The sequence below is a fragment of the Podarcis vaucheri genome, assembly GCF_965113315.1.
Source record: "Podarcis vaucheri genome assembly, chromosome: 8".
NCBI lineage: Eukaryota > Metazoa > Chordata > Lepidosauria > Squamata > Lacertidae > Podarcis > Podarcis vaucheri.
In genome coordinates this window covers 90,453,681-91,600,422 of record NC_138766.1, presented here as the reverse complement: position 1 = coordinate 91,600,422, position 1,146,742 = coordinate 90,453,681, and the positions used below count along the sequence as shown (strand labels likewise).

The 1,146,742-nt window shown below is 46.1% G+C and overlaps 8 protein-coding genes, 2 long non-coding RNA genes and 2 pseudogenes across 20 annotated transcripts; 5 read left to right on the top strand and 7 right to left on the bottom strand.

The window, feature by feature from the left end:
- Positions 1-26,935: 26,935 nt before the first annotated feature.
- LOC309539607 (lymphocyte antigen 6E-like) lies at positions 26,936-42,139 on the top strand. The gene is made up of 3 exons (XM_082236003.1): positions 26,936-27,251; positions 38,721-38,840; positions 40,835-42,139. The coding sequence occupies exons 1-3, from the start codon at positions 27,200-27,202 to the stop codon at positions 41,041-41,043; spliced, it is 381 nt and encodes a 126-aa protein (XP_082092129.1). The 5' UTR covers positions 26,936-27,199; the 3' UTR covers positions 41,044-42,139.
- Positions 34,054-44,140, bottom strand: LOC309539673. The gene is made up of 2 exons (XR_014222939.1): positions 43,334-44,140; positions 34,054-36,398 (listed from the first exon to the last, which is right to left on the bottom strand). It is a non-coding gene; the product is annotated as an uncharacterized lncRNA (long non-coding RNA).
- Positions 44,141-55,064: 10,924 nt separating this feature from the next.
- Positions 55,065-65,326, top strand: LOC309539609 (lymphocyte antigen 6E-like). The gene is made up of 3 exons (XM_082236005.1): positions 55,065-55,343; positions 61,587-61,706; positions 64,407-65,326. Exons 1-3 carry the CDS (start codon positions 55,292-55,294, stop codon positions 64,613-64,615), a joined length of 381 nt encoding a protein of 126 aa, XP_082092131.1. The 5' UTR covers positions 55,065-55,291; the 3' UTR covers positions 64,616-65,326.
- Positions 65,327-75,959: 10,633 nt separating this feature from the next.
- On the bottom strand, positions 75,960-76,491 carry LOC309538535 (small nuclear ribonucleoprotein Sm D2 pseudogene; annotated as a pseudogene). Its single transcript has one exon. The product of its transcript is annotated as a small nuclear ribonucleoprotein Sm D2 pseudogene (transcript).
- An 8,701-nt stretch (positions 76,492-85,192) lies between these two features.
- LOC309539605 (ly6/PLAUR domain-containing protein 2-like) lies at positions 85,193-93,304 on the top strand. Its single transcript, XM_082236001.1, has 3 exons — positions 85,193-85,506; positions 89,118-89,237; positions 92,952-93,304. The coding sequence occupies exons 1-3, from the start codon at positions 85,455-85,457 to the stop codon at positions 93,161-93,163; spliced, it is 384 nt and encodes a 127-aa protein (XP_082092127.1). The 5' UTR covers positions 85,193-85,454; the 3' UTR covers positions 93,164-93,304.
- Positions 93,305-103,882: 10,578 nt separating this feature from the next.
- THEM6 (thioesterase superfamily member 6) lies at positions 103,883-119,838 on the bottom strand. Its single transcript, XM_082235956.1, has 2 exons — positions 119,039-119,838; positions 103,883-106,160 (listed from the first exon to the last, which is right to left on the bottom strand). Exons 1-2 carry the CDS (start codon positions 119,546-119,548, stop codon positions 106,047-106,049), a joined length of 624 nt encoding a protein of 207 aa, XP_082092082.1. The 5' UTR covers positions 119,549-119,838; the 3' UTR covers positions 103,883-106,046.
- Positions 119,839-122,084: 2,246 nt separating this feature from the next.
- LOC309539606 (ly6/PLAUR domain-containing protein 2-like) lies at positions 122,085-126,732 on the bottom strand. The gene is made up of 3 exons (XM_082236002.1): positions 126,523-126,732; positions 124,229-124,348; positions 122,085-122,354 (listed from the first exon to the last, which is right to left on the bottom strand). Exons 1-3 carry the CDS (start codon positions 126,572-126,574, stop codon positions 122,143-122,145), a joined length of 384 nt encoding a protein of 127 aa, XP_082092128.1. The 5' UTR covers positions 126,575-126,732; the 3' UTR covers positions 122,085-122,142.
- Positions 126,733-144,500: 17,768 nt separating this feature from the next.
- Positions 144,501-153,999, bottom strand: PSCA (prostate stem cell antigen). The gene is made up of 4 exons (XM_082236007.1): positions 153,876-153,999; positions 150,320-150,449; positions 146,460-146,567; positions 144,501-144,795 (listed from the first exon to the last, which is right to left on the bottom strand). The coding sequence occupies exons 2-4, from the start codon at positions 150,369-150,371 to the stop codon at positions 144,581-144,583; spliced, it is 375 nt and encodes a 124-aa protein (XP_082092133.1). The 5' UTR covers positions 150,372-150,449; positions 153,876-153,999; the 3' UTR covers positions 144,501-144,580.
- Positions 154,000-433,554: 279,555 nt separating this feature from the next.
- Positions 433,555-681,321, bottom strand: LOC309539766 (tigger transposable element-derived protein 1 pseudogene; annotated as a pseudogene). Its single transcript, XR_014224546.1, has 2 exons — positions 681,197-681,321; positions 433,555-434,400 (listed from the first exon to the last, which is right to left on the bottom strand). The product of XR_014224546.1 is annotated as a tigger transposable element-derived protein 1 pseudogene (transcript).
- ARC (activity regulated cytoskeleton associated protein) lies at positions 455,755-462,130 on the top strand. Its single transcript, XM_082235298.1, has 3 exons — positions 455,755-458,879; positions 459,755-459,919; positions 460,310-462,130. The coding sequence occupies exon 1, from the start codon at positions 456,319-456,321 to the stop codon at positions 457,537-457,539; it is 1,221 nt and encodes a 406-aa protein (XP_082091424.1). The 5' UTR covers positions 455,755-456,318; the 3' UTR covers positions 457,540-458,879; positions 459,755-459,919; positions 460,310-462,130.
- ADGRB1 (adhesion G protein-coupled receptor B1) lies at positions 601,588-990,050 on the bottom strand. 9 transcript variants are annotated; one of them, XM_082235447.1, is made up of 33 exons: positions 989,390-990,050; positions 876,589-877,503; positions 811,807-811,965; positions 795,172-795,279; positions 793,439-793,603; positions 791,759-791,922; positions 784,739-784,913; positions 782,048-782,212; positions 776,218-776,319; positions 770,395-770,501; positions 769,048-769,242; positions 762,963-763,031; positions 759,496-759,604; positions 756,760-756,903; positions 755,305-755,380; positions 749,764-749,866; positions 748,631-748,674; positions 708,799-708,952; positions 677,121-677,224; positions 672,728-672,830; positions 666,814-666,964; positions 656,284-656,353; positions 648,696-648,762; positions 646,507-646,592; positions 641,417-641,515; positions 630,892-631,063; positions 628,178-628,273; positions 624,325-624,364; positions 615,493-616,205; positions 613,469-613,504; positions 611,374-611,478; positions 609,648-609,701; positions 601,588-603,131 (listed from the first exon to the last, which is right to left on the bottom strand). In XM_082235447.1, the coding sequence occupies exons 2-33, from the start codon at positions 877,334-877,336 to the stop codon at positions 602,934-602,936; spliced, it is 4,881 nt and encodes a 1,626-aa protein (XP_082091573.1). In that variant the 5' UTR covers positions 877,337-877,503; positions 989,390-990,050; the 3' UTR covers positions 601,588-602,933. The 9 variants fall into 9 exon arrangements, with proteins under 9 accessions (XP_082091573.1, XP_082091572.1, XP_082091571.1 ...); XM_082235446.1 differs by having other exon boundaries at positions 624,310-624,364; positions 784,739-784,903; positions 791,758-791,922; positions 989,390-990,048; XM_082235445.1 differs by having other exon boundaries at positions 624,310-624,364; positions 989,390-990,047.
- LOC309539701 lies at positions 735,105-735,937 on the top strand. Its single transcript, XR_014222966.1, has 2 exons — positions 735,105-735,317; positions 735,751-735,937. It is a non-coding gene; the product is annotated as an uncharacterized lncRNA (long non-coding RNA).
- Positions 990,051-1,146,742: the final 156,692 nt, after the last annotated feature.

Here is a 1,146,742-nt window from a genome sequence, read left to right as displayed (position 1 = left end):
GTGAGTTGCAATTCAGTGGTTTCACGCCGGAGTTTGCCTTTGAAGTTTTCCTTGACTTTGGTGAGAACTGGGCACACCCGCCATTTCCTGCAGTAAATGCATAAGAATGTAAGAAGTGCCTGCAGGATCAAGCCAATGGCCCATCTAGTCCAGCGTCCTGTTCTCACAGGGGCCAACTACATGCCTATGCGAAACCCAAAAGCAGGATCTGAGCATCAGAGCCCTCTCCCCACCTGTGGCTGCCACAGGTGTATTCAGTGGGAGTGGGGTTATGGGTTTGCTTTTGTTTCATTCTGCATTCTGTGTTCTCATTTTGTGCTATAATAATAATAATAATAATAATAATAATAATAATAATAATTTTTAATTTATAATGAAATGAAAAAGATGTTGAAATATACATTTGTAAAGAAACCAGAGATCTTTCTTTTAGGAATTACAGGGAATGAAATTAAAAGAAAAGACTGTAAACTTTTTCAATATGCAGCCACAGCAGCAAGAATTCTACTGGCCCAGAAATGGAAACAAGAGGAGATACCGACAATAGAAGATTGGAGACTGAAGCTGACTGACTATGCAGAATTAGACAGATTAACTGGAAAAACTAGATATCTTCAAGACCAAAAGTTCATCGAGGACTGGGGGAAATTTGTTGATTATCTGAAAAGAACATGTGATGTGCAAACAACACTGGTGGGATTTCAAGAGGCACTGTGAAAGCAGAGATATATTGTTAAAAGTAAATAGGAGTGGGAGGGAAGTTTAATGGCAATATAAACAGAGAAATGCGTAAACTGAGATGTCATTATGGATGATTGTCAGAGAAGCCGAAGGAAGTCTAAAAAGAATCAAATTTGTGAAAATTTGTGAAAATTTGGCATAATTGTATATTTGTGTTGGAAAATAATAAAAATTACTGTATTTAAATAATAATAATAATAATAATAATAATAATAATAATAATAATAGTAATAAATTTTTATTTATATCCTGCCCTTCCTGGTTCAAAAACTGGGCTCAGGGTGGCTAACAACAAATTTAAAACACTTTAAAACACTGAATTATAAAAGCAGCATAAAATACAGTATAAAAGCATGAATAACAAGACGTGTGACTTGGGCATGACTTGGGCCCCGCGGTGAGTGCCGCCCAGAATTTTGTCACCCCCCTCAGTGGTGACGCCTGGGGTGCACCCCCCACCGCCCCCTTCCTCCGCCCCTGGTTCCCCTTCCCCAGATAAGAGTCCAGGTGGCAAACACACAAACACTGCAGATAGCTTTCCCTTCTGAGCTCTGAGCCAAGCATCCCAGGCCCGCAGCGAAGGGTGCCCACGGAGAAGGGTACAGGAATCATTTTTATTAGGCATTATGGGTCTGGACATTCCTTTAAAAGATAAGGAAAATCTTTTTGTATGCCACCACGGCTGCAAGGTTTTTAATAGCTACATATTGGAAAAGTGGATATGTGCCCACCAGATCTGATTGGACGTTGAAACTGACAGAATATGCGGAATTAGATAAAAATAATATTTGTTTTTGTAAATAAACGTACATAAAACTGCTGGAGAGTCATTACTTCTTATCGGGAATTGTTTGCCTGCCTGAGATCATTACACAGTACTCCAAAAGCGGTTGCACCATAGATTTATATACAGTGGTACCTCGGGTTACATACGCTTCAGGTTACATACGCTTCAGGTTACACACTCCACTAAGCCAGAAATAGTGCTTCAGGTTACGAACTTTGCTTCAGGATAAGAACAGAAATTGTGCTCTGGCAGCGCGGCTGCAGCAGGAGGCCCCATTAGCTAAAGTGGTGCTTCAGGTTAAGAACAGTTTCAGGTTAAGTACGGACCTCCGGAACGAATTAAGTACTTAACCTGAGGTACCACTGCAACGGCATTATGATATTGGCAGTTTTATTTTCAATTCCTTTCCCAATGACCCCATGGCATGGAATCTGCCTTTTCCATAGCTGCTGCATACTTAAGTCCACAACAAGCTATCCGCTATGACCCCAAGTCTTGTTCCTGGTTGTGATAGTTGATGGGACATTTGCGCAGTCTGTAATAAAGGGGCTGTTCCCAGGATATCCCTAAGATTAGCATCTCCTATCTGCTCCACTGGGTCAGAATTCCCTTGGAGGGACACATTTATTGGGCCTACACAGAACACACAGAGTTGAGCATGTTCCTGGGGAGCTGAGCCCAAGCAGAAAAATATTGTTTACTTCTTTTCTGTTGGAGGGGTTTCCTGCTCCGCTCCAAATATCCGGCTCATTTTTGCCACAGCTATTGAAAGATTGCTATGGTCAGGGGTGAACTGAGCCATAGCACATGAGTCATCATTAAATGTTTCCAGATGTGCAGTCCCTAAAATTACCTTCCTTGCTAGGAGTACCATAGCAAGTCTATTATTTGTGCGTGCATTTATTTATGTCCATCTCCTTGTGACCTCGAGGCCTTTCAGTTTCTGGGACAACGCCCTAATCCTTGTGGATAGAGGATGATGTGTTAATCATCCCTTTCCACACATAAGGACAACTCACTTAAGAACAGAAGAGCCTTGTGGGTGAGACTAATGGGCCATCTAGTCCAGACCAGATGCCTGTGGGATTCAAGTCCATTAACTCATAGAATCATAGAATCATAGAATCATAGAGTTGGAAGAGACCACAAGGGCCATCGAGTCCAACCCCCTGCCAAGCAGGAAACACCATCAGACAACTCCTGACATATGGTTGTCAAGCCTCTGCTTAAAGACCTCCAAAGTAGGAGACTCCACCACACTCCTTGGCAGCAAATTCCACTGTCGAACAGCTCTTACTGTCAGGAAGTTCTTCCTAATGTTTAGGTGGAATCTTCTTTCTTGTAGTTTGGATCCATTGCTCTGTGTCCGCTTCTCCGGAGCAGCAGAAAACAACCTTTCTCCCTCCTCTATGTGACATCCTTTTATATATTTGAACATGGCTATCATATCACCCCTTAACCTCCTCTTCTCCAGGCTAAACATGCCCAGCTCCCTTAGCCGTTCCTCATAAGGCATCGTTTCCAGGCCCTTGACCATTTTGGTTGCCCTCCTCTGGACACGTTCCAGTTTGTCAGTGTCCTTCTTGAATTGTGGTGCCCAGAACTGGACACAATACTCCAGGTGTGGTCTGACCAGAGCAGAATACAGTGGCACTATTACTTCCCTTGATCTAGATGCTATACTCCTATTGATGCAGCCCAGAATTGCATTGGCTTTTTTAGCTGCCGCGTCACACTGTTGGCTTATGTCAAGTTTGTGGTCAACCAAGACTCCTAGATCCTTTTCACATGTACTGCTCTCAAGCCAGGTGTCCCCCATCTTGTATTTGTGCCTCTCATTTTTTTTTGCCCAAGTGCAATACTTTACATTTCTCCCTGTTAAAATTCATCTTGTTTATTTTTGCCCAGTTCTCTAATCTGTCAAGGACATTTTGAAGTGTGATCCTGTCCTCTGGGGTGTTAGCCACCCCTCCCAGTTTGGTGTCATCTGCAAATTTGATCAGGTTGCCCTTGAATCCATCATCCAAGTCGTTGATAAAGATGTTGAATAAGACTGGGCCCAAGACAGAACCCTGTGGCACCCCACTAGTCACTCTTCTCCAGGATGAAGAGGAACCATTGATGAGCACCCTTTGGGTTCGGTCAGTCAGCCAGTTACAAATCCACTGAGTGGTAGCATAGTCAAGACTGCATTTTACCAGCTTCTTTACAAGAATATCATGGGGCACCTTGTCAAATGCCTTGCTGAAATCAAGGTAGGCTACATCCACTGCGTTCCCTTCATCTACCAGGCTTGTAATTCTGTCAAAAAACGAGATCAGGTTAGTCTGACATGACTTATTTTTCAGAAATCCATGCTGATTATTGGTGATCACAGCATTCCTTTCTAGGTGCTCACAGACTGTTTGCTTAATGATCTGCTCCAGAATCTTCCCTGCTATTGATGTCAGACTGACTGGGCGGTAATTATTTGGGTCCTCTCTTTTCCCCTTTTTGAAAATAGGGACAACATTTGCCCTCCTCCAGTCTGCCGGGACTTCGCCTGTTCTCCAGGAATTCTCAAAGATGACTGCCAGTGGTTCTGAGATCACATCTGCCAGTTCTTTTAATACTCTTGGATGCAGTTCATCTGGCCCTGGATACTTGAATACATCTAAACTAGCCAAATATTCTTGTACTATCTCCTTAGTTATTCTGGGCTGTGTTTCCTTTGCTGAATCATTTGCTCCAAATTCTTCAGGTCGGGCATTGTTTTCTTTATCGGAGAAGACTGAGGCAAAGAAGGCATTGAGGAGTTCAGCCCTTTCTGTGTCCCCTGTTTGCATTTCACCATCTTCTCCTCTGAGTGACCCCATTGTTTCTTTGTTCTTCCTTTTGCTACGAACATACCCATAAAAGCCTTTTTTGTTGCTTTTAACCTCTCTAGCAAGCCTGAGTTCATTCTGTGCTTTAGCTTTTCTGACTTTGTGTCTACACGTGCTGGCTATTTGTTTGAATTCCTCTTTGGTGGTTTCCCCCCTTTTCCATTTTTTGTACACATCCTTTTTAAATCTTAATTCAGTTAAAAGTTCTTTAGATAGCCACCCTGGCTTCTTTAGGCACCTTCCATGTTTCCGTCTCACTGGTATTGCCTGACGTTGTGCTTTTAGTATCTCCCTCTTAACAAACTCCCAGCCATCATGAACTCCCTTTCCTTTTAGTATTGTTGTCCATGGGATCTCACCCAGCACTTCCCTAAGTTTTATGAAGTCGGCTTTCTTAAAGTCAAGAAATTGAGTCCTAGTATGCTTGGCTGCTCCTTTCCGCTGTATAGTAAACTTCAGAAGAGCATGATCACTCGCGCCTAATGATCCTTCCACTTCTACCCCACTAACCAGGTCATCAACATTGGTTAGGACCAGATCTAAAATGGCTGTTCCTCTTGTTGCTTCTCCCACTTTCTGGACAATGAAGTTGTCTGCAAGGCCAGTGAGGAATCTGTTTGACCTTATGCTCTTGGCTGAGTTTGACGTCCAACAAATATCCGGGTAATTGAAGTCCCCCATTACTACTATCTCCCTTCCTTTTGCATGCTTGGCCATCTGTTCCAGGAAGGCATCATCTATGTCCTCCGTTTGGCTTGGGGATCTATAGTAAACTCCCACAATGAGGTCTCTGTTATTCTTCTCTCCCTTAATTTTGACCCAAATGCTCTCACTTTGGCTTTGAGGATCTAAATCTTGGATCTCTTCACAGGTATACACATCCCTGACATATAACGCCACTCCTCCTCCTTTCTTGTCTGGTCTGTTTCTCTGAAATAGATTGTATCCCCCCATTATTACATTCCAATCGTGGGACTTATCCCACCAGGTTTCAGTGATGCCTATTATGTCATATTTAGTTTGCTGTACCAAGAGCTCAAGCTCATCTTGTTTATTTCCCATGCTTTGCGCATTAGTGTACAGACATTGAAGTCCATTAATCATTCCCCCGTGTCTCTTATTTAAGGATTTTTTCCTCCTACCACTAGGTCCGCGTGCTGTTTGCTCCATTTGGTCTATGACATTTGGATGATCATCTTCATTAATTGATAGACTCCTACCTTCAGGAGCACTGTCTCCCTCCCCCACATTAGTCAGTTTAAAGCCCTCCTGATGAGGTTTCTGAGATTTTTGGCAAAAACATTTCTCCCAACCGTTGTGAGGTGCAGCCCATCACTTGCCAGAAATCCATCTTCAAGAAACTGCAGTCCGTGGTCTAAGAATCCAAACCGTTCCTGTTTACACCATTTGCGAAGCCAGCTGTTCACTTCCACTATTTCCCCCTCTCTCCCTGGGCCACGTCGTTCAACTGGGAGGACAGATGAGATGACAATTTGTGCATTTAGTTGCTTCAATTTCCTGCCGAGAGCCTCGTAGTCTCTTTTGATCTTCTGGAGGCTATTGCTTGCAGTGTCATTGGTTCCCACATGAACCAAGAGGAAGGGGTATTTGTCAGTGGGTTTTATGATTCCTTGCAGTCGTTCAGTTACATCTTGGATCTTAGCCCCGGGGAGACAGCACACTTCCCGAGACATCTTGTCAGGCCCACAGATCACTGCTTCTGTTCCCCTCAGTAGGGAATCCCCTATCACCACTACACGCCTCCTCTTGGGTTTGGTCGGGGTTCTTCCGTGAGCTGTCCGTTCCAAGGTCGCCTGCACATTCCCTGAGGACTGACTTTGCTGCTCGTCTTCATATACCTGATCGACTGTAATGAGGGAGAGATCCTCAAATGGAGTCTGCTCTTCATCTTCCATGCTAGGGGAGAGGACCTCAAAGCGATTGTGTATTTCTAAGCAATCAGAGTGAACCCTGGGCCTCCTACTTCTTTGAGTCACGTTTCTCCATATATCTGGCTCCTGTGTTGGTGAACTAGACTCCTTCTCAGGGGAGTCCCCTGTCTCCTCCTTGGTGGAGACGGTGTGCTCTGTTGCTTCCAAGAAGAGCTCCAGCTCTCTAATTCTTTGGAGTGTAGCTACACGTTCCTCCAGTTGCTGGACTTTGTCTTTTAAGAGGGCAATCAACATGCAATTGCTGCAGGTAAAGCTGCCTGCAACCTTTGGCAAGATGGCAAACATTGCGCAGGAATCGCAGGCGACTGCAGCTGTTCCCTCCCCTTCCATCTTGAGATCGTGTCGTTGGGGTTGGCTACAGAGGTCCTCCATCATAAAAAGCTTGAAGACAGGACAAATAACTTCCCCCCCACAAAAAAACACCTAGATCTCCCCCAACAAACGTTTGAGACTAGCTCCCCTAAATCTAAAAGATGGATCTAACTGCGCGCGCCGCTGCCCTGCAAACTCTGATAAGCTCCTCCCACAGCTAATCCCCTGCCTCAACAGAAACCCTGCCCCCTCTGACCTTTACACAGGGAAAACAGCTAATCAGCCACAAAGAAACACACACACACAAGAAAACCCTTTTTGCTCCTTCTTCAACTGATGCCCTGCAAACTCAAGAGTAGTCCTGAATAGGGCTGGGCTATATATTGATATATTGTCCCAAACCGGTTTGAAATCGGTTTCATCATTTTTGACCTGGCAACATATTGCAAATCACGATGCATGAGAGATCCATCAGAACTAGGAAACAGCTCTCACCTTTGTCCCTAGCCCACCAGAGATCACTGACCAGAGCGACCAAGGCCATTTCAGTCCCATGATAAGGCCTGAATCCCGATTGGAAGGGATCCAAATGGTCCGCATCCTACAGGCGTGTCTGGAGTTGTTCAGCAACCGCTTGCTCAATCACCTTGCCCAAGAATGGAAGACTTGAGACTGGGTGATAGTTGGCCATATTGGCCGGGTCCAAAGATTTTTTTTAAGAAGTGGTTTAATGACCGCCTCTTTCAGCAGATCTGGGAATGTTCCCTCACAGAGGGAAGCATTCATCACCCCACAGAACCCATCGTCCAGCCCTTCCCAGCTCGCTTTTATGGACTCGTTTCGCTTGTCCAAGCAGTGGATATCAATATATTAGGGTTGCCGTATTTCAAAAAGTGAAAATCTGGACACAAAAGTTGTTGAGCGATTTCTGCCTGGACGCTGTTAGCAAGGGGCGAATACAGGCTATGTCTGGGAAATTCCAGACATATTCCAACCCTACGATATATCACAATGGTTAGTTGGTGACATATCGCAGTGCTGAAAACCAGATATTGCTCAGCCCTAGTTCTGAAGAGACACTAGTAAGAAAATGCATTCTTAGGAAGGAATGAGAGCTTACAAGAGCTCAATTTCTCGCTATTCTGTGTTAACTTTCAGAGAATACAACACCGTGATTCCTTCATTGCAGGGGGCTGGACTAAATGGCTCCTTGGGTCCCTTCCAGATCAACAATGTTATGATCCTTATGCTCAGGACGACACCATTGCATGCAAAGCTCCCCTTTCTTCGCTCTTCACTCTTGGCCGTTGACAGCAGGGCGTGGAGAAACTCACAGGACGATGACTCTACATCTGGAGTTGCCAAACAGATAACAAATGCTTAATGGAAATCCCTGGGCCTTATTGTTATCTTACATAAGCAATCTTAATTTTAAAGGGTGGAGCTGAAAAATGCACTAGATGTTCTGCAAAACAACTCATGCCAATGGGGTTGGCGTTTTCCTCTCTCTCTCTCTCTCTCTCTCTCTCTCTCTGTGACATTGTGGCACAAATCAACCTGCCTGATGGATCAGGCCCAAGTAATAATAATAATAATAATAATAATAATAATAATAATAATAATAATAATAAAAAATTATTCATACCCCGCCCTTCCCGGTTCAGGAAACTGGGTTCAGGGCAGCTAACAACAAATTTAAAACACTTAATTGATGCTACAAAAACAACAACAGCATAAAATACGGTATAATGCGTAAATAACAATAAAATCAAGACTCAGAAATCAGTTTAGGGGGGAAATCCATCCAATAAACATTAGATGATCCCCAGGGCTAGCTGGCTAAATTAGTCCTATTTGGGCCAGTGAGGAGACCAGGGGAGAATTAGCTGTGGGATCCCAGAGCGGGTAATCTTCATCAAAAGGGGAGGGGGAGGAAAGGAAGGGGAATAAAAGATCAGTCTAAGTTCAAATTGAAAGCAAGGTGGAATAGCTCTGTCTTACAGGCCCTGCGGAAGGAAGTTAAATCCTGCAGGAACCTGGTCTCATGGGACAGAGCATTCCACCAGGTGGGAGCCATCACTGAGAAGGCCCTGGCCCTGGCCCTGGGGGAGGATAATCTGACTTCCTTAGGGCCCGGGACCTCTAAACTATGATTATTTGTGGACCTTAAGGTCCTCTGCAGGGCAGACCAGGAGAGGCGGTCCCGTAAGTATGAGGGCCCTAAGCCATCTACTCCCATGTCCTGGAGCAGGATGCGAGCGCAACAGTGCTGTCCCCTCCTGTGGCTTCCAGGAGGCAAACTGCCCCCTTTCAACCTTCTGGAGGCAGAAGACAGTCATTGTGGCTGGTAATATACTGTATGCATTGTGCAGATTTCTCCCCGTTTGCATTTTTAAAAATACTTTTGAATAACCACAACAATTTCCTACTGGGTAACAATCGAAACTAGTTCAACCATCTGTCGCTTGTTGGAATTGCTTCGTGTTTTTGCCAAAAGTGAAAAGAGAGAGATCCTGACTGCACAGGGCCGTTTTAAGCATATCCGGCGTCGTGGTGCAAAGCACCCTCTGCCCACCCCCGCCCCCCGTTTCCCAGAGGATAGATAGATAAGATAAAACTTTATTCGCATTAGCCAATGGCCATAGCAGCAGTAAAACATTACAGTATACGCAGAAAAGGAAATTTGATATAAGAGCACAATTTAAAGTCCTGAATCAGCAGTCGGTTAGTGGCCTTTATTCTGATTGTCGCTGCCATGAACCTGGCAACCTTTGCTGTTATCTGCTCGTTTTGATCTGATAGAAGAAAGGACATTGTGGCAGTGGTTGAGCGCCCTGGGATGGTTAGTATGAGTGGGTGAGGATCTCGTTCCTCAGGTCTTTGTGGAGAGTGCAAGACAGGGGGACGTGTGCCGCTGTTTCGGTGCTACCATCTCCACAGGTGCAAAGACGTTTCTCAGGCGAGATCTTTTGGAATCAACCGTCAAGTACCACAGATAGCAAAACATCCAGTCTTGAAAGTGTAAAAGTACGTCTGTATTTTGGGATAATAAGTTTGTGCAGATATGGGGCCAGAGAATCAAAATAGAGAGGTGGAAACTAAACATACCAAGGGTAGCATTTCCTTATACAGTGGTGCCTCACAAGATGAAAAGAATCCGTTCTGAGAGTCTCTTCGTCTAGCGGTTTTTTCGTCTTGTGAAGCAAGCCCATTGACGGATTAGCGCTATTAGCGCTATTAGCGGCTTTTAGCAGCTTTTAGCGGCTTATCTGCTGATCGGATCATCTGATAAGCGGCTTAGCGGCTTAGAAAAAGGGGGTGGAGAAGGAAAAAAACCCAGCAGGAACTCGCAAGACATTGTCGTCTTGCGAAGCAAGCCCATAGGAGATTCGTTTTGCGAAGCACCTCCAAAACGGAAAATTCTTTCGTCTAGCGAGTTTTCCGCTTGTGAGGCATTCGTCTTGCGGGGCACCACTGTAGTGGCCGGGTTGTTCTGATGCTCGATATCTTTTAGACGTTGACCAGTTAGACTGTTTGCTTTAGCAGGGCCCATAGTGAGTAGGTGTTGTGGGGATAGGCCACAAGAGTGAGGTTTTGGATAGACGGTTTTAAGCCAGGCGCTTTTATGGGAGTCTTGAAGTACTAGGGATAGTAAACCAGGGGGATTTGAGTTTAGGCGGAGCCAGAAGTTAAGAGCTCTTTGCCAAGTCCGCACTTCTACTAAAGGGAGACTTGCCTCCAGTCTCAATGATGCGTTTGGGACGCATGGCCATTTTCCAGAGGAGGAGGGTGCTGCCGGCGGGGCTGGAGGAGGCAGGCAGTGGCTGGACGGTGCCTCCTCCGGCGGCGAAGACACGAAGGCTGGACGCGGTGCCTCCCAGCTCAGCTGGCCACTTCGTGCCGTGGTGGCCACAGCAGATGGAGCTTTGGCGCAGCATGGTGGAGGCGGGCGAGGGTGGTGAGCTGATGCCAGGAGCCGCCACGTCCAGCCTCTGCCTCTTCCCTGGCACCCTCCAGAACTTGGCACCCTGGCGCCCCGCACCACCAACCTCTATGGGTAAGACACCCTTGGCACTGCATTTCGTTAAGGTGCACAATGGTTTTAATTTGAATTGGCACCTGAACGACTTTGAGGCTATTCTGCATGACGTGGAGGTGATTATTCTTCTTACTGTAAATACAGGAGGCGGTTCTGCAAGCATTTGCATTGTTTTCCATTGGACAAATGCATCACACAATTTGGAGAACTGCAGATCTCAAAGGAGAGCTCTTTTCTGCATCAATAGGAGTATAGCATCTAGATCAAGGGAAGTAATAGTGCCACTGTATTGTGCTCTGGTCAGACCTCACCTGGAGTACTGTGTCCAGTTCTGGGCACCACAGTTCCAGAAGGACACTGACAAACTGGAACGTGTCCAGAGGAGGGCAACCAAAATGGTCAAAGGCCTGGAAACGATGCCTTATGAGGAACGGCTAAGGGAGCTGGGCATGTTTAGCCTGGAGAAGAGGAGGTTAAGGGGTGATATGATAGCCATGTTCAAATATATAAAAGGATGTCACATAGAGGAGGGAGAAAGGTTGTTTTCTGCTGCTCCAGAGAAGCGGACACGGAGCAATGGATCCAAACTACAAGAAAGAAGATTCCACCTAAACATTAGGAAGAACTTCCTGACAGTAAGAGCTGTTTGACAGTGGAATTTGCTGCCCAGGAGTGTGGTGGAGTCTCCTATTTTGGAGGTCTTTAAGCAGAGGCTTGACAACCATATGTCAGGAGTGCTCTGATGGTGTTTCCTGCTTGGCAGGGGGTTGGACTCGATGGCCCTTGTGGTCTCTTCCAACTCTTCTATGATTCTGGTCTGTGCCTTATTTCCGGAAGTGTGGATCAGGTAGCTCATCCGATGAACCTCCACCATCCCCCTTCTGTTTGTTTGCCGCTTAGCACAACCCTAGGTAACCCCCTCCCCCCAGGGCAGCAGTACCACCAACTTTGGGATCACCCTATATAAACCGGTTGTCCAGAAGCGCCCTGCGAAAGCTTGAATGTGTCAAAGAAACCGGGAGTGGATTCCTGAATGTGGAAGAACGGAGAGTTCAGTTCTGCTACTGCCAACACAGTCTTTGGGCTGAGCTAACACGATAACCCCTGACCTACTATTTCAGGAATTTTGCCAGCAAGTTTTACGAGTTTCATGCTCGGCTCCTGGATCAGTAGCAATTCTGTCAATCTCAGAGGCAGGGACTGGTCCCCAAGGTCACCCAGGAAGCTTCACGTGGGGAATTCAAACCCAGGTCTCCCAACCTGACACTGTAACCACTACACCACACTGGCTTTTGCACCTAGTGGCAGTTGGTGGAGCCTGGTGCCTCAAGGATTAAAAACAAAACAAAAGTAGTGTTTACAGAAACACTGTAAAATTAATGAATGTTAGAATGATGTTGGATAGAAACTAAGTGGTCTTTTGCTGTAATGCTATAAGGGAATATGAGAAAATGGTTATTAATAGGTAAAAAAAATTAATGTTATAATATTTATAAATTGAAGATTAAGATGAATGAAGAGGGGAGGGATTTGCTGAATTAACAATTGGAACTGGAATACAGAAAAGGAAGGCGTGAGGAGGTCCGGGAAATAAGCAAATGAAAAATATGTGATAGAAAGATTGAACTGTTTTTTTAAAACTATTTTTATTTTGTATTTTGTATTTTTCTTTTTTCCTTTTATTCTGTAATTTTTCTGAAAATCTTAATAAATATCTTATAAAAAAATAAAATAAAATAAAAACAAAAATAGACTCCACAAGGCTGAAGATTGGCAACATCTGTTTTTAGATTTACTGCTCTTTCTTTTGGTTATCATGCTGTCTCTGAAAAGACATTCGCTTTGGTGTTTTTTTAAAAATGATATAGTGGCATGTACATGCTCTATTAGACTTAATATAAATGGGATTACCTGGCAAAAGCAAGCTCAAACCTCTCATTCAGTTTTTATACATACTTAGGATACATATGCAAGAGGGTTGCTTATAATTATATTTTGGAGATGATTCATTTTCTTATTCAGCTGCCTTGTTTAATACTTTCTGGACATCCCATGATCATGTTATAAAGTAGTTGTGTTCTATGCTGTAAATCAAAACACTGTTAAGGGTTGACTCCTTCCATTTCCCAATGTATTTCTCATCAATAAAAAGTTTGGTTTGTAGCGCAAGTATATTTTACTTCTGGAAGTGTGGCCCAGAGTGGGGGGGGGGAAGCTTGAGAACCACTGTGTTAAGGGCTTTGCCGTACTAATAGTAACATCTTGAACTTGGCATCGTAGCAAATTGGCAACCGGTTGCAGATTTCTGAGCCACAGGTGTTACATGCTGAGGAGGCCTCACTCTTGTCAGCAATTATGCTGCAGCATTCTGCACTAACTGCAGCTTCCGGGGAAGCCCTGCAAATCCACAGACACTCCAGGGACCACATGAGCAAAGCTAGAGGACCACGGATGATGACCGCTTGCACTTGTAGGTTGCAACAGAACCTCTGGATTGTCTGGAGATTGTCTCTGAGTCTACAATTAACAAAGAGAGGACAGGAAAATTGGCTTCCAGGTGGAGAATTCAAAATTAGAAACAGAACTGTTAGAACCCAATACTAAGAATCTGTCAAGAATGTATAACTTACTGCTGAAATGGAATACACAAGATGAAACAGTGAAATCAGCTATGATAAAGTGGGCACAAGACATTGGTCATAATATTATGTTTGCTGTCTGGGAACAGTTGTGGACCACCGGTATAAAGTTTACGGCATGTAATGCCTTAAGAGAGAATATTATGAAAATGATTTACAGGTGGTACATGACCCCAGTCAAGCTTGCAAAAATCTACCATTTGCCTGATAATAAGTGTTGGAAATGTAAAGAAACTGAAGGTACTTTCTTTCACCTTTGGTGGACGTGCCCAAAGATTAAGGCTTTCTGGGAAATGATATATAATGAAATGAAAAAGGTACTTAAATGTACTTTCCCTAAGAAACCAGAAGCCTTTCTCCTGGGCATTGTCGGCCAACTGGTGCAAAAGAAAGATAGAACATTCTTTATGTATGCTACAACGGCAGCAAGAATACTCATCGCAAAGTATTGGAAGAAAGAAGATTTACCCACTCTGGAAGAATGGCTGATGAAGGTGATGGACTATATGGCTTTGGCTGAGATGACTGGCAGAATCCGAGACCAGGGGAAAGAGACGGCGGAAGAAGATTGGAAGAAATTTAAAATTTATCTTAAGAAACACTGTAAAATTAATGAGTGCTAAAATGTTATGGTTATAAAAAGTAAGTGGATTACAGCTGTAAAGATTAAGCAGAAGAAAAGAAAAGGAAACAATTAGACAATTAGATAAAATTAAGGGTGAGGATTTGCTGAAATAAATTTTGGAATTGGAATACAGAAAGGGGAGGTATGGGGAGGTCGGTGAAATATGTTTTAAGAAAAAAAAGGATATGAAATTATACATGTTTGTTTTTGTGTTTGTATGTTTGTATTATGTATTGTCTGTGTTTATATAAATTGTGAAAAACCAATAAAAATTTATTTAAAAAAATACAATTAACAAAGAGAATATTGTTGCTGTTGTTTAGTCGTTTAGTCGGGTCCGACTCTTTGTGACCCCATGGTCCAGAGCACGCCAGGGACTCCTGTCTTCCACTGCCTCTTGCAGCTTAGTCAAACTCATGTTGGTCGCTTCGAGAGCACTGTCCCACCAGTGACAAGAACACTGTCCAGGGAGTCTTCTCTTCTCATGAGATGGCCAAAGTACTGGAGCCTCAGCTTCACGATCTGTCCTTCCAGTGAGCACTCAGGGCTGATTTCCTTCAGAATGGATACGTTTGATCTTCTTGCAGTCCATGGAACTCTCAAGAGTCTCCTCCAGCACCAGAATTCAAAAGCATCAATTCTTCAGAGATCAGCCTTCTTTATGGTCCAGCTCTCACTCCCATATATCACTACTAGGAAAACCATGGATTTAACTATATGGACCTTTGATGACAAGGTGATGTCTCTGCTTTTTAAGATGCTGTCTAGGTTTGTCATTGCTTTTCTCCCAAGAAGCAGGCCTCTTTTAATTTCGTGGCTGCTGTCACCATCTGCAGTGATCACGGAGCCCAAGAAAGTAAAATCTCTCACTGCCTCCATTTCTTCCCCTTCTATTTGCCAGAGGTGATGACGACAAGGCAGTGATCGATGAAGGAGAAAAAGAATATAGAAAGGGTTTAATTTAGAGAATATGATATTAAGGTATAATTAAAAACATAGGAGAAGTTAATATATAACAAACCAGAGGAGGAATTTGAGGGAAGTCATAGGGGGGAGGGAGATAATTTGGTTTTGTTTGAGATGTTGTTATTTTGATGAAGATAAAAAGGTAAAATTCAATAAAAATTTATTTTTTTAAAAAAGAGATTGTCTCTGTGTCCTTCTGCAATCCTAAGCAGCACAAACAATTAGTTCCCAGCTATATAGTTCTCCATCTGGATTGACTTGTTACTCCTGCTGTCTCCCGGAATCTTTTCCCATCACACAAAGTGTGGCTTAATAGGTGTTGAGTCATCCTGTTTATTTGTTGACTTTTCTCTCCCGCAAGACATTCCTCTCCTTCCCCCTTTCACAATCCTAGTGCTGAATCCTGGTTAGTCAGACGAGGGAAAATCCCAGGTCAGCTAAATATAAAGCAAATTGATGTGTTTTGGAATTTATGGAGGCGGAATGGTAGACCGCAATGGTTGAGTAAAGAGATTTCCAAACCAAGGATTAATTTTCATGGGTAAACAATTGGCTTCAATCCAGTCCTGTTGTACACACTGCCAAGAAGAAAAAAAAACCCATAACCCATTCCATAAAATAAAATAAAATCCTTTTTGATGTTTGGTTTATTAGCTGTGCGACCAGCAATTATGAACTTTGAGAGCTCTATATAAACAAGAGGCTATGGAAAAATTTAAGATTCTCTTGGAAGACAGAAGATCTGCTCACTCTGGAAGAATGGCAGATGCAACTGATTGACTACATGGAATTAGCAGAAATGACTGGCAGAATCCGAGACCAGGGAGAAGAGACAGTGGAAGAGGACTGGAAAAAAATTAAGGACTATTTGCAAAAGTATTGTAAAATGTATGAGTGCTAGAATGATGCAGGATGTAAAGACAACACGGCATTAGTAACCTAGTTGAAAGAAATATGAAAATAACTGAATTATAAGAACAAAGATAAAATTTGGATAATATTATGTCAAGTTTAAATATATAAATATTTGATAATAAAGGGAAAGAATGGTGACATAATACTCGAAATGTTTAATTTGAAACAAATTTTGAGAGAAGGTGAAGTATTGCTGAATATGGTTTGGTAAACAGGAACACAGGAAAGGGAGATGTGAGGGGGTCAAGAAGGAAGGTTATGAAAAGTTGGTTTAATTACATTGTATGTTTTATGTCTGTATTTTTCTATTGTACTCTTTTGTTTTGTGTGACTCTGTACTTTTTCTGGGTTTTTTTATTGTGAAAATAGAATAAAATATCTTTTTTTTTAAAAAAGAAAAATTTAAGATTCTCAAAGGTGATGAATAAATAAATAAATAAATAAATAAATAAATAAATAAATTATACCCCACCCATTTGGCTGGGTTTCCCCATCCACTCTGGGAAGCTCCAAGCAAAATATTAAAAGCACGATAAAAGATAAAAGATCATACATTAAAAACTTCCCTAAACAGGGCTGCCTTCAGATGTCTTCTAAAAGTCAGATAGCTGTTTATTTCCTTGACATCTGAAGGGAGGGCATTTCACAGGGCAGGGGCCACTACCGAGAAAGCCCTCTGCCTGGTTCCCTGTAACTTGGCTTCTTGCAGTGAGGGAACCGCCAGAAGGCCCTCGGCGCTGGACCTCAGCGTCCGGGCAGAACGATGGAGGTGGAGACGCTCCTTCAGGTCTACTGAGCCGAGGCCATTTAGGGCTTTAAAGGTCAGCACCAACACTTTGAATTGCGCTTGGAAACATACTGGGAGCCATTGTAGGTCTTTCAGGACTGGTGTTATGTGGTCTTGGCGGCTGCTCCCAGTCACCAGTCTAGCTGCCGTTGTTCTTAATTAGTTGTAGTTTCCGGGTCACCTTCAAAGGTAGCCCCACATAGAGCGCATTGCAGTAGTCCAAGCGAGAGATAACTAGAGCATGCACCACTCTGGCGAGACATTCTTTTGAAATATACCCATTGTATGGAACTTGACAATGGGACAGCGAAAATGGAATCTATATGCCCTAATGGTGGCCAAGAGACCGATACTGATGAACTGGAAGAACAGAGATCTGAGTCCCCTTAAACAATGGCTTGACAACATGACAATATTAGCAACCTATGAATGAGCTGCTTATAGACACAGACTTTCTTTGGGTAAATACAATGGAATGAGTTTACACAGAATATATTAGGTTATATTATTAGGTTATAATATTAGGTTATTGACAACTATATGCGTATTAGGATAATAAGATTATACGCATCTGTATATTAAATGTATTCCCCCCCCCTTTTTCATTCTCACACATTTTTCCCCTTTCTTTTCCTTTTGTCACGCTATCTTTTTTAAAGATGAAATCCTTCTAATAAAATATTAAATAAATAAAAACTTTTTGAGCTCAATGGAATTTTGGTTAAAAACGGATGGGGATTTTCAAGCCGTTTAAAGGGTCACAATTTTGCAGTCCAAGCTGCAGAAGGAGTTCCAAGGGGTTTGATGCTGTTGTAAGAAAATTGGGCTTGGCTTTTGCAGCCCAGCTCCCCGTGAAAATGTTAGGATTTTATGTAGCCGATGCTGGCTGTTGTGGTTAGTGTAAATCACATGTGATGCATGAGAAGAGTGTGGGAACGGAAGACTGTTTTATCTCTTCAATTTTAGAGTGTTATTGGACTGCACTTTCGCTTTTCCTGTATGCTTTCTGTTTCTGCCAGAGTTTGGAGAAAACAGACGTGATTATGGATTCTCTTATATATACAGTGGTACCTCTGGTGCAAACGGGATCCGTTCCGGAGCCCTGTTCGCATCCTGAGTAGAACGTAACACGTGTCTGTCCATGTTGCGTTTCACTGCTTCCGGGCATGCATGTGACGTCAATTTGAGCGTCTGAGCATGCGCGAGCGGTGAAACCCAGAAGTAACTCTTTCTGGTACTTCTGGGTTGCCGCAGGCCACAACCTGAAAACGTTCTACCTGAAGCAAACGTAACATGAGGTATGACTGTATATATTGTGAATATAGTGGTACCTCTGGTTACGTACTTAATTCATTCCGGAGGTCCATTCTTAACCTGAAACTGTTCTTAATCTGAAGCACCACTTTAGCTAATGGGGTCTCCTGCTGCGGTCACGCCGCCGGAGCACAATTTCTGTTCTCATCCTGAAGTAAAATTATTAACCCGAGGTACTATTTCACAGCCTTTGACTGTGTTGACCACAGCAAACTATGGCAAGTTCTTAAAGAAATGGGAGTGCCTGATCACCTCATCTGTCTCCTGCGAAATCTCTATGTGGGACAAGAAGCTACAGTTAGAACTGGATATGGAACAACTGATTGGTTCCAAATTGGGAAAGGAGTACGGCAAGGCTGTATATTGTCTCCCTGCTTATTTAACTTATATGCAGAATTCATCATGCGAAAGGCTGGGCTGGATGAATCCCAAGCCGGAATTAAGATTGCCGGAAGAAATATCAACAACCTCAGATATGCAGATGACACAACCTTGATGGCAGAAAGTGAAGAGGAATTAAAGAACCTTTTAATGAGGGTGAAAGAGGAGAGCGCAAAATATGGTCTGAAGCTCAACATCAAAAAAACGAAGATCATGGCCACTGGGCCCATCACCTCCTGGCAAATAGAAGGGGAAGAAATGGAGGCAGTGAGAGATTTTACTTTCTTGGGCTCCATGATCAGTGCAGATGGTGACAGCAGTCACGAAATTAAAAGACGCCTGCTCCTTGGGAGAAAGGCGATGGCAAACCTAGACAACATCTTAAAAAGCAGAGACATCACCTTGCCAACAAAGGTCCGTATAGTAAAAGCCATGGTTTTCCCAGTAGTGATGTATGGAAGTGAGAGCTGGACCATAAAGAAGGCTGATCGCCGAAGAATTGATGCTTTTGAATTATGGTGCTGGAGGAGACTCTTGAGAGTCCCATGGACTGCAAGAAGATCAAACCTCTCCATTCTGAAGGAAATCAGCCCTGAGCGCTCACTGGAAGGACAGATCGTGAAGCTGAGGCTCCAATACTTTGGCCACCTCATGAGAAGAGAAGACTCCCTGGAAAAGACACTGATGTTGGGAAAGATGGAGGGCACAAGGAGAAGGGGACGACAGAGAATGAGATAGTTGGATGGTGTCCTTGAAGCTACTAGCATGAGTTTGATCAAACTGCGGGAGGCAGTGGGGGACAGAGGTGCCTGGCGTGCTCTGGTCCATGGGGTCACGAAGAGTCGGACACGACTAAACGACTAAACAACAACAACTATTTCTGGGTTAGCGGAGTCTGTAACCTGAAGCGTATGTAACCTGAAGTGTATGTAACCCGAGGTACCACTGTAAAACGTAGTTTAGATCTACGGATGTTTCTATCTTCTTTCTGTGTGATGCCAGAAGACTTTTGTGCACTTTTCATATGAGAAGTGTCGCAGAGGGGTACTCTGGAGTGAAGGGACATGCCATTCCAGAGACGTGCCTACTGGGAGATGCTCGGAGGTACTGGGGGTCTGCCGTCCCCCCAGGAGAGTTTGCCCCTTGAGGTCCGCTATTGGTCAGAGATACAACCTGGTAACAGGAGGTAAAGGTAAAGGGACCCCTGACCATTAGGTCCAGTCGTGGTTGCGGCGTTCATCTCGCTTTATTGGCCGAGGGAGCCGGCGTACAGCTTCCCAGTCATGTGGCCAGCAGGACTAAGCCGCTTCTGGCGAACCAGAGCAGCGCACGGAAATGCCATTTACCTTCCCGCTGGAGCAGTACCTATTTATCTACTTGCACTTTGACGCGCTTTCGAACTGCTAGGTTGGCAGGAGCAGGGACCGAGCAACGGGAGCTCACCCTGTCGCGGGGATTCGAACCGCCGACCTTCTGATCGGCAAGTCCTAGGCTCTGTGGTTTAACCCACAGTGCCACCCACGTCCCTTAACAGGACGCAAGGCATTTTTTTGGATCTGTTGCAACACAGTGCCCCCCCCAGCTTGCAAGGAGGTGAGGAGCAGCCCTGAGGTGTGTAACATCTTTCGAAACCTCAGGAAATCCGTCTCCTTTGACAGAAAGTTCACCACAAAGCATAACATAAGCATCACCAAAATGTCGGAAGGAGGAGTTACCCAGAGAAATGTGAGGACGTGAATTCCTGCTGTCAACCAAGATCCCTGTTTATGGATCTTCCCAGTCTGTCTGGTACATTCACACACAAAGGTGCTCTATTTGCTTTTGACATGCACCTGTCAGACCGGTTTTCTGATACTTGACCCAGCAAGGAATTCCTGCCTACGTGACTGGAGAGGGTCTTCGAGGTCAACCAGGGTTTAAAACACAGCTACCATATTGCTTTCAGGCCCCCTGTGCTGCTTCAGCCCATGTTTCATTGATAAATCAGTGTCCCTCATTCATAAAAAGAGGCAGAATAATCAAGAAACTCCCCTGCAGGCTGTTTAACGTATAAAGAAAGTTCCATTGTACATCTACAGGCAGACCCTCGCTGCAGCACCCCTGAGCAGTGCCAGATTTATGTATAAGCTAAACAAGCTATAGCTTAGGGCCCCACTCTCTTGGAAACCCCCGAAAAAAGTAAAGGGGGGGGGAACTGGATGTATACCTTTCCCAAATATAAGATGAAAAACAAATAAAATACAGTGGGTGCTTGGGTTGCGAACGTGATCTGTGCGGGATGCACGTTTGCAACCCACAGTGTCCGCAACCCATAGTGGCGCATCTGTGTGCACGCGGGTTGCGATTTGGCACTTCTGCACATGCGCAAAGTGCGATTTAGCGCTTCTGCGCATGCACGGCCGCCAAAACCTGGAAGTAACTCGTTCTGGTACTTCCAGGTTTCGGCAGTCCACAACCCAAAAAAAACGCAACTGGAAGCATCTGTAACTCGAGGTATGACTGTAAAATCTACATGCAGCAACAGTGTTGTGTAGGCTCCTCTGATGTAAGTCATGGGCCCCACCTGCTAGCCTGCTCCCTAAAATATCACTGGTTTGCTCATTTCTCAGAGGGTGCCTACATTCTGCATGGACTGGTTGCAGGGCAACATGTGCAAATGGCTTTAGATACCTATTAGGTCCATAAATTACCATATGGCATATATTCAGCACAAAAAAACCAGTGGCAATATGTTGTTGACAAAGGACAGCTGGACATAGAAAGGGCCCCATTACCTTCAGTAGCTTAGGGCCTCATCAAACCTAAATCCAGCCCTTCCTCTGAGGGATTAAGGTCTCTTTAAACCTTTCGGAAGTCTTGGGTGTGTTCTGCATGCTTATTAGTGTTTTTGAACTTGTGGGTTATGCACTGATGTGCATGCAGCCTAATATTATTATTTCCTGCAGCTGGGTTTGCTTTGAAGCATTCCACAGCTGGAGGCAGCCATGATTAAGAATGCCAGATGTTGGAAACCATGGGAGGGGAGACTGCTCGGATCTGCTTGTGGGTTTTCCATGGACGCATCCAGTTGGCCACTGTGAGAAGAGGAGGCCAGATTAGGTGAGCCATTGACTGGATCCTGCACACTCGCCTTATGTCCTTAGCATTACGAGGGAAGCAAATTTGCTTTTCAGAACAAGTAATAATTAAAAGAGTTTCAGCGACGTCACAACCCTCCTTCCTGAAACCTCCTTTCTGAGGTTGTGTAGGAAACCAAGCCCTTTGCTAGATTTCTTGGAAGGTTGTGTGGCCTTTTCCGGTGGTTCCAGAACTTGTGGACATCCAAGAAAACCGAATGTGGGAAGTCAGGACAGAGAAAAGGGCATTATTTAACTATGGATCTCACTTCCCCATGAGATGGCTTTAAAACCAACTTGGAAGGCTTTAAAAAAAATTATTCAATTTTACAAGTGTAAAATTATAACAATACCAAATACATATCCATATTTAGAGATTTCTCTGAATCTCCAGACTTCCCAACATCCCCTCTATGGGTCCATTTGTCAACCTTTTCAACTGCAGATTATTCCACAATCCATGTTTTATCTCTCTCCATATTGTCCATGATAAATGCTACATTACAAGAGTTATTAAAGGGTAAAGGGACCCCTGACCATTAGGTCCAGCCGTGGCCGACTCTGGGGTTGCGGCGCTCATCTCACTTTATTGGCTGAGGGAGCTGGCGTACAGCTTCCGGGTCATGTGGCCAGCATGACTAAGCCGCTTCTGGCAAACCAGAGCAGCGCACGGAAACGCTGTTTACCTTCCCACTGGAAGCTATTTATCTACTTACACTTTGACATGCTTTCGAACTGGTAGGTTGGCAGGAGCAGGGACCGAGCAACGGGAGCTCACCCCGTCGTGCGGATTCGAACTGCTGACCTTCTGATCGGCAAGTCCTAGGCTCTGTGGTTTAACCCACAGCACCACCCGCGTTCCTTACAAGTGTTATTAAAAACCTGCTAATGTTTTCATCGGCTTACAGCGGTCTCGTAAATAAATAATATTTTTCTCCATTCTTTATTGAAGTTTTCGTTTTCTTGGTTCCTGAGCTTTCCGATCAGTTTTGCCATTTTGGCGTAGTCTTAACAGCTTGGTTTGCCATTCTTCTCTGGTAGGGACTTTGTCTTCTTTCCACCTGAGCAAAGCTAGAGGACCACGGATTATGACCGCTTGCACTTGGAGGTTGCAATAATTGTTAAGCTCTAACTTAAAATGATTTTTTATTCATAACAAACTTAATAATGCAAACACATTGGAATTGGCAGCAATAAAAGTCCCTTTAGACTCATAATGAGCAAACCAGTGGTATTTTAGGGAGCAGGCTAACAAGCGGGGAGGCCATGACTTACATCATAGGATCCTACACAACACAAAACACTGTTGCTGTATGTAAGTTTTATTTTATTTGTTTTTCATCTTATATTTTGGAAATGCACATCCAGGTTTTTTTCCCTTTAATTTTTTGGGGGGCCCCCAACAGAGTAGGGCCCTAAGCTATACAGTGGACACTCGGGTTGTGAATATGATCCGTGCTGGAAGCACATTTGCAACCCGCAACGCCGCGTCTGCGCATGCACGGGTTACGATTTGGTCTTCTGCGCATGCGCAAGCGACAAAATCCGGAAGTAACTCATTCCGGTACTTCCAGGTTTGGCATGGTGCGCAACCCAAAATCACGCAACCTGAACATCTGTAACCTGAGGTATGACTCTACAGTGGTAGCTCGGGTTACAAACACTTCGGGTTACAGACTCCGCTAACCCAGAAATAGTACCTCGGGTTAAGAACTTTGCCTCAGGATGAGAACGGAAATTGCGCAGCAGCAGCAGCTGTGGGAGGTCCTGTTAGCTAAAGTGGTACCTCAGGTTAAAAATGGTTTCAGGTTAAGGACTGACCTCCGGAACGAATAAAATTTGTAACCAGAGATACCACTGTAGCTTGTTTAGCTTATATGTAAATCTGGCACTGGCTATTAGCCATGATGGCTCTGTTCTACCTCCACAGAGTCAGAGAAGAAGAAGAAGCGTTTGGATTTGATATCCTTCTTTATCACTACCCGAAGGAGTCTCAAAGCGGCTAACATTCTCCTTTCCCTTCCTTCCCCACAACAAACACTCTGTGAGGTGAGTGGGGCTGAGAGACTTCAGAGAAGTGTGACTAGAACAAGGTCACTCAGCAGCTGCATGTGGAGGAGCGGAGACGCGAACCCGGTTCCCCAGATTACGAGTCTACCGCTCTTAACCACTACACCACACTGGCTCTCAGAGGCAGTTGCTGGAAACCACAGGAGGGGAGAGGACTTTTGTGGTCAGATTCTCTGGGCAAAAACAAACAAGATGAATTTTAACAGGGAGAAATGTAAAGTATTGCACTTGGGCAAAAAAAATGAGAGGCGCAAATACAAGATGGGTGACACCTGGCTTGAGAGCAGTACATGTGAAAAGGATCTAGGAGTCTTGGTTGACCACAAACTTGACATCAGCCAACAGTGTGACGCGGCAGCTAAAAAAGCCAATGCAATTCTGGGCTGCATCAATAGGAGTATAGCATCTAGATCAAGGGAAGTAATAGTGCCACTGTATTCTGCTCTGGTCAGACCTCACCTGGAGTACTGTGTCCAGTTCTGGGCACCACAGTTCAAGAAGGACACTGACAAACTGGAACGTGTCCAGAGGAGGGCAACCAAAATGGTCAAAGGCCTGGAAACGATGCCTTATGAGGAACGGCTAAGGGAGCTGGGCATGTTTAGCCTGGAGAAGAGGAGGTTAAGGGGTGATATGATAGCCATGTTCAAATATATAGAAGGATGTCACATAGAGGAGGGAGAAAGGTTGTTTTCTGCTGCTCCGGAGAAGCGGACACGGAGCAATGGATCCAAACTACAAGAAAGAAGATTCCACCTAAACATTAGGAAGAACTTCCTGACAGTAAGAGCTGTTGGACAGTGGAATTTGCTGCCAAGGGAGTGTGGTGGAGTCTCCTACTTTGGAGGTCTTTAAGCAGAGGCTTGACAACCATATGTCAGGAGTGCTCTGATGGTGTTTCCTGCTTGGCAGGGGGTTGGACTCGATGGCCCTTGGGGTCTCTTCCAACTCTAGGATTCTATGAGAAGGCGATTGGGCCGCATCCAGCCCATGGACCTTAGGTTGCCCACCCCTGGTTTAGAGGCAGGGCATCTGCCTTGAATGCAGAAGGCCTCAGGTGCAATTCTTGACATTTCCAGCTGGGATGGGGGAGTACCCCTACCTGAAAACCTCCTGCCAGTTAGTATTGCAGAGAGAGAGAGAGAGAGAGAGAGAGAGAGAGAGAGAGAGAAGGAATACTGAGCCAAATGACACCAGTGGAATAAGGCACTTTCCTGTAATCCTGTTCTGATTTTTTTTTTAAGAGAGAGGCAATGTGGTGCAATGGTTAAACTGCGAGACTCTGACCCAAGAGACCCAGGTTTCAATCTCCACCAGTCCAAGACGCTCACTGCCCTGTAGCCTAACCTGCCTCAAAGGGTTTATAATAATAATAATAATAATTTATTATTTATACCCCGCCCATCCGAAACAGGAAGGGAAGGTTTTAATGTTTGATATATTGCGGTATTTAAATATTTTGCAGGAAGCCGCCCAGAGTGGCTGGGGAAGCCCAGACAGATGGGTGGGGTATAGATAATAAATTATTATTATTATTATTGGACGTGCCAATCAGAAGGTCGGCGGTTCGAATCCCCGTGATGAGCTCCCGTTGCTCGGTCCCTGCTCCTGCCAACCTAGGAGTTCGAAAACATGTCAAAGTGCAAGTGGATAAATAGGTACCGCTCCGGCGGGAAGGTAAACAGCGTTTCTGTGTGCTGCTCTGGTTCGCCAGAAGCGGCTTAGTCATGCTGGCCACATGACCCAGAAGCTGTACGCCGGCTCCCTCGGCCAGTAAAGCGAGATGAGCGTTGCAACCCCAGAGTCGTCCGTGACTGGACCTAATGGTCAGGGGTCCCTTTACATTATTATTATTATTACATATTATTATTATTGTTGTTGTTGATGTTGTTGTAAAACAGGAGCAGAGAACCATTTACGTCACCTTGAGCTCTTGAGTATAAATAAATGCATACTAAATAAATAAATCCCTCAGTGACCTGAGGACAGGGTAGCTTTTGAAGCCCCTCCTAACATACTAACCTGCCTGGAAAGAAGGGCACATTCCTATACAGTGGTACCTCGGGTTACATACACTTCAGGTTACAGACTCCGCTAATCCAGAAATAGTACTAGGTTAAGAACTTTGCTTCAGGATGAGAACAGAAATCATGCTCTGGTGGCATGGCGGCAGCAGGAGGCCCCATTAGCTAAAGTGGTGCTTCAGGTTAAGAACAGTTTCAGGTTAAGAATGGACCTCCGGAATGAATTAAGTACTTAACCCAAGGAACCACTGTACAAGACTCCACCCTGCACAGCCAGGAGTCATATCAGGGTTAGCAACCAATGGGAGGAGCTTGTTGATTCAAATACAATGGGAAGCTCCCCCATGATGTCACCGGGGGTCGTGCCATGGCCCTAGCCACCAGCAGGGCATCGGACAGGATCCACGACCACCCGATTCCTTTAACGGAATACCCAAAAGAGGAGGGGTAGATGATGGCCCATACCCAATCTTCCAACATAGCACACCTATTCCAATGCCTAACCGCCAATACCAGAAAGTTGTGACGAATGGCTACGAGGTAGGCGAAAAAGTAAAAAGCAGAGACATCACCTTGCCGACAAAGGTCTGTACAGTGGTACCTTGGGCTACATACACTTTAGGTTACAGACGCTTCAGGTTACAGACTCCGCTAATCCAGAAATAGTACTAGGTTAAGAACTTTGCTTCAGGATGAGAACAGAAATCGTGCTCCGGCAGCGCAGCGGCAGCAGGAGGCCCCATTAGCTAAAGTGGTGCTTCAGGTTAAGAACAGTTTCAGGTTAAGAACGGACTTTCAGAACGAATTAAATACTTAACCTGAGGTACCACTGTACAGGCCCTCCTTTATGTTCTCTTGCCTTTCAACATAACCGTGGTATTCTGGCAGGTATTCCTCAGCTGCGGGCTGAACTAGATGAGCTTTGGGGGTCCCTTCCAACTCTACATTTCTATGGTCCTGTGGCCTTGGAAAAAGTGGCAGACTCTCCTTCGTCGGAGGCCTTTCAGCAGAGGTTGGCTGGCCGCCTGCCTGGGTTTCCGGAGCCGTGGTTGCAAGGGGGTTGGGCTGGATGACCTCTGGGGGTCCCGGCCAACCCTGCCATTCCGTGAGCTTGTGCGCATTTGCTCTCCCGCTGCGCTGCCAGAGCCCTCCTGCCCTTTCCCCTTCTCTGTGCGTCCTTGCAAAGTCACGCAACGCGTTTGGCCGCACACCACCTTTTGAAATCCTGGAACGAATGCGCTCTCTCTCTCTTTCCAGCCCAGAATACAGACGAAATCAGGACCAGAGCTGGAAAGAGTGTGTGCCTCTCCCCGTCTCCTTTGTTCCTTCCCCGATTGGCTGAATGTCCTACTGTTTTCGCCCTCATCTGCATTCTTTTCATCGCCTGCGAAAGAACTGGAGCAAAGCGCAGCCGCTTGGAATGTCCCTTTGGAGAGCTTTTTGCGCCCTCCTCCTCCCTGTGGTTGATCCGGGATCCCGGAGAGTGGTGAGTGGCTGCAGAAACCTCCTCCTCAAACCCACACCTCCCTGACCCCTCCCCTGCCACCGAGCCCTTATACAGCACCCTCGACGCGAGCAGGCAGCTCCTAGCGCCGTTCCTCTGACCCGGAGAGAAGCCCTTTCTGCTCACCTGCCCGCCGGGACCGCAAAGCGCACCATCACCAAGGATGAAGGCTTCCTTCGCCGCGCTGCTGGCAGTTCTGCTCTGCGTGGAGAGAGGTAAGACTTCTTTCTCCTTTTGTAGGTTCGCCTAGCTCAATACCGTCTGCACTGGCTGGCAGCAGCAGCCCAGGGCTTCAGGTGGGGGCCGTACAAGACCCACACCGCATCTGGAAGAGCTCAGCCGTTTTAGAGTGGCGGCAACTTTGGAACTCCTTGCCTATTGCTATCAGGCAGGTGTCTCCCCTGTTTTCTTTCCACCTTCTCTGTATTCTTTTCATCGCCTGCCAAAGACATTCTGTTTGAGACAAGCCACGCCAGAAGATGTTTAGGAAGCTGGTATGAGTTTTAATTTGTTTTCGTCTGTTGCAGTTTTAACTTTCGGCATGTTTGGAATCACGGCTGTAATTTTTTTTCCTGGGATGGTTTAATTGCTTTGCCTATTCCCCCCCCCAACCACCTTGAGGCTTTTCCCTACAGTCAAGCGGTGTGCAAGTTTTATGAAATAAATAAATAACCCGGAGGTGCCAGAAACTGAGCTTGAGACCTTCTGCGTGCAAAGCACTTTGTCCACTAAACAGACAAGATTCTAGTCCTCATGGGATTCATTTACAGTCCATCTGACTGTGTTGCTCCATCCACTCTGAGCAGCTTCCAGTTAATTAAAACAGGGCTGGTAGCTATAGACTCATAGACGAAGAATTGTAGAGTTGGAAAGGGAGCACAAGGATTATCTAGTCCAACCCCCTGCAATGCAGGAATCTTTTTGCCCAATGTGAGCCTCGAACCCACAACCCTGAGGAGTTTGCTCTACCTACCGAGCTGATATGTAGGACTATGTAGGAAGCTACCTTATGCCAAGTCAGGACCATTACGCCCAGCGTGGTCTCAACTGACGAGCAGCGCCAATTGAACCAGGGACCATCTGCATGGGGTTGGACTAGATGATCCCCAGGGGTCCCTTCCAACAATTCTGTGATTCCATTCAGAGCAAAAGGGTATGGCCCTTCCCAGATAGGAGCTCTGGAAGCTGCCTTGCACTGAGCCTGGGAACCTTTGTCCCTCTAACTCCGTATGGGAGCCTCTCACTTGGATTTCATCTCAAGCCCCACCTAGAGGTCTCCAACCTGGGATCTTATACAGCTGTTTGGCCATTGCCCTTCCCTTTATCATTTTCCTAGCCACGTCTAGATGAAAACTGGTGGAGAGGCTGCTGTTTCGTTTTGTGTTGCTTATTCGTTACTGTGATCTCATTCGTTAAATTTATGTGCTCGAAGATCACGGGTGCGTTTATATCTCACTATTTTCGCTGAAATCGTAGAATCATTAAGGGAACCCTCCTGCAATTCAGGAACAGGCTGTCCCATGCGGGGAATCGAACCTGCAACCTTGGTGTTATCAGTACCACGCTCTAGCCAACTGAGCTATCCAGGCTGATATTAATTTCTCCAGGGAGCTTGAGGTGGTGTTCATGGTTCTCTGCCACCCGCTGCTCCTCATTTAATCACCACAACAACCTTGTGGGGTTGGGTTCAGGACACAACACCACTGTGCCCCATTCACTCCAAAAAGCAGCTCTGATAGTACCCCACAGAGGTCCACACACCCCTTCTTCACCCCTCCCGCCTCCTTGAAAGTCTCTCTCTCAGGCTACACAGTGTCCTTGAATGCCCACAACGCCTCCTGATTGTCCAGATAAGAGAGGGGGCGTGTGTCGAAACCCGAAGGATGAACCAGAGGGAAAATTGGCATGCATTTTGTCCCTGGCCCTGCCCAGCGCCAGCATGCAGCCTTCAAAAGGTTTTCCAGAGGCGAATGTGGGCTCTGGGTTGCAAAAGGGGCCCCAGCCCTGTCCATGGGAACAGGATAAACTCAAACAAAGGGGTCAGCTATGGCTGCAGGCAGCTCAAGCCTCTGGAAGACAATAAAGCCACACCCTGGATTGTCCTTTGTTGTACAAGGAAGAGGAGAGATGACTAAGAAGCGCCTGTTTTCAGTTAGGAGTTATGAGGTCAGCTGAGACATCAGCGGCGATGGGGAGGGGGTTTTCTCTGCCATTATGCAGGCAGTATTTTTCCTGCTGCAGGCGGTGGCGTGGCTTGCAATGAGCTCACCGCTTGTGGCTTCAGGGCTTGGCAAGGATAGTTGGCTTGGCCTGGGTGGGTTGGGGGGTGCAGGGAGAATGCAAAGTCCTCGACTGAGCGCACAGAAACATCATTCCCTTCCTTTTCCATGTACTTTTCGGGACCACAGATCCTCCGCTAAACAGCTCGCGGCGAAAGAATCTCAGCCAAGCCGTATAACATAGATTGCACATTAAAAAAATATTCATAAAATCTATCTGCAGCTTGATCATAGGAAAAAGCCTCAGATAGACCTCTATGAAGTTATCACTAAAAAATCAGCAACCATAATTTAAAGCATAGAGGAAGTTTAAACCACAATGGAATAGATTGAAACAAATTAAAACGGAGTGCAAACTTTCTAAACATCTCTGTAGGCTGGTCTCAATGCAAATGTCTTCAGCCGAAAAGAAAACATTGGAGTCTGCCTGATATCAATAGGCAGGGGGGTTCCAAAGTTGCCAGACTGAGTTCAGGTGGGGCAATGCGTGAAGTTGATTCCAGCTTGTTTAGAATCATAGAATCATAGAATCATAGAATCATAGAATCATAGAGTTGGAAGAGACCACAAGGGCCATCGAGTCCAACCCCCTGCCAAGCAGGAAACAATAAGCCTAAGGCCTGGTTGAAGAGGAATATTTTCGCCTGGCGTCTAAACATATGCAAGAAGGCACCAGGTGAGCTTCCACGGGGATATCATTCTACAAATGAGAAGCCACCACAGAAAAGACCAGTACTCTTTTTGCCACCCTCTTCTGAAGGAGGCACACGAAGAAGGGACTTGGAGGATGATCGTAGGGTTTGGGTAGGTTCATATGGAAAGAGGCAGTCCTTGAGGGATTGCCGTCCTGAGCCGTTTAAGGCTTTATAGGTCAAAACGAGCACTTTGAATTGGGCCCGGAAACTAATGGGCAGCCAGTGCAGACAGACCAGGATCAGTATTATATATTCAAACCATCTTTCTTCTGTGAGCAACCTGGCTGCCAAATTCTGCCCCAGTTGAACCGTCTTCAGAGGCAGCCCCATGTATAACACATTGCAGTAATCCAACCTGCAGGTTACCAGAGCATAGATGACAGGAATTAGGCTGTCTCTGTCCAAATAGGGATGTGGGTGGCGCTGTGGTCTAAACCACTGAGCCTCTTGGGCTTGCTGATCGGAAGGTCGGTGGTTCGAATCCCCACGACGGGGTGAGCTCCCATTGCTCAGTCCCAGCTCCTGCCAACCTAGCAGTTCGAAAGCATGCTGGCGCAAGTAGATAAATAGGTACCGCTGTGGCGGGAAATTAAACGGCGTTTCCATGTGCTCTGGCACCTGTCATTGTCCTCTGTGCGCCAGTAGTGGTTTAGTCATGCTGGCCACACAACCCGGAAAACTGTCTGCAGACACGAAGTGCAAGTAGATAAATAGGTACCGCTCCAGCGGGAAGGTAAACGGTGTTTCCGTGCACTGCTCTGGTTCGCCAGAAGCGGCTTAGTTATGCTGGCCACATGACCCAGAAGCTGTACGCCGGCTCCCTCGGCCAATAAAGCAAGATGAGCGCCGCAACCCCAGAGTCGGCCACGACTGGACCTAATGGTCAGGGGTCCCTTTACCTTTACCCATCTGACTGGGTTTCCCCAGCCACTCTGGGCAGCTTCCAACCTATACGAAAACATAGTAAAACATCAAACATTATAAACGTCCCCGTACAGGGCTGTCTTCAGATGTCTTCTAAAGGTTGTATAGTTACTTCTCTCCTTGGCATCTGATGGGAGGGTGTTCCACAAGGTGGGTGCCGCTATCGAGAATGCCCTCCCTGCTTGAGAGTTTCAGGTGGCATATGCTATGCCCCACATGCCCGTCAACTCCTCCTTCCTGCTTCTTATCACCAAACCTCTCTCTATCTCTCTCCCACTCTGTTCTCATGCACACCAGTTGTTGTTGTTTTGACGTCTCCCCAGCACCAAGCTCCAAACAGGTGCTCATTAAGTCCCGCAGTCGCCGTCTGAGGTGTGCTTCTTGCAAAAACATCTGCCCACAGAACTCTTCTGCCCGGAGCAGGCTTGCTGATTGAGCAAAGACATCGCTTTTGTTTTGGCTGTCTTCGACGAATGACGTTGGGGAAATAGTTGGTTGGGGAGCCGGTCTAGGAAAGTGAGGCCTACCCAAGGGGGATCCTGCTAACAGCAGTATTGTATGGCTTCACACTTCCTTGGGAGGTCAGAGGAGAATTCTCTGTTTATAGGATACTTTTCTCCCAGGGAAAGCACTGTTCGATATTGGCCAGGGGCATTGGCCAGATAAAGCAGTTGGTCCCTTACCTTTCCCGCCCCGATCTGGCAACAGTGATCCATGCGACGGTCACCTCCAGGCTTGACTACTGTCATTCGCTCTACGTGGGGCTGCCCTTGAAACAGTCCCACAAACTCCAGGGGGTGCAAAGCTGAATACACAAATATCCACATGAGGAGAAATTTGCACTTAAAATGCTGATGAATTTTCATGAAGGCTTTAAAGAAAAACACTCTAATAGTTTTCTGATGTGAACTCCTGAAAGCCTGAATTTGCATCTATCCATATGAATGAGCATATTTGGGTCAAGGGCCTGTTTAAGTACTTTGCAACACCCCTTATATGTATCAAGGCTGGCACAGTGCCATGGCAAGTCAGGGCAAACTGGATGGGCCAGAGATGTTCCCATGGTCTGATGGAAACTGAGGCAGCTTCTTGTGCTAATGTGCTTCGGAGGAAGAGCAGCTGCCTAGAAAAACAGGGCTTGGAAGCGCTGGATAGTTTTCACTGTCCTTTGGTCAAAACAAAACAAAACAGGACTGATGTGAGAGCAGAGAGCAAGTTAAACTGTGGAACTCACTGCCACAGGAAGCAGTGATGGCCGCAGATTTGGATGGCTTTAAAAGAGTATTGGATAAATCCATAGAGGGAGAGAGGGCTACTGATGGCTACTAGCCAGGATGCCTATGTCCTGCCAGTTGGAGGCAGTGATGCTTCTGAAAGGGCCGGATTGAGTTTTTATGTCGCCCTCAGCTACTGAAGGTAATGGGGCCCTTTAGATATCCAGCTGTCCTTTGTCAACAACAAATTGTAACTGTTTTTTTTGTGTTGAATATATGCTATATGGCAATTTATGGACTTAAGGTAAAGGGACTCCTGAACGTTAGGTCCAGTTGCAGACGACTCTGGGGTTGTGGCGCTCATCTCGCTTTATTGGCCGAGGGAGCCGGCGTACAGCTTCCGGGTCATGTGGCCAGCATGACTAAGCTACTTCTGGCGAGCCAGAGCAGTGCATGGAAACACCTTTTACCTTCCCGCCGGAGCGGTACCTATTTATCTACTTGCACTTTGACGTGCTTTTGAACTGCCAGGTTGGCAGGACCAGGGACCGAACAATGGGAGCTCACCCCGTCGCAGGGATTCGAACCACTGACCTTCCGATCAGCAAGCCCTAGGCTCAGTGTTTTAGACTACAGTGCCAACCGCTTCCCTCATTTATGGACTTAATAGGTACCTAAAGCCATTTGCACATGTTGGCATGCAACCAGTCCGTGCAGTATATAGGCACCCTATATTAAAAAGATAAAGGGACCCCTGACAATTAAGTCCAGTCGCGAATGACTCTGGGGTTGCGGCGCTCATCTCGCTGAGGGGGCAGCCGTTTGTCCGCTTCTGCAGACAGTTTTTCCAGGTCATGTGGCCAGCATGACTAAGCCGCTTCTGGCGAACCAGAGCAGCGCACGGAAATGCCTTTTACCTTCCCGCCGGAGCGGTACCTATTTATCTACTTGCACTTTGTACTTTTGAACTGCTAGGTTGGCAGGAGCAGAGACCGAGCAACGGGAGCTCACCCCGTCGCGGGGATTCGAACCGCCGACCTTCTGTTCCGCAAGCCCACGCAGCACAGTTGTTTAACCCATAGCATCACCCGCATCCCATCCTAACATGGCGGTTGAGGTCAAGGTGGCGGCTGCCCCTCTGCCACCGCCATCAATACAGCATCAACGTCCCAAATATGTATTGCTTGTTTATTTAAAGTGTCCCCGGATTCATTGAAAAAATTCTGGTACCCCTAGACTAGGTGGTCCATTGGTCTGATCCAGCTTCTTCTTCTCATGTTTTTATAACTCTCAAAAACGACAAGGATGCGTAGGTATTCTTACAAAGCACACACCAAAGGACAGTGTTTTCTTTCCCTCCCTGAGCTTTCGGAAACAAATGATGCTCCTTCGCTTCATGCAGAGTTACAGCAAATCTAATCTAATCCCCTGTGAGAATTTGTCAGTGTGGCATGTCAACGTCTGAGTTACACAAGACCATTCCGCAGAGAGCATGGCGCCCGACCCCTTTTAACTTGTTGAAACATTCAGCCCTGGAAAGGATGGTGTGTGATTCGAAAGTTCACGCACCACATTTCAAAACCTGGTTTGTCTTAATTGATAGATTTGTTTCGCATCCCTGTGGGTTTTGTCCTAATCGCGTTGTGTCCACACCCTTGCACAATTACCACCTGATGGTGCCGACATCCAAGGATGACTTGCAGTTGCGGAATGACCATCAGAGCTCAAACAACTTGTACCGTGGTTGCAGATTGCATCAACTGCTCTCGACTGCCATGCTTTTCTCTTTTTTAAAAAATATATTTTTATTGAGCAATTTAAGAAACAAATTATCAATCAATATAACCATTTACATTTCCCCACTCTCCCCCCACCCCAAGAACTTCCCTTAGCTCCCCTCTCTGGTTTCTTTGCACATATTGTGCTCTGCATATTATAAAATTGTACATACCATTGCCTTATCTATCATGTTTTTAACTAAAAAATTGTGGATGTTTATTCAAAACCTGCCAAGGAGTCCCAAATCATTTTGTTGTCTGCCATGCTTTTCAATGAGGGACATTCTGCGTGAATTGCCCTGTGAAGAGCCCTCAAGTGAAATTGACGTGGCATTGTTAGAGGAGAAAAGAGTGAGCTAAATTAAATTTAACTAGCTAAATGAACTACTTGACTCTTACCTTACCAGGAAGTCCTAATAACTAGATTTCCTCCAGAAAGAAATTCGTCCTTAAAGAATAATAGAATCACAGAGTTGGAAGGGACACCCCAAGGTCATCTAGTCCAACCCCCTGGAATGCAGGAAACTCCGCTAAAACATCCCTGACAGGTGGCCAGCTGACCTCTGCTTAGAAACCTCCAAGGAAAGAGAGGCCACCCTCTCCCGAGGGAGTCAAATGCCTGCCAAACAGCTCTTACTCCTCAAATAATTTTTTCATTGAGGCTGATATAGCGAATGGCAAAGAATTAACTGGGTGGTTTAATTTAAAGGTTGAAGATTAAATGGTATTATTATTTATTACCCACCCTTCGCTCCAAGGTCTCAGGGTGGGCTACAGCTTTAAAACAATACAGTATTAAAAACAATTTTAATGTATTAGTTTATTCAATCTTTTGTAGTTTACATTACACACACACACACTCACTCACTCACTCACACACACACTCACTCACTCACTCACTCACACACAGTGGAGCCTCTACTCATGAGCACAATCCGTTCCGGAGGTCTGTCCTTATGGCAAATGTATATACTGTCTGTCTCTCTCTCTGTGTGTATAACTATATATATATTAAAAGGTTTGTACAGTATACAGTGGACGCTCAGGTTGCAAATGTGATCCGTGCGGGATGCACGTTCACAACATGCAGTGTTTGCAACCCGCGTGTGCGCAGTCGCGGGTTGCGATTTGGCGCTTCTGTGCATGTGCAAAGCGCTATTTAGCGCTTCTGAGCATGCGCGACTGCCGAAACCCGTAAGTAACCCATTTTGGTACTTCCGGGTTTCGGAAGTCCGCAACCCGAAAAAACGCAACCTGAAATGGCTATAACCTGAGATATGACTGTATACATTTGCCATAAGGAATATATTTTACATTAAAATGTACCAAAAAAAAATAAAAGTGTGTGTGTGTGTGTGTGTGTGTGTGTGTATACACACACTTTTATTATTTTTTGGTATATTTCGATGTAAAATATATTTTGGCTGGTGTTTTTTAAAAAAATAAAAATATTGTATTAGTATATGTATTATTTCTGTGGTTGATGTGAGCAGGATCCTTGAAACGACAACAATGAACAAACAGTGATCAGCGTACTGGGAAACAGGGAAGTATTTTCTCTCAGCCAGATTGGCTAGTAGCCTTGGCAGTAGGTCAGGTTATTTCAGAGAGGACGCCAGGCCAAAGCGGTTTCATAATCGTTGAAGACCATTATTGCCAAATGACATTCTAGAACAGCAGCGTGATTCACTGTCTAGGTTGGACACGCTGCCACCTGCAGTTGGAATAGCAGTATTACAGCTAACTCTACACACAGCCTGAGGATTGGCTTAGTTCCTTGAGCCATCTGAAAGGAGTTGCTTTGAGGGCAACTTACTGTCAACCTTCTCTTTGCATGTGGTATCATGCATCATATGTGTTTGCTGGGGTGGTGGAGAGAGAGAGAGAGAGAGGGAGGGAGGGATGGACTGTGATGAAATAAGGTTCTACTTAAGGGTCCATCGTTCAGTTACAAATCCTCCATTATTTTTTCGATGAAAATAGGGATATCCTATTTATTATTATTATTGTTATTATTATTATTATTATTATTAATAATAATAATACCGCGTCCATCTGTCTGGGGTGGGGTGTGGCTTCCAACACATACACACACACACACAACACAACACATTAAACATTTTGTGCGACACGGGTGGCACTGTCGGTTAAACCACAGAGCCTAGGGCTTGCCGATCAGAAGGCCAGTGGTTCGAATCCCCATGACAGGGTGAGCTCCCGTTGCTCAGTCCCTGCTCCTGCCCACCTAGCAGTTCGAAAGCACATCAGAGTGCAAGTAGATAAATAGGTACCACTCCGGCGGGAAGGTAAACAGTATTTCCGTGCGCTGCTCTGGTTCTCCAGAATCGGCTTAGTCCTGCTGGCCACATGACCCGGAAGCTGTACGCCGACTCCCTCGACCAGTAAAGCGAGATGAGTGCCACAACTCCAGAGTCGGCCATGACTGGACCTAATGGTCAGGGGTCCCTTTACCTTTTAAGCATTTTAAAACTTCCTTATACAGGGTTGCCTTCAGATGTCTTCTAAAAGTTGTATAGTTACTTATCTCCTTGGCTCTGAGGTCACATAGCCTCCAACATTTCTCCAGTGAAAATAGAGGCGTCCCCTCCAACATTTTTTCAGGTGAAAACAGGGACGTCCTACCATACCCTCCAACGTTTCTCTGATGAAAATAGGGGAAATGTGGGACATTCCAGGATCAAATCAGAAACCGGGGCGGCTTCTGTAAATCCGGGACTGTCCCTGGAAAATAGGGTCTGCAGTTACAGCTTGCTGGTATGATAAAGGACACCTCAAGGTTTATTACAACGCTTTCTGAGCGTTCAAAGCATAGGGCATGCATAATGACAGTAATCCTTCCATACCAGAACCTTGTATCGTAGGACAGTATAATTATCCTCACATTTATGCATAGGCATGCATAGGAGTGCACATCAGGCAGTATTTATATGTCCCAATTTAGCAATGACAAGGTGTTAAAAAGTTTTGGCATTTGTAGGCATCCCTTGCGGGCAATGCCCAACCACCAGCGCTATGAAGTCATGAGGACTAGTATGTTTCACTCAAAAGGAAAGAAGGAAAGCAAGCAAGCAAGCCGAAAATGGACCTCAGTTTCAATAAGATTTTGTGAGCGTTTGGTTGGACTGTGATGCCCTCCCCGAATAACCATCCCCATCTCAATTTAGCTCCCATTAGGGATGATTAAGACAGGAGTGCCTGGCGTGCTCTGGTCCATGGGGTCATGAGTCGGACACGACTAAACAACAACAAAGAGATGAATTCATTGCAAAGTAGTTTTTATTAGAATTTTCCCAGTTTGTTTCCCTCTATATATGCCTTGGGTGGTGCTGTGGGTTAAACCACAGAGCCTAGGACTTGCCAATCGGAAGGTCGGCGGTTTGAATCCCCGCGATGGGGTGAACTCCCATTGCTCGGTCCCTGCTCCTGCCCACCTAGCAGTTCGAAAGCATGCCAATGCAAGTAGATAAATAGGTACCGGTCTGGCGGGAAGGTAAACGGCGTTTCCATGCGCTGCTCTGGTTCGCCAGAAGTGGCTTAGTCATGCTGGCCACATGACCCAGAAACTGTACACCGGCTCCCTCGGCCAATAAAGCGAGATGAGCGCCGCAACCCCAGAGTCAGTCACGACTGGACCTAATGGTCAGGGGTCCCTTTACCTTTATCTTATATATGCCTTGCTTGCCTATTTCTCCCCTTATTCTCTTCCTTACATTCAACATTAGGAAGAGCTTTTGACAGCAAGAGCTGCTAGACTGCGGAATGAACAACCTCAGAAGGTGGTGGCCTCTCCTTTCCTTGGTGGATTTTAAGCAGAGGTTGGGTGGCCATCTCTGCCAAGCAAAGCAGTTGGCTCCTTACCTCTCTCGCCCTGACCTAGCCACTGTGATCCACGCGACGGTCACCTCCAGGATTATTGTAACTCACTCTGCATGGGGCTGCCCTTGAGACTGACCCAGAAACTCCAGCGGGTGCAGAATGCTGCAGCGAGACTCCTTACGAGGTCTTCGCTGCGAGATCACATTCACCCATTGCTACACCAGCTGCACTGGCTCCTGGTGGAGTACAGGATCAGGTTCAAGCTGCTGGTTTTGCCATTTAAAGCCCTATATGGCCTAGGACCCTCGTCCCTACGGGTCTGCCTTCCTGGTATGTCGCACAGAGGACCTTACAGTCTTCAAATAAAAAAACCTTGGAGGTCCCGGGCCACAGGGAGGTTAGGCTGGCCTCAACCAGAGCCAGGGCTTTTTCAGTTGTGGCCCCGATCTGGTGGAACGCTCTGTCACAGGAGACTAGGGCCCTGCGGGACTTGACATCTTTCCGCAGGGCATGCAAGACAGAGCTGTTCCGCCTGGCCTTTGGTTTGGACTCAGTCTGACCCCCTCCTTAGGTAATCCTCATAGAACTCTAGCCCAATGGTTGCCATTAATTTGATTTTGAACTGATTTTAGAATGAATTGATTTTAGAATGTATTTCAATTAATAGATTGTGATTTTATGTAAACTGTGTTACTTTTACTGTTGTTAGCCGCTCTGAGCCCGGCTTCGGCTGGGGAGGGTGGGATATAAATAAATAAATAAATAAATAATAATAATAATAATAATAATAATAATAATAATAATTATTATTATTATTATCTTTAGCTGAGATTCCTGTGTTTTCAGGGGGTTGGACTAGATGACCCTCAGTGGCCCCTTCCAGCTCCAAGCTTCTATGATTCCTGCCCCTGCTTTGCGGTCTGTACCTAAGGAGCGTGTTTTGTGTTCCATTCACAGTGGCATCGCTGACCTGCTTCCACTGTGAGAACGAGGAAAACAATTGGAACTGCCTGAAGCCAAAGACCTGCGACACCTCGGACAAGTACTGCGTCACCAAGTTTTTCGGTGGAGGCGTCGGTGAGTGCCACGTAGCTTCATCAACTTCTACCATTCTTGCCTTTTCTCTAAATTGAAATGTCCCAAAGGCGGCAACCTCTTTATTACTTTTACCTGGCCTATCTGAGTGACTTGCCTAGGGCACAGACCTCAGAGGGGTGCAATACTGACCTTTGAGGGGGCCAGTTTTACGCAGGTCCGATGTTGTTCTCTCTTACAAATTCCTGATATATTTTACTTTCATTTTGAATAATGTTATCATTTCTATCAGTTTTTGGAAATTGGAAATTGGAGCCGCCCAGAGTGGCTGGGGAAACCCCGCCAGATGGGTGGGGTATGATGATGATGAAGAAGAAGAAGAAGAAGTTAGAGTGTGTGTGTGTGCATGAGCAAGCAAGCAATCTTCAGTCTTCAATCTTTAAATTAAATCATCCAGTTAAATCTTTGCCATTCGCTATATCGGTGGCACTGTGGGTTAAACCACAGAGCCTAAGGCTTGCTGATCAGAAGGTCGGCGGTTTGAATCCCCGTGACGGGGTGAGCTCCCATTGCTCGGTCCCAGCTCCTGCCCACCTAGCAGTTCGAAAGCATGTCAAAGTGCAAGTAGATAAATAGGTACCGCTCCGGTGGGAAGGTAAATGGCATTTCTGTGCACTGCTCTGGTTCGCCAGAAGCAGCTTAGTCATGCTGGCCACATGACCCGGAAGCTGTACGCCAGCTCCCTTGGCCAATAAAGCGAGATGAGCGCCGCAACCCCAGAGTCGGTCACGACTGGACCTAATGGTCAGGGGTCCCTTTACCTTTATATCAACCTCAATAAAAAATTATTTGAGGAGTAACAGCTGTTTGACTCCCTAAGGGAGGTGTGGCCCCTCCTTCCTTAGAGGTGTGTGTGTGTGTGTGTGTGTAAGCAATTAACCTTGTTTAGGGCATAAAAAAGCGTTTCACCAGCCCAAGTCACACCTGTGCATTACAGGGTGGTATCGGCAGGCTCCCTTGTCCTTTAAAGCGAGATGAGCGCCGCAACCCCAGAGTCGTCTGCCACTGGACTTAATGGTCAGGGGTCCCTTTACCTTTACCTTTGGTCATAATGGCTGTGGTCCTCTGAATAGCAGCTGCTGGGAACCACAGGAGGGGAGAGGGCTCTTGTGTTCGAATCCTGCTTGCGGGTTTCCCATTGGGGCATCTGGTCAGCCACTGTGAGAATAGGATGCTGGACTAAATGGCCACTGGCCTGATCCAGTAGACTCTCCTTATACAGTGGTACCTCAGGTTAAGTACTTAATTCGTTCTGGAGGTCCATTCTTAACCTGAAACTGTTCTTAACTTGAGGTACCACTTTAGCTAATGGGGCCTCCCACTGCCCCTGCGCCACCGCCGCGTGATTTCTGTTCTCATCCTGAGGTAAAGTTCTTAACCTGAGGCACTATTTCTGGGTTAGCGGAGTCTGTAACCTGAAGCATCTGTAACCCGAGGTACCACTGTACTTTTCTGTAACAGTCAGGGAAATAAACTGCTGGATAATAATAATAATAAAACAATTTATTATTTATACCCCGCCCATCTGGCTGAGTTTCCCCAGCCACTCTGGGCGGCTTCCAACAAAGATGAAAAACACACTAAAATGTCACATATTAAAAACTTCCCTGAACAGGGCTGCCTTCAGATGTCTTCTGAATGTCAGGTGGTTGTTTATCTCTTTTGACATCTGGTGGGAGGGCGTTCCACAGGGCGGGCGCCACCACCGAAAAGGCCCTCTGCCTGGTTCCCTGGAGCTTTGCTTCTCGCAGGGAGGGAACCGCCAGAAGGCCCTCGGTGCTGGATCTCAGTGTCCGGGCAGAACGCTGGGGGTGGAGACGCTCCTTCAGGTATACAGGACCGAGGCCATTTAGGATTAATGCTGCCACACTATAAAGGAGTTTTTAAATATTCTGACTGTTTGAACTGTCTCCTTGGGCAATCTTTATTTTAATATAAAAATAACTGGACCTCTTTCTTTCCTTCCTTCCTTCCAGGTGACAACAAGAAGCAGTCCATCAGCAAATACTGCTCTCCCATGTGCCCCCAAGGAGGGATCGACCTCGGCGTCATGGCCTTTTCCATCAAATGCTGCGACTCTGAGCTGTGCAACTTAAGTGGCGCTTCCGGTGTGAAAAGCAGCTCCTTGATCTTGGTTGCGGGCACCTTGGCCAGTCTGCTGTACATCTTTGGAGCCAAGTTGTAGATGCAGAAGGCGAGAAGGACTTCTCCTCCAGGGAGAAACCCAACCTTTCACCCCACGTGCAAAACTGTGCTTTATAATGCATGCCTGTTAACTTTATTCTCTGCCCAGAGCCATCTTTCCCATTGGTGTTAGTGGTGCGTTGCGCCAGGGCGCCGGCCTCTCAAGGGCGCCCTTGAGAGTGGGGGAGCTGCGCAGTTTTGCAGGCAGCCTCCCTCCCATAGCTGCAAATGTTTTCCTTTTTTAAAAGGGAAATTCTCTTATTCCGAATAGGATTCCTCGCAAGAAAAGGGAAAAGTTGACAGCTATGGCCTCCCCTTTCCCTGCGGGCACGCCAGCTGCGCCCCACCAACTATATGGCGGGTGGGCGGGCAGCTTCCCTCCCAAGCCTCTGCATCTGCTGAAGACGGCCCTGATCCTGGTTGTCGTCGTCCTGCTTCTTGGAGAAAGGTGGCGCACAGCCTTCCCAGGCTGCCTTCTCGGGCACCGGAGAGCATGTCCACCAGCACGTTTTCCCCACCACGCTGGGGATCGGGGCAGTGGGGGAGTCAAAGGACATTTTCCACCACCCCCTCCCTTGTTTTGAAGTTGCAGGGGCGCCGGAGGGATCTTTGCACCACCAATGCACCGGATACGCTTAAGACGGCCCTGTCTCTGTCCACACTGGCTTGGAGCACTTTCTGAGCCAAGGAACATTCCACTGGTGCCACATCTACAGCCTGTGCGCATAATGGACAGAGCAGGGATTACTCATGAGTAAGCCCCCTCTGGTCTCCTCAAGCTGGAAAGATGAGCTGCAGCTCAATGAAGAACATGGGTGGGTTGGTGGGTGCTTCCTCCTCATGAGTAGGCCCACTTACGGGGGGGGGGGGGAAGGCAACCCAGCCTCTCACCAGAAACCGGGGCAGCGAGTAAAGCAGCTTGTGGGCTTTCCCTACAGGTTGGTTTACTCCAGAGTAAACACCCATCGCATGCCAAGCTTACAAAGATGATACGCCACATAATTATTAATCTGTATTTTTACTGTTGGAAACGGCTTGGGGGCCGGTTAGCGAAAAGTGGTCTAAAAATCTAATAAATACGTTAACGTACACATATAGATGGCAGGAACATTGTATGTTTTTTTGGGGGGTGGGGAGGGTTGGGGGAAGAAAACCTTTTCGCTGGAACATATCCTGAGAAAAACTGCTAATATGGACAAGACACAGACTCCAGGAAGGATTTTTGGGGATGGCTTGGGAAGGGTAAGTATCTTCCCTGGAGAGTTCTGCCCTCTTGAGGCTCTGTTTATATATGCACAGCTTGGTGGGAAATAAAGAGATTGTGAAATAAATACATATAAATCCCTCTTGGGCAAAGTGTAGGCAGCCAACCTCAAATAAAAAAAATCAAAGCACCTCTAATTCCCAGATTTCTTTTCTTTCTTTTTTTAAAAAACACCCCTGCATCGTTAATTTTGCTTTGCATCACACCAGGAATGCTTGCAGGGCAATCCTAAATAGGTTTACTCAGAAGTAAGTCCTGCAGCTTTCAATGTGGACCAGGTTGGGCTGCTTAGGAAAAGCTGTTTATCTCCACGGTGACCTGAGGACACGCAGACACACTTGACCCAAGGGAGAATCATGTTATTCAAGGAAATTATTCTTCTCTGGCATTTTATATTCTACACTGTTACAGAAAAATCTAGGTGTGAGGCTGCTCAGTCACCCAGCTCATCAGGCAGAGCCCACGGGTCCCAGTGGAATAAAGGAAGGAGTCCAGCCACCAACCGGAGCAAATAGCTGTAGACCAAAGTTTATTGCGCAACAGGTTCAAAGAGGAATTTTCAACCCCGAGGATGGGGTGACAAGGACTTTTAAAAGTTTCTATCTTATCCCAGCATACAGTTCATTAAGCATCACTACATCATTGCTACATCAGAAAAGGGAAGGGTTATACATGGGACACAGGTGGTGCTGTGGGTTAAACCACAGAGCCTAGGACTTGCCGATCAGAAGATCGGTGGTTCGAATCCCCATGACGGAGTGAGCTCCTCTTGCTTGGTCCCAGCTCCTGCCAACCTAGCAGTTCAAAAGCACATCAAAGTGCAAGTAGATAAGTAGGTACTGCTCTGGCAGGAAGGTAAACGGCATTTCCGTGCGCTGCTCTGGTTCGCCAGAAGCGGCTTAGTCATGCTGGCCACATGACCCGGAAGCTGTACGGTGTCTCCCTCGGCCAATAAAGCGAGATGAGCGCTGCAACCCCAGAGTTGGCTATGACTGGACCTAATGGTCAGGGGTCCCTTTACCTTTACCTTATACATAATTAACATAGGAGGAATGTGTTGGGGCAACAGGCGGATACAGGATATGTATTGGGAAGTACATTCTAAGCACCTACTACAGTGGTACCTCAGGTTACATGCACTTAAAGTTACAGACTCCGCTAACCCAGAAATAGTGCTTCAGGTTAAGAACTTTGCTTCAGGACGAGAACAGAAATTGTGCTCTGGCAGCGCGGCTGCAGCAGGAGGCCCCATTAGCTAAAGTGGTGCTTCAGGTTAAGAACAGTTTCAGGTTAAGAAGGGACCTCCGGAACAAATTAAGTACTTAACCCGAGGTACCACTGTACAAAGGGACAATAGAACTTTGGTTTGCATAGTCTGCCACCTGGGCAAGTCCAGAGGAGTGCCTTTGCCCAGCGATTGACACCTGTGAGTACATGACCTCCCACTTGAGGGATTATGGCAGGGACTGAGTGGTTTCCAAGTCCTTGGCCAATGCAGCAAATTGGCAGTGGAATGAAGAAAACTGGCAAAGGTATTGATTTTATGTGGTTTTTAAAGCTAGGTCACTTCCCTGAGCTGTCAAGTCGAAAGGATACATTTATGCATAATATTTGTAACATCTAACAATTTTAAAGATGTGGGCCCCCCCGTAATTTTCGTAACAACACTTTCCTCTTTATGAAGTGTATGCTTTTTGCACAAAGCTCTGAACCTGAATAACAACAACAATAAACGATCCAAACCGCACATGCAATTTATCTGTGTTTCTTGGTGGATTTACCTATGCAGTTTGTTTTCACGAGGGTTTGATTTTGCAATCATTAAAAAATATCCTTGCACACGACCCCAACTCCCAGGGTTCGGCTTCCTTGGAATGATGCTAGCGGAGAGCACGGCGCCTTTCGGATAGATCATTTTATTTATCATGATAAAGTAAAGGTAAAGGGACCCCTGACCATTAGGTCCAGTCGTGGACGACTCTGGGGTTGCGGCACGCATCTCGCTTTATTGGCCGAGGGAGCCGGCGTACAGCTTCCAGGTCATGTGGCAAACCAGAGCAGCGCAAGGAAACGCGGTTACCTTCCCGCAGGAGTGGTACCTAGTTATCTTTGACGTGCTTTCGAACTGCTAGGTTGGCAGGAGCAGGGACCGAGCAACGGGAGCTCACCCCGTTGTGGGGATTCGAACCGCCGACCTTCTGATCAGCAACTCCTAGGCTCTGTGGTTTAACCCACAGCGCCACCCGCGTCCCTATAATTTATCATGATAACACAGTATAAAAACAAAGAAACAAAAAACGCTAACAGCAGAATTAATGTTGCCAACATTAAATCTTGGCCCCGACAAAACCACCTAAACAATATCGCCCCATAAGTCTATAGGCTTCCTGAGAAGTAGGGATGGTCTCTGACCTCTTAAGCAGCCTCGGCAATTGCAGCTGGAATCAATCAATCAATCAATCAATCAATCAATCAATCAATCAATCAGAGCCTCGTCCTCCCCAACAAGGTAGAAGGAGGCTAGCAAAACAGGCAGCTGGTCTCACAGGACTCTCAGCCAAGATGGTCTCTTTAGATTTATATACAATCCCACCCTGTCCTCAGCTCTCACCTGTGGCTCCTAGAAGCTGTCAGGAGCTGACAGCTGCCAGACCCTGCAAACGGCTTCAAATGATCAGCTAAACCAGGTGAGGGGAGCCAATAATAATAAGAATGTATTATTTGTACTCCACCCATCTTGCTGGGTTTCCCCAGTCACTCTGGGCAGCTCCCAACAGAATTACAGTGGTGCCTCGGGTTACAGATGCTTCAGGTTACAGACGCTTCAGACTACAGACTCTGCTAACCCAGAAATAGTACCTCGGGTTAAGAACTTTGCTTCAGGATGAGAACAGAAATCGTGCGGCAGCGGGAGGCCCCATTAACTAAAGTGGTGCTTCAGGTTAAGAACAGTTTCAGGTTAAGAAAGCACCTCCAGAACGAATTAAGTTCTTAACCTGAGGTACCACTGTAATGATAACAAAAATTAAAAAGTGATAAAACATCAGACATTAAAAACTTCCCTAAACAGGGATGCCTTCAGATGTCTTCTAAAAGTCAGATAGTTGACATCTGCTGGGAGGATGGGCGCCACCACCGAGAAGGCCCTCTGTCTAATTCCCTGTAACCTTGCTTCTTGCAGGAAGGGAACCACCAGAAGGCCCTCAGAGCTGGACCTCAGTGTCTGTGCTGAACGATGGGGGTGGAGACGCTCCTTCAGGTATACTGGCCGAGGCCATTTAGGGCTTGAAAGATCAGCACCAACACTTTGAATTGTGCTTGGAAATGTACTGGGAGCCAATGAAGGTCTTTCAGGAGCGGTGTTATATGGTCTCAGCGGCTGCTCCCAGTCACCTATCTAGCTGCTGCATTCTGGGTCTCAACTCCTCAGTGAGTTAGGGGCTTCGCCTGTGTGCAAAGACAGGCTCTGGCAGATTTAGCAGATGAAACCAAGAGTGGGTCCAACGGTCAAGAGGGAGGTTCTGCACATTCTATAGAGCAGCGGTTCTCAACCCGTGGTTCCCCAGATGTTGTTGGACTACAAATCCCATCACCCCTAGCTAGCAAGGCCAGAGCTCAGGGATGATGGGAGTTGTAGTCCAACAACATCTGGGGACCCACAAGTTGAGAACGGCTGCTGTAGAGGGAAGTGAGGGGCAGATGGGGCTCATCTACCTGGGAAGGTGGACCATCTAGAAGAAGGAAAACTCTGACCCTAAATCGCCGCTGCCTTGTGGGATATCTTCGGGAGAAACAGGCACCCCCAAACTTGGCCCTCCAGCTGTTTTGGGACTACAATTACCATCATCCCTGACCTCTGGGTCCTGTTGGCTAGGGATGATGGGAGTTGTAGTCCCAAAACAGCTGGAGGGCCAAGTTTGGGGATGCCTGCCCTACAAAAATCCAGAGTGGAGTCCCTAAGGCAGTTGGATGGTGCCTTGTATGCCTCCTGGCAAGTCTTGCAGCCAAGCTGGTGCCAAACGTCTGGCTCTGCTTTCCTTTGGACCACATTAGCAAGGCTGAGGGGTGTGTGTCTTGCCATCTGGGCAGCCCAGGGCCTCCAGACACAGTGCCCAGGCTTGCGCCCCAAGGAGGTCACTTGGGTGCTGCTAAGGCAGAGGTTAGAGGGACGCAGGTGGCGCTGTGGGTTAAACCACAGAGCCTAGGACTTGCCGATCAGAAGGTCGGCGGTTCAAATCCCCGCGACGGAGTGAGCTCCCGTTGCTCGGTCCCAGCTCCTGCCAACCTAGCAGTTTGAAAGCACGTCAAAGTGCAAGTAGATAAATAGGTACCGCTCCAGCGGGAAGGTAAATGGCGTTTCCATGCGCTGCTCTGGTTCGCCAGAAGCGGCTTAGTCATGCTGGCCACATGACCTGGAACCTGTACGCCGGCTCCCTTGGCCAATAAAGCGAGATAGAATCATAGAATCATAGAGTTGGAAGAGACCACAAGGGCCATCGAGTCCAACCCCCTGTCAAGCAGGAAACACCATCAGAGCACTCCTGACATATGGTTGTCAAGCCTCTGCTTAAAGACCTCCAAAGTAGGAGACTCCACCACACTCCTGGGCAGCAAATTCCACTGTCGAACAGCTCTTACTGTCAGGAAGTTCTTCCTAATGTTTAGGTGGAATCTTCTTTCTTGTAGTTTGGATCCATTGCTCCGTGTCCGCTTCTCTGGAGCAGCAGAAAACAACCTTTCTCCCTCCTCTATGTGACATCCTTTTATATATTTGAACATGGCTATCATATCACCCCTTAACCTCCTCTTCTCCAGGCTAAACATGCCCAGCTCCCTTAGCCGTTCCTCATAAGGCATCGTTTCCAGGCCTTTGACCATTTTGGTTGCCCTCCTCTGCACACGTTCCAGTTTGTCAGTGTCCTTCTTGAACTGTAGTGCCCAGAACTGGACACAGTACTCCAGGTGAGGTCTGACCAGAGCAGAATACAGTGGCACTATTACTTCCCTTGATCTAGATGCTATACTCCTATTGATGCAGCCCAGAATTGCATTGGCTTTTTTAGCTGCCGCGTCACACTGTTGGCTCATGTTAAGTTTGTGGTCAACCAAGACTCCTAGCTCCTTTTCACATGTACTGCTCTCAAGCCAGGTGTCCCCCATCTTGTATTTGTGCCTCTCATTTTTTTTGCCCAAGTGCAATACTTTACATTTCTCCCTGTTAAAATTCATCTTGTTTGTTTTGGCCCAGTTCTCTAATCTGTCAAGGTCGTTTTGAAGTGTGATCCTGTCCTCTGGGGTGTTAGCCACCCCTCCCAATTTGGTGTCATCTGCAAATTTGATCAGGATGCCCTTGAGTCCATCATCCAAGTCGTTGATAAAGATGTTGAATAAGACCGGGCCCAAGACAGAACCCTGTGGCACCCCAAATTCGTTAAAATACTTAATTCGTTCTGGAGGTCCGTTCTTAACCTGAAACTGTTCTTAACCTGAAGCACCACTTTAGCTAATGGGGCCTCCTGCTGCCGCCACGCCGCCGGAGCACGATTTCTGTTCTCATCCTGAAGCAAAGCTCTTAACCTGAAGCACTATTTCTGGGTTAGTGGCGTCTGTAACCTGAAGCGTCTGTAACCTAAAGCGTATGTAACCTGAGGTACCACTGTACAGCAACCATCTTATGACCGCAGCAGCGCCTGCTGACCTGGAACGCAAAATATTAGCTGTAAGGAAAGAATCATTAACTTGAAGATCACTGACTTAGGATGAAATTATTAATGCAAGAAATTATTAATTTGAGGATCCTGGAAAGAAGAACAGCAAAAGAGGCTTGAGTAATGGAGTAAGCCTCTTTTCTTTTGGCCTTAGGCCCACCCCTGGCCGGCTGCCCATTGTCCTCCCTGGCTGAGGGCGGGTCAAAGGCTGGCCCAAGCAGGTGGGTGGCACCCACCCAGGTGAGCCCAGCTTGGTGCCACAACCCCCGCCCACCTGTGGGGAAGGGAGGGCGGATATTGCTTTCCATCAGGTCTGGCAGCCAAGCTCGTCTTTTGAGATGCTGATGAGAGCATTGCCTGGGTCATTGTCCTACAAAGAAACTTGTCTGACTGGTTCCACAGCCTCTTCTGTTAGATACAAACTCTTCCTGGTCCAGCACAGAGCTACCTTACTTAAGCATCTCTCTTAGCTCTTCCAGTTGACTCACCCAAAGCAATTCTCCCCATTTCCCCCTTGGCGTCGTTTCTCACCTAATTGCTAATTGCAACCCAGCTCAGCCCTTTGAAGGGAGGCACAGTACTAAATGTGGCCCCCCTGGTCTTCCTCTGCAAAGGAGCTTGCTTAGGCAGTTCTCCAAACCACTCCAATAACAATATCTAAGGACTGCAAGAGATGAAAAGCAACATCTCTAGGTCATGACTGCAAACTGTGTGTGTGTGTGTGTGTGTGTGTTTGTGTTTGTGTGCACGTGCTTAGAAACACAGAACTGTAGAGTTGGAAGGTACCTAAGGGTCATCTAGTCCAGGGGTCAGCAAACTTTTTCAGCTGGGGGCCGGTCCACTGTCCCTCAGACCTCGTGGGGGCCAGACTATATTTTGGGGGGGAAACATGAAGGAATTCCTATGCCCTACAAAATAACCCGGAGATTCATTTTAAATAAAAGCACACAATCTACTCATGTAAAAACATGCTGATTCCTAGACCGTCCATGTGTGAGTGTGGATTTTAATCCCACTCACCACATTGTCAGTTTCCTTTCTCTTTGTGGCCCCAGGCACCTGTTTCCTGTTTTGTCCTGAGTAGAGATAAGCGTGGTGTCAGTTCCCTAACTGGTGGTGTCAGTTGACAACTCTGGGGAGCTCTTCCTTTAAAAAGATCAACAATGTTGAGGTTTCTTCCCCTACAACTCTGGGCAACCTGGGGTGTATGTGTGCCGGGTGGATATTTGCACCCCGGCACCGTATTTGCTTAAGACTGCCCTGTTTGCAGAGTTGCATCAGTTTCCCAGAAAGCAAACAACATCCACTTTTTTAGCGTGGAAAGAAATGCATTGGGGGGGGGGAATACCCCAACTTTTAGCAGTGCTTGATTTATAACATAGAACACAACTACTTTGTAATACAATCGTGGGACATCCAGAAAGTATAAAACAATACAGCTTCATGAGAATCATCCCCAAAATATAATCACATACAAGCTTCCTACATATGTACCTTAAGCATGTATACAAATGCAGTGAGAGGCATGAGCTTCCTTTTATGGGTAATCTCATTTATATTTGTTCTAATTTGAGACAAAACAATTACTCATCTCTTCCATCAACACCAAGATGACTTTCTCTTTTCTGATCTTTCATATTTGTCAGATTGAAAATCCCTGTTCACAACTGTCAGAGCTGCCACCCAGTCCCAGCTCACATAGGACCAAGTCCGCCAGCGTTCACTTTATAAGAGTCTTTATTAAGTTACAGGTTTCATTTCCGAACTGCAGCGTGCAGCTCTACACCTTCTGCCCTAGGTCGGCGAAGACCCGTCTGAGTCCCCGCCTCTTGCACACCAGCTTAATACCCTAGCCTTGCTCCACCTCCTTCGCCTCTCCCTACGTCTCTGGGTCCTTCTGCCCCCCTGGGCCTCCTCCCTTCTACTCTCCTCTGACGCTGACCCCCCTGATCCTTCTGCCTCCTTGCGGCGGGCTTTAGGACCTGGCTCACTCTCCGGGCTGCTTACTGCTCCAGCTTCCGCTGCATTTGAACTTGGCGCGCGCGCCCAACTCTCTACTTTCCTCTTAACCGTTGCCTCGCTCTCTGAGGAGGGCGTGACCACCCCTGACTCGTGCCCTCCCTCCTGCTGACAGCCTCCGGAACCCGATGCCTGGCTACCTTCCTCCCTGCTGCTCTCAGTCTTGAGCGTGGGTCCCGACTTCCAGCTGCTGCCGCCCTCAGTTATGAGCGTGGGTCCCGACTTCCAGCTGCTGCTCTCTGAATCTCCTCTGTTCCCTTCCTCCTGGGGTGTCCCCCCGGATCCCCCCCTTGCTCTGCTCACTGGGGCTCCCTTTTGGGAGTCCTCTGACTCACTGCTTAGGCTTGGAGATCTCGGGTCGTCATCATCACTCATTTTCCCTTCGGATTCCTCCCCCTCGCTCTCTGCTTCCTCCCTTCTCTGCGTCTCTGCTCCTGAACCCCTGACATCCATCCCCCCCTCGAAGCCCCCCCTTCCCCCCTCCCCGCTTTCAGGTGTGGGTGCTGGGTGCTCCATCATCACGGGAGGGAATGCCGGATACAGTTCGCTCCCCGTGGTTGGCCGCCAACTGAAGACCTCCGAGTCTTCCTCCTCGCGGTCGCCGACGTTGACCTGTCCCGCTTCCATCTCTGTACCGCCGTGCTCGAACCCAAGGTCCTCCCCGAACACATCCATGTCAGTCTCTGCGTCGGTCGCTCGACCTGGCATCTCCAGCCACTTCCGGCGCCATTGCTCCTCCGGGCGATCGTCCCACCAATACGAGGTGTCTGACGCCGAACCCGCCGGCGATCCTTCTGGGGAACGGGTGCTCAGTGCGGGTTCCCCGTCCGAGTCGAATCCATGGAACGTGCTGGAAGAAAGTGTGGGCGTGAACAGCCAGTCGTCGAAGAAGCTCGCTGGCATGGGTCTGTGTGGGAAAAGGGCATGAAACTCGTCCTTGAGCAGGGGTTCCTCCAAAGCGTAGTCTGGCACCCAGCTATTGGCGCTGGCCCGGGTGCCCTCTCTGGCTAGGAGGTATTCGACTCCCTCTTCTCCCCATCTGGAGTCCAAAATCTCCGTGACCTCGTTGATGGGGTCTTGCTGCGTCACCCCTCGCGTCTCCGTCCGCTCCCGGAACGGACTCGGTGCCGTCCCTGGCTCCTGGAATCTGTGAGGTGCCTTGTAGGGAGTGAGCACCGACCTGTGGAACACCGGATGCATTCTGGAACCCTCCGGCAGCGCCAGTCGGAAGGCTACCGGGTTGATTTGTGCTTCGACTTGGTACGGACCAATTTGCTTGTGCCCCAACTTCTTCTTGGCTAGTGACCTGGTCGGCACTGCGTGGGCTGCCAACCAGACCCAGTCTCCCACTTGGATCTCTTCGCCAACCCGCCTGTGCTTGTCAGCTTGCACCTTGTAGGCGTGCTCTTACTGTCAGAGCTGCCACCCAGTCCCAGCTCACATAGGACCAAGTCCGCCAGCGTTCACTTTATAAGAGTCTTTATTAAGTTACAGGTTTCATTTCCGAACTGCAGCGTGCAGCTCTACACCTTCTGCCCTAGGTCGGCGAAGACCCGTCTGAGTCCCCGCCTCTTGCACACCAGCTTAATACCCTAGCCTTGCTCCACCTCCTTCGCCTCTCCCTACGTCTCTGGGTCCTTCTGCCCCCCTGGGCCTCCTCCCTTCTACTCTCCTCTGACGCTGACCCCCCTGATCCTTCTGCCTCCTTGCGGCGGGCTTTAGGACCTGGCTCACTCTCCGGGCTGCTTACTGCTCCAGCTTCCGCTGCATTTGAACTTGGCGCGCGCGCCCAACTCTCTACTTTCCTCTTAACCGTTGCCTCGCTCTCTGAGGAGGGCGTGACCACCCCTGACTCGTGCCCTCCCTCCTGCTGACAGCCTCCGGAACCCGATGCCTGGCTACCTTCCTCCCTGCTGCTCTCAGTCTTGAGCGTGGGTCCCGACTTCCAGCTGCTGCCGCCCTCAGTTATGAGCGTGGGTCCCGACTTCCAGCTGCTGCTCTCTGAATCTCCTCTGTTCCCTTCCTCCTGGGGTGTCCCCCCGGATCCCCCCCTTGCTCTGCTCACTGGGGCTCCCTTTTGGGAGTCCTCTGACTCACTGCTTAGGCTTGGAGATCTCGGGTCGTCATCATCACTCATTTTCCCTTCGGATTCCTCCCCCTCGCTCTCTGCTTCCTCCCTTCTCTGCGTCTCTGCTCCTGAACCCCTGACAACAACAATACTGTATATCATTGAGAATAGCCAGTGCTCTTGAAGAGAGGCATAGGTACTGTTTCTGGTTATATAGCTAATAATAATAATAATAATAATAATAATAATAATAATAATAATAATAATAATAATATACTATACTACACTACACTACACTGAAATGTTTCTTTGATTGTCCTTGAATCTTGTGAAATATATATAAATCTAATAAATGAATAAAATCAAGAAAATATATTGGCCTTATTTTCAGCTCTCCTACTCCACTATATAGCTCACATAACCCCTCAATTCTCACTTTTGTCCTCCTTGCTATCTGCGGGTTGAGAAGAAGCTATTTGCCCCTTCCTTTGTTCTCTTGACACCTCACTAGGCTAGCCTGACTTGATTAGGTTTTAACACTTGCTGGATCCAGAGAATCGCAGTGCCTGGCACTCAGCTTAACACCCCAAGTCTCAATTAAATTTTAACACTTACTGGATCCAGGAATTTGGAGAGGTCCAGCACCCCTGAACCTGTAGCAACATCATCATTTAAATTGTCATTCCAAAAATGTAAAAACAAAAGCAATCCCTCAATAACTATTTTGTTTCTTATTACATATGGCATTTCTCCCATATCATTAAGATTAAGTAAAGGTAAAGGGACCCCTGACCATTAGGTCCAGTCGTGACAGACTCTGGGGTTGTGGTGCTCATCTCGCTTTACAGGCCGAGGAAGACAGTTTTTTCTGGGTCATGTGGCCAGCATGACTAAGCCGCTTCTGGCAAACCAGAGCAGCACACGGAAATGCCATTTACCTTCCCACCGGAGTGGTACCTATTTATCTACTTGCACTTTGACGTGCTTTCAAACTGCTAGGTGGGCAGGAGCAGGGACCGAGCAACAGGAGCTCACTCCGTCGCAGGGATTCGAACCGCCAAACTTCTGATCAGCAAGTTCTAGGCTCTGTGGTTTAACCCACAGCGCCACCCACGTCCCTCCATTAAGATTAAGTAATCAGTGGCAAATCAGTATCAACACCTTCAGAATAAGTATCCAAAGGAGACTTGGAATATTGCAGCCAATACTTGAATACTTGAATAACAGTTATGTAAGAAGGGTTTTTATAACCACTCCGAAAGGCTAAAGCATTTCTGATCTCCAGTCCCGATTTGGACCAGATGCTCTTTGCCCCCCAGATAGGGCGTTGCTTGCTTCCCCATAGCATCTCCCAGGTAGGGCTGGTTTTAGGTTTGATGAGGCCCTAAGCTACTGAAGGGACGCAGGTGGCGCTGTGGGTAAAAACTCAGCGCCTAGGACTTGCCGATCGCATGGTCGGCGGTTCAAATCCCCGCGGCGGGGTGAGCTCCCGTCGTTCGGTCCCAGCGCCTGCCCACCTAGCAGTTCGAAAGCACTCTTAAGTGCAAGTAGATAAATAGGTACCACTTTATAGCGGGAAGGTAAACGGCGTTTCCGTGTGTTGCGCTGGTGCAGGCTCGCCAGAGCAGCTTCGTCATGCTGGCCACGTGACCCGGAAGTGTCTCCAGACAGCGCTGGCCCCCGGCCTCTTAAGTGAGATGGGCGCACAACCCTAGAGTCGGACACGACTGGCCCGTACGGGGAGGGGTATCTTTACCTTTACCTTTAAGCTACTGAAAGTAATAGGGAAATGTTTTCATGAAAGTTGCAAAAATGTTGAAATGAAATTACTAGGCTCTTGTAAGAATGTTTAAAGAATTAGGTAAAAAGGTAATGGTTATGAGAAGCTGGTAAAAAGAAGATTTAAATTTTAAGTTTTAAGGTTTTATATAAGATAAGATGAAAATAGAGCAAGGTGATGTAATGTAATGACAGAATATTATGAATTATGGAAAGGATTTGCTGTGACAATTATTAATCAAGATACAAGAGATGGGAGGAGGAGGAGGTCATGGAAAGAAGGTAAAGAAAGTGGAGAATTTGAAAATGATGGTTTTATTTTTTCTTTTTCATTCCTGTTTTTGTCTTTTTTTTCTGTAATTTTCTTTTATTTGTGATCTTAAAAATTCTTTTTTCAATAAATATTTTTTTTAAAAATGAAAGTAATAGGACCCTTTATATGTGATATTTTAGGGAGCAGTCTAGCAGATGGGCCCGTGACTTACATCAGGGGTCAGCAAACTTTTTCAGCAGGGGGCCGGTCCAATTTCCCTCAGACCTTGTGGGGGGCTGGACTATATTTTAGGGGGGAAATGAACGAATTCCTATGTCCCACAAATAACCCAGAGGTGCATTTTAAATAAAAGGACACATTCTACTCGTGCAAAAACACGCTGATTCCTGGACCGTCCGTGGGCCAGATTGAAGGCGATTGGGCCGCATCCGACCCCCGGCCCTTAGTTTGCCTACCCATGACTTACATCATAGGAGGCTACACAACACAAAACACCGTTGCCGTTATGTAGGTTTTATTTTATTTGTTTTTTCATCTTATATTTTGGAAATGAACATCCAGTTGCCCCCCCTTTAATTTTTTTTGGCCCCCAAGAGAGTGGGGCCCTAAGCTAGAGCTTGTTTAGGTTATTGCATTTTAGTGTTCTGTTGGAAGCAGACCAGAGTGGCTGGGGAATAAATAATAAATTATTATTATTATAACTCATGCGTAAATCCGGCACTGCTCCCAGGGCCATTTTGGAAAGCTTTCGTTTCTGGTGAAAGGACACCTCGGCAGCAAGAAACGAAAGAGAGATGCGAAGCCCAGGAGGTGGGTTTGGGGAGGAACAACAAAATTAGAAAAAAGCTTTGCAGCCTCCGCCAAGCCACCTTGGATTTGAGGAGAAGCTACACGTGGGTTGATCTCATCCGGCCCCTCCGGCGGTTTATAAGCAGCTTGCGCCTAAATTGCTGCGCGCTGGGCAGCTGCTGCAAGACGGAACCGTCCCTCGGTGCTGTTACTCTGCTGTTTGTATTTTTTATTTTTGCAACCCAGCGCAAGAGCTTTCGCCGCCCCTCCACCCCGGAGGTGGGATCCGTCTTTGCAAAAAAAAAGATAAGGGAAGAAAAAGGAAGCGCGGACAAGACTGCATCCAAGATGAAGGCGTCTTTTGCAATCCTCCTGGCCGCCTGTCTCTGCGTGCAAAGAGGTAAGGCCTTTCCATTTTCACGAGACAGGACCCCCCACAATACAAAATTAAGTTTTTCTCCCCCCCCCCTCTCCCCGCCCAATATCAATTTAGGTTATTTTTAAGGATGCCCGTTAGCTGCTAGCAGGCGTAGCTGCCGCGCCTGCCTTTATCTCTGCAAAGCGGGGGGAGGATAGCTTGCTTTTGCGGCCGCCCTGAGTCTGGTTTGCGAAAATGGGCGTTGCAGGGGCTCGTTAAAAGAGCGCAACCGACGCCGCGATCCTAAACCTCTGGGAGGAAGCGCCGCTGGATTGAACAGGAATTTGTTCTGGGTAGGCGTGGCTTAGGGGTGCGCTCGATCCTAAGGGTGCCGCCCCGACCCCATTTGCCTGGGATTGTTCTGCGGTTCTGTGCACGCGGTAAATGAGAAAGGAGGCCCACCGGGCACACCTGGGTCTACTTTCGAGTCAGTGTGCGCTTCGAACAGTTGGCGTAGTGGTTAGAGTGTTGGGTTAGGATCCTGGAGACCAGAGTTGGGGAGGAAGGGTGGAGTGCGGATTGGGCCGGAAGCCAAAAGATTAGGCAGGGAAAGCCCCCTCTGACGTCAGACATGTCTACCTGTGGTGATGAGCAGGGAGGCACTTAGCACATGCTCAGAGACGTTCTCGGTACAAGGGCTTTGCAAGAGTCGGGGGAGGGGCGGCTGCTGGGAATGGTACCCCCCCAAAAAAACACACCCCAATGGCACTCCTGGAATGTCATTTTTGCATGGAGAAGGGGCTGAGTTAATTTTAATCTGATGTATTCTTTTGAAACATACAAAATTTAAAAGTATGGATGTGAGTTTTTCTTGATTTTATTGCTTTATCTTTCTGTAAACTCTTGCATGCATGGGAGCAGGGCCGGGAAGAGAAGGTGGCAACCCCTACAGAGTGCCAAAAAATCCAGGAATGGGGGGAAGGGGGAAGCACGAGGTCTTTCCCAGACCCTTTGTCTGAGGGTCTGGAGCTTTGCCAGGGACTCTTGCAAGCCTCTTGCAAAAAAACTCCGGGTTTTGTGGTCGCTCCCATTGTGGTGCTGTGGAATTTTTCTGGCATGATGTAAAAGCTGGGATGGTACGAATGGGAAGGAATGCCCTCCAGCTGTTTTCGGACTACAACTCCCATGATCCCTAGCTAACAGGACCAGTGGTTAGGGATGCTGGGAATTGTAGTCCGTCACTGAATTAAACGGATGTGCCAGAGATGCATAGGAGCAATATTTTAGAGCGGAAACATTTATGGTTTTTTCTTTTCTTTAAGAGATATGAAAAAATAAAAGTTTTCACAAATGCGTAAAAGTTTAATGGTAAGGATTTGCTGAACTAACAAATAGAACTGGAATACAAAGAAGGGAGGTATGAGGAGGTCCGAGGAAATAAGTGTATGGAAGTTATGTTATTGAAAATTAATGTGTGTTTTTAACTGTTTTTTAATTTTGTATGTTTATTTTTCTTTTTTTGTTATATCTTAAAAACTTTCAATAAATATCTTTTTTAAAAAACAAAACATTTATGTTTTTTTCTTCTTCCGGGAATGCCAGTTCCAGGATTCTGTGGCTCAGTGCCTGTCCCAGCTAGTCCTTTGCCACGGGTAAAATTCTGCCACTCCTTTTTGGGCTGCTGGCACCATCCCTTTCCCTTTCAGTGAATATCCCTTCCCCATCCGCCAAGTGATTTATGCCCTATTCAAAACAGCATTCAAAACAGAGAGCATGAAAACAAAGCCTGCCTGTACTTCCCACAAGCCCTGACCTGCCTTTTCCTACTGTTAAAAAGCTTTTGTGTTTCAATAACCCAATTACCTGTAGTCCTTCAGTCATTCTGGTCCTTCCTGGCGGAGAGGATATGGAGGGCTAGCAGTAGCCACTATGGCTTACCTGCTTACAGGTTTTTCCACAGGCAACTTCTTGGCCACTGTGAGAACAGGATCCCGGAGTCCAGGAGGGGTCAGTGGCTGGATCCAGCAGGCTCTGCTTACATTCTTACGCTGCGTAATTGAATGAACAGCTGTAGTGTTGTATCTCAAGAGGAATCGGGTTCCTCTGGCAAACAATGGAAGTATTCTGTATTTATTTTACTTGTTATAATGGAGGTCAGGTCTTGGCAAGCCCGCTTCTCTCGCTTTACACGGAAGGCAGAAGAGGCCTTTTGGGAGCTGCATTCCTTAACTAGGCAAAGAAGATGAAGATGGGGATCCAGCTATTTATTGGGGGAGATTACCTACCATCAGGGACGCAGGTGGCGCTGTGGGTTAAACCACAGAGCCTAGGACTTGCCGATCAGAAGGTCGGTGGTTCGAATCCCCGCGACGGGGTCAGCTCCCGTTGCTCGGTCCCTGCTCCTGCCAACCCAGCAGTTTGAATGCACATCAAAGTGCAAGTAGATAAATAGGTACCACTCCAGCGGAAAGGTAAACTGTTCCGTGCGCTGCTCTGATTCGCCAGAAGCGGCTTAGTCATGCTAGCCACATGACCCGGAAGCTGCATGCCGGCTCCCTCGGCCAATAAAGCGAGATTAGTGCTGCAACCCCAGAGTTGGTCACGACTGGACCTAATGGTTAGGGGTCCCTTTACCTTCATTTACCTACTATCACTTACCTGCTCATTGAGGAATGCCAGGTTCCCTATGACATTAGTTTGAGATTAAGACCCACCGTTCCTTCCAAGGCTGCCCAGAGCTTTGGGTCTCTTAATTTTGATCTGTGATTAGGAAAGTGATTCACAGATGGTATTTAAATCTTGAGTAGGCTTGCAAAAAGGAACTATGGAAAGATAAGAAGGGAAGTCATTGATATATTGAGGATGTAAAAACAGTAGTTTTTATTGTAAAACAGTGTGTGTGTGTGTGTGTGAGAGAGAGAGAGAGAGAGAGAGAAAGTGAAACGAGGAAAGCACTGGTGTGTAAAGAACGTCAGAGCTTGATGGCGCATGGGGCGTAGTTTTGGACTCCAGTCACATGCCGCACACTTTCTCCTGAGACAGTTTAGCAGAACTGGGAGGAAATAAAGGGGAAATATAATAGTTTACTGGGATACGGGTGGCACTGTGGGTTAAACCACAGAGCCTAGGACTTGCCAATCAGAAGGTCGGCTGTTTGAATCCCCGCAACGGAGTGAGCTCCCGTTGCTCGGTCCCTGTTCCTGCCCACCTAGCAGTTCAAAAGCATGTCAAAGTGCAAGTAGATAAATAGGTACTGCTCTGGCGGGAAGATAAACGGTGTTTCTGTACGCTGCTCTGGTTCGCCAGAAGCTGCTTAGTCATGCTGGCCACAAGACCCAGAAGCTGTATGCCGGCTTCCTCGGCCAGTAAAGCGAGATGAGCGCCGCAATCCCGGAGTCTGTCTCGACTGGACCTAATGGTCAGGGGTCCCGTTGTTGTTGTTTAGTAGTTTAGTCGTGTCTGACTCTTCGTGACCCCATGGACCAGAGCATGCCAGGAGCTCCTGTCTTCCACTGCCTCCTGCAGTTTGGTCATACTCATGTTGGCAGCTTCGAGAACATTGTCCCACCATCTCGTCCTCTGTCGTCCCCTTCTCCTTTCCCAACACCAGGGTCTTTTCCAGGGAGTCTTCTCTTCTCATGAGGTGGCCAAAGAACTGGAGCCTCAGCTTCAGGATCTGTCCTTCCAGTGAGCACTCAGGGCTGATTTCATTCAGAATGGAGAGGTTTGATCTTCTTGCAGTCCATGGGACTCTCAAGAGTCTCCCCTCCAGCACCAGAATTCAAAAGCATCCATTCTTCAGCGATCAGCCTTCTTTATGGTCCAGCTCTCACTTCCATACATCACTACTGGGAAAACCATAGCTTGAACTATATGGACCTTTGCTGGCAAGGTGATGTCTTTACCTTTATAATCGTTTACTGGATGGGGGTGGAAAACACAGAAGCAGCACCTGAGCTGCCTGCCAGATGTTGCTGAAATTCCTCTCATCATCCCTGCCCATGCTAGCAGTCTACAGTATCTGGGGGGCACAAGTTTGCCAAAGCCTGGTAGCTATATTCTCTCTCTACCTGGTCCTGCCACTCCATTCTGCCCCCCCCCCTCCAAGTCTCTCAACTTTCCATACCATTGAGTTACTAATGGGGTGGTTTGGGGGGTTCCCCCCTCCCCTTACCTTTGTTTCCCCACTGCAGATTTTTGCCACCACAGTAGAAGGTCTAGGGCAGGGGTCAGCAACCTTTTCCAGCCGTGGACTGGTCCACTGTCCCTCAGACCATGTGGGGGGCCGGACTATATTTTTTTTTTGGGGGGAAAATGAACAAATTCCTATACCCCACAAATAACCCAGAGATGGATTTTAAATAAAAGGACACATTCTACTCGTGTAAAAACACTTCCCGGACCGTCCGCAGGCCGGATTGAGAAGGCGATTGGGCCAGATCCAGACCCCAGCCCTTAGTTTGCCCACCCCTGGTTTAGAGGCAGGTGGCAAACGCCGGCACCCTGTCTAACTCTTGTGCGCAACATCACCAACACTTCGTTTGATCAAACTTACCTTTGTTGATATCTACAGGAGCCTGGCTAAAGGAACTTTAAAGACTGAATCTTCCTTTTGGACACAATTTGAATGAGTTTTCTGTTTGTGGCTTCTGTAGTAGATCTTGTACACAGCTCTCTCAATTTTTGGATTATTAATATAAGATTTGGAACGTAGAATGGTTTGGTAGCGTTTTGTGTGCTGCTTACTTTACACTGGTCTACCCCTGGTCTAGGGCACCATTTTTCACCCCAAAGGAAACTGTTGTTGTTGTTCATTTCATTTCTATGCCAGATTTTAAAGGGGAAAAAAAAATCTCAAAAGTAGTTCGCATTACATTAAAACATCAAATCTAGAATAAAACTCAAGATTCAAGGAAAATATTTCAGTGGCATTTCCCCCTCCCCCCCATTTTTATCTACCTACTTAATTTATAGAGCTGCCCCTTGGGAGACATAATCTAGGAAGCCAGTGTGGTGTAGTGGTTAGCGTGTTGGACTAGGAGCTGGGAGATCAGGGTTCAAATCCCCACTCCGCTATGAAACTCACTGCGGGACCTTGGAGTGAGTCACAGCCTCCTCACTTTCCTCGCAGGGTCGTTGTTGGGTTAAGTGGGAAAGGGGTGAACTATGTACTCCTTGGAGATAAATGCAGTCAATAAGCTCTTCTTACCTGCCTAAGAAAACTGGAGGGGCCAGCCACAATTGGACCCACACCAGTTGCAAAATGCACCTGGATAATTTTGAACACTGCTTGTGTGTCAGTGGTGCATTTCTGGTGATATACTTTGGTGGCAATCAGGGTGGATAAAAATCAATGATTATTATTTTTTTTTAAAAAATTAAATTCGATTTTCCCAAATTTAAATTGGGTTTTTAAAATAAAATGCTTTTGGAGGAAAAATCTTCCTAAAGATAGTTTTCTATTTAAGTTACATTGTAGTCCAAAGGCTATTCATTAGGAAATAAGGATTTGTTTTAAGTTTTTCATGTGTGCTAAAACTCTGTTTTTTAAAAATTGTTTAACCACATCAGTTAACAAACGTGGATACTATAATGTTATTGTTTTAGTTAAATAAACTGTTTAGATGCTTATTAAGGAAATGATTATTTTTCTCCTTCCAATAAAGTACAGCAGAGTTGTCCAAATGCAAAGTTAACGTATTAAACCTCACAATAATTTCCTAATTATCTGTCTATGTATTTATAATACTATAACCAAATCAGTAATTTTTGATAGATGTGTAAAAACTACTCTGAAAATTTATTCTTCCAAAAACGAAACCTTCATCTGGTTGTAAATATTAAGATGATACCAGCAAGAATGAGTCTTTCTGTAAAAAAATGATTTAAATCAAGTCTTATGGACTAGTGATTTAAATAGATTTGATTTTTAATCAAATCCACCCTGGCTGGAAGGGGAAATTAAAAAGGTGTATAAATGTCAAAACAGCTGAGTGGGTTGTGGGATGAGTGAAAGCGCCTACAGCAGGCATAGGCAAACCCCGGCCCTCCAGATGTTTTGGGACTACAACTCCCATCATCCCTAGCTAGCAGGACCAGTGGTCAGGGATGATGGGATTTGTAGTCCCAAACATCTGGAGGGCCAGAGTTTGCCTGTGCCTGGCCTACAGTTTCATCGTGGGTTTGCTTACTCCGGCGTAAGCCCTGGCAACAAGAGGATATGGCCGAGTTGGAAGTGGGAAACTGTTGCGTCTAATTTTGGGGACGGTTTTAACTGTTTTTCAGCTTCGTCGCTGGTGTGCTGGTACTGCGAAGGAGCGGAATCAAACTGGGGCTGCTGGAGGTGGCAGATTTGCTCTGATTCAGAAACCGCTTGTGCTACCGTCTACGTTGGTGCAGGACTGGGTAGGTATATTTTAAACTAGGGGCACAAGGGTTGCTTTACCAGGCAAGGAGATTCTTGGGTTAATAGGCTGTGGGGTTTTCTGTCTTTTGCTACAATCAGTCTTCCTCACTTGATGGATAGGCAAGTCTCTCCCGATGGAGACCACAAGCCCATCTAGTCTGGGATCGGGGTCTTGGTTTATTTTGGCTGGCATGGGTCAACCTGTCAAGCCCAAGGGACGTGGGTCTAAACCACGGAGCCACTTGGGCTTCCTGATCAGAACGTCAGTGGTTCGAGTCCCCACGATGGAGTGAGTTCCCGTTGCTGTGTCCCAGCTCCTGCCAACCTAGCAGTTCGAAAGCACACCAGTGCGAGTAGATAAATAGGTATCACTGCAGAGGGAAGGTAAACTGCGTTTCTGTGCGCTCTGGTTTAAGCCACAGTGGCCCATTGTGCCAGAAGCGATTTAATCCTGCCAGCCACATGACCCGGAAAGCTGCCTGTGGACAAACGCCGGCTCCCTTGGCCTGAAAGCGAGATTAGCACCGCAACCCCATAGTCTCATCTAGGGTCCTTTACCTTTTACCTGTCAAGTACCCCACATGTTGTGGGTTGACAGTTTCAGCGGGGTTTAGCCTGTGTCAGAAACTCAGATATACACTCTAATAGCCAAATGGCACCTTATACCTGGGTTACAGTTGCCACAATGGAATGTCTAGGTGCCACCTTTTCACAATGAAGCTTCTTCTTAAAAGCTTCCCTAAACAGGGCCGCCTTCAGTTGTCTTTTAAAAGTAAAATAGTTGTTTATTGCCTTGACATCAACTGGGAGGGCATTCCACAGGGCAGGCGCCACCACCGAGAAGACCCTCTGCCTGGTTCCCTGTAGCTTTGCTTCTCGCAGTGAGGGAACCGCCAGAAGGCCCTCAACGCTGGACCTCATGACCTGGAAGCTGTACGCCGGCTCCCTTGGCCAATAAAGCGAGATGAGTGCCACAACCCCAGAGTCGGTCACGACTGGACCTAATGGTCAGGGGATCTCTTTACCTTTACCTTTACCCTATCTCCTCCCATTCTCCTCTTTTCCAGGCTAAACATACCCGGCTTCTACAACCGTTCCTCATAAGGCTTAGATTCCAGACCCTTCATAATCTTGGTCACCCTCCTCTGCACACATTCCAGCTTGTCAATATCCTTCTCAAATTGTGGCACCTAGAACTGGACCCAGGACTCCAGGTGTGGTCTGTCCAAGACAAAATAGAGTGGGGCTGTGACGTCCCTTGATCTAGACACAAGGCTTCTATTGATGCAGTCTAGGATAGCGCTAACTTTTTTTTGCTGCTGCATCACACTGTTGACTCATGTTAGGCTTGTGGTCCACCAAGACCCCTAAATCCTTTTCACATGCACTGCTAATAAGCCAAGTGCCCTCCATCTTATATTGGTGCAGCTGGTTAGAATCATAGAATCATAGAGTTGGAAGAGACCACAAGGGCCATCGAGTCCAACCCCCTGCCAGGCAGGAAACACCATCAGAGCACTCCTGACATATGGATGTCAAGCCTCTGCTTAAAGACCTCCAAAGTAAGAGACTCCACCACACTCCTTGGCAGCAAATTCCACTGTCAAACAGCTCTTACTGTCAGGAAGTTCTTCCTAATGTTTAGGTGGAATCTTCTTTCTTGTAGTTTGGATCCATTGCTCCGTGTCCGCTTCTCTGGAGCAGCAGAAAACAACCTTTCTCCCTCCTCTATGTGACATCCTTTTATATATTTGAACATGGCTATCATATCACCCCTTAACCTCCTCTTCTCCAGGCTAAACATGCCCAGCTCCCTTAGCCGTTCCTCATAAGGCATCGTTTCCAGGCCTTTGACCATTTTGGTTGCCCTCCTCTGGACACGTTCCACTTTGTCAGTGTCCTTCTTGAACTGTGGTGCCCAGAACTGGACACAGTACTCCAGGTGAGGTCTGACCAGAGCAGAATACAGTGGCACTATTACTTCCCTTGATCTAGATGCTATACTCCTATTGATGCATCCCAGAATTGCATTGGCTTTTTTAGCTGCCGATGCAATTCTGGGCTGCATCAATAGGTTCTTTCTGCCTAAGTGCAGAACCTGACATTTGTCCCTATTGAAATTTGTTTTATTGGTTACGGTGCAGCTATCTAATCTTGAATCCCAATTATGTCCTCCCTGCCATTAGTTACCCCACCCAGTTTGCTGCCCCTCCTGGTACGTCCCACGGAGGACCTTACGGTCTTCAAACAAAAGCATCTTGGAGGTCCCGGGCCACAGGGAGGCTAGGCTGGCCTCAGCCAGAGCCAGGGCTTTTTCGGCTGTGGCCCCGATCTGGTGGAGCGCTGTGTCCCAAGAGACTAGGGCCCTGCGGGACTTGACATCTTTCCGCAGGGCATGCAAGACAGAGCTGTTCCACCAGGCCTTTGGCCAAGGCACAGCCTGACCCCCGGGTCCTTTGGCCATCCTCAAGAACTTTAGCCCAATGGTTGCCATTAATTTGATTATGAATTGATTTTAGAATGAATTGATTTTAGAATGCAATTCAATTAATTGATTGTGATTTTATGTAAACTGTTACTTTTTCTGTTAGCCGCTCTGAGCCCGGCTTCAGCTGGGGAGGACGGGATAAATAATTTTATTATTATTATTATTATTACTGATGGGCATCCTCTCTGTTGACTCGATTCCTTCCTTCCAGCTGGTTATTCGTCGCAGTCCATCACCAAAGGCTGTGTTCCGGTTTGCCCACAAATGGGGGTCAACCTTGGCTTCGTAGCCACGTCCGTCAGCTGCTGTTCGTCTTTCTTATGCAACATCAGCGGAGCCAGCAGCGTCAAAACAAACCACCTGATCTTGGCTGCTGGGATCGCCGCAAGCTTCTTCTACCTCTTTGGACCTAGGCTGTGATTTTTTGAGAAATATTTGCACGCAGGAGGAGTCTGCTCAGCCTTCTCCGCCGAGGAGCCCAAAAATAATGTGTTTTTCAATGGCATATAATTCCATTGCTTTTTAACCCAAATGAATCTGTGTCTCTGCACTTTGTATTGGTTTGAAGAGAAGAGAGACCTTTTCCACTTCTCATTTTTTGGGGTGGGGGGGGAGGGGGAATGAGATGTTTTGTATGGCAACACTGCCCCCTTGAGGCTGCTGGGATTTTTGCACACCCTGGTGAGGCGCTGCAGTTTGTTGGGGAAATAATTTTGCACGAAATAGAAGCCAAAAACTCCGCTGAACAAAACATTCCTAATCCCTATGGGGGGGGGCTTTAAACGGGGGCCTTAAACTGTGTTTTCCTCTTGATGGCTCACCAGGAGGCAAAATCGACTGGAGGCGGGGGCAGGAAAACACCTCGGATGAAATCTTTTTTTTTTTTTTTTTTGTATATTCTGAATTTAGATCCAGTTTTTTGCTTGTCACATTTCACATAAAGAGCAATGTGACATGCACAAAGTGTTTGGATTCGGAGCAGGGATTTGGTTATGTTTTTGTTTTGCCTGTTAAAATTTTACATTAAAAACTGAACACTGTCTACACAATTTTGCAAGCTATGTGGGTTTTCAACACACGGTTCTCTTGTGATTTCTGAACTTTAATAAATACATTTTGGTTTTTACCTTACTTCATTTCCCCCCTTCTGTTTTCCTGTCACAACATGCCTCCAGTTGCATGTCGTGTGTTTTCCTGAAATAACTTACATTATTAATTACTCACCTTTAGGTTCCAGGGTGGATTACAACATTAATGTACGGTTTTGAAAACCATCACAAAAATAATTTGGGTCCTAAAAATAATACACCTCAAGTGTCAAAAGCCATTATCTCCCACATTTCATATAACCAGAATTGTAGAGTTGGAACAGGCAGGCAGCAATGATCCTCTGTTCAAACTCCTTGCCATGAAGGAATCTCAACTAGATCATTAGGAAGAACTTTGAAATATTGCGGTCTGGCAATATCTTAGGACCAACCAGATGTCACAACTTGGTTGCCAGCTATTGCCTTGTCCAGTTTGTGAGCGAGAGAGAAAGAGCGAGGGAAAGCTACATGCTGAAGTCAGCCTTACAATCAAGATTTGTCCACTGTAGAGCAGATTGTTTCAATTCTTTAAAAAAGAGTACTAGAAACATGCGTTTTAGCTGTAGTGCAACGAAGGAAGCAGGGCTAGTTTTGCGCTCACTTGCAACCTTTTTGAGTTGGGGAGTAGAACAGTGGTCAGCAACCTAAGGCCCATTGGCCAGTAGCGGCCATTTTAATAATGGCTTTTTATTATACTTTTTCATGTACAGTTCCCGAGAACTCCCTTGATGTTTTCTTTATGAGGAAGCGGCTTAGAGAACCTTTGTTGTTTAGTCGCTTAGTCGTGTCCGACTTTTCGTGACCCCGTGGACCAGAGCACGCCAGGCACTCCTGTCTACAAAAGTAAATAAATATAACCTATCGGTGTTTCAGGAGATAACAGAAATCACTGGGTTAAAGCTGACCAAAAGTCCAGAGGTAGTATTAGTATCAATTTAAGATGGGTGTGGAAGGTTCGCAGGCTACGAAGGACTTGCTCCCAAATTTATTGACAGCCGCACAAAGTATTATAAGCCAGGAAGTGGAAGGGGCAAGCAGAATATAAAATGGAAGAATGGTATAAAGAGGTGTGGGGTATAGCTATTAATGATAAATTAACATGTGCCATTAAGGTAAGAGAGGGAATATGCAGGAGAAATGATTTTGAGGAGATAATGTTTGTAGAATTTTGTACTGTTAAAAAACGGAAAGGCGTCAAACCATCGCAAGAGGTGTTGAAATTTTGGGAGGTTGGGTAGTTCCAATGGAATGGTCTCAGTGGTGGGTGCACATTTTTATTCTTTATGATTTGTCAAAATAAATAAAAACAGAATCTATCAAGGATCTTTTCCTCTGACGTTTCCTCACTGGCTGCTGCCTCCTGACAACATTCATCCCAAACATTCCACCAACTATAGTTCCGTCTCCATTGTGACACCCTTGCGCTTCTCCCCCTGTGCCTCAGCATCTTGCAACGATGGCAGGAGCGTATTGTTCCCCTTGCGCTTTCATTGTCCAGGATGCTAAAACGCACACATAGTTGGAACAGGCAGAGCTTTTCTTACCATCCCCCCGGTTCCATCAGGACGTTCGCTGCCGAGTCCTGTTCCAGGGCGTGTTGGCAGTGGCTGTCTTCACAAAAGATGGCTGACTGACAGGTAAGAGGGCTGGGGTGGGAGCAGAGGCAATCCTGGGAGATTTCAACCTGTCGGTTGATCTCTGGCTACCCATTTTAATATTATATTTGTTGTTTAGTCGTTTAGTCATGTCCGACTCTTCGTGACCCTCTGGACCAGAGCACGCCAGGCACTCCTGTCTTCCACTGCCTCCCGCAGTTTGGCCAAACTCATGCTGGTAGCTTCGCGAACACTGTCCAACCATCTCGTCCTCTGTCGTCCCCTTCTCCTTGCACCCTCCATCTTTCCCAACATCAGGGTCTTTTCCAGGGAGTCTTCTTATGAGGTGGCCAAAGTCTTGGAGCCTCAGCTTCAGGATCTGTCCTTCCAGTGAGCACTCAGGGCTGATTTCCTTCAGAATGGATAGGTTTGATCTTCTTGCAGTCCATGGGACTCTCAAGAGTCTCCTCCAGCATCAGAATTCAAAAGCATCAATTCTTTGGTGATCAGCCTTCTTTATGGTCCAGCTCTCACTTCCATACATCACTACTGGGAAAACCATAGCTTTTACTATACGGACATTTGTTGGCAAGGTGATGTCTCTACTTTTAATATTATAATATTATATACCAACTTTTTTTTATTGGAACTTATAGCCTACCTTCAATCCAATTGTCCCAGCAGCTTAGAACTCAAGCTTCCTGGAGCATTTCTGTTAAAACTGGAGGCACAGCATGGCTATCTTAGATGGTGGCTATTGAAAGCCTTCTCTTCCACAATTTTGACCAATCCTCTTTGAAAGCTGTCCTAGTGGGTGTGCTCCAGTGGCAGGGAGTTCCATAGCTTAAGCCCTTTTCCCTGTCTTGAATCTTCTAAACATGCAGCTTCACTGGATGTCTTCAAGAGAGTGAGAAGAACTTTTCTCTTTCCACAAGAGAGCGATTTTGTAAAGGAATAAAGTTCTGTGTAATTTTTGTAAAGGAATACTTCTGAACTTTAAAGAAATACTCTGTAGCATAATCTGTCCCTGTGAAGAACTCATCAAAGGGACCACTAGGTGGGGTTGTTGTTTGACTAAAAGGTAGTTTTCGGGCATCCACTGTTAATTCAGAATATGCAATTGCCTGTTCCCGCTTCTTATGCGCTCTGTCCAGGGGTTGGCAGGGAAACTTGGGGCTTGATGGAAATATCCACCCCTTTTGGTGTCTGCAGCAACTGGTAATCTCCAATAATAAAAATTATTGTGATGCATTAGAAGCAGGAAAACAGCCAGGGAGGGGGTCGGACGTTTGAATGATGAGGGAATTTAAGGTGTGCTACAAGAGGGAACATGGGTGGCGCTGTGGGTTAAACCACAGAGCCTAGGACTTGCCGATCAGAAGGTCAGCGGTTCGAATCCCCGCAACGGGGTGAGCTCCCGTTGCTCGGTCCCTGCTCCTGCCAACCTAGCAGTTCGAAAGCACGCCAGTGCAAGTAGATAAATAGGTACCGCTCCAGCGGGAAGGTAAACGGCGTTTCCGTGCGCTGCTGTGCTTCGCCAGAAGCAGCTTACTCATGCTGGCCACATGACCCGACCCGGAAGCTGTACGCCGGCTCCCTCGGCCAGTAAAGCGAGATGAGTGCCGCAACCCCAGAGTCGGTCACGACTGTACCTAATGGTCAGGGGTCCCTTTACCTTTAAAAGAGGGAAAGGGGGATTGCAGAGAAACTGAATCTGCGTAATAAGGACAGGTAAAATGAAGCAGCAGCAACGTGATACAGCGTTCACCTGCGGTGATGAAGGCAACGCTTCTGTGGGAATGTTCAGGGTGGCAGGAGATGATATATTGTTTATTAATCTCCTTCCTAACTTGTGCTAGCAAGGTCCTTTACTTAGTAGAGTTTACATGCCCCTTTTACATTCACAGCAGATAGCTGGTTGCAGGCTCATGTGAGCCTCTCACAATTATACAATTCAGTCTGTCTCAGATTGAATTGTACGTTCCTGATAAGTTCCCTTGAATCCCTCTTAAAAGAATAAATACATCACAATCTAAGTCAATAAAAGAAGTTTACTTACATCAGTTCACAGTTGGATTCCGGAAGGCAGATTTAGTTAGAAAAACTGGTCAAACGAAGAAGGAAGTCAGAAAGAGGGGCAGAGTGCTGCGTGACTCGTCCTTTTGTTACCTGGACAGGTTAGGTCACACCCACCATCTATAACATGCAAAAGGAAGGATGCTCCAGTCAGGAGGAACAGGAAGTTCCGAATGGCTGGACCAAACATTCCCTCGCATGTCTTCTCTAGCATTACAAGCAATGTTGGACTTGACTGCCTCTCATGGATCACATCCCACAGCTTCTGAATCTCTGTTGATGGGGGGTGGGGTGGAGTAGAAGTGGGGAGAGAGCACTTTTGCATTGTTGGGTTTCCCAAGGTCCCCCGGTTGACACTGCGAGACGTGATAAGCCTTTGGTCTGATGGTAGAATTAGACCCAGGTCCCATTTGGCTCAGCATCCGGGTCTCAGCAGAATGTTTTTAAATGGTACCATCTCCTTTCACATTCCAACCGCCCTGGCTGCATGAATCACAAAGGAGAGAACTGTGTGCAGTCGTACCTCGGGTTAAGTACTTAATTCGTTCCGCAGGTCCGTTCTTAACCTGAAACTGTTCTTAACCTGAAGCACCACTTTAGCTAATGGGGCCTCCTGCTGCCGCTGTGCCACCGGAGCAGCAATTTTTGTTCTCATCCTGAAGCAAAGCTCTTAACCCGAGGTACTATTTCTGGGTTAGCGGAGTCTGTAACCTGATGCGTATGTAACGCGAGGTACCACTGTACAGTCATAGCTTGGATCCCGAACACCTTGGCTCCTGAACGGCGCAAACCTGGAAGTGAGTGTTCTGGTTTGCAAACGTTCTTTGGAACCCAAACGTCTGGCCCTGCTTCCGACTGGCTGCAGTAGCTTCCCGCAGCCAATCGGAAACTGCACCTTGGTTTCCGAACTTTTTGGAAGTCGAACAGACTTCTGGAACGGATTCCGTTCGACTTCAAAGGCACCACTGTACAGTCATACCTCTTGTTACGTTTGCTTCAGGTTGCGTCCTGTGGCGACCCAGAAGTACCAGAAAGTGTTACTTCCGGGTTTCGCCACTCGTGCATGTGCAGACACTCAAAATGATGTCATGCGCATCCGCAAAAGCAGCGAATCGCGACCTGTGCATGCACAGACTCAGGTTGCGTTCCGCTCATGTTGCAAACGGGGCTCTGGAACGGATCCTGTTCGCAACCAGAGGTACCACTGTATTTCCTGGCTTAATTGTTGATGTGATGGTTTTGTGCACTAAAGGGAACAGGGACTCCTCAAGGCAGGCTGCTTCATCCTAGCGGCGGAGGGAGAAGCGAAATGATGAAGGCTCTTCCTGTCCTACTGTTGACCACCATCTTGTGGACTAAAACGGGTGAGTCTTTGACATGATGGTCATTTGCTCCTGGAACAGCCTCCTTAGCTTGGAGAGGAGAAGACTGAGAGGTGAAAGGATGGCAAACTTCAAGTATCTGAAGGGCTGTCACATGGAAGATGGAGCAAGCTTGTTTTCTGCTGCTCCAGAGGGCAGGACCTGAATCAATGGATTCAAATTACAAGAAAGGAGCATTGAGAAGAACTTTCTGAGGGTAAGAGCTATTCGACAGTGGGATGGACCAGCTCAGAAAGCGGTGGACTGTCCATTATTGGAGGTTTTTAAGGTTGGAGAAGCTATCTGTCAACAACAACAACAATTATTATTATTATTATTATTATTATTATTATTATTATTATTATTATTAATAGTAATAATTTATTATTTACACCCCGCCCATCTGGCTGGGTTTCCCCAACCACTCTGGGTCGCTTACAACACATATAAAAACATAGTATAATTTCAAATGTTAAAAACCTCCTGATACAGGGCTGCATTCAGAAGTCTTCTAAAAGTCAGATAGTTGTTTATCTCCTTGACATCTGGTGGGAGGGCGTTCCACAGGGTGGGTGCCACCACCGAGAAGGCCCTCTGCCTGGTTCCCTGTAACTTGGCTTCTCGCAGTGAGGGAACCGCCAGAAGGCCCTCGGCGCTGGACCTCAGTGTCCGGGCAGAACGATGGGGGTGGAGATGCTCCTTCAGGTATACTGGCCGAGGCCGTTTAGGGCTTTAAAGGTCAGCACCAGCACTTTGAATTGTGCTTGGAAATGTACTGGGAGCCAGTGTAGGTCTTTCAAGGCTGGTGTTATGTGGTCTCGGTCCAGAATTCTTTGGCCCTGATTCCTGCATTGCAGGAGGTTGGACTAGATGATTCTTGGGGGTTCCCTTCCAACTCTACAATTCTGTGATTCTTGTGGGCATCTTGGAAAGTAGCACAAGGACATGGTTTGACCCAGCAGCCAGCCACCCATGATTGGTTGCTCAGATGCCCTCTTAAGAAAGCTACTGGGGAGAGACCTGGGGATCCCTGGCCACCGTATTTTTCGCTCCATAAGACGCACCTGATCATAAGACACACCTAGTTTTTAGAGGAGGAAAACAAGAAAAAAAATATTCTGAATGAAACAGTGGATGTATTATTCTTGTGGTTCATGCTATGGCCACAGACATGTGATTTGATGGTGAATTTGGGGTGACCCAATGCAAAGATCCTGAGGATCCATGAAGATCTGTGCTTTGTAATCACATTTTTGCACCATTGCAGCCCCAGGAAACAGTGGATACGTGATTTTTGTGGTGAAGGCTGTAGCCATGAACATCGTATTGTATCGTAAAACCTTTATTGGCATCACATGCAACATCCAAAACAAATCAATACAGAATTACCACTTCCCCAGTGTAACAAAATATTTGCTAAAAGAAAGGAGGCATTCGCTCCATAGGACGCAGACATTTCCCCTTACTTTTTAGGAAGAAAAAAGTGTGTCTTATGGAGCGAAAAATACGGTAGGTTGTTCTGGTACTTAGCCTGTTTCATTTGAAAGTCTTAGCAAAGACAGATTTCTCCCCCATCTTTACTGTGCGTGTTTTATTTTATTTTAAAAAGTTGCTTCTTCCTTGCAGCTTCTTCCCTGGAATGTTATACCTGCAATGTAACGAAATATTCTGGTTGTGACACTGTTGTAAACTGTTCTGAAACAGATCGCTTCTGCACGCGTTACACTGGTAAGCATGGGGAGGCTGAGTGTAGCCATTGCGCCTAGTAGCCATCAGTAGCCCTCTCCTCCATGAATTTGTCTAATTCTTTTTCAAAGCCATCTAAATTGGTAGCCATCACTGCTTCATGGGGAAGTGAGTTCCATAGTTTAACTATGGATGCATGAAAAAGTATGTTATTTATTTGGTCCTTAGTTTTCCAGCGTTCATCTTCCCTGGATGCCCATGAATTCAAGGGTTAGGAGAGTGGGAGAAAAACTGTCTCTCTCCACTTTCTTCAGGTTATGCATTATTATGTTGCCTTTTGCTTGCCTTTCCTCGAAAGTCAATGAAACAATAAAATTATAGCTTTCTGTGGGTTAAACCACAGAGCCTAGGACTTGCCGATCAGAAGGTCAGCGGTTTGAATCCCCGTGACGAGGTAAGCTCCCCTTGCTCGGTCCATGCTCCTGCCAACCTAGCAGTTCGAGAGCATGCCAATGCAAGTAGATAAATAGGTATTGCTCTGGTGGGAAGGTAAACGGTGTTTCCGTGCGCTGCTCTGGTTCGCCAGAAGTGGCTTAGTCATGCTGGCCACATGACCCGGAAGCTGTACGCCGGCTCCCTCGGCCAATAAAGTGAGATGAGCACCGCAACCCCAGGGTCGTCCGCGACTGGACCTAATGGTCAGGGGTCCCTTTACCTTTACCTTTAACCATGGCCCTTTCCCATCCTTTCCCTTTTAGAAACAACCTCTGCCGCCGGCTATGCTGTGGAGCAACGCTGCTCCAACACTTGCTTGATCGCCAGGATTAGTTGGCCGGCGCTGTATACTTTCACCTGCTGTCAAGAGGACAGGTGCAACGGCACAGCGAATGTAAGGTTTGGCATGCTTATGCTGGTGGTGCTGGTTGTCATCAGAGCTTTGATTTGACCAGGAACTGAGACCCCGGGTGGGCAGAATGGAACTAAGGCGAAGCCCCTGCCCAGAAAGCAAGTCGTCTATCTCGGCGGCCAGTTTTAGCCAAGGCGCACAGAGTAATCCCACCACCAAAAAGGCCCTGTACCTTATTTTTTTTTTATTATTGCTGTGTTGCATTCTGGACACTCTGTTTCAGGGAGTAAAGTCTAGTACCACCAGTGGCAGACTGATGTACCAAAAGCTGGACTTCTGCGGACAGTTTGGAGGCTTGGGTTAGCTTGTGGCCATCAAGTCATGTCTGATAGCTCATGGCTACTTTCTATTTTTAACTTTTCGTATTGAGAACTTTCAAAGATGCCAAAAGAAGAAAGAGTAATGAAAAGACTGAACCCCTTCCAGGGAGATTTTAATCGTTATTCAGAAGAAAGGAGAGATAAATGATAAACACCCCCAAGCCAAAGTTAAATGGCTCAGTACCTGAGCTTTGTGGGGATCGCTGGACATTCGGGAAATGAATGGCCACAAAATAGCAGCAAACTCTTTTGGAACCAGCATCGCCTTTTTGTACTTTTAAATGATGTGCGAGTTTTTCAGAAACTGCTAATAAAAGCTTTTTGTCCCATATATCTGAGGGGCTTCTTTTTGCTTCTTCCCAGTTCTGATTTCTGAGTGGTCTTGCGGCTACGGAAATAATAATAATAATAATAATAATAATAATAATAATAATAATAATAAATTTATACCCCGCCCATCTGGCTGAGTTTCCCCAGCCACTCTGGCGGCTTCCAATGGAGTGTTAAAAATAATACAGCATTAAATATTAAAAACTTCCCTAAATAGGGCTGCCTTCAGATGTCTTTTAAAGATAAGGTAGCTTCTTATTTCCTTCACATCTGAAGGGAGGGCGTTCCACAGGGCGGGTGCCACTACCGAAAAGGCCCTCTGTCTGGTTCCCTGTAACCTCACTTCTCGCAATGAGGGAACTGCCAGAAGGCCCTCGGTGCTGGAGCTCAGTGTCTGGGCTGAACGATGGGGGTGGAGACACTCTTTCAGGTATATAGGACCAAGGCCGTTTAGGGCTTTAAAGGTCAGCACCAAGACTTTGAATTGTGCTCGGAAACGGACTGGGAACCAATGCAGATCTCTCAGGACTGGTGTTATGTGGTCCCGGCGGCCGCTCCCAGTCACCAGTCTAGCTGCCACATTCTGGATTAGTACGGTGGTACCTTGGGTTAAAGGGACGCGGGTGGCGCTGTGGGTAAAAGCCTCAGCGCCTAGGGCTTGCCGATCGAAAGGTCGGCGGTTCGAATCCCCGCGGCGGGGTGCGCTCCCGCTGCTCGGTCCCAGCGCCTGCCAACCTAGCAGTTCGAAAGCACCCCCGGGTGCAAGTAGATAAATAGGTACCGCTTACCAGCGGGAAGGTAAACGGCGTTCCGTGTGCTGCGCTGGCTCGCCAGATGCAGCTTTGTCACGCTGGCCACGTGACCCGGAAGTGTCTCCGGACAGCGCTGGCCCCCGGCCTATAGATGTGAGATGGGCGCACAAACCCCAGAGTCTGTCAAGACTGGCCCGTTCGGGCAGGGGTACCTTTACCTTTACCTTTACCTTGGGTTAAGTACTTAATTCGTTCCGGAGATCCGTTCTTAACCTGAAACTGTTCTTAACCTGAAGCACCACTGGAGCACAATTTTTGTTCTCATCCTGAAGCAAAGTTCTTAACCCGAGGTACTATTTCTGGGTTAGCGGAGTCTGTAACCTGAAGCGTCTGTAACCTGAAGCGTATGTAACCCGAGGTACCACTGTGGTTTCGAACAGTCACTGTTGATTTTTGGATCCCTGTACCACACTTGAATCAGCGCCTGAATGAGCTTCTCCATAGTCGTACAGTCTATAGTGACTTTTGCATATAGATCACAAATTCTCAATGGGATTTACCTCCGGGAAATTCCCTGGCCAATCAAGTACCTGCATTTGCTGCTCTGTCATGAATTCCTTCACCACTTTCGATGTGTGACAGAGGGCTAGGTCCTGCTGCAATATCCCAGTACTGCCAGGATTCCTCTTTTCCGGCCCTGGAATAACTCTCTTTCGTATAACCTCAATATATTGTGGCGAGCGCATCATTCCTTCTATTGAGTGCAGGTTGCTGACACCATAATGATCAACTAACTTTTCGTGTTTCTTTTGAGTACAGGATGACAAGTAAGAGAGAAAACATGCTTTGTTTCAATTAATTTGCACAATGGTATATGATATAAGTAATGGGCCCCGCCTGTTAGCCTGCTCCCTAAAATATCACTAGTTTGCTTATTTCTATATATAGGGTGCCTACATTCTGCATGTGCAAATGACTTTAGATACCTTTTAGGTCCATAAATTACCATATAGCATATATTCAACACAAAAAAGCTGCAATTTGTTGTTGACAAAGGACAGCTGGACATATAAAGGGCCCCATTACCTTCAGTAGCTGAGGGCCACATCAAACCCCAATCTGGCCCGGACCATGATACCATTTTAAACTGTCATGGCTTCCCCCAAAGAATTCTGGGAGCTGTAGTTTGTTCAGGGTGTTCCGAGTTCTTAGGGGACTTCCATTCCCTTCAAGGAAGCACCATTCTTGGAGTGGTTCTAAAATCACAGGGAACTCTGGGAATTGTTCATTTTTTGCCCAGGTGTCTCCACCTTGCTTATTGTATTTAATCACAAGCGAGAGGAGTAAAGCTCCTGTCAATCAGAAGAGGAAAAGAACAACAGGCATGCAAAGCAGAAGAAAGAAAAAGGAATTCACCGTTCAGCCAGTTTCAGGTAAGTTGCATGAAACCGCCCAAGTCTTACCATTATCGTATTGTTCTGGGCAATTCAATATGAGAAAAATACCCTGACTGCACATGTCAGTTCGCACTGTTGGTAAAAGAAAATGACAGCAGAGATGCTGTTTCTGTGGGCCTTCTAAAGCTCTCTGCGGGCGAATTTGCCTGTCTGTGGAAAGGTGTGTTCAAAACACTTTCCTTCATCGGGGTAGTGAGCAGTCGTAGGACAAAAATACTTGTAAATGATAAGAAGATGTTATTGGCTAAAGCCATCAGCGCACCATAACGGCCTCTTGGTTGTTTACCCAGAAGACAGCTCTTTGCTGGACTAGGCTCTCGAGCACCTACAGCCTGCTGAAAGCCTATTATTTGCCAGCGATTAGGGGGTTCCTCAGCACCACAATGGCTGAATCTCCACGCAGGAACATCTTGGAGATGTAGCGGTCCTTGTTGACAGGTTTCAATTTCTTCTTGCCTTTCCCACTCTTGGGCATCTCTGCCCACATCTCCTTAACGTTTTCCAACACCATGTTGCAGTGCCTGTCAAAGGCTTTGACCCGGCCAAGCAGTTTCTTGTTGTTTTGACAGTTGATTAGCACCTGAGTATTGTTTTTTACGGACTGGGTGAGAACAGAAAGGGGCCCCGTGTTGAACTCTTCCTCCTCCCTCTTCTGCAGCTCCTCTGGGGTCATCTCACTCTTGGGCTTGTTTAAGAGGCTCAGGGCTGGGCCCTTCTCATCTTCCTAGCCGTCAACTCACGCAGCAAACTGCTCTGTCACGGGTTTGCAAATGTGAGCGCCTTCCCAGGCTTCCGCTTCCGGGGCATTTCCAAACCTGCCCGGCCGGCCCTTCGTGTTCAGAACAGTTGACAAGGACCGTGTCCTAGATGGTGTCTTGGACTAATATCTGGATTTTCATTGCAAGAAAACAAAGCCCGAATCAAAGAGGTCCTCACACTGGCTTACTAGTAGCACAGGTGAAAAGGATCTATGGGTCTTAGCAGACCACAAACTGAGCAGGAGTCAGCAGAGTGATGCAGCAGCAAAAAAAGGTGAATGCTGTTCTAGCCTGCATCAACAGAAGTACAGTGTCCAGGTCAAGGGAACTCATTGCGCTACTCTATTCTGCCTTGGTCAGACCTCACCTGGAGTTCTGTGTCTGGTTGTGGGCAACACAGTCTAAGAAAAATATTGACAAGCTGGAAATTGTGCAGGGTGTGGGAATGTTCAGGGAGGCAGGAGAGGATATATTGTTTATTAATATCCTTCTTAACTGTGCTAGCAAGTTCCTTTTCCTAGCAGAGTTTCACATTCCCCTGAGCCAGTGTGGTGTAGTGGTTAAGAGCGGTAGTCTCGCAATCTGGGGAACCGGGTTCGCGTCTCCGCTCCTCCACATGCAGCTGCTGGGTGACCTTGGGCTAGTCACACTTCTCTGAAGTCTCTCAGGCTCACTCACCTCACAGAGTGTTTGTTGTGGGGGAGGAAGGGAAAGGAGAATGTTAGCCGCTTTGAGACTCCTTAAAGGGAGTGAAAGGCAGGATATAAAATCCAAACTCTTCTTCTTCTTCTTTAAACGCACAGCGAATAAATGGTTGCAGGCTTGTGTAAGCCTCTTACTATTAGGTTCCTGGTAAGTTCCTTTTTATCCTGCTTAAAAGAATAAACACTCCACAATCTTGTTAAAAGTATAGAAAAGAAGTTTACTCACATTCAGTTCACAGTTGGGTGCCTGAAGGCAGACTTAGTTACAAAGTATATACATGTGGATCTATCCCATATGGAGATAATCCCAGTGTCCTCTGTTAGAAGCCAACAGAGCATCTCTAGCTAAAAAGCTGCTCCAATGATGGAGGAAGTCAGAGAGAGAGAGAGAGAGAGAGAGAGAGAGGGAGCTACGTGCCTCGTGCTTTTGTTACCTGGACAGGTAAGGTCACACCCACCTCTAGTCACATGCAGAGGAAGTATATCCCAGCCAGGAGGAAACAGGAAGTTTTCGACTGGCTGGACCAAACAGTCCCCCGCATGTCCACTCTAGGAAAACAAGGAATGTTGTACTTGACTGCTACTTATGTATCACATCCCACACAGGGAAGGTGACCAAGATGGTCAAGGGACTGGAAACCAAGCCTGATGAAGAATGGTTGAGGGAATTGGGGATGCATATGTCACGGCTAAAAATTGGCCACTATTTCTGTAATGCTAAAAGAACTACCGTAAGTCAGCATGAGTCAGCGGCCTACAATGACTCATGCAAACTTTCACCAAATTGTACCTGTATATATGGAGTGGTCAATGTTAGTGTTGGGTGTGGGTTGGTTGGATGGTAGAAAGCTGGTTGTGTTTGGTGTGTGTAAAAGCTGTCGGTCGTGGTTGGAGAAGAAGACTTTTTAAGGATAAAAGCAGCAATACTTTGCAAAAATACACTTTCAAAAAGACTCTTTTGTGCCAACTAAGGTCTGAGGACTAGGCAAAGGAGTAAAAAGGAGGTCAGAACCTTTTCTTTTTCAAACACTGACAGCTTAGCCAGGCGACGTGATAGCCATTTTCAAATCTCTGAAGGGCTGTCACATGGAAGATGGAGCACTCTTCTTCTTCTTCTTCTTCTTCTTCTTCTTCTTCTTCTTCTTCTTCTTCTTCTGTACCAGAGGGTAGGACCTGAACCAACAGATTCAAATCCTAAGAAAGGAGATTCCAACTCAACATTAGGAAGAACTTTCTGACAGCAAGAGCTCTTCAATGGCAGTGGAACGAACAATCTTGGAAATCTTGGAAGGTGGTGGACTCTCCTTCACTGGAGGTTTTCAAAGAGAGGTTGGATGACCATTTGCAAGGGATGCTTCAGTTATGATTCCTGCATTGCAGGGGGTTGGACTAGATGACCCTTGGGGTCCCTTCCAACTCTGCAATTCTATGATTCTCTGTAATATTCCACATTGTCTATGAGGTGGCTGGCTTGGTGCTTATGAATGGACTTGTGGATTATTGCGTAAATTTCTCTGGTTATAATGCTATCCTCAGGTTCTAACGTTCCTCTTAAAGTGCATGACCTTCTTTGTTACAGAACTGCTGCAGTTTATTTTATCTGATCCTGTTGTAAACCACTTTGATCTATGCCACTACATCACAAAAATATAAGTATTTAAGTAAATGAATAATAATAAAAACAAATAAAGAACAATTTCGATAGAAAGAGCAACGAAAACAGCCAAAGTGTATGGCACAAAGCTTTGCATCAAATCTCAATAAATAAACCACGGATCAATAAATCCCTCTGCAAAATGTGAAGCTCTGTTTGCCCTGGGAAGCCACTGATCCACTCTGATCTTTCCATACCACCTCAGTAAAAATGATTCGTCGTATTCTCTAACAGGATTCCAGGAAGCTATCGCTGGGCATGAGATGCAGCAAAGTAGCTTTACACTGCAAGGCGCTATTCCCATACCGTGGGTACACAGGATAAAAGCCTTAGGCTAAATGTTATGAAACCATGATCGTGGTGCAACAAAAAGCTGCCCTCTGGCAGTTGCAGAACAAGAAAGGCCAAATCTCTGAAAATTCTCAGTAAAGGCACGGGAGATTTAGGCTGTCTCAGCCAGAGAAGGAAATATTTTTCAACCCCGAAAGAGTAGGGTTGCCAGACCTCCCCTCCAGGGCTGACTTGATGCCTCTAGGTTTGCCTCACCACCCCCAGGTAGCAGCACCAGGGCTTGAATCCCCAGGTAGAAGAGAACACATTGTATTTCTTTATTTATAAGAAGACAGTGCCCAAAGCTTTCAAGCTTCAGACTGGTAGGAGCTGGCAGCAAATTATTGCCTGGTGGCAAGAAGTGAAGTTTCCATCTTTGCCTGGCTCCCTCCTGGCAAGTGGAGGGTTAAATATCCAGGTGAGCGAGACAGCCTTTAACCATAAAAACAGTTAACAAGAAGATTGTGCATGTAGCTTGCAAGTTTTAGCCTGGCAAGAACCAGCAGCAAATTAGATAGATAGATAGATAGATAGATAGATAGATAGATAGATAGATCTTTATTGAAACGTACTTAACATATATACATAACAACCAAAATTCCCAATGATTCCCTCACATAAAATATAATATCTAAACTACAACAGTTGCATAACTATACACTTAGATATAAAACCCATCACCCACCCTCTACAGCAATTCGACTTCTGTATATTTCTTTCTACCTTCCCCCCCTTGCATTCTATAATAAATTATTTTTGTTAAATTCTGGTTTTTCTTTCTTTATTCATTTTGTTATTGCTTACATTTTTTATTCTAAGCCTGTTAACCTGTCATTTTTAGAACAATATTTTGACATATAATCTTTGAAATACTTCCACTCCATTCTTAACTTTTGATTTGATAGATATCTTATAATTGAAGTTAATTTCGCCAATTCTATATACTCACTTAATTTACAAATCCACTCTTCCTTTGTTGGTATGGCCTGAGATTTCCATTTAGTAGCAATCACTATCCTGGCAGCTGTTGTTGCATATAAAAAGATTGTTTTTTTCATATGTGGTATGTTTTTGCCCACCAACCCTAACAGATAAGCTTCGGGATTTTTATCAAGGGTTTTTAAAGCATTTTCTTAAGTTCCTCATGTATTATTCCACAAAACTTCTTTATTTCTTTGCAACCCTACCACATATGAATTATCATTCCAGGAAGAACCAGCAGCAAATTATAGTACAGGCACTCTGAAATCTTCCCTCCTCTGCTCCCCTTTCCCAATTAACCTCCATCGCCTGGGGCATCCTTAGTTCTCAGGTTTTGGCCCTGAAATCTCAGAATCTGGGATGCTCTTGACTTTTCAACCCTAGTAGTGTCCATTCCTTTTTTTTAAAATAAATATTTTATTCAGTTTTCACAATAAGAAGCATACAAAGACAAAGAAAATACAAAATCACAAAAAACAATACAATACCAAAAATACAAACATTAAACACATCAAAATAAAAATACAAAATAAAAACACATATAGTAACAAAAAACAAAAGTTCCCTCTTACTTAATTTCTCATCTTCAATTAACTTATTTTCCCGACTTCCTCACGTCTCCCGTTCTTGTATCCCTTTTTAGAAATTAATTCAGCAAATTCATATTCTATTAATTTATCTGTTGTTAATCCAATCCTATATTTTACTTTGTCGCTAAAGCCCCTGCGATTCATTTCAATGTCCTTAACATTCAAAAATTTTACAATATTTCTGCAAATAAATTTTAAATTTCTTCCAATCTTCCTCCACCGTCTCCTCTCCCTGGTCTCAGATTCTGCCAGTCATTTCCGCATTCCTTCTTCAAAGGCAGGTAGTGGAATTTCAAATACCTGGGTTGATGGTGTGGCTCCCTGCCCCCACATTTCAGTACACATATTTAATCCGATTTGGCTACATGACGACGACTGAACGCAAATGAGGGCAACTGGAAGTGAGTTGGACCACCGAGGGCTATTTAAAACAAAGTCACTTTTTCACGAGAAACATCAAAAAGGGAAAGCGAGTGCTTGGTGTTTGCTTCTGCAGTGCTGAGGATGCTCACGAAAACCTCTCAAAGAAACCAGTAAGAATTTTAGGCACATAGGAAACTGCTGCAGACTGAGTCAGACCATCAACTAGCCCCATGAATATTGTTACAAAATCGGGGGCCATCCCCACACTCTGCAATATCCAAGGGAGCTCCAGGCACTCACCCAGGTCCTGTGTTCTTTTGGAGAACAGAAGATGTGGCAGAGACGTCACAGCTTTAAGAAATATGATTTATTCCCCTATTTACACCTTCAGTTGCACAGAGGGAGTCCAGATCTTACAGCATGGTCATTTCCAGAAGGGCTTGTGCAGTCCTTGGGGTCAAAGGCATATCTCCCAGCCAGCCTTCAGCCAGCCTGCCCAAGATGGATCTTAGTCTCTCTTTCTCCTCCTCCTTCCCAGAACACCTTGCTAAAAACTCTCTTTTCCTGTCACTTCAAAGAAACACCCCCTCACCTTGGAAACCTCTGTCTCCCCAGACCAAAGGATTCCTCTTGGATGGCCCATCAACCAACAGATTAGCTGGTGGGGCTTCCTGTTTCTGGTGGTGGGAAATGGCTGACTCCCATAATATTGGATCCCAGCCATGCCGGTAATTCAGGGCTGATATGGGGGTAATTAGCCTTGGCATACTCCCCAGGGTGGGGGAAGACTGTCTCGCAGACCCGCAGATTGTCCGAGATTGTCAGCTTGCATCAAGGTGCAAGCGGCAGGACACTGGGTCCCAGAGCATGACACGGCTGGCACTCTCTGATGTCATTCTCATAGCCGGAAATATCTGTTTGATAAAATGATTGGATTTGGACAATAAACAGACACAGCCTGGACCGAAGAAGACTAAGCAAAAACCTGCAGAACTGTACAGTTCCTGGTGTTTAAGCTCGGATTTCAAAGAGATTCTTATCATGGTGTGTGGATTATGGAGGTGTTTGGTATGTCTTTTTTCTCTTCTTACCATCTACAATTGGTTTTCAATGCCAAGCCTCATTAAGGAACTTTTTTTTTTAAAGAGTACAGATGGACTTTTATTTATAATTAAGCATTCAACTGTGCAGGTTTACTTAGACTTGAAAGAATTGATAAAGATAAAAGAAGAAACAAAGATCGCGCTTGTTAATATGACACAGCATGGAAAAATGAGAATTCCTCCCTTTTCGAGAGAAGCAGGGAATATTTGCTTTGCAATGACTGGAGATAACAATTTGGGACAACATATATCACAGCTGTTTGCAGAAGTTTTTCATTATGAGCGAGAGAGAAGGCTGAATGGATGTCTAGCAGCCCCCCCCCTCTAGGGCCTGGAGGGGGGGGTTGTGTGGTCTCTGAGAGGCTGATTGATCGCCAAATGACTTATATCGGTGGAATACAACTCATATTCATTGCATTATTGCAAACAGTATGCTTAACAATTTACAGTAATAACTTAATCCAGTGTTTCCCAACCTTTTTTGGGCAAAGGCACACTTGTTTCATGAAAAAAATCTCGAGGCACACCACCATGCCAGATGGGGAAAGGTCACTTTTTACTTATGTAAAAAAAAATAAAAAAATAGTAACAGCATAGAAGGTAATGGTTAGGCTAGCATCCCTCTTCCAAATATGCTAGGTTTTTATTTGCAGGGACTGTTCTACATGGGAAAGCATTCAGCACTGTCATTCTCCCATCTGCCATCTGAATTGGTACTATTCTGGGTCAACTTACTCTGCTGCATGTGTAGATGAAAATGGCACCAAGTGTGGGGGAGGGGCAGAACAGGTTTCAGATACAGGATATTAAGCATACACGTACTTCAGATTGAACTGGTTGCTTGCTTTGCAAGTTTTCATTTCCCAAATGACTGCCTTGGCAAGCGCAATACCTACCAGGCTCAACGCCGGTCTCGCGCTGCCGCTTCCCGCGCTCTCAAGGACCCGGGAGGAGGAAGGCGTGAAGGGAATCCCGAAGGTGCGAAAACCTCGCACATGCGCAGGCCTTCCGCCTGCGACAGCCCAGTAGGCCGGCCGAAACGAGCGGCGATGGGATGTGGGAGGGAGCTCGCTCGCCGCCCCGCGCGTGCCTATGTGGGGCACATTACAGCCCCGTGGACGTCAGCGCCATGCAGGCAGCCAGGCAGGCAGACGGCGAGAGCCCCGCGCTGGGCGGCCTCTCCTCGCTGCTGCCGCCCCGCCTCTCGCTGCCCGACTCGCCCGCCTCCCTCCCACGGCACACCAGGCAATGTCTCGCGGCACACTAGTGTGCCGCGGAACACCGGTTGGGAAACACTGACTTAATCTCCCTTTCCATGGAGGCGCAGATTGCAGCTATGACAAAGGCGGCATTTTTTCATCACCGCCAAGCTAAGCAGTTGGCTCCTTACCTCTCTCGCTGTGACCTAGCCACTGTGATCCACGCGACGGTCACCTCCAGACTGGATTATTGTAACTCGCTCCACGCGGGGCTGCCCTTGAGACTGACCCAGAAACTCCAGTGGGTGCAGAATGCTGCAGCGAGACTCCTTACGGGGTCTTCGCTGCAAGATCACATTCACCCGGTGCTCTACCAGCTGCACTGGCTCCCGGTGGAGTACAGGATCAGGTTTAAGGTGCTGGTTTTAACCTTTAAAGCCCTTTATAGCCTAGGACCCTCGTACCTACGGAACAGCCTCTCCTGGTATGTCCCACGGAGGCCCTTACGATCTGCAAATAAAAACACCCTAAAGATCCCAGGCCACAGAGAGGTTAGGCTGGCCTCAACCAGATCCAGGGCTTTTTTGGCCGTGGCCCCAATCTGGTGGAACGCTCTGTCACAAGAGACTAGGACCATGCGGGACTTGACATCTTTCCGCAGGGTCTGCAAGACAGAGCTGTTCCACCAGGCCTTTGGCCAGGGCACAGTCTGACCCCCTCCTTCGGCAATCTTCACAGAACTCTAGCCCAATGGTTGCCATAAGTTTGATTTGAATTAATTTTATAATGAAATGATTTTAGAATGTTGTATTATTTTATTGTTGTTAGCCGCCCTGAGGCCGGCTTCGGCTGGAGAGGGTGGGATATAAATAAAAATTTAGTATTATTATTGACAATGTGGAAGCTACTATGTTATTAAATCTCAAACGAAAAGCTTGGACAACAGCCTGGATTGGAAGACTGGAATGGAGTCAGGGAAAGCTGTGCTGGCAAATAGACAGTTGAAAAACTATATATACACAAATAAAGCTGTATTCGGCAGACAAAAGGATATATGATTTCTGCCATTACTGAGAATTGTAGAGCCAGGGGCGGAGAACTTTAAAGCGTTAAGATCGGAAAGCGGATAATATGAAAACAATGAGAAGAGGCAGGAATGAAGATTTGGAGATATGCTTCAAAGGTCCAGACTATGGGGAGCCCAGAAAAATTAATAATTGCAATTTGGACTATAATTGGTCATTTTAAAAAAATTAGTTTATTATTTTTAATTGGATTATGATTCGGATATGTTGATTGGCTGTTTTTATTGGAAAATCAATAAAAATCATTTTAAAAAACAAAACAAAACAGATTACCTGGTTTGCAGAAGCCAGCCTAGGGATTCCTTGTTTGGCATAGTTCTGCAGGTTGTACATTCATCCATATCCCAGCTAGTCAAAATCCTACCATTTATTAATTTTTAGGGTTTGGGGAGAAGTCCCCCAATCTATAACAATATCTTCTTTCTTCACAATTGGAGGCAGTGATGCTCCAGTTTTTTACAAAAGAGAGTTCGCTGCATATTATATCCCCAAATTCCCTTCTTTTCTTCTTAAAATTAATAAAGCAAATGGGGGGGGGGGATTATCAAAGCATAAAACAAATGTCTGTGTGGATCACCGAAAGGCAAAGAAACCAAGGCCCCAAGGCGGAGCAGGAATTCAGAGAGACCCCTGGCGGGTTAGGTAGCAAATTCCTAGCAGATGTGGGGCAGAATAAACCAGGCAGGTGTGTTTGCTTTTGGTTTCAGGTAGCTTAATCCTCTCCAGACTGAAAGGGAACTTGTTTTTTTCGGCACAATATTGTTTCAGAGAGGAGGGACATGATAGGTTGGGGAAAAAACAACAACAACCCACCGTTGCCGAGAGAGTAAAAGGCAGAGAATCTAAATTCTACCTTTGTCCGGGCTGTCGACCGGCAAAACTGGAATGCTGAGATAGTGAGGCATTGCTCAAGAAGCAGGATGAAGGTGTTTCTTACTGCATTGCTGGCTACTCTTTGGTGTGCTGAGTTTGGTAAGGCCCCTTTGATTTACGCAGATCCATTTTTTGATGTTTCAGTTGGCTGAGAGTTAAATTGAGGGATGTTTAGCCCTGGAGAAGAGGAGACCGAGAGGTGTTAGGAAAGCCATCTTCCAATATCCATGGAAGATGGAGCAAGCTTGTTTTCTCTTGTTCTGGAGGACAGGACCTGAACCAATGGCTTCGAATCGTAGGAAAGGAGACTCAGACTAAACACCAGGACGAGTTTTCTGAGGGTAAGAGTTGCGGAACGGACTCCCTCCCAAGGCAGTGGTCTCTCCTTGGAAGAAGAGTCAGTCCGCATTCCCTTGGAACTTTGTTGTTTAGTGGTTTAGAGTCCCATTAAGTTAAATAGGGCTTGCAGACCGATCCTATACAGTGGTACCTCAGGTTAAGAACTTAATTCGTTCTGAAAACAGAAAAAGAAAAAGAAAAAATAAAACCATCATTTTCAAATTCTCCACTTTCATTACCTTCTTACCATGACCTCCTCCTCCTCCCATCTCTTGTATCTTGTATCCTGTTTTTGTCTTTTTTCTTTGTAATTTTTTAAAAAATTCTTTTTTCAATAAAGATCATTAAAAAAAAAAGAACTTAATTCGTTCTGGAGGTCTGTTCTTAACCTGAAACTGTTCTTAACCTGAAGCACCACTTTAGCTAATGGGGCCTCCTGCTGCTGACCCTGCGCCACCGCTGCACGATTTCTGTTCTCATCCTGAAGCAAAGTTCTTAACCCGAGGTATTATTTCTGGGTTAGGGGAATGTCAGAAGTGTAGATTTTGGTGAATTTTCTTAAAAATAGGTCAAAAACTTCAATGGCTTTTGATTGAGAGTTTGCAAAAAACAAAAAAAGCTCAACCAATTTGGGCAACAACAACAACAACTTTTGTGTCTGGATATTCGCTTTTTGGAATATGGGTACCCTCGGCTAAGAGGAGGAAAGCCTTTTCTGGTTCACCTCTGGCAGCAAAATGTCTTGATCTGGCCCTGCAGATTCCTTAGTGTTTTCATAGAGGCCGGACAATATCTCTCTGCTGCTGCTCTGAACGGAGATTGCATCTACGCTGCTGAGATTGTTTTAGTAGGCAGAGCAGACTATTGGTGATTTTGAACGTGGGACCCTTCTGCATTTGAGGAAAATGCTCTCATTGCCCCTCAGATACAGCCCTTTCTTTTTATTTTTAATTTTTGCCTCAAATCAGAAACTCTGTGAATCTGGGACTGTCCCCGGAAAATAGGGGCACTAGGAGGGTCTGTAAATGTGAACTGAAATGCAACTTCCCCCTCCTCCTTAACACTAAGTTGTTTTATGCTGCATTTTGTGTGAGATTTGGGTAGCCTTTGACGTTCTTAGGAGCCTCCGGTTCATCCAGTGTGCAAGGAAGCTTACGGAACAATAAAAAGCAGCAGAGTAATAAAATCCTGTCCACACAAACCACAAACTAAGCAGCTCTAAGGATCTGATTCAGAGCTTGGCACACAGATTTTCTGCTGGGTGTCAGCTGTTACGTAAATCTGCAAGGAACCATTGGGTTGCACAGGTGCTGTGAACAGAGTTGGCCAGCTGGAAATCCTCACTAAGGCGGCCAAGAAACACCTGATCTCTCCGCAATTACCTTTAGATGCTACGGAATGCTAAAAGAAAGATTGTTTTTAACAATATCCAAACCATACCCGGCCCCAGTTAAGCTAAGTTTCATCTGTGTCCACCTTACGGGGTCTTGGTGTTCAGAACAAGGGAGGGATTCATTTGGTCCAATCCAATGCTCCGAAATGTGCTTGTGGACAAGAATGCAACTTGAAGTCAAGTTACGCATTTCTTTGGATTTTGCAGTGCATGTACAGTGCTCAAAAAGCAGGCACAAAAAGAGCATCTTACGCAACAGGTGTGCATAAAACGTGCATTTCATTAGCGAACCATAGCTGTCAACTTACAGATTTGAAAATAAGGGACCAGCAGCCTCAAAAATAAGGAATCAGCAGCCAAAATAAGGGGTTTTCGCAGGACAGGTATGTTCAACTTCTGAGCCCCTCCAAGCCAAAGGCAGAAAGCTCAGCCAGCAGCCAAATGAAGCCTCAAGCGGTGGTTTCCACAGCGCAGCAACCCGGCAAACGGGATGCCGTCACCTCTCCACTGGGAAGCGCTGAGCAAAGGCGAGTCCCCAGGCAATGCGGCCGATTTGATTGGCACAAGGCATGCAAGCTCCACCCCCCAGTCGCTCTTAGACTCCTTATTGGGTGAGCAACGCAGCCAAGCAACACAGTTGGAGCTTCCCTCCTCCCTGGCCGGCAGGCAGGGAGGGAGAGGAGCTGCTTCCTTTGAAATTTAAGGGACATCATTTAAGGGACATCATCAATCCGGGACAGCAGCGGGAAACGGCGCTGGGATAAGGGAGTTTCCCGCCAAATAAGGGACAGTTGACAGCTATGTAGCGAACGCTCCCATCAGGCCTGGCCAGCAAGGGATGATGGGAGTTGTAGTCCCACAAATCTGGTAGAGAGCCGCAGGTTCCCCTTTCCTGGCCTGTTGATGATACAGAACTCGATACACCATCACTAACCTGACTGTGTAAGGCAGGTTTGTATGTTCCTATGAAGTTAGGAGTGCTGAAAATGCACATAAATTTGTAAGCTTTGGAGGTTTTTTCCTTTCTTTTTGGTAACACCCCAAAACCCAGCGTTTCTTCTTGTCTTTCATTTTGTCTTTTGGAAAGGGTAACATCCTACGTTGATTGCCATGTCTTCTTTGCCTAATATCCTAAAATGGGCATTCACTTCTGCTCCAATGGGAATTTCCTCCCCTAAGGCTAAACACAGCACAGGTAGAAGTGGAAGTTGGGAGTCTTCCTTGGAAACGTGGCTGGAGAGGGAAGAGCTAAATATCTTCTCCTCATGCTCTGTGGTCCTGTGGTCTAAACCATCAAGCCTCTTGGGCTTGCCGATCAGAAGGTTGGCGGTTCGAATCCCTGCGACGGGGTGAGCTCCCGTTGCTCTGTCCCAGTTCCTGCCAACCTAGCAGTTCCAAAGCACGCCAGTGCAAGTAGATAGATAGGTACCGCTTCGGCAGGAAGGTAAATGATGTTTCCATGCGCACTGGTTTCCGTCACGGCGTCCCATTGCACCAGAAGTGGTTTAGTCCTGTTGGCCACATGACCTGGAAAGCTGTCTGTGGACAAACGCTGGCTCCCTTGGCCTGAAAGCGAGATAATAATAATAATAATAATAATAATAATAATAATAATAATAATAAAATTTATTTATATCCCGCCCTCCCCAGCCGAAGCCGGGCTCAGGGCGGCTAACAACAATCAAATAATCAAACAGTAAAATAGTTACACAATAATAATAAATTGCGCCGCAACCCCATAGTCGCCTTTGACTGGACTTAACCGTTCAGGGGTCCTTTACCTTGTCTTACCTTGGTTTTCATGCACCCCCTTCCCTAAGGCTTATCTTTAAATAGAAGAAAACCGCACAATTAAAGGGACCTCTAAGCTGGCTCTCAGCTTTTCAAAATTGGAAACAGGTTTGAGCGTTGAGCAAGAAAGTAGACCTGCGGGCAACTCGTGTTAGTAAAGATTTTTCTGTCACCCTTTCCCCTACAGCCCAGGCTTTGCGGTGTTATTCTTGCCCGGAGCCGATAACGGCTGTGAAATGCATGAAGGTGGACAACTGCTTGCAGAATGAGACCATGTGCAAGACTACCATGTACTCGCGTGAAGAAGGTGAGAGACTTGCCTGCGTTCTCCTTCCGCTCTCTGAGAGAGCCTGCCTCTGAGCACCTGGGCTGGGGTCCCCAAACGGGAGAGCGGGGTTGAACTCAAGTCCTGTTTGTGGAGTTCTCATGTTGGCATTTGGCTAAAAACATACAAAGAGTCTGATGGACCAGGGCAATGGCTCACTCAGTCCAGCATCCTTGTTTTCACAGGGGCTGAGCAGTTGCCCGTGAGAAACCTGTAAGCAGGATTCGAACACATAAATAAATATATATATTTTTTTATTTATACCTCGCCCTTCCCGGTTCAGAAAACCGGTCTCAGGGCGGCTAACAACAAATTTAGAACACTTAATTGATGCAACAAAAAACAGTATAAAACATGTGTCAGAGCTGCTTCCAGATCCTAGCTCACAGAGGATCACGCTAGCCAGCGATCATTTAGTAAAAGTCTTTATTGAGTTACATTTTCCATTCTCAAGCTGCTGCGTGCAACTCTACGTCTAATGGCTAGATCGGCGAAGTCCCGTCTGAGTCTCCGCCCCTTGTGCACCAACTTAATATCCTAGCCCTGCTCCACCTTTTCCGCCTGACTGTTCTCCTCTGGGTCCCTCTGCCCCCCGGGGTCTCCTCCCTCCGGGACTCCTCCGACGCCGACCCCCCGGACCCTCCTGTCTCCTTGCGCCGGGCTTTAGGACCTGGCTCCCTCTCCGGGCTGCCTACTGCGTCACTTTCCTGTGCATTTGAACTTGGCACGCGCGCCCAACCTTCCACTTTCCGTCTGACCGTTTCTTCGCTCCCTGATGGAGGTGTGGCCACTCCTGACTCGTGCCCTCCCTCCTGTTGTGAGCTGCCAGCGCTTGATCCCTGGCCCCCTTCCTCTTCCCTGCTCTCTGGCGGTGACGCTGGTCCCGATCTCCAACTGCTCCCCTCTGAGTCCCCTCTGGCTCTATCTTCCTGGGGTGTCCCCCTAGGCTCCCCCCTTGCCCTGGCCACTGGTGCTCCTTTCTGTGAATCTTCTGATTCACTGGAAAGACTCGGAGATCTCGGGTCGTCGTCATCACTCATCCTTTCTTCTGCCTCCTCCTCCTCGCTCTCTGTTTCCTCCCTTGCCCTTGCCTCTGCTCCTGAACCCCTGACACCCGCCCTTCCCGGTTCAGAAAACTGGGCTCAGGGCGGCTAACAACAAATTTAAAACACTTAATTGATGCAGCAAAAAACAGTATAAAACATGAATAACAATAAATTCAGAATTATAAAATCAATTTAGGGGGAATAATAAATAATAATTTATTATTTATACCCCGCCCATCTGGCTGGGCTTCCCCAGCCACTCTGGGCGGCTTCCAAAAGAATATTAAAATACTATAATACATCAAACATTAAAAGCTTCCCGAAACAGGGCTGCCTTCAGATGTCTTCTAAAAGCCTGGTAGTAGTTGTTCTCTTTGACATCTGGTGGGAGGGTGTTCCACAGGGAAGGCGCCACTACCGAGAAGGCCCTCTGCCTGGTTCCCTGTAACTTGGCTTCTCGCAGTGAGGGAACTGCCAGAAGGCCCTCGGAGCTGGACCTAGTGTCAGGGCAGAATGATGGGGGTGGAAACGCTCCTTCAGGTATACTGGACCAATCCACCCAATAAACATTAGATGATCCCCAGGGCTAGCTGGCTAAATTAGTCCTATTTGGGCCAGCAAGGAGACCAGGGGAGAATAAGCTGTGGGATCCCAGAGCGGGTAATCTTCATAAAAAGGGGAGGGGGGAAGGAAGGGGAATAAAAGATCAGGCTAAATTCAAATTGAGGCAGAATAGCTCTGTCTTACAGGACCGACGGAAGGAGGTTAAATCCTGCAGGGCCCTGGTCTCCTGGGACAGAGCATTCCACCAGGTCAGAGCCATCACTGAGAAGGCCCTGGCCCTGGTGGAGGATAATCTGACTTCCTTAGGGCCTGGGACCTCTAAACTATGATTATTCGTGGACCTTAAGGTCCTCTGCAGACCAGGAGAGGCGGTCCTGTAAATACGAGGGCCTTGAGCCATACATAAGTAATCTACCTTCCTGCAGTTCCCAGCAAGGGGTATTCAGAATCATTGCTGCCTCCAGCTGTGAAGGCAGGACATTGGCATCATGGTTAGTAGTCATCAACAACCTTCTCCTCCATGATGCAGTTGGCGCTGTGGTCTAAACCACTGAGCCTCTTGGGCTTGCCGATCGGAAGGTTGGTGGTTCGAATCCCCGTGACGGAGTGAGCTCCCGTTGCTCTGCCCCAGCTTCTGCCAACCTAGAAGTTCAAAGGCGCACCAGTGCAAGTAGATAAATAAGTACCACTGCGGCAGGAAGGTAAACAGTCTTTCCATGCGCTCTGGTTTCTATCATGGTGTTCCATTGCACCAGAAGCAGTTTCGTCACGCTGGCCACATGACCCGGAAAGCTGTCTGTGGACAAACGCCGGCTCCCTTGGCCTGAAAGCGAGATGAGCGCCACAACCCCATAGTCGCCTTTGACTGGACTTAACCGTCCAGGGGTCCCTTACCTTTACCTTAACCTCCATGAATTTGCCGAATCCTTTTTTAAAGTCATCTAGCTTGGTGACCATCACTGCCTCCTGTGGAAATGAGTTCCATAGTTTGTGCTGTGTGCAGAATGACCTTCTCTTATCTGCCCTGAATCTTCCAACATTCAGCTGTGCTGGACTGGGGGGCGGGTGCAGATCTTGGGCAGATCCAGCAGTTTTCTTCTTATATAAATGGTCTAGATGTGAAAAACGCTCCGGGGGCTGTGATGCAACAGTCGCGTACCTCTCGTTGCTGTTAATAATTATGAAACAAAAAACAGGTTCCAGAAGATTCTAGGTCCACCATGTCTATTGACAGGGAAGGACATCGTGGACCTAGAATTATCTGTCTGGTGCATTTTATCAATAGCTACTAGCCACAAAGGCCTACCTTGACTATTGGAGCCAGTATTACCAGCTGTGAGGAATGAGGGTGGGGGTCTGCGTTGCTGCTGTGCTCAGGTGGGCTTCTCATAAAAGGTAAAAAGGTAAAGGTACCCCTGCCGGTACGGGCCAGTCTTGCCAGACTCTAGGGTTGTGCGCCCATCTCACTCTATAGGCCGGGAGCCAGCGCTGTCCGCAGACACTTGCGGGTCACGTGGCCAGCGTGACAAAGCTGCATCTGGCGAGCCAGCGCAGCACACGGAACGCCGTTTACCTTCCCGCTGGTACGCGGTACCTATTTATCTACTTGCACCCGGAGGTGCTTTCGAACTGCTAGGTTGGCAGGCGCTGGGACCGAACGACGGGAGCGCACCCCGCCGCGGGGATTTGAACCGCCGACCATGTGATTGGCAAGTCCTAGGTGCTGAGGTTTTACCCACAGCACCACACCCAGCCTCCAAACCACCTCCTCTCTGGTGCACTATCTGAATAAGTGCTTTCTTATCTCTGCAAGAGTTGGGTTAGCTCTCCAGGTCTTTCCCCAGACAATCCTAGCACTGCAGAGTTGGAAGGGCCCCGATCCCCTGCAATGCATGATTTGGAGATTCTGAACCCCTTTGTTCCCTTACCCCATTGGCAGAGTATCCACAGCCTAGACTTCCCAGTTGTGCAAAAAATCACAACTGCACAGGGGAGGCATAGAGGACCGTGGACCTGCTGCACCGTGGTGGATTTCGGAGAGGGGTGGACGACAGGGACTGATCTGTCTTGCCACTTGCATTTGCAGTGTACCCATTCCAGGGCGATTCAACCGTCACACGGTCTTGTTCTTCGAGGTGCATTCCGTCCGATGTGGATGGGATTGGCTTGACTCGCCCGGTGACCTGCTGCAACACGGATCTCTGCAACCACGATGGGGCAGCCAGCGTGCAGATCAGCTACATCACGGTGGGGACCTCAGCTGCTTCCTTCTTCATCCTCCTCTGGCCTGGACTGTGATTCAGAAGGCAAAGGCCCTCCTCTGGGGTGTGTGTTTGTGTGTGCACAAATGACAACAACTCCTTGATCAAGCCCCAGATTGGCTTCGCTATCTCAGTTTCTCTCTCCTCCTGCAATTGCAGACTCCTCTTCTCATCAGGCGAAGAAAACGGGGGGCGAAAATGCTTTGCGCTGTGAAAAATGCTGGCCAGCCTGCTCCTCCTGGCTGAAAAGAGAATCAGAGACCTGGTGCTTAAGTATTTTGGTGGTGCCAGTCAGCCCTTTGCTCAGCTCATTGTCTCTGATTCTGCCTTTCATGGCTCACCCCATGTTTAGAAAACACAGTTCCAAGCAGTTTCCCCCTTGCCCCACTCCTTTCCCAGGGAAAACCTGCTCTTTAGCTCTAAATCAGAACAAACAGCAATTCACAGAAAACCCAAAAGGCTGTTGTCTCCGATTGAGGACTAAAGAGCAGTTTTCCCCAGGGAAAGGCAGCGAGACTTTCACACGACTTGTATTTTTATCATATTGTTTTCTAGTTACCGTATTTTTCGCTCCATAAGATGCACCTTTTTCTTCCTAAAAGGTAAGGGGAAATGTCTGTACGTCTTATGGAGCGAATGCGTGGTCGCTGGAGCCGAATTGCAGATCATGCTGCTGTTGTTTTTTGAAAGAGGAAAGTGGGTGTTGAAACAAAGCCGCTGATTGTTTGCCATCAGGGAGAGAGATAAGGGAGGCTAGAGATAAAGGAGGATGCCTGGGAGGGGAGGGAGGTAAAAGCACATGGATCCTCAGGGTTTTTGCATTGGGTCACCCGAAATTCACCATCAGATCACATAGCATGTCCATGGCTACAACCTGCACCAAAAAAAACATGCATCCACTGTTTCGTGGGGTCGCAATGGTGCAAAAACGTGGTTACAAAGCATGGATCCACATGGATCTTCAGGATTTTTGCATTGGGGCACCCCAAGTTCACCATCAGATCATGTCTGTGGTCACAGAATGAACCACAAAAATCATACATCCACTGTTTCACTCTGAAAATTTTTTTTCTTGTTTTCCTCCTCTAAAACTAGGTGCGTCTTATTGTCAGGTGCGTCTTATGGAGTGAAAAATACGGTAATTCCTCCCCGGGTCTGAGAGCTTTTCTCATTGTTCCATGACTGTGCCTTGAGAAAACCCTATCTTGCCTGCTGCTCCTTTAGCAGCAAAACCTTTCTTTGGATTTCCTGTGCATCCGATAAGATTAAGGCAAAGCCCAGCTGCGAAGCATCAAGAAAATCTCCCGGACCTGGGGAAATGAATCGCTACAGAATGCAATAAAAATGCAGGTCAAGCGGAAGTGAGGCTGAACAATTAGTCTTAAAGATGTGCCTTTATGGACACCTGATCATGGCTCCCAATAGCCAGGCAGGATTCTGAGAGCAGTCACCAGAACTCATCTTAAAATCCCCTTAAAACCTTCCTTCTCAATGTGAGGCTGTCCGAAATGGATCTGTTGCATGTAGATACATTGGGGAAGGGCTTTGCATGATTCTCTTTTTATGCATGAAGTACCCTTCCAGAAACCCTCTCCTCTTTATCGATCATTTATCCTAACTTGTTGCACGACGCTTATGCTGAAATTACACGATGCCCCCGTTTTTGTCGAACGCCTACTGCGTTCTGTTTGCAGGCAGTTTATACAACAATGAGCAATCCATCCTGATTTACTTGTGTAGATAGATTATATGTCTCCTTCGGGAGGTAGGGCAGGATGGAAACTGAATAAATAATAAAAAATTCCCATTGATCAGTAAATTATCCCACACTGTTTTGTGCGTGATTTCATCAGTTTCCTAACTACAAAATCTTTTTTTATATGTAAAAGTGGACTGGATAGAATTGTAGAGAATTTAATAGAATTGTAATAGAGGGACCTCTGAGGGCTGTCTAGTCCAACTGTCTAGTTGTTTAGAAACCTCCAAGGAAGGAGAGTCCCGAGGGAGACCGTTCCACTGTCAAACAGCTCTTGCTGGCAGAAAGCTTTTCCGTATGTTTAGTCAGAATCTCCTTTCAGCCATGGGTTCGAGTCCTACCCTCCAGAGCAGGAGAAAACCAGCTTGCTCCATCTTCCACGGGACAGCCCTTGAGATATTTGAAGATGGCTGGCGTATAGATGGATTTGTTGCATCAGAGCACAATCGTCCACTTTAATTGCAGAGAACTTCATTCCCAGATTGAGATTTGATCCATCACGCAAAACACTGACAGTCCAGAGGCGATCTAAGTTTCGTGTTTTGTCATGTCCTTCGCAGTTTTCACTTTCTCCACGGCTCAGTTGTTGCCCTCTGAGCTTTCCCTACTGAGCCTATCCCAGGGGTCAGCAAACTTTTTCAGCAGGGGGCCAGTCCACTGTCCCTCAGACCTTTTCGGGGGCCGGACTATATATATATATATATTTTTTGGGGGGGAGAATGAACAAATTCTTATGCTCCACAAATAACCCAGAGATGCATTTTAAATAAAAGGGCACATTCTACTCATGTAAAAACACGCTGATTTCTGGACTGTCTGCAGGCCGGATTGAGAAGGTGATTGGGCCTTAGTTTGCCTACCCATGGCTTAGTGCCTTGCAAATCTTCTTCTTCTTTGGCGATCCCTCGTAGCCGAGTAAGATTGTCTTCCATAAACACAGTTTTAACAATGAGTCCATAAGTGACTGTCGAGGCTGATTCTGGATCTACACGTCCTTCCACGGTGGGGACATTGGTTTCCGGGAGGGAGATGATCATGGTGTGGATTTGCCAAGCCTTCCTCTTAGCACATTTCTCCCTTGAGTCCTGAGTTCGAGTGTCTTCGAAGCCCATGACACCTTTGGTAAAGGCTGTTCTCCAACTGGAGCACTCGCAGGCCAGTGTTTCCCAATTGTTTGTGTTTATACTACCTTTTTTTAGATTTGTCTTGAGTCTTTAAACCTCTTTTGTTGACCACCAGCACTACGCTTTCCATTTTTAAGTTCGGAGCCTTGCAAATAATCTCTGTGCTTTTGGGGGAAAGTATTCAAGACACATCACAAGGTGGTCAAAGCAGCTGCCTTGAGTGGTGTTCAGTGGGGTTGTGGGACTTAAATCACTTTGAAATCATCTGTGTTTATTTGGGTATCTGCGGAGATGAACTTCCAAACACATGTACTTTGAAGTACAGAAGATCTCATTCATGGGTCGTGCCCTGATCCCTTTGACAGCCACCGCCCTGCTCTGGCAAAAACCCCAAAGTTAAGCAGCAATAAAATGTTGCGCCTTAAAATTGTGAGATGGGTTTAATAGGTTTGAAAGGATATATTAATTGCAATTAATCCCTCCAGGCAACCGTGTGTGGGTTGAACATAAACAGAGCAGAGTTTAAATTCCCATCCTTAGCAGAAAAATGGAAAGTATATAGAAATAGGCTGTGTAGCCTTCCTTAAAGTACCGGTAACCCCAGCTGCAAAGCATGCTGGCTCCCTCTTTTCTTGCATCACTTAACAAAGAATCAGGCAACAGACTGCGAAGTAAGTTTAAATTATGAATTACTTACTCATAATCATGCATTGGTTCTCATGCATTGGCCTAGGACCCACATATCTACGGGACCGCCTCTCCTGGTATACCCCGCAGAGGACCTTATGGTCCACAAATGACAACATTTTGGAGGTCCCAAGTCACAAGGTGGTTAGATTGGTCTCAACTAGGGCCAGGGCCTTTTCAGTACTGGCCCCAACTTGGTGGAACGCTCTGTCACAAGAAACTAGGGCCCTGCGGGACCTGACATCTTTCCGCAGGGCCTGCAAGACAGAGCTGTTCCGCCTGGCCTTTGGTTTGGACTCACTCTGACCCTTATGTTTCCCTCCCCTTACGGTTTTGATTTATCGGTTACTTTTAAAATGAGATTGCATTTTAACCTGTATTTTAAATTGGGGCTCCCCCCCCCCATGTTTTTTACTGTGATTTTATTGGTGTTAGCCGCCCTGAGCCCGGCTCTGGCCAGGGAGGGCGGGGTATAAATAAAATTTATTATTATTATTAACAGCAACAGCAGAAAATTAAATGGAGACAAAATACTTATATTTACAGTATAAGCTGTTCAGGTATGTGCCTGAGACTGGAGCAGGTATCTGGTCCCACGGCTGGTAAAAGAGAGCGAGGAAAGAGGAACAGTAATTTCTTATCTGATTCCTCCCGCTCAAGATAGGAGGGTAAATGACATCACACAGAGCCCTCTCTACCAACGACATTTCTATGGTCAGAGTGCCTGCCTATCAGCAACACAGATCTTTTGTCTTAACCCCTTCTCATGCTAACTAGCAAAAATATGCATTGTTAGATTTGGCCGCTAATCTCCCACAAAAATGCTGAAGGTACTTCCTGGCCATTGAGAAAGCTGTTATTTGGTTTGAATGACGTCCAAGACAGCAGGATTACCAAGAAAGCCTGAAATTAGATATCTGTACATAGTTGGAGATGAGATTTCCTTTGTAATAGATCCACTGGGAATGTCCGCTGTCTGTAATCCTGGAGAGCAGCTGCCAGTCAGTTCTGAGTTAGATGGAGCAGTACTTTGACTTGGTATAAGGGAACTTATTCTATTTAATCCTATGTTGCATCTCCATAAGGCTAACGTGAGCCAGAGTTGTGATAAAGAAGGTATCATGGCAGCGGTTTTTACTGGATGACCCTTTAGGGTCCCTTTTACAATTCTTTAATTCAGTAGGTTAGTTGCCTATAAACTGCTGTTCAGCTCTGCAAGATGCCACTGTCTGCTTTGCACCGAAGAACTGATGACCTGGGACAGATCAGTTGGTAGAGCATAAGACTCTTAATCACAGGGTTGTGGGTTCAATTCCTGTGTTGGGCAAAAGATTCCTGCATTGCAGGGGGTATAATAATAATAATAATAATAATAATAATAATAATAATAATAATAAATTTATTTATACCCCACCCTTCTGGCTGGGTTTCCCCTACCACTCTGGGTGGCTCCCAACAAAATATTAATAATAATTTTTAAAAGTGAAAAAAGATCAAACATTAAAAACTTCCCTAAACAGGGCTGCCTTCAGATGTCTTCTAAAAGCCAGATAGTTCTTTATTTCCTTGACATCTTTGCAGTGAAATAAAAAATTTAAGGTCATATATATATATATATATATATATATGCTTTCGTAGATTTTCACGGGTACAGGAATGCAGGTTTTGGTGTCTTCGGGTGTCTTCCCGTGTAAGAGTCGGGGTGTCTGTGCGACGTTTCGACGAGGTCTCACTCGTCATCTTCAGGCTGGTGCTTTCCAGTAACAAGAAGCCGAAAGCACCAGCCTGAAGATGACGAGTGAGACCTCGTCGAAACGTCGCCCAGACACCCCGACTCTTACACGGGAAGACACCCGAAGACACCAAAACCTGCATTCCTGTACCCGTGAAAATCTACGAAAGCAAATATATATATATATATATATATATAATGTTAGGGACGCGGGTGGCGCTGCGGGCTAAAGCCTCAGCGCCTAGGGCTTGCCGATCGAAAGGTCGGCGGTTCGAATCCCCGCGGCGGGGTGCGCTCCCGCTGCTCGGTCCCAGCGCCTGCCCACCTAGCAGTTCGAAAGCACCCCCGGGGGCAAGTAGATAAATAGGTACCGCTTACCAGCGGGAAGGTAAACGGCGTTCCGTGTGCGGCTCTGGCTCGCCAGAGCAGCGTTGTCACGCTGGCCACGTGACCCGGAAGTGTCTTCGGACAGCGCTGGCCCCCGGCCAATAGATGTGAGATGGGCGCACAAACCCCAGAGTCTGTCAAGACTGGCCCGTTCGGGCAGGGGTACCTTTACCTTTACCTTTATATATAATGTTCATAAATGTACCAAGCAAACATGTACATAAATATATAAACCACATGTCTGAAGCAGCCCTGAAACCATTTTGTCTCTCAAACTGACCAAATGATTTCTCTGCAAGGTCAAGGAAAATGGAAAAGCCTCCCCATTGTCTTTTCATTTTCATTCACAAATCCTGTCTTAAGGGTATGTCTGTGTATGAATAGGGTGAGCCTGTGACCTGGCTCAGGAACTAAGTATTTACCCAGGCTCCCCAGGGTATCCAATCAAGTAAGCATTAACAGGTACCCTGCCAGACAGGAGGTAAACAACGCGCTCAGATTTCTGTTGTAGACCGTCCTTTCTGTGATGTATGTTAGGTATTTCTGGGGGTGGTCTTGGACTCCAGGGCTGGCCATTTAAAATGTCTATATAAGGGCTGGCACACCTTTGTTCGGGGTTGTCCTCCTCCTGCGTGTGAAGGGGGCACCCTGTTGTAACAGTTTAATAAAGATCAGGCTTACTAGCTGCTTTGCTTCTCAATATTCTCTGGTTGGCCTCTCTTGTTTTCTCTGACCGATGGCGAACCTACAAAGGACTCTATAAGGGCTCTTGTGTCCCCCATAAGGGAATAAGGGCAGATTTTCGTTTATTACAGCAGTTATTCTTGCTGCCTCAAGCATGTCGTTCTCACCCTCTGCTAAGCCTTCTTTTATAACTGTCCTTTTGGTAGTCCCAGCTCTTCCTCCGGTGTCTAATGACAGAAGTATGTGCATTTAAATCCACCAAAGAAACAGAGGATTAAGCTTTGTGAAAGAGCATTTGCGCATTTGTGGACCAACCTTCTATTTGCATTGCTTGGTCTGACAGACCGCCCCACCTGCAAGAGCTCAGGTGAGATCAGTGAACATTTGAGGGTGCAGAAAAGCTTCCTTGTTAGGAAGTTTATTTATTGGGACTTCAACTTTTGCAGCTGTTGTTAAAGTTCTTGGTGCAAAACAACAAAGCAAGGGACCAGGGCCGGATTGGGGTTTGGTGTGGCCCTCAGCTCCTGAAGGTAATGGGGCCCTTTCTATGTCCAGCTGTCCTTTGTCAACAACAAATTGTAGCTGTTTTTTGTGTTGAATATATGCTATGTGGTCATTTATGGACCTAATAGGTATTTAAAGCCATTTGTACATAATAAAATACGTATTTTATCAAAGTAATTGTTGAACTGAAATACAATTAAGAAGAAGTATATTAATAGTGAAATAATTATTAAGCTCTAACTTAAAATGATTGGGGGCCCATGACTTACATCATTGGAGCCTACACAACACAAAACACGGTTGCTTGTATGTAGGTTTTATTTTATCTGGTTTTTATCTTATATTTTGGAAATGTACATCCAGTTTTTCCCCCTTTTAATTTTTTTGGGGGCCTTTAGGCACCAGGCAAAAACGTTCCTTTTTAACCAGGCCTTTGGTTGATGCCCTTGTAAAATGTGGGTTTTTTGGGGGGGCGTTATTGGGTTGTTGTTTTTGATTCTATATTTTGTGGTTTTATATTTTGATTTTGTTCTGTGAACTGTCTTGAGACCTCCAGGTATAGGGCGGTATATAAATTCTAAATCTAATACTAATACTAATACTACTAATAATAATAATTTCTGCAGCATCCTGCACTAACTGCAGTTTCCAGATCAAATACAGTGGAAACCCCACTAAGAGCACATAGGAAATGCAGGGTGCGTTTCTGGACTCACCCAAACAACCAATTTATTGAGCATTTATCCTGATCTGCTTGCACAAAACTTACATGGAGGTGAGACTACGCCTTGGCTGCGCATCTGTTTGCGGTTATGGGCAGGTTATACAACATTGAGCATTCATCCCGATTTCCTTGTGCTGTGTTTATACATCTTCCCACATATGATGTTATCTGTTCATCTCACGCTTCTCAGGGCATTTCAGTCACTTTCCCAGCTGCAGAAAAGTCCTTTGAAAAAGCGGATTTGTTGCGCTAAGCTGACACAACCCACTTCAGTGACGCAAAACTAATTTTCCAGTTGTGCGCTTGAATCATTCCTGCAAAAGCACCTTTTGCTCATTCCTAGAAACCCCTGTTAGGGGACGCAGGTGGCGCTGTGGGTTAAAGCCTCAGCGCCTAGGGCTTGCCGATCGAAAGGTCGGCAGTTCGAATCCCCGCGGCGGGGTGCGCTCCCGCTGCTCAGTCCCAGCGCCTGCCAACCTAGCAGTTCGAAAGCACCCCCGGGTGCAAGTAGATAAATAGGTACCGCTCACCAGCGGGAAGGTAAACGGCGTTCCGTGTGCTGCGCTGGCTCGCCAGATGCAGCTTTGTCACGCTGGCCACGTGACCCGGAAGTGTCTCCGGACAGCGCTGGCCCCCGGCCTCTTGAGTGAGATGGGCGCACAAACCCCAGAGTCTGTCAAGACTGGCCCGCTCGGGCAGGGGTACCTTTACCTTTACCTTTAGAAACCCCTGTTGGGAGCTTCATGCAGGAACTCAATAATCCTGGCTCTCCACGTTTGAGTACAGTGGTACCTCAGGTTACATACGCTTCAGGTTACAGACTCCGCTAACCCAGAAATAGTGCTTCAGGTTAAGAACTTTGCTTCAGGTTGAGAACAGAAATCATGCTCTGGCAGCACGGCAGCAGCAGGAGGCCCCATTAGCTAAAGTGGTGCTTCAGGTTAAGAACAGTTTCAGGTTAAGAACGGACCTCCGGAACGAATTAAGTACTTAACCCGAGGTACCACTGTAGCTTCAAATGCAGCGAGGTCATTTTCTCCTGCCGCATCTCACGTTGCCTTTGCGCATTCCTGTACATGCCAGAGAGGGAGCGCAGAGGTCTCTGGCATTCAAACTGCGGCTGCGAGTTTCTCCCTCTAGTGGTTATTGGGCTGCAAACAAAGCGCTCAGCCCTCCTAAAGAACGCAGGTAGTTTAGGCAGCGTGTTCTCCAAGTTATCATCGCAATCAAATTAATGCAGCACCATGGGGCTTTGCAGAGGCAGTCTGAGCCAGCCTTTCTCTCCAAAACCTCTCCCTGCCTGCCCTATTAATTTACTCCATTTAGACCATGGGTAGGCAAACTAAGGCCCGGGGGCCAATTCCGGCCCAATCGCCTTCTAAATCCAGCCCACGGACGGTCCGGGAATTAGCGTGTTTTTACATGAGTAGAATGTGTGCATTTATTTAGCATGCATCTTTGGGTTATTTGTGGGGCATAGGAATTTGTTCAATTCCCCCCCAAATATAGTCCGGCCCCCCACAAGGTCTGAGGGACAGTGGACCGGCCCCCTGCTGGAAAAGTTTGCTGACCCCTGAACTAAGGCATGGGTAGGCAAACTAAGACCCAGGGGCTGGATCTGGCCCAATCACCTTCTAAATCCAGCCCATGGACAGTCCGGGAATCAGTGTGTTTTTGCATGAGTAGAATGTGCTTTTATTTATAATAATAATAATAATAATTTATTATTTATACCCCGCCCATCTGGCTGGGTCTCCCCAGCCACTCTGGGCGGCTTCCACAGAAACCAAAAAACACTAAAATATCATACATTAAAAGCTTCCCTGAATAGGGCCGCCTTAAGATGTTTTCTGAATGTCAGGTAGTTTTCCATCACCTTGACATCCGATGGGAGGGCATTCCACAGGGCGGGCGCCACCACCGAAAAGGCCCTCTGCCTGGTTCCCTGTAGCTTCGCTTCTCGCAATGAGGGAACCGCCAGAAGGCCCTCGGCGCTGGACCTCTCTCCACCTGTGTTTCCCCAGTAACCAGGACTCGGAGGCCTACGGTCGCCATCTGCGGAGGCAAAGAATAAAAATTACAGCTAGTAGGCACTTGTTATTTATTTTAATTGGTGTACCCCACTTCTCACCACTTGAGTCTCAAAGCAGTCTCCTTTCCATCTATTGCCACAAATGGTCTATTTCCCTTCTAAAGCCACCCAAGCTATCCTATGGTTGCGAATTCCGTACAGTGGTGAAGCTAGCTTCACCGGCGCCCGGAGCGGCGGCCATGCCGTGCACCTGGTGGGGGGGGGGAGCGTCTCCACCCCCATCGTTCTGCCCGGACACTGAGGTCCAGCTCCAAGGGCCTTCTGGCGGTTCCCTCACTACAAGAAGCCAAGTTACAAGAATCAGGCAGAGGGCCTTCTCGGTAGTGGCACCCACCCTGTGGAACGCCCTCCCACCAGATGTCAAAGAGCAAAACAAGTTCCAGACTTTTAGAAGACATCTGAAGGCAGCCCTATTTAGGGAAGCTTTTAATGTTTGGTGCATTACTGTACAGTGGTACCTCGCAAGACGAATGCCTCGCAAGACAAAAAACTCGCTAGACGAAAGGTTTTTTTGTTTTTTGAGCTGCTTCGCAAGACGATTTTCCCTACGGGCTTGCTTCGCAAGACGGAAACGTCTTGCAAGTTTGTTTCCTTTTTCTTAACACCGTTAATACAATTCCGACTTGACTTCGAGGAGCAACTCATAGAACGCGGTGTGGTAGCCTTTTTTGAGGTTTTTGAAGACTTTGGTGATTTTTGAAGCTTTTCCAAAACTTTCCCGACACCGTGCTTCGCAAGACGAAAAAAATCACAAGACGACAAAACTTGCGGAACGAATTAATTTCGTCTTGCGAGGCACCACTGTATTTTAATATTTTGTTGGAAGCCGCCCAGAGTATGTAACCTGAGGTACCACTGTACAAGGTTGGACTCCACTCCAGATTCGTTCCAATCCTCTTTTAAAGCCACCCACGCCGGGGGACCATCACTGCATCCTGTGGGAAGGAGTTCCATAGTTTAACTCCACAAACCTGATGAGAACCAAAAAGGCGCATTGTGCAAATGGGTGAAACATGGTCAAATTTGCCCTGGAAACCCCCAAAAATAGGAACAAAGAAGACAAACACGGTAGCACCAGCCCATATTTATTTAGCTGCATTTACGTTACATGAAAAATTTACCACTGTTCGTTGAAGGTACCACAGTAGGAGGGGGACTGGCAAGGAACATTTTTAAAAATGGAGTAAAGCACTTTTTTTGTGGGGAGATCTCGGGTCATTTCCAAGTCAGCTTGGGAGAACATGCCTGAAGTTGTATTTTCGAACTCAGCTGTACCAAACTGTGTCCCCTGGCATTGCTTCAAACTCCCATCAGCCCCCAGCCAACATGGCGGCTGGTCAGGAGTGATGGGGAGTTATAGCGCAATATCTGCAGGGCAACATTAGCCATCCTTGGTGTAACTTGATGCCTAAATTTCACTTGCCCACATAATCTATGCAGGTGAGACTGGTCCAACTGCAATTTCACCCCTCTCCTCCCAAACATGGCTCCCTCTGTGGTCAGTATGGAATTGATTAAATTGTGCGGGAACTGGTACCCAATTTTTATCATGTTCCTCTCTGTTTTCCTCCCTCTGCCGGGCTGCAAGCTCTCGCTTCAAGACTGCAAACCGCCTCGAACGGAAAAAAGCAACATATCAGTGCAAAAGAAAATAAGTTAAATAAATAAGACTTGAAGACAGTGCTGATTCCCTCCTGTGCAAAATGGTTGATCTTTCTATTCCACTGGATTAACTTTTTAAAAAAACAACCCCTTTTGAAAACCACCAATCAATCTTCGGCACCGAATAATTAAATACAGTAACAATAAAGAACATACAACAATTTTTCCTCAAAGCTATTTTAAACCACGCTGGTTTCCTCCTGGTTCACCAGAAGTATGGGGGAAAAAATCTCTCTGGAACAGAAGAACCATGTAGAATGAAATAAGTCTGTGCCTGTTTTGTAAATTTGGTGCTGTGAACATCAAACCCTGATTGTCTCTGCTGTATTAAATGGGTGCTAGCTCATGCAAGGCTGTGGGAATCGGATGTGCTACACTGAATTCCCTTTCAGCTAAGCCAGGCTTCCTCAAACTCGGCCCTCCAGATGTTCTGAGACTACAATTCCCATCATCCCTGACCACTGGTTCTGCTAGCTAGGGATCATGGGAGTTGTAGGCCAAAAAAACATCTGGAGGGCCAAGTTTGAGGAAGCCTGAGCCAAGTCCTAATACTGGAATGTCCCCCACTTCAAGGAAAATCAGCTGGCCACGGGTGGGGCCTGCCTGGAACAACTCTTTCTGCTAGGAGGCCTACAAGACCTTCCAGCAGAAAGAGTTCAAGGTCTTGTGTGGTCCACCTGGACTCTGATGGATGTACACCTGTTTCCATTAAACACTGGAGGGATGTGGAACCTGTGACCTTCCAGATCTTGTTTGGAGCTCCAACTCCCATCCGCCCCAGCCACAATGGCCTGGGATGATGGGAGATGTAGTCCCAGGAACATTTGGAGGGCCACAGGTCCCCCACCTCCGATTTCAAGCATTTGCATGAAGCCAGCCGTGTGCGAATGAGCAATGGCAGCAGATTCGTCACAGTAGATCGGGATAGCCAAAATGATGCTCTGCAGATGTTGTGGACTCCAACCCTCATCAGCCTGGCCGAGGCGTGCTTTAGTTCAACAACATCTGGAGAGCAACGTCGCTGGCTCCAGTTTGTAAGCAGACGACAACCCAGGCTTCCCCGCAAGACTTAGGTTGCCCGTTTATACTTTGGTTTCTGCAGAGCCCTGGATCTGTGGTGATCTCAAATCAAGACGTCAACTGGGTTCCCCTTTCTTAGACCCAAAACACATCTCTCCTAGGTTTTCTGGGCTGTGATGGTCACCACAGAACTATCAGGGCTGGCCTTCGTAAACAAGAACAGGTTAAGAACAGGGGGGCGGCATTCCTGTTCTCAAGTAATGCCCAGTGGATAAGGACAGGATCGCGACTAAATCCAGTGCTATACTACAGTTGGGTTAGCGTGACCTTATTTCCCTGTGCATGGCTGCCGACAGGGTGGAACCACAAGATTGCTCCGCGTGGTCCCAATCCTTTGGGGCTGACTATCAAATTGGCTGGCTTTGTTGTTGCTGCGGTGCAAGAACTTTATATTTCTCACGGTAGCTGAAAAGGGGAGTCTTAATAATCCTCATCGATTCCGAAGGAAGGATCCCACACTGAGGTCATAACGAGTTTGAGGTATCCCATTACTCTTCCTTGTTGTTTTCCTGCAAATCGCTCTCTGCCCGTAACTTTTGGCTGTTGACTTCATTGTATTTCAACCAGTGTAGTATTTCCTCAGGAAGTTCAGGAGACTCCACCTATAAGAGCAGAGAAAGAAAGGGATATTATGCCATATACCGTATTTTTCGCTCTATAACACGCACCATAACATGCACATAGTTTTTAGAGGAGGAAAACAAGAAAAAAAATATTCTAAACGAAACAGTGGATGTATGATTTTTGTGGTTCATGCTGTGGCCACAGACATGTGATCTGACAGTGAGTTTGGAGTAGCCCAATGCAAAAATCCTGAGGATCCATGTGGATCCATGCTTTGTAACCACGTTTTTGCACCACTGCGACCCCAGGCAACAGTGGGTGCGTGATTTTTTTGGTGCAAGATGTAGCCATGGACATGCTATGTGATCTGATGGTGAATTTGGGGTGACCCAGTGCAAAAATCCTGAGGATCCATGTGGATCCATGCTTTGTAACCACGTTTTAAGTGGGGAGGGAAGGAAAAGCACTCAAGGGACAAGGAGCACGCATGGGGTGTGTGGAGAAGGATGCTGCTAATAATGCTATTTAGCGAGCTGAGTGGGGAGGAGAGAGCCTGCTTGCTTTAAAGGAGCCAACTGGACAGGAGCCGCTTAAAGACCTCACCTGGAGTACTGTGTCCAGTTCTGGGCACCACAGTTCAAGGACACTGACAAACTGGAGCGTGTCCAGAGGAGGGCAACCAAAATGGTCAAAGGCCTGGAAACGATGCCTTATGAGGAACGGCTAAGGGAGCTGGGCATGTTTAGCCTGGAGAAGAGGAGGTTAAGGGGTGATATGATAGCCATGTTCAAATATATAAAAGGATGTCATATAGAGGAGGGAGAAAGGTTGTTTTCTGCTGCTCCAGAGAAGCGGACACGGAGCAATGGATCCAAACTACAAGAAAGAAGATTCCACCTAACCATTAGGAAGAACTTCCTGACAGTAAGAGCTGTTTGACAGTGGAATTTGCTGCCAAGGAGTGTGGTGGAGTCTCCTACTTTGGAGGTCTTTAAGCAGAGGCTTGACAACCATATGTCAGGAGTGCTCTGATGGTGTTTCCTGCTAGGTACGGGGTTGGACTCAATGGCCCTTGTGGTCTCTTCCAACTCTATGATTCTATGAAAGTTCTTGCACTGCTTACACTCCCGCTTTGCTCCTTTAAAGCAAGCAGGCTCTCTGTCCCTCTCTCCTCCCCACTCAGCGGCTCTTCTCCCGTTCTGCTGTTTCAAAGCGAGCCACGGAGGAGGGAAGGAAGGGGAACCATGGATCCTCTGCTCACGACTGCAGCAGATCCCCCCAGCCACCCGTAGGCATTCCCTCCATAACACGCACAGACATTTCCCCTTACTTTCTAGGAGGAAAAAAGTGAGTGTTATGGTGCAAAAAATACGGCATATAACATCTTCATGATCTCCCTAAGGTTATAGCGTGCTGTGAATTTACCTCCTTGAAACTAGCGAAAATGCATAAAAGAGGGCCACTGATTTGTTGGAGATGTAAAATAGATGTGGAGTCATACTACCAGACATGGTGGACTTGTGCAATCATTAGCGAATTCTGGGATAATATCTATAATGAATTTAAGAAATTATTCAGACTTACCTTTAACCCCCTCCCCCCACCCAAGATCTTTCTTTTAGGCATTTTACCATTAGAAATTAAGAAAGACACAAGACCGCTGTTTGTGTATGCCCCCACAGAAGCAAGAATTCTTGTGGCAAGGAAGTGGAAAAACAAAACAGTAACTACAATTACAGATTGGCAGATACTCATGTTAGAATATTTACAACTAGCAAAACTGACGGGAAGAGTTAGAGGAGTATTGAACCAGAAAATATTTGGAGAATGGAGAATATTTAAGGATTATGTAAGATCATATTGTACCAACCACACCATATTAGCAGAACTTGAGTGATACTCGTAAACACAACAAATACCGTTTGTGGAATAGATGGGAACAATATTAAAGAATATAAAACTGTGTGGAAAAAACGAAAGTATAAACAGTACAATGAGAATTCATAGTTGTGAACTTTTCCCTTTTCTTGCGAGGAATCCTATTCGGAATAAGGGAATTTCTCTTAAAAAAAGGGAAACATTGACAGCCATGCAAATGACTGGAAGACTCGATTTGTCAGAAGTCTTTTTTATTTAAGTGTTTAATTAAGTATTAATTAGGAAGATTAAGGGGTTTTTTATGTACGTAAATTTGCTTTTTCTATTCTTTTCTCTTAATTGTTTTTTCTTTAATTTTCTTTTTGTAGTATGAGATTGTAAATTCTTTGTATAAGTGTGTAATTTAAATTAATAAATATTTTTTAAAAAAAAGAGCAGAGAAAGAAGATGAACTAGGCCTAGGGGGCAAGGGGTGGCGGAATCCAATATGAATCCGAGGAACAAAAGCTGGTTTTCATGTGGGGAAAAAAAGAAAAAGCAATCCAGTTCTCAAAATCTGATTTCTAAATGTGAAAAAAGAACCAAGTTTGGTTGCGTAATGATGCTAACCACCAGGTTGGGTGCTGTTGTGGGACGGGGAAATAGATTTCCCCTGGATCTGGCCGTTGTACTGGAGGCGAGGGGTTTTCTCAGGTTTGGGGAAACCCTTTACAGCTTCCCCAGGTCCAGGAAACGGATCACAGCTTGCCTGTCTATTTAATAATAATAATAATAATAATAATAATAATAATAATAATAATAATAATTTATACCCCGCTCTCCCCGGCTAGAGCCGGGCTCAGGGCGGCTAACACCAGTAAAAAACACGGTTGGGGGAAAAAAACCCCAATTTAAAATACAGGCTAAAATGCAATTTAAAATACAGCCTCATTTTAAAAGTAGCCGATAAATCAAGACCATAAGGGGAGGGAAAACATAATGGTCAGACTGAGTCCAAACCAAAGGCCAGGTGGAACAGCTCTATCTTGCAGGCCCTGCAAGTCCAGCAGGGCCCTAGTCTTTCGTGACAGAGCGTTCCATCAAGTCGGGGCCAGTGCTGAAAAGGCCCTGGCCCTAGTTGAGACCAATGTAACTACCTTGCGACCTGGGATCTCCAAAATGTTATTATTTGTGGACCTAAAGGTCCTCTGCGGAGCATACCAGGATTTGGACAATGTTGTCGGACGTAGGTAGAAATACAGATACATAAAAGAATGCAAATTTGGCACTGTATCTCTCTGTTTGTTCGCTTAAAGAAGGCGCGAGGGGGGCGCGAGTAATTTTTTTCTGGAAACGTGGCAAGAGGCCATATAAGTTTGGGAACCTCTCTCTAACCACTGTACCACCGCAGCCACTCACTAATTTTTGCAACTCACTGCCGTTCCGCTCAAGATTTCCTCCCTTATATACCTGCCAGCTAAGAGGTCACTTCAAGAAATTGACAAGGCAAGCTTGAGTCCACCAACATTTTAAGTATGGAAGCGAGAGCTGGACCATAAAGAAGGCTGATCGCCGAAGAATGGATGCTTTTGAATTCTGGTGCTGGAGGAGACTCTTGAGAGTCCCTTGGACTGCAAGAAGATCAAACCTCTCCATTCTTAAGGAAATCAGCCCTGAGTGCTCACTGGAAGGACAGATCCTGAACCTGAGACTTCAATACTTTGGCCACCTCATGAGAAGAGAAGACTCTCTGGAAAAGACCCTGATGTTGGGAAAGATGGAGGGCACAAGGAGAAGGGGACGACAGAGGACGAGATGGTGGGACAGTGTTCTGGAAGTCACCAGCATGAGTTTGACCAAACTGCGGGAGGCAGTGGAAGACAGAAGTGCCTGGCGTGCTCTGGTCCAGGGGGTCACGAAGAGTCGGACACGACTAAACAACAAGAAACCTGGTGTCGGACACGACTAAACAACAATAAACCAGGGTGGATAAAAATCAATGATTTAAAAAATAATAATTAATTTTTAAATTATTATTATTTAAATCAGATTTTTAAAATAAAATGCTTTCGGAGGAAAAATCTTTCTAAAGATAGTTTTCTATTTAAGTTACATTATAGTCCAAAGGCTATTCATCAGGAAACAAGTTTTTCATGTGTATGGTAAAACTCAGTCTAAGTTTTTTTTAATTAATTGTTTAACTGCATCAGTTAACAAACATGGATGCTATGTTATTGCTTTAGTTAAATATTTTTTAAAAATTGTTATTAAGGAAATGATTATTTTTCTCCTTCCAATAAAGTACAGCAGAAAAGTTGTCCAAATATAAACAGTTAACTTATTAAACCTCACAATAATTTCATAATTATCTGTCTACGTATTTCTTATAGTATAACCAAATAAGTAATTTTTTATATTACTGTAAAAACTACTCTGAAAGTTTATTATTCCAAAAATTGAAACCTTCATCGGGTTGTTAAATATTAAGATTACACCAGCAAGAACGAGTCTTTCTGGGGGAAAAAAAAAGATTAAAATAAAGTCTTACTGACTAGTGATTTAAATCAAGCCTTACTGACTAGGGTTTCAAATCTTGATCTAAATCGTGATTTAAATTGATGTGATTGAAATCAAATCCACCCTGCCTGTTAAGTCTTTATGGTGTAGTAAGACTGTTTGGTGACACCAGCCACGAAATTAAAAGACGCCTGCTTCTTGGGAGAAAAGCGATGACAAACCTAGACAGCATCTTAAAAAGTAGAGACATCACCTTGCCAACAAAGGTCTGTATAGTTAAAGCTATGGTTTTCCCAGTAGTGATGTATGGAAGTGAGAGCTGGACCATAAAGAAGGCTGATCGCCGAAGAATGGATGCTTTGAATTCTGGTGCTGGAGGAGACTCTTGGGAGTCCCATGGACTGCAAGAAGATCAAACCTCTCCATTCTTAAGGAAATCAGCCCTGACTGCTCCCTGGAAGGACAGATCCTGAAGCTGAGGCTCCAAGACTTTGGTGACCTCATGAGAATAGAAGACTCCCTGGAAAAGACCCTGATGTTGGGAAAGATGGAGGGCACAAGGAGAAGGGGACGACAGAGGACGAGATGGTGGGACAATGTTCTCGAAGCTACTAACATGTGTTTGACCAAACTGTGGGAGGCAGTGGAAGACAGGAGTGCCTGGAGTGCTCTGGTCCATGGGGTCACGAAGAGTCGGACACGACTAAACGACTAAACAACAACAAAGACTGTTTGCTGTTTCTATAATCCTATGTTGCAGATTCCTGTCAATCCACTGGGACACAGCAACTCACATATGGGTAGAACAGGGACATGTGCATAAGAGTGAGCATGCAATGGTATTCTCCCCTGAGCATCTTCCAAGAGCCTTATTAATGCAAATTCTCCTTGCCAGAAGCTCTGTAAATTACATAGCTGGCTCATTTGTTAACTACTGGTGATTAGAAGGTTGTTTGTCTTCTCCTATGTATTCTACTTTTCTGCTCATGGTGATATCAGGGAGCTCATGGTTTGTCCCTGACATGCTAGCTTTCTAGGTGAAAGGCATTCATGGGTGGCAGAATTTTAATCTTTAATTATACAGGGTTTACACAATGCTTTGTCATTAAAAGCAGAGGTCAGCAAAAGAACATTTTTCATGTATGGAATAACGGCGGCCAGAATTTTAGCAGCAAGAAATTGGAAAAACACGGAAGATTGGCAGATCCTAATGGTAGAATATCTGCAGCTAGCGAAAGCAAAAGGAAGAGTAAGAGGCCAGCCAAAACAAAAAGTCTATAAGGATTGGAGAATCTTTAAAGAATCTTTAGACAACTATGGACTAAAAGGAAACATCTTGGCAGAATTAGACTGGTCCCTGTATTGTATAAATAGAAGTTCGTAAGGAGGTAAAAAGAAACTATATAAGAAATATGTAACTGTGCGGTATAAAGTAATGGATAAAGTACAGTGAGATTAATTGGAAGTCATTTTTAATTTTCTTCTCTATAAGTTTTATAATTGTTTTCAGTACCAGGAGTATCTATGATGATAGTTATATTAATCTTGTTTTATAGTGTGGTGGTTTGTTTGATTCTTCTGTTATTTGTTTGTTTGATTGTATGTTTGTTTACTTGTTTGTCCGTCTGTTTTTTCATAATTGTATTTATTTTAAATATACACCCACACACCCACACCCACACAGGTCGGCAACCTAAGGCCCATGTGCCGGAAGCGGCCCCTGAGCTGCCCGTTCAGTGAGTCCCCGCGTGCTGCACTAAACTGTTGCAGCGTGGCGCGGGGGCTCTCTTACGCGGCTCCGGAAATTGCTTCTGTGCATGCCCAGACACTGGAAATCGCATCTACACATGTCCGCAGAACCGGAAATTGCTTCTGCACATGCCCAGATGCCAAAAATTGCTCCTGCGCAGGCACGATTTCCAAGGTCTGGGCATGCGCAGAAGCAATTTCCGGTGTCACACTCATCAGCCAAGCCCACGGAGGATCTCCACGGGAGTGATCCGGCCTTTGCCCAGTAAGCCTTGTCGACCCCTGATCAAAACCTCTAAGATGTTACACAAAACGTAATACGTGCGTTATAAATGCTGATGGAATCAGGTGTCAAGGACACGCTTCCCTGAAAATGTTCCAATTAAAAATCAGCCGCTGTTCCGGTTTGTGAATGTTCTTTGGAATCCAAACATCCGACGAGGCTTCTGATTAGCTGTGGGAGCCTCCTGCAGCCAATCGGAAGCTGCGCTTTGGTTTCCGAACGTTTTGGAAGTCGAACGGACTTCCGGAACGGATTCCATTCGACTTCCTTAAATTTTTTTTTTTTAAAATTAACATATAAAACACATACATATACATTTACACAATACACATACACAACACACTACCTAATTTTCATAACATAAAACATTACTACATTACTCTATATAATACCTACCTATACTGTACATTTCAACATACCTACACACCTACCCCACACAGACACCCACCAAGTGACTTGACTTCCAGCTGTTCTTGTTACGCTACTTTATTTTCCCAACTAGCTTAAACACATTTCATTATTTCTTTAATCTCTTCTTCTATCTTGACTTTACTCTCCTTTCACTCTAATCCTTTTCTGGATTCACTCAGTATCTGTCAGAAATCCTACTTTTTCCACACAAATTTTGATGTATTCCTTAAAGATAGCCCACTCCTTATTCACTTTTTGTACCATATCTCCTCTTATCCTCCCTGTTAGTTCGGCAATATGGAAGTATTCCATCATTTTAGATAACCAGTCTGTTTTAGTTGGGACGCTGCTGCTTTTCCAATTTTTGGCAATCAATAACCTTGCTGCCGTAGTTGCATACATAAATATTCTGTTTGACTTCCAAGATACGACTGTATACATTAAAAAAAGGCCAGCAGGATTTTAGCATGTTTGGATCCTAATGACGCAGCCGTGCTTGTCATAGTGGGTATAATTACGGCCTCTTTACCCATGCCATTGGGGACGCAGGTGGCGCTGTGGGTTAAACCACAGAGCCTAGGACTTGCCGATCAGAAGGTTGGCGGTTCGAATCCCTGCGACGGTTTGAGCTCCCATTGCTCAGTCCCTGCTCCTGCCAACCTAGCAGTTCGAAAGCACGTCAAAGTGCAAGTAGATAAATAGGTACCACTCTGGTGGGAAGGTAAACGGTGTTTCCTTGCGCTGCTGTGGTTCGCCAGAAGCGGCTTAGTCATGCTGGCCACATGACCCGGAAGCTGTACGCCGGCTCCCTCGGCAAGTAAAGCGAGATGAGTGCCACAATCCCAGAGTCGGCCACGACTGGACCTAATGGTCAGGGGTCCCTTTACCTTTACCCATCCCATTGGAAGGTGGTGGACTCTCTGTGATCCTGTTCTCACACCTCCCAACCACCTGCCCCAATGGGAAACCTGCAAGCGGAATTCAACCACAAAAGCATGTTCTCTCCTCCCATGACTTCCAACGACTCGTATTCAGAAACCTTGCTGCCTCCGACGAAGCTGAATGTTGGAAGACCTTTATCTCGGTTGGCTTCCAAACTGGATTTTAAATAACTTTTATTTTTACGTATGGAAGCATTCTTAATTGTTCTAATTGTTTTCATATATGGAACCGGGTAATTGTCTTTTACTGCTGATGCTTTTTATTGCGAAACTGCCTCCAGATATTTTATGGAAAGGGAGTCATAAATGGAATTAAATAAGGTTCAGGGCAGACAAGAGGAGGTTACTCCTTCACTCAAAATCTGGTTAATCTATGGAAATTGCACGCCACCAATTCGAAAGGCATGTGCCAGCGAATTCAGCTTAGCCAGGGCGGAAATACGGACTGTCTAATTTAAAGTTTCCATCTCCTCAGACAATTCAACATGCATGGGGACATAAGAAGAATTCTTCTGTGTGGATTTGTCTAGCCCTCTTTTAAAAGCTGGTGGCCAGCATTGTCTCTTGTGGCAGGGAGTTCCATAGATAAAACTATGGAAACCACTCTGTGCTAATTCCTCTACAGTGGCTGGGCCTAGGCAGCTACCTATGATGGCGGCCTTTTGCTGTAATTGAAGGAAATCAGCCCTGAGTGCTCACTGGAAGGACAGACCGTGAAGCTGAGGCTCCAAGACTTTGGCCACCTCAGGAGAAGAGAAGACTCCCTGGAAAAGACCCTGATGTTGGGAAAGACTGAGGGCACAAGGAGAAGGGGACGACAGAGGACGAGATGGTGGGACAGTGTTCTCAAAGCTACCAGCATGAATGACTAAACAACAACAACTGGGGTGTGCGGTCGCTTCTGTTACCGTTATAAATTTTCTGCATCTTTATTTGTGATCTTCTTATTATGATTTATGCCAAAATAGTTCAGTTTGATTGTGCTTTTTTTGGGGGGGGGGAGGGCCTTCTCAGTAGTGGCGCCTCCCTGTGGAACACCCTCCCGTCAGATGTCAAGGAGATAAAGGACTACGCGACTTTTAGGAGACACTTGTATTGGGACGTTTCTCACGTTTGACATTTTCGTACATGCTGGAAGCTGCCCCAGAGTGGATGTCATGCCCAACCTAGGCGTACACTGTTCTCCCACCCTTCCTTTCAATCCCCACAACACCCTGTGAGGCAGGTTAGGCCAAGAGTCGGCTCTAGGTCACCCAGCGCGAAACTCTTAATCTCTGGGTTGTGGGTTTGAGCCCCACATTAAGCCAAACAGTCCAGCGTTTGGAGACCCAGAATCCAAGATTCTATTGTACAAAGGCAGGTTTGATGGCAATGCTCTCCCTTGCATCGTTGGAAATAATAATAATAATAATAATATCTTTATTGTCATTGCCCCCTTCGGGGACAACAAAATTACTTGACTGCTCCATAAAAACACTAATTAAACAATACAATATAATACAGCAAGGGAGATTAAATGACTTTCAAAGTCCAGGCTTCCCATTCAGGGCCGAGATCGCTCTGGAGAAGAAGCTGTTCCTAAGACGGCTCGTTCTTGTCTTCATCGTCCTGTATCTCCGTCCCGACGGCAGGAGCTCGAAGAGACAGTGACCAGGATGTGATGGCTCTTTTACTATGTCCAGTGCCTTCCTATGGCACCTTGTGGCATAAATCTGCTCTAAGGTGGAGAGTGGGCAGCCAACAATGCTCTCTGCTGCCTTAACAACCCTGCACAACCCCATCCTGTCCCGGGTAGTGCAGCTTCCGTACCACACACATAAGCCATAAGTGAGCACGCTCTCAATGGCACAGTGATAGAAGGCAAGCAGCAGTTTCTGCGGAAGATGGTTTTTCCTTAGAATTCTCAAAAAGTACAGTCTCTGCTGCGCCTTCTTCACAAGCCCCCTTGTGTTGACACTCCAGGACAGATCCTCTTGTAATTCAATGCCCAAAAATCTGAACGTTGTTACCCTCTCCAAATATCTGAGATTGCTGGTTTCTGCAAACAAGAGAGTGGGAACCAGCTTGCAGACTTCCCTCCGCCAGGAGAATAGGATGCAGGGGTTATTGAGCTGCTGGGCCCGAGATGCAGATGTTCTTGGGCAGACACTATCTGCCAGGCACAGTTACGGATTTACAGAAGCCGTCCCGGTTTCTGATTTGATCCCAGAACGTCCCATTTTTCCATAGGATGTCCCAATCTTTATCGGAGATATGATACAATACGATAACCTTTATTGTCATTGTCCCATACAGAACAACGAAATTGAAAAAATCTACATAAGACATTCAAAACCCAACAAGCCTGCCATCCCAGCCTGATTAACCCCCTAAAAACTCTGATACCCCATAATTAAATACAATAGACTCCCATAGAGACTACCTTACACTGCTTTTAAAACCAAAATCGCATTTGGGTAGAAACTGTTTCTCAGGCGGCTAGTCCTGGTCTTTATAACCCTGTAGCTTCTTCCAGGAGGCAGAAGCTGAAAGAGATCATTTCCGGGGTGCGCACTATCCTGCGCTATCTCTGCAGCTTTCTTATGGCACCTGGAAGCGTAAATTTGATCCAAGGTGGGAAGAGTGCACCCAAATATTCTCTCCGTAGTCTTTACAACCCTGGGCAGGATATGTCAGAGGTTATGGAGTTGTGCAGTGCTCCCCCCCCCACTAAAAAAATGTTTAGGGGTACTCTCATTTTCCTACTCATATTGAAATACTGCCCCTCAATGAGGCCAAACTTATTGGATTCACAAAATGTTTAGGGGTACGCGTACCCCTGCGTCCCACCAGAAAAAAGCAGTGGAGTTATGTGACTCCATCAGCCAAGGATATAAGTAACTCTACAATCTTTAGAAAACATCTGTATAGCTTTATAGAATAATTAAGCCAGGCGCCAGGCAAAAGCATTCACCTTTAACCAGGCCTTTGGTCAACTGTCATCCAAGGCCCCTTGTTAAATGTGTTGGGGAAGGGGAGAGTTATCAGGCTACTTTTATTTTATGTATTTTGTGTTTTTATGCTGTGCTTTTATCCTGTGAACTGCACCTGAGACCTGCAGGCATAGGGCAGTGTACAAATTTAATAAATAATAATAAATAATAACATTACGTTTTTATGTTAAGTTGGAAGCCACTCAAAGTGGCAATCTTTCGTAATATGGTGCTCTGTGGGAGGCCAAAATTTGGCACCTCAAAGGGATCTTCTGAATCATAGAAATGTACCGTCTAACATTTATCTGATGAAAATTGGGACATCCTATTCCATAATAATAATAATAATTTTATTATTTATAACCCGCCCGCCTCTGACGAGCCACTCTGGGTGGCTCCCAACATATTTAATTTTTAATGTTTTGTTATGTTTTTATATAACTTCCCTGAACAGGGCTGCCTTTATAGATTGTATTGTTTTCTCCTTGGCTCAAGGGTTGCATTATTCCATACCCTCCAATATTTTCTCTGATGAAAATAGGGACATACTAAGGAAAAGCAGGACATTCTGGGATCAGATCAGGAACCGGGACGGCTTCTGTAAATCCAGGACTGTCCCTGGAAAATAGGGACACGTGGAGGGTCTGTAAAAACCATTCCAACCGGCCTACTATTCCCCAAGTCTTCCTGAATAGTGAATTTCTAGGGGCCTGCAATATACTTCTTCAGGTGACCCAAGAAAGACCAAGCGGAGGAGCTTAAAAAATTAGGAATCTGCTTATTTCCCTACCACTGTAATGCACTGCTCCAGATGTTGTACCATTTCTAATCACACTTCCATTTCTTATAGATTGCACTGTATCGTATTGCAGTTTGCACTCCACAGAATCCCAAATTGCAATACGGTATAATTCAATATAAGAAACAAATGAAACAGTGGAAATACTGTGGCAGAAATACTGCGAGGCGTTCTACGTAGGGCTGCCTCTGAAAAAAGTTTGGAAACTTCAGCTGGTACAGAATTCAGCAGCTGGGTTGCTCACCGGACTGGCAAGACGGTTTGAGCATATTACACTGATCCTGGTCCCACTGCACTGGCTACCAATTAGTTTCTGGGCCCAATTCAAAGTGCTGGTTTTGACCTGTAAAGCCTTAAATGACTCAGGACCGCAATACCTCAAGGACCGCCTCTTTCCGTAATAACATACCCAGACCCTGAGATCATCTTCTGAGGCCCTTCTTCATGTGCCTCCTCCTCGAGAGGTCCAGAGGGTGGCAACATGAAAACGGGGCCTTCTCTGCAGTGGCTCCCTGCCTGTGGAATGCTCTCTCCAGGGAAGTTCACCTGACACCCTCATTATACACCTTTAGGCCTTAGGCAAAACATTCCTTTCTAACCAGGCCTTTGGTTGATCCGATTTACATCCTTTGCCTTTTAAAAATGTGTGTGTTTTTTAATGGGGGAGTGCTATTGGACTGTTGTTTTTATTTTTATTAGGTATTTTATGGTTTTATATCTTGATCTTATTCTGTGAACTGCCCTAAGACCCCCCGGGGGGAAAGCGGTATATAAATTCAGTAAGACAAACAAACAAACAAATAACGGTGCTAAATGTTTAGGTTTAGTGAATTATTAGGATCCGAAGAACAATTTTGCACCCACTCGGCCTGCCCTAGCCCTTGGACGTAGCCAAGATTTCTTTTTCTTTTTTGGAGCGGGGGTTGCAGGATTTTGTTGGGGGGGGGCAGATCCACAAATATCACTGAAAAGCACCCCATTATCTGAGGTTCAGGGACGTGGGACAGCAGGTCGGCGGTTTGAATCCCCGCGATGGGGTGAGCTCCCGTTGCTCGGTTCCAGCTCCTGCCAACCTAGCAGTTCGAAAGCACACCAGTGCAAGTAGATAAATAGGTACCGCTCTGGCGGGAAGGTAAACAGCGTTTCCGTGCGCTGCTCTGGTTCGCCAGAAGCGGCTTAGTCGCTGTACGCCGGCTCCCTCGGCCAATAAAGCGAGATGAGCACTGCAACCCCAGAGTCCTCCGTGACTGGACCTAATGGTGGTCAGGGGTCCCTCTACCTTTACCTGAGGTTCTGCCCCAACCCCAAAAGAAGCTCAGCAACTTTGGCTGCCCCCCAAGAACCCAAATCCGGGCTAAGCTCATTCCCCCACCCGGATCCGACTCACCTTCCTGCGGCAGAGGATCTCGACGGCTTGCGCGGGGCTGGCCCCCACCACGTGCAGCCGGACGTGGAGCACGGCGCACACGAAGCCGTCCCGTGCGCGCACGAAGCGCTGCTCCAGGACGAAGGCGCGCGCGTCCCAGCCCAGCAGCCTGGTGCGCACGTCGAAGCGCTCGAGCAGGTGCAGCGAGCGGCGGTAGCGGCACGTCGAGGCGGCCAGCACCGTGTGCGCGCCTAAGCCCCGGACGGCGCGCAGCAGCCCGCAGCGGGTGAGGTGCGCCAGGCGCGCCAGGTCCGCCTCGCGCGGGTAGCGCGCGTTGTTCATGTGCACCAGGCAGTCGAGGTCCGACGGCAGCACCCGGCTGGCGAAGCTCTGCTCCTCCAGCAAGTCCCACACCGTGGGCAGCGCCCAGCGCGCGTACAGCAGCGTCACGGGCACCCGCAGCAGGTACCAGCCGTCCAGCAGGGCGAACAGGGCGGCCAAGGCCCCCAGAGCCCACGCCAGCTCCGCCATGGCGCAAAGGGAAGAGCTGGGCGCGCCGTCGAGGCGGTGCTTGCAGAGGACCCCTTGACGCGCGCGCGTGGGAAGCTGCGCTTGCAGCCGTCTTGCAAAGCCGGCGCCGGGGAGCGAAGGTCACCGGCACGGCTCCTCCTCCTCTTCCTTCTGCCGTCTTCCGCCCTCCTCTTCCATTGCGCGCCGAGCCGCCTCTCCGGCTTCCTGCGGAGGTTCAGCGTCGTCCTCGGCCGGCCTTATGTAACGATGATGCTGCTTGCTCGCTTGCACGAGCCTTGCTGAACAGCTCCCCCTTGCGCGCCGCCAGCTCTCTGCAAAATCGTTATTATTATCTTTTCAACAGTTAAATGCCATGCAAAGAGACACCTTCCAGGAATTTTATAATACGTGAAATTTATCATATGCCTTTTCTTGTGGTTCTGCTGTTTAGCCTTTTTTATTATTATTACGTATGTTGTTAATAGAAGGTGATTGTTTTACTACCCAGACCCTGAGATCACCTCTTTTTTTAAAAAAATCATTTTTATTGATTTTCCAATAAAAACAGCCAATCAACACATCCACATCATAATCCAATTAAAAACAAGAAACTAAAATTAAAAAAAAAGACTAAATTGTAATCCAATTTGTAATTATTGGTTTTTCGGGAATCCCCATAGTCTGGACCTCTGAAGCCTATCTCCAAATTTTCAGCCCTGCCTCTTCTCATTATTTTCATGTTTTCCACCTTCTGGTCTTAACGCTTTAAAGTTCTCGACCCTGAGATCATCTTCTGAGGCCCTTCTTCATGTGCCGCCTCCTCCAGTGGTCCAGAGGGTGGCAACACAAGAGCAGGGCCTTCTCTGTGGTGGCTCCCTGTCTGTGGAATGCTCTCGCCAGGGAAGTTTGCCTGGAGCCTTCATTAGACACCTTTATGCTCCAGGCAAAAGTGTTCCTTTTTAACCAGGCCTTTGGTTGACCTGATTGACATCCTATACCCTTTTAAAATGTGGCTCTTTTTTGGGGAATGTTATTGGGTTATTTTTTTTATTCTTATTTTATATATTGCAATCTTTTCTGTGAACCGCCCTGAGACGCCTGGGTACAGGGAGGTATATAAATTCAACAAACAAATAATAAAAATAAATACTGATGATTCTTGTCATTGTTTTACTGATGATTTGTTAATTGTTTTATATTATTTATGTTGTGCTCTGGTCCATGGGGTCACGAAGAGTCGGACACGACTAAACGACTAAACAACAACATTTATGTTGTGATTGTGATGTGCTACGATGTTATCATTCACTGTATGTAAGCTGCTTTGTGACTCGTTTGAGTGAAAAGCAGCATAAAATAGCAGTTTAAAAATAGCTAAAAATACAACAATTTACAAGATACAATAATTATTAGAACAAGCCAGAATAAGAGCAGGGAGACAAGAGTCGCTGAACAGCAGGTTAAAACAACTAGAATTATAAATATTACTAAAGCACTCCTGTTGAAGACTAGGGAAGAAAAGTCATGTTTCTGAAACACAGGATTTCATAAACGGAATAGTAATTGTGCCTCTGTAAGGTTTGCATGGAAATATAAGAATTGAAATGAAATGAAGAAACGTGGACCCTTTTCTTTAACAATGTAAAGACCAAAATCAAGACCTTGTTATATCAATAGCTCCATCTTCTCAGTGGAGAGGTTACATTAAGTAATATGTTTGAATGTTGAATGTGTTGTGTGTGTGTGTGTGACGATGGATACATAACATAATGTGATCGACAGACGGGATTCTTTAAAAAACACTTTTATTTAAATCCCTAAAACAGCCAATTCTAACAAATAAGGTAGGCTAAAACATCGGTTTACAAATGCTAACAGCATTGCAACAAGAAAGGGGCAAGTGCTGTAGGAGCAGAAAGATATTTATTTATTCGCAAACCGTTCTCAGTTTTCAAGCACCGCCCGTCTCCCGAGTGATCCCTCTTACGCTGTACTTGAGGCGCTCAGCCCCCACTTGTGGTTCAGGGGTCCTGCCATCTCAATCCCACCCTGTAAAACAATTTTTCCATGTCTTTTCAGGGACACCTGGAGCGTCCCTGTCACAACCTATTTCAGAAATCCTTCTCTTCCAGAAATCAGATTGCAAAAGGTCGTTTCCTTCCATTGATATTTAAATCACACCACTTGGTTAGGGAGGAAGCAAATTTATATCCATATCACCACCCTTGTTTATTTATTGCTAAGGACATCTGGCACTCTAGGCATGCAAAACGGTTTTGCAATCCTGATCTGGCCCATCTTTGCAACAAGGGTAGGGTAGGCCTTAAAATAATTTTTAGCGTTTTTAACTGCTAAGCAGGTTACAGGCTGAAGGTGTGCTGGTGGTGTTTATACAGCCCTGATATCCACTCTCTTGTGCAATTATTTCCCCAAAGTTTTCTTGACCCCTTGATGTCCGTTTGAAGGGAGAACGGCAACAGACCTTTGGAAACAGCCTGGAAATTGCTGAAGTTTTCCTGCTCTAGATTATATGGCCAAGTTTTGTTTTTCTCCTTCCCCTCTTCTGTTTCCTGGGCGATGTTCCTCCAAAATCCACCCACCCTCTTCCTGAAGCCTTACAGTCTGGTCCACAGGAGGCCGAAAGCGAGGGCAGCTACAAAAGCCGTGGCGGAGATTGCGGCTCTGGCCTGTTGCCTGGAGCCAACGTTGCAGAGGTCGGTGTCACAACAGTAGGCCGGGCGAGTTTCACCGATCCCATCTGGCTCCGAAGGCACGCAGTTTTTGGCGCAGGATTTGGTGACGGTGATGTTTCCGAAAAAGGGGTATCCTGGAGGGAGAAGGTGGAGAAGGGAGGCTTTTCAGCGATGCTGCTTTGTTCTTCAAAGCAAGGTAGCTCAGTCGGTAGAGCATGAGACTCTCAATCTCAGGGACATGGGTTCGAGACTCACGTTGGGCAAAAATATCCCTGCACTGCAGAGGGTTGGGCTGGATGACCCATGTGTTCCCTTCCAACTCTACAATTCTGTGATTTTATGAAATATCCTGGTTCCTATTGTTAGGGATGTTGGGAGGCTGTTCTTTGTTTAGCCGACAGCTTGCCAAATGTCCTGGATGACCTATCCAAGGTCAGCTAATAAACAGGAGCTAATAAACAGGAGATGCATTCCTGATGGCTAGAAATCACTCTGCAACCTTGGAATGCAATGCGCACCACAGTTTGGGACAGTGATACTCCCTTGGGAATGGGGAGGCAGAGAAAGATGGAGATAAGGGTGCATTGGCGAAAGCATCCCAGGTGCGCGCTGGCTCAGTTGTCAAGGCCATGTGTGCCTAGCTTGAATATTAGGGGTGCAAATCACAAGTGGGCCTAAAATATATAAATTGATTAATTAATCACTTAGAGCTTCTTACATCCCTGTTACAAGCTCCTGTAGTGCTCCAGTCTCATATTTTTTTATATATTTATGATTTTCAGTTTTATACATTTCAATAATTTTACCTTCATTTCAACATTTTAGAACCTGACTTCCCTCTTTCTACGGTTCCTTAAATTTATTTTTAATATTTCCCGCATATCCAAATTAACTTAATTTGACCGTTTATTCATCTGCTTTAAATATATAATAAATAAGGTAAAGGGACCCCTGACCATTAGGTCCAGTCGTGGCCGACTCTGGGGTTGCGGCGCTCATCTCGCTTTACTGGCCGAGGGAGCCGGCGTACAGCTTCCGGGTCATGTGGCCAGCATGACTAAGCGGCTTCTGGCAAACCAGAGCAGCACACGGAAACGCCGTTTACCTTCCCACCGGAGCGGTACCTATTTATCTACTTGCACTTTGAGGTGCTTTCGAACTGCTAGGTTGGCAGGAGCAGGGACCGAGCAACAGGAGCTCACCCCGTCGCAGGGATTCGAACCACTGATCGGCAACTCCTAGGCTCTGTGGTTTAACCCACAGCACCACCCGTGTCCCAAATATATAATAACTGCAGGTTATTACAATATTCCTGCCCATGTGCTTATCTGTTTACAGGTTGTTGTTTGTTTTTTGTAAATATTCAATAAACCATTTCCCCTTTTATAAAAAGTTTGCCGTCTTGATTTCTTATTTAACCAGTGTCGTAATTAACATCATTACATTTATATCACAACTCTCCTTCAAGGTAGGCTAAGCCGAGAGACAATGACTGGCCCAAGGTCACCCAGTGAGTGGGGATTTGAACCCCCGCCTCCCAGGTCCCAGTCCGACACTCTAACCACTACACCCCACTGCCTTCAATGGAGGGAGGCAGCACAGTTCATGAAACTGCCCTCTTCTGTTGAGATGAACAGATCCCGCCCAGAGTGGATCACTTGCATGCAGCCAGTGGCTGCAGGATCAAGGAAGATACCCCGAGTTCCAGTGATTTTGAATGCAAATCGTGAAAGTGATTCTTTAACTGTGCTTGGAGCGGGTTGGGCTAGATGAGCTTTGGAGGTCCCTTCCACCTCTACGATTCTATAAAAGGCCAATGCAGGAACAGAGGAAAGGGTCACTTTAGGCCAGCCTTTGCCAACTCAGCGCCCCTTCCGCAGGGTTCTGGGCTACAACTCGCAAGAGCCGGCGCAACCAATGGCCAAATGGGATTTGAGGTCCGAAACCAGGGTGCCCCTGTTTAGCGGAGGGCTGATCCAGGGTTTTGGTTGCGTCCCCACGTCCTTACCTGAATCCACCGAGTGCACCGTTATCTTGCAGTGTGTGCTGTCTGCGGAGCAGTTGACGAAAGTCAGGCAGCTGCTGAGGTCGGTGGGTTCTTTGCAGGTATAACACTGCAAACAGAGCCCTGTAAGAGAAGGAAAGGGAATTGGTGTGCCAGACTTCACCTCCGGCGGAGGGGCTTTGGTTCTGTCTGCCATTAAATGTGCCAAATCCCCGCAAGGATTGTCAGAAACTGCCATACACTGAGTCAAACCACATTGCTCCATCAAGCTTGGTAGTTCCTACACTGGCTGGCAGCTGCTCTCCATGGTTTCAGGAAGGTTCCTGTTCCCTAGAAATGCAGGGGAATGAACCCAGGAATTTCTGCATTTAAAGCAGCTGCTCAACCACTGATCTATAGATCTATCTAGGTCAGTGTTTCTCAACCTTGGATCCCCAGATGTTGTTGGACTACAACTCCCATCATCCCTGAACTCTGGCCTTGCTAGCTAGGGATGATGGGAGTTGTAGTCCCAAAACATCTGGGGACCCAAGGTTGAGAAAGGCTGATCTAAGTAAAGGTAAAGGACCCCTGGATGGTTAAGTCCAGTCAAAGGCGACTATGGGGTTGCGGCACTCACCTTGCTTTCAGGCTGAGGGAGCCGGCGTTTGTCCACAGACAGCTTTCCCGGTGATGTGGCCAGCAGGACTAAACCACTTCTGGTGCAAAAGAACACTGTGTTGTAAGCCAGAGCACACAGAAATGCCATTTACTTTCCCACCACAGTGGTATCTATTTATCTACTTACACTGGTGTGCTTTCGAACTGCTAGGTTGGCAGGAGCTGGGGCAGAGCAACGGGAACTCACTCCGTCGCGGGGATTCGAACTGCCGACTTCCAACCAGGAAGCCCAAGAGGCTCAGTGGTTTAGATTGCAGCGCCTCCTGCGTCCTGGACAGATCTATCTAGTGAGCCCTGATTCATGAGTCGTAAGTTGAAGCTTTCCTTTGTCTTTCATCCTGAGACATCAAGCACCAAGAAACCATGGGTTCATGCCATGGAGGCTTACTCAGAGTAGAACCACTGAAACTAATAATTCCAGGTGGATCACGTCCATTAATGCCAATGGGTCTACTCTGAGTAGCACTAACATCGGCTACAACCCCATGTTCTTCCCCTCTATCAAATCACAGACTGAAAGTTCTTATTATTACTAATAATTAATTCCGTTAATTCCCGTCACAGAAACCAATCAAGAACTTACTTATGAGGACCCCACAGCTTCACAGAAAAGGCTGAGCCCTATCAATTCTATTGTTGTTGTTATTATTAATATTATTAATATTATTTGTATTATTTGTATATCTGTAGATCTCAGATATACAACACATCAACAGAAATACAAGATAAAAAACACAAAATACATAATGAAAACAAGGACGGGACAAAACTAGTAACCAACCCACCCCTCCCACTTTAGTTGTGATTTCAGCATCGACGGTGCTTGGGCTGTATTTTAAATTGCATTTTAACCTGTCTTTTAAATTGGTCCCCCCCCATTATGTTTTTATTGTAATTTTACTGGTGTTAGCCGCCTTGAGCCCGGCTCTGGCCGGGGAGGGCGGGGTATAAATAAAATTTATTATTATTATTATTATTAGGCTATAATCTAAGGCCCGTGGGCTGGATGTGGCCCAATTGTTTTCTCAATACAGCCCACGGACGGTCTGGAAATCAGCGTGTTTTCAAATGAGTAGAACGTGTCCTTTTATTTAAAATGCATCTCTGGGTTATTTGTGGGGCATAGGAATTCGTTCATATTTTCCCCCCAAAATATAGTCTGGCCCACCACATGGTCTGAGGGACAGTGGACCGGCCCTCTGCTCAAAAAGGTTGCTAACCCCTGGGCTAGAAGACCCGTTGGTTCCCTTCCAATTCTACAATTCCACGATTTCTAAGAAATCGTAAAGGTAAAGGGACCCCTGACCATTAGGTCCAGTCGTGGCCGACTCTGGGGTTGCGGCGCTCATCTCGCTTTACTGGCCGAGGGAGCCGGCGTACAGCTTCTGGGTGATGTGGCCAGCAGGACTAAGCCTCTTCTGGTGAAACCAGAGCAGCGCACGGAAACGCCATTTAAGAACTCGCAGAGCACCCCTGAGATTGTACAGAGTGCAGCTCCAGATTCTCAGTCCTTGGGTGGCCATAGCCGGCCACAACACCTCCTTGAGGGCAGGGTTCAGCTTCTCTTTCCTTCACACAATCATTCCAGTTTCACAGCCAAGCCACCGGCAACACCCCGAGATAGAATTGAATCTTACCAAGTTTTAAGGATGCCAGGAAGGCCAGCGCAACAGCCAGGAGTGCTTTCATCCTTGCAGGCAAACTCTGGAGGCTTCTGAACACTCCCAGGCGGCTCCTTTGCTCCCGTTCCCAGTCCCTGCTGGGCTCTGCTGGGACCTTATTATATACCTGGCCACAGCCCTTTTCCTGTCCTGCGCTCAGCTGTGCTGTCAAGGGGAAAGGGCTCTCTCAGTGGATGAGAAGAAGATATGCCTTTGTTTGCGGCCACACCTCCTCCATCCTCCACCCAGTTCTTCTAGGGACATGCCCAGGAGCGAACAAGAGGGAACAGAGAGGTGTCAGTCAGAAAAAAAAGAAAAGTAAAAAGGACGCAGGCTTGATCTGGGACAGAAGTAGACCTGAAAGGTTACCTGGAGCTCAGTGCTGGAAATCTGGGCAGACAGTCCTCTCTGACGATAGCTGTCAACATTTACCTTTTCTTGTGAGGAATCCTATTCGGAATAAGGGAATTTCCCTTAAAAAAAGGGAAACATTGACAGCTATATCTCTGACGCACCTTCTTGTCTGCTGGGGTCTTGGGCTTCTGACGGTGCAAAAGCCATTTGTGGTGAGGGTTATCGATACCGGTGAATTTTTCACCTTTCGACTTCCCCAGATGAGGGGTGCTAAAAACTGGTAGCATGACTTTGGCCTATTTTGGTCAAATCAATGCAATTCCGTTTTGCTTGGTGTGTAAAATTGCACAGATACCATTGAAAATGATTGCCCCAGTACTTGCAGCTAATATAGTTACTGATTGGTTGATCTATATTTAGGGTTTCGCCTGACATTTCAGGAGAGAAAAGTAAAAGTCTTTCATTTTGCGAAAGCTGTTTCTGTGCTTCTTCGTCAAACCAAGCTAGATATTGTGCAATCACAATAAATAAATAAAAGCAGATTTGAATTCCTCAAAACCCAAAGCACGTTTTGCAAGAAGAAATTTGCAAATGCTAAGTTTCGGCCCCTGAAATGAGACACTCTATTAATGCAGCCTCGTTAATGCTGAGTAGAGGCGATATTCTGAAAATATTGGCCCATTAAGATTATTATTCCAGGTGGTGAGTGCAGATGGGTCAGTTTCGTACAAAATCAGAGCCCACAGAGACTTCGTATAGTAGACGAGTCTCGAGGGATGGAAATGTGGAGATGAGGGTTTGGTGAGGAGAAGTGGGCTTTTGGTGGCAGAAGTATCTCGAAGGGATGAACGCAACACCCAGGTGGGACAAAGGTAAAGGTAAAGGTACCCCTGCCCGTACGGGCCAGTCTTTCCAGACTCTAGGGTTGTGCGCCCATCTCACTCTATAGGCCGGGAGCCAGCGCTGTCCGCAGACACTTCCGGGTCACGTGGCCAGCGTGACAAAGCTGCATCTGGCGAGCCAGCGCAGCACATGGAACGCCGTTTACCTTCCCGCTGGTAAGCGGTCCCTATTTATCTACTTGCACCCGGGGGTGCTTTTGAACTGCTAGGTTGGCAGGCGCTGGCAGGGGATTCGAACCGCTGACCATGCGATCGGCAAGTCCTAGGCTCTGTGGTTTAACCCACAGCGCCACCCGCGTCCCTCAGGTGGGACAAGTCAGTATAAAATCAGAGCCTGTGTACATAAGAACACAAGAAGAGCTGTCTCTTGTTCTCACAGCTGCTAGCCAGATGTGGAAACCCCCAAGCAAAATCTAAGTACAAAAGCATCTGTCAGCTCCTCTGCATTCCAGAAACTGGGATTCCCTTTTCTTTTTCTTTTTATAAATACATCTTTATTGGTTTAAAATACAGTCTTACAATAAAGGGAAGCACAACAAAGTTAAGCACAGAAAAGAAAAGAAGAAGAAAAAAGAAAGGAGGGGGGGGGAAAGAATTCTCTGCATCAAAAAAGTACAAAAAGTTTAAAAGTAACTAGAAAAGAAAAAGAAAATAACAACTAAAAGCACCAGATATTTATACAACATCATGTCTTATCCAATAAAGTCTTCCAATCGTTCTCATTCTACTTTTTCTATTGTCTTGATTTTATCACACAGTTTCTTTTATATCTTTTCCCGTCAGAAACTGGGATTCCAAAGTATTGCTGCCTCCTTCTGTGGAGGCAAGAGCATAGCCATTGGGGCTGGTAGCCATCAATCACAGAATTGTAGAGTTGGAAGGGACACCCAGGGTCATTTAGTCCAACCCCCTGCAATAGTCCCCTCCCCCTCCGTGAATCCGCCAAATCCTCTTTTAAAGCCTTCCAGCTTGGCGACCGTTTTTTGCATGTGTACAGAACCTAGCAGTCTGCTGGTTAACCAGGAGAAATTTCCATTGGCAGATTCCCACTGTGGCAGAGGCAGCTCAGACCTGCGGGCATAGGGCACTATATAAATTCAATAAACAGCAGCAGCAGCAAGAACAATAACAACATACTTCTCCTGGTATGTCCCACGGAGGACCTTACAGTCTTCAAACAAAAACATCTTGGAGGTTAGGCTGGCCTCAACCAGAGCCAGGGCCTTTTCGGTTGTGGCCCCGATCTAGTGGAACGCTCTGTCACAAGAGACTAGGGCCCTGCGGGACTTGAAATCTTTCTGCAGGGCCTGCAAGACAGAGCTGTTCCACCAGGCCTTTGGCCAAGGCACAGCCTGACCCCCTCCTTCTGTAATCCTCATGGAACTCTAGCCCAATGGTTGCCATTAATTTGACTCTGAATTGATTTTAGAATGAATTGATTTTAGAATGCATGTCAATTAATTGATTGTGATTTTATGTAAATTGTGTTACTTTTATTGTTGTTAGTCGCTCTGAGCCCGGCTTCGGCTGGGGAGGGCAGGATATAAATAAATTATTATTATTATTATTATTATTATTATTATTATTATTATTATTATTATTAACGATAAGAACGTGGGTGTACGCAGCATGCTCCCAGTTGTAACTAAGAGTGCAGCCTTAAGCACAGCAGACTTTTTATTCCATTTCCCCAGGGCCTTCAAACTCTGCTGGTGCTTTATATTTTTTCGCTGCTCCTTTCCCCCAGCCTTGTTGTACGGTAATAAATCACTCCATCCTAAGCGCTAGTCAATCTTTAAGGGCCAAGATGGGGAGACGCTGGGAATAAAAGGAAAACTATTCTTTGCTCTTGGCTGAGTTTCTCTCGAAATGTTTTGTCTCGAAACGACACACCTTCCTAGGCCTCAGGCCAGAAAAAAACTCCTTTTTTTGGGTACATTTTTGGGAGGGCAGGGTGATCTGGAGAGATAGAGGATAAGGGCCCCACCTGAGAGGGCACACCTCTCTCACAAATACCTGTCCTTTTGTCAAGGCTTTGGTGCTCATCTGCTGTGAACGGCCTCTCCTAAACCCAAAGCGACATTCCGCTACGAGGACAATGATTCACGAGTTTCAATATTTTTACAAGCGTTTCTGGGTGACCTTGTAAAACGCCTAATTTTTGTGCCGATTCACGGTGATTCATGTCCCCAAAAGCAACAGGTAATTGGCTCTGGGTGCAGCAGACTGGAGTCCGCAGCAAGTTCTTATGCCGATTCACGGTAATTCATGTCCCCAAAAGCAACAGGTAATTGGCTCTGGGTGCAGCAGACTGGAGTCCGCAGCAAGTTCTTATCCAATCTCCACCGAAAATATGCAGAGCAGCAAAGAGCCTGCAAGAATTTTTTACAATTTTCATTACAAATTTAATTGTTTTGGTAGGAAAGTGGGAATATCTAAATTAATGGTTCTTATTAGTCGGAGTAGCACCGAGTTAAAAACAAAAGAGGAATGTAAATGGGCAAAATGGATGGTAACTGCAGCCAGACAGGCTATAGCAAGTAGGGGTGAGTGGAGGAAAAAACCTGAATAATATGATAATTTTAGAATATCTCACTGTGAAGATACACAGAATGAAAGGGATTAAGGTCAGTGAGAAAGAGGAGGATTGGCTTGAGAAGATATTGAATTATTTGGGTAGGTGTGAACAATTTGGGGTAATTAAAATGTTAAAAGTTAAATAAACCTTGTGGAGGGAAGAAGAAGAAGAGTTTGGATTTGATATCCCGCCTTTCACTCCCCTTCAGGAGTCTCAAAGCGGCTAACATTCTCCTTTCCCTTCCTCCCCCGCAACAAACACTCTGTGAGGTGAGTGGGGCTGAGAGACTTCAGAGAAGTGTGACTGGCCCAAGGTCACCCAGCAGCTGCATGTGGAGGAGCGGAGACCCGAACCCGGTTACCCAGATTACGTGACTACCGCTCTTAACCACTACACCACACTGGCTCTCCTCACACAACCACTCCTCACACTGGGAGGAGTGTTAACGTATATAAAATTGTACATATGGTTGATTTGACTATGCTATTATAGATTATGTATACCCAATGTATCAGCCGCCGGGGGGGGGGTGGTTCACTGTTTGTGTTTTGATTGTTGGTAAAAAATAAAAATTTTAAAAAACAAACAAACTTTATTATAAAAATAAAAAAGAGCAACCAAGTGTCGTCTTCTGGGAGGAATGCATGTACAGATGTTAAGTCTTGCATGCAGTCGTTACACACGGCATCAAAATGGGCTTGGGAAATACTTTACGGTACAGATTCAAGTCACATCCATGCAAGGTCTGCTTCAGTTCAAAGTGTTAAGATCATTTCTCCATATGCCTTTAGCATATGCGGCGCCAGAGTGCAAAAAACTGCCCGGTGCCCCCAATTTTATTTTTTTTGAGGGGGGAGGCCAAAGTTGTTGAGTGTCTTTTAGGGGGGCAGCTCAGAGTTGTTTGGGGGGAGGCACACAACCAAGAGAACATCTTAAAAAGCAGATACATCACCTTGCCAACAAAGTCCGTATAGTTCAAGCTATGGTTTTCCCAGTAGTGATGTGTGGAAGTGAGAGCTGGACCATAAAGAAGGCTGATCGCCGAAGAATTGATGCTTTTGAATTATGGTGCTGGAGGAGACTCTTGAGAGTCCCATGGACTGCAAGAAGATCAAACCTATCCATTCTGAAGGAAATCAGCCCTGAGTGCTCACTGGAAGGACAGATCCTGAAGCTGAGGCTCCAAGACTTTGGCCACCTCATGAGAAGAGAAGACTCCCTGGAAAAGACCCTGATGTTGGGAAAGATGGAGGGCACAAGAAGAAGGGGACAACAGAAGATGAGATGTTTGGACAGTGTTCTCGAAGCTACCAGCATGAGTTTGACCAAACTGCGGGAGGCAGTGGAAGACAGGAGTGCCTGGCATGCTCTGGTCCATGGGGTCACGAAGAGTCGGACATGACTAAACGACTAAACAACAACAATGCAACACTCTCCCATGCCGCTACAGGTGGAGAGCAATCCCTGCAGAGGCTTGGGAGGGAAGCTGCGTGCCTCGTGTGAGCAGCATGCATGTGCTGGGCGGGCCTTTCGACGGTCTGCCAATCCCAGGCGCGCAGGAGGGCGGAGCCGGCCGGCGGCCTCAGTGCCCGCAGCAGAAAAGCCTGCGGCGTTCTGATGGGCTCTGCGCCGCTCGGCAGCGGCTGTTGGCTGGCCTGGCTCTTCATCACTGGACTCCAAATCTTGGCCCCGGACTCTCATCCTGGTGCCCTGAGAGCCTGGCATCTAGGTGCCCCGCACCCCTAGCGCCAATGGGTAAGTTGGCCCTGTTTGCTGCTGTGACTGACGTAGAAGGGAAATTACTGCACTAGAGTGGTACCTCTGGCTCCGAACGGGATCCGTTCCAGAGGCTCATTTGCAACATGCAAAGAACGCAACACGCAGTGGTGCGTCTGCGCACACATGGGTTGCGACTCGCCGCTTCTGTGCATGCGCATGGCGTCATTTTGTGCATCTGCGCATGTGCGAGCGGCGAAACCCGGAAGTAACCCTTTCTGGTACTTCCAGATCGCCACGGGACGTAACCTGAAAGAACGTAACATGAAGTGGGCGTAACATGAGGTATGGATGTACTGTGAATAACCAATATAAATCGAGACCCCATGGAGCCTGCAGGAATTTATCTTAGCTATTGCACAGTGGTAAATGGAAGCCGTATGGAGAGTGCTCTTGAGTTCAAATCCTGCTTGCTGGTTTCCCCAAAGAGGTATCTGGTCGGTCATTGTGAGAACAGGATACTGGACTAGATGGCCCATTGGCCTGATCCAACAAACTCTTACTGCGTTCTTGAGATTAAGTAGATCCTTCTGTATCCAGCAGTATTCATGGCTCCCACCCCTCACATTTCCCTGCCCTGATATGCTGTTATATCCCTGCCTGGAACCTTCACTCAGGGGCGTAGCTAGTTGCTCTGGCACCCGGAGTGGCGGGGGCGGGGCGAGTCGCCCACGGGGGCACCATGGTGATTCGTGCTCCAGGGTGCTGTGACGATCCGCGCATTGGGGTGCCGTGGTACTCCGCCCAGAGGGGCAAGGCGGCAAGCTGCCCATGGAGTTCGCCTGGGCACCATGTCACTCCCGGGAGAGACGTGTGGCTCGGGCGCACTGCAGGCCAGGCCCTACGGTAAGTGCTGACCCCTCTGGTGTACCACTTTGTCACCCCCCTCAAGGATGACACCTGGGGTGGACCGCTTCCCCCTCCCTATGCCCCTGGCTTCATTCCTCCAACTCGGGAAGAACCTCTGTTTAAAGCCCTATATGGCCTAGGACCCTCGTACCTACGGGATCTCCTCTCCTGGTATGTCCCACAGAGGACCTTATGGTCTTCAAACAAAAACACCTTGGAGGTCCCGGGCCACAGGGAGGTTAGGCTGGCCTCAACCAGAGCCAGGGCCTTTTCAGTACTGGCCCCAACTTGACGGAACGCTCTGTCACAAGAGACTAGGGCCCTGAGGGACTTGACATCTTTCTGCAGGGCCTTCAAGACAGAGCTGTTCCACCAGGCTTTTGGCTGAGGCACAGCCTGACCCCCTCCTTCGGTAATCCGCACAGAACTCTAGCCCAACTGTTGCCATTAATTTGATTCTGAATTGATTTTAGAGTGAATTGATTTTAGAATGTATTTCAATTAATTGATTGTGATTTTATGTAAATTGTGTTATTTTTACTGTTGTTAGCCACTCTGAACCTGGCTTCGGCTGGGGAGGGCGGGATATCATCATCATCATCATCATCATTTCTGATACCACACCTCCCATTCTCCCTTGCTGACCCCTAATCCTGAAACTACCTCCTAAGACTTTCTCTTCCTTCAAATCATTCAAATGCACAATTCATCCTCCGGTAACCTCAAGGCTGGATTACTGCAATGGGCTCTATGTGGGTCCTCTCTTGGAGACTACAGCTGCTGCAAAACACTGTGGCTGGATTGTTGATGGGGGCAGACAGCATAATACACAATTGTCACATTTTAAGGGGGGCAATCTGGATTGACAGAAGCCTCCCCGGTTTAGGATGGCAATCCCAGAGGTTGCATTTTGGCTCCCATGCTTGGGCTGCACCAAGGCGCAGGACCAAAAGTCAGGTGTTTTCTCGTACAGACTTGTGGTGCAACTCAGTTGGCTCACACCAGAGTGCAAGACCAAATGTTGGAGGGTGTGAGACCAGTTCTGAAATGTTTCCATGGGCTGCCCATATGCTACCTGGCCCAGTTTAAGGGTCTTGTATTAATTTGCAAAGTCCTTAGCAACTTGTAAGGGATGCGGGTGGCACTGTGGGTTAAACCACAGAGCCTAGGACTTGCTGATCAGAAGGTCAGTGGTTTGAATCCCTGCGACGGGATGAGCTCCCATTGCTCGGTCCCTTCTCCTGCCAACCTAGCAGTTCGAAAGCACGTCAAGTGCAAGTAGATAAATAGGTACCGCTCCGGCGGGAAGGTAAACGGCGTTTCCGTGCGCTGCTCTGGTTCGCCAGAAGCGGCTTAGTCATGCCACATGACCCGGAAGCTGTACGCCGGCTCCCTCGGCCAATAAAGCGAGATGAGTGCTGCAACTCCAGAGTCGGCCACGACTGGACCTAATGGCCAGGGGTCCCTTTACCTTTACCTATTAATTTGCAAGGTCCTTAGCAACTTTGATCTGGGATAGCTCAAAGACTGCTTCACATCACTGCTCGATCACGGAGGTTGAAATGAATAAAACCAAGTTCTTCTGCTTGAGCCGTTCACTAAACCCTTTAATCCAGGGTTGGGGAGACTGAATCTGGGCAGTGACCCAGATCTTTACCTTCTCCACCCACCCCACCCAATGGACCACATTTGACAGGTGGGTGGACACATTCGTGAATAGGCCATAATTCCTACCAAACCAAGAACAAGTCAGAAGAAAACATCCAGTATACAGTCAGCTGAAAGGCATGTTTGCATCCATCACATCTTGTGCAGTTTGATGGTTCTGCTGGGCCACCACAATACTTCTGTTGCTGGAAACCACAGGAAAGGAGATTTCTGCTCTCAGGTTAGAATCCTGCGTTCTGGTTTCCCACACAAGGACCTGGTTGTTCACTTTGAGAACAGGAAGCTGGCCTGATCTGACAGGTTCTTCTCTTGCTCTTACAGGTGAAACTAATTACAGATAGGTAGCCGTGTTGGTCTGCCATAGTCAAAATAAAAAAATTCTTTCCAGTAGCACCTTAAAGACCAACTAAGTTAGTTCTTGGTATGAGCTTTCGTGTGCATGCACACTTCTTCAGATACACTGAAACAGAAGTTGCCACATCCTTCTATATAGTGAGAAGGTGGGGAGGGGTATTACTCAGAAGGGTGGTGGGAATGGGAGATTGGCAGATAGCTGAGATGAGCCTGTTGACGACTCTTAACGACTGTAATAGGTCTTACAGGAAAAGGCAAGGGGTGAGAAGGTGAGAAATGGCTGAAGGTGAAACTAATATATGAGATAGACTCATGGAGTGGCGTAGCGTGGGTTGTCAGCACCCGGGGCAAGGCAAGTAATTTGCGCCCCCTAACCCGTGGATTTGCGCCCCCTAACCCTAACCCCCAGATGTTGCGCCCGGTGCGGCCAGCCCCCCCTGCACCCCCCACACTACGCCACTGGACTCATGACATGCAAAGCGAGATGTGTCTAGCCTTTATTTGTTATCATTGTGACGATCATGGCGTACAGCTGATAGAGCAATATTGGAACGCAATGCAGAAGAGCTGAAGGCTGCTACTGAAGCATCCTGCTCTTCCATAACACCTCAGCGGTGCCACAGGCTGATAGCATCCATGCAACGTTGCACTGAGGCAGTAATTGATGCAAAAAGGGCCCAAACCAAGGACTGTGTATATATGCATGCTTCTACATCTCAGAGGTCCAATATTGCTCTATTTGCAGTCCTTGTTTTGCTGATTTCATTAAATATTCTAATTTTCTGAGATTGTTAATTTGGGGTTTTCATCAGCTGTACGCCTTGATCATCACAATTATAACAAAGGCTTGGCATATCATGAGTCTATCTCATATATTAGTTTCACCTTTTAAGTTGAATTACTGAAATAAACGAACTTTTCCACAATATTCTAATTTTCCGAGTTTCACTTGTATGTTGAGCGCTGAGCAGGTGATCCAAACACACAAGGCAAGCGGCTTCTGTAAAGATTTGGTGATGGAAATCGCGTAAACCCTGTCTTCTGGGAGGAAAAAACCACCCTCCTGAATTATCAGAGGTAATAATTTCTCAGGTCCTGGGGTCCTGAAACGCCTGCCTTATCTCAGCAGCCTTGAGGGAAAGTTATGAAACAGGTCCATTAAACTCAGGTCAGTCCGTGGTTTATGGATTGGAGAAGTCCAGCTAGTGTTTTTCCAGAACAGAATGTCCCCTTCAAACCCAGTACTTGTCAATTGGGAAGAAGTAATGATGGGAACAGCATCCATGGTTGACCTAAGACTCACCAGCTTTTAAAGCTATAAAACCATGCTCTAATGTGGATTGCTCCCGCCTGACGTTCCAGTCAGTCAGCCCTGCCCACTACCAGGATACTCCATTGCAACCCCCTTCCCACCTGCAACCCCCTTCCCACCTTGGAAGCAAAAGGAATGACAATGACACATTTATTTGCGTCAGTGTGTTTGTGGGAATGTAAGGCAGAATCTTCCACTTTGGGGGTTTTGAAGGTTGCTCATAATTTTGAAGGTGGGTCCTGGGTGGTGGTGGGTGGACAGGGAGAGAGAGGTGAAAAGATGTACTACTACTACTACTACTACTACTACTACTACTAATTTATTATTTATACCCCACCCATCTGGCTGGATTTCCCCAGCCACTCTGGGCGGCTCCCAACAGAATATTAAAAGCACAATCAAACATTAAAAACTTCCCTAAACAAGGTGCCTTCAGATGTCTTCTAAAAGTCAGATAGTTGTTTATTTCCTTGACATGTGGTGGGAGGGCGTTCCACAGGGCGGGCACCACCACCGAGAAGGCCATCTGCCTAGTTCCAGTACCTTCACTTTTCGCAGTGAGGGAACTGCCAGAAGGTCCTCAGCGCTGGACCTCGGTGTCTGGGCTGGACGATAGGGGTGGTGACGCTCCTTCAGATATACTGGACCGAGGCCGTTTAGGTCAGCACCAACACTTTGAATTGTGCTCAGGAACGTACTGGGAGCCAATGTAGGTCTTTCAGGACTGGTGTTATGTGGTCCCAGCAGCCACTCCCAGTCACCAGTCTAGCTGCCGCATTCTGGATTAGTTGTAGTTTCCGGGTCACCTTCAAAGGTAGCCCCACGTAGAGCGCATTGCAGTAGCCCAAGCAGGAGATAACTAGAGCAATTCTTGGCATCCGTCTGACTCAAAAGACAATGGAGTGGATCACTGAGGGTGAAGCATGGGCAGAGTGTGTGGGGGTCCTAGGCTGCCAAGGCGATAAACCCCCACCCCTCTCTACCTTGCTGTTGTGGTCCAAAGGAAAGCAGAGCCAAATGTTTGGGACCAGCTTGGCTGCAGGAGTTGCTGGAAGAAGGCATACAAGGTGCCATCCAGCCTTAAGGAGTCCACTCTGGATGTGTACAGCGTTTACTCCTTAGCCTTTTCTTCTCCTGAAGATGCCCTACAATGCAGCAGAGGTTGAGGACCAGAGTTCTCCTTCTTCTAGATGGGCTCCTTTCCCAGGCTGACAAGCTCCACCTGCCCCTCACTTCCCTCCATAGCCCGGGTGCTGGACCCGGGGGTAACCCATGAAATGTGGTCCAGGATGGGTCCAGAAGCTGAAGCTTCCACTAGGAGTCAGTCTGACAGGGCCAAGGCAGGACACGAGGTAGGAAACCAGGCAAGGACAGGTACAGGTTCTCAGGCAGGATCTAGCAAACAGCAACGTTGCTCCTGCAACCTGGGGCGGGGTCCAACAGCCTTTTATCTTTGTCAGGGTAGCGGCCGGTCCTGATCCCCCAGCGACTCACCTCCCTGTTTCGCCCGAAGGTGAGCACTCCTCCTGCAAGTACTCAGGTCTCTCCTTCTCTCAGACCTCAGTCTCTGCAGCTCGGGAGACGTGGGTGGGTTACTAGACCCAGGGGCCGCCTCAGTCTCCCCTGACCCAACTGGTAGTGGAGCAGCTGTAAGTGGTGGCCCAGCTGGAGGCAACAAGGTCATCCCCGCATCTGGAGCCAGGGCAGGCTCAGGCCCCTGACTCGGCCCAGCTGGTGCTTGTTGCAGGGGAACCTGTGCAGACTGGGGCTCTTCAATATCAGGCCCCAGACTTGGTTCAGGTGATGCCTGAGGCAAAGGATCCGGTGCAGACTGAGACTCCTCTGGTTCCGAGTCTGAGTCCGAGTCCCAGGCCATCACAATAGCACATGCAGAAACCACCTTCTTGACCGTTGGGCCAACTCTTGGGCTTGTCCACTCAATGCAGCGATATTTCTGTGACATCTCTATGTGAACTTGGAAAGGGACTTAACCAGTGCTATTTTTCTAGAAAAAGAGGTGCAAAAACTCTCTATGAATGCCTCTCTTCTTCACTTACAATGCCAATGGTGCCTAACTTGACAGGTGCCAGAACTGCGTTCTGGTGAGTTCCGGCTGGGGGAAAACAAAGCTCTGGACTTAATGTTCCCTCTGGGGGTATTAATGTTTGCATTCATGAGTGCTTTGGTTTCGTAACGAAAGGGCAGGGCTCTCTTTTCACCAGGCGTTCGTAAAAGAGCTCTCGGTTTCTGCCAGGGAGAATTATGCGGAACAATAGAACCTTCTTCCTCTTGTTTGGGTGACGAGGCAGGGGCCACGATACAGTCCCTGGGGCAGGGTGTTGCAGGCCGGCTGGTGTTTTTCCAAGCCGCCCAAGCAGAATGTCGCCTCTCCCTTTGCATCGCCACCCATGAACGCCTGCAGCCCTCTGCACTTGCGTAAGACCGTCCGCTGAGACTCTGCACCAGGCGGCAAAGTCACTGGACCCTGGAGTCTTGATCCAGGGTGTCTGCGTGACTAATCAAGAGCCATGGGGAAATGTTAAAGGGTAACAGGCCGTACGAAATAATATCTTGCTTTGACAGGTGAGATAAATTTGGCTGCAATGAAGAAAGGCTGCCTTATGCAAGGTCAGAGTATTTGTCTCTCATACAATCACAGGGCTGGAAGGGACCCCTGTAATCATCTAGTCCAACCCCTTGCAGTGCAGGATCAGTATCGACTACTGCAGCCAACACTTTGAAGCCAAAATCCAGGATGCTATCTTCCTGGGTGCCATCTTCCCGTTTTTTATCACCAGAACATGGAGGCCATTTGGGTTGCTGTGATCTCACACTGTGGTTCCCCCCTCCAAGTGTTTTTTTTTGGGGGGGCACAATGCCCAAGAATGCACATTTTGGGGCACCGCATAGATTAGATAAAGGGTAAAGGGACCCCTGACCATTAGGTCCAGTCATGGACGACTCTGGGGTTGCGGCGCTCATCTCGCTTTATTGGCCGAGGGAGCCGGCGTACAGCTTCCGGGTCATGTGGCCAGCATGACTAAGCCGCTTCTGGTGAACCAGAGCAGCGCACGGAAACGCCATTGACCTTCCCACTGGAGTGGTACCTGTTTATCTACGTGCACTTTGTGCTTTCGAACTGCTAGGTTGGCAGGAGCAGGGACCAAGCAACGGGAGCTCATCCGGTTGTGGGGATTCGAACCGCTGACCTTCAGATTGGCAAGCCCTAGGCTCAGTGGTTTAGACCACAGCGCCACCCACATTCTTTTTTGGGGCACCGCATGAGATTTCAGCCCCCCAAAAGCTTTCCTCGGGGAGGAATTGCGCCACGAAATCATGCGAGATTGTGGGAAGCAAAATGGCAGCCGTTCTCTTGTGGTGAAATATGGGGTGTCTTAGGCAAAGATCACAAGACGACCTGGCTGGTAGCCAGATTCTGCGCCCAGATTTGTAGGCACAGATCATCCTCTAGAATAAAACAGCTTACTAGGGAAATGCTGAAGTCGCCCTTTGGGGTGCCTCAGGGTCAATTTTCATGGTAGCCCAAATCTCAGTTGTACTGGTGTATGTATATATCTCAATTTTAACTCATGAGCTATTGCTGCAATCTGCTCTGATTGTATATATTATTATTAAAAACTGTTTTTATTGTGTTATGCGAGCTGGTCTTTGACCATAATAAATTATCTATCTATGGGATGTCCTGGTTTTCCTGGGGAACTTGGGGACTTTGCAGTGGTAGAACACCTGTTTTGTATGCAGAAGATCGCATGCTGCATCTCCAGCAGAAATCCCAGTGGGAAGGTCTCACCAGCTACCAGTCACAGTGGCTATTCTCTGCCTCCATGGTTGGAGGCTGGAACACGTCTGAATCCCAGTTGCAGGAAGTCAAAGGAGGATAAAGTGGCTCTTCCACTCAGGACCTGCTTGAGGGTTGTGTATTACAGAGCCAGCGTGGTGTAGTGGTTAAGAGCGGTGGACTTGTAATCTGGTGAACCGGGTTCGCTTCTTCGCTCCTCCACATTCAGCTGCTGGGTGACTTTGGGCCAGTCACACTTCTCTGAAATCTCTCAGCCTCACTCACCTCACAGAGTGTTTGTTGTGGGGAAGGAAGGGAAAGGAGAATGTTAGCCGCTTTGAGACTCCTTAAAGGTAAAGGGACCCATGACCGACTCTGGGAATGTGGCGCTCATCTTGCTTTATTGGCCGAGGGAGCCAGCGTGGTCATGTGGCCAGCATGACTAAGCCACTTCTGGCGAACCAGAGCAGTGCATGGAAACGCCGTTTACCTACCCGCCGGAGCGGTACCTATTTATCTACTTGTACTTTGATGTGCTTTCGAACTGCTAGGTTGGCAGGAGCAGGGACTGAGCAACGGGAGCTCACCCCGGCGCAGGGATTTGAACCGCCAACCTTCTGATCGGCAAGTCCTAGGCTCTGTGGTTTAACCCACAGCGCCATCTGCGTCCACAAGTAACCCAGAGATGCATTTTAAATAAAAGGACACATTCTACTCATGTAAAAACACGCTGATTCCTGGACCGTCCGCGGGCCACATTTAGAAGGTGATTGGGCCGGATCTGGCCCCCGGGCCTTAGTTTGCCTACCCATGTGTAAGACCCTTGGCTGACAGATCACCCCTACTACTTTTAATCTCTGCTGCACAAGAAATTCCTCTTATTCATTCTTCACATGCCTGTGTGATTTTATCCTTTTGTTGCTTGCATTAAGCTGTGTGCACGTATCTTTCAACAGCCATAAAGCTTGTGTCAACCATGACCTCCTTTGTTCCGACTGCATTGTACACCCGGCAAGAGACACACTTCTAAGAACCAGTAAAAAAGGGATGTTTTGTGGAGCTTCCAGATCAAACTCTGGAACCCAGTTCAAGGATCCTAACATTAAATTCCTGCAATAGGATGGTTGCTGACCCAGTGTCCTCAAGAAGAACATCTTGGTCTCCTGGAACACACTCCCCCAATTCACCCGCCTTTACAGCTATTTATGATCACAGGCCAAATGGTTTTATGGCTGCTAGATGGCCATCCTTTCAAAGGTCAATCGCTTGATGACAGCTGATGGTTCATCAGTGGGAGTTAATGGTAGGAGTCAGTCTCCAGATAGCCAGGAATGTCTCTCTAACTATTAGTCTCATCACATTGTGTTCAGTGCTGAGAACTTCCAGCTAGGGCAGGGGTCAGCAAACCTTTTCAGCAGGGGGCTGGTCCACTGTCCCTCAGACCTTGCGGGGGGGGGGGCGGACTATATTTTGGGGAAAAATAAATAAATGAATTCTTATGCCCCACAAGTTACCCAGAGATGCATTTTAAATAAAAGCACACATTCTACTCATGTAAAAACATGCTGATTCCCAGACCGTCTGCGGGCTGATTTAGAAGGTGATTGGGCCGGATCCAGCCCCTGGGCCTTAGTTTGCCTACCTATGAGTTTGGGAAAAGGTAGTGAAATTGCTCAAAGCAAACTTTTGAATTTATAGGAACACTGTGAGAGTTTGGGTGCAGTGAGTTGGTGGAAGGGTGTGCATCTTAGGGATATGTTGGAGGAAAACAGTCACGACTTTCAGCGTGTAGAGATCCTTCAAAATCTTATTCTTTATTACTTTTTTAAATAAAGGTTTTCTACGCCACTCATAAAGGTAGTATGCTTTTGGGTAGTTTGCAACTAAGAATACAAATGCAAAGGAGGAGGAAACACAACACAAGATCAACCGTAATGTCTAAGCAGGGAGTCAAGCCTGATAATATGAAAACAGCTTAATTTCTTCTTATTCCTTATCTAGGGTGGCCTGTTTGTTTCGGGTAGAGGTTGCCAAAAGGGTGCAAGGAAGCCCACCATGCTGCGGGGATAGCAGTTAATCTGTCAATTTCGCTTTCTCCCGCTTTCTCATTTTCCCAATCTTAAACCCAACTGTACCAATAATTCCTCATGGAAATTCACAAGCCTTTTTAGTGTGACTTTCACGTGTTTGCAGAACAGTTTTCACAACCTTGCAATTTTGTAAGTTCTTTCCACCAACAGATTCATTTGTATCGACATCTCACCCTATTTATATTAATCCCAGCACAACTTTTCTGAGCTAAACACCCATGTTGCAAAATCCAGCAGAGTGCTCCCTTTGAAGGCGGGCTGTATTTCGGCTCCTATATTGTTCCAAAAAGGGCAAATTACGTATGTTTGCCTTGAAATCCAGAATGAATTGAATTCGTCTCCCATCCCTAATCACACCTCCTTTTTTTATTTATTTTCCTCCTTCCCTCCCTGCCTTGCCCGTTTCCTTCCCAGACTCCCCGCTGCCTAAAACCCTCAACTACATCACCACCGTTGTGAAATATTGATTCCCAATTTTCCCTTTCCATCCCATTCTGGTAATTCCCCATGGGACTTAGGAGTGCTGAACCTCTGCTAGCAGCCACAATAGCTGTTGCTCTGCCTCCATAGACATAGCAATGCATTCCAACACCAGTTGAGTGTTGATCTTATGCTCAGATTTTGCTTCTGGGTTTCCCAATAGAGGCATCTGGTTGGTCACTGTGAGAACAAGATGGTGGGCTAAATGGACCACTGGCCTGATGTAGCAGGCTCTACTGATGTTCTTAATTCTCATTCTCTATGAAGGGGCATTTCCGTGAGGAGTCCCAGAGCTTACAGGGTTAATAACTCAAGGGAAATGACAGTCCTGTTCCCGGGGTATGATTGTGAACTTACTTTCGCTTTCTGTTTTGGCTGCAAAGGAAAGGCAACATGTCGTCGCTCTCACCTGGCTGACTTATTGTTTTGCTGCTGTCCATTAAAGCTTCGCAGAATACAAGAAGCTGTGTACGAGAGTTTTACAGTCATACCTCGGGTTGAATATGCGTTTTCGGGTTGCGCTCCGCGGCGACCCAGAAGTAACGGAATGCGTTACTTCTGAGTTTTGCTGCTCGCGCATGCGCTCAACACGACGTCACGCGCATGCGCGGAAGCGGCAAATCGCGACCCGCGCACGCGGGTTGCGTTTGCTTCAGGATGCGAACGGGGCTCCGGAACGGATCCCGCTCGCATCCAGAGGTACCACTGTACTGCCGTGCTGATAAATCCTTACACACAGACACACGGCTGCTGAAGAAACTCTGCTATAGCCGGGAGAAGCGGAACGACTCAGCACCGCGCAGCGAAAGCGCGCTGGGCGCCATTGCATTTCCTGAAGAGGATGGATCCGACACTCAAAACAGACAAGTCAGTTCCCAGTTTCACTCAACAATTTCAACATCTAACTTCCTGCAGTATGAAGCGGCAGAGATCACGCACAAATGAGTTTACTACCCTAATCCTATTGGGAAATTTGCTAGAGGGGAGCGGATTCTGAATATTTTATAGCTTAGAGCCGCAACATCTAGGTATGATTATTTGCTTCCTAGGCTGTTGGGAGTTTTTTTTAGAAGACGTTTTAAAAATCCAGCTTTTGACAGAGCTCTGTCGCTGGACCACATGCTCACTCACAAGGTGAGCAGAAGGTAAGATCATCTCTGCCCAAGTGAAAGGTTCTCAAATACTCCTGTCTGTCAACATCACTCAGAAGTGACATTTAACTTGATTGCACAACCCCTAGCTTTCGAGCCTGCAGAGGGTTGGGGACAGCCCTGCTTGTTATAGAAAACTGGGACATCATCAGCCAAAATCTATTTAAATATAGTATGATCACCATCTTCAAAAATCTATGGGGCGGTCATAGGGAAGACGCAGTAAGCTTGTTTTCTGCTGCTCTGGAGTGTAGGACTCAAATGAATGGATTCAAATTGCAATTAAAGGAGATTTTCAACTAAATACGAGGAATAACTTTCTGACAGAGCTGTCTGACGGTGGAATGGATCTCAGGAGGTGATGGACTTTCCTTCGTTGGAGGTTTCCAAACAGAGGGGTTCTTTAGCTGTGATTCCTGCACTGAAGAGGGTTGAATTAGATGACCCTCCAACTCTACAATTCTATTTTCTAATACTTTGCTAGGACACCTGAAGAATCGTCAAGTTGGCCAACATCTACGCCCTACACCGGAATGGGGTTTGGGTGTGCCCAGCAACTCCCATAATCCCTAATATGTCACTCTAGAAAGACATCCACGTTCGCAGCAGCAGAGACCCGTCAGTGCCGTTCAACAGATCTATAAGGTTTCGAATGTCACTTTAGTGGGAAAGAATCTAGATTTGGTTTCTCTTCTGTACAGCTACACAGGCAGCCCTCTCCTCAGAGGCTGCTTCTGAGAAGGACGCAGGCAAGGCTGGCGGAAAGGGCCAAGGCCACTTGGACGTAACCCATCTTGAAGTCAGAGGCTCCGTTGACGTTGCAGAGGTCGGTGGAACAGCAGGAGACATTCCTTCTTCCCACCTTGAAGTCGCTGAAGTAAGGATCACAGGACGCGGTACATTCTTTCGAGATGACGTTGAAAAGGCCCACGACACCTGGGAAGAAGAAGATCGGGAGCAACAGCAGCAAGAATATTATTGGCACAAAAATGGAAGCAAGAAGAATTACCGACAAAAGAAGAATGGCAAATGAAATTAATGGACGGTGCAAAATTAGATAAATTAAGAGGAAGGATTCGAAACCTGCGGGATCAGAGATTCATAGGTGTTATGTACTGAGTTGAAAAGGATCCAAAATGCAGCAGTCTGATTTGTCCTAGAACAATAGGATCCAAAATGCAGCAGTCTGATTGGTCCTAGAACAATAGGATTCAGAATGCAGCAGTCCAATTGGTCCTAGAACAGTAGGATTCAGAATGCAGCAGTCTGATTTGTCCTAGAACAATAGGATCCAAAATGCAGCAGTCTGATTGGTCCTAGAACAATAGGATTCAGAATGCAGCAGTCTGATTGGTCCTAGAACAATAGGATTCAGAATGCAGCAGTCTGATTGCCCTTAGAACAATGCAGCAGTCTGATTGGTCCGCAGGAGCCACCCTATCCAGCTCCAGATGGAAGTGAATCCACAACCTGATTGGCCTACAGGAGAATCCCGGAATTGGCCAATCACGTGGGGCCCATTGTGTAAATAATGTATATAAAGCAGACATTCTGGGGGAACTTCCATTCCTCCTCACCACTATGAGCTGAATAAAGAGCATGAAATCCACTCTCGACTCCGAGTATATTTCAATAGAGGACTGGAGTAAATACTTGAACTATTTGAAAAGCAGTTGTGATAAACAGATTACGCTAGTAGGACTGCAAGAAGTTCGGTAAGGAGGACTTTGTGAAATATTGCAAGGAAGACTTTGAAGAGAATGATTAGTTAAGGAGAATTTAAAGTGATAGAGAAATTAAGAAATGCAGAACAAGTGATAAAGAATGGAAAATCTTCAGAGGTTGTTGACGGAAGTCTAAAATACTGTATAAGATAAGAAGTTATGTTAACTGGTTGTTGGAATTTATATGTTAAAAAATTAATAATAAAAATTAATAATAAAAATAATAATAAATCCTGTTCTCACCAAACAGTGGGAAACCTGCAAGCATAGGGTTGCCATAGTTCAAAAAGTAAAAAAAGGACACCCCGAAATCACCCGATTATTTTTTTTAGGAAATCCCAAAAATGTTGAACTTTTTTTTAATACATTTTTTTAAACATATCATTTCCAACAGTTATTTAAGCCAGCATACAGCTTCTGGGTCATGTGGCCAGCATGACTAAGCTGCTTCTGTCGAACCAGAGCAGCACACGGAAATGATGTTTACCTTCCTGCCGGAGCGGTACCTGTTTATCTACTTGCACTCTGACATGCTTTCGAACTGCTAGGTTGGCAGGAGCAGGGACTGAGCAACGGGAGGTCACCCCGTGGCGGGGATTCGAACCACTGACCTTCTGATCGGCAAGTCCTAGGCTCAGTGGTTTAGACCCCAGCACCACCCGTGTCTATATATATATATTTGCGAAAATAAGAATAGCCAAAATCAAAGGACACAGAGAAAGAATTGCCTTTCTTGCCGCTTTTGTATTAAAAAGGGGGCATAAAGGTTTATTTTGAAAGCAGGATTTTTTAACAGCTTGGTTCCGATATTTGAGGAATTGGGGAAGTTATAACAAACCCAACAGAAGAAGAAGGGCACCTGAGAAATGGTCTTACCAATGACATCTGTTTTGCATACTTGTCCAATTCCATCACAGTTTTGCTGTCCTTTGCAGTTATTGTTGTTGACTTGGGTGTTGCAGGTGTAACACTTCAGTGAACCAGCTATAAGAGAGGGAAACGGTTTAATGGGGGGGGGAACAAAGTGAAGAAGCTACACTTTGGAAATTCCTGCCTATTAATAGCAAAAACAAACCCCTGTGTTGCAATAAGAACCTTGAATCTTGAATTTTATTATTTCGGTCACAGACCAGTTCCAGCCCACATATAATATCAAGGAAGTCTTCAAACACGATAGAGATACATTTGAATTTGCAATCAGGTATAACAGGGACAATACAGATATAGCAACAGTCAAAAAATGTATAAATTAAAACTTAGTCACTAACATATAACCTAAAATTATCATTTAAAATCTTAATCGTTATGATAGCGCAGCTTGTTCCCTAAGTTTTATGGCAATCACACAGAATTTGGCTACCCTTAATGTGATCTCAGGTTCCTTGTCCTCTACCAGGGATTTTAGACACTGAAGTTCAGATTCAATTGGAGATTTTTGCATAGCAGGGGTAATAAATACTGAGCGTATATCCCCATAGAAATGGCAGCAGAACAAGGCATGAGAGACAGTTTCTACCTCCATCAAGCTGCAGGGGCAGACTTCTTCCGCGTACGGTTTACCCTCAAATCTGCCCTGCAATAAAGCAGATGGCAGCACGTTGAATCTAGCGAGGGTAAATGACTGTCTGTATTTAGGTATTTGTAATTTTGACAAGAACCAATCGCAACAATACAAACACAACACATAGGCTAATAGTTAGTTGAGACTATATAATTGAATAATGATATCATTCAAATTATAAGAATAAGCCAATCAGAGTTCATATGCACAATATAACAGAGCGGTAGCGAGGACCGCCAAGCTGTGTACTCAAAACAGATGTCTAAGGACAATCTCACAATAGTCTTTCGAAAGTTTCCAAAGTCTCTCAAGAGTCTTTCAACAGTTTCAGCGGAAGATGTCTCAAAAGCCTCAAAAGGACAGTGTCTGTGGAATGATACTACTGTTTCGTAATAGTCTTTGTCAGCTGATATTTTTCAGCAGAATATGTAAGTAAGATTCATGCTAGGGATCTGTGCTCACTAATAATACTAGGCAAGTGCCTTCACTGTACTCTTTTTGAAACCTGTTAAAAACTTTTTTTGTTTAGGCAAGTCCAGTGCTTTAAAAAAAAAAGTTTAGGGGTACTCTCCTTTTCCGACTCATATTGAAAATTTGGCCCTTAATGAGGCCAAAGTTAGATTCACAAAATGTTTAGGGGTGTGCGTACCCTGTGTTCCTCCCAGAAAAAAAAAAGCACTGGGCAAGTCTACCAGAGGTTTAGGAAACTGGTGCAAGTTTTAAGCTGTTTTCCCCTCTATTGTTATGTTCACTTTTCAAAAGTCTTCAATTACTGTTGTCAATTTTTCTTAATGATTGTTTTATCCCCCTTTTCTTGTAAACTGTTTTAAGGTTACAGGCCATCAAAATCAGACCGCTGTCAGTTTCCATATCTAATATGTTGGAGAGAGTTCAAGAACAATCTTACATCCTCCCTGGAACCTTAGTATTTATTAATTGATACATAGCCTATCAGTGTTCCCAGTGCTTTGCGTGAGTACAAGAGGATAGGAGCGTCCCTTGACAATCTTATAATCAAAAAATAAACCAGGGGAAATGACACAGTTAAGGGGAAGCAGGGGTAAATCAGTCAACAAGTTCTTTGGCTCGGCTCCTGTGTGTTAGGGCACTGGACGTCTCTGCCAAAATATGCACATTTCACAATGCAATTTTAAACCTAGCACACATAGGTTTTCAAACCAATTTCCCCCAGTAGATTGACTGTCTGAATATCACTTCCTTCTATACTATGTTTGTACTAGATCGTTGTCATGCTGTAATGACAGTCTGAGCCACCAGGAGGGGCAAGAGGCGCAAGGCCTGAGCTGAGACTTAGAAGCAGGCTCTTGCAAGGATATACCTCAGAGCTTGAATGGGTCACCTCGGGAGGAAGAAGAGGTGCGGCCGTGAGCAGCTAGAAGGGGGCTCTCCTCCCTCTCTTTCTGCTGGTGCTGAGGAAGGCTTGTGTGTGTGTGTGTGTGTGTGTGTGTGTGTGTGTGTGTGAGAGAGAGAGAGAGAGAGAGAGAGACACTGCAGACATCATTGTCCTTTGGGGAAAACTCTGGGTGGGAGAGAGGGTGACCAGGGGGTGAGGCTGGGGAAGATATCAGAACCCTTTGTGGCTTCAGAAGTTGAGGAGAAGAGATACAATTGTCATTTTTGAGGGGAGCTGTTGGTGAGAAATAGGGAGGCCTGGGGTGGGGAGATATTGTGGCACTCAGAGCAAGCAGGATAGCCCAATCCTCCCTCCCAAATTCCTGTATATATCCATTTTTATGCACACCTTGCCCTAGTCTGGTTTTTTTAAAAAACGTATCGTTTGGCTGGAAAACTGCATTTCTCCAGATTTTGGAGGACGGCTCTATTCCCGTCCACAGATTGTTTCAGAAACTGCAAATTAGTTAGGTTCTCCTTTCAACATGAACCGGATTGAATTCTTACCCCATCTCTGGTGCCAAGTATCTAACGCAGTAATTTCAAACGACAGTATTTGGCATGCCAAATATAAAAAAACCGTAACATGCTAAATTCCATTGCACGCCAACGATAAAACTCTGGCAAATATTGACATTTGAGGCATTTGTAAAACTCCCGTCTCGAAGGTTTGATTAAGAGTCAAAGTTTCAGAGAATGCTTGGGGAATCTTAACAGGAAATAACCCTAATAAGGGCTGTGGGAGCAAACTCGTTGAAGTTATGTTTTGGAGGTCTTTAACTTCCAAGTGCCAGAGACCAGAGTTTCAATCCTTACTTGGGCATTGTGAAACTCACTGAGTGACCTTGGTTTCCAGTCTGTGTCTCCCAACCCAAATCACCTCACAGAGTTGCTGTTGGAATTAAATGGGGAGGTTGAGAACAATTTTTGCCACTTTGATCTCCTTGGAGGAAAAAAAAAGGGGGGTATAAATGCAATGCAATCATTTGATCAATTGATCAATCCATTTATTTATTGCACTTATATCCCACCTTTTCCTCCAAGGAGTTAGAGGTGGTGTACATAGTTCTACCGCTCCTTATTTAATCTCCACAACAGCCCTGTGAGTTAGGTTAGGCAGAGAGGCAGTGACCGGCCCAAGGTCACCCACTGAGCTTCATAGCAGAGTGAGGATTCGAACCCTGGTCTCCCAGGTGAGAGCTGGACCCTAAAGAAGGCTGATCGCCGAAGAATTGATGCTTTTGAATTCTGGTGCTGGAGGAGACTCTTGAGAGTCCCATGGACTGCAAGAAGATCAAACCGATCCATTCTGAAGGAAATCAGCCCTGAGTGCTCACTGGAAGGACAGATCCTGAAGCTGAGGCTCCAAGACTTTGGCCACCTCATGAGAAGAGAAGACTCCCTGGAAAAGACCCTGATGTTGGGAAAGATGGAGGGCAGAAGGAGAAGGGGACGACAGAGGACGAGATGGTGGGACAGTGTTCTCGAAGCTACAAACATGAGTCTGACCAAACTGCGGGAGGCAGTGGAAGACAGGAGTGCCTGGCATGCTCTGGTCCATGGGGTCACGAAGAATCGGACACGACTAAACGACTAAACAACAACAACTCCCAGGTCTTAGTCTAACGCTTTAACCACTCCACTCCACTCCACTGGCTCTGGTTGGCTTCTGAAGGACGAATTAAGGTTTTGACAGCTCACAGAGCTGAGTTTCCTAGAAGAAATACGCTCAGAATGAAGAAAAACCACCTGAAAGACTTACTTGGCTGCATGAAGAAGCTTCCAGCCACCACGAAGATCAGAAGGGCCTTCATCGCTGGTGGATGTCTTCGTCACGCGGGGAATGGAGCATCCTCACGTCTTGGGGCTGCTTTATATACTCTGAAAAGTAACTGTTGGCCCACATGAGACTGGGAGGGTCATGTCCAGCTTCTGGCAGGACCAATGGGGCTTCTTCTCACCAGGAATGTGAGGCATCACCAACCCTCCTCTCCGAACAGGAGTTCCCCTGCCTGCCCTCGCGGTGCCCTTAGGCAACTCAGAGCACAGCAGTGGAACTAAGCAGATGAAGAATGAGGTGGGCATAGGGTGTGGTGGGTATTTTTTTGGGCAAATGGTCCCTTCCCTCCTTGATCAGGGCGGGTGAGATTTCTCCTGCTCACATGTCTAAGCGATGACACTCGCTTTATCCACCCAGACCTGCATACCTTGGTCTGTTGGCTTTCATAGATGCCAATTATGAGCCGCCAAATTCAATCTGGGCTTAGGGTTGGAGGATGCCTGAGGGCATCTAAGTCAGAACAGGTTAAGCTTTATCTATACCTGAAAGCTATTTCCACACCTTAAGACACCTTAAAGCAATGCAAAGTCCACAGGCCTTGCTGCTAACATGCTGCCATCAGGAGTTGGTATCCAAAGGAGACGGAGGAAGAACTGGTTGGACTCAAGAGGAGGATTGCATACAGTCATAGGACGGTAGAGTTGAAAGGGGCTCCAGGGGTCATCTAGTCCAACCCCCTGCAATGCCCAGCTGAAGACTCCCTGCCACAAACCATGTGGAATCACGGCATGTTTGCCACGACGCCACACACACTGAAAAAGCCACAGGATTTGAGCCAGGGGTCAGCTGCTGCAGAATGGCCGTTTCAGACTCCCCCCCCCTCCTTTAAAGAAATAAAGTTTATAGTAGGGGTACCTTGGTTGTCTAATGTCTCGGAAGCCAAACGTTTCGGTTTTCGAATGCCGAAAACCCGAAAGTAAATGCTTCTGTTTTCCAACATGCCCCGGAAGTCGAATGGCTGAAGTCCCCCCCCCCCCCAATTTCTCCACTGAATTTGCGGACCGCCTTTTGTGACTCTGTTTTTGAACGTTTCAGAAAGGAATGGATTAGGTTCGAAAACTGAGGTACCACTGTACTTGAGGAAAGGAGCAACTGTGGAGATATTTAATGGAGGGGCTTGGTAAAACTTTATGATGAAGTTGCTTTCCCCCCGATCTGGTGGAACGCTCTGCCACAAGAGACTAGGGCCCTGCGGAACTTGACATCTTTCCGCAGGACCTGCAAGACAGAGCTGTTCCATCAGGCCTTTGGCCAAGGCACAGCCTGACCCCCTCCTTCTGTAATCCTCACAGAACTCTAGCCCAATGGTCGCCATGAATTTGATTCTGAATTGATTTTAGAATGAATTGATTTTAGAATGCTGTGTTACTTTTATTGTTGTTAGCCATTCTGAGCCCGGCTTTGGTTGGGGAGGGCGGGATATAAATAAAAAAATATTATTATTATTATTAAGGTTGGGGAAATATGATTGGAAGTGTGTTGGAATCTTAGAAACAATGAGTGCATGGTTGAACTATGGAACTTGCTTCCGCAGGCGGCAGAAATCGCCACCAACTTATACGGCTTTAAAAGACAAATTAAAAGATAGCGATGGGCTATCAAAGGCTGCTAGTTGTGATGGCTAGCCAGTGGCGTAGCGTGGGTTGTCAGCACCCGGGGCAAGGCAAGTAATTTGCGCCCCCTAACCCGTGGATTTGCGCCCCCTAACCCTAACCCCCAGATGATGCGCCCGGTGCGGCCGGCCCCCCTGCACCCCCCACGCTACGCCACTGTGGCTAGCATGCTCTGACTTCCACAGTCGAAGGAACCAATGCTTGTGAATCCCGGTGGCTGTAAATCGAAGGAAGAGAGGGGGCTTTTGTGCTTGAATCTTGCTTGTGGGTTTTCCAATAGAGGCATCTGTTTGGCCCCTGCAAGGACAGGAGGCTGGACTAGATGGGCCATAGGCCTGATCCAGCAAGCTCTTTTATGTTCTTAAGCAATGCTCTATAACAACATAAGAGCTGCCTGTAGCAGGTGAAACCAAGGGTTCCTTCAGGGCACCGTCCTAACCTTTCCCTGCTTAGCAGCAAGAGCTGCTTCTTCTAGCTCTACATAGTCTGGCATAAGGTTGTTGTTGTTAATTGCTCTGTTACTCTAGCATTGACAGTGCAATTCTATGCAGGTCTACTCACATTTCGGAGCACAATTCAAAGTGTTGGCGCTGACCTTTAAAGCCCTAAATGGCCTCAGTCCAGTATACCTGAAGGAGCCTCTCCACTCCCATCGTTCAGCCTGAACACTGAGGTCCACCACCGAGGGCCTTCTGGCGGTTCCGTCCCTGCAAAGCTACAGGGAACCAGGCAGAGGGCCTTCTCAGTAGTGGCACCCCCCTGTGGAACGCCCTCCCACCAGATGTCAAAGAGATAAACAACTATCTGACTTTTAGAAGACATCTGAAGGCGGACCTGTTTAGGGAAGTTTTTCATGTTTGATTGTGCTTTTAATATTCTGTTGGGAGCCGCCCAGCTGGGCAGGGTACAAATAAATTATTATTATTATTATTATTATTATTATTATTATTATTATTATTACCATAGAACTGAATGAATGTTGCAAATTTGTCGAGCAAATTACGTGAAATGAGTGAAATTATGCGCATTCGCTCAATTTGTATGTGTTACGGAGATCTGTTTTTTTTTCTTACTGCCAAATTTGGGTCTCCCTTGGTGAAGGGACGTTCTATCCTCATAGCTGTAAACACCACTTTGGCTTTTGAGAACACAGAGTCCATATTTATGCAATGCAAACAATAATACAGTGGTACCTCGGGTTACATACGCTTCAGGTTACAGACTCCGCTAACCCAGAAATAGTGCTTCAGGTTAAGAACTTTGCTTCAGGATGAGAACAGAAATCGTGCTCTGGCGGCGCGGCGGCAACAGGAGGCCACATTAGCTAAAGTGGTGCTTCAGGTTAAGAACAGTTTCAGGTTAAGAACGGACCTCTGGAACGAATTAAGTACTTAACCTGAGGTACCACTGTAGCGGCAGTAATTGTCCTTCTGTTGCAGCTGCTCTTGTGTGTGGCAGACCTGTGTGGATGAGCTATCACCACCAACAGCATCAATTCCCATAGTCTATTTCAAATCTCATTATGTTTTGCAACAGAGCCCTGTAAATTTGGCAACGTTGCGCCCATTTTACAGATGGAAGGCTGAGCCTCGTGTGGTAAGATCTGAACCGGGGGCTTCCTGAACTCACGCCCAGACCTGGAGGTTGCTGCAGCTGCCTGTAACACAGAACAGCAACGCAGAGAGAACAGGAAAGCAAGTTTTACTATACTGCCCCTTATACTATCCTCCTTTAGTGAGCCAGAGAAGGTTTGTTTTTTTGGCCCTGATCCTTGAACTGGAGAGACAAGGGATTCAACCACAGACCATCCACATGGAGAAGCAGGGACTCTACCACTGAACTACGGCCAAATCCAGCCAACTTACTGGGCACACATTGGATGGCTTGTCTGTCTTGCAAAGGAGGGTCCTTCTTGGGCTTTGAGTCCTATTGGTTCAGCAGCCTGCTAGGATTTGACATCAGCGCTGCGTGAAGTGTCATAAATACTTGCTTTCTGGATCATCAGGCAGCCAGGGCACAGCAGCTGCCCAGTTAGCCTGGTCCACTTTTCACTGTGTGCAAGAGTGTGAATCTATGACAACATTGACACTGTTGTTGTTGTTGTTTAGTCGTTTAGTTGTGTCCGACTCTTCGTGACCCCATGGACCAGAGCACGCCAGGCACTCCTGTCCTCCACTGCCTCCCGCAGTTTGATCAAACTCATGCTGGTAGCTTTGAGAACACCATCCAACTATCTCATTCTCTGTCGTCCCCTTCTCCTTGTGCCCTCCATCTTTCCCAACACCAGGGTCTTTTCCAGGGAGTCTTCTCTTCTCATGAGGTGGCCAAAGTATTGGAGCCTCAGCTTCACGATCTGTCCTTCCAGTGAGCGCTCAGGGCTGATTTCCTTCAGAATGGAGAGGTTTGATCTTCTTGCAGTCCATGGGACTCTCAAGAGTCTCCTCCAGCACCATAATTCAAAAGCATCAATTCTTCGGCGATCAGCCTTCTTTATGGTCCAGCTCTCACTTCCATACATCACTCTTGGGAAAACCATGGCTTTTACTATACGGACCTTTGTTGGCAAGGTGATGTCTCTGCTTTTTAAGATGTTGTCTAGGTTTGCCATCGCCTTTCTCCCAAGGAGCAGGCGTCTTTTAATTTCGTGACTGCTGTCACCATCTGCAGTGATCATGGAGCCCAAGAAATTAAAATCTCTCACTGCCTCAATTTCTTCCCCTTCTATTTGCCAGGAGGTGATGGGCCCAGTGGCCACGATCTTCGTTTTTTTGATGTTGAGCTTCATACCATATTTTGCGCTCTCCTCTTTCACCCTCATTAAAAGGTTCTTTAATTCCTCTTCACTTTCTGCCATCAAGGTTGTGTCATCTGCATATCTGAGGTTGTTGATATTTCTTCCGGCAATCTTAATTCCGGCTTGGGATTCATCCAGCCCAGCCTTTCACATGATGAATTCTGCATATAAGTTAAATAAGCAGGGAGACAATATACAGCCTTGTATATCGACACTGAGTCACCCCCAATTCCATAGTTCTTTGTTTGGCCCGGTATTAAATTTCTCTGCTTTTCTCAAAAAAGAAAATAAATAAAGAATTAAGCAGCAGAGCGGCATTCAAAATGAGATATGCATTCCTCTCTCTGTGGAGAAGTTTCACTGCTTCAGGTAAAGTCACTTCCGCCTTAGGAGGAGGTTGGGTTGTGGGCTTCATGCGCACAGTGGGTGGAGGCCAGCCCCGCGCGATTGGGGGAATTCCCGGCCGCATCACCCCCTGGCCGGCCAATCAGCTGGCTCTGGGGGCGTGGCCTGCCCTATTTAAAGAAGGACGCGGCCGGGGATCTCCCTCTTTGCCACCTGCCAGCTGTTCCTGTTTTCCCTACCCTCCCATCCTATAAGGTTTTCGTTCCTTGACCTTGCTATGGACCTTGGTTGGTAACCATTGAGGGACCTGCTAGGAATTTTCCCACTTGGCAAATTGGCACCAGCCACGGTTTTTGCCTACCTCGTAGCAAATCATTACAACTTTCTTGGTATTGGCGGTTAGGCATTGGTATCGTTCTGTAGATGGAAAAGGGGAGGAAATGCCATCACCTGCCCCGCATATTGAAGGGTAGTCCGTTAAAGGATTCTGAGGGGCATGGCCCTGTCCAAAGCCTATGGAGGTGAGGGCCTAAGGCATGCCCCCTAGTGGTGATCCCGGGGGAGTTCCTAGTTGATGTGCATCAGCAGGACTCCCCCTACTGGCGGTTAACCCTTCCAGGACTTCAAGCGGACAGGCTGGAGTTGGATATAGTCAGTTAGGACCAATGCCTAAGCCAGTACTGCTCATCACCTGTAACCAATAAAGTTGTGGCCTTTTTTCGCCCATTAACCTTAATAATTTTGTCATGTGTCATTATTTCCACCTGCGGGTGTCGGGAACTCACCACACAAAAGATGGGGTGGGAGCTATTGCTATATCTATTTTCTTTACTTAATCTGTTGGAGGTCCTGTTCGTTTGTGTTATGTACTGAAGTTCTCACCCTGGGCCAGCAGGGGGATACTGTAGATAGTTATGCAAATAAGGGATCAAAAGTGACGTTCAGTGATTGGATAGTTTTAGAAAATTGTTACAGTTACGTTGTACTGGAGCTCTATATAAGCAGGCTGGCTGAACCCTTCAGTTCAGTTCTGTTCTGGCCTGTGAATAAACAAGAGCTGTTTGAAGAATCGCTGTGTCGTCTGATATGTTCACCCACAACTTAACAGTTTGACTAGGCTATTTGGATAAATTGGATATTCTAACTTGTTTAGTTTAGTTTAGGTTTTTTTTTTAGCTTAGTTTTATTGATGGAGTTGTCTTGTTTTTGTCTCGCTTTTTCTTAGCTCTTGTTCCTCAAGACTCTTAGGAGTATCCATTTGGTTCTCTCTTTTTGAATTTTTAAAAATGGATTCTGTAATTCTGGCATATTCTGAATTCAGAAAGGGGCAAGCCAAATGGTCAAAGCATTTTCCTCCATGTGGAAAGGTTGTAGCACTTGGGAGTTCCTAGTTCAGAAAAAATATGAGGAAGAAATGACATGACAGAAGTCTATAAAAGTGACATGACAGATGTCTATAAAACTTTGCATGGCTAAGCTGTAGAGACCAATACGAAAGAGACAGTTTGACTTTCAGCAGTATGACTGTACCCTCAAAGGTGCTCTTCTCTCCCGCCTCCTGAGACAGACGGGTGCCAGCAACATTATTTAATTTCTATGCCGCTTCATAGCTTTCTATACAGCTTAATCTATCAAGCTATTAATCTATTAATCTATATTTCTAAGCGGTGTGCAAAAAACGGAAGCATCCGCAGACAACTTAAACAAAAGACCACAAAAACACACAGTTGCATATAAAAATGTTACTCTAGAAGTGGTGAAGATTCAGTGAAGCTGAACGCAGACTCAGGACAGAGAAAAAGAAAGGACTTCTTCACACAGCGCAGCGTTAAACTGTGGAACTCGCTGCCACAGGAGGCAGTAGTACGACTCATATGTTGGCGACTAATATACACACAATAATTACCAAAATAATTATACACTCTTTATCAATCTTCTGAGAAAAATACAAAAGCTTGTGCAAAGCCACAGAGACTTGTGAACTACCCAACCTAAGATGAACTTACAATGTCTGGTTTCAATGGGTTTTTCAGATGCTAATTCAGTCTTTTGTTTTCTTTATCTTTTTAGGTAAGTTCGGTGTTGTTCACAATACCGAGAGATGCTAGTGAAGTTGTAGATGGATGTTAATGAAGTTGTAGACAGGGTGCTAGCGTTTTGCACCTGTTTTGCCCTGCAGTCCAAGTAACCAAGAGGCACACTTAAGCTTAAGCCAAGAAATAGTATTCTCTATGAAACTGAATATCAATGCTTTGAGATTAGATCACTGAAGAAGCCCAGAAAACTATCTTGGGGTTGTGCTACCTGCAAGCCCCAGTAAAAGGGCCCCATCAGGGGCAAACAGCGGCCTCTTGATTACTTGGACTGCCAGGGTGAAACAGGTGCAAAATGAGCCATTCAGATGTGACATGTGGCTCTAGTTTCTCCCCTGAACGGTCTCTGAGGTCCTGTGTCCATCAAGGCTGCAGCTCTGAGGTTGGTTTTTGAGATTCCTCTGCCAGAATCTTCTCAAGGGCCTCCACCCTTGATGCAAAGCAATATAAACAGCTGCTTGCTGTTCCAGAATGTTCAGTCTTCTCAGCTTCTGCCCGACACCAGCTCAGCAAGTTTCTATGGTGACAGCCCTAGCATTGTGTCCTCAGACCCAGCCATAGGGACAGATACTTCAACCGCTCCTATGTCTTTCTTTCTTTGGCGATTACTAGTAGCCAATTAAGATTGTCTTCCATAAACATGGTTTTAACAATGAGTCCGTAAGTGACTGTGGAGGCAAATTCTGGATCCACATGTCCTTCCACAGTGGGGACATTGGTTTCCGGGCGGGATTTGATCACAGTGAGGGTTTGCCAAACATGCCTTCCTCTTGGCACGTTTCTCCCTTGTGTCCTGAGTTCGAGTGTCTTCAAAGCCCACGACACCTTTGGTAAAGGCTGTTCTCCAACTGGAGCGCTCGCAGGCCAGTGTTTCCCAGTTGTCGGTGTTTATGCTACATTTTTAAAGATTTGCCTTGAGACAGTCTTTAAAGCTCTTTTGTTGACCACCAGGATTACGCTTTCCATTTTTAAGTTCGGAATAGAGTAGTTGCTATGGAAGACGATCATCGGGCATCCACACAACATGACCAGTCCAACGAAGTTGATGTTTGAAGAATCATTGCTTCAACACTGGTGATCTTTTCTTCTTCCAGTACACTGGTATAAGTTTGCCTGTCTTCTCAAGTGATGTGTAAAAATTTTCTGAGACACTGTTGATGGAATCTTTCGAGGAGTTGGAGATGGCGTTTATAAATGATCTATGTTCACAAGCATACAGTAAGTTTGGTAGTACAATAGCTTTGCAAACAAGCATTTTGGTTTCCCTGCGAATGTCCCGGTCCTCAAACGCTCTGCATTTCAGTTGGGAGAAAGCTGCACTCACAGAGCTCGGGTGATGCTGGATTTCGGCATCAGTGTTGGCCCTTGTGGAAAGATACTTCAACTGCCCCTATGTATCCTAAGCTGCCCTTGCTTTCTGGTACCCACTGAGCCTATTTGGCTATTTGGGGAGAGTTGTTGTAAAGCTTTTTGTGGGTGTAAGGTGGTCTAGCTTCTTCCACCAGAACTGGTCGTTCAGAAGGTGAGCAGTGTTGAGGAGGTCTGTTGAGGAAGTCTAACCAAATCCACTTGAATATTAAATGCAATACACACTATTAAGAACTCTTAAATTGAGAGAGAGAGAGAGAGAGAGAGAGAGAGAGGCGCACGAAGTAGCACTCTTAAATGGAATTTATTACAACCGTAGAATTGTAGAACTGGAAGGGACCGCGAGGGAATCTTTTTTTTAATTTTTAATATTTTTTATTAACTGGCCAATCAAATCAAATCAAATCAAATCACATCACATAAATTCCAAATTACAAAGCCGAATCTTTTTGCCCAAAGTGGGGCTCAAACTCACAACCTTGAGATTATCATCATCATCATTATCATCATCACTTTTAATTTGTATACCATCTTTCTATCTTACAATATCCAAGGCGGTTTACAAGCTGAAGAAACAAAGAATGTACACCTTATAACAATCTAATGCAATACAAAAATGTGATAATTAAACATAACTTTAAAATAAGCAACCTACATCAAATAAAGTAACATTCAACAATCATTAGAATAGTATAGAATAATATTAAGTATCAGCATATAAAAATTAAACAGAAATCCACTCTTAACAATTACAGTCATACCTCTTGTTGCGTTTGCTTCAGGTTGCGCGTTTTCAGGTTGCGTCCCGCGGCGACCCGGAAAGGATTACTTCCGGGTTTCGCCGCTCGTGCATACGCAGACATGCAAAATGACGTCATGCGCAGAAGTGGCGAATTGCGACCTGCGCATGTGCAGATGAGCAGACGCGGGGTGCGTTTTGCTCATGTTGCGAACGGGGCTCCGGAACGGATCTCGTTCGCAACCAGAGGTACCACTGTACATTAAATAATTTCTAAACTACAGTCAATAAAATGACAAGCCACAGTGCATAAAATACTACAATACAAATTGAGAAGTAGAGACTGGAAGGCAGGTGGAAGAAGGCCTTGCCTGATTAAGTTTCTCCGTTCACAGTTCTGAGTCCACAGTCTCATGCTCTACTGATTGAGCTATATATATATATCTAGTATATTTGATAAGAACACGTACTCTAGAGCAACAGAGTGCTTTAATCCACCTGAACTGTGCAAACCTAAATTTCCGGTGTGTGCTTGGCTCCTTCCTGCTAAATACTGATTGTCTGAATGTTCCCAGAAGAACAAAAGAACAGCCTGCTGGATGCGGCAAATATTCCATCTAGCCCAGAATCTTGTTCTTGCAGTGACCTGTCAGATACCTATGGGAAATCTGCAAGCAGCATTCAGATACAAGAGCTCTCTCCCTTCCTGTGCAGGGCCAGATTTATGTATAAGCTAAACGAGCTATAGCTTAGGGCCCCACTCTCTTGGGGCCCCCAAAAAAAATTCAAGGAAAAACCCCCTGGATGTACATTTCCAAAGTATAAGATAAAAAACAAAATAAAACGTACATGCAGCAACAGTGTTTTGTGTTGTGTAGGTTCCTATGATGCATGGGCCTCGCCTGCTAGCCTGCTCCCTAGTCTGACATCAATAGCAGGGAAGATTCTGGAGCAGATCATTAAGCAAACAGTCTGTGAGCACCTAGAAAGGAATGCTGTGATCACCAATAGTCAGCATGGATTTCTGAAAAATAAGTCATGTCAGACTAACCTGATCTCGTTTTTTGACAGAATTACAAGCCTGGTAGATGAAGGGAACGCAGTCGATGTAGCCTACCTTGATTTCAGCAAGGCATTCGACAAGGTGCCCCATGATATTCTTGTAAAGAAGCTGGTAAAATGCGGTCTTGACTATGCTACCACTCAGTGGATTTGTAACTGGCTGACTGACCGAACCCAAAGGGTGCTCATCAATGGTTCCTCTTCATCCTGGAGAAGAGTGACTAGTGGGGTGCCACAGGGTTCTGTCTTGGGCCCGGTCTTATTCAACATCTTTATCAACGACTTGGATGATGGACTCAAGGGCATCCTGATCAAATTTGCAGATGACACCAAACTGGGAGGGGTGGCTAACACCCCAGAGGACAGGATCACACTTCAAAACAACCTTGACAAATTAGAGAACTGGGCAAAAACAAACAAGATGAATTTTAACAGGGAGAAATGTAAAGTATTGCACTTGGGCAAAAAAAATGAGAGGCACAAATACAAGATGGGTGACACCTGGCTTGAGAGCAGTACATGTGAAAAGGATCTAGGAGTCTTGGTTGACCACAAACTTGACATGAGCCAACAGTGTGACGCGGCAGCTAAAAAAGCCAATGCAATTCTGGGCTGCATCAATAGGAGTATAGCATCTAGATCAAGGGAAGTAATAGTGCCACTGTATTCTGCTCTGGTCAGACCTCACCTGGAGTACTGTGTCCAGTTCTGTGCACCACAGTTCAAGAAGGACACTGACAAACTGGAACGTGTCCAGAGGAGGGCAACCAAAATGGTCAAAGGCCTGGAAACGATGCCTTATGAGGAACGGCTAAGGGAGCTGGGCATGTTTAGCCTGGAGAAGAGGAGGTTAAGGGGGGATATGATAGCCATGTTCAAATATATAAAAGGATGTCACATAGAGGAGGGAGAAAGGTTGTTTTCTGCTGCTCCAGAGAAGCGGACACGGAGCAATGGATCCAAACTACAAGAAAGAAGATTCCACCTAAACATTAGGAAGAACTTCCTGACAGTAAGAGCTGTTTGACAGTGGAATTTGCTGCCAAGGAGTGTGGTGGAGTCTCCTACTTTGGAGGTCTTTAAGCAGAGGCTTGACAACCATATGTCAGGAGTGCTCTGATGGTGTTTCCTGCTTGGCAGGGGGTTGGACTCGATGGCCCTTGTGGTCTCTTCCAACTCTATGATTCTATGATTCTATGATTCTATGATTCTAAAATATCACTGGTTTGCTCCTTTCTATATATAGGGTGCCTACGTTCTGCATGGACTGGTCGCATGGCAATATGTAGCATGCAGTTACAGCCTGCAGTGCAGCACAGTTGAATGTAGGTCAAGCAGTTTTACCTATTATCTAATATTAAAGAGTGCTTGCTATTTATAATTATTAGTAGTTTGCATCATGCATCACCTATTATTTTATGTTATAGCAAGTTTATAGAGACTAGATTATGAGTCCTTGTAAACTGCATTTCTAAAGGAACTTTTGTTATTGCCAAATGCCAATGTGTTTGCATTATTGTTTGTTATGAATAAAAAAATCATTTTAAGTTTGTTGTTGCTGTTTAGTCGTTTAGTCGTGTCCGACTCTTTGTGACCCCATGGACCACGCCAGGCACTCCTGTCTTCCACTGCCTCCCGCAGTTTGGTCAGACTCATGTTCGTAGCTTCGAGAACACGGTCCATTTTACGTTAGTGCTTAATCATTATTTCACCATTAATATACTTCTTCTTAATTGCATTACACTATTAATATACTTCTTCTTGATTGTATTCCAGTTCAGCAATTACTTTGATAAAATACATATTTTGTTATGTGCAAATGGCTTGAGATGCCTATTAGGTCCATAAATTACCATATAGCACATATTCAACACGGGACGTGGGTGGCACTGTGGGTTAAACCACTGAGCCTAGGACTTGCTGATCAGAAGGTCGCCGGTTCGAATCTCCGTGACGGGGTGAGCTCCTGTTGCTCGGTCCCTGCTGCTAACAACCTTGCAGTTCGAAAGCACGTCAAAGTGCAAGTAGATAAATAGGTACTGCTCCAGCGGGAAGATAAACGGCGTTTCTGTGCGCTGCTCTGGTTTGCCAGAAGTGGCTTAGTCGTGCTGGCCACATGACCCAGAAGCTGTACGCCGGTTCCCCCTTGGCCAGTAAAGCGAGATGAGCGCCGCAACCCTGGAGTCGGTCACGACTGGACCTAATGGTCAGGGGTCCCTTTACCTTTTACATATTCAACAAAAAAACAAAAACACAGCGACAATTTGTTGTTGACAAAGGACAGCTGGACATAGAAAGGGCACCATTACCTTCAGTAGCTTAGGCCTCATCAAACTTAAATATGGCCTTGGTTCTGTGGCTTCCAGCTACTGGTGCTTAGAAGCATTGGTGCCTACAACACACCCTCAACAACTTATGGGCAGCTGAGTAACTGCAAAAAAAAAAGGGCAGTGTAATAATCTCTTGATTCCTCAAGATGTCCCCACTGCACCATTTTCTAGAAGGCTACACTTCACTGCAGCTATGCACCGATTTCCCCTCCTCTTCTTTCCATCCTTTCCAATTATTGGTATGCTCTGCTGAGTCGAACGGCAAGCTTGTCTCCCCTCCTTCTCAGGGTCAGACGCTTCTACAAATCACCCTGGCTCAGAGTTCAATTGTGGTTTGTATCAGTCCTGTGCTTTGAGAGGCACAGCATCTCTCTTTGGGTCGGTCGAAATGCACACGTGCATTTGCACGCTCAACCTGAAAATGCATATGGGATTGCCAAAGAAACTGAGTCATTGTGCATCACTGGGGAAAGGCACCCTGTTCACAAGAATCTGGGAGCTCAGCGCCTTTCCAAAGGAATAGCAGGAGCGGTTTATTAGAATTAAAAGACAGAAGACGAAACAGCTTATTTAGGGTGCCAAAATGGAAACGTGGCATTTGCAGAGCTGGAGAAAATGCCCTTCTCGCATGTATGTGTAAAAGCAGAAGAGCAGAACACGCAGTGTGTGGTTTCTTTAGCAACAGGATCTGCAGTCTAGTATGGAGGAAGAAATCTTAGTGGGTGACAGATGCAAAGGAAATTCACTTAGGGTACCTCCAGATTAGCAGGATTTCGCAGGAGGGAGTTAACTGCACACTAGGAAATTCATGTTAGCACAGGGTGGATAAAAACTCCCTCTCACCCTTTGGCAACTAGTTCATTTTAAAACAGATGAACTTTTTGCAGTTAGTAACAGGATAGTGTAATGATGGCTGCTAGCCTGGACTTTTACATGGTTAATTCCTATGAATCATGGCATTAGTACAGCTGGCATATGTTTAATATAAAATATACCCCCTGATGGGATGCGGGTGGCGCTGTGGGTTAAACCACAGAGCCTAGGACTTGCCAATCAGAAGGTCGGTGGTTCAAATCCCCGCGATGGGGTGAGCCCCTGTTGTTCGGTCCCTGCTCCTGCCAACCTAGCAGTTGGAAAGCACGTCAAAGTGCAAGTAGATAAATAGGTACCACTCCAGCGGGAAGGTAAATGGCGTTTCCGTGCACTGCTCTGGTTCGCTAGAAGCAGCTTAGTCATGCTGGCCACATGACACGGAAGCTGCACGCCGGCTCCCTCGGCCAATAAAGCAAGATGAGCACCGCAAGCCCAGAGTTGGTCACGACTGTACCTAATGGTCAGGGGTCCCTTTACCCTTTACCTTTTTATACCCCCTGATGAGCTATTTGTACTCTGGTACAGCTGTTATTTCACAAGTGACCTGGAAGGAAGAGCTAACATCCTGACCCTAACAGTTACAGAAAAGAAGATCTGGCTATCAACTCCTGCAAGCAGGGACCAGACTTAACGCAGACAATAAAGATTTCTCTTTTAATTTATTATTCATGAACTCTTAAGATGAAGATGTGGTCTTCCCAAAATTAAGGTGCTGTTTGTTTTCCTTGCAGGTCTCCTTTGTCTCTTTTCTGCTTTGCACTGCACAGTGCCCCAGTCCAAGCTGGGCAATGTGTCCTTTTTGCAAATGCTTTTTTCAAGTTTTAAGTTCCACCCTCTGCCTCCATTTAATTTTTTTTGTTGCAAAAAATTCCAGCCTCCCAAAGTTTCATCAGCATTTTAGTGCTAGATTCTCCTTTGCTATTCACAGGCTGAGTATACAGTTTTGCATAATATACACATCGTTGCAAAGCAATTTCCCCCTATACATCATGCATTTTTGTTTGCAGGATTATATGCAATTTTATGCACGTTTTAGTGTATGCACTGCTGTACACCTTGCTTGCCATTGCAAAATTTGAGGAAGTTCAAATTTGGGAGGATGACTGTCTTTTGGGTTGCCTGTTTTTTTGGCAAGTGCCCATTAGTTAGATTTGCCTTTAAATATGACCCAAATTGAATTTTCCCCCTCCTCCCATGTCATTAACATGATGTATCCCTTACACTTTGCAGGTTCAATCTCATTTTTCTCCCTCCTTGATGTGGGAAGGCTCATTATGACACACTTTGGGAGCCCTTTGATTTGGTGACTTTTGATCTTAAGAACTCATGATTTTTGCATTCGCACCTTGCGGGGACAATCATCCTTCTGTCGATCCAGAGGGAAGGGTGCAGGATCGGTGCTTCCCCAAAAGGTGGTGCTGTTGCACTTTCACCTGCCCCCTCAGTGCCCTTCCTGGGCCGGCTGCGATCCAGAACAGCAAAACGGGTTTTCTTAAAGCCCTGGCAGCAACAGCGCATCAAAAAGACATTTGACATTTTTTGCCGTTTTGCTAATTAGCTGCGCTCCTTTCGGTTGCCAAAAGAAAGGGAGGGAGGAAGTGGGGAGAATCTGTTTGCAGGATCTCAGCCGGCCTCTGCTAGGCATGCCCCTGTGATATTTGCATCTTTTTTCCTTTTAATGTACTCTTGTTCCAAAGCAGACATGCCTCTCTTTAAGGAAACACGGGGGAAATGCAAACTTGATAAGTTAAAGGTCTGCAGCTGCCGCCACCAAACTGATGCTCTCTAGAAGTTTTGGACTACAACTCTCATCAGCCGCAGCCAGAAGAAGCCTGTGAAGCAAGATGAGGTCACTGCCTCAGGCGGCACGATCCACAGGGGCAGAAGACCTGTCTTCGGAGGAATTCATCACCTGCCAGTGTGGAGCCAGTGTGGTGTAGTGGTTAAGAGCGGTAGTCTCGTAATCTGGGAAACCGGGTTCGAGTCTCCGCTCCTCCACATGCAGCTGCTGGGTGACCTTGGTCTAGTCACACTTCTCTGAAGTCTCTCAGCCCCACTCACCTCACAGAGTGTTTGTTGTGGGGGAGGAAGGGAAAGGAGAATGTTAGCCGCTTTGAGACTCCTGAAGGGGAGTGAAAGGCGGGATATCAAATCCAAACTCTTCTTCTTCTTCTTCTGCTGCTGCTACCACCTTGCTATTAGCAAAAGCTACGGCACACACTGGAAGTCAGAAATGCCAGCTCCTTGGCAGCCATCCATCAATGCCGCCTCTACAATGGTCTCTTGCTGAACAGGAGGGGCTGCCGGTCTCCCTCCACCCCTTGTTCCCAACGCAGATCTTTATTTCTGCAAAAATAAAATGAGGCTGCATTTTAAATTGCATTTTAACCTGTATTCTAAATTGTTTTCTTCTTCTTTTCTTCTTCTTATGTTTTTTCTGAAATTTTATTGGTGTTAGCTGCCCTGAGCCTGGCTCTGGCCGGGGAGGGCGGGAAACAAACAAACAAACAAACAAACAAACAAACAAATAAATAAATATTATTTCCCCCTTGTTCATGATGTCAATCTTCACTCACTCCTTCTTCCTGTTAGGATATAGTTCCATTCCACCTTTAAGACAGGCATGTGGAGTTGCTGTATGTCACACGTCTGCCGGGAAATTCCGTTGTATATATGCTATGTACTGAGTTGAATAGGATCCAAAAGGCAACAGTCTGATTGGTCCTAGAACAATAGTTTTCAGAATGCAGCAGTCTGATCGGTCCTAGAACAATAGTTTTCAGAATGCAGCAGTCTGATTGGTCCTAGAACAATAGGGTCCAAAATGCAGCAGTCTGATTGGTCCACAGGTGCCACCCAATCCAGCTCCAGGTGGAAGTGAATCTGCAACCTGATTGGCCTACAGGTGAATCCTGGAATTAGCCAATCACGTGGGGCCCATTGTTTAACTTCCTGCCGGAGTGGTACCTATTTATCTATTTGCACTTTGATGTGCTTTCGAACTTAGGGACTCTGCGGATCCCTAAGTGTGCTGGTGTCTGTTGGCATCAGTTGCTGTGATGTTCGGGCAGAAGAAAGCTTTTAAGCTCCTGAATGAACGACCAGGAGGGAGAGAACATGACAGTCGGGCATGTGTCTCTGCTAGAGTCCTACTCGAGTGTAGGCTGAGCTCCTGACACATCCTTCAACCATTCCTCATAAGTCTTGGTTTCTGGACCCTTTAACATCTTGGTTGCCCACACATTCCAGCTTGTCAACATCCTTCTCAAATTGTGGTGCTCAGAACTGGACACAGGGAAATGTAATGGGGTTGGGGAAATGCAAAAAGGGTTTTTGCTCGACTCCATCCCAACCAGCTTGCATAATGTGTGTGGAATGCCTCAGCAGACATCTGGTCAAGGCTGAAGGATCTAGAGATTTGAAGGCTGTGCAGTTGATGCAGAAGGAGAAGCACAACTTAGAGCAGTCACTGTAAATCAGAAGAGCTAATGGCTTTACAGACTCATCTGAATTCCAGTAACTGATCTTTCCATCTCATAATATTTAGGAGAATAAGCTCTGGTAAATGCATACATTGCTGGAACAACTGAATGCATGGAAATGCTGATGGATAGCCGAGGAGAGGCTCACAGCTCTTGCAATACCACGCATTGAGTTGGGATGAGTTCCAGCTTGGGGGGGGGGTGTCAGGAGCTTGGCCTACACTCGAGTAGGACCCTGGCAGAGACACATGCCCGATTGGCATGTTCCCTCCCTCCTGGTCGATCGTTCAGGAGCTTCAAAAGCTTTCTTCTGCCCGAACATCATAGCAACCGATGCCAACAGACACCGGCACACTTAGGGATCTGCAGAGTCTTCGCAGCTTGCGTAACAGACCTCAGCAACCCAGCATTTTGGCTAATCTACTTTATTTACATACAAACACACACAGAGAGAACAAAGGATAATAGCCCCACTTCATGGAACACAGTAACACAAACATCCTGTTCCCGTCACTTCCCACTCTGTGGAGTCAAAACATACACCGACATGTAATAGACAACAATCCCATGACTGCAATCACGGAGCAGGAATTTAACAGGGGGCACCTAAAGTTCACCCACTCCAACCCAGTGAATGTTAATAGGCCCAGTTATGCCCAATACGTCTGCCAAGTTTGTTTGTGGTACTGTAAGAAGGGTAAGGTAAAGGACCCCTGGACGCTTAAGTCCAGTCAAAGGCAACTATGGGGTGTGGTGCTAATATTGCTTTCAGGCCGAGGGAGCCGGCGTTTGTCCACAGACAGCTTTCCGGGTGCAACAGAACACTGTGATCAGTGCCAGAGCACACAGAAATTCCATTTACCTTCCTGCCACAGTGGTACCTATTTATCTACTTGTACTGGCATGCTTTTGAACTGCTAGGTTGGCAGGAGCTGGGACAGAGTGACGGGAGCTCATTCCGTCATGGGGATTTGAACCACCAACCTTCCTATCAGCAAGCTCAAGAGGCTCAGTGGTTTAGACCACAGCGCCACCTGCTCCCCTGGTACTGTAACAGGAGCACAGAGCCAGGGTTGATGTGCATCAAGGAGTGCCACCGGAAGGCTTTAGCATGGGAAAATGTCCTGTGCTCTTTGAAACGGTCTGCACTAGAACATGGAGCATGTAAGCATCCGTGTAGGAATTTATTCATTGTATTTCCTCCCTGCTCTTCACCGGAAAGTCTCAGGGCACGTTGCAGCAGACAGAAACACAATTAAAACCGTGAAGGACAGTCTCATCGATAGCCACAAAACCAACCCTCAATACATTTCAGACACAAAAATAGATTCTTCGGTTTGCAAAGGCCAAGGTAAAGAGAAGCCTTGTCAGCATCTGTCAGAAGATGGAACCAGATGCCCCACTTGGATGAAGGAGTTTCACATAATGGGGGTTTTCACCAAAAAGTACTCTAATGAGCTGGGTCCTGAACTTCTTCTTTTTATTGGTTTTTACAAGAACAAATTTAAAATAGTGAAGAAGAAAAAAACTTTTAACATATCCATACATCAGATTCTCTGAATCTTGTGATTTGCTCCCATCTCTTACATGGGTCCTTAAAATAATTTTTCTAAAACTACATATCATTGCATTCTTCACAGTTTTCATTTGTCTAAATTGTCCATGTCTTTCGTTTCTTTACAAGTTGTTTTTAAAGTCCAGCTAACGTTTTTATTTGTTTACAATAGTCTAAGTACTGTGTGATTGCCTGGAGGCGGTTGGAGGATGGATGGCGGCTAACAGATTGAGGTTGAATCCTGACAGAAGTACTGTTTTTGGGGGACAGGGAGCGGGTTGGGGTGGGGGATTCCCTGGTCTTGAATGGGGTAACTGTGCCCCTGAAGGACCAGGTGCGCAGCCTGGGAGTCATTTTGGACTCACAGCTGTCCATGGAGGCACAGGTTAACTCTGTGTCCAGGGCAGCTGTCTACCAGCTCCACCTGGTACGCAGGCTAAGACCCTACCTGCCCGCGAACTGTCTCGCCAGAGTGGTGCATGCTCTAGTTATCTCACGCTTGGACTACTGCAATGCGCTCTACGTGGGGCTACCTTTGAAGGTGACCCGGAAACTGCAATTAATCCAGAATGCGGCAGCTAGACTGGGGACTGGGAGTGGCCGCCGAGACCACATAACACCGGTTCTGAGAGATCTGCATTGGCTCCCAGTACGTTTCCGAGCACGATTCAAAGTGTTGGTGCTGACCTTTAAAGCCCTAAACGGCCTCAGTCCTGTATACCTGAAGGAGCGTCTCCACCCCCATCGTTCAGCCCGGACACTGAGATCCAGCGCTGAGGGCCTTCTGGTGGTTCCCTCATTGCGAGAAGTGAGGCTACAGGGAACCAGACAGAGGGCCTTCTCAGTAGTGGCGCCCGCCCTGTGGAACGGCCTCCCATCAGATGTCAAAGAGATAAATAATTACCTGACATTCAGAAGACATCTTAAGGCAGCCCTGTTCAGGGAAGTTTTTAATATGTAACGCTGTACTGTTTTTAACACTGATTGGGAGCCGCCCAGAGTGGCTGGGGAAACTCAGCCAGATGGGCGGGGTATAAATAATAAATTATTATTATTATTATTATTATTATTATTATTATTATTATTATGTTATGAATTTTCCCCATTCTTTTTAAAAGTCTTTTATCTTCTTGATTCCGGAGTTTCCCGGTCAGTTTTGCCATTTCAGCATAGTCCAGCAGTTTGGCTTGCCATTTGGGACTTTTGGTTCTTTCCATCTTTGGGCTAGTAGCATCCTTGCAGGGCACTGAACTTCGAAGAGTGCTGTTTAGTAGTGTAATAGCATTAAATATACCCCCTTTATTGATTGACTGACTGACTGATTGATTGATTGTATTTATGCCCAAACTCCCCCCCCCCCGGAACGTCAAGGTACTGTACATGGTTCTCCCTCTCCTCATTTAATCCCCACAGTAACGCTGTGAGTTAGGCCGAGAGGCAGTGAATGGCCCAAGGTCCCCCAGTGAGTTTCATGCCCAAATGGGGATTTGAACCCTGGGCTCAATCTAAACACATCAAAGAAGCATTTCACTTAAACTTGTTGCAAACTTTTCATGGGAAATCAGGTTAGCAAAAATGGAACCCCACAGCGCCATCTGGTGCCACAGTGTTAGAATGCACAAACAACGCATTGTTGTTGTTTAGTCATTTAGTCGTGTCCGGCTCTTCGTGACCCCCTGGACCAGAGCACGCCAGGCCCTCCTGCCTTCCACTGCCTCCCGCAGTTTGGTCAAACTCATGCTGGTAGCTTCGAGAACACTGTCCAACCATCTTGTCCTCTGTCGTCCCCTTCTCCTTGCGCCCTCCATCTTTCCCAACGTCACGGTCTTTTCCAGGGAGTCTTCTCTTCTCATGAGGTGGCCAAAGTCTTGGAGCCTCAGCTTCAGGATCTGTCCTTCCAGTGAGCACTCAGGGCTGATTTCCTTCAGAATGGATTGGTTTGATCTTCTTGCAGTCCATGGGACTCTCAAGAGTCTCCTCCAGCATCAGAATTCAAAAGCATCAATTCTTCAATTCTTCAGCGACCAGCCTTCTTTATGGTCCAGCTCTCACTTCCATACATCACTACTGGGAAAACCTTAGCTTGAATTATACGGACCTTTGTTGGCAAAAACAACATATACAAAGTGTTTTTTCTTTGCCAGTGTGGCCGAGACCCTGGTCTCTTAAGTCCTGGTCTCTCAGTGCAGCACTCTAACCACTAAACCACCCTGACTCTCATTCTTATGCATTTAACTCCACTTATGGACATGGTTACATTTATGGAGGTGCACAAATAACCCCCTCCGGCCCCAAAGGGCTGTGCACTGGACTCCACAGACTGCAAATCCTCCGCTGTCTGGAGGGGTCCTGGATTTGGCTGTTTGTTGGCCTGCCAAGCTGCGCCTCTCCACCAATGCTCAATCTGTGTATTTGCAAATAAACTCTGATATTACAAAATGCCAATAAACCCCTGGCGGCTTCCTTCCGAAGCTGGGTAAGCGTTGCTGCTCCCCGGGATCCCCTCTCGGCTGGGAGGTGCGGGGCGCCGGATTAACAATATGAACAATTTGCAAATAATCAAGCTTTTCCTGCCCTCCTCGTCACGTCATTGATTTTCTCGGGGAATATTTCTTGGCGCATCCTTCCGAGGCCTCCCAGCTACGAGAGAAAAGCAGAAGTAATTGGATCCAAAGAGGTTGGAGGTGATCAATAACAGGGGGGTCTTTGTTCAACTGATACTTTTAACACCAGGAAGCATATTGAATAACTCCACAGGGCAGGGCAGACATCTGGCTGCGTTAGTAAAGTATGACTGACAGGGGCACGGCGGAGCAGGGGACATTCGCTTCTCAGCTTCCAGCCTGGTCTGCCCAAATCCCAGCTTGGGTCAGGACAGGCATGCACAGTAGAAGAAGAAGAGTTTGGATTTGATATCCAGCTTTATCACTACCCTAAGGAGTCTCAAAGCGGCTCACAATCTCCCTTCCCTTCCTCCCCCACAACAAACACTCTGTGAGGTGAGTGGGGCTGAGAGACTTCAGAGAAGTGTGACTAGCCCAAGGTCACCCAGCAGCTGCAGGTGGAGGAGCGGGGAATCAGACCCGGTTCACCAGATTACAAGTCCACCGCTCTTAACCACTACACCATGCTGGCTCTTAGATCCTTAGGCTAAGTCAGGACGATATGGGATTGGGGGGGGGGGCAACTCCCGTCTCTTGCAGGGGCGCAATTAGTGCCAGCACCGTCCGTTAAGAGTTTGGGTGTAATCTTCGACACCTCCCTTTCCATGGAGGCGCAGATTGCAGCTATAACAAAGGCGGCATTTTTCCATCTCTGCCAAGCTAAGCAGTTGGCTCCTTACCTCTCTCGCCCTGACTTAGCCACTGTGATCCACGTGATGGTCACCTCCAGACTGGATTATTGTAACTCGCTCTACGTGGGGCTGCCCTTGAGACTGACCCAGAAACTCCAGCGGGTGCAGAATGCCACGGCGAGACTCCTTACGGGGTTCTTGCCATGGGATCACATTCACCCGGTGCTATACCAGCTGCACTGGCTCCTGGTGGAGTACAGGATCAGGTTTAAGGTGCTGGTTTTAACCTTTAAAGCCCTATACGGCCTAGGATCCTCGTACCTACAGGACCGCCTCTCCTGGTATGTCCCACAGAGGACCTTACGGTCTTCAAGCAAAAACATCTTGGAGGTCCCGGGCCACAGGGAGGTTAGGCTGGCCTCAACCAGAGCCAGGGCTTTTTCGGCCATGGCCCCGATCTGATGGAACACTCTGTCACAAGAGACTAGGGCTCTGTGGGACTTGACACCTTTCCGCAGGGTCTGCAAGACAGAGCTGTTCCACCAGGCCTTTGGCCAGGGCACAGCCTCCTTTGGTAATACTTCACAGAACTCTAGCCCAATGGTTGCCATCAATTTGATTTGAACTGATTTTATAATGAATTGATTTTAGAATGCTGTATTATTTTACTGTTGTTAGCCGCTCTGAACCCAGCTTTGGCTGTGGAGGATGGGATATAAAGAAAATGTTGTTGTTGTTGTTGTTACTGCGCCTTGGACTACTGCCATGTGCTCTACCTGAGGCTACCTTTGAAGGTGACCCGTAAACTACAACTAATCCAGAATGCGGCAGCTAGACTGGCTCCGGCCGGGGTACAAATAAAAATTTATTTATTTATTTATTTATTTATTTATTTATTTAATAGATTGGGATGGTGAGCTTTATGGAAAAGCCAACGTATGTAGATTCCAGCTCAGTTTTGCTCACACGCAGCAAAACGTTGTAGGCCGGCCCTGATGGTAGAGGTACAAGACACTATTTTCCCTGCAGACCAGTGAGAAGTGTGGATCTAGATCCCTTGCAAAAGGACAATCAAATTCACTGAACTTGCCTGTTCTTGGGGTCAAGAATAGGTAAAGGTAAAGGGACCCCTGACCATTAGGTCCAGTCGCGGCCGACTCTAGGGTTGCAGCGCTCATCTCGCTTTATTGGCCGAGGGAGCCAGCGTACAGCTTCCGGGTCATGTGGCCAGCAGGACTAAGCCGCTTCTGGCGAACCAGAGCAGCGCACGGAAACGCCGTTTACCTTCCCGCTGGAGCGGTACCTATTTATCTACTTGAACTTTGACGTGCTTTTGAACTGCAAGGTTGGCAGGAGCAGGGACCGAGCAACGGGAGCTCACCCTGTTGAGTGGATTCGAACCGCCGACCTTCTGATTGGCAAGTCATGGGCTCTGTGGTTTAACCCACAGTGCCACCCGCGTCCCGGGGTCAGGAATGCCACTTGCCAATTCAGCTTATTGCAGAAGAAGATAAATGCATTTGGTATTTGTGGGATGGTGAGCTCTGTAGCATTTCTTCTGTTCCCTATAAGCCCTCTGGCTCCATACAAGCACGCACCCAAAGGCAGGCAAAGCTGTACGTAGGAGGGAGCTGGCACAGTTCAAACTGTGAATAATAGAAAACAGATAATAGAGATGGGGCAAAGGTGCCGTTTTCCTGCCTCTCCACAAAAGTCCTCTTGTGACTAAAGAAGCAGGGAAGAACAGCAAGCCTGGTGATCAGAATGCTACTCAGGCAAACTGAAGCTTTTTTTATTATTATTAAAATGCCTCCCCCCCATATATATATATTTAAAAACAAAAATGTGTGGTTGGAAAATTTCTTTTTTATTATTATAATTTTTACTGAGTTTTGCTTTATATACATCCACAGAAAGATTCCATTCAAAGTTCAAACTGAAAATAACAATAAACAAATACATAAAAATACACAATAACTAAATATCTTCCCCCCCACCACCAATTACCCATGATGATTATTCTGAATTATCAAACCTAAGCACTCTGGTCTTTTGAGTTGACTGCCGTCTACTGCCTCAATTTGAGTCATTCTTTCCTTTCCTTAATTGCCTTCTTTAGATTTTTTTTTCATTTCTTGGTATTAACTTGTTTAATTATAGTAACTGTTTTGTCTTTTGCAAAAATTAATCAAAGCGTAGTAAAGGTTTTATCTCAGAACAATGTTTTTCTAGGTGATTTTTAGAACACTCCCATTCTTTACTGAACTTTTGGCTTGTTCAGTTCCTAATCATTTCTGTCATTTTAGTCAGGTCAACGTATTCAATAATAATAATAATTTATTATTTGTACCCCGTCCATCTGGCTGGGCTTCCCTAGCCACTGTGGGCAGCTTCCAACAAAGATTAAAAATACATTAAAATGTCACACATTAAAAACTTCCCTTCAAATAAATGACTTTATTTGCCACTCTTCCTGTGTTGGAATCCCTTCCCCCTTCCATTTTCTGGCAATAAGCATTCTTGCTGCTGTAGCGGCATATAAAAATATCCTTCTTTTATCGTTTGGTTGTAACCTTTCAACGAATGTGTCAACAATGCAGTTGTGACGATTTGTTACAAGGTAGGCGGAAACCAAGTGGCTGGTGCCAATTTGCCATGTGGACAAATTCCTACCAAGCCCCTCAATGGCGACCAACCAAGGTCCATAGCAAGGTCAAGGAACAAAAACCTTATAGGGCAGGAAACAGGAACAGCTGGTAGGCGGCAAAAGAGGGAGATCCCTGGCCGCTCCTGCCTTAAATAGGACAGGCCACGCCCCCAGAGCCAGCCGATTGGCTGGCCAGGGGATGATGCGGCTGGGAATCCCCCAATTGCGCGGGGCTGGGCTCCAGCCGCTGTGCGCATTGTGGGGCCGTGAAGCCTGCAACTCCACCTCCTTTGAAGAGCAGAAGTGTCTATGCTGGACTAGATGGTCTGTTGGTCTGATCCAGCAGGCTGGTCTTAGATTATTATGAACTCAGGGGAAGGCCTGTAGTCTAGGGGGAGAAGGTCTTAGGTCCAATTCTCATTGGCATCTCCTTTACTGAGCTTGAGGGACCAATGGCTGGACTTGGCATAAGGCCACTTCCTGTGTGATTCTCACACTTGGGCTCACACGGAAACGCTGAACTGGTGGCAACTGACCAGGCGTGAGACCTTGGGTTGTAGTCAGTGGGTCAATGAAGATGCTGATCCAGGGTGTGGACAAATTCATCAAGGAGAAGGAGCTCCATAGCTACTAGTCATTTGTACTGTTACCTCCAGAACCAGAGTCGTATTCTTCTGAATGCTAGTTGTTGGAAACAGCAAGAGAGGTGAGCGCTGTTGCATTCAGATCATGCTTTCAGAATGGCCATTGTGAATATGGGATGCTGGACGATATGGGTCCTTGGTCTGATGCAAGTGCAAGGCTCCTTTTTCTGTTCTTTTAGCTACAAAACAGCTGGGGGAAAATCGAGGTCACTCGCGAGCCTGAATATGAAAAGCAAATTATATCATGGAAGGTAAATATGTGTGCCTTGCTGCAGGAACTAATTTGTGCCACCCCCCCCCCTTTATCAGATCGGCACAGCAGGGTCTCTTCTCGCTGGCTCCCTGGGGATGTCTTTGCAGCGACGGATTGCTCCCTGAGTCAGCAAACAGACTAAATGCAGAAAATGACAATATGAACGAGCTGAAGAGGGGAGCTCATTAAAGAGGGGACGGCAGGAGAGAAGCATTGGCTTTCTCCGAAATATTGCAAAATGATTCACATCGTCCAACAGGAAATGGTGACCAATGGGATAAAGATGAAGGCATTTTAAGATTTGGAGGACAACCTGCTCTCTCTCTCTCTCTCTCTCTCTCTCTCTCTCTCTCTCTCTCTCTCCTCTGTTGCCTGCATGAGTTGTAAAGAAAGAATTCACCCTCACATGAATGCCCATGCACTCAGTAGGAATACAAGGAGCTGACTGACACAGAGTCAGACCCACAGGCCTCTGGCTGACCAGGTGAGCCACTGCAGACTATTCTTATGTTCTTAAGACCTTTTCTCCATCTAGGTCAGTATTATCAATACTGACTGGTAGTAGGTCTCCAGGATTTCAGACTAGGGGCGCAGCTATGTCACCCGATTCATTATGTGGTTTGGAGTATATGAATGTGTGTTGGGGGCATGTGGGCAGTCAGAAGGTCCTGAAGCCAAGCTAGAAGGAGAAGCTGGTGTTGCAGGAGCAAACATGGTGTCAGGAATCAGGGCCTGTACCTCACACTGTATCCAGTTTGAGCTCTGTCTCTCCTCAGCCAAAGCACAACGCACTGTGAGAAGGAAGAGGAACCAAGGTTGAGTGGAGCTATTCACTCCTTTGGCAAGAGCAATTTGTCATGGGCTGGCCGAGTCAGGACAATGCAGATGGAGGGTTAGCTGAGAACACAGGCGAGGGCACCAGCAGCATATAGGACCCACCCACTGGGAGTCAAGGAATCTGCCAGCAAAGTTCTGGAAAGGGAGGGCTTCCTCAACCTGTTCTGTCCAGCCTTGTGATGGAAGCTGTGATGGCCTGGGACTCGGGCTCAGACTCAGAACCAGAGGAGTCCCAGTCTGCACTGGATCCTTTGCCTCAGGCATCATCTGAACCAAGTCTGTGGCCTGATCCTGAAGAGTCCCAGTCTGCACAGGTTCCCCTGAAACAAACACCAGCTGGGCCGAGTCAGGGGCCTGAGCCTGCCCTGGCTCCAGATGCGGGGATTCCCTCGTTGCCTTCAGCTGGGCCATCACTCACAGTTGCTCCACTACCGGTTGGGTCAGGAGAGGCTGAGGCACCCTCTGGGTCTAGTAACCCACCGACGTCTCCCGAGCTGAAGAGACTAAGGTCTGAGAGAAGGAGAGACCTGAGTACTTGCAGGAAGAGTGCTCGCCTTTGGGCGAGACAGGGAGGTGGGTCACTGGGGGACCAGGACTGGCTGCTACCCCAACAGAGATAAAAGGCTGTTGGGCTCCGCCCCAGGTTGCAGGAGCAACATTGCTGTTTGCTAGAACTTGTCTGAGGTCCTGTGCCTGACCTTGCCTGGTCCCCTGAGAGCCAGTGTGGTGCAGTGGTTAAGAGCGGTAGACTCGTAATCTGGTGAACCAGGTTCGCGTCTCCGCTCCTCCACATGCAGCTGCTGGGTGACCTTGGGCCAGTCACACTTCTCTGAAGTCTCTCAGCCCCACTCACCTCACAGACTGTTTGTTGGGGGGGAGGAAGGGAAAGGAGAATGTTAGCCGCTTTGAGACTCCTTCGGGTAGTGATAAAGCGGGATATCAAATCCAAACTCTTCTTCTTCTTCCCTGCCTTGTGACCTGCCTTGGCCCTGTCGGACGGACGCCTCATGGAACCCTTGGATTCAGGACCGGATCTGGACCGTGTTGCTCGGATTTACCCCCAGGTCCAGCACACCAGGGTTCAAATCCCCACTGGGTGACCTTGGGCCAGTCACTGCCTCTCTGCTTAACCTCCTCACAGGGTTGTCATGGAGGGTGAAGAGGGGGAGAACCTCATGCAGTGCTTCAAGCTCCTGAGAGAATAGAAAGGTGTGATATAAATGCAATAAACGAAAATATGAGCTGTTTTCCCCTTCCCAAATGGAGAGCCTTCTGGTTTCTCTATCCTGAATTCTACAGCGCGATGGAGGGCACATCCGTCTCCTTAATCAATGCTTCAAGAGAGAAGAAGGTGTTTAGGGGCCAGGGGCATGAAATATTATGTCTGTGGGGGAAGCAGAAACCCAGTGATTGTTCTTTTCTGGGACAAGCAGGGTGATTTAGTCAAACAACCTGCCAGCACTGAGGATGCAAACACCCCCCTTGACAATTAAACTTGCTCCAAAAAATGCAGCTTCCTTTGCAATTACTGGAGAGGTGTGCAGGAGAGAACCTATCACTTTCAAGAACTTTCATTCCTTATGAGCGAGGAAACGAGGAGATGAAATATCTGTGCCTGTTAAAAAGAAGACATTTGCTTGGTTTTTTTTGTTGAGGTGAGGGTGAGAACGAACCACCATCTTCTCCGAACAGGTTTCTTAATAGTGTGCTTAGACTAAAATTACAATCTCACTCACTCGTTCCTCTTTCTTCTAAACAGAAGAATGGAAATGAAGGCCTCCCAGGCTATTAGGATAAATCAAGAGCAGTTAGGCCGGGTGAGATATTTACAAGGAGTGCGTAATAGATTTTTTTTTTTTTTGGGGGGGGGTCGAAGGCAGTGTAATTACCTAGCAGACCCACGGCTTGGAATGGAAGGGGCGGGGGGGGGGAAGCACTGGAGGGATGGGGACAGGAAGAGGAAAGGCACATTGATGCACATCAAAGAAAACAGTATCCGGCTCCGAAAAGGTTTCAGTCCAACCGCCCAGCACCTTGCCACCCTTACACCCATTCCACTGACAATTTAATGGGCTTGCAGGTGCCTGGGAGATGGGGAGATGGGGAAAGGGCTTTGTTAGTGGGGAAGCCCAGCCAGATGGGTGGGGGAATAAGTAATAAAATTATTATTATTATTATTTCTTATGCTAGGCGGAAGTAGATTCTGAAAGCCTAGGACCCACGTACCTACGGGACCGCCTCTTCTGGTATGCCCCATGGAGGACCTTAAGGTCCACAAATGACAACACCTTGGAGGTCCCAAGTCGCAAGGTGGTTAGATTGGTCCCAACTAGGGCCAGGGCCTTTTCAGTACTGGCCCCGACTTGGTGGAACGCTCTGGCACAAGAAACTAGAGCCCTGCAGGAGACATTTTTCCACAGGGCCTGCAAGACAGAGCTGTTCCACCTGGCCTTTGTTTTGGACTCAGTCTGACCCTTCTGTTTCCTTCCCCTTATGGTTTTTATCTATGAGCTACTATTAAAATGAGGCTGCATTTTAAATCATATTTTAACCTGTATTTTTAATTTTTAAAAAATTATTATTGTAATTTTACTGGTGTTAGCCACCATGAGGGTATAAATAAAATTTATTATTGTTGTTGTTGTTGTCTCAGGCCATGCTGGTATTGAATGATCTCAACTAATCTTTCATTTCATCCCAAAGGGGCTTCTGAAAATAAGGAGGAAAAGCAAAGGGGATCAAAGATGGCTTTTTTTGAAATTCAGTGGGTAAGAGAAAATGATGTGTTTGTGTGTTGGGGGGGGGGAGGTACCTACTGTCTGTACCTTGCTGTCTGTGCAAGTGTGCAAATGCACAGACCTGAGTAAAAAAAATAATTTCAAACCACATGTAGATCCTCACACTTTTGCTTGGACTTCCCAGTGGCATGTAGCATACACTTGTATTATAAACAGATGTGGGTAGTGCTGTGGGTTAAACCACAGAGCCTAGGACTTGCCGATCAGAAGGTCGGCAGTTTGAATCCCTGTGATAGGGTGAGCTCCCGTTGCCCGGTCCCTGCTCCTGCCAACCTAGCAGTTTGAAAGCACATCAAAGTGCAAGTAGATCAATAGGTACCATTCCGGCGGGAAGGTAAACGGCATTTCCGTGCGCTGCTCTGGTTGGCCAGAAGAGGCTTAGTCATGCTGGCCACATGACCCAGAAGCTGTACGCCGGCTCCCTCGGCCAATAAAGCGAGATGAGCGCCACAACCCCAGAGTCGGCCACGACTGGACCTAATGGTCAGGGGTCCCCTTACCTTTACCTTACAATGTGCTCCACGAGCAGAAATGCACCACTTGCGAAAACCGACAAATTTGCAATTTGCAAAAAAACACCCCAGCCTGGTGCTGTCTTGCAAATGCAAGGGGCTATGCTATGGATTTAGCTTGAGGCTGGAGAGGTTGCCTGGGGCACCCCAAATCTAGACTGCATTCCAGAATGGGGGCCAAAGATTCGATAGCTTCAGGAAATATAATCAGAGTCTGCAAATGCAAATCTTTCAGCCTGGAACTTCTCTAACTGCTCACCGATGTGCTCCATTGTCACAGGACAATCGGAGGACGTATGCTCCACGTTGTCTGCACGCCACTGGTAATTGCATTGAGATCTATTTAATGCCCGCTGTCACAGGGACAATGCTCAGTGCCAGCTATCTATCTACATTTTTATGTGACCCACTGCTGTGACACCGGTAGACCTACCAAGGTGATAAAGTGACTGAATAAGATTCCCCATTGTCAAGTGAGTGAGTGACTCTGGGTAGATTTGGGCTGCGGCTGATTTTCCTGTGCTCTGATAAGCTTTATAACACTTACCTGTCACTCGCAGCAAAGGGTCGTGGAGCAGGGGACTCAGCCACCTTGACACCATCTCATCTAAGTTCCTTCCAAGAGATGGAAAGGGAAGATGCTCCCCATAAGCACTCCTCACACACCTTCTCCAGGTGATAATGAGAAATGTCAGGCAAGAGATTCCCCTACTGGAAAGGCACTGGCAACTGAAGTTTTGAGCCGGAAACACTTCTCCACCTTCCCAACTGCTTGTTTGAGGATCGTGTGAGATGGAGCAGCTTCCCTGCTATGAGGAAGAGGGGACATGATAGAAATGAATGTATACAGTGGTGCCCCGCAAGACAAATGCCTCGCAAGACGGAAAACTCGCTAGACGAAAGAGTTTTCCGTTTTGGAGGTGCTTCGCAAAACAAATCTCCTATGGGCTTGCTTCGCAAGACGACAATGTCTTGCGAGTTCCTGCTGGTTTTTTCCCCTCCCCCCTTTTTCTAAGCCGCTAAGCCGCTTATCAGCTGATCCGATCAGCAGATAAACCACTAAAAGCCGCTAATAGCGCTAATCCGCTAATCCGTCAATGGGCTTGCTTCGCAAGACGAAAAAACCAGAACGGATTCTTTTCGTCTTGCGAGGCACCACTGTATTATGTGTGACATGGATAAATTGCATAGAGAAAAGTTCTTTTCCAGTTCACACTGGAATTTGGGGGCGTCCATTGAAGCTGAATATTCAGAACAGAAAGGGTGGGCCCCCTGAATGTATGGAGAGGTTTGCAGAGGAGGGCGACCAGGATGATCAAGGGTCTGGAAACTAAGACTGATTAGGAACGGTTGAAGGAGCTGGGTATGTTTAGTCTGGAAAAGAGGAGACTGAGAGGAGATATGATAGCCATCTTCAAATATCTCAAAGGCTGTCCCATGGAAGAGGGAACAAGCTTGTTTTCTCCTGCTCTGGACGGTAGGACTCGAACCAATGGATTCAAGTTGCAAAAAAGGAGATTCTGACTAAACATCAGGAAAAACTTTCTGATGTTTGTTTGTGAATAGATTACCTTGGAAGGTGGTGAATTCTCCTTCATTGGAGGTTTTTAAACAGAGGTTGGATGGCCATCTGTCATGGATGCTTTAGCTGAAATTCCTGCATTGCAGGGGCTTGAACTAGATGACCCTCAGGGTCCCTTCCAGCTCTATGATTCTATGTCTATTTGTTTGGATCACACCAAGATCCAGAGGCTATGAAATCCACTGTTTTCATGGGGCAACGAAGGGGTGATGAAAGGGATCAGTCCAAAATTTGGGACCATTTGTGGTTAAGCATTTTCTTCAGTTGAGACACCTTTTTGCTTCTTTTCCAGCTAGCGCCGCTCGCTGTCCCCATTTCGTTCTTCTTCTGTTTGAACTCTTTCCCTTTCTTTTCCTGTCCGTGATTGATTTTAATTGTCGGAATTGTCTCTGTGGGAGGCTGGGCTTCTCGCTGTGAGTGAATGCCAGCGAGTAGGAGGAAAGACTACTCAGACAGGCACTTTCTCTGCACCACTTTCAAACCTTATATGAGATTTCCTGCAAAATTTCATTGGAACTCATCCATCTCGAAGCCTGAGGTTGACTCAGGTGATGCTGATTCCTGGCCAGCCCCACCCATGTGGTGGGAAATAAAGGTGTATCTTCTGGCCCCATCCACTGACCAGTCTTATCCCAAGAATTTCTTCCCGGGGCATAATTTTCTAATGGGACTTTTGTGCATAGGCACCAATTCTGGCAACCATCAGGTTCTTCTTAGGATTCTGTTGGAAACTCACATTTGTTGCTGGAGCAGTCCAAGGCCAATGATGCCAAGAGATGTGGTAAGAGAACCTCTCTTTTCTGGCACTGTCAAAGGGACAAATCACAGGAGTCAAAAACCATGTCAGGCTATTGAAGAGAAGAAGAAGAGTTTGGATTTGATATCCTGCTTGATCACTACCCTAAGGCGTCTCAAAGCGGCTCACAATCTCCTTTTCCCTTCCTCCCTCACAACCAACACTCTGTGAGGTGAGTGGGGCTGAGAGACTTCAAAGAAGTGTGACTGGCCCAAGGTCACCCAGCAGCTGCATGTGGAGGAGCGGGAAGTGAACCTGGTTCACCAGATTACGAGTTCACCGCTCTTAACCACTACACCACACTGGGTCTCCAGTGGTTCGTTTAGCTCCCACCGGCAGTGACTGTTCTTCCAGGGTTCTTCTAGCTCTACAAGGAAATTCCAGGGACTGAACCTGGGACTTTTTGAATGCAAAGCAACTGCTCTGCCCTGTGGCCCCTTCCCAAACCTAAACTGAATTGATTACCTGCATACAGCTCTCTACAGGGACGCGGGTGGCACTGTGGGTTAAACCCCAGAGCATAGGACTTGCCGATCAGAAGGATGGCGGTTCAAATCCCCGTGACGGGGTGAGCTCCCGTTGCTCGGTCCTTGCTCCTGCCAACCTAGCAGTTCGAAAGCACGTCAAAGTGCAAGTAGATCAATAGGTACTGCTCTGGCGGGAAGGTAAATGGCATTTCAATGCACTGCTCTGGTTCGCGAGAAGCGGCTTAGTCATGCTGGCCACATGACCCGGAATCTGTACGCCGGCTCCATCAGCCAATAAAGCGAGATGAGCGCTGCAACCCCAGAGTTGGCCACGACTGGACCTAATGGTCAGGGGTCCCTTTACCTTTACCTTTATACAGCTCTCTACAGGTCTGAGACCTCCTCCTTCCTGCAGGCAAATCCTACTGCTGTTGGCTCCCAGTTCCCTTCAGCATCCAGTCTGGCTGGCCTTTAGGTTCCAGACATCTTGTGGGTTACATGAAACCAAAATGGAATGTCTTTTACTAACGAACACTGGGAAACTCTGCAAAGAAAAGTCTCAAGCTCTGAAACAGCCATTTCATGGCTCTTGATCTGGAGCTGAGTGGGGTCTTGTGGGTTGCCAGTCTTGAGTGAATCCTGTGTACTTTGCCGCTTCTGTCTTTTGCTGTTGTGCTGAAGTATGTTATTGTGTGGGCATGCTTTCCAGGCTGAACTATTGCACATACAATGACTTATTAATTAATTATCTAAATTAATTAAAAGCACAATGCAAATCTTCTTTAAGGATTTTCTAGAAGAGAGCCAGTGGATTAAAACTGTTTATTTTAAAGTGAATAGAAGGGAACGTTAGATAGAATAGAGCTTCTTCTACTTTTTTTCTTAATGCATCCTGCTGTTCAGCTAAGGCTTTTGCAAAAAAAGTCTTCAATAAATGCCAAAGAAATGGATTATGAAAAGGATGAGATACAGTGTTAGACTCACAGACAGAAAACCACAATCCTGAAGTGGGCAAATTCCTTGGGCAGTTTTTCAAACAGGGCCCCCATGTTAAAAGGAACGCTTTTGGAAGCCATTGTTGAAATTATTCCAAAACAATTTGTTTAAATTTGGGGGCACATTTTGAATCCAGACTGGGCTGTATTCCAGGTGATCTTGGTGGAAGTTTGATAGATCACAGGTGTCTTCCCCATTCCCCGCCATTAGTCTCCATCACCAGCCAGCCCATTCCCCTTTTCCAAGGGAGCTACTAGTTGGGTGTTCCTTGCAGGATCAGTGCTCCTTGTCTTTTGCAGTATCCTCACAAGGTCGTTGTCAACAAAACGGCAACCTGCATCTCTCCCTTCCTCCCCCACAATTGAGTGCCTCTCCTGACTGATGTTTTATTGTGGTTGTATTCAACTTGTTCTTCTTGCAACGCTTAGTTAAACTGTGGATCTTGTTCCAGCAGGAGGCAATGATGGCCACCAACACAGGTAGCTTAAAAAAAATTCATGGAGGAGAGGGCTATTGATGGCTACTAGCAGTCACAAAATTAAAAGACGCCTGCTTCTTGGGAGAAAAGAAGAAGAAGAAGAAGAGTTTGGATTTGATATCCCGCCTTTCACTCCCCTTCAGGAGTCTCAAAGCGGCTAACATTCTCCTTTCCCTTCCTCCCCCACAACAAACACTCTGTGAGGTGAGTGGGGCTGAGAGGCTTCAAGGAAGTGTGACTGGCCCAAGGTCACCCAGCAGCTGCATGTGGAGGAGCGGAGACGCGAACCCGGTTCCCCAGATTACGTGACTACCGCTCTTAACCACTACACCACACTGCAATGACAAACCTAGACAGCATCTTAAAAAGCAGAGACATCACCCTTGCCGACAAAGGTCTGTATAGTTAAAACTATGGTTTCCCCAGTAGTGATGTATGGAAGTGAGAGCTGGACCATAAAGAAGGCCAAAGAATTGATGCTTTTGAATTATGGTCTGGAGGAGACTCTTAAGAGTCCCACGGACTGCAAGAATATCAAACCTCTCCATTCTGAAGGAAATAAGCCCTGAGTGCTCACTGGAAGGACAGATCCTGAAGCTGAGGCTCCAATACTTTGGCCACCTCATGAGAAGAGAAGACTCCCTAGAAAAGACCCTGATGTTGGGAAAGATGGAGGGCACAAGGAGAAGGGGATGACAGAGGACGAGATGGTTGGACAGTGTTCTTGAAGCTACCAGCATGAGTTTGACCAAACTGCGGGAGGCTGTGGAAGAAAGGAGTACCTGGCGTGCTCTGGTCCATGGGGTCACGAAGAGTCGGACATGACTAAACGACTAAACAACAACAACAGCCATAAGCGCTAAGCTCTGCCTCCACAGTTGGAGGCATCGATGTTTCTGAATGCTAGTTGCTGGAAACCACAGGAGGGGTATTTGTGTTCTTATGCCCAGGTCCTGGTTTCTGGTTCCCCACTGGTATTTGGTCAGTCACTGGGAGCACAAGATGCTTCTTTAGTGAGATGGCTCTTGGTTTGGAGTCACTTTCAATGTCCCAACACTTCTCACACCCTTCCGTGATGTGTGTGTGTGTGATTCTGGATGGAAGCAGCTTGTAACAATGACTGGAATCATGGGCTCCTGGAATCATGATTAAATTTGGGGCTTTGGGGTTTGCTGGAGGGAATTCTGAATACTGCTGTAAAGGATTCCTCCTCTCCTCCTTGCTTTAGTTTAGACCAGGGGTAGCAGTGACTACATTATTACATGAGCACCGTTCCACAGCATTTGATATTTTCATTTACATTCATTCATTCGAAATAAGATGGGGAATGTACTCTTTTTCATTACTGTTTGTAATATAGTTTATAATTTTTGTAAAGTGATATGTGCATGCAGGTCATCGTCTGTAAAATTTTATTTTCAGTTTATGAAGTAATTCTATATCCTCCCACCATGCTGACGAAACAGTAGTCAATATCCGGAATCACTGTTCAGTGTTGGACATCATATCTGTTGAATACACAAAGCTTCACAGCTTGTCTTTCATCGTACAAAGTCTGGTACCTCGCTTCATTTAAAGATTTTCAGAGACTTTGAGACTAAAGATTTCATATTGGTCTTGTTATGATTTGAAGGAATTCTATAAAAGATTGTCTATTGCATATGTACATGGTCATCGTGTTGCCTAGACATTGCTGACGTTTCTCTTTGCAACACAGAGGTTGGTTTGGTTACTTAGACCAGAGGTAGGCAACCTAAGACCCACGGGCCGGATGCGGCCCAATTGCCTTCTAAATCTGGCCCGCGGATGGTCCGGGAGTCAGTGTGTTTTTACATGAGTAGAATGTTTAAAAATGCATCTCTGGGTTATTTGTAGGGCATAGAAATTCGTTTATTTTCCCCTCCCCAAAATATAGTTCGGCCCACCACATGGTCTGAGGGATGGTGGACTGGCCCATGGCTGAAAATATTGCTGACCCCTGCTTTAGACAAATGAGGGGAAACTAGAGTTGAGTGGTTGACGAATGAATGGGGAAGAGGAAGGGGCTAGATGCCTGAGAAGAGGCTAGCACAATTATAAGCAGGCTTTGAATATGAAAGGGATGGTTGCTTCTTTTGGGTCTGATAGTCCCTCCCAATTATTCAGGATTAATTAAACCAGGGAAGAATTCCTGCAACCATTAGGAGATGCTTGTGAAGGGAGAAAAAAGCAGGGGATGACAGAGACTTGGATCTTGGCACAAAACCTTTCAGCTGATCTCCAAAGTGCTGAAAGGCAGTTAGCAATGACTTTAATTGCTCTCTTCGAAGGGTTAACCAAGGGGGTGGATGGAAGCCAATGGATCTCTGTCAGGGACTATTTGAGACTCCTGCTAAGTGCCTGGAATGCTAAAAGGTGAATGATAATTGGGCAGAACCACGTGGGCGATGGAATACTTTTGGCACTGTTTTGTGAAAATAGTTCTGAGTTTTTATAGTTAGAGCATCATGTGGGTTTGGTTCTCTTTTGTGTATCCCACACGGCACTAGTTGTTTGTCGTACAACTCACTCGTGGAAAAATGCCTCTGATTAGCAGCCTTTGGAGGATTCTGCCTTGATAAAAGGTCTTCTCATCTAGCTGCTCTGTCCTGGCATTTTCCTCCTGTTGTTTGGTTGTGTAAAAACTAATTCTTTTCTTAAACAGAAGTGGAATGATTCCTGTTATGTACTGAGTTGAGTAGGATCCAAAAGGCAGCAGTCTGATTGGTCCTAGAACAATAGGATTCAGAATGCAGCAGTCTGATTGGTCCTAGAACAATAGGATTCAGAATGCAGCAGTCTGATTGGTCCTAGAACAATAGGGTCCAGAATGCAGCTGTCTGATTGGTCCACAGGAGCCACCCAATCCATCTCCAGGTGGAAGTGAATCCGCAACCTGATTGGCCTACAGGTGAATCCCGGAATTCGCCAATCATGTGGGGCCCATTGTGTAAATAATATATATAAAGCAGACATTCTGGGGGAACTTCCATTCCTCCTCACCACTATGAGCTGAATAAAGAGCATGAAATCCACTCTCGACTCCGAGTATATTTCAATTCCTCTCTTCCCTTCCTAGAAAACAAAGGAAGAACACGCTGAGCAAATGCTTAACTTTGCTACCAAGAACCGACGTAATGTTGTAGGCTGTGCAAATAGCACATTAGTGACATCTTGTGACAAATTACAGGCATTGCAGGCTCAACCTATTGACACTCCGGAGGCCTCTAAATATGCAGGACACACCCTTAGGCTGTCCAATGATGCCTTTAGGCCATGCTGGCTGGGGCTGATGGGAGTTGTAGTTCGGCTACATTTAGAAGGTCAAAGATCCTCCCCCCTTGCTTTAGACCAGCCTTTCTCAACCTGTGGGTCCCCGGGTTGTTGTTGAACTACAACTCCCATCACCCCTAGCTAGCAAGGCTCAGGGATGATGGGAGTTGTAGTCCAACAACATTTGGGGACCAAGAGGTTGAGAACCGCTGCTCTAGACTCTGGAACACCTGCTTTGACCTGGGTGGGGGTGGATTAGATGCCTGGCAAGGCCACCTCCAACTCCAAGCATTTGGACCTTTTTAGCTTAGAGAAAAGGTGAGTTAAGAGGCAACATGATAGGAAATTTTAAATGATGCATTTAAAAAAGTGAAGTGCGGGTAGAAAAAAGTCACCACACCCGTCTCCAAACACTGGAACTTGTGGACATGCAACAAAGCGGAATGCTGGAAGATTGTTGTTGTTGTTTAGTCGTTTAGTCGTGTCCGACTCTTTGTGACCCCATGGACCAGAGCACGCCAGGCTCTCCTGTCTTCCACTGCCTCCCGCAGTTTGATCAAACTCATGCTGGTAGCTTCGAGAACACTGTCCAACCATCTCATCCTCTGTCGTCCCCTTCTCCTTGTGCCCTCCATCTTTCCCAACATCAGGGTCTTTTCCAGGGAGTCTTCTCTTCTCATGGAGCCTCAGCTCCAGTGAGCATTCAGGGCTGATTTCCTTCCGAATGGAGAGGTTTGATCTTCTTGCAGTCCATGGGACTCTGAAGAGTCTCCTCCAGCACCAGAATTCAAAAGCATCAATTCTTTGGCGATCAGCCTTCTTTATGGTCCAGCTCTCATTTCCATACATCACTACTGGGAAAACCATAGCTTTAACTATACGGACCTTTGTTGGCAAGGTGATGTCTCTGCTTTTTAAGATGTTGTCTAGGTTTGTCATTGCTTTTTCCCCAAGAAGCAGACGTCTTTTAATTTCGTGACTGCTGTCACCATCTGCACTGATCATGGAGCCCAAGAAAGTAAAATCTCTCACTGCCTCCATTTCGCTGGAAGATTAATGACGAATAAAAGAAAGTACTTCTTCATGCATTGCATATAGCTAATCTGTGGAACTCACTGCCACTGGAGAAGAGGGCTAATTCTTCTTCCTCTTCCTCTTCTTGAGGCCCAACATATCTCTTTTTGGAAAGAGGCAGATGCAGATTAGAGGCTTTAAAAGTTAGCCCTAGGCCAGCTGATATACCGGTCGGTCCTTGACACCAGGAAGGATGGTGGGAGGTGGGGAGGGAGAATAGAGCAATGGGGGAGGCAGTCATCATCATTTGCAGCCAGAATGCAAATGGTTCCCCTTGTCTTTAATTGCTTTGTTTATTCCTCTCCTCTCTCTTTTAACTTGAATGCCAATTGATTTTTCCATTGTCAAGAATAACTCGATTCCAGCAGTTAGGGAGTCTTGAATGCTAAGCTGCTTTAATTTTTATACAAGGCTCTGGAACAATGTTCACATTTAAAATGTTATCGGTCTTGCTGAAACACATAACAAGCTTGAAATGAACAGAGTGGCGGTACGGGTTCCTTCTTCCCATCGTTGCCGCCGACTCTCCCTTTGCAGATTTAATTTAAATTACAAATGCTTATGATAAAAATTTGCACTCAGTGGCACTTATATTATATGCGATTATTTCCAGTGTGCAGGAGAGGAATAGCGGACTGAATTGCTCTCCCTCTTCAGTTATTTTTTAAAGGAACAAGAGAAGACTATGTGCACACCGTACAGCAGTGATGGGCAGCCAGGAGTTCAGGGACCAGACATGTTTTCCAGTTATAAGAAAGAGAGATTGCACGCATCGATGCATCTGCTTACTTTTGGGGATGCAACGTTTACATAAGAGGTAAGTATTTCTAATCTTAAGGGACGCGGGTGGCGCTGTGGGTTAAACCACAGAGCCTAGGACTTGCCAATCAGAAGGTTGGCAGTTCGAATCCCCGCGACGGGGTGAGCTCCCGTTGCTCGGTCCCTGCTCCTGCTAACCTAGCAGATCAAAAGCACATCAAAGTGCAAGTAGATAAATAGGTACTGCTCCAGCAGGAAGGTAAATGGTGTTTCCGTGAGCTGCTCTGGTTTGCCAGAAGCGGCTTAGTCATGCTGGCCACATGACCTGGAAGCTGTACGCCGGCTCCCTCGGCCAGTAAAGCGAGATGAGCGCCGCAACCCCAGAGTCGGCCATGACTGGACCTAATGGTCAGGGGCCCCTTTACTCTTTATTTCTAATCTTGTGTAACAATTTGCCTAGCTGCAGATAAGGCATAACTCAGAATCCACGGTTGCACGGATCTCAGATAATGTAAAATATATTACTGAATCCCAGATTTCTGCCAGGATAAGGAGAGTAGCCTTTGAGAATGCTGATATTAACCCTAGATGGTATTGAAAGAGGATTAGTTAAATTCACGGCAGGGAAGGTTATCAATGGCCATTAGCCACAAACGGCTCCGCTCCGCTTCTGAATACAGTGATATCTCGGGTTACATACGCTTCAGGTTACAGACTCTGCTAACCCAGAAATTGTACCTCGGGTTAAGAACTTCCACCAGATCGGGGCCACGACCAAAAAAGCCCTGGCTCTGGTTGAGGCCAGCCTAACCTCCCTGTGGCCCAGGACCTCCAAGATGTTTTTGTTTGAAGACCGTAAGGTCCTCTTTGGGAAATACCAGGAGAGGCAGTCCCATAGGTATGAGGGTCCTAGGCCTTATAGGGCTTTAAAGGTTAAAACCAGCACCTTGAACCCGATCCTGTACTCCACCGGGAGCCAGTGCAGCCGGTGTAGCACCAGGTGAATGTGATCCCGCGGCGAAGACCCCGTAAATAGTCTCTCCACGGCATTCTGCACCCGCTGGAGTTTCTGGGTCAGTTTCAAGGGCAGCCCCACGTAGAGCGAGTTACAATAATCAAGTCTGGAGGTGACCACTGCGTGGAACACAGTGGCTAGGTCAGGGCGAGAGAGGTAAGAAGTCATCCCTGTGGTAAAGCATGTGTTGTGGATAGGGATCAGCGAATCTGCTAATTTCAGTTTCTTCTGCTTTGACCAATAGATACCTGTCGCCTCTTCTCAAAGGGGTGGCTTACCTGTGTCCCTGCAGCAGAGGTTTTCAACCTCTTTGAGTCCATGATGCCCTTGACCAACTACATTATTTCTGTGGCACCTCCGTGGGACTCGGGAGCCCCAGTTAGATCACCCCTTGCCTGCAGAACCGGCAGCCCCTCACCCCTTTTCAAACACCCTCTCTTGTGGAGTGTTCCTCCAGCCTCCCTCCCCTCTCCTTGCGGGTCCTCCACGCAGCCGCTGCCACCACTCCTGATCTCTGAACTGCCCCTCTGCCCCAAAGAGTGGTACCTCCTCATGCCTCCACCTGAGGGCCTGGGAAGAGGATGCCCCCAACCTTAGCGGCCCAACGGAGACTGGCCAAAGGTGAACATGAGGGCAGCAGTTTACTTGCCTTAGCAGGTTGGCGACTAATATACACACAAAAATTACAAATTTCTTGGCTTAAGTTTAAGAGACTGATTTGCTTAAGCCAAGAAATAGTATTCTCTGTGGAACTGAATATCAATATACGTATCAAGGCTTTGAGATTAGACCACTGAAGAAGCCTGGAAAACTACCTTGGGGAGTGTGCTACCTGCAAGCGCCAGTAAAAGGGCCCCATCAGGGGCAAACAGCGGCCTCTTGATTACTTGGACTGCCAGGGCGAAACAGGTGCAAAACGCCGGCACCCTGTCGTCTACAACTTCCTTAGCATCCATCTACAACTTCACTAGCATCTCTTGGTATTGTGAACAACACCAAACTGACATTTTGTTGGTATCTTTCATGAACTTACCTAAAAAGATAAAGAAAACAAAAGACTGAGTTAAGCACTTGAAAAATCTATTGAAACCAGACATTATAAGTTTATCTTAGGTTGGGTAGTTCGTAAGTCTCTGTGGCTTTGCATAAGGTTTTGTATTTTTCTCAGAAGACTGATAAAGAATGTATAATCATTTTGGTAATTATTGCATGTAGTAGTGATGTATGGAAGTGAGAGCTGGACCATAAAGAAGGCTGATCGCCGAAGAATCGATGCTTTTGAAGTATGGTGCTGGAGGAGACTCTTGTGAGTCCCGTGGAGTGCAAGAAGATCAAACTTATCCATTCTGAAGGAAATCAGCCCTGAGTGCTCCCTGGAAGGACAGATCCTGAAGCTGAGGCTCCAATACTTCGGCCACCTCATGCGAAGAGAAGACTCCCTGGAAAAGACCCTGATGTTGGGAAAGATGGAGGGCACAAGGAGAAGGGGATGACAGAGGACGAGATGGTTGGACAGTGTTCTCGAGGCTACTGACATGAGTTTGACCAAACTGCGGGAGGCAGTGGAGGACTTCCGGGTTGGTGCGATCTGGAAATGGCGGATTCCCTCCGAGCTGTGGAGGGAATCGGCTCAACCGAGGACGGGTCTTGCCACGCCGGCGACGCGGGGACCCTTAAAAACCGCAGGCGCTGAAGCCTGCGGACTGAAGACTCGGCGGGTGCCTTAAGCGCCCCCGATCCACGAAGAGCCTTTTTAAAGGCTGCGGAGAGGATACGGAGGGTGGCGTGGCACTGAGAGTCGATCGCTACCTCAGTGGAGCGAAGCCGCGAGCCATGACTGGAGAGCGCTGACTTCCTTCCTTGAAATTCGGACTGAAAAGAATAACCCGTGAGTAAGACGGAATTGGACTTTAAGAATATTATCCCGTGAATTTGAGACGACCGGGGTGTGTGCTAAAAGGAAGTCCGCACCCCCACCTTGCAGACGATCTAAGCAACGATATAAGAGCTAAGCTGGAGAGCCTACCCTTTGAGGGGTGAGTTAAAAAAGACATTAACTTCCAAGATTTGGCTAAAAGAAATTTTGAGCTGGAGAGTGGAGTTTTGGAAGCTTCCTTTTTGTTGTAAACAACCCCCCCTCCCGGGCCCGGGAGCGTCCCGTTTTTGAGCTTGTGTAAGAGGTGCGGAGTTTGACAGCTGTCAAAGCTGTCAAACGGACAGTTTAGAGCGGAAAAATTGTCATTTAAGATCCCTCTGGACTAAGATGAGTTATAACTGAACTAAAATTGTTGGAAACAAAGTAATAACAATAAGTTAAAGGATTGTTGGAGAAAAAGACTAATAAGTAACCAGATTCCCTCTAGGGGGAACTCTGTGAAACTACAATGGCTGTGGATGGAAAGTTACTAGTGGAAATCGAAAGAATGTTTCATTTGGTGGGAATCTTACAAGAGCAGAGTCTGGCTATGAATAAACAACTCATGACCTTGACTTCTGGAACAAGCAGCTCTGCTGAATGTATTGAGGACTTGAATGAGAAAGAATCCACAGCTGAATCGGAAATGATATCTAAAGAAGTGGAAGAGACTAAACAAGAAAAAGAGAAAGTAAAGTTGGAAAGTAACAACCAGAAGTTGACATCTGTGGAATACAAGCAAGGAGACTTTTGGATTATATTTACCACCCGGGAGTTTATGGAATACAGGAACTTAAAATAAAGAAATATGATTGGGGCCTCCACTCTGACTCTGACTCTGAAGATGCAGGTTTTGTGGAAATTTTCCAGCAGCTGTTTTCAAATGTCCTTGTTGGAAGAGAATATGGTTTGATGGTGATAGAACTCTTTCCAGATTTGACGACCGACATAAAGGACTACCAACAAGACCGGCGGAGAGGGACTGAAAGAGACTTGAAAGCCTCGGACGTGAGGAACCCAGGCTAAGAACTGCTATTCTGGACATGTATTGGGAAGGGACGAAAACCGGGGATGGGAGGGAGGGAAGAATAGAATTTTAAAAACACTCAAGACCTTTGGGTTTAGTTAATATGACCTTTAACTAAGACAAAATGAGAAATCGATGGAAGGGAATCTGAGTCCAACTTAGGAAAAATCTATATTTCTTTATAAAAGAGGTAATATTAAGATGGTTAAGAGGAGAAATACCAATTTGCTGACACAATTTTGGGAATTGGGATGCACGAGGGGGGGGTGGGGGGAAGTCAGGGAACAGGGTTAGGAAAGTAGGATTTTCCGAAATTATACATGTTTTTGTCTTTTGTCTTTTTTGTGTGTGTTTTGTCTTTATAAAATGTGAAAAACCAATAAAAAAATTTATTAAAAAAACAAACAAACTGCGGGAGGCAGTGGAAGACAGGAGTGCCTGGTGTGCTCTGGTCCATGGGTCACGAAGAGTCGGACACAATTAAACAACTAAACAACAACAAATCCTGATTGCCCCTGCTATGAACCTAGCAACCTTTGCTGTTATCTGCTCATTTTGATCTGATAGAAGAAAGGACATTGTGGCAGTGGTTGAGCGTCCTGGGATGGTTAGTACTAGTGGGGTGATGGTCTCGTTCCTCAGGTCTTTGTAGAGAGTGCAAGACAGGAGGACGTGTGCCGCTGTTTCGGTGCTACCATCTCCACAGGGGCAAAGATGTTTCTCAGGTGGGATTTTTTGGAATCGACCGTCAAGTACCACAGATGGCAAAACATCCAGTCTTGCAAGTGTAAAAGCACATCTGTATTTTGGGATAATAAGTTTGTGCAGATATGGGGCCAGAGAATCAAAATGGAGAGGTGGAAAATGAACGTACCAAGGGCAGGATTTCCTTATAGTGGCCAGGTTGTTCTGATGCTCAGTATCTTTTAGATGTTGACCAATTAGCCTGTTTGCTTTAGTTGGGCCCATAGTGAGTAGGTGTCGTGGGGATAGGTCACAAGAGTGAAGTTTTTGATAGACGGTTTTGAGGGCATCAGAGGAGGGAAAGAAGGAAAGAGGGACAGAGGCCAGTGTTGCCCCCGGCACCCCTGACTGTCATTCAAGGCACCCCAGGGTGCCATTGTGCACTGGTTGAAAACCACCGCCCTACAGGTCCTGTTGGACTACGAGTCCCATGATCCTTCACCATTGGCCATGCTGACTGAGGCTGATGGGAGTTGAAGCCCTAGAAATTTAAATACAGCTGAAACAATCCTTTTCTTGTTCCTTTTCCCACTTGAATCTCTTCCAAACTTTTGAGGACATTTCAGCACAATGTCTGGCTGGTTTCCTTCCATTCTTCTACTTCTGAAGCTCAGCTCTTTAAAACGACGAGAAAAGGCTTAAGGCGGCAGAGACATTGTTTCGTCTCGGCAATAATATTTAAAACGGCACTGCGGGTCTTTGTAGCCTGTGCACCAAATCACATCATATTAACTTGCTTATAAAGGGAAAATCCAATTGGCTTTATCACGTGGAAGCAAAATTGTTGCATGGAAAGCGTTTCGAAATATGGGAGAGTTTCAAATTGTGCTGCTGAGTGTTCCGTTTAAGGAGCCAAGGAATCAATGAACACACTTGAAATTTAATAGCTGGTGTAACAAATGGAACTAATTTTTTTTTTTATTATTTGGAAAATCTATATATCATTCCAACCGAATTGGTGGTTTCTTTAAAAACCTGAAATTGAGTTCCGCTGTAATCAGTGGGGCGTTGGATAAATTCATGGAGGCGGCAGCTGTTGGTGGCTACTAGCTGTGCTCGGGCCCCATAGATTAAGGCACCAATGATTCTGCATACCAGTTGTAGGAAAGCCCAGAAGGTGAGAAGGATCTTGTGTTCGAATCCTGATTGCTGGTTTCCTATTGAGGCATCTGGTTTGCCCCTGGATGCTGGGCTTGTGGGAATGTTCAGGGATGCAGGAGAGGATATATTGTCTGATTATATCCTTACCCAACTTGTGTTAACAAGTTCCACAATTTCAGCAGAGTAACATTTCCCCTTATTTTAAGTTTGCAGCGGCGGTGTTTGCTCAGGCTCGCTAAAGCCTCTATAATAACTGTTCTGGTATTTCCCCTTATTCCCTGATAAAATATAAGAGACGACACAGTCTTTTACAAAAGTATAAAAAGAGTTTACTCACATTCTGTTCACAATCAGATCCCAGAAGGCAGACTTAGCTTAATGAAGTAACATACACTTGGAATCTATCTTATAAGAAGACAGTCCCTTTGTCCTCTCTTGGCTGGAAGCCAAGAGGGCATCTTTGGCTCAGTAGATGTTGTTTCTTCGATGCATGTGGTGAAGGAGAGAGAGAGATGGCTGCCCTGCCCTGTGCTTTTGTCATTACCTGCACAGGTGAGGCCACACCCACCTCTAGTCACATGCAGAGGAAGTCTGTCCCAGCCCAGAAGGAAACAGGAAGTTTACCTGCTGGCTGGACAAACATCCCTCCCCATGTGTAAACATGTTCACTCTAGGAATGTTGTACTTGACTGCTCTTGTGTTTCACATCCTACAGGGCTAGGTGGGCCATTGGTCTGATCCAGCAACCAGCTCTTCTTATCTTCTCAGGGTCCTTCCAATGACACAAATAAAAATGGTTTAGTATATTCTAAGTCACAGCGAAAAAGAAAGAATAGTATAAAAAGCAAATGGTCTTCCCAAGGGTGCTTCTGGACTGTTGCTAATTTTGAGCAGGATTCAGTCCCCTGCTGGCAAAACCAGATGGTGCAATTAAAGTTGATTTGGAGCTCATTCACAGCAAACTGTGAATTTCCCCAAAGTTGGGATTTGTTGCAATAATGGAAGTGATGGGAAAAGGCACTGGAGAACACAGAATAGCATGCATATGCCACAACCTACTACAACCAAATCAGGGTGAGTGTTCAGTAAACAAGTCATCTAGAAGTGACCTTAGTCTGAGCAGGCAAATTGTGCAGCTGATCTTCCCTTTGCATTTGTGCAAGCCGGGAGGAGCTAGCCTAAGAGTCTTTAATTAGCCTGTCAATTTTAAGGATTTCTTTAATTGCTAAATTGCAGGATCTTGTAGTTGTAGTGTGATAGGAATTTTATGGTCTTAGATATATGGTAATGTTCATAACTGCACATACATAGATCAACACAGGAAGACTAAGCTGGAACCATTTTGATTCCTAAACTGACCAAATCCTTTCTCTGCAAGGTTAAACTGGAAAAGCCTCCCCATTGTCTCTTTCCTCACAAATCCTGTCTCAAGGATATGTCTGTTTGAATAAGGTGTGAGCCTGTGACCTGGCCCAGGAAACCACTACAAAAGAATGGCCAGGCTTCCCAGTCAATCCAGTCAAGTAACTTGCCAGACAGGAGATAAACTGTGACAGGAGAAAAACAACATTAAAATTTCTGTGATGTAGGTGGGATGTATCTGAGGGGTGGTCTTAGGTTACACCCCTTCTGTGATGTATGCATAATGTTTCTGGGGGTGGTCTTGATCTAGAGGATGGGAATTTCAAAAGTCTTTATAAGCCCTTGCACAGCAATTTTGAGGGGTCCTCTTCCTCTCCTGCGGGTGAGGGGAGCACCCTGTTGCAACAGATTAATAAAGATCAAGCTTACTAGCTGCTTTGCTTCTCAATATTCTCTGGTTGGCCTCTGTTATTTTCTCCTACCAATAGGGAACCTATGTAAGGACTCTAAATGGGCTCTTGGATACTCCATAAGGGAAAAGGGCATATTTTTATTTACAACAGTAGGAAAATCATTTAAGAAGAAGACAATTACCTCCACCCTAAATTACAGGTGCGGGAGCCCAGGAAACAAAAAAACCTGGAAAAAGTAGGGCTACGTGTTTATGTACACTGAAAGAGTATAAAAGTTTTAATTGTGCAATCTGTATATACCCTTGAAGAGGAAACAGCCATCGGGGTTGTTGAGGCGTTCCCAAGGTAAAGGAAGGATTGAACTCTGATTAACAAGAATACACACAGAGGCTTGAACCAGCAAGACTCTGGGAAGGGTGCATATATTTGTGTCTCTCTGTGCATGTCCATCCGATCTCCGCAGCCCCCAGCCCAGGCCATTTTATTCACAAAAGAACTTTTTACAGAGTGTTCGTAAGAACCAATCAGATTTCTTCTGAGCATTTCCACACACCCACGTGGGGACAAGTTAAACCACCAAAACTAATTAACAGAACTACAAAGGAGTCCATTTGGCAACACCTGAGGTCATAAACAAGCAATATACATGATAAGGAGGACGGCCAGGAGGACAGTGATCATTATCACCTTCATGTGAGATCTGTTTCCTGGCCCTAAGATTAACATCTTACATCAAAGAACTTGCCCACTGTCTTTGATAACCCAGGAGCCTGCCTGGCGAAGCAACTGGGCTGTGTATGTGACTTTTCAAGAAAGAGAGATGGGCAGTAGAGGAAATGGCCAGAGATGCAGAGGATTGTGGGATTTGATCAGAAATTATTGTCAATGTACCAAACCCAGTCAACACAAGGCCATTTCCGACTATGGGGAGGAGAGGGGGTTGCGGTCTAGCCCCTCCCTCCCAAGCGCGGGGGCTGACCTTGGCCCCCGCGAGAGTTGGGGGAATCCCTGGGCGTGCTCGCGACCCTGCCCGCCTATCGGTGGGCCGGGGGGAGGCGTGGCTTAAGGTATTTTAAGCCGGGCAAGCCCAGGGTCCGCCCTCTTCACTCCCGTCCAGCTGAGAGGTTTTCCCATCCCACCCACCCTTAGACGCTTAGTTAGCCGTAGGTAGTCATGACCTTGCTATGGACTTCGGTTGGTCGCCGCAAGGGGCCTGGTAGGAATTTTTCCAAGTTGGCGATCTTCCGCCAGTTGGTTTTTTCGCCTACCTCGTAGCAAAACGTCACAACTTTCCCTGTATTGGCGGTTAGGCATTGGCTGGGGTTCAATTGTTATGCAAATGGATGGGGGGGGGGAAGGAACGCCATCACCTTCCCCCAGAAATTGGGGTAGTCCGGTACAGGACTCCGAGGGGCGTTGTCTTGTCCGAAACCTACCTAGGTAAGGGCCCCCGGCACGCCCCAAGCGGTGACACTCGTGGGATCCTAGTTGGCGTACTCCAGCGGGGGCCTCCCACGGTTAGTGTTAACCCTTCCCGGACATCATGCCGGGTAGCGGATAGGAGCCAATGCCTAGGGCCAATACCTTCAATTCTCTAATCAATAAAGTTGTGGCCATTTCATGCCCATTAAACTTAAATATCGTGTCCTGTGTCTTTCTTTCTGGGGGAGGGGTTTTGACACGCAATGCATTCATCGTGGATACAATGGCTTGATGCATATTTTATAATTCCTCATAGTAATCCCACCTGACCCCACACTCTGGATATTTGCACTCCTACAGTTGTGCCTTGGTAAATCCAGACAGGAGCTCTGCCATGGCTGGCAGCAAAGGTCTAGCAAATTACTCCTCCAAGGCTGCATTTCGTGATTGGTGTAATTCACGTGCCTGAGTGTGAGAACCGGATACAGTCCTATCTGTATGTACTTTGTAAGGTACTTTCACTTCTGCCTGCTGGTTCTCTCTCAGAGCTGGATGAGAGAGAGCGTCATGGTTCTGTGTCTGTATATAGTGTAAATAAAACGTAGATTAGATCTACGGATGGTTCATTCTTCTTGCTGTGCAATGCCAGAAGATTAGTGTGCATAAATCAAGCTGGTCTGTGTCACTGAAGGGCACACTGGAATAAGGGGACATGCCATTCCAGAATTGTGCTTACCAGGAGGATGCTCGGAAAGGTCAGTGGGACTGAGAGGGCCTCCGGGCGACCCCAGAGCGCTGTAAATCCCAACAGTGCACAGCCACCATCCCCACCATGCATAGACCATGCCATCTGCACACAGACTTTTCAAGTTACTCCATCATTCCTATCCATTCTTCCCCAGCATTGGGTTCTGTTCTCTCTGCCACTGTAACCATTTCCCCCAAAAGTTCAGGGAAATGAGATGTGTGTGCCAAGCTCTCTCTCTCTCTCTCTCTCTCTCTCTCTCTCTCTCTCTCTCTCTCTCTCTGTGTGTGTGTTTTATGTGCCATCCCCAAACACAGGCTGGCTTAAAATTCACTACACTACACTGCCTGGCCAAAGACCTGGGACGCCACCACCATCAAGATGCGCTCCATATTTCCCTTTTGACACCATTCAAGGTTTTTCTCTGTTGGGGATTGAATGATAGCAAACAAGGTGTAATTCCCCCACCCCCCTACCCCGCTGCAAGATGACACCATCTGGCAGATGAGCCTCCAGTGAAAATGTCAATAAAGGAAGGAAGGAGGGGAGAGAAAGCGGGAGGCAATAATTAAAGCGGAAGATTTAGAGAGGTTGTGAGCTAATAGACAAGCAACAAGCACCCAGGGGCTCAGCCGTCAAACGCATCCGAGTTCCCCTAGGAACGAGGCGGAACTTAATAATAAAGCTAGTTTCAGGTGGAACAGAAGAGAAGGAGGGTGCGTATTATCTCCAAAATAGTTAGACTAGCAGATTAGATGTCAGCTCGCTCATAATCTAAGAATCTATGGCCTGAACGCCCAGAGGTACTATAATGTAGATGGATCACTGGGGGGAAGCTCTAAAAATAGAAGCCATTTCACATAAATCTCCGTGCACAGAAATCACCAAGCACTGGAAGAGAGTTCCCGGGACTGTGCCAGAATGAATCCCTTTCGTTAACTCTTGAGAGTTCACTGTAACAAATGTCTACACGATGTTCAGTCAGCGAATTATTATTAATAATAATAATAATAATAATAATAATAATAATAATAATAATAATAATTTATTTATACTCCACCCATCTGGCTGGGTTTCCCCAGCCACTCTGGGCGGCTTCCAACAAAATATTAAAATACTGTAATGCATCAAACATTAAAAGCTTCCCTAAACAGGGCTGCCTTCCCATGTCTTCTAAAAGTCTGGTAGTTGTTTTTCTCTTTGACATCTGGTGGGAGGGCGTTCCACAGGGCGGGTGCCACCACCGAGAAGGCCCTCTGCTTTGTTCCTGTAACTTGGCTTCTCGCAGCGAGGGAACCGCTGTCCGGGCAGAACGATGGGGTGGAGATGCTCCTTCAGGTATACTGGGCCAAGGCCGTTTAGGGCTTTCAAGGTCAGCACCAACACTTTGAATTGTGCTCGGAAACATACTGGGAGCCAGTGTAGGTCTTTCAAGACCGGTCTTATGTGGTTTCGGCGGCCGCTCCCACTCACCAGTCTAGCTGCCGCATTCTGGATTAATTGCAGTTTCCAGGTCACCTTCAAAGGTAGCCCCACATAGAGCGCATTGCAGTTGTCCAAGCAGGAGATAACTAGAGCATGCACCAATTTGACGAGACAGTCCGTGGGCTGGTAGGGTCTCAGTCTGTGTACCAGATGGAGCTGGTAGATAGCTGCCCTGGGTACAGAATTGACCTGTGCCTTCATGGACAGCTGTGAGTCCAAAATGACTCCCAAGCTGTGCACCTGGTCCTTCAGAGGCACAGTTACCCCATTCAGGACCAGGGAGTCCCCCACACCCACCCGCCTCCTGTCCCCCAAGAACTGTACTTCTGTCTTGTCAGGATTCAACCTCAATCAACCTCAATAAACTTCACGACAAAAAGACAGTTGGTATGGATGACTTTGTGGGCAATACATCTCCACCTCCCTTCTCTAGTGGGTCGCCAGTTGACAGTTGCTGTAGCTTATTGGTAGAGGGACTACTCTGTACACAGAAAGTCTCAGGTTCAAATTCCAGGAAGGGCTGGACCTGAAACCCTGGAGAGCTGCTGCCAGTCAGTGTAGGTCCTCATGGGCATTGCAGAAGCGCCTGGCTATTGCCATTAGTGCAGGTCTCCCCTATTTTTTGCACCCCCCTTTTATTTTTTTATTTTTTATAAAAATTTTATTGCGTTTCTTTTCATAGGTTCACAGGTTCAGTCACAAAACAACAGGCAAGAAACAGTTTTCAGAAATAAAGAAGAATAGAAAAAAAGAAAAAGTTAAATATGATTCAGATCATCTTTCAACAAATTACTTTCCATTGGACCTCCTCACATCCTCCCAACATTGCATTCTTTAATCTAACAATATCAGCAATTTATTACCTTATTTCTCCGCTTATTGTACCTTTGAATTCATTATGTTACCAATTTCAAAAGTTTGTAATTTAATTTTAATACCTTTATAATAAACATAATATATTTGTTTCAAATTTATCTCCTTTTTTTGTCATCACTTACTTTATCATTTACCTAATCAAGTTGCAGAAGCATAACGTTTCCTAATCGTGCACAATCTTAACATTCAAACAACTTATAATATTTTTGCAAATAGTCCTTAAATTTTTTCCAGTCCTCCTCAATTGTTTCTTCGCTCAGATCTCGAATTCTGCCAGTCATTTCTGCCAACTCCCTATAGTCCATCAACTGCGCCTGCCAGTCCTCCAGTGTGGGTAAATCTTGTGTCTTCCAGTACTTTGCAATAAGTATTCTTGCTGCTGTGGTTGCATACATAAACAAAGTTCTGTCTTTCTTTAAAACCTTCCGGTCCACCATGCCCAGAAGGAAGGCCTCCGGTTTCTTGGGGAAGGTATATTTAAATACCTTTTTCAATTCGTTATATATCATTTCCCAGAAGACCTTTACTTTCGGGCAGGTCCACCAGAGGTGAAAGAATGTCCCTTCTGCCTCCTTACATTTCCAGCATTTGTTGTCAGACAGGTGGTATATTTTAGCCAACTTGACTGGGGTCATGTACCACCGGTATACCATTTTCATAATGTTTTCTTTCAAGGCACTACATGCCGTAAATTTCATACCGGTGTTCCATAACCTTTCCCAGTCCTCAGACATAATGTTATGTCCTACATCCTGTGCCCATTTTATCATAGCAGATTTAACTGTCTCATCCTGTGTATTCCATTTAAGCAGCAAGTTATACATTCTCGAAAGTACCTTAGTTTTTGGTTCTAGCAACTCCGTCTCCAGTTTCGATTTCTCCACCTGGAAACCAACTTTTTTATCCATTTTAAAGACCTCTTGAATTTGAGCATAATGTAGCCAATCTCGCACCTTACTTTTTAGTTTGTCCTGGCTCTGTAGTTTCCAGTTGTCTCCAGATCTTTCAATTAATTCCCAATATTTTGGCCAGTAGGCCTCCATATTGGGCCTTTTTTTAAGAACCTTGGCCTCCACCGGTGATAACCACCTCGGGGTCTTATTTTCTAATAAATCCTTATACTTCATCCAGACGGCAAAAATTGATTTTCTGACAATATGGTTTTTAAACAATTTATGAACTTTCGCCTTGTCATACCACAAATATGCATGCCAACCAAAAGCGTTATCAAACCCTTCCAGGTCTAGGACATCAGTGTTCTCCAACAAGAACCAATCCTTCAACCAGCAGAAGGCTGCAGCTTCATAATATAACCTTAAGTCCGGCAGGGCAAACCCCCCTCTTTCTTTTGAGTCAGTTAGTATTTTAAATTTTATTCGGGGCTTTTTGCCCTGCCAGACAAACCTAGATATATCCTTCTGCCATTTTCCAAAGCATTCCACTCTGTCCACGACCTGTAGGGTTTGAAACAGAAATAACATCTTCGGCAAAACACACATCTTTATAGCTGCAATTCGATCTGACAAGGTAAGTTTCAATCTTGACCAAATTTCCAAGTCCTTTTTGATTTCCAACCAACATTTTTCATAATTGTCTTTGAATAAATTCAGGTTTTTGGTGGACAAAAATACCCCCAGGTACTTCACTTTTTAAACCACACTTAATTCTGTTTCTTTCTGGTACCCCTCCGTCTCTGTAGGTGTTAAATTTTTAGTCAAAACCTTGGTTTTTTGCTTGTTTAGCTTGAATCCCGCCACCCGACCAAACTCCGAGATCAGTTCAAGAACTCTTTTTGTGCTAGATTCTGGCTCCTGTAATGTTAAAACTAGGTCATCTGCAAATGCTTTCAGTTTGTACTGTTTCACTCCGACCACTATACCCTGCACCAACCGGTCCTCCCTAATCATATTCAGCAACACCTCCAGGACAGAAATGAATAAGAGAGGAGATAGAGGGCACCCCTGTCGTGTCCCTTTTTCAATTTTGAGTTCCTCCGACACCACATTGTTCACTATCAGTTTAGCTTTTTGTTCTGAATAGATTGCCTCTATTCCATTTTCAAACCCTCGCCCCACACCCATCCCTTCCAAGTTTTTCTTCATAAACATCCAAGAAATGTTGTCAAATGCTTTCTCCGCATCAATAAAGATTAACACCGCCCTTGTGTTCCTAATCCGCAAAAGTTCCAATATATCGATAATGTTCCTAGTGTTATCAGACATGTGTCTACCAGGGAGAAAGCCTGCTTGGTCCTTGTGAATTACTTCATTTAATACTTTTTTAAGTCTACTTGCTAAGATATCTGCAAATATTTTGTAATCCACATTCAGGAGTGAGATGGGACGGTAATTCTTAAGCTGAGTCTTCTCCGATTCTGACTTGGGTATCAATGTGATGAATGCTTCCTTCCACGTTTCCGGTGCTCTCTTCCCCTCCATAATCTGATTGCAAACCTCCAACAACGGTTGTATCAAAAAATCCTTCAAAGTCTTATAATATTTGGAGGTGAGTCCGTCCGGGCCTGGAGATTTGCCAAGTTGCATGTTCTGAATGGCACCTTCAATTTCCTGTTGAGTTATTTTACAATTAAGAGTTGATCTTTTATCTTGACTTATTTTAGATAATCCATTTGTCTTTAAAAATTGATCTATTTCCAGCTCTTTCTGAGGCCCCTGTGCGTAAAGATCTTTAAAATATCTGTGGAAGCACTTCCTTATTTCTTCTGGTTTCTGAACTGTTCTGCCTTGAATCTCTAAATTTGTAACCGTATTTAACTTTTGCCTTTTTTTCAGCTGCCAGGTTAGCAGCTTTCCACATTTGTTTGCTGATTCAAACGATCTCTGCTTCATTTGTTTAATTTTCCATTCTATCTCTTGATTGATCAATTTCGAATATTGTGCTTGATGGAATTTAATTTCTCTCAGCACCTCCTTTGACTTTGGTTTAGTTCTCAACTTTTTCTCTCCTTCGCTTATTTTCTCTAGAATCTTCTCCTTTTTTCCATTCCAGAATTTTCTCTTTATTGTGTTCTGTTGTATCAGAAACCCTCTCATAACTGCTTTGCTTGCGTCCCAGATTATTCTTTTTTCGACCGTAGTGTTCAAATTTATTTCAAAATAGTCCTTTAGTGTTTTTTGGGCCTTCTTAACAATCTCTTGATCTCTTAACAAGGTGTCATTCATTCTCCATCTGAAGGATCCGGTTGGGGTAAGTCTCAATTCCATTTTCAAAGCGTTATGGTCGGAGCAGGTTTTTGGGCAGATTTCCACCTTTCTTGTTTTAGGTGCCAGCCCTCTAGATATCCAAATTTGGTCGATTCGTGTCCATGACAAATGGGCCTCAGAAAAGAAGGTTCCTTCTTTGCCCAAGGGGTTCCTTGTCCTCCATATGTCAATCAAGTCCATATTGTCTGTCATTTCAAAAAACGTTTTAGGGAGTCTGCCGTTTGTTGTTAAGTTTTGATTTTGAGATTTGTCCATATTTGTTGACACCACCCCATTCATATCTCCCATCACTATAATGTTAGAATAGTCCAAATAGTCCAGCATTGTCTCATGCAGCTTCTTGTAAAATTCTGATTTCCCGTCATTCGGCGCGTAAATTCCTAATATCAAGATTTTCTCCCCTTGTGTCTGAATTTCAATTGCCAGAGTTCTTCCATAATCGTCCTTAAATAAGAATTTTGGTGACAGGTTCTCCTTTGCGTAAATTACCACACCTCTTTTTTTAACTTTGTCCGATGATATAAATTCTTGACCTAATCTTTTATTGATTAATATTCTCCTGTGGAGCCTAGTCACATGTGTTTCTTGAAGGCATATTACGTCCAATTGTTCTTTTTTTAGGATGTGAAATATCCTCCTTCTTTTTTCGGGTGAGTTCGCGCCATTTATATTCCAACTAAGTAGCTGCAGAGACATCCTGTTCTATTTATGTTGCTCTTAAAGTGGGGTGTCTTCCTTTTCCTCAGATCCCGAGGGTATAGGCGCCGGCCCACCTCCTGGCAGTTCTGGTGTAGGTAAAGGTGGTGGCCAAGTTGCTCTTTTTTGAAGATCTTCCCCGTGGTCGTGCAGGAACCTTTGATTGTCTTCAGGTGTTCTAATTTTTACCTTCTTTTCTTTGTAAGTGAAAGAAAGTCCTTGTGGGAACTCCCACCTGTAGGGTATTGCGTTGTGTCTCAGCAGTTTTGCCAGTTCTGTATAGGTGGCTCTAAGGTCCAGTAGCTGTTTCGGGATATCTCTGTAAATTTCCACCCTTTTATCTTGTATTTCAATTGCTTTTTTAAAATGAAGGCCTAGGATCTTATCTCTCTCTTCCTTTGATCTTAAAATTATCAAACAGTCTCTAGCTCTGTCCTTCCTTACCAATCTTCCCAGTCTAAAAGCCGACACAATCTTGAAGTCTGTATCTTCCTTTATGCCCCAGAACTTGGAAAATTCTTGTGTCAAATATCCAATCAGATCTCCTTGCTCAAGTTCTGGGATGCCTCTCAATTTGATGTTGGTCTCGCGGTTTTTCAGTTCCACCATTGACAGGTAAGCTTGTTGTTCACTCACCTGTTTGTGCAGAGGCTTAACTTCTCCTTTTATCTCCTCAACCTCCTTCTGTAGAACTCCCACTTTCTGAATGGCTTCCCCAGCTAATTCACGATTTTCAGCTGTTGCTCCTTGCAGATTCCCTATTGCTTGTGTGTGCTGGGAAACTTGTTCAGTCAATTTTTGAATTGAGAATGTCGCCTTATCTATTTTCAAAGACTGGTCGTCCACCTTTTGATTTAACTTTGCCAATTGCTCCAATATTTGTTTCAAAACTACATCTGATCCACCTGTTGCCATATCTTCCTCAGTGGGCTTCTCGGTTGTTTCAGCTTCCACCTTTTGTGCCACCAGCACAGTTGGAACTGACGATCGGCATCCTTGGGTCAAAGTTGTTTGTACAAGTTGAGCTGGTTTTTTTTCCTTTTCTTTTTCCTTAGCCTCTTTAGTTTCCTTGGCTTTAGACGCTCTTGTTCTCCCTGCACCACTCATTACACATCTGTCAGTGTTCAAGGTCAGATTGTCTATTGTTCCATGGGAAAGACAGATCCAGTTATAAACAGCCAGTGAAGAAAAAGTCAAAACAAAAATCAGTTCCCAGGTTTTTATAATCCCAAAGCCCTGTAGGGGGAGTGCCACCAAGTTTCAAAGACAAAGAAGGAAGTTTTCCGCCATTAAAGTTCCAATTTCACTCAGTTCAGAAAATCCAAAAGTCCCTTCACAGACCAAAAGTCCCCCAGAGCACTTTTAAAAGTTCAACAAAGTCTCATAGAAGGTGCCTGTAACAATATCACATCCAGCCTTTTCTGCTCAAAAGTATCATTTAGTCCCAATAAGTTTCAATAACTGTATCCGCAGTTTAACAAAGTATCTCCTCCCCGGCAGCCCGACGATCTGGCTCTTTGGAATTTGTAGTCCCAGAAAAGATAGGAGGAAAGTCCCAATTTAATACTTAAGGTCCCTTTTATTCAATAACCATCTCTATTTTCCGTCTAGAAAAGAACAACTCCGTAAGCGCACGGGAGCTAAAACTTCCCACAGTCTCTTTTTAAGCGCTTTCCACTTCTTAAGTCTTTGCTTTGATCTTGCCAGCAATGCCGGGAGGCGGACTTCCCTTTTTTCGTCTCCCGGTTTCAGTCAAATTCAACAAATTGTTTGCCAATTTTTAGCCCCTTACTCACGGGTATGTTGCTTGCAGCTTGATGTTGGTTTTTAGGAAGAAAGGTCAGCGCTCATCTGCAACAGCCGCGCGGCTTCACATCCGCGGAAAGAGCGATGAACTCACAGCACCGCTCCCCCTCTCTCACTCCAGATCTCCTTACGGGGTCCCTTCTGTGATTTTGGGATAGCTTCTGGTGCCCGCCGAGTCCCACGGCCACGGGCTCACTCTACTCGTGGTTTCTCTTAATGGGTCACCGCTATGCCGCAGCGTGTGACCCTTTTCCGCGGAGCCCCTCTTCAGAGAACGAAGAGGACCGCCATTACAGTTTCGCGCCGCCTCCGGAAGTCCTTTTGCACCCCCCCTTTTAAAATCTAGTGGGTGTTTGAATGGCTCTCTGACAAAGCTGCTTCCATAGCGTTCACTTCTGTAGCTTCCTCTTGTTTAAATGGCGCTGAATGTCACTAATGAGTTTTTAAAGCCAGCAATTCCGAGGGAATGTGGAATGATGTGTACAGGGAGGAATGTTTGGCCTGGAATCTCAAGCAATGATTGTTGCAAGACAAAGACACACACTCACACACACACCTTGTTCCAAGCACCAAATAGTGAGGCTCATGCATGATTCTACGTACCCAGTAAGTAGCCAGTGTGGTGTAGTGTGGTGTAGTGGTTAAGTGCAGTGGACTCATAATCTGGTGAACCAGGTTCGATTCCCTGCTCCTCCACATGCAGCTGCTGGGTGACTTTGGGCCAGTCACACTTCTTTGAAGTCTCTCAGCCTCACTCACCTCACAGAGTGTTTGTTGTGGGGGAAGAAGGGAAAGGAGATTGTGAGCCGCTTTGAGACTCCTTAGGGTAGTGATAAAGCAGGATATCAAATCCAAACTCCTCCTCTTCTTCTACCCAAGACTATGTGACCCAGCCTGGAAGACAGGCGAACTATTGCCAGTGTATTGGAAGAAGCAAAGATCACCAGTGTTGAAGCAATGATTCTTCAACATCAACTTCATTGGACTGGTCATGTTGTGCGGATGCCTGATGACCGTCTTCCAAAGCAGCTATTCTATTCCGAACTTAAAAGTGGAAAGCATAATGCTCGTGGTCAACAAAAGAGGTTCAAAGTCTCTCTCAAGGCAAATCTAAAAAAAATGTAGTATAAACACCGACAACTGGAAAACACTGACCTGTGAGTGCTCCAGTTGGAGAACAGCCTTTACCAAAGGTGTCATGGACTTTGAAGACACTCAAACTCAGGATGAAAGAGAGAAACGTGCTAAGGCATGCTTGGCAAAACTCACTGTGATCAACTCCTGCCTGGGAACCAACGTCCCCACTGTGGAAGGATGTGTGGATCCAGAATTGGCCTCCACAGTCACTTACGGACTCACTGTTAAGACCGTGTTTATGGAAGACAATCTTACTTGGCTATGCGGGATCGCCAAAGAAGAAGAAGGGAATAAGACTTCAATATATCATGGACCGTTCTGGTTGCCTTACCTCCAAAAGGATATTGCAGAGTTGGAAAAAGTTCAGAAATGGGCAGGTGAAATGATCAAAGGAGTGGAGCAACTCCTTTATGAAGGAAGATTGCGATGTTTGGGACTTATAGGATTAGAGAAAAGATAAGTAAGAGGTGTAAAATGACGCATGGAATGGGGAAAGTCGATAGAGAAAAGTTTCTGTTCCACCTTCCTTCCTTCCATCGTGAAAAGCTGTCCCCCATCCACACACTGACCAGACTTAGAACAAACTTTGTAAGGTGAATGGTATTTGTTTGTGTGTGTATGGAGTCCTAGCCAATTCCCTAAGTTTTCAATGAGGTAAAATATGTTGATTTTCTCAGGACGTGTGATTTGACTCATTCCCTTCTCGCTTGGTAAAAGCCCATTACAGGATGGAAATATTGATTTACTAAAAGAAGTGGGATTGTGGCACTAATGAGTGTTTAAATGGAAGCACCTGTACAGAGTGTTGTTACTGCTATTAACAGCCCTTTCATCCTAGTACCATGGGAAGTGCTTTCTGTTTGAATTCCAGAAATACCTTAAGTGTGTTTTCCTTCAGGGTTGGGGTAATTCATTTGCGGGTAATTTATTTGTGTTCATGTCTGCTTCGCTTCCCTTTTGGCATTTTGCTTCTGAGCTGGAAAATGGCTGTCATTGAACAAACCTTGGCCCACAAACATGCAACTTGATTAAAGCATTTACTGGAGAGCAAGACCCATTTAACGAAGTGGGGATTTTGAGTAGACATGCGTAGGGTTGAGTCACGTGGATCTCAGGAGAGGACAAATGGGCCTTTTCACACTTTGAGGCTTAATATGTTTTTGAGTGTGGGTGTAAACTGTAACCATGAAAATAAAATATATCGTATTTTTCTGTGTATAACACGCCCCCCATGTATAAGACAACCCCTATTTTTTTGGACCCTAAATTAAGGAAATGGGGGGAGATTGCCCAAGGTTGTTCATCACTCGCCCGCCTATATGCCAATGACTACTGTACGCCTCGCAAAACAAAACACAACCAATCGTATGTCCGCCGAAAGCCCACCCAATTGCCACAGCAGCAGCCAATCGTCAGCAGGCATTGCCGCAGCCACCAATCACCTGCCCAATCGCCGCTCACAATCTCCTGCTCGCGGCTGCCAACAATCACCTGCCCCCCCATGCACTATCTGTTTATAAAACGAGCCCCAATTTATAGCATTTTTCCACTGGAGAGCCAGTGTGGTGTAGTGGTTAAGAGCAGTAGTCTGGTAATCTGGGGAACCGGGTTCCCGTCTCCGCTGTTCCACATGCAGCTGCTGGGTGACCTTGGGCTAGTCACACTTCTCTGAAGTCTCTCAGCCCCACTCACCTCACAGAGTGTTTGTTGTGGGGGAGGAAGGGAAAGGAGATTGTTAGCCGCTTTGAGACTCCTGAAGGGGAATGAAAGGCGGGATATCAAATCCAAACTCTATAAAGAAAAACCATTGGCTTATACACGGAAAAATACAGTATATTGAGAAAGACGGCACATATGAACTACATGTTAGGATACAGTTCCGTTCCACCCTAAGAGGAGCAGATGTGTGGAATTGTTGTATGTCACATGTCTGTTTACATTCCAGCACAGTCTGCTGGGAACTTCCGTTTGTGTATTGCTTTTGCTTTGTGCTTCCTGCTGCCGCTTGGACACGAAGGGGAGCAGGCATGTTTTTCCTTTGTCCTGCTGTTGAATAAATGCTTACATATGCCTCTGTCCACCACTTCCATTGTGAAGAGTTCTTCACTCTGCTGATTAGAGTGTGACCAAGTTTCTGAAGGCTTCTGAAGCTATGAGTCACTGATTGATGCTGTTCCAAGGGTCACAGGAGTTTACCTGGCTGCCAGCCGGAGGGCTGGAGCCAGCTGGGGTCCTGCCAAATGCCCCCGTCTCCCCAGACGCATCTCAGCACTACAGACACCATACTCTTTTCCCCTACTACCCATGAACCATGGGGAATGTGGCACTTGCACTTCAAATGTCCTTTTCAACATGGGTGACTTTCAAAGATGATGGTCAAACCCATAAAGCTGCCAATGGCTACTGGCCACAATGTCCATGCTCTGCCCCCATAGTCCAGCATCTTGTTCCCACAGTGGCCAACCAGATGCCTGTGGGGAATCAGCAAGCAATATCTGACCACAGGAGCCCTCTCCCACCTTGTGGTTTCCAGAAACTGGTATTCAGAAGCATTTCTGTCTTCAACCATGTTGACAAGAGTAGAGCCATCTTGACCGGTAGCCCTCAATAGCCCTCCATGAATTTGTCCAATTCTCTTTTAAAGCCATCCAAGTTGGTGGCCATCTAATTTTTCCTGCTCTGATGACCAGCTGCCCTCCATGGTTTTGGGGCAGAGAAGGCTCTTCTCCACCACCAGCTACCTGACTTCCCTCTGAAGAAAACCCTCAAAAGCCTGGGAGATGTTAGAGCACTCTACCCCCAACCGGGCAACCTTCAGGTGTTTTGGACTGGAATTCCTAGCATCCCTGATCACTGGTCATTCTGACTTGGGTTGATGGGAGTCTGTTGTTCAAAATATCTGGAAGGCACCAAGTTGCCGGAGGCTGTTTTAGACACCACCCATGTTGTCTGCTGCATGCAGAGTCTGAAGCTTTTCCCACCAACAGCAGATGAGCACAAGGTCCCTATAGCTCAGAAGTGCTAAAACTTCCACGCCTCCTTCATCCTCATCTCACAGTAAAGGTAAAGGGACCCCTGACCATTAGGTCCAGTCGTGGCCGACTCTGGGGTTGCGGCGCCCATCTCTTTACTGGCCAAGGGAGCCGCGTACAGCTTCCGGGTCATGTGGCCAGCATGACTAAGCCGCTTCTGGCAAAACCAGAGCAGCACACGGAAACACCGTTTGCCTTCCCGCCAGAGCGGTACCTATTTATCTACTTGCACTTTGACGTGCTTTCGAACCGCTAGGTTGGCAGGAGCAAGGACTGAGCAACGGGAGCTGACCCCATCGTGGGGATTCGAACCGCCAACCTTCTGATTGGCAAGTCCTAGGCTCTGTGGTTTAACCCACAGCACCACCCACGTCCCAATCATCTCACAGTAGAGGAATGCTATTATTTCAGGGACTTATTGTTTGCCATATCTTAAATTTCACTCCCCACTCCTCCCTCTCTCACACTCCCTCCTCTTGCCGAAACTTTTTTTTTTATATAGAAAACCCCCAACCCAGATTAATTTACGAGCCAGAAATAACATCTAAGCCTTGGCCACCTGTGACTGGAGACAAGGAAATTGATTTTCTAGCTTCCTCCCCTCTCTTCCTCCTCCCTTCAGCTCAGCCTTCTGATTTATGGCATTATTATTACAGACAAATACGTTTTTCACAATTACTGTTTCAAAAACATATTGATTCCCTCTTAGACCCACCTTCCGGACTCCGTGCTGGCTGAGTTTATTATTTTGATGTGTGTATTCTTAACGTGATGCTGCACTGCCACGTGAGCTCTTGGGCTTGATAGCAGTGTTAATGGCGGTGTCAGCAATGCAATGATCAATGGGGAGAAGCAGAGGCAACAAAGGAAATGATAGAGCCCCATGTGTAAATCAGAGGTTCCTTGCAGTTCCTTCCTGAATGGTTATGTTTTACTTCCACTTCAGGCCAATAGCCTATCTAGTCCGGCATCCTGTTCTTACAGCGGCCAAACAGATACTTATGGACCACATAACACCGGTTCTGAGAGATCTGCATTGGCTCCCAGTACGTTTCCGAGCACAATTCAAAGTGTTGGTGCTGACCTTTAAAGCCCTAAACGGCCTCGGTCCTGTATACCTGAAGGAGCGTCTCCACCCCACCATACAGCTCAGACACTGAGGTCCAGCTCCGAGGGCCTTCTGGCGGTTCCCTCATTGCGAGAAGTAAGGTTACAGGGAACCAGGCAGAAGGCCTTCTCGGTAGTGGCACCCGCCCTGTGGAATGCCCTCCCAGCAGATGTCAAAGCAATAAACAACTATTTTACTTTAAAAAGTCATCTGAAGGCAGCCCTGTTTAGGGAAGCTTTTAATGTATGATGCATTACGGTATTTTAATATTTTGTTGGAAGCCGCCCAGAGTGGCTGGGGAAACCCAGCCAGATGGGCGGGGTATAAATAATAAATTATTATTATTATTATTATTATTATTATTATTATTATTATTATTATTATAAACCCACAAGCAGTATCTGAGCACAAAGTCCTCTTTCTTCTTTTGGTTTCCAGCAACTGGTATTTCATAGAATCTTGGAAGAGACCCTGTGGGTCATCTAGTCCAACCCCCTGAAAAGTAGGAATCTCAGCTAAAGCATCCATGGCAGATGGCCATCCAACCTCTGTTTAAAAACCTCCACGGAGTTTAAAATACCCTCCAACATTTCTCCAATGGAAATAGGGACTGTTTGGGTGTGGGCAGAGTGGGTGGAAGTGGCAGTGAGTTGCTAGAGAATAAGTGTGCGGCCTGTGGCCTGCCATCTAAGTCATATCCTCCAACATTTCTCTGATGAAAATAGGACGTCCTAAATAATAATAATAATAATAATAATAATAATAATATCCTGCCTATCTGATTGGATTACCCCAGCCACTCTAGGCAGCCTCTAACACATATAAAAACATAATGAAACATTAAACATTAAAAAGTTTCCCTATACAGGGCTGCCTACAGATGTCTCCTAGAGGTTGTATAGTTCCTTATCTCCTTGGCTCGGGGGGGGACGGGACGGGACGGGTCACATAACTCCATACCCTGCAATATTTCCCTGATGAAAATGGTTGTTGCTGTTTAGTCGTTTAGTCGTGTCCGACTCTTTGTGACCCCATGGACCAACCAGAGCATGCCAGGCACCCCTGTCTTCCACTGCCTCCCACAGCTTGGTCAAACTCATGTTGGTAGTTTCGAGAACACTGTCCCACCATCTTGTCCTCTGTCGTCCCCTTCTCCTTGCGCCCTCCATCTTTCCCAACATCAGGGTCTTTTCCAGGGAGTCTTCTCTTCTCATGAGGTGGCCAAAGTATTGGAGCCTCGGCTTCAGGATCTGTCCTTCCAGTGAGCACTCAGGGCTGATTTCCTTCAGAATGGAGAGGTTTGATCTTCTTGCAGTCCATGGGACTCTCCAGAGTCTCCTCCAGCACCAGAATTCAAAAGCATTCATTCTTCGGCGATCAGTCCAGCTCTCACTTCCATACATCACTACTGGGAGAACCATAGCTTTAGCTATACGGACCTTTGTCGGCAAGTTGATGTCTCTGCTTTTTAAGATGAAAATAGGGATGTCCTAAGGATGGGGCATTCTGGGATCAAATCAGAAAGCGGGACAGCTTCTATAAATCCAGGACTGTTCCTGGAAAATTGGGACACTTGGAGGTCTGGCATTCAGAAGTATTGCTGTCTCCTACTGTGGAGGCTGAGCCTAGTCACCATGGTTGGTGGCCATCAGTAGTCTTCTCCTCAATGAATTTGTTGAACCCTCTTGTAAAGCCACCCCAGATTCTGGCCATCACTGGCTCTGGTTGTCCACTGTGAGAACCCAGGATGTTGGACTAATGGGCCCCTGGTCTGATCCTGCAGCCAAGCTCTTGCATTCCTTAATTAACAGGACAGATCCACCTTGAGCTGGCTCCACGACAGCAAACCATACATTTTAATGTGCTTGGTCTTTGCCACTTGCGCACACACTCTCCCCCTGCCTCTTAATAGGTAATACCATTTTTATATATTTTTTGGCCTCAAGTAATGTGCGCCGAGCTTTAATCTATATGCAAGATTAATTCCGGAAAGTTATGAGAATCATGATGAGATTAAAAACAACGGATTATCAAAGGAGCCGGCAGAAAGGAGAACAAAAGCCCCAGCAAACCGTCATCTTTCCATTTAGCAAGCACTATGCTAATTAATTTCCCAGGCTTCTGCCAAAGAGACATTAACACCAATACATCATCATTAAACACAATGTAAATCAAATCGCTTCTGCATCCAGTGGGGAAGCGGCGGAGGAAAGGAAGAAAAATGGACTTCGGATGCAGCAAGTGCGACAACAAATATTTTCTCTTCTGCTTACACACACACACACACACACACACACACACACGGGATGCCTGCTCATAATTCTGAGGCAATCCAGGGCCAGCTGAGGACATGTTGTCATTGCAAGAGGTTGTGAATATAAGAAGAGTTTGCAGGATCAGGCCAGTGGCCCATCTAGTCTAGCATCCTCTTCTCACAGTGGCCAAGCAGATACCTGTGAGAAACCCACAAGCAGGATTTGATCACAAGGGAAGGTCTCCACTCCTGCGGCAACTGGTGTCCAGCTTTCAAGACAGGCCATAGCCATCAGGGCTAGAAGCCACCGATAGCCCTTTCCTCCACGAATTTGCCTAGTCGTCCTTTGAAGCCATCTAGGATGTTGGCTACCTGACATTTAGAAGACTTCTGAAGGGAAGTTTTTAATGTGTGACATTTCAATGTATTTTTAATCTTAGTTGGAAGCTGCCCAGAGTGGCTGGGGAAACCCAGCCAGATGGGCGGGGTACAAATAATAAATTCTTCTTCTTCTTCTTCTTCTTCTTCTTCCTCCTCCTCCTCCTCCTCCTCTGACCACCCATCGCCATCCCACCCCCAATCCCCTGGCTCTGAGACTTCTTCCCCATGGCATTGCCCAGCTGCTTCCCCCCCACCAGTCTTCTGCATCCAGCCAGTCCATGACATCTGCCGAGAGATGCTGGGAATTGAACCTTGGACCCTCTGCCCTACCAATGAGCTTCTGGGTTATGTCTTCTGCTGCCAACACCTCCTCCCAGTCTGCTCCTTCTCCTTCTGGCCACTCATCATTGTCCCACCACCAATGCCCTGGCTCTAAGCCTTCTTTGTCCGGAGTGTGTGCAGGAGCCAGGCCCTGTGACCGGTAGGGCTTCGCAGGACTGGGGCTTTCCTAAGTTTGTTCTGAAGAGGCAAGGCGTGGCCACACAGGTGAGGCTGCTTGGTAACTCACAGCACCTGGCGGCAAGAGCCGGGAAGGGATATAAGGTCAGCATTTCCCTTTGGCTCTTTGCCACAGCAACACGCTTCCTGACTCCTTGCTTCCTGATCCTCAGACCCTTGGCTTCTTGACTCCTTGCTTCCTGATCCTTGGACCCTTGGCTTCTTGACTCCTTGCTTCCTGATCCTCGGACCCTTGGCTTCCTGATCCTCAGACCCTTGACTCCTTGCTTCCTGACTCTTGGACCCTTGGCTTCTTGACTCCCAGCTCTCTGACCCTTGGCTTCTTGACTCCTGGTTTCTGGACTCTCGTTCCTGCTCCCACCCCATCTTGCCCCCATCCCGATGTCCTCCACCAGGACTTCAACCGCCCATAAACCGGACCATGACATTCTTCCCCTGGAGATTCCTTTGGTGGTTCCCCATCTTGTTTCCTCCCACTGGTCCTCTGTGTCCAGCCAGGCCATGACAGTATCCTGCTCGTGAGATGGAGAGGTTCAAGAAAGTTGCCGAGAGCTCCCAGTGTTTGTCCCTTTTCCTGTTCTACTTTGCAAAGAGAACCAGAAGGCCGGCTTGGGTAGCGCTACGCAAACGTCCAATCAATTAGGCCCATCTTCCATGAAAGGTAGCAGCTTTTAAAAATTTAATCTACCCAGCTTCCTTTAATCTCATGCGTGGATGCAAATTAGGCTTTAATTGCTCACTAGCCGCAATGATCAGTGAAGCTGCTGCAATTTGCATGTTGCTGGGATGATCCAGCACGGCTCCTTGCACTAAAAGGGAGAGACAGAAGACGCGATTCGGCTCTTCCAGAACACTCTCCCCAGTTATGCATTGCTGCATGTGCTGAGCACACTCATCTCATTATTGTCAATGCCGAAACACGTTTTGCACAGCAACTTGGCTCCTAGAAGCTCCTAGTGCGGATGATTTGAATTTAGTTGACCAGCCAGATTCAGGGCTATATAGTTGCATCACCCCTGCCTATTTATAATAATAACAATAATTTATTATTTATACCCCGCCCATCTGGCTGGGTTTCCCCAGCCACTCTGGGTGGCCTCCAACAAAATATTAAAATACAATAGTCTATTAATCATGAAAAGCTTCCCTAAACAGGGCTGCCTTCACATGTCTTCTAAAAATACATAGAATCATAGAATCATAGAGTTGGAAGAGACCACAAGGGCCATCGAGTCCAACCCCCTGCCAAGCAGGAAACACCATCAGAGCACTCCTGACATATGGTTGTCAAGCCTCTGCTTAAAGACCTCCAAAGTAGGAGACTCCACCACACTCCTTGGCAGCAAATTCCACTGTCAAACAGCTCTTACTGTCAAGAAGTTCTTCCTAATGTTTAGGTGGAATCTTCTTTCTTGTAGTTTGGATCCATTGCTCCGTGTCCGCTTCTCTGGAGCAGCAGAAAACAACCTTTCTCCCTCCCCTATGTGACATCCTTTTATATATTTGAACATGGCTATCATATCACCCCTTAACCTCCTCTTCTCCAGGCTAAACATGCCCAGCTCCTTTTTTTTTGTAAAGGCACTCTTGCCCATCTCGAGATTTAAGTCCTCCTCCTGTCATCTGGAAAGGGCCGGGCAATCCTGGAGACAGGAGTTCAGCCCTAGACGTCTGGCAAACTTACTGTCTAGTATTCATGATAATTAAGCAGAACCCCACAGATTCAGGTGCAGGAGGATGGGGAACAGGGGTGGACGCTGCTTTGTAGAAGTGAGTCGTGGGCAACTTACAACTGCTTGGAGCAACGCTTCAACTTCTTCCACATGAACTGCACCAGGAGGATTTTGGGTATCAAATGGCAGGACAGAATTCCAAACAAAGATGCGCTCTTCCAAGCCTGCGTTCCCAGCATGTTCACACTCCTGTCTCAGTGACATCTACACTGGCTTGGTCATGTCCACAGAATGGAAGCTGGCAGGATCTCCCAAGGAGATAGTGCTCTTTGGGGACCAGGCCAGTTGGCAGACCAACTCTGTGAAACAAAGGTGTTGAAGGAATGGGTCTCTGTACAGTCAGTTTAAAACTGAACTTAAACCCCCTCCCTTCTTCTTTCTCCAAGAAAGCACTCTAAAATGCATAAAACTTGAGTTGTTGAGCAAATGCATAACAAGTACACAGCTGTATAAACAAACTCTCTCCCTTATCAGTCACGGCAAGGGATGACCCTGGCTGGTCTAGGGGAACAGAGCAGACGTCAGTGCCTTATCTTATGTGCTGACCACAAAAGACGCACAGACCAGAGTCCGGGAGCAATGCCAGAAGGGTGTTCCCGGAGATGATGACCTCTTCCTCCAAGATAAGAGTAAGAAGAGGAAGATCCATTTATGGTAGGAGTGCAGGAAGGAAATCCCTTTTATGGTTAAGAGTGCCGGAGCAGGAACATCTGTGATGTCAACCTGCGTGTGCAAGCTGACGTGGCTGGGGAAGGGGGAGAGGGTGTCTGGACGATATATATACTGCATGAAACTTCTCATTTCTTTGGACTTGCTGTGGACTTGATCATGCAAGTTCTTTCTGCTATCTGAAGAGCAGAATAAACTCTTTCTTTGAATCAACCTTGGTGTCACTTGACTTCCTTCCTCCTGTCCAGGAGCAACGCAGACCCAATCGGTGAACTCCAATAAGGCTACAGTGTCTGCAAATGTAACATGAAGTTCTAGCAACACCAACCCCACCATGGGTGAATCCGTTGCAGATGACTGCAGTGCCTGGAGACAGGCAGACAAGCCATGTATCCATAGCAGTGACCAGAGGAGGAATGACCTCTGGGAGGAGCGCAGACACCCTGGTGCATCTGCTGCAGCAGAACTGGGCACCTTCATCTGCCCCAGCTGCAACAAAACATGTCTCTCCAGTATCAGTCTCTACAGCCACAGCAGACGCTGTTAACGTTTAACTTCACCCTTCATTGTCTCCCGAGACAGACGGATGCCAGCATATTGCAAACCACCCTGTGATCCTTGGATGAAGGGCAGTATAAAAAATTATTATTATTATTATTATTATTATTATTATTATTATTATTATTATTATTTATTAAATAAGAGACTGAATTTATTTATTTGCAGAAATATGGTTCACTGAACTTAAAGACTGGGGAACCAAGAAATGGAGAGAAAATGAAATCCACAAGCTTCTCCACTCCTGATTTTTTTTGCCGAACATTTCTGCCAGAGCCGTCCTGTTTTGTGACTTCTGAATGGCATGAAATTGTTTCGAGTGACAGTGTAGAGTACGTCAGACACTTTGTAAAGAAAAACAATTGATTTCATGTTCCGAAAATCCATGTGTTGTTACAGAAGACTATCAATAAATCTTTAGGCAGTGACAAAGTTTGGCACACTTTTCCTAGGACCTGACATGTTTAGCTTCAGCTTCATATATAAATGAAGACAACCTGTGAAAAGAGTGTCCAGCTCAGGGGATACTGGATTTGGTTTGAGATATCACCTGCATGTGAAAGAGAACAAGCTTGTTCGCTCTTCCATGGGGCAGCCCTTCAAATATTTAAAGAGGGCTATCACATCACCTCTCAGTTTTCTCCAGAATAAACATACCCAGCTCCCTCAAGTGTTCCTTATAAGGCTTGGTCTCCAGATCCTTGACCATTTTGGTTGCCCTCCTCTGCACACCTTCCAGCTTGTCAATAACCTCCTTAAACTGTGGTCCCCAAAACTGGACACAGGACTCCAGGTGGGTTCTACTCAAGGCAGAATTGTTGTTGTTGTTTAGTCGTTTAGTCGTAACCGACTCTTCATGACCCCATGAACCAGAGCACGCCAGGCACTTCTGACTTCCACTGCCTCCTGCAGTTTAGTCAAACTCATGCTGGTAGCTTCGAAAACACTGTCCAACCATCTCTGTCGTCCCCTTCTCCTTGTGCCCTCCATCTTTCCCAATATCAGGGTCTTTCCCAGGGAGTCTTCTCTTCTCATGAGGTGGCCAAAGTACTGGAGCCTCAGCTTCAGGATCTGTCCTTCCAGTGAGCACTCAGGGCTGATTTCCTTCAGAATGGATAGGTTTGATCTGCTTGCAGTCCACGGGGCTCTCAAGAGTCTCCTCCAGCACCATAATTCAAAAGCATTAATTCTTTGGTGATCAGCCTTCTTTATGGTCCAGCTCTCACTTCCATGCATCACTACTGGGAAAACCAAGGCAGAATAGAGTGGTACTATTCCTTCCCTTGATCTGGATGTTAGACTTCTGTTGATGCATCCTAGAACAGCATTAGCTATTTTTGCTGCTGCATCACACTGTTGACTCTGTTGGAAAACGCCCCGGGGTGCCCCTGCAGCCCCCAAATTCTGAGCGTCCTCCGGTATGCACAGCCCTGGAAAAGGCATTTCTCTTCTTCTCCAATGCGCTTCAGCGACATATATCAAATGATATATGCACACTAATCTTCTAGCATAACACAGCAAGAAGCGTGAGACATCGTAGCGCTAATCTACGTGTTTATTACACACTATGTACAGACAAAGGAGTCATGGCATCCTCTCTCTCTCTAGCTCTAAGAGAAGAACAGGAACAGGTAAAAACAAAAGTACAGTACAATAGTACATACAGCGGAAGAGATAAGACTGTCTTCCGTTCCCACACTGTTCCCAGACAGGCATGTGATTTACACCAATCTCAAATGCAGCATCGGAGGAGTGAAATACTATCAGACTCATGTTCAGCTTGTCGTCCACTAAACCCCTAGATCAGTGGTTCCCAACCTTTTTTTGGCCGTGCCCCACCTAAGTATCTCTGAAATCCTGATGTCCCTTCCCCGAGACATATAATTCTTATTATTCAAAAAGTGAACTCATATTCACATGGAGGAAACCTAAAAGGCCATTCACTGTTAACAACTCATTCTTGAATTGCCCCCCCCCCAAATCAAATTGGCGTGGGCCCCACATTGGGAAACACAGCCCTAGATCCTTTTCACATGTACTGCCGCCAAGTCAGGTGGGCACCTGGTTATTCCTGCGTAAGTGTAGAACCATGCATAGGCCCTTATTGAAATTAATTAATTAACCAGCAGACTTAATTAACCAGCAGACTAAGCCACCTTCCTTCGTTCAGTCTGGACACTATGCTGCTGCATCACACTTGCAGGGCAGATGGCGTTAGAACAAGTCCTGTCTGAGGCCTGTCAATCCTGAGCTGGTAGTGTACTTAGTGGTGTGTGGTTGGGTCGGTGGCACTTACCTGAGCTCCTGTCATCAGCCTCTCTGTGGCTTACTGGGAGGGAGAGGGACAAGGCGGTGGTGGAAAGGTCAGTTTGGCGCATATGCACCAGCAGAACCAGTAGACTCCTGCCTGGGTGCTTGCACTGCACTGATCTTGCTCCCAACTACATTCTTTCTGCAGCACCCCTGTGGGGGGTCAGGAACCCAGTTATGTCACCTGTTGCCTGTAGAGATGACAGCCTCTCACCCTTTTTCGAATACACTCCCTTGTGGAATGTTCCTTCAGCCACTTGTCCTCTCCCCTCTCCTTGGTCTTACTATCAGTATATTGTTGTTGTTGTTTAGTCATTTAGTCGTGTCTGACTCTTTGTGACCCCATGGACCAGAACATGCCAGGCACTCCTGTCTTCCACTGCCTCCCACAGTTTGGCGGCGCAAGCACTTGCAGCGGCTCGGCACTCCGAAGACCGGTATTCAGTGATTTGTGTTTTATTTTTATCTGTGAACTTATTGCTGCTATGGACTGTGAATACTCAGGCACAAGTAATTTATAGTCGTCAAGAGCTCTTAAGTATCGGCAGAGGGGAAGGCTGCAACCAGGAGGTCTCAACCTACAACATTCCAGCTGAGCTTATCAGAGAGCCTCCATATCTTGCACATTCTTGGGATACTCCCCTTGCTCTCCTTGCCAGAAAGAAAAGGAAACGGAGAGGGCGCAAGCAGAAGAGGGGTTGCAGGGCTGGACTACGAGTGAGGCTAGGTAAAAATCCCCACAAGCCTGCATTGCCAAGTCTCCTTGTATCAAATGTGAGATCCTTACCCAACAAGGTAGAGGAGTTGGAACTTATTACCTCTCGGCAGAAAAGTATCCGGGACTGTTGTGTTATGGTCCTTTTAGAGACGTGGCTGGATCCCTCCTTTCCACAGGGACTTCTGCAGCTAGAAGGACGCTCAGTAATTAGAGCGGATAGAACCGCCAAATCCGGGAAGAGCAGAGGAGGAGGAATTTGCGTTTATATAAACAACAACTGGAGCTCGGACATTAAACAAATGGACACGCATTGCTCTCCTGACTTGGAGTACCTAGTGGTGAAGTGCCGCCCTTTTTACTTGCCACGTGAGTTTAATGTTGTTATAATAACAGCGGTGTATATACCTCCCGATGCAAACACTACTACAGCTATGGGCCACCTGCTGACTGCTATTAGCAGACAGCAGCGGGCCCACCCGGATGGAGCACTTGTGGTTGCTGGTGATTTCAACCGAGCCGATTTAAGGACTGTGCTCCCTAAGTTCCATCAGTATGTTGATTGTCCCACTAGGGGGGGAAACACCTTGGACCTAGTATATAGTAACATCATGCATGGATACAAGACCAAGCCCCTGCCCAATTTGGGGAAGTCAGACCACATATCCTTACTTATGATACCATCATATAGACCTCTCATACGCAGAATTAGACCATCAACTAGAGAGATACGAGTGTGGCCAGTAGGTGCATCTGAGCAACTCCAAGACTGCTTTCGGAGCACCGAGTGGTCGCTTTTTGAGGAGAATAATGTGGACACATATGCTTCAACAGTACTGTTTTACGTTAAAAGCTGCATTGATGTTGTCACTACCACCAAACAAATACGGGTGTTCCCTAACAACAAGCCCTGGCTAAACAGGGATGTGTATCTTCTGTTAAAGGCAAGAAATGCTGCTTTTCACTCTGGTGATGCGCAGCAGTATAGAGAAGCTAGAGCCAAATTGAAAAAGGGCATTAGGAACGCCAAAGCTATGTACTGCCGGAGGATCGAAAAACATTTTGAGAGCTCCGACCCTCGTCGAGTATGGCAAGGCTTGAGACAAATTACAGGGCAAAATACTAAAAACGAATTGGCTAGCAGCAGTGCGCACCTGGCTGATCAACTGAATCAATTTTTTAGCCGCTTTGAGGAGGGAACTGGAACTACCGTCACTACAGCATTGGCCACCAGCACATTATCAGAAACTACTACTGATAGACAACCACTTTTATTACAGACCTGTGACGTACAACGTGCCTTTCGGAGCATTAACATCAGGAAGGCAGCTGGACCGGATGGAATCATGGGACGGGCTATTAGGGACTGTGCTGCAGAATTAGCCGGCGTATTTACGGACATTTTCAACCTATCCCTGTTGCAGGGTTATGTCCCTACCTGCCTGAAGACATCGATTATAGTGCCAGTCCCCAAGCAGTCAGTGGTGGTATCTCTCAATGATTATAGACCAATAGCCTTAACATCTGTTGTTATGAAATGTTTTGAGAGATTGGTGCTAGATTATATTAAGGCTAGTCTTCCATCCACTTTAGACCCGTTCCAGTTTGCATACAGAAGAAACAGATCTACTGATGATGCTATTTCCATCGCCGTCCATACTGTATTGAGTCATCTAGAACGACAGGGAACCTACGCAAGGCTGTTGTTTGTGGACTACAGTTCTGCCTTCAATACAATTCTGCCAGACAGGTTATTTCTTAAAATGACCAACTTGGGTATACATCAGAAGATCTGTCTGTGGGTAAGGAATTTCCTGACTGATAGGCCGCAGACAGTGAGAATGGGACCTTACTATTCTTCTACTCTAGTATTAAGCACAGGAGCCCCTCAGGGATGCGTGCTAAGTCCCTTTCTCTATTCTCTGTACACATTTGATTGCACCCCACTGTATAAGTCCAACACAATCATCAAATTTGCGGATGATACAACAGTGGTGGGGCTCATCAGTGAGAACGATGAGACTGCTTATAGGAAAGAAGTACAGGGGTTAATTCAATGGTGTAAAGAAAATAATCTTATGCTTAACACCAAAAAAACCAAAGAACTCATAATTGACTTTAGGAGAAAGAAAAGTGTATTGTTACCATTGCACATAAATGGCGAGGAAGTGGAGAGGGTTGGTAGTTTTAAATACCTGGGCATTTATATCTCGGAGGACCTCTCATGGACTGCAAATGTTAATATGGTTGTGAGGAAGGTGCAGGGGAGGTTGTATTTCCTGAGAATGCTCAGGGGACTGAATCTATCCCAGCACCTACTCCTGTCCTATTATCATAGTACCATCGAGAGTGTCCTAACCTATAGTATATTATCGTGGTATGGGAGCAGCTCTGAAACGGATAAAAAAGCTTTACAGCGAACAATTAAAATTGCCCAGAACGTTATTGGGCTCCGACTACCAACCCTGGATGAGATCTTCACGTCTCGCATCTTGAAGAAGTCACATAATATTCTGAGAGATCCCACCCACCCTGCTCACAACTTCTTTGAACTATTGCCTTCAGGCAGAAGATATAGGACAATGAAAACACGAACCACACGCCTTCTGAATAGTTTCTATCCAAGAGCTCTGATTGCACTAAATAATGATCTCAGGGCCAGTTGCAAGGTTTAGTAAGTAGGGAGTGGAAGGAATGAGATAGGTTTTAGGTTATGTTATGTTTTTAATAGGTCATGCTATATTCTGGATTATGTTATGTTTTATAGATTATGTCTAAATAGGATGAGAGTTCGGAGATACGTGCAAATGTATATGTGAACCCGGTCTTTGGGTGGGTGTTTGATTTTCGTTGTTGTGTATACTGTGTATATACGGACAATGACAATAAATTTATCTAAATCTAAATCTAAATCTAAATCTAAATCTAAATCTAAATCTAAATCTAAATCTAAATGCTGGTAGCTTTGAGAACACTGTCCAACCATCTCATCCTCTGTCGTCCCCTTCTCCTTGTGCCCTCCATCTTTCCCAACATCAGGGTCTTTTCCAGGGAGTCTTCTCTTCTCATGAAGTGGCCAAAGTACTGGAGCCTCAGCTTCACGATCTGTCCTTCCAGTGAGCACTCAGGGCTAATTTCCTTAAGAATGGATGAGTTTGATCTTCTTGCAGTCCATGGGACTCTCAAAAGTCTCCACCAGCACCAGAATTCAAAAGCATCCATTCTTCAGCGATCAGCCTTCTTTATGGTCCAGCTCTCACTTCCTTACATCACTACTGGGAAAACCATAGCTTGAACTATACGGACCTTTGTTGGCAAGGTGATGTCTCTGCTTTTTAAGATGCTGTCTAGGTTTAAGCCCTTAATACAGAGGTTTTCAACCTTTTTGAGTCCATGGCTTCCTTAACCAACTAGTTGCGTTCCGCTCTTGTTACGGACTTTCAGCTTACGGACACAGCAAACCCAGAAGTGTTTACTTCTGGGTTCGCCACTCACGCATGCACAGAAGCAATCTGCGCACTTCACGCATGCTCAGAAGCTCTTGCGCACATGCATGGAAGAGGTGCTCTAGTTGTGGACTTTTCAGGTATGCAGGTAATGGCGTGTGTGTGGAGGGGAGGAGTCAGGTGAGTGCCACCCTGCCACTGAGTGTACTGAATTCATGCAGAGCTCCTGCGCTCACACCCTGCTCAGAAATCTCATCTCCTTTTCTTTTGTCTCAAGGGAGACAAAAGCAAAGCACTGACTGTTTCTGAATTCTGAGCTCCCACATCAGAAGAGAACGGTGCGGAGGTGCAGAGTCAATTCAGATGCCGTGTTACGGTGGCACATGGAGAATGGTTCAATGATCTGCGAAAATTAATTTCGTATTAATTTTTTTTAATATATTTTTTTAAAAGCACACCCTTCCAGCATCGCACGCTGTTGTGGGTGAGCAATTGCCTTTCTCTGCCAGGAAATAATTTTGGCATTTCATTTGTAAAGGGGGAAAAAAAAGTAATTAACTGCATGGGCATGCTTAGTTGAGTAAGTCATTACAATCTCTGACTTATGCAAATGAGGCGCTCGCGTTATAATTCAGATGGAGATAATGCACCGAGATAGATTAAATTTTAATTTGCGTGAATCCACGGGAATATTTCCGTGCAAACAAAAGATGCTTATGGGTTAATTCACAAAGCGCAGATGCATAATCAGTTCGTGGTCGGAGCGATGGAACGCTAAGAGCAGGGGAGGGGCACCTCCGTCACCAGCGGACGACTGTACCATTGAAGATGCCAGTGGACTTTGAAGCTCAGAGGTTGTTTGTTTTACCTCTGTGCTTCAACAAGATTAACACTCCTTCTATATACCCTCTGTGGAGGGATGTGCATGAATGGCAATTCCTTTGCAGAAAATCCCCCAATCTTAATTAGAAGATCTCCTTTCAACATTGGCTGTCCGTGACCAGGCTCCGCCATTGAGAGAAATAACCACATTTATAGCTCATTGGGGGAGATCAGCCATATGTTGATTGCCATGCCCTTCCCTTCGGGGCTCTAGTAATTATTTGCCCTAAAAAACCCCACAGGCATTTCCAAAATGTGTAGGGGTTGGGGAGAAATCTAGGAGCCCACTGTGGGTCAAACTCAAAGGCTGATTTTCTGCTTCCTGTTCTGTTTGTGTTAGTGAGGTTGCTTTGTGATGCGATGTGTTGTGTAATAAATGGAAATCTGACCTTATTCCCTTGTGGGGTACACAAGAGCCCTTTTGCAGATTCTCCATCGGTCAGAGAAAAATAACAGAGGCCAACCAGAGAATATTGAGAAGCAAAGCAGCTAGTAAGCCTGATCTTTATCGAACTGTTGCAACAGGGTGCCCCCTTCACACGCAGGAGAAGGAGGACGACTCAGAACCCAGGTGTGCCCACCCTTATATAGACATTTTAAATTGCCCATCCTGGAGTTCAAGACCACCCCCAGAAACATCATACATACATCACAGAAGGGGCTTAGCTCAAGACCATCCCCCAGACACATCATACCTACATCACAGAAAAGGCAGTCTACACCAGAAATCTGAGTGCGTTGTTTATCTCCTGTCTGGCAGGTTACCTGTTAATGCTTACTTGATTGGATTACCTGGGGAGCCTGGCCAGTTTTTTGTAATGATAAATACTTAGTTCCTGGGCCATGTCACAGGCTCACACCCTATTCATATCTTAAATGTGCCCTTAAGACAGGATTTGTGAGGAAAGAGACAATGGGGAGGTTTCCCACTTTGACCTTGCAGAGAAATATTTGAGGTCAGTTTGTTCAAGCCTTTTTTTCTGTGGGGTTTCAGACATGTGGTTTATATATTTATGTACGTGTTTGCTTGGTACATTTATGAACATTTATTACATATCTAAGACCTTAAAATTCTTATACCAGTAGCAATAGCTCTCCTTTGGTATCAAAGGGTTATCTAGTTCACTCCCTGTAATGATTTGGGACAAGGGATGCTATTGGACAGCTTTTGAACTACGAATCAGACTCACCTGCCAGGATAATGATTTGCTTGCAGAACTAGCACTGGGCTGAAAATTTATTATATTCCCCCTCTTTAAACCAGGTGTGGGGAACCTCTGGCCCACCAGAGGTTGCTGAACGACAATTCCCATCAGCATGCATGGCCAATGGCAAGGGATGATGGGTGTTGTAGTTCAGCGACATCCAGAGAGCCAGAGGTTGCCCACATCTGCTTTAAACCACCCCCAGTGACTCATGGAATCATAGAATTGGAGAGTTGAAAGAGCTGTTCAGGGAAGTTTTTAATGTGTGGCATTTTAATGTATTTTTAATCTTTGTTGGAAGCTGCCCAGAGTGGCTGGGGAAGCCCAGCCAGATGGGCTGGGTACAAATAATAAATGATGATGATGATGATGATTACCTTGGGGGTCATCTAGTCCTGCCCCCTGAAATGCTGGACCTGGGAGAACTGGGTTCAAATCCCCACTCGGCCATGAAGCACATTGGGTGGGCTCAGTCTCTCAGCTTCAGCTACCTCACAAGGCTGCTGTTATAAAATGGGAAGAGAATTATATATACACCACACAGAGCTCCTTGGAAGAAAGATGGACTGAAAAGGCAATTAAATAAAATACGTGAGTTTCCTTGTGTCTTAGATGTGGACAGGGAAAGTCATCGTCCAACTGGAGTTCATTGCACAGCAAAGCACAGATGGTGTGTGTGTGTGTGTGTGTGTGTGTGTGTTGGCCATACAGCTGGCAGGACAGGTAACCCCAGATAACTCTGAGCAGCTTATTTCTGCTTCCCCATTGTGCCTCTACAACTTGGAGAGCTAGGGTCAAATCAGTTCCATCAAGCCAATCCAGGCAACTCTTGTCTGATTGGCTGGCTTAAGCTTTTACAAAGATGAAGACACAGAGTTGTTAACGTTGGGGGGGGGGGAGAGAGGGAGAACACCCCTTTCTCCAGCAGCAAGGGTAGTTACGATGCATGAATCATTGGTCTCTCAAGGAGTAATTTGGTGGGCCTGAATAATTTACTGGTGCAATGTAATCAGCGAGTAGAAGTAATCTGCTCCTCTTGACTGATGAACATAATTTCTGATGAACAGACCAGGGCTCTGTTGACACTGGAGGAGGAGTGGGGAGGGCAGACTCTCTATGGAAGTTTGACTGGAGAAGTTTCGAAGCTTTAGGAATGCAGGGCTGATTATTCTGGGACAGACAAAGTTCAACAGAGTCCTCTGAGCTATAAGCACCTTTCAAGTGTTGCCTCCCCTGTCCCCATCCATATAGAAAATGTATGGAATGTGGCACACATTGCACTGACCTTCTACCCAAGCCCTATGCATCAAGTGGAATTATTGTATTAATTATATACTACTTTTGTGTCAAATAAGGATGTGGGTGGTGCTGTGGTCTAAACCACTGAGCCTCTTGGGCTTGCTGATCGGAAGGTCGGCGGTTCGAATCCCCATGACGGGGTGAGCTCCCGTTGCTCAGTCCCTGCTCCTGCCAACCTAGCAGTTCAAAAGCATGCCAAAAAGTGCAAGTAGATAAATAGGTACCACCCTGGCACGAAGGTAAATGGCGTTTCTGTGCACTGCTCTGGTTTCGGTGTTCTGTTGTGCCAGAAGTGGCTTAGTCATGCTGGCCACATGACCCAGAAAAACTCTGTGGAAAAACGCCGGCTCTCTCGGCTTGTAAAGTGAGATGAGTGCCACAACCCCAGAGTCGTCTGCAACTGGACTGTCAGGGGTCCTTCACCTTTACTTTTTTTGCTGCCAAAATGGCTTCTAGTGGTGTACAAATATAAAATCAATGGTAAAATCTGCACATAAAATCTGCACCAACAGTTGCACCAGAGCACTAAAGCACCTGTAATTGATCTATACACCGACACAAGCCAGTTAAAAAGCATGACCGTTCAAACAATTTTTTTTTAAAAAAGGAACAGTTAAAACAATAAGATCACAAGGGCAGGGGAATGCTTGCCTAAACAGAGGAGCTGGTGGGATGCCAATACAGATGAGACTTTTCTTATTTCAGCAGGGAGGGCGTACCAGAACACTAGAGCCACCAGTGAAAAACCCCACCTCCATGTTACTACGATCCAATAATCATCTGGCCTTGCTGAAAATAACTGGGTTCCATTTGCTGATTGTAATGCCCTGGGTGTCTGAGGCACAAAATTTCAACAACTAGTGCTGCCTCAATACAGCTGCGTGCTTCTGTCACTGGACTTTGCTGAACCAGGAAGTGACATCTCCAGAAAGTGGAATGACTCTTCTTTTCTTATCTCTGTGGCTCCAATCTCCTGGGCAACACAGACACCTTAGGCAGTTGAATGCGCATGTGTACTCCATCCATTGGAAGTGAGAGCTGGACCATAAAGAAGGCTGATCGCCGAAGAATGGATGCTTTTGAATTATGGTGCTGGAGGAGACTCTTGAGAGTCCCATGGACTGCAAGAAGATAAAACCTCTCCATTCTGAAGGAAATCAGCCCTGAGTGCTCACTGGAAGGACAGATCATGAAACTGAGGCTCCAAGACTTTGGCTACCTCATGAGAAGAGAAGACTCCCTGGAAAAGACCCTGATGTTGGGAAAGATGGAGGGCACAAGGAGAAGGGGACAACAGAGGACGAGATGGTTGGACAGTGTTCTCGAAGCTACCAGCATGAGTTTGACCAAACTGCGGGAGGCAGTGGAAGACAGGAGTGCCTGGAGTGCTCTGGCCCATGGGGTCACGAAGAGTCGGACACTACTAAACGACTAAACAACAACAACAACACTCCATCCATTTCCCTCCCTCCCACTACTTCCTTCCAGACACTGGCAACCCATTCTACGCTACTGTCCTGCACAATTAGGTGATCAGATTGCATGGAGTGCCTTTGCATGTACAAGTGACAGAACATAGGATGCTGAGTCAGGTTATTGGTCCATACAGCTCATTATTTGTCTGACTGGCAGTGTTTCTCCAGGACTTCACGGCAGACCCTGTACCACTGAGCTATGTCCCTTGTGGTGTGCAGACACCCCATTTCAGACACCCCTCTCAGGTGTGGGGGGAAAGCAGGATGCACTGGCATGGAAGGGTGAGGTCAGCAGGTTTCAGACCCACCCCCTCAATGAATTTAGTGTACCCGTGGAAGAGACTGAACAGATAATCATAGCTGTCAACCGTCCCTTATTTGGCAGGAAAGTCCCTTATCCCAGCACTGCTGTCCCTTATTGATGATGTCCCTTAAATTTCCCGGGTTTCAAAGGAAGCAGCTCCTCTCCCTCCCTCCCTGCCGGCCAGGGAGGAGGGAGGCTCCAACTGTGTTGCTTGGCTGCGTTGCTCACCCAATAAGGAGTCTAAGAACGACCGGGGGGGGTGGAGCTTGCATGCCTTGTGCTGATCAAATCGGCTGCGTTGCCTGGGGACTCGCCTTTGCTCAGCACTTCCCAGCGGAGAGGTGACGGTGGTTTTCCTTGCTGCATCCCCTTTGCTGGGTTGCTGCGCTGTGGGAACCACCGCTTGAGGCTTTGTTTGGCTGCTGGCTGGGCTTTCTGCCTTTGGCTTGGAGGGGCTCAGAAGCTGAACATACCTTTGCTCTGAAAATCCCTTATTTTGGCTGCTGATCCCTTATTTTCGAGGCTGCTGGTCCCTTATTTTCAAATCTGTAAGTTGACAGCTATGCAGATAATTGAACAGCTATGGGCAACTTCACCAAGCTGGTAACCACTAGATCATGGAATCACAGAACTGTAGAGTTGGAAAGGACCTCAAGGATCTTCTAGTCTAAGGCAGTCCAGGAATGCTTTCACCCAACATGGGGCTTGAAGCCACAACCCTGAGATTTAAGAATCTCTTCATCTACCAATTGAGTTATCTCAGTGTTTTGCACCACCAGCTCCCATCACTTTTAGCCAGCACAGCTTCAGAAGCAAAGAGGGCCCAGTTCTTGGAGGTGAAAAGTTCTGAGATCAGGATTTGTGCCTTTAATTGCCTGACTTGCAGGAGGTCCAGAGACGCTTTGCAAGATTTTCTCAGTCCTGCTTGCAAAGCGAATTTAATTGCAAGGAGCCAGAAGCTCTGGGCATCTGAGTCAAGGTCATAACCAGGACTGCTGCTGCTTTAATAAACACCTCCAGTCCTCGCTGATTAATTCTAAATACATCAGAGGCCAGCCTAGCTCACACATGATCTCTGATTCCCAGCGATTGCTGTTGACACCCGAAGTGGCTCAAAGATTAAGGGGAGCGAGGTGATGAGCAATGGGGAGAGATTAGAAACTCTTCTCCGGGAAGATCTGGCTGGTGGCAGAAGAGACGGCGACATTGTTGGCAATGCCTGCAAAGCAAGGATAATGGATGAGAGTTTTAGGGAGAGGGCTGGAGATAGTACTCCGAGATTCAGCCACTTGCTTGGAAGATTGGGGTAAAGAGGGAAGGGAGGAGGAAAATCAGACGCTTTATTTGTGCACATTCCACTTCCACTTTTAAAACACAAAATACTGTACCTGCCCAGAATAGATGATTTTCCAGGGGTGAATATTATTAGTAGAAGCACCAGTAACAACACTAGTGATAATAAAAAAAATTCCTTCCAGTAGCACCTTAAAGACCAACTAAGTTAGTTCTTGGTATGAGCTTTCGTGTGCATGCACACTTCTTCAGATACACTGAAACAGAAGTTGCCAGATCCTTCTATATAGTGAGAAGGTGGAGAGGGGTATTACTCAGAAGGGTGGTGGGAATGGGAGATTGGCAGATAGCTGAGATGAGCCTGTTGACGACTCTTAACGACTGTAATAGGTCTTACAGGAAAAGGCAAGGGGTGAGAAGGTGAGAAATGGCTTAGTCATGTATAATGAGATAAGAATCCAATGTCTCTGTTCAGACCAGGTCTCTCCATGGTTTTAAGTTTGGTAATGAGTTGCAATTCAGCAGCTTCTCTTTCCAGTCTATTTCTGAAATTCCTTTGTAGTAAAACAGCTACTTTGAGATCTTGTATAGAATGTCCTGGGAGATTGAAGTGTTCTCCTACTGGTTTCTCTGTTTTGTGATTCTTGATGTCAGATTTATACACAATGTTAGACGAGGACACTGTTGGCATTTGATGGCATACACAATGTTAGACGATGTATGCCATCAAATGCCAACAGTGTCCTTCAGCTCTCTATATTGGACAAACAGGCCAAACCTTACGCCAAAGAATAAACGGACATAAATTTTAACACCTGATTGGAAGCTGCCTAGAGTGACTGGGGAAACTCAGCCAGATGGGCGAGGTATAAATAATAAATAATAATTATTATTATAACCCCTTGTGAACCTTTACTATATTTTTGAACCTATATCTTATATCTATCCCATATATTCCATAAATTTTTGTTTTGAATTGCCTCTTAGGCTATTTGACAACTGCGCCATTTCAGCAAATTCTTGTAGTTTATTATACCAGTCCATTATTGTCGGGGCTTCTTCTTCATAGCTGTCAACTTTTTCCTTTTTTAAAGGGAAATTCCCTTGTTTTAAAGGGAAATCCCCTTATTCTGAATAGGATTCCTTGCAAGAAAAGGGAAAAGTTGACAGCTATGTTCTTCTTCCTTCCACTGCCAGGCAAAACGATCCTAATAATATATGACTCTTCGTATTGGCCCTATTATTGAAAATCAGGTGGGGAAAGAACTCATCTCGGAAAAACTTAAAAGATTTTCACATTCTATGCTGGGATTGGGAATATGATGTCCTGGGAGAATGGGATGGAGGCAGATGGACCAGTTCAAGTTCTTTTCTCGAAAGCAGCCTGAAGAAACAGCCTGGATTTGCAAGGGAAATTAAAAAAAGGGGCAAATCATCAATCACAGCAAGGCAGCCAAGTTGCAGGGAGGACACTGGAAACAGATAGCAGAACAGAAGGAAATATTGTCACATGCATAAATAGCTCTTAATAAATAATCGCCAAACAGGAATGGGCATGGCAGGCTTCCGAGTTGGAGATAATGGCAGCTGAAAGTGTCTCAGTACTTGTTTGAAATTCTCCTGCATACTCAGTTGCAGGACATGGAGCTGGCTGGCTGGCTGCTATGAATGTAGAATGTGTTCTTCGCCCTCCCCTCTGTTAACTACTGAGTTGAATAGGATTCAAAATACAGCAGTCTGATTGGTCCTAGAACAATAGGATTAAGAATGCAGCAGTCTGATTGGTCCACAGGAGCCACCCAATCCAGCTCCAGGTGGAAGTGAATCCGCAACCTGACTGGCCTACAGGAGAATCCCAGAATTGGCCAATCACGTGGGGCCCATTGTGTAAATAATGTATATAAAGCAGACATTCTGAGGGAACTTCCATTCCTCCTCACCACTATGAGCTGAATAAAGAACATGAAATCAACTCTCAAGTCCGAGTATATTTCACCCTTCTTTGTGTGTGGGCTGGCATCACCCTGGCCATGACGCTGTTTCTTAGGAATTTGTTAAGAAAGGGAGTCAGAGGGGTGGGTGAGGAATCCAGTATCATGCCACAATCCCTAATTTGCATTTTTTGAAGAGCAAAAGACCTTTTGAAATGTGCGCTTTTCCAAATTTCGTGATGCAGTTCTGCAGCCTGAGAATGTCGGTGAAAATGTACGCCTTAAGGGGAAGGCATGCATAAAAGTTCACACTTTCTAACATTTCATGTCACTGGATGACCACCGAATCCCCAAATTCCATTATTACGAGAGGGAAAAGAACTTATCTCTATCTACTGTCTCTACACTACTGACGGAGCCAGCCGTCACAAATGGCGCAGTTTAGCACAAAACAAAGACACAGAGAGCCAGCAATATTTTCAGGATGGTATGAGCAGCTCCTTTTGAACTTCTCTTCTCTCCCGTAACTTTTATTATCCTTTTTTCTCCCCTCTCGCATGGCCGTTTGCCAATGTCTCACATTACCTACATCCGGTCATGGCTTAAACCCACCCATCGCCATATAGGGTCATGCTGCCCAGAGGGGGAACATAACTCCATATAAGGCTATGCACTTAATACACTGCAAGGCACGGACATGCAGGTCACCGAGGTCAGCGAGGCACCAGGTGGCGCTACAAGCCTTTTTCCATGACTTCCTGGCTCCCACACACCACAAAAAGCACACCCACCCATTTCACAAATTTAGAGCTACCTTTGCTTCTCTCAAAAATTATCAGAAGAATCACTGAAGGTCAATCTTCCTCATTTGCTCTGAATTCCTTGCTACGGAATGTGACTTTTTTATTATTGACAGTCTGCGTTGCCTAAAACAGAGATTTTAGCCTTAGGGAGCCAGGCTGAAATTAAATTCCAAAATCCCTTACCTATCACAGATCCCATTCCACATGATAAGGATGAATACCAATTTCAACAAGAGATGCATGACAGCAACAAATGCTTTCGGAAACAATAAACGGGAGGATGGCATCGCTGTCGTTTTTCGCACCTGCTACCCTCCTGGTGCGGGTGCTGACATTGCCATGCCGATGCATAATCATAAAAGCAAGGAGCATAGGTACCAATGGGGGCCATATAAAACCATGCAGAAATTATGGCATATGCGTCCCTGCCGCCTCACTATTTGTTTTCTTCGTGCTGTAGAGGAGCACAATTCTGGACGCGTAAAAGCAAGTGAGATCTGAGCTGCTAGGGAAATTGCACCCGTTTTTAATAAGCCATAGGCTCATGGAGAAAAGACTGCGGATTTGCATTACTTAGGAGGATACTGTTGCCCACATCTCAATCTCTAAGCGGCGAGAGACTCCAGGGGTTCAAACCAGGGTTCCATTTCATTGCAAGGAAGGTCGTTGCAGACTCTGCTGTCTTTAGGATGTAGGATTTTTATTTACAGCTATTTGCAACTTGAGCATAACAACAACAACAACAACAACAACAACAACAACAACAATTTATTATTTGTACCCCGTCCGTCTGGCTGGGTTTCTCCAGCCACTCTGGGAGGTTTCCAACAAAGATTAAAAGTACATTAAAATGTCACACATTAAAAACTTCCCTGAACAGGGCTGCCTTCAGATGTCTTCTAAATGTCAGGTAGTTGTTTATCTCTTTGACATCTGGTGGGAGGGTGTTCCACAGGGTGGGTGTCACTACTGAGAAGCCCCTCTGCCTGGTTCCTTGTAGCTTTGCTTCTCGCAGCGAGGGAACCACCAGAAGGCCCTTGGCGCTGGACCTCAGTGTCCGGGCTGAATGATGGGGGTGGAGTCGCTTCTTCAGGTATACTGGGCCAAGGCCATTTAGGGCTTTAAAGGTCAACACCAACACTTACCAGTTAGAATCTTTAATAATCACAGTGAGAGAACAAACAACAAGTCTCCTAGAAATGGCGGTGCTCCCAATAAAGAGTCATTCCCCACCCTCCGTCCCTATTAATCCATGTCACTCCTATGTCTTGTAATCTGAGCTTGTAGCCTCTGCGTTTTCTGTTCTGACACTTTCTGAGCTCTCTGTGACTTTGGGGAAGGGGGTTGGATACTATCCAGAGACTGCGAATCTATTCACTCTCTCTCTTCTAGTGTTTCTTCTTCTAGCTGTTCCCCATCCAGTATTTCCCAGCTTCTGCCTTCTGAACTATGCCCCTCTGCAAACCGCTGTTCCAAATCTATACTGTCCTCCTGCTCCTGGGAAGATTCAGGGTCATGAGCAGGGTAGAGGGAAGGATCCTACCATTCCTCCTCAGTACAGCCCTCCTCAGCATGGTCCCTGACAATTGGGCAGATGCATGGAGGCAGCCGGCAAAGAGCCTATGTGTGCTGGTCCCGAGGGAAGGTTAGAATCATAGAATCATAGAATCATAGAATCATAGAATCATAGAATCATAGAATCATAGAGTTGGAAGAGACCACAAGGGCCATCGAGTCCAACCCCCTGCCAAGCAGGAAACACCATCAGAGCACTCCTGACATATGGTTGTCAAGCCTCTGCTTAAAGACCCCCAAAGTAGGAGACTCCACCACACTCCTTGGCAGCAAAATCCACTGTCGAACAGCTCTTACTGTCAGGAAGTTCTTCCGAATGTTTAGGTGGAATCTTCTTTCTTGTAGTTTGAATCCATTGCTCTGTGTCCGCTTCTCTGGAGCAGCGGAAAACAACCTTTCTCCCTCCTCTATGTGACATCCTTTTATATATTTGAACATGGCTATCATATCACCCCTTAACCTCCTCTTCTCTAGGCTAAACATGCCCAGCTCCCTTAGCCGTTCCTCATAAGGCATCGTTTCCAGGCCTTTGACCATTTTGGTTGCCCTCCTCTGGACACGTTCCAGTTTGTCAGTGTCCTTCTTGAATTGTGGTGCCCAGAACTGGACACAGTACTCCAGGTGAGGTCTGACCAGAGCAGAATACAGTGGCACTATTACTTCCCTTGATCTAGATGCTATACTCCTATTGATGCAGCCCAGAATTGCATTGGCTTTTTTAGCTGCCGTGTCACACTGTTGGCTCATGTCAAGTTTGTGGTCAACCAAGACTCCTAGATCCTTTTCACATGTACTGCTCTCAAGACAGGTGTCACCCATCTTGTATTTGTGCCTCTCATTTTTTTTGCCCAAGTGCAATACTTTACATTTCTCCCTGTTAAAATTCATCTTGTTTGTTTTTGCCCAGTTCTCTAATCTGTCAAGGTCGTTTTGAAGTGTGATCCTGTCCTCTGGGGTGTTAGCCACCCCTCCCAGTTTGGTGTCATCTGCAAATTTGATCAGGATGCCCTTGAGTCCATCATCCAAGTCGTTGATAAAGATGTTGAATAAGACCGGGCCCAAGACAGAACCCTGTGGCACCCCACTAGTCACTCTTCTCCAGGATGAAGAGGAACCATTGATGAGCACCCTTTGGGTTCGGTCAGTCAGCCAGTTACAAATCCACTGAGTGGTAGCATAGTCAAGACCGCATTTTACCAGCTTCTTTACAAGAATATCATGGGGCACCTTGTCAAATGCCTTGCTGAAATCAAGGTAGGCTACATCCACTGCGTTCCCTTCATCTACCAGGCTTGTAATTCTGTCAAAAAACGATATCAGGTTAGTTACCGTGAGGCGTGGTCAGAGTCTGGTCCTGGGTCGAGGGTCTGGAGACTGTCCACCAAGGGTGAAGCGGGGTCCAAAGCAAGAAGCCGGGCGTGGTCAGGAACTCCGGAAGAACAGGTCTGGGTGCTGGCAGAAACAGGTTTCCAACGACGTTGCTCCCGCAACCTGAGACTGGACTGACTGGCCTTGATCTCCTCTGGGGTATAGGGCGGTCCTGGCCCACAGGTGACCCGCCTCTCTTGGCCTTAAGGCGAGTACTCCTCCTGAGAGAACTTGGTTGCCTCCGCCTCTCTGCCCTGAGCCTCTGCAGCTCAGGAGAGGCTGGAGGGTTACTGGACCCAGGGGGAGACTCACTTTCCCCTCACAGGGTTGGGAGAGGCCCACCTGCAGGCAATGGGTCCTCGATCACCTCCGGAGCCAGAGCGGATACATCTGGTGTCTGCTCCTGAGGATCCGGCACAGGTGCAGGCGCTTCAGATTCAAGGCCCTGCCCCGGCTCAGCCGGCCCTGGAGGCGGGGACTCCTGTGCAGGCGGGGACTCCTCAGGTTCAGCTTCTGAATCAGACTCCCAGGCCATCACACTATGCGAGGTACCCCCTACTGCGTGCCCCCACTCCAGCTACCCATTCCACCAGGGGAGCCTAACATTTGCCCTGTCCTGGGCTCCAGAAACCCATGCTACATGGCTGGGATGGAACCTGGGACCTTCTGCATTCAAAGCAAATACCCTCAGCTGTGACCTCACCGAGGCTGGATGAACAACTTGCACCTTAATATCAGCAAGACAAAGGAGATGGTGTTGGACTTTCGGAGGAAGAGATGAGAACTAGCCCTGCTGTACATTGGGGAGGGCTGTGTGGAGAGAGTCTCTTCCTTTAAATTCCTAGGAGTTAATCTCAGTGAAGACCTTACCTGGAAAATCAATACAACCCAGGTGGTTAAGAAAGCCCAACAGAGACTCCATCTCCTCAGAGTATTGCAGAAGAACGATGTCAATCAACACCTGATGATCTCCTTCTACCGGTCCACAATAGAAAGTGTCCTTTCCTACTGCATCACGGTGTGGTACGCTGGTTTGACAATCAACTGATAGGAAGCGCCTACAGAGGGCGGTGAATACAGCACAAGATATTATGGGCTGTCCTGTGAATCTGCTGGATGAAATAGCGGAAGAACGTTGCCAGAGGAGAGTGAGGAAAATTCTCAGGGATGATTCACACCCTGGCCGGCACTTTCTTGATCTCCTACCCTCGGGCAGAAGATATAGAAGCCTGATTAGTCGCACCAACAGGGTAAAGAACAGCTTCTATCCGTGGGCTGTTAGGCTGCTGAATGAAGAGAACAACAGGGCAACTGACTTTCGGATTTGGTTAGTGTGCGTCAGTAAACGAGGGGAATTAAGACTAAGATTGCTGAGTGGGGGGTGCTCATGTACAAGTTGTACAAGTGACAATAAAGAATTTCAATTTGCCATCAACCTGGGCTAGAAGACCTGGCCTCTACTGAACATGCGTTTTAAGCATCGCCTTGGCAACTCTCCCTGCAAAGGACTGTGGCGCTCGATAATTCCTGAGTCTCTCATCCAAGCCAGCCCTCTCCCTCCCCGCCACAAGTGCAATTTGCTTGATGACAGGATTTGTTTTTAATTCAGAGGGTGACTCGTCAGATGAGAGTCTCATTAGTGACTTGACGTTTCCTTACGGAAATGACACACGGCACCCCTCTCTCTGCCGTCTCCATTGTATCTTCCTGACGTTCCTGCCACCTCACCTTTCTGGCATGGCCTCATGGACAGATGGGCCACCCGTGTCTCTATGGATGCTTTTATCTCTCCTATTGTTGTTGTTGTTTAGTTGTGTCCGACTATTCGTGACCCCATGAACCAGAGCACACCAGGCCCTCCTGTCTTCCACTGCCTCCCACAGCTTGGTCAAACTCATGCTGGTAGCTTCGAGAACACTGTCCAGCCATCTCGTCCTCTGTCGTCCCCTTCTCCTTGTGCCCTCCATCTTTCCCAACATCAGGGTCTTTTCCAGGGAGTCTTCTCTTCTCATGAGGTGGCCAAAGTATTGGAGCCTCAGCTTCAGGATCTGTCCTTCCAGTGAGCACTCAGAGCTGACTTCCTTAAGAATGGAGAGGTTTGATCTTCTTGCAGTCGTCCATGGGACTCTCAAGAGTCTCCTCCAGCACCAGAATTCAAAAGCATCAATTCTTCGGCGATCAGCCTTCTTTAAGGTCCAGCTCTCACTTCCATACATCACTACTGGGAAAACCATGGCTTTAACTATACGGACCTTTGTTGGCAAGGTGATGTCTCTGCTTTTTAAGACGCTGTTTAGGTTTGCCATCGCCTTTCTCCCAAGGAGCAGGCGTCTTTTAATTTCGTGACTGCTGTCACCATCTGCAGTGATCATGGAGCCCAAGAAAGTAAAATCTCTCACTGACTCCATTTCTTCCCCTTCTATTTGCCAGGAGATGATGGGTCCAGTGGCCATGATCTCAATTTTTTTGATTTTTTTTTGATGTTGAAGAAATGGAGGCAGTGAGAGATTTTACTTTCTTGGGCTCCATGATCACTGCAGATAGTGACAGCAGTCACTCTCCTATTACTTTGGCACTATTAATTTGAAGCAAGCCACAGGGGGTGGGTAAACTCCAAAGACTTGTCCGACGAAATAAATAATATTAAAACGACACTGTTGGAGAAAGAGCCAGCATCCAGCTTCCTTTTCTCCCACTTTCCCCCACTTTTGATGGGCAATTCCCCCCCCCACCCTCCCAGTTGGCTTCTCATGGCGTATTCATGAGGACGGATTTACCACCATAATTATGTTACCTACAGCCGATTCGTGGGAATTTATGCCTTTGCAAGGAATGCGAGAGCCAGAAGGGGGTGTTTGTGCACTAGAAATAAAATGCATTTCTTTTGGGGAGCGGGGGTTTCTTGCAGGGTTTTTTTTCTTTTCTTTTCTGTCTTGTCTTTGACGGCAAGGCTTTATGGCAGTACAATGGTGATGACAGGAAAGTGGTTAATATATCGGGAAAGGGAGATAGTCTTGCTTGAAAGCAGCATTACATGAGTCTGGAAGGCTGAGGCGAGTGGCAGAGAAAAATCCCAGAGTGGGTGCGGAGAGCAAGGTTTTAACAGTCCACCCCTCATTTCCCAGGAAATTCTGGGAACTGTCGCTCTGTGTGGGCAATAGGAGGGTCCCCCTAACAACTCTTCACTTCTGGGCACCGCAGTTTAAGAAGAATATTGGCAAGCTATTCTTGTCATGAATCCCATGGAAGTGTTATGGAAGGGAAGTTTAGATCCCAAAAAGGAAAAGGGAGAGTGTGGAGATCACACAGGGTCCCCAGACGTTTAATGGTCTATTGATCCTTGTGCCACCACTGTGCTCGCTTCCTCTGCCCAGACCAGCATCCAAAAAGTTTGAAAATCACAGAAGTGGCACACCCCAAGGGCTTTTCGGCAGCTGACCCACTACCTCCAATTTGCGACAAATTTTTAAAATCTCATTATGGAGGGGGTAGAGAGGAAGGTTTTTGCTTTTTTCTGAACTGTGCTTGTGCAGGTATCCACCGTTAATATAACAAAAGTGAAGGCAGCTGCATTACCTTAATTCTGGAGAGAGTTCCCAGGATGAGAAGTCCAAGTGCCTGGTCCCTCGTTTCTTTGCAGCTTGCGGCGCGCGGAGCATGAAAGCCTGTCTTCTGACAAGAAATGATGTTCTTTGCTCTTCTGAAGCCTGCGCTGCATATTCATGAGTCAAGATTGGGGAGAAAGTTCCTCGGATGCAGGTGCAGCAATTAGAGAGCTGTAGATGGATGGAGGGCAGCTGGAGACGGTAGGAAGGGAAGGAAAGGGAGTGGATTCAGTTTACCACCACATCTGCAAATAACCATCACCAGGGCTACTGCTTCTACTGAAGTCAAGACTAAGGTCAGATTACTCACAGCATCAGGAGATGTTGGTGGGGCAGTGGGGCTTACGTAAGTACATACGAAGAACCTGCTGGGTCATGCAAATGGTCCAGCTAGCCTAGAATCGTGTTCTCACAATGGTCAACCAGATGTCTTTAGGGAACAGGCAAGCAGGACCTGAGAACAATAGCAACTCTCCCTTCCTGTGATTTCCAGGACCTGGTACTCAGAAGCATTCCTGCCTCCAGCGTTGGAGGGCAGAGAATAGCAAAGTCTCATAAAATCATAGAATCATAGAATCATAGAATCATAGAGTTGGAAGAGACCACAAGGGCCATCGAGTCCAACCCCCTGCCAAGCAGGAAACACCATCAGAGCACTCCTGACATATGGTTGTCAAGACTCTGCTTAAAGACCTCCAAAGAAGGAGACTCCACCACACTCTTTGGCAGCAAATTCCACTGTCGAACAGCTCTTACTGTCAGGAAGTTCTTCCTAATGTTTAGGTGGAATCTTCTTTCTTGTAGTTTGGATCCATTGCTCCGTGTCCGCTTCTCTGGAGCAGCATAAAACAACCTTTCTCCCTCCTCTATGTGACATCCTTTTATATATTTGAACATGGCTATCATATCACCCCTTAACCTCCTCTTCTCCAGGCTAAACATGCCCAGCTCCCTTAGCTGTTCCTCATAAGGCATCGTTTCCAGGCCTTTGACCATTTTGATTGCCCTCCTCTGGACACGTTCCAGTTTGTCAGTGTCCTTCTTGAATTGTGGTGCCCAGAACTGGACACAGTACTCCAGGTGAGGTCTGACCAGAGCAGAATACAGTGGCACTATTACTTCCCTTGATCTAGATGCTATACTCCTATTGATGCAGCCCAGAATTGCATTGGCTTTTTTAGCTGCCGCATCACACTGTTGGCTCATGTCAAGTTTGTGGTCAACCAAGACTCCTAGATCCTTTTCACATGTACTGCTCTCAAGCCAGGTGTCACCCATCTTGTATTTGTGCCTCTCATTTTTTTTTGCCCAAGTGCAATACTTTACATTTCTCCCTGTTAAAATTCATCTTGTTTTTTTTTTGGCCCAGTTCTCTAATCTGTCAAGGTCGTTTTGAAGTGTGATCCTGTCCTCTGGGGTGTTAGCCACCCCTCCCAGTTTGGTGTCATCTGCAAATTTGATCAGGATGCCCTTGAGTCCATCATCCAAGTCGTTGATAAAGATGTTGAATAAGACCGGGCCCAAGACAGAACCCTGTGGCACCCCACTAGTCACTCTTCTCCAGGATGAAGAGGAACCATTGATGAGCACCCTTTGGGTTCGGTCAGTCAGCCAGTTACAAATCCACTGAGTGGTAGCATAGTCAAGACCGCATTTTACCAGCTTCTTTACAAGAATCATAGAATCTTAGAGTTAGAAGTGACCCCACGGGTCATCTAGTCCAACCCCCTGCAATGCAAGAATCTCAACTACAGCGTCCATGACAGATGACCATCCAACTTCTGCTTAAAAACCTTTAAGGAAGGAGAGTCCACAACTTCCTGAGGGAGACCGTTCCACTGTCGAACAGCTCTTACTGTCAGAAAGCTTTTCTGAATGTTTAGTTGGAATCTGCTTTCTTGTAACTTGAAGCCATTGGTTTGAGTCCTACCCTCCAGAGCAGGAGAAAACAATCTTGCTCCATCTTCCATGTGACAGTCCTTGAAATATTTGAAGATGGCTATCCTATCTCCTCTCAGTCTCCTCCAGGTTAAACATGCCCAGCTCCTTCAACCGTTCCTCATACGGCTTGGCTTCCAGACCCTTGATCATCTTGGTTGCCCTCCTCTGCACATGTTCCCGATTGTCAATATCCTTAAATTGTGACACCCAGAACAGGACCCAGTATTCCAGGTGTCTCCTGACCAAGACACAATAGAGTGGTACTATGACTTCACTTGATCGAGACACTATACATCTGTTGAAGAGCAAAAAAGAGGACACATTTGCCGACCTCTACTTTTAACTACGGATCACTTTGACAACTCTCATTTTAAATGCCCCTACTATATGAAGGCTATAGAAGCTGTGATATATTGCTGGTAGCAGTGTTCTTAACTTTCAGCAAAATAATAATAATAATAATACATATTGCTCCCTCACATGCCACATGAAAGTATTTGGGCTTGTGTTCACATTTTTGTGAACATAAGTGTGCACAGAACAATTTATTAAACTGTTTAACATGTACATATGGACTCTCCTTAAGGGCAAGGGGGGGGATGTTAACTCTTGCCCTCCCAGACTCCTCCTCCAAGATCTTGAAGCTCAGCCAGGGTCCTTTTAATTCAGCCACAAGGGAAGGGACTTATACAGTATGTAAGTACTGTAGTTTAAGATGCTGCTCTGTTGTGATTCTCTGCTGCAGACTAGCTTAGATCTGAGTCTATTGCACTAGAAAAAAATTCTTGGGTTACTGTAAATGAAAAACCAAACCAAAAACCCTAGACATTTTGCCAAGTTTTAAAAATCCACCTGGACAGAAATTTTAACCCTGAAAAAGAGGACATGTCTGGGGAAAAGAGGACATATGGCAACTTACCTGAAAAGGAGGACATGTCCTGGAAAAAGAGGACATATGGCAACTCTACCTATGAAGGAATATTGCAGCATTTGGGAATTTTTAGAGAAAAGGTGAGTGAGAGGTAACATGACAGAAGTTTATAAAATTATGCATGGCAGAGTGAAAATGGATAGAGAAAAGGCTTTCTCTTCTTATCTCATCACACTTGGAATTGTGGACATCCAATATCTTCCTCTCTCTTTCTTGGCCTCCTTCTCTGAAAGACTTTCCCTCCTGCCCTTGATATTCTCAAGCAGGGAGTACTGGTGTAGTGAGGCACCTGGCCTCATCCAGCAAAGCAGTTCTTAGGTTCCTTGCTATTTTTAGAAATAATTTTGCCTTTGCTCTTTTATTAAAGAAGAAAATGAAATAATGATTTTGATGAGATTCACTTGATGAAAAATTAAAGATTAAAATCATGCAGCCAAAAAAGATTAAAGCACTAGATGTTTCTCTGGAATTTCCATCTCATGGAGAATCCAACAGGGTCCGTTGAATCAAAGACTCGTAGAATTGTAGAGGTGGAAGGGATACCAAGGGTCATCTAGTCCAACCCCTGCAATGCAGGAATCTCAGCTAAAGCATCCATGTACCCAACCTCTACAGTCACACCTCTTGTTATGTTTGCTTCAGGTTACATCTTTTCAGGTGACAGTAGCCAACGAAATTAAAAGACGCCTGCTTCTTGGGAGAAAAGCAATGGCAAACCTAGACAGCATCTTAAAAAGCAGAGACATCACCTTGCCAACAAAGGTCCGTACAGTTCAAGCTATGGTTTTCCCAGTAGTGATGTATGGAAGTGAGAGCTGGACCATAAAGTAGGCTGATCGCCGAAGAATGGATGCTTTTGAATTCTGGTGCTGGAGGAGACTCTTGAGAGTCCCATGGACTGCAAGAAGATCAAACCTCTCCATTCTGAAGGAAATCATCCCTGAGTGCTCACTGGAAGGACAGATCCTGAAGCTGAGGCTCCAATATTTTGGCCACCTCATGAGAAGTGAAGACTCCCTGGAAAAGACCCTGATGTTGGGAAAGATGGAGGGCACAAGGAGAAGGGGATGACAGAGGACGAGGTGGTGGGACAGTGTTCTTGAAGCGACCAACATGAGTTTGACCAAACTGCGGGAGGCAGTGGAAGACAGAAGTGCCTGGCGTGCTCTGGTCCAGGGGGGTCACGAAGAGTCGGACATGACTAAATGATTAAACAACGACAACAACATCTTTTCAGGTTGCGTCCTGCAGCGACCCGGAAGTACCGGAAAGGGTTACTTCTGGGTTTTGCCGCTCGCGCATGTTCAGATGCACAAAATGACGTCACACACATGCACAGAAGCGGTGAATCGCGACCCGCACACACACACAGATGCAGGTTGCGTTCCTTTCAGGTTGTGAACAGGGCTCTGGAATGGATCCCGTTTGCAACCAGAGGTACCACTGTACTTAAAAACCTCCAAGGAAGGAGAGTCCAATGTTGGGATGTGTCTGGGGAGACGGGGGCATTTGGCAGGCCCCCAGATGGCTCCAAGCACCGGCCGGCAGCCGGGCAATCTCCGGTTCTCGTAACAGCATCAAAAACTGTGACTCAAGCCTCAGAAGCCTTCAAAAGCTTAGCATGCAAGCCACCAGAGATAAGAACTCTTTGCAACGGAAGAGGCGGACAGAGGCATATGTTTTTTTTATAATAATTTTTATTCAATTTTAACATATAAATTATAGTACATACCACAAAACTTCATCTTTTATACAATCTTTTTTGGACTTCCATCAGCTCCTCCGATGATCCACCATTTTAACCATTTCTTTTGCATTTCTTAAAATCATATTACCTTTAAGTGTCTTCACTAACCACCCTCCCCCTTATCCATTTTTGCAATAATTCTAATAATACTCCTCACAAAACTTCTTGCAATCCTACAAACGTCGTCTGATCATCACAAATACTTTTCAAATAGTCTGTAAATTTACTCCAGTCTTCCATGAATTTCTGGTCCCCCCGGTTTCGAATCCTTCCTGTTAATTTATCCAGTTCTGCATAGTCCATTAATTTCATCCTCCATTCTTCTTTCATCGGTAATTCTTCTTGCTTCCATTTTTGGGGCAATAGTATTCTTGCTGCTGTTGTTGCGTATAAAAACAGCTTACATTCCTTTCTATTTATATCACTTCCTACAATGCCCAGTAAAAATGCTTCTGGTTTCTTTATAAATGTATATTTCAACATTTTTTTCATCTCATTATATATCATCTCCCAGAACCTTTGCACTTGGACAGAGGCATATTTTTGTTGTTGTTGTTGTTGTTGTTGTTTTTCCTGTTTTATTTAATTTGCTTAGTAACATAACATTATTATATATATTCTATAAAACAAAGAATACAGAACAAGATTCATTCATACTACAATGCCTAACTACATAATATTAATATATATGGTTTCTGGAAAAAAAGGCTTACATAACAAAATCAATTCAAAATACCATCCAGTTTACTTCCCCCCTTTTTTTTCTTTCCCCTCCCTCCCCACTCCAGCCCTCCCCGCCCCCTGTCAGGCCTTTCTTCTTCATATCTTTATCCATGTACACAGTCTGTTCATTCGAGCTTATATGTTAGGGTTGGCTTCCCCTCTTTCTATCCAGTTCCTGTAAAATGCCCATTTATTTGTGATTCTTTGGCATTTATTTTCCCATCCATCCTCTACCACTATCTGTGCGAATATTTCTGATTGTACGTATTCAAAAACATAATCATTCCATTTTTCCATATTCCATTTGGCCTTTTCTTTCCATCCCAAAGCAATAACTGCCATTCCGGCTAGAATCATAATCTTGTACAACTGGACAGAGGCATATGTAAGCATATTTACAAGCGTTTATTCAGCAGCAGGACAAAGGAAAAACATGTCTGCTTCCCTTCATGTCCAAGCAAAAAACCAGGAAGCACAAAGCAAAAGCAAAACACAAACGGAAGTTCCCGGCAAGCTGTGCTGGAATGTAAACAGACATGTGACACACAGCAGCTCCACACATCTGTTTAGGTGGAACAGAACATCATAATCCTAACATCCACAACCTTCCATGGGAAACTGCTCCACTGTCACACAAGATGAATCTTAATTCTTTCTTTTTTCTTTTATAGAGTTACAAGCGTAGTGGATCAGGGAATGTTGCAGATTCTACAGCAGGAGGCGCCCCTTGAACATTCTGTAGAGAAGAAAAAAACACAGGCAACCCAAGCTTATTTTGGCACTTGGCAGATGCTTTAAAGATAATTTTTAGAAACCCACCATTAACAATAATCACATATCTGTCTGAGCATGAGCTGTGTAGTGTTCCTTTTTGGGGAGGGTCTCGGCTGACAGGCTGGAGTTATACTGCTATGCTTGTGAGATGTGGAATATTTTTTATTCAATCTGCCTTGTGTTTCTCCCCTCTTTCAGAAGGAGAACCACACTCTCGTTGCCAGTACTATTAATAATTCTTTTTGTTTGTTTTCTCTTTTTTACAAAACAGCTTGATCAAGTCGCAAGGGTTGTTTGTAGTTCTGTTGCAGATACTAGCTAAGGAGCAGGGATGCTTGCAAACATCATCCCCATTCAAATTTCAGAAACATGATTTGTTCCAAGTCACTTCAACTTGACTCTGGAGCAGCAATGCCAAGAGATCGGTCGTTCTTCTTGATGTCAAGGTTGTCTTCAAAATCTAGGCTTCTGTCCTATTAGGCATGGTGGCTGTGCTCTGTCTCCATGGCTGGAGCCAGCAACGTTTCTGGAAAAGAGTTTCTGGAAACCACAGGAGGAAAAAGGGCTCTTGGTCTCAAATTCTCCTTGCAGCTTTCCCATTAAGGCACTTGGTTGTCCACTGTGGTGACAAGATGCTGGACTAGTTCGGCCATTGGCCTGGTCCAGCAATCCAGTTCTTATGTTCTTGTGTTTGCCACAATTTTCAGTGTGCAGCTTTGTTTTATTTCCTTACAAGTTACTAATGTATGAGAGATTGGCTCCATTATTATCAAATAATGGAGATTTACAAGTTGGACAGAAAAATTGGCTTTCAGGTGGAGAAGTCAAAACTAGAAGCAGAGCTGTTGGAATCTATCAAGGGGATGATTAGCTGCTTGTGCTTAAAATAGTGCCCCTTCAGAGTTTGTGCGACCCCACAAACCTCTGTGTGTGACAGAGCTCCTCAGACATGTCTGCTCTAGTCACTTGTAGAGTCCGACAGTGGCTGTCTGCGGAAGCGCTTCCAGCAAAGAAGTTCCTTAACGGAAACGCGTCTCCTGGACTCACGACGTGACAGCTTCCGGCGAAGCATAGGTCTCCCTGCAGTTGCTTCTGACACCTCCCCGCTATTTTCGCTCGAAGTGTCTCTCACCCCTTTCTCTCCCCTTCTGCTTCCTGCCTGGGCTGCTGCGTCACTCTCAGCATTACTGAGATCCTCCTCCAGAGACCCCGCACTCCCCCTACTGGTCCCTGCTTTAGCTGTTGACCCTCTCCCAGTCTCTGGGAGCCCTGCCACTTCCCTTTCCTCCGATGTCAGTTCCCTGACATCCACCTCCCCTCCAGGGCCCCCCTCTCCCCCGCCCCTACTCTCTCCTCTGGGCGGTGAGGAGCTGAAACCCCTAAAAGAATCCTCCTCATCTTCCGACGTCTCGAACATTTCCCTCCATCGGTCTTCGTTCCGACTCGCTGAATCCTCCTCCACCTCGGAATCAGCGAACCCCTCCAACTCTTCTTCTTCGTCGGTGGTGGCGAAGTATTCCCTCCGGAACCTCGCCACTGGCTGGGGTTTCCGAGGGAATCTCTGATGAAAAGTTTCAATCAAAACCTCGTCATCTACATCCTCTGCCCTGACCCAGGTGTTTTCCGACTCCGGCTCCCCTTCCCACATTACCAAATACTCTACTTGCTCTCCCCTCCACCTGGAATCGAGAATCTCCGCTACATGGTAGCTGTGTTCCTTTTCCTCCATAGCTGGTCCCCTATTGACCCTCCCCTCTCTGTCCCCTATATACGGTGACAGCAATGATCTGTGGAACACTGGGTGCAACTTCATGTGGTTAGGTAACCGGAGTCTGAAAGCCACTGGGTTGACCTGTTGCGTGACTTCAAATGGGCCCAGTCTTTTGGGTCTTAACTTCTTACAACCTCCTTTAAATGGTAACCCTTGGGTGGACAACCACACCTGATCCCCCACCCTAATGCTTTCTCCTTCCCTTCTGGTTTTGTCTGCCTGCCTCTTATATTCCTCCTTCGCCCTGTTTAAATTAAGTTGGAGCTGGCGATGGATCGCTTCCATTTCTTCCACGAACTGTTCTGCGGCTGGAACGCTCCAGTTCTCCCCCTCCCCCCCTGGGAAGGCTCGGGGATGACACCCGTGATTGGCCAAAAAAGGGCTCATTCCCGTGGACACGTTCTCCGCATTGTTATAGGCAAATTCTGCCAACGCCAGCTTCTCCACCCAATCATTCTCTCTGTCATTCACATAACACCTCAAATATTGCTGGAGGACACCATTAGCTCTTTCCGCCTGCCCGTTGGTTTCTGGATGACGGGCAGTTGAGAAATTCACCTCTACATGCAATAAGCTCATGAGCTTCCTCCAGAACCTGGAAGTAAATTGTTTCCCTCGGTCCGAAACCACCCTCAAGGGGGCACCATGCAATCTAAACACATTTTCCACAAACAATTTAGCGGTTTCTTCTGCTGTGACCGCATGTGAGCAGGCTATAAAGTGGGCCATCTTGGTTAACAGGTCTACCACAACCATGATGGCTGTCTTCCCTTTGGACCTGGGCAGATCAGTCATAAAATCTATTGCCACTGCCTCCCATGGTCTTTCCGGCGTGGGTAGTGGTTCTAATAAACCTGCCGGTGCCCGCCTCTCCCCCTTGGCTCGTTGACATCGGTCACACCCTCTCACATACTCCCGCACATCTTCCCTGACCTTGGGCCACCAGAATTCCCTGGTAACCAGCCACATGGTTTTGTGTTGCCCAAAATGCCCTGCTGTGGGGCTATCGTGCAGTTGCTTGAGTACCTTTTCCCTCAATTCTCCTTCAGGTACGTATAACGCTCCCTTGTAGTACAACGCCCCGTTTCTCTCCTCAAAACCCCCGGGTTTGTCTCCCTCCCTCCTGAGACCCCTGAGTTTGTCCTGGGCATATTCATCCTGCACCGTTCCCTCTATCAGTTCCCTTAGCCCCACCAGTGCCGCCCCACACACCCAGCGATCCTCGGGAATGACATGGGTCTCTTCGGGTGCACCCTCTCCCTCCAAATATTCAGGTTTGCGTGATAGAGCGTCCGCCCTAACGTTCTCCTGGCCTGGTACGTAACAAATCTCAAAGTTAAATTTGGAGAACTCCTGGGCCCATCTCAACTGCCGTTGGTTGAGCACTCGCGCAGTTCTCCAATACTCTAGATTCTTATGGTCCGTGCGTACTTGCACCTTCTGTTGTGCACCAATTAGTAGGTGCCTCCATCTCCGGAAGGCCTCATAAATCGCAAGAAGTTCCCGGTCATACACCGTGTAGTTTCTCTCCGATTTGTTCAGCTTTCGCGAAAAGAAGGCACACGGTCGCCACTCGGACCCCTCCTTCCCTGGCTGCAGAAGAAGCACCGCCCCTATGGCTCTGTCAGAAGCGTCTGTTTCGACCCTCAGCTTTTTTTGTAAATCCACATGTAGAAGTTGTTCGTCAGAGGCGAAGGCCTTTTTCAGTTCCTCAAACGCTCGCTCCGCCTCCCCCGTCCAAACAAACTTCTTTTTGCTGCTGAGACAGTCCGTGATGGGCGCCGTCAGGTGAGCGAAGTTTCGGATGAACTTACGATAAAAGTTTCCAAACCCTAGGAACCTCTGCACATCCTTCTTAGTCTTGGGGGTTTTCCATTCCAGCACCGCCTGAACCTTGCCGGGGTCCATGGCCAACCCCTTGTCTGACAAGCGGTACCCCAGGAATTCCACCTCCTTGGTATGAAACTGACACTTCTCCAGTTTCACCCACAGTCTGTTGGCATGCAGCCTGCTCAACACTTCTCTGACGTCTCTCACATGTTGCTCCTCATTCTCCGAATACACCAACACGTCATCTAAGAAGGCCACGCAATTCTTGTAGAGCAAAGGCCCCAGTACATGGTTCATATAGGCTTGAAAACACGCGGAGCCTGCTTGTAATCCAAAAGGCATAACGAGATATTCAAATGCCCCCAAAGGGGTGAACATGGTGGTCTTCCATTCATCCCCTTTCCTTATACGTATCAGGTTGTACGCCCCCCTTAGGTCCAGCTTTGTAAAAATCTTTCCTTTTCGCACCCTGGTCAAAATATCATCAATCCTGGGCATAGGAAAAGCCACCGGCTCTGTCACTGCATTTAGGGCCCGAAAGTCACATACCAGTCTCGGCTTGTCCGTGTTCTTTTTATCCACAAAAAACACTGGGCTACCCCCCGCTGCCTTGGACTCTCTGATGAAGCCTCTCTTCAGGTTCTTGTCAATGAACGCTCGCAACTCCTGCATCTCCCTGTCTGACATGGCATACAACCTGCCTACAGGAAGCTGTGCTCCAGGGAGTAAATTGATCTGGCAATCAAAGGGCCTATGCGGGGGTAGTTGGTCAGCTTCCTTCTCGCTGAACACGTCGCTGAGATCAGCATACTGTGATGGCACCTTCCCCTTCTCCATCACTTCCGTCCCTGCTAGGGTGGCTTGGGCCCCTGCTGACCCCTTTTCCCCCCTGCAGTGTTCTAAGCAATGTGCGGAACCGAAGGAAACCACTCTTTGATGCCAGCCCACCAGCGGATCATGTAGGGCTAGCCAGCTCATTCCCAAAATAATGGGAGCGCCTCCCAAGGTGGCCACATTAAACGCTATCAGTTCTGTGTGCCTTGCCACCCTCATTATCATTGGGATGGTCTGCAAGCTGACGCCTCCTCCCAACAGTTCTCTGCCATCGATCGTGGTCACCTGCAGGGGGTTGCTTAAGGGGATAGTCTGTATCTGGTGTTCAGCCGCAAACTCCTTGCTCATGAAATTGCAGGAGCTGCCTGAGTCTAACAGCGCCTTTATTTTTAGGGGGTGTCCATTTTGCAACTCTAGCGACACTTCAATCACTAGAGCAGGTCGAGGAGCTTCTGGCACTGGCACTTGGGAAAGGGGCACTTTCACTGCTCTTTGGCCTGGCTGCAGTGCCCTGCTGGCAACCAGGCGTTGGCTTTTACCTGCTCCGTTTCTCCCTGCTCTTCCCCCTCAACAGTTCCCACCATCCCTTGCCATTCCTTCCTCTGGGGGCAGACTCTGGCAAAGTGGCCTGGCTGTTGGCAGAGATAGCATTTCCGGGGTCCCTTTCCCTCCTTCTTCGCCCCCTCACTGGGCTTTGAAACTGCGCGCGCGCGGGCTGTTCCGATTTCCATCGGCTCTGCCGGCGGGAAAGCTGGCTCAGGAATGTCTGGAATGCGTAACTCCTTCCAACGTTCCCCTCTCCCTTCCCGCCTCTCCAAGGCTCTTGCCTCCTGGCGCGCTCCAATGGTCAGCGCAGATTTGGTCAGCTGATCCATAGACACCGCCCTGGGGCTCCTGGCCAGCTCGTCTTTCACAGCTGAAGAAAGACCTTCTTCAAATAGCATCTGAATGGGTGCTGCCGATAAATCCCACCCCAATCTGTGAATCAGCATGGTAAATTCAGTCCAGTACTCACGGACAGATCTGCTTCCCTGCTTGCAAGCCATTAGCTGTCTGCGCACTCCCCCCTCCTCAATATCGCTGGAGAACATGATATCCATTGCACGAAAGAATTTCATAGCGTCCTTCAGGATATCGTTGTGCGTTGCCATCAGGGGTCGAACCCAGTCCCGCGCCCCCTTCTCAAGATGCCCAATTACGAAAGCAACTCGGGATTCCTCATCAGGGAACTCATCAAACTGCACATTCAGGGCATATTGCATTTCAGTCCTAAAGGCATGGTAATCCTTGGGGTCCCCCCCAAACTTCTGCACTAATCCTGGTACCTTTCTGGGGAACTGAGTGGTTCTCCCCTTCTTGTCTGCATCTTGAGCCCTCCTCTCCTCGAGCCTCGCCGTCTGCAGCGCAAGTTGGACTTCCAATGCTCGGTATCTGTCTTCCAAGCTTGGACCAGCTCCACCCCCTGCGGCTCCGGCTCCTGCTGGGTCGCTCATGATGCCTTCTCCTGCACAGGCAGCGTACAGAGACTGTCGGACTGCTATCAAGGGGATGATTAGCTGCTTGTGCTTAAAATAGTGCCCCTTCAGAGTTTGTGCGACCCCACAAACCTCTGTGTGTGACAGAGCTCCTCAGACATGTCTGCTCTAGTCACTTGTAGAGTCCGACAGTGGCTGTCTGCGGAAGCGCTTCCAGCAAAGAAGTTCCTTAACGGAAACGCGTCTCCTGGACTCACGACGTGACAGCTTCCGGCGAAGCATAGGTCTCCCTGCAGTTGCTTCTGACACCTCCCCGCTATTTTCGCTCGAAGTGTCTCTCACCCCTTTCTCTCCCCTTCTGCTTCCTGCCTGGGCTGCTGCGTCACTCTCAGCATTACTGAGATCCTCCTCCAGAGACCCCGCACTCCCCCTACTGGTCCCTGCTTTAGCTGTTGACCCTCTCCCAGTCTCTGGGAGCCCTGCCACTTCCCTTTCCTCCGATGTCAGTTCCCTGACAGAATCCAAAACTAAAAATTTGTCAAAGGTGTATAACTTGCTGTTGAAATGGAATACACAGGATGAAACAGTTAAGTCAGCTATGATAAAGTGGGCACAAGATATTGGTCACAACATTATGTTTGCTGACTGGGAGCAGTTGTGGACCACCGGTATGAAATTTACGGCATGTAATGCCTTAAAGGAAAATATTATGAAAATGATTTATAGGTGGTACATGACCCCAGTCAAGCTTGCAAAAATCTACCACTTGCCTGACAATAAGTGTTGGAAATGTAAAGAAACTGAAGGTACTTTTTTTCACCTTTGGTGGACATGCCCAAGGATTAAGGCTTTCTGGGAAATGATATATAATGAAATGAAAAAGGTATATAAGAATACCTTTCTTAAGAAACCAGAGGCCTTTCTCCTGGGCATTATCGGCCAATTGGTGCCAAAGAAAGACAGAACATTCTTTATGTATGCCACAACAGCAGCAAGAATACTCATCGCAAAGTATTGGAAGGCACAAGATCTACCCACCTTGGAAGAATGGCAGATGAAGGTGATTGACTTTATGGGACTGGCGGAAATGACTGGCAGAATCCGAGACCAGGGAAGAGAGACGGCGGAAGAAGATTGGAAGAAATTTAAAGACTATCTGCAGAAATACTGTAAAATTAATGAATGTTAGAATGACGTTGGTTCTAAAAAGTGCGGTTTACAGCTGTAAGGGTTAAGTTAAAGAAAAAGAAGGGTTATAAACTAGATAAAATTAAGAATAAGGATTTGTTGAATTAAATTTTGAAATTGGAATGTAGAAAGGGGAGGTACGGGGAAGTCGGCGAACTAAGGTTTAAGAAAATATGGCTTTTAAGTTATACCTGTTTATTATGTTTGTCTTTGTTTGTGATATATGTTTATAAAAATTTGTGAAACCCTAATATATATATATATATATATATATATATATATATATATTACTAATGTATGATTACCAGATGTCCCCGTTTCTCGGGTACAGTCCCCGGATTTACAAATCTGTCCCCGAACAAAAATCTGTCCCCGGAATGTCCCTGGATTTATATTTTAAGTGTTGTAGATTTATTAGTAGTGAATGAATGTTGTGTGATTGGTTCAATGGCACAAGACACATCATATGGAGACTTCTGGCGAGGCAAAATGGCGGGCGCCACGGCAGCGAGCAGCTCCTGAAGCCAGCCAGAGCCAATTGAGCTACCAGGCTGGCTCTGGGCTGCTGAGACTGCCACTGTCGAGGGGGAACCGGGGACGCCCGGCACGTCAACTGGGGGAATCCCTGACACACACACACACCCCGCGACCCAAATTGAGCTGGGAACGAGAGTGCCCAGCCACCTGGCTGACTGCCAAGAGGAGCTCCAGGGCCAGGAAAACCCCGGAGCCAATGCAGGGAGAAGGAGGAGAGGAGAAGGAAAAGGAAGAGAGAGAAAGAGGAAGGAGGAAAAAGAGGGGAGCCCCAACTTTGCCGAGCTGAGGAGGAGAGGTGGAAGAGCACCGGGAGAGCAAGGACATGTGGCCGAGCCCAGGCCCGACCCAAGCCTACTCCATGGTGGCTAGTGATCCAAGAGAGCAGGCCGGGGCCCAGAGGAAGGCCGCGTGACAGAGGAGACCACAGAAGAGACGACATTACTTCTTCTTCTTTTTTTAAAAAAAAATATATTTTAATAACTTCTTTTTTCTCTTTTCAAAAAATAAATAAATGTCCCTGGATTCTTTGAAAAAAATCTGGTAACCTTATACTAATGCACACCAGCACATATGCATATCAGTTAAATCACAGGAGAAAACAGGAACCTGGAAACGATTGCATGCCGATTCATCCTTTTCACGCTGATTAAATCAATCCATGCTGACGTGCACCGAGAACCTGTTTTGTGTGTGTAGGAAGGCACAGACTAAAAATTGCTGTGAAGTGTGCATGAACCAATTCCAAAATTAATTCTGGGAATTACTTAAGTAAAGCTAGAAGGCAGGTTGGGAAGAATGCAAGGTCGAGTAAGCCTGTTGGACAATAACAGAACTCAGCCGGAGAAACTTTCTCATCTCTCCTAAGCGTCTCTGAATTATGCATCATTTGGATGTATGTTACTCTGCTGACCCAAGAGAAGGAGGCATAATGAAACAGCAAGGTGGTGACTTTGTCAGACCAGCCAGAGGCATGCGACAATTGCTCTAATAATTCCATAGCCAATTCAGGATCCTTATATATATATTCAGGATCCTTATTTACAAAAGCAGAAATGTGACTTCTGCAAGAAATATCAAAATCATGACTCACGGAGATAATTGCACCTTATGTTCCCCATGGAAAAGCAGAGGCATCTCTATAAGTGGTAAAACACAGATCAGAATAAGTGGTGCTGAGAAATGAATCCATTGAATTCACATCCCAACATATCCTTGGTTCCAGTCACTATTTTACCAAAGGTAAGAGATCCAGTCAGGGGCTCAGATCTCATGGCAAATTTCCAGCTCCTGCCAACCTAGCAGTTTGAAAGCATGCCAGTGCGAGTAGATAAAGAGGTACTACTGTGGTGGGAAGGTAAACGGCGTTTTCGTGAGCTCTGGCACTCGTCATGGTGTCCCGTTGTGCCAGAAGCGGTTTAGTCCTGCTGGCCACATGACCCGGAAAGCTGTCTGTGGACAAACACCAGTGTGACATTAACATATGAGAGTGCTAGAGGTGAAATAGTTAAACAAGTTACCCAGTCAGAACCCAGGGGGGTGGAGTCAGAGGGACTATAAAACCAGCTCTGGGAGGGGCGAAGGGAGGAGCTCGTTGGGTGGTTGGTTCTAGTGGGAGTGAATTGGGATAGAGTCTTTGGGTAGGTTAGGGACGTGGGTGGCACTGTGGGTTAAACCACAGAGCCTACGACTTGCCGATCAGAAGGTCGGCGGTTCAAATCCCTGCGACGGGGTGAGCTCCCATTGCTCAGTCCCTGCTCCTGCCAACCTAGCAGTTCGAAAGCACGTCAAAGTGCAAGAAGATAAATAGGTACCGCTCTGGCGGTAAGGTAAACGGCATTTCCGTGCGCTGCTCTGGTTCGCCAGAAGAGGCTTAGTCATGCTGGCCACATGACCTGGAAGCTGTACGCCGGCTCCCTCGGCCAATAAAGCGAGATGTGCGCCACAACCCCAGAGTCGGCCATGACTGGACCTAATGCTCAGGGGTCCCTTTACCTTTTACCTGTGGGTAGGTTGAGGTGGTGTAGCGAAATAAGCAGAGTCAGGAACGCTTAGGAGCTAGGAAGACCAGTAAGTATCTGAGAGGTGGTTTAGTGAGTGAGAGCAGGTAGCAGAAGTTATAGGTCTGGATAGGCAACCCATGATTGTAATGGACCGATACCGTTTATGAAACCACACGCTTATTAAACTGCAATAAATAAACAGAGGTTTATGTTCCAATTTAACCCTGACTGGACTCAGTATTATACTAGGTAGGGCCTGGGTGGTGGCAGTGAGAAAGTAGTGGCACAGGGATCAACAGATGGTGAAACATCCGAAGACCCTGTGTGATCGCCACAACCAGTGATGGCCTGAAAGCGAGATGAGTGCCACAACCCCATAGTTGTCCTTGGTGGGACTTATCGGTCCAGGGGTCCTTTACCTTGATTTCATCCATTGCATCCTGAATGATTTGTGGCATTGCTACTAGATCCTCCATGGAAATGAAGGGTCCACCACCTACTATATTCATTGTAAAAACTGAATTGGGCCAAGGCAGGGACACATTCAAGCCGTAGACTCCCCCTTCCTAACACACACACACACACACACACACACACACACACACACACACACTTGGGAAAGATGTTACACATCGTAAATCCCTCTACTGTCGCCGCCGCAATACAGCTGTGCCTGAAGATTTATGGATCCAGGCACCCTCATTTGGTTTATGTTTTGTCTGGGGAGAAACACAGCTGCATGCTGCTACTTTGTCAAGTAAATGTCACATCACACTTAATTGCCCAATAACAAATGGCAGTGGGGGAACAATATAGATATAACATTGCCACACACTCCTTCTCCACCTGTCCCCCCCACGTCCCCCCAGTCCCTGGCGTTGCCCTTGAGCAAACACATTCACCATACATAATCCAAAGTTGCTGAGCCTTGGATCTGAAGCAGCAATGGGGAGGGGGTGTTTCAATGGGAATCTTAGCCTCTGGGGCAGGGCAGACCCAATGCTTTTTGGCAGTAGTGAAGAAAGGTGGGTGTGGTGGGGGGGTCGCCCCGGGTGCCATCCCTGGGGGGGTGACATCACCATGGGCGGCACCCCCCTTGGATGTGCGCAGCCGCACCCCCATGGGCAGCTAGCCCCGCCCCTGTGGGATGCACCGGGTGCCGCAGTAACTATAATAAAAATAATTTATTATTTGTACCCCGCCCATCTGGCTGGGTTTCCCCAGCCACTCTGGGCGGCTTCCAACAAAGATTAAGAATACATTAAAATGTCACACATTAAAAACTTCCCTGAACAGGGCTGTCTTCAGATGTCTTTTAAATGGCAGATAGTTATTTTTCTCTTTGACATCTGATGGGAGGGCGTTCCACAGGGCAGGTGCCACCACCGAGAAGGCCCTCTGCCTGGTTCCTTAAAACTTGCCTTCTCTCAGGGAGGGAACCGCCAGAAGGCCCTTGGCGCTGGACCTCAGTGTCCGGGCAGAATGATGGGGGTGGAGACGCTCCTTCAGGTATAGTGGACCCACGCTGTTTAGGGCTGTAAAGGTCAGCTGAATGATGGGGGTGGAGACGCTCCTTCAGGTATAGTGGACCGAGGCCGTTTAGGGCTTTAATGGTCAGCACCAACACTTTGAATTGTGCTCGGAAACATACTGGGAGCCAGTGCAGGTCTTTCAAGACCAGTGTTGTTTACATTCCAGCACAGTATGCTGGGAACTTCCGTTTGTGTATAGTTTTCTGTTTTGCTTTGGACACGAAGGAGATCAGACATGTTTTCCTTTTGTCCTGATCTACGCTGAATAAACCTGCTTGTAAATATGCTCACACAACCTCTCATGCCAGATTCTGGTTGTGCAGCATTTTCTCTGCTGAATAGCGTGCTCAGTCTTTTGAAGCCTGTGTTGCAGATTTATGCTGCACCAAGGATGGGGTTCGCCCGACACACCGGCCAATGGCCTGGATCCAGCTGGGGCGGGCCAATTGCCCCCGTTTCCTTGGGTGCATGCCAACATGAGTTGCAGGCGGGTGACATGCCTAATGTCACCCCCCTCAGGGATGACACCCAGGGCGATGTGCCCCCCTGCACCCACCTTCCTCCACCAGTGCCAGTGCAGTCTGACCAGGATCGGTGTTATATGTGGGCAACCTGGCTGCCAAATTCTGGACCAGCTGAAGTTTCTGAACCACCTTCAGAGGCAGCCCGGTGTAAAACATGTTGTTGGGGAAGCTGACCTTAATTCTCAGGAAACTGGGATAATAAATACAGTGGTGCCCCGCAAGACGAATGCCTCGCAAGACGGAAAACTCGCTAGACGAAAGGGTTTTCCGTTTTGGAGGTGCTTCGCAAAACGAATTTCCTATGGGCTTGCTTTGCAAGACGACAATGTCTTGTGAGTTCCTGCTGGTTTCCCCCCCCCCTTTTCCTAAGCCGCTTATCAGCTGATCCGATCAGCAGATAAGCCGCTAAAAGCCGCTAAAAGCTGCTAAAAGCCGCTAATAGTGCTAATAGCGCTAATCCGCTAATCTGTCAATGGGCTTGCTTCGCAAGACGAAAACCGCTAGACGAAGAGAATCACAGAATGGATTCTTTTCGTCTTGCGAGGCACCACTGTACCATATTTCCGCTCCATAAGACGCACCTATTTTTTAGAGGGGGAATGCAAGGAAAAAAAAACTCTTTAAAGGGAGTGCTGAGCAGAGCCTGTATGCACCCCAGGCTCTGCTCATCGCTTCCTTTCATGAGCCGTGTGGAGCTCTTGGGGACTTTTCCTGAGGAGGAAGAAGGAACTGACGGGCTGTACTTCTCCCTCCTCGGGGAAAAGCCCCCGAGAGCTGCACACACGCTCCACATGGCTCTTTAAAGGGAGCACTGAGCCGAGCCTCCGCCCTGCATTTGCTCCATAAGACACCCACACATTTCCCCTTACCTTTTAGTAGGGAAAAAGTGCGTCTTATGGAGCAAAAAATACGGTATATCAGGACCTTGGTTATAATTTACTGGAATAATAATTTTATATATAAGATACCTGCACCCCAGCTGCACAGCTGCTGATAATTGGTCCCATGTTAGCACAGAACCGCTCTCTCTCACCCCTGGGCCTCCAGACCAAAGCCATATAAAGGAAGTAACACTTCCTTTGTCTGCTCCGACTTGTTAAAAACTTGGCAGTCACGCGAGTTTATAATCTGCCTGGCGAGGATCCTGCTTCTTCCCCTCTCCTAACGAGAAACCTGCCAAGGCGGTGTTATTCTGAGCACCTCTTCCGTGACAGCTCTGCAAAACCTTGTGCCTTTCCTTTTAATTGGTGCCAGATGTTTCGGTGGCAGCAGTGCTACCCAGACACACAACGTGTGTGTGTGTATTTGTGTGTATGTGCCTGTACTTGCACACACTTGTTGGAGAAAGTGAAGTATTTCCTCATACTATCACGTTCCTCCTTTGCCTTTTATATATATTTCACACGATGAGACTATGCTCTATTATTGCTGTGCTCCTGTTGCAGACAGGCAAAAAAGTCTTTCTCTGGCTTTCTGACTGGCGCATCCTCTGAGCCTTCTTTAGCCTTGTGTATCAACTAATAATAATAATAATAATAATAATAATAATAATAATAATAATAATTTATACCCCACCCATCTGGCTGGGTTTCCCCAGCCACTCTGGGTGGCTTCCAACAAGAGTTTAAAAATACATTAAAACATCAGCCATTAAAAACTTCCCTAAAGAGGGCTGCCTTCAGATGTCTTCTAAATGTCAGGTAGTTGATTATTTCCTTGACATCTGATGGGAGGGTGTTCCATAGGGCGGGTGCCACCACCGAGAAGGCCCTCTGCCTGGTTCCCTGTAACTTCGCTTCTCGCAGTGAGGGAACCACCAGAAGGCCCTCGGCGCTGGACCTCAGTGTCCAGGCTGAATGATGGGGGTGGAGACGCTCCTTCAGGTATACTGGACTGAGGCCATTTAGGGCTTTAAAGGTCAGCACCAACACTTTGAATTGTGCTCGGAAACATACTGGGAGCCAGTGTAGGTCTTTCAAGACCAGTGTTGTATGGTCTCGGCGGCCGCTCCCAGTCACCAGTCTAGCTGCTGCATTCTGGATTAGTTGCAGTTTCTGAGTCACCTTCAAAGGTAGCCCCACGTAGAGCGCATTACAGTAGTCCAAGCGGGCGATAACTAGAGCATGCACCTTTGTCTTTGCAATGTGTGATGGATAAAGCTTCTAATCAGTTTTTTTCCCCCCATGGGCAATTAAGATTGGAAACTCTGCCTCCTTCTGCTATTGTCTTACCGCCTCTTGCCAGGAGAATCTTCCTTGGCAAAGGTATCTGATTGGAATATCTCCGACTCCTTCAGGGAAGCTGCCAAGGAAAGGCAGATATTTGCATGCTAGTGCAAATTAATCTAGTCCTCAGCGCCGGAGCAGCAGTAGAAATGAACGTTTCTGGCACAGGGTTCAAAGCGAGGGCTCGGGGTTGAAACAAAGGGAGCTTCCTAAAGGCAACAATCAGATCTGGAGTTTTGTTACCACGCCAAAGAAGTTGACACAAATGGACAGCTTTTCTGAAGCAGCAAGAACCACAACATTATTTCCCCATTGCATCAGGTGAAGTTTGCAAATGCAAGTAGGTTGGTAGACCGGGCTTCGGTCAGGGGACATCTTCTAACCAGCAAGGACTAGTTTTAATAAGCTGAACAAAGAATTAAGCTCATGTCAGTTTCTGAGGCCATTTTGGTAATGTCAGCAAGATGGATCACATCAAGGTCTAACTCACTGAGAAAACCCTCTCTCTCTTTCATACTTTAAAAAGAATTTTTAGAACATAGCTGTTAAGCGTCCCTTATTTGGCGGGACAGTCCCTTATCCAAGCACCATGTCCCGCTGCTGTCCCTTATTGATGATGTCCCTTAAATTTCCCGGGTTTCAAAGGAAACAGCTCCTCTCCCTCCCTCCCTGCCGGCCAGGGATGAGGGAGGCTCCAACTGTGTTGCTTGGCTGCGTTGCTCACCCAATAAGGAGTCTAAGAACGACTGGGGGGTGGAGCTTGCATGCCTTGTGCTGATCAAATCGGCTGTGTTGCCTGGGGACTCGCCTTTGCTCAGCGCTTCCCAGCAGAGAGGTGACGGTGGTTTTCCTTGAGGCTTCATTTGGCTACGGGCTGGGCTTTCTGCCTTTGGCTCGGAGGGGCTCAGAAGTTGAACATACCTATGCTGGGAAAATCCCTTATTTTGGCTGCTGATTGCTTATTTTTGAGGCTGCTGGTCCCTTATTTTCAAATCTGTAAGTTGACAGCTATGTTTTAGAAACCCTCCATTATCAATAATACTATATCTGACTAAGCCTTGGCACTGGAGAGGGCATGGGCTGATATGGGCAGTGTGACTCAGTGAGTAGAGCTAGGAATGTGCCCTGGCTGGAGCCCTGGACGGCTTCTGTCAGTGTAGATGATATTTAGCTAGAATGAACCGACAGTCTGACTTGATAGAAAGTTGCTTCATACATTCCTATTTATACCACAATGCCTACGAGATGTGGAATATGTTTTATTCAACCTGCCTTCAATCTCTATCCTCTTTCACATTCCCATTGCTAGTGCTATTATTATTAATCCTTCCCCCGTTGTTTTTATTTTCCTTTTCCATTTCTACAAATGGTTAGTATTTAACAGCATAATTAAGCAGCGGCGGTTGTTTTTACTTCCGCTGCAAATGCCGCAGACCATAGTGGTTCCCTCAGTGATGGTAAATTTCCTGCCAAACAGATGGGTTCTGCAGGGTTTCTCAGAGCTTAACAACTTCCGTCTCCTTTGCTGAAAGCAAAAAGAAAAACCCTCACACACAACTCTTTATAATACCCTTGGTGCACCTAGATTGCTAGCAGGATGAGTGCCATAAAGCACAGCAGCTGTAGGCTCCCCCAAATTAGGACTTTGAGATTAATAAACTAAGGATTTGCATAATCAGCAAGAAAATAAACGCCTCCTTTGTCCTATATCCAGGAGTCCTTCAAAGATGGACTTTGAAACCAAGACAACAACACAGTTCTAGCAAGTGATCCTATAGGCTTCTTAGCCGGGGCGCAAAGAGCTACACACACAACAGGGCTTCTTGGCAACTTCATTTTCAATGTGGCATTTTTTTTGTCCTCCTGAAAAGCCAGTACGGAAAGTCAGGTTCATCCTTTGGAGAAGCCTCTGGTGGAACTGTACTGAGTTGAATAGGATCCAAAAGGCAGCAGTCTGATTGGTCCTAGAACAATAGGATTCAGAATGCAGCAATCTGATTGGTCCTAGAACAATAGGGTCCAAAATGCAGCAGTCTGATTTGTTCTAGAGCGATAGGGTCCAGAATGCAGCAGTTTGATTGGTCCACAGGAGCCACCCAATCCAGCTCCAGGTGGAAGTGAATCCGCAACCTGATTGGCCTATAGGTGAATCCTGGAATTCGCCAATCACGTGGGGCCCATTGTGTAAATAATGTATATAAAGCAGACATTCTGGGGGAACTTCCATTCCTCCTCACCACCATGAGCTGAATAAAGAGCATGAAATCCACTCTTGACTCCGAGTATATTTCAGGAACATGAAAAAGTACCGGAATATTAGCTCTTTGTCACTCTAGGAAACCTGCTGGGTGCCACCGTGAAGCTATCTCCCTGCTACCATGGAACGAGGTGCTGTTTTCGGCTCCCTGAGACATTTCTAAGTGATCATGGTATCTCCCCTGCCAGGAGATACCATGGATTAAGGCTTTCTGGGAGATGATATATAATGAACTGAAAAAGGTATTTAAATATACCTTCTTGAAGAAACCATAGGCCTTTCTCCTGGGCATGGTCGGCCAATTGGTGCAAAAGAAGGACAGAACTTTTTTTATGTATGCTACAGCAGCAGCAAGAATACTCATCGCAAAGTATTGGAAGACACAAGATCTACCCAGCCTGGAAGAATGGCAGATGAAGGTGATAGACTACATGGGACTGGCAGAAATGACTGGCAGAATCCGAGACCAGAGAGGAGAGACGGTGGAAGAAGACTGGAAGAAATTTAAGGACTATCTTGGGAAATATTACAAAATTGGTGAATGTTAGATTGATGCTGGACTGAAGTTAAGTGGTTACTAGCTGTAATGATTAAGATAATTGGGGAAAAAAGAAGAAAGTAAGGTGTAAAATTAAGTGAAAATTGAAGATGAGGATTTGCTGAATGAATAATTGAAATTGGAATACAAAAAGGGATGAGGAGGGCCGAGAAATAAGTTTAAGAAAATGGGTGAATGAAATTATATGTGTTTCTTAATTTTTGTATTTTGAATTTTGAATTTTGTGTTTTTATTTTTGTTTTTTGTCTTTTTTGTATAATTTGGAAAAGTTAATAAATATTTGATAAAAAAGAAAGAAAGAAAAAAAAGGAGACATTTCTAAGTGATTCCTCAGGTACTGACCCTTTCAAGCCATGGGTGTCCAAATAAACAAATACGTTATTGCTGGAACTATTTGAGAACGGCGAGGGAGTAGATTCGGAATTAGAGTTGTGATTTTCCTTCCTTCCCAGACAAGCTCCTGAGAATGATCATCTACTAACAGGAGCCAGGTGGTTTGAGAAACGCACCTGGAGGGAGGTTTGGGTGGGTGATGAATCACAGCTTCGATGAGTGTTTGTGCTGTGGGGAGGCCTTGAAGTGACAAGGGAGGAAGCCAGCCCTCTCTGCGGCTTCCGTGACAGCTGTTGCCTTTCTTTCACACACCGTTTTCAGGTGCAACAAAATAGCGTGGAATTGTAAGGCAAGATCCATCCCAGAGCTAACATTGTGTTCCCGGAGGTGGCTGGCATTCGTTTCCAAAAGACTCAGCTGCTGTTCTAGAAAACACACACAATATTCTAGCGCCGTTAATTAACATTCTGGTGCTTTGGAGAATGAGGTATAGACAGACCCTTAGAACTGTAGAATCATGGAATTTTAGTGTTGGAGAGGAACCCAATGCTCATATAGTCGAACCCCCTGGAAAGCAAGAATCACAACTAAAGAACCTCTGACAAATGGACACCCAACCTCTGTATAAAAACCTCCAACAAATAGTCCACCACTTTCCAAGGTAGCTCATTCCACTGTCGAACAACTCCTACCACCAGAAAGTAATTCCTAAAGTTTACTTGGAATCTCCTTTCTTCCTAATGTTTAGTCAGAATCTCTTCATGCACACAATCTAGACCCCTGAGCTAGTCACGGAAAGGCATTATGGGAAAGGACAATTCGAACCAGAAAAGGGAGTCAATAGAATAATAGAATCTTAGAATTCCTGCTCCGTGATTGCAGTCATGGGATTGTTGTCTATCACATGACGTTGTATGTTTTGACTCCACAAAGCGGGAAGTGGTGGAGACAGGATGTTTGTGTTACACTGTTCCGTGAAGTGGGACTATTGTCCTTTGTTCTTTCTCTCTTTGCTGTCTGATGCTAGAGAGAGAGGGAGCCATCTTGCAGTGCTCCGTGTGTGTTTATATGTAAATAAAGTAGATTAGCCAAAATGCTGAGTTGCAGAGGTCTGTCATGCAAGCTGCACAGACTCTACGGATCCCTAAGTGTGCTGATGTCTGTTGGCATCGGCCGCTGTGATGTTCGGGCAGAAGAAAGCTTTTGAAGCTCCCGAACGATCGACCAGGAGGGAGAGAGCATGCCAGTCTGGCATGGGTCTCTGCCAGGGTCTTACTCGAGTGTAGACTGAACTCTTGACAGTCACCTCTCTGTCTCCTCTTTTTTCAGGCTAAACATGAATGCAGCAGATTAGCTTGGTTGAGCTAGGACAAACTATGCAGCATTCACAGTTTTCTCTTCCTACAGAAGGGATTAGCTGGGGAGTAGAATGATCAGGCAGTGGGTTGCCGCTGCATCCACCTGAGGAAGTCACTTCACTTTGCCAAATGTTAGGGCCGGCCCAAGTGACGACCCTATCATTGGCAGCACTTTTCATCCACCTGGGCTGATTTAAGGTTGTGGACTCCAGCAGAGGATGCAGTTCATTAATTGCCCTGCATCCTGCCTAGTCTATGCTCTCCATCGTTCTCTCTCTTGACACCTGCGTGCTCTTTCTTTGATTTCTGCCAGAGCTCCTTTTGCTTTGCAGGGAGAAGGGAGGGAAGACTCGCAAAGGGAAAATTCCCCCTGCCACAGAGGCAGGGCTAGTCCCCGAGAGCATGATGTTTCCGTTGGCAGCCCATTCATCACTGTCTCCACAATAACACTTGCAAACAGAAGCCGTGTCTGTTCGGCCAATGGGAAGCCGCTATCCGGCACTCAGCCTGATTACAAGGCTCTCTAATGAAAAGACAAAGAAAAGCGATTCCTGGCAATTGGCGGGGGGAGGGGGCGGTTAAGACAAAGTAATTCATCATGCAACAGCTGCACACGTTTGGATATCCCCCCCCCCCACCAGAAAGCCTATAAGCCAGTGATCTGCAGCTAGCGGGTCACATCCGGACCACACATTTATTCCACTTGGAATGGGGAAGTTATCCAAAGCTCATTTCGGCAAAACACGCAAATTAACTTGAGATCTTTGGCAAAAGCTCTAGGGTTATCTCCTGCTCTCCAAGTTAACCTGAGTTCCCCAAGCTAATGTGGTGTTAATGCTGTGAGCCCCTCCATCTTATGCTCAGGTTGCATGTATGTGAAAATAAAAATGATATATCCTAAAGACACCACAGTTTCCTCTGACCTTCGTTCCAAGGAAACCAAACCTAGAAGTGCTTGGAACTGCTGGAATCTCTCGCAGCTCAGGGATTGAGGTGGCATGCAGTAATAGCTTTTCCCAAACTCAGCCTTTCCCAGTGGAGTGGATGCACTGGAAATTCTCCAGGATTCCATTTTTAAAAAGAAAGGAAAAAGTGGATTTTATGAAGCATTGGGCTCCTCCAGTTCATTTGCATGGGCTTCTCTCTCCTTTTTGACATTGCTAGTGTTCCACGCATATTGACAAAAACACAGCAAAAAAATACATAAAAATACATAAAAGCCTCTCTTCCCATGGAAGAGGGAGCAAGCTTGTTTTCTGCTGCTCTGGCGGGTAGGACTCGAACCCATGGCTTCAAGTTACAAGAAAGGAGATTCCAACTAAAAATACGGAAAAAGTTTCTGGCAGTAAGAGCCGTTTGACAGTGGAATGGTCTCCCTTGGGAGGTTGTGGACTCTCCTTCCTTGGAGGTTTTTAAGCAGAGGTTGGACGGTCATCTGTCATGGATGCTTTAGGTGAGATTCCTGCATTGCAAGGGGGCTGGACTAGATGCCCCTACAGGTCCCTTCCAACTCTGTAATGCTGTGATCTGCACAGCCCTTCAGTATGGAGGGAAAACATTCTGTGCATGCTTAAAGGCACTCTTAAGCTTTGCCTGCTTGCAATGAAAACCGTCATGCATTTGCATGGGCCTCTCTCTCCTTTTTGACATTGCTAGTGTTCCACGCATATTGACAAAAACACGGCAAAAAAATACATAAAAGCCTCTTGGTGTGATTGCGTACATGATTGCATTAATGATGTAGGGCTCCTCTGCATAGATAGAGAGAAAACAAAACTTGATAGGACTGTAGATTCTGCTGCATCAAGATTCTCTTTGCGGGGTGTTTTCTCAGCATGCAGGAGTGAACATCAATCTCCATGCAATCATACGTGGGATGATATCACAAACAGGGACTGATGGGACAAATATCACTTTCACATGTGGGGATCTGCAGGGTTCTGTCCTGGGCCCATTGTTGTTTAACGTCTTTATCAATGACTTGGATGAAGAAATTGGGGGAGTGCTCATCCAATTTGCAGATGACACCAAACTGCTGTGGGATACAGAATCAGAATTCAAAATGGACGCGATAGATTGGAGAACTGGGAGCAAGCTAACAAAATGAATTTCAGTGGGGACAAATGCAAGATCTTCACTTAGGAAGGAAAAACCAAATGCACAAATAGAGGATGGGGAATACCTGGCTTACTAGCAGTACATGTGAAAAGGATCAGGGGTCTTGGTGGACCACAAGCTTAACATGAGTCAACGGTGTGATGCAGCAGCAAAAAAAAGCTAACACTATTCTAGGCTGCTTCCACAGAAGTACCGTATTTTTTGCTCTATAAGACTCACTTTTTCCCTCCTAAAAAGTAAGGGGAAATGTGTGTGCGTCTTATGGAGTGAGTGCAGGCTGCGCAGCTATCCCAGAAGCCAGAACAGCAAGAGGGATCGCTGCTTTCTCTGCGCAGCGATCCCACTTGTTGTTCTGGCTTCTGAGATTCAGATTTTTTTCCTCTTGTTTTCCTCCTCCAAAAACTAGGTGCGTCTTATGGTCTGGTGCGTCTTATGGTCTGGTGCGTCTTATAGTGTGAAAAATACGGTATGTTGTTCAAATCAAGGTTGGCACTGTGGGTTAAACCACAGAGCCTAGGACTTGCCAATCAGAAGGTTGGCAGTTTGAATCCCCGCAACGGGGTGAGCTTCCCCATCAGACAGCAAAGAGAGAAAGAACAAAGGACAATAGTCCCACTTCACGGAACACAAACATCCTGCCTCTGTCACTTCCCACTCTGTGGAGTCAAAACATATACCATCATGTGAAAGACAACAATCCCATGACTGCAATCATGGAGCAGGAATTCTAACACTGACAACATGATAACCATCTTCCAATATCTCAAGGGCTGTCCCATGGAAGAGGGAGCAAGCTTGATTTCTCCTGCTCTGGCAGGTAGGACTCGAACCCATGGCTTCAAGTTACAAGAAAGGAGATTCCAACTAAAAATACGGAAAAACTTTCTGGCAGTAAGAGCCGTTTGACAGTGGAATGGTCTCCCTTGGGAGGTGGTGGACTCCCCTTCCTTGGAGGTTTTTAAGCAGAGGTTGGACGGTCATCTGTCATGGATGCTTTAGGTGAGATTCCTGCATTGCAAGGGGGCTGGACTAGATGACCCTCTGTAATGCTGTGATCTGCACAGCCCTTCAGTATGGAGGGAAAACATTCTGTGCATGCTTAAAGGCACTCTCAAGCTTTGCCTGCTTGCAATGAAAACTGTCATGCATAAGTCTGGCTAATGTTAAGGCTTGTGGTTCTGGACTCATTGGTGGCAGATGCAAATGCCACACTCCCTAGGTATCCAGGAAAGCGACTGTCTCAGGTGGTGAGCAGGAGGTGGAAAGATGTGTTTGAGGTCAGGGGAAGGATGACAAGGTAGCTGCACTCTCTTGTATTTCCATCTCTTGCAGCGCCAGGCCTTTGCGGTTTCTGAAAGTGGCTTGTAATTGCAGAGGTGGCGTAATAAGAGAGCCCAGTCAATTGCCGTCTCAGGCGGGCAATGAATCGATGGATGGATGGATCGTTTTTGCCTGCTCCACTCAGTGCCTTACAAAGAGCAGGAAAGGATACTTTTACCTCTTCAAACGTTAACACATAAGTGGATAGATAGAATTTCTGTGGGTTTAAGGGACACGTCTCTTTGAGTCAGCATTCGTGGACTGGAGGGAAATGGTTATTAAATCTTCAGATGGCTTTCCTGTCTATTTGCAAGCAACAAGAACAACCCATTTCTTTGGAAGGGGGGCAATGGACTCCTGACCCCAGGTTTTTTGGGGTTACTGCTCCACTAAGCAGCAGTAGGTAAGGTAAAGGTAAAGGACCCCTGGAAGGTTAAGTCCAGTCAAAGGCGACTGCAGTGGTACCTCGGGTTACAGACGCTTCAGGTTACAGACGCTTCAGTTTACAGACTCCGCTAACCGAGAAATACTACCTCAGGTTAAGAACTTTTCTTCAGGATGAGAACAGAACGCCCCATTAGCTAAAGTGGTACCTCAGGTTAAGAACAGTTTCAGGTTAAGAGCGGACCTCCAGAATGAATTAAGTTCTTAACCTGAGGTACCACTGCATGGGGTTGTGGTGCTCAGCTTGCTTTCTGGTGCAATGGGACACCGTGACGGAGCGCATGGAAATGCTGTTTACCTTCCCGCCAGAGCTGTACCTATTTATCTACTTGCACTGGTGTGCTTTCGAACTGCTAGGTTGGCAGGAGCTGGGACCAAGCAACGGGAGCTCACCCCATCACAGGTATTCAAACCACCGACCTTCTGATCGGCAAGACCAAGAGGCTCAGTGGTTTAGACCACAGCACCACCCGCGTCCCTTAAGAAGCAGTAATGCTGTATTTGATACCCAAAACACTGCCGGTCAAACTCCAAAGGACAAAGACACTTGACGATAGAGATTACATATAAGTGTTTGGATGCCGATGATAGAAGCTTCCAAGCCAAGGGAAGAGAAGTGAGTGTATTTGCAGGATCCCCTCTGCACCCCTTAAAAAAAATAAAAATGTGTTACATTAGTTGCTTTCTTGTCCTCGGGTATGGAGGTTGATCTGAGGGATGTTACATATTTTTGTGGGATGATCAACAATTTCACATTTGAGTCCTTCAAGAAGTCTCAGGTGGATGTCACCTGGACCTGGTGATTTGTCAGTTTTTAATGCCTTAAGAGAGAATATTATGAAAATATATATAGGTGGTACATGACCCCAGTCAAGCTTGCAAAAATCTATCATTTGCCCGATAATAAATGTTGGAAATGTAAAGAAACTGAAGGCACATTATTTCACCTTTGGTGGACGTGCCCAAGGATTAAGGCTTTCTGGGAAATGATCTATAATGAAATGAAAAAGGTATTTAAATATACCTTCTTGAAGAAACCAGAGGCCTTTCTTCTGGGCATTGTCGGCCAATTGGTGCGAAAGAAGGATAGAACTTTCTTTATGTATGCTACAACAGCAGCAAGACTACTCATCGCGAAGTATTGGAAGACCCAGGAGCTACCCACACTGGAAGAATGGCAGATGAAAGTGATGGACTACATGGAATTGGCAGAAATGACTGGCAGAATTCGTGACCAGGGAGAAGAGTCGGTGGAGGAAGATTGGAAGAAATTTAAAGACTACTTGCAGAAGCACTGTAAAAATTAAGGAATGTTAAAATGATGTCTGATTGAAAAGAAGTGGTACTGGTAAAAAGATTTTTAAGAAAATGTAAAGGGGGATTGATAAAGGATAAATGTTAGAGGGTAAGGATTTGCTGAATTTAATATTTGAATTGGAATACAAAGTGGGAGGTGGGAGGAGGTCAAGAAACTAGTGAACGAAGTATAAGAGATGAAAATATTAACCTATTTTCTGTTTTGCTTTTTGGTGTTCTTGTCTTCCTTTCTTTTTTCTTTCTTTTCTCTTGCTAATTGTTTCTTATTGTGTATTTTTTATATGTTTTGGTTTTGTATGTTTATATGCCTGAAGTTCTTTTTATGTTTAAATTTTGAAACCTTTTATTGTTTGTGAAACTTTAATAAATATTATTCTAAAAATATATAAAAAAAGATTTGTCAGTTTTTATTTTGTCTATTAGGCATAGAATTTCATCTCCTCAATGGTGAAATTCATGGAGGAGAAGGCTATCAAGGCTATCAGGGAAGTTTTAAATATGTGACATTTTAATGTATTTTTAATCTTTGTTGGAAGCCGCCCAGAGTGGCTGGGAAAACCCAGACAGATGGGTGGGGTACAAATAAATAATAATAATAATAATAATAATTATTATTATTATGGGACGCAGCCTTGGTTGACATGGTCCATCCTTTGAGGCTCTACTTTCCTCTGTGGCCAGATGAAATCTCTGAAAAACCCAAGTACAGTAAAACAGCTTTAGACCAGTTGGCAATATTCTGAGATTCTGTTTTTTACACACACTACACACATGCACGCACACACACGCACACACACATATCACAAACCACAGTGTCCCCAGCACAGTGACTGCTGCAATTATCTTAAGCACCCGCGCTGTTCAATGCGCTATAAAACGTGTCTGGCTCAGGAACGTTGCCATGGAAACAGTCCATTAAAAATGAATTTTATCTGTTATGTTTTCTGTAAATGGGCAAGTCGCTTAATGGCCTTTTACTGCTGCGCTTTGCCAGAACAGATTCAGGTTTAATCATATTTAATTCTCTTGTAATTTGTAACGGCAAAAGCTCCCACTTTGTCTCTCTTCCCTCTTTTTCTCTTTTACGGCGGGGATGATAATCTTTATTATTGTGCCATCCCATCGTACGGTTGAAAGGGTGATTCAGGAGGGCTCCGAGGCCTGAATGAGACACAACACTGCCGTCAAAAGAAGAAGAGAACAGCAGGCTGCTTTTGGGCAGGAACAGGGAAATGAGATGGGTAAATTTGATTAAATGTTCCGGAGCCATCATTTTTTACATGAGACTGATCAGAGTTGGTATCCAACAGCGTGCGGAGGAGCAGGAAGCTATAGAATCATAGAATTGTAGAGTTGGAAGGGACCCCGAGGGTCATCTATTCCAACCCCCTGCAATGTAGGAATCTCAACTAAAGCATCCATGACAGACGGCCATCCGACCTCCAACGTAGGAAAGTGCACAACCTTTGGAGGGAGTCCGTTCCACTATAGAACAGCTCTTACTGCCAGAAAACTCTCCATTATATTTTGTTGGAATCTCCTTCTTTGTAACTTGGGTCCCCATCTTTGTTTCTGAGCATGCGAGACACCATAGAGTAGTACACCAACACGTTGGCGACTAATATACACACAATAATTACCAAAATAATTCTACATTCTTTATCAATCTTCTGAGAAAAATACAAAACCTTGTGCAAAGCCACAGAGACTTACGAACTACTCAACCTAAGATGAACTTAGAATGTCTGGTTTCAATGGATTTTTCAAATACTTAAGTCAGTCTTTTGTTTTCTTTATCTTTTTAGGTAAGTTCATGAAGATACTAACAAAGCGTAAGTTTGGTGTTGTTCACAATACTGAGATGCTAGTGAAGTTGTAGATGGTTGTTAATGAAGTTGTAGACAGGGTGCCAGCATTTTGCACCTGTGCAAAACAACACCAAACTTACCCTTTGTTGGTATCTTCATGAACTCACCTAAAAAGATAAAGAAAACATCAATGGTGGTGGGAATAATAATAATAATAATAATAATAATAATAATAATAATAATAATTTATACCCCACCCATCTGGGTGGGTCCCCTCAGCCATTCTGAGCAGCTTCCAACAAAATATTTAAAAAAGTAATACATCAAACATCGAAAGCTTCCCTAAACAGGGCTGCCTTCAGATGTCTTCTAAAAGTCTGGTAGTTGTTCTTCTCTTTGACATCTGGTGGGAGGGCATTCCACAGGGCGGGTGCCATTCCGGAGAAGGCCCTCTGCCTGGTTCCCTGTAACCTCACTTCTGTTTAGGGCTGTTTAGGGCTTTAAAGGTCAGTATGTCTAAACCTACATGTGCATCTACCTGCCTAAGGACCCAACCTACGCCCTTATGAGAAAAGATGTGCCTTGTTTGAATGTGTGCGTATTTTACCCACCTACACAATAAAGAAGCTTTCACACCCAAAACTGGTGAAGTGTGGTCTACTACAAGGAAAACCAAGTATATGGGCTAATTTTTAAAGTGTCATTTATAGTCCAGGGGTGTGTGTGTGTGTGATATAGCACTCGTACATTGTTCCCAACAGGAGGTAGGGATGACCACTGCCCTAGATGGCTTTAAAAGAGGATTGGACATATTCATGGAGGAGAGGACTATCAAGGGCTGCTTGCCAGTATGGTAATACTCTGTTTCCACAGCTAGAGCCAGCAATGCTTTCTGAATACCAGTTGGTGGAAACCATGGGAGGGCTCTTGCGCTGGAATCCTGGTTACGGGTTTTCCATACGGGCGTCTGGGTGGTCACTGTGAGAACAGGTGTGCTGGGCCCAGGGGTAAACCCAAGCAACGCGGTCCAGGTCCGGTCCCGAATCCAAGGGTTCTGCGAAGAGTCAGCCCAACAGGGCCGCTTCTCTGGAGCAGCAGAAAACAACCTTTCTCCCTCCTGTCACATAGAGGAGGGAGAAAGGTTGTTTTCTGCTGCTCCAGAGAAGCGGACACGGAGCAATGGATCCAAACTACAAGAAAGAAGATTCCCCCTAAACATTAGGAAGAACTTCCTGACAGTATGAGCTGTTCGACAGTGGAATTTGCTGCCAAGGAGTGTGGTGGAGTCTCCTCCTTTGGAGGTCTTTAAGCAGAGGTTTGACAACCATATGTCAGGAGTGCTCTGATGGTGTTTCCTGCTTGGCAGGGGGTTGGACTCGATGGCCCTTGTGGTCTCTTCCAACTCTATCATTCTATGATTCTATGATTCTATGATTCTAGGGCCAAGGCAGGACATAAGGCAGGACACCAGACTAGGTCAAGCACAGGATGCCAGGCAGGTTCTAGCAAGCAGCAATGTTGCTCCCGCAACCTGGGGCAGGGTCCCACAGCCTCTCTGTCGGGGTAACAGCCTGTCCTGGTGACTCACCTCCCTGTTTCGCCCAAAGGTGAGCACTCCTTCTGTGAATACTCAGGTCTCTCCTTCTCTCAGACCTTAGTCTCTGCAGCTCGGGAGACGTCAGTGGGTTACTAGACCCAGAGGCCGCCTCAGCCTCCCCTGACCCAACCGGTAGTGGAGCAGCTGTAAGTGACGGCCCAGCTGGAGGCAATGAGGTCATCCTTGCATCTGGAGCCAGGGCAGGATCAGGCCCCTGACTCGGCCCAGCTGGTGTCTCTTGCAGGGGAACCTGTGCAGACTGGGACTCTTCAGGATAAGGCCCCAGACTTGGTTCAGGTGATGCCTGAGGCAAAGGATCCGGTGTGGACTGAGACTCCCCTGGTTCCGAGTCCGAGCCCAAGTCCCAGGCCATCACAACAGGATGCTGGACTTGGCCTGGTCCTCTTATCTTTTCTTGTCAATCCTTAATTCTGGAATTCCAAACATCAAATTTTAACTTAAAATCTGGAACAGGGAAAATCTTGGTTATAGAAGTTGAAAAATTCAGCTCCCCAATAACCCAAATGCTGCCTGCCACTTGTAGGGGGGATGTTTTATATATGGGGCCCGATATATCTGCCCGGGGATGGGGACTCTGGATGATATCAGACTCCAGCTTCCATCAGCCCCAGCATGTCAGGGATAATGGGAGTTGTAGTCCAACAACATATGGAGGAGGCTACAAGTTCCCCGTCTTTCTGCTGAGCATACCCACATTGAAATGGACAATAATGTTCTTGTGGAGCTTGGTTTACATAGACTCTGTATATAATAATAATAATAATAATAATAATAATAATAATAATAATAATTTATTGTTTATTGTTTATTGTTTATTATTTATACCCCACCCATCTGGCTCAGTTTCCCCAGCCACTCTGGGCGGCTCCCAATCAAGTGTTAAAAACAGTACAGCATTAAATATTAAAAACTTCCCTGAACAGGGCTGCCTTCAGATGTCTTTTAAAGATAGGATAGCTGCTTATTTCCTTCACATCTGAAGGGAGGGTGTTCCACAGGGTGGGCGCCACTACCGAGAAGGCCCTGTGTCTGGTTCCCTGTAACCTCACTTCTCGCAATGAGGGAACTGCCAGAAGGCCCTCAGCGCTGGATCTCAGTGTCCGGGCTGAACGATGGGGGTGGAGACGCTCCTTCATGTATACAGGGCCAAGGCCGTTTAGGGCTTTAAAGGTCAGCACCAACACTTTGAACTGTGCTCGGAAACGTACTAGGAGCCAATGCAGATCTCTCAGGACCGGTGTTATGTGGTCCCGGCAGCCACTCCCAGTCACCAGTCTAGCTGCCGCATTCTGGATTAATTGCAGTTTTCGAGTCACTTTCAAAGGTAGCCCCACGTAGAGCGTGTTGCAGTAGTCCAAGCGGGATATAACTACAGCATGCACCACTCTGGCGAGACAGTCTGCAGGTATGCGCCATACATTATCAGTGCACCCCCCTCCCTAAAATAATCCTGGGAACTGCAGTTTTCTAAAGGGCACTAGGGAGTAAACTACAGTTCCCATGGTTTTTTGACAAGGTGGGGTGCACTTTAAATGCATGGTGTTTACACAGCCATGTGAGAACACCACATTGGATTTTTCTCATTGCCTTGGGTCAAAACATCTTTAGAAACCGAGTAGGACTCACTGTCAGCTAATGAGAGATTATTTGACGTGTTTACCACACAAGAATGTGAATCTGTCCCACAGGAGGAAAGCTTTTCTTTTGCTTTGCGCACATTTCTTTTGTAAATCATTCCTGTTTTCAAAATATAAATCACTCCAGGCTAGTTGTTTTACCATTTCAAACAGCATGTAAAGGAGAAGCCGCCTTGCAATTAATAACCAAATTGCACGGCTATTCCAGTCGCAATTCTGAAATCATTTTAAAAATCATTACGCTGCAGCAGAGCAGAGTGGAAATTAAAGTTCCTGAGGCGATGGAGACACAGAGGATTAATGTGGTGCAATTATTAAAAGGTAAATATTCATTCCTGTTTAACTCCACACTCCCAGGGCAAATAACTGATTACGAGCAGATTGATGACGGAGGTATATCGCCAATGCAGGATTTATTTTTAAAGCATTGGGAGCAGACCAGTACAGTGGTACCTCGGGTTAAGAACTTCATTCGTTCTGGAGGTCTGTTCTTAACCTGAAGCACCACTTTAGCTAATGGGGCCTCCCGCTGCCACCACCACATGGTTTCTGTTCTCATCCTGAAGCAAAGTTCTCAACCCAAGGAACTATTTCTGGGTTAGCGGAGTCTATAACCTGAAGTGTCTGTAACCTGAAGCGTATGTAACCCGAGGTACCACTGTACTTCCACCCTCTTTGGCAAGCCAAGCTATCCTAACACCTAGAGCGGTCCTGGAAATGTCCTTTTGTGATCCACCCCTGAGATTAGAGATCCTCAAGGCTTTTGATCTTCGCTAATATGGATAGAAAACAAGCAGATCCGCACCTCTTTGAGTAATGCAAAAACTGGAACTTAATTGTCCCCCCAATTTCACGGTTGCAAAAAGGGGGTGGGGGAGGGAGAAACACATGCATCAATTGTACTGAATGTCTATGGAATAAGAACATAGGAAGATATTGCTAGATTTGGCCAAGGAGTTCATCTATGGTACCCTGTTTTCACAGCAGCTGCCCAGATGCCTCAGTGGGAAACCAACATGCAGGGTCTGAGGAGAAAAGCCCTTTCCCCTCCCAACTGGTATTCAGATAATAATAATAATAATAATAATAATAATAATAATAATAATAATAATAATAAATAATAATAATAATAATAATAATAATAATAATAATAATTTATTATTTATACCCCGCCATCTGGCTGGGTTTCCCCAGCCACTCTCGGCGGCTTCCAAAAGAATATTAAAATACTGTGATACATGAAACATTAAAAGCTTCCCTAAAGAGGGCTGCCTTCAGATGTCTTCTAAAAGTCTGGTAGTTGTTGTTCTCTTTGACATCTGGTGGGAGGGCGTTCCACAGGGAGGGCGCCACTACCAAGATGCTGCTTCTTTCTTTCTTTGACAATCACTCGTAGCCGAGTAAGATTGTCTTCCACAAACAGGGTCTTAACAGTTACAGATAGGTAGCCGTGTTGGTCTGCCATAGTCAAAATAAAAAAATTCCTTCCAGTAGCACCTTAAAGACCAACTAAGTTAGTTCTTGGTATGAGCTTTCGTGTGCATGCACACGAAATCTGAAGAAGTGTATCATGCACACGAAAGCTCATACCAAGAACTAACTTAGTTGGCCTTTAAGGTGCTACTGGAAGGGTCTTAACAGTAAGTCCGTAAGTGACTATAGAGGCAAATTCTGGATCCACACGTCCTTCCACAGTGGGGACATTGGTTTCCGGGCTAAAAAGCAAAGTTCTTAACCCGAGGTAATATTTCTGGGTTAGCTGAGTCTGTAACCTGAAGCGTCTGTAACCTAAAGTGTATGTAGCCACTGTACAGACCTTTGTCGGCAAGGTGGTGTCTCTGCTTTTCACTTTTTCGCCTATCTCGTAGCCATTCGCCACAGCTTTCTGGTATTGGCGGTTAGGCATTGGAATAGGTGTGCTATGTTGGAAGATTGGGTATGGGCCATCATCTACCCCTCCTCTTTTGGGTATTCTGTTAAAGGAATCGGGTGGTCGTGGATCCTGTCCGATGCCCTGCTGGTGGCTAGGGCCATGGCACGACCCCCGGTGACATCATGGGGGAGCTTCCCATTGTATTTGAATCAACAAGCTCCTCCCATTGGTTGCTAACCCTGATATGACTCCTGGCTGTGCAGGGTGGAGTCTTGTACAGTGGTTCCTCGGGTTAAGTACTTAATTCATTCCGGAGGTCCGTTCTTAACCCGAAACTGTTCTTAACCTGAAGCACCACTTTAGCTAATGGGGCCTCCTTCTGTCGCTGCGCTGCCGGAGGACGATTTCTGTTCTCATCCTGAAGCAAAGTTCTTAACCCGAGGTAATATTTCTGGGTTAGCAGGGTCTGTAACCTGAAGTGTATGTAACCCGAAGCGTATGTAACCCGAGGTACCACTGTATTGCTGTTTCATCCAATGCCTAAGCCAATACTACTCACATGCTGTAACCAATAAAAATTGTGACCTAATTTTGCCTATTAACCTAAAATAATGTGTCTTTGTGTCTTATTATAATCCTATGCGGGTGGAGGGTTCTCGACTCACAAAAAGTTCTGAGGATGCCGCGGAATCAAGTGCTTTCTTTGGGAGCCTCCGGCTACACGTGACACTTGACTTTTCTTGCGAGGAGGACTTTGAAAGGGTTGCTCTCCCCAAGGCTTCTGAGCAGGCGGCGGGAGGTGAGCGCCAAGTCAGGCTCCTGGTTAGCGAAAGGTCATCGGCGTTCGCCCACGTGGCCCGGCGCTTCTGCTTTTGTCCGGCTGACACTCAACGCAGCGGCGGAAGGGAGCTGCTCTAATGCAAAGCGACAGCTTGGAACTGAGAAAATTTCCTCCTGTCAGAGAGACTAAGTGGTCAGGCTGCGCCTTCAGGCTTGGCTGGGCCGAGATGCTGGCAGAGTTATTAGTTTTCAAAGATGGCTCGCAGAAAACGGTCTGCTTCACTTCCTGCACTCTCTGTGATCATGGATACATGATCTGTCTCTTCGCGAGGGATCTGTTTCTACTCTACCCCCAGCCCAGAGCTGTTTGACTGCCTTTTTAGGGTCAGTTTCTTGGGGGTGGCTGAGCGCTGGAGACGTAATATTGGGAATGTTCAGGGATGCAGGAGAGGATATATTGTTTGATTATATCCTTTTCCAACTTGTATTAACAAGTTCACAATTTAGCAGAGTAACACCCCCCTTTTAAACTTGCAGCGGATGCGTTTGCTCAGGCTCGCTAAAGCCTCTATAATAACTGTTCTAGTATTTTTTCCCTTTTTCCCTCATAAAAGATAAGACATGACACAGTCTTTTATAAAAGTATAAAAAGGTTTACTCACACATCATTCTGTTCACAATAGGATCCCAGAAGGCAGACTTAGCTTAGAAAAGTAACATATACCTGGAAACTATCTCATAAGGAGACAGTCCCTTTGTCCTCTCTTGGCTGCAGGCCAAGAGAGCATCTTTGGCTAAGCAGATGTTGCTTCTTCGATGCATGTAGTCAAAGGGAGAGAGATGGCTGCCCTGCCCTATGCTTTTGTCGTTACCTGCACAGGTGAGGCCACCCCCACCTCTAGTCACATGCATAGGAAGTCTCTCCCAGCCCAGAAAGAAACAGGAAGTTTACTTGCTGGCTGGACAAACATTCCTCCCCATGTGTAAACATGTTCACTCTAGGAATGTTGTATTTGACTGCTCTTGCTTTTCACATCCCACAGTAATGGAGTCTTCATGCAAGGGGCAGTGAACCTTTTCATCCCAAGAGAGCCACATTCCCTCTTGGAAAGTCTTTTGAGGGCCGCATGGCTGCGGTGGGTGGGGCCAGAAGCAAAAGTGGGTGGAGCAGTGCTTTTTTAAAAAAACCAATCCAATTGGTCCTTGATAATAAGGAATGAGAAAGTCCACAGTGGATTCGATAGGCAGGGCTCTGCCTACTTCCTGCTTGGCTTGGGGAAGCCATCCAATTCCAACCTGAAAAGAATTACCTGATTTTCCAATGGCAGACAGTCTCAGTCTCAAACTTCCCGAGCTGTGTCACTTTCAAGTGGTCACAATTGCATGGCAGAAACTGGATCCCTGGCAGAGAATTCAACATTCTTTATATAAAAAAACCCCGGCTCACTTTTCATTTTTATTTTTTTTTAAAAAAAGTGAAGTCAAAGAATGGGATTAAGAGCAGCATGGAAGGAAAGTTGGAAAGTCAAAGTTAAAAGAGAAACGTAGAACAAATTTATATGTAAATATATTTTAAAATTTAATAAAAAAATTGACATTGGGGGAGAAAAAGTCAAGTTGGTGCTGGCCTTTAAAGCCCTAAATGGCCTCGGTCCAGTATACCTGAAGGAGCACCTCCAGCCCCATCATTCTACCTGGACACTGAGGTCCAGCACCGAGGGCCTTCTGGTGGTTCCCTCACTGCGAGAAGCCAAGTTACAGGGAACCAGGCAGAGGGCCTTTTTGGTAGTGGCACCCACCCTGTAGAACACCCTCCCACCAGATGCCAAAGAGAACAACAACTACCAGACTTTTAGAAGACATCTGAAGGCAGCCCTGTTTAGGGAAGTTTTTAATGTTTAATAGACTATTGAATTTTAATATTCTGTTGGAAGCCGCCCAGAGTGACTGGGGAAACCCAGCCAGATGGGCGGGGTATTAATAATAATAATAATAATAATAATAATAATAATAATAATAATGTATTACTATTAATTTTCATTGTTGCAGGATTTAGCAGCGTGTGTGTGCATGTTACACAGAGTACACCCAGCTTTGGGGCTCAGGTTTTGCTTGCGGGCTTCCCAGGAGAGGCATCTGGTTGGGCTGATGTGAGAACAGGACGCTGGAGTAGATGGGCCATTGGCCTGATCCAGCCTCCAGACACTTCTTATGTTCTTTACATATCTGCTTCTTCGATATGCTGCTCCCACGTAAGGGGGGAGAAGAAAGGGAAAGGGAAAGGGACCACTGACCATTAGGTCCAGTCGCGGACGACTCTGGGGTTGCGGCGCTCATCTCGCTTTATTGGCCAAGGAAACCGGTGTACAGCTTCCGGGTCATGTGGCCAGCATGACTAAGCTGCTTCTGGCAAACCAGAGCAGCGCATGGAAACACTGTTTACCTTCCTGCTGGAGCGGTACCTATTTATCTACTTGCACTGGTGTGCTTTCGAACTGCTGGGTTGGCAGGAGCTGGGACCGAGCAACGTGAGCTCACCCCGTCGCAGGGATTCGAACCGCCGACCTTCTGATCGGCAATTCCTAGGCACTGTGGTTTAACCCACAGCGCCACCCGTGTCCCGTGTAGAGTGGAGGGGGGAGAAGGAAAGGCTTATGCAAAAGGAGACCTGGAGCCAGGCAGCAGGGCTACGGGAATACAGATTGCCTGAGTTTATTTTTAGCTGGCAGCTCTAAAGAGCAGCCGGCAGCATATCTGCAGGGAAGCAGATACCGGGCAGACAAAAGGAGGAGCGAACTCTTACAATCCCCCCTACAGGTAGAAGTTGAAAAGTTGAGCATCGGGATGCAGGCTTCAGCGGGAAGCCTGGGCGATGCTCAGATCCCAGAGCTTTGCTCATCCATCTGCTGTCTTCTTTACTGCAACCCTCGATGCTGGAGGGCAACTGAGAGACGTCGTTCACTTTATAGAAAACACAAACAATGGGGGCGTCTCTGGGGAGAGCTTTGGATGTTGCAACAATCAGGAACTCACGAGAGGCTCATTCCTTTTGACGGATCAAGGGGTTGTTTCTAGTGGCAAGGGGACAAATTGTACATCTGCTGCAAGCAAAACACAAACCTGTGCCCTCCCCCTGTGCCCTCCTTCCTCCTAAAGCTTGTTAATGCCACAGGACATATTGGCTTTTTAAAAAAGAAACACGCACATATACTACAACTTCAGGGGGGGGGGGAAGAGAGAGAGAGAGAGAGAGAGAGAGAGAGAGAGCGCATTTCTTTCACAGCATTTTCCTCGGGATAAAGGAAGCTGCCTTAACCTGACTTAGGCTCTTGGTCCTAATTGTGGGAATGTTCAGGGTGGCAGGAGAGCATATATTGTTTATTAATATCCTTGGAAAAGCATTACAATAACAAATATCTCCTGGCAGAAACAGAACGATCCTTGAAAAATGACAAACTTAATGTTTTTTTGATAGCTGACGAAAACAAAGAAAGAAATACAATGATTTGGAACTGTGTGAGAAAAAAATTGTAGAAATAATAATACAATGAGTCTAATCGGAAGCCAAATGTGTTTGTTTTGTTTTGTGTTATTTTTCTTCTTTTCTTTTTTCCTCTCTCCCCTCCCCTCCCCTCCCTCCCTCCCCCTTCTCCTCCTTCTTTCTCTCCCTTTTTCTCTCTTTGTCTTTCTCTTTTTGATATGTTAAGAGATAAAAGTGTAATATGAAAACCTCAGTAAGTTAAGAGTGATGTATTTTTTTATTACTATTTATATATTGTTAAAATTGGTTAATTGGAAAGGAATTGATGTAGCAACTACTGTGGTTTTTTTCTTTGTTAATGTTGAATTCTAAATAAGGTATCATATCATCTAAATAATAATAATAATAATAATAATAATAATAAATAATAATAATAATAATATCCTTCCTAACCTGCACTTGCAAGTTCCTTTACTTAGCAGAGTGTGCATTCCCCTTCTCATGCACAGCAGAAAACTAGTTGCAAACTTGTATGAGTTTCTTAAGACAATACACAATTCAATCTGCTTTGCCCCCGCTTGGACTGCACTCTGCAATGCACTCTACGTGGGGCTACCTTTGAAGGTGACTCGGAAACTACAACTAATCCAGAATGCGGCAGCTAGACTGGTGACTGGGGGCGGCCGCCGAGACCATATAACACTGGTCTTGAAAGACCTGCACTGGCTCCCAGTATGTTTCCGAGCACAATTCAAAGTGTTGGTGCTGACCTTTAAAGCCCTAAACGACCTCGGTCCAGTATACCTGAAGGAGCGTCTCCACCCCCATCATTCTACCCGGACACAGAGGTCCAGTGCCGAGGGCCTTCTGGCGGTTCCCTCATTGCGAGAAGCAAAGCTACAGGGAACCAGGCAGAGGGCCTTCTCGGTTGTGGCACCCACCCTGTGGAACGCCCTTCCAGCAGATGTCAAAGCGATAAACAACTACCTGACATTCAGGAGACATCTTAAGGCAGCCCTGTTCAGGGAAGTTTTTAACGTTTGATATTTTATTGCATTTTGGGTTTCTATGGAAGCCGCCCAGAGTGGCTGGGGAGACCCAGCCAGATGGGTGGGGTATAAATAATAAATTATTATTATTATTATTGCCCAGACTGAAATGTGTTCTAATATTTTCCTGGTAATACCTCTTGAATCCTTCCTAAAAGAATAAAGACACCACATAATCAATAAAAAGAAAGTTTGCTCATGATCAGGCGGAGCACAGTGTGACCCCGAAGGCAGGCTCTAGGCTTAAAGTTTCAAACAGGTTTACCCCATAAGGGAGATGACCAGGGGGACTGCTTGGCTGGCAGTCAGCAGTTCATTCCAGGAAGTTCGCAGGGCAAAAGGAAGATGGAAAAGAGAGAGAGAGTGGCAGCATGCCTTGTGCTTTTGTTACCTGAACAGGTAAGGTCACACCCACCCACTAGTCCCACGCAAGGAAGGATGCGTATTTTACGGTAATTTCGTGACTGCTGTCACCATTTGCAGTGATCATAGAGCCCAAGAAAGTAAAATCTCTCACCGGCTCCATTTCTTCCCCTTCTATTTTTTTTTAAGAAATATTTATTAAATTTTCCAATTTTTTAAAACAAAAAGAAAAAAGCAAACATAAAAAATATTAAAAACACATAGTTTTCATAACTTATTTTTCTCATAACATATTTCCCCGATCTCCTCATACCTCCCTTTCTTGTATATCCAGTTCAAATTATTTATACAGCAAATCCTTATCTCAAAGCATGACAGCTTAAAAAAGAAAAGAAGACCTTAATTTCCCTCCAACCTCTTAAATTATTATAACTTTAAATCCTTACTTACAAAAAGAAAAACCATTTTATCATATTCCTTTTACCATTACAGCTAGAAACCACTTAATTTCAATCCAACATCATTCAGCATTCCTTAATTTTACAATGTTTTTGTAAAAATAAAAATTTTTTTTCTTCCAGTAGCACCTTAAAGACCAACTAAGTTAGTTCTTGGTATGAGCTTTCGTGTGCATGCACACTTCTTCAGATATGTTTTTGTAGATAGTCCTTAAATTTTTTCCAATCTTCTTCTGCCGACTCTTCTCCCTGGTCACGGATTCTGCCAGTCATTTCCGCCAATCCCATGCAGTCAATCAGCTTCATCTGCCATTCTTCCCCTTCTATTTGCCAGGAGGTGATGGGACACAGACATGGGTGAAACCAAAACATTCCCACACTTATTCACACAGCCTAGCTAATGCTGCTTGGGGTAAAGGTAAAGGTAAAGGTACCCCTGCCCGAACGGGCCAGTCTTGACAGACTGTGGGGTTTGTGCGCCCATCTCACATCTATTGGCCGGGGGCCAGCGCTGTCCGGGGACACTTCCGGGTCACGTGGCCAGCGTGACATCGCTGCTCTGGCGAGCCAGAGCCGCACACGGAACGCCGTTTACCTTCCCGCTGGTAAGCGGTACCTATTTATCTACTTGCACCCGGGGGTGCTTTCGAACTGCTAGGTGGGCAGGTGCTGGGACCGAGCAGCGGGAGCGCACCCCGCCGCGGGGATTTGAACCGCCGACCTTTCGATCGGCAAGCCCTAGGCGTTGAGGCTTTAGCCCACAGCGCCACCCGCGTCCCTCTGCTTGGGGTACTTATCTGCAAAAGCAGGTGTGGATCTAAATCTCCGCTGCATGCTATTGTTTGCAACAGGCTTCACCGTCTTTTCATAGCACTGCAATGCAGAGCTCAATATTTGTTAACATTGGAGGTGGGGTACGTTGGCACAACTTTGCCAAAGTAACCGGGTTTGCCTGATAAAACTCGAGGTCCAGAGATTCCTCATCCCTTATCGAGCTGCTGAGGTTCTTCTGAAATAATAGCTTCATCACCTTGCAAGCAGGCCCGGGATTTTGCAGAGAACGCTGTACTGTCCTTATCATTTTATTTCATAAAATGTATACACCGCTTGACGGGATGCGGGTGGCGCTGTGGGTTAAACCACAGAGCCTTGGGCTTGCCGATCAGAAGGTCAGTGGTTCGAATCCCTGCAACGGGGTGAGTTCCTGTTGCTCGGTCCCTGCTCCTGCCAACCTAGCAGTTCGAAAGCACATCAAAAGTGCAAGTAGATAAATAGGTACCACTCCGGCGGGAAGGTAAACAGTGTTTCCGTGCGCTGCTCTGGTTCGCCAGAAGCGGCTTAGTCCTGCTGGCCACATGACCCGGAAGCTGTACTCCGGCTCCCTCAGCCAGTAAAGTGAGATGAGCACCACAACCCCAGAGTCGGCCACGACTGGACCTAATGGTCAGGGGTCCCTTTACCTTTATACACTGCTTGAGTTACAAAAAAAGAAAATGAAACAACAAAACTATCACTCAGAAAAATTAACAACAATATTGTAAGACCTTTTAAAAGTTTAACTAACTATTGACCAAAAACAGATTAAAACTCACATCAATCTTCTAAACATCTGGGTAGGTTTGTCTAAACAAGAATACTTTTTAGCAGGAGCCAAAAAGAGTACAGGGATGGCGCCTGCCTGATATCAATAGGCAGGAAGTTTCAAATGTGCTGTCACACTAAAAGATTGATTTCTTACCAATGCAGAATGGATATTATGTGGCACCTGTAGTGGCGCCAATTCTGCGGATCAAAGTGGCCAAGTGGGCCCATATGGGGTAAGGTGATCTCGTGAGTAAATGGATCCTGAATTTGTTACCTGGATCTGGCACACACCAGCCTTGGATGGCTACCTGTTACCGACAGCACTGTGAGGAAGACAATGGTAGGAAGGGAAGTACAGTGGTGCCCCGCAAGACGAATGCCTCGCAAGACGAAAAACCCGCTAGACGAAAGGGTTTTCCGTTTTTCGATGCGCTTCGCAAGATGAATTTCCCTATGGGCTTACTTCGCAAAACGAAAAAGTCTTGCGAGTCTTGAGATTTCCCCCCTCCCCCCTTTTTCTAAGCCGCTAAGCCGCTAATAGCCTTTTATCTGCTAAGCCGCTAAGCCTTTAATAGCCGCTAAACCGCTAATAGCGCTAATCCGCTAAGCCGCTAATAGGGTTGCTTCGCAAGACGAAAAAACCGCTACACGAGGAGACTCGCGGAATGGATTAATTTTGTCTTGCGAGGCACCACTGTATGGAGTTTCTGGCAGACGAAATTGATGGAATATGCAGAATTGGCCAAAACTGGTGTAGAAGATCAGAAACCAAGAAGATCAAGTATCTGTTAAGAGACTGGAGTAAATTTGTAGTTTATTTTTAAAAAACAATGGTAAACAGTTAAAATCATTGGTAGCGTTGTAATGACATTTGCAATGTGAAATTGATTATGACAACATTTTGGAGGTTCCAGGTCACAAGGTCCTTAGATTGGTCTCAACTAGGGCCAGGGCCTTTTCAGTACTGGCCCCGACATGGTGGAACGCTCTGTCCCAAGAGACTAGGGCCCTGCAGGACTTGACATTTTTCCACAGGGCCTGCAAGACAGAGCTGTTCCACCTGGCCTTTGGTTTGGACTCAGTCTGACCCTTATGTTTCCCTCCCCTTATGGTCTTGATTTATCGGCTACTTTTAAAATGAGGCTGCATTTTAAATTGCATTTTAACCTGTATTTTAAACTGGGGTTTTTTTCCTATTGTGTTTTTACTGTAATTTTTACTGGTGTTAGCCGCCCTGAGCCTGGCTCTGGCCGGGGAGGGTGGGGTATACAGTGCTATCTCGGGTTAAGTGCTCAATTCGTTCCGGAGGTCCGTATTTAACCTGAAACTGTTCTTAACCTGAAGCACCACTTTAGCTAATGGGGCCTCCTGCTTGCTGCCGCACTGCTGGAGCACGATTTCTGTTCTCATCCTGAAGCAAAACCTCTTAACCCGAGGTAATATTTCTGGGTTAGCAGAGTCTGTAACCTGAAGCGTATGTAACCCGAGGTACCACTAAATAAAAATTGTTGTTATTGTTGTTTTTTTGTTTTTGTTTTTGTTATTATTATTATTATTATTATTATTATTATTATTATTATTATTATATTATATTATATTATATTATATTATATTATATTATATTATTATTATTATTATTATTATTATTATTATTATTATTATTATTATATATTATTATATATTATTATTATTTAGGGATATATAACAACTGGAAAAAGTATAAGATGCAAAAAATTCATTTTATAATATATGAACCCAGGGGAGGGAGGGGAGGAAGTCTGAAGGTTCAGAGAACCTTGTAATTTGATATATGAATTGGTTAGAGCTAAAATGTATAAAAATGTGAAAATTAATAAAAATTCATATCTGAAAAGTATGGAGTTTCGCCCTTGTTTTGGCAGCCTGAGACCCAGAGACTCTTTATCCTACAAGCTGCTGCCTGAACACAGCAGGAATCAGGATCCGTTTGCTCTTCTGCTTTTGTCTTTAGGGAGTGGAACCTTTCAACTTCCCGAATGATAAAACATTCATGATGCCGCGCAATCACATAAATATTGAACATTTCCCCCCTCCCTTGAAAGACTTTGTCTGGCACATGTGTTATTGAGTCACAACCAAGACTTTGGAATACAGGCAGAAATGCGCTGCTTGTCACGCAACCTAGAATCGTAGAATTATAGTTAGAAAGGGCCCCTCAAGGGGCATCTAGTCTGACCCGCCTGCAATGCAGGAATCACAGCTGAAGGATGGTCACCCAACCTCTATTTGAAAAGAGGGAGAGTCCACCACCTACCGATGGAGTCCGTTCCACTGTAGGACAGTTCTTAACCACAGAGTGTTCTTCCGGACGTTTAGTCGCAATTTCCTTTTTACTTGTGAGTAAGAATCCTTAGTTGTGAGTAAGACTCCTAGGGACGCGGGTGGCACTGTGGGTTAAACCACAGAGCCTAGGGCTTGCCGATCAGAAGGTCAACGGTTCGAATCCCCGCAATGGGGTGAGCTCCAGTTGCTCGGTCCCTGCTCCTGCCAACCTAGCAGGATTCCTTTACCTGTGAGTAAGACTCCTAGGGACGCGGGTGGCACTGTGATCTAAATCACAGAGCCTAGGGCATGCCAATCAGAAGGTCGGCGGTTCGAATCCCCGCGATGGGGTGAGCTCCTGTTGCTCGGTCCCTGCTCCTGCCAACCTAGCAGTTCGAAAGCACGTCAAAGTGCAGGTAGATAAATAGGTACCGCTCCAGAGGGAAGGCAAACAGCGTTTCTGTGCGCTGCTCTGGTTCGCCAGAAGCGACTTAGTCCTGCTGGCCACATGACCCAGAAGCTGTATGCTGGCTCCCTCGGCCAATAAAGCAAGATGAGCGCCGCAGCCCCAGAGTCGGTCACGACTGGACCTAATGGTCAGTGGTCTCTTTACCCTTTAAGACTCCTTCACTGCCAGAAGCTGTGGCCTGGGTGTGGTTTAGGAGACCAGAGCATATAAGCCTCTCAGTTGCTGGCGAAGGCTATTAGGAGTTGGAGTCAAAAATAACCAGATGCTTGGAAGTTTGGTCTACACCAGTGATGGCCAAACTTGGCCCTCCAGCTGTTTTGGGACTACAATTCCCATCATTGCTAGTTTACAGGACCAGTGGTCAGGGATGATCACACTTCAAAACGACCTTGACAGATTAGAGAACTGGGCCAAAACAAACAAGATGAACTTTAACAGGGAGAAATGTAAAGTACTGCACTTGGGCAAAAAAAATGAGAGGCACAAATACAAGATGGGTGACACCTGGCTTGAGAGCAGTACATGTGAAAAGGATCTAGGAGTCTTGGTTGACCACAAACTTGACATGAGCCAACAGTGTGACGCGGCAGCTAAAAAAGCCAATGCAATTCTGGGCTGCATCAATAGGAGTATAGCATCTAGATCAAGGGAAGTAATAGTGCCACTGTATTCTGCTCTGGTCAGACCTCACCTGGAGTACTGTGTCCAGTTCTGGGCACCACAGTTCAAGAAGGACACTGACAAACTGGAACGTGTCCAGAGGAGGGCAACCAAAATGGTCAAAGGCCTGGAAACGATGCCTTATGAGGAACGGCTAAGGGAGCTGGGCATGTTTAGCCTGGAGAAGAGGAGGTTAAGGGGTGATATGATAGCCATGTTCAAATATATAAAAGGATGTCACATAGAGGAGGGAGAAAGGTTGTTTTCTGCTGCTCCAGAGAAGCGGACACGGAGCAATGGATCCAAACTACAAGAAAGAAGATTCCACCTAAACATTAGGAAGAACTTCCTGACAGTAAGAGCTGTTCAACAGTGGAATTTGCTGCCAAGGAGTGTGGTGGAGTCTCCTACTTTGGAGGTCTTTAAGCAGAGGCTTGGCAACCATATGTCAGGAGTGCTCTGATGGTGTTTCCTGCTTGGCAGGGGGTTGGACTCGATGGCCCTTGTGGTCTCTTCCAACTCTATGATTCTATGATGGGAATTGTAGTCCCAAACAGCTGGAGGGCCAAGTTTGGCCATCACTGGTCTACACTGACTGCCAGTGGTACTGTGGGGTTTCTGACGAAGAGTCTCTCCCAGTCCGACCTGGTGATGCTCAGGATTGAACCTTTTGTATGCAAAGCAAGCCCTCTCCATCTGAACCTTCTCTCTGCTAGTCCCCCCTCCCCATGTGTATCTTAGGGCTTCGGAAGGTGTCATAAAAGTTTCCCATCAGCGAAATTGCAGTGCCTTGCAGTAAGATCTGATTAGTTCTTTAAATGTGTGTGTTGAATACTATCTGTTTCCTTCATTTACCAGTCAAGACAGCACCCCACATCGGGAGAAATCAGGCTGATTTGCTTACGGAAAGCGATCAGGCAGAAGTTTAGGATACTTTTTAACAGCTGATTGCTCTACAACATAAAACTTCCTTGGCTGCCGCCTTCAAATAAATTTGCAAAAGAGATTAAAAGACTTGAGCAGGTGGACATGTGGTTCAGAATGAACCTGCTTCTTGCAAACTTCTCCAGTCTGGGCAGATGGAGATTATTCTTTGAATTTCGTGGTTAGGAAGATGCCAGTATTAAAATAAAAAATAAAAAATATTTATTTGCCTTTGTCAATGTTTTAACTAATTAGTAGCTTGGAGGCAATTTTTGACTGCTCCCTCCCCTCCTCCCAGCCGCCATAATTTTTCCTCCTCCTAAATTCATTCGCCTCTTTAGCTGGGAGAATGATTGTTTAAATAGCAGCAGTATTTTAAAAACATTGCCTTGTGCATCTTAGTGCCTTAGCAGTGCCAAAACAGGAGCATATTTAGCCACCTGGAATCTGGAGGTTGTTGCCCCAGGGTAGTCACCATGAGATAACAACCCCTTGTCTCCACAATTGGAATAAAGCCAGGGTAGCCACCATATGACCCTCTAGATCTTTTGGGACTCCCAGCTCCCTTCAGCCCCAGCCAGCAAGACCTATGGTCAGAGGCGATAGGTAACCCAACAGTGTCCAGAGCACATGACATCCAGTGCCCCTGGGATGGACATCTGGGTCAGGGCTGTCTTAAGCATATGTGGCGATGGGGTGCAAAGATCCACCCAGCCCCCCCCCCAGGTTGCCCAGTCCCAGGCGCGCAGGAGGGCAGAGCCAGCTGGCTGACTCAGTATCTCGCTGGCTCGGTGGCCCCCGAACTCACGGCGCAGAGCCTCCCGCAGCAGAAGAGCCTGCCGCGGCGCTCTGACCGATGGGTGGGCTCTTCCTCAGACTCAACTCTCGGACCCCAGACTCGTGGCCTGAGAGCCCAGCACTCAGATGCCCCGCACCCATAGCACCTATGGGTAAAACGGCCCTGGTCACAAAGGAATGGGCACAAGTTGCTATATACATACTTTCCAGATTTAGCTGCTAATCTAGATATCACTCTAGCTCATGTATGACTAGACCTCTCTGTAAATCTGCTCTTACCTGTGCTGGTCCCGAGGGCTAACCATGTGGCGAGGTCCAAGTCCAGTCCAAGGTCGAGGGTGCTCTATGGAGGCTGTCTGTCAAAGCTGTAGCTGGGTCCAAGGCAGGGATTCAGGTGAGGTCAGGAACTTTGGCAGAAGAGCAGTGGGGGGGGGGTGGACATCCAAATCGGTCCCACCTCCCTGCAGAGGGTGGGTTGGTCCCGTGGGTTACCTGAGAGGCAAGAGCCAAGTCCGGTCTGTGGTCAAAGGCAGTGGTGTAGCATGGGTTGTCAGCACCCGGGGCAAGGCAAGTAATTTGCACCCCCTAACCCTGAGTGAGCCAGGTAGGAGCAGAGAGCTGCAAGTGCGAGCGCCCCCCAGATGTAACGCCCGGTGCGGCCGGCCCCCCTGCACCCCCCACGCTACGCCACTGGTCAAAGGTGCAACATGGAGGCAGTCTGTAGTAGCTGAAGCTGGGTGCAGGGCAGGGAGCTGGGTGAAGTCAGGAACCGGCTTGCAAGCAGGGAGCCAGGGCAGGTCAGGAGCTCAGGCAGGAGAGCAGGACAGGGTTCAGGCAGGAACTAGCAACCAACAATGTTGCTCCCACAGCTTGGGACTGGGGCTGGCCGGCTTTTATCTGCCCCGAGGCATAGGGCGGCCCCGATCCTCTGGTGACTCGCCTCTCCTGGCCTGGAGGTGAGCACTCCTTCTTCAGGAACCCAGTTCCCTCCGCCTCTCTGCCCTGAGCCTCTGCAGCTCAGGAGAGGCTGGAGGATTACCGGACCCAGAGGCAACCTCTTATTTCCCTGACGGGGCTGAGAGTGGAGCACCTGCAGGCAATGGGTCCTCCATCACTTCAGGAGCCAGAGCAGACTCAACTGGTGCCTGCACCTGAGGACCCAGCACAGGTGAGGACCCTTCAGGCTCAAGCCCCAGCCCCGGCTCAGCTGGTTCTGGAGGCGGGGACTTCTGTGCAGGCTGGGATTCCTCAGGTTCAGCCTCCGAGTCTGAATCCCAGGCCATCACATTACCTCTCAGATCCCCTTCAACAACTTTATTCACATATATGTGTATTTATATGTACAGTGGTACCTCTGGTTGTGAACGGAATCCATTTCGGAGGCCCGTTCGCAACCTGAACAGAGCGCAACCCACGTCTGCACGGGTCATGGTTTGCTGCTTCTGTGCATGCTCGTGACGTCATTTTGTGCGCCTACGCATGAGCAGCAAAACCCATTCCGTTACTTCTGGGTTGCCGCAGGACGCAACCTGAAAATGCTCAACCTGAAGCAAACATAACATGAGGTATGGCTGTATAGCTTTTTAAGCACCATTGTTGTATATTTGCTTTGTGGGCCTCGGACCCTGCGCTTAAAATTTTCCGTTTTCAGCTCAGCCGGCTACGCAGATACCCAGGGAAGATAGTCTATAATTTGCCGCAATAATCGCCGTCCTCTTCTCTCTGTCTGTGAAAACATTCCCTGGATCTAAAGCCTGATTGGCTTTTATCTCTCATCTTTTCCCCCACCCTAGGAGGGGGAAAAAAAAAGTGCCATTGACAAAGCCTAGAAAATTGATTTGGAATAATGGAAGAGGGGGAGGGGAACCATTATGGCGCACTTATGGTGAATAGCACTTCAAAGCATTGGGGGAAGCGATCTGGGTGAGGAGGGGCTTTCAATACAACCCGCAACCCCTTTCAGGCTCAAAACACTGAACAAGGAAGCAAACAAACAGCTGAATAGGAGCAAGGTCTTATGTGTTTTCTCCATTGAGGTAGCTCCTCCATAGCTAAACTTCTCTTCCCCCGCGGGCTGTTTCTCTTCTCTCCTTGTTCTCAGAAGGATCTATTTCTGGTAAATTTCCTAGCCCCTCAGCCCCAAGTAGAGATAGCAATATTTTCTTCTTCAAATTCACCATTGGAGGTTTATTTTTTATTTTTTCGGATTTAGCTGCCCGCTCCCCGGCTCCAGAGTGTTCCAGTTCAGAGGCACTGAATTGCGCACAACATTGGAGGGAGGGGGACATTGTGCGCACATGATGTCGCATGTGGAATGGGCTCCCTCAGAAGGTGGTGGGCTCTCCTTCTTTGGAGGTCAGATGGTCATCTCTCTCAAACACACACACACACACACACACACACACACACACACACACACATTACTCAGTTGTGAAATGTCTTCCTACCAGCTCCCTCTATTCTCCCGCAGCTGGGGTGACAGCATTGGGGGGCGACCCACCCTTTTGAGGGCCAACAGTGAGTGTAGGCAATGTAGACCCTTCCCCAAGGCAATTGCAACACATTAGCTGAGCGCCTGAAAAGTTCACGTTTCTTGACAGCATTAACAACAAGAAGAAAGTGTGTGTTTGTGTGCACGTGTGTGTTTTACAGGAGGGGAAATTGCATTTCAGTGGATGACTCTGAGAAAGGAGCAAAGCCCTTTGTTTCCACCAAGCTCCCCCCCTCAAAGCAACAGACTGCCCCAGCCCTCCACACAGGAGTCCCTGACTGCAAGATGCAAGATGGCAGTCAGGGCTGCTGTTGGAGGGAAGGGCTGGGGATCAAAGTTCCTTTCAGCGAGATAGCAAAGAACAAGAGAACGATTGTAAAGGAAACGAAAAACCTTATCTTCTCCCTGCCTGTTCCCCCACTGCCGCTGGGATTATGCAAATCAACCATTCAAGTACATTTCCCTGGTAATTAAAAACTCTGCTCTTTTTAATTAAACTTTCCCTCCAGACTGATTTCTTTCCCCCCCAGGGAGACTAATCCTTCCCATGCTTCTTTACGGATCTGTTCTCTACTCTCTCTTGCCACCCCCCACCCAACCCCATCCCATAGTTCCTTCTAAATTGACAAGTCCTACCGTCGCGGAGAGTCACAGTCTAACTTTCAGAAGAAGTTGCCTCTCAGACCTATCATCATAGCTATCAACTTATTCCGAATAGGATTCCTCGCAAGAAAAGGGAAAAGTTGACAGGTATGCCTATTGCCAATATAAAAGGACGGAGGAAGATGGAGGGAGGAAGGCGGGATGGGAGTGGAAGGAGAGAAGCGAAGGGAAAGAAAGAGGTGGAAGAGAGAGGAAAACCAGTGGGAAGAGAGGGTCTCATTGGTGTCACTGTCTATGTAGCACCTTTTTGTTGTTTAGTCGTTTAGTCGTGTCCGACTCTTCGTGACCCCATGGACCAGAGCACGCCAGGCACTTCTGTCCTCCACTGCCTCCCGCAGTTTGATCAAACTCATGCTGGTAGCTTCAAGAACACCATCCAACCATCTCATTCTCTGTCGTCCCCTTCTCCTTGTGCCCTCCATCTTTCCCAACATCAGGGTCTTTTCCAGGGAGTCTTCTCTTCTCATGAGGTGGCCAAAGTATTGGAGCCTCAGCTTCACGATCTGTCCTTCCAGTGAGCGCTCAGGGCTGATTTCCTTCAGAATGGAGAGGTTTGATCTTCTTGCAGTCCATGGGACTCTCAAGAGTCTCCTCCAGCACCATAATTCAAAAGCATCAATTCTTCGGCGATCAGCCTTCTTTATGGTCCAGCTCTCACTTCCATACATCACTACTGGGAAAACCATGGCTTTTACTATACGGACCTTTGTTGGCAAGGTGATGTCTCTGCTTTTTAAGATGTTGTCTAGGTTTGCCATCGCCTTTCTCCCAAGGAGCAAGCGTCTTTTAATTTCGTGACTGCTGTCACCATCTGCACTGATCATGGAGCCCAAGAAAGTAAAATCTCTCACTGCCTCCATTTCTTCCCCTTCTATTTGCCAGGAGGTGATGGGCCCAGTGGCCATGATCTTCGTTTTTTTGATGTTGAGCTTCAGACCATATTTTGCGCTCTCCTCTTTCACCCTCATTAAAAGGTTCTTTAATTCCTCTTCACTTTCTGCCATCAAGGTTGTGTCATCTGCATATCTGAGGTTGTTGATATTTCTTCCGGCAATCTTAATTCCGGCTTGGGATTCATCCAGCCTAGCCTTTCGCATGATGAATTCTGCATATAAGTTAAATAAGCAGGGAGACAATATACAGCCTTGCCGTACTCCTTTCCCAATTTGGAACCAATCAGTTGTTCCATATCCAGTTCTAACTGTAGCTTCTTGTCCCACATAGAGATTTCTCAGGAGACAGATGAGGTGATCAGGCACTCCCATTTCTTTAAGAACTTGCCATAGTTTGCTGTGGTCAACACAGTCAAAGGCTTTTGCATAGTCAATGAAGCAGAAGTAGATGTCTTTCTGGAACTCTCTGGCTTTCTCCATAATCCAGCGCATGTTTGCAATTTGGTCTCTGGTTCCTCTGCCTCTTCTAAATCCAGCTTGCACTTCTGGGAGTTCTCGGTCCACATACTGCTTGAGCCTTCCTTGTAGAATTTTAAGCATAACCTTGCTAGCATGTGAAATGAGTGAAATTGTGCGGTAGTTGGAGCATTCTTTGGCACTGCCTTTCTTTGGGATTGGGATGTAGACTGATCTTCTCCAATCCTCTGGCCACTGCTGAGTTTTCCAAACTTGCTGGCATATTGAGTGTAGCACCTTAACAGCATCATCTTTTAAAATTTTAAACAGTTCAGCTGGAATACCATCACTTCCACTGGCCTTGTTATTTGCAGTGCTTTCTAAGGCCCATTTGACTTCACTCTCCAGGATGTCTGGCTCAAGGTCAGCAACCACACTACCTGGGGTGTATGAGACATCCATATCTTTCTGGTATAATTCCTCTGTGTATTCTTGCCACCTCTTCTTGATGTCTTCTGCTTCAGTTAGGTCTTTACCACTTTTGTCCTTTATTATGGTAATCTTTGTACGAAATGTTCCTTTCATATTTCCGATTTTCTTGAACAGATCTCTGGTTCTTCCCATTCTGTTGCTTTCCTCTATTTCTTTGCATTGCTCGTTTAAGAAGGGCTTCTTGTCTCTCCTTGCTATTCTTTGGAAATCTGCATTCAATTTCTTGTATCTTTCATTATCTCCCTCGCATTTTGCTTGCCTTCTCTCCCCCGCTATTTGTAAGGCCTCGTTGGACAGCCACTTTGCTTTCTTGCATTTCTTTTTCATTGGGATGGTTTTAGTTGCTGCCTCCTGTATAATGTTGCGAGCCTCCATCCATAGTTCTTCAGGCACTCTGTCCAGCAAATCTAAATCCTTAAACCTGTTCCTCACTTCCACTGTGTATTCATAAGGGATTTGGTTTAGATTGTATCTTACCTGTCCAGTGGTTTTTCCTACTTTCTTCAGTTTAAGCTTAACTGTAGCACCTTAAAGACCAACTAAGTTAGTTCTTGGTATGAGCTTTCGTGTGCATGCACACTTCTTCAGAACTAACTTAGGTGATCTTTAAGGTGCTACTGGAAGGATTTTTTTTATTTTGACTATGGTAGACCAACACGGCTACCTATCTGTAACTGTCTATGTAGCAATGCTATTTGGTGATTTTGTGGTTGGAAAGATGGTGTCAGAGACCGGGCCAAGGAGTACAGCTCTGATGAGGAATGGTGGGAGCCTTGCCCTGGCCCTGATCCTGACCACGATCCTGAAGCTGCCCAGGAACAGTGAAGCAGTATAGATTTAGAACAGTGGTTTGCAGAGGGGCATAGTTCAGAAGACAAAAGTTGGGAAGAACTGGGGGGTGAACAGCAAAGTGAAGAAGAACAGGAAAAGAGAGAGAGACCTAACAGACTCTCTCTCACTGGGAAGTATTCAGCATATCAGTCCAAGGTCGCTTCGGCAGATAAGGTGGCTGCACAAAAAGCACAATGGTTGTGAGATCAGGTTGCAAGACGGAAATGACGAGGGGGGAAGTGAGTGGAATCCTTAACTGGGAACACCTTCATTCCTAGAATGGATGCTTTGTTCTTTTGCTGTGATCATTAAAGACTCTTTAAATGGTAAGGGACTCTTTTTGCTTACCTTAAAGGTAAGGTAAAGGACCCCTGGACGGTTAAGTCCAGTCAAAGGTGACTATGGGGTTGCGGCATTAATCTTGCTTTCAGGCTGAGGGAGCTGGTGTTTGTCCACAGACAGCTTTCTGGGTCATTTGGCCAGCAGGACTATACCGCTTCTGGCACAACGGAACACTGTGTCAGAAACCAGAGCACACAGAAATGCCGTTTACCTTCCCACCACAACAGTACCTATTTATCTACTTGCACTGGTGTGCTTTCGAACTGCTAGGTAGGCAGGAGCAGGGACAGAGTTACAGGAGCTCACTCGTCACGGGGATTCAAACTGCTGACCTTCCAATCGGCAAGTCCAAGAGGCTTGGTGGTTTAGACCACAGTGCCACCCACATTCTGCGGGGAAGTGAACTGGGAACTATCACAGTCCTAGGATTAAAGGTAGGAGAGAAACATTCATTCACATCTCCAGATGCTGGGTGCTTTCCCCAGGGAGGTTTGGCTGCTGCCTGCATTATACACCTTTAGGTGCCAGGCAAAACCACTCCTCTTCAACCAGGCTTTTGGCTGATCGACATCTGATGCTTTTTTAAATGTGTTGTGGGATGGGGGTGATTATCGGTTTTATGTTGTTCTTATTTTTATTACTTATTTTGTGGTTTCTCTGTTGTGATTTTGTGTTGTGAACCACCCAGAGACTTGTGGATGAGGGACACTATACAAATTCAATAAATAAAACATATAAGGGCATTTAAAATTTGCACTTCTCTGAATTTTGCAATGCAGTTCTCTAGCCAAGTAATGTATACGAAAATTAATATCCCGAGACAAAGTGTGCATAACAATGCATTTTATTTGTTTGTTTGCATATGTTAGTGAAAATAACATACAGAAATGCATTCTGTTTGAGGAAATCGCTTTGCAAAAGTGTGTCTATTCAGATAAATTGTACAGAAAAGCAAGTATATCGGGATAAATTCCCACTAAGATGCTGATACATATATTTTTTTTTTTAAAAAAAGGATTTAGAAAAAGAATACGAAGTGATGTGGAAATGTGGACTAATATTGGAAAGGTGAGAGAGCAAAACTGAAGGATTTCTTCTTTGTTGCTAAAGCATCGCCATACGGAAGACTCTGAGTGTACCTGTGTGATATCACCAAGCACATGATGAGGACAGCAATCACTGCGAGTCTCTCTGAGATCGCTTTTAATAGCTCGCTAAGGCACTAAATATAGTGCTACCGGAAGAAATGACTGAGCAAGAGAAAAAGAGGTTTCTTTTTCACCTCCCCACTCATTGCATCATCCCCATCGCATCATTTCCTGCACCAAGAAAGAAAAATCTGGAAGTGAGACAGGCTGAAGAGGCGGTGCTGCCCTTAAACTATGCCCTGCAGAGAAAGGGCAGGCATTGAAATCATACCATTTTACCCCAGATTAAGCCGTGCCACATTCTACTTTGGTATTTAAGCAGACCTGACCTAGACAAAACACTGCCAAACACTTTGTCATGTAAATGTAGTAATAATAATAACAATTTTTATTTATACCCCGCCCTCCCCAGCCAAGGCCAGGCTCAGGGCAGCTAACAAGCAATAATAAAAACAAGTTGAATGAATACAACTTAAAAACAAGATTAAAATACAACAATTAAAATATTGAAACATTAAAATATTAAAATGCAGCCTCATCATAGGAGGAGAAAGGAAAAAGAAAAAAGGAAGAGGGGGAGGGAATCAAATTGGCTCCAAGCCAAAGGCCAGGAGGAACAACTCTGTCTTACAGGCCCTGCGGAAAGAAATCAGATCCTGCAGGGCCCTGGTCTCATGAGACAGAGCGTTCCACCAGTGTTGAAAAGGCCCTGGCTCTGGTTGAAGCTAATCTAACTTCCTTAGGGTCCGGGACCTCTAGGTAGTTGCCATTTATGGACCTTAATACTCTCCATGGGGGATACCGGGAGAGGCGGTCCCGTAGGTAAGAGGGTCCTAGTAGTGATGTATGGAAGTGAGAGCTGGACCATAAAGAAGGCTGATCGCCAAAGAATTGATGCTTTTGAATTATGGTGCTGGAGGAGACTCTTGAGAGTCCCATGAGCTGCAAGAAGATCAAACCTATCCATTCTGAAGGAAATCAGCCCTGAGTGCTCACTGGAAGGACAGATCCTGAAGCTGAGGCTCCAAGACTTTGGCCACCTCATGGCCAAAGACTCCCTGGAAAAGACCCTGATGTTGGGAAAGATGGAGGACACAAGGAGAAGGGGACGACAGAGAACGAGATGGTGGGACAGTGTTCTTGAAGCTACCAACGTGAGTTTGACCAAACTGCGGGAGGCAGTGGAAGACAGGAGTGCCTGGCGTGCTCTGGTCCATGGGGTCACAAAGAGTTGGACACGACTAAACGACTAAACAACAACAACATGCAGATCAAAGGCACCACTTTACGTAGCAAGGTTCAGTGAAAGAAAGAACAGTCTTCTAGATCGCAAGTAAAATGGGGGGTGGATTTTGTAGATGAAAAGTGAGTGGATGGGATCTTAATAATTTCTTAGCTTCATCCCCTCCATCACCTGCAAAATTTGCAGGAATAGCACTTCTTCTCTTATCCGTGAGCTACAGGCATATTGGATATATTAACCCTATGCTGAAGAGACAAGGCACTTTTCAGAGGCCGCTTGCTTCTTCAGCAGTATGTAGGTAGATTCAAAGTATCCTTTTATTATTGGAATTATTGGAAACACCAATAATTAGACCTGGGACCTTCTCCATGCAAAGCCTCTACTACACATTTTCGTATGCAATTTCCTCGAAACACACATTTTTGCAGAGCAATGCCCCCTAATATGATGCATTTTTGTGCATAATAATTTCACCAATATAAGCATTTTCATGTACATTTCTTGGCTGCATGACAAAATCCAGAGAGGGATGAATTTCATAGTTTGGCTGCATTTCGGTTTGCATCCTTTTAGGGAAGCGTTAGACAGGTTGGTCTTTAAATGCAAGCTGAGTCAAATACCTCCCACATTTCCGCACTCCTGGCGGGTGATCCCTTTGCAATGCCATTCCCGATTCTTGTCGACAGAGACGTCACAGCTTCAAGTTCTTTTCTGTGCTCCTCTTTGTACGAAGGCATCAGCTGCCTCTCGGGAGGTTCTTTCTATTTTCCGATTTTGTCAAAACTAAATAGAAAGAATACTAAAAACACAATAATCAGGCACCTACACGAAAGAGCCAGCTTTGGTGGCTCAGCATAAATCAAAATCATTAAATTCTCAGCCAACTGGGGGAGAAAGTTTCTGAAAATACAAAGCTTTCCCCAAAGGCTGTGAAGTAGAGAAATAAATCTGGAAGTGTGGTGTGGTGGTTAGAGCAGTGGTGGCCAATCTTGGCCCTCCAGCTGTTTTGGGACTACAATTCCCATCATTCCTGACTGCTGGTCCTGTTAGCTAGGGATGATGGGAGTTGTGGTCCAAAACAGCTGGTGGGCCAAGTTTGGCCACCACTGGGTTAGAGTACCAGACTAGGACCTGGGAGAGATTAGGGTTCAAATCCCCACAAATGCCCAGTCATTGCCTCCCTAACCCATCTTCACAGGGGATTAAATGAAGAGGGGCTGGGGGGAGAACCATGCACATCAGCTTGAGCTCCTTGAAGAAGGTGGGATTTAAATGCAATAGGTAAATAAATGGACAGCATTAGTGTGGAGAGCAAAGGTAAAGGTAAAGGACCCCTGGATGGTTAAGTTCAGTCAAAGGTGACTATGGGGTTGTGGCGCTCATCTCACTTTCAGGCCAAGGGAGCCGGCGTTTGTCCACAGACAGCTTTCCAGGTCATGTGGTGTGCATGGAAACGCCATTTACCTTCCTGCCACAGTGGTACCTATTTATCTACTTGCACTGGTGTACTTTCGAACTGCTGGGTTGGCAGGAGCTGGGACCGAGCAATGGGAGCTCACCCCGTCACAGGGATTCGAACCGCTGACCTTCTGATTGGCAAGCCCAAGAGGCTTGGTTTTTGGACTTGGTTGTTTTTGGACTACAACTCCCATCATCCCTAGCTAGCAAGACCAGTGGTCAGGGATGATGGGAATTGTAGTTCAAAAACAGCTGGAGGCCCAAGGGTGGGAAACACTGGTTTAGACCACAGCGCCACCCAGAGGGGGGAGCATTCCATCATTGCAAAGGGTTCCTAAGTTGGAAGAAAACCTTCCTTGGTCCCCGAGACATGGAAAAGACAAGGCATGTGAACTAGGGGTAACGTGGAAATACAACCGGGGTTCATGACAAGTGCCACACCCTTTGTTCCTTAAGAAAGGCTGCGGACCTCAAGTAGGGTGGGAGATGCTGCCTCATCACAAGGGGGTTGGACTAGATGACTCTTCCAACTCAACAATGTCACAATTCCATGATTCTAAGCATTGTAATAAGATCAGCTGTGATCATTGGAAGGTGCTGGTGGGGTAATCCTGTCCTTGGTCCAGTATATCTGAAGGAGCGTCTCCACCCCCATCGTTCTACCCGGACACTGAGGTCCAGCACCGAGGGCCTTCTGGCGGTTCCCTCCCTGTGAGAAGCCAAGTTACAGGGAACCAGGCAGAGGGCCTTCTCGGTAGTGGCGCCTTCCCTGTGGAACACCCTCCCACCAGATGTCAAAGAGAACAACAACTACCAGGCTTTTAGAAGACATCTGAAGGCAGCCCTGTTTAGGGAAGCTTTTAATGTTTGATGTATCACAGTATTTTAATATTCTTTTGGAAGCCGCCGAGAGTGGCTGGGGAAACCCAGCCAGATGGGCGGGGTATAAATAATAAATTATTATTAATATTATTACTTTATAAAAGGTAGGAAAATGTTTGGGCCACCCCTTATTTTTGGATAAAGATAAACCCAGTGGTGTAAGCAGGGCTGGATTTAGACTTGATGAGGACCTAAGCTACTGAAGGTAGTGGGGTCCTTTATACAGTGGTACCTCAGGTTATATATGCTTCAGGTTACAGACTCCACTATCCCAGAAATAGTACCTCGGGTTAAGAACTTTGCTTCAGGATGAGAACAGAAATCGCGCAGCTGTGGCACAGCGGCAGTGGGAGGCCCCATTAGCTAAAGTGGTCCTTCAGGTTAAGAATAGTTTCAGGTTAAGAAAGGACCTCCAGAAAGAATTAAGTTCTTAACCCGAGGTACCACTGTATGTCCAGCTGTCCTTTGTCAGCAATAAATTGTCGCTGTTTTTTTGTGTTGAATATATGCTATATGGTCACTGATAGACCTAATACAGGGGTCAGCAAACTTTTTCAGCAGGGGGCCGGTCCACTGTCTCTCAGACCTTGTGGGGCATTCTACTCATGTAAAAACACTCTGATTTCCGGACCATCCGCGGGCCAGAGTTAGAAGGTGATTGGGCTGGATCCGGCCCCCGGGCCTTAGTTTGCCTACCCATGACCTAATAGGTATCTCAAACCATTTGCACATGTTGCCATGCAACCGGTCTATGCAGAATGTAGGCACCCTATATATAGAAAGGAGCAAACCAGTGATATTTTAGGGACCAGGCTAGCAGGCGGGGCCCATGACTTACATCATTGGAGCCTACACAACGCAAAACACTGTTGCTGTATGTAGGTTTTATTTTATTTGTTTTTTTAATCTTATATTTTGGAAACGTACATCCAGTTTTTTCTCCTTTAATTTTTTTGGGGGCCCCCAAGAGAGTGGGGCCCCTAAGCTATAGCTTGTTTAGCTTATACGTAAATCCAGCACTGGCTGTAATTGCTGAAGAGGGTTCGAGGCAAAGAGATTGTACAGAAAACGTACAGAATCCCCCCTCCTTTTTCTGACTCTTATAGAATCTTTCTGCCTCGGCTCCTGAACAAGAGTTAACAACCCCAGACTCTAAAAAATATCGCACAGCAGGCTTTGCATCGAAGCGTTCAGCATCGTTAATGCACCACAGCCATTACTTAATCTCTCCATCTATCCGAGGGCCCCTGTTTCCATAATATGAGCGAAGGAGATAAGTGGAGGACAATTGAATATTGTTTCTCTTGCAGCCTTTTGAAAGCAAGGCACGCTTTCGTGTGCAGACACCCATTCGCAGAGGAATACAATAAGCGTAGAAAGTCAGACGGCAACACATTAAGAATTGGCTTAGTGGAACAGGCCAAGGATTCATCTTTAACAGCGACAGACTGCGTGTTTGTTGGGAACTCTCCAAAGAGAGGTTGATGACAATCATGCTCTGCATTGGTCATCTAGCTATCAATGGTAGACTGCCCCTGAGGGTGGGGGTTCCATTACTGGCTATTTCTACCAATAGCTAATGACAAACCCATCCTCCCTGAATTAGTCTCAAAGCTACCGGGTGTGTTTGTTGGCCAAAAATAACATGTGGAAGGAGGTTCTAACTAATGCTCCTTTCTCATAAAATTCTCTCCAAACTGTTCTTTCAGGCTGGATCTTATTGTTGTTTAGTCGTTTAGTCGTGTCCGACTCTTCGTCACCCCCTGGACCAGAGCACGCCAGGCACTCCTGTCTTCCACTGCCTTCCGCAGTTTGGTCAAACTCATGCTGGTAGCTTTGAGAACACTGTCCCACCATCTCGTCCTCTGTCGTCCCCTTCTCCTTGTGCCCTCCATCTTTCCCAACATCAGGGTCTTTTCCAGGGAGTCTTCTCTTCTCCTGAGGTGGCCAAAGTCTTGGAGCCTCAGCTTCAGGATCTGTCCTTCCAGGGAGCACTCAGGGCTGATTTCCTTCAGAATGAAGAGGTTTGATCTTGCAGTCCATGGGACTCTCAAGAGTCTCCTCCAGCACCTGGAGTAGGAACCGGCAAGCCACTCCAGTATCCCTGCCAAGAAAAATCCATGGATAATGAATGTTAGAAGGATGTTGGATAGAAACTAAGTGGTTTCCAGCTGTAATGCTTTAGGAGACATGAAAAAAAAGATTCACAAATGGGTAAAAGTTTAATGTTAAGGATTTGCTGAACTAACAAACTGAATTGGAATACAAGGAGGGGAGGTGTGAGGAGGTCTGAGGAAATAAGTGTACGGAAGTTATGTTATTGAAAATTAATGTGTGTTTTTAATTGTTTTTTATCTTGTATGTTTATTTTTCATTTTTTGCTATATTTTAAAAACTTTCAATAAATATCTTTTTTTAAAAAACAGAAAACTCCATGGACAAAGACAACAGGCTGGATCTAGACACATAAACATTTTGGGGAAATGCGTTGCAAACCTCCCAGTGGGAAATCATGTTAGTTAAAGACAGGACTCCCCAGCGCCACCTGGTGTCACAGTGCTAGAATGCATACAAAACACTTTTTCTTTAGTATTGTTGTTTAGTATTGTTTTGTATTGTTTCTTTAGTATTGTTTAGCTGTATTGTTTTTAACACTCGATTGGGAGCTGCCCAGAGTGGCTGGGGAAACTCAGCCAGATGGGCGGGGTATAAATAATAAATTATAATTATAATTATAATTATAATTATTATTATTATTATTATTATTATTGTATTGTAGCTGAGTCTTTAGTCTCTGCATGAACGGCACAATAGAAGTCAAGAGCGCCGGCTCTGACCCCTCAGTCCCCTATTCACAATACTAGAATTTGTGGACATTCCATGCAGCTTAATTCTGGAAGATTCAGGACAGAGAAAACAAAGTACCATATTTTCCTGTGTATAACATGCACCCGTGTATAAGATGCTCCCTATTTGGGGGGACTCTAAGAAAATGGGGGGAGATTGCCCCCGTGTATAAGACCGCCCCCCTTTTTAAACATTTTTTAAAAGTAAAAAATCCTAGTCTTATACACGGAATAGTACGGTAATTCTTCACGCCGTACATTGTTAAACTATGGAACTCCCTGCCTCAGGAGGAAGTCAGGGAAGCCAAGTTGGATGGCTTTAAAAGAGGGTTGGAAAGCAATGTCTGGGTGACCATGGGTGCGCTAAGAGGGTTTATGGGACCCCACCATGGTGAGAAAGTTACATACTGGCCTCGTCTCAGTTGCTACCATGAATCATGCTTGCTAGAAAGTGTTGTTCCCTCTCAAGACACCATTTCCTCCCATTCATAAACAGCTCAAGCTTGGAAGCCAATATTTTACAAGGGGCTGATTGATCACCGTGCATTTACCAAGTGTCACTTAAAATAACTCATAGAAAATAGGTGTTGTGTGTTTTCATAAAGCCGTTGGAATGACTTACAGATGATTGCTTGGGTATGAGATACAAATGACAGGCATTTAATGGAATAACAGCTTTAAATCTGTTAACCTTTTTTCCTTTTTTTCTTTTTTTAGATAAAAAATATATTATTGCCTTGTGATTTCAAGGAAAGCTAAATTAATATGAAGTGCTCAAACAAGATCTTTTGTTTCCTCCTCAGGAGGAATGATCATGTAGCAAGGAAGAGGAGGCAGGTCTGTTAATTTAAAACCAGAGAGGATTTTGCTATTGTCATATGTTCCAAACCTGCCTATCCATAGGAGAAGTTCAGCAAGCGGGTTTTCCAGGCAAGGAAAGGGGTGCAACTAGGGTGAGTTTTTTAAAAAATGAATTGTGAAATATACTCAGAGTCGCAAAGTGATTTCATGCTCTTTATTCAGCTCATAGTGGTGAGGAGGAATGAATGAATGTCCCCTCAAAGTATCTGCTTTATATACATTATTTACACAAAGGGCTGCACATGATTGGCTAATTCTGGAATTCTACTGTAAGCCAATCAGGTTTTGGATTCACTTATATCTGGAGCATGATTGGGTGGTTCCTGCCAACCAATCATACTGCTGCATTGTTCTAGGACCAATCAGACTGCTGCATTCTGAATCCTATTGTTCTAGGACCAATCAGACTGCTGCAATTTGGATCCTATTGTTCTAGGACCAATCAGACTGCTTCAGTTTGGATCCTATTCAACTCAGTACATAACAAATTGGGTTTTAAAAATGAATCAATTTCAGTTTATAGCAGAACTGAAGGCTTATTGGATTTGATATCCCGCTTTATCACTACCCGAAGGAGTCTCAAAGCGGCTAACATTCTCCTTTCCCTTCCTCTGTGAGGTGAGTGGGGCTGAGAGACTTCAGAGAAGCGTGACTGGCCCAAGGTCACCCAGCAACTGCATGTGGAGGAGCGGAGACGCGAACCCAGTTCACCAGATTACGAGACTACCGCTCCTAACCACTACACCACCCTGGCTCTCATTATTATTCTTCATTATTGCATTTCATATCCCACCTTTTTGCTTCATGGTGCTCACAGTTCTCCCCTTTCTTATTTAATCCCTTCAATAACCTTCAAGGTAGGTTTGGCTGAGAGGCAATGACCAGCCCAAGGTCACCCAGTGAACTTTATGGCCAAATGGGGATTCAAACCCTGGTGTCCTCAGTCCTAGTCCAACACTCTAACCACTACACCACACTGTCTGGCAAACTGGATCTACCCAGCACCCCCCCTCATTCTGTCTCATTCACACATCGCTAGCATTTTGACCCCAGTTATAAGAAAAAACTCATTTATCCCTTATGAGTACCCAAAAGCCTGTATATTGAAATTGAAATCCTTTATTGTCACTTGTACAACTTGTATACAGTGAGATTACACAAGTACCCCCACTCAGCTCTCTTAGTCTTAATTCCCCTCGTTTACTGACGCACACCCACCAAACCCAAAAGTCAGTTGCTCTGTTGTTATCTTTTCATTCAGCAGCCTAGCAGCCCACGGATAGAAGCTGTTGTTACCCTGTTGGTGCGACTAATTGTGCTTCTATATCTTCTGCCCGAGGGCAGGAGATCAAGAAAGTGCTGGCCAGGGTGTGAATCATCCCTGAGAATTTTCCTCACTCTCCCGAGGCAACGTTCTTCCACAATGTCATCCAGTAGATTCACAGGACAGCCCATAATATCTTGTGCTGTATTCACCACCCTCTACCAGCATTTCCTATCAGTTGATGCCAAACCAGCATCCCACACCATGATGCAGTATGAAAGGACACTTTCTATTGTGGACCGGTAGAAGGAGATCATCAAATGTTGATTGACATTGCTCTTCCGCAATACTCTGAGGAGATGGAGCTTCTGTTGTGCTTTCTTAAACACCTGGGTATAGAGCCCTTATGTAGGTTTTCTATCGGTAGGAGAAAATAACAGAGAAAATAACCAGAGAATATTGAGAAGCAAAATGGCTAGTAAGCCTGATCTTTATTAAACTGTTGCAACAGGGTCCCCACTCACCACACACAAGAGGAGGGAGGAGAAACCCAGAACAATGGTATGCAAGCCCTTATATAGACTTTTGAAATAGAATCATAGAATCATAGAGTTGGAAGAGACCACAAGGGCCATCGAGTCCAACCTCCTGCCAAGCAGGAAACACCATCAGAGCACTCCTGACATATGGTTGTCAAGCCTCTGCTTAAAGACCTCCAAAGAAGGAGACTCTACCACACTCCTTGGCAGCAAATTCCACTGTCGAAGAGCTCTTGCTGTCAGGAAGTTCTTCCTAATGTTTAGGTGGAATCTTCCCTGTAGCTCAAGGTAAAGGTAAAGGGACCCCTGACCATTAGGTCCAGTCGTGGCCAACTCTGGGGTTGCGGCGCTCATCTCGCTTTACTGGCCGAGGGAGCCGGCGTACAGCTTCTGGTCACCCAGCAGCTGCATGTGGAGGAGCGGGGAATCGACTACCGCTCTTAACCACTACACCACACTGGCTCTTAATAGCACAAGGATGGAAGACTGAAGAAATTCCAACTAAAGAATCATGGCAAGAAAACCTGAGGGACTATGCACATAAGCTACGAGACAAGCATAACTGTGACTTTAAAAATGAATGGGAACCCTTTACAAACCCTTTACAAAATATTTGAAGACACAACAAAGTGAATTGGACTCCTTGGCAGGTTTTGAATAAACATTCACAAACTTTTAATTGACAACAATTAGCCAAATAATTTAAGGATTTATACAACTTTGTAACATGCAGAAAACAGCATTCACAAAGAAACTAAAGACTGGAACTGAGGGAAGTCGGGGGGGGGGGTTCTGTGTGGGAGGGTGGAGGGAGGGGAGGAAAACAGGGGGAAAATTAAGGATGATATGTTTTGGATAAGATGTTTTGTTTAAATTTTCAATAAAAATTATTTATTTAAAAAAATGGATACAGGACCTTTTTTGGCGGGGAGGGGAGTGTATTCGAACTCTGACACAGTTTTATGATGTCTGTGATTTTGCGACTGTCTGAAAGCCAGCCTGTCTTCCGGTCCCAATGAATCACAGCTGCTTATAATTGAAGCAAAGGCGCGTTGGGGAAATGTAGTTCAAATGGGTGAAAGAAATAGCCTTGATTGGAAATAATATAATTGATCTAAATGTGTCTTGGATGCTAATGGCTCTTCATGTGGGAACATTAATTTCAAGAGCTCCCACCCCTTTTAAGTTCGACAAGAGGAATCGGGTAAGTTCAGGGCCCTGGAAATTTGCTGTTGTTGCTGACAGTAGAAAGTCGTTCGTGTCTGCATTCAGCTTCTCCTTTGATGCTACAGCAAACGGTGAATTAAGTGCTAAAACTGTCTCCAAACGTTGAACTCACTCCATTACTATGGCAACCAGTACAAATAGTATTATTATGAGTAGTAATAGTAGTATCACAGGTGAAATCTTCAGCATGGAGTGCTTGGGGTTCTAGCTTGCCAGCCTTGTCCTCTGGCAGGATGTTGTTGTTGTTGAGTCATTTAGTTGTGTCCAACTCTTCGTGACCCCATGGACCAGAGAATGCCAAGCCCTCCTGTCTTCCACTGCCTTCCGCAGTTTAGTCAAACTCATGCTGGTAGCTTCGAGAACACTGTCCAACCATCTTGTCCTCTGTCGTCCCCTTCTCCTTGTGCCCTCCATCTTTCCCAGCACCAGGGTCTTTTCCAGGGAGTCTTCTCTTCTCAGGAGGTGGCCAAAGTATTGGAGCCTCAGCTTCAGGATCTATCCTTTCAGTGAGCACTCAGGGCTGATTTCCTTCAGAATGGATAGGTTTGATCTTCTTGCAGTCCATGGGACTCTCAAGAGTCTCCTCCAGCACCAGAATTCAAAAGCATCAATTCCTCGGCGATCAGCCTTCTTTATGGTCCAGCTCTCACTTCTGTACATCACTACTGGGAAAACCATAGCTTTAACTATATGGACCTTTGTTGGTAAGGTGATGTCTCTGCTTCCTTTTCTGAAGGTTGTCTGCTCTCTGGGTGACCAAATCCTGGTTTTCAAAATACCTAGATGCTTTGTTCCTTTCAACACCAGTGCATTCTTATTTTGATTTTGGTTTCCCTTTCTCCCCAATTAGTTTCAGTTTCACTCAGCAGCAAAAAACCCCAAAAATTCCCACCCCCAAAACCATTTCCCTTGTCAGATACCAGTAGCATTTCCAGAAGCTGATCTTATTCCCTGAAACGGGGGAGCCAGGAGGAAAGAGGCCGCTTGAAGGACAACTTCGCTGGACTGGTTCCCACCTAAGCTAAGCTCGGTCCTTTTCTCCCTGGGCCTAGGGAGGGTGGGGGTGGGGTGGGGGATTAGCTTTCCTTTCTAGACTGTTCCTGGGGGCTACGTCAAGGTTAGCTAATCTCCAGCGCGTCTTAATTCTCTTTTTTTTTTGCTGATTTGAAGGACGAAAATGCATCCTAAGAAAGGAGTATTGGTGGAAAATTCCCTCCTTTCGCCACTAGGGGGCGCTGCTCTTCCATGTACATAGAAGGACGCAGCCGCTGATACACCAGTGGTTAAATAAAATAAAATAACGAGGCACCGAACGGAAAATAACAAGCAAGGAAAGTCCATGTCAGGCACAGGGAGTTTTGCTCCTGCCGAGTGTAGAAACCGGGGAGGGAAAAAGATTGCATGCATTTAGAATTCCACCGTTTTGCTAAATCTGCAAACATCAAAGCCTTCTCTGGTTCCCTCTGTTGGATCCAGTCTGTTGGATCCACCTGAGGCTCCAATCTTGTCACATTCAGAGCTCTTTGCCTCTCCTTATCCTTTATCTTTTCCCCTCGTATTTCGGCCGAAGACCTTTGTTCCTCCAATTTCTACCAGCCGCTCAAAAAACCCAGGGGTGGGATTTGCTGTTTTCCTCTTATGGAGTGTCAAGCATAGAAATATAAGGAGAAGTTGCTGGATCAGGCCAATGGTCCATCTATCCCAGCGTCCTGTTTTCACAGTAACCAGCCAACCAGGTGCCCCAGCGGAAAACCCGCAATCAGGATTCGAACACAAGACTCTGGAACACAGGAAGCGACCTTACACTGAGTCCCATCTAGCTCACTATTGTCAACACTGAGTGACAGTGGCTGTCTGGGATTTAAGGCAGGAATCTCTTCCCAACCTTACCTTGAGATGCCAGGTGGGGATTGAACCTGCAGACCTTCTGCTTGCCAGCCAGGGGCTCTACCACTGAGCTGTGGCCCCTCCTGTGGTTTCCAGCAACTGGTACTTAGAAGTGTAGCAGGAACCCCCCCCCCCCCAAATCATTCTGTTTGTACAAACTTCACACACACTCACACTCACACACTACATACGCCACATTTCTGTTATAAACTCATAGAAGAATCAACCATACATCGGATTTGCACTGTTCCATTTTATTTACTCCATATGACAAGGACTATCAAAGGGGGGTGGCTTGGTTCTGGTCAGCCATAATCCCTTCACCATCCCAGCACATCCACAGGAGCCCTGCCCAGTTGCTATGTCAGCCCTGATGATCCCAGACAGAAGACAATCAAAATGACAAAGAACTTGCATATGGGAGTGGATTCAGCATGGACTGAAACAAAGGACAATGATCAGATCTTCCCTCTGGGGGCAGGAAACTGCAAACTCCCCTTTGTCTCCTGGAAGTGACTCATGGGCAGGGGGAAAGGAAGAACCAGGCAGGTTACGACCACAACTCTTCCCTCAACCCCTCCTTTCTGTAATGTATGCATGATGTCAACCCCTTCTGTAATGTATGCATGATGTTTCTGGGGGTGGGCTTGACCTAGAGGATGGGAATTTCAAAAGTTTTTATAAGGTCTTGCACACCATCTTTCTGGGTCTTTCCTCTCTCCTGCGAGTGAGGGGAACACCCTGTTGCAACAGTTCAATCAAGGCCAAGCCTACAGGCTGCTGTTTTCCTCCAAGTTATCCTGGTTGGTGTCTTTGTTTTTGTCCAAGGGAGCCCTCGGATTTTTCCGGTAACAGAAGCATCGCTGTTTCCAACAGTGGACGCAGAGCTTCTTCTTTCTTCTTCTTCTTTGGCTATCACTCGTAGCTGAGGAAGATAGTGTTCCATGGACATGGTTTGAACAACGAGTCTGTAAGTGACTGCACAGCCTGGGAGTCATTTTGGACTCACAGCTGTTCATGGAGGCGCAGGTCAATTCTGTGTCCAGGGCAGCTGTTTACCAGCTCCATCTGGTACGCAGGCAGAGACTCTATCTGCCCACAGACTGACTCACCAGAGTGGTGCATGCTCTGGTTATCTTCTGCTTGGACTACTGCAATGCGCTCTACGTGGGGCTACCTTTGAAGGTGACTCGGAAACTACAGCTAATCCAGAATGCGGCAGCTAGACTGGTGACTGGGGGCGGCCGCTGAGACCACATAACACCAGCCTTGAAAGACCTACACTGGTTCCCAGTACATTTCTGAGCACAATTCAAAGTATTGGTGCTGACCTTTAAAGCCGTCAATGGCCTTGGCCCAGTATACCTGAAGGAGCATCTCCATCCCCATCATTCTGCCCGGACACTGAGGTCCAGTGCCGAGGGCCTTCTGGCGGTTCCCTCGCTGCGAGAAGTGAGGTTACAGGGAACCAGGCAGAGGGCCTTCTCGGTAGTGGCTCCTGCCCTATGGAACGCCCTCTCAGCAGATGTCAAGGCAATAAACAACTATTTTACTTTTAAAAGACAACTGAAGGCAGCCCTGTTTAGGGAACTTTTTAATGTCTGATGCTGTATTGTTTTTAATATACAGTTGGAAGCTGTACAGAGTGGCTGGGGAAACCCAGCCAAATGAGCGGGGTATAAATAATAAATTATTATTATTATTATTATTATTATTATTATTATTATTATTATTATTATTATTATCTGTAAGTGACTGTGGAGGCCAATTCTGGACCCACACGTCCTTCCACAGTGGGGACATTGGTTTCCGGGTTGGAGTTGAGCATGGTGAGGGTTTGCCAAGCGTGCCCTCCTCCTAGCATGTTTTTCCCTTGCGTCCTGAGTTCGAGTGTCTTCAAAGCCCACAACACTTTTGTTGAAGGCTGTTCTCCAACTGGAGCGCTCGCAGGCCAGTGTTTCCCAATTGTCGGTCTTTAGACTACTTTTTAAAAAAGATTTGCCTTGAGAGTCTTTAAACCTCTTTTGTTGACCACCGGCATTACGCTTTCCATTTTTAAGTTGGGAATAGAGTAGTTGCTTTGGAAGACGATCATCAGGCATCTGCACAACATGACCAGTTCAACGAAGTTGATGTTGAAGAATCATCGCTTCAACACTGGTTATCTTTGTTTCTGCCAGTACACTGGCATGCATAGCTCCCATGGCTAGTGACCATTGATAGCCCTCTCTCCTCTGTGAATTTACCCAATCCTCTTCTAAAGCCATCCAAGTTGGGGGTCATCACTGCTTCTGGCTGGCCATTGTGGGAACAGCAGATTGGACCAGATGGACCACACTGGCCTGATCCAGAAGAAGAAGAAGAGTTTGGATTTGATATCCCTCCTTTCACTCCATTTAAGGAGTCTCAAAGCAGCTAACATTCTCCTTTCCCTTCCTCTCCCACAACAAACACTCTGTGAGGTGAGTGGGGCTGAGAGACTTCAGAGAAGTGTGACTGGCCCAAGGTCACCCAGCAGCTGCATGTGGAGGAGCGGAGACGCGAACCCGGTTCCCCAGATTATGAGACTACCGCTCTTAACCACTACACCACACGGGCTCTCAGCACCAGGCTCTTACATTCTAGAGGCACTTGAGCTGATACACTTTTAAAAGTCTCCTACGGGAGTGAGTTCCATAGTTGATATATGAACTGCATGAAGAAGTATTTTCTTTTACCTGTCCTGCCTGTGGATGGTTTTTTCACCTGTGGAGGGGGACCAGGAAGATCAAGGGTTTGGAAACCAAGCCTTATGAGGAATGGTTGAGGAAACTGGGTCTGTTTAACCTAGAGAAGGTGATAGGATAGCCATTTCCAAATACCGTATTTTTTGCTCTATAAGACTCACTTTTCCCCTCCTAAAAAGTAAGGGGAAATGTGTGTGCATCTTATGGAGTGAATGCAGGCTGCGCAGCTATCACAGAAGCCAGAACAGCAAGAGGGATCGCTGCTTTCGCTGCGCAGCGATCGCTCTTGCTGTTCTGGCTTCTGGAATTCAAAATTTTTTTCTTCTTGTTTTCCTCCTCCAAAAACTAGGCGCATCTTATGGTCTGGTGCGTCTTATAGAGTGAAAAATACGGTATCTGTCCCATGGAAGATGGAGCAAGCTTGTTTTCTGCAGGACCCAAATGAATGGATTCAAGTCACAAGAAAGAACTTTCAGGTGGTGAGAGCTGTTTCAAAGTTTCCTCCAATGTTATTCCTAATTACTAGTCCCAGCCTCATCCAAGACTAGTCCTTGAATGTCACCTGTCACTCAAACTCAGCCGAATTGCAAATACTATTCCTAAAGGACTCTGTTTTTAGGAAGTTCAAATTGTAGGGTGGTTTTTTTTGGGGGGGGGGAGATGCTGTATAGGTTGTGATGTCCGGAAACTACAAAAATTTTATCTGGAGGTTGAAGTCATTAAACAAAATCACAAGATTTTTTAAATATATTTTCCATCAAAGCGGCAAAGATGAACAATATTTTATTTCTCCTGTTTTAGAACATTGGTTTCCATATGACCAGTGTGTTTGCTGGAGGTTGGTGGAAGCAATATTTAAGGCAGTTCAGCCTCTGAGAAGCAGGGGACGTGTGGCACTGCAGTGATTAAAATGCTAGCTGGCCGCTTTGGAGAGATGAATTCTGCTACTTGATCTGCGGCATGGAACTTTCCCTGACCTTGGAGAATCAGCCTGCTCTCAGAAAAGATACATTGGCAGAAGAAGAACGCCGTGCAGTTTAGGATGGACTCAGCCCCTCACCCAAAAAATGGCTGATCATTTAATTATCTCACATATGCTCTACTTTTTCCCCATCCTGGAGCTCAGATCAGCTTATAAATGGTTCCCAAAAGGTCTCCCATTCAGGCAGCTTGAAAAGTGAGCCCGGCTTATTTTTAGCAGCAAAACTCTGCCAGGTGCCTCCAAATCTCTCTCTCTCACACACACAATTGCCAGCAACTAAATAGCAAGGGAGCCATCTTTTACTTGGGGAGCGGATATTACAAATCTAGAGCTGCATAGGCCTCACTGTGATTCACACCATCAATATCTTTTGTTAATTTGAAAGGAAACTCTACCTATCCTAGAATTACAAATTTGTAGAGTTGCAGGGGACCCCCGGTATACCTGAAGGAGCATCTCCACCCCCATCATTCTGCCTGGATGCTGAGGTCCAGCTCTGAGGGCCTTCTGGCGGTTCCCTCACTGCGAGAAGCAAAGCTACAGGGAACCAGGCAGAGGGTCTTCTCGATAGTGGCACCTGCCCTGTGGACGCCCTCCCATCAGATGTCAAAGAGATAAACAACTGCCTGACATTTAGAAGACATCTGAAGGCAGCCCTGTTCAGGGAAGTTTTTAATTTGTGATATTTTGATGTATTTTTAATCTTTGTTGGAAGCTGCCCAGAGTGGCTGGGGAGACCCAGCCAGATGGGCGGGGTACAAACAAATGATGATGATGATGATGATGATGATGAAGATGAAGATGATGATGATGATGCAGGAAAAGCAGCTAAATAATCCCTGACTGATAGCCATCCAGCCTCTGCTTCCAGTGAAAGAGTCTACCACCCTCCATCCAACCTTTAAACAGCTCTTACTGATAGAGCTTGGCTCTGTAATCGATAACTTTGTGGGGTAATTTACAGGAGGAGGTGTTGTAAATTCAGGTTGGGGGTTCATTCTGGGGGCTGACTTCAGTCTTCCTGGCACCTCTCACTCGGCTTTGGGGTGCTAGGTGGGCAACAACCTTCACTGGTCTTGCTCCACACCTTCCTTAAATGTGTGGGAATGTTCAGGGTGGCAGGAGAGGATATACCAGTGCGGTGTAGTGGTTAAGAGCGGTGGACTCGTAATCTGGTGAACTGGGTTCGCTTCCTCGCTCCTCCACATGCAGCTGCTGGGTGACCTTGGACTAGTCACACTTCTCTGAAGTCTCTCAGCCCCACTCACCTCACAGAGTGTTTGTTGTGGGGGAGGACAGAAAAGGGGAATGTTAGCCGCTTTGAGACTCCTTCGGGTAGTGATAAAGCAGGATATCAAATCCAAATCCAAACTCTTCTTGGGAGAAAAGCAATGACAAACCTAGACAGCATCTTAAAAAGCAGAGGCATCACCTTGCTGACAAAGGTCCGTATAGTTAAAGCTATGGTTTCCCCAGTAGTGATGTATGCAAGTGAGAGCTGGACCATAAAGAAGGCTGATCGCCGAAGAATGGATGTTTTTGAATTCTGGTGCTGGAGGAGACTCTTGAGAGTCCCATGGACTGCAAGATGATCAAACCTCTCTATTCTGAAGGAAATCAGCCCTGAGTGCTCACTGGAAGGACAGATCCTGAAGCTGAGGCTCCAAGACTTTGGCCACCTCATGAGAAGAGAAGATTCCCTGGAAAAGACCCTGATGTTGGGAAAGATGAAAGGCACAAGGAGAAGGGGACAACACAGTCAGAAAAACCAAACAAAAAAGAGCTGCAAAAAAAAAAAGCAAAATAAATAGCAAAAACTGAAGTGTAGCACTCAAATTGGAAGCGTAACACTCAAAATGGAGCATGTTCAGCTTCCAAAAAAAGTTCGCAAACTGGAGCACTTACTTCCGGGTTTGCAGTGTTTGGCTTCCAAGTTGTTTGAGTCCCAAGGCATTTGAGAACCAAGGTATATTAGATTAATTCTGTATTCTTAATTATATTTTATTGTCATATTGTTATTGTTTTCCTCTGCCTTTTAAAATGTTTTAATTTATGTTTTCTTTTTCTTTCTCTTTCTTTAACTCATTGCACTATTCTTAATAACATTTGGGTGGGGAAATCTAAAGATGGTCATGCACTGTTTGAGAAAGCGGGAATTGGTTAGATTCACTTTAAAACATGGATTGAATTTAATTTCACTCCCACCCCTACTCAGAAGTAAGTCCCTTGATGTCTCAGCGAGGCTTACTCCCAGGTAAAGTGGCTATAGGTTTGCAGCCTCAGGCCTCTAAATATTAACTGAGACTGCAAAGGCAGGGCAGGGATGCGAGTGCCGGTCGATATTAGAGCTTGACTTCAGGTATTATTTGAATCCGCCCTGGCTGTGGTGAGTAGCTCAGGCTGCATGCAAGCCAACAATTAGAAAATCAATGCTGGGGAGGAAGTGAATAGGAACATGCAAGACAGATGGGGAAATTCTCTTCTGCCTTTGACAAGCAAGTATATCATGGTAGCTTATTCGGATATAACTGACATTCTTCATCAAAGATTCTTCCAAGGTCCTAAGCTATCTGTCACAGAATGTGCTGGGGCTCTGTTCTGCTCAGGGGTATAAATCTGCTGGGATAAAAGAAGCCATTGCTGTTGGTGGAGCACATCAAGACTGGAGGGGTTTGCTGCTTCCTTAACCTTGAAGTGGTGTGTGTGTGTGTGTGTGCACTTGCTTACTTTTCAAAATGAGTAATGGCACTTCCATCTGCCAAGAAACCAGACACACCCAGTGCCAGATTTATGTATAAGCTAAGCAAGCTATAGCTTAGGGCCCCACTCTCTTGGGGGTCCCCAAATAATAAAAATAAAATTTTATTATTTATACACTGCCCATCTGGCTGGGTTTCCCCAGCCACTCTGGGCGGCCTCCAACAGAATATTAAAATACAATAGTCTATTAAACATTAAATGCTTCCCTAAACAGGGCTGTCTTCAGATGTCTTCTAAAAGTCTGGTAGTTGTTTTTCTCTTTGACATCTGGTGGGAGGGCGTTCCACAGGGCAGGCACCACCACTGAGAAGGCCCTCTTCCTGGTTCACTTTAACTTGGCTTCTCGCAGCGAGGGAACCGCCAGAAGGCCCCCGGAGCTGGACCTCAGTGTCCGGGCAGAACGCTGGGGGTGGAGACGCTCCTTCAGGTATACTGGGCCGAGGCCGTTTAGGGCTTTCAAGGTCAGCAACAAAACTTTGAATTGTGCTCGGAAATGTACTGGGAGCCAGTGTAGGTCTTTCAAGACCGATGTTATGTGGTCTCGGTGGCCGCTCCCAGTCACCAGTCTAGCTGCCACATTCTGAATTAGTTGTAGTTTCTGGGTCACCTTCAAAGTAGTCCCACATAGAGTGCATTGCAGTAGCCCAAGTGAGACATAACTAGAGCATGCACCACTCTGGCAAGGCAGTCTGCAGGCAGGTAGGGTCTCAGCCTGCATACCAGATGGAGCTGCTAAACAGCTGCCCTGGACACAGATTTGACCTGTGCCTCCATGGACAGCTGTGAATCCAGAATGACTCCCAGGCTGCGCACCTGGTCCTTCAGGGGCACAGTTACCCCATTCAGGACCAGAGAGTCCCCCACACCTGTCCTCCAAAAAATTTAAAGGAAAAAAAACAACCCTGGATGTACATTTCCAAAATATAAGATTAAAAACAAATAAAATAAAACCTACATACAGCAACAGTGTTTTGTGTTGTGTAGGCTCCTATGATGTAAGTCATGGGCCCCGCCTGCTAGCCTGTTCCCTAAAATATCACTGGTTTACTCATTTCTATATATAGGGTGCCTACATTCTGCATGGACTGGTCGCATGGCAATATGCAGCATGCTGTTGCAGACTGCAGTGCAGCACAGTTGAATGTAGGTCAAGCTGTTGTACCTGTTATGTAATATTAAAGAGTGCTTGTAGACTGCATAGACTAAGGGTATAAGCATATATTCAACACAAAAAAGCAACAATTTGTTGTTGATAAAGGACAGCTGGACATATAAAGGGCCCCATTACCTTCAGTAGCTTAAAAGGTAAAGGGACCCCTGACCATTAGGTCCGGTCGTTGCTGACTCTGGCCTTGTGGCACTCATCTTGCTATATTGGCCAAGGGAGCTTCCAGGTCATGTGGCCAGCATGACTAAGCCACTTCTGGCGAACCAGAGCAGCACATGGAAATGCTGTTTACCTTCCCGCCGGAGCGGTACCTATTTATCTACTTGCACTTTGACATGCTTTTGAACTGCTAGGTTGGCAGGAGCAGGGACCAAGCAACTGGAGCTCACCCCATTGCAGGGATTCGAACCGCCAACCTTCTAATTGGCAAGTCCTAGGCTCTGTGGTTTAACCCACAGACTAAGCGTATGTGCATATATTCAACACAAAAAAAACAGTGGCAATTTGTTGTTAACAAAGGACAGCTGGACAGATAAAGGGCCCCATTACCTTCAGTAGCTTAGGGCCTCATCAAGCCAAAATCCAGCCCTGGACACACCCCAAACTCAGGATCTTGCCCAGGTGTGAGAGGACTAGCAATGTTAGAGACACTTCTGGGTTTCTCTCCATCCAAGTTCAATTGTACAGGATGCCTGCATCTTATGAGCATTTAACTTTTCACAATTTCAACTATATTCGGGTCTGGTGGGGATGCTCTCATTCAGGAAGTCGGATTGCGCCATGAGATCTCTCTAGAGCAACCCTAACTCTCCTAGAGCCTGGAAGCAACACCAAGAGCTTAAAAGCTTTTTTCACAAGCTGATAGCCCAGTTGGTAAAGCATGAGACTGTTAATATCAAATTAATGGATTTGAGCCCCATGTTGGGTGAAGGATTCTTGCAGTGAAAGGGGTTGGACAAGATGATCGTTGTGGTCCCTTCCAGCTTTCCAGTTCTATGATTCTTTGAATGCTAGGTGTTCAATAGGTCTACTCTGAGTATTTCTAACACCGTATATAATCCTTTGTTTCTGCCAGTTGCTTTCAATGCACTCTAAATGCACCTGACTTGGTCTAGATTAAAATCACACCCATTGTATTTTATTCACCAAGATCCAGTTTCTCCCCAGAGCATTGAGTTTCACTGCGGAAGTCAGCTAGAAGACAAGCTCTTCCCATAATGTTTCTTCTTCATTTTCCTTTCTCTTTTTTTGGTCTTGTGTCAGTTTGGTTAATTAGTCAGACTAATGAAACCAGTGGAGCCTGAGAAAAGGTCAACGAGAGCTCCAATTTTGGAGCAAAATTAGAAGTGGGCGATTAAAACAGAGCTGGATCAAAGGATCTGTGGCATTTGACAACGAACAAAGAGACAAAGGGCTTATCCACACTTTGTTTTGTGCTGAGTTTCTAGGCGCAGGTCTGGGCTTTAAAGTTACATGTCCAAATATTTTTTTGTCTGGTACTTTCCCAGGAAAACTCACATTTTATCACTGAAGCAGAGCAAATGGCCAAACATGGAAAACCAGACCTTGGGCTAGTCACAATTCTCTGAAGTCTCCCAGCCCCACTCACCTCACAGAGTGTTTGTTGTGGGGGAGGGAGGGAAAGGAGAATGTTAGCCGCTTCGAGACTCCTTCGGGTAGTGATAAAGCGGGATATTGAGATTGAATCCTGACAAGACAGAAGTACTGTTTCTGGGGGACAGGAGGTGGGCAGGTGTGGAGGATTCCCTGGTCCTGAATGGGGTAACTGTGCCCCTGAAGGACCAGGTGCGCAGCCTGGGAGTCATTTTGGACTCACAGCTGTCCATGGAGGCACAGGTCAAATCTGTGTCCAGGGCAGCTGTGTACCAGCTCCATCTGGTACGTAGGCTGAGACCCTACCTGCCCGCGGACTGCCTCGCCAGAGTGGTGCATGCTCTGGTTATCTCCCGCTTGGACTACTGCAATGCGCTCTACGTAGGGCTACCTTTGAAGGTGACCCGGAAACTACAACTAATCCAGAATGCAGCAGCCAGACTGGTGACTGGGAGCGGCCGCCGAGACCATATTACACCAGTCTTGAAAGACCTACATTGGCTCCCAGTATGTTTCAGAGCACAATTCAAAGTGTTGGTGCTGACCTTTAAAGCCCTAAACGGCCTCGGTCCAGTATACCTGAAGGAGCGTCTCCAACCCCATCATTCTGCCCAGACACTGAGGTCCAGCACCGAGGGCCTTCTGGCGGTTCCCTCATTGTGAGAAGCCAAGTTACAGGGAAGCAGGCAGAGGGCCTTCTCGGTAGTGGCGCCCTCCCTGTGGAACGCCCTCCCACCAGATGTCAAAGAGAACAACAACTACCAGACTTTTAGAAGACATCTGAAGGCAGCCCTGTTTAGGGAAGCTTTTAATGTTTGATGTATCACAGTATTTTAATATTCTTTTGGAAGCCGCCCAGAGTGGCTGGGGAAACCCAGCCAGATGGGCAGGGTATAAATAATAAATTATTATTATTATATATCAAATCCAAACTCCTCCTCCTCTTCTTCTTCTATTGAATCCTAGCATCATAGAGCTGTAGAGTTCGAAGGGACTCCAAAGGCCATCTGCTCCAACCCCCTGAAATGGAGGAACCACAGTTTGCCCCACAAGTAGAACAGCGTGTGCATGTTGACTGCATCAACTTGCTGGTTTGTTCTGCTGAGCATGACTGATATTTTCTCTTGTGGAGACACGGGGGAAATACTAATTGCCCTCATCTGTCAGCTCCTTCTGAACTTGACGGAGTTTCTTGCGTGCATCCCTCTCTGTTGCTCTTGCTTCTGAGTGTGTAGGCATAGAGGGAAGACTCCCCTTTCGAGGAAGACACAACAAGGAGGCAGTTGTGTGGAACCAAAGTAACAAAACATAAACAGCATGTGGGATGCGGAAAGCAGGAAGATCTGCTGGTCCCGTGAATCACACATTCATGTCAAGGAGGAAGAGAAGCATCACTGACAAACACACCCCAGCAATGACTAAGAAGGAACAATAGAATAGTGCAGTCTAAAGATACCCCAGGGGTCATCTAGTCCAACCATTTGCAGTGCAGGAATCTCAGAGAAAGCATCCATGACAGATGGACATCCAACCTCTGCTAAAAAAACCTTCAAGGAAGGAGAGTCCACCATCTCCCTAGGGAGTCCATTCCACTATCGAACAGCTCTTACAGTCAGAAAGTTCTTTCTGATGTTTAGTCAGAATCCCCTTTTGTCAGGAGTGCATGCAGGAGCCAGGCCCTGTGACCAGTAGGACTCTGCAGGACTGGGGCCTTCCTAAGTTTGTTCTGAAGAGGCAAGGCATGGCCACACAGGTGAGGCCAATTGGTAACTCACAGCACCTGGTGGAAGAGCTGGGAAGGGATATAAGGTCAGCATTTCCCTTCGGCTCTTTGCCACAGCAACACACTCCCTGCCTTGAGCTTCTTGCTTCCTGATCCTTGAACCTCGGCTTCTTGACTCCCTGCTTCTTGATCCTCGGACCCCTGACTTTGTGACTCCTTGCATCCTGACCCTCGGACCCTTGGCTTCTTGACTCCCAGCTCTCTGATCCTTGGACTCTTGGCCTCCTGGCTTCTGGACCCCCATTCCTGCTCCTACCCCACCATCTTGTCCCCGGTCCTGACGTCCCCTGCCAGGACTTCGATCACCCATGAACCAGACCGTGACACCTTTCTTGTAACTTAAATTCATTGGTATACCCATGGGGGTCATCCCCCCCCAGCTTTGATCCCTGTCACACATTCCCCGGGTTCACATTCCTGTTCTCCATTCTGCAGTGAGTAAAAGCATATTTGCGCTGCTTCATTCCCGTGTGAAGCGAGTTGCAGGCTGCCACGGTGCAACACGCTTCCTGTATTATAATAGCAAGAATCCCAGGGGTGCTTTGTAGCTGTTGTGTCGCAAAATGCAGAGGAGGAAACACACGGATCTACACAATGCGGACCCAACTGTTCCAACAAAGGAAACTCGAGCATTCTCCCAGCTTTCAATCTCTGCTTGTGTACAATGCTATTTTACTTTCCTCTCATACAGATTTAGCACTTTCGTAATCTATCTATCTATCTATATGTATGTAAAGGCAGTCAGTAGGTGGTTTGGCCAAGAGGCCAGGCAGGAGTCGCTTGTCAGGAGATGCGGACTATTGTTCCTTACCTGCAGGAGAGGCAAACCTTTCTACCTTCTTGAACACAGCTCTGGCCCTTACATAACTTCAGTTTTTTCAGGAAGAGCCAAGGGTACGTCATCTAGCATTCCGCTTTCTCACGAGAAGCCTTGCTTCTAATTTCAACTTTTGCCGTCGTTGACCAAAACTAGGGAGGGAAGTAGATGCCATGCACAGAATCCACTTGGTATTGTCAAGCAAATCTAGGACAAAGCCAAAGGGGTCTCTGACTCATTGAAACTCTCATCATGCTTCTGGTTCCCAGCTGAATAGGCAGGACGGACAAAAGAAAGTACTTCTTTACACAGTGCCAAATTAAACTATGGAAATTGCTCCACCAACAGCCACCAACTTTGAAGAGGACTAGACATATTCATAGAGGGTAAGGATATTGGGGAACTGCTCTGGTTTGCCAGAAGTGGCTTAGTCATAGAATCATAGAGTTGGAAGAGACCACAAGGGCCATCGAGTCCAACCCCTGCCAAGCAGGAAACACCATCAGAGCACTCCTGACATATGGTTGTCAAGCCTCTGCTTAAAGACCTCCAAAGGAGGAGACTCCACCACACTCCTTGGCAGCAAATTCCACTGTCGAACAGCTCTTACTGTCAAGAAGTTCTTCCTAATGTTTAGGTGGAATCTTCTTTCTTGTAGTTTGGATCCATTGCTCCGTGTCCGCTTCTCTGGAGCAGCAGAAAACAACCTTTCTCCCTCCTCTATGTGACATCCTTTTATATATTTGAACATGGCTATCATATCACCCCTTAACCTCCTCTTCTCCAGGCTAAACATGCCCAGCTCCCTTAGCCGTTCCTCATAAGGCATCGTTTCCAGGCCTTTGACCATTTTGGTTGCCCTCCTCTGGACACGTTCCAGTTTGTCAGTGTCCTTATTGAACTGTGGTGCCCAGAACTGGACACAGTACTCCAGGTGAGGTCTGACCAGAGCAGAATACAGTGGCACTATTACTTCCCTTGATCTAGATGCTATACTCCTATTGATGCAGCCCAGAATTGCATTGGCTTTTTTAGCTGCCGCGTCACACTGTTGGCTCATGTCAAGTTTGTGGTCAACCAAGACTCCTAGATCCTTTTCACATGTACTGCTCTCAAGCCAGGTGTCACCCATCTTGTATTTGTGCCTCAAATTTTTTTGCCCAAGTGCAATACTTTACATTTCTCCATGTTAAAATTCATCTTGTTTGTTTTGGCCCAGTTCTCTAATCTGTCAAGGTCGTTTTGAAGTGTGATCCTGTCCTCTGGGGTGTTAGCCACCCCTCCCAGTTTGGTGTCATCTGCAAATTTGATCAGGATGCCCTTGAGTCCATCATGCAAGTCGTTGCTAAAGATGTTGAATAAGACCGGGCCCAAGACAGAACCCTGTGGCACCCCACTAGTCACTCTTCTCCAGGACGAAGAGGAACCATTGATGAGCACCCTTTGGGTTCGGTCAGTCAGCCAGTTACAAATCCACTGAGTGGTAGCATAGTCAAGACCGCATTTTACCAGAAGCAGCAGTACTTCCGAATACCAGTTGCTGGAACTGCAGGAAGAGAAAGCGCACTTGTGCTCAGATCCTGCTTCCAGTTTTCTCACTGGGGTAGCTGGTTCGGCCCCTGTGAAAACAGGATGCTGGACTAGATGGACCATTGGCCTGATCCAGTAGGCTCTTGTGATGTGCTTAGGGTGGGAATGTTGAGGAAAGTAAAGGTAAAGGGTAAAGGGACCCCTGACCGTTAGGTCCAGTCATGTCCGACTCTTGGGTTGTGGTGCTCATCTCTCTCTATAGGCCAGGGGAGCTTCCGGGTCATGTGGCCAGGAGTATAGCATCTAGATCAAGGGAAGTAATAGTGCCACTGTATTCTGCTCTGGTCAGACCTCACCTGGAGTACTGTGTCCAGTTCTGGGCACCACAGTTCAAGAAGGACACTGACAAACTGGAACGTGTCCAGAGGAGGGCAACCAAAATGGTCAAAGGCCTGGAAACGATGCCTTATGAGGAATGGCTAAGGGAGCTGGGCATGTTTAGCCTGGAGAAGAGGAGGTTAAGGGGTGATATGATAGCCATGTTCAAATATATAAAAGGATGTCACATAGAGGAGGGAGAAAGGTTGTTTTCTGCTGCTCCAGAGAAGCGGACACGGAGCAATGGATCCAAACTACAAGAAAGAAGATTCCACCTAAACATTAGGAAGAACTTCCTGACAGTAAGAGCTGTTCGACAGTGGAATTTGCTGCCAAGGAGTGTGGTGGAGTCTCCTACTTTGGAGGTCTTTAAGCAGAGGCTTGACAACCATATGTCAGGAGTACTCTGATGGTGTTTCCTGCTTGGCAGGGGGTTGGACTCGATGGCCCTTGTGGTCTCTTCCAACTCTATGATTCTATGATTCTATGTATTCGGAAGTACTGCTGCTTCTGTCTGTGGAGGCAGAGCAAAGCCATCATATCTTGTAGCCATCAATAGGCTTATCCTCCATGAATTTGTCCAATCCTCTTTTAAAGTCGTGCACATTTACCGTATTTTTCGCTCCATGTGACGCACCTGACCATAAGACGCATCTACTTTTTAGAGGAGGAAAACAAGAAAAAATATATTCTGAACAAAACAGTGGATGTATGATTTTTGTGGTTCATGCTGTGGCCACAGACATGATATGTGGTTTAACGGTGAGTTTGGGGAAGCCCAATGCAAAAATCCTGAGGATCCATGTGGATCTGTGCTTTGTAACCATGTTTTTGCTCCATTGCGGCCCCACGAAACAGTGGATGTGTGGTTATTTTGGTGCAGGCTGTAGCCATGGACATGCTATGTGATCTGATGGTGACCCAATGCAAAAATCCTGAGGATCCATTGGCTTTTACCTCCCCCCTCCCAGGCAGCCTCCTTTATCACTAGCCTCCCTTATCTCCCTCCCAATTGCTTGCTGATCAGCTGCTTCCTTTCAACACCCCCTTCCCTCTTGTTTGCCTTAGGGTCTTTTCCTTAGCTGGAGCAGTTTTTTGCTCCTCCTCTTCTTCTAATTTCTCTCCTCATTGCTTGTTTTAGTATTTCTGTCTCCTCTCCTTGCAAGTTCGCTGTCTTTACCAGCAGCCTTATCTCCTTCCCGATCACTTGCCGATAAGCGGCTTTGTTTCAATACCCACTTCCCTCTTTCCCCCCCCCCAAAAAAAAGAAAAGAAAAAGAAAGAAAGCATGATCTGCTTTTTGCCCCTAGGCAATTTGGCTCCAGGCACCACACATTCGCTCCATAAGATGCACACACATTTCCCCTTACTTTTTAGGAGGAAAAAAGTGCATCCTATGGAGCAAAAAATATGGTATGTTTACTCAGCTACAACTGTGCATTCCTCTGTTTAGACTGGGAGACCTCTTTCGGATCGCCCATTTTCTCAGCCCACTTTAAGACTTGGTTCTGCAAAGCCTCTCCTCCTTCCAGAGGGGAGGAGTTGTGAGTGGGACCCGTTTTCCATGTCGGCAGGGAGTTTTCCAGCCCCTGTGTCTACTGTCCTGGTTGCCGCGACCCCTGGCAGCCATCCAATCAGGCAGAAGCTTAGGGGATGAGGTTTAGCTGCCGAATTGTGGCTGCAGCCCTCTCACTGAGAGCCAGTGTGGTGTAGTGGTTAAGAGCGGTAGACCCATAATCTGGTGAACCAGGTTCGCGTTTCTGCTCCTCCACATGCAGCTGCTGGGTGATCTTGCGCCAATCACACTTCTTTGAAGTCTCTCAGCCCCGCTCACCTCACAGAGTGTTTGTTGTGAGGGAGGAAGGGAAAAGGAAATTGTGAGCTGCTTTGAGACTCCTTCGGGTAGTGATAAAGCGGGATATCAAATCCAAACTCTTCTTCTTCTCATTGCGCTGCTGGTTTTTTTGCCTACCTGGTAGCAAATCACCACAACTTTTTGGGTACTGGAGGTTAGGCATTGGAATATGTTTGTGTATTGGACGACAGGGTGTGGCCAAAAGTGTAGACTTTTGGGTATTCCGTTAAAGGAATCTGGCGGTCGTGGATCCTGTCCGACGCCCTTGTTGGTGGCTAGGGCCATGGCACGACCCCCGGTGACATCAGGGAGTGCTTCTAGTTGTATTTGCATCAACAAGCTCCTCCTACTGGTGGTTAACCCTTGATAGACTCATCCCACCCTGAGGGGGTGGAGTCACGCTCTGTTGTTTTACCCAGTGCCTAAGCCAATACCAGTGGGTTAAACCACAGAGCCTAGGACTTGCTGATCAGAAGGTCGGTGGTTCGGAACCCCCTGATGGGGTGAGCTCCCATTGCTCCGTCCCTGCTCCTGCCAACCTAGCAGTTCGAAAGTACATCAAAGTGCAAGTAGATAATTAGGTACCACTCTGGCGGGAAGGTAAACAGCGTTTCCATGCGCTGCTCTGGTTCACCAGAAGTGGCTTAGTCATGCTGGCCACATGACCTGGAAGCTGTACGCCGGCTCCCTCAGCCAATAGAGATGAGCGCTGCAACCCCAGTTGGCCACGACTGGACCTAATGGTCAGGGGTCCCTTTACCTTTAAGCCAATACCACTCACATGCTGTAATCAATAAAGTTGTGGCCTTTTTTAGCCCATTAACTTAATATACTGCGTCCTTGTGTCTTTCTTATCCTCAGGCTGGTGGCGGGTCCTCGACTCACAATAGCTGCATCACCGTGGAATTGGCGATCGATCCTGCTCCACAAGAGAACTTCCTGTACTGTCCAAAATGCCAGCCCACTCAGGTCACCAGGCGCCTCTCCCCTCCACTTCCACTTTACATCCTATTCTACGGAGTGCTAGCAATAAATCTGGGATGGAGTGATTCATCCCGCCACTCAGAACCCCAAGGAAAATGAGCTGAAAACCAATATTGAACAAAATGTTGGTCCATGGCAGCCTTGCATTAAGTGGCTCTGAGCTGGCATATAAATGAGTCACTTAAAAAAAAAAATGAAGAAAAAGGACTGAAAATTATAACCTGGAATATGAATCACTTGCTGAAACCATCAGGACAGGACTGGAGATAAGTGGAAAGTATGGGGGATTTGAGCGATTTCCGCCAGAAAAATATAATTAAAGGCACAATTTCTGGTAAAATGGACTCTATTTTTTATTGGGGGCGTAATCTACCATCTGTACCCCTATAGTCCCAGAGCTTTAATCTGATTGGTATCAAATGTAATGAGCACAAGTAAATTGATTAGTGGGTTCAAACATACATTGAGGAAAATGCAAGATAAGTGATAACAGTGAATCACTTCATAGGGAATGCTCATCTCGACCATGTTTCCACTGAATCTTGCGAGAAGTTCTCTTCAGGGTCTTATTCGGTGTGTACCATCCTCCTTCCTGTAGAAATATAGGAAAATTCATAGTCTTGTGGAGATTGTGCTTTACTGGCTTGGTGTGAAGAAAATAGAACGAGGAAAAAAATTGTCATTAACAGTAAAGGTAAAGTTAAAGGGACCCCTGACCATAAGGTCCAGTCGTGGCCGACTCTGGGGCGCTCATCTCACTTTACTGGCCGAGGGAGCCAGCATACAGCTTCCAGGTCACATGGCCAACATGACTAAGCCGCTTCTGGTGAACCAGAGTAGTGCATGGAAACACCATTTACCTTCCCGCTGGAGCAGTACCTATTTATCTACTTGCACTTTGACGTGCTTTCAAACTGCTAGGTTGGCAGGAGCAGGGACCAAACAACGGGAGCTCACTCTGACACGGGGATTTGAACCGCCAACCTTCTGATCGGCAAGTCTTAGGCTCTGTGGTTTAACCCACAGGGCCACCCGCATCCCTCACAGTGGAGGTCACCAAATAACATTGCTTTGTTGATAGGCAGTCGATTCCAGACACACAAATGAAAGGATGTCTTCACACACTGACAATTGAAATGAGAATTGTTGTTATTCATAGTGGTGGTTAGGGCTAAATTACATGATACATTAGCTACATATGACCTGTGCTCTGAAGTGCAGGATATTTTGTACAAATTCCCAGTGTGAGGGCTGATCCATATTGGGACCTTATTGTGTGTGTGGCTGAGTAGGGAGACCTGAACGCTTTGGGTCCCAATCTGGATCAGGCCCGCTGCAATTGCAGTTTGCATCCATGGGAGTTCTTGCACTACATCTCCCATCTCATACTACAACTCCCATCAGCCCCAGCCAACGTTGTCCTGGTCCTCACTGCTGGATGAAGAGCAACGGACTCAGTTTCTGCCCATGGTGTCAGCTGCCACCTAATGTCAAAGATCTCCTGACGAACATCAAATATTGAAATAAAGTATCCTCTGCTTCCATGGAGAGAATGCAATGACTATTCAGTAAATATTGGGAGAAAGTAATTGTGAATATATTATAAAGGCAAATTTGAAAGAGAGATTTTGCAAGAGAGCCATTCAGTCCCATCTTTGGCTGGGAAGCAAAAATGTAAGAAGAGCACTGTTGGAGCAGACTAAAAGGCCAGTTGAAGCTGCACCCTCCTCTGTTTCCCACAGTGGCCAACCAGACATCCCCATGAGGCTCACCTACAAACATGGACTTGAATGCAATAATCCTCCTCCAATTCAAAAGCAGTTGTGGGTTTGAGGGAGGTCAGTCTGGATGATGGGACGGGGGTGGCGCTGTGGGTTAAACCACAGAGCCTAGGACTTGCCAATCAGAAGGTCGGCGGTTCGAATCCCTGTGATGGGGTGAGCTCCCGTTCTTCGGTCCCTGCTCCTGCCAACCTAGCAGTTGAAAAGCACGTCAAGTGCAAGTAGATAAATAGGTACCACTCCGGTGGGAAGGTAAACGGTGTTTCCGTGCACTGCTCTGGTTCACCAGAAGTGTCTTAGTCATGCTGGCCACATGACCCGGAAAAACTGTCTATGGACAAACGCTGGCTCCCTCGGCCAGTAAAGTGAGATGAGCGCCGCAACCCCAGAGTCAGTCACGACTGGCCCTAATGGTCAGGGGTCCCTTCACCTTTACTTTTATTCTGAATGATATTCCGAGTCCCTTCTAATCCTTGGGGTCCTCTTCCCAGTTAGACTTAGAATCTAATATCGATGGTTCTATTTCTGAAGTAGTCACACAGGTTTCTTGGTGAAGCAATGACCTTAGCTGGCCATTCAAGTGTCTTCATCAGCATCACAAAAGAAAGAGCTAAATTGCAAGAATTGCACCTGAGTGATGATGCCGATGGCCTTCTGGCGGTTCCCTCACTGCGAGAAGCCAAGTTACAGGGAACCAGGCAGAGGGCCTTCTTGGTAGTGGCACCCGCCCTGTGGAACACCCTCCCACCAGATGTCAAAGAGAACAACAACTACCAGATAAATTATTATTATTATTATTATTATTATTATTGGCTCATAGCTGGGCCTTTCCTCCACCTGTCTTACCTAGATACTAGCTAGGAGAACAATAGCCAAAGGGATGTGTTTGAGCTGAGCTGGAACCAGGCTGGAAGCTGGAGACACAGAGACATGCTTGCTCTGTGTTGGACCCAAAGTTGCAACAATTGGGGAAGCCAGATATTTTGGAGGTGTTAATGCTGTGAGCCCCTCCACCTTATGCTTAGGTTGGAGTTTGCTAAGGGAGTGTGAAGCTGCACCACGGAAAGGTGTGGCCTGAGCAGAAGAGGTGTGGAAGAGTTCTGAAGGCCAACGAGAGAGTCCCAGAAGGTCAAATGTGACCCTGAGACGTGGGGTTCTACACCCTGCAGTTCTTTTAGAAGGTTGGACAGCCTGGGTAAAAACATATGGACATAATACGGAGTCAAGCCATTGGTCCATTTAGTTCAATGTTGGCTACACGGACCAGCTGCTATGGCCCTCCCACGTTTGAGAGGGAGGGGACACTGAGCTACAAACTGGGGTGCTTGTTATTCCTTTGGGTCCTTTGAATGCACCGGTGGCGTCAGAAGCTGCCAAGCCTCCATCGATTTGTCACAGCGAGGAGATCACATCAGTTGATTGCTCATGATCCAATATTCAAGATGCGCTCCAATTCCGGAGCAGCGGTAGCGATGACAAAATACAATCTCCCAGCATAAATATATGACTATTTCAATTTAAGTATGTTTTAGCATTCTAACTGCTTGGTCCCATAAGCTTGCGAGAAGTTATAGCTGCTTGGAATTCCATAGGACTGTTGGAAGACTTAATAAAACTGTCTCAGGGACTAATGAATTATTTAAAGACTGCATAAAGAAAATGTAACCTATGCATTTAAAGTAGGAAAATCCACTTTAACTCATCACTCCTGCCGTCTTTATCAATCTCACCAGTTTCTTGTTTCTTTTTCTTTTTCTTTAAAAAGGGAGGGGGGTAATATATCAGTATTTTGTTTGTCCAAACCGAATAAATTCAGAATGGAAAGTATTGTCATTTAATTTGGCCCGATCCTTTGCTCTGCATAAATTTATATTGATAAAAAAGGCATTATGTATTCCCTATAGCTTTATTAAGTCATAAAGAAATTTGAAAAAAAGAATTTATTTGGCGAAGGGTTGGGAAGCTGCTCTCTGTGGAAAGAGACTGAGGCAGGGTCTTTGAAGGATAAATGGGGCATTCTCTCCCCGCAAGCCATGACCTTCAACGTGACTGTTTAGGGATACATTCCCGCCCCTACACTTTCCCCAGTAGCAACAGATCACGATATTGAGTAGCCAGAAAAAAATGCAATTCATTTCTTGATGTTTGCAAAGTGTAATATAACAGCTCATGCCCCATGATCTCGCTGCCCTTAACAATTTAAATGCTAGAAGGCGCAGCCTCATCTGTTCTTCCCCCAGTTCATGTTTAAAAGACATGATGGCAGCAAAAGATTTTAAATTAAGTGAAGCTGCAGCCCATGAGATAAAAGGCAGCGCGGAGAACATGGGAATGTGGGTTAAGATCCCCTTTCTCCAGTTGGGGGACCCTGCTGTTGAACAGCTAAACTCAATATTCTCCAATGAGTTCAAATTGCAAGTAAGGAGATTCTGGGGGTGTGAGCTGTTTGGCAGTGGAACGGACTCCCTTAGGGGTTTTTAAACAGAGATTGGGTGGCCATGTGTCAGAGGCTCTTTAGCAGGGATTCCTGCACTGCAGTGAATCAGGACTTGGACGGCTTTAGAAGAAGATTAGACAAGTTCGTGAAGGGTAAGGCTGTTCATGGCTACTAACTACAGTGGCTCCTAGCCCCTGTTGAAGGCAGTATGCCTCTGAATACAGAGGTAAAGGGACCCCTGGTCGTTAGGTCCAGTCGTGGCTGACTCTGGGGTTGCGGCACTCATCTCGCTTTATTGGCCGAGGGAGCCGGTGTACAGCTTCCGGATCATGTGGCCAGCATGACTAAGCCGCTTCTGGCGAACCAGAGCAGCGCACAGAAACGCCGATTACCTTCCCACCGGAGTGGTACCTATTTATCTACTTGCACTCTGACGTGTTTTTGGACTGCTAGGTTGGCAGGAGCAGGGACCGAGCAACGGGAGCTCACCCCGTCATGTACCTCGGGTTAAGTACCTAATTCGTTCCAGAGGTCCATTCTTAACCTGAAAGTGTTCTTAACCTGAGGCACCACTTTAGCTAATGGGGCCTCCCACTGCCACCGCCACACGATTTCTGTTCTCATCCTGAAGCAAAGTTCTTAACCCAAGGTACTATTTCTGGGTTAGCAGGGTCTGTAACCTGAAGCGTCTGTAACCTGAAGCGTATGTAACCCGAGGTACCACTGTACTAGTTGCAGGGAAGTTGGAAGGAGTGTTGAGGAACTCAGGTCCTGCTTCTGGGCTTCCTAGAGGCATCTAGCTGGCCATTGTGGGGATAGGAAGCTGGACTACCTGAAACTTTGGCCTGATCCAACACAGCTTTTTTTTATTTTAAGGTCAGAGTTTTCTACACACACACACACCATTCAGACAAGCAAGAGGCATTACCAGATTTCAGGGACAGATTCCAGCCAGGCAAAAACACTCAGTGTTGTAAATACAGAGCAGGGCTGATAAGCAGCATGACCTAAGGACAATCCAGGGTAGAGGTATAGAGAGAGGACTAGGAAGCTGTACTGAGCCTGCCAACCTGAGGACCCCAGATCTGTGTATGGGAAATGCATGGATGACACGTTGTGACCACGTGGAGACAGTGGGATTTCAACTGGTCATCTGTCCAAGGCCTTAGGCATAGCCATCATATTAACCAGAAACTGCTTAGCTAAGAGAACCCTTTAAGGCTGTGTCCTGTAAGGAGTTAATTGTGCAGAGATGTATGATGTCACAAGAAAGGGCTGTGATCTTCTGCTGAGGCCACATCATGAGAACTGCGCAGTCACAAAGATGGTGGCCTTCCCTTTAATGCTATAAATGGTGTGTTTTGTTTTGTTTTGTTTTGCTTGCACCCGTCTGTCTTGGGAGAAAATGGAGGAGTTTGCCTTGGGGTGAAGTTGAACCATTGGAAAGTTGCAGTACTTGCTGTGGCTGTAGAGACCAATACAGGAGAGATATGTTTTGTTGCAGCTGTGGCAGATGAAGGTGTCCGGTTGTGCTGCCTCAGATGCACCATGCTGTTTTTCCTCTCTGCACTCCTCCCAGCGGTCATTCCTCCTCTGGACACTGCTATGGATGCACAATCTGACTGTTTGTCTCCAGGCACTGCGGTCGTCTGCAAGGAATTCCCACACGGTTGGGTTGATGTTGCCAGCTCTCAGGTAACATTTGCAGACACCTTTGTAGTTGAAAGGCAATGAATGAATGAATGAATGAATGAATATAGCTGGTTGGAATCCCTCTGATTGATGGATCTAAAGTGAGGACAAGATTTACAAATTTTGTGCCTTGGTACCTACATTTTTGCACCCACTTCCAGGGTCAAGGTGTTAGAGGCGCACTTGAAATGACAGTGACATTGAGCAGGGATGGTTGATTAGATTGACCTCTGTATGAACTAGGAGCATAGGAGCTGACCTAGAATCATAGAATCATAGAGTTGGAAGAGACCACAAGGGCCATCGAGTCCAACCCCCTGCCAAGCAGGAAACACCATCAGAGCACTCCTGACATATGGTTGTCAAGCCTCTGCTTAAAGACCTCCAAAGAAGGACCTCTACCCATACTCTGGTCTGCCTAGCTTTGTGATCGCCGAAGAATGGATGCTTTTGAATTCTGGTGCTGGAGGAGACTCTTGAGAGTCCCATGGACTGCAAGAAGATCAAACCTCTCCATTCTGAAGGAAATCAGCCCTGAGTGCTCACTGGAAGGACAGATCCTGAAGCTGAGGCACCAAGACTTTGGCCACCTCATGAGAAGAGAAGACTCCTTGGAAAAGACCCTGATGTTGGGAAGGATGGAGGGCACAAGGAGAAGGGGACAACAGAGGACGAGATGGTTGGATAGTGTTTTTGAAGCTACCAGTATGAGTTTGACCAAGCTGTGGGAGGCAGTGGAAGACAGGAGTGCCTGGCGTGCTCTGGTCCAGGGGGTCATGAAAAGTCAGGCATGACAATGACTAAACAACAACAACAACAAAGCTCTGTATTGTCTGCACTGAACGGCAGTGGCTCTTTGAATTTCAGGTAGGGGATATTCACAGCCCTACCTGGATGTTCCTTCCAGGGATTGAACCCGTGATCTTCTACATCCAAGTCAGATGCTCTACCACTGAGCTACAGCTTAGCAGGGAACTGTTGACAAACCAATCAGTCCTAAGTTCTTGACACATTACATAAAGCTTTCTTTCTCGGAAGAAGAGATGAACAATAATGGCTAGAAATCTCAGCGAAACAGCTTCAGAGCTATTAGACAAAGAGCTGATCTTTGAGAGGGGGGACTTCTGGGAGAGATCGTGGGAATTGCTGCCATTAGCAGCTACTCAGCCCCAATCCCATTCTTTGCCGTTGTTTGTGTTTGTATATCTCATGGCAAACAATGTGTCAGATTTCTCCTTGCAGCAATCCACTTCTCTCTCATCTACAATTCTTCTTCAAGTTGCTGGCTCAAAGCTGCTTTTGCCTGCTTTTCAAATTGCACTTAACTGCAACTGCAAAGTTTGCTACCACTCCAGCTCTTGTCAAAGGCAGAACATGAAAGGTGGCGTTGTGTGGGTGTGCATGCGCATATGTTCTGGTATCACCTGTCTGGGGAGCTGTTTTTATTTTTTAAGAGACAGAAGGAAAACAACAACCGAGCAGTTATGTACTTTTGACGTGCTCAAGTCTAGGGATGGTTCAATAATTTTTGCCGCCTGAGGAGAACCAGAAAATGGCGCCCCCCACCATGTCTCAGTCCTACAAGAAAACAACACTTTGTTCCACATGTGGTGGGACTGTCCAAAGATTGTTTTCAGGAATTGGCTGGATGAAGAGGAGTGGTGGGTGGCACCAGCTGGTGAACCCCCAAGAGAAGGAAGGCTCAGAGCCAGAGCATTGGTGGTGGGACACAGGAGAGGTCAGAGGGAGAAGATTGGTGGGATGTTGGAGGGGCAACAGGGTTTAGTGAGCAGGAGGAGCCTGTGACAGGGAGCAGTTCAGAGACCGAGGCTGATGTGGGAATGTTCAGGGTGGCAGGAGAGGATATATTGCTTATTAATGTCCTTCCTAACTCGGACTAGCAAGTTTCTTTACTTAGCAGAGTTTACATTCCCCTTTTACATGCACAGCAGATAGCTGGTTGCAGGCTCGTGTGAGCCTCTCACTAGTATACAATTCAGTCTGTATCAGATTGAATTGTACTTTCCTGGTAAGATCACTTGAATCCCTCTTAAAAGAATATAGAGGCCACAATCTTATTCAAAGTCAATAAAAGAAGTTTACTCACATCAGTTCACAGTTGGATTCCTGAAGGCAGGCTTAGTTACAAATATGTACATGTGGATCTACCCCATATGGTGGAATAATTCCACCGTCTCTGCTAGCTGAGAGCTAGCAGAGCAGTCCTGGCTAAAAGCTGGTCAAATGAAGAAGGAAGTCCAAAAAAGAGGAAGAGAGTGCTGCTTGACTCGTCCTTTTGTTACCTGGACAGGCCCACCTTCTGTCACATGCAAAAGGAAGGATGCTCCAGCCAGGAGGAACAGGAAGTTTCGACTGGCTGGACCAAACATTCCCTCGCATGTCTTCTCTAGCATTTCAAGGAATGTTGTACTTGACTGCCTCTCATGGATTACATCCCACAGCTGAAGCAGAGGAGGGCAATCAAGAAACTGCTGAAGAATCCAGGGAGCCCCTGTCTCCTGCTGTGACAAGCTCCCCTCTCCCCTGGTCTCCAAGAACATACAGAATAATGAGGATGGCGGAACAGAGGCCAGAGGTGCACAGACAAAGTTTGAGGCTGCTTGGGAAACATCTGGGAGAGGAGGAGCCTTAGAAAGCGTAGAAGACAGGGACCTTCAGTCCTGGCAACTGATCCAGAGGGGGAAGACCTGCTGGGAAGGTTTGCTGAGTTGTATACCATTTCCTTGAAGAAAGAGTTAACTTCACTGACATATTTCATGCTAACCTGTGTCTGACTCCAACCCTGACAAATATCTACCTCTGGACCAAAGTTCTTCAACTGATAAGCCAGAACACCAAACCATCTGTCTCACCTGAACCTAAAGTGGCTTTACTTTCCAACTCTTCATGATAGTTCTGGATTTGTCTCACACAGATCTTATTGCTCAGCTGTTAATAACTCCTAAATTTGTCATGGACAGATACTGGAGAACTCTCAATATGAACCTTTTCGAAGCACTGTTGTCACAGGTATGAGACATATCGTATTTACTCAAATCTAATGCACACTTTTTTTTGGCCAAATTATGTTGCGGAAATTAGGGTGCACATTAGATTCGATGGTACATTTACATTTGCCAGCAAATACCTTTTTTTGGCTTGAAGGTTCTGAAAACTGAGGCACGCATTAGATTTGATGGCGCATTAGACTCAAGTAAATACGGTGATTCTTACTGCTAAGCTAACAGCATCCTAAAGAGAACACTGTACAGTCGTACCTTGGAAGTCGAACAGAATCCATTCGACTTCCAAAACATTCAGAAACCAAAGCGTGACTTCTGATTGGCTGAAGGAAGCTCCTGCAGCCAATCAGAAGTTGCAGTAACCCTTTCAGATGTTTGGGTTCCGAAGAACGTTCGCAAACTGGAACATTCACTTCCGGGTTTGCGGCATTTAGGAGCCAAAATGTCCAAGTACCGAGGCGTTCAGAATCCAAGGTATAACTGTACTGGGGTGGGGGGAGGGGAGAGAAAAGAAACAGAGCTTTATATATGAAAGTTCAGTTTTGGAGGAAGCAGCTTTGTGGCAGCTGTTGGGCACCAAAACATTTCCATTGTACAACCTGAATTTGGCTGTTACAGTGGTGCCTCGCAAGACGAAATTAATCCGTTCCGCGAGTCTCTTCGTCTTGCGGTTTTTTCGTCTTGCGAAGCATGGCTATTAGCGGCTTAGCGGCTATTAACGGCTTAGCGGCTTTAAGAAAAAGGAAACAAACTCGCAAGAACTCGCAAGACGTTTCGTCTTGCGAAGCAAGCCCATAGAGAAATTCGTCTTGCGGAACGACTCAAAAAACGGAAAACTCTTTTGTCTAGCGAGTTTTTCATCTTGCGAGGCATTCGTCTTGCGGGGCACCACTGTATGTGATTGAATCCCATGTGGGGCTAGCAGCTGTCATGCTCAGCACATACTCTGGATGGTGCCGAACTGAAGTCCATCGGTTTCAGTGTGTCTACTTGGGGGAGATCAGCCTAATAATAACTAATCTTGGATATAGTCGGCCTTTCTGACCAGCTAGTCTGAAAGAACAGCAGGGGAACCAGCCTCTCTTGCAGTGCACACTTCAAACTTTGGCTTCTCCAGGGACCAAAGTCCACTTTCCCAGGGCATCAAAATTCATAAGCATTGCACGGCTCTCAGGAATCTATTTCGATATCCATTTTTCTTCCTTTTGCAAAATTTCAATTTAGCAATAAAAAGCAGCATGATGTATCTGCCTCGCTCGCTGTGCGAGGGCTTTGAAAGGCTCTCAGAAATATATAATGAATTCATCAAAGGCGTAGCACTCAATATCAGTAATCCAAGCCATAAAATGTATTGCCATAAAATATGATAACCACTTACAGTCAGGACTAAATTAGCCAAGTGCTATGAGCTGCCTGGGCAGCCGGCTCCATTTTTAACCTGACTTGGCAATGGGACACAAATTTCACTTCCAATTTAAACACACCAGACATCTGTAATTCATATTCAATTTACTTCTAACAGAAAAAGAGAAATATGTATATATAAAGAAATAACGAAGAGGAACTGTCAGAGTGATGGCGGCAGTGGGGGGTAACTCAGCACAGATTCCTGTTGCGGGGAATCAGAGTGTGTTTTGCTCCTGAAGTAGACACTGCAGGCTGCTTCTTATAATGTGAGATGGATATGATAACTTAAGATGTCACGAATCTCCCAGGATGAAGTCCATCATCATCCATTTCCTCTGCCCAAGGCAATTTCCAGCAAAACATCTATTTATGTTTTGTATTTTGGCATGCTGTCTTACTCTTTATTTGATTCAGTTATAGGCCTTGTATATGTTCTGCATACATTTATTTCCCTTGTAGTGAACGCTGTGTTGGGAATCAAGCCTTTATCAGGAGAAAACTGGCCACTCTCCAGGCACCCGGCTTGATCTCCAGTTGACCTCCCTCTCTGCATTCCCCGGCAGGATACAGGCTAGGTCACGATCGGCGATCCTTCTCAGCGTGAGAAGAACACACCACTCTTTCCTGCTCCCCCTCCAGGGAGGGGAAAGAGATAGACAGAAACGTGTTTACATGTCTTTATTTCTGTCTTTGCAGCATTACAGAAAACATGCCTGCTCTCTTCAAACTCCAGCAGCCGAGAGAGTACCTCCTCCTGTACTTCCTGTACACTCTGAGCTAATTCCGGTGCTTCGCACTGTGAATAGACCGTCCCTCTGTTTCCCACGGAACAGTCCCAACATTCCCATCATGTTTTGCTTTCCAGCTAGCTGCAGCTCGCGGCCGCATTGCTTCTATATTGTAACATGCTGCACCATGGGTCTTGTAGTTTCAAGACTGCACGATCGTACAGTCTTCATATGGGTTGGGTATTTTGCTCAAAGCCACAATCTGTTGTGGGGTTTGTGGTCTTACAGTTGCAAAGGGTACCAGCAGAAGTTCTTGTTAACAGACTGTGCTCCCAGAACAGGGTTTTGAGCACCTGTTTCAATGCATCATGCATTTTGTAGTCTTAGGTAAAGGTAAAGGGACCCTGGACCATTAGGTTCAGTTGTGACCGACTCTGGGGTTGCGGCACTCATCTCGCTTTATTGGCCAAGGGAACCGGCGTACAGCTTCCGGGTCATGTGGCCAGCATAAATGGCAGAACTCTGAAAACCGCAAAAATTAAGTTATTTGCACTGCAAGAATGCAGGTAGGTAAGGTAAAGGACCCCTGGATGGTTAAGTCTAGTCAATGGGGACTATGGGGTGTGGCACTAAGGAGTAAACCCAACACAGATTCAGAGTGGAGTCTGTTATGTACTGAAGTTCTCACCCTGGGCCAGCAGGGGGATACTGTAGATAGTTATGCAAATGAAGGATCGAAAGTGACGTTCAGTGATTGGATAGTTTTAGAAAATGGCAACAGTTACATTGTTCTGGAGCTCTATATAAGCAGGCTGACTGAGCTCCTCAGGCAGTTCTGTTCCAGCTTACAAATAAAGAGCTGCTTTGGAAGAATCGCTGTGTCGTCTGATATGTTCGCCCATAACTTAACAGAGTCCCTAAGGCGTTTGGATGGCATCTTGTATGCCTCCTTCTGGCAACTCCTCCAGCCAAGATGGTGCCAAACATATTGCACTGTTTTCCTCTGGACCGCCTCAGTGAGGTCGGGGGGTGGGTCTTGTTATCTGGACAGCCCAGGACCTCCAGACGCACTGTCCGGGCTTGCACCCCAGAGAGATCACGTCGGTGTTGCAAATACACCCCACAGCATTTATTTCGATGCAAAGAAAACACAGTGTAAATAAAAGGACAAAACATACCGTATTTTTTTGCACCATAACACTCACTTTTTTCCTCCTAGAAAGTAAGGGGAAATGTCTGTGCGTGTTACGGAGGGAATGCCTACAGGTGGCATTCCAACGGGCTTTCCTCCTCTAAAAACTATGTGTGTGTTATGGTCGGGTGCGTGTTATAGAGCGAAAAATATGGTATATTGTTTGAAGTCCGAAACAAGAACAGTGTATACCAATTATATGTTGCTGGATTGATTTCTGTTCTGTACATGGAATGAATAAGCGAACACCAGCAATTTCTGTTCCCACTGGAGTTCTCTGACATTCCTACCCCAGACCACACACTTGTTCCAAAAACCCCATACAGAGCAGGTCATCTACCTAATTCCCAGTTCTAGCAACTAGGAATCTCTTTCAGGGAGAAAGACATCTTACTCAAGGAGCTAATTCCCAGTTGTCTCACTTTCCATTGCCCACTAGCCACTTAAGCGACACTCTTTCCCCATCCCATCCATCCATCAGAAGGAAGGAATTTTCTTATTCTCAAAAAGTTGAGACACAACATTGCCTGCAATAGCAGCTGGGAGAAACTAGCTAGGCATACAAATTTAGGGGACCTTGTTCCACCCAATCTATGGAGCCCCAGCTAATGAAGCATCAAGGCAAGTTAAATAGTGGAGCAAGGAACATGCAATTTCAATACTTAGTGAAAGCAACAACTCAGACAAGTTGTGTGCTAGGAGTCAATTCAGCAGCTGAATTCTAGAGATAGGAAGCCTGTAGAAGCCTAGTTTTCAGGGAAGCTTGAGGGTCCGACAGGTGATTCCCCATAAGGGAATGAGGACCTTTGGTTGGAAAAGGTCTTGAACCTCAGCTCTTTCTCCATAGAAATATGATTGGGGATAGTAAAGGTAAAGAGACCCCTGATTATTAGGTCCAGTCATGGCCGACTCTGGGGTTGCGGCGCTCATCTCGCTTTATTAGCCAAGGGAGCCGGCGTACAGCTTCCGGGTCATGTGGCCAGCGTGACTAAGCCGCTTCTGGCGAACCAGAGCAGCGCAAGGAGATGCCGTTTACCTTCCCGCCGGAGTGGTACCTATTTATCTACTTGCACTTTGACGTGCTTTTGAACTGCTAGGTTGTCAGGAGCAGGGACCTAGCAACGGGAGCTCATCCCGTCGTGGGGATTCGAAGCGCCGACCTTCTGATCGGCAAGTCCTAGGCTCTGTGGTTTAACCCACAGCGCCACCCGCATCCCCATGATTTGGGATAAGATGGTTTTAAAACGTCCTTTTCTTTCTGCCCATTCTGCTGTCTCCTTTGAAAAATAACAACTCAGGGCTGATGGCCATAAATTACACAAAGGTCACACTTCATCATCCCAGGGCAGGCATTGTCATTTACGGCTGAGGCCATGAAATGTTTGCACGTTGTAAAGAGGGCATAACGGCATGTTGTCTTTCCTTAATCATATCAGCCAAACGATTTGCTACTAAGTGCCATAATGGATTTTTAATTAATGCGATTATCGCCATCCCTGCTTACAGCTCTTGACCCTGCAGATATATTGCGAAGGTTGAACTTGGTGGGAATCCTTCCCAAGCACCACTGTGGGGGCCGAGAGATGAGGAGGAGAAGGAGGTATCATTGACCAGTCAGGACCTGGAACTCAGAACAAAAGCACTTCCTGCCTGACTAGGTGAAACTCATTACAATGCCAGAGGATAGGGCCAGCTAGGACAAGGATGGGGAACAGAGAGCCAGTGTGGTGTAGTGGTTAAGAGCGGTGGACTCGTAATCTGGTGAACCGGGTTCGCGTCCCCACTCACCTCACAGAGTGTTTGTTGTGGGGGAGGAAGGGAAAGGAGAATGTTAGCTGCTTTGAGACTCCTTAGGGTAGTGATAAAGTGGGATATCAAATCCAAACTCTTCATCCTCTTCATCCAGATATTAGAATCACAGAACTGTAGTATTGGAAGGGACCCCAAGTGCCATCTAGTCCCATCCGTTGCAATGCAAGAATCCCAGCTAAAAAATCCAAGAATCCCTGGCAGAAAACCACCCAACCACTATTACCGTTTTCCTGAAAATAAGACAGTGTCTTATTTTAATTTTTGCTCCCAAAAATGCGCTAGGTCTTATTTTCAGGGGATGTCTTACTTTTCCATGAAGAAGAATACAGTACACATTTATTGTCTAATTGTGAGTCAGCCAGACACCGTCAGGGCAGAGTGAGCAGCAGGCGGCAGCTTGTCCTGGGGGCTGTGCGGTGGCACCCGCCGCTACGGTCCAGAGGTGTCAGACGCCTTACAGTAGTTTTGGGGTCCTTATATTCCAGGGAGGCCGCATTATTAAGGAGGTCTTATTTTCGGGGGGATGCCTTATATTACAGCGAGAGGCAAAATTGGAAGTAGGTCTTATTTTGGGGGGGATGTCTTACTTTCGGGGAAAGACTGTAAAAAACTTTCAATGAAGGATAGTCCATCACCTTCTAAGGCCCTCCGTTCTACTGTCACACAGCTCCTACTGTCAGAAAGCTTTTCCTAATGTTTAGTTGGAATCTCCTTTCCTGTCAATTGAAGCCATCAGTTTGAGACCGCCCCTCTGGAGCAGAAGAAAACAAGCTCTCTCCATCTTCCTTGTGACAGCTCTTCAGATATTGGAGGATGGCTACCATGTGGCTTCTTGGACTTCTCTTCTCCAGGCTGAGCATCCACCAACTCCCTGTGCTGTTCTTCAGAAGGCTTGGTTTCCAGACCCTTGATCATCTTGGTCACCCTCCTCTGCACACCTTCCAGCCTGTGAATAGTCTTCTTGAATTGTGGTGGCCAGAACTGGACACAGGACTCCAGGTCCGGCCAAAGCAGAACAGAGGAGGACTATTACTTGTTTGATGGTCAGGGATGATGGGAATTGTAGTCCAGCTAAATCTGGAGGGCCACAGTTTTCCCACCCTTATTCTACATGACTGATTGCTTCATAGGACATTGAATGCAATCCTTCTGTCCCCCTGCTTCTAAAAGAGAAGTGAGTGGGTTCACAACAGACTGTTGTGGTTGTGGTTCTGCTACTATGATGGTACAGTGGTACCTCGAGTTACAGACGTTTCAGGTTACGGACTCCTCTAACCCAGAAATGGTACCTTGGGTTAAGAACTTTGCTTCAGGAAGAGAACAGAAACCGTGCTCCGGCGGCATGGCAGCAACAGGAGGCCCCATTAGCTAAAGTGGTGCTTCAGGTTAAGAACAGTTTCAGGTTAAGAACGGACCTCCAGCACTTTAAACCTGACCCTGTACTCCACCGGGAGCCAGTGCAGTTGGCTTTCAACACTGCTGCCCTAAACGTCTCGCAGCTGTCCCAAGGTGGGGGCACAGAACAGCTGAATGCCGAGAGAATCAAATCCTGCACCCCACCGCACCCGAAAGGAAGTGAATGAAAATGAGCTGTAATTGCCAGGACTGTTTTAATCCCAGGCTGGCTGGATGAATGAAATAGGAAATGAGCCAATGCCATGTACGCTGGTGAATCAAACACTTTTTCCAGCTGATTTTCTCTCTCTCTTTCTCAATCCCCCACGCCACTGCCTGACTGTGTAAAGGCCACAGGTTATGGTTATAGCGGAAACATGTTCAGAGGAGAGCCTATGACAACTGCTCTGAAGTATCCCCAGATGGTTCCTTGTATAATTTCCTTTGACCTTTACTCAAAAGAGCTGTCTCTTTCCTCCCAGAAAACAGTCCTTTAGCTAATAGGCACTTGGGACTTTGCCACAGACAGGGGATTTTGCTGACTCACATTTTGCTCTACTGCAGAACGGGAGCATCAGGGCAATTTTATTGCCCTGGGGCTAAATGAATGCCCACCACCCTTTCCTTCCAAATCCCAGTTCTCCTCCACACATCTCCATGGCAAATATTTCCTGGGTACCCTCTCTGGGCTTGAAAGCCTTCTGCGAAGATTCAGCATCGACATTTGATGTCTGAACTACTTGACAAGATTTGACACCTGACATTCAGCAGGAGAACATCGCTTTTGTGAGAAGAAGTCAACGTTTGGGCTGGTGTTGATATGCTAGCACCATTGTTGTATCACTGGTATATAGAGCACTGTGCAGAATTTCAAACTAGGTAGCGGGTGGAATTCATTATGTTCCCTCCCTCCTTTTGCAGGAAATTAAACCAGATTTGCTTGTGGATCACAACACAATTTGCAGCCATACTGAGAAGAAGAAGAGAAGAAGAAGAGTTTGGATTTGATATCCCGCTTTATCACCACCCGAAGGAGTCTCAAAGCAGCTAACATTCTCCTTTCCCTTCCTCCCCCACAACAAACACTCTGTGAGGTGAGTGGGGCTGAGAGACTTCAGAGAAGTGTGACTGGCCCAAGGTCACCCAGCAGCTGCAGGTGGAGGAGCGGAGACGCGAACCCGGTTCACCAGATTACGAGACTACCGCTCTTAACCACCACACCACACTGGCTCTCAGTGAGAAAAGAAATGACTTATTCACACAGCAAATAAACTGTGGACCTCATTTTTCACAGTAGGTAGGGATGGCTACCAAACTAGATCTCGTCCAACATCCTCTTCTCATCGTGGCCAACCAGATGCCTGTAGCAAAAAAGCAGGATTTGAACACAAGAGCACTCTTCCTCTACTTATGGTTTCCGGCAACTGGTATTCAGAAGCATCGCTGCCTCCAACCGTGGAGACAGAGAACAACCACCATGACTAGGAGCCATCAATAACCCTCTCCATGAATTTGTCTAATCCTCTTGTAAAGCTGTCTAGTGGCCACCACACTCTCCTGTGGGAGCGAGTTCCACAGATTAACTGTGTGTTGCATGAAGAAGTCCTCTCTCTTATCTGTCCTGGTCAATTGTTACTAGAAGCTGTACCTACAAACTGGTCCTTCAGAGGGCGGTGAGGAAACCTGACCAAATGCTTCAGTCCTTGTTCAAGTGACAGCCCTGATGCACTGCAATATCCAGTGATGCTGAGGATATTCATTTGTGCCTCTGCTAATTTGGCTTTAATTGGCGTTTCAGCAATTGGTTGCTACAATTTCCTTTGATGCAGCAAAAGAGCGTCTGGGAGGGAGGATGTAAGAAATCTCTTTGCCTGGAGGTGAAAGCGTTGCAGTGTTTGCGCCAGACCGGTCTCCTTGGGGTGGGAATTTCACCAGCAGGGTGCTGACTCCTTTGGCACCGCAATTTCCTGAGCTCCACTACAGGCAGTCCAGATGAACCAGATGGTATGTGACCACGAAGAAATGCCTAACACATATCTAATCTCTCTGCTTGCCACTGTGAACTTCAAGGCAGGGGGACCGGTAGTGGCAAGAGTCTGCTGTGTTGGAGACAACAGAGTCTGCTCTGTGTGCCAAATGACTCTTTCTTCCTGCTGTAAGCCAGAAAACAGCTTATCTCCTGAGCTTACGCCAATAAAACTCAGAAACGTGAGGAGTTAGGAGTCCAATGTTGTTTATTGCAAAGCAATAGGTTACAGTCGGATCGTTCTGCAAAAATGTAACCCCGCCCAGTGGTCCAGGTATTTATAAAATTTCAAACAAAGCATTTCAGTTTTCACCAATCATATACATCATTACCTCATTTCATGTTTAATACACATGAGTAATAAGCATCTTAAAAAGCAGAGACATCACCTTGCCGACAAACGTCCATATATTTAAAGCTATGGTTTCCCCAGTAGTGATGTATGGAAATGAGAGCTGGACCATAAAGAACGCTGATCGCTGAAGAATTGATGCTTTTGAATTCTGGTGCTGAAGGAGACTCTTGAGAGTCCCATGGACTGCAAGAAGATCAAACCTCTCCATTCTGAAGGAGCCCTGAGTGCTCCATGGAAGGACAGATCATGAAGCTGAGGCTCCAATACTTTGGCCACCTCATGAGAAGAGAGGACTCCCTGGAAAAGACCCTGATGTTGGGAAAGATGGAGGGCACAAGGAGAAGGGGACAACAGAGGACGAGATGGTGGGACAGTGTTCTCGAAGCTACTAACATGAGTTTGACCAAACTGCGGGAGGCAGTGGAAGACAGGAGTGCCTGGCGTGCTGTGGTCCATGGGGTCACAAAGAGTCAGACACAACTAAACAACAACAACAATAAGCACTGGCAATTTCTGCTGATTAAATTCTGATTCCCACTGTGTTCTGTTACATTGTGTTAGTGTGCATGCTGGGAAACTGTGTTACGTGTAGCCATTTGCACCGTGTAGCAACTTACGCTCTAGCTTTGAGCTATATCTTTGTGATTCATGTATTAGCTGCCCCAATTGGGGTGTGTGTGTGTGTGGCAACTTTCAAAATCACCAGTTTCATACAGTAACAGGCTACCATAACTTCTCTATTAGAAGCACACTCAAGGATTTACAGGGGTACACAATATCACATTTATTGTGGCCCTTTGGGCCACTGTCAAATCCCCCCCTTTCAAGCTTAAAGGTGCGAGATTCCCCACACTATTCCTACAGGGTGTCAATGATGGTTCTCATATTCAATATATTTGGGCACAACAACCCACCGCGGGCCTCATTTGTCAAATCAGCCATCTGGAAATGCATCTTTCTTATGTGTGGGGCGAGGGGAGCGAAAAACAAGAGCCGTAAACATCCAAGGAGCTTCCATCAAACTCTGTCAGTTCAGAGCCAAGACAGTTCAGAGCCATCCTGTCTTGGAAAAAGCAGCAAACAAGGAAACAAAAAATATTGGTGCTTGCTGAGAAGTGAGTTGTAAATGGTTTGGGATATCAAGGAGAAACTTTAGCTTTGAGTATTAGTATTAGTATTGGTATTAGTAGTAGTAGTGGTAATAATAATAATAATAATAATAATAATAATAATAATAATAATAATTTATTATTTGTACCCCGCCCATCTGGCTGGGTTTCCCCAGCCACTCTGGGCAGATTCCAGCAAAGATTAAAAATACACTAAGATATCACACATTAAAAACTTCCCTGACTTCAGATGTCTTCTAAATGTCAGGTAGTTGTTTATCTCTTTGACATCTGATGGGAGGGCATTCCACAGGGTGGGTGCCACTACCGAAAAGGCCCTCTGCCTGGTTCCTTGTAACTGTGCTTCTCGCAGTGAGGGAACCGCCAGAAGGCCCTTGGCACTGGAACTTGGTGTCCGGGCAGAACAATGGGGGTGGAGATGCTCCTTCAGGTATACTGGGCTGACGTCATTGAGGGAATCATATTAATGTCCCAGAGCATATGTTTGGACTGCAGAAGGTCTCAATTCCTGCAAACATCACCCAGGGAGCTGGTGATGGGGAAAACCCATCTGAGATGCTGGGGAGCTTCTGCCAGACAGAGTAGACCTAAAGCAGTTGAGTTAAATCTGCCACTTATCTGGCTCAGAATGTTCCAGAAAGGTAGGAAACTGCCATACTGAGTCACACCATGTGTCAGGGGTTCAGGAGCAGAGGCGCGGGAAAGGGAGGAAACAGAGAGCGAGGGGGAGGAGTCCGAAGGAAAGATGAGTGATGACGACGACCCGAGATCTCCGAGTCTTTCCAGTGAATCGGAAGATTCACAGAAAGGAGCGCCAGTGGCCAGAGCAAGGGGGAAACCTAGGGGGACACCCCAGGAAGAAGGAACCAGAGGGGGTTCAGAGAGCAGCAGTTGGAAATCGGGGCCAGCGTCCCCAGCAGAGCGCAGTGGGGAGGAAGGGCGCCAGGCATCAGGATCCGGCGGCTCGCCGCAGGAGGGAGGGCATGAGTCAGGAGTGGCCACACCTCCATCGGGGAGCGAAGAAATGGTCAAGCAGAAAGTGGAAGGTTGGGCGCGCGCGCCAAGTTCAAATACACAGGAAGGCGGCACAGTAAGCAGCCCGGAAAGGGAGCCAGGTCCTAAAGCCCGCTGCAAGGAGGCAGAAGGGTCCGGGGGGTCAGCGTCGGAAGAGTCTAGGAAGGAGGAGACCCCGGGGGGCAGAGGGACCCAGAGGAGGAAGGAAAGACGTAAGAGGTGGAGCAAGGCTAGGGTATTAAGTTGGTGTACAGGAGGCGGGGAATCAGACGGAGCTTCGTCGGTCTAGCTTCTAAGACGTAGAGCTGCACGCTGCAGTTTGGAAATGGAATCTGTAACTCAATAAAGACTTTTATAAAGTGAACGCTGGCTAGCGTGATCCTATGTGAGCTGGGATCTGGAAGCAGCTCTGACACCATGAAATAAATTTGCTGCGCCCTTGGAGAGCTGCTGCCAGTTGGAGTAGACAGTACTGGTTGAGAGCAGCAAATAGTCACTGGGGAAACAGCCACTTTTTCAGGTTACAGAAGAAGAGCTCTGCTGGATCAGGCCAGTTGACCCATCAGGTCCAGCATCCTGTGGGAAACCTGCAAGAACAACATGAGCCCAAGGCCACTCTCCCCTCCTGTGGTTTCCAGCAACTGGAATTGTAGAGTTGGAAGGGACCTCGAGGGACATCTAGTCCAACCCTTTGCAATACCTTGGGTTGCATACACTTCAGGTTACATACGCTTCAGGTTACAGACTCCGCTAACCCAGAAATAGTGCTTCAGGTTAAGAACTTTGCTTCAGGTTGAGAACAGAAATCGTGCTGCGGTGGCACGGCAGCAGCCGGAGGCCCCATTAGCTAAAGTGGTGCTTCAGGTTAAGAACAGTTTCAGGTTAAGTACAGACCTCCGGAACAAATTAAGTACTTAACCCGAGGTACCACTGTACAGGAATCTCAGCTAGATCAGCTGTTATGTACTGAGTTGAATAGGATCCAAGTTGCAGTAGTCTGATTGGTCTTAGAACAATAGGATTCAGAATGCAGCAGTCTTATTGGTCCTAGAACAATAGGATCCAGAATGCAGCCGTCTGATTGGTCCGCAGGAGTCACCCAATCCAACTCCAGGTGGAAGTGAATCCGCAACCTGATTGGCCTACAGGAGAATCCCGGAACTAGCCAATCACGTGGGGCCCATTGTGTAAATAATGTATAAAAAGCAGACATTTTGGCGGAACTTCCATTCCTCACTACTATGAGCTGAATAAAGAGCATGAAAGTCAACACTAGACTCCAAGTATATTTCAGTCACCCATGACTCTCCAATGAAGGAGAGTCCACCACCTTCTGATAGTCCGTTTCACAGTTGAGTGGCTCTTACAGACAGAAAGTTCCCCCCGTTTCCAGGCTAAACATACCCAGCTGCCAGGAAAGTAGAAAGACAAGGAAAAGTTTCTTACTGTCCTTTTTTATTTCAATATTTACGGAGAGAGGCTCTAGAACCCAGCCTTTTGGATAATGGCGTTGTCCTGAGTGAATCTTCACCACCACCCGTCTCTCCCACTTCCTCATTCATCACTTCTACGGGTGCTGCTCCCTGTCCTCTGTCTTTGAGCTCTTTGCTCTCCTACTTTTAAGGCTCGCCGGGTTCTGGGAGATGGAGGGTCTGGAATGCTTTCTAATGACAATGTGTCAGCCAGGTGTTGTTCTGGGTCTCCCGTGATTTCCCAGCTTTCCCCCTCAATGGCCTCTGAGCTGTGACCTCCCTCAAACCCCTGTTGTAAATCTATACTACCTGTTACAGTCCAGTTCACAGGCGATCAAAGTCTCAGCTGGGGACGTTGGGAGTGGGGGCAAGATAGCAGGGTGGGAGCAGGAACGGGAGTCCAGAAGCCAGGAGTCAGGAGTCAGGAAGCCAAGAGTCTGAGGGTCAGAGAGCTGGGGGTCAAGAAGCCAAGGGTCTGAGGGTCAGGAAGCAAGGAACCAAACGCAGCAAGGCAGGGAGTGTGTTGCTGTGGCAAAGAGCCGAAGGGAAAATGCTGACCTTATATCCCTTCCCAGCTCTTGCCACCAGGTGCTGTGAGTTACCAATCGGCCTCACCTGTGGGGCCGCACCTTGCCTCTTCAGAACAAGCGTAGGAAGCCCCAAGGCCTGCAAAGTCCTACTGGTCACAGGGCCTGGCTTCTGCACACACACCTGACACTACCTTCCTCTTCCTCCTCCCTGGAAGGGTCAAGTTGGGGAGGTGGTCTCCACCGTTCCTCCTCTGCCTAGTCCCTGATAACAGGTCCTTCAACCGTTCCTCATAAGGCTTGGTTTCCAGACCCTTGATCATCTTGGTTGCCCTCCTCTGAACACACCACAGCTTCTCAATATCCTTCTTCAATTGTGGTGCCCAGAGGTGACGATGTTCTCCCATTATTTGTCCCCACAACAGCTGGCGCTCAGAGGTGTCCGATTTATGAACATGGACAATCCATTAAGCTGTATTGACTAACAGCCATTGGCATGTGTATCCTCTGTAAATTTAATCCTTATTGAAATATATCTTATGGCAGTGAACCCCACAAGTTAATTTTATGTTCAGTCACTCATCCCTGTTTTGAACCTAAGGAACTCCTCCTCATACAGCTGTTTGCAGACCAAACCCTTTGAGGTGGACATTCTGAGGTTTGTCTCAGCTAGGCATGATGATGGGATTTGTATCAATTGCGCTTTTGAAAATAATACATGAACTGAAAAACAGCCTTCCTTCAGAATTCATGTTTCTTTTAATTTTGCAGTACTGTTCTTCAACCAAAAGCAAGGAAAAATGTGCACAAAAATATGTATATTGGGGCAACTGTGCATTAAATTGTGTATTTATTAGTGATGAACAAAAATGCATTTATACTGGGGAAAATTGCTTGCAAAAATGTGCATATTAGGAGAAACGTGCAGAAAATGCTACCAAAAGATTTTTTTAAAAGATTCACAAACGGATGCAAAAATATGGCAAAGTCAACTTAGCACAGCAAAAAAATGAGAAATTGGAATGGACAGATTCACCCATCTCTAGTTCCCAGCCCAATTTGACGAAGAGGGAGGCGTGTGAAGTCCAATTCCCATGCATCCCAGAAGTAATGAAGACTGGAGCAACAAGTTTCCTAAGGGAGCAGGGGAAGCAGCTTGGAAAAACCAAATTAATTATGAGATGAGCCAGGGAAAGCTCTCCGATCACTACACATGTTTAATAATGTATTTGTGTCTGCATCTGGCTCCGAATGCAATCAGCTGCAGAAGGACAGGCATAGGAAGAGATAGAAAGGAACTGTAAAGAAGAAGAGGAGGAGGAGGAGGAGGAGGAGTTTGAATTTGATATCCCATTTTATCACTACCCTAGGGAGTCTCAAAGGGACGTGGGTGGCACTGTGGGTTAAACCACAGAGCCTAGGACTTGCCGATCAGAAGGTTGGCGGTTCGAATCCCTATGACGGGGTGAGCTCCCGTTGCTCGGTCCCTGCTCCTGATAACCTAGCAGTTCGAAAGCAAGTAGATAAATAGGTACCACTCCGGCGGGAAGGTAAACGGCGTTTCTGTGCGCTGCTCTGGTTCGCCAGAAGCGGCTTAGTCATGCTGGCCACATGACCCGGAAGCTGTACGCCGGCTCCCTCAGCCAATATAGCAAGATGAGCGCCACAACCCCAGAGTCAGCCACGACTGGACCTAATGGTCAGGGGTCCCTTTACCTTTACCTCTCTTCATCCAAAGTTCACAGGGTGGTTCACAGCATAAAAATAAGCTAGAACTGGGAATGCCCTTTATCTGGAAGCCTAGAGAGTTGCTGTCAGTTGCTGTAGGCAATGCTGAGCTACGGTACAAGGCCACTTTCCGCATTCCTAGAGCGCATGATGTCCAAGGTGCTGCAAACACTTTTTTTGTGATGGTAACAGATTACACGACAGGTGTTTCTGCTTTGATGGGATTGTCCCCAAAGCCTTGCTAAGACAATTGCTAAGGGTAGAGATTATGCTTGAATGTAGTGTTTTGGTTTCTTTTTAAAAAGAGAGAGAGAAAGGGGAAGAGAGAGAGAAAAAAACTATGTCAAAAGCCGCTTCAGCCGGAAATTAAATACCCCACCATTTCTGTGAATGATAGCTGTGGATGAGCTGGCTAGAGCAATAACACAACAAAACAAACAGCAATCTATGTATTTGTGGGAGGGGGAGTGGAACGGGTTGCCGGGAGCTCAAAGCAATCAGAAAATCTATCACTGGGACCAGTTTCTCATCTCGGCTTGTCTCTCTGAATGTGGAAAGCTCATATTTCTCTTGCTTGGTGTGACATCATATTTAGCTACCCAGACACGGAAGAACTGAAAAGCCCATTTTTAGAATCTCTTTTTCTCCTCCTTCCATGCAGGCTGATTCTGAGATTCAGCGGTGGATTTCTTCTGAGTTAATTTCTCTTTCAGCAAGCCTCATCTTCCCCCTATCCCACCCCGAAAGACAAAAGGGCATAGCTTCAGAAGCGTTACTTGGAGGGAGCAATAGGGATTCCTGTTCTGGTTGCAGACTGAATAAAGGAAAAGAAGAAGAAGAAGAAGAAGAAGAAGAAGAAGAAGAAGAAGAAGAAGAAGAAGAAGAAAAGACTTTAAGGCTCACACCAGATATTGGCAGTTTTATAATCAATGATGAGCCATGTAGCATATGTCTGCTTTCCAGTTTGGAATAGCAGGATGGGTTTTCAATGTAGTGGATGAAAAGCCAGTCTGATTTGCTCAGAGGTTTAGTGTGGGCAGCACACCAAGCAAGGAGGATTCCTTTGCCTGTGGCCTGATGCAATGAAAGTTCAGATGGCACCCACCCAAGAATTCTTAATCAACCCAAATGTGAAATTGCTGACCTGCCTAGAGACAAATTACAGGCCATTTATAGTTAAAGTTATGGTTTTCCCAGTAGTGATGTATGGAAGTGAGAGCTGGACTATAAAGAAGGCTGATTGCCGAGGAATTGATGCTTTTGAATTCTGGTGCTGGAGGAGACTCTTGAGAGTCCCATGGACTGCAAGAAGATCAAACCTCTCCATTCTGAAGGAAATCAGCCCTGAGTGCTCACTGGAAGGACAGATCCTGAAGCTGAGGCTCCAAGACTTTGGTCACATCATGAGAAGAGAAGACTCCCTGGAAAAGACCCTGATGTTGGGAAAGATGGAGGGCACAAGGAGAAGGGGACGACGGAGGATGAGATGGTTGGACAGTGTTCTCGAAGCTACCAGCATGAGTCTGACCAAACTGCGGGAGGCAGTGGAAGACAGGAGTGCCTGGCGTGCTCTGGTCCGTGGGGTCACGAAGAGTTGAACATGGCTAAACGACTAAACAACAAGAAAGATTCGGGAAGCTGAAAGTAGGAATAAATGGAGTTCTCCCAATGGAGGAATGTAGAAAGTGGAGCTCTTCAATAATCAGCATTGATACCTGTATTTTCCAACTTGTTCATAAATAACCCAGAGTTAGGGGAGAGCAGGGAGGGGGCCAAGTTTGCTGATGACACCCAATCATGCAGAGCGGTAAGAGCAAAAAAGGGATTGCAAGAAGGTCCAAAGAGACTTCTTCAAACTGGGAACATGGGCAGTAAAATGGGAAAGACAATTCAATGCAAGCTTTAAGTGTTGCGCACTCAGGAGTGGGAGGATTCTAAGATCACATGATAAGGTCTGAACAGTCCACTACTCAGCAGGATTGAGACCTTGGGGTTGTAGTGGACAGCTTGATGAAGCCTGGAGAGTATTTAACACACACACACACACACACACACACACACACACACACACACACACACACACACACTTCCCATAGGCATTTGGTTGGCCATGGTGGGAACAGGTTGACGGAATGGATGTTCTCTTCATCTCACCCAGCAGCCAATGTCTTCTTAGTCCATGTAAGTGTGAACCATACTGGAGCCTATTTTTATTGCCCCAGATCCATCATTCAGTGGTGTCCCAGTTTGCCCTGAATCCAAATTTAGCATTAAGAAACGTAGGCTGTTTGCAACATAGTGCTCAGGAAATCGCTCCACCAGCAAGAGCATTTTTGCTTGTCTGATGGAACAACCTCACCTCTCCTTCTCCCATGCACTGTTCTGGGGTTTCTCTGGACCCTTCAGAGAAGATTTGGGGGGTACGGCAGGAGAAAAGGGGGAAAGCCCCTTTGCGCTAGCATGAACCATTGTGCGGTCTTCTGCCAGTGCAACAATGTGCACATTTACAAAACAAGTATCCCCTTCCCCTTGTTCCCCAGGAGCTGTAATTCACATGGCGCCCAACTACCCAGCATGCAACACTCATGCCAAGGGAAGTTCTGCCCCGCACCCAAAGCCTTTGCCCTTTTGATCTGAGTTAAGACCTGTTTTCTTCCCTTCCAAGTGAGTCTGACTGCCCCACTGGGAACACAGTGGGTCTGGCCAATTTACAAATGATCTAGGAATCCCAAGGATTCGTTTCTCTATTTCTTCCCTAACCAGGAAATGCACTGACTTTCCCTGAATTAATTTCAAACGGCTGCATTTTTGACCTAGCCAGAAACATTAAGGGAAAAGTGGAAATCCCAGGTGTTCCTCCAGCAGTCTCCCCAATCCCATTTTCCGGGGTTCCCACCAGCACGTTAAGCATCTCTAGCCGTTTCAGCACCAACCTGAAGAAATGAGAAAAAACACACACTTCCCTGGGTCAGTTGCAGGAAATCCAGGCAGACTCATCTGGTTATACGATTATTTTCTGCTTGTCCCTTCATGGATATTGCTAAGCCAACACAGATGGCCAATTGTAGATTATTCCCTTTACAAGAGAAGGAGGCAGGTTTTTCTTCCAGGTATTGATTCGGAACAGAGGATTAGACAAAGCATTACAGCAATCGGGAGAATGATGTTGTCATGAGCAAACAGGTTGGGATGCAACAAACAGGTCTCTGGGAAATTTCCCTGGAAACCTGCCAGCAGCAAGCTTGACGTATCTGGGGTCCTAGGCTTGTGTGGCTTATGGAGAGATGCTATCATCCTTAGCAGAGGGTATATCACCTTTGTTTCAGACAGGAAGACATTAAATCGAAATTGGGACTGGGTGAACAACAAAGCCTCCCATCCAAAAAACCCAACGACAACTGGGCAGTGTGGTGTAGTGGTTAGAGTGTTGGACTTGGACCTGGGAGACCTGGGTTCAAAACACTCAACCATGAAGCTCACTGGGTAGCCTTGGGCCAGTCACTGCCTCTCAGCCTAGTCAACCACAGGGTTGTTGTGGGGATTAAATGAGGAGGGAAGAACCATGGACTCCACTTTGAACTGCTTGGGGGGGAAAGGCAAGATATAAAGGCCACAAGGAGACAAATATAACTTCCAGGTTCTTTGCCCACCCACCAGTATCTTACAAGAATGCTCTCAAGGTCCAGCTGATCACCAACCCATCCTGCTGGCCTCCTCTGATGCTTCCCCAAGGAAGGAGAGCTTGAGAGAGTAACAAGTGACTCTTCTTCTTCTTTGGTGATCCCCCGTAGCCAGAAGAATAATAATAATAATAATAATAATAATAATAATAATAATAATAATTTATTTGTACCCCGCCCATCTGGTTGGGTTTCCCCAGCCACTCTGGGTGGCTTCCACAAAGACCAAAAATACAATAAAATATCACACATTAAAAACTTCCCTGAACAGGGCTGCCTTAAGATGTCTTCTGAATGTCAGGTAGTTGTTTATCTCTTTGACATCTGGTGGGAGGGCGTTCCACAGGGCGGGTGCCACTACTGAGAAGGCCCTCTGCCTGGTTCCCTGTAGCTTGGCTTCTCGCAATGAGGGAACCGCCAGAAGGCCCTTGGCGCTGGACCTCAGATGACCCACGGGGTCCAATTCGGCAATGATATGATTCTAAGTTTTTTTCTGCAACGAGCTCACAACAAAACAATAGGTATTTGCACCACTCAGTGAAAACTTACACTCACCTTACAGTAAATGTTAAGTCCCAGAGGAAGCGGGGAAATTGAAGCTGCATCTTCTTGGTGGTGCATCTAGAGACGTTTCGATTGCTCATAAGGCAGAGCTGTTCTGACATTTGAAATGGCACTCTCCCAATTGCCTGCTTGCTGTTTGCTGTTTGCAAGTCCCCCACAGGTGTTATAATTACAAAAAATGCTTGCAATCAGGCTGGGGCAAGGAGGCCTTAGGAGAGGGTCAGGCTTCCCCAGGAGGCCAATGAAAAAGTCTTTAAATGCTTGAGATTTCTTTCTGCCACACCAAAAGAGGTTTTAATTCACAAGGAATTGCTCAGAGAAAGGAAATGGTGCACTGCGAGATTTACTTCCTTGGTTTTCTTTGCAATATTAGAAGCAAGAAAGTTTGAAGAGGGACGAGAAAGCCTTTTAAGCCCAAGGGCCACGTTCGCTTCTGCGAAACGTTCTAGGAACCGCATGCCAATGGTGATTCTGGAGGGATAAGAACCCAAAATTGGCTGAGCACCGAATATGAATTTTACCTATGTGCAATAGGGCTAGTTTCAACACACACTCAAACATTCCTATCTACCTTCCATCCAGGCAAGGAAGAAGCATTGTCAAATGCATTACAGCCATACAAAAATGCTCAAGGAGGGTGCAAAGCAAGGCCAATGAAGTGTATTCCCTGTTAAAGTCCCAAGGGCCAGATATAGTGGGCTGTTGTTGTTGTTTAGTCGTTTAGTCTTGTCCGACTCTTCGTGACCCCATGGCCAGGCACTCCTGTCTTCCACTGCCTCCCACAGTTTGGTCAAACTCATGCTGGTAGCTTCGAGAACACTGTCCTACCATCTCGTCCTTTGTCTTCCCCTTCTCCTTGTGCCCTCCATCTTTCACAACATCAGGGTCTTTTCCAGGGAGTCTTCTCTTCTCCTGAGGTGGCCAAAGTACTGGAGCCTCAGCTTCAGGATCTGTCCTTCCAGTGAGCACTCAGGGCTGATTTCCTTCAGAATGGATAGGTTTCATAGAATCATAGAATCATAGAGTTGGAAGAGACCACAAGGGCCATCGAGTCCAACCCCCTGCCAAGCAGGAAACACCATCAGAGCACTCCTGACATATGGTTGTCAAGCCTCTGCTTAAAGACCTCCAAAGTAGGAGACTCCACCACACTCCTTGGCAGCAAATTCCACTGTCAAACAGCTCTTACTGTCAGGAAGTTCTTCCTAATGTTTAGATGGAATCTTCTTTCTTGTAGTTTGGATCCATTGCTCCGTGTCCGCTTCTCTGGAGCAGCAGAAAACAACCTTTCTCCCTCCTCTATGTGACATCCTTTTATATATTTGAACATGGCTATCATATCACCCCTTAACCTCCTCTTCTCCAGGCTAAACATGCCCAGCTCCCTTAGCTAACATTCTCCTTTCCCTTCCTCCCCCAGAACATACACTCTGTGAGGTGTGTGGGGCTGAGAGACTTCAGAGAGAAGTGTGACTAGCCCAAGGTCACCCAGCAGCTGCATGTGGAGGAGCGGGGAAGCGAACCCAGTTCACCAGATTATGAGTCTATCGTTCTTAACCACTACACCACACTGGCTCTCAACTTTCATAGCTGTCAACTTTCAGATTTGAAAATAAGGGATCAGCAGCCTCACCTGTCCTGGGGACAGTCTACGGGATATCTAACAATCTGGGATAGCAGCGGGAAGCAGCACAAAACAGCGCTGGAATAAGGGAATTTCCCGCAAAAAAGGAAAGGTTGACAGCTATGTCTCTAGCCTTCCTAGAAATGAAGTTATGAAGGAAAATATGCAATTGTGTGTGTGTGTGTGAAATGAGCAAGCCTGATTGCTCCTGCCTGGTGGGTTGTTTTTTTTTTTTTTTTTTTTTTGCCAGGGAGTTAAGTCAGAGCTGTGATTGATAAGTGAGTTGTGTGTGCTTTTCCTGCTTCCCTCTTCTCTTCTATGCAGAAATTCAACATGTTCAGCCCTTTCTTAAGCAGAAACATGATTATGGAAAAAGCATAGGTTGTACTCTCTCTGTTGTGCCATGGCATTCCCCAGAAAACAGCCAAATTGTGTTGCACCATGGCCGCCATTTTGTGGCTGGCATTCTAGCACAAAATGGGGCACCTGGTCCAAAACATGGAGTGCCCTTTGGTCTATTGCTAGGCATATGTCAGAGGGGGCAAACTGAGGTGCTCTCCCCCTGACACACTTTCTTCCATTTTGCAAAATTTTGGAAATATACTCAAAGAATTGCAGATTTCAAGGTTGAGTTCTGCTCTGCAAAGCATTTCCGACACTGTGAAGTCTTGAAATCAATGTGTAGGTTGTGTCAATGTCCTCAGGGAGGTGGAGCATTTCTTAATGTTTTGGCTTGAGTTTGATTGGACTCCAAGGATGTGTGACAGTCCTGAAAAAGTGGAGGAAAATTTTAACTCAACATCCCCCCCCCCAAGATCCAAGGGACCATATACTTAGAAAGATTAACAGTGTCATCTTGCACATATGTTCTCAAAAGCAAACCTCCTGAGTTCTCTGGAGTTCATTGCCCCAGGTACAGCATTTCACAGACAATTCCAGAACCACACCCCCTCCATAATTCATGGCAAACTAAGGAGTTGGAAACTTCAACTAATCAATATATTATCTCACTTCACTTGGAATTGCAAAACCGTTCACGGCTCATATTCCTAATTAAAAAAAATTACTCATCGGCTGGACAAATTTATGCTAAGTGAAAGCTCGCTTTGAGTGGCATTCTTACCTTATAAAAATAATACTAACGTTTGTGTTCCAGCTGAGAACTTGTTGGAAGAAGAAAAAAAAAGGTAGCTAATGTAATTGGAGTGAAATTATTTCTTTCAATTAAGTCACTCATGATTAGGTATTTTAACTTCATCGCTTCCCCCTCTCTCACAACACTCGTCTTTGAGATTTCCATGCTCCCTTTGTGGCTGAAGGGTAACTGTGTTGTGCAATAGCAATGAGCCATCCTATCTGTCACCGCGGTGAGTAATTCTTTGTAATTAGAACAATGGAAAGGTATGTGAGGTGGGCGTGTGTTTGCGCATGATGAACTCTCAAAGCTTAAGAGGTCCCGCTGGAGTCAGGGGCCCCAAAAGCCCTCCAGAAAGTACAAACCAAATGGGGAAAACCTTTTGCAGTCTGGGGGAGCACGTCCGCTTCTTGGGAACCTCTTGAGGGCCACATGACCATGGGAGGCAGGGACAGAGGCCCAAGTGGGCAAAACAATGAATGCAAATGTTACCTTTGGGGAATGGTCTGGTCTGTTCACACAGAGCCAGTGTGGTATAGTGGTTAAAAGCGATAGACTCGTAATCTGGTGAATCGGGTTCACATCTCTGCTCCTCCACATGCAGCTACTGGGTGACCTGAGGCCAGTCACACTTCTTTAAAGTCTCTCAGCCTCACTCACCTCACAGAGTGGGGGAGGAAGGGGAAGGAGAATGTTAGCCGCTTTGAGACTCCTTAGGGTAGTGATAAAGCGGGATATCAAATCCAAATGCTTCTTCTTCTTCTCCTCTGTATTTTTCATCCAAGGAAACAAGAATCATTGTAGAGAATCAAGTCAAGCAGAAACACTTGGGGGGGGGGGCAAAGCAGAGACTTTGGCTGTGGGGATGTTCAGGGAGGCAGGAGAGGGTATGTTGTTGTTGTTTAGTCATTTAGTCGTGTCCGACTCTTTGTGACCCCATGGACCAGAGCATGCTAGGCACTCTTGTCTTCCACTGCCTCACGCAGTTTGGTCAAACTAATGCTGGTAGCTTCGAGAACACCATCCCACCATCTTGTCCTCTGTCATCCCTTTCTCCTTGTGCCCTCCATCTTTCCCAACATCAGGGTCTTTTCCAGGGAGTCCTCTCTTCTCCTGAGTTGGCCAAAGTATTGGAGCCTCCACTTCAGGATCTGTCCTTTCAGTGAGCACTCAGGGCTGATTTCCTGAAGAATGGAGAGGTTGGATCTTCTTGCAGTCCATGGGACTCTCAAGAGTCTCCTCCAACATCATAATTCAAAAGCATCAATTCTTCAGCGATCAGCCTTCTTTATGGTCCAACTCTCACTTCCATACATCACTACTGGGAAAACCATGGCTTTTACTATACAGACCTTTGTTGGCAAGGGGATGTCTCTGCTTTTTACGATGCTGTCTAGGTTTGTCATTGCTTTTCTCTGAAGAAGAGGAGAGGATATATTTTTTATTAATATCCTTCCTAACTTGTGCTAGCAAGTTCTATAACTTAAAGGTAAAGGTAAAGGTACCCCTGCCCGAACGGGCCAGTCTTGACAGACTCTGGGGTTTGTGCGCCCATCTCACATCTATTGGCCGGGGGCCAGCGCTGTCCGAAGACACTTCCGGGTCACGTGGCCAGCGTGACAACGCTGCTCTGGCGAGCCAGAGCCGCACACGGAACGCCGTTTACCTTCCCGCTGGTAAGCGGTACCTATTTATCTACTTGCCCCCGGGGGTGCTTTCGAACTGCTAGGTGGGCAGGCGCTGGGACCGAGCAGCGGGAGCGCACCCCGCCGCGGGGATTCGAACCGCCGACCTCTCGATCGGCAAGCCCTAGGCGCTGAGGCTTTAGCCCACAGCGCCACCAGCGTCTATAACTTAGCAGAGTTTTAAACATTCCCCTTTTCAGGGCACAGCGGGTAGCTGGTTGCAAGCTTGTTTAAGCTTCTCAATATAGATTCCTTTTAAGTTCCCGTATATCCCCCTTAAAAGAATAAACATGCTACAGTCTTATTTAAGATAAATAAAAGTAGTCTACTCACAGCATCATCAGTTCACAGATGGATCCCTGAAGGCAGACTTAGTTGCAGATATGTACATGTGAGTCTATCCTATATGAAGATAGTTTATTTGTCCCCTGTTGGCTGAAAGCCAACAGGACATCTCTAGGTACAAGCTGTTGCTCCAATGACAAAGTCAAAAAGAGAGAGTGTGCAGTGTGCCTTGTCCTTTTGTGTTACCTGGATAGGTAAGGTCACGCCCACCTCTAGTCGCATGCAAAAGAAGTATTTCCCAGCCAGGAGGAAACAGGAAGTTTGTGACTGGCTGGATCAAACATTCCCTCGCATGTCCACTCTAGGAAAACAAGGTGTGATGGCCTGGGACTCTGACTCGGACTTGGAACCAGAGGAGTCTCAATATGCACTGGTTCCTTTGCCTCAGGCATCATCTGGACCAAGTCTGGGGCCTGATCCTGAAGAGTCCCAGTCTGCACAGGTTCCCCTGCAACAAGCACCAGCTGGGCCGAGTCAGGGGCCTGATCCTGCCCTGGCTCCAGATGTGGGGATTCCCTTGTTGCCTTCCGCTGGGCCATCACTTACAGCTACTCCACTACCAGTTGGGTCAAGGGAGGCTGAGGCAGCCTCTGGGTCTAGTAACTCACCGACGTCTCCCGAGCTGCAGAGACTGAGGTCTGAGAGAAGGAGAGACCTGAGTACTCGCAGGAGGAGTGCTCGCATTCAGGCGAAACAGGGAGGTGAGTCGCTGGGGGATCAGGACTGGCTGTTATCCCAACAAAGATAAAAGGCTGTCGGACCCCGCCCCAGGTTGTGGGAGCAACATTGCTGTATGCCAGATCCTGCCTGAGATCCTGTACCTGTCGTTGCCTGGTTTCCTGCCTCGTGTCCTGCCTTGGCCTTGTTGGACTGACTCCCAGTGGAACCTTCGGATTCTGGTCCGGTCCTGGACCATGTTTCTTGGGTTACCCCCGGGCCCAGCACACAAGGAATGTTGTACTTGACTGCTACTTATGAATCACATCCCACATTAGCTTGAGCAAATAGAGAGCCAGACAGAGGCTCCCCATACAAGAGCATTCAAAGAGCCTTGGTGCATCATGCCAAGGGTATACTCTCCAATGTTCTGGGAGGGCAAAGTCATGGACACCCCATGATCCCATCTGCCCCATCTTCACACTCCTTCACCCACCAATCTTGGTGTTCTTTGCTTGCCCCAGCTCTGCCCCCAGCACAGTCACTTTGTCATGCAGGGTCACCACCTCAGCGCCCAGTGGTCCCAGAGCTTGGGGCATCCTTCAGCTTCTACTGCCTCCTTCTTCTCCTCCTCCTCTTCCTCATGCCAGAGCAGGGGTGCAGACACAGCAACTGACTGACTGAGGAGCGTGGAAACAGCGAAAGACTTTCTTGGGGGTGTTCAAGTGGCCTGGATGTTGTCTTCATAAAAACAGGAAGTGACGCCATATTGAGTGTGGAGGGAAGGATGCAGGAGGCATAGAGCTATGAAATGTGAACTTCCATTGACACATTGAAGCACTCTACTGAAGAGAAGACCCCTCAGGAATTTGGGACTCGGCATGACGAAGAGATGGCTTAAGAGCTTTCATGATGGTTCCAGCATTTTCGGAGCAGCTGGAGACTATGGTAAGAAGCTGCCTAGTAGAGAGTCAGACTATTGGCCAATAAATCTCAGTGTTGTTGTCCCTGACTGGCAACAGCTCTCAGAGTTCCATGAACCTGGGACCTTCTGCATCGAAGGCAAGTGCTTTACCATTGAGCTCTGACTTCTCCACAAACCTCTCCCTTAAACCCCTTAAACTGTCCCCTTTCTATGCTAAAGCCCCCCAGTTTTCTAGTCACTCTGCATTAGAAAAAATGATCTTTCCATAAGGCAGAAAGTTCAACCAGCATCCTATCGCGATTGCAATACTTCCATTATTTCCCCGGACCACTGGACGTACCACCTAAAATCATGGCTTGTTGAGCACCGCCGGAGAGAGCCGCCGGTGCCTTATACCACTTAAAATGACACCCACCAAACTACTCTATCGCTCTTGTCTTCCCTGTTATTTCACTGCTTAAGCGACTCAATAAACATGTGATTTTCTGCTTCTCTGCTTAGAACATAAGCCCGGAGACAGAACAAAGGCTATAAAGAGCCTGCAAGCTATAAACAACTCCAGAGGCACAGTAAGCCATAAACAACTTCGTACAGACGGCTGGGTTTATTTCACAGCTGAGGATGGGGAAGGCAGCATTTGTGAGGGACAAACTTCCTTTCTTCCTTTTTCTGTGAAGCCAAAAACCTCTGAAAGTGCTCCGTTGCAGATTCCGGCTAGCTAGCTGAGAAGATGTACCCAACCTCCAAATGTAGCCAACCTCCTTTGGAAAAACATCCTCAATTATTGCGATAGCTGTAGCCAAGTGACAGTAGCCGCTGCGTTTATTTGGCCCAAAATGGTGTTGATGTCCTCAAAGCTGTGGGCTAGGACTGCGGGAGAAATTGTGCGTTGCTTTGCCTAAAAATGCAGGGACCCACACTTCCCGAAACAATACGCAAAGCAAAATGCCGCTGCCCTTAGAAAGCCACACTTTTCCTAATTTCGTGATGCAGTCATCCAGTTAAAAATGGGCACGATAAGGGGACACGTACATGAAAATGTATGTTGCCGTTGAGATTGTGGTTTGCACCCATCACCTTTTCCCCTGACAGGGACTCGAGGTGGCAGCTAAATAGGAACAGCTAAATACATAGGAATAATAATAAAAACATTAAAAAAGAATAAGAGATTTATAGAATTACAGCTATACATCAATATAAAATATCTATTAAAAACACTCAGTTAAAAACAGCATGGCACCAACTGTTCCATCAAAAGCAGTCTGGTCCCCAAAAGCCACTTGGCACAAGAAAGCCTTCCGCTGCTGGCAGAAGAACAACAAGGAGGGAGCCAGTTGGGTTCTTTTGGAAGGGAGTTTCCATACCTTCCATCTTTTTCTAAATAAAATCTGGGATGCTGTCAGCGGCTCCCAGCTGATTGCCCAGGAAAGTATATAGACAAGGAAAGGTTTCTTATTGTCCTTTTTATTTCAGTGTTTACGGAGAGAGGCTATAGAACCCAGCCTCTTGGATAATGGCATTGTCCTGAGTGAATCTTCACCACCACCCGTCTCTCCCACTTCCTCATTCATCACTACTACGGGTGCTGCTATGTGCCCTCTGTCTTTGAGCTCTTTGCTCTCCTACTTTTAAGGCTCGCTGGGTTCTGGGAGATGGAGGGTCTGGAATGCTTTCTAATGACAATGTGTTAGCCAGTTGTTGTTCTGGGTCTCCCATGATTTCCCAGCTTTCCCCCTCATTGGCCTCTGAGCAGTGACCTCCCTCTAACCCCTGTTGTAAATCTATACTGCCTTCCTCTTCCTCCTCTCTGGAAGGGACAGGATGGGGAGGCGGTCTTCACCATTCCTCCTCCTCTGCCCAGCCCCTGACAGATACAACCCCCCATGATTCCCCCTGCCCTCACTGCGCACCTTCCCCACATATCACTCACACTCCCTGCCCTCCCCACCTGTTCTTGCTGCTGATGCACCTCATTCTCGCCCTCCCTGCCCTTCCTACCTGCTTCTGCCACTCACCTTCTCTGCCCTCTCCCTTGCCTGCCTATGGCACTTGCTGTGATGGCCTGGGAGTCTGATTCAGAGGCTGAACCAGAGGAATCTCAGCCTGCACAGAAGTTCCCGCCTCCAGGGCCGGCTGAGCCGGGGCAGGGGCTTGAATCTAAAGGGCCCTCACCTGTGCCGGATCCTCAGGAGCAGACACCAGATGTATCCACTCTGGCTCCGGAGGTGATTGAGGGCCCATTGCCTGCAGGTGCGCCTCTCCCAGCCCTGTCAGGGGAAGGTGAGCCTCCCCCTGGGTCCAGTAACCCTCCAGCCTCTCCCGAGCTGCAGAGGCTCAGGGCAGAGAGGCGGAGGGAACTGGGTTCTCTCAGGAGGAGTGCTCGCCTTAAGGCCAGGAAAGGCGGGTCACCTGTGGGCCAGGACCGCCCCTGGCCTCAGAGAAAATAAAGGCCAGTCAGCCCAGTCCCAGGTTGCGGGAGCAACGTCGTTGGAAACCCGTTTCTGCCAGACCCAGACCTGTTCTTCCAGAGTTCCCGACCTTGCCCGGCTCCTCGCTTTGGACCCCGCTTTGCCCTTGGTGGACAGACTCCAGACCATCGGCCCAGGACCGGACTCTGACCACGCCTCACGGTAACCTCCCCCCGGGACCAGCACACTTGCCCTCAATCATGGCGGTCTCCTCTGGACCAGAATGCACTTTGGTGTGAAGCCACTGACGATCACCAGAGTGAACATCTTTGAGTCCAGTGCTGGACCAAAAATGGTATATTCCAGGATCGACACAGAAGCCGGGATTGGTTTCCATGATCTGGGATATCCCACTTAGCAGGGGATATTTGCCTGATCTGAGAGCCAATGTGGCCTGGGAGCAGCTACCACAGAGACCAGAAGCCAAACATGGGCCAGTAGGGCGATGCAGCTGCAAAAACGAGAGAGCCTTATGTGATTACACAGTGAGCAACTCCACTTTAGTCTGCATTAGTTCAGAATTCATCTTGAGGACTTTCCCAGTTCTGGATGCTGTAGAGCAAGGGGAGGAATACACAAAACAACACCATGGAGTCAACTCTGAGGGACGTCTGGAGAAGGAAGGAATGAGTTCAGCTCTTGCCCAGGCACCTCTGGGTCGGAATTTGAACCTGCATAAAAAAGGCAACTACCCATTAGTATTAGAGAGGATGAGCACTACTAACAACTCCAGAACTATACAAGCAAATATTTGGTGTGTTGTGGGTGTCTTGCGAGGGTTGTGTGATTTTGTGAAATCTTCCTCCCTACAGTCACTTCCAGCTGGAGAGATCTGGCAAATTACTTTTGGTTCGTGTTTGACTTAGCTCTTTTTTTAAAAAATAAATAAAATAAAAAAATAAATGGCTGAACTTCTGCCCTCCATCAGTCTCTGCGCCATCTTGTTAGGTTGTACGTGATTTTGCGGGGGGGGGGGGGTTTTCCACAGGCTCTGGCTGTGAGCAACAAAAGCGAGGAAAATGCAGGAAAAGTGCCTCTTGTCAATCTCCACGCGAGATGGCAACACTGCCAGCAAATTAGTGATTCTGGGCCATGGTTTCTGTTCCAAATCAAGTGTCCACCTACACCATCGTGGGCAGTGATGTCCTTGGGGAATGATGTTTTGTGTACTTGCGCATCATTGTCAAGCGGCATGCTAAGCATGAGAATTAGTAGCAAAGCTTTGCAATCCATCTACTCACAGCCATCGTCCTGCCAACAACATTTTGCTCCAGTTGGGGAAACTCCACCTCAGGTCTGGTTCAGCTGTTAACCTCCTAGACAGGAATATAGAAATGCAGGTCATGTCTAGGGAAGGAATTTCCTCATAGAATCAAACAGATGGAAGGGGAGACTGCTGTTGTTGTTGTTTAGTCGTTTAGTCGTGTCCGACTCTTCGTGACCCCATGGACCAGAGCACACCAGGCACTCCTGTCTTCCACTGCCTCCCGCAGTTTGGTCAAACTCATGCTGGTAGCTTCGAGAACACTGTCCAACCATCTCGCCCTCTGTTGTCCCCTTCTCCTTGCGCCCTCCATATTTCCCAACATCAGGGTCTTTTCCAGGGAGTCTTCTCTTCTCATGAGGTGGCCAAATCTTGGAGCCTCAGCTTCAGGATCTGTCCTTCCAGTGAGCTGATATCCTTCAGAATGGAGAGGTTTGATCTTCTTGCAGTCCATGGGACTCTCAAGAGTCTCCTCCAGCACCAGAATTCAAAAGCATCAATTATTCGGCGATCAGCTCTCACTTCCATACATCACTACTGGACTTCCATACATCACTACTGGGGAAGGAGAGGCACTCTGCAGCAACTCCTAGGCTTGGCACCCAGTATGGTGGAACTGGTTGCAATGCCCTAAATCCACTTCTGATCTAGTCCAACCAGCTGCTTGAGGAAGGTAATCTAGAGCTGGACCAACCGCAACAGAGATCCTGCCACCCCTCTGGACAATTGACTGCTCTGGTCACTCGCTGGAACCTCACTGTTGCATGCTCTAGTTATCTCCTGCTTGGAATACTGCAATGTGCTCTATGTGGGGCTACCTTTGAAGGTGACCCAGAAACTACAACTAATCCAGAATGTGGCAGCTAGACTGGTGACTGGGAGTGGCCCCCAAGACCACACAACACCAGTCTTGAAAGACCTAACCTGCTCCCAGTATGTTTCCAAGCACAATTCAAAGTGTTGGTGCTGACCTTGAAAGCCCTAAACGGCCTCGGTCCAGTATACCTGAAGGAGCGTCTCCACCCCCATCATTCTGCCCGGACGTTGAGGTCCGGTGCCCAGGGCCTTCTGGCGGTTCCCTCACTGTGAGAAGCAAAGCTATGGGGAACCAGGCAGAGGGCCTTCTCGGCAGTGGCTCCTGTGGAATGCCCTCCCATCAGATGTCAAAGAGATGACATTTAGAAGACCTGACATTTAGCAGACATCTGAAGGGAAGTTTTTAATGTGTGACATTTTAATGTAGTCTTAATCTTTGTTGGAAGCCGCCCAGAGTGGCTGGGGAGACCCAGCCAGATGGGCGGGGTACAAATAATATATTGTTGTTATCATTATTATTATTATTATTCCAATTGACTCTCCACATAGATCGATTGAGGCAAGCGAAAGGTGAGGGGGGAAGAACCTTTTTGAAGCCGTATTCATGTCACTCGTTCCCAAGCAGATAAAGTTTGCTGTTGTTAAAATTATTTGGAAGTCTGTCGTAATGGAGAAGACCGGGCGGGGCGAGGGGAAAGAAAAACCCACATCAACATGCAGAACTGTTCATCATTCATTTCAGCTTTTCCCAGGCAGCCCCTAATAAATCGTCTGGTCAGCAAGCGTGACATGAAAGTGCCAGAAAATATGATGGGAAGTCAGCAAAGTACAGCGGAGTGTGTGGGATTTTTTGGGGTGGGGGGAGGAGAGGGAAACAACCCATGTCACCCCAGTTTTGAAGACAGATCCTCAATATGTGCATAATTCAGATTGCGCTTTGCAGAGATGGAAAAACAACAACAACCCAGGAAAGATTTATGGATTGGACTCGGAGGCAGAATTCATATCAGAGTACTAGGAGGACACATTTATTTAGGCATAGCTATGTCAGAGATGGATGCCCAAGGACAGGCAAAATACCTTGTGAAAAACAGGCTGGTGGCATCCGTTGAGCAGGCAGAAATCACACAGGTAAAAGCAGTAGATTGGGAACACAGCAGCCAGGGCCGTCTTACCCATAGGTGCTAGGGGTGTCGGGCACCCGGGCGCCGGGCTCTCAGGAACGCCAGGAGAGTTGAGTCCAAGGAAGAGCCCGCCCATCGGAGCACCATGGCGGGCTTTTTTGCTGCAAGTGGCTCTCCACCCCAACCCCCTGCCCTCCTGCCCAGCGTCTGACAGTGGAGTCGTCGTCAAACTCTTAAAGTGCTGCGGCACCATGGGACAAAAGCTAGTGGGTGCTCCGGGTCTCCAGATGGACTTTCGTGAGCCACCCACAGAGGCTTGCCACTTGGGTGCCCGGTGGCCACCAGCCTTAACCTTCCTCCTTCTCTGTCTCTGCCTCCCAAATTTTAGGCACCTTGCTGAAAACGGAGGGCAACATCTGAGCATGGAGGGCAACGCAGGCGACAAAGAAATTGGCTTGGCAGAATCCCTGGCCATTTTATTTTATATAACGGCCTTGGTCCAGCATACCTGAAGGAGCATCTCCACCTCCATCGCTCAGCCTGGACGCTGAGGTCCAGCGCCGAGGGCCTTCTGGCGGTTCCCTCACTGCGAGAAGCAAAGCTACAGGGAACCAGGCAGAGGGCCTTCTCGGTAGTGGCACCCGCCCTGTGGAACACCCTCCCACCAGATGTCAAAGAGAAGAACAACTACCAGACTTTTAGAAGACATCTGAAGGCTCAGGGGAGTTTTTAATGTGTGATATTTTGATGTATTTTTAATCTTTGTTGGAAGCTGCCCAGAGTGGATGGGGAGACCCAGCCAGATGGACGGGTTACAAATAATAAATTATTGTTGTTGTTGTTGTTGTTATTATTATTTTATTTGTAACCCCCTCCCTGTCGCCAACACCCAGCATCCGACTGAGATCCAGCTGCAGCAGCACTGTCCAGATGGCGCCGGGGGGGGGCGCCGGGGGGGATTTTTGCACCCCAGAGCCGCATATGCTTAAGACAGCCCTGACAACAGCACAGAAGTGGAACTCGGGTTCCCAGTTTGTTGTTGTTCTTTTAATTGTTTGTTTGTTACATTTTCATCCCACCTTTCAGGCTAAAAGATCCCAAGTGGCAAACAGCCAAGGAGCAAAATATTCAAAGAAATGCTGAAAGGAAACCGGTCATCTGGAATTGAAAATAATTCCATAAGGAGCTTCTCCACCCCCATCGTCCAGTCCAGACACCGAGGTCCAGCTCCAAGGGCCTTCTGGTGGTTCCCTCATTGTGAGAGGTGAGGTTACAAGGAACCAGGCAGAGGGCCTTCTCGGTAGTCACATCTGCCCTGTGGAACGCCTTCCCGTCAGATGTCAAGGAGATAAACAGTTGTGTTAATTTAAAAAAGCATCTGAAGGCAGCCCACACACATAGTGTGTGATGTTGTGTTGTATTTTTATTATTTTTTGTTGGGAGCTGCCCAGAGAGGCTGGGGCAACCCAGGCAGATGGGTGGCAGATAAATTCTTCTTCTTCTTCTTCTTCTTCTTCTTCTTCTTCTTCTTCTTCTTCTTCCTCTTCCTCTTCCTCTTCCTCTTCCTCTTCCTCCTCTTCCTCTTCCTCTTCCTCTTCCTCTTCCTCTTCCTCTTCTTCTTTCTCCCCATATGAACTGCCCTAGACCTTCTGCTCATCCACTGTTGTCTTTTTCCGTGTGCCGCCTCTGTGTGAGGTCCAGAGGGTGACAACTTGAGAATGGTCCTTTTCTGCGTTGGCTACCTGTTGGTGGAATGTTCTCCCCAGGGAAGCTTGCCTGGCGCCTTCGTTACATATCTTTTGGCACCAGGTGAAAACATTTCTCTATAACCAGGCCTTTATAACATTAAATGGCTTTTTAAATGTGCTTGTGGGAGGGGGAGGGGTTATTTGTTTGTTTTTGTTCTTGTTATTTGTTATTTTGTGTGGGTGGCCCTATGATCTTTGGATGAAAGGTAGTATACAGAGATAGCTAGCTAGCTAGATGGTATAGATATAGAAGATGACAGATAGATAGATGATAGATAGATGATATAGATATAGAGGATGATAGATGATAGTTTAGATAGATGATAGATGATAGATGATAGATGATAGATAGATAGATAGATAGATAGATAGATGATAGATATAAAGATAGATAGTTGGTATAGATATATATGATGATAGATGGATATAGATAGACAGACAGAGATGGTAGATGATAGATGATAGATAGATAGATGATGATAAATAGATGATATAGATATAGATGATGATGATGATGATGATGGAAGATATAGATAGATAGATAGATAGATAGATAGATAGATAGATAGACAGATAAATAGATAGATAGATAGATAGATAGATAGATGATAGATAGATAGATAGATAGATAGATAGATAGATAGATAGATGATAGATAGATGTAAGTTGGCAAGGGTTCAAAAAGGGCCACAAAAATTATCAAGGAGATGGAGCAATCCAACTACAAAGAAAGCTTGCAGTTTTTTGGGCTTTTTAATTTGGAGAAAAGGCGAGTAAGAGGAGAAATGATAGGTTTTATAAAGCTATGCCTGGCATGGAGAAAGCAGGTAGAGAAAAGTTTTCCTCCTTCATAACTACAAAACTCATGGGAACCTAATGAAGCTGAATGTTGGGAGTTTCAGGAAAGATAAAAGAAAGCCCTTCTAACCACATAGTTAAATTGTGGAACTTCCTGCCACAGGAAGCAGTGATGGTTGAAACCTAGTAGGTTTCAAAACAGAATTAGACAAATACATGGAGGAATGGAGATGTCAGTGGCTATTAGTCATGATGGCTATGCTCTGATGGAAGAGTGACTAGTGGGGTGCCACAGCTTCTGTCTTGGGCCCGGTCTTATTCAACATCTTTATCAACGACTTGGATGATGGACTCAATGGCATCCTGATCAAATTTGCAGATGACACCAAACTGGGAGGGGTGGCTAACACCCCAGAGGACAGGATCACACTTCAAAACGACCTTGACAGATTAGACAACTGGGCAAAAACAAACAAGATGAATTTTAACAGGGAGAAATGTAAAGTATTGCACTTGGGCAAAAAAAATGAGAGGCACAAATACAAGATGGGTGACACCTGGCTTGAGAGCAGTACATGTGAAAAGGATCTAGGAGTCTTGGTTGACCACAAACTTGACATGAGTCAACAGTGTGATGCGGCAGCTAAAAAAGCCAATGCAATTCTGGGCTGCATCAATAGGAGTATAGCATCTAGATCAAGGGAAGTAATAGTGCCACTGTATTCTGCTCTGGTCAGACCTCACCTGGAGTACTGTGTCCAGTTCTGGGCACAATTCAAGAAGGACACTGACAAACTGGAACGTGTCCAGAGGAGGGCAACCAAAATGGTCAAAGGCCTGGAAACGATGCCTTATGAGGAACGGCTAAGGGAGCTGGGCATGTTTAGCCTGGAGAAGAGGAGGTTAAGGGGTGATATGATAGCCATGTTCAAATATATAAAAGGATGTCACATAGAGGAGGGAGAAAGGTTGTTTTCTGCTGCTCCAGAGAAGCGGACACGGAGTAATGGATCCAAACTACAAGAAAGAAGATTCCACCTAAACATTAGGAAGAACTTCCTGACAGTAAGAGCTGTTTGACAGTGGAATTTGCTGCCAAGGAGTGTGGTGGAGTCTCCTACTTTGGAGGTCTTTAAGCAGAGGCTTGACAGCCATATGTCAGGAGTGCTCTGATGGTGTTTCCTGCTTGGCAGGGGGTTGGACTCGATGGCCCTTGTGGTCTCTTCCAACTCTATGATTCTATGATTCTATGATTCTATGATTCTATGATTCTATGATTCTATGATTCTATGATTCTATGATGGGTTGCTGGACTGGAAGGGACACTGGCCTGATCCACCTGGCTCTTCTTATATTCTTAGCTTCCTTCACTTTGGAGGACAGTGATGTATGGAAGCGAGAGCTGGACCATAAAGAAGGCTGATTGCCGAAGAATTGATGCTTTTGAATTATGGCGCTGGAGGAGACTCTTGAGAGTCCCATGGACTGCAAGAAGATCAAACGTATCCATTCTGAAGGAAATCAGCCCTGAGTGCTCACTGGTTGGACAGATCCTGAAGCTGAGGCTCCAAGACTTTGGCCACCTCATGAGAAGAGAAGACTCCCTGGAAAAGACCCTGATGTTGGGAAAGATGGAGTGCGCAGGGAGAAGGGGACGACAGAGGACGAGATGGTGGGACAGTGTTCTTGAAGCTACCAGCATGAGTTTGACCAAACTGCGGGAGGCAGTGGAAGACAAGAGTGCCTGGCGTGCTCTGGTCCAGGGGGTCAGGAAGAGTTGGATGTGACTAAAGGACTAAACAGCAACAACAACAACAACAACAACAACAAATTTATTAAACTCAAGAATTGGTACCTATCACCCGCTAACAGATGCCTGGGACATGTTTTTTGTGAAGCATGAGAAACACAACAGAATCAATCCTGCTAATGTGAGGAAATACTGATCACACAACATTTCAAACTGAGAAGAAAGAGCTACTGTTTCTGTGATGTATGATTTGTTTTCCCATGCAATGTTAAATTGTTAAATATTTGTCTAATGCGGGCATCTCCACTCACTGAACATCCTTCAAGTTATCCAGTTAGTCAGTGTCTACCTCTTGAAAGTCAGGCCTGCTTCACAGGTACTTAAAGCAGTTAGAGATGATGAGGGAGAGAGAGAGATCCAGGTTTTGACTCAGTACAATAAAACAACAACTAACAAAATGGCATATTTAAGAAATGGAAATGAAGAGTGTGTGTTGCATAATTACACTAAAGATGACATGATTGTTGTGCTCAGGAAAAATGCCTGGAGGCGATTTCTTAAATGTAGTTTAAGGTGATTTAAAGCTTGTTTAAACATTGTGCTGAAGCATCTGTGGTTACAAGCAAAGAAAACAGAAAGTTTCTCATTTTGCATTGCTGGATATGTTGCACTGGGGAAAAGTTCCAAGGGCAGTTAACTTGCAGCAGCTATGGATTCTTCTGGATGGTGGAGATGGAAGTAAATTGCAGACAAAGGCCAGTGATGGCAGGGGGAATCTAACACTTTCTATTTTACTTTGAGCTTCCAGATGGATGTTCATATCCACCCTCCAGAACTGTGGAATGGAAGGAACAGAGTGCTCAAGGGAACATATGGTAGTGTTCCATTTAAAATGGTAAGGATTTCATAACCACCTTGTTGGATCAGCTTCTGTCTCAAGGGTGTTTGTGTTAAGTATTAGGGCTGCCTCAGCATCCTAGACCCTGAGATTTCAGGGCTCAAACCCAGACCTAGGAACAGCCCCGGGTGATGTCACAGAGTTAGGTCCCGGAGACGGAGGTTAATTGGGAGAGGGGAGCGGAAAATTCAATTACGTCTTCCATCTCTGTATTTATATTGTTTTGTAAAATACTACTCAAAAATAAAATAAAGTAGGGGCAGCTGCTCAGAAGCAAAGGTGTTGCTGGCCTTTCTTGTTCTTACTTTCTACCTAAGGTATGTAGAGAGAGAGACTTGCAATAAATATGTATGGAGAGTGGTCACTGCCCACCTTTTTATGGTTGCTGTCACCCTCCCCACAAAGAATGTCCCTTGGAATGGGACATTTTGGGAGAAAAGTGTGGGAATGTTTAGGGATGCGGGAGAGGATATATTGTCTACGATATCCTATCCCAACTTGTCTTTACAAGTTCAACAAAATCAGCAGAGTTAACATTCCCCCTTTTTTAAAACACATGCACAGTAGATAGCTTCTTCAGACTCGTTAGAGTCTCTGTAAATATTTCCTGGTATTTCCCCCATTTAATCCCTCCTAAAATAAGACGTTACACAGTCTTCTGTAAAGTATAAAATGTTTACTCGCAAGTAATCATCTGTTCACACAAAGGTTCCCAGAAGGCAGACTTAAAAGGTTAGAACATACCGTATTTTTCGCCCTATAAGACGCACTTTTCCCCCTCCAAAAATGAAGGGGAAATGTGTGTGCGTCTTATGGGGCGAATGCAGGCTTTCGCTGAAGCCTGGAGAGCGAGGGGGGTCGGTACGCACCGACCCCTCTCGCTTTCCAGGCTTCAGGAAGCTATCCGCTAGCTGTGGGAGACCCAGCTCTCCCAGGGCTAGCGGAGAGCTTGCCTGCACCCAGAAGCTTGGGGCGCGCTGAGCTCCGCACGCCCCAAGCTTCTGGTGTAGCGCAGCGATCCGCTAGCCCTGGGAGAGGCGCCCGGCTCTCCCAGGGCTAGCAGACTGCTTGCCGGCACCCAGAAACTTGGGGCGTGCTGAGCTCCGCACGCCCCAAGCTTCAGGATTAGCGCAGCTGTCCGCTAGCCCTGGGAGAGGCGCCCGGCTCTCCCACGGCTAGCGGAGACCTTGCCGGCACCCAGAAGCTTGGGGCGTGCTGAGCTCCGCACGCCCCAAGCTTCGGGATTAGCGCAGGGCACCTGGGGGGGAAATAATTTTTCCCCCTTTATTTCCCCCCAAAAAAACTAGGTGCGTCTTATGGGCCAGTGCGTCTTATGGGGCAAAAAATACGGTAGTTTAAATGTGGTGACTATCCCCCCTTTTCTTCTCTTGGCCTGGAGCCAAGGGTGCATTTTAGTAGTGCTGTTGTTAAGATGGCATCGATAGAGACAAGAGAGACAAGATGGTTGCCTGCTTGTGGTTCTGGTTCTTTCTACTTCAGAAGAGGCCACGCCCATCTCAGGTTACACATAGGAAGTTTCATCTCAGTCCTGGAAAGCAGGAAGTTCCGGCTGGAGGACTGAGACAACCTTCATGTCTACTCTAGCAATGTTGTGTTTGACTGTGCCTGATTCTTACATCCCACAAAAAGAACATAAGAAGAGATTGCTGAATCAGACCAGGGGCCCATCTAGCCCCACATCCCATTCTCACAGTGGCCAAACAGATGCCTGTGGAGAACCTGCAAGCAGGAATCAAGCACAAGAGAAACTCCCCCATCCTGTGGCTTCCAGCAACTGGTATTTGGAAGCATCACTGCCTCCAACTCTGGAGGCAGAACATTGGCATGCAGCCATCAAAAGCCCTCTCCTTCATGAATTTGTCCAATCCTCTCTTAAAGCCACCTAGGTTGGTGGCTATCATTGCCTCCTGCAGGAATGAGTTCCATAGTTTTAGGCAGCTATAATCTAGACATCACCTTGCCAGCAAAGGTCCATATAGTTCAAGCTATGGTTTTCCCAGTAGTGATGTATGGAAGTGAGAGCTGGACCATAAAGAGGGCTGATCACCAAAGAATGGATGCTTTTGAATTATGGTGCTGGAGGAGACTCTTGAGAGTCCCATGGACTGCAAGAAGATCACACCTATCCATTCTGAAGGAAATCAGCCCTGAGTGCTCACTGGAAGGACAGATCCTGAAGCTGAGGCTCCAATACTTTGGCCACCTCATGAGAAGAGAAGACTCCCTGGAAAAGACCTTGATGTTGGGAAAGATGGAGGGCGCAAGGAGAAGTGGACGACAGAGGACGAGATGGTTCGACAGTGTTCTCGAAGCTACCAGCATGAGTTTGACCAAACTGCGGGAGGCAGTGGAAGAAAGGAGGGCCTGGAGTGCTCTGGTCCATGGGGTCACGAAGAGTCAGACATGACTAAACGACTAAACAACAACAAAATCTACTCAGAGGTAGGTGCTGTGGTCTAAACCACTGAGACTCTTGGGCTTGCTGATCGGAAGGTTGGTGGTTCAAATCCCCACAATGCGGTGAGCTCCTGTTGCTCTGCTCCAGCTCCTGCCAACCTAGAAGTTTGAAAGCACGTCAGTGCAAGTAGATAAATAGGTACTGCTGCAGCAGGAAGGTAAAAGGTGTTTCTGTGTGCTCTAGTTTCCATCATCGTGTTCCGTTGCACCAGAAGCGGTTTAGTCATGCTGGCCACATGACCCGGAAAGCTGTCTGTGGGCAAACGCCGGCTCCCTTGGCCTGAAAGCAAGATGAGCGCCTCAACCCCATAGTCACCTTTCACTGGACTTAACTTCCCAGGGGTCATTTACCTTTTTACCTAATCTACTCAGAACTGTGGAGTTATTTGTCCCCACAATTTTGTGGCATAAGAATTAAGCTGAAAAATCAGTGTGGGGTGTGGATGGGGGGAAATCTCAGACCAGTCCCAGAATCCCTGAGCTGCGTGGGTTTAGTGTTAGTTATTGGATTAAAGTTATGTGTATTATTTACTAAATTTGTATACTTGCATTCAACTGAAGATGACACAGCGGTTCGCAGCATGAAAATAGAAAACGAGAATACAAAAGACATAATTAAACAAAAACAAACTAATACCCCCTGCTCCCACAAATACATCCTCTCCCACAAACCTAGCTGCAGACGTGGTTCCTTGCATAAGATGTTTCTTGTCTCTTGGGTCTGCGTGCAAAAGGCTGTCATTTATGGTGTAGTCCAAGTCATCTGAGGATGATTTGCTCCCTGCTGAGGCATGAATTCCCCCCCCCCAAAGATATTTATTAAAGTTTTTAAAATATAACAATGAAAAAAAATAATAAAAAGAAACAAAATACAAAATATAACATAAAAACAGTTAAAAAAACAAATAGTTTTCCATAACATATCTTCCTTACGCTTATTTCCCCAGACCTCCTCATACCTCCCTTCTTTGTATTCCACTTCAATTTGTTAGTTCAGCAAATCCTTACCATTAACCTTTTACCCATTTATAAACCTTTTTTTTTCGTATCTCCTAAAGCATTACAGCTGGAAACCCCTTAGTTTCTATCCAACATCCTTCTAACATTCATTAATTTTACAATATTTCTGTAAATAGTCTTTAAATTTCTTCCAGTCTTTTTTCAAAACTCTGGAATTTCAATTTGTCTCCTTCTCGTCCCAGAATTTCACAGTATGTCGGCCATTTGGCCTCCATATTGAGCCTTTTCTGAGCTTTTGCTTCCATTGGTGACAAGCACCTTGGGGTTTTATTTTCCAATAAGTCTTTATATCTTACCCAGACATTAAACAATGCTTTCCTGACAAGTGAATTGTTGTGCCTACACCTTTCAGAGGGAACAGAGGGAAGTTTAACTTTAGGGGCCTCATCCTTGTGCTGGACTCTTGCCTGCTGTCAGTTTCACTCCCCAAGGGGTTGAGCAAGCAATTAAGAGAATAGCATGCCTCAAAAAAGGACTGCAACTTAATAGCCAGTCTGGCATCTAAGGTACATTACCAGCCCCTGCCCCAGTCCTCGCTTCTTGAACTAGGTTGAAATTAAAAACGCATTAAGGAGCAATGGAAGGTGACATCTCAAAAAATGGTTCTGTCAAGGGATAGGATGGAGGATGCTAAAAGAATCCTCTGAGGGCATGTGGAGAGCTTGACTTGAAAGTCTTTATAGCTCAGGTTATATCAAGGTATGTCAGTTTGCTGCCTGGGTGGGACATAGTCACTTTGGAAACATGGAATTGTAGAGCTGGAAGGGACCCTAAAGGCCATCTAGTCCAACCCCCTGCAATGCAGGAATCCCAACTAAAGAACTGGGCAACACATTGGTCCAAAGGTTGCCCTGCACACAACGCCATGTTCTCATGCAAAAGAGAGACAGTGTTGCATAGTGGCTAGAGTGCTGCACTAAGACCTTGGAGACCAGGGTTTAAATCCCCACTGGGTGACCTTGGGCCAGTCACTCACCCTAACCCTAACCTACCTCATAGAGTAGGGATTAAAATAAGGAGTAGGAGAAACATGTTTGCCACCATGAGCTCCTTGGAGACAGAGTTGGGCTATACAGCCGATAAAATAAATTAAAATAAATAATAAAACAGAACTTATGCTGCCAGGGATGGGCAAATCTATCAAATGCAGTTTCTCTCATTTTCCCAATCTGAATTCATAAGTAAACTGTAGTGAACACAGGTAAAGTTGTCAGCATGTTAGTACTAATTTATCCAAATATACACATTTTTGCATGCATGTTTGACTAACATACACATTTTATAAGCAATTTCCTCAGTAAAATCCATTTCTGCGCGCTGTTTTCACAAATATCTGCATGTATTTATTTATTCCTCCCAACCTATGCATTTTTCTACTCATTTTTTTGCTTGGAGAACTGCATTGCAAAATTCAGGAAAGTGTGAGGTTTTCTAAGGCTTTGGGTTTGCATGTTGGTTCAAGAATCACCTAGTGTGGCGATCACACACAGGGCCCCCGGACGTTTGATGGTCTATTGACCCTGTGCCGCCACTGCGATTGCTTTTTCCGCTGCCACCACCCCGTATCTCACGGGGACACACAGAGTCCAGTCAGTTGTTAAAATAAACAAATAATCAAGTTTATTTTTAAATGCAGGAACAAGCTTATGGTTTCAGTTAATTTTTCTCTTGTCTGTTTCTTATTCTTAGTTCCTAACAACTCCAAACTGATTATTCCAACTATCTATCTGGCTCCACCTAACAATTCCTCTCACTCTCTCACAATACAACTCTACAACACACACCTAAACCTCCCTCTTCCTTCTTCAACTCCCAAAACTCAACTCTCAACTCCCAAACCTCAACCAACTTTCAAAACCCCCCACTCTAACTTTTATTCCCCCCTTGCATTCTCACTGGCCAATCACATCACACCCATTTTAACCCTTTCCTTATGACCCATCCTAGGAGGCAAACACCACACCTAGTTTCTCCTCAAAATGGAACCGGAATCCCATTTCTCTTCCTATTTCCACTTATGCAAAATAGGGGGAATTATGTGAATGGGTGCACATTATATATAAAATGCAGAATTCAGCACCTTAAACCTTCAAAAGCACAGAACGCCCATAAGCTTGTCCCTCCCAGAGGCATTAAGACTGAAATGAAATAAATTGGTGATGGTGGTGAAATCTTTGGTCCTCCAAAAATTATTGATTTATTTTTACATTTATACTCCACTATTACTCCACAGAACCCAAAACATGCATGAATAATTTTCTTCCTCCCCATTTTATCCTGACCACAACCCTGTGAAGTATGTTAGACTAAGAGACATTGACTGGCCCAAGGTAATTCTGTGAGCCTCATGGTCAAGTGGGTTTTGAACCCTGGTCTCCCAGGTCTAAGCCCAGCACTCTAACCACTACACCACCACTGAGCCATGTTGGGGCTGTCAGGAAAAAGCAGCAATGCAAAAGCCAGCTGCAGGTGGCTGGAAAGCAAAACAGGATGTTGATGTCTGCAACTGTACTAGTGGAGAAAGGGGGCAGTCCTTTCTCTGCTCTGAGCACCGGATGTTAGCTCAGAGAGTCATCTGACCTGTACTGGAAGTGCAGGGGTGGAGCAGAGACTCTACTGCTGGAGTCTGGAGAGTACAGACACGTTTTCTCTGTACTGCTGAATGACAGGAATAAAAACATGTAAAAAGGACTCCTGTCTGTCTTTCTTCCCCTCCCTGGGGAGTGCAGGGAGGGAGAGAAGGAGGAGGGTGTGTTCTCCTCACGTTTGAGGAGGATCGCCGATTTACGACCTTGCCCGCCGGGAGACGCAGACGGAAGGTCAACAAGGATCCCAGCCGAATGCCTGGAGTGAGGCTGGTTTGCCTCTGACCACGGCTGGAATCCTGACAGGGGCTACCACTCCCATCATGCTGGTTTATTGGCTAGGCTAAGGTTCTCTGCTCTGGTCCATGGGGTCACAAAGAGTCGGACATGACTAAACGAATAAACAACAAATAACAACAAGGTTACCAGATTTTTTTTCAGTGAATCCAGGGACACTTTAAATAAACAAATAATACACGTTCGGGACGTTGATGCTGTAGCGATGGCGGTGGCAGAGGGGTGGCCGCTGCCTTGACCCCAACTGCCATGTTTCCCCTTCCTCTGAGGTTTCTATCTCCTTTCTCCATGAGCCTGGGCAGCTCCTGAGTTGTTGGTTTTTCGGTGGTGGTGGTGGTGGGGAAGTGGTGCACGGTGGGTCAGGCATGGACGGTGGAGAAGGAGGGCCGAGAGTGGTGGTGGTGAGGCTTGGGCAGCCCAATGCCTCCCTTCCCATCGGAGCAGCCCCAATCCCACTCCTACTTGCGTGCAAGCAGGACAGGACGGGGATCCCTCAGCTGGGAAGCGAGACTTCACACTGCCTTTCAGAGCAGCCCCATCCCAACTCCTACTTGCGTGCAAGCAGGAGGGGGCAGGGATCTCTCAGGCAGCGTAATGCCTCCCTTCCCATCAGAGCAGCCCCAATCCAATTCCTACTTGCGTGCAAGCAGGAGGGGGGCGGGGAGCCCTCACCTGGGAAGGGAGGGTTCCCTTTGCCTAACTGAGCGATCCCTGTCCCCTCCTGCTTGAACGCAAGCTCTGATAGGCACCATGAAGCCTCCCTTCACAGCTTATTTGCTGGGGTCAGGGAAGGTGGAGGCAGCCCGGAAGCTGCATCTTAGAGCCCCTGCGCCACCATCATATGGGGACTTCCAAGCAGCTCCTGAAGCCAGCCAGAGCCAACTGCTCTGGGCTGCTGAGACTGCTGCTGCTGCGTTTCCCGGGGACATTAGATGAAATCTGGGGACATTCTGGGGATGGAATTTGTCCGGGGACTTATTCACAAATCCGGGGACTGTCCCCGGAAAACAGGGACATCTGGTAACCCTAGGCTAGGCTGGCTGAGCCTGAAGGTATATCTGGAATGGTCAAAGGCCTGGAAATGATGCCTTATGAGGAACGGCTAAGGGAGCTGGGCATGTTTAGCCTGGAGAAGAGGAGGTTAAGGGGTGATACGATAGCCATGTTCAAATATATAAAAGGATGTCACAGAGAGAAGGGAGAAAGGTTGTTTTCTGCTGCTCCTGAGAAGCGGACACGGAGCAATGGATCCAAACTACAAGAAAGAAGATTCCACCTAAACATTAGGAAGAACTTCAGTGGAATTTGCTGCCAAGGAGTGTGGTGGAGTCTCCTACTTTGGAGGTCTTTAAGCAGAGGCTTGACAACCATATGTCAGGAGTGCTCTGATGGTGTTTCCTGCTTGGCAGGGGGTTGGACTCGATGGCCCTTGTGGTCTCTTCCAACTCTATTATTCTATGATTCTATGATTCAATCCTACTGTACACTCTTTACATGGACCTCATGGGAAAATGCAGCCAGATGGGTGGGGTATGTATGTATGTATAAATAAATAAATAAATATTATTATTATTACATTTGAGTAGACACGTATAGCATCGCAGTGTCAAAAAGACTGTTGTCCCAGGAACTCTGAAGTTCTTGAGCAGACGAGTGTGTAGCAGATATTTCGGAGAGGTTAGGAAACCCGCAATATGTGTTGCCGGTTATTATGCCAAGGCAGATGAGCGCCTCGCTGGGAATTAATGGGCTGAACCTCATTTATGTCTCCTTTCTCCCCTTTGCCCTTATGTTAAACTGTTTCCCTGCCATGAAATTATTCATGCTCCTTTCATCTTGCCATCTTGCGGGTTCGCAGCGGCGGGAAGAAAAAAAGAAAACCTCTTGAGAAAAGCCTCCGTCAGCACACCTGCAGCTCGGATGACCTGCACTTTCTTCCAGGGTGAACTCTGAAGATCATTCACTCTGGTTGTTCCTGAAAGGAGGGAGGAAGAAAAAAGACTTGAGGCTGTTTAATGGGTAAGAGCGTGAGCACCCCCCCTCGCTTTCACAGTTCCTGTGAACTGGAGTTGTCCCTGCTTTAGAAGTTGCCCGAGCCGCAAACTAAGAACATAAGGAGGAGGAGGAGAGGACGACTATGCTTCTGAATTCCAGCTAGAATACTGTAGATTTTGTGGGGATGTTCAGGGATGCAGGAGAGGATAAATTGTTTGATTATAGCCATTGCAACTTGTGTTAACAAGTTCACAATTTAGCAGAGTAACATTCCCCCTTTCAAACTCACAGCGGATGCATTTGCTCAGGCTCGCTAAAGCCTCTATAATAACTGTTCTGGTATTTCCCCCTTATTCCCTCATAAAAGGTAAGACATGACCCAGTCTTCTATAAAAGTATAAAAAGAGTTTACTCACATTCTGTTCACAGTCAGATCCCAGAATCATAGAATCATAGAATCATAGAATCATAGAGTTGGAAGAGACCACAAGGGCCATGGAGTCCAACCCCCTGCCAAGCAGGAAACACCATCAGAGCACTCCTGACATATGGTTGTCAAGCCTCCCTTGATCTAGATGCTATACTCCTATTGATGCATCCCAGAAGGCAGACTTAGCTTAGAAAAGTAACATACACCTGGAAACTATCTCATAAGGAGACAGTCCCTTTGTCCTCTCTTGGCTGGAGGCCAAGAAAGCATCTTTGGCTAAGCAGATGTTGCTTCTTTGATGCATGCAGTCAAAGAGAGAGAGATGGCTGCCCTGTCCTGTGCTTTTGTCGTTACCTGGACAGGTGAGGCCACGCCCACCTCTAGTCACATGCAGAGAAAGTCTGTCCCAGACCAGAAGCAAACAGGAAGTTTACCTGCTGGCTGGACAAACATTGCTCCCCATGTGCAAACATGTTCACTCTAGGAAGGTTGTACTTGACTGCTCTTGTGTTTCACATCCCACAGAATTGTAGAGTTGGAAGGGACACCAAGGGTCATCCAGCTCAACCCTCTGCAATGCAAGAATCACAACTAAAGCATGTGGCCTTCCACCCGCTGCTTAAAACCTCCAGTGAAGGAGAGTGCACAACATTCTGAGGTCGCCCACCCCACTGCTGCATGGAAGATGAGCAAGATTGTTTTCTCCTGCTGCAGAGGGAAGGATATGAACCAATGGATTCAAGTTCCAAGAAAGGAGATTTTGACTCAACATCAGGAAGAACTTTCTGACAGTGAGAGCTGTTCAACAGAGGAACAGTCTCTTTTGGGAGGTGGTGGCCTGTCCTTCCTTGGAGGTTTTTAAGCAGAGGTTGGATGGCGATCTGTCACGGATGCTTTAGTTGAGATTCCTGCATTCCAGGGGGTTGGACGAGATGCCTCTTGAGTTCCCTTCCAATTCTATGATTCTATGAAAACGACATAGTGTTATGTACTGAGTTGAATAGGACCCAAAATGCAGCAGTCTGATTGGTCTTAGAACAATAGGATTCAGAATGCAACAGTCTGATTGGTCCACAGGAGCCACCCAATCCAGCTCCAGGTGGAAGTGAATCCGCAACCTGATTGGCCTACAGGAGAATCCCGGAATTTGCCAATCACGTGGGGCCCACTGTGTAAATAATGTATACAATGCATACAATTCTGGGTGAACTTCCATTCCTCCTCACCACTATGAGCTGAATAAAGAGCATGAAATATCCACCCTCGACTCTGAGTATATTTCACATGGGATGATCCCCTCAGTTGCAAGGGGTTTTGCCTCCCTCTCACCAAGCCCCAAGCCCCAATATTTCAGGGGAACCTTCTCCCAGAATGACTTTCAGCTCAGCATTCTCTGCCATGCTGTGTCGTTGTCACAGACAGCTGTAGCTTTGGAGGGATCATGCACAGATGTTTAATTGCTTAGGGACCTCTCTTACGAGAGATCAGGAGCCAGCAAGGAGTCACTTTCTGGGGCTTGTCTCTAACCCTTGCATCACTTTCCTCCCCAATTTGTTCCCACGCCTCCTCATTTACACATCAGTTGTCTTGAGGAATAGACAGGGGCCCTGGGAGAAGTGTGTGTGTGCGGGGAAGCTTCACTTAAAGCGAGATGATAAAATAATCACCTGGGAACAAGATGACAGGCTTGGCAATTTGTTCCTGCCTACTGCTGTTATTATTTGTTATTACAAGAAATTACAGGGCAGTGTCTCGCAGCTTTTGGGAAACGTGGCAAAAGTGATTGCTGGCAGCCTTTATGAGAACATTATTGCCCACTTCTCAAACCTCTGCCTCTCTCTCCCTCTCTCTTCTGGTTTACATACTTACTGATGTAGCAGCAACCAGACTGAGCCAGAAAGCCTCTGCTTTGCATCTTCCCATCAACACCAGGGGCAGCTCTATCAGGAGGCAGAAACTGGGGGCAGCAACAGCCACCACCCAAGATCTTTATCTGTGAGCTGCCTGTTGTGTCACCTGCCCTGCAGTCCCATAACTAGCTTGGTACCCTTGTGTGAAATGGAGGCCGCTATCCCATTTCCAGAATTACAATATGATTCAGCTGTCAGGCAGGTCAGCTTACACGTGTTACAAAAGTTGGGACGCAGGTGACACTGTGGTCTAAACCACTGAGCCACTTGGGCTTCCTGATAGGAAGGTTGGCAGTTCGAATCCCCACGACGGGTGGGCTCCCGTTGCTCTGTCCCAGCTCCTGCCAACCTAGTAGTTCAAACCTAGCAGTACAAGTAGATAAATAGGTACTGCTGTGGTGGGAAGGTAAATGGAGTTTCTGTGAGCTCTGGTTTCCACCACGGGGTTCCGTTGCACCAGAAGCGGTTTAGTCCTGCTGGCCACATGACCCAGAAAGCTGTTTCTGGGCAAATGATACGATATGACAATCTTTATTGCCATTGTCCCATACAGAACAACGAAATTGAAAAATCTACATAAGACATTCAAAACCCAACAAGCCTGCCATTCCAGCTATCCCAACCTGGTTAGCCCCCTAAAAACTCTGATACCCCATTTTTAAATACAATATACTCCCATAGAGACTCCTTATACTGTGTTTAAAACCAAAATTGCATTTGGGTAGAAACTGTTTCTCAGGCGGCTAGTCCTAGTCTTTATAACGCTGTACCTTCTTCAAGAAGGCAGAAGTTGAAAGAGATCATTTCCAGGGAGTGCACTATCCTGCGCTATCTCTGCAGCTTTCTTATGGCACCTGGAAACATAGATTTGATCCAAGGTGGGAAGAGGGCACCCAACTATTCTCTCCGCAGTCTTTACAACCCTGGACAGCATTGGTTTTTCCCTGACCGTGCAGCTTGGCCTGAAAGTGAGATGAGGGCCTTAACCCCATAGTCGCCTTTGACTAGGCTTAACCGTCCAGGGATCCTTTACATTTTACAAAAGTTGGGTGCCCTCTCCTCTCTCCGCTGAGCAGTGGCAAGAACCCATGGGGTCCCAGGCACTCACCCAGAAGAACTGATGCATCAATGGGCTGCATCAATAGGAGTATAGCATCTAGATCAAGGGAAGTAATAGTGCCACTGTATTCTGCTCTGGTCAGACCTCACCTGGAGTACTGTGTCCAGTTCTGGGCACCACAGTTCAAGAAGGACACTGACAAACTGGAACGTGTCCAGAGGAGGGCAACCAAAATGGTCAAAGGCCTAGAAACGATGCCTTATGAGGAACGGCTAAGGGAGCTGGGCATGTTTAGCCTGGAGAAGAGGAGGTTAAGGGGTGATATGATAGCCATGTTCAAATATATAAAAGGATGTCACATAGAGGAGGGAGAAAGGTTGTTTTCTGCTGCTCCAGAGAAGCGGACACGGAGCAATGGATCCAAACTACAAGAAAGAAGATTCCACCTAAACATTAGGAAGAACTTCCTGACAGTAAGAGCTGTTTGACAGTGGAATTTGCTGCCAAGGAGTGTGGTGGAGTCTCCTACTTTGGAGGTCTTTAAGCAGAGGCTTGACAACCATATGTCAGGAGTGCTCTGATGGTGTTTCCTGCTTGGCAGGGGGTTGGACTCGATGGCCCTTGTGGTCTCTTCCAACTCTATGATTCTATGATTCTATGATTCTATGAACTGAGACATGGCGGAGACTGTGGTAGCTATGAGAAATATGGTTTATTCGCCTGTTTACACCTTTAGTCTGCACGGAGGGAGTCCGGATCTTGCTGCTGTGCAGCCCTGGCATCCAAAGCATCTCTCCCAGCCAGCCTTCAGCCAGCCTGCCCAAGATGGATCTCAGTCTTCTTTCCTCCTCCTCCTTCCCAGCAACCCTTGCTAAAGTCTCTCTTTTCCTGTCGCCTCAAACGTACACCCCATCATCTTGGCAACCTCTGTCTCCCCAGGCCAAAAGATTCCTCTCAGATGGGCCATTAATCCCTTTTGTCGTGTTAACAGATTTGCTTTTCACTAAGCCAGTTCTTGTACTTTTATCAGTGGCGTAGCGTGGGTTGTCAGCACCCGGGGCAAGGCAAGTAATCTGCGCCCCCTAACCCGTGGATTTGCGTCCCCTAACCCGTGGATTTGCGCCCCCTAACCCTAACCCCCAGATGTTGCACCCGGTGCGGCCGGCCCCCCCCTGCACCCCCCACGCTACGCCACTGACTTTTATCCTTATCCCAATTAACCAAAATCCTACCATTTATTAATTTCCAGGGTTTGGCCTCCCCCTGAAAATATCTAGAACACATGGAGCAACTGAGCTGCCATCCTTTGCCGCTGTTTGGTTAAATGTTCTGGGCCAACACATTGAGTTCTGGTGTGGGGAGGCTAAGGGGAAAGATGTTGGTTTGATGTGTATGATTTTGGTTGATTTGTTAATTAGTGGGCCTGAGCATTGCTTTGTTTATTATTTGAGTATTTTTTAAAAAATGGATGTTATGTTATATGAAATTCCGGTAGGTAGCCATGTTGGTCTGACCCAGTCACAATAAAACATAATAACAACAAAAAATGTCCAGTGTGTACATGCACACTTCTTCAGATACGCATCCAGTCCTAAATTCAGTTCTCCACATTTTGCAGCAATTTGATTAAAACAAACAAACAAACAAACAAACAAACAAACAAACAAACAAACAAACACCTTACGGAAATTCAACAGCATATTAGTGTGAATTTCTCCCAATAAACACATCTTTATATGAAGTTTTGAATAATGTACATTTTTTTTTACAAGTAATTCACCCCCAATATAATGCATTTTTTAAAATGTCATTTTTGGCAATGTTTTCATTTTTGCACACACTTTCTCCTAATATATGCATCTTTAGAAATGTTGGTCATCGAACATCATTGCAAAATTCGGATAGGTGCAAATTTTCATATGGATTCTGAAAGTGCAAATTTGATAGATTTGACTTTAAATGAATGAGGATCCTCCACCCCAAAAATAATTGAATGGGAATTGTATAAGCCTTGCTTTTTTAAAAGAAGAAGATTTGGTCTGTATCACTGCATTCATGAGACATTGGTGAATGCTGTTAATGAGGGGGATTCTAAGAAAGCAGGGAGAAAGGAGACCAAAATATCTTTAAGGAGACCTTGAAACCTGCACGTCTCATAGCAACCTATTGGGAAGCCTGTTGAATTACACTTTGTGTGTGTGCCAAGAAATTCCAGAGGGGTAGCCATTAATTACTCTGTTACAGAACCTTAAAAGCTGATCATTTTTGCTCCACTAGATGGCACCTCTGGATTTCATAAAAGTCTTCTTGGGTGTTCATTCATGGTAAGGTCTGGGTCAGGCACTAGCCATTCATCCATCTCTATCTATCTATCTATCTATCTATCTATCTATCTATCTATCTATCTATCTATCATCTATCATCTATCATCTATATCTATCTATCTATCATCTATCTATCTATCTATCTATCTATCATCTATCTATCTATATCTATCATCTATCTATCTATCTAATCATCTATCATCTCTATCCATCATCTCTATCTATCATCTCTCTCTCTCTCTGTCTCTCTCTCTCTCTCATCTATATCTATCATCTATCATCTATCTATCATCTATATCATATCATATCTATCTATCAATCATCTATCTATCTATCATCTATCTATCTATCTATCTATCTATCTATCTATCTATCTATCTATCTATCATCTGTCTCAAATGGAGTGGACTATTTGGCATAGGGCAGCCTAAAGAACAGGGCAGTTTTAATAGCCGTGTAGAAGAGGGAATTACATTAGGTGTAGCTGGTTGTGTACAAACCACACCTGCTGAAATTCCCTTTTAATTTTACACAACTATGAAAGCAGCAGGAGCCCTGCTTTTTTACTCTCCTGGCCACCCTAATTTGGCAATTTGGACCATTCATCTGCTGTGTCAACAAGATTAGGAAATAATATGATTTGCTCTATCTTCGAACAGGGATAAACAAATCAATTTTCTATTTTCTCAGTGCCTCATTTTTCCATTCTTCAGTTCAGTTCTCCACATTTATGCACCAGTTTGCAATAGGCACATTTTTCTGTGCAATTTTGCCTACAACATACATGGCTGCAAGCCATTTTCCCTAATATGATGCATTTTGTGTGTTATTTTCACTAATATATGCATTGCAAGGCACACATTCCCCTACCATGCACTTTCTATTGTTCTTGAGACGTATGATTTTGCTGTGACTCAATGAGACTGATTGGTATTTGATGCTAGAAAGCCACAAACCTCCTTCCATTCTCCCTGAGAGGAAGTTGATTTTCCCATGGGGGTTAGGGAGAGGAATGCAAGGAACTGCTTATATGCCCTTGGTCCATCTAGCTATGTCCAGATCTGTGCTTGGCCTCCTCTGCCCCCTCAACATTGGGGGGGGGCAGCGCACCCTCCCAAAAGATATTCAGGGGCCACAAAACAGCTCAGCCCCCGTGACTTGGCTCCTCTGTCCTGGTCCTTTTGCAAGAACCAGTATCTTATTCCTTTCAACATCACCATTCAGGGCAGACAGACACCAGTCCATTTTTCGCAGAACATGTACAGTAATTAAGGCACACAATTCACTGCCTCTTGGTGGTAGCTATACACAGTTACTTAGGAGGCCACAAAAAGGGATTAGGCAAATCCACGGAGAAGGACTTGTAAAAGAGGTTCAGTGACTTTTTTGCCCAGGAGTACCACTTGCTAGTATGGAAATGAGAGAGGACAGTCGCTGACATCATGCTGCTTGCATAAATTGGGGACGCGGGTGGCCCTGTGGGTAAAACCTCAGTGCCTAGGACTTGCCGATCGCATGGTTGGCGGTTCGAATCCCCGCGGCGGGGTGAGCTCCTGTCGTTCAGTCCCAGCTCCTGCCCACCTAGCAGTTCGAAAGCACCCTTAAGTGCAAGTAGATAAATAGGTACCGCTTTATAGTGGGAAGGTAAATGGCATTTCCGTGTGCTGCTCTGGTGCCGGTTCGCCAGAGCAGCTTCGTCACGCTGGCCACGTGACCCAGAAGTGTCTGCGGACAGCACTGGCTCCCGGCCTCTAGAGTGAGATGAGTGCACAACCCTAGAGTCTGTCAAGACTGGCCCGTACGGGCAGGGGTACCTTTACCTTTACCATTACCACTTGCTAGTATGGAAATGCCTTCAGATGTCTTCTAAAAGTCTGGTAGTTGTTGTTCTCTTTGACATCTGGTGGGAGGGTGTTCCACAGGGAGGGCGCCACTACCGAGAAGGCCCTCTGCCTGGTTCCCTGTAACTTGGCTTCTCGCGGTGAGGGAACCGCCAGAAGGCCCTCGATGCTGGACCTCAGTGTCCGGGTAGAACGATGGAGGTGGAGACGCTCCTTCAGGTATACTGGACCGAGGCCATTTAGGGCTTTAAAGGTCAGCACCAACACTTTGAATTGTGCTCGGAAACATACTGGGAGCCAATGTAGGTCTTTCAAGACCGGTGTTATACGGTCTCGGCGGCCGCTCCCAGTCACCAGTCTGGCTGCTGCATTCTGGATTAGTTGTAGTTTCCGGGTCACCTTCAAAGGTAGCTCCACGTAGAGCACATTGCAGTAGTCCAAGCAGGAGATAACCAGAGCATGCACCACTCTGGCGAGGCAGTCTGCAGGCAGATAGGGTCTCAGCCTACGTACCAGATGGAGCTGGTAAACAGCTGCCCTGGACACAGATTTGACCTGTGCCTCCATGGACAGCTGTGAGTCCAAAATGACTCCCAGGCTGCGCACCTGGTCCTTCAGGGGCACAGTTACCCCATTCAGGACCAGGGAATCCTCCACACCTGCCCGCCTCCTGTCCCCCAGAAACAGTACTTCTGTCTTGTCAGGATTCAGTCTCAATCTGTTTGCTGCCATCCATCCTCCAACCGCCTCCAGACATAATATTCTTTAGCTGTGATTCTTGCACTGCAGTGGGTTGGACTAAATGACCGCTGGCGATCCCTTTCAATTCTCTGACTCTATGAAATCCTGAGAAGGCAGCAAAATCCATGCTGGGGGGTGGTGCATCTTAGACAAGTACCATGAGTTTCTAGGAGACCAGCATGCATGATGAATTTGTGGTGGTTAATACGTCTGTGATGAATACAAGAAGCCATCTTATTTCTGTCTGATCTCCGTAATGCTGACTTCTGAGTCAAGCATCTGTAGGCTTTTAAAAGAAACCCCCCAGTGCATAATTATACTTTTGAGCGGTCAGGTTAGCCTGGCTTCCTTGCAAACATCTTGGTTGCATTGATCTTGGAGTCCTGGAGGATAAGACGTCTGAAGCTGCCGACGGCATAGCTGATGAGGGAGCCTTCGTTTGGAATCCCTGGCTGTTTTGCTAACCACTCCTTCATGGTTCCGAGTTCCCATGTCACATTGCAACTCTTCCAGCCCATTGGAAATGCTTCTAACCCGGGTTCAAATACCCCCATGGAGAAAGTATGGAGGAAATGTGGTTAAGTCCTAAATCCACATTCAGGTTGTGCCTGTAAAAAGCAAAGTAAATTATGTTTGTCCTCTTTTTTTAAAAAAAGGCGTTGGTGAAAGATATATGAAATTCACTTAAATCCAAGGTTGGATGTCTGGCTGGACAGGAATGGTTATTACCTTCAGGAAATTTACGAGCTTGTAGCCCATGATACTCATGCCTTCTCAAACTGCCTGCTTTCTCCTGCTCTGGGGAACTTTCTGAGAGGTGACTTTCAGATTGATAAAAAAACTTCAGTGCTGGAAGGATGGCTCGATGGCATCCAGATTTATGAGCTGGTGTAAATTCAGTTGGGGTGGTAGGAGCCCGTCTGCTTGTGGGCTTTCCAGACGCATCTTGCAGGCCACCATAAAAGCATCATAATGCACTTGATGGCTATTTGACCTGACCCTGCAAAACCCTACTTATGCAGTTCTGGTCTTTAACTTGAAGCATTTGACCATCCTCTGAGGTTGGGAGCAGACTGCACTAATCAGGTCCACCTAAGAACATAAGAAGATCTCTTTTGGATCAAGTCAATGGTTGACTTATCTCTTCCAAGCTCTTTGTTGTTGTTTAGTTGTTTAGTCGTCTCCGACTCTTTGTGACCCCATGGACCAGAGCACGCCAGGCACTCCTGTCTTCCACTGCCTCCCGCAGTTTGGTCAAACTCATGCTGGTAGCTTCAAGAACACTATCCAACCATCTCGTCCTCTGTCGTCCCCTTCTCCTTGTGCCCTCCATCTTTCCCAACTTCAGGGTCTTTTCCAGGGAGTCTTCTCTTCTCAAGAGGTGGCCAAAGTATTGGAGCCTCAGCTTCAGGATCTGTCCTTCCAGTGAGCACTCAGGGCTGATTTCCTTAAGAATGGAGAGGTTTGATCTTCTTGCAGTCCAAGGGACTCTCAAGAGTCTCCTCCAGCACCAGAATTCAAAAGCATACATTCTTTGGTGATCAGCCTTCTTTATGGTCCAGCTCTCACTTCCATACATCACTATAATAATAATAATAATAATAATAATAATAATAATAATAATAATAATAATTTATTATTTGTACCCCGCCCATCTGGCTGGGTTTCCCCAGCCACTCTGGGCGGCTTCCACAGAAACCAAAAAACACTAAAATATCATACATTAAAAGCTTCCCTGAATAGGGCCGCCTTAAGATGTCTTCTGAATGTCAGGTAGTTGTCCATCACCTTGACATCCAATGGGAGGGCATTCCACAGGGCGGGCGCCACCACCGAAAAGGCCCTCTGCCTGGTTCCCTGTAGCTTCGCTTCTCGTAATGAGGGAACCGCCAGAAGGCCCTCGGCGCTGGACCTCAGTGTCCGGGCAGAACGATGGGGGTGGAGACGCTCCTTCAGGTATACTGGGCCGAAGCCGTTTAGGGCTTTAAAGGTCAACACCAGCACTTTGAATTGTGCTCGGAAACGTACTGGGAGCCAATGTAGGTCTTTCAAGACCGGTGTTATGTGGTCTCGGCGGCTGCCCCCAGTCACCAGTCTAGCTGCCGCATTCTGGATTAGCTGTAGTTTCCGAGTCACCTTCAAAGGTAGCCCCACGTAGAGCGCATTGCAGTAGTCCATAGCTTCCAAGCTCTACAATTCTATAATTCTTTCACAGAGCACTCTGGGCTTCTCATTCCAGACTCTCTCTTCCTCTGATGTGGCTTGACTTAATGAGTTGTGAGCGAGCTGCCTTGGCACTGCCACCCTGTGCCAGCTCTTCTGTTGCCACCTCAGAAATGTCATCGGCATCTGCTGTGTGAAAAGATTGAAAGAAAAGAGGCGCCAGCAGGTTTCCTCACCCTTCTCTCTAAAGTGGAGAGGTGCCACAAAAACATCTCACAAGCCTGTCAACTCTGGACAATTTTGGACCAAAGCCCAGACATCAAACAGGAATTGCACACCTGATTAGAATGGGTCAACAACCCCCTATTCCTCTCCAGTTAAACATCTCCAAGTTATGGAAGCTGATGCTTCCGTAGGGCAAAGGGGTTAAGAAGATTAGAAGATTCTGCTGGATCATTCTAATGTCCCATCTTGCCCAGCATCTTGTACTCACAGTGGCCAACCAGATGTCCACTAAGGAAAAGCAACAAGCAGGACTTGAGAACAGGAGCATTCTCCCCTCCTGAAGTTTCTGTCATGAACTGGCTGGATGCATAGGATCAGTGGGAGGCAGCAGCTGGGGAACCCACAAGGGAACTCCCAAGGGAAGAAGGCTCACAGCCAGGACCTTGGTGGTGGGATTATGATGAGTGGTCAAAAGGAGCAGAGTGGCAGGAGGAGGTGTCAGGAGGAGGAGGAGGAGGAAGCCCTGTCTAAGGAAGTTTTTCATGTTTGATGTTTTATTGTGCTATTAATTCTGTTGGGAGCTGCCCAGAGTGGCTGCGGAATCCAGCCAGATGGGTGGGGTATCGGGGTATAAACAATAAATGATGATGATGATGATAATAATAATAATAATAATAATAATAATAATAATAATAATAATAATAATTCTGGCCTGGGAATTGCAGCATTCGCAAAGCTACAATTCCCAGCAGCCTTAACAAACCACAGTTGTCAGGATTCTTTTTTTTTTTTGCGGGGAATCATTAGGTCTGTGCATGCCCTACCCCCTGGATAGGGGAAAATTCACTTTGTGCTACCTTGGGGAGCTTCCTGCCCCACCCTTGATCCATCCCCAAAGCAATTTGCAGGGGAAAGTATCTGCCCCTACATGGTGGCTTCTTCACAAATGGTTTCCTGTCATGGGCTGGCTGGGTGCAGAGGAGTGGTGGAAAGCAGCAGCTGGGGAACCACCAAAGGCACCCCCAGGAGAAGAAAGTTCAGAGCCAGGGGATGGGGGGGGAGGAGAAGGAGCAGACTGGGAGGAGCAGGTGTCGGAAGCTAAAGAGGCAACAGGGTTTAGTGAGCAGGAAGAGGCTATGGCAGAGAGCAGTTCAGAATCAGAGGCAGAAGCAAAGACTGGAGGGGGGCAAAGAGGAAGATATCAGGCAGGCAGAGGAAGATGCCAGTAGGCTTAGGCAACTGGGGGAAAGCAGGGACCTTCAGTCCTACAAGTGCCCCATTCTGACAAGATCTACCAGGAAGAGTTGCTGTGATCACTAGGCCTGGCCTGCTGAGCTGCTTGTTTCTTTGAATGAAGAGTTATCTTCATTGGCACCATGTAAGATATTAATGACCTGGCACCCACCCCTGACAGTTTCCAGCATCTGACATTCAGAAGCATGGCTGGCCCCATCTGTGGAGGCAGGGCACGGCCGTCAACAGCCCTCTCCTCAATGAATTTTTCTGATGGTCTTTTAAAGCAGTGCAGGTTGGTGGCCATCACTGCATCACAGAAACATAGACTCTGAAGGGACCCCAAGGGTCATCTAGTCCAACCCCCTGCAATGTGGTCATGTGGGAGAGAGTTCCATAGTTTAACAACGTGCTGTGTGAAGTGTTGACCCACTGGGAGTCCCTACCATATTTTGTTCAGGGTCAGTATTATCACTGGCATAGCGAGACGGGCACCTCAAGAAGCAGATTCCAAGGCATGGTGGTGAAGTGAAGGACAGAGCTATGTGCGGTAAAGGTAAAGGTAAAGGTGAAGGTGCCCCTGGACGTTAGGTCCAGTCGCGGACAACTCTGGGGTTGCACGCTCATCTCACTCTATAGCCCGAGCGAGCTGGCGTTTCTCCACAGACAGCTTCCGGGTCATGTGGCCAGCATGACTAAGCTGCTTCTGGTGAACCAGAGCAGGGCACGGAAACACAGTTTACCTTCCCGCTGGAGCAGTACCTATTTATCTACTTGCACTGGCGTGCTTTTGAACTGCTAGGTGCGCAGGAGCTGTGACCGAGCAACGGGAGCTCACCCCGTCCCGGGGATTCGAACCACCGACCTTCTGATTGGGAAGCCCTAGGCTCTGTGGTTTAGAGCACAGCGCCACCCTCGTCCCTATTTATTTACTCTCAATATCAACCATTTCTCTTCTAGGGCAATTGTATTTTTTTTTAGATGGGGTTAATATTATCAAATATATCCCCCACCCTTCTGTTGTCCCATTTTGAGGTTTGCTGCCCCAGGCTGCTTTGGATTTGGATGGGAATCTGATGATAATAATAATAATAATAATAATAAATTGTCCAAAGTTAGCCTGCTCTCCTCAAATGTGCTGGAGGGTGCTGTCCTTTTTCTGGTGCTGAAAGAAGAGTAAGCTACTGTCCTGGCTGGTTTGCAGGAAGTCGAGTCAGTAATTGGTCCTTCGCCTCACTCAGCCGAATACTTTGTGCGACTCCCCAATCCACCCTGATCAGATTGGCATCACGCATGTCAAGGAGCGTGGAAAGTGTGAAATCAACAACGTGATAGGATTTGTAGCTGGAGGAGAGGGAGGGGAACTACTAGTGATAACTTTTGTTCGGTAGCAAAGGAAGCTTGGTTGGCATGATGGATGGCACGCCTGCTTTGAACCTCCCTTGTCCCCCCTTATGAATTCAAGATACGTTACGTTTGTCCTTCACTGCCCTTGAATCACATGCAGATCCACAGCTTGGCACAGCATTTCCCAGAAGCTACCGGTAATGTTCAAAGTCCCTCTGCTGGAAAAAGAGAAAGGAAGGAAAAAAACACACAACCGGTTCTCCTCTCCGGCACAATCTGCGAGGCCGCGTCATCATGAGCAGAGCTCCTGAAATAAATTTCCGCTTCCCTGCCAGCGACCATCTGAGTATCCCAGCTTCGCCGTGGCGCTTGGCATCGCTTCAGTGCCCTTTTATGGTAGGGCTGTTTCTCGCGGGATGTAGCGCCAAGAAAGACACCTCACAGGAAAGCGGCTCCTTTCCTCTGGCACAGACGTCTTCAAACTTCTCTGTTGTCAGGGAACCCTTTTCGCATCAATTCCGTTAACCCCTCTGTGCCTGGCACAGAAATCCAGCTCATTATTATTATTTTTTAAGATTTCCTTGGATAACAAAAGAACACACACTGTCTCTGCTTTCCAGTCATAAAGTCCTTTCCTAGATAGGTTACAGTACAGTGGTACCTCGGGTTAAGAACTTAATTCGTTCCAGAGGTCTGTTCTTAACCTGAAACTGTTCTTAACCTGAAGCACCACTTTAGCTAATCGGGCCTCCTGCTGCCGCTGCGCCGCTGGTGCACGATTTCTGTTCTCATCCTGAAGCAAAGATCTAAACCCGAGGTACTATTTCTGGCTTAGCAGAGTCTGTAACCTGAAGCGTATGTGTCAGGGGTTCAGGAGCAGAGACGCAGAGAAGGGAGGAAGCAGAGAGCGAGGGGGAGGAATCCGAAGGGAAAATGAGTGATGATGACGACCCGAGATCTCCAAGCCTAAGCAGTGAGTCAGAGGACTCCCAAAAGGGAGCCCCAGTGAGCAGAGCAAGAGGGGGATCCGGGGGGACACCCCAGGAGGAAGGGAACAGAGGAGATTCAGAGAGCAGCAGCTGGAAGTCGGGACCCACGCTCATAACTGAGGGCGGCAGCAGCTGGAAGTCGGGACCCACGCTCAAGACTGAGAGCAGCAGGGAGGAAGGTAGCCAGGCATCGGGTTCCGGAGGCTGTCAGCAGGAGGGAGGGCACGAGTCAGGGGTGGTCACGCCCTCCTCAGAGAGCGAGGCAACGGTTAAGAGGAAAGTAGAGAGTTGGGCGCGCGCGCCAAGTTCAAATGCAGCGGAAGCTGGAGCAGTAAGCAGCCCGGAGAGTGAGCCAGGTCCTAAAGCCCGCCGCAAGGAGGCAGAAGGATCAGGGGGGTCAGCGTCAGAGGAGAGTAGAAGGGAGGAGGCCCAGGGGGGCAGAAGGACCCAGAGACGTAGGGAGAGGCGAAGGAGGTGGAGCAAGGCTAGGGTATTAAGCTGGTGTGCAAGAGGCGGGGACTCAGACGGGTCTTCGCCGACCTAGGGCAGAAGGTGTAGAGCTGCACGCTGCAGTTCGGAAATGAAACCTGTAACTTAATAAAGACTCTTATAAAGTGAACGCTGGCGGACTTGGTCCTATGTGAGCTGGGACTGGGTGGCAGCTCTGACAGTAAGACCCGTCTCTTGAAAGCTTCGGACACCTGATATCTCGCAGCGGAGAGAGAGGCAGCTGGAGGAGGGGATCGGTGTTTGGGAGCAAGCTCACGACGGTTAGCAGAGATGACGGAAGCAGAGAAAGTTGCAGCGCTGCAACAGGCAGTTACCCAATTGAACGCGGAGGTACTGGCATCCCAGAAGAGGGAGGAGGATGCGGCAGCCGCCTACAGAGATCTCCACGCCAGGTTTGAAGCATGGGTTAAACACGGGCAGCCAGGACCCAGACCGGAGGGGGTTGGGTTGGCACGGAGAGCAGGAGGGCTTGTGGCTCACTTCGATGGGAATTTACAACAGTACCCCAATTTTCGAGCAGACGTAATGTGCGCACTGCAACTGCTGGCAAAAGACTTTAGAGATGAGGAAGAGAAAGTGGGGTTCATACTATCCCATTTGCATGGGGATGCTAAAGCGTGGCTACGCAATTTGTGGAGGGATAAAGATCCGGCGCTTCAGAATGCAGATGCCTTTATCAAAGCGATGGATGCGTGTTTTTTGTCTACTATTGATGTGGATCTTGCCCGACGGGAGATTCATGGACTGAAACAAGGGAGGGCAAGCGTCCGGCAGTACCACGCCCGCTTTTTTGCGCTGGTCAGTGCCTTAGAGTGGGACCGGGATTCGCCCCCTGTCAGAGACCTGTTCTGGGAGGGTCTAAGCTCAGCGGTCAAGGATGAAATTGCAAGGGGGGAGAGGCCCCGAAGCACGCAGGAGGTGGTCCAAAGGGCGCTGACTGTGGGGGTGAGGCTGGAAGAACGTCCCTGGTGCAGAGATGAAGGACGTGGAGGGCGCGAAGCAGCGAGAAGTTTCTCTTTCGTTCCAAGAGAAGCAGCGCGTGCGCAATCCACACCTCCGCCAGGAGGGGGAGGGGAACCGATGGAGGTTGGAGGTGCAAGGGCTCAGTCAGCAGCCAGAGCCCAAGCACCGACAGCAGTAAAAGCGAAGCCTCCTAGAGGGAACAGGAAGTGTTACATCTGCGAGGATCCAGGCCATTTGGCGAAAGAGTGTCCCCGGAGGCTCCACAAGCACACTGCAGCCTCAGCAATGGTGACTGCAGCAACGCAGCAAGGGGAACCACAGCAGGGAAACGACGATGTCTGGCTGGAGACAGAGGCACTGGGGCCCAGCCAGACGCATCAGTGAAGCAGTCCCCAGCGATCTTGCAACCCACGGACCCCCTCCCACCCAAACCAGTAGTGCAGCTCACAGCATCTCTCCAGCTACCCGATGGCGTCACTATCGAAGTGCCGCTTTCTGTGGATTCTGGAAGCAACGCAGACTTTATAGCGCAGGATTTTGTGGAGCAGCACGCTATACAGCTACTGCCTGCCACTCTGCCCCTGCAAGTCGTCACAGTGGATGGCAGAGAGTTGCTAGGGGGGCAGGTGGTGAAGCAAACGCCACCGATGGTGATGCGCCTTGGCAACCACAGGGAAGTCATCAGTTTTAATGTCACCCAACTGTCGGACACGCCCATTGTGTTGGGCATGAGTTGGCTGGACAGGCACAGTCCGACACTGGCTTGGTACCAGAGACAGCTGATCTTCGGCTCCTCTTATTGCGCAGAACACTGCATCCTGCCCAGACAGGAGGGAGAGGAGGAGGAATCACAACTGCAGTTGGGAATGTTGCAAGCAGTCCCCCACAAATACGCGGACTTTCTGGAGGTCTTCTGTGAGAAAGAGGCTGACAAGCTACCACCGCACCGGCAATATGACTGCAAGATTGACCTCCTACCAGGGGCGACGCTGCCGAAAGGGAAGCTGTATTCCATGTCTGAGGACGAATTACAGGAACTCAAACAGTTCATAGATCACAATTTGCAGCGCGGTTTCATCCGGGAGTCCAGGGCAGTAGGGGGCAGTCCTGTTTTCTTCGTGAAGAAGAAGGACACGCCCCAGAAAAGACTGGTGGTGGATTTTCGCCTCTTAAACAAGATGACCAAGCCTTCTGATTTCCCCATGCCCAGGATTGACGACCTGCTAGCGACGGTGCGCAAGGGACGCGTGTTCACCAAGTTGGACCTGCGAGGTGCGTACAATCTCATCCGCATGAGGGAGGGCGATGAGTGGAAGACAGCCATGTTCACGCCTCTGGGCACCTACGAATACAGAGTGATGCCGTTTGGATTACAAAACGGTTCTCACTGTTTCCAAGCTTTCATGCATCATGTGTTGGCGGGACTCCTTTACAAGAAGTGCGTCTGCTTTCTGGATGACATCCTGATATTCTCCGACTCGCAGCAAGCCCATGACCAAGATGTTCGGGAGGTGCTGAAGAGGCTGCAGCAGCATAGACTGTACGCCAAACTGGAGAAGTGCCAGTTCGACACGACGGAGGTGGATTTCTTGGGTTACAAGTTGTCGGACAAGGGGCTAGCCATGGACAGCGCCAAGGTTCGTGCGGTGTTGGATTGGAAGAGCCCGCGCAATCGGAAGGAGGTCCAGCGGTTTGTCGGCTTCGCCAACTTCTATCGCAAGTTTATCAAGGGGTTCGCGATGCAGACGGCGGCCATTACGGACACGCTAAGCTCCAAGAAAAAGAAATTCATCTGGACGGAGCAGGCGGAGCAGTCCTTTCAGGCACTCAAGCGTCTCTTCGCGTCGGAAGAGCAACTGCTGCATATCGACCCCAGCAAACCGATGCGGGTAGAGACAGACGCGTCCGATAGAGCAGTGGGAGCTGTCCTGCTGCAAAGGGACCCACAGGGGGTCTGGAGGCCGGGAGCGTTCTACTCCAGAAAGCTCAGCAAGTCGGAGCAGAACTACACCATCTGGGACAGGGAGTTGCTGGCCATTCATGCAGCTTTCAAGGCGTGGAGGCACTTCCTGATCGGCGCCAAGCACACGGTGCAGGTCTGCACGGATCACAAGAATCTGGAGCACTGGCGCACGGCTCAGTTCCTGAACCAGAGGCAGATACGTTGGGCGGAGTTCTTTGCTGATTTCAATTTCCGAATAGAGTACGTCCCAGGCGACACCAACGTCATGGCGGATGCACTGTCCCGCAAACCGCAATACCTCGAAGAGGCGACGCCAGCGGCAGCCATGCACATCTTCGCGCCAACAGCGTGGGCGTGCGCTTCAGCCACAGTAGACCTGGATGCGGTGCGGCGGGCGTTGCAGGACGACTCCTTCGCGCGGGCGAAGATGGCAGAGGTGCACAAGGGCACGGCGAAGGGCGACGAGTTCCAGATACGAGACGGCTTGCTCTTACGTAAAGGGGCCATCTACGTGCCGGGAGACGAACTTCGCGCCAGGGTACTGCAGCAGCTGCACGACGCACCCACGGCCGGGCACTTTGGCACGGAAAAGACGGTGGAATTAGTCGCAAGGGACTTTTGGTGGCCCAGACTGAGAGGGGAAGTCGCGGACTACGTTGCGAGGTGCGACACCTGCCAGAGGGCCAAACCGGTGCACAAACCACCGGCGGGACTGCTGGAACCGCTGCAAACGCCGTTTGAACCGTGGGAGAGAGTGGCCCTGGACTTTGTTACGGATCTACCCAGCTCGAGAGGCAAGACAGCTGTACTAGTGGTGGTGGACTTGTTCACCAAGATGGCACATTTCATTCCGTGTGCGAAGGTGGCCACGGCGGAACAAACCGCCAAACTGTTCATAGATCACGTGTTCAAAGTGCATGGTCTGCCGCGGTCTATCCTGTCCGACCGCGGGCGCCAGTTCGTCTCGAATTTCTGGCAGAAGCTGATGAGTTTTCTAAATGTCAAGGTCGATCTGGCATCAGCAAGACACCCGCAGACCAACGGGCAAGCAGAGAGGGTCAATGCCATCATGCAGCAGTACCTGAGATGCTATGCCAATCAACAACCTGCGACCTGGGTGGATTACCTGCCGCTCGCCGAGTTCGCTTACAACAACACGAAGCACGTGTCCACAGGGGTGAAGCCGTTCTTCGCCAACAATGGGAGGAATCCCAGAACCTTCCCGGGACGGGAGAGAGTGGGGGACGGAGAACCACAGATGGCGGACGCGTTCGCGTCAGAGTTGCAGGCGGTACACGATCAACTCAGACGGCAGCTGGAGCTAGCTAAGCACGCCTACAAGGTGCAAGCTGACAAGCACAGGCGGGTTGGCGAAGAGATCCAAGTGGGAGACTGGGTCTGGTTGGCAGCCCACGCAGTGCCGACCAGGTCACTAGCCAAGAAGAAGTTGGGGCACAAGCAAATTGGTCCGTACCAAGTCGAAGCACGGATCAACCCGGTAGCCTTCCGACTGGCGCTGCCGGAGGGTTCCAGAATGCATCCGGTGTTCCACAGGTCGGTGCTCACTCCCTACAAGGCACCTCACAGATTCCAGGAGCCAGGGACGGCACCGAGTCCGTTCCGGGAGCGGACGGAGACGCGAGGGGTGACGCAGCAAGACCCCATCAACGAGGTCACGGAGATTTTGGACTCCAGATGGGGAGAAGAGGGAGTCGAATACCTCCTAGCCAGAGAGGGCACCCGGGCCAGCGCCAATAGCTGGGTGCCAGACTACGCTTTGGAGGAACCCCTGCTCAAGGACGAGTTTCATGCCCTTTTCCCACACAGACCCATGCCAGCGAGCTTCTTCGACGACTGGCTGTTCACGCCCACACTTTCTTCCAGCACGTTCCATGGATTCGACTCGGACGGGGAACCAGCACTGAGCACCCGTTCCCCAGAAGGATCGCCGGCGGGTTCGGCGTCAGACACCTCGTATTGGTGGGACGATCGACCGGAGGAGCAATGGCGCCGGAAGTGGCTGGAGATGCCAGGTCGAGCGACCGACGCAGAGACTGACATGGACGTGTTCGGGGAGGACCTTGGGTTCGAGCACGGCGGTACAGAGATGGAAGCGGAACAGGTCAACGTCGGCGACCGCGAGGGGGAAGACTCGGAGGTCTTCAGTTGGCGGCCACCCACGGGGAGCGAACTGTATCCGGCATTCCCTCCCGTGATGATGGAGCACCCAGCACCCACACCTGAAAGCGGGGAGGGGGGAAGGGGGGGCTTCGAGGGGGGGATGGATGTCAGGGGTTCAGGAGCAGAGACGCAGAGAAGGGAGGAAGCAGAGAGCGAGGGGGAGGAATCCGAAGGGAAAATGAGTGATGATGACGACCCGAGATCTCCAAGCCTAAGCAGTGAGTCAGAGGACTCCCAAAAGGGAGCCCCAGTGAGCAGAGCAAGAGGGGGATCCGGGGGGACACCCCAGGAGGAAGGGAACAGAGGAGATTCAGAGAGCAGCAGCTGGAAGTCGGGACCCACGCTCATAACTGAGGGCGGCAGCAGCTGGAAGTCGGGACCCACGCTCAAGACTGAGAGCAGCAGGGAGGAAGGTAGCCAGGCATCGGGTTCCGGAGGCTGTCAGCAGGAGGGAGGGCACGAGTCAGGGGTGGTCACGCCCTCCTCAGAGAGCGAGGCAACGGTTAAGAGGAAAGTAGAGAGTTGGGCGCGCGCGCCAAGTTCAAATGCAGCGGAAGCTGGAGCAGTAAGCAGCCCGGAGAGTGAGCCAGGTCCTAAAGCCCGCCGCAAGGAGGCAGAAGGATCAGGGGGGTCAGCGTCAGAGGAGAGTAGAAGGGAGGAGGCCCAGGGGGGCAGAAGGACCCAGAGACGTAGGGAGAGGCGAAGGAGGTGGAGCAAGGCTAGGGTATTAAGCTGGTGTGCAAGAGGCGGGGACTCAGACGGGTCTTCGCCGACCTAGGGCAGAAGGTGTAGAGCTGCACGCTGCAGTTCGGAAATGAAACCTGTAACTTAATAAAGACTCTTATAAAGTGAACGCTGGCGGACTTGGTCCTATGTGAGCTGGGACTGGGTGGCAGCTCTGACAGTATGTAACCTGAAGCATCTGTAACCTGAAGCATCTGTAACCAGAGGTACCACTGTATAAGGTTGGGGGCAGTGCTATTTTTCTAGCAAAAGAGGTGCTGGAACTCACCACAAACACCTCCCTCGTTCTCTTAGAATGGCAATGGTGCTCACCTGACATTTACTGGAACTGAGTTCCTGTGAGTTACCCCTGACAAAAGCCCTGGTTAGTTTTAATTGGCATTGAGACAGGTTGGGGGGCACAGGGAGTGGTTGGTTGCCGTTAGTGGACTGCAGTGAATTTTGTTTGCATGTGTGACGGGGAAGGGTGTCAGGAGTGCTGCAGGAGCCAGGCCCTGTGACCAGTACAGCTTTGTAGGACTGGGGCCTTCCTAAGTTTGTTCTGAAGAGGCAAGACGCAGCGGCACAGGTGAGGCCGCTTGGTAACTCACAGCACCTGTTGGCAAGAGCTGGGAAGGGATATAAGGTCAGCATTTCCCTTTGGCTCTTTGCCACAGCAACACATTTCCTGCCTTGCTGCGTTTGGCTTCTTGCTTCCTGATCCTTGGACCTCGACTTCTTGACTCCTTGCTTCTTGACCCTCGGACCCTTGACTTTGTGCCTCCTTGCTTCTCGACCCTCAGACCCTTGACTTCTTGACTCCTTGCTTCTTGACCCTCGGACCCTTGACTTCGTGCCTCCTTGCTTCTCGACCCTCGGACCCTTGACTTCGTGCCTCCTTGCTTCTTGACCCTTGGACCCTTGACTTCTTGACTCCTTGCTTCTTGACCCTCGGACCCTTGACTTTGTGCCTCCTTGCTTCTGAACCCTCAGACCCTTGACTTTGTGCCTCCTTGCTTCTGAACCCTCAGACCCTTGACTTCGTGCCTCCTTGCTTCTTGATCCTTGGACCCTTGACTCCCTGCTTCCTGACCCTCGGATCCCTGGCTTCTGGACTCTCGTTCCTGCTCCCACTCCGCCATCTTGCCCCCGGTCCTGACGTCCTCAGCCGGGACTTCGATCACCCGTAGGCCGAACTGTGACAAAGGGGTTGTTGGGTCAAGTTAGCCATATTGATTCATATGTTGGTTGAGCTATTGTTGTTCTCACACTACAAAAAGCTTATAACCCACCTAATCTCAACAAGCATCATAGCTAGATACTGGAGGGACATGCAAGGAGTAAACATGAACCACTGGTACCAAACTGAAAGGGAAACAGCCTTACTAGAAAAGCGAAGCAACAAACCGAAACTAACATGGGGTCGAAAAAAAAGAGGATGCCTTCAACCAGGTGTGGCTCCCCTTTATTAAACATACAACCCAACAATCCAGCTTACTTTCCCCCCTTCTATTTATACCCCGCCCATCTGGCTGGGCTTCCCCAGCCACTCTGGGCGGCTTCCAACAAAATATTAAAATACAGTAATGCATCAAACATTAAAATCTTCCCTAAACAGGGCTGCCTTCAGATGTCTTCTAAAAGTCTGGTAGTTGTTTTTCTCTTTGACATCTGGTGGGAGGGTGGGTGCCACCACCGAGAAGGCCCTCTGCCAGGTTCCCTGTAGCTTTGCTGTAGCATGCAGTGAGGGAACGGCCAGAAGGCCCTCGGAGCTGGACCTCAGTGTCCGCGCAGAACGATGGGGGTGGCGATGCTCGTTCAGATATACTGGACCGAGGCCGTTTAGGGCTTTAAAGGTCAGCATCAACACTTTGAATGGTTCTCAGAAATGTACTGGGAGCCAATGTAGGTCTTTCAAGACCAGAGTTATGTGGTCTCGGTGGCCGCTCCCAGTCACCAGTCTAGCTGCCGCATTCTGGATTAGTTGTAGTTTCCAGGTCACCTTCAAAGGTAGCCCCACATAGAGCGCATGGCAGTAGTCCAAGCGGGAGATAACTAGAGCATGCACCACTCTGGCGAGACAGTCTGCGGGCAGGGAGGGTCTCAGCCTACATACCAGATGGCGCTGGTATACAGCTGCCCGGGATACAGAATTTGTGAAGATGTGGCAAGAGGCCAGCACTGGGACTCACTCTGGATTCATACAGGGTGCTGCAAAGCTGCATTTCTGTCTCTCTCACACTTACAAATCTCTCTCTGCTCTCTCCAGGCAAGCAAGAGTCATTTGCAGTAGCCAAGGATGCCGTTCAGCCAGGCAAAAATTGCAAAAACATAAAGGATCCTGGCAGATCAGGCCAATGGACCACCTAGTTTCTCATCCTGTTGTCACAGTGGCTGACCAGATGCCCCACAATGGGAACCCTACAAGCAGAACCAGAGCGCAACAACCACACTCTCCCTACCTGCAGTTCTCTGAAACTGGTATTCAGAGGGAAACTGGTCTTGACAGTCGAGGGGGAACACAGTGATAATAGCTAGTCCTCATGGCAAAGAATGCTGTGATGGCCTGGGAATCGGACTCGGATCCTGAACCTGAGGAATCCCAGCCTGCACAGGAGTCCCCGCCTCCAGAACCAGCTGAGCCGGGGCTGGGGCTTGAGCCTGAAGGGTCCTCACCTGTGCTGGATCCTCAGGTGCAGGCTCCTGCTGAGTCTGATCTGGCTCCTGAGGTGATGGAGGACCCATTGCCTGCAGGTGCTCCATCCTCAGCCCCGTCAGGGGAAGGTGAGGTTGCCTCTGGGTCCGGTAACCCTCCAGCCTCTCCTGAGCTGCAGAGGCTCAGGGCAGAGAGGCGGAGGGAACTGAGTTCCCGCAGGAGGAGTGCTCGCCTCCAGGCCAGGAGAGGTGAGTCACCTGAGGATTCACCTATACCTCTGGGGAAATAAAAGCCAGCCAGCCCCAGTCCCAAGTTGTGGGAGCAACATCGTTGGTTGTCGGTTCCAGCCTGATCCCTGTCCTGCTTCCCTGCCGGAGCTCCTGACCTCACCCGACGCCTTGCCCTGCACCCAGCTTCGACTTCTACGGACTGCCTTCTTTTTGCACAATCAACCTCAGACTTGACTTGGACCTCGCCTCTCGGTTAGCCCCCGGGACCAGCACAAATGCAAACAAGGGACACCGCCTGGGGAGAGTTCCAAGGGCCATCTAGAAAGACCCAGGGGGCCACATTTGGCTCCTGTGCCTGAGTCCCTCCGCTGTCACATTTTAGAGGGGGGAAAATGCAAACATTTAAAACAGGAACGTTCTCTTAAAGCTAATCTGCAAAGGCCTTTATGTGTGAACACCCTACAGTGATGTGTGATATCTATATATGGAGAGAGAAGTAAGCTTAAAAGTCACATTCTAAGCTTGTCTCCAACTTACTCAGTTTGTAACATGTTCCCCCAACATCCCCCCCCCAAACTGCCACGGGGAGGTGGGGGCTGGCGGTGGGTGGACAAGGGTGTTCTGCTGAGCCATCGCATTTCCCCAGAAGTGACAGCTCAACTCGCCCCGCTCCCAAAAAAAGAGATAGAAGAACGAGGAATAGAAATAACTAGTAACACATTTCCCGGTGCTCTGCTACCCGCCCACTCAAACTCCCAGCAGCAACCAGCCAAGGCAGACCCATTTGCCAGGGAGTGAGCCTGATAGGACCAGAGAAAGGGGAGGGGAAGGAATGGGGGCGAAGGAGTGTGTCTGTCTGTGTGTGTGTGTGTGTGTGTGCATGCATGCAGAGAGGGGGAATCACACTGGAAAGCAATGCAAGTGGCTTTTTGCAGAGGCGTGAGTGGGGGGTCCTGCTGACAGGCTCGTGGCAAAATAGGAGCAGTGGAGCAAGCTTAGAGACAAAGGCCTTGCTCTCTCCAGGATCAGAAGTGGGGCGCCGAGCTTGCCACTGGACTGAGCAGCTTTCGGCATCAGGTGGACATGGGGCTGGCTCCTGAGATCTAACACTTCTCCTGTAACCAGCACGGAAAAAACTAGTGGGTTAAGGAGGACGCTCCTCACGGGGTCCTCGTCGTGGGATCACATTCATCCAGTGCTTTACCAACTGCACTGGCTCCCAGTGGAGTACAGGGTCAGGTTTAAGGTGATGGTTTTGACCTTTAAAGCCCCATGCGGCCTAGGACCTTCGTACCTCCAGGTGTGCCTCTGCTGGTATGTCCCACGGAGGACTTTAGGGTCTTCAAACAGAAACATCTTGGAGATTCCGGGCCACAGGGAGGTTAGGCTGGCCTCAGCCAGAGCCAGGGCTTTTTCGGCCATGGCCCCAATCTGATGGAACGCTCTGTCACAAGAGACTAGGGCCCTGCAGGACTTGACATCTTTCTGCAGGGCCTGCAAGACGGAGCTGTTCCGCCATGACTTTGGCCAGGGCACAGCCTGACTCCCTCCTTTGGCAATCCTCACAGATCCCTAGCCCAATGGTTGCCATTAATTTGACTCTGAATTTATTTTAGAATGTATTCCAATTAACTGATTATTATTTTATGTAAACTGTGTTATTTTTACTGTTGTTAGCTGCTCTGAGCCCGGCTTTGGCTGGGGAGGGTTGGATATAAATAAAAATTTATGATGATGATGATGATGATGATGATGATTATTCCAGGAAGGTCCACATCACATGCCCCCCCCCCCCGCCAAAAAAGGCCCAACATGGTTCAGGATTTGGGCCTCGGACTAATCCAGTTCTCAGCCCTACATTCAAATGTACAATTCTTGTCATTATCTTGTCTGCATTGAATCAGTTTATTTGATTCTATTGCTCAGAGCTTATTTGTGGTTTTTATTATGTGAGACACTGATGGCTTGATGGGAGGGGGAAACGGTATATGATACTTGTAATGAATTAATATAAAAATGTTTACCTTTTAATTAGAAAGGCAAAAAAATATATCTTGCAAAGAAGTGTTCGGGATGAAGCAACAACCCCATCAAAGAAAAAGAAAGAAGTATTAGTCCTTCGATATACCATATTGGCCCGAATATAAGCCACAACCGCAAATAAGCCCCACCTTTAAAATTGAAGGGGGGGGGACACAGAAAAATACAAAGCCGGGCTGCATCCTTGGGGGGGGGGGGGAGCGAGCCACGCCGCTTTGCCGGCAGCATATGGTTGCAAATATAAGCCACACTTTAACTTTTCACAGTCAGAATTTTTAAAAGTGTGGCTTATATTCAGGCCAATACGGTATGGGTTGATGGGATGGATTCCTCCCTTCTTGACTTTCCCTGTGATATTTTGCTACAATTAAATCTGATCGCCTCACCGTGAAAGCCAGGACCTTTTGCCAGAGGGGCCAACCAGATGTCCCAGTGGGAACCCCCAAGCAATAATAATAATAATAATAATAATAATAATAATAATAATAATACTGTAATTTATTTATACCCCACCCATCTGGCTGGGTTTCCTTAGCCACTCTGGGCGGCTTCCAACAAAGTATTAAAATACAGTGCTCTGTTAAACATTAAAAGTTTCCCTAAACAGGGCTGCCTTCAGATGTCTTCTAAAAGTCTGGATATAGTGGTAACTCGGGTTAAGTACTTAATTCGTTCTGGAGGTCCGTTCTTATCCTGAAACTGTTCTTAACCTGAAGCACCACTTTAGCTAATGGGGCCTCCTGCTGCTGCCGCGCCGCCACAGCACAATTTCTGTTCTCATTCTGAAGCAAAGTTCTTAACCTGAAGCACTATTTCTGGGTTAGCGGAGTCTGTAACCTGAAGCGTATGTAACCCGAGGTACCACTGTAGTTGTTCTTCTCTTTGACATTTGGTTAGGAGGGAATTCCACAGGGTGGGTGCCACTACCGAGAAGGCCCTCTGCCTGGTTCCCTGTAACTTGGCTTCTCGCAGTGAGGGAACCGTCAGAAGGCCCTTGGCACTGGACCTCAGTGTCCAGGCTGGATGATGGGGGTGGAGACGCTCCTTCAGGTACACTGGACTGAGGCCGTTTAGGGCTTTAAAGGTCGGCACCAACACTTTGATTTGTGCTCGGAAACGTAAGCAAGATCTGAGCATATGAGCCCTACCCCATTCTGTGGTTTCCAGCAATTGGTGTTCATGGAGGAAGAGCATAGCTATTGTTGTTGTTGTTGTTTAGTTGTTCAGTCGTGTCCGACTCTTCGTGGCCCCCTGGACCAGAGCACGCCAGGCACTCCTGTCTTCCACTGCCTCCCGCAGTTTGGTCAGACTCATGTTTGTAGCTTCGAGAACACTGTCCAACCATCTCATCCTCTGTCGTCCCCTTCTCCTTGTGCCCTCCATCCTTCCCAACATCAGGGTCTTTTCCAGGGAGTCTTCTCTTCTCATGAGGTGGCCAAAGTCTTGGAGCCTCAGCTTCAAGATCTGTCCTTCCAGTGAGCACTCAGGGCTGATTTCCTTCAGAATGGAGAGGTTTGATCTTCTTGCAGTCCATGGGACTCTCAAGAGTCTCCTCCAGCACCAGAATTCAAATGCATCCATTCTTCGGCGATCAGCCTTCTTTATGGTCCAGCTCTCCCTTCCATACACCACTACTGGAAAAACCGTAGCTTGAACTATACAGACCTTTGTTGGCAAGGTGATGTCTCTGCTTTTTAAGATGCTGTCTAGGTTTGTCATTGCTTTTCTCCCAAGAAGCAGGCGCCTTTTAATTTCGCAGCTGCTGTCACCATCTGCAGTGATCATGGAGCCCAAGAAAGTAAAATCTCTCACTGCCTCCATTTCTTCCCCTTCTATTTGCCAGTAGTACCTAGCCATTGTACCTAGTAGCAATTGATAGCCTTCTCCTCCATGAATTTGTCCAATTCTCTTTTAAAGTCTTATAAGTTGGTGGCCCTTGCTGTCCCCTGTGGGAGGGAGTTCCACAGTTTAATTATAGTTTCAACACTCCCCCGTACATGAATTATAGAACTTTCTGCTGGATAATGATGTGCTTAAAGCCTGGGCTGCAGTTGCCTTTAATTCCTGCTCCTTTTCACCTGAAGTTAGGGAAACTCCTCGAGTTGTTTTCCATTTGAGGCATCTGCTGCGAGTTATTTTCACCACCAGACTTGCTATGTGGGTGTTTTCTTGCTCTGATTTCCCAGCAGAAGTTCTTCAAGATTAGGTGGGGGAGGGCATCCAAGTGGAGGGGAGACAACGAAGAAGAAAGAAGGCATTAAATTTGCTTTCCCAAAGTGATATGAAATGTAGCACTGTAGAGAGCGACGGCAGCTGAGTTTTGTTATTATGAAAATTTGGGGTGTTGATTTGTCCGTGGGCAGAAGCAGACATTATCTCAACAAGCATGGGTTCCTGAAACTTTGTTTGCCAGAGTGAATGCAGGCTGGGAGCAGCGTTCCTCCCTCCATGTCACACAAGGATAATGCTGAGTGAGTTAAGGATTCAAGAAGAACCCTGCTAAATCAGGACAAAGGCCCATCTAGACCAACCAGATACCTATATGACGCCCTCGAAGCCAGACCTGAGTGCAACAGGTCTTTGCCGCCTTTGTTATAGCTGCAATCTGCGCCTCCATGGAAAGGGAGGTGTTGAAGATTACACCCTCAATCAGCTTGAGACAGACCTGTATCTCTTCTGGCAGAACCAACCCAATATATTTTGGAACCTGGGGCGAACCACAAAATGGCACCCCCGCCAGGCGAGAAGGGGTGAGTTCTGAACTGCTCTCTGCCATAGCCTCTTCTTGCTCACTAAGCCCTGTTGGGTCTTCAGCTTCTGACACCTCTTCCTCCCAGTCTGTTCTGCCTCCATAATTGGGGCCAGCAATGCTTCTGAACGCCAGATGCTGGAAACGGTCAGGGGTGGGTACCAGGAGTAGGTCATTAATATCTTACATGGTGTCAATGAAGATAACTCTTCATTCAAAGAAACAAGCAGCTCAGCAGGCCAGGCCTAGTGACCACAGCAACACTTCCTGGTAGATCATGTCAGAATGGGGCCCTTGTAGGACTGAAGGTCCCTGCTTTCCCCCAGTTGCCTAAGCCTACTTGCCTGCCCCCCCCCTCCAAGCAATCTGAGACTCCGTTGAGGCATCTGTCTCTGCTCTGCCCTCTTCATACCTCTTCTGGTCCTGGGAGACCAGCGGGGAGGAGAGCTGGTCTCAGCCCCCTGGCATCTTCCTCTGCCTGCCTGATCTCTTCCTCTTTGCCCCCCTCCAGTCTTTGCTTCTGCCTCTGATTCTGGACTGCTCTCTGCCATAGCCTCTTCCTGCTCACTAAACCCTGTTGCCTCTTTAGCTTCCGACACCTGCTCCTCCCAGTCTGCTCCTTCTTCTCCCCCGCAATCCCCAGGCTCTGAACTTTCTTCTCCTGGGGGTGCCTTTGGTGGTTCCCCAGCTGCTGCTTTCCACCACTCCTCTGCATCCAGCCAGCCCATGACAGGAAACCATTTGTGAAGAAGCCACCATGTAGGGTCGGATTCTTTCCCCTGCAAATTGCTTTGGGGATGGATCAATGGATCAAAGGTGGGGCAGGGTTCCCCAAGGTAGCACAAAGTGAATTTTCCCCTATCCAGGGGGTACGGCATGCACAGACCTAATGATTCCCCGCAAAAAAAAAAGAAGAATCCTGAGAACTGTGGTTTGTTAAGGCTGCTAGGAATTGTAGCTTTGTGAATGCTGCAATTCCCAGGCCAGAGATAGGGTGATGGGTGGTGGTTAGTGATGTGGAAGGAAAAAATGGATTTAATTCACATTTCAGATAGAACCTTCCTAATTCACAGTGCTTGAACCAAATAATAATAATAACAATAATAATTATAATAATAATAATACAACTTTTATTTATCCCCCGCCCTCCCCGGCCGAAGCTGGGCTCAGGGTGGCTAACATCAGATATATAACATTGGTATAAAATCAAACAATAATTAAATTACCTCCTAAAAACAGGTCAAAATCAAATTAAGATCTAATTAGACGGCTTTCCGCAGGGTTAGGGTTGGGAAGAATAAGTGCTCATCGGCCCAAATGTTCACGCTGATCTTATATGGGCTTGTGAGAATCCTGGGAGGCCTCTTTCATATTAGTTCTTATACAAAAAGAAAAGGGGAGTCAGGCTGAACCCTGGCCAAAGGCCTGGCGGAACAACTCCGTCTTGCAGGCCCAGCGAAAAGATGTCAAATCCTGCAGGGCCCTGATCTCTTGTGGCAGAGCATTCCACCAGGCCGGGGCCAAGGCCGAAAAGGCCCTGGCCCTGGTCGAGGCCAGTCTAATCTCCCTGAGGCCCGGGATCTCCAATTTGCAGACCGTGGGGCGTACGAAGAGAGATGGTCCCGTAGGTACGAGGATCCCAACAGAATATTAAAATACAATAAAACATGAAACATTTAAAACTTACCTAAGCAGGGCTGCCTTCAGATGTCTTCTAAAAGTCAGATAGTTGTTTATTTCCTTGACATTTGATGGGAGGGAGTTCCACAGGGTGGTTGCCACCACTGAGAAGGCCCTCTGCCTGGTTCCCTGTAACTTCACTTCTCGCAGGGAGGGAACTGTTAGAATTCCTGAACTATGATTGCAGTCATGGGATTTTTGTCTTTCACATGACGGTATATGTTTTGACTCCACCGAGTGGGAAGTGACGGAGACAGGATATTTGTGTTACTGTGTTCTATGAAGTGGGACTATTGTCCGTTGTTCTTTCTCTCTTTGCTGTCTGATGCTAGAGAGAGAGGGAGCCATGTTGCAGTGCTCCGTGTGTGTTTATATGTAAATAAAGTAGATTAGCCAAAACGCTGAGTTGCTGAGGTCTGTCACATGCATGATGCGCAAACTCTGTGGATCCCTAAGTGTGCCGGTGTCGGTTGGCATCGGTCGCTGTGATGTTTGGGCTGAAGAAAGCTTTTAAAGCCCTTGAAGCTTCCGAACGATCAACCAGGAGGGAGAGAACATGTCAGTCGGGCATGTGTCTCTGCCAGGGTCCTACTCGAGTGTAGGCTGAACTCCTGACAGCAACCGCCAGAAGGACCTCAGCACTGGACCTCAGTGGACCTCAATTACAGCCTGCCGTAGGAAGGTGAGATTTGCATCCATTGCCCCATTCTGTTTACCCTCTGACCCCACCCACCACTGCCATGTGGCCCTTGCAAGTCTGCCTAGAAGGAATGCGTACCCTCTGGTTGTCAACAGTGAGGACAGGATGCGACTGGCCTGATCCTGCAGGGCTTCCCTTAGTTCTTATGAGAGATAATTCTGGGAGAGAGCAATCGGTGAAGCCACAGGGAGCGAAGGAAGAGACTGCGACCGGGTTAGTGGGGAAAGGGAGGGGGGGGAAACACACAAAAGGGAATCTTCTGTCAAGTGTAACCTGCCTTGACAGCGGATTGTGGGGGATCCGAAATAGCAATTCTGAGCTGGCAAGAGGAGAACGCTGTCAGCACCGTGTGTGTGGGCTGAACATCAGGGGAGGCAACGGCCGTCAGGAGGAGTGAAACACGCTGAGTCTGTGTGTGTGTGTGTTTGGGGGGGTTATTCTGCAAGCCACCTCCACCCCCATGCTTCTTCCCACCCCCTGCTACTAATTCTGCCCTCTGGCTGTTCCCTTTCCTGCAGAGCTGTGTGTGAGTCAGGGAATAGAATAGGGTGGCATCAGGGTCTTGGGGGGTGAAGGCTGCTGTACTCCCACTTCTACCCAGAATCACGATCTCCTCCCCGCCTCCCCCTTTCACTGTGAACTAGAGAGATAACACCCATTGCAAAATTCCAAAACAGTGGTACCTCGGGTTAAGAACTTAGTTCGTTTCGGAGGTCCGTTCTTAACCTGAAACTGTTCTTAACGTGAAGCACCACTTTAGCTAATGGGGCCTCCCGCTGCTGTCAGACCGCCAGAGCACGATTTCTGTTCTCATCCTGAAGCAAAGTTCTTAACTCGAGGTACTATTTCTGGGTTAGCTGAGTCTGTAACCTGAAGCGTCAGTAACCTGAGGTACCACTGTATGGGGGATTCAGAGATATCTTCTATTTGGTGATCACTCGTAGCCAAGTAAGATTATCTTCCATGAACATGGTTTTAAAAGTGAGTCCGTAAGTGACTGTGGAGGCCAATTCTGGACCCACATGTCCTTTCACATTGGGGGCATTGGTTTCCGGGTGGGAGTTGATCACGGTGAGGGTTTGCCAAGCGTGTTTCCTCTTAGTGTGTTTCTCCCTTTCGTTCTGAGTTTGAGTGTCTTCAAAGCCCATTACACCTTTGGTAAAGGCTGTTCTCCAATTGGAGCTCTCGCAGGCCAGTGTTTCCCAGTTGTCAGTGTTTATACTACATTTTTAAAAGATTTGCTTTGAGAGAGTCTTTGAACCTCTTTTGTTGGCCACCAGTATTACGCTTTCCATTTTTAAGTTTGGAATAGAGTACAGTGGTACCTTGGGTTAAGAACTTAATTCATTCCGGAGGTCCCTTCTTAACCTGAAACTGTTCTTAACCTGAAGCACCACTTTAGCTAATGGGGCCTCCCACTGCTGCCGTGCCGCTGGTGCATGATTTCTGTTCTCATCCTCACAGGAGGACTGCTTGCCTTCGGGCGAGACAGGGAGGTGAGTCGCCAGGGGATCAGGACCGGCCGTTACCCCAACAAAGATAAAAGGCTGTTGGACCCTGCCCCAGGTTGCGGGAGCAACATTGCTGTATGCCAGACTCTGCCTGGGATCCTGTACCTGTCCTTTCCTGGTTTCCTACCTTGGCCCTGTCGGACTGACTCCTAGTGGAACCTTCGGATTCTGGTCCAGTCCTGGACCACATTTCCTGGGTTACCCCCAGTATCCAGTGAAAGTTTTGGTTCTGGACCTTTGCATTTTATTTGGACTTAAAATGCAGTCCCATGCATACCTATTTGGAATTAAGTCACACTAATTTCAAAGGGATGCGGGTGGTGCTGTGGGTTAAACCACTAAGCCTCTTGGGGTTGCAGATCGGAAGGTTGGCAGTTCGAATCCCCATGAGCTTCCATTGTTCGGTCGCAGCTCCTGCCCACCTAGCAGTTTGAAAGCACGTCAAAGTGCAAGTAGATAAATAGGTACCGCTCCGGTGGGAAGGTAAACGGCGTTTCTGTGCGCTGCTCTGGTCTGCCAGAAGCGGCTTAGTTATGCTAATTACATGACCCGGAAGCTGTACACCAGCTCCCTCAGCCAATAAAGCGAGATGAGTGCCACAACCCCAGAGTCGTCCGCGATTGGACCTAATGGTCAGGGGTCCCTTTACCTTTACCTTAAATTTCAGTGAGGGTTATTCCCGGGACCTTGAGGGTTTCACTTTAGCTTACGCCTATACACACTTTCCTGTGGGAGTTTCCCATTGAAATCAATGCGCCTTCAGTCTGAGCAAACGTGCATAGTGGCACACTGATATTTGCGGAATTAGTTAGAAGGCAAAAGCTTCATCATCTAAAAACTGTTTTATTACTAAAAAAAAGGTAAGATTCCAAGAAAAACAGCTGGATCAGGCTGAAGACCTATCATGTCCATGTTCTCACCATGGCCAACAGAAAACTCACTGGCATGTCATGAGTGAAATAGCTTTCTCTCCTAACTCATGATTCCCTAAAACTGGTGTTTGGAGGAATATGACTTATGACAGTGGAGGTGAAGATAGACAGCCATGATAGCTAGCAGCTGTTGACAAGACACCCAGAAAGAAAATGCAAAACCTTGACCTCAAAAGGTATGCTAAGGCAAAAGTTGATTATAAGCAAAAGGATCATAGAATCATATAATGTTAGAGTTGGGAATGCCCTTGAAGGTCATTTGGTCCACCCCTAAACTTTGTTCTTGTTTACTCATTTAGTCGTGTCCAACGCTTCGTGACCCCATGGACCAGAGCATGCCAGGCACTCCTGTCTTCCACTGCCTCCCGCAGTTTGGTCAAACTCATGCTGGTAGCTTCGAGAACACTGTCCAACCATCTCGTCCTCTGTTGTCCCCTTCTCCTTGTGCCCTCCATCTTTCCCAACATCAGGGTCTTTTCCAGGGAGTTTTCTCTTCTCGTGAGGTGGCCAAAGTCTTGGAGCCTCAGCTTCAGGATCTCTCCTTTCAGTGAGCACTCAGGGCTGATTTCCTTCAGAATGGATCAGTTTGATCTTCTTGCAGTCCATGGGACTCTCAAGAGTCTCCTCCAGCACCATAATGGGAGAGTGCAACCTCTTCTGTCCTTTGACAGACAAACTATCTGAGCAATGGGCTCACCCAGACATCTGTTTGTGTTGTGATTTTCAGGCACAAGTGCGGGAGGTTTCTCATCTCACCATTTCCCCCAGGAAAAGCTGCGGTTTGTAGTTCCTCCCCTTGCAACCAGGTTTTCTATGGATTGACATTTGTTCCGATACAGCAGTGAACAGCGGGTTTCCCTGGGGAAAGCGTTGGGACATAATAAAACCTCCTGGACCATCTCTTAGAAATCCTGGGACAAACTGAAGAAATCCTGGGGCAAAGGCAAGTGTGGATATAGAGGCAGCGTCATATATTTGAATTCAGACACTCAAACTGCAGGTGAATGTGCCTAGGTGCCGTGGTTCAGTAGCAGACCAGCAGACAGACTGAGCATTACTGAGACTGAACATCTATAGCTCTCTGGCTTTGGCAATTATTTGGAATTGCCCAGTGAAATACAATGGGACTTGTGAGCAATACCTATTTTTTGTGTGAGTGATCGTGGGGAACCTAGCCATTCACCCGCCTTAGAAAAATGCTTGCTGATTTAGTCATATGAGGCACCCGGTGCCTTTGATGAGCAGTCACTCCATCACATCAAAAAGCGCAGAGCGCAGGACCATAGAATTTGATGACCGACATTGTTCCATTATGCCTTTTAATTCAGATGTTTAAATTGCTTTCACAGGCGTTGGAGACGACGATCAGAAATGCAGAGAGCACTTTGCGTTCAAATGCAAGGGAGCTCTAAAGCTTTCTCTCAAGTACTCCATTTGGCTCTCCTGCTGGGATTCCAAAGCAGAGAACTTGGACCAGAACCAACCCTTAGTAGTTTAAAATGGAGATGGGCAAATGTATGTGTTTTTAAGGGCAGCTCTCCTTTCCAGGCAGTGGTCTGAGGGTCATGTTGCTAGTAGGGATGTGGGAAAGCGAACACAAGAACATTGGGAGATGCCTTACACCGAGTCAGGACACTGTTGCATCTAACTCAACATTGTCTACTGACTGGCAGTGGCTTTCCAGGGTATAAGATAGGGTTACCAGATGTCCCCAGTTCCCGAGAATAGTCCCCGGATTTGCAGATCTGTCCTCGGACAAATTCCATACCCGGAATGTCCCCAGATTTGCAAATCTGTCCCCAGGAAATGTGGCAGTGGCAGTCTCAGCAGCCCGGAGCCAGCCTGGTAGCGCAGTTGGCTCTGGCTGGCTTCAGGAGCTGCTTGCTGCTGTGGTGCCCGCCATTTTTCCTTGCCGGAAGTCCCCATATAATTTGTCTTGTGTGCATATGATGCGTCTTGTGCGACCTCCTGCCCCCTTTCCCCTTTGTTTTGACTGATCGGGGGAGGCTCGGGAGTCACGGGCGGGCAGCCATTGCCCAGTTTTTTAAAACTCTGCTCATTTATGTTTCATAGGGTGCAAAAGAAGGGATTTGCACCTTTATACAATATGCATGTGTGTTTGGGCCCAGGGTCTTTTGCCTCACCATCACCACTACTGACTCCCTGTTGCTCTCTTGGGGCCCCCCAAAATTTTTTAAGGGGAAATAACTGGATGTACATTTCCAAAATATAAGATAAAAAAACAAATAAAATATAACCTGCATACAGCAAGTGTTTTGTGTTGTGTAGGCTCCGGCCCCTAGCCTGTTCCCTAAAATATCACTGGTTTGCTCATTTCTATATATAGGGTGCCTACGTTCTGCAAGTGCAAATGGCTTTAGATACCTATTAGGTCCATAAATTACCATATAGCATATATTCAACACAAAAAACCGTGACAATTTGTTGTTGACAAAGGTGTCAGGTGTGTGTGCAGGAGCCAGGCCCTGTGACCAATAGGACTTTGCAGGACTGGGGCCTTCCTAAGTTTGTTCTGGAGAGGCAAGGCGCGGCGGCACAGGTGAGGCTGCTTGGTAACTCACAGCACCTGGTGGCAAGAGCTGGGAAGGGATATAAGGTCAGCATTTCCCTTCGGCTCTTTGCCACAGCAACACACTCCCTGCCTTTGGCTTCTTGCTTCCTGATCCTTGAACCTCGGCTTCTTGACTCCCTGCTTCTTGATCCTCGGACCCTTGATTTATTGACTCCTTGCTTCTGGACCCTTGGCTTTTTGACTCCTGGCTCTCTGACCCTCAGACTCCTGGCTTCCTGACTCCTGGCTTCTGGACCCCCGTTCCTGCTCCCACCCCACCATCTTGCCCCCGGTCCTGATGTCCCCTGCCGGGACTTCAATCGCCCATGAACTGGACCGTGACAAAAGGACAGCTGGACATATAAAGGGCCCCATTACCTTCAGTAGCTCAGGGCCTCATCAAACCTAAATCTGGCCCTGCTCAGGCAGAGTTGCAAGAGGCAGCCTCCTTGAGAGAGAAGAATGGATTCTGTTGCATCTCTGCATGGGAAGTGGTCCAGTGATCACCATACCTTAAGTAGGCACAAGACAGAATTACTGCTGGGTTGGAACATTGGAAGAGTCTGATGGATCAGGCCATGGGCTCATCTAGTCTAGCACCTGTTCTCACAGTGGCCAACCAGTTGCCTGTGGGAAACCCAAGCAGAAGAGCACTTTTTCCTCCCATGGTTCCCAGCAAATGACCGGATGGAGTAGACAATGCAGTGATGAAGTAACCAAACTCTGGCTTTTGGGGGTCACAGAAACCTCAACTGATTTACGATGCCATCTTATGCATGTCTATATTGAAGTGAGTCCCACTGAGCTCAATGGGCCCTACTCCCAAGTAGATGTGAATACAATTACCTCCTTATTTCACCCATCTGCCTTGGCAGTTCTAGGGGAGCAAATTAAGAGTCCCTTCTCTCCAGCTTGTCATTTGGAAGCTATTGCCTTCTCCATTACATCACCAGCATATGTCCCAACACAGCAGGGTTGCTACACTTAATCCTGCCAATGGCATTGCGTCAAAATTTAGAAGCGCACACATCTTATGCATGAACTTTCCTACAGCATGTATTTTTAAAGAAAGACCTGCTTCCAAGATGCTTGTTTTTCTACCCTTCCTGATTTTTCATTCTCAGAGCTAATCAACTGGAAAGCATGTTCAGTGATTATCTGCATTCTCCCTTGCTACTTTGTTTAGCTCTCGCCTGTCCTTCCCCAGAGTCTCCTGAAGGAGATCTCATTAAGGGCTTTTCTTTGAGAAAAGGTCCCTCGGGTCCCTCCCCCCTTTTATTTTAAAAAAGTCTTCTTTAAAAGGTCACCCAGCTTGAGACAAAATTATTCTCTATGCTCCCATCCTCCTGGTGACTAAGAGACTTGCATAAGCTCTTTAAGCTGGAATGTGGGGCCTGGTGGGGAGTAGACTATACAATTTATTCTGCCTTTTTTTTTTTGGCACCAAAATACTTACAGGTGTGTTCCAAAGAGGCTGCATTTTGCTGGCCCATTAATGGTCCCTCTGCTGAAACATTTAGCAATCTGCCATTACGGTTACTTAACAGTAAAATGTTTCGGAGAGCCACACTTCCCCCCAGTCTTGCAGACACTGAAATAAATATTCAGAAGGGCTGAAGAATGTCAATCGTATGCACCGGAGTGAAGGTGGAGATCGTGTCAGTTCCAGAGAAGCTTTAAATGGAAACAAGCAGTGTTAATTGACATTTGTAAAATGTGAATCCTAAATTTGGTAGGCATTTCACTCTGCCTCGTAGCTTTCCACCTCTCTTTCCTTGTCACTCAGCTTTTCTTTGCAACGTTTGGCTGAAAGATCTGATGTGATCTGCTTCCAAGAGCGGTGCTTTGAGTGAGAGCTGAGACAACAATCAAAATAGAGCATCGTCTTGAAAATTTGGAGTTGCAAAGTTAGCATTTTCTTCCACTTTCCATTTCTGTGCCTATTCCTATGCCAATGTTTAGGTATACTTGCAGACATGTACAAGGAGAAATTAAATGGCTTGTCTCCAGGTCATCCTATTAACACAAGGGCTTTTGGGTATGCCAAAAGCTTCCTCTGCTCTCCCCACATGCCCTTGCGCCCTTCCCAGATCTGCTCACCCCAGAACAGATTTTTTGGGGGTGAGCAGGGGGCATGCGAGGAGAGGAGATGAAGTTTGGTTGCACAGGTAAGTCCTTGCAGTCACAAGATGGCTTTGTTGTAGGCAACATGTAGGTTTCAAGAACCCAGCAAGACCTTTCACACTGGCTTCCCACATTCCAAACCACTGTAGACATTCAAAACCATGTGTAATCAATGTATCAGAGGGGATCAGGGTCATGGCTTCTGTCCTCATCCACAGCGTCATTCTTGGTTGTTGTTGTTGTTTAGTCGTATCTGACTCTTCGTGACCCCCTGGACCAGAGTACGCCAGGCACGCCTGTCTTCCACTGCCTCCCGCAGTTTGGTCAAACTCATGCTGGTAGCTTCGAGAACACTGTCCAACCATCTTGTTCTCTGTCATCCACTTCTCCTTGTGCCCTCCATCTTTCCCAACATCAGGGTCTTTTCCAAGGAGTCCTCTCTTCTCATGAGGTGGCCAAAGTATTGGAGCCTCAGCTTCAGGATCTTCCCTTCCAATGAGCACTCAGGGCTGATTTCCTTCAGAATGGATAGGTTTGATCTTCTTACAGTCCATGGGACTCTCAAGAGTCTCCTCCAGTACCATAATTCAAAAGCATCCATTCTTTGGCGATCAGCTTTCTTTATGGTCCAGCTCTCACTTCCATACATCACTACTGGGAAAACCATGGCTTTAACTATACGGACCTTTGTTGGCAAGGTGATGTCTCTGCTTTTTAAGATGCTATCTAGGTTTGTCATCGCTTTTCTCCCAAGAAGCAGGCGTCTTTTAATTCTGTGACTGCTGTCACCATCTGCAGTGATCATGGAGCCCAAGAAAGTAAAATCTCTCACTGCCTCCATTTCTTCCCCTTCTATTTGCCAGGAGGTGATGGGACCAGTGGCCATGATCTTTGTTTTTTTGATGTTGAGCTTCAGACCATATTTTGCACTCTCATCTTTCACCCTCATTAAAAGCTTCTTTAATTCTTCCTCACTTTCTGCCTTTTCTACTGCACCACTACTGCAGAGGAAGAAGAATCGCCTTAAGGTATTCTCTTTCTCAACAGGAACCCCACATGGCACATCATTGAGGTGCGAGATGACAGGAAGAGTTAAAAGCAGGCAATTAACCAGCCATCGATTGGCAGAATCCAGAGTGCTCCGATCCTTTTTGAAAACAACAATAATAACAGGCAGCGGATGATTATTTGAATGCCAATGACTTTTGGATGCATAAATGGCTTTGAGTTACTTAGCGGCAGTGATTCATGGCCAAGAGCAAGACGTCTGCCAGGAAAGAGATTTCCTTCCTGGCTGTGAATGGGAAGGCATTTAGAGAGGAAAGCAAGTGGCCAGACAATTTGCTGTGTGCGCCATTAGCTGCATCCTAGTTTGGCAGTTGCAAGTGGTCATCAGCTGTCCTGACTACAAGCATTTCAATAAGATTCCCCGACACAAACAGGTAAACAACAGCACTTGGTGGCACCTGTTGTCCAAAATCTTCCAAAGCAGAGGTAGAACACCTGTGGCCTTCTATAGGTTGGCTGAATGTGACTCCCATCAGCCCATCTTTTTCTGGGCAGGCTGGGGCTGATGTTCACTTCCTTCATCTGGAGGGCCAAAGATACCCCACCATGGTTGTGATGGGTCTAGAAGCCTTTCGCAAGGAATACCGCTGCTCACTCAGATATATTTACAGTCTTTATTTACATAAAAAGGTAAAGGGACCCCTGACCATTAGGTCCAGTTGTGACCTGTGACCGACTCTGGGGTTGTGGTGCTCATCTCGTTTTATTGGCCAAGGGAGCCGGCATTTGTCCGCAGACAGCTTCCGGGTCATGTGGCCAGCATGACTAAGCCGCTTCTGGCGAACCAGAGCAGCACACAAAAACGCCGTTTACCTTCCCGCTGGAGCGGTACCTATTGATCTACTTGCACTTTGTGCTTTCGAACTGCTAGGTTGGCAGGAGCAGGGACCAAACAATGGGAGCTCATCCCATCACGGGGATTCGAACTGTCGACCTTCTGATCGGCAAGTCTGTGGTTTAATCCACAGCGATTTACATACATTTTTACAAAGGTACAGAACATAGCTTCATGCGTCTGAATCCTCGGTGGCAAATCCAGGAAGTGGGAGCTTTCTGCTCCTCCTCCAGCAGAGGAGCTTGGCAAGCCCCAAGCGTCTCCTTTGTTCCCTACATTTTAACCCCCTCCTGTCCTGTGCTGAAGGACACTGAGTCTCCCTCTGTCCCTGAACTAGGAGAGTGGCGTTGCTGCTCTCCAGCATCCAGGAGTATCCTCACCACTTGAGTTCCTTCTGCTTGCTTGTCCTCCTCTCCCTCTCTTGTCTTTTCTAAAGGCTCCTGTTCTTCCCCCTCCCTCAGCTCTGGGGCAATCCCTGGCAGCCCCGTGACAATGATCCCACAGCTGGTGCCAGCATCCTCTGTTCTACCAATAATTTCCAGTATTCTACTCTGTCTCCCTCATCTGTGCATCTAAGACTGGATGCATCTGGGCGAGGGTGTCTGCCTCAAGGGTGTGGGACCTTCAGAGGACCACATGCCAGTGGTGGGCAGGGCCAAGGGAAAAGGGGGTGGAGCAAGGGAGGGGACTCTTGCTTTTCTGCAGCAGGCTACACTCCACCCGTGTGGAGGCCAGAGAATTACATGCACACACCTGCATCAGGGCAAGCAAAGAGACATGAGGATAGTTGAAGGACGCAAGCCAAAGGAGAACATCAAATAGGTCCACCCTTCTACACCCAAGCTACTAACAGTGATGCCTCCCTTCTGATATCATGCCCCTCTGAGCCTCCACGCTCCTCTGGAAATGTTCCAGTTTGTCAGTGTCCTTTCAAGAAGGACACTGACAAACTGGAACGTGTCCAGAGGAGGGCAACCAAAATGGTCAAAGGCCTGGAAACGATGCCTTATGAGGAACGGCTAAGGGAGCTGGGCATGTTTAGCCTGGAGAAGAGGAGGTTAAGGGGTGATATGATAGCCATGTTCAAATATATAAAAGGATGTCACATGGAGGAGGGAGAAAGGTTGTTTTCTGCTGCTCCAGAGAAGCGGACACGGAGCAATGGATCCAAACTACAAGAAAGAAGATTCCACCTAAACATTAGGAAGAACTTCCTGACAGTAAGAGCTGTTTGACAGTGGAATTTGCTGCCAAGGAGTGTGGTGGAGTCTCCTTTTTTGGATGTCTTTAAGCAGAGGCTTGACAACCATATGTCAGGAGTGCTCTGATGGTGTTTCCTGCTTGGCAGGGGGTTGGACTCGATGGCCCTTGTGGTCTCTTCCAACTCTATGATTCTATGATTCTATGAACCCCTTGCAATGCAGGAATCTCAACTAAAGCACTGGATGCCCTATGCGGCCTAGGACCCACATACCTATGAGACTGCCTCTCCTGGTATGCCCCACGGAGGACCTTAAGGTCCACAAATAACAACACTTTGGAGGTCCCAGGTCACAAGGTGGTCAGCTTGGTCTCAACTCGGGCCAGGGCCTTTTCAGTACTGGCCCCAACTTGGTGGAATGCTCTGACACAAGAGACTAGGGCCCTGCGGGACTTGACATCTTTCCACAGGGCCTGCAAGACAGAGCTGTTCCGCCTGGTCTTTCGTTTGGACTCAGTCTGACCCTTATGTTTCCCTCTGCTTATGGTTTTGATCTATGGGCTACTTTTAAAATGAGGCTGCATTCTAAATGGCATTTTAACTTGTATTTTAAATTGGTTTCCCCCCCGTTATGTTTTTATTGTAATTTTACTGGTGTTAGCCATCCTGAGCCTGGCTCTGGCCGGGTAGGGCGGGATATATATATATATATTATTATTATTATTATTATTCCTCTTGGGTCAAGAAAGTGGCAAACCTAAATAAGGCAGCGGAAGATCAGTAGGTGTTTCTGGCTCTGTCTGCATGCCTCCACCCCACTTTCCGTGTTTCTAAATAGCAGCATATTCTGCTGAACAATTCCTTTGCACTACGCCGCCTTCCAGTCACCCGGAAGGAAGGAGAGTTCCAGAAAGCAGGAACAGAAAAAAAAGAGAGAGTCAACAAAGGAAGGAGGAGGAGAGACTTAATTGAGATAATTTTAGCTCTTCGGAACAGCACAGGCAATCTGCAGAACCATTTGGAAAGGGGAGAATGGAACAACTTTAGTGCAGGGCGCCGGATGCGCCAAATAAGGAGAAAAAAGGGAAGAGAGGAGGAAGGAAAAACCCCAGGCCTAAGAACTTGGTGGGTGGATGAATAGAACCTTCATTATACAACGCTAAAATTACTTAGTCATTTCCTAGAACGTTTTGTGCGCCGATCTATGCATGTTGTGGTCAACCTCAGCTCTTATGATGATGATGGCCAGGATTCCTGAGCCTTAGCCCTTAGCACACACATTCTAACCCTGTGCATGTTTGTTGTTGTTTAGTCATTTACTCGTGCCCGACTCTTCGTGACCCCATGGACCAGAGCACGCCAGGCCCCCCTGTCTTCCACTGCCTCCCGCAGTTTTGTCAAACTCATGCTGGTAGCTTCGAGAACACTGTCCAACCATCTCATCCTCTGTCGTCCCCTTCTCCATCTTTCCCAACATCAGGGTCTTTTCCAGGGAGTCTTCTCTTCTCATGAGGTGGCCAAAGTACTGGAGCCTAAGCTTCAGGATCTGTCCTTCCAGTGAGCACTCAGGGCTGATTTCCTTAAGAATGGAGAGGTTTGATCTTCTTGCAGTCCATGGGACTCTCAAGAGTCTCCTCCAGCACCAGAATTCAAAAGTTTTGGGGTAAAAAGAGAGCGCTTGGACTTGAAGCTTTAAAGTGTGGATAGCGTGGAGGGAAGGCAAGTGTGGATTAGCTCTCAGTAATGTTCTTGTTTATCCATACCGTCCTCAGCTTCTTCCTTCTAAATCATCACACCCTCCTCTGCTACTTTTTAATGAATATTTATTTCAAGTTGTTCCATGTTAGCTCGAGACGCTTACGATCCTCCCCTCCTATTCTGCCTGGTGCGTTCTGAGCTGTTTAATTTCCCTGTGTTTGTGTCCTCTGAGCATTCCTTTCCCATTATAAATGTTTGATTTTTCCACCTAACTTTTTAAACCGTGCTCTGCTTTCCATTACAGTCAAATTACGATCTCTAACTGCATTTGCTTCCCATTTGATCTCCCTCCTTACATCTTCACTTTTAAATTAATATTTTACAGGTCTCTGAAGGCTATTATTACAGAATCTATTTGATGTTGTACCACCGCAATCAATTTCATTATATTGGATCGCTAGGGGCTGTGCCCTGGCTTGATCTGCTCTCAGCGGCCCATCTGGTTTGGCTTAGCCACTTCCGCCCTTCGGAGCAGGTGGAGTTGCGGGCTTCACGGCCCCACCATGAGTGCGGCGGCTGGAACCCAGCCCCTGTGCGACTGGGGGGAATACCGGTCACATCACTTCCTGGCCAGCCAATCAGCTGGCTCTGGGAGCATGGTCTGCCCTATTTAAGGCAGGAGTGGCTGGGAATCTCCCAATTTTGCCACCTACCAGCTGTTCCTGTTTCCCACCCTCCCACCATATAAGGTTTTTGTTCCTTGACCTTGCTATGGATCTCGGTTGGTCGCCATTGAGGGACCTGGTAGGAATTTTTCCACTTGGGAAATTGGCACCAGCCACTTGGTTGTCGCCTACCTCGTAGCAAATTGTCACAACTTTCCTGGTATTGGCGGTTAGGCATTGGTATTGCTCTGTAGATGGAAGAGGGGAGGAAACGCCATCACCTGCCCCGCATATTGAAGGGTAGCCCGATAAAGGATTCCAGGGGGTGTGGTCCTGTCTGAAGCCTAAGGAGGTGAGGGCCTAAGGCACGCCCCCTAGCGGTGACCCCGGGGGAGTTCCTGGTTGATGTGCATCAGCAGGACTCCCCTTACTGGTGGTTAACCCTTCCTGGACTTCAAGCAGATGGGCTGGAGTCAGATAGTACCAATGCCTAAGCCAATACAGCTTATCACCTGTAACCAATAAACGTTTTGCCCTTATTTAACCCATTAACCTTAATAATTATGTCATGTGTCATTATTTCCACTAGGGGGGGACTTGCTAAACAACCAGTTCTCACAGTGGCCAACCAGAAGCCTATGGGAAACCAGCAAGCAGCACCCAAACCTGAAGACTCTCCCCTCTTGTGGTTTCCATCAACTGGTATTCAGAAGCATTGATGTCTCTCCCCATGGTGGCAGAACATAGCAATCAGGACTAGGAGCCATGGATAGCTTTGTCCCCCATGAATTTGTCCTATGCTCTGTTAAAGTGATCTACATTGGTGTCATGGGACTGCTAAGGAATGCCTTTGAGTCGGGGGGGGGGGAGAAGAGTCAGAGCGGGAACAGTCAGAAGCAGACAGAGAGGAAGTGACGGAAGGGGAAAATGTAGAGAGCCAGGAGGCGGGAGGATCTCTGATGCTGAAGCAGAGCCCCAGCACCACACAGGGAGTTCAGGAACAGACCGAGAGCCTATGCCTGTGCCTTTGGCACAGGAAAGAAGAGGAACTTTTCTACGTATGTGGTGGGAGTGGTGGCCACGTCTTACAGGGCTCATGTTACAGAGACAATGGTTTGCTTGTACAGTGGTACCTCGGGTTAAGTACTTAATTCGTTCTGGAGGTCCGTTCTTAACCTGAAGCTGTTCTTAACCTGAAGCACCACTTTAGCTAATGGGGCCTCCTGCTGCCGCTGCGCCGCCACTGCACGCTTTCTGTTCTCACCCTGAAGCAAAGTTCTTAACCCGAGGTACTATTTCTGGGTTAGCAGAGTCTGTAACCTGAAGCGTATGTAACCTGAAGCGTATGTAACCTGAAACGTATGTAAGCCGAGGTACCACTGTAGTGGGATTCTGGGAAAATATCTATAATGAACCAAAAAAAGATGTTTAGATTTTCATTTGAAAAAAAACCAAAACCCAAATAGAATCTTTTCTCCTAGGTATCATGTCAGAGGAAATAAAAAGAACAGTCAGACCAATATTTCTGTATGCATATACGGCGGCAAGGTTATTGATTGCCAAAAATTGGAAAAGCAGCAGCGTCCCAACTAAAACAGACTGGTTATCTAAAATGATGGAACAAGGGAGGATAAGAGGAGATATGGTGCAAAAAGTGAAGAAGGAGTGGGCCATCTTTAAGGAAGACATCAAAAAACTATGTGGAAAAAGTAGAATTTCTGACAGATACTGAGTGAATCCAGAAAATTATTTGAGTAGGAGAGTAAAGTCAAGATAGAAGAAGATATTAATGAAGTAATGAAATGCATTTAAGGTGGTTGGAAAAATAAAGTAGCGTAACAAGAACGGCTGGAAGTCAAGTCACTTGGTGGGTGTCTGTGTGGGGTAGGAGTGTAGGTATGTTGATATATACAGTATAGGTAGGTATAATATAGAGTAATGTAGGTATGTTTTATGTTATGAAAATAAGGTAGTGTGTTGTGTACGTGTATTGTGTATTTGTGTAAATGTATATGTATATGTATGTGTTTTATATGTTAATAAAATAAAATATATTAAAAAGGGAAAGGAGAAGGTTAAAGCGCAGGGATCAGAGACATCCCATGAAACTTCCCCACTTTTCTGTTGGAGGAGAAGCAGGAGAAGACCACTCCCCGAATCTGAACCGGGCAGGGACTGAGCAACGGGAGCTCACCCCGTCGCGGGAATTCTAACCGCCGACCTTCAGATTGTCAAGTCCTAGGCTCTGTGGTTTAACCCACAGCACCACCCGCGTCCCTCTGATACTCTTGTTCAATTCATCTACGTATAACCAAACAAGGCTACAGCTGAATCATGCCTGACAATTCAAGAACAACATCAGCAGCAACCACCACAACCCGAGCAGTTTCAAATGAGGGCTTCATATCTGTTTCCTTTTCAAAGGGGCTATTTTATGTTCAGTGAGATGGCAGAATATCCCTATGTAGAAAGTCATTAAATAGTCAAGAGAACAAAGGAATAAGAGCTCATCATGGACTCTGGTTTTCTGCACAGTCTGCTTTAAAGCTCATCAGACACAGAATCAAGTCCTTATTTCAACTCAGGCTGCCATTGGGGGGAAATGTGAGAAATCACTGCATGCCATGAAGCCTGTTATTAGATGGAAAGCTTTAGATCTGGGTATTGGGTGACTTTGTTTTTTTCTCATCCCTAAGCCTTCTAATTAAATAGCATTTAAGTGTGAGAAGTGGTTCGCACAGAGAGCGTCAAGAACACTTAGCCGAATGTATAGCTTTGTAGTATTGAATTTGCTCTCCTCAAATGCAGTTGACGTTTCAGGACAACAAGAACAAGTCTGGGCTGATGGGAAGATGAAGATGTGAAAAGTACAGACATTTGCAGCGTATGCGTTCTCTGGAACTAGGCAGTAAATTATAGTATTTTTTACAAGGGGCACCCTATTCAGACATACAATGGACATAAATGTATGCTATGACAAAACCTGTCCCTGCCATTTCTTGAATTTCTTTCCTCCAGTTCTTACCTTCATTAGAATTCCAGTGTATGTTTCTGAGCTTGCCTGATCATTGCAAGGTGCTTGAGACTGCTGTGGATTCCCCTCCTTTCCATTAAACACTTCAGCAAAAATACATTTATATCTCACCTCCCCCCCCCCGACAGCTCAAGGTGGCATATTATTGGCAAAACCTATTGGTGTTTCGCAACTTTCTGACTAGTTGGAGGACCTTAGCCAGACCTAGCAGAGTAAACACAAAGTTCACGAAAGCAATTGGCAACTTGACTGCAGACAGGATGGATGAAGCAGAACCAGGAGTTAACCTTGCAGTTAGGTGTTTATTATATACAGTGGACTATTTACAGGAACAGAACAGAACACGGATCTTTAGCTAACTCTCTCATACACGTCTCACAACTCTCAACCTCCAACACATACACTTTCCAGTTAGTAGGCCATTAAACATTATTCCCGTGAGAGAGCTTGACCAATCATGGAGCTGTCTCCATGCCTCTGTATCACCAGACAGACTTACTCCTTCACATTGCTTTGGCTGTCTGCCAAACTCGAATTGACTCTGTGTGAGTAGCTGCACGTATTCAGATTCCCAACACATATATGGTTTCCTGCAATTAATTCTCACAACAACCCTGTGAGGTACGTTAGGCTAAGTGATGGTGACTAGCCCAAGGTCACCCAGTGAGCTTCATGACAAAGTCAGGATTTGATCCCCGGTCTCCCGGGCTTTCGTCTGGTACTCTAACTATTATGCAATACTGTTCTTCCTGCACTGTGCAGCCTCCCTGGCTGCTTCCACTTCCCGATCCAAAAGAGCCTCATGGATCACTTCCCGATCCAAAAGAGCCTGTGGGGAATGGGCGGGTTTGATGAAGGGAGATGGAGACAATTTTGGCTTGGAATCCCCCAGAGGCCTACCCCTCAATGAGAAAGGAAAAAAAACTAAGAAAGAGACCAACAAAAGACAAGGAAAAGGGCAAGTATAAACAAGAAGAAGAAGAATTGCAGAAGGGACATGGAAGAGACTTAAGGGCCTCAGGACATAAGGCTTCCAGGTTGATGGACTAGATGGAATGGACAGTAAGGACTGACACGACCCGAGACCAGGATGAAAGGACGCTGGATGAAAATTGGAAGAGAACTTATAAAGAAAATTTTCTTTTTAGGGAATTGGTTAAAAATTAATGAATATTAGGGAAAATGTTGAAATGAAACTATATGACTTTAGCAGAAATGATATCAGGAGTAATGTATATTTGATAACTAAGATTCAAACTTTAAGGTATTTTAGGGCAAGATAAGGTTAAATAAATTAGGGTAATGTGATTAATAGAATATGGGGAAAGATGGAAAGGACTTGTTGAGCTAATTATTAGGTTAAATTAGGTTAGGATAATTTTTTTAACAAAAATTGAGAAAGATGGAAATAATTTGCTGAAATAACTAATTAAACTAGAATACAAAAAGGGAGGTGTGAGGAAGTCAATGAAACAAGCAAATGGAAGTTTTAGATATGTAATTTGGGATTCGTGTTGTGTTTCTTTTTATCTTTTTGTTGTATTGTTGTATTGTTGTATTGGTTTTTGTGTTTTTTCTTTTTTATATATGTATTATAGTGTTGTTTTTTAATGTCCCCCCCTTCTTATAATTCTGAAACTACTAATAAATATGATTTAAAAAGAAAAAAAGAGAAAAAAAGAGCCTCATGGGAGGAGACAACCTCTTGATACCTTCCTCCTAGGTTTTAACTGAATCCTTCGGGAACTGACTCCAAAGAACCTGAGATCGGTGTGCTTCCTGTATTTCATATATATATATATATATATATATATATATATATATATATATGCAGGTTTTGGTGTCTTCGGGTGTCTTCCCGTGTAAGAGTCGGGGTGTCTGTGCGATGTTTCGACGAGGTCTCACTCGTCATCTTCAGGCTGGTGCTTTCGGCTTCTTGTTACTGGAACAGAGCAGGGTCTGGTGTTTGAGTTCCTATAAATACTGTTGAGGGGTGTGGTGTATAGCCTCCAACGTTCTGGGCAGAGAGGAAGTTCCTAGATTAGTGTGCCTTTTCTTCTTTTGTTCCTTAATTACTTGAGGGATATCTTGGGTGATTTCATGAGTGATATTCTGAATATCACTGGGTGGGTCATTAAGTGTAGATTAGTTGCTAAAGCTTTCGTGTCTTGACCTCTTGAGCTTGTGAAGAGTTTTTCTGAGAAGATGGCTGTGCTGCATTTAGTTGTGCTCTGGCTTGGCTTCGTGTATAGGGGCGAGCTATGGTTTTGTGCCTTGTGCCAGCCAGATCTGTGTAGGGATTGCAGGGGGGTGCAGCATCCGGAGGTGCCACTATAGTTTGGTTACTGGATGGAGTCTGTAATATGTCTGTGGAGAGGGTCTGGGTTTGGGTCTGGTGTGGTTGATTGGTGACGGCGTTCTGTGTGCCTCTGGTTCTGGTGTCGGTTTTTGTGGGGAGGGCTAATTTCCAGATGTCTGGCAGGCGGGACGTGTCGTCACGCTTGTTCATGTTGTGAGGGTGTTTCTCTATCTCGATGGCTTCCATGATTATTCTCTTGTGGTGATGTTCCATGTTAAAGAGCAATTTGGAATCTGCAAAATTAATTTCGTGTCCTGTTTCTTTCATGTGTTGGAAAAGAGAGGAAGTTTTTTCTTCTTTTTTGACGGCATTCTTGTGTTCTGCGATACGTGCATTTATTCGTCTGTTTGTTTGTCCAATGTACGTGGCTGGGCAGACTTTGCAGGGTATTTCATAGACCCCTTGGTTTTCCAGCTGGATTTTGTCTTTTGGGTTTCTGAGGATATTGGCTATTTTTTGATTGGTGCAGAAGGCTGTTTTGATATTGTGTTTATGGAGGATTTTGCTGATTTTGTCTGTAGTGCCCTTGATATAAGGAAGGAGGGCCATGCCATTGTTTTCTTCTGTGTCTTGGTTTTTGGGGGGTGTTTCTTTTTGGATTAGCTCGCCCATAGCTCGCCCCTATACACGAAGCCAAGCCAGAGCACAACTAAATGCAGCACAGCCATCTTCTCAGAAAAACTCTTCACAAGCTCAAGAGGTCAAGACACGAAAGCTTTAGCAACTAATCTACACTTAATGACCCACCCAGTGATATTCAGAATATCACTCATGAAATCACCCAAGATATCCCTCAAGTAATTAAGGAACAAAAGAAGAAAAGGCACACTAATCTAGGAACTTCCTCTCTGCCCAGAACGTTGGAGGCTATACACCACACCCCTCAACAGTATTTATAGGAACTCAAACACCAGACCCTGCTCTGTTCCAGTAACAAGAAGCCGAAAGCACCAGCCTGAAGATGACGAGTGAGACCTCGTCGAAACGTCGCACAGACACCCCGACTCTTACACGGGAAGACACCCGAAGACACCAAAACCTGCATATATATATATATATATATATATATATATATATATATATATATGCATGGTTGCCTTTGAAAGATGAAAAGAAAAAGTCCTAACTTTTTAAAGAGATGAATGAACAGCTGTCAGGTGCTTGGTGGGCAGCTTTCCTCGCCTCTTCGCTTTAGAGGAAAGACCAGCCCAAGATGCAATGGGAAGTGTGGGCACCCAGGGAGGCTGCAGGGTGCAGGCCACTAAAAGGAGGTTATTTGTAGAATGCTAAAAAAGGACCCTTGCAAACACCCTCCAGACATATTGAATGTAAGACAAGTGTAACAAAAATCCAGCACCCTGCCCTAGAACAATTTCCCCAGAATTTATCTCCCTTTTCGGTAAATTTGGAATTGTCAGTAAAACTGCAAATATCAAAATGCCTTTATACAAATCTATGGTGGGACCACATTTGGAATACAGTGGTACCTTGGTAATCAAATGCCTTGGTTCCCAAACGCCGAAAACACAGAAGTAAGTGTTCTGGTTTTCTAACGTCTTTCGGAAGCTGAACATCAGATGCGGCTGTCGGCTATTGTTTCTGGGGCACCTGCACCAATCAGAAGCTGCACCTTGGTTTTCGAACATTTCAGAAATCAAATGGACTTCCGGAGTGGATTAAGTTTGGCACTTTTCTTTTGCTATTTATTTTGCATTTTTGTTTTTGAGGCTTTTTCGGTTCATTTGTTTTTGTGACTGTGTGGAACCCAGTTCAACTACTGATTGATTGATTGATTGTGTGACTGAGGAAATGGATAAAAGCCCCCCCCCCATCCAAACAATGACTATCATCAGTGCAGGTAAGAAAAAATAATAATTTTAATTTTCATCATCCACAATATTTATTTTATAGTACAGTGCATGGATTAATGCTTTCATTTTATGGATCAATGGTCTTGTTAGATAGCAAAATTCATGTTAAATTGCTGTTTTAGGGGTTGTTTTTAAAGTCTGGAACAGATTAATCCATTCTGCATTACTTTCTATGGATAAGCACACCTTGGTTTTGGAATGCTTTGGTTTTGGAACGGACTTCTGGAACGGAGTAAGTTTGAGAACCAAGGTGCCACTGTACTGTGTACAAGGTGCCAGTGTGGTGTAGTGCTTCAGAGCGGTAGACTCGTAATTTGGATTCGCCTCTCCGCTCCTTCACATGCAGCTGCTGGGTGACCTTGGGCCAGTCACACTTCTCTGAAATCTCTCAGCCTCACTCACCTCACAGAGTGTTTGTTGTGGGGGAGGAAGGGAAAGGAGAATGTTAGCCGCTTTGAGACTCCTTCGGGTAATGATAAAGCGGGATATCAAATCCAAACTCCTCTTCTTCTTCTTCTTCTGTTAGAGGATTGTGAAGGGATCAAGTGAAAGCTCTTCTGCTAATTCTCAGGCGGTTGTGTTGGAGGCATGGGTGCTGACTGGCTAGTGACTGTGTCGTGGGTGGCTTAGTTCAGCAGAGGTTATTAGCACATGTACGGTTGTAGTTTCGGCCCAGTATACCTGAAGGAGCGTCTCCACCCCCATCGTTCTGCCCGGACACTGAGGTCCAGCGCCGAGGGCCTTCTGGCGGTTCCCTCATTGCGAGAAGCAAAGCTACAGGGAACCAGGCAGAGGGCCTTTTCGGTGGTGGCGCCCACCCTGTGGAATGCCCTCCCATCGGATGTCAAGGTGATGGACAACTACCTGACATTCAGAAGACATCTTAAGGCGGCCCTATTCAGGGAAGCTTTTAATGTATGATATTTTAGTGTTTTTTGGTTTCTGTGGAAGCCGCCCAGAGTGGCTGGGGAAGCCCAGCCAGATGGGCAGGGTACAAATAATAAATTATTATTATTATTATTATTATTATTGTGGTTCCGAATGAGCCACCCTGAGGCATTTACCACTCTGCCCTGACAGCTGCTGATAAGGTCAGTCTTCCCCAACAATTTGCCCTGCAGCAATGATGGGCAGTCAGTCCCTGCTAGAGATCCATTCTCCCTCCCTCCCTCCCCCTCCCCTCCCTGCCTGAGCCACTGCTTAAGCTCAGCACCACAACTTTTCCTTCCAACGTCTTCCCTCCCACTCCATTATTAGCAGAGTGCTGCAGGAGGTTTCCTTCACCCAAATTCAACCCACAGAAAGCACTGCCTTTCCCTTGTTGGAAAATTAGCAGGCGAGTAGAGGATTCGTGGGGGGGGGGGGGGACATGGATTTTGTGCTGAACCCAGCAGGCAGCAAACATTGCAGCAACATTCTTCCATCTGTCTTGCATTCTTTTTTAAAATCCATATTTCTTTGCTCCCAACCCCTTACTTTCAGCTGGGCTACAGAACTGGGCTACAGTTTATATAAAGTTTTGGTCCTCCATAGCTTCTCATTCTTGGTTCTCCACATTTCCATGTTCAACATTCCCATGTTCAAATATATAAAAGGATGTCACATAGAGGAGGGAGAAAGGTTGTTTGCTGCTGCTCCAGAGAAGCGGACACGGAGCAATGGATCCAAACTACAAGAAAGAAGATTCCACCTAAACATTAGGAAGAACTTCCTGACAGTAAGAGCTGTTTGACAGTGGAATTTGCTGCCAAGGAGTGTGGTGGAGTCTCCTACTTTGGAGGTCTTTAAGCAGAGGCTTGACAACCATATGTCAGGAGTGCTCTGATGGTGTTTCCTGCTTGGCAGGGGGTTGGACTCGATGGCCCTTGTGGTCTCTTCCAACTCTATGATTCTATGATTTCCAGATCAGTTTACTAAAGAAGGAGGAGTAGAAGGAGGTACTAATGAAAATTCAATCTTTTCGGCTGAATGTCCCATAATATATACATTTTTGTATGCAATTTCCCCTAAGATAAACATATTTTTGCCAAAGCAATTTCCCCTAATAAAAAGTGCTTTTGTATTGTAATACTGTGGTATCTCGGGTTACATGCGCTTCAGGTTACAGACACTTCAGGTTACAGACTCCGCTAACCCAGAAATGTTACCTCGAGTTAAGAACTTTGCTTCAGGATAAGAACAGAAATCGTGCTCCGGTGGTGCAGCAGCAGCAGGAGGCCCCATTAGCTAAAGTAGTGCTTCAGGTTAAGAACAGTTTCAGGTTAAGAATGGACCTCTGGAACGAATTAAGTTCTTAACCTGAGGTGCCACTGCATTGTAATTATTTTATTTGCATTATTCATTATTATGATTGGCACTGCTATTTGACTCCATATGGCCCAGGGCTGTTCGCCACATGGCCCAGGGCGGTTCACAACACTGTAAAATGCAACATTAAACGCAGCATTAAAAACAGTTTAAAACAAATTACAGTCAGAAGTAGAGTGGGTCCTAAAATGCATATACAGTGGGGCCTCGCAAGACGAAATTAATTCGTTCCACGAGTTTTTTCATCTAGCGAATTTTTCGTCTTGCGAATCACGAATTCCCATAGGAATGCACTGAAAATCAATTAATGCGTTCCTATGGTCAAAAAAAGTCCAAACAAAGCCAAATTTGGTACAACAAGAGTTTATTAAGTGCTCTTTAAAGTCACACATACTGTAAAGAGCATTTCAAAAATTGAAGGAACAATAAATTAAGTTTCTAAACATGACAGAAAAACATTTAAAAATCAACAAAGTGTACAGTACATTTTCTAAGACTCTGGGGGACCACTCGAAGAAGGTTCCTCTTCCACTCTTTGCTTCTTGCTGAAGAACCTGTCCATGGTCTGCTGCTTCATCCGCCTTTTCAGCACCTCCCTGAAAGGCGACATGACCCTCGTATCAAAAGTGTTCACAAGGTCATGTGCCACGTGCTTGTCAGGGTGGTGCCGCTGTGCAAAAGCCTGCACATCCTTCCACTTCAGGTAAATGTCCCTCAGTTCTTTGGAGGACAGCCATTCCTCAGTTGCTTCCTCCTCTTCCAGCGAGGCCTGCTCCTGCGCAGCCTCTGCCTGCAGTTCGACCAGCTCCTGGGTGGTCAGCTCGTGGTCGTGCTCCTCCACCAGCTCGCTGATGTCCTCCTCTGTGACCTCCAGGCCCATGGTCCTCCCCAAGGCAACAGTGTCCTGCACCACTGTTGACTCTGGTGCATCAGAGTCACTTGGTGCCACACAGTCCGGCCACAGGCTGTGTCAAGAGCAATTCAAATTTCTCTGGCTGATCCCGTTCCAGGACGTGGTGATCATCTTCAAGCAGGTGACGATGTCGAAGTGGTCCTTCCAGAATTCCCGCAGGGTGATGGTGGTGCAATCAGCCACCTCGAAGCATCGCCTGAAAAGCTCCTTGGTGTAGAGTTTTTTGAAATTGGCGATGAGCTGCTGATCCATCGGTTGGAGCAGTGGTGTGGTGTTAGGCGGCAGGAACATGATGCTGATGAAGCTGAACTCCTCCAACAAGTCCTCCTCAAGGCCTTTAGGATGAGCAGGAGCATTGTCCATCAAAAGCAAAGCCTTCAGCGGCAGGTCGTTGTCCAGCAGGTACTGTTTGACAGCAGGGCCAAAAGCATGATTGACCCAGTCCACAAACAGCACACGTGTGACCCAAGCCTTACTGTTGGATCGCCACATGACACTTAGCCGCTCCTTGTTGACCTTGTGTTTCTTGAAGGCCCGTGGGTTCTCCGAGTGGTACACCAGCAGGGGCTTGATCTTCAGGTTGCCGCTTGCGTTGGCATAGAAGAGCAGGGTCAGACGGTCCTTCATGGGCTTGTGGCCAGGCAACTTGGCCTCCTCCTGTGTGATGAAAGTCCTTTTGGGCATCCTCTTCCAAAACAGCCCGGTCTCGTCGCAGTTGAAGACCTGCTGTGGAATGTAGCCCTCCGTCTTCACAACCTCCAGGAACTCCGCTGCAAAGTCTTCAGCCGCAGAAACATCAGAACTGGCAGCCTCTCCATGCCAGAAAAAAACACACAAGCTTCCAGATTCTTGCAAACCCCTCCCCAACTGTTCCCCCAGCCACCCAGCACACAGAAATTCAAACTCAGAATATTTTTTTTAAAAAAAACACAGCAGAGTGCCCCAATGGTCACAAAAAATCATAAAAATGCAGAAAAAAACAAGCTTCCAGATTCTTGCAAACCCCTCCCCAACACCAAGTCCTTGAATTCCAAACACCCCAACCCAAAATCCAAAACCCCCCAAGAAAGTTTTAAAAGCTTAACTTACCAAATGGCTGCAAAAGAAGTTTTGGAAAAGCTTCAAAAATCACCAAAGTCTTTAAAAACCTCAAAAAAGGCTACTATGTACACTGAGTTCTATGAGTTGCTCCTCGAAGTCAAGTCGCAACTGTATTAACAGTGTTAAGAAAAGGAAACAAACTTGCAAGACGTTTTCGTCTTGCGAAGCAAGCCCATAGGGAAATTCGTCTTGCAAAGCAACTCAAAAACGGAAAACTCTTTCGTCTAGCGAGTTTTTTGTCTTGCGAGGCATTCGTCTTGCGGGGCACCACTGTATGTGCACACTCCACCCTGGAATGTGCATGGATTATTCTGCACATTTTTTGGCTGGAGAAGTGTATCACAAGATTCGGACAAGTGCAAATTTCAAAGAATGGCTGTGTTTTGGTTCCTATATTGTTTCAGTACGGATCAGTTGAATACGTTTGCTTTTAAATGTGAACTGAATTTCTCTCCCATCTCTCTGATTACCCTACACCCCTTTTTGTATATGTGTGTGTATATACATAAACATACTAGGGACTGCCACCTTCGCCACCCTCACCTACCCACCAAAACTTTTGCCATCCCCACTTCCCACACAGAAAGCTGTTTCCTGAAACACCTCCCTGACCCCTGCTAAACAGCTCGCTTGGGCCACCAGCACCCCATCCTGCTCACTCAGTTGCTTGCCTGCCAGCATGCAGTTACATAAGCTGCAGTGTGATAACAGCCTTACGTTTTTATGTATATAGGAAGATAGGTTCATGCATAGATATAGGCACACACACTGGATTTCCACCAGACAGTACCTTTCCTCAGAAATTTTGTTGTTGTTTGTTGTAATTTCAATACTTTATTATGAAGTTAAAATAACAGCCTAGTAGGAAATACTGAATGTTTTTATACTGCTTTCCCCTTTCCCCTTTATTTTATATTTCCAGCAGCGTTGTCATTTTAACTTCATAATAAAAACATGTTTTTTCTTAGAATGTTTTTATTTATTTAAATAATGTACTTCAATTACCGATATTTCTGTTGGTCCCCAAGTGGGAGGATAATAAGCTCTCTGCTTTTCCCCTTTGATTTTTCTCTCTCTCCATATTCCCACTCACCTTTTCCATCTCCAAAAACTGAGGGATGGGATGAAGAGAGAGAGGGAGAGAGAGAGAGAGAGGCTGCTAGCATATAAAAAGAAGGGGCTAAGAAACAGTGGAGTCCGTCTGTCTTTCCCTCACACCCATAAACACATCCCACGCTGTCTGCTCCCTTCCATTTTCACATCTCTTCCCCAGACTTAATAATTCAACTTCTTCCCTCTTTACCTCCCCTCTCCTTCCACTCTCCTTTGAAAAGGAAAAAGCTCAGGCCATCTTTTCTTTCCTTTTAAAAATGTGTTTATTCAATACAACAGAACACAGAGGCGTTACCACAAATCAAAGAAACACTGGGTTGCTTCGCTTCTAAGCCAAGAGGGGCAGGAGGCCGCAGTATATAGCCTGCCAGCTGGAAGCCCCAGGCCCTGACCCCAATTGTTCCAAGGGAGGCATATAAAATTCTCTTGATCTCAATTCTTTTCATCCAAAGTCCCTGATCTTGTTTGCAAAACAGCACGAAGGTGTTCGCAGCACAGCAGTCTTTCCTAACTGACGTAGAGACTTTGTTCAGGCAGCTTCATGTGTTTGGTCCATTAGGTTTTTGGTCCATATCTGTTTTCCCTCCCTTGTTCTCTTCACAGGTCACAAATGCACAAGGAAGGAGTCTGGGTTAATGGCACAGCCATGTGCACGCATTATCTCCCCTCCCTCTTTCTTTGCACTGCAATTTAATCATTGCACGTGCAGCACAGAAAAGTGTGATCGTGTGATCACACCAATTTGTGTGCTGTTGTTTTAAAAACCAGTGTTTGCGCGTATGAGCTAGGGCTGGGTCGAGAAGTTGAAGCAAGGATGCTTGGATCGACGAGCATCCCTGCTCAAATTATTCCGAGCGGAATTGAGGCGGGCACAGCTTGCTGAAAGCAAACCCCCACTCACCCACCTCATCACCCCCTTGATCCTGCTCACACACTTCAACACATAAGAACTAAGAGGGGCCTGCTAGATCTGGTCAATGGCTCGTCTAGTCCAGCCTCCTGTTCTCACAGTGGCCAAGGGGAAATTCGTAAGCAGGATCTGACCTCAAGAGTTCTCTCCCCTCCTGTAGTTTCCAGCAAGTGGTACTCAGAGCACAGCAATTGTGGTTAGCAGACGTTGGTAGCCTTCTCTTCCATGAATTTGCCAAGTCCTCTTTTAAAGCCATCCAAGTGTCAGGAAAAAGCAGCAATGCGAAAGCCAGCTGCAGGTGTCTGGAATGCAAAACAGGATGTTGATGTCTGGGACTGTACTATTGGAACAAAGGGGCAGTCTATTCACTGTACTGAGCACCGGATGTTAGCTCAGAGTGTCATCTGACCTGTACTGGAAGTACAGGGGTGGAGTTTCTCACTCTACTGTTGGAGTCTGGAGAGTGCAGACACGTTTCTCTGTACTGCTGGAATGACAGAAATAAAGCAATGTAAATAGATTTCTGTCTGTCTCTTTTCCCCTCCCTGAGGGAAGCAGGGGAGAGGGAGGAGGTGGCGTGTCCCTCTCACGCTGAGTGGGATCGCCGGAAAGACCTTGCCTGTATCCTGCCGGGAGACGCAGACGGGGAGGTCAACAGGATCTGAAGCCAAATGCCTGGAGAAAAGGCCAGTGACCTCTGACTGCGGCTTGAGTGGCTATCACTGCCTCCTGTGCAAGTGAGTTCCAACCAGGATCACAGAAACCCCCTGTTAAATCTCCCATGTGTCACCCCACTCACATACATCCTGATCCAGATGGCTGGTCATTCACCCAACAATGCAAAGCTGAACTATGTGGCCAGCATCATGTTTCATTTGGCAGTAAGCCTGTTCCACAATTTCTCACTGTGTGATAGATAATAGCAGCGCTTATTTAATTTCATAGCAGCGGAGGACGCTGCTGTATACTGAGTCAGGCTGCTACTGCATCTAGCTCAGTAGTGACAACACGGACTGGCAGGGTCTCTGCAAGGGTTCAGGCCAAAGCTGTCAACGTTTCCCTTTTTTAAAAGGGAAATCCCCTTATTCCGAATAGGATTCCTCGCAAGAAAAGGGAAAAGTTGACAGCTATCAACTTCAGGCAGGGAGCAACCCCCAGCCCAACATGGAGACGTTGTTAGGGCTGAACCTTCTGGATGCAAAACAGAGCTTCTTCTTCAGCGATCACTCGTAGCCGAGTAAGAAAGTCTTAGAATCATAGAATCATAGAATCATAGAGTTGGAAGAGACCACAAGGGCCATCGAGTCCAACCCCCTGCCAAGCAGGAAACACCATCAGAGCACTCCTGACATATGGTTGTCAAGCCTCTGCTTAAAGACCTCCAAAGTAGGAGACTCCACCACACTCCTTGGCAGCAAATTCCACTGTTGAACAGCTCTTACTGTCAGGAAGTTCTTCCTAATGTTTAGGTGGAATCTTCTTTCTTGTAGTTTGGATCCATTGCTCCATGTCCACTTCTCTGGAGCAGCAGAAAACAACCTTTCTCCCTCCTCTATGTGACATCCTTTTATATATTTGAACATGGCTATCATATCACCCCTTAACCTCCTCTTCTCCAGGCTAAACATGCCCAGCTCCCTTAACCGTTCCTCATAAGGCATTGTCTTCCATAAACACAGTTTTAACAATGAGTTCGTAAGTGACTGTGGAGGCCCATTCTGGATCCACAGCTCCTTCCACAGTGGGGACATTGGTTTCCGGGCGGGAGTTGATCACTGTGTGGATTTGCCAAGCGTGCCTTTCTCTTAGCACGTTTCTCCCTTGCGTCCTGCGTTCGAGTGTCTTCAAAGCCCTTTAGTAAAGACTGTTCTCCAATTGGAGCGCTCACAGCCAAGTGTTTCCCAATTGTTGGTGTTCCTTAAAAGAAAGGTGCTACAGCAAAACACCATCTGTAACAGGAGCCCCCTGATCTTTTGGCCATTCTCCTTTTATTGCAATTCCCAGGCGGCTCTCATTACTCACTGCTCCAGGCCAGGCATTCTGTACATGGTCAGAGGTGCACACCTCCAATGTGAATGCTGGCAAATCCCAGCGACCCAATTAAACCCTGGAGAGAGGTAGCCAAAAAGCACATCCAGGAAAGGTTTAATAAATGGAACACAGTCTCACTCTAATTATAAGGGAGTTTGTTTGTTTGCTTGCTTTTTAAAAAATGAGACTTCTTGAGCATTGTGCTCAGTCAGAAGAGACTGCGGGGAGGTTACCTGGGGAGAGGAACCCACTGTTTAGTTGACAAAAGCAAGGCGAACAATGGATTAAAATGTTTCCTGTCTGGACAGCGGAGATAAATCGCAGAGGGAGAGGATACAAAAGAAGGAGGGCAGAGGTGTGGGGTTATGGATCCCCAGCAAGCGACATAATCATTCCCCACAGAGCACTCCAAATACTTGGCTGTTTAGTCACAGAGTTTATGCAACCGGTCTCAGGACCAACCTGAAAAGCCACCTCTCAGGGGTAAAACATCTGCCCTGCATACAAAAGCTTGCAGGTCCAACCCCCAGCACCTGAAGAGAAGACTGGGAGAGACTCCTTGCCTGAAACCCTGGAGAGCTGCTGCCAGTCTGGGTAGAGTAGACCATGCTGAGCCAGTGCTCTCACTCAGTATACAGCAGCTTCCTATTGTCCTGTGATCTTAGCCTCAGAAACACTGGCAATGGAGAGCATGCAATGTACCCCACATGCCGCAACAGAATGTTGCAGCTGATGAAACAGAACCCCAAAATAGTCATCCACTGGCACATTGAGAAACCTTTTGTTTAGAATTTGCTCCCCTTTCCCCAGGAATAAGAAGAATTTATCTTGATACAATGGGGTGACATTTTCTCCTGAATATTTTCCTTTCTGCTATTTTCTTCTGAATAGACATTCAGAAGTTTATATGTGACAGACAGACCATCACTTTGATAGTGCTTACAGAAGACACAGGGATGGATTCCTCCTAATTCACAGCATATGTTCCTAGGCCTCTTGAACACCTGAGAAGTTGGGAATATGCATCCCCTAAAACCTAAGCAGGTTAGCAAGCAGCCAAGGGAGAACATTTCATCCAACTGTATTCGGAATAGCTACAGGAGTTTGGAAACCCAAAGGCTGCAATTATCTTTGTTGATTTGATTTCATCTGATTGAGGGGGTGGGAAAGAACTGTCAAAATCCACCCCATCACTGTACACACACAACCAATATGCATGTTCCAAAAAAAGAAAAGAAATAAAAATCAAATCGAATGTATCAACAGAAGTATAATATCCCCATCAATGGAAGTAATAGCACCACTTTATTCTGCTTTGGTCAGACCACACCTGGAGTCCTGTGTACAGTTCTGGGTAGTACAGTTTCAGAAGGATATTGACAAGCTAGACGCAGGAGGGCAACCAATATGATCAAGGGTCTGGAAACCAAGCCTTATGAGGAGTGGTTGAGGTAATTGGGTATACTCAGACTGGAAAAGAGGTGATTGAGAGGAGATATGATAGCCATCTTCAAATATCTCAAGGGCTGTCCCATGGAAGATGGAGCAAGCTTGTTTTCTCTGAGGTCCAGCACTGAGGGCCTTCTGGCGGTTCCCTCACTGCGAGAGGCCAAGTTACAGGGAACCAGGCAGAGGGCCTTCTCGGTAGTGGTGCCCTCCCTGTGGAACGCCCTCCCACCAGATGTCAAAGAGAACAACAACTACCAGACTTTTAGAAGACATCTGAAGGCAGCCCTGTTCAGGGAAGCTTTTAATGTTTGATGTATTACAGTATTTTAATATTTTTTTGGAAGCTGCCCAGAGTGGCTGGGGAAGCCCGGCCAGATGGGCAGGGCATAAATAATAAATGATTATTATATTATTATTCTCCTGATCTGGAGGGCAGGACTTGAACCAATGACTTCAAGCTCCAAGACAGGAGATTCTGACTAAACATCAGGAAGAACTTTCTGACAGTATGAGCTGTTCAGGCAACACGACGTCCATGTATATACGCAATAGACAATCTTTATAGAATTCCTTCAAACCATAACAAGTACAAAATGAAATCATCAGACTCAAAATTTCTGAAAATCTTTAAAGGAAGCGAGGTACCAGACTTTGTACAATGAAAGACAAGCTGTGAAGCTTTGTGTATTCAGCAAATATGATGTCCAACACTGAACATCGATTCCGGATATTGACTACCATTTTGTGGAATTCTTCGTCAGCGTGGTGGGAGGATATAGAATTGCTTCATAAACCCATCTTATTTTAAATGAATGTATGTAAATGAAAATATCATATGCTGTGGAACAGTGCTCATGTAATAATGTAGTCACTGTTTGAAGGAATTCTATAAAAGATTGTCTATTGCGTATGTACATGGTCATCGTGTTACCTAGACATTGCTGACGTTCTCTTTGCAACACAGGGGTTTATTTGGTTACCTAGTATTAGCTGTTGGACAGTGGAACTGTCTCCCTTGGGAGGTTGTGGACTCCCTTTCCTTGGAGGTTTTTAAGCAGAGGTCATCTGTCTTGGATGCCTCAGCTGAGATTCCTGCACTCTACAACCAAAATGGTCAAAGGCCTGGAAACGATGCCTTATGAGGAACGGCTAAGGGAGCTGGACATGTTTCGCCTGGAGAAGAGGAGGTTAAGGGGTGATATGATAGCCATGTTCAAATATATAAAAGGATGTCAGATAGAGGAGGGAGAAAGGTTGTTTTCTGCTGCTCCAGAGAAGCAGACACGGAGCAATGGATCCAAACTACAAGAAAGAAGATTCCACCTAAACATTAGGAAGAACTTCCTGACAGTAAGAGCTGTTCGACAGTGGAATTTGCTGCCAAGGACTGTGGTGGAGTCTCCTTCTTTGGAGGTCTTTAAGCAGAGGCTTGACAACCATATGTCAGGAGTGCTCTGATGGTGTTTCCTGCTTGGCAGGGGGTTGGACTCGATGGCCCTTGTGGTCTCTTCCAACTCTATGATTCTATGATTCTATGATTCTGCTTGCCTTCAGAATGGAGAAATGGCAGGAAGTCAAGAGAATGATTTGGGAAAGGAGATTCAAGCAGAAAGGGGGTGGGCTGGAGAGAATACTTTGCACAGAGACACAGTGAAGGATTGGGTTTGAATACCCTATGACTCCAGGATGTTGAAGAGCAGGGGAAGTGAAAAAATGCATTGTCAGCGGGAAGACAATTCACAAGTTTGACTTCAATAAAGTGACTCAACCTTTGTCTGCAGATTGCAAATTATAATCCTCTTTCTCCAAGACAGATCTGCTCCTGTAGTTTTCAATAGGCTGGAAAAAAAGAAGGCTTTCAGTTGACAAAATTAAATTTTAGAACCAAGGTTTTGCATTGGTAGGAGGTTTTGTTTCCCAAAGTATTTGTTTCTGTCAAGATCTCAGCCTTGATTCTATGTGGAGTTGCTGCTTCGCACGTTCTCAGGAGGTCTCTGTGCTTTAGTGTGAATAAAATGATGAGTGAGAAGGTTAAAGTTTGAGTTGCTTTACTTCAGTTTTTTGAGGGCAACTCCAACCATGCTGCCTTGAAACAAATGGAAGTGATGGCCACCAACTTAGTTGGCTTTAAAAGAAGATTAGATAAATTCATGGAGGAGAGGGCTATTGAATGGCTACTAGCCACAATGGCTGTGCTCTGCCGCCACAGTTCTAAATACCAGCTGCTAGAAACCAGAGGAGGGGAGAGGGCTCCCGTTCTTGAATCCTGCTTTCAGGTTTCTCACAGACACCTCCTTGGCCACTGTGAGAAAAGGATGCTGGACTAGATCAGCCATTGGTTAGATCCAGCAGGCGCTTCTCAAGTTCTTAGGTTATTATCACAACTTCCTAAAGGTAAAGGTAAAGGGACCCCTGACCATTAGGTCCAGTCGTGGCCGACTCTGGGGTTGCGGCACTCATCTCGCTTTACTGGCCGAGGGAGCCGGCGTACAGCTTCCGGGTCATGTGGCCAGCAGGACTAAGCCGCTTCTGGTGAACCAGAGCAGCGCACGGAAACGCCGTTTACCTTCCCGCCGTAGCGGTACCTATTTATCTACTTGCACTTTTGACGTGCTTTCGAACTGCTAGGTTGGCAGGAGCAGGGACCGAGCAATGGGAGCTCACCCCGTCGCAGGGATTCAAACCGCTGACCTTCTGATCAGCAAGTCCTAGGCTCTGTGGTTTAACCCACAGCACCACCTGCATCCACCACAACTTCTAGCCATCAACAATTAAATAATCTATTTTTCAGTGTGAAGTAGCTTCTAGAGTAGGGATTGAGATGAAGGGGAGACGGCTTTACCCATTTCCCACAACCAGACCCTACTTACCACCCATGGGAGCTTTCCTTCTGATGCAAACAGCAGCCATGGGAGCCTTGAAGCAGTTTGGGGGCTGGTGAAAGCGAAGTTCCCTACCCTCTCCAAAGCCTAGGCAGTGTGTATGGAGGCCCCCGGCTGCCCAGGCAATAATGCCTTGCTGATATGGACCAAAGACAAGCAGAACAATACATCTGGCACCAGCTTGGCTGCAAAACGTGCCAGAAGAAGGCGTACAAGATGCCATTCAACCATCTTAGAGACTCCACTCTGGATTTGGGTAGGGCTATCTCCTCAGATTTTTCTTCTCCTGCTAGGTGGCAGGTATGGATTGTACCTCAAAGCTTTCTCCCAAAGCCTTTCTCACACATGAGTACAGTCATACCTCATGTTACGTTTGCTTCATGTTACAGTGGTGCCTCACAAGATGAAAAGAATCCGTTCTGTGATTCTCTTCGTCTAGTGGTTTTTTTCGTCTTGCGAAGCAAGCCCATTGAAGGATTAGCGGATTAGCGCTATTAGCGCTATTAGAGGCTTTTAGAGGCTTTTAGCGGCTTATCTGCTGATCGGATCAGCTGATAAGCGGCTTAGCGGCTTAGAAAAAGGGGGGAGGGGAAAAAACCAGCAGGAACTCGCAAGACATTGTCGTCTTGCGAAGCAAGCCCATAGGAGATTCGTTTTGTGAAGCACCTCCAAAACAGAAAACTCTTTCGTCTAGCGAGTTTTCCGTCTTGCAAGGCATTCGTCTTGCGGGGCACCACTGTATGTTTTTTCAGGTTGTGTCCTGCAGTGACCCGGAAGTACCAGAAAGGGTTACTTCCAGGTTTCGCCGCTCGTGCATGTGCAGAAGCACTAAATCACGCTTCGCGCATGCGCACAAGCGCCAAATCATGCCACGCACCTACGCAGATATGGCACTTCAGGTTGTGGGATTTTTATGTTACGAGCGGGCCTCCAGAACGGGTCCCATTTGCAACCAGAGGTACCACTGTATAGCCATTAGACATCAGAGGTTTAGGATCAGAGTTCCTGCACCTCCTATTTACTTTTAAGGGTGTGTGTGCAGAAGCAGTCATATTGCATGGAGAAAGGGTGCTAGTAGCATCTTCCCAGTACTCACTTAATCTGAAACTCTACGGTAAGGTGTTCCCATGGTTGAGTACCTGGAAGACCTTTGCTGATCCATCTTTCTGTGCCAAGTCTCAAATAGCCACCATGTTTCTTCATCTGGTGAAGTAAAATGGTGGAAGAGTCAGGACAGAGAAAACAATGTCCTTCTTTACAGTGAAGCTACGGAAGTCTTTGCAATAGACTCCACCTTGGACAGGTTTAAAAGGTGGTTAGACCAATTCTTGGAGAATAAGGCTATCAATGCCCGGTCACTGCAATGGCTATGGTCTGTCTCCATTGTCAGAGGCCGCATGGCTCTGGATGACAATTGCTGGGAATCACAGAGTTCTGTTGCACTCTGCTGGACTTCACATAGGACTTTGACGGCGTCAGCCACCTGATTTGGTTATTGAATGTCGAAACCATAGTATGATGTAGCAATGGAGCTTTTTCAAACAACAAACAATAGCATCATTGAAGCAGGTGTGTGGGGGTCTTCATATATTTGTAGGAAGCCCACTAGACAGACAAGTGTAGGGCGAGTGTCATCGGTGGATGAAACAATGAATGTAAATTTTGCCTTTGTACAGTAGACTGGTTTCTGCCTTCACCCACACACTTCTCTTTTCCCTCCATCTAGGCAAGCACAAGGCATTGTTCCATTTCAAGGACACATTCTAGCCAGGCAAAAGCACTCAAGAACAGTAAAAAAAAAGTATGGTGAGAAGGTGATCTGGAGAGAGGGGGTGTAGTGTATAACCGAGAAGGAGGTAAAATCTAAGGGGAGTCATAGAGGATAGTTACAGAGGCTTGGAAGCCAATTTTTGGCTCCAAGGCCCGATTTAAAATATGCATATTCTGTCATTTGGTGTGTGCTAATGCACCTTACAGAAAAACTCCAAAAACAGGTGTTGAAATCCCAAATCAGCAAAAGAGCAGCCCACTTCCGCAAAAGCAGCAGAAGACTACATTTGTTTCGTAAACAGAACGAACAATAATTCAATCCCTGCCTTTTGCATTAAAATAAAGTGTTCTCACAAATGCAAATATTCTAAGCTAATGCACTCTGCATGTGATGGTACATTTCTATTACTGAATTAATACCCTCATTTTATTACCGCGCAATCTCTGGGTTCAAGTCACACCACCAGAGAGAGAGTGAGTGAGAGCGAGAGCGAGAGAGAGAGAGAGAGAGGCACAAAGCTAATAAGGAAAATTGGTTTGTTGCTTCTCTTGATTAAACCTCCCTTGGCTTGAGCACGGCAGGCAAGTGATTATAAGTGGATCATAATCAATAGCTCATTAATATTATCCCTGCCCACTCGTTCGCCCGCTGCGAAAATTAGGAGATGGCAAATTTCAATGGACCGAGAATTTCTTAAAGGGGGAAACAGTCTCGGGGTTGTCAGAAATGTTTGCTCCGAAACCCTTGAAATAAAAGTGTGTGATGGAGAGCAACTTTGGAGCTGCCATTCATCAGCACTGCGCCAATAGCAACCATAACAATGAATGTAAATCATAGCTGCTCTCAGCCATCATGTTTAAGCTCAGCCTCTGAGCTCTGCACCCACTCATCTCTCAGGTAGACCCCTGCCTGGAAGGTGTGGGTGTCTGACAATGAGGGACAATAGGCCACTTGCATCTCGAAGACAGAAGTGGAACAAATATCAGCATGGGTTAAACTTTTGAGTGGCGCAAGCCAAAGAAAACATTCTATGGCCTAAGACATTCTGAACTGTATTTCTGGTCTATAACTCAAAAGGGGTCGTTATTGTTGGTTTTTTATTATTAAATATTATAGCCACCTATGCATTTTCTTAGCCTTATGCCTTACCCGCTATTCCACCCGCTATGCCTTACCCGCTATTCCCTCCACAAAAGCATTGCTTGAGAGTGTACAGTTAGCTTGCCCAATTGACACAATGAGCTATTTTCAGTCAAGTTTTCTTTCAGTTTCGAGGTGACAATTGCAGAGCTACTAGCGTGTGGGACGTACCCCTTTGTGAAAACTATTCCTTTGGCAGCGGGGATTTTGTCCTTCTGAGCCAAAATTGTGTTTACGGAGGAGGAAAGTGTAAGCTCTTGGGGAGGTGAAAATGTACATGCGGTGCATAATCTATGAGAGCCGAGTTCAAGTTTTGCATCTGCCAGGAAATCACTGTGTGATCCTGGAGAGAACAATAAGAGTTAGCATTATAACTGAGAACCAGTGTGGCACAATGGTTAGAGTGTTGGTCAGACCTCACCTGGAGTACTGTGTCCAGTTCTGGGTACCACAGTTCAAGAAGGACACTGACAAACTGGAACGTGTCCAGAGGAGGGCAACCAAAATGGTCAAAGGCCTGGAAACGATGCCTTATGAGGAACGGCTAAGGGAGCTGGGCATGTTTAGCCTGGAGAAGAGGAGGTTAAGGGGTGATATGATAGCCATGTTCAAATATATAAAAGGATGTCACATAGAGGAGGGAGAAAGGTTGTTTTCTGCTGCTCCAGAGAAGCGGACATGGAGCAATGGATCCAAACTACAAGAAGAAGATTCCACCTAAACATTAGGAAGAACTTTCTGACAGTAAGAGCTGTTCGACAATGGAATTTGCTGCCAAGGAGTGTGGTGGAGTCTCCTACTTTGGAGGTCTTTAAGCAGAGGCTTGACAACCATATGTCAGGAGTGCTCTGATGGTGTTTCCTGCTTGGCAGGGGGTTGGACTCGATGGCCCTTGTGGTCTCTTCCAACTCTATGATTCTATAACCTGGGAGATCAGGGTTTGAATCCACACTATGCCATGAAGCTCACTTTGGACCAGTCACCATCTCTTAGCCTAACCTACCTCACAGGCAAAATAAAAAAAATTCCTTCCAGTAGCACCTTAAAGACCAACTAAGTTAGTTCTTGGTATGAGCTTTCGTGTGCATGCACACTTCTTCAGATACACTGAAACAGAAGTTGCCAGATCCTTCTATATAGTGAGAAGGTGGGGAGGGGTATTACTCAGAAGGGTGGTGGGAATGGGAGATTGGCAGATAGCTGAGATGAGCCTGTTGACGACTCTTAACGACTGCAATAGGTCTTCCAGGAAAAGGCAAGGGGTGAGAAGGTGAGAAATGGCTTAGTCATGTATAATGAGATAAGAATCCAATGTCTTTGTTCAGACCAGGTCTCTCCATGGTTTTAAGTTTGGTAATGAGTTGCAATTCAGCAGCTTCTCTTTCCAGTCTATTTCTGAAATTCCTTTGTAGTAAAACAGCTACTTTGAGATCTTGTATAGAATCATAGAATCATAGAATCATAGAATCATAGAGTTGGAAGAGACCACAAGGGCCATCGAGTCCAACTCCCTGCCAAGCAGGAAACACCATCAGAGCACTCCTGACATATGGTTGTCAAGCCTCTGCTTAAAGACCTCCAAAGTAGGAGACTCCACCACACTCCTTGGCAGCAAATTCCACTGTCGAACAGCTCTTACTGTCAGGAAGTTCTTCCGAATGTTTAGGTGGAATCTTCTTTCTTGTAGTTTGGATCCATTGCTCCGTGTCCGCTTCTCTGGAGCAGCAGAAAACAACCTTTCTCCCTCCTCTATGTGACATCCTTTTATATATTTGAACATGGCTATCATATCACCCCTTAACCTCCTCTTCTCCAGGCTAAACATGCCCAGCTCCCTTAGCCGTTCCTCATAAGGCATCGTTTCCAGGCCTTTGACCATTTTGGTTGCCCTCCTCTGGACACGTTCCAGTTTGTCAGTGTCCTTCTTGAATTGTGGTGCCCAGAACTGGACACAGTACTCCAGGTGTGGTCTGACCAGAGCAGAATACAGTGGCACTATTACTTCCCTTGATCTAGATGCTATACTCCTATTGATGCAGCCCAGAATTGCATTGGCTTTTTTAGCTGCCGCGTCACACTGTTGGCTCATGTCAAGTTTGTGGTCAACCAAGACTCCTAGATCCTTTTCACATGTACTGCTCTCAAGCCAGGTGTCACCCATCTTGTATTTGTGCCTCTCATTTTTTTTGCCCAAGTGCAATAGAATGTCCTGGGAGATTGAAGTCTTCTCCTACTGGTTTCTCTGTTTTGTGATTCTTGATGTCAGATTTATGTCTGTTTATTCTTTGGCGTAAGGTTTGGCCTGTTTGTCCAATATAGAGAGCTGAAGGACACTGTTGGCATTTGATGGCATACACAATGTTAGACGATGAGCAATTAAATAGTCCCGAGATGGTATGTGTGATGCATCTGTAACTACCTCACAGGGTCTTTGTGAGGATGAAATGGGGAGGAGGAGAACCGTGTGCACTACCTTGAGCTCCTTAGAAGATACAGCTGGTCTATAAATGTAATAAATGTGTTCATAATAAATAGGGCAACAGAGTTCAGAGTACCCTACATATAAATTACTGCAATCCTTAGAGCCACCATGTGAGATAACTCAGTGTTATTGCCTCTATGTTGCAGAATAAAGACTGAAAACATGACTTCTCTAAGGCCATCATATGGAGGCACCTGGGGCGATGACACTTTGGCCACCTCATGAGAAGAGAAGACTCCCTGGAAAAGACCCTGACGTTGGGAAAGATGGAGGGCACAAGGAGAAGGGGACGGCAGAGGACGAGATGGTGGGACAGTGTTCTCAAAGCTACCAGCATGAGTCTGACCAAACTGCGGGAGGCAGTGGAAGACAGGAGTGCCTGGCGTGCTCTGGTCCAGGGGGTCACGAAGAGGTGGACACGACTAAACAACTAAACAACAACAACAACAGGGGTGGTGACAGGGATGTGAACGGGAGTGGCAGAGTTGTCCCCATTCTCCATCTCACACAATGGTAATTAAAGGAATACAGTGACACTAGGAATTGGTGAAACTGTCAGTTTTGGCTTCTTGGTTTTATTCCCCCCCCCCCCGTCCTATGCTCGTTTTCAACACTGGTTTCACCAGTATTTTAGTGAGAATTTCACCTGATGTTCACATGTTGACTGGCTGGCTCAGTTGGCTAGAGCATGGGGCTGATAACACCAAGGTTGCAGGTTCAATCCCCGTACGGGAGAGTTGCATATACTGCATTGCAGGGGGTTGGACTGTATGATCCTCAGGGTCCCTTCCAATATACACCTATTTGCAAAACTATTTCCCTTAACATAATGATTTGTGTATATTATTTACACTAGCATATGCATTTTCATGCAGACATTGTCCTCAGCATGTTTTTCTTTCTTTTTCGTATATGTTACTTGGCTGGAGAACTATATTGCAAAATGTGGATAGTAGTATTGTCTAGTTATCTCTCGCTTAGATTACTGCAATGCGCTCTATGTGGGGCTACCTTTGAAGGTGACCGGGAAACTACAACTAATCCAGAATGTGGCAGCTAGACTGGTGACTGGGAGCGGCCACCGAGACCACATAACACCGGTCTTGAAAGACCTACACTGGCTCCCAGGACATTTCCGAGCACAATTCAAAGTGTTGGTGCTGACCCATTAAAGCCCTAAACGGCCTCGGTCTAGTATCCCTGAAGGAGCATCTCCACCCCCATCGTTCAGCCCAGACACTGATGTCCAGCACTGAGGGCCTTCTGGCAGTTTCCTCCCTGCGAGAAGTGAGGTTACAGGAACCAGGCAGAGGGCCTTCTCTGTAGTGGCACCTGCCCTGTGGAAAGCCCTCCCATCAGATGTCAAAGAAATAAACAACTATCTGATATTTAGAAGACATCTGAAGGCAGCCCTGTTTAGGGAAGCTTTTAATGACTGATGTTTTAATGTATTTTTAATCTCTTGTTGGAAGCCGTCCAGAGTGGCTGGGGGAAAGCCTTTTAGGGCTGGTAATTTTGGACAAAGTCACATTTTCTGTGCCTGATCTCTGCTGCACCATCCATAGTGGTGGTTAGAGTATCAGACTAGGACCTGGGAGACCACGGCAGTGGCATAGTGTGGGTTGCCAGAGCCCAGGGATGCACAGAGGGGGTGGGAAGGAAATGGACAGAGTATGCATGTACATTCAACACCTAACTGCATCTGTGTCACCCAGGAGATTGCAGCCACAGAGATAGGAAAAGAAGAGTTGTTCTGTTGTCTGGAGTGGTCACTTCCTGGTTCACATGGCAGCACCATTTTCAACGGAGCTCAGCAATGAAAGCACACGGCTGTATTACGGCAGTACTGGGTGTCAAAATTTTGCGCCCCCTAACAATTTTGCACCGTTGCAACTGCCCCATGCTACACCACTGGACCAGAGTTCAAGTTCTCACTCACTGGGTGACCTTGGGCCAGTCACTGCATCCCTCAGTCTCACCTACCTCACAGGGCTGTTGTGGAGATGAAAAGATGAGGGGCAGAACCATGTAAACCACCTCAAGCTCTTGGAGGAAAAAGTGGAGGGGGGTTGAATGCAATAAATAAATCATTTTTAATTGCTCTTGTTGTCCTGTTTTCAGTTTTTCTGAGCCAGCTTCCATCTGCCTGCCCCACTTCTCTTTCCACACTCTCTGCAACCCGTCTATTTTCCTCCAGCTTTTCTCTGTCAATCTGCCATCTGCCTTTCTCTTCCCTTCTTGGTACTTCCGGCTCCTCCATCCATCTCCATTTCTGTCTCCCTCACCTTCCTTTTATTAGAAGCGCTGGAGGAATAGTTGCCATGGTATCAGCCAGATATTCCCCAGGAAACCCAAAAGGAAAGCCCTCTTCCATTTGCTGTCTCTCCCCCTTTGAGAGACAAAAGCAGCAGGCGAGAGAAAGGGGTTGGAATGGCGCCAAAACTGATGGAGGAAGGAGGATGGGCAAAAGTGAAAGAATTGAGGATTCCTAAAGAATCCCTGACAGGTGGTCATCAGACCTCTGTTTAAAGACCTCAAATGGAGGAGAACCCACAAACTCTTGAGGGAGTCCACTGTTGATCAGTTCTTACTGTCAGGAAGTTCTTCCTAATATATAGTTGGAATCTCCTTTCTTGTAATGTGAATCCATTGGTTCTGGGCTTACCCTTGGGGAGTAGCAGAAAACAAGCCTGCTTCTTCTGTCATGTGACATAGCCACTTCCGCCCTGCAGTGGAGGTGGTGTTGCGGGCTTCATGACCCCACCATGCGCGCGGGGGCTGGAGCTCAGCCTCCGAGTGATTGAGGGAATCCCCGGCCGCGTCACCCCCTGGCCAGCCAATCAGCTGGCTCGGGAGGCATGGCCTGCTCTATTTCACACAGGCACGGCTGGGGATTTCCCTCTTTTGCCGCCTCCAGCTGTTCCTGTTATAAGGTTTTTGTTGCTTGACCTTGCTATGGACCTTGGTTGGTCACCGTTCAGGGACCTGGTAGGAATTTTTCCACTTGGCAAATTGGCACCAGCCACTTGGTTTTCGCCTACCTCGTAGCAAATCGTCACAACTTCCTTGGTATTGGCAGTTAGGCATTGGTATTGCTCTGTAGATGGAAGAGGGGAGGAAGCGCCAACACCTGCCCCACATATTGAAGGGTAGTCCGATAAAGGATTTCGGGGGGCGTGGCCCTGTCTGAAGCCTAAGGAGGTGAGGGCCTAAGGCACGCCCCCTAGCGGTGACCCTAAGGGAGTTGCTAGTTGATGTGCATCAGCAGGACTCCCCCTACTGGTGGTTAACCCTTCCCGGACTTCAAGCGGATGGGCTGGAGTCAGATATAGTCGGTTAGGACCAATGCCTAAGCCAATACTGCTCATCAACTGTAACCAGTAAAGTTGTGGCCTTATTTAGCCCATTAACCTAAATAATTATGTCACTTGTCTTTATTGCCACTGGGGGAGACAGGAACTCGCCACGCAACCCTTTCAATGCTGGAAGATGGCCATCATATTACCTCTCCGTCTTCTTTCTGAGGTGGTCCCCAAGAAGAGATAGCAAATCTCAGTTGAGTTGGGACACAGGCAGTGGAGTCATTAAGTTAAATGCTCTTTCAACTGTGAATGGATTTGACTGCTCTTAGGGAAGTCACTCACTATGAACCTCAGTTTTCCCTGCCTGTGCAATGGGTGCAACATTAGCCAGCACCACACAGTTAAGGTAAGCAGAGGCTCAGCTGTATGTTTCAGGGTTTGCGCCCATTTCAGGATTTGAAGGCTCTCATTTGGATCAATCTATTTCCAGTCCAGTTTTCCTTTCACTCCTGTTCTTACACCAGTCTCTGAAACCTGAATCAGCTCATGTCATACTGGAATTCACAAACACTGGATTCCTGAAGCTCCCTCGTCTCAGACAAGAGTCCACAGTTGACTTGTTGGAAAAGAACATAAGGTTTTCTTTTCTTGGAGGTTTCTGAGCATAATAATAATAATAATAATAATAATAATAATAATAATAATAAATAAGTTATTATTTGTACCCCGCCCATCTGGCTGGGTTTCCCCAGCCACTCTGGGCGGCTTCCAACAAAGATTAAAAAGACATTAAAATGTCACACATTAAAAACTTCCCCGAGGGCCTTCAAATGTCTTCTAAATGTCAGGTATTTTTTTAACTCTTTGTCATCTGGTGGGAGGGCATTCCATAGGGCGGGTGCCACCACCGAGAAGGCCCTCTGCCTGGTTCCCTGTAGCTTTGCTTCTCACAATGAGGGAACTGCCAGAAGGCCCTCAGAGCTGGACATCAGCGCCCAGGCAGAACGATGGGGGTGGGTAGGCTCCTTCAGAGGCTGTTTAGGGCTTTAAAGGTCAGCACCAACACTTTGAATTGTGCTTGGAAACGTACTGGGTGCCAATGTAGGTCTTTCAGGACCGGTGTTATATGGTCTCGGCGGCTGCCCCCAGTCATCAGTCTAGCTGCCACATTCTGGATCAGTTGTAGTTTCTGGGTCACCTTCAAAGGTAGCCCCACGTAGAGCGCATTGCAGTAATGCAAGTGGGAGATAACCGCATGCACCACTCTGGCAAGGCAGTCCGTGGGCAGGTAGGGTCTCAGCCTGCTTACCAGGTGGAGCTGTCCTGGATAGTCATCCATCATGGATGCTTTAACTGAGATTCCTACATTGAAGGGGATTAGACTGGATGACCCTTGGGATCCCTCTACAATTCTATGATTCTAAGCGCCTGCTGGATCAGGCCAATGGTCCATCTAGTCCAACATCCTGTTCTCACAGTGAACAACCAGGTGCCCCAAATCAGGATTCAAGAGCAAGAACCCTCTCTCCCTCCTGTGGTTTCTAACAACTTGTATTCAGAAGCATTGCTGCCTCCAGAGTGATCTGTCCAAAAACCACTGAGATACACATCTAGAATAAATGCCTATGGCATTTTAAACCTGGGTGAATTGATCCATTTCACTAGGTGTGTTCATCTGATCTATTTTGCTGCCCCTTTAAGGAGTCTCAATTCTGTAACATGAAGGGGTTTAGCCAAGTCAGCTAACGTTCCTGGGACTCTTGAGAGGGCCATGGACTGCAAGAAGATCAAACCTCTCCATTCTGAAGGAAGTCAGCCCTGAGTGCTCACTGGAAGGACAGATCCTGAAGCTGAGGCTCCAAGACTTTGGCCACCTCAGGAGAAGAGAAGACTCCCTGGAAAAGACCCTGATGTTGGGAAAGATAGAGGGCACAAGGAGAAGGGGACGACAGAGGATGAGATGGTTGGAAAGTGTTCTCGAAGCTACCAGCATGAGTTTGACCAAACTGCGGGAGGCAGTGGAAGACAGAAGTGCCTGGCGTCGGACACGACTAAACAACTAAACAACAACAAAAGTAATGGGAGAAATGCAAAATTCATAACTGAGCTCCTAAGCTGTGTTGGGTGTTCTTCCTTCCACAAAATTAGCAGCACGTGGAGATAGAATGGGACCGTTCACACCCGGCCTGGTCCTAGGGTGTCTGTGAGACATTAGGAGCATATCTGCAGCAGAGGGGAAGCATGCTGAATACATGAAAGATTCCCACATAAGCTAGAAATCTGTCCACTCAGGGTTCCAGATTATACGGGCCCGTGCGCTGCTCTGGTTAGTCAGAAGCAGCTTAGTCATGCTGGCCACATGACCCGGAAGCTGTCTGCGGACAAACACTGGCTCCCTCGGCCAATAAAGCGAGCTGAGCGCCGCAACCCCAGAGTCGGCCATGACTGGACCTAATGGTCAGGGGTCCCTTTACCCTTATACACCTTTGACAGGGTTTCCTTCTGCAGATTTGGGTTTGTAACTGGTGTGGGATGTGATGTCTCTCCCTGTCTTCTTTCCCTCCGATGTTAATTCATCGCTCTCTTCACATGTGTACTGCGTATTTCAGGAAGGGCTTTAACTCAGTTGAAGAGCACCTGCTTGGCATTCAGAATGTCACAGGTTCTATTCCTGGCATAGGAACCGACCTCTGATCCACTACATGGTCCACCTCCCTCTCAAAAGCCCCAGGGAACAAAAATCACATTTTCAGAGAACCCTACAAAACAAAAACAAAAACACACAGAGAGGAACCTGGAATTCAGTTAAACTCTACAGAATAATCCTTCACTCCAGCACCCCTTCTCCAAATCAGTTGTTGCATGCCTAAGAGTCTATCGCAAAGGGCACAACCTGTATCGAAAATTCACAAAGCAGAAATTGCCGGGGTTCAGTTCCCTAGGAAACCTAGGCCACCTGTCACCCCACAACCAGACCACCCTAGATAAAAGAGACTCTGTGTTCCTCCAGGGGCACCTGAAAGACCCAATGCGAATTCAGCCCTGTGGTTATTTTTGATCAACTGATTCCACCCAGAACAGAGGCTAAGCAAATCGTGCATTTTGGGGAGTGGGAAGGAGGGAGGGGGTGTCCTGGTAAGTACTCACCAAGTTACATAACCCTCCAACCTTGCTTAGTAAGTTCCAGGGAGCAGCCCCCCAATCCTAAAAAGGTATCATCATCACCCTGTCATCCCAGCCCTGCATCTGAATGACGGGCTGGAGTTCCGGAGGGGAAGCACACACACACACTGCCTCAATCTCCTTTTCCAGAAAGGGAATCTCTTTATCTCCTGGTTATATAAACCCCCGGTGTCCTTTTATGGTTTGGCTTCCTGCTTCATCAACGAGTGTGAGCTTCATCTGCGTCTGTGGGCTGCACCGTGTGATTAAGCAACTGATTCAAGCTTAGTAACTGGAAAGCTTTGAGATGGGTGGACTTAATTGGCTGGAAACCCTGGAAGGGTAGGACTCCCCCCCCCCAGTTTTAACCTGCAGCATATTGACAGCTCTCCCCCCTTCCAACCCCCCCATAAATGGTTACGATTGCATAACAGAAACCGGCTGGAGGCAAAATTCCCACCTCCCGTTTGGAAAATAAAACCAGTGTCCCTTTCCACTTAGCCCAGCCATTGACCCCTTAGCCTCTAATAATGAGGGTTTGCACAGGTGTGGGTGAGTGTGTCATGTGTGGGGGCAGGTGGGTGAGCAACTCACAGCTGGCCAGCGGAGGGTGGGTGACACAGGGAGCTTTTAAGCCATCTCCCTCGTGCCACGGGGTCTTTCGGGGTCTGAGGACTTTTGCAAAAAGGGCCTTTCTGGATAAAGGGTTGGGCGATGAATAAGACCTTTTCTTTGGGGGGGGGAGTGGAGAGGGGGAGAAAGGGGGAGCTGAAAGGGGTGAGGAGAAAAGGTAGGAATTACTCATCCATCCATCCAACTGTCTCCAGAACCTTTAAAGTGCTTCTCGCCTCAAGTCTGGGGGTGTGTGGAAGGGGGTGGGAGAAGCTAAAGGGAGCCGGGGAGGGCGAGGGAGAGAGATGCTTGCCAGGAGCTGTGTTTTCCACTGAATCCTTCTCCTCCAATCAGCAGCAAGATGCCGATGAGCACAGAGGCTTGGCTACGCCCACATAGGGAGGTGTGTGGTGTATAAGTATAGGGATCCGTCTGAGCTAGTGGCACATCACAGAGAGAAAGCAAATAGCTCTCTGTTTTCCAGCTAAGCAGAGGAGAGAGAGATTCAGACACTTGTTAGCGTGAAGTTCAAGGAAGACTCGAAAGCAAGGAAGCAGCAGCAGGAACGACACAGGCAACAGCGGAGAGAATTACCACTTGCTGGGGAAGTTCTCGACAGCTCAGCTCGGGGATTAAGGACTCCTGGGAGACGGAGGAAGGACCAGACACTGAAGAGAACTTTTTATTGTCCTGGACTTTGCACAAGGGCAGTTGGAAGGCAAGACTTCCCAGGGTGATTTTCTTGATTTGGTTGTGTTTGTAATTTGCAGGGGAAACGGGTAGTCCATTTCTGGACTGGGTGGTTGCGACTTTTGGAGAGAGTCTGTCAAGGGGGCGAAAGCTTGATTAGCCCACAGCTAGGAAACATGCAGTTGGACAACATCAACCAGGTGAACCTCCACTCTTTCCAGGGCCACCGCGGCGTGGCCAATAACAACAAGCCCAATGTGATCCTCCAGATAGGGAAGTGCAGGGCGGAGATGCTAGACCACGTCAGGAGGACCCACCGGCACCTCCTGACTGAGGTGTCAAAGCAGGTGGAGCGGGAGCTGAAAGGCCTGCAGAAGTCGGTGGGGAAACTTGAGAACAACCTTGAGGACCATGTCCCCTCAGCTGCTGAGAACCAGAGGTGGAAGAAGTCCATCAAGGCCTGCCTGTCTAGATGCCAGGAGACCATTGCTCACTTGGAGAGGTGGGTCAAGAGAGAGATGAATGTCTGGAAGGAAGTGTTCTTCCGCCTGGAGAAGTGGGCTGACAGGCTCGAGTCTGGTGGGGCAAAGTACTGCCATGGAGACAACCACAGGCAGACTGTCTCGGTAGGGGTGGGAGGCCCAGAGATCAGGCCCAGTGAAGGGGAGATTTATGATTATGCCCTAGACATGAGCCAGATGTATGCCCTGACACCTCCTCCTACTGGGGATGTCCCTATCGTGCCTCAGTCCCATGATTCCTACCAGTGGGTCTCTGTCTCAGAAGATACTCCACCTTCCCCAGTGGAGACCCAGATTTTTGAGGACCCCAGGGAGTTCCTGACTCACTTGGAGGACTATTTGAAGCAGGTGGGTGGCACTGAGGAGTACTGGCTCTCTCAGATTGAGAACCACATGAACGGGCCAGCCAAAAAGTGGTGGGAGTACAAGCAGGACTCCGTCAAGAACTGGCTGGAGTTCAAGAAGGAGTTCCTTCAGTATAGCGAGGGCACCCTGACCAGGGATGCCATTAAGAGAGAGCTGGATCTCCCTCAGAAAGATGGAGAACCTCTAGATCAGTTCCTCTGGCGCAAAAGGGACCTGTACCAGACCCTCTACGTTGATGCTGAGGAGGAGGAGGTCATCCAGTATGTGGTAGGGACCCTCCAGCCCAAACTCAAACGCTTCCTCAGCCACCCTTACCCCAAAACTTTAGAACAGCTGATTCAGAGGGGCAAGGAAGTTGAGGTCAACTTTGACAACTCTGAGGAGCCCAGTCCCCAGAGGACCCCTGAGTTAAGGGACTCATTGGAAAGCCTCCCTCCCTCCACCACTGCCAGCCCAATCGCTAGTGACGGAACTCAACCCGAGGTTTCCGTCCCTACCACAGTGATATGAGCAGAGTAGTGTGAAACAGGTATGACAAAGAAGGGGGTTGGTGGATTATTTAGGAAGGCAGTTTCCTTTCATCTGAGAACTTCAGCCATGGTGGGTCTGAAGATACACTCAGCCTAATGACCGGTAGGAGGAAAATCTAATTTTCTTCAAGATCAACCATGCTGAGAGTGTGGCTAGCCTGAATCACTCAAGATGGTTCAAGCTGGATAATGGATGGCTCTTTTGAGGATTTCTTTTTAAAAAGCCATTGCAAGGACTGGACTATGTCAGAAAGACAACCCAGCCTCTTCGTCGTGGCAGAGGCAGCCACACCTCCTGGGGCACAGCTTCCCAGGGAATTTCATCGGGCATGACAGAAGGATTTCCTTCTTGCTCACATCAGTCCTTTCCTTCAAGGTGCTTTTCCTTCCAGACATTCTCCTCCCCGCTTCTGGGAACCATCAGTGGACTTTCACTAACTCTCTTGAAAGCTATTGGTTTCCCCCTCTTTCTCCTGCTTCTTCCAACTTTTCAGCTGAGCTCCAAACAGATTGGGGAAGGGAACTTTTAGCAAGTTTGGGGAGGTCCTGAAGGACTTCAGCAGGAGTTTCAGCCATCAAATTAACCCATTCCCTGCTCTCACCCAACTCTCATGTTTCCATCTCCAAGTGGACCTCTGGATTCTCTTTGGCTTTGACTTGGGCATTCAGGTCTTTCAGCTCCAGAAGGATCATCAGTCACACATTCCAGAGTGGCCATGAGCCTGATGCTTTGCTCCTCTACATTCTAGATTTTGAGAAGATAGGGCTTTGCGAGGGTGGGGCGCCTACTTCTCACATCAAGATCCTAAACAGAAAAAACAAAAAGCACTCTAAAGTTGTACAGGGGTTAGTTTCCTAGACTATTTTTTTTTTAAAAAAATAGTTGCTTACAAACACAACTTGAATTAAGAAGTCATTCCACCTTAATCTCTACACCAAGAAGATAGAGATGGCACATCCATTGAACACCTTTGAGAATTTTTTAAAAAATAAAGTAAGTTAAACGGCTTTCCCCAATGCTGAGAAGCAAAAGACAGGCAACTTTGAGAAACTTTGGTAGTTGGAGAGAGGAAAAAAAACGAAACATGAAGCATGAAGTCTCTGCTACAGAAAGTCTGCGCCCTCTACAGTCGTAGAACTGAAGGAAGGAACCAGCTGTAGCCTTTTAGAATGGCTTGCTAGTCCATAAGACTAGAAGAAGGCAGAACTCGCACGAAGACCTGCTCCTGGCTCCACTGATGCAAGAGAAGCTGTGAAGAGCAAGATATCACCCCAACCGTTGAGAGCCTTCAGGGTGCGACTTCTTCCCACAGGCTACAGGTAAGATACAAATCTTCCCGGCTCATTGACTTTATGCCAGTAGGGTTGACAAATATAGCCTTCAAACTTGGAGAAACAAAGTTCAGCTGTATCAAAGTCAGATATGGGTGGGTAGGGATAATTAGGGAAGTGGAAAGATGCCGTTTCCAAACGGGACTTGTGAACTGTGGTGCATGTTAATTTGCAGAAGAGATGCTTAAATTTAGGACTGATGTTGCTAGGAGAAAGCAAATATCTTTAGAGAGGCTGTATGGACTTGGGTTAGTGAAATCTCTCTCCCACCACCAGCAGGAGTAGTCAACATGGTGCCCTCTAGATGTTGCTGGACTTGATGGGGTTGATGGGAGTTGTAGTCCAATAACATCTGGAGGGACCTTGTTGGATGCCCCTGTTTTACAAGACAGAGTTAGAAGAAACCCCAGCAGTTCCCTAACCTAATTTCCCTCTCTGTATACTTGAGAGCTGACTTATCACTCTGCCTTTCATGTTCTGGATAGGGGAAGGCTTTTCAGCACCCTATCTTTTAGCACTCTATCAGTTTCCAAGTATGATTCCTCCTGCACCCTTCCCCAGGATCATTTGAGTGGTTTGCAGAAAGCAAAAAGAGTCAGTTCTTCCCATTTCTAAAAGAGCCAAAAGCAAAATAGGGAGCATTCATTCCTAGAGACCAGGCAGATCTCCAGCTGCCATGCATAAGCGTATGCCCAGCTATGGACAGTCTGCTGTCAGAGTGATGCTCATTCAGACAAAGAATTGTTGCTGGAGCTCACAGAGAGAAGGGGAACAATAGCTAATGCAAAGGTACATTGTGTTGCTGAAGCTGATCTGGCTCACAGCTCATGTTCCGCTTTCTGTGGTTTTTTTTTTTCCTCCAGTGACTCATTCAAAAGCGGTTGGGAGCGAAGCACTTCTTGGATTGCATGTGGAGCAGAGATGGAGGCAGAAGGGCGGCTCAGAAAGTCCCATCATGCAGTCGGGCTGGATGGACGTCAGATTCCGAAAAGCTCCTGCAGCTCCTGTTCGGAGATCACTTGGAGAAGGTAAATAGCTGTCTGCATTCATGGCTTAATTCTAGTCCAACCCCAGCAGACGCCAACTTCTGAATGCCCATTGTACCTATTAATCCCTAATGAGTCCTTCCCACTCAAAGGATACACTTAGTTTCCTGTGTTCTGAAACGCTGCTTTGCAACTATGACGTTGCAAATCCCCCCTTTGTTTGGCGATTGTTCAGTACTCTGTTTCCATAGTGGCCAAAGAGATGCCCATAGGAAGTTCTCAAGCAGAAGCTGAGTGCAGCAGCTCCTCAACCACCTGCCATTCCCAGCAGCTGGTATTTCAAGGTCTACTTCCTCTGACAGCCCAAACCTCTGTAGATCTTCTCTCCATTTTCCTAATTCACCATCTAACCTTCACATCCCTTTCTTGCAGGAAGTTGTTGTCCTTCTGAAGATAGAAAGAGTCAGCTCCTTGATTGCTTGAGTCATCACTCCCATGTTGGCAAGCAGCTGGCACCTATGAAAGTGCATCTCAGAAAGATCGACATCTGGAAGAAAATGCCAACTCTGCTAACATGCCAGAAAAGATGCTTCAGCTACGAGGGCAGAGAAAAGGCACATCTATACATGATGCAGCCAGCAAAGGGGGAAAATGTGTTCCAGGGACCACACTCATTGCGGAAACTGCAAAGACTCAAAGTGACAACTATAGCAATATGATTTATGGGGTTGGGGGCATGAAGGGTGGCTGAAGGTCTGAAGAACTTGAACACAAGACCTGACTAAGGAAGGGGATACTGTAACTGGGGTGTTGCTTATTGACTGTAACTGGGGGTGACAGTGAGGGTTTTGTGGGCAGGGCAGGGAGGTAAGGTAAAAATTCATTTCCTGTTCAGATTAAAGAGCTCAGTCCACTATATCCTGAGAACTCTACTGGCCAAAGAGAACTCCACTGTCCATGGAGCTTGGGCAGTCAAAGCTGAAGATTTTTTGAACACTTTTATGTTCAGAAAAGCACATTGGAATCAAATATGTTTGGCTGAATGGCCAGGTGGGTGCAGTAGCCTTAGGACAGCTGGCAATCAGGTACGAGATGAATGGGCATGTCCAGCATCTCACACAGGCCAGAAGAACCACAAGGAAGTCCATTTCTTTGGCTGTTCAGCTGCTCCCATTTTTCTTTCTTTCTTGAGCTAACTAGTAAGCAAAGACATGCACACCATTGTATGCAGTGTGCATTTAACTAAAACTTTTTTTGATGTTCAAAGAAGTTTCACTTCATATTCCACCTGTCAAACAGGTTGGGTTGGAGATGGTTTTGGATTTTGTTTCTTCTTTCTTCCAAAACTACTTGGCCTACAGCTCTTGTGTAGGTTCTGACTGTCTATAAGTGTATGTCAATGTGCCAAATCATCTCATATTGCCATATTCTGATATCTTCCAGCTCACAGCTAAGAAGGCGCTAGACACCTTCAGCTGTCTAAAGAAGAATATTCAGGGACAGGACAATTACATTTAAAAATAAATAAATGAATGAATGCTAACCTGAAGAAGATGGTGGACCTTCAGAGAGTCCTAAATATCATTTTCTTCTATCTCTTGACCACCACCCCACTAACTCTTCAGGCATTAATTGGAATGACACCTATGTGACATTATAGTTCTGGGGTTCTTTAAGGAGTGGACCAATAAGATCACTGTCTTTTTCACTACACCAATGGCTTCTAACCAATGGGAGCTTGCTAATTCACCATCAAGTTCTCAATGAGAGATTTGATGGTGTTCATCTTGCGAGGGAGAGTCGGGGGCAAGGTTATATGTGCGAAATATGTATGTAGAACCAAAACCTAATCTAGTTCATTGTGTTCCATTATTCCAAGAAAGCCGTTTTCTATTTCTGGTTTTATTTTCACTATTGAGCATTTATCAGTTCACTGTGGGTTGCACGGAAGGTGAACTTACTGATGCATTATGAATTGTCTCGATAAATGGGCTTGGGGATTCAATATTCAACGTATGCCCAAACCACTTGACTCTCTTCTGATTGTACGAGGCCACTTATTCCTTATGGTATCACTTTGGTGGTGAAACATAAGAGGCTGTGTCAGCCCCTGCTTTTGATAGAAATGAATAAAAATAAAACAAAGACAGCGTTCTTCAGCTGCAAAGCAATTGTAGCAAAGTCTGTTCATAGCAAGAAAATGTTTGGTTCTTCTTCTTTTTTTGTAGATTTCTATAATAAAACATTGTGATAACTGACTAAAAGAATCCCAGTCTTGACTCTCATTCATCCTTTCCTGCCCACCCACACAATTGATCTGTTGAAAGCTTGGGATTACAAGGGCACAGGTTGCAAGCTTTAGACTAGCTTGCGTTTCCTGTATCTGAAGAAGTGTGCATGCACATGAAAGCTCATACCAGTAGCAAACTTAGTTGGTCTCTAAGGTGCTACCGGAAGGATTTTTTGTTTTGTTTTGTTGTTCTGACTACAGCAGACCAACAAGGCTACCTACCTGTAACTTTTCCTGTGCAGTTTAGCTGGGCTTACAGCAAAGGCATACCTAGGGGCAGTGAATCTGGACCCAGGTGGGGGTGCAGGCATGAAGGCAAGGGCAAAAATCACTTGTCAGACTATGAATAAGTGCATGACTTATATGAGTGCAGTGCTGCAGCATTGCTGACATGGTGTGATCAAATGTGAGAGAAGCTTTCTACCCTTCCTCTCCACCTTGTCCTCCCTCTGGATGCTTTGAGTCCTTGCTTGTAGTAATTTCTAATGTGGCTATTGCAGTAAAGTGATTTATTCTCTAGGAGGTGCTGCCCTTGTCAAGAGCACAAGAGGCTCTAGGCTACTGGCTCGCTTTGCTCATGCAGTCACACGAAGGTTCAATTCTTGGCAGTGTGTCCAGTTTTAAAAAGTCAGGTAGCAACAGGTGATGGGGAAGATTCATTCTCTGCCTGACACTGGGGAAACCAGTCAAAACAGGTTGGAGTGAGGAACCTTTTCTTGAGATCAAGGGTTGCATGGCTTTCTGGGCTACTTCCTGAGGTGTGAGGGGGTCACAGGCAAAAGTGGATGGAGCAATGAACATATTTCCTTTGTAAACACACACAAACCTCTCTGTATTCTCCATCCAGACACACAAACAACACTATCAGAGCTCAGGGACACAACCCAGCTAGGCAAAAATGCACCAGGAGGGTGTGAAGATAGCACAAGGGCTCCCTCAATCTTCTGAAGAAGATGGCGCCTCTAATTTGTAGTGCAGTTATGGACTACACTGCAGAGCTGACTTGGGAGGCATGGAAAGATGTACCCTATTCTTGTGGAGTGGTTGACTAGATGGCTTGACTATGTATCTCGGTATAACGATCCTATGAATAACTCTTGTAACAATAGGCCAGTGTTTCCCAACCGCTGTTCCGCGGCACACTAGTGTGCCGCGAGATGTTGCCTGGTGTGCCGCGGGAAAAATTAAAAAATTCGAAAGATTTTTTTTAAGTCAAATTTTTGATTGGGGCGCCGTCACTAGATGACCCCTGGGGTTCCCTCCCTCCCTCCCGCTCTGCGCCTCCCTCCTCCTCCTTCTCCTCCTCCGGGGAGGCCCTTCCTGGCTCTCGGCCAAGGCTTGGCGGCTGCCACTCACTCACTCGCTCGCCCACCCGTCCCTCCATCCCTGCACCCGGCCTCTCCCCCTCCATCCCCAGCGCGGGGGCTGCTGGGATCCGTAGTCCCCTCGCCCTTGGGCTCCGCGCCCGCGCGGGGTGTGCGAACTACGTTTCCCAGCGTGGCCTGGCGGGCCGGGCGTTTTGTTTGAAGCGCTCTTCTCCCGGCCATGGAATGAGCGCAGCGGCGGCGGCTGGGCGGGCAGGGGCTCTTCCGCGCAGACCCCGCGCAGCCTGCCTGCGCCCCCGTGGAGATCGGGCGGCAGGATGGAGCCCGGGGATCCCCGCGGAAGCGGAGCGGCGGAGGCGGAGGCTGCCCTCCAGGTAGGGCTGCGTCGGGGGTGTGTGTGTTTATTTTTGCAATGCTGCATCCGCGCCGGAGGGGACGCATCGGACCGCGGGGAGACCCCTTGGCGGGCGTGCAAGGCAATGCATGCGTGCAGGCGTTGCATGGAGTGCAGTGCAATGCAATTGCAACGCGGCACCCTGCATGCATGCATGCAACTTCCACCGGCGCTCCGGACTTGGCAGGTGAGAGGGGTCCCCAGTGGGCGGCAGAGAGAGCCGGGAGGGCGAAGGGGAGCCGGGGGGGAGCAGCGCTGCTCCCCGAGCCGAGCCTGGGGGGAAACTTCGGCGTCGTTGCGCCGGGTGTTGGAAGCGGAGGCTGGCGGGGGCCCCTCACCTGCAAAACCTGGTCGCCTCTCATATATTTCGTGCATTGCATTCATCGCCCGCTTTCTCCTCCAAGGAGCTCCCGGGGGCGCGTGTGGTTCTCCCCGTGTTATCCTCGCAACAACAGCCCTGCGAGGTGGGTCAGGCGAGTGGCCCAAGGGAGCACCCAGGGATTGTCCTGGCCAGGTGGGGTGATTTGAACCCTGCTCTCTGCCCTGTCTTTGTCCTCATTTAGCCCCCACATGTGCATGACTGTGCATGACTGAGGTTTTCCCCCCTCGTCTTGGCTATGGTGTGAGTCTGTGCTGTTAATTAATGGGGTTCTGCCTTCGGAGAAGATGAGCCAGCCCTCAAGGAGGTGATTATGTAATTTGCTAGCAATTCATGTCCCTCCCGGCGTGACGCTGCGCGCTGACGTCACGGGGCTGTAATGGTGGTGTGCCTCGAGATTTTTTTCATGAAACAAGTGTGCCTTTGCCCAAAAAAGGTTGGGAAACACTGCAATAGGCCATCAGGACAGAGAAGGGAAAGGCACAAATACAAGATGGGTGACACCTGGCTTGAGAGCAGTACATGTGAAAAGGATCTAGGAGTCTTGGTTGACCACAAACTTGACATGAGCCAACAGTGTGACACGGCAGCTAAAAAAGCCAATGCAATTCTGGGCTGCATCAATAGGAGTATAGCATCTAGATCAAGGGAAGTAATAGTGCCACTGTATTCTGCTCTGGTCAGACCACACCTGGAGTACTGTGTCCAGTTCTGGGCACCACAGTTCAAGAAGGACACCGACAAACTGGAACGTGTCCAGAGGAGGGCAACCAAAATGGTCAAAGGCCTGGAAACGATGCCTTATGAGGAACGGCTAAGGGAGCTGGGCATGTTTAGCCTGGAGAAGAGGAGGTTAAGGGGTGATATGATAGCCATGTTCAAATATATAAAAGGATGTCACATAGAGGAGGGAGAAAGGTTGTTTTCTGCTGCTCCAGAGAAGCGGACACGGAGCAATGGATCCAAACTACAAGAAAGAAGATTCCACCTAAACATTAGGAAGAACTTGCTGACAGTAAGAGCTGTTTGACAGTGGAATTTGCTGCCAAGGAGTGTGGTGGCGTCTCCTACTTTGGAGGTCTTTAAGCAGAGGCTTGACAACCATATGTCAGGAGTGCTCTGATGGTGTTTCCTGCTTGGCAGGGGGTTGGACTCGATGGCCCTTGTGGTCTATTCCAACTCTATGATTCTATGATTCCATGATTCTATATCTCTACAGTGGATAGTTAAACTATGGAACTCGCTCCCACAGGGGGATGCAAACATTGCCATCTTGGATGGTTTTGAGAGAAGTTTGGACAAATTTGTGGAGTAATAAGGGTATTGATGCTTACTAGCCATGATGGCTCTTAGCCATGATACCTCCATGGTTGAAAGCAGAAATGCTTATGAATACCAGTACTACAGGAGATGAGATTGCTGTTGTGCTCAGGTCCTGCTTCAAAACTCCCAGCTGGCATTTGTTTAGCCGTTGTGAGAGCAGGATGGTGACTAGATGGACCACTGATGTGGTCAAGCAGGGTTTTTCTTATGGTCAGTGGGCACATGTTATCAATTCTGATTGCTCTTGGGCCTCCTGAGCTTTACTTGAGTTCTTTAACAGATGGCATTTGAACTTAAGGCCTGATCTGTGAACATATGGAACTGCCTTATGCCAAATTAGAACTTTGCTTTATCTAACCCTGTACTGTTTTGGGGGGACAGGGTGGGTGTGGGGGACTCCCTGGTCCTGAATGGGGTAACTGTGCCCCTGAAGGACCAGGTATGCAGCCTGGGAGTCATTTTGGACTCACAGCTGTCCATGGAGACACAGGTCAATTCTGTGTCCAGGGCAGCTGTTTATCAGCTCCGTCTGGTACGCAGGCTGAGACCCTCCCTGCCCACGGACTGTCTGGCCAGAGTAGTGCATGCTCTAGTTATCTCCCGCTTGGACTACTGCAATGTGCTTTATGTAAGGCTACCTTTGAAGGTGACCTGGAAACTACAACTAATCCAGAATGTAGCACCTAGACTGGTGAGCGGCTGCCGAGACCACATAACACTGGTCTTGGAAGACCTACATTGACTCCCAGTACGCTTCCAACCACAATTCAAAGTGATGGTGCTGACTTTTAAAGCCCTAAACGGCCTTGGTCCAGTATATCTGAAGGAGCGTCTCCACCCCCATCATTCAGCCCAGACACTGAGGTCCAGCTCTGAGGGTCTTCTGGCAGTTCCCTCACTATGAAAAATGAGGTTACAGGGAACCAGGCAGAGGGCCTTCTCGGTAGTGGTGCCTGCCCTGTGGAATTACCTCCCTTCAGATGTTAAGGAAATAAACAACTACCTGACTTTTAGAAGACTTCTGAAGGCAGCCTTGTTTAGGGAATTTTTTTAATGTCTAATGTTTTACAATTTTTTAATGTGCTGTAAGCTGCCCAGAAGGTCGGCAGTTCGAATCCCCGTGATGGGGTGAGCTGCCGTTGCTCAGTCTCTGCTCCTGCCAACCTAGCAGTTTGAAAGCACGTCAAAGTGCAAGTAGATAAATAGGTACCGCTCCGGCGGGAAGGTAAATGGCATTTCCGTGCGCTGCTCTGGTTCGCCAGAAGCGGCTTAGTCATATGCTGGCCACATGACCCGGAAGCTGTACGCTGGCTCCCTTGGCCAATAAAGCAAGATGAGCGCCACAACCCCAGAGTCGGCCACGACTGGACCTAATGGTCAGGGGTACCTTTACCTTTACCTTTTAAGCTGCGCAGAATGGCTGGGGAAACACAGCCAGATGGGTGGGGTATAAATAATAATAATAATAATAATAATAATAATAATAATAATAATAATAATTCCATCTGGCAGCAGATCTCCAGAATCTTCCCCAGCCTTTCTGCCAATGTTGCCTCTTGAAAGGGATTGCTAAGGTCTGACTGTTAAGTGTGTGGCTCTACATGAAGCTACAGCCCCCTTCACACTATATAAACAAAACCTTCAGCCTTCCTCCTCTGCCGCCCCTCAGCTGAGTTGTCGCATCTGTTGAATCATAAATCTACTACAAGCAGAAAGGTCTGCGATCTCCAGTTCTTCTGCCATCTGTGGAGGACCCGTTGGTGGGAGGGATCCATCTGGTTCTGATTCACTGAAATTAGCCATGCTCAAAATGCACTTTCTGGCCTTCTGTATCCAGTCCCCTCCCCTCCTTCTCTTGCCCTCTGGTGAAATCTTGTTCTCGGCAACATCTCCCAGTCCCAGATTGGTCATCCCTTTGCTATAGTGGCTGCCGCTGGGCTACTATTTTTATTTGTTTTGTGGTAATCCTACCCATTTTGACCAAACTGCGGGAGGCAGTGGAAGACAGGAGTGCCTGGCGTGCTCTGGTCCATGGGGTCACGAAGAGGCGGACACGACTAAATGACTAAACAACAAAATCCTACCCATTGGAGTGACCAGGATCTGGCATGGAATAGTAGGCGGCCAAAACAACACAGAAACAGACCTTAATTTGAAGGAGTGGTGCACAGTTTAATATGAGTTTTAAACAGTGCAGTTATTCTTAAAAAAGAGGTGCCAGAACTCAACATGAACACTTCCCTTGTTCCTCATCATAATAAATAATAATAATAATAATAATAATTATTTATTATTTATACCCCGCCCATCTGGCTGGGCTTCCCCAGCCACTCTGGGCGGCTTCCAACAAAATATTAAAATACCGTAATGCATCAAACATTAAAAGCTTCCCTAAACAGGGCTGCCTTCAGATGTCTTCTAAAAGTCTGGTAGTTGTTCTTCTCTTTGACATCTGTTGGGAACCTTCTGCCTGGTTCCCTGTAACTTGGCTTCTCGCAGTGAGGGAACTGCCAGAAGGCCCTCAGCGCTGGACCTCAGTGTCTGGGTAGAATGATGGGGGTGGAGACGCTCCTTCAGATATACTGGACCAAGGCCGTTTGGAGCTTTAAAGGTCAGCACCAGCACTTTGAATTGTGGCAATGGAGTCCACCTGAGAGGTGCTGGAACTGAGTTCTGACAAGTCCTGGCTGGAAAAAAGCCTTGGTTTTAAATCTTAATTAAACATATGGTCAGGAGAGAAAATGAGACTCCCATAGGCTGGCTGCATAAATCTCCTTCTTCCTGCTCTGCTTGCTGCCAGACCACCACCCTTTTTTGACAGTCTCAGGTTGCTCTAGGTGGCCCTGATCCGCGTTGGGGCTGCCACAACCCAATTCAGCTGAAACCTGGGTTGGCATCAATGCAATTTGGTCCTGAATTGAGGATTTGGATGGGGAACCCAATGTGCAGCCTTTACATGTGTACTCAACACCTGAACCAGGCATGAGTCATGAACTCTGTAATTGTCATAATGAAATCATTGTGAACTGGTCAGTTCCCAGCGGGGGACTCCTTGGGTGGGCCAGAGAAACACAGGGTTGTGAAAAGTAAGTAATTTGTCAGCTCTGATTCTGCAAGCAGAGGTTGGCAGAATAGTTTTGATTAGTAAGCCATGGACGTCACTCTCCTTCACTGCTGACTCTCTTAATTATCCTAATAATACGGTGCTCTTCTGACATTCTGTGAACCATATGGGAATTGGTTTATCCACATGCATCTCTTTTGTGCCTCAGAGAATGTTTATACAGCTCTGTCACGTGCCAGGACTAAAACTTTTCCCACACAGTTCCTGAACACAGTTTCTGCAAGAAACTGATCGTGTGATCAGACCAGAGGTCATTCAAACATTCCCTGAAGGAATATTTGGGTTCAACTTGGGTTTGGAAACCCAAGGCAGGAATGTCCAACAGGTAGATTGTGATCTACCGGTAGATCGCAGGGGTACCCCAGGTAGATCACGGAATGAAGTTTAGTGACCGTCTTTGGCCAACCCTCCCCTAAAAAAAAGCTCAACAATGACAATGGGTAGATCACAGCCGGTCTTTTTATACTGTGAGTAGATCGCAGGCTCTTCAGAGTTGGACGTGTTTGTTCTAAGGAATGATTGAGGAAGTTGGGTATGCTTAGCTTGGAGAAGAGAAGACTGAGAGGTGCCATGATAAAGGTAAAGGTAAAGGGACCCCTGACCATTAGGTCCAGTCATGACTGACTCTGGGGTTGCAGCACTCATCTCGCTTTATTGGCCGAGGGAGCCGGCGCACAGCTTCCGGGTCATGTGGCCAGCATGACTAAGCCGCTTCTGGCGAACCAGAGCAGCGTACGGAAACACCGTTTATCTTCGTGCTGGAGTGGTACCTATTTATCTACTCACACTTTCGAACTGCTAGGTTGGCAGGAGCAGAGACCAAACAACGGGAGCTCACCCCGTCGTGGGTATTCGAACCACCAACCTTCTGATCAGCAAGTCCTAGGCTTTGTGGTTTAGCCCACAGCGCCACCCGCGTCCATGATAGCAGTCTTCAAATATTTGATGAGCTGTCATGTGGAAGATGGAGGAAGCTTGGTTTTTTTGCTGCTCCATAGGGTAGGATCCAAACCAATGGATTCAAATAACAAGAAATGAGATTTTGACTAAATATTAGAAAGAACTTTCTGTTCAACAGTTGTACAGGCTACATTGGATAGTGGTGGACTCTCCTTCAATGGAGACTTTTGAACAGAGGTTGGATGGCCATCTGTTGTGGATTCTTTAGCTGTGATTCCTGCACTGCAGGGAATTGGGCCAGATGACCTTTGGAATCCCTTCCAACTCTACAGTTCTATGATTCCATGATTGATCTCTGTGATCAGTCTGGTGGGCCGGATTCAGCTTGGTGGGTCACTGGTTCTGCAGGCCTGAGCCAAAGGCAGATCTAAGGAAGTGCAACCATTTTGTACACACTGGGCACAGAGCTACTGGGATGCTGCAGCAGGTGCCACAATTATAATGTCCAATGGAAGGCAAGGAAAGGAGAGATTTTGGCAGGGCACAGGGCACCACTGAAATTTGAGACGCTTAGGTCCTCCACTACCTGGGCTGTCCAAATAAGAATGTTGGATCATGGAAGCTTTCTTTTGCTGAGGCAGACTGACAGGTACATCTCTCTCAACCCTACTTGGAGATGATGGGGACTGAACACACAGCTTTTTGCTTTGCGAAGCAGATGTTCTACGCTGAGCTGTGGCCTTCCCCCTTGAGGAAGTGCTAAGAGGAACACTCATCTCTCACTAACTCATGCACACACGCACACACACCTTTTTATCTGAAATACTAGCGTTTCTGCTGACAAACACCCACTGCGTGGGATATTCACACCCCTGCATGTGATTCACCAAGCAGGTAACATGAGTTGTCACAGCAGAGCTCGGAAGCAAAATCACTACTCACATTCCTTTCTTCCCCGAGAGACGCACTACCGTTTTATCGGTCGCCTGAGCCACAGACCAGCTGTCTAGTTCTGCTAAAAGGGTGGACAGAAATCTAATTGAGCTTCTTTAAAATCCTTCCTGTGCCCCAGCAGCTCACTGCATCATCTGTATTCTCTCTGCCCACCGTCCGCCGCTCCCAGTTTTGAAAATGACAACCAATCAGCCGCTTTTGTCTCCCCATCCGCCCACAATCCACCCACTCACCCATTATCCCAGCCGAAGCTTGGACATTTGCCTGCCAGGTACCTTTCTGACGGGATGAAAACAAAGACGCCCGGGTTTGCCACCCTGTCCTTCCGGCTGGCGCACACACACACACACACAAAGGATTCAGGAAATAAAGGCAAGCACACAGTCTCTCTCGGTGCCTCTCTCATCCCCTTCTGGTTCCCTGGTGGAAAGTGGGTTCCGTTCACAGCCATAGTTTTGGTTTCTATGACACCAGGGGCTTTTCTGCACAAAAGGTGTGAGGTGTCAGTCAAGCCTGCTTGGAGCCTGTCTCCATGGAAACAGGATGCAGGTTACTAGGTTACCAGATGAGATGCCCTCTCCTCTGCCTTCCCCTTTCATCCTTCACTCTGAAGGATTCTATCTCAGTGCTGAGTTTGCTGATCTCAGCTGGAAGGTCCCCCTTGCCCTTGAATTTGCCGCTGAAAATAAATGATGTTGATTTTTCTTATTCCTCATATTTTTTTGAGAAATGAATTTTTGGGAGGAGGGTTTTTTTTTAATGCTTTTTACCTATGCTGTGAGAAGAGAGGCGAGTTACTCTTTCAGGCTTTTGACAAGTATCTGGATGGCCACCAGGAGAACAGGATGCTGGGATGAATGGGCCATTGGCCTGATCTTGTAGGCTCTTATTATGTGTCCCCCCCCCATGAAGGAAACTAGACTAAAATAGATCCATTAGAATGGAAATATACCCTCGTCCAAATGAAATCTCTTTGTAGGTGAAATCCCTGCATGTGGAAGGCTAACATTTGGAAAGAGATTAAGATTGAACATCCTGGTTGTGCAACCAACATCATGGATGCTTGGTGTGATGGCCTGGGATTCAGACTCGGAGGCTGAACCTGAGGAATCCCAGTCTGCACAGGAGTCCCCACATCCAGAACCAGCTGAGCCAGGGCTGGGGCATGAGCCTGAAGGGTCCTCACTTGTGCTGGATCCTCAGGTGCAGGCTCCAGCTGAGTCTGCTCTGGCTCCTGAGGTGATGGAGGACCCATTGCCTGCAGGTGCTCCACTCTCAGCCCCGTCAGGGGAAGCGGAGGTTGCCTCTGGGTCCGGTAACCCTCCAGCCTCTCCTGAGCTGCAGAGGCGAAGGGCAGAGAGGCGGAGGGAACTAAGTTCCTGCAGGAGGAGTGCTTGCCTCCAGGCCAGGAGAGGCAAGTCACCAGAGGATTGGGGCCGCCCTATGCCTAGGGGCAGATAAAAGCCGGCCAGCCCCAGTCCCAAGTTGCGGGAGCAACATTGTTGGTTGCTAGTTCCTGCCTGAACAGTGTCCTGCTTTCCTGCCTGAGCTCCTTTTTTTTCAGATAAGTATTTATTAGTTTTCTAACAGTAAAGAAAAAAAGAATGAAATACTAAAGCATAAGAATAAAGAACAAGAATAACAACACAAGACAGATATACCATATATACAAATAAAAAGTTTTTCACCTATCAAGTTAACATAGTCGTTTCTTCCTGGACTTCCTTCAACCCGCCCGTAAATCTTCCGCAATAAAATTCTAAGATACACATTACCTAGTATGTATTGTCATTAGACATTCTTCTACCTCTATTTACCTTGGACAATACCTCTTCCTCTTTCACAGTGCTTCTCTGAATCCCCTTAACGTTATTTGACCTTCACTAAGATGCTCCAAGTAATCCACATATTTCCCCCAGTCCTTGACAAACTTTTGGTCTCTTAAATGTCTGATCTTTCCAGTTAATCTGTCCAAATCCGCGTAGTCTAATAACTTCGATCTCCACTCCTCTATTGTTGGCATTTCCTTTTTTTTCCACTTCTGAGCAAGGACTATCCTTGCTGCTGTTACTGCATAATACATAAATTTGTGGTCTTTCTTCTTAATTTCATTCCCTAGTATTCCTAGCAGGAAAATTTCGGGTTTTTTGGTAAACGTATATTTTAGAACCTTTTTTAATTCAATATATACTTCCTCCCAATATTCTCTCACTCTCCTGCACTCCCACCACATGTGATAAAAAACACCCTCCTTCTCTTCACACTTCCAACATTTGCTGTCTACTTTGTACATTTTTGACAATTTCGCAGGTGTTATGTACCACCTGTAAAACATCTTCATGACGTTCTCTTTCACCGTCATACACGCAGTGAAATCCAGACCCTCTTTCCATACATTCTCCCAATCTTCAAATTGTATAGCATGGCCCACATCATTGGCCCATCGAATCATTACTATCTTAACTTCTTCGTCTGCCAAATTCCAATCCAGCAACATCTTATACATTCTAGATATTATTTTCACCACGCTATTTATAATTTCCGTCTGGAATTTTGATTCTTTATCTGCGTACCCTCTATCTTTAGCCTCTTTTCTAAACATCTCGTTAATTTGGACATGGTGCAACCAGTCATACACGTACCCCTTAATCTGCTCATACGGTTTTAATTTCCATTTCCCATTCTCTTTCATTAGCAGTTGTTCATATGTTGCCCAGTCTCCACTCATATTGATTTTCTTGAGGCTCATCACTTCGAGGGGTGAAAGCCAGTGTGGAATCTTAGGTTCTAGTATGTTCTTATATCTTTCCCATACTTCGATAAGTGGGCCTCTAAAAATATGATTTTCAAACCCCTTATGCATTTTCCTCTTACCACACCACAGATAGGCATGCCAGCCGAACCTGTTATTAAAACCCTCTAAATCGAGTAACTCCTTATTCTTTAGCTTGGCCCAATCTTTTATCCAGCAGAGACATACTGCCTCATAGTAGAGTCCCAAGTCCGGTAAGGCAAAGCCTCCCCTTTCCCTTCTATCTGTCAACAGTTTATATTTTATACGGGGTTTTTTGCCCTGCCATATAAATCTTGATAGTACTCTCTGCCATTCCTTGAACATTCTACTCCCCTTAATTATGGGAATGGTCTGAAATAAAAATAATACCCTCGGTAATACATTCATTTTAATAGTATTAATCCTTCCCCAAAGAGACAGTTTCAGTCTTCCCCATGCTTCCAGGTCTTTTCTTATTTCTCTCCACACTGGCTCATAGTTATTTTTAAATAAGTCTATATTTTTAGGCGTAAGCCAAATCCCCAAATATTTTATTTTCTTAACCACCTGTATCTGTGACTGTTCTTGGATTATTTCTATTGTTCTTTGATCTATATTCTTTACCATCATCTTTGTTTTCCTCTTATTTAATTTAAAGCCTGCTATTTCTCCAAATTGGTCTATTTCCTTTAGGATTTCTTCTATTGTAGTTATTGGGTCTTCCGTAATGATGACTAAATCGTCTGCGAATGCTTTGGTCTTATAAGCGTGTTGTCCAATTGTCACTCCTTTAATTTTCCCGTTTTGTCTGATTGAATTCAGAAGTACTTCCAATACCATTATGAACAGCAACGGGGAGAGTGGACATCCCTGTCGTGTTCCCTTCTGTATCTTTATTTCTTCTGTCACAATATTGTTTATGATCAGTTTGGCCTTTTGATCTCTGTATATTGCGTTCACTCCATTAAAAAAATATCTGCCTACATCCAGGTGTTCTAAGTTCTTCATCATAAAGTCCCACACCACGTTGTCGAACGCTTTTTCCGCGTCTACAAACATCATTATCGCCTGCTTATCGATTCTAACCGATAGGAATTCTAGCATATTAACTATATTTCTTATATTGTCCCTCATATTCCTGCCTGGAAGAAATCCGGCCTGGTCTTTATGAATAATTTCCACCAATATGGACTTCAGTCTTCTTGCTAGAATACCTGAAAATATTTTGTAGTCCGTGTTCAACAACGAGATTGGCCTATAGTTGTTAACCTGAGTTAAATCTGTGTCCTGCTTCGGGATGAGAGTAATGAACGCCTCCTTCCAGGTCTCTGGGATTTCTCCTTTTCTTAAAGCATTATTCATAGTCTCCTTCAAAGGGTTCACAAGTACAGATTTCATCTCTTTGTAGTAACTTGCTGTGAATCCATCGGGTCCCGGAGCCTTCCCTCTTTTTAGATCTTTAATTACCTCCTCTATCTCTTCTGTTTCAATTAACTTATTCAATCGTTGCCTCTTGTCAATTGGGATTTTCTGCACCATTTTCTCTTTCAGAAATCTTTCTATCTTCCTTGAGTTGTTTCTATCTTTCTTTTTATAAAGGCTTCTATAGTAATCTAGAAACTCTTTTCTAATTCCTTTTGGATCAGTAACCTCTTCTCCCTCTATTATAATTCTATTTATTGTACTTTGTTCTTTTCTCTTCTTAATCTGCCACGCCAACCACTTTCCAGATTTATTTGAGAATTCGAAGCTCTTTTGTCTTAACTTTTTAATATTCCACTCTATCTCTCTATTTATTATCGCAGCAAATTGGGCTTGGAGAATTTTTATGTTTTCTTTTCTTTTCTGAGAGTTGGGTTTTCGAATTAATTTTTGTTCACTGTCCATAATCTGCCTTAAGATTTCCTCTTTTCCTTTCTCTCTCTTCCTATTTTTAATCGAATTCTGTTGGATAAAGTATCCTCTTATCACAGCTTTGCTGGCGTCCCAGACTACGTTAATGTTTGTACCTTTATCTCGATTATCCCTGAAATATTCTGATAGCTTTTTATGCGCATTTTCTACAATTCTTTGATCATTTAAAAGATAATCCTTTAGTCTCCATCTAAAAGTTCTTCTGTCATAGCTCTCCAGTTCCCATTCTATCGGACTATGATCAGAGATTACTCTCGGTTTTATTTCAACTTGTTTTACCCTAGGACAAAGTTCATTTGATATCCAGACCTGGTCAATCCGTGACATCGAGTGATGTGGCTCGGAATGGAATGTATATTGCTTGTCCAATGGATGTCTGAGACGCCAAATATCCATCAGATTGCAATTTTTAACCATTGTGAAAAATGATTTTGGCAATTTCCCTTCTTTACTTACTCCTTCCCTCAGTCTGTCCGCTTCTAAGGAGACTACGCCATTCATGTCCCCCATTAGAATGATTCTCTGGTCCATATATTCCAATATTTTCGTTTCGAGGTATTTATAGAAATCAGTCTTATTATTATTTGGTGCATAGATCCCAATCACAATCAAACTTTCACCTTGCCAGCTGATCCGAACAGCAACCATCCTCCCCTCCTCATCTCTGAATATTTGTTCAGCTTCAATCTTTTTTTTAATATACAACACAACCCCTCTTTTCTTTTCTCTATCGGAGGACTCAAATTCTATTCCCAATCTTTTGTTAGTTAGCAATTTTTTGTGTTTTTTAGCCACATGCGTCTCTTGGAGACAGATAATATCCAAATTTTTCTTTTTCAAGAATTGCTCAATTTTATTCCTCTTTTTTTTCTCATTCATTCCATTAACATTCCAACTCAAAATCCTTAACCCCATAATGCCTGACGCTCACTAAACTTTTCTCTCCTTTTCCCCCTTTTCCCCTCCCTTTTCCCTCTCTCTTTCCTTTATTAGTTTTCTGTGTTCTCTTCCTCCCCTTCTTCTTCTTCCTCTTTGTCTGATCCGCTTCCGTTTGCTTCTTGTTCGTCCTCTGTTTTCGTGTCTCTAGGTGATCCTTCCTCTACTTCTCTTGCTCCACCCTCCTCTGTTCTTAACTCCTTATAGGAATTTCCCGGTCTCTTCTGAATTTAATAGTCTATGTCTTTTCCCTCTGTATTCGAATGATAATCCTTCGGGAAACTCCCATCTGAATTCGATTCTATTCCTCTTCAAAGTCTGTGCTAGTGGTTTGTAAAAATCTCTTCGTTTAAGTAATCTAATTGGGACATCTTTAAAAATAATTATGTAGTTCCCCCCTATATTCAGTCTTTTTTCCCTATTCTTTTGCAACACCCTATTTCGAAATTCTTTATCTCTAAATGTTATCAGACAGTCGCCTGCATATTTTTTAGATTTTGTTGTTTTTACACGCATTCTAAATACATTCTGCACATTTCCAGTCATTTATTCTATTGATATATCCATCCAGGCCGCCAATTCTTTTATCAGTTTTTCCTTAATATTCTCACCTTGTATCTCCGGGATGGCTCTCAGCCTAAGATTCGCCTCTCTCTGTCGGAGTTCATTCATTGCGATAATATCTTTTATCTCCTCTTGTGCTTTATTCAAATCCGACATTTCAGCTTTTATTCTTTCCTTATCCCGTTTAATATCCTTTAATTCCAATCTTGTCTTCTTCACCCCTTCCTCTACATTTTGCGTTCTTCTAAATATCTCTTTTATCTGGCCTTTAATTTCATTTACTGTTTCATCAATCTTTTTATCCATATTTCCAATTTTGCTATCTACTTGTTCTAACTTCTGCTCTATATTATTTTGGCTCTGTTTAATTTCCACTAGCATTTTCATAATATCTGTCTTGGGGTCTGGTTCTTGTTTAGATCCCCTCCTTTCTCCGGGAGTCCCTCCATTCGTACCTTTCTTTGCCGTATGTGACATCTTATATTCCTATATTTTATCCGTCTCCCTTACCTTATAACACACTTATACCTCCCACCTCCACAGCTCCCTCTTTTACTGACAATTTTGCATAAATATATTATTTCCTGCTCAAACATTTACCAATCATATAATACTTCCCAGCGTAACCCTTTTCTACCCAGAGCAGTTTCCCAGTCCAATAAACAAACAGTCACTTATCTCTTAGAAGAGGTGGTATAAAGTAGACCCAAGGCAAGAAAGAGGGGGAGCAAAAACCGAGGGGGGGGAGCAGTAAATTGTAAATCCGTTAATTTTAGTCTGTCCTCTAGAGGTCACCAAGTCTTTACAAAATAACTCTCTTTCTGAGGTGTGGCTATTTCCTGTTTTCGAAAACGCTCAGTCTCTTCTATCCTTCCAACAGTCCTGAAGGGTGAGAAAAAAAAGAGGGGGGATGTTTTTGTAGAAAAACCAAAGTGTATATATTTCCCCCACTGCAGGAGTGGATGTAAGCACACTCTATCCTTTGTCTTCCTTTCTCTTAAACTCTTTCTCAGTCCACCACGTTCCGAAGTCTTTTGATAGTAATGAAGCCTTCTCTTCCGGTTCACCTTCCCTTTATCTTTCAAATTCAGAAAAAAAAAATGAGGAGAAGTACTCCTTTCATCTATTTCTGCCTCCGCTTCCTCAAGGACTCTCAGCTGCAACTGTTTGTCCCTGGTCTCCTCTTTCCTCCCGCCAGCCTTTTGATATTTAGTCTCTAGACAAAGTTCGCTTGGTAAGGGAGATAAACAGGGAGAGATACAATGTGTCCGCCAAGGCAACTCACTTTCGCTTTTCCCAGCACTGGAGTCGCGCTGTGCCAAGCAGATTCCGTTTCGGGCTGAACTCCTCTCGTTTCTCAGTTCTCCTCCCGACCTCCTTATTGGTGTTTTCGCATTAATAAACAGTTCTTGGGTCGGAGTTCTTTTACGTTGGAATGCAGCGCTTTCGCAACAAGCTCGGGGCTTCGCTAAATGGAGGTCGGCAATGGCTTCCCTCGACCGCTGAGCAGCACCGCCGTACTCTTCGCTCCAATTTTGGAGCTACCTGATGACCGAACCGCCCGCTCTCCGTCGCTACGGGAACCAGGTTCTCTGAACACCCTCCAGAGACGTTTATGGGGGGCCTCCGCGCCCTGAGACACCCCCAAACCTCCAAAATAGCCCGGGGTTTCCCTCTCGGTAAAACCCCCGCTTGTAACGCGATCGCGCAGCACCGGAAGTCCTCAAAAAAGTCCTGCCTGAGCTCCTGACCCGCCCTGGCTCCCTGCTTGCAAGCCTGTTCCTGACTTCAGCCGGCTCCCTGCCCTGCACCCAGCTTCAGCTACTACAGACTGCTTCCACGTTGCACCTTTGACCACGGACCGGACTTGGACCTTGTCTCTTGGGTAACCCACGGGACCAGCACACTTGGAAAGCTGACATCTATGGCTTCATGATGTTCATGGAAGCTTGTGCGAGCGCCCCTCCCAACACACATAGGCTTCCCCACTGCAGATGTCCACAACCCATTCTGCAGGTGTTGTGATTTTGGCCATCAGGACACTTGACACAGAGTGCAAGGCACAGAGATGTGGTCAGCCTTCATGGGTAATGAGAACGTCTGCAAAGGGTTCAGTTAAAGTAATCAAGTTCCATGCACATACCAGTTGGCTACTGTCTTTGCCTCCGGCTCGGTCTGATGAATGTCATCTGCATGAAAGTGGAACATCACTTCGAAATACATCTCGCTGTTATTGATGACTAGTGTAAGAGTTTCAGAATAAGAGAGTCCAGCCTGCAAGAATTCATTTAATGAGCCTGTGGTTTGTGGATCAGCATCACTGGACTGCAAGCAGGAACTCTCCCAAAAACTGATGAAGGAAGGCACTGTTCACTTGGCGTTCTTCAGGTCAATGCCCATGCAGTCAGGAAATGTTACTGCCACAATCTTTGGCTGAAGCACCATCCAAACAATTTTGCACTGAAATGTCACTCTAGGGAAAATTCAGTGTCATTTCAGGCACAGCCCTGAAATGTATGCCATGGCATTGAAGAAATTCCACCCAATGGCTAAAGTAATGAATGGCTGGTTCTGGGCTGTAGGAGTGGGGATCCCAGATGGCAGGGTGTAGAAGGAGGCAGGAGGGAAATGCTCAGAAGACCCTCATTAAAGGAAATGCAGCTCATTAGCTTGCAAAATCTGAGTTAATTAACATGGAAGGATGAACCAGTCTGTTCTGGTCAGGGTCGCTTCCACATGTGGTCAATCATAAGTCTATGACATCCTGTTTTTGCATTTGCCTTCATTAAAAAATAAAAATAAATCTTTGTTGAGAGTTTTGGATATACCGTATTTTTCGCTCTATAACATGCACCCAACCATAACACGCACTTAGTTTTTAGAGGAGGAAAATCCGTAGGCATGCCACCCGTAGGCATTACCTCCATAACACGCACAGACATTTCCCCTTACTTTCTAGGAGTAAAAAAGTGAGTGTTATGGTGCAAAAAATACGATAGTTAAAAAAAAATGTACACAGGAAAAAGCTCCAGACAAACGGATCCTGCGGGGAAAGCAAAGATGTGATATGATAGCCATCTGCAATGACCGCTCCCCACATTAAATGGGGGGTGCCCTTTGCATGGTCATGCGCAGCCCCCTGGACCCTATGCGGCACCATTAGCACAGGCTTGGCCTCGCCTTCCCCAGGTGGGATACCTGGAGGTGATCAGGCCAGGTAGGGGGAGGAACCACCCTGCCCACACAAGGCTCTTACCTGGGAATTGCGAGTTGGCTCCAGAGCTTCTCCCACCCTACCAACCCTCAGTTAAGACTTCTTTTGCAGGTTAACCATTTCTCCACAGGTACGCAGGCGCTGCTACGTCAAGGTCGCTGTTGAAGGGCTGGAAAGGAATTCTCCTACATTGGCAGGTTTGCCTTTCCCATAGCAAAACATCACAACTTTGGCGGTACCAGGCCTTGGGCGGAATCCTTTAGTCTATCTTCCCTAAATGGGGGTGGGGGGTGTAGCAGTGACCCATGCTCCCCTTCTTTTTGCAGCAGCAATACCAGGGTTCCCCGTTAAAGGGGTTGTTTTGAGGGAAGGCTTTCGCCGTACACCTAGAGGTTGTCATTGCTCTCCCTTGCAACGGCGGCGTAACAGGGGTGGGCTCTCTCTGCTTGAACGTATGTTCTCCAGAGCCAGCCCATCCCCCCCACACTTTGGATAACCCTGATGTTCCCCAGATCCCTGGCGGGGGTCTGGGAAGGATAAACACCCAATGCCTGAGCCAAGGTCTACCCACATCTGAAACATAATAAAGTTGTGGCCAATTTTAATCCCATAGCACGTTGTCCTAAGTCATTATTCCACACGGGGACCACCCAGGGTTTGGGAGACTCCGCCTGTCCACACAAATATCTTCCATGGAAGATGGAGCAAGCTTGTTTTCTCCTGTTCTGGCTTCAAGTTACAAGAAAGGAGATTCCAACTAAACTTCAAAAATAACTGTCTGGGGGTAAGACCTGTTCAAAAGTGGAACGGACTGCCTCAGAAGCTGGTAGAGTCTCCTTTCCTGGATGTTTGTAAGCGGTGGTTGGTTGGTCGCCTGTCAGGGATATTCCATAGCTCTGATTCCTGGATTGCAGGAGTTCAGACTAGATGCCCCCTGTTCAACTCTACAATTTAATGATTCTATAGAAAGAAGGAAGAATTTGAGGCATCCTCAAACTTTAAATAACAGAAACTTCAAATGACACAAACATATCTCGGAGTAAGAGAGGAAGAAAACACATTATGTTGGGAAGAAATCAGAGACCCTAATACAGGCTTCCTCAGCCTCAGCCTTCCAGATGTTTTGAGACTACAATTCCCATGATCCCTGACCACTGGTCCTGCTAGTTAGGGATCATGGGAGTTGTAGGCCAAAAACATCTGGAGGGCCAAGGTTGAGGAAGCCTGCCCTAATAGAACATAGGCAAAATCAATTTTTACTGCCCAGAACTCATAATAACTATACCTATTTATTCAGTGCCAGAACTTTCCTGCCATGCTCCTGCATGTTAGCATACTTAATAAAAGGGAACCTTATGGCCATAAATTTCTATGTCGCCTCAGAACTGGCAATTTGTATGGGGGGCATACAGTATTCTGCTAGAATGGGAAACAAAAGATGAGGAGGTGAAGTCAGTCATGATCAAATGGGCACAAGATATAGGCCATAATATACTGCTTGAAGACTGGGAAAGACTGTGGAAAACAGACTTAAATTTTACAGACTGCTCTCTTTTGAAAGAAAACTATATGAAAATGATGTATAGATGGTATATAACACCAGTACAGAATGCAAGAATGTATAAAACTGGGTCAAATGTATGTTGGAAATGTAAGGAAAAAGAAGGGACCTTTTATCATATGTGGTGGGAATGCAGAGAAATTAAAAAAAAGGGAAATGATATATAATGAGTTGAAGAAAATGTTCAAATTAACATTTGTAAAAAAGAAACCTGAAGCATTTTTGTTAGGGATTGCAGGGAAAGACCTGCCAAGGAAAATGAAGAATATATTTATGTATGCGACAACGGCGCCAGAGTCTTAATAGCACAATGGTGGAAGAATGAAGAAACCCCGACAAAAGATCAGTGGCAAGGGAAATTGATGGACTATGCGGAATTGGTGAAATTGACGTACAAACTGTGTGATAAGGACAACTGTGACTTTAAGGAAGAATGGGAACTTTTTGCAAAGCACTTAAAGAAACAACAAAACGAACTGGACTCCTTGGCAGGTTTTGAATAAACATACACAAACTTATTGTTGCTAATATAATAGATGTATAACTTGCGGATCTTTACATTTTTATAACATGCAGAGAACAATATGTGTTAAAAAATCAGAGAGAGGAGCTGAGGGAAATCGTGGGGGGAGGGAGGGAGGTCGGGAGGGTATGGGGGAGGAGGGAGGGAAAAATGGGGGGAAATATAATGAAGATGATTTGCTGGAATAATTTGTTATGTGAAAACAGTCAATAATTTATTAATTTTTTTAAAAAAGAACTGGCAATTTGTGTGAAAGCTTTTCTAAGAGGGCTATATTCCAAATCTTTCAATACCAGCAATCTAGGTCAGTGTATTTGAAGTTTTTCCAGAATGTTGTCGATCCAAAAGCATAGCTATCACAAAGAGGTGCCTTCCATGTGTTTCTGGGCAAAAAATCTGTATGGCTGACATTCCAATATTTGTTGCTATGTTGTTGTTGATATGGGGGCAATTCCAGCCTCTGTATAGGATGAAGTAAAGCTATTTAATATCAGTCCTCCCTGCCTTCTGAGCATGTTCAAAGCTGTTTCCTTGAAAGCTACATCTCCAAGAAGCTCAAAGCACTGTCTTTGTAGATAGCCAGGAGGTGGCTGAAATTTCTAGTTTGAGCAACTTGGTTTTGATTAATATTTGTTTTAAAAAAATGATGACGAACAAGGTGTGAGTCTCTAATATTTGTATGTGTATCCTTTGCATTTATTTTTTGGAATATGGGAGGAAGACTGGGAGGAGAAATGGCGGGTGGCTTCTCTGTGTGTTGCAACTTTCAACAACTAAGTGTGTGTGTGTGTGTGTGTGTGAGAGAGAGAGAGAGAGAGAGAGACTTGAGGTTTTGGAGGGGTATGGAAGTTTTGCATGGTTAGCAGATGAAAACATCTCTCTCTCCCTGCCTTTCTTCATTTACTGGTTCCAGCTTGGAGTTTGGCAGAGGCTCCAAAATGTGCCCAACACTGAGACGCCCCACCATGTGTGCATGACTTGATGTCTGTTCACACATCACAAGTGTTCGACATCATGTGTGTTTCATATGTGGGATGAAGTGGGTCATGCACATGACTGGAGGAGGCCGGCCATCGGGAAGTCCGAACTTTGCTCTGTGCATCCCTTTGATGATCGGGAAAGTGCGCCAGTGATGTCAAAGGAATATACCATGGTGAACTCTGACATGGAGTGGCAGCGAGACTGGTGACTGGGGGCGGCCGCCGAGATCATATAACACGGGTCTTGAATAATAATAATAATAATAATAATAATAATAATAATAATTTATTATTTATACCCTGCCCATCTGGCTGGACTTCCCCAGCCACTCTGGGCGGCTTCCAAGAAAATATTAAAATATTGTAATACATCAAACATTAAAAGCTTCCCTAAACAAGACCTACACTGGCTCCCAGTACGTTTCTGAGCACAATTCAAAGTCTTGGTGCTGACCTTTAAAGCCCTAAATGGCCTTGGTCCAGCATACCTGAAGGAGCGTCTCCACCCCCATCGTTCTGCCTGGATGCTGAGGTCCAGCTCCGAGGGCCTTCTGGTGGGTCCCTCCCTGCGAGAAGCGAAGTTACAGGGAACCAGGCAGAGGGCCTTCTCGGTAGTGGCACCCGCCCTGTGGAACGCCTTCCCACCAGATGTCAAAGAGAACAACAACTACCAGGCTTTTAGAAGACATCTGAAGGCAGCCCTGTTTAGGGAAGCTTTTAATGTTTGATGCATTACTGTATTTTAATATTTTGTTGGGGGCCGCCCAGAGTGGCTGGGGAGCCCCAGCAAGATGGGCGGGGTATAAATAATAAATTATTATAATTATTATTATTATTATGGAGGGGTCTTGGTCCCCTGCCCACAAATACAGTGGTGCCTCGCAAGACGAAAAGAATCCATTCTGCGAGTCTCTTCGTCTTGCGGTTTTTTCGTCTTGCGAAGCAAGCCCATTAGCGGCTTAGCGGATTAGCGCTATTAGCGGCTTAGTGGGCTTAGCGGATCAGCTGATAAGCGGTTTAGTGGCTTAGCGGATCAGCTGTTAAGCACCTTAGCGGATCAGCTGATAAGCGGCTTAGCAGACCAGCTGTTAAGCGGCTTAGCGGCTTAGGATCAGCTGATAAGTGGCTTAGCGTCCTGGGAAAAGGGGGGGGGAGGAAAAAACCCCCGCAGGAACTCGCAAGACATTTTCGTCTTGCGAAGCAAGGCCATAGGAAATTCGTTTTGCGAAGCACCTCCAAAACGGAAAACCCTTTCGTCTAGCGAGTTTTCCGTCTTGCGAGGCATTCGTCTTGCGGGGCACCACTGTAATGAGGGGGCCGAAGACACCTCAGCACCATGGAGTTGGCGCACCTGGAGTTTGATAGAAGTCCTCCCGATTATGAGTAGCTTTCTAATGGAAACAAAACTCTCTGCACAACAGAACTGGTCTTGACTTTGGATAATATAATAATAATAATAATAATAATAATAATAATAATAATACCCCACCCATCTGGCTAGGTTCCCTGAGTCACTCTGAGTGGCTTCCAACATAACATTTAAAACACAATAAAACATCAAACTTTAAAAACTTCCCTAAACAGGACTGCTTTCAGATGTCTTCTGAAAGTCAGATAGTTGTTTATTTCCTTGACATCTGATGGGAGGGCATTCCGCAGTGCAGGCACCACCACCGAGAAGGCCCTCTGCCTGGTTCCCTGCAACCTCACTTCTCGCAGAGAGGGAACCGCCAGAAGGCCCTCAGTGCTGGACCTCAGTGTCCGGGCAGAACGCTGTTGCATTCGCAAAGTAAAGGAAGAATTGAACTCTGATTAATAAGAATACACACAGAGGCTTGAACCAGCAAAACTCTGGGAAGGGTGTGTATAATCGTGTCTCTCTGTGCTTCTCCGAGTCTGCAGCCCCTTGGCCCAGGCCGTTTTTTATTCACAAAAGAACTTTTTACAGAGTGTTCGTAAGAACCAATCAGATTTCTTCTGAGCATTTCCACAAACCCACGTGGGGAGAAAGTTAACCTATTAAAACTAATTAAGCACAAATATTTCTGGGGTAAATAAGCTGAGAACTACAAAGAATAGCATCTGGCAACCCCAGAGGTAATAAACAAGCAATACACATGATAAGGAGGATTGCCAGGAGGACAGTGAGCGTTATCACCTTAATGTGAGATCTGTTTCCTGGCCCTAAGATTAACATCCTACATCAGAGAAACTTGCCCCCTGTCTTTGATGACCCAGGACGCCTGCCTGTCTAAGTGTGTACGTGATTTGTGAAGAGCTAGGAGAAATGGGCAGCAGAGGCAAAAGGGCATCAAAAGGGCATGAATGTAGAATCTTATGGGATTTAATCAGAAATTATCGTCAATATATCAAACCCAGTCAACACAATGCTTTCATCGTGGACACGATGGCTTGATGTATATTTTATAATTCCTCATGGTAATCCCATCTGATCCCTACCGGAAGTACAACGGAAGTAGTTGGCTCTCAACTACACGGTTACGGTGTAACAACTACACCGGAAGTAGTTGGCTCTCACGTCCGGGCTTCGGTCGCAGCGACTTGTCTCAGGGCCTAGCGCTGGGAGTGGAGACGCTCCTTCAGGTCTACTGGGCCGAGGTATACTGGACACTATCAGTAACTTAGATTTTCCAGCCCCCCTAGCCTATCAGAATGTCCAGGGAAAGCTACCAGGGCATGAGTGTGTTGAAAAGCTTTTTATACAGAAGTATTTCCATGGTTACTGTCACTAAGGAGACGGGAAGCTTTCTTGCTGCCTGTGATAATCAGCGCATCTAAGTGTGTGTCTTCTCCATTGACATTTCGAAGCATCCCAAACCCTGCAATTTCATCAGAAGTGCATCCTCCCAAACCCCACTCCCATGTGCTTTATTAGTTTATAAATATACTCTGTTTCCCCGTACAATTCTTAGGTGTGTGTTTTTTTTTTGCCTGCTCTGACTTTAACTGAAGTTTCAGTTATTGCACTTTTTAAACTACTTGTCTCTTGTTCTCTCAGAAGAATGTAGTATATTGCACACAGGTGGGAAAAAAGCGAATTTTTAAAAAAGGAAAATATGTATTCTAAAGAAAAGAAGTTCAGTTTCACCTTATATCCCTGCCCTATCACTGAGATCTTTCGGGGAGTCTCTGTTGGTGAATCCGCACCCCCAATTGCTCAAATGCATGGTTCATAAACTAGTAGAAGCCATGCATTCCGTGTTGTGGGCTGAAGCCTGTGTAACTTTGTGTGGCGTTTGCCTTCCTAGGTGTGTGACATCATACTGGGATCATAAGGAAAGGGTTAACTAAGTATAAAATGATTAACCAATAGGAACCCAAGGGGAGGAATTAGAGTTAGAGTTGTTAAGAAGTCAGTCTGGAGTTAGAGAAGGGAGAGGGAGGATAAGTCTGTGGTTTGGGCTAGTTTGATGTGAGAGAGTGAGAGAATCTGTGAAGAGGAGTCAGTTAAACAGTTAGGATAATCAGTTAGACGGTATTAGGAAGGTATAGGCCGGTAAAGAAACTAAGGTTAAGAAACTGACAAGAAAAATTATCTGAAACCATAAACTTGTTAATGCTTATAAATAAACTTGTTTATTTGGTTTAATGCTAACAACAGTCTGGACTCAGTGTGTACCCGAGAGAGACGGATTGGTGGCAGCGGGGAAGTGATCACAGTGGTGCATAGCTGTCAAGCATCCCTTATTTGGTGGGACAGATCCCCTTATCCCAGCGCCATGTCCCGCTGCTGTCCCGTATTGATGATGTCCCATAAATTTCCCGGGTTTCAAAGGAAGCAGCTCCTCTCCCTCCCTCCCTGCCGGCCAGGGAGGAGGGAGGCTCCAACTGTGTTTGCTTGGCTGCGTTGCTCACCCAATAAGGAGTCTAAGAACAACTGGGGGGTGGAGCTTGCATGCCTTGTGCTGATCAAATCGGCCGCATTGCCTGGGGACTCGCCTTTGCTCAGCGCTTCCCAGCAGAGAGGTGACGGTGGTTTTCCTTGCTGCATCCCCATTGCCAGGTTGCTGCGCTGTGGGAACCACAACTTGAGGCTTCGTTTGGCTGCTGGCTGACTAAAATCCCTTATTTTGGCTGCTGATCCCTTATTTTTGAGGCTGCTGGACCCTTATTTTCAAATCTGTAAGCTGACAGCTATGCAGTGCTGGCACAGGGATCAATAGACTGTCAAACATCCGGGGACCCTGTGTGATCGCTACACTCCCACCTCAGATTATACTGAATTTCAGGTGTACGACACAGATTTTCTTATTCCTGGGGTCCTTTGAAGGTAGTGTTCAGGTTTCCATTTGGCTGTTTGATGATTTTTGGTTGTTTTGTTCTCCATGTGGTTTGTTGTATACCACTTAGAAATGTGAATAATTAAGAGGTGTATAAATATCTTAAATAAACAAGAAACTTCCAAAGAGAACCTTTTCAACTGTATTGATGATAACACCTCTCCGCCTCTATTCTTTTTTTTCTTATTATTTGTTTACTAGGTTATTGCTGCTGCTATTAATTCTTCATGCAATAATTTATTAACTTCTGGAGAGCAGAAGCATGGATATCTTAAAAAGGAAACGAAAGCACAAGCATCGTGCTAACTAATTGGGGAACCTAAGTCTTTTGACGGTCATTAATAATAATAATAATAATAATAATAATAATAATAATAATAAATTTATTATTTATACTCCGCCCATCTGGCTGACTTTCCCTAGCCACTCTGGGCGGCTCCCAATCAAGTGTTAAAAACAGTACGGCATTAAATATAAAAAACTTCCCTGAACAGGGCTGCCTTCAGATGTCTTTTAAAGATAGGATAGCTGCTTATTTCCTTCACATCTGAAGGGAGGGTGTTCCACAGGGCGGGCGCCACTACCGAGAAGGCCCTCTGCCTGGTTCCCTGTAACCTCACTTCTCGCAATGAGGGAACCGCCAGAAGGCCCTCGGCGCTGGATCTCAGTGTCCGGGCTGAACGATGGGGGTGGAGACGCTCCTTCAGGTATACAGGACCGAGGCCATTTAGGGATTTAAAGGTCAGCACCAACACTTTGAATTGTGCTCGGAAATGTACTGGGAGCCAATGCAGATCTCTCAGGACCGGTGTTATGTGGTCCCGGCGGCCGCTCCCAGTCACCAGTCTAGCTGCCGCATTCTGGATTAATTGCAGTTTCTGGGTCACCTTCAAAGGTAGCCCCACGTAGAGCGCATTGCAATAGTCCAAGCGGGAGATAACCAGAGCATGCACCACTCTGGGGAGACAGTCCGCGGGCAGAGAGGGTCTCATCCTGCGTACCAGATGGAGCTGGTAGAGAGCAGTCCTGGACACAGAATTGACCTGTGCCTCCATGGACAGCTCTGAGTCTAAAATGACTCCCAGGCTGTGCACCTGGTCCTTCAGGGGCACAGTTGCCCCATTCAGGACCAGGGAATCATAGAATCATAGAATCATAGAATCATAGAATCATAGAATCATAGAGTTGGAAGAGACCACAAGGGCCATCGAGTCCAACCCCCTGCCAAGCAGGAAACACCATCAGAGCACTCCTGACATATGGTTGTCAAACCTCTGCTTAAAGACCTCCAAAGAAGGAGACTCCACCACACTCCTTGGCAGCAAATTCCACTGTCAAACAGCTCTTACTGTCAGGAAGTTCTTCCTAATGTTTAGGTGGAATCTTCTTTCTTGTAGTTTGGATCCATTGCTCCGTGTCCACTTCTCTGGAGCAGCAGAAAACAACCTTTCTCCCTCCTCTATGTGACATCCTTTTATATATTTGAACATGGCTATCATATCACCCCTTAACCTCCTCTTCTGCAGGCTAAACATGCCCAGCTCCCTTAGCCGTTCCTCATAAGGCATCGTTTCCAGGCCTTTGACCATTTTGGTTGCCCTCCTCTGGACACGTTCCAGTTTGTCAGTGTCCTTCTTGAATTGTGGTGCCCAGAACTGGACACAGTACTCCAGGTGTGGTCTGACCAGAGCAGAATACAGTGGCACTATTACTTCCCTTGATCTAGATGCTATACTCCTATTGATGCAGCCCAGAATTGCATTGGCTTTTTTAGCTGCCGTGTCACACTGTTGGCTCATGTCAAGTTTGTGGTCAACCAAGACTCCTAGATCCTTTTCACATGTACTGCTCTCAAGCCAGGTGTCCCCCATCTTGTATTTGTGCCTCTCTCTTTTTTTTGCCCAAGTGCAATACTTTACATTTCTCCCTGTTAAAATTCATCCTGTTTGTTTTGGCCCAGTTCTCTAATCTGTCAAGGTCGTTTTGAAGTGTGATCCTGTCCTCTGGGGTGAATCCCCCACACCTGCCCGCCCCTTTCCCCCCAAAACAGTTCCTCTGTCATGTCAGGATTCAACCTCAATCTGTTAGCCACCATCCATCCTCCAACCACTATGAGTTATGAGTTACAGAATGGCACAAGGGTCAGAGGGCCAGATTAGGAACTGGGAAGTCAGGGTTCGTGGTTCAAGTCATCCTATATAAATCTACCAGCAGTAGAAGAATGGCGACAGAAGGTAATGGAATATGTAGAAATTGCCAAACTAACAGGGAAAATTCGACAACAGGGCGATGAAACATTTCAAAAAGAATGGGAAAAATTTATGTTGTATATAGGAAAGATAAGATGAAATAGTAAAACCAGTAGAATTGGAAACAAACCTCATAATGGGAAAGATTAAGAAAAGTGATGGATAATGAAAATAATAACAAGCAAAATGTATAAGGAAACTAATATAACTAACAGTAGTGGTAAATGAATACAGACAGACAACAAAAATTGTATAAACATGAGGACTTATTTGTTTATGGATACACTATGGACAAATATGGAAAATGAATAACAATATATAAAATGGAAGAAAATAATGAGATAAAATTATATGTGATATAAAAAACCAGAAGAAGGAAGGAGGGAAGTCAGCACTTAGGAGCAAGTATAAATGTAAAATGTAATACAATATGTGTATGTGGGGTATCTAATTGAAAAACTAATAAAGATTATTTGAAAAATATATATAAATCAAAGCTCTTTGTCCCCCTTTCACTATAATGGAGAATCTGAAACTGCTATAGCCTTTTTCGGCAAAGTGGGTAAAATTTACTCTCCGGAGTAAAAATAGTTCGCCAAATTGCAGTGAAATAGGTATAGGGTGGCTTTTTGTTTTATTTCGTTTTTTGGGAGTAAAGCAAAAAGGATTCAAATTACAGTCATACCTCGGGTTAAATACGCTTCAAGTTGAGCACGTTCGAGTTGCGCTCTGTGGCAACCCAGAAGTAACGTAGCGTGTTACTTCCGGGTTTCACCGCTTACACATGCACAGACGTTCAAAATGACGTCACGCGCATGCGCAGAAGCGGTGAAAAGCGACGCGTGCATGTGCAGACTAGATACGGTTACCTCTAGATGCGAACGGAGCTCCGGAACGGATCCCGTTTGTATCTAGAGGTACCATAGAATCATAGAATCATAGAGTTGGAAGAGACCACAAGGGGCATCGAGTCCAACCCCCTGCCAAGCAGGAAACACCATCAGAGCACTCCTGACATATGGTTGTCAAGCCTCTGCTTAAAGACCTCCAAAGTAGGAGACTCCACCACACTCCTTGGCAGCAAATTCCACTGTCAAACAGCTCTTACTGTCAGGAAGTTCTTCCTAATGTTTAGGTGGAATCTTCTTTCTTGTAGTTTGGATCCATTGCTCCGTGTCCGCTTCTCTGGAGCAGCAGAAGACAACCTTTCTCCCTCCTCTATGTGACATCCTTTTCTATATTTGAACATGGCTATCATATCACCCCTTAACCTCCTCTTCTCCAGGCTAAACATGCCCAGCTCCCTTAGCCGTTCCTCATAAGGCATCGTTTCCAGACCACTGTATGATAAGCAAATGGATTATAGTGTCAAGAAAGGAGATTCTAAATAAACAATAGGAAGAACGTTCTGATGGTAAGAGCTGTTCAACAGTGGAATGCAGAGCTTCAGAAGGTGACCAGCTCACCTTCCTTGGAGGTTTTTAAGCAGAGTTTGGATGGCCCTTTGTTGAGCATTCTTTAGCTGTGACTCCTGCATTGCAGGGAACCATGGACTAGAATGGCTGGGGAAACCCAGCCAGATGGATGGGGTATAAATTATTATTATTACATACAGGGTCAGGTTTAAGGTGCTGGTTTTGACCTTTAAAGCCCTATGTGGCCTAGGACTCTCGTACCTACGGGACCGCCTCTTCTGGTATGCCCCGCGGAGCACCTTAAGGTTCACAAATAACAACATTCTGGAGATCACAAGGTGGTTAGATTGGTCTCAACTAGGGCCAGGGCCTTTTCAGTACTGGCCCCGACTTGGTGGAATGCTCTGTCACAAGAGACCAGGGCCCTGAAGGACTTGACATCTTTCCACAGGGCCTGCAAGACAAAGCTTTTCCACCTGGCGTTTGGTTTCCCTTACGTTTCCCTCCCCTTATGGTTTTGATCTATGGGGTACTTTTAAAATGAGGCTGCATTTTAAATTGTATTGTAACCTGTATTTTAAATTGGGTTTCCCCCCCCTATTATGTTTTTATTATAATTTTACTGGTGTTAGCCGCCCTGAGTCTGGCTCTGGCCAGGGAGGGCGGGCTTTAAATAATAATAATAATAATAATAATAATAATAATAATAATAATAATAATAATTATTATTATTATTATTATTATTATTATTATTAGCCCCTTCCAAATCCACAGTTCTGTGATTCTATTATTCCTCTCCAATCCATATCATGTTTTCAGGGAGAAGGTGGGTATTTATCTGCTACTCTTCCTTGCTTTAAAGTAACTAAGAGGAGGACAAATGGTATGTTTTCTTGCACATGCATACATATAAATATATATATATATGGCAGTTCCACACTGTCTTTTTCAGTGTTGGGCCAGATAGGCTTTAAAGCACAAGGCTGCCAGCAGAGTTCTGAAGAGTTCTGATCCTTATACAGTATATGTGTTAAAGAAGAGCAAAATAGGATTACTATTATTATTACTTTTATTATTATTATTCTAAAAACCCTTAAATGATGTTTTAAACATTTCAAAAACACCATCTACTACTATGTTTTAATAAAAACAGTCACATACTGGAGCTCTTCAGTTCTCCACAGGCAACATATTACACAGTTTCACTGCCAAGATTTTTCTAGAGACATATGTAGAGATCTATGTGAAAATGCAGAGCCATTTAGGATAGGAAAATCAGAAACCCCAGAGGGAAACGAGGCATTGAGAAGACCCTGATGTGGATCTGGACATATTGACATCACACACTGGCTCAGGATGCATTGACTCACCCATTGACAACTTCACATAACGACAGGTCGAAGGAAGATGGACAAGTTTTTGGCAGACCAGTCTTTGTTTATTGATTTTAATCTGTAAGATCAGTGCCAGCTATCTCTAGAACAGTTTGGTCTTTTGAAGTGAAATTAGGGTCAACCGAAGAAGCCGCAGATTAAATACGAAAAATGAAATGTGGATCTAATTAATGGAGTTTTCTATAGAATATGGAAAAAAGGTGAATGTTGTAAAGCAAAAAGAAAAGAAAAAAGGTGTCATATGTTATCGCAGATCAAATGTTGTTGTTGTTTAGTCGTTTAGTTGTGTCCGACTCTTCGTGACCCCATGGACCAGAGCATGCCAGGCACTTCTGTCCTCCACTGCCTCCTGCAGTTTGATCAAACTCATGCTGGTAGCTTCAAGAACACCATCCAACCATCTCATCCTCTGTCGTCCCCTTCTCCTTGTGCCCTCCATCTTTCCCAACATCAGGGTCTTTTCCAGGGAGTCTTCTCTTCTCATGAGGTGGCCAAAGTATTGGAGCCTCAGCTTCAGGATGTGTCCTTCCAGTGAGCACTCAGGGCTGATTTCCTTAAGAATGGATACGTTTGATCTTCTTGCAGTCCATGGGACTCTCAAGAGTCTCCTCCAGCACCATAATTCAAAAGCATCAATTCTTCGGCGATCAGCCTTCTTTATGGTCCAGCTCTCACTTCCATACATCACCACTGGGAAATCCATAGCTTTTACTATACGGACCTTTGTTGGCAAGGTGATGTCTCTACTTTTTAAGATGCTGTCTAGGTTTGTCATTGCTTTTCTCCCAAGAAGCAGGCGTCTTTTAATTTTGTGACTGCTGTCACCATCTGCAGTGATCATGGAGCCCAAGAAAGTAAATTCTCTTACTGCCTCCATTTCTTCCCCTTCTATTTGCCAGGAGGTGTTGGGACCAGTGGCCATGATCTTCATTTTTTTGATGTTGAGCTTCAGACCATATTTTGTGCTCTCCTCTTTCACCCTCAATAAAAGGTTCTTTAATTCCTCCTTACTTTCTGCCATCAAGGTTGTTAAGCTTGAATTTTGCTATAAGAAGCTGATGATCTGAGCCACAGTCAGCTCCAGGTCTTGTTTTTGCTGACTGTATAGAGCTTCTCCATCTTTGGCTGCAGAGAATGTAATCAATCTGATTTCGATGTTGCCCATCTGGTGATGTCCATGTGTAGAGTCGTCTCTTGTGTTGTTGGAAAAGCGTGTTTGTGATGACCAGCTTGTTCTCTTGACAGAACTCTATTAGCCTTTGCCCTGCTTCGTTTTGATCTCCAAGGCCAAACTTGCCAGTTTTCCTTTTATCTCTTGATTCCCTACTTTAGCATTCCAATCTCCTATAATGAGAAGAACATCCTTCTTTGGTGTCACTTCTATAAGGTCTTGTAAGTCTTCATAGAATTGGTCAATTTCAGTTTCTTCCGCACCAGTGGTTGGTGCATAAACTTGGATTACTGTGATGTTAAAAGGTCTGCCTTGGATTCGTATCAAGATCATTCTATCATTTTTGAGATTGCATCCCAGTACAGCTTTTGCCACTCTTTTGTTTACTATGAGGGCCACTCCATTTCTTTTACAGGTTTCTTGCCCACAGTAGTAGATATGATAGTCATCCGAACTGAATTCGCCCATTCCCATTCATTTTAGTTCACTGATTCCCAGGATGTCAATATTTATTCTTGCCATCTCATTTTTGACCACATCCAACTTACCCAGGTTCATGGTTCTTACATTCCAGGTTCCTATGCAATATTTTTCATTACAGCATTCTTTACAGCTTTCGCTTTCATGCATATCCGCAACTGAGCGTCCTTTCGGCTTTGGCCCAGCCGCTTCATCAGCTCTGGATCTACTTGTACTTGTCCTCCGCTCTTCCCCAGTAGCATGTTGGACACCTTCCGACCTGAGGGGCTCATCTTCCAGCGTCATAACTTTTATATGCCTGTTTTCTTTGTCCATGGAGTTTTCTTGGCAGGGATACTGGAGTGGATACTTGAGTGGTAGATCAAATATTATATGCTAAAAGAAGATTCTTAATCCTATTAGTAGAAAGCCACTTCCACCCTTCGGAGGAGGTGGAGTTGCGGGCTTCGTGGCCCCAGCCCCCACGTGATTGGGGGGATTCCAGGCTGCGTCACCTCCTGACCAGCCAGTCAGCTGGCTCTGGGGGTGTGGCCTGCCTTATTTAAAGAAGGACGTAGCCGGTGACCCCGGAGGAGTTCCTTGTGATGTGCATCAGCAGGACTCCCCCTACTGGTGGTTAACCCTTCCCAGACTTCAAGTGGACGGGCTGAAGTTGGATATAGTCGGTTAGGACCAATGCCTAAGCCAATACCGCTCATCACCTGTAACCTATAAAGTTGTGGCCTTATTTAGCCCATTAACCTTAATAATTGTGTCATGTGCCTTTATTTCCACGGGGGGGGGGAACTCGCCACGCAACTGAGCTGTTTTGAGAAAGGGCACAGGCCACACCTTAAATGCACATTTAGAGCACATGGTTTTCCTCCAAGAATCCTGGGAGCTGTAGTTTGTTGAGAGTACTTGGGATTGTAGCTCCCATGAACGGGAGACAGCAGCCCCTGACATTCTTTGGGAGAAAGTCCCTGGCTTTAAAAGCGCATCAAATGTACCATATTTTTTTGCTCTCTATATAAGACGCACCAGACCACAAGACGCACCTAGTTTTTGGAGGAGGAAAACAAGAAGAAATATATTCTGAATCTCAGAAGCCAGAAGAGCAAGAGGGATCATTGTGCAGTGAAAGCAGCAATCCCTCTTGCTGTTCTGGCTTCTGGGATAGCTGTGCAGCCTGCATTCGCTCCATAAGACGCACACACATTTCCCCTTACTTTTTAGGAGGGAAAAAGTGAGTCTTATAGAGCCAAAAATATGGTACTTCAAATGTATTGTACAGATCGGTGTGGTAGGAAAGCAAAAGGGGGCAGGGAGAAAGAAAGAAGGTAAAAGCAAGGGTGGCGAATGGAAAAAGTTGGAGGGAGCTGAACAGTGAGTATAGCAAGGGAGCAAGCATGAGCAAACGCAGCTCTGTGAGTTTATAAAGCAGCATCTCTGATGCAGCCGAGGAGAGTACTAAATGGAAACATAAGCCCCATTATTCATTTGCATCACTTGTTGTACGTGCAAAAGAGCTTGTTCGCTTATAGCGAACTCTTTGTCAGTACAAAAGCTCCTGCGAGAGGTCTGTGCTGCGTCTCAGTGCGAACAAGAGGCGTCCTGCTGAGCCTGTTCTCAGCTCTTGAGTGGAGAGGCAATTCCTGTCACCGAATGACCTTGAGAAAGTTGCAACTTTGTTGTCAGAATTTGGTGGAAAGAAAGCATGGAAGTAACAGATGAGCAGCAAAAAAAGAAAAAGAAAAAAAAAAGACATGAGTTCAACCAAGGCATCAGATCGTCCTCAGAATGGAAGTTCCTCATGGAGATATATGCCAAGGAATGGAAAATAAGCGAGATCATGCAATCTGTTCCAAGAAGGAAAAGTTTTTTAAAAATAAATAAAAGAAGGTGGAAATGCCAAGGAAGAGTCTAAGATTTGCATATATTTTGGACAGGTAATCATTGTAGCACTCTTGAAACTGTCCAATCCAAATTTTTGAGGCAGATTTTTTCTGTATCACCTTGTGTCCCAAATACAGCATTACGACTGGAGGCAAGTCTTCCCTCTGTAGAAGCTCAGTCCTGGCAAAGAACTCTTAATTATTGGCTCCGTCTAAATCTAAATCCACCCGGTCTACTGCCCTTAATGACACAAGACCCCCATTAAAGTGCATGGTCTAAAATTGTGCACCAAAAATTCCTCTCCTGCGGACTCCACCCACATCAGCTTCTCACTGATGGGCTTTATTAAAGCAAAAAGCTTCTCACTGATGGGCTTTATTAAAGCAAAAAGGCTAATTGGACAACGTTTGAAGGACAGAGCAACAGAACAATCTGGCCATTATAAAGAAACACTGTCCTTGATATGCCTCCCCCCCCCTTCTCAGTTTGATTCCCTGGCACCATATTTGTATAAACTAACTATCCCAAAATACAGACGTGCCTTCACACTGGCCAGATTGGATGTGATGCCCTCTGCCATACCTGAGGGCAGATACAAAAATTCCAACTGAGAAACAACTCTGCCCCTGTGGAGATGGCAATAGAGATTATCGTATCGTATTGTATCGTATCTATGTTTCTGTGGCCCTTTCGACTTCACGTGCATCAAACTGAGCATGTGCAAAGACCTCTTAGCCTGGAATGAAGTCTGCAAGCTGCAGTCTCGCTCCAGATGGCATGGAATGAATGCATTTTGCTCTCTACTAAAACTTTGCAGAGCGCAACCACTCAGTCACACTTGCCTCATGGGTTTCTAAACATTTCAATCATGGTATAGTCACCCTCTGGTCAGTACGATGCATCCAATTTCAAGTCCAGTTATTGAATCTGGAGATGCATCTTCATCTAAGCAGGCCAAATAATTTCTCCTCTCAGTTCCTTCTACCCCGCCTTTTTTTTACCCCGAAATATCTCGTGCAAAAAAAGAGATCCCTGATGAATATGTATAACCACATTGAATGCTCATAAACAATAAAATGAGACTACAAAACTTGTTAGCAGCTGTTACTGAGCCAAATACATGCCTGTCTCTATAATTATGTCGGGATGTGAGTTATACCCAAAGATGCCTCACTCCCCCATTCAATGAGCCGGGCTCAGAGTTCTAGCTCATAAAAGGAGGGTTTTAGTTATCATCGCCGCCTATATTGCAGATTTGATTTTCGCATTGGATAGGAAAGGGAATTGCAATTTATTTTTATCTTGCGTTATTGCTCACACAATTCAGTAGTCACTGGGGTTCGATCTGAGGAGGAGGCAGAAATATCCTCAGACCAGCACAACATCTTAAGGACGTCAGAAGATTAAACTCCCTCCAGCATACCAGTGGGCAGGAGACAATGGTCCCATTTGAACACCATACATATGAAGAGCTATCATACTGTTTCAAATGTTTGTGGTTTCCCCCAAATAATTCTGGGAACTGTAGTTCATAGAATCATAGAATCATAGAATCATAGAATCATAGAATCATAGAATCATAGAGTTGGAAGAGACCACAAGGGCCATCGAGTCCAACCCCCTGCCAAGCAGGAAACACCATCAGAGCATTCCTGACATATGGTTGTCAAGCCTCTGCTTAAAGACCTCCAAAGGAGGAGACTCAACCACACTCCTTGGCAGCAAATTCCACTGTCGAACAGCTCTTACTGTCAGGAAGTTCTTCCTAATATTTAGGTATGAAGCAGAGTAATAGAATCAGAGAATCGTGGAATTGTAGAGTTGGAAGGGATGCCAAACAACCTTTCTCCCTCCTCTATGTGACATCCTTTTATATATTTGAACATGGCTATCATATCACCCCTTAACCTCCTCTTCTCCAGGCTAAACATGCCCAGCTCCCTTAGCCGTTCCTCATAAGGCATCGTTTCCAGGCCTTTGACCATTTTGGTTGCCCTCCAGTTTGTCAGTGTCCTTCTTGAACTGTGGTGCCCAGAACTGGACACAGTACTCCAGGTGAGGTCTGACCAGAGCAGAATACAGTGGCACTATTACGTCCCTTGATCTAGATGCTATACTCCTATTGATGAGGCCCAGGAGTTCATTAAGGGTGTTACGAGCTGGATGTAGGAGAGACTCTGCTTCCCTCCCAGACTTACATTTCCCAGAGTTCCCCAGGAAGAGGAACTGATTGTTAAAACCACTCTGGGAGAGGATTAGGAGGTCGACTCGTTACAACTCTTGGCACCTTTAAGAAACTACAGCTCCTAAATTTCCTGAGGGTAGCCATGGCTGCTTAAAGTGTTATCATAGTGCTTCAGTTGTATGGTGTATAGCAGGGGGCAGCAAACCTTTTCAGCAGGGGGCCGGTCCACTGTCCCTCAGACCTTGGGGGGGCAGACTTTATTTTGGAGTGGGGGGGGGCGGGAAATGAATGAATTCCTATGCCCCACAAATAACCCAGAGGTGCATTTTAATTAAAAGGACACATTCTACTCATGTAAAAAGGGACGCGGGTGGCGCTGTGGGTTAAACCACAGAGCCTAGGACTTGCTGATCAGAAGGTTGGCGGTTCGAATCCCCACGACGGGGTGAGCTCCCGTTGCTTAATCCCTGCTACTGCCCACCTAGCAGTTCCAAAGCCCCTCAAAGTGCAAGTAGATAAATAGGTACCGCTCCGGCAGGAAGGTAAACGATGTTTCTGTGTGCTGCTCTCATTCACCAAAAGCGGCTTAGTCATGCTGGCCACATTACCCGGAAGCTGTACGCCGGCTCCCTCGGCCAATAAAGTGAGATGAGCGCCATAACCCCAGAGCCGGCCATGACTGGACCTAATGGTCAGGGGTCCCCTTTACCTTTATTCATGTAAAAACACGCTGATTCCTGGACCGTTCGCGGACCGGATTGAGAAGGCGATTTGGCCGGATCCAGCCCCCAGGCCTTAAGTTGTCTACCCTTGGTGTATAGCTTAGGTCAGTGGCTTTGCATCCTTTGTTGGTGCCTTGGGCGTGGGCGTACAGGTGGGAATAGGGACTGGACATGGAGAGTGAACAAAACCTGCTGCGCCAGCCCAGCCCTCACGGCCGGCACCACTGGGCAGGCATGGGGCACAAAGGCTGCAGCGGAAGAAGCCGCTCGGACGCCTGGGGCGGCACGCCCAGGGACAGGCCGAGCTTCCCATAGGGGCAGGGCACACTGTAGGGCCTCTGGAATCTGCCTGCCTCCTCCCACTCAGCCGCCCTACAGCTGGGGGGGGGGCAGCGGGCAGACCGTTTAGGCAGCGCAGAGCCTGCGTGCATCCAAGCCATTGTGTTTCTGCCAGGAAAGACCCGTGGCTCGGGCACACTGCAGGCCCCGCAGTGAGTGCCGCCCGACATTTTGTCACCCCCCTCAGAGGTGACTGTTAGCATGCAACCAAGGAAACAGGGGCATTTGGCAGGCCCCCAGCTGGCTCCAGCCACCGCCCGGTGTGCCAAGCGAATTCCAGTCCTTGGTGCTGCATGAATCTGCGGCCTGCACTTCAGAAGCTAGGGCATGCTACTTAGCAGATTAAATGCTTCGCAACAGAAGTAGCAGGAAAGGCTGTGTGAGCATATTTAAAGGTAAAGGTAAAGGGACCCTGACCATTAGGTCCAGTCGTGGCTGACTCTGGGGTTGCGGCACTTATCTCGCTTTACTGGCCAAGGGAGCCGGCGTACAGCTTCCAGTTCATGTGGCCAGCATGACTAAGCCACTTCTGGCGAACCAGAGCAGCGCACGGAAACGCAATTTACCTTCCTGCCGGAGCGGGACCTATTTATCCACTTGGACTTTGATGCGCTTTCAAGTTGCTAGGTTGGCAGGAGCAGGGACCGAGCAACGGAAGCTCACCCCGTCGCGGGGATTTGAACCGCTGAGCTTCTGATCAGCAAGCCCTAGGCTCAGTGGTTTAACCCACAGAGCCACCTGTGTCCCTGTGAGCATATTTACAAGCAGTTTATTCAGCATAGATAAAGGTAAAGGGACCCCTGACCATTAGGTCCAGTCGTGCCCGACTCTGGGGTTGCGGTGCTCATCTTGCTTTATTGGCTGAGGGAACCGGCATACAGCTTCCGGGTCATGTGGCCAGCATGACTTTTCATACATAGCATGATACATAGCATGATGTATGCTATTCAGCATACATCAGGACAAAAAGAAACAGGTCTGATCTCCTTCGTGTCCAAAGCAAGACAGCTAAAGCAAAAGCTATACACAAACGGAAGTTCCCAGCAAGCTGTGCTGGAATGTAAACAGACATGTGACATACAGCAATTCCACACGTCTGTTCTTAAGGTGGAACGGAATATCCCAACAGTGATACCCACGGCGACCGCACCCAGCACACTCCCCTTCATCCGTCCCTGCACAGAGGGTACCTGGTTCTGCACTGCGCTGCCTCTCCATCTGCTCACACAGGTAGAAACCTGCCTGGCCGCCATGGCCCTTGGCAGGAACATCTCCCCAATGCTGGCCAGGCGGCCATTCGGCAAGGGGGCCAGGGGCATGGTGAGAAGGCCAGGCCAGGCTCTGGGGGCCAAAAACCCTCAGTGGCAGAGAGGACGGGGTTCCCTGCGTGGCGGCGTCTGCATCGCGCCCCCTCAAAATCATGCGCCTGGCCCTCCCTCAGCTTAGGTGGCTCAGAATAGGCACATACAGCTCTGTCCACTCCCTGCCCCTCAGTATCTGCTGCCTGAGGCCACAACCTCACTCTGCCTCATGGAAGGGCTGGCCGTGGTTGCATTGTTGTTTAGTCGTTTAGTCGTGTCTGGCTCTTCGTGACCCCCTGGACCAGAGCACGCCAGGCCCTCCTGTATTCCACTGCCTCCCACAGTTTGGTCAAACTCATGCTGGTAGCTTCAAGAACACCATCCAACCATCTCATCCTCTGTCATCCCTTCTCCTTGTGCCCTCCATCTTTCCCAACATCAGGGTCTTTCCCGGGGAGTCTTCTCTTCTCATGAGGTGGCCAAAGTATGGGAGCCTCAGCTTCAGGATCTGTCTTTCCAGTGAGCACTCAGGGCTGATTTCCTTCAGAATGGAGAGGTTTGATCTTCTTGCAGTCCATGGGACTCTCAAGAGTCTCCTCCAGCACCAGAATTCAAAAGCATCAATTCTTCGTGGATCCCCCTTCTTTATGGTCCAGCTCTCACTTCCATACATCACTACTGGGAAAACCATAGCTTTTACTATACGGTGGTTGCATTACCAGGGAATTATGATAGTATTGCAATCCCTTTCTTAATGATCCCTAGCATTAAATTCACTTTTCACAAGCCTGTTGATACAGATTTCTTGTTTGCAGTTTCAGTGGTACCTTGGTTCTCAAATGCCTTGGTACTCAAATGCCTTGGTTCCCAAACTCCAAAAACCCAGAAGTAAGTGTTCCGGTTTTTGAACATTTTTCAGAACCCGAATGTCCGATGAGGCTGTCGGTTATTGTTTCTGGGGCACCTGTACCAATCAGAAGCTGCGCCTTGGTTTTCGAACATTTCAGAAGTCCAACAGATTTCCGGAACGGATTAAGTTTGGCGCTTTTGTTTTTGCTATTTATTTTGCGTTTTTGTTTCTGAGGCTTTTTCTGTTCATTTGTTTTTGTGACTGTGTGGAACCCAGTTCAGCTACCGATTGATTGATTCTGTGACTGAGGAAATGGATAAAAGCCCCCCATTCAAACAATGACTATCATCAGTGCAGATAAGAAAAAGATAATAATTTTTATTTTCGTCATGTACAATATTGTCTTATTTATTTTATAGTACAGTACATGGATTAATGCTTTCATTTTATGGATCAATGGTCTCGTTAGATAGTAAAATCCATGTTAAATTGCTATTTTAGGGGTTGTTTTTAAAAGTCTGGAATAGATTAATCCGTTTAGCATTATATTCTATAGGAAAGAGTGCAAACACTTTGGTTTTGGAACGGACTTCTGGAACAGATTATGTTTGAGAATGTGATGGCCTGGGACTCGGGCTCGGACTCGGAACCGGAGGACTCTCAGTCTGCACTGGATCCTTTGCCTCAGGCATCATCTGAACCATGTCTGGGGCCTGATCCTGAAGAGTCCCAGTCTGCACAGGTTCCCCTGCAACAAACCCCAGCTGGGCCAAGTCAGGGGCCTGATCCTGCCCTGGCTCCAGATGCGGGGATTACCTCGTTGCCTCCAGCTGAGCCATCACTCACAGTTGCTCCACTACTGGTTGGGTCAGGGGAGGCTGAGGTGGCCTCTGGGTCTAGTCATCTCCCGAGCTGCAGAGACTAAGGTCTGAGAGAAGGAGAGACCTGAGTACTCGCAGGAGGAGTGCTCACCTTCGGGCGAGACAGGGAGGTGAGTCGCCGGGGGATCAGGACCGGCCGTTACCCCGACAGAGATAAAAGGCTGCCGGACCCCGCCCCAAGTTGCGGGAGCAACATTGCTGTATGCTAGATCCTGCACCTGTCCATGTCTGGTTTCCTGCCTTGTGTCCTGCCTTGGTCTTGTCGGACTGACTCCTAGCGGAACCTTTGGATTCTGGTCCGGTCCTGGATCGTGTTTCACGGGTTACCCCCGGGCCTAGCACAGAGAAGCTAGGTACCACTATACTGATGTTTCTCTCTCTCTCTCTCTCTCTCTCTCTCTCTCTCTCTCTCTCTCTCACACACACACACACACACACACACACACACACTCTATTTTCCACCTTCTTTAAGTAGGCAAACCACTTTGACAGTTCCCATCAGAGAAAAATTGTCAGCTTCTCTGAAAGGCAGCGAGAAGCAAAATAAAACCGAATCAGACGTTTAGCTCTCTCTGATTTGATCCATCCCTCATTGTGTTTTATCTTAAATTCTCAGAAATTAAGCGTGGAGTCAAATCAGCAAAAACAATCTTCTTGAGTCAGACAAATATTACAAAAACATCCCACTCTAAGCTAATATTAATTGGATCAGATTAATGGATGTTAGAAAGGAGGTGTGTAGGAACTCACGAAAAGGTGTGTAGGAACTCACGAAAATAATTTAATTGCATTGCAATTGCATGGCATTATAGGTTTATATATTAGATGGCTTTATTAAAACATTGATTTTTTAAAAAATGGAATATTATTAATACATTTCTTGGCATGACAAGATTTTTAATAAACTTTCTGAAAGTGTAAAAGTAATAGGACAAGATATTTGGAGAGTATAGGTGAAAACACCTAAAATTTAAACTAGGGGTGAGGATTTTTCCCCAAGCTACATTCTGTTAGAAATCATAGAGTTGAAAGGGATCCCAAAGATCATCTAGTCCAACCCCTGCAGTGCAGGGGGTTCTTGGGCACCTCCTGAGATCCACAGGCTAGTGGCAGGTGGGAGTTGTTTTTCACTGTAACATTCAGCCATTAGGTTGCTGCTTAAATGGTTCTGGCCAGTTTTGCAGTCAAGCCACACACTTGCATACACCACACTGGCCTTGCTGATAATGAGTTTTACAGAAATTGCACGCCACTACACAAACTTAAATGTTCTTGTTGTGTCTTTCCTCCACAGTGGAACCCAAGACAGCACTCATCCAGGCAATGCCCCTCCCCTGGCCTGCTTAGCTTCAGCAAGGAGGTGACCCCATGTGCCTTCAGACCATGCCGTGAACTGGGATGCTAAGAAGAGGGGAAGAGAGAGGAGCAGAGGAGAGGGGAAAGGAGAGAAGAGAAGAGAAAAGAGGGGAGGAGAGGCGAAGAAGGGAGAGGAGAGGAGAGGAGAAGAGGGGAAGTGCGATGGCCTGGGATTCGCACTCAGAGGCTGAACCTGGGGAATCCCAGCCTGCACAGGAGTCCCCGCCTCCATGGCCGGCTGAGCCGGGGCAGGGGCTTGAAACTGAAGGGCCCTCACCTGTGCTGGATCCTCGGGGGCAGGCACCAGCTGAGTCTGCTCTGGCCCCTGAGGTGATGGAGGACCCATTGCCTGCAGGTGCTCCACTCTCAGCCCCGTCAGAGGAAGCTGAGATTGCCTCTGGGTCCGGTCACCCTCCAGTCTCTCCAGAGCTGCAGAGGATCAGGGCAGAGAGGCGGAGGGAACTAAGTTCCCGCAGGAGGAGTGCTCGCCTCCAGGCCAGGAGAGGTGAGTCACCTGTGGATCGGGGCCACCCTGTGCCCCGGGGCAGATAGAAGCCAGCCAGCCCAGTCCCAGGTTGTGGGAGCAACTTTGTTGGTTGTCAGTTCCTGCCTGCACCCTGTCCTGCTCTTCTGCCAGAGTTCCTGACCTCACCCGACTACCTGCCTTGCATCCAGCTTCAACTTCTTCAGACTGCCTCCATACAGCAACTTCGACCTTGGACTGGACTCCCTGGTCCACTCAAACTTGCCCCCAAGGAATCTCACAGGATAGATGCGTCCCAATCATTCAAGCAAATAAGGAGAAGACAAGAAACAGAAGAGTGCAACAGAACTCTGCCCACCAGCATTTCCCAGCATTTAGAGGCATCCTGCCTTTGATAAAAAAATGTGATTTTCTATATATGAACCATGAAGCCATAAACAAAGGAAGCTGCTTCATATATGGTCACATCATTGGCCCAACAAGCTCAGTATTGTCCACAGTTGCTATCAGCACCTCTCCAGGATTTCAGACAGCGGAATACTCCAGGCCAACCTGCGGATGCCAGAGACTGAATTCGGTACCTGATGCATCCAAAGCAGATACCCTACTTCCCTTTAGCATTTGCATGAAGATAAGAGGAGCCTGATGGATCTGGCCAATGCCCCATCTAGACCAGCATGATGTCCCAACAGTGACCAACCAGATGCTTATGGGTAGCCCATAACCTGAGCACAACAGCACTCTGCCCATCAGCTGGCATTCAGAGACAACACTCTGGCATTCAGAGACAAATCCTCTGCCAGTGGAGGGAGAAAATCGCCATTGTGGCTAGCAGCCAGTGGTTTTGTTGTTCTTTAGTCATTTAGTCATGTCCGACTCTTCGTGACCCCCTGGACCAGAGCACGCCAGGCACTTCTGTCTTCCACTGCCTCCCGCAGTTTGGTCAAACTCATGCTGGTAGCTTTGCGAACACTGTCCAACCATCTCGTCCTCTGTCGTCCCCTTCTCCTTGTGCCCTCCATCTTTCCCAACATCAGGGTCTTTTCCAGGGAGTCTTCTCTTCTCGTGAGGTGGCCAAAGTCTTGGAGCCTCAGCTTCAGGATCTGTCCTTCCAGTGAGCACTCAGGGCTGATCTCCTTCAGAATGGAGAGGTTTGATCTTCTTGCAGTCCATGGGACTCTCAAGAGTCTCCTCCAGCAGCCAGTGGTAGTCTTCTCCAAAGTGCTTGCCTTGCCTGCAGATGGACTGGGGTTAAATCCCTGGTGTCTCCAGGCTGGGGAAAATAACCTGAGACCCTGAAAGGCTGCTGCCAATCAGTGTTGACAATATTGGTGTCAGGCGTCAGAGGATCCAACCAGTAGTGTGCGAAGGGGGGCGGAGGGGGCGGGTCGCCTTGATTGCCACTCTGTTTGTTGTTGTTTTTTTGCTTTTTATTAGTTTTTCATTTAATACAGACAAACAAAATACAATAAAATTCAACAGTCATTTACCCACATTCTTTCCCAACACTCTGCCAAGCATTGACTTCCCTCCCTCCCTCCAATAGGTTTTCTTTATTCAGTTCCATTTCCACAGTTTCTTATTATATCCAGTCCTTTCTACGTCGTAAGACTTATTTCAGTCCTGCCAGAGTCTTCAGATTTCTACAATTATTATTTATGTAATCCATAAATTTACTCCCTTCTCTTTGGAATTTTGATTCCTCCTGATTTTGGATCCTGCAGGTTACTTTTGCTAGTTTTTGCCTAGTAGTTGGCCATATATTGAAATTTTGAAATTGAAATACTTTATTGTCACTTGTACAACTTGTATACAGTGAGATTACACAAGCACCCCCACGCAGCTCTCTTAGTCTTAATTCCCCTCGTTTACTGATGCACACACACCAAAACCGAAAGTCAGTTGCCCTGTTGTTATGTTTTCATTCAGCAGCCTAGCAGCCCATGGATAGAAGCTGTTCTTTACCCTGTTGGTGCAACTAATCATGCTTCTATATCTTCTGCCCGAGGGCAGGAGATCAAGAAAGTGCCGGCCAGGGTGTGAATCATCCCTGAGAATTTTCCTCACTCTCCTGAGACAACTTTCTTCCGCTATTTCATCCAGTGGATTCACGGGACAGCCCATAATATCTTGTGCTGTATTCACCACCCTCTGTAGGCACTTCCTATCCGTTGATGTCAAACCAGCGTCCCACACCGTGATGCAGTAGGAAAGGACACTTTCTATTGTGGACCAGTAGAAGGAGATCATCAAATGTTGATTGACATTGTTCTTCCGCAATACTCTGAGGAGATGTGGAGTCTCTGTTGGACTTTCTTAACCACCTGGGTAGTATTGATTTTCCAAGTAAGGTCTTCACTGAGATAAACTCCTAGGAATTTAATATGGAATTTGCCATATCTCATTGGCAGAGCATTTGCCTTGCATAAAGAAGGTCCCATTTTAAATCTCCAGGTAGGGCTGGGAATGTCCCCTATATAAAACCCTAGATCCTCCGATGGTCTGACTCTGTATACAGCAGATTCAAATGTTCCTGTTTTCCTAAAGCATTTGTTATTTCATGGAAGGCTGTGGTACTCAGGGAACCCACTAGGTGGCAGTGTTGCGCAGCCATGAAAGATCTTTTATGTTTGCAGGTCTTATCAGATATTATCCTTCGTGATATACCTGACGGGACACACTGTTCCGTGCTTTAAAAGAAGGAGGTTTTGTTCTTCCCTGTGCTAGGGGTGGGAAGGAACTCATAGGGTCTTTTCACAGTGAGCCGACCGGGTCTGACATTCCCAAGCCTGCTTGTACATTGGTACACAACTCTTGGATTTTTGCAGCACCTTTTTTGGTGTGCAAAAAGGGAGCATAGAAATGCAGATTTTAAGTAAAGGATAGACGCAAAATTCACGTTTCACTGGTGAATGCAATGAAAGCGTGCATTTTATGCAAAAAGGAGTGTGTGTATTTTATTTTTAAAGTGCACACAGAATGCATACAGTGGGATAGAACAGCCTGCAATGCCACACAACAGGGTGGAAGTGATTGACAACTGAGTGCTGGCGAAACCGAGACAGAGCACTGCCACCATAGCCAGTAGCCATTGATAGTCCTCTCCTCCATGAAACTGTCTAATCCTCTTTTAAAGCCATCCAAGTTGATGGCTATCCTGTGGCAGGGAGTTCCATAGTCTAACTATGCAGTGTGTGAAGAACTTTCTTTGACCTGTCGTGAATCTTCCAACATTCAAATACATGGCAATGCAATGAGATAGATTAGGCTGGGAGACAGTGATGGATTTACTGTAAGATAAGGTTACCAGATTTTTTTCAAAGAATCCTGGGACACTTCTTTTTTTGAAAGGAGGAAAAAAATGTATTTTTTTTAAAAAGTTATTATTATTATTTAAAAAGAAGTGATTTCTTCTCTTCTGTGGTCTCCTCTGTCACGCGGCCTTCCTCAGGGCCCTGGTCTGCTCTCTTGGAGCACTAGCCGCCATGGAATAAGCTCGGGCCAGGCCTGGGCTCAGCCACATGTCCTTGCCCTCCCGATGTTCTCCTACCTCTCCTCCTCAGCTCGGCAAGGTCGGGGCTCCCCTCTTTTTTTCTCCTTCTTCCTTCTCTCTCTTCCTTCTCCTTCTCCTTCTCCTCCTTGTCCCTGCGTCGGCTTCAGGGTTTTCCTGGCCCCGGAGCACCACTGGGCAGTTGGGCTCTCTTGCACCCAGCTCAATTTGGGTCATAGGGTGGGGGTCAGCGGTTCCCCCAGTTGACGCGCAAGGCGTTCCCGGTTCCCCCTTGGCTGTTGCGGCGGCAGCAACAGTCTCAGCAGCCCGGAGCCAGCCTGGTAGCGCAGTTGGCTCTGGATGGCTTCAGAAGTCCCCATATGATGTGTCTTGTGCCGTTGAACCAATCACACAACATTCATTACCTACTAATAAATCTACAACACTTAAAATATAAATCCGGGGACATTAAATGAAATCCGGGGACATTCCAGGGATGGATTTTGTCCGGGGACAGATTTGTAAATCCGGGGACTGTACCTGAGAAACGGGGATGTCTGGTAACCGTACTTTAAGATTGCCTGAGTGTCTCTTCACCAAGTAGGATTTTGAATCATCTCCAGTTCAGGTTTAGGATTGCCAACCCAGTGGGAGGAAAAAAAAGTGGACTGGCTTGATTCTGCCCCCTGTTCGGCACCTGAGTCTGCAAAAATGAGGGTGAGGATCTTTAGGAGGCCTTGAGACCAGACATTGCCATGTGCTGGTGTTAAGATACCAAACCACCAGTAAAAGCACCGTCTCAGAAGTTGATTGGGAAGTTGACAATCTTATTCAGACCTGACGCTGCCCACTGGTTATCAGCCTGCTGATGGCAACATTCTGTCATGCCAAACACATGGCTTCCTGCCACAGATCTGAAAATGACAATGAAATTCACCCAGCTGTTGCCTCGACAAATACTAGTTATTTGCCACACTGGAGATTTCTGCTAACATACTGTTCAGCTCTCATCTAAGCCACTGCTAACAGACATTTATCCAGCTAGCATTATCTGTTGGCTAATGCTGGCTTTGAGTTTCAACTACATGTCAGCTGTCAGTTTCCAGAGCAGTCTTTAAAAGTGTAAATGTAAGTTGATGTTTTAAAAACAGAAAACAAAATAGTTGATGCATAGTTTCAGATTCCGTCCAGGTTCCATTGTCTCTCGAGACAGGCGGATGCCAACAAACACTTGCTTTGTAGATATGATGGTGTAAAATCTTGCTACTGCAATTTTGGGTTGTTAATAATGTTAATTATTTGGGTTGTTCATAAAAATGTTCTGCCTGGACCCTGAGGTCCAGCACCGAGGGCCTTCTGGTGGTTCCCTTGCTGCAAGAAGCCAAGTTACAGGGAACCAGGCAGAGGGCCTTCTCGGTGGTGGCACCCGCCCTGTGGAACACCCTCCCACCAGATGTCAAAGAGAACAACAACTACCAGACTTTTAGAAGACATCTGAAGGCAGCCTTGTTTAGGGAAGCTTTTAATGTTTGATGGACTACTGTATTTTAATATTTTGTTGGAAGCCGCCCAGAGTGGCTGGGGAAGCCCAGCCAGATGGGAGGGGTATAAATAATAGACTAAATTATTATTATTACAGTCATACCTCGAGTTGAATGTGCTTCGGGTTGAGCACGTTCGAGTTGCACTCCGCGGCAACCCGGAAGTAACAGAGCGCGTTACTTCTGGGTTTCGCCGCTCGTGCATGCACAGATGCTCAAAATGATGTCACACGCATGCACGGGAGCAGCGAAATGCGACCCATGCACGCGCATGTGCGCCATCGTGTCTTATGTTCCATTCAGGATGTGAACGGGGCTCCGGAACGGATCCCGTTGGCATCCTGAGGTACCACTGTATAACTATGCATCCTTGGAGCATGCCCTCTCCATTTTCCCCTCTTCCTCATTACGTCTAGGTAAATGCAATAGGCAATGCAACAGGGAATAATAAAAATTGCAAAAATATTATTATTATTATTATTATTATTATTATTAGATTAGGAGGAGGAGAAGTAGTCAATAAGGGGACACTGACAAACTGGAACGTGTCCAGAGGAGGGCAACCAAAATGGTCAAAGGCCTGGAAACGCTGCCTTATGAGGAACGGCTAAGGGAGCTGGGCATGTTTAGCCTGGAGAAGAGGAGGTTAAGGGGTGATATGATAGCCATGTTCAAATATATAAAAGGATGTCACATAGAGGAGGGAGAAAGGTTGTTTTCTGCTGCTCCAGAGAAGCGGACACGGAGCAATGGATCCAAACTACAAGAAAGAAGATTCCACCTAAACATTAGGAAGAACTTCCTGACAGTAAGAGCTGTTCGACAGTGGAATTTGCTGCCAAGGAGTGTGGTGGAGTCTCCTACTTTGGAGGTCTTTAAGCAGAGGCTTGACAACCATATGTCAGGAGTGCTCTGATGGTGTTTCCTGCTTGGCAGGGGGTTGGACTCGATGGCCCTTGTGGTCTCTTCCAACTCTATGATTCTATGATTCTATGAAACCCAAGATGGTGCTGTCCAGAGAGAGGACATTCTAGGGAGAAGATGGAATTCTCCTAGATTCCACCCCATCCCATCAACTCTGCTGCGGACAGGTTCCCCCCCCCCCATCCTCGTGTTTCCTTTGCACTCAGCCAGATTCCTTTATACAGCATCCAGGTTGCTTTCTGGATTGCCCTAAGTCATTAGGTATGCCTTTGCTCACCTATAGTCTTCTATCACCACTATCGCTCCTTGTGGCTGTTGCAGGAGAATTCTCACCATACGGAGACTCGTCTGCCGGCTTCTGTGTGAGCTGAGATATAATGCACCATGGTGAGTGTTTTTCAAGAGGCAGTTACCTGCGGAATCAAAGTTAAATGTTGCAACAACTTTCTTTCTGCATCTGCCTAGCATTTCAGAGAGAGATCCTCTGGGGAATGGCACGGCTGGGCTCCTTCCAAGCGTCACTGCTAATAAACATCTCCTTTTGCTGTCAGTTTTATGGATCAACGTTAAAATTGTTCCATTGGAAGCATTTTTAAAGTTCATTAATTAGGACGGGAGCTCTGCGGAGAATTCCTCCAACAGTCTCCAAAGGAACATATCTTCTGAATGTCTGAGCAGGAGAGAGAGGTGTGGGGGGGAGAGAGAGAGGGGGGGGAGAGACATGGTTATTGGGACATTACACAAATAAGAGTTTTTCTTCATCTTTTCCTGCTGTCACTGCTAATAGTCTTTCTTCAAAGTTACAAATAGCCTTTATGTCGCATTAACAGAAATGATGAAACAGCAACATTATCCTAATAGGACAGCGCTAAAATGCATGTTGTAATCTCTGGTTCCTGTAAACTCCACTCATTTGTTGTACAAGGGAAAGTGGAGACGTCAGTTATAAGTGTGTGTCTATAACGGTAAGGTGATTCTACCCTTTCAGATGAAAGCAGAAGCAATGTTTTCAGCAACGGTGATGGTTTTCGCATCCTAGAGCAAGTTTTAGAGAAAGGCTATCTAGGCTTCAAAGTTTGCAAGGGAAAACTGGCTGGGATGAGTGCCTATTGGTCAGGGCCCATGCCGTCATGAACATACCTCCTCATAACCCAATAGCTGTATCTTGATGCAGTTTTCCCTCTGGCAAATTTTTTACTACCTCTTGGAAAAATTCAGGTCTGCCAGGTAGATGAGTTGAAGGACGCACCCCCCCCCCCATTTTAGTGGCCATTTAAAAGCCAGGAAAACACAGCCCCAAATCCTCTTTCTTACAGCCTCTCCTCTTTGTGACCTTTCTGCAGTATGTACAGACTGTTCCAGTGGAGCCCCAATTGAGAAGAGCGAGAAACAAGCAGATTTTCATTCATTTGTTCAAATGCCCATTCAATTCTGAAACTGAAAAGAGTGAAATGAATGCAGCTCATTGATTTTGTTATTCATTCGTTTTATTCAATGGAATGTACGTCACATGCTTGAAATGGTACATGCTTGAAATGGAAATGTCTAAAAGAGCCCCCTTGGATATGTGTCATGGCAGCCACAGTCTCCTCCCTATCCCTGAACTGGCTTCACATCCATGGTTTGGGGTATATGTCTGCACCACCCCTCTCTCCATAAGTGTCTGCCAGAGAATTTCAACGGAGGAGGGTCATAGCTCAGAGACAAAGCATCTGCTCTTCATATAGACATGACTCCTGGCAGCAGCTGAAGTTGAAGACCACATTCAGAAAAACAATTTTGAAACAAACATGGATGCATCAAAATTGAGAAACTCTCTGGACCACCTCAAGCTTTTTACGTGTTTGCTTTCCTAGCACTGGTTAATATTATGTCTGCTCTCTAGGAACCTAGGAAGCTGGTGCTGGAGGAGACTCTTGAGAGTCCCATGGACTGCAAGAAGATCAAACCTCTCCATTCTGAAGGAAATCAGCCCTGAGTGCTTCAGGACAGATCCTGAAGCTGAGGCTCCCATACTTTGGCCACCTCATGAGAAGAGAAGACTCCCTGGAAAAGACCCTGATGTTGGGAAAGATGGAGGGCACAAGGAGAAGGGGAAGACAGAGGACAAGATGGTGGGACAGTGTTCTCGAAGCTGCAAACATGAGTTTGACCAAACTGCGGGAGGCAGTGGAAGACAAGAGGGCCATGGGGTCACGAAGAGTTGGACACAACTAAACGACTAAACAACAACAACCTAGGAAGTTGGCCGATACTGAAATAGGCCATTGGTCCATGTGGCTCATTATTGTCTGCACCAGAGCTTCCCGGACTTTCCACCTTGGCGACACACTTTTTAGACATGAATCATTTTGCGACATAGCAATTCAGTTTTGCTAGCAAACCAGAGGCTAAGCTAGCCCCTGGTAAGCATAATGCTGGTGGTCAACAAAAGAGCTTCAAAGACTCTCTCAAGGCAATTCTAAGAAAATGTAGTATAGACACCGCCAATTGGGAAATGCTGACCTGCGAGCGCTCCAGTTGGAGAACAGCCGTTATTGAAGGTGTCGTGGAAGACACTTGATCTCAGGACGCAAGGGAGAAACATGCTAAGAGGAAGGCATGCTTGGCAAATCCACACCGTGATCAACTCTGCCCGGCAACCAATGTCCCCACTGTGGAAGGACGTGTGGATCGAGAATTGGCCTCCACAGTCACTTACGGACTCACTGTTAAAGCTGTGTTTATGGAAGACAATCTTACTTGGCCGCGAGGAATCGCCAAAGAAAGAAGAAGAAACTTGCCTCTTTCCAGCCCCAGAAGGAGCAGAGGGAGCGTTTGTGCGACACACCTACACACGCTGGAAAGCTCTGGTCGACACTGACTGGCAGCAGCTCAGCAGGGTTTCAGACTAGGGTCTCTCCTTGCCCTTCCTGGAGGTCCACTTGGGGACTGAACCCTGGGAACTCCTGAATAAAAAGCAGGTCTTCTACCACTGAATTAGGGTCCTCCCTTCTCAAGGTCTTGTTTTACTGAGACGGTTGGGAGAGTGGGATAGAATCATAGAATCATAGAGTTGGAAGAGACCACAAGGGCCATCGAGTCCAACCCCCTGCCAAGCAGGAAACACCATCAGAGCACTCCTGACATATGGTTGTCAAGCCTCTGCTTAAAGACCTCCAAAGAAGCTAAGCGCCCTCTGTCTTTGAGCTCTTTGCTCTCCTACTTTTAAGGCTCGCCGGGTTCTCAGAGATGGAGGGTCTGGAATGCTTTCTAATGACAACGTGTCAGCCGGGTGTTGTTCTGGCTCTCCTTGATTTCCCAGCTTTCCCCCTCATTGGCCTCTGAGCTGTGACCTCCTTCAAACCCATGTTGCAAATCTACACTGTCTTCCTCTTCCTCCTCCCTGGAAGGGCCAGGATGGGGAGGTGGTGTCCACCATTCCTCCTCTGCCCAGTCCCTGACAGTGGTAGAACATCTCCTTTGCATTCAGAAGATCCCAAGTCCATCTCTCAGTACCCACAGGTTGGACTGGGAGAGGCCCCTGTCACAAACCCTGGAGAGCTGCTGTCACTCAGTGTAGGGAATATGGACCTAGATTGACCAGTGGTCTTACTTACATTCTGGGGGGTCTGTTTAGGAATCAGTGGTGTCCAGACGTTTTTCAAAGAAGGCCAGATTTGATGAAGTGAAGGGCCATGAGGGGCAGTTGTTGACCTTTTTTTAAGATTGAAGCTGTTGAGCTTTTTAATGATTTTACCCCAAAGTTGTTGAGCCGAATTACACCAACTGGCAGGCCAGATTAGGCCCCTGAAACGGACTTTGAACAAGCCTGGTTTAGGGAGAATGTTGGGTGGGATTAGGGATTTCTGCCTTGCTTTTTTCTGGGGAGACCAGGGGTACACATACCCCTAAACCTTTTGTGAATCTAAGTTTGGCGTCATTAAGAGGCAGTATTTCAATATGAGCAGGAAAATGAGAGTACACCTAAACTTTTATGGGGGGGGGGAGCACTGGATTTGTGACTCTCCCAAGTTCAGTTCCTCTCACTTTCTTATTTGGTAGGTTTCTGGATGAAACATCTGCTTTGGATCCATTCCAGTCCGGCTTCCGTGCTGGTCATGGGACCGAGACGGCTCTGGTCGCCCTAACAGATGATCTCCGCAGGCAGCTGGATCGAGGCGGGTCGGGGCTGCTGATTCTTCTAGACCTGTCAGCAGCCTTTGACATGGTCGATCATGAACTCCTGGACCACCGCCTTGCCGACGTGGGGATCCAGGGCACAGTCCTTCAATGGCTGTGCTCGTTTCTCTCTGATCGGGGACAGAGGGTGGCGCTTGGGGGGGAATTGTCATCGCGTCACTCCTTGGTGTGTAGAGTGCCTCAGGGTGCGATTCTCTCCCCGATGCTTTTTAACATCTTTATGCGCCCCCTCGCCCAGCTTGTCCGGAGTTTTGGGCTGGGTTGCCATCAGTATGCTGATGACACCCAACTCTATCTGTTGATGGATGGCCATCCTAACTCGGCCCCAGACACACTGACCAGATGTCTGGAAGCTGTGGCTGGATGGTTACGTGGGAGCCGGTTGAAGTTAAATCCTTCAAAGACAGAGGTCCTCTGGCTGGGGCAGGACGATATGGGATTGAGGGGGCAACTCCCATCTCTTGCGGGGGTGCAATTAGTGCCAGCACCGTCTGTTAAGAGTTTGGGTGTAATCTTCGATACCTCCCTCTCTATGGAGGCGCAGATTACAGCTATAACAAAGGCGGCATTTTTTCCTCTCCGCCAAGCTAAGCAGTTGGCCCCTTATCTCTCTCGCCCTGACCTAGCCACTGTGATCCATGCGACGGTCACCTCCAGACTGGATTATTGTAACTCGCTCTACGTGGGGCTGCCCTTGAGACTGACCCAGAAACTCCAGCGGGTGCAGAATGCCGCGGCGAGACTCCTTACAGGGTCTTCGCTGCGAGATCACATTCTTCCGGTGCTGTACCAGCTGCACTGGCTCCCGGTGGAGTACAGGATCAGGTTTAAGGTGCTGGTTTTAACCTTTAAAGCCCTATACGGCTTAGGACCCTCGTACCTACGGGACCGCCTCTCCTGGTATGCCCCACAGAGAAACCTACGGTCTGCAAATAATAACATCCTCAAGGTCCCAGGCCTCAGAGAGGTTAGGCTGGCCTCAACTAGAGCCAGGGCCTTCTCGGCTGCGGCTCCAACCTGGTGGAATGCTCTGTCACAAGAGACTAGGGCCCTGCGGGACCTGACATCTTTCCGCAGGGCCTGCAAGACAGAGTTGTTCCGCCAGGCCTTTGGTCAGGGCGCAGCTTGACTCCCCCCTCTGGCAACCGCACAAAATCTTGCTTAATCGGTTGCCATCAATTTGATTTTAACTAATTTTATAATGAAATATTTTTAGAATGTATGATTATTTGATTGTTTATTTGATTGTTGTTAGCCGCCCTGAGCCCGGCTCAGCTGGGGAGGGCGGGATATAAATAAAATTTATTATTATTATTATTTTTCCAATCTTAGGTTCAGTTCTTCATATTTCCACATCAGTTTGTGAATCCTTTTTTTAAAAGTGTTCGTGAAGATTCACCAGCATTTTAATGCAAAAATAAATCTTAAATGCATGTTTCTGTAGGTAATTTTACCCAATATTCACATTCCCCCCAAACAATTCCCCCAAATATAACACATTTTTCTATGCTATTGTCCTGAATAGATGCGTTTTAGGCACACTTTACTGCTATATATGCAGTTTTGTAGCGTTTACTTGGTTCGAAAACTGCACTGAGAATTTCAGAGGAGTGCGAACTTCGAAGGATGAGTGAGTTTCAGTCTGCGCACTATTTCAGGAAGGGCAAATCAGTTTGATTTGCCTTTAAATGCAAAACTGAATGAAATCCCTTCCCCATACCTAGGTGGAATATTACTGGGCATTTTTAAAAATCCATCTATGGAGATTTCCCAAACCGTTCTGATTTTCCATTGTGTGTGACAACTGGCAGCACCTCCCCCCCCCCTCTCTCTCTCTCTCACACACACACGGACACAGAGATTCCGTGATCTCCATCAAACCCAAGTTCTTCCATTTTCATAGTGCCTGCAGCTGGACACCACATGTGAAATTGTGCCATATGGTTGAAATTTGTTTTTGCTTTTAAAAAAACCAACCCTAGATAAATCGATTTAATCAGCATCCTTAATCATCTTAAAATGTTGAATAGCTTAACATCCCTAATTGCCCTGTATGAAGAAGCGAGGTGCAGTTTTCTGTTGACAAATGTATAAAGGCATCCCAGTATCCACAGCAGAGTTACACAAATACACAAAGCAATATTGTGAAATGACGACATCCGTGTGTTTGTCTGTGTGTGCTTTAAAGTCTTCTTTTCCCTATCAGATTAATGTATTAATTTTCTAATGAGGAGGGATTCTTTGCAGCAGCGGCAGCAGCAGCAGCATTGACTAATGCCCCCATAAAACGGTAGAGCTAATATGCCTAGTCCAAAATCACTTTTGTGCTTTGCTCCTCTCCCTTGTGGCCTGATGCAAATTCTATTGAATTTACAAAAAGACAGGGACCTAGTAATTCAGTGAGGTAATTCTCACAACCCAGGAGAATTAAGTGAGTAACACACACACATACACAGAGAGCATTGCTACTTGTGGAGATTGGAATTGTTCGTAGCTTAGGCTGCTATAGTGAATCAGAAATATACTCAGAGTCGCAAAGTGATTTCATGCTCTTTATTCAGCTCATAGTGGTGAGGAGGAATGAATGAAAGTCCCCTCACAGTATCTGCTTTATATACATTATTTACACAATGGGCTGCACATGATTGGCTAATTCCGGAATTCTACTGTAAACCAATCAGGTTGTGGATTCACTTCTATCTGGAGCAGGATAGGGTGGTTCCTGCCAACCAATCATACTGCTGCATTGTTCTAGGACCAATCAGACTGCTGCATTCTGAATCCTATTGTTCTAGGACCAATCAGACTGCTGCAGTTTGGATCCTATTCAACTCAGTACATAACAGAATCATACTAAGGACTGGTTTAGTGTGTGAAGGAACAGGGTTACTACTCAGAACTAGAGCTTGTGATATGTACTGTGTATACAACACCTGAAGTTCAAACCCTGGTATCACCACTCTCTACTCAATCCCTCCCCCTCAGCTCAGAGAAAGTCTCAGAGGTGGAAGAACTTTCACCACACACTCTAGGATCTTCCAGGATATAGGAGAATGCTTTTCCTGATTCCACAGATTCAGAGGGTACCCAATACAGTTCCAACATAGTAACATTTAATTTTTATTATTATTCACAAGTGAATAGAGGGCTCTTACATTCAGGGCTTGCTTGTGGGCTTCCTATAGGCATTTGGTTGGCTACTGTGAGAGAACAGGATATAAGACTAGTTAATTAAATTAAATGATTGATTGATTAACTAGTAAAAGCCCTCTATCCACTTGTGATTCCTAATAACTGATATTCAGAGGCACAAGATATTGGGAAAATGGGCACAAGATATTGGGGAAAATATTATGTTCGAACAATGGGGAAAATTGTGGAAAGAAGATATGAAATTCATTATGTGTTATACATTGAAAGAAAATTACCTCAAAATACAACATAGATGGTATTTAACACCTGAAAGAATAGCAAAAATGAATAAAAATTGTAGTGATGTCTGCTGGCGATGCAACACTGAAAAAGGTACTATGATGCATATATGGTGGAATTGTTTAAACATCAAATAATTTTGGGAAACACTATACAATGAAATGAAAAAAAAATGTTCAGATATTCATTTAGGAAAACATCAGAAGGTTTCCTATTGGGAATAGTACCAGGAAGTCTAAAGGAAGAAAAGACATATTTATACGCACGCAACAGTAGCCGCGAGGCTATTGATTGCGAAAAATTGGAAAAGTGGTATTATACCGACAAAAATAGAGTGGCTTGCCAAATTATTGGAGTATTACAATATATCCAAAACAATGGGAGAAATTGGAAGGATCTCAAAAGGGAAGATAGGCAAGGACTGGAAGGTGTTTAAAGGATATTTGCAAAATCATATTGAAAAATCAGAACTCCTATTAGAATAAGCAAGTTCCGTTTTAAATACTGAAATACTAAATAAGATGGATAACAATGTGTAATAGAAAAAGAAGCAGAAAACTGGTTTAAAAGTGTGTGAAAGAAAGTAATAGAAGTGGAAAGAAATTGCAACTGAGTAGATTGGAAGTCTAACACAAGGGTGGGGTGAGATGTGGTGGATGGTGATGGGAAAAGGAATTATCTGTGCGATTGAGTGTGGGTATGTATGGACATTTTTAAGGATTGTATGAAATGTATGTTTGTATATTCGTAACATGTGTATTAATGCTGAATTGTTTTAATAATAAAAACTTTTTTTTTAAGGATATAAGACTAGTTGGGCTGCTATGTTTTTATTTGGACTGAGGGGTGAAAATTTTTTGAGTTGCCCTCTAACCCCGTGTTTCCTTGCCTTTTCGGGATTTTCCCTCTCTACTGTAGCCAAAGCCAGCTCTCCCAGCAGAACACCTGATGGCAGGAATCTGGGAAACTTATTTAGTAGCAAAGGATTCTGGTAGTTGTGTCAAGCACCATCATTAGGCCCAGCCCTGTATAGCAACATTTGCCTTCTGCAGCTGCTGGATGAAAAAGCCGTAGGCAAGGCATATTTTAATAGATCAACTGGGATAAAGGGAAATAGCTGCCTTGGGATTGATTTGTCTCCTCCTGGCTTGTAATTAAAATTTGAAAAATCTCTCCTGGGTAATGAGCAGAAGATACTCTGGGGATGTCACTTACACACACTGCCATTAAGGAGTCCATCTCCGTTACAAGAAACCATTATCTGATATTAATGCAAAATGTCGAGAAACTACACTGGAAGTAGAATCTTCCCCTTAAAGCCAGAGAGGGAGACAGAGACTACCCCTCCCTTCTCTGTTTGCCGGCAGACTCAAGTATTAATATCTAGTCTGATCTTTCTTCTAGCAAGAGGGCAGTGACTAAAAATAATGTGGAAAGGTCATGGAGGGCAGAACTGTTGGTAATAAGAAGCAACATCCTAATTTCATTCCTGTTTGAGACAAGGCTTCTTATTAAAGTCTTGCTTTTGAGCTAGCATATTAGGTATGGAGTGGGTGGCACTGTGCTCTAAACCACTGAGCCTCTTGGGCTTGTTGATCGGAAGGTTGTTAGTTCGAATCTGTGCGATGGAGTGAGCTCCCGTTGCTCTGTCCCAGCTCCTGCCAAACTAGCAGTTTGAAAGCACAACAGTAGAAGTAGATAAATAGGTACCACTGTGGCGGGAAGGTAAATGGCATTTCCGTGTGTCCTGGTTTTTGTCACTGTGTCCGATTGCCCCAGAAGCAGTTTAGTCCTGCTGGCCACATGAGCTGTAAAGCTGTCTGTGGATGAACGCTCGCTCCCTCGGCCTGAAAGCAAGATGAGCACCGCAAACCCATTGTCACCTTTGATTGAACATAACCGTCCAGGGGTCCTTTACCTTTACCTTTTATCAGATGTAGGAGATCTCAACCCTGGAGAAGAGAGCTTAGAATCCTCCAAACCACTCGATCTGCCCTTTAGGATTCTCCACAGGCCACAGTCCTCTCTGGCCTTGATGTGGGCTGTACTTTACTGCTTTCACCTGTCTGGAATTTGTCCTTGAAGTGAAGCCTAGATGGAAGATGGAGAGAAAGAGATGTGTGTGTTGAAACCTCTGGCTTTTGTGTGGCTGGAATACAGCCTACTGCATATGGAATATATGTATCTATTTGCTTGTTTGCTTGTTTGCTTGTTTGCTTGTGTGTGTGTGTGTGTGTGTGTGTGTGTGTGTGTATGCATGTATGCATGTGTCAGGGGTATGCATGTATGTAAGAGTTGCATCCATTATTCTGTCCACTGCCCCCCCCCCAATTAGCATGCCCCCCAAAGGTTGTCCTCAAGGGTTCTCTATACCTGGTCCTGCTGTGATTCCTGCAATGCACAAGGTTACACTAGATGACTCTTGGGGTCCCTTCCAACTCTACAATTCTATGAAGTCCCCAGGCTCCCTTGCAGGGCTTCTCATAGCTCCCATTGCCTAGCTTAGGGGGTTCTTCTGTGCTTCCCTCTAACCTCCCTGGGAAACTGCTCAGTTCCAGAAATGCCAATCTTAGGGATGGGCTATGTGGGATGTGAAACACAAGAGCAGTCAAGTACAACATTCCTAGAGTGAACATGTTTACACACGGGGAGGAACGTTTGTCCAGCCAGCAGGTAAACTTCCTGTTTCCTTCTGGGCTGAGATAGACTTCCTCTGCATGAAACTAGAGGTGGGCGTGGCCTCACCTGTGCAGGTAATGACAAAAGCACAGGGCAGGGCAGCCATCTCTCTCTCTTTGACTACATGCATCGAAGAAGCAACATCTGCTTAGCCAAAGATGCTCTCTTGGCCTCCAGCCAAGAGAGGACAAAGGGAATGTCTCCTTATGAGATAGTTTCCAGGTATATGTTACTTTTCTAAGCTAAGTCTGCCTTCTGGGATCCGATTGTGAACAGAATGTGAGTAAACTCTTTTTATACTTTTATAGAAGACTGTGTCATGTCTTGTCTTTTATGAGGGAATAAGGGGGAAATACCAGAACAGTTATTATAGAGGCTTTAGTGAGCCTGAGCAAACGCATCCGCTGAGTTTAAAAAAGGGGAATGCTACTCTGCTAAATTGTGAACTTGTTAACACAAGTTGGAAAGGCTATAATCAGGCAATATATCCTCTCCTGCATCCCTGAACATTCCCACAGGCCAAATGAGCTCCATACTACTTTCTCTCTCCCACTTTCAGAGTGCACCCAAGGAACTGAGACCCCTCCTTTCTTCACTCCTACAGGTTCAGCCTGTCCACTCCTTTCCCCTTTTGCTGGAGCCACCCCTACCTCAAACCCTCACTGTCCACCTCTCCATCTAGCCACATCCACCCAACATTGTCCACACTCACAGCTAGGAAGTGACTGCATACTGGAGCCAGACTCCAACCCAGGGGAACACTCCTGTGAGCTTCCCCTAACAATCCATAACCCAGTTCCTTTCCACTCATAACACGCATGGCTAACTTGCAGATCTCCTTCAAGTGTTCCTAGACTCCACCAGTCCCATCCAGCATGGCTAATGCTCAAGGATGGTGGGAATTGTGTGGGAATGTTTAGGGATGCGGGAGAGGATATATTGTCTACGATATCCTATCCCAACTTGTCTTCACAAGTTCAACAAAATCAGCAGAGTTAACATTCCCCTTTTTAAACACACGCACAGCAGATAGCTTCCTCAGACTCGTTAGAGTCTCTGTAAATATTTCCTGGTATTTTCCCCCTTTAATCCCTCCTAAAATAAGATGCTACGCAGTCTTCTGTAAAGTATAAAACATTTACTCACAAGTAATCATCTGTTCACACAAAGGTTCCCCGAAGGAAGACTTAAAAGGCTAGAAATGTGGTGAGTATCTCCTTAGGGGAGAAAGGCCCCCTTTTCTTCTCTTGGCCTGGAGCCAAGGTTGCATCTTAGTAGTGCTGTTGTTAAGATGGCATCGATAGAGACAAGAGAGACAAGATGGTCGCCAGCCTGTGTTTCCGGTTCGTTCTTACTTCAGGAGAGGCCACGCCCATCTCAGGTTACACATAGGAAGTTTCATCTCAGACCTGGAAAGCAGGAAGTTCTGGCTGGAGGACTGAGACAACCTTCATGTCTACTCTAGCAATGTTGGAATACAGCCTACTGCATATGGAATATATGTATCTGTTTGCGTGTGTGTGTGTGTCAATGCATGTTTGTAAGAGTTGCATCCATTATTCTGTTCACTGCCCCATCCCCCCAATTAGCATGCCCCCCAAAGGTTGTCCTCAAGGGTTCTCTATACCTGGTCCTGCTGTGATTCCTGCAATGCACAAGGTTACACTAGATGACTCTTGGGGTCTCTTCCAACTCTACAATTCTATGAAGTCCCCAGGCTCCCTTGCAGGGCTTCTCATAGCTCCCATTGCCTAGCTTAGGGGGTTTTGTTTTCTCTTCTGTCTAAACAGTGTTCTTCCCTAGTTCCAGATTCTGCAAGAATTTGATCCTGCGTGGACAGAAAAGACTCCCAGTTACTCGCAATGGAGACATTCCATAAGCCGGTTTTATAAAAGCTTCACTGCAGGGCCACTGTACAATTGAATTTGCTTCTAGTTAAATGTGTGAAACACTGCAGCACTGGCATTATTTTTCAGCATCCTATTAAACCAGGTAGGCATTTGAGACTCCCCTCTCTGCATCAGTATTCTGTCTGTCGGGCAGCAATTATGAGTCAGAGTTCCCATTGGGGAGCTTCAGGTCAGGTAATCAATCAAGTTCTTTGTGATGTATACATGCACTCTTTGCTGACCTCACTTTGATGGATGCAGAAATTGATCTCTTTCTGGCACCAGACAAATTCTATTTCTGGGTTGCAAATGTGCCATCTAGTGCCTCTTTAGCCATCTGAATATCTGGTGCTCGTTTTTGATTGTCTCCGAGATGCTCAGGCAATGAGACCTCTGGCATCCTAGCTTATAGAGATGGACAAGCACTTGATTACTTAGGCAAAAGCTTTTTGCAGGATCAGAGAAAGTTGAGATCAAAATAACCGTTGAAATAGCTCTACCATTTTCAGGGCTTAAAGTGGGGAAAAATATTTCTCTAATAGATTTGGGGTTCATGCATCTTTCCCTGTTTGTAAAATTTGCAACACCGGCAAAGAAGGTGCAAATAAAGCAGAGAGTGAAATTTTAAGAATGTAGGCAGGATCAGACCAAATGCCTCTCTAGCCTATTCTCCTGTTCTTTACAAGTGACCAGCCAGTGGGAAGCCTGTCCAGTTGTCCACTGCTGGAAATGTGATGCTGGACTAAAGTGACCTTTGGTCTTTTCTAGCAGAAAGTCTTCTACTGAAGGTAGACTGAAGTCTACCGAAAAGGTAGCCAACTTGGTAGCCTCCAAATCTTGTTGGACTGCAACTCCCATCAACCCCAGCAAGCCTGGCCAATAGTCAGGGGCAATGGGAAGTGTAGTCCAATGATAACTGGAAAGCACCATGTTGGCTTCTCCTAGTTCACTGTGTTGGTGATGCCTTTGGAACCAGGTAATGCCATACTGATTCCTACATAGTCCCTGGTCTGTCTTGGCCCAAAGCCATGACCTTGTCACTGAATTCATATTTTTCTTAAAAATATAAAGTGATATATAAATGAAAGTAATAGTAGTAATGATAATAATAATAATTCCATTGGCGTGTGAATTCAGATTCCTCCCTAATCCATAAGTGCACTAATTTATGGAAGATACGTGTTGCTTTTCAATTCGACACCTTAATAGCTTGTGGCTGCATCTGCGCTGCGTTGACTCATCTTCTTTTCCTCTTATGGCTAATTGTCCTAATTACTCTGATTGCTAAAGTTTGGTTTCTTTGCTGCGGAACTGGGAATGTTTTGCAAGGTTCAGAGTTCCAACTGCACTTAATTACTACCGACTCTGAAAGCCCTAACTATACTCAGGGCTTGGAACTAGGTAGAGGCAACTATTGTACATATACAATAGAAGTCCTGAGGAAGACATTCAAATGCCGCCCACACCGTCCATTTACAATCCCAAGCACCCACCTGTTCAATTATCCTTAAAGACAGGCTTGAGTTGCAAAACAGAGCTCTGAATGCCATGCCTCTGGAGGCTGCTTCTGATCTGTTGACTCTGAACGGGTAAGCTGAAATCAAGAATGGACCAGACAAAATGAAAATTGAATGAGCGTTGGCAATTGAGTTACAGATCGCAAAATTTCCATTGTCCCAGTGGCTTTTCAGAGAGGTACTGATAATGGGCTGGTTATGATGGTTGATGTGTGCCCACCACTAAGGAGCAAACCCTAGACAAATCCATAGTCGAGTCCCTAAACTCTTGCAGCCAAGTTGACACCAACTGTATTGATTTGATTTGCATCCATAGCAGAGTTCGGAGGAGGAATGACCTCTGGGAGGAAAGCAGGGAGAAGAAACGCTGTGGTGCATCTGCAGCAGCATGACTGGATGCCTTCATCTGCTCCAGTTGCAACAAAACATGTCTCTCCCATATTGGTCTCCACAGCCACAACAGGTGCTGTGACCCTCCAGTGGTTTGACTTGACCCCCGGAGGCCCATTGTTCCATTGTCTCCAAAGACAGACGAATGGCAACAGCAAGTCCTCCACACTGTGGCCTGCAGTCACCTCCTCTCCCCAATCCTGGTGACATTCAGTAGAAGAAAATGTGCTCAGAGACATCATCTCATGAAAAGGAAATGATGCACTTTTTGGTGAACAAGAGGTGATGGCAGAGGATTCTAGAATGACACAGGGCATGGAGAAAGCAGATAGAAGAAAGTTTTCTCCCCCACTCATAACTTTGGAATTCATGGCCATGGAATGAAGCGGAACGTTGGAAAATTCGGGACAGATAAAAGGAAGTCCTTCTTCATGCAGCACATCATTAAACTATGGTATCCAGATGTCCCTGTTTTCTGGGGACAGTCCCCGGATTTACAAATCTGTCCCCGGACAAAATTCATCCCCGGAATGTCCCCAGATTTCATTTAATGTCCCCGGATTTATATTTTAAATGCTGTAGATTTATTCGTAGGGAATGAATGTTGTGTGATTGGTTCAACAGCACAAGACACATCATACGGGGACTTCTGGTGAGGCAAAATGGCGGGCGCCATGGCAGCGAGCAGCTTCTGAAGCCAGCCAGAGCCAACTGCACTACCAGGTTGGCTCTGGGCTGCTGAGGCTGCCACTGCCACCGCCACTGTTGAGGGGGAACTGGGGACGCCTGGCGTGTCAACTGGGGGAACCGCTGACTCCCCCATGACCCAAATTGAGCTGGGAGCGAGAGCACCCGGCCACCCAGCCGACTGCCTAGTGGCACTCCAGGGCCAGAAAAACTCAGGAGCTGACACAGGGAGAAGGAGGAAAGGAGAAGGAGAAGGAAGAGAGAGAAGGAGGAAGGAGGAAAAAAGAGGGGAGCCCCGATCTTGCTGCTCCACTCCTGCCGCTCAGGAAGAGAGGTAGAAGAGCACTGGGAGAGCAAGGACATGTGGCCGAGCCCAGACCCGACCCGAGCCTACTCCATGGTGGCTAGCACTCCAAGAGAGCAGGCCAGGGCCCAGAGGAAGGCCGCTCGACAGAGGAGACCACTGAAGAGAAGATATTACTTCCTTTTTAAAACAACAACTTTTTTTACTTTTTTTTTTAAGTGTCCCCCGGATTCTTTGAAAAAAATCTGGTAACCTTACATTAAACTGTGGAACTCACTCCCACAGGAGGCAATGATGGTCATCGACTTGGGAGGCTTTAAAAGAGAATTGGAGAAATTAATGGAGATTAAGGCATTTCAAGGCATTTAGGAGATTAAGTCGTTCGTAGCCACGATGGCTATGCTCTGCATCCATGGCTGGAGGCAGCAAAGCTTCTGAATATCAGTGACTGGAAACTACAGGAGGGGTATATAGTTCAGGAGCAGACCATCTTCTTTGCATGCAATTGGTCCCAGGCTCAATCCTCAGGATCTCCACAAAGGACTGGGAGATGCTCCCTGCCTCAAAGTCCAGAGGGCCGCTGCATGTCAGTGTAGACAACACTGGACTGACTCAGTAGCTTTCTGAGTTTTCTTGGATTTTCCATCTTTCCATTCTGCCTCCTCTCCCGTGCCTCGCTGCTCCCCTCCCCGGAGAGGAAAGCCACCCCTGCAGTTTCTGGGATGAGTCAGGCATCTCTTGAGGCCAGGCGTGTTGGACTTCCTTGGCAGAATCCGGAGCCATCTGAAGGTGGGTGGACAGAAATGTCAGCGAAAAGTACTGCATAGCATTAATTGACTACAGCTGGCAACCATTGCACCACCTTTCCTTCTTTGCATGCCCGGGAATCCCCACAGGGTAACCTCTGCATATTTGGAACGCTCGCTGATGACATAAAGAGCAGGCGTGGGGTTTTTTGGGAATAACAACCTTCTTTTCCTTCCCTCCTTCCATTCCTTTTAAGGCATGTTGCCCTATCCTTGGTGACTAGTGCTCTTGTCTGACTGTTTTCCAAACCAATGACATACAGTTACAACCAACTGAATTGCATAAGTGCTTATGCACACGTTGAGCTGCTTCCAGGATTCTCCTCGTCTGAGTACTGTAGTGGAATTACGAAATGAGACCCTGGCGTACTGAGCATGCCCAAAGAATTTGGTAAAGGTGATCAATCGCATGATGCTCCCTTTGTTTTGTATTGGCCAATTACACGATGCTCTCCAGGATGCTCACGACTGTATTGTGTTTTTAATGTTTGGTTGGGAGCCACCCAGACAAACAAATAATACAAGTAGGATCTGAACTGTGAGCAGCAATAATAAACAATTAGGATACTGAGCAGAGAGAAAGAGGGCTGCTAAAGAGGACAAGGAGGAATTGGGAAACCATGGAAGGAAGAGAGAGGAGGAATCCAGATGTATTAGATAGATAAAGGTAACTAAAATTTGTGTTCGAAATATATATATAAAATAAATAAATTGTCCTGTAGCACCTTAGAGACCAACTAAGTTTGTTCTTGGTATAAGCTTTTGTGTGCATGCACACTTCTTCAGATTGTTGTTGTTGTTTAGTCGTTTAGTCGTGTCTAACTCTTCGTGACCCCATGGACCAGAGCATGCCAGGCACTCCTGTCTTCCACTGCCTCCCACAGTTTGGTCAAACTCATGCTGGTAGCTTTGAGAACACTGTCCAACCATCTTGTCCTCTGTCGTCCCCTTCTCCTTGTGCCCTCCATCTTTCCCAACATCAGGGTCTTTTCCAGGGAGTCTTCTCTTCTCATGAGGTGGCCAAAGTCTTGGAGCCTCAGCTTCAGGATTTGTCCTTCCAGTGAGCACTCAGGGCTGATTTCCTTCAGAATGGAGAGGTTTGATCTTCTTGCAGTCCATGGGACTCTCAGGAGTCTCCTCCAGCACCATAATTCAGAAGCATCAATTCTTCGGCGATCAGCCTTCTTTATGGTCCAGCTCTCACTTCCATACATCACTACTGGGAAAACCATTAACTATACGGACCTTTGTCGGCAAGGTGATGTCTCTGCTTTTTAAGAAGCTGTCTAGGTTCATTCTTCAGATAGTGTATGTAAATTTGTATGTATTTAAACTTTGGAAAATCATTAAATAAATAAAAAGGATAAGGATGATGATGCCCAATAATGCAAATAATGAAAAGCCAATAATTTAATCCTGTAAATAATTTTATTATTTATGCCCTACCCATGTGGCTGGGTTGCCTTGACCACTGTACAATACAATGCAATGTTACTCACAAGTGGCCCTTTAAAACGATCGGGGATATTTTCTCATTTTTCCTCCAATCAGACAAGGTATCACCCAGTCCCAAGTAAGCAATTGTGATTGAGTAAGACCTCCTGATTAATGCTCCTCATGTATCTTGTGTCCTGAGGTTTTTCTTCTCTCTCCCACCAAAGCTATTAATAAAGAATAGCACATCCATATGACATAAAGCCACTCTCTGAATAGCAATGCACTAATTAGAGAAAGGTAATGTATCTCTGCTTGGCAGTTAAGGCGGAGTGGGGGGGGGAATAAGCCCTGCTTATGTCTGAATGGATAACTTTTTAAAAGAACCGCATTGTTTATCTCGGAACAGGGACAAATAAAAGCGGACAAGATAAAAGTATTTAAAAATCAGCCGTGGCCCACGGAGAGCAGAGCTGGAGCTGTCCGTGTGGTTTGTTCCGAGCCAGATATAAAGGAACACTTAAGAACACAAGAACAGCTCTGCTGAATCAATCTAGTCCTATATCCTTCCCACGCAGCAGAAAGCCAGATACTTTTGAAAAAAGCCCAGAAGCTGGCCAGAATGGCAGCAGCCCCCTCCCATTGCATTTCCTTGGCATTTGGTATTCAGGGATATACTGCTGCTGAACATGGAGTTTCCATTTCCTTAATAAACATTCATAGCTTTGCCATCCTTGAATCCGTCCAGTCCCAGCTTTTGAGCTAAGCTAGTGGCCACCCAAGCAGAGACATCACCTTGCCGACAAAGGTCCGTATAGTTAAAGCTATGGTTTTCTCAGTCGTGATGTGTGGAAGTGAGAGCTGGACCATAAAGAAGGCTGATCGTCGAAGAATGGATGCTTTTGAATTATGGTGCTGGAGGAGACTCTTGAGAGTCCCGTGGACTGCAAGAAGATCAAACCTCTCCATTCTGAAGGAAATCAGCCCTGAGTGCTCACTGGAAGGACAGATCCTGAAGCTGAGGCTCCAATACTTTGGCCACCTCATTGGAATAGAAGACTCCCTGGAAAAGACCTTGACGTTGGGAAAGATGGAGGGCACAAGGAGAAGGGGACGACGGAGGAAGAGATGGTTGACAGTGTTCTCGAAGCTACCAGCATGAGTTTGACCAAACTGTGGGAGGCAGTGGAAGACAGGAGTGCCTGGCGTGCTCTGGTCCATGGGGTCACGAAGAGTCAGACATGACTAAATGACTAAACAACAACAAAGGTAAAGGACCCCTGGATGGTTAAGTCCAGTGAAAGGCCACTACAAGGTTTCGGTGCTCATCTCGCTTTCAGACCAAGGGAGCCAGCATTTGTCCACAGACAGCTTTCCAGGTCATGTGGCCAGCAGGAATAAACCGGAATGGAAACCAGAGAGCACAGAAACACCGTTTACCTTCCCACTGGAGTGGTACCTATTTATCTACTTGCACTGGCGTGCTTTCAAACTGCTAGGTTGGCAGGAGCTGGGACAGAGTAACAGAAGCTCATGACATTGTGGGGATTTGAACTGCCGACCTTCCAATTAGCAAGCTCAAGAAGCTGAGTGGTTTAGACCACAGCGCCACCCGTATTCCTATGTCTGCTTTATCATTGCACTGCTTTATCAGTACATTCTAAGCTGTGTCTTAGAAAGATGTATTGAGTCAGACCATTGGATCCCTCTAGCTCCATATTGTCTACTCTGACCGGCAGTGGCTCTCCAGGGTTTTAAGCAGTGGAGAGCCTTACCTGGAGATGCTGGGGATTGCATCAGGGATGTAAAGCATATGATAATATTTGTGCCTCACCCATCTGACTGAGTTGCCCCAGCCACTCTGGGTGGCTTCCAACAAAATATAAAAACACAGTAAGACCTACATCAAAGCAGATGCTCTCCCACTGAGCTATGGTCCCAATCCCTTCATATCTCTGGGTTGTGATCTGGCAACCCTGTGCCCAGCTGCTGCCTGCCTCACTCTCTGAGCAAGCGTGGGGCAAATTGCATAAGGCTTGCATCATCCCAGACCTAGAATTGCATCTCCCTCCATCGTGTCCTCTAACTGCCAGCCAACAAGAGATGTGGGAGGGTTTCCACCCAGTGAAAAGGCAGCCAACATTCGTGATTTCTACCTACTGAAAATAGAGGGGTTTTGGCAGGAGAAGATGCTTCTGCTCTTCACGGCTTCCAAACGAGTGGGCTGGGAAACTCAGCCAGGTGGCTGTGGACCAACTCCGGCTTATGCATGTATTTATTTGTTTTCTGCCAGCCTTCGACTGCATCTTTCTAGTCATTTACTTTGGGTACACAGTTGGAAACACAGAGCGATGCTAGCTTTGCATTCAACAAGTCTTGCTGCTCGCTCTACCTGGTGGCCAAGGATGGAACTGCAGCCAGGTTGGAAGAGAAGGCAGATGTTGCTGCTGCAATGCAGATCTCAGCAGAGAGGAAAGTATCTGTGGAACTTCAAAGGGAAAGGGAAACCGTTTCAGTAAGGCTAGCAAAACTTCTCAACAGGACACCACGTGCACCTGGGCTATAATTGGATTTTTTTTCCTTCACGTTAAAACAGACATGAGAGGAAAAGGGAAGCTCTTGCCTGAGGGAAACATCAAAGGAACGTCAAGGGAAGGGAAAATAAAGATAAGTAACAGATTAGATAAAAGAGTGCTGGAATAGGACCTGGGAGAAAGCAGGGTTCAAATCCCCCTTCAGCCATCATGAAGTTCATTGGGTGACCTTGGGGGTCAGCCAGTGGCATGGCATGGGGGGCACAGGGGGGATTGTCCCAGGTGAAAAATTTGTTAGGGGCACAAAATTTCAACACTCAGTGCTGCCTCAATACAGCAATGCACTTTGGTTGCTGGGCTCCATTGAAAATGGCTTTTCCGGGAATATGAAAAATGGATTATTAATAGGCAAAAATTTAATGTTATAATATTTTAAGATTAATGATTAGGATAAACAAAGAGGGTAAGGATTTGCTGAACCAACAAACTGAACTGGAATACAAAAAAGGGAGGCGTGAGGAGGTCCGGGAAATAAGCTAATGAAAAATAAGTAATGGAAAGAATGAGTTGTTTTTAACCATTTTAATTTTGTATTTTTTCTTTTTTTTCTTTTTATTATTTTTACTCTGTAATACTTTGAAAATTTGAATAAATATCTTATACAAAAAAAAGAAAAGAAAAGAAAAGAAAATGACTTTTCCATGTGAACCAGGAAGTGACCTCTCCGGACAGTGGAATGACTCTTCTTTTCTTATCTCTGTGGCTGCTATCTCCTGGGTGACATGAGTGCCTTAGGCAGTTGAATGTGCATGCATACTCCCTCCATTTCCCTTCCTCCCTCTCTCCATGCTGCCCCAGGCACTGGCAACCCATGCTACGCCACTGCCCCTCAACCCTAACCAACCTCACAGGGTGGTTGGGGGATCAAATAAGGAGGGGGGTAAGAAAGGTGGGCTATAAATGAAATAAATGAATAAATAACTTTGGAGCAAAATAACCAAATTGTTGCTAAGTTTAATTTTCTACAAATTGCCTCCCTTTCCTCCTCCAGTTTGGAGGGATATTGTTGCTATTAACAACAACAATTTCTATCCATTGCCGGCTTTACTCAGATTGGACCCATTGCAATTCATTAGCATGGTTTACCTAGGTGCATTAATTATAATAGCACTACTCTAAATAAAAATTAGTTGGGTAGAACCACTCACTGCATTAACTGTCTAAGAAAACTCATCCAAAATAGCACACTTACAGTCAGATAAATAGACATATTGTCAGGGACTGGGCAGAGAAGGAAAGGTGGAAACCGCCTCCCCACAACCTGACCCTTCCAGAGAAGAAGGAGACAGTTCAGAATTACAACAGGGAATTGAGGGAGGTCACGGCTCAGAGGCAGATGAGGCGGAAAGCTGGGAAATAATGGGAGAAGAGGAAGAAGATGCACAGGAGGGCAACAGCTGATGGACGCAGTGTCTTTAGAGAGCATTCCAGACCCACCATGTCCCAGAACACGGCGAGCCTTGAAAGTAGGAGAGCAAAGAGCTCAAAGGCAGAGGGCACGTCCCAGCACCCGTAGTGATGATTCATGAGGAGGTGAGAGAGGGGGTGGAGATTTACTTGGAGCAATGCCATTATTCCAAGAGGCCACATTCCCAAGCCTTCTCTCTGTGAATATTGAATAAAAGCAGATGGTGAGGACTTTCTTTTGTCTTGTCCATTCCTGGCAACCTGCCGTGGGAGTTGGTACCTCTGGTGCCTGACACATATGAGGAAAAGGAAGGAATTGGGGGAAACTGAAGAGAGAAAGAGAAGCACACAGTTAGGGAAAGGGCCATAGCTCAGCGGGAGAGTGCCTGCTTTGTGTCTAGAAGGTCCTAGGTCCTAACGTCACACTCAGAGTAGGCTCATTGGAATTAGTGGATTAACAATTAAACATTGACTCTAACATATCTGCCCTGATCATAACTTAGCTGGGCATCACCTACAGTAAATTATATATCTCCCAGCTTTCTTTGAAGGAGATCAACCAGGCGACTCAAAGGGTCAAACTTCAGCATTTTCAGATCTACCGGTACTTTGCTTTTTACAAGAACCTCAAGATCTACCAACTAGGGTCAAATGCAAAAGATATTGTTAGTACATTCAAAGCCTAGAAATTTGTGCACACAGTAGCAGGACTGGGTAGATCTCACAGTCCTTTCACACAAAGCCCCTTCCAGATTAGCTCTCTTCATCACAGCCACCCAATTTAGGTCAGGAAAAGTTATGTTGCTGCTGCCATTGTTAGATAAGTTGGAGGAGTAAAAAAATCTTTACAGATCTAATGCTCAAAGATCTATGAACAGAGCACAGCGCAGTCTCCTTCATCCTTAGTAGCCATTGATAGATTTCCTCTAAGCCAGAAGGTCTCAGGAGCTCAAGAACCAAATTCTTGAGTATTGAGTACATCTCTTTTAAAGCTATCTAAGTGGTGATTATCGCCGTCTCCTGCAGAAGTGAGTTCCATGGTGAATTGATGTTCCACATAAAGAAGTGCTTTTTTTATCTGATCTGAGTCTTCCTACCATCATCTTCATGGGGCGAATATGTTTTTCATGGGGAAAGATTAATTACAGGAAGACAACACTTGGAGTTCCTATTGAGAGAATGAAGAGGCGGCTTCTTGACATTTCATTTTTTATTTGTTGGTTAAAATGTACCAACACTTTTATTATTGTGTTTTTATAATGGGTATTTTGAGACATTTTTAAGGGTACTTTGATGTATTCCAATAAATGCTTGTTGTCATGTTTTTTTTTTTTTTAAAGTTTTTGAAAGGTGTAGAATGGTGGATCATATGAAACTCTTAAATACCAACGTAACACAATGCGCCAGTTCAAGTCTCACTCATGAAGAACATTGGCCCAGATATTTTTGACCATGGTTTGAGAAGCAGGAAGAAACAGAAAGATGGTGTGGGAGGGAAAGATTTGGGGGGAAAATAGTTGGGTTTGCAGTTCTACAGCTGTGTCTCAGAGGCTAGGCCAAAATCCCCAGATTATGGGTAGGCTGACTAAGGCCCGGGGGTCAGATCCGGCCCAATCACCTTGACTGGGGAGGGTGGGGTATAGATAAATTATTATTATTATTATTATTATTATTATTATTATTATTATTATTAAATCCGGCCCAAGGATGGTCCGGGAATCAGCGTGCTTTTTACATGAGTAGAATGTGCGCTCTTATTTAAAATGCATCTCTGGGTTATTTGTGTTAGGATTGTCCTACTCTCATGTAGGACCCTGGTAGAGACACATGCCCGACTGGCATGTCCTCTCCATCCTGGTCGGTCGTTCATGAGCTTCAAAAGCTTTCGCCAGCCCAAACATCACAGTGACTGATACCAAGAAGCATCAGCACACTTACGATCCTGCAGAGTATTTGCAGTTTGCGTAACAGAACTCAGTAGCACAGCATTTTGGCTAATCTACTTTATTTACATATAATACACTCAGAGCATTCTGCTTTAGTTCCTTCCTCTTTCTCATCAGTCACCAAAGAAAAGGAAGCAAAGGACAATAGTCCCACATCACGGAACACAGTAGTACAAAACATCCTGTCTCCGTCACTTCCCACACTGTGGAATGAAAACATACACCGTAATGTGATAGACAACAATCTCATGACTGCAAACACAGAGCAGGAATCCTAACACCTCTGGGTTATTTGTGGGGCCTGCCTGGTGTTTTTACATTAGTAGAATGTGTGCTTTTGTTTAAAATGCATCTCTGGGTTATTTGTGGGGCATAGGAATTTGTTCATTTCCTCCCCCCCCAAAAAAAAATATAGTCCAGCCCCCCACAAGGTCTGAGGGACAGTGGACCGGCCTCCTGCTGAAAAATTTTGCTGACCCCAGATTAAGCAAGAAAGGGACACAGAATCAATGAATCATAGAAATGTCAAGCTGGGGCATATGGGGTGTTATGGGAGACGTAGTATCTCTGGTGGGGGACATGTCGTGCTCCTTCTGGGGTAGTTTGTCTACCTTTAGACTTCACACTGCATTCAGCTCTCGTCTGTTGCTCCTAGAAGCTGTCAGTATCCAACAAGTTACCAGCCAAGTTACAGGGAACCAGGCAGAGGGCCTTCTTGGTAGTGGCGTCCGCCCTGAGGAACGCCCTCCCACCAGATGTCAAAGAGAACAACAACTACCAGACTTTTAGATGACATCTGAAGGCAGCCCTGTTTAGGAAAGCTTTTAATGTTTGAGGCATTACTGTATTTTAATATTGTGTTGGAAACAGCCCAGAGTGGCTGGGGAAACCCAGCCAGATGGGCAGGGTATAAATAAATTATATTATTATTATTATTATTATTATTATTATTATTATTATTATTAACAGAGGCCATCCCGGGAATGGCTTTGACTGGAAAGCTAAACCAGGTGAAGAGAGCTGATGACTCTCAAACCCTCGGTGAGTTAGGGACTTCCCCTGCATGCGAAGACAGGCTCCGGTGGATTGAGTGGACGAGACCAAGAGGTGGTCCAATGGTCAAGAAGGCAGTATCTGTAGTATCTGGCCGGTCACTTGTAAAGATAGGGTACTATTTCTATATGCCACAACAGCCGCAAGAATCATGTTAGCGCAAAATTGGAAAATGGATGTCATTCCCAATATATACGACTGGCAGATTAAATTAACAAATTATGCCGAGCTCGCTAGATTAACTGTGAGAATAAGAGACCAAGATGAACAGAAACTACATGACAATTGGGTTAAGTATTGGACATATATTGGAATTAAATCTTAAATGACACTAGCGGGATTGGAAACAACTCTAACAGTAAATGCCTAGTATGTGAAAGAAATAAAATACGTGAATATAAAGTTTATTTGATACTTACCAAAGTTGTAGAAGGAAGTCCAAGGCTCGGCAGAGCCTAAAATGAATGTATTCTTGACTTACGGATTGAATAGATTTTGTGCAACTTAAGTATTGAATTTTGTATACGTTTATTTGTACTTATGTATAACATGTATAATTACTAATAAAAATTTATCTGCAAAAAAAAAAAGAAGGCAGTTTCTTCACGTGACGTAGAGGGAAGTGAGGAGCAAATGGGGCTCATCCACCCGGGAAGGGAGCCCACCTAGGAGAAGGAAAACTCTGGTCCTTGTTGGATTCTCAAGCCTTATCAGAGGAAACTGGCCACTCTCCAGGCACTCGGCTTGAGCTCCTTGTTGACCTCCCCATCTGCGTCTCCCGGCAGGATACAGGCTAGGTCACTATCGGCGATCCTCCTCAAGCGTGAGAAGAACACACCACTCTTCCCTCCTCCCTGCCTCCCCCAGGGAGGGGAAAGAGACAGACAGAAATGTATCTACATGTCTTTATTTCTGTCTTTGCAGCAGTACAGAGAAACGCGTCTGCACTCATCAGACTCCAACAGCAGAGAGCCAAACTCCACCCCTGTACTTCCAGTACAGATCAGATGACACTCTGAGCTAACATCCGGTGCTCAGTACAGTGAATAGACTGCCCCTTTGTTTCCCCGGTACAGTCCCAAACATTCACATCCTGTTTTGCTTTCCAGCCACCTGCAGCTCGCTCCCGCATTGCTTCCGCTACTTTGTAGGATATCTTTGGAAGAAGAAAAGGTGCAGGAGTAAACCCCACACAAAAATAATAGCAGATTTAAATTCCTCACACTGGGAAAAAACAACACACCTGTTTTTAAGCCCCCTCACTGAATAAATTTGCAAAAATTAAGTTTCACCCCATAAAATGACACATCCTGTAATAAACTATGGAACTCACTTCCACATGACACAGTGGAATTAGATGGATTTGAAAGAGGATTAGACAAATTCATAGAGGGAATGGGTTTGGATGGCTGCTGGCCACAGTTGGAGGCACCTATGCCTCTGAATTGCAGTTTCTGGAAACCGCAAGAGAGTGCTCTTGGGCTTATATCCTGCCCAAATGCTTCCCATTGTGGGAATCTGCTCAGCCACTGTCAGAAGAGGATTCTGCACCAGATGGTCCATTGACTTGGTTCAGGAGGCTCCTCTTATGTTCAGAAGGAAGGGAGGATTGGCTTTGTATGACCGTGGTTTGGCAATTCACTCTTTTGCCTAGCCTACCACACAGGGGTGTTGTGAAGCTAATGTGAGACCACACTCATTGGAGACAGGGTAGGATACAAATATTAGAGATGGTGGAGGCAGGGGAAGCACTCAGCCCCAGGAGCTTCTGAAACACACAACAAAGAAAGAATTCAAGTCAGCTCAACCCTGCCCTGGGTCGCGGGTGGCGCTGTGGCTTAAACCACAGAGACTAGGACTTGCTGATCAGAAGGTTGGCGGTTCGAATCCCTGCCACGGGGTGAGCTCCCATTGCTCGGTCCCTCGCTCCTGCCAACCTAGCAGTTCAAAAGCATGCCAGTGCAAGTAGATAAATCGGTACCGCTCTGGCAGGAAGGTAAACGGCGTTTCCGTTCACCAGAAGTGGCTTAGTCACAGTGGCGTAGCGTGGGGGGTGCCAGGGGTGCCGGCCGCACTGGGCGCAACATCTGGGGGGGGGCGCGAGTCCAGAGGGAAGGGACAAGTTCCTTCCTCCGCCGGGCTCCCCGCCGCCACCGCCAGCCTTGCGCCCTAGCGCGCATGCCCGCCGCCACCGCTGCGGCTGCGCTCCACTCACTGCTCGCAGGAGGAGCAGCCGCTGCAGCAGCGCCGACGCCGCCACCGACGCCTGGCCGGGCATGGGCAGCCTCCGCACCCCGCCGCCATCCCCTCGGGCTGCTTCTGCTGACTGGGAGGGAGGAGAGCTCCGAGGGGCCTCGCCGCGCCCTGCGCTCCCCAAAACCCTCCGAGAGGAAGCCGGCGGGCGGGCGAGGGTCTCCCGGCAGAAGGGGGCGCCGCTGGCTCCGGCTCTCAGCACGTTTCAGCTGCGGGGGGGGGGGCGAGGACGGAGCACGGCTGGAAGCCCCCGGACCTGGCCGGGAGGAGGAGAGGCGCTCGCCAAGCCCGGATCTGGAGCTCCACCTACAGCCCAAGGAGAGGAGGGGGCGGGGAGGTGCCCGAGGGGAGGGGGCTTCGGCTGCCTCGGCCCGCGGGGGCTCCGCAAATAATAAATTTAATAAATTCCTGCTGAGCCTTTGGGGGGGGTCCTTGGCTCCTTCGCTCGCCCCCAGCCCCAGTGGCGTAGTGTGGGGGTGCAGGGGGGCCAGGCGCAACATCTGGGGGGGCTGCTCGCACTCGAGTGCTAAAATCCACGGGTTAGGGGGCGCAAATTACTTGCCTTGCCCCAGGTGCTGACAACCCACGCTTCGCCACTGCTTAGTCATGCTGGCCACATGACCCGGAAGCTGTATGCCGGTTCGCTTGGCCAATAAAGCGAGATGAGTGCCGCAACCCCAGAGTCGGCCATGACTGGACCTAATGGTCAGGGGTCCCTTTACGTTTTACAACCCTGCCCTAGACAGAACGCTATGTCCTAGGAGGCCACGTCGAACTGATAAGTGGCAAGACAAAGCAAACTGAACAGCAAGCAGAGTGAGTGGACGCCTTGCTGAATATATCTGATCTGGATATCAGGGCACTAGGACATTCTTTGAAGGGTTCTGTTTGTTTGTTTTTAAAGCTGAATTGCCTTGCGAATATTCAGCTCATTGTTAATCAAAAGGAATCACGTGGGAAGCCAGATTAAAGCAGCCTCACACTTGAATTGAATGGATGGAGAGAAAAAGCCTTTATAATTAAGGAGGTGGTAACCTCTAGGTAATTGGCCTGCAGTGGCAGGAATTTAACACCTTCACATATCCCAATTCATGATGAGAAGGAATCATTAACTCTTCCCAGCTTTAAGGCATGCCAAGGAGAAGCCAATGGACTTTTCTACCTCAATGGAGCTAGAAATATCCCCCAAGCATTAAAAATTAAGCTGGACGGCTTTCCAGTGCATTTCTCATTCTTCCCCTCTGTTTTTATTTTCCTCTCTGCCTCAAACCTTCTTCCAAGCTGACGGCAATCATTAGTAAAATATATACATTTCCTGCCATTTGACACCTGCTTGCTTATTGGTCTCCGTTAGCGGTGGATAAATCTGCCAATTGCAATTCTCCCAGTTTCTCATCCTCTCCTAAATTCAATTCCCCACATTTCTGAATCTGTTTGTGATTTTATTTTTAAGTCCTCATGAAAATGCATTGCATTTTAGCACACATTCGTCCTAATGCACACATTTGTGTGTGCAGGTTTGCCTAATGTACATGGTTTTATGAGCAATTTTCCCTAATACAAGGTGTTTTTCACAATGCTGTTTTTTTCTAATTTGTGGATTTTGATGCATTGTTGTTGTTGTTTAGTCGTTTAGTTGTGTCCGACTCTTCGTGACCCCCTGGACCAGAGCACGCCAGGCACTCCTGTCTTCCACTGCCTCCCGCAGTTTGGTCAAACTCATGTTGGTAGCTTCGAGAACACTGTCCAACCATCTCGTCCTCTGTCGTCCCCTTCTCCTTGTGCCCTCCATCTTTCCCAACATCAGAGTCTTTTCCAGGGAGTCTTCTCTTCTCATGAGGTGTCCAAAGTCTTGGAGCCTCAGCTTCAGGATCTGTCCTTCCACTGAGCACTCAGGGCTGATTTCCTTCAGAATGGATAGGTTTGATCTTCTTGCAGTCCATGGGACTCTCAAGAGTCTCCTCCAGCACCAGAATTCAAAAGCATCAATTATTCGGCGATCAGCCTTCTTTATGCATACTTTCCCCTAATATAGGCCTTTTTGCACTTCTCTTTAGAGCAGAACAGCATCACAAAACCCAGAAAAGTGTGGGTTGAAAGGGATAGCTTCATTTTGGTTCCTGTATCTCTTGGGGAGAGTAAATTAGCTGGGCTGGCATGAAAATCTGATCTGAACCAAATTTCTTCCCCATCTCTAAAAGGTCATCCAACCTCCATTTGTCCCACTTTGCTCCCCCAGGAAAACTTGTGGTGTCAGGCTGAATCAGAAGAAACAGCAACTGGGTATTCAGTTCATTGCCATTTGTTCCAGTTTAGCAGAAAACCACTTGAACCTGTACTATAGAGAGATGCTTGGAAGGCTGAATTTGGGCTTAAGGTTCCCCACCTCTATGGTACATGAAGCTTAGGTGATGTTCCAGCTCGACAACCACCACAGATGATGTTCCACAACCACCACAAGTATGGATCACTCTGTCCCACATGTCCCATCAAGCTATGACAGGGTGGTTCATGTAGGCAAGCCTTCACCACCCATGTAGCCCACCTGCTCCACCACACTGTTCTCACAGTGACCAACCAGATGCCACTGGGAAGTCTTCAATAAGGACCAAAGCACAAGGGAACTCTCCCCTCCTGTGGCCACCAGCAAATGGTACTCCAAGGACAATTCAAAGTGTTGGTGCTGACCTTTAAAGCCCTAAATGGCCTCGGTCCAGTATGCCTGAAGAAGGGTCTCCACCCCCATCGTTCTGCCCGGACACTGAGGTCCTCCTCTGAGGGTCTTCTGCTGGTTCCCTCACTGCAAGAAGCAAAGTTGCAGGGAACCAGGCAGAGAGCCTTCTCGGTGGTGGCACCCACCCTGTGGAACGCCCTCCCATCAGATGTCAAGGAAATAAACAACTACCTGACTTTTAGAAGACATCTGAAGGCAGCCCTGTTTAGGGGTGTTTTTAATGTTTGGTGTTTGATTGTGTTTATACTATTCTGTTGGGAGCCACCCAGAGTGGCTGGGGAAACCCAGCCAGATGGGCAGGGTATAGATAATAAAATAATAATAATAATTCTCAGAGGCATGCTGCCTTTTGATGGTGGAAGTGGAGCATGGTCATTGTGGCTAATAATTTTGGAAAGCCTTCTTGAATGTGTCTCATCCTCTTTTAGTGACTCTTCTGGGAGGGAGTTCCATCATTTAACTTTGCATTGTATAAAGAAGAACTTGTATCTGTCCTGAATTTTCCAGCACTGAGTTTCATTGACTGCTACTTGCCTAGCAAAATCCCATTTATGCAAAAAGAATGCAGAACCCTGACTTCTCGGCCAGGTGCTCAATCACTCTTTCCCATCAGCTGGCAAAAAGCAGTCTTCACAACACCTCCAGCTTCCTCTCGTTGCTGCCATAGCCACAAACCTTTTCATTTCAGCGGATCATGATAATTTATCCCAATCACGTCCTCGGCTGCGAAAGACCGAGTGATTGTTTCACACAGCAAACAGAGGATTGAAAGAGAAAATACATATAATATGCATATTACAAGTGCCCGAGGCATGAACTACGCACCAATTGTAAATAATATGGCGTCGGGTTTATAGTCAGAGTAAACAAAAGATCCACTTCTTATACAGCCGAGCTATTGGAGGAGAGGTGAATTTCCTCAATTGATTAAATGCGAAACGCTTTGCAAGGAGAGTTGATACCAATGGAGGCACTCCAGCCCTACAAGTAGTTTTTAATGGGAATGCAGAGAAGTATGAGATTCATTCATCCGACTTAGCAGGTGGGCCATTATGAGGCAATCCGTCACATAGCCCCAGATGCTACCTGTGCAGGCGAGGAAGGCAGGTGATTGGATACAGTTATGTTGCTAATTCTCATTCTCTCGCCTTCTTGCTGTTTTTACGGTGCCATTACTTCTCGGTAGTTTAATGGTGGTTTTGAAATGTGTGCGCATAACAATCCGGCGGTGGAGGCTGGTCCATTAAGGCAAATAGGGCACCCACCAACCTCAGTTTCCCTTCAGCCAGATTACACGAGATCACCTTTTAAATCACATGCCTTTAGGTAAAGGTAAAGGGACCCCTGACCATTAGGTCCAGTCGTGGCCGACTCTGGGGTTGCAGCGCTCATCTTGCTTTATTGGCCGAGGGAGCCGGTGTACAGCTTCCAGGTCATGTGGCCAGCATGACTAAGCCACGGAAACACTGTTTACCTTCCCGCTGGAGTGGTACCTATTTATCTACTTGCACTTTGACGTGCTTTCGAACTGCTAGGTTGGCAGGAGCAGGGACCGAGCCACGGGAGCTCACCCCGTTGTGGGGATTCGAACCGCCAACCTTCTGATCGGCAAGTCCTAGGCTCTGTGGTTTAACCCACAGCACCACCCGTGTCACATGCCTTTATTTCCCTTTGTTTCTGGTATGCATATTGGGAGAGATACCCTGCACATCCATGCCACAGCATAGCTGTCAACTTTTCCCTTTTCTTGCAAGGAATCCTATTCAGAATAAGGGAATTTCCCTTTAAAAAAGGGAAGTGTTGACAGCTATGTGCCACAGAGTGCTCTAAACATTGTACAAAGTGCAAGATATTTATACTGCAAGTGGCATGCAGTAAGTATGCAAGTTACTGCCTCAAATAAAGTGGAAAATTGCAAAGGTTTGTTGAATTATTTCAGCCAATTGCTAAAATAGTTGCTTACCGCTTTACATCAGCTTATGTCTGCGGTAGCAAATCTTAGAATATTTTTTGCGCATCTTTGTACTTGTGGCTATAGCAGAATATGAATCGGGGAAATGTCACTCTGTCCTTTGACACATGTACATTTCAGGTTTTGACCAAAGCAAAGTTCATTTATGAATTGTTCAGAGGATTATCCAGAAGTTTAGACTTCATTTGATTTTGCTCTGATCAATTCCATCCTTTTGTGCCCTTTGTAGGCACAACCATTAGTCTAAATTCCTGCACTGGTATTTGGGTTGCCGGAGGTTCTGGTCATCCAGAAAAACACAAGAGTCTAATGAAAATCCTATGTACATAGTCACACACATGAACCAAATGCTGGACATTAGCTGCCTTCACATCACTGCTGATTCTTTGATCCTTTGGGTCAAGAGGAGCACTATAAGAAACACAGCTAGAGGAACCTAAGTTAACCTACTGGGCAAAATCCTCTGGTACAGAACCATTGCATTCAGATGGAAGCAAACACACCCCTCTGTATGTACATACAAGCAGCATTCCTTTTGCTAACACGCATAAACACCCTGGCAAGATGCATTTTGCAATCTCAACACAGAAGGGAGACAAAGACCTCCTCTGCCTGCAAACAAGCTGAATCCAAACTGATTCCACAGTGCATACGTATTTATTCTGGGATCGACATTTTTCCGCACACCCCCCCCCCCCGCAATGTTTGGTGGTGGAAGTGGTCTTTTCTCCTTTCCCCCGGTGTAAGGGGATGGCTGTACTTACTTCATCATCATCATCTATTATCTATACCCCGCCCATCTGTCTGGGCTTCCCCAGCAACTCTGGGCGGCTTCCAACAGAATATTAAAATACAATAGTCTATGAAACATTAAAAGCTTCCCTGAACAGGGCTGCCTTCAGATGTCGTCTAAAAGTCTGGTAGTTGTTTTTCTCTTTGACATCTGGTGGGAGGGTGTTCCACAGGGCGGGTGCCACCACAGAGAAGGCCCTCTTTTACATAGCCAGTCAGGGGTGCAAAGCCATGTGGAGTCACATGCGCAGCGATTCCCTTCACTCTGAATTGGTGCAACTCTGAATACGTGACGGTGGTTTAACCTACTGGAATTCTGCAGCTTGGAACAATTATTCATAAACACAAAACTCATTTAACAAAGGACAATCATGGACCATTTTAGGCTCAGAATAGCTATGAATGCATATATATGGAATGGGCAAGGTCTCTGAAAAGAGAAGGCAATTGCTTCTGATCCACCGAATGAGATTTTTCACCTTCTATTTTGATCTCATCAGCTAATCTGGGCATGTTTCCAATAAAAACTCTTCCCACTACAAAGATTATACACTTAAAGGAATAGTTTAAATGCAGATAATTTTTTTTAAAAAAGGAAGTGGGGAGGCGGAAAAAACTTTAATTTGTCCAATTTGGTTTGACACAGCCCCAGTCCATCTAATTGGACTTAATATTTTGACAATCTTGCCAGATCCATATTTTTTTTTTTTGCCCAGCCCATGAGAATCTAATTAAATAGAAACATCTTAACCTTATTGCATTTCAGACAGTGCGACGCAGATCTTCCTAATCTGCAAGCGTAATGAGAACACCCTGACCCGCAATTTCCCCGTTTAGTGATGATTCGTCCAACTGCCAAAAACCCTGACACTCTCTCTCTCTCTCTCTCTCTCTCTCTCTCTCTCTCTCATTTAAAGAATCCTTTATAATCACCAGATAATAAGATTTACAACCCACATTAGGACGTTCAAAAACTTTTAAATAAAGGAAATTAAGGCTGTGTGCATGAGGAATACAAAATCTTGCAATCCTCACCGATGAAAAAGTAATGGAGAAGAAAATGTGTTTTCCCCTTCCAAAATCAAGAACCATAATGAGTCAAAATAGCTTTCACTGCCCCACCACCAGCAAATTTAGCTACAGAGTGCAATTTTGCCCATGTGCAGAGGGCAGAGTCCACAGCTTATTAAAAAAAATTTTTTTACATCATTTACTGTTGAAGCCATTCACCCCTTAAAAACATGGATTTAACATCGTTTCAAATAGTGCAAATGTCAGAAACTGGAAGAAAAAGGGACTGTAGAATGCAGCATTAATAATCAGGAAACACCTGATTATTCAGCAAAAAATCAGAAGCATGTTACTTATGCAAGTGTTTCCCAAATAATGTGCAGGAGTTGAGAGAGATTTCAGATGCAGAAGGCCCGTTTCTGCTTTCAGATTTGAACACAACTTCCACTTCTTTGGAATCCGCAGTGCATTCCCAGCACTCAAAAACAGGTATTCCCCATAAACGTTGCCTGCAAAAAATGTGTTATTCTACTGGCGAATGCGTTGAAAAATGCACATTTACGTAATATAAAAGTGCATATTTTATGTAAAAAGTATGCACAGAACATACACAATGGGACAGAGCTATAATAATAATGAATAACTTTTTTTTTATTTATACCCCACCCTTGCCAGTTCAAAAACCGGGCTCAGGGCAGCTAACAACAAATTTAAAACACTTAATTATAAAAGCAGCATAAAATACAGTATAAAAACATGAATAACAATAAAGTTCAAAAATCAATTTAGGGGAAATAAGCATTAGATAATCCCCAGGGCTAGCTGGCTGAATTGAGGAGGCCAGGGGAGAATTAGCTGTGGGGTCTCAGAGCGGGTGATCTTCATAAAAGGGGAGGGGGACAGAAGAGAAGGGAAATAAAAGATCAGGCTGAATTCAAATTGAAAGCCAGGCGGAATAGCTCTGTTTTACAGGCCCGACGGAAGGAAGTTAAATCCTGAAGGGCCCTAGTATCATGGGACAGGGCATTCCACCAGGTCAGAGCCATCACTGAAAAGGCCCTGGCCCTGGTGGAGGATAATCTGAGTTCCTTAGGGACTGGGACCTCTAAACTATGATTATTCATGGACGTTAAGGTCCTCTGTGGGGCAGACCAGGAGAGGGAGTCCCGTAGATAAAAAGGTAAAGGGACCCCTGACCATTAGGTCCAGTCGTGACTGACTCTGGGGTTGCGGCGCTCATCTCGCTTTATTGGCCGAGGGAGCCGGCGTACAGCTTCCGGGTCATGTGGCCAGCATGACTAAGCCACTTCTGGCAAACCAGAGCAGCACACGGAAACACCGTTTACCTTCCCGCCGGTGTGGTACCTATTGATCTACTTGCACTTTGACGTGCTTTTGAACTGCTAGGTTGGCAGGAGCAGGGACCGAGCCACGGGAGCTCACCCCGTCGCAGGGATTCGAACCGCCGACCTTCTGATCGGCAAGTCCTAGGCTCTGTGGTTTAACCCACAGCGCCAGCAGGTAGTTCCGTAGATACGAGGGCCCTAAGCCACAAAGCTATGATGGACTAGAAATGAAACCGAAATGAGCACGTCTGTCCTGTAAGTTTAAAGTGTAAATTTGCCCTGTGCTGCTGTTCAATTCAAGCTGACCGTGCAGCCGAACGATGGAAGACTCTTGCAAGATTTCAGGTGCTTTCCTCATGCCCCAGTGCAGCTGTTCTCCCATATGTTCCCTCTTAGGTAGGTTTTAGAAAATCAAGGTCGAGTCCAGCTGTTCCGCTTGCCTTATCCCTTCGCCAAGAGGCCCCCGGCTGGTGCTTGCGAGCCTGCTTTGGAACTTGCATTCCATTATGCTCTCTGCATAATAGGCTTCCCAGTGCCAGAAACCCCATCTCCCTGTGGCATAGAAGGCTATTTCGAGCAGTAATGGTCATTTGCTAACAGGCTATAAATGGCCCAACAGTTAGCGAGCGAATCAGATAATGCGTGTGTACATCAGGTGCCGACTAGCTTTTGCTTTTCAGTATCACCGCGTTCAGATTTTATGGGAACTGGGGAACAGCTTCCTAGGCCACCTTGCGCTCTTCCATTTTAATATTTAGCAAAATGGGAATGCTCCGAAGGGAATCTGAAAGCAGGCTGATGGCGTAATTTTCGTGTAACGGCAGACGCGCAGTGTCAAGCGCGACGTTGAAGAGGTCGCCCCGATAGCACCCAAATGATCACATATATATTGCTGATTTAACTAGAGCGCTGTTAAGGCGTAACGTTTAAGCAAAATTTCTCTGCTATCATTTGAAACTATGATATAGATCTCAAGCATCTGATTGTAAAAGACCTGAATCAGAGCCGGTGTAAATCTGCCAGCTGCATTTCAGAGACGGTACCCATATATATCTCCATGTTGCAAGAATTCTGTACAAGGGCTGCAGCAACTGAAATCCACCCACTATCTGGTTTACTGATTACACAGGGGTCCTCTTTGTTGGTCTTAGTGGCTACTAAAGATTTGTAGGGCTGGTATGGAGGTAATAATAATAATAATAATGTCAGAGCTGCCACCCAGTCCCAGCTCACATAGGACCAAGTCCGCCAGCGTTCACTTTATAAGAGTCTTTATTAAGTTACAGGTTTCATTTCCGAACTGCAGCGTGCAGCTCTACACCTTCTGCCCTAGGTCGGCGAAGACCCGTCTGAGTCCCCGCCTCTTGCACACCAGCTTAATACCCTAGCCTTGCTCCACCTCCTTCGCCTCTCCCTACGTCTCTGGGTCCTTCTGCCCCCCTGGGCCTCCTCCCTTCTACTCTCCTCTGACGCTGACCCCCCTGATCCTTCTGCCTCCTTGCGGCGGGCTTTAGGACCTGGCTCACTCTCCGGGCTGCTTACTGCTCCAGCTTCCGCTGCATTTGAACTTGGCGCGCGCGCCCAACTCTCTACTTTCCTCTTAACCGTTGCCTCGCTCTCTGAGGAGGGCGTGACCACCCCTGACTCGTGCCCTCCCTCCTGCTGACAGCCTCCGGAACCCGATGCCTGGCTACCTTCCTCCCTGCTGCTCTCAGTCTTGAGCGTGGGTCCCGACTTCCAGCTGCTGCCGCCCTCAGTTATGAGCGTGGGTCCCGACTTCCAGCTGCTGCTCTCTGAATCTCCTCTGTTCCCTTCCTCCTGGGGTGTCCCCCCGGATCCCCCCCTTGCTCTGCTCACTGGGGCTCCCTTTTGGGAGTCCTCTGACTCACTGCTTAGGCTTGGAGATCTCGGGTCGTCATCATCACTCATTTTCCCTTCGGATTCCTCCCCCTCGCTCTCTGCTTCCTCCCTTCTCTGCGTCTCTGCTCCTGAACCCCTGACATCCATCCCCCCCTCGAAGCCCCCCCTTCCCCCCTCCCCGCTTTCAGGTGTGGGTGCTGGGTGCTCCATCATCACGGGAGGGAATGCCGGATACAGTTCGCTCCCCGTGGTTGGCCGCCAACTGAAGACCTCCGAGTCTTCCTCCTCGCGGTCGCCGACGTTGACCTGTTCCGCTTCCATCTCTGTACCGCCGTGCTCGAACCCAAGGTCCTCCCCGAACACGTCCATGTCAGTCTCTGCGTCGGTCGCTCGACCTGGCATCTCCAGCCACTTCCGGCGCCATTGCTCCTCCGGTCGATCGTCCCACCAATACGAGGTGTCTGACGCCGAACCCGCCGGCGATCCTTCTGGGGAACGGGTGCTCAGTGCGGGTTCCCCGTCCGAGTCGAATCCATGGAACGTGCTGGAAGAAAGTGTGGGCGTGAACAGCCAGTCGTCGAAGAAGCTCGCTGGCATGGGTCTGTGTGGGAAAAGGGCATGAAACTCGTCCTTGAGCAGGGGTTCCTCCAAAGCGTAGTCTGGCACCCAGCTATTGGCGCTGGCCCGGGTGCCCTCTCTGGCTAGGAGGTATTCGACTCCCTCTTCCCTGCTGTGAGATATCAGGTGTCCGAAGCTTTTGAGAGACGGGTCTTACTGTCAGAGCTGCCACCCAGTCCCAGCTCACATAGGACCAAGTCCGCCAGCGTTCACTTTATAAGAGTCTTTATTAAGTTACAGGTTTCATTTCCGAACTGCAGCGTGCAGCTCTACACCTTCTGCCCTAGGTCGGCGAAGACCCGTCTGAGTCCCCGCCTCTTGCACACCAGCTTAATACCCTAGCCTTGCTCCACCTCCTTCGCCTCTCCCTACGTCTCTGGGTCCTTCTGCCCCCCTGGGCCTCCTCCCTTCTACTCTCCTCTGACGCTGACCCCCCTGATCCTTCTGCCTCCTTGCGGCGGGCTTTAGGACCTGGCTCACTCTCCGGGCTGCTTACTGCTCCAGCTTCCGCTGCATTTGAACTTGGCGCGCGCGCCCAACTCTCTACTTTCCTCTTAACCGTTGCCTCGCTCTCTGAGGAGGGCGTGACCACCCCTGACTCGTGCCCTCCCTCCTGCTGACAGCCTCCGGAACCCGATGCCTGGCTACCTTCCTCCCTGCTGCTCTCAGTCTTGAGCGTGGGTCCCGACTTCCAGCTGCTGCCGCCCTCAGTTATGAGCGTGGGTCCCGACTTCCAGCTGCTGCTCTCTGAATCTCCTCTGTTCCCTTCCTCCTGGGGTGTCCCCCCGGATCCCCCCCTTGCTCTGCTCACTGGGGCTCCCTTTTGGGAGTCCTCTGACTCACTGCTTAGGCTTGGAGATCTCGGGTCGTCATCATCACTCATTTTCCCTTCGGATTCCTCCCCCTCGCTCTCTGCTTCCTCCCTTCTCTGCGTCTCTGCTCCTGAACCCCTGACAAATAATAATAATAATAATAATAATAATAATAATAATAATAATAATAATATATTATTTATACCCCGCCGATGTGGCTGGGCTTCCCCAGCCACTTTGGGTGGCTTCCAACCAAATATTAAAATACAGTAATGCATCAAACATTAAAAGCTTCCCTAAACAGGGCTGCCTTCAGATGTCTTCTAAAAGTCTGGTAGTTGTTGTTCTCTTTGACATCTGGTGAGAGGGCGTTCCACAGGGCGGGCACCACCACCGAGAAGGCCCTCTGCCTGGTTCCCTGTAACTTCGCTTCTCGCAGTGAGGGAACCACCAGAAGACCCTCTGAGCTGGACATCAGTGTCTGGGTAGAACAATGGGGGTGGAGACGCTCCTTCAGGTATACTGGACTGAGGCCATTTAGGGCTTTAAAGGTCAGCACCAACACTTTGAATTGTGCTCAGAAACATACTGGGAGCCAATGTAGGTCTTGCAATTGGATTAATGCGCTCTGTCTCCCAAGTGCAATAAATCTATCCATCTTCAAATATCTTAAGGGCTGTCACGTGGAAGAGGGAGCATGCTTGTTTTCTCCTGCTCTGGAGGGTAGGACTTTAACCTGTGGCTTCAAGTTACAAGAAAGGTGATTCGGTGGCCGCTCCCAGTGAAGCTTCCGCATTATGGATTAACTGCAGTTTCCAGGTCACCTTCAAAGGTAGCCCCACGTAGAGTGCATTGCAGTAGTCCAAGCGGGAGATAACCAGAGCATGCACCACTCTGGCGAGACAGTCTGCGGGCAGATAGGGTCTCAGCCTGTGTACCAGATGGAGCCGGTAAACAGCTGCCCTGGTCACAGAGTAGACCTGTGCCTCCATGGACAGCTGTGAGTCCAAAATGACTCCCAGGCTGCACACCTGGTCCTTCAGGGGCACAGTTAGACCATACAGGAGCAGGGAGTCCTCCACACCCGCCCACCTCCTGTCCCCAAAAAACAGTACTTTTGTCTTGTCAGGATTCAACGTCAATCTGTTACCTGCCATCCATCCTCCAACCATAATTCAAATGCTTCTGAAATTCTCCTCACCCAAAGACATCCTTGGATTTCATGGTTCCACACGGCTTGGCTTTCATTCTGAAGCATTCAGAATCTTCCATTGTTCCAAATTGTTGCACTAAGCACTGTGCACACTCAGTTTGCCACCTGGACAGGTATGGATGAATATGTCAATTCTGCTTCCACACAGTCTCTATCCCCGCCCCGCCCCCAGTCTTAAATTCAGTTTTGCATATTTACACATCAATATTTTATTTTCCATATGAAAATCCACCAAAAATTGAGTTTGCTTGGTTTTGTTTATAACTGGAATATATAACTGGTGTATTGCTATTACTGTAATTTGAATTGATTTGATTTAGTTTGTCATTAATTGGAAGATTGCTATTAAAAAGGAATAAAATTTTAACAACAACAAAAATTAGTGAGAACACCTTCTGCACATTTACATATGCAATTTTGCCTAATATACACATTTCTACAAAGCAAAGTTCCCTTAGGGGTCTATGCCTCCTTTACCCCAGTGTGTGCATTATTGGGCACCTATGGTATCTTGACTAGAGAAATCCATTGCAAAATTCAGATAATTGCAAACTTCTAAGCGATGGCTGTGTTTGAGTTCATGCATTGTTTCAAAAAGAGCAAATTTGCCTTTCAATGCAAACAAAATCAAATTCCCCCACTCCATCCCTACATAGGGATGGATGAATTCATTCGAGTATGTTATAGTGCAACATGGGGATGGGACTTTGTAAGCTATATATGAACATTTCAACCCATGCACCTCCAGCAATTGCCACCTGATGGCGGTAATGTTTGACCTGACATAGACTTCTCAAATGCTGAACCAACCTCTGAGTTCTCAAGCACAGAGAAGGAGATCTGCAGTCACCTCTCTCTCCATACTCCCAAACCGGATAAATATTTTGTTTCTAAGTTCATAGGGCAGTAGAGCTGAATATACATGACTTTTAGTTTTCACACGATTGGAAAAGACTGACCATTAGTCGCCACTACTCAAAATGGAAAATCTATGTTCTAAAATAAAAAAATATATGTTTTTTGAAACTTTTTCAATAGGACTTGCTTCCCAGCCTTGAAACCCTGGGGTCCTGAGAAAAAGTATTAGAGAAAGTACTTTTGGCCTGGTCTTAATGGATATCCATGGGGGATTACCTCCAGATTGTCAGTATTTTTCAAGAGGGTCCACGCATTTGCCAGAAATTTAGGTTTGCACAATTAAATTGGATTAATGCGCTCTGTCTCCCAAGTGCAATAAATCTATCCATCTTCAAATATCTTAAGGGCTGTCACGCGGAAGAGGGAGCATGGTTGTTTTCTCCTGCTCTGGAGGGTAGGACTTGAACCTGTGGCTTCAAGTTACAAGAAAGGTGATTCCGACTAAACATACGGGAAAACTTTCTGAGAGTCAGAGCTGTTAGACAGTGGAACAGTCTCCCTCAGAAGGTGGTGGATTTTCCTTCCTTGGGGGCTTTTAAGCAGAGGTTGGGTGGCCATCTGTCATGGATGGTTTAGCTGAGATTCCTGCATTGATGGTGTTGGACTAGATCAGTGTTTCCCAACCGGTGTTCCGCGGCACACTAGTGTGCCGCGAGACGTTGCCTGGTGTGCCGTGGGAGGGAGGCGGGCGAGTCGGGCTGCGAGAGGCGGGGCGGCGGCGGCGAGGAGAGGCCGCCCAGCGCGGGGCTCTCGCCGTCTGCCTGCCTGGCTGCCTGCGTGGCGCTGACGTCACAGGGCTGTAACGTGCCCCACATAGGCACACGTGGGGCGGCGAGCAAGCTCCCTCCCACATCCCATCGCCGCTCACTTCGGCCGGCCTACTGGGCTGTCGCAGGCGGAAGGCCTGCGCATGCGCGAGGTTTTCGCACCTTCGGGATTGCCTTCACGCCTTCCTCTTCCCGGGTCCTTGAGAGCGCGGGAAGCGGCAGCGCGAGACCGGCGTTGAGCCTGGTAGGTATTGCGCTTGCCAAGGCAGTCGTTTGGGAAATGAAAACTTGCAAAGCAAGCAACCAGTTCAATCTGAAGTACGTGTATGCTTAATATCCTGTATCTGAAACCTGTTCTGCCCCCTCCCCCACACTTGGTGCCATTTTCATCTACACATGCAGCAGAGTAAGTTGACCCAGAATAGTACCAATTCAGATGGCAGATGGGAGAATGACAGTGCTGAATGCTTTCCCATGTAGAACAGTCCCTGCAAATAAAAACCTAGCATATTTGGAAGAGGGATGCTAGCCTAACCATTACCTTCTATGCTGTTACTATTTTTTTTTTTTTTTTTTTACATAAGTAAAAAGTGACCTTTCCCCATCTGGCATGGTGGTGTGCCTCGAGATTTTTTTCATGAAACAAGTGTGCCTTTGCCCAAAAAAGGTTGGGAAACACTGGACTAGATGACCCTTTCAGGAGTTCAGCCTACACTCGAGTAGAACCCTGGCAGAGACACATGCCTGACTGGCATGTTCCCTCCCTCCTGGCCGTTCGTTCAGGAGCTTCAAAAGCTTTATTCTGCCTGAACATCACAGCGACGAATGCCAACAGACATCGGCACACTTTATTGGACTACCCTTCAATATGTGGGGCAGGTGATGGCGCTTCCTTCCCTCTTCCAACTACAGAACAATACCAATGCCTAACCTCCAATACCAAGGAAGTTGTGATGATTTGCTACAAGGTAGGCGAAAACCAAGTGGCTGGTGCCAATTTGCCAAGTGGAAAAATTCCTCCCAGGCCCCTCAATGGTGACCAACTGAGGTCCATAGCAAGGTCAAGGAACGAAAACCTTATAGGGCGGGAGGGTGGGAAAAGCAGGAACACTGGCGGGCGGCAAAGAGGGAGATCCCCAGCCGCGCCTGCCTTAAATGGGGCAGGCCACACCCCCAGAGCCAGCCGATTGGTTGGCCGGGGGTGATGCGACCGGGGATTCCCCCAATCATGTGGGGGCTGGACTCCATCTCCTCTGCAGGGCAGAAGTGGCCATATAAGACTGTTTATGTACGCAACAACTGCAGCGAGAACTCTTTTAGCCCAAAAATGGAAACAACAAGAACTACCAATGAAAGAAGAGTGGCCGATGAAGATGATGGACTTTGCAGAACTGGTGAAGCTGACAGGAAAAATCCGAAACAAGCATGATCAAGTATTCAAAAAGGACTGGTGCAAATTCATACAATATCTGAAAGATCATTGTAAGCAATTAACATTACTAGCAGGGTTCTCTGAAGACTTGTAACGAGATCTTTCTATATTTATTTAAATTTTTGAGATATTCTAGAATTGGAAAATATAAATTGCAATGATATAAAGGTTCATTTTGAAAGCCGTGAGGTGGGAGGGAAGGAAGCTGACAGGCTCTAAGAGCCAAGGCGGTATATCGGATAAAGATGATGTGAATGTATAATATTAAATGGAAAATAAATAAAAATAATAATAAAAAAAGAAAGGCTCTCCCATTTGATTCCATCCCTTTCACGTCTCCTCCATTGTTTGTAGGAGCCGATATTTATCCTGCTAAAACCAGCTCTCTCAATCCATCAAAGTATTTGAATGAACAAATGATCCACAAAGCTCTCTGACGTTACGCGGCGCAGTTATTTCCCCTGCCTCTCTGAAGATTCAGGCCACCGTTTCAAATCAGAAATGACTTTGCAGAGCCCGTTAGCAATTATCCACTATGTGCCAAAGCTAAATCCTAAATACTTGTCATGTTCGTCTTCCGGAAAGTTCCCAGTCAAATTCATATCGGAGGAAAAAAATTAGACACATCTCTTGATTTGCAGCCACAGCACCGGGTAGAGCTATGGTGAATTATTCACTCTGCTTATAGTAACTGGGGGCTGAGAGAAATATTTCCTCTCAAACACTTTCTCTCATATATTCAAACGTGCTTTATAGCATTGTTTCACTTAAATATTCCTGCTGCTGCCGCACTCCATCCATTCCCTCCTGAAATTATTTTATTTGATAAAATTTACGCACCACTCGATTGTAAGGAGCATCAAAGTGGTTTGCAAAACTAGACACAAACCTAAAAAATTATTGATAAAAGTGATCAACAGGTTTTAAACATTAAAAAAATCAATAGACTCGAAACAGATTAAAACTCGCATTAATGTGCTAAATACCTGGGTAGGCAGATCTAAACAAAAATCGTTTTAGCAGGAACTGAAAAGAGTACAGTGAAGGCACCTGGCTGAAATCAATAGGCAGGGAGTTCCGACGTGCAGGGGCTGCCACAGTAAAAGATCAAGATCTTACTAGTGCAAAATCGGTGTTAGGTGACATCTGCAACACTGCCAGTTCCGGTCATCAAATCAGTTGAGTGGGTAAAGTGAACCTGTAGGTAAACTGGCCCCAAGTGGTTACAAGTTTTTAATAATAATAATAATAATAATAATAATAATAATAATAATAATAATAATTTATACCCTGCCCATCTGGCTGGGCTTCCCCAGACACTCTGGCCGGCTCCCAACAGAATATTAAAAAGACAATAAAACATCAAACATTAAAAACTTCCCTAAACAGGGCTGCCTTCAGATGTCTTCTAAAAGTCAGATAGTTGTTCATTTCCTAGACATATTTTAATGTGTTTTTAATCTTTTGTAGGAAGCCGCCCAGAGTGGCTGGAGAAACCCAGCCAGATGGGCGGGGTATTAATTGTTGTTGTTGTTGACATCTGATGGGAGGGCGTTCCACGGGATGGGCACCACCACCGAGAAGGCCCTCTGCCCGGTTCTCTGTAACTTTGCAGTGAGGGAACTGCCAGAAGGCCCTTGGCGCTGGACCTCAGTGTCCGGGCAGAACGATGGGGGTGGAGACGCTCCTTCAGATATACTGGACCGAGGCTCCTTCAGGTATACCAGTAGCACCTTGAACTTGACCCAGTAATAAATCGGCAAGCAGCACCATTCTCTGAGCACAGGTATTATATACCGACAATTGACCAGGTCCCAAATTGCTTTGGAGCCCAGATCTGGGTCGGGTTAGTCCTGGGTCTGCCTAGGTCTAATCTGGGGTGCTTCATTAGGTACCAGATTGGATGGTGTGTGTTTATGTGTACGTGTGCGCACACACACACACACACACACACACACACACACACACACCGTCCTAAATTTTATGTCCTGTCTTTGGCGCTCAGCCAGCTAGGGATCTTCCCTCCCTCCGTTCTTTGCTACCCACTCCCAAGCCTTGTTTAGATCTTGGCTCACTCAGAAGACAGTTTTTCAGTTTCCAGGTTCTAACTTTCCTGTCTGCGGGAGTGCCAAGCATGAAAAAGGATGGCAGGAAAGTAAGTTCATTAATTATACCCATGACAGACCTGGGGAGGGGAGGGGAAGGGAGAGGCGGGTGGGAAGGAGGGGGGAATGAAGAGGTGGGGAGCCGTGGGGGTAAATTAGAGGCTGCAGCACTTGAATGAACATACTAGGTTGTCAAAAGGGCCGTCACAAAGTAATAAATCTCTGCTCGTAATATTAGCACTTTCCATCCAGTCCAGTAACCATTTCTTTCTCCCCCTCCCTCCCTCTCTCTTTTGCCCTTTTTGTGTTTAAATTATTCCTCCGGTGGAAGCTATGAAATGTCCAACTGCCAATATTTTTTAACATTTACTCTCTGAAGGTAGCTCCATACCTGTGGGGGGGTGTGTGTGTACAGTAGCTCTTCCGTATTTTGGAAGCTCTTGTTCCAGCTGCTGCTGGCAAACATATTTCCAAATTCTTTGCCTTTCAGGGCCAAGACAGGGAGATGCGTGTTCCGTTTTCCTCCCGAATTCACGCTCCTTGAACCAATCTGCAAATGCAGCCAACTGTGCAAAGGTAAGATTTACATCAATTTGCATCAATTGCTCCACCCACTTTCCCCTCTGACCAGAGTAACTCCCATATCATATATATATATATATATATATAGAGAGAGAGAGAGAGAGAGAGAGGTTGCAGCACTTGGGACATTTTAGTTTCTAGAAAGGTAAGAGGGAACACGACAGAAGTTTATAAAATTATGTGTGGCATTGGGAAAAATGATTGCCTCAAAAGACTAAACAACTAAACAACAACAAGGTATCTAAAGCCATTTGCACATGTTGCTGTGCAACCAGTCCATGCAAAATGTAGGCACCCTATATATAAAGGTAAAGGGACCTCTGACAATTAAGTCCAGTTGCCAACTACTCTGGGGTTGCGGCGCTCATCTCGCTTTATAGGCCAAGGGAGCTGGCATTTGTCCACTTCTGCAGACAGTTTTTCCAGGTCATGTGGCCAGCATGACTAAGCCACTTCTGGTGAAACCAGAGCAGCGCACGGAAACGCCATTTACCTTCCCGCTGGAGCGGTACCTATTTATCTACTTGCACTTTGACGTGCTTTTGAACTGCTAGGTTGGCAGGAGCAGGGACCGAGTAACAGGAGCTCACTCCGTCGCGGGGATTTGAACCGCCAACCTTTCGATCGACAAGCCCAAGCAGCACAGGGGTTTAACCCACAGCGCCACCCACATCCCACCTTATATATAGAAATGAGCAAGCCAGTGATATGTTAGGGAGCAGGCTAGCAGGCGGGGCCCATGACTTACATCATAGGAGCCTAACACAACACAGAACACTGTTGCTGTATGTAGGTTTTATTTTATTTGTTTTTTATCTTATGTTTTGGAATTGCACATCCAGGTTTTTTCTCCTTTAGATTTTTTTTTGGGGGGCCCTGAGCTATAGCTTGTTTATCTTATACGTAACTCTGGCACTGTTATCAGTGCTTAGAGTTGCTTAAGAGCATCAATTAAATCACAGTGCAGAAAGAACCTTGTTCTTTGAGCATCCAGATTCCTTTTGGGGATTAGGAACTCAGCTACATTCAGGCAATTATATCATTCTAACTGTGTTATATGGGACACAGGTGGCGCTGTGGGTTAAACCACAGAGCCTAGGGCTTGCCGATCAGAAGGTCGGAGGTTCGAATCCCTGCGACGGAGTGAGCTCCCGTTGCTCAGTCCCAGCTCCTGCCAAAGCACGAAGTGCAAGTAGATAAATAGGTACCACTCCAGCGGGAAGGTAAACGGCGTTTCCATGCGCTGCTCTGGTGCGCCAGAAGCGGCTTAGTGATGCTGACCACATGACCCAAAAGCTGTACGCTGGCTCCCTCGGCCAATAAAGCGAGATGAGCGGTGCAACCCCAGAGTCGGCCACGACTTGAATCTAAATGTCAGGGCTCCCTTTACCTTTACCTAACTGCATTATAAACATGTGAAACCAGGTGGCGCTGTAGAGTTTGTTCCTTCGCCAATGTGATTTTCCACTATGATCTTCAGAACACGTTTTCCTGTAACACTTTTTTATGTGTCTAGAATCCAGCCTAGGATTTAATCAGTTTACAGCAAGCTATCATCCTGGTGTGAAGCTGTTGAGGATTTGGTTTTTTTAAGGGGGGAGGAGTCAAACTGCTGTAGCGGACTACACCTTTGCCCAATCTGAAATCAATTTTGAAGATTCTCCAACTTAAACCAGAAAACTGGCAGCGTAGAATGCAGGACAGAGCAGAACCCATGGAACAGGAGAGAGGGAATGGACTCGTCCTTCTACTTATACAATGTAATGATTAAGTATCATCCTTATCAAGCAATGTGCACGCATGCATGAAAAGCCATTCTCAATTTAAACTAACCACACCGCGAGGACAGAATGATACAAACATTTGTCACAATTCAGGCAAGAAACCGAATTAATAATAAATACCGTGAGTCTGTAAAGGTCAGCAGTCTCCATTTTTCTTAATACCGCTAGGGGGCAGACTTGCTCTGGTGTGTGGCTAAACCAAAGCAGGATTAAAAAAAACACACCTTTTGCAAACCACCTGCAAATTTGCAAGCTCTCCTTTCCACTCCTGGGCAAGGGTGGGGTGGGGTGTCAGATGAGTTTCATGGCAAAATGCTTTGCAGCAAGGAATCGAGTAAGCCAAAGCGAGTTTCTGTCCACCTGCAGGTGACGCTCAGTGGAAAATCACCAGATGTAATTATTTAATGAAGCAAGGAGTTGCTATTGATTTTGTGACTCTGGGTGGAAATTAGAAGCCCAGTTATAATTTCCCTTAAGCTTCCCATTTATCATCCAAAACAACCCTTGTCTTGTGGATCTCTGATAATGGGAACGGCAAAGCTGTGTTGAGAGGACTACACCAGCGCTGGAGAGGAGATGCTCCTGGAATTTGGATCATTCCGTGCAAGTCCATGACAGCAGGTTGGTTAGAACTAGTCTAAGTGACAGAGTGGCAGTTGCTGCAGAAGCTAGTACAGCACTGATAATTTTATAGAATTGTAAGGAACATCAAGGGTCATCTAGTCTAACCCCCTGCAGTGCAAAAATAACAGCTGGAGAATCCCTGACAATGGCCATCCAACCTCTGTTTCAAAACCCCCAAAGGAGGAGAGTCCACAACCTCAAATGCAAGATAAGCACAACCAAACCCAGACACATCAGCCATGAGGATTTAACTGACATTGCTGTTGTTGTTGTTTAGTCGTTTAGTCATGTCCGACTCTTCGTGACCCCATGGCACTCCTGTCTTCCACTGCCTCCCGCAGTTTGGTCAAAATCATGCTGGTAGCTTCTAGAACACTGTCCAACCATCTCGTCCTCTGTTGTCCTCTTCTCCTTGTGCCCTCCATCTTTCCCAACATCAGGGTCTTTTCCAGGGAGTCTTCTCTTCTCATGAGGTGGCCAAAGTCTTGGAGCCTCAGCTTCACGATCTGTCCTTCCAGTGAGCACTCAGGGCTGATTTCCTTCAGAATGGAGAGGTTTGATCTTCTTGCAGTCCATGGGACTCTCATAGAATCATAGAATCATAGAATCATAGAGTTGGAAGAGACCACAAGGGCCATCGAGTCCAACCCCCTGCCAAGCAGGAAACACCATCAGAGCACTCCTGACATATGGTTGTCAAGCCTCTGCTTAAAGACCTCCAAAGTAGGAGACTCCACCACACTCCTTGGCAGCAAATTCCACTGTCGAACAGCTCTTACTGTCAGGAAGTTCTTCCTAATGTTTAGGTGGAATCTTCTTTCTTGTAGTTTGGATCCATTGCTCCGTGTCCGCTTCTCCGGAGCAGCAGAAAACAACCTTTCTCCCTCCTCTATGTGACATCCTTTTATATATTTGAACATGGCTATCATATCACCCCTTAACCTCCTCTTCTCCAGGCTAAACATGCCCAGCTCCCTTAGTCGTTCCTCATAAGGCATCGTTTCCAGGCCTTTGACCATTTTGGTTGCCCTCCTCTGGACACGTTCCAGTTTGTCAGTGTCCTTCTTGAACTGTGGTGCCCAGAACTGGACACAGTACTCCAGGTGAGGTCTGACCAGAGCAGAATACAGTGGCACTATTACTTCCCTTGATCTAGATGCTATACTCCTATTGATGCAGCCCAGAGTCTCCTCCAGCACCAGAATTCAAAAGCATCGATTCTTTGGTGATCAGCCTACTTTATGGTCCAGCTCTCACTTCCATACATCACTGACATTACTGCCGTGTAATTTTCTCTCTCATTGGCTGATGGAGAATAATTGGGGGAGGGGGCCAGAGAGAACATGGGACACGGATTCAAATTATACTTGATCATTAATTGACTTAGTGTTAGGAAGAACTTTCTGATGGTAAGAGCCGTTGGACAGTGGAACGGTGACAGGGGGTGAGCCAGCAACAAATCATAACATGCAAGTTGGAGCAAAGACAGGATCTGCAGAGGAGTGTCATGCCTAATTAGCATAACAACTCCTCCCTTGTAGGTCTTGCCACCACAAAGCAGTTGCTGAGGCTGAAGGTTCCCATCTCCCCACAGCTGCCTAAGTCTTCAAAGTTTTCCCCCCAAGAAATCGGAGACTGTGCTTATGGGAAGCTACCTTCTCCACCCTCTTCATGCCTCTCTTGGTTCTGGGAGACAAGTGAGGAAGAAAGCTTGTTGCAGCAGGAGAGGGAGAGACCTGTGCCTCTTCACCAGCCCGACTCTTCTCTGCCTCTTGGCCTCCTTCATGTGCCTCTTCTGCTTCAGCTTCCCCCTCTGATTCTGGACTGCTCTCTGCCACAGACTCTCCCACCTCACTAAGCTCCATCATCTCTCCAGTTTCCAACATCTCCTCTTCTCAGTCTTCTCCCTCTTCTCCCTCTGACCACTCATTGTTGACCCACCACCAACCCCTGGGCCTTGAGCCTTCTTGCCTTGGGTGTTCCCCAGATGGTTTCTCTCACCATTTCTCCAACCAGTCCATGACATCCAGACTCCTTCAGAAGGTGATGGACTCTCCTTCACTGGAGATTTTCAAACAGAGGTTGGATGGCCACCTGTAAGGCCTTCTTTAGCTGTGATTCCTGCATTGTAAAGTGTTGTACAAGATGACCCTTAGGGTCCTTTCCAACCCTAATGTCAGGGAACTGACATCGGAGGGAGAGGCGAAGGGGAGGCTCCCAGATGATGCTGGCGAAGGACCCAGCAGCAGGGGGAGAAACAGCTCAGTAGAGGGGGAAGCCAATCAGCGCAACACCGGGGATAAAGGGAGGCGGACGGGGGAAGTGGAGAGAGGGCTCCAGGACTCTTCACCCAACATCAATGAGGAGAGCCCAGGTCCTCCGCTACCCACGCCTTCCCTGCGCAGAAGACTCCCGCGCAGTGAGAGGAGGAGGAGACTGGGGATCAAACAACTTTTATGTTGGAAGAGGTTCAAGAAACGCCCACTGGCGGATTCTGCCAGTGACTGAGGCAGCCACAATGAGAAGGGGCTGTGCAGTCAGAAAGGTTTAACAAGGCAAATTAACCGAGAAAGGCACCAGCTTACGCACGAGTAACTCATACCTATTACACCTACCATTCTGCAATTTCTAAACACTCACACTGCTTGTGCTGGAGAGCCATTAAGATATGAAGCTTTACATTCAGTTCATGGCTGATGCTGGAGCCCCCCTTTCCAATTCTTTGGAGAAAAGTGATGTAAGAACCTCTGCTTTGTGGATGGGGCAACTTGCATGTCCAATAGTCAGCTGGGCAGAATCTAAATCCAGGCTTAGCACAATCAATGTAGGTTTGTGAGAGAGAGCGCACTTGTGTGCATGTGTGTGCTTAATGAATGGTGGAGAACAGACGGGCCAATTAAGGAGAGCTGCTTTGTTGTTCCTTTCAGTGTGGTCACCTTGGAATCCCTATGTGCCCTGTCATCTGAAACAGACTGGCATCTAAACAGAGAAATCAGTCGTGGTCATCATGGCTTTATGCAAGCAAACCTAGACAAAATTAAGGAATCCTCCAGTGGCATCACTGGTTGCACAGCAGTGAGTTGCTCAGAAGTACTAGACAATACCGATAATAATAATGCTTGCTTCAAAAAATGGCAGCAAGATATTTCAAAATTTATCTGGAATGGGAAAAGGCCAAGAATACAGCATGAAATACTTACAGATTTAAAAGAGAGAGGAGGCTTTTCTCTTCCAGATTTTAAAATTTACTATGAAGCAGCATGCCTTACTTGGATTTGGGATTGGATTGTTGTGGAAAAAGAGGAGGCAATAGAGTTAGAAGGACACGATAACAGATTCGGTTGGCACTCATACCTCTCTTGCTCTCTCTATGGTTTTCAGAAATGCTCCCAATAGGGAATATAGTTGAACAGCAATTAAGAGTAATCCAGCCTCTCATCGATCTAGCCAAGCTTTCTGATGTCAGTCTTAGTGGGGATCCCACAATCTCCTGCATATAAGATTTGTCATCCATGATTTTGTCAGTTCTGCACATCCCTCATCCCATTGGCCACAAAGGACAATAATCTTAGCCCATGCAATTTGGTGGTGGATTGCAATTGCCACTATACTGAAACCACACTTTGCACCACCCAATTTGTGGATGATGTGAAAGAAGGAAGGGTTGCATGCATTGTGGAGTTTAAAATGATGACTTGAATTGCAAAAGGGTTTTAAAACAGCCCCACACTGTGCTGTGGTCATGCATACCTGTTCCCAGCAGGGGAACAAAGCTGAGTGGTGGAACTGAGTATGGTCAAATCATCCTTTATTCAGCAGCAGCTGGTGAGCAGAGGGTGTAACCCTGCTGGTTTGGGAGATCTGCTTCACTGGCATTTCCTCTGCAGAAAAAGTCCTGGAGAAGTAGACACCAGGAGGATCGAATCCTCTGCTAACCATTCGAAAACAAGAGTGTCCACATTTTTGCAGCAACTTTCTTCTGCTCTGCTCTGAGTCTGCACCAGAATAAACGAACTCCACAGCTTGCCGCCTTGTTCCAGTTCATGACCGCTTTGATAGATTCTTTCCCCCACTCCTTTTAATATTGCTGGGAGCAATTATCTTCAGAGCTCTCTGGGGGATGCTACGCTGAAAACCAGCATACATTTCTTGTGAATTATGGGACGATTCTTGCAATGGCGAAGGTGCTGAGGTAAGGGCAACCTGGATGATTCAGGTACCGTGGTCTTCATTAGGAGGAAATATTAGCCAGCCGTGACCTTTCGTTTGCATCTCATATAAATGGAGCAACTCTCCGAGAGTTGGCAAAGACAACTGGCAATGGATGGCAACTACAAGTCAAGCATGACAACTGCTAATTCAAAAGGAAAGGTTTATAGATTAAATGGAATGGAGGTTCCACGTAACCTATGAGCAGATGAGGCCAAATCGCTTTGCAGGGGAAAAGTCAATGGGAGTGACATCGATGGCTTGGAGGATGGGCAACTGTTGCTCCAGAAAATCCTAGTTTCCCTTTAAACCAGCTTTCCCCAACCTGGTGCCTTCCACGAGCTTTGGACTACAACTCTCTAAGAGCTTATCGACACTTTTTGCCCTGCTCCTTCCAGGCATGGTCCATGCTTTAAAGCTCTTTATCCAAACACCCTTTTAATTTTCCCTGAGAAAACCCACTCTTTAGTGTTCATTCAGAGCAAACATCAATTTGGGTTTTCCATGGATTCCCATTTGCTCTAGTTCAGCTTTAAAGAGCAGGTTTTCATGGGGAAAGCTACTGAGCAGGGGTGCCGAGTAAGGGGGGCAGCCGCCCAATTTCCAATGAAAGGGCCGCCTCCCCAGTTTTGCTGCAGCTTGCAACATGATTGCAAGCCGCGGGGTCTCCACACATGTTGTGCTGATATCACATGGCCCTGGGCCCCCTCAATTGCAGGGGCAAGGCAGTGTGCATGCTCATGAGCAAAAAAACAAACAAAAAAAACAACAACAAACCCACAAGTGCTCAGACATGGAGCTTTAAAGTGCAAACAGTACCTAGAAAGAATGGATGAAAGTTAAGTGTGCACTCAGTAGTACAGCCAGTGGTCAGGGATGGTGGGAGTTAGAGAAGCCTAATTGGAGCTCCCATAACGCATTTGACTAGGACTATGGATTTAACATTAAGCACCAAAAAGACTAAGATCATGGCCACTGGTCCCATCACCTCCTGGCAAATAGAAGGGGAAGAAATGGAGGCAGTGAGAAATTTTACTTTCTTGGACTCCATGGTCACTGCAGATGGTGACAGCAGCCACGAAATTAAAAGACACCTGCTTCTTGGGAGAGAAGCGATGACAAACCTAGACAGCATCTTATAAAGCAGAGACATCACCTTGCCAACAAAGGTCCGTATAGTTAAAGCGATGGTTTTCCCAGTAGTGATGTGTGGAAGTGAAAGCTGGACCATAAAGAAGGCTGATCGCCGAAGAATTGACGCTTTTGAATTCTGGTGCTGGAGGAGACTCTGGAGAGTCCCATGGACTCCAAGAAGATCAAACCTCTCCATTCGGAAGGAAATCAGCCCTGAGTGCTCACTGGAAGGACAGATCCTGAGCTGAGGCTCCAAGACTTTGGTCACCTCATGAGAAGAGAAGACTCCCTGGAAAAGACCCTGATGCTGGGAAAGATGGAGGGCACAGGGAGAAGGGGACGACAGAGGACAAGATGGTGGGACAGTGTTCTTGAAGTTACCAGCATGAGTTTGACCAGACTGCGGGAGGCAGTGGAAGACAGGAGTGCATGGCATGCTCTGGTCCATGGGGTAATGAAGAGTCGGACACGACTAAACAACTAAACAACAACAACAATGGATTTATTTATTTAGCTACATTTTTATTTCTTTCTTTCATTTATTTCGGTTTTAGTTTGCCTTACTTCCTTAGAACACGTCATAAAACACGGTTTTATCTCCTCCCCAGTTATCATCACCACAAGTCTGAGATGCACAGACATCATCTCTGAAATGGAATTTTTAAAAGAGAAATTTATTGTATGAAACATGAATGAAAGAGGCTTTTGTCCATGAAAACAGATAAAATCTCGAAACGTTTTCCCCTTGCACAGTCCACCTTATTGGTGCATTATTCTCGGGCTCCACGGTTATGGAGTAAGAGAAAAAATTGCTATTCCCAGCTACAGTCCCAGGTACTTCATAAGGCTTTTTTGTTTGTTGGGGGTGCTAGTCCTAGCTCCCTGTTATTTACCACTGTCTAGCATGAAGGAGCTTGCTACCTCAGAATCCTAGACCAGGATAAGAAATATATTAGCTGTGATTTATCCCAGCCCTCTGAGGCCAGCCAACCAAAGGGTTATGTTTCAAGAATCCAAACAGCATTGTTTAAAACCATGACAGCTTCATGGTACCCCTAGTAAGACTCCATTGCCTTCTACTGGAATGAGCTAGACCTGCTGAGTTGAAAGCCACAAATTGTCCAGAGCCGCCATGAAGAATAGCAAATCTGTTGGGCATGATGCTTCACGGGTCAGAGAGACCACTTTGTCAGATCCGCGGCTGGACGTAACCACTTCAGATCTGTGCTTACATGAACAAGACTTATGGGCACCTTCCTTCCCACCTGTAATGTGTATGGGTTGCTCGTGCGTAAGTTGCCGCCTCTCCAGGCTTTGTTGCCTTGCTAAACCTTTCAGTCTGGGCAGCCCTTCACTTCGTGGCTGCCTCAGTCGCTAGCAGAATCCATCAGTGGGCGTTTCTTAAATCTTTTCCAACATAAAAGTTGTTTGACACCCAGTCTCCTCCTACTCTCTCTGCGCGGAAGTCTCCTGCGCAGGGTGGGTGTGGGTAGCGGAGGACCCGTTCTCTCCCCGCTGGTGTCCGGTGAAGAGTCCTGGAGCCCTCTCTCCAATTCCCCCATCAGCCCCTCTATATCCCTGGTGTTGCGCTGATTTGCTTCCCCATCTGCGGAGCTGCCTCTCTCCCTGCTGGGCCCTTCTCCAGCATCATTTGAGAGCCTTCCTTCCGCCTCTGGCTCCGATGTCAGTTCCCTGACACCACCTTTCTAACTTTTGGAGCCAAACCTGGTTCACTTCCTTTGCTCTGCAACATGCTTCAGTCATACGAACAAAGCCATGACTGACTGCTCATGCGTGCCCAATACTACAACACTCATGATGTAGATTATTAAATCGAAGATGAGGCACTATTGTAACTCTGCCTTGCAAAGATGCCTGCAAACATAACATGAAGGCTGACAACGTCAAACCCGCCATATGAGGTTCCCTTGCAGATGATGATTGCAGTGTCTGGAGACAGACGGACAGATTATGTATCCACAGCACTGACCAGAGGAGAAATGACTGTTGGGAGAGGTGCGGAAACAACAAACTCCCACCACTCCCATCCATATGTTGTCGTCGTCATCATCATCATCATTTTGGTTCTTCTTCTTGTTGCTGTTATTGGCTTGTTTTTAAACAGATTTTTTTATAATGCTTTAATTCCATTAGTTTTTAATCACTTTTAAAATTTGATTTAATCCGCTGTTCGACAGTGGAATTTGCTGCCAAGGAGTGTGGTGGAGTCTCCTTCTTTGGAGGTCTTTAAGCAGAGGCTTGACAACCATATGTCAGGAGTGCTCTGGTGGTGTTTCCTGCTTGGCAGGGGGTTGGACTTGATGGCCCTTGTGGTCTCTTCCAACTCTATGATTCTATGATTCTATGAAAGATTTTCTTGGGTTGCAAAAGTACATACATCATCTCTGTTTTCAGATCATAAAGTCCTTTCTACTGGAAGGGAGACAATAATGATGTAACCAGCATAAGGTTGGGGGAGAACTGACAATCTTTTCTCTGTTTTTAGTTTTTCCTATTTTATCTTTAAGCTACCTTGAGTCCCAGTTTGGAGGGAAAGGAGGGTAAAAATAATGATGAAATAATAATAATAATAATAATAATAATAATAATAATAATAATAATGTTGTTTAGTCGTTTAGTCGTGTCTGACTCTTCGTGACCCCATGGACCACCCTCCAAATTGATTAGTGTGTGGAACTAGGGCAGGTGGTCCAGCGTTCAATTGGCTGGGTCAGGGAGGGGGTAGGGATGTACATAGCCCTAGTCCCCCTCAAAAACAACAACAAGAACAGCCACACATATAACACTGGTCCTGAGAGATCTGCATTGGCTCCCAGTATGTTTCCGAGCACAATTCAAAGTGTTGGTGCTGACCTTGAAAGCCCTCAATAGCCTTGGCCCAGTATACCTGAAGGAGCGTCTCTACCTCGATCGTTCTGCCCGGACACTGAGATCCAGCTCCAAGAGCCTTCTGCTGGTTCCCTCCCTGTGAGAAATGAGGTTACAGGGAACCAGGCAGAGGGCCTTCTTGGTGGTGGCACCCGTCCTGTGGAACACCCTCCCACCAGATGTCAACTATCTGACTTTTAGAAGACATCTGAAGGCAGCCCTGTTTAGGGAAGTTTTTAATGTCTGGTGCTGTATTGTTTTTAATATTTGGTTGGAAGCCGCCCAGAGTGGCTGGGGAAACTCAGCCAGATGGGCGGGGTATAAATAATAAATTATTATTATTATTATCTGGAATTTCTATTTGTGATACAGCCTTCAAATCTCCCTTTGCACCCCTACCAACATTTCTCTCCACCCGTGAAGTCTCCACGCAGCACTGAGTCCTCTTTCATTTTCTGAATATTTCCTCTCCACTTGCTTTCTCTGTCCCACCCTCCATTCAGTCACCCTTCTGATTTACACTTCCCATCCCACTGGTTGTGTGACATCGCCTTCTTATTTATATCATGTGTCCTTCACTTTGAAGGCTGAGCTTATTCATCTCCGGTGGTTCCCAAGTGTGGCCGGCTTCATAATTTCTTCCAAAGCGCTTAACGGCAGAAGTGAGTTGAAATGATATGACAAGATAAAAATGGTGCCCTGAGACACAGCCTTCAACGTGGGAGATTGGTGGAAGGGGAGACAAAGACAAACTTAACCGCTGCACATCCATTCCATCACAGCATGAAGACTGCAATGCATGTTATGCATGTTAATGCATGTTATGAAATGGGATTTTGATCACTTGGGAGGAGCTTTAGGGAGCACAAGTAATGTCGTTTTCTGGCTTCAAACCAAGTCAGATCATTGGTCCAACTAGCTTACTATCATCCATGGAGACTTGGCAGTGGGTCTCCAGGATTTCAGGAAAGGGACATTCCCAGTACTACCTGGAGATGCAAGCAATTGAACCTGGTAATAATAATAATAATAATAATAATAATAATAATAATAATAATAATTTATTTCTACCCCGCCCATCTGGCTGGGTTTCCAACAAAAGATTAAAAATGCATTAAAACATCAGTCATTAAAAACTTCCCTGAACTTCAGATGTCTTCTAAATGTCAGATGGATGTCCACAGGGTGGACGCCACTACCAAGAAGGCCCTCTGCCTGGTTCCCTATAACCTCACTTCTCTCAGTGAGGGAACTGCCAGAAGGCCCTCGGCGCTGGACCTCAGTGTTCAGGCTGAACGATGGGAGTGGAGAGGCTCCTTCAGGTATACTGGACCGAGGCCATTTAGGGCTTTAAAGGTCAGCACCAACACTTTGAATTGTGCTCGGAAACATACTGGGAGCCAGTGTAGGTCTTTCAAGACCGGTGTTATGTGGTCTCGGTGGCCGCTCCCAGTCACCAGTCTAGCTGCCGCATTCTGGATTAGTTGTAGTTTCCGGATCACCTTCAAAGGTAGCCCCACGTAGAGCGCATTGCAGTAGTCCAAGCGGGAGATAACCAGAGCATGCACCACTCTGGCGAGGCAGTCTGCAGGCAGGGAGGGTCTCAGCCTGCATACCAGATGGAGCTGATAAACAGCTGCCCTGGACACAGAATTGAATTGCGCCTCCATGGACAGCAGTGAGTCCAAAATGACTCCTAGGCTGCACACCTGCTTCTGCATCTAAAGCAGATGCTCTGCCACTGAGCTATGACCCTTCTCTATCATGCTTTTTATGAACATCAAAAGAGCCTGCTGGATCAGGCCACTGATCCATTGAGTCCCGCATCCTGTTCTCACAGCGGCCAACCAGAGGTCCATGGGACATGGGTGGCGCTGTGGTTTAAACCACTGAGTCTCTTGGGCTTGCCGATCAGAAGGTTGGCAGTTTGAATCCCCGTGATGGCGTGAGCTCCCATTGCTCTCTCCTAGCTCCTGCCAACCAAGCAGTTTGAAAGCACAACAGTGCAAGAAGATAAATAGGCACCACTGTGGCGGGAAGGTAAATGGCGTTTCCGTGCACTGTGGTTTTCGTCATGGTGTCCCATTGCACCAGACGTGGTTAAGTCATGCTGGCCACATGACCTGGAAAGCTGTCTGCAGACAAACATCGACTCCCTCAGTCCGAAAGCGAGATGAGCGCCGCAACCCCATAGTCACATTTGACTGGACTTAACTGTCCAGGGTCCTTTACCTTTTACCTTACCATGGGATCTCTCAAGCAGAACCCAAGTTCCCTCTCCCCTCCTCTGGGTATAGACTTCTCTCTCCACAGAGATGCATTTGACACCTTCCCAATACAGCCTTTGGCAAATGCTGAAGACACGCCTGTGGTGGTCCCGTGGGTTAACTGTGAGGCGAGGTCCGAGTCCAGTCTGAGGTCGAAGGTGCAGGATGGAGGCAGTCCGTCGAAGCGGAGTGCAGGGCAGGGAGTCGGGCCAGGTCAGGAGCGCCGGCAGGACAGGGTTCAGGCAGGAACTGGCTTCCAACAATGTTGCTCCCGCAACTTGGGACTGGGGCTGGCTGGCTTTTATGTGTCCCGAGGCATAGGGCAGCCCCGCTCCACAGGTGACTCGCCTCTCCTGACCTGGAGGCGAGCACTCCTCCTGCGGGAACTCAGTTCCCTCCGCCTCTCTGCCCTGAGCCTCTGCAGCTCAGGAGAGGCTGGAGGGTTCCCGGACCCAGAGGCAACCTCACCTTCCCCTGACGGGGCTGAGAGTGGAGCACCTGCAGGCAATGGGTCCTCCATCACCTCAGGAGCCAGAGCAGACTCAACTGGTGCCTGCACCTGAGGATCCGGCACAGGTGAGGACCCTTCAGGCTCAAGCCCCAGCCCTGGCTCAGCTGGTTCTGGAGGCGGGGACTCCTGTGCAGGCTGGGATCCCTCAGGTTCAGGATCCGAGTCCGCATCCCAGGCCATCACAATGCCTCTTTAACCTGCCCTTTGACACCCAAGATGTGTGTTTTCAGGACCCACCCTATACCTGTGACTGTCATTTTGCAATTAAGTCATATATCATTCTTATGGAAATCACTTTGAGATGCTTCATAGGAAGCAATTGATACATGAAATTAATAAAAACAACCATTTCCTGTCTTTAGATGCATCAGCCAGTTATGATGTGATGGCTTCTGTCATTGTTCAAAGGATGTGTGGGTGTGTTACATGCAGAGGGGTAGGAACGGGATAAGCCTCATTAATTTTTATTTCCTTTCAGCCAACACGTTTGCATGTTAAGCCCTAAACCTATGAATCTCTGCATGGCACGAGTCTTTCATGCAGTGAATGGATCTGTAACCAGGACCATATACCATGAATGATGCCGTACGTATTATGTGATTAAGCTATCATTTACATTTGCATCATGATGCCACCACTCAGGGAATGTTTAGCATTGTTTCGTAACAACAAAATAAAAGCCGGCTGGATCACACCAATGACCCACTGAGTCCGGTATCTCGTTCTCACAGATAAACAACCAGTTTCCTGTGGGAAACCCATAAGCAGTATTCAAACACAAGAGCCCTTTCCATCAGAGAAGCTCCTTCTAAGCTCTTCCAGTACCTTGTTATCATAAGCCTAGTGCAGTGATACCTCGGATTAAGAATTTAATTTGTTATGGAGGTCTGTTCTTAACCTGAAACTGTTCTTAACCTGAAGCACCACTTTAGCTAATGGGGCCTGCTGCTGCCACCGCGCCGCCAGAGCACGATTTGTGTTCTCATCCTGAAGCAAAGTTCATAATCTGAGGTACTATTTCTGGGTTAGCAGAGTGTGTAACCTGAAGCGTCTGTAACCCGAGGTACCACTGTAAAAGAAAACTTGCATTTTTTTTCCAAGTTATTGTGAACATTCATCGACCTCTTAGTGCAAATGCCTCCAAATATAAACATTTTTCTGTGCAATTTCACCATTATATACTTTTTTGGCAAAGCAATGTCCTCCAATATAATGCATTTCTGCGTGTTATTTTCAGTAAAATGTGCATTTTTATGCCTCTAGTATTTGCATTTTTTTTAAAAAAAGAACTGCATTGCAAAATTCAGAAAAGTGCAATTTTCTAAGGATGGCTACATTTCGGTTTGCATATACAGCGGTAACTCGGTCTAAGAATAATCTTAGTAATGAAGGCTGCAGACAACGACCTCTGCAAAACCAGAAGTAGGTGTTCCAGTTAGCGCAATTTGCCCCAGAAGCCGAACGGAAGCCAAACACCGGCGGTGGGACCTTGAAAGCCCTAAATAGCCATTAGGGAAAGTGTGCGCCTCAATTTAAGAATGCTTCGGTGTAAGAATGGACCTCCGGAATGGATTAAGTATGTAACCCGAGGTACCACTGCAGTTTCAGAAAGAGTGGATTAGGCTTGCCTTCAAAGGCAAACTGAATTGGTATAAATCTCCCCACAAACTAAGGGATTTACCCCAGCAGAGACTCCAAGACTCAAGGAAACTGGCCTTAAACTAAGACATTAAACCAGAATGCAAAATCAGTTCCCCTGCCTCCTTTCATCTCCCCATCAAGCACAGCTTCGGGGAACCTGCAGAACAGTGAATCAGTTATCGGTGGGACAGCTTCCTTATTGTCTTGGAATGGATCAGGTCACCGCCGGTGGGTGATAATTGAAAATGGCAAGGACCAAATAGGGCCTGACGTAGGCAGCAATTATTTAAAGCCCATCATCGGCACAGAGCGAATTCCAGCCATGCAAATATGGCCACTAATTGGGGGCTGTTTCCAATGGTCCCATTCCTTAACTTCAAGGTTCCACATGTCTGATAATCCCTCTTCCTACCTGCTAACGCAGAACTAATTAACACGCCAGCGGAAGCGCCTGGGCTTTGACACAGAGAGAAGCGGGAGGAGGCAGGAATTAAACAGCTACAATTAATTACGCCTGCCTCTGTGCTCTCCACGCCAGCAACCTGGGACTTTCTCGCTGGTCTCTGCTCCTATTGTTCACCTTTCTACCCTGGAGCAAAGCAACGGCTTGTAGAAATTAATTCCACGGAACTTGATTAAAGCTCAATGCTTTAATCATGCAGACAACTCAATAGGAGGGGATGCTGTGACAACTGCAAGAACACCCAGACTCCCCCTTTTCACATAAAGTATAGAATCATAGAATGATAGAGTTGGAATAGACCACAAGGGCCATCGAGTCCAACCCCCTGCCAAGCAGGAAACACCATCAGAGCACTCCTGACATATGGTTGTCAAGCCTCTGCTTAAAGACCTCCAAAGGAGGAGACTCCACCACACTCCTTGGCAGCAAATTCCACTGTCCAACAGCTCTTACTGTCAGGAAGTTCTTCCTAATGTTTAAGTGGAATCTTCTTTCTTGTAGTTTGGATCCATTGCTCCGTGTCCGCTTCTCTGGAGCAGCAGAAAACAACCTTTCTCCCTCCTCTATGTGACATCCTTTTATATATTTGAACATGGCTATCATATCGCCCCTTAACCTCCTCTTCTCCAAAGTAGGAGGCATCCCAACCTCAGGTCCATAACACAGCAATGGTCCTAACTAAGGATGGGGAAACTCCCCTTGGCTCACCTCAACAGGCATGACGTGGCGAGTTCCCACCTCCCACTAGAGCCAGTGTGGTGTTGTGGTTAAGAGCGGTAGTCACGTAATCTGGGAAACCGGGTTCGTGTCTCCGCTCCTCCACATGCAGCTGCTGGGTGACCTTGGGCCAGTCACACTTCTCTGAAGTCTCTCAGCCCCACTCACCTCACAGAGTGTTTGTTGTGGGGGAGGAAGGGAAAGGAGAATGTTAGCCGCTTTGAGACTCCTGAAGGGGAGTGAAAGGCGGGATATCAAATCCAAACTCTTCTTCTTCTTCTTCTAGAAGAAATAAAGACACAAGACACCATAAGTTAAGGTTAATGGGCGAAAATTGGCCACAACTTTATTGATTGCAGGAAATGAGCGGTATTGGCCTAGGTATTGGTCCTATCAACTATCCGGCTTCAGGCTATATGCCTGAGAGGCTGGGAAGGTTTAACACCAGCAGGGGGAGCCCTGCTGATGCACATCAACTAGGCATTCCCCTGGGGTCACTGCTCAGGGCGTGCCTTGGGCCCTGACCTGCCTAGGCTTCGGATGGGCCCACGCCCCCGGACTCCTTTACCGGACTACCCTTCGCAACCGGGGGAGGTGATGGCGCTCCCCCCCCATCCATCTACATAACAATGCCCCGACCAATGCCTCACCGCCAAACCGTGGAAGTTGTGACGATTTGCTACGAGGTAGGGGGGGAAAGCAAATGGCCGGTGCCAGTTTCCCAAGTGGAAAAAATCCTACCAGGCCCCTTAACGGCGACCAACCAAAGTCCATAGCAAGATCGAAGGGAAACCTTAAAGGGAGGGTGGGAGGGTGGGAAATTCCCCAACTGATTGGCAGTGGCAAAGAGGGAGCTCTTTTGCTGCGCTTGCCTTAAGAGCAGCAAGCCACACCCCCTGAGCCAGCTGATAGGCTGGGCAGGGGATGACACAGCAGAGGATTCCCCTGTACGGGCGGGGCTGAGAGCCAGCCTCCGCCCGAGAGTTGGGGGCGGGAAGCCCGCAACCCCATCTCCTCCCTAGGGTCGGAAGTGGCTTTCTCATGCTTCAATCTTTCCTTAATTTTTTAGTTTTAGTTTTTTTTATTTATTCTAGGCTATAAGATCATGACACAAGAAGAGGCCTGCTGGATTCAGCCAATGACTCATCTGGTCCAGTATCCTGTTTCTCATAGTGGTCAACCAAATGCCTATCTGAAGCCTGCAAGCTGCCCATGGCTGCTGGTGTGTTGGAGAAATATATTCTCCATTCTTTGAACTGCCATCAGAAGCCACCATTCCCATTCATCTCTGTGGCATGATCAGAAGCATCCAGGGCTAGGAAACCTGTCATTCTCCACATGTTGCTGGGCCACAATGTTTATTATATTATTATTATTATATATTTATTTATTTATGCCCCATTTTTTATTTATTTTTTGCATGACTAGGAATCAAGGCAACTTATAGCTAAAATAAGAACATGGGGAAAATAACAATTAAACACTATTAGAAGTAAAACTGTAGGTAGAAATATAGATGTTAGATAGATAGATGATAGATAGATAGATGATAGATAGATAGATGATAGATAGATAGATGATAGATAGATAGATAGATAGATGATAGATAGATGATAGATAGATAGATAGATAGATAGATAGATAGATAGATGATAGATAGATGATAGATAGATAGATAGATAGATAGATAGATAGATAGATAGATAGATGATAGATAGATAGATAGATATAGATAGATTAAATATATTTAAAACATACAGATAATTACTATAAAAGCAGCACAGCACCAGCCCTGTCATTAAATGCAGTCAGTTCATCAAAGCCTGTTGGAATAAGAAGGTAATCACCTGCTGGTGGAAAGACAACTAGGAAGGAGTCAGTCTAACTTCTCTGGGGAGAGAGTACCAAAGTCTGGGAGCAGCCACGGAGAAGGCTCTTCCCTGTGTCCCCACCAAGTGTGCTTGCAAAAGTGCAGGTGTTAAGGAAAGGGGGGAAATGCAGAAATCATGTCTACCCTCCACAGTGTGGCTGCAGGCATCTTGTGACTGTCTTATCTACATTTCTAGACATACTTGGGTGTAGCACTGGGTATGTAAGAACTCATGCTATAGCATTCATTGTTGGGGAGTACAGGCTAATCTATTGGAGACATGGAGAGTGTTGGAACAATCCTGTGAAAATGCGGAACACTGTGTGAACAGTTTGTCTGTGGGAAGCTGGACAGCTTACAAAAGATTCTGGACTCTGAGAATTCTGGCAGTTGCAGGACTTTGAAAGCAACTGGACTTTGCACTTGCTTTGTGGCCTTTGTCTCACCATTGATTTTGTAAGCAAAGAACTCTCTCTGGGCTCAGCGAGTGAAGACTTCTTGCAGCAACTGTAAAAAGTGTGTGTGTGTGTAGCATGTGTGTTTGTGTATATCAAGTAAAAGCTATCTCTGCTACACAGTTGTTTCCAGTGGTAAGCTTAACCACTTGACTGAACTTCTGTGCCGCATACACAACACACAACAACAGGACTGAGAGATCTCAAAACCCAGGCAGGTTTGTATGAGAGAATACATTCTTTCAGATAGCTTGGACCTAAGCCATGTAGGGCTTTATAGATCCTAACCAGCACTTTGAATTGTGCTCGGAAACAATTTGCATCATTGGGGTTCCTGAATCCATAGGATGAATATACAGTGGTACCTCGGATTAAGTACTTAATTCATTCTGGAAGTCCATTCTTAACCTGAAACTGTTCTTAACCTGAAGCACCACATTAGCTAATGGGGCCTCCCGCTGCCGCCGTGCCGCCAGACCACCATTTCTGTTCTCATCCTGAAGCAAAGTTCTTAACCCGAGGTAATATTTCTGGGTTAATGGAGTCTGTAACCTGAAGCGTATGTAACCTGAAGCGTGTGTAACCCGAGGTACCACTGTATGCGGAATGGCATTATCCCAAAGGAGACAGTGGGATTAGGAATTCCTGATGCACTCTTCACTACAGCTGCTAGGTGAGGGGGAATTGCAGGACTCTCATCATTCCCCAGAAGATACAGCCCTGTCCCTGAGCTTCAAGTGATTGGACAAAGTCAACCCTGTGGGGTGGAGTGGTTCTTTGCCCAAAGGGAAATCTGTGTTGGAGAAATTGTTTTTGATTGGATCTGAGCATTTCTAGAAAGCTATCAGGTCCTGATGCTTTCTCACTAAGTCCTGAGTCCCATACAGGCATCTACCTGTCCCTGATGCCTCTATGGCCACCTTTTATGATTAAGGTCTTGGGTTCATTGCTGTACTGATTTGACCTGGGAGTCATCTATATGAAAACAGTTTTGTGGAAGCCACTGTAACAGAGATATGGAGCCGAAGTTATTTGTGTCTCTGTGTTATACTGCAGCACCTTCCAAATTCATGCAAATTGCATGCAAATCCACACTAGCTTTCCGATGTGGCCATTAATGTGGATTGGAGTTGCATTTGAGACTCTGAATGTTAAGCTGTGAAATACTGCAAAAATTGGAAAAAAACCCCAACAACACACAACCCCAAACCTATCAAGAAAGTATATATCACGCGGCCGTCACACCACCAGATTCTAATTTTGTTCATTCCAGCTCATTTTGAATCTCATTTCTAATGTTAAGAACAGCAGCAACAGCAGCAATATTTATATCAAGGTTGAGTAGAAAATGACTGGAGGGAAAGAAAGAGAGAGAGAGAGAGAGAGAGAGAGAGAGAGGAAGAAAGATATTGTCATTATCACAGAGATGAGAAAATTGTGTCATATCTGAGATCAAAGCACTTCATAAAAACGCTGAGAATTTTTCATGGCAAGACATAAAGTGTTCGATGAAAGGAGAGGAGAAGGAGCAAATCAAAGAGCAGGAAAGGGAGTCATTGTTTGTGGTGGTTCTATAGGGGATTTTCAAGCAGTCAGTTCCTCTCTCCCTTTTGTCACTGTTCAACTCCTTCATCTGCATTGCTTTCATCCTGAGGGATGCCCCTTCTAAAGTCTCTTTAACTGTGTTGCCATTTCACATGAATGACGATGGGATTTCCCCTACTAAACCTGCCCATATGAGGACTGTATAATTCTTTCAAACAAGTCCAGTCAACGATTCATTTGTTGTTTAGTCGTGTAGTCGTGTCCGACTCTTCGTGACCCCCTGGACCAGAGCACGCCAGGCACTCCTGTCTTCCACTGCCTCCCGCAGTTTGGTCAAACTCATGTTAGTAGCTTCGAGAACACTGTCCCACCATCTCATCCTCTGTCGTCCCCTTCTCCTTGTGCCCCCAATCTTTCCCAATATCAGGGTCTTTTCCAGGGAGTCTTCTCTTCTCATGAGGTGGCCAAAGTCTTGGAGCCTCAGCTTCAGGATCTGTCCTTCCAGTGAGCACTCAGGGCTGTTTTCCTTAAGAATGGATAGGTTTGATCTTCTTGCAGTCCATGGGACTCTCAAGAGTCTCCTCCAGACCAGAATTCAAAAGCATCAATTCTTATGGTCCAGCTCTCACTTCCATACATCACTACAAAGATTCATAGATTCATAGAATCGTAGAGTTGGAAAGGACCCAAAGGGCCATCTAGTTCAACCCCGCAATTCCCACGAGATCTTTGATGGGAGATGGGCAGCAGAATCAACTAGCAGTTCCAGCCCTACTGTTAGAATTTCAAATGCTGGCCAAGAAGGGTGAGTGTAATGGGAATTGGGGTTGCTCGTGCGTAAGGATGCTGAAGTTCTAGGCAACGTTGCCTGGCTAAACCTTTCCCTGGCTGGACAGCCCTTTCTCCATGGCTGTGTTAGTTGCTGGCAGAATCCGTCAGTGGGCATTTCCTGAATTTCTTCCAACATAAAAATTCATTGACGCCCAGTCTCCGCCTAGCCTCCCTGCGCGGAAGCTTTCTGCGCAGAGTAGGCGTAGCCAGCGGAGGTCCTGGACTCTCCCCGCTGGTCTCTGTGGAAGAGTCTTGGAGCCCTCTCTCCGAAGTCCTTCCCTGATCCCCTTTCTCCCCGGTGTCACGCTGATAACCTTCCCCAAAGGGAGTGTTCTCTCTCCCTCTGCTGGTCCCTTCTCCTGCATGGTCGGGGAGCCTTACCTCCACTCTTGGCTCCGATGGCAGTTCCCTGACAGTGAGGATCAAGGTGACGTAAAGCAGACTGGACCCCTTCAAGTGACAAATTTAATTTATCATTATCATCAAGGTGAGCAACATTATCATCAGTTTGAGGAAGCATATTGCACAGGCTTAAATCTGTGTTTACTCAAAGGAAGTCCCAGTGTAAATTTGGCCTCCATTTGTAATTACACTTAATTTGTGCACTTGGCCAAGAGTTTCTCAGTACCGCAGATTCCCAGAGGTACACACTTTTAAAACAGAGACTCGGAGTCACGCTCCTGAATATAAAAGAGGCAGTCAATTGCCAGGAACCCAGGTTAATTTAAGGTAATTGCTCCTCAGGAAGATATAAGAGAGAGGGAAAACTGTGGGTTTTTGGTACAAGCCTTGGCAAGCAAAAGCCTTCGTAAGTGGCGTTTGGTTCTTGCAAAGTATTCCCCCCCCCATATTCATCATAGGAGCTTTCGTTAGCAGGAGATAAACAGATTTCTGTTGGATGGGGGTGAGACACAATTGTTGGCCGGCAAACTGCCCCGAGGGTGCATCACTGGGTCTCAAGACCAGTGATGGGGAACCTCAGACCTGGGGACCACATGTTGCTCTGCAAACCACTCCATTTGGCACTTAAACCTTTCCTAAGCCACACCCCTCAATAACTCAATGAATTTCAGGGGGTTAGAGTAGATGACCTTTGGGATCCCTTCCAACTCTACAATTCCACGATTCTATGGTTCTATTACTCTGCTTCATACCTAAACATTAGGAAGAACTTCCTGACAGTAAGAGCTGTTCGACAGTTGAATTTGCTGCCAAGGAGTGTGGTGGAGTCTCCTTCTTTGGAGGTCTTTAAGCAGCGGCTTGACAACCATATGTCAGGAGTGCTCTGATGGTGTTTCCTGCTTGGCAGGGGGTTGGACTCGATGGCCCTTGTGGTCTCTTCCAAGTCTATGATTCTATGATACTCTCCCTGAGCATTTCTGCCTTGCTGACAGGTGTCCTTGAAATTCTGAAAATTTCATTTCTTTGCCTGAATGGAGGAAAGAGAGGGAGGTGTGAGTGTCTGTAGAAACACAGGTGAAATTTACAGTTGTTGGTCTGCTCACTTTGGGCTCCAGCTTCAGCAACCATGGACATATGGGCCCGGCAGTTTGGCCGGAAAGGAATGCAGCCCTCAATCTGAAAATAATAATAATAATAATAATAATAATAATAATAATAATAATAATAATAATAATTTATTATTTATACCCCGCCCATCTGGCTGAGTTTCCCCAGCCACTCTGGGCGGCTCCCAATCAGTGTTAAAAACAGTACAGCGTTACATATTAAAAACTTCCCTGAACAGGGCTGCCTTAAGATGTCTTCTGAATGTCAGGTAATTATTTATCTCTTTGAAATCTGATGGGAGGGTGTTCTACAGGGTGGGCGCCACTACCGAGAAGGCCCTCTGTCTGGTTCCCTGTAGCCTCACTTCTCGCAATGAGGGAACCGCCAGAAGGCCCTTGGAGCTGGACCTCAGTGTCTGGGATGGATGATGGGGGTGGAGATGCTCCTTCAGGTATACAGGACCGAGGCCGTTTAGGGCTTTAAAGGTCAGCACCAACAGTTTGAATCGTGCTCGGAAATGTACTGGGAGCCAATGCAGATCTCTCAGAACTGGTGTTATGTGGTCCCGGCGGTTCCCCACATCCAGAAGGAACAATAGTCAGGAATGATGGAAGTTGCTTGTGTCAAAGAACATCTGGAGGACCTAGGGCTGTAGAAGGCTGGACTAGATATATGAAACATGGTTTGATAGAGAGGGGTCAGTGTCAGCCACTGGCAGAATCAGCAGGAGAATGATCCTGGAGGGCACGCAGAATGATGAGAGGATGATCCTGGGGCGGCGATCATTGGGCTGTGGGGGCTGCCATTAAGGGGGAGTGAATCAGAGATTAGTGGTGGGCATGAAACCTTTGATTCCCCACTCATGCTCTCCCCACAGCAGAATCCTCACATCTTCCCACAACCCACACTGAACACTTCAGGGGAAAAGGAAGCACATCAGAGTGAGACAGTGTCGGCACACCCAGAGCGGTTGAGTGTAAACAGCTCCCCATCTGCAGATGTAGATAGACAAGGAGCACTTCCAACTCTAACATTAGGTGATCTGAAGGGAAGAGAAAGGATAGCTATGCATATAAATTGCTGGAATACCTAAGAATGAGTATACACAAATTCAGTTTCATATTCTTAGGTTTTGTTTCAGTTTGGGATGAAGAAATCTAATTTTTGCAGACTCTTTTCTCCATCGCCTCTCATTGCACCTGAGCAAATTGTGCTGGTAAGTGGCTTTTAGACAGGGACAGAATATATATATAATCTCCCAATTTCCTTTTCATCACTGGTGGCATCTTTTAAGTATTTGCACGTCTGGCATTTTAGCTGAATGCCAGATGTCCATCATCACCATGCAGCTCACAAAGTGAAATACGATTGTTATCATATGACAGAGCCAAGGTACTTCCATTTTATTGCATTTGATGCTAAAGCAGATGGATCCAGAATCCTAGCCACTCCCTAACGATCCTTCTTCTATAAAGAAGCTTTCAGAAAATCAGGAATGCGCATTATTGTTAGGCACAAGTTTCTTGCCATCGCAGAATATCTTAAAATAAAAGAGCAGAGCATCCCTAAATCCTAAAAAAATAAAAATAAAATAAAAACCACTGCTTCTTTTACAGTCTCACAACCAGGCAATATAAACATTTTTTAATCTTGCCAATTATCAGCCATATGTAATAAAAGAATCACTGTAGAACCAAATTAGGATGATAAAAAGAGAGATGGATATGAGAGGCGATAAAAATAAACAAATAAACACCCTACTATAAAAAAATGGAGTGAGTCTCATAAACACAAGTAGATTGAAATATAAAACATTCAATAAAAATGGAAAGAAGTTCCTGTATCTATTTCTTACCCCAGTCATAGTCTCCCGGATGCTGAAGGTGGCAAATTGGTGTGTGTGTGTGTGTGTGGTGTCACACAGCATTAGCAAGGAATCCAGTAAATCCCATGACTGCTGCCCAAAACTGTGTCCCCCCATGTCTTGCAGGTCATCTATTAAGACCACAAGAGAACCCTTCAGGGCCTCCCCATCAGCTCTCCTTGAAGAGCAGTTGCGATGATGTTGCCGTTGCTGATGGAGGGTCACTGCTACCCCACTCCTTGCCTAGAAAGACAAACAATCTGAACTGGCCCAAGAGACCTTCATATGAGTGTCCATGTGTGGTGGAAGAGTTAGAATGCCCTTTCTCTCCATCTCAACATAGGTGGTGTCAGTCATAAGCTGGGTTCTTCAACTCAAAGTGATGCCCACTTGCATAGATTCTTGAGGGAGATTAAACCTCTCCCCCATGCTTTTCAACATCTACATGCAGCCGCTGGGAGAGATCATCAGGGGGTTTTGGCTGGGTGTTCATCAATATGCAGATGATACCCAGCTCTACCTCTCTTTCAAATCAGAACCAGTGAAGGTCCTGTGTGAGTACCTGGAGGCGGTTGGAGGATGGATGGCAGCTAACAGATTGAGGTTGAATCCTGTCAAGACAGAAGTACTGTTTTGGGGGGACAGGAGGCGGGCGGGTGTGAAGGACTCCCTGGTCCTGAATGGGGTAAAGGTGCCCCTGAAGGACCAAGTGTGCAGCCGGGGAGTCATTCTGGACTCACAGCTGTCCATGGAGGCGCAGGTCAATTCTGTGTCCAGGGCAGCTGTTTACCAGCTCCACCTGGTACGCAGGCTGAGACCCTACCTGCCTGCAGACTGTCTTGTCAGAGCGGTGCATGCTCTGGTTTTCTCTCGCTTGGACTACTGCAATGCGCTCAACCCGAAAACTACAACTAATCCAGAATGAGGCAGCTAGACTGGTGACTGGGAGCAGCTGCTGAGACCACATAACACCGGTTTTGAAAAACCTACATCGTCTCCAAGTACATTTCCGAGTGTTGGTGCTGACCTTTAAAGCCCTAAACGGCCTCGGCCCAGTAGACTTGAAGGAGCATCTCCACCCCCATCTTTCAGCCCGGACAATGAGGACCAGTGCCCAGGGCCTTCTGGCAGTTCCCTCAGCACGAGAAGCCAAGTTACAGGGAACCAGAGGGCCTTCTCGGTGGTAGCACCCGCCCTGTGGAACGCCCTCCCACCAGATGTCAAAAGGAAGAACAACTACCAGACTTTTAGAAGACATCTGAAGGCAGCCCTGTTTAGGGAAGGTTTTAATGTTTGATGCATTACTGTATTTTAATATTTTGTTGGAAGCCGCCCAGAGAGGCTGGGAAAGCCCAGCCAGATGGGCGGGGTATAAATTATTATTATTATTATTATTATTATTATTATTATTATTATTATTATTAACTGAGCCCTGGAGACGGAGGTAAATTGGGAGAGAGGGGAGGGAGGGGACGGGAAGAGGACAGATTCCCATGGAGAATCTATGCAATTATTTTCTGAGAGCTTCTTCTAGCTGAAACTTGAAAGCTGCATGCACAGTCATCACCATCATATTTTCAAGGTGCTCTCGTCCACCTGGAGCGTCAAGCCCTCTACCTTCCACCTGGAATGGGGAAGGCAAACCTGAAGACTCAGGCGAGCCTTGGAGGTCTGGAAACCCTGGAATGCCTGTATCACATGCACACATACCAACATGGTATAAAAATGGTCATGCACACTTGGTCCTTCACCAGACACCATAATCTTGGTCTGCCAGAACCAGGTCCCAGATCTGGGAGGACTTGGGAGGGGTCATGTTCTCTGGAGCCTCCCACTGTTGTGCAAGAACTTGCATATCCAGTCACTGGCTTGTATCTCAGAGTAGACCTGGACTAATTGTGGAGTCCATTGGATCTGCTCTGGATGCCAGTGTCTCCGAAATTTTTTTGCACAACACTTGGGAAGACAGGTGAACTAATACCAGTGTACTGGAAGAAGCAAAGATCACCAGTGTGGAAGCAATGATTCTTCAACATCAACTTCGTTGGACTGATCATGTTCTGCTGATGCCTGATTATTGTCTTCCAAAGCAACTAACTCCGTTCTGAACTTAAAAATGGAAAGCGTAATGCTGGTGGTCAACAAAAGAGGTTTAAAGACTGTCTCAAGGCATTTTTTTAAAAAAATCCCAACAACTGGGAAACTCTTGCCTGCGAGCGCTCCAATTGGAGAGCAGCCTTTACCAAAGGTGTCATGGGCTTTCAAGACACTTAAACTCAGGACGAAAGGGAGAAATGTGCTAAGAGGAAGGCACGCTTGGCAAATCCACACCGTGATCAACTGCCTTCTGGAAACCAATGTCCCCACTGTAGAAGGATGTGTGGATCGAGAATTGGCCTCCACAGTCACTTATGGACTCACTTTTAAAACCGTGTTTATGGAAGACAATCTTACTCAGCTACGAGTGATCGCCAAAGAGAGAAGAGAAGAGAGAAGAGCCACCAACTGTCCCCTTACGGGACTGCCTCTCCTGGTCTGCCCACAGAGGACCTTAAGGTCCATGAATAATCATAGTTTAGAGGTCCCAGGCCCTAAGGAAGCCAGACTATCTTCCACCAGGGCCAGGGCCTTCTCAGTGATGGCTCTGACCTGGTGGAATGCTCTGTCCCATGAGACCAGGGCCCTTCAGGATTTAACTTCCTTCTGCAGGGCCTGTAAGACAGAGTTATTCTGCCTGGCTTTCAGTTTGAACCTGGCCTGATCTTTTATTCCCCTTCCTTCCCTCCCCCTCCCCTTTTTATGAAGATTACCCGCTCTGGGATCCCACAGCTAATTCTCCCCTGGTCTCCTCGCTGGCCCAAATAGGACTAATTTAGCCAGCTAGCCCTGATGATCATCTAATGTTTATTAGATGGATTTCCCCCCTATATTGATTTTTGAATTCTGAATTTATTGTTATTCACGTTTTATACTGTATTTTATGCTGTTTTTTGTTTCACCAATTAAATGTTTTAAATTTGTTGTTAGCCACCCTGAGCCTGCTTTTCTGAACCAGGAAGGGTAGAGTTAAATAAAAAAATATTATATTATTTATTATTCTCTGGGCAACAAATATTGATAAGAGCCCGGAAGCTGCCACTCATTTTCCCTCAAAAACAGGCAAGTCACAAATATTATTCAACCTGCTGAGGTTTTTGACTCACATAGCTGTCCTGGGAGAAAATTCCAAACTTTTTAGGTTCTCGAAGGGTCACTGGTAAGCTAAGGTTTCTGCTATGCATCTGAATGTATGTCCACTTACCTTTAAACACAATTAAAGGTAAAGGTACCCCTGCCCGTACAGGCCAGTCTTGACAGATTCTAGGGTTGTGCGCTCATCTCACTCTAGAGGCCGGGAGCCAGCGCCGTCCGAAGACACTTCCGGGTCACGTGGCCAGCGTGACGAAGCTGCAGCTGGCGAGCCAGCACCAGCGCAGCACACGGAAACGCCATTTACCTCCCCGCTGGAGCGGTACCTATTTATCTACTTGCACTTAGGGGTGCTTTCGAACTGCTAGGTGGGCAGGAGCTGGGACCGAACGATGGGAGCTCACCCCGTCGCGGGGATTCGAACCGCCGCCCATGCGATCGGCAGGTCCTAGGTGCTGAGGTTTTACCCACAGCGCCACCCGCGTCCCACTTAAACACAATTAGACCTGTGCAAAAAATGCCCATCCATCTTAGCCTAACTTTGGCATTAAAAAATCTCCTTCACATTCCCAAATTGAGCAGTAGGGCTATTTCCTCCAGCATGCACCCCAAGTGTCCTTATTAAGACTTTTCTGCTGCATCGGTAATTATGAGTGGCTCCTTTCCAATACCAGCACCAAGATAACATCTTCCTGCAGTAATGAGACCTGCAGGGAAAAGCTTCTGCTTCAAATGCACCCTGAATACCCATAACCACAAACAGCCACAGAAACCAGGCTTCACCTTTCTCTCGCTGGTTTTTCCTAAAAATGCTCAAAAAGGCCAATATGTCCTTCCCATCAACCACTGTCACTAAGAGGGCTTTTCTCAGTCCAGTAGCCTTTGCAGGTTCTATAACACAGTCAATATAGAGGGGTGCATTAGAGCACAATGGGGAAGCTTTTTCTCCAGCTCAGGGGTTGCATTCTCCACATAGGGGCCACATACCAAAACTGGACAGGCCAGAGGGGAAAGTGGGAGGAGTCAGGGGGAGTGGGTGGAGCAATGGTTGTTGTCAGGGAACTGACATCGGAGGGAGAGGCGAAGGGGAGGCTCCCAGATGATGCTGGCGAAGGACCCAGCAGCAGGGGGAGAAACAGCTCAGTAGAGGGGGAAGCCAATCAGCGCAACACCAGGGATGAAGGGGGGCAGACGGGGGAATTGGAGAGGGCTCCAGGACTCTTCACTGGACATCAGTGAGGAGAGCCCAGGTCCTCCGCTACCCACGCCTTCCCTGCGCAGAAGACTCCCGCGCAGTGAGAGGAGGAGGAGACTGGGGATCAAACAACTTTTATGTTGGAAGAGGTTCAAGAAACGCCCACTGACGGATTCTGCCAGTGACTGAGGCAGCCACAATGAGAAGGGGCTGTGCAGTCAGAAAGGTTTAACAAGGCAAAATTAACCAAGAAAGGCACCAGCTTACGCACGAGTAACTCATACCTATTACAGTTGTACCCTCACCTTTCTTTAGTAGGCCACATTCTACCCTTGCAAGATATTTATATCCTTGTAACCATAGACATCCTTTATCCAGGGAAGCAAGTGGCATTGCCGCAGTCCAAGGGCACATCTCAGCCAGGCAAAGGTCACATTCCACAGTCCAAGGGCACATCTCATTCAAGCAAAGGGCACATCTCAGAGCCCAGGGTCACATTTCAGACAGGCAAAGGGCACATTCCACAGTCCAAGGGCACAACTCAGTCAAGCAAAGGACACATCTCAGAGCCCAGGGGCACATCCCAGCTAGGCAAAGGGCACATACCAGCCAGGCAAAGGACATATTCCAGCCAGGCAAAAGCACTCAAGGAGGAGCAAGAGCAGAGTTGTTATGGGCTGTGGCTTGAGGAGTGGGTGTGTGGTTTAGGTAGTGCCTGTCTGAAGAGAGTCTCCAAGGATGGAGAAAGAGAGAGGTCTAGTGGGTCACATTTGGCCCCTGGGCCTGAGGTCCCCCACCCCGGCTTTACAGAATAGCACAAGCCTAAAAACAAGGCAAAGCAAAAACAAGGTTCCTGCATAAAGGAACAGGAAAACAAGGTTTTTAAAGTGGAGGGGAGGTGACAGTGATATAGTAGAAGGAGGGCGAAGAAACTAAAGTGCAAAACTGTATGTACCACTTCAGACTGCAGGGAGTTAGGTCACAGTTTCAGTGCATTGCTATAGAACAAAACTCACCGCAAGTAGAACATTAGCACAGCAGGGTATGGGCCAGGCTACATCTTTTCTCTCTGATGAGCTTTGAGTGTTTTGCTATGGGGTGTATTGAAAAGTGGCACACTCCTGACCACCAGGAAGAAGCCAGGCAAGCTAAGCCATCACCTTCAGGTTCTTCCATCGACACGCTGCATGTGGAGACCAGGACCAGATCTACCAGCAAGCAGCGTGGCACCACAAGGAGAACCTTGTCTTGTGTATGAAAATAATAATAATATCAGCCTTTAATGTCAGGAAAAAGCAGCAATGCAAGAGCGAGCTGCAGGTGTCTGGAAAGCAAAACAGGATGTTGATTTTTGGGACTGTACCATGGCAACAAAGGGACAGTCTATTCACTGTACTGAGCACCGGATGTTAGCTCAGAGTGTCATCTGACCTGTCCTGGAAGTACAGGGGTGGAGTTTCTCTCTCTACTGTTGGAGACTGGAGAGTGCAGACGTGTTTCTCTGTACTGCTGCAATGACAGAAATAAAGACATGTAAATAGATTTCTGTCTGTCTCTTTTCCCCTCCCTGAGGGAAGCAGGGAGGAGGGAGGAGAGGTGTGTCCCTCTCACGCTGAGTGGGATCGCCGATAGTGACCTCGCCTGTACCCTGCCGGGAGACACAGACGGGGAGGTCAACAAGGATCTCAAGCCGAATGCCTGGAGAATGGCCAGTTACCTCTGACTGCGGCCTGAGAATTCCCTCTTGGGTGCCCTGTGCTCTACTTTGCACAAATAAACTAGTCCCAGAGACTGTTCAAATGGCTTTTTTTTTTACCCGCAGATTCTTTTATGTGTCTTCAAAGGGTGGTTTTCCATCTCTCTTTTGCAAGTTTTATTTTTAAAAATTGCTGGTCGGTGATGGAATGTGATGGGTGTGTTTGTGCGTGTACACACACACATACCCTGTACTCGGGGCTGTTTGGAAATCCCAGCCCAGCAAAAGAGGACTCTGTGCAAAAAGCACCAGTCTCTGTGTTGCTCATATAGATGCAAATGTTTGCCTTGATGCTTATCCCTGTCTCCCTCACACCCAATGTCCTCGTTTCAATTTTTGACTCAGAAGCAAAGTGTTTTTGAGAGCACTGCTTTTTGAGAGAATTGTTTCCTGAAAAGCTCTTTCCATGTAGGAATGTTTGCCATTTTCTATTCTGCCTCAGTAACTCAAACACTATTATGCATTTAGAATTGTTCCATCCTGATCCTTAATGTGTGATCTTAAGGCAGGGTACTGTTATTTAAAATAGCTGAGCAGGTTATAAATGTACCTAAAATCAACTGGAGACTCACTTGTAAAATCTAATATAAAACATGTCATGCAGCTATCAAATTCTAACTATATTATTATTATTATTATTATTATTATTATTATTATTATTATTATTATTAAATGTATTTATATCCAGAGAACAAGAAGTACAACAATGTGACAATGTAATATTGTATATAAACAGCAGAATTTATCATCTGATGTAATAAACCAGAAATGGTAGTTGAGGGAAATCAACGGGGGGGGGGGGGGATAGGAAAATGTATGTTTAGCAATGATATTGGATATTTGTTTTGAGAAAAGAAAAATAAATAAAAAATATTATTTAAAAAATGTATTTATATCCTGCCATTCTCCTCGGTTGAGATTCAAGGCACCTTACAAAGTTTAAAAATAATAACTAAGTTGGTGGACATCATCAGTGGGAGTGAGTTCCACAGTTTAACAACATGCTTTATGGAGAAGCACTGTCTGTTATGTCTTGAATCTTACAACATTCAGTTTAACTTTATTATGCTTTTATATTTGTTGGAAGCACCCAGAGTGTCAGGAAAAAGCAGCAATGCGAGAGCGAGCTGAAGCTGGCTGGAATGCAAAACAGGATGTGATTGTTGGGGACTTTACCATGGAAACAAAGGGGCAGTCTTTTCACTGTACTGAGCACCAGATGTTAGCTCAGAGTGTCATCTGACCTGTACTGGAAGTGCAGGGGTGGAGTTAATTTCTCTCTACTGTTGGAGACTGGAGAGTGCAGACGTGTTTCTCTGTACTGCTGCAATGACAGAAATAAAGACATGTAAATAGATTTCTGTCTCTCTCTCTCTTTCCCCTCCCTGGGGAGGCAGGGAGGAGGGAGAGTGGTGTGTTCTCCTTCACGCTTGAGGAGGATCGCCGATCGTGACCTTGCCTGTATCCTGCCGGGAGACGCAGACGGGGAGGTCAACAAGGATCTCAAGCCGAGTGCCGGGAAAGTGGCCAGTTACCTCTGATAAAGGCTAGAGAATCCGACACAGAGGAGCTGGGGAAGCCCAATCAGTTGGGTGGGGTACAAATTGTTGTTATTTCATGAGTTTTAGTAATATGATAGGAAGGAAGGCCTCTCCTCCTCCCAGAGGGGAGAAGCTGTGAGTGGGAGCAGCTTTCCGCAGCGGCAGGGAGGCATATTCAGCTCCCTGCTTCTGATTGCCTCTGCTGCTGTCTCTGCTACCTCTGCTTCTGATTGGTCAAGCCTTTCAGCTGGCCAATAGGGCCGGCTGGTGGGCGGGGCTAGCCACATTTAAACAGCCACGCCTGCGCTCTGCTCCCAGTCTGTTCCTGCTTTCTTCGGATCTCCCTCCCTCCCTCCCTTTTAGGTCAGCTTATTTTGCGCATTGACCTTGCTATGGACTTCCATTGGTTGCCTTGGTTACCCAAGGGGCCTGGTAGGACTTTTTTTATCCATTTGGCAAATTGGCATCAGCCTCTCTGTTTTTTCTCCTACCTCATAGCAACTCGTCACAACTTTCTGGTACAGTGGTACATCGGGTTACATACGCTGCAGGTTACATATGCTTCAGGTTACAGACTCTGCTAACCCAGAAAATAGTGCTTTAAGAACTTTGCTTCAGGATGAGAACAGAAATGGTGCTCCAGCGGTGCGGCGGCAGCAGGAGGCCCCATTAGCTAAAGTGTAGAGCCAGTGCGGTGTAGTGGTTAAGAGCTGTGGACTCGTAATCTGGTGAACTGGGTTCGATTCCCCGCTCCTCCACCTGCAGCTGCTGGGTGACCTTGGGCTAGTCACACTTCCCTGAAGTCCCTCAGCCCCACTCACCTCACAGAGTGTTTGTTGTGGGGGAGGACAGAAAAGGGGAATGTTAGCCGCTTTGAGACTCCTTCGGGTAGTGATAAAGCGGGGTATCAAATCCAAACTCCTCCTCCTAAAGTGGTGCTTCAGGTTAAGAACAGTTTCAGGTTAAGTACAGACCTCTGGAACAAATTAAGCACTTAACCTGAGGTACCACTGTATTCATAAATATATTTATCTGTATATACTGTATAAAGAATTATTCTTCTTTAGAGGGTATTGCCTCGCTTTTCCATTTGCTGGCTAGAACTCAGGTTCTGCTTAATGGTTTCCCACGGGCATCTGGCTGGCCACTGTGAGAACAGGATAGTGGACTAGATCCTGAACTAGAGGGGCCGGTGGCAGATCCAGCAGGTTCTCCTCGTGTTCCTCTGAGAAAACAAGTAAATTGCCTCAAGGAAGGAAGGGGGGGAACCACCCACCCATACAACAACGGCAAAGAAAAACTTCTTGCAGTTCAAGGAGCAGATGGTAAAATTCAGGCAGCTCAATTTAAATGACACCCCATAAAAAGCCTGCCAGATTATATGGGGCCATCAAGCCACCCGAGGCCTCTCTCACTTGCTTTTTATTTACACGTCTAGTGCAGCCCCTGTTGTTAAACCTTTCCTGGAATTTAAGGCTGTTTCTTTTTAATGCCCCTGCCTTGCACAGCATCCGAGGAGCTCTTTACAAATCAGGCCCATGACGGCGTCATAATCGCCTTCCCTGGTGTAACTGGATGATAAAATGCGAGAAATTACAAAGACGGGTCTTAATGGATTCAGGAAGGAGCGGCATCCTTAAAAGACAAAAGATTCATGGGGGGGGGCTTTCCTCCCTTCTTCTTTTTATTATGAATAACTCCAGAAAAGAAATTATGGAAATGCAGTGTGTGTTTTATAACTTTCCCAGTGCCCAAGTGAGATTTAGTGGGGGAGAAAGTAATTAACCCCCCCCCCAGCAAAATGAAGCTTTGATTGTGTTTTTTAATATATATAAAGGCCACCTAAGGTGGAGATCAGATCTTGTCGTCTGCATAGCAATAACCAAGGAATTAGGGGTATCGAGTGAGTCTCCGAGTCGACCGTCAAAGAGCGACGTGAATGCAAAGTAATCTATGATGGATGGGTTTCGTTTGATTTTGCAGCCTGTCCAATCTTTAAGGGGCAAAATGTCAGCATAGCCAGCTGGCGATGGAGATGTAGGGAGGCATATTCAACTGTGTCGAAGAAGAAAGAACAACCTTGTCGCCGAGAGAGCTATTTGGACCTAACTGAGCTCATGTCTCAGAGATCCCTATTAGGTGCAGAACGGGAGAGAGCTACCTGCCCGTGGCAAATTATAATCCTGTTTTACAAATATTGCAATGCAATACAATCTGATGGAGCTGCCTCCAAACTTGGAATATTGTGTACGGTTCTGGTTGTTGTTGTTTAGTCGTTTAATCGTGTCCGACTCTTCGTGACAGCATGGACCAGAGCACACCGGGCACTCCTGTCTTCTACTGCCTCCCGCAGTTTGGTCAAACTCATGCTGGTAGCTTCGAGAACACTGTCCCACCATCTCGTCCTCTGTTGTCCCCTTCTCCTTGTGCCCTCCATCTTTCCCAACATCAGGGTCTTTTCCAGGGAGTCTTCTCATGAGGTGGCCAAAGTCTTGGAGCCCCAGCTTCAGGATCTGTCCTTCCAGTGAGCCTTCAGGGCTGATTTCCTAAAGAATGGATAGGTTTGATCTTCTTGCAGTCCATGGGACTCTCAAGAGTCTTCGGTTGTTGCACCTCAAAAAGGATATTGTGGAGCTGAACAAAGTAACAGAGAAAGACAACAAAAATGACTGAAGGGCTGGAACAACTTTCTTATAAGGAATTTGCAAATTCTTAGCTGATGAAAGAGAAAATAGAAAATACTCTACTGCCCTTGATTCTGACCCCACATCCGCGCCTTTTCCTGGAGATGAAACTACAGGTCTAACCCACAAGGAATCCTGGTTTGGAGCACATGTTAAGTATGGATTCAGGTAATCCACAACTCCAACCTGGACCAGATAAATACAACATTTCACTTGCAGGTTGTCTTCAGACAATAAGGACCAGCATGTTTTTTGCCATGGTTCCTAGTGATAACTAGCCCATCACACTTCCAGTTTATTTATTTATATATTTTAATGCTTCATGTTTTTAATGCTTTTCTTGGGACAATTCAGAAAGGGGTGTGGGGGAAAGCATCAGGTTCACACACCTTTGAAATTTATACTAAGGATCAGACCTCCTCATGCAGCGACTTCCTGGTCCTGAATGGGGTAACTGTGCCCCTGAAGGACCAGGTGCGCAGCCTGGGAGCCATTTTGGACTCACAGCTGTCCATGGAGGCGCAGGCCAATTCCGTGTCCAGGGCAGCTGTTTACCAGCTCCATCTGGTATGCAGGATGAGACCCTACCTGCCCGTGGACTGTCTCGCCAGAGTGCTGCATGCTCTGGTTATCTCCCGCTTGGACTACTGCCATGCGCTCTACGTGGGGCTACCTTTGAAGGTGACCCAGAAACTGCAACTAATCCAGAATGCGGCAGCTAGGCTGGTGACTGGGGGCAGCCACCGAGACCACATAACACCGATCCTGAAAGACCTGCATTGGCTCCCAGTACGTTTCCAAGCACAATTCAAAGTGTTGCTGCTGACCTTTAAAGCCCTAAACGGCCTCGGTCCTGTATACCTGAAGGAGCATCTCCACCCCCATCATTCAGTCCGGACACTGAGGTCCAGCGCCGAGGGCCTTCTGGTGGTTCCCTCACTTCAAATTACAGGGAAGTTACAGGGAACCAGGCAGAGGGCCTTCTCGGTAGTGGCACCCGTTCTGTGGAATGCCCTCCCACCAGATGTCAAAGAGAAGAACAACTACCAAACTTTTAGAAGACATCTGGAGGCAGCCCTCTTTAGGAAAGCTTTTAATGCTTAACAGACCACTGTATTTTAATACTTTGTTGGAAACCGCCTAAAGTGGCTGGGGAAACCCAGCCAGATGGGCGGGGTATAAATAATAAATTCTATTCTATTCTGTTCTATTCTATTCTGTTCTGTTCTGTTCTGTTCTGTTCTATTCTATTCTATTATGTCTGACAGTAACCTGATGATGCCGCAAGATCTTCTGGCAGACCAACTGTCCACACAACTCGATCGCATGAAGCACAAAGTTGCAAAGCGCTTAGTGATCATCATCAGCTAATGCCAAGCTTACTAAGAACAGAAGAATGCCATTGGCTTGATCCTGCTGGATCAAGCCAATGGCCCAGCACCCGGTTCTCACAGGGACCTGATGCCCCAATGGGGAAATCCACAACAGGCTTGGAGTACTTGTGCACTCATCCCCTTCTGTGGCAACTGGTATTCTAACAACTGGTATTGAGGAGCATTGCTGCTTCCAAATGGGGAGGCAGAGCATAGTCATCCTGGCTAGTGGCCATCACTAGCCCTTTCTTCTCCATGAATTTGTCCAAACCTCATTTAAAGCCATCTAGGTGGCACTGTGGGTTAAACCACAGAGCCTAGGACTTGCCGATCATAAGGTCGGTGGTTCGAATCCCCGCGACAGGGTGAGCTCCCGTTGCTCTGTCCCAGCTCCTGCCAACCTAGCAGTTTGAAAGCACATCAAAGTGCAAGTAGATAAATAGGTACCACTCCGGCAGGAAGGTAAACGACGTTTCCGTGCGCTGCTCTGGTTCGCCAGAAGCGGCTTAGTCATGCTGGCCACATGACCCAGAAGCTGTACGCCGGCTCCCTCAGCCAATAAAGCAAGATGAGCGCCGCAACCCCAGAGTCGTTCATGACTGGACCTAATGGTCAGGGGTCCCTTTACCTTTAGGTTGGTGGCCATCACTGTTTTGGAGAGGCAGGTTGGAAAGACTTTGAGGAATGTATCAAAAAACATAACTGAGAACCAAATCTTAATTTGGAAAATACTCCTGAGGACAAGGAAAATCTCCAAAGCGAGGAGGGAGGGAGGAGTTGAAGAACCCCAAGCAGATGCATGATTTAGTGAATTAATCTGAACTAACGAAAGCTGATAGAATTGACTTTCATTCTCACTCTCCGGCGAGATGAGAGGCACAAGCCAAAACTCTAATTCGCGCCCTCCTTCCCAGGAATAATCTGTGCGCCTCCCCTCCCCCAAATTACTCTGCCCAAGGAGCCTACCTGCTCACAAACCTATAGTATCAATTTATATGCTAATGGACCTTGCTTTGTGATTCAAGGCATGTCCCTATCAGGGCTGCGCTCACAGCGCAAAATGCATTTCATCTCCGAACGGAGGGTGCTGGGGCTCAAGGAAACAAAAAAGGCATCAAATCCTCAATAATTGGATCATTGATGGAGTTCGTCCCTGCAGATTAAGCTGCTGTTTCATCTCATCCTCTCACCTGTTTGGCAGGAGGCTTCTGAAAGTGTTTTGTAATTAGTTAAACTTTGTAAGGTGGTTGGGGGAGCGTGGAACTCACAAAAATATCCATTGACTTTTCTTTGGGGTTTGTTCCTTTTGAATGTTCCTCAGACAGGCCAACTCTCTCTCTCTCAAAAAAGAAAAGAAAAATAAATCAGTGGTCTTGATACAAGATGCATGCCTGAGAATGCAGGGAAATGCTGTCTGCAATTTAAAGCAAATCAACCTTTCAAATGCAACCGTTTGCAGATGACAGCAAAGTGGGAGGGGAAGCTAATACTGCAGAAGACAGCATCGGGGGTTCAATTTCAGAATTTCAGAGATTGGAGAATTTGGCCAAAACTAACAAAATCAGTTTCAACAGGGACAAAGGGAATGTTCTGCACCTAGGCAGGAATGACCAGATGCAGAAATATGGGGTATAGGATATGTGAAAATGATCTAGGGGTCTTAATAGATCGCAATCACATATAGAATCATAAAACTGTAGAGCTGGAAGGGACCCGAGGGTCATCTAGTCCAGCCTCCCTGTAATACAGGAATCGCAACTAAACCATTCCTGACCGGTGGCCGTCCAACCTGTGCTTTGTTGTTTAGTCACTTAGTCATGCCCGACTCTTCATGACCCCATGGACCAGAGCACAGCTGAACAGACACTTGGGCTGGGCTGTTGTTTAAGGGTGGGTGAGGGTTGTTGCTGTTATTGATATTATTTTTTATTATTGTTATAAGTTTGTGGGTGCAAGACTCCCTGAAATTCCTTTTTTTTATAAATATTTATTGAATTTTCACAAATTATAAAAACACACATATTACACAATACAAACATACACACACAAAAACAAACAAACATGTATAATTTCAAATCCTCTTTTTTCTTAAACCTTGCTTCAGCGACTTCCCCATACCTCCCCTTTCTGCATTCCAATTTCCAAATTTGTTTCAGCAAATCCTCCCCCTTAATTTTATCCAATTGTTTCCTTTTGTTTCCTTTTACTTAGTCTTTTTCAGCTGTAATCCCTTGCTTTCTATAACCAAGACTCCCTGAAATTCCTGGCACCAGCAGTGTTAGAATTTAATTAAGGCATGGAGGTGTTAGAATGAGGAATAAGACAGATGCTGTGCTTTGGACTCATGTATATAAAGCCAGACCCCTGTGATCAGTCTCTGTGTTAGACAATGGTAATCCTAGGGAATCAACATAAATTAAGTATTAATTAAGTCATGCTAATCCCCTTTGAGGTGTTAGCCTGGGTCATTAGCAGAAGATGAAAATGAGTGTGGCCTCTGCTTGGGTTACATAAAGCCAGGGGTTTAGACTAGATAGGTGTAATGTGAGCAGAAGCTGAGTGCCAAGTATTGAAGTTATAGGGTGGAGTTAGGAAGCAACGTGCTGAAGAGAGAGGCAGAGAAATGGCTCCTGGTGGTTTGAATCCTTATGGAGAAGGGAAGATCGTCTTGGAGTGTAACGCTGGGGACCCCTCCATTGTAGACTCTGACTGTGTATATGTGTAAAAAACAACAACCACCCATATATCATAAAGACACCACAATCTCCGCTGTGCCTCATTCTCCCAAAGAAACAGAGACACTGGAACTCCTAAAAGCTTGAACTGCTGTGAAGATTAGGGTGGTGTACAACATATCTTTATTTTGGATCTTGTGATTTATGTGGAAGCTGTTCAGTTTGGTTGCATATTTTTTGATTCTAGATTCAGGTAGGTATTCAGGTAGGTAGCCATGTTGGTCTGACACAGTCAAATGATTAAAAAATTGTCCAGTAGCACCTTAGAGACCAACTAAGTTTGTTCTGGGTATAAGCTTTCGTGTGCATGCACACTTCTTCAGAAGAATATCTGAATTGGTATCTAAAGAAGTGTGCATGCACACGAAAGCTTATACCCAGAACAAACTTAGTTGGTCTCCAAGGTGCTACTGGACAATTTTTTTTATTTTTTTTTCTTTTGTTGTTTTTGTATATGACTACTTTTGCAACATGGTAATTGTGTATTTTTTTATGTTGCGAGCAACCTTGAGCATTGTTCAAACTATGGAAAGGCGGTATATGAAATAAATGAAATTATGTCTGTATGCACGCCCGATTCCCTATTCAACATAGACAGACATAGGCAGCAGCTTCCCAAATGTATCCATGATTAGAGATGTGAGAAGGCAAAGTGGTCCATTCTGCTCTGCATTTGATGCACGCACCCCTGCTTTCACACTGCTGCACTTCATCTTCTGCCAAGAACCACGTTATTCAACTTGTTGTCGACAGTGGCAAAATTAGGCAATTTATCATGTGACTGCATGGAGTTCACCCGAGAAAGAGCATAACTTATGTAACCTAAGCAGCTGATTACGGAAATTATGGTGTCATGATATTGTTCTCCTCGGGGCAGAGGAAGCTCTTTCGGCACCCATACAGATTGTTGAATGGTCACTGTAAAATGTGAGGGTTCATTATTGTTTCACAAGTTGTGTATGTCTTTAAGGGCCAGGGCAAATAACGAGACCCAGTCTTACAGCTGTGAAACATAGCAGGTGCTGCTAGGTTGTGTTATTTTTCTTTTTTTATATAATAATATTTATTGAAACACAAAAAAAATTTGTATTACACACAAAAAAAACATTACAAAAATAGAAAAAAAACAAAAACACAAAAAGAAAAAGAAAAAATAAGACCATCACTTTCAAATTTCCATTCCCTTCTTTCCATGACCTCCTCCTCCCATCTCCTGTATCTTGGTTAATAATTATAACAGCAAATCCTTTCCATAATTCATAATATTTTATCATTACATTACCTTACTCTCTTGTCATCCTGTCTTAAAACAACAACCTTAGAGCTTGAAACTTTGATCTTTTTTACCAACTTCTCATAACCATTACCCTTTTGCCAAATTCTTTAAACATTTTTATAAGAGCCAAGTAATTTCATCTCAACACAATTTTAATTGTGTTAATTAAGTTGCGTCAGCATTTGGGCATAGTATATAAGGAGCAGCACCTAGTTCTCTCATTACCCTGGGGGATGGGTTGGGTCATGTTTGTTGTTGTTATCTTTAGTGTAAAAGGAGTTTTTGTTTTGATATTAAAACCTTGTTAAAGTTCTTTTTGAGTTCCTTGTTATGCATGGTCTCCCCAGCAAGCTCTCTGCAACGCTACTAAACTGCAAATAGCCAACACAGACTGTGCCCAACCAGACTGCGCATGCGCAAAAGACCATACGTGCTGCCGCATGTGCGGCGTTTGTACCCGTATGGACCTGGTTCGCTCTACAGCTGGGGGGAGGCAGTGGGTCATCTTGTCACCACTCCCAGGGTGGCACCCGGGGACTGACACCCCCCTTCATACGCCCCTGGTTCTACTCCAGTCATTTCAATGCAAAGGACATTCCGGTGTGGGGTGCGGGAAGAATCCGTTACATATCATTTGCAGATACCATTCGTACCTCCTGGATTGATCTCTGCTATAGGCATGGGGTGACTAAGCAAACATCAGAAATTTCCACTAGGATTTCTATTTGCAGCAGAATTCTTTGACACCCCTGGTCGACACACACTCATTTCTTTCTTCATACCAAGTTCAAAGAGTGCCTTAAATGCAGCTGAGATAGCTTAGTTGGTGGAGCATGAGACAATCTCAGGGTTGTGGGTTCACGTTAGGCAAAAGATTCTTGCATTGCAGGGGGTTGGACTAGAAGCATAGCTGTCAACTTTCCCTCTTTTTTTAAAGGGAAATCCCCTTATTCCGAATAGGATTACTCGCAAGAAAAGGGAAAAGTTGACAGCTATGACTGGAACACCCTCATGGTCCCGTCCAACTCTACAATTCTATGAAAAATATATCGGCACGGCATGAATTTACACATTGTTCTTTTATTAGAAAGAAGACACATTCATGTGTGCTCTGAAAACTGTACAGAAATAACTGACAAACAGAGAGGTCGGTGGTGGGAGAAACAGAGTGAACCCAAGAAAACTGGGGCAGGGGAGAGGAGATTATAGCAACAGTTATCAAACAAACTTTTGTTTCAGAAATTACCTAACATGGACCTGCTACTGGAGTGAATGGGATAACTGGTGGATGATGGTAGAAGAAAATGGAGTTTCCATTGGGGCAGGCAGAGATTAAAAGCTTGAAAACACAGTAGGAATAGGTTTGTGTGCTAAAAAAATATTTGGGCACCATCTGTCAAGATATTCTCCCATAGAACTCTTATCCACTTTATAAGGAGCTTGAGCAGGAGATATACCCCACTGGATATAGTTTCCACTTTGAATGATTAGAGTAGTTACAATGATATGCAACTTAGCATTCTGAGGCTGTTTTGTGCTTTTGACTTTCAAAGAATCATCTAAAACATGACCATTACATCACAGATTTCTTTTTTAAAAATAGGTAAACTTTTTATTCTTAAAAACAAAGCAAAGTAACCTACCAAAAAAATTGGATTTTAAAAAATAAAATGGTTTTAAATGAACAGACTTCTTTTATTTGTAACAGTACATACTAATTATGAAAGAAATGTCATTATGCTGCTGGTGGTTTAAAAAATAAAGACAAAACCCCCACAATATAATAGAATATATTAGAAACATACGGTAAGTAAGATTGCCTTCATATCAAGCAGCTGACATAGAACAGGAGTGTGGTTTGATATTTTAAAGTTGGTGCTCCTTTCATTTGCTTAATAAACTCCACAATTTTATGATTCTATGAAGAACAGCAGTTCAAACCTTCATTTAGACTCTTTCTGTGGTTTATGCTTACAGTGGTCACCCCTGTTCAGACCAGTAATATTTGTCTGGGTGCATGACTTCTGTTTATTCTGTCTGGAACTGCAAGCACCCCCTGTTAGAAGGCACATTGTTGCTGATTGTGTTTTCCCTGCAAACAATGTCTTTTGGGCTAACTATGACACTCTCCTTGGTCAACAGGTAGACATATAGCCATGCCATGCTTGCGCATACCTGGATCTGGGCAAAACAGCAATTCCTCACAATGGCAGAAGGGAGGAAGACTTTGGGTTGCATTCAACATAGTGTTCTATCATGGCCTGCTTAGCACAAGTGCATTGGGACTTTCCCTGTCTCCTCGCCCTGTGCACCTCAAAAATCTGTTTTGGGAGTTCCCTCAACTTTCCAGAGCAGATATGGAAAGGATGTGAGGTGTCCATATGGGGGAGTCAAGGGGAAAGTCCTGTTGCTCTCATCTTAAGGTAAAGGGACCCCTGACCAGTAGGTCCAGTCGTGGCCGACTCTGGGGTTGCGGCACTCATCTTGCTTTACTGGCTGAGGGAACCGGCGTATAGCTTCCGGGTCATGTGGCCAGTATGACTAAGCTGCTTCTGGCGAACCAGAGCAGCACACAGAAATGCCATTTACCTTCCCGCCAGAGCGGTTCTTATTTATCTACTTGCACTTTGATGTGCTTTCGAACTGCTAGGTTGGCAGGAGCAGGGACCGAGCAATGGGAGCTCACCCTGTTGTGGGGATTCGAACCGCTGACCTTCTGATCGGCAAGTCCTAGGCTCTGTGGTTTAACCCACAGCAGCACCCGCGTCCCTGCACTCATCTTAGTCCTTGCATTAATAGGATGAATATGACTCCTTTTCCCTGTCCCTTGTCACACAAAGAATTGGATGGTTTGTTTCTGTAAATCTCAGTCCACCTTATGGTCTAGCCCATGGGTAGGCAAACTAAGGCCCAGGGGCTGGATCTGGCCCAATCGCCTTCTAAATCCAGCCCGCGGACGGTCCAGGAATCAGCGTGTTTTTACATGAGTAGAATGTGTCCTTTTATTGAAAAGGCATCTCTGGGTTATTTGTGGGAATAGGAATTTGTTCACTTTTTTCTTCTTCAAAATATTGTCTGGTCCCCCACAAGGTCTGAGGGACAGTGGACCAGCCCCCTGCTGAAAAAGTTTGCTGACCCCTGGTAGCCCCACTCATTTCTCATAAACTGTTCTCTTAATTTCTTATACTCCCCATAATTCTACCCATGAACCACATTTCGTTGTTTGTTTCAAGGCAGTCAAACGCTTTTGAGAATGTTCTGTGATGTAATGAGCTACTCTTGCAATTTACAATTTCAATTTAGGTCAATGCATTCCAAAAATGACATCTTCATGCCAAAACTACCCAGAAAAGCCCACTGGTTATTTGTGCACTTTGGTGCACAAATAAATGACCACGAGAATCATGGTGCAACCCCAAGTCATAAGCAACCACATTAGGACCATAGGGAAGACCCTTGGTGAGTCCCATACAGCTCCGTCTGGAAACTACACATTTACAGACTTGGACTGAATTCATGCTAAGTCTCTTGATCGCAGTGGATTTAATACTTTGATTACCTCGGTAAAGCCCAGCATGAGATTTTGTTAAAAAGTATCTACCTAGCATATGCATGGTATTAATGAATCCAGCACTGCTATAACCCCTTCTCTGCCTTCCCATGTGCAAACAAGTCTCTCTGGGATTTAAGGGTGAGCTCTAGTCACTTTTCATTTATGTTCCTACCCTGCCTTTTCAACAAGGAGTTCAGGGCAACATACATGGAAGGTGAAGATTCCACATGGTATCCTCAGAACAACTCTGTGAGGTAGGTGTAGTTAAAATCTTGAGTGAGTTCTGTGGCTGGGTGAGAATTTGGGACTAAGTCTCTGTGGTCCATGACTGGCACCCGGTTAACTTTACAAACCTTTGCCCTCACCGCACAACAACCTACCAATGTGCTGCCACTGATTCTAGTGATAGTCTCAGAAAAATGAACCAGGGATTTGCATTATGCTGTGCAGCTCTCATGCAGTGTCACTAATATCCAGGGCACGAATACACTGCAGGGAGCTGTACCCATTGACCTGAGATGTTTCAGCTGCTCATGGACATCTTTCCAAGTATTTCATAGAATCATAGCATGGAAGAATTGGAACTTGGAAGGGACATGTGGGTCATTTAGTCCAACAAAACCAGAGGCAGTTTTAGGGTGGTATGGCCAAGTTTCTCTGCACTGATCTCTGAGCCTAAGGAGTGGCGCAGGGTGTTGCAACTATGATGTAGTGAATTGAGCAGAATGGAAGGTGAGAGGTGGGATTTTGGCCTCACACAGGTCCCCAATGAAATTTTAAAAGTCCACCCCTGATGGAAGCATCCATAACAGTTGGCCATCCAACCTCTGCTTAAAATCCTCCAGTGAAAGAGAGTCTACCTTAAGTTTACCAGATGTTCCCGTTTCCCAGGGACAGTGCCCGGATTTACAGCTTTCTCAGCATTTACATTTACATAGCAAACAATAAGTGTCCCTGGATTCATTGAAAAAAATCTGGTCACCTTAGTCTATCACCTTCCAAGGGAATTTGTTCAGATGAAGTCTTCCCACCCCCTCTCTCTATGTAGGATCTTCCCATGTTCCTGGTCTAAAAGCATGGACCAAGGATGTGGAACCTGTGGCCCTCCAGATGCTGTTGGACTCCAGCCCCCAGCAGCATAGCCAATGGTCAGGGATGATGAGAGTTGCACATCAGGAGGACCACAGGTTCCCTGTGTAACCAGAAAGTATGGGAAGCGTTTGCGCAAGAAGCTCTGGTGGGACCATACACTACCATTTATAATGAAAAAGGAGGACTGACGGGACCTGCCATCAAACCATTGGTCCATCAGTATTGTCTACGCTGACCAGTACCAGCAGCGGCTCTCTGGGGTTTTAGGAAGCCCCCCCCCAGCCCTAACAGGAGATGCTGAAGATTGAACCTGGAACCTTCTGCATGCACAGCAGAATCCCTACCACTGAGTTACAGCTTTTCCCAATGAATAAGAGGACAACACAAGCTGTCAAGACCCAACACATGAGAAAGGTATGGCTAGGTATGAATTAGATGAGCCTTTGACTTCCATAGATGCTTCAGTGTGCCTTGAGTTAGACATGAAGTCCATTCCTAGAAACTTCCAGTATATTTCTTGGTGAGATTCCCCCCCCCCCATTATGAGAACAAATAGAAACAATAATTTGATCGGTGTGAATTCCCCCTTCCTCCAATCCTTATCCCAGGGACTTTCCTTCTTAAGGGCTGGAAAGACCTTGGGTGTAATATACACTTGAATGGGAACTGCATAAGAGCACACCTAGGGCTCTTGCACATTTCCCGTTCTCTTCGGTGTTGCTTGCCTGGCGCATGTTGCCAGTGGCTGATGTCCAGTTTCACTGAGTCTTACGGAGGACAAATTCGTTTCAAGTCAAGAGCAACTTGTATGCTCCAGTCTTCGATGTGTTTGCAATCTGCCCCATTCACTGCAATGGAGGATGCAACTCCACTTTTACAATGCACTCTCCACTGAAGAAAATGGAACAGACTTTCTCAGCAGGGATATCAGTGTGTACAGCTATGAGAGCCACCAGACATTGCCCAGTACATGCAATCTATCCCTGATGGAAAGGATTCCCTATCTCTCTCCATTCAACCCATAAACCCATTTCCCCCAAATTCAGTTTGGATCTGCCCCACAACCCAACCCCAGTCCACAACAACAAAAGATAATTGCAGGTTTGCAGGCAAAATATTATAACAAAAAAGCATATTAGGTCCCTTCCAGCCCCAAATGAAAAACGCTCAAACAAAAGTTTAGGGACAATAATACGAAGATTGCTATGACAAAATAGACAAGGAGGGGTTATCTGGAGTCTTTTACTGTGTCTGTGGGTTTGGGAAAGATCCTGCACCTTTGTCCCCCCCCCCAAAAAAAAAAAAATTGGTGATTTTTCTCTATAAAAAAACCCCTGATCTATTTTTCTTCACTGAAATATTGCTGATTGTTTTACGGTTAAAAGAAAAGGCAGGATTATGTCTGAGGAAAGCTTGCGATTTGTTATTTCACCACCAGAAAATAAGAGAGGAAGCAATTCCACATGTTCATTTTTCCTCAGAAAAGATCAAAACTGCTTGATCAATTCCTATACTCCTCTTGCCTTCTTGCAGAACACTTTCCAGCTAACTTGGCCACTTGGAAAGTGGCGGCATCGATTTCTGTTTGAGGTCTTATGGAAACACAGAGAGAAACGTGTTTTAAAACATGGTGGTTCTGAATTCAAAGTCTGAGGGGGTCAGACTTTTTTTTTTAAAAAAACTTGGTGTCAAGAGGAAGACGCCAAATGCATCAGGCCATTTCCTCGACACAATATGATAATCCAAACCCTGAAGATGAAGAAGAAGAAGAGTTTGGATTTGATATCCCGCCTTTCACTCCCCTTCAGGAGTCTCAAAGCGGCTAACAATCTCCTTTCCCTTCCTCCCCCACAACAAACACTCTGTGAGGTGAGTGAGGCTGAGAGACTTCAAAGAAGTGTGACTGGCCCAAGGTCACCCAGCAGCTGCATGTGGAGGAGCGGGGACGCGAACCCGGTTACCCAGATTACGTGACTACCGCTCTTAACCACTACACCACACTACACCACACTACACCACAGGAAGACCTGCATGTTAAGATGCTTCCATACTTTTTCCTCGCAGGAGAAAGCCGGGAGAACATCTCCACCCCATCTGCATGGGACAGAAGCATGGAAAAATGAGTGGAATGATGCACGCCAAAGAAATGGAACTCCTTGGGTTTCAAGTTCTCTTTTTATTGAAGAAAAGAAAAAGAAGAAAAAAAAAATAGATTTTTTTTCCCAAGTGGAATTTACTCAATTTTTTTTTTCCAGTTTGACTCAAAGTCCCTAAGGCAATGTTCTCCATATGTTCTCAACTTTTCCATGTCTCTTAACCGGGGACCGTCCACTTGAGGAAGCTGACCGGAGGAAAGATGTTGTTCAGTCTTTAGAAAGCAACGAGGGGGGAAAATGAGGCCACACATGAACCTTTGTACAAAGGCCCACAATGAGCTTGCCTAGAGTCTACTAGCAGTCAACATATGACCTACATTCTTGTTTGTTCATTGTTTGTTTGCTTGGTTTTTTGTTTTTTTTTTGTTTTTTAAAAAAACCTCCCCTTCCCACTCAAGGTTCTTCTCTCTCTCTTTTTTGTCTGGAAACCAGTTGAGTGGATCTCAATTGTCTTAAGTGGAGATCTCTTCATTGTCCATACATCACACTTTTTATTGTTATTGTTTTTTACGGAGAGTTCAGAAAATCTAGGATGGAAGGAGATGTCCGCTGCCACCACCAGGACTCCCTCTTCCATCCAACTTCCCTGCCCCAATCAGGCACCCTCTGAGCTAGCTCCCAGAAGACTGCTGGAGAAATCCCAACTTTCTGACGAGGAGGCCTCTTCCTGGTTGAGGGGGATCTCTGTTCCTGATGACCTTCTGGTGGCTGCGAGGAGACAGAAGGGAGATGGGCAGGTTCCTCTCAATCCACCTCTAGAAGAGACAATGGGTCACAGGATGTGTCCAGTGGAACTGTGGATACCCAATGCTCCTCTTGAGTTTCCATTCCAGACATCCATTGTGGCAGCATGATTAGCAGCATCCTCTTGGTAAAGACCCTCCGTTAATCCATTTGCCGCTGAGGCCGATGTCATTTTTTAAAAAGAAAACAACAACCTCTAATCCTCCCTTTCCCCTTATTATTTCATCATTCCCTTCCCTTCGCCGTTGCCTTCTCTCTTCCCCCACCCACCCCCCGGCCATCTTCCTTACCTGGGAAAGACCGTATTGCGTTCCGTACCTACTGCTACTATGTTCTACAAAGTAATAGTTTTCCCCACCCAACTCTGTCTCCCGAGAACAATACAAAGGTTACTCCATATTATGTTTCCTTTTTAACTGAAAGGTTTCGAAAAGAAACCAACAGACATTGCTCTCTTGCTCCATTTCAATTCCGTTTGATTGGTTCTCTTTTTATTATTATTATTTTAAAAAATCTTTATCTGTTTGTATTTTGTGTTTTGTTTTCCAGGGTGGGGGGGAAAGGACACCCAAAGAGTCTTTCTTCTTGCTTTTTTTCCCTCCTCAGACCTCTGTCTGGAGGTCGATAATGTCCTGTCCCACCAGGGGGATTGTGGCGCCCGCCTTTTCCCACTCAACAGTTTTGAGTTCCAAGGGAGACTGTGACACCATCTCCATGTCCTTTTTAACCCACGCCGGCGGGGAGTGGACCTTCCGGATCCCTTCCCAGGGTCTCTTGTTTGGTGTCTGCTGTTTTTCTTGCTGCAACAAAAGGGGGGAACAAAACAGAAAAAAAAGATCAGATTTCCAAGAAATTAAGTTGAGAGGAAGGCCAAAAGGTTTTGTCAATTCTTTTGGCTGAATTGATAAAAAAAAAGCCTTCGGTCGATTAAAATGACACTGGATTAATTGGGAGGTGGATGGCTTTAAAATTAATTACTTGAATGCAAGTATTTGCAAAAGCCTCAGGTGACAGTCAATATATTTGAAAAGGTAATTTCCCCCTTTCCCTCCTTTACTAAAGAATATGCATTTGTAGTGGCAACTTCAGTGCATTCATTACTCCCCCCCCCCGCACCAAAAAGCCATGTCCATTTGGAGCAATTTGGGTTGGGGTAATTGCATGATAAGAGAAGGATAAATCCTCCTTCCCTGGCACTGGGCCTTGGCCATGAATGCCCTACCAGAGGGATGGAGACCCTTCAGCCTGGTGCTTGAATCTGGTCCTCCATATCTCCCTGTTTAGTCTCCGAAACTCTCCCCAGACCACACCCCCTCATCAGCCCTGTTCCAGACTCCCCTCTGGTACTCTGGTTTGGCTGAAATGTGTCCTTGAGCTGTGATAATGCTTCTTGTCTGGATGGATGAAGAGATGTGGGTGGGAGAGGTTTGCAGAAACTTCTGGGTACCTAGAATGCACCCTGCGGTATTGTCAGGGATTGTGCTGAGGAGGGCTGCACTGAGGAGGAATGGTGGAAGCCTCCCCCTGCTCCTGAGCAGGATCCTGAATCTTCCCAGGAGCAGTGGGACAGTATAGATTTGGAACAGTGATTTGCAAAGGGACATAGTTCAGAAGGCAGAAGTTGGGAAGAACTTGGTGGGGAACAGCTAGGAGAAGAAGAACTGGGAAAGAGAGAGAGTTAACAGACACACTCTCTCTGGAATGTGTCCATCTGATCAGTCCAAGGTCAAGGAGATCAGGTAAGGTGGCAGCTCTGAAAGCTTGGTGGTTGCGAGATCAGGCTGCAAGATGCGGTAGTGACGTGGGTGACAAGGGGGGAAGTGGATGGAATCTTTAACTGGGAGCACCTTCATTCCTAGGAATGGATTCTTTGTTCTCTTGCTGTGATCATTAAAATCTCAAACTGGTAAGAGTCTCCTTTTATTTTGTTCTGTTTATCTACTGCCAAAGGGGGACGGGGAGGAAGCTGAGTCCCTGAAGCCTGACAGGGATAGAGGTAAAAGTCACATCCATTGCACAATACAGTTTCCTTTTGTCTCCGCCAATCACTTGTTTGTAGCTCCCAGAAAAACTTCCACAACCTACAAGGGAAGGTAACCCTCAGACTGAAAAATGTTCCCTATTCCTGCTCTACCACTGCATCTGCTATTTGCATTTTTTAAAAAAGTGGGAGCTCCAGTCATGGCTCAGTTGGAATCGCATCTAGTTTGGCCCTTAATTTCACCATCCTTCCCCTTGTTACGCTAATGAACTGGCTGCAATGGCTTGTAGAAGGAAGGATTAGGAAATGGGGATCCCCTGGCAATATACGCAAGCCCTGCCCTTCCCACAAAATGGCAGACAATTCATGTTCCTGATGCCATCGGAAATCTCATCATTCTGGATCAACTGGGAGGGATCACTGCTATAATTATCTGCCATCTTGTGGAAGGCCAAGGCTCATGTAATTTGACAGGAAGCGTTCTTAAAAACCTGATAAACTTCTCCTTGCTCGGTGGCACCAGACAAACTTAGTGGTATTCTGTGATTTATATAGATGTAAGCACAATAGGATCTTTCCATAACGCTACCCAAAATAGCATGTTCGAAACCCAAGGGGGATATTTTGCTTTTAAAATGGTGCATCATTCTCTTCAATAAAGCAGGCTGTAGAAACCTCACCAAGAGCGTTATTACAATTCACAAAGGGATTTTTCATGCGAAATATCTGCCATGGGAAAGATTAGGGGTTACTGGAGAGAGAAAAGGAGTGCAGGATTCAATTCAGGCAGTCACAGCACTGGGGGAATGGAAGTAAGGTACACATGTGTGATGGCTGAGGAGAAATTGAAGGAAACTCATGAAACCTCACTGGGGGGTGGGGTGGGGGAAGAAACCTCCTTTTGTGCTACAAAACTTATCCACTAGTTCTTTGGAAGTAAGAATTTCCCATCCTTTTGAGAGGATATCCCTCCATGCTGTGAGGGGATGGAGTACTGGAGGAGCTGTGTGAGAATATGGAGTCGGGATGAAATTCAAAGGAGGGGGTTAGCATAGGGTGGGGCATCTGCAGGATTGGCGAGCAAAATGAGCAGGGTCTGGAACCCCTAGTAATACAGTGATACCTGTTGAGATTCCATTCCATCTTTTGCTGCAGACATGGGATTGTTACGTGTCACATGTCTGTTTACATTCCAGCACAGATTGCTGGCGTGAGCGGAACTTCCGCTCTGTATAGCTGTTGTTTTTGGCGCTCTCTCCGAGAAGACGGCAAGGAGAGACGGCATGTTTCTTTGTCCTGATTTATGTTTAATAAGGGATGTGGGTGGCGCTGTGGGTTAAACCACAGAGACTAGGACTTGCCGATCAGAAGGTCAGTGGTTCGAATCCCCATGAAGGGGTGAGCTCCCGTTGCTCGGTCCCTGCTCCTGCCCACCTAGCAGTTCGAAAGCACTTCAAAGTGCAAGTAGATAAATAGGTACCACTCTGGCGGGAAGGTAAACGGTGTTTCCGTGCACTGCTCTGGTTCGCCAGAAGCGGCTTAGTCCTGCTGGCCACATGACCCGGAAGCTGTACACCGACTCCCTTGGCCAATCAAGTGAGATGAGCGCCACAACCCCAGCGTCGGCCACGACTGGACCTAATGGTCAGGGGTCCCTTTACCTTTACCTTTATGTTTAATAAATGTGTAGCTTAGTATGCATCTACAGCCTCAAGCCTCTTCTGTTGTACAGTATACACTGCTGAATAAAGTGTGCTCAAGTCTGTAAGCTTGAGTCACTGATGTACGTAGGAGCAGAGGTCGACGAATCTTTGCAGTGGCAAGGCTGAGAGGGAGACCTTCTAGCTGGGGCCGAGGCAGCTGGCCTATCAACTCCAAGATGCCCACAGTACCTTGGTTGTGGAATGGCTTGGCTCCCGAACAAATTGGATCCCGAAAGCTGCAAGCCTGGAAGTAAGTGTTCCGGTTTGCAAACGTTTTTTGAAAGCCAAACGTCTGACGCAGATTCTGCGGCTTCCGATTGAGTGCAGGAAGCTTTGATAGCTGCACCCTGGTTTTGAAACTGTTCCGGAAGTCGAACGGACTCCTGGAATGGATTAAGTTCAACATCCAAGGTACCACAGTACGTCACACTAATTGCATGGAACACACATAAACATTTAAGTTGTGACCTTGCAGCTCTTACATGTTTCTAATATGAGCCTTGGTACTTAAAAAGTTCTCCACCTTTCTTACATCAACTCTATAACATGAAGTGGTCATGAAGGTTCCTTTTGTTTCACCTCTATCCGTTTTTTGGTCCTGAGGTGCTCTCAGGTGCCCAGAGCCTGCCATTCCTTTTTTCAACAAGGCTTTTAAGTGGAGATTAATTATCCATCAGTACATGTATTAGAAGGAACGCGGGTGGCACTGTGGGTTAAACCACAGAGCCTAGGACTTGCTGATCAGAAGGTCAGTGGTTTGAATCCCCGCGATGGGGTGAGCTCCTGTTGCTCGGTCCCTGCTCCTGCCAACCTAGCAGTTCGAAAGCACATCAAAGTGCAAGTAGATAAATAGGTACCGCTCCGGAAGGTAAACGGTGTTTCCGTGTGCTGCTCTGGTTTGCCAGAAGAGGCTTAGTCATGCTGGCCACATGACCCAGAAGCTGTCTGCGGACAAACGCCAGCTCCCTCAGCCTATAGAACGAGATGAGCGTGCAACCCCAGATACATATGTACATATGTACGTATATATGCTTTGGGCCACAATTTACCCAACATATGGTAGTTTCCGTTGTTCGGTGTGAGTAGTGGGAATGGTTTCTACAAGAAAGGCTTGGAAAACACACATCCAACAGAATGAGTTGCAGCCGGAAAGTAAAAAATAAGTGCTTCCAGTACATAATGTGGGTCTATATAACTAGACTGAGATGATTATCTTAAGAAGGTGTTTATAATAATCGATGAATGGCACAAAAATCTTTTTGTGCTTCCTTTTTCTATCCATTTGTCCTCCGATCACTTAATATTTGTTCTTACTGGATGGGCTATTGACTGTAGCCTGTTTTATTATAAAGATAGTCTTTATGTATTTATGGATTGTATTAGTTATATTACATCGAAATAGGTCTTACTGAAATGAAAAGTGGTACAAAAAAAGCACACCTTTAAAATGCGCTGATAGTTTTCCAGTATTGCCCACATTGTACATGTTAAATATTTAAATTAAGTCATTCATTATTATTTTTTTAAAAAAAGAAAGTAAAAACAAAATACAGCCCCAGGGATTTTAACCTCCCGCCCCTGCAATGTGTTGAGGAAATAAATGAATGCCACATTTGCAGACCTTTTTCTCTGCATAAATTCTGGGCATCAGGTTTGCCCATGAAAGCCTTCAGCTCAAAGCAGGAGATTGACAGCTGCACTGAACTGGAAACAGTTCTGAATTTGGTCCCTCCTCAAGGCCGTGGATCAAAGCCACCGCCCTCCTCCCCAAAAGAGATGGGGAGAATATTCCTTTTATCACCTTCAAAGCAAATACCGGGTGGTACGTGAACAAAAGATTCCTTCCTCCTCTCCACAGTGCATAGTTAGAGGCTGAGATCAGATGGCTTCAAGCATCACTCAGTCTGAGCAGGAGAACCTCCTTCCCATCACTCAGTGACGTGACTTCAGAAGCAAGACGTTCTACTGTCTGGGTGAGTTCTGCTTGAGGGTCTCCTGCTTATTGGTAGCAAAGCAACTTCCAGCTCATTTTTCCCAAGTCTTGGTTCACAGGAGGGGAAGGGCTGATCTAAAGAGCTTCAGCAAAGTGCTTAAGGAAGTGTGTGAGAGATATTTTGAGCCTCAAAGGGATGCTTCCGAATTCTTCTGTGAAATCTTCCTTCTGCAAAGCCTAGTCTCTCTAGCCCAGCACACTGCCTCAGACAGTGGTCCATGAAAATCCACAATAAGGGCACACCAAGAGATCCATCCTTCTGCTGCTCACCAGCAGCTTATATCTGAAAGTCACAAAATATGCACTCTTGATGGATTCTCTTGAAAACATAGAACCAAATAAGCATAAGACTTCTGTGTTTTCAAGAGAATCCACCAAGAGTACATATTTTGTGACTTTCAGAAATTTATAAGATTTATTTGGTTTTGCAGAGAGTGTGTATTTCATATATTTCATACTGTTTAATGCTCTGCATAGATTATATAAAGAGCTTATATTGACATCGCATTGTTGTACTTGGTCATCGTGTTGCTTTGGATATTACTGATAATTGTTTGCAACACAGGGGTTTAATTGTTTGGTTACTGCTCACCAACAGCTGGCATTCAATGGCAATACTGCCTCTGAGAAGGAACGCTTCCCTTCCTCCACCCTCCTCCTCCTCCTTTCCTTTTGCGTCAAGGGACCGTGTTACATTTTTTTTCTTGTCGCAAAGCAGCTGCTCTGGGGTGCTTTTGAGCTGAAAAGCTAGGGTGAAAAACAGCACTAGGAAACCTCTAATAAAATAAATGTTCGTGGCTAATAGTCACTGACAGACTGCCCCCATCCTTCTCCAAATATTTATCTATCTTCACGGCCTAGGACCCTTGTACCTATGGGACTGCCTCTCCCAATATGCCCCAAGGAGGACCTTAAGGTCCATAAATGGCAACACCCTAGAGGTCCTGGGCCCTAAGGAAATCAGATTAGCCTCAACCAGAGCCAGGGCCTTTTCAACACTGGTTCCGGCTGGTGGAACACTCTGTCTCATGAGACCAGGGCCCTGCAGGATCTGATTTCTTTCCGCAGGGCCTGTAAGACAGAGTTGTTCCGCCTGGCCTTTGGCTTGGAATCAACTTGATCTAGGATTGGACTAGAAGACCCTTGGGGTCCGTTCCAGCTTTGCCATTCTACGACTCAATGTGTTGTGTGAAGAAGGGAGGTTTTCTTCTTCTCAATGGCGATGTCTGTCCCGAACCTGCTGTCAGGACAGTCGTTGGGGTAGCCATGGAACCAAGGTGATGGAAAAGCTTCGTAACCATAAACATGCTTCTGAGATGGGCGAAGTGGACATCTTTGGACATTGGCAAGGCAAGAGAAGGTGGTTGCCAAGTAGGTATGGTTTGGGAGGGATGCAGTCAAGGCTCTAACAATGTCGGAGGGAAATGGATTGGGAGAGTTGCATGATTCATCTTTGCTGTGCGATGTCGGGAGCGGAAGGGTCAAGGGAGCATTCGAGGGGTGCTTGGTCCATGACTGAGAGGACCTGATGCTTACTTAAGGGTAGGAGAATGCGTTTGAAGACATGCGCCGTGGCGAGGATTGGAGGGGAGGATGTCTCTATGAGGTTCATTAAGGAAACGCAGGCAGTAAGACTTACGCTAGCGTTAGTTTTATCACTTCCGCCCGAAGAAACACTCCATCGTTTTATAGCCTGAGTGCACAAGAGAGAACAGGGTGTTTCCCTCCTCTTTGATCAACGTAATTAAAATTGGCGCATACCAAGGAACAAGGGTGCACCTCCTGTGTCCAGGAGAACAGTGAAATAACCATTCCAGAGCATTTACCCTTTAAAAACATAGTGCTTGGTGGGGAAAGGGAAACGTGCAAAACTGGAGAGGAAGCTGCAAAAGGAAGCATAAAATCCTGGCAAGCAGTGTTGCGTTACGCGCCTCCATAGGAACACAGAAAGCTGCCTTCTACTGAGTCAGACCTTTGGGTCCATCAAGCTCATATTGTGTACTCTGACTGGCAGAAGCTCTCCAAGATTTCAGACAATGGTCTCTCCCAGCTACACCTGGAGATGCTATACCTGGAGATGCTACACCTCCAGGTATACCTGGATATTCATACATTGCAAGGGTTGAATTAGATGACATTTGGGGTCCTTTCCAACTCTACAATTCTATGATTCTGTGCTTGTATGCCAGAGATTGAATCGGGGTCATTCTGCCTGCAGAAGAGGTGCTTCATCACTGCACTAAAGTTCTTCTTAATTTCTAAAGGCAGTGTGGGGAGAATCATTCTTGAGATTATACCCTAGTTATTTTATTTATTAAATTTATTACTCACTTTTTTTTGCCACGGGAACTCAAAGCGACTTACAATATTTTAAGCAAGCAAACACATACATGCATTAAAACCAGCTTTAAAAACAACCTAAAACAATTTGGTGTGTTGTTTTTTTTTTTTTAAAAAAACCTACATTAAAACATCCCGTCCATGAAAACAAAAATGCTGTAGATAATTCAAAGCCAAAGGCCTGGTGAAAAAAGAAATGTTTTTTGTTGAACTAGAAGCTGGTATTGACTTCTGATTCATCCTGCCTTAATTAATCCAGAATAAAGGAAGATGGTCATGGATAAATAACCAGGATGTATCTGCAAGAAGTAATTCTTCAGAAACTTCTCAAACTTCTGCTGCTTAGCTCAATCATGGAAAATTATTATTATTTTGCACAGGTGTAGCACAAAGTATGAGATAGTGTTACTCTTGAGTTTAGTCCTGCATCTGTGTGGTCTACTAAAGCACAGGAAGCGCTGTAGGCCAGGCACTCTGCTTGGGGGCCAGATCATTATTTTTGCCCCCCCCCTTGAGGTTTAACAGGTGGGTGGAGCCTGAGATTTAGGAATGATGCCATCATCCATTGGGACAGTAGAATGCAGCTTTTGAAAAAAGGCAGGCTGAAGTTTCTCCAGAAAGAACTTCCAGTTGAACAGTTTATGGGAAAATTTCATGGGCTGGGGATCACCCATCATTTGGCAAAAATTTGCCTGGATACCATTTTGGCCAGCAATTCCTGGACATGTCCAGGAAAACCAGGACGTATGGCAGCCCTATATCTAGAAGACACGGGAGCAGGGAGTCAGAGAAAAATTGAAGTCATTTGAGCTTTTCTCCAGTCAAACGAAGAAGAAGACTTATCGAAAACAGATTTTCAAACTGCAAATATCCTCACATGGGTGGGGGAGAATAAAAGGCAGGAGGGTTTTGCCCACAGGTGCAAAATTATGGTTTTTGGAATTTCCCAGGTCCTTTGTTTGCAGACCCCCGAATAAATTAGGTCCCCGGGGATGGAGTTTTCAGGAAACTGGGCCAGAACTCACCTTGCTGTCTGTTGTTGGGGACTCCTTCTCTTTCTCTGCATGCTGCAGCTTTCGGTTCAAGTCCTGGAACATGTCTTGGTGACGTTTTCTCGTGTGCATGATTTTCTGCAATGGGAGAGAGAGAAACAGGTCAGGATATCCCAGGTCCATCAAAGCCTCAGGCAGGAATTGTGAGATCAATTAAACCTAATTAGGAATGGGTGAATCTGTCCCAGTTTCTCATTGTTCTAGTCCTCATTTCTCCACATTTCCATATCACTTCATTATATATATATATATATATATATAGAGAGAGAGAGAGAGAGAGAGAGATCTGATGAAAATTCTTCAGTGTTTTAGTGCACGTCTCTCTTAATATAGTTATTTTTGGGTGCAGTTTCCCCTAATATAAATTTACTGATTTACACTTATAAACTGCTTGGTTATAATAAAACTGCTAAGCCGTTTACAGTTTTTAGAAACATGTTAAGATGATCAATAAAAAGGTTAAAAAGAGGTATCTAAAATATTAGTAACATAATTAAATGAGCTTTTAAAGAAATCAAAAAAGATAACCAAACTCAACAGAAAGCAAAAGGATTAATACACATGCCAGCCTGCTACATTTGTGGATAGGGTCGCCAAACAAAAACATTTTAAGCAAGCACCACAAAGAGCGTTTGCCTGGTTTCAATAGGCAAGGAGTTCCAAAGTGTGTGTTCTACCATAGTAAAATATTGATTTCTTACAAGTGTGTAATGAGTATTATTATATGGCACCTGTAGTAGTGCAATGCATTTCTGTATGCTATTTTCTCTAATGCATAGACTTTGATGCATACTAAATCCTAGTGTGTGCATTTCTGAACACACTGGAAATCCACTGCAAAATTCAGAGACGTGTGAACTGTTTTGGAAACTGCGAATTAGGTAGGGTTGCCTTTAAATGTGAACCGGATTGAATTTCTCCCCCATCTTTAGTCCTAGCCAAGTAAAAATGCAGGACTGAAAACCCCCCTAAATGGCCCAATGAGTACTGAGAATGATCATTGCTCTCAGAACGCAGGATGTCCGTTTGCAGGGGGTTTCCATTTGGTGGGTTCACCCCTTTTTGTACTTTTGCAAACCTTGGGGTTCACCCAAGCCTCTTAATAACATCCTCATGAGAGCGGATGGTCCAGTTTGGGCTACATAAGGAGAACGAGGTTGCTGTTTGTATATAGGATTTTTCATCCAAAACGAACCACTTCATTCTTTCAGTTTATGCTATGCCTACTCAGAGAGGTGCCCTATGCAACACTCTGGGATACAGTTGCTGGACATTTTCTTCGATGCCTGGCTACCAGAAATTCTCTGTGCACTGCCCATGAGTCAAATTAGGCACACATTTGCATCAATGTACATTCCAGTGGGAGGGATGCGGGTGGCGCTGTGGGTTAAACCACAGAACCTAGGACTTGTCGATCAGAAGGTCGGCGGTTCGAATCCCCATGACGGGGTGAGCTCCCGTTGCTTGGTCCCTGCTCCTGCTAAACTAGCCGTTTGAAAGCACATCAAAGTGCAAGTAGATAAATAGGTACCGCTCCGGCGGGAAGGTAAACGGCGTTTCCGTGTGCTGCTCTGGTTCACCAGAAGCGGCTTAGTCATGCTGGCCACATGACCCGGAAGCTGTACACCGGCTCCCTCAGCCAATAAAGCGAGAAGAGCGCCGCAACCCCAGAGTCGGCCATGACTGGACCTAATGGTCAGGGGTCCCTTTACCTTTACCTTTACATTCCAGTGGAGAAAATTACCCCTTGTTATGGGGAATACGCAGTGCTTTTTTTCCTAGAAAAAAGAGGTGCCAGAACCCACTATGAATGCCTCCCTCATCTTATAATGGCAATGGCGCCCACCTGAGAGGTGCCGGAACTGAGTTCCAGGGAGTTCTGGCTGAAAAAAAATAGCTCTGAATATGACACAAACTGATTCATGGGTTCTCAGGACTCAGACAATGACATTTTGGGTGTTAGGACAGTCAGTTCACTATATATGAAACTAAATTCAATGGAGGAATGGGGATGATAAGATTCACTCTCATCCTGACCTGTCCATTATGTAAATGGGGAAGTACTCACCTCGAAATCTAGCTCTGCATACCGGGATTTCCGTCTCTGGGGATTGAAAGAGAAAGACAGATTAGCAGTAGGGTGATACCACCCCAATGAAACCGACAACATTTTTTTTGCCACCGATTTTTTTTGGGGGGGGGGGCGATATTTCTCCTTGAGAAAGCACCATGCAAAGAGGCACTTGGTGTACACAATTTGCAGCAATGGCCACAATCGTGGCAGCCGTGCGGAGTCCAGGGGTGGTCCTACCATTTGGCAAAGTAAGGCAACAGCCTCAGGTGGTGGATGAAGCCCCTAGCCATTCTCCTCTGCTGAAAAAACAGAGCTGTATGTGTGTTCTGCCACACCCGCCTGCTGCTCAGAGGAGCAGTGGAGGACACGATCCCATCACTAATGATTTGGGATCAGTTAACAATCTGGGATCTGGACCACTTTACCGATGAGATCACCTGACCCCATATCAACCGCTTTGATCTGGCACAGTTACAGGAGCTACAGAATGTGAATTTTACATTTTAAAGAAATCAGTGATTTAGTGTGGCAGAACTACACTTGCAAAGTCCCTGCCTTTGGATATCAGGCAGGCTGTATGCTTTTAAAAACATTTTAGTATAGATAATCCTACTCAGTTGTTTAGAAAGTTTTAACCCGTTTTATGAAAACCATCCCTCTCTCTGATTAGTTTTATATAGGCCAGTTTACATTTCTTAGTGCAGAAAATATTGATCTGATGTGTAGAGATCTTTCCTATTCTACTTAGTTCAAGAAAGTTCTGGAAGTGTCTCTGTGTGAAAGGAACAAGCAGAAACTTCACGATGTTTGGGTTATTCCTTCCGAGAAGCTGAGTACAGCTGGCTTAAACTGGTCCTGTTATCTCTTCTGTCAAGGTCATGCTGAGTATAATAGTGAGGCCAGAAGGAGCCCGGGTTTCACTTTCTCTTTCTATCTCTTTTCCAACTGGTGTGGTGTTCTGTATGTAGTATTTAGTTTTAGACTTATTATAAGTTATTGTGTGTGTTTTTTGGTTTACAAAAGTATGCACAATGTCTCTCTCTCTCTCTCTCTCTCTCTCTCTCTCTCCCAAGTAACATTTTTTACAGATCAGTTTCATTTGTTGAGACATTAGGAAGAAAAGGGGGAAAGAGGTAGAGGGGGGAGGAAAGATGAGTGGGGTGGGGTGGGGTGGTGATGTTTCTGTTTTACTTAATATATGTGGGGTTTTGTGTCAGCATTGCTTGTGCAGGTTCTTTGCTGTTCACTTGTGTTCCTTTGGTGGTGAGAGAGGTTGGGGTTGGCCATGGGTGTGGTTGTTCATTTGTGGTTGGCTGTGGTGGTCTTTGTTTTCATGTGTGAGTGGGGTGGGTGGATGTTTTGGATCAGGTTAGCCATATTGATTTGTATGCTGTTGGTGGGTTTTTGTCATTGTCTTGTTGGGCTGTGTGTGTGATAAAGGGGAGCCAGACCGGGGTGAAGGCGTCTTCTTCTATTTGTCCCCGTATCAGTTTCAGTTTATTGGTTAATTTTTCTAGTAAGGCTGTTTCCCATACTATTTGGTACCATTGGTCCAGGCTTACTCCTGACAGGTCTCTCCAGTTATAAGTTATTGCTAAGTTATGTCTGCTGCAACTGGATTTCTTATGGACAGTGCCAATCCTGAATGTATTGGATTTGTGACCATTATGCAGTAAAGCTCTGCTGGATGAAATGTCTCTGGTCTATTTTTGGAAACCCCTGCAACCTGTGTAAGTTTTTACTCTGCTAACTATACACTGGAATCTACTCTGGATCAATATTGAGCAGACTTTCAATAACAATATGCCTCTGCTATCTCCCCCCAACTTTACTCCGGCCAGTCAATTTATCCCCGTATTGTATCAATACGACTGGTTCTTTTTCAAGGCCTTGGGGACAGCTTGGTCTTCTTCAGCCAAGGGACCTGAGGTCCTTTCCAACCGGAGATGCAAAGGAACCTGCAATGTTCTCCGTGCAAAATGTGTGCGATATCACGTAGCTACCACCCAGCAACATACCTCAAGGGAGCTCATGGAAAGGGTGGAAACCGTCTCACTCTTGGACACCATGCCAGAGTTGCCAGACTCGCCCGTGTCACACAAGCTGTTTGGCATCTGTGAGTCACCAGACTTGTTAACCATCGGAGGCGACAGCTGGTGCTGCTGCTGTTGCTGCTGCAACATAGGCGAAGCCTGACCCTCCCCGCAGCCCATGACCACAGGCTCCCTTGGAGGGCTCTTGACAACGAAACCTGGGTCAGTGGCCATACTGAGGTGGATGAGCCTCGTCTGGGGCATCTGGTCAATGTTGATGCTGTATTTTGTATCGTCTTTGGGGGGCGGCGGAGGCGGCGGAGGCTTCGGCCTCAAGGTGGCGGTGTTGGAGGGCAGGATGACGTAGCTTGTGTCTATGGCTTGGTCCTGCGCCCGAGAGAGCTCTGAGTCCAGCTTCTTGAAGATGTCCCCGTCGCAGATGTAGATGGACTTGGGGGGCTGGCTCTTGTCCTTCTTCAGAGTGAGGGTGTGATTGCTGAAGTCGTTGAGGTTGATGGCGCCCAGGTAGTGTGGGGAGCCTTGGAGGTGCATCTTGGAGACGTTGGCTGGAAGACTGTTGAAGTTGGACGATCCCTTCTGGTGGTTCAGCTTCAGCTTCTCCTCATCCTGCAGGGACGGGCGTTTCAGAGTCCCCGTGATGGTCATGGTGCGGCAAGTGCTGATGTCTTTGTTTAGCACTAATGGGTCGGCGGAAAGAGGCAAAGCATCAGTAACCGATGGAACTGGACGTGTCTTGCTACACAACAAAAATGACTCTCACCATCATCACAACACCCAGGGATGTCCCCACCTATCTCCAGAACAGAGGCTCCTAAAGGGATTTTTTATTTTATCATCATCATCATCATCATTATTTATTAAATTAGTATACCGTCCTATACCCGCAGGTCTCAGGGCAGTTACAACATAAAATCTCAATATAAAAACACAACATACATAACCAAAATAGAAACAAAAACAAGTCAATAACTGCCCCCCTGCAACACATTTTAAAGGGGAATTAGAGTTTCACTCTTGTTTCATTCTTGTTCTAGACTTAGTGGCTCTGCTCTCAACAGCTACTGAGTGAATTTTTTGTCTCCTATTCATTCATTATGTGAAGACAATGGATGAAGAAATAAATGGCCTGTTTCTAATTTGCTTGGTTATGTTTAAAATTAATCCACAAGCTTCTCGGACTGGGTTATACATGTCAATAAATAAATAAATTTGATTTATATGTCCTCTCAAGATCCCGTGTTTAATCCACTGTGTTTCATTCAAGATGCAAACATTGTATGGATATATAACCTAGTTACCTATATTGGTTTAAAATGTTTTATTGATTTTATCCTTGACCTTGGTCCCATGTAGACAGGACACCTTTGCTCAGACTCCTTGGCCCCGGTTCCCAGTTTGCTACTGGGCCAAGTTCAGCATGTTACTACTAGCATATAAAACCCTTAACAACTTGGGATCAGTTTACCTGTGAGATCACCTTTCCCCAATGATGCTTGATTGATGGCTTCAGTCTGCAGAACTAGCACTCTTACAGGTGCCCAATAAAGCTCATTCTGCATTTGTAAGAACTCAAACTTTTAGTGTTGCAGCAGCTACACTTTGGAACCTCCCTGCCTATTGATTTCTTTTTGGAGCCTGATAAACTCATTTTTGTTTAGACATGTCTACCCAGATATCCAAAATGCTGATGTCTGTTTTAAACTCCTTTGAGTTTATTGTCGATTTTATTTTTCCCCTGAATGCTTAAGATTGTTGTTATTAACTGTTTTTACTGATAATTTTATTCCTTTATTCTTATTGTAACTGCTTTGATTTTTTTAAAAAAACAATCAAATAATGTATATATAAAGTAAATAATAAAGTGTATTTTTGTCCCTTCCCTATTTGAGAGATTAGATGCAGAATATCCTCTAGATGCTTTCAGACCAAAAGAGCAGCTTCAGCACTTATAAGAAAAGAAAGAGCCACATTCTGTAGGCGATGGAGAACATCACATGCAAACATACATATGCATCACAGATATAAATAAACAATACATTGCTATTGCTCAGCCAACTCTCAGCTGAAAGGAAAAGAGGGTTAAGAATTCATGGTTGGCTTCTATGATACACCCCAGAGTCATGCAACCAAATACTTACCCAGCATATCAGCAGAACAGCTGCTTTACCTATTCCTCCCTGAAGAACAGGGGAAAATAAAAGGCCAACAAATATGGGCTTGGGGGCTTCATTCAAACAATTCCCGACTAAGGGCTGGAGCGTTACATTGATGCTGGGTGGTTGTGTTGTCTTGTAAAACACAACAGCAGGTTGTTGGGATTTAATTGGTCTGCTATGGTGCCTTGTGCTTGCTAAGCCAGCAAAATTCAAGGGCAAGCCAGCAGAAACAATGGCCCAAGCCTTTGTGAGACGGGCTTCCTTGCATGGCACCCGTTAGATGATATGGACTACAACTCTGATCCTAAATGTGGGCACCAGCTTGGGGAAGGCTGGTTGGTCTAAGACATCTGGACATCCTGGGGTGCGGGAAACCCAATTGGGTAAGAGAACTGTGGTACTCAAATGTGACAACTGTAGGAGGAATTATGATATCTAATGGACATGGAAATGAATTTCCCTGATCCTGGATCTTAGATGAAGATCATGTGGGGGTGACTGAAATCTCTGGACCCTGTTTTTTCTATGAAACAGTAGACGTCTTGCAAGGAACGATGGAGGCATTTAGCTGTTCTTCCAAGTATCACTCATGCATTTAGACAACTCAGGGGATGCTTCCCAGGGTATGTGTTTCTGTGTGTATCACAGTGCTTGCTTTCCACTTCCCTCCACGTTTACCTTTCCTTTTGTGCCATGTCTGTCAGGTTGTGAGCCCCTAAAACGTGCCTGCCTGATCTTTTAATACCTCTGCAGTGCTTAGAAAACATCCGCTGCTTGTTTAAAATATTACAGAACAGTCGCTCTGGAGAGTTAGGGGTGTAAAATGGAGCAAGGGACGTCCTTCCGTTTGTTGGATGCCTTTGGTTTTGTTAAGGTTAAGATTGTCGGCGCTGAGAGAGATCAGAAGGATAAAAAGAGACACCACAGAGAGAGGAAATAAATGAAAACAGGGAGGGGAAAGAAGCCAGGAAGGGGGAGAGGTGAGAAGACGTTAGCAGAGAGGGAAGCGACATGTTTGATCGAAGGGCGTCATTTGGAGATACCAAAAGAAAAAGCAATATGAGAATCTGCCTACGGGCATGTTGGCACTGGGATAATTTGTGGGAGCTCACACTCCCTTTTGAAACCTTGAAGCTGAAAAGAGAAGGCGATAAATAGTCCCTGTTTGAAACAGGAGTGATGGGCTGCAGCTCACTCTCCAGCAAGCTGGCTCTTGTCGATGGGCATGGACTCTGCTCGCCAGCAAGGATACTCATTTTTGTAACACAAGCTGGCAGAGCGAGGATAGCAAGAGTCTGATGCGCCATGGAGCGAATCTGGTGTTGGCGCTCCACCGGAAGGACAGCCTTCTAATGTGCAACCAGATCACAAGTCCCAAACAACACAAGTAAGGTAAAGGTAAAGGGGTAAAGGGACCCCTGACCATTAGGTCCAGTTGTGACTGACTCTGGGGTTGTGGCGCTCATCTCGCTTTATTGGCCGAGGGAGTCAACATACAGCTTCCGGGTCATGTGGCCAGCACGACTAAGCTGCTTCTGGCGAACCAGAGCAGCGCATGGCCATTTACCTTCCCACCAGAGTGATACCTATTTATCTACTTGCACTTTGACGTGCTTTTGAACTGCTAGGTTGGCAGGAGCTGGGACCGAGCAACGGGAGCTCACTCCGTTGCGGGGATTCGAACCGCCGACCTTCTGATCGGCAAGTCCTAGGCTCTGTGGTTTAACCCACAGCGCCACCCACATCACAAGTAAACATGCATCAAATTGGGCAGAAATGGATTGATCCAGTATAGTGTAGTGATCAGAGTGTCGGACCTGGATCTGGGAGACGGGGGTTCAATTCCTGTCTCTGCCATGAAGCTCGCTAGGTCAATCACTGCCTCTCAGCCTACCCTACCTCAGAGGGTTGTTGTGTGGCTAATGTGGGGAAGGGAGCAAACTGTGCACACCACCTTGTACTCCTTGGAGGGAGGGCGATACAGAAATGTAATAATAAACAAACAAAGTGGTCACTATACTGAAGACTGTTGTGGGACAGAGGGCAATCTCGGTCCTTGGCTACAGGGTGAGCTGCAGTCATTGGAAAGTAAATTCACTCACTGAATCATACATGTGGTCTGAATATCCAAACCATATACAGTGGTGCCTCGCAAGACGAAAAGAATCCGTTCTGTGATTCTCTTCGTCTAGCGGTTTTTTCGTCTTGCGAAGCAAGCCCATTGACGGATTAGCGCTATTGGCGGCTTTTAGCGGCTTATCGGCTTATTGGATCAGCTGATAAGCAGCTTAGCGGCTTAGAAAAAGGGGGGGGGACCGCAGGAACTTGCAAGACATTTTCGTCTTGCGAAGCAAGCCCATAGGAGATTTGTTTTGCGAAGCACCTCCAAAACGGAAAACTCTTTCATCTAGCTAGTTTTCCATCTTGCGAGGCATTCGTCTTGCGGGGCACCACTGTATTTAAAGCAATATGATACCATGCTAAACTGTCACAGCTCCCCGCCTCCAAAAAATCAGTTTGTTAAGGGGTGCTGAGAGTTGATAGGTGGTTCCTGTCCCTCTCCCAGAGTTCCAGTTCCAAGAGGTTTAACAAACTAATCCCTCTTCCCAGTTAACTCTGGGAATTGTAGCTCCGTGAGGCAGAATGTGGGTCTTCTAGCAACTCTTAGTACCCTTAACATACCACAGTCCACAGAATTATTCGCAGGGAGCCATGGCTGTTTAAAGTGGTGTCATAACACGTTTGCCAGATTCCTGCCCTGTTCCTAGTGCTGATGCAGAATTCGCATTTCCCACAGTCCAGACGAGTCCTTCGTTCTGTGAGGCTCGCTGCCAATCTGCTAGACTTGAATGGGGACACAGCGAGTCCACCCCAAAGGATCTGAAAACTGAGCATGAGAGTACGGGCTTGTCTGCACTTCTGTTTGTGCCATTGCCTAGAAATCACATGTCTGAGCAGGTCGAATCTCCCAAAATCCATATATAAATCCAACTAAGATGATTTCCTCTTCCATCTCTAGTTTCAAATCCCAGTAGGGAAGCTGCCATTTTGATAAAAAAGCCAGACAACAAATAGAAAGGGAAAGTGAGATGAGGGGATGGGCAGATAGACAGGATGGGGAAGGATTGATAAAGTTTGTGCATGGAAATGGATGAATGGAAAGCAGAGATGAACCAAACAATGAGAAGAATAGCTCCACACATTGCATTTTAACATTGCCTAGAGTTTTGTGCGTGCCCATAAATTTATACTGTATGGAGTCAGGAAACAGGTGCAAATGTGTCCTCTCACCCGGGAGATGGGACTGCCTCCATCTCCTCCGCATCAGGTAAGAGCACACCTGGTGGCAAACAAGAATCGGCTACAAGAAAGAGCATGATATATACAGACAGAAAAAGAGAAGCCTGGAAAGGAAGGGGGGGGAACAAATCCAAGAAGGAAAATACAGAAACGATCATAGAGGTGGAGACAGCAATTAATTCTCAGCTTTAAGAAGAGATCCTGGTTTGGAAGATTGGAATTCTATGCAGGGTCGAAGGCAGCTGGGGTTGTCCGGGATCTTTAAGGAAATCCCAAGAAATGTCAAAGGTGTTTTGGGGGTTTTATTTTACCCCTTCCCCCTGGTGATTCAGGGATGCAGGAGGAGAGCAGAGCATTTAAGGGAGGGTCGAGGCAGCACAGGGCATTCTTGGCAGAGTTCTCAGTTGCAACGGATGCAGCGCTGGGTCTATTTAAGCAGGGTGAGGGGTGGGAGGTGGGAAGAGGTTGGAGGCCCAGGCAAGTCTGCAGGACTGGGGTGATCAATTCCCAAAGGACGTGGGTAAGAGCAAGGGAGAAGCGGAGGAGACAGAGGATGCTTGAGGAATAAGCTCACCCATCACCTCTCCCAGAACAGGGAAGGTCTAGAGGAAGAAATGCAATATGCGATGATCCTGAAAATCACTAAATGTCCTAATTTAAACATCCAGTTCTTATATGGTTAGGGGCAGCCGGAGTGGTTTTTCTGGCATGATGATCAGGTCTCATGAGCTGCTTCGGAACTGCCTGCCTATTGATATCAAACAGGGACCTTCTTTGTATTTTTGTATTCTAAGCCTATCCAGATGTTTGGAAATTTGATGTGAGTTTTAGCCTGTTTTGAGCCTACTCTTATTTTAACTTTTCAAAAGTCTTAAATTGGTGGTTCCCAATTTGCTGACCAGTGTGGAACCCCTATTTTGTTTTCAAAAGCGAAGCCACAAACCCCCTACTTTGGAAAATTTTGATATCTGCATGGTGGTTTTTGTTATGTGAATGGGGCTACAGACCTCCTGGGTGGGTTATAAGCAGATCCCACTTTTTAAATCATTGTTATTTTTCCTTATTGGTAAATTTATTGTTATCTTTTTAAAAAACCATGTTGAGGGTCCCCCCTTTTACAATCAAGCAGTGTAAAAAAATTATGAAATAAGGAAGGAAGGAAGGAAGGAAGGAAGGAAGGAAGGAAGGAAGGAAGGAAGAAATTGGAGCCCAGATCAGGACTCATCACTGCCTGCTTCAACCCATTTCCTGAAATGTTTTCCACCATTGAACTGCAATTGGGGAAGATGGTAAAAGTACCCACACAATGATTAAACTAATGTACCCAAATCCACTATGCCCCAATGAAAAGCCAATTCATGTGGATGTTATCATGCATCAAAAATGGTTGTGGGAACCAGTGTTGGGAGTGCAATGCTTAATGTCACTCCAACAGGATAATAATAATAATAATAATAATAATAATAATAATAATAATAATAATAAGTTGTTATAGGAACAACTGTTTAGAAACTGGTGCTGGAGTTTTGGTTTTCCTCTTCCCTCCCTGTTCCTTTTCCCTCTTATATCGTGGTTTTTTGATTCTTTTAGATTGTAAAATTGCAGGATAGGCTCTGTCTTGTTTTGAACAACCAGGCCACCCTGGGAAGCTGGGAAGACTGAACAGCAGGGAGAAACTAAATAAATAAAGACCTGCCAAATAATAATAATAATAATAATAATAATAATAATAATAATAATAATAATAATAGACCTGCCAAGGGCTGACCTGTGATAAATAAAGGCAGTCATTTTCATTCAAGTATAAAGTGAGTCTATTTTTTTTTTATACGAGAAGGGGCACAAAGGGGAGGGCACCTGAATCTTCTGCCCCTCCTCCCATGCCCCCTAACCTCCAACACTTTTTCCCTTGGAAAGCGCTTGAAGGAACAGGGCATGAAGAGGGTCTCAGCTCCTCAACAATGCCAGAGTCCCCTTCGATGTAGGAAAGCCACTTCTGCACTTCGGAGGAGGTGGGGTTGTGGCAGTGGCGTAGCGTAGCGTGGGGGGTGCAGGGGGGGCGGCTGCAACAGGCGCAACATCTGGGGGTAAGGGGGCGGAAATCCACGGGTTAGGGGGTGCAAATCCACGGGTTAGGGGGTGCAAATTACTTGCCTTGCCCCGGGTGCTGACAACCCACGCTACGCCACTGGGTTGCAGGCTTCTCAGCCCCACCACGTGCACGGAGGGTGGAACCCCGCCCTCGCATGATTGGAGGTATTCCCAGCCACGTCACCTCCTGGCCAGCCAATCAGCTGGCTTAGGGTGTGTGGCCTGCCCTATTTAAAGCAGGATGCGGCCGGGGATCTCCCTCTTTGCCACCTGCCAGCTGTTAATGCTTTTCCCACCCTCCCGCCCTATAAGGTTTTCATTCCTTGACCTTGCTATGGACCTTGGTTGGTTGCCGTTAAGGGGCCTGGTAGGAATTTTTCCACGTGGCAAATTGGCACCAGTCACTTGGTTTTTCGCCTACCTCGTAGCAAATTGTCACAACTTTCTGGGTATTGGCGCTTAGGCATTGGTATTGCTCTGTAGATGGAAGAGGGGAGGTAGCGCCATCACCTGCCCCGCATATTGAAGGCTAGTCCGGTAAAGGATTCTGGGGGGCATGGCCCCGTCCGAAGCCTAAGGAGATTAGGGCCTAAGGCACGCCCCCAATTGGTGACCCCAGGGGAGTCCCTAGTTGACGTGCATCAGCAGGACTCCCCCTACTGGTGGTTAACCCTTCCTGGACTTCAAGCGGATGGGCTGGAGTCAGATATAGTGGTTAGGACCAATGCCTAAGCCAATACCGCTCATCACCTGTAACCAATAAAGTTGTGGCCTTATTTAGCCATTAACCTTAATTATTGTGTCATGATTTTCATTGGGGAGGGGCAGGAACTGGCCACAGAATTAGACCCTCCCATGCCATCCTGGCTCTAGATGCGAATGGTGCAGTCATGGGATTAAGTCAGCCTGGCTTCCACCAATGTGTCCAGTTTGGGCCTAGGCCTCTTCTTCCTCTATGTATGCCCCTTCCAAAAGCCTGTCCCCATGGAGGTTGCCGTTGACCTCAGCCAAGCCCCAAGCATATAGGAAGGCAGTGGAGGAGAGTTAGCCTACAGGAGATGGAAGGAGGCAGGAGCTCTTGAGGGGCAGGAATGGCCGGGAGCAGCTCAGACGCACAGACCAGACGCAACGCAACTTTTGACACAAACAGACAGCAAGGATATATATCATAAGAAAGAAAAGGAAATTAAGGTCAAGCTCAATCCCCAAACCAGGTCACTTGTTGATTTCTCACCTGTGATGTGCTCACCTGATCTACAAGCCATATCCACATCCTTCTCGAAATCAGTCTGGAAGACAGAGAAAACAGGAGGGGGCGGTGGTCAACAAGGCGGAGGGTAGGGGGGAGGTTATGGGGTGGCAGAGGAAAGGGTGGCCTCAAATCCATCGTTACTGGCACATTTCCAGAACTAGCAAGCAAAGAGTCACAACAACAAGACCCTGGCGTGAACAAAAGGAGGAGTTATTGAGAGGTGAAGGTGTTCAGACAGGGGCAATATTGTCTTCCTGATTATAATTTTCCATTGTCCACTTCTGCCCCATTGTCTAATGTTCCTTTCACACTGCAGCACCTATGGCATTATGGAACTGTGGCTTTTTGTCAATTCACTCCCACAATTCCCTCCAGTCTTTGATGGACACAGTTGATCGTCTGAATGCGTAACCATAACCAGATTTTTCATTTAGATCTGTATCTGAAACCATTCTGAGCTATCAGCCTGGTCAACGGACAATTTCCAACTGAGTTAGGCAGGGAAGGTTTCGTTAAATCAGAAATGGCTCTTTGTTTCAGGTTCTTGAACATCAAACAATAAGCAGATTTCAGTGTGTCTTGTGCAGCGTCAGACTCGCACACAAGTCTCCCAACTTTTGGCGATGTGAAACTTCTCCCAGGCCTTTGGCCAATTAAACAATCTGTTTTAAATGGGACGGGTTTCTGTTTGTTACTGTGGTATGTATTGTTGTGTTTTTATATTATCAACATCCTTGTGATCCTTGGATGAAGGGTAGTATAATAATAATAATAATAATAATAATAATAATAATAATAATAATAATAATAATTTTTTCTGGGCTAAGTGAGCTGCAATTTCTGGAATCACCTAACACAGAAATTAGCACCAAACATGCACTATATTCCATTAATTTTCTGGAAGCGGCTTTTATGTTGCATGAAAGCTCAAATATAATATGGAAATTAAGAGTTAGAGAAATGTTGGGGAAATGAGGAAAGGCTGGGTGAATGCTGCCTTTGGCAGGAATCAACATATTATAGGGTTGAATGCTGATGACATTGAAATGAATTGAAGGGGTTCTAGCAACAAGGTAAAATGTAAGATGGGGTTGATAACAGATAAACTAATAGGATATGAATTTGCTGAACCAATTCTTAAAAGGGATACAAAAAAGGGAGGCGTGAGGAAGTCAGGAAAATAAGTTAACTAAAGATGAGAAATCAAAAAAGAGGGAGTTTTGTTTTCTTTTATATGTGTTTTTTCTTCTTCCTTTTTGTGTTTAATGTTTGTATTTTTGTATTTTGTAATTTTGTATTTTTCTGTTTTTGTATTTTTCTGAACTTTTCTATTGATAAAACTTAATAAAATATTAATGGGGAAAAAAAGAATCAACATATTATAGGGATGGAGACAATTATGCCAATCCTTCTTCGCGTCTGATCCTGTCTAATTTGCTTTCTGAGAATCTGAGAATCCTCTGGAAAAATAATCTCTCAAAGGACCTGTTGATGGCATTTTACCATTGTACTGTTGAGAGTGTATTAACTTATGGTCTGTGTGTGTGGTTTGGGAGCTGCATGGTCAGGGAAAAAACAATGCTGTCCAGGGTTGTAAAGACTGCGGAGAGAATAATTGGGCGCACTCTTCCCACCTTGGATCAAATCTATGCTTCCAGGTGCCATAAGGAAGCTGCAGAGATAGAGCAGGATAGTGAGCACCCCGGAAATGATCTCTTTCAGCTTCTGCCTCCTGGAAGAAGGTACAGGGTTATAAAGACCAGGACTAGCCGCCTGAGAAACAGTTTCTATCCAAATGCGATTTTGGTTTTAAAAGCAGTGTAAGGTAGTCTCTGTGGGAGTATATTGTATTTAATTATGGGGTGTCAGAGTTTTTAGGGGGCTAATCAGGCTGGGATAGGAGGCTTGTTGGGTTTTGAATGTCTGATGTAGATTTTTTTCAATTTCGTTGTTCTGTCTGGGAAAATGACAATAAAGATTATCGTATAAAGATTACTGTATCGTTATGTGTGTGGGAAGGAAGCTGGTAGCAGCTTGTGCATATTCTTGCATATATCAGCTGGAGGAGAAAACTGCACGCCGAGACTCTTCTGCAAGTCAGTTGGCGGGTCAGAGACGCATTCAGATATGCATCCTGTCGAACGCAACAGATCAGAAAAGCAGAATCTGAATCCAGACGCACATTCAATGCACGTTCAGCTGAAGATAGTGATTGGAGAAAGGTCTGAGCAAGATGGAACAATGGTCTGACTTAGCACAAGACAACTTCTTACAAGTATGAATTCTCAAGAGAGCCTTTTGTGGCTATGCAAGAGCTAACTGGGCAGAAAAGTGGAATAATCTGTGGAAATCAAGAGATATCCCCCCGCAAGTCCAAGCATCCATCCTGATAATTTATGAGACTAGAAGAGCTGATTCCCCCCTCATTTCATTCCTCTCTTTCATTAAATAATTTTTATTATTAAAAAAAAAGAATCAAGGTGGTGTACAATGAAACTATTGAAGCCACCAAATACAGAACAAACGACTAACGCAGAATCCAATTCATTCTCTAAAAACACTTGGTTGAAATACGTACATTTTCAGCAGATGACATCAGGATTATAGGTGTCTGTCTGATTCCCATAGGAAGAGTGTCCCAAGTTACTGTTGCCACTATGCTAAAATCCTAGGTTTGTCTAGAGACCAAACTAATATGGGATAACTCTGGGACTGTTAGGAGGGTTCCTCCTGATGATTACAAGTGATCTGGCCTGTTGTGTACAAGGGACGAGGTGGTCTTTCAGATAACCTCATCCTAGGCCATTTAAAACTTTGGATACTACTAATAATACCTGAAACCTAATTTCATATTCGACTGACAGCCGGTGCAGGGCTTTCTGCACAGCTGTGATGTTATTTTAATCTTTCAAAATATAAAGCAACTGGTACATTTCCATAAATAAAATATATAAAGCATTATTTAATCATCTAACCTATGGGAAAATTTGGTGCAAGCGAATAGGGATGAATGGAAAATAAACAGGCTGTCTGGAGGTGACCTCACAGACATGTGGAGTCAACGCGGGACTCCATGAATTTGAAAGTGGCTCCGCCCTTGTCACACATCATCATCATCATCATCATCATCATCATCATCATCATCATTTTATTATTTGCACTCTGCCTACCTGACTGTGTTGCCCCAGCCACCCTGGGTGGCTTTAGACAAATATAAAAACATAATAAAACGTCAAACATTAAAAACTTTAAAGCCCTAAACAGCCTCGGTCCAGTATACCTGAAGGAGTGTCTCCACTCCCATTGTTCTGCCCGAACACTTAGGTCCAGCACCAAGGGCCTTCTGGTGGTTCCCTCGCTGTGAGAAGTAAGGTTACAGGGAACCAGACAGAGGGCCTTCTCGGTAGTGGCACCCGCCATGTGGAACGCCCTCCCACCAGATGTCAAGGCAATAAACAACTATTTTACTTTTAAAAGACAACTGAAGACAGCCCTGTTTAGGGAAGTTTTTAATGTCTGGTGCTGTATTGTTTTTAATATTTGGTTGGAAGCTGCCCAGAGAGGCTGGGGAAACCCAGCCAGATGGGCGGGGTATAAATAAATATTATTATTATTATTATTATTATTATTATTATTATTATTATTATTAAACTTTGCCAAACTGGGCTGCCTTCAGATGTCTTCTAGAAGTTGCTGTTTAACTCCCTGACATCTGATGGGAGGGCATTCTGCAGCATGGGTGCCACTACCAAGAAGGCCCTCTGCCTGGTTCCCTGTACCTTCACTACAGAAGAGAAAAACTGCATTTTCCTCATTCCTTAACAGAGGAACAAGAGGCACTTTATCCTACCATGAGCTGAGCATGTCCGTTCTGAAACGACCCCCCAGAATCTCCATTTCCTTCTTCCTGGCGGTCCACCACTCGACATTTCACAGCATCCTGCACCTGGGAAAATGTGTGGCACAAGAGAGAATTGGATCAGAGCGTCATAAGGAGCAAAAGGAAAGGAATGAGGAGCAGTAAGTCATTTCAGCACCAGGACAGAGGCACACCCAGCAGAATCTGCTTAGAGCGGCCCGTTTGACCGGCCCATGGACCTCCACCGCCTGCTCAAGGACCCCAGCCAACCCCTCGGTCAGCTCACTGTTGGAAAAATGCCCGGGAAGGCCACCACCTTCCTAAGACACCGAAGCGTCTCTCCGGTGGTCACCCTCTGGCTGTAAATCTTCCTCAGTCCAGAGAGACCAGTAATAAGCAACCCCTCCCTCCTGAGAGGAGCACACTCGACTTCTGGCATCCCATTGCAGAAGAAAGAGGCAATCAGTAGCTCTAAACTACTTTATTTACAGTGGTGCCCTGCAAGACTAATGCCTCGCAAGACGGAAAACTCGCTAGATGAAAGAGTTTTCCATTTTGGAGGTGCTTCGCAAAACGAATCTCCTATGGGCTTGCTTCGCAAGACGAAAATGTCTTGCGAGTTCCTGCGGGGTTTTTCCCCTCCCCCCTTTTTTCTAAGCCGCTAAGCCGCTTATCAGCTGATCCGATAAGCCGCTAAAAGCCGCTAATAGCGCTAATAGCGCTAATCCTCTAATCCGTCAATGGGCTTGCTTCGCAATACAAAAAAACCGCTAGACAAAGAGAATCACAGAACGGATTCTTTTCGTCTTGTGAGGCACCACTGTACATTGTCTATACATAGAGCTTCCATCAGCGTGTCTGCTCTCTCTGAACAGAAGTACAGAAGAGCACACTTCACTCAGAAGCGAAAGTAACTTCTACAGTACTGAGACTAAGCAGAGACTTCCTGTCTCACGCTCTCAGACACTCACATGATGTAAACAACCATTGTGCTGCTCTCTGCGCAGCTGGTGAGATAAAAATCCTAACACTCACATGCGCCGTGCTAAACCAGGGCGGAGCAGATGGGGACTGCCTTCCACGATGCCAGTTGGCTTCCCATTGGCTGCAGGAAGCTCCTGCAGCCAATGGGAAGCTGTGCACAACTCCTCTGTGCCAGAAGGAGCACCGGAAATAGCGTTTGCGTATGGGTGCGTGCTCACACACACTCCGGCCCACCGCGGCGTCTGTGGGACTGTGAACTGGCCCAAGCCACAAAAACTTTGCCGAACCCTGGCTTAGAGGTTTCATTGCAACTGGGCAGTATAAGCACATTGTGAAATAAATAATTAAAATTTATAGAATGAGTCCTTACAACAACCTGGGGATGAGGGCGGAAAGAGAATGGGCCCTCAGAATTTTTTAACGAATGGTACTAGAATTTATCAATTCATCCATCTTTATTAAGCAACGTCCTCTCTGACTGTGGAGGCAGAACATCGCCGTCATGGCTAACAGCCACAGATAGCCTTCTCCTCCACAAATTTGTACAATCCTCTTTTAAAGCCTATCTAGGTTGGTGGCCATCACTGCCTCCATAGTTTAACCATGCACTGTGTGAAGAAGAACTTTCTTCACTACTGTTTAGCTTAAGATTATGGGATGGGAATCAGAGTGGCTTGTAGATTTTATTAAGGCCCCCTATACCCCACCTCCCAAGGGATGCGGGTGGCGCTGTGGGTTAAACCACAGAGCCTAGGGCTTGCTGATCAGAAGGTTGGCGGTTCGAATCCCCATGACGGAGTGAGCTCCCGTTGCTCGGTCCCTGCTCCTGTCAACCTAGCAGTTGACAGATCAAAGGAGACTGGGACAATGCCTTCTGATCCAGTAATTATGCAAAGCAATATATGGTCTTTTCTCAAGCAAGGCAAGATTTGAGTTTGGGCTGAGCCGAATCAGTATACCTGAAGGAGCGTCGCCACATCATTCAGCGGGGACACTGAGGTCCACCTCCAAGGGCCTGCGAGAAGGTAGGTTACAGGGAACCAGGCAGAGGGCTTTCTCGGTGGTGGCACCCGCCCTGTGGAATGCCCTCCCATCAGATGTCAAGGAGATAAACAACTATCTGACTTTTAGAAGACACCTGAAGGCAGCCCTGTTTAGGGAAGTTTTTAATGTTTGATGTTTTAGGGCTTTATTATTATTATTATTATTATTATTATTATTATTATTATTCTGTTGGCTGGGAAATCCCAACCAGATGGGCAGGGTATAAATAATTATTATTATTATTATTATTATTATTATTATTATTATTATTATTAATTTTTTATATATATACCCTGCCCTTCCTGGTTCAGAAAACTGGGCTCAGGGCAGCTAACAACAAATTTAAAACACTTAATTATTGCAACAAAAAACAGCATAAAATACAGTATAAAATGTGAATAACAATAAATTCAGAATTCAAAAATCAGTTTGGGGGAAAATCCATCCAATAAACATTAGATGATTACCAGGGCTAGCTGGCTAAATTAGTCCTATTTGAGCCAGTGGGGAGACCAGGGGAGAATTAGGATCCCAGAGCAGGTAATCTTCATAAAAAGGGGAGAGGGAGGGAGGGAAGGGGAATAAAAGATCAGGCTACGTTCAAGTTGAAAACCAGGTGGAATAGCTCTGTCTTACAGGCCCTGCGGAAGGGTTATTATGCCTGCTCAGATGCTCACCTCTCTTCTCAGGATGCAGTGGACCATCACAATGACAAAGCCTTCCAAGGAGTCGAAGACTGCGAAAAGAATTTGGAAGAGGGCTGACCGGCGGTCTGTGATGGCCAGCACTGCTGACATCCAGGTGAGGGCGAGGAGAGGTAGGACCACACAGGAGCTCCACAGCGATGCCCTGCGAGAGGGAAGAGAAGAGACCATCATTGAGCCTTCCTCAGCAGCCGCTCATGCGAGCGGATCCCGCAAACCTCTGCTTTCCAAGGGGCGACAGAGGAATAATTTCTGGTAGAGGCAGGGTTGTCCCGAACGGTTTCCGAGCTATCAACGGGACATTCTGGTCGGCCGAGGAAAGGGGCTGACAGGGTTTCTGACCAAGGAAGGAGCCATATGTAAACATAAAATAACGATGCACACTGAGAAAACAGGTGGGACCATGGTGTAGTGGTTAGAGTGTCAGATTAGGACCTGTGAAATCAGGGTGTGTATCCTCTTACTTGGCCATGAAACTCACTGGGTGATCTTGGGCCAGGCACTGCCTCTCTTAGTCCAACCTACCTCCCAGGGGTGTCGTGGTGCTTAACTGAAGAGGTGGAGAACAATATCCACCACCTTGAGCTGGGTTGTTAAATAAGGAGTGGGAGAACCATGTATACCACCTTGCACTCCTTGGAGGGAAAGGTGGGATAGAAAATTTAATAATAGTAATAATAATGATGATATTAATGCTTACCCTAACATAACCTACACACTCCACAGCTAAGGTATAGTCTATGGACTAGGGTTTGAGGATGACAAGTGGTTGTGTCTTCATCTTAGAATCCTAGGGGTGCAACTTGACACACCTTGACCCCCTCATCCTCTGCTTTGCATTCCATCTTGCCTGATGGAGAACAAAAAAGCTCTCCACACTTTTCTGATACAGTGGCGCCTCGCAAGACGAAATTAATTCGTTCTGCAAGTTTTTTCTTCTTGCGAGTTTTTCGTCTTGCGAAGCACGGTTTCCCATAGGAATGCATTGAAAATCAATCAATGCGTTCCTATGGAGACCGTCCGGGGACAGAGGGGACCTGTTTTAAAGCAAGGGAAGGGGCAGCGGGGAGAATCGCTTCTCCCCGTTGCCGCCCCTTGGTTCAAAAGGGGTCCGGGGAGAGTGGGGAAGGCGCGGCCGCCTTCCCCTCTGTCCCCTCTTTTGAAGCAAGGGGCGGAGGGGAGAAGATCGCTTCTCCCCGCTGCCGCCCCTTGGTTCAAAAGGGGTCCGGGGACAGAGGGGAAGGCGTGCACACACCTTCCCCTCTGTCCCTGGAGATTGCAGGGCTGGCAACGGGGAGAAGCGATCTTCTCCCCGCCGCCCCTTGCTTCAAAAGAGGTCCGGGGTGCGGGGGCAAGCTTCGTTTTGCGAAGCAAGCCCATAGGGAAATTCGTCTTGCGAAGCAACTCGAAAACGAAAAAACCTTTCGTCTTGCGAGTTTTTTGTCCCCCGAGGCGTTTGTCTTGCAGGGCACCATTGTATCTTGGTTGGTGCCAGTAAAAGTATTACCCAACTGTTCGATTTTGGATCTCTCTCTCGGAGCTTCGAGGAAAACTACCTGTTTGCTCTTGCAATCACTTTCTGGATCCTGAGGAGACTCCTTTAGAGTAGAAAACCTGCTTTAATTCTACCTGATTTGCCTTAGATTAGTTAAATTCTGAATTGAGAATGCCTTAATGTGCTGTTTAGCCATGAGCGAGATTCGATGACTGCTAGTTTTTTCCCCAATGATGCATAAAGCATCTCTCTGTTGCCCAAGAGGCATTCAAACAAAGACTCCCAAAGTGGACCAATCTTGAGCTTCAGATTTCAAACGGACAAGAAGGCAGTCCAATACAAAGCGTTTGGGTCCCTGCAATTCATTTTGGAGAGGTTGTGTGAATTGCTAAATGAGTACTCTGTGCCCAAGCCCAAGAAAGGCAGTGTGATGTAGTGGTTTGAGTGTCGGACTAGGGCCTGTTACAGAAAAGGACCAATGCAGCAGCGAGTTGCAGCTGGCTGGAAAGCCAAACAGGATGTGACTGTTGGGGACTGTACCGTGGGAACAAAGGGGCAGTCTATTCACTGTACTGAGCACCGGATGTTAGCTCAGAGTGTCATTTGACCTGTACAGGAAGTACAGGAGGTGGAGCTTGACTCTCTGCTGTTGGTGTCTGGAGAAAGCAGACGTGTTTCTCTGTACTGCTGGAAAGACAGAAATAAAGCTATGTAAATACATTTCTGTCTGTCTCTTTCCCCTCCCTGGGGGAGGCAGGGAAGAGTGGTGTGTTCTCCTCGCGCATGAGGAGGATCGCCGATAGTGACCTAGCCTGTATCTTGCTGGGAACGCAGACAGGGAGGTCAACAAGGAGTTCAAGCCGGGTGCCTGGAGAGTGGCCAGTTCCTCTGATAAGGCTTGAATCCCGACAGGGCCTGGGAGACCGGAATTCAAATCTCCACTTGGCCATGAAGCTCACTGAGTGACCTTGGGCCAGTGACTGTCTCTCAACCTAATCTACCTCACAGGGGTGTCATGGGGCTTAACTGAAGTGGTGGAGAACCATATCTACCACCTTGAGCTCCTTGTAGAAGAAGGTGGGGGTAAAAATAATGCAATGATGAATCCAGGCTTGCCTCATGTGTACTGGGTTTTTAAGATGTGCTATATCTTCCATGCAATCCATTATTTTTAGATCTTTCCACAAGATCTTATTCACAAGAAGCCCAAAAATTCTTGTGATATTTTTGGAGGTGATTCCCCCTTTTTGAACCAGCCCCAATTTGCAAAAACAACTACATGAGAGAGAGAGAGAGAGAGGTCTACTTCTGTGACAGTGCAACATAAGCCTGTTTGCAGAAGATGCGGGAGCAAAAATTTCAAGCCGGGTGCATTTGGAATAAGGCAATATCAGCTGGGGAGGGTCATAGCTCAGTGGTAGAGTATCGGCCTTGCAAGCAAAAGGTTCCAGGTTCAATCCCCGCCATCTCCAGGTAGGGTTTGGAAAGACTCCCTATCTGAAATCCTGGAGAGTTTCTGCCAGTCAGTGTAGGCATTGCTGGGTTAGATGGACCAAAAGCAGCTTTGTGTGTTCCTGTTGTAGCTGGGTCTTCTCTGAGTATTCATCTATTTCATTTCATGCTATACAATAGACACTTGGGTGGAATCAAGGCCAGTTCATAACTGGCTCTTAGCCACTTCTTCTAGAAACATATTTTCCCCTTACCTGGTATCAACTCATAAGCTTGTCTAAATTTGCATGAACAAATTAAACAGCTTATTTCTGTAGCAAATGGTGAGAAGGAGATGCTCACTGATTATTATTTTTGCTCACTGAGTATTTCCCCCCTCAATGGTAATCAGAGGCAACTTAGATATTTAGCCTTGGGGAAAGTCTTATTTTGATAATACTCACATGAGCAAAGAGTTCAAAAGGGGGCGTGGGATTCTCTTTGGACTGGCAGAGCGGGATTTGATTAAAAAAAGGAATAGTTTTCAAACTGAGCCATAAATCTGGTAAACAAAACAAAACAAACCATACCCTGTGCCCAAAAACTCCATCACCCACCTCCTCTTTTCAGGTGTGCTCCCCACCTCTTTCTCAAACATATGACACTGGCTAGCAGGACATCCCAACAATGGCACCCTTTTGCAACTTGAAAGTTAATAAAACGGACTTAGGGACATGCACAGGGTGGGAAGAACAGAACCCAGCCCAATCCAAAAAAAGTGAACAGAAACAACACATGGAACAGGGGCGGGGAGACGGAAAGAGATCAATGAGACAGTAGCACAGGTAATATTCCATGCAAGGAAGAAGAGAGTCAATTTGTCCATCATTTCTCTAAGAGATCAGTTGTTGGGATTCTGCATTTGCAGTAATTAGGAGCCGTTCAGATTTGCTTATCCCTGAGCCATCCATTGCAAAAGGGAATCTTGAGTCTTGATGAGACTTTTCCACTAGGCGACGTACCAAACCCAGCCTTAGGTCCTCTTCCTCACTTCCTTGAAGCACTTGCAGTTTCTGCCAGTTCTAGCAATGGATAACATTGATGACCCTAACATGGGGGAGGGCTGTAGCTCAGAGGTGGTTCAACCCCCAGTGTCTCTGGGTAGGACTGGGAGAGTTCCCAGCCTGAAACCCAGTCAATGTAGACTGTGTGAACTAGATGGACCAAAGTTCCGATTCTGTACAGGGCAGATTTCTATGTTTCGGTGTTCCTATGAGTCTGTCTGCTACAAATTCACATGCTCAGATTTTGTGCAAACGGACAGTCAAAGGTGCCCTTCCAGAATTAAAGCAACAGGTTTTTCCCCAAACACCTTCATAATAAGAAGACAGGAAGGGGATCAGGAGGCGTCACCCCAATCTTTGGGGGCTGTTAATTCTCAGATATCAGGGGTATACATGCAAGAGCTGAAGGTGGCATGGAAATGGGAGATTCCAAAGGAACAGGTAGGCAATGAGATTAAGTGGGACAGAAAGGAAGGAGAACCTGGTTGAAGAGAGATTGCCAGGAGAGCGATGCGAGGAAATTTTAGGCGATGCTGAAGCTGGGAGCTGCAGGGAGCAGGTTTGAAGGAGAAAGGTGAGTTGAGCAGTATGGAGAAAGATGGGTGCATGAAGAAGAGGTCTCCTGGAGGTAGGGCAAGGATAAGGCAGGGAGGAAGGTCGAAAAAGGAGAAGCTTAGGATGCTCTATGAAAGAATCACAGGGAGCAGTGAGAAGAAGAAAGGCAAGTGTTTCATGCGCCAAACAGGAACCAGCAGCAGGATTGGAGAAAGAGATGTGAGAAGAGGAAGGCAAGGTAGAAGCAGAATGTACGTCTCTGGGGTCTTCAAGGGTCTTGGACTGTAATAGGACTATCTGTTTCTATCTTTAGGCCATGGCTCCCTTAGAGTGGAAAAAAGGAAGTCAGCATGAAGGCAGGAGAAGAGGCGAAAGGGTGAAGGAAGTGTGGAATGTTTCAGGTTTTTGAACAGCAAGGCTGTTTTTCTGGGGGGTTTTCCCTGCCGAGCTAGTTTCTTATGGTTTCTTATTAACCACAATAGGATTCAGAATGCAGCAGTCTGATTGGTCCTAGAACAATAGGATCCAGAATACATTAGTCTGATTGGTCCACAGGAGTCACCCAATCCAACTTCAGGTGGAAGTGGATCCGCAACCTGATTGGCCTACAGGAGAATCCCAGAATTAGCTAATCATGTGGGGCCCATTGTGTAAATAATGTATATAAAGCAGACATTTTGGGGGAACTTCCATTCCTCACTACTATGAGCTGAATAAAGAGCATGAAATCCACACTCGACTCCGAGTATATTTCAACCAGGTTGCAAAAACCTTGTCATTCCTATAACAGCATATAGGTAGAACACCGTACTGATCAGCTGAGAAGAAGTCCTGGCTGGTGGAGGTCTTGTCTTAATCACAATCACCTTGTCTTAATCAACAGGGTCTTGGACAAACCTTTACCTCAACCACAGCTGGAGGTTTGCTTTTCTTCTACAGACAGGAGGGATCAAATATGACTTCCTGCCACCCTTCCTCCCAAAATGCTGTATGTCTTTGAGATGAAGGAGGAGGACAGTGTCTGTGAGAGCAGAGCACAGCAGATTTTGGATAGGACGGGAGCTCTGTGAGGAGCTAGAAGATGCCAGCAGGACATCCGGGGTAGATTTGGGTGAGGGATATGGAAGAGCACAAAAACTGCACTTCAGGCCTCTGTTCCAGGTGGTCTCCCTCCATCTCAACCTCTTCTTAAGCCCAGCACAAGAAAAATGTCTACAGTTACTCCTCATTCTCTTTTCTTTTCTATCCCTTGCCCCACTCCCTTAATACCTAGCCCAGCGATCTTCAACTTGGCTTTCTCCAGCTGCTTTGAGCTACCATAACTCAGGAGCGAGCTTCGGTTCTGCTGCTCCAGGGGGTGGGACCTGAACTGGTGGATTCAAATTACCAGAAAGAAGATTCCAACTAAACATTAGGAATAACTGCCTGACAGCAAGATCTGTTTGACAGTGGGACAGACTCCCTCGGGAGGTTGTGGATGCTCCTTCCTTGGGGGTTTTTAAGCAGGGGTTGGGTGGCCATCTGTCAGGGATTCTTTAGCTGCGATTCCTGCATTTCAGGTCAATTCTGTGTCCAGGGCAGCTGTTTACCAACTCCATCTGGTACTCAGGCTGAGACCCTACCTGCCCGCAGACTGGCTTGCCAGAGTGGTGCATGCTCTAGTTATCTCCCGCTTGGACTACAGCCATGTGCTCTACGTGGGACTACCTTTGAAGGTGACCCGGAAACTACAACTAATCCAGAATGCGGCAGCTAGACTGGTGACTGGGAGCAGCCGCCGAGACCACATAACACCAGTCTTGAAAGACCTACACTGGCTCCCAGTAGATTTCCGAGCACAATTCAAAGTGTTGGTGCTGACCTTTAAAGCCCTAAACAGCCTTGGCTCAGTAGACCTGAAGGAGCGTCTCCAACCCCATCATCCAGCCTGGACACAGAGATCCAGCGCCGAGGGCCTTCTGGCGGTTCCCTCCCTCTGAGAAGTAAGGTTACAGGGAACCAGGCAGAGGGCCTTCTCGGTAGTGGCACCCGCCCTGTGGAACGCCCTTCCACCAGATTTCAAAGAGAAGAACAACTACCAGACTTTTAGAAGACATCTGAAAGCAGCCCTGTTTAGGGAAGCTTTTAATGTTTAATAGGTTATTGTATTTTAATATTCTGTTGGAAGCCACCCAGAGTGGCTGGGGAAACCCAGCCAGATGGGCGGGGTATAAATTATTATTATCATTCATGGGGTTGGACTAGATGATCCTTGAGTGCCTTCCAACTCTACAATTCTGTGATGGGCTTTGCTGTCCAAACAGGTAGAGGGCTCCAGGTTGATGAAGACTGCTCTAGCACCTTCATTAAAACCATAGAGTTGGAATCATAGAGTGGGAAGGGATCATCTCATCCAACCCCCTGCAATTCAGGAATCTCAGCTAAAGCATCCATGATAGATGGCCAACCAACCTCTTCTTAGAAACCTCCAGTGAAGGAGAGTTCCACTGTCAAACAGCTCTTACTGTCATAAAGTTATTCCTGATCAGCTAGTACAGCCATTTTCAGAGGCTTTCAGAGTTGCTCCTCTCCGCCCTGCCACAATTAGCAGAAGCGGATATATGCAAATACATGCAAACATAGTAATTTGCATTGAATAATGGGGCACAAAACGAGTGCCAAATGTGCATAGTGAACCGTGGTAATTATAAGGCTCACTGACATTGCTAGAATGAATTCCTTAGAGGAGTAATATCAAGGCTCCTTATGATGGTATATTTTTAACCATAGCCTTGGTATCTGTGTGCAAAATAAACACGACTGTTCTGGATATAACGTGGGAAATCATTTGTTATCTGGACAGTGAACCGACCCAATTTGACACCCCCAAATTTGCTTGCAGATCAGATTGCAACAGCTGGCCACTTCCAGGGCACTTGCCCAGATTTTATTTTGCAGTTTTAGTCCCCCCAAGAGCATGCATAAATACATCTGTTATGTCTAAAATGCATACTAAATGCACATTACTGGTGTGAGGGGGGAGGGGCTGCACTGAAAAGAATCAAAATGCATTGAAGAAATACATATTTATGGGAAGAGTGTGTACAAAATGCATACAATTTATATGCATTTTTATAATGCACTCTTTTGGAAAAATCCACACAAAAAATGGAGCAGTCTTTAGAATGTGGGTAGGCAGAAGGTAGATTAGGATCTACCTGCAGATCTCTGAGTGATCTGCAGGAGATTGTAAATGGTTTTTGATCCCCTATCATCTAACAATAGCAACATCTAAAAAGCTTCACCCCTACACTAAATAGGGCTGGGTAAATCGATCAATTCTGGTTTTTCTCAGTTTCGCATTGTTCCAATTTTAAGTTGAGTTACACACCCAATTTGTTTTAAAAACAAAGAAAGGGAAACTCCTGTGGAAAAATTACTAGTATTTTAGGTTGAATTTCTCCTCATACAAACTTTTGTGTCTTTAATTTTGCCCAACATGCATGTTTCGGTTAAGCATTTTCTCCTATCGTAATGCATGTTTCTATGTTATTGTCACAACTATGTGCAAGTTTTGTGGGGTACACATTCCTTGGCTGGAGAACAGCATAGAAAATTCAGAGAAGTACAGATTTTGGCGGATAAAAGCATTTTGGCTTGTGTATTGTTTTGGAAACTGCGGTCCACCTTTAATTGAAAAATGAACTAAACTTCTACACCCCCAACAGAAGGGCAATCAGGATCAACTGATCTGCATGGTTATACTTATGCAATTTTAGAAGCCACTTTGCTACAAGTAAGTGGTATTAGTATCAGTGCTTTCCCCCCATAAATAAATGTTTAGGGGTACTCTCATTTTCCTACTCATATTGAAATACTGCCCCCAGTGAGACCAAACTTAGATTCACAAAATGTTTAGGGGTATGCGCCCCCCCTACGTTCCCCCAGAAAAAAAGCACTGATTAGTACTAATAGATATATTGGCCATTTGCAGTACAACAGTAGGACTTTTTGATCCCCAAGAGCCTAATGATAGGAATGTCTGAAAGGTTCCTATCCTGGAACAAATAAACACTTGGGAGAAATCCCAGAAGCGGATTTTTGTCCTGGGTTGAGCATGTGCACATAAATTCCCTGCCCTTCTTACATAAAACATTCCTTCCCTCCTGAGATAGTATTTTGCACCTGGTTCTAGCTGGAAAAACTAAAAACAAATAAAGCAGTTCTTACAAGGCAAAAGTCTGCCCATTGCTGCCTTAGACTGCCAACATCATATGCTGAAATGATGCAAGCCAAGATTAATTAACAAGCTTAATTTAGGATACTGGAATGTGAATGGCATGCGGAAGACAGCAGAGGAATTCTATGGGGCAGCCACAGAGAACAATTTTCTGTCAAATAGGACAACGGGAGGAGGAGATGCTTTAAGGCAGCCTTCAATCTAAGGGTGGAATAAAGGACCTTCAATCCAAGGATGGATTAAAGGTCCATTTCGACATCACTTCTGCAAGGGCTTTGAAGGAGTGGGCTGACCAGTTGCAGGGGGGAATTGATGGAGTTTCCCTTCTATTTTTTAACTGTCGTTTTCACTTCCTTGCCACAAGTCATAAGCCCGGCACCTGCAAATTAATCGGTTCCTACAGAAAATCAACCTTAGTATTGGAGACTCGTTTTCTGCCACCCCTCAATCTGAATTGAAAGTTCACGGCTGCAACATTGCAGCATCATTCACAGGTGGGGAAACTGCAATCACAGAATCATAGCACCCTATGGGTCAGCTATCTCAACCCCAAGTCCTCCAGATGTTGTTAGATTCCAACCCCCTTCAGTCCTGGCCAGCAGGACCGATGGTCAGGGGTGATGGATGCTGCAGTCCAGGTATATCATCCCCATTTCTACAATTAGGCCTAGCACTGCCAATCAGTGACTGTTAGCTCTGACAGCTAAATGGAGCTTCCATTATCAGGGGCAGTAGATCTCTGCAAGCCAGGTGCTAATACAGGGATGGGGAACCGTGGCCCTCTCAATGTTGCTGGACTCCAAATCCCTACAGCTTCAGCTAGCATGGCCAATTGTCAGGGATGGTGGAAGCTGTAGTGACATTGTGAGGGCCACTGTAAACGAGGTAGGAACATGAATTGAGGAAAACTCCCAGCTTCACATCTAAGTAGGTAATGAAGCACCAGCAAGGCCTGAAAAGACCTGCAAGGCAAACTTGAGTAGACCTATATTGACATAGCTTCCCAAGTTTGCTGTGCAGGATGAGAGAATTCTGGACACAGAGGTTGATGGTCCATCCAGGAGCCACTGCATGGAAGGACTACTATATTGCAGCCTTTGAGGATGCTTCCCAAACTGCGACTAGTAGAAAATGCAGCTGCCACGTTGGTGTGGGCAGATGGATCGAACACAAGGAACAAGGCTACTTTGGCGTTGGCCCCACGTTTGTGGGTTTCTATCCTGACTGAAATCGATGAAGACCCATCAGTCCAAGCTTTCAACGGGTTCTAAGGAGCTGTTTGTAATTCAGCCACTTCCTCTTGGATAATGGGTGCACCTCTTTTTTTAAAAAAGGGGGGTTTCTATAGTTTTGGGGAAGGTCCATAGCTCAGTGGTAGAGCATGCAGAAGGTCGCAGGTTCAATAGCCATTGGCATTCCCAGGTAGGGCTGGGAGACACTCTTAACTGAAACTCTGAAGAACCACTACCAGTCAGTGGGGATGATCCTGAGATAGATGGACTGATTCAGTATAAAGGAGCTTCCTAGGTTCCTAATATGGTCCAAGGAGAGAATAAAGGAGACAGAAGAGCCAGGCGGGTATAAGAAATCAAACCAGGGTGCGGAAAAGAGAAAGAGAGAGAGAGCAAGAAGTAGGTGACTCTTAACCAAAAGGGTCAAGGGGGATAGAAAATAATAATATTTTTTTTTACAAAAAAAGGAGAAAGAAAAGAAGTTGAAATTAGAGGAACTAACATGGCGTTACTGGTGGCTGTGGCGGAAACGTCAGCAGAAGATAGAACTCCACACTTGGAACATTTGAGCGTGATGCCGTAAAGAGGCACTGCCATCTGACTGCAATTAAAATTAAAAGACTGAAACGAAACAAAACACTTTGCTCGTGAAAACACAAACAAAACCAAAAAAATAAAAAGAAAAGGGAGGGAGGAAGGAAGGACAGGAGGACGGGTGGTGGGTGGAAGGGAATATTTAAACCCATAAAGGGGGGGGGATAAAAATAAAGAAATTAACAGATCAAAAGGAAATCCCGACCGACGACACCCATAGCTTGAGAGAGAGAGAGAGAAATAAACGAAATAACGGAAAGGGAAGGATTAAAACTCTCATCTATGTCATTCCAGGTGCGGAAAGCCACGAACAACAGCCCAACTCCCACCCCGCCCCACCCGCCCCCCAAAGGTCAAGAACCATGTCAAAGCTACTGGGGTTAGATAGAACTGTGTTGGAAAAGGCTGGACAGCCACAGAGTGGGACTCAGGGCTGTGAATATCCCGCTGCTACCCACAATTTCTGTGATTTTCTGTGAACCGCCCTGAGCCCTCTGGGTATAGGACAGTATAATAATAATAATAATAATAATAATAATAATAATAATAATAATAATTTCTACCGCGTAGCTTGCATAGCTGAGAAAAGTCACTGTTTGTCTTTACCCTGTTCTGCTCCCTTTCTGAGAATTCTGCTCCCTTTCTGAGATTTTTGTCAGAGATTTCTGAGAGGGCAGCTGCAGCAGTGATTGGAAGGGCTGGTGTGTGTGTGTATGTGTACACCTGACTTTCTAAGGCTGAGTGTCTTATTGAGAGGGAGGCGAGGGGCTGCAAGTTCTGTGTGGTGCGGTTGCAGCAGCAGAACCAATGCAACGTTTCTGCCGTTCCACCTGCACCGCACTGACTTCTCCGTGGCTCACCCCTTCCACTCTTCCTTTTGGTAAATTGCAGTGACATCTGACATCCAGAAGAAGAAGAAGAGTTTGGATTTGATATCCCGCTTTATCACTACCCTTAAGGAGTCTCAAAGCAGCTAACATTCTCTTTTCGCTTCCTCCCCCACAACAAACACTCTGTGAGGTGAGTGAGGCTGAGAGACTTCAAAGAAGTGTGACTAGCCCAAGGTCACCCAGCAGCTGCAGGTGGAGGAGCGGGGAAGCGAACCCCGTTCCCCAGATTACGAGTCCACCGCTCTTAACCACTACACCACACTGGATCCAGGTATGCAGCTCATGTCATTGATCCGTATAAAGTAAGCAGCACATAGGCGGCACACAAAACGCTAACAAACCATTCTACGTTCTAAATCTTATATTAATAATCCAAAATCAATACTTACACTTCATATGCTAAGTTCTTTCTTGACTTAAGCATTTATTCATTTACTATAAATGAATGAATTATTAATATAAGATTTAGAACGTAGAATGGTTTGGTAGCGTTTTGTGTGCCTCCTATGTGCTGCTTACTTTATACTAGTCTATGAGAATTGGCAGCATAGGTTCATTTCTTCAGTACATGTCATTGATCCAACAATAATCAGATCTATGGCTTCCTTCCTTCCTTCCTTCCTTCCTTCCTTCCTTCCTTCCTTCCTTCCTTCCTTCCTTCTCTTTCTCTCTCTCTTTCTTTCTTTCTTTCTTTCTTTCTTTCTTTCTTTCTTTCTTTTCTCCATAAATTGATATGCATATTTCTATATTTCTATATCTTGTATTTCTCCTGGAGCTGGGGTGTTTTTTACATATGAAATTGCTTTCAATTGTTTGCATATACAGTGGTGCCTCGCAAGACGAAAAGAATCTGTTCTGTGATTCTCTTCGCCTAGCGGTTTTTTCGTCTTGCGAAGCAAGCCCATTGAAGGATTAGCGAATTAGCGCTATTAGCAGCTTTTAGCGGCTTTTAGCGGCTTATCAGATCAGCTGATAAGCGGCTTAGCGGCTTAGAAAAGGGGGGGAGGGAAAAAACCCCCGCAGGAACTCGCTAGACACTTTCGCCTTGCGAAGCAAGCCCATAGGAGATTCATTTTGTGAAGCACCTCCAAAACGGAAAACCCTTTCGTCTAGCGAGTTTTCCGTCTTGCGAGGCATTCGTCTTGCGGGGCACCACTGTATGAAATGTCCTCCCCCCCTTCTCGTGCAGAATGATTTTTAATCTGCGTAAATTGCTTTGAGATATTTTACGGGAAGTGATTCAGAAATGGAATTAAATAATTTTTTTAAAAAACCTCTTCTTTCTTTCGGTAGATGTCGTTTTTTTATATTTATGTTGTATTTGGCTTTGGAAACATGTGTTGGGAAACAGTTTGGAAGGCCTTAAACAAACAAACAAACAAACAAACAAACAAACAAAAAGTTTATTTAACTTATTGTATTCCTTGCTGGAATGCAAATGTGTTTCAAAGAGCAATTAATGCTACTCTCTTCTTGGGAGAGACTGGAAATAAATGGTTCCTCCACACACCCCTTTATTTTAATTGAAAGGGATATAACTGAATCACCTTTTTGTGGGTAGTTAGCGGCCTTCTCATCTCTTATGTGGGATGGAGAGGGCTTGCTCCTTCTAAAATATATTTTCTGATAATTTAAATCTGGCTTTAATGTTTATTTTATTTTACTGCCTACATCACTTGGAAGCACTGGAGTGCAACAATACGACTGATAAATATGGAATCATCTTATCAGTTAAGCCAAATGACTTCTCCATTATGGCTGTACAGAACCTCCATATTCAAACGCAGTCTATACCACTGAATTATCATTACTGAGGAGCAAATGGCAGTGGACTGTGAGCTTCATGGAATAATTTGAATGTCCACTTTCAAGTTTTCTCATGTCACATGCATCAAAATCTACTATAACCACCCCCAGCGTTGCCACTTCTCCAACACAGTTCCAAAAACCCCCAGGTTGACCTTAGCTGGCTAGATGACCTGAATTGATCAAGCTCTCCCAGGCATTTCCACATTCTCAACAGGTAACATGTTCTAAACAGGTAACAAGATCAGCAGAACCATTCAACGTGGATAACATACTTTTTAAAAGAGAACATTTCACATGCAAGCAAAGAAATGAACAGAAAAAAGAAGGGGGAAGGAAAGGTATGGAAAAGCAAAGGCCCACATTTCCCTCGATGTTTTCATTTTCAGTACACATTTGACACAGTCGATAACCAGCTGGAGGAGGCCTTGATTGGAAGACTCAGTCATGTTTCAACAGGACAATAACTCCCAATCGAGAAATTTTCTGGCTGTGTGGTTTGATACTGCAAAGGAGCACACTGCAGCCTCTAGGACTGAATTCTCTACTCATCACACTGGGGCTGCCAGCCTCTCTTTCTCCCTGCTAGATGAACTGTCCACTGCCAATTGCTCTGGGCAGCCCAATCTATCCTGGGGTGATCTGGGGCTGTCTCCACTAGACTTAGGTGAAGGCCAGGTTCCTCCAGATCAGCCCAAGGCAGTCTGGGAACAACTGAATTCCGCAGGACTTACTTCTGAGTAGAAATGGGTTTGGATGGCATTGTTTTTTGCACCTTGCAAGACAGCAGAGGTTTAGGAAGAGTTTTCTTTCTTCTAGATGGGCTACCTTTCCAGGTTGATGAACCTCATCTGCCCCTCACTTCCCTCTACAGTACATGCAGAAACTGCCTTCTTGACCTTTAGACCCACTCTTGGTCTCGTCTGCTCAATCCACCGGAGCCTATCTTCACATGCAGGTAAAGGTAAAGAGACCCGTGACCATTAGGTCCAGTCGTGGCTGACTCTGGGGTTGCAGTGCTCATCTTGCTTTATTGGCCGAGGGAGCCAGCGTACAGCATGTGGCCAGCATGACTAAGCCACTTCTGGCAAACCAGAGCAGTGCATGGAAACGCCGTTTACCTTCCCACCAGAGCGGTACCTATTTATCTACTTGCACTTTGGCATGCTTTTGAACTGCTAGGTTGGCAGGAGCAGGGACCGAGCAATGAGAGCTCACCCCATCACGGGGATTCGAACTACCGACCTTCTGATTGGCAAGTCCTAGGCTCTGTGGCTTAACCCACAGCGCCACCCGCATCCCTTCTCACATGCAGGGGAAGTCCCTAACTCACTAAGGGTTTGGGACCCATTGGCTATCGGAACCAGGGAGGGAGGCAGGGGGGCCGTTGGGATACAGAGAGCCTCCGAAACTCCTGAGGAGCAGTTCCTCTTCCAGCGGTGAGAAAAGCCACACCTCCAGTGAGGAAAAGAGTGAAGGGGCCAGCCAAACGAAGAGAGGGGGACGCATGCCCCTTCCGTCGCCCAGCTTGCACAGAGGGGTGAAACGCAAGGAGGGGAGGAAGAGACTTGGGGTGCCAAAGCTTTTATGTTGGGGGAGAAGCTGGAAGGGGCCACTCCCGGATTCTGCAAGTGACTAAGACGGACATGAACTTTGTAGATCTGCACCGTAATTAATTTGCACAATAAAACCTGTAAAAGACAGGTTGGAGTCCTGCCTGGTTACTCACAAGCAACCACCAGCAGCATTTGACAACCCGCCTAGTACGCTTCCCAGCATGCCTCCATTCTGAGAGTTGGTTTGGGGAGAAATTGGTGGCAGCCCTAAGTGGAACCTTTGATGAGCTCAGGAAAGCTCCACCCCAGAAAAAAATGGACACGCATCCATGGCAAAACCGACTTTTTCACCCTCAGCCCAGTCCCCAAATCCAGGCCTAACATTGTTCTTTGGAAAGTTCAGCCCAGCACTAGTTTCACGTACAATGAGCCACCCAGTGTCTCCTTTGGCGAGCATCAATTGGATCCTTGTTTTCATGTTGGTTTTTTTTGCATGAAGTTCTCTGTTGCATTTCTGCTCCTTTAGTAAACCACACTCAAGTGAAAACCTTTGCCTTCCATTTCTGTCCCAATTGGGAAAAGAAGCTCTAGTAGCTAATTCCTACTTTCTTTTTTTGTGAGGAAGGGGGTTACCATTATCACCCTCCCCTTTGTGTTCCTCCGCCCCTGCCTGGTTATCAAGTGTGACTGTTTAATTTCCGGTTTCATTCTTTTTTGCTTAGAGGAATTATTGATATAAGGCATACCCTGCCCGTTCCTTCAGTTTCTTATCTGTTATTCCATCTTTCGATACAAGTTTGTTAAATACCAGAATACCAATAACCATGTTCACCTGTTGGAAGAGAAACAACAGACAGACACGTTTGTTTGAAAAGCCCAACCATGTCAAAAATCAGAAGCAAAATCATACATTTCAACCTGCTGAATATGCCCAGGTATGTCCCAGCCAGCTTAGCATTGCTTAAGAGAGGTTAACAGCAAAATCTGAGTGGCCAGAGGGACTCTGACCTGCACAAGGTTAGAGGACCCAGGACTGCTAATTTCTTATTTGGTCCTGGAGCCTTTTGCATGATGAACGTTTGGTGTCTGGGAAAGCAGACATTGGAGTCAAACCAATTTTTCAAGAGAGTTCCCAGGAATACAAATTGGAGGGAGGGAACCAGTGTGTGAGCATGAAAGATGTCATGTCTCTCTGCTCAAGGATGGCGTTGTCTCCTTGTCAGCATCCCAAACACAAGCCACAGACAGAACTCCTTTAAAGCCCCGTGGGCTCAAAGAGGCCATCAGCTCCCTTTGATCAGGGGTGGAAAAATGTGTCAATTTCAGCTGCTCATTATTTTTTTCCCCAGTTTCAAATTCAGTCTTCCATGATTCCGTGCCACTTTTGCAAAATTCATCAGTGGGTTAGGGTGAATTTCTCTGATTGTGCACTTTTTTTTTGGCAAACAAATTCCCTTAACATAATGCATTTTGTATGTTATTTTTACTAAGGCATGCATTTCAACGCACCCTTCCCCCTAACACGCACATTTTATTTATTTTTTGCACATAGCATTTGGTTCAAGAACTGCAGTGCAAACTTTCAGAAAGGAAGGATTGCTGCATATCAAGTTTGCATAGTGGGGAGTTCCGCATCAAAATGTGAACTGGTCCCCATAACTCACCTCTCACCAGGCAGAGGGCCTTCTCAGTAGTTGCACCCACCCTGACCCTGTGGAACACCCTCCCATCAGATGTCAAGGAAATAAGCAGCTATCTTATTTTTAAAAGACATCCGAAGGCAGCCCTGTTTAGGGAAGTTTTTAATATTTAATGCTATATTGTTTTTAACACTCGATTGGGAGCCGCCCAGAGTGGCTGGGGAAACTCAGCCAGATGGGCGGGGTATAAATAATAATAATAATAATAATAATAATAATAATAATAATAATAATAATAATAATAATTACAGTGGTACCTCAGATTACAGACGCTTCAGATTACAGACCCCACTAACCCAGAAATAGTACCTCGGGTTAAGAACTTTGCTTCAGGATGAAAACAGAAATCATGTGGCAGTGGCACAGCGGCAGTGGGAGGCCCCATTAGCTAAAGTGGTACCTCAGGTTAAGAACAATTTCAGACTAAGAACGGACCTCCAGAATGAATTAAGTTCTTAACCCGAGGTACCACTGTATTATTATTATACTCTTGATGCCTCTTTTTAAGTGCATGCTTTGAAACTGTATTTTAAATTGTTGTAACCTTCCCTGAGATATTAGCATGAAGGGCAGATGATGATGATAATGATAATAATAATAATAATAATAATAATAATAATAATAATAATAATAATTTTTATTATTCCCTGTTGCATTGTGTATTGCATTTACCTAGACGAAATGAGGAAGAGGGAAAAATAGAGAGGGCATGCTCCAAGGATGCATGGCTATACTGTTCCTACAACACAGAGATCCTGTGCAAGGTTAGCCCCGCCCCCAGTTGTCAATGACTCCTTGCCAGATCTCTTGTCCCTCAAACAGTGTTTATGCACATTTCAGACAGAGTGTCTTGAATTACGTTTTGTTCGTGGATGCCTATTAATCACAGTATATTCAGGGTCCTTTGAACACAGCTAATGCCAGACCTTTGCAACTGCTACATGAAGCAAACCACTCTTAATCCTCCTTTCCCCTCCCTTAAGTGCCTTCATTCAAATTCACCCATCAATATGGCATTCACACTCTTAATTAATCCAAAACAAATCTCCTGTGGAGAAAGGACCTTAGCTTGGGCACTTTTGCTTTCCTCAAGGAGCAATTTCCTCTTGAAGGTAGAGAGAGAGTGTCTCTTTTTAAAAAATAAAAATAAAAGAATAAGTGGTCTTTGGGGGGGTTGGGAGCATAGGGAAGGCACACATAGAAAAAGAAAAATGTTCGGAATTCAGGGAAAGTACCAAAACGACAGCCGCTGCTGGTCCCACGAAGGCATAAAGGAGACCTCCTTCCAAAGAAAGCCAACAGCTAGGAGAGGAAGAGGGAGAAAAACAGACGTCAGAGCAGTGGCGAGACTAGTCTCCAGGCACAGCGGAAACATTGCACAGAAACAGCATTAAAAATGAGGAAAATGGGAAGCGGGAGAGGTCTGCCCAATGAGACAAGTTGCATGATAAACACTTATATTAATTAGGGTTGGGGAAACGTGTCAATTCTGGGTTCACCCAATTTTCCTTTTCCTTTTCAAATTTTCACATACTCCCTTTTTTTTTTAATAGTCATAGCAGGAGCAGCTGGCAGGCGGCAAAAGAGGGAGATCCCCTGCCGCGTCTGCCTTAAATAGGGCAGGCCGTGCCCCCAGAGCCAGCAGATTGGCCGGCCAGGGGGTGACGTGGCTGGGGATTCCCCCAATCGTGTGGGGACTGGGCTCCAGGCACCGTGTGCATGGTGGGAGCGTGAAGCCCGCAACCCCACCTCCTCCGTAGGGCGGAAGTGGCTTTAATTAATTTATTGCCCTTATATTCCACATTGTGCTCTAAGGAGCTTGGGGTGGAGCACATGGGTCTGACCCCCACAAGGTAGGTTAGGCTGAGAGGCAGTAACTGACTCCAAAGGACACCCACTGAGCTTCATGTGAGTGTCTGGAGGCGGTTGGAGGATGGATGGCGGCTAACAGATTGAGGTTGAATCCTGACAAGACAGAAGTACTGTTTTGGGGGGACAGGGAGCGAGTTGGTGTGGGGGATTCCCTGGTCTTGAATGGGGTAACGGTGCCCCTGAAGGACCAGGTGCGCAGCCTGGGAGTCATTTTGGACTCACAGCTGTCCATGAAGGCACAGGTCAATTCTGTGTCCAGGGCAGCTGTTTACCAGCTCCATCTGGTACGCAGGCTGAGACCCTACCTGCCGGCAGACTGTCTCGCCAGAGTGGTGCATGCTCTAGTTATCTCACGCTTGGACTACTGCAACGCGCTCTGTGTGGGGCTACCTTTGAAGGTGACCCGGAAACTGCAATTAATCCAGAACGCGGCAGCTAGACTGGTGACTGGGAGCGGCCGCCAGGACCACATAACACCGGTTCTGAGAGATCTGCATTGGCTCCCAGTACGTTTCCGAGCACGATTCAAAGTGTTGGTGCTGACCTTTAAAGCCCTAAACGGCCTCGGTCCTGTATACCTGAAGGAGCGTCTCCACCCCCATCGTTCTGCCTGGACACTGAGATCCAGCGCCGAGGGCCTTCTGGTGGTTCCCTCATTGCGAGAAGTGAGGCTACAGGGAACCAGGCAGAGGGCCTTCTCGGCAGTGGCGCCCGCCCTGTGAAATGCCCTCCCATCAGATGTCAGTTATTTCCAGTAACCTATGATTGTTTTATTAACACTTTGCAACCTTATATGCATTTCTCGTACATGTTATTTTGCAGGAAAACAGCGTTGCAAAATGAAGAGACGTGAAAATTGCAACGGTTGCTGGGTTCTTGCTTTTTCGTTTCACGTATTGCTTCATTGAGTATGGATTAAGTAAGTTCACCTTTAAATGCACTTCATTTAATGTTTCATTAAGCAGGATCCTTCTTGCTGCTCTCTGCATATTAAATCCAGGTTTAAAAATATCTGTATGTTCTTTCAAGCACCATTTCTAACCACTCTGGGAGCTGTAGAACTACGAAGGGAATAGGCGCCTCCTATCAACTCTTAGTGGGACGCGGGTGGCGCTGTGGGATAAACCACAGAGCCTAGGACATGCCGATCAGAAGGTTGGCGGTTCAAATCCCCATGATGGGTTGAGCTCCCGTTGCTCGGTCCCTGCTCCTGCCAACCTAGCAGTTCAAAAGCATGAAAAAGGGCAAGTAGATAAATAGGTACCGCTCCGGCGGGAAGGTAAATGGCGTTTCCATGTACGCCGGTTCCCTCAGCCAATAAAGCAAGATGAGCGCTTGCAACCCCAGAGTCGGCCACGACTGGACCTAATGATCAGGAGTCCCTTTACCTTTATCAACTCTTAGCATCCTTAGCAAAGAATCTGTGGGATTCTTTGTGGAAAGTCAGGACTGTTTAAAGTGGTGTGATGCCACTTTAAATGTAGGCTAAAGGAAGAACAGTGATTTTAAAGGAACAAGAAAATAGGAAGCTTCTCCATATATAGGAATAATTGAAACTCAGGGATTCTAACCTATACAGTCCTGCACGATCGTGAATGTGAAGGTTAGAGAGGCAACAGGGAGGCTGCCTTTGTCCAGGAACTGCGTGATTAAAAACTGCAACCCCCATGTTGTGTCAGCAACTTCCAGTTTATCTTTCCTACAAGTGGAAAAACATCACAACGTCCAGCTGTGTCCTGGCTGTGCTTTGTCGCACCGTTGTGCAGGTCCCCTCTGCAGAACAAACTCTTTCTTGTGACACTGTGCTATGTGATTAATTCCTGCTGCTCCATTGCCAGTCAGGAGCAAACACAAAACCCTCCACTCAGTGAACATCCAATAGCTTGCATCGGAAGTCCAGGTAGATCAAACATTTCTCCGCAGGGAACCTTCAGCTTGAATTTTTGTTGTTGTTCTTGCTGGTCAGCTCATTATTCCCCAGGACTTCTAAAAGCTATTTGCACGTTCATTATTTCCCAGAACTTTTTAAAACTATTCACGCAGCCCATAGTTCACCACTGGAATTCAATCCCATGAGATGTAGTGATAGCCACCAACTTGAAGGGCCTTTAGCAAGGCTTAGACTAATTCATAAAGGCTTTAAGTGCCTACTAGCCATAAGTTCTAGCTCCAAAGTCAAAGGCATTATGCCTCTTCATAACACTTGACTGGACTCACAAGTGTGGAGCGCTGTTGCATCCAGGTCCTGGTTGTGGACTTCCCATTGGGGCATCTGATTGGCCACTGTAAGAATAGGATGATGGAATATATGGACCATTAGCCTGGAGCAGCAGGCTCTTCACAGAACTGTAGAGTTGGAAGGGACCTTGAGTTGGAAATCCAACCCTCTGCGAAACAGGAATATGCAGCTGTCCCATATGGGGATCAAACCTGCAGCCTTGGTGTTATCAGCATCACACTAAGGAAACATAGATTCATAGAATCATAGAGTTGGAAGAGACCCCAAGGGCCATCAAGTCCAACCCCCTGCCAAGCAGGAAACACCATCAGAGCACTCCTGACATATGGTTGTCAAGCCTCTGCTTAAAGACCTCCAAAGTAGGAGACTCCACCACACTCCTTGGCAGCAAATTCCACTGTCGAACAGCTCTTACTGTCAGGAAGTTCTTCCTAATGTTTAGGTGGAATCTTCTTTCTTGTAGTTTGGATCCATTGCTCCGTGTCCGCTTCTCTGGAGCAGCAGAAAACAACCTTTCTCCCTCCTCTATGTGACATCCTTTTATATATTTGAACATGGCTATCATATCACCCCTTAACCTCCTCTTCTCCAGGCTAAACATGCCCAGCTCCCTTAGCCGTTCCTTATAAGGCATCGTTTCCAGGCCTTTGACCATTTTGGTTGCCCTCCTCTGGACACGTTCCAGTTTGTCAGTGTCCTTCTTGAATTGTGGTGCCCAGAACTGGACACAGTACTCCAGGTGAGGTCTGACCAGAGCAGAATACAGTGGCACTATTACTTCCCTTGATCTAGATGCTATACTCCTATTGATGTAGCCCAGAATTGCATTGGCTTTTTTAGCTGCCGCGTCACACTGTTGGCTCATGTCAAGTTTGTGGTCAACCAAGACTCCTAGATCCTTTTCACATGTACAGCTCTCAAGCCAGGTGTCCTATGGCTTGAGGGAGCTGCAGTGGCAAGCAACAGTGAAGAGAAGTGGTTGGGTGTGTGGAGGAGCATGGATGTTGGCATCACTGAAGCCCTGCAGACCTTCCGATGCCCTGAACACCCAATTCAAAGTGTTGGTGCTGATCTATAAAGCCCTAAATGGCCTCAGCGCAGTATACCTGAAGGAGCGTCTCCACCCCCATCATTCTACCCGGACACTGAGGTCCAGCGCCAAGGGCCTTCTGGCAGTTCCCTCCCTGTGAGAAGAGAGGTTGCAGGGAACGAGGCAGAGGGCCTTCTTGGTAGTCACGTCTGCCCTGTAGAATGCCCTCCCATCAGATGTCAAAGAAATAAACAACTATCTGACTTTTAGAAGACATCTGAAGGCAGCCCTGTTTAGGAAGTTTTTATTGTTTGATGCTTTATCGTGTTTTTAATATTCTGTTGGGAGCTGCCCAGAGTGGCTGGGGAAACCCAGCCAGATGGGTGGGTTATAAATAATAAATTTATTATTATTATTATTATTATTATTAGTAGTAGTAGTAGTAGTAGTAGTAGTATAGCTCTGCACTTCCCTGCACATCCCAAGATATTTCATCAACCTCAGACCTCCCATGGTGAACATACGACCATCTGAACTCATATCAAAATATGCCAATTCCAAATGCATGTGTCAAACAGAGCATTTTTAAATACATCAGAATTCCAGAGGTCAGCTGAGGGTAGACTGCAATATCGTTTGATCCACCCAGTGTTGCATCGGATTGACTCCATTTTCCTTCCTCACAGATTTAATTCCAGCTGGTTCTCGTCTCTTGTTTTCCTCTGAGCACTGGGGAATCTGCCACTGGGACATCCAGAGTCCCTAAACTCGATTCTGACAATCCTGCTGGGCTGCTCTTTTCGGAGTTCCCCGTGAGCATCTGCTCCTCTTTGCAACCATGCCAACATTTTGCTTTGGGAAGCTGCTGCAAAATCTGGGCTGTCTGCCTCACAAAGAATATTTGGGTTCCATAGTGCAGAGATAATACTCTTGCTATGTAAAAGAACATTAAGAAGAATCTGGATCAGGCCAATCATGTAGTCCAGCAACCCCATACATGCACACTCTTTCGCTCTCTCAGCATAATAGGAAAAAGAAACTTGGAAAGTACATACTACTTAACTAAACCATCAATATAAGTTGAATCATGTTTCTTGAGATGGGAATAGGCTGGGACTTGGGTGGCGCTGTGGGTTAAACCACAGAGCCTAGGGCTTGCCGATCAGAAGGTCGGCGGTTCGAATCCCTGCAATGGGGTGAGCTCCTGTTGCTCGGTCCCTGCTCCTGCCAACCTAGCAGTTCGAAAGCACGTCAAAGTGCAAGTAGATAAATAGGTACCACTGCGGCGGGAAGGTAAACGGCGTTTCCGTGCGCTGCTCTGGTTCTCCAGAAGCGGCTTAGTCATGCTGGCCACATGACCCGGAAGCTGTATGCCGGCTCCCTCAGCCAGTAAAGCGAGATGAGCGCCGCAACCCCAGAGTCAGTCACGACTGGACCTACTGGTCAGCGGTCCCGTTACCTTTACCCTGTGGGAATAACTGCTCCACCAAGTCTCAACTAAAACCCAGAGGAAGACTTGGGATTCTGAAAGAAATTATGTTGCTGCAATTTGGTGCAGACTTCTTAAAGAGGGTGTAAACTGTGCTTCTCAGAGTTTCACAGTGCAGTTCTCCAGCTAAGTAATGTGTACAAAAATGAATATACCCAGATAAATTCCTTGTTAAAGTGTACATAGTGGTGGGGAAAATCCATAAATTAAGGATTCTGCCTGATGAAACATTAAATGCAAAGCACTTAAAGAAGGGACCCTGAGCATCATCTAGTCCAACCACTTGCAATGAAGGAATCTCAACTATAGCATCTCTGACAAATGGTCATCCAACGTCTGCTTAAAAACTTTCTTTTTTAAGCGGAACGTGTATATAAAACAAAACTATGTATAAAAATGTGTACATCAGTAAAAATTTGTAGTGGAATGCTGAGGAGGTTTGTAAAAAAATCATAATCTGCAAACTGAATTTGAAATTGGGAAAATGAGAAACTGAAAGAAACATCAGTTGACAGATTCACCCATCGCTGACCATACCCTGGAATTTGAAAGACCAATGTTGGACTACACAATTGAGGAAGGGAAAGCTATCAGATAATAATAATAATAATAATAATAATAATAATAATAATAAATTTTATTTATATCCCGCCCTCCCCAGCCGAAGCCGGGCTCAGGGCGGCTAACAACAATAAAAATAGTTCAACATTCTAAAACATTCATTATAAAATTAATTAAATCAAATTAAAATCAAATTAATGGCAACCATCAAGCAAAGATCCCCAGTCTCTCTCATGTGATAATCAATCACATGACACAGTGCACACACACTATTTGAATGGCAATGCCCATCAACTTTTAGGGTGTGTGGCCCCCTCAAATATTTTATTGGGGGGCTGAAGGCCCCTCTGTCCCTAGGAGTTGGCTCCTATGGCGCTCATCTGAAACATGTCGGAACTGGGCTCTGGCATGCTCCTGCTGAAAAAAAGCACTGACTTTCGGACTCAGGAGCTGCGAAGCAAGCAAATAATTCTTCTCCAGCTTGGATTTTAATTGAGGTGGAGAAGAATCTGGGGCCTGCACTGCACGCCTCATCTTTGAGGTGAGCATCATGCATGCCCAAACCTCATAGCCCAGTAATTTGGGGTGATTATGCCTCATGAGCATCTTCAAGCACCTGCACATTGGAATGTGTTGTTGTTGTAGCAGTAATACTATGACCATTTCAAAACTGGTTCACTCAAAGCACCTCAGAGCACAATGACATTTACATAAGGATAAATGAACATAAGAAGATGGATCAGGCCAATGACCCATCTAGTCTTGCATTCTGCTACCATAGATGCGAACCAGGTGCCTTAATGGGAAACCAGCAAGCAGAAGTCCACAATAGATACCTAATAAACATCAGGAAGACAGCTACAGTATTGGCATTTAGGCATCTGCTTAAAGGTAAAAAAAAGGTCAAGGACCACTGGACAATTAAGTCCGGTCAAAGGTGCATATGGGGTTGCGCCACTCATCTCGATTTCAGGCTGAGGGAGCCGACATTTGTCCACAGACAGCTTTCCGGGTCATGTGGCCAGCAGGACTAAACCACTTCTGGCACAACACAACACCATGATGGAAACCAGAGCGCACAGAAACGCTGTTTACCTTCCTGCCACAGTGGTACCTATTTATCTACTTGCACTGGCGTTCTTTCGAACTGTTAGGTTGGCAGAAGCTGGGGCAGAGCAACAGGAGCTCACCCTGTTGCAGGGATTCGAACTGCCAACCTTCTGATCGGCAAGACCAAGAGGCTCAGTGGTTTAGACCACAGCGTCACCTGCATCCTGCTTAAAACTCATCGATTCGCCCAGGCTTTTCCCGAGGGGTGATCCAGCAATGTTGATGTATTGAGGCAATCTGCTGATTTGTGATGCATTTTGTACTCATTTTAGGGATGCAATTTTATTGTTGCTTTTATACCGTTGACTAGAATATTTTAGGCTGCTCAGTGGTTTGCGGTACAGAGATTTTTGCAAATAAAGAAAGCAAAAAATGTGTGCCTTGAAATGTGAGAGGAAAGAAGGGAGGAAGAGAAGAAGGAAGGAAAGAAGGAAGGAAGGAAGGAAGGAAGGAAAGAAAGAAAGAAAGAAAGAAAGAAAGAAAGAAAGAAAGAAAGAAGGAAGGAAGGAAACTGCTACTCACTAGTTCATGGTGCCGTAACCCTTGGCTTTCGTGAATCCCACAGAGATGGCCACCACCAAGGCAGGTAGACCTAAACAGAATAAAGCAAAACAGGCAAACAGTTATGGTTAGAGTCATTTGCAAATGGCCCTTTGCAGTAAGGAATCAGTCTGCTTGCCTTGGGGTGAAGGAAACCCAGAATTCTCCCCTAAGACGGAGGCTCCTTTTACTAAGAACATAAGAGATATACTGGATCCGACCAATGGCCCAGCCAGTTCAACATCTTGTTCTCACGGTGAAGAAGAAGAAGAAGAGTTTGGATTTGATATCTCGCCTTTCACTCCCTTTAAGGAGTCTCAAAGCAGCTAACATTCTCCTTTCCCTTCCTCCCCCACAACAAACACTCTGTGAGGTGAGTGGGGCTGAGAGACTTCAGAGAAGTGTGACTGGCCCAAGGTCACCCAGCAGCTGCATGTGGAGGAGCGGGGAAGTGAACCCGGTTCACCAGATTACGTGACTACCACTCTTAACCACTACACCACTCTGGTGGACAAACGAGGTGACCGTGGGAAGCCTGCAATTGGGACCTGAGTACCAGAACATCTTTTCCCCTTGTGATTTCCAGCAACTGCCATCCAGAAACATAATCACCATGGACAGCAGCCATCGACAGTCCACCCTCCACTATCATCCTTGTAACACAGAGAGATAGCAACACTTCCATACAACCAGACAACTGTAGAGTTGGAAGGGACCACCATATGTTGTCCAGTCCAACCTTCTGTAATGCAGGAATCTTCTGCCCAATGATCCTGAGATTAAAGACCCTCATGCTTTTACTGGCTGAGCTATCCTTCACTTTCCTGCTGGAAAACCCCCGATGATTAAGCTGGGAGACCTTAGGGGCCAATAAAAAAGCACGATTTTGGACCTCTTTGGTCTGATTTTATTTCATTTTCAAGCAAGGAGGAACATGGCCCAAACCCACCTTGGCCTATGAATGAATGTGGCTGATATAGACTCAGGGTAAAGGTACCCCCTGACCATTAAGTCCAGTCGTGGACGACTCTGGGGATGCACGCTCATCTCGCTTTACTGGCCGAGGGAGCCGGCGTTTGTCTGCAGACAGCTTCCAGGTCATGTAGCCAGCATGACTAAGCCACTTCTGGCAAACCAGAGCAGTGCACGGAAATGCCATTTTACCTTCCCGCCAGAGTGGTACCTATTTATCTACTTGAACTTGACATGCTTTCAAACTGCTAGGTTGGCAGAGCACGGAAATGCCGTTTTACCTTCCCGCCAGAGTGGTACCTATTTATCTACTTGAACTTGACATGCTTTCAAACTGCTAGGTTGGCAGGAGCAGGGAACGAGTAATGGGAGCTCACCCTGTCGTGGGGATTGGAACCGCTGACCTTCCAATTGGCAAGCCCTAGGCTCTGTGGTTTAGACCACAGCACCACCCGTGACCCATATAGACTCAGGGTATTAGCCATTATATGTTATAAATAATTCTACTCACTACCTTCCTTGCAATTACATACCTATGGTTTATGTATGTTGGTTTAATTTCACGGCTGTATTTGTTCGACAGTGGTCTCTAATTGTATATGGACTGTGTTTATGGTCACCAGATTCTGTTTGATAACACTGTATTTTGCAGAATCTTGTATAGTCTCTCTCTTTTTTTGGAAATTAATGAAACTGCCACTATTTCTTATTAAATTAACATCACAAAAAATTCATCTACAGCATTTGCTGTTTGCTGTACAGTGAAGCCAGACACAACTTTGTGGGGAGAAAATTCTACAACAGAAAATGCCCCCTCTCTTGCTGGACCAACACCCCCTGAACATTTGAGGAAGGTGGAACTACCAAGACAACTGCCAACTTCTAAAGGAGGTGGGTCACTCCCTCTGCTGATCGCAACACCCAGGAAGGTCTGTAGGGATTCCACCACCCCCATTAAGTGATGGAGAATTTTCAAACAAAAGTGAGATAAATCTTCAGCATTGCACTAATATTGACAAATATTATTTTTGGGGGTTGTTGTTTAGTCGTGTCTGACTCTTTGTGACTCCATGGACCAGAGCACGCCAGGCACTCCTGTCTTCCACTTTCACCCGCAGTTTGGTCAAACTCATGTTTGTAGCTTCGAGAACACTTTCAAGAACATTTTTAGGGTAGGGGTACTGAAATCATTGTTAGTTCATACCAATGTACAAGGAAGTACAGTCATGCCTCAGGTTACAAATGGGTTAGGTTGCGTTTTTTCAGGTTGCGGAAACCTGGATGTACCGGAATGGGTTACTTCTGGGTTTCGGCGGTCGCACATGTGCAGAAGTGCTAAATTGCGCTTTGCGCATGTGCAGACACGCCAAATCGCAACCTGCGCATGCGCAGATGGGCAGCTGCAGGTTGCGGACACTGCGGGTTGTGGACGTGCATCCTGCACGGATCATGTTCGCAACCTGAGCGTCCACTGTAACAGTCTAAGAGAGGGTCCGGGAAGGAGTTGGGGCAAAATCTGTTGCTTCCTTCAAGAAGATTAAAATAATATTCAACCCGGATCCACAGTTTTGCCTGCATTTCGCGAGTGGTGAAACTGGGAGGGCAGCATTTTGCCAAATGTTCTCCAGGGGTAGACTGAAATTTTTCAACCGGAGGGCCTCAGAAATGAAAACCTTCATGCAAGTATATAAAAAACTTTCATTTCTGTTCAATCTTTGCAAATTCTCTTGTTATGGTCACCTCTCCTCGTTGCTTCTTGCCTGCCCCCTGCAATTTTGCACGAAGGACTCTCTGCATCCAGTTCTTGCACCAAGGTGGCCTACTTTGAGGGACTTACAAACCACCAACCCCTATTCTCTGGTACTTGTGGCTGTGTATCAGATGGAACTGCCTCCCTCCTCACCTAAGGAGACCTCAGGCAACTCTTAAGCCCCATCCCCTTGAGTCACTCGTGGATCAATCTATCTCACTGCTAAAGATGGGCAAATCCCATTAGGAGTCAGAGAGACATTGCTTGCCGGGCTGGGCTTAGCATCCCAATGACAAAAGCCCTCGCTCATTACAGACACAATGGGATTTGAGGCAGATTTTCCTCAAGGTGTTAGGCACATTTGAGCCGGTGGCTGCCATGCCCACCGGTCCTTCTTAAGGATAGCACCACACGTAATTCCCAGCAAGGGAGATTGCTTTAATGGTGTTCCAAGGTGACCTGTCAGTCCAGAAGCAGGAGGCTCTGTTTCTGCTGAGATAGGAAGATCCTGTGTGAGGCCAAAGAAACGAGCCTGAAAGGAGAAGGGGGAACACACAGGAACACACATCGCAAATCTCGTAGCACTTTAAAGGCAGTTCTTTCTGACGGCACAAGTTTTTGTGGACTAGGAAAACGATGCATCAGAAAAAAATGGACTCTAGTCCACAAAAGCTTCTGCCACAATGAAGCCGATGGGCTTTAAGGTGCTACATGACTGCTACAACCAAACAAGGACACATCTGTACGACAGTAAGCCCACAGCTTTAGGTGCATGGCCAAACATGTAAAAAAAAAAAGGAAGGGTGCTGGGGTTCCAGAAAAAAATACTTTGGCAGTCCCATCTACCATTGAATGCAGTGTGTTTTGACTATACCGGCAACAACTGATTTTCATAGGGGTGGTGTTCCTGACCCCCACATGTGTGGGTGGACTGTGCATAAGCCTGCCTTGCCCCTGCCCTGCCCCATCGCAACCCCTTTTCTGTCTACTTCTGGGTTGCCACAATGGGAGCATGCGCAGTGGTGCGTCTATTGGATGCGTGTCAATTGGCCATTGCCTGCACACGATTTTGGCTTTGGGAGCGATCAATGAAGCGTACCCCCCACATAAGTTGTGGGCTTACTGTATAGATCTATAGCCCTAAGATACCACTTGGTTTCCCCCGAAGAATCCTGGGAGCTATACTTTGTTGAGAATGCTCCATCCTCTGTCTGTATGGCCCCCTCTGTTGTGTATATGTGCCTGCCTGCCTGCCTGCCTGCCTGCCTGGTGGACACACCTGTGATCTGCACATGTGTGTAGTGGCTGACTGCTCAGAGATGCCACAGGCATGCAGTTGGCCTCTGTGAGACCAAGATGCTGGACTTAATGGGACACCAAATTGATCCAGCAGGGCTCTCCTTATGGTTTCAAGATGTATGGGACTAGTAGAGGTGGTTCCCCACTTTATGGAATTTCCCTTGCAGGAGCACCAAAGTCTGAACCTGAGCATTTTGAGGAGACTATATTAAGATCTTCCTTCTATTCTTCCTTCCTTTAATTGGAATGCACCTTAATTTAAGTTCATAGCACAGAATACAATATTTCAGTAGATGCAAGGCTTTAAGTACGGCTACCTAAGTCAAGCCCTCAGAATGGGAATGCAGGTAGTGCTGTGGTCTAAACCACAGAGCCTAGGACTTGCCGATCAGAAGGTTGGCAGTTTGAATCCCCACGATGGGGTGAGCTCCTGTTGCTCGGTCCCTGCTCCTGTCAACCTAGCTGTTTGAAAGCACGTCAAAGTGCAAGTAGATAAATAGGTACCACTCCGGCGGGAAGGTGAATAGTGTTTCCGTGCGCTGCTCTGGTTTGCCAGAAGCAGCTTAGTCCTGCTGGCCACATGACCCGGAAGCTGTACGCCGGCTCCTTTGGCCAATAAAGCGAGATGAGTGCTGCATCCCCAGAGTTGTTCACGACTGGACCTAATGGTCAGGGGTCCCTTTACCTTTACCTTTAAAGTCAGGCCCTCAGAATGGGGGTGGATGGAATGGAAGATCAAACAAATGTCTATCACTTTCTCAAAGATGCTCACAGAATCAGAGTCAGAGGGGACCAAGAAGATCATTCTAGCCAGTCGACTGCAGTGCAGGAATATGCAGCTGTCCCGTAAAGGAACTGAACCTGAGACTTGGTGTTATCAGCTCTAACTAACTGAGCCATCCACAAATATTCTGACTTAGTTCTCCCAGAAACTCAAGGACAGCGTAGCTCAATGCACCCGATACAGAGGCTCGATAAACTGTTAACAGGGCTGATGATTCAGAGCTCACTCTCTGCTGCCAAGCTTTTAAAAGGATATTAAATGACAATTAAACTGGGATTACACAAGGTAAGACTAAAAGCAAATAAATTAAAGTCATTTGAGTCAATAAAGCTCGGCGATAGTAAACAGAGGATCTCTCGGGAGAGAAGATCTTGACTTGGAGAGCAGTTCTACACATAACATTGAGCGAGGTGGTAGAAATTGGGTCTCTACCAATTCTAACTGCAGGGGAGAGTGGGCTTAGTTTTTCCGTGCTTCCCCATGCAAGAAAACAAACAGACAAAGCAAAAGCTAAACTCAAACAAAATGGAAAAAGCTACCTCACTCCATGTCACAAAGTGGTGCATTCCAACTGTACAATTCTATGATCCTATGATCAGGAAGGGACTTATGATTGGCTTTTCCTTAACAATTATAATTATTAATATTTATTTACTGTGTTTATATCACAATTTTCCAAGGAGCTAAATGTGGTGCACATCCCTTCCCAGGTTTATCCTAATAACAACCTTGTGAGGTATGCTACAGGTGAGTAAATGGCCCAAGTGGGAATTTGAACCCGGGTCGCCTGGGTCCTAGTCCAACACTACCCCACACTGATTTTCCCCCTCCTTAATATGCTGTTTTGCTCAATGTATGCAGTCCTGGTAGGGAGTTTTTAACAAGGGAGAGCATTACAAAAATGCAACCGTCTTTTCACTTTAAGAAGATCAAGAACTGTCAGCCCGTCTTCCAACTCTTTCTACTTCACTTAAAGAGTGTCTCCCAGATTTAAAATGAGTGCCAAGCTGAACATTTCTCTGCTAATATTTTGGATTATTATTATTTTTTCATCCAAGACCATTGAATAAGGCAAACTAGATGATCATCATCAGTAATATATATTGCTTAATATGCAAAATCCCTAAGCGGTTTACATAAAACACTGCAAGATGATTTAAAAGATAAAAAAATGTACCGTATTTTTCGCCCTATAGGACACACTTTTTTCCCCTCCAAAAATGAAGGGGAAATGTGTGTGTGTCCTATGGGGCGGATGCAGGCTTTCACTGAAGCCTGGAAAGCGAGAGGGGTCGGTGCGCACCGACCCCTCTCACTCTCCAGGCTTCGCGCAGCTCTCCGCAAGCCATGGGAGCCCGCGCTGGGCTCCCGCGGCTTGCAGAGAGTTGCCTGCATGCTGAAGCCTGGGCGCGCTGAGCTCAGTGTGCCCAGACTTCACGCGACTCTCCCCAAGGTGTGGGAGCCCGGCGCTGGGCTCCCGCGGCTTGCGGAGAGTTGCCTGTTCTGGGGGCTGGGGTCGGGGGTCGGGGGAAGCTCGGGCTTCCCCCGCTCCAGCCCCGCGCCTGGGGGGGAAAATAATTTTTCCCCCTTTATTCCCCCCCCCCCAAAAAAAACTAGGTGCGCCTTATGGGACAGTGGGTCCTATAGGGCGAAAAATACGGTATATACAACATTTAAAAACAAAAGCAGAAAAGAAATACACCAGTTAAAACAGAGAAACCATAAAGAAAACATTCAGCTAGATGTCAGTGAATAATAAAACAGAACACTGTGATACTTGCTTACGGTAGTTAGATAGGAGGATTTTAAAGGTTGCCACTGTTTCTGCCTCAAGAACAGCTAATGGAAGAATATTTGACCATTGGCCATGTTGACTGGGGCATGTTAGCTGGAGTGCCTCAAATTCCCCACCCATGGTTTAAAATATACTTTCTGAATCTTCCATACCATATGTATGTGTGCGTTGGAATAGCTGCCACTATCCTCCCCACACCCATTTGCCCAGGAACGATGCTGGGTATTTTAGAAGATGCAAAATGGTGGCCAGGCATTTGCATGGCCTTCCCATCATCCTTTGGGGGTGGGGAAGGGCAAGATTACAAAGTTAACCACCATCACATGACACAGATGCTGTTGTCACTTCTGGAGGCAGCAAAACAAAGGGGGGCACCTTCCAGAATATTTGCTATTGCTAATGGAGTCCCACACCCAGGAGAAACTGCTGCAAGAGTTTCTCCTTTACCTGGAGAAATCCCTCCCACCCTGATTTCACTGCCTACAAGTAGGGTGGAAATGGTCAACTGCGCCATTTACGCTGATGCAGAATTTCTGTTAGGCTAATTATCAGTAAGGCCGGTGTTATGTACGCAAGAACGCAACTTGATCACAGAAGTGGTAAGGAGTAGTTAAGGGGGAAACAAATGACTAAAGGTAAAAAAAAGTAAAGGTAAAGGACCTCTGGACGGTTAAGTCCAGTCAAAGGTGACCATGGGCTTGCAGCGCTCATTTCGCTTTCAGGCCGAGGGAGCTGGCGTTTGTCCACAGAAAGCTTTCTGGGTCATGTGGCCAGCAGGACAAAACCGCTTCTGGTGCAACAGAACACGATGATGGAAACTAGAGCACACGGAAATGCCATTTACCTTCCCGCCACAGCGGTACCTATTTATCTACTTGCACTGGCATGCTTTTGAACTGCTAGGTTGGCAGGAGCCGGGACAGAGCAACGGGAGCTCACCCCATTACAGAGATTCGAACCACTGACCTTCTGATTGGCAAGACCAAGGGGCTCAGTGGTTTAGACCACAGCGCTACCTGCGTCCTCTCTAATGACTGAAAGATAACATGAAAAGGGTACAAGGAGGGAGCTACAGAAATGCTTTTTTAAAAAGGGGGCTAAGTGTTTCCAAGAACTGTGGTTGCAGTGGGGGACTTGGGGCTCTCAAATTTCAGCAGTGCCCTGTGTGGCACACCCTGCCTCTCACAACCCATTCTGCAGCATTGCATGTGGTGCCAAGTCGCTGCATCCTAAAACCACCCCTGGTGGTTGGATGGAAAGATGGTAGAGCAATGAGTTGGCAGAAGGTGGTTGGGGAAGAGGATGGAACAGCCAAGGTGACACATTTTGCCTATAGAGAGCGTATCTTTATGGAAAGCTCTCGGTCCGGTAACACATTATTGAACAAGGTCTCGCTAACTGGGAATTGACTGTGAGCCTCCGTATTTGAATCCCCAAGGGAAATTTCTCCCACAACACATGTCTCTTGAGAGAGAAAATATTCTGCTTGACACTCATGGGAAGTTTCCATTATCCTACTGGCTAGGATGTGTCCCAGAGCAGGACATGGCCCCAAATGTCCTCCATTCAATCCTCTAATATCTTTCCGTGTGAAGGGTGAAACAGATCCTTTTAAATTCTCAGAGGAGTTCCACTCAAATCAACACCACCCTGGGGAAATCCAAGAGGTTAAAGGATTACCTAGCTCAGGGCCAAGCAAGCAGCAGGCGGCCACAGTGAAGCTGACTTTGTAACTTTGGTCACAGCCAGAGGTGCAGAAAAAAAGAATTTCCCTTAGGGATTGAGGGGTGGGGGGCAATTCAGTTCAGTTTTCATTTTAATGCAAAGCTACACTTCTGAAAATAATATGCAAACCGAACTGCAGCTATCCTTTGAAGTTTAGCAAATTGAGTTGATCAGTTTCCCAACCAAGAAAAAGTGTGCAGAACTGTGCATATTGGGGAAGTGTGCATTAAAAGAACCCATACACTTTTGAAAATCTACAAAACACACCACATTGTGAAAAATTGCCAGATTCGTATGGAAAGCCCATAAGCCGAACCTGAGTGCAACAACACTCTCCCCACTTGTGATTCTCAGCAACTGAGAATATCAGGAGGAATCTTGAAACGCATCGGCTCAGAAGTTTAATCACTTACCTTTTAGATCTTTTTGGCTTCTACCTTTGCTTGACCGGAACAGGATATGCATTGAACCTGTGTTCAGTGGAATGTATGAACAAGCCTAATTTTCCCCTCAAGGAAGAATTGTGCAACAGGTGCCCCAATTCTTCTCTGCTTTGAATTGAAATCTGAACCAGGGAATAATCTCCTGTTCTCCTCTCACCCACCCAGCCCCCAAATCCTTTTATAAAGTAGTTATGCTGCTGAACTTGCAGTGATGTGACTATTCAGAGGCATTTTGTCAGGTTGCACAGATTGCAGTATGAGCCACAAAGTAACTAGTCACAGTCTTAAAATTCATCTGCCCTGTAATCTCCTTCCCTTCATTTACATTTCTTATTCCACAGCTCAAAGTGGCATACATGGTTCTCTCTGCCTCCTCATTTTATCCACACAACAGCCCTGTGAGGCAGGTTAGACTGGCCCAGGATTGTTGGTTTCTGTTTATGCCACTGTGCAGTGTTTGGAGTCACAAGACTCTGTTTTGCATTCCAGAGATTCCAGGCTGTTGGAAGTCTCACGGAAGACAGGAGACAGATGTGATGTTACTGGTTTCCTGTTCCTTTGTTTTCCAGTTGCTCTCTGCCTTTCACAGAGAGAGCATATATATTTCTTTTCTGTCTGCATAGTTAGAAATAAAACCTAGCAATGTAGCTCAAACTTCTCATCTCTTCTGCTGCTTTGATACTCTGCTGAATGGGGAATGTGCCTGGTCGTTAACCATCATCGGAGGAGATTCCGAAGGCTCGACCGGAGGAGTATCTCGGTCGTAGCAGAGATTCCGACAAGGATAACCCAGCAAGCTTCATGGGTGAGTGGGGATTCGAAGCTCAGTCTGTGAGGGCCTAGTCTAACACCCTAACCATTACACCACTGATCTAGCTATCCAGGAAGTGGGAGGAGCAACCTGAAATGCTTACTGTGTTTTTAAGAGAGACCCAGTAACCAGCACCACTCTGAACACAACATGCACTGTGGCAGAACAATCCCACCCATGTAGATGAGGATAGATTTCTCAAGTCAGCTGTTCGGACTCTGCATCTGAGCAATCCATCCCACTGGAGCAATTGCACAGTCAACTCATGCCACAATAATATCCATATGTATTGAAACTGTTTTGCACTGGGGGATTTGAATTTTAAATCTCCAGGAGAATGGTACTTTCTGCAGCTTTCTACACCAAGATGTGAAGCCAGCTGCATTCCCAATCATTTCCTTAAGGAAAACTAATGGTACTGAATTCTAAATTCCATGCTCAAGCAACGTTTGAAAAGATCGACCCCTAACCAAGTGAGCATCCCAGCAGCATAACAAGCCATGCTTCTCTTTGCTGGCACATAGAAAGATGCCTGATACTGAGACACACCATAACGGGGAATTTCCACAGCTTAGTGGAAGAACAGCTGCTTTGCATGTAGAATGTCCCAGGTTCAGTCCCCAGCATCTATCACTGAGTTGCAACCCTTCTCCTGATTTCCCTTCTCAAAATGAATTCAAACAGAGATTAAATGAATATGGATGTGTGTGGTGTTATTTCAGTTTCATGCATCAAAACCAGAGTCTTCTTCTGGGTTCCACACCTTAACACTGCAATATAGATTTTGGGATTCTGAGCAGAGGAACCCCTTTTCAGCATGATTCAAATCCACCCATTTGAGCTTCAGTTGATGCTCAGCACTGGGTGCATTTGTTGAAGGGTGTGTTTGCTCCCCCCCCTTCCCAGCTCCAGGTTTGACCATGGGATCCTCACCCCATCCAAGACACAGGAAGCGTTTGCGGATGATGCGGTTTCGCAGCCTGCCCGTCACAGCCATGTAAGATTGCCAGGCTTCGGTCAGCACCCAGCAGAAGGAGGAGAGGAAGAAAAAGTGAAGGAAGGCAGCCACCAAGGTGCATATCACCTGGAAAAGTGTGTGAGAGAAATGACATGTGTAAGAAGGAGGAGGAGAAAGTCAAGGACAACAGACAGCTGGACCATAAGAGGTAAAGCAAGGGTCAGCAAACTTTTTCAGCAGGGGGCCGGTCCACTGTCCCTCAGACCTTGTCAGGGGCCGGATTATATTTTGAAAAATAAAATAAAAATGAACGAATTCCTATGCCCCACAAATCACCCAGAGATGCATTTTTAATAAAAGGACACATTCTACTCATGTAAAAACACACTGATTCCCCGAATGTCCATGGGCCAGATTTAGAAGGCGATTGGGCCGGATCCAGCCCCGGGCCTTAGTTTGCCTACCCATGAGGTAAAGGGACCGTATGCCATAATAACTTCTTAGGCCAAGTCTCTTGTTTATTTATTTTTTAAACACACACACACACACACAAACCAAACAAGCCATTTTTATATAACAAAAAAACCAGACAAAAACCACTATCTGACCCCCCCCCCCCCAGTGTTTTAACGGGTTGCTTTTACGCTTGCTTTTAGATTTGTAAGCCGTTTTGAGCAACTCCTTCCTGGAGTGGAAATGTGGGGTGGAAGTTCTAAAAATAATACAAACTGGCAGCAGGAATGGCGAGTGTCGGCGGAGGGCTGGAGCCAAGCCATTATGAGCCGAGCCAAATCTCAGCGGAGGCTTGGCTCAGCTCGAAATGGCTGAGGGATTTCTGAACCGAGGAGTCTGAATTATGAATGCTCCCTTTCTGAACTCTGCTGCTGTCACTATCTAGGTTTCCCCGAGGGCTGCCAGCTGGCTCTGCCTGCATTAGAATATATAAAGATGAGGCCTATCGGAAGGAACTCTTACTTCGGACTTCCCAGACGAGTGATGATGAAAAGGAAGATGCTGATATACATTTTCGTACGCATATAGGAGAAAAAGAAGAGCAGGTAATTGCCTTCCACTCCCTGTTCCATTAGCTAAAATGGGATGCAAGGCTTTGGCATTGCGGAGGATAATTGTTAGAGACGCACACTCACTTTTGGACAAGTCAAAGGCAGCCCAGTCTATGCAAGAGCTGCTGGGATACCTGCCTACAAGCCATCAAAAACAGGTGAGTATTTGGTTTGAAACAGATTCATAGAACAGAATCATAGTGTTATGTTGCGGGTGAACATATCAGACGACACAGCGATTCTTCAAACACCTCTTGTTTATTCACAGGCCAGAACAGAACTGAACGGAAGGGTTCAGCCAGCCTGCTTATATAGAGCTCCACTACAACGCAACAGTAACCACTTTCTGTAACTATCCAATCACTGAATGTCACTTTCAATCCCTTATTTGCATATGTGGACCTGAGTGAAAACTATCTACAGTATCCCCCTGCTGGCCCAGGATGAGAACTTCAGTACATAACACATAGAATCGTAGATTCTGGAAGGGATCCTGACGATCATCTAGTCCAACCCCTTGAAAGGCAGGAATATGCAGCTCTTCCATACGGGGATCGAACCTGCAACCTTAGCATTATCAGCACCACACTCTAACCAACTGAGCTATCCTATGGGTATCAATACCAAACCAGCTCCAATCCAAACATTCTGCCTTAGGCAGTGGCTGCAGCCATGACTCCTTCCCCGGGATTCTAACCCATCGAGGCCCTTTCCCTTCTGCCTTCAGTAGCAAAACCTTTTCTTGTCCTTTGAAGCAGGCGGCGATGCTTGGCCAAGCGTGATTTAATAATCAAAAAGGCTGCCAAGCTGCAGCGGAGAGAGAGAGAGAGAGATTGGCTAGGCGGGCGCCTTTCTTCTTCATCATCCCTTTTGTCTAATGTGACCAGGAGCAAAAATATGCATCTTTTAAATGTACTGCTTTCATCTTCAAAGGCTCTCATAAATGCAGAGAGGGGCACTATTCACTAGGGGTGCACACAGGTGGAAAATGTGTGTGTGTGTGTTTGTCAGGGGAGCAGGGACACCATAAAGACACAGAAAAATGGAAGCTGGAACAACAACAAAAGCACTGCTAGCTGCTAAAGACGACTCTACACCAGTTAGAAGTTTTAATGGCTCTCTCTCTCTCTCACACCCCCCCACACACACCCGAATTAATCCAGAATGCAGCAGCTAGACTGGTGACTGGGAGTGGCTGCCGGGACCGCATAACACCAGTCCTGAGAGATCTGCATTGGCTCCCAGTATGTTTCCGAGCACAATTTAAAGTGTTGGTGCTGACCTTGAAAGCCCTAAATGGCCTTGGTCCTGTATACCTGAAGGAGCGTCTCCACCCCCATCGTTCTGCCTGGACACTGAGGTCTAGCGCCGAGGGCCTTCTGGCAGTTCCCTCACTGCGAGAAGTGAGGTTACAGGGAACCAGGCAGAGGGCCTTCTCGGTGGTGGCGCCCGCCCTGTGGAACGTCCTCCCACCAGATGTCAAAGAGAAAAACAACTACCAGACTTTTAGAAGACATCTGAAGGCAGCCCTCTTTAGGGAAGTTTTTATTGTTTGATGCTTTATTATGTTTTTAATATTCTGTTTGGGGCCGCCTAGAGTGGCTGGGGAAACTCAGCCAGATGGGGGGGGGGGTATAAATATATTATTATTATTATTATTATTATTATTATTATTATTATTCATAGGGGAGCAGGAGCAATGTGAACTGTATTGAAGGAAGTGAGGAAGACTCTTTTCATTCCTCTCCTCTCCAGGTATCTTCATCTTACGGGAAAAAAATTCCCTACAAAAATCCATTGACGGAAATAAAAAATGAAGCAACCCTTTTGCCTGATCACCTTCAATTATGTCTTTATCCTTCTGTCTCTGCTTTAGTACCACTTTCCTCAAATCAAGACGAGTCATTAATCTGATTGCTTTGATGAAGGTCTGTTCGCTTGGGAGAAGGTGGTGCCAGATTTGCCCTACCAGCTATTTCTCACTTTAGATCGATGGCGATCGACAGATTTCATCGAGAGCTGTCCATAATTTGAATGCCTTTAAAAGAAGTTGGCATAAATGTCTGATACGGAGTTCAGAATATTTTATATATTTATTCCATTCATATCCCACCTTTTCTTCCAAGGAGCTTGAGGTGGTCACATGGTTCTCCCGCTCCTTATTTAATCCTCACAACAACCATATGAGGTGGATTAGGCTGAGAGGGAGTGACAGGCTCAAGGTCACTCAGGGAGCTTCATGGTCAAGCAAGGATTTGAACCCTAGTATCCCAGTTCCTAGTCCAACACTCTAATCACTACCTAACATTGCCTCTTTGCTCAGCTTGTGCCTGGCTTTTCTTCCCTTGCAGCTGAGAATTTAAATCGACCCATTCTGCACATCACATTAAACCGTTGTTTAAAACAAACCATGGTTTAATGTATTAAACTATACTTTGATGTGACCTGCAAACCTGGTCGTTGTTACTTCTGCTGTTATTTTGTTGGTCAATTTGCTCCTAATGGTTGTTGATGACACTGGAAATGCAGCAAGCTTAAGAAAAGTCAAAGGGTTAGTCTTTCTGTCCGTAACTGACCTCTGGAACGTATAGCTACAAGAATGCTGAAGCAGTGAGCATTGATGGGCAGGATTCACCTAATGTGTACTAGCAGCAGAAGCTCTAAACAAGGAATTCTGCTCACACGATGGGACTTAACCCCTTCTATTCCCACCACATGTCTCTCACTCTCTCTCAAAAAGTTGTTCTGCATGGATCAGGAGAACCCACAGAACAGCATTCGGGGGAGGATAAAGGGGAGCATTCCATCTGGCAAGCTGAAACTGCCTTTGACTAATTAAATCATCTTTTTTGGGGGGTTACAGGTAGGTAGCAGCATTGGTCTGCCGTAGTCGAAACAAAAAAAAAAAATCATTCCAGTAGCACCTTAGAGACCAACTAAGTTTGTTATGGGTATGAGCTTTCGTGTGCATGTTCACTTCTATTGTTTTTGTTTGGCACAATAGTGTGTATTTTGTGTGTGTGTGTTTTGTATTGTAAACTGCCCTGTGCTCATCGAATGAAGGGTGGTATAGAGACTGATTGAATGAATGAATGAATAAATGAATGAATGATGCTATCCACCTAGCGTGATGTTGAATTCCACCCAATGTCTCGTAAATGGGAGTAAAATATTTTGTGGAGGCAGATGGCTCCTAACCATGGTAGCCAAAAACAGCTACAGTGGTGCCCTGCAAGACGAATGCCTCGCAAGACGGAAAACCCGCTACACGAAAGGGTTTTCCGTTTTGGAGGTGCTTCGCAAAACGAATTTCCTATGGGCTTGCTTCGCAAGACGAAAATGTCTTGTGAGTTCCTGTGGGGTTTTTTCCCTCCCCCCTTTTCCCCAAGCCGCTAAGCCGCTTATCAGCTGATCCTAAGCCGCTAAGCTGCTTAACAGCTGATCCGCTAAGCCGCTTATCAGCTGATCCTCTAAGCCGCTTAACAGCTGATCCGCTAAGCCGCTTATCAGCTGATCCGCTAAGCCACTTAACAGCTGATCCGCTAAGCTGCTAAGCCGCTTATCAGCTGATCCACTAAGCCCGCTAAGCCGCTAATAGTGCTAATCCGCTAAGCCGCTAATGGGCTTGCTTCGCAAGACGAAAAAACCACAAGACGAAGAGACTCGCGGAACGGATTCTTTTCGTCTTGCGAGGCACCACTGTACTTCCATGTGCAGTAATTATTTTAAACACAGTGTCCTTTCTAGGCTCCCAAGTTGCAGTCTGGCCATGCACAGTTAGGATGGGGGTGTTGCGTCCTACAGAGCAGGGCCAGGAGCAGAAAAGTCTGATAGTCCTGTCAAGGCTAGTGGTAGTCCAAATTTGGTAGTCCAGTTCAGGTTGGTGCTGCCAGATCCAGCATACATCTCCTCCTCCTCAGTTGCCCAACTGCCCTGCTTTTTGATAGCCTTAGAATATTTGGGTTGGACCAGATCCAACTTGGGGCGATTTGGAGCTACCTCAACATATTCCAGCCAAATCCCACATGGGCCTAAATGGGCCCAGTTCAGTTTGAAATCCAGGCACAGCACAGCCCTGATATTCACCACCATCTCCATTATTACAGACACTCCCCAGGCCTTGAATCTGCATCAACTTAAGGACTGCTTTGCAAGATCATTTTTCTCTTTTTCTTCTTTTGTTTGTGTGTCCACAATAGCTATTGTTGAAAGGTATGCCGTTAAAGTACATGGAGGTTCGATTGAGCTCTATTGGCTCATAGACCTTCTCCAAGTTTCTCCAAAACGTGCTTAAAAGCCATTCAAAAGCTTCCACAACATTTGGAATATTCTCCCTCATATTTACCTACCTAGGCAATGCGTGTGGGTTAGGGTTTCTTAATTAAGGTCAGCAACTGGCTCCAGGCTTGGTGTATGAAAGGGGTGCTATGGAAGAGCAGAACATTTATTAAGTGGAACATTCTCCTCTGCCTCCCCTTTGGTCAATCTGTCTTTTTGAATTTGAGAGATAGAAACCACTGAAGCTCGCAAACTGGTCCTGTTCTTGCAGGAAAGTGCCAAGGGGACTGGGGCGATGGGAGTCAGTGAGAGCTAACTCTAGGCAGAAACTCAAAATGCATCACAGCTGAAGTCTTTCTCCTTATTCTTCTTAGAAACAGTAAAGATGCTCCCCGGATTCTCAAAGGTGATACATGTGTAATTTTACCATTCAGTGGTACGTTCAGAGAACGAAATAATGAGCCAAAGGAAAGCAAATGAATGTCTCTCCCTGGGAGTTCAGCTATCGTAACAGCAGCAACAACAAAAAACCTGGGCAAATTCCTACCTTATTCCGGGTCTGGGTTTGCCCAATCAGGATGAGAGCATTGGAAGATATGATGGAGAGGCAGAAGTTGATAAGGATGACGGAACGTTCGGAACGGATGTACCTACAGAAGACGAAGAAAAAGGTAGACGGAAGGACAGAGCCTTAGATCCATGATCTGCAAATTGTCAAAAGGCTGGTCATGGGAATGGGGAAATCTGCCAAATTCAATTTCAATCAATGCCCCATTTTTCTGATCCTAAATTCTCCACATTTTTTTTGAAAAAAGACCTCGTGAAAATCCTTCTAGTGAGAACTTCTCCTTGTGCACATTTTGTACGCACCTTTACATGGTATACACTTTCTGGGAAAACCGTTTTCCCTAATGCAATGCAGTTTAATGCACACTGTGCCCTAGCTAGTACATGCATTTCTGCACACATTACTAGGCTGGAACACTGCACTGCAGAATTTGAAGAAATGCGAATTTTGGAAGAAGCCTGTGTTTCAGTCTGCATATCATATTGGAAAGTGGAAACGAGGTTGTTATACCTTTAGATGATGAACTGAATTGAATTCCCCTGGACCATCTCTGGCTGTGACCCTCATGGGACCTGTTAGCTTACAGACCCAATTCAAGGTGGCGCTGTGGATTAAACCACAGAGCCTAGGGCTTGCCGATCAGAAGGTCGGTGGTTCGAATCCCTGCAACGGGGTGAGCTCCCGTTGCTCGGTCCCCGCTCCTGCTAACCTAGCAGTTCGAAAGCACGTCAAAGTGCAAGTAGATAAAGAGGTACCACTCCGGCGGGAAGGTAAACGGCGTTTCCGTGCGCTGCTCTGGTTCTCCAGAAGCGGCTTAGTTCTTCTGGCCACATGACCAGAAGACACATGACACATTGCCAGCTCCCTTGGCCAATAAAGTGAGATGAGCGCCACAACCCCATAGATGTCCACGACTGGACCTAATGGTCAGGGGTCCCTTTACCTTTAACTTAAGCAAGGACCATCTCTCTCCTTCCTTACAGAACACACCCAGAGATTAAGATAGGCAGAGGGTGCCTGCTTGGTAGGTTTGCTGCCTTCCATAGCATTGTGGCTGGCAGCTTAGGGGAGAGTTCTCTCTGAGGCAGCTCCCAAAATATGGAATGCACCAACAGCGAGGAGGCAAGGTGGCACATTCCTGTTTTGTCTCAAGCAGCGAAGTGGGAGGTGCCACCTCTGGATATAGAGGACCTCATCTTGGTTTCAAGGCACAATGCTGGATGATTTTCAGTTCCTTTCAAGCCCCACATTTCTGTTTGTTCTGTCCTACTAAGGGTTGGCAGCTGGTGGACCTCGGGCCAAATCCGGCTGCAGGAAAGCAGCCAGCTGGTCTACCAACTCAAGGAAGTTGTTCCTGATACTGGCTTGAGTTGACAGCTGCTGCTGCCGCCGCCACCACCACAAAATTACAGCCAGTGTAATTTCAGCAGGACTTCAAGGAGGAGACGGAACGGAAACTGCACAGTTGTGCCATGTTGTGCTTTTTGGGGGCAAACAGACAGAGGGAGCTGCCACAGCACAGGAAGGCTGGGGCAAACTGACTCCTTCCCCCGATGTAACCCCATAACGTCACATGGAATATATAGTGTCAAACCAGCTGAAATGGCATTATATGCAAAATCTTGTGTTTCGATTAGCTTTCTGCAGTGTGAATGTGCATGTGAATGACTTCTATGGTTGTGGATCATACTCAATGCTCTGTGGGCACAGTTATGCAGGTGTAACGGGACTTCTGTTTCCTCTCCTCTCCCTACTCTTCCTTAACCCTCCAGAAATGATTCTGTGGGTGCGCAGGAAGCTGGAGGGGGCCAGATAACAGGAAGAGGAAGCTCCATTTACACATGAAACCCATTGCACCAGCAGAGCTGCAGTACTGGATAGAGCCCGACCTTATTATTATGTGCATCAATGACATGTTGCTTGCAAAACAACAATAAACTAACAGTCTGGAGGCGCCCGTAATTGGAAGCAAATTATCTATATTTTGCTATACAGTGGTACCTCTGGATACGAACGGGATCCATTCCAGAGCCCTGTTCGCATCCTGAAATTAAACACAACCCATGTCTGCGCGTCTGCGCATGCATGGGTCACGATTTGCTGCTTCCGCACATGCGCTTGACATCATTTTGACCATCTGCGCATCCGCAAACGGTGAAACCCGAAAGCGCTCAACCTGAAGCAACTTCAACCCGAGGTATGACTGTACTGAAAAAAAAAGGACTTTTGTAAGTTAAAGGTAAAGGGACCCCTGACCATTAGGTCCAGTCGTGGCCGACTCTGGGGTTGCTCATCTCGCTTTATTGGCCAAAGCAGCCGAGGGAGCCGGCGTACAGCTTCCGGGTCATGTGGCCAGCAGGACTAAGCCACTTCTGGTGAACCAGAGCAGCGCACGGAAACGCCATTTACCTTCCTGCTATAGCGGTACCTATTTATCTACTTGCACTTTGATGTGCTTTCAAACTGCTAGGTTGGCAGGAGCAGGGACCGAGCAACGGGAGCTCACCCCGTCACGGGGATTTGAACCGCCGACCTTCTGATCGGCAAGTCCTAGGCTCTGTTGTTTAACCCACAGCGCCACCCACGCCCCTCCTTTGTAATTTAGACAGCGATTAAGTAAGCCACCCAGAGTGGCTCGGGAAACCCAGCCAGATTGGTGGGTGTGGTTGTCTTCTTCTTCTTCTTCTTCTTCTTCTTCTTCTTCTTCTTCTTCTTCTCCTCCTCCTCCTCCTCCTCCTCCTTCAGTGCATAGTTAAACTATGGAACTCATTCCCACAGGAGGCAGTGGTGACCACCAACCTTTTTAAAAAGATTAGACAAATTCATGGAGAGGGCTATCAATGGCCTGATCCAGCAGGGACTTTTTATGTTACTGGGTTTCGGCTTGGCTTGCTGGGTCACATGTGATTCACCATTCCAAATGAAACCATTACCCTACCTAGATGTACAATGGATCTAGACACACATGAATGTACACACACACACACACACACACAGGAATCCACTCCCCATCCCCCACCCCCAAAGATCCTTGCCTCTCTGCTGCCTCTCTGCTATTTGTCACTGCTGGAAGCATGTCCGCAGTCCCCTGGGTCTGGACATAGATCAATCCGAAGAAATGGTGTCAGCGGGTTAAGCTTCCCGCTGGCTGTAAGCCTAGAGGAGGCTGCAAAGTGGCAAAGGCTGCAAAACCTCGGATTATTAAAACGTGAGATTGTAGCTCAGCCAGCCAGCGGCCAGTTGCAACTAGGATCCAGGGCAGTGACAGATGCGTACTACTCTGAGCTGGAAGCCCTTGGAAATATTGGCTATGGAACTGAAGAAGGGGTGAAAAAAAGCCCCACTCCTGGTTCACTGTGTTCCTCTTCTGTTTGCTTCATGGAATAATAAGCTGTCCTTGGTTCACGTGGCTCAGTAATGTCTACGCTGCCTGGCAGTGGACATGCCCTGGAAATGCCAGCGATAGAACCTTGGACCTTTGATGCGCAAAGCAGATGCTCTACCACTGAGCTATGCCTCTTCCCAATGGCAATGATGCTTTACCCAGGAGTAAGGGCAGGGGGGCTTCCATCTATGGCTGTTGGTGGGGGCATATATTCCCCTCTGCAATTCTTTCTTGGGGGACACCAGCCACTAAGAGGAGACCTGTTTGCACCTGCATATATGTCTCCCAGATTTAATGAAATGCCCTCACAATTTTGGAAGGACGGAACCAGACGTGGGAGACCACTCCAGCTCTCAACCATAAAAACTTTTTCTATTCCCCATTCTAGCTTCCCAACTGTGTTGTATTGTCTTATTGTGTGTATGTGTGGTGGCTGATTTCCTTCAGAATGGATCGGTTTGATTTTCTTGCAGTCCATGGGACTCTCAAGAGTCTCCTCCAGCACCAGAATTCAAAAGCATCAATTCTCTAGAGATCAGCCTTCTTTATGGTCCAGCTCTCACTTCCATACATCACTACTGGGAAAACCATAGCTTTAACTGTACGGACCTTGATCCACTGATCATTAGAGATGAATAAATAAATAAATAAAAGAATATGAATATCTGTATGGGGTTTTTTTTTACTCCCCTTTTTGGTGAAGTATAAATTGGCACTCTAGTTAAGGCTAGGGAAATTTCTCAGGGAGGTTACAAACACACCTACAATTGTCTCACGATGCACAGTAGACCTCATGACTTCCAGATGCCTTCTTATCTCTCCCAGTATTTAAGAGAATACATAAATGAATTACTGCAGAACATTAGAGTGTGCTGTAGACATCACTAGGAATGATGAAATGTAACTATAGATTTATGGTTTCAGACAGAGATAGAAATATGCAAATGAGAATACGTATTTATGAATGGAGGAGAGTAGAACCTTTACCTCCAGACTGAGATGTAGATGATTATCAAAAGCAAGAGAGTCAAGGAAGACACTCCACAGCCTACGATTAGCGTGACCGAAGGGACGAGCACTTTTTCTGTGTTCTGAAAGAGAGGAAATAAAAAGCATGAGTATACTTGAAAGAGCAGGTGACCTACATTCTGCAAGATATTTCCTGGTGATGATGTGGTAATAATAATTCAACACGCGTGATTTCTGACCTGGATATTGTAATTCTGATTCTGCAGACATTAATCCCAAACTCTCCTTCTGTTTGATTCTGTCTGATTTATCTACTTTCAGGGAGGGGGAAAAGCTATTTTGTGGTCAGCATGCACAGAGTTAGTCAGAAGGGTAAATAGCTGGATGCAGAAACTCACGGGCAAACCTAGTTGTGAGCAGGTTGAAAAACAATCACACAACCAAATGAAATCGGTGGTAGGTCTGCTTTGGAGAGTTCATTGCGTACCAAGGCTTTCTGGAAGAAAGGCCATTCTACATACTCCATGCAGATTCTACAAACATATGGGTGAATAGAAAGCTGGAAATCCAGTAGACATAAAATGATAGGCTCCACACACTCCTAGAATTCTTTATTCAAAAATCCACTGATCATTCTTTTGAGAAGAGTTGAAGTGGCCAGAGAGAGACCTTTTAGATAACTGCATCCTTCTAGTTCACAGAAGAACTCCAACTCAACCAAGGGGAAGAATCAACACGTTTGTAATGGGCTACACAATGTCAGGATGATTTCTATGCATGCAGCAGCCATCATGGATGTGACAGAGCTTTAACATCCGATGTGACTCCGTTAGTGGAGTCTATTCACCTATTCAGCTGCAAGTCACGGAGCAATAACTGCGTAAACGATGCGTGTGGAAATCATGGAATCACACAGGTGGAAGGACCTCAAAAGTCTATGAGTCAAATTCACCTGCCAATGCAGGAAGTCAACTGAAAGGTGGACAACCAGCCTTGCTTAAAAACGTCAAACAGGGAGCAGAAGCAAAGCTATGCATTACTGAGCACCTGCCAAGGCCCATTTATTTATTTTGTCGCATTTATACCCAATATTTTTTCTCCAAGGAGCTCGAGGTGAGGAACAGAGGTTCTCGCTCCTCCTCATTTAATCCCCACAACAATAACCCTGTGAGAGAGAATAAAAAAATTCCTTCCAGTAGCACCTTAAAGACCAACTAAGTTAGTTCTTGGTATGAGCTTTCGTGTGCATGTGCACTTCTTCAGATACACACTTCAGATACACACTTCTTCGTGTGCATGCACACTTCTTCAGACGTGTATCTGAAGAAGTGTGTATGCACACGAAAGCTCATACCAAGAACTAACTTAGTTGGTCTTTAAGGTGCTACTGGAAGGAATTTTTTTATTTTGACTATGGCAGACCAACACGGCTACCTATCTGTACCTGTGAGAGAGGTTAGGCAGAGAGGCAGACCTGGCCAAGGTCACCCAGTGAGCTTCATGGCCAAGTAGGGATTTGAACCCTAGTCTCTCAGGTCCTAGTCCAGCACTAACGACTAGACAGCACTGGCTTCCCTGCAGGGACGGCGCTTCTCATCCTCTTGGCTGCATCTGCCTGCTGCCTCCAAGCCATGGCTAGAGTGAGGAAAGGCAGCAACATCCGCCTCATGTTCTCCATCAGAGGCTGGATTGGACCCAGAGGAAGGAAGAGGGGAAGTGACTGGCATGTTCAAGTCTTTTTCAACCTTTTTATCAGAACCTCAAATGGAAGAAGCATTCAAAAAAATGCGTACTGGGTTTCCAGGAAGATTTCCAACTGAGCAGTGCAACCTTTCGCTCTTCTCACGGCCAGAAAAAGAAGAAGAAGAGAAAAATACATTGCGTGGGTATAACAAAGCAAACTCGCTCACAGCTGTGCCTCCCTGACCAGCTTAAACAACCAGCTTAAACAAGGCTTATGATATGAGACTTAAGGAGCTAAACTCTTAAGACTTAAGCTTAGGAGGCTGAGGGGTGACGTGATTGTGGTGCAGATTCATGGCATGTGGAAAAGCTGTGAGACGGAGGGAACGCTCTGGCCTTCACAAAACTCGAAGGGGGCTGGAGCAATCTGTGGTTTTCTCCCTCCCTCAGTTTAAATGCTTTATTGAAATACATAGATAACATACACAATGTGCCAAGATGAAAACAATCATAAATCTTAATATGTTTACAAAAAACAGATTTAAATTAAATTTATACAATCTCTTTTTTTCCTATCTTTTTTGCTAACATAGAATAGACTTCCTATCATATCCCAATGCATATGACCTTTCTGGTGATGAATGTACTTATCATTATTACCTTACTCTTTCTGTACTTTCTAATACCTTCTTACAACAATTCATACCTTTTTACTTGTTTCTTAACAGTTCGTTTAGACAAGGGTCATTCAGACGCTGCTGTTGACATTGTACCACTGTTATTATTCTGTAGATCTCTCTTGTACACATCCCATTCCTGAATAAATAATTGTGTTGTATTACCTCTTAGTCTGTTAGTCAATTGCACAATTTCCGCATGTTCCAGTAATTTGCACTGCCACTCTGATATGGAATTGGAAAGGGGGGAAAGTTCCAGCCATATCAGAGCGGGGAATAATCTGGGTTAACTAACCTGTGACCCTCCAGCTCATCATAACTGACTATTGGTCATGCTGGTTGTGGCTGATGAGAGTGTATGGGTGTGCACTTTTTTTGGGGGGGGGGAGATGAAATGAAATTGACAGAGAATGGGTCCCAGCATGGTGTGGCTTCTTCTCTCGTGCTCAGGAGGACCAGCCACTGTATTGCACTATGGCCAGCTCTGTGCCTAACCTCCTTTGTGTGGCAATCACACAGGGTCCCCGGACGTTTCACCGTCTATTGATCCCTGTGCCACCACTTTATTTCTCGCTGCCACCACCCAGGCCCTACCTGGTACAATACTGAGTCCAGTCAGAGTTCAATTGGAACATAAACTTCTGCTTATTTATTGCAGTTTAACAAGCGTGTGGTTTCATAAACGGTATCGGTCAATTACAATCATGGGGTGCCTATCCAGACCTATAACTTCCGCTACCTGCTCTCACTCACTAAACCACCTCTCAGATATTTACTTGTCTGCCTAGCCCCTAACTGTTCCTGACTCAGCCTATTTCGTTACACTAGCTCAACCTACCCACAACTCTAGCCCAATTCACTCCCACTCCAACCAACCACCCAACTCCCGACGAACTCCTCAATGAACTCCCACCGAACACCTCCCAGAGCTTCTCCCAGAGCTGGTTTTATAGTCCCTCTGACTCCACCCCCTGGGTTTTAATTGGGTAACCTGTTTAACTATTTCACCTCCAGCACTCTCATGTTAACGTCACACCTTGCCCCCTAAACACTGAGGGGGCCTGGCCCCCTGCCAGCTGATATTGAGGGGGCCACATACACCTCCACCCCTAGGAGTTGGCACACCTGCTCTCCAGTTTCCTGCTTTACTTCTTGGTCCCATCACCGCCAACTTACAACTCTTCGTCTTTGTCGAAGTTCCAGCTAGTTAACTCACACAGATCCACTTTCCATTGTTCCCGTTAATGGCTCATCACCCAGCCTATCGCCTCAACAGAGAAAGCTGGCCTGGATCTTAACACTCGCTGGATCCAAGGGTTCAAAGGGTCTATGCATACAGACTACTTCTCCCCCCTCATCTCAGACTCTGTTGTTTTGATCAAGAATATAAGAAGAGCCCCCTGGATTAGGCCAATGACCCACCTAGCTCAGCATCCTATTCTCACAGTAGCCACCTGGATGCTCCTATGATAAGAATTTTAAGGTCTAATAAATGTTCATACATATACCAACCAAGCACGTACAGTGGTGCCTCACAAGACAAAATTAATTCGTTCCGCGAGTTTTTTCGTCTAGCGAATTTTTCGTCTTGCGAAGCACGGTGTCGGAAAAGTTTTGGAAAAGCTTCAAAAATCACCCAAAACCTCAAAAAAGGCTACCACACCGCGTTCTATGAGTTGCTCCTCGAAGTCAAGTCGCAACTGTATTAACGGTGTTAAGAAAAAGGAAACAAACTTGCAAGACGTTTTTGTCTTGCGAAGCAAGCCCATAGGGAAATTCGTCTTGCGAAGCAGCTCAAAAACCGCAAAACCCTTTCGTCTAGCGAGTTTTTCGTCTTGCGATGCATTCATCTTGCGGGGCACCACTGTACATAGATCAGCAAAGGAAGACTGACCTGAAACCATTTTTGATTCCCAAAGTGACCAAATGTTTTCTCTGCAAGGTCAAAGGAAAATGGAAAAGCCTCCCTATTGTCTTTTCCTTCACAGATCCTGTCTTAAGGGCACATTTAAGATATGGATAGGGTGTGAGCCTGTGACCTGGCTCAGGAACTAAGTATTTATCATTACAAAAGACTGGCCAGGCTCCCCAGGGTATCCAATCAAGTAAGCATTTAACATATGTCAGGAGTACTCTGATGGTGTTTCCTGCTTGGCAGGGGGTTGGACTTGATGGCCCTTGTGGTCTCCTCCAACTCTATGATTCTATGATTCTAGGTAACCTGCCAGACAGGAGATAAACAACAACAGGAGATAAACAACGCACTCAGATTTCTGCTGTAGACCACCCTTTCTGTGATGTAGCTATGATGTGTCTGGGGGGTGATCTTGAACTCCAGGGCAGGCAATTTAAAATGTCTATATAAAGGCGGACACACCTCTGTTCTGGTTCCTCCTCCTTTCCTGTGTGTGAGGGGATCACCCTGTTGCAACAGATCAATAAAGATCAGGCTTACTAGCTGCTTTGCTTCTTAATATTCTCTGGTTGGCCTCTGTTATTTTCTCCTACCAATAGGGAACCTATGTAAGGACTCTATATGGGCTATTGGATACCCCATAAGGGAAAAAAGGACAGATTTTTGTTTATAACACCCCCAAAGCAGGTTCTGAGCACAACACCATTCTCCCCACTTCACAGCAACTGGTATTCAGGGACATTACTGCCTTCAAGCATGGTGGCAGAGGATTGCCACCATGTCTGTTAGCCAGCAACAGCCAATAGATCAAGCGGTTCGTACACTTTCTACTTAAAATCAATAAATGCATCGGTTTGGAGATTCTACTGTTTGACCTCTCCGAAGCCCAGGAGGAGCAACAGCAACAAAACATGACCTCTGTTTACAACGGAGTAGCTCATCTTTCTTGGCACATGAGATCCTGGGCTCATGCGCCACCTCGTTCTCTTACCACTGTGCGTTAGCGCTGCCAGGTTACTTCAAAGTGCACTAGCAGGGAAAGAGAGTGGGGGGCACCTCTTTGTGTCTCCCTCCCCCAGTTCATATGATGCTGTAAGAATGGGGGAGAGAAGGAGGGGGGCTTTCAATCAATGCTTCCAACTAGGGTGGAAGTAATGGCTGCCGCTGCTGCTGCTCCTGCCTGGGGGCCGAGAGCTGTCTCTGCTCTTAAATAACCTGCCTGGGAGCAGAGAAAGATGTTCGGCTTTCCCCTCCCCATCTTTCCCCTCGCCTTCCTTTTCTTCTGCATTGCCCTGCTTGCTTTCCTCCCCCTCTATTCTAAGCCATTTTTTTATTTCTTTGCTCCCGGATCTCAGTTCTTTTCTTCCTTCGCAACGCTCTCCCCATCCCCCTCCCTCCACCAGTGCATGGAAGATGGGAACTCACATGGAAGATGGAGCAAGCTTGTTTTTGTGGGAATGTTCAGGGATGCAGGAGAGGATATATTGTCTGATTATATCCTTTTCCAACTTGTGTAAACAAGTTCACAATTTAGCAGAGTAACACCCCCCTTTTTAAACTCGCAGCGGATGCGTTTCTCAGGCTCGCTAAAGCCTCTATAATAACTGTTCTGGTATTTCCCCCTTACTCCCTCATAAAAGATAAGACACTACGCAGTCTTCTATAAAAGTATGAAAAGGTTTACTCACACATCAATCTGTTCACAATAGGATCCCAGAAGGCAGACTTAGCTTAGAAAAGTAACATACACCTGGAAACTATCTCATAAGGAGACAGTCCCTTTGTCCTCTCTTGGCTGGAAGCATCTTTGGCTAAGCAGATGTTGCTTCTTTGATGCATGTAGTCAAAGAGAGAGGGATGGCTGCCCTGCCCTGTGCTTTTGTTGTTACCTGCACAGGTGAGGCCACGCCTACCTCTAGTCACATGCAGAGCAAGTCTGTCCCAGCCCAGAAGGAAACAGGAAGTTTACCGCTGGACAAACATTCCTCTAGGAATGTTGCACTTGACTGCTCTTGTGTTTCACATCCCACAGTTTTCTCCCGCTCTGGAGGGTAGGACCTGAACCGATGGTTTCAAGTTACAAGAAACACCAGGAAGAACTTTCTGACAGTAAGAGCTGTTTCACAGTGTAATGGTCTCCTGTGGGAGGTGGTGGACTGTCCTTCCTTGGAGGTTTTAAAGCAGAGGTTAGATGACCATCTCCCATGGATGCTTTAGCTGAGATTCCTGCATTGCAGAGGGTTGGACTAGATAACCCCCGGGGTCCCTTCCAACTCAACAGTTCCGTGATTCTATGATATTCTTCTGCTCTATGAATGCATCTACTGTATTTAGATAGTGAGAAATGCTGGTTTCTCCCCCATTGTTACTATCAGTATTATTTATACATTACTTTCTCCATTTTGTGTGTGTTAAATTTGGAAATAAAAAAAGAAAAAGAAAAGAAAAAGGTAGGAGAGAAAGAAAGAAAGAAGCTCATGCTACTGCCGGTTTTCATTCCCCAAGAAACTTTTGGAGAATGCCTACCCTTGACAGAGAAATTGGGGAAAACATTTGTGGTTTTTCTTGGTCCACAAGTAGAGCGGAAGATTTTGAGAGATCATTTGTGCACAGCTTCAGCCTAAGTGTCAGGTCTTGTCACTTTCCCGAGCGGCTCTATGAGTGAAGACAGATGCAAAAATGTCTAGAGAATTGGTACTTGCTTGAAAGTGCCTTGATCATAGCAGCATGTTGCAGTAATGGAATCTTGTGGTCATCAGTGGACAGTAGCATCATAACAGCGACCCCGTGGTCAAGAACTTTCCTGTCCAGCTGTGATTCCTGCATCACAGGGGGGCTGGACTACATGGAGTCTCCTTCTTTGGAGGTCTTTAAGCAGAGGCTTGACAACCATATGTCAGGAGTGCTCTGATGGTGTCTCCTGCTTGGCAGGGGGTTGGACTCGATGGCCCTTGTGGTCTCTTCCAACTCTATGATTCTATGATTCTATGACCCCAGGGGTCCCTTCCAACTCTACAATCCCATGATTCTATTATTCTATGTACGGCCTTATCAGCCAAAGCTCGTAAAAGGCACTACTAGGGAGCAATCCTACACATAGTCAGCTGGCGTAAAGCAAGCCAGTATAACTGAAGTCAGCGTAAAGTTAACACCAGATCCAAACTCCAATCAGCTGTGGGGCTTCTGGAAGCTGAGCAGGTCTAAGCCTGGCAGAGGATAAACAAGCCTTTAAAGGGGCATCGGAATTACACCACCCTTTTCTCCATCTCCACCTTGTCCCCAGAATGTCCCCTTTCCAGGGCTTGCACTGGTTTAAGATTCACCAAGCTCAGCCCAACCCATAGATGGCCAGGAACTGGGGGTAGATGGCTGGTTCCCACGGCCGACTTGAGTCATAGCTCCACCCTCACCCCCATCTGGTGTCAGAAGAGATTTGAGCATGGAGGATGAGAGTTCAGGTCGGGGGGGGCAGAGGGGGACATGTGATGGTGGATCTACACCATACTAGACCGGCAGCAGCAGCGAGGGGGAAGGAAGGAGCAGTGAGCTGGGCTCCTCATTAGGTGCACCAACAGCAACTCAGCCACCATTTTGGGATGACCAAGCTCAAATTACAAGAAAAATACGTCCTGTCCGAAATCCAAATGGGACAGGGGAAACATCTGTCGATAAACGGGACAATCCCGCTTTTCCAGGGACAGTTGGCAACCCTAACTGAAATGTAAAGGTAAAGATAAAGGGACCCCTGACCATTAGGTCCAGTCGTGACCGACTCTGGGGTTGTGGCGCTCATCTTGCTTTACTGGCCGAGGGAGCCGGCGTACAGCTTCCGGGTCATGTGGCCAGCATGACTAAGCCGCTTCTGGTGAACCAGAGCAGCGCATGGAAACGCTGTTTACCTTCCCACCAGAGCGGTACCTATTTATCTACTTGCACTTTGAGGTGCTTTCAAACTGCTAGGTGGGCAGGAACTGAAATGTATCTGTAGCTGAACTGAACAAATATTCCCACTCTCCTTGTCTTTAAATGACGCTGATTAAATAAGCATAAAAATGATTAGTCACAACTAAGGTGTCTCAAACTGCTTTGCAGCAACAAATGCAAAAAGAAGGAAGTCATCAAAATCAGATACGAAAACAGCAATAAACAGAAACTTAAATACTCATCTGGAAATACCTTTAAAAGCAACCAGAGCTTCTTTTGTTCCCTGTAAAGCTTTCGGTACATTAATGGGATTGTACTGATTAATTAAAATAGTCACCATCGTCCTTGACAACACGCAGAAAGATAAAAATCCTCCTGGGCTCCCCAGGCGACGTATTTCAGAGCCCATCTCATTAAGCAAAGCTCTTAGTTTGCTCCACTAGAATGATAAGCAAAAGTCTCTTCCCTTTTGCTGCAAGAAGAGGGGCTTATCTGAAGTACCGCTAGGCATTTAGTGACTCCAGCCATGTTTGCCAGCCATGCCACTGCTACCCTTTTGGAATTAATTGGCACTTCCTGAAACAAAATGTGGACTGAATCACGGCTACCCTTCGAAGTTCTCGCTCTCCAAATGTTGTAATACATCTTGCAAAAAAAGGAGGGGAGTTGCGTAAAGATGTATGTATGTATTTATTTGCATTTATCTCCCACCTTAGGGACGCGGGTGGCGCTGTGGGTTAAACCACAGAGCCTAGGACTTGCTGATCAGAAGGTCGGCGGTTCGAATCCCCGCGACGGGGTGAGCTCCCGTTGCTCAGTCCCAGTTCCTGCCCACCTAGCAGTTTGAAAGCACCTCAAAGTGCAAGTAGATAAATAGGTACCGCTCCGGCGGGAAGGTAAATGGCGTTTCCGTGTGCTGCTCTGGTTCGCCAGAAGCGGCTTAGTCATGCTGGCCACATGACCCGGAAGCTGTACGCCGGCTCCCTCGGCCAATAAAGCTAGATGAGCGCCGCAACCCCAGAGCCGTCCGCGACTGGACCTAATGGTCAGGGGTCCCTTTACCTTTACATCTCCCACCTTTTTATCCAGGGCTTCACGGTTCACCCCCCCCTCCCCATTTATTTCCCACAACACCCCTCCGAGGTAGGCTAGGCTGGCAAGCAGGCAGGGGATAATTTTATTATTTATATGCCACACATCTAACTGGGTTGCCCCAGCCACTCTGAGTGGCTTCCAGCAAAATGTAAAAAACAACAACACACAAACACAATAAAACATCAAATAATAAAAACTTTCATATACAGCTTCAAGGCTAAGTGAGGTTGTTATTTTGTTTGTTATTATGGTATGTACTTTTGTGTTTTTATGTTGTAAACTGCCCTGTGTTCTTCAGATGAAGGGCAGTACAGTGGTACCTGGGCAGCGCAGTGGCAGCAGGAGGACCCATTAGCTAAAATGGTGCTTCAGGTTAAGAACGGACCTCCGGAATGAATTAAGTACTTAACCCGAGGTACCACTGTATAGAAATTGAATGAATGAATGAATGAATGAATGAATGAATGAATGAATGAAAACTCTGGCCTCCCAGGCCCTAATCCAACACTCTAATCACTATGTTACACTGGCTGTATTATTATTAGTGAAAATTACATTACCAAAAAAACCCAGCATCTTTTTAGGGGGAAATGCTTTTTAAAGGGTGTGTGTTGGGCAAAATTGCATATGAAAGCGTATAAAGCGTGTTCTCCAATAAATGAGAGCACGTGTTGCAGTGTGGGCCACCAGGCCAGGCCTCTTGTTGCCAGACAGGTTAATAGTTGTTGCCTGGCATCATGATTGGGTAACCGGGTTGCTGGGGCAAATTGTATGTTGCAAATTGGGTGGGTGGGACCATAGTCTTAAAATATTGGTGCACTCTGGTTTTTCTTTCTCCTTGCAGAGTGCATCGGATCACCTGCCCGCCCGCCCTCTTTCCGGTTGACCTTGCTTTGCCTGTCATGGGGTTGTCTGCTTTGGAGTAGGGGCCTAGTAGGAATTTTACCATTTGGTGATTGGCTGTGCCATTTGGTTTTTGCCTACTACTCAGCAATTCGTCACAACTTGTAAGGTTGCGGTTAGGCATTGGTTATAATATGCTGGTGGTGGAGGGGTCAGGCTGGGCCTGCCCCTCCTATTGCGCTGAAGGGAATTCCATTAAAGGAATCCTGGGGCTTGCCATGATTTCGTCCAATCCCTGTTATGGGACCAGGGCCGCCCAATCCCTGTTATGGGAATCCTTGTCATAGGACCGGGCAGGCAAGCTTTCGGGGAGCTGCTGGGGTGAGCGGCGTGGGTCCGATGCTTAGCTCAAATGACCCCCAAGTTTGACTTTCTCTTCTACTGGCTACCGATCGGACCTCGGGATGTCAGTTCTGTCCCAGGCGGGGGGACAGATAGTCATAACCAATGTCTAAACAACCGCTCACTGATTTTGTATTTTAATAAAGTTGTGGCCAAAATAGTGCCCAAAAACCAAAACTAAAATTACGTGTTATGTGTGAAGTTATTTGAGGGGTGGCCTGGGGACCTACACACGCAAAGAGAAATTCACACCACAGTGCTTTCTCTCTCTTCTGTTCCTCAAGGAAGCAAATGCAGAAATATCGTGAGATAAATTTAAGATTTAAAATTAGGGAAGACGGAGAGAGGGACTGACATGAACCGATTAGTCCATTCCTCTAATTAGAAATGTGTGTTGAGAGGAAATGCTTTTTTAATAGAAAAAAATAGGTGTTTAAATTCACATCACAATGCAAATGTTTGCTCTGCATTAAAATAAATAAATCACAGATTTAATTAATCCAGTGAAGAGACAGAACTGACTTATGGGTGAAAACAAGTGAAAGAGGCATGGGCCAGAAATAGACTAATTTGCCTGTCCCAATTAGTGACTCCATCTGGAGATGGTAAACAAGCGAAAGTGGGGTGCTGAAATATAGGTCTAAGTTTTAATCTTACTCCTTCTATCTCTTGGCCTTGAGAAAGGAAAAGATTCATGTTTCCTTACCGGTGATGGGGAAAGTTACAACTTAATATAGGCTGCATCTATGCCCTACATCTGAAACACATTTGTATAATTTAAATAGTTGCATCTCTCCTCAAGAAATATCATGGGAGCTGTAGATTGCTCAGGGTCTCCTAAAAATACTCAACACCCTTAATGAATCAAAGTTCCCATGTTTCTTTGGGGGAAGTTGTGACTTTTAAAAGATGCAAACTGCAGCCACAACAGCAAAAGTGGCCGATAAAGGTCTCAAAGCAGTTAGAGACCCTCCAGGTGTCCCTATTTTCCAGGGACAGTTCCAAATTAACAGTTTCTGATTTGATCCCAGAATGTCCCGCTTTTCCTCAGGATGCCCCTATTTTCACTGGAGAAATATTGGAGGCTATGGAGTTATGCGACCCTTGAGCCAAAGAGAAAAGTATCTATACAACCTTTAGAAGACATCTGAAGATACAGTCATACCTCGGGTTGAAATTGCTCCAGGTTGAGTGTTTTCGGGTTGCGCTCCGTGCATGCGCAGATGGTCAAAATGACGTCACGCACATGCACGGAAGCGGCAAATCGCGACCCGCGCACGCGCAGACGTGCAGACGCAGGTTGCATTCGCTTCTGAATGCAAACGGGGCTCTGGAACGGATCCTGTTCATATTCAGAGGTACCACTGTATAGGGAAGTTTTGTAAACCTTTAATGTTTCATTATGTTTTTATATACAGAGGTACCTCAGGTTACAGATGCCTCGGGTTACAGACACTTTAGGTTACAGACTCTGCTAACCCAGAAATAGTACCTCGGGTTAAGAACTTTGCTTCAGGATGAGAACAGAAATCGTGCGGCAGAGGGAGGCCCCATTAGCTAAAGTGGTGCTTCAGGTTAAGAACAGTTTCAGGTTAAGAACGGACCTCCAGAATGAATTAAGTTCTTAGCCCGAGGTACCAGTGTATGTTGGAAGCCACCTAGAGTGGCAGGGGCAACCCAGTTAGATGGATGAGGTATAATAATAATAATAATAATGGAACAGGACATCCTGGTTTTCATCAGAGAAATGTTGGAGGGTATGCTGTTAACCAGACTGTTTTACTTGAAAACTTTAGGTTTTCCCCAAAGGATCTTGGTAAGCACTGTTTGTTAAGGATGCTGAGAGTCATTTTGTTGTTGTTTAGTCGTTTAGTCATGTCCGACTCTTCGTGACCCCATGGACTAGAGCACGCCAGGCCCTCCTGTCTTCTACTGCCTCCCGCAGTTTGGTCAAACTCATGCTGGTAGCTTCGAGAACACTGTCCAACCACATTGAAACAACAGCATAAACAGCATAAACTGTCTCTATTTGCAGGGGGCAATATTTTTGGAAGCTTTAGCTCACCGATCCCTGCCCTTCTGTCAGAAGGACCCACACTCCTAAGATCTCCCACCTAAACAGGATTTCTATGTCTCGGGTGGGGGTGCATTTATTCCCAGGCAGGACATCAGCTGGGTCTCCTGCACCATCGCTGGGGATCCTAAATGGTTTGGGGGTTCTTTGGCAGCAGAGTTGAGGGGAAGCATCTGTGATTCTGGCTCCGACAGGGGAGCATCTCTGGGAAAAGGAACACCAGACAGGTGTCATTCTTTGCTCAACAATTCCCCTATCATCTCTCAGTGTTTAATGTAACGAGAACTGACACTTGGCTCTCACTGTCATGTTTCTCTGAGCCAGGCACCCGAGCCAGCGGCATACCGGGACCTGGATGCAGATGGTGCTTTCTGCTGCAAAAGGGCTCAGCTTGCTCCCCTCTCCTGAGCGATAAGAAGTTGGCGAGGCTCTTGTTTTGGGGACGTGAGCGAAACATCAAGGGCTGGCCCTTAGGACACGTGCTGGGCTATAATGAGAGAATGGAGAAGCTTGCAGGCTCCATGCTGCTGTAACTTCAGTAACCACTGGCTTAGACAGAGGCTGTGATGGATTTTCAGAGGTTCTCTCTGTCTTTCAGCAAAAGCCAAACACCACTTCTGAGTTAGGACCGTGGAATCATGGCAGTTTTGGTTTCCCCCCATCTCTGATCTTCCCATTCCATTCTCCACAATCCCACATCTTCTGATTTTCCTTAGACGTCCTCCTGAAAATCCACTTGTTTAATGCAACGTGAGAACATCCCTTGTGCTTGTAGAGAGATACACCATTCCTGCGTTTAGCTGAAATTCCTGCACTGCAGGGGGGGTTGGATTAGATGACCCTCAGGGTCCCTTCCAGTGCCACCATTCTGTGTGAAGAACAACCTTTTGCCATTCCCCTCCATGCTGAAATTTTGTTTCTAAATTCCTCTGTACAGTGGTACCTCAGGTTAAGTACTTAATTTGTTCCGGAGGTCTGTTCTTAACCTGAAACTGTTCTTAAACTGAAGCACCATTTTAGCTAATGGGGCCTCCTGTTGCCACCGTGCTGCCGCAGCACGATTTCTGTTCTCATCCTGAAGCAAACTTCTTAACCCGAGGTACTATTTCTGGGTTAGCGGAGTCTGTAACCTGAAGCATATGTAACCAGAGGTACCACTGTACACTGATACCACCAGATCTATAAATATCAATAAAGCAATAATAAGCTGGTTTTCTTCTTTCTTTTTTTAAAAAAATAGACTTGGAAAGCTCTTACAGCCAACATCTTGTTTCATCTTTTCTTTTTTCCTATCCTGTGCTCAATCTGATAACTCCAGATTGCAGAGCATGTAAAAGCACCCGCTCATTGGAAGCCCGCTTGGAGAAGTTTAAAAGCCCCTTTCCTGCACAATTTTGTCGGTCTTAACAGGCCATTCCGCATAATTATAGTAAATAAAACGGACCCAGAGAGCTATCTTAATGCCGCGCTATTCATTAACAACTACTATGTCCTTACTCTCCACGAAGCAAACTCCGTGGGGATAGCAAAGCAATTTGTGCTTGGTAAACGGCTTGGGCGTTGTGCTCTCAGACGTAACGCCGCACATCGCTAATAAGCAGGGAGATTCAAAGATTTTCCAATCTTTTGCAGGGACATGAAGAAACCCTGTTAAGAATAAGGCCTCTAGTGTATTCTTCAGCAATGGTGTGTGTTTGGGGTGGCAGTGGAGGCAGAGCAAAGCCATCACCACTAGTAGCCCATGATTCCTTTATCCTCCCTTTTTTGTTATCCTCCATGAATTTGCCTAACCCTCTTCTAAAAACATCTATCCTTGGAGCCATTTTTGCCTCCTGCAGAAGTGAGTTCCACAGTGTAACCACACACTGTGTAGAGAGTATTCGTTTACTTTTATTTGCCCCTCAGCTTTGTGTTTAAATTTATTTTGTAAGCCGATTAGAGCTATCTTTATGTTAGGCTGTCTATAATTTGATTCAATAATAACAGACCGTAGGGAATGCTCCCCTGACTTTTTATATCATTTCCTGACTCTCCTTGCTCTTGCCAAAATTGAGGGACCTGTTCTTGGCACTTTATTTGGCTGATGTGCAGATTGGGGTTTAGATCTCCACCACCTTTCACACTTCCCAAATCCCAAATCTTTCAACAGAGTTCTCAGAAAACCTAAACGGCCTCGGCCCAGTGTACCTGAAGGAGCATCTCCACTCCCATCGTTCTGCCTGGACACTGAGGTCCGGCGCCGAGGGCCTTCTGGCATTTCCCTCACTGCAAGAAGTGAGGTTACAGGGAATCAGGCAGAGGGCCTTCTCGATAGTGGCACCCACCCTGTGGAACGCCCTCCCACCAGGTGTCAAAGAGATAAACAACTACCTGACATTTAGAAGACATCCGAAGGCAGCCTTGTTCAAGGAAGTTTTAATGTGTGAGATTTTAATGAATTTTTAATCTTTGTTGGAAGCCGCCCAGAGTGGCTGGGGAAACCCAGTCAGATGGGTGGGGTACAAATAAATTATTATTATTATTATTATTATTATTATTATTATTACTATATTGCAAGAAAATAACTTCAAAGTTCAAGTAGATAAATAGTAGATAAATAGATAAAGTAGATAAATAGGTACTGCTCCGGCGGGAAGGTATGTTAACTTCACATAAACCCATATTCAGAGAATAGGAAAGTATTTTGAAATATTTCAAAATATTTTTTTCTAAATAGCCAGGGTGGTGTAGTGACTAGAGGGTTGGAACAGGGCATGGGAGACCAGGGTTCGAATCCCCACTAAGCCATGAAGCTAACTGGGTGGGCCAGTCACTCCCTCTCAACCTAACCTACCTCACAAGGTTGTTGTGAGGATTAAATGAGGACGGGAAAGAACCATGCACACCACCTGCAGCTCCTTGGAAGAAAACGTGGGATATAATTGCAGCAAACCAACCAATGTGAATTTTGAGAGAAAATACACTTAAAAATACACACTGAGATGTGTGGTTTGTTTTCAATCTCAGGTTAATGCAGAAACAAATGAGAATGGACTTATGGAAGAACACACAGGTGATAAACTGGAAATAGAGTGATTCACCCATCCCCATTCATGGTTGCTCTGTTTTTTGTTGCTTAGCCTGATAATTTATTCAGGGCACTGTAAAGCCATTCCTGGAGAACCTAACCAAATAGGACTGACTGCATGTTGGCTGAGTTGGCTGAGGCATCATCTGGTGTGTGTGAGAGGGGGTGGGGGAGAGAAGGGGTGAGGGAGAAAGATCATGCCAGGAAGAGAAAGAGATCCCAGCTTGTGTTGATCCTGAGAGAAATGTCATCCTTGTTGGGCGCCAGCTGTCAATAAAGCGCGGAATGTTATTCAAACAACAGACCGTACGCTTGCCCTTTATGATTATGATTTTGTGCCACAACCAAGGCAGGTTGGAAAATGCCAAGCGGAGTGGGCAGCTTCAGGAAGAGGAGCGTCCCTGGAAGGAGGTTTGAACTGCAAAAGAAGAGAATTTAGCAGGGGCTGGACTCTGAAATCGGAAAGATAGAGGTGGCTACATTTCCCACTGGTAGGGACGCAGGTGGTGCTGTGGTCTAAACCACAGAGCCTAGGGCTTGCCGATCAGAAGGTTGGCGGTTCGAATCCCCACAACGGGGTAAGCTCCCATTGCTCGGTCCCTGCTCCTGCCCACCTAGCAGTTCGAAAGCACGTCAAAGTGCAAGTAGATCAATAGGTACCGCTCCGGCGGGAAGGTAAACGGCATTTCCGTGCGCTGCTCTGGTTCGCCAGAAGCGGCTTAGTCATGCTGGCCACATGACTTGGAAGCTGTCTGCGGACAAACACTAGCTCCCTCGGCCTACAGAGTGAGATGAGCGCCGCAACCCCAGAGTTGTCTACGACTGGACCTAATGGTCAGGGGTACCTTTACTGTTACATTTCCCACTGATATCTTCCACAAGTGGCCAAATTCTGTGTTCTTGGTGGCCAAATGGGTGTGTGAGGGGTTTGGAGAAGAGTAGTTTGGGAATTCTGAATTGAAGGACGGTGTGGAAAAATTTGAAATAAAGTCTTGCCACGAATACTGAGCCCCTCCTAAAATGCCTTTGGGATGAACCCAAAGCATCCCTTAATCCTACCACCTCCAAAGCTGTTCGCTAATGTTTGCAATTGCTACTCCCACATCGTTTCATCCATGCCTGTGTCTGTGGGATGTAATCCACTGAGAGAAGTCAAGCACAACATTCCTTGTTTTCCTAGAGTGGACATGCGGGGGAATGTTTGGTCCAGCCAGTCAAAAATTTCCTGTTTCCTCCTGGTTGGAACATCCTTCCTTTGCATGTGACTAGAGGAGGGTGTGACCTTACCTGTCCAGGTAACAAAAGGACAAGGCATGCTGCACACACTCTCTCTCTGACTTCCTCCGTCGTTGGAGCAGCTTTTTAGCTAGAAACGCTCTGTTAGTTTTCAGTCAGAGGGTGGACTGGCCCCCTGCTGAAAAACTTTGCTGACCCCTGGTGAAAGGCTTACACAAGCCTGCAACCAGCTATCTCTTGTGCATGTAAAAGGGGAATGTAAACTTTCAGCCAACAGAGGACACTGGGATTATTCCCCTATGGGATATAGATCCATGTATATACTTTGTAACAAAGTCTGCCTTAAGGGATCCACACTGTGCTCTGCCTGATGTAAGTAAACTTCTTTTATACACTTTAAACAAGATTGTGGCATGTTTATTCTTTTTAGAGGGATATAAGGAAACTTACCAGGAACTTAATAGTGAAAGGCATGGGTAGGCAAACTAAGGCCCGGGGGCTGGATCTGGCCCAATCGCCTTCTAAATCCATGTGTTTTTACATGAGTAGAATGTGTGCTTTTATTTAAAATGCATCTCTGAGTTATTTGTGGGGCATAGGAATTTCTTCATTTTTTTTCTTCAAAATATAGTCTGCCCCCCCACAGGGTCTGAGGGACAGTGGACTGGGCCCCTGCTGAAGAAGTTTGCTGACCAGTCGGTGGAAGAAGATTGGAAGAAATTTAAAGACTATTTACAGAAATATTGTAAAATTAATGAATGTTAGAATGATGTCAGAATGAAGATAAGTGGTTTAAGCAGTAATGTTTTAAAGGTGTATGAAAAATGGATTATTAACAGGTGAGAACTTAAAGTTATATTATATTAAGTTAAAGGATTAAGATAAAAACAAAGAGGGAAAGAAATTGCTGAATCAACTAACTAAATTGGAATACAAAAAAGGGAGGTGTGAGGAGGTCAGGGAAGCAAGGATATGAATATATGACATGGAAAGATTGATGTGTTTTCTTTTTAAATGTTTTTTATCTTTTTTCTGTATTTTGTATTTTGTATTTTTCTTTTTTCTTTTTGTCTTTTTGTCTATTCTTTTTACTTATGTATTTTTTTTTCCTTTGAAAACTTAATAAATATCATATAAAAAAATGAAAAAGTTTGCTGACCCCTGGTGCATAGCTGTCAACTTTTCCCCTTTTTTAAGGGAAATTCCCTTATTCCGAATAGGATTCCTCGCAAGAAAAGGGAAAAGTTGACAGCTATGGCCTGGTGAAAGGCTTACACAAGCCTGCAACCAGCTATCTGCTGTGCATGTAAAAGGGGAATGTAAACTCTGCAAAGTAAAGGAGCTTGCTAATGCAAGTTAGGAAGGATATTAATAAACAATATATCCTCTCTTGCCTCCCTGAACTTTCTCACGGTGCCCATGCCAAGAATGTACCCAGGATAAGTGGTCCATCACCCCACCTGTCCTTCTGCTAGGGTCCCACATCTACTAAGGCTTCCTACTGCTTCTCTTCCCATTCTTCCACCCAGAAGCCACTTTCAAAGGGAACCAAGCTCCGCTTCCCACCTCTTTCGGATTGCAGACTTGCTGCCAAATTGTCACGAGCAAAGGTGGCTGCTGGGGTGAAATTGCCAGAGGGAGGAAAAGTTAACAAGGCCTGAATGAAATCAATGTGGTCTGACAAGCTGACAGCCTAGTCAGCTAATTACTACTGGGTTGCATTAATCAATGCAGAGGGAAGCGTAGAGTAAACCAAAAGCAGGAGCTCTCTGCAAAAAGGTGGAGAAGGCAGTATGTGTGGTCACCTGATCGGTCCTGGAAGAAAAGGGACAAGGGAGCTGGCAATTTAAGAGCACTGAGAGCAGATCCGGGCTTTGTGTGCAAAGCACATTCAGTGCACATTTAAAGCATGTGACTTAGACAAAGAGTCTTGAGAACTGTAGTTTCCACAGACAGAACTACAATTTCCTAGGACCCTTAACAAACTACAATTCCCAGGATTCTTCAGGTGGCCATGTGCTTTGTATGTGTGTTGAGTGTGCTTTAAGTGTATGATGCAGACCAGTCCTGATTGTGCAGCTGCTATTATTATTATTATTATTATTATTATTAGGCATTTTAATGGAAAGCTACCTAACCTGCAGTTTCTGGACCAACACAAAATGCCACTATCCTTCAAAATCAGCACTTTCACGGATTTTGCAACACAGTTCTTCAGCTAAACAGTGTCTTCCAAAAATGTGTATGCTAGGGAAAAGTGTGTATTAAAAATGCATGATGATGCCACAACACACACAAATAAAAACATAAATAAATGCATTATTTTAAGGAAAATGTATATATTTGCAAAAAAAAAAATGTGTGAGAATGTGTTTATTAGGAGAAATTTGCACTAGAAAGCTTACAAATTTCCCTGAGGATTTAAAAATAAACAAGTCGCAAATTGTTGTGGAAATGTGAAGAACTAAATTTAGGACTGGAGGAATGAAAACAATTGAAGAAACTGAAATTAACAAATAGGTCCCTATGGCTGCAGCTTTAAATGCACTGACCTAGCAAAAAATTCCAGGTGAAACTCATGAATTGCAAGGTAGGCACAGATTCATGCAGTTGAGAAGCATCCTGATTTTGTACCCCTTAGCTGTCACCGCTATTGCAAGCTGACATTTCTCTGTTGCCAGGTGTTCTAGGATCTGTGCAGAGATGCTAAGGACAGGTATCTAAAAGGCATGGTTCAAAGATAGCCAGAGAACCATGTCAGAGGCTTCTCCCCAATGCCTCTACTCCAGATCAACCAGTTCGTATGGGATAGCTATTTCCACCCAGACACTGTTTCCGACTGCACTATTCTGGATATGTCCAGCATCTTTGAGTACTTTTGCTGCAGCACAGTGATCCCTCTGGAAAGCAGGAAGCTGTCTTATACCAGTTCAGGTCTTTGGTTGACCAACTGGTTAATCTGGGTCAATCTGAGTGGAAATTGCAAAAATCTATGGGATAGCTAAGGGACGCGGGTGGCACTGTGGGTTAAACCACAGAGCCTAGGACTTCCCAATCAGAAGATCGGCAGTTCGAATCCTCACGACGGGGTGAGCTCCTGTTGCTCGGTCCCTGCTCCTGCCAACCTAGCAGTTCGAAAGCACGTCAAAGTGCAAGTAGATAAATAGGTACCACTCCAGCGGGAAGGTAACCGGCGTTTCCATGCTCTGCTTTGGTTCGCCAGAAGCGGCTTAGTCCTGCTGGCCACATGACCTGGAAGCTGTACGGCAGCTCCCTTGGCCAATAAAGTGAGATGAGCATTGCAACCCCAGAGTCGGCCACGACTGGACCTAATGGCCAGGGGTCACTTTACCTTTACCTTTATGGGATAGCTGGGTGTATGGCAATCCATGTTGACAGTGTCATTTTTGGCTATTTCCTTTGAAAATAACTCCAAAACTTCTATTTTTTTGTGAATTATGAATTTGTCCCCCAAAATAAATAAATAAAGCTCAACAACTTTTCAATAGAAAGCCCAACCAGCAACTTTTCTGTCTGGACTTTCATTTTTTGAAAATAGTCTTGTGGCACTGAAAAGTCTAACAAATTTATCATGGCATGAGCTTCTCTACCATCCCAGAGATGGGCTGTGCCTAGTAAGCTCTTTTCGCACCAGGGAAACTTTGTGTACATTTAATTTGTGCGGCTTCAGCCAGCCAGCCTTCAGCCTTGCAAGGTTATAGCTGCACAAGCTAAATGCACATAAGGTGTAATCACATTGTATGACATCAGGTGTGGGACCAATTAGGTAGTTTCTCATTAAAATGCAGACAGACACTAATGCTAGAAGTATCTATTACTGCTTCAGAGCCTAGGAAACGGCATTCCCAATCTCCCCCAGCTCAATCTGTTAAATAGATTTAACAATACATTTTCCAGTCTCTCTAGCAGCAATGGACAGGTGTGAGCATGCTCTGAAGCAATTCAGGATGTTTCCTCTTCTGAAGAGGGCATTTCACCCAATCCTTACAGGCCTCTCCACCTCCATCTCTCATGAGGATAAGCTCAGAGGATAAGCTCTTTCCCCAAGAATTCTCTAAGAATGATCTTAAAAACTTACTTACACAAAGAGTGGGGAGCCTAGATGCTGTGGGCCTCCACCTCCCATCAACACCAACCAGCATGGCCAATGGCCAGGGATGATGGGATATATAGTTCAACAACATCTGGAGGACCACAGACCCCCTGTCCCTGGCTTACCGTATTTTTTGCTCTATAAGGCACACTTTTTCCCTCCTAAAAAGTAAGGGGAAATGTGTGTGCGTCTTATGGAGTGAATGCAGGCTGCGCAGCTATCCCAGAAGCCAGAACAGTGAGAGGGATCGCTGTGCAGCGCTCCCTCTGGCTGTTCTAGCTTCTGGCTTAGCCCCTCAGAGTCCCTTCCCCCACCTCCCGGAAATGCCCCCAAGAGCTGCGCTCCCTTTAAAGAGCCACGCGGAGCGTGTGTGTGGCTCTTGGGGGCTTTTCCCCAAGGAGGGAGAATAATAATAATAATAATAATAATAATAATAATAATAATAATAATAATAATTTAATATTTGCACCCCGCCCATCTGGCGGGGTTTCCCCAGCCACTCTGGGTGGCTTCCACAGAGACCAAAAATAGACTAAAATGCCACACATCAGTGTGATGGGCTGCCCTCTCCCTCCTTGGGGAAAAGCCTGCAAGCGCCGCGCACACGCTCCACACAGCTTGTGAAAGGGAGCACTGAGCATAGCCTGGGATGCATACAGCCTCTGTAACAGGTCAAATACATGATTCCCACCCTCTTCCCTTCTGAAGTGCTTCTTTGGCCAGCTTGAATCACCAGCCAGGTGATCTATTGCAATCACAACACAACTTTCACCTGTTTCCCATGCTTTATAACAAATAGTAAACTTTGACTCATGAAGACCGCAGCGACGATACAGAAGAAGAAGATCGTTTTGATGGCAGATGAAATATCAGCTGAGGACACTGGCAGTAATCCTTGGAGCTGTCCCTTGGAGTTTTGCTTATTTGGCACAACTGCACTTAGAAAATGAATGTGGGTTGCAGTAATATTTAGAGACACTGGAAGGTTAGGTTTCTGAAGTCGCCCTTGTAGTTCTGTTGTCTGCGGTTATCCAAAACCCACATCCTATTTGATTTAGTTTCCATCAGGAGCTAGATCTGGAAACTGTTGTGCTAGCCAGTCAAGGGGTGAAGAATGGAAAAGTCTATCTCGCTGATTTGTGTCTCTATGAAAGACAAGGATGGTGCCTTGCATCTGGGTGTCCATCCAATTTTGGGCAGGAAATTATCCAAGACATTCTGTGGAGCAGCTTTTGCCAATCAAGTGCTAGGGCTGGGAGTGATGTGAGTTGTAGCCCAAGATACCTGGAGGGTACCACGTTAGTGAAGGCTGCTGCAGAGTTTCTGCGGGTATTCTGAGCAATGAATCTGGAAAATCCCTGGATTCTGCTAGAGGGTTCTGCACAGTGGTATGTACAACAATTGCATTGTCCTTTTTTCTGATTTTAAAACAAAATATTGAGCTTTTCCAGGGCTTGTTGTGAATATAATCCACACTTATACTGACCTAGCATTCTATTTTTATAAAAATAATAACAAGAATCCAAGCTGCAACCCAAAATGATTTTTTAAAAACCACAGTTTGTAATAAATGACATTGTGCAAAATACTCTTATTACTCTAAAAGCTATTTATTACTATGCAGCTCTTACAATGTGTTAAATAAACTAGAGCAACGAGGGCTTTCATAGCAATCATACAACTTCTCCAAGAAATAAACAAATCCCCACATTGGTCCAGTACAGTCATACCTCGGGATGAATACGCTTCGGGTTAGGCAAATTCGGGTTGCGCTCCGCGGCGACCCAGACGTAACGGAGCGTGTTACTTCCTGGTTTCGCTGCGCGCGCATGCGCAGACCATCAAAATGACATCACACGCATGCACAGAAGTGCCAAAACATGACTCGCACACATAACATGGGTTATATTCGCTTCGGGATGCAAATGAGGCTCCGGAACGGATCCCGTTCGCATCCTGAGGTACCACTGTATAATGGATCTGCTTGACATCATTACAACTGCCACGGTAATATTGTTGCTGTTGTTGTTAAGAATCCCAAACAAATTTCCAACGAAGTCTTTCAAGTACTGTTAAACCAATGGGAGGTGGCTTTCAGAGTGTTGGCTGAATTAGGGAAGACAGGACTCAGATCTCTGCTCCATGATGGCGACCTTGACCAAATACAGATCCAACCACCTTACATAGGATTAGGGATGGAGGATGAATCCAGCATGCCATGATTCTGAAGCAGAAACACCTGATTCAACCTGCCCCCTCCAATATGGGAACCAGGGTATAGGCTCACCCCAGGTTCTGTGCATTGCCAGATTCCCTCTCTCTTATGGATTTTCATACAAGGTGGTCTGAAAGCTACCAGTCTCGTTTCAAAATGAGTCATTCTAGCACTAGAAAGCCTTGGTCGCACCAAGCATGGGAAATTGGATACAAGACCTCCTGCTCCATAATTCTGCTCCACAAACTACATGATAAGTCAAGCTTCTAAGGGATTTTGGAGCACATTTCCAGAACTCTGGAACCAAGCCGTACCCGCAACTAGAAGAGGCGGGTGGCACAATGCAGAAATGGAAACTTGTCTAACTTAACAGTTGTTAAAATGGGACCCCAACACAGCATTTCCCCTAATCTTTATCTGAGCATGTGAACCTAAGCTCTGCATAACACAACAACTGAACATCAGAAATGTACTCGAGAGACCATCTTAGTCCTTATATACTCCGTACATCACCTCTGTCTATGGGTCATCTTCTCCTACAAGTTGCAAAGGTCTTCAAAGCCCTTTCCACGGCAACATGGAGCAGGACTTTTAGTCTGGCTGCCCTGTTCTGTGGAACAGCATTCAAGATAATACATGCGCCCACTTCCTGGGAACAGCTGGAGACATTTTTTGTTCCAACAAGCCTTCTTCTCTGGATGACTAGGTCTCTATCGTGGGTGTCTACTTGGCATTCTGGGTTTTTTTATCTGCTGCTATTTTCTGTATTGTTTTAAAATGCCTTTTTTTTTTAGCTGTCTCTTATTGCATTTTGCACTCATCACCTTGGGATGTGTGTGGTAGGCGATTATTAAATAAATAAAACGAAAGTGCTGTAACTAAAAAGGGTATGAAAGCAGATGGAGACAAGGGAGCTAGGTGGGACGAAGGAACTGCGCTGTTTTATTGCAGTACTGTAAAAACCTTGATAAACTATAGATAACCAAAAAAAGAGGAGGGCAGTTTCAGCATCCTAAGAGCAGCTAGCTTGTACAGAGGGCTCCCGACAGTGCCATGAGTGTTGAAATCACCTGCTCGGAGTGATGGGTCTTGATGAGGTGGAACCACTCTTACAGGGAAATGTACATATTTACATACATTTTGTATAGTTTGTGTGGCAACGCTCTAAGAGGAAATAGAACAAAAAATATGTAAAATTACATAAAATAATTGTTATTGCTATAGGTAAAGGGACCCCTGAACAATAGGTCCAGTCGCGGACTACTCTGGGGTTGCGGCGCTCATCTCTCTTTATTTGCCAAGGGAGCCGGCATACAGCTTCCGGGTCATGTGGCCAGCATGACTAAGCCGCCTCTGGCGAACCAGAGCAGCGCACAGAAAAGCCGCTTACCTTCCCACCAGAGCGGCACCTATTTATCTACTTGCACTTTGTGCTTTCAAACTGCTAGGTTGGCAGGAGCAGGGGCCGAGCAACGGGAGCTCACCCTGTCGGGGCATTTGAACCGCTGACCTTCTGATCGACAAGTTCTAGGCTCTGTGGTTTAACCCATAGCACCACCCGTGTCCCTGTTATTGCTATAATGCGGCTATTATTGGGGATATATTGGAAAATAATCAAAAAACCACTTTTTTTAAAAAAAAAGACGTAAAATATCTAAGATGACCAAGACCTGTTCCACCATTGGGAGAGATGGAAAGCAGTGCTTACTGTTCAGCTCTGCTGAAAGGCCAGCTTGTTCTGGCAACTCCTACCCCTGAACGGTGCAAGATGGTCATCATAAGAACAACTGTTTAAGAACTGGTGCCTGAGTTTTATTTTATTTTATTTATTTACCCCGTCCCTTTCCCCTTGTGTGTTGTGGTTTTTCAGATCGTAAGCCCGCAGGCAGGAACTTGCTTTTATTGATTGTATGTAAGTTACTCAGAGAACTTTTTTGGCTGAAGAGCAGGGTACAAATACTCTGAATAACAATAATGAGGAGGAATAGCTCAGTTGGTAGAGCATGAGGCTTTTAATCTCAGGGTTATGGGTCCAAGTACCAAGCTGGGCAAAGGATTTCTGCATTGCAGGGGACTGGACTAGATATCCTACAATTCTATGCAAATAGAAGGGGAAGAAATGGAGGCAGTGAGAGATTTTACTTTCTTGGGCTCATGATCACTGCAGATGGTGACAGCAGTCACAAAATTAAAAGATGCCTGCTTCTTGGGAGGAAAGCAATGACAAACCTAGACAGCATCTTAAAAAGCAGAGACATCACCTTGCCAACAATGGTCCGTGTAGTTAAAGCTATGGTTTTCCCAGTAGTGATGCATGGAAGTGAGAGCTGGACCATAAAGAAGGCTGATCACTGAAGAATTGATGCTTTTGAACTATGGTGCTGGAGGAGACTCTTGAGAGTCCCATGGACTGCAAGAAGATCAAACCTCTCCATTCTGAAGGAAATCAGCCCTGAGTGCTCACTGGAAGGACAGATCCTGAAGCTGAGGCTCTAATACTTTGGCCACCTCATGAGAAGAGAAGATTCCCTAGAAAAGACCCTGATGTTGGGAAAGATGGAGGGCACAAGGAGAAGTAGACGACAGAGGACGAGATGGTTCGACAGTGTTCTCAAAGCTACGAAGTTATGAGTTTGACCATATAAGTTTAACCAAACTGCGGGAGGCAGCGGAAGACAGGAGTGCCGGGCGTGCTCTGGTCCAGGGGGTCACGAAGAGTCAGATACGACTAAACAACAACAACAACAAATGATTCTGTGAACAGCTACCAGGGAGGACTTCCTATATTGATTTCAACATCTGTGGTAATGGGAGCTCCATGCAGTAGTTTGCTATTCTTGGTTAGCTGGGAATACTTTGGCCCAGTGCTTTTTTCTGGGGGGATGCAGGGGTACGCATATTTTCCCCGATTTGAACTATAAAATGGTAATTTTCTTGAGTCAAAATGAGAGTAGTACCTTTAAACATTTTTTTTAAAAAGAAAAAAAAAACACTGCTTTGGACAACCTAACAAGTGGGTTTTTTCACCTCAAAAACTTCTGAGCATATATATTTATTTTCTGTTTGACATGATTTATATACTACTGGACTGACAAAACTCTGTAAGCAGTTTATGTAAAGTATATACACAAAACTGTAAAGGATATGGGGATTTTTCTTTAAAAATCCACACGGAAACAGAATGGGGCAGACTTTGCTCCTGACTTGTGATGAACTGACCCAGCACAGATTTTGTCTTTGGAAGAAATTCTGTAAAACCCATTACCCGTGAAGCCAGTATTTTGTGAAGCCAGTTTTGTGGCCTGACCACAAAACTGTTAAGAACCAGTTAAGAGGGAGCCTAACACTGACAAACATCTCTAGATAAGGTACAAGGAGGGCTCTGAATGTACAGTAAAGTAATGGCTTGAGTCAAGTTGCTTTTCAAGCACTGTGGTTGGAGATGGTAGAGCAATGGGTTGGCAGCCAGAGGAGGAAATAGCTGAAATATTGAATTTTCTCTATATAGTGCATTGTTTTGTGGGAAATGGGACACCCCTTAAAAACGAAAATGCAAGTGGATACAATATGCTTACTATCAAGCCCAAAGAGCAAATGAATGAGGACTAGAATACTGACTGCCTTGCTCTCATGCTCGCACAGAGTTATTAGTTCCATTAAATTAGGTCCCTCGTTCCTAACAGCAAATTAACTTGCATCGTTTTTAATAATGGAGCTCACTTTGTGAATATTAAAGTGTCTTTATTGCTGTTCTGTTGCTGCGAAACTGGCCGACAAAAAGATCTGGCCATTATTTGACTCCCCAAATAAAATAAAAATAAAAATAACCCTCCCCCTTTTTTAAAAAAATTGGTTTGATAGCCAAACTCATCAAGGAAGGCACACACATACTTGTCCAAAATAGCCAGAAATCACTCGTGTTTTGACACAGAACCTACTGTATCTGCCAGTCTCCTCAAAACGCCACAAGCAATTGAGATCCACAAGCAATGTTACCTCCCCAATGAATGTATGCATTATTAAAATATTTCTACACCGTCTCCCATATCAACCCTGTGGTAGTTGACAGCCATAAAAGGCAATCCAAGAAACAAATTTAAAACAGATGGCAATAAGTGCAAATTAAAACCAATCCATAAAAAGGCGCAGTATCAGGAATACCCAACATTCAGGGTTGGTGTGTAATGTATTTTCAGGACTCACTGAAAACTCAACAAGGTAGGTGCCTGCCTCATTTCTAGGGCAAGATGGTTCCATAAACTGGATTCCACAACAGAGAAGGGTCTTGCCCCTGGGCTGGGCTTCCACAGCCTGCAGCACGATCAATAGGACCTTAAGAACTGGTTGAAGACATTTCTTCATATAACCAGGTCCTGTGTGAGTGCGTGGAGGCGGTTGGAGGATGGATGGCGGCTATCAGATTGAGGTTGAATCCTGACAAGGCAGAAGTACTGTTTTTGAGGGACAGGGGGTGGGTGGGGGTGAGGGACTCCCTGGTCCTGAATGGGGTAACTGTGCCTCTGAAGGACCAGGTGTGCAGTCTGGGAGTCATTTTGGACTCACAGCTGACCACGGGGCGCAGGTCAATTCTGTGTCCAGGGTGGCTGTCTATCAGCTCCACCTGGTACACAGGCTGAGACCCTACCTGCCCGCAAACTGTCTCGCCGGAGTGGTGCATGCTCTAGTTATCTCCTGCTTGGACTACTGCAATGAGCTCTACGTGGGGCTGCCTTTGAAGGTGACCCAGAAACTGCAATTAATCCAGAATGTGGCAGCTAGACTAGTGACTGGGAGTGGCCGTCGAGACCACATAACACCTGTCCTGAGAGATATGCATTGGCTCCCAGTACATTTCCAAGCACAATTCAAAGTGTCAGTGCTGAACTTTAAAGCCCTAAACGGCCTCCGTCCTGTATACCTGAAGGAGTGTCTCCACCCCCATCGTTCAGCCCGGACACTGAGATCCAGCGCCAAGGGCCTCCTGACAGCTACCTCACTGCAAGAAGTGAAGTTACAAGGAACCAGACAGAGTCGGTAGTGGCGCCCGCCGTGTGGAACACCCTCCCTTCAGATGTGAAGGAAATAAGCAGCTATCTTATCTTTAAAAGACATCTGAAGGCAACCCTGTTTAGGGAAGTTTTTAATATTTAATGCTGTAATGTTTTTAACACTTGATTGGAAGCCGCCCAGAGTGGCTGGGGAAACTCAGCCAGATGGGTGGGGTATAAATAATAAATTATTATAACATTATTATTATTAACAGCCAGGGTGTCTAGCTACACTGATCCAACACTCTCCCTTGAACTGACCCTGAATGTAGGAGCAGAACCACAGAACTATGGTGGCCCCCAGTTCCAAGCCACAGAGACAGTCTGTCAAGATGCCCTGGTTGAGGGCATCAAAAGCTGCTAAGAGATCAGGCAAGAACAACAGGGTCACACTCACAGAATCACATAATTGTAGATTATTGTAGACCCCCCAAGTTTAATCCCCTGTAATACAGGAATCACAACTAAAGTACCCCTGACATGTGGCCATCCACTCTTCCCAAGAAAGAGCATCTATGTATGAACACATGTGATGGACATGACTGCCAACAAAACTTGCACATACTTCCTGTTCCCATGCAACGATTGCAAGTCTGAACTTCCAATAACTGTTTTAGGAGAATACCTATAAAATATGTAATGTGTGAATCAATCCCGCACTTGCATTAGAGAAAGATAACCTTCTCCAGGGACTTCTCAGTGTGATTCCTAATGGGATGCTATTCTTTGGTCAAGAGACTCTCTATATGCCCACCTTTGAGATGTGCTTAGTTGTTTTGGGTAAAGTGGGTAAGTGAAGCGGATGACCAAAGGGAGAACAGATGGTATGGATCTGGGAGAATTTGTGAGGTCCTGTGCTGAGCTAAAACTTCTGAAATGGGAATAGATGCAGTTCTAAGATGTACTGAAAGAGGAGTTCTTGACTGCATTCAGATATAAGAATAGACTATGGAAACAAGTTACAGTGAGTCTTAGCTCATGTGTTCTGCCTACTTTCTCCTTCTTAAACACAGCCATAAGGAGATAAGAAGCTTTCACTTCCAATAGGGTTTGACCACAGTTTAGTGTTACATCCCATCCCTGAACTTTAGTTCAACTATGGTTTGTTTTCTCTTATTCAAATCAATACAACAAGAATAATAGAAGTACTGAAAAGCAGCCCAGTATAGCCAGAAGATACATAATATTAAGTACTTAAGAGCATCAGGAAAGCCAAATTTCACACTGCACTGTGCAGAGGAAGTTCTAGGTGGCTCAATTTGTTGTATATAAGATAAAATCCCACCAAACAGCACAAAACTTTTCAAGGGCTTCCAAACCTTTGGCAACATCCAATTTATGAGGGTTGTTTTTTTTTTTTTTTTACTGACTGGCCACAGTTTAGGGTTACATTCAGACCTTGAACTTTGGTTTGTTGATGCAAGCCAGTTTCATAAACCTTAATTGGACGCTTGCTTGTTTTAACAGGCCACAGTTGAGACCAAGTAGGGTTTGTGGTTAATCAAAAAGCGAAAGTTTTCAATATTCTCACAGTGGGGGTGGGGGGAGTAGCATGCAAGACTCTGATGCCTTATTGCTCTTACAATTGCTATCTACCCATTCAAGCAGAGAGAAAAAAGAGAGAGGAGCAGTTAAGGCAGCGGTTCTCAACCTGTGGGTCCCCAGATGTTGTTGGACTACAACTCCCATCATCCTGAGCTCTGACCTTGCTAGCTAGGGGTGATGGGAGTTTTAGTTCAACAACATCTGGGGACCCACAGGTTGAGAAAGGCTGAGTTAAGGTGAGGGAGAGCATTTTCACTTTTCTCACCTGGCTACAGAGCAAAAACTGTGGGGGGAAAGCAACATGGTCGCCATTGTTTCCTGCACAGACACACCACGAGAACTGCTGCTGTCCTCAAAACTTAAATTCCTAGAGCACTTTAATCCCACAATGCAAGGCCCGGACTTTTGGGAAGGGGTTAGGCTTTGGGCCTGCCATGGACTCAGGCAGGCACAGACAACACTGTATCTTTAAAGCCACTTCAGTGCAGATGTTTCCATGGCAACTAGTGGACCAAATACATTAGTGTTTCTAATAATAAACCAAACCTTCATCTCGGGAAACCTGCCTTCCCCAGTGCCCCCTCTCCTCCCCTCGCCCCCATCTCTCCTCGCTACCTTTTAGATTCTCCCCTCCCTCTCCCGCGATGAGCCGCTCTTCACAAAGTGAAGGAGGAGGAAGGACGGAACGGCCCAATGGGCCTCGCAAGACCTGAAGCTCAAGATGATGGCCACCGAGAGCATCGTGGGATTGGTCCTAGATGGGAGCAGTTCACCTAGGGACCCGGAACAGGGTGAAAGTCAACTGAAACACTGCAAAAAGGGGTGTGGACCTGAGAGAAAACAAATCAAATAAGGGCATCTTCCCTTGCTCTCCTGTTTTACAAAGTCCAAGCAAAACTCATAAACGCCAATAATTCATGCCCTGACTAGGCGGTCCTCCTCCACGACAGCCTAGTTTTGATAACAAAGAAGCCACCATCTACCTTCTCCCTCTTTACTTGTGCAAGAGCATGCGAGGCAAATCCTTTGACAAGCGCCAATACACCCTTTTGACCCCATTTTGAGGCGCTGCTAAGAAGGCATCAAAGTAACTGGAGACAAAGCTGCCGCGACGCTCCGAAATCACAAAAGAATGTCCCCGAGAGGCGTCCCGGAGGGTTTGAGGAGCCGGGGAAAGAGCAAAAGGTGCCAGGAAGATTCCTGAAAAGGATCGACCAACAATACTATATGAATCCATAGAGGAAGGCCTGGGATTCAGAAGCATCCAAAGTCACAGATCTCCTCGCTCCACATCCCATCCACTCACTCTCTCACCAAGCCTCTCCCATCTCTCTCTAATAGTCCAGGCAACCGGCCGAAAACTGCAGGTGACATAAGTGGGGAAGGGGGTCAGTTAGGGGTACCCAGTAGCCAGCACTGATGGAGGGGGAAAAAGAAGAAGGATGTTTTCAGGCAGCGAAAGACAATGGTGACATGTCAATGCTGCAATGATCTTGAACCAGATATTTTATTGTTGTTATTTAGGTCACAGATTCTCAAAGACACATGTCAGTCGCTTTCTGACAACGGTGATGCTTATTGCAATGTGCGTGCACACACACACACACATGCACAAGCAAGCACACATGCAATATCCTTGCCATGCACACCCAGACGGAGACTCACACGCGAGTGCGCACACCCAGCCTTGCACGGCACTGCTTGTCACACTGAAATGTCATCCGCTGGACCATTTCCTTTGCTTCTCTCTCTCTCTCTCTCTCCGCCTCCTTCTCGGCACACACACACACACACACACACACACACACGCCAAGACTTCATTCCTTTGGATGCCGCACAGCCGGTGAGGCACACTTACCATTTCGGCACTCAGCTGGGCTAAGATGGCGAAGGTGGAGATTCTGTCACACAGGCATTTAGTTCGGAAAGGATCGACCGGGACTGTTCGGCAGCCACGCCAGGACCAGGCGCCAAGCTGAGACGAAGAGGAGGAGGAGGAGGAGGAGGAGGGTCTGTGAAGGGAGGGGGAGGGGAGCCCAGTGCAGAGGGAGAGAGCAAGAGAGAGGCAGAGAGGGAGGGAGAGAAAGACATGCACACACACAGAGGGAGAGAGAGGGAGAGACAGGAGGGAGAAAAAGAAAAACAGGCATCACTAACAAATTGCCAGAGGGAGAGAGAGAGAGAGATAAAAAAAAAACAAAACCAGGACAGCAGCAGCAGCCAACCCCCACGTGGCCCTCCCCACCATATGACACCCCTCCAGTGACACATACCCAGTGCCTTCCCACACACCTGGGACATCACTCGTGGCAGGCTTCATCAGCGCAACCCCATGTGCTAAACTTCCCCCCTGCTGAGGCATGGCTCGTGATCCCCCCCTCCTTTGAAAAATGCACCCACCCACTCCCAAATAGCCTCTGATCCATAATGCTCTCCCTATATGGCCCGCTGTGGCTGAACCTGCCCCAATGGGCTCAGAACTTCCTCTTCTTTGCGATGACTGCCCCATTGCTCACACTGAGTGGACGTCACAGCAGAGGAGATGGACCACAATCTCCCCACATGCTCATCAGTGATACACATGGACAGCCCTTGCATGCGCCCATAGCATCACCCCCTGGCACGCTCAATTTTCACTTTATTTCCGCCCAAGGGATGGTGTGCTTCCTTACCAAACTCAATCCAGCTGAAGACCTTCACTAGAGTCCATACACCTGCCTTCCAGCTGACCAGGACACCTCTCACGTTCTGCGCCACCAGCAATAACAACACCATGCTGCACTTTCACGAAGACTCTTGGTGTCAAAACAACCTGAAACTCAGCGCCGAGCAGACGGCTGCTCTCTCTCCCACTACCCCGAGCCAGCACGCGCCGGCACACGCATGGCCTTCCCATGCTCACACACCCTCAGCCACAGCTGTCCACACACCCACAGCTATTCTACATTGAAAAGATGCTGCAGGGAGAGAAAAAATTGCAAGGTGTGCAGTGGGGAAATGGACTTTGCTGCTCAGTGCACTCCTTTGGAATTTGCAGCCAACCCTGCTTTTTGGCTAAGCAGGAGATGTGCTTGTCTTGAAAATACCTGTTGGACTTATTCGCACATTGCATTTGTGGATGCACATTTCAAATCCAGCAGGCCCATATTCACATCATGCATTTGAAGCTTTGAACTGTCAACGCGTGTCCCCAACAAAAGACTCCTGTGAGCTGTAGATTCTTAAAGGGCGCTGGTGATTTTTAGGAAATCCCTATTCCCCTCCAAGAACTACAATTCCCAGAGCGGTTTAACAGTCAATGCCACTTCACAGGGAACTCTGTGAATTGTAGTTCTGTGAGGGGGACAGGGCATCTCTTCACAGCTCTTGCCACCTTAATGAACGAAAGTTCCCAGAATATTTTGGGGGATGCCAGGACTCTTCACAGTGCCTTAAATGCAGGGTGAGAATGTGGTTCAACAGCACATCTAATAATTGGACTGTGTGACGTGACCTTCACTCTTAAATAACCCTAACCCTTCCCTAAGGGGTTAATTTCTTGGTGGGGAAGGGAAGGGGGACTCCACCCCCATCGTTCTACCCGGACACTGAGGTCCAGCGCCAAGGGCCTTCTGGCGGTTCCCTCAGTGCGAGAAGCCAAGTTACAGGGAACCAGGCAGAGGGCCTTCTCAGTGGTGGCACCCGCCCTGTGGAATGCCCTCCCACCAGATGTCAAAGAGAACAACAACTACCAGACTTTTAGAAGACATCTGAAGGCAGCCCTGTTTAGGGAAGCTTTTGATGTTTGATGCATTACTGTATTTTAATATTTTGTTAGAAGCCGCCCAGAGTGGCAGGGGAAGCCCAGCCAGATGGACGGAGTATAAATTATTATTATTATTATTATTATTATTATTATTATTATTATTATTAGACATCTTGAATCTCAAGAAATGTACACCAAAGAATAACTTCTTTATATGGGACTCTTAACTTCATCACCATCATGCATAGCTTGCCATGCAGAATGTTCCTTCCAAGACTTAGTGCCAAAGTTTCTCTCGATGCTTCCCGAACTCCCCAAGCTCCAATGGAAGACTTCCAAAGTCCTACAGAGTCTTCCCCACATGGCATGTTCTGGTCTGCATAGCTCTCATATAGATGCAGATGCAGAAAGCCTCCTTCATTTCCCCCAGAGTTTTGCTTTTCCGCCTCTGCTGTCACAGAACTGCATTTCCATGATGTATAGCGCCAGCTTTCACACTTCCTACTTCAGGGAACCGGGGCTGAGCTGAAATCTATCAGAAGGCATTCATTCTCCCGACCTTTTCTTTTTCCTCCCTTCATTTATTTTGTGATGGACCTAACTTTCTTCTTACGTTGCTAGACTCGGTGGAGGATGAAGAATGGTGGCCAGAGTCCCATTCAAAACATGTTTAGGAAAAAAAGGAAATGAGCTATGGAAACTATGGAATTTGGTCCCACAGGGGACAGTAATGGTCACCAACTTAGATGGTTTTAGAAGAGGATTAGGCAGATTTATGGAGGAGAGGGCTAGTGATGGCTCCTTGCCATGATGACAATGTTCTGTCTCAACCGTTGGTCTCTAAGGTGATTCTGAATACTAGTTGCTGGAAACCACAGGAGGGAAGACGGCTCTTGTGTTCGAATCCTGATTGTGGGATTCCCATTGGGGCAACTGGTTGGCCAATGTGAGAACGGCAGACTAGATGGACGGTGGCCTGATCTAGCAGCCTCTTCTTATGCTCTTAAGTTCTTAAGATGTGCTCCTGCCACTTTAATGATGAGCTTCACCATCGTGAAATTGATGGAGGGTTATCCTCCCTCTGGGAGGAAAAAAAAGCTTTCTCCCAATTTCTCTCCCTGCAAATATGCTGGAAAATTTCCACAGGCTGTTTGCACTACAGGGAACCTTTTCCTAATTCCACATGGTCTGCTGAGCACTAAGGCACCCCGAAGCACCTGCCATGCTATCCTGTATCGGAAGCTGTCAGAACATTGGTCCACTTAGCTCATTACTGCCCACACTGATTGGCAGAGGCTCTCCGGGATTTCAGGCAGGGGGCATCATCTGGAGAAGGTGGGGATTGAACCTGACACCTTCTGGATTCAAAGCAGGTGCAAAGTTACAAGAAAGGAGATTCCGACTAAACATTCGGAAAGACTTTCTGACAGTCAGAGCTGTTCAGCAGTAGAACAGGCTCCCATGAGAGGTGGTGGACTCTTGTTCCTTGCTGTTGTTGTTGTTTAGTTGTTTAGTCGTGCCCACCTCTTCGTGACCCCCTGGACCAGAGCACGCCAGGCACTCCTGTCTTCCACTGCCTCCCACAGTTTGGTCAAACTCATGCTGGTAGCTTCAAGAACACTGCCCCACCATCTCGTCCTCTGCCGTCCCCTTCTCCTTGTGCCCTCCATCTTTCCCAACATCAGGGTCTTTTCCAGGAAGTCTTCTCTTCTCCTGAGGTGGCCAAAGTCTTGGAGCCTCAGCTTCAGGATCTGTCCTTCCAGTGAGCACTCAGGGCTGATTTCCTTCAGAATGGAGAGGTTTGATCATCTTGCAGTCCATGGGACTCTCAAGAGTCTCCTCCAGCACCAGAATTCAAAAACATCAATTCTTTGGCAATCAGCCTTCTTTATGGTCTTCTTCCTTAGAGGTTTTTAAATATAGGTTGAATGGCCATCTGTCATGGATGCTTTAGCTGAGATTCCTGCATTGAGGGGGTTGGACCAGATCACCCTTTGATCTGGTCTGTCAACTTTTCCCCTTTTTAAAGGGAAATTCCCTTATTCCAAATAGGATTCCTCGCAAGAAAAGGGAAAAGTTGACAGCTATGCTTTGGGTCCCTTCCAGCTCTAAGATTCTATGATTCTACCAGTGAGCTCTGCACATTGCAGAGGATTGTGGGGCAAAATTTGGATGTTCAGTTACTCTCTAGAGTCTCACAGGTTCCCCGTGTGACTTAGGTCCTCATCAGTTGAGCTGACAGGAGACCCATGAGTTCATCTTTGGTGGGTTTTGTGAAAAACTGCTCCCCCTCCCCAACAATTTGAAGGAGGCCCATGACACAGACTTGCCATGTTTCTGTCCTGAATTTTCCATCCCTTGCTGCTGTTTGCCTAAGCAGCCTCAGAACCCGGCCTTAATCCAAAAGGATGGCCACCACCTCAGATGCCTTCATAAGAGGAACAGACACATTTGTCATGGAAGATGGGGCTATCAAAGACTACATGAGACTATGGCTATGCTCTGCCTCCACTGCTAGAGACAGGCAGGAAGAGTGATGATGCGCTCACATCCTTTTTGTGAGTTTTCCATGGGGAAATCTGGTTGACCAGGATGCTCAATTAGATTGACCTTTGCCCTGACCCAGCATCTGGGATTTTTCATTTCCTTATGATCCCTCCCACGGGCATTTTACCTTTGAGATAAACCCCACGATCGTGGAACAACCCCTGCAGTCTGCTCTAGTTTGGCTTCAGAAGAGACCCCCAGACACACTCCACAGTTCTGCACATTGGTAGAGATGTCTAATGGAGATGCAATTGAGGGAAGCTTGCCCTCTGTTACTGAACTTCTGATTTCCGGTTCCCCAATAGGCTTCTCGGGAACCAGAGCATTTCCCAGAAAACCATTTCACAAACACCAGCATGTGCAAAGATTATGAGAACCAGCCTAGGCAAAGACTACCCTGTCCCTGTTCCCCTCACAGAGCTGTTTAGCAAACTATCCCTCACCTAGCACGGGCCCTTCCAGCTGAAGGGCAGAGATTTAGAAGACAAAGCTTCCAAAAAGAAGGACAAGGCCCTATAAACAGACAGTGAAATATATGTTTGTGCAGTTGTGTTGATATTATGCAATATAAGGTGCATTGAATCTAACTTCAGCAGAGAGAAGGTCAGGTCCTTTCCCCCCAGAAAGCTTAAGGTTTAATAGAGATCTGGATCCGCACGATACATTTAAAGCAGTAGCCTACCACTTTAAGCAGTCCTAGCTTCCCCCAAAGAATCCTGGGAAATGTAGTTTGTTAAGGTTGCCAAAAGCTGTTAGGAGACCTGAAATATACTCGGAATCGAGTGTGGATTTCATGCTCTTTATTCAGCTCATAGTGGTGAGGAATGGAAGTTCCCCCAAAATGTCTGCTTTATATACATTATTTATATAATGGGCCCCATGTGATTGGCTAATTATGGGATTCTCCTGTAGGCCAATCAGGGTTTTGATTCACTTCCACCTGGAGTTGGAGGGGGTAGCTCCTGTGCCCCAATCAGACTGCTGCATTCTGGATCCTATTGTTCTAGGGCCAATCAGACTGCTGCATTCTGAATCCTATTGTTCTAGGACCAATCAGACTGCTGCCCTTTGGATTCTATTCAACTCAGTACATAACAAGACCCCTGATCCCCTCACAGAGTTACGCTTCTCACAGTTCCCTGGGGAAAGGGATTGGCAAGTCAAAGTGTTTTGGGAATTGCGGCTCTGTGGGGGAAATGGAGCCCCCTGACAACTTTCAGCGCCCTTAACATACTACAGCTCCCAGAATCCTTTGAGGGAAGCCACGGCCAGTGCATAGCATAGTGCTTTAAGTGTGCAGTGCATATTCATTTATGGGCTTTGGGAATCTATTGCATGTACGTGAGTGTAAGAGAGAGAGAGATTATTATAGTGGGTAGGATGGCTAATACATTGATAGATGACCTCCCTGGAGGGATCTGATCACATCAGCTAGCTGTGGAGAGCAGGTGAGTCCTAATCATATTCAGCACAGAACATCTGCCTGCAGGGTGATGTGGAGGCCTAAGGAGGGACGTGGATAATGAGGTGTGAGAGACCCAGCTCAGTCCATGGTTCAAGAGCTCACGGGGAGGGAGGGGAGTAGTTGAAGCCAATCCTTCAAGCCTTGACATGAGGCCTCATCACCTTTGTAATGTTGTAGAGAGGCCAGGCTAGGAGGGAAAACAGCGGTGATTGAAAGCACGAGGTACCTGTTACAGAACCACAAAAACGTAGACTCGAAAGGTACCCCAAGAACCACCTCCCCATTGCCCCTGCAATGCAGATATGGCAGCAAATCAAAATAATAAGGGAGACGTGAACTGAATGAGGAGGTGAGGTGGGCAGGAATGTCAAAGGACAGGAGGGAAAGGGCGGCCCCCTGTATCCATTCAGAAGAGGCAAGTTTGGATGAAACATAGAAGCTGCAGGAGGGATGGTCATTGGAGGCCACAGCACCTCAGCCCACATGGCTTTCTCATCACAGCCTCTGTAAGGGCACTGTGATGTCAGACGTAGCACTATGATGTCATCATAGAACTGCGTTGGGTGCTCCTGTGCTCAAGTCCTGCATCTATCTGGTTGGCCACAGTGAGATCAGGATGCTGCACCTAACCTGACGACTCACTCAGTAGAGCATGAGACTCTTAATCTCAGAGTTATGGGTTCGAGCCCCACATTGGGTGAAAGATTCCTACGCTGCAGAGGGTTGGACTAGATGACCCTCGGGTCCCTTCCAACTCCACAGTTCTATGATGACTAATAATAATAATAATAATAATAATAATAATAATAATAATAATTTTATTTATATCCCGCCCTCCCCAGCTGAAGCCGGGCTCAGAGCGGCTAACAACAGTAAAATAACACATAACATCACAATTAATTGAAATACATTCTAAAATCAATTCATTCTAAATCAATTCAAAATCAAATTAATGGCAACCATTGGGCGAGAGTTCTACGAGGATCACCAAAGGAGGGGGTCAGGCTGCGCCTTGGCCAAAGGCCTGGTGGAACAGCTCTGTCTTGCAGGCCCTGCGGAAAGAGGTCAAGTCCCGCAGGGCCCTGGTCTCTTGGGACAGAGCGCTCCACCAGATCGGGGCCACAGCCAAAAAAGCCCTGGCTCTGGTTGAGGCCAGCCTAACCTCCCTGTGGCCTGGGACCTCCAAGACGTTTTTATTTGAAGACCGTAAGGTCCTCCATGGGACATACCCAGAGAGGCGGTCCCGTAGGTACAAGGGTCCTAGGCCGTATAGGGCTTTAAAGGTTAAAACCAGCACCTTAAACTAGATGTGCCATTGGCTTGATCTAGCAGGGCTCTTCTTTATTTGTCTTTAGATTTTTATGGATTGCCAGCTCTCCCTGCCCCATAGCCAAAATGGCCCCCCTTGCCACATTTCTGTGCTAATCTGCAGTCTCAAAACAACAACAGAAAAACCCTACATGAAAGTTCACATGTAAATATGGTGATTGGTGGTTCCCACAAGCCCCCTTTCAGCCCAAACCTGTCTTCACCTGCCATATCTGATGTCAAGGGTAAGGCTAAATGAACGTGGCTTGTAGAAGACAACCTCATGGACCACACGGGGAGCCCTGGTGGGCCAATTCAGACCCACAAGCAGAGGTCCCCCCACTGCTGCAAAATATATGTATTACCTATTCATAGTAAAAAGCGTAATTTGTAGTTTCAGTCCTGTGGATAAGTGAGTCGAAATCTGTGCATTAGTCTGGAATGTTATGTTGGAATTTTCAATGATCAAGTTCTCAGAGCATCCTTCTACCACAAAATGCCTCCTCTGCAACTGTTGCTGGTGTGACTTCCTTCAAAAGCAACTTCTGGGTCAACTTCTCAGTAAGAAACAGCACTGCTTGGGCCCTGGGAATAGAGTGAATTAAGGACTCCTCTCCACTCAAGAGGAAGTGGAGCAGCCACAGATCAGCAGCTCAGCAGCTCTGTTCTACTGGGGTCTTTTTCTGACTTGCTCTGAGGTCGGAATCTGGCTAGGATCCATCTGCCAGGTTGATTACTAATTCAGAGAGCAGGAGACGGAGTCAAAGTTAATTCTCCTCCTAAAAAACCCCCCAAAGCAATTTTCATTTGCAGCCTTGGCAGTTTCAAGCATCCTTTCGCACCCCACGGACAAACAAGCTGCCCAGTTAGATTGAGGAGCATGGGCTTGCATGGACCACTGAAAGGATTTGCAATTTGAGGCTCAGGCGTGCGGCAACTGCACACCTCTCAGAGGTTGCTAAGCGTTCAGGACAGGCCTAGAGACTTTGGCATTTAAGCAATCTGGTGCTCTCTTTCAATCTCGGACACAGTGGTGCCTGGTGCCCTTTGGGTCTGGTAGGGTGGAAGGCAGGGAGACCGACAGGGGGAACCAGAGAAAATGATAGGCAAAGCCACTTCCTGGATATGTAAGAAGGCAGGGACGCGGGTGGCAGTGTGGTCCAAACCATTGAGCCTCTTGGGCTTGCCGATCAGAAGGTCGGCGGTTCGAATCCCCGCAATGGAGTGAGCTCCTATTGCTCGGTCCCTGCTCCTGCCAACCTAGCAGTTCGAAAGCACGTCAAAGTGCAAGTACATAAATAGGTACCACTCTGGCGGGAAGGTAAACGGCGTTTCCGTGCACTGCTCTGGTTTTGCCAGAAGCTGCTTAGTCCTGCTGGCCACATGACCCGGAAAAACTGTCTGCGGACAAACGTTGGCTCCCTCGGCCAGTAAAGCGAGATGAGTGCCGCAACCCCAGAGTTGTTCGTGACTGGACTTAACTGTCAGAGGTCCTTTACCTATACCTTTTTAGGCCAACTGAGGTTGGTGGGCCATTTCCCTTTCATACATCTCTATTTGGCCCTTGGGATTGTCCCCTGGCAACAGCCCATCCCAGAGGCCACAACTCCTTGGGTTCTTTCTTGTGCGGTTAGAATGTGCCACTGAATTGTGATCATTCTTTTTTGCTTGCCTGGAAGGAAGATAGAGATAGGGCTGTGTGCGAGTCCTTAAATCTAGTGCCCAGATCAAGAGAAGTAGCAGTACCACTCTATTCTGCCTTGGTCAGACCACACTTGGACTCCTGTGTCCAATTCTGGGCACCACGATTTAAGAAGGATGTTGGCAAGCTGGAAGGTGTGCAGAGGAGGGCAACCAAGATGATCAAGGGTCTGGAAACCAAGCCCTATGAGGAACAGTTGAAGCAGCTGGCTAAGTTTAGCCTGGGAAAGAGGAGGCTGTGAGGAGCTATGATGGCCATCTTCAAATATCTCAAGGGCTCTCACATGGAAGAGGGAACAAGCTTGTTTTCTCCTGCTGCGGAAGGTAGGACTCAAATCAATAGTTTCAAGTTACAAGAAACTTTTTGATAGTAAGAACTGTGTAAAGATTTGAACTCAGATCCTCCAGCCTCAACACTCCAGACCAATGGATCCTGCAGCATGAAAGGGGCTTGAAGCCTAAGAAAAATGCAATGGGAGATAAGTAAACAAACGCTGTGCTTTGTTTGTTTCCCCTGATGTTCTTGGAAGGCCACGAAGGTGGGAGAGAATCTGTAATCTGATTAGCAGCTATTACTCAATTATCTCTTTAAAAACCAACGAGATGACTATTGATCCAGTTATCCCGGGCATGGAAACAAATGGAGACTGGCAGAGAAAATTGTCCACGGAGGGACTTCTCGATTTCAAAGCATCCTGTTTTCACAATCACACCAAAAGGAAGTCCTGACCTGTGCAGAGAACATGAGAATTGGTTGATTTGAAAGCAAAAATTGTGTTAGCAAAGAGCTGGAGGAGAGGGAACGTTGGCAGAGGCAGACCAGGCCTTCTCCCATCTGTGTTTCCAAAGCTAATGGCTTCTAACGGAACCAAAGCTTTGCGAAGAGGACAAGATTAGTGAACCATCCGCCAATTAGCCGCTGGGCGGGGGGGGGGGGAGAGAAAGCTCATATTACAGCTTTCAGTCTGAAGCCTTAATTAACAACAAAAGCATTCCATGGCACCTAGAAATCCATATCACCATCAAAATAAAACATATGGCTCACTAAACACCCAGAAGATTATCTGGGGTGAGAGAGAGAGGGGAGATTACCAGTCCCAGACATAATAACTACAGCTGCTGCTGGATTCCCCTATATACCGTACTCTGTGGGAACCTGGCGACACGTTCTAGCAGGGCATTTGACCTGGCAGGTAAATGTGTGTGCCCTGTCCAAATCCAGAGGGAGACCCCCTCTGTTTTTGACTTCTGCTTGTAGTTTAAAAGTGCTCACACAGAACCGGGTGGTGGTTAGCAGTTCATCATCACTGCAGAACGTTTCCTGCAGATCCCAGGACTGCTTTTGTGAGCTGGTGTGCCAAAGTGGCTAATGGAGGATGGGAAATCTGAGGTTCAGCTACCGCTTGTGTGGGCATTTCACATTTGCCCAGCTTGACAAAGACCCATAGAGCTTGATTCGAGCCCTGCTGCTCGCCGTCTCCTCCAGAACCCCCTTAGTTTTGAGAAGGAAGACTTGTAAAGACCTTTCTGGAGCAGGGATGGAAGGATCTGTGGATTTCAGTTATCTGAGCTTTTCGCTTTTCCAGTTCTCCAAATTTTGCAGCAATTTTCTGTGAAAAAGAAGTTGACCAGAAAGAGCATTGCATTGGCCTTGAGTTTGTTGCATCTGGGATTTCAGTGAACAAACGATGTTGCGTTATGCTGACCTAGTTTAGGGTAGTCTGACCGGTTGTAGCTATCCAAGGTTTCACATAAAACAGAAGAATCAATTTTGGGTCCTCCCAGTTTCTGTCCCCCCCCCCAACTTAAATGCAATACATCCCATTTTTGAATCAGTTTGCAAACATCCCCCCCCCCAGAATCATAGGATTGTAAAGTTGGAAGGAAACCCGAAGGTCATTTAGTCCAACCCCGTACAATGCATGTATCTCAACTAGATCATACATGACAGATGGCCACCCAACCTCTGCTTAAAAAGCTCCCATGAAGGAAAGCCCACCACCTTCCAAACGAAACCATCCGACTGTCAAACAGCTCTTACTCAAAAAAATATATATATTCCTGGTTTTCAGTTGGAATCTCCATTCTTGTAAATGAAGCCATTGCATGCATGCTTTCTCGTAATATATGGTCCGTCCCCCCTTCTCACATTATTGTGGTTGTGGAATTGCATCATAAAATTTGGAGAATTTCAAATACTTCAAAGGATAGTTGGGGTTTGGTTCAGGTATTAAGTGTGATTTAGGTCGGTTCACATGAAAATGGAACCAAGACAAATTGCCCAGTCTGGATAGCTCAGTTGGTTAGAGCATGCTGCTGATAACTCAAGGTTGCAGGTTCGATCCCTGTAAGGTACAGCTGCATGGTCTTGGACTAGATGATCCTCAGGGTCATAGCTGTCAACTTTTCCCTTTTCTTGCGAGGAATCCTATTCGGAATAAGGGAATTTCCCTTTAAAAAAGGGAAACGTTGACAACTATGCTCAGGGTCCCTTCCAACTCTACAATATCTAATCCTGACCATTCTTATTCCCGCATTCTGCTATTTGATACCCTTCTAACTGGAGATGCCAAGGACTGGAACCTGGAACCTTCCTCATGCAAATTATTATTATTAATTTATTAATTTTGTATACCACCCTATACCTGCAGATCTCCCACTGGGCAATGGGTTCTCTCCAAAGGGGGAGGATTAGATGAAGGGGGAGGTTAGATGATGTGAATTCCCAAATAGAGAACATTTCCCTTTTTTATGGGAATGCACATAACCGGACAGGACAAAGAGGCAAGTACAATCACCAATGCGACTTGCCTGGATGAGACAATGAACGCAACAGTCTCTGACCCACTTCAAAGCCATCACCATCTGCCCCCAAAAAGAGGACACTGGATTAAGGATTAACTGGTGCTAAGACGGAGGAAGCTGTTGTTACACATTCAGCAAAAGCAGCAAAAATCACCCCCCCCCAAAAAAAAATCAAGAATTTGTAGATGCCAGTGCATCTGGATTCTCAGAGCATCTCCTATTGTGCATGATCCCCTCTCTCTCTGGTTGAGCGAGGAAGACTTAAAAGTGGAGTAAGGGAGCTTGTCATTAAGAGAAATGCTTTGACGGCTGATCTGTGCAGTCAGCTGAGAGGGAAGGAGATACTGAGGGAACAAGAAATGGGCCGCTCGTGTGTGGTCTTCCCTGGGGGGAAACAACGGTAGTCTTTCAATTGCTCATTAGGACCAAACCTGAGAGCAGAGGAGAAAGCCCAGGATGCAGGAGCAAAAAAAATGTCTCCAGCATCAGATATGTAGTAGGCGATCTAAATTCTAGCTGATCATTAAAAAACAACAGTAACACAGCACCTTTGTGCTATATATCTGTGCCTTTCTGCATGATGGATTCACACTTGTTTGTTTTCGTGCGCACAGAGGAATTGGCGGGTGTTATTTTGTTCCACCCCACTGAGTCACTCGAGAAAAGAGATTTGTTTGCACACTGTGTATAAATATCTTATAAATATCAGGAATGAATGTTAAGAAGATAGCAAGGGGCTGGCTGGTGGAGTGGACGAAGGGACCATCTGGTCCAGCGTTCTGTCCCCATGTCAGCCAAGCCAAAGTTCCAAGGGATAAACCCACAAGCACTGCACAATAGCCATCCGGTGGCCAGTCTGGTGTGATGAATCAGGAGGGGGTTTGCAAAGGGGTGAAAAGTATCATTAAATGTGGAACAAGCTCTTTGACAAGTAATAATTTTTATTTTTTGCTCCTGTCTCCAATCAGAGACAGGGCTGGTCCAATTCTTTATCCTGCCTCAAGTAAAGGATGAGATGACCTTGTCCCATCCATGCTGAAAACATTCAGCACTAGGGACCGGACAGCTCCTTCCACCAAATCTATGGACTACTTTCGAGAGTACAAAGCATCTCTCTCTCCTCCATCTTTCTTGCTCTTCCACCGGAAGCCAACTCATTGCCTACAAATGCTGCAATGCAGCAGCTGAATGTGTCATGAGAGCAGAATGACACACCCACCCCTATGAGGACTGCTGGAGTGGAAGGCCTGGGCTGCCTGCCTCTCTGCTCGATCACTCAGTATGGGGCCTTTCCCCCAGTGGAGTGTTGGGAGTAGGCAACCAGGCAAGATGGGTTGATAGTTCAGGGCTGCAACAAGCGGGCATCAGTGGGTGTACACTGAGTAGAACGTAGTGGAAGGAAGTGATCAATACTCACTGGGCACAGAAATGCACTTTGCACATGCTCTAGTGGCATCATTAGATACAGCCAGGGAAGCGGATCATGAGAAATGTAGTGGGGGCTGCTGCTGCTGCTGCCCAAGGTGGGTGCCTCATTCTGCCTAATAGTGGGGCTGGCCTTGGGCAGGGATGTACATGGAAACAGTTGTCCCCAGCATGCTAGAGTGGATAGTTGCAACCTTAGCTTAGATGAAGGACAGAGGATTTAAAGGCATGGACTCCCCTTTTACTCAGTGGATCGAAGCTACTAAAGTGCATACTTTACATGGGCCTGGGACCTTTAAGTCCTCTCCCGGTTCCATTTCTACATGAAGTAATGGAAAAGAGGATATTGGTCATGGTGCTGAATAATAATAATAATAATAATAATAATAATAATAATAATAATTTTTTATTTGTACCCAGCCACTTTGGGCAGCTTCCAACAAAGACCAAATATACACTAAATTGTCACACATTAAAAACTTCCCTAAACAGGGCTGCCTTCGGATGTCTTTTAAATGTCAGGTAGTTGTTTATCTCTTTGACATCTGGTGGGAGGGCGTTCCACAGGGCGGGCGCCACCACCAAGAAGGCCTTCTGCCTGGTTCCCTGTAGCTTTGCTTCTTGCAATGAGGGAACCGCCAGAAGGCCCTCGGCACTGGACCTCAGCGTTCAGGCAGAATGATGGGGGTGGAGACACTTCTTCAGGTGTTCTGAATGGAATATCTGTACTTGGAGGCAGTGCACGTCTCAACAATAGATGATAGAGACATGCCAGAGGGTGGTACACAGCTGATATGAAGCACCACATCTTACTCCCAAACTCCCAGACACATCAGGCATAATAGCATAAGAAGATCTTGCTGGGTAAGCCCAATGACCCATCTAGTCCAGCGTACTGTTCTCACAGTAGCTGCCCAGATGCCTGTGGGAAACCAGCAAGCAGGATTTGGCCACAAGAGCCCTTTCCCCTTCTGTGGTTTTGAGGAACTGGGATTCAAAAGCGTTGCTGCCTCCAGCCGTGGAGGCCCAGCCACCAAGTCTGCTAGCCATTGGTGGCTTTCTCCTCCATGAATTTCTATAATCCTCTTTTAAAGCCATCTAGGTTGGTAGCCATCACTGAAGCTTTTTCAGATCAAGTTACTGTAATTTATCGTGCTTATCTATGCCATGTCAATCGTGCGCTTGGGCACATCTGTTTAATTCCTGGAAGACAACACACACACACACAAACCAGTCTGTATTCCACTGTTGCAAACGCATCTCCCCACCCCCTCTGTTGGACTTTTGCTCCTGGATCTGTGAAGGAAGCTCCTGTGACAGCTGGGTGGTTCGGCCTAAATATCCCCCCTCCCACAATGAACCTACATTTGACTCAAGCTGTCTTGTCCTATTTGCAACTCCGGGAAGAGTGGCTGCCCTGTCCTGATCCCAGCTGAGAAAATGCTGAATCGCTTCCTGCTCTCATCATTATGCTGCATTTGCTGCACTTGCCCTCGATGCATGACACTTCGCATTAGGGCTGTGAAGTTCGGGGAAGGGCCTGTAGCTCAGTGGTGGAACATCTGCTTCGCATGCAAAAGGCCCTAGGTTCAGTTCCCGGCATCTCCAGGTAGATGAAGCCCTGGAGAGACACTGCTGGTCTGTGCATATAACACTGAGCTAGAGGAACTAATGTTGTGACATTGCAGAAGGTAGCTTCCTAAGTTATGGGGGTTGTGGGTGAGAATAGTAAAATGAGATACAGTACTATATATGCCTTCCATGCTAAGAATAATTCTAGCATAACATCTACATTTTACAAAAGCTATGGTTTTCCCAGTAGTGATGTATGGAAGTGAGAGCTGGACCATAAAGAAGGCTGATCGCTGAAGAATTGATCAAACCTATCCATTCTGAAGGAAATCAGCCCTGAGTGCTCACTGGAAGGACAGATCCTGAAGCTGAGGCTCCAAGACTTTGGCCACCTCATGAGAAGAGAAGGCTCCCTGGAAAAGACCCTGATGTTGGGAAAGATGGAGGGCACAAGCAGAAGGGGACGACAGAGGACGAGATGGTTGGACAGTTTTCTCGAAGCTACCAGCATGAGTTTGACCAAACTGCGGGAGGCAGTGGAAGACAGGAGTGCCTGGCGTGCTCTGGTCCATGGGGTCACAAAGAGTTGGACACGACTAAATGACTAAACAACAACATTTGCCTGCCTGCAACCCAAGGAGCAAAGTCTTTGAGTGTAACTGGGGATTTTTTCCCATTTTTTCTCCAAGTAGAGAAGCAATTTCAATTTCATGTATGGCCCTATACATCTCAAGACTTACTCCTTATATACCCAGTAGATCTGATCCCCTACTGGTGAGGCTTGCTGACCTCCCGGAAAAGCAAAAAAATGACCTTTTCCTGTTAGGCAAACATCATAAGACGACCCAGATGTTCGCCAGATTCTGTGCACAGATCTTTAGGCGCAGACCATCCCCCAACTCAAAATAGTTTGTGAAGAAAATCCGCAAACTCAGTTCCATGGGTGACTCTGGGTCATATCTATGCAGTAGCTCATCTTAAAGTTTTACGTGTCTATACGCTTATCACATTTATAAATTTAAAATTTATTGTTGTACATTGTTTTAACTGTTTGTTTTCTTTCTGGGATTGTACCCCCAAGTGTGTTTTATAAACTGGTCTCCGACCGTAATAAATTATCTGTCTACCCAGTAGATCTCTGCAGTGTTCAGGAAAGTGTCTACTGCAAGCTTCAAAATTCTCAGACCTCAGAGCAGGGCTTTTAGTGTGGCTGCTCCTCTCTCTTACCCTCCAACATTTCTCTGATGAAAATAGAGATGTCCCGTTCCATAATGATAATTTAACTATTTATATCCCACACCTCTTACTGGGTTGTCCCAGCTGCTCTGGGCGGCTTCCAACATATATAAAATAATAATAATACCTTAAATGTTTTTTAAAAAGACTTCCCTATACAAACTGCTCTGGGTTGGATAACTCCATGCCCTCCAACATTTCTCAGATGAAAATAGGGACTTCCTAAGGAAAAGTGAGACATTACGGGATTAAATCAGAAACCGGGACGAGTTCTTTGAATCAGGGACACCCTTGGAAACTTGGTGCACTTGGAGGCTCTACAGCAGCTCTTCTGAGATACAACAGGAACTCACTAGCTACTCTAATTGAACACATTCTTGTCCCAACAGGCTTTTCCAGATGTATAAATGGGTCTTTGATGCGAACGCCCATTTCTTAGGGTTTTAGTCTTGTTTTAAAAAGCATTTGTTGGCTTTGCATTTTTAACTGCTTTTAATAATCGCATGTGTCAGTCGCCTTGAGATGGCTCTTTAGAAGGCAATTAATAAATCATCAGCAACATTAATGCTGATGCACATGGATTACCAAAGCACATTAAGGCTCTGTGCAAAAAGGATATGTCGATATGGGCACCCATTTACAGGAAGATTCCTTCTTCAGCTGTGATTTAATCAATGCACATTTATGCACTGCTGATGTGTAAATTAAAAAAGAATCAGACAAAAAACACAGCACGTCGTGCACTCCTGAGCCCAAAGCACATGCCAGAAATAGAAGAATGGTGGATAATAATAATAATAATAATAATAATAATAATAATAATAATAATTTATACCCCGACCATCTGGTATGTGCTTTGGGTTTCCCCAGCCACTCTGGGCAGCTTCCAACAAAATATTAAAATACAGTGGCCTGTTACACATTAAAAGCTTCTCTAAACAGGGCTGTTTTCAGATGTCTTCTAAAAGTCTGGTAGCTGTTATTCTCTTTGACATCTGGTGGGAGGGCATTCCACAGGGTGGGTGCCATTCCGGAGAAGGCCCTCTGCCTGGTTCCCTGTAACTGGGCTTCTCGCAGTGAGGGAACCACCAGAAGGCCCTTGGTGCTGGACCTCAGTGTCCGGGTAGAACAATGGGGGTGGAGACACTCCTTCAGGTATACTGGACTGAGGCTGTTTAGGGCTTTAAAGGTCAGCACCAACACTTTGAATTGTGCTCAGAAATGTACTGGGAGCCAATGTAGATCTTTCAAGACTGGTATTATGTGGTCTCGGTGGCTGCTCCCAGCATTCTGGATTAGTTGTAGTTTCCGGGTCACCTTCAAAGATAGCCCCACATACAGTGCATTGCAGTAATCTAAGTGAAAGACTAGAGCATGAACCACTCTGATGAGACAGTCTGCGGGCAGGTAGGGTCTCAGCCTGCGTACCAGATGTAGCTGATAAACAGCTGCCCTGGACACAGAATTGACCTGCGCCTCCATGGACAGCTGTGAGTCCAGAATGACTCCCAGGCTGTGCACCTTGTCCTTCAAGGGCACAGTTACCCCATTCAGGACCAGGGAGTCCTCCACACCTGCCCGCCTCCTGTCCCCCCAAAACAGTACTTCTGTCTTGTCAGGATTCAACCTCAATCTGTTAGCCGCCATCCATCCTCCAACCGCCTCCAGACACTCACACAGGACCTTCACCGCCTTCACTGGTTCTGATTTGAAAGAGAGGTAGATTTGGGTATCATCCGCATACTGATGAACACCCAGCCCAAACCCCCTGATGATCTCTCCTAGTGGCTGCATGTAGATGTTGAAAATCATGGGGGAGAGGGCAGAACCCTGAGGCACCCCACAAGTGAGAGCCCAGGGGTCTGAACACTCATCCCCCCCACCACTTTCTGAACACGGCCCAGGAGGAAGGAGCGGAACCACTGTATAACAGTGCTCCCAGCTGCTCTAGATCAGTGTTTCCCAACCGGTGTTCCGCGGCACACTTCTGTGCCGTGAGACATTGGCTGGTGTGCCGTGGGAGGGAGGCGGGCGAGTCAGGCGGTGAGAGGCGGCGGCGGCGAGGATCCGCGTCGAGCCGGGGGCGGCTCCGCGGTGGTGGTGCCGAGCGGTGGGGCAGCGCGTGCAAAAGGGAGGAGCGCGAGACAGCAGAGGAGGAGGAGGCCGGCATGTCCGGGCAGCAGCAGCAACAACAGCAGCAGCAACTCCCGGCGACGGCTCCTCAAGCCCCGCCGCCGCCCCCTCCTCCGCCCGCTATCGCCGCCACCACCACAACAGCCGCCACCGCCTCAGTTGCCGCCGTCCCTCAGTCCCTCGCTCTGCTTCCTCCTCCCACCCCCAAAGCTTGGAGGTTCCCCGGCAAGGGGGAGGGAAAAAACTTTCACTTTCGTGCGTCCCTCCCGGCGTGACGCTGCGCGCTGACGTCACGGGGCTGTGCCGCGAGATTTTTTTCATTAAACAGGTGTGCCGTTGCCCAAAAAAGTTTGGGAAACACTGCTCTAGATGGTCCAGAAGGATGTTACGGTTAATGGTGTCAAAAGCCTCTGAGGTATCCAGCATTGCTAATGCATTGGTTCTGCTACAAAAACAAGATTAGGCAATGCAAGATCTCAGCATCCGTGGAGTATTTGGATGGAGAGAATGTTGTAAGCACTTCCAGCTGCCAGTTAGAGGTGAGTATATAACAAGAGGAGATGGAGGGCGGGGGGAATAATTTCTTCTGTTCACATTTTAATGCAATCCCACCCAATCCACTCTTCCTGAACCAATTCAAAAAACAAATCCCACAGGACTCTTTCCAAATAACACTACTAATTTTGCAATGCAGCTTCCCAACTCAGAATGAATACAATACACACACAGAGAGAGAGAGAGAGGGAGGGAGGGAGAGAGAGAGAGAGAGAGAGAGAGAGACTTGTAGACAGACTGACACAGTAGAAACCAGACTTGCCATGTTCACATGTTCTACCTATGGGACCGCCTCTCCTGGTATGCCCCACAGAGGACCTTAAGGTCCACAACATTTTGGAGGTCCCAGATTGCAAGATTGGTCACAACTGGGGCCAGGGCCTTTTCAGTACTGGCCCCGACTTGATGGAATGCTCTGTTACAAGAGACTAGGGCCCTGCAGGACTTGACATCTTTCTGCAGGGCCTGCAAGACAGAGCTGTTCTGCCTGGCCTTTGGTTTGGACTCAGTCTGACCCTTATGTTTCCCTCCCCTTATGGTTTTGATGAGGCTGCATTTTAAATTGCATTTTAACCTGTATTTTAAATTGGTCCCCCCCATTATGTTTTTACTGTAATTTTACTGTTGTTAGCTGCCCTGAGCCCTGCTCTGACTGGGGAGGGCTGGGTATAAATAAAATTTTTTATTATTGCTATTACTTACAAGTAATAAAGCACCATACTGCCCATTCTGTATCGTACATTATCTTAATCCTACAGTCATACTATAATAAATAGTGTATGTTGATACTAATATGCAAGAGTCTGTGAGTGCAGGCAGATTATATTAAATTCTCCCATTTTAAAATTGTATTTCATGTCATTCTCAATTCTCTAAAAAGAAACAAAAAAAAGAGGTGCCAAACACATTTTCTTCACCTTTTCCATGAGCATCGCTAGGGTCCAGGATTTATTGAAATCCCCATCATGTTCTGCCCTCCACAATATTTCACCACAGGATCTTGAGGCTATGGACTGATTCAGCAGGCACTGCAAAATGGCATTTCCCATCATGTTCTGCCTTTGCACCCAAAATGCCAAATATTTTAAGGCAATTAAAACATAGAGGAGGTAAGGCAAAAAAAAAAAAAAAAATCTAACTAATATTGGGGGAGGGTTGGATCAATAACTTAGGGAGCAAAAATAGAGTCCATAATCATGTGTTTGCTCTATAGCATTCACATGGGGGGGGGGGGTTTGCAGAGGAGAGTCAACAGGAAGAAAGAGGTGCGGCCTAGGACCCACATACCTATGGGACCGCCTCTCCTGGTATGCCACACGGAGGACCTTAAGGTCCACAAATGACAACACTTTGGAGGTCCCAAGTCACAAGGTGGTTAGCTTGGTCTCAACTAGGGCCAGGGCCTTTTCAGTACTGGCCCCAACTTGGTGGAACTCTCTGTCACAAGGGACTAGGGCACTGCGGGACTTGACATCTTTCCGCAGGGCCTGCAAGACAGAGCTGTTCCGCCTGGCCTTTGGTTTGGACTCAGTCTGACCCTTATGTTTCCCTCCCCTTATGGTTTTGATCTATGGGCTACTTTTAAAATGAGGCTGCATTTTAAACTGCATTTTAATTTGTATTTTAAATTTGTCCCCCCCCCATTATGCTTTTACTGTAATTTTACTGGTGTTAATCGCGCTGAGCATGGCTCTGGCCGGGGAGGGCGGGGTATAAATAAACTTTATTATTACTATTATTAATACTTCCCCATGAGGCTGCTTTTGCCCATCCCCCCAACTAGGATTTGAGTTCCAAAGAAAGCCCTGCATGCAAGAGAGGGAAAAGGAGCACATCAGCTGGGGAGAATTAGCAGGGAAGAGGCTCCTGCCACCTGCCTAGACCAGTGTCTTCTGGCTGCAGATGCTTTGGACTACAACTCCCATCAGGCTGTGCTGGCTGAGGACGATGGAGGTTATAGCACAAAACATAAAGGTAAAGGGACCCCTGACCATTAGGTCCAGTCACAGACAACTCTGGGGTTGCGGCGCTCATCTCACTTTATTGGCCGAGGGAGCTGGCGTACAGCTTCCAGGTCATGTGGCCAGTATGACTAAGCCACTTCTGGCGAACCAGAGCAGCTCACGAAAACACCGTTTACCTTCCCGCCAGAGTGGTACCTATTTATCTACTTGCACTTTGATGTGCTTTCAAACTGCTAGGTTGGCAGGAGCAGGGACCGAGCAACGAGAGCTCACCCCGTCGCGGGGATTCGAACTGCCGACCTTCTGATCTGCAAGCCCTAGGTTCTGTGGTTTAGACCACAGCGCCACCCATGTCAGTACAAAACATGCAAGAAGCCAAAAGTTGAGGAACACTGTGCTATACTAATGTCCCTGCCCTTTCATTTCCATCATCTCTCCAAAGGCAGTTTTCGGAACACACTTCTCTTGAAGTAGCATGGAGTTCCTCCCCTGTGGTTCTGAAAAGCTCTCCCTATTAATAATGAGCAAGGCAAACTTGTTAGTGCCGCTGACCCTTCCATTCTTCTGCTCTAGAATAAAGAGGCAGATTGGGAATCTATTCAGTGGGGATATTTAGAACCCAGCATCTGCTAGACAACTGTTCTGTAAAAGAGAAGCAAAAGCAAACTGTAACTGCATCCCTTAATTGGCAATTTTGTGTGTGCGTGCCATTTGTGGGGGGGGGGGGGTCAAAGGCTGCTTATTTAGACAGGAAAGTGGCTATTTTGTACTTTCCTTTTTTTATACACCCAGCTTTTTCTCCACCCACCTCTGTTTATTTTCTCTCAAGAAAGAAAGAAAGAAAGAAAGAAAGAAAGAAAGAAAGAAAGAAAGAAAGAAAGAAAGAAAGAAAACATTTTACGTCATTATCCCCACCACCAATCCACTTGCTCCAAACTGGGACAGATGTCAAAACATCTGTGTGAAACAGTCATCCGCTTTTCACACTGTTGTTAATCTCAGCTCTGGGGATAAAGCAAGAAGGATTGAGAAGAGTTTCCCCTAAGGGGAGATTCCTTCTGTTTTCTGGTGTGAGGACAGGGACGGTGTGATTTTGCTAATTAAATACCTGCTATTGTGGAGGCAGCTGAAAGAGGGAGGCTTCTTTTTTTTTTTTTTTAAGAGGGAGGCTTCTAATTAAAACGGGAAGAGGGTGGTGGGTGGTGGAAATCAATCTGTTTGCCAAGGGCTCAGCTGGGGACAATCTCTCTCTCTCTCTCTCTCTCTCTCTCTCTCTCTCTCTCTCTCTCTCTCCCCCCCCCCCATAGCTCCCTGGATGGACCACACACAAGCAAATTTCAACTCCGCAGGGTCTGGTAACATGTAAGGCTTCCACCACAGATTGCTCGATTTAATCAGATCAGAAATTTGCCCTACAAGGGCTGGCAAGCTAAAAGGGTTGCTAGCAGATTGCTAGTCACTCACACCATCAACTTTCTCAAGCACACTTGATGTTAGAAAAGTCCCAGTTAATTGGGTGGCGTTTTCAAAGTCTATCTCTCCCCCACCCCCATCTTTCCTAAGACTTCCCCTGTCCCTTTCCTCTTCCTGGGGTTGGGTTCATTAGGCATATAAGAGAGCTAGTGCTGTATAATGATTACAGTGCTGGACTGCAACCCGGGAGACCCAGGTTGAAATCCTCACTCCGCCACGAAACTCACTGGGTTGGGAAAGACCTGTGTGTGAATCCCAGGAAAGCTATTGCCATTGAGAGAAAACAGTGCTGTAAAGCACTGGGGTGTCCTGGGATAAGCTCAAATGCCACCATTCCCTGTGCCAGTGACACCTCGAGAGGAATGCTTATCAGAAGAGTCCTGCTGGATCAAGCCAATGGCTTATATAATCGGGCATCCTGTTCTCACTGTGAGCTACTTCAGAGGCATCGAATTCTGCCCAACACTGGGAATGGGGGCTCCATCACACGGGCCTCCAGCCTGGCCACTCAAGGGGGGGAGGGATGGAGGTTCAGCCCCATCTCGGCAGATTTTGATGTGAAAGCACCTCAACCCTATAGTGTTGGCGCCTATGGATTACTTGAAGAAGAACTTTCTTTTTTCTGTCCTGATCTTTCCAGCATTCAATTTCATTGGCTGTCCGTGAGTTCTAATGTTAGGAGAGAGGGAGATTAAGTTTTCCCTATCTGTTTTCTTCAGGCCATGCATAACAGTGGTACCTCTGGTTGCGAACGGGATCCATTCCGGAGGCCCGTTTGCAACATGAAAAGAGCGCAACCCGCAGCGGGTTGCGATTTGGTGCTTCTGTGCATGCGCGTGATGTCATTTTGCGCTTCTGCGCATGCACAAGCAGCGAAACCCGGAAGTAACCTTTTCCAGTACCTCCGGGTCGCTGCGAGACATAACCTGAAAGAACGTAACATGAAGCAAACGTAACATGAGGTATGACTGTACTTAAAAAACTTCTATCATGTCAACCACTGCTATTTTGTTTTTAGAAAAAGAGGTGGCAGAACTCGCCATGAACAACTCCCTTATTCTCTTAGGAATGGCATTGGTGTCCGCCTGAGAGGTGCCAGAACTGACTTCCAGTAATAATAATAATAATAATAATAATAATAATAATAATAATAATAATAATAATAATAATAATATATTTATACCCCACCCATCTGGCTGGGTTTTCCCAGCCCCTCTGAGCGGCTTCCAACAAAAGATTAAAAATACATTCAAACATCAGTCATTAAAAACTTCCCTAAACAGGGCTGTGAGTTCCAGCTAAAGAAAAAGCCTTGTGGTCATTTCTTATTCACCATATCTCTAAACTAAAAAATCCCTATCCTCCTAAAAACAAACAAACAAAACAGGAAACCTCTGACATCGTGGCAACAGTTATTTGCCTGCTTTCACCATCTGACCTCAGATCAAATCAAATTCTAATAAATCCTTTCCTGGGGGAAAAATAATAACCCTGCACATTTGGAGCTGTCCGTTCAGCACCATAGAAGCAACCCTCTGCATTCCTAGGCCTCTTCCATCTGCGGCTCAGCGCCACCTACTGCAATACAGCCTGACACACTATGCATCACAATTCCTTAGCAGTAGGTCAGTTGCATGTCAAGTTTACCCCCCTACCCCCACCCCACTTGCAGTCCCAAGAAGCTGCCAGGGCTAAGTATCGACCCAGCTGTCAGCTGCGGCTCACGTGTGTCGCTGTGCACTAATCCACTTTGCCAGCCGGCTAAGAAGCCAATGCTTCTTAGGGAGTTGAACTACTCAGAACTGCAGGGAGTGTGATGTGTTGGGATGTGCCATGGTTCTAGGGCAGGGGCTGCCAACACTGTGCCCATCAGTTCATCCAGCCAAAGAGGCTTTTTATGGCTCCCACGGGGTCTCCTCCCTCCCCAGTGAAATTAGTCTTGAAAGAAGCATCATGGTGCTGCTAATAGATTAGTATGTGGGGGGGAGGCAAATTTCATGCTAGGGGTCATTAGGAATGGAACTGAAAATGAAACTGCCAATATATCTTAATGCAACCACATTTGGAATACAGTGGTACCTCGGGTTAAGAAATAACAACAACAACAACAACAACAACAACAACAACAACATATTTATACCCCACTACTCTGGGCGGCTTCCAACAAAATATTAAAATGCAGTAATGCATCAAACATTAAAAGCTCCCCTAAACAGGGCTGCCTTCAGTTGTCTTCTAAAAGTCTGGTAGTTGTTGTTCTCTTTGACATCTGGTGGGAGGGTGTTCCACAGGGTAGGTGCCACTACTGAATTCGTTCTGGAGGTCTGTTCTTAACCTGAAACTATTCTTAACCTGAGGTGCCACTTTAGCTAATGGGGCCTCCAGCTGCGGTTGTGCCGCCGCCGTGCAATTTCTCATCCTGAAGCAAAGTTCTTAACCTGTGGTACTATTTCTGGGTTAGCGGAGTCTGTAACCTGAAGCGTCTGTAACCTGAAGCATCTGTAACCCGAGGTACCACTGTACTGTGTTCAGTTCTGGTCATCTTAAGTCAAAAAGGGTACGGTCGAGGTTCAGAAAACGGCAACCAAAATGATGAAGAGGATGAAGAGACTCCCCTACATAGAAAGGTTGGATGGTTTGGGAATTCTGAGCTTATAGAAAATAAGAGGTGTCAGGACGGAATTTTACAAAATGATGCCTGGCCTGGTAAGAGGAACGTTGTTGTTTTTCCTCACTCTCTCATAACAACAGAACGAATGGACATCCAAGAAAGCTGAAAGTTGGAAAATTAAGGACAGATAAAATGAAGTGCCTTTTTTCACACAGTACACAGTTAAACTGTGAAACTTCCTAACAAAGGAGTCAATGGTGGCTAACAACATGGATGCCTTTAAAAGAGGATTGGGGGGGGGAATGGCAATTCAAAAAGCCATAGCTTGTTTAACTAATCCAGAATACGGCAGCTAGACTGGTGACTGGGAGCGGCTGCCAAGACCACATAACACCGGTCTTGAAAGACCTACATTGGCTCTCAGTATGTTTCCAAGCACAGTTCAAAGTGTTGGTGCTGACCTTTAAAGCCCTAAACAGCCTCGTCCCAGTATACCTGAAGGAGCGTCTCCACCCCCATCATCCAGCCCGGACACTGAGGTCCAGCGCCGAGGGCCTTCTGGCGGTTCCCTCATTGCGAGAGGCCAAGTTACAGGGAACCAGGCAGAGGGCCTTCTCGGTAATGGCGCCCACCCTGTGGAACGCCCTCCCATCAGATGTCAAAGGGAACAAGAACTACCAGACTTTTAGAAGACATCTGAAGGCAGCCCTATTTAGGGAAATCTTTAATGTTTAATAAGGTATTGTATTTTAATATTCTGTTGAAAGCCACCCCAAGTGGCTGGGGAAGCCCAGCCAGATGGGTGGGATAGAAATGATAAATTATTATTATTATTATTATTATTATTATTATTATTATTATTATTATTATTATATTAAACAAAGGTCCGTGTGAGCCTTTATTGTAATCTTAATCCATTGGTTCAAGTCCTATCCCCTGGAGTAGCAGGAAACAAGCTTGCTCCATTTTTAGAAATGTGCAACTGCTATCATTTTACCTCTCTGTCGTCTTGATGGTTCCTGTGTTGCAGGTGGGTTTTCTGTGGGGAGGGGGTCATGGGTCACTGCATAGACCCTAGATACCAGCTACATTATCACACATCTGCTTTCTCTGTGTGTGTGTGTGTGTTAAGGGGATACAGAATGACTTCAATCCATCACACTTACACACACTACCCTGGGCATGCAGTTATTGCTTTCCCTTACACTAATCTATTTCTCATTCCAACACTTTATGATGCATAAGAAGAAAATCAATTCTAAAAGAAATCCAAGGACTGACTCAGGGGTTTTTTTAATGTCACAGTTGCTACAACTTTGGTGTGCATGAGTGAGTGAGGCCTCCCCCTAGTGGCAGGTCTTGAGATAGAAAGAGCACAGCTCCAAATCTGTGTTTTCTAGAGGGATTTATCGCTGGGTGGAAAACACAGAAAGTGTTCCATCTGTGCAAAAAAGGGGGTGGGGCTTGGTTTCTACAAAGATTTCAATCGCATAATAATTGGCCTGCAGGATCAGAGCCAGGGCCAGCTAGCCAATCATTCTGTTTCCATCAGTGTCCAATCAGATGTCAGCGGGAACTTATAAGAAAGTTATTGGCATCCCAGTTTGATGCTGGTGGCTGACATTCAGACATATACTCCTTCCAAACACATAGTCTCAATTTATCTTTACTATACGAAGAACATAAGAAGTGTCTGCTGCCATTCTGGTCCAGCATCCTGTTCTCACAGCAGTGGCCAGATATCTGTGTGAAACCCGCAAGCAGGATTTGAGCACAACAGCCTTCTCCCCACCTGCAGTTTCCAGCAACTGCTGCCTCCATCATAGTTAATGTCTAGGTGACACGGTGATGTATGGAAGTGAAAGCTGGACCATAAAGAAGGCTGATCACCGAAGAATTGATGCTTTTGAATTCTTGTGCTGGAGGAGACTCTTGAGAGTCCCATGGGCTGCAAGAAGATCAAACCTATCCATTCTAAAGGAAATCAGCCCTGAGTGCTCACTGGAAGGACAGATCCTGAAGCTGAGGCTCCAATACTTTGGCTACCTCATGAGAGGAGAAGACTCCCTGGAAAAGACCCTGATGTTGGGAAAGATGGAGGGCACAAGGAGAAGGGGACGACGGAGGACGAGATGGTTGGATAGTGTTCTTGAAGCTACCAGCATGTGTTTGACCAAACTGTGGGAGGCAGTGGAAGACAGAAGTGCCTAGCGTGCTCTGGTCCATGGAGTCACAAAGAGTCGGACACAACTAAACGACTAAACAACAAGGCAACACAATGACCATGTACATACGCAATAGACAATCTTTATAGAATTCCTTCAAACCATAACAAGTGACTACATTATTACACGAGCACTGTTCTACAGCATTTGATGTTTTCATTTACACACATTCATTCAAAATAAGATGGGTTTATGAAGCAATTCTATATCCTCCCACCACGCTGACAAAGAATTCTAAGAAAAAGTAGTCAATATCTGGAATCACTGTTCAGTGTTGGACATCATATTTGCCGAATACACAAAGCTTCACAGCTTGTCTTTCATTGTACAAAGTCTGGTACCTCGCTTCATTTAAAGATTTTCAGAGACTTTGAGTCTAAAGATTTCATTTTGTACTTGTTATGGTTTGAAGGAATTATATAAAGATTGTCTATTGTGTATGTACATGGTCACTGTGTTGCCTAGACATTGCTGACGTTCTCTTTGCAACACAGGGGTTTGTTTGGTTACTTATCCATCATAGTTAATAGCTGCCAGTGGATTTATGAAATCATTTAAGGCAGGCTTTGCCATCCTGTGGCCTCCGGCTGTTTTGGATCACAACTCCCAGTTGCCCAGCAACTATGGGCTGGCCAAACCTGATGGGAGTTGGCAAAGATTGGTCTTAAGCCTAGTAGGCATACTAATCATTTCTTGTATCGGTGAGTTCCACATGTTAAGATTTTGGAAGGAAACTGTTCAGAGGCGAAAGAAGAAGAAGAGGAGGAGGAGTTTGGATTTGATATCCCGCCTTTCACTCCCTTTAAGGAGTCTCAAAGCGGCTCACAATCTCCTTTCCCTTCCTCCTCCACAACAAACACTCTATAAGGTGAGTGGGACTGAGAGACTTCAAAGAAGTGTGACTGGCCCAAGGTCACCCAGCAGCTACATGTGGAGGAGCGGGGAAGCGAACCCGGTTCCCCAGATTACAAGACTACCACTCTTAACCACTACACCACACTGGCTCTCAAGGATAGCGCTTGCCTTCAGACACAAAAACTTACGTGTTGAAAGCAATTCCTTCTACATGACACTTCTAGGATCTACTAAATGATGACAGAAATATAGATCAATTATTTTCAAGCAAGGAGAAAGGGGTTTTTTAATATAAAAAATGAGGGCTGTGTTAGACTACCACTTGCACCCCTTGTTAGAGGTAATTGAATCTTTTTCAAGGAACTTGGAGAGCCCACCTAAAAGGAGTGGTGAGATTTTAGAACCCCTAAATTCTTCTCCAGCTTGGGTGGTTGCTTAGAATCCACTGCTGCTACCTAGGAAGATGCCTATACAAAGCTAGATCATCAGTCTATCCAGCTCAATATAAAAAGGTAAAGGACCCCTGGACGGTTAAGTCCAGTCAAAGGCGATTATGGGGTTGTGGCGCTCATCTTGCTTTCAGGCCAAGGGGGGTTGCATTTGTCCACAGACAGCTTTCGAGGTCATGTGGCCAGCAGAACTAAACTGCTTCTGGCGCAACGGGACACCATGATGGAAACCAGAGCACATGGAAACTTTGTTTACCTTCCTGCCACAGCAGTACCTATTTATCTACTTGCGCTGGTGTGATTTCAAACTGCTAGGTTGGCAGGAGCTGGGACAGAGAAATGGGAGCTCACTCCTTCATGGGGACTCGAACCGCCATCGGCAAGCCTAAGAGGCTCGGTGGTTTAGACCACAGCGCCACCAGCGTCCCAAGCTCCTTTACCTTTAGCTCGATAAAGTCTATGCTGAATGGAAGTGGGCCTCAGAGACTTCAGGCAGGGGTCTTTCCCTAGCCCTACTTTGAAATGTGATGGATTGAACCACTGAGCCATGGTCCTTTCATTGGAACTCTCAAGGGAATGGCCATTCCCATGGGAAAAGAAGCAAGGAAATGGCCAAGTATTGTTGTTCCAGTTGCAACTGGTGTGGTGGTGAAGCTGCCCTTCCAACACTGGCATGACTGCATCTCACCTTGATGGGGCGGGGCAAAGCAGTGGCAAGGGCAGGGTTGTACAGGGGACCCAGCAGGGCTCCAGAGGTGTATCTACCCAGATGAAAATGATGTATAGGTGGTATATCACCCTGGTAAAATTAGCTAAAATGTATAAAATAAGTAACAAATGTTGGAAATGTAAAGATAAGGAAGGAACCTTTTATCACATGTGAAAAAGATGTTGAAATGTACATTTATTAAGAAACCAGAAGCATTTTTACTTGGCATTGTAGGAGATGATATTAATATACAGGATTGTAAGTTGTTTTTTATATGCAATGACTGCAGCAAGAATATTATTGGCACAGAAATGGAAGCAAGAAGAACTACCGACGAAAGAAGAATGGAGGATGAAGTTGATGGACTATGCAGAATTAGATAAATTAACGGGAAGTATTTGAAACCTGTGGGATCAGAGATTCTTAGAAGGCTGGAGTAAATATATGAACCATTTGAAAAGTAATTGTTTACGCTAGTAGGATTGCAAGAAGTTTTGTAAGGTGGATTGAAATACTGCAAGAAAGACTATGAAGAGAATTATTAGTTAAGGATAATTAAATGTAATATAGAAATCAAGAAATGCAGAATAAGTGATAAAGAACGGAAAATCATCAGAGGTGTTGACGGAAGTCCAAAATATTGTATAAGATGAGAAGATATGTTGTATGACTGTTGGAACTGATATCTTTAAAAAATCTATCTATCTATCATCTATCTATCTATCTATCTATCTATCTATCTATCTATCTATCATCTATCTATCTATCTATCATCTATCTATCTATATCTATCTATCATCTATCTATCTATCTATCTATCTATCTATCTATCTATCTATCTATCTATCTATCATCTATATCTATCATCTATCTCTATCTATCTATCTATCATCTATCTATCTATCTATCATCTATCTATCTATCATCATCTATCATCTATCATCTATCATCATCTATCATCTATCATCTATCATCTATCATCTATCATCTATCATCTATTTATCTATCTATCTATCTATCAATCTATCTATCATCTATCTATCTCTAGGACCCTCGTACCTACAGGACCGCCTCTCCCGGTATGCCCCACGGAGAGCCTCAAGGTCCATAAATAGCAACACCCTAGTGGTCCCGGGCCCTAAGGAAGTTAGATTAGCTTCAACCAGAGGCAGGGCCTTTTCAGCACTGGCCCCGGCCTGGTGGAACGCTCTGTCTCATGAGACCAGGGCCCTGCAGGATCTGATTTCTTTCTGCAGGGCCTGTAAGACAGAGTTGTTCTGCCTGGCCTTTGGCTTGGAGCCAATTTGATTCCCTCCCCCTCTTTCTTTTTTCTTTTTCTTTCTCCTCCTGTGATGAGGCTATATTTTAATATTTTAATGTTTCAATATTTTAATGTTGTATTTTAATGTTGTTTTTAAGTTGTATTCATTCAACTTATTTTTATTATTGCTTGTTAGCTGCCCTGTGCCCGGCCTTGGCTGGGGATGGCAGGGTATAAATTATTATTATTATTATTATTATTATTATTATTATTATTATTATTATTATTATTATCTATCAAGAGATGCATCTACCCAGCCCTGACCTTTGACCCAGCTCAGCAGCATCACAAGTCAGGAGAACGGTTCCATAGCAGTGGCACCAGTGGCCAGAGGCTGCCTCTCTGGCTCTGCCCCACAACACAACCTGCTTCTGCACTCCTCTCTTCTTCCCATCTGGCCCCGCTGTTGCCGCCACCATCACAGCAATTTGCCAGATGAGAAAAGTGAAGGCTGGCGGCAAACATTTTTGGCTACATTCTGGTTTACTTTCGGCATTAGCCCTACTCAGAGCAGATCCAGATGGGCTCAGCTAACTTAGCTTCATCCATTTCAGTGGGTCTATTCTGCTCAAAACAACATTGAATACAACCTTCTGAGTCTCAACTTTTTGTATTTCTTTGCAGAGGAAAAATAACTGGTAAATTAATCTGAGGTGAGCGTGGGAAAGCTCACAAATTCTCCCAAAGGTCTCAGTGTAGAAGAAGATTGGTTGATGATTAACTCGTTGCGGGATTCTAGAGTTTCCTTTCTGGATTTGAAACCCTCAGGGTCAGTGTCCAAAAGGTAATAAGAGCAACCTGGCTGCTGAAGTGAATTACAGAAGCCATTCTAGAATCTGCTATCCATTCCAGGGTTTTGGTGGAGCTGAATAAAATCATTCGACACTTTGCTGGAACTGATTGGATAAGGCACTGCCCATCTTTAGTTCATTGTGTGTTTTATGGTGCATTGTAAACTGCCCTGAATGCTCTTTGTGGGCATGAGACAGAATATAAATCCCATTTTTAAAAAGAAAAGATAAGGGGGGAAGCAAAGGGGCATATATAAGGCAACCCGCTAACTCTTCCATGCCAGTTCGAAAAACGAGAAAACCACACACTTTACAATTGCCAAAGGAGAGATGACAACCTTGCAGTAAATTCAGAGGCCAACACATGCACCCTTCTTGAAATTTCAAAAGGAGAGATTGCAACCTCACAATAAATTCAATGTGCACTCGGGATCTCTGGATTTGAAATGCCTGTTGGCTGACTCCTGTTTCAGCCAACCCCTGTAAGTTAAGCCATTCAAGAGTCTGGGCAGAGCATTTGACCGCGGCTGTTTCCGTCTGCTGGGTCAAGTAAGTAATGCTGAGAAGGACTCCCAATGCATTAGCAATTCTTGGCACATTCTTAGCAAGCTGCACAAGCAACAATGAATTCAAGAGTTATATGGGGAGCGGTGTGTGCACTCTGCTACAGGGCTACCCTGTCCCAGACTCATGAAGCAGCAAACAATTCTCTCTGTGTGCAAGGGGGTGGGGATTCTACCATGTGTCTACGGAACAAAGCAAATTTACCTCCTCCAGCGGGAACATGAGACCATGGGGAGCTGGCTCCGAAATAGTTAGAAATACTTGTGGTCTGCATTTATACAATATCCATGATGGGGGAGGAGCCTCAGGCAAAAAGCCTTAGTTACCTATCCACAAGTACACCACACACAAGGTATACATGCACACATTTGCAAAAAGCAGAGAAATCACCCCAACAAAGGTCTGCATAGTTAAAGCCATGGTTTTCCCAGTAGTGATGTATGGAAGTGAGAGCTGGACCATCAAGAAGGCTGATCGCCGAAGAATGGATGCTTTTGAACTCTGGTGCTGGAGGAGACTCTTGAGAGTCCCATGGACTGCAACAAGATCAAACCGATCCATTCTGGAGGAAATCAGCCCTGAGTGCTCCCTGGAAGGACAGATCCTGAAGCTGAGTCTCCAAAACTTTGGCCACCTCAGGAGAAGAGAAGACTCCCTGGAAAAGACCCTGATGTTGGGAAAGATGGAGGGCACAAGGAGAAGGGGATGGCAGAGGACGAGATGGTGGGACAGTGTTCTCGAAGCTACCAGCATGAGTTTGACCAAACTGTGGGAGGAAGTGGAAGACAGGAGGGCCTGGCGTGCTCTGGTCCAGGGGATCATGAAGAGTCAGACACGACTAAATGACTAAACAACAACAGATATATTCTGCATATTCACTGCTGTGTGGTGACCATACATATTAGAAAGCCTGAAATCACCAGAGCTCCATTTATGAACATAAGAAGAGCATGTTGGCTCAGGTCAACAACCCATCCTCTTCTCATAGAGGCCAACCAGATGTCTCTACTGGGAAACCTGCAAGCTGGACTGGGGCACGAGACCTCTCTCCTCCTATGGTTTCCAGCAAATGACATTCAGAATGATTGCTACCTCCAACCTTGGAGGCACAGCATAGCCATCATGGTGAATCCTCCATGACTTGGTCTCATCCTTTTTCAAAGTCGGTGGCTACCACTATCTCCTCTGGCAGCGAGTTCCACAGTTCCATAAGAACAAAAGAACAACCTCCTGGATCAGGCCAAAGCCCCATCTAGACCAACGTCCTCTTCTCACAGTGGCCGACCAGATCCATTGGGGAAGCCTGCAAGCAGGAGTTCATCACAAGAGCCCCTTCTTGGGGAGCAACTACCGTATTTTTCGCCCCATAGGATGCACTTTTTCCCCTCCAAAAATGAAGGGGAAATCTGGGTGCGTCCTATGGGGCGAATGCAGGCTTTCGCTGAAGCCTGGAGAGTGAGAGGGGTCGGTGCGTACCGACCCCTCTCGCTCTCCAGGCTTCAGGAAGCTATCCACAAGCCTTGCAAGCCCGGTGGGAGTTCCCACGGGCTCACAAGGCTTGCGGACAGCAGCCTGCAGCCCCCGCGAGTGTCCGCAAGCCTTGTGCACCCGGCAGGAGGTCCCGCCGGGTGCGCGAGGCTTGGGGCGACAGCCTGTCGCCCGAAGCACAGGGAGCCCTTTGGAGGGTGCCCCGTGCTTCGGGCTGGTGAGCGCAAGGCTTGGGGCGGCAGCCAGAGCGGAGGGGGAAAATAATTTTTTTTATTCATTTCCCCCCCCAAAAACGAGGTGCGTCCTATGGGCCGGTGCGCCCTATAGCACGAAAAATACGGTAGTTTTCAGAAGCATTGCAGTCTCTCATGGGAGGCAGAGTAGAGCCATTGTGCCTAGTAGCCGTCAAGAGCTCTCCCATCCATAAGGTAAAGGTAAAGGGACCCCTGACCATTAGGTCCAGTTGTGGTCGACTCTGGGGTTGCGGTGCTCATCTCGCTTTATTGGCCAAGGGAGCCGGCGTACAGCTTCTGGGTCATGTGACCAGCATGACTAAGCCGCTTCTGGCAAACCAGAGCAGCGCACGGAAATGCCATTACCTTCCTGCCAGAGCGGTACCTATTTATCTACTTGCATTGGTGTGCTTTCGAACTGCTAAGTTGGCAGGAGCAGGGACCGAGCAACGGGAGCTCACCCTGTCATGGGGATTCAAACCGCCGACCTTCTGATCGGCAAGTCCTAGGCTCTGTGGTTTAACCCACAGCGCCACCCGCGTCCCATCCATAAATTTGTCTAAACCATGAATTTGTCTAATTTACAACACAACTATCTCTCTCTCTCTGTTACCACCTCTGCAAACCCTCCAGCATAACTCTGCCCAAATCCAGGACAATGCCTGTGAGGTTCTCTTCTCTTTGTGCACAGCTACCATCCCAGCTGTGGGTCAAGCGGCGCTGGGCTCGCAGATCCCTAGTACATGCACTCTGCTCTCTCCAGTGCTTCTGGGGCTGCGAGAGGTGAAGCAGAGGGTTGTCCTCACTTCCTCACTTCCTCACTCCAACCCATCACATTGACATTGCTCTATTCCCCAACGCATGTTCTGATTGGGGGAGAGCCTGGCCTCTCCCAGCAGCCACCGCTGCTGCCCTCTTTCCCCACTAAATTTTAAAAGACACTGAGAAGAGGGGAAAGTTGCGCTCCTCAGTGTCAGAAGCCCAAGGGCGGATGCATGGATCCCAGGACATTCCAGTATCCCATCAGATGGCATCTTTAAATCCGTGATGTCCCGGTCAAAACGGGACAATTGTGCGGTATGCATACGGATCAATTGCAGAGAAAGACACATTTTTTGCTGCTGTGTGTGTGCTCAAGAAGGACACACATTCAAACCTGATGCCCAGAAAACTCTGCCAGTCGGGTCAACAATGGCTCTTAGCCATCGTGTCTCCACTCGCCACCCCGATCCCCAGGGGAAAGGAGAGGTAACTAATAATACTAATTATACTCTACTAATAATACTAATTATACTCTACTAATAATACTCTACCAGCAGTTCTCAGCTGAGGCCTGGTTCAGGGTGGCTGCAAATCTCCTCCTCGCTCCTTTGCACCCTCCCTCGATGAGGATATTTTCTCCGGCTTTCGGGATCCGTGGCCTCTTCCAGTTAAATTGCCAGAGCTAATTTATTCCCTCCCGCAGACTGCCGTGGGCGCCTCCCTGCCTCTTTCTCTCTCTCTCCACAACTCAGTCCCGTCCCATTCCTCCCCCCCCTCCACCTTCAAGGCCAGTAAAGCTGACTAACTCACAGGCCTGAGCATTTCAAAGATGCCATGTGACTGGTAAGCATGGAAACCCATAATGAGGCCCCCACATCGCTGGTGCACAACAGGAGGCAGCCAGGAGCCTGAAAACTGGACACTTCCCAAGGAGGTTGGTAGAAGAGTGAGGAGGGTGTAGTCTCCTCCCCCACCCCAGACGCTTAGAAAGGGAAAGGGGGGGCAGGAAAGTGAGCATAAAGTGGGAGTCAGGAAGATAAATACCCACAACCAACACAGAGATGAGGGGAGCAAAAGAGAACCGACAACAGCATCTTCACCCTGAATTGAGTGTCCTGGCATTGAGGAACCTGTTCCATCAACATGTAGGGCATGTTGGTGCGCTGAATACCACAGGCCAGCCAGCTAACCCTGGGCATTGTTGGGTATTCAGAGGAGGGAGGGCACAGAAAAGGGATGTTTTCCTTTTCTCAAGTGTTTGGAGAGGTGGGGAAATTGGGACATGCCGATCTGAACTTAATTCAGAGGAGGGAGACAGAATCGCCTGACCTCTGTTTCCATGGCACAATTACACCCTTACATCAGAAATTTTGCACCTTGCCGTAGCTAGCCTCTTTTAAGGGGGACATATGGGAAGAGAATAAATGGAATGGGGGCATCGTTGTCCCTCACGCAATGAGGAGGGGAGGGAGATGCCTGAATAGTTCTCTTTTCATTCATTTCCATCGGATCTTTCACACGAGAAAATTTCCCAGAAAATCATACAGTGATACCTCGGATTACATACGCTTCAGGTTACAGACTCCACTAACCCAGAAATCGGATCTTCACATGAGAAAAGTTCCCAGAAAATCATACAGTGATACCTCGGGTTACATACGCTTCAGGTTACAGACTCCACTAACCCAGAAATAGTGCTTCAGGTTAAGAACTTTGCTTCAGGATGAGAACAGAAATCGTGTTCCTGCAGCGTGGCGGCAGCAGGAGGCCCCATTAGCTAAAATGGTGCTTCAGGTTAAGAACAGTTTCAGGTTAAGTACTGACCTCTGGAACGAATTAAGAGAGGGGAAGTCAAAGAGAAAGAGGGGGAAAGAGGAGTGTCAGAAAGAAAGTGAATGGGGTGTGAGGCCTAGGACCCACATACCTACAGGACCGCCTCTCCTGGTATGCCCCATGGAGGACCTTAAGGTCCACAAATGCCAACACTTTGGAGGTCCCAAGCCTCAAGGAGGTTAGATTGGTTTCAACTAGGGCCAGGGCCTTTTCAGCACTGGCCCCGACTTGGTGGAACGCTCTGTCACAAGAGACTAGGGCACTGCAGGACTTGACATCTTTCCGCAGGGCCTGAAAGACAGAGCTGTTCCACCTGGCCTTTGGTTTGGACTCAGCCTGACCCTTATGTTTCCCTCCCCTTATGGTGTTGATTTATTGGCTACTTTAAAATGAGGCTGCATTTTAAATTGCATTTTAACCTGTATTTTAAATTGGGTCCCCCCCCTTCTCTTTCCCCCCTATTATGTTTTTACTGTGATTTTATTGGTGTTAGCTGCCCTGAGCCCGGCTCTGGCTGGGGAGGGCAGGGTATAAATTAAATTTATTATTCTTATTAAATAGAGAATGGGAGAGGAAGAAAAAGGAGTGTCAGAGACAGACAGACTTGCCTATTTCAGCTCTTTCCCTGTACACGTTTTGCTGCTGCTTCAACCACTGTTATGTGTGTGGCCCCCGGCCAATTATCCCCAAGGGAATAAGGCACTTAACAGAAAAAGAGGCTTCACATCCATCCATCCCCCAATCTTCACCTGATGTTCTGAGAATCAATATATTTAAGGTGTACATTTGCATCAGGCGCTGCCTCCAGAGAATTCACTTCTCACACAAATTACTCCCATCTTTCTGCCTGGACTATGAGGTCCAGCGCTGAGGGTCTGCTGGCTGTTCCCTCACTGCAAGATGCCAAGTTACAGGGAACCAGGGTGGGTGCCACTATTGAGAAGGCCCCCTGCAGTTTCTTAGAAGGATGACCATGGGGATGTGGGAATTTCCCCTGTGGCCCACCCTTCCAGTTCCTCCTCTTTGAACTGCAAATCCCAACACTTCCCCACCAGCCTAGAATAATAGAATTGAGGCTAAGAGACCTAACACCCTGCAATACAGGAATCACAGCAGGTCGCCACCCAACCTCTACTTAAGACCTCCAGTGAAGGAGAGTCTAGAACCTTAGGAGGTGGGTCATTCCATTGTTGAACAACTCTTACCTTCAGAATATTCTTCCTAAGTTTTAGTCAGAATCTCCTTTCTTGTAACTTGAATCTGTTAGGTCTGTTCCTACCCTCTGGAACAGTGGAAAACAAACTCGCTCCATCTACCATGTGACAGCCTTTCAGATATCTGAAGATGGCTACCATATCACATCTCCTCTTTTCCAGGCTAAACATACCTAACTCCTTCAACTGCTCCTCATCAGGCTTGGTTTCCAGACCTCTGACCATCATGGTCACCCTCCTCTGCACACCTCCTTAAGCTGTGGTGCCCAGAACTGGACACAGGACCCCAGGTGTGGTCTGACCAAGGCAGAATAGAGCAATGATGCTATTACTCTCTTCATCCTGGACAAGCCCTGATCCTTCTCCACACTGAGAAGGCTGCATGCCCATCCTTACAAGCCACTGCAAAGGAAGCCTTCCCAGAGTTTTACTCCAGAGGAGATTTGGCAGCCTTTCAAGGCAATGGGGGAAGGCGTTTGCCGAGACATCCACTCAAACTGTGCCGCTAAGCAGTTAATAATTACTTCCTATGAACACCCCTGGTAACACACAGCGGCGTAACCCAGAATCGTTCCAGGCTCGCAGCTTTCAATTCTGCCAGCTTCTGCAAAGCTCATTAATCACACGCGCTATTCTAAACACAAACAAGCGCTGGCTCCCCCAGCTTGTCCAATTCAAATATAAAAGGCGGGGCATGGAGGAGGAGGAAGGGGAGGGCTGGCTCACCAGAGCAACATGCAGTCACCCAAGCAGGCTGGATTTATTAAATCAAAGAGCCATTATTAACAATGCAGCTTAAATATCTATCTAAATGCAAATGAGCGCATGATGGATTGTAGGATACCCCCCCCCGCCATGTCCCTTCTTGTTTTTTTTAAAAAAGGATTCAGACACTTCATGTTAGGATTTCTTTTTTTGAGAAAGAGGGACACAAACCTGCTAATAAAGCCAGGTGTTTCAGGAACTGGAGCTTTAAAGGACAACTCGTCTTGATCTGTGTATTTAAACAACCCTTACAGGAGTTATTAAAATGTACCAGGCTTAATACTATGCTAACTATGTGGCTGAACCTGTTGCCAAAGGTAAAATGGTCAGGGACCTTCCCGCCGGAGTGGTACCTATTTATCTACTTGCACTTTGAAGTGCTTTTGAACTGCTAGGTTGGCAGGAGCTGGGACCGAGCAACAGGAGCTCACCCCGTTGCGGGGATTCAAACCGCCGACCTTCTGATCAGTAAGTCCTAGGCTCTGTGGTTTAGCCCACAGCACATCCATAAATTTGTCTAAACCATGAATTTGTCTAATTTACAACACAACTGTCTGTCTCTCTCTGTTACCACCTCTGCATACCCAAATCCAGGACAATGCCTGTGAGGTTCTCTTCTCCTTGTGCACCTCAAGGCCACGACCATAAACACACCATTTTAAGGCTGATTCCCCCGCTCCTTGACTCCTCGTCACCTGCCTTTGCCTTTGATCTGATGGTGTTTGGTTTCTATAAAGGTTTTCCCCAACAAACTACCTGGCAATCGTGTGAGCCTCCAGATTCTAGCTCCCCAGCCACACAGCCCCTCCAGCTATCTTGCATCACAGGACAGTATGGACTGAAAAGAGTTGCACATGGCCACACAAATGAACCAACTGACCTTTCTGCAGAATGCCAAATGAAACAAAGGACTCCTTTGCATCTTGCAAGAGAGCAGATGCATGTTGAGCCCTGAGTCAGTGGCCACAAGCAGGGAGTAATCATCAATCCTACTTCCTCAGCATGGGAAGATGTGCTATGCAAGGCACATGAGCTAGAATCTTATGCGCAATCATAAAACCTTTTATATGTCCACATTAAAGTTTTAATTTATGAAGCATCCATAAGAAAGGGGAGAGCTGCTATCCCTCAGCCAGTTGCATTCCTTGGGCTGGTGCTTCCTTTGTGTTCCACTCTCCCTTCCTTATGGTTTAATTTTGAGAATCTCAATAATTGATTTTGCAATGGGCACATGGGCTGTTTGATGAACTTACAGTATGCAATTGATTACAAATATTGTGTAACTTAAATTGCCATTATGTTGCTCTGCTACATTGATTTCAGTGTAAAGGAAACACAGTACAGTGGTACCTCGGGTTACAGACGCTTCGGGTTACAAACTCCGCTAACCAGGAAGTGGTTGCTCCAGGTTAAGAACTTTGCCCCAGGATAAGAATGAAAATCGCGTGACAGCAGCACAGCAGCAGTGGGAGGCCCCATTAGCGAAAGCACGCCTCAGGTTAAGAACCGTTTCAGGTTAAGAATGGACCTCTGGAATGAATTAAGTTCTTAACCCGAGGTACCACTATACAAATCGAAGGGGCGTGGAATGTGAACCATTACAAATCATTTGCAAACAAGAGTGAATACTCATTGTATTCAATGGGTTGATGTTTGTTCTGGGCATGGGATGAAAAAGCGAACACGAGCCATTTCCAGCCCTGTTTTAAGTTTTTGTTGAGATTCCTTGACGTCTCTGCTTGCTACACCATAAGATGGACACAGATCAGAGTGGGGATGAATTGGAAGGACTATCCAGTCACATGAGTTAAGAAACAAAGCGTGTCCGACCATTCCTTCTGTGTTGCAAATACACTCCACAATGGCAGCCTTCCCCCACCCGATGAATAAATAATGCTTTTTCTTGACCCAACAGTGAGAAAAATAACCCACTGAACTTACACATCAGTTTCCTCCCATAGGATGCAGGTCTGGTTGGTAGTTCCCTGCCAGGATGAGAAAAGAGGAAAGGAGAAAAGAGCTGGTGTTGAATCGTTGACTGAGAGATCTGCTTAAATACAGCATAACATGTACTTGAATTATTATCCAGGTGAAGCAAAACTAGTCCCATGGAAACTTTAGTTCGCCCCATTTCCACCTCCCTCTCCTGCCTCAGAGGCCTTTAGGGCATCCTAGGTAGTGTAGTCCAGCCACACTTCCTGTTGCTCCATATGAGTGAAATCCCAAACTCAACTTCCTCTAAACCACAGTTAGGGAACCAATGACCCTCCCAGTGTTGTTGGCTTCCAGCTCCCATCAGCCCTTGCCAACAGAGCCAATGTTCAGGAACTGATGGGATCTGTCACCCAGCAACATCTAGAGTAGAGGTCTTCATCGTTCAGTGTCCCCAGATGTAAATAGAATCATAGAATTGTAGAGTTGGATGGGATCCAAAGGGTCATCTAGTCCAATACCCTGAAATGCAGGAACTACAGCTGAAGAATCCCTGACAGATGTCCATCCAACCTCCATGCAAAGACCTCCAATGAAGGAGAGCCCAACACCTTCCACGGGTGTCCATTCCACTGTTGAATAGCTCCCACTGTCAGAAAGTTCTTCCTAAGGTTTAGTCAAAATCTCCTTTCTTGTAATTTGAATCCGTTGGTTTGGATCTGGCCCTCTGGAGCAGCAGAAAATGAGCTTCCTCCATCTTCCATGTGTCAGCCCTTCAGATGTTAATTCAGATGCTGTTGTCAAACTCCAAGTCCCATCAGTCGCAGCTGAGCCAAAGATCAAGTTGATGGAAGTTGTAGTCCTACAACATGTGGGGACCCAGCCTTGGAGTCAACTGATCTAGAAGACCATAGGGGATCTAGATGATCCCAACCTTTCTATACGCCTTTACCATTTAAAAACAAAGCAACCCACACATTTCTCTTTTCAAGTTTACCCACCTCCCCTAAAAAACACCCAACCTCTCAAAATACAGTGTTTCTTCCTAGGCTCAGATGTCATAGGGTTTTGGGGTGGCAGCAGCTATATTGAACTTCATTCATATCAGCGACATTTTCCTTTTTAGCGAAGTAGGTGCTTACATTGTACAAATGGGAGAACTCAATTTCCATAGGGGTGAGCAGTGAGCGGGGAGCTGGTTTCACAGTCACAGAGATGACTCTGGAATTCAGAACTGTAGTATTTCTAGGGAGAAAACACAGCATGTCAAAAGGCAGCGAAGGGGCAGAATGGGGAGAAGTCACAGCAATGGAGAGAAGCTCCCATGACGTTATTCATTTTCAAGTGCTGTGATTCCACCTTTGCACAAAATCTGCCTAAGGCAGTTTGCGATCAGCATGGCACACTTTAAAACTGATGGATTAAACAGCAATGTTGGAACAATGAAATAAATACAAGGAGACAAAAGGCCAGCAGCGAAAATCACGATATTGTTACCCAGAAACTTAAGAGAACAAAGCAACCAGGTGACTAAATGAGAAACATATAACAATAAAAGCTTGTAGGCAGATAAGAACATAGCAAAGAGCAGGATCAGGTTAAAGGTTCATCTCTATTAGCATCCTGTTCTCACAGTGGCCAATTGCGGGTGTCATGGCCCCTCCATGCGCGCGGAGGCTGGAGCCCAGCCCCTGCACGATTGGGGGAATCCCCGGCCGTGTCACCCCCTGGCCAGCCAATTGGCTGGCTTGGGGGGCATGGCCTGCCCGATGTAAACGCAGGTGCCGTCAGGGATATCCCTATTTTCCCACATACCAGCTGTTCCTGTTTCCCACCCTCCCACCCTTTAAGCTGTTTGTTCCTTGATCTTGCTATGGACCTTGGTTGATCGCCGTTGAGGGGCCTGGTAGGAATTTTCCCACTTGGCAAATTGGCACCAGCCACTTGGTTTTCGCCTACCTCATAGCAAATCATTACAACTTTCTTAGCATTGACGGTTAGGCATTGGTATTGGTATTGTTTTGTAGATGGAAGAGGGGAGGAAACGCCATCACCCGCCCCACATATTGAAGGGTAGTCCGATAAAGGATTCTGGGGGGGGGTGTGGCCCTGTCCGAAGCCTGGGGAGGTGAGGGTCTAAGGCACGCCCCCTAGCGGTGACCCCAGGGGAATTCCTAGTTGATGTGCATTATCAGGACTCGCCTTACTGGTCATTAACCCTTCCCGGACTTCAAGCTGAAGCTGGATAGTCTGTTAGCACCAATGCCTAAGCCAATACCACTCATCACCTGTAACCAATAAAGTTGTGGCCATATTTAGCCCATTAACCTTAAATAGTTGTGTCGTGTGTCTTTATTTCCACTGGGAAGGACAGGAACGCGCCACGCAACAGCCTTCTCCCTACTTCTGATTCCCAACAATCAGTATACAGAATCATTACTGCCTCTGATCATAGCCATCATAGCAAGTAGCCATTGACAGCCTCGTCCCCCATGAATCTGTCTAATTTTCTTCTGAAGTTGATGGCCATCACTACCTCTTGTGAAGGCGAATGCCACAGTTTAAGCTGCTGTGAAGATATTGCCAAGGAGTTTGGACAATCCACATGAAAGGTTGTTGCAGTTCCACAGAATCCTTTCACAGAGTCTAAGACAAGTATTACTATGCTTTAAGATCCACTGTCCTGTGATATCATATACAGTGGTGCCCCACAAGACGAATGCTTCGCAAGACGGAAAACTCGCTAGACGAAAGAGTTTTCCGTTTTGGAGGTGCTTCGCAAAATGAATTTCCTATGGGCTTGCTTCGCAAGACGACAATGTCTTGCGAGTTCCTGCTGGTTTTTTCCCCTCCCCCCTTTTCTAAGCCGCTAAGCCGCTTACCAGCTGATCCGATCAGCAGAAAAGCCGCTAAAAGCCGCTAATAGCGCTAATCCGCTAATCCGCTAATCCGTCAATGGGCTTGCTTCGCAAGACGAAAAAACCGCTAGACGAAGAGAATCACAGAACGGATACTTTTCGTCTTGCGAGGCACCACTGTATGAGTTTGTACTACTGATGAAGCCTAGGATGGCGAAACAAGGCTAATATTCCGGAAATCCTTGCCTTAGACTCTGTGAAAGGATTCTGTGGAAATGTAACAGCCCTTCATGTGGATTGTTGGACTCTCTGAACAGACAAGTGGAATAGACACTTTCACATTTCTCGACCTTATGCATAAACTGATTAGAGAACAAACTGATTCACTGGGTCTTCTACATTTTTCGTTGAACTTTATGAACTACTTCTGCTGAAATCTACAATTCAATACAATGAATAGTATATATTATTTTTTCAAACATACAGCCGGTTACGTCTTGTGTGTTTATTGAACACATTTGTACAGGCAACCCCTGATTTGTGTAGGGGTTGTGCTCTGGGTCAATTTATGCTTGCATGAAATAGCATGCAATCAAAACACCTCGGTCCGCCCTGTTCCATCCCCGCTCTGCCCTGCCCTTTTAGTGATATCTTTTATGACATTCTCGGTCACTTCCGGGTTCGGCGCTATGTGTGTGTATATGATCCCGCATATCTTGGTCATGCCTAAAATAGGGATTGCCTGTACTACAAATGGGGTCCCACCACAGAGAAAACTATCTGCCTAATCTCTGGAGACTGGACTACTCAGGGCAGGGGACTGGTGTTTGGACTTAAGGGCGACTTTAATGAATGGGTAGGCTCGTATGGGGAAAGGAGGTGCTAGATTTATTTTATTTATGTATTTGTGAAATTGATTCCCTGCCCTTCATCCTAGACAGATCACAAGCTGTACGCCACCTTAAAGCAACCACAAAATATTAAAACAGCTGAGCTTTGGAATCCAGCTTTGTATGCAGCATCCTTCCATCTGCTCCTCTCAATACAAGGCCCATACTTGAAAACAGAGTTGGTACCAAACTTCATCTTCTTTGCAGCAGCAGCACTGCCTGCCTCTTCTCCTGCCCTGCCTCTGCCTGGCTGTAAGTCAGACTGGTGAGGGGCACTTTTGAGCCCTGGGACCCTCATCAAGTGCCCGACCTGGAAAACCACTGGCTCCAGATCAGCTCAAAAGCCCAAAGGCCTGGCAGAGGTGCTTGCAATTGCCAACAAACTCAGCTCATCTCTGGCACTGGAGGACTGCTAACCACACGTCTTTCTGAGATGATAGGATGCTGGAAACCTGTAGCTACTTTGTAGGTGGTGTGTTGTTTCACTGTCAACATTCCACAGATGGGATAGGGTTGCATGGCCACTGACTTCCCAAAGGACACCTACTGAGTTCATGGTTGTGGCAGGATTGGAACCAGGCGTCTGTCCAGCTCACAACCTCACCTGCGACACTGCACAGTTATCAAAGACGTGCAATCACTTTTTAACACCACATTTGTTTATGGCTTGCTGCATTTAATTCACATCTCCACCCGGGGATTGATCTCCCAAGCGAATCCCACAGAAGGGACATCAGAGAGTATAGACTATTTGCTCACTAATCTGCTCACAAGTCCCAAGCCTAGATGCAGCTTCAAATCTGCAGGTACCTTCAATGATAACCAGCCGGGAGCAAAGGCCTGGAATTTACAGGAAACGCTCTCATGCTAATCAGTGCAGAACGAATCTTGAAGGTGCCAGAGGGAGGCTTAATTTGCTGCCTCAGTACCTGCCTCGGCCTCAGAGAGAAGACGGAGAGGCAGGGAAAGTGAGATGTAGAACAGAGAGATCTCTCTTTTACCATCAGAGATTGCAGAGACTCACAAGCCCCAAGGCAGCACAGAGGAAGTCGGAAGCACACAGCAGGATGGCTGTGCAGGAGTGCTCCCAAAGCATCACAAAAAAATACCTCCAGAGAGCACATGAGACACTCTTCAAGAGGAACCCCACAGAGAGGGAACTTGGAAGAATCCTCTGCCCTAGGGAGTATGCACAAAGACACCCCCCTTTTTTGTAAATATCCCTGCCTTCCCACCTGATCATTCTCAGGACACTTGTCCATCAAAGCAGGCAGCTAAAGAGCAGTTCTGAATCCTTGCTCCACATCCCACATGCATTGCTGCTTGCAATTACACATCACATTCACCACTTAAATGCACAGATCCAAACCGCCGTTGTTTGCCCTGCCTGCAGTTGGCTGGGTAGAGCTTCTGGCTTTGCATTCAAAAGCCCAGACAGATGTCTAAATGGGTGCAGATCCAAAGTATGTCCATCTACAATTGTTGGACTAAACCATTGGGGGTACCTTCCAACTCTACAGTTCTATGATTCTAAGTCAATGTTTTCATTGAGACCTATAAGGGCACTACATCATGTCATCATGTTTCAGCTCTGTGCAATATGGCATTGTGGCCTTTAAGGACCAAACTGAACAAACAGCAGGTCTGAGATCCCAAGTTCCTGATGAGCAGCTGAAACGGAGCAGTAGGGAGGGGTGGTCTGGTTAGCAGTGGAGACACAGCTGGTGAGAGAGAAGGCTTAAGCCTTCTCTTGCTTTCCTCCTGACGCTTCCTTCCTGAGCTGATGGAGGGAACAAATCTGGGATAAGGAAGTCCCAGGTAATCATTGGTAGGGTAAGGGTTAAGCAACATCCCTCTTGTTGGCTGCTAGAAATCACTCCCTTATCTTAATATGTGGATTAAGATTACCAGATTTCTTTCAAAGAATCTGGGGACACTTTTTTTAAAGAAAGAGGGAGAAAAGTTATTTTTAAAAATATATATTAAGAAGTAATATCTTCTCTTCTGCGGTCTCCTCTGTCACACAGCCTTCTTCTGGGCCCCAGCCTGCTCTCTTGGAGCGCTAGCCACCATGGAGTAGGCTTGGGTCAGGCCTGGGCTCGGCCACATGTCCTTGCCCTCCCAGAGTTCTTCTACCTCTCCTCCTCAGCTCGGCAAGGTCGGGGCTCCCCTCTTTTTTCCTCCTTCCTCTTTCTCTCTCTTCCTTCTCCTTCTCCTCTCCTACTTCTCCCTGCATCGGCTCCAGGGTTTTCCTGGCCCCAGAGCTCCACTTGGCAGTCAGCCAGTTGGCCGGGTGCTCTCACACCCAGCCCGATTTGGGTCACAGGGGTGTGTGGGTCAGTGGTTTCCCCAGTTGATGCACCAGACATCCCCGGTTCCCCCTTGGCAATGGCAGTGGCAGTCTCAGCAGACTGGAGCCAGCCTGGTAGTGCAGTTGGCTCTGGGTGGCTTCAGGAGCTGCTCGCTGCCGTGGCGCCCGCCATTTTGCCTTGCCAGAAGCCCCCATATGATGTGTCTTGTGCCGTTGAACCAATCACACAACATTCATTCCCTACTAATAAATCTACAACACTTAAAATATAAATCCAGGGACATTAAATGAAATCCGGGGACATTCCGGGGACGGAATTTGTCCGGGGACAGATTTGTAAATCCGAGGGCTGGGAAACGGGGACATCTGGTAACCATAACTTAGATACTCTTTGACCACATTCCTGATCCCTAGATCCAGATCTGCTGGTGAATAAGTGGACTGACCCCCTCACTCATTTCTGCTTGCTTATCAACCATATGCAACTCCAAAGAACGTATCTGGGAGTCCAGCTGTGTAAGGTTGGTCAGGGAATGATTTGTCACCTCTGTTCTAAGATGTCCATGACCGACCAATGGACTACCCACTCCCAACTCATTTCACAAACACGTGCATCAGCCTTACCTCTGAAGGGAGAGGATCCCACCCAGGTTTCGGTACAGGACTGTCCCCACCACGAAGACAGCGGAGTCATCTGTCTCTGTGAAGAAGCAACAGGGCAAAAGCAAGCAACAGAATAAGTGGAGAGGAAGAGGAACTGGCTCAAGGTGGCATTGAGAGGTGATGGGCAGGAACAAGGCATGAGAGAGCAAGAAAGAGAGACGTGGGCATCAGTCAGAGAGAATGTCTAGCATGGCTTGAGAAGAGCAAGATGGAGTGAAAGAAAGTAACTTGCGTCATTCCAGACCAGTGGTTTTCTTCTTCTTCTTGGGGGTTCTCAAGGGTACCCAGTACAGTGGTGCCCCGCAAGACGAATGCCTCGCAAGACGGAAAACTCGCTAGACGAAAGAGTTTTCCGTTTTGGAGGTGTTTCGCAAAACGAATTTCCTATGGGCCTGCTTCGCAAGACGACAATGTCTTGCGAGTTCCTGCTGGGTTTTTCCCCTCCCCCCTTTTTTCTAAGCCGCTAAGCCGCTAAGCCGCTTATCAGCTGATCCGATCAGCAGATAAGCCGCTAAAAGCCGCTAATAGCGCTAATCCACTAATCCGTCAATGGGCTTGCTTCGCAAGACGAAAAAAACGCTAGACGAAGAGAATCACAGAACGGATTCTTTTCGTCTTGCGAGGCACCACTGTACTGGCACCTCTTTTTGTTGTTAAAAAGTGTGGCACTTACTGTAACGACTTCATGGTGATTACCGGCACCTATTTTTCTAGGGGGGAAAGCACTGTTACAGGTCATTGACTATGGTGGGCTGAGGCTGATGGGAGTTGTAGTTCAAAGCAGCCAAATCACAAATACAGGATTGCTAGACAGTCCTCAAACAGGGGCAATGGCACCATGGAGTTTCAGAACCTGCATAGAGGGGACTCTATGATGTCATACCCCAAAACCTGGTGTCGAGGGGAAGACCATGGGTTAATCCCTACCTCTTCCTTCCTGTCACTACGCACTCCTTTTTCTGCCTGCGATGGGAGAAGACATATCTTTGCTCTCCTCTGGAAAGCAATTTCCATTTTGAACTGGACGGTGGATATTTGTAACGTTTAAGGATTAAATCAGCCTGCCTGGTTTTCATCAGTTCACCTGTCGAACCATGGCAAGGCTCTGATAAGTGGGTAAACCCTGCGGTTTTTTCTTGTTTCCTTAAGAATCTGAGAGTGAATTATTTGCTAAGAATTTGCTAAGAAACATAGAACAAGAAGATAATCCAAGTCTGAATAAAGTATCCTTAGATATCATATGTCTATATCTATCTATATCTACTCTCTATATCTCTATCTATCAGTATCTGTATCTATACTGATCAGAATAAAAAGGCAAAATAAACACGCACTGCTCTTCCTCCATGACATGCTTCTGTCTGCAGCCTGTGCCAAGAGGAAAAATCTCACGTGCAGCAGTCCCATTCCCCTTACCTGAAACCCCCGTGGACAGGATGCTTTTGGAAACAGTGACCTTGTCCTCTGCACTGCGGGCCCAATCCACCATGCCCCGCCAGCCTTTCATAGGGAAGCTAATGTCTTTGGCTGCGTTGGCAGGGAGCTTCTGGATGCTGAGGACTTGAGAGGAGAGAGAAAGAGAGAGAGAGAGAGGAGGAAATCAAGCCAACTCCCAACTTCCCAGTGAGTTTCGCACACACAGGAGTAACAACGGACATTTAGATCAAGAGAACAACTTAGCAGCTTGATTGTGAGTGTATGGAAGAGGAATAAGGAGTGAAATCAGGGGTCTGGAACTTCGCATCTCGGGGGTCAAATGTGGCCCTCTAGGTCTCTGTATCTGGCCCTTTGAGCCTTCTCTAGCCTGCACCCTTCACTGGTCCTGCTTCTCTCTCCCCCGCCACCTCCCTGATAATTTCTTTTTCACCAGAATGGGTCTTTGCTCATCTGGAGGGAGGATAGAGAAGGGTGTGTGTATCTACTGTCCAAAGGTAAATTTTGAACTTGTTGGTCTGCCCAATTTCTGCTTCTGGCCCTGCCAGCCACTGGGTGTGGTCTTCAAAAGGTTGCCCCAAAGGGAACGCAAACTTTGGGCTGAAAATGTTTCCCCTCCCTGAGTTAACTTCATTCAACTGTTCCATATAAAGAACTTTCAATGACAGTCTCAATTACAGAGCACATTTTTCACATCTGTTTCTCCTGGTTGTTGGCAGGGCAGACAGATAAGCTTTGATATAATGCGCTCATCATGCGCTCAAGCCTTTTGGAGTAGAGTTTTGGAGACTCTAATGGAAATTGTTGGAGTGAGGAACCTATCGGGACTCACAACTGAGATATCAGGTTCCTATTTGTTAGCGCCTTCTAGGGATATTGAAGAAGTACAGGAGCTCCATCTATCAGGCAGCAGGAAATGGTATTAAAATGTTTATAACTGACAAAGTTATAAGAAAGGAACAATGAAGTATGTAAAATATGTGGAGTTTGCACTATTCAATATCAATATTAGGCAGAGACTCGTGGTTGGGTCTTCTTGGTGGTGGCTCCTCATTTATGAAATTCCCTCCGATTGGAATTACTCTCATCCCCCTTCAACAACTTATTTTCATTACCTACTGAAAAACACAGGTCTGCAACATTTGGCATATGATGGCTAATAAGACAATTGCATCCTTCACTGTTTTGCGGCCACTACTGTGTTGACGACCGTTCTTTTTATGATACTGAGGTTTTGTCATTTTATTGCTGACCTTTCATTTTCTGCTTTATTGCCAAGTGTTCCGAGGTAGATGTAAGTGGTGCAGCAAATTAATGTGATGTAATGAAGTTTGTCTTAGTTGCGCCTATTGTTATACACGGCTTGTCTGAACAAATTAACTCCGCACGACAGGAACGTACGATGCCGAGTTAAGCTGAGTCAGGCAATTGGTACATCTAGCCCTGGACAGCTTAATCTGACTGGCAGCATCTCCCCAGGGGTCTCAGGCAGAGAATGTCTGAAGCATCTGCTTCCTTATCCTTTCACCTGAAGATGCCAAGGATTGAACCTGAACCAGGGAAGTTCTGCTTGCAAGGTGAGTGCAGATTTGGTGGCCAGGTTGCTCACCTGGGCGAGATGGTTTGAACATATAATTACACTGATCCTGGACTGACTGCACCAGCTACCAGTTAGTTTCCAGGCCCAATTCAAAGTGCTGGTTTTGACCTATAAAGCCTTAAATGTCTCAGTACTGCAATACCTCAAGGACCACCTCTTTCCGTATGAACCTGCCCAGACCCTAATGTCATCTTCTGAGGCTCTTCTTTGGGTGCCTCCGCCTCGAGAGGTCCAGAGAGCAACAACATGAAGACGGGGCCTTCTCTGTAGTGGCTCCCCATCTGTGGAATCCTCTCCCCAGGGAGGTTTGGCTGGCACCTTCATTAAATACCTTTAAAGGTAAAGGGACCCCTGACCATTACGTCCAGTAGTGACTGACTCTGGGATTGCGGTGCTCATCTTGATTTATTGGCCGAGGGAGCTGGCGTTTGTCCGCAGACAGCTTCCGGGTTATGTGGCCAGCATGACTAAGCCACTTCTGGCGAACCAGAGCAGTGCACAGAAATGCCGTTTACCTTCCCGCCAGAGCGGTACCTATTTATCTACTTGCACTTTGACGTGCTTTCAAACAGCTAGGTTGGCAGGAGCAGGGACCAAGCAACAGGAGCTCACCCCATCATGGGGATTCCAACCGCCAACCTTCTGATCGGCAACTCCTAGGCTCTGTGGTTTAATCCACAGTGCCACCCGCATCCCTTTAGATACCTTTAGGCACCAGGCAATAACGTTCCTCTTCAACCAGGCCTTTGGTTGATTGCTATCCCATGCCCCTCCGAAATGTGCTGGGGAGGGGGAGTTATTGTGCTGTTTTTGCTCTATTATGTATTTTGTGTTTTATTTTGTGATTTTATGCTGTAACCACCCTGAGGGTATAGGGCTGTATTCTGCTAATAAATAAAACAAAATGTCCCAAGGGCCAAACTACACATTACACGCAAATGTATCCTAAAGAAACCAGCAGTTGGAGCTAGCTCAGTGTCTCTTTCCCTAGAAGAAGGAATTGGATAAACAGCCTCCCCACTGATACCCCCCCATCAATTAAGCCAAACTGCAGAAAAAGAATAAATGCTATTAATGTTCTGAAATGACCAGCTGGCTAAAAGCATTCACCTACTCACCCAGGTTTTCAGTCACTTGATAGGAATCCTGGAAGTCCTTCATACGAAATCCTATGACGTCAATGAAGTCCTCCACCAGCCTAAAAAGTTCCTTGACATTCGGTCCCATCTGCAAAGGCATGCATTTATTTATTTTTTTAATAATAATAATAATAATAATAATAATAATAATAATAATAATAATAATAGACCTGCAGGTCCATAATTGCTGATAACCCAAGACTAAGTTCAAATTGGGGTCCTCCTTCCCCCCTCTCTCACACACAAACAGACACAGCACTTCCTCAAGTAAGACCAGGATAACAGTCACAATAGATCCCGAAAATTTTATACTGCCAATTTTGTGCAATGTATTCATCCTTTTGGATGATGATGATGATGCTGAGTTTTTCTAGACTGGCTTTCACCTGACCATTGCAGAATGGCATACATCATCATAAAATCATACACAAAATAAAAATAAAGGGCTGCTTCCAACCCTACTGTATTGCTATTGCAGCAGACATTCTCTTGTGCAAAAGAAATTCCTCCTCTTTTCTGGACTCTCGGGAGCTGATTTTTAAGGCACACAGAAAGATGGAAGGGAAGTCCTGAGTGGGACTCTGAGCAAACTGCATTAAATATCACTCAGATGCTGTGCTATCTTCAAACATTAAGCACACTGGGTACCTCGAGCATCGCATATGGCCTGCAAGGTAACTTTCTTCCCCAAACCTCAACAAAGTAATGAACTTTCAGATGGTGATGAAAACGAGCCCAACTGTATTTCAAAATGACTTTTTAGGGTGAGGGAAGGAGAAATTAAGCAAGCTGCATAGCTGGATGTGGGTCCCATTTGTCACTACTCCGGTTCCTGGTATTTCATCAGACAAATAGCTGCCCCATTTTCTCTTAAGGCCTGAGGACTAGCACCTTGATTTTGTGACAATGCCCAAGGCCTGCAGATATGCACAAAAAGCCTGGCTGTGGGATGTGAAACACAAGAGCAGTCAAGTACAACCTTCCTAGAGTGTACACACGGGGAGGAATGTTTGTCCAGCCAGCAGGTAAACCTCCTGTTTCCTTCTGGGCTGGGACAGACTTCCTCTGCATGTGACTAGAGGTGGGCGTGGCCTCACCTGTGCAGGTAACAACAAAAGCACAGGGCAGGGCAGCCATCTCTCTCTCTTTGACTACATGCATCAAAGAAGCAACATCTGCTTAGCCAAAGATGCTTCCAGCCAAGAGAGGACAAAGGGACTGTCTCCTTATGAGATAGTTTCCAGGTGTATGTTACTTTTCTAAGCTAAGTCTGCCTTCTGGGATCCTATTGTGAACAGAATGTGAGTAAACTCTTTTTTATACTTTTATAGAAGACTGTGTTGTGTCTGATCTTTAATGAGGGAATAAGGGGGAAATCCCAGAGCAAGCCTGAGCAAACACATCCGCTGCGAGTTTTAAAAAGGGGAATGTTACTCTGCTAAATTGTGAACTTGTTAACACAAGTTGGAAAGGCTATAATCAGACAGTATATCCTCTTCTACATCCTTGAACATCCCCACAAAGGCTTAAATTCTCAGCCCAGCAGCTTGTTATGCTACACTGGTATGCAACTGGCCTACAGCACAAAGGGGATTTCAACATCTAATGAGTTGATCCTGAACAGCTCATTCTTCCCTAGGTTTTTTTCCTCCTCCTGCATTTATTGGATTTAGCACACATAGATCTTTCTGGGATTTTATTTGGAAATCGGATAGAGGATGTAAGGGAAGACACCTCTGTCACAGCCCAAGTCCTTCCACACAGGCTTCCCAGGCCAGTGTGGTGTAGTGGTTAAGAGCAGTAGTCTCGTAATCTGGGGAACCGGGTTCCCGTCTCCGCTCCTCCACATGCAGCTGCTGGGTGACCTTGGGCCAGTCACACTTCTCTGAAGTCTCTCAGCCTCACTCACCTCACAGAGTGTTTGTTGTGGGGGAGGAAGGGAAAATGAGATTGTTAGCCGCTTTAGACTCCTTAAGGGTAGTGATAAAGTGAGATATCAAATCCAAACTCTCCTTCTTCCTGCATTCGCAGAGGATGGATTTGAAAATCCGCTAGCAGGATTTGGAGCTGCAACACTTTCAGCACGAAACAGCAGCTTTCAGGGATGCCTGAATTGCTTCTCCAAAGTTTGCCCCCTTTCCCCCTAGCATTAGTTCATAGCTGTTTGCACCCTAATCGACTGCAGCTGTAGCACCACTTCTTTGTTAAAAAATGATAATAATAGCCTGCCTTCTCCCTTAATAAGCGTGATACTGTCATGCAGCCAATTGGATCCATCCGCAAGATGGCACCTCTGAAGGAAAATAAGGCTAGTTTAAAGCGAGGATGTGCCTATGGTGATGTCATGCAGACAAATCCGATTGGCTGCATCCTAAGATGACATCGGTTGTTATCAGATATTGTCATTTGGATGAAACAAGGGGGTTGAGGACACAGTGGAATGGGGGTGTGATTTGTTGTGCAAGCTGAGTATTGTTGCCACAGTCTGGATTTCAGGTATGGTACAGTGGTGGAATTTGGTACTATGGCTTTTGGAATGAGGCCAAAATTTGATGTACCCTGCACCCCACAGCCATCACATTGTGCTGGATTTTGAGGGTCCTAGAGTCCTCCCAACGCCTTGCCAAAGCTGGCCAAGCACTAACTAGGCTTTGGGAGGACACTAGGACCTGTGATAGCCCTCAGGCCTCCTTCCCATAGCTGGGCAACTGCTTACTGGTGCCCAGTGCGGGGAACTCCTAAAAAGAATAAAGACACAACAGTCTTCTTTTAAAAGTATGACAAGTTTACTCACATTCAATTCACAGTTGGATCCCTGAAGGCAGGCTTTAGCTTGTAGTTACCAATACCATGTGGCTCGTAAGAATGGGCCCGTGTGCTGCTGGCAGAGAGTCAGCAGTGCAGTCCAAGAGAAGAAATGGCACCAAAAGAGGAAGATGGCTGCGCGACTGGACCTTTTGTTAGGTCTGCAAGAGTCATGCCCACCTACCTGGTCACATGCAAGGGGAGTATGCTCCAGACCAGGTGTAACAGGAAATTCTACCTTGGCTAGAGTAACACCCCCTGTCTGTGTCCACTCTAGGGAAACAAGGAATGTTGCATTTGACTGCTCCAGTGGATTTCATCCCACAGATCTATGGAGGCCCACATTCAAATCCCAGGGCAGAGGTTCCCCACTCCTGCTCTAGGTTGCCTTGCCAAGCATTCCCCATCAGCTCTTCCAATCTGCAGTGTGGTTCATTGGTCAAAGTGTTGGAACAGGACCTGAAAGATAGTGTCTGTCAGGTGCTTTGAAGAAACCAAGGGAGAAAGGGCTAGATAAATATTGAAATGTTCACACTGACTCACAGCCTTGTTAAAACCCCTGAGAGACAGACACTTGTACTCGTACACATACAAAACTCCCAAAGCTGATGATGCCCATTTGAAGGACAAGGTTCTCATACCAGCTGAGCCTCTTCCCACTTGTCTCGGTTATCTTCTGTCAGGATGTTGCTAATTATCTGGACAAAGTTCTAGGACACAAAGACAAAACAAAGAAGCAAAAGCTGTGATCCGAGGAAGGGTTTGGTTTCATCCATTCAGGTCTCGCCCAAAGCATATGATCATCCCTAGAAGGGCTATAGCTCAGTGAAAGGGCATCTGCCTTTCCTTCAGAAGGCCCCGGGTTCAGTCCCCGGCATATCCAGGTAGAGTTGGGAGAGACACCTCCATCTGAATTCATGGAGAGCTGCTACCAGGCAGTGCAGACAATACTGAACTAGGTGGACAAATGGGCCTATTAGTTGAAGGAAACTTGCTTGCTATGTCCCTAGAATTTGCTCCACTGCTCTCGGTCAACCCATTTTGCTGCTCTGGAAAAGGAAATGGCCCTGCAGTTGTCTGAAAGTCATGCTACACATCTCCATCCACTTCTGAGCTGACCCAGAAGAGCCCAGGAAAAAAATGGGTGCTTCGTGACAGCTACAGTGGTACCTCGGGTTACATACGCTTCAGGTTACACACTCCGCTAACCCAGAAATAGTGCTTCAAGTTCAGAACTTTGCTTCAGGATAAGAACAGAAATTGTGCTCCTGCCGCACGGCAGCAGCAGGAGGCCCCATTAGCTAAAGTGGTGCTTCAGGTTAAGAACAGTTTCAGGTTAAGTACGGAGCTCCGGAACGAATTAAGTACTTAACCCGAGGTACCACTGTAAAGGGAACCAGACCCTGGATCTAGGGATGTCAGAAAATTTCACTGGAGATGGAAACAGGAATGGAAATGGCCAATGTTTGCTTATTTGTCCAGAGCGGAAATTAAGCCAGACAGCCTGGCCAGAATTCACTGTTCTCATTGATTGGGGTCCACAAACAACATGCAATTGACTACTTTCCCCTTCTCCATTTGTGTTGCATTCCCTTTGCACTGAAGTGAATGGGGTGGAATAAAGTGACGGCAATGCAATTTGTGCATTTCGCCACAGCGGGCAGTGAGATGAACTGACTGCAGTAGAAGGGGTGCTGCCTGCAAGAATTGCAAGGGAGGAAAGGAAAACACTGCCTTTTCCCATCCCTACCTGAATCCCACCTCCATGTATCCCAGATGGCGTCAGGGACTGGGCAGGGAAGGAATGGTGGAGACCACCTCCCCATCCTGACCCTTCCAGGGAGGAGGAAAAGGAAGCCAGTATAGATGTGCAACAGGGGTTTGAGGGAGGTCACAGCTCAGAGGCAGGTGAGGGGGGAAGATGGGAAATCATGGGAGACCCGGAACAACACCCAGCTGACACATTGTCATTAGAAAGCATTCCAGGCCCTCCATCTCCCAGAACCCGGCGAGCCTTAAAAGTAGGAGAGCAAAGAGCTCAAAGACAGAGGACAGGTAGCAGCACCTGTAGAAGTGATGAATGAGGAAGTGGGAGAGATGGGGGGTGGAGATTCACTCGGGACAATGTCATTATCCAAGACAAGAGGCTGGGTTCTATAGCCTCTCTCTGTAATATTGAAATAAAAAAGGACAGTAAGAAACTTTCCCTTTTCTTTATACTTTCCTGGGCAACCAGCTGGGAGCAGCTGACAGCATCCTGACAACAGATGGTAAGAAAAGGTTACCATTTTTTTTTTCAAAGAAACCGGGGACACTTTTTTTAAAGAAAGAGGGAGAAAAAGTTACTTTAAAAAAATATTAAGAAGTAATATTTTCTCTTCTGTGGTCTCCTCTGTTACATAGCCTTCTTCTGGGTCTGGCCTGCTCTCTTGGAGCGCTAGCCACCATGGAGTAAGCTCAGGCCAGGCCTGGGCTTGGCCACATGTCCTTGCTCTCCCGGTGCTCTCCTACCTCTCCTCCTCAGCTCGGCAAGGTCAGGGCTCCCCTCTTTTTTCCTCTTTCCTCTTTCTCTCTTCTTTCTCCTTCTCCTCTCCTCCTTCTCCCTGCATCAGCTCTGGGGTTTTCCTGGCCCCAGAGCTCTGCTTGGTAGTCAGCCAGGTGGCCGGGTGCTCTCGCACCCAGCTCAATTTGGGTCGCGGGGTGTGTGTGTCAGCGGTTCCCCCCATTGACGCACTGGGCGTCCTCAGTTCCCCCTGGGCAGTGGCAGTCTCAGCAGCCTGGAGCCAGCCTGGTAGTGCAGTTGGCTCTGTCTGGCTTCAGGAGCTGCTCGCTGCCGTGGCGCCCACCATTTTGCCTTGCCAGAAGCCCCCATATGATGTGTCTTGTGCCGTTGAACCAATCACGCAACATTCATTCCCTACTAATAAATCTACAACACTTAAAATATAAATCCAGGGACATTAAATGAAATCCGGGGACATTCCGGGGATGGAATTTGTCCGGGGACAGATTTGTAAATCCGAGGGCTGGGAAACGGGGAAACCTGGTAACCATAACTTAGATACTCTTTGACCACATTCCTGATCCCTAGATCCAGATCTGCTGGTGAATAAGTGGACTGACCCCCCCCCCTCACTCATTTCTGCTTGCTTATCAACCATATGCAACTCCCAAGAACGTATCTGGGAGTCCAGCTGTGTAAGGTTGGTCAGGGAATGATTTGTCACCTCTGTTCTAAGATGTCCATGACCGACCAATGGACTACCCACTCCCAACTCATTTCACAAACACGTGCACCAGGGACATTAAATGAAATCTGGGGATAGATTTTTGTCTGGGGACAGATTTGTAAATCTGGGGACTGGCCCCGGGAAACGGGGACATCTGGTAACCATATGGTAAGATGCTCAGATACCACCACTGCCCTCTCCCAGGACACAGGCACCAAAAAATGGCCGTACAAAAATGGCTCTATTGCTCCTGTGCCCTGTGCTCATGGGCTTCATAAAGTCTTCTGGTTGGCCATTGTGGGAAAGTGGAAGCTGGACTGAGTGCACCTTCTGTGTGATGCAGCAGGGTTCTCCTTTCATTCCTATGCAGTGCTGGCTGAGTCCACTGGGCCTGGTGGAGTGGCAAGCAGGGATTCCAAGAGTAGGGGGCGCCAGTGACAATGACAAGCAGAGACAATGAATTCTAGCTTTCATAGAATCTTAGAATTGTAGAATCGGAAGGGACTACGAGTGTCATCTAGTCCAACCCCCTGCAATGCAGGGATATTTGGTCCACCATGAGGCTCAAACCCACAACCCTGAGATTAAGGGTCTCACGCTCTACCAACTCGGCTATCCAATCACTCAGTTCAGTTTCCCATGGGGCCAGCTCAGTTTCCTGTGGTTCCCATTGGGTTCGACTGAGCTACTCTGTCTTTCCACGAGGACAACACTGAGACAATGGAGGAAGATGCCACAAGGCAGCATCACTCCCTGGACTGAGTTGAAAATAAGAAGGCAGGCAGACTGAAATTGGTGCCGCCACGCCCCATTAATCCCAATGGCCCTGCCTCAACTGTTCCTAGGCTCCTAACACCTGGTCTGCTGCTGTTTATATTTCCCCAGAGCGTCCGTCCGGTCTAGCCCATCCCTGAGAGTTCAGGAAGGAGGTGGGAAAGGAGGAGGTCTTTATTTCAAAGCCATTGATTTCCTTTCCAATTAGATAATTAGCAAGGACGCCATGCGGGAAAGCAATCCAAGAGGATATATTTAACATTTTAAAGGCATGTGACCATGACCTTCCCCAAGGGCAGTCCCATAGCTGCTCTGCACAGACAACTGCAGAATGATGAATCCTATCTCCCGGTTCTGCCATGGGAACACCGAATACTTTCCTTTTTTTCCCCACTGACCACTGCGGCTCTGTCCATAGATGGCACTGAAACCAATTCATTCCGGCCCAGGGAAATTTCATTTCGAAAATGAAATTTTGCTTTCCAAAGTTGCATTCTAGCCACTGGGGAGAAGCAAGAGGGAAGAGCAATTTTGGAGATGTCAGGGGGGAAAGGAACAATTTCATTTTCTCCCCACTGCACCAGGAGTAGAGCTGATACTTTACTGCTACTGTCCCTGATCGAGAAAACCATGATGGCGGGAGAGGACTGGGTCAAACACATACATTCATTATGACAGATAAGGCTATCAATGGCTACTAGCCCTTCCCTCCCTTTTGCACCTTCCACTAAGCCTCTGAAAATAATAATAATAATAATAATAATAATAATAATAATAATAATAATAATAATAATAATTTATTATTTATACCCCGCCCATCTCACTGGGTTTCCCCAGCCACTCTGGGCGGCTTCCAACAAAACACTAAAATACAATAACCTATTAAACATTAAAAGCTTCCCTAAACAGGGCTGCCTTCAGATGTCTTCTAAAAGTTTGGTAGCTATTTTTCTCTTTGACATCTGGTGGGAGGGCGTTCCACAGGGCGGGTGCCACTACTGAAAAGGCCCTCTGTCTGGTTCCCTGTAGCTTTGCTTCTCGCAGTGAGGGATCCGCCAGAAGGCCCTCGGCACTGGATCTCAGTGTCCAGGCAGAACGATGGGGGTGGAGACGCTCCTCCAGGTATACTGGGCCGAGGCCGTTTAGGGCTTTCAAGGTCAGCACCAACACTTTGAATTGTGCTCGGAAACGTACTGGGAGCTGGTGTAGGGCTTTCAAGACCGGTGTTATATGATTTTGGCAGCCGCTCCCAGTCACCAGTCTAGCTGCCGCATTCTGGAATGGTTGTAGTTTCCGGGTCACCTTCAAAGGTAGCCCCATGTAGAACGCAGTGCAGTAGTCCAAGCGAGAGATAACCAGAGCATGCACCACTCTGGCGAGACAGTCCGCGGGCCTGTTGCTAGGGGTCAGAAGTGGAGAGAATTACTGTTGCTGAAGGCTTCCCATGGGCATCTGGTTGATCCCTGGGAAAGGAAGAAGCTGAGCTGGATGGGTTTAATCAAGCAAGGCTTTTCTTGACTGTTAAAAAGGGATTGGAGTAGATAAATTAAGGAAGGTTATATAGATCTATTAGCCATGATACCTAAATTGAAACTCAGTGTTCAGAGCCAATTATGTTCAGAGCAGTTCCTGGAGGATTAAAACAAAGGGGGCGGGGAATGTGTGAAATTATCTAGCCCTCCTATCAGTACTTTAGCTGTGACTCCTGCATTGCACAGGGTTAGACTAGACGTCCCCTTGGGTCCCTTCCAACTCTACAGTCCTATGATTCTGGTTATGGATTTCCTGGATGCATCTGCTGGACCACTGTATACAACCGGATGCTGAAATAGATGGACCCAAGTCTACAAATCATGAACGCAGCCATATGGCTCCAACAGTCTCATCACGGATTCTTGTGACAGTGTTCCACCAACGTACGCATGGACTTTGGGAAAGTAGAAGGTGAGGATGAAATGAAGATCAAGATTGAGAAACCAGAAGCCTTTCTCTTGGGCATTGTCGGCCAATTGGTGTCAAAGAAAGACAGAACTTTCTTTATGTATGCTACAACAGCAGCAAGAATACTTATCGCAAAGTACTGGAGGACACAAGACCTACCCACTCTGGAAGAATGGCAGACGAAGGTGATAGACTACATGGGACTGGCTGAAATGACTGGCAGGATCTGAGACCAGGGGAAAGAGACGGCGGAGGAAGATTGGGTGAAATTTAAAATATATCTTAAGAAATATTGTAAAATTAATGAGTGCTAAAATGTTGTGGTTATAGAAAATAGGGGATTACAGCTGTAAAAGATTAGGTAAAAGAAAAGAATAAGGAAAAATTAGATAAAATAAAGGGGGAGGATTTGCTGAAACAAATTTGGGAATTGGGATGCAGAAAGGGGAGGTACGGGGAAGTTGGCGAAGTAAGTTTTAAGAAAAAAAAGGATTCGAAATTATACATGTTTGTTTTTGTGTGTGTATGTTTGTATTGTGTATTGTGTGTGTTCTTATAATTTGTGAAAACCCAATAAACATTTATAAAAAAATATGAAATGAAATGAAGATCAAGATTGAGAAAACTGCACATTAAAAAAATGTACAGAGCAGACCCACAGAGGCCTCCTAGCATGTTGGACACATTTGCCAGGTAATTCAGAGCTCCAAACTCCAGGGAGAAGACTTTTGGAATCACCTCTCCTTGCTCAAGCTGTTGGATCTCCAACCTGCCGGCTCACCTGTATGTCACCAGTAGTGGGGCTGTAATAAGCTCTTCGGAAGATCTCGGTCATATTCCTGAGTACGTCGATGGTCGAGAGCAGATCCCCACTGTAGCTGGTCCCATCCTGAGAAATCTCCACCAGGTTTTGCAACACACCCGACACCCCTTCCCCTATCAAACCCCGCTGGGCTTTTGAAAGATGATCTCTTGTCTGGGGAGACAGAAATTGACATGTGTTAACTTAAAACAGTGGTGGTGAACCTTTTTCAGCAACATGCTTACCTTTGTACACTGGGCTGTATCCTAGTCCTATAAAAGCTAGAAATGTATTTCTCTCTACCTACCTTATTCTCTCCACAATTTAACCAGTTTAAGCCAAGAAACACACTATTTGAGGCTTTGGGCTAGCCTGGTGAGCTACCAGTGTAGCCTTATTTGAGTTCACCGATTGGGTCTGCGTTGCTCCGGGACAGGAGGAAGGAAGTCAAATGACACCGAGGTTGGTTCAAAGAAAGAGTTTATTCTGCTCTCCGGATAGCAGAAGGCACTTGCGTGATGAAGTCCACAGCAAGTCCAAAGAAATGACAAGTTTCATGCAGTATATATATCCTCCAGGCACCCTCTCCCTCCTTCCCATATAAATCCAGCCACGTCAGCCTATGTACGCAGGTTGACATCACATATGTTCCTGCTCTGGTATTCTTAACCATAAAATGGAATTCCTTCCTGTACTTCTGACCATAAAAGGATCTTCCTCTTCTTACTCTTATCTTGGAGGAAGAGGTCAACATCTCCGAGAACACGCTTTGGCATTGTTCCGGACTTAGGTCTGTGCATCTTTTGTGGTCAGCACATAAGATAAGGTACAAACGTGTCTTCTCTGTTTTCCTAGTGCAGTCAGGGTCATCCCTGCCATCACAAACTGATAAAGGAGAGGGCTCTGAGCACGGCCGGGTTTTTGTTTATACATTGACTCAGAGCTCAAGTTAATGGATTTTAGCTAAAGAAAAATAGGGATTTTGGTGCAGTTTCAAACTGCCTGCACAGTCAGTTTGGGGTTTGGGAAACCCATTCCTTCACCAGGACTTGGTTGCTCTATCAGTCACAGAAAAGAAAACCTGGCCATGTAACATCAACTTCTGTGATTGGAAGGCAGTATGAAGTCTCTGGATTGGATGGGTCTGGGATATAAATACTAGAAACCTTGAATTCTCTCCATGATTGGTCAACAGAGCAGCACCTCCTGCTTGCTATACTTCTCCAGTGCATCCTCAACTCCATCCACTGAGCTAGGGGACTCTGAGTTGGAGAATGCACATTCCAGGTCTGGATTTAGGTTCCCAAGCTCAGCCTCGACACTCACCATCATCTGGATGTTCCTGTAGTCAATGGAAACACACTTGACATATGTTGGAAGGGTCCAATAGGCAATGCCCTCTTCATCCAGCATGCACCGGCGTAGGATCAGCCCTGAAGGAGAGCAGAAAGGGGACAGTCAAGCAATTGCCAGTTGGCTGGTGAACTTACAAAGTTTACCCACAACAGCATTGATCCTTATCAGTCCAAGGAAGGAAGTTGGTCAACATGAGAAAATCAAGCCATTATAAACCGAGATAGCTGCTACTGGGGATGATTGCTGCGTGGTTCCAGAAAGGAGTAGAATGTGTGTGAAATAGGAAGATTCTGCCTTCAGGGAACAGTGGCAAAGTCCATTTAGTTCCAAAGTGAAACCTGCCCTCTAGTTTCTTAAAAATTGTTCTCTCCCCATGACAGAAGCTTCTGTTTTTTCTGCCTCATTTGCAACGCATTTCATTTCACTATGCATGTGGTTGAGCTTACCTTATGGTACTAAGAAGACCAATGGTGGTGTCCATTTTTTCCTTTCCAATACACATCCTTCCTGCACTCTGCAGCCTCCATGGCTGCCCCAAGTGCTTCCTGCTTTGAAAAAAGTTCCATGAGAGGACCTATGCCATGACTTCCCCTGGGCCTTAACTGAGGTCCCAGAAACCACAGAGTTTAGCTACTGAATGCCTGAGATGGATGCAATCACTGATTTTAGTTCTAAGGGAAGTCGTTCCTTTTATCTTAAGAAAATCTTCCACACTTTTAGCAATCACATCGCAATTTCTTTTTTAAAAATCTGTGCTTTAAAATAAAAATAATAATAATAAGCACAATAAAAGTAATAAAAGCTGTCAGGCCCACAGTAGGCAGCCTCCCTACCTTCCTGTATCCACAGTAAAGCTCAGGCCCCCAGGAAGGCTGCAAATTGCAGACCATAAGGATTGCAGAATGAAAGAATGGACACTCACAAACACCCCAGGCCACCTACACTGTAAGGTAAGCAAGCACACACGAGCAGACACAAAATGCTCTGCAGCCCACCCATGGAATTTCACCAACACTGAACATAAGTGCATAAGGAGAGTTTGCAGGATCAGGCCACTAGCTCATCTAGGTCAGGAACCTTTCATAGTGGCCAGCCAGATGGTCCTAAGGGAAACCAGTGAGCAGGATCCAAGCGCAAGAGTAGTAGTAGTAGCAGCAGCAGCAGTAGTAGTAGTAATAATAATAATAATAATAATAATAATAATAATAATAATAATAATAATAATAATTTATTATTTATACCCCGTCCATCTGGCTGGGTTTCTCCAGCCACTCTGGGTGGCTTGCAACAGAATATTAAAATACAGTAGTCTATTAAACATTAAAAGCTTCCCTAAACAGGGCTGCCTTCAGATGTCTTCTAAAAGTCTGGTAGTTGTTTTACTCTTTGACATCTGGTGGGAGGTCGTTCCACAGGGCGGGTGCCACTACCAAGAAGGCCTTCTGCCTGGTTCCCTGTAACTTGGCTTCTCGCAGCAAGGGAACCGCCAGAAGGCCCTTGGCGCTGGACCTCAGCGTCCGGGCTGAACGATGGGGGTGGAGACGCTCCTTCAGGTATACTGGACCGAGGCCATTTAGCGCATTAGAGGTCAGCACCAACACTTGAATTGTGCTCGAAAATGTACTGGGAGCCACTGTAGGCCTTTGAAGACCGGTGTTATGTGGTCTCGGCAGCCACTCCCAGTCACCAGTCTAGCTGCCGCATTCTGGATTAGTTGTAATTTCTGGGTCACCTTCAAGGGCAGCCCCACATAGAGCGCATTGCAGTAGTCCAAGCAAGCGATAACTAGAGCATGCACCACTCTGGCGAGCCAGTCTGCAACTCTCCCCTCCTGTGGTTTTCAGCAACTGCTGTTCAGAAGCATCTCTGCCTCCACCCGTAAAGGAAAAGCACAGCCATGGTGGCTAGAAGCCAACAATAGCCCTCGCCTTCCATGCATTGGTCTCTCTCTTAAAGCCACCCTAATTTGGTGGTCCTCTAAGTTGGTGGTTTCCTTCTCCCCTTTGATCATTTCTGAATGGTGTTTCTTTCCTCACTGATTGATGGAGAAGAGTTGGGCAGCGGAGGGAGGAACACAGGAGAAATTTTTGGCTCAACAGCAAGCGCAGCCCATATAGGTGGACACACATCATTGCTTGCTCAAGAACCACATGGGAGAACCTATAGTCAGGAAATAAATATTCAGCAGCAACAACATCTTTGGGAACCAACAGGCAGTTACTCATCATCCTGGCAAGAGCTAATGTCCACTGCCTTCCATTATTCTTGTCTCTCCTAATTTAGAGTGATCCTCTTGTTTGGCAGTTCCACACCTTTGGGACTCACAAGCTAAAGTAGTGGGGTCGGATCAAACAAATGAGGCCACCTTAGCTGACCCCTTCCTTGCCATGGACGTGGACACACGCTCTCCCCATCAAGAGCCCCCAGAGGGAGCCGTTTTCACCAACGCCACAGCAGCGCATCTCTTTCGGAACCGTTCAGCAATTCATCTTCGGAGACGGTTCCGAAACGCCAGCTGTTGTCCTGGCACATCTTCTGGCTTAGATGTCCAGAGAAGGCAGCTTTGGCACAAATAAGCCACAAGATTGTGGCCAGAGCTTCTGCTCCACAGCCACAGCAGCCAGAAAGATGCATCTCAGTTGTTACAAGAACAAAGTGTCTACTTCCAGTCCCAGGGCAAGTTCACATTGAAAAATTCCTCTGCGTGTTCTCCCCTGGTGCCCAGTGTTCTGAATCCTGTTTGCTTCAGACAATTAAGGTTTGCTTCAGACACGCTGCACTGAAAGAATCCTGAGAACTGTAGTTTAAGGATACCCTGTGAGGGATAAACTATAGCTCCCGGGATTATGTTCTTTTTTGAGGTGGTATGATGTGCAGCGCGGGTGGCACTGTGGGTTAAACCACAGAGCCTAGGACTTGATGATCGGAAGGTCGGTGGTTCCAATCCCCGCGACGGGGTGAGCTCCCGTTGCTCTGTCCCTGCTCCTGCCAACCTAGCAGTTCGAAAGCACGTCAAAGTGCAAGTAGATAAATAGGTACCACTGTGGCGGGAAGGTAAACAGCATTTCTGTGCACTGCTCTGGTTCGCCAGAAGCGGCTCAGTCATGCTGGCCACATGACCCGGAAGCTATTCGCCTGCTCCCTCGGCCAATAAAGCAAGATGATGTGCACACAGCCCAAGAAACAAACTTTGAGAAGAATCTCTGCTGCTACAGAGGCAGCTGTTTCTTGGCTCACATCTCACTTTTGCCATTGCAAGGAGTGACTTAAAGAGTTTCTGTTCATTTGCGACTTTAATCAGATCAAGATTCAGATCTTGTTTGTTTTGCAGTATTTGGCCACTAAACTTCCATTTATAATTCAGGGAGTGTGTGCAGATGAACTGAGGGGACCATGGACTGAATTGTCCATGCATTTAATTGGCTGGTGAAGGGGCTCTATGAATTCAAGTGAGTAGATCTCTAATTGACAGCCGGTTCGGCCCAACTGGGTCCTCCTTGCATCGAGGACATGCATTCGCGCCTGCACAGAGGCCAATTGCAGAGATAGGTAAAGGTAAAGGGACCCCTGACCATTAGGTCCAGTCGTGACCGACTCTGGGGTTGCGGCGCTCATGTCACTTTACTGGTCGAGGGAGCCAGCGTACAGCTTCTGGGTCATGTGGCCAGCATGATGAAGCTGCTTCTGGCGAACCAGAGCAGTGCATGGAAATGCCGTTTACCTTCCCGCCTGAGCGGTACCTATTTATCTACTTGCACTTTGACGTGCTTTCAAACTGCTAGGTTGACAGGAGCACGGACCGAGCAACAGGAGCTCACCCTGTCACGGGGATTCAAACCTCCGACCTTCTGATCGGCAAGTCCTAGGCTCTGTGGTTTAACCCACAGCGCCACCCGCGTGGAGGCCAATTAATCCGTTGTGCCAGCACAATATTTTTTAGCTGTGCTTGTAACTCCCTCTCCCCTCTCTCTGTCCCCCTGAATCTGCTCCAGAGTTGGGGGAGCCCCTGGCACAAATTTAAGGGGTGCACATTGCGCTTGCAGGGAAAGGAGAGCACAGCAATGTTACGTAGCATAACTAAGAGTCATTGTGCTAGTGTAATTGTTTAGCAGCATGCAACCACCAGCCACTGCATGAGTCAGGAGTGGGAGATGGGACTAATAATAATAATAATAATAATAATAATAATAATAATAATAATTTATTATTTATACCCCCCCATCTGACTGGGGTTCCCCAGCCACTCTGGGAGGCTTCCAACAAAATATTAAAAATGCACTAAAACAACAACACTGTCCAATCTCTCGGCCTCCTTTCCCATGCTCTCCCCAGGGAGGGTCGGCTAGTGCTTTCATGATGCACTTTCAGGTGCCAGATGAAAACGTTCCTCTTTAACCAGGCCTTGGGCTGATTGACATCTGCTGCCCTTTTAAAATGTGTTGTGGAAGGCGGGGTTATCAGGTTGCCATTGTTTTTGTGTTTTATTACCTATTTTGTGTTTTTTTATATTGTAATTTTATGCCGTGAACCTCCCTGATGTCTATGGGTATAGAGCATTATATAAATCGTTTCTCAGTTTGGTCCTTTTACTGGTACATGTTTTTGTATGTTTGTGGTATCTAATGCCTTTTGACTTGTAATTATTTTTACTGATTATAGTTTTTTATTGATTTAGATTTTTATTGATTATAGTTTGGCATTTCTTTCTTGTAATTGATAAGTGCAAACTGTTTAATTATTATTTGCTTATATTTAAATTTACTGTTTACTACAGTTTACTATTATATTCATTCACACACACATATATATATATATATATATATATATATATGCATTTCCAGGTTTACAAACAGCAAGAGAAAGAACAATTAAAATATAATCAATATGATACCTTTGACCTTCTCTCCCCCCTTTTGTCTATCCTTATACCAAAGTTTGTCCCCCCTCCCCGCATCTTACTCCAATTTTAGCATCTTTAAACACCCCCTAGTTCTTCTTTTAACTACAAGTTTTATGTCAGTCCTACTAATGATTTTAATGGTTTACAATATTTTTAAAAATATGTTATGTACTTTCCCCATGTCTTATTAAAATTTGATTCTTCCTGGTTCCTAATTCTTCCAGTCAGTTTTGCCATCTCAGCATAGTCCATCAATTTCATCTGCCAATCTCCCTTGGGAAGGACTGCATTTTCTTTCTGTCTCTGAGCTAGCAAAGTCTGGGCAGCTGTAGTAAGTTTACTATTATATTCTAATGGATTATTGAATATTGCTTTAGTTGATAGAAGTTGTTTATTTTAAAGTTTTTGTTTTTTTGCATTGGATCAGATTGTTTGATCTCTGCTATCTATTTTGTTGTTTCTTCAGCTTGTAAAATGCCTTGCACGTAGCAATATAGAAATATAGGTATACAAATTAAAAGTGACATGAAGATGAAATATTAAAAATAATAAACATTCTTAATATGTATGCATAGTACCCACCCACAGATAAACAGAAATTCAAGAGAAGTGGAAGAGAGAACATAGGATCCACAAAGACGCAGTTTCATAGTATCTGAGAAACTTGTAGGGAATGGACTGGGTCCCACGGCTATGCAGTCATGTGGAGGGGAGCTTACTGTGATGAACTTGAATCCAGAACCATGAACCACTTTTCTGACAGTTACTGAAATCTGAAGTCTGCACCTAAATGTGCTATGTGAACTTGCAAGAGATCCAGGCCATTTGAGGTGTCAAGACATCATCCGTCGCCATAGAGGAGAGAAGAACCACGTCAGGCCACCACTACTTACCTGTGGCGTTCCGGGGACATCGAACGGCTGCAGATTCTCCTCCTGGAGTCTCCTTCCAAATCACAGAAGCAAAGTTATCTTCGTCACAGATTTCATGGGGCTCTGGAAAGGAAGAAAGGATGTGGCTGAATTTAGTACGTCTGCTGAGACGAAGGAAGGAAGGAAGGAAGGAAGGAAGGAAGGAAGGAAGGAAGGAAAGAAAGAAACTGAAAAGGGGAAGATGGGTGAGGGAAAAAGAAAATGTGGGTTGACAGTGGTGAATGAGAACAGCCATCTGTTATATCAAGGAATCTCAGAATTAAGAACTGCTTAAGTAGAATATGGGGATGCGGGTGGCGCTGTGGGTTAAACCACAGAGCCTAGGACTTGCTGATCAGAAGGTCGGTGGTTCAAATCCCCACAACGGGGTGAGCTCCCGTTGCTCGGTCCCTGCTCCTGCCAACCTAGCAGTTCGAAAGCATGAAAAAGGGCAAGTAGATAAATAGGTACAGCTCTGGGAGGAAGGTAAACGGCGTTTCCGTGTGCTGCTCTGGTTTGCCAGAAATGGCTTAGTCATGCTGGCCACATGACCCGGAAGCTGTACGCCGGCTCCCTCGGCCAATAAAGCAAGATGAGTGCCGAAACCCCAGAGTCGGCCACGACTGGACCTAACGGTCAGGGATCCCTTTACCTTTACCTAAGTAGAGTATGCTTAAGTAAAGTGTGGTTAAAACAAACAAACAAACAAACAGTCAGACAGACAGACATATATGGATTCTAGAAATTTATGAAGTTTGCTAGATCTCCACAAATCTACAAAGCGGAATGTGGGTGGCGCTGTGGTCTAAACCACTGAGCCTCTTGGGCTTGCCGATCTCTAGGTGTGGGCTCGTAGATCTTTATACACACGCATACCAAAGTGATAATGTAGAGAAAACAGGTGGAATTCAACCACACAGAAATGTCTAACCACTGAGCTTCTTGAGCTTGCTGATCAGAAAGTCGGTGGTTTGAATCCCCGCAATGGAGTGAGCTCCCGTTGCTCTGTCCCTGCTCCTGCCAACCTAGCAGTTTAAAAGCACACTAGTGCAAGTAGATAAATAGGTACCGCTGCAGTGGGAAGGTAAACAGTGTTTCCGTGAGCTCTGGCTTCCATCGTGCGCCAGAAGTGGTTTAGTCCTGCTGGCCACATGACCCAGAAAGCTGTCTGTGGACAAACACTGGCTCCCTCGGCCTGAAAGCGAGATGAACGCCACAACCCTGTAGTAGCCTTTGACTGGACTTAACTGTCCAGGGGTCCTTTACCTTTACCATTAGCTATGACAGCTAAATGAAACTATCTTGGTCAAAAGCTTGGAATACCAGATATGTTTGTGTGTGTGTGTGTGTGTGCATGCAGGTGTGCATTCACACACATCCATAGACAAGTTTCATGTCCTGCTTGCAGGCTTTCCATAGGCCAGTTCCATAGACCAGCTGCCTTGCAGGTGTTTCTGGACTATAACTCCCATGATCCTTGATCATTGGCTATGCTGGCTGGGTCTGATTGGAATTGGAGTCCAGCTAGACCCAGAGACCACCAGGCTCCACATCACCTCTGCCATTGGAATCTAGTTGTCACTGTGGGAAACAGAATGCTGACCGAGATGGATCTTTGGTCTGATCCGGCAGCGCACTTCCTTCATCCTCACCCCTAAAAAAACCCTGTGCAAATACACTCACGGAAATGCCTGAAGGCGATTCTCTCGTTCCGAATCTGGGAGAAAGCTGTGAGCACACACAAAGGAACCCGGCTCCCGGCCTGAGTAGCACAACCCTTTATGTGGCAAAGTTATTTATGGGACATAAAGCAGTGAAAGCTGTCATTGGGGTGTTAAAGTCATTTCTCAACACTAAGCACAGGGAGGAGGGGGACATATATTTCACAGCTTTCAATTACATTTTCTATTTTATTGGGCATGTAAAGCAACTTGTAAACAGGGGGGGGGGAGCATACATAGTCTGGGTGGAAATGGAAGAGAAAAAGCAAAGGGAATGACAGGCATGGATAAGCCCCAGCAGCTTCTTATGGAAGTCCCCATCTCCTAGAATTTGACACTGGGCCGCAGCAGGATTCCACCATGCCAGGAATGACGTGCCAAAGAGATGGGCACCTAACTGGTGCAGGAGCAGCTGTTGGTGGGTTGGAATCAATGATCCTGACCGTGGCTGCAATTTGTCAGTGTCTAGCCAGCAAGGTTGACTTCGGAAGGTCGCAGAGCACCGTTTCAGTGTGTGGGTTGCTGCTATCCAAGACAATTAGTCAAGGCCGAGCACCCAGCCTTGGTGGGTAATGGACTCGACAGCGGTGCTTGAACTAGGAATACGCTCTGCTCAAGACTTGGGATGCAACATGATGAGCTCTGCCATGGTTTCCACCCACCTGCCTTCTTGGCTGCATTTGGAATTGGGGGTGCAATCTTTCATCGTTACCATGAAACTGACCAGCATAGGGACCGAGGGAATCTTCACACATTAGTCTCAAGGCAATAGATATACAGTGGTACCTCTGGTTACAGACGTTTTCAGGTTACGTACGTGTCAGGGAACTGCCATCAGAGGGAAGAGGAGAGGAAAGTCGCTCCAGTGATGCAGGGGAGGGAACTAGCAAGGAGAGAGAGAGGGTTCCCACGGGGGGAAGAAATCCAGGGGACACCAGGGAGAAAGGGGAAGGCGAGAGCAAGGCGGAGGGGAGGCTCAGAGACTCTTCCAGTGAAATCAGCGGAGAGAGCACAGGACCTCCGCTTGGCACGCCCACACTGCGCAGAAGGCTTCCACGCAGGGAATCTAGGCGGAGACTTGGAGTCAAACAACTCCTATGTTGGCGCAAATTTAGGTCCCGCCCACTGACAGATTCTGCCAGTGACTAAGACAGTCGCGTTTCAAGGGCTGTCAACCGGGGAAAGTTTTAGCTACACGGCTAGCTTGGAGCAGTTTGCAGTTTACGCACAAGCAACCCCAATTCCCATTACAATACGCTTCAGGTTACAGACTCCGCTAACCCAGAAATAGTACTTTGGGTTAAGATGAGAACAGAAATCGTGCTCCGGCAGCGCGGTGGCAGCAGGAGGCCCCATTAGCTAAAGTGGTGCTTCAGGTTAAGAACAGTTTCAGGTTAAGAACGGACCTCCAGAACGAATTAAGTACGTAACCAGAGGGACCACTGTATAACCTCCACTGTCAAACAGCTCTTGCCATCAGCAAGTTCTTCCTGATGGTTAGTTGGGAGTCTGCTTTGTTGTCATATGAATCTATTGGTTTGGGTCCTACCCACTGGAACACCAGAAAAATAAGCTCCCATTTTGTACCGTTTGCCCCAGTTCCACCATGGCTGAGCTCTGACTCTGACTTGACTGACCAAACCTGACTGGAGTCAAGGCGCTCCTCAAAGTGCTGCTGCTTGCTTGGTTTCTATGTCTGTGGCAGAATGCCTTCCTCTCTGTGGCAGAAGCAGTGGGGCAGGAGAGCAGGAAGAATGCCGTCTCTTGCACTTCCGCCGCCTGAAGCGGCTGCATCACCCTGCGTCATGTGTGGGGCGGTTCTGGCTGGCTCCATCTTCCATGTAGCAACCCTTCAGATATTTGAAGATGGCTACCATACCATATCACCTCTCGGTTTTCTCTCCTCCAGGCTAAACATACCCAACTCCCCAACTCCTTCCACCAAGAGATAGCTAGGTAGCTACCATAGATAGAGAAAATATGTAGAAGCAGTAGGAAGTTTGAGAAATGTGGTTTTTAAAAATGCATGTTTTGATACAGCTCAAGTTTTCCTTTTGGAAAAAGAAAGGAAGAATGTGTTTGTTTTGGAAGCAGGACAAAAGGGAACAAGGAATTAAAAACATTCACAACTGAGCAGAAGGCAAGGTGGCCGATCTGTCTGTCCTTAAAAGTAAAGGTAAAGGACCCCTGGATGGTTTAGTCCAGTCCTTAACTAGCTCAATACAGTGGTACCTCGGGTTACAGACACTTCAGGTTACAGATGCTTCAGGTTACAGATTCCGCTAACCCAGAAATAGTTACAGTGGTATCTCGGGTTAAGAACTTAATTCGTTCTGGAGGTCCGTTCTTAACCTGAAACTGTTCTTAACCTGAAGCACCACTTTAGCTAATGGGGCCTCCTGCTGCCACCGTGCTGCTACTGCATGATTTCTGTTCTCATCCTGAAGCAAAGTTCTTAACCCGAGGTACTATTTCTGGGTTAGTGGAGTCTGTAACCTGAAGCATCTGTAACCTGAAGTGTCTGCAACCCAAGGTACCACTGTACCTCGGGTTAAGAACTTTGCTTCAGGATGAGAACAGAAATCGTGCGGCAGCGGTGCAGCAGCAGCAGGAGGCCCCATTAGCTAAAGTGATGCTTCAGGTTAAGAACAGTTTCAGGTTAAGAACAGACCTCCGGAACGAATTAAGTTCTTAACCTGAGGTACCACTGTATTTGCTGTGGTGCTGGGCTAAAAAGGAGATCAGCTCTGCAACCCTCTTTCCACATTCCGCTTGCAACTGAAATGCAGGAACCAACCACCAGAGTCTTGTCCTCAATTTCACCCTTTCAACTTTCCCTCCTGTGTTCAAGTACGTTCCTGGGAAACAAGGCATGACACTCTGTATTAGGGACGCTCATTAGAAATGCAATCCGCCACCTTGCCTGAGAGTGTGGGAGTGCTCCATTTCTCAGGAGGGAATAACACGATGCCTGTAATTTTTAATATCCCTTTGTAACAAAAGCCATTTTACAAAAGGAAGCACGCAGCACTGGGAGAATTTAACATCTAACCCAATTACGCTCAATGGCTTTCCTCCTTTTTTAAAAACCAAATTATGTTGATATTTGATGTTCTTCCTCTTCCCCCTTCTCTCTAGGGCAAAATAAGAATGCAATTGCTTTTAGACATTGATCTGACGGCTACAGGATCCGAATGCCCATACTTGTCAGGCCAAAGGCTGGCCAGGAATCTTGGAGGCAATCAAAGGCCAACAATAGCCAGATTAATTCTTGTTATTTTACTGCTGCATTTTATTTGTCTGTGAATCACCTTGAGGCTCCTTCTTTCAATCATCATTGTCATCATCCAGTCACATGTTGGATGAAGGCCATCAGCTTGATACCCCGAGAATCACACACACACACACCCCAGGAAAAAATAAGCCATACTTAGAGCGGTGAGAGTCCCATGGACTGCAAGAAGCTGAAACCTATCCATTCTGAAGGAAATCAGCCCTGAATGCTCACTGGAAGGACAGATCCTGAAGCTGAGGCTCCAAGACTTTGGCCACCTCACTGGAAGAGAAGACTCCCTGGAAAAGACCCTGATGTTGGGAAAGATTGAGGGCACAAGGAGAAGGGGACAACAGAGGATGAGATGGTAGGACAGTGTTCTCAAAGCTACCAGCATGAGTTTGACCAAACTGTGGGAGGCAGTGGAAGACAGGAGGGCCTGACATGCTCTGGTCCATGGGGTCACGAAGAGTCGGACACGACTAAATGACTAAACAACAACAGAGCCTTTTGATTTCCTAGTGGGAGCAGATGGACACTCTGGCATCAGTGCACTTCACAAAGCAAGAAGTGTTCTACCTACCTGTGAGTTTCCTGCCCAGAACCACTTGACCCTTCGGATCGGCGGGCCAAAGAGTGTAGGCAGCTGAGGGGCAGAATTTGCCACTCGCAGGGAAATATACAGGTTTTTTTACTCCAGCGCCCTGCAGTGCAGGAACCACAGCTAATGCACAGTTTTAATTAGGATACAAGAAGTGTCTGCTTGATTAGGCCAATGGCCCATCCACTCCCTTCATCTCCTGCAGAAATCTCTTACCTGGACATCTCTTCTCATTACATTGCTTGTACTCCTCTTTGGGTCCTTGACATGCGTCTCCTCCATAGAAAGGGCCATAGCAGACACGGTCGCGTTTCTGCGTTCCACCTCCACAAGTGGCGGTACAGCTCCCCCATGGGCCCCACACTTGCCACTTCCCATCCACTGGAAGAGAAAGGGAGAAAAGGGAGAAAATGTAATGTAGGGTTCCTTCAGGGGAGGGTGGAGATCTGGGGTTGTGGGCACACACAATGCACTCTACGTAGGGCTACCCTTGGATCTGGTGTGGAGAAGAAGAAGAATTGGATTTGATATCTCGCTTTATCACTACCCAAAGGAGTCTCAAAGTGGCTAACGTTCTCCTTTCCCTTCCTCCCCCACAACAAACACTCTGTGAGGTGAGTGGGGCTGAGAGACTTCAAAGAAGTGTGACTAGCCCAAGGTCACCCAGCAGCTGCATGTGGAGGAGCGGGGAATCAAACCCGGTTCACCAGATTACGAGTCTAACACTCTTAACCACTACACCACACTGGCTGTCAGCTCCAGCTGGTGCAAAATGCTGCGATTGGACTATTGATGGGGTAAATAAGTCCCGGCACATAACTCAAAAGCTTGCACTGGTTGCTCAGACATGGCAGAGACAGGATCAAGGTCCCTCCTTTTAAAAAATAATAATATTGAAGCAAATCAAATAAATTGATGCAATAAACATAACAGAGGCACAAAAAACCAGCACAATGTATCTGGGAGAGACTTCATATTAGGTTAGTAGAATACTTAAGACCATTAAGAAAACCAAATTTCATGTTGTACTAGGGAGAGGGAGTCCTGTGTTGCTACATTTGTTGAAAACAAGATAGAATCCCACCAAACTGCATATAATTTTTTCCTGGGTTCTCCAAGCCTTTGGCACGTGATATTTTTCAGCTATTGCTAAACTCCACATATTTTTCTACCAAATCAAAAATTGCAAGTCCTGTAAGGTTTTCCACTTGGGGGCCATTGAGGTTCTCAAATTGGCTCTCAACCAGGGGTGTAGCTAGCTGCTCCGGCACCCGGAGCTGCGGGGGCGGGGCGAGCCTCCCACAGGGGCACCGCGGCGATCCACCCAGGGGGGCGGCACAGTGAGCTGCCAACAGAGTCCACCTGATGGACACAAGCCCCACACTGCCATTTCAGGCAGTGTGGGGCCCCAAGCCACTGCGTCACTCCCAGGATAGACGTGTGGCTCAGGCGTGCTGCACTCCAGGCCCCACGGTAAGTGCCGCCCCCCCAAGGTGTTTCATTTTGTCAACCCGCTCAAGGATGACACCCAGGTTGGACCTCACCCCCCCCTTCCTGAGCCCCTGTTACCAACAACTTTGGTCCAGGACACCTTAAGGTATCCTGTCTGAGGTCTACAGAGGAGTAACTGTTTGTGGTCCTCCACGGCATGGATGCATGGCATGTGCTTAGTATTCTGGACCCAGTTTTATTGGACTTCCTCCAGTTGAGCTCAGACAAATCCCCTCCTTGTTGAGCTTCCAGTGCCTACTGGAGATGACTTCTCCTCCTTCTCCTTCTCCTTCTCCTTCTCCTTCTCCTTCTCCTTCTCCTTCTCCTTCTCCTTCTCCTTCTCCTTCTCCTTCTCCTTCTCCTTCTCCTTCTCCTTCTCCTCCTTCTCCTTCTCCTTCTCCTTCTCTTTCTCCTTCTCCTTCTCCTTCTCCTTCTCCTCCTCCTCCTTCTCCTCCTCCTCCTCCTCCTTAGTTAAGCAGTATCAAAATTCCTTAAATAAACAATACTAGGAATTAGCTTGTGCATAGGAATATGTGTTCCAAATTGTTTCAGCTCCATTATGTGGCTCAGCAGAGATGTACACAGAAAATGTTGCTACTGAAAGACTTGCTGTATAGTAGCTTTCCCCAAATGAGCATGTTCCAGACGTTTTGAACTACAAATCCCATCTTTAGTGCTTCAGCTCTAAGCACCTGGATGGCAATAGGTTGGGGACAGCTGCACTGAAGTTTATTTCTGTTGGCAAACTAGTGCTCCGTACAGGGCAAAAGACAAGCATCAAACACCTTGTAAGAAACTCCTTAGGATGGGGGCTATCAGTATCTCAGCTGTGCCAGCTGTGGCTGATGGGATTTGTAGTCCATAACATCTGAATGGCACCCATGATATCACAGATCTTTCAGTGGCAACTTCTTCCATGTGTATCTGTACTGAGCCACTTACGATGATCATAGAATCTTAAAGTTGGAAGGGATGCCAAGGGTCATCTAATCTTCTTTTTCTTTTTTGGTAATCACTCTTAGATGAGTAAGATTGTCTTCCATAAACACGGTTTTAACAATAAGTCCGTAAGTGACTGTGGAGGCCAATTCTGGATCCACATATCCTTCTACAGTGGGGACATAGGTTTCTGGGCGGGAGTTGATCATGGTGAGGGTTTGCTAAGGGAGCCTTCCTCTTAGCACGTTTCTCTCTTGCGTCCTGAATTCGAGTGTCTTCAAAACCCACGACACCTTTGGTAAAGGCTGTTGCTTCTTGATTCATAGTCTCCCTTCCAATTTGAAACCATACCAGACCCTGCTTAGCTTTGCAAAGGTCCGAGCAGTTTTACTGCCATGCTGGAGGTTGTTTTGCAGGTCAGCCATGCATTGGTTGACTCCCAAAGGGGCAGAGGGTGACCCACACATTACTACTGACCTGGGCACTGTCTTAGGAAGCAGTCTCGGCTCTCCACCCAGTGTCCTTGGCATTCGGCTCCCCCGTACGACGGCCCATTGCACTCTCTCGTCCGCTGCTGGGTGCCGTTGGAGCAGCTGGTGGAACAGGAACTCCAGCTCGACCATTCATTCCAGTTGCCGTCCACTGAGTGACCCAAAGAAGGAAAGAAGGGAAGGCAGAATGTGAAAACCGCTTTTGCACGGAGCTATAGCTTTATAAAAAAAGTTGTGTGTTTTTGTTTCTCAGTTTGATCCTTTTACATGGCTTTGTATGCATTGTGGTATTTTAATGCATTTTCATTTGCAGTTACTTTTATTTGAATTAATTTTGGGTTGCATTTTAATCGATTGATTGCTTGTTTTTATGCATATTGTATTATTTATATGATGTTAGCCGGTCAGAGCCCAGCTCTGGGTGGGTAGGGCAGGGTACAAATAAAAAAAATATCATTAACATTATCATTGATCATAGTTTAGTAATCGTTCATTGCAATTGTTAGGAGTGAAGGCTGTTATTATTATTTTCTGATGTTTTGAGAGTCAATTTTTATTTTATTTTATATATGTTATATCATTAGTTCTTCAGTTTCCTAATCGATTCTCTCTTAAAAATAAAATAAAATATGGTTTTCAGGTTTATACATTTCAATAATTTTACAATCAACTTAACATTTCAAAACTCGGCTTCCTCCCCCCTTTTTCTGTGGTCCCTTAAATTTATTTATTATACTTTCTGTATATTCCAAATTAACTCATTTATTCATCTTCTTTAAATATATACTCTTATAAAACTGCAGGTTATTACAACAATCCAGTTTTGTGAGTTAATTTTATTGTGTACTATTATATTCTAATAAATTATTGAACATTGCTTTATTTGATATAAGTCATTCCATTTTAAAGTTCTGTTTTATTATGATTTTTTCTTTGGATTGGGTCAGATTATTATAAGGTGTATATTCTTTGCTGTATATTTTGTTGCTGTAATATTTTGTTGTGTATTTTGTTGTTTCTATAGTAACACAGAAAGGCAGTCGAGGATCCCATTCTCACAGCGGCCAATCAAATGCCTATGGCGAACCCACAAGCAGGATGTAAGAACGAGAGCCCTTTATCTCCTGTGGTTTCCAGCAGCTGGTTTTCAGAAGCATTGATGCCTCCAGCTGTGGAGGGCAAAGCCTAGCCATTGAGGCTAGCAACCATCCACAGCTCTCTCCTCTGTGAATTCATCCAGTCCTCTTTTAAAACCATCCAAACTGGTGGCCATCACCAGGGCCAGATAATAATAATAATAGTAATTTATTATTTATACCCCGCCTATCTGGCTGGGCTTCCCCAGCCACTCTGGGAGGCTTCCAACGAAATATTAAAATACCATAATACACCAAACATTAAAAGCTTCCCTAAAGAGGGCTGCCTTCAGATGTCTTCTAAATGTCTGCTAGTTGTTTTTTTCTTTGACATCTGGTGGGAGGGCGTTCCACAGGGTGGGCGCCACTACCGAGAAGGCCCTCTGCCTGGTTCCCTGTAGCCTCACTTCTCGCAGCGAGGGAACCGCCAGAAGGCCCTTGGCGCTGGACCTCAGTGTCCGGGCAGAATGATGGGGATAGAGACGCTCCTTCAGATATAATGAAGGAGCTGTTTAGGGCTTTGAAGGTCAGCAGCAACACTTTGAATTGTGCTCGGAAAAGTACTGGGAGCCAGTGTAGGTCTTTCAAGACCGGGGTTATATGGTCTCGGCGGCCGCTCCCAGTCACCAGTCTAGCTGCCACATTCTGGATTAGTTGTAGTTTCCGGGTCACTTTCAAACGTAGCCCCACATAGAGCGCATTGCAGTAATCTAAGCGAGAGATAACTAGAGCATGCACCACTCTGGCGAGACACTCTGCGGGCAGGTAGGGTCTCAGCCTGCGTACCAGATGGAGCTGGTAGACAGCTGCCCTGGATACAGAATTGACCTGCGCCTCCATGGACAGCTGCAAGTCCAAAATGACTCCCAGGCTGCGCACTTGGTCCTTCAGGGGCACAGTTGCCCCATTCAGTACCAGGGAGTTTCAGGAGGTTTGATGAAGCCCTAAGCAACTGAAGGTAATGGGGCCTTTTATATATCCAGCTGTCCTTTGTCAACAACAAATTGCCTCTGCTCTTTGTGTTGAATAGATGCTATATGGTAATTGATGGACCTAATAGGTATCTCAAGCCATTTGCGCATGTTGCCATGCAACCAGTCCATGCAGAAAGTAGGCACCCTATATATAGAAAGGAGCAAACCAGTAATATTTTAGGGAGCAGGCTAGCAGGTGGGGCCCATGACTTACATCCTAGGAGCTTACACAACACAAAACACTGTTGCTGTGTGTAGGTTTTATATTATTTGTTTTTTAACTTATATTTTGGAAATGTACATCCAGTTTTTCCCCCTTTAATTTTTTTGGGCCCCCCCAAAAGAGTTGGGCCCTAAGCTATAGCTTGTTTAGCTTATACATAAATCCGGCACTGGCCATCACTATCTCCTGTGGTGGTGAGTTCCACAGTTTAACTACACACTGCCTGAAGACGTGCTAGTTGTGCAGGATGAACGGGCTTTCTTCAACTGATGTCTTTCAGAAATTGCTGGACTCACAGCTCCCATCATCTCTGACCACATGCCATCCTGACCGGAGCTGATGGCCAACTGTAGAGTCCCAAGTTGGGATCAGGAGGGTGACAGATAAGGCAAGCTTTCATGCCAAATGCAGGCAAGAGGGTGAAGCCTGTTCACAGGGAAGCAATTTACTGAATCCTCAGGGCTGGTGTGCATGTTTGTGTGTTTAACTGTCAAAACTGCTTCCACTTTGACAAGACGGTTTTCTCCCTGACATTTCAGCGCCATCTACTTCTGTAATCTGCAGATAAGTCATGGATGATTGGCACTGCCAGGGCTAAAATAATAATACCGTCAGGTTTTCATTGGGTGGTCGGAAAATGGAAAACCAAGACATGTCTATTTTAAGCACCAAGTTTCTCACCTTTAAGGCCCCCCACATGCCCCGGTGCAAACTTCGGAAACCGCTAGATAACGTACCACTTCAAAGAAGCCAGCCAACTCCAGCCTAACTCAGAATGCACAATTACTTGCATCACTTAATTAACGCGAATAGGCGAAGGAGTTCTCCAGTCTGAAATATCAGCCGTAATTTATCATTCAGCTGGAAAAAGCCCCCTTATGCCAAGTGCAGGTTAGGAATGAAATATGAATACTTTTATTAGAGAGATATATCTTGAAATATTTCCTTACATGACAGACCCACTCTAATTATTTCTGGAAGGCTTCAGCTCATTAGCAGAGGGTTCATTATCTCTCTAGCAGGAGGAAGTCCGAGTGTCAATTCCTAACAAATTGTAAGGCTGGAAGGATCCAGGAGGTCATCCAGCCAAGCCAAAGAAGGATTTTCTAGGTATGCAACCACTGCAGATCCGTTCAGAAAACACAGCTTGAGCATTCTTGAGGAAGTGAGTCAAGCCAGAAATGTAGAAAAGTTGCCAGCAGGGCAGTTCTGCTTTTTGCTTCCCCTTATGGCCAATCAGATGTCTCCAGAAGTCCCCAGGCAGGGCAAGAAGTCATGAGATTTGTTTTTCCAGGAGCTGACACCAATGGCATATTAAAAACATTAAAAGAGCCTGGTGGATCAGGACCATGGCCCATCTAGTTCTATATCCTGTTCTCACAGTGGCCAACCAGATTTCCTAGCAGAATTCAAGCAAGGACAGAGCTTGGGGAAGGGAGAGAGATTTTCTCAACATCTACTTAAAAAATAAATGAATCAGCTATCAGATCCTAATCTCTCAATCAATCAATCAATCAATCACATTCTACCATAGAATGACAGAATTGTAGGGTTAGAAGGGACTGCGAGACTCATCTGATCCAACCCCCTGTGCAATGCAGGAATCTTTTGCCCAACAAGGGGTTCAAACCCATAACCCTAAGATTAGGAGTCTCATGCTCTACCATCTGGGCTATCCCATCACTCAGCTCAGTTTCCCATGGGGCCAGCTCAGTTTCCCGTGGTTCCCATCGGGTGTCATGGGAAGAACAAAAACAGGCTCTGGAATGAGACACTTGCCCCAGACATTGATGTTGGTCACTAGGGAGGCAGAAGAGCTTCAACACCCCCCAAGTTCACTTGTTTTGTGAGGGACGGTGAAAATGGCTAACAGTCATTTCTACGAAAGGGGAGACAAATGTTGCAGAGACAGCAGAAGGTGCTCACCCTAAGCCTTGGTCCTGTATACCTGAAGGAGCGTCTCCACCCCCATCGTTCAGCCTGGACACTGAGGTCCAGCTCCGAGGGCCTTCTGGCGGTTCCATCCCTGCGAGATGCCAAGTTACAGGGAACCAGGCAGAGGGCCTTCTTGGTAGTGGCACCTGCCCTGTGGAACGCCCTCCCACAAGATGTCAAAGAGAACAACAACTACCAGATTTTTGGAAGACATCCGAAGGCAGCCCTGTTTAGGGAAGCTTTTAATGTTTGACGCACTATTGTATTTTAATATTTTGTTGGAAGCCACCCAAAGTGGCTGGGGAAACCCAGACAGATGGGCAGGGTATAAATAAGTTGTTGTTGTTGTTGACTTAGCTATGTCAGTCATGAGCCCTAAGGAGGATGAAATGTGTTTGTAGATCCTTACAAATAATGAAGCTCTCCTCCATCATGTGAGCCAGTATCTCTCCACATTGGATATCATAGGGAAGCGAGTGATAAAATAGTTGGATAAGAAACCCAAGCATCCGATCATTTGTCCAAGTGCTTCCTTCTGAAAGCCCAGCACTTCATTTACCCGAGTCTCACTGCACCAAATCAAACAGCAATCAGCCAGCCAGAGCTTCTACTGCAATTAGACACTTTGTCCCCTCTGACTTCCCATTCCTCTCCCTTCTCTCCTCCAGAGAGTGGCTCATTCTCCAAGAGTCCCTGCCGCACGCCAAACAACTGCATTGTGCCCGCAACGGTGAGTTGTCATTGTTTGCCGTTATAAATCCCCGGAACAATAACCGATGCAGCCGGCGAGGCTCTAAAGCACTGAATTGCTCTCATTGTCCCTTTCTGACTGCCTCCCCAATTTGGTGCCCGTTTGGCGTTTGATTACCATTGTGCTCACCAGTAGACATTAATCAGACTGGATGGGGTTGCAGCGAGCTGCTTCCCTGTAGATTGCTCTTTCATTTGCTGCAGTGGTTTAAGATAATTCACACACACACACACACACACACACACACACACACACACACACACACATTACCCATGGCTGCCTCACTTTTTTAAAAAGAGACTGTATCTGTCTGGGAAGTCTGTTTGGAGAGCCAATGTAGCACAGTAGTTAGAGTGACCTTCAAAGCCCTAAACGGCCTCGGTCCAGTATACCTGAAGGACCACCTCCACCTCCATCGTTCTGCCTGGACACTGAGGTCCAGCACCGAGGGCCTTCTGGTAGTTCCCTCCCTGTGAGAAGCAAAGCTACAGGGAACCAGGCAGAGGGCCTTCTCGGTAGTGGCACCCACCCTGTGGAACACCCTCCCACCAGATGTCAAAGAGAAAAATAACTACCAAACTTTTAAAAGACATCTGAAAGTAGCCCTGTTTAGGGATTGCCTTCTGACAGCTCAGGGATTGGATGACTGCATACCCTCCACCATTTCTCCAATAAAAATAGGGACATCCTAAGGAAAAGTGGGACATTACAGGACCAAATCAGGAACTGGGATGGCTTCTCTAAATCAAGAATGTCCCTGGAAAATAGGGACAGTTATTGGGGGTGGGGGTGTCTGGCTTCAGACTGCTAGATTTTCATCATTTTCAGGCACTTTTTCTCCATTGCACTTCCTCTTTGACTGTCCAGTACACACTCGGATGTCGACAATGTTGGGTATAAACAACCTTGCATGCCCCCAGCCAGAAAAGAGCAGGGTTGAGACTGTTAGGATATAGTTCCGTTCCACCTTAAAAGGGAACAGGCATGGCTGTTATGTGTCACGCGCCTGTTTACTTCCAGCACAGACTTGCTGGGAACTTCCGCTTGTATATAGCTTTTGCATTATCACTGTTTTGTTGGACACGAAGGGAAGCAGACATATTTTTTCCTTTGTTCCTGAACTATGCTGAATAAACACCTGTAAATAACGCTTACACGTGTCACTGTCCACCACTTCCGTTGTGAGAAGTTATTCACTCTGCTGATAAGAGCGTGCCGAGTCTCTAAATGTATCTGAGGCTCATGTCGCTGATTGATGCTGTACCGGAGATCGCCCAGCTGCCAGCCTGTGGCTGGAGCCAGCTGGGGGCCTGCCAAATGCCCCCATCTCTCCAGCAGTATCCCAACACAGACTAACAGAAAGTCAGGGGCAAATACACTTTGTGGTTTCTCACTAAACCCCAAGCCCCACCCTTAACTCTCCCTCTCACCTCTTCCCTGCATGAGGCAGCCATGAAACAAACTTCCACAATGTACACTTAGAGTCCAAAGCCAACCTTGTAAATATGAATAAACTATTTAAAAAAACACACCCTTCTTTTATCTTTGCAATTTTCAAATTTCTGTCCATACCATGTTATTTCAATGGGCTCATGGTGTGTGTGTGTGTGTGTGTGTGTGTGTGGAAGGGAGGAAGGTAGACACTAATGAAGTGAAAATTGTGTGAAACTGCATTTGCGCAAAATTTGGAAATATGAGATTGAGAACCCTTCATCCACCCTCTCTCCATTTGGTGCCTTCCAGATGTTGCTGGCTGAGGCTGGTGGGAGTTGCAATCCAAACATCTGGAAGGCCCCAGTTTGCAAAAGCCTGCTGCAATGCATGCGTTCCTCTCACCTAGAAAACAAGGGGAGGCAATTTGAAACTCTCAGATATAGGGAGAAATTATGGTATGGAGCCTCCAAGTTTCCTAATTCATCGGTGCCCCTTTGAGCCCAAAACCTCACCTGCTGAAGAGCAAGTGGGAAAGTTTCTTTGCCAACTTACCGGGGCAAAGTGCGATGTTGCAGAACTTGGTTTGCTTTTCGGGTCCTTCGCAAGGGTTGCCGCCAAACTGAGGAGGTTTGCAGGTCCGTGTGCGATCCCTGTACCCTCGGCCACAGGTCGATGAGCACAGGCTCCACGGAGACCACTCGTCCCATGTCCCATGGACTGAAATGAAAGCAGAGGAGGTCAGCCAAGGAGCTGTCAGCTTGGTTATTGCTCGTCTTAAACATAAGAAACTTGCATGCCTCTAGTCAGCAGAGGGAAGCATTGAGACTAGAAGAGAGGGGGAAATGTACCGTATTTTTTGCTCTATAAGACTCACTTTTTCCTTCCTAAAAAGTAAGGGGAAATGTGTGTGCGTCTTATGGAGCGAATGCAGGCTGCGCAGCTATCCCAGAAGCCAGAACAGCAAGAGGGATTGCTGCTTTCACTGTGCAGCGATCCCTCTTGCTGTTCTAGCTTCTGAGATTCAGAATATTTTTGTTGTTGTTTTCCTCCTCCAAAAACTAGGTGCGTCTTGTGGTCTGGCGAGTCTTATAGAGCGAAACATACGGTACTTTGTGGTCTCCTGTCAAACTCCCAAGCTCCACCCCATCTCTCTCCTGCATGAAGCAACCGTGAGAAACTAGCTCCCATCTTGTAGACTTAGAAACCAAAGCCATCCTTGTAAACATGAAGAAGTTGTGTTTTATTTACTCTTTTAAGTAATGCTAGTGATGTGTGTATGAGACAGGAGGTTTCAATGAGGTTTATTCCTGGGGGATAGTACCCATCTTCCCATTAGTATCCAAAAGGTGCTGTGGGTTAAACCACAGAGCCTAGAACTTGCTGATCAGAAGGTCAGCAGTTCGAATCCCTGTGATGGGGTGAGCTCCCGTTGCTTGGTCCCTGTTCCTGCCAACCTAGCAGTTCAAAAGCACGTCAAAGTGCAAGTAGATAAATACTGTAGGTACCACACCAGCAGGAAGGTAAACAGCATTTCCGTGCACTGCTCTGGTTTGCCAGAAGTGGCTTAGTCATGCTGGCCACATGGCCTGGAAGCTGTACACCGGCTCCCTCGACCAATAAAGCGAAATGAGTGGCGCAACCCCAGAGTCGTCAACGATTGGACCTAATGGTCAGGGGTCCCCTTACCTTTATATTACTCATTTTTCAATTAGTATCCAAAAATAAACAATAAATAAATAATCAGGTCATTTTTTATGGGAAGCTACACAGACAGAATGAATCCCTCCAACACCCTGACCTCAATAATAACCTTGCTTGCTTGTTGATTTTTTTAAAAAAGAAACCACTCAAGTTGGCAGCATTTTTCGGCCAGAGTGAAGTCAGTGGATTTGTGAATGTCTTGCAAGATGCAAAGCAAGTTCCTATCTCTTTAGAGAGAGTGGATGAAATGTCAGAATGATAGGGGTAGCTGAATACAATCCATTTTCCTTGGGCTGCGGGCTTTAGCACCCGGCTTAGGTAAATAGAGTATGCATACTAATTGCAGAAATTTGCTTAGGGGGTGGGAGGTAATCAACTCAGGTTGCAGAATTCCGCTTCCTTTGTTGCAGAAGTCACGTGACCTTTGAGCAGAGCCTTTTCGCATGCAGATGAGTAGATAGAGCGCCCACTTCCCTGCGGTTGGGGAGGTAGCGGCAGGGAGAATTATATGTGCGGTGTGGAAGGTCATCACCTGGACAGACGGCCGAGTTGTTGCATTGCCGCTGCTCCCGGAGGGGTCCGCTGCATTGCGTGCTGTAGGAATACGACACACAGAACCTTGTCCTAGTCTGCCAGCCCTCCCCGCAGGTGGTCGAACACACGCTCCATGGGGACCACTCCTCAGCAGCTGGGTCACCTGTCGGGGTGCAGAACATGTGAACATCTGGCCCAGTGTTGTCTGCTCCAACCTGTTGGGGGGGCTCTCCAAAATGCTGACCAGGTACCATTCCTGGCTCTCCTACCTGGCAGTGGCCTGGGACAACATTGCATGTAAAGTGGGAAGTATCCAGCATGGTGCAAAACCAAAATCCCATCATCTCCCATCATCTTCCCCCCATTGCCATGGCGGCTGATATTGCTGGGAGAAGCATTCAGAGTTGGCATAATAATAATAATAATAATAATAATAATAATAATAATAATAATAATTTTTATTTATACCCCGCCCTCCCCAGCCAAGGCCGGGCTCAGGGCGGCTAACAAGCAATAATAAAAATGAGTTGAATGAATACAACTTAAAAACAAGATTAAAATACATTAAAATATTGAAACATTAAAATATTAGAATGCAGCCTCATCACAGGAGGAGAAAGGAAAAAGAAAAGAGAAAGAGGCGGAGGGAATCAAACTGGCTCCAAGCCAAAGGCCAGGCGGAACAACTCTGTCTTACAGGCCCTGCGGAAAGAAATCAGATCCCGCAGGGTCCTGGTCTCATGAGACAGAGCGTTCCACCAGGCTGGGGCCAGTGTTGAAAAAGCCCTGGCTCTGGTTGAGGCTAATATGACTTCCTTAGGGCCCGGGACCTCTAGGGTGTTGCTATTTATGGTCCTTGAGGCTCTCCGTAGGGCATACTGGGAGAGGCGGTCCTGTAGGTACGAGGGTCCTATGCCAGAGGCACAAGACATTTTTGTATGGCTAGGCTAGTAAATCTCCAAGTGTGGAGACTCCAGAGGAATCGCCGGAGGTGGGGCTGACGTTTCTGATGCTGCCTAGTGGAGGTGCTGCTCCTGGTTATAGTCTAATGGTGTCTGGAGAGCACCACATTGGCTACTCCCACTGTAAGGCCTTTGCTTTGCTACCGAGCCGAGGCCCCTTCTGTGATGCTGTTGGCGAACAGAAGTATCGACTGCAGGGACTGAAAAAACCGCTTTGCCTTTTCAGTGACTGGTTATTGCGTTTTCACAAGCCCCTCTGTCCTTGAATTGCACATTCAAATGAGGTTGCTCTCGCCTCCTCCAAGTCAGAATTAATTCCGTCTCCTATAGTCAAAATTATGCACCATTTGAACATCAAATACCCAAGGATTAGCAGAAGTGGTGTTAGCCTCCAGAAAAAATTAGAGCTGGAATGTATTAAATTGTTAGGGCTGTGATCCAATGACTGCATAGATTAGTTTACTAAATTCTGCATATGTCTCATTTCATGATGCACGATCCACACAGGGAATCTGTGTCGGCTGCACATGCCCTGCCACATCCCAGCACTTTTAAATTCCATCGGTTTTAATGGGAAAGTTAAACATGTGCAAATCTGTGCTCTGTTGAAACTAACTGGACTTAAAATGTGCTTAATTCTGGCCGGGTCATACAGGAATTGTGTGAAGCCGTTGTGTATCAATTTCCTTTCTCAGATACCTTATACACTGGTAAACATAACCAAGTCAATGACTGCCTTGTCCTCCTTTCAGTTGTGTTAATGACTTACCTATTTGAGGCGCAGGGTACCCATACTGTTGCATGTCGTCGGCATCATCTCTCTTCCGGTTATCTGTGGACCTCAGTGACTGGCTTCGGGAATTGTAGTGTCCATTGGCTAGGATTAAAAAGGAGGTCCAGGGTAAATCAACCATCCACCAATTCTGCAAAGCCTTTCCCCCCACCATGAAATTTCATTTCAAATGCAAAGCAAAGCACAGGTCGAAACATTTGGTAATCAAAGCACCTGTTGTGTCAGTACTTAGAGTCATGCTGACCATTTCCCCGTAGAAACACCAAACCACAAAGCTCCCGTTGAACATCTGCCTCGCAGCTCTTAAGAACATAGGAGTATTTTTAGAAGCTGTGACACCATCAATGCTTTTTAAGCCCCACTAACCTCTTCCTCGTTCCCATGCCATTCCAAGCATAAAGGTATAGTTTAGCTTAGAAGGGGTGGGCATCCATGAAGAAGCACAGTAATAATAATAATAATAATAGTTTCCCCAGCAACTTGGGCAGCTCCCAACAAGAAGAATTTCAGTAATAATTTCATTATTTGTAGCCCGCCCAACTGACTGGGTTGCCCCAGCCACTCTGGGAGGCTTCCAGCACATATAAAAACAGAATAAAACATTAAAGACTTCCCTAAACAGGGCTGCCTTCAAATGTCTTCTAAAGGTTATGTCGTTACTCATCTCCTTGATACCTGATGGGAGGGCATTCTGCAGGGTTGGTGCCACTGCCGAGAAGGCCCCGTGCCTAGTTCCCTGTAACCTCACTTTTCACAGTGAGGAAGTCACCAGAAGGCCCTTGGAGCTGGACCTCAGTGACCAGGCCAACAGATGGGGCTCTGCTCTGTCCTGCCTCCATGGTTGGAGACAGCAATACTTCTGACTACCAATTGCTGGAAACCACAAGAGGAGAAAAGGCTCTTGCATTTGAGTCCTGCTTGCTGGTTTCCCACAGGTTGGCTAACCTGAGAACCGGATGCTGGACTAGGTTATTATTATTCCTGTGGAACGCCCTTCCATCAGATGTCAAAGAGATAAATAATTATACAACCTTCTGTAGACATCTGAAGGCAGCCCTGTATCGGGAGGCTTTTAATGTGTTATATTCGTTGTTGTTGTTGTTGTTGTTGTTGTTTTGCATATCCTGTTGGAAGCCGCCCAGAGTGGATGGGGCAACCTAGTCAGATGGGCATAATAATAATAATAATAATAATAATAATAATAATAATAATATGAATCAATGACCAGATCCAGCAAGCTGTTCTTGTGTTCTTACATTAACCAAGCTGCATAGCTGTGGCCACTTCAAGGAAAATTCCCAACCCTGCAATATGCAGAGTGCATCTCTTATCTTTGGGAACAGCAGCAGTGAGCAGTCCTGCTATTAGAGACCAAGGCTAATCTTCTGTGTGTCTGCAAGTATAACACACATGCTCAGCAATATTTGGGTGGCTGATGGTTGTTAAAGAGACAAGTGGAAAGACGAAGACAACAAGTTTAATTTCAGTACGGCTTTTGACAAAGTACCCCCTGATATTCTTGCAGAGAAGATGGTAAAGTGTGGGCTGGATGGAGTAACTGTTTGGTTAAGGAAGCTTTTCGAAATTTGATAATGCCGATATATATATATTCTCTTTTTGTTAACAGAACTTCTTTGGTTTCCAGCATGGTTCCTGCTGGTGGCGAGGAGGAAGACAAATTCTCTGGCAGGATCCAGCAAGTTTGTTCAGCGGGAGATAATCCCATCGGCCTTTCTCCCACTCGGCACCCGGGTTCCACCTGATGAACCGCTCCTAATGACTGATCTCGCTTGCTAATGAGTTGTGTGATTGCTTTCTGCTCCCCTGCTGCCATGCCTGGTCTCAGCTGCTGTGCCTGTTGCTAATTAAAGCTGATGGGGCAAAAGGCCTGAATTTTAAGAAGGTCTCTTTCTTGGGAGAACAAAAACAAAAGCCCCCATTGAGGCCACCTGACAACCCGCCCCAAAATCAGTCCATTCCCCAGCATGTGGTCATAAGTTGAACTGGGAGCCTTCAAGGGTTTATGGGTCACCAGAAGTTTCACAACAACAAAGGTACTTCTAGCCTTATTGTTGCTGTTGTTTAGTCATTTAGTTGTGTCTGACTCTTCGTGACCCCCTGGACCAGAGCACGCCAGGCACTTCTGTCTTCCACTGCCTCCCGCAGTTTGGTCAAATTCATGCTGGTAGCTTCGAGAACACTGTCCCACCATCTTGTCCTCTGTCATCCCCTTCTCCTTGTGCCCTCCATCTTTCCCAACATCAGGGGTTTTTCCAAGGAGTCTTCTCTTCTCATGAGGTGGCCAAAGTATTGGAGCCTCAGCTTCAGGATCTGTCCTTCCAGTGAGCACTCAGGGCTGATTTCCTTCAGAATGGAGAGGATTGATCCTCTTGCAGTCCATGGGACTCTCAAGAGTCTTCTCCAGCACCAGAATTCAAAAGCATCGATTCTTCTAGCCTTAGGTTTCACATTAAATGAGGAGGAGACCCTGGGCCTTCAGTGGCAGGGTGGACATGTGCCCTCCTTTACAGAGGACAGTCCTCTCTTTGAAGGATCTTGGGCAGCCAACTATGTGGAACTGTGAAACTCATCCCTGCGGGAGTCTGTAATGACTAGCAACTTGGATGGTTCTAAAAGTGAACTGTTCAAATTAATGGGCAAAGGCACTGTTGTATCTGAAATTATGGTAGGGGAGATACTCAGAAATATGCTTCTCATAGAATCCTACAGTTGGGAGGGACCCTGAGGGCCATCTAGTCCAACCCCCCTGCAATGCAGGAATATGTAGCTGCTCCTTACAGGGATTGAACCTGCAACCTTGGCATTGTCAGCAGCATGCTCTAGCCATGATGGCTGTGCTCTGCCACCATAGTCAAAGGCGGCAAAGCTTCTGAATGCCAGTTGCTCGGATCCACAGGAACATAGCTGTCAACATTTCCCCTTTTTTAAGGGAAATTCTCTTATACCAAATAGGATTCCTCGCAAGAAAAGGGAAAAGTTGACAGCTATGCACAGGAAGGGAGAGGGCTGTTGTGCTTGAGGCCTCCTTGCAGATTTCCCAGGGGTATCTGTTTGGCCATTTTAAGAACAGAAAGCTGCACTAGATCTTGGCTTGATCAGGCAGGCTCTTCTTCTTTTCTTATGCTCTTAGGTATAAATTATGTGGTATGTATCAAGAATTAAACTCCTTCGATCTGTCTAGAACCTACAGCCAATTAGATTTACAAGGATGACCCTGAGTTCTAATTCAGCATGGGCAAAAGTGTCAGATTCAGTTTCTCATTCTTCTTCCTCTTCCTCCTCCTCTATTAAAATTTGTACAACCCATTTCACCTGAAGATCACAGGGTGGTTTACAACATACAAATGCAAAATGAGGACATGAAATGCATAATAATAACCCCCTTCACACAAACACATTTAAAATGTCCTGGGAAGTTAAGCAGCCAAAGGCCTGGTTAAAGAGAAAGGTTTTCATCTAGTGCCTATTTTTTCTCCCTGAGGAGAGCATTCCACGAACCAGGAGCCACTGCAGAAAAGGCCCTGTTCTTATGTTGCCACCTTTCAGGCATCTCATGGAGGAGGCACAGGGCCTCGGATGAGTCAGAATCTTCCATTCTCCACATTTCAAAATCAGTTGCTGTTTTTATGTCCTCATCAAAATTTGCCGCCAGGTTTCTCCTATCCTACACATATTGGTATGCACTTTTGTCCAGCAGATGCATTTCCCACTAGCTCTTTTCAATAATATAGGCCTTTCATCATTCAATAATATACGCCTTTTACCATTTCTGTGTGAGATATTTGACAGACCAACTGCTTTGCAAAATTCGGGGAAGCGAGGCTTTCGGTGGATCGGTTGTGTTTCGCTTTGTGCATTGTTTTGGGAAGGGTGAATCAGGTAGATTCTCCTTTCAATGTGAACTGAATCAGATTTCTCTCTGCCCCCCCCCCAAGTCCTAGTTCCACCATGATGAGAGAGGCTGGGGAGAGAGAGTTCCCTCTGTCTGCTTTCCCCACCCCATGCCTAGAAACATTCCATCGTGCCTCTCCTTAGCTGCCTTCCCTCCCAGCTAAATAATGCAAAATGCTGTAGGCTTTCTTCGTGGGAAAGGTGCTTCACTCCGCCGATGACTGTCAGGTGCGTCAATGTGCCATGTCAGTGCCAAGACTCATTATTCATGTCGCGCAACCTGTGGCAGAAGCCTGATCTGCCACAGCAATCCTCGTGGGGTTTTTAAATATTTTTTTATGATGTAGATCTTGTAAAAGGTCATCTCTCAGCGAAGGAGTATTAAGGCATTACTGACTGACAGCAGGCTTATCCCACGCATAGCACATCAAGGAACCGTTTACAAGCCCAGCTGATGCAGAAGAACTCTTCCGTCACCCTCAGAGCACGAGGGAGATGCTTCATGTTATCTCACAAGGGGTGATATTTTGGGGCATTTGAGGGGTGGGTGGCAGGCAGCAGCAAGCCCATGATTGGGAACCCTTTGAATGTCAGGGAAAACATACGGATCCCCAAGTTGTTTCTGAAAGAAGCGTGTTGAGCGTGCCAGCCCTTTGATGTGCATCAGTTTCGACAGCTACCTGGCATGGTGGTGGAGGTGGAGAACCAAGCCTGCAGAACAAGGAGTGGGAAGCCTCTGCCACGCCTGATCTGCATATATATTCTGAAATGTCAGACGCTGCTGCTTGCCAGACGGCAGCGTGCACCCAATTCAATTGGCTCCCTCACTGCTATCGTTTTCAGAGAGTAAACAGGAGCTGCTGGTGATGTTCTCAGCCCGCTCTGTGGCACCGTCTCATGAAACCCACAGGCGTTGGCACTTTGCGACGACGTGCCAGGGAGCGTGTTGACATACTGTTGCTTCAGCTTGGATTTATTTATTAATTGGCTGGGTAGGTGACGGTGATGGGAATTCACCCTGCTCAAGCACCAGTTCAAAGCAGCTTGAAATCATGGTGACACCACGTCTTCGCTCCTCAACCTGTGAAAGTCTTCCCATCGGTTAAGCTCAACTCCAAGTTCCCTCTTTGGGGGTAAGCATACGATCTGCCGAAGAATTGATGCTTTTGAATTCTGGTGCTGGAGGAGACTCTTGAGAGTCCCACGGACTGCAAGAAGATCAAACCTATCCATTCTGAAGGAAATCAGCCCTGAGTGCTCACTGGAAGGACAGATCCTGAAGCTGAGGCTCCAATACTTTGGCCACCTCATGGGAAGAGAAGACTCCCTGGAAAAGGCCCTGATGTTGGGAAAGATGGAGGGCACAAGAAGAAGGGGACGACAGAGGACGAGATGGCTGGACAGTGTTCTTGAAGCTACCAGCATGAGTTTCAAATAGTCCATAAATTTACTCCAATCTTCTGTGAATCTCTGGTCCCTCAGGTTTAAAATTCTTCCTTTTATACAGATGGACTAATTCTGCATAGTCCATCAGTTTCATAGCCCGCATGTCCAACAGGTGGATCATGATCTACTGGTAGATCACTGGACGTCTGTGGTAGATCACTGGTAGATCACTGGCTCCCCTCAAATAAGTTAAACAAGTTTGGCTCCCCTAAAAACAGCTCAATATATTTACCCTGCACCCCCAAAAAACCAATGCTTTCCTCACCTCTAAAAGAAGCTCAACAACTTTGACCTGAACCCCCAAAAAGGGGGTAGATCACTGCCAGAGTTTTTAACTCAGTCTCATGGGAGTTGGTCACCCCTGCTCTAGGGCATTGACTGGCAGACGCTCTCCAGTGTTTCTGACAAAAAATATCCCCAGCCCTCCCTGGGATTCCCAGGGATCAAACCTGAGACCTTCTACATGCAAAGCAAGTGTCCTATCACTGAATATACCTACAGTATCATGAGTCGTACTGATCTTTCGGAGGGAGGCACGTTGCTGTTCTATGTAGCTAGAGTCTGCCTAGGACACACACCCTTCCTATTTTCTGAACTTTCTGTGTATTTTGGGTGTTAAGGTTTAATTATGACAAAAAGAAAAATACTGTTTTAGCATCACATACTGTGAGGAGGCTGTTTGGAAATGTATATTCTGAATTGAAGCAGGGGTGGGTGGAAACTGCTAGTTCTGCTGCATAACTATTTTAAAAAAGCACTTCTCCGCTGTTAATTTAGACTCCAGTGTGAAGTCTGAATTAATTAGAAATGTCTTCCGGAACACTGATTATTTCGCCAACACATGAAGGCTTGAGGCAAGTGTCTGCCCACTTTTCCAGTTGTAATTCAAATGCATTTAAAGCCCACCTCCTCTCCAAGAAGCTTAACAGGGCTTTCTCACCTCCATTTCCCCCCTCACAACAACCCTGCGAGGTGTGTTATGCTAAGAGAACATGAGTGGCTCAAGGTTGTGGGATGTGAAACACAAGAGCAGTCAAGTACAACATTTCTAGAGTGAACATGTTTACACATGGGGAGGGATGTTTGTCCAGCCGGCAGGTAAACTTCCTGTTTCCTTCTGGGCTGGGACAGACTTCCTCTGCATGTGACTAGAGGTGGGTGTGGCCTCACCTGTGCAGGTAATGACAAAAGCACAGGGCAGGGCAGCCATCTCTCTCTCTTTGACTGCATGCATCGAAGAAGCAACATCTGCTTAGCCAAAGATGCTCTCTTGGCCTCCAGCCAAGAGAGGACAAAGGGACTGTCTCCTTATGAGACAGTTTCCAGGTATATGTTACTTTTCTAAGCTAAGTCTGCCTTCTGGGATCCTATTGTGAACAGAATGATGTGTGAGTAAACTCTTTTTTATACTTTTATAGAAGACTGTGTCGTGTCTTATCTTTTATGAGGGAATAAGGGGAAAATACCAGAACAGTTATAATAGAGGGTTTAGCGAGCCTGAGCAAATGCATCCGCTGTGAGTTTAAAAGGGGAATGTTACTCTGCTAAATTGTGAACTTGTTTACACAAGTAGGAAAGGCTATAATCAAACAATATATCCTCTCCTGCATCCCTGAACGTTCCCACAAAGGTCTCCTAAAAAGCAACAAGGACCAGTCCTGTCCAACTCTAAACAACTGTGCTGTGACAGCTGGGGAGGTTGAGAGGCTCTGGCTGTCAACGTTTGGACAGCTGATTGCTCCAAGGCCCTCTTGATCACATGGGAACTACATTTCCCATCATGCCAAGGGCATGGACAAGCCCTGTAGCATCCCAGGCCTAAAGGAGCATGCAACTGGTAGACTCTTATTCAGACTTCAGTTTGCTGAAGAATTTATAGTTATTGTTGCACAACAGTAGGGAGGGAGAGGGGGGAGAAATCCAGTTCACTTTGCATTTTAATGTGAAGCTCACTAATTGGTGCTTACAGAAACATTACACAAACAGAAACACGGCTGTTCTTAACGATTACCACCGTTCTGATGCATACATTAAGGGGAAAAGGTTCATGAAATGCACAAATTAGTGAAAATATCATTACACAAATGCATCCTATTAGGAAAAATGTGCCTATCTGGAGAAAATTTGCTAAAATACTTAGTTTTTAAAAAACAAATAAATCACAAACGAATGCAGAATTGTGGAGAACGGAATTTAAGACTGGAGAAATGAGAAACTGATAATAATGGAAACGGACCAATTTCTCCATCACTTCATACCTGTGACAAGGTGTGCCAAGTCTCAGATGCTAACAAGCAGCTGTAGACCATGATCAGATTTGCTTTAGACCACTGTCAGCTGGTGAAATGGCTCTGAAGGGCCCCTAACACCAAATTTGATGCTAAACTCCAGTAAATGCAGATTTTAGAGCAACCCTTTTAGGGGAATACCTGTGATTCCTGCATTTACTGGAGTTTAGACTAGATGGTTCTTTGGGCCCTTTCCATCTCTATGGTTCTATAATTCTGTTAGGTAAAGGTAAAGGGACCCCTGACCATCAGGTCCAGTCGTGACCGACTCTGGGGTTGTGGCGCTCATCTTGCTTTATTGGCCGAGGGAGCAGGCGTACAGCTTCCGGGTCGTGTGGCCAGCATGACTAAGCTGCTTCTAGCGAACCAGAGCAGCGCACGCAAATGCCGTTTACCTTCCCGCCGGAGCGGTACCTATTTATCTACTTGCACTTGGACGTGCTTTCGAACTGCTAGGTTGGCAGGAGCAGGGACCGAGGAACAGGAGCTCACCCCGTCATGGGGATTCGAACCGCTGACCTTCTGATCAGCGAGTCCTAGGCTCTGTGGTTTAACCCACAGCGCCACCCACATCCCTAATACAGTGGTACCTCGGGTTAAGTATTTAATTCGTGCTGGAGGTCCGTTCTTAACCTGAAACTGTTCTTAACCTGAAGTACCACTTTAGCTAATGGGGCTTGCTGCTGCCACTGGAGCCCGATTTCTGTTCTTATCCTGAAGCAAAGTTCTTAACCTGAAGCACTATTTCTGGCTTAGTGGAGTGTGTAACCTGAAGCGTATGTAACCCGAGGTACCACTGTATTCTACAAATTCTTTGGGAGAGCCTGCTCTCAGATCCCAGATGATAACTTGCCAGATTTTCTCCTTGCTTTCCGCCAAACCATGCCTTCCTTGTCCACTAGACAAAGTACACCTCTTCCCGCCCGCCCCCTACATAATGGGCAGATGATGTTAGTTGCTGGCTGCTGAGATGTGTTTGGCCTGCGAAACCGCTACCTTGGTCCACATCCAATAGATGGCAGAGGTCTCCGTGTCTGAATTAGCAAGGAAGGGATCGCTGGGTTCTTTGCCTCGAGCAAGCAATAAACAGAAATTACTACAAACTCTGGATGCTGTCCTACAGACCGGCTTTTCTCTGCCCCAAAACAACAACAACACCAAACTGGCTGGACGGAAAGAAAAGACACCAGCTGGGGGAAAGGAAAATGGCTGTTGTTAAACCTGAAGTAATTCTGTTTTCAATCTGCAATAAACAGTAATTCTCACCAAGACCCTGGGGGCGTCAGACTTTTGCCTACAAAGACACTTGGAAGCCTGCATTTATATGCAAAAGCTAACGCCACCTATGACATGCTGGTGCCCTTTATTGCTTTCTTGGGTTGGAGTCTGCAGCTGCGGAAGATGTTGGCTGGTCTTTGTTTATTTCTTTCCTTCCTTGTGAATGCCACCAGCTAGTAACTTCCTTGGGGCAGAGACCTGACAGCATGGCACACTGGCTTAAATTCTGGGTGGGCACTGTGCCCAATACATGTTTGCAGCCTGGGGCAAATTACAGTGTTGTATGCCAGTCCCTCTCTCCCACACAGAGAGGGTGGCTGGAACAGAAACTGAATCTCAGTTCAGCACTGCAGAAAGAACAGCAACCTTCACTGCATCCAAAAACACAGGGCAGGAGAGGGCAATTGATGGTCCTAATGACCGCGTTCTACCTCCATAATTGGAAATGGAGGCAGTGAGAGATTTTACTTTCTTGGGCTCCATGATCACTGCAGATGGTGACAGCAGTCACGAAATTAAAAGACGACTGCTTCTTGGGAGAAAAGCAATGACAAACAGCATCTTAAAAAGCAATGACAGCATCTTAAAAAGCAGAGACATCACCTTGCCAACATAGGTCCGTATAGTAAAGCTATGGTTTTCCCAGTAGTGATGTATGGAAGTGAAAGCTGGACCATAAAGAAGGCTGATCGCCAAAGAATTGATGCTTTTGAATTATGGTGCTGGAGGAGACTCTTGAGAGTCCCATGGACTGCAAGAAGATCATACCTCTCCATTCTGAAGGAAATCAGCCCTGAGTGCTCACTGGAAGGACAGATCCTGAAGCTGAGGCTCCAAGACTTTGGCCACCTCATGAGAAGAAAAGACTCCCTGCCCTGGAAGAGACCCTGATGTTGGGAAAGATGGAGGGCGCAAGGAGAAAGAGACGACAGAGGATGAGATGGTTGGACAGTGTTCTCGAAGCTACTAACATGAGTTTGACCAAACTGCGGGAGGCAGTGCAAGACAGGAGTGCCTGGTGTGCTCTGGTCCATGGGGTCACGAAGAGTCGGACCCAACTAAATGACAAAACAACAACAGAGGGAGAGGGAACTGCTGGGAAGACTCTGTTTAAAGTACAAAGGCTAGGATGCCGCCGTTCCTTTGGGGAAATTGAACTGGATTTGGAAAGGGAGCAATTGATTGCTGCTCTGATGCTACAGAAAGCCAGTGCCTTAGCTACTCTGTATTATGACACAAGTAGATGAGGTTCTCCTTTAAACAAACAAGCAAACAAAATAGAAAAGGGAAGAGGAAGAGGACCACCCCACCCATCCTGGAGCTGCTGAAAGAATTGGAAATGGACCCAGGAGGAAATATCAAATCTCCCTCCTTCTGCATTTACAGGTGCATTTGATTCATTTTTTAAAAATAGGATAAAAACCTGCACGAGATCCAGATCACAAACCTCCCGCCGTCTCATCTAATCCTGGCCCTCAGTCCCACGCCTATTTGGAGAGCTGATAGAGCACAGATAGAGGCGAGTCAACAAGGGGAAACTTTGGCAAGGATCCCTCTGCCCGTCTAGACAAATTAGTCAGAGGGAATGAAAAGATGAAAGCCTAATGCAGTGGAAAGTTTCCATTTAAATATTCCAGCTACAATATGATTTAACTTTATGGAAATGCCAAACAACGTGTGAAATCATTCTAGTCCTTCCAGGGCTCAACCTTTTCTGAGCAGTGGCGTAGCGTGGGGGGTGCCAGGGGTGCCGGCCGCACCGGGCGCAACATCTGCGGGGGGCGCGAGTCCAGAGGGAAGGGACAAGTTCCTTCCTCCGCCGGGCTCCCCGCCGCCACCGCCAACTTTGCGCCTTGGCGCGCGCGCGCCCCCCGCCGCCGCTGCGGCTGCGCTCCACTCACTGCTCGTAGGAGGAGCAGCCGCTGCAGCAGCGCTGACACCACCGACGCCGGGCACGGGCAGCCTCCGCACCCTGACGCCATCCCCTTCCCCCTTTTTTTCCAGAGCTGGGGGAGGGGGAGGTTTTAAAAGGGGGTCTTGCATTGGCGATCCTGCAGCACTTTGGGCCGCACGACGCGAGCGCGCAGCACGGATCAGCCACGACCCCACCCCGTGCATTTCCCGGGGAAAAGTGCTCCGCGTGGGAGGCGCGTTTCCCCTTCATTCCCTCTCGTGCAAATCCTCCTTGGGTTCCCTCCCCCGTCTTTCCTCTCCCTACCTCACAAAAGCCTCACCTCGTCGCCTCCTCGCTGCCTCTCGCCTCCGCAGGAGCGTTTCCCTCCGCGGAAGAAGGAGCAGGGCGCTTCTGCAACTTTGGATTGCAACTTCTTGCTTCCCTGGGAAACAGAGCCCGGCCGGGTCAGTTGTCCAGCGGAGGGCCAGTTCCCCCCTCCCTCCCTCCCTCCCTCCCTCCCTCCCTCCCTCCCTCCCTCTCTGCAACCCTTGCGCCCCCCCTGCGTACTACTTGCAATGCAACTTCCGCGCTCCATGCGCTTTCATAGAATCTGTCGAGCTGGAAGGGAGCCGAGGGTCATCTAGTCCCACCCGCTGCAATGCAGTAATACGCCGCTGCCCCCCTACAAGGGATCAAACCTGCAACCTTGGCCTTATCAGCGCCGTGCTCTTAAACTGAGCCATCCGGGCTCCCCTTTCTCCCACCTTCTTGCGTGCCTGAACCTGTCCGCGTTTTGCATTCTAACACTTGCAAGCTCCATCCTCCAGCAGTTCCCTGACGCCGGCTGCGCTTCCTTTCAGGCCAATACTTGGCAGCCATAAACTCACACCGTGTCCAATATCCTATAAAAAGCATTAATCGGAATACCTTGCAACATTTCATCAAAGAAAATTGAGACGCCCTATTCCATAATAATAATAATAGTAATAATTTTATTATTTATACCCTTCCCATCTGACTGGGCTGCCCCAGTCACCTTGGATAAAAATATAATAAAACATGAAACATTTTAAAAAAACTTCCCTTCAGATGACTTGTGAAGTTGTAGAGTTACTTATCTCCTTGGCTTGGGGGGTGTCAAATAAAAATAAAAATAAATTATTTATACCCTGCCCATCTGGCTGGGCTTCCCCAGCCACTCTGGGCGGCTTCCAAAAAAATATTAATACGTCAAACATTAAAAGCTTCCCTAAACAGGGCTGCCTTTGGATGTCTTCTAAAAGTCTGGTAGTTGTTCTTCTCTTTGACATCTGGTGGGAGGGCGTTCCACAGGGCAGGTGCCACTACTGAGAAGGCCCTCTGCCTGCTTCCCTGTAACTTGGCTTCTCGCAGTGAGGGAACTTCCAGAAGGCCCTCGGCGCTGGACCTCAGTGTCCAGGCAGAATGATGGGGGTGGAGACGCTCCTTCAGGTCTACTGGGCCGAGGCTGTTTAGGGCTTTAAAGGTCAGCACCAACACTTTGAATTGTGCTCAGAAACGTACAGGGAGCCAATGTAGGTCTTTCAATGTAACTTCATACATTATTATTATTATTATTGTTGTTGTTGTTGTTGTTTAGTCATTTAGTCGTGTCTGACTCTTCGCGACCCCCTGGACCAGAGCACGCCAGGCACTCCTGTCTTCCACTGCTTCCTGCAGTTTGGTCAGACTCATGTTTGTGGCTTCCCCTCCCCATCCAGCTTGGTTTCCCTAGCCACTCGGAAACCCGAACCCTATGGAAATAGGGATGTCAAGGTTGCAGGTTCGATCCCCGCACGGGACAGCTGCGTGGTCCTGCATCTTTCCTCAGGGCCTGCAAGACAGAGCTGTTCCACCTGGCCTTTGGTTTGGACTCAGTGGGACCCTTATGTCTTCCCTCCCCTTACAGTTTTGATTTGTGGGCTACTTTTAAAATGAGGCTGCTTTTCAAATTGCATTTTAACCTGTATTTTAAATTGGTCCCTCCCCCCATTATGTTTCTATTGTAATTTTACCGGTGTTAGCCGCCCTGAGCCCGGCTCTGGCTGGGGAGGGCAGGGTATAAATAAAATGTATCATCATCATCATCACCACAGGGGGTTGGACTAGATGACCATCGGGTCCCTTCCGACTCTACGATTCTATGATTCTATAAAGTCAAGTGTTACCGGAAAAATCCGAGGGGGCGCTCGCACTTGAGTGCTAAAATCCACGGGTTAGGGGGCGCAAATTACTTGCCTTGCCCCGGGTGCTGACAACCCACGCTACGCCACTGTTTCTGAGCAAGGGCTGATGCATCCCTGACTCTGCTAAGGAAAAAAATAAAATAAAATAAAATAATTCCTTCCAGTAGCACCTTAGAGACCAACTAAGTTTGTTATTGGTATGAGCTTTCGTTTGCATGCACACTTCTTCAGATATGAAAGCTCATACAGTGGTACCTCGGGTTAAGTACTTAATTCGTTCCGGAGGTCTGTACTTAACCTGAAACTGTTCTTAACCTGAAGACCACTTTGGCTAATGGGGCCTCCTGTTGCTGCCGTGCTGCCGGAGCACGATTTCCGTTCTCATCCTGAAGCAAAGTTCTTAACCTGAAGCACTATTTCTGGGTTAGCAGAGTCTGTAACCTGAAGTGTATGTAACCTGAAGCGTATGTAACCCAAGGTACCACTGTACCAATAACAAACTTAGTTGGTCTCTAAGGTGCTACTAGAAGGATTTTTTTTATTTTTTTATTTTGTTTCGACTACGGCAGACCAACATGGCTACCTACCTGTAACTCTGCTAAGGAAGTCTACTTTTCCTTTCCTTTTGAAGAAAGTTATAATTTCCTTTAAAAAATAAATAAATAGACACACCAACAACTTTTGTGAGCCTTCCCCAACATGGTACTCTCCAGAGGTTTTGAACTCGCCAAGTAGATAGAGAGAAGCTTTTCTCCCTCCATCATAACACTAGAACTCATAGGTGTCCCACGAAGGTGAACGTTGGAAGGTTCAGGACAGATAAAAGAAAAGGACTTGTTCATGTAGCATATGGTTTAACTGTGGAACTCACTGCCACAGGGTGGTCACCAACTTGGATAGCTTTAAAAGGAAACTAGACAAATTGACGGCCTCTAGCCTCTGCACTTGGAAGCAACAATGCTTCTGAATACCAGTTGCTAGAAACCACAGGAGGAGAGAGTGGTCTTGTGTTCGAATCCTGATTGTGGGTTTCCCGATAGAGGCATCCGGCTGACCACTGTGAGAACAGGATGCTGGAGCGTATGGGTCATGGGCAGGAGCCAGCAGGCTCTTAATTTATCATGACAATTTATCATCGCCACTATTTCCCCTGGTCTATGGAAAGCCTTGCCCAATGGCAAGCTGTTGGGTTGCTTGCAAAACCAACATTCAGTCAATAATAATAATAATAATAATAATAATAATAATAATAATAATAATAATTTATTATTTGTACCCAGCCACTCTGGGCGGCTTCCATAGAAACCAAAAATACAGTAAAATATCACAGATTAAAAACTTCCCTGAACAGGGCTGCCTTAAGATGTCTTCTAAATGTCAGGTAGTTATTTATCGCTTTGACATCTGCTGGGAGGGCGTTCCACAGGGCGGGCGCCACTACCGAGAAGGCCCTCTGCCTGGTTCCCTGTAGCTTTGCTTCTCGCAGGGAGGGAACCGCCAGAAGGCCCTCGGCGCTGGACCTCAGTGTCCAGGTAGAACGATGGGGGTGGAGACGCTCCTTCAGGTATACTGGGCTGAGGCTGTTTAGGGCTTTAAAGGTCAGCACCAGCACTTTGAATTGTGCTCAGAAACGTACTGGGAGCCAACGTAGGTCTTTCAAGACCGGTGTTATGTGGTCTCGGACAGAGATGCAATTGGACAGAGATGCAATTTCCACAAAGCTCTGTTATCAATCTGATCAGCCAGCAATATTCACACCATGACCATTAATTAATGCAACTTTCAGGTGGACATTTAAAGGCTGCAATTCCCTTCATCTCTTGTACATGTTTTTTAAAGATGAAGCATCTTCGTTTTGTGCTTCTAGGGAAAGCTGGAAGCCACAGGAAGGGGCAGTGGTCTTGTGCTCACATCCTGCTTACAGGTTTCCCACAGGTCAGCCACTGTCAACACAGGATACTGGAACTAGATGGGCCGCTGGACTGATCCGGCAAGCTTTTCTTGTGCTCTTTATGTTCCTGTTGCCTCTGGAGCTGATGGGAGTTGTAGTTCAAAATATGTGGAAGGCACTAGGCTGCAGGGGAATGGACTGGTTGGAAGGTCTAATCAAATGTATTTCACTGAAAACCACGGGAAAAGTTGGAGATAAAGGTATAATTATAATCAGCAAGGCCCGCTCACATTAGCCTGCCCGTAGTAGTTACTGTAATTTGTGGAAAATGCTGGCAATGAGCGAGGCAGTGCCCACATACCATTTCTCCAGGCCTGGTACAAACTTTTAAGATGTCCCTCCTTACCATTCCACCATGATCTCTTGCTTGCTTTAATAAACTGGAGGATTAATTGGCCTCATTTAGCTCTCATTTCTGGCTGCTTGATTTGCATTTATAGGCAGACATAGCAGTATAGCACGACACAGAAATGTCAGGATGCACAAAAGGCAAACGCTCTTTAGACCAGGGATGGGGAACCTACAGACATTGCTGAACGACAACTCCCACCGACCCTCACCATTGGGCATGCTGGCTGGGGCAGATTGGAGCTGGATTGCAAAAGAGGAGAGGCAGTTTTGTGTGGTTCTCCCTTCCCATTGTGTCCCCTGCATCTGTTCCAGAGCATCAGAACCACTGTGTAGAACAAACCACGGTAGTGTGTCCTATTCACCAGAATCTGATCATTTTTAAATAACAATTTTTTTCTGAAGAATGTTGGAGATTATGTATAAGGGTGAGTTGCAAATTCCCTGTTGGTCCCTGTTGATAACAGGGGCTCTCTTGATCTCATAGAACCATGATGATGATGATGATGATAATAATAATAATAATAATAATAATAATAATAATAATAATAATAATTTATTTATTTATACCCCACCCATCTGGCTGAATTTCCCCAGCCACTCTGGGTGGCTCCCAATCAAGTATTAAAAACAATACAGCATTAAATATTAAAAACCAGTGGCGTAGCGTGGGTTGTCAGCATCCGGGGCAAGGCAAGTAATTTGTGCCCCCTAACCTGTGGATTTGCACCCCCTAACCCTAACCCCCAGATATTGCGCCCAGTGTGGCTGGCCCCCCCTGCACCCCCACGCTACGCCACTGTTAAAGACATAGGGTTGGAAGGGACCCAGGGTCATCTAGTCCAACGCCAGAAAAACTTTCTGACAGTAAGAGCTGTTTGGCAATGGAATAGACTCCCACAAGAGGCAGTGGACTCTCCTTCCTTGGAGGTCTCTAAACAGAGGTTGGATGACCATCTGTCATGGATGCTTTAGCCATGATTCCTGCATTGTGGGGGTTGGACTAGATGACCCTGGGTCCCTTCCAGCTCTTAAGATTCAACACACCCCCAAATCAGTTCCAGGGGTTCCTACCATCATCTACAGCGAATTTGGGGGAAGGCTGCACGAGGAGAGGGAAGGGAAGGGAAACGTATTTTGTGCAAGCAGAAGTCTTTGTGACAATGTAATGGTTTCATTGGACGCAACCCACAGTCCGGTGCAAACCTTAATGGGGCCTGAATGTGAGCAACGGTTCTGTACAGATGTCAGGATCATGAAGGTGGTGAGCTGGAAACACAAGCCACTTACGGTTGCAAGCTTTCCTGTTGCACAGCCGGCCCTCTTCTAAGACTCCCTCGCAGATGATGCCCTCGTCCGGAAGGGGCTGGCAGGTCCGGGTGCGAGTCTGCAGACCTCCTCCGCAGTCCCGGGTGCATTCTCCCCACAGTGACCATGGGTTCCATCCACCTGAGGACCAGCCAGGGGGAAAGAAAGAGAAAAGCCTCAGCTGCCATGCTTTGAACTTCAAGACACGACCGCCACCGCCCCCTCCATGTTTGTTTGCTTCACATATGCACCAGTGTCATTCAGAAATGGACCCTCCGTTTCAAGACACTATATTTTATTTTTTAAGTATAAATTTTATTATTATTTTCCACACAACAACACAAAAAATATTGAAAAGTAACAATACATAAAACACAAAAACCAACATTCAAAAAACCGAAAAAAATCCATATCTTACAAATTAATAATATAAACACTAAAAAGAAAAACAAACATTGACTTCCACCAATCCCACAGCACCTCATTTATCTCTCATTGTGTCTTCCTGTTTTCCTTATCATCTCTATCCTAGCATCTAGATATAAATCCCCTCTTTCTTATCCTTTCACTTCACACTTCACTTCAGCTAGATTTCTGTCCTTGAACCTTGGCTTTTAAGCTATTCATTTAGGCACTCCCATTCCTTTTTCACTTCACTTTTTGGTCTTATTATATCAGTCAATTTGGCTAATTCTAAATATTCTGAAAGTCAAGACACTATACATCATTGGTGGGTAATGTCTAATCCTCATCCTAGCTGAACTAGTGAAGCACCGTGGTTATTCATTGCAAATGAAACTGCTCTCTGCAGATGCTCAGAGGAGCTCTCTTCGCTCTCATTTCACCCTGCACTCTAGGGCTGAGTACAGCCCATCATCGGATGAGTCCTATATTTCTGTGACTACCAAGTGATGGGAAAAAAATATGATGATGATGATTATGATGATGATGAGGGTGATGAACCTCTAAATCTATTCTGAATTTCGATTTGGGTGAAATCCAGTGACAGATCTAGTTTTGCTGTGGTTTCCTTATGATCCAGCAACAGCTGACGACAACAAGAAGGGAAGAGTCTGAAAGTCGTATTTCCTGCCTTCATGAATAGCTGAAATCGACAAACTCCCGGGATTCATTCAGAATCCTTGCAATCAAAGATGGGAAGTTATTATTGTGGAAAGCAACATTTGTTTTCCTAAGAGGAGGCGAAATCAGAAGACCAAATGACCGCCTCCCCAGATGCACATGCAAACACTTCTCATTCAGAGCATTTCCTCCCAGCTGCTGGCTCAGAATTCTCCCCAATTTTCTCTTCTTTTCTTTTGGCCTTAAATGGCTGGGTAGGGATGGGAGCGAGGGGAGGGGGAGATATGCCAACTGCCTGGCTGCATTATTCAGCACTCTAGACGACGGGTGAAAATCCAGTGCTGCCGTCCTGCTTAAGGAATAGCTTTTAACTCAGCGTCCACCCACGCAAGAGAAGGAGAGGCAGTTTTGTGTGATTCTCCCTTCCCATTGTGTCCCCTGCATCTGTTCCAGAGCATCAGGACCACTCGGTAGACCAGTGGGAATACCTGGGGGTGGGGAGTGGGAGATAAAAGTGGGCAGTATCAGTGGGTCGAGTTCATTAATTTTGTTGAATTAATTAAACTAAATAGTTTTAATTGGATTTTGAATAGGTGTGCAATTAATCGTGACTCTTTTGAATTTAATTGTGTTGTTATCTTTCTTGGTGGGTTGCAAAATCTGCTCTTCTGAATAATGCTCTCTCTCTCTCTACACACACACACACACACAAAATTAAATTTTCTGTTTTTCACTTTAGAATATTTGTTTAGACAACCTTAAAATGTCAGTGACTTCCCTTCTTCTCTTTCCATGGTTCGTTTTGCATATCATAAATCCCTGCATATTTTACATAAACTGAACCATTCAATATTCCATTATTAGGTAAAGGTAAAGGGACCCCTGACCATTAGGTCCAGTCGTGGCTGACTCTGGGGTTGCGGCGCTCATCTTGCTTTATTGGCCGAGGGAGCTGGCGTACAGCTTCCGGGTCATGTGGCCAGCAGGACTAAGCCGCTTCTGGCGAACCAGAGCAGTGGACGGAAACTCTGTTTACCTTCCCGCCAGAGCAGTACCTATTTATCTACTTGCACTTTGACATGCTTTTGAACTGCTAGGTTGGCAGGAGTAGGGACTGAGCAACGGGAGCTCACCCCATCGCGGGGATTTGAACCGCCGACCTTCTGATCGGCAAATCCTAGGCTCTGTGGTTTAACCCACAGCGCCACCCATGTCCCATATTCCATTATTACATCAAACATAAAACCTTGTTTTCGCTGTTGAATTTATCTTAATGCTGCCAACATTTTTCAAATGTACACAGTTTCCTCCCATATATTCAATAAACATTTCCCAATCTTCTTTTAAATGTATGTTCTTCTTGTTCTCTTATTCTATACGTTAGATCCGCAAGCTGTGCATATTCCATCAGTTTAAGTTACCATTCTTCTCTGGTTGGGACCTCGCTCGTTTTCAGTTTTTTGAGCTTACAAAACACGGCCCACCAATGAATAACGTTTTCTATAGGGTAGGGTCAGTGGCTCTGGAGATGAGTTTATGAGACCAACTGGGTGGCTGCCCAAAAGAGTTCTGGAATCACTGGTTTAGAGGATGGCACCGAGGGAGGCAGAACTGCAGAATAATGCCTCCCCTAGGTAGTGCCCATCTGTTGCTTTTGAACCACCGCTCATTAGCCCCAAACAGCCTGGTCAATTATCAAGGATGATGTTGAGTTGTAGTCTATCTTGATGGCACCAAATTGACTTCTCTTTCATTAGCAGATGCCTCTGCAAGATCAAAAGCTATTCTCGGATCAGAACATTGGAGTTCACCCTACACTGGTCCAAACATCCATTCCTTGATTGGAAACAGTCACTCATTTATACTAGGGCTGCAATTTTTAACCTATAGGCGGTGGCTAACCTTTTCCCACCCACCCCCTGTTGTGGCTGGACTACAACTCCCATCATCCTTGACTATTGACCATGCTTGTTGGGGATGATGAAAGATGGAGTTCAACAACCTGCAGATGGCAGTCACCATCTTAAAACAGGCATTCCTTGTTCACTCTGAAACAGGAGAGTTCATAAGGAGAGGTTAAACCTAATGAGGATGCTTACAGCAGAATCAGCAAAGTTACTTTTGAGGTCTCTTCCAACTTTATGATTCTGTTCTTCTAGGAGGGCTTGACCCATCTAGGACAGCGTTTGCTGCAGGGTATGCATCTATCATCAAAAAAACAAATGATTTCCCCCACGCTGCAAACTATAGTTTTAGAAAAGTAAAAAAGTATGTAAATTTCATTGACTGCATTGATCATCTACAATTTGTTTAATCAGGCAACAACCCTAATTTTGACTAGAGACTGAAGCGTCTTGCCTCCCAAATATTTTGGACCAGGCTTCCTCAACCTGGGCCCTCTAGATGTTTTGAGACTACAATTACCAGCATCCATGATCACTGGCCCTGCTAGCTAGAGATCATGGGAGTTGTAGGCCAAAAACATCTGGTGGGCTGAGGTTGAGGAAACCTGTTTTAGATAGACATCCTCCCCAACACCTACCAATCTGACACTCTGTAGGCCAGCTGACCATGTGCTGAATCACCACTACATCAGCTGCTTACAGGATTTTACCACATAGTTATACCTAGGAGAAATGGAGGAGGCATTTGTTCAGACTGCTTTTCACGATGGATGGACCTGATCCCATGTTCCCAAACTTGCTTGCAGATTAGAATCAGATTGCAACCTTTGCTGGATTTTGCAAGGCAGTTTCAGTGTGCAAAGAACGCACGTGCACAAAATCACATTTTACATTTAAAAACCCCATATTTTATGGGGAAATGCAATGTGGAAACTGAACTTTTATGTAAAAAGTGTGCATAGAATTCATACAAAGGCATTCAGTTTGAATGGCCAATTTCTGTGCATTCTTTCTAAAAAGTGGGATGGAGCGGGCTTCGGACTGAGTGATGGAATTAGGCCCTGCATCCCATAACTACTTATAATACCCATATCCTTGCTTGCCCCTTGATGTGAATGGGAGAAGGGGTAGGAGAGAAAGGAAAAGGTCTGACTTCTGAACCTGTGGGGAGCCTGGAACTGGATATCTGGGGGAAAGCCATCTGCTCAGCAGGTCCCAGGTTCATTCAGCTCTCAGGATATCCAGGTTGGACCAGGAGAAACCCATATCTCATGCGCAGGAGAGCTTCTGCCAGGCATTATAGACAAAACTGAACTAGATGGCCCAGAATATCCACAGCTTCCTACATTCAACCAAAGCAGCTTTAAGCTCTATCCAGAACTGGCATTGCTACTCATGTACAGGAGAAGAGTTGACCTTCAAGAAATGTGAAGGTATATTTCTCACTCCTTGAAGGTTGTTTCCCCCCCTGCCTGAACAAAGACTTCTCTAATGGCACGCACAAGCCTTGTCTCTCCTACTTCCCGACAGGAGATGGATTGTGTTTCAAGGCCATCAACGTCTATTGACATAATGGCATCCCCTTAATGTCTCACTCAGCCCGATCAATAGCATATCCGTAACCAGACACGCCGGACTAGGTGAGGGCTAATAAACTCTTCACTCTGTGCTATTAAAAGTCCTCTCTGTCCTCCTCCAGTGGGTGAGCTGGGGAGGGATGGGGAGCGGGAGGTGGCTCCAGGCCCCACACAGCCATTTTGATAAGCGGGTGACTTATCTGTCTAAGCCCCCCTTTTGACTGGTGCTTAAGCAAAACGCTTAATTGCTATGATGCATTAAAAGGCAATTTCATACTGCAGCATTAAGCAAAATGCATTTCTGCCTCTGGAGCTGACTGCCAATCAGAGAAGGGCCCCTCTGCTTAATGATGGGTTATTTAAACAGCCCCATGTTTTACGACGCAATCCATTACGATATCATTAAAAACCATAAAGAGAGGTTTGGTTAGGTGCTCCGACTTGCTCTGAATGAATTAATAGATCTCCTAGAGTTATGGGCTGGGCGAGCGAGACCTGGCACAGATTCCTTCCAGTTGCCTCCTCTTCCTAATGCCTCAGGTTTCCGCCTACCTTCTAGGGACAACCAGGTTGGTTCTTTTAAACATCTCATAAACTTGAAGACTGTGACATGGGTTACTGGTAGGAAGAATGTGAAACTCAGCACAGTTGCCCAACTGGATGGAAGCCCATTTCACAGATAAGAACACCGGAAAGCACTGCTAGATCAGACCAATGGCCCGTCCTGTTCTCACAGTGGCCGACCAGTTCCCTGTAGGAAACACACAAGCAGCAGCCCTCTCCTCTCCTGTGGTTTCCAGCCTCTGAATGCAGAGATAGAATGGTCACTGATTGTCAGGCTTCGTGGAATCCGACCCCCCCTTCCTCGCAGCTGGCAGCCAGAAAGGGAAAACAAGAAGTTCTTACCAAGGTTTTTATTTCAATATTCACAGAGATAGATGTATGATGCCACCTCTTAGATAATGATGTTGCTCCGAGTAAAGTACGATCCTCTCTGTCTCTCCTATCATACATCATCCCTGTGCCGGCTGATCTGTGTTTTCTGCCTCTGAGCTTTCTGTTCTCCTACTTTCAATGCTCACTGGAAACTGGGGGGGGGGGTGCTTTTTATGACACTGAGTCTGTCAGCTGTCTGCCTCCTCCTTCTCCTCCTCCTCCATCATCTTCCTCCTTTTCTTCTTCCTGCTCCTCTCCCAATATTTCCCAGCTTCTCCCATCTGCAGCCTCTGGACTTTGACCTTCTGCAAACCACTGTTCTAAATCTATACTGTCTCCCTCTTCTTTGAGGGAGAAGGAGGGAGCAGCAGTCTCTACCATTCCTCCTCAGTACAGTCCCTCTACACACACATAAATGCCTGCCACCACCTTTTTGCTTCTTCAGTGTTACCACACTGCTTGCTGCCTGGCAAGGCACTCTTGCACAACAAAAGCAAGACCAAAACACAAACAAACCCGACTTGGAACACTTGCAGTGTGAAACATTACAGGATTTCAGCAGGAGGTTATAGAGCGCGCACCAACTGCAAATAAAGGAGCATGTCTGCCCCCAAACCTTTGCAGATGCAAACAGTTTTGAAAGTTTGATGTCGTGGAGCTGCTCCAATGCCATCATGAGCAGAAATCATCATGAATGTACTATGAAAAGGACATCTGGGGGGTATAGCTTTGGATACTTCTACCCATCAAGCCAACTTTAGGTAAAGGTAAAGGTAAAGGACCCCTGGATGGTTAAGTCCAGTCAAAGGCAACTATGGGGTTGCGGCGCTCATCTCACTTTCAGGCCAAGGGAGCCGGTGTTTGTCTACAGGCAGCTTTCTGGGTCATGTGGCCAGCAGGACTAAACTGCTTCTGGCGCAACAGAGCACCATGATGGATACCAGAGTGCACAGAAACACCATTTACCTTCCCACCGCAGTGGTACCTATTTATCTACTTGCACTGGTGTGCTTTTGAACTGCTAGGTCGGCAAGAGCTGGGACAGAGCAAGGGGAGCTCACCCCATCATGGAGTTTCGAACCAACGAACTTCTGATTGGTAAGTCCAAGAGGCTCAGTGGTTTAGACCACAGTGCCACCCACACCCCTAAGTCAACTTTACCCAACAAGAACACAAAATGAGCCTTGCTGGATCAGGCCAGTGGCCCGTCTAGTTCAGCATCCTGTTCCCAGAGGGGCCAAACTGTTGCCTGTCAGAAACCCACGAGTTGGATTCTAGCACAAGAGTGCTCTTCCTTCCTGTGGTTTCCAGTAACTGGTATTCAAAAACATTGCTGCCTCCAACTGTGGAGATGCCGAATATGGCTCCATGAATTTAAGGCCATCTTTGTTGATGGCTGTAACTGCCTCCTGCAGGAGCTAGTTCCAAAGTTGAACTATGTGTTGCATGTCTTCCCTGAATCTTCCAGGATCAACCTTCCTTTCAACATGTCATGCACAAATTGTCTCTCCTCACTTATCATCTCCTGCACCCCAGCTCAGACTTTGGAAGCATTTATTTCTCAGGTGGTCTCACACAGAGCACAGCCTACATTAGCATTACGCATGCCTGACTGGCTTTCAAATGAGCAAAATAAATATCGCTCCTTAAAAAATAAATAAATCCTTGCTTCCTTTATCCCAATGGCTGCTTGCAGAGGAACGACCACTGATCTATTAACACAGCAGAATAGCAGTTGTAGTAATGAACCCATTGGGTGATATAGCGATCAGAAGGCTCTGGAGGCAAGTGGGGTTTTTTTCCATTTGCAAGACTTTTTACATTATTACTCTGCTCTGTGACCTTGGTTCCATGAATTGTCTTGAGAGCAAAGCCGCAGAAGGAGATAGCAAAGTGTCAGGATGGGAAGAGGATCATGTGATCCCATTTAATTGGGTCTGTGGGATTCTGAAGGGCATTTCAAGGTTGCTGCGCAATACGTTGGTGGGCTGGCAAGAACCCTGGAAGTCACACGGAGATCACTTGTAAGCGTCAGATTTGGCTTAGAGTCAGAAATCTCACCTCCCAACCCTTCCCATTCCAAGCCCATCCCTTATGCTAGAGACAGGCTGGAGGTGTCTGCAGAACTAGCAGACAGCATTCAGAGAGAGACTCTCAAAGCATCCTTTGTAGCAATCAGGCAACAGAGCAGCAAACTCATGCAATTATTTACATTACACTCTGTAGAGCCTCCACCTGTCTAAAGTGCTACCTCCTGGTGATGGGAACCCCGTAGCAGCTGGTATTTCAGGGCCTATGTAAAGGTTAGAGCCAGAAGAAAAGATTTCTCTGAATTAGCATGGGATCATTAGAGTTGGGGGCACCTCAAAGGTCATCTAGCCAAACCCCTGACTGATGATACAGGAAACACCTCTGGTAGGTGGCTATCCAGCTTCTGCTTAAACACCTCTAATGAAGGAGAGTCCACCACCTTCCAAAGCAGGCTGCTATTCCCATCAAAAAGCTCTAATAAATGAGAGTCTTCTGTTTCCTGTGGCAGTCTGTTCCGCTGGTGAACAGCTTGCACCATCAGCAAGTTCTTCTTGGTGCTTAGTCTAAATTAACAGCATGCCAAAATCGGGCCTGCATTTTCATGCGTCTGTTCTCACTCTGAAAATGCAAGCCGTTTTCCTGCTACTTTTGCCCCAATGGCTTTGTCGTTCCTCCCCTTCCTTGCACGCTTAAAGAAAGCTCAAATCAGTATGTGGGAAATGTTATGAAGCACACCCAAATATATATTACATTATTTGCATAAGAGTCAAGTTGCGCACAGTACTCTAGTTCTGCAGGATATAAATATTTCTGCAACAAATAACAAAGTCCACGACTCTTGCACGCACACTTTAAGAGCTAATTGCATTGCTATGCTTTGGACTTACTGTCAAGTAAATAAGTGTTTATTTAGGCTACTGCGGGCTCTCACTGACCTCTGCTGGACAGAATCAGATCTGCTAAATTCTGTTAACTGTCGCTAGAACAAAAGCCTCTGCCACTCAGTGTGTAAGTGGGAAGCCAGCAACTCCTATTGATATGTTCTATATGGTGCCCGCAGGTTTAAGGGCACAGTCCAGCTTAGAGAAGGAACATGAGCTCTTTGGCTCCTGTATTGAACAAGAACGTGCACTGAACACAAGGACTGAAGCAAGCTCAGGCGTCTCAAACAACCTCTCCTAATTTGTACCAAAGGGAAGAGGCTTATCTTAGAGTCAGTTCTAAGCAGATCATTGGTCCATTTTGCCCAGTGATGTCCACTCTGGCTGGCAGAAGCTCACAATAGTCAGAGAAGGATTCCTACTCAAAAAAAAAAAAAAAAATGTGGATATGCATTGACCTCAAAGTCAAAATTGGAACTGAGCACACATTTGTCCCTATTTAAATCAAATTGGGGAAAATATTACAGTTGAATGGAATTGCAGGCAGGGCTGGAAATATAAGCAAAGGAATAATAATAATAATAATAATAATAATAATAATAATAATAATAATAATAATTTATACCCTGCCTATCTGGCTGGGCTTCCCCAGCTACTCTGGGCGGCTTCCAAAAAAATATTAAAATACTGTAATACATCAAACATGAAAAGCTTCCCTAAACAGGGCTGCCTTCAGATGTCTTCTAAAAGTCCGGTAGTTGTTGTTCTCTTTGACATCTGATGGGAGGGCATTCCACAGGGAGGGCGCCACTACCGAGAAGGCCCTCTGCCTGGTTCCCTGTAACTTGGCTTCTTGCAGGAAGGGAACCGCCAGAAGGCCCTCGGAGCTGGACCTCAGTGTCCGGGTAGAACGATGGGGGTGGAGACGCTCCTTCAGGTATACTGGACCGAGGCCGTTTAGGGCTTTAAAGGTCAGCACCAACACTTTGAATTGTGCTCGGAAATGTACTGGTATGATAGAGGAATGCAGTGTGGGATATATGTTGAAGAAATAAGTGTTACCTTTAAGGCAGTAGATAAAAGGGTTTGATCAGAAACATCATGGATGTAAGTAAGGATGGGAACTCAGAATGCTAAGGGCGTATTTGTTAAATTATATGAAAATCAATTTTAAAAAATGAAGGAAAAAAAACTTATTTAAATCAAATTGTCCGTGGGTTAATTTGCATGCGTGGAACTTCAAGAGCCAAACGCAAAGATAACAAGATTGGAGATGCATGGAAACGTTTTTGCTATTGGGATGCATAAATTCAACAAGGATGTCACAGAAGTCAGAGTCTGATCATTCCTGGAACATAGGAGTAGCAAAGCTAGATCCAGCAAAAGGGTTGTTTGGATCAGAGCTTTCCCCCCCCCACTCTTGGCCAGCCAGATCCCTCTGGGGAGATCACAAAGCGAACATGAAGGCAACAGCCCAGCCCTGTTGTTGTTGTCCCCCCCCCATTTGCATCAGGAATTCAGGGATATACTGCTTCTGAACAGGGACGTTCTACTGTGCTGCCATTTTTAGCTTTGGGGTACCTGTGCCATTAGGGACACAGGTGGCGCTGTGGGTTAAACCACAGAGCCTAGGACTTGCCGATCAGAAGGTCGGCAGTTCGAATCCCTGTGACTGGGTGAGATGGCTAAGAGGAGAAATACCAATTTGCTGACACAATTTTGGGAATTGGAATGCACGAGGGGGGGTGGGGGGAAGTCAGGGAACAGGGTTAGGAAAGTAGGATTTTCTGAAATTATACATGTTTTTGTCTTTTGTCTTTTTTGTGTGTGTTTTGTCTTTATAAAAGGTGAAAAACCAATAAAATTTTTATAAAAAAAGAGAGATCTGCACTGTGAAGTGCAAATTTCAAAGGATAGTTTGCATATAGTTTCAGAAAGTGCAAATCAGTCAGATTTGCCTTTCACTGTGAACTGAATCAAGGTTCTCTCCCTTCCTTCATAGCAAGTACCAGTTCCCTTCTCCATGCCTTCAAGTCTCAAGCAACTGGGAGAGGCAGTGTATTTTAGTTGCTCCTACACAAACACACATGAACACACAACTAGCGGGAAGGTTGTGCAAAAGTGGTGCAAAGTACAGATTTCATAAGTGCAGAAGAACTGGCGGGGGGCGCAGTGGGAAACCAGGCAAACAGCCAAACCAAAAGACGCATAACACTGTGTGATCTAATTAGATCACTGCCACAGAATATGCATAATTCAGAATCACATGAGGATTAGAAAAGTACAGACCTAAAAGCCAAATTTGGTGTGGGGTGGTTGTTGTTTTTTTGGATGAGAAATGACGAGCACATTGTGACCACACCAAATTCCAATTTTAGTCCATTGTGTTTACAGTTACAAATGTATTTCTCATGCTCAGATGGGTACATCATTGCAGAAATGCAACAGCAAGTCTTTTTTTCTCTCTTTAGGAACTAACAAGCGCAAGGAGTTCCCGGAAGCACAATGCAAACAGCAATTTTGTTTGTTAGTGCCACTCTAAAAGTAGAAGCTGCTACATGGGGTCACCACTACATGGGGATTATAATGACCCCTGGGCATCTGATAATTAAAATGCAGTGATGCAACGTCACTAGATACCTGCATCGCTCCTCTGCCACCATCAGCCCCTTGAGGCCATCCTCATATTGTCCCACAGACCTGGGAAATGCCTGAATTCTCCGGATGTTGCCAGTATAGAACATAACACATAAGGAGAGCCTTTTGGATCAGGTCAATAGCTCATCTAGTCCAGTATCGTGTTCTCACAGTGGCCAACCAGATGCCTTTGGGACGCAACCGCAGCTTCCATCACGCATGGTCACTAAGCCTCTGCTTCAATACCTCAAGCACTCTCCCCAAGCTGTGTGTTTCACTGTGGATATGCTCTTAACGTCTCCTAATGTTTAGCCCCAAATCTGCTTCCTTGAAATTTACACCCACCATTTTCTAGTCCACTGGAGCAAGAGAGAAAACAAGCTTGCTCCATCTTCTGTGCGACATTGCGCCCATCCGAAAGAACTTCTGTGTGAGACTGGCAGTGAGGTGCTGATGACGGGCGGCACCATGAAACTCGCTAAGTGGCCTTGGGGCAGTAACAGCCTCTCACCTTGCAGGGTTGTTGTGAGTTGTTTATTATTATTATTATTATTATTATTATTATTATTATTATTATTATACCACCCTATGTTGGGACGAGGGTGGCTCTGTGGGTTAAACCACAGAGCCTAGGACTTGCCAATGAAAAGGTCGGCAGGTCGAATCCCCGCAACGGGGTGAGCTCCCATTGCTCGGTCCCTGCTCCTGCCAACCTAGCAGTTCAAAAGCATGTCAAAGTGCAAGTAGATAAATACCCGGGGGTCTCAGGGTGGTTCACAGAATAAAATCAAGATATAAAACCACAAAATATATAATAAAAATAAAAAAACAACCCAATAACCCCCTCCCAACAAAAACCACACATTTTAAAAGGGCATAGGATGTGAATGAAATCGACCAAAGGCCTGGTTAAAAAGGAACGTTTTTGCCTGGCACCTAAAGGTGTATAATGAAGGTGCTAGGTGAACTTCCCTGGGGAGAGCATTCCACAGACAGGGGGCCACTGAGGAGAAGGCCCCGTTTTCGTTGCCACCCTCCAGACCTCTCAAGGAGGAGGCACACAAAGGAGAGCCTCAAAAGATGATCTCAGGGTCCAGGTAGGGTCATATGGAAAGAGGCGGTCCTTGAGGTATTGCGGTCCTGAGCTGTTTAAGGCTTTATAGGTAAAAACCAGCACTTTGAATTGGGCCCGGAAACTAACTGGCAGCCAGTGCAATAGGACCAGGATCAGTGCAATATGCTCAAACTGTCTTGCCTGTCCGGTGAGCAACCTGGCCTCTGAATTCTGCACCAGCTGAAGTTTCCAAACCATCTTCAGAGGCAGCCCTGCGTATGACACATTGCAATAATTCCTTGTAGGAAATGGTGTGTGTGTATCAATTCCACAATAATGCCATATCTATAATATAAGTGAAGCAAATGTGATCAAGAGGCGATCTGATTAATCGCCTAGAGATTCTGCCTTCAGTTGTGTGCTAAATTCCGGAAAACTTTCCCCTCTTTCTGAGAACGCAGTGCAAGAGGCATTTGAGCACTGCTGCAGTCATAGTTATTGAATAAAATCCTTACTGACATTTCTGCACGTGAGGCCGAACCTGCTCCATGCAGGGGAGGCTGGAACAAAGCACTTTGCCTGCGAGGGGGACTGCGGAATTTGAAAGGCACATGAAAGCGCTCTCTCCCCTTTCACGTCAGAAGACCAAGTGGGCTGTCAGGCATTATCCCTCCTCTCACTGCTTCCCGCCTCCCAGACCTGTCAGCTACATATCATGCCAGGCTCTGTTACTAATCATGACCACTTTGCAGAGTGGAAGGGGAGCTGGGATGCCTGTGTGTTTTAAGTGGAAATGGAGAATCAAAGGGGAGATCACATTCAATAAAGTGCACAAACTCAGAATGTCTCAACTGAGAAAACCCTCTCACCAAATTGAGGCGCAAATCTGCTGTCAGGGAACTGACATCGGAGCGAGAGGCGAAGGGGAGGCTCCCAGATGATGCTGGCGAAGGACCCAGCAGCAGGGGGAGAAACAGCTCAGTAGAGGGGGAAGCCAATCAGCGCAACACCAGGGATAAAGGGGGGCAGACAGGGGAATTGAAGAGAGGGCTCCAGGACTCTTCACTGGACATCAGTGAGGAGAGCCCAGGTCCTCCGCTACCCACGCCTTCCCTGCGCAGAAGACTCCCGCACAGTGAGAGGAGGAGGAGACTGGGGGTCAAACAACTTTTATGTTGGAAGAGGTTCAAGAAACGCCCACTGACGGATTCTGCCAGTGACTGAGGCAGCCACCATGAGAAGGGGCTGCGCAGTCAGAAAGGTTTAACAAGGCAAATTAACCGAGAAAGGCACCAGTTTACGCACGAGTAACTCATACCCATTACATCTGCAAACTATAAAATTCCACAGTTTGGACTATTAAACTTTTGTCGCAAAGACAGCCCTGTTGGATCAGGCCAAAGATGCATCAAGCAACTGATTTCGTTCCATTTTTTCATCTCAATGGGACTTATTCATAGGTTGCATTCCATGACATCCCATTACGACTCCTTTTAATGTAAAATAGGAGCTTGCCGATGAGAGCTCCTGTTGCTCGGTCCCTGCTCCTTCCAAATTCAAGAAGGACACTGACAAACTGGAACGTGTCCAGAAGAGGGCAACCAAAATGGTCAAAGGCCTGGAAACGATGCCTTATGAGGAACGGCTAAGGGAGCTGGGCATGTTTAGCCTGGAGAAGAGGAGGTTAAGGGGTGATATGATAGCCATGTTCAAATATATAAAAGGATGTCACATAGAGGAGGGAGAAAGGTTGTTTTCTACTGCTCCAGAGAAGCGGACACGGAGCAATGGACCCAAACTACAAGAAAGAAGATTCCACCTAAACATTAGGAAGAACTTCCTGACAGTAAGAGCTGTTCGACAGTGGAATTTGCTGCCAAGGAGTGTGGTGGAGTCTCCTACTTTGGAGGTCTTTAAGCAGAGGCTTGACAACCATATGTCAGGAGTGCTCTGATGGTGTTTCCTGCTTGGCAGGGGGTTGGACTCGATGGCCCTTGTGGTCTCTTCCAACTCTATGATTCTATGATTCTATGAACCTAGCAGTTCGAAAGCACATCAAAGTGCAAGTAGATAAATAGGTACCACTCTGGCGGGAAGGTAAACGGCATTTCCGTGTGCTGCTCTGGTTTGCCAGAAGCGGCTTAGTCCTGCTGGCCACATGACCCGGAAGCTGTACGCCGGCTCCCTCGGCCAATAAAGCGAGATGAGCGCCGCAACCCCAGAGTCGGCCACTACTGTACCTAATGGTCCGGGGTCCCTTTACCTTTACCAGTGCATGTGTAGCAGCAGACACAGGCCTCAGAAGCCATTGTTCAGGAGTTCCAGAGTTAGTCTGCAAATAGCTTGACCCTATGGAAATGAGTTTCATGGGTTACATATCAAATGCATGGAAAAAGTTCCTCTCTCCAGTCTTGCTCCTTCTCTGTTTCACAAGACAACAGGGAAGTCTTACACCGTGAAAGACAGTAAACATTTCCCTATTTTTATCTATCCATTCCCTCCAGGATCTTATACATCTCCACCAATACATCTCCTTTTCTTTGGGCTTCCTTTTCTTCTAAGCTTAAAATCCCTGGCAACTTTCCTCGCAGAAGGAAAAGGAGGCAAGCAAAGGGTTAAGTTCTTTTGGGCTGCTGTTCTTTAAGCAGCTGTAAGATTATGTCCTGCTTTCCCTCCCGAGGCCTGTCACAATCTGAATGACAGCACCGCCAGGAAACTGATAGATGGCATTTGCTCCTAGCAGTGAGCGGGAGGTAGTTCGAATGAATGAGAAAGCAGGCTGCAGAACTGTGATATCAGCCGAGGAGAGAGAGCAAAATGCTCTCTGTCTAACAGAGAGAGGTTATAGGGGTCCAGCCAATTCCTTGCGATGGGTTCTGCAGTTTGTTAAACAAGCAACCAGTGGACTGTTTTGCAAAGGGTGTACAAGCATCCTTTGATCCTGAGACAAGATCAGGAATCCAAATCTTCAGGAGGAACAGAAAAGGATGGAGGTTTGAGGATAAGGGTCTATGCAAGGCATGAAAAACCTTTCGTCTTCCAGATTTTCTGAACTACAACTCCTACCAACCCCAGCAGCCAGGGCCCAATGGCCAGGGCTGATGGGAGTTGTAGTTCAGCAGCACCTATGGAACCAAATATTCCTCACGCATGGCCTCCCTTTTTCACTGGTCTCCTAAATGGTTTCTGGCGCCTTATGTCCATAAATGACAATGTTACATACATACAGAATTTTACTTGAATGCCGCCTTTCCATGGTTCAAACCATACTCAAGGTGGCCTACAATATTAAAAAACAACAACCCCTATGATATAATAAAAGTAGTCATGAACAATAAATTCAGCATTAAAAAACAAACAACCAAGCTGAACAATTTCCACAAGTTCTAAAATAAAGATACAAAAAAAACCACCCCAACAACAACAAGTATAAAATCCTGAACAACAACCCACTCCAACAGTGGGTTCAGCAGTTGGGTAGGTCGACGCAGAGAAGTAGAATGTTGACGTATGTTTTAATCTGCTGGTTTTATTTTTTTAATGTTACAAATTAGTTGTTTTAACTGTTTTTATTGATAATTTGTTTTATTCCCATTTCATTCCTGCAAACTACTTTGAGGTTCATTTGTTGTTTACAATCTTACCTAATCCACACTTCCCGAAATGATAAATGAAGTGAAACACAGCCAGCCTTTGAAATCTACATTTATCTTTCTGAATTTTGCAAGGCTGTTTTCCAGCCAGCCAGTGTGTGCAAAAATGCACATATTAGTGAAAATGGTATGTGAAAATTCATTATATTTTGGAAACTATAGGTGCAAAAGTGTGTCGGTTAGGCTAAACTGCAGGAAGGTAAACGGCATTTCCGTGTGCTGCTCTGGTTTGCCAGAAGCGGCTTAGTCATGCTGGCCACATGACCCGGAAGCTGTACACCGGCTCCCTCGGCCAATAAAGCGAGATGAGTGCCGCAACCCCAGAGTCGGCCACGACTGGACCTAATGGTCAGGGGTCCCTTTACCTTTACTTCTGAGTGCAGGTGAAAATGTTGTGAGAACTAGCAGATCAAGGAGATGCCCTGGCATGGACATTTATCCCTGCCATTTTGCATAGATGAACATTCAGTTATGCCACACACCCACACCCAAGAAAACCTCTCAGCCTACAATAGCACATTCCAGACACTTGTTGAGCACCTTGTCTAGGTCTTAATGCCTTTCTGTTCAACATCTGGAAAGGCTCTGTTTCTGCATCGGTGCAACAAACACGATACTGACAAAGCATGTTAAAGCAGAGTCTGTTGTTGTCCCTGCTGTGGGTGCCCCAGTCTCTCCTCACCCTTCCCAACACCAGCTCCATGATGAGAGCTCTAAACCCCCAAAGCACTGCAGATAGCAGAGGCAAGGGTGATTTAACATCTTAATTGCATCAATTTCCGAAATGGACTCAGCCTTTGCCAACAAGGTTGCTGCGTTTGATTTGCTATGGCAGGAGACGGAGTTGATCTGGGCAATTCGGCAAAGCCAGGAGGGGTCCATTTGTGCCAAGTTATTCATCTTCTGTCAGCAACTCCCGGCTGTGCTGGATCAATAGCAGCTCTTATTTCTCCATCCTCCTAATTAATGGGCTCCCAGGGGCACCTGAAGATGAACTCTTGTGTGTTCCAGACCATGCACACAACTTTATGTTTTCATGGCTTGCTGAGGAGAGTGTCACCTGCTCCAATATTGTGCCAGCATCATATCACATAACAGCAGCTTGCATTGACCACTATATCTGGAAGTCATCCTGCCTCAGTCCAAGATGCCAGATTCAGCTCAGGGTCCATTTGAGTCTTCTTCATCCCCCTTCCGCTTATTGTTGTTGTTTAGTCATTTAGTCGTGTCCAACTCTTCATGACCCCATGGACCAGAGCACTCCGGGCACTCCTGTCTTCCACTGCCTCCCGCAGTTTGGTCAAACTCATGCTGGTAGCTTCGAGAACACTGTCCAACCATCTCATCCTCTGTCATCCCCTTCTCCTTGTGCCCTCCATCTTTCCCAACATCAGGGTCTTTTCCAGGGAGTCTTCTCTTCTCATGTGGTGGCCAAAGTCAGGATCTGTCCTTCCAGTGAGCACTCAGGGCTGATTTCCTTCAGAATGGAGAGGTTTGATCTTCTTGCAGTCCATGGGACTCTCAAGAGTCTCCTCCAGCACCATAATTCAAAAGCATCAATTCTTCGGCGATCAGCCTTCTTTATGGTCCAGCTCTCACTTCCATACATCACTACTGGGAAAACCATAGCTTATAGAATAATAGAATTATAGAGTTGGATCATCTAATCCGCGGGTCATCTGATCCAAACCCCTGCAATGCAGGAATCTCAACTAAAGTGTCCCTGACAGATGGCCATCCAACCTCTGCTTAAAAACCTCCAAGGAAGGAGAGTCCACAACTTTCCGAGGGAGTCTGTTGCACTCCCAAACAAGCTCTTGTCCTCAGAAAGTTCTTCCTGGTGTTTAGTCAGAATCCCCTTTCTTGTGACTTGAATCCATTGGTTTGGGTCCTACATTCTGGAGCGGTAGAAAACAAGCTTCTCCAACCTTTTATATGTTTGAATATAGCTATCACATCACCTCTCAGTCTTCTCTTTTGGGGGCAAACATACCCAAATTCAGTACAGCCACTCTACTACCTCAGAAGTTGAACAGAAGTTCGTTCTACTTCCAAAAAGTTCAGAAACCAAGTCACGGCTTCCGATTGGTTTCCAATTCCGCAGGAGCATCAGAAACAATAGCGGAAGCTGTGCCGGACATTCAGCTTCCCAAAAAATGTTTGAAAACCGGAACACTCACTTCCACTTTTTGATCATTTGGGAGCCGGAACGTTTGACTCCCAAGGCGTTTGGGAGCTGAGGTATGAAGAGTTTGGATTTAATATCCTGCTTTATCACTACCCGAAGGAGTCTCAAAGCGGCTAACATTCTCCTTTCCCTTCCTCCCCCACAACAAAGACTCTGTGAGGTGAGTGAGGCTGAGAGACTTCAAAGAAGTGTGACTAGCCCAAGGTCACCTAGCAGCTGCATGTGGAGGAGCGGGGAAGCAAACCTGGTTCACCAGATTACGAGTCTACCGCTCTTAACCACTACACCACACTGGCTGTACTTCCCAAGGGTGACTTCATTATGAGTACTTTTTTTTTAAGGGTGCTAGTTGAGGTAGACTGAGGTTGATGGAGAAGTTCCCCATCTGCCCAAACAGGCCAGCTTCAACTGCAGCCCCTGCCCCACCTAAACATTACACACCAACAAGGGTGGTGCGGGTAGCCCCAGAAGATAGGGTAAAGAGACAGGCACCATCTGACTCTAAGCTGAAGATAACTTTCCAGAGCTTTTGATATGCATGCAGGGTGCCATTCTTCTGTTTTTAATTCTTTCACACTGGGGTGCGGAGTCTTCTGGGAGCGCGAGATTACATCGCCACATTTCTCCACTCAATCATTTCCACCTCCACCACCCCTCCACCAAAGGAGCGGAGAAAGGCTGCTCCATTTATTTATTTATATTCCATCTGAAAGGAATCTTTATCTCCAGCGCCCGCGACTCGGCTGAAGACGTCCTCCGTTTGCAGCAGAAGATCCATTTAAATGCAAATGTTGACTTTTCGCCTGCCTCTGGAGGGGGAGACGATGTCTAATAACGTCGCAAATAATCCCTTTCAAAAAGAACAAACAAACCAAAGGAAGGTACCCGACTGAGGCAGGTAGGGGTATTCCCAGAAATCCAGCCCCAAGTCAAGATTTAATTGGACGGCAGCAGTCACAAGGGGAATCCCAGAGAAACCTGTGGGGTTGGGTGGAAAGAGAAAATGGAACAAACGAAGGTTCTTTGTTGTCAGGATGATTCTGATGGTGATCTTCCATGTCAGTTCCCAGGAGAATACAACACAGTCTTTGCCTACCACACCAAAGATCCATCCCTGTCCTTTTTATTATGGATCTGTGATGATTTACACTCATGGTGGGACTGCATAAATTATGATATGATTCCCCTTTCCATACTGTTTGCTGTGTAAAAGTTTCAGGGCTTTGTTTTCCAATCAGGGAACATAAAGCTGCATATGCAGGCGGTTGGACGAGCAAGATCATCCTCAGGGTTCCTTCCAACACTGACTCTATAAGAACATAAGAAGAGATCTACTGGATCAGGCCATCTAAACAAGCATTCTGCTCTCACAGTGGCCAAGGAGATGCCTGTGGGAAACCAATAAACATGATTCCAGCAAAGAGTCCTTCCCCTCTGGTGGTTCCTAGGAACTGGGATTCAAGAAGCACTGCTGCTTCCAATTGTGGAGGTAGAGCATAGTGTTAGAATATTCCGTTCCACCTTAAGTGACAGGCATGAGACTGTTGTGTGTCACATGTCTGTTTACATTCCAGCACAGTTTGCTGGGAAATTCCGTTTGCTTTCGCTTTTGGCGTCTTGCTTTGGACACGAAGGGGATCAGACATGTTTTCCTTTTGTCCTGACGTATGCTGAATAAAAGGGACGCGGGTGGCGCTGTGGGTTAAACCACAGAGCCTAGGACTTGCCGATCAGAAGGTCAGCGGTTAGAATCCCCACGATGGGGTGAGCTCCCGTTGCTCGGTCCCTGCTCCTGCCAACCTAGCAGTTCGAAAGCACGTCAAAATGCAAGTAGATAAATAGGTAACGCTCCTGCGGGAAGGTAAACGGCGTTTCCGTACAGTGCTCTGGTTCGCCAGAAGCGGCTTAGGCATGCTGGCCACATGACCCGGAAGCTGTATGCTGGCTCCCTCGGCCAATAAAGCGAGATGTGCGCCGCAACCCCAGAGTCAGCCACGACTGGACCTAATGGTCAGGGGTCCCTTTACCTTTACTTTTATGCTAAATAAACTGCTTGTAAATATGCTCACACAACCTCTCTTGCCACTTCTGTTTGCACGTTATCTCTGCTGAGTTGCATGCCCCTGCTTTTGAAGCTGTGGGTTGCAGATGCTGCAACAAGGACTGGAGTTCGCCCGGCACACCAGCTGGTGGGCTGGAGCCAGCTGGGGGCCTGCCAATTGCCCCCGCTTCCTGGGGTATCTGAATCTGTGGTGTCTATAGTGAGGTTCGGATGGAAATTCCTCATGTTTGGCTAAGTGAATTTTGGCATAATGGACATTTGGATAGCGGGACCTCCATGTACATTGCAAAACCAGCAAGAGGTCCTATCCATAGACTGTTAGCCATAGAAATGTAGAGCTGGATAGGACCCCAAGGTTCATCTTGCCCAAGCCCTGCAATGCAGGTATCTTTTGCCCAACATGAGGCTTCAACCCACAACCCTGAGATTAAGACTTGCTCTACCGACTGAGCTATCTATCAACCAACTCCTCCTTCTCCTCTCTCCACAGCAGTGGAGCATGCTCAGTATCTTTCTGTTCTGGGAAAGTTACGGAAATCTGTCTGGAAGAGGAGGCAGCGAGAGTGGCTGCTCCACTGGAGTTTGAAGGAAGCATGGATGTTGCTTTAAGCCTGTTTTCAATAATTAAAGATTTATCCAGGCTCTTGGCTCACCACCAGATATCGTTGTGGGATATGGCAGAGAATACCTGCAGGGAACTGCGAGTTTTATCCTGGTCAGAACATGTCCTTGGATTGCTGAAATCTCTCAAACTATTACATCTTCAAACTGCTTTCTCTCTCTCTTTTTTCCAGTGCCACCCTCAGGTTGAGAAGATGCTGTACAACCCTACTTGATGCAAAATCATTGAGTCACAATTCTATATTTTTATATACACGGGTCTTGCTTTCTGAACTCTTGCTATGTGAAAGCTCACCTGTCCAAACAGGAGAAATGAGTACCAAAACCTTCCTATACAGATATCCAGTCAGTTTGCCCACTTCCTTCCTTGCTTTCTTACCTGGTCTGTGGCAACCATTCTCAGGCAGAGAGCAAGGAAGCAAGGAAGCGAGATCAAACAAATCGGGGAGCAGGAGAAATTGGACAAATCGGTTTTTCCTTTGTCTCTTTTTCTGGTTGGCTGGAGCCATTTCAGGAAGAAACCATGGAGGAACAGGGGAGCAAGATTGGACAAATCACGAATTAGAAATGTTCCTGTAGGAAATAATGGAAATCATCAGCTCGTTATGTGAATGCTAGAAGATCACCGAAGAATTGATGCTTTTGAATTATGGTGCTGGAGGAGACTCTTGAGAGTCCCATGGACTGCAAGAAGATCAAACCTCTCCATTCTGAAGGAAATCAGCCCTGAGTGCTCCCTGGAAGGACAGATCCTGAAGCTGAGGCTCCAAGACTTTGGCCACCTCATGAGAAGAGAAGACTCCCTGGAAAAGACCCTGATGTTGGGAAAGATGGAGGGCACAAGGAGAAGGGGATGAGATGGTGGGACAGTGTTCTCGAAGCTACCAACATGAGTTTGACCAAACTGCGGGAGGCACTGGAAGACAGGAGTGCCTGGCGTGCTCTGGTCCATGGGGTCACGAAGAGTCGGACACGACTAAACAAATAAACAACAACATGTGAATGCTTGGCTAACAAATGGTTTGCTGGGAACGCATCGTGTTCAGAAAGTGGGACCTCTCTCTCTCTCTCTCTCTCTCTCTCTCTCTCTCTCTGTGTGTGGGTGTGTGGGTGTGTGGGTTTAGTTTATAAATTATATGTTGCTTATGTCTTCTTCATTGGGTGGGTTAATGCAACCCTGGATGGGAGATGCACTATTCAGATGCCCAGTCCAGTTCTGGGCACCACAGTTCAAGAAGGACACTGACAAACTGGAACGTGTCCAGAGGAGGGCAACCAAAATGGTCAAAGGCCTGGAAATGATGCCTTATGAGGAACGGCTAAGGGAGCTGGGCATGTTTAGCCTGGAGAAGAGGAGGTTAAGGGGTGATATGATAGCCATGTTCAAATATATAAAAGGATGTCACATAGAGGAGGGAGAAAGGTTGTTTTCTGCTGCTCCAGAGAAGCGGACACGGAGCAATGGATCCAAACTACAAGAAAGAAGATTCCACCTAAACATTAGGAAGAACTTCCTGACAGTAAGAGCTGTTTGACAGTGGAATTTGCTGCCAAGGAGTGTGGTGGAGTCTCCTGCTTTGGAGGTCTTTAAGCAGAGGCTTGACAACCATATGTCTGGAGTGCTCTGATGGTGTTTCCTGCTTGGCAGGGGGTTGGACTCGATGGCCCTTGTGGTCTCTTCCGACTCTATGATTCTATGATTCTATGAAATCAGTATAAAGCTGCCTACTGTTGTTGAATACAAAATACTACTAGTGTTTACAGAATAACTAAATCTGTTATACCTCTTGTGCCTGTTTCATAGTCTCTTACAGACTCTGATTGGCCTGAGGATCTTGCCTGGCTTTGAATCTGATCCATACTTCACATGATTTAGGCCTGGATTTTGATCCATTATCAGAAAATGAAGTTCCCTGTTTTTCGGGGGGGGGGGTGCACCAATCACAAGATTCAGTTTAGACGCCAAATCGGCTCTTTGATAACTTCACTTAACTGCCCAGGTCCAAATCCAAATAAGGCATTTTCTTTCTACAGCGAGGTTGAGGAGAAACACTGCAAATTTGGCACACACAGTTTGCAAGGTCCCACCCACTTCTTCCGTATCTTTGAAACGTCCGCGAGCCTCTGATTCAGTCGGGGATGATTCAGAGGGAGCCCACGTTGGCTTGGACATGGGCCAAAGCTCTTCCAATCAGTCTGATGCAGCTCAGATTTGGGATATATCCAGATCCAATGAACGCCCCTACCTGTTCCAGTCTTCTGTTGACTGCTCTTCAGAATGTACTCGTGCTTAAAATATCACACTTCTGCACCAAGATATTCCAAACCATGTAATATGGGTAAATTACACAAAACTGCCATAAATTGCCCAATTTCTTTCTTTTCTTTTCTGCAGGATTGACCTGATTTTGGTATTCACAGTAAAGGAAGGAACCTTATGCAGGACACGTATCCAAACCACCAAAGTTTGGGAACGGTACTCAGACCCCTCCTCCTCATTTTTTAAGACTTCACAGATTCCTGTACTGCAGGGGATTGGATGATGACCATTGGGGTCCCTTCCAACTCTACAATTTTAACCTTTAAAGCCCTATATGGCCTAGGACCCTCGTACCTACGCAGCGGCGTAGCGTGAGTTGTCAGCACCCGGGGCAACGCACGTAATTTGCGCCCCCCCTAACCCCTAACCTGCAAGTTGCCGCTGGCGCTGCCGCCCAAACGACGCCGCTTGCCCGGAGGAGGAGGGGGGCAGAGAGGCGAGGAAAATGCAACGGCCCAGCAGCTGCAGCAGCAGCAGCGGAGGCGGGGCTGTGAGGAGGGGCTGCCTGGCGCATCCTCTGCGGCGAGCGCTGAGAGCCGCTGCCTGCCGGGCGCCTTCAGCCCGGACGCGCGCACAGCTCGTCGGTTCCGCGAGACATGCGGCTCCGCTACAGCCTGCGCCCGAGGCTCTTCGGCGACTCCGGAGGCAGCGAGCGCCCCCCCCCCAGATGTTGCGCCCGGTGCGGACGGCACCCCTGGCACCCCCCACGCTACGCCACTGTACCTACGGGACTGCCTCTCCTGGTATGTCCCATGAAGGACCTTACAGTCTTCAAATAAAAACATCTTGGGGATCCCAGGCCACAGGGAGGTTAGGCTGGCTTCAACCAGAGCCAGGGCTTTTTCAGCCGTGGCCTCGATCTGGTGGAACGCTCTGTCACAAGAGACCAGGGCCCTGCCGGACTTGACATCTTTCCACAGGGCCTGCAAGACAGAGCTGTTCCACCAGGCCTTTGGCTAAGGCACAGCCTGACTCCCTCCTTCTGTAATCCTCATAGCACTCTAGCCCAATAGTTGCCATTAATTTGATTTTGAATTGATTTTAGAATGAATTGCAATTAATTGATTGTGATTTTATGTAAACTCTGTTATTTTTACTGTTGTTAGCCACTCTGAGCTTGGCTTTGGCTAGGGAGGGCGGAATAATAATAATAATAATAATAATAATAATAATAATAATAATTCCACTTTTCTTTTCTTTTACACACACACCAACCACTTTTTGTAGAATTAAAGGCTCAAAACTGGTTTTACTATGTTGAAATTCTCAGGAAAGCTGAATTCTTCCCCTGGGACTTTCTGCGTTTGCAAGTTTCAGGGGAAAAGTAGCTAGAACTGTGCTCTAATGTCCCAGATGCCAGCTCCCACAAATGGTGTGAGACCATTCTCATTCAAGTTACAGACATGCTTGGTTGCATTCCAGACACCAGCATCTGGAATGCATCCGGTTATTTCAACTTCTGGATTGAGCCAAATTTTCTTATTGAAATATGTGAGGAGGAGGAAGAAGAAGAGTTTGGATTTGATATCCCGCCTTTCACTCCCTTTAAGGAGTCTCAAAGCGGCTAACATTCTCCTTTCCCTTCCTCCCCCACAACAAACACTCTGTGAGGTGAGTGGGGCTGGGAGACTTCAAAGAAGTGTGACTGGCCCAAGGTCACCCAGCAGCTGCATGTGGAGGAGCGGAGATGCAAACCCAGTTCCCCAGATTACGAGACTACCGCTCTCAACCACTACACCAACCACTACCCAACATGAGGAGAGGATGCTCTCTGCTATGGTAGGTCACCTGTCAACTTGTGGAGGATAAATGGGAACATGATGGAAGGGACAGGGTAAGTGTAAACGAGGCCCTCCCACCCTGCCCCATCCATCATGTTTCTGTTCATCGTCCATGAGTAGCAAGATGACCTTCTGTAGTAGGGAGACATCTCTATCCATGTAGACGTCCCATTATGGATGGTTGTCCTTCTACACATGGGTGGATGAATGGGAACATGACAGAGGGTGGCAGGGTGCGTGTGGAGGAAGAAACACCTGAGTAGGCAGAATTTATGTATGCAGGTATGTTTAATTGGGAGAAGAGAAGACTGAGAGGTGAAATAATGGCTATCTTCAAATATCTGAAGGGCTAACACATGGAAGATGAAGCAGGCTTGCTTTGCTGCTCGAAAGAGAGTAGGCCCTGATCTAAAGGACTCAAAGAAAGCAGAATTCAGATAAAATTAGGAAGGACTTTCTGACAGTCACGGCTGCTCGACAGTGGGGCAGATTCTCTCAGAAGGTGATGGACTCTCCTTCCTTGAAGATTTTTTAGCAGAGGTTGAATGATCATATGCCGAGATTCTTTAGCAGTGATTCCTGCACTGCAGGGAGCTGGACTAGATTACAGTGGTACCTCGGGTTACAGACGCTTCAGGTTACAGACTCCGCTAACCCAGAAATAGTACATCGGGTTAAGAACTTTGCTTCAAGATGAGAACAGAAATCGTGCTCTGGCGGCGCGGCAGCAGGGGGAGACTCCATTAGCTAAAGTGGTTCCTCAGGTTAAGAACAGTTTCATGCTAAGAACGGACCTCCAGAACAAATTAAGTTCTTAACCCGAGGTACCACTGTACTGTTGGGGGTCTCTTCCATCTCCACAGTTCTATGATTCTATCTCAGCCTCAGAGAAAGTCCTACTAGGAAAGCAGAGGTGCTGTCTTCCTGAATATCCCTGGCAATTATGCCCAGTATGCTCTGTTTTTAATCTTAGTTCATGTGAACATAGCCATTGGCTTCCATGATGGAATACAGCGACATAGGCATAAACAAAGCTCTCCTTCTCCTATTAAGGAATGCCCAGAAAAATACATTCTATTTCATCAAAGTCCCATCATTTTTTATCTCCCATCTCTGCATCTCCAAGGATGCTGCTGTCTGTCTCGGTTCCTTTACTAGCCTGTCTCTGCCAGTTTTAACTGGGCTTCTTGCTTGTTTTAAACAATTTTTTGTTACCATGGTGACAATGACTTTGTGGAGGTGGAGCTTATGGGCATTCATAAAATAAAATAAATCAATTCTCTGAGCCCACGCAGCAATCAAAATCTGACTATTGGCATCTTGCAAGATTTCTTCTCCTGGAAAGGAAACTTGTGTTAATTACCACTACATTGGAATGATGGAACGATTATATATATATATATATATATATATATATATATATATATATATATATTTGCTTTCGTAGATTTTCACGGGTACAGGAATGCAGGTTTTGGTGTCTTCGGGTGTCTTCCCGTGTAAGAGTCGGGGTGTCTGTGCGACGTTTCGACGAGGTCTCACTCGTCATCTTCAGGCTGGTGCTTTCGGCTTCTTGTTACTGGAACAGAGCAGAATCTGGTGTTTGAGTTCCTATAAATACTGTTGAGGGGTGTGGTGTATAGCCTCCAACGTTCTGGGCAGAGAGGAAGTTCCTAGATTAGTGTGCCTCTTCTTCTTTTGTTCCTTAATTACTTGAGGGATATCTTGAAATCACAAGAAGCCGAAAGCACCAGCCTGAAGATGACGAGTGAGACCTCGTCGAAACGTCGCACAGACACCCCGACTCTTACACGGGAAGACACCCGAAGACACCAAAACCTGCATTCCTGTACCCGTGAAAATCTACGAAAGCATATATATATATATATATATATATATATATATATATATATATATGGTTTGGGCCACCTTTCCATCAATGCGCATTCAAATTAAAAACAATATTAAACTGTGTTTATGATAAATCTCATGAAGCTATGACAACGAGAATCAGCATCACGAAAGCCACTGAAATAGCAAACCAGGCAGTTATCCTAGGAGTAACATTTCTGACGTCTTTAAAGTCTCCATCAAAATGAGCTATTTCACAATGACCCAGGCCCTTTGTCTAGACCGAACCTCAAAACAAGTCACAATTTCAGACCCCCATCTTGTCCTGCCCCTCCCAGTAATAAAACACATGAACCAACCCTTTGCTCTTGCATCAGAACAGGCAGTCTGTGGTGAGAGAATTGGAGAAGAATGCTTTCTGGCCCAGAAAGAACAGAAACCTAGGAAGCTGGCTTATACTGAATCAGACCACTAATTCATCCAACCTAGCAGTTTGAAAGCACCTCAGAGTGCAAGTAGATAAATAGGTACCACTCCGTCGGGAAGGTAAACGACATTTCCGTGTACTGCTCTGGTTCACCAGAAGCGGCTTAGTCTTGCTGGCCACATGACCCGGAAGCTGTACGCTGGCTCCCTCGGCCAATAAAGCGAGATGAGTGACGCAACCCCAGAGTCGGTCACGACTGGACCTAATGGTCAGGGGTCCCTTTACCTTACACTAAATGGCAGCAGAAACAGAACATTCCCAGGCCTACGTGCAAATGCCAGGGATCAATAGCAGACCTTGGAGTCTCAAATTTCAGCAGCGCTCTCTGCAACACCAAAATTCGGTGCCCCCACTTCTCGTCTTCCGTTCTACACCATAGCTGTGGTGCCCCCTCTGGTTCCCCTGAGGTTCTGCGCCCAGTGCAACCGAATCAGACATGCTGCCCTAAATCCGCTTCTACAGGGATTAAACCTGGAAACTTCCACATGTAAAGCACGGAGATAGGGCCCAAAACAATTCATTGGGGATCAAGAGATATGCAGTTTTCTTTGCGCAGTAGTATAGTGGCAAATTCAGAATCTCAGGGTCCCTTCAGGATAGGGACAGCCATGCCTCCTTCTAAGGTTATACAACCTTCTAAGGTCATGCAAGAGGGACACGGGTGGCGAGAGGGACGTGGGTGGCGCTGTGGGTTAAACCACAGAGCCTAGGACTTGCCGATCAGAAGGTCGGTGGTTCGAATCCCCAAGACGGAGTGAGCTCCCATTGCTCAGTCCCTGCTCCTGCCAACCTAGCAGTTCGAAAGCATGTCAAAGTGCAAGTAGATAAACAGGTAGCGCTCTGGCGGAAAGGTAAACAACGTTTCCGTGCGCTGCTCTGGTTCGCCAGAAGCGGCTTAGTCATGCTGGCCACATGACCCGGAAGCTGTACGTCGGCTCCCTCGGCCAATAAACGAGATGAGCACAGCAACCCCAGAGTCGGTCATGACTGGACCTAATGGTCAGGGGTCCCTTTACCTTTAAGGTCATGCAATAATAACAATTAGGGATGCATTGAAATGATCAATACTGTTTTTTCGTCTAGATCAGGGTCTCCCAAACAGGGCTATGTTAAACATATCCGGCACCATGGTGCAAAGCTCCCTCTGGCATCTGCCCCCCCCCCGTTTACTAGAGTTTTTTTAGGGAGGACAGCGCTGCTGGTGGGGCTGAAGGAGGTGGGTAGTGGCTGGAGGGCAGCTCCTTCGGCAGGGAAGAGGCGGAGGCTGGCCGCAGTGCCTCCCAGCTCAGCTGGCTGCTTCATGCCACAGTGGCCAAGGTAGACGGAGGGTCCAGGCTGCTTCGGATCGGCATGGCAGAGGCAGGCAAGGGCGGCAGGCTGATGTCGGGAGGCACCACAGCCAGCCTCCGCCTCTTCCCTGGCGGCCTCCAGAACGTGGCGCCCCGGTGCCCCACACCACTTATCTCTATGGGTAAGATGCCCCACTACCAAACTTGGGTCTCCAGCTGTTTTGGGACTGCAACTCCTTTCATCCCTAGCTAGCAGGACCAGCGGTCATCGATGATGGGAACTGTAGTTCAAAAAGAGCTGGAGACCCAAGTTTGGGAAACCCTGGTCTAGATCTAGAATTCTCTCTGCAAATACACGGGCCAATGTTTTGGACTGCTCCAGTATCTTCTTTCAGAGAGACCAGTTGTGTTTTCATTGCAGCAGAACTTGCACACCATTCTCTTGATGCTGAAGCACCTTGTGTGGTCAGTGGTCCTAAATGCTTAGCTTTGAAGCAGACAGAATGATGACTCCTCGGCGTTCTTCCTATGCACCTTCTCTAGAGTGACCCTAGGAGCCAATCCTCAGTAGCTCACTCCTTTCCTTTTACTCTGATTGGCTCCAAGCAACACAAAGAGTGAGGAAACTTCTCAGTGGCCAGAAAAGCTCCTGGCTGATTGGGCGGCACTAGGATGCTGAAGATAAGACCCCTGCTGCACAAACCTTCAACCTCCACAACCCTGGTCCATAATGCTTTGGCCCTTGACAGGAACCTGTGTCTCTGAGCACGCTCAGAAACGTCATTTCAACTGCTAGAGGTGGCCAGGCCATGTGGCCTGCCTGCCTGCAGTGAACCAGGATCCCGTCTGCCGCCAATGGTAAATAAGGGAGGTAGCTTGCTGAGACAGGGAGAGGGAGGAAGGGTCTGCCATCTGGGCTTTGCTAGAATTCCTTGTGAGCGCTTGCAGAAACCTTCAAGGTTTTTTGAGGCTTTGCAAAGCCCAGATGGCTCTCGAGGTGAACAGAGGGATGCTCAGCCATCCTGAGCTGTTGCTAGAAACTTTATACAAAATTACACCACGGGAAACCGAAGGGCGGAACCAATGAACTTTACTTAACTCCGCACAACTGTTCTTGCAACCGATCCTGCTGCCCTAGATTCCAGCTCTCTGCTGGTGTTCCCTGAGATGCCTTCCTTTGATGCAACCTCTCGTGGAACCCTTTTGCCTTTGCAATCATTACAGTGATGAGGTACGTCTTTCACGCTCCATGTTCATACCTAAAATCAAGATCGATTCAAATGGGTTTTTCCTCATCTGAGCCACAGGGGAGGTGGGTGTCCGTTCCTGCAGCCTTTGCCTTAAAAGTGCCACTATCTAAGATCTGAAAATATGTTAGTGATAGAGTTTATGAGATTTGGCATGATACAGGAGCAGGTTTCAAATTCTGCAGGTGCTTCTTTATCCAGAGGCTCAGGCAGCCATAATAATAATAATAATAATAATAATAATAATAATAATAATTTATTTATACCCCGCCCATCTGGCTGGGTTTCCCCAGCCACTCTGGGTGGCTTCCAACTGAATATTAAAAACAATACAGCATCAGACATTAAAAATTTCCTAAACAGGGCCGCCTTCAGTTGTTTTTTAAAAGTAAAATAGCTGTTTATTGCCTTGACATCCGCTGAGAGGGCGTTCCACAGGGCAGGCACCACTATCGAGAAGGCCCTATGCCTTAGTGGCCTGAAGCACCTTTTTTACCAACTGCAGTATCAGGAGTCCAGGTTCCCAGCTTGATAGCACAGTAAGCGCAGGTAATTAAAAAGAAGGATTTATTGCAAAAATGAACAGATAGCTCTGGACAGCTCTGACAAAGCCTCCGGCATCATTACTCAAGTTGACCCTTCTGAAGACTCCTTCCTGCATTGACAGTAGATATTGAACTTACGACCTTTACTTCTCTTGTTTTGCTTCCTATCTAGCAGCCCTCACATTCACCGACTCTTCAGACTTAGTGGATCAGCTCCAACCCCTTCCTGATTTGAGAGGCTGAGTCTATTCATGTCTATTTGTGCTTCCTGCGAGATTTGGCTGTGTTGACGCCTGCTCTCAGCTACTGCCTTATCAGCTTGCCCGTCAAGGTCAGGAAGAGCTGAAGTCTGCAGCTGCCGGCTCTCCCCTGCCTAACATCTGAGCCTTTCTGTCCCTGGCTGCTTTCTGCAGTTGGCTGCAAATCTTCACTTGGAGCTGGCTCATTCCTGACATGCAGTTGGTTCAACAGCTATGGCCATTTCTGGACGAGGAAAGCCTGGACACAGTAGTTCATAAATTGGTTACTTCAGGGCTAGATTACTGCAAGGTGCTTTATGTGGGGCTTCCCTTGTGCTTGATCTGGAGGTTGCAATTAGTGCAGAATGCTGCATTGTGATTGCTGAGAGGATGGATGCCTTATCAGCATATAAAACCTGTGCTCAGAGATCTGTGCTGGCCACGGTTTTGCTTCTGGATCATGTCCAAGGTGTTACTACTAGCATACAAAGCCCTTAACAGCTTGGGACCAGTTTACATGTGAGATCACCTTACCCCATACATGCCCTTTTAGCTGGGTAAAAAGGAGATATGATAGCCATCTTCAAATATCTAAAGAACTGTCATGTGGAGGGTGGGCCAAGCTTTCTTTTCTCCTACTCCAGAGGCTAAGACTCGATCCCATGGTCTCAAGTTACAAGCAGATTCTGACTAGTGTGGCGTAGTGGTTAAGAGCGGTAGACTCGTAATCTGGTGAACCGGGTTCGTGTCTTCGCTCCTCCACATGCAGCTGCTGGGTGACCTTGGGCCAGTCACACTTCTCTGAAGTCTCTCAGCCCCACTCACCTCACAAAGTGTTTGTCGTGGGGGAGGAAGGGAAAGGAGAATGTTAGCCGCTTTGAGACTCCTTCGGGTAGTAATAAAGTGGGATATCAAATCCAAACTCTTCAAATCCAAACTCTTCTAAACAACAGGAATAACTTTCTGATGGTAAGAGCTGCTTGACAATGGAACAGACAGTGGAACAGTAGAACACACAATGGAACAAACTCTCTCGAGTGGTGGTGGCCTCTCCTTCCTTGAACCTTTTAAGCAGAGGTTGGGTAGCCATCTGTCATGTAGGATCTAGCAGAGATTTCAGCACTGCAGTGGGTTGCAGTAGATGACACACCAGATCCCTCCCAGTTCTAGAATAATAGAATCTTAGAGTTGGAAGGGCCATCTAGTCCAACCCCCTGCAATTCAGGAATCTCAGCTAAAGCATCCATGACAGATGGCCACCCAACCTCTGCTTAAAAACCTTCAAGGAAGGAGAGTCCACAACCTCCTGAGGGAGACCGTTCCACTGTCCAACAGCTCTTACTGTCAGAAAGTTCTTCCTGACATTGAGTCGGAATCTCCTTTGTTGTAACTTGAAGCCATGGGTTCGAGTCCTGCCCTCCACAGCAGGAGAAAACAAGCTTGTTCCCTCCTCCATGGGACAGCCCTTGAGATATTTGAAGATGGCTATCATATGTCCACTCAGTCTCCTCTTTTCCAGGCTAAACATACCCAGCTGCTTCAAGAGCTCCTCATAAGGCTTGGTTTCCAGACCCTTCTAAAATTCTATGATTCAACTGCTTCGATCTGCAGAACCAGCACTGTCACAGTTGCCAACAAAAATGTCCATTCTGTATTTGTAATAACTCCATATTTTAGGGTGGCACCACTTACACATTGGAACTCGATGCCTGTTGATATCTGCCAGGTACCTTCACAGTCAAGGCCACTGACTTTTTCAGAACCTGTTTTTTTTTTCTCCTTTTAAGACAAGCCTCTTAATTCTTAAGAAAGTTGGTGGGAGTTTTAATCCGTTTTTAGTCTATTGCTATTTCAATGTTTCAAAGGTCTTAACTAGTTATTGTCCTATTGATCATTTTATTATTTTGTCTTTTTTGTGAACCGCTTTGAGGGTTTGAATAGGTGTATAAAATTGATGAAATTAATAAAATAAACCAATAAATAATATTCCCTAGGATGTGTGTGGGGTTTTATGGGAGCTGTAAACCCACCTTCCTGGAGGTATAGTTATGATTTCCAAGGTGGCCACATTTATCACTGAATCAGCCCTTTTCTTTCTTACTATTTATGGTGCTCTTATCATATCTGTGTGTATTTGTCACTTTCCACACAGTTCCAAATTCTTGGTCTGTACCTTTAAAACTCCTGACCTCAACTGTGGTCCTTATAGCTGTTATCAAACTACATCTGATATCTCCACTTATTTTTGCCCATCACCTGGAGCCGATATCTCCACCATCAGCTTGAACATTAATGGGATGTTTGTACTGTCTGACAGCTGAAAAATCTGAGTTATCAAGCAGTTGAAAGCCGTCACTAGCCCCAGGGACCTTTGTGGTATCAGAGATTAAGTCCATCACTCATTTCTTTCCACACTTCAACTTGCCAAATATAGCAAACACTGGGAAGGGGGGGCACTCATCCGCAGCCCTCCCTGAAGGCTGTGGTGGGGGGAGATGGACTGGCTCACTCACAAAGGAAAAAGTAATTGGGGTCACGCCAACAGACAAGAGAACACTTTGTGCCATCGTTCCACTGAGACCCTCAAGCTGGCGTGTGGGAGCCCGTCAAGCGCAGATGACAGGGGGTCTCCCCTCTCTTACGATGAAAGCTGTAAGCAGAATCCTAAATAGACAATATGCAGAAGAAGAGCAGGAGGTCACTGATGAGCTTCACAGCCCCCGGAGGGGCTTGAACCAAATTGCTTGCCATCAAAGATAAACTAATAATAATTGCATTTTGAAGGACATATAGTTGGCAAATGTTTGTGCTGTAGATATCTGGCTAGTCACTCATTCTCTAAGAAGATAAGGAGAAACCGGTGGATCAGGCCATTGGTCCTTCTCATTCGTCATCCTGTTCTCACGGTGGCCAACCAGATGTTTGTGGGAAACAGAGCCCTCTTCCCTCTTGTGGTTTCCAGCAACAGGTATTCAAAAGCATTGATGCCTCCAAAGTGATCTGGAGTCAGGCTCCCGCAAATTAAATGGACAAGACCAATAGTGAGTCCAACAGTCAAAAAGGCAGTTTCTGCATGTGGTGTAGAGCAAAGTGAGGGACAAACGAGGCTCATCCACCCTTGAAGGTCGCCCATCTAGGAGAAGGAAAACTCTGATCCTAAACCTCTGCTACCTTGCGGGATATTTTCAGGAGAGAGAGAAAACGCTAAGGAGTAGACCCTACACAAATCTGGGGTGAAGTCCCTCAGACAGTTGGATAGTGCATTGTACGCTTCCTTCTGGCAATCTGGTCCCAATATACTGCTCTGCTTTCCTTTGGACCACATCAGTGAGGCTGAGAGGGGGTCTTGTCATCTGGACAAGCCAGGACCTCCATACACAATGCCCAGATTTGCATCCCTAGGAGGTCACTTGGGTGCTGATATTGCAGCACTTTGACCTCACCCCCTGAAGCAGACTCCATTGTCTCTTGAGACAGACAGATGCCAACAAAATCCTGGCATGAAATCCTGATTCCTCCCCTCCCCCAATCGCCTAACATTAAGAAGTACCGTATTTTTTGCTCTATAAGAATCACTTTTTCCCTCCTAAAAAGTAAGGGGAAATGTGTGTGCGCCTTATGGAGCAAATGCAGGCTGCACAGCTATCCCAGAAGCCAGAACAGCAAGAGGGATTGCTGCTTTCACTGCACACTTACCCCTCTTGCTGTTCTGACTTCTGAGATTCAGAATATTTTTTTTCTTGTTTTCCTCCTCCAAAAACTAGGTGCGTCTTGTGGTCTGGTGCGTCTTATAGGGTGAAAAATATGGTATCTTGTGTCTGTACATGAAGCATATGACTCATAATGGATAGCTAAATGAAAGTGTGGTCCAGTGTGTAGCATCTGTGAAAAAGGGGGATGCCATGCTAGGGATCATTAGGAAAGGAACGGAAAACAAAACTGCCAATATCATAAAGTCGTTATGGTGTAACCGCAATTGAGATAATGTGTACCATTCGGGTCACCTCACCTCAAGCAGGCAATTGTAGAGCTGGAAAAGGTTCAGGAAAGGGGAAACAATTGACGGGATGAACTTACGAGGAAAGCTTACAATATTTGGGCACTTCAAATTTATAGAAAGGGACGTGGGTGGCGCTGTGGGTTAAAGCACAGAGCCTAGGATTTGCTGATCAGAAGGTTGGCGGTTCGAATCCCCGTGACGGGGTGCACTCCCATTGCTCGGTCCCTGCTCCTGCCAACCTAGCAGTTCGAAAGCACGTCAAAGTGCAAGTAGATAAATAGGTACCGCTCCGGCGTGATACGGAACGGGGGGGGGCAATGTCTTCTTCACTACAATATATTTGCTCAATTTCTCTAGGACTCCATCACCCCTCCCCTGTCCTCCATAATCTCTCAAGTAATACTGTCAAAATCCTGTCACAATGTATCCACTCTGTTTCTGCTTTTGCTCTCTAGTACAGAGTGGCTTAGAAATCACTGAAATCTTCAAAAATTGATATAAAATCAGCCGTGGTTCTGATCTGCTCGTTCTCGGTGCCATTCAACTCAGTTCCCCTTGGACTCCATGATGCTGTCCCTACTTCCATAATCCCCAAAGCGGCAGGTCACGTACGCAGGAACTTCTTAATCCTGTCAGATAGTTTTGCAAATCCTTCCTTCGGGCAATACTAGGTGACAGACGATGTATATTCCTGGCCCATTGTCTTGCCACCACCAGTACTCAATAAATGTGTATCTATGTATATTTCCCGCTCCGCATATCCCCCCTCCCTCATCCGAAAATGCTAATTAATGTAATCCCACCTTTTCATAATGTATTCATGACGTGTAAAGTATATTCATGATGTAACTTGTGAAACCCAACCTTCCCATAATGTATTCGTGACGTTTCATGCACTGTATTCTGGGACATGGAGGGAAAACTCAAAAGTTCATGTCACCCCTTTCTCACTGTTCAATCTCGCCTTGAACCTGTTGCGCAATAAACTTGGATCTTCTGCAGTTTGCTCCTGCGTCCGGCTGAGCTCATTTTCTTCCGCAGGGACCCACGGACTTAGTCCGATGAGCTGGGTGGCAGAGTAACCCCGCACCCAGATTTTTTCCGTAACAGTTGGCTGCCCAACGTGGGGCTTGTGGTTCTCCCAAGCTGCTGACTGGGGGCCCCGAAATCTTCAGCCGGCTCCGGGCCATTTTGCCTGGGAAGATCCTTTTGGACCCCCAGCCATCTTCTGGGCGGTAATCAAAAGCCCTAGGAGTTCAGCCGGGGAGCAAAAGAGGGATCCAGCCGGCTTATTCATCGATCCCGGGATCATCATAGAAGACGCGTGAGTATAAGGAAAAAGGAAAATCCAGTGCACTGGTGGGAAGGGGGTGGAAGTCTCCTGGCAACTGAATTCTCTGCCCTCCTCTCTATCGCTCCTTCTTGCCTTTCTCTTGGTCCGGTTAGTGAGAGAGACCGGGGACCGCTGCTCAACCCGAAAGGGGGGTTCTGAGCTCTATCCCTTTTCCTTAAAATCTCCAGCCAGCCGCACCAATTGGGAGCCCGAAAGTAAGACGGAGAGACCCGACTTGAAAGATAGCCGACTCTCTGCAACGGACATCCCAGTTGAAAGCAAGGGGTTGGGGCTCTCTTTCCGATCTTCCCGAGCGTCCTTTCTAGGGGGCAGGAAGTGGTCTTGCTTTCTATCCCAATCCCAGCCGCACCGGTCGAGCTACATACCACGTGTACTGTAAGCTCGCTTCCGAAAGCAAGGGGGATTTTCGACCCGAAATTCTATCCAGGGACCACCCGATCTGGCACTGCATGGCGCGGGCGTCCAGTAGGGCCCCTTTTCCTGAGATGTGACGATAGGTAGGAGGTTGCCAGGAGGGATAGCCCATGAGGAATTGGGCAGGACCGGCAGAGTGGAAAGAGACCCCAGGTTACAGGAAATAAGGAAATAAGGAAATAGGAAATGGAACGCAAGGAACCGGATAGCTAGAGCTCTCTAAAACCCACTAAGGAAGTTGCCAGGCAACTAGAAGCCCCTTCTCCTCTTTACTATACGTCCCTGTACTAAGCATACCAAACCCCTAGACATACCAATCCTAATCAACCCCTCTTTTTCCCCTTCTCTATCCCAGACACCCCCCCAAAAAAGAAAAAAGCAAAAAAAAGCAACAACAGCAACGCATGCATCTATAAAGGGGTACCCAGTCAACCAAGCGTTGTGAGCCCTACCAGTCTGATTACCTGGTGGTGTGTTTGAAGAGGCAAGGAGGCTCATAAAACCATGTGGGACCTTCCTACTAATTTCACTTAATGAAGCCAAAGGTAGTGGCCCATCTCCTTGCAATAACCAACTAAAGGATGAGAATATATATGTTTACATGTTGTCTGTTATGTGTGTTGTCTGTGAATACATATATGAGAATATGTATGTTTACATGTTGTCCGTTATGTGTGTTGTCTGTTCCTTCTGTCTCTGGCAGACTGCCTTTCTTAAGTGTGCATGGTTTAAAATGCAAGCTTGCTTCAAAATTTAAATCTAAGGAAACCATGCTGGACCTTAGCAGTCCTAAATAAGACAAAAAAATGAGAATGAAGTGTGCAAATATTTGTTATTTGAGAGGGGCTCCAAAAGAGAGTTTTCCTCCCAAGTGGTAAAACCTAATGTTTCTGCTGCAAAAGCCTAGTTGAGCCAACTGCTCTCAAGCTAAAATGCAGTGTATGTATTTCATTAAGCATATGCCTATGAAAGTATGGTGTTCCTTCTAATAAAATTATGTCAGTCCAGTTTTAACTTTGATTTGGTTATTGTGAGAGTTATTGTAAGGCTCCTGATATCAGTAGTCTCTATAAGACGTCCTGGCCTCTTTTCTTAGAAAATGCCCCCCCCCTTGTTTCATTCTGTCTCTTTCAGGGTTTTTCCCCCCTTCTCCTTCTTATTCTGTGCCAGGTAAATTTACTCCCAAGTAAGCTTCCTTTAAAGGAAACTGCAAGGGGGGGGGCATAGATTAGGCTTACTATTCCTCTGCAAGTTCAGGAAATTGTCACTTTTGTCTTCCTTTTAAATCAAATCTATGGCTGTTTTAATTATTTGTGAGTGGTTATATCAATTGAATTAACTTTGCTTTATAAAAGATCCTCTCCCTATCTTAGGAAAAATGTTAACTTCAATCTTCCTTTAAAGATAATTTCTATAGGTATGTGTGTGTTTCTGGTAGTACAAATCTTGCTATGAACCCTGTATTTTAGGGTTGGACTAGATGACCCCAGGTCCCTTTCAACTTTCCCAATTTGTGGCTGATGAGTTGAAATTCAGCCCAGGTTGGCTCTTTGTTTTTTAAAAGGTGTGATGAGAGGTGAAAGCCATGATGTTTGAAGCAGAACTGGTGATATCAAGCATTTAAGTGATTACAGTGTTTATCATTTTGTCTATTATTTACAAAAATCAGACTTAAAAGTCTACTCAAAGTTTAAGCACATACAAATGGATAATCAAGTAGAATTAGCCTTGACCAATCCATTTGTCTGCAAATGGTAAGGCCGAAATGACTGAGAATGTTTAAAAAAAAAAAAAAAATTCCTATGAATTCTAACTCTCTGGCCATTTTTACTCATAAATAAGAGAGCGGTTGATTGTTCCGCGAATGGCCAGAGGGATATTAGCCCTTTCCTGTACATAAAGGAAGCAGTCTCGTTTGCTTGGGCCGAAATCGCTAGCTTTGGTAAATACTTAAATTGCTGAGTTTCTCTTTTTTGTTTAAAATCAAACCCTGTTTTCAAAATCTACTCCATACCCTTCCCTTCCCTTATTCAAATGTTAATTTAGCCAAAGGATGCAACATTTTCAATAGTACAAAAGGTTTGCTGAGACATGAACTCTGCACATGCACAGAGGCTAGATCAGCTAAAGAAGAGAGAGAGAGAGGACGGGGGGGGGGACTGTAAGGAGGGAGAGGAGGTTTCTTCCAAATGTAAAAGAAAAGTCAGAACCATTGAGGGAAATCACCCTTAATCTGTCTTTGCCCCAGGGGCTACTTAAGACAAAAGGCTACAAAAAAAAAAAAAAACTAGCCCATCAAAAGTCAAGAGCTTTCCAGGTTCCAAATCTTAACATGCAAAATTCTTTTCACAGGTAAATATCAAAGCATTCCCCCCTGATTGGGAATTTTAGGAACAGCATTTCCTGACAGGCTTCTCACATGAAATAATTTTCCCTTTTAACAGGATATGTGAACCCCGATAACAAAGTGTTTGTCCCTTTTCCTCCCACAGCAACTTTCTTTCTGTTCTGTGAAACAAGTCTGAATCCCTGCTATATTAGTGACTTTCATCTCTTTGTGGCTTTGACACTCTTTTAAGTTACAAATAATCTGTTTCATTTATTTAATCCGTTTCTCCATGATGTCTATGAAGTTAATCGAAGCACAACCAAACATTGTTTGTGGAATGGTACTTGTTTACCTTCGGCCTGAGCATTTCTTATTAATTCTGTCATTTTGGCTAGTGCAAGGTACCCACACAACTTTAAATTGCCATTCATTTTTCTTGGTATTAACTCATTTCCCAGTATTCCGCTATTAACATTACAGCTGATGTTGTCACGTCATTTGGGATGTTAGAATGCCAAAACAGATTACTTCAGGTTACTTCAAGTTTCGTATTAATTGTGTGTCTTAGCATTTATTTATTTTTGGTTCCTCATAGGTCATTTTGTGTGTGTGTGTTCTACTTTGGGGACATGTTCATCACATGTTGAAAGTCAGTTTCATGAAGTTCTTTTATCAGATAGCACATGGTGAATTTAAAGTTTTCCCCCCATGGTTTTCCCTTTTCCCCCCCCAGTCTAGTAGTAATCTGTGTGGTTTTGATAATATATTTAATAATAATTCTTTTCTAAATCTGATGTCTTTGTGTCAAGTTTGTTTTCATCTGACTGGTAATCTAATTTTTTACTTTCTTTTGTATTTTTTTAACCTTTGTATTTTTTCAGTTCTCTTTCTATACATGTGGAGTAATTTTTATTTTATAATATGAAAAGAACAACAACAACAAAAACTAAGTGAAGGAAAGCAAACAAACTTAGCAGATAATAACAGTAATTATATGGAAATGTGATAATAAATAATACTAAATAGTAAATTTTATTTCTATCCTGCCCTCCCCAGCCGAAGCTGGGCTCAGGGCGGCTAACAACAATCAAAATAGTCCAATAATGATAATGAATAAAATGTTTAATCCACTAAGATTGTTATTATTTGCAGCTTCCCATGGAAACTGGAGGACATCCCTTTTACCTTTTGCCCTTTCCTTGTCTAACTGTGTTTTTAAGTCACCCCAAAACCCTGCCCCCTTACAGGATATCACTTCTACAGATGTGCAATGATGAAAAGCAGCAACAACCCCTCAACTCAGTACTTCGCCATCGCAAGATCAGCAACAACAGACAACAGAGACTGCTTGGGGAGTGGGCCTGACAAAGGGGGGTGGAGTTGACTTACAAGGACATCTTTTCACTTGAACCTCAAGCCTCTGTGCTCCAGGATTCAAAAGATACATGCGTAAAAGATCACAATTGTGTCAAGATATGCAACTGATACTTAATTAGTTTGTTTGTATTACGTGTTATTACGTAGGAATGTTGAAATGTGTCTGACAGTGTGTTATTTGTGGGGGGGCTATTTTGTGTGTAATTGTTTTTATGTTTAATGTCTTATTCCTTACACCCCAGTGAAGGATTCTCATACATTTTATGCTTTTAATAGGTCAGGCTATTATGTAGTCCAATGTTTAGAATTAGATAAATTTATAACCACATTTCATTGTTCCACCTGGCACTCTGCCAACTTCCCAACTTCCCTACCCATTTTTAAAATGTGCTAAAACTCGCTTTACCAAAGAGAAGCTGATAAGATACATGAAGGTGCATATGCTTTCGTTTAGCAGGAATGATTCCTTATAGACTTAAATTGACTTATTTGGACAACTGCCCTTGTTAAGAATGGTTTTCTTTTAACAGATTGGTTTGAAGAGTTGAGAACCATGGGGCAAGATAAATTCAAATTGGACTCAGTTTGAATTGGGCACGTGTATCCAGGCTGCAATTAGCCTTTTGGTCCTTTAAGTGCAAGTGAGCAACCCCCATGCGTGCAAAACCACAGCCTATAATAAAATCCCATAGCTAAAGGCCAAGGCGAAGACATCTCCCTCAGAGATGCCCAAACCTGTGCCAGCTATGGTGAATGCCAGGCGACATGGTTAAATGAAAGCCCTGAGGGGATTCAACAGACAGGATGTGTTGCTGTAGCACTATGTCAGTGTGAGACCACAGAAGAGCTAGCTTGACACCTGAGAAATACACAAAAATGGCGAAGGACAAAACACCAACTGCATTTTTCAGTCAATTAGACCTTCCTGCTAGGTGTAAAGCATAAAACACTACTGAGAATGCCACAAGTAATTTAGCAACAAAATACAAGAGGTGTTCTTTATATAATACCCTATATGCAGCTACCTGCACTGATATACTTGCAAATGACCGTAAGAGGCATGGCTTGCAAGTCCCTTTCAGGTTTGCATAAAGCCACACATCCCATTCACCGAGATTTAGGGTGCGGAGAAAAGATTTGCAAGTTCTTACAGAACTTTAATGCAAATCTATCTCCGAATGGGGGACTGATACGGAACGGGGGGGGGCAATGTCTTCTTCACTACAATATATTTGCTCAATTTCTCTAGGACTCCATCACCCCTCCCCTGTCCTCCATAATCTCTCAAGTAATACTGTCAAAATCCTGTCACAATGTATCCACTCTGTTTCTGCTTTTGCTCTCTAGTACAGAGTGGCTTAGAAATCACTGAAATCTTCAAAAATTGATATAAAATCAGCCGTGGTTCTGATCTGCTCGTTCTCGGTGCCATTCAACTCAGTTCCCCTTGGACTCCATGATGCTGTCCCTACTTCCATAATCCCCAAAGCGGCAGGTCACGTACGCAGGAACTTCTTAATCCTGTCAGATAGTTTTGCAAATCCTTCCTTCGGGCAATACTAGGTGACAGACGATGTATATTCCTGGCCCATTGTCTTGCCACCACCAGTACTCAATAAATGTGTATCTATGTATATTTCCCGCTCCGCATATCCCCCCTCCCTCATCCGAAAATGCTAATTAATGTAATCCCACCTTTTCATAATGTATTCATGACGTGTAAAGTATATTCATGATGTAACTTGTGAAACCCAACCTTCCCATAATGTATTCGTGACGTTTCATGCACTGTATTCTGGGACATGGAGGGAAAACTCAAAAGTTCATGTCACCCCTTTCTCACTGTTCAATCTCGCCTTGAACCTGTTGCGCAATAAACTTGGATCTTCTGCAGTTTGCTCCTGCGTCCGGCTGAGCTCATTTTCTTCCGCAGGGACCCACGGACTTAGTCCGATGAGCTGGGTGGCAGAGTAACCCCGCACCCAGATTTTTTCCGTAACAGGCGGGAAGGTAAACGGCATTTCCGTGCACTGCTCTGGTTCGCCAGAAGCGGCTTAGTCATGCTGGCCACATGACCCGGAAGCTGTACGCCGGCTCCCTCGGTCAGTAAAGCGAGATGAGCGCCGCAACCCCTGAGTCAGCCATGACTGGACCTAATGGTCAGGGGTCCCTTTACCTAATTTATAGAAGAGGCAAGCAAGAGGAGACACGATAGGGGTTTGTAAGATGATGCCTGATATGCAGAAAGCAGATAGAGAATTTTTTTCTCCCTCTCTCATAATACTTCAACTGGTAGACTTTCAACAAGACAGATTAAAGGATCAAGACAGATAAAAGAAACAGCAGCACACTGTTAAACTATGGATCTCGCTCCCAGAGGCAGCAGTGATGGCAACCAACTTGGATGGCTTGAAAAGAACACCAGACAAATTCATGGAGGAGAAGGTCTCAACTGGGGCCAGGGCCTTTTCAGTACTGGCCCTGACTTGGTGGAACGCTCTGTCACAGGAGACTAGGGCCCCTGCGGGACTTGACATCTTTCTGCAGGGCCTGAAAGACAGAGCTGTTCCTCCTGGCCTTTGGTTTGGACTCAGTCTGACCCTTATGTTGCCCTCCCCTTATGGTTTTGATCTATGGGCTACTTTTAAAATGAGGCTCCATTTTAAATTGCATTTTAACCTGTATTTTAAATTGGGTCCCCCCCCCATTATGTTTTTACTCTAATTTTACTGGTGTTGGCCGCCCTGAGCCTGGCTCTGTCCACGGAGGGTGGGATATAAATAAAATTTGTTGTTGTTGTTGTTGTTGTTGTTGTTGTTGTTATTATTATTATCGGTGACCACTAGCCATGATGGCTATGCTCTGCCTCCATGGTCAGAGGAAGCAATGTTTCTGAACCCCAGTTGCTAGGAATCACACGCGGGGAGGCTGCTCTTGTACTGACCTGGTTTGGTTGGAAAATGTGGGCTAATAGTTTTTGAATCGGTGAAAACGTGACCGTTCACTTTCAGTCTAAAGGGCTGCAGCTGTCAGGAGTGTGTGCAGGAGCCAGGCCCTGGGACCAGTAGGACTTTGCAGGACCTTCCTAAGTTTGTTCTGAAGAGGCAAGGCACGGCTGCACAGGTGAAGCCGATTGGTAACTCACTTCACCTGGTGGCAAGAGCTGGGAAGGGATATAAGGTCAGCATTTCCCTTCAGCTCTTTGCCACAGCAACACATTCCCCTGCCTTGCTGTGTTTGGCTCCTTGACTCCTTGCTTCTTGATCATCAGACCCCTGGCTTTGTGATTCCTTGCTTCTTGATCCTGGGACCCCTGGCTTTGTGACTCCTTGCTTCTTGATCTTCAGACCCCTGACTTTGTGACTCCTTGCTTTTTGATCCTTGGACCCTTAACTTCATGACTCTTTGCTTCCTGACCCTTGGCTTCCTGACTCCTGGCTTCTAGACTCCTGTTCCTGCTCCCACCCCACCATCTTGCCCCCAGTCCCAACGTGCCCAGCCGGGACTTTGATCGCCCATGAACTGGACTGTGACAGTAGCCCTGATGCAAGTTGGTGACCACTTCCACAAGAACCAGGCCTCTATTTAACTGGAGGAAAATGGAATGACTGGGTTGAGGTCAATGAGGAAACTGGGTGATGAGCAGAAGGAAAGGGAACCAGGCCTTACCATGAAGGCAACCTAGATGGCCTTTGTCAGCAGTCAACTTGAAAAGGCTGTGTCTAGAGCTTTGCCTTTCGAACTTCTCTTGGAAACGGAGCACCATCTGCTACACAAAAATGGGGGGGGGAGGGAGGCAGGGAGAGGGAAGAAAGGTCAACTACTACTCCTCCAGGCAGGAAGCCGATAGACGACTCCGTTGCCACCACGGGTCCCTGCCATCTTTCGTTCTCCTGATTGTTTCTGTTTATAAATATTAGATGCTGCCACGCAAAGGAGAGAAAGCGCTTAGGGTTGGGCGCGGGGAGCCATTGAGCTGGAAGAGGAAGTCGGGATTAAGATGGAAAGAGAAAGCTCACCCAGGGCCAGAGACCTCTCCTAACCTTATCACACGAGGAATGCAAAATCCGGTTGGTCACTTTTGCCGCTTGCCACGGGCCTCACTGCAAAGTGTTGTGGCCAACGTGTCGATTCCGCGAACCTTTATTCTTTCTGACAGTGGTGATGGCCTGTACAGGACACTTGACCATCACAGGACTCGGCCTGCTTTTGAACTCTCTGGGCAACACGCTCATCAACAGCAGCAAGTTTGGGTTCTGAAAACACATTTTTAAAAATAATCCGGCTCTTTTCCTGTCACACCCAAGCAGCAAGTTCTGTAAATAGGTCTAAACTTCACTTCGAAAAACTAATGCACCAAAAATAAACAAGCAAGCCATCCGCTGCCACACGCAATGTTCTCCTTGACTTTTTTTTTTTCTTGAAAGAAAGATTTTAATTCTAGGGTAGGGGTGGATGAATAAGTAAGTTTCAATTTTTCTCAGTTTCTCATTTTTCCTATCTTAGATTCCAGTTCCCCATATTTCTATATCATTGCACATTTCTCGTAATGTACACATCTTTTCAAAGCAATTTCCCCTAATATATATTTTTGCATGTTATTCTCACAAGTATGCTCATTTTTATGCACACTCTACCTTAACATGTGGGACGCGGGTGGCACTGTGGGTCAAACCACAGAGCCAAGGACTTGCCGATCAGAAGGTTGGCGGTTCGAATCCCCGTGACGGGGTCAGCTCCCGTTGCTCAGTCTCTGCTCCTGCCAACCTAGCAGTTCGAAAGAACGTCAAAGTGCAAGTAGATAAATAGGTACCACTCCGGCGGGAAGGTAAACGGTGTTTCCGTGCGCTGCTCTGGTTCGCCAGAAGCGGCTTAGTCATGCTGGCCACATGACCCGGAAGCTGTACGCCGGCTCCCTCGGCCAATAAAGCGAGATGAGCGCCACAACCCCAGAGTCAGTCACAACTTGACCTAATGGCCAGGGGTCCCTTTACCTTTACCTTAGCATATGCATTTCTGTACAAATTACCCACTGCTTGTAGAACCACGTTGCAAAAACTTGGATGCCCATGTTTTGTTTTGCATACTCCTTTGGGAAGTGTGAATTACTTTTTAAACACAAACTGAATCAAACCCTTAATCCAAGGGGCTCATCCAGGTAATGACCCTACAGGGACTCCTGAAGCAGCCTGAATTATTTCAGTGATGTCTGTGGAGCATTTTGCTTAACATTTAACTCAGACCCAGAGTTCTTCTTGATCTCCAGGGTAGGAGATGCCCACCAGCTCCCCTTTTCAACGTGAAGTCAGGTGAGGACTACTGTTTTTCAGCAGTGCTTGGTGAACCTCTGCGTCCTCTTTCCATTAACATTTAATTATCAATCCGAAAACTCCGGCAATTAACGAGATCTATAAGCAACACAAACAAACGGAATGCGCCATCTCAGCTCACAACGAGGGCCAGGTCCTGAGGAAACCACATTTGCACCCGGTCCACATTAATGCATGTTTTTCTGGAGAGACAATTCTGTTTTTTGGTTAGGAGACATGTGGAGGTCTTCACCTACGCTTGCTAAAAGAAAGGTCACCACATGCATTTCCATATAAAAGCAAAGCAGAGCCTCAACTCTTGCAGAAAGATCAGCTGTTCGGAATAATTCCTTGAGGAGGAGGAGGAGGAGGAGGAGGAGGATGGCAATTCCGGCTGCTAAAGAGCGAGGGCTCCTTATCCTTAGCAGGGCAGACCTTCCTCCCCTAACATTGTTGGTGCAAACTGGTTCATTTCTTCAATTCTTAACCCACCCTTCCTCCCCAGAAGAGCCCAGGACCACAAACAAATTGTTGACAATGGCATCAAGAGATGGGCTTGTTTTGTCCACTGATCTGGGCTGCCGTTTCATTGTCCCCGGACTGCCGAACATGGCCTTGTGGGTCTAAAATAAAAGATGGTCACCCCCCTCAATGGCTATGTGCAAGCAGTCTGCAAAGATCACCTTGCACCTGAAGAAGTTTACCTAAGTCCATCCCATATGGTAAACTTTTGTAATATGGTTCCCTGTGCAAGGCCAAAATTTGGTGCCCCAAAATGGATCATCTCAGTTAAGGATCTTATTCATTTTGGACCTTCTTGGCTTGGCTTCCTGTGTAGGGTAACTGCCCAAACTGCCCTAAATCCAGTGCTGGGTGGATCACGAGACACTGCAAAAATATTAATAGAACTGCAGAGTTAGAAGGTATCCTAGGGATCATCTAGTCCAGCCCCTAATGTTCCTCCTTTTGCTGGACTGCAGAGGTTTTTTCAGCCTGAAGGCCACATCTGTTTCATGGAAACCCCCTGGGGCTTACATGGCAGCGGTGGGAAGGACCAGAAGCAGAAAGTGGGCAAAGCCTTATAAGGCTATATCACAGGTACGCTGGTCCCCAGTTGCTAAGGGCTTTATATACTAAGGTAAAAGTAAAGGACCCCTGTGTCAGGAGTGTGTGCAGGAGCTGGGCCCTGTGACCAGTAGGGCTTCACAGGCTTCTGGACTCTCGTTCTTGATCCCACCGTACCATCTTGCCCCCGGTCCCGATGTCCTCAGCTGGGACTTCGATCGCCCATAGACCGGACCATGATACCCTGGATGGTTAAGTCCAGTCAAAGGCGACTATGGGGTTGTGACGCTCATCTCACTTTCAGACCGAGGGAGCCGGCGTTTGTCCACATACAGCTTTCCAGGTCATGTGGCCAGCAGGACTAAACCTCTTCTGGTGCAACAGAACACCATGACGGAAACCAGAGGGCACGGAAATGTCGTTTACCTTCCCGCCACAGCAGTACCTATTTATCTACTTGCACTGGTATGCTTTCAAATTGCTAGGTTAGCAGGAGCTGGGACAGAGCAACGGGAGCTCACTCCATTGCAGGGATTTGAACCGCTGACCTTCTGATCAGTAAGCCCAAGAGGCTTGGTGGTTTAGACACCTATATAATATAGTAGCACCTTGAGCCTGGCCTGGAAGCAAATCTGCAACCAGTGCTGATCTCTGAGCCACAGGTGTTAAATGCTGACAAGCTCCGCTCTGGCAGCAATTGTACTGCTGCCTTCTGCACCAACTCCAGCTTACTGATCAGGAGCAAGGGAAGCTCTGCAAGGAGCGCATTGCCGTAATCCAGTCGCAGAGTAGCCAGCGCGCAAACTGCCGTGCCCCCATTCCATCCATCTTGCAAATGTTGACTGAGGAAGCACATTAGCTCTTTCACTTCCCAGCTCCCTCCCCCCACACTTCAAAGAGCAAACACAAAATGTGCGGAGCCTCTGGCAAGTCCCTTTTATTGTCTAACACAGAGTTCATGCAATAAAGTCCGTTAATTAAAACATGAATATTTAAAATGGCTTTCAAGAGTGGCAGTCTTATCTCACCAGAGCGGGGGGGGGGGGAGTGAGGTTGGGTGTTAAAAAGGAGGCGAGGGAGAGGGAAATAAGACTGCAATACGCTGGGGAGGGGGCAAGCAGCAGGCTACTTCATTTTTGCAAGAAGATCATTCAATTATTTAATTGTGGAATGAGTGTGGGTTTTATTCTCTCTCTCCCTCCCTCTCCCCCCCACTTTTTCCAAATGGCATTAGATGTTCCATTTGAGGGAGGGAGGGAGGGAGGGAGGGAGGGGCAGAGGCGGCGGCGAGGGGAGCATGTGGAATTTTAATTAAAATATTTTTTATGGTGTCAGGATTATCATATTCAACCGAGTGGCACTTTCAACGCTCCATATGGGTCTACAGGACTGGTGTGCTCAGATAGCAGAGTCTGCATGGATTACGAACAGAGGCAACCACCCCTTCTTCCACGTTACTCAAGAAAGCATGCACAGAGTTGTCACTTTAGCCTCACAACAACCCTGGGAGGTAGTCTGAGTTGAGGGGAAAGCAGCTTGCCCACATGAGCTGCGTAGGTGAGGAGGAATCTAAACAAATCACTCTCTCTGATTAGAAGCTAGACCTGTTAGTAGGGGTGCGTGGAGAAATTTGATTCCGTTCACATGCAAAGGGGAACCTAGCTTATTTGCAATTATTTGTGCAAATAGAAGCACAACCACTTTTTCACTTCCCAGAATTTTGCAGTGCCTATTGGCCAATCAAGAAATGAATACAGAAAATGCAAATACTAGGATAAAAAGCAGAGACATCACCTTGCCGACAAAGGTCCGTATAGTCAAAGCGATGGTTTTCCCAGTAGTGATGTATGAAAGTGAGAGCTGGACGATAAAGAAGGCTGATCGCCGAAGAATTGATGCTTTTGAATTATGGTGCTGGAAGAGACTCTTGAGAGTCCCATGGACTGCAAGAAGATCAAACCTCTCCATTCTTAAGGAAATCAGCCCTGAGTGCTCCTTGAAAGGACAGATCCTGAAGCTGAGGCTCCAAGACTTTGGCCACCTCATGAGAAGAGAAGACTCCCTGGAAAAGACCCTGATGTTGGGAAAGATGGAGGGCACAAGGAGAAGGGGACGACAGAGGACGAGATTGTGGGACAGTGTACTCAAAGCTACCAGCATGAGTTTGACCAAACTGCGGGAGGCAGTGGAAGACAGGAGTGCCTGGCGTGCTCTGGTCCAGGGGGTCACGAAGAGTCAGACACGACTAAATGACTAAACAACAACAAGGATAAAGCATGCACAAAATGCATAGAGATGATGGGAATTGTAGTTAGAATCTAACAGAGGATTCTGTTGCTGAATTAGTCAGACAAGCTATTTTGTAAGATAATGACCATATCTGCCCACTTAAGTCTCCTCATCTGCACCCCAAAAGAATGAGCCAGGGTTGCAAGACCTGCAAGGAAGGGATGGATCCCTCGTGGGGAACCCTCTCACCTAGGACAATAACCAGAGTAGTGTGGTTGAGAGTGAGCAGAAAACAGGCTGGAAGTGGGAGACACAGAGGCATGTTTGATCTGTGCTGGATTCAAGGCTATGACTAATGGAAAAGAAAGATTCGTTGGGGTGTTAATGGTGAAAAATTGTACACTTCACTTGGGAAGACAGGCAAACTAATACCAGTGTACTGGAAGAAGCAAAGATCACCAGTGTTGAAGCGATGATTCTTCAGTATCACCTTCATTGGACTCGTCATGTTGTGTGGATGCCTGATGATCGTCTTCCAAAGCAACTACTCTATTCCAAACTTAGAAATGGAAAGTGTAATGCTGGTGGTCAACAAAAGAGCTTTAAAGACTGTCTCAAGGCAAATCTTAAAAAATGTAGTATAAGCACCAACAATTGGGAAACACTTGCCTGTGAGCGCTCCAATTGGAGAACAGCCTTTACCAAAGGTGTTGTGGGCTTTGAAGACACTCGAACTCAGGACACAAGGGAGAAACGTGCTAAGAGGAAGGCACGCTTGGCAAACCCTCACCATGATCAACTCCCACCCGGAAACCAACGTCCCCACTGTGGAAGGACGTGTGGATCCAGAATTGGCCTCCACAGTCACTTACGGACTCACTGTTAAAACTGTGTTTATGGAAGACAGTCTTACTCGGCTACAAGTGATCGCCAAAGAAGAAGAATTGCGCAAGCCCCACACCTTATGCTCAGGTTGCATATATGCATAAATAAAACCAACATATTCTAAAGACACCACACTCTCCGCTGACCCTCATTCCAAGAAAACCAAAACCTTTTTGATGTTTTGTCTATTGCTCACAACTGCTCCTGTTATGTTTATAGTTTGCTTTATATGTTGTAAGCCACCTTGAGCATGGTTTGAACTGTGAAAAGGTGTCATACAAATAAAATAATTGATTGAATCCTCAGTAAGCCCCTGGAACCCCCCCTCCCCAAAATCTCTCACTGCACAGAGATTGGGGTGGTGCATAACAATACATTTGCATGTGTCAGAAGGACCATACAGTTCAGTGGTAAAGTATCTACTTTGCCTGAAGAAAGTTCCAAGTTCAGTCCCTGGGAGAATCTCCAGGCAGGACTGGGCATGATCCTGACTAAAAATATCTCTGTGCACAAAGATGGTGATGACCAACAATGGAAGAACGGCTTTTAAAATTAACAGACTTAGCTGAGATGGCGAAATTGACATGTTTGATGAGAGAAAAGTCATTCTTAACATTTGTTAAAGATTGGAAACCTCTCATAGACTTTTTACATTTAAAGAAAAAGAAATGATGATATTTGGATTTGAGGATTGAAGATAATGTTTGTTTATAGAAAGTGGCTTTGTTGGGTGTTATATTGGAGTAGATGAAATGAATATTGTTTGTATATAGCGGACAAATGAAGAATTGGAAGTTATTTAATTTCTGAATTTTATTTTTCTCTCTTTCTCTTTTAACTTCCTTTCTATTCTTTTTTTCTCCCTTTTTCTTTTTCTACTCCTTTCTCCTCCCCCCTTTTTTCCCTTTATATTTTATTGTATTTAGATCAAAGTTTTAGTTTGGATAAATAAAGAGAAAATATATTAAATTTTGTATTTTTCTCTATAAACCCTTATAAAACTTATTAAAAATAAAAAATAAAAACTATAGAGAGCCACTTACAGTCAGTGTAAACAATAATGACTAGAATGGGCTAGATGGTCAGATCCAGCATATTTTAGTGTTCTATGATCCTGTACTGAATGCAGGCATAACTATTGGCCATTGTTGACTGCAGTGGACCCTCTAGTTATATACCGTTCTGGATATGTAACTTCCGGGTTACGAACGCAGCAAACCTGGAAGTGTATACTTCCGGGTTTCATCACACGTGCATGCGCAGAAGTGCTCTGCGCACTTTGCACATGCGCAGAAGCACTCAATCTCGCCGTGCATATGCGCAGAAGTGGTGCCTCTGAAACACGGAATTTTCAGGTTACAGACGGATCCCCAGAACAAATTTAATTTGTATCCGGAGGGTCCACTGTATAATAATTGTTTTATGAAGCAGCTGTTTTAAAGTTGCATATTCAGTAAATTTTTGATATTAAAAACCTAGATGTTTTTTGCAGGCCCTGGGTCTAGCATGGCGGGGTTCTCCACCAGTTTGGAATTTCTGAGTAATCATTAAAAATAACTGTTCCTGTAAAGCAGAAGGAGAAATAACGAAATGGAAGGTACATTTATCAGCACAACCCTATTACACATTTCTATTATAAAGCAATTCCTGTAATAAGCATCTAGGCCAAGTTAGTGGGCATGCAATGGAAGGCTAGGATTTGCAGCGACAAAAGGAAGGATCTCTGATTCGATATCAGGAAGTGAGATAGCAAGGAAAGGTGAGGGTCAGGGCCTCCTGCCAGCTGCGAGCATGCAAGAATTCTGACCGCATTGGCAGGCCCAGCTTTACTTTGTAAATTTGCCCAGGTCAAAGCCCTGGCACTCAGCGCTGGTTTGGCCACCAGTCGCCCTGTCAGCTTCCAGCTTGTAAACAGCCAAAGCCCTGCGGATTATTTTGATGACAGCAAACTGGTGGTTCCCGGGGAAGAAGGATCAGAGTTCTGCGGATGCTATTCTATCCGAGCATTTATGGGAACGCCTGTCGCTTGGAGCTGCCCAAGCACAGGAGCTCAAAGTGGGGATCTGCAGGACTGATCCTGGCTAGAGGGCAGAGGATGTTAGAATTCCTGCTCCATGATTGCAGTCATGGGATTTTCATCTAACACATGACGGTATATGTTCTGACTCCACAGAGTGGGAAGTGACGGAGACAGGATGTTTGTGTTGCTGTGTTCCGTGAAGTGGGACTATTGTCCTTTGTTTTTTTCTCTTTGCTGTCTGATGCTAGAGAGAGAGAGAGAGCCATGTTGCAGTACTCCGTGTGTGTTTACAGTGGTACCTCTGGATACAAACAGGATCTGTTCCAGAGCCCCATTCGCATCCTGCAGCGAATGCAACCTGCGTGTGCGGGTCGCAATTCGCCGCTTCCGCGTATGTGCGTGATGTCATTTTGACCATCTGTGCATGCGCGAGTGGCAAAACCCAGAAGTAATGTGTTCCGTTACTTCCAGGTCACTGCGGAGCGCAACCCGAAAGCGTTCAACCTAAAGCAACTTCAACCCGAGGTATGGCTGTATATGTAAATAAAGTAGATTAGCCAAAACGCTGAGTTGCTGAGGTCTGTTATGCATGATGCACATACTCTGCAGATCCCTAAGTGTGCCGGTGTCGGTTGGCATCAGTCGCTGTGATGTTTGGGCAGAATAAAGCTTTTGAAGTTCCTGAACGATCAACCAGGAGGGAAACAACATGCCAGTCAGGCATGTGTCTCTGCCAGGGTCCTACCTGAGTGTAGGACGAGCTCTTGACAGAGGAGGCCAGCCTGGAAGCCACAAGGAAGTGGATGATTTCCAGCGAGGTCATTGGCCACAGGGCAAAACTGAATTTTGAACCAAAGGAAGCAAACTCATTCACACCACTCTTGTTGCTTCGAGCAGGCGGTTAGATTAGATGACCCTTTGGGTCCTTCCAACCCTACAATTCTCAACCCTACAATTTCAAATTAAAATTTTACAATCACAAACATACAACACAGACCATAAAAACAAGATTCCACAGAATCTCCAGGACTTCCCTTCTTCCCTTTGTGGGTCCTATTGTTCGTTAATCATTTCCTCCTGCATCTTTTATAATAATCCAAATCTTTTACATCTCCATTATATCCAAAATTCGCCTTTAAACTACAAGTGTTATTCCAATCCCCCTAACGATTTTAACTGTTTACAATGGTTTTTCAGATAAATTATAAATTTCCCCCATTCCGTATTGAAATTTTGGTCTTCCTGATTTCTGATTCTTTTGGTCATTTTTGCAATTTCGTCATAATCCATCAACTTAATCTGCCATTCTTCTCTGGTTGGGACTTGGTCCTCTTTCCATCTCTGGTACAATTCTATGATTCCATCTTAACTCTGTTCACTGGCCTCTCGTCTCACTCTTCATCCAGAAACCTCCTGCACACATGTGGTCAATGGGGCGGGGAACATTTATTCAGCCCAAAGGCTGTATTGCCCTCTAGGCAACCTTAGGGGAGGGTGTCACATGACAGGGGTGGGAGGAGCCAGAGGCAGAACTGAGCAACCAATGAATGCTTATCAAAAGCCACCCAACAGTCTGGGTGAGGGACTTTGTCCCCCGACAGCTTCCGGGTAATGTGGCCAGCATGACTAAACCACTTCTGGCGAACCAGAGCAGCACATGGAAACGCCGTTTACCTTCCCGCCGGAGCGGTACCTATTTATCTACTTGTACTTTGACGTGCTTTCAAACTGCTAGGTTGGCAGGAGCAGGGACAGAACAATTGGAGCTCACCCCGTCGCGGGGATTCAAACCGCCGATCTTCTGATAGGCAAGTCCTAGGCTCTGTGGTTTAACCCACAGTGCCACCCGTGTCCGGGGGGAGGTATAGGTGAGCAAAAATATAAAGAACCCACTACAGCTAATCCAGAATGCGGCAGCTAGACTGGTGACTGGGGGCGGCCGCCGAGACCACATAACACCGGTCTTGAAAGACTACATTGGCTCCCAGTACGTTTCCGAGCACAATTCAAAGTGCTGGTGTTGACCTTTAAAGACCTAAACGGCTTCGGCCCAGTATACCTGAAGGAGCGTCTCCACCCCCATCGTTCTGCCCGGACACTGAGGTCCAGCGCCGAGGGCCTTCTGGCGGTTCCCTCATTGCGAGAAGCGAAGCTACAGGGAACCAGGCAGAGGGCCTTTTCGGTGGTGGCGCCCGCCCTGTAGAATGCCCTCCCATCGGATGTCAAGGTGATGGACAACTACCTGACATTCAGAAGACATCTTAAGGCGGCCCTATTCAGGGAAGCTTTTAATGTATGATATTTTAGTGTTTTTTGGTTTCTGTGGAAGCCGCCCAGAGTGACTGGGGAAACCCAGCCAGATGGGCGTGGTACAAATAATGAATTATTATTATTATTATTATTATTATTATTATTATTATTATAGATCAAGCCAAAACGCCATCTCATAATTCCATCGTTCTGACCACTTTGATCTGCAGAACTGACACCTGTTCTGCATTTGTAAGAACTCGATCTTTCAGTTTTGCAGCAATGAAACTTCAGAACTTCCTGCCTATTGATATCAGGCAGGCGCCCTCAGTGTGCTCTTTTTGGCAACCGCTAAAAACATTTCTGTTCAGGTGAGCCTATCCAGATGTTCAGAAAGTTTGTGGCAAGTTTTAATCTGTTTTTAGTGTCTTTCTAGCTTAGCGTTTTGTAATTAATTGTTATTAATTCTTTCTATTGGTAATTTTACTGGGTCCCCCCCATTTTTGTAGACCACGTTGAGGTTTTCTTTTACAACCAAGCAGTGTACAGTCATACCTCATGTTACGTCAGCTTCATTTTACGTTCTTTCAGGTTACGTCCCATCGTGACCCGGAAGTACCGAAAAGGGTTACTTCCGGGTTTTGCCGCTTGCGCATGTGCAGAAGTGCAAAATGACGTCATGCACATGCGCAAAAGTGGCAAATTGCAAGCTGCGCGTGCGCAGGCCCAGGCGCGGCACTGCGGGTTGCACTCTTTTCATGTTGCGAACGGGCCTCCGGAACGGATCCCGTTCACAACCAGAGGTACCACTGTATACGTTTTACGAAACAAAACAGTACTTTCCCATCGATTTTTGTTCACTTAGCCATCCCTTCTCTCCCTCTAACTCTATTCTCCTAGGTCATGCCTAGTTGGGGGGGGGGGGAATACTTATGGAGAATTTCCCACTCCCGTCTTTCTGATGACGGTATATTGGTAAATTCCCAAGCACACCAGCTGAGCCAGATCAGGTTGTGTTATTGCTAACTTGGTAGCCATCCATACCCCAAGTCAGTAAGCATTCATTTAGCTGGATGGGTCATGCGGGGGCCACAATGACTATCTTACTTAATGAAGTGTGCTACCATGCAGAATTGCTATGGCATGATCTTGAATTCTGAGCAAAACACAGAGGCTCGGCAACGTATATGTAATTGCGGCATGCAGCGTTTAGAGCATGTCCCATCCCATTAGGGCTGCATTAGGAAGCCATTAAGACTTAGAACGCTGATGAGAAGGATATGTAAATAGGTCGGGCCCGTGTCCTGCACATAAAAACTAAAAATAAGATGTGTGGGCAGGCACAGAGGAGAGGGGGAAAGTCCCTTTTGGATTAATAAATCAGAGCACTGTGGGGGCTCAATACGGCATCACTTGGGTAAACAGAGACACCACAGTCCACCTGGATCAATTTCCCCCATGGCAAGCTGTGGAAGAGCATTTTAAGGAGAAGCTACCTGATTTGCACCTTTCGAGCCAAAACAAAACTGTCCTTTGAAAGCCACACTTCTTCAGCTCTTCCAACTAGTAACATGCTCAAAAGTTCCTATATTAGGGGAAAGCTGTGTATGAGAATGTGTACATTAGTGAAAACGACATGCAAAAATGCATCAAAATAGGGAAAATGCAAAAAATGTGCATATTGGGCAAAACAGCATACGCAAATGTGTGTATTAGGAGAAATTCACAAGGAGATGAATCTTCACAAGGGCTTTTTGAGAACATGGAAACTGATGTGGAAATGCGAGGAACTGAACTAAAAAGTGGAACAAATTAGAAACTGAGAGAAACGGAAAGATTTATCCATCCTGCAGTCTGAGCTGTACCACTTCGTTGCGCAGGTGGGGTCTCACCTGATGAAATGTTCCATTGTGGAAAACCATTTCTACATACAGAAGACTAAAGATCAAGATGTTGGCTAGGCCTGGGCAAGTCTCCCTGCCATCTTGCATTATATATGGGTAAATTGCCTCTCATAAATTATATGTGTATATTGATCAAAATGGTGTACACAAATTCCAAGTCCTGAAGGCCAGGTTGAGACATCTTAGGGATCACATGTTTCCTGCAGGCCTGCAGGTCCTGACCCTTTACATCAGTGGAATATCTGGAGATTTCCTCCTTTAAAATAATGGAAGTGGAAAATTCAGGGCAGGGGCCTCAGAAGATCATTTTGGGGTTGGTGGGTGAAGTTTCCCATCTACAGTCCTTTCCCTTCCCCCATGGTCCCAGCTCTGCTATCATTTAAACACCACTCTAAAGTATACCTGAAGGAGCATCTCCACACCCATCGTTCTGCCCTGACACTAGGTCCAGCTCCGAGGGCCTTCTGGCAGTTCTCTCGCTGCGAGAAGCCAAGTTACAGGGAACCAGGCAGAGGGCCTTCTCGGTAGTGGCACCCGCCCTGTGGAACACCCTCCCACCAGATGTCAAAGAGAAGAACAACTACCAGACTTTTAGAAGACATCTGAAGGCAGCCCTGTTTAGGGAAGCTCTTAATGTTTAATAGACCATTGTATTTTAATATTCTGTTGGAAGCCGCCCAGAGTGGCTGGGGAAACCCAGCCAGATGGGCGGGGTATAAATAATAAATTATTATTATTAATACTACTGTGCACTGATTTCTCTCCACTCTCATTTCCACCCCTGTATTCTGCTGCAAAAGCACCTTGGAGGAATTGTCTCCATTGCCCGAGTCTGAGAGGGTGTTAAATAACACTGAACTTGGAAAGAATGACACCAAACTGAGCAGTTAAGCTGTTTGCCGTGGCGCTGCTCATTAAATTACACATAAAAGTCCCCTCAGCAATAATGGAAGTAGTTGCCTGTAAAACTCCCTTGCGAAACTGGATGTAAATTCCACCTCTCGTCTCCGTGAAGCACCAATGGGACAGTCGGCAGGTAACTGCTGATATTTCCGCATTGTTATCATGTTCACAAGCTATTGAGCAGGGAACAGAAGCAAGACCTTTCGTTTTCTACCTTCCTGCCTCCTCCTTTATATCATATAAAAAGGAAATAGGTTTTATTAAAATGCTAGAAAGGCAGCTCAGATTGGAAAAGCTTCTGCCTTCTCTCACTGTGAGGTGGTGCCCACATTAACATAATGCAATTATTTACTACGTATGCTCATTGTAGACCAGGCATGCAGAACCTGTGGTCTTCTCTGGGCTGGCCAAATTTGTCATTTTCAGTTTCAGCTGCTCATTTTTTCCAGTCTGAGCTTTAGTTCCCCACATTTCCACATCAGTTTCTGAGGGTTTTCCTTTTTTTAATCATAAGCGTGAAAATTCGTCAGATTTTTACTGCAAATTTCTCCCGATATACACATTTGTATGCAATTCTCCTTAATATACACATTTTTGTGAAGCAAGTCTCCCTAGTAGGGCTTATTTTGTATACTACTTTCACTTTTTTCATGTGTGGGTGTGTATGCACACATCACCCCAGCCTAGGTAGTTCTGTCCACATTACTTGGCCAGAGAATTCGCTGCAAAAATTCAGAGAGGTGCAAATTTTGAAGGAGTTATGTGCTTCAGTCTGTCTACCATTTAGATAAGTTCACCTTTCAATGTGGACTGAATTGAAATCTTGTCCCTTCAAGAAGGGGATGAGTGAGCAAAATGAGGGCAGGTGGGCTGCTTGAGGTAGGCTGTGCCCCCAATTAGGTTCTCCACTCAACAAGTTAAGCAGCTGAAAGCATGGGAATGTAAGAGGTTGACTTGTGCAAAGTCAGGTCATTGGCCTATCTAGTTGAGTATTGTCTACACTGATTGAAAGTGGCTCTTCATCTCTTCAAACTGGGTTCTTTCCCAACCCTACCTGGAAATGGCAGGGATTGAGCTCAGGAGCTTCAGCTTGCAATGCATGTTCTCAACCACTGATTCCTCTAAAATAAAATAATAGTAATAATTTATTATTTATACCCCACCCATCTGGCTGGGTTTCCCCAGTCACTCTGGGTGGCTCCCAACAGAATATTAAAAACACGATAAAAGATCAAACATTAAAAACTTCCCTAAACAGGGCTGCCTTCAGATGTCTTCTAAATGTCAGATAGTTGTTTATTTCCTTGACATAGAATCATAGAATCATAGAGTTGGAAGAGACCACAAGGGTCATCGAGTCCAAACCCCTGCCAAGCAGGAAACACCATCAGAGCACTCCTGACATATGGTTGTCAAGCCTCTGCTAACATCTGATGGGAAGGTGTTCCACAGGGCAGGGGCCACTACCGAGGAGGCCCTCTGCCTGGTTCCATGTAACCTCACTTCTCGCAGTGAGAAACCACCAGAAGGCCCTTAGCGCTGGACCTCCGTGTCCGGGCAGTATGATGGAGGTAGAGACACTCCTTCAGGTATACTGGTTCGAGGCTGTTCAGGGCTTTAAAGGTCAGCACCAACACTTCGAATTGTGCTCGGAAATGTACTAGGAACCAATGTAGGTCTTTCAGGAGTGGTGTTATATGGTCTTGGCGGCCACTCCCAGTCACCAGTCTAGCTGCCGCATTCCGAATTAATTGTAGTTTCTGGGTCACCTTCAGCTTGCAATGCATGTTCTCAACCACTGATTTCTCCAAAAATAAAATAAGATTCCAGTCAGTCCTCATGGAATCTTTTCCCTACATCTTGTGATGGTGAATCCTATAATGTATGAATTGTGTGAAAAAGTATCTCATCTGTCCTGAAACCCCCACTATTTACCCTTTCTAGGGGGTTTGTGATTATAAACGTCTGTGGGGAGCTCCTCCTGATGGCTGGCAACCATCGCAAGAGCTCCATGAAAGGCGGCAAGTTCCCTTCCCCCCAAATTTCAGCCTAGTGTTAGAGCGCCCACCCTATTCCACCTGAAGCAGATGTTTGAGACTACTCGGCTGATTTCTGAAGGAATCAAAGAGTGCTTGGAAGAGTAGCATAATGCATTGGAATGCATTGGAGATCCACTCAGTCCTCATTCAGAGTCTAATGGTAGGATAGTTCCTCCAGAATAATTAAGATGGACTTCAACATTGAGATACCCTGTGTACATAGGAAACCTAAGGAGATGCCATACATGAGTCAGGACATGGGTACATTCATTTCAGTGCTATCTACACTGACTGGCATTTATTCTTCAGAATCTCTCCCATCCCCACCAGGAGATGCTAGAGCAGGCATAGGCAAAACTCACTCTTTAATGCGGAATTGGAACAAACAGCAATCTGAGTTTCCTGCAGATTGCTGTTTTCTCCGATTTAGTGGTAAAGATGAGCTTTTTGTGGGGGAAGTGCCCACGAAAAAGAAAGATGTTTTGAGACTACAATTCCCATCATCCCTGACCACTGATCCTGTTAGCTAGGGATGATGGGAGTTGTAGTCCCAAAACATCTGGAGGGCCGAGTTTGCCTATGCCTGTGGTAGAGACTGAAACTGGGACAGGAAGCAGAAGAAAGAGACGGGAACAGGAACAGAGATAGGAAACAGGAATCAGAAGTTCATCTCGCCCAGGATTATCCACAATGCAGCTCTCTGAGGTTTCTTCTCTAACCCTGGTGATTGCCAGGGTTCGAATCTAGGACTTTCTGTGGGCACAGATGAGCACAGGCACTCCGATCGCGTGCTCTGGTTGTAAAGGGAGCTTAGAGGTGCCTGCTAAGGTTTCAGAATGTCGAGGAAGAGCTAGCTAGAGAATAGGGGGATTTATCTTTCCCTCCCAATACTGGAAGGCTCACACCAACCCCATGCAAAATATATGAGAGCAGTTCTGGCATCTGGCAGGGCAGAGTCCCCTGGCTTCCAAGCCTTCTGCTGCATCTGCACTGCGCTCGGATAATGGCTTGTTTTACTGACACTCTGCGGAGAGCCCGGCCACCCCGCTCCCGACGCACCATCTGCTTTCAGATCCAGAGACGGGAGCCAAGGAAGGGGGCACATGGAAAAGAAAGCACAGCCCCCCCCATCTTCCGTATTCACACCCCAGGGATTCCTTAATACAGATCCTTCTATATCTAGAGCTGTGTCGTTTGACATTCTTTCTCGGCTTGATCTATTTTAGCAGTTCCCAAACTTTTTGGGCTACCGCCACTTTGGTTCCGTAAACTCATCCCCAGTGCTCTCAGCCCCATCCTCTTAAAAGCATTCTTCAGAATAGCAGCTTGCACAACCAACTAAGTATGGTAATAACACAATAAAATTCGAAAGAGCAACAATTAATTGCATGTATATTCAAAACCCAGTTAAAACTTTTTAGTTGAATTAATGCACCAAAATTGATGAATTTGATCCATTGATGCCAGCTTTCAAAGTCTGATCGTCACCTCCAGACCCCAACTGCCACCCCCTGCCTCTTAGCAACCCACTGTGTAATTCCAATGAATGATATATATTGTGGATCCTTTGCCTTACGATGCACTCACAAAAACACGTTCTGCTTTAATCTGTTTTAGCATTGTAACTTTTGTACGTTTCAAAGTAGGAAGAAGAAGAGTTTGGATTTGATATCTGGCTTTATCACTACCCGAAGGAGCCTCAAAGCGGCTAACATTCTCCTTTCCCTTCCTCCCCCACAACAAACACTCTGTGAGGTGAGTGGGGCTGAGAGACTTCAGAGAAGTGTGACTGGTCCAAGGTCACCCAGCAGCTGCATGTGGAGGAGTGGGGATGTGAACCCGGTTCACCAGATTACGAGTCCACCGCTCCTAACCACTACACCACACTGGCGGCTGTGATTCTCCCCCAGCCCCCTCAATTTTACTGTTTTACCTTTTCATAAAATGCTTGGAGGTTTTCAGTGATCAAGAGGTGCATAAATTTTACGGAACAAATAAATGAGGTAAACAAGGAGGGCCAGCAACTGCAGAAAAGAATCACCCGGGTGCATACTTCCAAAATGTACATATGTATAATACGTTTCAATGCCAGATCCTGAAAACCACAAGAGGGGAGCGTGTTCCTCTTGTGCGTGGGTTTCCCACAGGCATTTGGGTGGCCACTGAGAAGTAGATGATGAACTAGATCAGCCATTGGGCCTGATCCAGGAGGTTCAGAAGGAGACACATAACAAGGAGCGGTTCTGATGGCCTGGGATTTGGGCTCAGAGGCTGAACCTGAGGAATCCCAGCCTGCACAGGAGTCCCCGCCTCCAGAACCAGCTGAGCAGGGGCTGGGGCATGAGCCTGAAGGGTCCTCACCTGTGTTGGATCCTCGGGGGCAGGCACCAGCTGAGTCTGCTCTGGCTCCTGAAGTGATGGAGGACCCATTGCCTGCAGGTGCTCCACTCTCAGCCCCGTCAGGGGAAGGTGAGGTTGCCTCTGGGTCCGGTAATCCTCCAGCCTCTCCTGAGCTGCAGAGGCGAAGGGAACTAAGTTCCCGCAGGAGGAGAGCTTGCCTCCAGGCCAGGAGAGGCGAGTCACCTGTGGACCGGGGCCGCCCTATGCCTTGGGGCAGATAAAAGCCAGCCAGCCCCAACCCCAGGTTGCAGGAGCAACATTGTTAGTAGCCTGTTCCTGCCTGCACCCTGTCCTGCTCTTCTGCCAGAGTTCCTGACCTCACCCGACTCTCTGCCTTGGACCCCGCATCAGCTTTGATGGACAGCCTCCATACCACACCCTCAACCTCAGACTGGACTCAGACCTCGCCGCACGATTAACCCCCGGGACCAGCACAGCGGTGCAGGTTGGTCCATTGCAGAAAGAGGGGTACCACTCACCAACCTCAATCTGTCCACAGCCAGCCTCCACCTGTCTGTTTTCCTACTTACAAAAACCAGTCTGGGGGTGGCACTGTCAATCAGCTGCCCTCTCCTTGGTTTCAGGGCTCATCCATACTCAGCTCTTGTGTAGCACTTTCTAGGTCTGGGTTTCCCAAACTTGGGGTCTCCAGCTGCTTTTGGACTACAACTCCCATCATCCCTAGCTAGCAGGACCAGTGGTCGGGAATGATGGGAACTGTAGTCCCAAAACAGCTGGAGACCCAAGTTTGGGAAATACCGCTTTAAAGGGCTGCGTCCGAGCTTCCCTCCTGCGAAAACGCACTCTTTAATGCGGAATTGGAACAAACAGCAATCTGAGTTTCTTGCAGATTGCTGTTTTTCTCCGATTTAGCGGTAAAGATTAGGTTTTTGTGGGGAAAGTGCCCACGAAAAAGAAAAACACCCCAGATACAGTGACCGGTGCTTGGAAATGTGCCACAAAAGGAGGTCTGGATGAGCTCTTTGTGTTGTACTTGTAAAAATCTGCAGGGAGGGGGGTGAAGGTGAAGCTAGACTTTGCTACCTCACCCTGTCATTGCTCTCCACCAATTTTTGGCCTCCCTGCCTTCTGCCCCACATGTCCCAATAGGCATCAGCCCCCCATTGCCATACAGTTTTCCTGCATGGCTGCTAGTGGTACTTAAGTACAGAGAGAGTTTTGCCTACCATTGGCTCTGGTTGCACCTCTCATTGACTCTGGCGCCACCTAGTGTTGGGCTCCCTGCCCTCTACCCTATCAGCTCCAATGGGCTCTAGCCACTACTAAATTAAAGCTGCCATTTTCAGACAACCAATTTAATTGTTTTTAAGTCCTTAGGGCCCACCCAAAAGATAATGGGGAGGGCTGGGGACATGCTGGGGCAACTGAGAAGGAGGAAACCGCCCTAGGCGCAGACAAGGCAATTTCAGCTCCTCTTCCTGCTTCCAGCAGCTACAACTTACATCCCATCAACTTGCTATTTCTGTGTTAATAACATGCTGTTGTGATGTCACCGCAAAAATCCACAAAGCCTTTTAAAGCATCTCAACAGATAATGGCCGGCCAAGCAGCTCTCCAGGCTACTGTTTATCTCTCAGATAAGCTGCATGTACAGCCAAAAGTCAACATCTCTGCTAACTGAGAGAGGCACACCAGGCCCCACCATCTCCCGGAGCCAGAAGCAGCCTCCCTAAAGGGCCTTCTCATCCATTCAAACAAACACCACCTGCTGCTTTTGTGTACTGCAGGCACAAAAACATTTACCCCCAAAGCTGGCATCAAGTCCTGCCTTAAGCTCTGGAAGAGACCTGAGACAGCACAGAGGCAGTCGGAACATCCTGTTAGAGAGATGCTACCGTGGAGCAGCAGCTAAAGTGAGATTAGGATGCTCAGGAAAAGACTTTGCTAGGAGGAGAGAGAGAGGGGGAGGGAGGGAGGGAGAGAGAGAGAGTTGTAGCATTCTCTGCTGGAAGACGGTTCAGTCCAATGAGTAGGATAATGCATAAAGTTTTGCTTTGGCTTCGTTTTTTGGGTTTTTTTTAAAAAACTGTTTTTTATTATTTTAACTGTTTTTAATTTGTGTAGGATTTTTTTTTGTTGATGGGAGATGTGTCTGGGAAGAGAGGAGCTGATGAGAGCAGAACAGGGCTAGGGCTAGGGCTAGGGCTAGGGCTAGAGTTAGGGTTGGGGTTGGGATTAGAGTTAGGGTTGGGGTTAGGGCCAGGGCTGGGGCTGGGGCTGGGGCTGGGGTTGGGGTTGGGGTTGGGGTTGGGGTTGGGGTTGGGGCTGGGGCTGGGGTTGAGGTTGGGGTTGGGGTTGGGGTTGGGGTTGGGGCTAGGGCTAGGGCTAGGGCTAGGGCTGGGTTACGGCTAGGGCTAGAACAGTGGTTAAGGGTAGGAGGAGGCACAATGGCAGAGGTGGGGCAGGCCGGATAAGGGGCACACAACACAGGCAGTTGGTGACTATGCCGCATGCCAACTCCTCCTCCAAACTGGGGAATTTCAGTTGTCCTGTCAGCCAGTCCTCAGGTTTGCACCTGCTTTTGCTGAATGCCAGGTTGGCTCTGAGTAAGACCTCTCTCATCCATGATCCAGTTATGGAGGAGGAGGCTGATCTGGTCTATATCAATGAGACCAGGACAGTGGACCAGCCCCCGATGAAAAAGTTTGCTGACCCCAGATATAGAATAAGGTTATCAGATTTTTTTCAATGAATCCAGGGACACTTATTGTTCTCTAAGTACATGTAAATGCTGAGAAAGCTGTAAACCTGGGGACTGTCCCCAGGAAACGGGGGCGTCTGATAACTTTAATATAGAAGAATGCATAAAATGTGGAAATCCTGCATGGAAGATGGTATGGGAGGCAATACATGCTAAACTCAGTGGAAAAAAATAAAATGAATTCTGTATTTTTGGTTTTGGAATTTAAACCCTCCCCATCACCATAGTAGTAGCAATAGCTTAAAATGTAAAGACTTCAGTGCTGAAACACCCAAATCTAGATCACCCACCAAGCAAGCTGCAAAGCTCATTCGGTGCAAAGCTCATTCGGTGCAACTCCAGTCTTTCTTTCCAAAACATTAACACAGCTGGAGCAGGCTGTGGGATTGTGTTGCCCTATCCAGTTGCCAAATTGGCCTCTATGGTCAGCCCTGAGACCATAGGCAAATTTATAGCAGCCATTTATAATGGCATGTCTGCAAAGCAAGAGTTAACCCATTTCGGAGATCTGATTTCCTGTAGCAGCTAAGACAGCTTTCACCAACCAACAGCTTCCAGATGTTTGGGACTTCAACTTCCATCAGCCCCAGCCAGCCTGTCTGGACGACACATCTGGAGGACTGAGTTAGCAAAAGCTGAACCAGCGGTTGTTCTTAGTAGTAGTTATTAATTAATTGAATTTGTTACTTGCTTTTTCAGGCCAAGGCAACTCAAAGCTACTTACGAAAACAAGCAAAACACCCGCATACATACATTAAAACAAGAAATGAATGAAGATGGTTTTTTAAGGCATCTCTCCCACTCTAAAAGGCCACGTATATTTAAAGCCTGAAGGCCTGGGCAATGAGGAATGCTTTTGCTTGGCGACTAAAGATATATAACAATATTGCCAGGGGAGCAACCATGGAAAAGGCATGCTGCTTAACTTCCTTATAATTCTTAATAGCCTAACTCCAACCCCCAAAGACAGACAGCAAAATTACTTTCAAACTGGAATCCAGTTTTTGATGTCCTCAATGACGGCAAGCCAAGATCACTTTAAATCAAAGCAAATTGAAGCTGTGGCATTGACTGTGCCAATCAATGAATGGGTGGAAGGGGGGAAATGTTCCCCTGTACCTGAGCCATAAGTTCTGATCAATTTCTGCACCGCTGAGCGTCAGGACGACATCACTTACCCAAGAAATCCAGCCCACTGCTGTCCTTTGGGCTGCTCACACAATTCTCCAAGTAAATCCCATCTTTGAAACAATCGTCCCTCTTTTTGGTGAAGCCCAGGATGTCACTGGGCTGGTCTAGCACCTCTCCGCTGGAGCAAGCGCAGGGGGTCTGCATTATGCCACAAGGGTGGGAGCTGCTGCTGCTGGTCAAGCAAGTATCCAACCATTTGCACAGCATCTGGCAGGCAGCCTTGCTGGGGCTTCTGTTGCCGACCACCAGGTATTCCACCGAGAAATCCCTTTCCTGGACCTTGGCCGGCTTCCACCGGACGTGCCCGCTTTCTAAGGCGGACGCGGTCTGCTTCATCTGGAGGAACTGCTTGCTGGACTGGAGGAAGGCATAGCGGGTGGAGCTGTCGCAGAGGTTTAGCACATCGTCAAAGCTCTCCATGCCCAAATACGTCCGTGTGGACTCCAAGAAGGAGTCAAACTGGTAGGTCCGTATCTGCTGGTGGTTGCATCCACCGGTGGGCTTCAAGACCTTCATGTACAAGGTGTACCTCCTGGGGTCGGGGTTCTGGATAATCCAAGAGCAGCGGGAAGAGTTCAACGGGAAGACGGCAAACGAGGAGAAATAGCCAAAGAACTTGCCCTGGACCAGAGTGGTGCACGGAGACTGCCCAAGGTCAAGCGCCACTACGGTCCACACAAAGAAAAGTGGCAATAACAAAAGCAGGTTCAAGGTATATCCAGTGCTCCTCCTCATCCTAGGTCCCTCGTCCTTTGGAACTCAAAGCAATAGCCAGGCAGAGGGCAGATCTTGGACATAACAGGAGGAAATGAGAGAGTTCTCGCCCCGGGCTCTACATGAGATCAATCCAGCCGTCCCATGTTTGGATTCGGGCTCCTCCTTGTGGCCGAGGCAAGCAAGACCTGGGGAAGAGAAGGAGAGAGAAACACGCTCCGTTAATTCCAGGATGCAAGGCTGTGAAACGCAGCGATGCCCAGGCTTTCCTTGAGAGAGGATCTAGCAGGGCACCGATGTCTCCACAAGGCCATCTGGAGGCTCTGTCTGGCAGACCAAGGACGCATCTGCTTGTGGCAGGCACTCCCCCTCCCAAATCCACAAGACGCGCATGACACAAGCAACTGTCTTCATTTTGGGATTTTGTTTTTTGCTGAGAAGTGAAAGCCAACTTCTCTGCCCACCCCACCCCACCCCCCATGTCTTTGAAATGCTGGCACAGAACTTCTCCTCAGCCCTGCCTGTGGAGAGACACAGAAAGCTCCAATTGGACAGCACACACACACCATCAAACACACACTGTCCTTCCCAGTTCACAATCCCCGAGACATTGAAAGTGCTGTGGAGGAATACAGGTTAGCTGTGAACTAGAGTTTGCCACTACAATAACGTAGGATGGATCAGAAGCCCTCGGAAAATAGAAAGGTTTGTGCTGAAAAGACCACAAGGCATCCCTGCTTTAAAACCTGGGGAGATATGTTCCATAATTGGGCTGCCATGGTTTAGAAGGTCCTAGTTTTACTGAGCTGTTTCATGTATTCACTGAGTTTGCAGCTTCTGAAAATAAAGCACAAATGTGCTTTTTTAAAAAAAACAACAACAACAAAGTTCCATGACATGAGATTTGTTTCCTGTGCCTCATTATCTCTATTCACACCCTACACCAGCTCATCTCTTGTGCTCGGGTTAAATGTCTGTGATGATGAACATGGGTTTCCCTGCACTAACTTGAAAAGCATTTCTTTGCAGTGTATACGGAGGGTGTATAAGAATTTAATAGATTGCCTTCTAAATCCATCAGGCAGTGTGATTATCGGGGGGGGGGGGGTTGCAAAGAGGCAAAGGGGTAGCAGGGGGGTACTGGAGGCACAAATGGCTATCGGGCTTGGAAAAGCTGGTATCACTGGATCCAGTTCATCAATTTTGTTAAAATAATTAAGCTAAATACAGTGGACGCTCGGGTTGCGAACACGATCCGTGAGGGATGCACGTTCGCAACCCACAGTGTTCACAACCTGCAGCAGTGCACGTGCGGGTAGCGCTTCGGCACTTCTGCACATGCGCAAAGCACGATTTAGCACTTCTGCGCATGCACGATCACCGAAACCCAGAAGTAGCCCGTTCCAGTACTTCTGGGTTTTGGTGTCCGTAACCTGAAAAAACGCAACCTGAAGTGTCTGTAACCCGAGGTATGACTGTAAATGTAAATGAAAAAATGTGCAGTTAATTCTTACTGTTTTAATTCTATTGGGTTATTACCCTCCTTAGTGGCTTTTGAAATCCACTATTCCAAACAACATTTTTTTATAGCCTGGGTGAGTGTCTGGAACCAAATGGGTCGTTGACCCAAAAAAGTTGGGGAAGCACTGCTTTGGACAACACTGGTCAAAGTGGAACGTAGATCTGGTTTAATGAGCTTTGGGAGGACTTTCTGTAGCACCAACTCCTTCCTTACTATCAGAGTGAAGGTAAATATTTACTCCAAGCATTGTTTTCACAGGGCTTTCTTTAGGAAACTCTCCCCATATAAACCGTCCTGGACTTTGCATTCATCCTTTAAGACCCTTCTTTGTGTGCCTCGTCCACGTGAGGTCTGAAGGGTGGCAACACGAGAACAGACCTTCTCTGTAGTGCTTCCCTTTTTGCGGAATGCTCTCCCCAAGGAAGCTTGCATGCGCACAAAATCTCATACCAATAAAGTGGTATCTCTGCTTGCGAACGGGATCTGTTCCAGAGCCCCGTTCGCAGCATGAGCAGAACTCAACCTGTGTCTCTGCAGGTCGCGATTTGCCGCTTCTGCGCATGCGCGTGACATCATCTTGAGCATCTGCACATGCGCGAGCGGCAAAACATGGAAGTAACCCTTTCTGGTACTTCCGGGTCGCCACGGGACGCAACCTGAAAATGCTCAACCTGAAGCAAACGCAATGTGAGGCATGACAGTAACTAACTTAGTTGGTCTCTAAGGTGCTACTAGAAGGAATTATTTAATTTTATTTTGTTTCGACTCCCAGGAGAGATGCATGGCTCGGGCATGCTGCAGGCCCTGCGGTATGTGCCAGCCCCCGCAGTGTGGCGCTCAGCAACAGCCGTGTTTCATTATATTTGTTGTGAGGCAAGGAAGAAGGGCTACCCCTATGCTATCCATATAATCAGTTATCAGTAATCAATATATTCAATATATATTCATATATGCTTACACATAATCAAGGCTTACAGTATTTTATAATCCATTTTGAATCAAAGGGAAGCTGTGCCTTAGCTAACTGCAAACTGCTTGGAACAGCAAAGTTAGGAGCCGACCTTTCCCCTACAAACATCCGTGTACCCTGGACAAGGGGAAGACGTGAATCAAAGATTCTGGTACAAATTCCCCTCAGATACAGGCTAAATTAATCCACAGAACAGGAAGAGCAAAACCACAAAAACTCCAAAACTCCCTGTCCTGTCATAACTGGGGGAAAGGTTAGACAGAGCGTCATTGCAAGCATCAGAAAGCAGAACTTGAACTCTGTGCTTGACCAGGAGCTGGTAGCGTGACAAGAGCTTGCTGATTGGTTGATTCTCGCTGACAATATTGTGAATCCCTCATGGTTGTCTCATGATCTATGATTTGCTGTGATTTGCTCAGGTATAAAGACCTCTGGATTTCTGTCAATCGGGGTCCCAGTTCCTTTTGGAAGAGATTCCAAACTGGGTCCTTATTGCCTGGCAATAAACCTCACCTTCTTATTCTCCATTGCTGAGTCTGCCTGATCCTTATTTTGCACCAAGCGAGTACCCACTTACTTTCACGTGCTTCAGTTGACTGAACTAAAAAGTTTCGTGAGCCCAATTTTTTTAAAAAAATATATTTTAAAAAACTCACATGTTTGTCATTTTGTCACCCCCCCCCCCGGATGAGACCCAGGGCAGCCCACATCCCCTTCCTCCTCCGCTGGGTCTCCCTGCTTGAAATTTCTAGCTGCTGGCATCATTCAGAGGCATGCTGTTTCCAATGAACAGTCGAGGTGGCGTTAGAAACTGCAAGGTCTCTCTAAAACACTGTAGGATTGATCTGTCTCCACTCACCGTCTTCTACATCAATATCCCATCCATCCCCAAACTGTGAGACACCCAAGTTGCTGATCAATGGCTGATACCTATTGTTTATCTTCCAACCAGGCATGTCTGCCTGTTTTTCCCGTCAGCAAACACTAAATTCTCAACTCCAGGCAGAGGCTTATCTTTCAACCCCTCCAATACGGGGCTTTGCTCAACCCCCTTGTGAAATTCCGCTCGCCCTATCAAAACACATTGCGGTACCAGTTCTGAAAGGTTAATACATTCGTGACTGGGCATCTGCAAAGGACCTGCTCCTCCTCTTTGCTATCGCAACCTGCTTGGTCTTCACCTGCCTCTTGCTTTCATCCAGATGGCCGTGGCGGCGAGGTGGAGAAAGCAGTTGACAGCGCAACCTGCTTGCTCGCTGACTCTCTGTCTGGCAAGCAAACAGGTGGAAGCAAGGGCAAGGTAGGGGAAGAGAAGGAAAAGCAGAAGCTGGGTGTTATGTACTGAGTTGAATAGGATCCAAAGTGCAGCAGTCTGATTGGTCCTAGAACAATAGTATCCAAAATGCAGCAGTCTGATTGGTCCTAGAACAATAGGATTCAGAATGCAGCAGTCTGACTGGTCCTAGAACAATGCAACAGTATGATTGGTCCACAGGAGCCACCCAATCCCGCTCCAGATGGAAGTGAATCCACAACCTGATTGGCCTACAGGAGAATCCCGGAATTAGCCAATCACATGCAGCCCATTGTGTAAAAAATGTATATAAAGCAGATACTTTGGGGGAACATTCATTCCTCACTACTATGAGCTGAATAAAGAGCATGAAATCCACTCTCGACTCCAAGTATATTCCACTGGTGATAACAGCCACGAGGATTTATGAAAATGGTGGGGTCCGCTAATCGGGTCCAAACTGCCTTGGTCACTGAAAAGCCAATAAACACCATAGACAGAGGAGATTCCCATATTCACTTGTTTATTCAGCTGAGTAAAACAGAGCAGGCGAGCCCCCAATAGGCTTTGTTCATACTTTGTTCATCACCCCTCCCTTCCCCCCTTCGAGGTTCCTTGCACTGATCAAAACAGGACACCCTGCACGGAGACTTTGAAGGTGAGAGTTGCCTGACAGAGGGAGGTTTTCCTGAAAATCGCCTAGCAACGTCATCTGGTCTTCACATATCTGTGGCTCACCCTCCTAAATTCTAAATCAGGCAGGTTTTTTGTTTTGTTTTTACAGATGCAAAATGGCATCAGTTTGGTCATAGGTAGGCAAACTAATGCCCAGGGGCTGGATCTGGCCCAATCGCCATCTATCTATCTATCTATCTATCTATCTATCTATCTATCTATCATCTATCTATCTATCATCTATCTATCTTTATTAGAAATTTTAACATAACAATTTATCAAAAACATGTCATCCTCATTCCCCCCCACCCCATTTTCCCCTCCCCCCTCCCCAAAAAAGAAGGAAACCCGACTTCCCTCAGCTCCTTTCTCTGGTTTTTCAGCACATATTATTCTCTGCATATTATAAAATTGTAAAGATCCTTAATTTATCTATCTATATATTACCAATAAGAAGTTTGCAAATGTTTATTCAAAGCCTGCCAAGGAGTCCAGTTCATTTTGTTGCTTCTTTAAGTACTTTGTAAAAGGTTCCTATTCTTCTTTAAATTCTCAGTTGTCCTTGTCAAGTAGTTTGTATGTCAATTTTGCCAGTTCTGCATAGTCCATCAGTTTCTCTTGCCGGCCCAATCGCCATCTAAATCCAGCCCGCAGACGGTCCGGGAATCAGTGTGTTTTTACATGAGTAGAATGTGTGCTTTTATTTAAAATGCACCCCTGGGTTATTTGTGGGGCATAGGAATTCGTTCAATCCCCCCCCCAAAAAAATATAGTCTGGACCCCCACAAGGTCTGAGGGGAAGTGGACTGGCCCCCTGCTGAAAAAGTTTGCTGACCCCTGAGGTAAAGGTAAAGGTACCCCTGACCATTAGGTCAAGTCGTGGTTGACTCTGGGGTTGCGGCGCTAATCTCGCTTTACTGGCCGAGGGAGCCGGCATACAGCTTCCGGGTCATGTGGCCAGCATGACTAAGCCGCTTCTGGCGAACCAGAGCAGCGCACGGAAACGCTGTTTACCTTCCTGCCAGAGCGGTATCTATTTATCTACTCGCGCTGGTGTGCTTTCGAACTGCTAGGTTGGCAGGAGCAGGGACTGAGCAACGGGAGCTCACCCCGTTGCAGGGATTCGAACCGCTGACCTTCTGATCGGCAAGTCCTAGGCTCTGTGGTTTAATCCACAGTGCCATCTGCGTCCCTGACCCCTGTGTTAGGATAACCAAAAAACAGGACAAGAATAGGCCTCTGTGGCTTTTCCTGAAACCCCACAGTAAGGGGCATCTAGGGAGTCAGTGGACGCAGACTTCTCCAAGGCTCCTCCAAATCCTTGGCCATCCCAAGGCTTTTTGCCATCTCTTTAGTCCCTCCTCTGCCTGCAGGTCACAGTGCCAGGATCATGAGCGTCATCTTTCCTCATTGCAGCAGGAAGGAAAATATTCTGTTATCATTTTCCTTTGCAAGTGCAATTCGGTTTATGATTTGTGAATGTGGAAGACCCTCCACACACACACACCCTGCAAGCCTACTGCTATAGCTGTCTTAGCAAGACAAACATGCTGATTCCAGTATTCAGGAACAGGAGATGCCTAGATGTGCCCTTCTCTTGTCTCCCACCGGCCTCACCACTCTCCCCGCCGCGCACCTCTTAAAAGCCAGCAAACTTTAACTAAACATCCCTGCTAATAGGCTGCTGTGTTCCAGCTGCTAGGCCTTGGGATTGATTTCCCCGAAACAGGGTCCCATCTGGAAAAAGCTCTACCACAAAGGATGTAAACATTTCATTCCCACTGCTCCAACTGATCCCTGCTGTAGTGGAAATTTTTTAAAGGAGAATTAAACACACGAACATCAAAATGAAGGGAATGAAGAGCCCCATAGCAACAAACAAACAAACAAACAAACAAACACATACACACCCATAGCTGTCAAATTTTCTTGCGAGGAATCCTATCTGGAATAAGGGAATTTCCCTTAAAAAAAGGGAAAAGTTGACAGCTATGACACACACCTGGATCTGCAACAGAGTTGGCAATGAACTCAGCAGAGCATTAGATCAGCAGCAGAAGGCTCTTAAGAGAGTCCTTGCTGAGAGGGTGACATTTACCGGCCCTCAGGTATCTTGGGGCTCCATGGTTTCTTTCCTACCATTAAGCACCCCACCCGCAGCAATGATTCCTATTGTCACTAACTCAGAACAGTGAAGACTGTCCTTGCAGGACAACCATGGTAGTGATCGTTATGAAAATTATGAGACTTTGTTCCTTTGGGAGTAGCAAGTAGGGGCTGGACACACTTTCATAATAATAATAATAATTTATTATTTATACCCCACCCATCTGGCTGAGTTTCCCCAGCCACTCTGGGCAGCTCCCAATCAAGTGTTTAAAAAAGGACAGCGTTAAATATTAAAAACTTCCCTGAACAGCCTTCAGATGTCTTTTAAAGATAGGATAGCTGCTTATTCCCTTCACATCTGAAGGGAGGGCGTTCCACAAGAAGGGTGCCACTACCGAGAAGGCCCTCTGTTTGGTTCCCTGTAACGTCACTTCTCTCAACGAGGGAACCGCCAGAAGGCCCTCGGAGCTGGACCTCAGTGTCCGGGCTGAATGATGGGGGTGGAGATGCTCCTTCAGGTATACTGGACCGAGGCCATTTAGGGCTTTAAAGGGTCAGCACCAACACTTTGAATTGTGCTTGGAAACATCCAAGTCTGGTTGAAAAAGATTTGGACTTTTTCCTTCCTTCCTTCCTTCCTTCCTTCCTTCCTTCCTTCCTTCCTTCCTTCCTTCCTTTCAAAGAAGATGTTTCCTGGAGGGGGTGGAAATATCCTGGGTGTACCTGACTACAGTGAATATATAAATCTGGCAAGACTCACAGCATTCATAAGGGGACAATCGGACCAAAAATAATTAAAAGAATGGGGATGCGCTAAAGAAAAAACACTGTTCTCGACTAAGCATATTGGTTTGTAATGAATGATGCTTTGCAGGGTTAAAGAAAGAGAAAAATGGTGTAAAAAGGATACAGTAATCTACATTAGGCACAACAACTTAGAAAGAGTAAAAATTTCAAGGTCTTAGAACAAAGGAAGGAAGTCAATATGTGTATATGTATGTAATGGCTAGATTAAATGATGATATGGTTTTATTTGTAGATGTGTGTTTTTGTTTTATTGTTCTTTTTTCTCTTGTGTTTTTTTTCTTGTTTGTACTGTTTTATTTTGGATCCAATGCTTGAAATTTTTGTTGTTATTTTGCATTGAAAATATTTTTTTTTAAAAAAAAACAACTTATGGAATATGCAGAAATGGCATAACTTACCAGAGGAATAAGAAACCAAGATAACATTTTTTAACATAAAAGAATGGAAATGGTTTATTGAATATTTACAGATAAATTGCAAACAGATAAAAACATAGGCGGGATTATTGTAATAATCTGCAGTTTCATACTACTATATATTTAATGAAGATGAACGAATGAGCAAATTAAGTTAATTTGGATATACAGGAGGTATTAAAAATAAATGTAAGGAACCACAGAAAGAGGGGGAAGGAAGTCAAGTTGTGAAATGTCAAAAGGATTGTAAAATTAGTGAGAGGTATAAAATTAGTGAAATGTATAAACTTGCAAAGTATAAATAAAACTCTTTTTTAAAAAAAGAAAAGAAAAGAGAAAGCTGTGAGTCTCTAGGTGGAGCACAACTCTCATCTTCCCTGGGATTTTGCCCTGCATATGGGGTTGATGGTGATGATACCTCAGGCCCCAAATATCTGAAAGGCTGGCTTCTTCCCGACAGACCTTCTTGGGAGCTGAGATAGGCAGTAGAAACCCTATTAGTAGTTCCTCCACCTTCAGAGCCTCAATTGGTGGCAACCTGAGACAGGACCTTCTCTGTGGTGGCCCCTAAGCTGTGGAATTCCCTCCCCAAAGTTGCATCTGCTGCTTTCATTATACAGCTTCCAGAGGATGCTGAAGACATATCTATTTACCCTGGGTTCTGATATTTGTGGTGCATGTTTCTATTACCCACCTTATTTTTATGGTTGTAAGTTGTTTTAAGCTGCTGTTTAATGTTGTTTTAATGCTGTCACCCACCCTGGGACTTTAGGGTGAAGGGTGGGTAATAAATTAATAATAATGATGATGTCATTCCCTTAAACCCTCCCTGAATGTTGCATATGGACATCTCAAGGGGGGGGGGATGTCAATATAATTGCCATTTTGAGTTCATGCTGAACAAATCTCGAAAATACATTTCGAAAGAGAGGAGGACTAAAAATAAATAGACTTAACATGCAGCTTTAATTAAACTGTGGCAATGTGAACAATACCTTCAATTTGAGGGAAATAAGCTGAATTCTTGAAAATATAAACATGTCATCATCGGAACTAATTTTAGGAAACATTCAAACGTTTGTTCAAGTCTGCAGCAATCATCATATTTCACACAGTTCTGGGGGCATAAAACAAAGTTCTGCATAAGACCTAAGCAAATGTCATGAAGGGCAGTACTTATTTATTTATTTGAAGCATTTTTACCACCCTCTTTGGCTAAAAGGGCTTCCGGAAATTTTGTAAGACTAAAAAGCCTTACAAAAATCAGCATGAAGACAGCGGCCAATGTTTTGCCCCAGGTTACTTAGCCATTGTACTGGGACACGGGTGGCGCTGTGGGTTAAACCACAGAGCCTAGGAGTTGCCGTTCAGAAGGTCGGCGGTTCGAATCCCTGCAACGGGGTGAGCGCCCGTTGTTCGGTCCCTGCTCCTGCCAACCTAGCAGTTCGAAAGCACGTCAAAGTGCAAGTAGATAAATAGGTACTGCTCCGGCGGGAAGGTAAACAGCGTTTCCGTGCGCTGCTCTGGTTCACCAGCTCCCTCAGCCAATAAAGCAAGATGAGCACCGCAACCCCAGAGTCATCCGCAACTGGACCTAAGGGTCAGTGGTCCCTTTACCTTTAAGGAAAAACAGGACATTCCGGGATCAAATAAGAAACTGGGACTGCTTCTGTAAATCCAGGTCACGACTGGACCTAATGATCAGGGATCCCTTTACCTTTACCTTACTTAGTCATTGAGCCACCTGGGGTGATCTTGGGTGCCCCCCTTGTCTGAGAACCTCAGTTTCTCGTCTGTGAAATAGGAGGTCTGAGTTTGCCCTGAGCTGAATGGATTTCATTTAAATCTGCCCATATTTAACTAGTTAGATTTCTCTCCAGTAGAGGGCAGTAGCAACTTGCATCCAAGCACGCCCAAAACATTCACAATTTACGACAGCATCGGATAATTGAGTTTTGTATGTGGAAAGGGCACATTTTAAAAAAAACTGCGTGCAGATCTTAATATGCAACTATCACATGCGCAACAACTCCGCACGGAAGCTGCAGCACAGCATGTACACGTGGGGACATTAATCACATTAATAAGCAGACATATGGCAGGTCACTGATATGTATTACCTGCCATTGTCTGATGGTAGGTCTTTTGGGGTCTCAAGCTAGGAGCTTTGTCCCATTAAAGGACCTCCGGCAATAGGGCTGAGAGTGTGAATGTGGGAGCATGAAACCATCATGCACACAGTGACTAAGGACTACCTCTGAGCTAAGAGTCCTCCTCCTCTATAATAGTGTTTGTGGGGTCAGTCTGAGGCCCTGAGCCTGAATCCAGAAAGGGTTAAAAAATTGAATGGAGGATTCGATTGTTGAACTAGTCAAACAGGCTCCTTTGGCTATAGGCTTGCTACCTAAGTATTGCCATTACAGTGGTACCTCGGGTTAAGTACTTAATTCATTCTGGAGGTCCGTACTTAACCTGAAACTGTTCTTAACCTGAAGCACCACTTTAGCTAATGGGGCCTCCTGCTGCTGCCGCTGCGCCGCCGGAGCACGATTTCTGTTCTCATCCTGAAGCAAAGTTCTTAACCTGAAGCACTATTTCTGGGTTAGCGGAGTCTGTAAGCTGAAGCATATGTAACCTGAAGCATATGTAACCCGAGGTACCACTGTAGACCCTTTGTCTAGGACAGTGGTTCTCAGACTTTTCTCTCTGGGCCACACTTTCAGAATTAAAATTTGCTTATGCCACACCGAGTTTTTTTCTTGATATCAAATACACTGGAAAACAAAAAGAAACAACGCACAGCAGTGCTTGACTTATAACATAGAACACAACTACAGTGGTACCTCGGTTCCTGAACGCCTCCGTTGTCGTAATAATAATAATAATAATAATAATAATAATTTATTATTTATACCCCACCCATCTGGCTGGGCTTCCCCAGCCACTCTGGGCGGCTTCCAAAAGAATATTAAAATACTATAATACATCAAACATTAAAAGCTTCCCTAAACAGGGCTGCCTTCAGATGTCTTCTAAAAGCCTGGTAGTTGTTGTTCTCTTTGACATCTGGTGGGAGGGTGTTCCACAGGGAAGGCGCCGCTACCAAGAAGGCCCTCTGCCTTGTTCCCTGTAACTTGGCTTCTCGCAGTGAGGGAACCACCAGAAGGCCCTCGGCGCTGGACCTCAGTGTCCGGGTAGAACGATGGGGGTGGAGACGCTCCTTCAGATATACTGGACCGAGGCCGTTTAGGGCTTTAAAGGTCAGCACGAACACTTTGAATTGTGCTCGGAAACGTACTGGGAGCCAATGTAGGTCTTTCAAGACCGGTGTTATGTGGTCTCTGCGGCCGCTCCCAGTCACCAGTCTAGCTGCCGCGTTCTGGATTAGTTGTAGTTTCCGGGTCACCTTCAAAGGTAGCCCCACGTAGAGCGCATTGCAGTAATCCAAGCAGGAGATAACCCATTTCAGTTCTCGGACGCCCAAAACCCGGAAGTAAATGCTTCGATTTTTTTAAACATTTTTTCAGAACCTGAATGTGTGACTGCACTTCTGCTGAGTGCAAGAAGCTCTTGCAACCAATGGGAAGCCATGCCTCGGTTTTTGAATCTTTCGGAAGCCAAATGGGCTTCCGGAACGGATTCTGTTCGAGAACTGAGGTACCACTGTACTTTATAATACGATCACAGGACAATCAGAAAGTTTATAACAATGCAGCTGTGCAAGAACATGAATACTTCCCAAAATATAATTATAAACAAGCTTTTTACATGCATTATGTACCTTTAAAAGTCAATTAGAGGTGTAAGCTTGCTTTTGCCGGCTAATCTCATTTATAGTAGGTCTCATTTGAGACAAACAAACTCTCATCTCCTCACCAGCACAAAGAAGCCTCTCTTTTTCCTGATCTTTCATGTTTGTCGGAGTTGAAAATCCCTGTTCACAACAAAATGTCATTGAGAACTGTAGAAGAATAGCCAGTCCCCTTGCAGAGAGGCATAGATACTATTTCTGGTTTTATATCCATTTTTAAATTTACTATATTCTACTGTACTGTACAAGGGATGCGGGTGGTGCTGTGGGTTAAACCACAGAGCCTAGGACTTGCCGATCAGAAGGTTGGAGGTTAAAATCCCCGTGACGGGGTGAGCTCCCGTTGCTCAGTCCCTGCTCCTGCCAACCTAGCAGTTTGAAAGCACGTCAAAGTGCAAGTAGATAAATAGGTACCGCTCCAGCGGGAAGGTAAACGGCATTTCCGTGCGCTGCTCTGGTTCGCCAGAGGCAGCTTAGTCATGCTGGCCACATGACCCGGAAGCTGTACACCGGCTCCCTCGGCCAATAAAGCGAGATGAGTGCCGCAACCCCAGAGTCGGCCACGACTGGATCTAATGGTCAGGGGTCCCTTTACCTTTACCTTTACTGTACTGTACAGTGGACACTCAGGTTGCGAACATGATCCATGCACGTTCGCAACCTGCAGCGTTCACAACCCATGTCTGCGCACGTGCAGGTTGTGATTCGGTGCTTCTGCACATGTGCGACCGCCGAAACCCGGAAGTAACCCATTCCAGTTACTCCCATATCAGTCTCTACAGATACAGCAGGTACTGCAACCTTCCAACAGTTTGATTTCATACCCAAAGGTGTCTCCTGAGATGGGTGGATGCCAATAAGACCACGAATGAGACTCCCACCCTTTGCTTTATTTCCTGCCAGATGCCAGCAGGTGATTCCCTGATGCTCAGGCCCTCCAGTGCCCTCCATCAGGCCCTCAGGATTTATCCCCGGCCACCACACCTTTCACTGCTCCTGCTCTACAGCCTTCTCTCTTGATTTTACCAAGCTGGAAGGTAACTTTGGAGCAGCGTTCCTTATCCATCTTGTTGTCCTGGAGGGAGAGTAGAGTTTGAGTGGCTACACCCACTTTTGCCACCTTTGGTATATGGCCCCTGGAATATTGCCCTGGAGGGAAAGTGGCCCCCAGCAGGGAAAACGTTGGAATAAATCACTCCACCAGGCACTTGCTACGGGCTGCCATTTAAGCAAACAAACAAGTGCTTTCTCAAGGGAGGGCAAAATAAAAAATGAATAAAGACCGGTTTATTTGGTAGAAACCATTCTGAAAAGCCAGTGAGTGGTGCTGACTTAGCTGTAGAATTTATTACGGTCTTGTTAAATTACTGGACATCCATGATTTCACCCTTCCTTTGCTTCCCCTCCCCTCAGGCAGACACGCCATTCGGATAACCTTGGTGGCTGCCTTAAGGCACCCTACATATGTGCACAGCACCTCTGAAATGTCACTCTTTGGCTGTCGAGCTGAGTTATGGATGGATCCCCTATTTTCTTCCCGGCCCGCCATCTGTCTTCCATTTCTGAAGGCAATGAACGCCTGTTGACCGTTCCTCGCAATAACTCACCTGTCCGTAGCAACGGCAGTTGTTATTAATGGGGTAGGGAGGCAAGGTGGGGTGAGGGAACAAAACCTGTTTTGGGGGAACCAGAGGTTGAGAGAGAGAAGGAGCTCCGTCTTGTCAAGAATGAGAAGACCTCCAGGCTGGATTAAGAGTTAGGCTCTGCCTAATCTAGAACAAGAACACAACTCAGCCGTTCTTTCAGGCAAGTCACACCACGCATTTGGAGCTCCCTGATACAACTTTTAAAAAGTCACGGATTTCCCCAAAGAATTCTGGGAGATGTAGTTTGTTAAGGGCGTAGAGCAGGCTTCCTCAACCTTGGCCCTCCAGATGTTTTGAGACTACAATTCCCATCATCCCTGACCACTGGTCCTGCTAGCTAGGGATCATGGAAGTTGTCAGTGACAAACATCTGGCCAGGGAGAGTCAGGTTCTGGGCACCACAATTCAAGAAGGACACTGACAAACTGGAACGTGTCCAGAGGAGGGCAACCAAAATGGTCAATGGCCTGGAAACGATGCCTTATGAGGAACGGCTAAGGGAGCTGGGCATGTTTAGCCTGGAGAAGAGGAGGTTAAGGGGTGATATGATAGCCATGTTCAAATATATAAAAGGATGTCACATAGAGGAGGGAGAAAGGTTGTTTTCTGCTGCTCCAGAGAAGCGGACACGGAGCAATGGATCCAAACTACAAGAAAGAAGATTCCACCTGAACATTCGGAAGAACTTCCTGACAGTAAGAGCTGTTCGACAGTGGAATTTGCTGCCAAGGAGTGTGGTGGAGTCTCCTACTTTGGAGGTCTTTAAGCAGAGGCTTGACAACCATATGTCAGGAGTGCTCTGATGGTGTTTCCTGCTTGGCAGGGGGTTGGACTCGATGGCCCTTGTGGTCTCTTCCAACTCTATGATTCTATGATTCTATGATTCTATGATTCTAGGTCACCCTCCCAGAGCTTGCTTACAGATACTTTCCAAAATTCCCTCTCTGTTCACCATCCTACCCTCTCTCACCTTTTCACCCTCTCTGTGCCAGGCCCCCCACTCACATGAAATGAAGCTGAGGGCCACATGCGGCCCTCGGGTTACAGCTATTCAACCCCTGCTCTTCTCTCTTTGACCCACCAAAACTTCCCAGCTTCCAATAACCTGCAAACAAAACCCACAGTCTCTCACATACCTAACGCCCACAGTCTCTCACATACCTAACGCCACACAAAAAAGCCACCTTTGCTCCGCTCACAAAATCCTTTCTCTGAGACTATATTTTATATATTTATTGCATTTATATCCCAACATTCCTCCATGGAGCAAAGGGAGGCATGCATAGTTCTCCTCATTTTACCCTCATAACAACCCTGAGAAGTATGCTAGACATCCTATTCCACGAAGAAGAAGATTTTATTATTTATACCCCGCCCATCTGACTGGGCTGCCCCAGCCACTCTGGGTGGCCTCCAACATACATAGAAACATAATAAAACAATAAACATTTTTTTAAAAAACTTCCTTATACAGGGCTGCCTTCAGATGTCTTCGAAAGGTTGTATAGTTACTTATCTCCTTGGCAAGGGGGTCGCATAACTCCATACCCTCCAGTCTTTCTCCAATGAAAATAGGGACATCCTAAGGAAAAGTAGCAGGACGCGGGTGGCACTGTGGGTTAAACCACAGAGCCTAGGACTTGCTGATCAGAAGGTCAGCGGTTTGAATCCCCACGACGGGGTGAGCTCCTGTTGCTCGGTCCCTGCTCCTGCCAACCTAGCAGTTTGAAAGCGCGTCAAAGTGCAAGTAGATAAATAGGTACCGCTCCAGCAGGAAGGTAAATGGTGTTTAATTGTGCTGCTCTGGTTCGCCAGAAGTGGCTTAGTCATGCTGGCCACATGACCCGGAAACTGGAACAGCTTCTGTAAATCCAGGCTGTCCCTGGAAAATAGCGAAACTTGGAGGGTCTGAACCAAGCTGGCAGGGCGGTTTGGAAGAAAGTTTCTTCTAAGGAAATTATTCTCTCCCTTCCTCCCTCCCTCCCTCCCTTCCTTCCTCCCTTCCCAGCATTCTTTGCTCTAATCAGAAGGGCGTGTGGTTCTTTAAAAACACACACACAACTAAGGGTCTTCCAGCTTCGCCTCAAACAAACTGTAGCCTAGTGAACCCAGGGAAGCATACGCGATTGCAGGCAGAGGAGTTGCATCAAGCTATGGTTGAGCTAAGCCAGCCTCTCTTTTCACCCTGCTGCCTTCCTCCTTGCAAAACCGAGCCGGTCACCAATGTGAGAAAAGCACCAATGGAGCTCATCAGTGCCACAGAGACCATATGCCTACATAAACATAGTCTAATGACAAGCTGGAGAAAGGTGGGGCAGTCCTTTCACCAAGGAGAGGGAATGGGAAGAGGGAAGCACACGGCCACTGCTGGAGGGCTAAGGAGGAGGTTAAATAAACAAAAGATGGCCGAACCTCACTGATGGAGAGCTGAGCACACGGACCAGAGGCAGAACGCAAGAGATGGGATTTTGCTGCCTTCCCCCCGCGAGGCCAGAGAGCCTTTTGAGTCTAATCTAGCCCCTAGAGTCAATGAGAGTGGACAGCTCTGGCCTCCGGCCTCATTTCAGCTTCAGTTGGAGACGAGGGGAATGGGGAGGGAATAAGAATAAAAAGCCAGGCAGTCAAAATGCAGATGTTAGTAATGGAGCTGATCAGCAGGAACGAGGGCAGGGGAGCAGAGCGAGGGGGCCTGAACATCCATGAGGCAAAACAACAATGCTTAAACGCAACAGAACTGTTAATCTTCTGGCATGTTGTTCATGGGGTCTGCTGTAGATTGGGTAGGATTCTGAGAGATCCTGCTTGCAAATTTCCCCTTGGCCACTGTGAGAACAGGATGCTGGACTAAATGGGCCATTGGCCTGATCCAGTAATAATAATAATAATAATAATAATAATAATAATTATTATTATTATTATTATTATTATTATTATTATTATTATTATTATTATTATTTATACCCCAGCCACTCTGGGCGGCTTCCAACAAAATATTAAAGTACAGTAATGCATCAAACATTAAAAGCTTCCCTAAACAGGACTGCCTTCAGATGTCTTCTAAAAGTCTGGAAGCTGCTTTTCTTTTTGACATCTGTTGGGAGGACGTTCCACAGGGCGGGTGCCACCACCGAGAAAGCCCTCTGCCTGGTTCCCTGTATTGAATTGTTATCAGTGCAATTCTTCAGCCAAGGATTTTGTACAATGATTCATATACGGATTGTGCATGTATTAGTGAAAAGAACGTACAAAAATGTGTTGTTATTATTAGAGTTTCCCACCCTACGAAACCATATCAATTGGTTTTCAAAGACTGACTGCCTCTGAAGATGGAATTTACATTTAGCTGTCAATAACCAGGGTATACTTAAGAAAAAGCCATCTTAGCTAGGGATTGGGTCAGACTCCTTCTGGACCATGTCACTTCCACATGATTTCATTCATAATCCTGTTGTATTCCACACCTGAATTTATCTACAAAGTATGTTTGTTTTTAAAAACAAAAACAAAAAACCCCCTCAAAAATACACATTTATATACAACACACACACACACACACACACACACACAAACACACACACACACCAAGAACTGCATCACAACATTTGGGAAAGTGTGAAACCCAGAACTGATATGTATAGTATAGGTAGGTATTATATAGAGTAATGTAGGTATGTTTTATGTTATGAAAATTAGGTAGTGAGTGGTGTACGTGTATTGTGTAAATGTATATGTATGTGTTTTATATGCTAATAAAATAAAATAAACCCAGAGGTGACCAAGAAGTGCAGATCAGGTCAATTGCAGATGAATTTGCGCAGCCTTTCAAGCATCCCTAATTAACCCAGCAGCCATTTCATCATATGGCAGCTAATTCCATATATTAAGAATGTGCTGTCAGAAGAAGTCCTTTCTTTTGTATGTCCCTGAATCTGCTGCCAACCTGTCTGGCTGACTTCCTTTTATCCTTCTTCACACAGCACATGGTTAAACTGTGGAACTCCCTCCCACGGGAAACACTGATGGCCACCAATCTAGATGGCTTTAAAAAAGGAATTAGACAAATTTATGGAGGAGAGGTTTATTGAAGGCAATGCTTCTGAATACCACCAGCTGGAAAACACTGGAGGGGTTTCTTGTGGTCAAATTCTGATTGGCCGCAGTGAGAAAAGGGTGCTGGCCTGGAGGGGCCATTTTTGGTCTGATCCAGCAGAGCTCTTCTTTTGTTCATATATTCTAGTGGAAAATATTTTTAAAAAATAATAAGAATCCGGAACTATCACTATTTGATATGGATCTTATTGGTGCATGGGGATGGACAATGTTTCACTCTCCCAGAACACAATATTTGAGCCCAAAGTTCTCCATAGAGAACTGGTGTGAGTTATATCCTTGTTTATGGCATTTATATCTGACTTGTCCTCCCAGGTGCTCAAGGTGGCATGTAAGGGTTCTCCCTCTTTAAGGTAGGCTACACTGAGACGCTGTATGGAAGTGAGAGCTGGACCATAAAGAAGGCTGATCACTGAAGAATTGATGCTTTTGAATTATGGTGTTGGAGGAGACTCTTGAGAGTCCCATGGACTGCAAGAAGATCAAACCTCTCCATTCTGAAGGAAATCAGCCCTGAGTGCTCACTGGAAGGACAGATCGTGAAGCTGAGGCTCCAATACTTTGGCCACCTCAGGAGAAGAGAAGACTCCCTGGCAAAGGCCCTGATGTTGGGAAAGATGGAGGGCACAAGGAGAAGGGGACGACAGAGGACGAGATGGTTGGACAGTGTTCTTGAAGCTACCAGCATGAGTTTGACCAAACTGCGAGAGGCAGTGGAAGAGAGGAGTGACTGGCATGCTCTGGTCCGTGGGGTCACGAAGAGTTGGACACAACTAAATGACTAAACAACAACAGGCTGAGAGGCAGTGAGTTGCTCGAGGACACCCAGTGACCTACATGGCTGAGTGGGGATTTGAACCCAGTTCTACTGGGTCTTAGTCCAACACTCTAGGAGGCTTCTTGTTGTAATCAATTTAGGGGCAGTCCTATCAATAACAGGCATCTCACCCAGGCATCTCACCCAGTAGATTTTGCCCTCATTGCAACATTTCATGGAATTATAGAATTGTATATTTGGGCTCGTCCAACCCCTGCAATGCAAGATTAGCGACTAAAAACTCCCTGGAGGATGACCACTCAACCTCTGCTTAAAAACCTCCAGTGAAGGACAGTCGCCCAGCTTCCAAGGTAGTCTATTCTGGCTCTTAGTCTGGATTTCCTTCCTTGTAATTTGAATCCAAAGGTTCAGGTCCTGCCCTCTGGAGCAGCAGGAAACAAGTGGTTTTGCTTTGTCCTGTCCCCCCCCCCCCATGATTAAGAGACTGAATTATTGTTTCCGAGCACAATTCAAAGTGTTGGTGCTGACCTTTAAAGCCCTAAACGGCCTCGGTCCTGTATACCTGAAGGAGCGTCTCCACCCCCATCATTCAGCAAGGACACTGAGGTCCAGGGCTGAGGGCCTTCTGGTGGTTCCCTCATTGCGAGAAGTGAGGTTACAGGGAACCAGGCAGAGGACCTTCTCGGTGGTGGTGCCCGCCCTGTGGAACGACCTCCCTTCAGATGTGAAGGAAATAAGCAGCTATCTTCTCTTTAAAAGACAGCTGAAGGCAGCTCTGTTTAGGAAAGTTGTTAATACTTGATGCTGTATTGTTTCTAATATTTGACTGGAAGCCACCCAGAGTGCCTGGGGAAACTCAGCCAGATGGGCGGGGTATAAATAATAAATTATTGTTATTGTTATTGTTATTGTTATTGTTATTGTTATTGTTATTGTTATTCTTATTCTTATTCTTATTCTTATTCTTATTGTTACATTCCTGTAGTCAGAGATAAACTGTCTCCCAACCTGCTCACATTGGTTATTCCAGAGGTAGCCAATGAAGCATCCTTCCATGGAATCTGGAATAACTATACTCTCTAGAGATGGAGAACCCCTTGCCTGTCTCCAGAGCAACGTTTTGCTCCATGACGTTCCCTCCTGCTCGTGATGGTTGGCAACTGTCATCCCTTTTGTGGGTTTCCATCCCTGCGGTAGCTGTTTCTTAGCAACTCTGCCTCCAGCAAATACAAAATGTCTCTGCCTTTAGCTTGCTATTTTGAGCTGAAACGGTGCCATTTCAGGTTGGTGCTGGCTGTATAGAGAATGCCTGGAAGCTGCCCACAAGCCTCAGCGTTGAGCAATGATCGGATGGTTCCATAGGCTTGAAGCGGGGAAAATTTTAGCAAACATTTTAATTGGGATCAAAACTCAGCCTCATCTTTTAGTGAGTTGCGCGAAAGTGATAACCTAGAGATGAAGCAAATGATTTCAATGAATAGACTGCTTCTCCCTTTTCATCCCTCAGCAGCTGGGATTACCTAGGTGAGCAGTGCAGGAAGCATCACTGACTTGCCATCGCTCTAAAACTGCCTCAGTGACTTCAGCGCATAACCAAACTTGTTTGGCTATATAGTGCTACATAGTTGCATCCACTGCATCATCCCTGATTGTTGGGAGACCATTGGAAAATAAGAGAAAAGGGGTCTAAAGGGAAGCAGTAGCAGAATGACAATGAACAGACACCAAGAAGAATAAACAATTATAGAATCATAGAATTGTATAGCTGGAAGCTCCTGCAAGAGACATCTAGCATAACCTCCTCCTGCGATGCAGGAATCACAGGTGAAGAACCCCCAACAGATGGCCATTGAAGAGAGTTACCACTTTCTGAGGGTGTTCATTCCACCATCCAACAGCTCCTATTATCAGATTCCTAATGTGTAACTGGAATCTCCTTTTTAGTAATTTGGATCTATTGGTCTGGGGCACCCTCTCTGAAGTAGCAGGAAGCAAGCTTGCTCCATGTCTCACGGCTTATTCACCAGCATCAATTTCATTGGACTTGTCATGTTGTGCGGATGCCTGATGATCGTCTTCCAAAGCAACTACTCTATTCCTAACTTAAAAATGGAAAGCGTAATGCTGGTGGTCAACAAAAGAGGTTTAAAGACTGTCTCAAGGCAAATCTTTAAAAATGTAATATAAACACCAACAATTGGGAAACACTCGCCTGCGAGCACTCCAGTTGGAGAACAGCCTTTACCAAAGGTGTCATTGTTGGGATACTGCCAGGGAGACAAAGTCCATCATGGCCCCAAGCCGTCTGCTTGACGATCCATCGATCTCCCGTATTGACTGTTAGGAAATATCCTAACAGTCATGGGATTTGAAGACACTCAAACTCAGGACATAAGAGAGAAGCATGCTAAGAGGAAGTCATGCTTGGCAAATCCACACCGTGAACAACTTCCGCCTGGAAACCAATGTCCCCACTGTGGAAGGACGCGTGGATCCAGAATTGGCCTCTGCAGTCACTTACGGGGACTCACTGTTAAAACCATGTTGTTCGTGGAAGACAATCTTATCTTACTTGACTATGGGGGATTGCCAAAGAAAGAAAAAAAGAAAGAAAGAAAGAAAGAAAGAAAGAAAGAAAGAAAGAAAGAAAGAAAGAAAGAAAGAATTCACCAGCTTCTGGTCATTCCTACAGAGTACCAGGCTCCACCACAGTGAAGAGACAAGACAATTTTCTAAAGGCATCCAGTGTGGTTGTATAGTTGAAGCTAAGGAGGTGTGGGCATTGCACAGGAAGCCATCTGCCAGTCCAGGTTCTGGGAGGAAGGGTGGAATACAAAGGAAATGTCACAGATCAACAAATCATTAAATGGGTTCTTCATTATATGCCAGCATATTGTCGGTTATGATCAGCATTGAACTGACATCTCTCAGAAGAGTTTTTCTTTTTCTCACCATGTCCCCACAAGAAAAGTCCACTTTGCAGAATATTCCCCCCTCCCCCAGTTCTTTAGTTGTGTGTGGCAGCCTCCATTTTCTTCCCACAGTGGCTCAGAATCACAGGGCATCCCATGGGGTGGGGTGCACAATAGAGGCAAGGCTGCCGACACAGTTGCTGCTGTTGACACTTACAATGGAAACAACAAAACCAGGGGAAGAGGAATTACTGCCATGACTAACAGCGACGGAGCCCCACTCCCAAGAAGCTGTTGGAAAACTTCTCCTCTTCCTGGAAATCTCCAATGAATGCCTCCCTTTCTCTCTCTTGCACACAATTTTTCTCCCCACAAATGACGGTGCTTCCAATTTTTGGACTATTTCTGGGTGGAATTCACTATCACGCCAGCCAATGCAGGTTGCAATTTTAGTCTGTTGGGAAGTTTTGCGCAACAATCCCACTTCACCCAACTAATCGGACTTTTTCGCAATAAGGAAAGCAATGAAGGGGATGCAGTGAAAATGGTAGGACACTTGCTTTGATGCAACGTCGTCTAGCTTCCTACAAAAATCAGAATGAATCCTCATTAAATACCCAGCATCGTATAACCTCATTGCAATCAAAATCATTATAATACTCACTCAACAGGTCGTTTGGAAGCATCTGGAGTTTCAGAACATTAAGAGTCCCGTTGTACACAGCTCTTAATGCTACATGCATTCTGCAGTAAATCATCAGAGTCTGTCAGCAGGAGTCTCCAAGTGCCACTGAGTGACCTCTTGGTACAATAGCCTTGATGAACAAGTGTTTTCACATACAGTGCAGTAATTTTAATGTTGGCCTACCCAATCCTTGGCCCACCAGAAGCTCAGCAAACTTATTATTTTGACTGATTGTCTTGGAGTGTAGAAGAAAAATGGGGAGGTCATCCAATTAGCAGCCAACCATGGATGGTGTTTGATTTGGCAGGTCCTGCTGCACAGTCTTGCTTTAAGTGCCCGTGGTTTCTAAGGCAGACTGCAAAACTAGAGATTATTATCTATTTTGCAGAATTAATTGGTTTCCCAACATCCTCCTGTCTCCTATTTTCTCCTCGACCATTCAGTTTGAGCTGCATTGTACATCTCCACTCAGAAGTGTCTTGTGTAGCCTGGAAGGAGCCTATGGAAAGAGACAGATTCTCACCCAAACAAATGTCGTCCCGGTACATTTGTCCAACTCACTTTTAATTTTAAGAAAACTGGGGGGAAACATACTCAAAGAGAATTTCCTGCTGAGCAGCAACTGCCAAGAGCAACTGTTTTGGTGAATCATGCATAATTCAGAAAGTAAATGTTGGTTGATGTTAAAAAAAAGAAGAAAAAAGTCTGCCTTTGGCAGATCAAGCATTCAAAAATATTCCCCAGGAAGAGGGGCTATTTTAGTTCAGATTATCTAAACAGCAGATCATTGGGAGGATTCTGTTGCCTAATGCATTAAGAAGGCACAGCTGAAGCAAACTAAACAGATTTTGGGAGTTGCTTTTACACTCCATGCAAGTTTATTCAGATCTCTGCAATTCTCTAGCCGGTTACGAACATCAAGCAAACCACGGGGGTGTTAGATTAATTGCTACGATTAGCCAAATAATGGGTTGCTTGCAGACTCCACATGCACATAAACTACAAGCGCATAGTAAGATGCCTTACACCAAGTCAGATCTCTGCTCTATCTAGCTCAACATTCACTGGCTCCCCAAGGTTTCAGACAGGGACATTCCTAGCCCAACCTCAAGATGCCAGCGACTAAACCTGGAACTTCTGCATGCAAGGTGAATGTTGTACCTTGAACTTATACGAAGTCAGAGCATGAGTCTATCTAACCTTACAGTGTCTGCAGTGGCGTAGCGTGGGTTCTCAGCACCCGGGGCAAGGCAAGTAATTTGCGCCCCCTAACCCGTGGATTTTAGCACTCGAGTCTCTTCCGTGCCCCCCCAGATGTTGTGCCAGGTGCAGCAGGCCCCCCCTGCACCCCCACGCTACGCCACTGCTCCCACCACAAGTCTTCAGGACAGCCATCCGAAGGCTGGCGCGGGGAGAAGGTCTCTCCACTCCACCGCCAGGCTTCGGAGCATCCTTCCGAAGCCTGGCGGCGGGAGGAGGTCTCTCCGCCCCACCGCGAGGCTTCGAAGCAGCCTTCCGAAGGCTGGCGGCGGGAGGAGGTCTCTCCGCCCCACTGCCAGCCTTCGGAGGAGGTCCGAGGACAGTGGGGTTCCTGCTTCCTTGAGGAGGGCCGGCCAAACACGCCCCCCCAAATGCTGCGCCTGGTGCGGCCGGCACCCCTGGCACCCCCCACGCTACGCCACTGAGTGTCTGCTCCAGCTTTCTCCAGTCTAGTGTCTTTCAGATGTTTTAGATTATGACTCACATCATCCCTGAGCACTGACCATGCTGGCTGGGCCTGCGACAAGTTCTCTACTTGTTACTCTTCTCCCTTGCCTGCACAGTTCTGGTCAAATTCCTGGTTTGGTTTCATGTGCGTCCTTGATAGATGGGTGATGCCTTCATTTGTCCACCCAGCAGCACTGGCCTATTAACTGACTCTGCAATCCTATATTGGGTTTATATGCATTCAATTCTCATGGTTTCTCATGCGCTCTACATGGGGCTACCTTTGAAGGAAACTGCAACTAATCCAGAATGCAGCTGCTAGACTGGTGAGTGAGATCAGCCACTGGGACCATATCTCCTCTCCCATTCCTCAGCCTGGACCCTGAGATCCAGCTCCAAGGGTCTTCTGCTGGTTCCTTCACTGCAAGAAGTGAGGTTACAGGGAACCAGGCAGAGGGTCTTCTCAGTAGTGGTGTCCGCCCTGTGGAATGCCCTCCTGTCAGAAGTCAAGGAGATAAACAACTATCTGACTTTTAGAAGACATCTGAAGGCAGCCCTGTATAGGGAAGTTTCATAATTGTTGGAAGGCGCCCAGAGTGGCTAGGGCAACCCAAACAGATGGGTGGCATAGAAAAAAATATTGTTATTAAAATCTGGGAATAGTGAGGGTGCTGAGAATTCTACCAGTGATTCTTATGTGTCCTCAAGAAGGTAACAGTAATAAATGTTATGCTAGTGTACTGTACAAATGTTTTAAGAACCCAGAGGATTGCCTCTATCTTCACCAATCTGACTACAACTCCCATCACCCCCATCAGTATTGGCTAAGACTGTTGCAAAACGTCTGAAGGTCATCAAGTTGCTGGAGGCTGATCTAGCCCTAGTTCCTTGCTGATACTGCACTCCCTATCCCCAACAATCCAGCCAATGAGAGTTGCTTGGATGCACGAGAACAATCCTGCAGGAATTGGTTGCGCTTTATTGCACCCCTTATGCTCGCTGAGGGATGTTTGTGCAATCACCACTCCATGTCTGATATCCAAGCAAAAAGCTTCTCCAGATCCTCAAGGAGCCAATAAAAGCCTTGAGGATGTTAAATGCAGCCTCATAACCACTAAACACATCAACCCACCTGAAGAATTACAGACTGATGACTCCACTTATAGGTGTCCAAGCAGTTCATGTCACCCCCAACCCCACCCCACCCCTTCAGCATTTTTCTGAAAAACACAGAAAAGAATGGGTGATGCTTGGGTAGAAAAACAGAAGATCATTATCTTATAGGAGATAAGTTGAACGGCATGTTGTCATGGTTACAGAGTTGTCCTGGCACCACCAATAAGAACACGGGACTTTATTCTACTGCATTAGCGTTTAACATTTTCTTTGCTGGTTGCAGATAAATTGGAAAGAGATGAAGGAAAAGACAGTGTTTCCCAGTGTGCTTTAATCACCTGTCTTATGACTCGCAGTTGTATTCATGGAACCGTGCTATTTTTGTTCTGAATTTTTAACCCACAATAAAGACTTCTCTTTCTCTCTTCCACCACCACCTACACCTTATTTTTGATCATCACTAGAATGGTTGAAAATCACCTATCCAGGTGCTGTAGAGAATGCCAGCAACTTTACTATCAAAGTTTGTGATGCCCTCCCAATTTGAGGGCTTTAGAAGAGGATGAGGCAAATTCATGGAGGATAAGTCTATCGAGGTGCTGAGCCTCAGGGCTGCTGCAGGGGACACCACAACTACAATTTGGAATGGAGTGTGAGAGGCAGGGGCGTACTGGATTTTGGCTTCACACAGGGTGCCGCTGAAATGTGAGACTCCAAGGTCCAACACTGATACCGTCAACTGATGATGATGGAAGGCAGTAGTCATGGTCGAAGAAGAAGAAGAAGAAGAAGAAGAAGAAGAAGAGGAGGAAGAGGAAGAGTTTGGATTTGATATCCCGCTTTATCACTACCCTAAGGAGTCTCAAAGCAGCTAACAATCTCCTTTCCTTTCCTCCCCCACAAAAAACACTCTGTGAGGTGAGTGAGGCTGAGAGACTTCAGAGATGTGTGACTAGCCCAAGGTCACCCAGCAGCTGCATGTGGAGGAGCGGGGAAGCGAACCCGGTTCACCAGATTACGAGTCCACCGCTCTTAACCACTACACCACACTGGCTCCCAAAAAAAGAGGTTGTAAGGAAGTGGATGGTCAAGAGGGTTACTTTTGCTATTCCCTTCCATAAGAACAAAAGGAGAGACCTGCTGAATCAGGACAGAGGCCCATGTCAGACAGCATTTCAGTGGCTAACTGGGGAGCCTTGTGAAGCCCGGAAGCAGAACATGAGCACAATAGCAACACTCTGCGCTTGTGAGTCCCAGAAACTAGCATTCATTTTTTTAATCTATATAGTTTATTTTTAGATTTTCATATTTACAAGCAATCAGAAAGAGAAAAAAATAAGACAAAATCTATAAATCCCCTTTGACTTCCCTCCTCCCCTTTTGTGGGTCCTTATGTTAACTTTTTCTTCTGTATCTTCTCTGTTAATCCAATTTTGTTAAGGCTTTAATAAAACCATAGCCGAACTTTCCAACCCTACTAAAAAAATTAGTTGTTTACAATGATTTTTTAGATTTTCCCCATTGAAATTTTGGTCTTCCTGATTTCTAATGGTCAATTTTGTCGTTTCGGCATAGTCCATCAATTTGTTCTACCATTCTTCCCTGATAGGGACTGTGCTTTCTTCCATCTCTAGGTTAATAATGTCCAGGCAGCAGTAGTTGCATACATAAATAATCTCTCCTGGTCATTTGGAATTTTGACACCTAATAGTCCTTTAAAAAAGCTTCTGCTTTCTTGGGAAATGTTGCTTTTAGCATGCCCCCCCCCAGATTCATCATATGTCATCTGCCAGAATTCTTTTACTACTTTCCAAGTCCACTCAGAAACTGGTATTCAATCCATACTACCTCTGACTAGTAGCCATTGATAAGATCCTGTAGCACCTTAATGCTGGTCTTCAATGGTGACAGCATGGACACTAGCCAATATGTGCCTGTAAGTCATGCAAATCCACATTCCACATACCATCTCACAATACGTGCAGCTAAAGCATCAGACTTGGGGGTCTAAAAATACCTGATTTGCACCTAAAGCAATTGTGAAGGGCAAGGGTTGGTTTTTCCTCTTTCCCATTGCTGTCCATTGCACCACATTAAATACCACCCAGAGTGATTTCCACTTTCAGGGGAAGCTTTTCAGTGGGGTGCAAACACCCTAGTGGATAATAAATAGAACACCCAATGTGGTCCTTTGGAGTGTGGATAAATATGAGTGGGAAATATTCCTGGGGTGGGGGATAAAGACAGTGGTTTGAATTCTGGGGAAACAGAAGAGCAACCTTCATAGATGGAGTTCTTGAGCCACAGGAACAAAGGATTAAATCTGTGCACATTTAATTGCATCTGAAAACAAGTTTCTGGAAAGGCCCCAGAAATTGCAGTCCCCTCTCGGCCTTCCACACAGTGTGACACTGCAATGCAGCACCAGAGAGAGAAAGAGAGAGACGAATGAAGCACCTTCTGAATGAAACATTAGATGGAGCTTCAGCGGACTACAGTGGGCATCCTTAGGAAAGAAACAGAAGAATTTCCACGCAAGGCAACGTGGAGAAAGTGCCTACCTCTGCTGCAAAATTTATCTCCCCAATAAAGCCAGGTTCCAAAGGCTTACTCTTTATTTGATGGGTGAGTGTGATCAAGCTGTTTCTGTGTCTTCAGTGTGAAGATGCAGACTCATATGACTAAAGGCTACTAGCCGTGAAGGAAGTGAGGTTCTGCCTCCATGCCTGGAGGCAGTTATACATCTTAATACCAATTGCCGGGAGGGGGACAGAAGGGGAAAGAACTCAGATCATGCCTGGGGGCTTTCCAAGCATCTGGTTGGCCACAGGATGATGGACTAGACAGGCACTCCTGTCTTCCACTGTCTCCCACAGTTTGGTCAAACTCATGCTGGTAGCTTCAAGAACACTGTACAACCATCTTGTCCTCTGTCATCCCCTTCTCCTTGTGCTCTCCATCTTTCTCAACATCAGGGTCTTTTCCAGGGAGTCTTCTCTTCTCATGAGGTGGCCAAAATATTGGAGCCTCAGCTTCAGGATCTGTCCTTCCAGTGAGCACTCAGGGCTGACTTCCTTCAGAATGGAGAGGTTTGATCTTCTTGCAGTCCATGGGACTCTCAAGAGTCTCCTCCAGCACCATAAGACAAAAGCATCAATTCTTCGGCAATCAGCCTTCTTTATGGTCCAGCTCTCACTTCCATACATCACTACTGGGAAAACCATAGCTTTAACTATACGGAGCTTTGTTGGCAAGGTGAGGTCTCTGCTTTTTAAGATGCTGTCTAGGTTTCTCATTGCTTTTCTCCTAAGAAGCAGGCATCTTTTAATTTTGTGACTGCTGTCACCGTCTGCAGTGATCATGGAGCCCAAGAAAGTATAATCTCTCACTGCCTCCATTTCTTCCCCTTCTATTTGCCAGGAGGTGATGGGACCAGTGGCCATGATCTTAGTTTTTTTTGATGTTGAGCTTCAGACCATATTTCCTGGAGCAGGAACCAGCAAGCCACTCCAGTATCCCTGCCAAGAAAACTCCATGGACAAAGACAACTAGATAGATGGGCTATTTGGCTTGATCCATCAGATCTCTTAGGTTCTTGATGCTCCTCCATAGGGAAAACAAAACCAAAGCAACAATTGTATACAGAGAAATCTGGCATGTTATACTGATTTGTTCTAGTCAAGACTTCTCCCCAATACGGTATTTTTTCTGAGTGCAGGAATCTCCTGCCTCCCAGGAGCACTACGCTGTCATATGAGGTCCCACCAGTAGTCTGAAGTGGTCTAGCCCTAAGCCCTGAAAGAGGTTGGTCACCTCAGGGAGGACGAGGCATATTGCTTCAGCTCGACTGATCAGATAAAAACAGCTTTTGAGAGCTACTTCTGTAGGACTGAATCTGCTACTGGGCAGATGAAATATCTGTTCTCAGCCAGCCCACTTTTGTCCACAGCTGCCTATCTGCTGCAGATATCAGAGAAAATGAGTTTGGCAGTGACAGGAAACGTTCAAAGATGGGAACCACAGCAATCATACCCCAGTTCAGGCATAGGCAAACTCGGCCCTCCAGATGTTTTGGGACTACAGCTCCCATCATCCCTAGCTAACAGGACCAGTGGCCAGGGATGATGGGAGTTGTAGTCCCAAAACATCTGGAGGGTCGAGTTTGCCTATGCCTGCCCTCGTTCTTTGCCGTGCCCTGGGCACAAAATTGTTAGGGCCTTGAAATTTCAGCACCTGGTGCTGCCTCAACATAGCTGTGTGCTTCTGTCAATGGGCTCCATTGAAAATGGCTTCTCCATGTAAACTAGGAAGCGACCTCTCCAGACAGTGGAATGACTCTTCTTTTCCTATCTCTGCAGTTGCAATCCTATGGGTGGCGCAGACACCATTGGGCAATAGAATATGCAAACAAGCTCTGTCTGCTTCCCTTCCACAATACCCTCTCCACAGCCCCGGACACTGGCAACCCCCGCTAAGCCACTGAATTCGGGAGGTTGGTTTTGCATTGGCAAATACTTGCTTTTGTCTGTCCTGAACCTATTGCCAATCAACTCTCCATGGGGTAATCCCAAGTTATACCAGTTGTGGGTCTCCCACAGGCATCTGATTGGCCACTGTGAAAACTGGTTGCTGGGTTAGATGAGCCTTAGGCTTGATCCAGCAAACACTTCTTATGTTTTTATGTTCATATATTATTAGAGAAAAGGGGGAAGGGGAGTTTGCTCTCTGTGCAAAGTCTATCAGGTCCTTCTTGGAATTTTTAAACACTTATTTCTGCACAAGCCAGTTCATCCCAAATGTTGCCACCCAAAATCATTTTCAGGTTTACCACCTCAAAGTGAACTAGACACATGCCTTTACCTTACAAAAAGCTTGTGTGGTGTGACAAAGGTAACTACTGATCATCCCAGTTTGGGTGCTCTCTGTCTTCAAAATTCAATGCAGCCACAATCAAAATGCAATCAGAAGCTTAGGAGGAAGTAATCCAAGGTCAGGAGAGGGTTTATATATATATATAGCTGGGAGGAAAAAATGGGTCTAATTGACTTAAAATCTGCTGGATGCTGTTCACCTCTCAGAGGGTATGGCGTACAGGCGTACATGCATGAGTGAAAGTAAAGAAAGGCACTATCTATCTATCATCTATCTATATCTATCTATCATCTATCTATCTATCTATCTATCTATCTATCTAGCTAGCTAGCTAGCTATCTTTCTATCTATCATCTATCATCTATCTCTCTATCATCATCATTATCTATATCTATCTATCATCTATCTATCTATCTATCATCTATCTATCTATCTATCTATCTATCTATCTATCATCTATCTATCATCTATCATCTATCTATATCTATCTATCATCTATCATCTATCATCTATCATCTATCATCAATCTATCTATCTTCTATCTATCATCTATCATCAATCTATCGTCTATCTATATCTATCTATCTATCTATCTATATCTATCTATCATCTATCTATCTACTCTTTCTGTTGGTAGAGCATAAGACTCTTAATCTCAGGGTCATGTGTTTGAGCCCCACATTGGACAATAGATTCCTGAATTGCAGGGGGCTGGACTAGATGACCCTTAGGGTCCCTTCCAACTCTACAATTCTATCATTCTATTACCCCCCTATCTAGCTACAGTATGTGCAGGTTCTGCAAATTTCTCCCTAATATATGTGGTAGTTACCTGGAGTCTCCAACAGAGAACTTTCCCAGCTCTCTTAACTGTTGATAGACAAGAGCGAATATAGGACCATCTGTATATAACACATGCATAACTACCACTGAAATCACAGCCCTTCCTTTCTGAGCCCCTAACATGGCGAAGGCTAAGTGGTGTATCACTAGGCATGCCCTTGGATTTCTGTTCAGAATGCAGCCATTTCCCTTGTTGGGAGAGCAGAGCCGCTGTGTTTTTATAAAACTGCCTCCAAGGGGTGAAAAGTACTACTCATATCCAAACATATGTCTCCTGAGCTGTTTACTTCCATGGCTCCCACAGAGCTGTTGAATGCAGGCCTGAACCTCTTTGCCAAGCTTATGAACTCTGACAAGTTTGCAGCCCTGAGCAGAATCTTCCATACTGTTTACTCGCATACGGCCATAATTGGATGTGATGCGTCTGTACAGATGGTTCTTCGGAAAAGTTCAGGGTGCGGAGCATAAAACAAATTCTCACTAGAGTTATCATGGCTATTATTATTATTATTATTATTATTATTATTATTATCATCGTTATTATTACCATCATGAACAACAAATACCTCTATATTAAAAGTATGAATCAAAGCTTGCAACTTAACTGCTAGGCAAATTCTCTAGATATGAACTCTAAAACAGATGCGTTCCACAATTATGTACGCTTTACTCACTGAAAACCGAACTAGGGCATGACTGAATCTCAGGAAGGGACAATGAAAGGAAATGGGTAGAAAGGAAGGAAGGAGGAACAATATTCATACTTCTTTCTTTAATATAAAAGGTAAAGGGACCCCTGACCACTAGGTCCAGTCGTGGCTGACTCTGGGGTTGCGGCACTCATCTAGCTTTATTGGCTGAGGGAGCCGGCGTACAGCTTCCGGGTCATGTGGCCAGCATGACTGAGCCGCTTCTGGTGAACCAGAGCAGCGCATGGAAACGCCATTTACCTTCCCGCCAGAGCGGTACCTATTTATCTACTTGCACTTTGACATGCTTTCGAACTGCTAGGTTGGAAGGAGCTGGAACTGAGCAATGGGAGCTCACCCCGTCGCGGGGATTCGAACCGCCGACCTTCCGATCGGCAAGTCCTAGGCTCTGTGGTTTAACCCACAGCGCCACCTGCATCCCTTCTTTAATATAGAGGTGCATTATTCATGACAAGACATAAGATTGTAAGACAAGCTTGCTAAATTAGGCCAGTGGCCTATCTAGTTCAGCATTTTGCTTTCATATTGGCCAACCAGGTGCCTGCTGGAAGCTTACGGGTAGGATTTGAGCACAGGAGCCCTCTCCCATCCCATGGTTTCCAGCAACTGGTATTCAGAAGCATTGCTTTCTCCAGCTGTGGAGGAAGAACATAATCATCAGGGCTGGTAGCTATTGAGAGCCCTATGTGGAGGCAGAGCAACCATCAACAGTCCTCTCCTCTGTGAATTTGTCTAATCCTCTTTCTAAGCCATCCAAATTGGAGACCATCACTGCCTCCTGCAGGAAGGAGTTCTGTAGTTTCACTATTTGCTGCATGAAGAAGTTCTTCCTTATGTCCAAATGGGCCTTTGGCGGGGACTTCCGGTTGTGAGCGACGCCATCGCAAGCGGGGATTGCTTCCAGGCGGAGAATCCCGGGTTTTTCGGAGGTTTTAAGGGGGTCTTTGGGCGCAGTGACCCCCCGAAGTAGTGTCTGGAGGGTGTTCAGACACTCAGGTTCCCGCGGAGAGCCAAAACGCAGACCACCCGGCCGCCAGGTAACTCCACGGAGCGAAGAGAGTGGCGGGGAGGAGAAGCGGGCTAAGGGGAAGCCATAGCTAACTCCGGAAAACGAAGCCCCGAGCTTGCCGGGGGAGCTCACAATTCTCAAAACCAAGGAACCCGGGCTTAAAACAATTTCAGGACAAACCAGGGAAATTAAGGAAAGCACCGGTGGATTAATATTTAATTACGAGACCAGCACTATCTCCAATCAATTTGTGCGCATTGGGGAAGCAAAGTTGCTGAAAGTGAAAGTGTGCCGCCGCTAGCGGCTACAGTTTCTTTTCCCCCTCTAAGCTGTTACAAACTACTTGATACAAAACTAACTCTTTGATTGAGAAAGAAGAACTTAAGCTAAAAGGGGGGAACGGAGGGTCAAGAGTTGGAATTCTAAGGTCCTTTTTGGAATTTTGAAAGAGGAAGTTGAAAGAATAATTGCAACTTTTTTTTCTATTCTCAACAAAAAGGCTGCGTAATAGAGGAAGTGCTTTTGACTCCATTACACGGTCAGCTTTCCGGGCTATTTCCGTTCCTGTCCTTGCCTTGCTCTGCAAAAATCTTCTTTTGGGTGCCCCTTATGCAACCCATTTGGACTTAATTTAAAATACTGGTCTTTAAATGGCATCAGAGAATTGAGGAACTGGACAGGCAGCCGAAACCCTCATTTTCACTATACCACATCTTTCTTTTTTTTCTTTTCCTTTTTTGTATTCTACCCAGCTAATATACAGGAATCCAGGACACCCAGTGGCCAGAAGAGTAACTACAGCTTGGTTATATTTCCCTTTTCAATCAGTCTCAATTATCATATGTGCTCCATCTGACTCCTCTGTTTAAAGACTGGACTGAATGAGAATTTATAACCACTTTATAAAATTTATAAGGATTAGCCCAACTGGGGCAGAAGGCTCTTATATCTTTTTTTTTTCTTCAATTTTGGACTGGGAAAAGAGGATTCGAATTTTAATCTGGAATCTTCTCTTTCCCTTTTTCTCTCTCCTTTCTTTTTTTTATATATATTTGTTTAAATCCTTGGCGGTATAACTGGACTATAATTGGGAAACTACGATATCTAAAGGGACTAGCCTAATTTGTGGCAAGAAGACTTTTTGTTTTTGTTCTGTTTTTTCTCTGTTTTTTTTTTCCTCTCCTCCTTTTCTCTTCTCTTTCCCCTTCTCTCTGTGAAACTTTTTGGACGCAATTAGTACTTCACTTGTTATCTGTGCTCCATTTGACTCCCCTGTTTGGAGGCCGAACTAAACCAGGCTCTACAACTACTTCAAAGGAACTTATATGGACTATCCAATTGGGCAGAGGACTTGTTTTTACTTGTTTTTTCCCGCGATTGGAACTTTGAACTTCTGAATTCCTCTTTATATTGGGTTATACTCTCCCGTGGTACAACTGGAGTATAAATTTTCTCCCCTTCCTCTCCCCTTCTTTCCCCCTTCCCTTCTTTGAAGCTTCCCAGACGTAATTAATTATCCTTCCCCGATTCGGGGGTGGAATTTGGCAACTTTTGGCAAAAAGGTTAATATTGACATTTCTAACTTAAACTTAGAGGAATCAGGGATTGGGAACTATATTTCGAAGGTTGTAAGTGAATAAGGTGGGAACCGATAAAAAATTGAACAATACTAGGGTGGTGTTAACCGCTGTTAAAGGTTATATTGGAAGGATGTCCCACGTACCTAAGAAGGGTGGAGAGGGTGGGACACCAGGAGATAGGAGAGGATCTAAACCAGATGCAGATTTCAAGACAGAAATTCTGAAAATGTTTGCCGAAATTAGACAGAGTGAAAAGAATATGGAGGATAAATTGGAGCATGTGAATACAAGAATAGAACAGGTGGATACGAGAATTGGGAAAATGGACCAAAAGATCGAGGAAACCGTAAAAGAGCTAAGAGGTCAAATTAAAGACGTTTCCAAAAGAACACAATCTCTGGAAGAAGGAATGAAAAAACCAGAGTAGAAATGAAGGAAGTGAAACGGGAGGAAGAAAAACTAAAAGTAGGATTATCGGAAGTTAATAAAATACAAGAAGAAGTATGGGACGCAATCGCCATGAACGAATTGAGACAACGGGAGGTGAATCTTAGGCTGAGAGCAGTCCCTGAAATACAAGGTGAAAACATCAGAGAGAAACTGACAATAGAAATAGCACGATGGTTGGCAATACAAAAAGAAGAAGTAGAAAGATCGGTTCAAAATGCATTCAGAATAAGAACAAGAACAACTAGAACAAAGAAAACGCCGGGAGATTGCCTGATTACCTTTAAAGATAAAGATATGAGAAGCCTAATTTTACAAAAAAACAGAGAAAAAAGACTAAATATTGATGGGAATTACATAATCATTTTTAAAGATATCCCAGTAAGATTGTTGAAACGAAGAGACCCATATAAGCCACTGGTCCAAATTCTTAAGAAAAACAAGATTGAATTCAAATGGGAGTTCCCTCAAGGGATCTCATTTACCTATAAAAGCAAGAAACACAGACTTACCAACCCGGAGGAAACAAGTAAATTTCAGAGGCGATACAAGGAGTTGATGGTGGAAGAGGAAGAAGAAAGAGGAGCAGTAGGAGGAGTCGGTCCACTGGAGAGGAGGTATCGGGAGGAAAAGGAAAGGGAAGACAGAGAACCGGAGGAGGAGGGGGAGGAGGAAGAAGAAGAGGAGGGAGAAGAACAGGAAGAAGCCGGATTATAATCAATTAGATAAATACTTAATTTGAAAAAAGATGGCGCTAAAATTGTGGAATTGGAATATTAACGGAATGAATGATAAGAAAAAACGAAACAAAATTGAACAATGCCTAAAAAAGAAAAATCTTGATATTATCTGTCTCCAAGAAACACACGTGGCAAAAAAGCACAGGAAAATTTTGATTAATAATAGACTAGGAAATGAATTTGTATCTTCTGATAAAGGGAAAAAGAGAGGGGTTGTATTATATGTAAAAAAGAACATTGAGGCGCAGCAAATTTTTAAAGATGAAGAAGGTAGAATAATTGCAATACAGATTAAATGGTAAGGCAAAAAAATAATAATTGTTGGGATCTATGCACCTAATGGAAATAAAACTGATTTTTACAAAAACTTGGAAGAAAAGTTGTTTGAATATATGGACCAAAAAATGATACTTATGGGGGATATGAATGGGGTGGTTTCGTTGGAAATTGACAGATTAAGAGAAAAAGATGTAAGTAGAGAAGGAAAATTGCCTAAGACTTTTTTCACTATGATAAAAAACTTCAATTTAATTGATATATGGAGACTTAGACATCCGCTGGAGAAGCAATTTACGTTCTATTCGGAACCAAATAAGTCTTTATCAAGAATTGATCAAATTTGGGTCTCCAATGAGCTAACTCCAAGAATTCGACAGATTGAGATACAACCAAAAACAATATCAGACCACAGCCCAATAAAAATGGAGGTTAAAGGATATGAAGAAAGATCATTTAGATGGCGACTTAATGATTATCTCTTAGATGATCAGAAGCTTATTCAGGAGGCAAAGAAAAAATTGACAGACTACTTTATAGATAACATGAATAAAGGCACAAAAATGAGTATAGTTTGGGATGCAAGCAAAGCAGTTATAAGAGGATTCTTTATTCAACAGAATGCGATTAAGAATAAGAACAGGGAGAAAGGGAAGAAGGAGATCTTAAAACAAATAATGGACAACGAAATAAAATTAACTAAGAACCCAAACAGCTCAAAAATAAAAGAGAATATTAAAGTCCTGCAGGCACAATTTGCAATGATTATTAACAAAGAGGTGGAATGGAATATCAAAAGGCTCCGACAGAAAAACTTTGAATTTGCTAACAAATCCGGCAGATGGCTTGCGTGGCAAATTAGGAAAAGGAAAGAACAAAGCACAATTAATAAAATTATCTTAGAGGGAGAAGAAGTTGAAAATCCCAAAGCCATTAGGAAAGGATTTTTGGATTTCTATAAACATCTATATAACAACAGAGAAAAGAATAATACGAAGAAAATAGAAAGATTTTTAAAGGAAAAAGGTGTGAAAAAGATCCCGACAGACAAGAAAGACCGACTGAACGCCCCAATTGCAAATGAGGAAATAATAGAAATAATAAAAGAATTGAAGAAAGGGAAGGCACCAGGACCAGATGGTCTAACATCTAGTTACTATAAAGAACTGAGGCACGCCTTAATAGTACCAATAAAGGAAGTTATGAATAACATACTGCAACAACAGGATATCCCCGGAACGTGGAAAGAGGCCTTTATTACACTCATTCCTAAGCAAGATTCTGATTTGACACAAGTAAAGAATTATAGGCCAATATCTCTGTTGAACACAGACTATAAGATTTTCGCCGGAATATTAGCAAAGAGATTAAAGAAGATATTGCAAGAAATAATACATGTAGATCAGGCAGGCTTCCTTCCGGGCAGGCAGATGAAAGACAATGTTAGGAACATAATAAATATTTTGGAATATCTGTCTGTAAGGAATGAGAAGCAAGCCTTATTAATGTTTGTGGACGCAGAGAAGGCTTTTGATAATGTATCGTGGGAATTTATGTTAAAAAATTTAGAAATGATGGAAGTGGGGAATGAATTTTATAACGGAATAAGGGCAATTTATTCGGAACAAAGAGCTAAATTGATTGTGAATAATATATATACAGAAGAATTTAAGATATCGAAAGGTACTAGACAGGGGTGTCCTCTTTCGCCGTTACTATTTATAACAGTCCTGGAAGTCCTTCTGGGTTCAGTAAGGAACAACGATAAAATAAAGGGGGGTACAGTCGGCAAAAATGAATACAAGATCAAAGCCTTTGCCGATGACATAGTAATAACGATTGAAGAACCAAAAAACAGCTTAAATGAGGTATTGGAGGAAATAGAACAGTTTGGCAAAGTGGCTGGATTTACGCTAAATAAGAAAAAAACAAAAATAATGGCTAAGAATATAGATCAGACTCTAGTGGATGAACTGCAACGAGAATCAGGAATTGATGTGGCCAAAAAGGTAAAGTATCTGGGAATATGGTTGACCCCCAAAAATATTGATTTATATCAGAATAATTATACTCAGGTGTGGAACGGAATTAAGAAAGATTTAGAAACCTGGGGTAGAATGAAACTGTCCTTTTGGGGCAGAATATCAGCGATCAAAATGTGTGTGCTCCCAAAGATGATATTTTTGTTTCAGATGATCCCTATAATCAGGGGAACAAGTGTATTCAAAGAGTGGCAAAGAACGCTCTCGAGATATATCTGGCAGGGCAAGAAGCCAAGGATACAATTTAAGCTGTTGACAGACGCTAAGGAAAGAGGCGGTTTTGCCCTGCCAGATCTAAAACTATACTACGAGGTGTCCTCTCTTTGCTGGTTAAAGGAGTGGATAAAATTAAATAATAATAAATTGTTAGATCTAGAGGGCCATGATAATAGGTCTGGATGGCATGCCTATTTGTGGCGGGAGAAGAAGAAAATCCACAAAAGTTTCACTAATCATGTTATTAGGGGCTCTATAATAGAGGTTTGGGACAGGTACAAAAATATTTTGGAATTTAAAACTCCGCATTGGTTGTCACCACTAGAGGTAATGTCGGTAAAAAAAAATAATATGAGACCAAATTGGATAACTTATGGTGAATTGGTAGTGAAAGTGGGGGAGAAATGGAAATTTAAGCCATACGAACAAGTGAAGGATCAGGTCAATGATTGGCTACACTATTTCCAGGCAAATGCAATGTTTAACAAAGATCTCAAAGAAAGGGGATATATAGAAAAAGCGTCTAAATTTCAATCAGATATAATTGACAACGATGTTAAGATAATTTCGAAAATGTACAAAATACTTTTGGAATGGCAAACAAAGGACGAGGAAATCAAGTCGGTCATGATTAAGTGGGCCAGAGATTTTGGTTACAGCATACAACTAGAGGATTGGGAAAAGGTATGGAATGAAAATATGAAATTCACTGCATGTACAGCACTGAAGGAAAATACAATGAAGATGGTGTACAGGTGGTATATCACACAGGCAAAACTGTCAAAAATGTATAAGACATGTAACAAGTGCTGGAAATGCAAAGAAAAAGAGGGATCTCTCTTCCACATGTGGTGGGATTGTAGGAAGGTGAGGGGTTTCTGGGAATCGATTTACTGTGAATTGAAAAAGATGTTTAAATACTCGTTTGTTAAGAAGCCAGAGTCCTTCCTACTAGGTATAACAGGAAGAGAGATAAAAAGACGGGACTACAAACTGTTTCAATATGCTGTGACAGCGGCAAGAATACTGATGGCCCAGAGGTGGAGACAGGAGGAAATGCCGACTCTGAGCGAATGGAGGATGAAACTTATAGATTACGCGGAATTGGACAAATTGACTGGAAGAATAAGATATCAAAAAGATCAAAAATTCATTGAGGACTGGGGGAAGTTTGCGGTATATCTGGAAACTATATGTGATCAACAAACAACGCTAGTGGGGTTCAAAGAGACTTTGTAATACTGTAAGGAATATTGCAAGATAGAATTAGAGAGGTGTAAACTAATAGTAAGCTAGCAATACTATATAGGAAAATGCGAGAAAATAAGAACAATGGATGATTGCGGGAGGTGCTGGTGGAGGTTCCAAAAGTGTAAATATGTAATTATGTTGTAACCAATATAAGTAAAAGAAAAACTGAATAAAAATCTAATTGCCAAATGGGCCTTTGGCCTGTTCCAGCAGCCAGGCTCCTATTTGGCCCATAGCAATGGAGAACCTCCCTGGAAAAGACCCTGATGTTGGGAAAGATGGAGGGCACAAGGAGAAGGGGATGACAGAGGACGAGATGGTTGGACAGTGTTCTTGAAGCTACTAACATGAGTTTGACCAAACTGCGGGAGACAGTGGAAGACAGGAGGGCCTGGTGTGCTCTGGTCCATGGGGTCACGAAGAGTCACCATCACAGGAAACAAAGCATTGGGAATGAGATGAGGAGGTTCAAAGTGTGGAATTCAATATAGTGCCAAGGGGGGTATGCATGCTGAGAATGTGGTCCACTTACACAATGGGATTTTAATTCCCTCCCCCATGTGACCCTTTGAAGAAGAAGAAGAAGAGTTTGGATTTGATATCCCGCCTTTCACTCCCTTTAAGGAGTCTCAAAGCGGCTAACATTCTCCTTTCCCTTCCTCCCCCACAACAAACACTCTGTGAGGTGAGTGGGGCTGAGAGACTTCAGAGAAGTGTGACTGGCCCAAGGTCACCCAGCAGCTGCAGGTGGAGGAGCGGAGACACGAACCCAGTTCACCAGATTACGAATCTGCTGCTCTTAACCACCACACCACACTTTGCATCCTCTAAACCTGGTATTGGGGTTCCTTGAAGTCTCCAGGGCACATTTAGGGGTGTGAGGTGCATGGGGGGAGGAGAGGGGTGAAATCCTTTTGGATGAGTGAGTGGACCTTGTTCTACACACCACCACAACAACTGCTCTTAGAAGTCTAGCATTGTGAATAATCTAATGTGAACTAGTATTCTGTGTGTAGCCTCACAGACCTCGGATGACTAATCAGAATGGAAGCACAATATTTGTCTGGTTTGAAGTGCATTTTGGACAACAATAACAGGTCATTTCTGCAAGTTTTTATTATTAAGCCAAAGAAATATTAAATATGAAAGCATATATAAATGTCACCTATTTTCAACCTTTTAATTTCTTAAAAATGCATTTTTAATTTCTTATTCTAAAAGCGAATCAGTGGTGGGTAAAAAACTCCTAATTCCCCCCCCCCCATTATCTGCCACTTTGACCACCACCCCATGATCAAGAACAATCTTCAGATAATGTATGCAAACAAGATGCATGACAGAAACTATAGAAATGTATCACAGACAGTTCACAGCTCAGGTTCCTAGACAAATCAAGAAACAGACTCTCCCCCCTTCCCCCCTCCTTTTTAATGCCAAAATCCAAAAAGAAAGGTTTAGCTATTCAGCACCCCTAATGGCAGGCTTGCTAATTAATGCCTCAAAGCAAAGCTGAAAGTGACTAATGATGTAACATACAGATCAATACACACATAAAAGAGTGATTATCAGCCACCTAATCAACCTACAGTCTCTCCCCAACCCTTTTCCTTTCTCTCTTGGGGTATTGGTGGAGCCAGGTGACTGTGGGGAGAAATTAATCACTGGCAGTCCATAAAGAGAGAAGAAACCTGGAAATCTGAGTCTCAAGTGGGTTGTTGTACCCACCACTATTCAAACTCCAAGTAGACCTATTGAAATTCCTGAACGGTGCAGCCCTAAACCATGCCTACACAGAAAACCCTATTGAAGTCAGTAGGGCTAATTCCCAGATAAAAGGGATTAGGAGTCCATCTTAGAATCATAGAATTGTAGAGTTGGAAGGGACCATGAAGGTCCATCTAGGGTCTTGCCATGCAACAATCTTTTGCCCAACATGGGGCTCAAACCCACATCCCTGAGATTATGAGTCTCAGGCTCTATCGAGTGAGCTAATTTAGGTTCTCTAATTTGTGTAGAACTTAGCTGGATGCAACCCTGTGAGACCTCAGGCTTAGGAAAACCCTCAAATTCTATCTAATTTGACGGACAGGACATCCAAATGAAGGATGCAGGTCATATCAGGGGTGTGCAAATGGGACCATGGGCACTTGGAAATTCTTATAGACTGGACACTTATTTCAACACTCTGTAAGCATCTGCACAAGGCCCGAATTACTCCCCCTTCTAAATGGTGGTTCACACAAATCCTTCCATTACCATGACAAAATGCACTCTAACTTTTACATTTGGTCCACGTTTTCTCCAAGGAGTTCCAGATCGCATAAATGGTTATCTCCTCCCTCTTTTTATCCCCACAACAACCTGGGGGGTTAGGTTTCTGAGGTCACCCAAAGAGATTCATGGCTGAGTAGGGATTTGAACCTTGGTCTTTCAGTTCCTAGGCCAACACTCTAACCACTAAACCACAGTGGCTCTCAATTAATCAGTACCACTTTGTATTACACTTTCATCCTCCTCAAGGAGCTGAAGCTGATGTACACAGAGAATTCCCCATGCCTATTAAGGTCAACCTCTTTTTTCATCTTGCATGCCATTCTCCGTCCCTTAGTACAGCAACTCTTGGCACAGTTTACTAACCATGACACAAGGACACATGTTCAAGATCACTGTTGAAAATACCACAATAAATTAAACAATCGACATTTTCTTGCCCTTTTATAGCACTTCAAAATTTGCCACCTGGGCATACTTCTCCGCTCTCCTTCACAGCAGAGCTGGTCTTTACAGGTCTTGCCCAGACATGACCAGCAGTTCAAACCAAGTAGACCTGAATGAACATCTTCGTCAATGCACTGCGTCCCTAGACTGCCTCCATCACCCTGCACCTTGCCCACAGATTAACTGGGTCTCAGAATTTGAGATTTCAGCAGTTGGGAATTCAGCCACAAAGCTTGCTGGTTGACCCATGAGTCAAGCTCTCTCTCAGACTTATTTACCACCTTCCCCGGAAGCCTTGGTGAGCCAAACAGGCTATTCCCAGGTGTACCATCTTGAACTCCTCAGGGGAAGGACAGCTAGAAGTGACATGTCACCCGATGATGGATTCTGACTTGCCCATGTAATTCAGCTGAGAGAGCTCTGTCTCCATGGAAGCCCCTTGAAAACATTGCCTGCGTCGAAACTCTAATATTTATTTTAAATGGCTAATTAATGGCTTCTTCGGTTGAAAGCAAGATAGCTAATCAATTAAAAAACCTTTGCTGTGTTGACTGGGTGAGTCACAACCTGTTCTTCACAGCTATTTATTCAGGTTCCTTTTTAAAAAAATCCAGTGAAGATGAAGCCATGTAGAATTTCACATTTCGTTGTTCAGAAGGTACCATACCCAGAAAGCCCTTGAAAGTCTAATGCAGATGGGGAGGGAGCTGCAGTTAGGCAGAACCAAGGAATTTTCTCTCTTGTGTTCCTCCACCCAGCAAAGGGGTTGATTGACAGTTCATGCAGCTGGAGGGGGGAGAATAAGGGTCAAAGCTCAAGTATTTGAGCACATGCTTTGAATGCAGAAGATCCCAGCTTCAGCCCTTGGGGTATCAGTTTGTAGCATTTGGTAGGGGATCATGGTAAGTCTATTTAAGTATGTGTAATGATGGCATTCAGCGGATCAATGGCAGGGTTAGTGCTACTATAAGGGACAAACATTAAATCAGAGTGAATATTTTAATATCTAAGATCAATAAAAGCATATTCTTAAAAGTGTACTGAATGACACATTTGATGGTTCATATTAAACATGGCACTGAAGCATGGTGCTTCTGTTTCGGGAATTCTAATCTCGCTATACGCTGCTAAGAAATGAATTTAGCTAACCAGATCTCCCTGCAGGACCTAATAACCAAGACATAAGAACCAAGATGATCAAGGGTCTGGAAACCAAACTGTATAAGGAATAGTTGAAGCAACTGAGTATGTTTAGCCTGGAAAAGAGGAGACTGAGAGATGTTATTGTCCTCTTCAAATATCTCAACGGCTGTCTCATGGAAGATGGAGCAAGCTTGTGTTCTCCTGCTCTGGAGAGTAGGACCGAAACCAATGGATTCAAATTACAGGAAAGGAGATTCTAACTAAACATCAGTGAGAACTTCCGGAGAGTAAGAACTGTTCGACAGTGGAATGCAACTACTACTATGCTATAAAATCCACTATCCTGTAATATTATATATGCTTGTTCTACTGATGAAGCCTAGGACGGCAAAACAAGGCTAATATTCCAGAAATCCTTGTCTTACACTCTGTGAAAGGATTCTGGGGAACTGTAACAACCCTTCATGTGGATTATTGGACTCTATGAACAGACAGGTGGAATAGACACTTATACATGTATGGATCTTATGCATGAATTGACTAGAGAATGAACTGATCCACTGGGTCTTCCGCTTTTTTCATTGAACTTTATGAGACTTCCGTTGTAATCTACAATTTGATACAATGAATAAAGATAAAGGTAAATGGACCCCTGACCATTAGGTTCAGTTGTGGCTGACTCTGGGGGTTGCAGCGCTCATCTCGCTTTTACGGAAACACTGTTTACCTTCCCGCCAGAGCGGTACCTATTTATCTACATGCACTTTGACGTGCTTTCAAACTGCTAGGTTGGCAGGAGCAGAGACCAAGCAATGGGAGCTCACCCCATCACGGGGATTTGAACCGCCAACCTTCTGATCAGCAAGTCCTAGGCTCTGTGGTTTAACCCACAGCGCCACCCACATCCCAATAAAATTACTAGTATACCTTATTTATTCAAAAGTACAGACGGTTACGTCTTGTGTGTTTATCAAGTATGTTTCACATAACCATAGGTTTGTTGTTGTTGTTTAACTGAGATCCCTGCATTGCAGGGGGTTGGACTAGATGGCCTTTGAGATCCCTTGCAACTCTACAATTCTATGATTCTAAGAATTGTATCAACCCTTTCAATTTTTTTTTGACCTGGTGACATCATCGAATCAAACCTTCTTCTGAGTTGCAGTGATGTTTTTTATTTTTAAAAAAGTAAAGTAACGTAAAGTAAATAAATGTATTGAATCATGCCATGAACAACAGACTGTGGCTTATGCAGCCCACCCCTGACTCTTTCCACTAACCTTTCAAAAGAAATCGAGTGAGCAACCCTTTGCCTACTCTGTTGACTCCTAACGCTGCACAGAATCCAGTGTCAACATAATGGCCATAGGACTCTAAAGCAGCATAGTTATAAGTGAAAATTTAGAGATTCCTTCCTTGGCTGCAGATCTGAGGAATTCCAAAGGAAGCTTAAACATAGGTTCGTTTTAAAGATAGCAAGATTTCACAGCAGGGAGTTGGTACACCCCTGATTTTTTGGGTGTGTGTGTGTGTGGAGTAATACTTTCCTTGCTTTCCTTAACTTGCAAGACACATCATCTTTCACAGTGGTAAATGCTGCTGCCTGTTTGTTGGGAGGGAAAACAGAAATCCCTTTAATTCAGAAGAAAAAAGAACAAGAGTGAGGAAAACAAACCCAGCCTTAGGAACAGAAGCTCTGTTTTCTGCTTCCCTTTGTTCCCCTGCTAATCAATTTTCTTTCATTGCCTGCTCTTCCCCCATTCATTCTCACAACCTTTTATAAATGTCCAACTTTGCTTCCCTTCCTTGCCAGGCTTTGCAGCCCTCCCTTCCAACCCTTATTAACTGCTTAATAACCTCCAATTATTCCCTAAGCACATGAATGGACCTGGCTGTTCCCTTTTGGGATGGAAGCATCTTTCAGCCAAGAGCTGGTGGTTTCCCAAATCACTGAAGAAGCACACCTATCAGCCAATCACCCATTCCCACCACCCTTCTGAGTAATACCCCTCCCCACCCTCTCACTATATATAAGGGTCTGGTGACTTCTGTTTCAGTGTATCTGAAGAAGTGTGCATGCACACAAAAGCTCTTACCAATAACTAACTTAGTTGGTCTCTAAGGTGCTACTGGAAGGAATTTTTTAATTTAATTTTATTTATTTTGTTTTGTTTTGACTGAAGAAGCAGGGAGGGACATAGACTCCTTCCAGAGTTGAATTTGGTCTTGGCATCCTTGAGTAACAGGCTTTTGGGTGGGAAGAACCATTTATGTTTGCCAAGAAACTATAAAACATAGCCACCAATCCAGGTTAGGGTCAGGTCAGAGAAGGGGACATAGTCTACAAGCACAGAACAACAAGACCCCCTTCAACTCTCCTGTAGCACCTTCTCACTCTTTCTTAGATCACAGAATGATAGAATGATATGAGTTGGAAAGGGACTCCAGGGGTCATCCATTCCAACCCTCTGCAATGCAGGAACATTTTTGCCCAACGCAGGGCCCAAACCCACAATGAAGAGTCTCATTGTGTTGGTGCTGACCTTTAAAACCCTAAATAGCCTCGGTCCAGTATACCTAAAGGAGCGTCTCCACCCCCTTCGTTCTACCCGGACACTGAGGTCCAGCGCCGAGGGCCTTCTGGCAGTTCCCTCACTGCAAGAAGCAAAGTTACAGGGAACCGGGCAGAGGGCCTTCTCGGGAGTGGTACCCGCCCTGTGGAATGCCCTCCCACTAGATGTCAAAGAGAAAAACAACTACCAGACTTTTAGAAGACATCTGAAGGCAGCCCTGTTTAGGGAAGCTTTTAATGTTTAATAGGTTATTGTATTTTAGTGTTCTGTTGGAAGCCACCCAGAGTGGCTGGGGAAACCCAGCCAGAAGGGCGGGGTATAAATAAATTATTATTATTATTATTATTATTATTATTATTATTATTATTATTATTGTTATTAGGTATTTCTAAATTCCCTTTGCTCCTGCTTCCACCACAGGTATTTCTCACCTATAACACAGCCAATCAAGAAGCATATGGTACAGTGCAACCATTTATTAAAACAGAAATAATAAGTATGTTTTTTATGGGAAGCATGTGGTTCCAGTTTTGTATTCTCTTGTTTGCTGCTTTTTCTCAAATAAAGCAACAGCAAATAACAAGGGTGATCCTAAACCAGTGCTGCTACCATCCAAATCCTCTCTCTGTCTCTAGCTTCCACCTGGTCACAAATTCACCAGACTCTTTAAACCAGTGGTTCCCAGAGTAGGTGGTCTCTTCCCCTAGAGGTAGTAGGATTCAAAGTCTATCAGACTTTGAAAAGCTGGTACCGCTGCAGCAATCAATTTGTTGGATTAAACTAAAAAAAAGTTTAACTGGATTTTGAATGCCTATGCAATTAATAGTTACTGTTTTGATTTTATTGTGTCATTATCTTCCTTAGCGGGTCATGCAAACTGCTATTATTATTCATGCTTTTGATAGGGTTGGGGCCACTGGGAGTGAGTTTATGGAACAAAGGAGGTGATATTGTGGTTTTTATGTTGAACTTTTCTGTAAACGGCCCCAAGACCTCTGGGTATAGGGTGGTATATAAATTCAATAAAGAATAAGAATGACCCCCCCCAAAAAAAGTTAGGGAGCCACAGATCTAAACTGTTCCCCATCAGCATTCAAACTCCCTTTCAAATTCTTATCCAATCACTATTAACTTCCAATATTCCAAGCATGCTCTTTCTCCCCCTAACACACACCTTAATTCACATATTATACATACCCACACAATTACCTTAATTTATTTAATATCATTACACAGGCACCCAATTTTATCTCAGTAGCCCTATCCTTTTAAGTTCCTTTCTCCACCCCTTCTTCTTTGCCGTTCTTTAGGCGTGGATCCACTTCAAATACCACCTACATCTTTCTCTCTCTGTGTGTGCTGGAGGGCTGCCATTATTTTACCTCCAGGGACCCCAGAAAACTACACTTCATCAGCGTTCAGACCTTCCTAGGCCTCAGAGTCCCAGTTGAGAAGCAAGGGAGCAAGACCTTCCAGTAGATATCTGCATTGCCAGATATCCCAGAGGAGCCATCATCCTTGATAGTGCTGGAGGCAACGCATCAGCCTCATAATCTGAAGGTTGTGAGTTTGAGCCTCGCAAGGGGCAATGGAACATTTTAAATAAGTAACCAAAGAATTAAACCCCTGTGTAATAGCCAAGCCAATAATAAGTAATAGCCAAGGCACCACGATGACCAAGTACAACAATACAATATCAATATAGACTTTATATAATCATACACAAAATCTTATAAATCTCTGAAAGTCTCAAAATGTGAACTCTTGGTGGATTCTCTTGAAAACATAGAACCAAATAAACATAAGTCTTATAAGTCTCTGAAAGTCTTTGTAGACTATGCAAGTCTCTGAAAGAAGCAATAGGTCAGATTATTATCTGGTGAAAACAAGCCGTAAAGCTTTGTTTTAGGATGTCCAACGCTGCCGAGATGGTCAGAGTTTATATTGATATTGTATTGTTGTCTTGGTCATCGTGTTGCCTTGGATATTACTGAACATTTTAAATAGCCAGAGTAGTGTAATGGCTGGAGGTTTGGGCTAGGACCTGGAAGACCTGGGTCCAAGTTCCTGCATTGGCAGGAAACTCACGGGGTGACCTTGGGCCAGTCACAGTCCCACAGCCTAACCTCCCTCACAGAGTGGTTGTGAGGATTAAATGATGCGGGAGGAGAACCATTTACACCACCTTCAGCTCTCTGGAGGAAAGGTGGGATATGAATGTGATTGATAGGTTGATATCTGGACATCCTTGCCTCAGAATGGGAGCTCTCCATACTTACTGCTCAGGTTCCTGGCCAGCTCTTAAACATTTGGCCTTCCATCTCTGCTAGGACCACAAGAGCAGAGGTGACTGGGCAGTGTGACCAGGGGCTAAGCCTAGGGGGATGCCCTAGGGCAGTCACCCCCAAACTCGGCCCTCCAGCTGTTTTGGTGCTACAATTCCCATCATCCCTGACCACTGGTCCTGTTAGCTAGGGACGATGGGAGTTGTAGTCCCAAAACAGCTGGAGGGCCAAGTTTGGGGATGCTTGCCATAGGGCATTGCAACTATGATGCAGCGAATTGAGCAGAACAGAAGGCGAGAAGTGGTGGGGTGGTAGCCAATTTTGGCCTCACACAAGCTGCTGCTGAAATCTGAAAAACCCAAATCTGCCCCAGCAGAAGCAGAGGAGATGGGAAACCAGGCAGGAACTTCACAGTCACTGCCAATGTGCCTGGCTAGCTGCTGAGAGCAGAAACAGATTTAGGGCAGTGTGACTGATTCCACTGGCCTGGGTGCTGAGCCTAGGGGGCATGGCAGGACATTGCAACTATGTTGTAGTACAGTGGACGCTCGGTTTGCAAATGTGATCTGTGCGGGATGCACATCTGTAACCCGCACCGTCCGCAACCTGCAGCAGCACGCCTGCGCATGCACGGGTTGTGATTCAGCACTTCTGCACATGCGCAAAGTGCGATTGCCGAAACCCAGAAGTAACCTGTTCTGGTACTTCTGGGTTTTGATGGTCCGCAACCTGGAAAAACGCAACCTGAAGCGTCTGTAACCTGAGGTATGACTGTATGTTGAGCAGAATGGGTATTGAGCAGAATGGATATTGCAATGAAGTACAGGGGGAGGTATTTGCAAGCCCAACCACCTCCAGGATTTGCACTTCCAATATCTCAAAAGCCTGGAGAGCAGGGTGCAGCTTTTATTCATCCTTGAATTAAGCCTTGGGGGTGGGATGGGGGGCATTCATTGGGTTTTATAAGACAGCATCCACAAGTGCTGACAAGGAGGGGCATTTAAAGGTCATGTCTGAAGCAGCACAGGAAGACAGTCCTGAAACCATTTTAACTCCCAACCTGACCAAATGTTTCTCTGCAAGGGTGTGTGTGTGTGTGTGTGTGGAAAAACCTTCCCATTGTCTCAGGAATTAAGTAATTACCATCTGAACGCAATGGCCAGACTACCGGAAAAGGCAATCAGATAAGGCATTATCAGACAACCTGGCAGACAGGAAAAACAAGAACATTCAAATTTCTGTTGTAGACCGCCTTTTCTGTGATGTAGGTATGATGTTTGTGGGGGGTGGTCTTGGGCTACACCCCTTCTGTGATATATGTATGATATATGGAGGGGTGTTCTGGAGCTCTGTGGCAGGGAATTAAAAAAATGGATATATAAGGTCTTGCACACCATTGTTTGATGCCTTCCTCCTCTCTCCTGTGTGTAAGGGGAGCACCCTGTTGCAACAGTTTAATAAAGATCAGGCTTCCTAGCTGCTTTGCTTCTCAATATTCTCTGGTTGGCCTCTGTTATTTTCTCCTACTGATAGGGAACCTACGTAAGGACTCTATACGGGCTCTTGGATACCCCATAAGGGAAAAGGGGGAGATTTTGTTTACAACACCCTAAACTCCTGTTCCTCTCTCTTTCTTTTTTAAAAAGTTAATCTATGGGGTATACGTGTATCTGAAGAAGTGTGCATGCACACGAAAGCTCATACCAAGAACTAACTTAGTTGGTCTTTAAGGTGCTACAGGAAGGAATTTTTTTATTTTGACTATGGCAGACCAACACGGCTACCTATCTGTATGGGGTATAAGGCATCTATACATTAGCATATACAATGATTATGCAGATTTGTGTTGTGGGCTTTTCTAAGTACCAAGCATCACCTCTGGAAACAAGCTTGGGGAATTTAGGTTGAAAGAGTCCCATGAGCTTCACTAAACAAAGAAGCAAGAATTGCCTGATCGTATAGGGAAGACACATCTTCCTCCTCCACCAACTTCTCCTCCTCTCCCCTACAGAAAGGCTGCATTGATTTTTCACTAAGGCACTGATGGGGGGGAAAGACCCTGCCTAATAGGAGCAGATATAATGAAAGCCAGAGGTCATTTGGTCACATACACACAAAATTCTGCCAGCCACAGGAATTCATGCCGGCTCCCTCGCGAGATTAGGTTATTACTTATTCACTTATCAGTCTATTTAATCATGACTACGAACAATGCCCTGGTTTGACCCCCTGGGTTGCTGTGTGATTTTTCAGTTCGTTCTTTCCATTACTGCAGTTGTTCTTGGATAGTTTTAAAGAACCAACAGAAATAAACCTTTAGGTTACTCCATTTTTAGCCCAGTTTTAACTGGAGTCCTACAGTGGCACCACAGAAGTCGAACGGAATCCATTCTGGAAGTCCATTCAACTTCCAAAATGTTTGGAAACCAAGGTGTGTGCAGCTCCCGATTGGCTGCAGGAAGCTCCTGCAGCCAATCGGAAGCCGTGTCGGACATTCGGGTTCCAAAGAATGTTTGCAAACCGGAACACTCACTTCCGGGTTTGCGTTGTTCGGGAGCCAAAACGTTTGACTCGCAAGGCGTTTGTCAACCAAGGTATGACTGTATTTGGACGTAAGCAGATTTACTGGGAATAATAATAATAATAATAATAATAATAATAATAATAATAATACCCTGCCCATCTGGCTGGGTTTCCCCAGCCACTCTGGGCGGCTTCCAACAAAATATAAAAATTCAGTAATTCATCAAACATTAAAAGCTTTCCTAAACACGGCTGCCTTCAGATGTCTTCTAAAAGTCTGGTAGTTGTTGTTCTCTTTGACATCTGGTGGGAGGGCATTCCACAGGGCGGGAGCCACTACCGAGAAGGCCCTCTGCCTGGTTCCCTGTAACTTGGCTTCTCGCAGTGAGGGAACCGCCAGAAGGCCCTTGGCACTGGACCTCAGTGTCCGGGCAGAACGATGGGGGTGGAGACGCTCCTTCAGATATACTGGACCGAGGCCATTTATGGTAAGTTTTGGTTAGCACTGGTAGGATTCTCTTTCCATCCCATCAATTTATTACCTGCCTGAAAATCCATACGAATGTTTTAAGTTTCTCATATTGATTTGACAAGGGCGCAATCTACACCAGGCTTTAACTCCAGATTGTCTAGTCACTGCCAAGGCACAATTGCAGAACGTCTGATGGTAGCAATAAAGACACAAACCTTTTTAACCAGGCATAGGCAAACTCGGCCCTACGGCTGTTTTGGGACTACAACTCCCATCATCCCTAGCTAACAGGACCAGTGATCAGGGATGATGGGAGTTGTAGTTCTAAAAACAGCTGGAGGGCTGAGTTTGCCTATCCCTGCTTTTAACCATATACAGAGTACCTTTCCTTCATCACAGTCCAGCCATAATGACCCCCAAATTTCTGGGATTAGGGGAGTCATATAGCTCTCTTCAGGATAAGGAGATGATGTGAGCAGTGATACACAAAGTTTTTTTTTCCTTCCTTCTGGAGGAAATGAGGGAGACTTTGCATCGGCTTTTTCACCTGCAAACCCCAATATATTTCAATTTTCCCCTAGATACAATGGTATTAGAAGATTGGTTGATAGGGGGTCTGATTTTTTTTCCAGGGGACAAAATGGATGTTGTAATCAAAGCCTTGACTTTGACTCAGTTTGAGATTGGAACTCTTTCTGACCCATACAGTGGTACCTCAGGTTAAGTAATTCATTCTGGAGGTCCGTTCTTAACCTGAAACTGATCTTAACCTGAGGTACCACTTTAGCTAATGGGGCCTCCCACTGCTGCCTCACCGCCACCGCGCAATTTCTGTTCTCATCCTGAAGCAAAGTTCTTAACCCGAGGTACTATTTCTGGGTTAACGGAGTCTGTAACCTGAAGCCTATGTAACGTGAAGCATATGTAACCCGAGGTACCACTGTACTATGGGGAATCCGTGAAATATAGCTTCTGTTTGCATAGCCACAGCCTGTTCGCTGCATAACATCATGCTGAATTCAGCTGGCATGTGTCACAGAAATTCAGACTTTAAAGAGTGTGGCAAAGAGAGAGAGAGACTGTTAGAAAATGGTCTCTGTATATATAGATAGATAGATTATCTGTCCCAGAGCTCAGTGCTGGCATTGAAAATAGATTCCAAGGTTGCATTTGCTGGTGCAAATTAAGCTGTGATTTAAGCCAATTTAGCTCAAAGGGACCTATCCAATGGAACGAAATGGGTTTAAATGTGCAATTTCCTCTTAAACTGTAGTAGATTAAAAATGCAAGGGAGGGGGAGAAAACCTTATCAACAACAACCACCTCACCTCAAAACCTTGAAGGAATGCCTGAAAAGTATCCTTATAAACGAACGAAGCAGCAGAGCACAGGCAAAACCACTTGATCAGTTTTATCGCTTGGGGTTTCTCAATAATTTATTGCTGCTACTTTCCTCTCCTCCCTAGAAGTGCAGGACAGCAGATGTATCCAGTATCAGGTGTCTATAATGTGGCATCAAATTTATGTCACCAACTGAGATAAAATCTCATGCCAAGAAGGGAGTCAAATGAGAAGAATCCACACACATACACACATCCCCCGGCTTCCGCTTCAGATTGAAATCTCTAGGACCTCAGCCAAGGAGAGAAATCTGCTTGCTTGGAAAAATAATATCATGGGCAGATGAGAAGTCAAGTTTGAATGATGTCAGTCATCATCAGAGCTTATGCCTACGGATGTGCAGATGGCTAAGAAACTGATTGGCGTTCTTCGCGTCCCTCAAAACTCAATAGACGCTTTGCCAAAGCAGGACATTCCTACCAACCCTAGAGGTGTGTGACTTGAATCTTGCAAACAAGACACAATGGTTGTCCAAGAGAGGACAGAGTTGCATCCAGGACAAGCTTGGTGAAACAGCAGGGGAGCTGTCCCGTCAGTGAGCAAGAGTTAGGACAAGAGATTTTTGGGTGCTTCCCAGGCCCCTGTGGGGCAGTGTGAGGAGGTGCACAGTGTCAGGAGTGCGTGCAGGAGCCAGGCCCTGTGACCAATAGGACTTTGAAGGACAGGGGCCTTCCTAAGTTTGTTCTGAAGAGGCAAGGCATGGCCACACAGGTGAGGCCGATTGGTAACTCACAGCACCTGGTGGCAAGAGCTAGGAAGGGATATAAGGTCAGCATTTCCCTTTGGCTCTTTGCCATAGCAACACGTTCCCTGCCTTGCTGCGTTTGGCTCCTTCCTTCTTGATCCTCGGACCCCTGACTTCATGACTCCTTCCTTCCTGACCCTCGGACTCTTGGCTTCCTGACTCCTGGCTTCTGGACCCCCATTCCTGCTCCCATCCTGCCATCTTGCCCCCGGTCCTGACGTCCCCTGCCGGGACTTCGATCACCCGTGAACCGGACCTTGACACACAGCTGCCCAGAGGACTCTCGAGGAGAGGGAAGAGGAGAGGAGGCTGAGGGAACACTCCGCAAGGGAGGGTGTTTGAAAAAGGACGAGAGGCTGCCAGCTCTGCTGGCAAGGGACAACACAACTGGGTTCCTGAGCCCCACAGAGGTGCCACAGAAGGAACGTAGTTGGTTAAGGGAGCCATGGACCCAAAAAGGTTGAAAGGCTCTGCTTTAGAGTTTCTCTCCCTCTCTCACAACACTAGATAAGAAGAGTTTGGATTTGATATCCCGCTTTATCACTACCCGAAGGAGTCTCAAAGCGGCTAACAGTCTCCTTTCCCTTCTTCCCCACAACAAACACTCTGTGAGGTGAGTGGGGCTGAGAGACTTCAGAGAAGTGTGACTGGCCCAAGGTCACCCAGCAGCTGCATGTGGAGGAGTGGAGACGCGAAGCCGGTTCACCAGATTACGAGTCCACCGCTCTTAAACACTACACCACACAGGCTCCAGATATCCAATGAAGAGGAAGATTGGAAGATTCAGGACACATTGAAGGATGTATTTCTTTATGCAGCAGAGTTAAACCACATATCCTACTCCCATAGGAGGTAGTGAAGGCTTTAAATGAGTTAGATAAATTCATGGAGAAGAGAGCCATCAATGGCTCTTGGCCATGATGGCTATCCTCTGCCTCCACAGCTGGAGGCATCAATACATCTGAATACCAGCTGCTAGAACTTGTCTCCCCTTTACCAATGGGACACCTCTGTGTTTTATTTGCCCTTTTAAGCAATGCTAGAGATGAGTGTAAGGACGCAGGTGGCACTGTGGTATAACCCACTGAGCCTCTTGGGCTTGCCAATCGGTAGGTCAGCAGTTCAAATCAGTGTGGTGGGGTGAGCTCCCATTGCTCTATCCCAGCTCCTGCCAACCTAGCAGTTTGAAAACACACCAGTGCAAACAGATAAATTGGTCGCACTGTGGCAGGAAGGTAACGGGCATTTCCGTGCACTCTGGCTTCCGTTATGGTGTCCCGTTGCACCAGAAGCAGTTTAGTCCTGCTGGCCACATGACTCGGAAAGCTTTCTGTGGACAAACACTGGCTCCCTCGGCCTTTGACTGGACTTAACCATCCAGAGGTGCTTTACCTTTACCTTCTAGAGATGTGTGAATGAGATGAAATGGGTGGTGTTGGAACTGAGTAGCTCCAGCTTCAAGGCTATTAACTATTATTATTAATACCACCACCACCACCACCACCACTACTAAAATTCATACCCCACCCATTTGACTGGGTTGCCCCAGCCACTCTGGGCAGCTTCCAACATACCTTATTGGCCTGCATTTGCGACCTTACAAAAATAGGTTTTTATGATATCGTTGCTGAAACAGACATACGATAAATTGGAACATTTGCCATTTACAGGTGTGAGTGGCTGCAGACTTTTAAGGGAGGGGCTTATATTCGGGTATTGTCTTTCTCCCCCCCCCCTGAATTTTAAAGGTGTGGCTTATATTCGGGCCAGTATGGTATATAAACACATAATAAAGCATTCAACATTTTTTTAAAAAAAAACTTGGAGCTCAGGGGTCAGATAATTCCATACCCTCCACCATTTCTCCAATGAAATAGGGATATCCTGAGGAAAAGTGGGACATTCAAATCAGAAACCAGGACAGCTTCTCTAAATCAGGGACATCCCCAGAAAATAGGGATACCTGGAGGGTTTGGTCTCACAAACTCCCACGAGCTTTGCTCCAGCTCTGGGCTTGTGCTCACCACACAAGGTCACCCGGTGTGCTTCATGGCTGAGTGGGGATTCAATCTTGGTTCTTCCTAGTCCGAGTGTGAGACTGCAGTGATTAGATGGTACAGGCACTACCCAGAGGCCCATGCAAAGCACAACGTTTCTTGCTGAAGGCCTCGTTCCTTGACCCTGACAGCAATTGCTACAGCAAACTGGTTTGCACATGGCAAGAAGGCCATCTGAATATGTGCCTGGGAGTGGTCCAAATGGATGTCGCCCTGTCTGCGTCTGCGGGTGTGAAAGTCCCTCCAGACAGGGCTGAAGTCAAATATTTTTGCAGTGAGGGCTGCCTTTTGCTAGGCTCCTTTAATGGACATGATGAATTAACCACCTGAGGGTACAATCTGCAGTAAGTGACCTTTCAGAGAGAGAGAGGCGCGTGCACAGAGAGGAAACCCCTCCCCTTCACCCAGCTTGAATTTATTCTGTGATCTGCAGAGAGGACCAAAGAAAACATTGTTATAAATTCAGCCTGGAGACTGATAGGGAGAGAAAGATGCAGACTTTGGGTCTTATTGGCCCAGAGCGTTTGCTGATGCTCCGAATGATGTCAAAGGGCTGCCATGGCAACGGAACCCCGCCAAGCCCAGATGCAAGTCAGCAAGGCTGATGGGGATGGGGGAATGTCTCAGTTTCCACAGCACCAGCATCAAAGGTTTAGTGACCAGTGCTTCAGAGTTAATGCAAAGAAACACACACACACACACACGAAGCAATCCAATCCAGATTCAGATTCTCAAAACTGAAAGTGGAGGAACCGAGTTATGGACTCGGTGCTATTTAAATCAAGTAGCAGACTGTTTTTTAACCCGTGAAATAACTTTAAAAAAACACAGCCCAGTTCTAAGGAAGGAAGACTGGATCTGATGTAGGGATGGGGAAGAAATTCTGTTCAGTTTGCATTTAAAGGCCAACCCACCTGATTTGCAGCTTCAGAAACAATACACGAACTGAAACAAAATTGCTCTTTGAAATTTGCACTTCTTTGAATTTTGCAGTGAACTTATCCAGCCAAGTCATGGGTACAAAATTGCATATGCTGAGGTGGTGTGCATAAAAATGCTATCGCTCTTCCAATGTATTTACTAAAAATAAAAAAATCCTTCCAGTAGCACCTTAAAGACCAACTAAGTTAGTTCTTTGTATGAGCTTTCGAGTGCATGCACACTTCTTCAGATACCCATGCACACGGAAGCTCATACCAAGAACTAACTTAGTTGGTCTTTAAGGTGCTACTGGAAGGAATTTTTTTTTATTTTGACTATGGCAGACCAACACGGCTACCTATCTGTAAATGTATTTACTATTATACAGAGATTTGAATACAACAGACCTCGTCAACCTAAGCCCAACAGACGGCACTCTTTGCAGTAATTATGATCAACTGAACCAACTTTATCCTGAGTTCAACCAATGGTCCATCTAGCCAAGCACGACATCCTCTACCTAGCACTGGCTCCCTTGGGTGTTGCCTAGCTCTCCACTCTCAGGTCCCTTTAAGTGAAGATTCTGTACGATACGATACAATACAATACAATACGATAATCCCTATTGTCATTGTCCCATAAGGAACAACGAAATTGAAAAATCTACATAAAACATTCAAAACCCAACAAGCCTGCTATCCCAGCTATCCCAACCTGGTTAGCCCCCTAAAAACTCTGATACCCCATTTTTAAATACAATATACTCCCTTAGAGACTCCTTATACTGTGTTTAAAACCAAAATTGCATTTGGGTAGAAATTGTTTCTCAGGCAGCTAGCCCTAGTCTTTATAACCCTGTAGCTTCTTCCAGAAGGCAGAAACTGAAAGAGATCATTTCCGGGGTGTGCACTATCCTGCACTATCTCTGCGGCTTTCTTATGGCACCTGGAAGCATAGATTTGATCCAAGGTGGGAAGAGTGCACCTGATTATTCTCTCCGCAGTCTTTACAACCCTGGACAGCATTGTATTTTCCCTGACCGTGCAGCTCCCAAACCACACTCCACAGTACAATGGTAAAATGCCATCAACAGGTCCTTTGAGAGATTGTTTTTCTGGAGGATTCTCAGAAAATATAACCTCTGCTGTGCTCTCTTCGTCAGGTCTTTGCTGTTTTCTGCCCAGGTTAGGTCATCCCTCAACTCCATTCCCAAAGAAATCGAAACACCGAGACCTGTTCCACGCACTTCCCCTCAATAATAAGTGGCTGAATATTCAATTTAGATTTCCTAAAGTCCACAATAATCTCTTTTGCTTTATTTAAGTTAAGGAGTAAGTTGTTTTTCCTGCACCACTCCCCCAACTGTTCAACTTCCTTCCTATAGGCTGCCTCCCCCTCTCCAGCTGTGATTAAACCAACCACCGTTGTGGTTCCCCCATGGAGCCACTACACCTCTGAACATATTGGAACATAAGAAGAGCATGCAGGATTTCCAACAACCGGTATTCAGGAGAATTGCTGCCCCTAGCTGTGGAGAATGCAAGACTTGGGAGAACACAAAACCTTTGCTCAATTAGAAGTACTGCACCAACGAATCATAATTATTCAACAGGGCCAAGAAGGCTATTTTCCGTGCCCTTGGAGCCTCCTTGAAATTTCCTCCCAGCCGACCTTTCCAGAAGGGTGACCCAGTAACACCATTCACTCTCGCCAGCATACAAACACATACACTGACTCGTCACCTCCCAAATGGGCTTGCAATTCAATCACGGTTGCTTGGGTACAAAAGGATCTCTGTCAGTTCCATTCAGGCAAGAACAAGTGGCTTCAATAGCTCAGGGTCCATTTGAGGCCCAGAAACAGTGCAGTCTTGTGTTAAGGGTGAATGAGGGGAACGGAGAAGGGGGAGGAGGGGATCAGAGGAGGAGATGTTGATTCGGTTAATTATTGACTCATTCTTCAAAGTGGAGAAGAACAAGCAGCGGTGGGGGAGGAAGAAGAGGGGAAGGGGAAGAGTTCTTACAAAGCCAAGCTTTGCCTGGAAGCACAAAACTAAGATGCTTCATCTTTCAAATTATCCGCAAGAGGTGAACAGAAGAGAAGGGAATCGCGGCCTTTAAATGTCCACCTGAAACTTGCATGAATTAATGACCACGGGGTGAAGATTGCTGGCTTACCAGATTTATACAGAGCTCTGGGGAAATTGTATTTCTGTCAAATCTCAATATGTTGGTTTTGCAAGCAATCCAGCAACTTGCCAGAGCATGAGGCTGTGGATAGACCTTAGGAAATAGTGGTGATGCTATCTTGTCATTGTTAAATTAAGAAGATCTTGTTGGCCCATTTGGTCCAGGATCCTGTTCTCACACAGTGGCCAATCAGATGCCTCTGTTGGGAAACCCACAAACAGGTTTTGAAATACTTTATTGTCACTTGTACAACTTGTATACAGTGAGATTACACGAGCACCCCCCAGTCAGCTCTCTTAGTCTTAATTCCCCTTGTTTACTGACGCACACCCACCAAACCCGAAAGTCAGTTGCCCTGTTGTTATTTTTTCATTCGGCAGCCTAACAGCCCACGGATAGAAGCTGTTCTTTACCCTGTTGGTGCAACTAATCATGCTTCTATATCTTCTGCCCGAGGGCAGGCGATCAAGAAAGTGCCGGCCAGGGTGTGAATCATCCCTGAGAATTTTCCTCACTCTCCCGAGGCAACGTTCTTCCGCTATTTCATTCAGCGGATTCACAGGACAGCCCATAATATCTTGTGCTGTATCCACCACCCTCTGTAGGCACTTCCTATCCGTTGATGTCAAACCAGCGTCCCACACCGTGATGCAGTATGAAAGGACACTTTCTATTGTGGACCGGTAGATGGAGATCATCAAATGCTGATTGACATCATTCTTTCGCAATACTCTGAAGACATGGAGTCTCTGTTGGGCTTTCTTAACCACCTGGGTAGAATTGATTTTCCATGTAACGCCTTCACTGAGATAATCTCCTAGGAATTTAAAGAAAGAGACTCCTTTAAATTTGTTTTGGCCACAAGAGTCCTCTCTCTTCCTGAAGTCTCCAGCAACTGGTACTCAGAAGTATTGCTGTTCCCAACTGTGGAGGCAGGGCCTAGCCACCATGGCTAGTGGCCATCAATAGCCCTCTTCTCCATAAATTTGCCTGAATTCAAAGCCATCCAAGTTGGCAGCCATCACTGCCTCCTGTTTATCACAGTCACTGAGGTGGTGGTATCTCATCTCCATACACACACACCATCTCAACTAATTTTGACTTGAAATATCCATTCAAGATCTACTACTGGCATTGCTTCTTACTTTGTAGATATAGGAAAAGACCCATTTAGTAAGTTAAAAATGGTTTACTTACAAACTCTCCAAAGGTCAGGCCCATGTGCTTTTCAATCAGTCCGAAAGGTTGCACATGGAGTAAAATTTAGTTTAGTTCCAAAGTGGTTAAAGTTCCTAAATTATTGGTATAGGAACTCAAAAATGAAGAATGAGAGACATGCAGTTTGAGCAAACCTCTTCAGATGTTGAGTTTCACAGGTAGACCAGGGAAGGGGGGGGGACTTGATTATCGAGTTCCTCCCAAGGTGAGGGGAAGTGGACTTAGGCTAAGTCTGGGAGGACAGCTTACTCTGTGGTATTAACCCCTTCATGCATTAATTAGACTTAAGCATGTTGGTTATGTGAGGCTGGTTATCCCACAACAAATACAACACTGTTAGTTCAACATGCTTCTGAGATAGCAAACCCCTGTCTGTATCAACAAGGAATCCCAACATCTGGAATTGGCATGGAATCTATTGGAAGCAGCACAGAATTCACAGCATGAGATTTTCTGCATTGGAGGCAGAAGGGAAACATTTTTTGCAGGGAAATGGAACTAAACATTGGAATTCCAAATGTAGCTCAATTAATTTGGAAGGAAATTGTGTTACTTTCTTATGAGACTGTTTGAAAAATGGGAAGAGCCTTAGAAATTAATTTAAAATGCATATTGTATTTTATATTGTTATACTACTTTAGTATTTGCCACCCTGGGCTCCTTTGGGAGGAAGGGTAAAATATAAATACATCATCATCATGATACCTGACATTTAGAAGACATCTGCAGGCAGCCCTGTTTAGGGAAGTTTTTTATGTGTGACATTTTAATGTATTTTTAATCTTTATTGGAAGTCACCCAGAGTGGTTGGGGAAATCCAGCCAGATGGGTGGGGTACAAATAATAAATTATTATTATTATTATTATTATTATTATTATTATTATTATTATTATTATTATTATTATTATTTTATTATTATTATTATTATTATGATTCTCTCTCTGCTTCATAATACAGATTACATTTTCAGTTGCAAAGTGTGCATGACTAGGAAGCTAGAAAATCCTGGCAGTTTCTGCTACATCCTATGTAGCAAAACTCTTAGATCAGTTATAGGTCACAGTGAATTCACCCGTCAGAAACAACAGTTCTGCTGCTGTTTATAGAATTATTTATCCTGGGATGAAGGAAGTAGCGCCAGCAGCCTCTGTTTTTGCCAAAGGCTGCTGACACTCACTTCACCTTCTAGACCTGGCTTTTTCCACACAATATTTTCCCATCAAATACAACACAGTATACTGGCATTGCGTTTGGAATGCTTGAGGAATTCAATATTTATGATGGGAGTTGTAAGCCAAAACATCTGGAGCAGGCATAGGCAAACTCGGCCCTCCAGATGTTTTGGGACTACAACTCCCATTATCCCTAGCTAACAGGACCAGTGGTCAGTGATGGTGGGAATTGTAGTCTCAAAACATCTGGAGGGCCAAGTTTGCCTATGCCTGCTCTAATCACTACACTGCACCCCTTTCTCTGCAATTGCCTTTCTTCAGTCACTTTTCAAATGGAGAATCCAGCTGACGCCATTTGCACACTGTTGCATTCTTGTGTTTTTGTTATCCTGGGCTTCTCCAGACCTGATTCGTTGCTCCCATCCAGGAATGCCATTATGTCCAGTTCTGACAAGGGGTGAGATATTCAAAATAAAGAAATCCCAGCCCCTTCCCCAAAACAAAAATCCTGAGATGAATTTAATGAGGTGGTGGTGAGGGGAAGCCATAACACTTAAAACATTTTTGAACAGGTTTCAAATGTGGCTTCAATTTGCAATACTTCTGCTGTGCTTCAGAGCCATGGTGCCTTGAAATGGAGAGAGTCTGTCAAAGTGGTTTGCCAGTGATGGATACTGTACCCTGCTGAGTCACTCTGGCAAGTTCCTCAACTATTCATTGCTCCAAATAACTGTGATTCAGCCTCCCATTTGGCAAAAGAGGCACCGCCGTATTAAGATTAAACATTCCCTCTGCCACACCATAAAAATGAAAGTGTCAGGTATCATGGGGTGAGATGCAAAAGCAGAATCCTAACCTGTGGGTGATCACAGCTACCTGATGTATGAGCACTGCTGCTCATAGTACCCAGCTATGCTGCTCTGGTAATTGTTAAATGGACACCACATGGAAAGGATCAGGGCATTTCCTGGTGGGAAGGGCCATAGCTCTGTTGTAGAGCCATTGCTTTCTATGCAGAAGGTCTCAGGTTCAATCCTGAGCCTTTCTGGGCAAGGCTGGGAGGGAGAACCCAGTCTTAAAACCTGGAGAGCTGTGGCCAATACATGCAGACAGTATTGAGCTAGATGGTCAACACAGCACAAGGGAGCTTCCGATATTCCTGGATGTGGCCATGGGGCACATATCTTCTTCTAAGTATACAAAGTGATTCTTGATGGGTAATGAATTCAGGAGATTGTGTGTGGTCTGAGTTCCTGGTTAAGATATCAATTTGGAGAAATAAATTAGTTTAGGGTGGTTTTATTTAAAGATTATTTGTGGTATAATGAACTGGGGGAGAGTAAAAGGGGAGTTGAGCTGATCTGGAGCAGAAGCTATTGGAAGATGAATATGTGCTGTGCTATTTGGTTGGCAATTAGCATATGCAAATTGCATGCAAATCTCTGTCTGGGCCTATGCCTTAAAACTTTTGCAATATCTGTGGGAGGGTCCAACTGTACAATTCTATGATTCTATGATCGCTAGAGTTAGAACCACACTGTTGTTGTTTAAGATTTCTTTCTATTCTTCTTTTGCACTCTAATTTTTTTATGATTCTGCCTGAGAAGCCACACATCTGGCATCAAGTGTGTATATGCAGGTCCATGCTGAGCCAAGGAAGCCTTGCTAGGCCCTGAACAAAGTGAGTAATGTTTACCAAAGGTAGAGTTGGTAACGTTATCCAGCTTGGTCATCAAACTTAGCTCTCCTTCTCCTTTAGGGGATCTGAGCTACTGACATTTTAATTAAGCAGTCCCCCCCCCCTTCTCTCTCCAGTCAGGGAGGCAGAACAGCCTTGACTCCCCGACACCCAACCACACAAACCTTGTTGCTATAATGTATGAGTGACATTCATCTTCCTCTGCTTTGCCCAGCAGCAACACTGGTGTGAGAAGTGACATAATAGACTGTGTTTAGGCTGGGCTCCAAACGAAGAGAAACTTTGCTTTCCTTCTCCTGTGCAAAATAGGCCTATGGAATGGACACCTTTTCCTGCTAGCATGCTGTCACTGGCCCATTGTGGGCCAGGACTGAGGATCAAACTACATACTCCTCAGGATTCTGCAATCCCTTCCCTTCATGTCGTTATTGGTTTTGGGGGATAAATTCGGTTTGGTTCACATTTAAAGAGAAACCCACCTAATTTGCATTCCTGAAACAATCTATGAAATGAAAGGCAACCTTCTTTTGAATTTTGCGCTTCTCTGAATTTTGCAATGCAGTTGCCCACACAAGTAGCATCTACAAAAGGGAAGTGTACATAACAGCATGCAGTGCTAGATAAAGTGTGTATAACTTTTCATGTATTGTTGGAAATCGCAGGGGGATTGCATTGTATTAGGCAAAAATTTGTAATAGAAATTTGTAACATCAGGAAAAATTCAGACCAAAATGTTTATGAATTTTAAAGAGGAGTTTAAAAAAAAGATAACTAATATGGAAATGTGGAGAAATGAACTGAAAATTTGAAACAGTGAAATTGACAGTGTCACTCAACCCAAACTGAAATGGAGTAGAAAGCAGGCAAGTGGGGAAGAGGCTGCTTAAATCCTCCTGTAGTTTTCTAGCTCAATGCCACCTCTCTAAACTGCTGTCTCTCACCCATTAAGAGGGAGCTAGAGCCCCTTGTGTCTACTTGTGCACTCTGTTTAAGAGAAACACAGTAACAGAAATGCTGCTGTTTCGAATCCAGTGAAGTGATAACCATCTTTTATACAACTGTGTTTGGTTGCCAATCCGTGCTGGTCATCAAAGGATGTTTCTAGACCACTGGCTTTCAAAGTCTTTTCCTGAAGTTTATCAGCATCCCTCAGTGGCAAGGGAAGTGGATCCCAAGACATTTTACCCACTGTGGCCGATCTTTACTCACAGTGTAATACTGGCATTTATCTAAATAGGGTTCCCAGAGTGCTGCCCTCCAGGTGTTGCTGGCCTCTACCTCCCATCACCCTGGGCTTTTGGCTACATCAGCTGAAGCTGATGGGAGTTGGACTGTGACAATATCGGGAGGGCAGCAGGTTGGCAAAGGCTGTCATAAAGTTAAAGGTTAAGGGACCCCTGACCATTAGGGCCAGTTGTGGCTGACTCTGGGGTTGTGGCACTCATCTCGCTTTATTGGCTGAGGGAGCCGGCGTACAGCTTCCAGGTCATGTGGCCAGCATGACTAAGCCCCTTCTGGTGAACCAGAGTAGCACAAGGAAAGGCCGTTTACCTTCCCGCCAGAGTGGTACCTATTTATCTACTTGCACTTTGACATGCTTTTGAACTGCTAGGTTGGCAGGAGCTGGGACCGAGCAACAGGAGCTCACCTCATCGTGGGGATTCGAACCACCAACCTTCTGATCAGCAAGTCCTAGGCTCTGTGGTTTAACCCACAGCACCACCCACGTCCCAAAGGCTGTCATAGCTAGATGTAATTGCAACTCCCCAGCAGTCAGAGCTTTGCTCATCCCTCTGAAATGAGCCTGCCTAACTCTTTCTGTAAGGGACGTATTTGCTTTGAGGAATGGCCTCCTTTCTCTGCAGGGTCTGCTTTCAGAAACCCAAATTCCCTGCCGGCATGGCAGAAGTATATGGCTTCTGGTAGCAGAGCGATGCCTCTTTAAGAACGGTATTTACAGCAGCGCTCAGCGTGTGTCATTCTGCAAACCTAACCTTCACCTTTTTGTTCGAAAGCTCTCCTTCCCCCGCCCACCTTGTGCAAATGCCATAGCCGAGCTCCTTTTCTTCTCCTGGAACACCCCCTTCTTTTTAAATCAATCATTCAATAACCTGCATAGCATGGAGGCCAACTCTCTTCCCTCCTTCCTCCCACTTTCCTTAATCTTGTCTTGTCATTGTTTGGCAATAGGTCTCCATCGCAGCTGGCTTGTTCCTTTTCAGAGACTACAAATAGGAATATTGGAAGATGCCTGATGCCAAGTCAGACCACTGGTCCATCTAGCTCAGAATTAAGAATGTAAAAAGAGCCTGCTGGATCAGGCCAATGGCCAGTCCAGTCCAGCTTCCTGTTCTCACAGTGGTCAACCAGATCCCTGTGGGAAACTCACAAGCAGGAATCAAGCACAAGCGCCCTCTCCCCTCCTGTGGTTTCCAGCAACTGTTATACATGGTTGACTCATATACATATATACATGGTTGACCACAAACTTGACACGAGCCAACAGTGTGACGCGGCAGCTAAAAAAGCCAATGCAATTCTGGGCTGCATCAATAGGAGTATAGCATCTAGATCAAGGGAAGTAAGAGTGCCACTCTATTCTGCTCTGGTCAGACCTCACCTGGAGTACTGTGTCCAGTTCTGGGCACCACAGTTCAAGAAGGACACTGACAAACTGGAACGTGTCCAGAGGAGGGCAACCAAAATGGTCAAAGGCCTGGAAACGATGCCTTATGAGGAACGGCTAAGGGAGCTGGGCATGCTTAGCCTGGAGAAGAGGAGGTTAAGGGGTGATATGATAGCCATGTTCAAATATATAGAAGGATGTCACATAGAGGAGGGAGAAAGGTTGTTTTCTGCTGCTCCAGAGAAGCGGACACGGAGCAATGGATCCAAACTACAAGAAAGAAGATTCCACCTAAACATTAGGAAGAACTTCCTGACAGTAAGAGCTGTTTGACAGTGGGATTTGCTGCCAAGGAGTGTGGTGGAGTCTCCTTCTTTGGAGGTCTTTAAGCAGAGGCTTGACAACCATATGTCAGGAGTGCTCTGATGGTGTTTCCTGCTTGGCAGGGGGTTGGACTCGATGGCCCTTGTGGTCTCTTCCAACTCTATGATTCTATGATTCTATGATAAGCGTTGCTGTCTCCAAGCATGAAGGCGGAGCATAGCCATATTATTATTATTATTATTATTATTATTATTATTATTATTATTATTATTATTATTTTATACTCCACCCATCTGGCTGAGTTTCCCCAGCCACTCTGGGCGGCTCCCAATTGACTGTTAAAAACAATACAGCATTAAATATTAAAAACTTCAGTTGTCTTTTAAAAATAGGATAGCTGCTTATTTCCTTCACATCTGAAGGGAGGGTGTTCTACAGGGCGGGCACCACTACTGAGAAGGCCCTCTGTCTGGTTCCCTGTAACCTCACATCTCACAATGAGGGAACTGCCAGAAGGCCCTCGGAGCTGGACCTCAGTGTCCGGGCTGAACGATGGGGGTGGAGACACTCCTTCAGGTATACTGGACCGAGGCCATTTAGGGCTTTCAAGGTCAGCACCAACACTTTGAATTGTGCTTGGAAACATACTGGGAGACAATGCAGATCTTTCAGGACCGGTGTTATGTGGTCCAGGTGGCCACTCCCAATCACCAGTCTAGCTGCTGCATTCTGGATTAGTTGCAGTTTCCAGGTCACCTTCAAAGGTAGCCCACGTAGGGCGCATTGCAGTAGTCCAAGTGGGAGATAACTAGAGCTAGTAGCCATCGATAGCACCCCCTTCCAGGGATTTGCCTACTCTAATTCAAAGCCATCAAAGTTGGTGGTCCTCACTGCCTCCTGTATAAGCTCCATATTTTAACTATGTGCTGTGTGAAGAAGTTCTTTCTTTTATCTGTCTTGGGCCTTATGAGGAGTGGTTGAAGGAGTTGGGTATGTGTAGCATGGAAAACTGGGAGTGGGAGGAGATACGATAGCCATCTTCAAATATTTCTAGGGCTGTCAGATGGAAGAAGGAACAAGCTCATTTTCTCCTGCTCCGGAGGGTAGGGCCCAAACCAATGGCTTCAAGTTAGAAGAAAGGAGATTCTGACTGAACATCAGAAAGAACTTTCTGACAGTAAGAGCTGTTCGACAGTAGAATGGTCTCCCTTGGGAGGCTGTGGACTCTCCTTCCTTGGGAGTTTGTAAGCAGAGGTTGGATGGTCATCTGTCATGGACGCTTTAGCTGAGATTCCTATATTGCAGGGAGTTGGACTAGATGACTCTTGGGATCCCTTCCAACTCTACAAGTCTATGATTCTATGACCTCCTATCACCACTGACCATGTTAGCTGGAGCAGATCAGAGTTGTGGTGTAGCAACAACTGGAGGGGACCACCACATTGACCACCCTCAGTCTTCATCTATGCTGGCTGGAAGCAACTCTTGAGGATACCAAACCAGAGGCTATCTCAGCCCTACCTGGAAACACTGAGGATTGGACTTGGGTTGTTTTTGCATGCAAAGGAAGTGCTGTACCACTGAGCGATGGCCCTTCCCCAGTGAAAGAGATTGTGCCAAGACTATTCCACCCATATGCTAATAGAGAGACAACATTTTTTTAAAGCCAACGATTTTGGAAAGGAAGCACTTGGTTACTCTAGGCTTCACCACAGGAATAATGCTTTGTCAATAGGCCCTTCATAAGGTGGAATGGTTATAAGCATTAGGTCCCAATGTGGTCTATTAACCAACAATTTGCTTTAAGAAAGGAACAATTAGAACTTGGCTGGCACCATGACAACACACAAGGAGGGATGGAACAGATCAATGGTAATCCAATATGCATCCCCATCAAGAAAATATCAAGGGGAAAGGGTTTGATAGGCTACCGCAGTGGTTTCCATCTCAAGGAGGCAGAATGGAGTGTAAATGCCTACAGAGAAATTCAGCAGGGGAGAAATTTTGAAAGGTCCATGGAAGTGACTTGGTGGTAAAGGAATGCATGCACCTCCTGGAAAGGTCATTACAATATGCAAATCCTTTCTTCATCCCACCTACCCTAGACAGATTTTTGGATCTGGGAATTTGTGGCAATTTGATGGTGAAAAGGAGTAGGAGGAGGACAGTTGGTTAAGCAAAGTGCAGAGGGGAGTCACAGACTTGGTCCTAAGGAGTGTAGGTCCACATTTAAGTCTTCCCTTTGTTTCTCACAGGGAAATACCACCTGTCTTTTAATAAAGCATTTCGAGTGTGGTTGGTGCCAGCCCTTCTAAAACAGGGGAAGAAAGGGGGAATGAAAAGTCTGCAATTGGCTATAATTAGTCTGTACAACAGAGAAGTGTAATTTGCATTGAATTATTCATAAGCAAAAAGTGTTGGTTCTATTACAGTGAAGTCAATTTCCTTCCTGCATCTGAAAATGGGGAGGGTGAGTAGTAGTGGCCGTGGATGAAAGTATTAAATGCAACAGACCATAAGGGCAGAAGGTGGGGCTTTCTGGTGGAGCATGCTCAGTGGGAAAATAGCTGGGGCCTTCAACTGGATTTCACTAGGGATTCACAAATGTGAGCCATGCAGACTATGAAAACTATGAACATACATTACTATTTCATGTACCAGAACTCAAACTCTGAAGGTTTGCAACAGGCATGCAAAATTGTCTATATCCTTAATAAGGCACACACATGTAGGACTCCAACAAATGTCAAGTTGGGTCGCAGCACAGGGGTGGCATAAAGAGAGGACACATGCACATGGGGAGGTCCCATGGCCACATCTGGTGGTTCCTTCTCCTGCTGTGGGTGGTAGGAGTGTGCATTAGCTCTGTGCATTCCCCAAATAACAAGGAGCATTGGGAGGATTTGGGGACAGACCTTCATGTTTCCAAGCGAGATCAGGCTGTTGAGAAGGCACATGGAGGCAGTCCCCAACCTTTCATAAAAAAAAAACCACAAGAAGCACCTGCTGCATCAGACCAATGGCCAATCTAGCCCACCATCCTGTTCTCACTGTGGCCAGCAAAATGTGTCGGAAATCAAGCCTCTAACGGGAGAAACTGGCAACTCTCCCAGGCACCCGGCTTGGTCTCCTGTTGACCTCCCTGGCTGCATTCCCCAGCAAGATCCAGGCTACGTCGCGATAGGCGATTCTTCCCAAACGTGGGAATAATAATAATAATAATAATAATAATAATAATAATAATAATAATAATAATAATAATTTATTATTTATACCCCGCCCATCTGGCTGGGCCTCCCCAGCCACTCTGGGCGGCTTCCAAAAGAATATTAAAATACTGTGATACATCAAACATTAAAAGCATCCCTAAACAGGGCTGCCTTCAGGTGTCTTCTAAAAGTCTGGTAGTTGTTGTTCTCTTTGACATCTGGTGGGAGGGTGTTCCACAGGGAGGGCGCCACTACCGAGAAGGCCCTCTGCCTGGTTCCACTCCCTCCTGCTCCCCCCAGCAGGGAAAGGAGATAGACAGAAATGTATTTACATGCCTTTATTTCTGTCTTTGCAGCATCACAGAAAACATGTCTGTACTCTTCAAACTCCAGCAGTCAAGTGACAAAGACTTCCTGTACTTCCTGTACATACGCAAGAGGAAGAGCTCATATTACACTCTGAGCTAATTCCGGTGCACTGTCCCACTGTTTCCCACGGACAGTCCCAACATTCCCATCATGTTTTGTTTTCAAGCTAGCAGTTTGCAGCTGCATTGCATCCATATCGTTTCTGTGGGAAACCTACAAGTTAGATTCAAGCACAGGAGCACTTTCCACTGCTGTGGCCCCCTGCAACTGGTATTCAAAAGCATTGCTGCTTCCAACTGTGAAGGCAGAGCATAGTCATCATGACAAGTAGCCATCGATAGACTGGTATATAACACCGGTCCTGAAAGACCTACATTGGCTCCCAGTACGTTTCCGAGCACAATTCAAAGTGTTGGTGCTGACCTTGAAAGCCCTAAACGGCCTCAGCCCAGAATACCTGAAGGAGCATCTCCACCCCCATCATTCAGCCCGGACACTGAGGTCCAGCGCTGAGGGCCTTCTGGTGGTTTCCTTCCTGTGAGAAGTGAGGTTACAGGGAACCGGGCAGAGGGCTTTCTCAGTAGTGTCAGATGTCAAAGAAATAAACAACTACCTTGCTTTTAGAAGACATCTGAAGCCAGCCCTGTTTAGGGAAGCTTTTAATGTTTGATGTTTTTTTTCTGTTTTTAATATTCCAGATGGGCAAGGTATAAATAATAACTTCTTCTTCTTCTTCTTCTTCTTCTTCTTCTTCTTCTTCTTCTTCTTCTTCTTCTTCTTCTTCTTCTTCTTCTTCTTCGTCTCCTTCTTCTTCTTCTTCTTCTTCTTCTTCTTCGTCTCCTTCTTCTTCTTCTTCTTCTTCTTCTTCTTCTTCGTCTCCTTCTTCTTCTTCTTCTTCTTCTTCTTCTTCTTCTTCTTCTCCTCCTCCTCCTCCTCCTCCTCCTCCTCCTCCTCCTCCTCCTCCTCCTCCTCCTCTAAACATCATCTAAAGCCATCCAGGTTGGTGGCCATCACTACTACCTGTGGAAGCAACTTCCATAGTTTAACAATGTGCTGCGGGGGAAAGTATTTTCTTTTATCTGACCTGAATCTTCCAATGTTGAGCTTCACTGGATGTCCACAGGTTCTAGTCTTATGAGAGGGGGAGAAGAACTCTTCTTTGTCCACTTGTTCCATGCCATGCATAATTTAAATTTAAATGCAAATCCACCTATGGAAGTGCTATTTGACTGGAAATTTGACCCACTTGTGTGGAAATGAAAAAAATGTTCTAGCTGTTTTTGGTTTCCCCATTAGTCAATGGCGGTGGAGAACAGCTTTGATTCAGACATGACAACAGAATCATATTTGAACAAAATAGAGCAGATACAAAACAGAATTGGGCTGCTTCCAAAAACTGCAGATAACACCAGGGAAATCTTGTGGTCACTACACATCACTGGTACATGGAGTGTCTGCTGGACATAATGAAAGATCTTGCCATTCTTAAAAATTCCCAGTCCATTTCAGAGCATAAATAAAACTATAGGCTTTTAACCTTTAAAGCCCGAAATGGTTTAGGATTTGAGTACTGAGATGACAGTGTCCTCACACACTGACCTTTTCAGGTATTAAGATCTTCTGAAGTCCTTCTCTGAGTGCCTTCAGAAGATACAAGGCGGCTAGTTAAATACCTGCCATTTCCATGTATGTCCACCCACCCTCTCTAGAACTCCCTTCTTAGACAGACTTATCTGGACTATCTTTGTTTCCTTTTCTCCGGAATATGAAGACCCTATCTTTATTTGCTCAGGCCTTCTCTATCCATCAGTTTGAAATGAATTTCATTGCTGGATATTTTTTTTTATCTGCCCTGCTCCATAATCACATTTTTATCATATTGATTTTAATGTGTCCTCTTTCATTTTTGCAAGCTGTTCTGGGAGCTTTGCCAGTGAGAGAATGGGCTATAACAGTTGGGTGGTTTTTTTTTATTAAAAAGAACCTAATAATTAATAAACAGAAATAAAATCATGACCTGAGGGGCTTTGTTAATTGGCTGTAAACCTGAACACTTCCATCAAGCCTCTCCAATATGAGAGGTGATTATCTACTATCAACTACTAAGAAAGAACCTAAGAGGAGTCTTGCTGAATCAGGCTAAGGGTCCATCAATCAGTGACGTAGCGTGGGTTGTCAGCACCCGGGGCAAGGCAAGTAATTTGCGCCCCAACCCGTGGATTTGCGCCCCCTAACCCTAACCCCCAGATGTTGCAGCCGGTGCGGCCGGCCCCCCCTGCACCCCCCACGCTACGCCACTGCCATCAATTCCAGCATCTTGTTCTCACAATGGCCAACAAGTTGCCCTTTGGGAAGTCTTCAAGTGGGACATCCATTTGCAATTCCCAGAAGCTGCTATTCAGAACCATACTGTTTCTGGTCATAGAAGATTTGCATTGCCATCATGGCAAGCAACAAGTCATAGCCTTATTATCCACTAATTTCTCTAATCCTTAAAAAAAAAGTTGTCCAAATTGGTGGCCATCACTAGTGCTTGTGGGAGCATGGAGAACTTTCCTTTATTGCTCCTGAACATCCCAGCACCCAGTTTATTCCCACACTACCAAAAGGAATGCTACTAATCGACTGCTATGTGGTGTTCCTCATTTTTTCTGGTGATGCCCTACCAAGTATTTTAAAACATTTAAATGTGCAACCTTAAAGCGTACTCTTAACAAATACAGTCATACCTCGGGTTACAGACACTTCAGGTTGCGCATTTTTGGGTTACGGATGCATGCGCTGAAACCTGGAAGTACCGGAATGGGTTACTTCTGGGTTTGAGTGCTCGGGCATGCGCAGAAACACCAAATCACAACCCGCGCATGTGCAGACGCAGCGCTGCAGGTTGCGGACACTGTGGGTTGCGAACATGCCTCCCGCATGGATCATGGTCACAACCTGAGCATCCACTGTACCTACATGTCATGGGAGTAATTAGGACTGTGAACTGGATTCATCTGAGGCCCAATAACCAAGACAAGTCAGGAATACATATACAGAGGAGCCCAGGAATCAGAAGTGGTGGGTACAGAGAATTGCTCTCTTCAAAAGGTTGATCTGATCCAGAACCCCCAAATTGGTGCACTAGTAGCAAGAAACACCTTTCTTCCCAATATCCATCATTCGACTTCTTTTGCTGTGCCACACAGAAGCAGGGTCAAGCCCCCACTTCATGGCTGCAAAATGTACTTTAGCCTAATTTCCAAGTTAATTGCATTGGAGGAAGGGACGGCAGATGAGCAAACAGCTGGAGATTAAGAGAAGCTGCCCAAGTCAAGAGCATCTTGTGGTGCTAAAAGGTGCAATTAGGATTAATTTCTTCACTACATTAGCATATATATATAGATACACATAAACACATACACATTCAGCATCTCTCTCTTGCTTGCATGTTGATATTTCCAAAGCATCCCAGTGGGAAAGATTGGCCCTGCTTGAATGGCGGCAGCAGGAGAGTGGCCTCTTCCTTGTGAGTTGGAAAACTTGGCTTGAACATTATAGTAGAGGGAAGAGGGAAGCCTAACAGAAGGCTCATCGCTCATCCACACTTCCATGTGCCCCACTGTTTTCCCTTGGGAAAACCCATTGTTTACCACTGTGTTATGTACTGAGTTGAATAGGATCCAAAAGGCAGCAATCTGATTGGTCCTAGAATAATAGGATTCAGAATGCAGCAGTCTGATTGGTCCTAGAACAATAGGGTCCAGAGTGCAGAAGTCTGATTGGTCGACAGGAGCCACCCAATCCAGCTCCAGGTGGAAGTGAATCCGCAACCTGATTGGCCTACTGGTGAATCCCGGAATTAGCCAATCACGGGGGCCCGTTGTGTAAATAATGTATATAAAGCAGACATTCTGGGGGAACTTCCATTCCTCCTCACCACTATGAGCTGAATAAAGAGCATGAACTCCACTCTCGACTCCGAGTATATTTCACACTGAATCAGAGCAAACGTCAATAGAGTTTTCTCCAAATAGATGTTTGTTCTGATATAGTGCTAAAGAGTGGATTTTCCAAGGGAAAGCAGCAGGTCAAAGGTGAAACGGCTCGGATCTGTGCATAAAAAGCACAAGACAAATGAAAAGCCCATGCTATCTAGGCAGGGGAGAAGTGTGGATGAGCCTGGAGGCAAAAAGGCATTTGACTGCTGCTGAGGGAACCCTCACACTGCCACAGGACTTGAGGCAATCTCTTCCTTCTCCTGCCCTGAAGATCTATTATGCTACAAGATGTAGAGATGGACAGCTTTAAAAAATAATAGGACAAATTCATGGAGGGTGGGTCAAATAATGGCTGTTAGCCATGATGTCAACGCAGAAGAAAATTCAGGGAAGAGAGCTTCTATTGAATACTAGGTGTGTACAGCAGTTCCAGCCAAAGCTCATATCCCAAAACAAATTGGGCTGATTTCGGTGGATCTAGGCTTCAGACACATCAGGTTCAGGTAGCACTGTATCACTCTGGGTGAGTTTGGCCCACCCAGAGCAATCCGGGGCTGCCAAAGGGCAGGGTGGGCAGGCAGTGGGTATGAAGGAACAGAGACCGGCAGCAACCTCTGCAAAGAGCAGCATGAGGGTATTTGCAAAATGGCTTTCAAACAGCCCTTTGGCTGCCCATGGCTGTTCCCAGCAGGTGAACACACACAAATGCCGCCAAACTGAGCACACCACAAATTAAGCCTAACCCAAGTTAATCACGGAGTCATGGGGTCTTGCCTGCATTTTTCATTCTGATTTTCATAGCCAGGAAGAACACATAATTGGTCAGCAACAAGGACTAATAGAACATCTCCACCTGTGAACAGGGTCATCCCAGTCCCACACCTTTCAGTTTCCCTGCTCTGCAGTCTCTCTTGGTGATTTTACTGGCTGGAATGTGTACTTGAATTGTGATGATGCCTTTTGCTTGCCTGGATGGGGGTAGACAGGGCTGCCTGTCTGATTTTGCCACATTCACCACTGGTTTGTGATCCCCGGATGGTTGCCCACACGAAGGAACACAGCCCTCAGACTGGATTTTTCCCCTTACCACTGGTTTACATGAATCTTGTATTCTAACTGCTAAGTGATCCTCGGATGAAGGGAGGTATAAATCTCAAGTTAACATAATCATGGAAGAAGAACCATCTGGATCAGGCCAATGACCCATCTAGTCCAGTATCCTGTTTTCACAGTGGCTGACCAGATGTCTGTGAGAAACCCAAAAGCATGAATTGAGCACAAGAACATTCCCTTCTCCTGTGGTTTTCTGGCAACTGGTATTTGGAATATATCTTGCCAACTTGAATAAAATATTTGGGGGGAGGCAAGCCCCACCCTGTTTAATTGATCATAAGACACAGAGCATACACACCGTTTGAATGGCAATGCCCATCAGCTTGGGAGCCCCCAGCCTGCTCAAATATTTTATTGGGGAGCCCCAAGGAACCTCAATCCCTAGGAGTTGGCTCCTATGTTGTAACCATAGAATCATAAAATCATAGAATCATAGAGTTGGAAGAGACCACAAGGGCCATTGAGTCCAGCCCCCTGCCAAGCAGGAAACACCATCAGAGCACTCCTGACATATGGTTGTCAAGCCTCTGCTTAAAGACCTCCAAAGTAGGAGACTCCACCACACTCCTTGGCAGCAAATTCCACTGTCAAACAGCTCTTACTGTCAGGAAGTTCTTCATAATGTTTAGGTGGAATCTTCTTTCTTGTAGTTTGGATCCATTGCTCCGTGTCCGCTTCTCTGGAGCAGCAGAAAACAACCTTTCTCCCTCCTCTATGTGACATCCTTTTATATATTTGAACATGGCTATCATATCACCCCTTAACCTCCTCTTCTCCAGGCTAAACATGCCCAGCTCCCTTAGCCGTTCCTCATAAGGCATCGTTTCCAGGCCTTTGACCATTTTGGTTGCCCTCCTCTGGACACGTTCCAGTTTGTCAGTGTCCTTCTTGAACTGTGGTGCCCAGAACTGGACACAGTACTCCAGGTGAGGTCTGACCAGAGCAGAATACAGTGGCAACCAGATCACAATATCCATTGCCAACATCTCAAGTGTCTTCTTGTTCTGATGCAACATATATGTGAGGTATTTGTGTGTGTGTGTGTGTGTGTGTGTGTGTGTGTGTGCATGCATGCGAATGGGTTTTTGTGTGTGTTTGATATACACAAAAGGCCAGGATGAATGCCTGCAAAAAAATCTCTATATCATTCTTTTCTTTGAAGACAATCCCTCTTGGGTCTTCGCTCCAAACGTGTAAAAACAAAGCAAAACGCAACCCTCTTTTAATCACCAAGACGACACTAACAAAGCTCAGATACACCCGGTGCATTTTTAACATTTATCCTCCCTTGTCTTATTAGTACATTTTCCATATGGGGAAATCCAGCTGTTGCTATGGCAGCATTGTCACATGTTACCACTTCAACACAGCTCTGATTTCAAGGGCTCCATCCCTCCTCTATCCTTGCACACGCCTTAATTATACCAGCAGATGGGGGAGGAGAGGGGCACGTTGGCTTTGGGGGTAGCAGATAGGAACAGAGATCTAGGTTTGCCAGGTATTTGGGTGATCCTGAAATATCAGGGTTTTAGACTCTTTTTCAAGGTATTGAAAATGGAGGTCTAGGTTGAAGCAGACAGGCTTTCTGCACTTAGTTTGGGACCTTTTGCTGTTAGCCCCACTCAGCCATAGGGAATGGCCATAGCTCAATGGTAGGGCATATGCTTCACATGCAGAAGGTTCCAGGTTCGATCCCTGGTATCTCCTAAGTAGGGCTGGGGGATGTTTTCTGCCCCAAACCCTGGAGAGCCACTGCCAGTCAGTGTAGGCACTTGTAGCACTGAACTAGATAGACCAATGGTCTGATTTCAGGCTCATCCAGATTTCCTTCTTCACCAGACTTTCCAAGCACAGCTCCATGGAAAACTTGATTCTTGTTTGTTCAGATTCACTAGTAAATGGTGGGTTTTCCTGGGGAAAGAGGCAAGACAAAAAAACCCTCTAATGCAACCTGTGAGTCCCCAGATGTTGTTGGACTACAACTCCCATCATCCCTGAGCTCTGGCCTTGCTAGCTAGGGGTGATGGGAGTTGTAGTTCAACAACATCTGGGGACCCACAGGTTGAGAAAGGCTGCTCTAATGCAAGCCTGTGCCTAGAAAGCATGGCACTAAAGGAAATCTGGATGAACTGTCAACTTCCTAGATTCCACCCTGCTCTTCAGACATATTCCTGAAACACCAAGTGCAGACAGGCTCTCCCAACTCCTGACGAAGCCACATGCTGCCATATTCTTTCCCCACAAGGTAGCACCCAGCAAGCAGCAGCCACAGCAGCCTCTCAGATGCCGTTCTTGGGTCTCAGGAGAAAGGGGCTATTAATACTATGAGAACTGAGAACAATGGCAGAAAATAAACGGGGGTTTCTTTCTTGTCTTTTTTTAAAGAGAAATGAATGCACCCTCATGCATTTATCCCTTGTTTATATGGACAATGCAGTCTATGGTGCTGTCAACAGTTCTGATCACCTCACCTCAAAAGGGATATTGTAGAGTTGGAAAAGGTTCGGATCTGGGCAACCAAAGATGATATCGGTGGGATGGGGTGGAGAAACTCCCCAATGAAGAATGGTTGCTGTGTTTTTAGTTCAGAGAAAAGGTGACATGATGGAAGTCCATATGATACCTAGCATGGAGAAAGTTGCCAGAGAAAAAGCATTCCTCCTTCTTTCATAACATTAGAACTTGAGGACATTCAATGAAGCTGAAGGCCAGAAGATTTGAGACAGATAAAAGGAAGCACTTCTTCGTACAGCATATTGTTAAAATATGGAATTCATTCCGACAGGATGCAGTGATGGCCACCAATGGGGATGGTTTTAAAAGATTAGACAAATTCATAGAGGGTAAGTCTATCATTGGCTACTAGCCATGTTGTTTTTGCTCTGACTCCATGGTAGCAGTGCTTCTGAATGCTGGTTTCTAGAAACCGTGGGAGAATATAGTGCTTGTTGGCTCTGGTCCTGCTTGCAGGTTTCCCAAATGCATCTGGTCAGCCTCTGTGAGAACAGGACGCTGGACTAGATGGGCATTGGCCTGATCTTATGCTCTTACATTCTCACGAAATGAATGAACAAAAAATGAAAGAGGAAACGGAATAGAAATCCTTTCATTTACTTTCTCCCATTCATTTCTGGCATTTTCATTCCTTTCTCACAGGAGGCATTCCTGAAACTGGCAAGACTCATTGCATTTCTTAGCAAATTGATATATATTCCTGGAACATTCTGTAGGGAAGGGCCTCTAAGGCCTCTGAAAGTGAGGAGACATGAAAAAAACTTGTCCAATTTTAAGAACTGAACAGGAAGAGAGAGTGTCTATTAAACCATGCTGAGAACTGAAGCTCTGTGAGGGGAATAGGGGTATCCTAACAACTCTTGTCACCCTTAAGAAACTACAGTTCCCATGATGCTATGGGGGAAAGTCATGATTGTGTGAAGTGGAAAGATTTAAGTTTCCAGTGCAGATGGGGCCTGACATCGGTACTCTTCTGAAGTTATACCCTTCTCTTTAAGCCCTGGTACGTGTGTTATTTAGCAGTGAGTCAAAGAGGTGAGGCAGTTTGTATCTCCCAATGAAGCTCCAGCTAATATTCTAATGTAGCCAACCTGTTAAAAAATTCATCTCCCGCTAGGACCCATTTTCACGATGACTCTCTTGCCTTAATGCTGCTCCTTCATAAGTTAATCATGGTCTGTCACTTTTGCTTCCCGAGAGAGGCCAAAGAAGAAACATTTTGCTCAGACTTCATAGTTATGCTTAAATAGTCTTCCCTGCTTTTTTCTGAGTCTGAAATTGTTTAACAGCCTCATTTGCTTGTATTCAAATGGACAACACGGTGGAAAAGTCCAACTGGGATCACATTCAGACTGCTATCCATCTATATCCTATATAAGAGGGGTCACAAAGTCTATATTTTAGAGGAAGGGGATTTCTTTCAACCTGAGAACCACATTCCCATGTGGGCTACCTTCTAGGGACCCCACAGAATGGTGGCTTTGGCCAGAGACAAGAGTAGAGGAAGCAACTGATGTGGCTCTTAGCTTTGTGCAGTGTTACATGGACAGTTGCCAAACCCTGACCTGAAGTCACTATGTTTTCAAACTACAGTTCCCATCATCCCTGACCACTGGTCATGCTAGCTATGGAGGATGGGAGTTGCAGTCCAAAAACAACTAGAGACCCACGTTTGGGAAACCCTGCTGTATAAAAATGAAGACCTAAGGTAGGTCGCCTTGTGTCTGGATTGAACCACTTCAGACTAAGGGTGGAAGCTCAAGTGATAGAATGTTCCTCCAAACCAACAGGTCCGTCTAATGAGAAAGCTAGCATATCAAGGAGAAGAGTTCTAGATACTTCACTTATCTGCTCTGAGTGCAAGGAATATTGATGTATGGAGGAACAGGCATTAATGTCAGCCCTTCCTCCACCCGCCGAAGTGAGATAGTCATGACAAAGGTTCACCGATAACTAGACCTTAGCTTAGCTGTGCTTCCTCTTTCACAGTTGTCCCTCCCTTGACAATCACCCTTTGTCTCCTCCTCTTTAGAAATTCACACTGTAAACTTACAAAGAAACTGTATTTTCTGCTCGATAGTCTTTTAAACACCATGTATGCTGGTGATTTTCTATAAGCAATGCATAGTAACGACATTTTCCAGGGCTAGCCAGATTCTCCTGGGGTCTGGAAAAAAATAAATCATAATTCTACGGTACATTTTGCCAGAGGCCAAGGAAAAACAAGACCATCAGCCCTCAGGCTTGATTTCTTTCCCTGTGTTCAAACTGCAGTTTTAGATGTACTTTCTGAGAACAGCAGGGTCATCCGTTGGAGCTGAGCCAGGAATTCCTGTGTCCCATCTCTCGTGGGCCCTTATCGTTCTCTGTGTCCTTCAGTGGGACATGCACTGACAGCACATTTCCCCACCGGCTGTTGAGAGCCTCCTCCCCTCTGGCTGCTCTGTGCCCTCCAAGGTTGAAATCTGTAATATTCCATCCTTGCTTGCCCCCCCCAGCCCTGCCCCAGAACACAGTGTGTTAGTATTTCTCTGACTTTCAGGAGCAAACATCCCCTTTGCCAATGCTATTCCTGACTGCGTACTTGTCTGATGCACTGATAACAAAATGGCTAGCATTGTGTCAAACAGCCCAACAGCCAAAGTTCAATCAAATAAGAGAAGGGGGAGATTCAGCAACATACATTTTGGTGGTGCAATCTCTGCTTGTGGGTTATCATCAGGAGGAGACAGGAGAAGTTTGGTCTGCAACTAAGATTCAGTGCTACTCTTTATGTGCATATAATAGCATCTGTGTGATGCGAGGCATAAAGGATAATGGCTCCTAATTCCTCAGCCTCAGGCATGAGAGGATCTGAAAGAAAGAGAAATTAACACCAGACTTCCAGCCTTGCTTCCGAAGCAAAGTTGCACTGCATCAGTAGGGATGGGCAAAAAATCCCAGAATCAACTTGGAATGGACTGAGCCATCATTACTCCTGCTGATTGGGCCTTCTCACCATCCCTTCATTTTCCCTATCATTACTTAAAGGTGAAAAAACCTTACAATAGGGAAGGTTGTGGCAGTAACATGTCTCGAAGGCTCATGGGAGATTTAGTTCCCATGGATCCTGATCATGTTTTCTGTTTTTTCTCAAAACTTCACTAGGTTCCCCAAGCAAGAAAGGGTGACTCTGCTCAGGAGATGCAGTGTCATAACCTTAGAGCAGCGGTTCTCAACCTGTGAGTCCCCAGATGTTGTTGGACTACAACTCCCATCATCCCTGAGCTCTGGCCTTGCTAGCTAGGGGTAATGGGAGTTGTAGTCCAACAACATCCGGGGACCCACAGGTTGAGAAAGGCTGCCCCAGAGCATGATTCCCCAGAGACAGAATCATCAAAGGATGACAGTCCCAAGGATCAAAGGGGTCTACTCCCTGGTCCATAGCTCGCATCTCCTTGCCTGAGCCCTGGGGAAACACCAGCCTTCAATTGACCCACAAACTCCGTGGTGGATGAGAGCTCTGAGAAAATATTTGCATAGCTTGAAACTCCAGGGCCTTGGAGAACACCCAGTTGCATAGGAAGACATCAGATCTTTCAATGACCAAATGCTTCATTCAGCAGATGGGGAATCTAGTCAGTGGACACTTAGCCTAGGCTACAAAGATCTGCCAGTTGCTGCACAGCACTGCTGAGACAATTCAGCCTAAACTGCGAGATTACTATTCATGGTCCTGATACCTGCCTCGTTGCTCTCCAAGGTGCTGATCATGGCTTGCCTTGTCTTCCTTTGTGCCTGGGACTCCAGACTGCCCTGTTCCTGCCTTAAAGCAATACCCAGCCCGAGTCTTGGACAAGGAAGGTATTAATAGCCTAGGATATTTGGGTCTTCATAGGAACTAACTGCTGGATGATTGCTCTTGACAGCTGGTTCTTCATTTAGTCTTAGCAGAGTTTCTCCCATCCTCTAGCTGAGGGCAATGTAGCCTGAGAAACAGAACAGTTTTTGACTTTGGTGCAGAGAAAGTCCAAACCTGAGCTGCATGCTATGGGAGGACCAGCTCACTCTGGAGAACTGATGTAAAACAATGGATATGATTGTCTGTTGGAGTGTTGGGAGTTCTGCCTCTGCCTATGACCCACCTGTATATTTGTAAATACTGTAAACACATATACTGCAAAACATCATATGTCTCCTGTCACTTCCTTCCAAACGCAATCCAGAGTGCTGCATCCCTGGAACTTTTGACTGCTTGGAGAAGTTGGATGAGCATAACAGTACATTGAGTTCGTCATAGGAAGCTACCTTGTACTGAGTCAGACCCTGATTTGTCTAACTAAGTTTGTACACACTTCCCGGCAGCAGATCTCCAGGATTTCAGCCAGCAGCATTCCCTGCAAACACCATGGATCAAACATGGGACCTTCTTTATGCAAGAGAGATGCGCTACCACTGAACCATGGTGGTCCCCATCAGTTTACGCTCCAAGCATGACTTGACATAGGCCACCCAGATGATTCAGGTCTGGTTCCTAGATTTGCTTTGTGGTCTCCCATGGGCAAGAATAGCACACTGCTTCCCAACTGGAAGCATAAGCCCTTCAATCAAAATCTCCTTCTTGAACCCACTTGAAAAATTCATGGGCTCCCGAGTGGTCGTTTTCAATGATGCTCCTCCAAGCACTATTATTTGGAGGACGGTGATCTTCTTGTCTTTTATCTTTTGGCAACACTTCTATGGATGGAGGTTTTTTTCCTGGCTTTTTCCACCTTAGTCTACACTTGACACTGCAACAGGCCATCTCTCCTTATGAATTGCTCATCCTCTTAGCCTTTGCAGAACAAGGCACAGAGATGTTTCTTCAACCCCCTACCACTCCACCCAGCTGTCAGCACAAGCGCACAGCATCCTTTGTTCTTGCTGAGGGTTTGATCTATCAAGATGACTCTTCTCGTCCCCCAGACTTGTTTTTTTCCTGGTTTCGCTTGTCACTTAATTTCCCAAAAGCTCACAGGGTGAGGCTGGGGTGAGCGGAGGTTTGAAACAGCTCACTTGTATCTCTTTTTCACAGCCCATCTCCAATTCAGATCCGATGTCCTCTTTAACGCTCAGCATTCAACCCCTTTTAAAAGCTAGATAGCCCATTTACAGCCTCCAATCTACCAGCCAGACCCAATAAATCAATGATGGGCATCACATTGTTTGATGTGTAAGTCAGCAGAGGGGGGTAAGTATAATTTGAAAGCAGGCAGGCATTTATGGACCCCTTTTGTCTCCTTTAACTGATGATGGCACCAACAGAACAAGGTCATTTCTTCTTCACTTCACAGAGTGATGCAGCGGAGTCTAACCTGGATTGACCTCATCTATGCATGTTGGACATAAGTGTGCACTCTAACATACATAATCCTGACAGCATATAATCCTTTCTCAGCATAACTGGGCAGTTAAATGACAGACCACTGAGCATATCTATCTGGACTCAAATGGTACATATAAGGACAAATCTCTACCTGGTTTTTCACTCATTTCTCCCTCCACGGGGAACACTGGGGACTTTGACACTATGGTGTAAGAAAGGAGTAGCCAGCATGAAGCCTTCCATCCAGATGCTGTTAGACTTCAACTCCCATCAGCCCCAGCCAAGATTATCTGTAGTCCAACAATTTGTGGAAGTCACCATGTTGGCTACCCTTGGTTTAAGGAATATAGCATCCTTAAGGTAAAGGTAAAGGGACCCCTGACCATTAGGTCCAGTCGTGGCTGACTCTGGGGTTGTGGCGCTCATCTCGCTTTATTGGCCGAGGGAGCCGGCGTACAGCTTCCGGGTCATGTGGCCAGCATGACTAAGCCACTTCTAGTGAACCAGAGCAGTGCACGGAAATGCCGTTTACCTTCCCGCCGAAGCGGTACCTATTTATCTACTTGCACTTTGACGTGCTTTCGAACTGCTAGGTCGGCAGGAGCAGGGACCGAGCAACGGGAGCTCATCCCATTGCGGGGATTTGAACTGCCGACCTTCTGATCAGCAAGTCCTGGTTTAACCCACAGCGCCACCTGCTTCCCTATAATAGCATCCTTACCTAAGCATAATTTCCAGGGTGGCTTGGAGGAAGTCACAACAGTCAAAGAGGTGCATCTCTCTCTCTCTCTCTCTCTCTCTCTCTCTCTCTCTCTCTCTCTCCACACACACACACACACAGAAAGAGCATATGACATTCTGCTGCCTGAGGCAAAGGACAACTGCATCCCACTCCAAGCATAGAAGCTCAACGGACTGGCTGTTGGCTCAGCGCTGGCAACAGCATAGTCCACCAAAGTTCAGGGTAGAAGGCTAATTGAGAGGGGACAGATCAAGCAAGGTCACACACATAAGCTCTTTCCTCCAACATTTTTACCACCACTCCCCATCTGCCGTCTGATTTATACCGGGTCAGACTCAGTGCTGGATTCATGTATAAGATAAACAAGCTATAGCTTATAGTCCCACTCTCTTGGGCCTCCCAAAAAATTTTTAAGGGAAAATCAAACTGGATGTACATTTCCAAAATATAAGATAAAAAACAAATAAAACAAAACCTACATACAGCAACAGTGTTTAGATACTGGCTTTAGATACCTATTAGGTCCATAAATTACCATATAGCATATACCGTATTTTTTGCCCTATAGGACGCACTTTTCCCCCTCCAAAAATGAAACGGAAATGTGTGTGCGTCCTATGGGGCGAATGCAGGCTTTCGCTGAAGCCTGGAGAGTGAGAAGGGTCGGTGCGCACCGACCCCTCTCACTCTCCAGGCTTCAGGAAGCTATCCGCAAGCCTTGCAAGCCCGGCAGGAGTTCCTCCAGAGGGCGCCCCGTGCTTCGCACAGGTGTCCACAAGCCTTGCGGGCCCGGTGGGAGTTGCCGCCGGGCTCGCAAGGCTTGTGGATAGCAGCCTGTTCTGGGGGCTGGGGTCGGGGTAAGCTCGGGCTTCCCCCGCCCCAGCCACGCAGCTGGGGGGGGAAAATAATTTTCTTTTTTTTTCATTTCCCCCCCAAAAAACGAGGTGCGCCCTATGGGCCAGTGCACCCTATACAGCGAAAAATACGGTATTCAACACAAAAAAAACAGTGACAATTTGTTATTGACATAGCTCTTTAGATGGTGCTCTTCTAGACAGCATCTTAAAAAGCAGAGACATCACCTTGCCATCAAAGGTCCATATAGTGAAAGCTCTGGTTTTCCCAGTAGTGATGTATGGAAGTGAGAGCTGGACCATAAAGAAGGCTGATCGCCGAAGAATTGAGGCTTTTGAATTCTGGTGTTGGAGGAGACTCTTGAGAGTCCCATGGATTGCAGGATGATCAAACCTATCCATTCTTAAGGAAATCAGGCCTGAGTGCTCACTGGAAGGACAGATCCTGAAGCTGAGGCTCCAAGACTTTGGCCACCTCATGAGAAGAGAAGACTCCCTGGAAAACACCCTGATGTTGGGAAAGATGGAGGGCACAAGGAGAAGGGGACGACAGAGGACAAGATGGTGGGACAGTGTTCTTGAAGCTACCAGCATGAGTTTGACCAAACTGTGGGAGGCAGTGGAAGACAGGAGTGCCTGACGTGCTCTGGTCCAGGGGGTCATGAAGAGTCGGACACGACTAAATGACTAAACAACAACAACAGCACACATCACTTCGCTTATCCCAAAATGTGGCAAATAGCCCTGCAGTGTTTGGAGGGAGAGCTTCCTGCTCATTCTGTTCAATGTGGCCCTAGTCATGTACCCCAGAGTCTTACAGTACCCGAATGGTGCCCCTGGCCACTGAGAGAGCAATTGCACAGCTAAGATGCATACATTCAATCAGAGGGATTATTACACATTCACTGCTGTGCATAGGAACTCAAGTCGCAGTTCTGGTTCTGACCCTGGGGATAATGAAGAACTGTCTAAGAAGTCTATTCAGCATTTTAATGAGGTGATGTTTTGCAAGGGCTATTTAAGCCTTGCAATTAGCACTGCTGAACAGGAGGCCAAAAATGGATTGACAAAGGACAATGTCCTCTCCATGCAGACTTGGACGAGCTCTTTTCTCTTGCCACCAATCCAAGGCAGGCTGTTTTCCTTGGAGGTGGTTTTTTTGGGTTTTTTTTTTGTTTTTTTTTTTTGCATCTGAGCTGGCTGCCAGGTCCCTCCTGCTCAGAAGCAAGAAACTGTTTCCTTTTGCTGGCTTGCTCTTCTCTGAGAAAGGTCAGACAGGTTAATTTCCAAGAAGGTAAGTGATTATGACTGCCTGGAGACTGCAACTTCTTAGGATCCCAGATTGGACTCCTAGCATTTCTGTACCTCTGAAAGTCCTCCTCTTCCATCACCACCACCCTACCCTCTGCAAAAGGCAGGCGCAAGCTTCAGCCAGCAGAACCCATGCCTTATTCACATGTCCATCACGCAGGGTCAAATCAGATTTGTATGATGATTGACACATCCCTGGCTTTCTATTCAGTGCTTGGTGTGAAATGTTTGTGTGAGGAAAGAATTTTGTCCTCACCTGGTGGTACATTGCATTGGGTACTTCAAAGCTGAAGTATACATATAAGAGAAGGAGGAGGAGGCAGCAATGATGTATGAACTGTCAACCCTTATAGTAAAACAAAATATGTTCCTCCATAATATGGAGGAAGGGTCATAGTTCAGTGGCAGAACATAAGGTCCTGGATTTAATCTCCAGGTAGGTCTGGGAATACAGTGGTACCTCGGGTTACAGACGCTTCAGGTTACAGACTCCACTAACCCAGAAATAGTACCTCAGGTTAAGAACTTTGCTTCAGGATGAAAACAGAAATCAGGTGGTGGCGCAGCAGCAGCAGCGGGAGGCCCCATCAGCTAAAGTGGTACCTCAGGTTAAGAACAGTTTCAGGTTAAAAACGGACCTCCAGAATGAATTAAGTTCTTAACCTGATATAACACTGTAATGAAATGCATATGGACTCAGTTGTTGAATCCAGAACCCACCTGTTACTGTTGGGTCTCTCCCACAGAAACAAGATAACGCTGGCAGCTATTAACTCAGGTTTTATTGCTCAAAACACATAAATCACTCTGGAGCTCAGTCACTCACCGTCAGCTTCCAAGTTTGCTGTTGCAGAGTCTGAGGTACGCCCTTTCCTCCTCCCACTTTTACAGCCCCACTTATGCTTCCTTTCCTGTTCACGCCTCTCATTAATCTTTGTGAGTCTACACACCTGGGGATGGGCAATTCCCGGTAGCTCTCCCAGGACTAGAATCATAGAATCATAGAATCATAGAGTTGGAAGAGACCACAAGGGCCATCGAGTCCAACCCCCTGCCAAGCAGGAAACACCATCAGAGCACTCCTGATGGTGTTTCCTGCTTGGCAGGGGGTTGGACTCGATGGCCCTTGTGGTCTCTTCCAACTCTCCCTCTGAGTCTGAGCTACAGCTGTCAGTCTGCATCTTCTCCCTTGAACTCCCCCCTCCCTTCTCCTTGTTCTCGGCACTCAGGCTTCTACTGTGAATTGGCTGCTCCTCCCCCCTGTCTAATTCCTGCCTAATTACCCCCACCTGTCTCTCCACACTCTCCCTCTCTGTCAGCAATGGAACGTAGCTGACACCACCATTGTACTTTGTTGAATGGAACATGACATTAGGGTAAGTTGAGCTACTCTCCTTGCCCCTTTCCTTGGCAGAGCTGCATAAACCCCTCACATGGTGCCACTAAGACCTCATGAAATGGTCTCACTTGAGACCTGGAGCCTTTCTCCAACATCAGGGCTAGAAAGCCTTACAACAGCTTTCCTTGGAATGCATGCAAATTGCCCTCCTCAACAGCCCTGCCTGCAAGGGGAATGAGGTCTCTCTCTCTCTCTCTCTCTCTCTCTCTCTCTCTCTCTCTCTCTCATGAGCTTGCTTCTAATTTTTCATTCCCCCTTCCCTATTCATGGGGACCGACTGAGAAAGTGCCGCTGTTAGGAGCCGTTCTCCAGCACCAGTCACTGCTGAATTTCAAACACCCCTGAAAGAAACCAGGAACAAGCGAGCTCTTGTGTTCTTCTCCTTAACCTCTTTGGGTTGAGTCTTTTGCGCTGGCAGTGTGCCGGGTGTTTTGCATGCCCGTCAGTCGAGCAATGGCGTCTCTCACCATTTCTTGTCTGGAAGGGGGAACCGTCAGAAAAAGAGCAGGCCTTTGGCTTAGTTGGAAGTGGAGCCATAGCTGAGACGCTATTCTTTCTGTGTCTCTGCCTCTCTCTCTCTCTCCCCCCACCTCTCTCCCATCTTTGGATGTGATGAAGGCAATTGGAGGTGGGCGAGTGGGGGAGAAGATGCTTATCTGTGTATCCTCAATTGAACCTCTGTCTTCTGCAGAAACTGCTGCCGGGCTTGGTTTCCTAGCACTTATATATTCAGAGTTATTTACTTACTGCATTCATATCCCCATCTTTTCCCCCCTCTAAGGAGCTCACATGGTTGTCCCCATCCTTGTTAAACCTCACAGCAGCCCTGTGAGGGAGGCTAGGCTGAGAGGCAGGGACTGGCCCAAGGTCACCCATGAGCTTCATGCCGAGTGCTGATCTGGACCCTCATCTCTTTCCATCACTCGAACCACTACACCACATCTCTCCAGTGTGGTGTAGTGGTTAAGAGAGGTAGACTCGTAATCTGGTGAGCAGGGTTCGCGTCTCCGCTCCTCCACATGCTGCTGCTGGGTGACCTTGGGCCAGTCACACTTCTCTGAAGTCTCTCAGCCTCACTCACCTCACAGAGTGTTTGTTGTGGGGGAGGAAGGGAAAGGAGATTATTAGCTGCTTTGAGACTCCTTCGGGTAGTGATAAAGCGGGATATCAAATCCAAACTCTTCTTCTCTTCTTCTCCTACAATAAAGCAATAACAATAATCCCAGCCCATTGCCCAGTGTTAACTCAGAGATCAACTTGTCATAAAATCAGAGGGAGGGGCAGCAATGCATGATGGATCTGAGCTTCAGCCACCATCTAAGGTTCCAAGGCCATAGCAAGCTTCTCAGCAGTCCTAGCCCAATGGAGATGCCCCCTTACAGAAGGTCTTCCTAATGGGTAGAATTGCTTCAATATGGGAGGGGATTTTACTTGGTAGCAACTGTAGCCCATCTCTCTCTCTCTGACTTGCACAAACATGACAGCACACGTCCCAAAGACAGAACACACTCTGACGGAGCAGTGGGCACTCTCAAAGAAGGAGTATGTGGCTCTATGCATAAAACTTGCTTTATTGTACTGGGCCTCTGATTTGGATCGCAGCTTTGACTAGCCACAGTTTCCTCTCCTCACCTTGGAAGGTCCATAAACAGCAAACCCATGATTACCAGCTACAAATTTTATGTGCAGAGTTTAATGGTGGCGATAGCAGTGAACAAAAACTCATGGAGAGCTGTGGAATACACAGGGGTAGACGTTTATGCAGTCTACTAATAAGGGTGTTTTGTCAGTGGGGAGCCATGGGGCCACAGCAGAGGTCCTTTTTCTATTTTGCGTTCATGAGGGTATCAGGGTAGATTGATGCAATCCTGCTTTCAATACTGTTTGAACCTGTAAAGTTTTGGGGGCAGTCATACTGCTTCATTTCCAATCAGTGCATGACCTGTAGCTTCCTGCTGAAACCCTGTAACTCTTCGTACCACAAGTGTTTGGGCAGGAGATGAGGTTGTCCCTCCAGAGGAGCCAAGTTGCCCCCGAGATTGAGGGTGAGTGCACACAATATTGCATTGTCTAGAGGAGACTGGGCACTCTGGAGGAGCTGGCCACCGAAGCTGTGACGCACAACATGCAACACATCTGACGTCACATGCACTTGTCGGTATTGCACGCATGATGTCATGCACACGCTGTGCGCTGGAGCCCCTCAACATTGATACACCTGTGTCCCGCTATTGTTGCTCTGTTGCACACAAGTGCCCCTCCAGATGGCAATAGCACAGTTACATTGGGGAAGCATCGCATAGCTACTAATCAAGCAAAATGATGTGTGGATGGTCCACCACTAATGGAATATTATTGCATCAATGACCTGTTTCAGAATGCACATACAACCCACCCCACACATACACACATGAGTCTGGAGGGAGCCATAGATAGTCTCACAGGGCCTGGTGCCTCAGTAGATGTTATGGAGGCAGCAAAGGATTGTCCTTCATGCCTCAGTCTTATTCACATCTTACGTCCCTGCAGTCATTGGAAGCTATGAAGCTGCCTTATTTCAGGTTATACCATTGATTCCCAAAGTGGGTGGTACTGCTGCCTAGAAGGCAGTGGAATTACTGGGGGGTGGTGGTGCTTATAGCCAAGAGATGGAAATAATAATAATAATAATAATAATAATAATAATAATAATAATAATTATTATTATTATTATTTATACCCTCCCTTCCTGGTTCATAAAACCGGGCTCAGGGTGGCTAACAACAATTTTAAAAGACTTAATTAATGCAACAAAAAACAGTGTAAAATACAGTATAAAATGTGAATAACAATAAATTCAGAATTCAAAAATCAATTTTTTTTGGGGGGGGGGGAATCCATCCAATAAACATTAGATGATCACCAGGGCTAGCTGGCTAAATTAGTCCAATTTGGGCCAGGGAGGAGACCAGGGGAGAATTAGCTGTGGGATCCCAGAGCGGGTAATCTTCATAAAAAGGGGAGGGGGAGGAAAGGAAGGGGAATAAAAGATCAGTCTAAGTTCAAATTGAAAGCCAGGCGGAATAGCTCTGTCTTACAGGCCCTGCGGAAGGAAGTTAAATCCTGAAGGGCCCTAGACTCATGGGACAGAGCATTCCACCAGGTCGGAGCCATCACTGAGAAGACCAGAGAAGAGTGGCAGACCAAGCTAAGGGAATATGCAGAAATGGCAAGACTGAAGGGAATTATCAAAAACCAGGAAGACCAAGTATTCTTAAAAAAACTGGAATGACTTTTTAATATATCTTAGAGACCACTATAAACAGTTGAAATCATTGGCAGGAATACAATGACACTTGGAAGGTAAAATGAATTTTGGATACTATAATTATATAATAGATAGATTACAGTAAAAGAGGCAGGAATACAATCCAGAATTGGAACCCATGGAGGGAGGGAAGGAAGGAGATCTGGAGGTTCAAAAGAACGCCTTTTTAATGTTGAATGTGTTATGTTTGTTATGTACAGCTTTTATTGAAATTTAATAAAAAAATTATATGAAAAAGATGGAATTACTGGGGTGTGGGGGAGGCGTCCTAGGAGGCAAGAGGGTGGCAGGGGGCTGCTGGAGGTGTAAATGACTGTCCAACATTGAAAAGTTGGTATCCCTGGAGCAAGTTCATCAATTTTGTGTAATTGATTAAACCAAAAAGTTTTAATCACATTTTGAATAAATGTGCAACAGATAGTGGGTCATGCAGAGACTGCTATAGTGATTAATACAGTATAGGAGTATAGCATCTAGATCAAGGGAAGTAATAGTGCCACTGTATTCTGCTCTGGTCAGACCTCACCTGGAGTACTGTGTCCAGTTCTGGGCACCACAATTCAAGAAGGACACTGACAAACTGGAACGTGTCCAGAGGAGGGCAACCAAAATGGTCAAAGGACTGGAAACGATGCCTTATGAGGAATGGCTAAGGGAGCTGGGCATGTTTAGCCTGGAGAAGAGGAGGTTAAGGGGTGATATGATAGCCATGTTCAAATATATAAAAGGATGTCACATAGAGGAGGGAGAAAGGTTGTTTTCTGCTGCTCCAGAGAAGCGGACACGGAGCAATGGATCCAAACTACAAGAAAGAAGATTCCACCTAACCATTAGGAAGAACTTCCTGACAGTAAGAGCTGTTCCACAGTGGAATTTGCTGCCAAGGAGTGTGGTGGAGTCTCCTTCTTTGGAGGTCTTTAAGCAGAGGCTTGACAACCATATGTCAGGAGTGCTCTGATGGTGTTTCCTGCTTGGCAGGGGGTTGGACTCGATGGCCCTTGTGGTCTCTTCCAACTCTATAATTCTATGATTCTATATTTTTTTATATGGTGGAGCAGGGGGGCACTGGGGAACTAAGGGAGTGGTGGCCTGAAAATTTTTGAGAACCACTGGATTAGATTATATAGTGCACCATCCTGCCCAATATTGTCCATACTTATGTCAGGAGTGCATGCAGGAACCAGGCCCTGTGACCAGTAGGGCTTCACAGGACTGGGGCCTTCCTAAATTTGTTCTGGAGAGGCAAGGCGCGGCTGCACAGTTGAGGCCGCTTGGTAACTCACAGCACCTGGTGGCAAGAGCCGGGAAGGGAAATAAGGTCAGCATTTCCCTTCGGCTCTTTGCCACAGCAACACGTTTCCTGCCTTGCTGTGTTTGGCTTCTTGCTTCCTGATTCTTGGACCTTGGCTTCTTGACTCCTTGCTTCTCGACCCTCGGACCCTTGACTTCATGACTCCCTGCTTCCTGATCCTTGGACCCCTGGCTTCTGGACTCTCATTCTTGCTCCCACCACACCATCTTGCCCCCGGTCCCGACGTCCTCAGACAGGTCATCGACCACCCATAAACTGGACCATGACAACTTTGCTGTCAGTAGCTTCCTAGGCCTTCAGGTAGAGGATTCTCCCATTACCTTCTGCCTGGTCCCTTAGCTGAAGATGTCAGGGTTTGAACCTGGGACTTTCTGCATGCAAAGCTCTACTATAGACCCTTCCCAACAGAAAGGGCCTCCATTGCCTTCAAACTATTTTCCAAGACCACTTGCAAACCAGGCTAGGAGGAAAATGCTTGAAGATGGGGAAGTTAGCTTGGTGGATGGTTAAGTCCCCTTACTCTAAAGCCAGTAAGGTGTAAGAATTAGAGCTCTCTGCAATGCTCAAGCACCATTTTAGACATGAGAAAAATATAATTGCGGCTGGCCGGCCAAGTCGTGTCTAGTTTGGCCCTCAGCCCAGTAGAAAGGGATGAATATAGAAGGATCATTTATCAAAAACTGGCGTGAATGTTGCAAGTAGGAAACCAAGTCCTCTTTCTGCTGCATCATGAGGATAATTTGGACACATCTGCACCTTGATTAGAAATCTGGGGGAAGCTAACATGCTCAACATCACTTGGCAGGATGATCTAGGAAGTACAGCTGTGGACGAGTCCTGTGTCAAATCAGGTCTGCTTGGGGGAATCTGGACATCGATAGGATGAATTCAAGGAATCACCTGGTTAAATCTTCAAGCGTAAGATGTTCAGTATTGCAAACCATATAAATGACAATTCAACTTTCCCTGGATTTGCTCCAAGGGAGGGAACTCCATTCAATGAGTTGAGTTACTCATAGAATTATGAAGTTGTCTCCTAACAATTATCCAATAGTGATCTTTCTTTAAAATCACTGGTGGAATATTAACCTCCTAAGGGAGTTGGCTGTATTCAAATCATCCAGAGATTGATGACTGGGGAGCAGGTTCTGCACTTGCCAATCAACTGTAGGAAACATCTGCATTCTTCTGAGTTAGAGAAATTGCCAAGTAGGCTTCAACATATCAGTCTATTTCTGGTCTGCACCCATTTTCTCATGTATCTGTTCCATCCCGTTTGTCATTAATCTATGATCAAATCTACACACCCACAAATATGCATTAAAATGTTATTTTAAATGTACATTTGTTAAAGCAAGTTCTCTCAAAATATGCATTTCTGAAAGCAATTCTCAGATCAATAGCAACATCAAAATGCATCAGAACATTCAGAAAGTGTAAAAACCAGTGGATATCTCCAATATCTGGTAAAAACCAGTGGATAACTCCATTACAATCCAGGGATTAACTCAAGAGGCAAGGATCAGGTCTATTTGCATTGAAGCTGGGATTGCATTGGAACATAGTCCTTCATTTTCCTGTTACCCAGCAGAGAGAAAGGCATTACTCTGGGTGCAAATTGCATGGTGAGCAAACAATGATGTGTGCAAAACCTTGTGGTGTGTAGGTATTCCTGTGGGGGTCTTTGTGGGGTTGGGCTTGCACTGCTGGAACTGGTAGATACATTCCCCAACGTGCTCCACTCTAAGAGAATTAGGCTTTTGTGTATCCAGAGCATTAGATCTGCCAGTGAAAATGTGTTGGTAAAAAGAATTAGCCGGATCAGGGGGACAGGCTATAAAGATAATGAGTTTCTGTAAATTAACCTTGCTCCGTCCCTTTAAACTAAAGAAGTGTGACTTCATTGGGGGAACGTGGGGCATTTTTTCATTGTGTGATTTATGTGATTTATGAGTACTTAAAGGGTTTGTGTCATGGACTGGCTGGGTGCAGAGGAGCAGTGGGAGGCAGCAGCTGGGGAACCCCCTAGGGAACCCCCAGGGGGAAGAAGGCATAGAGCCAGGGCACTGGTGGTGGGACGATGATGAGCGGTCAAAGGAAGAAGGAGCAAACCAGGAGGAGGAGGTGTTAGCAGCAGGAGAGGTGACAGGATTTAGTGAACAGGAGGAGGCTGTGGCAGAGAGCAGTTCAGACTCTGACTCTGAGACTGAAGCAGAGGCTGGAATGGAGGGTGGCCAAGAAGCAGAGTGGAGACAGGCTACTTCATTGGAATAAGACCTCATGGAAACTGCTGCTGAGATCACCAGGCCTGTGGTTTGTTTCCTTGAATAAAGACTTAACTGCACTGGCTTCAGGTGATTTATCATTTTTGTTGCTGAGTCGGGTCAAATAAATGCGCCCACCTCCTTCATTCTCTTAGATTCAGGCAGATGGCTTGGGCAGCCCAGAAGGACCCTCATGAAAATGTGCACACATGCAACAGTAGAGACCTGATTGGAAAGTTTAAAACCCACCACTGCTATATGGGAGAAGGATTGAAGAAAAGGAAATATGCATTGGCACTGCCCCATAGCTTGACCAATCATGGCTAGGAGCAGCTAGGAGCTAGGTAAAGGTAAAAAGGGACCCCTGACCATTAGGTCCAGTCACGGACAACTCTGTGGTTGCAGCACTCATCTCGCTTTATTGGCCGAGGGAGCCGGCATACAGCTTCCGGGTCATGTGGCCAGCATGACTAAGCTGCTTCTGGCAAACCAGAGCAGTGCACAGAAACGCCGTTTACCTTCCCGCCAGAGCGGTACCTATTTATCTACTTGAACTTTGACGTGCTTTCGAACTGCTAGGTTGGCAGGAGCAAGGACCAAGCAACAGGAGCTCACCCCGTCATGGGGATTCGAACCGCCAACCTTCTGATCAGCAAGTCCTAGGCTCTGTGGTTTAACCCACAGCACCACGCGTGTCTCTAGCTAAGAGCTAGGTGGAGTCATACTCTGAAAAAAGTGTAGATTCAGACATTCTGGCTAGCTTCTGGTTTGTGTTGAAATGTTTGTTTTGGGCCTCTCAAAAGTACATAAAGGCAGGGGGAATACCAGCCTGCAATTGTGCCCACCTGAGAAGTGCCAGAATTTCACTCCAGTACACTCCAGCTGGGGGGGGGGGGAACCCTGGACGGCATCCTTGTATGCCTCCATCCGGCAATTCCTGCAGCCAAACTGGTGCCAAATGTACTGTTCTGCTTTCCTTTGCACCACATCAGTGAGCCCAAGAGGGAGGTCTTGTCATCTGGGCAGCCCAAGACCTCCATACACACTTTCTGGGCCTGCATCCCAGAGAGGTCACTTCAGTGCTGCTAACGATGGAAAAGCAACATGGGAAGCAGCAGCTATGAGTTTCTGGTCTCTGCAGCCACAGCAGGCGCTGTGATTCTCCAACAGTTTGACTTCACCCCCAGAGGTGCACTGCATTGTCTCTTGAGACTGGTAGATGCCAACAATAATTCCTTTTCAAAGCAGAAGTGCAATAAGCTTCTCCTCATCACTTGGCAGGGCAATCCAGACCAGCTCTTGAAGTTGTTAAACGTTTGCCCTGGTTAAGTTACCACTTAGAAAAATGCCCATCAATATTCACTCATCATTTCACTTCTTACGGCTATGGCTCAAACAAGCCATCAATCAAGATAACACTCTTAACAATGTTGCATTTCATATGCTTTATTGTGCTTAAATTATTTCCCCTGTTGTGCTCTATTTAGAAATTCCTTTTCAAACATAGTACACATGCAATCTGGTTGCTAAAAACATTTTTTCTCTTTTTTTTAAGGAGCATGATTTCATAAAGAATAAATCATTTCTTAACAATCCAGATGGAAATCAATCATAATAACTACGAGCTGGGGCAGCTAAGAGAGTGAGCTAGCAAATCAGGAATCATGCCTCTGCCATGACCTCACTAAGGAGAGTCACTCCATCTCAGCCTCAACCTCACTTCTGCAATTTGGGGATACCAATGCTAGCCTACTTTACGCAGGGTTGTTATAAGGGTTAAAGTTATACAGGTCATGCTTTAATAATAATAATAAATAAGAATAAAATTGTATTTATATCCTGCCCTCCCCAGCCAAAGCCGGGCTCAGAGCGGCTAACAACAGTAAAAGTAACACGGTTTACATAAAATCGCAATCTATTAATTGAAATACATTCTAAAATCAATTCATTCTAAAATCAATTCAGAATCAAATTAATTGCAATGATTGGGCTAGAGTTCTATAAGGATGACCAAAGGAGTGGGTCAGACTGTGCCTTGGCCTGGTGGAACAGCTCCGTCTTGCAGGCCCTGTGGAAAGATGTCAAGTCCTGTAGGGCCCTGGTCTCTTGTGACAGAGCGTTCCACCAGATCGGGGCCACAGCCGAAAAAGCCCCTGGCTCTGGTTGAGGCCAGCCTGACCTCCCTGTGGCCCGGGACCTCCAAGATGTTTTTGTTTGCAGACCATAAGGTCCTCCGTGGGACATACCAGGAGAGGCGGTCTCATAGGTTCGAGAGTCCATTGCACTCAGAAGCTCCTCAACTGAATCCCTGGCTTTGTTTTGAAAAGTTCAGGTAGCAGGGAGTGAAAAGGACCTGTATCTGACATCTTGAGAAGTGGTGGACTCTCCACTATTGGAGCTTATTAAGCTGTGGCTGGATGGTCAATCTACCAGGGATTCTGTCCTAGTGGATTTACTCCTTCATCTTAAAGTTGGCTAGGTGACCTGATGTCACAAACTGGCAGGACAACAGGGAGTAAGAAGAGAATCCCAGTGAGGGGTGTAGCCGTGACTGGGACACACTGGGGCAAGCTAGGAATGGGGATGCAGAAAGTTTTCACAGAGCAATGGAAGATGGCGGGGGGGGGGGGTCAGTGCACAGGAACCAGAGCAGCAGGCCCCATCACCAGAGCCAGAGGGGGCCCATGTATCCATGAACATAGCAGGTTCTAAGGCGTAGTTCTGCCCGGACGCTGAGGTCCAGTTCCGAGGGCCTTCTGGCGGTTCCCTCACTGTGAGAAGCGAGGTTACAGGAAACCAGGCAGAGGGCCTTCTTGGTAGTGGCACCCACCCTGTGGAACGCCCTCCCAACAGATGTCAAAGAGAAAAACAACTACCTGACATTTAGAAGACATCTGAAGGCAACCCTGTTCAGGGAAGCTTCTAATGTGTGACATTTTAATGTATTTTTAATCTTTGTTGGAAGCTGCCCAGAGTGGCTGGGGAGACCCAGCTAGATGGGCGGGGTACAAATAATAAATTATTATTATTATATATAATGAATTTTAAAAGATACTTAAACTTTCTGCAAAACGCTTGAGATATTCCTCTTGGAGATGGTAACAATGGAGGTCCCAAAAAAAGAGTTTATTACTATATGCCATCGCCACAGCTAGAACCATATTGGCACAAAAGTGGAGAACAAGGATAGTACCCAGAAAGGAAGAATGGCAGTGCAAAATGTTTAAATGTGCTGTACTGGCTGGTGTGACGAACAGGATGAGAGAAAATGAAGATAAGGAATATAAGTAGGAATGGATAATGTTAGCTGAATATTTTAAGAACCAGTATAACCAAATACATAGCTTAGCAGGGAGGGTTAAATATGCTCTCTGTTCCTGTTTTTGAAAATGCAAATAATTTTTCTTAAAAAGAGCACTCTGTCCTCTGTTTTCTAGCAACTGGTATTCAGAAGCATTTACTGAATTCAGCTGGTCACTTTTTGAAACATGTTACTGGGGCTGCATCTCTTCTGGACCGGGTACATCCTTGGTCACAACCAGCATGGCTGCTCTGGACAAACTCAGAGAGAAACTGAGATGCTTTGCATCACAGCCCGCTTCATTTCCAGCTTCGACATCTTTCACTGTCTCCACTGGATATTTGTGACCAGTCCACCTGCTTCGAAGTGGAAGTTGCAGGCATTTTGATGGATGCACTGAATGTTCTGCCAGGCAGCAGAGACATGCCTCAGAGCTTGGCTGCCAATGTGCAGGCGAGTTCATCTCACTGTGGCCGCTGCAGAGGCTGAAGCTAACAGTGCACCAAAACATTATGGTAAGTAAACCACAGTGAACCAGCGCACTCATTAACATCTACTCATCTGGCCAGCAGCAACTTCTATTACATTTTTTGATTTGGTGGATGCTCTGGAGCAGGGATGAGGAACCCCAGCAAGAAGAAGAAGAAGAAGAAGAAGAAGAAGAAGAAGAAGAAGAAGAAGAAGAAGAAGAAGAAGAAGAAGAAGAGTAGTAGTAGTAGTAGTAGTAGTAGTTTGGATTTGATATCCTGCTTTATCACTACCCGAAGGAGTCTCAAAGCAGCTAACAATCTCCTTTCCCTTCCTCCCCCACAACAAACACTCTGTGAGGTGAGTGGGGCTGAGAGACTTCAAAGAAGTGTGACTAGCCCAAGGTCACCCAGCAGCAGCATGTGGAGGAGCAAAGACGCGAACCCGGTTCACCAGATTACGAGTCTACCGCTCTTAACCACTACACCACACTGGCTCTGTGTCCCTCCTGGTGATTCCATCTGTCCCTCAGGACTCTCCCCAGAACACACCCTCTCTCTATTGGTCAACATTAAGGATAGGGGAGAAATCTGATTCAGTTTTCACGTAAATGCACATCTACATTCTTCTTGAAACAATACAATGGACCAAAACATAGACATCTTTAGACATTTGCACTTCTCTGAGTTTTGCATTGCTGTTCTCCAACCAAGCTATGTATACAGAAATGCATGCACACTAAGTAAAGTGTGCATATAAATGCACAGGTCAGTGAAAAGTAATGTGCTTTTTTTTTTAAAAAAAAAGGCATTGCATTGGGCAAAATTGTATTTGGCAAAATTGCATAAGTTGAAAGAAATTTGCACTAAAATGCTGACGTATTTTTATGGAAACTTTCCAAACTGATTTGGAAATGTGGACAACTGAATTTATTAGTGGGGGGAGGTGAGAGATGGAGAGAAACAAAAATTGCGAAATTTGCCCTTCCCTAGCCATCATAGTCAGTGGTCAGGAATGATGTCACTTACAGTTCTGAACATCTGGAGGGCACGAGACTGCCTACCTCTGTAGCAGGCTAGGTCAGAAAGAATCCCAAGTGCTTTAAACATCCTAATCTTGGAGGTAAAATCAATAATATGCACATTCGCATAACCCTTATTCAATCGCTGTACACATTTGCAGTCCAGTGTAAGGTCGAAACAAGCATTAGGAGAGACAGAGAGTGTTGCTGGACACACATATTGGGTTTCCAGTCCTTATCTTCTTGGGGCATTGATGCTCCTGTCTGACCACAGTTCTAAGATGTTGCCAAATTGCAATTCTATTTCAAATCTGCAGACAAGGGCACTGTACACATGAAGGCTGCTCCTCAGAACTGGAGCGCCCTCACCCTGGTGGATTTCTAAAATCACAAGCCTGAGCATCTTCTGCTGGAAGTTGTAGGAGAAATTTATGGGAGATGGTATTTAAACAATGACTTCTTGCTCCAAGGTACAGCAATGCTTGCTTGGCTAATGTTCTTGTTTTCTCCAAGTCACATCCACACCACACACTTAAAGCGCATGGCTTCTCCCAAAGTATCAAGTGATCAGCATTTAGTTGGGGGTGCTGAGAACTCTAGCTCTGTGAGGGGAATTAAAATCTCTCACACACATATTGATTCCTGAATTCCATTGCAAGTTTGAGGTAGACCTGTGAAACCCCCTTCTTAGTAGATCTTCTGCTCCAGTGCTGGTGTAAAGAGGACTTCAGTGCTAGGTGCAAGGAGCTGCTAATATCTCGGGGGGGGGGGGATAACCATCAGTGACCATCTTAATTGCAAATAAGGCACCGTTCCATCCCCACAACCCTTGTTTTCCTTCCAGATAAATTCACTTCCATTCCTATATATATATATATATATATAGCCCATAATCTTTGTAATTGTGATCAGTTATGTAGAATAATGAAAAAAGGAGGGGAGGAGGGATTCCAGGAACATCGCATCATTTCTGTGGTATCCATAGTTTCTAATGTGCCGCAGTGAGCATCATAGAATTATGAGTAGAACGTCCCTCCCACAATTTCTTTTATACTAAGCAGTTGCTTTTCACTGAAATCACCATCCAGTTCTTTATGGCAACCTGATCTGCACTGGCAGTCAGAGCGCAGAGTTTTCTCCGCAAACAGATACCCAGCAACACTGCCCCTTTTCATGCCCAAATACCAGCTAGCGGCATTTGGGAATGGGTTCCTACAGCCCCATGTCTGAGCCGCAGTAGTGTTGACTCTGTGTGCTACCCCTCATGCTAACTGTGGATGCAAGTTCTTTCTGGGAAGGCTTGTGCATTTGTGAGCCAGGCTCCGAGGGTGCCTTTGCTTTCCATGTCTCCCCTGGCGAAGACATACCACAAAGTGCTGCCTTTTCTCTACTCCCTGTGCTGCCTCCATGGAGTAAGACATATTTGCAGTCATCCGGTCATTTTCTGATCAAAGCCGGAGGAAGTGAGGGGAGGGGGAGATTTCAAAAGGCACCAGCAGGGAGGGTAAAATAGCCTCCCTCTGGTATAATTCCGATAACAACACAGAGGGAGGAAAAGGGAAAAGGGAAAACATACACTTGAAGAAGAAGAAAAGGATCTTTCATTTTCTCCCACTGAGGTAGCCAATTTAAATTTTCATAAAGGAAGCGCTGATGTGTGTCTTTGTGAGATGAAGTGCCCAATCAGGCAGCCCTCTGAGTTAAACTACTGTCATTTCCCCCCTCCCTTAAAGTGGGTTCCTTTAAGAACCAGGAAAGATTATCTCAGTATAATCAAAATAATACAAAATCCTCACTTTTGGACTGGCTGTAAAGCAATTTTCAAGCCTCGGAAATGAAGCTGAAGTGAGCACAGAGAGAAACTTAATTTATTGTTAGCATGTGTGCTGGAAATTTCACTCCCCCCGTTTTCTCTGGGGGGAGAGACATTTCTCAACAAATTTGTGTCATCTGTCGTAAGGGTGGCATATGTAAGAAGATCAAACCTATCCATTCTTAAGGAACTCAGCCCTGAGTGCTCACTGGAAGGACAGATCCTAAAGCTGAGGCTCCAATACTTTGGCCACCTCATGAGAAGAGAAGACTCCCTGGAAAAGACCCTGATGTTGGGAAAGATGGAGGGCACAAGGAGAAGGGGACGACAGAGAATGAGATGGTTGGATGGTGTTCTTGAGGCTACCAGCATGAGTTTGACCAAACTGCGGGAGGCAGTGGAAGACAGGAGGGCCTGGCGTGCTCTGGTCCATGGGGTCACGAAGAGTCGGACACGACTAAATGACTAAACAACAACAATGTTACAAAGACTCGAGGGAAGTTTTTACCAACTGGGTGCTACAAGACCCAACAACCCCAGACATGCTGGCTAGGGTTGATGGGAGTTGTAGTCCAAGACTTCTGGAGGTCTCCAGGTTGATGAAAACTGTGCTAGGGGTAAAGCCCTGCCAGGCAATGTTGCAGGATAGATATCCACAAACACACCTGTCTGCCAGCAGGTGTCTCAAGTCCATCACTCCACAAGCCTGGGAGACCTAGCATATAGATGAACAGGTTAACCCAACAAGACCCCCACCATAGATCCAGCCAACTCAAATGCCCTTGTTCACAGCATCAGCAGCCAATCATGAGGCCTTGTCCAATCAGGGATCAGGACTGTGTCGCATGCCCACATGCCTCTGTATATAAAAAACGTTAGGTTGTCGGCCAGCTCCTATTGCTACAATGTCAGAGTTTTCTACTTAATTGGTAAGCTATTTTCAAGCGAAACAAAGCCAGTCTTAAAGCCAGAGGGTGGGGGGAAAGTTCAGCAGATCTCCTAGAGAGCTGTGAAGAACACTAGTTAATCTTGCAAAGGCTCGCACTGAAGCAAATTCCAGCATAGTTAGGGGTTCTGGGATGAAAGCCAGTGACTTTTTGTGATGTTCACAGAGATTGGCTGGTTCATGCTTAATTTTGAGGTATTTTGTACATGTTGTTTTTGTTAAAAGTGCACTTGCATTGCTGTGAGCTATCTTGGGATCAGTGTTTGAGGGTGGAAGAGATTTTTTTTTTAAAAAAAAAAAAAAAATAAAACTGGGACAGCCAGATCCTGTCCTGGCATCCCAGGAAATGCATAGGCTGTGCTAGATACAATGGGACTGCAGAACCAAAATGTCCCATGGAACATTAGAGATTGCAGTGGAGTGCAGGGAGTTCCCTGAAGTGGTACCCATGGGAAAGAACTCCCACCATCCCCAGGACAGCTGCAGATTTCTGCAAGAACCATGAAGATCTCAATGGAGCTCTCCTTCACAGAGCCTCTTCCTATGTGAACTTTCCCTCTGGATACCACTTAAGGTCTTTCCCCGAATCTTGTCATGTTGCAAGCCACCTTGAGCATGATTTTAGGTATGGAAAGGTGGGATACAAATAAAATGGTGATGAGAATTGTGGTGATGAGAATCAAGAGAGCTTATGGGCACCAGAGATGTGAGTTACATGAAGGCAAGGTTATGAAAGAAGGTCTCTCCTGGAGAACTGGTCCTTGAGGAGAGGGAAGATTTCTTGGCAAGGAAATAATGGGAAGGGTCGTCACTCAAATGTCTGCATTGCAGCTTCATTGCATGCAGAAGGTCCCAGATTCAATCCCTAGCGTCTCCTGGTAGAAGATCCTCACCATCTGTGTAGACAACACTGAGCTAGATGGACCAGTGGTCTGACTCAATATAAGGTGGCTTCCTATGAGAGATGGAGGAGATGTTCCAGCAAGATACAGCAAATGCAGAGATCTGAGTGGGATGATAAATGAATCTGTGCAGAGAAGAGGTTAGGAGAGCATCAAGAAAGTCTCTACTGAATTGATTCACACAGGCACAAACACTCCCATATCTAAACATTCAGTGACTCAAGAATGGAGCAGAGGAAGCCAGTCTAGAATTTCTGGAGGAGAAAGTCTATAGTGCTCTATAAATTGCCCCACCCAGCAACTGCTTCATCTCCTAGTAGCACCTTTTCTTCTGCATTATTCATGTCTGGGCACTTTCAGACTGTCACTATTTTTTGTGTAGGATTCAATCATGTGCATGCCAAGACCCCGATACTACCCCATTTCCTAGGTGAAATAACTATACAAATGTAAAATTGAGATAAGTAGTATTACACCCATTTTATAGATGGGGAAGACAGAGGCTGGGAGCAGGGAAGGGGTTAGAGTAGATAACTCTTGGGTCCCTTTCAGCTCTACAGTTCTATGATTCTATGAGTCTCACTGAAAAGGTGGCAACTCTCTTTAGTTTTCTCTGCAGCCCCATGCATCCTGCTCAAGAGATGCCCCACTGAAAAGTAAGCACTGGGCTTCACAACGTTCCTTAAACAAATGCAGAGGCATGATCTAAATCAGGCTTCCTCAACCTTGGTCCTCCAGATGTTTTGAAACTACAATTCCCATCATCCCTGACCACTGGTCCTCCTAGCTAGGGATCATGGGAGTTGTAGGCCAAAAACATCTGGAGGGCTGAGGTTGAGGAAGCCTGATCTAAATATAAAAATAGCTGCAAGTGGCCAGTGGCAATAGAGGAGAGGGGCTCCTGCACATTTAATAAAGTGTTGGAAATGGGATTCAGCTTGCATGATGGGCCATACTTGATGGAATCCCCTGCCCTACACAATAACTAAAGGGGCAGAAGTCCTCTCCTCTTTTGAATCTGATCCATCTGACAGGAGCTGCCATGCCTTTTATCGGCTTTGGTTTGACCCCAACATTTTAGTTTGAGGCTTTTGTGTGTATAAGGAGGGTTTAGACATCTAGGTCAAAAAGTCAGAGTTGTTTTAGACTGGGAAGGGAATATACCATCTTTTGACTTGCTTGCATCGCTGCCTTCCTTGTGCCTCAAGCCCTCCTCCGGCGAGAGGGGAGAGAAATCAAAGTGGGTGAAAAACAGCTCTTTATATTCCTTCCACATCCTGAGAAACAAAAGGGGCTGGGAGGAGAACATTTCCCCCTTCTTGGTAAACACTACTTTGTTCCACCAAATCAACAGCCTGCCTCATCCATCTACTACAGTGGGTTTTCTGCAGGGTAATTAATTTGTCATTAGAACGGATCCACAGTCAGGTGAGTGTGCTCAAATCTCCCCAAAGCACTGGTGCAATGGCCTTGCTCAACCTCCAGATGTTTTGGACTACAGTGGTACCTCGGGTTACATACGCTTCAGGTTACAGATGCTTCAGGTTACAGACTCCGCTAACCCAGAAATAGTACCTCAGGTTAAGAACTTGGCTTCAGGATGAGAACAGAAATCACACGGCGGTGGCATGGTGGCAGAAGGAGGCAGTGTTAGCTGAAGTGGTACCTCAGGTTAAGAACAGTTTCAGGTTAAGAACAAACCTCCAGAACGAATTAAGTTCTTAACCTGAGGTACCACTGTATAGCTGCCATCAGCTCTGGCTAAAACGACCATTCTGATGTTGGGCCCAGCTGAGTTGTATTCCAAAACTTCAGGAGGACACCAGGTTCAGAAAGATGGTGCTAGACCATTGCTAGCTTAGCATTGCTATTGCTGGGGGGCACGGAACCGAGGTCACATCACCACTGTACATGTAAAACCCTCTTATACCATGGTTTGCCTCTAACTCCCGTCAGCCCCAGCCAGCTTGGCCAATGGTCAGGGATGATGGGAGCTGCTGGTCAAGAACATCTGGATTATAACCCAGGTCCTAGTCCAACCCTCTAACCACTACACCCCACTGACACTCATGAGGGAGGGGAAAATTTCTAAAAAGAAATTGGACTGTCCCTAGAAAATAGGGACAATTTGGTTATATGTAGCAGCCATTTTCCCAGTAGTGATGTATGGAAGTGAAAGCTGGACCATAAAGAAGGCTGATCGGCGAAGAATTGATGCTTTTGAATTATGGTGCCGGAGGAGACTCTTGAGAGTCCCATGGACTGCAAGACGATCCAACCTCTCCATTCTTAAGGAAATCAGCCCTGAGTGCTCACTGGAAGGACAGATCCTGAAGCTGAGGCTCCAATACTTTGGCCAACTCAGGAGAAGAGAGGACTCCCTGGAAAAGACCCTGATGTTGGGAAAGATGGAGGGCACAAGGAGAAGGGGACGACAGAGGATGAGATGGTGGGACAGTGTTCTCAAAGCTACCAGCATGAGTTTGACCAAACTGCGGGAGGCAGTGGAAGACAGGAGGGCCTGGCGTGCTCTGGTCCATGGGGTCACGAAGAGTCGGACACGACTAAACGACTAAACAACAACAACAAAAGCAGCCATTATTGATGGATGAATGCCTCATAATAACTAGTAATTTTGCCTGATACACCTTTAGGCTGCAATACTATCCCCCGTTACCCAGAGTAAGACCCATTGAGTTCAATGAGTCTTACTCCTGAGTAGACACATAAAGGATTGAGCAGTTAAACTTCCCACAGCCAGCTTGTCAAGGATCCAGTCCTCTTAGGTCTGATTAAACAGACTTTGGATTATCACATGATTAGACACAAACGCTGAATGCATTTCTGAGAAATGGCCTTTGAATTATAATGGGTAAGTTGCAGTTTCTGAAAGGGGTGTTAAAAAATGTTAAGACTGAACCACACTTCATGCATTTTTATGGAAAAATAAGTTAGGCCAGTTAAAATAAATAAATAGTTGGCATTACTAATGCGGCTGTTATTTCTGTGTGGCATAATCAATTCATTTTCTGCTTATTCCGAACCATAAAAAGAGACTTGGTGAACCAGGCCAAAAGTTGTGTATCAATTCCGATAACCAGTTCCCAGTAGGGACCAGTTAGATGCTCCTGGGAAGTTCGTGAGCAAAGCATGGACCATGGCAACTTGTTTCTCACCAGCACCTGTTATTCAGCGATTCACTGTCCTGGAACATTCAGGTTCCATTCAAAGGATCGTCACTAAAAGCTTATAGATCCATACCCTACAAACATGTCTGTTCCTTTTTTAAAGGATTAGGCCTGTCTTAGGGGCCAACTGCACTATACATTTAAAGCAGTATCATACCACTTTCAATAGCCAAGGCTTTCTCCCAAAGAATCCGGGAAAATGAAATTTAAGAGGGCTGAAAATTGTTAGGAGACCCCTGTTCCCTTCACAGAGCTACAGTTCCAAGAAAGGTGGATTGAAAACTGCAACTTGGTGAAGGGACTAAGGCAGGCATAGGCAAACTCGGCCCATCAGCAGTTTGGGGACTACAACTCCCATCATCCCTAGCTAACAGGGCCAGTGGTCAGGGATGGTGGGAGTTGTAGTCCCAAAACATCTGGATGGCCGAGTTTGCCTATGCCTGGGCTAAGGATTCTTTGAGGGAAGACATGCCTGTCTAAGTGGTACGATACTGCTTAATAAGTGTAGTGCAGGTGGGTCCTGAGTTCCTTCAAGAGCCTCCTCAAAGATAACTCTTCAGATAAGATCACAGACTTGTTCTCAGCTGCCACAGAGGGCAGGAGGACTTAGGTCTGGCACGCTTACATTGTAGGAAGGTAGATGTTGGCTGAATGTCAGGAGAAACCTCTTGATCAGCCTTCCCCTGCTTAGCTGGAGCTGGTAGGAGCTGTATTCCAAAACCTCTGGTGGACACCAGATTGAGGAATGTTGCTCTCACTGGTAAGATGGTGGGCCAATTACCTGGATGGTTGGTGGGATTTCCCTCCTGGGAAATCTGCAAGCAGAGGCTAACAGCCATCCGAAGGCGATGTTTCAGCTCTGGGTTTCTTAGATTGAGCAGGGTTTGGGCTAGATGGATCAAAAGGCCATCGTTCTTGTTGCTACAAAATTATCATATATACCCCTCACGTGCCCTAACAGCTTCCAAATATAAAAACGACTATGAAGTATCCACATATCATTAAAATAAGCGGTTAGAAAATTCCATCAAAACATTGAAAACATCCATAATTAAAATGTGCATTAAATCAAAACAATTAAAAGAGCTATTAAAGCAATTAGATCAGGAAGCTTGCATTCAGGGAAATGTCTGCCTAAACAGGTGTGCTTTCAGGAGCCAGCAGAATGCCAGTACTGATGCCACCTCTCATTTTTCAGCAGGGAGGGCATTCCATGACACGGGAACTGCCAGTGAAAAAGCCGGCCTCCATGTTACCATTTCTATGATTCTATAAAACCCCACATTTTCCTAGATGACCCCGGGATACCTCCCAACTCATTCTCCGGTTCTATATTTTTATGAGCTTCTATCATGTCACCGCTTACATTTCCTCTAAACTGAAAAGTCCCAAACACGGCAACCTTTCCTCATAAAGAAGTTGTTCCATCCCTTCGATAATTTTAGTGGCCCTTTTTCTGAAATACCGGTCAACTGTTTGGCAATGTTTCTTAATGGCAGATATTAGCAGCACTTCTGTCTCTCTTATGATCGAAGAATAAATCAGGAGGGGAGAGTGCTAGAAAAATGCACAGCGTGGGCAATCGCAAGAAGGGGAAATGACACAAATTGTGCCGCCACGACCACCCCCCCAAAAAAAAAACTGGAGAGGTTTTTCTTAAAGCCAAGTCAAAAAGCAAACAAAACACTAATCTGAACTACTACACAGTGAGATGGGGGCGAGAAGAGTCAGAGTCTTTAATCTTTAACAAACTGATGCTCGCTCAACATCAGGCAACGCCAGAGGAAAATAGAAATGGCTTATTAAATAGCAACATGGGAGGGAAAAGCTCGAGATGGTGGGGTAAATACAGAAATACCTGCATAGCAAAGGAAGTTGCTCTGTAAGGTCGGAGCCAGCTAAGGAGAAGCACAGATTAATTGCTACTGGGTCTCAGTCGTGGCGTACTAGTTTTTCCCCAGTGTTTGCAACACATTCCCTAAGATATGATGGGAGTGCTCCTGAGCAGGCACAGAGCGCAGATTGGTGGGTAACTGCAGAAAGTCCTCACACACAAGGGGCTGGAGGGAAGGGCTGTAGCTCAATAGCAGATCACTTTCTTTGCATGTAGAAAATCCCAGGTTCATTTCCCAGTGGAAAAGGCAGGGCTGAAAAGGCTCCTGTGTCTGAAATCCTGGGATCCAAGGAGGCAATACTAAGCTCGGTTGAACCAATGGTTTGATTCAGTGTAAGGCTGCCTCTGAGGTTCCTAAATTCTCACAAAGCCTTTCCAGGCAGAGTCAGACCTATCACTTCCCTCCCTAAATATTAAGTTCTCTCTGCGTCTCTCTCTTTCATTCCTGAAATTAATTCAGATCCTAAGATCTTGGCTTATCTATGTAAAGCTGAATACAAAGACCTCTGTTTCCCAGTTTGGAGATACGACTTCAATGGAAGTGCAGAGGCAGGAAGATGTCACTTAAATTTCAACATTGCAGCTTCTCTGGTTTGCAGAGATGGAAATATTATGGTGTGGTTGATTTCAAGGGAGGTCACCCCCTCCTCCTCGGTTTCTGTCTTCCTTTGCCCCATCCGAAATGTTCAGCTCTCCCTTTCCTTTTACAATCAATTTTTTAACTGTACAAAACGGCACCAAATCACTAGTGGCATAGTCAACTTTAAAAGTATCCAAAAGAAGACCACGATAATCTATATTTGGGGAAAGAGCGCCATCTCTCTGTCACTTGGCGAAATCCAAAACCAATTGACTTCAGTTCTGGCGAGCTAGCCATCTCTACCAGTAACCGCAAAACTCTCTCTCTCTCTCTCTCTCTCTCTCTCTCTCTCTCTCTCTCTCTCTCTCTCTCTCTCACACACACACACACACACACACACACACAAACACATTTAGCAAAATCAGAATAGAATATAAAATCCACTAATCCTGCAAGTGCGCATCAGCATTTTCTACTAAAAAGTGCAGTGTGCTTATCTCTGTGTGTGCATCCCTGTTAGTTTTATTTCAGAATCATTTCATTTTCAAAGGCAGAGCAGATATACTGAGGGAAAAAAGGGGGGTTAACCATTCATTTTATGCTATTTTGCAAAAGGCGGCTGGGCAAATGGCAAAGGGAAACTTTAAGGCAAAGGTGTTTTCAGGGAGAGAAAGAGAGAGATTGAGGTCTGCTTGGGGAGATGGAGCAATCCTGTGCATGGCAGACATAGATGGAATAGGCAAGATCAAGACTTATAGCCCTAAACATCATCACCACGGGAAGCTTTAAGTCACATTAGGTTAAGTGGGATGTACTTCTGAGTATAAACGTGCAAAGGTGTAAGAGAGAAATTGTTATGGATCGATTCTGATGCAGATAGATGTGGGGATCAGTGAGTAGAGAGAAGGCATCTATGGATGAGCCAAGAGACAGATGGGTCTTACAGTCATTCTGCCTATCCCCAGAAGTGCATGAGCGAAATTCTTGAGAGCAGCTTTATAGAACCCAGGGATGCTTTTCTTCTTCTTCTTCTTGCACAAATGGGAAACGCTGTCTGACAAAACTGCTCCTCTCAAATTAGAGAGACAAAATAGTCTGGAGCTCTCAGAATCAGCCCAGCTTTGACAGTGTCAGAATCTTACTCTGTTATTGAGCGACTAGAGGGAGCATCATTCAGGGAAGTCCATATTTTATGCCTCAAGCTCTCAGGAGGATTGCCATAAACAAGGGTCTGTTTATATTCCACCTTGAGCAAAAAGAGAGGTGCATCTTGTTTATGGTTGGGGTTTTCCACCCCACCAGTTTCACCTCCCATGTTTCGTGCCACATATCACTTCATCCATCAAGCAGTTAATTCAGATCCATCTGAATTAATCCTATCAATTCCCTCTGGAGCCGTTTGCCTGGCTTAAAAGCACGCCGTGGATCCTGTTATTGGTCCAAGCTTTCAGTCTGAGTGGCAAGCCAGACTGCTGGGCCCTGAATGTAGCAGTAGTGGCAGAAACTCAGGAACAACTCCAATTCATTTTCCTAAGCCTTGATCCTTAGGGTCACGGGTCAAGGAAGACTTGCTTTCTCATTCCAGACCTGGACGCTTTCCAGAATCCAATGTTCTTCAGCTACAGAACAACCAGTCCACCTAATACCTAGCCTCAAATTCAACATGCATGGAATTCGCAGGAGAAAATCCATTGACCTGGGAAGGGATCCAGCCTTTTGAGCGAAGAGCTGTTTTAGTGCAAAAATGCATGTGGGCTATACACACTTTGATGTCGTACATTTCTCTCCCCAGTATTTAATATTGTTACATGAAGGAAACTGTTAAATCAGAATTCACTTGGCCCAGACTGGTTGGGTTTCTATGAGACATTGCTTTCTGACACACAGTTGTAAATATTATTCCAATTTCTGCTTATCCGTAGATGAGCACCAATGCTGCATTTATTTCCACTTGCCTCAATTTGGTTTGGTCAAATATCTGACCAGACACATCGAAAACAAACAAAAAAATGTATCATTTATCAATTTCATGTATGCCCCACCTTTTTATCCAAGAAGCTCAGTGTGGTGTACATAATTCTCCCCACTAATTTAATCCGTACAACAACCCTGCAAGGCTGGAGAGCAGTGACTGGCCCAAGGTCACACCCCGTGAACTTCATGGCCCAGTGGGGATTCGAACTCCGGTCTCACAGGTCCCAGCCCATTACTCTAACCACTGCACCCCACTGCCTCACCCCACACTTTCCCAAATTACCCTTTTTCCAACAGAGGCTTCTCTTGAAGGAGGCTGCATTTCAAAAAAAAATATGGGCAGACTTTTGAAAGTAGATACAAACCCTTTACCTTATAATGTGATCTCATTCTTTCTCTCCTAGCCCACTCTAACCAATGACGCCGATTTCCAATGTAAGGAGAGAGTGCCAAGTCCCTGGGTGCCAACTCCCTGGGGCCCTGGGTGCCTGAGCACCCACGAAATTCCCCGTGACCCTTTGTGAGTGGCCAGGCACCCACAAATTTCAGTGCCAGGGCTATGCACGCTGTATGGCGCCCACGGTCGCGGGGCCAAGTTGGCACTCCTGGGGGCGGGGGAGAGGTGGCTTCCACGAGGGAAGAAGTTTCAAAAAGCTCATCGTGACTCCGAGATACATGCAGATGCAGGAAAATGCCGAGCGATGGGGTGGAGAGGCAGTCAGAAACACAACAGCCAGTCTGTCCACCACATATAGGAGAGCGAACAGAGACTCTCCAAAAAGCACATCCACGCGAGCCCATACCGTTGGCTCAAGGGACATCCGTGAGTCAACCCAACACCCCCACCTTAGGGATAGATCCAGGGCAATTCCGGGGTAATCTGCCCTGGTGTCTGCTTGGCACAAGGCAGGGAAGGACGCCTCGGTTTTCCCGGTACTGTTTCGGTAGAAAACAGGAAAAGGTGCGGGGGCTAACCAAGCTAAGGACCTTTTGTATCGCCCTCATCCTTTGCTGCAGATCTAAACGGCTGGGGGGGACGGGGACGGGGGCACTCAGCTTTGGCTGCACAGATTCAACACCACCCCATCCGACAAACCTCCACCCGAGGCTCTCCGAGACCAGATGGTCCCCCGTGCGTTCCCTCGCTGAAAACTGCTCGGGGTGCGGGTCATGGAGAGGGCAAGATCCCACGTCCTAAATCGTTTCGGGGAGTGGGCTTTATTAGCAGGCTGTCAAAACCCTTAAGCCGAAGCAAGCGGAGGATTCAGGTCCCGTTGACACTCCGGTAGGAGCCCGTCAACCCAGTCCGCCGCGGCTCCCAGCGCTCCTCCGGCTTACGCGATTTATGGATAGCGGCGGGCGGCTCTTTCCCTCCCCGCCTTCGCCTAACGCAACGAGCAGCACCACTGCTCCTGTTTCCTGAACTCCACACACCCTCACTTCCTCACCATTATAGTCATGCGGACTAGAACCCTGTGTTTTGAAAGGTGTTTTGGTTTTTTAAGATCCCGTTCCTTTCTCTGCCCCCCCTTCCTTCCAGGCTGAAACGCAATATATCAACAGGTGTTTTTTTTAAGGGAAGAGAAAGGGGGAAGGAAATCTTGCTTTCGGATTCATGGAAAGGGATTTTGATTCTCTCTCTGTCCCCCGTCACCCGCTCCCTCTGCCGTCAACCTTGCTTCTCGATTGGCAAGGAAAGAGCCCGAAAATGTACCCGCTGGAGGCGGGGAAGCGGCAGCCTCCGTCTAAAGTGTCTCTCCTTTAAGCAAGACTTAGCCGTATCCATGGAGCTGCCTCATCGCGACGCAGGGAGGTGCGTGGATATTTTCCAATCCGAGTCCTGAAGGATCGTTGGGCTCCGTTTGTAATAATAATAATAATAATAATAATAATAATAATAATAATAATAATAATAATAACAATACTTTGACCTTGCTGTGATATTCAAATGTGGTCTCTCGGGGCACACCAATCCATCAGACTGGATTTTGGCTAGATCGGGCCAATAACAACAGTGGAATAAGGTACCGGGTGGGGGGCGTCAAACCGTCCCCGCTTATTTTCACTCCAGCAAATAAATAAACCCCACCGCCAACACCTTCTTTGGGATTAAGTTCAAGAATCCTCGGCGCTGCCTATAGAGACTGTGCGCCTCTTGATTCCCCCTCGATCCTGATCAGGTGTTTGGGGAAGAACTGGACGTTGCAGGAATGGGACCGAGGGAAACTGTCTCCCACCCCCTCAGAAAAAAGGAGAAAGCGCCTGGCAGTGCAGCAGACACAGGAATGAGTACAAGGGGCACCCCCCTCCTTTTCCTTACCACCACCCCGATTCTCCTTGCTCCTTCGCTTTCCCTCCTCTGCAGAGAAGGGGGCTTGTTTCTTCCCCTGGGGGGAAAGGGGTGTCCGTCCTCCCCCCAAAAGCGTGGCACCCTGTGCTCCCCGTGGAGGCATCTCTTTCGCGCGCCTCGTGTTTTTACGCAGAATGGCTCTCCTACCCTCCAAGGAGTCCATAAGTTACGGCTTCCAGGCTGTGCCTCTGGCGGTCAATAGGACAACTCGCGAGTAAGAATCGTGGAGCCCGCCAAGATAGGGAGGAGGTATCTCTCTGGTGGCTTGTCCTGGCTTATCGTCGTCCCCTCCCCCCTTAAAATGTGGTCTCTCAGAAGTATAGGGGGGACTGGAGGGGGAAAGAGGGGGTGGGGAGGAACTTTATGGATGCGATGCATTTGGGAGATCTGCCCTCCCCCGCCCTAAATCTCTCCCAGTAAATGCCCACAATGATTCAAATAGGCGGCGGGGGCGGGGGTGGTGGTTGGGACGGCTTCAAAACAGCGGACCCCCCCCCCCCAGCTTTCCAAGCGGGTGCGAGGGAGAAGTCGACTCCCGCAGGGCGATCCCCGTTCACGTCTACTCGCGAGTAAGCCACCGCTTAGCTTCTCGAAAGGGACTTTGTTCAACGTGCCTGCGAGATCGCAGCCTCCTAAAGGCGACGTTAAGGGAGACCTTCCCGAGAAGACACCCTTCCCCATTACAGACTTGTAGGTTTTCCAGCTTCTCAGACTAAACAAGGTGTTGTTGTGGTGTGGTGTGGTCTGGTGTTGTGTGTGTGTGTGTGTGTATCTGTGGATTTTGGCGAGGTCCAATAACCTCTCACTGCCGGTCTTTCTCCCGTTCGGTTTAGCTCCAGATCTCCCCATCTATGCAGGTCCAGGCAAGCTGGGCTTTGCGGTGGCAACCCAACCTCTTTCAGCCCCCAAAACTGATCCATTTCACATTCCCTGGCTCTCTCCCTCCCTCTCGTTCCTACAACCTCAGGCAAATATGCCCAGATTTTTTTCCTTATTCCTTCCCCCCAAAAAACAGAAACAAAAACTGTAGCACAGTACTCGTTACCTTCCAAGCCCTTAACAGCAAAAAAGGCTAAAGTTCGGATCGGAAGGGTCCAGTATTTGAGAGGCGATGGTGTAGGAACTGAATGGTTTGACTCAAAAAGACAATAATTCAGTATTTAGGCTCGGGTCCAGATACTAGAAGAAGACCCCCCCAAAAAAGTTGCATCCACTCAGGAAGAATAAATCAACCCCTCTCCAAATACACACAAACCAACTCACACATACATACATATATATTATGTATATAAACCGAAAACTTACCTTTCTAGACCATCCACGAAATTATACCGTTTCCCCCAGCCGGATCAAATTCCAAATGGGAAGCATCCACATATCCAGAAGTAAGAAAATGGCCATTGGCTAATGAGTCAAAAAAGGATTTCGGGGAGAGGGGGGTGTCGTTTTGCTTCCCCCCCTTCCAGCCCACTCTTAAACACACACACACACACACACACACACCAAACTTTGCTCCAAATTTAAAGTGCACACAGACACACACTCACTCTCTCACACCCCCTTTGGTATTGGGGTACAAAAAAAAGAAAATAACTGGAAATGAAATATGATCGCTAAGAATGACCCGCGACGGCGGTGATAAAGGGCGCAGGAATCCTGAGCGGTGGGAGAATCTCAAAGCCCACTTTGGAGACGGAAGAAAGGAACCCAAGGCGGGATTAGATCCAGCAGGAGAGAAGGAAGTCTTCTTGGAACAGCTGAGAGCTTTTGGGGTGCTGCTTTCCTCCCCCCAAAGTCTTCTTTCCCGGGGAGGCCAAAATCCATCCGGTGCCTCTGAAACCCTCTTTTTAATTCCTCCCAGGATCTCTTGCGCTTCCTGCTCTTGGATCCTGGTCTCCTTCTCCTGGTTCTTTCGGTTGTAACTAGACTCGGTCTATGTAGCCAGAGGCTGCATTAAGGATTACATCAGGCTTTTATAAGCTTTCCAGCTCGCACATTAGACAGAGTGAGAGGGAGAGAGGGAAAAGGAGGGAGGGGGAGAGGGAGGGAGGGAGGGAGGCAGGGGTGGAGAGAGAGGGGGCTGATAAAAAGGGCTCGCTCTTCCTCGCTATACTGTACACTATAACACACATCTAGCTTTGTAAAAAGAATAAAAAAAATAAAACAGGCAGCTCCGCGAGGAAAGCCTAGAATAAGCGCCACATCATTCCATGTGCCTAGATGAGAGGGATCCAGCAAACAAACGGAGAAAGCTGGCTAGATCAATGGGTCTCCCACGCTGGGATAACTTTCTCCCGTGGAGAGAGGCTGGGAAGAGGCAAGGAGAGACTGAGGAGCGCTCGGGCTGTTTATGACACATAAATCAACCCGAGCCTCTGGTAATCACGGTGCGCTTAGCCTGGCCAGGTAATACTAATAATAATCCCCGGGAAGATGACTGGCGGGGAGGGAAGCGCGCGCGGCGGCGATGGAGAGGGAGTTCTCTGCAGCCGGAGGCAAAAGATGAGGGGGGGGGAGGTGGCGGTTTGGAGAAGGGAGCAGAGCTGGATTGGTGGCGGATAGACGGAACGGCGCAGTGCCGGAGAGGGCGTTGAATAGATGGAGGCAGGTTTGTGGGGGCGCCCGGGTCTCGACTCTCTTGCCTGCCCGGTAACGTTGGGAAGGGATCGGAGAGGGAAGATTTTCCACGGGGGAGGAGAGGGTTTAAAGTGGGGAGAGCGGAGGCCCTCTTCCCTCCTCCTCCGCGAAGGAGAGAGAGAAGGAGGAGGAGGAGGAGGAGAGCGCGCGCTGCGCAATGAACGTGGGCACGGAGCTGGAGAGGTGATGGATTGCGCCGGCCGTGCTTTTGGAGAGGTTGACCAGGACGCTAGGGAAGCCTTCGCTGCGGTTTCCCTCTCTCTCTCTCTCTCTCTCTCTCTCTCTCTCTCTCTCTCTCTCTCTCTCAACACACACACACACTCCTCGTTTTCTCTGCCTCCCTCCGGGGAAGAACAGGGAATGTCAGCGCTGCCTGACACTGAGTCACAGAACAGGCGGAGGGGATGGAGAGACGCTCGTGGATGGAGGGTGGAGGGTGGAGGCACCCCCCCCAACGCATGCGCGCGCACACGCGCGCGCACACAAGGCAGTCTAGGCAGCTCCTAACTGGGCCGAGGTAAGCCCCTCTCCCCGAGGCTTCTCACCCCCCCTCAACCCGTTGATGGTTATTGCACGATCTAGACCATTTCTCTGCCTCTCCCTCCTGGGTACGTCTCCAACCGCATTCCCTCGCGATTTGGTGTAAGGGATGGTGGAGTAGGTTGGGTGAATCCGGCCAGAGGGATCCACAGCCCGGTTCAGCCGGAGGCGCGAGTGGGTTATTGCCGAGCGCTCCTACAGGCTTGCGGGTCGCTGTTGCCCTTGCAGCCTGGTTCCACGCGCGTTTACGCAGACGTAACTCCCGCTTTATCCAACGGAATTTATTCCTAAACGTGTATAGGACTGCAGTCTTGGATTAGGGCTAACATCAATTTTAATTTAATAGCGCCATGAACTGGGGGGGGGGTAGGGGGAAGGGAGGGGTGAATTTAGAACCCATTTACTCCTGATATGAGTTACTTTGCGTCCGTATCCTCTCCATGTTTGCTCAGAAGTAAATCCGACTGATACCAGTGTGTTACCTCTAGACACTTTGGCGACACAACGGCTGTGTGTGCGCTTTTTGTTTTTGATTGGGGGGAGGGCGTCGACCAGTTCCCAGGCGGTAGAGAGAAATGATCTTTTAAAAAAGAAAAGAAAGCAACCTGCTGGCATTAGGTCCTGGAGGTCCTCATCTACAGGATGAAGAAGGAAACAAGTGTGAAAGAAAAAAACAGCAGCAGAGACTGTAAGACAACAAAGGAGGAAGAGAAATGAGGAGGCTGGAAGAGCCATGAGAGGGAGACTCCACTATGGAAGCTCCAAGCATTCCCAGAGCATTGGAAGGTGGTGGTGGTGAGAATCCCAAACCCTAAAGGTATTTATGGAAAAAAACTGAATCCTGGACCCCCTGAATCTAGGATTTTAAAATCCTGATTAGTCACTGTCGTCTTCTTGTTCCACATCCCACATCAGTAAAGCAGTACAGTCATCAGTTCATCCAGTGTGGTGTTGAGAGACTTGCAGAACTGTGTGGATGGAGAGCCTCCCCTTCAAATCACAATGGTGGTAAATAGAAAGGATGGTCAAACTGATTTAATATGGTGAGTGCCTAATTTGTTCTCCCAAAACACCATACACAGGCCAATGAAACTTCTTGCCATGGAACTAAGTCAACTGAAGCCAGTCAAGTCCATCTCCTGAAAGGGCCTCAAAAGACATCAATACAAGACGTTTCTAAGTGTGTCGTCCTTGTTGTTGTTGGTTTTTGTTTTTGCTACCCCACCCTTCCTAGGCGCACAAGAGTAGTTTATAGATTTTCCACCTACCCAACCTCCTGCTTCAAATTGTTATTTGGTCTGATCCAGAGTTACCCTTTTCAAACCAAGAAAAATGATTATAAACGTGTATGCCAGGTGTTGAAAGAGGATCACACTGTGTTCAGTAGAAACTTAACCTGCCCTATCAAACATCAAGGGAACATTGGACAATTCCTCCCACTGCTGATGACAACCAGTTCTGCAATCAGTGGGTCCAGCTGCCAGATTTTGTTGGAAAGTTGTCGTCCCAACCCCCTGAAGTTCTTACATGATCTTTCACCTTCCCAAGGTGGTCAGAGATGGTTGAGACATTTTAGTCTGGGGATTTAACCCAGGTTCCAAACTGAAACGGGGGGGGGGGGAGGCTTTCCAACAAAATCTGGCAGCTGGACTCACTGATTGCAGAACTGCTTGTCATCAGCAGTGGGAGGAATTGTCCAATGTTCCCTTGATGTTTGAGAGGGCAGGTTAAGTTTATATTGAACAGAGTGTGATCCTCTTTCAACATCTGGCATACACATTTATAATCATTTTTTCTTGGTTTGAAAAGGGTAACTCTGGATCTCTCCCAAATCACAGTTGGTTCTAGGCATGCAGAAGGATATATTTTGACAAAACTAAATGCAACCAATGTCCTTTGCTGTTTTTAAGAAGCTACCGTATTTTTCGCTCTATAAGACGCACCACACCACAAGACGCACCTAGTTTTTGGAGGAGGAAAACAAGAAAAAAAATATTCTGAATCTCAGAAGCCAGAACAGCAAGAGGGATCGCTGCGCAGCCTGCATTTGCTCCATAAGATGCACACACATTTCCCCTTACTTTTTAGGAGGGAAAAAGTGAGTCTTATAGAGCAAAAAATACTGTAATTTTGAAGATCAGATCGTGAAATCTGATTAGAAACTCACACTCCCAATGCCATGTGTTTGTGTAGAGACTATTTGGACCAACCTTGTGGAAAAACAACACCAGGAGAGGCACACGGGAAGTGCATTCTTACTAATTATCCTGGACCTCTTGATGCCTCCTCCTCCTCCTTCTGGCAGAACTAGATAAAATTTGCAGGCATACTTTTCCTTCCAGGGTGGATAAACCTAATAAATTTCAGGGAAATGAGTCTAGGGGTTCTTGTAGCAGACACTTCTAAAATGTGGCCATTTCTCCCTTCCCAAAAAGGAGCTGTCTAAAACCTTTTAAATTTTTGGACAGAAATGGATGAAATTTGAAGGTAAGGTCACTGCTTCTGAAGGCTTGAATCGTTCCAAATTCCAGAAGGATAGCTGCTGTGGTTTCCCTGCAAGGGCAGCTGTTACAGTTTCGGGGTTGAATGAAAAAGGAACAATTTAATCTCCTTTAGTGTTTTGTGGGTAATTAGTAGGAAATTGGTTCAAAAATAACAGACATGAGAGAGGTTCCTCTTGGTAAGAAACATTCCAAAGTGCAGAAAAACAGGTTCAATGACTTTTGTGCTAAGAACCTTCAAAGTTGATTTTATGGAAATGACAAAAACTAATGAGATTTGCTTTCTGGGTAAAAAAAGCACTCCCTTTGATTGCAAGCTAGACCTGCCAGTCACAATGGAGCCTTCCCTCAGAAACCTCTCCCCAGTTCTATGTTTGCTCTCCCTTCCCTTACCACTTCACTTTGGCATTATGGTGTTATTGCAATCTTAGAGATATAACTTTTAATTTCAGCAGATTTTTGGCAGCATTTTATCATGTCTGGGTCACCAAGGTGCCATGAAGCACTTGAGGGATCGCTACTTTGACTTCTGCTGCCTTGAAGAGTCTTCTTTGTCTCCTGACAAGCCCAAGATACCACCAGGGACACCCTACTTTGCCTTGGATTTCAAGATTTAAATACAGCATACATTTTGGGTGCATGTGTTGGATTATGCTGGGCAGCCATCTAAACAAGAAATTGTCATGGACCACCAATGGCAGGAGTCCCTGAGTCACCCCAATTCTCCCTAGAGCTCTAGTAATTTGGGACAAGTATTCATTTTAAACTGCGATGCCACCTGCTGGAGGTCAATAAGGGGCATGTTCTGTGTCACCAGCTTCAAGAATCAAGCACAGCCAACTGCTAAAGTAGGGATACCATACATATGGAATTTCCCAGACACAGCTGGAATACAGCAGTCGGAAACAGTGTCCAGGCAGAAATCGCCCAACAACTTTTGTGTCCGAATTTTCGCTTTTTGAAATATGGCAACCCTAGCTAAAGTATCCAAGAAGATCTGTGCTTGTTGTGGACAACACACCAGGAACATAGATGCCATTTGGGTCCATGAAGGCTGTTCGGCTGCTGATTCCAGAAGCAGTCATGACCAAGGATGATACAACAGTTTTCAAGTATTTTATCCTACTTCGATAGAGTTTTAATGAAAAACGCTTTGTCTTGACTCTTGAGTGAATACAAAGGCAGTGTTTTCCATTTTACTGCTGAAGGAAAAATAAAGGTCCCTTTCCCATGTACATACCCTCAAAACACCCCCCCACAAGGGGTGTCCACACATTACAGTCAATGATAATTACAGTCAGCTTGCCTGCATATGCAAATAATTGAGCTGTACTCTTGAATGATAATTTGCATGTGATGTTCAACAAGTGTACTATCAATATACTTGTGTACACCATTGCTGAGCTGTACATATGCTGAAGTGCATAATCTTTCACAGAAACACTTGTGCATGTGTAGAGGCAGTGTAACTGGGTTCCATGCAATGTGTGAATGACCTTCATTGTACACTTTTAACTTCCAGGGGCATCATCAGCAGTGGGAGTTTCTCTTCAGGTTTCAAAATCCAGTCTTGAATATAATTAAAATTAGGACATTGGTTGTGCTTGGTTTAATAGAAGTATATCCTCCTTCCAATTATCATTTGGGAGAGACCCATACTTGTCTTGTTCAAACCAGGGAAAATGATGATCAACATGTATGCCAGAAATAGGATCACACTAAATATTTGTCAGCTGTGTGTGTGTTGTGGGGACTAGAGGTGGAGAACAACCTGAATACCACCCATTTTGTTTATCTTTCAAGAAGCCTGTTCTCTCTCTCTCTCTCTCTCTCTCTCTCTCCTCTCTTTCTACTTCAGTGTCACTGTTTCATTCAGCTTACACTGCTTCTTTTTCACCCTTCTGTAGTTACATGAGCAGCGATGGCCATAGTGCTGCATAGCCGATCATTAAGAGCAAATGAAGTCCATTGCGAGTGTAGGCAAGGTTACAATGACCATCTCAGTTCTTTGTGTCATTGATTGCCATCACTCTGCATGGACAATTGCTTTTGAGCAATCCTTGACAATTAGCTCAAAGGTAGAAGAGGTGGGGATGCTTTTGACACTGCCAAATATGTTGGCCACAATCCAACCCCTTTCAGCTCAGTTTGAGCTTGGAGGGATTCAAGTGTAGTCTGACTCAGAAGATTTCCCTCCCCCTTTTTCATGGGGGCATCAGGGGAGACCTGTGGTGTAATGGATTAAGGATGGGGAGAGATGAAACACCCTCACTTATTTCTCAGCGGGGAATACGACATCATCTCCTGGAGTCCCCATGGAAACACTCTTCAGGGCTCTCAACAGGGCTATCTCTCCCCCTCCACCCCCATCGCTTTTGTCAAGGAGTCTACGGTTCAGGTCAGGGATTGCCTTGAGGCAGCCCTCATAGGTCTTCTTCCAGGAATCTGGTAGGAAGCCCACTTCCACACTGATTACCATGCCTCTCAGTAAATAAAATAAAAGGAACAGAATTTGCCGTCTGAATAGTTTATCCAGGCAACAACTACAGCAATGGCTATAGCAACAGTATATATGCACACACAAATCACTTCCCTGTGAGCAGCCAAGTTTTGATGAAAATTTCTTCTTTAGCTGAAGGTCCATATTGCTCCAGTCGGAAGCAAGCAGGAGGAGGAGGTAGATGGCTATTACAAACTTAGGGGTCGCTCAGACTGGTGGCTTTTTTAAGTGTGTTCTGTTGAAATTCTGGAAGCCAAGATCCAAGTTTGGAAACTGCAAGTACTCTTTGGTGACTGTAAACCCTTTAAAATTTGCCCTTCTAGTGAATCCCCAAAATGTCTCCTTTTAAAATCTCTTTCCAAGCTATCCCACTTCGAGATAGAACACAGGTTTGGCAAGTCATGAAATAGATTACTTACAAACCTCTTCAAAGGTCAGATTGATGTGCTTTTTCACACAGCTGTCAGAAAAAGATGCACAGACAATCAAAACATTGCATAGTTACAAAAGGCAAAAGTTTCAAAATATTGGTATAGAAAAATGCTAGTTTCAGACTCTGGTCTGAAACAAAAGAGGCTGGTTAAAGCCATGTGGCTGGAGTGACCAGCATGCTGATGGCCACATGGAGAGAGAGATAACAAAAGCTTGGTGAAACAATTTCCTCCCAAGGTGGGAAGTGTTGACATAGCCTAAGCCTGGCAGGCTGGTTTACTCTATGGTTGTAACCCCTTCAAACACTACAGTGGTACCTTGGGTTACATGTACTTAGATTCAAACATGCTAGTGTTATATGAAGCTAGAGCCCTACATATTATGCAACATGTCATCGATGCAATAATAGTGTGTTAGTGCTGGATTTGTGCTGAACTGTCTACACAACTTTCCACATTCATAGCTATTCTGCGATGCTTCCCCAGTGTTACTGCATGACTGCCATCTCGAGGATCAAGGCACAACAAAAGTGAGATCAAGGGAGGAAAAAAACCCTACCAGAATATCTGTGGTTATAAAAAGTTAGAGGGTTTCAGTGGGTCATTATGGGACATGCACCCCCCCAAGTGATTGGATCCTAACTCCCATCAGCCCCCGCCAATGTGTCCAATAGCCAAAGAGGATGGGAGTTGTAGACCAGTAACATCTAAGAGCGTCAGAAGAGCCTGGTGGGTCGGGAAACAGCCCGTCTAGTCCAGCATTCTGTTCTCACAATGACCAACCAAATGTCTGCAGAAAACCCCAAAGCAGAAAACAGGGAGACTCCCAATAACATTCTTTCAGATGGTAAACGACTTAAACTTAAAGGATGTATGGAGGGAGAAAAATGAGAAGGAAAGACATTATACATTTTATTCAGATGCAAACAATTCAGCAAGTCAGACTGATGCAATATGGGTTTTCTAATACAGTGGTACCTCGGGTTAAGTACTTAATTCGTTCCGGAGTTCTGTACTTAACCTGAAACTGTTAAGCACCACTTTAGCTAATGGGGCCTCCTGCTGCCGCTGCGCCACCGGAGCACGATTTCTGTTCTCATCCTGAAGCAAAGTTCTTAACCTGAAGCACAATTTCTGGGTTAGCGGAGTCTGTAAGCTGAAGCATATGTAACCTGAAGCGTATGTAACCCGAGGAACCACTGTAATCTTATACCGATAATAAACAAAACAGAGATATTGCCTAAATTGCTGTCACCCAATGATGCTAAAAATAAGGTATAATAAAAAGAAAAACGAAAGCTGGAGAATGAATGAGAGATTGCTAAATGACGAGAAGATAGTAGAAAAAGCCCAACAGTTAATGAAAGAATTTTTTGAAATTAATATGGCACAAGACAGAGACCTTAGAGTGATATGGGATGCTGGAAAGGCTTATATAAGGGGCTTCTATATAAATCAGAATATAATACAAAGAAGAATTAGAGAAACTAAATTAAATCAAATTCAACAAGAAATAGCGCATTATGAAAAACTATTGGCTAAAACAGATGTCTCAATAAATCAACAAATTAAAATATTGCAATCTCATCTCTCCCCTCCTGTGGTTTCCAGCAGCTGGTTTTCAGCAGCATTGCTGTCGTCTACAGCTGTGAAGGCAGAGCATAACCACCATGGCTAGTAACCATCGATAGCTCTCTCCTCCATTTGGTGGGCCAAAGTCAGTGGCGTAGCAAGGTTAGGTGGTACCCGGGTAGGTTGTTTGTTTGTTTTTTTGGTCACCTCTCCACATTGAAATCTAGTTGGACTCCCAAGAGACTGCAATCTACTCACAATATAAAAAGACTGCCTGTGATCTACCCATTGTTATTGCCAGGAGTTGTTCAGCTTTTTATAGGGAAGGGCTGACCAAAGTTGTGGAGCTTTGTTTGGGATTCCGGGATTCCAGGGTTTGGGTCCAATGTTGATGGAAATTTTGCTGCTCTCCTTCCCTTGACCCTCCAGTTGTTTGCTTCCCTGCCTCCTTCCCATCTTCTCCCTGCATGCATGGGATTGTACAGCTGTCAAATCGAAGGGCGAAGGGGGGCATGCCGCAGCCCCCCTTCCCCCGAAGGCTCAGGGTAGGCGGGAGTCACAGGCAGGCAACGAGCCGAATATCACACCCTCGGTGATAACACCTGGGGTGGTCCGCCCCGCCTTGCTCCGTCCCTGGCCATAGGTGAGCACCCTGCAGCCATATACTCCCACATCCTCTCTGATGATGATGATGATGATGATAATAAATTTTATTTATACCCCGCCCTCCCCATCCAGAGCCGGGCTCAGGGCTGCTAACACCAGTAAAATTACAGTAAAAACATAATGGGGGGGGGACACCAATTTAAAATACAGGTTAAAATGCAATTTAAAATGCAGCGTCATTTTAAAAGTAGCCCATAGATCAAAACCATAAGGGGAGGGAAACATAAGAGTCAGACTTGAGTCCAGACCAAAGGCCAGGCGGAACAGCTCTGTCTTGCAGGCCCTGTGGAAAAATGTCAAGTCCTGCAGGGCCCTAGTCTCTTGGAACAGAGCGTTCCACCATGTCGGGGCCAGTACTGAAAAGGCCCTGGCCCTAGTTGAGACCAATCTAACCACCTTGCGACTTGGGACCTCCAAAATGTTGTCATTTGTGGACCTTAAGGTTTTCCACAGGGCATACCAGGCAGTCCCGTAGGTACGATGATTCCTTGCTGAGAGAGGCTCAGTTTGCATGTATTTTGTCTGTCTCCTGCTTCACAGAGGCTCCCACTTCCTATATCATATTGCCTACCTAAGTCCTCAAATATCACTAGAGCAGGCTTCTTCATTGTCCTTGTCCATTGCTCAGGCTGGCTGGGGATGCTGGGAATCATAGAATTGTAGATTTGGAAGGGATCCTGAGGATCATATAGTCCAACCCATTGCAGTGCAGGAATATGCAGCTGTCCCATACGGGGATCGAACCTGCAACCTTGGCATTAATCAGCACCACACTCTAACCAACTGAGCTATCATCTTGCAGCCCAAGATAGCTGGAGGCACTGGGCTGGAGGTAGCTGTACTACACAGTGGTGCCTTAAATGCAGGATGATGACCAAATCAATAATAATTGCATGGGCTACATGGAACTGGCAGAAATGACTGGCAGAATCCGAACTCAGGGAGAAGAGGTGGTGGAAGAAGACTGGAAGAAATTTAAAGACTACTTGCAGAAATACTGTAAAATTAATGAATGTTAAAGGGATGTTGGATTGAAAAGAAGCGGTATTGGTAAAAAGATTAACAAGAATATGTAAATACGGATTGACAATGGTTGAAAATATATAGTTATAATAGGTTAAGATATTGAGTAAAGATAAATGATAGAGGGTAAGGATTTGCTGAATTAACTATGTGAACTGGAATACAAAAAAGGGGGGTGTGAGGAGGTCAGGAAACAAGTAAATGAAGTATAAGATATGAAAATATTGATTTCTTTTTAACTTTTTATGTATTTTGTTTTTGTACTTTTGTATCTCCTTTTCTTTTATTATTGTTATTCTTTTTTATTTCTTATTTTTAATTTTGTAATCTTTTGCTGTCTGTAAAATTTCAATAAATATCATTTTAAAAAAACAAAAAACCCCCAATAATAATTGCAAACCAATTTTCTGTTCATGGGTTCGGGTTTCAGTTCTTAACAAAACACCACTTTGCAATTAATGCGTGAGTCAAGCAACCTGACTTCGTTAGAGCTGCAAGTCTGGAAGTTTCCTGCTAAGTGTCTTCTCATCCATGAACTTACCTGGTAGCCTGAGGGAAGATGCTATTTGTAAGCCTCAGCCCCCATTTTGTGTTATGCAGATAATTCTGCTGGCCTACTTTACAGAGCTGTTGTAAGGATTGCCAGGGGGTTTGATCCTGTCAGGAGTTCTGTGAATAGAACTATCAGCGTGGGCTGCCTTGAGGCGAGACCTCTAAGAACCTGACAAAAATGCCACTGATACTGTGTAATATTTAGGGGGTGCATCTTGATGTGAGCTAAGGTGGTCCAGGAAGGAAAAGGGGATGGGCAGAGATGGGTAATCCTGGTAGTGCTCTTCTGCAGCAGACCAGGTACACATTAGCAGAAAATAAAAGGCTTTCCCAGCAGTTTTTGGAAGAGGAATATAAGAGACAGTTGATGGTACTAAATTGCATAACTTCCAACATTCCTCAGATTAAATAGGGACATTTTCTCCTCCCTCCTCAAGCCCCCCATTTTACACACACACACACACACACACACACACACACACACACAGCATTTCTTATCAGAATAAGGGCAAATGGTTGCCAAAACATAGCACACACGGCCTCCACTGTCCTGAGAAAACCCCTCAACCCTATTTTTAATGTATTTTCTCTCTCTGGTCGATTTACAAAAAGGAAAACACATGCCAATATATAAATTTTAGAAAGGCGCAAAATAAGATACGGACACACAAAGCATTTCTTTGTCTAAAATAAACAAAGAAGAGGAGGAGGAGGAGAAGGAGGAGTTTGGACTTGATATCCCGTCTTTCACTCCGCTTAAGGAGTCTCAAAGCGGCTAACAATCTCCTTTCCCTTCCTGCCCCACAACAAACACTCTGTGAGGTGAGTGGGGCTGAGAGACTTCAGAGAAGTGTGACTAGCCCAAGGTCACCCTGCAGCTGCATGTGGAGGAGTGGGGAAGCGAACCCGATTCACCAGATTACAAGTCCACTGTTCATAACCATTACACCACGCTGGCTCTCATTGCGCACTGCCACACTCCTCCTTTCTTTCCCTGCAAGGTGGCCCTGCCCTCAGAGCCAGCGGGTCACATACAGCCTCTCCTCCTCCTCACACACTCTCCAGCACCTGGTACAAGCTGCCCAAGGAAGGAGAATGGCAGCAGTGGCCATGGAGAGGCAACAGGGTGCTCCCTCACATTGCTTGGGACTGCCACTAACATTGCTCAGGACATGCAATGAGCTTCCTTCCTGGGCTTGGTGGCTGTAGCAGTGGTGGGTGAAATAAGGACATTCCAGGATCCAATTGGAAGCCAGGATGGCTTTCATAATTCAGGGACCACCCCAGGGAAAATAGGGACACCTGGAGGGCATGAAATTGCTCAGGGTGGTTAAAAACAAAAGGGATTGCAAAGACTTCTGAAAGGACTTCTCCAAACTGTGTAAATGGGTAGTGAAATGGCAAATGCAATTCGATGTAAACAAGTATAAAGTGATGTGTACTGGGGCAAAGAAATATTGATTTCACGTATGAGTTCATGGGGTCAGCGACTGACCAGGAATGAGACCTTGGGATCATTGTGGATAGCTCGATGAAGATACTGTATACCAACCCAGTGTGTGAAAAAGACAAATTACATTATAGAAATCATTGGGAACCAAACTGAGAATAAAACTGTTGACATCATGCTACCATTATAACAGATCTATGGTGTGACCGTATTTGGAATGTTGTGTCCAGTTCAGGTAGTCTCACCTCAAACGAGGGAGAAAGGTTGTTTTCTGCTGCTCCAGAGAAGCGGACACGGAGCAATGGATCCAAACTACAAGAAAGAAGATTCCACCTAAAGATTAGGAAGAACTTCCTGACAGTAAGAGCTGTTCGACAGTGGAATTTGCTGCCAAGGAGTGTGGTGGAGTCTCCTTCTTTGGAGGTCTTTAAGCAGAGGCTTGACAACCATATGTCAGGAGTGCTCTGATGGTGTTTCCTGCTTGGCAGGGGGTTGGACTCGATGGCCCTTGTGGTCTCTTCCAACTCTATGATTCTATGATTCTATGATTCTAAGATATTGTAGAGATGGAAAAGTTCAGAATAGGGACACCAAAATGATCAAGGGGTGGAGAAACTCGCCTATGAGGAAAGATTGTAGCATTTGGGGCTTTTTAGTCTAGAGAAAAGGGGCGTAAGAGGCAACATGATAGAAGTTTAAAAACAATGCATGACATGGAGAAACTGGGTGGAGAAATGTTTTTTTCTTCCTCATAGAACTAGAGCCCAAAGACATCCAATGGAGCTGAATATTGAAAGATTTAGCACAGACAACAGAATGTGTTTCTTCACACGGTGCATAAACTAGGAAATTAGCTTCCACAAGAGTAACGGCCATCAAATTGGATGGCTCTAAAAGAAGATTAAATAGATTGATGGAGAGGGCTATCATTGGGTAATTATCCTGATGGGACACCGGTGGCATTGTGGTCTAAACCACTGAGCCTCTTGGACCTGACAGTCAGAAGGTTGGTGGTTCAAATCCCCCTGACGAAGTGAGCTCCCGTTGCTCTGTCCCAGCTCCTGCCAACCTAGCAGTTTGAAAGTACACCAGTGCAAGTAGATAAATAGGTACCACTGTGGCGGGAAGGTAAACAGCATTTCCATGCACTCTGTTTTCTGTCACGGTGTTCCGTTGCGCCAGAAGCGGTTTAGTCCTGCTGGCCACATGACCTGAAAAGCTGTCTGTGGACAAACACCAGCTCCATCAGCCTGAAAGCGAGATGAGCACCAAAACCCCATAGTCGCCTTTGGCTGGGCTTAACCATCCAGGGGTCCTTCACCTTTACCTTTTACTTATCCTGATGGATATATTGTACCTTCACAGTTGCAGTATGCTTCTGAATATCAGTCGCTGGAAACTTCAGGTGGAGAGAGCGCTGTTGTGCCATAGAATCGTAGAACTGTAGAGTTGGAAGGGACCCTGGGGGTCATCCAGACCAACCCCTTGCAATGCAGAAATCTTAACTAAGGCATCTATGACAGATGACTATCCAACCTCTGCTTAAAATCCTCCAAGGAAGGAGAGCCCACAACCTCCAAGGGAGTCCATTCCAGTGTCAAACAGCTCCTACCATCAGAAAGTTCTTCCTGATGTTTAATTGTGTTCCATTCCTGTTTGTGGACTTCCCACCGGCTTCTAGTTTCAAAATTTAGGAGAAGTGCCATGTCACAGTTAGTCAGACATCAAGGGAGTTGTTGATTTCCCCTCTAGGGCACGGATCAGCAAAATCTTTCACCAGGGGGCCGGTCCACTGTCCTTCAGACCTTGTGGGGGGCTGGACTATATTTTTTTTGGGGGGGGGGAGGGAATGAACGAATTCCTATACCCCACAAATAAATCAGAGATGCATTTTAAATAAAAGCACACATTCTACTCATGTAGAAACACGCTGATTCCTGGACCATGCATGGGCCGGATTTAGAAGGCGATTGGGCTGGATCTGGCCCCCGGGCCTTAGTTTGTCTACCCATGCTGCAGGGCAGCCTTTCTCAACCTGTGGGTCCCCAGATGTTGTTGAACTACAACTCCCATCACCCCTAGCTAGCAAGGCCAGAGCTCAGGGATGATGGGAGTTGTAGTCCAACAACATCTGGAGACCCACAGGTTGAGAACTGCCGCTCTAGGGACTCTCATGGACTTCCATGTGCTGTTTGACTCCAACTCCCATGAGCCCCAGCCAGCATGGCTAATGGGCTGGGATGTTGGGTCTAGCTAACGGACGGATGATGCTTGCTTAAATGAGCAATGGTGGCTTTCAGTGGCTTGCTGTAACTAGCTACTCATCAACCCTAAATACACTTGTTTAGCATTGCTGGTAGTGGAGAAGGTACTTCAAAGACTGGTAGGTTCCCCCCCTCCCTAGCTTTTTGCCCAGCAAGGATTGTTCTGTTTGTTTTGTGGAAAACTGCTTCTGCTTGGAGATTAATACCATCTGTTGAGTTGCTTACCTGCTCCCCCATGCTTAATTTACATGTTTATAAGCAGATAGATCTCCAGTGCTTCGGAAGAAGTTATGAAAGGAATATGTGAGTGAATACTCATTGGCTGGCTCCAAACATAGTCTGAAACCATGGTTCACACTGACCATGGGATGCACTTCTTCCTAGTGTACGACAGGCAAGCTACTCTAAATCAGGCTCTTGAATCTGCTTCATAAATTGACTCCTGACTCCATGGTGCACCAGTCTCTTGAAGCAAAGTAATGGCCCTAACTGTGCTTTGCCAATGGGCTTAGTTAACACAAACCATGGTTTGCAAACAGGGGTCCCAACTTGAATAAAATATTGGTTGGGAGGCCAGCCAGGTAATTTCTGCCCTGCATAATCGATCACATGACATGGTGCGCACACACCATTTTAACTACTTCTGAGTAGTTTTAAGTACTAACGGTTTCCAAGCACAATTCAAAGTGTTGGTGCTGACCTTTAAAGCCCTAAACGGCCTCAGCCCAGTATATCTGAAGGAGCGCCTCCACCCCCATCATCCAGCCCAAACACTGAGGTCCAGCTCTGAGGGCCTTCTGGCGGTTCCCTCCCTGCAAGAAGTGAGGTTGGAGGGAACCAGGGAGGGGGCCTTCTCGGTAGTGGTATCCGCCCTGTGGAATGTCAAGGAAATAAACAACTACCTGACTTTTAGAAGACATCTGAAGGCAGCCCTGTTTAGGGAAGTTTTTAATGGTTGATGTTTTCTTGTGTTTTTAATATTCTATTGGGAGCCGCCCGGAGTGTCTGGGGAAACCCAGCCAGATGGGTGGGGTATAAATAATATATTATTATTATTATTATTATTATTATTATTATTATTATTATTATTATTATTATTTATTATTTATTATTATTAGTGTTTTTATCTTGTGAACCGCCCTTAGATTTTTTGATGAAGGGCAGACTAGAAATCGAATAAATACATAACATGAATAAATTGCAAAACACCTGGTGGAACGTGGCCTTACAATGATGTAGCGAAGTGAGATCTCTAGCTTATCGTTCACAATGCAAGCCCTCTTGCCAGCTTTTGCCCTTGGCTCCCAAACCCCACTGCCAGCCCCTCTCCCTCAGAGCTTCCTCTTTCTTTCAGCTCCCCTCTGTTCTCCCCCCTCCCTGCGCTCAATTAAGCCGGCGATTACATGGTCCTCTGTGTTCCGAAGAATTAAGGCCTGTGCTTCCAGCAGCACACCCCGGCGCGTAGACTTTGCCAACTGGTCAGCGGCCCACCGTTGTGAGAGAATTTGGGAGCCCCCAAAGAGGAATCACGACATTGAAGAAGTGGGTGTGCAAGGGGGAGGAGAAGGGAGGAGAGGAAATTAGTGGGCTGGGCTGGGAAGGACAGAGGGAGCCTAGAATACTTTGTTTGTGTGTGTGTGTTTTAAGCAACAGGCAAATAGCTCAGATTCATGTCGTGCATGACTAGAATGTCAATGGCACGTCTTCGTTCCCCACAGTGCTTCCCTCATCCTTCCTTCCCACAACTCCCTGTTGTTCTTGGGTAGCTTCGCCCCCACCCCCTTTTAATTAGCAGATGTATCTTGGCAACACCGTATGTGCGTTTGTGTGGGTCATGAGAGGGATAGAGAACAGCAGGGCCTAATAATGAGCCTAATTTGGCTTCTTCTACAAGGCCTAAATGAGAAGAAGGCACCTTCCTTGCAGCACCTTTGCCCTGCTAAGACCTACTTGGTGAATAGAATCATGGAATTGTGGCACTAGAAGTCATAGAGTCATAGAATTGTGCAGTTGGAAGGGACCCCATGGGGCATCTAGTCCATCCCCTTGCAAAGCAGGAATCTCAATTAAAGCACTCATGGCAGATGGCCATCCAACCTCTGCTTAAAAGGAAGGAGACTCCATCACCTCCTGAGAGAGCCTGTTCCACTGTTGAACTGCTCTTGCCACCAGAAAGTTCTTCCTGATGTTTAATGGACCAGTGTCTTGTCTCGATAATGGACTGGATGAGCACCAACAAACCGAAGCTCAATCCAGATAAGACCGGGGCACTGTTAGTGGGTAGTTCCCTAGACCAGATGGGTGGGAGGTCGCCTGCTCTTGATGGGGTTACACTTCCTCTGAAGGAGCAGGTTCATAGCTTGGGGGTCCTCCTGGATCCTTTGCTGTCACTCGAAGCTCAGGTGGCCTCCATGGCCTGGAATGCCTTCCATCAGCCTCGGCTGGTGGCCCAGCTACATCCCTATCTGGACAGGGTTAGCCTAAGTACTGTTGGTCTATGCTCTGGTAAACTCAAGGTTAGATTACTGCCATGCATTATACATAGGGCAGCCTCTGAAGACGGTTTGGAAACTTCAGCTGGTGCAGTATTCAGCAGCCGGGTTGCTCACCGGAGCAAGACAGGTTGAACATATTACACCGATCCTGGTCTGAAAGCACTGGCTACCAATTAGTTTCTGGGTCCAATTCAAAGGGCTGGTTTTGACCTATAAAGCCTTAAACGGCTCAGGACCGCAATACCTCAAGGACCGCCTCTTTCCATTTGAACCTACCTGGACCCTGGGATCATCTTCTCAGGCCCTTCTTTGTGTGCCTCCTCCTCAAGAGGTCCGGAGGGTGACAACATGAGATTGGGCCTTCTCTGCAGTCTATGGAATGTTCTCCCTTCATTATACACCTTTAGGCACCAGGCAAAAATGTTCCTTTTTAACCTTCCTTTGGTTGATCTGATTGACATCCTGTGCCCTTTTAAAATGTAGCTCTACGGTGTGTGTGTGTGTGTTATTGGGTTGATGTTTGTATTTTGATTGTATATATTGTGGTTTTTATGTTGATCTTTTCTGTGATCCGCCCTGAGACCTCCAGGTATATGGTGGTATATAAATAATAATAATAATAATAATAATAATAATAATAATAATAATAATAATAATAATAATAATAAATAATAGTCAGAAGTGACCCTAAAAGTCATCTATTTCTACTCCCTGTTATGCAGAAATCACAGCAAAAGACTCACTGGCAGGCAGCGAGCCATCCAACCTCTGCTTAAAAACCTCCAATAAAGCCTCCATCATCTTCCAAAGCAGCCTATACCACAGTCGAATAGCTTTTACAGTTGGAAAGTTCTTCCTAATGTTTAGACGAAATCTCCTTTCTCGTCATTTGAATCCATTGATTTTGGGTCCTACCTTTTGGCGCAACAGAAAAACAAGTTGGCTCCATCTTCCTTGTGGCAGCCCTTTTAATATTTGAAGATGGCTATCATCTCACCTCTAAATCGTCTCTTCTCCAGGCTAAATGCATCCAGCTCCCTCTTGTGCGCACATTCCAGCTTCTTCGATATCCTTTTCTTCTATGGGGCCCAGAAATGGACATAGGATTCCAGGTGGGGTCCGACCAAGGCAGAATAGATCCAGCAGGGCTCTTCTTATATAAACTCTGGCACGATTTGTTTTTGTTTTGTTTTTATGTTGCATGCTGCTTAGAGAGTTTTTAAATATTTCAAATATAATAAATAAGTAAGCGTTTTGAAAACCAGGATCATGTTTGCCCTTTAGGTTGCAGAGCTTACAAGTAAAGCAGAATTACCTTTCAAAATGTTGTCAGTAGTTGGAGAGGCTGCACAATGGCACCCTCAAAAAAGCAGAAACTGGGGAGAATGGTCTCCCAGAGGCAGCTCTATAAAGTCGACCTGCCCTGGGGGTGGGGCCACCACCGAAAGGGATGACACCCTTTGGGGACGGCACTTTGGGCATGGAGAAAGGGCGTTGCCCAGCCCCCTTGTGCTAAAATTACTGTTTTAAGGGGGGTGTTTTAACGTGGGTGGGTGTTGTTTTATTTCATGGGGCTTCTTTAAATTCTTTTTAAATGTTCTTTGTTAATTTGGATTTTTGTATTTGTATTTATGGGCTGGGGGATTGTTTAGGGGCACAGGAGCTAAAATGTTTGAGGGGCGGCTCTCCAAAGTTGATGGGCATTGCCATTAAAATGGGGTGTGTGTGCCATGTCTTGTGATCATTTTTGTGGGGTGGGGCTTACCTGTCCCCCAGTATTTTATTCAGATTGGCACCCCTATATTGGGGCTTTTGTTGGGGAGTTTATTTTCATTAGTTTGTATACTTTAGCATTGTTAATTGCTTTAATTATTTTTAGTATGCATTTTAATGTTTGATGTTTTATTTTGTTTTTATAAATGCTGTAAGCCGCCCAGGTGGGCGGGGTATAAATAATAAAATTGTTGTTGTTGTTGCTATGTGTTTTTATATTGCAGCTTTGTGTTGTGAACTGCCCTGAGACCTACAGGTATAGGGTGGTATACAACTAATAATAATAATAATAATAATAATAATAATAATAATAATAATAACAATAACAACAACAACAACAGCAACAATAACAACAACAACAACAATATATTGAGGAACAGGTGCCAGAGAATGGGAACTGACAAATAAGAGACAGCCAATAAGCTTGTAGATTCTGTGATGCATAGCTGTCAACGTTTCCCTTTTTTAAAAGGAAATTCCCTTATTCCAAATAGGATTCCTCGCAAGAAAAGGGAAAAGTTGACAGCTATGCTGTGATGCCACATTGACATTCAGACATGAGGATCTGCCTTGTAGAGAGTTAGATCATCGGTGTAACCACCAAAATATTGAAAGAGCCAGTGTGGTGTAGCGATTAAGAGTGGTGGACTTGTAATCTGGTGAACCGGGTTCGCTTCCCCGCTCCTCCACATGCAGCTGCTGGGTGACCTTGGGCTAGTCACACTTCTCTCTGAAGTCTCTCAGCCCCACTCATCTCACAGAGTGTTTGTTGTGGGGAAGGAAGGGAAAGGAGAATGTGAGCCACTTTGAGACTCCTTAGGGTAGTGATAAAGCGGGATATCAAATCCAAACTCCTCCTCCCCCTCCTTCTCCTCTTCTTCTTCTTTTTCTTCTTCTTCTTCTCAACTGACTTGCAGTGGATCTCCTGGGATTTGTCCCAGCCCTATCTGGAGGCTTTAAGGGTTGAACCCAGGATATTCTGAATGCAAGGCAGGGTGCTCTACCAACAAGCTCTTGCATAAGGTGGAATATCCCGAAAAGTTGGGGTTCTTGCCCTGTCCCTTGAATACCAGCTCTATGTCGATTTAGCAAAACAACAACAAACCTATGGTTTCATGAAACATACTCAATAAACACACAAGTTCTAACCGGCTGTACTTTTGAATAAACAAGGTATCCTATTCATTGTATCAAATTGTAGATTTCAATGGAAGTCTCATAAAGTTCAACGAAAAACGCAGCAGACCCAGTGGATCAGTTCATTCTTTAGTCAGTTCATGCATAAGATCCATACATGTGTAAATGTCTATTCCACTTGCCTGTTCATAAGAGTCCAATAATCCACAGACAGGGTTGTTACAGTTCCACAGAATCCTTTCATATATAAAATAATATAAAAACCATAAATAACTGTACATACCATATGTAATATTACAGGATAGTGGATCTTATAGCATAGTAGTGGCCACAGCAAGCAGCAGGTGTTACAAAGTAGGATTATATGGACAAGCACAATCATGGTTTGAGTAACAGGTGTTGGCAAACCACAGATACAAAATTTCTTTCTTAAAGTGGCCCATATGGCACAACAGAAGTAAAACAAACTTAATCCATGCTCAGATGTTATTCATGTAAACTCATACATAAATTATATTATTTTTGCTGTAAAAATGTGTGAGATTACGATATTGTATTTATATGCATTACCTAGAGCCTGTACAGTGGTACCTCAGGTTACATACACTTCAGGTTACATAGCTTCAGGTTCCAGACTCCGCTAACCCAGAAATAGTGCTTCAGGTTAAGAACTTTGCTTCAGGTTGAGAACAGAAATTGTGCTCTGGCAGCGCGGCAGCAGTAGGAGGCCCCGAAGTGGTGCTTCAGATTAAGAACAGTTTCAGGTTAAGAACGGACCTCCAGAACGAATTAAGTACTTATTCCGAGGTACCACTGTACTACTGATGAAGCCTAGGATGGTGAAACAAGGCTAATATTCCGGAAATCCTTGTCTTAGAAAGGATTCTGTGGAACTGTAACAACCCTTCATGTGGATTATTGGACTCTATGAACAGACAGGTGGAATAGACACTTATACATGTATGGACCTTATGTATCACTGAACTTTATGAGACTTCCGTTGAAATCTACAATTTGATACAATGAATAGTATACCTTATTTATTCAAAAGTACACCCGGTTACATCCCATGTAGATTTAGGGCAAAAAAAATACTGTAAGAACTTACGCAAACTGGTAGTTTGAACATCAGCCACCCACTTCTTACTAACATTATGAGTAATTTAGAACCAAACGAGGAGTGAATAATATCTCAGGAAATGCATAAGAAGAATGGGGACACAGGCTGACCAAACAAACCTCTTCAGTTTCTTCCTTTGTATTCAGGTACCCACACTGCATTGACCCCTCTTAGTCTGCAAATTATTCACTGTCAGACCAAAGATTGTATTTGGCATTCGGGATTCTAATTGCATCATTACCAATATTCAGAAATTCATACGAGGCATGTTTGGTTTCCGTTCTGTTGATCTCTCCTTTTGTCGTACCATTCAAACATCTCGACCCCAACTGGAAAAGCAAGCCAGCAAAGCTGAAATGTTATGTAACCATCCAATAATAACCATAAACACAACCCTAAGGGACAAATGCTGGGATATTTCATAGTCTTGCAAGTCTGACGATGGCAGGTTTTGAAGTTTCACTCTTTGTGGAAGGGTCAATTTGGGAAGTGTGTGCCTTGCGGTAGGGAGCTGGTTAGTGGTGGAGTCAATATGAGCCAAGACCCAACAGGATATCATGGAAATAAAGCAAATAGTTCTTTAATCTTGTTGTTGTCATTGTTATTGCACTTTGCCGCCAGGGAAGGAATACAGTGGTACCTCGGGTTACAGACACTTCAGGTTACAGACACTTCAGGTTACAGACTCCGCTAACCCAGAAATAGTACCTCGGGTTAAGAACTTTGCTTCAGGATGAGAACAGAAATCACGCAGCAGCGGTTCGGCGGCAGCAAGAGGCCCCATTAGCTAAAGTGGTGCTTCAGGTTAAGAACAGTTTCAGGTTAAGAACAAACCTCCAGAATGAATTAAGTTCTTAACCAGAGGTACCACTGTAATGTTCTGGTGGGATTTTTCTTGCCTCCAGCACCCAAATAACCTGGCCGACATTGGGTAAAGACTTTTTCTGCAAGGGGTTTCATCCTCTGCTGCACCTCGAGGCAAACTGAACTCCGCTTGTATAAGGGAGGGGGAGAGATTGTCCAATGGGAGGAATTTACTTACTGAACTCTTCGGATTCTGAGTTTGCCCCTCTTCCCATCTGTTCTGAAGGATCATCAGCCAGCAACTAGAAAGTCTGTTAAACTGCCCCTCAGACATCTGAGGTTGCATTACAAATCATTAGCATGTTTTGGAGCTCTAAGGTCTAGAAACTTGATGGTGTTTTATACAGAGAATTTTATACATGGGTAAGCAAACTAAGGCCCGGCGGCCGGATCCGGCCCAATCGCCTTCTCAATCCAGCCTGCAGAGGGTCCGGGAATCAGCGTGTTTTTACATGAGTAGAATGTGTGCTTTTATTTAAAATGCATCTCTGGGTTATTTGTGGGGCATAGGAATTCGTTAATTCCCACCCCCCAAATATATATATATAGTCTGCATCCCCCACAAGGTCTGAGGGACAGTGGACTGGCCCCCTGCTGAAAAAGTTTGCTGACCCCTGGTTTTATACATACATACATACATACATACATACATACATACATACATACATACATAGTTTGTGTTCTCAGCATGCTTGCTGAACACTGTGGACACTTTCAAATTCTGCATGGAGCAACAGGGAAACATATATAATGGGTTGACCCATAGGAAAAGAAACTGACTGACTGAGGCCTGTTATTTTCAATGGGTCTACTCTGAGTAAAATGTAGGTGCCTACAACCAAAAGGGTTGAGTGGGGCATGCTTTGGAATTCTTGTGATATTATGGTCTTTTTTTGGCGGATTTCTTCCATTCCAACCTCTCATATGCTTTCCCCCATGTTCCTCCACAAACTTCAGTACAGGGAAAAACTATTGTTCAAGTAGTTAAATGGAAAAGTAAGATGATAAATAGCCCGTCGACCTTGTTTAATCACTGTGTATTTGTCTGTGATTATTATTAGCATAGCCATCAGCCATAATTACTATTAAAATTGTTTATTATTATGCTGTGATGTCACGGCCCTCCCTTCTCCCAGCATCAGGCAGTTTATCATCATGAGATGAAATCCAATTTCAAAAGGGACATTCAAGCTACATATTCTAATTTCCAAACTGATGTTCCAACAACCAGCATTAAATTTTTCCAACGCTCTCCTCCATTTGTGCCTCTCCTTATCTGTGTTTATTGTTAATTATTTTTTAATGATGATTTCAAGCCACTGTACCAGGTCTTAACTTTGTTTTACGATGTTTGTATATTGCTTGGAGCTTTAAGACAAATGTGTATTAAAATATCATTAATAAATACATTCAATCTTCCTTGGAAGTGAACCACACTGATTTCAATGGGATTATCTGTGGGTTTCCCACAGGTGTCTAGTTGGCCACTGTTAAAAAGTGGATTAAATGGGCCTTTGGCATGTTCCAGCAGAGCTCTTATGTTCTTATCCAAATTAAATGTGTATAGAATTGTCATCTTAATATTACAGCATGCATAACGTTCAAGGGCAGTGGGTGAGATCCTACTCAATAGAATGATACATTTTATTCTATGCTGTAATCTTCATTTCCAAGAATGTGATCAGTTTGAATTGGGGGGCAAGGTGGAGGAATGCCTAGGACAGTACCTATTGGCTATTGCCTATGCCCTCACCAACATACCATGCCCTGTCACCAGAGGAGTTTGGCAACTCTTCTTTATTATATTTTTAAATGTCTAAATGTTTTGGTTATGCTAGGAATACGTCAAACATATAAATCAACACATACATCTCTTTTTGGTGGTCGATTTTGTGTGTGTGTGTGTTGTTACTTTTCTGCTGGGAGCCACCCAGAGTGGCTGGGGAATTCCAGCCAGATGGGTGGGTTATAAATAATAAAATTATTATTATTATAAACAACAGTAACCCTGGACTGCTTCGTTGATGCACAAAGAAGCTATCAGGGACAAGAAACATGGCTTATCTCACTGTTCAGCTAACTGGACTGTACATTTGGAAGGCTAGTTTTCATGGTATTTTTCAGATAAATCACCCTTGTCCAGTCTGACCTTGACTCCACATTGAGAAAAATGCCAGTAGACGTAGCTTCTGCTACATCTGTTTCTATGGATACTTTTCAATTTGCAAAGTCTCTGGATGCAGATTGCATTCTTGGCACTGTGAAGTCAGCCACTTGTGGGTTCAACCCTTGTACTTTCTGGTTGGTTAAGGCTGCAAGAGTTAGTTTAGCTGACAGGGTACGACACATGTGGAAAGCTGTCTTTTCAGGGGACATAGCATGGGTAGGCAAACTAAGGCCCGGGGGCCGGATCCAGCCCAATGGCCTTCTAAATTGGGCCTGCGGATGGTCCGGGAATCAGCGTGTTTCTACATCAGTTGAATATGCCCTTTTATTTAAAATGCATCTCTGAGTTATTTGTGGGACCTGCCTGGTGTTTTTACATGAGTAGAATGTGTGCTTTTATTTAAAATGCATCTCTGGGTTATCTGTGGGGCATAGGAATTCGTTCATTTCTCCCCCTTCAAAATATAGTCCAGCCCCCCCATAAGGTCTGAGGGACAGTGAACCGGCCCCCTGCTGAAAAGGTGTTATGTACTGAGTTGAACAGGATCCAAAATGCAGCAGTCTGATGGGTCCTAGAACAATAGGACTCAAAATGCAGCAGTCTGATTGGTCCACAGGAGCCACCCAATCCAGCTCCAGGTGGAAGTGAATCCGAAACCTGATTGGCCTACAGGAGAATCCTGGGATTAGCCAATCATGTGGGGCCCATTGGGTATATAATGTATATAAAGCAGACATTCTGGGGGAACTTCCATTCCTCCTCACCACTATGAGCTGAATAAAGAGCATGAAATCCACTCTCGACTCCAAGTATATTTAGAAACGTTTGCTGACCCCTGCTCTAAAGACTAGACGAAGGGCTGGTAAGCCCCATTCCCTCTAGACTCAGGTGTTATTATTATTATTGCTTGTTTGCTTTCTCAAGGCAATGTACAAATAAAAACATGAAAAAGCATAAAACACTCAGACATAAACCAGCCAATACATGAGCAAATGTGGCATAATGGTTAGAGTGTAAGACCACGACCTGGGAGACCAGGGTTCATTCTTTGCTCTTAATTTAGCTAAGCTCCAGTGGAATCTTGCATGTTAAATCTTTTCAGCAATACACAGGCATTCCTATTTCAGTGTCAAATAATTATTCATAACAGGGCCCACTACCTAAACAGCAAAGGTAAAAGAGGAGAAGAGGAGGTTAAGCCTGGAGAAGAGGAGGTTAAGGGGTGATATGATAGCCATGTTCAAATATATAAAAGGATGTCACATAGAGGAGGGAGAAAGGTTGTTTTCTGCTGCTCCAGAGAAGCAGACACGGAGCAATGGATTCAAACTACAAGAAAGAAGATTCCACCTAAACATTAGGAAGAACTTCCTGACAGTAAGAGCTGTTCAACAGTGGAATTTGCTGCCAAGGAGTGTGGTGGAGTCTCCTACTTTGGAGGTCTTTAAGCAGAGGCTTGACAACCATAGGTCAGGAGTGCTCTGATGGTGTTTCCTGCTTGGCAGGGGGTTGGACTCGATGGCCCTTGTGGTCTATTCCAACTCTATGATTCTATGATTCTATGATTCTATGATTCTATGATTCTAAAAGATAAAGGACCCTTGGACAGTCCAGTCAAAGGAAATTATGGGGTATGGAACTCATCTCTCTTTTCAGGCCGAGGGAGCCGCCATTCGTCCACAGACCGCTTTCCAAGTCATGTGGCCAGCAGGACTAAGCTGCTTCTAGCGCAACGGGACACCGTGGCAGAAACCAGGGCTCACGGAAACACCGTTTACCTTCCTGCCACAGCGGTACCTATTTATCTACTTGCGCTGGTGTGCTTTTGAACTGCAAGGTTGGCAGGAGCTGGAACAGAGCAATGGGAGCTCACCCCATCGTGAGGATTTGAACAGGGCTGCATGCGGAGAGAATCCCAAAAGTTCAGAGGCAGCACAAGAGAACTCTCTGTCTGCAAAACCTGCTTCTTCACTGTTAAGGCAGATGGGTGGGGTGTCTTTCCCAAATTCCCCTCCTGGAGCCTGGAAGCACCAAACTCTCCCACTCACCCACCCACCCACCCACCATTCTTCTTCTTCTTTGGTGATCCCTCGTAGCCAAGTAAGATTGTCTTCCATAAACACAGTTTTAACAGTGAGTCTGTAAGTGACTGTGGAGGCCAATTCTGGATCCACACGTCTTTCCACAGTGGGGACATTGGTTTCCGGGCAGGAGTTGATCACGGTGTGGATTTGCCAAGCGTACCACTCACCCACCCACAATATGGTTGACTCATCCACACTCCTTCTTTCCACTTCCTCACCCAATTCTCTTCCACTCTTTCTCCCCCAAAGTCTTCTTTCATCCATTCCCACCTTCCCTTTGTCCTTTATTCCCCCCCCCCCCGCACACACACACAAAGCTGATTCATCCCAGCCCCTTAGTGCTTTACATTGCCATTATGTTCCATACGTCTTGCTTTGTGGAGCAAACACAGATACTCCTCTTCAAAGCCCAGCCGATGTTGGCCTGTGCGCCTTCGCACACTTTCTCTTACATCTGCCTCCCACATGCCTTGCTCTTAGAAAGCCAACAATAAGATCCTCTCCTCCATCTCTGTGCAAGACAGATCTGGTGGAACATTTCAAGGCTTTCTGAGGGATGGTGGTGGCTGCTTTTAGGAATGAATCCGTGTCCATTCTCATGGGTGGTGGGTGTGGAGTTGGTGCATGTGGATGTGCTCCTTCCATTGGCTCTTCTGTGACAGACCAGCCCCACCAGGTCTCCTCTCCCTCAGCCATCACCTGTCACCTGCCATCTAGTGACGACATGCCCATCAACCCTCTAGGTAACTGGGTTGGAGTAGTCACCCTGACGAGTGGGACTGGATTCAGGAGACTCGGATTCCAATTCCTGCTCTGTTGTAAAGCTTACTTAGTGACTCTAGGTAAAGTTACCAGATTTTTTTCGGGGGACACTTTAATTAATTAAATAAATACTACACGTTTGGGACGTTGATTCTGCAGTGATGGTGATCTCAGAGGGGCAGCTGCCCCCTTGACCTCAACCGCCACACTTTCCCTTCCTCTGAGGTTTCTATCTCCTTTCTCCATGAGCCTGGGCAGCCCCATAGTTGTTGGTTCTTCGATGGTGGTGGTGGGGGAGTGGTGCACGGTGGGTCAGGCATGGAAGGCGGAGAAGGAGGGCCGAGAGTGACGGTGGCGAGGCTCGGGCAGCCCAATGCCTCCCTTCCCATCGGAGCAGCCCCAATCCCATTCCTACTTGCGTGCAAGCAGGACAGGGTGGGGATCCCTCAGCTGGGAAGTGAGGCTTCATGCTGCCTATCAGAGCTTGCATGCAAGCAGGAGGGGGCAAGGTTCTCTCAGGCAGGGTAATGCCGCCCTTCCCATCAGAGCAGCCCCAATCCCATTCCTACTTGCTTGCAAGCAGGAGGGGGTGGGAAGCCCTCAGCTGGGAAGGGAGGGTTCCCTTTGCCTAACTGAGCGATCCCTGTAACCTCCTGCTTGCACACAAGCTCTGATAGGCAGCACGAAGCCTCCCTTCACAGCTTATTTGCTGGGGTCAGGGAAGGTGGAGGCAGCCCGGAAGCTGCATCTTAGAGCCCCTGCGCCACCATCATATGGGGACTTCCAAGCAGCTCCTGAAGCCAGCCAGAGCCAACTGCTCCGGGCTGCTGAGACTTCTGCTGCTGCGTTTCCCAGGGACATGAGATGAAATCTGGGGACATTCTGGGGATGGAATTTGTCCGGGGACTTATTCACAAATCCGGGGACTGTCCCCGGGAAACGGGGACGTCTGGTAACCCTACCCTAGAGGACCTTGGTCTTCTATAGCAGCCAAACCTACTTCGCAGGGGTGTTGTGAGGATAAAAGGGAAGTGGGTCACAGATGCTGCCAGGACAGAAGCTTTGTAATATAAAAATGAGATGAGAAGAGAGCAAAGACAGAGAATTTTTGTCACTGTTGTGAGGCAGGCATGATGGGAGGCCAGAATGAAGCTCTCTGGTCCATCCCTGAGAGCAGAGCTGGTTTTTCTGCAATATGAACCCCATCGTCCTGGAAGGCAGAATGCCAGATGCATTGGTGTAAGAAGAATGCAGGTGTTTCTCTTGGGTTTGTGTTGTTTATAGCAAAATATTCCAGCTTTCTGCTGACAAAGATTTGCTCCTGCTGGTGTCCATTGGGCTACTTCTGCTGAGTCACCTTCATCAGCATAGTCAAGTTGCAATTCTCCACCCCCCTCCTTTTTCTTTTTCTTTTCTTTCTTAGTTTTTGGAAGCGACAGAAAGCAATAAAGATCCGAAAGAAACACAATCATCAGCGAGCCCCAAGACGCTTTCTGGAAAAGTTGGGTTGACATCAGAGCGTTCTTGGATGGATCCCAATTAGTTTAATAACACAGTGCCTGCCTCAATTCCCCCATGCAATCCTGATTGGTTGCAGCAGATTTCCTTTGCCGCATGTTCCTGGACCATTACTTTCCCTCCGCCGTTGCTCCATCACGAGAATTATCCTCTGTACATTCCCATGCTGGGCAAGATGCCTCTTTTGTGTCTTATGAAATTTAGAGATAAGAGCATTAGGGGCCCGTAAGGATTAAAATATGGACACGCTCAAAGAAAGCCTTAGCCGGCACAATATGTCTGTTCCAGACCTTTTCGCCTTGCCCAGCCAATTAAGACGTACACTTCACTTGGAATCTGAAGTGGGTTTCATTATTCAGAAAGGCTAGAGGAGGGCCAGTTGGAAGGGGGAAAGCAGCGGGGCAGCGGTGTGTGTGTGTGTAGTTTTTAAAGGGAACGTGCTAGTGGCAATTAGGAATTAGCCCAACTGTTGCCAGTTTAGATTCTCCCATTTAAATCTTTCAGCGATCACTCAGGAATCTAAAAATGCAACAGTCCAGCCAGTTCTTGCAGCAGGACACAACTTAGGAATAACCCAAAATCAGGAGTGTACTTATGGGGCTGAGAAACTTGGAGGAATCTGTGGGGATGGGAGGAGTAGAGAAGCATGAAATCATAACATTGTAGAGTTGGAAGGTATCCCCAAAGTTACCTAGTCTACCCCCCTGCAATATCTGAAAAATGGCCATCCAACCTCTGTTCAAACACCTCCAGTAAAGGAGAGAGCACTACCCAGGTAGTGTCAGGAAAAAGCAGCAATGCGAAAGCCAGCTGCAGGTGGCTGGAATGCAAAACAGGATGTTGATGTCTGGGACTGTGCTATTGGAACAAAGGGGCAGTCTATTCACTGTACTGAGCACCGGATGTTAGCTCAGAGTGTCATCTGACCTGTACTGGAAGTACAGGGGTGGAGTTTCTTACTCTACTGTTGGAGACTGGAGAGTGCAGACACATTTCTCTGTACTGCTGGAAAGACAGAAATAAAGCAATGTAAATAGATTTCTGTCTGTCTCTTTTCCCCTCCCTGAGGGAAGCAGGGAAGAGGGAGGAGTTGGTATGTCCCTCTCACACTGAGTGGGATCGCCGGAAAGACCTTGCCTGTATCCTGCCGGGAGACGCAGACGGGGAGGTCAGCCAGGATCTCAGCCGAATGCCTGGAGAAAGGCAAGTTAACTCTAACCAAGGCTGAGAATCTGACAGGTAGTTCATCTCATTGCTTGGGGTTCTGTGCTCTGTGGCAGCAGAAACCAAGCTGGTTCCATCTTCCATGTAGGGATGGCTAGGACAAGGCTGGAATCTCAGAGTCTTCAGACACACAAAGCACCAGCCTTGCCACTTCCCATACTTTCTACTATGTGCCAGAGTGGGAGATGTTGGCATGGAGATCCTAGTGTGGTGGGAAGGGGTTCAAGTTTCAGGAAGGCCTTGGATGCTGCAGTACAACTGAACCACTGGGAGAACATACGAATTACAGAGCCCATGATGCCCAGTTGAAAACTTCTGTAATACAGTGGAACCTCAGTTCTCAAATGGCTTCCGAGGTGCGTTTCTCCATTTCTTCAATGGATTTTGCCGACCGGCAATTGCGCCTTGGTTGTCGAACGTTTTGGAAGTCGAATAGTCTTCCAGAATGGATTATGTTCAACAACAGAGGTTCCACTGGATGTTGATAATAATGCTAGCTTATTGTACCTTACAGGATCATAAGAAGTCATACAGTTAATGTTTTATAAGCAGAAGCTACTTCGTTGCACTCCTATCATCTCCAGTTGAACAGTTCAGTTAGCAAGAGATGAAAAGTACCTTTATCTTAGACCTTGAAAAGTTGTGGACTCTTCTTCATTGGTGGTTATTAAGGGGTGGCTGGATGGTCAACCTATCAGAGATGCTGTCCTCAGCTGGCAGATTGACTAGATAACATTTGTGGTACATTCCCAACTCTGTGATTTTATGTCCCTGGAGAGTCAGTGCCAGTCAGACTAGACCATGATTAATCAATGTGGTACCTTCTACATGTCAGTGGACTCCAGCTCCCATCAGCCCTAACCATCTTGGCCAATGGTCAAGGATGATGGGAGCTGTAGCCCAGCAGCACCCAGGTGGCCTCTGCTTCCCCCAATGTATGCTAAGGTGTGACTAAGCCCTTACTGTGGTTTCTATTCTTCCCAGACTAAATGGATCTTTGGCTGGATCTACACTGACATTTTTTAACATTGTTAGAACGATCTTAGATATATCATTCTGTTTCTCTTACTGCCAATTTCCAGTTGCTCTGCACCGCCCTCTGGTGTCACATTTTAATAACACACTATTAAAGTTACAAGCAAAATGTAATTGTGTCCAAATACCTTATGATACTCCCTGGAAAAGACCCCGATGTTGGGAAAGATGGAGGGCACAAGGAGAAGGGGACGACAGAGGACGAGATGGTTGGACAGTGTTCTCGAAGCTACCAGCATGAGTTAGACCAAACTGTGGGAGGCAGTGGAAGACAGGAGTGCCTGGCGTGCTCTGGTCCATGCGGTCACGAAGAGCCAGACATGAATAAACGACTAAACAACAAGAACCTTATGATAACTGTTCCTTAACCATTCCTTAACATTATAAACCAGGAGTGTAGATCTGCCCTTTATCTGCAAGCATCTCTCTCCTATAATATGTAACAGTGGTGGCAAGGTGGATCAGGAGGGACTGAGTTGCAAGGAGGCTTCTAGATCCCATCAGATCCTTAATGATGTCATGGGAGGGTGCAATGAAGGTTAGAAGCCTTGCTGAAAAGGGCTGCTAAATTAAAAATGGTTGTTTGGGTCACCAGCTGGACAACTCAACTGCAAGATTTGTCAGCATGCAAGAGAGTATGTTTTGACTGCTGCTACCAGTGCCATGTACTCATAAAAGGGATAATGAGGGCTGGCATTACTGTTGGACGAATGGAGCAACTGTCCCAAGCTTCTAGAGGGGGTTAGAGAGACAGCAGTGATATCCTTGTAAACCTTCATCTTAGTGGCTCAATAGCTGCTCTGTTCTTTCCTTTGCTCATTACTTGAGATAAAGGTTATGGATTTGAAATAAATGGCAATAATAAACATAATTATAACAGAGGCCCAGGAGAGAATTAATAGCATCCCACATATTATTCTTGTTTATATTATGAAGAGACTAATAAACGGGAACTTACAAACATTGTGTACTTTTGCTGTTTAGTGCAATGCAAACAACATTTTGCCCCTTAATTTTTAATAGTGCTACGGAGCCTAGCATGCAATCAGCCAGTGGTTTGTTGGGAATTGGTGTGTGTGTGTGTGTGTAACCCAGAACGAGAAATGAATTCTGCAGCATTGTTTGTAGATAAATGCATACTGATGAGAAGCATTTAAATGCTGAGCCCTTCTTCAGAATAATGAGAAATTAAAAATGGAATAAAATGCATTGTCTGCCCACCTATTTATCTAGCTATCTAGCGATCTATTCTAATAGAGATGTTCTTCAGTATGTAGGGCAAACATGCCCGCCTCCTGTCCCCTCCTGGGGGACAGGAGGCGGGCAGGTGTGGAGGATTCCCTGGTCCTGAATGGGGTAACTGTGCCCCTGAAGGACCAGGTGCGCAGCCTGGGAGTCATTTTGGACTCACAGCTGTCCATGGAGGCACAGATCAAATCTGTGTCCAGGGCAGCTGTTTACCAGCTCCATCTGGTACGTAGGCTGAGACCCTATCTGCCTGCGGATTGTCTCGCCAGAGTGGTGCATGCTCTGGTTATCTCCCGCTTGGACTACTGCAATGCACTCTACGTGGGGCTACCTTTGAAGGTGACTCGGAAACTACAACTAATCCAGAATGCGGCAGCTAGACTGGTGACTGGGAGCGGCCGCCGAGACCATATAACACCGGTCTTGAAAAACCTGCATTGGCTCCCAGTACGTTTCCGAGCACAATTCAAAGTGTTGGTGCTGACCTTTAAAGCCCTAAACGGCTTCGGCCCAGTATACCTGAAGGAGCGTCTCCACCCCCATCATTCTGCCCGGACGCTGAGGTCCAGCGCCGAGGGCCTTCTGGCGGTTCCCTCATTGCGAGAAGCAAAGCTACAGGGAACCAGGCAGAGGGCCTTCTCGGTAGTGGCGCCCGCCCTGTGGAACGCCCTTCCAGCAGATGTCAAAGCGATAAACAACTACCTGACATTCAGGAGACATCTTAAGGCAGCCCTGTTCAGGGAAGTTTTTAACGTGTGATATTTTATTGTATTTTTGGTTTTTATGGAAGCCGCCCAGAGTGGCTGGGGAGGCCCAGCCAGATGGGCGGGGTATAAATAATTTTTTATTATTATTATTATTATTATTATTATTATTATTATTATTATTATTATTACCATATCCCAATGTTGTACAAAGGGATTGGAGGTGCTGTCACATTCTGTCTTCCACTGGTTTGCCTTACATAAGAACATAAAAAGAGCCTTCTGGATCAGGCCAATAGTCCATCCTGTTCTCACAGTGGCCACCCAGATGCCTCTTCTGGGATACCCACAGTCAGGATCCTAGCAACTGGTAAATTATGTGGAGGAACATCATAAGGTGCTAGCCAATGTTAATAATTTCTTAGAGAAGTTCTGCTGGAATCAGTGGACAAGTTGCAGATTTCAACGGGATTTGAATGGGTTCTCTATGACCATCGTTCTGCGCAGACACTGAGGTCCAGCGCCAAGGGCCTTCTGTTATGAGTTATGTGGGCCGCCATCTTGAAAGACCTACATTGGCTCCCAGTACATTTCCGGGCACAATTCAAAGTGTTGGTGCTGACCTTTAAAGCCCTAAACGGCCTTGGTCCAGTATACCTGAAGGAGCATCTCCACCCCCATCACTCTACCCAGACACTGAAGTCCATCGCCAAGGGCCTTCTGGCGGTTCCCTCTCTGTGAGAAGCCAAGTTACAGGAAACCAGGCAGAGGGCCTTCTTGGTAGTGGCACCCACCCTGTGGAACACCCTCCCACCAGATATCAAAGAGAAAAACACCAGACTTTTAGAAGACATCTGAAGGCAGCCCTGTTTAGGGAAGCTTTTAATGTTTAATACAATATTGTATTTTAATATTCTGTTGGAAACTGCCCAGAGTGGCTGGGGAAACCCAGCCAGATGGGCAGTGTATAAATAATAAATTATTATTATTATTATTATTATTATTATTATTATTATTATTATTATTATTAACTTCCTTCTGGTGCTTGGGGTTGATAATTGTATGACATCTCGGCATCCTGTCACACGAAGTCTCCCACAAACTGGAATATTTCTGGGTAGGGCTGATAGAAGTTGTAACCCAAAATGACTGGGCACAAGTGAAGCAGAGAGACAATGATCATTTAACTTCCTTTCCCCCCTCCCCAGTTGCTGGTATGTCAGGTGCTTTGCAACTGCTAAGCTCATTGCATGTGGGCTTTGCAGAGAATCTGGACTTGGTACTAAGAGGAGTGTAAAAACCCATTTACGCTCCATTTATTCACAGGAAAGCAGCTTATCTGCCCTGGAAAACAGGGACCTAAGGAGATTAACGGACAAAGCAATTGTGGACTGTGAAGAGCAAGGGTGGAACAAATGACCCTGAAGGCCAACTTGCATCTTCCACAGGAGTCAGTGCCTTTCTGTGGCCAATTTGAGGAATGGCAGAGAGCCAATCTTTCTAATTTCACCTGTGCTGTTGCTGCTGGATTAGAAAAAGTAGGCTCCCCTCAGGACACGGGTGACTAGTGGCAAGGCACAGGAGACTTAGAATGCGTGTTTTCATTTTCATTTTATTTATTTACAGTATATTTCATCCACCTTGCAGGGTCAAGCCCCCACAAGATGACTTCCGACGTATAAAATGCAACGAATCAACACTCAAATTTAGCGCCATAAATCAATAGTGGAAATAGCAATGGCATAGCAAGAAAGCCATTTCCGACCCTTGGGGAGGAGAGGGGGTTGCGGTCTGGCCCCTCCTCCCGTGCTCGCGGGGGCGGGGCTCTGCCCCCGTGAGAATTGGGGAATCCCTGGGCGTGCTATCCACTCTGTCCGCCAATCGGCGGGCCGCGGAGGTGTGGTCTTGTGTATTTAAGGCCAGGCACGCCCAGGGACCGCCCTCTTTACTCCTGGCCAGCTGGGAAGTTTTCCCATCCCACCCACCCTAGGCATAGGTTACATAGGTAGATATGACCTTGCTATGGACTTTGGTTGGTCGCCGCAAGGGGCCTGGTAGGAATTTTTCCAAGTTGGCGAACTTACAGCCTTTTGGTTTTTTCGCCTACCTCGTAGCAAACGTCACAACTTTCCCTGTATTGGCGGTTAGGCATTGGCTGGGGTTCAAGTGGTATGAGAATGGGGGGGGGAAGGAACGCCATCACCTTCCCCCAAGGAAAGGGGTAGTCCAGTAGAGGACTCCGGGGGGGGGGGCGTTGTCTTGTCCGAAACCTAGGAAGGTAAGGGCCTCCGGCACGCCGCCGAGCGGTGACACCCGTGGGATCCTAGTTGGCATACTTCAACAGGACCCCCCACGGATGTGTTAACCCTTCCCGGTCACCATGCCGGGTAGTTGATAGGAGCCAATGCCTAAGGCCTATACCTTTAATTCTCTAATCAATAAAGTTGTGGCCTTTTCATGCCCATTAAACTTAAACAATGTGTCCTGTGTCTTCATTTCATGGGGGAGGGGCGTCGACACGCAAACAGCATCAAAACCAAAATATATACAGTCCAGCTGGATAGCAATAAGAGCATTAAGCATATTGATTTCAGCACCAAATCAAAGCAGCAGCAATACAAATATTACCCTTTCAAGAAAAGCGGTTCTCAAGAAGGCCCATGCAAAATATTTCAAATATCTGAAGGGCTGTTACATGGAAAAGATCACAGAGTGGTCTTGTTTTCAGCTGCTCGAACCAATGGAATGAAATGAGAATAAAGGAGATTCCGACTAAACATTAGGAAGAACTTTCTGACGTTTAGAGCTATTTGACAGTGGAATCTCAAAAGGTGGTGGACTCTCCTTCCTTGGAGGTTTTCAAACAGGCCACACTAAATGATTGACTTCTTACAAATGTGAAATGGGTATTACAGACACCCCCCCCAAGTGCCCCTATTTCCCAAGGACAGTCTTGGATTTAAAGAAGCCACCCCAGTTTCTGATTTGGACCTTGGATGTCCTGCTTTCCTTAAAGGTAAAGGTAAAGGGACCCCTGACCATTAGGTCCAGTCGTGGCCGACTCTGGGGTTGAGGCGCTCATCTCACTTTATTGGCCGAGGGAGCAGGCGTACAACTTCCGGGTCATGTGGCCAGCATGACTAAGCCGTTTCTGGCAAACCAAAGCCTATTTATCTACTTCCAGTTTGACGTGCTTTCGAACTGCTAGGTTGGCAGGAGCAGGGACCGAGCAATGGGAGCTCACCCCGTCAGGGGGATTTGAACTGCCGACCTTCTGATTGGCAAGTCCTAGGCTCTGTGGTTTAACCCACAGCGCCACCTGCGATGTCCCTATTTACACCAGAGAACTGTTGGACGGTATGGTATTACAAAGCACCTGTGGCAGTGCCGGTTCTGCTGATCTCAGAAGTAAGGTGATCTCATAAGTAAAATGGTCTCAAGTTGTTAAGGGCTTTATACCAAAACACTGAAGAAGATGTATAGTTTACTGTGAGAGTGAGAAACCAAAGATGAAGAGCTTAAATGTGTAATGATCAAATGGGCACAAGATTTAAGACATAACATACAAGTGGAAGACTGGGGAAAATTATGGAAAGTGAATTTAAAATTCACTGATTGTATAGTTTTGGAAGAGAATTATATGAAAATGGTGTATTGATGGTATATCATTCCTGTTAAAATGTCAAAAATGTATAGAACAAGCTCCAATAAGTGTTGGAAGTGTAAAGAGAAAGAAGGCATGTTTTATCACATGTGGTGGAACTGTAATCAAAAGCTATTGGGAAATGATTTATAACGGAATGAAAAAATTGTTTAAGACAACCTTTGTTTGAAGACCAGAAGCTTTCTTGCTAGGCATTATAGGTCAAGATTTCCCAAAAGAGTGGAAGAAACTATTTATGTATGCTACAACAGCGGCTAGCATGTTACTAGCCAAAACATGGAAAGACAACAAGATACCAACAAAAGAAGAATGGCAAGAAAAACTGATGGAATACACAGGAATGGCAAAGCTAACTGGAAAACTAAGAGACAAGGACAATGGAAATTCAAAAAAAGGACTGGGAACCATTTATGTTGTACTTACAGAAACATTGCAAAGAAGTGGACTCACTAGCAGGGTTTGAGTAAACACGTACAATTAAGAAAACAAGCATAAAAGTTAAGATGTAATCATGGGGAAAATAACGAAGTATAAGGTGTATTTTTTTAAAAAAACACCATGGTACAAAATGATAAGAATACAACAATATTTAACTAAAAGATTACAAAATTACGGTAGAATAAGATAGGTAGGAGAAGCGATATTTAAAGAACCAGAAGAGGAAGTTGAGGGAAGTCATGGGAGGGTTTTTATGAAAGATTGGGATTTATATATTTCTTTTGCGATAATGATGATTATGTTGAATATAAAATGGTAAAACTTATATAAATTCTTTTTTAAAAAGTTGTTAAGAGCTTTAGATATGAACAGGAACACCTTGAACTTTGACCAGGAGCAAATCAGCAACCAGTGTTGATCGCTGAGCACAGGTGTTATACGCTGACAAGGCCTCTCTCCTGCCAGCAACTGTGCGGCAGCGTTCTGCACTAACTTCAGCTTGCAGATGAACCACAAGGGAAGCCCCAAATACAACACATTGCAGTCATCCAGCCTTGAAGAAACCAAAGTTAAAATGTTTTCTGTGGAAAGGCCAGTTATTTGGTGAGGGAGAGGTTCTGTGTGCACAGTTCAGTGCACAATGTCCACCCAGCATTCATGTGCAGGCAACACAATACATGATTAAGGAACAACTAGCAAAGGACCTCCACCTACTACAGCGCAGACTGGGTTTTCCCAGTGAAGGTAGCTCTTGACATCATGGGTGAAAGCAGTTAGTGGGTCTTTTCAGGTTCATTACAAGCTGGATGAGCTTCTGATGATTCATGCGCAGCTCGTAGGAATCACCTCCTGGCTCTGAAGTGGATATCGAACTGTTAACATGAATCTAAGGACACATTTTGAGGAAGAGAATCCCAAGGGAAAGGATGCCCTAATGCAGTGTTTCTCATCCTTGAGTCCCCAGATGTTGTTGGACTACAACTCCCATCATCCCTGGCCACGCTAGCTAAGGGTGATGGGAGTTGTAGTTCAACAACATCTGGGGACCCAAGGTTGAGAAAGGCTGCCCTAATGGGAAAGGGAAGGTGGAACTTTGTAAGTCTGGTGCCCAATGGCATTTTTAATATTTGTATTTAAGGATGCATGAATCATACCAATTTTGGTTTCTCTCGTGCTCTCGTTTTTCCAATCCCAAATTCAGTTTGCCCCATTGCTGAATCAGGTTGTGGCTTATTTCCTTTTTAAAAAAGAAAATATCCTCACAATTGTCCTCACATTTGAGAGAGAGAGAGAGAGAGAGAGAGAGAGAGAGAGAGAGAATTCCCCTAGAGGCAGAGGAACCAGAGACCAAATTGCAAACATGCGCGGGGTTATGGAGAAAGCTAGAGAGTACCAGAAAGACATCTAATTCTGCTTCATTGACTATGCAAAAGCCTTTGACTGTGTCGACCACAGCAAACTATGGCAAGTTCTTAAAGAAATGGGAGTGCCTGATCACCTCATCTGACTCCCGAGAAATCCCTATGTGGGACAAGAAGCTACAGTTAGAACTGGATATGGAGCAACTGCTTGGTTCAAAATTGGGAAAGGCTGTATATTGTCTCCCTGCTTATTTAACTTATATGCAGAATTCATCATGCGAAAGGCTGGGCTGGATGAATCCCTAGCCGGAATTAAGATTGCCGGAAGAAATATCAACAACCTCAGATATGCAGATGACACAACCTTGATGGGAAAGATTAAGGGCAGAAGGAGAAGGGGACGACAGAGGACGAGATGGTTGGACAATGTTCTTGAATCTACCAGCATGAGTTTGACTAAACTGCGGGAGGCAATGGAAGACAGGAGTGCCTGGCATGCTCTGGTCCATGGGGTCACGAAGAGTCGGACACGACTAAACGACTAAACAACAACAACAACACTATTTGACATCACTTTTCAGAGACAATGCATTTTTATGCACATTTTCCTCCAGGTCGACTCAGTTTTGTTCCCATTTTGGGATTGGAGAACTGCGTTGTGAAAGTGTGAATTCTGCAAGGATAGCTGTGTTTTGATCCACTTGTTCTTTTTGGAAGAAGGACCTGAGCAGGGATGCCATAGCCATAGGGCTGAAGCCTCTACAGCCCCTCCAATGTCTGTGGGGATTGGGAGCATTGCAGCAATCGAAGAGGGGCGCAGCCTGATGTCACACACAATGTGCACTGTGACCGTGACATCACACGTCAGTTCCCCTTTCCCAACTCTGCAATATTCTTCATGAGGTGAGGCAACCAGAATGACACAAAGTATTCCAAATGCATTCGCACCATAGATTTTTATAACGGTATTATGTTAGCTAGTCCAGATACACACTGATTTTGTGGACGACACACCTATTTCCTTGTCTGAATTGATGCAAATCTCATCGTCGGAGACCGTGGGAGGACTGATTGTATTACACGGCTCTTTGCTTGATTTCTGCATTTAGCTGTGAAAATTCTCATTTCACATAAAAGTAAAGAATGAACATTAATCGTCCCCTTTTACTACCTCTGGGTCTTACATGTCTCCAGACAGCAGTAATGCATCAGCTTCCAATGGAATTAGCAGGTGACAAGTCAACGGAAAAGATTGGTCTCTCCTGAGCACTAATTGAAAGGGTCCAGCTTCCAGCAGCACTCGCAGAGGTGCTGTTATTGATTTTCCAGTGGGGACTCATGTCTCTTGAGTCAGATGCATGTAGAGATAATAAGAACACTTTAAATATGTATAATACACCACGCATAATTGTCCTTCCACTCTTATTTGCATTTACATCTCCATGGGTTCCCTGATCTGTCTGATATTTAATATATGAGTAGCCACTTATTTGTAGATCTCAGCCCTCTTGTTTGGAGGGCCCGGCAAAATGAGGCAATTAGACTAGCCAGATTTTTGCATTCACAAAAAACAAATAAATACTCTAAACAGTTGAATTTGTTGTTTAATAGCATCAGCTTAAGGAGAAGCGTTCAGTGACCTGAAGCATTTTTTGTACCCTGCATTTCTCTCCATAGAAACGTCAGTGCAAGTCCTGAAGTCCTAAGCACATTTATTTGGAAGCAACAAATCCTGACCACATCAGCTAACTGTGGGAATGTTCAGGGATGCAGGAGAGGATATATTGTTTGATTATATCCTTTCCAACTTGTGTTAACAAGTTCTACAATTTAGCAGAGTAACATTCCCCTTTTTAAACTCGCACAGCGGATGCATTTGCTCAGGCTCGCTAAAGCCTCTAAAATAAGTTACCTGGTGATTAACCCTTTAAGGTAAAGGTAAAGGTACCCCTGCCCGAACGGGCCAGTCTTGACAGACTCTGGGGTTTGTGCGCCCATCTCACTCAAGAGGCCGGGGGCCAGCGCTGTCCGGAGACACTTCCGGGTCACGTGGCCAGCGTGACAAAGCTGCATCTGGCGAGCCAGCGCAGCACACGGAACGCCGTTTACCTTCCCGCTGGTAAGCGGTACCTATTTATCTACTTGCACCCGGGGGTGCTTTCGAACTGCTAGGTTGGCAGGCGCTGGGACCGAGCAGCGGGAGCGCACCCCGCCGCGGGGATTCGAACCGCCGACCTTTCGATCGGCAAACCTTTAGTCCCTCGTTAAAAGATAGACACGGCACAGTCTTCTATAAAAGTATAAAAAGAGTTTACTCACTCACATTCTGTTCACAGATGGATCCCAGAAGGCAAACTTAAGTTACAAAAGTAATATACATGGAAACTATCCCATAAGGAAACAGCTCCTTTGTCCTCTCTTGACTGGAAGCAAAGAGAGCATCTTAGGGCGGCTAAGCAGATGTTGCTTCTTTGATGAATGTAGTCAGAGTGGGAGATGGCAGCCTCCGGTGAGGTATTTTGTTACCTGCACAGGTGAGGCCATGCCCACCTCTGGTCACATGTAGAGGAAGTCTGTCCCAGCCTAGGAAGAAACAGGAAGTTCCGAATGGCTGGTCCAGACACCCCCTTTTTATGTCTTCTCTAGGGATGTTGAACTTGGCTGCTCTGTGTTTCACATCCCACACTAACCTGTAAAAAATAACCTCTCCAAAATTCTTTCACCCAAACTGACAGGGTGGGGTGGTTATTGTTGTTTCATGGAAAAATCCCTTGGTCAAATAAAAACCCATCTTTGGTGCTGCACCCAAATTGGACACTGTTTTATGAAATTCCTCTGTAATTCAGCATAGGTATACTTTTTCTCACATTCTCCCACAACTGCATGATTGTTGATGTCTTAAAGCAGGTGTGGGGTATCTTTGGCACTCCAGATGTTTCTGAACTACAACTCCCAACACCCCCAGCTAGCATGGCCAGGGGTGAGGGATGATAGGAGTTGCAGTTCAGCAACAACTAGAGAGTCAAAGGTTCCCCACAACTGCTGTATATCAACACACACATAGTTGTTTTTTGAGAATAATTTTATCAGCATCTTACTGCACCATGGGAGAGGTAGGCTGCAATCCTATGAACACCTAAAAGTAAAGGTAAAGGGACTCCTGACCATTAGGTCCAGTCGTGAGTGACTCTGGGGTTGCGGCGCTCATCTCACTTTATTGGCCGAGGGAACCGGCATACAGCTTCCAGGTCATGTGGCCAGCATGACTAAGCCGCTTCTGGCGAACCAGAGCAGCGCACGGAAATGCCGTTTAACTTCCCACCGGAACAGTACCTATTTATCTACTTGCACTTTGACGCGCTTTCGAACTGCTAGGTTGGCAGGAGCAGGGACCGAGCAACGGGAGCTCACCCCGTCACCGGGATTTGAACTGCTGACCTTCTGATCGGCAAGTCCTAGGCTCTGTGTTTTAACCCACAGCGTCATCCGTGTCCCACTTGTTGTTTAGTCGTTTAGTCGTGTCCGACTCTTCGTGACCCCATGGACCAGAGCACGCCAGGCACTTCTTTCTTCCACTTCCTCCCGCAGTTTGGTCAAACTCATGCTGGTAGCTTCGAGAACACTGTCCAACCATCTCATCCTCTGTCGCCCCCTTCTTCTTGCGCCCTCAATCTTTCCCAACATCAGGGTCTTTTCCAGGGAGTCTTCTCTTCTCATGAGGTGGTCAAAGTATTGGAGCCTCAGCTTCACGATCTGTCCTTCCAGTGAGCACTCAGGGCTGATTTCCTTCAGAATGGATAGGTTTGATCTTCTTGCAGTCCATGGGACTCTCAAGAGTCTCCTCCAGCACCATAATTCAAAAGCATCAATTCTTCGGCGATCAGCCTTCTTTATGGTCCAGCTCTCACTTCCATACATCACCACTGGGAAAACCATAGCTTTTACTATATGGACCTTTGTTGGCAAGGTGATGTCTCTACTTTTTAAGATGCTGTCTAGGTTTGTCATTGCTTTTCTCCCAAGAAGCAGGCGTCTTTTAATTTCGTGACTGCTGTCACCATCTGCAGTGATCATGGAGCCCAAGAAAGTAAAATCTCTCACTGCCTCCATTTCTTCCCCTTCTATTTGTCAGGAGGTGATGGGACCAGTGGCTGTGATCTTCGAGTCCCACTACCTGTCACTAAATATGCCCAGAAGACAAAGAATATTGGTGAGCTGAATCTTGCACCTGAAAGCAATCTTGGCACTCCCTTAGGGCTTGTGTAAAATCACAGACCAGGCAGATTGCCCTGACCATGGCATTTAACCACAGCAGTGGTCTGAAATACTTCCCACTTGCACACATATAATACTATTATTTATTGTTCTCCCTTCATTACCTAATGAAGCAATTGATCCCTTCCCATTTTATAATAAGCCTATATTTGTTGGCAGAGACAGTTAACCTGTCTCCATTCCACTGTCTAGATCTCTTCGGTCTCATTTTCCAGACCTTATATAATTGCTGCTAGCTGTTGGAAACCCAGCTAGAGGGGTGGGGTAAAAATAATATATTATTATATTATTTTTATGCCCCCCAAACCTCCATTTCTAAAACATTTATGTTGGTATGGTCATGCTCCAAAAATGGCTCAGTTTTGCTCATTCTCGAGGTCCCTTCACATGACATGTGGTTCTGCACACCAATACATGGGGAAATTATGCAAGTGTCCGTGTTGCTTGGTGAATAGATCAGGCCCAGCTCAGACCAATTCATGCATCTAAAGCAATATTATTATTATTATTATTATTATTATTATTATTATTATTATTATTATTATTTAAAGCAGAAGTGGCTAACCTTTTGTGGGCTTAGGGCCACATTGACCCATGGCCAAACTTCCAAGGCCACATGAGTGTGGCTGAAGTGTAAAAGTAGGTGTGTAAAATGTGTGTTGTGAGAACTACAGTTCTCCAAACTGCCACCCAGAAGACTTTCTACAATATTATTCTACAATATTTTATATCTTTGTTATCATTCATCAGTGGTACCTTGGTTTCTGAACTTAATTCGATCTGTTCGACTCCTGAAACCGTTCAAAAACCAAGGCGTGGCTTCTGATTGGCTGCAGGAGCTTCCTGCACTCAAGTGGAAGCCATGTTGGATGTTCGGCTTCCGTAAAATGTTTGCAAACCGGGACACTTACTTCTGAGTTTTCAAGAGCTGATTTGTTTGGGAGCCAAGCCGTTTGAGTAGCAAGGTACCACTGTATTTAAATTCAGTAAAAACTAAAACCAAAAGCCCTGAAATGACACTCCATTATCACAGCAAAGTCAGTACTTTTTATTATTTGTTTTTATATATGTCATTGTTTTGGAGGGCTAGGCAATACTGAATTCCTGAACTGAATTGTGGCCCAGTAGTTGGGGGATAGAGGGACGTGGGTGGCGCTGTGGGTTAAACCACAGAGCCGAGGACTTGCTGATCAGAAGGTCGGTGGTTAGAATCCCCACGATGGGGTAAGCTCCCGTTGCTCAGTCCCAGCTCCTGCCAACCTAGCAGTTCAAAAGCATGTCAGAGTACAAGTAGGTAAATAGGTACCGCTCAGGCGGGAAGGTAAACGGCGTTTCTGTGCGCTACTCTGGTTTGCCAGAAGCGGCTTAGCCATGCTGGCCACATGACCCGGAAGCTGTACACCGGCTCCCTTGGCCAGTAAAGTGAGATGAGTGCTGCAACCCCAGAGTCGGTCACGACTGGACCTAATGGTCAGGGGTCCCTTTACCTGTACCTTACTTGGGGGAGGGATAGTGAAGGGATAAAAGTTTCAGCTCTTCACTGACTCGGTCATAAGAGTTTGGTGGTGCCCGTTCATCCAGTTTGTCTGTTATCGAGCCCTTCTTACATATATGTTTGTTTTACCGTCCTTTTCCAATCAATACAATCATCTTTTCAACTCAAAAAACTTGCCTGTGTCTTAGTTACTTAGCAAGTGCCACTGTCCTTCACCACCATCACAAACCCTGAAGTTGCCAGCTATGGCAGAGGTTGAAACCATCAAAAAGCTCTCTTTGTTCATATAGATGTCGTGATCTCAGGAGCCAATGCCTCAGTTTCTAAAGTGTGCAAGTTCTCTCTTTTCAGATAGCAGTCTTCTCCCCATACTGAACTAAAAGGGCAATGGCAGACCCCTTTGTCCAATCTTCCTTTCCCTAGAAGAGACACTATATCCAACAGCAACCAGTAGAAACTCCCTACTCTTCAGGCCCTTTGTCCCGCATTTTGCCCTACTTTTAGATCGGCAAGCACCCAATTATCTCTTCTATGTGAGAAGGACATTGGCACAGGTGGTGCATGTTAAAGCCTTGCCATTTTCACGGCAAATTCTAACAGTTCACTTGCTCATAATATATTTGCTTTGGGCTTCTTTCTCTAAACATTGCAAAAGGGGGCTGTGAAGATGTTACTGAGAAATGTACTTGGGATCTCTCCCTCCTTAGGTTCTATGCAATGGCCTAATATTGAGTCTCCAATTTACCCATCTTGTCCATTGTTGGTTCCTCCATCTGACAGAGGGTCTGGAAAGTTTCAGGCAAAGGTATTTCCACAGTCTGGGTGGTTGATATCCTTTAACTGGAGATGACAGAAATGGAATACAGGAACTCCAGGGTTTTCTATGCATATATGCAGTGGCGTAGCGTGGGTTGTCAGCACCCGGGGCAAGGCAAGTAATTTGCGCCCCCTAACCCGTGGATTTGCGCCCCCTAACCCTAACCCCCAGATGTTGCGCCCGGTGTGGTCACCCCCCCCTGCACCCCCCATGCTACGCCACTGCATATATGTATATTTGAAAGAGGGGTGTATTCAAGCACTGAACTATGGTCTCTTTCCTCTAACTCAGGGTTTTCCAAAACTTGAGTCTCCAGCTGCTTTTGGACTACAATTCTCATGCCTAGCTAGAAAGGCCAGTGGTCAGGGATGATGGGAACTGTAGTCCAAAAGCAGCTGGAGACCCCATGGACCAGAGCACACCAGACACTCCTGTCTTCCACTGCCTCCCACAGTTTGGTCAAACTCATGCTGGTAGCTTCGAAAACACGGTCCAACCATCTCGTCCCCTGCCATCCCTTCTCCTTGTGCCCTCAATCTTTCCCAATGTCAGGGTCTTTTCCAGGGAGTCTTCTCTTCTCATGAGGTGCCCAAAGTATTGGAGCCCCAGCTTCAGGATCTGTCCTTGCAGTGAGCACTCAGGGCTGATTTCCTTCAGAATGGAGAGTTTTGATTTTTTTTGCAGTCCATGGGACTCTCAAGAGTCTCCTCCAGCACCAGAATTCAAAAGCATCAATTCTTCAACGATCAGCCTTCTTTATGGTCCAGCTCTCACTTCCATACATCACTACTGGGAAAACCATAGCTTTAACTATATGGACCTTTGTCGACAACGTGATGTCTCCGCTTTTTAAGATGCTGTCTAGGTTTGTCATTGCTTTTCTCCCAAGAAGCAGGCGTCTTTTAATTTCGTGGCTGCTGTCACCATCTGCAGTGATCACGGAGCCCAAGAAAGTAAAATCTCTCACTGCCTCCATTTCTTCCCCTTCTATTTGCCAGGAGGTGATGGGACCAGTGGCCATGATCTTTGTTTTTTTGATGTTGAGCTTCAGACCATATTTTGCACTCTCCTCTTTCACCCTCATTAAGAGGTTCTTTAATTCCTCCTCACTTTCTGCCATCAAAGTTGTGTCATCTGCATATCTGAGGTTGTTGATATTTCTTCCGGCAATCTTAATCCCGACATCCTGTCCAGCCTTTCGCATGATGAATTTGCATGATGAATTCTGCATATACGTTAAATAAGCAGAGAGACAATATACAGCCTTGCCGTACTCCTTTCCCAATTTTGAACCTATCAGTTGTTTCATATCCAGTTCTAACTGTAGCTTCTTATCCCACATAGAGATTTCTCAGGAGAGAAATGTGGTGATCAGGCACTCTCATTTCTTTAAGAATTTGCTATAGTTTGCTGTAGTCGACACAGTCAACTATGCCTGGATTGCAAAAGCATATTCTCCATTTCTTTCTGTCTTTCAACAGCTCAGAACTCTTTGCAGGTGAAAATTGGGACAAGGGACTGCAGTTTGTGTTATTGTGATAAGGCATTTTTCACAGTGTTTGCATTAAGGAAGAGTGTTACCCCCAAGGTTTTCCTAAATCAGAGAGTTGTGTAGCAAGTCAAAATACAGGTCAGCAAAAAGAGATGGGATCTTAGAATCATAGAACTGTATAACTGTAGAGTTGGAAGGGACCCTGAGGGTAATCTAGTACAACTCTTTGAAATGCAGGAATCTTAACTAAAACATCCAAAGGTAAAGGGTAATGGGACCCCTGACCATTAGGTCCCGTCGCGGACGACTCTGGGGTTGCGGCGTTCATCTCGCTTTATTAGCCAAGGGAGTCGGCGTACAGCTTCCGGGTCATGTGGCCAGCAGGACTAAGCCGCTTCTGGAAAACCAGAGCAGCACACAGAAATGCCGTTTACCTTCCCCCCAGAGCGGTACCTATTTATCTATTTCAACTTTGTGCTTTTGAACTGCTAGGTTGGCCAGAGCAGGGACCAAGCAACGAGAGCTCACCCCATCATGGGGATTTGAACCACCGACCTTCTGATCAGCAAGCCCTAGGCTCAACAGCGCCACCCACGTCCCAAGACATCCAACCTCTGTTTACAAACCTCCAAGGAAGGAGAGTCCACCACCTTCCAAGGGAGTCCATTCCACTGTCAAACAGTTCTTACTGTCAGGAATTCTTCCTGATGTTTAGTCAAATCTCTTTGCTTGTAACTTGAAGCCATTTGAGTCCTACCTTCCAGAGCAGGAGAAAACAAGCTTGCTCCATCTTCCATGGGATAGCCCTTGAAGTATTGGGAGATGACTATCATATCTCCTCTCACTCTCCTCATTTCCAGGATAAACCTACCCAGCTATTTCAACCGTTCCTCATCAGGCTTGGTTTCTGGACCCTAGATCATCTGCCAGTTTCACGTTGGAAGCCTGCTAGCATCAAATTTTGACTGGTCTTTCAAAAGTTTGAATGTGTATCATGGGCCTAGGAGTCATACATTGCAATGAGAATTTGCAAGATTTGCTGTGCCCTCACTCGAACTGAAAACAAAGTTCATCACAACAAATGCTATTAATTGTCAAAATGTTCACATGCATATAGTTTCAAGCTCTCGTTTCAAATATATGAGCTGCTTACATGTGTCCTGATGTTAGACCCAGAGAGGCAACTTTCTGTCCCTTCCAGATTCAGAGCAGTTCTCTAGCCAAATCCAGCCTTTTGCTATTCAGCCTTGCTTGCATATCCTCTGCCAGGTAACACTGGTTTCAGAGCCTCTTTTGGCAGATTAATATGAATTATATTCCAGGGCCTTGGAATGTCCATTAGTGTCCATTAAGTGTCCATTCTCCCGCCTCAAAAAGCAGGAAATGTCAAAGTCTAACAGAAGAGAGTTTGCATTATGGATTCTGCTTTCAAAAGAGGTGAGTGACATGTTGCTAAATGGAAAGAGATTGACTCAGAAATAGATTAATTAAAAAGATATCCCAACTGTTTAAAGGGGGGGATCAAACAACGATTTAGCAACAATAATAAAGAAACATTTTGCAGGCATGGTTAAATATTTAGGCTCTTATGAAATGTGCATTTTGTTCTCGCAGGTGATCAAAACTTGGTTATTTTCTCTCTGTTATTTCTCCTTCTGAAACAGAACAATAGTTCAAAAATAGTAAGAGTGGGTAAACTAAACTGACAGGTGTTAATTACCTGGACAGGGGGTGGAGGCTAGAATTTCAGTTGTTGAGTAGGAGAACGACACCTCTGACTTTGGGCTTAATCATATACATTTATCTTCATTTCAGTACTCGTATTTCAGTCCTTTGTAGTATTATGTAAGTAGAAGGGAAATATTTATAACAAAGAATCTCTCCAGATTCCCAATCTCTCCTGGCCCATTATCACTCATTCCATCTGGGTGGACCACTAGTTTTCCACTCTATCTCATAACACTGGACCCCAGGACCCCAGAAGCTGGATGTTGCAGGAGTCATAGAATCGTAGAATTGTAGAGTTGGAAGGTACCCCGAGAGTCATCTAGTCCAACCCCCTGCAATGCAGGAATCTCAACTAAAGCATCCACGACAGATGGCCATCCAACCTCTGCTGAGAAACCTCCAAGGAAGTAGAGTCTACAACCACCTGAGGAAGCCTGTTCCACTATCAAACAGCTCTTACCACCAGAAAGTTCTTCCTGATGTTCAGTCAGAATCTCCTTTCTTGAAACTTGAAGCCATTGGTTCAGGTCCTACCCTCCAGAGCAGGAGAAAGCAAACTTGCTCCACCTTCCATGTGATAGCTCTTGAGATATTTGAAGGGCACTATCATATCTCCTCTCAGCCTCCTCTTTTCCAGTCAAGACAGATGAAATAAGTCACACAGATAAACTATGGAATGCATGTCCCCAAGAAATAGTGATGATCACCAATTTGGATGGCTTTAGAAGAGGGTTAGATAAAATCATGAAGGATGAGGCCATCCATGGCCATGAGGGATATGGTCTCCTTATACTGTCAGAAGCATTATGTATCTGCATACAAGTTGCTGGGAATCTCAAGTGAGTAGAATGTTGTTCTGCTTCATACCCTCCAACTTCATACTTCATACCCTCCAACATTTCTCCGATGAAAATAGGGACGTCCTAAATAATAATAATAATAATAATAATAATTTTATTATTTATACCCTGCCCATTTGACTCTGGGTGGCTTCCAAAATATCAAAACACAGCAAGACATTAAACATTAAAAAATCTTCCCTACACAGGGCTATCATCAGGTGTCTTCTAAAGGTTGTATAGTTCCTGAGTTGATAATTACCTAACTGACTGTTGTTCTCTGGTAGCTAACATGTGAGTGTTGTAACCTTAGATCATGTGATGAAGGTATTGGGTTGCAAATCTCCATTTTGAAGGTAGTTGCCTTTGTGTCTTTTGTCTCCCAAACTCCATGGAGTGATGATGTAAATGAAGCTCTCCTGGAGGGAGAGTAAACAAGCTAAGGCCAATGGAGGCTGTGGGGAGAGAGAAACCTCTGCTTCTTGGTCTGCTTGGATTATTTCATATTTTCTAAAATGCTGAACCTATACTGGACAGCACAAGATATTGTATGGATAGTTTTAGATCTATTGTTTGATGTTTATGTTCTGTTTTGAAGACTTCTGCCAGTAAAACTTTCAATAATATTTTTTCTGGGGGGGGTGGACAAAAGGAGTCAGTTCTTATGCTTTCAGTTACTTCAAACTGTGCAGTTTTAATATCTGCAACATAAACGGCTCTGAAAATTGCAGCTCTGTGAGAGGAATAAAGGTCTCCTAACATCTCTTAGCACTCTTAACAAATGACAGTTTCTAGATTCCTTTGGGGGAAGCCATGACTTTTTAAAGTGGTGTATCACTATGATCTAAATTTATAGTGTGAATGTGGTAACAGTAAGGTAAAAGGACCCCTGACCATTAGGTCCAGTCGTGGCCGACTCTGGGGTTGTGGCGCTCAACTCGCTTTATTGGCCGAGGGAGCCGGCATACAGCTCTCAGGTCATGTGGCCACCATGACTAAGCCGCTTCTGGCGAACCAGAGCAGCGCACAGAAATGCCGTTTACCTTCCCGCCGGAGTGGTACCTATTTATCTTCTTGCACTTTGATGTGCTTTTGAACTGCTAGGTTGGCAGGAGCAGGGACCAAACAACAGAAGTTCACCCCGTTGTGGGGATTTGAACCGCCGACCTTCTGATCGGCAAGTCCTAGGCTCTGTGGTTTAACCCACAGCACCACCCACGTCCCTGTGGTAACAGTAGTTGGAGACAAATGATGTTCTCTCTCAGAGTAATGCAGATGATCTGGATGATATTTGGGGTAATATGTCATTCCTATGCTTCATCAGGTATTGTATATTCATATAACCCGAATGTTGTGGTTCTCTCTCTCTCTCCCCCCCCCCTACAAAATGGGGCAAGTCATCCACTTTCTTCCTCATCTAGCATTTCACAGCGGCTGCCGGTTTTGCAATAAACCTTGAAGCATTTCTCCCTCCTCCACTCCTGCCTTCTCCCCACTCACTGCTAGGAAAGGCCAGCTGAAAGTAGTAAATTGGGATGGATCTTTTCTCTGGTTTCATAACCTCGCGCCTTGCCAAGAACTGTGATCCCCTGGGGGTGTGTCAAGAGTCATTTGAAACACCTTTTGATGAGGGGCGATTGACACAAAGGATTGTTGGTGCCACAGGTGCTTATGTGCAAAAAGTGGCTATTGCTGAAAGTTATTTTAGCTTTTCTATTTCAACCATTTTCCTCTCTCTTTTTTTTTAAAAAAAAAGTACTTACAGACTTTGTGCATGATCCAGCACAGTCACAGCTTCAGTGTTTAAAAGGATTGTAATAGGACTTTGTAGAACCCAGTTTCCCTCCTCCTCCTTGGTTTTGGCACAGAGTCGCAGCCACATCAAACCATTGCAAGAATCAGGAATTAGAGCTGGACAAAATGTTCTACCCCAGACATTTTCATTGTAAAAGTTGGACTTCAGGGAGTGCCAAAATACTCCCTGCCCCCACCAGCTCACTATTCCAACTGGCTGTTCCCACCTTTTCCCCAGTCTGGATCAGTGGCTGATTTGGTGCCATTCAACAACAACAACAACAACATTCTTGATCCCTGACTGTCAATCAGGGATCCCATAGAGAACGCAGTGATGTCACGACATTATATAACCAGTCATCTTTGTGTATTTATCAGTGTTGTCAAGAGCAAATTTGTCCTGGCTCCTGCCCAATCTGTGACAACAGAGACTCTCACTTGAGAATAAGGAAGAGTTCTGTATTGAAACAAAGATGACTTGCAGGCTCCGCAGCAGGTAAGGAGTCACAGCGGCTGCTGCTATGCTCAAGCTAGAAGACAGCAAAGGTGAGGCATGTTGGGCTGGGAGCAGTAGTCCAATGAGGCCAAGATCAGGGCAAGGAGTGCAGTATTGCAAAGAAGCAGCAGAGTTGCCCCAAAAGGTTGGCATACCCACCCGCCAAGCTTTTAAAGGCAGGGCATGGCACACTTACGCATGAAAGTCTCAGGCCTGGCAGGAAGGATGCATCTGTCCCTACCGATGGAATATTTCTAGGCCATGGGTGACCATGCTGTCCCCTCCCTTTCTGACTACCGTTCCTACCCGCCTAGTGGTAGGCTGACACCCTCCTTGAATTCTATTGCTGTGTTCTCCCTGGGAGGGAAGGGGAGATGGGAGTCCGGCTTCCCTGGCTGGGTCAGCCACCACCCTAGCCTCTGTTCTCTGGTGTCAGTGCTCCCCATGTCATCATCCTGTTCCTCTTCCTCATCCGTCTCATGCTGCCACTTGACTCCAGAGCCCGGCAACAACCCAAGACGTACTACACAACTGAGTCACTTGTGTTATTATTCTCCCTCTGAAAAGGAGAGTGTACAGTGGTACCTCAGGTTAAGTACTTAATTCGTTCCGGAGGTCCGTTCTTAACCTGAAACTGTTCTTAACCTGAAGCACCACTTTAGCTAATGGGGCCTCCTCCTGCTGCTGTACCACCGGAGCACAATTTCTGTTCCCATCCTGAAGCAAAGTTCTTAACCCGAGGTAATATTTCTGGGTTAGCGGAGTCTGTAACCTGAAGCGTATGTAATCCGAGGTACCACTGTATCCACATTCCTCAAGCAACCAAGCCAACAATTCATTTCTTGAAGAACTGCGGAGGTTTCATTGTGCACTTTTGCTATTGGCAGAAGGCAATGGGCCCATGCAGGGAGTGTGAGGCTGTATACCTTTCCCTTCTCTAACTTCTGTTCTCAGTACAGATTCAGACACAGCCTTGCTTTGAACATAGTGAATAGAACATAGTGCTGAGGCAAACCATGATGCAATGGGAATGGGTAACTGCGCTGCCTCCTGATGGGAGATTACAGCCACTTTGTTCTCCCCAGGCCTTTTGGCTTTGTGCAGCAGTTAAGCCTAGGTTTAGTGTGTCATCTGAAGGTGTCTCCTACTTAACCACGAGCCGTAAAAATAGGACTAACCTTGACTATGTGCTTAAGGAGGAGAGACCTTAACCATGATGCTGGGTGCAGATGACATGCTAAGCCATACCTTCACTTAGCAGCCATGCTGTGCTAAGCTAAAAAGTCCAGGGAGGAGCAAAGTTAAGGTCTCTCCCCCTTAAATATGGTCTGTAGCCAAGGTTTGTCCTGTGGTTAAAGCTCATGGTCAATAAGGCAAGACCTTGCTACTACAACTAACCCAGAATGTGGCAGCTAGACTGGTGACTGGGGGAGGATCTTCACTGGCTCTCAGTAGGTTTCTGAGTACAATTCAAAGTGTTGGTGCTGACCTTTAAAGCCCTAAGTGGCCTCAGCCCAGCAGACCTGAAGAAGTGTCTCTACCCCCATCGCTCAGCCCGAACACTGAGGTCCTCCACCGAGGGTCTTCTGGCAGTTCCCTCACTGCAAAAAGCAAAGCTACAAGGAACCAGGTAGAGGGCCTTCTCGGTAGTGGTGCCCGCTCTGTGGAACTCCCTCCCTTCAGATGTCAAGGAGATAAAGAAGCACAACTTTTAGAAGACATCTGAAGGCAGCCCTTTATCAGAAGGCTTTTAATGCTTGATGTTTTTAGTATGTTTTTAGATATGCTGTGAGCCTCCCAGAGTGGCTGGGGAAACCCAGCCAGATGGGCAGGGTAAAAATAAGAAAACAACAACAACAACAGTAACGATGCATGGAAGGAGGAGGAGAAGGAGAAGGAGAAGGAGAAGGAGAAGGAGAAGGAGAAGGAGAAGGAGAAGGAGAAGGAGAAGGAGAAGGAGAAGGAGAAGGAAGGAAGGAAGGAAGGAAGGAAGGAAGGAAGGAAGGAAGGAAGGGGCCCCCAAATTCATGGTTGCATTTAATATGAGTGCTGGGACTACTGATCTCACCAGCATCCTTGCCTTGGCATTTGGCTGAGCTACTGTAGACTCCTGCCACTTTAGTGGGAGCTAACTATCCTTTGGGCTAGTCTATTGTGAGCTTAATCCTGGTGAGAAAGGTGAAGGCTCTTAGATCCCCAGATAAATTGGTCTTCCTTGTGACTGCCAGACGATGCTAGAAGAGCAAAAGGGCTCCTGAGTACCCCATGTGCACCCAACATCCTTCATCAAGTTCAATCCAAGCAACGGAATATTACAGCTTGAATGACTTTCACTAATGTGTGGGAGGGAAGACTGGATGGGAATTTGACATGGGTCTTCCATTCTTCATAATGGTCCAGCAAGCCACCTGTGTCCACATGAGACAAAGGGCTTAGGGAAGGTCCACTGGGGCTCTTCTGAGCTGCCACGCACTATCCATTCATGGGCAGAATGGATCATGCCCGTTTTTCTTCCCGACCAGCACCAGGTATATGTGTGCAAGCAATGTAACTTACTCAGCATTTGGTGACTGGAGATGTGTTGAACTGACTCTCTCTCTCTTGCACTTGAGCAGGCATTGAAAGTTCTGTCTATGATGATTAATTTGTAATGGCTCATTCACACCAGTTGATGCTACAAAACAAATGCTGAGCATGCATGCTGGAAGTCTCTTAAGCATCCTCAATTCTAATATAGGTATCTGCTTAAACAAGCAGCTTTGCTAGAGGAGCTGCTAGGCGCACATGTCTCTGTTGTTTAGGTAGGGCCTGATGTGTGTAGGAAGCTACCTTGTTCCCAAGGACTGTCTAGCTCAGCACATCTTTTTACTCTGACAAGTGGAGCTTTCCCAGGAATTCTGGTAGGATCTTTCCTTTTTTCTTTCCTTTTTTAAAAATTAATATTCTTTATTGATTAAAAAAATTGCATGTCTATACAAACATTATGTACAATCTCTTCACAGGTAGGAAAAAAGAAAATTATATAAAATAGAAAATTTATAAAGAAAGAAAATAAATAAAAAATAAAGAAGTAACAAATATAAGAAACAAAGAAATAAAAAAGACAGTTATTTGCATAGTAAACATACTCATCGACACAATCCTTCTCATCATTCTCATTATACTGTTTGATATCACATTCTTTTTTACACACGTTTACATAATATAATAGCATTTCTTTCTGCTTTGTTTACATTCCTTTGATCTTTTTCTTTACAAATATCTCTCAATTTCGGCTAATATGGAGTTATTTGTACAATAAAGTTTTACATGGGAGGAGCTGGATCAGGCCTTTGGTTGATGTAGTCCACAGTTTCCAACCAGATGCCTATAGGAATCTCACAAGCAGAACCTTGCTGTCTGTAGAAGTGGATGCAGAGCATAGCTATCATGGCTTGTAGCCAGCGATACTCCTTTCCTCTCTGAATTTGTCTGATCCTGTTGCAAAGCCATCTAAGTCAGGGGCTGCCATTGGCTCCAGTGTGAGCAAATTTCATAGTTTAACTATGCACTGTGTGAAGAAGAAGTTGTTTTTGTTTAGTCATTTAGTCATGTCCGACTCTTCATGACCCAATGGACCAGAACACGCCAGGCACTCTGTCTTCCACTGCCTCCCGCAGTTTGGTCAAACTCATGCTGGTAGCTTCGAGAACACTGTCCAACCATCTCGTCCTCCGTTGTCCCCTTCTCCTTGTGCCCTCCATCTCTCCCAGCATCAGGGTCTTTTCCAGGGAGTCTTCTCTTCTCATGAGGTGGCCAAAGTCTTGGAGCCTCAGCTTCAACATCTGTTCTTCCAGTGAGCACTCAGGGCTGATTTCCTTCAGAATGGAGAGGTTTGATCTTCTTGCAGTCCATGGGACTCTCAAGAGTCTCCTCCAGCACCAGAATTCAAATGTACCAAGCTATAAAGGACAATGACCATAGGAGGCAACTACTAGAGGCCGAGGGCTCATTGGTCCCCCTCCATCAAACATTTGAGCCTCCTAGTTGATGGCCATTGCCATTCAAATGGTGGGTGCACACCACATCATGCTATCGATTATGCAGAGTGGGGCTTACATGGGCCCCCCAATATTTTGTCCAAGTTGCCACCCCTTGCAATGATAGTCTTTCCTTGATTGTATTTTGTGCCCTCAACTAAGGAAGCTGGGAAGAATGGTGGATTTCCTGTAAAATAAGCTATCCTTTTGCTGGGTTTCATGTGGAGTGCTGGGACTTTCCATAATTGATGATTTTTTCTTCTGGTCTGATGTGCACCTTCATCTCATCCAGCTGTTACATGGTAGAAACCAAATGGCAGAGCAAATCTGTTTGGATGGACCACATCTGCTGTATAAATATATAATGATACTGAAGGCACTTTCCAGGCACCCAAATAATTGTGACATGTAGGTTGTGGGCAGAATTTAAACTGGGCCTGTTTTTGTTTGGCTGGTTTTTAAAGTTAAAAATAGTGTGCGCTCGAGGTACAATGCCTAGTGTATGATGTTTCCTCCAAACATCAGGTTGATTTATTCAATGTCTCCCTGGGAAGGAACCAACAGCTTCCAGGTTACTGGAAAACAAAGGAAGCCGTAGGAAGGATCTGGCAACCCGCGGTCCTGAGTCTTATTGACATACAAATATTTGCATGGCAGAGAAGCATAGCAACATTGTGTGCTGCCTACTCAGACCTAAGAGAATGCAAAGTGCTAATGTGTAATTATCAACCTAAACCCACAAACAGAAATATGCATGCGTGGCTGGGGCTCATAGACTTGAATGGCAAACTGCTTGGTTGAAACTAAGATGTAGCCTTATGAACTACTGTATATGTCACAAGCCCCATAGCGCTAAGAGGTGGAAGAAACAAAAGATGTGGGCTCCCCTGGCATGTCCCACGGAGGACCTTATGGTCTTCAAATAAAAACATCTTGGAGATCCAGGGCCACAGGGAGGTTAGGCTGGCCTCAACCACAGCCATAGCTTTTTCGGCCGTGGCCACAATCTGGTGGAACGCTCTGTCACAAGAGACTAGGGCCCTGCGGGACTTGACATCTTTCTGCAGGGCCTGCAAGACGGAGCTGTTCCACCAGGCCTTTGGCCAAGGCACAGTCTGACCCCCTCTCTCCTTCTGTAATCTTCATAGAACTCCAACCCAATGGTTTGATTCTGAATTGATTCTAGCATGTATTTTAATTAATTGACTGTGCGATTTTATGTATACTGTGCTATTTTTACCTGTTGCTAGCCTCTCTGAGCCCGGCTTTGGCCCAGGAGGGCGGGATACATTTTTTTAAATTTATTATTATTATTATTATTACTATTATGATGATGATGATGATGTGTGGGGACCTGGGCTGAAGGAGGGGAGTGGGTCTCCTCTTTCCATCCAACTTCTGGCTCACAGCCTATGAATCAAGATTCTCATGATTATGTATTTTCTCAATACAGTCATACCTCAGGTTACAGACGCTTCAGGTTGCGCACTGCACCAAACCCGGAAGTACCAGAACAGGGTTTCGGCGTTTCGGCGCTCACTCATGTGCAGAAGTGCTAAATCACACTTTGGCGTGTGCAGAAGTGCCAAATTGTGACCTGCGTGCACGCAGACGTGACGCTGTGGGTTGCGAACACTGTGGGTTGCGAACGTGCTTCTTGCACGGATCACGTTCGTAACCTGAGCGTCCACTGTACCTATTATGACCTCTTTGCTTGGTACTGATCTTCTCTCTTTTTATTCCTGATTTGTGTTATGCAAATCTATTTCCTGGACATTCCTCAAATACTTCCTTCCACAATTCACTGCACTTCAAACTTCCTTCCTTCTTTTTCTTTGAAGCAGAGTATGTGAAACAGAGAGAAAGAGATGCTTCGGGTAAATCCTTTCACTAGAGATAAGCGTATGCAGTACCTTGCCTCCAAGAAAACCAAACTTCACAGTAGCTTAAGAGGCGATCTGAACTGTGAATCTCCCTTGCCTTCTTATCTACCCAACCCTCCCAGGCAACACTCCCTGGTATTCAAATTATGCAGATGAAATTTCTGCTCCTGGTATTGATCTACAGCGGCACTACCTGTTGAATGGTTCCATGAAAGGCTAAGAGAGACCTCTGCCTTCGCTTGCAGTTACTGTAGGCTTGTCTGCATGAGTATCCCCAGCTGGTTCACTGTGAGAGTCCCTTTCTGAAGGTCACATTCTCTCTAACAGGGGACATACTTGGGCCTGATAGGAATATTAGGGAGGTGTCTTCATTGCACCATTTTTTAATGCCTGCTAAAACCTTTTTTCTGTTTAGGCAAGAGTAGTTTTATTGTAGATTCGTTTTTAAAACAGTTCTTTCACCTCCATATTTTGATATTGTTTAATGTGCAGCAAAAAAGGAAAAACAGTGGGCAAATGGGGGTGTCAGGGGACTGCCATCAGAACAGGGGAGGGAGGCAGGGGGGCTGTTTGGATACCGAGAGCCGCCAAAACTCCTGAGGAGCAGTTCCTCTTCCAGCAGTGGGAAAAGCCACACCTCCAGTGAGGAAGAGAGGGAAGGGGCCAGCCAAGCAAGGAAAGGGGTCGAGGATGCTGCTGAGAGCCCCAGTGCCTCGCCTGGCCAGACTGGCCAGGAGGGACGCACGCCACTTCAGTTGCCCAGCTTGCACAGAGGGGTGAAACGCAAGGAGGGGAGCAGGAGGCTTGGGGTGCCGAAGTTCTTATGTTGGGGGAGAAGCCGGAAGGGGCCACTCCCTGATTCTGCAAGTGACTAAGATGGACATGAACTTTGTGGATCTGCACTGTAAATAGTTTGCACAATAAAACCTGTAAAAGCCAGGTCGGAGTCCTGCCTGGTTACTCACGAGCAACCACCACCAGCATCTGACGGGGGCAGGAGCAGAAAGCAAGGGGTCAGATAAAAAGTTTAGTGCCCAATTTTGGACCTCTCAGCAGGGAGTTTCAGATAAAGAAGTTCAATCTTTAGTTATACAATCTCCACTGATAGGAGTAGGAAACTGGGACAGTGTAATAGAAGACTGAACTTCTGTTTCTGAAACTCCCCGGTGTGGGGCTTTTTCAGATCTTGAGTTCTCCTCATTTAAACATCAGTTTGAGAATTTTCCTTTTTTTAAAAAAAAAATGTTCCCATGAAGATTGATTAGCTGCATGGCATGGATTTTTCAGACTATACATATTTTTGTATCAAATTTTGCCTAACGAACACATTTTTGCAAAGCAGCTATATGTCATGTAATGCATTCTTGCATGATATTTTCACTAATGTGTGAATTTATATGCACCAATTTACCCTAATATGAGCATATATATTTTTGCACATTGCATGACTGGAGAATTGCATTGCAAAATTCAGAAAAGAATAAATTTCAAAAGACGGCTGTGTTTCAGTTTGTGTATTGGTTCAGAAGAAATCTGCACTAAAATGCCGGTGAACTTGTATGAGATTTATTTTTTAAAATAAATAAATTGCAAATTGCTGCAAAATCAAGAAATTAAAATTGGAAGCATGAGAAATTGGGGGTCTAAGTAAAAGGAAGTTTCATATGCTTCTGTGCTTCCAAGCAAGGATGGGTGAAGAAGGCAATTTCTGTTTCTCTTTCTTTTCTTCCAATTCAGTGTTCCACACTTCCTCAGTAAACTGTGATTTTGTGGGGAGAGGGATCATCATGAAAATTCATCAGCACTGTAGTGTCAATTTCTCCCCATAAACATTTGCAGTACACATTATTTTTTTTTGCAAGCATTTCCCCCTAATATCATGCATTTTGCATGTACTTTAATATATGCATTTTTTTGTACACAATGTTTAGTTGAAGTACCACATCACAAAATTCAGATGAGGAGTGAAACTTTTGAAGGACAGCTGTGCTTTGGTTCATGTCTTGGTCCAAGAAGTGGGAATTACATAATTGCTCATTAAAATGAAAACATAATCAGTTGCACTGTTGCAACATGCGAGGGAAGACATCATTAAAGGTAAAAGGACCCCTGACCATTAGGTCCAGTCGTGGCTGACTCTGGGGTTGTGGCGCTCATCTTGCTTTATTAGCTGAGGGAGCCGGCGTACAGCTTCCGGGTCATGAGGCCAGCATGACTAAGCCGCTTCTGGCGAACCAGAGCAGCACACAGAAACGCCGTTTACCTTCCCGCCGGAGCAGTGCCTATTTATCTACTTGCACTTTGATGTGCTTTCAAACTGCTAGGTTGGTAGGAGCAGGGACCGAGCAACGAAAGCTCACCCCGTTGCGGGGCTTCGAACTGCCGACCTTCTGATTGGCAAGTCCTAGGCTCTGTGGTTTAACCCACAGCACCACCCGCATCCCAAGACAGCATTAGTAGTGGCCAAAATCCATGTAATCTGGTGCCCGATGCTGGGCTGTCCCCATTGCCCGAGGGCTAACATTTGACTATGAGCCACATATATGATAGATTGATAGATGATAGATAGATGATAGATAGATGATAGATAGATAGATAGATAGATAGATAGATAGATAGATATAGATAGATTCCTCCCTTTCCGAGCTCCTAGCCTGTCTCTTCCTCTAAATCCTGGGTCAGTGAAAATTTACACATTAACAGGGCCACAGGCAAGCTGAACATATCTGCAACATAGAGGCAAAATACATTTCTGGGTTGAGCATATATATATGATGCTCCTATCCCAACTTTAAGAAACGATGCCTGAGCTTTCTTCTCTCCCTTGTGCGTCATGTCTTTTAGAATGTAAGCCTCAGGGCAAGGAGTGTCCTACAAGTAAGACATCTCCGGGAACTAATTCTTCTTTTGTGAGTGCTCTCTCTCTCTATATATATATGGGGTGGAGATGATTTTAAACAAAAACAAACAAAAATGTATGTACTCTGCATAAAAATATATTTTTTGATTCTGGTGGAGTTAACTTTCCAGAATGCATGGTTAGGACTACAGCCTTATTCTAGTTTCCAGAATTTCGTATGCCTTTGCTTGAAATAACTCCAGGCATCCATCAATTGTGTGGGAGGAGTTTATCTGGGTGGAAGCAGCATTCCCCCTTCTCCCTCCTGCTCATCTCTGCAAACCGAGCATCCTTTCCCTGACTGCGCTAATGCTGCTTCTTTCAGACGAGGAAGTTCCTGGTTACGCCACGGCTGGGAGGAGAGCAGTTGTCAAGGCTAATGTGTGCAGAACGCACATCCCTCCTTGCTTTACTCCACGTTGTAAAGGCATTCTTTCCCGTGCTGCCCACTGCTGTTCCCTTCCTTGATTGTTCCTTCCCACACAGCCTACGTTCAGCGCAGCTATTCATCCGCAAGCTGCACGCAGCCCCTGAGCTGTGATGCTGCTTCAGTCCTGTCCCCGCTCTTGCCACATAATCCTTCCTCACCACCAGCTCACCGGATGAAGATCCTGGTGCATCTGCTCAGGACCGGCTGCTGCCAGAGCCTCTGTCATTAAGCTCTGTGCTTATCTGCGCAGTTAGCAGCACAGGGTGTGTGTGTGTATGTGTGTGTGTCTTCTTGCACCAAACTCCTTTCATTGGGAGCTCTCATGTTGTAAAGGTAAAGGGACCCCTGATCATTAGGTCCAGTCATGACCGACTCTGGGGTTGCGGCGCTCATCTCGCTTTATTGGCCGAGGGAGCCGGCGTTTGTCCACAGACAGCTTCTGGGTCATGTGGCCAGCATGACCAAGCTGCTTCTGGCAAACCAGAGCAGCGCACGAAAATGCCGTTTACCTTCCCACTGGAGCGGGACCTATTTATCTACTTGCACTTTGATGTGCTTTCGAACTGCTAGGTTGGCAGGAGCAGGGACCGAGCAACAGGAGCTCACCCCGTCGCGGGGATTCGAACCGCCAACCTTCTGATCGACAAGTCCTAGGCTCTGTGGTTTAACCCACAGCACCATCCCCCCTCATGTCGTAGAAATCCACCTTTTTAAAGCCAAAGTGGACCCTTCATGCTCGGGATGCTGAAATAAATTTGTTCAGTTTGAGAGCCTCACTGTCTGGAACTTCCCAAACCTCCTCTTCTTCTTCTCTGGCGATCACTCGTAGCCAAGTAAGATTGTCTTCCATGAACATGGTCTTAACAGTGAGTCCATAAGTGACTGTGGAGGCCAATTCTAGATCTACACATCCTTCCACAGTGGGGACATTGGTTTCTAGGCAGAAGTTGATCATGCCGAAGGTTTGCCAAGCGTGCCTTCCTCTTAGCACATTTCTCCCTTTTGTCCCGAGTTCAAGTGTCTTCAAAGCCCATGACACCTTTCGTAATGGCTGTTCTCCAGTTGGAGTGCTCTCAGGCCATTGTTTAACAGTTGTCAGTGTTTATACTATTTTTTTTAAGATTTGCCTTGAGAGAGTCTTTAAACCTCTTTTGCTGACCACCAGCATTACTCTTTCCATCACTATCACCCTCGTTTTATTTGTATGCCACCTTTCCATAGTTAAAGCAAAAAGAGTCATAAATAGAGTAAATCAAAAAGTACACAACTAAATTGAACAATTTCCACAGGAATAATAAAATTAAAAATAAAGAGGCAGAATTTTAATATCAATAACAACAACACACACACACATACACACAAACACACACACCTTAAACTATATCGCAGCCCAAGGGTCTGTTCAGCAGCCTCAAATTTTGCAGATGGAGCTAGTCAAGGTCTTGCCCCTCCCCAGGCCAAGTGGAGATTTACCTACCCCCTAATTCTCATTGAAGGGATGCAGGTGGCGCTGTGGGTTAAACCACTGAGCCTAGGGCTTGCTGATCAGAAGGTTGGTGGTTCGAATCCCCGCGATGGGGTGAGCTCCCGTTGCTCGGTCCCAGCTCCTGCCAACCTAGCAGTTCGAAAGCACAAGGTGCAAGTAGATAAATAGGTCCCGCTCCAGTGGGAAGGTAAACAGCATTTCCGTGCGCTGCTCTGGTTCACCGGAAGCGGCTTAGTCCTGCTGGCCACATGACCCAGAAGCTGTATGCTGGCTCCCTCGGTCAATAAAGCGAGATGAGCGCCGCCGCCCCATGAGTCGGTCACGACTGGACCTAATGGTCAGGGGTCCCTTTACATTTACCTTTAATTCTTATTGATATGTGTGCATCACAGGGTTCACCTGCTCCCTGAAAATGTTCCCATGTTCAGACACTGGTGAGCATCTCTGGAAGCAAGGCTAAGGATATCAGAAAAATCCTGCTGAATCAGACCAAAATCACATTTGTGCAGAGGAAGGTGATATTCATTCCCTGCCCTTCAAGACTTCCCAGGGCAGTTTACAAGAATTTGAATTAAGTTGACACCAATTACAGGGATAGGGTAGGTCCTGAAAACACGCATATCTCATATGTCAAAGGTAAGGAGATGCATCTTTGATTTTAGAATGTTTTATCATTTTGCTGTTGTTAGCCACTCTGAGCGGCTGGGGAGGGCAGGATATTATTATTATTATTATTATTATTATTATTATTATTATTATTATTATTATCATCTTCAGCATTCAGTGAAAGCTATATAGTGACAGAGCCAAATGCACTTTTGTAGGGAGGGAATTCCACAACTTACCAGTTGCCACAGAGAATGCCCTCTCCTGGGCCAACTTTGAGCTTCTGAAGGTTGTACAACCACCAAGAGGACTCCCTCTGCTGCTCTGAACACCCAAGAGAATCTGTGAGGAAATTAGGCAGTTTTTTCAGATATTTGGGGCCTAAGTAATTCAGGGTGTTGAACACTTGAAATTCAACCAGGAAATGAACTGACAACAATGGCCAGGCAGATACCTCCAAGAATACTATAAGTAGGACCTGAGCATAGAAGCATTCTCTCCATTTGTGCTCTCCAGCAACAAATAGCAAGAAACCCTCACTTCACACGTGATTCCTAAGAGTCACTATCAGACTTGAGTAGACAGTATTTAGCAACGTGGAGTTGAAGTAAGGCAGCTTTCTATCCTGGCTTTTCCAACTTGTGTTGTCTAATTATTTTTAAAAGCTTTAATCCCTGTGGTCCTCTGATGTGCTTTAAATATACAAAGCAAGAATGTGCTTTCTTAAGAGTATAAGATGATCCAGTTTTGTTTGCAAGAATCCCGGCAAATAGCCAAATAGTCCCAAGGGAAATTAGTCAGTGATGAACTGGTGGACCACAGTCTTCTTATTCCTGCTTCATTCCTCATCTGCATTCCTGACCTGGTAGAAAGAAATATGTTCCATTGATTGATTGATTGATTGATTGATTGATATATAGATCACACATCAAATCCCTTCAAGTTCATGTCATCTTCTCTTTGCTGCTCAGTCCCCCTTGTTTCATCTTTCCCATTAACTTTTGCAGCACACAGTACAGTGTAGTGCAGGCTTTCTCAACCTTGGCCCTCCAGATGTTTTGAGACTACAATTCCCATCACCCCTGACCACTGGTCCTGCTAGCTAGGGATCATGGGAGTTGTAGGCCAAAACATCTGGAGGGGCCGAGGTTGAGGAAGCCTGGTGGAGTGGTTAGAGTGTTGGAGTAGGACCTGGAAAACCAGGACTCAAATCCCCACTTGGCGATGGAGCTCCCTGGCTGGCATTGGGCCAGCCATTGACACTCAGCCCTAAACTAACTTACAGGGTTGTTGTGGGGGGTCAACTGAGGAGGGGGAAAACTATATAAGCCACCTTGAGTTACTTGGAGAAAAAGGTGGGTTGTAAATTCAATCAGTCAGTCAGTCAGTCAGTCAGTCAATGAATGAATGAATGAATCAATCAATCAATCAATCAATCAATCAATCAACTCCCTCTAGAACATGTGTGTTATCCAGATCTTTTTATCATGCAACCCCCATCAAAACTTGGGCATTGTCCATTGCCCCATTCTCATACCTCTTCCATGGGACTGCATTAAATGTCAGTGTCCCACAACTGAACCTTGAACCCACAGCAACGGGAATGTTTTGCACACATCGCTGATGTGTTGAGCAAACGAAGGGCCTCGCAGAGGAGAAAGGAATTGCAGCTGGAATAATGAGGCTACTCACAGCCACTCCACTGAGTCACACATGTATGCATTATTTCAGCTCAACATCTCATCATTCAATGGCTTTCATTTCAGTTTATTTCCAGCTGATTGTGTGAGCTGCGATTGTATCATTTTGAGAGAGAAAAAGAAGTACTCTATTTGAAGTGAGGAGAGAGAGAGAGAGGGAGAGAGACGTGGAATTTGAATGCTTACTTCCCATATAAACAACTCGGTTGCCCATGGAAGCAATCACTTGTTACCGGATGGATATATTCATGGATTGGATTCTACTTTGATTTCTTGGAGAGTTCATCTGGAGTCCCAACCTTATGGATGTCAATGAGGGATTCTGCTATACTGTCTTCATTGCTACCATGGGCAAGCCATGCCCATATCCAATGTGGGGCAAAAAAGGCGGCCTAGAGGCATTGCAGATCAGCTGATTGACGGCACCTGCAAAGCCCTGTGCACGGGCTCTGCAAGCCATGACAATCACCTGATCATTGATGCTTTAACGGTAAATAAATGACTCAATGTTCCCCCATAAAAACAAAAGCTCTGCGCACAGGGATGGCCCTTCCATTAGGGAGAGTGAGGCAGCAGATGCTGAGGCAGATGACACACCTTCCGCCCAATATTGAAGGGGCCAAAGGTATTGAGCGGGCCAAAGATGCTTCCTATGTGAGTGAGATCCCCTAGGTTTTATGGAAGGGAGGGCACTATATTGGCTACCACTGACTTATGCCTTTCCCCCCACAGTCCTAAAGGTGCTATGGAAGGTCCATAGTTCAGTGGCAAGCATCTCAGACGATCTCTGTCTCAATCCCTGACATCATGTCCACTGCTCCCCTCTAAGCGCTCCAATTGGAGAACAGCCTTTACCAAAGGTGTCATGGGCTTTGAAGACGTGCCAACTCAGGGCAAAAGAAAGAAACATGCTAAGAAGAAGGTACCCTAAGAAGAAGGCAAACCCTCACCATGATCAACTCCCACCCGGAAACCTATGTCCCCACTGTTGAAGGACGTGTGGATCCAGAATTGACCTCCACAGTCACTGTTAAGACCGCGTTCATGGCAGACAATCTTACTCGGCTACACGTGATCACCAAAGAAGAAGAAGAAGACAGATTTTTTGTTCCAAAGACTGCTGATTTTGCTGCAATACAGGCAACCCTCTTGATAATGTGGCAGTACTGTTGCTGTCATCATTGCATTGTGTTGTTGTCCTGGATCAAGCAAACCCAGTCTAAATGAATTGCTTTCCCTGAGAGGACAAACTGGAATAACACAAGAAGGTCAAAGAACCATATGGCGGTTGCTGTTTAATTTTTATTAAAATGTTGCAAGCCATATACAGGTCGACCTCTGCAGCAAGAACTGGGTGGGTGCATAGCTGTCAACTTTTCCCTTTTCTTGCGAAGAATCCTATTTGGAATAAGGGAATTTCCCTTAAAAAAGGGGAAAATGTTGACAGCTATAGGTGGGTAACACCCTCTTCTCTCTCTTCCACCACCCACACAGGCATGCTTGGGATGGACGGACGTGGGAGGGGGCCTTGCTAGTGGCTGCTCCCAGACAGCTTTGGAACTCCCTCCCCAGGGAAGCTAGACTGATTCATACCTTGTTGACCACCTGCCGGCAGGTGAAGACTATTTTATTCTGACAGGCATTCAAGAACCTTTTGTTTCTTTTTTTAAAGGAAAGGGATTTAATAGTACAGTGGTACCTCAGGTTAAGAACTTAATTTGTTCTGGAGGTCCGTTCTTAACCTGAAACTGTTCTTAACCTGAGGTACCACTTTAGCTAATGGGGTCTCCTGCTGCCACCGCGCCATCGCCAAGTGATTTCTGTTCTCATCCTGAAGCAAAGTTCTTGACCTGAGGTACTATTCTGGGTTAGTGGAGTCTGTAACCTGAATCATCTGTAACCCGAGGTACCACTGTACTGTGCCTGTCCTTATCATCTGTATTTTAACAGATCTGTTTTTTATGTTGTTTTAATTCTATTTGGATCTAACTACTTTTAAACGATGATGTTTAATGCACCTTAGCTTTTTGTATATTATCTGCATCTTTTTAATTCGTGTAAGCCACACAGAATCATAGAATTGTAGAGTTGGAAGGAACCCCAGGGGTCATCTAGTCCAACCCCCTGCAGTGCAGGAATGCCAGCTAAAGCATCCATGGCAGGTGTCCATCTAACCTCCTCTTAAAAACCTCCAAGGAAGGAGACACCTTGAGTCCCAGTCCGGGGAAAGGCGGGATAAAAATATTATCATTCATTATTATTATATTCCTTCACATTCTTGCTACCTCACCCTTCCAGAAGTTTGCTATTCACTAGAGAGATACTTATACAGTCATACCTTGGGTTGAAGTAGCTTCAGGTTAAGCATTTTTGGATTGCGCTCTGTGGTGACCCAGAAGTAATGGAGCATGTTACTTCCAGGTTTCGCCGCTCGTGCATGCGCAGACACTCAAGATGACGTCACGTGCATGCGCGGAAGCGATGAATCGTGACCCGCACATGCACAGACGCGGGTTGCATTTGCTTCAGGATGTGAACGGGGCTCCGGAATGGATCCCGTTCGATAAGAGGTACCACAGTACAGTCATACCTCAGGTTACAGATGCTTCAGGTTGCGATTTTTTGGGTTGTGGACCGACGAAACCAGGAAGTACTGGAACGGCTTACTTCCAGGTTTCAGCAGTCGCACATGCGCAGAAGCGCTAAATTGCACTTTGTGCATGCACAGAAGCACCAAATCACAACCTGCACATGCACAGACACACCGCTGCGGGTTGCGAATGTGCATCCTGCAAGGATCATGTTCGCAGCCCGAGCATCCCCTGTATATATATATTTCTCCCTCTGAAACTGCTCTGGCGCTTAACATTGGGCTGGAGTGCTTCCATCCCTCATAGAAGTGCTTCCCTCTTTTCTCTACCATTCCCCCACCCCCTTCTCCAGCCTCCTGCAACCACCATTCAACCCTACTCAAAAACAGGACAATGCAATACATAAAGCAAGGCTGGAGGTTGCATTTGCTGCAGGCGAGATATCCCACTGACCCTGGTACTGAACGGAGCAGACAGACTGGCGTTTACTGTGAGCTCTTTATTTCGACCCTGTCTTCTCTGTGAAAAGGGGGCATTTCCCCTCCTATCGGGCACAAATAAAGCCCCCCAAGATCCGGAAGGGAAAACCCAAAGAGCAGCGCTGGAACTCAGAATGCGATCCCAATTAGGCTTGTGGCTTTTTTCTCTTCCTAGCAATCGCTTGGGGCTGTTGTGAAAGCAGGGCGAGACAGGAAATGCCCATCTTTGGCTGGCTGGTCTCTGCCCACCAGCAATGGTACCCTATGCCATCACAAAGCAAGCTTGATGAACTGACTCACCATGCCAGGGGGGGTGGAGAGGGAGGGAGGGAGGGAGAAGGGGGGAAGCCCCATTATTTATATATATGCACGTACACGTACATAATAGTTGGCTTTTAATCTGAATCTGCCGCTTAGATTGGCTGGCATTTCGGCATCTGAGGGGGCTGCCCCCCCCCCCCGATCTGAGCTGTCAGGGCTGAGTCACTTGCTACAGAGAGAGGCTGGCAGGAAAAGGGAGCTGAGGATGGGGAAGATTTTATATATATATATATACACAGAGAGAGAGAGTGGCTATTGGGTGTGTCATTGGTTGCTGTGGCAAGGTCTTGTGTTGATTTGGTGTTGCCATGGCAATCGGGTGGGTGCTAGGTGAGGGGACAGACGATAGGCGCCGCATGCGAGTGGCAGTGTAGTTCAAGGTGAGCAATTTTTGGCAACCCCCCCCCCCCTTTAAAAAGCTCAACAACTATGGGCAATCTCCCTCCATTTTCTTAATTTTGCACCCCCCCTCCAAATAGGGGACGTCTTATACACGGGAGCGTCTTATAAATGGGAAAATATGGTATATGTGAAAGAAAACAGAGACCCTCGTCAGGGGATGTCACGGGTGTCCCTCTCACAGGCACACCCCTGGTCACATGCAACTGCACAGATGTGGCATAAAGACAAAGGGACAGGGAACAGCTCCCTGTCAGAGATCCTGTTGTCAATACAGAAGGTCACAGTTTCAACGCCTGGCATCTCCAGGTACGGCTGTGAAACTTTGGAAAGCTGCTGTGCTGGGCCCGGGGGTAACCCGAGTGACGCAGTCCAGGTCCGGTCCCGAATCCAAGGGTTCCGCAAGGAGTCAGTCCGACAGGGCCAAGGCAGGAAACCAGGCTAGGTCAGGCACAGGGTAACAGGCAGGTTCCAGAAAGCAGCAATGTTGCTCCTGCAACCTGGGGTGGGTTATCTCTGACGGGGTAACGCCCGGTCCTGCTCCCCCGGTGACTCACCTCCCTGTCTCTCCCAAAGGTGAGCACTCCTCCTGCGAGTACTCAGGTCTCTCCTTCTCTCAGACCTTAGTCTCTGCAGCTCGGGAGATGTCGGTGGGTTACTAGGCCCAGGGGCCGCCTCAGCCTCCCCTGACCCAACTGGTAGTGGAGCAGCTGTAAGTGATGGCCCAGCTGGAGGCAACGAGGTCATCCCCACATCTGGAGCCAGGGCAAGCTCAGGCCCCTGACTCGGCCCAGCTGGTGCTTGTTACAGGGGAACCTGTGCAGACTGGGACTCTTCAGAATCAGGCCCCAGACCTGGTTCAGATGCCACCTGAGGCAAAGGATTCGGTGCGGACTGAGACTCCTCTGGCTCCAAGTCCAAGCCCGAGTCCCAGGCCATCACAGCTGCTGCCAGTCAGAGTGGGCCTGGGCTTTTGCACATGGCATGCTCACACAGCCTCCTCTTTCTGCTTGCCAAGGCAATTGGGGGGAGGGTATTGTTTACTGATTTCTTTGTCTGTGTTTATACTATTTGAAAATTGTGTTGTTATACCAAAACTCGCCCTGGGACCTTAATGGTGAAGGGTGGTGGAAATAATAATAATAATAATAATAATAATAATAATAATAATAATAATGGTTTTGTTTGATCCATGGCACACAAGAGCACAGTGGAACATATTTGCAATGCAAGGCCTGAAAATGTGAAGTCATTATCTCTAGAACACATCACCTTGGATTAATAATAACCAGCCTCTGTTATGTCTGAAATTAGGGAAAATATCTTCCAGGTTTGGGGAACGATGTGGGGTTGCATTCACACAGGCATAGTGCCCAAACCTTTCATTCCACGTACCTTTTCTAGAAATACTACGGAAAATGCTCTGGAATTACCTGTGGCTCAGATCTACTTGTGCTGCCTCACCAAGCTGTTCCTGATGCTTTTAATGAGCGAATGCAGGGGGAAGTTTAATACAGAGTTTTTATTACAAACAAAAGCCATCCACTATTGCTCTTCCAATCCCCTATTCAGAAAAGTTAAAAAGAGAGATTTATTTATTATAGAAAGAGATACACCTTTGCTTGCTTGTTCTCTTTCTCTAGCAAAGTCACAATAAAAACACCAAACAAAAAAGCACTTCAGAGTAGGAAACACTCCCTGTTGTTCCTCTTGTTTCCTATGAGGGGATCTGGCTTTCAAGGAAACAGCTTTGAGCATGCTCAGAACTAATACATGACATGGATATAATCTAAGGCTATGATTGATCCCAACTAATCCTATATCTGTTGTAGCAGCTGTGCCATATAGACTTCAAAACAATAGATGGAGCGGGAACCTTCCTAGTAGGGCTGAATGGGTTGTTTTTTTTGCTTAGAGACATATGGCCATAGCTATATGTTTAGACTGGATTTGGCAGAGTAGTTCAGAGACCTGATAGTACAGAGAACAGGTAATGGAGAGAATTACCTCTGTAACTTCAAGGGACAGGAATGTGATTTCATGGAGGGAATTTCTTAAAGTTGTTTGGCCTTTTCCAGTAGCCCCAGTGGACCAGTTGATCACAAATGCACATGATCATCCATAATTCACACATACACACACACACATGCAGACGAAGAACGATTGCACACCAACACAGACTGAGAGAACATTTTTCACGTCTTAATGAGTAATTCTCCCTGCCTGTCACACGCCATTAAAGGCCACCTTATGGATTTCTGAAAGCAGACAAGATTTGTATGATTACTGTCACTCTCCAGATGTATTGTCATCCATTGTCCTGGGGGTGTTCGCCAGCATATGGCGAGAGAGAGAGAGAGAGAGAGAGAGAGAGAGAGAGAACACAGCCAAGTAGAGGAAAGCAATTTTGCATCAATCAGCCAGCACTTGTGCCTTTCTGCTCAGTGATTCTTGTAAGCTCAGTGCCACAAACCACGTCTGGGAATGTTAGGTCTGGGCGTGACTAGCAATTACAGCTTCTGTATTAAACAGGGTGCCTGAAATGTAAGTTGGGTGCTGTAGGCAACCAAAAAGTAATAATAATTTCACACAGTGCATGTCCCTGAGTACTTACAGTCCTCATGGCATGGACAAGCCAAAGGTGGAAACAGGAAGAGAAGAATAAGTGAAGATACGGTAAGCTGAAGCTAAGAAACACTTTCATTGAACAGGAAGGCCTCTGATTAACAGTGCTTCCAGATTACCTGTTCACTGAGCATTCATCCAGATTGGAGACGCCATCTTCTCAGGTTGATTGAGGGCTCCTGACGTGAGGTCCTGACATCACACACGTGACGTTGTATGACATTATGATGTTGTATGTATGTATGTTATGTGAAGAGAAGACTCCCTGAAAAATACCCTGATGTTGGGAAAGATGGAGGGCCCAAGGAGAAGGGGACGACAGAGGAGAAGCTACTAGCATGAGTTTGACCAAACTGCATGAGGCAGTGGAAGACAGGATTGCCTGGCGTGCTCTGGTCCATGGGGTCACGAAGAGTCGGGCACGACTAAACAACTAAACAACAACAATGTTATGTATTCAGTGGTCTGTGTTTGCCTGAACTTGAGTCTTGACTAAGAATACTGAGCCCCTGTGTTCTGATTCAATACATGATATCCAGTCACAGAACATTTCAGGATTTGGGCCTCTGCCACTGGCTCTTAAACTCTGAGTCATGATTGGCAGCTTGGAAATTTAGACGGCCATTATGGAACTAAATTTGAGAAAGAGGGAAAGAACTTGCTAGAATAATTAATCAAACTAGAATACGAAAAAGGAGGCGTGAGGAAGTCGAGGAAATAAGCAAATGAAAGATAAGGGTATGAAAATACGGGGTTCTTTTTATCTTTGTTTGTTCTTTTTTGGGGGGTTATTAAATGTTTTTCTTTTTTCTTTTTTGCCTTTTTCCTTTTTGTATTGTCGATGTTTTGTATTACTGTATTTACTTATGTTTCTGAGGTTTTGTAATTGTTTATTGCTTGTATTTTTTTGTTTCTCTTTTTCTTTTTTTCTTTGTGATGTTGAAACTTTAATAAATATTTTTTTTAAAAAAAGGAAGTTTAGACGGCCAATCACGTGGGGAGTGGGAGTGGCCCTGGCCTTCAGACATGTGTATAAGAAGTTGCTTTGCCCCTGTTGTCCAGTTCTGTTAGTTCAATAAAGGTTTTTGCTGTTATCACTGTGTTTAGCCTCATGGGAACCTACCTACACTTCAGTGTAAATCACAAGGAACCATGGGGCAGAGCTGAAAGCCCTCTGAACATTGAGGGAGCCAAGCCTTCTCAAAAAAAACCCACATGGGGTGGGGGCTGAAACTGCCCTGACCCCTAGGAGCTGGTGCCTATCATTCATATTCATTTTCAGGAGAAGATCAGAACATAAGAAGAGCCTGCTAGACCAGACTCTTGATCCATCTGATCCAACCTCCTGTTCTTGCAGGGGCCAATGAGAGACCTGCTGGAAACCCATAAACAGGATCCTCACACAAGAGCACTTAATTGATGCAACAAAAAACAGCATAAAATACAGTATAAAGCATGAATAACAATAAATTCAGAATTCAAAAATCAATTTAGGGGGGAAATCCATCCAATAAACATTAGATGATCACCAGGGCTAGCTGGCTAAATTAGTCCTATTTGGGCCAGCGAGTAGACCAAGGGAGAATTAGCTGTGGGATCCCAGAGTGGGTAATCTTCATAAAAAGGGGAGGGGGAGGGAAGGAAGGGAAAGAAAAGATTAGGCTAAGTTCAAATTGAAAGCCAGGCAGAATAGCTCTGTTTTACAGGCCTTGAGAGAGCCACTGGCTTGGAGAGCCAGTGTGGTGTAGTGGTTAAGAGCCGTACTCTCGTAATCTGGGGAACCGGGTTCGCGTCTCCGCTCCTCCACATGCAGCTGCTGGGTGACCTTGGGCCAGTCACACTTCTCTGAAGTCTCTCAGCCCCACTCACCTCACAGAGTGTTTGTTGTGGGGGAGGAAGGGAAAGGAGAATGTTAGCCGCTTTGAGACTCCTGAAGGGGAGTGAAAGGCGGGATATCAAATCCAAACTCTTCTTCTTCTTCTTCTTCTTGAGGAAGGAGGTTAAATCCTTCAGGACCCTGGTCTCATGGGACAGAGCATTCCACCAGTTTGGAGCCATCACTGAGAAGGCCCTGGCCCTGGTGGAGGATAATCTGACTTCTTTAGGGCCCTGGACCTCTAAACTATGATTATTCATGGACCTTAAGGTCCTCTGCAGGGCATACCAGGAGAGGCGGCCCCATAAATACGAGGGTCTTAAGCCACAAACAACTTTGGCTATTTAATGAGCATTTATTCTGATTTGTTCACAGAGAGGTTACAGTAGATGACATCGGGTTGAATACCGGTTGCTGGAAGCCATGGGAGAGAAGAGTGCTGTTGTGTATAGGTCCACCTTGTGGGTTTCCTATAGGAACATCTGTTTGGCCGCTGTGAGAACAGGATATTGGCCCCTGTTAGGATATTTCCGTTCCACCTTAAAAGGGAGCAGGATGTTTGTGTCACAGCCTGTGTATTTCCTGTTCACAGGATGTTTATGTTTTGCTATTGCTTTCATTTCTCTCTCTGTCGGAGACACTGACGCAGAACAGTCATGTCTTTCTTTGTTCTGATCAACGCTGAATAAAAGCTTGTAAATAATGCTCTCCTGAGTGCGACTTCTGGCTGTGCATTATCTGCTGATAAGAGCGTGCACGAGCCCTGGAATGTGGCAAGGAAACTCGTGTCGCTAATCGCTCATACTGCATGACTACGGGAGATTGATGGACGTCGGGCAGCCGGCTTGGGGCCATGATGGACTTTATCTCCCTGGCAGTATCCCAACAGCCCCTAGCTTGATCCAGCAAGCCTGATCTAGATTGTGTTCTTAGGAAGAAAGTGTTTTCCTACATGTTCCTCTGTATTCCCCTACAACTTTCCTTATTGCAAAAGGTCTAATCTTTCGAGGTAGGTGAGTTTGTTGTGCAAGATCTCCCAATTGGCTATAATAAACATGTAAACCTTAATTTGCTGGCATGTGAAGAATTCTGACTGAAATATAGTAAGAGTCTGCAAGTGCCCTAAGTTTTTGGGCTATGGGAATAACATTGTTGACTGTTCAGAGGAAAAACTGATCAGGTCTCCTCCTGTGCTTCCAACTGCTGTTTGATCAGGAGAAATCGGTGGAGTGAAGCTCAGCACAGCATGGAGATAATCACCTTCCAGTATCTGCCTATAAAATGGCTGCTAAAGTCATGGGATAGGGAGCTGGTTAAAATGGAAAATTCTGCATGAGAAAAAGGAATGTGGGTGGAATAAGAAGGGGAGTCGATTCCTGGGATGGGATGTTGCTGCAAACATAAGAGTTTGTATGGAAATGAGAAATGCAGGTCTGAGACAGGAAGGAGGATATACTTTCATTTATCAGGGACTAGATGCTTGAAGTTGAATTTGATGATGAATCTGGTTCTAGCTAAATCATTTGGACACCTCAGCTTGTAAAGTTTTCTAGTCCATGGCATTATGAAACCAACTGTAACCATGCAGATCAGCAACTGAAAAGGTGAGACACAATGCTTTAAAACTGTCCTGAGAGCATTTTCCCCCCAGTCTAAATATCTTACAAGGTTGTTGTGACACTAACAGTAAGATTGCATAGTCCGCTTGCAACAATGCAAAGATTGCACTATAGTTTACAAATCTAATTTAGTACAATTACCTGTGGCTGGCTGGTACCAAGGCAGTTACACTTAAAAACTATGTTTTGTTTTGAAGTGGTAGAAAAAAACTTCCCCAAACAAACTAAGCAACAAACGTAGTGAAATTGTACATCTGGCTGAATCTCCCTTCCATTCCATTTGTTTTGCTTTCATTTGCACACAGGGTCCCTTCCAACTCTACAATTTTCTTGATTCTGTGACTAATTCTGGGATTTGTGTGCCCAGTCACAGGCCCATCATCCCCAGGAGCCAAACCCAGATGAATAAAACACAACATAGCGTAGTTATGGGATTAAAAATTAGGTCACAACTTTATTGAATTTCATATGTAAGAAACCTTGGCTTAGGCATTGGGTGTGTATCCCTCTCAGCCCTCAGTTGGGGTCTGAGGCTAAGCAAGGGCAGGCAGGAATTATGGGGGACACTGCAAAATGTGTGTTTACGCAGTTGCCCCCCCAAAAAAATTCTGGGAATGTAACCATACACTGAGCACTCATGGTCAGTGACCCCCAGCATAAACCCCTCTAACAGGGCACTGTTAGCACCACCATGTGAGGGGTGCGTTACCACGCTACCCTCTATTATGTTGATGGACTAGAGGATTTTGCTCATAGAGTGAGAGCTGGACCATAAAGAAGGCAGTTCACCGAAGAATGGATGCTTTTGAATTCTGGTGCTGGAGGAGACTCTTGAGAGTCCCATGGACTGCAAGAAGATCAAACCTACCCATTCTGAAGGAAATCAGCCCTGAGTGCTCACTGGAAGGATAGATCCTGAAGCTGAGGATCCAAGACTTTGGCCACCTCATGAGAAAAGACCCTAGAAAAGACCCTGATGTTGGGAAAGATGGAGGGCAGAAGGAGAAGGGGATGACAGAGGACGAGATGGTTGGACAGTGTTCTCAAAGCTACCAGCATGAGTTTGACCAAACTGCGGGAGGCAGTGGAAGACAGGAGTGCCAGGTGTGCTCTGGTCCATGGGGTTGGACATGACTAAACGACTAAACAACAACAACAACCGAACACCAGTGAAACCAGTGATACTACCATACAGTGGTACCTCGGGTTAAGAACTTAATTTGTTCTGGAGGTCCGTTCTTAATCTGAAACTGTTCTTAACCTGAAGACCACTTTAGCTAATGGGGCCGCTGCTGCCTCCGCGCCACCACTGCACGATTTCTGTTCTCATCCTGAAGCAAAGTTCTGAACCCGAGGTACTATTTCTGGGTTAGCGGAGTCTGTAACCTGAAGCATCTGTAACCTGAAGCATATATAACCTGAGGTACCACTGTAATGGGTCTAATTACAGGTGGAGATGAATCAGCGTACAGGTGTGAGGTTCAAAAAGTATCTACATGGTGCTTAGAGAATCACTTGCACTGACTGAATGGCCTGCGTCAGAGGGAACCTCCTTACCTGGCCTTGGTTCCGCCCCCAAGCCACCCCTGATTGGCTTATTTAAACCAGGGCCAGGCAGGAGCCCTGCAACCTCAGCGGCCAGCTCAGAGGAGAGAGCAATGGCCAGGTAGCTATGGCATGATTCCAGAGGCCCAGGGAGCCCGTACCGGGTCGCAAAAGTTACCCACCTTTGAGGCTGGTGAGCGGTCAATGTACTACTTTACATAAGGGGGAACTTGGAGCAGAGGCGTCGTAAGGTGGTTTCAGTAGGTGCTGTGGGTGTGGTTCGCCCCAGGTGTGCAGAACTCAACATCTGTGTTATGTACTGAGTTGAATAGGATCCAAAAGGCAGCAGTCTGATTGGTCCTAGAAAAATAGGGTCCAAAATGCAGCAGTCTGATTGGTCCTAGAAAAATGAAGCAGTATGATTGGTCCACAGGAGCCACCCAATCCAGCTCCAGGTGGAAGTGAATCCACAACCTGATTGGCCCACGGGACAATCCTGGAATAAGCCAATCATGTGCGGCCCATTGTGTAAATAATGTATATAAAGCAGATATTTTGGGAGAACTTTCATTCCTCACTACTATGAACTGAATAAAGAGCATGAAATCCACACTCGACTCCGAATTTATTTCACTCTGTGAGAAACGCTGCAGCTTTGGTGCATGCAGCAGGCTTCCAGCTTCCTCCCTCCAAAAAGCTCAACAACTTTGGGTCTGGGGGGAAAATGTAATAAAGTCAAATATTTTTGCAGGCAAAAATTAAAAAAATCAATGGGGGGGGGGAGTGACAAGAAATCTTGCTCACACCTGATCTTGCTCCACCACTGACTTGGAGGTGGCAAGCCATTGTTTGTCTTTCTTTACAGACTTGTAGCTTTGGAAGGCTGAAGAATATAACAACCTCACTTAGCTGTTCCAATAACCAAGTGGGACCTTAAATTGGGACCTGCAGCAAAATGTTGCATCATGGATCTGTCTTGCTTAGATTCCACATAGTCATGACCTCTTCCAGGATATTCCGTTTCATTCATCTTCCTTTATGGCTTGTTGCTTTCCTCCCGACACGGTCCCTGATCTGAGCCTAGTGAGCATGCTCAGTTTGCAAAGGGTTGCTGGGGTGGGGATTCACACCCCCTTAGCTCCCCCCCCAACACACTTCTTTCATGCTTCTGCAAACCCTGGGCATTTCCCTGACTCTGCTGATAACCCCCACGCTTTGTGAGCTGTTGATTTTTGGCTACAAAAGTACTCTGAGAATGTATATAGGGCATATGCACACCATGAAAATGGTCCAGACTCATTCTGAATGCCACTGACCTGAAGCATGTTCAGAATTAATTGCTAACAAAGGGGTGAGCACAGGAGTCATGCAGAATTCACCCAGTAACAAAACAAGCAACAATTAATTGAAGAAGGGATTTGTTTTCATCCAATACAGGAGAACATTATATAAAGCTCAGCCTGGATCTAACTGTTGCCACATCAGGTTAGAATATCAGAGGCTGGTCAGTCCAGCCCAGTACTATCTAAACTAACTGGCAATGGCTTCCCAGGTGTGCTGGGCCTGGTAGTAACCCATGAAATGCTGTCCAGGACCGGTCCAGAATCTGAAGTTTCCGCTGGGAGTCAGCCCGACAGGGCCAAGGCAGGACATGAGGCAGGAAACCAGGCAAGGACAGGGGCAGGATCTAGCATATGGCAATGTTGCCCCTGCAACCTGGGGCGGGGTCCGACAGCCTTTTATCTTTGTTGGGGTAGTGGCCAGTCCTGATCCCCCGGCGACTCACCTCCCTGTCTCGCCCAAAGGCGAGCACTCCTCCTGCAAGTACTCAGGTCTCTCCTTCTCTCAGACCTCAGTCTCTGCAGCTTGGGAGACGTCGGTGGGTTACTAGACCCAGGGGCTGCCTCAGCCTCCCCTGACCCAACTGGTAGTGGAGCAGCTGTGAGTGATGGCCCAGCTGAAGGCAACAAGGGAATCCCCGCATCTGGAACCAGGGAAGGATCAGGCCCCTGACTCAGCCCAGCTGGTGTTTGTTGCAGGGGAACCTGTGCAAACTGGGACTCTTCAGGATCAGGCCCCAGACTTGGTTCAGGTGATGCCTGAGGCAAAGGATCCGGTGCAGACTGAGATTCCTCTGGTTCCAAGTCTGAGCCCCAGTCCCAGGCCATCACACCAGGGTTTCGGACAAGAGGGCGTTCCCACTCCTTTCTGAAGATGCTGAGCTGAACCTGGGTCCTTCTGCTGCTGAGTTCCATCCCTGCCCTCAAAACACAAACATAAGACATTGCCTTACACTGAGACCAACCATTGGTCTATCTAGGCCAGCGTCATCTACCCTGAGAGAGCCAGTGTGGTGTGAGATCCAGTGTGGTGTAGTGGTTAAGAGCGGTGGACTTGTAATCTGATGAACCAGGTTCACTTCCCACTCCTCCACATGCAGCTGCTGGGTGACCTTGGGCTAGTCATGTTTCTCTGAAGTCTCTCAGCCTCACTCACCTCACAGAGTGTTTGTTGTGAGGGAGGAAGGGAAAGGAGAATGTTAGCCACTTTGAGACTCCTTAGGGTAGTGATAAAGCGGAATATCAAATCCAAACTCTTTTCTTCTTCTTCTTCTTCTTCTTCTTCTTCTTCTTCTTCTTCTTCTTCTGATTGGCAGCATTTCTCCAGGATTTCAGGAAGGGTTGAACCCGGGTCCCTACACATGTAGCAGAGTTGCTCTACTGCAAAGCTACAGCTCTTGGAAAGTTCCTTTTGTGCTCGATTTCATGCCTCAAGACTTTGTTTACTGACTCATTTCTACCTTTTCATGAATGGCAAAGACGGGTTGTCAGTGAATCAGATCCCGTCCTTGTTTCTCACCCCAGGAAACAAAGGAAATGGTAGGACGGGAGATCGGCACTCTAATGACTCTCAAGTGGTTTAAACACCGCTACATTCACAATGGCTGACATCTTTCGCTTTCTGATCAATAACTGGAAGGAAAAGAAGCGGAGAGGCCCACGGCCTCACTTAGTCATCTTATTTGGGCTGAGGTGGAAAATGGGCTCCATTTGTGTCTTCTAGAGGATGCTGGCAGTTTTCCCAGCTGTGTGAAGTTATACATTTGGAATTTATGCCAATAAAGTCAACATTATACAAATACCAAGCCACCCCTCTAAAGAGTGGCGAAAGCTGTTCTTGCATTGCAACTCCTAATATCCTTGGGCCTTGGCAGTGCTGATTGGGATTGATGGGAGCTGGAATCCAGTAACTTCTGGAGAGTCACAGGTTCCCCATCCCTGATTCTAGGGCTAAAAATAGAATAGATTCTAGAGCTAAGGTAGAATTCTCAAGCAGAAACTGTGTCACTATAAGTGGCTGACGGCTGAGGAGGAAACAGGAAATGGGCAGTGACTGGGGAAGAAGCAGGAAGTGAACACCAGCTGTGAGGAAGCATGTTTTTTAGTCTAGACAGAGCCAGGTCAAATGGGATTCCCTTAGAATACATTTGAGAACCTGGAAACCTAGGGCTTATAGTCTGGCACAGACACATGCTCAGGCAAAGAAGATCAAAACCCACAGTATCTGAAACAACAGACCCTCCCAAGTTTTTTATTCCAGGGACAGTCCCGTATTTACAGAAGCTGTCTTGGTTTCTGATTTGCTCGTGGAATGTCCTGCTTTTCCTTAAAGGTAAAGGGACCCATGACCATTAGGTCCAGTCATGGCCGACTCTGGGGTTGCGGCGCTCATCTCACTTTATTGGCCAAGGGAGCCGGCGTACAGCTTCCGGGTCATGTGGCCAGCATGACTAAGCTGCTTCTGGTGAACCAGAGCAGTGCACGGAAATGCCGTTTACCTTCCCGCTAGAGTGGTACCTATTTATCTACTTGCACTCTGACGTGCTTTCGAACTGCTAGGTTGGCAGGAGCTGGGACTGAGCAACGGGAGCTCACCCCGCCGCGGGGATTTGAACCACCGACCTTCTGATCAGCAAGCTCTAGGCTCTGTGGTTTAACCCACAGTGCCACCCATGTCCCACAGTAGGGGCAGAGGTGAAGGCAAAAGTAGGCAGAGCAACAAATATACATTTACATTAGGGATGTCCGAAGGACATAGCAGACCACAGACCTGACATGGAAGCTTTTGTAGAGGTCAGGCTTTGCCACATGACGTCTTTGGCCCATAGAAGCAAACAAGCAGAATCAAGGAACTGTAGAGCTGGAAGGGACCCCCAAGGCTCATCCAACCTCAACTAAGGAATCCCTGACAGATGGCCACCCCAACGCTGCTTAAAAACCTCCCATGAAGGAGAGTCCACCACCTTTCAGGGTAGCTTGTTCCATTGTCAAACTGGTATTACAGTCAGAAAGCAGTGGCTGGTGTGTGATCACAACGCCAAAGGCATAATTCTCCACGCCTGAGATTTTCTGTCACTTGGCCAAGCCCTCTTGCCTCATTGACAAGGATCCCCTGTGGCTTGGTCTTTGTTGAAGGGGCTATCGTTGCAACCCACACCATTCATTGCCTGCCTCTGCTGACCATTCTGGTCACCCCTGGCAACTCATCAATGGACCACTTAGCGGATGGGGAATGAGGGGAGGGGAGAAAAAAACAGGAAACCAGGAGAGGTCTTGAAAACAGCCAAGGGCCTATTTTGGAATGCAAGTGGCCTCTGTGTGCCTATCCCTTATTCTTTCTTTCTTTCCTTCCTTCCTCCCTTCCTCTTCCTCCTCCTCCTCCTCCTCCTCCCCTGTAGCTTCTCCGCCCAAACCACTTGATCTCCATTGTCTAGGACTTCCTTCTCCTTTCAAGCAAGCTCGAAAGACCCAGCAGGGAGGTGGTTGCAGGAAGTATCCCTCACTTGAGTATTGAAAGAACAGTTTGTATATGTGGCTGCGTGTGTGTGCTTGTGGCATTGTTGTCATGCCATGTGTGGCTCAGGGTAATTTTTGTCATAACAATCATCCCTGTTTTGGTCCTTTGGAGAGATGACAAAACTCCTGACAATGGAACCTGGGCGGTGTCTTTCTCTCTTCCTTCACCGTTGAAGTCCACTCCACCGCTTGCATAAGCTTCTTCCATTGAAACGCCTGAAAATAAGAGGCGAAGGTTTTCCACCTTGCCAAGGAAGCTATTTCAATCTATTGTGCTCCAACATCACACACACAACAAGTGTTTTGTTTTGTTTTTAAAAAAGAACGAAACAAAATGCTCAGCACATTCAGGGAACACCTCTGAGGGCATGGCAATTTCCTCTCTCATTGAAAGGGGACACCTTGTGCTAGAACATAGGATGTGTCAATATTGGGTCCTTGTAGGGCTGACCTGCTATCGAGGGATGGTGAGGCAGTTGTCTCCTCCACTACATGCTTCTCTCCTCCACTACATGCTTCTATCTTGTACTCCCTCACCATCTTCAGCATGAAGGTGAGGGGAGGCACTCAGGATGAGGTGGTGGAGATGGCTGGAGGCAGCACTTTTAGCTTTGCCTCAAGCGGAGAAACACCCTGGGCCAGGCCTGGGTTCTTGTCGTGCTGCTCTGTCTAACAGCAGGGGTGGGGGAGCTTTTTCAGCTGGGGGGGGCACATTACCTCATGGGCAATCTTATGGGTACTGCATAATGGGTGGCATGCAGTAATGGCATTGCCAGAGGCAAAAAGAGGGTAAGATACAAAAACCAGAGGTTCCTACTCATCACCATCATATTTATATGCCACCCATCTGGGTCGCCCAAGCCACGCTGTGGCTTCCAACAAAATACAGTCATACCTTAAGGTTGCGTTTTTTCGGGTTGCAGACCGCCAAAACCCGGAAATAACGAGTTACTTCCAGGTTTCGGCAGTCGCGCATGCGCAGAAGCGCTAAATCGCACTTTGCGCATGTGCAGAAGTGCCGAAGCACAACCCTCACATGCGCAGACACGCAGACACGGGTTGTGAACGCTGCGGGTTGCAAACATGCATCCAGCATGGATCACGTTCGCAACCCGAGCGTCCACCGTATTAAAAACATAATAAAACATTAAACATTAAAAACTTCCCTATACAGGGCTGCATTCAGATGTTACATAGCTGTTTATCTCCTTGACATCTGATGGGAGGGCATCCCTCAGGGTGGGCACCACCAGCGAGGAGGCCCTCTGCCTGGTTCCCTGTAACTTCACTTCTTGCAGTGAGGGAACCGCCAGAAGGCCCTTGCTAGATCTCAGTGTCTGGGCTGAACAATGGGAGTGGAGATGCTCCTTCAGGTATACTGGGCCAAGGCTGATTAAGGCTTTAAAGGTCAACCCTGGATCAAGCCAATGGCCTGCCTAGTCAAGTATCTTGTTCTCAAGTGGGCAACCAGGTGCCAGTGGGAAACCAGTGTGCAGGATTTGAGCATAAGAGTCATCTCCCTTCCTGTGGTTTCCAGCAACTGGTGTTCAGAATCCAATCTGACATCAAGAATCACAAAACAGAGAAACCAGTAGGAGAACACTTCAATCTCCCAGGACATTCTATACAAGATCTCAAAGTAGCTGTTTTACTACAAAGGAATTTCAGAAATAGACTAGAAAGAGAAGCTGCTGAATTGCAACTCATTACCAAACTTAAAACCATGGAGAGACCTGGTCTGAACAGAGACATTGGATTCTTATCTCATTATACATGACTAAGCCATTTCTCACCTTCTCACCCCTTGCCTTTTCCTGTAAGACCTATTACAGTCGTTAAGAGTCGTCAACAGGCTCGTCTCAGCTATCTGCCAATCTCCCATTTCCACCACCCTTCTGAGTAATACCCCTCCCCACCTTCTCACTATATAGAAGGATCTGGCAACTTCTGTTTCAGTGTATCTGAAGAAGTGTGCATGCACACGAAAGCTCATACCAAGAACTAACTTAGTTGGTCTTTAAGGTGCTACTGGAAGGAATTTTTTTATTTTGACTGGTGTTCAGAAGTATTACTGCCTCCAGCTGTGGAGGAAGAGCATGCCCATCATGGCTAGTAGGCATTGATAGCCCTTCTCTTCCATGAATTTGTCTAATCCCTGAGCTCTGCCTCCACAATCAGCAATGCTTCTGAATAAAAGCTCGAATCCTGTTTGCAGGTTTCCCATAGACATCAGGCTGGCCACTGTGAGAACAGGACACAAGGTGGGCCACTGGTCTGATCCAGTAGCTTCTTCTCGGGTTCTGATGGTCTTCTTCTCAAGATCGCCTGACACCAGCCTGCTCATTTCAGAACTGAGCATTTCATCTTCAGGTCTCCCAATGATGACTCTCTGTTTCTCCCCTCTCCTTCCCCTTCCCAGCGACTCACAGTAACAATTGCCAAGGTAACAGCATTTCGCTCAGAGTGGCACCGAGTGCTTTTGCAGAGCTCACATTCCCAAGTACGGGGGCGTGTGCTGTGCCTGCGGTCCCGGTGGGATTTGAAATCGGAGAGTCATAGACCAGGGTGCGTGGGTACAGAAATTCTCATGCTGCCAGCTGACACCAGCGGGGGCTGAAAGGTCACTTGCTGCAGGCTTCCTTTCGCAGCCCTTTGGCAGCGCCAAAGCAGCCACCTGCACAGGAGCAACTCTCCAAGAGTCAATGGGAAATGGAGTGGAAAGGGGCAGGAAATCCTCAGAGAAGAGCTGTTGCTCTGGGGAAGTTTCTGGGGACTAAGCCTTCCCCCAGCTTTCCTGGAGCAAGAATCTCTGGCTTAGAGTGCTGGCTTCAGGTTGGAAGGGGGCCTTGCCAGTGCCTTCCAGTGCATTCCCACTGGCTTACTGGAAATAATAATAATTAATAATAATAATAATTTATATCCCGCCCTCCCCAGCCAAAGCCAAGCTTCGAGCTGCTAACAACAATAAAAGTAACACAGCATTCTAAAATCCATTCATTCTAAAATCAATTCAAAATCAAATTAATGGCAACCATTGGGCTAGAGTTCTGTGAGGATTACCGAAGGAGGGAGTCAGGCTGTGCCCTGGCCAAAGGCCTGGTGGAACAGCTCTGTCTTGCAGGCCCTGCGGAAAGATGTCAAGTCCCACAGGGCCCTAGTCTCTTGTGACAGAGCGTTCCACCAGATCGGGGCCACAGCCGAAAAAGCCCTGGCTCTGGTTGAGGCCAGCCTAACCTCCCTGTGGCCTGGGACCTCCAAGAAGTTTTTGTTTGAAGACCATAAGGTCCTCCGTGGGAGAGGTGGTCCCGTAGGTACGAGGGTCCTAGGCCATATAGGGCTTTAAGTAATGATGGACTGCAGCAGTCTGCTCAGCGGTGGGCAGGACCACACATTTACATCCCCCACAATGCCCCCAGTATAGGATTGTTCTAGGGAAGCGTCTGAGTTCCCAAACCCTTTTTGGAAAAGGGACAGTATCAATAGCATGCCCTGTTGGGGTACCTGGACTGCTTGAAGATGCTGCGTGCCAGTCCTGTTGGCATACCTCAAGTTGGGATTGTTTCATACCCTTCAACATTTCTCCATAGGGATATTCTATTCATTAACAACAACAACAATAATAATGATTAATTTTATTATCTTTTTTTAATAAATTTTTTTATTGGTTTTACAAAATTTTTTAAACAATACAAACAAATAAAAGACATACAAACATGTATAATTTCATGACCTTTTTTTCATAACCCTCATTTCTCGGACTCCCCCATACCTCCCCTTCCTGCATCCCAATGTCCAAAATTATTTCAACAACTTCTAAATAATTTTATCAAACAAATGTCTTCCTCATCTTTCGTTCAACTTAATCTTAAATCGCTGTAATCTCCTTTTCTTCTCAAAACCTCGACATTTTAGTATTCATCAACTTTATAATAGTTCTTAAGATAGATTTTAAATTTCTTCCAATCTTCTTCCGCCGTCTCTTTCCCCTGATCGCGGATTCTGCCAGTCATCTCAGCCAGTGTCATGTAGTCCATCACTTTCATCTCCCATTCTTCCAGAGTGGGTAGATCTTGTGTCTTCCAATACTTTGCGATGAGTATTCTTGCTGCTGTAGTGGCGTACATAAAAAAGTTTTTATCTTTCTTTGACACCAATTGGCCGACAATGCCCAAGAGAAAGGCCTCTGGTTTCTTAGGGAAAGTGCATTTAAGTACCTTTTTCATTTCATTATATATCATTTCCCAGAAAACCTTAATCTTTGGACACATCCACCAAAGGTGGTAGAAAGTACCTTCAGTTTCTTTACATTTCCAGCCCTTATTGTTGGCCTACCTCAGTTGGCATTGTTTCATACCCTTCAACATTTCTCTGATGAAAATAGGGACATTCTATTCAACAACAATAGCAATAATAACTAATTTTATTATCTATACCCCACCCATCTGACTGGGTTGCCCCAGCCACTCTGGGCAGCTCCCAATGTATGTAAAAACACAATAAAACTCTACAGTGCTGCCTTCATATGTCTTGTAATGGTTTATAGTTACTTCTCTCCTTGATTCAAGGGTTGCATAACTCCATACCCTCCAACATTTCTCTGATGGAAATAGGGAAGTCCTAAGGAAAAGTGGGCAGGGACGTGGGTACCTTTACCTGCCCCTACTGGTAAGGGAATGGGATCCTCAGTCTGAAAAGCAAGGGTTCAGGTTTGATTTATTTATGTGGCTGGGGGCTTGAGCAGGAGGGGGCACACCAGAGAGATCTGATGTATCACAAATGTTAAGCAATGTTGGCATTCATCTGTCTCCGGAAACAATGTGCCTTTGGGGGTGACGTCAAACTGTTGAAAGCTTACAGTGTCTGCTGTGGCTGTAGAGACTGAAATAGGAGAGACATGGGGCAGATGAGGGCGTCCAGTTGTGCTGCTGCATATGCACCATGGCGTTTCTCCTCCCAGCAGTCATTTCTCCTCTAGTCACTGCTATGGATGCCCAACCTGACTGTTGGTCTCCAGACACTGTGGTCGTCTGCAGGGTTTATGTTTCCAGCTTTGATAACATGTTTGCAGACATTTTCGGAATACAGAGGAAGGATTGAATTTGAATCTCAACTCTGCCTTGAAACGGAGGTCAATAGATGGTGTTAGATGAGCTTCTTTCTTTCCATTTTAGTCCGGTGTAGGCTCGTCCATTGGGTGGCGCTGTGGGTAAAAGCCTCAGCGCCTAGGGCTTGCCGATCAAAAGGTCGGCGGTTTGAATCCCCGCGGCGGGGTGCGCTCCCGTTGTTCGGTCCCAGCGCCTGCCAACCTAGCAGTTCGAAAGCACCCTCGGGTGCAAGTAGATAAATAGGGACCGCTTACTAGCGGGAAGGTAAACGGCGTTTCCGTGTGTGGCTCTGGCTCGCCAGAGCAGCGATGTCACGCTGGCCACGTGACCCGGAAGTGTCTCTGGACAGCGCTGGCCCCCGGCCTCTTGAGTGAGATGGGCGCACAACCCCAGAGTCTGTCAAGACTGGCCCGTACGGGCAGGGGTACCTTTACCTTTACTTTAGGCTTGTCCATTAGGGAGAATGGAGGAATTGTTCCATCAACTTCAGCCTTCCATCAGCAGCCAACGCCACCTGCCTCCCCTCTTTGTTGTTGTTGTTATTGTTTAGTCGTTTGGTAGTGTCCGACTCTTCGTGACCCCATGGACCAGTGCACGCCAGGCACTTCTGTCTTCCACTGCCTCCCACAGTTTGGTCAAACTCATGTTGGTAGATTCGAGAACACCATCCAACCATCTCGTCCTCTGTCGTCCCCTTCTCCTTGTGCCCTCCATCTTTCCCAACATCAGGGTCTTTTCCAGGGAGTCTTCTCTTCTCATGAGGTGGCCAAAGTCTTGGAGCCTCAGCTTCAGGACCTGTCCTTCCAGTGAGCACTCAGGGCTGATTTCCTTCAGAATGGAGAGGTTTGATATTCTTGCAGTCCATGGGACTCTCAAGAGTATCCTCCAGCACCATAATGCCTCCCTTCTTACTTTCAGTCAATTGGGGTGGATTTGCCTGTCATTGGTTCTGAATCCACCTACTACTAGTAGGTGGAGCGGGTTATAAATAATAAATTATTATTGTTATAAATTATTAAAGTTTCCCTGCATTCCTCCCTAGTAGTAACAATGGGCACCACCCACCAATCTGTCTACCTGAAATATGTGGCTAACACTGACCTACATTACAGTTGGGGGTTGCATCAAGATAATACATATGAAGGGCCATGAGCAGTACAAAATGTGCTGTTATTTCACCCAGATATCTCTTTTTCTCCACCTTTTCTCATGGTCAAAGCTCCATTCTGTTTACAGTTGCTTGACACAGAGCAATCCCCATGCTAGGAAATGCATGGAAACCTCAGGTTACATAAGCTTCAGGTTACAGACTCTGCTAACCCAGAAATAGTGCTTCAGGTTAAGAACTTTGCTTCAGGATGAGAACAGAAATCGGGCTCCGGCGGCTCGGCGGCAGCAGGAGGCCCCATTAGCTAAAGTGGTGCTTCAGGTTAAGAACAGTTTCAGGTTAAGAACAGACCTCCAGGATGAATTAAGTACTTAACCCGAGGTACCACTGTATTACAGGATAGTGGATCTTATAGCATAGTAGTGGTTGCAGTAATCCACAGGCAGGGTTGTTACAGTTCCACAGAATCCTTTAATATATAACATAATATAAAAACCATAAACAACTGTGCATACCATATGTAATACAGTGGTAGCTTGGGTTACATACACTTCAGGTTACAGACTCCGCTAACCCAGAAATAGTGCTTCAGGTTGAGAACTTTGCTTCAGGATGAGAACAGAAATCGTGCTCCGGCGGCACGGCAGCAGCAGGAGGCCCCATTAGCTAAACTGGTGCTTCAGGTTAAGAACAGTTTCAGGTTAAGAACGGACCTCCGGAACGAATTAAGTACTTAACCTGAGGTACCAGGTATTTGTGCTTGCTATGCCGTTTCTAAGAATGGGTGCAAATGTAGTCTTAGTCTCCCAAGCCCTATAGTACCCAGTGGCGTAGCGTGGGGGGTGCCGGGGGTGCCGGCCGCACCGGGCGCAACATTTGGGGGGGCGCGTTTGGCCGGCCCCCCTCGAGGAAGCGGGAACCTCTCCAAGGCGGGAGAGACCTCCTCCCGCCGCCAGGCTTTGGAAGGCTGCTCCGAAGCCTGGCGGTGGGGCGGAGAGACCTCCTTCCACCGCCAGGCTTCGGAAGGATGCTCCGAAGGCTGGCGGCGGGAGGAGGGCTCTCCGCCCCACCGCCAGGCTTCGGAAGGCTGCTCCGAAGCCTGGCGGTGGGGCAGAGAGACCTTCTGCCCGTGCCAGCCTTCGGATGGCTGTCCTGAAGACTTGTGGTGGGAGCAGTGGCGTAGCATGGGGGTGCAGGGGGGGCTGCCGCACCTGGCACAACATCGGGGGGGGCGCGGAAGAGACTCGAGTGCTAAAATCCACAGGTTAGGGGGTGCAAATTACTTGCCTTGCCCCAGGTGCTGAGAACTCACGCTACGCCACTGATAGTACCAAAGAGTAGAATGGTATGTGGGCAGGTGTAGAACATGAGGGAGTCTGTGTATCTGTGGCCTTACACTCCTTTTACAGCAACCTAGCCAACCGGAATCACCAGTCATTAAGAGAATTGAATCAGTGTACATTTTTTCTGCTCAAGCTGCTTTATCCTGGGTCTCCAGTGGGAGAATGTCTTATCTTTATCTCTGTGCGGAGCAAGCACTCGAGAAGAAAAAGCTGTTGAAATAAAATGAGATTAAAATACACACCAATTGGAACTGGTAGAGCATGGCTCATTCCTGATTTTTGTATGTTGAAAATACATCTCCCTTTTCACCCAAAAAGAGCACCCAGGACTGTTTCAAACAGCACAATCCAGCAGAAATACCAAGCGAACACCTACTGAGGCAGGTGGGGTGTGGGACAAGGTTGATTTGGGGGCTGGGATGGAGTGAACTGTGCGATCCACAAATAGACGGCTTGAGAGTTCCCAAAGTTCACAGTAGACCTGAAGTTTCCAAAAAGTTCTATGTGAAGCTTAAACATTGTACCATGCCATGGAATAGGAGTGGGAAACCTCAAGTCCAGTGACCAAATGTGCTTCCTTGAGACCCCCTATCTAGTCTTCAGGACTGGTCACATACCCTGTGCCTTTCCAGGACATAGCAAGTGGTGCAAAGCATCACAGCAACTCTCCACACTGCCAGAAGCCATGGAGACCCACCAGAAGACATCACTTTCTCAGGTCCAGAGGTGTCAGCACCAGCCACCTGGGTCTCCCCCAGGGCTGCAGGAATAGGTAAGATGCTAAGGCCAGCAGGAGCTTCAGAAATGTTGGTAAAGTGCCCAGCTATCTTCACAAGTCTTTTCAGGAGATCTATCTTCCCATATCAAGCTGTGAGCTAGGGATAGCTGGAGCCTTTAGATCTTATGTAACCTCTTAACCTCTGAAGAAATAGCTCCCAGTTCAGCCTTCCTGGACTAGAAGTACAGACACCTGCAGCTGGCAGTGGCCTTCTGCCTCTGAACATGGCAATACTTGACTATGGGCCTTCTCCTCTCTCCTATGCAGTTGCCAAATTCATTTTTGGAGTTATCTGAGCTAGTGGAAATTGCTACACCTTGTGACAGTGAGTTGCATAGATTCACCATATGCTGCATTGTGAAGGAGAACTTCCTTTTGCCTGTTGTGTTTTGGTGTTGTGAAGGCTACAGTTTAAAACAGGGGTGCCCAAACTTTTTTCAAAGAGGGCCAGATTTGATGAACTGACCATGTGTGAGGGCCAACCAAAGTTGTTGAGGTTTTTTTTTTAAGATTTTACCCCAAAGTTGTTGAGTTGATGAACAGGGGGGGGGGTTAAGCAGTTGTGCATATTTTGTAGTTTGGTCTTAAAGGTCTTGTGTCTACTGCTGGGTTAGACAAGGTAGCAGGGGAAGGGTGGAAGTTCTGGGAGTAAAGCAATGCAGCCCCCACTCTCTGGATTGGTAAAGAGAAGGATGGAATGTGAACTATATTGTGTACATTCAAGAACTATCATAATCATAGCCCTAAAAACAAATCAATGATTTAATCAAGGCAAATACTATCAAGAAAATAAAATTTGAGGTTTTGATGGCATGGGTCCTACAGGAATCAAATTGAAAGTGTGAGAGTTCAATTTACATTGTTTCATTTAAGTGTGTTCCTTTGAAAGGGAAGTGTGGGTTAATGTAGGTCAGCCTGAAAGTTGCCCTTGGCAACGACTTAGTCCTTATGACCACAAATATCTCTTTGGAGTGTATCAATGGGGTTTAAGTGTTCTCTCACCTACCCTTCCCCACACTATCAAAAAACTAGTCATAGGCTCCAAGATTCTGCTGCTTGATGTTGTAGCTACCATCGGCTGTACAAAATGAGGGCGTTAACGGAGAATTTTGATCTTAGCCTGGTCAATGGGTTTTGCAAAAACATGAATTGTTCGAAGACATTTTGTTATCTTGCTTTGTGAGCAATATTAAGATGAGCCTGGCTGCTGGGTCAGGCTAAAGGCCCATCGACTCCAACATCTTGGTCTCCCAGTGGCCAACGAGATACCTATAGGAAGCCCGCAAACAGGAGCTGAATGCGCTTCCCACTTGTGAGTCCCAACAATTGCCATTCAAAGGCATGTATCCTCCAATTGTTAAGGTAGAACGTAGTGCCTGGTCCCAAAGTGGAGAGGCATTGCATTAGTGTGGCGCTGTGGTCTAAACCACTGAGCCTCTTGGCTTGCCAATCGGAAGCTCGACGGTTCGAATCCCTGCAATGGAGTGAGCTCCCTTTGCTCTGTCCCAGCTCCTGCCAACCTAGCAGTGCAAGTAGATAAATAGGTACCACTGTGGCGGAAAGGTAAATGGCATTTCTGTGCACACTGGTTTCCATCATGGCATTCTGTTGTGCCAGAAGCGGTTTAGTCATGCTGGTCACATGACCTGGAAAGCTGTCTGTGGACAAACACTGGCTCCCTCGGCCTGAAAGCGAGTTGAGTGCCGCAACCCCATAGTCTCCTTTGACTGGACTTAACTGTCCAGGGGTCTTTTACCTTTTACTGTGGAATGGAATGCTTCACTAGGCAGTAAAGGGCTCCCGTATGGCTTCTTCAACCCATGTTGGTCATTGACTCTCTTCAACAGGAGAGTCTGTTGAGTCTGAAGTCTGGGGGATTTTATCTCCACGAGGACTGCTCTTTGAGAATGAGGGAGGCAGGGTCTCTAACACCCTTTTTAAACAACCTTCCATTAAGAAAAAAAAATCCCAGTGGTATCTGGAGGAAGCATGGCAGCTGATACAAAACTGATACAGTGTTGTGTTTGCAAAGTAAAGGAAGGATTGAACTCTGATTAACAAGAATACACACAGAGGCTTGAACCAGCAAGACTCTGGGAAGGGTGCGTATAATTGTGTCTCTCTGTGCATGTCCATCCGATTTCCGCAGCCCCCAGCCCAGGCCATTTTATTCACAAAAGAACTTTTTACAGAGTGTTCGTAAGAACCAATCAGATTTCTTCTGAGCATTTCCACAAACCCACGTGGGGAGAAAGTTAAACCACTAAAACTAAGTAAGCACAAATATTTCTGGGGTAAATAAGTTGAGAACTGCAAAGAAGAGTATCTGGCAACCCTGGAGGTCATAAACAATCAGTACACATGATAAGGAGGATTGCCAGGAGGATAGCAATCATAGAATCATAAAATCATAGAATCATAGAATCATAGAATCATAGAGTTGGAAGAGACCACAAGGGCCATCGAGTCCAACCCCCTGCCAAGCAGGAAACACCATCAGAGCACTCCTGACATCTGGTTGTCAAGCCTCTGCTTAAAGACCTCCAAAGGAGGAGACTCCACCACACTCCTTGGCAGCAAATTCCACTGTCAAACAGCTCTTACTGTCAGGAAGTTCTTCCTAATGTTTAGGTGGAATCTTCTTTCTTGTAGTTTGGATCCATTGCTCCGTGTCCGCTTCTCTGGAGCAGCAGAAAACAACCTTTCTCCCTCCTCTATGTGACATCCTTTTATATATTTGAACATGGCTATCATATCACCCCTTAACCTCCTCTTCTCCAGGCTAAACATGCCCAGCTCACTTAGCCGTTCCTCATAAGGCATCGTTTCCAGGCCTTTGACACGTTCCAGTTTGTCAGTGTCCTTCTTGAACTGTGGTGCCCAGAACTGGACACAGTACTCCAGGTGAGGTCTGACCAGAGCAGAATACAGTGGCACTATTACTTCCCTTGATCTAGATGCTATACTCCTATTGATACAGCCCAGAATTGCATTGGCTTTTTTAGCTGCCGCGTCACACTGTTGGCTCATGTCAAGTTTGTGGTCAACCAAGACTCCTAGATACTTTTCACATGTACTGCTCTCTTTTCACAGTATCACCTTCATGTGAGATCTGTTTCCTGGCCCTAAGATTAACATCCTAAGATTAATATACATTAGAGAGCTACTTCAAATAAGCTTGCCCACAATCTTTATGGCCCAGGATGCCTGCCTGGCAAAGCAATTGCTGAGCTGCTGTGTACGTGACTTGTGAAGAAGAGAGGAATGGGCAGTAGAGGCAAAAGGGCATGAATGTAGAATCTTATGGGATTTAATCAGAAATTATAGTCAATATATCAAACCCAGTCAACACAATGCTTTCATCGTGGACACGATGGCTTGATGTATATTTTATAATTCATCATGGTAATCCCATCTGATCCCTACAATACAGATCTGGATATAGCGAATATGCAAACTCCACTGAGAAATTATGTTAGATAGAGACCGGAAAAAGCTTACTACACTTCAGTGGGACCACTATCCATCTGAGGGGATGGGCTGCATGAAGCTCAGTGGTAGATTAGATGACCCTTAGAATCCCTTTCCAACTCTACATTTCGATTGTTAAAATCTACATTGACCTTATGTATGTTTATGTAAAAAATATGCTGAAATTCTGGTTTTTGTATGCTGGCTATTTAGCTGTAATAATAAACATTCATTCATTCTATGACGCTGTCAGGTCCCAGGTTCAATCCCATACATCTCCAGGTAGTTTAAAAGTAAAGGGACCCCTGACCATTAGGCCAGTTGTGACCGACTCTGGGGTTGTGGCACTTATCTCACTTTACTGGCCGAGGGAGCCGGCGTACAGCTTCCGGGTCATGTGACCAGCATGACTAAGCCGCTTCTGGCGAACCAGAGCAGTGCACAGAAACACCATTTACCTTCCTGCCGGAGCGGTACCTATTTATCTACTTGCACTTTGACATGCTTTCGAACAGCTAGGTTGGCAGCAGCAGGGACCTCTTCATCCTAGAGAAGAGTGACTAGTGGGGTGCCACAGGGTTCTGTTTTGGGCCCGGTCTTATTCAACATCTTTATCAACGACTTGGATGATGGACTCAAGGGCATCCTGATCAAATTTGCAGATGACACCAAACTGGGAGGGGTGGTTAACACCCCAGAGGACAGGATCACACTTCAAAACAACCTTGACAGATTAGAGAACTGGGCAAAAATAAACAAGATGAATTTTAACAGGGAGAAATGTAAAGTATTGCACTTGGGCAAAAAAAATGAGAGGCACAAATACAAGATGGGTGACACCTGGCTTGAGAGCAGTACATTTGAAAAGGATCTAGGAGTCTTGGTTGACCACAAACTTGACATGAGCCAACAGTGTGACACGGCAGCTAAAAAAGCCAATGCAATTCTGGGCTGCATCAACAGGAGTATAGCATCTAGATCAAGGGAAGTAATAGTGCCACTGTATTCTGCTCTGGTCAGACCTCACCTGGAGTACTGTGTCCAGTTCTGGGCACCACAGTTCAAGAAGGACACTGACAAACTGGAACGTGTCCAGAGGAGGGCAACCAAAATGGTCAAAGGCCTGGAAACGATGCCTTATGAGGAACGGCTAAGGGAGCTGGGCATGTTTAGCCTGGAGAAGAGGAGGTTAAGGGATGATATGACAGCCATGTTCAAATATATAAAAGGATGTCACATAGAGGAGGGAGAAAGGTTGTTTTCTGCTGCTCCAGAGAAGCGGACACGGAGCAATGGATCCAAACTACAAGAAAGAAGATTCCACCTAAACATTAAGAAGAACTTCCTGACAGTAAGAGCTGTTTGACAGTGGAATTTGCTGCCAAGGAGTGTGGTGGAGTCTCCTACTTTGGAGGTCTTTAAGCAGAGGCTTGACAACCATATGTCAGGAGTGCTCTGATGGTGTTTCCTGCTTGGCAGGGGGTTGGACTCGATGGCCCTTGTGGTCTATTCCAACTCTATGATTCTATGATTCTATGTTTCATCTGTTGAAGAATCACGCTTACTGATGTAACATAGAGTTAAAGTCATAATGGTTTTTTGTATATAATTTTATTAAGTTTACTGTTTTACAATTTAAAATACTCGTTTTACATCCTTAAGACATCAATGACTTCCCTTCTTCTTTTTCCATGGTTCATTTTACATATCATAAATCCCTGCATATTTTACAAAAACTACAGTATACCATTCAGTATCCCATTATTGCATCCATCAAAACTTGTTTACACTGTTGAATTTCTCTTAATGCTGCCAGCGTTTTCAGCTGTACATATATATTCCCATATATTCAATAAACATTTTCCAATCTTCTTATAGTGAATATTTTTCCAAATAAACACACAAAATGCAAGGGTCATGACATCTTTCTTTGCTATGTTGTAGGACATAGGTAGAAATATAGATACATAAATTTGTCACTGCATCTTTTTGTTTCTTTGCTTAAAGAAGGTAGATTTCGGGGGGGGGGGCTGAGCAACTTTTTCTCTGAAAAGTGGGTGTTTGGCCAAATAGGTTTAGGAACCCCTGGTGTAGATCACACAGAGCTAGTTAGTCTGACTCCGTATAAGGCAGCTACCTCTCTTCTGAATGTGCTGACTAGCAGAAAATGATTATAAATGTGAACAGTTATCGGTTTCTCCCTGTCTCCTCCCCAATGGGAATGGAGGAAAGTTTTATCTTGTCTATTTCCAAAAGTGTTGAGACTGGTGCAAATCAAGCTGTGCAGCCTTTTGAACATGTCTAAGTTTAGATGTCCAGGGATGTGTCTGAAAAAGCCATTTTGCACCTCCTCGTGTTTTGATGCCTGGTGCTGAAGCCTGCCTGAAGTTTAGAGGTCATCTTGTATCATTGAGAAGAGAATGGGGCTGAGATTAAAGAAGCATCATTTCCTGATTAAAGCCATGGGGGTCTCGAATGCTCTTGTGAACAGAAAAATCAATACCAGTAAAAACAACACAGAGGGGGACTCTAGAGATGGTTGATGGGGGAAAGGGGAAGAGCGAAGCATATATACAACAGGACACGGTCTCTGGGTAGTTGCACTTGCTTCAAAAATGCATTTATCGCAGAGTAAAGGCTTAGCAAGAAGTTTCATGGAATGAACACAGTGGGAGCTCTTGACCACAGCCGAAGGAGTCATTTTATTTGTCTCCCTTGCCATGAAACTTGAAAACTACCCGAGGTTTGTGGGAACATATCTGGGCTTGGTACAAATTGGGGAAGGGATAATGGAAATCAACGGGATTTCATACCTGTTGAGAATCCAGATACAGATTCCCCACTCTTCTATGGAATCGGGGCTGAGCCAAAACACTTGACTGTTTTTTCATCACAGCAGCACCAAAAAGCATTTTCATCTTAGGTGAAGATTTTCTGCACTCCTTGGGGAAATGCCTGCTTATTTTTTAAAATCGCTGTCGTTTGCTTTCAGGGGTGCCAACTTGAAAGAGGAGGGCAGCCTTTGGAAGCACCACGCTTCTGCCTAGTAATCGGCTCTCATCCCAGCCCAATGTATCTATGTTGCATATATGTGTGCATGTTTTTAATTTCTTACCTGTCATCTAGCCTAGTGATGGGCACCATCTTCACTATACAATGGAATCGAGATGATACCACCTTAAACAGCCGTGGTCCCTCCCTCAATAATCCTGGGAACTGAGTTTGTCATGGGTGCCAAGAGTTGGTGCAAAGCTCATTAATGTGGAGAAGAAAACATGCCATCTGTGTTCGTCCAATCAAGTGTTGGGCCATCAAGAGGGAGTTTTGAACAGCAAGGAAGAAGAAGAAGAAGAAGAAGAAGAAGAAGAAGAAGAAGAAGAAGAAGAAGAGGAGGAGGAGGAGGAGGAGGAGGAGGAGTTTGGACCCTAAGAAGTCTCAAAGCGGTTAACAATATCCTTTCCCTTTTCCTCCCCCACAACAAACACTCTGTGAGGTGAGTGAGGCTGAGAGACTTCAGAGAAGTGTGACTAGCCCAAGGTCACCCAGCAGATGCATGTGGAGGAGCAGGGATGTGAACCCGGTTCACCAGATTACGAGTCCACCACTCTTAACCACTACACCACACTGGCATAGTGACCCCTTAGGTTTGAGATGGCTTGAATAATTCACCAGCCAGTATAAGTCCCCACATAGCACTTCATGTTCAACTATTTTCATTTGGAGAAAGCAGCATTGGAGCTAAGCCCCCCTTCACTGTGCTGCTTTTATTGGATGTCAGGGCAGAATTAGCCATGTGTCTGAGCACTGTGGTTCCACATGCAATCCATCAAGACGTCTAGGCCTTTTAATCCTTTCCCTCATGGCCTCTTTATGGGGTAATCGGAGAAGTACAGTGTCTGAAATATTGACTGAAGCATCGTGAGTTATTGCACCATGCTTATCATGCCATTCACTTGCTCTGTTGCCCTTTTGGTAATTTTTTTTAAAAAGTAGCATCAGGTGTGAAGGGAATTCCCCACAAGTCATAGGAGGTGATGAGCACCATCAATTACTGAAGGGAGAGTGCATTATCCCATTGCAATTGGCTTAATTGGTTTCCCAACTAACTCATGCATTCAGTTCGATGGCTGTCTGTTTCTTTGTTCTTCTTCTTTACAAAATGCAGCATTTTCCAGTTGTCATAGTAGAGATTTGGAAACATGCCAGCAGTAGCAGGTACAGATTTTCACTAGCTGTATGGGGTCTGATTTGGCAGTGACAGAAATCATCACTTACGGGTGACTCTACGAAGTCAGCAGTAGACAAAGAAAAAGTAAGTTTCCTGAATCCAGTCTTGAGGTGCAAATGTCTGAGATGCTATGATTCCAAAGCATGTGCAGATATTCAGTGTCCAAAGAACTCTTGAGCAGTAGCATGTTATTGTCCTGGTACACTTAAGTACAATTAAGCTTGATTTAATTTCAACATCTCTGAAGCAGAGATCTGTATTGCCAGCATGATTCTCTGCAGAATGGCCCAATGTTGAGTGTTACAAGGACCTAGAATAATTGGCCAAGTTATCTCTGTTGAAGAACCACCCAGTTATGGAAATAGGCTCTCCTAGCCACAAAGTTTCCTGAGCCTCTAGTAGCAGCAGTGTTAGACCCGGAAGCATCCCCAAGCTATGGATCTGTTAATTCCAGGAGGAGTGGAATTCCATCCAGATCAGGAGTCCCCCAAGGTCTATGGAGAGTTCTATGTATATCTGTTCAGGGACATGCAAGATATTCTGCAAATTGTTCCTGCTGGGCATACTTCTGGACAGACCTCAGGACTGGAAGTTAGTTAGCATGGATTCGAAGCTTGCAGTGTCTGAACAGTTTAACACCTGCAGAGAGAAGAGTGAGCTAAGCTTGTTTTTTGCCTTTCTGTAGACAGAGATGTAGAACCTTCTTCAGCTCCAGGGACACATTCACACGTGTGAAACCTTCCAGGGGCCACAGACCAGTTGTCAGGTGTGCGTGCAGGAGCCAGGCCCTGTGACCAGGACTGGGGCCTTCCTAAGTTTGTTCTGAAGAGGCAAGGTGCAGCCTCAGAGGTGAGGCCAGCTGGTAACTCTCAGCACCTGGTGGCAAGAGCTGGGAAGTGATATAAGGTCAGCATTTCCCTTCAGCTCTTCACCACAGCAACACGTTCCCTGCCTTGCTGCGTTTGGTTCCTTGACTCCTTGCTCCTTGATCCTCGGACCCCTGCCTTCTTGACTCCCAGCTCTCTGCCCCTTGGACTCTTGGCTTCCAGACTCCTGGCTTTTGGACTCCCATTCCTGCTCCCACCCCGCCATCTTGCTCCCGGTCCTGACGTCCCCAGCCGGGACTTCGATTGCCCATGAACCGGACTGTGACACCAGTGTTCAGTGGGTCCAGATGCAAAACTGGGAGCAGCAACATTGCTAACTTAACTCCTACACACACACACACCTCTACACTATCTGTCTTGCTATATAACAACAAAAAGTCATATTCCAGCCAGGCACAAACACTCAAGGAATCTGTTGAGGGGCAAAGCCAGGGGAGAAACCCAGGGGACAGAAACTGAGACCCAGAGGGCCACATTTGACCCCTCAGGTCTGAGGGCCCAAATGCCACGGGAGAGGTCTCATTTATAAATATCTGAGACAATGCGTTGTGCTTCTCAGAGGTAGCATAAACTCACAGCCATTCTGCTATTGTAGAATAATGGTGCTGAATATGGATTTATTTTACAGCCTGCATTTTGTCTAGCAGTTGAAAGAATAGAAGGAAGCAATTACGAGATGATCTCTATTGTTTGGCTGGATGTGCATCAATAAACAGTTGCCGAACTTGACTGGGGGCTGGAGTGAAAGGATGTGTCAACAGAGCATCGCAGGGTGTTCATTTTCAAGCTGTTCCACAATACGCCTCCATAGGAAGATTGCAACACTTCCCATAGAGGAATGGGACACGCATAGCAGAAGGAGCCTGATAGGTAACACAAGAACACTTACACTAGTATCCAATGCATGCTTCAAGCTATCATTCCCCAAATTTTAATACCTAGGCCATCTTTTCTCTCCCCTAGAGAGAATCTTCCCATGCAAAGAAAAGATAAGGATATGCATTTTCTTGATCAGTTTTCAGAACGATGGGCAGGCCAACCATTCTGTCTGCCATTGTGGGGTATTGATTCAAGGCATCCCAATCTCCCAATTGTTTAGAAGTTCCTCGGCAATACTGATTATTCTGGGATTTCCTTATGCCTGCCAGCAGTTTCAGAGGATAAGGGAATCCCAATGCATGCAAGGGACAAAGATGCATGATGAAAGCAACATGGAGACTATCTTTTGCCAACCACTCTCCAGTGCCTTGCTTTGTGGAAGCTCTAATGTTATGGGCTGAATCTGCTATGTAGCAAGAGACATAGCTTGGACTACTGCAATGTGCTATACGTGGGGCTACCTTTGACCCGGAAACTACAACTAATCCAGAATGCGGCAGCTAGACTGGTGGCTGGGGCCTACATTGGCTCCCAGTACGTTTCCAAGCACAATTCAAAGTGTTGGTGTTGACCTTTAAAGCCCTAAACGGCCTCAGCCCAATATACCTGAAGGAGCATCTCCACCCCCATCGTTCTGCCCGGACACTGAGGTCCAGCGCTGAGGGCCTTCTGGCGGTTCCCTCATTGCGAGAGGCAAAGCTACAGGGAACCAGGCAGAGGGTCTTCTCGGTAGTGGCCCCCACCCTGTGGAACGCCCTTCCATCAAATGTCAGAGAGATAAACAACTACCTGACATTCAGAAGACATCTTAAGGCAGCCCTGTTCAGGGAAGTTTTTAATGTGTGACATCTTAGTGTATTTTTGGTCTTTGTGGAAGCCGCCCAGATGGGCGGGGTACAAATTAATTATTATTATTATTATTATTATTATTATTATTATTATTATTATTATGGCGTTCTGATACCCACTTACCTGAGAATAAGTCTCACTGTACTCAACAAGGTTTCCTTCTCAATGGACACATAGGGTTGCACTGCCAATCACCTTCTGGATAACCTCAGAAGTAGACTAAAATAAATCTCTATATTCAGTAAGCAGTTTGAAATTATTCTTGAGTCAAAATGGCATCCTATGGTATGCAAACATAGGCTAAAACCCACTTATTGATCCTGAGAACAGCCACACCAAATTGGGCAATGATGGCTTCAGAGGTGTCAAAATCAGTGCAGTTTGGAACAGTTCTGTCCACCATCTTGATTCAAAATGGTTCCTGGCAGTTTCTAAATATAGACAAAAACCAGATTCTCCATCATGGGAATCTTTGTGCTAAACTGGGCAGTGGTATCTCAAGAAGTGTCTGAATGCATAGAGAACAGACATACACACAGGCAGGCAAATAACTTTCCAAAATGTAGAGTACATTAAAAAATACTTTCATACATGCAGCGCAGTCTTAATTTAGCATATGCACCGCCGGGGTGCAAAGATCTGCCCCGTGCCCCCAAATTTAGTTTAGCCCCAAATTAACTTTTATTATGCTTATGTCAGACACCGCACTAAGCCTTATCTCTTGTTCACAAAAGAAGGGAGGAAAAAGAAACAAACTTTTTTATTTGCTCATTTACTTACAATACACTTATATTTAAGTATACAACACCACCACACTTAAACTTATCAGTATTGTTTAGGCACCTACTTAGGAGAAACATCAGTCATGTCAAAGGTGCTGCCGGCCCTGCTGTCGCCTAGCAGCTCAATACAATACATAACATAATATTTTGATGTAAGAGTTAATTTTGCATGCATGGCACCATGGAGAATGACAAGCGCCATCATTGAGTCAAGCACCTCTGTTGTGAATGACAAGTGTCGCCACTGGCACGGAGCATCTTTGGTTGGTAAATGAGCGCACAAAGTCAAAAGTGCTTTAGTGAAACAGTAGGTATACATTTCGGTAATACCTAGGTATATATGTATTTTGTTTTTCTAGCTTGATCAAAATTATTTATTATTTCATAACAGGTAGACAGTTAAGAGCTTAGGTGGCTTCAGTGGCAGGTACCTGACGCACCCCAGAATTCGGCGCCCGGGTGCCTTACTCCTCTTGCACCCCCAGGTAAAGAAAGAAAGAATAAGAATCTTTATTTGCGTCAGCCATCGGCCATAGCAATAAAACAACAATACAACACACAAAGAATAAAACTAAAAAGTCAATTATATAAAATACATTTTAGGGGACGACAAAATAATAGTAGCAAAACATAACGATAATAATAGTAAAATCCTAGGAGGGGAATCTGGGCGACGACGCTAATGTCACTCAGGTAGCAGCTCTCAATCTCATTGCTCTCTCGACAAATTTGGCAACCTTCTCTGTTGTCGAGCCGTTCTGGTCGGCCAGGAGTGAGAACAGCTTGGCTTCGCAAGAGTGGCCCGGGATGGCAGACAGGAGCGGCGCGATGGTCTCGTCCCTGAGATCTTTATATAGGGAGCAAGACAAGAGGACGTGTGACACAGTCTCCACGCAGCCAGCTCCACAGGGGCAGAGCCGGTTCTCGAATGAAGTTCCTTGATATCTACCCTCAAGAATAGCCGAGGGTAACATATTTAGTCTGGCCAGTGTGAAGGCCCGTCTGAGTTGTGGAATGGTTAAGGTAGACAAATAAGGTGCCCGAAAATCAAAGTGGGAGGGGGGCAGATAAGCGTACCAAGCACTAAATTTCTTAATATAGGCCAGATTATTTTGCCGCTCAATATCCTTCATGCGCTGATCAATAATAGTTTTTGCCTTGGGGAGACCCATTTTCAGGAGATGCTGTGCTTGGAGGCCACATATAAGTAGTTTTTGATGCACTACTTTGGACCACCGACTTCTATGTGCATCTCGTGCTACTAGAGGTAGTAGTCCGGATGGGTTTAAATTTAAGCGAAGCCAATAGTTAAATGTTCTTAACCAGGTTCGGGTTTCGACGGAGAGGAGGCCAGTCTCCAGCCATAAGGCCGCATTTGGTGCGCATGGTGGAACGGCTAGAATCTGTCTTAAGAATTTAGACTGGACCGTTTCAAGTGTGCGGCAATGATTTCCTGTCCAGATTTGGGCCCCGTAGAGTAATTGCGCCAAGGGTTTTGCTTGAAAGACCTCCAGAGCTGCTGGGATATGTCTGCCCCCTTTCGTAAAGTAAAAGCGAGACAGTATTTTGGCGCTTTGAGATGCTTTTTCCCTAGCATATTTATGATGGGCCTCCCTGTTGACCCCCTGTTGACTGGAAAACCACTCCTAGGTATTTGAAAATTTTGACCTGTTCTATTGGCTGATTGTCCATCTCCCATCTATGATGTCTGTGTCTCCTAGCGAAGACCATGACTTTGGTTTTTTGGTGATTAACCACCAATTGATCTCTCCTGCAGTAGGCTGAGAATTCTCTTAGTAGCCTTTTGAGGCCTACTTTAGTTCGTGATAAGAGAACCGCATCGTCCGCATAGAGGAGTACTGAAATTGGTTTTTCGGCCAGTTTGGGGGCATGAAACTCCGGGGATGTTAGGTATTTGACCATGTCATTTATATATAAGTTGAATAAGGCCGGGGCTAAAATACAGCCCTGCTTGACTCCTTTGGTGGTTGGTACAGGGCCAATTAGTTGCCCATTTACTGAGGTTCTTACATATAACTTGGAGTCTTTATATAGGCTTTTTATCAAGAATAGTAATCTTTTATCAATGTTGGTAACATTGAGTTTAGCCCAAAGTTTGACTCGTGAGATCGAGTCAAAGGCTGCCTTCAGGTCAATAAATGCTGCGTATAGAGTCCCACGTGTTTTTTTGGCGTATTTATCAATGAGATGTGCTAAAACGAAACAATGGTCTATTGTTGTTCTGCCCTGTCTGAAGCCGGCTTGCTCCTCTGCCAGAACTGCCTCCATTTCCATCCAGTCAATTAGTTTGATGTGGAGGTGTTTGGCATACAATTTGCTGGAGATGGTAAGGAGGCTAATGGGTCTATAGCTCGCTGGATCTGCCATAGGACCCTTTTTATAGATTGGGATGATTACTGCCTCTGTCCAGCAGCCAGGGATTATGCCTGTTGCATCGATGTATGTGAATATTGACGCCATTAAAGGAGCCCACCAACTGATGTTGTTCTTCATGAGCTCTGCTGGAATGTGGTCTATGCCCGGGGCTTTGTTGTTTTTCAGTTGGGCAATTAGGTTCCCCACCTCCTCTATGGAGACAGGAGGCCAATATGGTAAGTTCTCAGAGTAGGCACTTGGATCATTGTTCTGAGCTTTGTCGTCGAAGAAGAGGGTTTGGAAATATTTCATCCACTCCTGGGGTTCTACAGTACATGTGGGACCAATCTGCTCTTGGCCCAGGAGCCCCCTAATGGTACGCCAGAAGGAGGTTGAATCTTTCTCATTCGAGGCCTTCACTAAGTTACACCAGGCCAATCTCTCAGCTTTTTGTTTTTTTGCCTTTAATAGCTGTTTATAGTTTCGTCTTAAATTGATGTAAGCCATAAATAGCAAGGGTGCTCCGGTGTTTCTGTAGTTCCGGTAGGTTGATCTCAGACGTTTCCTTGCTTGTCTACACTCCAAATCAAACCATCTCTCTTGATCCTTTGCCCGCTTTGTAACAGAATTAAGTATCTCAGTTGTTAGAAAGGTCTTTAGTCTTGCTAATAACTCATTGAACGAGTCCATGGCCTTTTCCCCGGTATTAGCTGATACAATGGCTGTGTAGATGGTCTTCACGTCTTCCGAATGGAGGAGATGAGTTAGCTCTGTATTGAGCATAGGGGTCCATTTAATTCTTCTGGGGGCCAGTGATCCGAGATTAACGATGGGGGTGTAGTAAAGGTTAGCCGTGGGTTTGTTAAACAATGGGCCATTGAGCGCTAGAATTAGTGGGAGCCCCAGGTAAAGACGACCCCATATACATGTGAACAAGTTCAAGTTCCATACAGATACAGATCAAGGTAAAGCCTTGTTGAAAAAGGAAGATCTTTGGTTCCAAATGGTAGATGCCATCAGAAAAAGTCCTAATTCCTACATTTTATGAAACAGGCCTTAGGATAAGATGCTGTCCACAGGAGTTCACGTCCTACAAAGTTCAGTTACTGGGTATAAAAGAAATGAATTGATCATTTTGGTATCCTGGTCCCAAGCTGTACAAGGCTTGTACACTATTACCAGAACATTGAATTTAGCTTGGTAGCTGATGGTGATTAAACAGTAGAAAATCCTTCCTCTCTAATACAGGGCTATTAGATTTTTGCCAACTTCTTTTTACTTTAAATAGTGGTGTCCTTAGGGTCCCTTCTCTTTGACTGGCACCTACAAATATCTACTCACCAGGGATCAACATATGAACCTCAAAAACCCAAGAGTGAAATTGTAGCTGCTTCTGAATGCAGTTACATTCTATTTTCCCCATTTTCTTGCCTGGACTCCAAGTTAATGTTTCTCTCCAAGATCGATATAAAGCTTTCTCTCTCAGACTCAAGCTTGCTTCATTTACAGCACCAAGCCTGAAGGCAAACTAAGGAGCTGGTGAAGACACAAGACAGGCATCCCAGGTCATAAGAGCACTTTTCTTCTAAAATCTCTGGATTGTTATGGACAAAGTTCAGCTGCAGGAAAACATGCTCAAATTGTGCAGATAAATTGCAAATTGCAAAGTGTTTCTTTTTGGACATTGCCGGGAGTAATCTTCTTCATAGTTCTAACTTTATCCAAGTAAAATGCACGCCCTTATTTTCACTGCAGGCCAAGGACATTAATTGGATAAAAACATGGAGCATGCCGGTTATCACAAGCTAATTTGTCCTTAATTTGTGAACCAACTGGAAAATAATTTGTGAAGCAACTGGAAAACTGGGATAGGACAAAACCAGTGATGGCCAAACTTGGCCCTCCAGCTGTTTTGGGACTACAGTTCCCATCATCCCTGACCACTGGTCCTGTTAGCTAGGGATGATGGGAGTTGTAGTCCCAAAACAGCTGGAGGGCCAAGTTTGGTCATCACTGGACAAAACTATTCTCCTCCTCCGCTTTTGCAAAGCAGGCATAGATTATTGTTTTCTTCTAAATCAATTTCATTTCCATTTCATTTTCTTAAACATTACGTGGCCACAATCTGGTTCATTTGGTGTAAGTCGAATAGGCTTAGCTGTGTTGGGTAGTGTCCTGTAATATTACTGGAATATTTTATTGTTTACAAATTCTGATCCACACCTCCCAGATAAATGTGCAGACCAGAAAGTAGCTGTCCAGTGGATTCCACACTTCTCTGAACACTGAATGATGCATTTCTCAAGTCAACAATGTATCACATGCATATTTTTTTAATGCTCGTTTTGAAAGAAAATGAGAAGATGCATTTAGAAACACACACCTGACAACATATCTATATGCAAATTCATATGCAGATTTTTGTTCAAATGCTGTTTAATGAAGAAACAGGATAGGTTGGAGTTTATGACTGAAAACATACAAAAAGCTGTTGGGAATCAAGCCTTTATCAGGAGAAACTGGCCACTCTCCAGGCACCCGGCTTGATCTCCGGATGACCTCCCTGTCTGCATTCCCCGGCAGGATACAGGCTAGGTCGCGATGGGCGATCCTTCTCAGCGTGAGAAGAACACACCCCCTCTTTCCTGCCTGCCCCCCCCGGGCAGGGGAAAGAGATAGACAGAAACGTATTTACATGCCTTTATTTCTGTCTTTGCAGCGTTACAGAAAACACGTCTGCTCTCTTCAAACTCCAACAGCCGAGAGACAAACTCCTCCTGTACTTCCTGTACAGCTCATATTACACTCTGAGCTAATTCCGGTGCTTCGCACTGTGAAAAGACTGTCCCTCTGTTTCCCACGGAACAGTCCCAACATTCCCATTATGTTTTGCTTTCAAGCTAGCAGTAGCTCGCGGCCGCATTGCTTCTATATCGTAACAAAAGCAACATGGGTTGAAAACAGAGTAATCTGTTGATCTATAGATATTACTTGGTTTCTTTAAACCAGAGGGTTATTTTGCATATTGCACTAGAGAATGACACTGCAGTTATCAGCTCAGGTGCCTCAGTGGTCCAATTCAGTAGCTTTTTCAGTACACCTAACACCAGCCTTGGAGGATGAGAAGCCCCTCCAAATCTTAGACCTTGCAGAAGCCAGAGGATGCAGAATCAGGAAAGGGACACCTCTGTCTCTTTCAAAGATGGGGGCAGCTTAATGCAAAATAGTGCTTCCCACCTTTATACTGTAAGCTGTCAGCTGCCTTCAGTCCCCTATTTGTTTGTTTGTTTGTTTAGTAAAAATAATTACATATTGCTAACTCATAAAGAAAATATCAAAGTGGTTCACTACAACCATATATAAAACCATACAATAAAAATCATATTTAAAAAGTTGAAATCAGATAACTCTTGTGGAAAGATGTATTCTTCATGCCCTGCATAAGACTGACAGGATAGAAAAGTTTTCAGCAGTCATTTCAAAGCAGAAATGGAAAGCACATGTGAGGTGGTATTTAACACCAACAAAATTAGCTAAAATGTATAATTTTTTAAAATAAGGAATGTTGGGAATGTAAAGAAAAGGAAAGGAATTTTTTATCATATGTGGTGGACTTGTCGTAAAGTAAAAGCCTATTGGGATATGATATATTATGAGCTAAAGAAAATGTATAAAAATATGTTTATTAGAAAACCAGAAGCATTTTTATTAGGAATAATAGGTGATGAGATTCTGAAAAGTGACCAAAGACTTTTCAGTTATGCAACTATAGCGGCAAGGATTCTACTAGCTCAAAAATGGAAGCAGCAGGACATACCAACGATACAAGAATGGCAGTTGAAGATGATTGAATATTGAACTGGCAAAGCTGACAGGGAAACTCTGAAACCAGCATCATCAAACGTTTCAAAAATACTGGAGCAAATTTATACAACACATGAAAGCCAATTGTACACAATTAACAACCCTGGCAGGACTTGAATAAGAAGACTTGTAATGTTTAGATATATACCTCTTTACATATTAAGTTGACTTTTAAGATTTAGATATATACCTTTTTATTTATTGGTTATATTTCAAAAATAGATGAGATATAAAGTAAGGAGGAAGATGTATAAAAAAGTATTTAAGGTAACCATGAGGTGGGAGGGAAGGAAGCCGATATTTTATTTGAACATTGTGAAAAATGTGATTGCATTTTATCAATATAAAATGGAAACTTAATAAATATTATTCGGGGGGAAATGGAAAGCACATGTGAATGCTGTAAACTAAATAACCATCTTCTATTAGAAGAATATACTGTACCACAGGACAATACACAAAAGATTCAATTCCTTGCTGCTGCCAAATGAGCCTTGCCAACTTGGGGAATACCCAGCAGCGCTCCTGTACATGACTGAGCTGGGATATAAGGGCCCAGGCGATCACTGGGGTACCCTGAACCTAAGCTGTTCAGGGCTTTGTAAATTAATATAGTAGTATTAATTTGGTAGTAGATGGGCAGCCTGGGCAGCTGTTTTAACACTGGTGCCACATGTTTTTGGCCAGATGCCCCCATCAGCAATCTGACTGCCCCATTCTGCAACAGCTGGAGCTTCCAAAGCAGCCCCAAGGGCAGCCCCACATAGAGCGTGTTACAACAATCCAGACACATGGTTACCAACACACAGTCAATGTTGAGGCAACATCTTCTATCGCTCTGCTTCCAGAGCACCACCGGGAGCTGTCCAGGGTCCTGGATCCTGATTGAAGCGACTTGACTTGCACAGTAGAGGGGCATTACAGACAACTGTAATGGCGCCAGTTCTTCTGATCAAAGCAGTCATGTGGGCACATATGGGGAAAGGTGCTCTCATAGTTAAACTGGTCCCACAACCGGGGCATACGAAGTGGGGGGCAGAGGGGGGCGGGCCGCCCTGGGTGCCACTCTGGGGGTGTGTGACAAGATGGCCCCTGCCTCCCTCCAGCTGTAGAGTGGCCGAGGGCCTCGCAGCCCGTATCGCCCCCGCTCTCGCAGCATCTGTATGAGCTGCCGCTCTCAAGCGGCCTCCATACAGTCTGTATGGGCTGCCTCTCGCAACACGACTGTATGGGCTGCTGCGCGTGCGTACTCCATACAGGATGCCACACATGCGCAGTCCATACAGGAGGCCGCCACGTATGAGCAGCATTCCGTACGGAGTGCACATGCATGGGATGCCGCACGTTCGCATTCTATACGGGCTGCCCTGCCCCAGGTGCTGGAGAAGGTTCCTCCACCACTGCTCACAACCATGGACAATTTGATTTGGGCTTGTTCTTCAGTTGATGAAGGACCCTGTGTGAGAGGCAGGGAATACAAGATTTCCTGAGGTGCGAGCGGGGAGAATGGGAGAAGGAAGGGAAGCTCCCAGGTGAGAACTGGGAAGATTCATTTTTCTCTGCATGGGTCAAGTTAAGATTTACCTGTGAAAGATGACATTCAAATTCTTTCTTTCTTTCTGTTATGTTTTTTTTTCTTTTTGTTTAGATTAGCTGGTCTTTTACACTGTATTTATTTATTTAATTTATATATCGCCCTATACCCGGAGGTCTCAGGGCGGGTCACAGAAAAGATCACAATATATAAAATCAAAATAAAAACAATAGCCCACTCACCCCCCAAAATAGCCACATTTTAAAAGGGTATAGGTTGTCAATCAGGTCAACCAAAGGCCTAGTTAAAAAGGAACGCTTTTGCCTGGTGCCTAAAGGTGTACAATGAAGGTGCCAGGTGAACTTCCCTGGGGAGAGCATTCCACAGACAGGGAGCCACCACAGAGAAGGCCCTGCTTTTGTGTTGTCACCCTCCAGACCTCTGGAGGAGGAGGAACATGAAGCAGGGCCTCAGAAGATGATCTCAGGGTCCAAGTAGGTTCATATGGAAAGAGGCAGTATTATGTACTATGTGTTATGTAATGTATTATGAAAGGTCTTAATAAAACTATTATTATATTTAGTCTTGTTCGTTGTATCCCTACTTCTTTTCTAGAATTGCATCTGACTCCCTAGATTTCACTCCATAAATTGATGCCACGTCTTGTTGCGTGGGCACGATTCCCTTTATTAATTTTTATCTCGTGGAGGGGAGGGGGGCTGTTCTTTTTTTGGCTGCTCTTCCCCACATTTTCAATCGCATTCTGCTATTGCGGCATCACAATCAGCCTCGGCCGAGATGATTACAAGGCAGCTTCAGGTAGGAGGAACGGAAGCGATGAATGTGTTTTCAGGCAAACGTCCACAGCAATTAAAAATAACGAGCAAAGAACTCCTCGCCAGGGCTGCACAATGCCCAAACGCCAGGTAGCCATTTGCGAGGTTCAAATCGTTAATTCTTGTGCCCATAAAGTGTATTTAGCAGAAGGGTGGAGAGGCCTGTAATTAGGGGTGGAGAGGCTCTGGGTCTCCTTAGACACAGAGGATTTGGCATTGATAGCAGCAGGCAGTAATGACAGTTTGCACAGCCACAGAGCCTTGCGTCTCAAAGGAACCGGTGTAGTGTGATGGGAGATGCTGCTTCTTTCAATGGTGCCAGCGTACATTTTGACAAATGACAACTTAGAACAGGGGGAAAGAATGCCAAGTGCATAGAACTAGACAGCTAAAACTAGAAAATAAGAAAATCTGGGGGGGGAGCTAGGGAGGGGGCAACCTTCCAGTCTTTGAAGTACCCTCTCCACTACCAGCAATGCTAAACAAGTGTATTTCGGGTTGATGAGTAGCTAGTTACCACAAGCCACTGAAAGCCACCATTGCTCATTTAAGCAAGCATCATCCGTCCGTTAGCTAGACCCAACATCCCAGACCATTAGCCATGTTGGCTGGGGCTCATGGGAGTTGGAGTCAAACAGCACGTGGAAGTCCATGAGAGCCCCTAGAGCAACTGTTCTCAACCTGTGGGCCCCCAGATGTTGTTGGACTACAACTCCCATCATCCCTGAGCTCTGGCCTTGCTAGCTAGGGGTGATGGGAGTTGTAGTTCAACAACATCTGGGGACCCACAGGTTGAGAAAGGCTGCCTTAGAGCATGGGTAGGCAAACTAAGGCCCGGGGCCCGGATCCAGCCCAATCGCCTTCTAAATCTGGCCCATGAATGGTCCAGGAATCAGCTTGTTTTTACATGAGTAGAATGCGTCCCTTTATTCAAAATGCATCTCTGGGTTATTTGTGGGGCCTGCCTGGTGTTTTTACATGAGTAGAATGTGTCCTTTTATTTAAAATACATCTCTGGGTTATTTGTGGGGCATAGGAATTTGTTCATTATTATGCTGCAAGCAGCATTCAAGCATAAGAGCATTCTACCTTCCCGTGGCTTCCAGCATTGCCATCATGGCTAGTAGCCATTTGTAGCCCCCTCCTCCATGAATTTGTCTAATCCTCTTTTAAAGCCATTCATGTTGGTTGCCATCACTGCCTCCTGCGGAAGTGAGTTCCATAGATTAACTCTGCACAGTGCATAAAGAAGTACTTCTGAACATTGGGTGTCCATGATGGCTGCCCTCTCCCTCCACAGCTCGAGGCAGCAATGTTTCTTAATGTCAGTTGCTGGAAACCACAGCTCAAATCCTACTTACAAGTTTCCTACAGATTTAATGTGCTGGTTTTAACCTTTAAAGCCCTTCATGGCCTAGGACCCTCGTCCCTACGAGAGCCAGTGTGGTGTAGTGGTTAAGAGTGATAGACTTGTAATCTGGGGAACCGGGTTCGCGTCTCCGCTCCTCCACATGCAGCTGCTGGGTGACCTTGGGCTAGGCACACTTCTCTGAAGTCTAAATAAAAAAATTCCTTCCAGTAGCACCTTAAAGACCAACTAAGTTAGTTCTTGGTATGAGCTTTCGTGTGCATGCACACTTCTTCAGATACACTGAAACAGAAGTTGCCAGATCCTTCTATATAGTGAGAAGGTGGGGAGGGGTATTACTCAGAAGGGTGGTGGGAATGGGAGATTGGCAGATAGCTGAGATGAGCCTGTTGACAACTCTTAATGACTGTAATAGGTCTTACAGGAAAAGGCAAGGGGTGAAAAGGTGAGAAGTCTCTGAAGTCTCTCAGCCTCACTCACCTCACAGAGTGTTTGTTGTGGGGGAGAAAGGGAAAGGAGAATGTGAGCCGCTTTGAGATTCCTTCGGGTAGTAATAAAGCGGGATATCAAATCCAAACTCTTCAAACTCTTCTACAGGACCGCCTCTCCCAGTATACCCCATGGAGGACCTTAAGGTCCATAAATAGCAACACCCTAGAGGTCCCGGGCCCTAAGGAAGTCAGATTAGCCACAACCAGAACCAGGGCCTTTTCAACACTGGCTCTGGCCTGGTGGAACGCTCTGCCTCATGAGACCAGGGCCCTGCAGGATCTGATTTCTTTCCGCAGGGCCTGTAAGACAGAGTTGTTCCACCTGGCCTTTGGGTTGGAATCAACTTGATCCCCTCCCCCCCCTTTCCTTTTCCTTCTGTGATGGAACTCCTATGTAGGGACTTCCCTGGTTTTTTTCTGGCCCACGCAGGACCAGTCTGGATAGTTGGCCTTGGTGAAGACTTGACGTTTTCATCCCCCAAAAGTTTTTCATATGAGTTTCTACTGAAATGAGGCTGCATTTTAAAGTTGTATTTTAATCTTGTTTCTAAGTTGTATTTTAATCAATTGTTTTTATACTTGGTGTTAGCTGCCCTGAGCCTGGTCTTGGCTGGGGAGGGCGGTGTATAAATAAAAAGTTATTATTATCATCATCATCATCATCATCATCATCTTGTCAACCACTGTAAGAGCAAGTTGTGGACTCTCCTTCCTTGGAGGTTTTTAAGCAGCAGTTGGATGTCCATCTGCCATGGATACTTTAGCTGAGATTCTTGCATTGCAGGGGGTTGGACTAGATGACCCACAGGGTCCCTTCCAAATCTATGATTTTATGACTAGATGGGTCGTTGGCCTGATCCAGAAGATTCCTTTTTACATTCTTAAGCTTTATGTCATGTTATTTCCTATACTCATCTATTCAACCACATTTAAACAAATTGTGCTGTTGTTTAGGCATTTAATCGTGTCTGACTCCGTGACCCCATGGACCAGAGCAAATGGTTGAAGCAGCTGGAATGGTTGAAGCAGCTGGGTATGTTTAGCCTGGAAAAGAGGAGAGTGAGAGGAGATATGATTTGTTGTTTAGTCGTTTAGTCGTGTCCGACTCTTCATGACCCCATGGACCAGAGCACACCAGACACTCCTGTCTTCCATTGCCTCCCACAGTTTGGCCAAACTCATGCTGGTAGCTTCGAGAACACTGCCCCACCATCTCGTCCTCTGCCGTCCCCTTCTCCTTGTGCCCTCCATCTTTCCCAACATCAGGGTCTTTTCCAGGGAGTCTTCTCTTCTCCTGAGGTAGCCAAAGTATAGGAGCCTCAGCTTCAGGATCTGTCCTTCCAGTGAGCACTCAGGGCTGATTTCCTTCAGAATGGGTAGGTTTGATCTTCTTGCAGTCCATGGGACTCTCAAGAATCTCCTCCAGCACCATAATTCAAAAGCATCAATTCTTTAAACAAGTACAAGACCCATTAAACACTTATCCAGCAGTACATCTAATGATGTTTGCTTTATCCATTGACTCTAGACATAAACTTACTAATTCAACATTCAAACATATTACTTAATAGAATCATAGAATCATAGAATCATAGAATCATAGAGTTGGAAGAGACCACAAGGGCCATCGAGTCCAACCCCCTGCCAAGCAGGAAACACCATCAGAGCACTCCTGACATATGGTTGTCAAGCCTCTGCTTAAAGACCTCCAAAATAGGAGACTCCACCACACTCCTTGGCAGCAAATTCCACTGTCGAACAGCTCTTACTGTCAGGAAGTTCTTCCTAATGTTTAGGTGGAATCTTCTTTCTTGTAGTTTGGATCCATTGCTCCGTGTCCGCTTCTCCGGAGCAGCAGAAAACAACCTTTCTCCCTCCTCTACGTGACATCCTTTTATATATTTGAACATGGCTATCATATCACCCCTTAACCTCCTCTTCTCCAGGCTAAACATGCCCAGCTCCCTTAGCCGTTCCTCATAAGGCATCGTTTCCAGGCCTTTGACCATTTTGGTTGCCCTCCTCTGGACACGTTCCAGTTTGTCAGTGTCCTTCTTGAATTGTGGTGCCCAGAACTGGACACAGTACTCCAGGTGTGGTCTGACCAGAGCAGAATACAGTGGCACTATTACTTCCCTTGATCTAGATGCTATACTCCTATTGATGCAGCCCAGAATTGCATTGGCTTTTTTAGCTGCCGCGTCACACTGTTGGCTCATGTCAAGTTTGTGGTCAACCAAGACTCCTAGATCCTTTTCACATGTACTGCTCTCAAGCCAGGTGTCACCCATCTTGTATTTGTGCCTCTCATTTGTTTTGCCCAAGTGCAATACTTTACATTTCTCCCTGTTAAAATTCATCTTGTTTATTTTTGCCCAGTTCTCTAATCTGTCAAGGTCGTTTTGAAGTGTGATCCTGTCCTCTGGGGTGTTAGCCACCCCTCCCAGTTTGGTGTCATCTGCAAATTTGATCAGGATGCCCTTGAGTCCATCATCCAAGTCGTTGATAAAGATGTTGAATAAGACCGGGCCCAAGACAGAACCCTGTGGCACCCCACTAGTCACTCTTTTCCAGGATGAAGAGGAACCATTGATGAGCACCCTTTGGGTTCGGTCAGCCAGCCAGTTACAGATCCACTGAGTGGTAGCATAGTCAAGACCGCATTTTACCAGCTTCTTTACAAGAATATCATGGGGCACCTTGTCAAATGCCTTGCTGAAATCAAGGTAGGCTACATCCACTGCGTTCCCTTCATCTACCAGGCTTGTAATTCTGTCAAAAAACGAGATCAGGTTAGTCTGACATGTCTTATTTTTCAGAAATCCATGCTGACTATTGGTGATCACAGCATTCCTTTCTAGGTGCTCACAGACTGTTTGCTTAATGATCTGCTCCAGAATCTTCCCTGCTATTGATGTCAGACTGACTGGGCGGTAATTATTTGGGTCCTCTCTTTTCCCCTTTTTGAAAATAGGGACAACATTTGCCCTCCTCCAGTCTGCCGGGACTTCGCCTGTTCTCCAGGAATTTCAAAGATGACTGCCAGTGGTTCTGAGATCACATCTGCCAGTTCTTTTAATACTCTTGGATGCAGTTCATCTGGCCCTGGAGACTTGAATACATCTAAACTAGCCAAATATTCGTGTACTATCTCCTTAGTTATTCTGGGCTGTGTTTCCTTTGCTGAATCATTTGCTCCAAATTCTTCAGGTCGGGCATTGTTTTCTTTATCGGAGAAGACTGAGGCAAAGAAGGCATTGAGTAGTTCAGCCCTTTCTGTGTCCCCTGTTTGCATTTCACCATCTTCTCCTCTGAGTGACCCCATTGTTTCTTTGTTCTTCCTTTTGCTACGAACATACCCATAAAAGCCTTTTTTGTTGCTTTTAACCTCTCTAGCAAGCCTGAGTTCATTCTGTGCTTTAGCTTTTCTGACTTTGTGTCTACACGTGCTGGCTATTTGTTTGAATTCCTCTTTGGTGGTTTCCCCCCTTTTCCATTTTTTGTACACATCCTTTTTTAATCTTAATTCAGTTAAAAGTTCTTTAGATAGCCACCCTGGCTTCTTTAGGCACCTTCCATGTTTCCGTCTCATTGGTATTGCCTGACGTTGTGCTTTTAGTATCTCCCTCTTAACAAACTCCCAGCCATCATGAACTCCCTTTCCTTTTAGTATTGTTGTCCATGGGATCTCACCCAGCACTTCCCTAAGTTTTATGAAGTCGGCTTTCTTAAAGTCAAGAAATTGAGTCCTAGTATGCTTGGCTGCTCCTTTCCGCTGTATAGTAAACTTCAGAAGAGCATGATCACTCGCGCCTAATGATCCTTCCACTTCTACCCCACTAACCAGGTCATCAACATTGGTTAGGACCAGATCTAAAATGGCTGTTCCTCTTGTTGCTTTTCCCACTTTCTGGACAATGAAGTTGTCTGCAAGGCCAGTGAGGAATCTGTTTGACCTTATGCTCTTGGCTGAGTTTGACGTCCAACAAATATCTGGGTAATTGAAGTCCCCCATTACTACTATCTCCCTTCCTTTTGCATGCTTGGCCATCTGTTCCAGGAAGGCATCATCTATGTCCTCCGTTTGGCTTGGGGATCTATAGTAAACTCCCACAATGAGGTCTCTGTTATTCTTCTCTCCCTTAATTTTGACCCAAATGCTCTCACTTTGGCTTTGAGGATCTAAATCTTGGATCTCTTCACAGGTATACACATCCCTGACATATAACGCCACTCCTCCTCCTTTCTTGTCTGGTCTGTTTCTCTGAAATAGATTGTATCCCCCCATTATTACATTCCAATCGTGGGACTTATCCCACCAGGTTTCAGTGATGCCTATTATGTCATATTTAGTTTGCTGTACCAAGAGCTCAAGCTCATCTTGTTTATTTCCCATGCTTTGCGCATTAGTGTACAGACATTGAAGTCCATTAATCATTCCCCCGTGTCTCTTATTTAAGGATTTTTTCCTCCCACCACTAGGTCCGCGTGCTGTTTGCTCCATTTGGTCTATGACATTTGGATGATCATCTTCATTAATTGATAGACTCCTACCTTCAGGAGCACTGTCTCCCTCCCCCACATTAGTCAGTTTAAAGCCCTCCTGATGAGGTTTCTGAGATTTTTTGCAAAAACATTTCTCCCAACCGTTGTGAGATGCAGCCCATCACTTGCCAGAAGTCCATCTTCAAGAAACTGCAGTCCGTGATCTAAGAATCCAAACCGTTCCTGTTTACACCATTTGCGAAGCCAGCTGTTCACTTCCACTATTTTCCCCTCTCTCCCTGGGCCACGTCGTTCAACTGGGAGGACAGATGAGATGACAATTTGTGCATTTAGTTGCTTCAATTTCCTGCCGAGAGCCTCGTAGTCTCTTTTGATCTTCTGGAGGCTATTGCTTGCAGTGTCGTTGGTTCCCACATGAACCAAGAGGAAGGGGTATTTGTCAGTGGGTTTTATGATTCCTTGCAGTCGTTCAGTTACATCTTGGATCTTAGCCCCGGGGAGACAGCACACTTCCCGAGACATCTTGTCAGGCCCACAGATCACTGCTTCTGTTCCCCTCAGTAGGGAATCCCCTATCACCACTACACGCCTCCTCTTGGGTTTGGTCGGGGTTCTTCCGTGAGCTGTCCGTTCCAAGGTTGCCTGCACATTCCCTGAGGACTGACTTTGCTGCTCGTCTTCATATACCTGATCGACTGTAATGAGGGAGAGATCCTCAAATGGAGTCTGCTCTTCGTCTTCCATGCTAGGGGAGAGGACCTCAAAGCGATTGTGTATTTCTAAGCAATCAGAGTGAACCCTGGGCCTCCTACTTCTTTGAGTCACGTTTCTCCATATATCTGGCTCCTGTGTTGGTGAACTAGACTCCTTCTCATGTAACCTCTCCACTGAGAATATTGAGCGGTGGTGTAACAAGGTCTTTATTTTGGCCATTAACATAGAGACATGGAACACTTGTCTGCTAAAGTGAGCATGTAGTTTTCACAAAGCATGTGCCAATCATCTTGCCACATAATACCCACAGCACCATAAGACTCTGCCTTAGAGTCAAATCATTAGTCCACCTGGCCCAATATTAAAGACAGTGACTGGCAGGAGCTATGCAGGTTTTCAGAGAGGAAAGATTTTCCAGCCCTGCCTGCAGATGCTGAAGATTGAACCTGAGACCTTCTCCACCACTACTGGGCCATTCCTCATTTGACAAGGTCAACTGTACTTCACGGGGCAAGGTTTTCCATAATCTAAATTGTCAAGAGTAAGATATTTTTTTTTACATTTTTTTTAAAAAAACCCTCTACAAAATGTAACTCTATTTTTCTGGGAGGAAGAGAAAGTGACAAGAACAACATGGCCCAACCATATATTAGTTTTCAAGGAGATATAACACATATCCAAGTAACAATTTGTCATTAAAACACCTATTAATTAAATTCAAACATTCCTTTTAATAACATGTGTGTGGGGGAAAACCATCTTGCAAAGAAAAATAAAAGTGTGAAGAGCTGTCCTCCCCCCCCCATATGCAAAAACCTCCTAATTAAGTCTTAATTAAGTGCAACCCTCAGTGGCTTAGCGGGAATCCTCTTGTGCTGAGGCATTCTTAAGCTACAGACGGTATAATGAAATACTTAGCTTTGATTTACTAACACCGGGATTGTTCCAGTAGTGCTTCCATCTGATATTTAATTTGAAACAAAACAGAAAGGTGGGAATTGCTTGACTTCTGATCACGGCTGGGGCAATTTGGTGCAATTACTGGGGCAATTTGGCTGCTGCCTTGGTGTCTTCTTCTTCTTTGGATCTGAGTTTGGATTTGATATCCTGCTTTATCACTACCTGAAGGAGTCTCAAAGCGGCTAACATTCTCCTTTCCCTTCCTCCCCCACAACAAACACTCTGTGAGGTGAGTGGGGCTGAGAAACTTCAGAGAAGTGTGACTAGCCCAAGGTCACCCAACAGCTGCATGTGGGGGAGCGGAGACGCGAACCCAGTTCACCAGATTACGAGTCCACCGCTCTTAACCACTACACCACACTGGCTCTCCACACACCACACTGGCTCTTTGGCGATCCCTCGTAGCTGAGTAAGATTGTCTTCCATAAACACGGTTTTAACAGTGAGTCCGTAAGTGACTGTGGAGGCCAATTCTGGATCCACATGTCCTTCCACAATGGGGACATTGGTTTCCGGGTGGGAGTTGGTCATGGTGAGGGTTTGCCAAGCGTGCCTTCCTCTTAGCATGTTTCTCCCTTAAGTCCTGAGTTTGAGTGTCTTCAAAGCCCATGACACCGTTGCTAAAGGCTGCCTTGGTGTACTGTAATGGCGTAGTAACAAAGGAGAAGGAGAAACGGAAAGATCAGGACAATCTCATGCTCAGAAGCAGGTGGAGAAAAACAGCTTCACATGGTGCATGGAGCAGATATCAGGGGCAGACTCTGGTCTTTCAGATTTCAGCAGGGTCAAAATTTGGACAGCCCCTGCTTCTTGACTTCTGTTATGCTCAGTTCACAACGTCATAGTTTGTGACACCCTGCAACGCCCCCTAGAGTTGGCACCCAGTGCTACAGAACCTGTTGCACTGCCCTAAATCTGCCTTTGCAGATATCCATCCTTTCCCCCTTGCCTGGTAGCTTACAGAATGAAAAAAGAAGGCCTTGGGAGCAGAATTCCCTAATCTGGTGCCCTCCAGATGTTGCTCACAAAATTCAAACACAAACATCCATAAAAAGTATTGAGTTGTGGGTGAACATATCAGACGACACAGTGATTCTTCAAACAGCTCTTGTTTATTCACAGGCCAGAACAGAACTGAACGGAAGGGTTCAGCCAGCCTGCTTATATAGAGCTCCACTACAACGCAACTGTAACAACTTTCTGTAACTATCCAGTCACTGAATGTCACTTTCAATCCCTTATTTGCATATGTGGACCTGAGTGAAAACTATTTATAGTATCCCCCTGCTGGCTCAGTGTGAGTACTTCAGTACATAACAAAAAGAAACAAAGCAACACACACACACACACACACACACACACACACACACACAGAGAGAGAGAGAGAGTTTAAAAAGCTATAGATCTGTGGCTCCCAATTAGCTAACGACTGAAGACCCCCTATTTTTCAAAAGCCATGCCACAGACCCCCTACTTTTGGAAATTTTGATAATTCCGTGGTTTTTGAACAACATGTGGGGTAGCCCCTAATAAGCAAAGGATTTTAGGTCTAGTTTTAATTCCCCCGTGTGGGCCCCAGTGAAGCCTCCTTCATCCCGCAATGCCCCCACATGCGAAAGGGTGAGCAGGCTTATGTTCTTACTGCTTACTTATCCCTGCCATACAGGGTGCAGTGTGACATGGAGGGGCTGTCATGGAGGGGAAGATGGAGCAAACTTGTTTTCTGCTGGACCTGAACCCACGGATTCAAATGGCCAGAAAGGAGATTTCTGCATTTCAAAGGGTTGAACTCCAATTGGGGGTTCCCATCTGTGGCAATCACACAGGGTCCCCGGACGTTTCACCGTCGATTGATCCCTGTGCCCCCAATTGATTTCTCGCTGCCACCACCCAGGCCCTACCTGGTACAATACTGAGTCCAGTCAGGGTTCAATTGGAACATAAACTTCTGTTTATTTATTGCAGTTTAACAAGTGTGTAGTTTCATAAACGGTATCGGTCAATTACAATCATGGGGTGCCTATCCAGACCTATAACTTCCACTACCTGCTCTCACTCACTAAACCACCTCTCAGATATTTACTTGTCTTCCCAGCCCCTAACTATTCCTGACTCAGCTTATTTCTCTACACTAACTCAACCTACCCACAGACTCTATCTCAAGTCACTCCCACTCCAACCAACCACCCAACTCCCAACGAACTCCTCCTTCGCCCCTCCCAGAGCTGGTTTTATAGTCCCTCTGACTCCACCCCTGGGTTCTGATTGGGTAACCTGTTTAACTATTTCACCTCCAGCACTCTCATATGTTAACATCACATCATCCAGCTCTACAATTCAGTGTGTGCTGAAAGAGACAGGCCCCTGAAGCCTGCCTAACCATCGTTAAGGAAGTGCGTTACAGCAGCACAAGAAACTAACCAACATTCGGAAGGAAGAGAGAGTGACGCTGTGCAATGTCTCACAGAAAGTGAAGTGAGATCAGTTGTGTGAGAGTTGAGAACAGAGCACAGCAGGAACAGAAGTTTGCGTCATGAGCGGAAATGGGGACAAGTGGTGGGGAAATGGTTCAGACAAAACATGGTTGGCATTTTGGAACATCTCCGAAAGATGCTGAGGGGGGGGGGACCATTATTATTTTTTAAAACATCTCTGCAGTATTTTCACCTAAGTTAAGATTTTGGTCCTACCCCAAACTAAAAACTTGTCTGGATCATTATGTGCAGTCCATAAATATCAAATTCACAGGAAGTTGTTGTCTTCCAATGTTGAGTCAAGTTCAAATTTGGCGTGTGGTGGGGTGTGGAGGAAGAGACTGGCATTTGTGAATATTTCCTCAAGTATGCCCAAAAGGATGAAAACGTGTTATCTGAGGAGAAGGGAGGAGGTTGACCTGCTGTATCTGTGCTGAAATCTCTGTCTTGCTATGCTTCATGGATAGATGATGTAACCAGAAGCCAAACAAGCTTGTTTTCTCTTTCTCTGGAGGGTAAGACTCGAACCAATGGCTTCAAGCTTCAAGAAAGGACATTCCGACTAAACATATGGAAGAACCAAAGCTGGGGGGAAATTCTGGACAGCACAATTTAAGAAGGATGTTGACAAGCTGGAACGTGGGCAGAGGAAGGCAATGAAGATGATCGAGGGTCTGCAAACCAAGCCTTATGAGAAATGGTTGAAGGAGCTGGGTATGTTTAGCCTGGAAAAGAGGAGAGTGAGAGGAGATGTGATTTGTTGTTTAGTCGTTTAGTCATGTCCGACTCTTCGTGATCCCATGGACCAGAGCACGCCAGGCACTCCTGTCTCCCACTGCCTCCCGCTGTTTGGTCAAACTCATGCTGGTAGCTTCAAGAACACTGTCCAACCATCTCGTCCTCTGTTGTCCCCTTCTCCTTGTGCCCTCCATCTTTCCCAAGATCAGGGTCTTTTCCAGGGAGTCTTCTCTTCTCATGAGGTGGCCAAAGTATTGGAGCCTCAGCTTCAGGAGCTGTCCTTCCAGTGAGCACTCAGGGCTCCTTAAGAATGGATAGGTTTGATCTTCTTGCCGTCTTGTTTCCTCCTGCTCTGGAAGGTAGGACTCGAATCAATAGATTTAAGTTACAAGAAAGGAGATTCTAACTAAACATCAGGAAAAACTTTCTGACTGTGAGAGCTGTTTGACAGTGGAACGGTCTCCCTCGAAAGGTGGTGGATTCTCCTTGCTTGGAGATTTTTAAGCAGAGGTTGGACGGCCATCTATCATGGATGCTTGAGCTGAGATTCCTGCATTGCTGGGGGTTGGACTAGATGATCCCTGGGGTCCCTTCCATCTCTATGGTTCTATGATTCCCCTGCCTCTGATTCTTGCCTCTTGGCTGGTATGGGTCTGCAAAGACCACTGCCCTCCTCTCCTAAACCAGACTCCAGTTCCACTTCCCCCAATTCATGCTGGTCAGCGCCTGGCCATCCCTACCACACCACCTCAAATCTCCTGTTCCCAATCTAAGTGAATTCCCTTGTCAAAAGAAAAGAGATAGTGTCTATTTCCACCTTCTTCCCCACCCCACTGCTCTCCATGAACCGACTTTGCCCGGGAGAATTTCAGATCTCTTATTCATTGTAATAATAACTTTCAGAAAGGGAGAGAAACCTCTGATTTTAACTAGCAATCTCTAGGGAGCCTGTAATGCCACTTCTCATTCTGGATTTGAAGAAATGAGGGCAATGCAATAGAGTTTCAAAAATGCAGCAAAAAACCCACACAAAACTCTCATCTACAGGCGTCACCTGGCCATATCTTGACTTGCAGGAAGGCATAGCCACACTCACAAAACTAATCACAGAGTTGGAAGGAACCCAGAAGATCATCTGCAAATAATAATAAATAAAATTATTATTATTATTATTGTTATTATTATTATTATTATTATTATTATTATTATTATTATTATTTATTTATACCCCGTCCATCTGGCTGGGTTTCCCCAGCCACTCTGGGCAGCTTCCAAAAGAATATTAAAATACTATGATACATCAAACATTAAAAGCTTCCCTAAACAGGGCTGCCTTCAGATGTCTTCTAAAAGTCTGGTAGTTGTTGTTCTCTCTGATACCTGGTGGGAGGGCGTTCCACAGGGCGGGCGCCACTACTGAGAAGGCCCTCTGCCTGGTTCCCTGTAACTTGGCTTCTTGCAGTGAGGGAACCGCCAGAAGGCCCTCAGAGCTGGACCTCAGAGCTGGACTGGGCAGAACGATGGAGGTGGAGACGCTCCTTCAGGTATACTGGACCGAGGCCGTTTAGGGCTTTAAAGGTCAGCACCAACACTTTGAATGGTGCTCGGAAACCTCTCCAATGCTTCTGTCCCTGGGTCTACCAGGGGTAGGGCTGCCAGGCCAGCTTTGGAGTGGCAGGAACAGTGCCAGCACTTTCCTCCACTCTGTCCCCAGCTCAGACCTGACCCAGGAGCAGAACTGCAAATGGGTGCTGCACATGGAGCCCAGCAGAGGAGAAAGGCAGCAAGGCTGATGACTCTCCTGAACTTCTCCCTCAGGTCAGGTTTGACATGGAGATGGGAATAGAGCTGCTGCAGTCACACACAAGGAAGCTGCTCTAATGAGAGAACCTGTTCTGGGGGCGCCTGGCCGTGCCCCTCCTAAAAATGTGCCCAGGGCCATGGCCCCCTCAGCCCCCCATGTTGTGCCACTGTCCCCCATGATGATGATGATGATGATTTATACCCCACCCATCTGGCTGAATTTCCCCAGCCACTCTGGGCGGCTCCCAACAGAATAAGAATAAGAATAATGCGATAAAACATCAAACATAAAAAAAACTTTCCCAAACAGATGTCTTCTAAAACTCAGATAGTTGTTTATCTACTTGACATCTGATGAAAGGGCGTTCCACAGGTTGGGCGCCACTACCAAGAAGGCCCTCTGCCTGGTTCCCTGTGACTTCACTTCACACGACTTGCACAAAAACGCAACAGCCAAGTGACTCTCATGAGAGCATGGCTCCCCAAAATGGTCATCTTTCAGGGCAGTATACAACCCCCCCCAAAATGGGCATTTTGGGGGGCAGCACTCTCATGAGAGTGGGGTGACTTGTGCAAGAATATACTGCCCCCCCAAAACCAGACTTCTTTTGGGGTTACGCTCTTGCAGGAGCCAAAATGGGACATCCTGGGATCAAATCAGAAGCCGGGATGACTTCTGTAATTCTGGGATGTCAATTCTGGGATGTCCCGCTTAAAACGGGACAGTTGATGGGTATGCCACAATAAAAAAAAAACAACTACGAAACTGCTAACTTAGGTATCTTCAGTACAATTTGCTTAGTTGTCTTCTCTGTTGTGAATGCCTGCTCTTTAAGAAGGATTCCCCTCAAGGCCTAGGCTGGCTCAGGGTGTCTGTCACCACAGCCTTCCTCATTACATATCACAAACTCTCGACAATGATTCTCCTGGAATCCAATTTAAGCACAAGTTGCCAGGGAGTCCCTGGGAGCTGTGAATGTGTCAGTAACCTGTCAAGCACCAGCATTATTCATCATGGTTATTGGGCCTCTGCCAGACAGCCTACAGCAATTTGGTTGAGTTTCTTCTCTGTGGAACGCATGTATAGTGATGAATAGTGCTTGCTGCTTAATTTAATAACATTAAGAGGGTCTTATTTGTTTTGTGATCATGTCCATTCCTAGAGGTATAGCCTTCCTGCCCAGGCCATCAGGCAGCAAAACCAGTCACTGAGTTGAACGAAACCTAACAGCCGTTTGGTCTAAATGTCCCTTTGTCAGCTTTTAACAGCTCACCGCATGCAATGCAGACCACAGGAAGAGGGCACTGAAGAAGGCATTATGGAGCAAAGAGCTTCAGAAGATCCAAACGGGTAAGTGAACTGCATGGAGAGATCCCATGCCATGTGGCCAACAGCCCATCCACAGGCTTTGGAAGAGGGGACACCAATGGCAACCATAGGGGATGAGATCCACATGGTCCCAGGAAACACACTGGAGAACCAGCTTCTGCACATTCCTAAACCAAAGCTTGTTGCCACAGGTAGGTCATTCATTGCCTTTGAGATGTTGCTGGCTGAGGCTGATGGGAGTTGCAGCCCAGCCTGCAAGGCCATCACTTCTCCATCTTGGACCTCAGCTAATAAATCGACTGCAACTTACCCTGGGAGTGTAGAAGCAGGGGGTTGGACTCGATGGCCCTTGTGGTCTCTTCCAACTCTATGATTCTATGATTCTATGAACTCTCTAGGCCCATCCAGCAGCCAAAGGAACAAGTAACTGCTTTCAAGCAAGAATACCAGGAAGGCAAGTTCAGCCTGGTCTGGACTGAATAAAAATGTCTGCAGCTTACCAGTTTATTTTGTCCCTCAATAACTGATCTCCCTCCTTGACATTTTCCCTTCTTTTGTGTTTCTTCGCTTTTCAGGTTGTGAGTGGTTTCTCTCACTCTTGTTCTTTTCAACTGATGTTGATTATCTGGAAAGCTGGCTATGGGGCTGGATTCAATGACCGAGTCCAGTGAGCAAAAGCCCGTGGAAGAACTTCCACTGGCTGAAATGCTTTTTTTAAAAAAATTGTTTGCATTTATACCCCATCTTTTAAACCAAGGAGCTCCAGGTGGCATAAATGAGTATCCCCTTCCTCATTGAACCCCTGCAACCACAGGAGCCAAGTCCTAGGGGCTTAGGGCCCTTTGACCCCCAAATAAAATATTTGAGGGGGCGCCCCCAAAGTTGATTGGCATTGCTATTCAGATGATGTGCATGCACTGTGTTTTGTGATCAGTTATACAGGGTATGGCTTACCTAAGCCCCAACTTCATATTTTATTCAGGTTGGCACCCATGCCTTCAACAAGCCTGTGAAGTAGGTTAGGTTGAGAGAGGCGGTGAGTATTACTCCCCTAGTAAGTAAATAACAAGGGACGCAGGTGGTGCTGTGGGTTAAACCACGGAGCCTAGGACTTGCTGATCAGAAGGTCAGCGGTTTGAATCCCCACGACGGGGTGAGCTCCCGTTGCTCGGTCCCTGCTGCTGCCAACCAAGCAGTTCTAAAGCACGTCAAAGTGCAAGTAGATAAATAGGTACCGCTCCAGCGGGAAGGTAAACAGCATTGGAGTTTTTATGTTTTGTATTTGGTTGGGTGAATTTTTTCTTTTATCGGACTCTATCCTGATGTGTTTTAAACGTATGTTTTCTTTTTTTCTTCTTTTATGTGTTTTCATTATTTCTTCTTTTTGTAAAAACCTAATAAATATTTTTTTTTAAAAAAAAAAGATAAATAGGTACCGCTCAGGCGGGAAGGTAAACGGCGTTTCCGTGCGCTGCTCTGGTTTGCCAGAAGCGGCTTAGTCATGCTGGCCACATGACCCGGAAGCTGTATGCCGGCTCCCTCAGCCAATAAAGCGAGATGAGCGCCGCAACCCCAGAGTCAGCCACAACTGGACCTAATGGTCAGGGGTCCCTTTACCTTTACCTTTAAGTAAATAACAACAGGCAACAAAGCACAATGGATAAAAATAAAGCACTTAACACATGAGTAGTCCAAATAGTGCCCTTCAGAATTCACCTCCAGTCACCCTCAGTCAGCACAGCCAGTGGTCAGGGAAGAGGAGAGCTGAAGACCAACAACATTTGTAGAGCACAATGTCGGCTGTCTCTGAATTAATAGACTTCCCTTATTTGATGCAGTTAGCGCTGCCTCTGCTCTCTGTTTTTGACCTTTGGAGTAAAAAAACAAACCCTCTCCTTCTCCATGGTGATTGTGATTTTAATATCAGTAGGTATTTTTAACCAGCTAGGAACAGAACAGGTGACGTCTGCCGTGAATTTTTGTCTTCCACCTCAAGATACAAATTTAGTCTCCCACCTCAAGATACCTGTTGTGGAGTACCTCTTTACATAACTCTTGTTCTCCGAAGTGTGGATCGCTTTGATCATCAGCTCAGGTACTGGATCATGCAACAATATCTCACTTTATGGGTATGGTCAGCCTGGAAAAGAGGAGGCTGAGAGGAGATATGACAGCTATCTACAATTATCTAAAGGGCTGTCACATGGAAGATGGAGCCGGTTTATTTCTTCCAGCTCTAGAGGTATAAAAAAAGGAGAATTGCTTGGATGCCAAGATCCTGGTTTGGGGCAAATCCTCTTTGGTGAGTGAATCACAGAAGAGATTTAAAATCACAAAAAAAGTATCAAAGTAAAGCATGGGAAAATAGGCAATTGGACCTTTAAAATATACCCTTTCCAGTTCCTTCCAATGTTTCCCATTTCCCCTAGCATGGAAAAAGACCACACATTTAGTAAATTAGAAATGGTTTATTTATGAACTCTCCAAAGGCAGTGACGGACTGTGGCATGTCAAATTTCAACGTGCAATGCCCAAATTTGGTGCCTGTCCCTGCCTCTTGCCTTCTGTTGGACATCATAGTTGTGGCTCCTACTGCAGCGTCCAAGAAGCTGAACGCCTGGTGATATTGAAGCAGTCATGCTCCCCTGGATTTGCCTTTGCCAAAGGTCAGATTCATGTACTTTTCCACACAAGCTTTTGAAAAAGTTGCACAATAGAATTTGGCTGAGTTACAGCAGTGAAAGTTCCTAAATCAGGGGTGAAACTAGGCTTTATTTCACTCAAGTCAAAGGCTGAGTTTGACACACACACACACACACACAGACGTGCATTTGTGCGCACACACAGGCTGGGAGCCTCAATGGCGCCCCTCTGGAAACTTCACCCGAAGCACAAAAAAACTTAGCTAGCTCCCCCATAGCTACTGCTCTGCCTAAATTATTGGTATAGGAACACAAGCATGGCTGGTAAGAGCCATGCGGTCTGAGCTGTAGCAATCAGCTCAAAACATCTTCACACGTTGAGCTTCTCAGGTAGACCTAGGTGATTACCTAGTCCAGGCATAGGCAAACTCTGTCCTCCAGATGTTTTTTGGGACTACAACTCCCATAATCCCTGACCACTGGTCCTGTTAGCTAGAGATGATGGGAGTTGTAGTCCCAAAACATCTGGAGGGCCGAGCTTGCCTATGCCTCACCGACTCCTTCTCTCGGTGAGCTAAGCATGACAATACAGTGGTGCCTCGGGTCAAGTACTTAATTCATTCCGGAGGTCCGTACTTAACCTGAAACTGTTCTTAACCTGAAGCACCACATTAGCACGATTTCTGTTCTCATCCTGAAGCAAAGTTCTTAACCTGAAGCACTATTTCTGGGTTAGTGGAGTCTGTAACCTGAAGCGTCTGTAACCTGAAGCGTATGTAACCCGAGGTACCACTGTAGCTAACAACTGTTGAACAATTTTGCCAATAAAAACAAAAGTTTTCAAGTGTTTGTTGACACTTGGGCGGCATATAGGTCAATGTTTGTTTTATTTTAAAGGGGTGGGGCCCAGAGCGATAAGGGGTGTGGTGTGAAGAAGAAAGTGGGGGGCAAAGGGGCCCACTGATCCCCTGTGCTCAAGGGCCCCCAGAAACCTGGAGGCAGCCCTGCAAGCATCTCTCCAAAATTTTTCTAAAGAGGTCAGATGCTTTAAGGAGGGAGGTTACACAAGCTCCATTCCACTTTTAAGTTCAAAAAGCTGACACCTCCTACTCTCTCTTCCCCCTCCCTCTCCCTTTCTTAGATCTTGTGTTCACAGCTACAGCAGGGCTGCACTGTCACCCCCAAGAAGTGAGAGCTAAGGGGAGACCTTCTTTTATAACTCACTTCCAAAACATCTCAAATTATATTTTTAGCGCACCATATTTTCACACTAGGATTGGGGATTTACTATTGGCATTTCTCATTAACACTTTTGCAAATCCGCTCTGGCGAGGAGGGGGAAATTACCAAGGAATAAAAGTGCAGGCTGCGGCTGTGGCTAGCTGTGTGACGGATCAGGACTGCTGTGAGCGAGAACATGGCTGAAACAGTCTCAAAGTAGAGAAGTTACACATTTATTCTCCTTCTCCTGAGGACCGAAGTGCTGCTTGGAGACCAGACCTGTCACCTCATCGACATCCACCTTCATGCTGCCTCTACAGCAGCCTTTCAGAGAATAGGAGGCACTGTTGGTCTCCTCCACCCCTTATTCCCAGTGCAGATATTTATTACCCACCTTGCTCCTGAGCTAAATATTCTAGATATATGGAGGTCCCATTTTACAACTCACTTTAGGTGCAAAAATATTTTGGGCTGTGGATGGCTCATGTGGGGTTTTTCACTGGAGAATTTTTTTTGCAAGTTATTTCCTTAGCAGCTTCATACCACCACACACTCAAAAAAAAAAAAAAAATAAATCAGGTAAGTTTTTAAATTAGTGGCTATTTTTTTTTGGGGGGGGGGGTTATTTTGAAAGGTTCCATCTGTCATCATGATTCAAAAACGAAGCCAGCTGTACCATCCTGATATTTTTCAGACATGGGATGAAGACAGTGGGACAGAGCAAAAAAATCAGGGAGTCTACTCTCTCTGTCTTTCTTGATGGGAATCTGAGGTAAGGTAAAAGGTACAGTGGTACCTCGGGTTACAGACGCTTCAGGTTATGTGATTTCGGGTTGCGCATCACGCCGAACCCGGAAGTACCGGAGAGGGTTACTTCCGGGTTTCGGCGCTCGCGCATGCACAAAAGCACTAAATTGCACTTTGTGCATGCCCAGAAGCTCTGAATCACAACCCACGTGTGCGCAGATGTGGCACTGCAGGTTGTGAACGTGCCTCCTGCACGGATCATGTTCATAACCCAAGGTTCCACTGTAAAAAGTAAAGGACCCCTGGAAGGTTAAGTCCAGTCAAAGGCGACTATGGAGTTGTGGCGTTCATCTCGCTTTCAGGCTAAGGGAACTGGCGTTTGACCACAGTTTTCTGGGTCATGTGGCCAGCATGACTAAACCGCTTCTGGTGCAACAGGACACCATGACGGAAACCAGAGCGCATGGAAACACTGTTTATCTTCCCCTTCGCAGCGGTACCTATTTATCTACTTGCACTGGCATGCTTTTGAACTGCTAGGTTGGCTGGAGTTAGGACAGAGCAACGGGAGCTCACCCTGTCACGGGGATTCAAGCCACCAACCTTGCAATTGGCAAGCCCAAGAGACTCAGTGTTTTAGACCACAGCACCACGCACGTCCCTATGGAATCTGAGGTGAAGTACCCATGTAGCAGAAGTTTTCCCCAGTTCCAGTCACCACTGTGGCAGAAGATAATGTGTCAGTAGTATAGTTTAGTTCCTCCAACATTTCTGCCACCCACTTCTCTACCGCTGCCCATTGCTCTCTCCCAGAAGGATACCATAGTAGCAGCAGATCTCTTTTGCCAGAGGTCTGCACTGATTGCTTGTGGGGGTGTGAAAACAGGCCCGAGGCCTGCATGAAATCAGGCCTGAGGCAATAAGTCGCCCACATAAACTGTATAGTAAGTCAGTTGCAGGTGTGACAACTTCAGGGTGCCAAGGTGTCTTCAGCCCCCTCAATATTTGTTGGAATGGGGCCACTCCCCCCATGTTTTCTCCCCCCCCCTTTTTTAAAAAATAATATTTATTAGTTTTCAACAATTTTAACACAACACTACAAAAAACACACATAAAAACACTACAACAATACAATACCGTACAAAAAACACTACACAACACTAACACAAACAATTAACAAAACAAAACAAAAACCATTCAAAACACAATCCAATTTCAATATCTTATCTTTCATTCACATATTACCACGACCTCCTCACACACGCCTTTTTGTCTTCCACTTCTATTAATTGTTTCAGCAATTCCTCTCCATCTTCCTCTATTTTCTATCCTATAATTATCTTAACACATTCTAACCTTATTTTTCCCTTTAATACCCTATTAATCTATCTATACCTAATTCCTTATAACATGTTTACTAAAGCCATATAACTTCATTTCAACATTTTTCTAACATTCATTAATTTTACAGTATTTCTGTAAGTAGTCTTTAAACTTTTTCCAATCTTCTTCCACCAATGCTTCTCCCTGGTCTCGGATTCTGCCAGTCATTTCCGCCAATTCCATGTAGTCCATCAACTTCATCTGCCATTCTTCCTGTGTGGATAAATCTTGTGTCTTCCAATACTTTGCGATAAGTATTCTTGCTGCTGTTGTTGCATATCCCCACCCCATGTTGAGGGAGCCCAGTGTGCAGCGCATGTGATCGCATCCCACATGACGGTTTCAGGGACTGGCTCCTCCAAAGCACTCAGACTCCATCAGACGACACAACATTGTGTGCAATGCACATCACACACCTGATGCAACACACACTGGGCCCCCTCAGTCTTGGGGGCAACCTCACGCCTCTGGTCTGTCAGAAGCTATAGGCTAAAACTGGATGATATTCCTAAGGAATCCAGATCACATTGCTGCATTTGCGAAATCAAATTTGAATACTTTAAGCTCTGAAGAAGAAGAAAGCATTTTTACTTCAAGTCTTAGCCAAACTAAGTTGAAAGGGGAATATTACAAATCACACAATTAAAAGAAGCGCGGTGGAGAAAGTATCTAAATTACAAACCTGTGATTTTAATTGTATTTGAGGCAAGTAACTGGAGGGTCATCGTTGGTGAGGGCTGTCATCGAAGGTCACTGCAATTTAAGCATCAGGGCTGTGGAAGAGGCAGCTAACACCATGATTCCATTTGCATTCACCAAAGAAGGAACCAGAGACACAATCTGAAATATGAATTGTGAGAGGTAAAAAAAAAAAAAAAAAAAGAGACCAGAGAACTGGAAGGTCACAGTATTCAATTGCTCCATGGTTACCAGTCAACCATCAGTCAAGCTTTATTGGTTGGCCACAGTACTGAAAACAGAATCTTTTTGGAGCTGGCTGACCTTACTGGAAGAATCCACGATCAGAGAGAGGAGGAACATCAAGAAGCATGGAAGAAATTTAAGGAATATTTAGTAAAATATAAAATATAACGTAAGTGGAAATCCTTGCTAGTACTAAATTTGGTTTAGGATTAAATTATGTTGCATGTATAAAATGATGGATTGAGAATATTACGAAAAGAAAGGAAGTTATTAATCTGAACAAGTTAATTTTATTAGAAGTGGATTTTGGAAAATTGCTAAAATGAAATTTAATGAAAATCAGTTAGGAAGGATTTGAGGAAGTCACTCTTAATGGAATGTAATTTGGATTTTTTATTGTAAGAAGTTTTGAATGTATGTTTGTTTTTCTTTTTTATGTTTGTTATCTGTTTGTTATTTTGTGTTGTGTTAAAATTGGAAAATTAATTTTGAAAAAATTGAAAAAAAAGTACTGAAAACAGAATCAGCCCCAAAACACCCTACATTTCTCATGAACTTGGAATCTGCTCCCCCTAATTCACGGGATGAAATCGAGGGCTCTAGGAGCATGCACCATAGAATCACAGAATCATAGAGTTGGAAGAGACCACAAGGGCCATCGAGTCCAACCCCCTGCCAAGCAGGAAACACCATCAGAGCACTCCTGACATCTGGTTGTCAAGCCTCTGCTTAAAGACCTCCAAAGTAGGAGACTCCACCACACTCCTTGGCAGCAAATTCCACTGTCAAACAGCTCTTACTGTCAGGAAGTTCTTCCTAATGTTTAGGTGGAATCTTCTTTCTTGTAGTTTGGATCCATTGCTCCGTGTCCGCTTCTCTGGAGCAGCAGAAAACAACCTTTCTCCCTCCTCTATGTGACATCCTTTTATATATTTGAACATGGCTATCATAACACCCCTTAACCTCCTCTTCTCCAGGCTAAACATGCTAAACCATACATATAAAGTACTCTTCCCCCTAGGAAGAGCTTTGTTTGTTAAGGGAGCTGGAGGTTATTAAGAATCCCTATTCTTCCTGCAGACCTATTATTCCTAAAGCCTTGCGGGAAGAGGGATAAGATTGTTAAACCACTCATGGAGGAGGAAGTGGGTAGAGAAGAGATTTTTTGTCCTCTTACTAGCATGAGAACTCATAGACATCCAATGATGCCGAATGCTGGAAAATTCAGGGCAGACAAAAGAAAATCCTTCTTCGCATAGCACGTAATTGAACTATGGAATTTGTTCCTCCAGGAGGCAGTGATGGCCATTGACTTAAATGGCTTTAAAAGAGGCCTGGACAAATCCATGGATGTTAAGGCTATCAATGGCTACTAGCCATGGTTCCTATGCTCTGCCTCCAAGATCAGAGGCCATAGTATTTCCAAATATCTTCCGCTGGAAACCACAAGAGGGGAGAGTGTTGCTCTTGTGCTCAGGTTCTACTTACAGGTTTCCCATGGTCTTCTGGCCAGCCACTATGAGAACAGGATGCTGGACTAAGATGGGCCAATGGTCTGATCCAACAGGAGCCAGTGTGGTGCAGTGGTTAGGAGCGTTAGACTCGTAATCTGGTGAACCAGGTTCGTATCTCCGCTCCTCCACATGCAGCCAGTGTGGTGTAGTGGTTAAGAGTGGTAGACTTGTAATCTGGGGAACCGGGTTCGCTTCTTCACTCCTCCACATGCAGCTGCTGGGTGACCTTGGGCTAGTCACACTTCTCTGAAGTCTCTCAGCCCCACTCACCTCACAGAGTGTTCGCTGTCGGGGAGGAAGGGAAAGGAGAATGTTAGCTGCTTTGAGACTCCTTCGCGTAGTGATAAAGCGGGATATCAACTCCAAACTACTACTACTACTACTACTACTACTACTCTTCTTCTTCTTCTTCTTCTTCTTCTTCTTCTTCTTCTTCTTCTTCTTCTTCTTCTTCTTCTCCTCCTCCTCCTCCTCCTCCTCCTCCTCCTCCTCCTCCTCCTCCTCCTGTTCTTAAGTACAGTAAATCACAGCAGGACCTGGAACAGAACAGCCGACCCAAGAAATGATAGCCATGCAAATTTCGTGCATTGGAATATATATACCGTATATATTCATCTTGATCATGGAAGAAGAGCGCTTGACACTTTGTCCTCAACAAATGATCTCCAAATTGACAAAGAGCCTCGGGGAAGTAGACTTTTTTTGTGAGAAAGAAAAATATTCACCAGGGCTGTAGGCAGGAAAAGCATTTAGCAAGAAATAAGAAAACAGGTTTGTTTGGGTCCTCTTTTGTTTGTTTCCAGAAAAACTCTCCTCTTTGCCACTCAGGTTTTATGGAGCTGTAAAAGGCTTTCACCCTCCAGCGGACTTTAAAAGTAATTCTGCGTGGCCAATATTGCAAAGAAAGGCAAGCAAAACAGGTTGATTTTTCTAAATGGCCAGGCACAGCTAAGCGTGAAACGACTCTGCCTCCAAGAAAGGGAGGTCTAGCGGATGGCGTGGAGGCTCCGAAAGCAAGAGTTTCCCTCAGGCTGCTTTCTTTATTTTCTTCTATAATGATGATAGTCCATGTTATAAATCACTTTTAAAAAATGAAAGCTGCAACCCTTGGGATGCTGACGCCAAGGTTACTGAGAGTGCCAATTCCTGGCGTTTAACATATTTAGGCCAGCAAATTGCGTATTCTAATGAATTCTACTGTATTAATGAAATCTGCTTTGGAAGTCTCTCATCTAAGAACCTGAGAGCTGCTTCCAATCTCCAAATCTCAACAGATGGGGAATCTGTGGCCCTCAAGAGGTTGTGGGACTCCAATACCCATCAGCCCCAGTCAGCATGGCCAATGGCAATGGATATTGGGAGCTGCGGTCCTCTAAAATCTGGAAGTCCACAGGCTCCCTATCCATGGTGTAGACAATATTGAGCCATTACATAATTGCAATCAATAAATCAGGTATATTAGGAGAACTGAAGAAAAATATGTGGCATGCCCTTCCATTGGATGTCAAGGAGATAAAGAACTACACAACTGTTAGAAGACATCTGAAGGTAGCCCTGCCTTGGGAAGTTTTTAATGTTTGATGTTTTATTATGTTTTTATATGTTTTGGAAGCCACTCAGAGTGGCTGGGGCAACACAGTCAGATGGGTGGGGTATAAATATTAAAATGATCATCGTCATTGTTATATGGATTTTTGTAGGGAAATGAGATCAAGTGAATTTCAGACTGGAAAACTGAGGAACCAAGAGTACGCAACACTTATCAAATTGTGTCTTCTTGTGGCCTTCATAACATGGCTGATGGGGTGTGTTTAGCTAGGTTGGCCACAGATTGTGTAGGCAGGCCTACAATGAACCAGATGGATGGTGGGATGGAGGTCAAAAATATCCAAAAATTGTTGGTGTTCATCTGTCTCCAGAGACAATGGAAGAGTGCATCATCAGGGGTAAGGCTGAACCATTGGAGAGTTACAGCGCTTGCTGTATAGACACCAGTACAGGAGAAATAGGTTTTATTGCAGCCAGGGCAGGTGAAGGGGTCCGGTTGTGCTGCTGCAGATACACCATGGCTTTTCTTCTCTCTGCGCTTCTCCCAGTGGTCATTTCTTCTCTGGTCACTGCTGTGGATACTGTTAGCATTCCTGATCTATGACTGCAGTCATGAGATTGTTGTCTTTCACATAACAGTGTATGTTTTGACTCCACAGAGTGGGAAGTGATGAAGACAGGATGTTTGTGTTACTGTGTTCCATGAAGTGGGACTATTGTCCTTTGTTCTTTTCCCTCTTTGCTGTCTAATGCTAGAGAGAGAGGGAGCCATGTTGCAGTGCTCCGTGTGTGTTTATATGTAAATAAAGTAGATTAGCCAAAATGCTGAGTTGCATGATGCACAAACTCTGCAGATCCCTAAGTGTGCCGATGTCAGTTGGCATCGGTCACTGTGATGTTTGGGCTGAAGAAAGCTTGTGAAGCTCCCGAACAATTGACCAGGAGGGAGGGAACATGCCAGTCGGGCATGTGTCTCTGCAAGAGTCCTACTCAAGTGTAGGCTGAACTTCTGACAGATACATGGCCTGACTGTCTCCAGGCACTGCAAGGGATTCCCATGCAGTGGGGTTAATATTGCCAACCTTCAAGTCATGTTTGTGGATATCTTTGTAATGCAGAATTGGTCTGCCAACAGACATGGTGCCCGAAGCCTGTTCCCTGTAAAGCACAGCATTGGGATCCTGCCACCCTCCATTCTGTGTACAAAAATGCAAACACAACACGCTGGCTAATAACTGTTAGTGAATATATATAATCGGTTCTGATGTCATTCAAAATATATGCCACTTTAAAATGATGTATATATCATACATCATACACCAAGCCGTCTCTCAAAGGAAGACGTCTCACAAAAGTCCCAAAGGAAGACAGTATATCCAGAATAGTTCAATTGGTTCAGAATAAAGTCTTCATCAGCAAATAATTGTTGTTGTTTAGTCGTTTAGTCGTGTCCGACTCTTCGTGACCCCATGGACCAGAGCACGCCAGGCACTTCTGTCCTCCACTGCCTCCCGCAGTTTGATCAAACTCATGCTAGTAGCTTCAAGAACACCATCCAACCATCTCATTCTCTGTCGTCCCCTTCTCCTTGTGCCCTCCATCTTTCCCAACATCAGGGTCTTTTCCAGGGAGTCCTCTCTTCTCATGAGGTGGCCAAAGTATTGGAGCCTCAGCTTCACGATCTGTCCTTCCAGTGAGCACTCAGGGCTGATTTCCTTCAGAATGGAGAGGTTTGATCTTCTTGCAGTCCATGGGACTCTCAAGAGTCTCCTCCAGCACCATAATTCAAAAGCATCAATTCTTCGGCGATCAGCCTTCTTTATGGTCCAGCTCTCACTTCCATACATCACTACTGGGAAAACCATGGCTTTTACTATACGGACCTTTGTTGGCAAGGTGATGTCTCTGCTTTTTAAGATGTTGTCTAGGTTTGCCATCGCCTTTCTCCCAAGGAGCAGGCGTCTTTTAATTTCGTGACTGCTGTCACCATCTGCACTGATCATGGAGCCCAAGAAAGTAAAATCTCTCACTGCCTCCATTTCTTCCCCATCTATTTGCCAGGAGGTGATGGGCCCAGTGGCCATGATCTTCGTTTTTTTGATGTTGAGCTTCAGACCATATTTTGCGCTCTCCTCTTTCACCCTCATTAAAAGGTTCTTTAATTCCTCTTCACTTTCTGCCATCAAGGTTGTGTCATCTGCATATCTGAGGTTGTTGATATTTCTTCCGGCAATCTTAATTCCGGCTTGGGATTCATCCAGCCCAGCCTTTCGCATGATGAATTCTGCATATAAGTTAAATAAGCAGGGAGACAATATACAGCCTTGCCGTACTCCTTTCCCAATTTGGAACCAATCAGTTGTTCCATGTCCAGTTCTAACTGTAGCTTCTTGTCCCACATAGAGATTTCGCAGGAGACAGATGAGGTGATCAGGCACTCCCATTTCTTTAAGAACTTGCCATAGTTTGCTGTGGTCAACACAGTCAAAGGCTTTTGCATAGTCAATGAAGCAGAAGTAGATGTCTTTCTGGAACTCTCTGGCTTTCTCCATAATCCAGCGCATGTTTGCAATTTGGTCTCTGGTTCCTCTGCCTCTTCTAAATCCAGCTTGCACTTCTGGGAGTTCTCGGTCCACATACTGCTTGAGCCTTCCTTGTAGAATTTTAAGCATAACCTTGCTAGCATGTGAAATGAGTGAAATTGTGCGGTAGTTGGAGCATTCTTTGGCACTGCCTTTCTTTGGGATTGGAATGTAGACTGATCTTCTCCAATCCTCTGGCCACTGCTGAGTTTTCCAAACTTGCTGGCATATTGAGTGTAGCACCTTAACAGCATCATCTTTTAAAATTTTAAACAGTTCAGCTGGAATACCATCACTTCCACTGGCCTTGTTATTTGCAGTGCTTTCTAAGGCCCATTTGACTTCACTCTCCAGGATGTCTGGCTCAAGGTCAGCAACCACACTACCTGGGGTGTACGAGACATCCATATCTTTCTGGTATAATTCCTCTGTGTATTCTTGCCACCTCTTCTTGATGTCTTCTGCTTCAGTTAGATCTTTACCACTTTTGTCCTTTATTATGGTAATCTTTGTACGAAATGTTCCTTTCATATTTCCGATTTTCTTGAACAGATCTCTGGTTCTTCCCATTCTGTTGCTTTCCTCTATTTCTTTGCATTGCTCGTTTAAGAAGGCCTTCTTGTCTCTCCTTGCTGTTCTTTGGAAATCTGCATTCAATTTCCTGTATCTTTCACTATCTCCCTCGCATTTTGCTTGCCTTCTCTCCTCCGCTATTTGTAAGGCCTCGTTGGACAGCCACTTTGCTTTCTTGCATTTCTTTTTCATTGGGATGGTTTTAGTTGCTGCCTCCTGTATAATGTTGCGAGCCTCCATCCATAGTTCTTCAGGCACTCTGTCCAGCAAATCTAAATCCTTAAACCTGTTCCTCACTTCCACTGTGTATTCATAAGGGATTTGGTTTAGATTGTATCTTACCTGTCCAGTGGTTTTTCCTACTTTCTTCAGTTTAAGCTTGAATTTTGCTATAAGGAGCTGATGATCTGAGCCACAGTCAGCTCCAGGTCTTGTTTTTGCTGACTGTATAGAGCTTCTCCATCTTTGGCTGCAGAGAATATAATCAATCTGATTTCGATGTTGCCCATCTGGGGATGTCCATGTGTAGAGTCGTCTCTTGTGTTGTTGGAAAAGCGTGTTTGTGATGACCAGCTTGTTCTCTTGACAGAACTCTATTAGCCTTTGCCCTGCTTCGTTTTGATCTCCAAGGCCAAACTTGCCAGTTGTTCCTTTTATCTCTTGATTCCCTACTTTAGCATTCCAATCCCCTATAATGAGCAGAACATCCTTCTTTGGTGTCACTTCGATAAGGTTTTGTAAGTCTTCATAGAACTGGTCAATTTCAGTTTCTTCAGCACCAGTAGTTGGTGCATAAACTTGGATTACTGTGATGTTAAAAGGTCTGCCTTGGATTCGTATCGAGATCATTCTATCATTTTTGAGACTGCATCCCAGTACAGCTTTCGCCACTCTTTTGTTGACTATGAGGGCCACTCCATTTCTCTTACGGGTTTCTTGCCCACAGTAGTAGATATGGTAGTCATCCGAAATGAATTCGCCCATTCCCGTCCATTTTAGCTCACTGATGCCCAGGATGTCAATATTTATTCTTGCCATCTCATTTTTGACCACATCCAACTTACCCAGGTTCAAATAATTATCAATTATCAATTAATTATCATACTAGTGGGGATCATGCTAGTGGATCAGTGCTCACCGGATCAGTGCTTGGCGTTCCTCGCTATTTCTTGATTTGTTTGATTCTTTGTTTGACTCTGATACATATAACAACTTGTAGTTACTTGTACATTTTGTGAGATGTGTTGCATGATATATACATCATTTTGAAGTGGCTTATTTGTATATTTTGAATGACTAATAATAATAATAATAATAATTTTTTCTTTATACCCCGCCCATCTGGCTGGGCTTCCCCAGCCACTCTGGGCGGCTTCCAACAAAATATTAAAATACCGTAATGCATCAAACATTAAAAGCTTCCCTAAACAGGGCTGCCTTCAGATGTCTTCTAAAAGTTTGGTAGTTATTTTTCTCTTTGACATCTGGTGGGAGGGCTTTCCACAGGGCAGGCGCCACTACCGAGAAGGCCCTCTGCCTGGTTCCCTGTAACTTGGCTTCTCGCAGCGAGGGAACCACCAGAAGGCCCTCGGCGCTGGACCTCAGTGTCCGGGCAGAACAATGGAGGTGAAGACGCTCCTTCAGTGTCTCCAGTTATATATTTACTAACGGTTATTAGCCAGCGTGTTGCGTTTTCCTTTTTTGTCGATTGTTACATTTTGCAACACAGGCGGTTGGGTTTGTTCACCCTCCATTCTGTGGACAGCTCTTTTTCACACCGCTCTCCATAGGGAAGACATCCAAGTATGAACCATCATACAGGATGGTGCCACACATGTTCTCACAGAAGGATGATTATCATCTTGTGAAGCTAAGGTGGGTATCCTATCACCTTGAGCAGTTTGAAGAGTCCTATTCAGCCAACGAGGTCAAAGGCCTTCATCAGGTCTATGAAGGCAACGTACAAAATATAAAGAAGTTGAAAGAGCATAGATAAATAAACGCTCTTTCACAATGCTGCAAAATCTTTGATTTCCTGGTAATGTTCCTAACTCAGTTGAGTGCTAATAGGTTGCCGCTCCATAAAACATTGCCTTCTTCAGCCTCTCCCCATCATATACATATGCATGAGTATTAATCTTGCCAAAGAGAAAAGGAAGGAAGAGAGGCAATAAAAATGGTGGGCATCAAATGCACTTTGCCTGAGTTACTGCTATTAATTGTCATTCCACACACATGGCCAGTCCCATGGCAGGAGAAAGCATATTGGGAGGTGCCCTTGCTTATCCAAAGCTTGCCCGTCTCCTAAACTGCCCCCACGTGTGTCTGCTATCAGGTATAAATGTCATTCTTAAGACTAGACCAGGGTTGGGTATAAGTTAAATCTGATCTTGGAAAGAAGATAGGCTTCCTTTCAGTAGGCTGAATTGGAGAACACGCAACCTGAATCACAGCCAGCTAAGTGCACTGCTCTGTTGACAAGGCAAAGAGAGGAAGCCAGGTTCCTCAACCAGCTATCTTCCTCCCTGCAAGGCCCCTGGAAGACCAGACATGCTGCAGGCGTGTAGCAACCGTCCTTTTGAAAGTGATGCATCAATAGGAGTATAGCATCTAGATCAAGGGAAGTAATAGTGCCACTGTATTCTGCTCTGGTCAGACCTCACCTGGAGTACTGTGTCCAGTTCTGGGCACCACAATTCAAGAAGGACACTGACAAACTGGAACATGTCCAGAGGAGGGCAACCAAAATGGTCAAAGGCCTGGAAACGATGCCTTATGAGGAACGGTTAAGAGAGCTGGGCATGTTTAGCCTGGAGAAGAGGAGGTTAAGGGGTGATATGATAGCCATGTTCAACTATATAAAAGGATGTCACATAGAGGAGGGAGAAAGGTTGTTTTCTGCTGCTCCAGAGAAGCGGACACGGAGCAATGGATCCAAACTACAAGAAAGAAGATTCCACCTAAACATTAGGAAGAACTTCCTGACGGTAAGAGCTGTTCGACAGTGGAATTTGCTGCCAAGGAGTGTGGTGGAGTCTCCTTCTTTGGAGGTCTTTAAGCAGAGGCTTGACAACCATATGTCAGGAGTGCTCTGATGGTGTTTCCTGCTTGGCAGGGGGTTGGACTCGATGGCCCTTGTGGTCTCTTCCAACTCTATGATTCTATGATTCTATGATGTGCTAAGCACCAATGTGTGGTGGCCACCCATAATCAAATCACCCAATAGGCAATGTCCCATGTTGGGTGCGTGTCACTTTAGGTTCCGTGATGGAAGAAGTGTGTGATATAATGCAGACTGGTATGGTGTAGTCCTTCTGGGACTGACCCATGGGCTGCTTCCATGGACTTTGATTGGAAGGTATTAGCCAATAAGATTTCCATAATGGCCCTTGCATGGAGGATACATGGAGAATAAGGCTCTCAAAGGCTACCAACCCTGATGACTATGTTCTCCACAGTTGGAGGAAGCAATGCTAGTTGCTCGAAACTGCAGGAGGGGAGAGGGTTCTTGGGTTCAAACCCTACTTGTGGGTTTCTCACAGTTGACCACAGATTGCTGGACAAGATGGGCCATTCGTCTCATCCAGTTGGCTCTTCTTGTAAGACAGAGTTCTTCCGCCTGGCCTTTGGCTTGGAATCAACTTGATCCCTTTCTCCTCTTTCCTCTTTCCTTTTTCCTTTCTCCTTCTGTCATGGAACTCCTATTTGGGGACTTCCCTGGCTTTTTTTTTGGCCCATGTAGGACCAGTCTGGATAGTTGGCCTTGGTGAAGATTTGACGTCATCATCCCCCAAAAGTTTTTGATTTGAGTTTCTACTGAAATGAGGCTGCATTTTAATGTTGTACTTAATCTTGTTTTTAAGTTGTATTTAAATCAATTGTTTTCATACCTGGTGTTAGCCGCCCTCAGCCCGGTTTTGTATAAATAAAATAATAATAATAATAATAATAATAATAATAATAATTATTATTATTATTATTATTATTATTATTATTATTATTATTATCCTCTTATAAATGTAAGAAAAATAGAATAAGTTCTCTTTCCCGCACTTTCTGCACACCATGGATATTTATTTTTTATTTTTTATAAATCTCTATCATGTCCTCCACTTAGTAACTTTTATTACTGAACTAAAAAAGGCCAGAGCAATTTAACCTTTCCTTTTAGAGAAGCTGCCACAACCCCCTAGGCATTTTTATTGTATTCTCTGTACCTTTTCCAGCTCTGTGATGTCCTTTTCTGAGCTAGCGCTGGAGAGAAGACTCCAGACTTTGTGAAGGTCCATAGAGAAGAAGGAATGAAGAAGAGAGCTCTGGGGAAGCTCTCCTCAAGGCTCAGAATTTTCTCAAGGTACACGTTTCCTTTTTAATTTGCAGTAGGGGGAAAATATACCCTTATTATATATTTCAGGGTGAAGAGAAGAGAGGGAGGGAGGGAGGGAAGAAATGCAATGAAATTAGAGGTCACAAAGACAGCTCAGGGTAATAAGTGAAATTATTCATGGAAAAGATTAAAAAATATTACAAGTGACATGAACAAAATGTGAGTGTTTGGAAAGAGAAGTGAGGAGGAAAAGCAAGCAGAGAGGACTTGGAATTGATTTCGAAAAGAATATTAAACGTACTAGCAGTGAAATTTACAAGTGCCATATATCACATCTGCTCTTTTGTTTTTTGCCCTGTAACAGAAATATTCCGTTCTGAAATGAATTGGGTTGTGCTAAAAGGAACTCTTGCTGATGGTGGCAAGTTGTTAATGAAATAACACTCTCTCCTTCTACCTCCATAGGTTAGGTTGGAAAAGGGTGGGAGGATGAATTCCAAACTACAGAAAGAACTGGGTTGAGATGTTCAAGAGAACAAGAAAAGTTCTGATGTGTTTCATTATGTGCCAACAGCACTCACAATCGCTGCCCTTCCTTCTCAGGTGTGCAGGTGTATCTCCTGAGCCATACTTCTTTGTTTCAAAGTTCATCAATACTAGCATGCAAATATATGGGGAATTAAACTGAGAAGGAGCAGGGCTCCTCCACGCAACCCATCTCTCCACATCAGCCCCTAGCTGGAAGAGCAACAGCAGAGATCATTTGCTTTGCAGCTTAAGTGTTCATTGCTTAACCGGCAGGGGTCAGCAAACTTTTTCAGCAGGGGGCCGGTCCACTGTCCCTCAGACCTTGTGGGGGGCTGGAATATATATATATATATATATATGCAGGTTTTGGTGTCTTCGGGTGTCTTCCCGTGTAAGAGTCGGGGTGTCTGTGCGACGTTTCGACGAGGTCTCACTCGTCATCTTCAGGCTGGTGCTTTCGGCTTCTTGTTACTGGAACAGAGCAGAGTCTGGAAAAAACCACCAAATCCAAAATAAAAGCCTCTCCTATCAGTGAAGAAATCCAGCTAAGAATCATCCCCAGAGAAAAATCATCCAGATGCCCCAAACTCTACGGTCTCCCCAAGATACACAAAGAAGGAACACCACTCAGACCAATAGTCAGCTCCATAGGCTCACCTCTACAAAATCTCGCTAAATTTCTCGCTAAGCAACTTCAGCCCTATGCAGAATCCATCGCTTCACACGTTACTAACTCCTTCCAGTTCATAGAAACAATAAAGAAACAATACCTACATCCCGATGACCTACTTGTGAGCTTCGATGTTGTATCTCTCTTCACTCAAGTGCCCATTAATGAAGCCTTGACAGCCATTCAAAACAAATACAACCCCCCCAAATACATCCTGGACCTGACCAACCACTGCCTAACCAACACGTACTTCATCCACAATGGACAAAGATACAAACAGATAGAAGGAGCACCTATGGGATCACCCCTCTCACCGGTCATCGCAAATTTGTACATGGAACACTTTGAAACCAATGCTTTAGACAAGTCAGAACACAAACCCAAACTTTGGCTCAGATATGTTGACGACACCTTTGTAATTTGGCCACACGGGAAAGAAAAACTAGATAGCTTCCTCACACATCTCAACAGCCTACACCCCAAAATACAATTCACTATGGAAATAGAAGACAACAACCAACTCCCCTTTCTTGACGTCCTAATCTACAAAAAACCTGATGGCTCCCTAGGACACACTATCTACCGGAAAAAAACACACACCAACCGCTACTTACATGCACAATCACACCACCACCCTGCACAAATAAACTCCGTAGCCAAGACTCTCATCTCCAGAACCAAACGCCTGGCTGACAAAGACCACTTGACAACTGAGTTACAGAATGTTGGTATTAAAGGGTTAAGAAGCTCTAATCAAGACGCTCTAGTCACTGAGCAGCTGGAGGTCGTTAGGCTTCCTGGAATGTGAGTTTGTATAAATAGTCAACTCACTCGTGTGCCTGCCCCTTCCCCTTCCCCCTTTTCTTTTCTTTTGGGGCGTGTTTGCTGAAATGTGTGATTCTTCACCAGGGTTTTTGTTTTGTGTAAATAAACCTTTTGTTTGAGTTCCAAACCGCTTGCTCCAAGATTCCTTTATTGAAAAGATGCTGACTCCCCAGCCCTTCTTGAGCCGCTGTGCGAAATGCTCTGCTATAATGGGACATTGTGGCATCGGAAGCGCACTGGACATTTGATAAGCATTAAACTAATTAAAGTTTAATGGGACAGGTTATGGTTGTTTGTACGTCAAGAAGGAGATAAGGAGTGAAGTTAAGAGTGATTTATGCAAGGACTGGAGCGAAGACAGAAGCGGTTGCCGACAACGAAAGCCTTCAAAGCAGCTTGAGTCCTGCAACGTGCCTAGGAAAAGTTTTAAAGAGGCACTGCGCAGTTTGTACTCGCTGGAAGACGTCTTATTCCTCGAGGAGCCACCTCAGCAGCTGGGAGACGGTCTACAGGTCTGTGAGTATCGTTCCTAAGCCCCAGGGAGGATGGCAGAGTCCCAGGAAAGTTTTACTGTCCCCTTTACGCGACTCAATGGGAAAAATTGGCAAGATTGGAAGGCTAGAGTAAGGGTTTGGTTGCAAGCAAAAGAGTTGTGGAGTTGTACTGAAGCACCGCCTTTACAGGCAGCTGCAGACGCGTCTGCAGAAGACAAAGCAGCAGCGGCAGCTTCTCAGAAACGCGACAGGAAAGCCCAAGGTCTACTAGTTTTGGCAGTGGGACCAGAGCAAATGCCTTATGTTTCTGAGTTAAAGAACACGCATGAGGTCTGGACGGTTCTGCAGCGGCTAAATTCCAGAAACACTGCGGGGGCCAAGATCCATGCTACAAGATGTTTGTTTGATTTACGTCTCCAACCGGGAGCATGTGTGAAAGAACATATTGCCAAAATGGTGTCAGCCTTTAATCAACTAAGACAGCTGGGCATTCCTTTCTCTATGGAGCAGCAGTCATACATTTTGTTGTCTTCTCTTGATAAAAGCTATGAGACTCTAGCTTTAACTTTGGAAGCTATGCCTTCATCTGAATTAACCCTTGAATACATTTCTTCTCGACTTGCTGATGAACAGGATAAAAGGCAAAGAGAAAGAGGTTTGTCTTCAAAGGGGAGTTATGCTGTGCCTAAGAGTGGGGATGCTGAGTTTGAGAACACAGTAAATGCTTTTGCAGCTAGACACTGTTTTCGCTGTGGTTCCTCTTCCCATTTAATCAGGAATTGTACACGTGAACCTGGTCAAGACAGCACCAAGGCCGTTGCCCCTAGTTACCAGACAAGGAGTTCCAGGGGACGTCGAAGAAGAGGAGGAGGTCATGGCTACTCCCACAGCACACAGCACATGGCTTCAGCAATGGCGTTGATGCAAGGGCGTGGCCAAGGCAGCAATCTACGCTGGTTGATCGACAGTGGTGCATCTCACCACCTGGTGGCGCCATCTAGTGTCCGTTTGCAGAATTGCAGACATTTGCAAACCCTTAAAGTTGTGACAATGGCAGATTCAACTAAACGTTCCTTAGAGACCGTAGGCACAGTGTTTTTGAAGTGTTTGCAAACAGAAATTGATGCCTACGTGCTAAAGGGAATGAAGGGGTGTATTTTGTCTGTGTCGGAACTTGATAGAAATGGGTTTAAAACTGTGTTTGAAAATGGGGTTTGCACTATTTCAAAGAATAACGTATCTCTTTTGCAGGTGGAATGCAGAAATGGGTTATACTATTTTGAGACAAGTCCAGATGAAGTTGAGCAGGTTCATGCTGGTTGTGTGAACTCACCTACCCATAATTCTTGTGTTCATTTATGGCATCGCCGTTTGGGACATATTAATTTTCAGTATGTTAAAAGGCAACCTGAATTATCAGAAGGGTGCAAATTGAACAAATGTACTAAGTATTTGGATTGTACTGCATGCAAAAGGGCGAAGGTTCATAGATGCAGCTATCCCAGTTCAAATAGGAAATCTGACAAAGTATTCCAACTTGTGCATATGGACCTATGTGGCCCAATGCCTGTTGCTAGCATGGGAGGTTCAAGGTATGCACTGTGTCTTTCAGATGACAAAACAAAGGTTACGTGGTTTTTTCCTCTCAAAACAAAAGCAGATACTGCAGAAACAGTTAAAAATTGGGTTCATGCAGTAGAACTTGAATTCGGTACTAGAGTACTTGCTTTTCAGACAGACAGAGGGTCAGAATTTACCGGGTCTGTGTTGCAGAATTTCTTTAAGAAAAAGGGAATTAAGCATCGTCTGTCTACACCTTATTCCCCCCAAGAAGGAGGCGTGGCCGAACGTAAAAACAGGGTTCTGCAAGAGTTGGCAAACTCTATGTTGTTTGATGCTAAACTTCCTCAAAGTTACTGGGCGGAAGCCTGGCGGACGGCTACTCATGTTCTGAACCGAGTATATAATTCAGTAATTGATACTACGCCATATTTTGCTTTATATGGGAAGAAGCCCAAAGTTAATTACTTTCGGGTGTTTGGATCTCAAGCCTATGTACTTATCCCAAAAGCGTTAAGGAAAAAGGGAAGTCCAAGGGCTAGGAAACTCATCTTTTGTGGGTACGAACCACATGCCAAATCTTGGAGGTTTGTGAACCCAGATGGGGATACTACAAGAGTGGTCCTCAGTAGGAGCGCTGAATTTTGTGAGCAATCCGGATGGACTCACTTACATGCTAACCCTGACATTTTGAGAGATGATTTAGGCATTTATGCTGAGAATGAAAGTCCAGAGGGTGGTGAGCCAGAAGGGGATGGTGCACATGGTCCAGATGCAGATTCTGACCAGGCACAAGGTTCTTCTCCTAAGGTAGAAAAGCCAGAATCTAGGAGTGTTCCAACATCGCCAGTCGTTAGGCCTAGCAGACAGCAAAAGCGAAGCAGGTCGCCTGCAACACCAAGCCCAAGGGAGGTATCTAAACGGAGGTCTTTATCCCTAGAGGCACGTCCAGACATAAAGTCTGAGACAGATTCTGACAGCCAACGGTCAGAGGGGGCACAAGAGGAGCAATTGCGCAGGTCAAAACGTGCCACAAAGGGCAAGCCGCCAGAGCGGTTTAAGGTGACAAGTGTGTACGTAAATATGGCACAGTGTGAGCCAGATAGCTATGTAGAGGTACAACAGCTTCCAAGCTCAGAAGCCGCAAAGTGGCAGGAAGCAATGGAAAAAGAGATGGCTTCAATGAAGTCTCTCGGTGTGTTTACAAGTACAGAGCTTCCAAAAGGGCAACAAGCTGTAGGTTGTCGATGGGTATATCGTTTAAAGCCCACAACTACTGAGGAGTTGCAATATAAAGCCCGACTAGTTGCAAAAGGGTTTTCGCAGCGCAAAGGAGTTCACTATTCTCAAATTTATGCCCCTACTTCAAGATCGGAGTCATTAAGAATGCTTTTAGCCTCTTCAGCTAAGAAGGGAAATAAGCTGTTTCATTTTGATGTCAATGTGGCTTATTTAAATGCAGACTTACAGGAGGAAGTCTATATGACGCCACCACCAGGTTTTGAAGGAGACAAGCCAAACCAGGTCTGGCGCCTACACAAATCCATTTATGGGTTGAAACAGTCTGCCCGTAATTGGAATTCCTGCTTAAACGATGCTCTAGAGAGCACGGGGTTCAGAAAGAGCGCAGCAGATGCGTGTCTTTATCTAAAAGGCTCGGGATGTGAACAAGAAGCAGTTTTGATATTTGTTGACGATTTATTATACAGTGGAAAGGACGATAAACTTGCACAACAATTTGCCACAAAGCTTGGAGAAAAGTTTCAGATAAAATCACTAGGCAATGTATCTGTTTATCTAGGAGTTAAAATTCAGCAAGATGAAGGTGGGAATTATTGGCTCAGCCAAGAAGCTAAGATCCAGCAGTTGCTGGAAAGGTTTAAAATGGACAACTGTGCTGGTGTTAAAACCCCAATGGAGTTAAGTTACACAAAGGATGCTCAAACTGAGCAACAGGCAGCGTTCTGTAATCCCGGGGTTTACCAGTCAGCGATAGGCAGTCTACTCCACATTGCACAGTGGACTCGGCCCGATATAACATATGCTGTCAACATGCTGTGTAGACAAGCTGAAAAACCATCAATGCATGCTTGGCAAGGAGTAAAAAGAGTTTTAAGGTATCTCCAAACTACCAAAAGGTTTTGCTTAAAACTATCAGCAGCGGGCAGCACACAACTTGAATGTTGGGCTGACAGCAGTTGGGCTGATGCTGGACCAGATAGAAAATCAGTGTCAGGAATGGCGATAAAATTTGGAAATGCACTAATTGGTTGGAGATCAAGAAAACAATCACTTATAGCTTTAAGTACAACTGAATCTGAGTTCAATGCATTATCAGATGTATGTAGAGAACTGGAATTTTATAAGCAACTGGTACAAGAATTGTTTGGAGAATGTTCCCTACCTATCAGAGTGTGGGAAGACAATCAACCTTGTATTAAACTAGCTAAATCAGGTCAATTCAAGGCACACACAAAACACTTGGACATCCGTTATCAAAATGTATGCCAAAGTGTAAAACAAGGTTTAATTGAACTAAAGTATTGTCCAAGCCAAGAAAATCTCGCAGACGGTTTTACAAAAGCTTTGAGTCCGCAATCTCATAAATGTTTCTGTTCAGGTTTAAATTTGAATTAAGGTTGGTACAGCTCAGTGTTACGAGCGAGAGGGGGTGTTGGTATTAAAGGGTTAAGAAGCTCTAATCAAGACGCTCTAGTCACTGAGCAGCTGGAGGTCGTTAGGCTTCCTGGAATGTGAGTTTGTATAAATAGTCAACTCACTCGTGTGCCTGCCCCTTCCCCTTCCCCCTTTTCTTTTCTTTTGGGGCGTGTTTGCTGAAATGTGTGATTCTTCACCAGGGTTTTTGTTTTGTGTAAATAAACCTTTTGTTTGAGTTCCAAACCGCTTGCTCCAAGATTCCTTTATTGAAAAGATGCTGACTCCCCAGCCCTTCTTGAGCCGCTGTGCGAAATGCTCTGCTATAATGGGACATTGTGGCATCGGAAGCGCACTGGACATTTGATAAGCATTAAACTAATTAAAGTTTAATGGGACACAGAATCTCTCAAATGTGTTAATCGCCAATGGATACCAGAAAAACAGGGTTACGAAGCTAATCCAAAAAGAAACACTCCCCAAAAACCAAGACACAGAAGAAAACAATGGCATGGCCCTCCTTCCTTATATCAAGGGCACTACAGACAAAATCAGCAAAATCCTCCATAAACACAATATCAAAACAGCCTTCTGCACCAACCAAAAAATAGCCAATATCCTCAGAAACCCAAAAGACAAAATCCAGCTGGAAAACCAAGGGGTCTATGAAATACCCTGCAAAGTCTGCCCAGCCACGTACATTGGACAAACAAACAGACGAATAAATGCACGTATCGCAGAACACAAGAATGCCGTCAAAAAAGAAGAAAAAACTTCCTCTCTTTTCCAACACATGAAAGAAACAGGACACGAAATTAATTTTGCAGATTCCAAATTGCTCTTTAACATGGAACATCACCACAAGAGAATAATCATGGAAGCCATCGAGATAGAGAAACACCCTCACAACATGAACAAGCGTGACGACACGTCCCGCCTGCCAGACATCTGGAAATTAGCCCTCCCCACAAAAACCGACACCAGAACCAGAGGCACACAGAACGCCGTCACCAATCAACCACACCAGACCCAAACCCAGACCCTCTCCACAGACATATTACAGACTCCATCCAGTAGCCAAACTATAGTGGCACCTCCGGATGCTGCACCCCCCTGCAATCCCTACACAGATCTGGCTGGCACAAGGCACAAAACCACAGCTCGCCCCTATACACGAAGCCAAGCCAGAGCACAACTAAATGCAGCACAGCCATCTTCTCAGAAAAACTCTTCACAAGCTCAAGAGGTCAAGACACGAAAGCTTTAGCAACTAATCTACACTTAATGACCCACCCAGTGGTATTCAGAATATCACTCATGAAATCACCCAAGATATCCCTCAAGCAATTAAGGAACAAAAGAAGAAAAGGCACACTAATCTAGGAACTTCCTCTCTGCCCAGAACGTTGGAGGCTATACACCACACCCCTCAACAGTATTTATAGGAACTCAAACACCAGACTCTGCTCTGTTCCAGTAACAAGAAGCCGAAAGCACCAGCCTGAAGATGACGAGTGAGACCTCGTCGAAACGTCGCACAGACACCCCGACTCTTACACGGGAAGACACCCGAAGACACCAAAACCTGCATTCCTGTACCCGTGAAAATCTACGAAAGCATATATATATATATATATATATATATATATATATATATATATATATATATATATATATTTGGGGGGGGGGGTGAACGAAAAAGAAGAAAAAACTTCCTCTCTTTTCCAACACATGAAAGAAACAGGACACGAAATTAATTTTGCAGATTCCAAATTGCTCTTTAACATGGAACATCACCACAAGAGAATAATCATGGAAGCCATCGAGATAGAGAAACACCCTCACAACATGAACAAGCGTGACGACACGTCCCGCCTGCCAGACATCTGGAAATTAGCCCTCCCCACAAAAACCGACACCAGAACCAGAGGCACACAGAACGCCGTCACCAATCAACCACACCAAACCCAAACCCAGACCCTCTCCACAGACATATTACAGACTCCATCCAGTAGCCAAACTATAGTGGCACCTCCGGATGCTGCACCCCCCTGCAATCCCTACACAGATCTGGCTGGCACAAGGCACAAAACCATAGCTCGCCCCTATACACGAAGCCAAGCCAGAGCACAACTAAATGCAGCACAGCCATCTTCTCAGAAAAACTCTTCACAAGCTCAAGAGGTCAAGACACGAAAGCTTTAGCAACTAATCTACACTTAATGACCCACCCAGTGATATTCAGAATATCACTCATGAAATCACCCAAGATATCCCTCAAGTAATTAAGGAACAAAAGAAGAAAAGGCACACTAATCTAGGAACTTCCTCTCTGCCCAGAACGTTGGAGGCTATACACCACACCCCTCAACAGTATTTATAGGAACTCAAACAGCAGACTCTGCTCTGTTCCAGTAACAAGAAGCCGAAAGCACCAGCCTGAAGATGACGAGTGAGACCTCGTCGAAACGTCGCACAGACACCCCGACTCTTACACGGGAAGACACCCGAAGACACCAAAACCTGCATTCCTGTACCCGTGAAAATCTACGAAAGCATATATATATATATATATATATATATATATATATATATATATATTTGGGGGGGGTGAACGAATTCCTATGCCCCACAAATAACCCAGAGATGCATTTTAAATTTAAGCGCACATTCTACTCATGTAAAAACACGCTGATTCCCAGACCGTCCATGGACCAGATTGAGAAGGCGATTGGGCCAGATCCAGCCCCCGGGCCTTAGTTTGCCTACCCATGGCTTAAGGGTTCAGTTTTGTAGTCGCAAAGTCAACTAGGCGAGTGGGGGTAGGTGGAGGTGTTGCCTAGCAACCACAGAGAGTGGCAGGAGCCTTGCTGATTGGCTTTATAGTTCTGAGGGAGTTTTTCCTCTGTATGTTTGGTTGAATGTCTACCTGCTGTGTTACAAGGCCTGAACGATGAGGGAAAACCAGGTCTCTCTGTTTATTTCTCTTCATATTATGTATTTTTTTTGTTAACTTTACCTAGTATTATTGTCAGGGGCTCAGGGACAGAGGCACAGGGGAGAGAGGAGATGGAGAGCGAAGGGGAAGGATCTGAGGGCAGCATAGGGGAGTATGACAGTGACCCGAGAGATTCCATGAGCTTCTCCAGTGAATCAGAAGATTCCCAGAAGGAGGCGCCGATGGTCAGGGCGAGGGGGGTCCCAGGGGGGACACACCAGAAACAGGTGGCCAGCGGGGACTCCCAAAGCAGCAGCTGGAGATCAGGACCAGCTTCCCCACCAGAGCAGAGTGGGGGGGAAGAGTCCCAGGTGTCAGGTCCAGCTAGCCTCCCCGAAGGGGGAGGCAGTGACAGGAGCAGTGAAACGGTCAGGCGGAAGGTTGCCGTACAGGCGCGCGGGACAGCAGAAAGCCCGGATCGGGAACCAGGTCCTAAAGCCCACCAGAGGCAGGGGGAAGACTCAGGGGATTCAGCGTCAGAAGAGTCTAGGAAGGGCGAGACCCCAGCTGACAGGCGGACCCAGCGGAGGAAAGAGCAGAGGAAGAGGTGGAGCAAGGCTAGGGTCTTAAACTGGTGTATCGGGGGAGGAGACTCAGACGGAGCTTCAGCGGTCTAGAGTTTCAGACATAGAGCTGCACGCTGCTGGTGTGAAAGACAAACTGAACTTCAATAAAGACTCTTGTATATAACAACGAAGTGGCGTTGGTCCTTTGTGAGCTGGGACCTAGGGCAGCTCTGACAATTATCATTTTATTTTTCTCTCTGGACTCCATCTGCATTATTCAAATACCCTGCTAATAGCCTTTCCCCATCTCTGACTCCTTCCACCTCCCCAGAACCAAGTCCCTGACTCCTTCTACACTTCTGTCTTCCTCCTTAAGTACAGCACTTTACTTTGTCCTGTAGGAATGAATGACAATCATGGAATGAAGCAGAGATGGGAGATTTCCTTCAAGACTTCACTCCTTGTTTTGCAAGATTCCATGGGCCAAATACCAGTCATGGACTGAGCCATAATAATAATAATAATAATAATAATAATAATAATAATAATAATAATAATTTATTAGTTATACCCCGCCCATCTGGCTGGGTTTCCCCAGCCACTCTGGGCGGCTTCCAACAAAATATTAAAATACAGTAGTCCATCAAACATTAAAAGCTTCCCTAAACAGGGCTGCCTTCAGATGTCTTCTAAAAGTCTGGTAGTTGTTTTTCTCTTTGACATCTGGTGGGAGGGCGTTCCACAGGGCGGGCGCCACTACCGAGAAGGCCCTCTGCCTGGATCCCTGTAACTTGGCTTCTCGCAGTGAGGGAACCGCCAAAAGGCCCTCAGCACTGGACCTCAGTGTCTGGGCAGAACAATGGGGGTGGAGACGCTCCTTCAGATATACTGGACCGAGGCCGTTTAGGGCTTTAAAGGTCAGCATCAACACTTTGAATTGTGCTCGGAAACATACAATTATTTATATTACCTTTCCAACACAGACACACACAGTCCCCTCTCTCCATCCTCTGACCAGGCAAAGGATTAATTGTGGAAGGGGGAAAAACCCATGTATGCTACTTTCTGTGCCTTGTAGAAAAAGGTGGGCTATAAATTCTGTAAAATAAAATAAATCTGCTTCCTGCTCCTGAAAACACTGACCACTAAAAACAAAATATAGCCCCTTTTGCTCCTAGCCCCATTCTACATTCTGATTCACGGCCGCTCCAAAATCTGGCCGAATCTTCAGAGAGGGGGAATGGAATGTTGGCAACCGACTCTTTTATACAGTATATATCACTCCTTCCAATAGAAAACTCAGATGGAGAGTGCTGATGGGAGTGGAGCCAAAACTGTTGAGAAAAAGAGAGAGAGAAGCAGCAGCTTACATGAAGGAATCTGTGGCATTTGCAGAAGTACAATGACTCTCCAAGAGAAACAGCCTAAGGGAAAAAGCACACCCATCCCAAATCTCACCTGGAGGAAGAGAGAGAGCACAGAATCCTGGAATCGCAGAGTTAGAAGGGCACCCAGGGGTCATCTAGTCCAACCCCCTGGAATGCAGGAACCTCAGCTAAAGGAATGGAACTGTGTATCCTGAAAGAGGGGTTGGATGGAGCACTAAACAGGAGCAACTCCTGCGAAGGAGGTAAGGATACAGTGCATGTCTTGTTGCAAGTCTGGCTTGCAGGGAGATAACGGTGTCCAAAAGCAGAACTAGGCAGCAAACACAGGTGGTTTGTAAGCCCTTTATTGTAACTGTCCTTGCTGAGAAGAGACTTACCCAGCTGAGAAAAGATGAGCCGTTGGCTGCAACAAACCGTATGTTTTCTTGCAGCTGCAGTAAGCCAACGGACGTCAAGAAGTTACTCAGCTGTCTAGCGGAGACAGGGATACCATTGCATGTTTCAATGACACGTTTGCAAGGGGATGGGAGGCAAGCTTCCAAGCAAACATTATTTATTTATTTCAGCTGATATGATGTTTGCTTAAATCTGAGCTCGTAGAGAAGTCTACCAACATTTCCTTCCTTCCTTCCTTCCTTCCTTCCTTCCTTCCTTCCTTCCTTCCTTCCTTCCTTCTGCTTTTTCTGCTGAAGAACTTTGCTTTCACAATTACAGGCTGTTGGGCAGTACCCCTTTGGTCAGGACTTTATAATAACAATCCATTACAAGCACTAATCCGGTCTGATTTTGCACATACAGTGGTACCTCGGGTTACATACACTTCAGGTTACATACACTTCATGTTACAGAGACTCCGCTAACCCAGAAACAGTGCTTCAGGTTAAGAACTTTGCTTCAGGGTGAGAACAGAAATCGTGCTCTGGCGGCGTGGCAGCAGCAGGAGGCCCCATTAGCTAAAGTGGTGCTTCAGGTTAAGAACAGTTTCAGGTTAAGTACGGACCTCTGGAATGAATTAAGTACTTAACCTGAGGTTCCACTGTACAGTCATACCTCATGTTGAGTTTGCTTCAGGTTGAGCATTTTCAGGTTGCGTCCCGTGGTGACCTGGAAGTACCAGAAAGGGTTACTTCCGGGTTTCACCGCTCGCGCATGTGTAGACGTGCAAAATGATGTCACACGCATGCGCAGAAGCGGCAAATTGGGACCCACGCACATGCAGACGAGGGTTGCATTCTGCTCATGTTGTGAATGGGCTTCCAGAACGGATCCCGTTTGCAACCAGAGGTACCACTGTACCTGAGCCACATCTGCACACTATCCAGTCTCCACAGCTTATCCAGGTTGACTGTGGGAGAGAAGGGCTGTTGTTTTTTTCAAGCATCAATGTTCCAGGAAATTGTGAGGTCACATCAGCCAAGGCCCTGGTCATATTGGTAAGTATAGAAAGCATCCTAAAGAGGGGTGGCAATGGTGGAGGCATGCATGCACCCCCACAGAATTAACTTTGATCAATACCAATTAAATATTTGAAGAGCGTGTGTTGTGGTTGACTTTTTGACACCTCGTAACACCCACACTGTGGATGTCTCCAAAGCTCAGAGGTAATGCAAATCTTTGGTGTGCAGAAGATCCCAAGTCTTTTCATTCCCCATCAAGGAGATTTTCCGCTTCTCTGCTGGCACCTGCTCCGTTTGTTACCATTGTATGCCTGACCTTTTCTATCTCAGCAAGTAGAATGTTTGTGGAAGTTCCGTGACATTCCCCAGATATTTCGCTGCACCTCAGCCAATGAGAGTGGCTGACGTTTGGGGAAAATGATTAATAGGCGACAGCAATACTTAGCACAGTCTTTCCGTATGAAAAATGTTACACCACCTGTCTGTTTATCTTGAGGCTGTTAAGACTGCTTTTCTTTGTCTGAAACTTTGCGGTCGCTCCAGAGCTGCATAGCGTTTCATTGAAATGTTAAATAACTTTGCCACCTACCTACAGAATGAAGTAGCTTGTCAGGATGATTGACTATGCAGGCTTATGGTGCCATAAGATGCGAGCTTTGACGTTGCTCTGTTAGTCCCCCAACCAACAGAGCCACGCAGAAACAGCTGAACCCTCAGTGGTGTCAGTCTCTGATTGTCAGTGATTATCATACAGATAACCTTCATTTGCTTAGCTTGCATTTCCGTGCTTTGGAGAGCTCAAGTTTAGCAAAAACAATTTGCACGGTGACCTTGAACTTGCAACAAAGTTGTTGGGTCTTTGTTTTCTCAATGTTGCATGAATTTGTTATCCTCTGCTAAAACATGGGCTGGGTTTTATTTTATTTTACATAGAATCATAGAAATGTAGAGCTGGAAAGGATGCTGAAGGTCAATTAGTCCAACTCTCTGTGATGCAGGAATCTCAACTAGATCATACATGGCAGATGGACACCCAACTGCTGCTTAAAATCCTCCAAGGAAGGAAATTCCACCACTTTCTGCGGGAGACCATTCCACTGTCAAACAGCTCTTACTGTCAAAATGTTTTTCCTGATGTTGAGTTGGAATCTTCTTTCTTGTCACTTGAATCCATTGGCTCAGATCCACCCTCTGGAGCAGGAGAAAACAAGCTTGCTCCAACTTCCATGTGGCAGCCCTTTAGATATTTGAAGATGGCTATAATATAAAAGACGCCTGCTTCTTGGGAGAAAAGTGATGACAAACCTAGACAGCATCTTAAAAAGCAGAGACATCACCTTGCTGACAAAGGTCCGTATAGTTAAAGCTATGGTTTTCCCAGTAGTGATGTATGGAAGTGAGAGCTGGACCATAAAGAAGGCTGATCGCCACAGAATTGATGCTTTCGAATTCTGGTGCTGGAGGAGACTCTTGAGAGTCCCATGGACTGCAAGAAGATCAAACCTATCCATTCTTAAGGAAATCAGCCCTGAGTGCTCACTGGAAGGACAGATCCTGAAGCTGAGGCTCCAAGACTTTGGCCACCTCATGAGAAGAGAAGACTCCCTGGAAAAGACCCTGATGTTGGGGAAAATTGAGGGCACAAGGAGAAGGGGATGACAGTGGGCGAGATGGTTGGACAGTGTTCTCGAAGCTACCAACATGAGTTTGACCAAACTGCGGGAGGCAGTGGAAGACAGGAGTGCCTGGCATGCTCTGGTCCATGGGGTCACAAAGAGTCGGACACGACTAAATGACTAAACAACAACAACAACCACCATCCAGGGTTTCTTTACCTTTTTTACCTTTTATTAGAGCAAGCAGGGTTGTTTGGTTGATGTCCTTCATCTGCCAGAGCAAAGAAGGGGTCTCCCTTGCCCACTAGCTCTGTCTGCCTCTCCATTCACTAGCTCAAGAGTCCTGACAACAGCCAAGGCATTGGAGAGAAAGAGACTTTCAAAATAGTGTGTGGAGACTGGAATCATAGCAAAGAAAACACAGCTTTTCTGCCTGCTATTCAAGCAATAAGGGAAGGCTTTCCATTTAATATTGTGGAATTATGGAAAAGACGGCACAGCGCGTGTTTTTGCAAAACATTGCTCACCAGGTTAAGTCCCACTCAGCTGTGGAGCTCAGCGGGAAGCCTTGAAGCAACTCACAATTTCTCAGCCCCTACGTGGTGGAGGTTTGTGTGTGGCTCAAACGCCATTCAGAGCTCCTTGGAAGAATGCAGGGGGAGAGACGTAGCAAATGGAGGGAGAATAGCTTGAGCCGCCTTAACCTTGGTGTGCCAGCTGAATGCTTTGTAAACGGAGGACGGCTTGAGAACAATGAGAAAGACCATTATGTGTGGCTGCTGTTACCTGAAACACTCCTAATGGATTTGTGCTGCAGTCAACACTAGAGATGCGGTGCGGATTTTTCAAGAAGGTGGTCAGGTGACCTGCTTTAGAGGAGACAGTCTTCGGTTAGAAGGACAGTCAGAACTGAACATGGAAAGAGCCTGCAGGATCAGGCCAGTGGCCCATCTACTCCAGCATCCCTGTTGGACAAGTTGGACAAAAGGCCCAGATGTTCCTCTACTTTCCTATGTGACTGATGCCTAGGATGTGGCTCTACCCATCAAGAAAAGTTTAATGGATCCATAGGTAGCCAGCGTGGTGGCTTTAAATGATGTTGGATTCAGCTCATGAGAACATGGGAATAGCAATACTGGGTTGGGCCAGTGGTTCATCTAGTCCATTATCCTGTTCTCACAGTGGCCAACTAGATTAATTTTATCTATTTATTTATTGAATTTATATACCACCCTATACCCGGCAGTCTCAGTGCAGTTCACAGAAAAGATCACAATATATAAAATAAAAATAAAAACAACAACCCAATAACATCCCCCAAAGAGAGACATGTTTTAAAAGGGTATAGGATGTCAACCAGATCAACCAAAGGCCTGGTTAAAAAAGAATGTTTTTGCCTGGTGTCTAAAGGTGTATAGTGAAGGCGCCAGGTGAACTTCCCTGGGGAGAGCATTCCACAGACACGGAGCCACTGCAGAGAAGGCCCCGTTTTCGTGTTGCCACCCTTGGGACCTCCCAAGGCAGAGGAACATGAAGGAGGGCCTCAGAAGATGATCTCAGGGTCCAGGTAGGGTCATATGGAAAGAGGCAGTTCTTGAGGTATTGTGATCCTGAGTCATTCAAGGTTTTATAGGTCAAAGCCTGGAAACTAATTGGTGATCACCGAAGAATTGATGCTTTTGTCTTACGGTGCTGGAGGAGACTCTTGAGAGTCCCATAGACTGCAAGAAGATCAAACCTACCCATTCTTAAGGAAATCAGCCCTGAGTGCTGACTGGAAGGACAGATCCTGAAGCTGAGGCTCCAATACTTTGGCCACCTCATGAGAAGAGAAGACTCCCTGGAAAAGACCCTGATGCTGGGAAAGATAGGGGGCACAAGGAGAAGGGCACAGCAGAGGACAAGATGGTTGGACAGTGTTCTCGAAGCTACCAGCATGAGTTTGACTGTGGGAGGCAGTGGAAGACAGAAGTGCCTGTCGTGCTCTGGTCCATGGGGTCACAAAGAGTCGGACACGACTAAACGACTAAACAACAACAAAGTCGGACCAGGATCAGTCTGAGATTCTCAAACTGTCTTGCTCCGGTGAGCAACCTGGCCACTGAATTCTGCACTAGCTGAACTAGATGTCCGAA

Bases quoted from the DNA above. Each gene is read 5' to 3' on its own strand.
- LOC309539607 (XM_082236003.1), top strand. From the start codon at position 27,200: ATGAAGGCTTCCTTCGCCGCGCTGCTGGCAGTTCTGCTCTGCGTGGAG. The intron at 27,252-38,720 runs GTAAGACTTCTT...TTCCATTCACAG, and splicing joins TCTGCTCTGCGTGGAGAGAG to TGGCATCGCTGACCTGCTTC. The intron at 38,841-40,834 runs GTGAGTGCCACG...CCTTCCTTCCAG, and splicing joins GTTTTTCGGTGGAGGCGTCG to GTGACAACAAGAAGCAGTCC.
- ARC (XM_082235298.1), top strand. From the start codon at position 456,319: ATGCAGTTGGACAACATCAACCAGGTGAACCTCCACTCTTTCCAGGGC.
- LOC309539606 (XM_082236002.1), bottom strand. From the start codon at position 126,574: ATGAAAGCACTCCTGGCTGTTGCGCTGGCCTTCCTGGCATCCTTAAAA. The intron at 124,349-126,522 runs GTAAGATTCAAT...CTTCTCTTACAG, and splicing joins CCTGGCATCCTTAAAACTTG to GGCTCTGTTTGCAGTGTTAT. The intron at 122,355-124,228 runs GTAAGGACGTGG...TTCTCCCTCCAG, and splicing joins GGTGCACTCGGTGGATTCAG to GATACCCCTTTTTCGGAAAC.
- LOC309539605 (XM_082236001.1), top strand. From the start codon at position 85,455: ATGAAGGTGTTTCTTACTGCATTGCTGGCTACTCTTTGGTGTGCTGAG. The intron at 85,507-89,117 runs GTAAGGCCCCTT...TTTCCCCTACAG, and splicing joins TCTTTGGTGTGCTGAGTTTG to CCCAGGCTTTGCGGTGTTAT. The intron at 89,238-92,951 runs GTGAGAGACTTG...TTGCATTTGCAG, and splicing joins CATGTACTCGCGTGAAGAAG to TGTACCCATTCCAGGGCGAT.
- LOC309539609 (XM_082236005.1), top strand. From the start codon at position 55,292: ATGAAGGCGTCTTTTGCAATCCTCCTGGCCGCCTGTCTCTGCGTGCAA. The intron at 55,344-61,586 runs GTAAGGCCTTTC...ACTGTTTTTCAG, and splicing joins CTGTCTCTGCGTGCAAAGAG to CTTCGTCGCTGGTGTGCTGG. The intron at 61,707-64,406 runs GTAGGTATATTT...CCTTCCTTCCAG, and splicing joins CTACGTTGGTGCAGGACTGG to CTGGTTATTCGTCGCAGTCC.
- PSCA (XM_082236007.1), bottom strand. From the start codon at position 150,371: ATGAAGGCCCTTCTGATCTTCGTGGTGGCTGGAAGCTTCTTCATGCAG. The intron at 146,568-150,319 runs GTAAGTCTTTCA...CCTCTCTTATAG, and splicing joins AAGCTTCTTCATGCAGCCAA to CTGGTTCACTGAAGTGTTAC. The intron at 144,796-146,459 runs GTAAGACCATTT...TCTTCTTCCCAG, and splicing joins ATGCAAAACAGATGTCATTG to GTGTCGTGGGCCTTTTCAAC.
- THEM6 (XM_082235956.1), bottom strand. From the start codon at position 119,548: ATGGCGGAGCTGGCGTGGGCTCTGGGGGCCTTGGCCGCCCTGTTCGCC. The intron at 106,161-119,038 runs GTGAGTCGGATC...CTGCTCTTATAG, and splicing joins AGATCCTCTGCCGCAGGAAG to GTGGAGTCTCCTGAACTTCC.
- ADGRB1 (XM_082235445.1), bottom strand. From the start codon at position 877,336: ATGAGGAGGAGCACTGGATATACCTTGAACCTGCTTTTGTTATTGCCA. The intron at 769,243-770,394 runs GTGAGTGTCGAG...CTGTCTCCCCAG, and splicing joins ACAGGAACATCCAGATGATG to ACAAGAGATCATCTTTCAAA. The intron at 763,032-769,047 runs GTGAGCCGGCAG...TTTGTGTCCTAG, and splicing joins CCACTACTGGTGACATACAG to AACTTTGTCCAGATAATTAG.